This window comes from Castor canadensis, chromosome 10 (genome assembly GCF_047511655.1).
Source record: "Castor canadensis chromosome 10, mCasCan1.hap1v2, whole genome shotgun sequence".
NCBI lineage: Eukaryota > Metazoa > Chordata > Mammalia > Rodentia > Castoridae > Castor > Castor canadensis.
The window spans coordinates 73,000,222-74,153,654 of NC_133395.1; the positions used below are offsets into that span (position 1 = coordinate 73,000,222).

At 38.0% G+C, this 1,153,433-nt stretch overlaps 7 protein-coding genes, 1 long non-coding RNA gene, 4 other non-coding genes and 4 pseudogenes across 45 annotated transcripts; 9 read left to right on the top strand and 7 right to left on the bottom strand.

The window, feature by feature from the left end:
* Positions 1-3,634: 3,634 nt before the first annotated feature.
* Positions 3,635-200,781, bottom strand: Pds5b (PDS5 cohesin associated factor B). Of its 7 annotated transcripts, none has more exons than XM_074043569.1 (35): positions 200,654-200,781; positions 132,319-132,445; positions 128,841-129,044; positions 122,947-123,033; positions 122,740-122,837; positions 122,282-122,408; positions 113,753-113,833; positions 107,712-107,852; positions 105,134-105,249; positions 101,675-101,769; positions 94,197-94,342; positions 93,712-93,863; positions 92,076-92,189; positions 84,589-84,670; positions 82,098-82,146; positions 79,285-79,424; positions 77,582-77,697; positions 72,427-72,532; positions 70,033-70,193; positions 57,676-57,799; positions 54,516-54,674; positions 42,058-42,126; positions 40,216-40,352; positions 36,145-36,268; positions 30,107-30,311; positions 24,574-24,688; positions 22,640-22,772; positions 22,153-22,272; positions 21,129-21,191; positions 20,133-20,278; positions 18,752-18,851; positions 11,233-11,672; positions 11,034-11,141; positions 8,887-9,025; positions 3,635-7,921 (listed from the first exon to the last, which is right to left on the bottom strand). In XM_074043569.1, exons 2-35 carry the CDS (start codon positions 132,424-132,426, stop codon positions 7,886-7,888), a joined length of 4,341 nt encoding a protein of 1,446 aa, XP_073899670.1. In that variant the 5' UTR covers positions 132,427-132,445; positions 200,654-200,781; the 3' UTR covers positions 3,635-7,885. The 7 variants fall into 7 exon arrangements, with proteins under 7 accessions (XP_073899670.1, XP_073899669.1, XP_073899668.1 ...); XM_074043568.1 differs by having other exon boundaries at positions 11,034-11,144; XM_074043567.1 differs by having other exon boundaries at positions 18,746-18,851.
* On the top strand, positions 170,984-171,076 carry LOC141413263 (small nucleolar RNA U13; annotated as a pseudogene).
* Positions 172,151-179,651, bottom strand: LOC141411480 (ubiquitin-associated protein 1 pseudogene; annotated as a pseudogene).
* A 9,286-nt stretch (positions 200,782-210,067) lies between the features above and the next one.
* Positions 210,068-210,174, bottom strand: LOC141413113 (U6 spliceosomal RNA). The gene has a single exon (XR_012437937.1). It is a non-coding gene; the product is annotated as a U6 spliceosomal RNA (small nuclear RNA).
* A 21,723-nt stretch (positions 210,175-231,897) lies between these two features.
* LOC141413116 (U6 spliceosomal RNA) lies at positions 231,898-232,004 on the top strand. Its single transcript, XR_012437940.1, has one exon. It is a non-coding gene; the product is annotated as a U6 spliceosomal RNA (small nuclear RNA).
* A 25,276-nt stretch (positions 232,005-257,280) lies between these two features.
* Positions 257,281-371,029, top strand: N4bp2l2 (NEDD4 binding protein 2 like 2). 13 transcript variants are annotated; one of them, XR_012436263.1, is made up of 11 exons: positions 257,281-257,480; positions 259,175-260,385; positions 271,177-271,301; positions 277,228-277,316; positions 277,699-277,775; positions 281,208-281,354; positions 339,561-341,296; positions 344,310-344,395; positions 345,384-345,433; positions 347,590-347,767; positions 370,902-371,029. XR_012436263.1 is itself a non-coding variant. In XM_020176842.2 (10 exons), exons 2-9 carry the CDS (start codon positions 259,175-259,177, stop codon positions 345,417-345,419), a joined length of 3,507 nt encoding a protein of 1,168 aa, XP_020032431.1. In that variant the 5' UTR covers positions 257,281-257,480; the 3' UTR covers positions 345,420-345,433; positions 347,590-347,771. The 13 variants fall into 13 exon arrangements, 6 of the variants coding, with proteins under 6 accessions (XP_020032431.1, XP_073899677.1, XP_073899678.1 ...); XM_020176842.2 differs by lacking the exon at positions 370,902-371,029 and having other exon boundaries at positions 347,590-347,771; XM_074043574.1 differs by lacking the exons at positions 257,281-257,480; positions 370,902-371,029 and having other exon boundaries at positions 260,247-260,385; positions 271,177-271,251; positions 347,590-347,764.
* Positions 352,017-376,411, top strand: N4bp2l1 (NEDD4 binding protein 2 like 1). 4 transcript variants are annotated; one of them, XM_074043582.1, is made up of 7 exons: positions 352,018-354,315; positions 360,705-360,758; positions 363,064-363,136; positions 370,900-371,029; positions 371,343-371,431; positions 373,771-373,847; positions 374,888-376,411. In XM_074043582.1, exons 1-7 carry the CDS (start codon positions 353,819-353,821, stop codon positions 375,144-375,146), a joined length of 1,179 nt encoding a protein of 392 aa, XP_073899683.1. In that variant the 5' UTR covers positions 352,018-353,818; the 3' UTR covers positions 375,147-376,411. The 4 variants fall into 4 exon arrangements, with proteins under 4 accessions (XP_073899681.1, XP_073899682.1, XP_073899683.1 ...); XM_020176843.2 differs by lacking the exons at positions 360,705-360,758; positions 363,064-363,136 and having other exon boundaries at positions 352,037-354,315; positions 370,902-371,029; XM_074043580.1 differs by lacking the exons at positions 360,705-360,758; positions 363,064-363,136; positions 373,771-373,847 and having other exon boundaries at positions 352,017-354,315; positions 370,902-371,029; positions 374,888-375,078.
* LOC141413192 (small nucleolar RNA SNORA16B/SNORA16A family) lies at positions 361,711-361,840 on the top strand. The gene has a single exon (XR_012438001.1). It is a non-coding gene; the product is annotated as a small nucleolar RNA SNORA16B/SNORA16A family (small nucleolar RNA).
* A 9,034-nt stretch (positions 376,412-385,445) lies between the features above and the next one.
* LOC109694718 (uncharacterized) lies at positions 385,446-393,248 on the top strand (annotated as a pseudogene).
* Positions 393,249-394,758: 1,510 nt separating this feature from the next.
* Positions 394,759-462,794, bottom strand: Brca2 (BRCA2 DNA repair associated). Of its 5 annotated transcripts, XM_074043584.1 has the most exons (28): positions 462,639-462,794; positions 462,108-462,172; positions 461,887-461,992; positions 458,895-459,140; positions 453,385-453,493; positions 452,457-452,506; positions 452,329-452,369; positions 451,802-451,910; positions 449,480-449,529; positions 449,124-449,235; positions 446,178-447,263; positions 438,236-443,107; positions 436,059-436,154; positions 433,889-433,958; positions 428,186-428,613; positions 426,213-426,394; positions 424,164-424,348; positions 421,534-421,704; positions 420,604-420,958; positions 416,828-416,983; positions 416,563-416,707; positions 413,231-413,349; positions 410,843-411,041; positions 410,451-410,614; positions 410,223-410,361; positions 398,924-399,168; positions 397,293-397,439; positions 394,759-396,246 (listed from the first exon to the last, which is right to left on the bottom strand). In XM_074043584.1, exons 3-28 carry the CDS (start codon positions 461,951-461,953, stop codon positions 395,650-395,652), a joined length of 10,140 nt encoding a protein of 3,379 aa, XP_073899685.1. In that variant the 5' UTR covers positions 461,954-461,992; positions 462,108-462,172; positions 462,639-462,794; the 3' UTR covers positions 394,759-395,649. The 5 variants fall into 5 exon arrangements, with proteins under 5 accessions (XP_073899685.1, XP_073899686.1, XP_073899687.1 ...); XM_074043585.1 differs by lacking the exon at positions 462,108-462,172 and having other exon boundaries at positions 458,916-459,140; XM_074043586.1 differs by lacking the exon at positions 462,108-462,172 and having other exon boundaries at positions 424,164-424,282.
* Positions 413,398-414,065, top strand: LOC109694717 (ADP-ribosylation factor 1 pseudogene; annotated as a pseudogene).
* Positions 462,795-466,843: 4,049 nt separating the features above from the next.
* Zar1l (zygote arrest 1 like) lies at positions 466,844-475,130 on the top strand. The gene is made up of 4 exons (XM_020181241.2): positions 466,844-469,118; positions 469,747-469,839; positions 471,324-471,398; positions 474,828-475,130. Exons 1-4 carry the CDS (start codon positions 468,498-468,500, stop codon positions 474,969-474,971), a joined length of 933 nt encoding a protein of 310 aa, XP_020036830.2. The 5' UTR covers positions 466,844-468,497; the 3' UTR covers positions 474,972-475,130.
* Positions 475,131-479,394: 4,264 nt separating this feature from the next.
* Fry (FRY microtubule binding protein) lies at positions 479,395-903,470 on the bottom strand. 9 transcript variants are annotated; one of them, XM_074043595.1, is made up of 63 exons: positions 903,337-903,470; positions 807,388-807,560; positions 678,242-678,441; positions 660,574-660,627; positions 645,396-645,535; positions 641,141-641,231; positions 640,841-640,920; positions 640,643-640,723; positions 633,995-634,163; positions 630,906-630,998; positions 630,713-630,811; positions 628,930-629,031; positions 617,278-617,381; positions 616,689-616,797; positions 614,818-614,904; positions 610,504-610,675; positions 609,119-609,251; positions 604,926-605,033; positions 595,553-595,811; positions 593,599-593,781; positions 591,520-591,606; positions 588,897-589,156; positions 588,323-588,512; positions 587,305-587,429; positions 585,124-585,181; positions 584,195-584,286; positions 583,771-583,943; positions 582,299-582,459; positions 580,046-580,156; positions 573,522-573,676; positions 566,775-566,874; positions 566,351-566,522; positions 559,137-559,393; positions 558,366-558,512; positions 557,546-557,714; positions 556,431-556,521; positions 549,918-550,000; positions 544,683-544,833; positions 544,100-544,203; positions 543,048-543,233; positions 540,103-540,301; positions 539,561-539,682; positions 536,547-536,734; positions 535,289-535,383; positions 532,751-533,358; positions 531,466-531,563; positions 530,945-531,115; positions 528,493-528,633; positions 525,993-526,172; positions 523,722-523,883; positions 522,938-523,012; positions 520,045-520,215; positions 513,090-513,290; positions 511,887-512,048; positions 508,660-508,826; positions 508,111-508,300; positions 507,364-507,513; positions 506,025-506,123; positions 503,894-503,977; positions 494,206-494,223; positions 492,327-492,437; positions 482,679-482,881; positions 479,395-482,110 (listed from the first exon to the last, which is right to left on the bottom strand). In XM_074043595.1, the coding sequence occupies exons 3-63, from the start codon at positions 678,359-678,361 to the stop codon at positions 481,852-481,854; spliced, it is 8,910 nt and encodes a 2,969-aa protein (XP_073899696.1). In that variant the 5' UTR covers positions 678,362-678,441; positions 807,388-807,560; positions 903,337-903,470; the 3' UTR covers positions 479,395-481,851. The 9 variants fall into 9 exon arrangements, with proteins under 9 accessions (XP_073899696.1, XP_073899692.1, XP_073899690.1 ...); XM_074043591.1 differs by lacking the exon at positions 903,337-903,470 and having other exon boundaries at positions 523,752-523,883; positions 807,388-807,700; XM_074043589.1 differs by lacking the exon at positions 903,337-903,470 and having other exon boundaries at positions 807,388-807,699.
* Positions 692,544-751,135, top strand: LOC141411481 (uncharacterized). The gene is made up of 4 exons (XR_012436270.1): positions 692,544-693,046; positions 705,565-705,671; positions 747,516-747,601; positions 748,668-751,135. It is a non-coding gene; the product is annotated as an uncharacterized lncRNA (long non-coding RNA).
* LOC141413085 (U6 spliceosomal RNA) lies at positions 791,225-791,331 on the bottom strand. The gene has a single exon (XR_012437909.1). It is a non-coding gene; the product is annotated as a U6 spliceosomal RNA (small nuclear RNA).
* A 29,905-nt stretch (positions 903,471-933,375) lies between the features above and the next one.
* Positions 933,376-974,807, bottom strand: Rxfp2 (relaxin family peptide receptor 2). The gene is made up of 18 exons (XM_074042855.1): positions 974,750-974,807; positions 972,855-973,001; positions 970,119-970,196; positions 966,326-966,431; positions 965,118-965,189; positions 960,179-960,250; positions 959,528-959,599; positions 957,156-957,227; positions 956,031-956,102; positions 953,320-953,391; positions 952,377-952,448; positions 948,928-948,999; positions 948,758-948,829; positions 946,178-946,249; positions 943,347-943,576; positions 942,325-942,735; positions 938,260-938,478; positions 933,376-934,025 (listed from the first exon to the last, which is right to left on the bottom strand). The coding sequence occupies exons 1-18, from the start codon at positions 974,805-974,807 to the stop codon at positions 933,766-933,768; spliced, it is 2,229 nt and encodes a 742-aa protein (XP_073898956.1). The 3' UTR covers positions 933,376-933,765.
* Positions 974,808-1,153,433: the final 178,626 nt, after the last annotated feature.

Sequence of the window (1,153,433 nt, forward strand, 5' to 3'; positions counted from 1 at the left end):
ATGATGCAAGAGTAAAAGTGAAAACCAGGAGATTTTTATACATAGTTGGTGGGAATATAAAGTAATACAGCTATTTTGGAATAAAATTTAGAAATACCTTGAAAGTAGAATACCCATATTCTCAACATTTTCATTCAGAATTATTACTTATGAGACAGAAATGTTTACTTTTGCACTATTTGTAATAAAAAATGTAAACCAATGTGAAAATCCATCAAAAAGGAAAATGATTAACTGTGGTATATTTGCACAGTAGAATGCTTTATCACAGTGAAGAGGAATTAAGTATAGGATTTAATCAAATCTAAGGTGACATCAAATATAAGGTAAACCATTATTCATCAGGAAAGAAAATGCTGCCAATTTTGACACCACTGGTTTAAGAAGCATCCCAATTTCAGAGATGCTTCATTGCAAACAAGACCAAATGACATTGTCAACATGGAGAAATCTCAAAGACACTATTAGGTTAAATTCAGGATTCAAAGGATAGATGTCTTCATAAAATTTTTAAAAACAAAATTAAGTATTTTAAAAGTGCACACATGTAAAATGAAAACACGCACAGAAATTATCTACATCGATATCTCAGTAAAAAAAGAGGAATGAAGTTATCATCCTTAGCTACATCATTTTACATTAAAAACAAACAAAAAAGGGACTCCAGCTTTGACATACCTTTTTCATAAGCTAGAAGTGAGTTTATCCTTCCCACCAAACGACAGGAGCCAATCAATCATTCCACAGCCTCCATGACACAGTCATTTATAGATTGTTTATTATCAAACAAGATTAAAAATAAAATTTGTTAAGCATTCCTCAAGAGAATTTATTGCTCACCCACAGAGAGTGGAGAGGGAAAACGTGTGTGTGTGTGTGTGTGTGTGTGTGTGTGTGTGTGTGTGTGTGAAGGAGGGAGGAGGGAGTTCTTGCAAACTAAAACAAACACAGTAAAAAATAACATCTTTTAAACTTCATGTGATCATGAATATCTACTACATTATTTCCTGGATGTCTGAAATGTTTTTACTTGAAAAAATTAAAGTTAAAGATCACAAAGTGCTTTTTTAAGGGTAAGTGTATCAAAATGTCAGGAAACAACTCCTACATATAAACTGTTTTCACAGGAAAATATGAACAGATCTCCAACTCATTCTAAAAGACTAGCAAAACCTCTTATACCAATTCTGGAATAAGGACAGGACAACAAAGAAAACTATAAACGAACCCAACATGGACTTAAGAATACTAATAGACTAGCAAACTGAACTGAGTAGCATGATCCAGCTGGGTTAATACTACAAAAGCATGGATAAGTATATGTGATATCTACTAATATAATTCATTACATTAACAATTATAGTTCCAATACATAAACTACCATGCAAACATGGACTTCAACATGCATTCCAAGTTTTATTTTTAATAGCCTTGATTAGAAATAGAAACTCTCTTAAACGGGAAAAAGAACACTTTGTATTATTATAGCAATACCCTGGAAGAGCCAAGAAAAATTTCAGGCAAGAAAAACATTATGTATAAGAACAATTTAAGTAATACTGACAAAACTATTTGCAGACAATGTTATTTAACAAATCCAAGCAAACTAGTGAAAAACTATTAGAATAAGAAGACAGCAAAGCAATGGCATAGCAGCCATAACCTATCAGAAAATAATGGAATGACTGTGACAATGTTAACAATAGTAATAAAGCCCATAAAATATTTTAAAAGGTACAAAACCTATTCTTATGAAAATAAAATTCTATTGAAAGGAAGGCCTTTTAAAAAATTCTTTCTCAGTGGGAAGAGTCAATATTGTAAAGATATTCCTTTTCCTTTTTTGCAAACTAAACTTTTAGTATCATTCCTATCAAGAGATACCAACAGGATCTTTATTTTACTATTATTTAATGGTGCTACTGGGGGTTGAACTCAGGACATCACAGTTACTAGGCAGGTGCTCTACCACTTGAGCCATACCCCAGTCCTCTTTTTCTTTAGTTATTTTTCTGGTAGGGTTTGCCCTTGAACTACAATCCTCTTATCAATGGTTTCTCATGTAGTTGGGATTATAGACATGGACCATCACACTGCTTGTCTGGTTTTCTAGGTGGGCTTCATGCTTGAGTCATACCTCCAGTTTATTTTGTTCTGGTTACTTTGGAGATGGGGTCTTGTGAACTATTTGCCCTGGCTGGCCTTGTACCATGATTCTCCTGATCTCTGCCTCCCAAGTAGCTAGGATTACAGTCATAAGCCACCAGTAACCAGCTCCCGTTTGTTGAGATAGGCATCTCATTAACTTTTTTCCTGGTTTTGCCTTGAACTGCAATCCTCCGAATATCTGCTTCTAGGGTGGCTGGGATTAGAGGCATGAACCACTGCATCTAGCCTTATTCAACTAATCTTGACTTATGAATATTTCAGGTAGTACAAAAAGAGGATGCTCTGGAGTATAACAGGTATGATCACACCTTCCTTCATCATTTCAAATATGAAAGTCTTGACTGAACCAATCTCTGGTCCTGCTTCCTCACTTATTAAGGGTACATCATTCAACTACAACATACAGCTACAGTGAGGATTGTTAAGACATGGAAATACAGTTAAAGCTTTTAGTAAGATATATGGTAAAATAAATACAAAGTTCTTCATTTTTAATCCAACTTCTTTAATGTCTGTTCTTTTCAATAATTTTACATTTACCCAACAAACTTTTGAATACTCACTCTGAGCACTAGGTACTGTGCTAAGTCCTAAAGATAAAATAGTAAACAAAAATACCATGTCTGTCTTCATGTAGCTTACCATCATAGAGGCAGTGGTACAGGCATTAATCAAACACTTCAAATGTCAACTGTGCTAAGTTCTATGAAGGAGAGAGCTAAGCAAGCAAATAATATTAGGGTTTGCTCTTATCGTGGAAATTCTCACTTGTAGGGTAAGTAGGCAATAAGTAGGCACAGTGAAATGAGGAAGACTATTCCAGGCAGAAAGAAAAAAAAATGTATCTTTTGAGTTTGTAATATATTTTCATTTCTACCCAACTGATTAACTTGGGACAACAAACTGAAGCAACAATATAGCCAGCACAGAACATGAAGGACCAAAGATGCAGAGCTTTGTAGGGCACATTATCCTGAAAGCAATAGTAAATTATTAAAGTGCTGTGGGGTTTATGTTGGCAGTCATTGTTGCTGCTGTTGGGTGCAAATGGAATCACTTTATTTCGCAAAAGTACGGGTACTCTATGAAAACAAATTTGAGGTGGAACAAGAAAATGCCCTTCAAAATATGAAGGTACAATAAAGACCTTTCAAGAAACAAAAGCTGCCTGAGTTAACTACCAGCAGACTTACACAACAAGCAATGTTAAAAGTTCTTCAGGATGGAGGAAAATGAATTAAGAAGATGTACAAAACAACTGGAGGGAAGAGGGCACAAGAAAAAGAGAAAATGTATGGATAAACATGAAAGGATACTGTCTCTTCAAAGCAACAATAATACTGTGGCATTTGTAACTATGAAATATAACAACTACAGTACAAAGGACACACAGCAAATAGAGCTGAATTGTTTTAAACTGCTTGCACTGATCTTAAGATGGTAAAAACATTTATACAACACAGACTGCAGTAAATCAAACACATATATATTGCAAACTACTGGGTAAACCTTTTTAAAAAATACTATCAAGTACAACTAACATTAAGTATAACTAATAAACGGAATCAAATCAAACAGTAAGAAGTGATAACAAATAAATCAGTAAGAAGTACTTCACTGAGCTAAAAGAAGGTAGGAAAAAGAGAAAATAAAGGAGAGAACAGGAAAAAAAGTAACATGGCAGACTAAATGATAACAATGGATAAAGTCTTCAAATTAGATAAAAGAGTAAGATCTGAATAAAACACTTTTATGACATACTTTAACCGTAAGGATGCAAATACTTAAAACTTACACAGCTACACCAAAGTATTACATAAAGTAGATATAAAGTATTAATACAGATAGCAACATTTTATAACTATAAAATATCACTTAGTCATGAATAGCTATCCTAAATTTTACACAAAGAACTACAGAGTTTCCAAGTATATAAAACTTCTCCCCCAATCTTTTCTATTCTCTATCCTGCTTTTTCTTTAATTCACTGCACTTTTCCACAACCTAGTAGTTTAATTATTTTTTGCTGGACTGGTGGAGTGGCAAGTGGTGGAGTGCCTGCCTAGAAAGCGTGAGGCCCTGAGTTCAAACTCCAGTACCACCAAAAGCAAAAACAGTTTATTTGTTGCTTGCTCACCTACCCACAACACAATGTAAGTGCCACAAAGGTAGAGAATCAGTCTGTGTTGATCACACTTTATCTACAATAACACTGACTGAAATTTGTGAGTGACTGGCATATATTAGGCACTTAATAAATATTTGCCAAAAAAATTGGTAAAACTGAGGGTCATGGATGTAACTCAGTGATAGAGTACTTGCCTAGCATGTTACCCTGAGTTTGTGATCCCAGCACTAACCCCCAACCCCAAAAAGATGGTAAATTTGGACTAGGACATGGGGGCTCAAGTTGTAGAGTGCTGGCCTAGCAAGCACAAGGTACTGAGTTTAATCCACAGTATGGGGAGGAAGGAAGGGAGGAAGGGAGGGAGGATAAAGGTAAAACTGCCATTAGTGACTTATTTTCTTAGTGCTTATTTTCAAAGTTTATGCTATATATTCATTTTCTTCAATTAGGAGATTCTTTAATTTTAAATAGTATTTAGTAAATTTCTGTCAGCCAAGATTTTGCATGAGAAGGTAAAACAAAAAGCTTGGAAAATGTTGCTGGAAAATATACTTCCTGTTTATGAAACAAAAGCTCAAAAATTAAAAATCATCAAAACAGAACTTTCTCTAGTAAACATATATTGATTCACATAAAAATACAATTATATGAGCTTTCATATTTATTCAACTTCACAGAAAATCCAAAAGTGTGTCTGAAAAAACTGGTTACCTAATAACAATTATTCGTTATAGTAACATAATACTATGTGGTAGAGAGATATACCTAAATTAAACAAATTGTTAAATTCCCAACATTCTTCCAAGTGAGCAAAAGGAATTCTTAAAACTTACAAGTTGTAAGAAGATACAGAAAGTAATTTAAACTCTAAAACATGGAACAAGTTTTATAGCCACATTTTTAATTTACATACACAGTGGAGATCACTGAGAAAGCTTCCTGTTGCACTGCAGCAAGAGATTTTTATTGGAGTGTACATTAAACAGACTTGCTACAGAGTGCAGCAAGGTAACCTCACTGAGGAATCATGAAATTTTTGTAGTGGAATTTGTTACAGTGAGCTAAGTATCTTAAGACATCATACAGTACATATTTTAAAAATGAACACTGTCACTGCAGTGTGCTAGCAATTGCTAGCAATTAACGTCTTACACATATTTAAATTTTATTTTAATTAAAGTATGTGGCTCTCCAAATGTTAGTACATGAAATGTTAAGCTTAAACATAATAATAAGATAAGCCCCTAAAAGGAGACTCGGGACATCAAAACTTTGAACGTTATTGCACCTATTTTTCTACAGAAAAAAAAAAATGAAAAATTTACATCATAATCCTCCCCAAAAGTGAACAGACAGGTAAAATTACAAACTTACTGGCATTGAAAATAAACAAAATCTACAATGAACATTTTTTGTGAAATGATATACAGCATTAATGTGCAATGAAATTTGACTAGCTATGATCATGCAAACAAAAAGCCTCCACAAATCATTTTTTCATGTTTTATAAAACGGTCAAAGATATATTTCCATAAATATTTCCGGTGAAGTTTAGTCAATGACAAAAATACAAAGCTATCCTTTATTCTTTACGTTATAGATTTCAAAACATGCTTTTGCACTGCTTAAAGAGAAATAGCATCGTTTGGGAGAAATGAGCTAATGAAACATTTAAAAATCAATGTATCATGATCCAACTTTAGCTGCCTTGTTATATAGCAGCCTCCCATAATCACTAGTGTCAGTATCATTGTAAATGAAGAAAAGTTAAACACTGAAAGATTAAGATACAATTCAAAACATTTTTTTTAAAAATAAAAAGTTATTTCATAAACATGAAGAAATCTTTAAAAGAAAAATAATACATCAACTGTGATACACACTGGAAAATAGTAAATTGTCATTTTCTAAAATAGTAGCTTCTTTATTATATCTCCCATCTATTATAACCAATTTTGGAAGTATATCTCAAACATAATGATTTATTTATATGAAATGCTCCCATAATCACTGTGATAAAATTAATAAGTTACAATACAATTTTTCTTTTCTGGTGTTAATAAACCATGGAAAAAAACCAAAAAGAACAGCACCTGAAATACTAAACTGAATTTAGGAAAGTATTAAGTAGTAACATATACGTTTTGGTTCAAAATACAGTTTATACAACTGTATAAAAGATGGATACTGCCTTAAGTAAACTGTTTCTATATTTTGTAGATTACAATGAAGAAGAGGGGTGTCGGGGGGAAATCTGCTCTAAATCCAAAAAAACTGCTTTCCCGATCTGGACCGACTGGGATTCCATTCAGTGTCTGTGAGAGCGTGACGATGATGATACCTACAGCAGCTGGCACTTCTACCATGCCCCTTCACAAAAAAACAATTTTTTGGCTCCAAAATAAAGTACAATAATAAACTCTTGGTGAAAAACTATGTTATGGGGAAATCTATCATATACTATGGCTAAATATGAATTTACAGAGAAAAGCACATCCCATTTTCAGCACTTTTTTCATAAACATGCAACTCACTATAAAATACAAAACACTTGGCTTTCAAGAACAGATTTATAAAGACACACTGCATCAATAAAATTTTTTTCTGATTAACTTTACATTGTTATGGAGAACTGGAACTTTTCTAATGTGTATATATCAGATATTATAGTGTAATAATTTTTATTTTCTGAACATAATGTTCAAGAGGAAATATCTATACACAATAACATTCTAGACTATTAAAAACTCAAATTACAGAATTTTATTGATACAGTAGATTAATAAAAACTGAAAGGGGGTGATAAAATGGGATAAAGAATTCAGTACATTATTTTATAACACACTCTTTAAAATTAAAATATTTTAAATCTCTTTCTTCTTAAAATTTTCATTGCCATGAAAGGCCAGAGAATTCTGGGACCAATACTGAGGTGTAAAGTAATCAAACAACTTCAGGACTATTTCACAATTTGCATGATGTCCTCGCATCAGAGGCATCATTCTTATGTGATGGCAAACAATTTAGCACCTCTGAAGATTAAGGGTGCCCAGGAGTAAACACCAAGTAAAATACATAAGGAAGAGAGACCATTCAACTCTCCAACAAACAGTGACATCAAGAAAATGACACCAATTGTTGAAAAACATTTTTTTTCACAGTAAAATTGCAGAGAATACAAATACAAACACTGACAGAGTACTGCTTAAGATCTATCCTAACAAACTCTTCAAATCAATAGATCCAATAAACAGTTGGGTACTGTCAGTTTAAAGCCGCAGATAAAAGCTATACAAGCACTTTAGAAGTCAGAAACATTAAAAAGAAAAAGAAGGGGAAAAAAAGATTATTTACAAGTTTCTTCTTTAGTTTATGTGTCTACATAGCCATCACACATGACACTTTCACAAGACTCCAGAGTCAATCTTATCACCATGTGTATGGCTAAATCATGTGACAAGTCCGAGGTCCAACTGTCCACACTTCGGCAGTCCCATTTTGTGCATCAGAGGCTCTATTCAGCCTCACACTTGACCAAAAAAAAAAAAAAAAATCCAAAGCTTTCAAAAAGAAAGTTAATTACTCTGTTCACCGCCTTTCCCTTTTAGAACTTCTCCGTCGTACCTTAAGAGAAAAATCACCAGATGCTTAATTAAAATGGGTACATAATCAAAGGACAGTAATAATTATAATTTATAACTAATCTTAATTCTCACTTATTCCTTTCTTTGTTTTTCTTTCCCTGAAGTCTTTCTTCTTTTAACTTTCTGCCTTGGCTTTGCATATTTAGGTCTGACTCCTTACATGCATGCTATAAGTAGTCTTCCCCAGGCAGCAAAATTATTTTACTTTTTCTATTTAATAAGTTTAGAGAATAACTCACAGAAGCCAAGGTCCACAGTAAGAAAAACAGCTACACACATTTTCATTATCTCTCTATTTATGTTTATGCAGTAAAGAAAACACTTGAAATTCATGAATTGCACTCACAGATGTCTTTCTGGGAAAGCAGTTATTGAATATAGTTTCTATTAACTACCAAATACATTAAAAACAACCTGAAATTCAAACATATTGCCATTTTCTGGCAAGCACTAATGAAAGTTTGAAACTAGTTCAAAAAAGGTCAGAATAAACTAAAGGATTATAAAAAAGAATTGGATTTAAATTTAATTAATTTACGGTGCAGTTTTCCTCTGATGAAAACATCAATTACTATGGAATCTTCACTCTTACTTTCATATCCCCAAACAGAAACTTTAAGAAAGAAACCAAACTAGGCATAGCTTAAGTGGTTGGAGTGTCAATATTGAACTGCTACCTGTACTTTTCTACACTCAGTTGAACTTGTTATTTACATGTTCGCTAGGCTACACCCATTATTCCCACTTAATTTCAGATTCCCATTAAAGTTATTTTCTCTATTATCCAAAATCTAGTAGACAAAGTGACACTATAAACTAATGAGAAAACATATAAATAATTGGAATTATAGATAATAACAAGTGCTAAATGGCTCTGACAAAATATTTACTGGCTCTACTTTTATATTCCATACTCCCACAGACCACACTTTAATAAACACATACATTTACGGCAGAAACTTCCTCTTCCTCTGTTTCTTCCTGTGGCATATCATCATTGACAGGAGAGCTACCTTGGAACACGTCTAATTCTTCACTTGAATCATTTTCTTTAGTAGCTGCTTGTTTGGAGCGTCCTACACGGCTAAAGTAAAACATATGTAAAATGAAATGAACATTCTGATCTTAAGTTGTAAGTGACCTATATGCAAAGATCTGCCAAAGAACAAATTTGACTAAGACAGTATCATAAAGGATTCCCAAACATAACCTGAAGTCTGCCCCTCCTTTCATCTTTCCCAACTTAGTAAAAATCTGTTATTTGCTGAGCAGCTCAAAGCAGAAATTATTTGAGCAGAAAACAGCATGCCAGTCTCTACCTGGCTCTACAGATTCCACTTAACAGAAATCCCAAATCCATTTACTTCTCTCCACTTCCATTGTTACTACCTAATTCAAGCTATTCCTACCTCTTACCTCTTTTTTTTAATAAAGTAATCTTTTAAAAACATAAGAAAACAGCTAAGGTCACTTCTCATATATAGCTCTCCAGTAAAGAGAATAATTTTGTAAAACCTCATCACGTAGTATACAAAATCCTGTAATGCAAATGGTCCTTGCCAACTTGTCTATTATCATCTTTCTACTTACTTCCACCTCTTGACAACTGCAATCCTGCAAACTCTTGGCCTTTCTTTACCTCTCTAAACCAAATGTAGTGTTCTCTCAACATGGACTGCTCCTCCTCTTCCTTTTCTCTAACTCCTACTGTTCTCAACTTATCAATTTGTCACTTTCCAAAGAGAAAACTTCCCCAACTCTGCAATCCTCCTCTTATACTGTTATAGCACCCTAAACTTTTCCTTCAGGGCACGTATCAGAAATCATAATTCCATATTTACATATGATTATTTAATGACTGCATGCTCATTACTTAATGACTCATGAAGATTAGAACCATGCCTGTTATGTACCACTACACAGGCATAACACAGAAATGGTGACAATCTTTTTCAATTCCATTGAAGTCAGAACACAAAAAAACAGACAAATCATAACATATACTAGTATTCAGGCTCTAAAAAGCTTCCAAGAGAATGGAAGATAGGCTGACAAGACAAATAAAACCTCCTGTGTAATTACTTTGTAAGAGAAATACTTAGATTGCAAATATTCATGGAAGACTTGTGCCATTTTAGGAGATAACCACAGCAATCATTTAAGCCCTTAATTTTAAGATATCCAGATATAAAAAAAAAGTTATAAAGCTGAGAGAAATTTAACTTCTGTTGTTTCATTTCAGGAGATAACCACAACAATAATTTAAGCCGTTAATTTTAAGATATCCAGATATAAAGAAACAAGTTATAAAGCTGAGAGAAATTTAACTTCTGTTGTTTCTTTGTTATAAAGTAAATCACAAGAATTTACTATTCCTTAAGACTCTTTTGTTTAGAAATAGTGAGTTTGCTTGGTTGAATCCAAACACATTTATGAAGTTGCCACTATAATGTACTTACCTTTATTTTTTTAACCTGAGAGAAAAATTACATGGAGGAAGGCATGAAGTACTGGCTAGACATTCAGGCAACTTTTCCTTTTCCTGTGGAATACACAGGAATAGGAAAAACTCTAAGATATTTACCCAAGTATTTAACCAAGGTATGCTGGCAACTCTAAAAGTCAAGCTATTGATATAATTACATCCTGGATTACTCTCAGAAAAAGTGATAGAAATATGGTATTCTATTTCTACTTACATAACTGAGAAATACTACCCAAAATACAAACTACAGTATTGATGTTCTTCTCATATTAATTTTGTAGCTGTAGTGACGAGGCAACCTGATTAATGTGTGACAGTTATTTTAAAATATACTCTTTAGATACCGTGAAGTCTGTATAAGAAACAACAAACTAATTGGAATTCATTTATATAAAAATTTGCCTAGGCCTATAAAAATGTACAAATAATAACTGAGGGTCAATTGGGATATTAATCCCCTAGGTAAGTTTATGAAGATGTATGTTACCTAGTATAATGGGAATAAGTATTTGGAATTTAAATACAGCAATATGTATGTTTACAAATTTATGAACTTTTTCAAAATAATTTGAAATTGGCTTGAAATTTAATATTATTTACAACTTACACATTTTTTTTTGGTTGTGATGGTGATGGCGTTTTTGATGGTCTTCCTCGTCCTTTCTGTGGTGTGGATTGTGTGGATTCAACTGCACTAGTTTCAGGAGATTCTGCTCTGCTTTGGGGAAGACCCAAATGTGGATAGCATCAAATTAGGATTCACAATATGGTAAGTGAATAGATGCAGTTTAGTTATACGTACTTACCTCTGTTGTGCTCTTCTTGATACTCGGTGCTGTTTGCTTTTTGACTTCTGTTCTGTATTTCCACTTTGTCTTTCTTCATCTTCCTCTTCTTCTACTGCAGAAGGTCCAGATTTTTTTTTGTTCCCTTTTTTAGATGTTTTCATTGTTGGCTCTTCTTTTGGTGTCCCTCCACCAAGAGGTTTTGGTGGCCGGCCTCTTTTGCCCTTTTTTGGTGGACTGTTCTGCTCATCCTCGTTTTCTAACAGATCTTCTTTGAGTCTCTTTTCCTCAGGCCACTGCTGCTCATCTGATTCTGAAGCTGTATGGCCTCTTTTCCGACCTCGCTGACTGCCTTTAGGTTTCTGTTCCTGTACCAATTTAGTCAAGTCATCCATACCTAATTTCTCCTCTGGATCTGTAACAGGTGTTTTTTTTCGGCTTCTAGGCTTCTCCAATTCAGACTGGGGGAGAAAGGAATCACAGTTTTTAAAATTAAGTTTAATTCTTTTAAATAAAGTTATTAGAGGTAGGAGTATTAGGTAGAGCGCTTGCCTAGCATGCACAAGGTCCTGGGTTCAATCCCTAGCACCATAAACAAATAATAAAATTGTTAGTATGCATATTGCGAACAATGAAACAAAAAATGTGTTACCTAGTTTAGTCACCACTATGAATCTAAATATATAAATCTTAAATGCATCAGAACTGTAACTATTTACTACTTTGCTATTTTGGTTTTCTGAATCAAGGTTTCACTGCATTGCCCAGGCTGCTCTCCAACTGTGGGCTTCAAGTAATCTTCCCACCTCAGCATTTGGTGCAGTTGGGTCTACAAGCTTGTACCACCACATAAAGCTATTTAACTAGTTTTTTAATTAAAAAAAAATTCCTGGAGTAATTTTATACTTATTTTAAAGCTAGAGTGCCTCAAAGAGAAATTTCTAAAGATCAGTATTTTATTAAATTATATATCTTAGTGAAGTAGTATTTCATAAAAAGAATGTTCTGAATTTACTGCTTGAGCTAAAGGATAATTAATCTAAAGTATCTGTTTTTAACAGTCAATTTAAGTAATTATACCACACAGTACATAATACAACATAAAATATCAACTATATTGTATGTCATGTTTATAACATCATAAAAGAACTATTTTTTATTTCTAAATAAGGCTGAAAGATACAAAATATATTTATATTCATCATACATTAAAAATCCTAGGCCAGGCAGGATAGCCCACACCTATAATCCTAGCTACTAGGGAGGTGGAGATTGGGAGGATTGTTTCAAGAACAGCTTAGGCAAAAATTTAGGAAGACCCCCTCCTTCTCAACCAACAAGTAGAGCTTGGTGGAATGCATTGTAATCCCATGACAGCAGAGGCTCAAATCAAGATGATTTTGGTCCAAGATCAGCCTCGGATAAAAATGGGAGACCCTAACTGAAAAATAACTAAAGCAAAAAAGGGCGGAGAGCATAGCTCAAATGGCAGAGCACTTGTCTATTAAGCATTAAGGTTAAGTTCAAACCCAATACTGCAAAAATAAGTAAATGCATGAATAAATGAGCATTTTTGAAAATCTGAAAACACTTCTCAATTAGAGATACAGTTTCTTTCTAGGCTTAACTAATAAACTACACTTTTTTTTAAATCCATGGATTTCAAATATAAAATAAAGTACTAGTCTATATTCAGCGCACTTATACATGAAGGAGCAGGTGAAGATTGAGAAAATTCTCTAGGAACCCAAGGATAAGAATATATGTAGGAATACTCATAATGCAAATTTAATTTCCAAATTTATACTCTTCAAAATTAGTGAAAACAAAACAAACCATTCTTATCGCTCAACTGCCCAAGTATGCCCTTGGTATTATTCTTTTTGTTTGTTTACTGGACTCTTATTTAGTGTTTTCATCTACATTCTTCTACCCTTTTGTAGATGTTTAAGTTTTACTTTGGATTTGCTATGGACTGAATTGTGTACCACCCATTCATAGTTGTGGTGCTATTTGAAGATGTAGCCTTTAGGAGATAATCTGGTTGATATGAAGTCATGAGGATGGTATCCTCATGATAGAGGTTTCTCCCGCTCCCAGCATTGAAGTTCTAAACTTTTTCCTACCCTCACCCTCAAAGACACATTCAATTATTTCAGAACTACTGATTTATGACATTTCCTTTATTTTGAATTATGTTTCAAAAAATAAAGGCCTATCGTGATGGCAACATATTTTACTGAATACAACTAAATATACTTGTGTCTAATACTATCTTTATTACTCATTTTTATATACATTTATTCTTCCACATGGACTTGAAATAAAAATCAAACTGAAATTTTGCAATTATTTGTTTGCTTGGAAAAAAATGTCTTTTTCTAATGCAGGAATACAGTGTGTCTTCTTTCTCTTCAAGTCTTTTATGTAATTCATTTTTAAGCTGTTCCCATATAGGTTCACACTACTTTTTAAGATTATTTAATATTATGTTTATACTGATCTAGTTTATTATTACAGAGGTTTTACTGCAATAAAGAAAATTCCCTTCCCCCAAGAATATATCTTATATAAACAAAATTACCAGAAAAAAAGTTACATGCAAACATATACATACATATGGATACTGCACTCTTATTCTTTCAATTGTTTCTCTTATTTTTCTAAGACTATAAAATTAACATGAATTTGTCTCTTCCTTTTTATTGCTATAACCTCTAACTTATTTCATGTCTTTTTGAGTTGGCCAAACACTCTAGAAGAATTTTAAATAACAGAGTGTTTGTACCCGATTTTTTTTTGGGGGGGGGTAGTACTGGGAATTAAATCAAGGAGGGCCTCATGCTACCATGTGAGCCATGTCCCAGTACTTTCTGCTCTCGTACCCATAGGGTCTCTCACTAACTCTGCCCAAGCTGGCCTCAAATCCTAATCTATCTTTACCTCTCGAGTAGCTAGGATTACAGGAATGCACCACCATGCCTGGTTTATTGCTGTTTTTAAGTAAGAATGTTTATTAAAGAAGTATCCTTCCAGCAGTTTACTAAGAGCCCATATATAGTAGACTTGTTATCTTCAGGTATGTGTTTCTAAGTAGACCACTGTTGAGGAAAAACCATGAATGTTCAGGAAGCACAGAGTTCAGTACTGTACTGCAGATGCTTGACTCACTTTTCCCATAATGCCTCCACCCAACTTACACTGAAGACATGGTGGTGCCTTTCTACAATACTAAAATTTTCACTTTACCACTTAAATTAACCATTTTACATGCTATTGTGTCCGGGAGGATTACTGTAACTTGCACCTTTTGGGGCACCATTTGCTTTTTATTTTCACAAAATGAAAGGCAGGGAAACAGCAGATCACTTGATTAAAATACAAGTAACAGTGATGCAGGACTGAGAGCTTCTCTGCATCAACTGAGCTGGGTAATGCACACATGAAAATTAAAATTTTTCATTTTTTGCAGTTCTTTTGAATTTATTTACTTATTTTGCCCATGCTTGTTAAAATCCATGTGCAATAAATTGTAATAAGATAGGCTAATTGTATATCAAGAATGTACTTTAATTCTTGCTGTTTTCTTAGCATGATCTGAGATTATCTTGTTTCTGTTGTCTTTTTTTTTTTAATTTGGTATATATATCTGTTTACTATATTGTATGAATATATAGTAACATTTACGTATCTTTATATACCACTGGAAAAGACCTATGATTACATTTAGTTGATTAGTATTTACTTAGTTTCTCTGAATAAACTAAAAATTAACTGTTGTTATGAAAAGATTGGAAATTAAGAGAAATACTGAATTATAACCAAGTTTAAAATATCATCTCTGATTTTAAATGCTACATTCCTCTTGACACTCAAATATCTAAAAAGGCAAATGGATTTCTTTATGCTTTGGAAAAGGCTATATATAAGCAAGAAATTCAAAGTACATTTTCTTGAGAATACCATAAAATAATCTGATATCCTAAAACACAATTCCTAATTTTTAATTACATTTTTTTAAGAACACAGAGGAAGACTGGAGTATTACTCAAGGTAGAAAATTGCCTAGCAAGCATGAGACCATGGATTCAACCCCTGTACTGCAAAACAAGACAAAAAAAAATAAAACACCATGAGGGGTATAAAACTGAGGTTAAGAGCTGGAAATAGAGAAAATGTTATTTATAAAACTAAATGTTCAAATATAAATGTATATAGAGAATAATTCATTTGCTGTGAATTTTCAATGTGAAGCTGGTAGTATGCAAACAGTACTCTTTCACTATAATCTACTGGACTTTATGAACTCATGTCTCATCATGCTTACCTCTTTAATGATATTTTGGTTGAAACTAGCTTATTAATATAATAAGGTTCTTCTGGCACCTCTAAAAATGGACCCAATGTTACAGGCTATCCATGCCACAACAGAGAGTGAAAGGCCTCTATTACAATAATGCAAAAAAAAATCTCAAGAACTAGAAATTCAAAACCGTTTTATGAAAAATGAAATAGACTTCATTCTGCATTGCTCTAAAGGTTTTTTGGGTTTTTTTGGGGGGGATATGGAATGCATAGGATAATAAAAACCTCAAGAATTAATAAAAACCATTTTTCTCAACTTTTGTGGGGGTAGGAAGAATGGTCTATGGGTACAGGTAGCCTAGTTCACTTTTCCAACAAACAAGCTCTCTACCTAATGGCACTTTCTGTTGTGATGTGAGTAAGAAACAGGACCAGTACATTTTCTAATTCAAAGATTCTCCTCTATAAACCCAGATGGCAGGATTCCTTTCTGGCTAATTTATCAATATTTAAATCTGCTTAGGTGAAACTTAAACAGAAAATGAATACCAGAATTTATAGTATAGATAGTAAGAATTTTAGATGATAATTTTTCCTGAAGTTGAAAGAAAACCTGATAATAACTGGGAGTGTTAGGACAGATGAAGACAAGAAGGGCAGTTTCAAAGGAAGCTAAAAGAATTATTTCACTGTTAACTTCTACCTGTTTATCAAGTAAACTCAAACACATTAACTTTATTGTTTGATAACAATTAGCCAAAATTATGAATCAGTATAGCAACAATGAAACTACAGCAATAATTCATTTGGGCTAATTCATTTTATTCTGACAAACCCAATCAGTTAAATATCCATATTTTACAGATAAGGAAACTGATTCAGAGAGCCTAATCAGCTATTCAGGAATCTTTAGAACTGAATTGAAAAGTCAAAGTGAATTATTTGAGAATAATTATGTAATTAATTATTAAGTTCACTGAATTGTATAAGAGTACATATGTATTTTATATCTGTACTAAAAGCTTTTCCAAACACTCCTCAAATGACATTGACAATTGTGTCTATTATAGAAGTTATTTCTATTGAAACTTAAAAACTGAATAAGGACTTTATGAAAACTGTGTATTACCATTACCAGAAGCCTATTTAGTAAATGGTTCAAGAAATGAAGTAAATGGAGGAGCCTTTCAGACCCTCACCCATTCCCGTTTGTGGCTGTGTCTAAACATACTGCATTAAAAAAACAACAACAAAAAAAACACAGCAAACAAAAACAAACCCAGCAGTTCTGAATATGGAACTGGCATGTTTGATTTCCAAAGACCCTAAGAATTGTGATTACTTATCAGAATGACAAGAATCACATGAATTCAATATATGTAAATTACAAAGCAATAGCAATAAAAACAGCATGGTACTGGCACAAAAACAGACATGAAGACCAGTGGAACAGAATAGAGGACCCAGATATGAAGCCACACAACTATAACCAACTTGTCTTTGACAAAGGCACTAAAAATATACGATGGAGAAAAGACAGCCTCTTCAATAAAAACTGCTGGGAAAACTGGTTAGCAGTCTGCAAAAAACTGAAACTAGATCCATGTGTATCACCCTATACCAATATTAACTCAAAATGGATCAAGGATCTTAATATCAGACCACAAACTCTAAAGTTGGTACAGGAAAGAGTAGGAAATACTCTGGAATTAATAGATATAGGCAAGAACTTTCTCAATGGAACACCAGCAGCTCAACAACTAAGAGCAGCATTGATAAATGGGACTTCATAAAACTAAAAAGCTTCTGCTCAACAAAAGAAATGGTCTGTAAACTGAAGAGACCACCCACAGAGTGGGAGAAAATATTTGCCAGCTACACATCAGACAAAGGACTGATAACCAGAATATATAGGGAACTCAAAAAACTAAACTCTCCCAAAATTAATGAACCAATAAAGAAATGGGCAAGTGAACTAAACAGAACTTTCTCAAAAGAAGAAATTCAAATGGCCAAAAAACACATGAAAAAATGCTCACCATCTCTAGCAATAAAGGAAATGCAAATTAAAACCACACTAAGATTCCACCTCACCCCTGTTAGAATAGCCATCATTAGCAACACCACTAACAACAGGTGTTGGCGAGGATGCGGGAAAAAAGGAACCCTCTTACACTGCTGGTGGGAATGTAAACTAGTACAACCACTCTGGAAAAAAATTTGGAGGCTTCTTAAAAAGCTAAACATTGATCTACCATTTCATCCAGCAATACCACTCTTGGGGATATACCCAAAAGAATGTGACACAAGTTACTCCAGAGGCACCTGCACACCCATTTTTATTGCAGCGCTATTCACAATAGCCAAGTTATGGAAACAGCCAAGATGCCCCACTACTGACAAATGGATTAAGAAAATGTGGTATCTATACACAATAGAATTTTATGCAGCCATGAAGAAGAACGAAATATTATCATTCGCAGTAAATGGATGGAATTGGAGAACATCATTCTGAGTGAGGTTAGCCTGGCCCAAAAGACCAAAAATCACATGTTCTCCCTCATATGCAGACATTAGATCAAGGGCAAACACAACAAGGGGACTGGACTTTGATCACATGATAAAAGCGAGAACAAACAAGGGAGGTATGAGGATAGGTAAGACACCCAAAAAACTAGATAGCATTTGTTGCCACCAACACAGAGAAGCTAATGCAGATACTTTAAAGCAACTGAGGCCAATAGGAGAAGGGGACCAGGAACTACAGAAAAGGTTAGTTCGAGAAGAATTAACTTAGAAGGTAACACACATGTATAGGAAAGCAATGTGAGTCAACTCCCTGTATAGCTGTCCTTATCTCAACTAGCAAAAACCCTTGGTCCTTCCTATTATTGCTTATACTCTCTCTTCAACAAAATTAGAGATAAGGGCAGAATAGTTTCTCCCTGGTAGCGATGGGTAAGGGGGGGGTAAGGGAGAGGGCGGGGGGAAGGGGAGAGAAATGACCCAAACATTGTATGCATATATAAAAAAATAAAAATTAAAAAAATATATATATATGTAAATTACATGGTAGAGGGTAATTAAACTCAAACTTGTAACAAGAAGCACTAAAGAAAAATCAAATGCCAAATTTGATGGTAATATTAACTGGTTAGGGTGTAAAAATTACTACTTACAGAATAAAATTTTTATTAAGAGTATCGTAAAATCAAACCAAATATCTCACCCTTACAAGATCAGAGTCGTCTCTCTTGTCACTTTTTTTTCCTGGTAAAGGTGAAGACATTGTGTAATCTTCATTTTCACTGTGATCCATTTCAGAACTATCAAGCCTTTTAATAGAGATATTTGTAATCGTTATTACAATCAAGTAACCTTAAGAGCTTTTTCTGTTTTCTAATGTAGTTTTGTAACTTTATGAAGAAAAGGTTCATTCTTTTTAAAGATGAATGTTTTATTCTATCACATTTAGCACAAATCAAGAAGCGACAAAGCTCATTTAATAGAGTAAGGGGATAAATCACAAATTTAATTTTTTCATAAGTCTTTTTGAAACCTAGTTCTTATTTTGGGGTGGAAACATAAAGCAAATTGAAACTTTTTTTTGTTAGTAAGTTAGACTGGCTTACATTGCAACCTGTCCTATTCCTGCCACCACTCCCTTGTCCCAATTTCACTTTTGTTTCTCTCTGCAGCACTTAACACCCTACAACATATAATATTCATTACATTTATTATTTACTGACTAGTCTTCCCCCATTAGAATGTAAGCATGGATCTTTGTCAATTTTACTTACCAATGTAGGCTAAGCATTTGAACTCTGTGCCTGGCATAGATCAGGTGCTCAATAAATACTTGTTAGCAGCACATGCTCTCATGCTTTTAAAAAGATCTAGTCTTCTGTCTCATCCTTATCTGCTTCTTAAAACTACACATTACTGAACCCTAAATCTCAATCTCTGGCCAGCGATAAGGTGATTGTTTTTTCCTTTTTTTTTCTCGTAAGAAAAATAAAGGATCTTTTTAAAACTATTTTGTAAACGAAGTTTATATTTATACATATGTGTGTGTGTGTGTGTGTGTGTGTGTAAAAAAGAAACAAAGGGAGAAGGGAGGGATGCTAAAGGAATGTAATAGAATGAAGTTGTTCAACGTGCACTGTGCACATCTATGGAATTATCACCCTCTTCCTAATTAATGTATGCATATATAAATAACTCAAAATGTACCAAACAGTATAAAATGATCTCCCTCCTAAGATTTTGTGTATTCTTTCAGTAACTTTTTATGCATATGCAAATAAGCGTGAATATAAATCCTTTTTCTCATAACACTGTTCTATATGTGTATAAAACAACTTTATTATTCTCACTCATTGACGTATTATTGTGTTAGACAATGAGGTTGTAAACTGGTTATGTGTACTAATAGATTAACACCAACAAGCTAAAATAAAGTTTCTATTGAAAATAATCAGGCAAGTACACATGAATTTGTGACTACCACTGTTAAATGGGAAAGTTATACATTCACCAACATCAAATGCTTTGAGTTATACTGCTTTAGGTCTGTCAACCTTGTTGGAATCATTAAACATTTCTTATATACTTGCCTCCCTTTTATTCTTCCAGGAGAGCTTGGATTTGAGCTGCTGCTTGCATTGCTTACAGTTTCCATTCGTGATGATTTCGTTTGAGATTGTTTGCCTGCTGATGAAAGTGGCTTATTAACAGCTCCTAGAACATTGGTTGTTTTAGGCTGAAATGAGAAATGCATGTCTCTTTTTATTTGGTTAAAACCAAAAGAAACTTACATGCCAAGAACCACAAATAACAACTCTGCCAAAGTATTTACATACAAATCATGAAAAATATGCCTATCCTTAAGCTAAATGAGGATTATAAATTAAACATCACTTAAACAAATTTAAATTTACATAAATAATTTGCTGACTGGGGACATGGCTCAAGTGGTAGAGCGACTGCCTAGCATGGAGGCCCTGGGTTCAATCCCTAATATGACAAACTAACAAATAAACTAACTAACAAAAACAAGAAAAACTCCACAATTTGCTAGACATAGTAATACATGCTTATAATCCTAGCAGTTGGGAGGATGAGGTAGGAGGATTTCAAGTTTGAGGCCATCCTGAGTTATATAGAGAGACCTTATCTCAAAACAAATAAGTAACAACAACAACAAAAACTATATAGACAACCTAATAGCTGAGTTTCTTAGTTATTTGTAGAAAAGGCTTATTATACACAACATGAGAAGAAATGAAATGTATGGTCATAAATCATAAAAATAGATTAGACTCTTGATACAAAAGGACATAAAAAGATGCCTGTGAAAGATCTTTATTTCGTCATTAGGATAAGAAGTCTAAGGATCAAAGCCTCCTGGCATTTAGAACACGTTAAAATATTTAAGTTTGTATATCTCAGGTTGTATCTACAGGTTTTTTTTTGCTAGTAACTGGAAAATAATTATATTTCCTGCCTTGAAATGTATGAATTTTTAAAGAAATGAAAAATAACACAATGAGGCCGATAATCACACTTAAATAAACTACCACATAAAAATTAAAATGATTCTCAAGACATACTTTTCCAGGAGTGAAAAACGATTTCATTTCTGGAGGCAGATAATTTTTGGTGTTACTGAAATTCTACAAGCAAGGGAAAAAAAAGTAGTCAGTGAATATTTTAACACTGTGTTTGTGAGGTGGTTAAAAGCCAACAAAGCACTAAACAGCTTTCCCTTTTAAAGTATGTATTTAAGCTAATCAGCTGAAACACAAAATTTCGGACAGTGTTTTTGACTAGTATAACAAACTGAAACAACTTTGTACCAACTTCAATATTAACAAAACATATTTGAGCTCTAACATGCTACAACTATAAGACTGCATCAGAAAACACATACTCATAGTAATACTCTCCAGAGACAAGACCACATATATTCCTGCCATCTTGCTCATACCAAAGTGAATGCTTTTAAGGAGAAAGCCCCTTTAGCTACTGGGTAAACCTATAAGCTATTCCATGTCTCCAGGCACTGGTAAGATCTTAAGTTGGTATATTGGTTTAAAAACAGAAAGAGGACAGTGGCGATTTCCAGACTGTTACTCAGTATGTTTAGATAAATTATCAATCTCTAAAAGGGACTGTGGAAAACACCTTTTACATCACATGTATCGAAGAGTGGTTTTGGGCGAACACTCTTACAGTGTTCCGGTCTATCTAGTGTTTATTCTCTGCATGTTTCCTTATATCATTTATAAATCCCAATCAAGGATTTATAAATTCAGACTGAATCTCTATCAGGATTCTGGTTCCCATTTTGGATCAAGAGCTATTAACTCACAAATCCTTAAGCTTTGATCACATTTTTGCCTGTGTTCTTAGCATGGCTTTAAATCCTGAAGACAAACTCTAGGTCAGCCTAACTCATTTCTAAAGCTTAGTATCCTCCAGTTTGGTTCATATTCTGGCCTTTAAAAACTCATGCCTTTCCATGTCATTAGTAGGGGGCCAGCTCTTGATACTGTTTCTTCCTTATCTTCCTGCATTTTAATGATGAAAATATACTTTATTTCAACCTACAAAAACAAATTCTAAAGTAACTACCTTGTCAGGTTGGGTGAAAAAACGAGCTGGTAGCACTGGGTCTTTAGGAGATTCCAAACTGTATGTGGTGCTCTTTGACATAATGATATTCATGGCAACATCACACACGGTGTAGAGTTTCTGTAACAGTATTGTTTTTAATTAGATACTTAAGTTGGCATCCTAGACTCTGTAAATTGAAGTAAATCTAGAACAGGCATCCACCAGTCTAAACCGTAAATTAATAAAAGAAATCATTCGTGTAACCATTTTAGCTTATACTATTACTGTTCTTATTAGCAGTACTAAATTAATATTGGACTTAATGTTAGAATTACTATTAAATTATATTTGTATAACTAATTCTATGTAAGTAATTATTACTTGAGAGAAATACTACTAATAGGAAAAACTGTTTAATAATGTCTATAAATAATATGGACGTTTCATACCCTATGCCCAAATACTTAAACATGGAATCATAATTATTTACAAAAAAATGACATACTTCATTCATTTTTGCATCATCTGGTCCTTGAGCATCTTTTGTTTGTTTAATATTTTCTACCATCTTTCTAATAAATGCATGACTATTATTTTCATTTTTGGCCATTAATATTTCCAGAACAAACCAAAGACACCTAAGAAAAGAAGAAAAATGCTTTGTCAAATACAGATGCAATAATTCTAAACATGAATTTAATAAGCCTCAATTGTAATCCTAGAAGGGGAAAATTTTTAAAACAAGCAGCTATAAATTCAAAAGAAAAAGAAACAAAAAGGGCTACCTCATATCTACCTATCTCAATAGGTCAGCAATGAAGATATGAGTTCATAGGACCCCTTCTCAAGTCACACTAAATTCCCTAAGAAGGAAGGTTAAAAAAGAAATACAAAGGGTATAAAGAATGAAGTGATCTTAACCCCACACTATGACAGGAACAGAAGAGTATCTAAAGGAATAGTTGGGTCATGGATTAAGTAAGGCATCAGTACTCAAGACTGACTTAAGTCTTGTTGGGAAATCTTCAAAAGAATACACGCATTTTATTAAACAGTTGAGAATCTTCATTAATAAATAAGAAAGGAAAACAGCCATGATTGACAATTATATACTGTGTTTACATAAGGGAAAAATTTAAAAGCAAGTTTCAATAGCCCAATTTTAATTACAAAAAGAATTTTATTGAATAAAAATATAGAAAGCAAAAAAAATGCTCTCTCTATATATTATAAAGACAGAAAGGGACAGGGATGTAGCTGATGTATAAAGGAGAAAAATAATGGGAGAAGAGAAAATGTGAAGCAAGACACTATTCTAGAAGTAAAAATTACAATCTTAGTACAAAGAAAGTTCTTCCAGAGAGGTTCTCCAATGGAATGGAAATTACTCATGTATGGTAATACCAGGGCAATTCAGAAAGATAGCCAAAACTGTCTAGTGAATTCCAAAAGATATTTTAGCTACTTAAAAAAACACTGTTCTTTGATAAAGAAAGGTGACTGTAAGTTTTCATGAGTTATAATCACTCTACCACAAAACTCATTTTTAGAGAATTATATGCTTAGTTTTTAGAAATGTAAATTATGGCAAAGAAAAAAGGTAAAAGAAGGTAATAGTTCTTTTTTCCCTTGCAATGAGATGCTAATGATAATTTTATTCTCCTAAGATATCTCAAATATTTTGCTATTAAATATTGCTACAAATTAAGAAACCAAGAATTATTTTCCTTTACTAGGATAACAAAGGCATAACAAATTAATTTTTCAAAACCACTTTGATGACAAAGGTCATCATTAATAACAGAAAGAGGACCAGGGTCTCAAGCTTAGTGTAAGAATTATCCTGATCTTAGGAAGACTTCTTCGAATACCACTCTATGTCCCCTATTCGACACACAGGAATATGTAGTCAATTATCTTTGAAAGAATCACAATGTCATAAACTGTAATTAGAGAATCACTAATAAAGTCATAAACAGGACACGCCCCTTTGTTATTAATCTGACCTACTATGAAATTACACTGTTCTCTCTTCCTTTGGAGGAAGAGTTACTACAAAGAACAACTATGTGAGTAAAGGAGATTATTAGTTCACCTCCCATGAAAATCTATACACTTTCAGAAGGAAGTAGGAAAAGAAAGAAACTGGAATAGACACTTTTAGTGAATTACGTCAACAAAAAAGTAATGCCACCACACTGGTAGAGAAACAGAACTAAAGTATAGTAACTAAGCTAAATCATGTTTGGTAAATTGTACAAGAAATGTAATGTGAAAAAAAAAAGACAAATAAGAGAGCAAATAAGGAAAAGAAGCTTATGTAAATTCCTAAGAAGGGAACTATATCAATTAACTAATTATAATTTAAACTCCACAATCAGCAATAAGAGAAAAAAGCATCTTTCAGAAAATATGAAAAAGGGATAGAAGAAGTCTTACTCTTTCACATCTTTAAGTTGTTCAATATCCTGTACTTTGACATAATCTGGGTCATGTGCCAAAAGGTGAATTGTATACGGAACAACGTATTCTGGTAGAAGAGACAATAATTTTTCTGAAAAAGAAAAAGAAGAAACAAACAAAAACATCCAGGTTAGAAAATCAAATCTCACACACTCTCTCACTTTTATATTTCCTGTATCCCAACAGTTTACCACAATATAACTACCCTGTGCATTGAGGAACATGATTAAGTCAAATGGTTTATCTGCTTAACCATCACACCTAATATTGAAATGTCTACGAAATATACCACGTGCAAAGACAAATATTTCAGTTTTCAAATGCATATAGAAAAACAAACCCATATAAACTATATTCAAGTTTTAGAGACCAAAGATACTTTTTCTCTGATCTTGTAAGCTAGTGAGCAAAATGAAACATTTCCAGTAAATCAGAGTTGGTGTGGCATAAAAATAGGAAGCAATGGTTGGTTCTATTTGTAACAGGGGAACAGATGTAAAAGACTAGAATTTCTAAGATATTTTAAATAAATACAAAGAACTTTTCAGTTTACAATCAAATATTGTTACATGTTGATAGAGATGGACAAATTCTGCTACAGAGGTCAGAAAGGTAATCCTAACCAGTAAAAAGTATGCAAAAAAGTGATATACACATTTTGAACAGTCCATTTATATTTCTTATATTAAAGTAAAAACTTAAACGAGATGTTCAACCTGGAATATAATGCCTTATGTGTCAATAAAACACTAATTTTTCTTCATTTCTAGTGCTAAACTAGAAATGAGCAATTTCACTAAAGAGCAAGGGAAAAAGAGAAGAAACTAGGTCCAAATTTCAGAGAAATTCAAATAAAAGTCTATCAAATATTTACTGAGTGCCTATTATGTTCTACCTATTTCAATCTAAAAATACACAGATGGGTAAGATGCAGGAGGGAGCTCACACTAAAGCACAAATAGAGACCGAAGCTATCTTCCCATATGAAAAGTGTCCCAAAATAAAAATAGTTAATATCTACTGATAACTTCTTTGAGTTGTTCATATGTCAGGTGCTTAATCTGTATCATTTTTTAATTTTCACAACCATAAGAAGTGAGTGTAATTATACTAATTTTGCAAATAAACTAAAGCACAGATTAAGTGACCTGCCCAAACACAGCGAACAAATTACAGAGGTGGGATGTAACTGCATAGCTATCACTTTTTCCAAGATGTGAGACAAAGAGAAAGAAAGAGAGTTCCAGTGATGGGTTAATACCAAAACTCTATTTTAAAATAATCAAAATACGCAAACTAAGCTTTCCGTCTTTGTTCATTTGTTTGTCTGGAGGGGGAGACAATTTCCACACAGAGTTATCAACAGAGGAAAATAAAGCCAGCTGCGCAAATTTCAAAGTTATCCAGAATACATGAAGGACAAAGTTTATAGTAGGAAGTGGTAGGAAAAAAACTTGAAAATCAGGTTTAGAGCAAACTAAGAGCCATGAGTTGTTTCAACTTTATCCAATGAGCAACAAAGAATCCACATGTATTTCAAGTAAGGAAGTGATGTGATCAAATTTGCTTCAGAACGATAATTTTGACACCAGTGACAGCAGTGTGATGCAGCAGGAGAGGGGAGAAGAAACAGCAGGAGAACATTTACAATAAGGAGGCAGAAGGCAATACTCAGTCAAAAGAACAATGCAGGAGGTATCACAATACCTGACTTCAAACTATATTACAAAGCAATAACAATAAAAACAGCATAGTAATGGCACAAAAACAGACATGAAGACCAGTGGAACAGAATAGAGGACCCAGATATGAAGCCACACAACTATAACCAACTTGTCTTTGACAAAGGCTCTAAAAATATATGATGGAGAAATAGCAGCCTCTTCAACAAAAACTGCTGAGAAACTGGTTAGCAGTCTGCAAAAAACTGAAACTAGATCCATGTATATCACCCTATACAAAGATTAACTCAAAATGGATCAAGGATCTTAATATCAGACCACAAACTCTTAAGTTGATACAGGAAAGAGTAGGAAATACTCTGGAGTTAGTAGGTATAGGTAAGAACTTTCTCAACGAAATCCCAGCAGCACAGCAACTAAGAGATAGCATAGATAAATGGGACCTCATAAAGCTAAAAAGCTTCTATTCGTCAAAAGAAATGGTCTCTAAACTGAAGAGAACACCCACAGAGCGGGAGAAAATATTTGCCAACTATACATCAGACAAAGGACTTATAACTAGAATATATGGGGAACTTAAAAAACTAAATTCTCCCAAAACTAATGAACCAATAAAGAAATGGGCAAGTGAACTAAACAGAACTTTCTCAAAAGAAGAAATTCAAATGGCCAAAAAACACATGAAAAAATGCTCACCATCTCTAGCAATAAAGGAAATGCAAATTAAAACCACACTAAGATTCCACCTCACCCCTGTTAGAATAGACATCATCAGCAACACCACCAACAACAGGTGTTGGCGAGGATGCGGGGGAAAAAGGAACCCTCTTACACTGCTGGTGGGAATGTAGACTAGGACAACCACTCTGGAAAAAAATTTGGAGGCTACTTAAAAAGCTGGACATCGATCTACCATTTGATCCACCAATACCACTCTTGGGGATATACCCAAAAGACTGTGACACAGGTTACTCCAGAGGCACCTGCACACCCATGTTTATTGCAGCACTATTCACAATAGCCAAGTTATGGAAACAGCCAACATGCCCCACCACTGACGAATGGATTAAGAAAATGTGGTATCTATACACAAGGGAATTTTATGCAGCCATGAAGAAGAACAAAATGTTATCATTCGCTGGTAAATGGATGGAATTGGAGAACATCATTCTGAGTGAGGTTAGCCTGGCCCAAAAGACCAAAAATCGTATGTTCTCCCTCATATGTGGACATTAGATCAAGGGCAAACACAACACACACCGGGAATGGACTTTGAGCACATGATAAAAGCGAGAGCACACAAGGGAGGGGTGAGGATAGGTAAGACACCTAAAAAATTAGCTAGCATTTGTTGCCCTTAACGCAGAGAAACTAAAGCAGATACCTTAAAAGCAACTGAGGCCAATAGGAGAAGGGGACCAGGAACTAGAGAAAAGGTTAGATCAAAAAGAATTAACCTAGAAGATAACACACACGCACAGGAAATTAATGTGAGTCAATGCCCTGTATAGCTGTCCTTATCTCAACCAGTAAAACCCCTTGTTCCTTCCTATTATTGCTTATACTCTCTCTACAACAAAATAAGAAATAAGGGCAAAATAGTTTCTGCTGGGTATTGAGGGGGTGGGGAGGGGAGGGGAGGGGAGGGAGGGGGCGGAGTGGGTGGTAAGGGAGGGGGTGGAGGCAGGGGGGAGAAATGACTCAACCCTTGTATGCACATGTATAATAATAAAAGAAAAAAATAAAATAAAAAATAAAAATATTCTCAAACAACAAAAAAAAAGTTGAATTATGAGAAATTTAATGTGATATTTTTCTGATAGAGTAAGTTTTAATAGTTTTTGAATCATTCTAAAACATTTCTGCATTATAACTTAAGATTTTTCATGTTGGAGCTGTAGTAACAGGGCTATAATAAAAATATATTTTTCACTATCCACAAAGGGAAGCACAGCTCGATAACTTATTTTTACTTTCTTTTGAATGTCTGAGACTATTTGGACTAAATATTCTTGAGTGGGCACTTAATTAAATGATTTTTTAAACCAAAAAAAAAAAAAATAAACCACAACTTCCAGAAGTTGGAACAAGATCAAGAAACCAAATTTAAGAAATAAGAAGGAAAATAAACAAGGAGAAAAGTCAATGAAGTACAGAAAGAAAAAAGAAAAAAAGTAACAAAGTAAAAAACCAATTATTTAAAAAGGTTAATAAACCGAATTCTGGCAAGATTGATCAAGAAAAGGGGCAAGAAGGGCTGGTGAAGTGGCGCAAGTGGTAGAGTGCCTGCATGAGACCCTGGGTTCAAGCCCCAGTACCGCCAAAAAAAAAAAACAAAAACAAAAGAACTGTTCTAAGAAAAGGGGGAAGAAATAAAGAGATAAAATATACAAAGAAATGTAAAGAAACAGCTACAGATATAACAAAGACGAAAAACAGAATAGCCTTGTTAAAATATTAACCTAAATCTAATCAAGAGTTGAAACTTAAACACCCATTTATGGAAACACAGAAGACAGCAACATATGTCAAACTGGAGAGGAAGTCACGGGCAACTCTGGGCAAATGACCCAATTTCTTCAAAGGAAGGAAAACAGAGCTGGAGGGGACTAGAGTTTGTGAGACTTTAGAAGATACTCATCCAAGCACAATGCATGGGCTTTGTTGGATTCTGATTAAAACAGAAGCTTTAAGAAGAAGACATTTGTGAGGATCAAGAGGATTTCTTCATCTTTGGGGGAGGAGGTAATTGTATAGTGGACAGACTAGAAACAGAATCCTTGTCTTTTTGGCGATTCCTACCGGAGCATTTACAGATATCAGGGTACAAATGTGTAAGATTTTCTTCAAAGTCTCATGTGGGATGTGGGTGAGGCTACAGATGATAATACAAGATTTGCCATGAGTTGAAAACCACTGAACGAAGCACAGTGGGTTCATTAGTCTACTTTTGTATGTGCTTGAAATTTTCATTTAAAAAGGTTTTATGTCTGATGGGCAATTGTATGCTAACTAATGTGAAAATCTGGTATTACTGATAAATTACGGGGAACTATGGAATGCAAAATGATAAAATATAGATGGTCCCCAACTGACAATAGTTCAACTTACAATTTTGACTTTACAATAATGTGAAAATGCACTCATGTAGTCATTGTTTTTCACTTCCAGTACAGCATTCAATAAATTGCATGAGATATTAAAAAAAAAAAAAAAGGAGGCAGCTGGAAGTATCTACAATAATTCAAAGTAGGAGAGGCGAGGATAGATGTTCAAGACATCACAAGAGGGAACTAGCAGGATTTGGTGACTGATGAGTGAGGAAAAAAGCTATTCAGAATGCCTCTAATTTCTGTCTTGGATAACTGGATAGATTTTAAGGCTATTTGTCAAACAAGTTATAGAACTCAAGAGGCACACCAACTAACCTTGACAGATGAAAAGCAGGCACATAAGTATCTGGTATTAATGTAAGCTACAGATAAGAACAAAGATCAAACACTTGAGCTTTTAAAACTAAAAGACAGTGCTTAAATAATTGACATACATATACCAATTTTACTGTTCTATTAAAACTATCTCCAATGTCACTACTTACTTTCTTTGTCCATTTGGTCATTTACATAAGAAATACAGCTTGAAATTTAAATACCCGTGCATTTACATTTTTAAATGACCTTTATATTTTAAATGAAAAGCAGTTATTGAAAAATGCTAACTTTTTACTTAAGAAAGGCCAATTACAATATAATAAATAACAGTAATATTTGTATTCTATAAAACTGAAACTGGCATGCTAGAGAAGTTTACTTTTCCTATGTACTTACCACTAACAGCTGCATGTTGTTTCAGATACTCGCGTCTTACATTTATGTTCTTTACCAGACACTGTCTAGCATGGGCTCTTCTCTCTTTTACAGGATCTTTTGCACACAGTGCACAGATTGCCATATACTCCAGTGGAAGCCGTAATCGGGAAAGACCTTTGTGAAGTTTCTGAGCAAACACTTGTCTTACTTGATAGCATTCATCCTGTAATGATATAATTATTCCAGATATTATTCACATGGCAGAAATAGTAGTTACAAATCCAGATAAGAAATGTGCTGTAAGTAGAAAGAAGGGTAAATAGCAGTGAGTTTACCTACAACCTCTGCTTCACTGTTCATTAAGACAGACATTGTAACGAGTTAATTTCAAGGCTGGAGTATGTATCTGGTTCCTAATAACTAACAGTTATGTGCTAGAACTACTCTTAAATCAAATAAAACGAGTGACTATAAACCCTTCCTAACTTAAATGAGTAATACATTTTAAAAAATAAAGCACAGGATTGGGGGTATAACTCAGTGGTAGAGTACAGCCTAGAACAGCAAAAGAAAAAGTGCAACCATAATCTCCTGTGTATCTTTTTCATTTACCAGCAAGATAAAATTCTGCCCAATATACTCTTCTATCATTTAAAAAACTATTCAGATTAAAATGCACAATTCTGAAGTAAGATTTTTTAGTCAATTTCAGAAACACCAAATTACTTTTAGTTGCATAAACAAACCAAGCTGCTTGTTACCCCTGTGCCTGCTTATCTCATACAACTCCCTTCTCCTAAACCACCCAAACCTACTGTCCTAGCAAACTCCTTCTTCATCCTTCAAGGCAGCTCATATATCAGAAAGCAGCACATAACCTGCAGCCTGAACCCACCAATGTTCTCTCTTAGTACTCTGGGCGTATCTTCAGCATAACACTTAGTAGAAAACATTAAAATGTTTGGCTTTGCCAGGTGCAGGTAGTTCATGCCTGTAATCCTAGGTACTCAGGAGGCAGAGATCAGAAGATCATGGTTCAAAGCCAGCCCAGGCAAATAGTTCTTGAGACCCTTCTTGAAAATATTCAACATAAAAAGACCGGTGGAGTGGCTCAAGGTGTAGGACCTAAGTTCAAGCCCCAATACCACAAAAAAAAAAAAAAAAAAAAAAAGTTTGGTTTATTTATCTTACTACCAGTGCTAGCTCCCTAAAGAAAAGAACTGTCTTTATTTTTCTTTGTGTCTAAGCTTAGCACAATACCTGGCAGACAGATAAACAGAATGTTTTACAAACTAAAAGGAGTAACTCAAACTCTTCTCACGACATACAAAGACCTTCATAATTATACCTTACTCTCTGCCAATTAAGATGAGATATGTTGTACTACAACTTTAGGTTATACTATTTTTCCTATCTGAATGATCATGCAGTTTTTTTTCAAAAACCTCAGTCATGTAACATCTTGCCTTTTTTCTTCTTGTAGTGCTGAGAATCAAACCCAGAGCTTTGAGCATACTAAGCATGTACTCTATCACTGAGCTACATCCTCGGCCACTGGTATTTTTATACATGGTCTCCCTATGTACCTCATGATGGCTTTGAACTCATGATCCTTCTGCCCCTGCCTTAACACATGGGAGACCACAATATTGGAGCATGAACTCGGGTTTCTCGCTTGGGAGGCAGCAGCTCTACTGCTTAAGCCACAACTCTAGCCTGTGTCTATCTTCTTTCTAAATTTAATTTAAATTTTGGTATCTTTTAACATCTACTACCTACTTTTAAAATAGTCTGACTTTCATGGAAATTTATTTTCTGTACCCTCCCATTCAACAAAAAAAGGTTAACTCACTCCTTTCTCAGTATTGATGCCATAGGAGAGAGGAGTCTTTATATGTGTATATATATGTACATATTTATAAGTGTGTGTATATATATCTAGAAAACATATCACAGATATGTTCATAAATGAACAAAACATTAAAAAGTTAATCTCCAAACATCCCACCTTCCTGTTTAGATACATCTCAACCAAGACAGTGTTTTTGTCCCTTTCTCACATTCAGCATTCAACAACACATTGGAAATGTAGCTGGTTTTCAAGAAGTTATTAAAGTGATGTTGGAAAACTATCAAATCATAGACAAAGGAATTACACAATTAACAACTGATAAAGAAACAATTTGACACGAATGATGGCACATAGATACTTCAAGAGAGTCATATGAATAAAGAATAACAAGACATGCTATTGGGAACTGAGGAAGTTTAAAAAAATTTGCAAAAGTGGTTATCCTTTTGACTGTGTTATAAAAGTAAATGTGAGGTGAAGAACAGTAATATGATTTTATCAGAAAAAAAATGTATTCTCAAAAAAAACCCAAATGACTTGATACTTTCATGGCTATGTTTATAACAAATAATTGTCTAAATATAAGAAAAAAGAAGATAATCAAAACCTATATTCATTACTGACTATGAGTTTAATTTTCACCTGCATCTTCAAGTAAATTCACTTTTAGAGGCCTTTTCTAGCACAAATTATCTTTAGAACTTCTTTTGGTTCCTTGCAAATGGTTCTACTACTGTGCATAGCTGATTGCATTATCAATAATTATCTGTTTTCTATTGTCTGAAGAGGCTGTTAGAATTTTGATGGCTGTAGCCATCCATGGCTTACTTATCTTTTTCTTTCCAGAATCTACCAGTACAGAGTAAATTTCAAATTCTAAGATACCTAAGCAGCTATTAAATTATGTTAGGATCATATTATTGACCCTTTATTCTTTTAGATTTGTTGTCTACTCAGATTCATGACAAGGATCTCCTAGAAATGATACTGCCTTTAAAGAGCCTCAACTATTGTAAGAGAAATAAGCTGTATGTATATAAGTAGCTAAAGCACAAGGCAGAGTTTCGTATGTATCGAGGGACTGCAAATAAAACCCGTAGGAAATTAAAAGGAGAAAGAAAGCAGTTCCAGTTAAAGAATCAGAGCAAGTTTTGTGGAGAAAATTGTGTCTGAGCCTTGATTAAAGAAAGCGTTAAAAACAGATGTGTGGAGATGGAAGATGGGAGAAGAAAATCAGGGACAGCAAAATACAACTCACATAAAAGAGAAAGAAAATTGTTGTTTTGCTGAAATAAAGTAAAGGGTAGTACACTAAACAAAGGTACTGTACTAAGCAATATTTTTAAGTGTATATTTGGGTTCAAACAGTAAGAGGGACTCAAATGCCAGGTCGTAAAATACGTTCAACTTTTTACAAGTGTGAGCCCCTAAATACCTTGGAGCAGGAAAACAACACAATCAGAATTGTGATTAGGGACATTTATCCAACAATAAAATAAGTCTCATGACAGTCTTGGTAAAGAGTTCATGATGATTACACCAATAAGAATGGTTAAGAAGATATCAATTAAAAATAATAGACATATCATAAGGCAGAATTATTTGAAATTTTGCAGCAAGGTAGAAGGAGTGGTAAAGAGTCAAGCATAAATCATGCTTTTAGATTCTAAGAAGAGTCATTTCAGTTTATTTAAATTTACTAGGAAATGTCATAAAGGAATAGATTTGAAATTCTTACAGTCAGAAATCATGAGAGTCTGAAATTTTTACTTAGCAGCTGAAGTAGGACTAGACTTGAAAAAAAGTTAATGCTGCTGGTTCAGTAGTGAGTTACCTAAATGATGGGGTAGCTAAAGAATGCATAAATGGAGACGGTGACCACACACATATTCTCAAATACCACACAGAATTAAAGGAAAAGCCAGAAAATATAGTCAGAAAAAAACAATAACCAAGAGAAAGAAACTAAAGAAGAGAATTTCAAGAAAGATGGAGCAGTAAGCTGTGAAATGAAATGGAAATGACAATGAAAACTAAGATTATTGGACACTTATGGGAAATAAGACAAATGGTAAAATACAAGTAGTGATGGGTGAAGGAATAAAAGGATGAGCGAGACAAAGATATAGATTACTATTTCTTGATATTTGGAGATTTTAGAAAGAGGAGACAGCATGCAGTTAAAGGAATACCAGAATTAGGGAAATGTTTTGTTTAGAATGGGATAACCTGATGTTTCTAAGTTGTGAGATAAGGCTAATAATTAACTTTTAACCATTAACACATGTTCCATAGTCAACAGAATTCCAAACAATCTTAAAACTTAGGCAATTTGAGCTTTCACCTTAGATAATTGGTGACTGAGGAAGCAGCAATGTATAACAAATAATGAAAAGAAATATTTAACTAATTATTACACACTGTAAATTTCAAATAAAACCCATCTGTTTTTATGTACTTCCATGCAAGCAATTTTCAGTTTTGTACAAAATAAGATGACGTGCAAAATAAACGGGAAAACTAAACCAGGAAGTTAATTGACTTCTTTTTTCTCAATCTTTTTTCTCAATTTTTTTCTAGTAATAACAACAAAACTAAACAAATACTAAATAGGATTTGGAATAGCTATTTTAAGGACTGAAATACCAGAAAAATGACCAAATGGTTACAATTCAAAAAATAAATGATTGACTGGCTTTGGGTGCATACACCTGATATCCCAGCTACTTGGGAAGTGGATATCAGGAGAATCAAGGTTCCAGGCCAGCCCAAGCAAAAAGTTAGCAAGAACCCCATCTCAGCAAATAAGCTAGCTGTGGTGATGAGCACCTGTAATCCAGATAGGAGAAAACTTGAGACCCTTTTTGGGGGAAAAAAAAAAAAAGGAGGTGGGGGGATGGAAGCATGGCTCAAGAGTAGGTATGCTAAGCAAGTGTGAGGCACTGAGTTCAAACCCCAGTACCACCAAAAAACAATAACAACAATTGCTGTGTCTAGACATTATACATACCAATTTTGAAATAAGCAATAGAAGGAAGTGGGGAAGGAGAAAAGCAGAGAGGAAAAACCACAGTGATTCCTGAAATAAACGCCAAATTCTTAAAACTGCTTAGAAAACAGAAAAACTCAGTGTAAAATAACCATTTGGTTATTTATGACTGAGAAAATCAATCATACTTACTAGTGTGAAAGTCCTTTCGCTTTAGTTTTCTCAATGATAAATGCTTCTAAAATTATATAGCTCAAATATAAAATTAGTCTAGAAACTTCATAAAATCAGAATATGAATTTGTATTATTCAGACCTTTAATTTTTAACTCATTAAGTAATAAGGAATGCTTCTAGCCTGAAAGTAAGTCTACTCCATGTCTTTATAAAACATGGAGTCTTTATTTTTTTCTTCATTTTAGGAACTAAACAGTTGATTCTCATTATTTACAGATTCTGTATTTACGAATTTGCCTACTCATTTGTTTGTAACTTGAAAATTAATACTTGCGGCAATTTTATGTTTATTAACAAGCAAATGTGAAGAGCTGTAAAATAATTCAGTAGTCTGATGTATACGCCCCGAACCAGGTCAAGGAAGACTACCTACCTTATTATTTCTGCTCTCATACTGTAAATAATGGCCCTTTTTGTGATCTATTTGGTGCCACACTTTTCACATTTTTGTCCTTAATGGTGGTTTCTGAAATTAAAATAGCTCCCAAACATACTGATAAAGTGCTATCTAGCATTCATAAGCAGGAGAAAGCTATGATGCACCTCACAGAGAAAAAACATGTGCCAATAAGCTTTACTCAGGTGTGACTTATACTGCTTTTGGCTGAGTTCAATATTAAAGAAATAGGTAGACACATAGATTAAATAAGGTATCTTTAAACAGAAACACACATAAAACAGGTTGTATATCGGTCAGCTGATGAAAAATCTGTAACCAGACTTGAAGAAACATATCCTAGTATTTCCCCTAGGAGCAATGGTTTAGTATGTGCTACTTCAGTACTTGTACTAACTGTTAGTAACCAAAACTGTTAATAACCCAAAACTCAAGTGACAATAGAACTCTGAAATGTTTCTCATGCATATTGTTTTAAACGAAAAAATAAACATTCAAGATTCTGATGTTATCATAGTGAATATTTCTTCCTAGAAGTCAAAGATTCTACAAAGTTATGTCTTAATAAGTCATTTTCCTTACATTGATAGCTAATGCACATAGTTGATATTGTTCTAAAGTGATGATTTCATGGTAACACGGTTCTTGTGCCAGTTTCACAATTGCACTCCCAGCAGCAAGTCTCAGGCGTGACATATCTGGTTTACTGAAAAATAAGAGAGAATATAAGGTAAGGTTTCTAAATGGTTACACAGTCATTCCTATTTTGCACACCTGATATTGTAAATATTCTTCTGACAAAAAAAAAAAAAGGTAAAAAATGCTATGCTCTGATGCCCTGTTATCTGATCAAGATGCACATGGTATTGGGAGATCGGTTTTTCTGAAAGGTGAGCAGAACGTGGGGGCAGCACCCTCATGAATGGGATCAGTGCCCTCATAAGAGACCAGAGGGAATTTCTTTGTCCTGTCTGCCACATGAGGAAACAAGAAATCAGCAGTCTACAACCTGGGCACAGTTCTCAGCAGAACCCAGCCATACTAGCACCCTGACCTTGGACTTCCAGCCTTCACAACTGGAACAAATAAATTTCTGTTTTTTATAAGCTACTCGCTCTATGGTATTTTGTTATAGTAGCTTGAACAAAGTAAGACAATCAATAACTCAGTGATACAGATTGTATTTGGTTAACTTTGGAAAATGGTATCTAAAGCCACACAAAAGTTGTTTCTTAAATAAGTCTGTGCTAGCATTATTAAAGCCATTTAATTTTTTTGTTGTTTTTTACTTTTTAGGTTTTATGCATTATAGTATGAATTTTTTTTGAGAGATGTTACACTACAGATCTGGCATAAATATCCTAAATTGATAAGTCAAACACAACTACTGTGCTAAGCACAAAATAAGTATAATGAAAGCAAGCACAGTGGATAAAACACTAGCATTCTTAACTTTTCAAATGTTACTTAAAGGCTCTTTTTAAGTTTAAGGAAAGAAAACTATTAATAGAGCATATGCTTCTGTAGGAAAAAAGTACATCTAAACAATCCTTCCTGACTGGGTATGGTGGCTCACGCCTGTGACACCAGCTACTTGGGAGGCAGAGACAGGAGGATCATGGTTCAATTCAAGGCCAGCCTGGGTACAAAGTTACCAAGACCCTATCTCAAATAATAAGCCAGGAACAGTGGATGACCCCTGTAATCTCAGTTATATAGGAGGTGTAGTGGGAAGATTGCAGTCAGAAGCCTACCCAAGCAAAAAGTGTAAGACTCTATCTGAAAAATAACTAAAGCAAAAAGGGCTGGAAATGTGGCTCCTCAAGTGGTAGCCTTGAGTTCAAACTCCAATACTACCAAAAAACAAAACAAAACATCCTTTCTGATACAGTAATGTATCAGCTGAACTACAGGGATCTTTAAGGAAGAAATTTAAGGAAGGAAAGCTGTAACTCTTTAATTAGGACCTACATTATAGTTCTATAGTAAAGGGTCATTAATTTAACATTGACATGACAAATACATGTCTATTATATATAAAGCACTAAGGGGGATTTACAAGAAATCATCTTAGTCTTCCAAGATCTAACAATCTAGTTGTTTTTTAAGCCTCTTCCTTTATTTTCCTAAAGATTATATAAAAATACTGAATGCATGCCAAGACTGAGATTCTGAATTGCAGGACATATCCCAAAGGTATTCCAAGAAAGCTATTAATAGTTAAAACACAGTTACTTAGATCCAAGAGTACATGTCAGAATGATAAGAGGGAGTGAATTCAACTATGATATACTGTAAGAACTTTGGTAAATGTCACAATGTGCCCCCAGTACAAAATTAATAAAAATATTTTAAAAAAAACAGTTATCAAAAAATAAATGAATAAACAAAGAGCACAAATCAGCAGTTGAATGTTTTCCCACAAGTACGGACAGCAGGTATTTCCTATATATGTATTTGGCTCTTAAAAACTTCCATGTAGACCAGTAGTTTCTACTTAATCCAGTAAGTTTTGGTTTTTAACTTCATGAATTAGAGAAACTCATTCAAACAAAATCTTACACAGAAGTTTGTGTGAACACAAAAAAAGCAAGCTATTAAAGCAAGTGAAATAACCCCAATACACCTCCAACAACCAAATCTCCACCTGCTTTGTTTCTATCACAATCTTCTTTCCTCCTAATTCTAGGCAGCCCCTAAATGTTCCTGAAGCATTAAAGTCTTCTCTGTTTTGTTTTGGGCGGCACTGGGATTTGAACTCAGGGCCTCACACCTACTAGACAGGTGCTCTACCACTTAAGCCACTCTGTCAGCTTAAACGTTTCTGAATGTCACACAAGTTTCCTATTACACAGCTTACATAACTCTATATACTGGGTGCCATTGCAACTACTTCATGTATTTTAATTTATATATAAACTCTATAAAGAGGTTCTGTTGTTAACACCAATTACAGGTGAGGAATGAGACATGTAAAAGTGAAATAACTTGCTAGAGCAACTGATTAATGGTGGAGATAAATGGTGGAACCTGAATTTGAGCCACTGTAGTTTGCCCACAGTTTGACAATTCTTAACCACTGAAGAATATGCCTCTATAACACAAGGTAATACAGCTGAGTATAATTAAGAACATAAGTATAAAAATATAAAGTGACTCAATTAAGAGACAAAATGCATTAAAACCAAAGAAAAAAGGTTTTTCTCTACCATGCTAAGCTAACCAGTACAAAATTATCTCAAATTCAGTATAAATTTTAAACCAAAGCACCTTTACTATTTGTAAATCCTAAATACTAACATGTATAAATTATAGGTGCAGAGAAGTGAAAACAACTAATTAAACTAAAACAGGTAGGTAGATGAGTTGTACATACAGAATAGGTTACCAAGATTTTTTCTTTTCCCCCATTTGAAAAATAGTGTCACTGCTAAAAAATTCTACAGAAAGAAGACAGTACAAAACACACAAGACTATAGTCTGGTGATGTAACTCAAGTGTTAAAAGTGAAGAGTGCTTGCCTAGCATGTACAAAGCCCTGGGTTCAATCCTTAGCACTGAAAAAAAAAACAAAAAAACAAAACAAAACAAAACAAAAACATTGAAAATGGAACGGCAGAAAGCAACAGCCACCTTTGTTTTCTTATTAGTTTTAGATACATTAGGGAGGGAAGTTATTTTCCTATTTTACATTACCAAGAAAGGGCACTAAATGGAACCTATGCTTACACTAACAATCTCTGAATTTTAGCTAATGCTGACATAATATTCACTACCACCATCAATGCTTCTAATTACTATGTGCTATGTTTTAAATACCTTAGATATATATACTAACTTATTTAATGATATCATAATAGCTGGAAAAGGTAAGTTAAGGAAACTGAGGCACTGAGAGGTTAAGTAACTCACTAAAGGTCACTTAAAACTACTAAGTGGTGGAGGAAGAACTCCAGAATCTCAGTGTCTCCAGAGTTTTCAATCACTATACAGCTGTCCTTGAGTATCCTATGATACCAAAATCAAAAGAAGCTCAAGTCCCTTATATAAAATGGCATAATTTTTGCTATAGTCCCCCACATTTTAAATCAACTCTAGATTACTTATACCTAGTACAACATAAATAGTTGTTATACTATAATATTTAGGGGGGGGAAGTGTACATTTTCAGTACAAATTTTCTTTTCCAAATATTTTAGATACGTTCTAGTTGAATAATATCAAATGAAACAAAACACAAAATAAAAACAAAAAGTGTGTGCACTTTAAATGATTTGTATCAAACGACCTTAAAAATTTTGCATTTATTTACATTCTAGAAATGAGATTCAATGTTATCTGTTTTTTTCCCTTTACACATTAACAAGAATATAAAATACCAGTTATGGGTTTGTACACTAACAAATTACATATCAGATATTTCAAAAAGCAAGAATCTATGTTTAAAATATTTATAATGTATAGCAATACCTTGTAGCAGACATGTGGCTATCATATTGAAATAACTGTATAAAAGCAAATGAAAGTAAAATATATGCATACCTATGAAGTAATACTCACTATGTGTTTAAGAAGAAACGGCAATATTTACCAATTATACTGGGAGTTGAAGTACTGTGCAAAGCAAAGAACTTTGAAATGGCAATTGCATACCTAATTTTCCCCTGTTCTGTCAAGTCTCCATCACTATGCAATATTGTTGTTAGCAATCTTAAGGTAGAAGTTCCTGATTTACTGTGGTTATTTTTCATTCCAAGTAGCCATCGAACCATCATTTTTATAGCCTGAATCTATTTAAAAGACAATTAAAAAGTAAAACATTTCTACATTTAGAAGAATTTCTAAATCAACCTTTAAAAAAGAAATGTTTAAATAGATGCTATTTAAGAAAAAAAGAATTATTCTTTTGTAAGTATATAAAGAAAACCGAATGTTTTAAATTAAGCTGTTTTTTCCTGAAGGGATAAGGGAAGGTATCCACTAGCTCTTTTGTTATTGTTTGTAATGTTTCCCAAACATGCATCTTTAGAACTGAGAATTAAAATCATGTTAACTTCCCTAATCAGAGAAGCTAGGTTCCCAACTGCAAACTACATTTACCATTTCTGCCTAAGAGATAGTATCACATTTGTACTATATTCTAAAATTAGTATGTGCTTAAGTATTTCTACACCTACCGCAGTCTTCACTGTACTCCTTCTTGAAGGGGCACATCATAACGGTTTTAAAACTGATGTACACACTATATATGCCTCACATTTTATCTCAGTTTTTTACAATATGAAAGTTCAAGAACTAAGTGGGTCTTGAACAGGTTCTGGCATGTAGCAGACATGAAGATGCTTTTCCTGGCATGTGGTGAGCATGAACTTCAGATCAGGTAACCTGGCTTGTCCTGTGCTACTCTTAATTACAAAAACTGCTGCTTGAGACCAAAACTGAGAAAATGGATTTGTATCAGGATTCAAAAACATCTAGAATCATTTAACGATGCTAAAGGAAGGGCTGCTTCACAGGTCTGCAGACATATAAGAATCTGAAGCTAAAATAATGTGAAAAAAAGTAGCTCATAATATGGAACATAAACACACACGCACACACAGTCCAATAGGGTGAATAAGAAACTGAAATAAGAGTATCAACATTTTATATTATTTGTTCTTGACCTTCACAATTTGGCAGTAGTTTGAAATGAAGTCTACACTACAGATCGTACACAGTTTTAATGAAACAATACTATGTACAGCAATAATAAGCAGTCATTTCTATATAATGCCCAAATAAAGGAATCACAAGCTAATTTTTTTAAGTTTTATTAAATTCCATGGAAAAAATAAATCCATCTTAAAACCTGGAGTAACCTGCTGGTGGAGTGGTTCAAGTGGGAACGTGCCTGCTTAAACAAGCACAATATCCTGAGTTCAACAATCAGTATCATCCAAAAAAATACCAACTGGATTACCATTTTTACTAAATAGGAGAATGTCAATAAGAAAAGCACCACTGCCTTTGGCCATTAAAAAGCTGGTTTCTAAAAGCAGAAACATGGAAGCAGCTTTCACACCTTTTCCCTCTCAAATTAAGATTACATGCTGATAATTACAAGGCCCAAGATGGTTCATTACTCCCCTACACTCTCACAGTATACAAGATAGCATCACATAATAAATGTAAATTTGAGTTCGAGGTTTTTTTTGGGGGGGGTAGAATTTGAACTCAGGGCTTCACACTTGCAAAGCAGGCACGCTTCCAGTTCATTTTCCTTTGGTTATTTTGGAAATGGGGACTAGAGAACTATTTACCTGGGCTGACATCAAATCATGATCTTCCCAATCTCAGCCAACCAACTGGCTAGAATTACCCACATGAGCTGCCAAGAACTGGCTATTTGAGTAGTTTTAATAGTCACATCTATGTAACATAAATAGAAATTTTGATGCCTTTAATAATAGTAACTGTATTAAAAAAATCAACAGATTGATGCATATTACTTACTTTGACCATTGTTTCAGGGGAAACTTCTTCATCTGGAACCCAAAGTTTAGTTGTCTTTTTTCCTGGAAGCTAAGCAAAAAAAGGACATTAAAATATGAGTATGAATTCCTATGTTCAAGTAATAGTGACTGAATGAAATCTGTATTGTTTTACAATGGCAGGCAATATGTATGACTACAATTATTATCACCTAACTCTATGTACTAAAACAGTTGAAAGGCAAAGTCTCACTGACATTTAGAGAACTTAGAGATACAATACTTTGTAGATATACCTAGAATTGACTTGACCTCTTACATACACTCTCTTTCTTAGCCCCTGTTGAGACTGATGAGTCAATTATTTAAGGCAGAAAGCAAAGACAATAAACACTATTTTTAAACAAGAGGAAAGGTTTGTTTTTCTTTTTTTAATCTTCAACAGGGAGAAAAATTATATGTTTTTCCAGCACAAGACAGGCAAGAGAAAACATTAATATCTTCCTACCTAAATTCTACCAAAATGGCAAAACACACACACAAACCAGTTTGCAGGAATAGGAAGGGGAAAAACAAACAAACAAAGGATTAAAAAAAAAATTCTGGAAAACAAAAAATGTACCGTAAAATACTAACAGAGCTGGAGCTTATACTTCCATAAAGGCAGAGAAGGAAGCACAATCCAAAAAAAAGTTACGCTTTTTTTTTTTCCAACATAACTACAAAATAATCCTGAGCTGCAGGTTTAAGGAGATATGAATTTATGGTGGCAGCCAGGAACTGAAGGTGACAAAAGACTGAATATAATCAACAGGTAAGATTCCATTTTCACCCACAGGTCAGGAACCAGGAATTAAGTACCACTTCTGGCAACAACAGGTAACTCCAACATGTAAAAAGACGAACTCCCCAAACACAGAGCTAAAGATTAACACCCAGCTTTAGATTTGCTTTAGTTGATAAACGCCTTCAAAGTATGAAACAGAAATAATGAGAAAGGAATCAGACACTGGGCACATTCTGATGAAATTTCTTAACTAACGATGTCAAGAACTCAAAAGCTTCCAGGGAGGAAGCCATCCCCCAAAAAGGAGCAAGAATCAAATAAACTTAAATATCTCAGTGCCAAAACTAGATGCCAAAGAAATAACATTCTGAATTTTCTGTATCAAGTAACTTGAAACATGGATTCCTAGTAATCAAAGGTGAACATTAGAATTCGTATCAGAAAGATTTCAAGTTATAATACATTTAGAAAGAATTACTCAAAGATATATATTAAAATACTCAACTGATAAGAAAAAACCTAATTAGCATAAATTTTTATAAATAGGAATAAAAGCAAAGAAATTATCATAACTAACACCAACAGAGAATATCAAATGAATTTAACTAAAACTACAACAGCCACAAAAAAACCACTGACAAATTTTAAAAGGAAAGAAAAATAGGTATGAATTTAGATGAAATACTGATGCAAACAGGACACTGTTGTACATTATCATACACCACCAATATATAAAATTCACAAACATTTGTGTAACTAGCAGTACATCAAAATAAACCAAAAAATTTTTAAAGGAACTAGGAAAAATTTAAGCAAAATCCTGAATATACCTCTTTCAAAAACAGAGAGATGAAAATGGGGAAATATCTGAAACATGTGTAGAAATACAAGTATATAGAAATATGTAAGAATTAGAAAATCAAAACTGTCATTCTTCATAAATGGTATGATTAAAACATAGATTTTAGCAAGAAAGATTGATATAAAATAATTCCCCAAACCAACCACAAACATAAGACATAATTCAAAACACATTATTTAGTACCTAACATAAGTTAGGAGAGGAATTTTTTAAATTTTCTTTGTAAAGAAAACTACAGAGCATTAATGAAAGACATCTAGTGGTTGACCAAACAAAGCAATGGAAAGGAATAGAGGTTGTTTATAAGACATGAATGTTAACAATGCAGATGACTAGAATAAGGTAAGACTATTCAATAAATTGTGGTGGAAATTTGATAATCCTACTAGGGAGTAAAAGGAAATGAAATTCCATGTGATAGAATCAAAAACTAAAAAAAAAAACAACCCTCAATTCCAGATGGAATAAAAGTTTTTGTATATGAAAAGAAAACCTTAAAACTTTTAGAACAACATATGGGAGACTATTTTTATGATAGGGAAAGGTTCTAAACAAGATGTAAAAAAGAACTTAAAAGAGTATGAAAACTATAGCTAAATTAAATTAAAAACTTTCATTCAAAGGTCACAAAAGGAGAGAAAAGGCACACTGCAAATGGGATTTTATGCATGTAATGAAGAATCTGCAGCATGTACCTGAAAAAGAATTAATGCATGTAAAGATTATCTACTGAAAAAAGATAAGCTACCCAGAAAAAAAGGGGAAAAGACACTGAAAGGAATTTCAGAAAGGAGGCAACATGAATGATGACTAGCTCTCTCTTAATCAGTAACCAGGGAATTAAAAAATTAAGACTATAATAAGATACTGATTTATATTTATTAAGTGGGCAAAATTAAGAAATCTGACCATGAGTGTTATCTGTTGCTAGAAGAAAAGTAAACAACAATCGTTTTTGAAAAATAGCTTGGCAATAAATACCAAAATTAAAGATGTATAGATATTGTGATTCATCATTTCACCTGTAGGACTAAAACCTAAAGAAATTCTTTTTAAGTTTTCTTTTTTCCTTTTTTTTTTTTTAGTGGGAGTGGAATTTGAACTCAGGGTCTCATGCTTGCTAGGCAGGCACTGCAGCACTTGGAGCCACTCTACCACCACAAGAGAACTTCTTATTCATATGCACTAGAACACATCTATAAGAACATTCATAGCAGAGCTGTTTAAAACATGGAAGAAACAAAAATACTCAAAAATCCATTAAGAGAATAAACAGATATTTCCCACATGGGATACTATAAACGAGATTAATAAGTGAATGAACCACAGCAAGATTGAATAGCGAACATTATTCTTGGGAACAAATGTGACATAATAAAAGCAAGAATCTAACACCATGTACATGGTATGATATAATTCTTACAAACCTCAAGAATAAGTTAAAACTGAAAAAGTTATGTTGTTTAGAGACATCCAAGAGATTTTAAAAAAAAAAGGTAAGAAGAACAAATCCAAAATGCAGGTAAGCAGGTATGAGGGATAAGAAGGAAATACAAAGGACTGGAAAGTGATAAAACTAGGAGCAGTGTATGGGGTGTTCACTGTACTGTATAATATAAACCATATAAATGTAATGAGCGTTCCTTTGTACATAACCCATACTAATGGGTTTTAAAAGTGGTAAAAAGAACTTCTAGTTCTGACAAGAGCTGACTAGGTTATTTTGAACCAATCAAAAGCTGCACAAAGTACTCTCTAAAAACCAGTATAAAAGCAACAAACAGCTACCAAAGCAATGAGAATTTTCAGGGCAAAAATTTAAAAAAAGAAAAAGGAAATCAAGAAACTTGAGTCTAGTTCTGAGATTTATATATTTATAGCCTCCATAATTCTGAAAGTGAAAGAAGGGGCTAGGACAGTGAGTAAAGCTTTCATCACTGTCAAAGGACTAAAGGACAGAAATTGTAATTCTGGGCTTAATAAGGAATGAGAGGCCTGGTTGAACACACTAGACTTTTGGGTGGATACCAAACAAATATACCCTAAACATAAAGGTGACAAAGAAAAAAAAAAAGAAAGAAAGAAAGAAAGAAAAGAATTTGCCTGTCAAAAACTGAAGCCCAGGGCTGGTGATATAGCTCACCTACCTAGCAGGTGTGAGGCCCTGGGTTCAACCCCAGCACCTGACACTCAGTTTCTAATTGGTCCAAGGTCATCTGACAATAACTTAACTGTCTGCCAAAAGCAAACATAAACCCTCACTGGAAAAATATAAACTCACCCAAGGTCTCAAATTATCTCTACATTTTATATAAGAAGTTTATTACTCAATCAAAAACAGTATGTAGGCAAGATAAGACTTGACCAAATATTGACAGAAAAAGGAAAAAGTCACAGAAATTCCAGATAATGAGCCTACCAGATATGAACTGTAATATAATTAAGATATCCAAGAATTAAATGAAAATTTCTGCTAGGGAACTAAATGCTATGTTTTTTAAAATCGTAAGGAGGCCAGGTGTGGTGGCTTAATCATGTAATCCTAGCTGCTTAGAAAGTACAGATGGGGAAGATCACAGTTCATAGCTAGCCCAGGCAATAAGTTCACAAGACCCCATCCCACCTCAACCAATGGCTGGATGCAGTGACGTGTGCCTGTCATCCCAGCTATGCCAGGAAGCCAAATAGGAAGGATCGTGGTCCAGGACAGCTTAGACATTCAAGCAAGACCCTATCTCAAAAATAAACAACACAAAAAGGGCTCACAGTGTGGCTCAAGTGGCAGAGCACCTGCCTAGCAAGCCCAAGGCCCTGAGTTCAACTCTGAGTACATAATTAGACTAGATTAGATTAGATTGATAGTTTTAAAAGTAACAGAATTGAAATATATAATATGCATAATCAAGAACTCAATGTATGAACTTAACATAAGATTAGATAAAACTGAAGAGAAAACTAGTGAAGAAGAGAAGTCTGAATATAACAAAAACTGAAGTATGAGGAGGCTAGTGGAAAAGTACAGAAGTCTGTGTCAGACAAATGGGTCACAGGAAACAAAACTATGCATAGACTACTAAAGAATTATAGGAAGTGAGGGAAAATAATATGGACAAATGGTATGTGAAGAAATAAGCCTGAAAATTATTCAAAATTTTTCAAAGACACCAAGCCATAGGTTGAAAAAGAGCTATATATCCAAGTAGGATAAATATAAAGAAAAGCACACCCAGGCAAAATAGAAAAGATTAAAACTATTCATAGCAAAAAGAAGATGGGAAACCTTAAGAGGAACAAGACTGGCAGCAGACTTTAGAACAAAAGAAAATGGAACAATATTTTTCAAATCATTGGTGGGGAGAATGTACCAGTTTGGAATTCTAAACCCAAAGAGCACTATCTTTTAAAAAGTGAAGGCAAGTCTATCTGCAATCCCAGCTACTTGGAGGTGGAGGCAGGAGGATTCTGAGTTGTCCAGACCATAGCTTAAAAGCAAAATGAAAACAAAAGGTCTGGGGACATGTCTCAAACACCCTGAGTTCAATCCCTAGTAAAATACAGACATTTTTGACAAACAAAAGCACAGAATTCATAACTAGCACTCTACATAATTAAAATATGTCTTTGGGTAGAGAGAGAAACCACCATATAAAAAGAATAAAAACAAAAGAAAGGGGAATATATGCTGGCAAATCTAACTAAATAAAACAAACAAAATAATGGTCCTGTGTGAACAAGCGCACAAAAAGCACCATAGAATCAAGGAATTAAAGCATTCCTTAAACTTATGTTTATGCTTAGTGCTTACGCTACAATGAAAGTTCAAGACAGACCAACTGACAATAGACTTTAACCAACTGAGCTAACCGGCCAGTCTCAACAACAGACTTTAAAAAGTCAAAAGTGCATGTTGTAATTTCAGGGGCAGCTACTAAAAGAATACCACACTTGTAAACCAAGCAGCCAACAAAAATAAAAATGAAATGAAAATACTGAATCAAAAATAGATAAAATAAACACAAAACTGACAAAACAAACTGAAAATAAAAATTAGATGGTAAAATAACCCAAATATCACTATTTACATTTTGTGTAAAGAGACTAATCAAATGACAAGACAAAGTTCACAGAATGTGTATCAGAACTGGGTTCAATGCAGTGTTCTACATGTACCATTCAGGTGACATTTTCAACTGCTCTACTAGTTCATAATTTGTCCTAAGATTAGCAAAGAGATAAAATGTCTACTATCACTACTCTCTTTGTTTTGGAGGTCCTCACAGGAAGAAAACACAGAGCCTAAAAATGGAAGGAAAAAAAACTATTATGAACAAATGACATGATTAAGACAGGAGAAACCCAAAAGGCAGCAAAGATTAACTAGTAAAAAATTTAAAATAGCTTTAACAAGATCCTAGGATACAAAGTCAATATAAAAATTAACTTTATTTTCTCTGTATGTCATTAATAAACAATTTTAAAATAAAGATGAAAAATTATATTATTTACAAGGGCATCAAACAACATAAAGTGCCTAAAAACATACACACACATATACACACAAAGATGTATAAAGCCAGGTATGGTGGTACATACCTATAATCCCAGAACTCAGGAGGCAGAGGCAAGAGGATCATGAGTTCAAGGCTACATAGTGAGATCCTGTTTCAAAAAAAAAAACAAAACAAGAAAGATACACAAGACTTCTTCACAAAAAATTTAAGTGTTATGATAAGGACTGCTTAAGAGATGCATCATCTTCATGAAATGTGGAACTTAGGAATATAACATGGTCATGGAACAGAAAGTACATTAAAATGATGAAAAGTATCTGCAAATTTACAATTCAAGGCAATTCCTACAAAAATTCCAGCCAGATGTGTGTATGTGTATGTTGGGATGAGTGGTACAAGGACAATCTGGCAACTCTAAGATTTAGAAAAAAGTGCAAAGGACTAAGAATGGTCAAAACAATCTTGAAGGTGATGATAATGATGATGATTATGACAAAGAAGAAAAAATAGGAAGGTGGAAAAGAGAGTTGTCAATGACATTTAGAAGACTTACACCATTAGATATCAAAACCCATTACAATGATTGAAATAATATAAAATGTAACAGAGTAAACTATGGACATAAATGTAGAACAAGAGTAGTAGTAAAAAGCAGTGAGAAACTGCCATGACTTTAGATCTGACAATTGATTGTTAGGTACAATCAAAAGCAAAAGCAACAAAAGGAAAAAACAGAAAAATTGAACTCCGTCAAAATTACAATTTCTGTTCATAAAAGGACATTACCAAGAAAGTGAACACCTATCAAAAGAAGAAAATATTTGCAAATCATCTATCTAATAAAGATCTAGTAGCCAGAATATATAAAAGAGCTCTTACAACTGGACAATAGAAAGACAAACAACCTAATATTAAAATTGGGCAAACAAGTTAAATAACCACTGCTGCAAAGAAGATATGTAAATAGCTAATTTAGGGATTTTAACATCATTATTCAGTGGGAAAACAGTAACAAAACCACAATGAGAAATCTCGACCCACTAGAATGGCAACAATAAACAAAAGATGACTGATTGGCAGAGTGGCTCAAGTGGTTGAGAACCTGAGTTCAAGCCCCAGTACTGACAAAAAATAAAAACAGTGAATTAGACAGAAATAAAAATTACTGACTTTGACCTGATACCATATGCAAAATTCAATTCCAAGTAGATTGTAGTAAGTTTTCTACAGTCTTCTTGTAGAAGAAACTTAAAACAAATTAGAGCAGTACATGGCAATTGAGCACTGAAATGTGTGAATGAAGAACACAATCTATAACTTTAATTTAAACTTAAATAACACTTGTGGTTAATGGCTTCTGTACTGATGCAAGGCAAGTCTACAACCTTGGGGTATGAAAAGAAAAGACTTAAGTGCCAACCATTAAAAACAATTGATAAATTGGGCTTTGCTAACATTAAGAATTTCTGTGCATCAAAAGACAGGATTAAGAGCAAGTTACAGCTAGGTTCACGCCTGTAATCACAGCTACATAGGAAGGAGAGGTTAGGAGGACTGCAGTTCAAGGCCAGTCCTGGGCAAAAAGTTTGTTAGACCCTATCTCAACCAATAAACTGGGCCTAGTGGCTCAAAGCTGTCATCTAGTTACTAGGGAAGTATAAATAGGAGGACTGTGGTGGTCCAGGCTGCCCTGGACATAAACAGGGCACCTGTTACTTTTACCTCAAAAGTAACAAAAGCAAAAAGGTGGCATGGTTCATGTGGTAGAGTGCTTTCCTAGCAACCACAAGGCCACAAGTTCAAACCCCAGTAGTGACAGAAACAAAAATTTTTTGCTATTAAGATCTGTACTCATAATTAATAGAAAAATATGTAAATATCTTGAGGAGGCACTTCAAAAAGGAGGACATCCAAAACATCCATACATATATGAATGTGCTCAAGAGCATGCCATTACTCCTTAGAAAATGCCTATAATGTAAAAGACTGGGATACCTAATACAGAAGAAAAAAATGGTACAACTAGAACTCTCATTCAATGCAGATAAAAATGTTAATTAGTACAATCTTTTTGAAAAACAATTTGGGAAAATCCATTAAAACTGAACCTATATATACCCTATAATGCAGCAGTTATACCTTCAGAAATGTATACATATGCACACAAAAATACATGTGAGCCAATGTTCATTAACATCAATATTTAACACTGGAAAGAACCTGAATGTCTTTCACATCCTTAGTTAGGTTTATTTTGTGTGTGTGTGTGTGTGTGTGTGTGTGTGTGTGTGTGTGTGTGTGTGTGTGTGTGTGTGTGGTGTAGGTAGTGTGTGTGTGTGTGTGTGTGTGTGTGTGGTGTAGGTAGGTTTATTCCTGGGTGGGTATGTGTGTGTGACTATTTTGAGTGGGATTATTTTCCTGATTTCATTCTCAGAAAATTCATTTATTGGTGTATAGAAAAGCTACTAAATTTTGTATGTTGCTATTGTTAATTTTAAGCTAGGAGGTAATGGAGAAATAGCTTGTGGGGATAAGAACAAAATAATTGTATATATTAGACCCTGATGATTTGTGGCTGTGTAACTTTAGTTGACTAGAGTCATGTGATTTGGAGACCAAAGACCTGTGTGTTAGTTCCCTTTATCTACCGTTTTTTTGGGGGTTTTTTTTGGCTGTGTTATTCAGCCAACTCTATCACTTTTCCTTCCCCTAAGGGTAGTATTTCTTTATAAATTTTAGGTATTTTTATTAATCATACGTTTCAGATTTTCTATATCATTATTTTGCTTTCTTTAGTGAAAAAATTTTAGGTAAAACATATCAGAAAAGTACATAGTTTAAAATGGTACAGTTTATTAAGCTATCACAAAGTTAATATTTTCAACAAATTAATTATCCAAGTAAAGAAGTAGATTATTGGCCAGGCACGTCAACTCATTTCTATAATCCCAGCTACTTAGAGAATTAAGGTTTGAGGCCATCCTGTGCAAAAATTCAGCAAGACCTGATATCAATGAAAAAACTGGTGTGTGTAGGAAAGAACTCTAGTATGAAAATTACATATCCATACCATCCAAATCAATCTACAGATTCGATGCAATCCTCATCAAAACCCCAATGACATTCTTCACCTATTTAGGAAAAACAACCCTAAAATTCATATGGATACACAAAATACATCAACTAGTCAAAGCAATCTTGAGCAGAAGAACAAAGCTGGAGCCATCGCAGTATCTGATTTCAAGACATACTATGGGATTCATAAATGTAGAACAATAGAGCAGAATAAAAGACCCAGAAATAAACACTTCTTCAACCTTTATTGAGAAACACATTAGAGAAAGGACAATCTCTTCAACAAATGATGCTGGTAAAACTGGATACCCACAAGATATAAAGAAAATCAATTCAAAATTATCAGATTTTCATAGTAAGACCTGAAACTCTGAAATGACCAGAGGAAAACATTGGGGAAGCATTTTAAGATATTGGCACAGGCAAAGATTTCCTGTATTGGACTCCTCCAAAAGCACAGGAAACAAAAAAGCAAGAATTAACAAATGAGATTACATCACATTAAAACCTTCTGCATAGCAAAGGAAACCAAATGAAAAGACAATCTGTAAGACAGGAGAAAATCTTTGCCAGCTATTCATCCAACAGAGGATTAATATACAGAATATATAAAGACCTTAATTAAAAACAAGTCATCCAATTGAAAAATTGGCAAAGGATCTGAAGAAATATGAAATGTCCAATAAATGTTAAGAAAAATGTTCAATATCATTATCTATCAGGGAAATGCAAATCAAAACTACAATGAGACCCCAGTTAGAATGGCTGCAATGAAAAAATAGCAATAAAAAAAAACAAATGCACGGGTCTCCAATGGCTCAAACCTATAATCCTAGCTACTAGGGAGGGTAAGATTGGAAGGATCATAGTTCAATGTCAGCCTGGGCAAAAAGCTCACATTACCCCATCTCAACCAGGCTCTGTGGCGTGTACCTGTCATCCCAGCAGTAGTGGGAAGCATATATAAGATTGTGGTGCTGGGCAAAAAGTGAGACCCTATCTCAAAAATAACCAGAGCAAACAGGGCTGGAGGAATGGTTCAACCTGCCTCACAAGTGGAAAGCTCTGAGTTCAAACTCCAGTACTGTCCCTCCTCCCCAAATGCTGGTGACGCTGGTGAATACTGGGAGAAAAAGAAACTCTTACTTACACTATCCTGGGAAAGTAAGTAGGTACAAACACTTGGAAACAGTATGGAGGGGTCTCAAAAACTAAAAATAGGGACTGGCTATGTGGCTATGTGGCTGTGTGGCTGTGTGGCCTGCCTAGCAAGTGTGAGGCCCTGAGTTCAACTCCCACTACAACCACCACCAAGAACTACCATGTGATCCTACTAAACCACTCCTGTGTATATATATCTGAAGGAAATAACACCAGCAAACAAAAGAGATACCTACAAATCCATGATTAATGGTGGTACAATTCATGATAACTAGCATATAGAGTCAGCCTAGATGTCCATCAACAGATGAAAATATTCAGTCATAAAGAAAAACAAAATCCTGTCATTACCAGGAAAATGGATGAACTGGAAGGCATCATGTTAAGCAAAATAAGCCAGATACAGAAAGATAAATATCACCTTTTCTCTTTTTGACAGTACTAGGGTTTGAACTGAGGGTCTTGTTCTTGACATGTTTTCTTTTATATGTGAAAACTTTAAAAAAATCAACTAAAAGTACGAGAATTAATAGGGACTGGGAATTGGAGGCATGAGGGGAGATGATGGAGGTGAGATGATGGAGGGGAGAAGGGAGCTGGTAAAAGAAGGGTAGAGGGACATGACATATGCACAAAGTACATATATGCAGAAATATCACAGTAAATTCCATTAATAGATATAATCATATGTACTGATAATAATACAATTTGAAGTACCAAAGTATTAAAAACATATTAATGGGATGAAAGAATAACAACAGATATGACACATATGGAAATAAACCTACACATTTTAAGAATTTATCTGTATTTTTAGAGAAGAAACCTTATATCATATTTCTTTTAATTCTCCAGAGAACTTAGTACAATGCTAAGGTCATGGCAGACCCAAAACTGATGGTTGGTCATATAACAGGTCTCTCTGTGTGTATAAATACATATAAATATACACATATACACATGCATGCAATAAAACTCCTTGCGACTATAAAGGTTTAATTCTCCCAGGCCAAAACACATCCTGACTTGCAAACTAGAAACAAACAAAATCATTATTTTTTCCCCAATATTTTTTCCCAGGACTTTTTTCATTCTCTACCATATGTAAGAAAAGGAATACTACAGTCATGACAACCATTCTGTGAAATGGTTTGTCAATCTGCATATTTTGGTGGCACTGGGGATTGAAATCAGAGCCTTCCGCTCTACCACTTGAGCCACACCCCCAAGTCAAACTGCACATTTTTAAAAACAGATGCCCTTATACAAATTAACCTCCTGGGGGTTTAGACTGATTAAAGTCCAATATATTTAGAGGTAAAATACCAAAGTAAAACCCCAAAGAACAATGAACAAACACTTAATGAAGGACAGGAATGTAAAAACAGGTCATGTTAAAGAGAGACTAATAGCCTGGGGGGTGGGTGGGTAAATGAAGAGGATAAAGGAGGATGAATATAGTTGAGGCACTTTCTACACATGTATGAATGTGGAACACTGAAACCTGTCAAAGTCATTTTAAGAAAGGGAGTGGGGAAAGAAGGAGACTAATGGAGAGAATGAACCAAACTAGGGTACAATATACACATATATGGAAATGTTGAAATAAAACCCCCTGTATAACTATCATATACTAATAAAAATGCTTAAAAATAAATAAGTACACCTGTATACCTATTAAGTAGTGTTTCAAGCAATATCCATTTTCTAATTAAACTGTTTTTCTGAAATGTAATGTATTTTGTTTCAAGTGCTTTAAGAACTAATTTCCAACAGCGTATAATATATTTTAAAGCCAACCTTTCTCTGTATATTAAATTATTGAAATATTATATTTATTTAAAAGAAATTAATCTTCTGTAAAGCTGAAGTAGAACCAGGTGACATTTTATACTACAAGTCATAGACTTATGCTTAACTAAAGAGACGGTTCATATTTTATAATGGAGTTAAAGCATACTTAAAATTGGAAAACCTAAAATAAAGGTACCCTAAAGTGTTATTAATGTCATTTGACTTCTTTGTTATACTAAATTTTACAATATAACATTATGAAGAACACAAATCTAAAAAATATAAATTACCCGATCATTCATGAGAAGATCTTTCACAATGAAAGTAGCCACCAAAGATTTCAAAGGAGCAGCAAACTGATCAGGTGCAAGGAGAGCAATATGACCAATAGTAACCAATGGTGTTATAAGATGTTCCAGGTTGCTTGGATCAAGGCTCTTATGAAGAGGCTGAAAATGAGAGGAGGAAAGGATAATCCAACTCTCTATATAGGCAAACAAACTGTACACATATTTCATCTTCAAATTATAAAAAATACAAGTTTCCATATATTACATGGTATAAGTAGTAACTCAAGCTTACACCTAGACTTCTATAAGTTATCTATGTCTAAAAGACATTAAGTTTATAAAGACTTTCAGTTTTGACCGAGTGATATTTTAGAAGTAGGTAAACATGTCAGTGTAGAGAATTTCATAATATAGCTTATTATCTTATGACCATGTAATATGAATATGTTAGGGCTCATAAATACCCACTTTGCTTCTTCCTAGACATAAAGATGACTCCACATTATAACTTTCTCTGCAGTCAGGTGAGGATGTGTGAGTTCTGATCAAGGGAATGGGAGTGAAGGTGAAGCATTCCACACCTGCACTGAGGCAGATAGACTCAGGGTGTTTTCTACACTGGCTCTCTCTTTATTCACGGGCTGGGTTAATGCCAACGATCCAATGTGCTTAAGGTGGAGCCCCTAGTCAAAAATAATCTGTGTCCCTCTGCAATTAATTAGGAAGCCATCCAAACACCTCAAGCTTTTCCTATGTCTAGTCAATTGAACTTTGGGTGTCTTTTAATTACAGCCTCAAATAGTAAATACTGTAGCACATAGAATGATTTTTATTATTGAAATTGGAAATCAATCCATTAACGTAACGTTCTGCCTAACAAATGAAGAAACTCTTCATGAACTCATTTAAAATGATTTCCAAAGTTTATTGTTACCTTTAAAAGTAGGAAAAATCAGAAGAGTGCCTAAAATATGCTATTATTAGCACAAGGGTAATGGGGAAGGGAGACAGAACTGTTTGAGCATGTGTGTGTGCATGCATATTTGAATAAAATATCTCTGGAAAAGCATATTAGTAGCTGACAACATGGCTGCCCCTAGAAAGGTAACTAAAAAGTGGCTTGGGGGGGAAGGTCTTTCACTATGTATTCTTTTTGCATCTTTTAATTTTAAAGCAAGTGAATACATTACCTATCAAAAGGTTAATGCTGCATTTTAATGAAAATTTGGTGTTCTACTCTCCAGCATTGCACATCAGTTATATGCCACTGATACACATTTTGCCACGACAAAAGAATGAAGAAACTCTTCATATACTCATTTAAAATGAGTGTGTGAGAAGTAATGTAACACTGTAGTTTCCCAACATATTAGGGAAATACGAGGTCTCATTTAGTTAAAAATATATTTAAATGAGTTTATGTTTGCTACTCTTGATGACTTCCCTCAATACTTCCTTCCACTGAATATCTAGATGAATTACCAGTTTGTTTCTGTTATAAGCAAAAATATGATAGCACAAATAATTTTTTCAGTTAATTTATTATAATGAGCTTGATAATTTTCCATATTAGGTTAATAAAATCATTTAGGAAGTGAAATTACTGGTCAGATCATGAACAGGAACAACTCAAAAAGGCCAGCGATCTTTAGAAAAGCTTTTCTCAGAAAGCCAGCAAACCTTACACCTTACAGTAGGAGGAACAGTTGGAGTTCCTGTCAAGGTGAAATAAAAGATGTAATACCAAAATGAATATAAAACTACCCTACAAATAGAAATTATACCAGAATTTTTCTCATTGTTTTCATTAAAAGAAAAAAAAGAAATTAAGAAAAACAAACCTTTCCTATAAATCAACATGAATTTTAGGCTGGCAGAGCACCTGCATAGCAAGTACAAGGTCCTAAATTCAAACCCCTTAGTACCTCCCCCCACAAAAGAAAAACAGCTATGAACATTAATTTTTTTGGCCCTTAATTTACTGAAGCCATTACCATACTCAAAAACAGACTACAGCCATGTGTATTGGTGTATGCCCATAATCACAGGTATTTAGGAAGGAGATGAGAGGATCAAAGATTGAAGCCAGCTCAAGCAAAATAAAGATAGGGAGACCTTAACCCCACCCCCCCTCAAAAAAAGAGGCATGGTGATGAATGTCTATAATCCCCACTATTGGGAGGCAGAAGTAAGAGGGTCAATCTGAGGCCAGTGAGAAACTATCCGAAAAATAAACTAAAGCAAAAAGGACAGAGGACATGGCTCAAGCAAAGCCCAAAGTTCAAAACCCAGTAAAAGAAATAAATAAATAACCAACAAACCAGCCATGGACTGAGAAAATACCCCCATATTTGCCATCTACAGCAAAGATGCTGTTTGAAAGATGAAGAATGCTACTTTTCTTCCTTCTTGGACATTTAACATAATGTACAAAAACACGATTAAATTAACATAAAAGTTTCTAATTCAAAGATAGTAAGTTAAAAGTATTTCTGGTAAGTAGCTTTAGCATGATTTCCAAATTGTTTTGACTTCATTCAAAGCTCCTGAGCTAAAATTATAAATTAGTATTTTATAGATTTTTCTGTCTAGCTCTCATTTGTAATGACAATACTAGACAGTCCTTAGTTATAATAGGTTACAATAAAACTGCAATGCTTGGGTAAAAGTTATTTAAAGTATACAGAAAACAATATGAAGTATATATACAAAAGTCAGGCTTTATTTCTGGCACATAATTAGGTCAGTCATAAAAGTGTAAATTTATTTGCCTTGTTACCAATTAGTATTGACTTATAAAACCTGTATTTTTGTAGCAACTCAAACAGAATTCCAATTTTTTGAACCTAGAAACTAAGAGAATAATAAATCTGTTACTATCAATAACTATGATTGCAAATATAATTTCCTCTCAATGAAAAAGTCTCCAACTACAAATATATAAAAAAAAAAGTCAAAAAGTATTATATAATATTTGGTTTCTGAATCTGAATTAGAGTTAAACATCTGAATAGTTCAGGTATTTTCACTTATCAGTGTTGATTTTACAGATTCAAATTCCGATAGTATGCAAAAAGAGCATCTCCAAATGCAAGCATTCTACAAAATCAACAATATTTATTTTTAAACAAAGACATATGAAATAAAAAATTCTCATTACCTCAAATATCTGTGCAAACTGGGTCTCTTTACTGGAAAATATTGCATGGATACAATGAATGGCATATTTGGCTTGACGGGGGGGTCCTTTTTTAGATTTGTGATGTAAAACAGGAAGCAAGGCTCTAAAAAGGAAAATAAAAGGAAAACTGTAAGCCAGAAAAACTAGTATGACTTCTACTAGATACTTTGTGAGAAGGAAAAAAAAGTCCCCAAAACCTACTAAGACTCATTTTCACTAGTCAATAGTTTTACTTAATAAATTCCTGTATTAAAAATATAATCCAAGTGCAAGTATTTTCAACAACTACAAACACAAATAAGGCTTGTGATCCTACTCCTTTTTAATAGTATTCCCACTAGGCCTTCACTCTCACTGCTAACACTCCAGCTAAGTTTCTACCACCCACACATACACCACTATTACAGGACCTGGACAGTTCCTTCTTCCTCAAGTTTCTGCCTCTAACTGACATAAAGGGAAATATGACTAACCAATAATTACTAAGCAATGTTATGTACCAAGCACTATTAAAGGCTCTGAATCCTTCATGCTACTACCATTTTAAAGAAATGACAAATTATTACATACATACATACATACTTACATACAAACACACATAATAACTGTTTTGGAGTGGAAAAAAAAAGAGAAAAGGAGGAAAGGGCTAGGAAGTAAAGAACAGTAAAATAGTATTACAGTTTTAAACAGAAGCCCTCTCTGAATAACATAAAACTTGAGCAAGAGTTCTGAGGGAGGTAAGGAGTGACTCACATAGCTACCTGGAAGAGCATGCATGCTTCATAGCACTGTACTACTCAAAACTCTTAAAATGAATAGTGGATAAAGCATGAACTTTTAACTCAACTATTATTCAAACATCTCACACCAAAAGCAACCCTCTTCATTGCCCAATTCCAATCCAGTGCTGTAATATTAAGAATTTAGAGGTAAAAGATCCATTACAGTAACAGTAGAGTCTGGTAAGGATACCAATAGCAAAGTATAATAAAAAGGCAAATGAAGAACTGAAGGGGAAATTTAACATTTTATACTAAAGAGAAAGAGAATATCTCTAACACAAAGCACTTCTAAAGCTAGAGACTAAAAAGATCAATAATATCATAGAAAAATGGGCTGGATATAAAAAGGTAGAAAGCTCTTTAAAAGATGATCAATTACCCTGAAATGTTTTTTTTTTTTTCAATGTTTACCTTCACTGAAAAAACAACAAAACTGTAAGGGGACTCCTGCTTCAGATTATGGTAGTATAAGACTCCATTTACTCTCCCTGGCTTAAACAACCAGAAAATAAGATAAAAGTTTCATATATTCGAAAATAGGTAGCAATACTGCAATCCCTAAAAGCTAGAAGTGCTTTACATCACTCCAGTTTACTAGAAAGAGGCAGTTTCCAAGATGTAGCATGAAAAAGTAACCAAAATGGAGCCCGAACTGAGAGAGACAGTGATGGAAATTCAGGGAGGACAAGGTAACTTTGATTTCTAGGGTAGACTACCAAAAAAACAAGGAACTACAAAGAATGAAAGACAGTGAGAGTTTGGGTAATATCTTTGGCTAGAAAATGAACCATGTCATGCATGAGAAAAAAACTACCTGAAACAAGGAAAAGAGTACTGGGATGCAACAAAACAGAAAATTTCCTACACACATGCACACACAGTGCTTGATAGCTCCTATTTCCACTAGTCACAAAAGAAAGATCTAATACATAACCAGAAAAAAGTTAATCAACAGAACAGACCCAACAATGGCACAGTGATGTAAGTAGAAAAGACTTTATAACATCTGTTATAAATATGTTCCATGTACTCAAAAAGGTAAAGGAAAACACAAACATGGGAACAGAAATGAAAAATACAAAAAAGACCCAAAGAGAAAAAATGTAAAAGGCCCTAATTTTTTAAATACATGGATGAGATTTAAGTAGATTATATAATATTTAAGACAGTATCAGTGAACTTTTAAGAGTAGAAACAGAAACAAAAATGAGAAAAAAGAGCAGGAAAAAATAAGAACATAATATCTGTGGTTTATAAGACAATATCAAGTACTCAATAATATAAGTAATTGGAGCCTTAGAAAACAAAGAAGGGAAAATAGAAAAAAGTATTTGAAGAAGTAATAGCCAGAATTCTTCCAAACTCCATGGACCCACAAATCCAAGAATCTCAATAAACCTCTAGCTGAAAACATAAATTAAACCATTCCATGGCTAGCATTACCCATCTGATAAAAATCAGTTGTAAACAAAGTATCTTAAAAACAGATGGTATAAGAGAAAAACATTAGATACACAGAAACAGGACTGGAAAAAAAAAAACTTTTCCTTAGAAACTATATAATCCAGAGACAATGGGGTTATCTTTTAAGTATTAAGTGAAAAAGAAGAATCAAGCTGGGTGCCTGTAACTCAAGCTTGTAATCATAGTTACTCAGTAGGCTATGATCAAGGGGATCACAGTTTGAAGCCAACCAGGACAAAAAGTTTACGAGACCCTATCTAGAAAAATCCTTCACAAAAAAGGGCTGGTGAAGTGGCTCAAGGTGAAGACCCTGAGTTCAAGCCCCAGTACTGTGCAAAAAAAAAATCTTTCAAGAATGAGGAATAAAGCTGACAGAGTAGCTCAAGTAGTAGAGTGCCTGTCTAGCAAGCACAAGGCCCTAAGTTCAAGCCCAAGTACCGTCCCCAACAACAACAACAACAAAAAAAAATGGGGAAAAAATATTCAGACTTAAGAAAGCTGAGACAATTCACTGAAAGCAAAAATACACAAGAAATGTAAAAGATAGTTCAAGAAGAAAAATAATAATAGATAAAATTATGGATAGACATTCAAAAAAATGAAGAATGACAGAAATGGCAATAATGTGTAAAAGAAATCTGTCATTACCAACCTGAGATAAAATAAAGTAAGCTGGGCACTGGGCAATGCTTCATGCCTGTCATTTCAGCTACTCAGCAGGCTGAGATCAGGAGGATCACAGTTCCTGGCAAGCTCTTGGTTAGGGGTGATGGTCAGGATGTTTGTGAGACCCCCATCTCAATGGGGGAAAAAAAATGGACATGGTAGCATACACCTGTCATCCCAGCCATGGCAGAAAGCATGAAATAGGAGGATCATGGTCCAGGTCAGTCTGAGTAAAAAACAAGACCCTAACCTTAAAAATATCCAGAAAAAAAGGGAGAGGGGGCTGCAGGCATGACTCAAGCAATAGTGTCTGCCCAGCAAACAGGAAGTCCTGAGTTCAAACCCAAGTACCACCAAAAAATAAAATAAAGCAATAAATTATCTAAAACAAAAATATATTGTAGCATTTATAATAAAATATAGAAACTGCTCAGTATCTATGGAGTATTGTTTCCAGTACTCTCCTTGGATACAAAAATCTGTAAACACTCATATAAAATGAGTATTTGCATATAACCTCCATAAAACATCCCAAATACTTTAAATCATCTCTAGATTATTTGTAATGTAAATTGTTGTTTTATTGGATTCTTTAGAGAATAATGACAAAAAAAAAAGAGTCTGTTCATACTCAGTATGGGTGCAATTATCTTCTCTAAATCTATTTTTATAGTGTTAGGGAATCAAACCTAAGGCCTCACACATGCTAGGCAAGAGCTGTACCACTGAGCTGTATCCCCACCCCTTTCTCTGAATACTTTTCAAACTATAGTTGGTTGAATCCACAGACACAAACCCACAGATACAGACAGTCCACTGTTTATTACAGCAAAAGTGTAAAAGCTTGAAAGAGGAGAGCATGGAAATATGCTGCTATAAGAATTTTTTTAGTTATACACACTGAATAGTATACTTTTACTTGAGTGTAGATAAGCCAAGAGTAGAGATAATAAAATGAAACTATTATTCAATTCCAAGGAACACAGAAATGAGACAGAAAAAGGAACAAACAAAAGAAGAAAACAAAGTATAGAGGTGGTAGACTTAATCCAATCCTATCAATAATTATATTATAATTATATTAGTATATAAATAGTCCAGCTGAAAGAAACTGTACAGTTCAAAACCAAACCAAAGAAACATAGCAACAATAAAAAGACCTAAGTAGGATATATATATATAAGAAATCCACTTAAACATTAAGTCCCAGGAAGATTTTTTAAAATGAAAAAAAATATGCCTTACAAACACAAAAGAAAATGGTAATGGCCATGCTATTCTCAATCAAAGAAAAACTACAGAACAAGGAGTATAACCAGATTTAAAAAGAGACACATTTCATAACAACAGTCTGCCAGTGAAGCTGTGGTCAATCAGGCACTCTCATACTGTGCTAATGAGAATCCATAATATAGAACTACTAACTATGGGAGTGTTGCTCCAAAATTATATATGTCATTTGTTCTTCTATTTCTAGGGCTCATTCCCAAAGAAAACTGTCAAGAACAGAAAAGATGTACATTCAAGGCTAATCACTGCAGGATTACTCATGATACTGATCAATCTAAATGTCCACAAATAAGAAACAGGTTAAATAAACTAAGATACATTACAAAATAAATGAGGACCCCTCTATACGTAAATATAGAATAACTGCAAGTATATGTAGTTAAATGGGGGGGGGGCGGGGAGAAAAGTTATGGAAGAATAATTTTTACCTAAAGGAAATAAACAATTATGGTAGAGGAATGAAGGATAGAAACTAGACTTCTTAGATTATCTTGGCTACTTTACACATTTTTTGTAACTACTATTTCATGTAATTAAAAAATAAAATTAAATTTTAAAAGAGGAACTTTTATTGGCAGTACTGGAGTTTGAACTCAGGGCTTCACACTTGCTAGGCAGAAACTCTACCACTTGAGCCACTCCACCAACCCAAAAGAAACTTTTTAAAAATTAAGTGAAATGACAAGTATATCCATTTGGTGGCATAACCACTCAAAAAGGCATTATTAAGGAACGTTAAAAGACAGGAACTTGAATTCAAAGCTCTAATGTGATATACCCTAAATACAAAGAGAAGCAAACAGCTGTTTTGAGAAATCATACTGGTGGTGCTATTGCTATTCTGAAGCTGTTGTGGATATATAATTGGAAAAAGCAAATGAGTTACTAAGTAAGTGTTATCATCGTAAGTTATCTCAGATATATACAAATGATATAAATAAATCTAAGATTGAAGAAATTCAGTAAAATCCTATAGCCCTGAATTTGAAACAGAGGAATAAATGTGAACACAGATTACATTTTGCCTTTCAAAAACTTGTTTTTAGCTATCTCTACTGAGTTGTCCCAAAACTATGCCCCACATGTTAACAATTAGTATCCAGGGGACTCACTTTCTGATTTGTTAATACTATTCCCATTAAAAGAATGAGAGATCCTTGAAAAAAATGGCCAATTACAGGGATAAAGCAAGGTATGTACAAGATGGGTCTGGTCCTCTTCAACAAATGTTGTTAGGAAAACTAGATATCTGAATGCAGAAAACTGAAATTAGATCCATGTCTTTCATGCTGGAAACTCAAAGTGGATTAAGGATCTTAATATAAGACCTGAAACACTGAAACTAGTACAGGAAAGAGCAGGGAGTACACTGAACTAATAGGCATAGGCAATAACGTCCTAAATAGAATTCAAATGTCTTAACAACTAAGAGAAAAGGATTCATAAGTAGAATTACAAGAAATTAAAAAGCCTCTTCACAACAAAGGAAATGATCACTAAATTGAGGAGGTTACTCACAGAATGGAAGGAAATCTTTGCCAACTATACATGTGACAAGGGATTGATAACCAGAATATACAGGGAGCTCAAAAAACTAAACTTCCCAAAAGTCAATAACCTAATGAAGAAATGGGCAAATGAACTGAACAGACCTTTTTCAAAGAAGGAAGTCCAAATGGCCAAAGAACACATTAAGAAATGCTCAACATTCCTGGCAATAAAAAAATTGCAAATCAAAACCATGTTAAGATTCTACCTCACTTCTGTTAGAATAGCTACCATAAAGAAACTGTCAAAATATCCCTATTTGCAGACAATATGATCCTATACTTTTAAAGACCCAAAAAAAAACTCTACTCAAAAGCTCCTAGACACCATCAACAGCTATAGCAAAGTAGCAGGATATAAAATCAAAATAGAAAAATCATTAGCATTTCTATACACTAACAATGAACAAACTGAGAAAGAATATATGAAAACAATTCCATTTACAATAGCCTCAAAAAAAATCAAATATCTAGGTGTAAACTTAACATAGGATGTGAACGACCTCTACAAGGAAAACTATAAACTTCTGAAGAAAGAGATTGAGGAAGACTATAGAAAGTGGAGAGATCTCCCATGCTCATGGATTGGTAGAATCAACATAGTAAAAATGTCGATACTCCCAAAAGTAATCTACATGTTTAATGCAATTCCCACCAAAATCCCAAAGACATTCATCAAAGAGATTGAAAAATCTACCGTTAAATTTATATGGAAACACAAGAGGCCACGAATAGCCAAGGCAATACTCAGTCAGAAGAAACAATGCTGCAGGTATCAAAATACTCAACTTCAAACTATATTACAAAGCAGTAGCAATAAAAACAGCATGGTACTGACACAAAAACAGACATGAAGACCAGTGGAACAGAATAGAGGACTTGGATATGAAGCCACACAACTATAACCAACTTGTCTTTGACAAAGGCTCTAAAAATATATGATGGAGAAATAGCAGCCTCTTCAACAAAAACTACTGGGAAAACTGGTTAGCAGTCTGCAAAAAACTGAAACTAGATCCATGTATATCACCCTATACCAAGATTAACTCAAAATGGATCAAGGATCTTACTATCAGACCCCAAACTGTAAAGTTGGTACAGGAAAGAGAAGGAAATACTTTGGAACTAATAGGTATAGGCAAGAACTTTCTCAATGGAACCCCAGCAGCTCAGCAACTAAGAGATAGCATAGATAAATGGGACTTCATAAAACTAAAAAGCTTCTGCTCATCAAAAGAAATGGTCTCTAAACTGAAGAGACCACCCACAGAGTGGGAGAAAATATTTGCCAGCTACACATCAGACAAAGGACTGATAACCAAAATGTATAGGGAACTCAAAAAACTAAATTCTCCCAAAATTAATGAACCAATAAAGAAATGGGCAAGTGAACTAAACAGAACTTTCTCAAAAGAAGAAATTCAAATGGCCAAAAAACACATGAAAAAATGCTCACCATCTCTAGGAATAAAGGAAATCCAAATTAAAACCATACTAAGGTTCCACCTCACCCCTGTTAGAATAGCCATCATTAGCAACACCACTAACAAGTGCTGGTGAGGATGCAGGGGAAAAAGGAACCCTCTTACATTGCTGGTGGGAATGTAAACTAGTACAACCATTCTGGAAAAAAATTTGGAGGCTACTTAAAAAGCTAAACATTGATCTACCATATGAACCAGCAATTCCACTCTTGGGGATATACCCAAAAGAATGTGACACAGGTTACTCCAGAGGAACCTGCACACCCATGTTTATTGCAGCACTATTCACAATAGCCAAGTTATGGAAACAGCCAAGATGCCCCACTAACTGACGAATGGATTAAGAAAATGTGGTATTTATACACAATGGAATTTTATGCAGCCATGAAGAAGAATGAAATGTTATCATTCACAGGTAAATGGATGGAACTGGAGAGCATTATTCTGAGTGAGGTTAGCCTGGTCCAAAAGACCAAAAATCGTATGTTCTCCCTCATATGCGGACATTAGATCAAGGGCAAACACAACAAGGGGATTGGACTTTGATCACAGGATAAAGCGAGAGCACACAAGGGAGGTATGAGGATAGGTAAGACACCCAAAAAACTAGATAGCATTTGTTGCCGCCCACACAGAGAAACTAATGCAGACATTTTAAAGCAACTGAGGCCAACAGGAGAAGGGGACCAGGAACTAGAGAAAAGGTTAGTAAGAGAAGAATTAACTTAGAAGGTAACACACATGTACCAGAAAGCAATGCGAGTCAACTCCCTTTATAGTTATCCTTATCTCAACTAGCAAAAACCCTTAATCCTTCCTATTACTGCTTATACTCTCTCTTCAACAAAATTAGAGATAAGGGCAAAATAGTTTCTGCCTGGTAGTGAGGGGTTGGGGGCAGTAAGGGAGGGGGCAGGGGAAAGGGGGGAGAAATGACCCAAACATTGCATGCACATATAAATAAAATAAAAAAGAATGCCTACCATCAAGAACACAAACAACAATAAATGTTGATGAGGATGTGAGGAAAAAGGAACTCTCATACACTACTGGTAGGAATGAAAATTAGTACAACCACTATGGAAAACAGTATGGAGACTCCTCAAAAAACTAAAAATAGAACTGCCATATGATCCAATAATTCCACTCCTAGGGATATACCCAAAGAAATGTAAGTCAGTTTACAACAAAGGCACCTAACATACCCATGTTTACTGCAGTATTATTCACAAAAGCTAAGCTATGGTAACAGCCAAGATGCCCCACTACTGATGAATGGATTAAGAATATGTGATATTTATAAACAATGGAATTTTAATCAGCCACAAAGAAGAATGAAATTTTGTCGTCTGCAGGTAAATGGATGGAACTGGAGTACATAATCTCAAGTGAAGTTATCCAGGTTCTGAAAGCCTTTAAGGCCACATGTTTTACCTCATATGTGGAATATAGATCTAATACAAACACAGCAATATTATGAAAAATAGGTCACACTAAGGGGAGGACACATACAAGAACGGAAGGGTAAAAGCAGGAAGTTAAGAAAGTGAATATGATTGATGTACTTTCTGTATAGGAATGCATATGGAATTTTTAAATGTGTAGAAAAATTAAAAGGAGACCAAGAAGAAAAATGAAGATGAACCAATTCAGGCTATAATACCTATATATGTGGAAATGTCACAAGGGAACTTCCTGTATAGCTATCTTGAACAAAAATGTCTTTTCTTCTTTTATAAAATCGGATGAATAGGAAGGCAGAACAGGTCCTGCCTGGGGTGGGTGGAACCAGTGGGAAGGGAGAGGATGTGGGGAAAGGGTGGTGGAGTATGAATATGGTGCAAATACCATGTACACATGTATGTAAATGTATTTTCATAACCATGTCCAAAGAGTTAAATACTCAGAAATGTGCAAACAAGAAAACAAAAGTCTGATTTAATACAATTTGAGCTGGCTAGTGAATTCTTGTTACATCCCTTTTTCCATCAACTTGCTGGCTGTTGAAGCACTGACTTCAGAAATTTTATGTGGATAAAATTACTCAGCTTCATTATTTCCCATTGCACATGGCCTGTATTTCTCTTGATGGTTGTGATATCATTCCTATAATCCCTGAAGATTCAGTAAATTAAACCAGATTATTTTCCTAAAAGTTTTCCTGACCTCTAGGTTCATGCTTTCATTCCCTCTAAACAGCTTATTATTTTCTTGATTTTTTTATTTCCCACTAATTTGTCTTTTCTAGAGAAGTCAATCACAGTTTTTCACTATCTACAATTCACTCTCTTTAAATATCTTCATTTTGCCATATTCTTTGAAATTTCCCCATACCAAACATTTACCTTACTGACTCCACTTTCTGTTATTCTATTCCTTACTACTTATAATAAATTATATTCTACAATGCAAACGTTTCTGCTATTCCTTATTCTTACTTCCTTTTCCTATTCTCTCCCACCCAACATCCCCCACATAGACTCACTTGATATCATATGCTGTTTAAACTTCTTGGCGGTTTAAAGCAAGTCAAAAATTTTTCTCAGGAAAAAAATTCAATTCTTCAAAATAGTACTTATTAACAATCTTTTAAATGCTAAAATGTATAGAGAGTTTTTTAGTCCTTGTTAAATCTGTATATTTAAATTCTGTTACTTCATCTTGGAATAAGAAACATTCTCTCTGTCTCTGTTCTTTACAAGTATTGGTAGTTTCTCTTTGATGACTAGACAATGAACAATTCTTTAACATCAAAGCTCCCAACTCAGGCTACTATTGCTTAATCAGTTAAGCAACACCAGGAAGGAAGTTAGGACTAAAGGTAGTTAAGTGAATTCTTTGTGTAATTTCTCTCCAAGTGTTAAAGCCTTACAAAGATGAGAACCATTCTACTTGAGCTATTAGTATACCATATATACTATAAATGGGCCCTCAGTTTTGTTTACTTTGTGGTGAGCAAGACAAGCTGAACCAGAATGGAACCCCATAATTCATCTGTTTTTTATTTTTTCCTTTTAAGTAGATTAACACATAACTTTTTCTGACTGTAAAGTCAGTAATAAAACATTCCCTTCACAGGATTCTCCTCTTGTCTAACCTTTAAGCTTCATTCTTCTTGGTATGGAAAATAGGCTGCCATAAAGAAAAATGGTATGACCACTCAGCTTTTCCTGTTCCTACTCTAGCTGAAATCAGGGTTTCCTTGTTTTCTTCCAAGTCTATTCATACCTCAATCTTTTCCCTCTAATTTAGCAAATTCTTAAGAGGATACATTGCCTCATACACTTGATTTGGAACATACATTGCTAGCCTTCTAACATACAATTCAGTCTCAATGGCATACTTGGTTCTGTCCAGTTTGTGGTGTCTACTACTTAGATACACTTATCTTTTGTTTCTTTTTGTTTTGACCAAGTCAAGGGAAGATAATTTAATAAATATTCACATACTATATTATTTTTTAGCAAAATCAAGTCACCCAATTTAATAATTTAAAACATAAAGTGTACAAACATATTTTATCTCCTAGAAGATATACATGAGTTACTTCATTAAGAACAGTGTACATACAACAGGTATTCATTATCAGTGGAGTTAACTCACCTCATAAGAAACAGTGGAAATATACTTAGCATATAAATCAAGTAATTTTAAGTACTTCAGTTCCACATTAAAGCAGCACATTTTATAATTCCCTTCAGAATTCTAAAATGTCTGACTTTCAACCTTAGCCTCTTAGTTTTCCTACAAATGCATCAAACAGTGTTTCTTTAAAATATTAAGGATACTAGGAAATACACCCTGGGATGAAAATAATATAGACCTCCAGTGAGAAAATTAAAATAAAACCTTTCCAAGGCTCTAAGAAAGGAGCTGTGCCACAATGGATATGGTTCCACAGGACTGGAGTCAAACAAATCTAAATTCAAATTGTCACTCTGCCTCTTGCTAATTATATTATCGAAAACCATTTGCTTCTCTGAACGCTAGATTCCTACTTGGAAAGTTAGGATAATAGCCACACTGCACTGAATTGTTACAAAGTTAAAATGAGATAGCCTATTAGATAAACATTGATAAATGATACACAGTTTGTATGTGTGTTGCCAAATTCTGATCTGAATAGGAGAGCCTCATGCCATAGTGAAATTTTTTGAACTCACTTAAAAATTAACAAGTCAGTTCCAAATAACAAGCATTTTTAGTCTTGCCAGAAAGACTACTGTTTTAAAATTCCAGGATGTTTCAATTACTATTTAAGTAATATCATGGTCCTTTCAACAGTTTTTTCAATTAAATTCACATGAACAGAAAAGAAGCAACCAAAATTATCTCACTCTATGAGCTAGCTTAGCCCAACCTCTAAATAAAAAGGCCACAGGCAATTCTGCATGAAGAAACATGCTACCACAACCACAACTGACTAGAGCATTAAGTAGGTAAGCCAGAGTGATGCAGTAAGTGAAACTATACCAGTATCAGGATCACTTATCAGATCTTCTCTGCAAAAACAGGGGAGAGAGATACATATAGAAAAGCAAGCAGTACTGTAAAAGAAATGAAGATTTATTTTTTTAGGCTATTGTAGAATCTTAACAATGTTCAGTCAATATTAGCTCCAGGATAGTAGAAATAATGAACACAGAAAAAAAATCACACCACTATTAAAGTAAGATATTCCATGCTTCCCTACTTCCCTGTGTCAAGTACAGCTCTCCTTCTGAAAAATTATGTCCAGTCCAGTACCCTTACTCACACAAGTAAAAAGCCCTGCTAAAAATCCTCTGAAATTCCTCAATGTACATTAAACTCATGTGAATTATCTATTTTGTGACATAGGGACTATTCCACTATAAAATTTTTATTAAAATCTTTAAGCAAAACTAATACTTAGGAAAGATATGTCACGTTTATCTTTCATTGGCATTAATCTTCTAAAATACCAATCAATTCTTTCTCACGAGAAAGGAAAATCTACATTGAATATGACATAGAAGTAAGATAACTTAAGATAATTTTGCCTCAAAATTTCAAAGATTCCAATTATTACATAACTCAATAAATTATATGCCCAAAATATTTATCAGAATAAGCTCAACTCACGATCTGATGTGTGGGAAATCCTCTTCAATTTTGCTTCCTGTGTTTTTGAAAATTTGCAGTGCAGCTTCTGCTACTTTTTCATCATCCATTTTCAGACAAGCCAGAAGTGATTCAAATGTTTCAGCAGAATGAAATGAGATGGGATGTGTAAATGAGAGTACCTATAAAAGGAGTCATAATAGTAACTTATAAAACATTTTCATGTTCATATATTCAAAATATTACATATTAGAAATACCACAAACCAAAGCGAATACAAAAATTATGCTAATGAGAAAATAAAAGCAGTCAAAATAAAACTTAAAATACACAATAGAAATCTTCTGTTATAGGAGTGGAGGATATAAAGAAGTCATTTCTTCCACATATATCATAGTTGAAATTCACTCCCTTCACTCCCTCCATTATTCTCCTTTATCCCCTATTCCTAGAATAGTTTCAACAGATTCGAATCAGTTTTTTTAAAAGACTGAGATGACAGCAGATATAGAAACAAAGGAGAAAAATAATGAATTTACCATAGGAAAAGCAGAAATTATTATTCATGTATGGAAGGTACATCTCATTAGTAACAATTATGCAAATTTAAACATTGGGATTTTTTGTTTTGTTTTTTTTTTGTTTTCTGCCAGGCCAGGTGGTACATGCCTGTAATCCTATCTACTCAGGAGGCAGAAATCAGGAGGATCAAGGTTCAAGGCCAGCCCAAACAAAAAGTTGGCCAGTCCCCATCTCAGTTAATTAGCTAAGCATAGCAGATCATGCCTATGGTCACCAGGTACACAGGAGATTGTAGATAGGGGGATGAGGCCAGACTTGGATAAAAACATGAGACCCTACCTGAAAAATAACTAAAGCAAAGAAAGGGAGACATGGCTCAAGTGGTAGAGAACCTTGCCCTGAGTTCAAATCCCATGACCTTGCCCCATTCCCCAAAAAATTTTTAAAAACATTGTTTTTATTCATCAGATTAGCAAATCTTTTTAAAAGTTACAATATTCCATGCTTATGAAGATTAAGGAGATGGGTACCTTTATACACTACTAACAGAACTGTATTTTGGTATATATTCTCTGAAAAAGAATATAGAAAAACAAAAATCATGTGTGAAAAAAGTATACATACAAAAATTTTTAGTTATATGATGTGTGTATCTAAGAAGTTTGAAAATGATCATTTTCTCTAACCCAGTAATACCCAATTTTGCAAAAAATAATACATTCAAATATGCATCTTAGTATCATTTATAAGAATAAAATTTTAAAAAACTAAATATCAAACAGTAAGAAAATAGTAACACTATGATATCCCCAAAACTGAACTAATCACCATTTCAAAACATAATATTTGGGCCTGGCACGGTGGGCCAGGCTTACAATCTCAGCTATTGAGAAGGTGGGGAAAAGATTTTAGTCCAAGGTGTATTAGGGGAAGGTTAACAATACCCTATGTGAAAAAGACACTACATGCCAGAAAGGACTGGGGGCATGGCTCAAGTACTAGTGCTCTTGCCTAGCAAGCTTTGAGGCTCTGAGTTCAATCCCCAGGTCCACAAAAAAGAAAAAAGTTTGTTATTTTTACTATGAGCCAAGCACTGAGCTAAGAAATTTACATATATGATTTAATTTAGTACTAAGATAAGCATTATTATCATCTCCATTACAGATGAGGAAGCAGACTCAAGAATGAACCCAAAAGCACACAGCTAGTAAAACTAAAAACCAAATCAGTTTTTGACACTCTTAAAAGCACTGCATGCTAGGGGTGAAATTCAAACAGCAGAGTGACTGCCTAGCAATTGGGAGGGCCTGAGTTCAAAACATAGCACTGCCACCATCCCTACCATCCCGCATGCCCCCAAAAAAGCACTGTTGCAGTAAGCATGAAAAAAAATACTTATACTTTAATAAAGGAGTGAATTAAATATTCACTCTGATTTCAACTATATAAAACTGTACATTTTTTAAAGATTAAAAGGAAAAACTAATGTTTATATATGAAGGGCTTATGAACGTTTTGTTTATAATTTTATATTATTTGTCAACAATAAACTGATAATTTTATAATCAGTAAAGACGGGAAGCATATTGCCTAAAAAATATTAAAATACAGTTTTAAGACAAAGATGGCTCAAAGTTAGCACCTTCTTTGTTCACTACTGATAACTAAAATTATATTCCTCTGAATTAATACTATGTTAAATAATAGAAATTAAGCCTAAAAATACTCAGCTTACAAGTTAGAATAGATAAGCATCTTCTAAATTATCTAAAACAACTGACAAATTTTTACCTGAGGTTTTATAAACAAGAAGCAAACCTCAAGCACAAACAATGAAAACTATTATAAATATTTAGCAGTTATCTAATGAGACAATTTTATATAAATATTTACCTTAAGCAGTTCAAGACCTGCCCTGATAGCTTGATCAGTTGGAACACCCTCATCTTCATCATCTGCAGTTCCATCTATTGATTTATTCACTTGCTTAATGAGAGCACTAAAATGTGACAAAAAACACTGTCATCTTCTAACATGATATTCTTAAATATTACATACACCCAGGCCACAAATTTGATATAGTTATTTCCCAAAGATTATCACAAAACAACTACTTTGAGACACTTCTTTTCACAAAGTTACTTTCCTTCATCCATTCAAATGAGGTCTTTATTTATGCTATTTTTATCTTTACCACAGAAGGCCTAATCCTAAACACATGAATAATTATTTTTTAATTACCTAAAATTATTAGTGCAATCAATACAGAATATATACTGAAATAAAGGAAAGGGGCAATATTAAGCACTTTGATCAAGTACTACTTTATGTCAGGCACAAGTATAAAAGTCAGAAGCCACAAGTCAACTACTAAAAAGGTATAAAAATACCTAGTAACAGTCACAATAAGACTTCATAAGAACATTAGAAAAAAATAGCAGAAGATCATAAGGGAAACTCAATGTTTTCAAGCTTTCTTCTAAAATCAACAGACTTAGGTACTTTCAAAATAAGCATTTGTAGGGCTGAAGGTGTAGCTCACGTGGAAGAGTACCTGCCTAGCAATCACAAGGTCCTGAGTTCAAACTTGAGAACCAGGGGAGGGGAGGAAAAAAAAAAGGGCATTTGTAATGCATTGACAATTACTTAAAATAATCACTCACATTGATGAGTATTTGCTCTTTTGACAAAAAAGCAAGTAACAGAATAACAGAAGAAACATAAAACTTGTCAAAATTTATTCAATGTTCCTTAAAATATTTAGTAGATATATGTTCCTACAAAAATTTTGTATCAAGCTAAGAATCAACTATATATAAGGACTTAAGTTTTCTTCCCTTCAAAAGTATATTTCTAGGGGTGTTTCATCTTCTTTTTATTATTTTCCCTAAATATATTTTCCCATTCTTTTATCTCCAACTATCTCAAATAAAAATTTTCAACTTTAATCTTCTTTGCAAGCAGTTCCAAGAGAATTCCTGCAGTATATGGAATAAAAAATACGACACATCCAAAATTAACTTTTTATTTTCCTTCATGACTAAGAGTATGAAGTTCTTATCTACTGAAGGAAGAGTACAAATAAGTGAACAAACACAAAAATATCATCAGAGACTAGTAAGGACTATAAAGAAGACCATGACAGGAAGTGAAGTTCCTTAGCTGGGATAACTTCTTCTGATTTACAACTAAGAACAAGAGTTAATAAAAAAAAAAGTAAATAAAAGCATCAATCAAAAATCTCCTGAAAATTATTTTAAAATATTAAGAATTCAGTGAAGTAACACCAACAAAACACTCAAATATCAGCAGTGCTTTTCTGTATCAGCAAAGTCATCTAAAAATACAAAGGAGAAATTTTTCACAGTAAGTCAAAATACTTAAGTAGGAATAGGAAGGAGAAACTGGTAATGCACAGAATCATATGACACTTGGTATGAGACAAGATTCAACAGATGCATAGTACAGCTCATATGGAACTAATGTAAAAAATAAATTTTAAGAGAGAAAGAGCAAAATAACATTCTCTATGAGATGAAAACTTATCAGAAAAACCTCAGAAAACAAAACCACCAAAAAGAAAACCCAGTAAGGGTCCATATACAAGAATTTATGCTATAATAAGGGAATGGCTCAAATCAAATGGGAATGGATCAATTTTTCAATAAATGAAGTTGATGCTATCATGTACATTTTAAAAAAGTTGGATCACTACATTTATCTTACAGTAAAATAAATTATAGGCCACTATATTTCTGAATGTAAAAAACAGACATCCTGGTTGGGTGCCAGTGGATCATACCTGTAATCCTACCTACTTAGGAGACTGAGGCTGAGATTTGAGATCGGGAGGATCATGGCTTGAGGCCAGCCAGGGCAAGTAGTTTATGAGACGCCCATCTCCAAAATAACCAGAGCAAAATTCACTGGAGGTGTGGCTCAAGCAGAAGAGTGCCTGCTTCACAAATGCAAAGACCTGAGTTGAAACCCCAGTTCCACCAAAAGAACAAAAACAAAACAGACTTCCTAATAAGGTATCAAAGGCCAATGGAATTATATAATACAGTATTTATTAATGCCAAACACAAATTTAAAAGACAAACTGGGATGGTAGCTTTATTGTATATACTTTTAAGTTTTCTTTCAGGTGGGGTGGGGTCTTACAAACTATTTGACCCCAGGGAGCCTCAAATTGAGATCCTGCCAATCGCAGCCTCCTAGCCACCTGGCTTATAAAGTATTCTTATAATATAAGAAAAGGACAATTTCTCTGAGGTGCTCATAGGAAAATAACAGACATTCCTCAAAGAGATGCAATTTGCCAAGAAATACCAGGGGGTAAAAGTCCTACTTTATTAAAAAAAAAATACTCCATTTTATTTGTAATAAAAAAATTAAAGGGTACCATCATTCATTCAACTATAAAATTCAGAAACTAAAAATGTTAACAGGCTCATTAGGGAGAGTCAGGTGAAATAGACACTGGGTGACTAGTACTAGAGGTTACTGAAAGTGGTATTTTTCTAGAGGCTACCATACAGTATGGTAGGTTCTGCAGCCACTTTCTGAGTTTAGCTTAACATCTTTGTAATTAACTACTCCGTATCTGTGAAACAGTTCCTACCTCACAAAGTAAATGAGTTACAACTTAAATAACTTTTAGAATCCTCTCCCAACATTATAATCACTAATTGCTATCTGTTTTGTTGTTTGAATATAAACAACAAACATACATTCTGGATCACTATAATCTTAACTGCAAAAGTCCTCAGTATGTATGTCAATAGTATGCACCTTACGTTTAAAAACTTTCATCATTTTAATACTGCAATAACTTGGTCTTCTTCCATTTCTACAGTTTTTACTGTAGAAGTCTTTTCATGACCTTTTTACTTTTTCTACCAATCTCAGTATTCCAATTCATTCTTACAATTTAATATTAAACTCAAAATTCCCTTATTTAAAAACCAATGATTTGCCAATTCCAAGTAAGAAGCACATCCTTTCTCAACTCCTTTAAAAGCAGCCCCTGTCATTCTTTTCAAGATACCAGTTTTCTCTTCAAGATTTGGACTTGAACCCTTATATTTTTATCTCCTTACCTTATATGAAGTAAGATGAAAATTATTTTAGGTAAGCTGTCTTCAAACCCCCTTCAAATATGTTCTTTTCCTTTCCAACCCATTACCTTATAGAAAATCACAACAATGTAGCAGTGTATCTCATCTACTTCCCTCCTCCTATTATCTCAATCACCTACAGCTTTCCTAAAATCAAAGAATTAAAATCTCTAAAACTCAATCTTAATGACTTTCCACAATCTGATCCCAATCTACTTTCCAAGGATCAACACATAACATTTTTATACCTCTCAATACGTAGCACTTTGATTAACTCTTCATACTATAATTTAAACAAATGACAATCATTTTCTAAACAATCCTATTCTTTCCTATCCATTTACCTTGTCTTATGTTAATCTTGGCACCTAGAAAACACTTTCTCCCACATCTACAGAAACAAAATCTTCATCCATGCTTCCCTCTTAGGTAAAATATTACCTCTTAGGGATATCCTCTTTCAGTTCTCTGAATTCTATTTTTAAAATCTTATGAAACTGTACTATAATCTCCTAATTAAAAACTTTATTCCACTACTAAACAGAAAACAGGTAACAGCACAGTCTGTTTTTGCAATACCTATCATTGCCTAGACTACTGAAGAAACTGGGATTATTTAGTGAAATAATGACTTTCAGTCTGATTCACATTCTTTCTTTTACTGCTCTTCTAGTTTTTGTTTGGTTTTTTAAAACCTCAAAACTACCTATTCAGTTAAGGTGGCCATGCTGTGATCTGTCCTGGAGCTAGGTCTCAGTGGAAGGAAAAAGTGACTAGATACTTGCAGCCCCTGACGGGAAATGGGGATGGAAGTAATAAAGGACAGAGAGGAACTTCAGTGAAACTTCAGAGGAGATCAGTCTTGCAATGATGAGGCCCCAGATATCAAGAAATGGAGTAGGGCTATGAGTGGGAGGAGACTGCAGGGGAAATCCTGCCTGTTGATGACCTAGGAATAAAGTGGGATGAGGTTGTCAATGCTAATTGAGGCTGCTGATACTCATGAATCACATTTAAAACTCTGATCTGTAGGGTTGACACTGTGGAGGGGTGTGGGATCCAGCTCATTTTTTTTTTTATCCCCAGTCTATTTTGGGGATGGTAGGGACATACTAGAATGTTCCTTCCCCCAGCCCTTAGTGTGCTAAGCTTTCTTTTTAATGCTAGCAGGGAAGGGTGGGAAATAGGGTAGTGACTGAGTTCCTTATTCAAACCTTTTAATGGGTACAAGATTGAGTGTTTGGTTTTATTATGAATTTTTTTAATGAATGTCCAGTTTTGTTTTTCTCCGTGTACTTCCAAACTTTGTATGGCCAATTGGAAAGTGTCTGGCTTGTGTTATTTCTGGAACAGGGACTGAGACCCTGCTACATTTCCTATGCTCTGCATCCATGCTTCTTTTGGACATTAAAGGTCAACTGATGCAAAAAAGAAAAAAAGTCAAGATGTCAGAGTTATCAAAAGTTGAAACCTGAGAGTTGTTTTAAAAAAGAAAATTTTCAGTTCTCAAATACCTGTGAAAATGAACCACATGTTCTTTTGCTACATATTCACTTAGTTTTCTTTTTCTGAAGTTGTAACTAAAATTTGTCTGTAGTGTACCTAACCTACACAAGCTAAAAAAAAAAGAGGAGTTGCTGATATACTGATAACACATAAAAAAACTAAGCTTAGATTGATAATTTCTCACACAAATGGAAACAACACTAAAAATAAAGAGCAAGAAAAAATAATACATAAAGATACACACAGACGAGTGCATATGTGTGTATATATAAATACAGATACATGCAGATGAGTATATATGATGCACAGATGAGCAGCTCATTTGGTGACTTGTAGACTGTAGGTACTCAAAAGTGACTGACCTCCTCAATGCATGAATGAGTGAACAGTAATGAAAGTTTAATATTTGTATGTACAAATACCTGATAGACTCAGTATCGATGTGCACAGGTGCTATCCTTTCCAAGAGAAACTTGATCATTTCCAGGAAAGGATTTGTAGGTTGTTTAGGGTTGCCCAACTTCTTAGTTATTTCACGCTATAATGCAGATTTTTAAAATATTACATTAAACAAATCATTACATTAAAATGTTAGGAATCTACAATAATTAAACCATGTAGTAATGGTACTTGAAAAAAAATAAATCAAGAGGAACTGAACATGTACAAAAAATAATTAAGAATTGAGTATATAAGAAAGGTAACAGTTTAAATAAATAGAAGAAAAAGGGCAGATTATTCAATGTAACAATGAAATAAATGAACAAACATTTAGAGCAAAAACAAAGTTAGGTCCAAATCTTATGTGTTCTGCCAAAAATAACCCAAAAGGATAAAAATACAAAAAAATAAAAGCCAGGGTTGGGGGATATACAAAGTTCAGCGTGCAAACTTATGACAGAGACTTGTTAAAACAACATATTCCTAGACCTCATTCTGAATATTCTCATTCAGTCAACCTGGGTTGGAGCCAAGAATCACCTTTCTCTAAAAAGCTTTTCAGAAGATATCTAAGTAACAGATTAAGAAACACTGGCATAAGGAAATACTTTCGTTACAATGGAATTTCATAATCAGGACACCAAAGGCAAAAATCATGAGGTATGTACTGATAAGACTCAGCTTAATAAAATCAGAAATCATGATTAAGAACATCATAAACAAAAAGAGCAGACTACGACTGATAGAGAATTATTTGCAATGAAACCAACAATGACATGACAAAGAAACCAGTCAATAAGATAAACAAAATATCATTCTATAAAAATAGACAAAGATTATAAACATACAACTTACAAAAGATACATGAATGGCTAATAAACCTAAGGAAGAAAAGATGGTCAGATCTGTTGGCTGACTAGCAACCAAATACAAATCCTATAAAATATAAACTTTTAGTTTTTATTCGGGTTTTATTTGTTTCTAGCAATGATACTGACCAATATTATGAATGAGAAAATGGTCACTCTTATTACTGGTAATTAGTATAAAACTAATTCAACTCTGGAGAACAGTACACTAATACATATTAAAGGTTTTTAAAATGGATCTTTTTACCCATGCAATTGTACTTCTAAGAATTTGCAATAAAGAAAAGAGTCAAGACTGTGTACAAATATTTAATTATGAAGATTTTACACAGTTCTCTGCGTTAGTCAAAAAGTGGAGTGGGGTACAATGATGTGTGACAATAATACCAGCTACTTAAGAGGCTAAGGCAGGAGGTTCCTGAGTTCAAGCCCAGTCTGGGCAATATAGCAAGACCCCCGTAACCAAAAAAAAGAAAATAAATCTAAATATACAACAAAGTGGACTAATCAGTAAATTATAGCACACATATTGAATGATGTATTTATGTTTGGTGTGCTACATAGTTATAATACTATAAGAAAGTATAACATGAAAATTAGATATATAAACCTGTACAAAATTATTTCTTCTTAAAAGAACATATACCATAATATTATTAAGTGTACCTATAGAACAACAGTTTACTTGTATTATCATTTATATGATTACTTTCTAAATTTGAAATAATAAATATAAGTACTTTCATAAAACAGAGGTACACAAAAACTAGTTGGAGTTTTCTTTTCAAACATTAGCTCTTAATTTTTCTCCTTACCACACAACCTTCAGCCTGTTTGCAGGAGCATGTTGGACTAACAAGTACTTCTAGCTGTTTCCTTATTTTCTCATCATCTTCTAATACTTGTGTGAATTTCTTCATAAAATCCTGAGCTTTACCAGGATCTGGCAAATTTCCTTAAAATGAATCAAAATAATTTTTTTTAAGTTTCTCAAAAAGGTAAAAGATCAATACTTTATTATTTTGACAACAATCCTTATCTACAGATTCAATTTAGATGAATAAATTGTGATGCACCATCTATAGTCAATTTAAACAAATAAAAAAATCTGCTTTCAAGAAATATAAGAGTCACTATTAAGAGACATCCATGGAGGGAAAGACAGAAGTGGCTATTACCACATAACTCCTTATAATATTTAAAGACATTACCTGTCAACTTGAATACTAATTATTGTTTCCTTAAGCCTACTGCATACCTCTTTCTCTCAAAATTCATAGCCAGAGATTAATCAAAAATAATTTAAGAAATTATTTTCCTGTATATCCTTGCTTATTGTTAGACTGATCCAGAGATAATTTATATACACATGAATGCTAAATGGAACTGAAATATACTGAGCAAGTTGTTCCTGGTATAAACAGTTGATTATGTCACTACTGGCTAAGAAAGCACTGTCTTTGTAGAAGACTTCATATTACTCTTAAAATATGTTTATGTATTTAAACACTTACAAGAGCTAATAAAAATGTAATCTTAGTATCTCCCTCCCCTCCACACACACACACACACACTTAACTGCTGTAAAGAGCCATACTGGGCTGGGGATGTGGCTCAAGTATAGACTATCTGCCTAACAAACATGAGACCCTAAGTTCAAATCCCAGTACCACAAAAAAATAAATAAAAATTTTTAAAGAACCAGACTAGGATAACTATAATATAGAAATTATTAATAATATGAAACTTTGAACTGTCCAAAAAAACAGTAAAAATTCAACTGACTTAAAATGAATGTAGTGAGTTCAACCTTAAAAAGCATGTAGAATGTTGTATGTAGAGTTTACATTCCTGGCAAGAATGACTAACAATCACTAAAACATTCTGAATTACTGAAACATGTTGCAGAAAGAATACATTAATATATTAATCATCCTAAACACTTGCTATATTTCCTTTTCATGTCTCTACATACAAAAATCTTTTGTAAACTCCTTTACACTAACATGCTAATGAAAGAGAAAAAAGTCTATTGTAAAGATAGCCACACTATACTGTAATAAATATAACTGCTTATAGAAGATAAACTAAATGTTTACATGATTATTTTTAAGCAATAATCGTAAACATGCAATGAACACCTGAGAACAAGGTGGAAAACCCCTAGTATAGAACTTTACAAACAGTGTTCCAAATATCACTAGTAATTCAATGGAGTTTAATATTGTTCAGAAAAAGACAGTACTGTCTTTAAATAATTTTGGAAAATAACATTTTACAGCCCCTTCATAATGGCCAGGCACTATCTTAAGGCTCACTGTTTAAGTAAACAAAACAAAGGGAAAAGATAGAAGGAAGAAAACAGGACAAAAGAAAAAGAAAAAGAAAGGAAACAACCTTAAATTTAGTGTTCTGCAAACACATATATAGAGCTTTTGTTTTTAATCACAAACAATATTATTATCACATGCAGGATAACAGCAGAAGAGATTCTGGAAAATACTATACTTGATGGAAGAAAATGGATGAGGGGATAGAATACAGGGGATTTTATACACAGCCAAGCAGTTATTTTTTAAAAAATGGAATAGCACAAAACCACTTGCTTTAGCAACTTACTAGAAAGGACTGAAAATTAGTTTAGCTACCCAGCCTTGAAAGATACTTTGGTCATAAAAGGTATGTTCATACTGAAACTCCAATTACTTAATCCAAAATCCAAATTCAATGAATTAGGTTACTGTTTTTTTCATACACATGTTGCACCTTAGATCCGTACTAAGCTCTGTCTCCCTCTCCTTCTCTCCCATTCTTTCTCCACCCTCCTTCCACCTCTCTCTCCTTCTCCCTCCGTCTCCCCCTCTCTCCAACAGGATCTCATTATACAGTCCAGGCTGACCTCAAGGCTCATAATCCTCCTGCCTCAGCCTCCTGAGTGCTAGGATTACAAATGTGTACCACCACACCTGGCTCTAAGATCTTTCCATTTACTGGAAGTTCACAAGACGCATTCTGCCCCATGTTCCTGATTATCCCTCTGACAATCTGATACACACAGTGGACTCTAAGGTGGAAAGGAAAGCAAATGAACACAAAAACAGCTACTTTTCCTTACTCCTACACTAAATAAAGATGTATCATCACACATCCTCTTGTATTTACTGTTAAATTCAATTAAGTAACATTTTACTGAACATCAGTTAAAGCATATTAAGCATTTTTTAAAGAAGCTGTCATGTAGTTATTAGATACTATCTTTCACTCTAAATTTTGACAGTGTAAAATTAGCCTCAGATAGATTCAAGTAAGAGCAAACAACACCAAAGCACAGATTTAGTTTTTCAATAAGCTTGTAAGTTGATTTAAATGAGGTGTCAAAAAATTTACAAAATAAATCTTTTATCTAGTTCTTGCTCACATACAACACTGAAGAAAAATTCTGAATAGTACATGAAGAAGAGGAAAGTAAGAAATAAAAAGGAAAACTGAGTGGCCTGCTTTGTATCGAGCAAAAATACTTTTGTTTCCTAAATTATCATTGCCTAAAACGAAACTGCAGGAAACAATTTAAATTATAAGAAATGTTTCAATTAAATCTTAAGTTTTATATAGATTTAAAATTACTTACTTGTAATAACCATCACTTTTGAAAATATGGCCTTGACACTGGCATCTGTCTGTAAATCACATAAGAAATGAAAAATTACAATTCCCTGGTAAGAATACATATTACACTCTTCAAAACGTTAGGTATGCATAACCTCATGTTTCAGACCCGTGCCCTTACTACTGTTACATCTGCCCTTAGCTATTTTTAAATTCTAGAGAAACCCCTTCTACATTAAGGTACAAACAAACTTGTTTTCCACTCGTATCACCTTCTACCTCACCTTCTTTTGTCAGCCCTCCAACATAAACTGACCGTTATACCACACTTTTGGACAGGTAGATAATTTGAAGTCTTTAAAAAGTTGAAAGACCAGAGCAACTAAGTTTGGAAAAACAAGGAGAAAAAGAAAAAAAAACTTGTTGGTTTACAAGCTTTTCACTGTTATCGCCAACAAAAAGATGACGTAAGTATAAATTCTAACTGACTTCGAAAAGATGACGTAAGTATAAATTCTAACTGACTTCAGACATTTTCTGCCATAGTCATAATAGACGAAGTTTTCCTGATAAAATAGGAGGAAGTGTAAATATCCAAAAGTTAACATAACTATGAACTTTTTCTTAACCTTAACTCAGTAATGATCAATACAATGTATGCATACACATATATTATGCACACAAATGCACACACAAAATAATCAGAGAAAACTAATTCTTCTCACAATTACAATTTGGGGAGCCAAGTGGTATAGCACCTGCCTAGCAAGAGCAAAGTCCTGAGGTTCAAACCCCAGTATTGCAAAAATACATACATAAATACATCCACAAAAACAAATAAAATAAAAGAATTCCAATTGGGATATTATCTTCCCTCCTCCATTCTGTTTCCTGTTCAACCCTACCACACATTAATGAGAATTTCTTCTTTAATTTGGACAATCTGGTAATTATTTTAAGACAAACAAAAAGAAAATTTCAGAGGCAGAAAGAAACTAAACACTGTCAGTGAATTGAGACTACCTTTTTCAATTTCATGTATAACTGAACAGAAAAGTCGTAAGACTCTCCAGGTTTTTATCCATAAAATACAGAAGCTCCCACCAAATAAATAAAATTTAAAAGGGCAGTGAGAGTCTCAAAAACAAAGTTATGTTTGATTACAATCTCACACACCATGCTTGTTTGACATACTAACTGGCTGCTATTATAACTAATAATCTCTAAAATCAAAAATAATTTGATGCACAGGTAACACTTGTACGTACTTGGCCAGAAGAAAGTAAATTAAGATAATCCTAGATAACAAAGAGAGACACTTTTACTCAGAGATTACTGACTGAAACACACTGACTTAATGCATGTAACACTCACTGAAACACATGATTATTGACTGATACACACTAACTGAACTGGAGATAAGAGAAAGAAACAGCAGAATCACTAAATTAATTAAGTCCTTTATTGTAAGGGAAAACATTCTAAAAGTTTCAAAATACTCAATTATCACAGAAAAAAGGTTAGATTATATTCAATAAAACTTTGATAGTCTATAAAACAAAAATACTACTCAGGTATAAGCTTTAATTAGGCAAACAAGTGGTAAAAAATCTCTTATTTTCTCAAACTTTGAATCATATAAAAATTTAAGAAATACTGAGCAGGTCACTATAAATGACTGAAACAACTATTATTAATTCATGGGTTTTTAAGGCAATTATCAGTATATGCCTAGAGAAACTGGAAATTTTCAACCCCTGGATAAAACAATGGTCTCCTGGCTTCTGTCCTATAAACAAGAGGTGTATGTGATGGATGGACTGAAAAAGAAATTATAAATAATAGTATATTGTTTTCCTGAATGTAATTTAAAATGATTAGGCACACTGCTTTTCAGATGAATTATTCCTTTCATGGGCCTACCATACATCATTCTACAAGGAGGCAAAACAAACAAACAAACAAAACCCTAGAATCATTCTAAAAGTCTATGAGTAAAATACACATTTACTAGCTGAATATCTCATTCAATTATAATTTATGCAATCAGGTTAATAAATCTAAATCACTGCAGTATTAATTGCAAGTTAAATATAAGGACAGTAAACTATAATTACATGATTACAGAAACTTTCTAAAATCACGAGCATACAAAAGATGCTGGTAGCATGTTACTGCGGCAAAATGTGAAATTTTATTCTATTTTCTAAGCTTTTATTAATGCTGAATTATTTTTATCTTATTGATGTCAAAAAAGAAACCCTTAGTTTTAAGCATGCAGAAGCACATTCTCTTCCCTGTTTCCTGTGCAGAGATATTAAATACTTTAAATTTTTCTTTGTAACAAATTTCTTAAAAATTAAAGTTATCTAAGTTAGGAATCCTAAGTTCTACAGTCAAAACTCTTCCACACAGAAAGAGTTAACAAATAACAGCAATAAGTGGTATGCATATAAACTAAAACATGTGTTTTACAAAACTAAACATCAAAAGATTTTTTTAATTCAACATACTTTGGGTTGCTTAATTAAGTCAAGCAAATCCTTTACTTGATGTCGAAGCAGATTTTGACATTTCCACATTTCATTTAATGCTCTGAAAAACATAAACATACAAAACAGGTTAAAAATCCTTTCAGAATATTCTGACTACATAACTTTGGAAAAAAAAAGATTCAAAAACAAAAGATGATAATGACAGGGTCAAATTCATAAGACTAAGCAATTGACGATGTACAGGGGAAGAAAAGAATCAACGTAACAGGTAATAACAAACCAGCAGGATCAAAAGAAAGAGATGTAAAGTGATGGTGTTTTGTTCTGTATAAAAATAGGTAGGATCTATCATTAACTGGAGCATATTTGTCACTTTAGGGGTAGGACTTAACTAGACATTATAAAACTGAGAAAGAAAGCAATAACTGATGAAGTAAGATCCCGAAGTAGGTAGGATTAACTGGAATCAAAGACACAAACATAAGGGTATAGATAGCTACTTTTTCTAAAACAGGTATCACACTATGTACAAATTTTAAACTGAAATTATTTAAGCTGTAAGTGAATATTCTTTTTGTATAGAAAAAAACCCAGATTTCTTCCTAATAGTTGTTTTGTTCTGAAGCAGAAATTTAAATCTAAAAAATTATACAATAGTCAAGAAAATACAATAAATCAGAGAACAATTAATGTTGATGAGATATTAAGTTATAGAACAGCAGAAGCACACATTTTAAATTTTTAAAGAAAATTTTCTAAAAATCAGTATTTTTCATCAGTTTATTTTCAATTGTTCATCTTCCTATTAAACTCTACTACCACATGCCAGATAACTGTAACAAAATACAGAAGCATATAAAACAACACTTCCTTTGACAGGAAAGAAAATTGTTTAGTTATTTCCATTCTCCTCTTTAACAATCTTTTTTAAATGCCTTCAGATTTTCTTTTTAAAGACTGCTTAGTTTATAAACAGAAATTTCTCAAAAGAAGAAATTCAAATGGCCAAAAAACACATGAAAATAGGCTCACCATCTCTAGCCATAAAGGAAATGCAAATTAAAACCACACTAAGATTCCACCTCACCCGTTAGAATAGCCATCATTAGCAACACCACCAACAGGTGTTGGTGAGGATGCGGGGAAAAAGGAACCCTCTTACACTGCCAGTGGGAATGTAAACTAGTACAACCACTCTGGGAAAAAACTTGGAGGCTACTTAAAAAGCTAAACATTGATCTACCATTTGATCCAGCAATACCACTCTTGGGGATATACCCAAAAGACTGTGACACAGTTTACTCCAGAGGCACCTGCACACCTATGTTTATTGCAGCACTATTCACAATAGCCAAGTTATGGAAACAGCCAAGATGCCCCACTACTGACGAACGGATCAAGAAAATGTGCTATCTATACACAATGGAATTTTATGCAGCCATGAAGAAGAACGAAATGTTATCATTCACTGGTAAATGGATGGAATTGGAGAACATCATTCTGAGTGAGGTTAGCCTGGCCCAAAACACCAAAAATCTTATGTTTTCCCTCATATGCGGACACTAGATCAAGGGCAAACACAAAAATGGGATTGGACTTTGAGCACATGATAAAGGCGAGAGCACACAAGGGAGGTATGAGGATAGGTAAGACACCTAAAAAACCAGAGAGCATTTGTTGCCCTCAACGCAGAGAAACTAAAGCAGATACTTTAAAGCAACTGAGGCCAATAGGAGAAGGGGACCAGGAACTAGAGAAAAGGTTAGATCAAGAAGAATTAACCTAGAAGGTAACACACATGCACAGGAAATCAATATGAGCTAACTCCCTGTATAGCTATCCTTATCTCAACTAGCAAAACCTTTGGTCCTTCCTATTATTGCATGTACTCTCTCTACAACAAAATTAGAGATAAGGGCAAAATAGTTTCTGCCAGGTAGCGAGGGGGGAGGGGGGAGGGGGAGGGGGCGGCGGAGGTAAGGGAGGGGGTGGGGAGAGGGGGCAGAAATGACCAAAACGTTGTATGCACATATGAATTAAATAAATAAATAAAATAAAATGTAAAAAAAAAAAAGACTGCTTAGTTTAAAATTTTAGAAACTTAAATGTCTTTGTAGTAGCTATTCAAAAATGGTACCAGCAAAGCAAATAGTCTTAGGGCATTTTCATCTTAGAACTGAAATTTTAAGTAGCTGTACTTTATTACTTTCAAGCTATTAAAAGTTCCACAAAGTTTCACTGCCTGAATTTATGAATGTAAACAAAATTACCATTCTCCAGAGGACTATAACAATTTAGAAACTAAGTAAGAGTTACATAATTTAAATAATTTTCAAGGAAAACGGAGTAGTCATCTGTGAAATTACTTATGAACTTCCAAATCAATGTGTTCTCGCTCCATTATTTACAACTTCTAAAAGACCTGGATTTTTAAGCTTACCTTCTCTTAAAAGAAAAAGACAATTATTTAACCTATACTAGTTTTCATTAACATAAATATGAAATTTCAAGCAACTGTAAAAACCAAAACTATAACTATAGCTGAAATTAAAAGTGATCATCACTACTGAATTTATACTATATTTAATGTATCTTAATACAACTATTAAATAGCAAGACAATGTCTTTATTGCCTTTCTAAATAGTCTTTCTTCTTTAAAAAAAGTTTTCCTAAAAAAAAAAAAAGGCAATATTACAATACTAAGACACATCTCTTTACTTAATGTGAATGTCAGTTCTGACACTAAATAAATGTGAAAACTTTAGTTGGAGCCTGATACTCTTATATTTGTTACCTGGTATTTTTAAATAGATAACTAACTCCCTTTCAAAACCACAAGTCTATATCAACTCAGGGAAAAAAAAAGACAGCTACCACCAGCTGCCCAAATAAAGACAGCCTCTCTCCTCTAACCTTCTATTCCCAGGCCCAAGTCATCCATCAAACTCTGAAGTACAGAACTGTCTAGATGAGAACCTGCTCAATGAAAGAGAGTATCACAACTATAACCCCCAATACTGCTATCTCCTACTCCTATTAAGAACAGAAGTTCTCGGAAACTTATAGAGGTAGAAATTTGTACTATCACCACACAGTATTCAAGCTTTCCTTTATATTCTTTTTTCAATAATCAAGATATGTGGTTTACTCTGAAGCTTCGCCACAAACTGGTTCACACAAAAACTGGTCTAATATATAGGAAAATACTTGTCTTCCCCAAAAGAAAGTAGTCATAGAATAAATGTATGGATCTTTAAACAAAGAATTCTTACAAAGCAAGTTCTCACCAGGAACCTATCTGCCAAACAGCTTCCTTCTTAAGCCCTTTTCAAACTAAATACAGGTCATACATTTAAACAACTTCTGAACTAGAATGGTAATTTAAATGAATGAAAGTAGCACAGGTGTGAGGACTATTGGACGAAGTAGCATAGTGCTAAGGACTATGGTAAAATTACAACATTAATGAACTGTATTTTAAAAACCAAAGTTATCAGTATTCAGGAAAACTAGGATAAAATTAAATACTCGAAATTTTAGCAAAAATTAAGATGTGATAATACATAGAAGGATGTAGAAAGTCATGAACTACTGACAAGAGTATAAACAATCATAATTATGTTAGAAAATAATTCAACAGTTTATAATGATGAAAATACACACTCAGCAATCCAACTCCCAGCTCCTAGTTTGGCGATTTCCAAATCCTGCTTGCCTGTTAGAATTTTCTGAAATGTTTTTCTAAAAATCCCAATGTCCACACTGTATTCCAGACAAACTAAATGAGACTGCCATAAGAGACTCAGGTGTCAATACTGTTTAAACTTCTCAAAGTGATTCCAAAAAGTAGCCAAATTTAAGAATCATCTGTAATCATATCTTAGGGAAATCCTTGCATGTTGCATGTATGCACTAAACTTAAAAACATTCATGGTAGTACTATTTAAAATAGTAAAGAAATAAATGAATATACACAAATAAAAATAACCCAAATGCCCATTCTCTTCGACTCAAAACGCCAATGTCAAAATAATGGGAAAAAATTGTGAAACGACAATATAATTCTATACTATAACGACATCAATGGCTCTACAACTCTGTATAATATGATGGATAAATGTGGAAAACAGAAGAGTAAAAACAAGTCATGAAAGACAATACGTGTAGGTATTTCATTTGCATGAAGTTCAAAAACAAGTATAATTGTATCATTAAGGGACATGTACATATACATTAATATTTCTTATTAGAGGATGAAAAAACAGACTAGCAGGTACCTCTGGGAGGAAGTCAGGAGGATGAAAGGGTGAAGGGTGCACAAGCTGGGCGGTACACTCACAGATGCTTCATAACTCAGGTATGTGTGAGTTCTTTATTATTATTAAGTAATAAAACAAAGGCTTTGGGGGAAAACACAGATAAATGTAAAATACCAGAAAACTGTCAAGAATAGAAGATCACCTAATTCCAAAAAGCTGGTGACAATTTAAAAAAACAAACATGGTAGATATCTACTTTAAATATTTTATCTTAAAATAAATAAATCTCCATTCATTTACAAACTACAGAACTAAAGCCTTTTCAAGTACTGATCTAAGTTGGAGTTCACTTTCAACTTATCATTGGTATTACTTTTCAGTGTATGTCTAGTAAATTAGTGTTTTACTTTTCTCTCCTTTTTTTCTGACACTGGGGTTTGATCTCATGACTTCATGCTTACAAAGCAGGCACTCTTACCACTTGAGTCACATCTCCAGCCCATTTTGCTCTACTTATTTTGGAGATGGGGGTCTCTTGAACTGTATGTCTGGTCAGGCCTCAAACTGTGATCCTCCCCATCTTAGCCTCCCAAGTCATAAGGACCACAAATGTGAGCCTCCAGCCTGGCAATGCTTTACATTTAACGTCAAGCAAGTAGACTTAAGATTTAAGTGAAGAATAATGTTTATGTTTAATGTTATCGCTATTGTTAAATAAAGTATTTCTACGCATAACTGTTATTTTTATTGTTTCTAGTATTAAAGTTTCCATTAATTCTTTTATTTTTTTTTTCTACTTCCTAAACTCAAAATTTCTACTTCTTTCTTTCTTTTTTTTTTTTGACAGTACTGGGGTTTCAGCTCAGGCCCTTACACTTGCTAGGTAAGCACTCTATCACTTGAGCCACATCCCTAATCCTTTTTGTTTTAGGTTACTTTTTAGACAGGATCTTGCATTTTTGCTTGAGCTAACCTTAACTGTGATCTACCTCCCACATAGCTGGGACCACAAACATCTACCACCATAACCAGCTTACTGGTTGAGATGGGGTCTTGATAACCTTTTGCCTGGGCTGGTCTCTAACTGGGACCCTCCTATCTCCACCTCCTGAGTAGCTGAGATTACAGATATGAGTCACTGTGTTCAGATGTGGAAGCTTTATCTTCTAATTCTATTCTTTTAAGAGTAACTTAAATTTTTAACATGCACACCTGACATATGGCCTAATTAGGAGATACGTCTCCCCAGATTTTTGTATGACAAAAGAGTATTAGAAGACTTTAATGTTTGTTACTTACCCATTATCTTACATGTTGTTATCTGATAGGGTCTATCTAGTAATTAAAATTTTCCACAAAGACATGGCACCAACCAATCAGAACAGTGGGCAGTGGAAGAAGGTCCTGAAGGCCCTCCTGCTGCGCCTATGCATGGAGGGACTATGAAAGGTAGGGTTCCAGGACAATTGAGAGCTCACACACAGTTGCAGTTATCAGGTTAACTATCAGCCTATAATCTGTCTACTTTTATATCGACACTTCCATTCCTTGCAAAGAAAACTTTATTATTATCGTTTTGACAATCCTTGGTTTTTAGATTTACAAAAATGTTTAAAGCTTTTGTTGCTTCTTGCATACAATTCCTTTATTCTAGATTTAATTTCCTTTTAAACCAAAAATATTATTCTTTAGTAATATTTTCACATAGGATATACGAGTGCCAGTTCTCAAGTTATGCTTAAGTGTGTTTAGTTCATTTTTACTCTTGAATTTACTATGATTTCTAATAAACACATGTTCAAATAGGATAAATATACCATATTTCATCCAATCTAAGAGGCCACTGCTTCTACCATGAGGAAAAATAGTCACCAATTAAAAACTAACAAACCAACAATTTTAGGATGCATTTCACTTGTAGAGAAAAATTTATAATGTAATAAAAATATATATAATAAATTTTATTATAGTGGAAAAAGAGTAAGTTTTGTAATCAAGTAAAACTGCCTTCAAATCCTGCTCTCTCTTACTACTTATGTGACTATGTATAAATTAATTAACCTTAATCTGATTCAATTTATTATGTGTAAAACAGGCAAAATACCACTTAAGTTGGAGGTTGGCAAATATTTTTCTATAAAACGTCAGACAGTAAATAGTTTCACCTTTATGAGCTACAGAGTCTATTTGGCAACTACTTTTCTGTTGTAGTGTAAAAGCAGCCACAGATAGTACATATTCCACTGCATGAAATATAAACTATCAACAGCACATACAGTTATTTCCAAGAAGGAAACAAAACCAAAAGGCCCACTAAGAAGTACAAAAGAAAATTACGTGTAGCTCCTCAGATCTCCATTTTCTGAGCACTTAATCCTCAATACATATAAACTATATTTACTGGAATATCCTGAGTCTAAATTTTCTAAGGCTTCAGCAAAAATCTACACCTTAATTTCCTAACACTTAACATAATTCAATTAGACCAGCAATGTTTCTTCCATATCTAAAATGCCAATTCTCTACCCGTACTTTTTGAACGAAATGATAATAAAAATGTATCTGTAGCTAATAATGGTTAGATTTGGCTACAAAATTATATTGGCTATAAAGGTATTTGGTAACTTCTCTTTATGTCATTTTAATGAAAGTAATCTGGTAATAATGACTTTTCTTTTGATGATTTTCTTCTTTTCCCTTCATTTTTAGAAGCTAAGTTTTTTATTTTAATTAAATAAACCCTCCTATCATTCTTAAAAATTCTTTAAAAAAAAAATGTATCTGTGGCTTGCCCTTGTGCAAAACCATGACATTATGCTAAGGCTATACACAGCAGGAAAATTTTTACTTTATTGCCCTGTCCTTTATTACAATATAACTCAGTATCATATGAGAATAAGAAGGGACTTTTCTATCACATAAGAAAAAAAAAAAAAAGCTGTATCACATTTCTTGAGATACCAGCAATATAAAATCTGGAGGAAAAAAGAAAAAAATCAAGCCTTACAATTTTAAATCAATTAACTCTACCTACTTAACTGCTTTCATAATTGCTTACTCTAATATTGACAACATAATTTTCTTGGGGGGGAAAAAAAAACCCTCAGCCAAGTAGTTTGTGTCTTCACCCTTCAAACAGTGCTTACATTACACCGTTTACATTTTAAAATAAAGTTATTTATGGTTTCTGTAAAATCCAATATACTGCAGAACATAAAAAGAACAGTTTTACATTTGAGACATACTTCACAGCATTTAAATCCAGAGTGGCATACAAGTAATACAAGCACTTCATCCGTTCTGTAGTTTCCAAATTGTGGGGAACCATGTATTGGGCAAAGATCCGTTCAACAAGTAATCTACAAAAGAACAGAGAAGGCACCTTATTGACTCTTTTTAAATGTACTAAATCTGTATATAAAAACACATTATTAAAGAAGTCCCTGCTCTCCTGAGTAGAAATGACATCACCAGATCAGCATCTTCTCTCTGTGTAAGAAAAGGAGTTAGGTGGATGTACTGTAACAGTGAACTATCATATCAGAACTACCGTATCATAACCTTGGGCAAGTTATATATCAGGAACTCAATTTCCTTATCATCCCTATAATAAAGTGATTTTAAAAACTATACATATTCCTCCACATGCCAAATACTAAATTTCTATTAATTAAAGTTACAAACACCAGGCATAGACATACATGCCTGTAATCCCAACTACTCAGGAGGATATTGGTTCAAGAGCAGCCCAGGCAAAAAAGTTAGTGAGACACCATCTTAATCAATAAGCCAGGCACAGTGGTACATGCCTGTGATCCCAGCTATTCCAGAAGCCATAAAAGGATTGAGGCCTAAGGCTAGTCCAGGCAAAAACAGGAGGCCCTATCTGGAAAAAAAAAAAAAAAAAAAAGACTGGAGGCTTAGCTCAGGTAAGCACCTGCCTCACAGGTGCAAGGCCCTGAGCTGAAAACCCAGTACCAATAAAAATATTAATAAATAAGAGTTATAAAGAAATTTTTTAACTTTTCATAATATCAACATGAATAAAGACCTGCTTTAGAACTACTGAGAAAAGATCCCCTCTTACTTCCTTTACAAAATACTGCTGCTACCACCCCCACAACCTTGGCTCACCCAACATGGGGAGGGAAGGGGGCAAAAAGACTGGGGACAACACAAAAAAGCTATGCAGCCTGTCCCTATCCAGAGGGATCCAGAAGAGAAGAGACACTGACTCAAAAAGAAAAAACAAGGAGAGATGCAAACCTTTGTTCACTGATGTCATACACTCCAAAGTCTAGAAACCGTAATTTTAACACAACCAAAAAAAAAAAAAAACAAAAAAAATTATAGTTTCTTAGACAATGTTAACCCAATATACTCAGTTTCTATACATTTAAACTTTTAAGATAATCTATTGCCTCTTTTCCCACTATGACCTACTACACATATAATCAATTATAAACTGTTTTTAGTCTTAAGTGGAAATCGTTTTTATTTCAAATGTCTATAATCTAAGGGTTTGCTTTTATTTGAATTGTATTTGAAAAAATTAATAATCTTTATAACAATTAAAATTAGAACTATATACATTCCTACTTTTAGATACAACTCTGTTCAAAAACAGTGTAAGAAAATGAATATAAAAGTGTACCCATCCTTAATGTTATATATACATTATTGCTTTTCGTGTCTTTGGTATGAAGGAAACTACTCACTCCATTTACCCTGTAGTAAAAACAGAGGAGGGAGTTTAAAGTGATAAAGAAAGTAGTTTGCTCACAAAAACAGATCAGAAAGTTGTATCATAACCAAAATCACTAAGTACCTCATATATGCATGAATACATGCATACACACACACGCAGTGTTCTAAACTTACCGATCATCAATACTATTTTGATAATATATATGTAGCAATTTGTCCTTGATCCATGATATCTGTTTTGCAGCATCTTTTCCAGCTGCTGATTGTAAAGCATACTTCTTATAAATTTGGGCAAGTCCCATCATGGCCTCTTTACGCACTCTCCACTTAAAATGAAAACAAGAAAAAGTTTTCTTTATAAAGTAAAAATGCTTCCATTACATAAATTTCTAGTTTTTCATTTCCCTTCATTTTATATAGTAAAGTCTTTCTCTATAATGTAAAAACATTTCCATCATATAAATTCAGTATAGTTTCTAGTTTTTCATTTCTATTCACTATTTACAATACTTTTTCTTCAATCCTCAGGTACCGAGTATCAATTTATAATTACTGCATTTAGGAAGAAAATCAGTATTTTCAAATGAAATACTATTAAGCTTCAAGTGTGAAAAATAATATCCTATTAATAATTCCAATAATTACTTATTCCTACTTACCCGTTTGTCTAATGTTCGCTCTCTCACAAAATTAAGTAAGTGATCATTGACCAAAAGTATATCCTTTTTAGCAGCCGTAACTATAGACACAATAACATCATGTCTAATAGCTTCCTCAGGGTCATGTGACCTCACTTTAAGATATTCTGAAAGATAAGATTTTCCTTGATTAAAATGGAAATTTTAATAATTAAAATACTTTAAAAAACTGCATAAGTTCTTTGAAAAGAAACCATAGCAAAAACAAAACCTAAATAGAAGGTTCAACATTTCAAGAAAATTAAGAACTAACAAAAAGAGGGAGGAGGGAAAGATGAAGGAGGAATGCCAGTCCTTCAAGTAAAAATTATATCCAATAGTAAAATGCCCCTCACTTGGTGGGCAGGGAAGTTGATTAGGTAGTTTCTAACCTCACTAATTAAACAAATCACACCAATGAAGTGTATCACCCATTAATCATTTCATTCTTTCCATATAAATGGATAAAATAGTCCAGACAGGTGGTGCAAAAGGGAAAGGACTAGAGTATTCAAATGTCTATCCTATAACTAGGAAGACCTTTAATAAGATTACTGAAAGAATAAAATTGAGATACTGGCTGCCAAGAAAAAAGAAAAACAAAGAAGATAAGGCAATTCTACTTAACTGAACTAAGAAAAGTCCAAGGGAAGACAGAAGAAATGATATACATTTATCAATTATGAGTGAGTTAGAAGAGGTTCTTAAAAGTCAAAAGTATGGAGTTCACACCTGGCAATGAATGAGCTGAAACAAATGGTTCATTGCTAAAGAGATGAACTTTTAGGCTTAAGGAAGTAGTACCCACAATGAACATGTATTTGACAAAGTATTATTCATCTTTTTATGAGTCCAGTAAATGGAGCTCCAGTGGCACAATCAATTAGCGCACAGTACTTATATGAGTCCAGTAAGATAAAAACTTGGTGATTTGGATTTAGATTAATAAAACAAAATAGCCATGTCTATATACTAACACCACTTATGATTGTGAGTAGATTTATTTCTCTATGAATTAACACTTTAGCAAATAATTATACTGCAAACACACATAAAAATCATTACCCATATCTTAAACTCTTCCACTTTGAGCAATCTCTACTAACTGGAACTATTCTAACAGTGAGAAAGACCACATGTTGCTTTAAAAAAAACAAAAACCTACTGAAGAAACACAAATGTTATCAGTTATCTTATCTAATACAGCAAAGATTTTAGTATTTAGGCTTGAAATGGAGCATGTTAAATAGGTCACAAGTTCATTTCCTAATCAAGATAAATAAAGAAATTTTACACTTCATACTGCACTCCAAAAGCAATACATATTATTTTATGTGTCACTGGAGACAGGGGAAGTAAGACAATGAAACACTGACACACCAAAAATGTAAGATGCATCCCAATTTCCCTAAACCAGTCAATCATGTTGAACATGAATACACAAAACTCACCAACATCTATTAATACTGTTCAAAATACTGCTGTACCCCTCAAAACTTGGCTAAAGGCAGAAGAATGAATCTCACAAACTACAGTCAGCAAAGGAAGATAAATGGGGGGGGGGGTGAACACATAACACCCATCTATTTCTAACTCATTCTGAAGCTCTAATAAAATAATTTGTTTGGTTGGTTGTTTTTTATTTTGGGGGGAGCAGTACTGGGAACTGAATCCAAGGCCTTATCCATGCTAGGCTCTACCACTTGAGCTACACCCCAGTCCCTTTATTTATCTATCTATTTATTTATCTATCTACCTACCTATCTATCTATTTATTTATTTGAGATAGGATCTAACTTTGCCAAGGCTGGCCTCAACCTTAATCCTTCTGCCTCCACTTTTGGAACAGCTGGGATTATAGACATGCACCACCATGCCCCACATAAAATATGGTTTTAAAACTGCAGAGATCATAGCAAAAGAGATGATTTGTCAACAAATTTGGCTAATGGAGGACAAGTAAATGCCACAGGACAAAGGAAAAGGATGAAATTCAAATGAGGAGGGGAAAAAAGAAAAAAAAATGATCATTTTCAGAAAACCCAGCCCCAAGTACCAAGAGGAAGGATAGATGAAGCCTTTAGATGAGAACAAGTAGTGGATAGAAATTTGTATAAACAACAGGGAGAATCCTAAATTTTCCAGAGCTGCCTTTTAGCCAACCACAACGAGGCTGAAGACTAGAAAATGATACAGTATAACAATATAAAGGTTCCATTAAAAACTGAAGCTATACACTGTCTTTAAGTAAAACAAAAGATTCTAAACAATGTTAAGGACTAAAAAGTTATTGGTAAAATTATTCATATCCAAAGTGGGTTTTAGATGTCTAAGAAAAAAAATCAAAAACACCAGCTATTATTTCTATTTATTATTTAGCCCACAGTAAGCCCTAAAAAATCTATAACATGAATAGTACTATAAGAAAAAACATAAAGAGGCCAATTTTTTAAAGATAAGAGTAAGATTTAAACAGACACTTCATAAAAGCTAGATATTAACATGCACATATACAGATGCTAAATCTTAGTTATTAGGAAAATGCAAATTAAAACCACAATTAAGAACAATAAGCATGGCTAAAACCAAAGTGAAGCATGGCAGGTACATATAATCTCAGCACTTGGGAAGCAGTAGAATCATGAGTTCAAGGCCAACAGTGATTACATAGTGAGACCAATCTCAAAAAACTTTAAAAACCAATAGCTAAAATCAAACTAATTGACAACACAAAATGTTGTCAAGGATGCTGAACAAGCAGAATTCTTATACATTACTGGGTATGAATGTAAAACAGTATAGGACTAGGTAAACTGTTTAGTAGCTTCTCATAAATTAAACGTGTATCTAACCTATTATCAGTAATTTCACTCCACTTTCCAAAAAAAAAAAAAAATAAGCCTATAAAAACATTTGTATATGAATAACCTTAATCCCTGAGAGCCCCAAACCAAAACCAACCTGGAAACCAATCCAAAAGAAAAATGAGTACGCAAATTATGGCAAAGTCACATTAGTAAGAAACAAGAACAAACTAAAAATATAGGATAAATCTCAAAGACATGTTAAGGAGTCAGACTGCTCATTCCCACCCTCAAAAAGAACACATACTGGATGAGTCAACATATGTGAAGTTCAAAACAGGCAAAGCTAATCAACAGTAATAAAAATCAGAAAATGGTCGGAAAGAGAAACTAACTGGGAAGAGATACAAGTGTGTTTTCTGGCATAATGGAAATCTGCTGTCTCATCACATATACCAAACTGAACACTTATAATCTATGCATTAGCAAGGCATGATGAAACAAGCATGCAATCCCAGCACTGAGGAGGTTGAGGAAGAAGTATCACAAGTTCGAAGCAAACTTGAGTTACAAAGTGAGTTCTAGGTCAACCTGGAGAACAGGTTTACTGTACTTTAATTATACATCATTTTTATGTTGAAAAAGAAACTGAAGAACAGAAGACAGTCTGGGTTTTCTCCAAAATACAGATTAAGTCTGAATTAAGCCCTTCAAGTAGCCATCAAATGACCAATAAAGGGTTCATAAAGCTTTCTTTTTCCTGCTACAGCAGAAACTGACCATTTGAGAAGCTTGTAGAAAGAAACTTTGCTGTCTCTATACAGTCATATCTAAATATTTAAATATTAAAATATACACTATTTTATTATGAACCACTTCCCTTTTCTTTCTTCTGCATATTAAAATTAGGGCATAATATTAAACTTTAATTGTATTAGGTGGATTATTTTATCCACATATTTTACTTAAGGATATCAAAAACAAGACCACAAATTATTTGTTCAAAAAGGGAGGCATTGGGTCTGGAAAGGTTGAGGACCACCTTCCACAGTAGAAGGTTCACGTACAGAAAAGTGAAATATTCACACTATGAGGAATTAAGCCCATGGTATTGAAAATAATACAGAGAGGAAGAGGGGGCGAAAAGAAAATAATCAAAGAAAGAGCTCATAGGAAGTGATATATTTAAAAAAAAAAAAGAAAAAGACTTCCCCTTCCAACAAAAGGAAAGACTATTTTCTAACTCTTATAGTTTTACCGTTTTCTTCAGCAGTTAAAACCTCAGAAGATCTGCCACTATATTTCAGGATAAGGAAGACAGAAAAAAGAATCTTCTACAGAATGAGATAAAGAGTAAAGATAAAGCTCTCATCTTAGAGATGAGTAATAAAACTAAAACTATTTTTGAGTTGCACCATATCCAAATACCTTTTTAGGGTTAGAAATATAACTCAGTAGTGGAGCAAAGCCCTGGATTAGATAACAGCATAAGAAGAAAGAAAGGAGGAAGAATGCAGGTGAAGAGGACAAAGAAGACTGGGATGGAGGAGGAAAAGGATGAGGAGGAGGAGAAGAAGTGACCTTTAAGACAAGAATACATATGATGCAATAGGAAGAAGAAAAAAAAAAAAAGAAAAGAAAGAATACCCTGGAAAGCAGATGAAGATAAAAGGCTACCTTTGGATTTCCAAGAAAACAAAATGTCTACACAGTGGAGAAAATACTGGTCATCCAGATCACATACTACACATTATTTAAAAGGTACTGTACACAGAACCGGAAGGCAAAACAAGTACTGTCTGAGGGGTTGGTACCAGTGGGGGGGGGGGGAATGAAAGGAAGGAAAGGGTACAGGAGGGTGAATATGGTGGGAATATTATGCACTCCTGTATGAAAATGGAAAAATGAGACCTGTTGAAACTATTCCAGGAATGGGGGATAAAGGAGAATGATGGAGAGGGTGAATTCAACTATGATATATTGTACGAACTTTTATAAATATCACAATGTACCCCCAGTACAACAGTTAAAAATAAATAAAAGGCACTGGCTCTCAGGCAAGTGCTAGAGAAGACTGGGTGAAAGCTGAGAAAATACAACTACGCACCTAGAAGATTACCCCATTCCCTCTGAAAAGGGGCCTGGAGATAAACTGATGAAAACTGTAAAACACAGGATTTCTAAACTGAGGGACACCAAACACAACTGAGGACATGGATATCATTCCCAAAGAGGGATTCTATAAGGAGAGACCAGAAATGTAAATACAGATACTCCTTCCTCCTTTTTCCACAGACACCAACAACTAGACTTTTAGCTTCCAGACTTCCTGGGCAATCTGACTGGTTTAAAGGGTCTCCCTACAAAGAACTCAACCCTTAACACCATAAAGATGAGCTTAGAATTTTCAGATCATACATACACTCAGAACTTCCTTAAATGGCTTTTCATATAGCATGACCTCACTATTAAATCAGGAGCAGACGGATTGCCAGGCACTTTGAGGAAAGTTTCTAATAGAAAACAGACACAAAAGCAATTAAGAAAAATAAGTTACTGAAAGTATTTTGTAACAAAACTCTCCCCACCCCCAAATTAAAAGCAATAGTCTCAGAAGGAAAAAAACACATCAATAACAGAAGAAAAAAAAATGCTACAAAAAAGGAACATCCATAAGAAAAGGAAGAAGGGAGGAGGAGAGGCACAAAACACTTGCTCACAAACACATACCACACAGACATACATAGGAGGAAAAGGAAAGGGACTAGATGGTACAGGATCAATGCTTTATAGAAGAAGCGTACAGAGAAGTAGTCCAGATGTGAGTAGGAAAATAGAAGGCACCAAATGAGAGGTCTCCCCAGGAAAAGATCAAACTGGTAAAAATACCTGCTGTTTTTATATTCAACTAGTAGTAATCCAACATAACCAAAAGTATTACCGTGACAAACTGTTGTTAAAATATTACAAATGGATATACTTTGTGATTTTCTTTTTCAGAAGTAGTAGTAAGAAGCAATAGCAAGCAAAGAAAATCATAAATCTGCTGTGTGTAAATTTTTTAAATTATGCACAAGGTCATAAAATATAGACTAATAACAGACACTTACTTCTCCCCTCACAAATGTTATCATTTTCTGTATTTAAAAATAAGCAGTTAAGCCAGGCATGGTGGTGCATGCCTGTAATTCCAGTACTTGAGAGGTCCAAGCAGAAGGATCTCCAGTTCAAGGCCAGCCTAGGCTATACAACAAGACTTTTATCTTTTTTTTGTTGAGGGGGTCCGAGGTGGGGGGACAAGCAGTTAAAACTGTACTACAGGGCTGATGGAGGGGCTTAAGTGGTAGAGTGCCTGCCTAGCAAGCGTGAGGCCCTGAGTTCAAACCCCAGTGCCACCAAAAAAAAAGTATTACAAACTAGGAACACTTAAAAAAGAATAAACAACTGAAACAATGTGAGATGAGAGAGTGATTAAGCTAAACCTTTTTTATTATTATTATTTGAAAAGCAACCATTTTATTAGTTTCAATACAACAGCATGAAAAGGAGGAAGAAGAGGATAGAAAAGGGGAAGCAAATGAGGTCTGAATCCAATGTCAGTTGTGGAAACCCATAAATGCCTACTTTAAATCATTTACATTAAAAAGGTAAATTTATTCTTTAAAAAAAATTCCAAAGCAGACACATTTGGCTGAAATGAAACCAAGAAAAACAACCAAAACTCCCCAACAAACCAAAAAGCCCACAGAGAATTCAATGTCTCATTTTCATTCAGACACCTGGCTACAAAGTGTGATTTGTTTTGCTACTCCATTATAGTACTGGAAGTTAAAGCTTTTAAGGGAAAATACAAAAAGCAAAGTAGAAAACATATAATAAAGATATAAAGACAAGAGAAATAAGTTCAACTCAATCAAATTCAGATAATATTTCAATGAAATGCTTTAACACATGACGACCTATGTATATTTTATGGAAGGTACACATAGGGTGTAAGTTAGAAAAACATGAACAGGATGCAGACCAAATTCAGTAGTGGAACTATCCTCTGTAAAAGTAGAAAGAACAGTTTGTGAGAGGCATTTTGATTGTAATTATAAATTTTTCCTTTTTCTCTCTTAAACACAGCAAATGCTAACATTTGTGAGAGGGCATTGTTTTATATTAACCTCTATCTTATGAACTATTTCATTATTTTAAAAAATTATAAACATATAGTTTCAATGCTACAAAAATGCAAAGTCATGAACTGCCTTATGCTTAGACAGATAATTGTAAGTCATCTTCATTTAGCATAGTTAAATCAGATTACAAATAAATAACTCTCACCTAAGTTCTTAAAACACTAAAAGAACATCAGTCTTGTGGTCTATCTTAAGTCAAGACCTGTTCAAATAGAAAATTTGAAAATTTTTAGAACTGTTCTTCAACTAAGAAACTAGTATCATTCATGAAGGCAAATTTTATAAATGCTTCTAGCCTACATTAGAACTATGCTGTAAAAGTTCTAGCTTCAAAGAATAAGGTCCAAGATGATGAACTGAAACAAGACTTGCCCATCACAACAATCCCCCTGCAAGTTTTCTTCCCTATAAAACCTGATTTTTTTTCACTGAAGAGCATCTAGTAATATTTGCTGTTATATGTATATAGTACCTGTTAAATCCTTTGCTAAATCAGGATGGTTCATGAGACAATGGCTAGCAAATTTCACACATTCCAGGCGGATTGGTACATGGATGTCATTAAACCTGATAAAATATAAAGGCACACAGAGTGATCTTAAACTAAAAGAAACAGACATGTTCAAATCTATACTCAATTTATGTTTATTTCTCAAATTAAAGAAAAAGCAATAGATGTCGGAGAATCCAAAGTAGAGTCAAACCATTTTTTTTAATATTACGTGTGTGTGTGTCAACAAACTAGGGGAATCTCCTGTGAGAACTATGCAATTTTAAGAAGTCTGACTAAACAATACATTTGGCTCATCTTTAAGAATTAGAATGACAAAAATTTACCTATAAATATACTTTCAAATATATCTGTTCTTATGTAAGTATGTATTTCAAAGAAATATCACATAGATCTCATACCGTGTTTAAAAGAAAACCTTTCCTCAAGATACACCTTCTAAAGTACAGGACATTCACAAATGTATGGGAAGTTTCACCCTAAATCCTGTTATTTTATATCACATGACTCTATGCTGTATTTTTATTCAGTTAACCATCACAACTGTTACATTTTCACTAATAGCACAGCAAATTTTTACAATGTAACTGTGAATACACATCTGTAAAAATTAAAACTCTGGTTGATATGCCATTTAGGCATCTTCTAATCTTACATTTGCTCTCCATCTCTCCTTTTTTCCTTTATAATTTGGTGAACAACTGGTGTAGGTACGCGTGCGCGCGCGCACACACACACACACACACACACACACACAGATGCATGTATACAGTATTCTCCCAGTTTAGATTTCCCTAATTCTATTATTCTGATTGTCAATCAACAGGCTCCCCTCAATTCTAAGTCTCAGAAACTGGTCTTTAGAGCTACTTGATCATCCTGGGATTCAGTTTCTTTAGCAAGACTACTTCATAGATGGTACTGGGTTCCATCATCAAGAAGCACATGATGTCTATTGTCTCTCAATCACGGATATTCGAAGTCTATACACAATAGTTCATCATGGAATGTAAAACAGTGGTTTCTTTTAATTTGGTTAAGTATCAATAACATGAAAATGAAGCCAAAGCTTTCCATTCAGTATTTTTAAATATATTAACTCTGTAAAATCTTATATCACCCAATCTTATATCTCTCAAATCTTATATCACCCAATACCGTAAGAAAAAAAGATGAGCATTTATATAAAGGAGGAAAAGAACCTTGAAAATTAACAAAATTAACTCAGAAAGTTTCTTATTAGAAAAATGTGTTGGCTCTATGAAGTTCTGTCTCCCTCTCTAAAAAACAGTTGTAAAATCTAGCCTATGGGCACATGTTTGAGTGTTTTGAATAAAAGTATTTAGTCCTATATACTTTTATCATTTATCAACTAACCATATAACTTAAAATTGTTATAACAGAAATACTAAAACATCTTTAAAATATTTTAGATCCTTGGTTTGGTGGAGTTTTGTTTGTTTTACTTTGAGGGTGGTTTTGTTTTTTTGTTGTTGTTGTTGTTGTTTTTGTGGTGCTGGGCATCAAACCCCAAGGCCTTGTGCACATTAGGTTAGTGTTATAACCACTAAGCAACACCCTCACCTCAAATTTCAGTAATATTTAATACTGTTTCATGCCATGAATATTAAGAGGAAAATTTACAAAGTAACAAAAAAGTGACATATGTTTAAATTACAGTTTTCCCCCTGGAAACCTATAAAATAAGTCTGGCCAATCCAAGTCCTAATTTAAAAATACAACAAATATTTATACAGCAATGTATCACCTAACAACATTTTAGTCAATGTCATATGATTTATACAACAGTAGTCCATTAAAATTACCTGTGATGTCTTAACCATCCTAGTATGTGTAAGTATACAACAAAATTAACAATGCATTTCTCAAAATTATCCCTGTCCTTAAATGATGTATGGCTGTACATTAAAAGTGTATTTCTGCTCCAAAACCTTAAATGAAATAGACTTGAAATTGGGTTACATAATTTAAACTTATAAAATACTGTCCCTCACTGCCAAGGGGAAAAAAAAATCACAATGTGCTAATATTTATTAACTTCCTAATTAAATATTCTCATTGAGTGACATAAAAACTAAAAAATGAGATTATAAATTTAAAGCTCAACAAACACATACGTAGATTTATATCTTCACTGTGCATATTTAAAAAAAAAACCAGACCAAAGGATTAGATTTACTATAATAACTAAGAATTGTTATTAAAATGGAAAAGAAAAGTGGTGAAACCAATGGAAGTATTTCAACACAAAGATAACAGCAATAGGACTGGGGGGACGGGAGGGGGATGGATGCTCAAGTGGTAAAGCACTTACAAGCATGAGGACCTGAGTAAGTAAGGGAGGGAAGGAAGAAGTAAAAGGAAAGAAGGTAGGTTAGTCATGGTTTGAGGCCAGCCTGGGCAAAAAGTTAGTGAAACCCCAATCTCAATCAAGAAGCCAGGTGTAGGGGCACATGCCTGTGATCCCAGCTACAAGGGAGGCATAAATAGGAGGATCATGGTCCAGGCTGGCTGTTGGCCAAAAAAAAAAAAAAAAACATCTAACTAAAGCAAAACAGGGACTTTGGAGAAAGGCTTAAGTGGTCCAGGGCTTGCCTGGCAAGCACATGGCCCTGAGCTCAAACCCCAATACTGCCCCACCCCCAAGGAGGGAACCAAAAATAGAATCAGAATCTTTAAATCCTATTTTATTTACTGGTTTCTTAATGACTTAACTGCATTGTTTATTATGATAATAATTTGAGGCAATAAAAAAAAAATCCTCCTTTTTTTCAGGGTCAAAGTAGGTTTCAGTCAGAATATCTATAGTGCTTTTAGTATTATCAAGGTCAGGACCTCTGCAGAAAAAGTAAGGAAATGAACCCACCCCCACAGAAAAGAATATAAACACACTCAAAATTTTTCAGCCAAAGTTTTATGGACCACTAAAAGAATGAGGAACCCAGTTTACCACTTCCCTTTAATTAAGAAATATTGAAGAAAAATTAGGAAATACAATCATTTATTTTTTTGTATGGTTTATAATTTTATCCTTTTAGTATCTCCAAATAACCTAATTAAATACAGCTTTTTGTAGAGAAGCTATGTCTCCCCAAGAGGCATTTTCAACTGGAATTAATCCCGGCATTAAAATAATACATTTTAATTTTACAGTTGAAATATCACATGAAATAGTTTTTTAAAGGTATCAACTTTTAAAAATTACTAAGGACAAAAGATTAAAAAGATTAAGGCAAATTTTAAATACAGTCAACTGTTACACAACATTCAAAATTTAAATGCATAAATCTTCATTTTTATTATTTCAGAGAACATAGCTATACGTGGATAATGTTTAAAAAAAATCTAAGTAGATAAAAACATGTATTACTTTTAAACAGTAAACCAAAAATCATATACCTTCCCAAGTAGCACTGCCAAAGTGGTTTGTTTTGAGAAGCCAATTCTGAATCCTTTGCCCCAAACATTTTTGCCAGCAGCTTCACAACTTGGAGTCGTTCCTCATTATCATTACTCTAAAACAAAACACAACTGCTTTTAAAACTATGAAGTAGAAATTGAAGAACATAACCTACTCCATGACTGTCCTTATTCTCCAATTCACAGAAAATCTTTTATGAGCCCCAAATGATAAATTACATAAAAATGCTCACTATACCTTTCACAAAATTAAATGGCATAACAAGTGCTCTAATCATCTCAAATTACATTAAAGCAGTACTCTTACATGAAAATGTCTCAAAAGTTTGATTAAATCTAAGAGGCCCCTCCCGTAATTGAGGCTTATTTCTAATCAGTCTCCAATTCAAAACCCTACCAAAACCTCTTGAAAAAAAATGTGCAAACACTGGTAGAGGCCAGGCCTACAGTAAACAGAGAACTCTGCTTGACTGTACTTTAGAAACAATTATGTGCTGAAGTCTCCCAATAGGAAAGTCAATTAATCTACATGTACCAGATTCCTGAAGGAAGTTCAACAGCATAATGACAATGCTTTGCATATGCAAAAGTTAGAATTTCTAACTTAAATATTATGTTGCAGGCACTCTGAATATGAAAACTTGTTATTACTGTTGAGTTTGGCACCACCAACGACACAACAGTGAAATGAATGAGCAAGTCACAATGCTAGACTTAAACATAAAGTGTAGCAATCAGGTCTATCAAACAACACTAGTATTCAGGGTGCTCTGAATAGCACTATACAATTGTTTTTAAAGAAAAAAAGAGATGCCTCAAGCTACCACTCAATATGACCTAACTGATCTCTAAATAAGTACTTCTCAGCTGTGACTACATTACAATAATCTCTGAAGCTTCAAAACAAACCAACCTGATGCCTGGACTTAACTCACATAAATTCTGATTCACCTGGAAAACTACTTATTTACTAAGGCTCCACAAGCAGATTCTAATATTCATAGGAGTGACTTAAAACTTATACTAACCTTCCAACTATAATTATTTGTGTTCCACAAATTCATCCAGCACCTTCCTACCTCTATATGCTTCTGCATGCTGTATCCTTTGCTTCAATTGTATGCTGTTAGTATCTCTTACGACACTTACAATATCTGGCCTCTTATTAGATCTGGATTTTTTTTCCTCTTCCTCCCATACTAGATGTTAAGTTGGCTGAAAGCAGGGATGATAACTTCCTTATTTTTACATTTCTCATAGTGTGTAGGAAAATGCGCATAGCGTTTACTCTATGCTTTTACTAGAGAAAATCAGATAAACCAACAAATAATTAGAAGTGTGACTATCTTGCCTCACCAAAATTGCTAGCCACATTAAGAAGGGTGCAGGGAGGCCAAGTAATCAAATGGCTCACTTGAAAAATACACCAAAAACATATTGCAGCCTATAATAAGGATAATAACTTACTGGTTATTTAGAGTGTCCATACTACCAATGTGAATTATTTTATTTTGGTTTTGAAAGGGGCAAATCAAAATTTTTAGAAATAAGACATGCCACATGGAAATCATTTAAGACCTTTTCATTGGGATCATCAAAGGTTAATAATTATGTAACCAGCTTTATTTAATCTTCCTGTAATGATTTGACAGAGGAAAGCATATTCCCCAACTCTGGAAACAACCTCAATTTTACAGCATAATTTAATCCCAAGACAATAAGGGCATGCTAATAAAAGAGTTCACAGATCACTATGTGAAAAGTAAACAAACTTCCAACATAGGGAACTATACAATAGTAAGACTAAAGGAAAACATTTCAGGACCAAGCATGGTAGCACACACCTGCAATACCAGCTATTAGCAGACAGAAATTGGAAAGACAGAAGGTTAAGGCCAACCCACAAAAAACTAAAAAGATCCTCATCTCAAAAAATAAACCAGGCATGCTGGTGTGCACGCTTGTAACCTAACTATGGCAGGGGGCACAGGTAGGAAGATCACAGTCCCCAAGACCATCCCAAGCAAAAACATGAGACCCTATCTGAAAAATAAGTAAAGCCAAAAACGGCTGTGGGCATTGAGCAAGTGGTAGAACACTGGCCTAACAAGAGTGAAACCTTGGATTCAAACCCCAGTACCACCAAAACAAAGAAAATGAGAAAAAAAAAGAAAGAAAACACTTCACACTATGTGTATAATAAGCTCTAGACTATTTTTATGGCCCAATTAAGGGATCTGCTATCAATACCACTTTGAAAATATAACTCAATGCATAGCTATGATCACAAGAGTTAGCCAAATCCTAGAATCAATCCAGAAAACAGAATGTGTAGTAAAATGTCATGCTACTAAACATTCATTAAGCAGCTATTACCTGCTAGACACCATGCCAAGCACTGGAGATACACAGACAGGCAAAGCACCAGGTGAGTAAATAATGGTAAGATACTCCCTCATCTGTTACATCCAGTTAAAACTATGGTAAGAATTTAAAAGCCAAAAATAATGCTCTTTGCTAACCTGGTTGAGAGAATCATTATTTTTACAATAGTTACCTTTAATTTAAACTCAAGCTGGGGTAAAACAGACAGCAGCAAATGACTATCAATATTGTACAGTTCCAAAATTAGGTCAAAGACATGCTCTGACAAATCGCTGATAGATGTTTTCCCAAGCATCAGAACCTGATTAAAAAACTTTTAAGGAGAAAGAAATTTGTTATTAGTAGAAACACTATAGATAAAATGAACTTTCAACAGTTATTAAAATCATTATTATTTTATACAAAGCCAAACTTGACATATCAAAACATTTTCTAAGAGTAGGTGGAAAACCTACTAGAGAAGATAAAGCATGGAATTCATCTTGTACACAATATGAGACAGGCAATTTGTACTGAGCCATCAATTAATACATCAGCAAATCATCTACCTTCCTAACAAATTTTGTTCTCCATTATGATACACACTGTATCTACCTGTGATGGCAAATTTCAGTGTCAACTTGACTGGATTAAGGGATACCTGGATTACTGGTAAAGCATTATTTCTACACGTGTTCTCCAGGATGTTTCCAGAGGTGACTGGATTCACGGACTGGGTGAGGAACACTGCCCTCAGTGAGCACAGACACCATCCAATCAACTGGGAGCCCACACAGAACAAAAAGGCAGAGGAAGGTAAATTTATTTTCTCCCTTCTGGAGCTGAGGCACCCTTCTTCTCCTGTCTTTGGACATCAGAACCACAGGTTCTTTGGACACCAAGACTTGCACCAGCAAACCTCCTCTCAGGTCTCAGGCCTTTGGCCTTGACTGATAGTTAAAACTATCGGCTTCCCAGGTTCTGCAGCTTGTAGACAGCTTATGGGGGCCTTTGTCAGCCTCCATAAAAGCATAAGCCAATTGTCATAAGAAATTTCCTCACGTGGTTCTTTCTCTATGGAAAACTCTAATACAGTGTTTTAATCACCTCACTAGATAAATATTTAAAGGCAAGGAGTCATAACTTGTTTATCTGAGCATATGGAAAACAGCAGCATCTAAAACAAAACTTTCAAGCCAAGCATGGTGGTACACTTCTGTGATACCTATGAGGAAGGTAGTAGGTAGGAAGATGCAGTCTGAGACCATTCCTTGGCAAAATACAAAACCCTACCTGAAAAGTAACTAAAACAAAGAAGATCTGGTGGTATAGCTAAAGTGGTAGAGCATCTGCCTAGCAAGTAAGAGCCTGAGTTCAAACCCCAGTACCATCAAAAAAAAAAGTTTCATATTTTTAAAGAAAAACAACCTTTCTAGTCCTTTTTATCTCCTTTTACATTCTAATAAACTGTATATATGTATAAGGTTTGTAATATTAAAATCAACTAAAAGCACACACAAACACAGGCAGCCAGTTTTAAACTAGTTTCCACACTGAGGTCATTCATCATATTACTATTGAGTTGCTTCCTATCTTAAAAGTCTTCCAAAACTGTCTGGGCATCAGTGGCTTACACATGTATTCCTAGCTACTTGGGAGGCTGAGATCAGGAGAGCCACAGTTCAAGGCCAGTCTGGAGAAATAGTTCGAGAGACCCCCATCTCCAAAATAACCAGAGCAAAAATGGACCAGAGGTATAGCTCAAGCAGTAGAGCACCTGCTTTGCAAGTGCAACATCCTGAGTTCAAACCCCAGTCCCACCAAAACATGAAACAAAATCTTTCAAAACTATGAAAAATTAACCTAAATCATACTCCACATATTCTTAACAGCTTTCTTTGTCTCTTCAGAGAAGGAGTTACAGATTCTACCATATAAGCTTCCCTGATCTCTTCTGACAGCCTACAACTTGGTGTATTAGGTTTTTTGCTTTCCATATTGAAAGTACAGAGTCAGGGATTTCACATTTCTGTATCTTTTCTGCTTATTTTTTAGTTCTTGGATTACTTTTAAATGAAGTCTTTTAGGTCTATGAACCATTACAGACTACTTAACCAAGAAAAGGAGAAAAGAACAAATTTGATTCTTTTCTTTGTTATATATCAACTTTGTGGAAAAGTAATTTCAAGACATCAAGAGATTAAATTCTTATTCAGGTTGAAAATAAAGTGGCTTTTTTGTTTCCGTTCACAAATTTTCTCCTGTTTAAAAGCACTAAAGTAATATCCCTCAATCTACCTTTCCTTAATGAAGAACAATAATCCTTTTCAATCTGGCCACCACGGTGGTCAAACCATCATCATTGTCTGGAAAAAAACTTACTTGAAAATGGGAAAAAAAAAAATCAGTCTCTGATTTAACTTTTTACAAATTGCATTTAAAAAAAAAAAAACATTCACTGAACTCTTACAGTCTCCAAAAAAAGCAGTAACCAAGCTGGTCTTCCTCGTTGTATAACAAGAACCTGACAGAATGGGCATCCAATACATATCTGAGAAATAAAGACATAATATGCAACACATATTCTAATATAAATCTAAGTAAAACAAGCCAAGCCCTCCATAAGGGCTCAAAATTTAGTGGCCAGACAATAGGTATGACTAAAATATTTTCTTCCAAAAATCATTAGCAAAAATTCATTTGCAAATTGACATACTACTTCTTAAAATTTTTAATAACATTCACTACCTAATGAAAGTCACAAGTCAACAATAAAATCTGCCTCAGATTTACATAATTAATTTCAAGTACAAAAATGCCTTTACATTAAATTAACATTCTCTACTACATTAAATAACATTCTCTACCACCACACCAAGTATTAACTCCAATTCACATTTGTGAAAACTGACATTTACTGAGGTTAAGCAATTTAACCAATTTTACTTATTTCAACAAGGCTCTGAAATTTCAGTTCAACAAACTAATTTGGTGCTGTATCCTAAAACTTGTGAGTAAAAGATCTGGTGAAAAGAACATCAGTAAGAAGTGATCCATGTTGAATAGTTACTATGTACTTTTTCCTTTTTGATACTGCTATCACCTTTTTTTAAATATAAAAATATGTATTCTTTAGTTTCCTGTGTTATCACAATACAACTAATTCTATTTTTAAAAAATAATCTGCAGTGTGCAGCAGTAAGTACCTGCAATCCCAGCTACTCAGGAGGCTGGGGCAGAAGAATCACTCAAGGCTATAAGCATGGGCAACATAGAGAGGCCCTATCTCAAAAGAAAAACAAACAAAAGTACACCACACTGTTCTCTTAAGTGTTTATGTATGTAAGAATCACTATTTATAAAGAACAAACTTGAATGTGTCAGTATGCATGAGAGTAAAATTGAGTAACAGAAAAGAGAAATGGGATTTCTATCACCTCAGTATCTTACTCCTTATTTGCTAATTATATACTAGGAAAATAAGCAAACAATGGTTAGTTCATCTAGCAAGTCTACCAAGGGTTGAGAATGATATCTAACATTGTACTAATTTTATCCTGTAAGACAATTATGTTTACTACAAGGTGATTTTACCCATAATTACACAGGTTTGGCATAGAAAACTAAAAAGACTAAATTTGAGAGGGTAAAGCAGGAGAACCTCAAGATTGAGGCCACCATCTGAGATACATGGTGAGACTGTCTCAATCCCCTGGACCCTCAAGAAGAGACAGATGTAAGAAAATAATGGACATATACTAGAAATAAGTATGTAACTGAAAGTGTGCTAGGACTATTTTCCTAGTCCCCTGCCCTCTGCACTACCCCCATCACCCAATTCTCAGAGTATAAGAAACTATGGTCATCTATTTCTAGAGGCAAGAAATTAACATAACATAAGGTATAAATGTCAGGAATGTGTTTTTCCACTCATTTATCTGAGATTAGAAAAACTATTTCCTTAACATTCTTTAACTGTGTTCATTAACTTTTGTTATGAATTTTCAAACATACCCAGAAATGAAGATAATGGTATCATGAACCTAATATCATGAAATGCCAATAAATAAGTTTTATTCCCTTTTCTTTAATTACATCAATCAAATATTTATTTTCCTCAAGCCTGTAAGAGATATCATCATGGTATAGGTTTTGTCCTTATTTTTATGTCAGAAAAAGGCATCAAAATAAACAAATATTACTCTAAAAAAAAAAAAAAAATCTGGCTTAGCAGAATCAGTTTAACAAATGACCACCAGGAGGAGCTCAGCAAGTGTGCTCAACTGGGCCACAGAAATGGTCATTCAGAAGGACTTGAAGGAAGGGAAAGGAATGGAGCAGTTAGTTAATCAGAATGTTTAAGCTAGGGTCAACATGTTCAGGTCTTTGAGGGCATATAAAACAAAACTGGAGATTTACCAATGTACTGCTTTATAACATATGTACTGTCAAAGTCCATCTTTCAATGGTATCTTTTCATATCTTGGCTTTAAAAAAATTATACCTTGTGACCCTTCTCCCACAACATGGTGTAAGGATAGACTGGGCACCAGTACAGACTTCAGTGTTTATGGCCTCACCTTGTCCCCACCCCAGTCCTGGCCTCAGGCTGCCCCTCAAGCTGGCAAGCCATCCATCTCTATAAAAAACATCTAAGCCATGAATGCTGCAAGTCAAAATTGACAAGGTTTATTTTTGTCAGAGCCAGTGGCTGGTCTTCAATTTACAGTGTCACTATTCCTTGATAGAGCAGTGGCAATGCTAGGCCTAAACTATTCAGCATCAAGATGGCAATTCACATGGTGCCCTAGGTGTGGCCTATGGTCTGATATACACACTACAAAATTTGCCAAATTCTCTTTCATTTTAATTTTTCTAACTTAGTCGGGGGTAAGGGAGGGGGTGGGGGGAAAAATGAACCAAGCCTTGTATGCACATATGAATAATAAAAGAAAAAAAAATTTTCTAACTTAGAGCTTCAATTCAACAGTTATGAAACACTTCTAAATTTTTATTTTGACACCACTGTAAAGACAAATAATATCCTCTCCCATAATTTTCACAAGTAACCCAGATTCCATGATTTTTAAAAATTAAAAATACGTCTAAAACCTTTCTTATGTATAATGTACCCTATAACATACGGGGGGGTAATAAACTTCCTATAACTTTCAGTAAATCTCAAAAGAATTAAATGCGTAATTAAAAAAGTCTTTCCTGCTTTTTTCAAGAAGACAAACCTGTATCCTCTCCTTGTTTAGAGACAGGGGAAAACAGAAGGCATGTAGAAAGATGGAACAGTTAATTCCAGGGTCTACCATTAACAATATATTCTAGACTGGTGTTCCAAGAGACACCATTCCCATTGTATTCTATGGAGTACAACCTAGCAGTTAAAATATACTCCTGAAACAAACATAGATAGTCAGTCCTAAGTAAGCAGAATTAGGATTAAACTTCAAGGGCTCTTTTCATTGCAAATCTTCCCCTTTCTTAGAAAAGGGAGATATGGTATCTCGCAGGGATAGTAATAGATAAGCAACTGGCACCAAAATGCAACTGCCAATCACCTTGCTTTAAAATTCTAGGTCTTGGTTCCTATCTTCTTCTTGTACAATCAATTTAATCTCCAAAAAGTGGTAAACAATCTTCTGAATAAAAAGTTCCATATGTTTTATCTAATTATCTTTAACTCTAACATTAGAAACAGTGTATCTTGCTAACCCAAATACTTCTGAGCAATTTGAAAGAAACGAATGAACAAACAAGATGATGGGGGGGGGGGGGTGTAGAGAGAGATTATCTGAAAGGAAAGGAGGGAAGGAAAGGATACTGAGGAATGAAGAGGATGGAAGTATGCTGCATATATACATATAAAGACAGCATAATGAAACCCACCAAACACTGTTTGAAAGAAGGGAAAAAGAGTCAGAGAGGAGGAATGGGAATATGATGGAGCGTGAACTTGTTCAAGGTACACTGTATGCATGTAATTACTACAATGAAATCCCCTCATATTATCAATGTATGGTAAGTTTAAAAAAGAAAAAGATGAGAACTAAGCTTTCAGAACATATTAACTAAGAATAATTTAAGAAAGGAAGAGAAAAACTGCATTACTTTCTAGTTAAAACACCACAAAATTTAAAAAGTATATTCTACTTGCTGAAATTTTGCTTCTAACAGACTTTAAAATTTTGGTTTAATTCTCTGACAACCAATTACAAAACTCACATTGGTAATATATGGCTCGATAGCTTGAGCTGTCCTCTTCAGTAAAGCTTTTGCCAAATCATATGCTTGTTTGTTTAAGTTCTGAAAAACATAAATAGTATTTATATTATATACATATATATATTATATGAAACAAGAAACTATGGGGGTCATCTAGTTCTAAATATTTATGATTTATGCTTTGTCATGTTTGCAGTGCTAGGGATCAAACCCTGAGCCTCACGTGTGCTAGTCAAGTGCTCTACCAATGAGCTACACCTCCTACACTGTACCTCTAACTATGAAGAGCAAAATATTATCTGTATTCAAAAGACTTTACTCTTTAGTAAATGAATGAGAAAACTACCTACAAAAGGAAGAAGTCTTTTCCTAAGACTATCTAGCCTACTAGATCACAAGAGCCCTTCCAAACAAGAATAACTATATTTCCTTCATATCTTATTCACTCTAAATCTAGTTCCTGTAGGGAGTGGATTATGAGAAGCCTATGAGAACGTGACATAAGCACAGTTGTGCTCAATGATCTACAGGCTGAGTTTGGCAAGGCCCCAGCCACAGAAGACAGGAAGAAAGCACAGATACTTTCCTAAATTGTTTACATTCACAGAAGTAGGAATGCAGGTTTCTCTTTTTACAACGTCACACCCCCTCCCAGAGAACTGTTGCTCCACCTTCTTGTTTACCACTGGATATAAAAGACTCCCTGAAGGAGGATGCAAGGGTATTTTTTCATGGGGGATGGATTGATTGGTGGGTTGCTGCTGCTGCTGCTGCTGCTGAGTTATTCTAGAGATGAGAGGAAACATGTGACAGTGCAAGTCTGAGCATGGAGACTTTAAGAAAGCTAAAGAGAGAACATGGGACAGTGCAAGCCTATGGCAAGAGACTTTAAATAGTAAAGAAGAAAGACTTTCGAAGTTAAGGTTTTAAAGACAGAGAAAAGAAGCAAAGTAAAAGAAGAATTAGAGAAAAGAAGCAACGCAGCTGTTGTGCATCTCTATCTGAGCGCCCAGCACACCCAGGTCCCCACCTTTATGCACGTCTGTCTTCTACCATTTGTCCTTTCTGCATCTCCAGTCACCCCCAGTTAGATCAGGAGGAACAGGAGCTCAAGAAAGCTTGCTACACTTCTAATTTCAAATCAGTTCAGGTGAGTACAGATTCAGGCTGTTACACACCAGGTTCAGAAGAAGCAAAATAGAAAGCGGTCACACTGGTTTCTCATGTGGGCAGCAGTGGGGGGTCCTCAGGTGGGGAAGGATGAAGGCTTTTTAGCTGTGGAAAATCTAATTTACTCACACACACCTCAGCAAGAAATACAATAAGGCCGAACAGAGTGGCTCACATCTGTAATCCCACTTACTCAGAAGGAAGAAATGGGGAGGATCACAGATTGGGGACAATCCAGACAAAAAGTTAGCAAGTCATCAATAAGCTGGATACGATGGTGATACACCTGTGATTCCAGCTATGTGGGAAGGTGCAGATAGGAGGAGTGGAGTCAAAGGCCAGATGAAGCAAAAATGTGAAACCCTACCTGAAAACTAACTAAGGCATAAACATGCTGGGGGTGCGGCTCAAGTGGTACAGTGCTTGCCTGACTGAGGCAAAAGTCAGGCAAGGTCCTGAGGTCCTGAGTTCAAAATACCATACAACAAAAAAGAAACAGGAAAAAAAATGCAATAAGCAGTAAAAACATGCACAAAAAAAAATCTTAAAATGTTACTCTAAGAGACTTGGATTATGATAGACGAACCGAAGGTCTAAAAAGAAACTATTCATTGGAATTAAGCATATTCCAGAGAAAAGGAACAGTGAACATATATGTCTTTATAAAGAACAGAAAATTATTATTTACAATTCTGTTTAGAGGTTCAAAATCAAGACTTCAGAAGATTAAATGTGAAAATACATCCTTAAACTCACATTCTTTACTCATATATTTATAGATTTATCTACCTTGATGCTTGTATTATTTCATTCATTTCTAAATCATGTTTAGTTATTGTACTATACAGCATGCTATAGCTTCTTTACTAATTTTCTAGTTCATTAGAAACATTAAACATTTAATTAGAACATTAAAATATCTGTATCTCATGCAAGACTCCTTGTGCATATGAAAAATCATTTTGTGGGAGTTTTTCTTTGATTTTTTTTTTCAGTTGAGCTATTTGGTCTTGTTTTTATTCATAAAAGTTTCTCTGTAAATTCTATAGACTACCCAGCTAGCTGAGGGGCAGAGGCAGGACGATGGCTGTTTGAAGTCAGCCCAGGCAAAGTTAATGTGAGACCCTATCTGAAAAACAAACTAAAAGCAACAGAACTGGAGGCATGCCTCAAATGATAGAGTGCTTGTCTAGCAAGCGTGAGACCCTGAGTTCAATCCCCAGTACCACAAGCAAACAAAAAATTCTATAGACTAAACTTTTGTCAACTACATTATAAACATGTATTGGCTTATATTTTTCTTTTCACAATGTCTATGGTATCTAAAGTCATATAAAGTTTTAATTTAAATGTAATCAAATATATTGATCACTTTTATATGGCTTACGTCCCCTATATCTTTGAGAAATTCATTTGAACGGTAAGGTTATAAGTAAAGATATTTTTCATTTTCAAATAAAATTTTAAAGATTTGTTTTTCATATTTAGTCTTTATTCCACCTGTAATCTATTTTTATACATGGTATGATAACAATCTAATTTTATTTTCCATATGGATATCAATGATTTGTGATCCCCTTTCAGTTTCTATGTAATTATTCATCCACTATAAATTCTCCATCACTTCCATATGTCCTTTTGTTCATTACTGCCAATTATAGTCAGAAGGGCACATAAAAAAAAGTCTTAACAACGGGTCCCCACTTTTCAATTCTTCAAAATGATTTGACTATTATTGGCCACTTGTTCCTCCATTTCAATTTTAGATTCAGTTTGCCCAATGACATGCTCTATTTTGATTGGATTATGAATCGGCATGCAAAATTATGACATCACTAAATACTGTCTCTCATATTCCACAAACGAATCTCTCAACATGTTAAGTCTTCTATCATGCTTTTCAGTAAACTAAAATGACAAATTTTTGCTGAACTAAGAATGCTATCTTTCTTAAAGCTGCAAATGAAAAACTGTGCTAACAGATTTATATTGCTCTTATATATAGTTTACAGAATTTTCTCATTTGTATTAGCTTATCTGAGTACTATATTGTATTTTCTGCATAACCATAACATCTGCACATAATTTCAGGATTTCTATGACTTTCTAATCCTTTTATATTTTGTCTTGTGTTATTTGACTAATTTAAGAGCCTTAACATTGATTAGAAATGGCATACTTAGCTAGGTATGGTGGTTCAATCAAGCCTGTAATCCTAGCTACTCAGAAGATGGAGATCAGGAGAATCTTGGTGCAAAGCCAGCCCCGACAAAAAGTTCAAGAGACCCCATCTCAACCAACGGTTAGGTGTGGTGGTGTGTATGCCTGTCATCCCAGCTGAACCGGATGACAAATAGAAGGATCACAGTCTAGGCATCCCCCATGCATAAATACCAAGACCCTTTCTCAAAAATATCCAAAGCAAAAGAGCTGAGGGTGTGGTTCAAGTAGTAGAGTACCTACTTAACAAGAATAAGGCCAAGTTCAACCCCTAGGACCACCTAAAAACAAAATAAAACAAAAAAAAAAAAAAAACACACACTTCCCCCCCACCCCGGGGAAAATTGCCATTTTTACAATGTTTCTAACTTCAAAGAGAATGCTTCAATGTCTCACCATTAAGTGTAGTCCCATACATACCCTTAGTTGTTTAAGGAAGTTCTGGCTAAGGACTTTTATCATAAGTTACACTGAATTTTACCAGTCTTTTTCTGTATCTATTGAACATCTTCTTGTTCTTTGGACTGTAACCTTAGACAATTATCTTAGTCTGTCACTAACATTTTCTAATGTTAATCCACTCTTGTATACCTAAAAAATAAATGAAGTAGGTGGGCCATTATAAATATTATTTTATAGTATTCTGGAAGCTGCCTACTACTTTTTATATTCAATTTATGTGACTATATTCATAAATTAAATCAGTCTAACTCTTCTGTGAATTGGTTCTTGCCTAGTTTTCCTAGGAAGATAATACTTGATTTATATTAAACATGTCTTTCTTTATATACTTTGTTTACTCTGAGTTGTGAAGTAACCTTCTATAATCTGGAAGTCTGCTGAATACTAGAACTATTTGACATGCAAATGTTAAGTACAAATGTGGTAATATGTCCAGGTTTCTTCATTTTAAAATTGTATTTTGATATCATCTCTCTTTCTTTGACTCAACTTGACAAGTGTTTACAAAATGACCAACCTTTGGTTTTCATGGAATGTTTCACTTCTCATTTTTTTCCTTATATACTTTGCTTATTCTGATAATGCTTTTACAACTTGAATTGGATGTTTAGCAGAAAGATATTTTTAAAAAACAATTTAAAATCTTACAAATTTTAATGTTTAACATTTTAATTATCACTTCTAAATAACTGTCACAATTTATTGTTTTGTCAGATTAACTATGCTTGCCATTAAATTTGTAGTTCTTACAAAGTGATCTATAATTACTGAGAATCGTGTTAAAATGACCCACTAAATTGTGAATTTCTTTCTCTTTATAATTCTTTCAATTTATCCTTTCTATATTTTGAGCCTATATACATAGACGCTTACAGACATATTCCTAAGAACTAAACCTTTTTATTGTTTAAAGCCTTCTTTATCCAGTTAAAACTACTATGTCCAATATTAATTACAAACTACCTTAGTTTTCTTTTGATTTGTATTCTCCTGGCAAATCTTTTTCCAGCATTTTCATGACTATATTTTAACTGGTTCCCTGTTTTGTTTTGTTTTGGCTTTTTGGTGGGACTGCAATTTGAACTCAGGGGATTTGGGCTTACAAAGCAGGTACTATAGTGCTTAAGCCACACCTCCAGTCCATTTTGTTCTGGTTATTTTGGAGATAGGGTCTCAAGAGCTATTTGCCTATACTGACCTCAAACCACAATCCTCCAGATCTCAGCCTCCCCAGTAGCTAGGATTAAAGGTGTGATCCCAGAAGCTATTTCTCTCAACTTCAACCAACTGGATTATCTCCAACCCAATCTAACAAAGTTGTGTTATGTGTAAAATTAGGCCATTTACATTTATTGTAATGCTCTCTTTTCTTGAAATCCTTAAAAATTTAAGACAAACATGCTTCATTTAAAAGTTCAAAGTTAACTGGCAGCTTTAAATATTCCTGATCATCACCACAACCAATCACTCATTAAACCACTCAATCTTATGTATTTTTATCCAGTGGTTTAGTACTATTTTGTTAATCTTTCAATTAGTCATTCTAATTATTACTGCTGTTTTTTGTTTTCATATCAGTTTTTATTTAGAACATTTTTAGTTCACCACTATTTATTTTATCTCAGTCCTAAATTCAGAACTGAGAAAGTTTATTCAAAAATGCTCACATTCTAATTTTTTCAGGGAGGATCTATTTACAAATGAATATGCCTTCTGGATACAAAACTCGAATTTTTAAAGACAAATACTTTATCTTAACATTTTGGGAATATACTTCCATTATCTTCTAGCATCCATCCTTTTAATTGAGAAGTCAGTCATCAGTTTAAACTTCACTTCTTCTTAAGGGCTGTGCTTTTGCATTCTGAATGTTTTGTAGATTGTACCTACTTTGGAGTTTCTGATTCTCTCCAGGATGTGTCTGGACAAGAATTTATTTCTTATTTACTCTACTCATGCATGACACTACCCAATCCATAAATTCATGCTTTTTTGCCAATTCTGTAATATTTTAAGCTATTTCTATTCAAGTATCACCTATTCTATATTCTCCACCTGCTATTCTAAAATCACTATTAAACATACTGTGCAGTATTTTTCATGTTTTCTCTATCTTACCTAACTGTGTTATGTACAGTTTCCTCAGATTCATCTACTAGTCTTTTATCTAAATGTCTGTTATCTCTCACCCACTTAAGATTTTAATTTCAAGGACCATTTTTCATTTCTAGTTTTTCTAATTTTCCCCTTTCATATGTCAATAATTGAGGGTTTTTAACTCCTTTTTTTAGGTTCTTAATTCATTGACATACTTTAATATTGTATCTTCAATCTATTTAAGATACTTATGTTTTTTGACTGCTAGACTTTTTCATTCAGTATCATAAATATTCACTGAAACTACAAAGAGTTAAAATTATGCACAGGACTTGGAAATCTTTCAGTCTAAACTAAACAGACTAAGCAGAGGACTGAATGAGGTAGCTGGAAGGAAGATTTCAGCTCCTCTACTCAAGGAAGGAGTTAAGATTCTAGGATTCTAGTTTCTAGACATGTCTGTGCAGTGGGCCAAGGAAAAAATGTGCTTACAGGAGTGCCTATTTGTATGTACTGCTATTTTATTTTAGTGGTGCTGGACAGCAACCCAGGGCTGCAAACATGCTAGGAAAATATTCCACCATGGAACTAAACCCCTAACTCAGCAGGCGCCTATTAATGTTCCCTAACAAAGCCTTTTACATGACAATAGACTGGATAGATGGAGGTCTGGGGCTTCTCTGGTAGTCAGGTCCGGAGTGCAGAAAACAAAGCTAGATGCCTGATATGTATCTGAAATGAACAGTCTCACAGATGCCACCACGAATGTGGGCTCCAGAGGGCTGGGTGGAGAATGTGGTCAGGTGTAGCCACTTTGGGAGGCCTCCTGAATCTCCTCTTGGAAGTCCAGCCCTCCTCCCTAGGGCACTGTGGCTGGATTCATGACCCTGGTTCTCCCACCTGAACACATGGGGCAAAGAACTTGAGGCATCAGGCTAAAGCATCTGTGGTCACTTGCCCTCAACAAGCTGGTAACTGGCCCCCTGCCAAACTTTTACAGTTCTTTTCATTAAAAATCCTAACTACATGTGGGCACTTAGGACACTAAGACAAAGGAAGCAGTAAAATGTGTTTCAAAGGACCAATTCTCTAGGTCCTACCTTCACTCTCATGGTCACCAGGGACAAAGGTAAAGCTCAGCTGGGTAGTCAGATTTAGAATAAAGCAAGCCGCACACAATTAAACACCAATGAGAATGACACCAGGCAATAAGGAATGACAAGAGAGAGGCAGCTCAGAGCTCACAGCACACAGGCATCTATAATTTTCATCTCATAAATTATCTCCACTGGGCATAGTGCCTCACACCTGTAGTTCCACCTAAGCAGCAGGCACAAGTAGGAGGATCTCAGTCCAAGGTCGGCCCCAGGCCAAAACACGAGACTGAAAAATAACTAAAGCAAAAGCAGCCAGGGCCCTAGCTCAAATGGTAGAGCAGCCACCCAGCAACCATGAGGACGTAAATTCAAATCTCAGTACTGCCAAAAACATAAGTTAAAAATAAAAAACAAACTATCTGAGCAGCTAGTTGTGGTGGTACATGTCTATAATCCCAGTCATTCTGGAGGCAGAAGTAGTAAGATCCATTAGTTCCAGACCAGTCCAGACAAAGTTAGCAAGATCATACCTCCAAAACAAAGTAAAAACTAAAGAAAGAGATGGGAACATAGCTCAAGCGCTAGAGAGCTTTCCCTAGCAAACAGGATGCCTTGGGCTCAATTGTTAGTATTACAGGGGTGAGGGAGTGTATGTGTTTGTGTTCATATACAAATACACATACATATAACATATATGTGTATAATTTCAAATTTTTTTAGGTCTAATTTTACTATTATATTGTCTGCTTTCGGCATTATTGGATGATTTTCTTTTAGCTTTGAAATTTGGACATGAGGTCATTTTTAATGAAGCATTATTTGTATCAATGCTTTGTAGTTGTAGACTATCATAATTTGTCAGCAAGTTCTTAAATTTGAGCAGATGTTTATACTGGTGATTTCTGTGCCCCTTGCCTGAAACCAGACTCCTAAATTATAGCACTGTGTTTCCAACTGCTTACTAGAGAGTCTGTCATTTTCAAATATCAAAACGCAAATACACAGAAAAAAATACACAAACACATCTTGATAAACATCACTAAGGCAAGGAACATTTTCAACAACATATTCCTTGTCTCTTAATTAGTGGAGACTTGCCTTTTAACTTTACTCCTCTTCTTTATCTACATTGTCACTGTCTTATAGAGAAGACCCTAACTGGTTCCATCTACCAACATAAGAAGTCATGTAATACAATAGCATCTAAGTAGCTATTAATTCACTCCCTGAAATATATACCCTATTCAAAACTGAATTATCGCAGACATTTTAATTACATGAACTAAATCAATTAGTTCTTTGCATTTAATTAGCGGCCAATATAAGTTTTATCGCACTAAAAAGCAAGTATATTGATATTGAGTCAACAGATTCTCTAAAACTAAGGTTAGAGAAGGACAAATTATATTTAGAGCCTAAGCACAAATTCTGGATATTAACATTAATGGAGTATAGACACACTTCAGTACATAATGCTACTTACCTTATGAGCAGGTACCAGATTCACTAAAACTGTATCCAAAAGCTCCTGAGATACTGTATCACCTTCACAAATAATAGAGCTCATGAGGTCTACCATGTGCATATGAACTTTCTGATTGTGGCCATTGCTGAAATTCAAAAAAGGTATTTTATTTAAAGTATATCTGACATGCATAAGATTTAGTAAGATGATACTAGCAAATGTTATATTTTATAAAATGGGTGGTAAAATAAAACTGTATATAATCATTTAAACCTTCTCCTTCTCCCCCCAAATCTCACAATACTATCAAATAGTATTAGAAACTTCTATAAAATTAAACTTAAGTGAGTTAAGTTATAACTCTCAGCCCTCTAATATTTATCATAATGAACACAGTTTATGTGGATTCATCTGTCAGTTAAAATCCTTACCTTTAAATTTTAAAAAATGTTATATACTTAGGAAAATAAACTTACTTTATAACTGAAAATAAGGTTCTGTATAGTTGGGTAAAAATTTCATTGCTATCTTCTAACTCGAAGCATATGTTATATGACTTGACCCACGCAATGTTCTAAAAATAAGATGTAAAAAGGGAGAAAGGTAAATACTTTAATTGGTAAAAAAATATACAAGCACCAAAAAATTTTAAATGATATCTCAAGACATAACATGTTGCTTACCTCAAGTAAATAAAAATACCTATTGAACTGTGGGCTCTTTGTATCTTCTAGTCCCTTCAGCTGCCTTGTTATAAACATAAATATATCCTTTAAGGGAAAAAAAAAAAGTATTGTTAAGACTGTTAAGACTGTGAATGCTAAATGAAAATATTCAAGGCTAATTCAGGATGATAAACTATAAAAAAAAAAAAAGAAAAGAAAAGAAAAGAAAAGAAAAAGGAAAAATAAAAAACTGTGTTTGGGTAGAAAAGAACCTGAGGGAGTGGAGAGAGTACTTAGTTCAAAACTCAGGGTTTTGCATTTGCCAGGCGGTGTTCTACCACTTGAGCCATGCCCCTAGCCCTTTTTGCTTTAGTGATTTTTCATGTAGGGTCCCACTTTATACCTAGACCATGTTCCTCCTATTTATGCATCTCACCTAGCTGGGATGACAGGCCTACCACAGTAGCTTTTACTGGTTGAAATGGGGTCTCCTGAACTTTTTTGTCCAGGCTGGCACTGAACCACAATCTCAATCCCTGCCTCCCAAGTAGCTACAATTATAGGCATAAGGGATTTTTTTTTTTTTATAAATACAACTGAATATGAAGAACATAATATATCGTTTTCTTTTGGCAGTACTGGAGTTTGAACTCAGGGTCTTGCACTTACTAGGAAGGTACTCTACAAATTGAGCCATGCCTCCAGATCTTTTTGCTTTAGCTGGTTTTTTTTTTTTTTTTTTTTTTTTTTCTTTTCTAGCTTTAGCTGTTTTTTGAATAGGGTGTTACGTTTATGTCTGGGACAAACCTGGACCTCGATCCTCCTATTTATGCATCTGGCATAGCTGAGATGACAGGCACACACCACCACACCCAGCTTTTTTTTTTTTTTTTTTTTTTTTTTTTTTTTTTGGTTGAAATGGGGTCTCAGGAATTTTTGTGCCCAGGCTGGCTTCGAACCACAAGCCTCCAGCCACCATGCCCAGTAAAAAACATGATGTATCTTGTTATCTAGTACAAGTTTATATGGGGGGAAAAAAAAAAAAAAAACCCTATGTATTTTACCATCTTTCATAGGAAAACATTATATCATTTAAATGATCTTAAAGTAAAGAAAGAAAATCTTCATCTTACAGCAAGTTAAACAAAATAGGCCTAAAAACATCTGAGTCAACTGAAATGCATTCTACTACAAGAATAAAAAAAATGTTACAATAACTGACAGCTGATCAGGTTTGCTGGAAGAGTACAATACATGGTAATTATGCAGCAAGAGCACAGTATAGAAAACGTAAAATTCCAAAATAAAATTGCCATGTGAGAAGACAACAGATCACTCACACAAGCCCAGGAGTCTTAAAAAGATCCTTAAAAGGTGATTTGTCAAGCTTCCTATCTAATCATTGTAATTACTTGCTTTTCCCCACCATTTCTTAATCTATTAACATCTCTTTTTTTTTTTTTTTAACTTTTTATGACTTTATTCATCAGTTTGGACCACCTGAGGTCATGTGGCTCCAGTCTTCTCATTGAACATCTCTTGATTTTGATTTTTTTCTTTGTTTTTTTAACCACATCCCTTTTTGTATCTGAGTAAAGACAGGCACAATGTCACTTTGAGTCAAATTTTCATAAAAATGAGTTTCAGAAGAAATGTAGGTGATATTTCTTGAAGTGTGAAAAAGGCTTAAAACTATAAAAACCAATTCTGCAAAGGAGAAAAATGTTTCCTTATAAGCAAAATAGTAAGAAAGCATTACTTAAAGGGAGAAATGGGATATGCAAATGACTGAATAGCTTTTCAAGAAAAATACTATCAGAAGTACACTTTTTGGAAATGCTTGTTTTGATAGTTGTACTATAATATGATCACCATGAATGAAGTCTTCCTACATTATGTAAAAGAGAATTTATGGCATATTGACTCTCTCTGGAGATAGAGAGACAACAATCAACTCATTTATATCCTCTCCAACAAGCCAGATGTATAAAAAGGGTTTGGTGATTACAGTAAACTTATAATAAAAAGGTGAGGAACAAGATGAGACAATTATCTAATATATGTACCACTACTGTAAAAGACAAGAAAAATATGAACTTGATGCTACAAAAGCAGTGAAAATTAGCTCATAACTATTTTTAGCCTGTGAATTCACAGGACCCTAATTTAATCTTAGCCCTTCAATAGCCTCCTCATAAACTGGCCTAGTACGCAGACCTACACCTACTCTTTTGGAAGGACTTTTCATTCCCAATACCTTGATAAAGGTCACTAATAACACAAACTGAGAAATCCTCAAGAGAGCTAAATAAGTTGTGTAGTAGAAGTCTTAAATTATCCTTGCTTTTCATAAGAATACCAAAAACCACCTTGTGAGAAACAGCCACAGCCTACATACCAACAAATATACTCAGTCTTCAAGCCACTTAAGTATCTCCACAGGGTCACAATTAGAAATCAAACTATTCACCTGAAACACAACTACAGCACCAGCTCTTGTTATCTACTTTTTAAGTCTCTGACCATTCACAAATTTTACAATCATTTATCGTTCCTAAATGACAAATACTGCCCTCTCACACCCTTGTCTAGAGATTCTTTCACCAATCAAAATGTAAAACAAGAATGCCAAAACCAGTCTGGGTACTCCATACTTGAATTCTAGCAGGCTATCAAGTAAGTAGATTCATCAAGCAGCAACTTCATGAGTTCATATCTGGTTCCCCAACCACCACCATCATAAACTCAGTTACTGACATATAACAAACATCAACATTTGTTAAATAAAATAAATTGTCTGCCATTTTTTCACTCTGTGGTTTAATATTGTCCTCAGGACCATCATTCTATTATCAACAGCTTCCACAATTACCTTTTATGGTTGTTGCTTTCCTTTGCTTTTTTTAATTCTACCTGACCTGTCTTATAATCATTTGATATATTTTGTATAGCTCTAATCTAGGTTTATACTTGATGCTGTCTTTATTTTTTTTTATTCATATGTGCATACAAGGATTGGTTCATTTCTCCCCACTGCCCCCACCCCCTCCCTTACCACCCACTCTGCCCCCTCTCTCTCCCCCCCACTCAATACCCAGCAGAAACTATTTTGCCCTTATTTCTAATTTTCTTGTAGAGAGAGTATAAGCAATAATAGGAAGGAACAAGGGTTTTTGCTGGTTGAGATAAGGATAGCTATACAGGGCATTGACTCACATTGATTTCCTGTGCGTGGGTGTTACCTTCTAGGTTAATTCTTTTTGGTCTAACCTTTTCTCTAGTACCTGTTCCCCTTTTCCTATTGGCCTCAGTTGCTTTAAAGTATCTGCTTTAGTTTCTCTGCGTTAAGGGCAACAAATGCTAGCTAGTTTTTTTAGGTGTCTTACCTATCCTCATCCCTCCCTTGTGTGCTCTCGCTTTTATCATGTGCTCATAGTCCAATCCCCTTGTTGTGTCTGCCCTTGATCTAATGTCCACATATGAGGGAGAACATACGATTTTTGGTTTTTTGAGCCAGGCTAACCTCACTCAGAATGATGTTCTCCAATTCCATCCATTTACCAGCGAATGATAACATTTCGTTCTTCTTCATGGCTGCATAAAATTCCATTGTGTATAGATACCACATTTTCTTAATCCATTCGTCAGTGGTGGGATATCTTGGCTGTTTCCATAACTTGGCTATTGTGAATAGTGCCACAATAAACATGGATGTGCAGGTGCCTCTGGAGTAACAGTCTTTTGGGTATATCCCCAAGAGTGGTATTGCTGGATCAAATGGTAGATCGATGTCCAGCTTTTTAAGTAGCCTCCAAATTTTTTTCCTGAGTGGTTGTACTAGTCTACATTCCCACCAACAGTGTAAGAGGGTTCCTTTCTCCCCACATCCTCGCCAACACCTGTTGTTGGTGGTGTTGCTGATGATGGCTATTCTAACAGGGGTGAGGTGGAATCTTAGTGTAGTTTTAATTTGCATTTCCTTTATTGCTAGAGATGGTGAGCATTTTTTCATGTGTTTTCTGGCCATTTGAATTTCTTCTTTTGAGAAAGTTCTGTTTAGTTCACATGCCCATTTCTTTATTGGTTCATTAGTTTTGGGAGAATTTAGTTTTTTAAGTTCCCTGTATATTCTGGTTATCAGTCCTTTGATGTATAGTTGGCAAATATTTTCTCCCACTCTGTGGGTGTTCTCTTCAGTTTAGAGACCATTTCTTTTGATGAACAGAAGCTTTTTAGTTTTATGAGGTCCCATTTATCTATTCTATCTCTTAGTTGCTGTGCTGCTGGGGTTTCATTGAGAAAGTTCTTACCTATACCTACTAACTCCAGAGTATTTCCTACTCTTTCTTGTATCAACTTAAGAGTTTGGGGTCTGATATTAAGATCCTTGATCCATTTTGAGTTAATCTTGGTATAGGGTGATATACATGGATCTAGTTTCAGTTTTTTGGAGACTGCTAACCAGTTTTCCCAGCAGTTTTTGTTGAAGAGGCTGCTATTTCTCCATTGTATATTTTTAGCTCCTTTGTCAAAGATAAGTTGCTTATAGTTGTGTGGCTTCATATCTGGGTCCTCTATTCTGTTCCACTGGTCTTCATGTCTGTTTTTGTGCCAGTACCATGCTGTTTTTATTGTTATTGCTTTGTAATACAGTTTGAAGTCAGGTATTGTGATACCTCCTGCATTGTTCATTTGACTGAGTATTGCCTTGGCTATTCGTGGCCTCTTGTGTTTCCATATAAATTTAACAGTAGATTTTTCAATCTCTTTAATGAATGTCATTGGAATTTTGATGGGAATTGCATTAAACATGTAGATTACTTTGGGGAGTATCGACATTTTTACTATGTTGACTACCAATCCATGAGCATGGGAGTTCTCTCCACTTTCTATAGTCTTCCTCCATCTCTTTCTTCAGAAGTTTATAGTTTTCCTTGTAGAGGTCTTTCACATCTTTTGTTAGGTTTACACCTAGGTATTTGATTTTTTTTTGAGGCTATTGTAAATGGAATTGTTTTCATATATTCTTTTTCAGTTTGTTCATTATTAGTGTATAGAGATGCTAATGATTTTTCTATGTTGATTTTATATCCTGCTACCTTGCTATAGCTATTGATGATGTCTAGAAGCTTCTGAGTAGAGTTTTTTGGGTCTTTAAGGTATAGGATCGTGTCATCTGCAAATAGGGATATTTTGACAGTTTCTTTACCTATTTGTATTCCTTTTATTCCTTCTTCTTGCCTAATTGCTCTGGCTAGAAATTCCAGTACTATGTTGAATAGGAGTGGAGATAGTGGGCATCCTTGTCTGGTTCCTGATTTTAGAGGGAATGGTTTCAATTTTTCTCCGTTAAGTATAATGCTGGCTGTAGGTTTGTCATATATAGCTTTTATAATGTTGAGGAACTTTCCTTCTATTCCTAGTTTTCTTAGAGCTTTTATCATGAAATGGTGTTGGAGCTTGTCAAAGGCTTTTTCTGCATCTATTGAGATGATCAAGTGGTTTTTGTCTTTGCTTCTGTTAATGTGGTTTATTACGTTTATTGATTTTCGTATGTTGAACCACCCCTGCATCCCTGGGATGAAGCCTACTTGGTTGTGATGCTGTCTTTAAATAATAACTATGGTCTTCAATATAGATTTGCAAAAGGGAAAGGAAGTACCTCAAATGACACTGAAAAAAACTGACCTAATGATGATATAATATTAAAAAGACAGTATACACTGTCTTTATCTTATTTTGAGAATCAGAAATTATTTTTCAAGAGTATATTCTAAAGAAAACAGAAGCTTAACAAAAGACTGCTGTGCTAATGTGAAAGAATCCAAAGAAATTATTTAAATATTTTAACTCCCATTTTAGTTAGAGAACTCAGATTCCCAATGTTGGCAGTTCTTTAAACCAGTACTTACCTTTAGTTTATCAGGGGATGTGTAAGGAGCTTCAGGAGCATAAATTCTGAAAATATCAGCAAGGCAGCAGGCTACGAGCAAACGAACATCTTTATCAGGATGCTTCAGGAAAAAATCAGAAGCAAGATGTAAAGCTAGATTTAGATAAAGCTCCTTTTCTTCTTCAGAGTCCTGGTCCATGTCCATGAAAGTTTTCACAACCATCTACATAAAAACAAAAATAATCAAATAATGAAATGTTCCACATAAAAATGAAGTTACCTAAAATAAAGACTATTATTCAAAGATTCACTCAAAATAAATACACTTTCATCTTTCCTGAGGATGTATGTCTTTGAGAGTACAAGATCCTTCTAAAACTACAGGGTAAATAACTTTTCTTTAAAAGACTAAGTAAAATATTTTTCAAGCCAGCATGGTGGCTCACGCCTGTAATCCCAGTACCCAAGAGGCTGAGGCAGGAGGATCCTGAATTGGAGGCTAGCCTGGGCTATATATAGTGAGACCCTGTCTTAAAAAAATTAATTAAATTTTAAAATAAATATTTTTCACTTACCCAACATACATGTTAACCAGATTTTTTTTTAAAGTTTAAAATTAGCTTTATGCAATGGTCATTTAGTAGGAAAATTCTAGTATTTGTTGAAACTTCTGGCCTTATTTGTACAAATAAACTAAAAGGGTTACATTCTTCTTAAAAATAGCATCTTCTTTAATAATATTTTTCATTAGAGAAAAAGACATATCCCTAGAGAAAAACCTAGTATGAAAATTTTAATTTTCATCTTAGCCACTACACCCTCCAGACATATGGTTTTATATATTCAGCTAAAAAAGAATAAAAAAATAGACTCAGGAAAGGGTATCAAAGATGCATCCTTCAGTAACCATGAAGTAACTAGTATGGCAACCAACAAAATACTTTTTGTGCCACAATAAAGGAGAACATGGTATGGATATTTCATCAATTTAATGGTATGAATGTGTTGAGCAAAAGGAAGCTATAAGAAATGGATCCTTTTTCAAAAATATATAAAAGAGGGATGAAATCTAGAATGGTGAGGAATTACATAGCTTAAATTGTGTGAAGAACATTGTCTATTTCAGTATTAGTATAATCAACAATGACCTCAGTCTATACAATTCTTACTTCAAATGAGACTTAAAGCCGGGTGGTGGTGGCTCATGCCAGTAGTCCTAGCTATTCAGGAGGCAGAGATCAGGAGAATCACAGGTCAAAGCCAGCCCAGTGAAATGTTTGAAGAGACCCTGTCTCAAAAATAACCCAACGCAAAAAAAGAGCTGGCAGAGTGGCTCAAGTGGTAGAGCGTCTGCCTTCAAGAGAGAGACGTATCATTCAAGAAAGCCCTGCATTCAAGAGAGAGACATAACAAAATTGCCTAATTTGACAAGAATTGATATTTAAATGGAGCACCAATGAAGAGGTGATCATTCAGCACCAAGTGGTGCTGCAAATACTATGCAACAAATCGGGCCAATGTATCAATGTCTATGCCTTGGTCTTATACTACAAGGATTTGCACTTGCTGTACAGCTAGACTTCTGAGTAATAAATGCTTCAATTTCATATTGAGTTCTCAGAGCAGTCAGGGAAAAAGTTGTTCCTCACAGAGCAACCCCTCAGTTCTGTGATACAAAACCAACAGCCAACTAATCCTTCCAGCCTGACACTATAGTTAATTAAAGGCTGTATTATCCAGAACTACTCTTGTAACTTTTTAGTTGTATTACTTTAAGATGTGTGTTTTGATGGTCTAGGTGTTTATAAAAGGACAAAGGGAAAAAAGATCTATGTACACAAAATGGTATTTTTCTTAGAATCTCTTCACAACAGTGGGAGATGAAATACATTTTGAATAAAGTATTACAGAAAAACAAGAAACTACATAAGCAATGTCACTGTATATTAACAAATTTTATAATTTATAGGACTTATGCAAATGCTTGTATATATCAAAAAATATTATCATCCCACATTAAATCCATCTTATATTTCTTTAAGGAGGAGGATGCTAAAAATTAATAAAAAGTATAAAATAGAAAAATAAATGATGAAAAGTTTATTAGCCAGATAAATGTCTTCAAAACAATGAAAGCATACTATCAAACACTAAATTTGATTACTATGGAAATCATTATACCAAGAGTAAAAAGAAAATTTGCTCAAGATCCAGATACTGGGAATTTCACTTTGTCTGCAACTACAACAGTATTATAAGACTCAAGAATAACTCTTGAGTCCTCTAAAGAAGATGTCTGAGAAAATAACATTCCTAAAAGACACCACAAGCTAACCAGTTTGTAAGTGAAAGCTCTGTTTGCATTTGAGATCACTTTCTCAGCAAACAATGCAGATGTTTACCTATTATCCCTGGAATAAACAAATCTGTCATACATAGAAGGGGTCTGTAGCTTGACTTTTAATAAAATACATACAAGCTCCTACCAGATAAAATATCCACATATTAATAAATTTAATCTGCTAAAAGATATTTTTCTTTCAAATAATAAACATCTGATATCTGACATTTAAATATTTTATGTATAAACATATAAGATCGAGAATTTATGTGGAATTTATAGTAATATTAACATCCTTTTCTCTTTATAAAATAACACCATACAGCATGGCTCCTGGGTGATTAAGAAAAGTTTTCAGCACTGACATTCAGGTAAATAATACTGTATCAATAAATATTACACAATATAAACATGTATTGAAACATTACATGGTACTACCCCATTAATGTGTACAATATGTATCAGTTTAAAAATGGATATTATAATAATATATAGGATAATGTAAATGTCTAGGTAGATTTCTTTAAAAAGGAGGAAAAATGCTCAAAAATAAAGACCATCTGAACAGATAAATACGCTTAACTTTCACCACATGCACTATGCTACTTCAACCATTTTAACAATCACAGGGACCATCACTAACCCTTGTCATACAATGATGGCCTCATCTATGGAAATTCACCATGAATCTTGATCTATTACTGCATGCAGAAAAAGAGGAAGAAGCTAACAGTTAAACTCTTTGACCTAATTTCTAAATAACTTATAAGAAAATAAAGTACAGCCCAAGTACTAAGTACAAAGACTTAAAGCGTCCTTTCTTAGATTTAAATGGTTGCTTTAGAAAATAAGTGAGATACAGGAGAAAAGAAGAAAATTTTGTACAGATAAAACAGACTGTAAGAATACTGTGGGCTTGTTCTTTACCCTGAAGTAGAGGAGGCCCTAGAAATTCTAAAGCTTAACCCTTCTAATTGTGCTCATTAGTAATAGCCAAGGAATCCTTATAGATCCTTACCTACTCTACTCCCTTAGATTCTTTCTCTGTTATTTGCTTTTTCTTAAGTTGCGAAAACAAGATGCAACCCTACATGATTCCCACAGGAAAGTTCACACTTTAAAAGGGTATCTAAAATAAGTACTAAATATTACTCACCTTTAGCCGTCTCACCATTTCTTCTTTAGATATTTTATCTGAGATTTCCTTGACACCAGGAGGATAAGTAATCTTTCCATCATTGGTCCTTGTCTTTGAATGAGCCATGATAGAAATACTTTTACCCCTAAAAAAAGAAAAATTATTAGATGTAAACTAAAAATTGATATAAACAGCATTTATAATAAACGTAAGCAACTTGTCTCCCAAAAGATAATTTGTAACTGCCAAATGTATACAAATTCACTTTATCTATGAAAATTTCTCTATTAAACATTTCCCAAAATTGTTCTGTAGAAAAACAAATTTGTTTTTATGTTCATTTCCATTAGGAGCAAGCTGTATTATCTGCACTAACTTCCCAGCAAAATAGTAAATAATCCCCTCCACAGGGTAGAGGGGATCCAAAATAAGCCCATTTTTTAAAGCAGCACAAATTATTCCAACCAAAATCTAGAAAAAACAGGGGCCCAGAGAAGTAAATGAAGCACTGAAGCAGTGTATCTCCACTTATGCTCTGAAGGAATTTATCAAACCTGATGAAAATAGAACTCTGTTTTCATGATCTCGTAAAACAAAAAGGGATGGAGAATCTGTACCTGTCAAGGTACAAAGGCAAATAAAAAACTCTCCTAACCAGGTGCCAGTGGCTTATGCCTGTAATCCTAGCTATTTGGGAGGTTCGAAGCCAGCCCGGGGAAATAGTTTACGAGACCCAATCTCAGAAAAACCCATCACAAAAAAAGGCTGGTGGAGTGGCTCAAGGTGTAGGCCCTGAGTTCAAACTCCAGTATCACATAAAAAGCGAAAAACAAAAAACTCTCCTAATATTCATGTGGAATTCTACCCCACCAATCCAAAAGGTACACCTACAAAAGGAAATAAGAAATCAACTGGGTGCCTTTTTCCTCCCAGCCCTATCCCCAGAGAGAACAGCAAAGAAGGCTGCTTTAGCCCTAAACAGAACATATTAATGGATAGCTAATTAGTTTTGGCCACAGGCCTTGCGTATTTGCTGATGTTCACTTGATCTCAGTCCTGAGAACCTAAACCATGAGCCCAGTGACACACACATCCCCAACTGGTAGTAGTCCCAAACACCTAACAGAAGTTAAATCCAATTCCTGCCTAGAGAAGGGCCATCATCATCTTAAGCTTCAAAAAAGCAAATGTATGATGTTTTTAAGGCAACAGTATCAAATCCAAATACCTAAGAAAATAAAACATTATGAACATGAAGCAGCAGAAATACCACACTGAGAACAGATTTAGAATTCTTTAGCTGTTAAAGCAATCAGCATTCATAAAACTACTATATTTATAATGTTAAAAAGAAACAAGACTACAAATACCTAAAAGAAAAATTTATAAAGAATAAGCTAGAAAAATGAAGGAAAAAAAAAAAGGCAGGACTAAAAATGAAAAAAACACAAACTGAAATTAAAATCTTCGATAATTCATTATCAGATAGTTAAACCTATTAGAGCTGATGAACCAGGGAGGAGAGGCCAAAAGAAATTATCTAGGGTACAAAACAGAGAAACATAAAACTGCAATACACAGAAGAAAGGATGTCTTTCCACCAGTGTCTCATGTTTAAAATCCTAGGAACTTGGAAGGCTGAGATTGGGAGGATAGCAGTTGAGGCCAGCTGCAGCAAAAAGTTTGTGAGATCCCCATCTCAACAAAAAAAACCTGGGTATGGTGGCACAGGTCTTTCATCCCAGAAACAGCAGGAAGTTTAAAATAGGAGATTGCAGTCCAAGCCAGCCTAGGCAAAAAAAGAGAGACTCTATTTCTAAAATAACCAGAGCAAAAAGAGCTGGATGTATGACTCAAGCAGTAGAGCACCTACCTTGCAATTGAAAAACCCTGAGTTCAAACCCCAGTACTGCCCAAAAAAAGAGCAAGGATAAGTTCATGATATTCTTCATGGGAATATCAGAAGAGTGAAGCAGAGTCCAAATACCTACAAAGAATACCATAAAATACTAATCCACAAATTTAAAAGACTAAACAGCATTAAATTCAAAATAATAGTAAAAATTCCAAAAAATAAACAAAATCTTAAAACAAATTCACGGCCTTGAAAAGAACAGCATTTAAACTAACAGGTGATTTCTCAACAGCAACGAGTAAGCCAGGAGAAAAATGTCTTTTTCTATATGGGAAAAGAGTATAATTGCAAGCCTGGAGTTCATATTCAAGGAATGAAAATCTTCAAGAACAGGTGAAATAAGGACAAAATCATGAAACAACATAGATGTATATATGTATTTATGTATCAACCAGAACATTATTTAGCACATACTAAGTACTTAAGTGTATATGATACACATGATCAAGTAAAAGAACAAGATTTTAAAGTTTCAATATGAGGAGCTTAAAAAATAATGAAAAATGTAGATGAGACACTGAAAGTAAAAGAAAGTAAATGAAAAAAATATAAAAGCTAAGCAAAAGAAACACTTAAGCTACTTATCAATATAAGAAAATGTAAGGAGAGCCCCAGGGTCTACTCCTCTAAGATGTATATTAGAATGTTCACAGCAACATCATTCATAGTAGTCAAAACAGAAAATACAAATGCCCATCAACCACAGAACACGTAAACTGCAGTAACTGTAGTATATTCACACAATATAAAACAATACAACTATGAATAAATCAAATACTGCTTCATACCATAATATGCATTAATATTACAAAGGTCAGTGAAAGAAGATACAAAACTGCATCAAATATAACTAATTTATATGAGTTCAAAAACAGAAAAACCTACTCTATGATGTTAAAAGTCAGCATAATGAATTCCTTTGTGGTGGGGGTGATGGTAACTAAAAGGGGTAAAAAAGGGGTGTAATTACGTAAGTGTTTTCACTTTGTGTAAAATCAGAGTTAAAGACATAACTTTTGTCGTTTTCTGAATTCATGTTACACTGCAATAAAAAGTTTAAGAAAAAGGGCAACAAGATAAGCTTCATAGATTTAAATTTTTTAACACACTGATTCATCAATGAATCAATAAAGTAAAAAGCACAGATCAATCTTTCAAATATGGCAACATCTGGAAATAGACAAACTGAGGATATCCAAGTCCAGGTGGCTTTACTGCAGACTTACCAAATAACTGAGGAAGAAAAGATTCAAACAATATACAAACATTTCCAAGGAATAGAAGAGAATCCATCTCAACGAATTTCATGCAACTAAATAGCATAACTGCTACCAAAAACCAATGGGACCAATGAAGAAAAGAAAAATCTCAACCAACCCTATTCATAAACATAAATGGGAAACTACTGAACAAAAAATATTAAGAAACCAAATGTAGCAACACACACTCATGCACGTGCACAAACAAACGTATACACATTTTCCTGGGAATGCAAGGCTGAATTCACCTTTTCAGGTTAGAAAAGAAAAATCCTATTTGAATTAAACAGAGTAAAAGGCTCAATGAGTGCAGAAAAATATTTAATAAAATCCTAAATTAATTCATGACCATAAAGGAGGAGAAAAAAAAAAGTTTAGTAAACTAAGAATTTGATGAAAGGTTTCTTTTATCTGAGAAAAACAGAGTGTTACAAACATCCTAAGTATAAAAAGTGCTTAATAACCCACTGAAAGTTTTTATTTGTGACTGGAAACTACAGAAACATTCCTGATAGTCTTTTTTTTGGGGGGGGCGGGGGAAGGTGGTACTGAAGTTTGAACTCAGGGCCTCACAGTTGCTACACAGACACTCTACTGCTTGAGCCACTTCACCAGCCCTATGTCATTTTTATTTGACACTGTAACAAAAGAAAGGGAAAAAAAAAGAACAAAGGAAAGAAAAAAGAATAAGCATTTAAAAGAAAGGAATCAGCTATTATTTGCAAATGCTAAGAACATATATAGAGAGAGAAATTCCAAAAGGATTTGCCAATAAAACATTTGAATAAATCCAAGTTTAGCAAGGATACTGAATAGAAAAATCACTACACAAACATCACCTACAGGTAACACAACTTTCCTAACAGAGAAAGGCAAGAAACAGAAAATAATAGGCCTATATATTAAAAACAAAGAAATAAAATTGTCCCTACTTCAGATGACATGATTGTCTACACAGAAGATTGTAGTCTACAAAAATTTTTTTAAATTCTAGTTCACCAAAACTGCAAGATCAACATCCCAAAATGTACTGTTTCTATATACAAGCAAATAACAGATAGAAATCTAAGTTAAAAACACAATACCATTTACTAATGCTACCCACCCCCATTAATGTAATACTTTCGTATAAGGCTAACAAAACTTACTCAGGTCTAGTATGCTGAAAATTACAAATCAATGATAAGAGACATCAAAAAAGATCTAAATTATGAAAGGACATACCATGTTCATGGACTAAAAGATTCAACAGTGTGATGATGTCAATTCTCAAGTTTTTCTATAAGTTTAAGAATCACATCAAAACCCAGTTAAAGCTTTTTATAGAGACAAGCTTATTTGAAAATTTATATAGAAAGGCAAGGTACACAGAATGACTGAAATAGCTTTGGAAAAGAATAAAGTATGAGGAAATCATTCCAAAATTTTGTAACTTTCTATATATTGGTAGCTACAATAAATAAGACAATATTATGTTAGCAGAGAGACACATACATAACAGAACAAAACAGATGCAGAAATAGACCCCACACAATACACCAAATTAATTTTTTACAAAGGTGCAAAAGCACTTCAATGAAGCAATAAGTATTTATTACACATAGTACTAGAGCTAACTGGATGTCCACAGGCAAAGAGAAAAATGAGCACTTCGTAAGTTATATGGATACTAATTTTTTAAAGATCCAAAGATTTAAATGCAAATTATAAAACTTTTAGAAGAAAACATTTTATTAAAACCAAAGTAAACCTCCACCACAGCTAGATGAGGAGTTCTTAAAAATGACACCAAATGCAAGATCCGTAAGAGGAAAAACTGCTGAACTGGATTTCAAATTTTAAAACTTTTGTTCTGTGAAAAACTATTAAAAAGGATGACAGGAAAAGTTACAAATTAGGAGAAAATATTTGTAAAACACCTATCTGATAAATGACTCATATCTGTAATACAAAAATGACTCTCAAAAGGAGTGTCGAAGCCAGCCTAGGGAAATAATTCACGAGACCCTATCTCAAAACTATAAAATAATAATAATAAAAAAAAAAAAAAAAAAGAGTTGGCAGAATGATTCAGGCAGAGTGAGTGCCTGACTACGTAAGGCCCTGAGTTCAAACCCAGTACCACCAGACAGATAGCTAGGCAGACAGACAGACAGACAGAATCCAATTATTCAAGTAGACAAAAGACATGAACAGATATTTGAATGAAGAGAGTATAAGAGCAAATAAGCACATGGAAAGAAAGATCAACGTTCAACTAAACCACGAGATAAAATGGCTAAAATAAAAAATTGTGGTAACACCAAATACAGGCAAGGATGTCAAGAAACTGATTGATATATCATAGATTGCTGGTAAAAACATAAAATGGTACAGCCACAGTGAAAAACAGTCTGATAGTTTCATATAAAACTAAACATGCTTCCCACTAGGTTTTCTATATGCTACTTTGGTAGCAATCAACCTATTGGGGACACTACTGCCCAGCAGAAATAACCATGCAATGATTTTTCTAATGGCCACTTCATTGCTAGTGAGATTCTGTAATAGTCAAATACTGTGCAACATTGCAATATTTGTAACTGTATGTCTTGGTTATGTTTTTGTCATGCAGGACAACTGGATTAAGCATCTTTTAAAGAGGGCTATCTTGGAAGAAAAATCAACTTTAAAGGTGACTTGATGTGCAGGAAAACCAACCAAAATATGTAAAATTATTAAATAATTTATTGACATTAAATAACTTTGCCTAAAAACAGTGTAAGAAAAAAAACTAAACATGCACTTATCATACAAATGAAAGTCTATGTTCATACAACACTAAAAACATGCAATAACCATTCAGCCCAGCAATCACAGAAATGAAAATTTATGTTCATACAAAATAATCCCCAAACTGAAAGCACTCCAAATGTCTTTCAATGGGTGAGTAGTAAAAACTGTTAACAGCCATGTAAGAACACTACCCAGCTATAAAAAGAATTACTGATATATACAGAATTGTTATGCACAGTGAAGATAGTAAGTCTCAAAAAATATGAATGGTTCCACTTATTTACCATTCTCAAAATGATACAACTCCATAAGTGAAAAACACACTAGCAGCTGCAAGGGAAGAGAGGTAGAGGCATGAGGTAATATGAGATAATTCTTCCTTGATTGTCATAGTGGTTGCATGAATCTACACATGAGATCAAGTTACGAAGAACTATACACACATACTTCAAGAAAACAGAGTAAGTTATAAAATCTCCTGAACAGTTCTATATCAATGTTAACTTCCTGGTTTTGATACATTAAGAGTAACAAAAGATGTCACTCCTGGGGAGAGATGGGTGAAGAGTTCATAAAACTATGTACTATTTTTGCAACTTTGTCTATAATTATTTTAAAATAAAAAATTTTTAAATCAAAAAAGTCAACCATATTCATATAAACACCACCAAAGAAGTTTAAAAATATAATTGTTACATTGAAAATCACAATGGAAAGATGCACTTCTACAAAAAAATCATAAATTCTTACTGATGGAAATTAAATAAAAATCTCCATAAATAAAAAGATATAGTGTTCATGAAATGAAAGTCACAAACACTGTAAAGATGAATCTCGCTACACATATGGATCCAATACAATCCCAATCAAGCCTAGATTTTGCTTTTTAAAAACATTTTATAAATGTCTTTAAAAATGTAATTATAAGTAAATGCAAAAGGTCAAACATAGAAAGACACTTAAAAATGTAAAAACAACAAATGTACTTGTCCTAGTAGATATAAAACCCAATACAGCTGGGCACCAGTCACTCATGCTAGCTACTTGGGAGGCAGAGATCAGAAGGATCAATTTGAGCCCAACCTGGGCAAAAGGTTTATAAGACCTGCTCCATCTCAGCCAATAGCTGCGTATGGTGGGTGTGCACCTGTCATACCAGAGACATGGCAGGCTGAGATCAGGAAGATTGAGGGTGCAGGACAACCCAGGCCAAAAAAACTTCACAAGAACACATCTCAAAAGAAAAGGCTGGGTGTGTCGTACATGTCTGTCATCCCAGCTACTATGGGAAGCATAAATAGAAGGGCCTGGGCAAAAAGCAAGACCCTATCTCAAAAATATCCAGAGCAAAAAGGGTTGGATGTGTAGCTCAAGCAGTAGAGTGCCTGCCTAGCAAGCACAAAGGTGAGTTCAACCCCCAATACTGCCTTCCATATATAGATAGATATAGATGATATAGACATAGATATATAAAGCTAAAGTAATTTAGTGTGATACCAGCGCAGAAAAACATCAATGCACCCAACAGAACGTCCAGAAACAGACTCACACAAACATGAAATTTGTTATATGGGAAAAAAAAAGTGACAGGACAGAGCAATAAATAATAAAGACGGTAAGGACTGGTGCTGTACCTATAAAAATCATACCATACACAAAATGAATTCCGGGTAATTAACCTAAATACTGAAACAAAAATGTAAAAGCTATTAGAATATAAGAGTATAACTTGATGGCCAGACAGCAGGAAAAGCACTATCTTGCAAGAATCAAGCTTATAGCTTTTATAGCTGTGTTCCTTCAACCAAAGAACATAGTCCCTAAAGGCCTAGGAAAAAATCATTCAAAGGGAAGGTAGGTAAGTATGGCAGGCTTCCCAATTTTCCACTAAAGTCTGGAGTGAAAAAAAGCCTCTCAGCCTTACCTCAACAGAGACAAAAGCTATTCAACCTCCCTATCAATAGCTACATGATTGTGGTCATACACCAAAGCCAAATAACACAGACACAGTGACACCAGAATATACTCATGGATATACTCAAAATTTATCAAGTGCCTATTCCTTGAAGAACAACTTTGCATTAACTGTGGGGCATAATGAGCAAGATGGGTCTCCAAAATCTAACGAAAGAAAAAGACATTCCCCTAATTAAATCACAGTACATTCTGAAATTTTCTTGAGAGAAATAACAAACAAAACATATGGAAAAATAATATTGGAAAACCACTTCTATAAATGGATGGGATAAGGCGATAATAATATAAGGAACAAAAAGACAAAATAATTTGAGCTATAAAGTAGTTCAGAATTTGTTACTGGATTGAAGTGTGACTGATGAAAAAGGTGAATGAAAATAAAGATAGCTAAAAAGGAAAATTTAATAGCCAACAAAGGGAAGATTACTCAATTTGTACTTGTCTTATAAGCAGCGATATTATAAACAGAGATGTGAAATACTTGTATGAAGATACACACGGCTTTTTACTTAGCGTAAGACATACATACTGACCCCTGCCCACAAAGCAAACTCTGAACCTCAGAAGTCTGAAATGTACATTTTCCTGACCTCGACCATGCTCTTCCTCCTACAGCTAGTCACCCTTTGAACCTACTACAAAATTGCATTTATCATCTTGTACTTATTTCTATGTCTGTTTCTCCTGCTAGACCCTAAACTCCTTAAGATTAAGATTAGTACATCATTTTATTCTATCAATTACTTCATATAATAGTAGTAGTAGGTATTCAGGAAATACTTGATGAATAAATAACTAAAACTATTTTAAGAAACTGCATTACAAAAGGCAATACAGACTGGTCAGAGAAGTCAATACAGTAAAACCAGTTTGGTAACTGCTGCAAATTTCCAGATAAGAAGTAGTAAAGAGCTGACTGCAGGTAATGAATATAAAACAAACAAAAAACTGATTTAAGGACTTATGAGTGATTGTAACAAAGAAATAGAAGACAAAATTCATTACAAAATTCAAAGGCTTCGTTTCTGGAAAACCATTTATTTAAATATTTACTGAGAATTTACATAGTGCAATTATACTACACTAGGTATTAGGAATGCAATGATAAGCAAATATACAAAATAATAGGGAAAAAAGGAGATCAAGTCTTGGAAAAAGCGAAGTTTCATCTAGAAATCAACTACAGATTATAGGTCTAAAGTTCTAGAGAAAAGTCAAGACCAGAAAACATTTTAATACTATCTACTGCTCATACTATGTGTGTTTAAAAGGTCAATAAAGAAAATATGTAAGACAGGCACCAGTGGCTCATGCCTAGGAAGGCTGAGATTGGGAGGATCTTGGATGGAGGCCAATTCAGGCAAGTAGTTCACAAGACCCCGTCTCCAAAATAATCAAAGCAAAATGAACTGGAGGTATGGCTCATGCCGTGGAGCACCTGCTTTGTAAGAGTGAAGCCCTGAGTTCAAACCCCAGTCCCACCAAAAAAAAAAAAAAAATCTTTAGCCAGGTGTGGGTGTACACACCTGTAATCCCAGTACTTGGGAGGCTGAAAAGGAAGATCATGAGTTCAAGACCAGCCTGGGTAACACAGCAAGTCTGCAGCCAGCCTGGGCTACAAAATGTGATGATGTCTTCCAAACAAAACTTTTTTAAAGAATTTAAAAATGCAAACTCTGAATGTGTTAATTTATAGTAAAATTATTATACCTAGAATGACCCTACTTTCAATGAATAATCTGAAACACTTTCATAAAGCAGCTAAATTTAAAAAGTATTATATACATTTTGTTATATTTACACTTTTATGTCCAGTACGACATAAGAAAATATCCTAATACTAAAGAACTTTGCATACATACAAATAAAATGGTCATTTAAAGAAAAAAATGTATTTAAGTCACGCTAATAGATATAGTAAGAAAAATCAATTAAACCATCATTCTCAAAAGATATGAAAGGTCTTTTCTTTAAATAGTAAAGGGGAAAAAAGCATCAACAGGAATTAAAAGTAAGAGTAAGAGCTATAAACAGCAAGAAAAGTCATATTTTCCAGTTGATCTACGGAAAAATAAAGACCTGCATCTGTCATTTTTATGATGATTTTTCTCAAAAATCTACAATGTCACATCAAGTTCGGAGTCACAGAAATCAAATCAAGCCACTACTACAATCCCTACTTCACCATATTTATTAAAAAGATATTTTTTCCTCCTTGGATTTCAGTCCAGGTTTGAGATAGAATTAGATGGAAAACATAAGACTTTGCAGAGGCAGAAGGCAGCCTTCCCAACTGGTACCTCTGACAACCAGCAGATGGTGCCCTTCATAAAGACAACCCTTGTACTCCATAGTAATTAAACAGAATTATGCTTATTCTTGTCAAAAAGAAAAAAAAAAGACAAAATAACAGATGCTATTCTCCCACAACTATATAACTTTATGGCTATGTTTACATATTCTCTAACCATTTAAAGAAAAGCTACTTATTTCCATACACGATGTGAACTATCTCGACTAGCATCAGTTTCTAATAGCACAGAAGGTGTTCTGTTAAATCTCTTTTAAAGTAATACTTTTTATATTGATAATGATAACATCTCACATTTATTTACTTCTCTGATCAGTAGGTAACCTCGATGTGCCATTGCTGGGGACATTATACCATTTATATATTTAGTGGTTATTCCATATGTGTTCTCATAAAACAGAGTACAGTCAGCCTTCTGTACTAGTTCCACAGCTGTGGGTTCAATCAACCAAAGAAAAAGAGTATTTTTTTAATTGCTTCTGTGCTGAACTATGTATATACAGCCTTTTTAACAATGCAATTTAACAACTACTTATATAAATTGTCTTAGATATTAAAACTCATATAGACATGATTTAAAGGATACAAGAGGGTATGGAAAGTTTTTATGTACATACAATTATCATTTTACATAAGGGAATTGAACAGCCAGCAGATTTTGGACTCTGAAGAGGACAGTGTACCAACCCCTCACATATACCAATGAGTGACTGTAACTTTAAATGCTTTAGAAAGCCCTTTTAGAAAGCAGACCCTTTTCAGGGGGATAATACCAGATTCTGAACTCAGGACTTCATACTTGCCAGGTAGGTGCTCTGCTTCCTGAGCCACAACTCCAGCTGCAGATCTATTTTTGAGTTCATATTTTTGTTAATGTTTAATTGTAAAAAGAACAAACATGGATGCTCTCTTGTGTACATCCTTTCTAAGGACCACCAACTTTATGAAAAACAGTAAAGTTTAACTGGCTCAGAAAAAGCTTCCCAGGCCCTGAAACATCTCAACTTAGCACTGCTTTCTAACTAGAAGCACAGAAAATGTCCTATTAAATTGTTTAAAGTAATATTTTTATATAAACAGAGATAAAATATCTCTCATTGACTGAATGCTTTATATTTCTCTGGTCAATAGTTAGCTCAATGTCCATTCTGTGAAGGAATAAAATTATGTACTTTTCTATTCACATCAAAACTTTAACACACATTCTTGCACAACCCTCTCTCTCGGCAGACTGCCTCTACTTCATTGAGAAAACAGAAGCTCTGTCAAACAGGAACTTCCTCAACCTCCCATCACCAAATTTACATGCCTACATGCATTTGCCCCCATTTTCTCCTTCCTTTCTTCCTTCCTGTTGCCAGAAAGGAAGTAGCCTGTTCACATTAAAAACCTGATCCTGAGGTTGGCAGTGTGGCTCAATTCGTACAGCGCCTGTCTAGCAAGTGTGAGGCACTGCATTCAAACCCAGTATCAACAAAAAAAAAAACATTTCTTAAAATCCCTTGACAAGTACACAGAAGCCTGCTCTCGACAGGTTTCTAAAACTTTCATTTCAATAGTTATCTCCTCTTCCTGCTGCCTCTTCATCCTCTGCATCTACTAAATACTTTTTCTCAGCATTCAAATACTGCTCTTGGATGGAAGGAAGGCATTCAGGCAGGAAGGGAAAGAAAATACAACACACCTGCTTAAATGACAAATGCCACCACCAGCTATTGTCTTCTCTTTCAAATTACCTTACAGGTAATCAGAAAGTAATTAAGGACTGGTAGAATGGCTCTGGTGGTAGACAGCCTGCCTAGCAAGTGCAAGGCCCTGAGTTCAAATGCCAGTACCACCAAATAGTATTAAGTAAATGCAAACTTTTCAAAGAGTAACTTGTACTTTCTACCTTCAGTCTCTATGCACTAATCCAAAGAGCCCCTCACCTCCACCATTATCAGCAATAAATAATGCTTTTGCTGTGGTCATAGTGACTGTACAAAATGGTAACATTTCCCTATATCTTCCCACTTGACATTACAATATGACTTTGTTGATAACAACAAACACCATGGAAGTCCAGGAAATCATCAGAGACTACTTCGAGAACCTATATTCAAATAAATTTGAAAATCTTAAAGAAATGGACAGATTTCTAGATACATATCATCCAAAACTGAACCAAGAGGAAATTAATCACCTGAATAGATCTATAACACAAAATGAAATTGAAGCAGCAATCAAGAGTCGCCCCAAAAAGAAAAGTCCAGGACCTGATGGATTCTCTGCTGAATTCTATCAGACCTTTAAAGAAGAACTGACACCAACCCTCCTTAAACTGTTCCATGAAATAGAAAGGGAAGGAAAATTGCCAAACACATTTTATGAAGCCAGTATTACACTTATCCCAAAGTCAGGCAAAGACACCTCCAAAAAGAACTATAGGCCAATCTCCTTAATGAACATTGATGCAAAAATCCTCAACAAAAAAATGGCAAACAAAATTCAACAACACATCAAAAAGATTATTCACCACGACCAAGTAGGCTTCATCCCAGGAATGCACTGGTGGTTCAACATACGAAAATCAATAAACATAATAAAACACCCTAACAGAAGCAAAGACAAAAACCACTTGATCATCTCAATAGATGCAGAAAAAGCCTTTGATAAGATCCAACACAATTTCATGATAAAAGCTCTAAGAAAACTAGGAATAGAAGGAGAGTACCTCTACATTATAAAAGCTATATTTGACAAACCTACAGCCAGCATTATACTTAATGGAGAAAAACTGAAACCATTCCCTCTAAAGTCAGGAACCAGACAAGGATGCCCCCTATCTCTACTCCTATTCAACATAGTACTGGAATTCCTAGCCAGAGCAATTAGGCAAGAAGAAGGAATAAAAGGAATACAAATAGGTAAAGAAACTGTCAAAATATCCCTATTTGCAGACGACACGATCCTATACCTTAAAGACCCAAAAAACTCTACTCAGAAGCTTCTAGACATCATCAATAGCTACAGCAAGGTAGCAAGATATAAAATCAACATAGAAAAATCATTAGCATTTCTATACACTAACAATGAGCAAACTGAAAAAGAATGTATGAAAACAATTCCATTTACAATAGCCTCAAACAAAATCAAATACCTAGGTGCAAACCTAACAAAAGATGTGAATGGCCTGTACAAGGAAAACTATAAACTTCTGAAGAAAGAGATGGAGGAAGACTATAGAAACTGGAGAGAACTCCCATGCTCATGGATTGGTAGAATCAACACAGTAAAAATGTCGATACTCCCCAAAGTGATCTACATGTTTAATGCAATTCCCATCAAAATTCCAATGACATTCATTAAAGAGATTGAAAAATCTACTGTTAAATTTATATGGAAACAAAAGAGGCCACAAATAGCCAAGGCAATACTCAGTCAAAAGAACAATGCAGGAGGTATCACAATACCTGACTTCAAACTATATTACAAAGCAATAATGATAAAAACAGCATGGTACTGGCACAAAAACAGACATGAAGACCAGTGGAACAGAATAGAGGACCCAGATATGAAGCCACACAACTATAAGCAACTTATCTTTGACAAAGGAGCTAAAAATATACAATGGAGAAATAGCAGCCTCTTCAACAAAAACTGCTGGGAAAACTGCTTAGCAGTCTCCAAAAAACTGAAACTAGATCCATGTATATCACCCTATACCAAGATTAACTCAAAATGGATCAAGGATCTTAATATCAGACCCCAAACTCTTAAGCTGATATAAGAAAGAGTAGGAAATACTCTGGAGTTAGTAGGTATAGGTAAGAACTTTCTCAATGAAACCCCAGCAGCACAGCAAATAAGAGATAGCATAGATAAATGGGACCTCATAAAACTAAAAAGCTTCTGTTCATCAAAAGAAATGGTCTCTAAACTGAAGAGAACACCCACAGAGTGGGAGAAAATATTTGCCAACTATACATCAGACAAAGGACTGATAACCAGAATATACAGGGAACTTAAAAAACTAAATTCTCCCAAAACTAATGAACCAATAAAGAAATGGGCATGTGAACTAAACAGAACTTTCTCAAAAGAAGAAATTCAAATGGCCAGAAAACACATGAAAAAATGCTCACCATCTCTAGCAATAAAGGAAATGCAAATTAAAACCACGCTAAGATTCCACCTCACCCCTGTTAGAATAGCCATCATCAGCAACACCACCAACAACAGGTGTTGGCGAGGATGTGGGGAGAAAGGAACCCTCTTACACTGTTGGTGGGAATGTAGACTAGTACAACCACTCTGGAAAAAAATTTGGAGGCTACTTAAAAAGCTGGACATCGATCTACCATTTGATCCACCAATACCACTCTTGGGGATATACCCAAAAGACTGTTACTCCAGAGGCACCTGCACATCCATGTTTATTGCGGCACTATTCACAATAGCCAAGTTATGGAAACAGCCAAGATGCCCCACCACTAATGAATGGATTAAGAAAATGTGGTATCTATACACAATGGAATTTTATGCAGCCATGAAGAAGAACGAAATGTTATCATTCGCTGGTAAATGGATGGAATTGGAGAACATCATTCTGAGGGAGGTTAGCCTAGCCCAAAAGACCAAAAATCGTATGTTCTCCCTCATATGTGGACATTAGATCAAGGGCAAACACAAGGGGATTGGACTTTGAGCACATGATAAAAGCAAGAGCACACAAGGGAGGTGTGAGGATAGGTAAGACACCTAAAAAATTAGCTAGCATTTGTTGCCCTTAACGCAGAGAAACTAAAGCAGATACCTTAAAAGCAACTAAGGACAATAGGAGAAGGGGACCAGGAACTAGAGAAAAGGTTAGATCAAAAAGAATTAACCTAGAAGGTAACAGACACACACAGGAAATCAATGTGAGTCAATTCCTTGTATAGCTATCCTTATCTCAACCAGCAAATACCCTTGTTCCTTCCTATTATTGCTTATACTCTCTCTACAAGAAAAATAGAAATAAGGGCAAAATAGTTTCTGCTGGGTATTGAGGGGGTGGGGGGAGAGGGAGGGGGCGGAGTGGGTGGTAAGGGAGGGGGTGGGGGCAGGGGGGAGAAATGACCCAAGCCTTGTATGCACATATGAATAATAAAATTAAAAAAAAGAAGAAATTCAAATGGCCAAAAAACACATGAAAAAATGCTCACCATCTCTAGCAATAAAGGAAATGCAAATTAAAACCACACTAAATCCCACCTCACCCCTGTTAGAATAGCCATCATTAGCAACACCACCAACAGGTATTGGCAAGAATGGTGGGGGTGGGGGGGAAGCCCTCTTACACTGCTCGTGGGAATGTAAACTAGTACAACCACTCTGGAAAAAAATTTGAAGGCTTCTTAAAAAGCTAAACATTGATCTACCATTTGATGCAGCAATACCACTCTTGGGGATATACCCAAAAGACTGTGACACAGGTTACTCCAGAGGCACCTGCACACCCATGTTTATTGCGGCACTATTCACAATAGCCAAGTTATGGAAACAGCCAAGATGCCCCACTACTGACGAATGGATCAAGAAAATGTGGTATATATACACAATGGAATTTTATGCAGCCATGAAGAACAAAATGTTATCATTCACTGGTAAATGAATGGAATTGGAGAACATCATTCTGAGTGAGGTTAGCCTGGCCCAAAAGACCAAAAATCGTATGTTCTCCCTCATATGTGGACATTAGATCAAGGGCAAACACAACAAGGGGATTGGACTTTGAGCACATGATAAAAACGAGAGCACACAAGGGAGGTGTGAGGATAGGTAAGACACCTAAAAAACTAGCTAGCATTTGTTGCCCTTAATGCAGAGAAACTAAAGCAGATACCTTAAAAGCAACTAAGGACAATAGGAGAAGGGGACCAGGAACTAGAGAAAAGGTTAGATCAGAAAGAATTAACCTAGAAGGTAACAGACACACACAGGAAATCAATGTGAGTCAACTCCCTGTATAGCTATCCTTATCTCAACTAGCAAAAACCCTTGTTCCTTCCTATTATTGCTTATACTCTCTCTTCAACAAAATTAGAAATTAGGCCAAAATAGTTTCTGCCAGGTATCAATTTGGTAGGGAGGAGAGGGAGGGGGCAGAGTGGGTGGTAGGGAGGGAGTAGGGGCAGGGGTGAGAAATGACCCAAGCATTGCATGCACATATGAATAATAAAAAAAATATGACTTTGTTGTTCTTCCCATCAAGAAGGGTTTTTTTCCACTTAAATCTGAGATACTCTTATGATCTGCTTTAGCCAATGGGACAATGGCAAGCTTAGTAAGTACTTGTGCTTTGGTTTTGCTAACCTCCTAGTCTTGGAGCCTGGCTCTGTACATATGAGCAATCCCAAACTATTCCCCTGTTAAATGAGAACTCATAAAAAAGCCTCAGTTGTCCCAGCCATGGTCATCATGAACAAGTCATTCCCAGCTAAACCACTCGATGACCACAGATGCATACCTGTAGATGCATGGGCAGATCCAGGTGAGATCAGATAAGCCCGACCCTGCATCAGTAGAACCACCAAGATCAGCCAAACTCAAACTGCCAACTTGCAGAACTGGGAACGAGAATTAAATCATGGGTGATCTCCTATGCAGTAAAAGCTAACTAAATGTCAACATTCATCTCTCTGTTGCCACAGCAAATGAATACTTTTCTAAGTTCTTATGCTATCGATCTCAGCAGTATAATGTAGTTGTCCACATTCTCCTCCTTGAAATACTATTTTCCTTTAGCTTCTACTGATTTTTTTCTCTACCTTACTAGTCACTCCTATCTCCTTTGTTTCCTTCTCTTCTACTCATCCTTTAAATATCTGTAATTCATCAGAGCTCAATTCTTTTTTTGCATGTGGTACTAGAGTTTGAACTCAGGGCCTCACACTTGCTAGGCAGGCGCTCTACCACTTAAGCTACTCTGCCAGCTCATTTTTGTGTTGGGTACTTTACAAACAGGGTCTCGCAAACTATTTGCCACGACTGGCTTCGAACCATGATCCTTATGATCTCTGTCTCCCAAGTAGCAAGAATTATAGGCATGAGCCACTGATGCCTGGCTAGAGCTCATTCTATTTTTTACTCTGTTTCTCTCCTGAGGTTTCTGCTCTAAGCTGTATTTTAAAACTTTAAAATAAAAACATACATACACCACACCAAATTCCTTTTTGTCTTCCTTTTTCTTTTTTTAGTTTAGGGTGGTACCACAGTTTGAGCTCAGGGCCTTGCAAGTGCTCGTCAGGCACCCTACCACATGAGCCATGCCCCCATCCCAAAGTCTCTCTTTTGAACTCCAGTCAATATATACAACAGTACAAGTAACATTCACAGTTGGGTACTGTCATATGGTGAGTTCAAGACACTCAAAACCTAAACAATGAACACTCTCCCAACTTCATTCCCTTCCAAACAATCCAGACTTCTCTCAGCAGGTAGTACCTTTGTGTACCTACTTCTTCCTCCCAAAAAAATAGGAATAATCCTTGACAATTTCCTGTCAACATTTAAATTCAAATATCAAGTCCTGTAAATTCTACCTAAGAACAAATTAAATCAACCCTTACTTAGCCATCACTTCATCACAACCTAATCTAAGCCACTTTCAATTTATTGTTCACATTGCAGCCAGAATGATTTTAATCTGCTAATACCTTCATAAAGTCCTTAAACACTGCCTTACTTAAAATCCTTAAACAGGTACCACTGCTGTTAGAATAAGTTTCAAATATACCAATCTGGCCATTTTCTCATTACATTCCAGTTACATCTCTGTTCCTTAAAAGATCCAAACTAAGACCCTTCTGTCTCAGGACATGCTATTCCCACTGCATCAGAAAACGTTCTCCTCTCTGGCTAACACTGGGTTTTTAAGTCTTACTGGACAGTCAAGGAAGCTGTCCCAAATCTACTAAATTTAAATCTCTACTACATGTTTTCACACAGCCCTGTACTTTTCCTTCAACAAATTTATCAAAAATGTAGATATTAATTCTGTAATGGCTGCTTCCCCTTCAAACTATAAACTGTGTGAGAATAGGCATCCTATTTTATTCACTGTTATCTACCTAATGTATAACACAACACTTGTGAAAAAGCAAATATTCTTAATAGTGAAATCAATTATATAATCATGCCCATTTAATAAATGAAGCTTGAGATTAAATAAGTACACTAAAGTTATCCAGTAACTAAAATGGAACCGATACATATCTGATTCTAAAGTCCTTAACCCTAATGTTTCCCAATCTTTAGAGCATACTTGAATGCCTAAAGAATCAAACCCAAACATGTGCATTGAAAAAAGCCTAGTACCACCCCCCCCAAAAAAAAAACCACCTGCCAACTCTAACATCCATGTATTTCTTAAATATGTAAGCACAGTAATATTTTGAAAAGCAGATTGTGCTTTTCAAAGCTTTTCATATACATAATTATTTCTTCCAAATTCTATGAAGCAAAAGTAAAACCAAAAATTATCCCTAATTTACAGTCAAAGAAAAGGAAGCTCAGAAGAGTTTACAAATTAACATATAGTCATATACACTAGTGGCAGAGCCAGAACAAGAAGCTAAATTTTATAGTCTTTGGTTTGGTTTCGTTTGTTTTGTTCTGTTGTTTGGCGGTACTAGGGTTTGAACTCAGGGCCTACACCCTGAGTCACTCCACCAGTCCTTTTTGTGATGGACTTTTTCAAAATAGGGTCTCACAAATTATTTGCCTGGTCTGGCTTTGAATCTCAGTCCTCCTGATCTCTGCCTCCTGAGTAGCTAGGATTACAGGTGTGAGCCACTGCCACCCAGCTTAGTTTTCCAGTCTTCACTTCAGATTCTTTAAGGGAGCTTGAATTGGAAATTAAAACCAGAACACTGCAAAATCAGAGCAAACTAAACAGAAATAAAAATATTAGATCATCCAGAAGCTCAAAACACAAAGATCTTTTAGGTATAGACTAATAAAATAACTCTAATTAAAAAGACACAAAATAAGTATTGATGGAAGTTGTAAAGTAAATGGAACGCTCAGATATTGCTGTGGGAATGTAAAATGTTGCAGCCATTTTAGAAACTAATTTGACAGTGTCTTAAAAGCTAAACTTGCCATGACCCAGCAATTCCACTTCTAGGTATCTACCCAAGATAAATGAAAACCAATTTCCGTGCAAAAACAGGAATGTTTACAGCAATTATTATTCACAATACCCAAAAAATGAAACCCATCCAATGCCTATTAAGTGCTAAATGGGTCAACAAAATGTGGTATGTGAAATATATATGTTTACACACACACACACACATCCACACAAAGGGATGCTGATTAAGAATAAAAAGGAAGATGACTGGGGATATAGCTCAGTGAAACAACACTTGCCTACCATGTGTAAAGTGCTAGGTTTGATTCTCAGCACTGCAAAAAAATAAATAAAAAGGAACAAAGTCTGACATATGATACAATACAGATGCGTATCACCAAGTTTGCCCAAGAAAAAGAAGCCAGACACAAAGACCTACATATTGTATGACTGTATGCATGTGAAATATCCAGAGAAGGCAAATCTATAGAAACAAAATAGATTATACTAGTCCCCTCTAGCACTGGTTTTGCTTTCTCAGTTTCAGTTATTTACAGTCAATCTTGATTGGAAAATTCCAGAAATAATTCACAAATTTTAAACTGTGTTATTCTGAATAGCAATGTGAAATCTCATACCATCCTACTCCATCCCAACAAGATGTGAATCTCCCTCTTTTAGTGTATCCACAATGTATGCTACCTGCTCATCAGTCATTTAGTAGTCATCTAAGTTAACAGACTGACTGTCATAGCATCACAGTGCTTGTATTGAAGTTACCTAATTTCACTTAAAAATGGCCCCAAAACTTAAAGAGTAAAGATACTGGGATTTCAGATATGTCAAAGAGAAGCCATAAAATCCATCCTTTAAGTGAAAATGTGAAAGCACAATACTACATTGTAGCTCTTCAAGATGACAATAAAAGTGAGCATAAACTTACCATTTGTATTGATACACAGACCCAATGTACCATACTATACACAGGGCAAATTTGAATGCAATACTTAATTCTACCTAATAAAAGTAATATAGCAACCATAATGACAATTAACAAATTTACTATAAAAGTTATGTACTTTTCTAGATAAAATATAGTAAGTCAGGGTGGTAGTAAGAAAAGTCTATACATCACGTCCACTTGAAAGTTTACTTTGATAAATTTCTCAATAAATTTCCCTAAAATGGCCAAGACATAAAAATATTATAGATATTGAGTATATTCCTAAAGATATTAATTTTGAGGGTATGCAGTGTTTAGTCTAACTTTTTTTCAGTTATTCTTTTTTCTCGGTGGGACTAGGGTTTGAACCCAGGGCTTTGTGCTTCAAAGAAGGCGCTCTAGAGCTTGAGCAAGACCTCCAGTTCGTTTTGCTCTGGTTATTTTGGAGACAGGGTCTCGGGAAGCAGTTGCTAGAGGTGGCCTTGAACCATGATCTTCCTGACTTCAGTCTCCCAAGTAGCTAGGATTACAGGCATGAGCAAATGGCACAAAGCTTTTCTCAGTTATTCTTAATTGAATTGCAACCATTAATTCCAAACACAATGGGATTTTGTCCATCTGGTTTTTTCATACTTGGTGATATTTTGCAACTATATCACCCTGGCTGGGAAGCTGCTTATTTCCTTGGAGCATGACAAAGATTTTTCTATTATAGTAATAGATAACTGCCAACATTTAACTTTCATTCTTCCTGACAAAAATCAACAACTTTCCACGACAACACTTGCAAAGCAGGCACTATACTACTTGAGCCATACCCCTAGTCCATTTTGTTCTGGTTATTTTGGAGATGGAGTTTTGCAAACTACTGGCCTAGGCTGGCCTTGAACCATGATCCTCCTGATCTCAGCCTTCCAAGTAGCTAGGATTACAGGCATGAGCTACCAGCACCTAGCTGCTTTTGTTTTCTTAAACAACTTAAGATATAATTCCCAGCAGTTCATACTTTACAGTGTATAATTCAACAATTTTGGTATAATACATTATTCATTCTTGTTTAAGATAAACATAACATAAAAGTTATCATTATAACCATTTTAAACGTACAGTTCAGTGGCACTAATTATATTCACAATGTTGAAAACCATCATCACTATCTGTTTCCAAAATACTTTCATCAACCCAAACAGAAAGAAACCTGGAACCATTAAGCAAAAATTCCCAATTCCCTCCTGACCTCAGCCCTTAGTAGCCTCATCTACTTTCCATCTTTATGAATTTGTCTAATCTATGGTACCCTGTATAAGTGGAATCATACAGTATTTGTACTTTTATCTTTCTAATTTAACTTATCATGATATTTTCAAGGTACATCCATGTTTTAGTATATAACAGAACTTCATTTCTTATCACAAAATACCACAGTATATGTATTTGGTTTATCTACTCACCTGTTTTATTTTTGTTGATGATGATGTTGTTGTATGGGAGTACTGGAGATTGAACTCAGGGCTAGCACTTGGCAAGCAAGCACTGTATCACCTGAGCCATAACCCCTTCCCCCCAGTACTTTTTGCTTTTTTTAGTTTGCTTTTCAGATAGGGCCTCACACTCATGCCTGGACCAGCCTCAAACAGAGATACTCCTATCTCTGCCTCCTGTGTAGCTAGAATTACATAGTTGCATCACCATGGTTGGCCCCATTCACCTGTTGGTGAACATCTGGGTGACTTCTCCTTTTCACTACTATAAATAATGCTACCAAGAACACAGGTATAAAAAATATCTGTTTAATTCTTCTCACTGTATATAGCTAGGAGTGGACATGCTTACGGTAATTTTACATTCAGCTTTTCGAAGAACCACCAAACTGTTTCCATCAGCAGCAGTTAGCAATATAAGGAATTCAGGGTTCCAATTTTTCTACAGCCTCTCCAACGGTTTTTATTTTCTAGAGTTTTTCCATACACTCAACCTAGTAGATGTGAGCTGTAATATTACTGTTGTTATGATTTGTAGTTTCCTACTAACTAATGGTGCTCAACCATCTAAACACATGCCTTTGGCTCTTATATATATATCCTCTTTGGAGAAAAATCTATCTAAAATCTTAACTTAGGGTTGGGGAGTGTGGCTCAAGTGGTAGAACACCTGGCCTAGCAAGTGTGAGGCTGAGTTCAAACCCTAGTACCACCAAAAAATAAATAAATAAAATCTTAAAAAGGAAGAAGAAAGTTTCTGAGTGGCAGAATTAGAACTACACCACACCTGCTTACATCGTATATGACTGGAAACAGCCATAAGACCACACCCAACTTCTTGGCTTTAATTATCTCAAAAGTAAAATATAAACCACTGTAATTTCAGTATATAACAGATCACTAACAAACTATCTTCAAGGAGCATTTAATGAATAAGACAAAGAAATATCAACTTTAAGATTAACAATGTCTTGTGTTCTCTTGATGTGAATTTAAAAAAAAAAAAAGGATTAACAATGACTAAGAGTTAAAACCAAGAGCTGCTCAGGGGAAGTAAAGCTTTTTCCTGATGTTTGAGTCCTAACTGAATCTTAATGGGTTAATGAGTAATGTAAAGGAAAACCCTGCAACATACCTAAAATAAGCATAGAAGCGAATTTTGGTTACTTCTTTTTAGCCCCCAATGCAAGCCAAAGTACAATCCATATTACTTAATGCATGATTCAATTAAAAGAATTCTACAGGAATGGGTAACCTCCAGAAAGACAGAAATTACAACATCTGGCTTGATTCTGAAGAAAAATCTAATCACAGAGAACTGATTCTTCAAACTCACTTTATTCATGAAGCCCCATTCTTCTAACCAAAATCTTACAACAATGTGTAACATACAGAATAGACTAAAAAAAGAGCTGCTTTGACTGAATTGAGTGACAGGTACACCTCAATGTCTCCACTCCTAATGTCAAGAATGTACCCAGGGAACAATCTGAAAACCACCAATCTTTCAGATGTTTGAAATGTGAACTATAGCATTTTGGTGGGAGGGGGGGATGGGTTGGTAATATCTATTAAATTTTAATGATACCCTCCTTTCAACCCAGCAATCTGTCTCTTTCAAGTCTCTCAGGAATAAAAATGTCAATGCAAATGTACAAGAATATATTTCAGCACTATTGATACTGAAAAACATGAGAAAAAACTAATATCAACAAGTGAATAACTACATGAAGTGTGGTAAATCTTTCCCATAGAAATATTATGCAGTAGTTACAAAGAACAAGTTGTTATCAGTACCAACCACTCTATAACTACACACACACACACACACACACACACACACACACACATAGAGAGAGAGAGAGAATTAATTAATGGGAAATAATATAAAATTATATGTATTATTATAAATATGTAAAAACAGAATATAGGGCTGGTTTGAGCTTGAGACAAAAGAAAAAGACAGTTCTCTTGTAAATGTGGTTTTTTCCAAAGTATTTGTAATATGTATTTTAAGAAGCAATCCTTAAAGAAAACTAATAATCAATACGTGTTATGGATTGCCTATTCTTTAATGCTTTTCTCCATTACCATTTTTCTTAAAACTGAACATAAACGTACAACAGACATATTCTAGGTTACATAACCTGGCAGGCACCAAGAATGAAAATATTCTGAACTGTCAAAAGTGATTCTGCCTTTAACAAAAATACAAATCACACAATATCCTCCTCTCCCTCCCTCTCTCTTGACCTCCTCCCTTTTCCCACCTCCCTCTACATCACACTGTAAGATCCTTTCTAAGAGATAAAGAAGAATTCAGTAAGATGACCAATCTTCATCTACATCCTCATTCCAACATAGGTTTCCTCCAGGTTTAAAATTCTACAACTCTATTATCTTACTGTACCACTTCCAGCTCTCTGCAGTTCTTAATACTTACCTCTGCAGTAATCAATTAAATAAAACCTGTTCTTAACAGATCCATTAATGTAACTACTCAGTTACTGTAATTACTAATTTGAAGATTAATTTTTTACCTTTTTTAATTCCCCTACATTTTCCCAGGAAAACAAACTAGCAAAGGAAAGAATTTCAACACAGGAAAAGATTTTGCTATCTTTTACTTTTGCTCTTTTGTGTTTTTTTATTTGTTTTGGTTTGGGTCTTCTGGTGGTACTGGGGTTTGAACTCAGGTCCTCACACTTAGCGTGATGCGGGCACTCCACCACTTGAGCCATGCCTCCAGCCCTATCTTTTCTTTTTCAAAGGCAATTATTTCTTCTCTATCCACTGGCAAACAGAAAAAACTTCCCCTAAAATGGTAAAAACCCACAGGAAATGATCTTTAATTTTAAAAAATATCAGAAAAAAACTTTAAAATACAGACTTGTCTTCTGACACAGAAACAGCTCAGCAAAAAAGCTTTGTACAAATACCTATAGCTTATTCTACAAAACCAGCTCCATTTTTTTTATCTGCTTCATCACTGCACAAACAGAAAGCACTATACCTGCAATTACCAAAATACATCAAAATATCCAGGAATCCCCCTAGAGACCATAGCAAATTCATACACATTGAGGATGTCTTAAATTCTCACAGAAGACACAGTTATTATCAAGATCTGTAAGATATCAAGTGAGCTAGCTCAAGGTAGTTCTACTTCAACATGAATATTATACATTTGTTTTTGAGGGTACAATAACTGAGAGACTAGGTTTGGAGGATACCTGATATGATTTACATTGAAAGAGGACAGGCATGGTAGCTCATGCCTATAATCCCAGGGGAGGCAGAGATCAAGAGGACAGATAGCAGTTTGAGGCCAGCTCAGACAAAAAAAAGCTCAAGAGAACCCATTTCCACCAATTAAAAAAAAAATCTGGGCACAGTGGTACACGAAATCTAAGTAGGAGGATGGAGATTATAGGTTAGCCCGGTTAGAAAGTTTGTGAGACCCCAATCTCAACTAATAGCTGGACCTATCACCCCAAGCTACTGGGAAGCTTGAGATCAGCAGAATCACAGTTCCAGGCCAGCAAGGGCCAAAATGTTTGTGAGACTCCATCTCAATAGGGAAAAAAGCCAAGTGTTTATTAGAGTGAACAAAAGGGAAGCCATGTTAGGACAGGACCCTCTGTCCTGGCAGGAAGCATACTGGCAACATCACACCACTTACTGGAAGGACTACACCTCTCCTCAAAGGAATGACAAACTCTCACCTCACCTGGGGTCAGAGCAACCGATCTACCTAATTACCACTTATCTCCTCTACTTTCCCCTAGCAATTGTTAACCCCAGAAAAATTTTCTCATCCTGCAAAACTTCCTCTCCAGACCCCTCCTCTATTATCTACTCCAAGTCTGTAAGTGGCAGTGGGGTTCTGGCTTTGACTAAATACTCCCCTCTGCAGGGTTTCTTCCCAAATAAACACAGTGCTGGTGTTTAAGCCATCTCCCACCTATCTATTCTGTGCCTCTTTCAGATTAACAGGTATGGTGGCACAAGCCTGTCATCCCATTTCAGGAAATGTAAAATAGTAGGATCACGGTATAACTCCAGCACACCAAAAAAAAGAAAAAAGAAAGAAAACGCAGCAGCAGCAAGTACTAAATGGAAACTAATCTGTGAGGTAAAAAATGAAAGTGGCAGTGTCCATTCTGATTTCCAAGATGTGGAACTTGTACACACCTCCCTGGCACATACACCCCCATCAATGAGTAATATGTTATTAATCATAAAAAGGAATTATCTTTATTTGAATATCTGTGTAATTACTGGACCATAAACACTTATTAAGCTATTTGTACCTAACTAAAACAGAACTTTTTAGGTATTCTTAAGCTTCATGAAAAAAAAAAAAAATGGTAAGGGCACCATGAACTGAGAACAACTGGGAACCCCTCACACATTTGTAACAAATTCTCACTGACAATTCTGCAAGTTGCTTTACTGTATGCCTTTACTCTTTCTTCACTGAAGACAGAGGGAGAAAAAAGGGGCAAGACTGAAAACATGCCAAAGATGAGTTGGAAGATGGCACAGCTGCTCACATTACATTTCATTATAGAAAAGCAAAACTAAAGATTGAATACAGTAATTAAAGAAGAAAAAAGCCCAAATGATGCTTATGATATGTTCATTTAGACAAGCTAATTCAGTCTTTAAAACTTGGCTATCTAACAGACTTCAAATACTCTTTACCCCTGAGTCCAAAGAGGGTTCAAACAGAATCTCCCACTAAATTCTAAGTTACAAAATATAAGCAAAAAGCAAAGGTCTTTATGGAGGAAGATGAACCTTGGATCACAGTCTGTTCTATGTCCTCCACAATTCTATTAAAAGCATTCGCTAGAACCCTGAGCTCAGGGTTCCAGCACAAATGGAAACTGGGGTGCCCCAAGACTTCAATTAGAGCAACTCAGCTTTACAGACCTCATCTGCATGTTCTTTTCAAAGGTCTGCACTACAACCCACAGCCTAAGGCTAGGACAACGACTTTCAAACTTAATTCTTACTACCACCGTAATCAAAGTACACATAAATACACTGGAGGAAAACAAAATTCATTAAATACTAGCTTTGTATATAGTATTGTATTAAAGATACAATATTGTATATAATACATTCCGAGGTTTTCTTCTTTAGAAACCCAATTTATAAATCTGTAGCCTATGAAATTATCTCAGTGACTTCACAACCTAAGGGGGGAGGAAATGAAAAAATGTATTTTTATTTGGAATAGAACAATTTTTTAAAACTAAGATTTCCACCTTATCATGCATACTAAAAACAATTTTTAAAAGGAAAGAGGAGGGGAACAAATGAATCTGCATTAACTAAGAGCTGAACACGGGTGGGGGAGGGGGAATACAGAGGACAAAAAAATCCATCAAAACCTTGCCCCAGCTAAGAAAATATTTTCCAACCTGAAAAAAAAGAGAATAAACCTCATAGAAAATTGACTGTTTTTTTAATTCTGTTTTCAAAGAACTTCTGACTTTATGAACATGTACCTCTCCTCTCCCCCAAACCCATTAAAGTGGCCAAAAAATACAAAACTAAGGAAAACCGGACAGCAGTATTAGAAACAAACAGATCAATGACAATGCTCAAAGTCAGCACAAGCAATTCCTAAGTCCCAGGAATTAGTAAACAACCCCCAGCTCTGAAGCATATACCAGGCTGAGCAGGGTAGTGTCAGAAGCCAGACGAGTCAAAGAGAAGACAAGAAGACAGTTCCCTAGCTTTGGGCCACCATCTTTAACAAATACTATCTTTTAATGACAGGCTGCACCTCTACAGCAACTGCTTTCCTAAGTCTGGTTTATTACCTCAGGTCAGAGAGCACAGAAAACAACAGGATTTTGAAAGTATACCAGAACCCAAAACAATTAAAATAGGCAAAGAAAGAGTTTCCACCTGAACTTTCTTGACTTAGCATAAACTAGAAGACAAATCAAATTAGGTTTATGTTACCCAATTGCTCTTCTTGTTCTGTCTCATTCATGGGAGACACAAGCCTTGCCCACATAGCAAAAAATGATCACACCTTTCAAGATCATTTACCATACCAGGGATAACTCATTCACAAAGAAAGAGAGAACTAGAGGCCAGGTGTGGTGGTACACACCTGTAATTCCAGCAACTTGAGGCCAACTAGGGCAGAAAAGTTAAGGAGACCCCAACTCAACAAACAAGGCAAGCATAGTGGTCAATGCCTATCATCCCAGCTACATGGGAGGCAGAAACAGGAGGATCGAAGTGCAAGGACAACCTTGGGCAAAAAACCATGAGACCCTATCTGAAAAATAACTAAAGCAAAAAGGGGTGGAGGCAGGACTCAAGTGGTAGAGCACTTGCCTAAGCAAACACAAGGCCCTAAATTCAAACCCCAGTACCAACCAAAAAGGTACTATGGTTTGAATGTGTACTCCTCAAGAATTGGAATTTGAAACTTAATGGCCAGTGTGGTAGTACTAAAAGGTAGGACCTAGAGATAACTGAGGGCTCCAGGTGTGGCTCAAGTGGTTGAGCTCCTGCCTAGCAAGCTCAGGGCCCTGACTGAAAACCCCACTGCCACTGGTAATTAGAGGGCTTCTCCTTTGTGAATGGGATACAGCCCTTAAAAAAAAAGCTTCACACAGCATTTGGTTCTATGGCCTTTCTGCATTCTTTCTACCATGTAACAACACAATGTTCCTCTCCTCAGGAAGATGCAGACCTCACCAGATAATGAAACCTGCTGGCACTGTCATCTTGGACATCCTAGCCTCTAGAGCCAACCATGAGAAACAAATTTCTCTTCTTTATAAATTACCCAGTTTCAGGTAGTTTGCAGCAACACAAATGAAACAAGATAGTAACAATAATAAAGAATATAAATAATGACAAAAAAAAAAACGCAAAGAATCTGATGGCATGGGTTAAAATGTTAACAACAGTTAATCTGTAACATTTTTCTATCCTTATATAGTTTTGTAAACTTAAAATATTCTGGGGGATGCAGGGAGAGGTGGCCCAAACAATGTATACACATGTGAGTAAATATAAAAATAAAAATAAGTATTTCTAGGGGTCCCTCTCTTGGCAACCTCCCCCAATTCTGGGGCCCTATTTTCCCACTTTACACTTTTCTACCTCAATAAATTCTCCTGCTTTATTCACCAAAAAAAAAAAAAAAAAAAAAAAAATCCTAAGTGTTTCAATTATTTAAAAAAGGGAATAAAAGAATCTGATGGTACAAATGGCATTACAGTGTACATCATAAAAGAACTATCCAATACACATGGTAACATTTAACAAGTTGTTCCACACAAAAATATACATACATACATGTATGTGTACACATATATACATGTATACACATATATATACATATATGTATGTCTAAAAAAAATTAAGAGCCAGATACCAATGGTTGCCTGTAATCCTAGCTACTTAGGAGGCTGAAATCAGAAGGATCTCTGTTGGAGGCCAGCCTAAGCAAGTACTTTGCTCCAAAATAACCAGAGCAAAATGGACTGGAGATGTGACTCAAGTGGTAGAGCTCTTGCTTGGCAAGAGCAAAGCCCTGAGTTCACACTCCAGTCCCACCAAAATTTAATTAAGACCACACTGAGGGCTTCCAGGGTAAGATGACGGATTACAAGTTTCCTCCCTGATTTTGTGAATAAGAAGAGTGAAGGTCACAAAGGAAAGACAATATTCCAAAAAACAATGAAAGGAAGAGTATTGAGAATCACAAAAGACAGGAAAGCTGAAAAGCATGTAGAAACAGACAGAGAAAAGAAACAGCTAGCTTGGGGAATGAAACAGAGTCCCAACCACAAGGTAAACCTGGAAAGTGCAGGCAGCCCTAGCTGCCTAGTGACAAAAGACCAGCAGTTCCAGTCATAGGATAAACCTACAATTCTCACAAACCTTAAAGCCAGTGGGGAGATGTGGTGTGACACTGACTCATCTTGAGGTAGGCTAGCACTGAAAAAGAAATCCATTTTATCACTCCCCGTATCTCAGAGTGCTATAACCAGGTGCTATCTTGAGAGGGGGCCTATTTGAGACAGAGTTACACTGGGGATCTGAAAACAAGGAATAATCACAAGTCAGGGATCCTGGGACACTGTCACAGTATCTGGGTGGGAGATGCGATCAAGAAACAGCTGTGGAGAAAGGAAGCAGCATAAATGGACCCACTGACAAACTTAGGCACAGGAAGTTCAGACTGGGAAGGGTGCAGTGGTCCATGGCCCTGCCCTCTGTGGTAAGGTCCAAACCCCATGGCCTGAGGATTACTGCAGAGACTGAGAACGCCAAGCCTATGTTCAACTTCTGGAGTTGCCAGTCTGCAGTGTGTAGTTTACCTCTGCTTGAGACAGACAGCTCTAAGCCCAGGTCTGGGACAATCACTGGATTTCCCCAACCTTTTTCCTCCCACAGGAGGGCTACTGATGGGCAGGCTCTGAAAGCTCTCAGACCAGCAGACAGGATATTGGGTTCCCTCAGTTCTTCCCCTCCAATGCATTACTCAGTGCTCTGCTTGCTCCTACTGCTCTCCAACACACTCAGGGGATACACCTTAGCTTGGACATTTGCAACTCCTGGGTGGGCAAACCAGGGAGGCTCTGAAGCTAGTGAGAACCTGCTTAGCCCAAAAGCCACAAAGCACTTTGTGGGGCAGCAGTGGCTCCAAGACATAAAGGAGGGAACCTTCTAAAGTCAATACAGCCCTTGATGCTGAAAACTGACCCTGGAGCAGCCCTCAGCCCACATACAGCACTAGCCTAAACCTATGATAGACTCTAGCTATGACTCTCTACCCCTCAACTCAGCAGATTCTAGTATTACAGGACCCAGAAAGAAGCCTCTCTATTTTTTGTCATATTGTTTAATACTTTTTTTTTTTTTAACTTTCTCTTAGACTAGGGGTCATGGCTCAAGTAGTAGTCAGCTTGTATAACATGCCCAAGGTCTTAAGTTCAATCGTCAGTACCACACCTAGCCCCACCCCCAAAAAAGGTCTTTTTACTATCTATTTTAGTATTATTTTTGTTTTTTAAATCTTTTACGTTTCTATTTTTTATTCCTCTTTTTACTTTTACCTAATTTTATGGATTTTTTTCTTTATCTTGCAATCTGATTTTTTTCCTGTTGCTCTCTTCTTCATCTTAGATTTTTCTTCTTTCTTCTTCTTTTTCCTTTCATGTAACCTTGCTTTTTTCTTTATTCCCTTTCCCTAAACCCCTCCATTTCATTTATTACCATTTGTGCCTTAATTGTTTTTAACTTCATAGTTTATTCTATTTAAGTCTTGCAGTTTTCTGTGGTTATTGCTGGTATTGCTTTAAGTGATTCTAATTGTATTTCTATATCTGGTAGATTTGAGGGTTGTTACAGTTAAGGTGGTTTGTTTCCCCCTTATTGGGGAGTATTACTGGAGACTGATTCTACAAAAAAATGCTACTCACAAAAAAGACCCAGATATAAAACCAAAGAAATATCCATCACATAGAATACACCTAGAAACACAACAAATATGGAAAATGCAAGGCCTCATAACTCCTCCAAAAGTTAACTACTCTTCAAAACTAATAATCAAAGGTATCAAAATTATTTAAATGATAGAAAAAGAATTCAAAAGACTAATTTTTAAAATGATCAATGATCTCAAGAATAATTCAAATGAACAGACAAATGAGGTAAATAAGTTAATTCAAGATCTGGTTGCAAAATTTAACAAAAAGCTTAGAGATGCTAGGTGTTTTTGATTAAAAAAAGGGGAGGGGAGGGGAAGAGAGGGGAGGGGAGGGGAAGGAAACTTGGAAATGAAAAGCTCAAAGAAGTCAAATAAACTGAGTGGAATTAATTACCAATACACTAGACCAAGCAAAATAAAGAATTTATGAGCTTGAAGATATGGTTGAAGAACTACTACATTCACAGAGCAATTATAAAAAAGAAAAAAATCACTGCCAATCACACAGTTATCCTTTAAAATCAAAAAAGAAATAAAGGCTTTCCATGATAAACATAAACTAAAGCAATTCATGAAACACTAACCCAGCACTGAAGAAGATACTTAAAGGAATAGTACACACAGAAAGGAAGAAAGATACACACAATCATGAGAGCTTGGAAAAGAATAAATCTAACTAAAAGAACAGACAAACATATGGGAAATAGGGAAAAGTCAAACATTACTCACTTAGTAAACCAGAAAGTCTCTGAGATGAATAAGTACATACCATAAGATGAAAATAGTAAAACACACCATTCAATAATAACCCTAAATGTAAATAGTATATGAACAGAAAGTTAAGACTAACTTTCCAATTAAAAGACACAGACTGCCAACTCCCTGAATAGCTATCCTTATCTCAACTAGCAAAAACCCTTGTTCCTTCCTATTATTGCTTATACTCTCTCTTCAACAAAATTAGAGATAAGGGCAAAATAGTTTCTGCAGGGTATCGAGGGGGTGGGGGAGAGAGGGAGGGGGTGGAGTAGGTGGTAAGGGAGGGCAGGGGGGAGAAATGACCCAAGCATTGTATGCACATATGAATAATAAAAAAATAAAAATTAAAAAAAAAAAAAAGACACAGACTGAGACATCCTAGCTACTGAAAATGCAGACATCAAGAGGATCAAGGTTCAAAGCCAGCTCAGGCAATTAGTTCAAGAGACCCTATCTCAAAACTAACCAATACAAAAAAGGGCTGGCAAAGTGGCTCAAGTGGTAGAGCATCTGAAGCAAGCATGAAGCCCTGAGTTCAAATCCTTGTACCACCAAAAAAAAAAAAAACACAAACTGACTGAATGGAATAAAAAGCAACTTCCAACTGTTGCTAAGTACAAGAAACTCAACACACACACACACACACACACACACACACACACAGAGAGAGAGAGAGAGAGAGAGAGAGAGAGACTGAACAGATAAAAACATAAGAATCCAAGCAAACTGAGTCTGAAAGCAAACAGAAGCAACTACACTCACACCTGACAAAGTAGACTTCAAATCAAAAGTAGTCAGAAATCTTATCATTTGCAGGTAAATGGATGGAACTGGAGAACATCATCCTGAGCGAGGTTAGCCAGGCCCAGAAGACCAAAAATCATATGTTCTCCCTCATATGCAGACTTTAGATCAAGGGCAAACACAACAAGGGGATTGGACTTTGATCACATGATGAGGCAGAGCACACAAGGGAGGTAGGAGGATAGGCAAGAAACCCAAAAAAACAAGATACCATTTAATGTCCTCAATGCAAAGGAACGAATGCAGAAACTTTAAAGTGACAGAGGCCAATAGGAGAAGGGAACCAGGAACTAGAGAAAAGGTTAGTTTGAGAAGAATTGATTTAGAATGTAACACATATGTATAGGAAAGCAATGCAAGTAAACTCCCTGTATAGCTATCCTTAACTCAACTAGCAAAAACACTTGGTCCTTCCTATTATTGCTTATACTCTCTCTCCAACAAAATTAGAGATAAGAGCAAAATAGTTTCTGCCTGGTAGCGAGAGGGTGGGGGAAAGGGAGGGGGCGGGGAGAAGGGGAAAGAAATGACCCAAACATTGTATGCACATATGAATACAAGAAATTAAAAAAAACTAGTCAGAAAGGAAAAAGGTCACTACATATTTAAAAAGGGAAAAACCCATCAAGAAGACATGATTGTAAATATACATGCACTGTATGTTGGTGCATCAAATTTCATAAAATAAACACTACTGAACATAAAGAGACAGATAGGTCCAGATACAAAATAGTGAGTGACTTCAATACCCCACTCTCATTGATAGACACACACACACAAAAAAAAAAAAAAAACTCTCAACAAAGAAACTTCACAGTTAAAACTGCACCAGAAACCAAATGTACTTAACCAACATCTACACATCTACAGAATATTCCATCCAACAACTGTGGAATGCACATACCCATACACACATTCTTCTCAGCAGTTCACAGAACATTCTCCAAAACAGATCATATTTCAGGCCATAAAGCAAGTCTTAACACATTTTTAAATGAAATAATTTCTTATATCTTATCAGATTATAATGGAATAAAATTAGAAATCAACAACAGAAACTACACAAATGCACAGGTATTGACCACTGCAGTTTTAAATAATCAGTGGGTCATGAAAGAAAAAAAAAGAGTAAATAAAAACATTCTACAATTAAATAAAAATGAAAACACAACCTACCAGAACCTTTGGACTACAGTGAAGACAGTTCTAAAAATGGAAGCTTTTATAGGTAAGAGTGCCTACATTTAAAAAAAAAAAAAAACTTAGGGTTGAGGATATGGCTCAACTTGTAGAGTACTCACCTGCAAGTAAGAGTCCCCAACTTCAAACTCCAGTACCATGAAAAAAAACAAACAAACAAAGAAAAAACCACAGAGTAATCTCAAAAAAATAATGATGTACCTGGAGGTGTGGCTCAAGCAGCAGAGACCTGCTTTACAAGTGCAAAGCCCTGAGGTTCAAGCCCCAGTCCCACCAAAAAATAAACATTTTTAAAGTTTGCAAACAAATTCAACAAAACATTAAAAAGACTGTATACCATAATCAAGTTGGTTTCATAATGGGAAGCAAGAATGGTTCAATATACACAAATCAATAAAAGTAACTCAGCACATATATACACAATCAAGGACAACAATCACATGGTCATCTCACTAGAATGCAAAAAAACATCTTTTGATGAAATTCAACATCCCTTCATGATAAAAACCCTGAAGAAACTAGAAATAGAAGGAGCATACCTCAATATAATAAAGGGCATATACAACAAACCTATAGCCAACACATCACCAAACAGGAAAACACAGAAAGCATTTCCTCTAAAATTAGGAACAAGACAAGGATGTCTACTCTCTCCACTCTTATTCAATATAGTGCTTGAATTGTTAACCAGAGCAAACAGGCAAGAAAAAGAAATAAAGGGGATACAAATAGGAAAGGGAAGAGTCAAATCGTCCCTATTTACTTGAAAGATCCTGTACCTGGAAAAACTCTAGAAACTCCTCTACCAGGAAACTCTTAGATATGATAAACATTTCAGCAAAATAGCAGACACATAATCAATATACTAAAATCAGTATCTTTTCTATATACCAATAACATGCTAAGAAATTAAAAAATTCCATTCTTAATAAATACAGTGCTTAGAAATAAACCTAATGAACCAATACTGAAGAAAGAACTGAAAGAGATACTAGAAGACAGAAAGACCTGTAATGTTCACGAATTGGCAGAACTATTACTGTGAAAGGAAACATTACCAAAAGCAATCTACAGATTCAATGCAATCCCCACCAAAATTCCAATAGCATTCTTTACAGAACTAGAAAAAAAAAAATTCTAAAACTCCTATGAAAGTACAAAAGACTTCAAATAGCCAAAGTAGTCTTAAGCAAAAAGAGCAATACTAGAGGTACCACATTTCCAGATTTCAAATAAAACTACAGAGTCATAATAACAAAAATAGCATTTATTCAACCATAAAAATGAAATTATTTCATTTGCAGGAAAATGGATGGAACAGAAAATCATGTTAAGCGAGGTAAACCAGAGTCAGAAAGATAAATCACATTTTCTTTCATATGCAGAATCTGGATTTCTTTTTTTTTAAGACAACAAAATAGAAGAGGAACTATGTGGGAAAAGAAAGGGGACCAGTAAGAGACAGAAAGGGGGGCAATATGGCTATGTTATACACATGTGGCTGCCTGTCCCACAACCATTAAACACCTCTCTTTGATAATGCAGCTGTAATGAATTTACAAAAGTGCTAAGAAGCACCACAAGTAGACCCTAACTGACCAAAACAATCATAATAAATCCATCCCCCGAGACAGCAAATAAATAAATAGCTTAGGATAAAACAGATTTGAGCTGTTTGTGAAATTGTAATTTTTCTAGCCAGAAGTAGTGGTCCAGAGGTAGTATGACCTCAACGGAATTTGTTTTGGATGAGAGAAATAATATGTACATGATCTCACTATCTTACTAATTAATGTGCATGCTCTCTTTTGTAGGATTCTCTCTGCAAACACTCAACATCACAGAATCTACTAATGAACTGATTTTACTAACAGGCTAACAAAGAAAAAGCACCAGTTCATCATTACTGATTCATTTGAATCTCTTACAAAAAAATCAGGAAAAAGAAAAACTCTTTAATATGGTAAATAGCAGTTTTCAGAAGATCAAAGATAAAACTTTAAAACACTACAGCATTTCCACACCGAGAGGTCGAAGGTGACTGTGCTCACAGTATGTTAGGATTTCTGAATAAAGGACAAAGTTTCCCAGTCCAACTACCTTCAACAATTTTTTTTAAACATGTATTATAAATAACTAATCTAAAAAGTTGGCAAGACGTCAGCCAGCATGGTTCCATCAATGTTCTCGGCTTTCTTTCTGTACAATTCTTTTGAGTCAGACACCAAGCAAAGGCAATCTGGGCTAAATTTTTTTTTTATTGTTTTATTATTCATATGTGCATACAAGGCTTGGGTCATTTTCTTTTTTTTGTATTTACACACAGAGATTAGTGAAACATTCAATTTTGGAAAATTATCTTCATGCCAATACTAGGTATCTTTATAACAATATAACTTTTCAATAAAAAAAGTTCAGTAATTTTTTCTATAATCATACAAAACCAAAACTGATAAGGCTTTTTATGTGCTGATACAAAGTCCAAAAAATGAACATTAAATTGAAAATAATAGTACACATGGTATGACTCCACTTCCATTCTGAAAATACAAAACTTTTTAGTCCGAGAACAAGTCTTTGGCTTTAGGTAAACACATTATTAAAAAAGTACTTTAGCATTTTGCAAATGAAAGTCTACTGCTAGGTTGTCAGTTTTTCTATTCATCAGTAAATAAATACACAGTCCCTTTTTGTATGGACTATACAGACAGCTTTTATGTCCTTTGTGCTACTTGTCTTGCCAGCAACACTGAGGTATAGGATGTCCACGCTTACAAATTAAGATAAGCAACATATTCACAATTCACATGGGTCACAACACTTAAAACTGACAAAACTGGAACTGAATTTCAAAGATCATGCTCTCTTCATGATACCAAGATGAAAAAATATATATTAAAGACTGTAACTGTCTCATCATATGCTACAAAAAAATTCACAAAGGGGGGTGAAGAGGGATAACAATTGGAGGGGGTAAATCTAAGGTATATTGTAAGCACATAGGTAAATGTCACAATGTATCCCCCTGTACAACTATTATATGCTAATAAAAAAAGTTTTAAATGTTACAAAGAATTAAATTTACCAAAAAAACCACATAGTAATAAAATGCAGTGAGTTCTAGTAGCAGCTATCTACTCTTGATTCACTAGATTTTCTGTAATGAATGATCATGGTATCCCATTTTACTTTCATATTCTAGTAATCTCCCTAATTATCCCAAAGTTCTAATTACCATAAATCTCAATTCATCTTTAGACAATATAATTTTGCAATTTGCTCAAGATTATTTGATGAATAAAAGAAAATGTACATTAATAATAAAAGTACCAGGATTATCACTGCTTATTCTACATGCCAAAACATTGATTAATCTCACAAATACCATGTTAAGCAAAATAAGTCAGACACAAAAGACCCCAGGCAGGTAGGAATCATTTTATGTAATGTTCCAAAGTAGGCTAAACTATGATCTTTTAAGTCAGGATAATGGTTACCCCTTGGGGAAGTAGTAACTGAAAGAGAGCACAAGGAAGGGATTCTGGATATTTGGTAATACTCTGGTCCTTGATGTGGAAACTTGTTACATAGGCATGTGTGTGAAAACTCATGAGCCTGGTCGCTTATAAGTGTGTTTACTTTGTACATAAATCAATAAAAAGTTTATAAAAGAGAGAAAGTCACCAAGCTAAATCAATCACTACTGGAAAGTATACATAACACTCATACAGAAACACTCATCAGATTCCAATTTGAGAAAAAAAGCTAAGAAAATGGGTCAGGCGAATAAATACAGTAGGAAAAAACCTAACATTTGGAGCCAATAGCCAAAAAGTTTTGACTTGAGCCACTTACTATGTGTGACCTTAGACAACTCACTCAGTTATTCTGAATGTCTCTGCTTTTGTAAAATAAACATGGTAACAACTATTTTGCCTACTTCATATTATAAGAAATAAAAGATTAAATATCTAAAAAAGATGAGTAATCTATTAAAATACAGTATGAATTCTAACCAGCTTCCTTTTTTTTTCTTGGTGGTACTGAAGATTGAATTCAGGGCCTCATGTGTGATAGGCAGGTGCTCTACCACTGAAGCCACACCCCCAGTCTTTTATTGTTTTAGTTATTTTTCAGCTGGGTCTCACATTTTTTGCCCAAGGCCAGCCTCTGACCACAAACCTACCTATAGCCTCCAGCTAGCTGGAACCACAGTTGCAAGTCACCATGACTTATTGAGGTGGAATCTCACTTTTTACCCAGGCTGGTCTTGAACCAAGATCCTCCTGATCTCTGCCTCCCAAGTATCTAAGACTACAGGGATGAGCCACTGTGCTCAGCCTCATTGTTGAAATTGACAGGCTCATCCTAAAATTAACAAAGCTTAGGGGTATAGCACCTGCCTTAGCATATGCAAGCAAAGCCCTGCATTCAATCCCCAGCAACAAAAAAAAAAAAAATCACATAGAAATTCAAGGAACCCAGAATAGCCAAAAGAATCATGAGGGGGAAAAGAGTGTTAATCTGGGAGCTATTTAAATCAACAGAATAGAACTGAAAGTCCAGAAACTCTCACATTTACAACTGGTTTTCAATACGGATTCCAAGACAATTAAAGGGAAAGAATATTCTTTCAAAGTGGTGCTACAAGAGGTTATCTACATTCAAAAAAAGGAATGTTGGGATCCTTTTGTTTTCTAAGCATGATTGGGTGTTAACACCTTTGTGTGACAAGTGCCTCCCTCAGAACTTGTTAAGTTACATTACCCTTGTGATTGGGGGGGGGGGAGAAGAATGTTGGACTGGAGGCATGGCTCAAGTGGGAGAGCGCCAGCTTTGCAAGTGCAAAGCGTTGAGTTCAATTCCCAGTATACAATAAAAAAAAGTAATTTGCGCAAAAATCTCACACCACGTACAAAATTAACTCAAAATGGGTCAAAGCCAGGCATGGTGGTGCACACCTGCAATCCCAGCCACTTGGACACTTTTTTTTTGGGGGGGGGGGGCAGTACTAGGGCTTGAACTAAAGGGCTTCATGCTTGTGAGGAAGGCACTCTACCTCTTGAGCCACACCACCAGTCCCAGTGACTTGGGAGGCAAAGGCAGAAGGATCACAAGTTTGAGGCCAGCCCAACTCTACAAACTTAGCATGAAACCTTACTTGAAAAATGAAATAAAGCAATAGGGCTGGAGGCATAGCTCAAAGGGCAGAGTGCACACCTAGTGGATTTGAGTCCCCACTACTACAATAACAAAAATAAAAATTAAAGACTTAAATATAAAAGTCAAATCTATGGGGGTGGCAGAGTGGCTCAGATGTTAGAGCATCTGCCTATCAAGCATGAGAGCCTGAGTTCAAACATCAGTATTCAAAACTATAAAACTCTCACAGGAAAACAGAAATTTAAATTTTAATGACCTTGGATAAGCAGTGGTATTTTTTTAGCAATAACACCAAAAGCATAAACAGCATCAAAAATAAACGGAACATGATTAAAATTAAAAACTTGTGCTTCAAAGGATACTGCTGAAAATAAGAAAAATCAACAAAATGGGAGAAATTTTGTGCAAATCATGTATCTGATAAGGGACTTATATCTGGAATATATAAAGAACTATACAACTCAATAACAAAAAGAACCCAACTTTTTTTTTTCATTTTTCTTTTATTATTCATATGTGCATACAAGGCTTGGTTCATTTCTCCCCCCTGCCCCCACCCCCCTCCCTTACCACTCACTCCGCCCCCTCCCTCTCCCCCGCCCCTCAATACCCAGCAGAAACTATTTTGCCCTTATCTCTAATTTTGTTGTAGAGAGAGTATAAGCAATAATAGGAAGGAACAAGGGTTTTTGCTGGTTGAGATAAGGATAGCTATACAGGGCATTGACTCACATTGATTTCCTGTGCATGTGTGTTACCTTCTAGGTTAATTCTTTTTGATCTAACCTTTTCTCTAGTACCTGTTCCCCTTTTCCTATTGGCCTCAGTTGCTTTAAGGTATCTGCTTTAGTTTCTCTGCGTTAAGGGCAACAAATGCTAGCTAGTTTTTTAGGTGTCTTACCTATCCTCACCCCTTCTTTGTGTGCTCTCACTTTTATCATGTGATCATAGTCCAATCCCCTTGTTGTGTTTGCCCTTGATCTAATGTCCACATATGAGGGAGAACATACGATTTTTGGTCTTTTGGGCCAGGCTAACCTCACTCAGAATGATGTTCTCCAATTCCATCCATTTACCAGCGAATGATAACATTTCGAAGAACCCAACTTTAAAATGGGGAAAAGATCTGAATAGACAGTTTTCCAAAGAAGATATACAAACATACTCAAGCACCATTAACCTTCAGGAAGTAGAACTCAAAATCACAATCAGATACCAATATATATCTACTAGAATGGCTATAAACAAAAGACAAACAACAAGTGTGGGCAAGAATAGGAAAAAACTGAAACATCCATACACAGCTGATGGGAATACAGAATACTGCAGTAGCTTTGGAAAACAGTCTGGCATTTCCTTTAACAGTTAAACACAGAATTACCATATGATCCAGCAATTCTACTCCTAGGTACACACCCAAGAGAAACATACAAAAACCTATGCCCAGACATAAACTTGTACAAAAATTTTTTACAATAGCATTCACAAGCTAAAAACTAGAAATAAGCCAAATGCCAACCAATTGATGAATGGATTAAAAAAATGTTGCATGTATTATAAGCACATATGTAAATGTCACAATGAATCCCCCCTGTACCACTATTATATGCTAAGAAAAAAGGAAAGAAAAAAATGTTACATATACATGTGATGGAATGTTATTTGGAAATAAAAAATAAAGTACTGACATGCTACAGCATGGATGAACTTTGGATAAGTATGCCAAACTAGTTACAAAAGGCCAAATATTGTTGTAATTTAATTAATACATAATGTGCAGAAGAAGTAAAACTACAGACAGAAATTACATTAGTGGTTACCTAGGACTGAGAAGGGGAGTAAGGAAGTGTGTTATTCAGCTGTCAATATAACAAAATACCTAAGACAAACAACTTATAAAGAGAAAAGTGTTCTGGAGGTTCTAATCCAAGATCAAGTGACCCTACTGCTTTGGGCCTCTGGCAAGTACAGCATATCATAGTGAGAGTACAGCAAGAAGACAGAGCAGGGTCCCACAATCCCTTTCTGGGGCACACCCCAATGACCTCTCACTAGGCCCCACCCCCTACAGGTTCTACCACCTCCTAAGAGTGCCACCCTGGGGATCAAGACTTTAACATAACACATGGACCTTGGGGGAATTCATACAAACCATAGCTGGGGATGTCTTAGTCCATTTTGTGCTGCTGTAAAAGAATACCACAGACTGAGTAAATAATAATGAACAGAAATTTATTTGATTCACAATTCTGAACAGTGAAAAGTCCAAGATCATGGGTAAACAGCTTGCTGTCTCATGACATGGCAGAAGGCATCACATAGGCAATAAAAAGAAAAAAGGGGTCTGAACCCCTGCTTTTATAAGGAACCCACTCCCAGGATAATGGCATTTATCTATCCACTCTGACTTCATGGCTATTTACCTCTATTTAGAACCCAATTCACAACACTGTTGCATTGGGGACCAAGTTTCTCACAGGTGGACTTTGAATACATTCAAACCACACCTAGGGATGTTGTTGGCTAAGAGGTACAGGGTTTCTCTTTGGGATAAAGAAAATGTTCTAAAAATTGAAGTGTTAGATGCATAACTCTATGAATATACTAAACTACTGAAGTGCACACTTAATTGTATAGTAAATGAATTATAACTAAATAAAGCTATTTTTAAAACCAAGGCAATAATTGCTATTTTAAAAAAGGCATACACCAAAGTAATTAATTACAGAATCTGAAAGTATGGCAAAGGGGTAAGGAAAACTCCTTAAGAACTCACATGAGTTGGGGGACAGGAGTAGTGACACACACCTGTAATACTATCTACACAGAGGAGGAAATCAGGAGGACTATTGGTGGAGGCCAGCCCAGACAAAAAGTTAGCAGGTCCTCATCTCAATTATTAGGCACCTATCATTCCAACTACATGGGAGGCATAGGCAGAAGTGGTCCAAGGCCAGCCCCAGGCAAAAATGTGAGACCCTACCTGAATAAATAACTAAAGCAAAGAAGGGATGGGGGCATAGTGCAAGTGGCAGAGTGCCTGTCTGACAAGTGTGAGGCCCTGAGTTCAAACTCTAGTACTGCCAAAAAGAAGAAAAAGAGAAAGATTATCACAGAAGTTAGGTTAGGGATGTAACACATTAGAACTCTTGCCCAGCATACAATAGGTCCTGGCTTCAATCTCCAGCACCACAAAAAAAAAAAAAGAAAGAAAAATCTTTAAAAAGATGCAAAGTCTGGCTGAAAGTCTTGCCAACAGAACAGAGACAATTGTTTCAGATGAAATTAAAAGTACAGACACATGCACAGACATGGAGGAGAATGACTACACCTCAGAAAAAAAAAAAAAATATATATATATATATATGTACATATTTTGTGGTACTGGGGTTTGAACTCAGGGCCTATACCTTGAGCCACTCTGCCACTCCACCACTCCACCAGCCCTTTTCTGTGTTGGGATTTTTCGAGATAGGGTCTCACGAAGTATTGCCTGATCTCGCCTCCTAAGTAGCCACCAGCACCTACCCCAGAAACTCTTTTAGAAGTAACTGAAGATTCTGTTGGAGATGGAAGCAAAGGCAAATTTATCAAGAGCATGAATGCTCAAATGTATTTTTTTTTCCCTATAAGCAATGGGAAGTTAAAAAGGGGGGGAGGGGGAGTTTTGGAGATAAAATTATCAAATGTCCATCACACACAGTTCCTGTCCACAGAAACTGCTTTAATAGTTTAGAGTAGAAAAAGGTAAGAGTTGGGAGGTTAATTAGCAAGATATTAAACTAATTTAAGAAAAAAATTATAAAGACCTCAACTAAACCAAAAGCAAAAAGCACAAAGAGGAAGAGAAGGGTTTGAGACAACAGAAAAAGAAAAGTTAATGACTAACTGTACAGAGAAAAAACTAATAAATGAAACTTGGGAGTTGATGCAAACTTCAGATGGTAATTTGTTAGTAACCAAGATAGTATGGAGCCATGAAAATGAATGACATTATACAGGAAAACCTTAGAAAGGAGGTGGAGAAAAAAAAGATAAAATACTGTGGAACAGTTTTCTTCCAAACTGTCCTTATGCAGTAACTTGACATTAGTAAAATCCACAATTATTATAATTATTACACAAGGGAATTTAATAATTTTTACTATTTAATGAAAAAACTGAGGTAGCTCTGAAAAGGGGAAAAGTAATTAATTTCAGGTTTATTTAATCTTTTCAATGAGAAATGTTTAAAAGGTTTAAAGGCAACCCAGTACAATAATAAAAAGAGGAAAAATAACACAGCCTGAGCTCAATAATACATAAATTTAACATATTATTCATTTCAACCTCACCAACAACCCTGTGAGGTAAGCATTCTCTTTCCTAGAGAGTGACACACAAGATTAGTAATTTGCCCAAAGCTGTTATGACTACTACAAAGCCAGAGTAGGACTCAAAAATTAGTAAAGTTCCAGGGCCCAGATTTTTAACCACTGTATTGCCTGCCTCTCAAAGCAAAGAATATTTTTTTTTTTTTGACAGTGCTGTGGTTTAAACGTTTGCCAAGTAGGCACTCTATCACTTGAGCCACTCCACCAACCCTTTTGTGTGTGTGTTTTGAGTATTTGTTGAGATAGGTCTCAATAAAATTTTGCCTGGGCTGACCTAGATCCTCCTGATCTCTTCCTGAGTAGCTAGGATTAGGGGTGTGAGCCACGGTGCCTGGCAAGAATTTGATTTTTTATTTAACCTTTTATATTTTTAATAGATCTCTCTGAAGAATCAAGATAGCAAATTATTTTAGATTCATCAAGACTGTATGTTCTTTATATTTAGATCTTTAATGATGTGCAACATAATACAAAACAAACTAAAGAGACTGACTTCTGTGCCTAGATGTTACTCAGTGTTATGCTAAAGCAGAACTGGAGGAGGCTGTTCACATAGAATGGGGTTGGTTTCGGGCAACTAAGTTATGGCCTGTTTTCTCACCTGATCCATGTGCTGGTAAAGGGCCCACGATTATTCAAACTGACAAGTTTCTTAGAGCAGGGCTCTAAAGTCTTGGGCAGCAGAGAACTGTACTCCAAACCAAGCAGAAAGAAACAGACTAGAAATGGAAGCATGGGAATTGCCTAGCAGAAGAGGCAAACTCGGCCCCACGGGGAAAAAGGCATCCTTTTGCACCTCAGAGACACTGCAGAACCAGTGTAACACTAACAGACTGTTAGGGGGAGGTGAGGAACCCTGGAAGAACCTTTCACTTGCATTCAATTTGGACTGGAGTTCAGTCTACCTGTGCAGGTAGAGTGGGAAGCATCTTGCCCCAAAGCAGCACGGATTCTGGCCCTCCATTTTACTCCTGACTACTCTTGGCAGCTAGGCCAGTTTTTGGCTAGGGACAGAGAGGCCCCAGAAAGACCCAAGTATTCTTTCTGGATGGTCAAGATGGGAAGGACATGTCTCAAAATAGAAATATATTCAATATGGAAGGAGTCAGGACAGGTTTGGCCATTCATTCACATCTCCAAATCTTCCCCCATTTCTCCCCAGCTCAGGGTCTAGACTCACACAGACTGGCAAGCACAGTTTCTACACCTGACCTCTAACCACCAAAAGAAAAATCTAGAAGTGTGCCCTTTCTCCTTCCCCACAGGTGAGCTCTCAGGGCTTCTGGGGGATAGTGGTCCTGTGGCAGGGCCTGGTCTCAGCTGGCTACAGCCCAGGCCATGATGTCTTCCAAAGCACTGTTCTGGTCATTGTTGTATAATAGTAAAACTTCCTTAATGTCTTTCAGTTCAAAGCCCATTCCCCTAAATTTGCTAATTAACTGAAGAAACTCTATCATCTCTTCTTCTGAACTCTGGTGCATATCCACACCCTCTTCCACTAAAAGAGGGTCGAAGCCCTTCTCACAAAGCTGTCCGTTTGCAAAGAGATAGGTCAAGAATCTACTCAATATTGTCTCTTTTCTTCTTCATGGTTCTCTAGACACACTTATATTAGTAGCCCATGTTGACCACTGTCTCTACACACTGCTACTCACTGGGGGACAGTGTCTACAATTCAGAATAGACCTGGGGACAGCTAAGCATGTTGGGCACCTGGAACATTGAGAAATTCAGAGGAGTGACTTTTGGACCTGTATTTGGAGGTGATAATTCTTCTGTGCACACAGACAGCAAAGATATCTGGGAGTGTGGCAAGGTTGCCACTTCTGTGCCACTGTCCAAGTTCAAAGCTGAAAGTCAAAGAATATAGTCCTCACTGAGCTCACTGGCCCAGCTTTGGGTGAAAGGCTGTAAGAAATTCTAGGATGTGCCACTGAAGAGGCAGGATGTGCTATGGAAACTGCTTGCCAGCTTGACTGTCTTCTGATTGCTGTCATCACAGTCAAGTCTGGCAAAGGAAGAGATTTGATATTGCTTACTGCAGGGATGGGGGGAGGGACACTTTGGAAGACAACATTTTTTCACAGTTGCCCAACTGTGGTAAGATTATAAAGCAATTGGGTTTATGAAGAGGCTTGAAATCTAAGGTTGCATGCTCCAAGGATGCTTAGACCTCCTCATCCTGTGACACAGACCTAGAGTCTCCTCTGAGACATTACTGTCCAATAACTGGGCCAAAATGGCCCCAGTGGTTCCTACCAGAATGTTTCTCAGCTCTTCTTTGTCATCAATAGTTCTTAACTCCAGATTATCAAATGGGTCCTCTTTATACTCAACGTCAGCAGGACTAAAATCTGCTTTTGTGTGGGGTAGGCTGAGAACTGTTTCATGGCACTACTGCTGACCCAAGTTGGAGTGAGAATACTATTGTTCTGTAAGCTAGCTAGGCTAGGGTTAATAGGAAGTGACACTGTTGCTGTACTTTGAGTCTTGGAGAAGCTCATTTTGCTATCACCCTCTGGGCCACTCATAGAATTCACTTTAGCTTCTGCTTCCTCAGGCTTATCCTCTACTTCTCGCTGGGCTTCTTGGATTTTTTTAGTATCTAACAGTTTTCTTTTCCAAGGAGAAGTCATACATGAAAATCTGTACCCAACTTCTTAGAAGCCATTTAGGTCCTGAATGTCGCTGCCAACACAAAAGCTGAAAGGTGCTGATACCACTGGTCTCCCAAGCACCATCCCCAATGAGTTCCTGATGTCTCTAAGGAAACCAAATGCCACCTCTTCCAACTTTACCCATCCCAGACCAGGCCATCATCATAGCCACCACCAGTATTAAAGCCACCATGGTGAAGTCCTACTTCCCTCCTCCTTCCCTTTGTGAGATGCCCAAAGGCATCTCACAAATTTAATTTTTAATGGAAAAAAATTTTTTGGTTCAATGTTGAGTCTATCACCAGCTTTAATATATTGGTAACTTAAATACTCTGTCTCCTCAACTACAAGGAATTAAAGCATTACAGAATTACTATGAGTATTTAGTCATAAATGTAAAACACCTAATTATTATTGTTGAGTAATAATCATACTAATATTTATAAAGCACTTACTTGCATACATCCAGACATTACAACAGTCCCCGCATATTGGCAGGGGCTGAGTATGAAGACCCCAGTGGATGCATTAAACCACAGACAGTACCAAACCCTACATATACTATGAGTTTTCCTGTCATACACATAACTTTAATTTATAAATTAGGCACTATAAGTTAACAAGTTATTAACATAGATCTTAGCAACCTCAGAATATGATTTTCCCTTAGCCAAGAATTTTCACCTTTTCCTTTAAGGGAAGCATGCATAGCTTCTCTTTGGAATATCAGAATGCCAGCATCAATACTCTTGCACTTTGAAGCCATTATTAAGTAAAATAAGGACTGCTTGAACAAAAGCACAGTGATGTCATGAAAGTCAATTTGGTAACTGAGATGCTTACTAAATGACTAACAAACAGATATCATATACATCAAGGAAATGCTGGACTCATGTCACAAGTGAGGTAATGTAAAATTTCATCACACTATTCAGAACAGTGTACATTTTAAAAGTTATGAATTGTTTATTTCTGGAAATTTTCATTTAATATTTTTGGCCTGTGATTGACCAAAGGTAACTGAAACCACAGAAAGAAAGACCTCCAAAAAGGAAAAGCGAATGTATACCGTGAGCACACAGATATTTAATCCTTAAAATCATCTTTAAAAAGTATCATTACTTTCCTAGTTATTTAAAAGGCTAGGAAACAGGTTTTTTTGTTGCTTGAGACAGGGTCTCGCTATATAGTCCAGGCTGGCCTGGAACTCATGATTCTCCTGTCTCAGCCTCCCAAGCTCTGGTATTACAGATGTGCGCCACCACATCTGTCTAGGAAACAGATTCTGGCAATGGAGAGATTTGTGCATGATCACCCTATATGGCAAAAGGATTATAATAATGCCATCAATTCTACACCGTTCCTTGTATCCATATCCCTTTCAATGTGACAATGTAGCTTCTCTTCCTTCAAAATGATTTACCCACATATGAATTTTGTCTGGTCCCAAGACTTGCCTTGGCCAATAGAAAACTGACACTGTGTAGCTCCCAACATTCACAGAAATAGATTTTGCAGGTTTCCACTCTCTGTCTTGGAATCCTGCCAACCACATGAACAAACCCAGGTTAATCTGATAAATGATGTGATGTGCCTCAGTAATGCTCCATTTTTCCAGCACAGAACCAGCCAATCCACCAGAAATGTGAAGAGCTACTCCAGACCAGGTAGCCCCCAACCAACTGACCAGGTTACCACATATATATGAGCAGCACTTGATTTCATCAACCCAGCTGAAATTAGCCCAATATAGCCCCATTATCAGAAGCACCTATCTGATCCACAGTTTCATGACCAATAATATATAGTCATTGTTTTAAGTGACTAGATTTGGGATAGGGGATGGTTGCTACAGAGCAATAACTATTCAAAACAATGGTTAGTGGAAGAAGTGGGATGTAAAGAAAGGCATTCTGATTAGAAGCACACCATCCTAATCATGATTTTATATAACTTCCAGTGTCAGAGTTAAATGTGACATTGACATACAAAGCTACTGTATTTTCCTTTCTGAAAAAAAAGATTTTATCCTCAGTGTTCTATATTAATTTAAGATTTATTTAGAAATCCCCAAAATGTATAGTTATTTCCTCCTTTAGGCAAACAAAATAGAATTGAAAATACATATAGAATACTCAACTGCTTACAGCCACCTGTCTACTAATTTATTCTGTATTTTCCTGATTATTAACAATTCTTTCAATGTTAAGTAAATATTTCTGAATTAGGTACAATTAACAAGTATTATTAAATGTACCTATACTGATTTGCATTAACTCATTCTCAAACTGCTGTCTTTGCTTAATTCACTATATCATCGCTATATCATCTGTCGGCCTACATGTATCTATGTCCCATATACTGTCTCTTCCTCATATAAGAACTTGTCAGCACTCCTAATTAAAGCTAACTCTTACACTAAAGTCAGTCCTTTCCTCCTCCCACACCTTGTTCCAGCAATTCTGTTATCACTCTCTTTGTTTTCATTGGGTTTTATCCCCATAATTTATTAGCTTATTTCCATCAGCATATAAATACATCATTTGTTTCTTTTTTTCTTTTGTTTCCCGTCCACACTCGCTGTTAATCTAGAGACCTTAGTTCCCAAAGAAGCAATGTTTTCACCAAGGGATACAGCAATGGTGCCATTAAACTGCCCTTCAACCACTTTGGGGTAGCCATCTCAATGACTCAGCCAACAGGGGCTGGCAGAGTGGCTCAAGCAGTAGAGTACCTGCCTAGCAAATATGAGCCCTGAGTTTAAACCCCAGTACCGCAAAAAATTAAATTAAATTAAATGAAAAATAAATCAGCCAACAAAGAAGAGGGTTACAGAACTGATGAGGGAAACTAATCTTATTATCAAAGGGAAACTGGCTTGCTACTGCACAAGAAAGCCAGCAAAAAAAATGTATGGAATGGAGGAGATCCTCTGAGATGCTATTTATTCTTTCCATGTACTAAGACTAAAGTCAGTGAAAACAACCCAAGCAAACTGCATAGCCTAGACCCCTAAAGAAAGTTTAGGTCACCCCATCAAGCAAGAAATCACAATCAGATAAGGAACTTGCCAAGGACAGGGGGATTATGGCACGACAGTGGAAGAAGGCAAGTACGCAACCATAGCCACTTAACTAGCTGCAGAAATAAGAACCCTAATGTGCTTATTTGCTTTAATATAAAGAGTATGCACACATTAACTTACTTTTATCTCCCTTTCTACATTCACCTAATAGTAGCTAACCTCATGACACAGCATTAATAAATTACAAGATAGTATGTAAAATGTAACTTAAGAGAAATTATCCAACAATGGAGAAGGGATTTTGTATCCTCTTAGGAGCCTCTGGTATGTTATCTGAACAACAGACACTTGCGTTACCCACAGCAAAAGTATAATTTTGCAATTGTCTTTCAAGTTAAATAAGATTAAATAAGATTAAAGCGGTATCTATTCATGCCAGTGACAAGAAATGAATTGTAAAAGCCCTATACTCTATTGAAGTGCCTAGGCTGCAACTACATTTCTCCAAATTTTCTTTCTTGTATGACTGTGGGTAAGGGTTAGCCTTAAAAGAAATTCCCGTAAGATTTAGAAGACAAAAGTGAAGCAGCAGTCACTCTTCTGTTCAGGTCAACATAAAAGGTCAGGCATTGTAGCAGACAGGTCTTTTGGCTCACATTTGTTAGACAGCTTCTCCAGCTCCTGGCACATCTCCTTTAACTTCTCTAGATAATACTGGGCCAGAAAAGTGTTCCAGGCCTGTTGTAAGCTACCTAAATTATCAAAGTTGCTCATTGGGCTCATAAGTCAGCTCATTTCCATGACTTCCAAATCTTTGCAGATTCCAGTTTAACCACCCTCTGGCCCACTTCATGTGGTACATTTCACCTATCTTTCCTTCCCGATTGCCAATCCTATGACTTCAAGTCTATCACCAGACTCAGGAGAGTACAACCAATTCCTACATTTGGTAAAAATCAATCAATAAATTTCCCATATGTTCACAACAATTTGATTCTCTGAGCAAAGTCTAATTAACAGAGAAGAAAACGTAATTTATGGTTAGACTACTGTAAGAGCTGACTATATCCACCTGTCACGTCTCATACCTCATATAACTCTTACCAAACAGAGAAGTCAAATATCACATAATTGTAGTAATCATGCTCCTCACTTACCTTTTATCAGCTAAACTACTTAAGGATTTGGGCTGGAGGTGTGGCTCAAGCCATAGAGCGCCTGCTTTAGAAGCATGAAGCCTTGAGTTCAAACTCCAGTACCACCAAAAAAAACCACCAAAGAATGATTTAAAGGCAGAGGAAAGTAACAAAGAGCAAACAGAAACCGGAGATTTGACCATGGAAAGAAGGGTAATATGTAGTGGAGGTAATTCAAATTCATCTCCAAAATAAACTGAAAGGGAGAAAAAAGGAAGAAGGTGAGGGGGAGGGAAGGAAGAAAGAAAGACACAGTCACATGGGAAATCTCAGCAGATAAATGGAAAAATTTTTAAATGAAATACTAGAAGTGGGACTGGGTGTGTGGTTCAACTGGTAGAGCACCTGCCTAGCAAGCTTGAGTTCCGAGTTCAAACCCGAGAACTGACAAAAAAAAAAATACTAGAACTGAACAATTACATCACTTGAGAATGGGTTTAACAGTGTATCAGAGATAACATTTAAAAGTGATCTTAAGCCAAGCACTGGCGGCTCATGCCTGTAATCCTAGCTACCCAATATGCAGAGATCAGGAGGATCTCAGTTCAAGACCAGCTGTGGCAAATAGTTCTCAAGACCCTATCTCAAAAGATGCCCAACCCAGAAAAGGGCTGGTAGAGTGGCACAAGTGGTAGAGCACCTGTCTAGCACACAAGGCCTAAGTTCAAACCCCAGTACCACCAAAAATAAATAAAAACAAAAGTGATCCTAAAGACAGGTCAGTAGAAATGACTCAATCTGAAAAACTGACAGAAAAAAAAAATTTGAAAAAGATTAAAAATACTCAGACAACTTTAAGTAGAGGAACACATAACTAGACTCAAGAGGAAAAAGAAAAACTGAATGGGGCAGGGAAAGCATTTTTCAGGTAATGGTTAAAATGTTCCAAATGTGAAAAATCCCAACTTACTAACCAAAAGCTAAGCAAACTCCAAATTTAATACTCAATAAATAAATAAACTACACATCAAATTGCTGAAAACTAAAGTTAAAGAAATAATGGAAACAGGGCTGGTAGAATGGCTCAGGGTATAAAGTACCTTCCTACAAGCACAAGGCCATGAGTTCAAATCCCAGTACTACCAAAATAAAAAAGAATGGAAACAAGATCAGGAAAACACTGGTACCTTCAGGAAAAAGAAAATCCAGAATTCTCTATTCAGCAAAACATAATGTTGGAAAATATAAACAAATGAGTTTAAATGAAAGCGGAGACTATCACTAAACTGTGGACATTATGCAAAATTTAAAGTTCTTCAAGCTGAAATGACATCAGATACAACTTAGTTCAAATACTCAAAGATAAAAAGAAAACCTGAACTAGTAATTATGTAGTTATATACAAAAGGCTGTATTTTTCTCTATCAAATTCTTTAAAAGATTATTTAACAGCAAAAAGAACATTATGTTGAAGCAAAATATAATGTACCAATAGCACAAAAGTTAAACACAATCATGTTATGCAGTATCTTTTTATTTTATAGGAGGTGGCATAAAGTTAATGCTAAATAAACTGTGAAAATTAATGATGAATGCTGTAATTCCCCACAGCAACCACTTAAAATTAAAGAGCTATAGTACTTACAGCCAGAATGAGGTGGTACACACCTGCAATCTCAGCTATGTGGGAGATAGAGATGGACGTTGAAGGCCAACAGGGCAAAAAGTTCCAACAAATAAGCCAGGCACGATGGCATGCACCTGCGGTCTCAGCTCCACAGGAGGCTATAGGCAGAAGTACTTAAGATTATAAGCAGGAGGATGTGGTCAGGGCAAAAACTTCAGAACTTATCTAAAAATAATCTAAACCCAAAAACAAACTGGGGTGTGGCATAAGTGGCAGAGAGCTTACCTAGCAAGCACAAAGCCTTGAGTTCAAAAGCTAATACAGCTAAGAAAACAATAAGCTATACTAATGTAAGTACAGCTCAGTTGAATGCATGCCTAGCACTCACAAGGCCTTGGATGCAATGAAGCATCACAAACCAATCAAAAAAAAAAAAAAACCCTCAGCAGGGTATTTTTAATGCAATATTAAAAAAGAGAACCTCAATAAATACCAAAAAGAGAGCCAGGAAGGGCTGACAAAATTCAATACCCATCCATAACTTTAAAATAAAAATCTTGATAAATTAAGAACATCTTTTTTTTTTTTTTTTGATGTTGTTTTGTGGATTTTGGGGGAGGTGGGACTGGGATTCAAGCAAAGCAGGCACTCTACCACTTGAGCCACATTTTGCTCTGGTTATTTTGGAGATGGGGGGGTCTCGCAAACTATTTGCTTGGGCTGGCTTTGAACTGGGATACTCCCAAATTCAGGTATGAGCCGTGTGACCAGCTAATCTTTTTTTCCAATTAAAAAAAAAAATCCCTTGTTGATATTCTACTTAATGTTAAAAAACTGTTTCCCATTTAAGATTAGAAATGAGACAAGGATGTCTATTATCACTTTGTCTCAACACTGTTGAAAACCCCAGATGGTGCAATAATGTAACAAAAAGAAATAAAAAGCCTAGAGACAGGAAAAGAAGGAATAAAATCATCTTATTCACAGATTATGTGGAGATGTAGCTCAGTGGTAGATCACTTGCCTAGTATCACAAGCTCTGGGTTCAATTCCCAACACTGAAAGAAAAAAAAAAATCAAAAGGGACCTTACAATCTTAAGAAATCTACAAAAAGACAACTGGAAAAGTAAATTTAAGCAAGGTCAAAGGATACAAAAAAATATATAATAAAAAGTACTGTATTTCTATATACTAGCGATAAAACTAAAAAATTAAGTTTAGAAAACTCCATTTGTAAGAGCACCAAAAAGCAAAACCTTGCAGGCACCAGTGGCTCAAATCCTAGCCACTCAGGAGGCAGAAATCAAGAGGATGGCAGTTGAAAGCCAGTCTGGGCAAACAATTTCTAAGACCCTATCTCAAAAAACAACCAACCCAAAAAAGGGCTGGTATAGTGCCACAAGTGGAAGAGGCACCTGCCTAGCAAGCATGAAGTCCTGAGTTCAAACTCCAGTACCACAAAAAATAAATAAATAAAGCAAAACCTTTAGCCTGGTGTCAGTGGTCCATGCCTATAATCCTAGCCTCTTGGGAGGCTGGGATTGAGAGGCTCATGGTTGGAGGCCAGCCCAGGCAAATAGTTCGAGATACTCCATCTCCAAAATAACCAGAGCAAACTGGATTGGAGGTGTGGCTGAAGTGGTAGAGTGCCTCCTTTGCAAACACGAGGCCCTGAGTTCAAATCCCAGTCCCACCTTTAGAAATAACTTTAACTCACAAAATCTCTACTGAGAAAATGAAAAGGATACTTTATATTATGTGTGTATATGTATATGCTATATGTACATGTCATATAGTGATACATTAATGTTAATTCTCAAACTATATAACTGATAGTGTGTGTGTGTATATGTATCTATATATATATATATATATAAACATTTGATTTTTACTGCAGAGCCCATATACATATGTTGTATACTACTTCAAGATGCTCTAAATAAAAAGCTATATAATGTCCTAGTGATGTATTGTGATAAAATAAACATCCCCAAAACTTAGCAGCTCAAAACAATATTTATTATTTCCCATCATTTCCAAGGATCAAGAATCCAGGAACAGGGCTAGGGGTGTACATAGTTCAGTGGTAGAGAGCTTGCCTAGCATGAGTGAGGCTTTGGGTTTAATTCCCAGACCTGGGCAGGTGGGGGAGACAATTCAGGAGCAGCTTACCTAGTGACTGTGGCTCAGAGTGTTTCCTCAGGTTGTAACTACGCAATATAGCAACATCTGCTGTCAAATGAATACAGGATCTTCTCCCAAGTTCACTGAAGACTACTGGCTGAAAGCCTCAATTCTCTACCATGGGGATGTTAGACCATAGTTCAGGGATCTCTTGCATTTTGCACATCTTATGACTGGGTTCAAAATGCCCTTTTTCCAGACTATCTTCTCATGGGTATCTATACAATGAATAAATATGGAAGACAGACTCTTGCAAAGAGTCATTACTCCCATTAAAAAGCACTCAGGGACTGGAGGTGTAGCTCAAGTGGTAGAGTGCCTGCTTTGCAAGCATGAGTTCAAACCCCAGTACCACAAAAATTAAATAAAAATAAAAACCATTCAGGTTCCCTATTCAGGATTCCTCTCTTACAGCATAATGCACTGCATATGTAGGTGTTATTTGGTCCTCTTCACATTACCCAGTATAAGTTAAAGCTCAAGACACTGGCACAAAAACACTAGGTACTACTGCTGCTAGGACAACAAACTATCCTTCAACTCTGACCGAGGAGTTTTGTGTCTTTTATCAGCATCTATAAAACTGTAGCAGGATAACTTGTTTGCTTGCCAGTATGGAAAAAATCTCAGACCCTTCACATTCCTGACAGTAAGCCTTTCCACAACATGGCAACTGGCTTTCCTCAGAGTGAGTGATGAAAAAGAGACCAACATGCAAGCCATACTGTCATTTATAACCTAACTTTGGAATTAATATACCATCATTCTTGCCACACAAACCAACCCTAATACAAAAAAGAAGTTGACTATGAAAGAGGTGCAAATACCAGGATGCAGGGATCACTACGGATCATGTTAGAGGCTGACTGCCAAATTCACCACTGTTCTTAACAATGTCAACTAAAATCCCACAAGTATTTTTCTATAGAAATTGACAAAATGACTTAAAAATTTATATGCAAATACAAGATTAGTCAAAAAAATGTTAGCAAATTCAAATTATCTGACATTAAAACTCGCCATAATTCCACAGTAATCAAGACAATGTAATAGCCAGGTGGTGGTGGCTCACTCCTATAATCCTAGCTACTCAGGAGGCAGAGATCAGGAGGATAGCAGTTCAAAGCCACCCCCAGTTAATAGTTCAAAAGATCCTATCTCAAAAAACCCATCACAAAAAAAAAAAAAGGAATGGCAGAGTGGCTCAAGTGGTACAGCACTTGCCTACCAAGCATGAGGCCGGGAGTTCAAACCCCAGCAACATCACAAAAAAAAAAAAACAGAATAGAGAGTCCACATACAAGTAAGGTTCAAATGATTCTGGATAAAGACACAAAGGTAACTTAGTACAGGAAAGCAGTTTTTTTTTTTTGGTTTTTTTTTTGCTTACTATACTTGGCCAACACCTTGAGCCACTCTACCAGTCTTTTTTTTGTGATGGGATTTTTCAAAAAAGGGTCTATTTGCCTGGGCTGGTTTCAAACTGTGATCCTCCTGATCTTTGCCTCCTGAGTAGCTAGAACTACACGTGTGAGACACTGGCTCCCAGCTGAAAAGCAGTTTCTTTTCATTTGTTTTCAAATAATGGTGCTAGAATTGGAAAACATTTTTCTTTCCTGGTGCTGGAGTTTGAACTCAGGGTCTATACCTTTAGCCACTCCACCAACCCTTTTTTTGTGATGGGTTTTTTCCAAGACAGTGTCTCTCGAACTATTTGCCTAAGCTGGGTTTGAACGGTGATCCTCCTGATCTCTGCCTCCTTAGTAGCTAGGATTACAAATGTGAGCCACCAGCGCCTGCTGGGAAAACATTTTTTTAAATGAACTTCAAACCAGAAATTAATTCAAAATGGATCAAAGCCCTATACATTAAAGATCACTGCTAAAATTTGGATCATAAATGTTGCCCAAAGGCCAATGTGTTAATTGCTTAATCCCAGAGAGTCACAATTCGGAACTGGTTGAACCTTTAAGAGATAGGGCCTAGTAGGAGGGATATTAGGACCCCAGCCCCTTCTTCTCTTTCACTTTCCAGCCATGAAATAAATAGTTTTGCTCTACTGCATGCTCTCCACTATTGCCAGCATCCTTAGAAGAGGCCCAAAAACAGTAAGTCTCCCTGATTACCTACTGGAATTTACAAAGCTGTGAGCCAAACTACATCTGTTTCTTTACAAAATGATTATTTCAGGTATTTGTTCTAGCAATGGAGAAATCACTAAGAAAACTTTGAGGAAGGCAAATGCTTATCAGAACTAAACAAGCAAAATCCCTAAAGAAACAAAATTGATTAATTGTGCTTCATCAAACCTTTTAGCTTCATCTCATAAAAATACACTGCTAAAAGCCAGTCAAGGTAGTGCATGCCTGTAATCCCAGGGGAGGATTAATCCCTAAGTATTTACTAAAGAGAAATGAAAACATGTTTGTAAAAAGACCTATTCATAACAGGCCTTATTCATAAAAATCAAAAACTGGAATCAACCCAAATGCCCATCAACAGACAAACTATGGTATATTTCTCCAGGGAAATACTACTCAACAATTAAAAACAAAACAACAACAAAAAAAAAAAAACCTGATACATCCAACGGGGATGGATCCCAAAATATATGTTAAGCAAAAGAAGCCAGATACAAAAGAACAGTATGAAATTCGGTCTTCACTATGAAGACAGAACAAAGCTAAGAAGAAACAAATGGAGAAGTAAACAAGAGAATTTTCTGGGGTGATAAAAATACTTTATTTCAGGTTGGAGGCATGGCTCAAGTGGGAGAGCACCTGCCCAACAACGGCAAGGTTCCAAGTACAAACCCCAGTACTGCCAAGAAAAAAAAAGTAAATAAAATGCTTTATTTTGCGGAGGGGGGGGAGAATATCAGTAACATAGATATAATTGTCACACCTCATCAAAGTGAATACCTAAGATCTGCCTATCTTATTGCATCTAAATATATAAAATAAAATTTAAAAATTTTTAAAGAATTTGTGAACTCAGTATCATCCTAATTTTCCTTTTTTGAATTGCCACATGTATATTTTCATACATATATTTACACACATTCAATAATTTCCACCTACTCTGTGCCCAACACTTTATTAGGTCCCAAAATAACTAAAAATCTGTCCCCTCAAGAAGTTAACAATCTAGGCAAGGGAACACATATGTACTTACAAAATAACAGGCAACATGGAACTTTCCATGACAGGTATATACAGGGCCTTCTGGGGAGAAAGCAGCAGTATACACTGCCTGAAATAAGAAGTGTCAGAAAAGCCTATCAAGTGTAAAAAGTAGGTGAAAAAAAAAGCAGAACTTTGGGCATGTGCACAAGCATAAATGGGCTATGTATAAGCCAAGAAATACCACATGGAAAGACACAAAGGGTCTAACAGTAAGGAGCTAGGAACAGTTCAATGTTGGGGTGGTTCAGAGAACCTATAAGGAAAAAAAAGGAAATGCTAGCAAGGTAAGTAGGTACCATGCTCACGCTAAAGTAATTGAAGTAATTTTTCACCTATCAGACTGGCAAAAATCCAAAAAGTTTAAATATATACTGTGTTGACAAGACTATGGAAAAATAAGTATTTTCAAATACACAATACTGCTGCAACCTCTACAAAAGACAATTTAACAATATCTATCAAAATTATATATGCCATATTCTTTGGCCAAGCAATTCCACCTCTAGGAACATACGTGCATATATAAAACATGACATTTACATAAGGTGGGTGTCACTGAAGCCATTTTATAATAGCAAAAACTGGGAAAAATCTATCAAGTGGTAAAAATGAACATTTAGTTTGGAGGGGAGCAGCACAAGAAAGCAAGCACTTTATATAAAGCTCTTTATATCCAAATATAGAAAGATTTCCAGTGAAAAAAGTAAAACAGAAGTTCCCAACATAGGCATAAACTATGGTGAGAGGGAAGTGAGGTAGGATAAACATCGTTATATACAGTAGCACTATTAAAAACCTCAGAAGGATATATAAAAAATCAACAAGATTTACATGTTATTGCAGGGATCTGGAAATTAGATGGAACTATGTAAGTATGAAAGACTTTTTACCCTTTTTTTTCTTTTTGCTTTACTTTTGAAGTACATTTATGCATATAGTTTTTAAAAAATCAGAATCAAAAAGATTTAATAACTTATTTGATATGAGGTAAAAGATGTGAAGGGGTCAGTATGACACTCAGATTTCTAATGGGATAAATCATATCATTCCTTACAACTTAAAGGAAAAAAAGAGAAACCTGTGTTATTAACCAAAGCAAAAGCTGGAAAAATGTTAAGGAGCAGAAGGCAGCTCAGTTTTGGACATGTGCCATAGCCAAGGCACTAGAAAAAATGGAAATCTGGAAGAGGTCAGGGATATAGTAGTTAGTAGAAGTTGAGAGGAAAACATGTATAAGAACCTAATTTACCTAGGAAACAATTATTCTATAAAGTCAATTAACTGGGATAAAACCAAAACCCAGAATAAACTAAAACGGCAAGTAACTCAAAGTGACAGCTTATATAAAGACCACATACTGCTTTCCTCTTCTTATAGACATCAAGCTCACATTTTAAAAGCTTATTTAAATCATTTAGTTTTCCAGGTTCACAACAAATTAGAAACATCAGAAGAGTGTGGGTATGCTACCAGAGGCAATCATTTGGCAGCAACATGAAGAAACAGACAAACAAAATTTTAAGACCATAGCACAAAAAGCCAGAGATCAGGAGGACTGTGGTTCAAGGCCAACCCATGCAAAAAGCAAGACCCTATCTCAAAAACATCCAACACAGGACTGGGGGTGTGGCTCAAATGCCAGTGCACCCATCTAGCAAATATGAGTCCCTGAGTATAAACCCTAGTACTGCCAAAAAAACAAAAAAGTCCCAGTTTTGTAACATTTAAAATTTGGTCAAAAATGATCCCTTCTTCAAGTTTTCCTGGTTCCTACACTCTTTTTTTTTTTTAATTTGAATACTAAAAGGAATTTTTTTTATTGTTTTATTATTCATATGTGCATACAAGGCTTGGGTCATTTCTCCCCCCTGCCCCCACCCCCTCCCTTACCACCCACTCCGCCCCCTCCCTCCCCTCCCCACCCCCTCAATACCCAGCAGAAACTATTTTGCCCTTATCTCTAATCTTGTTGAAGAGAGAGTACAAGCAATAATAGGAAGGAACAAGGGTTTTTGCTGGTTGAGATAAGGATAGCTATACAGGGAGTTGACTCACATTAATTTCCTGTGCGTGTGTGTTATCTTCTAGGTTAATTCTTTTTGATCTAACCTTTTCTCTAGTTCCTGGTCCCCTTTTCCTATTGGCCTCAGTGGCTTTTAAGGTATCTGCTTTAGTTTCTCTGCGTTAAGGGCAACAAATGCTAGCTAATTTTTTAGGTGTCTTACCTATCCTCACACCTCCCTTGTGTGCTCTCGCTTTTATCATGTGCTCAAAGTCCAATCCCATTGCTGTGTTTGCCCTTGATCTAATGTCCGCATATGAGGGAGAACATACGATTTTTGGTCTTTTGGGCCAGGCTAACCTCACTCAGAATGATGTTCTCCAATTCCATCCATTTACCAGCAAATGATAACATTTCGTTCTTCTTCATGGCTGCGTAAAATTCCATTGTGTATAGATACCACATTTTCTTAATCCATTCGTCAGTGGTGGGGCATCTTGGCTGTTTCCATAACTTGTCTATTGTGAATAGTGCCGCAATAAACATGGGTGTACAGGTGCCTCTGGAGTAACCTGTGTCACAGTCTTTTGGGTATATCCCCAAGAGTGGTATTGCTGGATCAAATGGTAGATCAATGTTTTAGCTTTTTAAGTAGCCTCCAAATTTTTTTCCAGAGCCTACACTCTCTTAAGTAACATAGTTAATCTCTTGTCAAATTTCTAATTTCAAGTATTTAATTTATGCCTTCCTAAAAGCACATAAACTATATTCTGCCTTGTTTTATCGTTACACCACCCTTTCCTTCTTCTTGAATACACATCTCTTGATTATAGGAATATTTTCCATCTTTGTATCTCTAGCCAGCACTGACAACAATTTTCTTACATAGTGTAACATGCAAACATCCATTCAACAGTTATCCCATTTTTGCCTTCTCTTAAGTGATATAAATGAACTCTGCCACAGTCTCCCTGTAAAAAGTTATAATTTTTTTACTGCATACTTACATATTTGGCCCTACACTAAACTAAGCATTTATCCTTGGCTTATCCCAAAAACTAATGAAAGGAGTGATGAGAAGTTAACACCTACCGACTCTGAGATTTCATTTAATAGGAGACAAAAACGTTCCAAAATAAGGACTGTGGTGATGGTTGCACAAACCCGAGAACATACTGGAACACAATGAACTGTACACTTTCAATGAGCAGACTGTAATGTATGTTTTGTTGTTGTTGTTGTTGTTTGGGTTTTTGTTTTTTTTTTTTTTTTGTGGTACTGGGGTTTGAACTCAGTGCCTACACTCTGAGCTACTCCACCAGCCCTTTTCTGTAAAAGGTTTTTTCGAGGTATGTCTGGCAGAACTATTTGCTGGGCTATCTTCGAACCATGATCCTCCTGATCACTGCCTCTTGAGTAGCTAGGATTATAGGCATGAGCCACTGGCACCCAGCTCAATAAAGCTTTTAAAAATGAGATCTCACTTTACAGATTAAGAAGTTGATGCTCAGCAAGATTAGGCAATTTACCCATGGTGACACAGCTAGTTAAGTGATGAGACCAGAGCAAAAACCCAAGCAATTTTGACATAAGTCTATATGCTTACCAGTCACACTCTTCTGTCTTCCTTAGAAAAGAACCTTATTCATCAAATGCTTAAATATACTTTGGATGTTAAAGTCTTAAATGTCAAAGAACTTCCAAATTCCAACTAAGACTAGAAAGACTTGACCTAATGTTATAATGCAAGGGGAGGAGAGACAAAAGCTGGGAAAAAAAAGGTACTGAAGAGAAAAAGGAAGAGAGGTGCTCAAGAGTTATAGTAAAAGATTACATGAAGCATTACTATTGCTTGATATGATCCAAGCTGGTGGGTATGCCTAATTCAACTGAGTTGGGGGTAATTGTAAGCCTCCTACATCAATTCTGCCTAGGCAAAGGTTTCTCAATTGTGATTGGCAGTTTGGGTCAGGTAACTTTCTGTTGTAGAAAGCTGCCCAATACACATGTAGGATGTTTAGCAGACCCCACGCCTGGCTTCCACCCACTAGATGGCAATGGTGAACCCCACATACACACACTACCCCATTTGAAATAACTAAAACGTCTCCAAACATTGACAAATTTCTTTTTTTTTTTTTTAAACTGCAGGCTGAACTTGAGGCCTCACACTTGCTAGGTAGGTGCTCTACCACTTCAGCCAGTCCATCAGCCCTTTATGTGTTGGTAATTTCCAAAATAAGGTCTTCATTTATGCCTGGGCAATCGTCCTATTTGTGCTTCCCTGAGTAGCTGGGATGACAGGAGCACGCCATCATTGATTGTGCTGGGGACTGGGCTGGCCTTGAACCACAATACACACAATCTCCACCTCTCAAGTAGCTGACCTGAGCCACGGTGCCAGACCCATAACATTGCCAAATTGCTTAAAAGGGAGGAGGAGCTGAGGGGATGAGGGGGAATCATTCAAAATCACTTCTGTGAGAAACAATGGCCTCCGAAAAGATGACATAAGGGCCAGCTAATTGATGGCAACAAATGTATATTAACAGGAGACAGACCAGAGTGTTTTAAACCAATCACTTCCCAAGCCTACTAAGAAAAAAACTCATTCTAAGCTTGGGTGAGAATATAATGTATAGGGATTAAATAAAAACAAAACTCATTTGTTATATGAACACCCCAAGTTTTCTGTACACTTCAGCATGTAAGGCTTTTGACACTCTCAAAGAATGTCATCTACAGCAAGGTACTACTGAAGATTAGGAAACAGAGCTAAAGGATGCTAGAAATAAACTGTTCCCTCTGGCTGATTTGAAGGAAAAGCGGTTCCCTTTTAAGAAAACCTAAGCCCTTGAATGTGAAGAAACTACAAAAACAAGGTCCAGGTTGCCAATACTACCAGAGAAGAGCAAACCAAATGACAGTACAAATAAAAATGTAATGACACTTGAAATTGGGAAAAGGAATGATGAGACAGGATAAGCAGATAACACAAGGTAGAGCCAACCCTATACAAAATTTGTTTTGACTCTCAGATCTCCATTTCCTGTGGGTTCTCTTCTATCTTCCACTCTCTTCTACCCTATGTCAACACCAAGTCAAGGGCTTTCAATACTCTTATTAACCCTCAGTTGTTAAAAAGCCTAATACAGTAGTCTCTTCCTTCAGAGCATCAATCCTCCTCAAGGGGCCACTGGATCCAAAATCTCACTATGTAAAAACCCCACCTCTCCTAGACCATCTTACTTCTTAGAGAAGAACTGGAGGATGGGCAATTGCAGCAAGTAAGCTAAAACTACTGGAACTAAAGTATGGGCTGCAAGTAACTGCCTCTCAAAAAGCACATGAACAAATATTCACCCTCACTCATAATCAAAGAAATGCAAACTCAAGAAAAGCTCCAGCACATCAAATTGGTGAAAAGTATAAAGTTTAATGAAATGCAGTGTTGGTGAACATATAACAGACACACATTGCTGGTTAGTGTAAATAGTCATAAACTAATACCACTCAGTTATGTACACACTTAAAATACTGATTTTTTAATTATGTTGATTTATATGTATAAACAGCAGTATGAAAAGACTCCTGTAACATTAACTAAGGAAAAAGTTAATTGCAGTACACAATAATAGTATAACAATATTATTTGTATAAATTTTTTAAACATTCTGAAATTTGTTAACAGCGGATTATCTTTTGAAAATATTTTTATTGTGCTTTCTATACGTTAGAATTTTACTACATATGCATAACTTTTTAACTTAAAGTACACAATTAGGTACTTTATTTCCCCCAACCTTAACTACCACTCTCCCCTCAACCTATCTGATATCTGAAGGTTAAGTGAAATCATCTTAGACTATCAGTAAAGGATATATTTTGAGATATAGAGCTTCCCTTTAAAATCTCTTGGCTTACTTTCCTAAAATCACCTCTACAACAAAAGAAGAAAAAAATAATCCCTACAGTACTGCCTGGGGAACCACAAACTCTCCCTTCCTTTCAGGTCCCTAACCATTCTCACTAAGAGAATTGCCATGGTTATGTCATGAGTCCTTGTTATCAGTTGTAGTATGTACTCTTGGCTGACTTTAGTCTCCCACATACAGCATGTCAATGAAGAGGGAAAAAAAGCCCGCTCCTTTCAAAACTAATTAATAGCAGGGATTCTACTCTAGTCTGCTCAGCTCTCATCACTTTGGTGTGGGTCACCAACCACTACTCTATACTTCTATAGGGCTGGGTGTCTCAGGCTTGTTCACTGTATTATCCCTGGTACCGTATGTATATGGAAGCTTAATATTTGTTTATTTTCATTGAATTTACAGCATTCTTTGTCAAAGAAGAAGAAAGACCCAAAAGATGCCTCAAAATAGCTTCCTGGTAAGCCACCTGCTAGTGGCTCACACCTATAATTCTAGCTACTTAGGAGGCTGAAACGAGGGGGAACGAGGTTCTAGGCAAGACATCTCAACAGAAAAAAGCTGGGTGTAGTGGCATGCGCTTGCCATCCCAGCTATGGCAGGAATCAAAGACCGTGGTCCAAGACAGCTTGAGCAAAATGCAGGACCCTATCCCCCAAAATAACCAGAGCATAAAAGTCTGGAGGCTTAGCTCAAGTGATAGAGTGCCTGTCTAGCAAGCTCAAAGCCCTGAATTCAAACCCCAGTACCAGAAAAGAAAAAACACAAAAAGGTTCTGATTTTATAGTCATTTTTCCACATTCCTTTGCTGACTTTAACTTTTAAACAGCTAAACCAAGAACGTCTAATCACTATTAATTATTAAAGCACAATTAACTATTACAGGTATTTTTAAATATCCCAGATTAATGGCTTTAAAATTTAAGTTAAATTTTATTCATCTGTTTTATCATCATGATTTTCTCCTGTGCACAATCACTTCTTGCCAGCAACAACAATCAGTCTCAAAACAATAAGCTTATTAATTCTCAACTAATTAGTGAGAAAGGATTACAAAATCTTTCTCAAGTTTTTGGGGAAATGACTAAACTCAGGTGGTTCATGACAGCGTAGTGTGAAGAAGGAGCTGACTCTATTCTCCAAGGAGTCAGAATTTTGGACCATTTGTCAGCTTCTTAAATAAGCTTAGAAAACAAATACAGAGCCGGACGCTGGTAGCTCACATCTGTAATGCTAGCTATTCAGGAGGCAGAGATCAGGAGGATCATGGTTTGAAGCCACCTCCAGGCAAATAGTTAGCAAGACCCTATCTCAGAAATACCCAACACAAAACAGGGCTGGCAGGATGGCTCAAGTGGTAAGAGTACTTGCCTAGCAAGCCTGAAGCCTGAATTCAAACCCCAGTACTGCAAAAGAAAAAAAGAAAGAAAAGAACTACAGAGCTGGGAGTGGTAGAATATGACTGTAATCCCAGCAATAGGGAGACTGAAGCAGGAGGATCACATTGAGTTCCGGGCTAGCCTGGGCTATGTAGCAGGACCCTGTCTCCAAACACATATGCTAGTCTCAGAGAAATTACTGTTTTTTTTTTTTAAACTAAATATTTCCAGAATTTTTAACATTTCCAATTAGTAATACACAAACCAAATAAAATGCCTACTATAAACAAAAGTCACGAATAACTGGTGTATGCAAACTGGGTTTAAAACTAAAATAAACCAGGTAAGCTGGCTCATGCCTATAATTCCAGGGAGGTGAAAATGGGACAATTGCCTTCCGAGGATGGCCTAGGCAAATAGACACACTATCTGAAAAATAACTCAATTAAAAAGGGCTAGAAGCAGGGTTCAAGTGATAGAGCACTTGTCTAGCAAGCACAAGGCCCTGAGTTCACACACACCCCAGGACCAGCAAAAAAAAAAAAAAAAAGTAAAATAATACACTCATACACATATTTGTATCTTATAACAAAATAAAGTTCAATACTAACTTTTCTAAATTACTTTGACCTACAAGTTTCATGTGAAATAAATAAATATCAAGCAGAGTTACACTATGAAACAGAAGCAACTCTGGGAGACAAAGATATACAGGAGGTTATTTTGTCAAATAACCTAAGTGGACTGAATTGGGAAATTATTAAAACCAAACTCCAAAACAGATGGTCAGCCTTCAAGCTTTACTTCTTGATTAAGTGAATAAAAAGAAAAGGTAAGAAAGGGATGGAGAATAATGTGTTGTCTTGCAATGATTTTAAATACTGCTAAGTCCTGAATAAAACAATAGAGACCACCAGGAAAGTTACAACCTTCCAGCAGAGCTAAGGTCTGCCCTGTCCCACCACATGAATGTATAACTGCGACATTGTTTAAATCAAGCAAATTATAATCTGAATCTAATTTCTCATTTATAAAATAAGAGTAGGATATCCTCAAGTTTCCTTGTACTTCTCTAACACTAACAAAGGAAACATGAATTTATTCTTTTCTTATATAAGTTACAAACAGTATGTCATCTAAGAGTCTATAAACCAAACCAGAACTCTATTAGTTCTAAGTAAATATCCAAAAACGTAACACCATGAGAGCCAAAGAACAGTTTCTAAATTTGCCAAGGGGAATAAGCAGACATAGCCTCCCAAAGTATTCCGTTCCTCACAAAGTTTTAGGCATATTGTACCACTTCCCTCTTTACCAGCTCTAATACAAGGTTTAATTTAGGCTTAACAAATTATTGCTAAAACCTAGTCCTCAAAACGTTATGCCTTTTAACTGTTAAACAAAATATAGAACAATTTTAAGATAAACTTAAAAATTAAAACACCTTTTATCAAACACTCAGTAGAACCTTAGTACAAATAACCTTAGTGTAAGCCAGCTCATGAGAAGAGCTTCATATCTTCTCTAATTCTTAGGGAAAACGGGGAAAGAGAAGGACCACAACCAGAGAGGAGTAAAGGTGACAGGAAGCATTAACAGAAGTTGTTGTAAAAGCAAAGTTAATAAACAAAAGCAGAACCTACTTCAGCCAAAAGGAGAAAGTTCTTTAAAAAAATAATAAAGACAAGCACTACCTTCTCATTCGAAAAACACTTCAAGTAAAACTCAGCTAAGAAGAAAATTTTTACAACAATCGCCAAGGTGGGGAGGGGTACTTAATACTTCAATAAGAAAATTTAAAGTGTACGTTTTCTACGTATATTGGTAAATTTACATTATATGCAAATTTTATTTCTAAGCAATAACGTTCTGCTTAAGAGCCAGGTGTGGTGAGACATGCCTATAACCCCAGAACTCTGTAATCCCAGTAATTAGAGAGGCTAAAGCAGAAGGATTTCGACTTGGAGGCCAGCCTGGGCTACACATCCAGACCCTGTCTCAAAAAAGATGTTTGGGTTTTCTTATAGTTAGGTTTCGGAAAATAAACCGATCTTAACATAAGTGCCATGTTAACTTTCACCTACAAATTCACCACTATAAATTTTAATTAGAGGGGGCAGGGGGAAGGGGGGAGAAATGATCCAAACATTGTATGCACACAGGAATAAAAGAAATAAAAAAATTTTTTAATTAGGTTTTCTGCTTATCACCATGAGACTGGAGATTAACTGTTCCACACTGACCTGCATACACCATACAAATATTCATTTTATTGTCCCTAAAAATGGTAACATCTCTGACATGTACTGCATACATAAGGGGTGTCCTGTTAAGCCCACGTTTTACTGCTCCATGAGTAAACATGGAACATGTTCTCTCTTGGAACTTTGTTAACTGAGAACAATGAATAGATAGATTGCCATCCGGATTTAAGTTAAGTATGATTTGCCTCCAGCCTGCCTCCTACATATTAATACCCTGGACCAGATTCCCTGTCTCTCTCGAGACGGCAGACCATCCTTCGAAACTAGTGACAGAGGTTCGGAAAGTCTTTAAGAGACAAGCTAAGGTCACTGGGGACACCACTGGCCATCCATCACTGCACAATACAAGTGCGAGGAGCGATCTTTAAAATGAGCAGGGTCGGCCTCTGTGGGGTGGGCGAAGATGGTGAAACGAGCCCCACAGTGCAGCTCTGAAGACGGGGGGAAGGGCTGCGTCTCGGGGTTCAGGTCCACTCCCTCAGTCCCTCGGTGTCGAAGGCTACGCACCCACGGCGGTGGCAGCCACCAACAAGCCAGGCCGTCCCCGCACCGCAAACTTTTAAAGTGTCAGTGAAATAACGGTGCAGAACGGAGACTGCCCGCATCGCACAGCGTTTTCACGGCCGTTCGCTCCTACAGCAAAGCCAGAGCGCAGCGGGGGGCCTGGGACCCGTCACTTCACGCCGGCGCTGGGCTCTTCCTCAACTCCGGTCCTCGACTTCCCCCCGGCACGGGCTAAGAAGCGCGGGTAGCGCGCTTTATTTCCCGAGACTGCTAAGGGACAGCGTAAAAATGTCACCATGAGCCGGTGTCCCCAGCCGGGAGCCGAGGCCCGGGAGCGCGGGGACCCCGCGGATGGGGCGAGGCGCCGGCGGCAGGGACCCCGCTCTGGAAAGGGGGAACCCGCCCGCTCGCGGGAGGATTCAACAGGAGCGCCGCGCCGCGCCGCCGCCTGCCGCCCGGGAAACGCGCCCGCCCGCCGGGCGGCCGGGAGGGCGGGGGAGGGGCGCCGACGGAGGCGCGGGCGCCGGGCTGCGGGACCCCCACCGCGCGAAGGTCAACGCCCGCCGCCGCCACCGGCCGGGCCGAGCCGGGACCAGGGCGGCAAGTTTAATTTGCAGAGGCTGCGGCAGAGCCCGCGGCGTGGAGTAGCGCGCCGACCGCGGCCTCCCCGCCCCCACCGTGCAGCCCGGCCCGCGCCCGTGCCCCCCGCCCCGGGCCGCCTCCAGGCAGCCGCCGCTGCAGCCCCCGACCCTCGCGGAGAGCGAGTCTCTGCCAGCAGAGCGGGCGGGGGGCGCTTCAGCCCCGCCACACACACACACACACACACGCCCCAAACACACAGCCGCCGCGGCGGGCGCTCAAAAATGGAGCGCGGCGCCCAGAGAAGATAGGCATTTCCTTTCCGTTAACTGGAATTGTTTCCTACCTCCGGGCGTCCGACTGACTACTCCTCTCACTCCGCTGCTCTCCGGGATCCGCCGCCGCCGCCGCCGCCGCCGCCGCATCCAATCGTCTCCTCCCCCCCCTCCCCTTCCGCAGCCAGCCCGGCCGTTCCTCCTCCTCTCCGCTTCAAAATGGCGCCAAGCGCTTCTCGGCGGCTGCTCCAATCGAACCGCGGCGGACAGCACTCGGGGGCAGGCAGAGCACGGCGTGGGTGAGCAGCGCCCCCTGCCGACCAGACAGCATCACACGCGCGCGCACCCGCCTGCCGGGCTCCGCCCCGCCCGTGCGCGCGTGCGTGCCTCCTCCTCCCCGCCCCGCGCGCGCGCGCACCCTTCCCCGGCGCTGCTCCGCCGCCGCGGTTGCCGCGGTGGCAGCGAGAAGGGCAGCTGTCAATGTGTTCTCTGCCATAGATCGCTAACTCTTCGGTTAGAGGCTGGGCGAGATTTCTTTTTTTACATCCAGCATTGATGTGCTGTGTAAATAAAATTGGTATTATAACTACTTGGCTCCTTACTTGGTAGTTCTGACCAAGTGATTTCAAAATGCGTCGTCTTTCCACACTGTATGTGTTGCGTTTTTACAAAGCCTCCGCTTTCTGAAGGTGAGGATTCTCTAGTAGGCGCCAGGTGGGGGAGGGACACAATAATTCACCCTGTAACAAAGCGTTCCATTTCTGTGCTTTGTCTGAATTGTCCTCGTTAGAGGGAGAAGTGATCTGAAAGTCACAAAGATGCTCTCCAGGAAGTGGGGTTCTGACCCCTTCAGCACCTGCCGCTCCTCCTGTAGGTTGGGTGGGCTGGGGTGGGCTCTGTCTGGTCACCACAGTAGATCACCTATGGTGGGGGGAGGTTTTCTCCTCAGCCAGGCCCCTGCCAGAGGAGAACGGACTGCTTTCTCGTTTTACCTCCATTAATATTAGCCTCTGTGAGCAAGTTTTCCCTGATATGACGGATTTGGTTACTGGAACTGTTCCAGGGAGTATCTGTTTCAACAATGAGCAAATAAAAAGTGAATTAATAGATTGCAGTCATATATTTATTACTGGAGGAAAATGATAGGTAAAGATCTGTACACTAAAGTTGTTATGGAAAGAAAGAATGCTATAAAGTCCATCAGAGCAGGGCACCTGTAGATAGAGACCTGTCCATTTCTATCATAATAGAGGTGCCTGGACAATTCTACTTCTGTCTCCTCCAGTGCTTACCAGATCTGCCATACTGTATCGCACCATCCAATATGTTTCCATCAAATACTACAGGATCCTACCTGTTTTATACATTGTCTCCTATGAGTGCTTTCTCCCTCCCCCTCCCCCTTTTTAATTGTCTCAGGAACTTTCCTATTTTACATCATTGTTCCGTCAACATAAATCTTGCCTCGAAGATTTAGGATGTCTCACAGTAGAAAAAGTTTCCCTAGCTCTTTGATTGTTATCTTTCTTGCCTTGTCCTCTTCAATTCTCAAACTCTAAAGACAGCAAGAAAGTTTCAGCACAGCAGAAGGAGCATTTTTGTCTAAATTGTTCAGTGCTCTTATCCCCATCATTTGGCACATAATAGATACACATTAAATGTATTTTGAATGTGTGAATTGTATGAGAAAGTCATTTTCATTGGGCACCAGAGGCTCACACTTATAACCCTAGCTACTCAGGAGGCAGAAATCAGGAAGATCGCAGTTCAAACCCAGCTGGGCAAATAGTTCATGATACCCTATCCCAAAAAAAATCCAACACAATAAAACGGCTGGTGGAGTGGCTCAAGTGGTTGAGTACCTGCCTAGCCAGTGTGAGCCCCTGAGTTCAAACCCCAGAAAAACACACAAAAAATAGTCATTCTCTCTCCCACATGTAGCAGTTAAGTCCTGAGTAGCTAAAGATGTCACTTTAATTTGGTGAGTAGTTTTGCCAGTTTCACCATGTTAGTCACTTTTCATCACTGTGACTAAATACCTGACAAAATCAACTTAAAGGAAGGAAGGTTTACTTTTTTGTTCGTGGTTTCATAGGTTTCTGCCCATGGCGTGTTGGCTCCATTGTTTCTAGGCCTGTGGTGAGGCAGAATATCATGGCAGAAGGGTGTACACAGCAAGGCTGCTTACCTTATGGTGGCCAGAAACAGAACAAGAAATGACCAGGGACACAGTATACGCTTCAAGGGCACATACCCAATGAACTGTTTCCTTCAACTAGGCCCCACTTCCCAGTTTCCACCACCCCATATAGTGCTATCAAATTATGGATCCATCAATTGATGGATTCATCTACTGATGAGGTTAGAGCCCTTATGATCCAATTACCTCTCGAAAGCCCTGCCTCTGGACATTGCAATGGGGACCAAGTTTTCAACATACAAATTAAAGGGGGACATTTCATATCTAATCCATACATACTATTAACCCTCTCTACTATAAAATGGAATGCCATGAGTTTTAATATATGAATGAATAAATGTTGCCCACCTCAGGATGCCAACACTATAGTATTGAACCCATGGAAAGAGCTAGCAAAAAGGAGACAGTCTTCAAAATTGCTGCCTGGTTAAGGGTCAAGGGGGCAGTTACCTTTAGGATGGATGGAAAGAAATCTCTAAAGACTCAATACAGCATTGTTTCTTATAGAAGGTGTACTTTTATGCAATAACTAATGGATTTACATAAATTACAAATACGAACCTTCATTTAAAGCAACACTTATTTTAGGAAAACTGGAGTCTGAACTGATATTAAAATAAAAATACTCTTCTGTAGTTGAGGATTTGAAAAAAAAAAAAAAGTAACCAAATTGAAATTCATCAGGATGAACATAATTGGATGTAGTATAATTTAAGGTAGTCAAAAGCATGAACCCAAGCTGAGCACAAGTGGCCATGCCTGTAATCCTAACTGCTTGAGATCAGAAGGATTGAGATTCGAGGCCAGTCCAGGCAAATAAGTTCATGGGAATCCCATCTCCAAAATAACCAGAGCAGTCAGGCACTGGTGGCTCACACCTGCAATCCTAACTACTCAGGAGGCAGAGATCAGGAGGATCAAGAGTCAAAGCCAGCTTGGGCAAATAATTCTCAAGACCCTATCTCAAAAAAAAAATCATACTCCAGAGGCACCTGCACACCCATGTTTATTGCGGCATTATGCACAATAGACAAGTTATGGAAACAGCCAAGATGCCCCACCACTGACGAATGGATTAAGAAAATGTGGTATCTATACACAGTGGAATTTTATGCAGCCATGAAGAAGAACGAAATGTTATCATTCGCTGGTAAATGGATGGAATTGGAGAACATCATTCTGAGTGAGGTTAGCCTGGCCCAAAAGACCAAAAATCGTATGTTCTCCCTCATATGTGGACATTAGATCAAGGGCAAACACAACAATGGGATTGGACTTTGAGCACATGATAAAAGCGAGAGCACACAAGGGAGGTATTAGGATAAGGTAAGACACCTAAAAAACTAGCTAGCATTTGTTGCCCTTAACGCAGAGAAACTAAAGCAGATACCTTAAAAGCAACTGAGGACAATAGGAGAAGGGGACCAGGAACTAGAGAAAAGGTGAGACCAAAAAGAATTAACCTAGAAGGTAACACACACACACAGGAAATTAATGTGAGTCAACTCCCTGTATAGCTATCCTTATCTCAACCAGTAAAAACCCTTGTTCCTTCCTATTATTGCTTATACTCTCTCTACAACAAAATTAGAAATAAGGGCAAAATAGTTTCTGCTGGGTATTGAGGGGGTAGGGGGGAGAGGGAGGGGGCAGAGTGGATGGTAAGGGAGGGGGTGGGGGCAGGGGGGAGAAATGACCCAAGCCTTGTATGCACATATGAATAATAAAAAAAAAAAATCACAAGGAAGGGCTAGTGGAGTGGCTCAAGGTGTAGGCCCTGAGTTCAAACCCCAGTGCCAATAAATAAATAAAAATTTAATAAAACAGAGCAAAATGTACTGGAGGTGTGGCTCAAGCAGTTGAGCTCTTGAGAAGCCCTGAGTTCAAATCCCAGTCCCACCAAAAAGAAAAAAATAAACCATTCAAAACTCAGTTGTGAATATTTTCTACCTTGACATTATGTGGGAATGTTGTAAAAAATACTGATATTATACCTACATAGTTAGAATAGTCTGTGATCGTGAAAACCAAGTATCTGATTCCCACATGTACTAGTTTTCTATAGCTGCTATAACAAATTAGAATAAACTCTGTGACTTACAACAATGCAAATATATTGCCTTATCGTTCTGTAGCTCAGAGGTCTGACATGACCTGGGCTAATATCAAGATGTCAACTTTAATCCAGTCTGAGATAAATCTAATGCCTCTTCTGTCTTCTAGAAGCTGACCTTCCTTGGCTCACACCCCTCTTCTTCAGTCTTCAAAGTGGATCCACAGCATTTCTTGATCCTGCTTCCCTTATCACATGTCTTTCTCTGACTCTCTTCTGCCCCTCTCATCTACTTTTAAGACTCTCATGATTACTTGAGGCCCATGTGGATAATCCAGGATAATCTCTCTAGTTTAAGATCAAATGATTTGCAATCTCAATTCAATCTGCAACCTTAATCTCTCTTTACCAAGTAATGACATAAAGATTCTGTATCAGGACATGAAATCTTTGGGGATGTTATTTTGCCTATCACACCACTCATATTTTGCTTATCTAGACTTTTGGGAGGATAGGATCTAAAATTGGGATTAAAAGGATTAGGAATTTGGAAGGCATCAGGAACACTCAGAGTTAATATAAAGAATGCTAAATATTGCCCTACCACATTTTGGATATAGCCTGGCTACACTACAGCATGGTTTCCAAACTGCAGAAAAGCATTTACATATATAGTAAAGCATGGTGAACACCTTACCAGTAAACGAGGAGACAAACACTATTACCTATTCTATGTAATTCAAGGTATATCCCAAAAGGCCAGTCAAGCAAAAAGTATGACCAGTTTGCAATAGTACTGAAATTTCACTAGACTAATTCCTTGGGTTAAGAAACTGGATCCCAGGCTGTTGCAATGGCTCAACAGTAAGAGAACCTGTCTAGCAAGTGTGAGGCCCTGAGTTCAAACCTCAGAGCCATAAGAAAAAAATGAAAAAAAGAAGAAAAAGAAAAAAGAAAATGAACCTTCAGAAAACATGTAAAACCAGGCACAGTGTTTTACACCTGTAATCCTAGCTACTGAGATCAGAAGGATCACAGTTCAAGGCCAGTTCAGGTAAAAAGTTAGCAAGACCCCATTTCAACCAATAATCAGGGCGTGGTGTGTATCTGTTATCCCAGCTATGCAGGAAGCATAAATAGGAGGACCATAGTCCAGGCTAGTCTAGTCATAAAAGCAAGACCCATCTCAAAAATAACCAACACAAAAAGGACTTGTGGAGAGGCACAAATGGTACAGTGCCCGCCAAGGAAGAGCAAAGCCCTGAGTTCAAACCCCAGTACTGCTCCCCCCTCCACACACACACACAAAAGAATAGAAAAGAAAGGAAAGGGAAAAAAAAAGAAAACATATTGGAATATGGTTGTTACTTGAAAAAAATAATATACTAATTCAATTGCATTCATGGTAGAAACTAAATCCAGGAGAGTAAGGCCAATGGAAACTAACTTTGCAGTATTTTAAGCACTGAAAAAGCACTGTGACCATTTTCTCCCAGCCCCTGAAGTTGCTCTCCCATTCATAATACCACCACTCCTGGAAAAAAGCATAAGACCTCTTCTTCTAAAAGCTCAGAACCTGGTGCCTAGAATTCTCCCTCCACCCCATGATTAATTCTCTATATGAGGCACTATGCATTTCTTGGGAACCTCTTCACAACACAAATAGTCCTAAAAAGAATTCATTCATCTGTAGTGCCAGGGCAGTGGTTCTCAACTGAAGTAGAGTAAAAAAAATACCAAAATCATCTAGGAAGCCAAATGCTGGTGGCTCACATCTGTAATCCTAGCTACTCAGGATCAGAAAGACTATGGTTCAAAGCTAACCTTGGGCAAATAATTCACGAGACCCTATCTTGAAAAAAACCCATTGTGCACGCGCGTGCACACACATACACACACGCAAAGTACTGGTGGAGAGGCTCAAGCAGTAAGAGTGCCTGCCTAGCAAGAAGGAGGTCCTGAGTTCAACTCCCAGTGCTGCCAAAAAAAAAAAAAATTCACCTGGGAAATTCTGCAAACTGCATATGTCTGTCAGCTAACACCTTCCCCACCTCCCTCTAAGGGAAGATTATTTTCCTTGCTGTGGAAAAGGACGAATAAGAGATACAGGGCTGAGAAAAGCTAAGATTCCCAAACAGGAGAAAGAGCTGGAAAGGGAAAGGATCCCAGAAAGGAATTTCAGGGGAGGAGACATGGAGATTAACTTTCCTACTTATAACACAGCTTAACGCCAGCGCAGTCAAACATAAGTAAGTCCAGGCAGTTTCTTCTGTCTTTTCTTTTCAAGCATAGAGTTCATCCTCAGTACATTTAGTTCTTTAAACAACATAGGACCATCTTCTTACCTACCCAAAAACCTAAATGGCACTCCTGATTTCTTATGCAGATGCTATGCAAAATTCTTAAGTTTTCTTTTCTGAAGAGCTCTCTGGGTTTGGCGGGGGGGGGGGGGGGGGGGGGGGGGTGGGGGGGGGTGGGGGGGGGGTGGGAGGGGGTGTTGGAGAATGGGTATATGTGTGTTACCAAGGATCATTTAGTAAATATGCAGACTTGATAGAGTCTTCTTGGTTCGTTGGAGTTTTATAGTATAGGCCTCCATCATGATTGAGGCTCTGAGAATTCCTGATAGCACTAGGCAAAGCAGGCAAAGAAATAACCATTTGCTCACCCATTGTAAGTACTTAACCACTGTTTGCAATTCACAGGCTTGCACTTGCTCCATGAGAGGAAATTGCATTTCCTTCCATTGTAAATCTACACTGTCAACAGAAATATGATATGAAACATGCATGCAATTTAAAGTTTTCTCATTTTATTTTTTATCTTTATTGTTCATATTCATTTTTTACTGTTATCAGAAACACTTAGCTTGGGTTTTTCCTCTTGAACAGACTCAACAAACTACGGCCCCACACCTGTTTTTTATAAATAAAGTTTTAAGAGAACACAGCTGTGCCAATTTAGTTACATATTGTCCATGTGACTGCTTTTGCAGTACAACAGCAGAGCTGAACAGTTCCAACAGAGATCCGCAAAGGCAAAACCTAACATATTTATGGCTGACCTTTATTAAAAAATGTCTGACCCCAGCTCTAGAACAATAGTCTCCAGAAGGGACACTGGCTCAACATAAAAAAGAAAAAAAATGAATTACTATCTACAAAGTACAATTGTCCTGATAAAGGACTCGTGTCCCCACAGTCTGCATGTACTGTGGGTATGTAACTGCTACCCACTGTTATGAATGTTGGCAAAATTAAGACAAGGAAGTCACAAGAAGACCACACTAAGAAGAGGCAAGGCCTAGGATGAGGACATGAGTGCGTGTTGCCCAAAGATCGTCCAAAGCAGCTTTGCTAAGGGAGGGCTGTGAGTTCTTGAAAACATTAGAATGTTCCCCTTGGCTTAGGCTCACTCACTGAGTCTCTCTCTCTCTGTCTCTCTCTCTCTCTCTCTTTGGTGGGATTGGGGTTTGAACTCAGGGCTTCACACTTGCAAAGCAGGCACTCTACCACTTGAGCCACACCTCCAGTCTATTTTGCTCTGGTAATTTTGGAGATGCGGGACTCATGAAGTATTTGCCTGGGCTAGCCTTGAACCACAATCCTCCCAATCTCAGCCTCCAAAGTAGCTAGGATTACAGGCATGAGCCACCAGCACCTGGCAGTTTTCTCATTTTTTAAGTAAAAAGAAACCAAGCAAGTTAATTTTAATATTTTATGCAATACTGAATATTTAAAATATTGTCATTTCCTCATGCAATCAATCAATATTATTAATGAGCTATTTTGTGGTCTTTTGTTCATAATGCAATTATTGTATTTACAGCACATCTCAGTTCACACTAGCCATGTTTCAGGTGCACATGTGGCTCATGGCTTCCTACTAGACATCACAAGGGTGAACTCTGGAATCCCCCACCAACAGGCCATTATTTAACAACTTGTAACAAATAACTAACGATTTCATCAGGTGTTTTTGCAACTGTTGAAGCTTGTTAAAGCTTATGTTAATACTAGCATGCATTTACATATATATATACATTAATGTATATCTGTATATAGTATATATGCACGTACAGTATTTTACATAAAATATATATGCCTACGTATATATTTCTTTTCACACTTTTATTTTGTGATGGAACAATGACTTTAGATTTCATATTTATATCAAGTATGCTATGGTTCAGACATGTAAGACAGCAAACGAGCATTAGTTTAAATTCTATTATGAATAGCCGATAGCATTAGCCATAGTTCTCAGCAAGCAGTTAACTTTACTATAAACATCATCCTTGTTATTGTTATTACATGAGGTTCTTTAATACATTTTTATTTAGAATGCAAATTTTTTTTTGCAGTACTGACTGGATTTGAACTCAGGGCCTTGTACCTGCTAGAGCAGTGCTCTACTACTTGAGCCATGCACCCAGCCTGAGAATGCAATTTCTTTATGTGTTGCTAGAAACAATGAATAATAGAGCAATCTGACCAGACAACTGAATCAGATAAAAATGACTCCAGACCGAATCACTTATTTGTATTTTTATTGTGATTCTGGTGAATTGTCAACTATAAGGGCAGCTTCCGCTGCTGGTGGCAAGATCTGAGGCCGTGTGGGGACCTAGATCTGCCTATTAAAGCAGACTCCTTTATTTAACTTAGCCATTTTTATTTCTCACTACCCTTTATGTTTTCCCTTCCCTCCAAATCCAAGAGCCTTTGGCCTGTGACTTGCTTTCTGCATAAATTTAACTACCATGCATCTTAATTTGCTATTTCCCTAGTCCCACCACCTATGCTATTTACAATTATAGGAAAATTTTACCTCATGTCTGTTAAAAAGAGAGAAAATAAGGGACACTTTCCCAATTCTGTTTCAAGAACTTAATCTCCTCCCCAAATGGAATATGGATGCTATATGAACTCATATTTGATAAGTCTGTTCTTTTACAAGTTCTCATCACTTCTTCCCGTTGTGGAGGGGAAACTTTTTTTTTCCCCCTGGCAGTACTGGTGTTTGAACTGAGTGCCTCACACTTGCTAGGCAGGTACTATTACTGCTTGAGCCACTCCACCAGTCTTGCTTTGTGATGGGTTTTTTTTGAGATACAATATCTGAAACTATATGCCTGGGGCTGGCTTTGAACTGTGATCCTCCCGATCTCTACCCCCTGAATAGCTGGAGATCCACGGGGGGTGCCCAGCTGAAAACTTTCTTTTCTTTTTTTTAAATATGGAACGTTTCACGAGTTTGTGTGTCATCCTTGCACAGGGGCCGTGCTGATCTTCTGTATATCGATCCAATTTAAGTATATGTGCTGCCAAAGCAAGCACTGAAACTTTCTTTTTAGTAGAATCAAGCTAGTTTAATTTCTTACATAAAATGCAATGAGCATCATCTTTGTCTTTTTCTTATTTTTCCTTTTTTTTTTTTTTTGGTATCAGGGAATTGAACCCAGGGCCTAGTGCATGCCAGGAAGCACTCTACCATTTGACCTATGTCCCTAACTCATCTAATAGTCTTTAGCTACTTAATAGTGGCCTTCAAAATTTATTATCAGTTTGCTTACTGCTTTTAGAGATAATTAGGAAAGCTTGTCAGAAAGATGCCTGAAAAGACTTTGAGAGTCTTGGGATCTCCTTTGTCATAAGGAAACTGAGACTTACCTAAGTGGTTTGTACAGGGACAGACAACTAGGAGAAAGTAATTCTAAAATCCCATTCTACCTCACAAATGTATTTGAACATTTTTTTTAAAAAATAAAGGCCATGTAAGTGTCAAGTAAATATTATGAGTATGTACTCAGAACAGCAGAAAAATGGAACCTTAAGAGAAGAGCCAGGCACTAGTGGGTGGCTCATGCCTGTAATCCTAACTACTTGGGAGGTTGAGATCAGGGTAGCAGCTCAAGGCCAGTCTGGGCCTAGTTGGTAAGACACCCATCTGCAAAATAACCAGAACAAATGAAAATGGACTGGAGGTGTGGCTCAAGTGGTGGAGTATACAAGTATGAAGCTCTGAGTTCAACCCCAGTAACACACACACACACACACACACACACACACACACACACAAAAGCAGAGCATAATGACCCCTCAATGTGTTCCTTCAAATTTATTGTTACATATTTTGTTTAGAATAGACTTGTGTGTGTAGTAGTACTGTAGTTTGAGTTCAGGTCCTCACACTTGCTAGTCAGGAATTCTACCAGTTGAGCCACACCCCTACTCTTTTTTGCTATAGTTTTTTTTTTTTTATTCAGTCTTGCATTTTTGCTGGCGTACGCAAAGATTCTCCTACTTCCATCTCTCACATAGCTTGGATCACAGGTGTGTGCTACCATTCCAGACTTTTTTTTTTTTTTTCACAGTACTGGGGTTTGAACTCAGGGCCTACAACTTGAGCCATGCCACCAGTTTTTTTTTTTTTTGTGATGGGTTTTTTCAAGGTAGGGTTTCCTGTACTATTTGCCCAGGCTGGCTTCAAACCACGATCCTCCTGATCTCTGCCTCCTGAGCAGCTAGGATTACAGGCATGAGCTACCGGCATCCAGCCAGGCTTGTTTTTGAGACAGAAGGTCTCACTAGCTTTTTGCCTGGGATGGCCTCAAACTCAGATTTTCTTGACCTCCACCTCTTGAGTAGCCAGGATTGCAGATTTAAGCCACCATGCTTGCAACCTTATTTTTTTAAGAGTTCCACTAATAGACTTCCAATAGATTTTTACACAGACTATCATGCCTTGCGTTACCATCCAAAGAGAGATTTTTACTCAGCATTATATTTGTAAACACCAGTATTTAGCATTTATCATCAGTTCAAATTCAGGAAATAATAGACATATGTGGAACCAAGAGCAATTTCTTGAAAAGTAAAAAAAATGACAAAGTGCAATGTAGTTTGTAGTTCTGAATATTTCTGCAAAGACACATGGATTCCAGCAAAATGATTTTACTTCACATATACTCATGCAATCACTAATAAATAGTATTTATTTTGACATAAGTAACCAAAATCATCATTGCAGTGTAAGATAACCCCAAACACCAAAACAATATCAGTTTTGGAAATAGCCCACTCAATACTGAACTGTCTGTATCCAGATAAATTAACTTGATTCCTATTATTTAGTCTTCATCTGTGTGTAAGAAGCATCCTTCATTACAATACAGGAATTTCTTTCCTTCTGGCTATGCCATTTAGTAAAAACAAAACTTGGTAATATTTTTAAATTAGCTACATTCAGTAGCCAGCAGATGGAGCTGTTGAAAAATATTACTTAGATTTTTTTTCAGAACTAAAACCAGCTTAGAAGTACATTTCTATATTTTGCTGTGCAAATAATTTGCTCATTACAGAAAAATCTGGAAATTCAGTTAAGATTAAGAAGAGAAAACAAGACCATTCAAATTATCCCACCAGAGAAGTTACTTTAAATGCTAGGTATATATCAGTGTACATAGAACATAGTCATTTTGTTTCTCTTTCTAGAGATAACCCACTTTCGGACTATTGAAAATGTATTCCTTTCCTTATAAACTTTACTATCACTTTCAAAAATATTCATCTATCTATATATACATTTTATTTTACAAAAATTTAATTTTTACAATATTAATTATATATACATTCGTACCTTCCATCCTTAATAATTTGGTAATATAGGTATAGAAATTTTCATGGATCATATTTAAAATATCTGTAACTGTACGGGACAGGCAAAGGCCAGTGACATTTTGTGTAGCTTAAGCAGGACCCTGTATATCCCCTGTTATACCTTAACCCTTCAGTTAGTAGGTCACAGCAAGGTCTGAGGGACAGCAGAGAGGTCAGTGCCAAGGAAGAAAGAGGGAGCTCATGAAAATGACTATGGAACAACCTTATAGAAGTGTTTCATTATTTTAACAACTGATATGGCCATACCAATGCATGACAGGTAAGCTATCAGCTCTACAAATCTCTGGAAGAATAAAGGATACTCAAAACTAGCATACTCCTAGAAAGGAATTTGGGTGGCTTAGGAACAAAGATAGAAGGGAAACTTGTCACTGTATTGTATTTGGTACCATGGCATATATTTAACAGTTTTTAAACAGGTTTTAATGAAACCCCAGCAGCACAGCAACTAAGAGATAGCATAGATAAATGGGACCTCATAAAACTAAAAAGCTTCTGTTCATCAAAAGAAATGGTCTCTAAACTGAAGAGAACACCCACAGAGTGGGAGAAAATATTTGCCAGCTACACATCAGACAAAGGACTGATAACCAGAATATACAGGGAACTTAAAAAACTAAATTCTCCCAAAACTAATGAACCAATAAAGAAATGGGCATGTGAACTAAACAGAACTTTCTCAAAAGAAGAAATTCAAATGGCCAGAAAACACATGAAAAAATGCTCACCATCTTTAGCAATAAAGGAAATGCAAATTAAAACCACACTAAGATTCCACCTCACCCCTGTTAGAATAGCCATCATCAGCAACACCACCAACAACAGGTGTTGGCGAGGATGCGGGGGAAAAAGGAACCCTCTTACACTGTTGGTGGGAATGTAGACTAGTACAACCACTCTGGAAAAAAATTTGGAGGCTACTTAAAAAGCTGGACATCGATCTACCATTTGATCCACCAATACCACTCTTGGGGATATACCCAAAAGACTGTTACTCCAGAGGCACCTGCACATCCATGTTTATTGAGGCACTATTCACAATAGCCAAGTTATGGAAACAGCCAAGATGCCCCAGCACAGATGAATGGATTAAGAAAATGTGGTATCTATACACAATGGAATTCTATGCAGCCATGAAGAAGAACGAAATGTTATCATTCGCTGGTAAATGGATGGAACTGGAGAACATCATTCTGAGTGAGGTTAGCCTGGCCCAAAAGACCAAAAATCGTATGTTCTCCCTCATATGTGGACATTAGATCAAGGGCAAACACAACAAGGGGATTGGACTATGAGCACATGATAAAAGCGAGAGCACACAAGGGAGGGGTGAGGATAGGTAAGACACCTAAAAAACTAGCTAGCATTTGTTGCCCTTAATGCAGAGAAACTAAAGCAGATACCTTAAAGCAACTGAGGCCAATAGGAAAAGGGGAACAGGTACTAGAGAAAAGGTTAGATCAAAAAGAATTAACCTAGAAGGTAACACCCACACACAGGAAATCAATGAGAGTCAATGCCCTGTATAGCTATCCTTATCTCAACCAGCAAAACCCCTTGTTCCTTCCTATTACTGCTTATACTCTCTCTACAACAAAATTAGAGATAAGGGCAAAATAGTTTCTGCTGGGTATTGAGGGGGGGGAGCGGGAGGGGGTGGAGTGGGTGGTAAGGGAGGGGGTGGGGGCAGGGGGGAGAAATGAACCAAGCCTTGTATGCACATATGAATAATAAAAGAAAAATGAAAAAAAAAAAAAAAGAATCTAAATAACCCCCCCAAAAAAAAAAATAAAATAAAACCATACTGGATTTAAAAAAAAAACAGGTTTTAAGTAAAGTAACATGAATAACTTTCAGATGAATAAATACACATCTACACTACCATTTTTAGTGGTTATATACTACTATTCCATTGTGTAGATATACTACAATTTATTTAATGAACTCCTTTTGTTGAACAGTTGAATAATGAATAACACAAAATATATTTAAATCCATGAGTTAATGATATATATATATATATACATATATATACATATTTTTTTTTTAAAGTAGCTCTGGGGCTTGAACTGAGGGCCTTCACCTTGAACCACTCCATCAGCGAGATAGGGTCTTGAGCAGCTGTTTGCCTGGGCTGGCTTTAAACTGTGATCCTTCTGATCTCTGCCTCCTGAATAGCTAGAATTACAGGCATAAGCCATCATTTTCTGGCAAATATTATATTTTTTAAAACAAAAATCATCTCTGTTGGAGTGTGCTGACAAATAAGAGGAAAGAATAATTATTTTTCAGCCTGTTCTGTACAAATTGTACCAATGGAAAATCAAACAGTAATCTGTGATCAGAAGTAGTCCAGCTAATAAATGAAGGAAAGATAGAGTTATAATATCATTATTTAAAAACCCTAATGAAAATAACCATCTGGACATTGAACATGACATCACACAGGGCCTACTCCTTGAGCCAGCTCTTTTTTGTGATGGGTTTTTTCGAGACAGGATCTTGCAAACTATTTGCCCAGGCTGGCTTCAAACTAAGATTCTCCTGATGCCTCCTGAGTAGCTTGCCTAGCAAGCATGAAGCCCTGAGTTCAAACCCCAGTACCACCAAAACAAAAAAACAAAATAACCAGCACTGTTGGGCATTAGTGGCTCACACCAGTACTAGGTAGACATGAGGAGGATTGTGATTCCAAGTCAACCTGGACAAATAGTTTGCAAGACCCTATCTTGAAAATACCCAATACAAAAAGGGCTGGAGAAGTGACTCTAGTGGTAGAGCTCCTGCCTAGCAAGTGTGAGGTCCTGAGTTCAAACCCCACTACTTTCTATTAAAAAAAAAAAGAGTAGTGAGTATAATTTTGATATCTTATGAGCCTAAGTTCAATCTCAACTCCTACCCTGTAAAGCTTGGGCAAGTTATTTAACTTTCCAAAATATTCAATGTAATCATCCAAAGGACATAAATAATAATATTAACCATCTTTCAAGCATGTTGTGCTAATTCAAAATATTGTATGTGCAGCTCCAAATACAATTTTTGACATCATGCTATCACTTATTACATGGAAACTATTATCAAATTCCATAGATAATTTTTTTCTTCTATAAGAAACTTCTTGAAAATAAACTAAGATGGGCTTATCCATCACTGCCTACTATATTTTATGCCCATAGTAGAGAATGGGACTTGGTAACCTTTCCAAGATGCAAATCTTCAATCATTCAATTCCTTAGAAGAAAATTTTGGCTTTTCCCCCCCACCTAGGAGTAGTACCTGGGGTCATCCTTCAGCCCTGCCAGCATTTCAAAGGCAGTTCCTTTAAAATGTAAAGCTTGCAGTAGAGGGAATGCAGAGGATGAGGAGGCTTGAGTTTAATTAGCTGGGGATGAGGGAATGTGTGGGAGGAGAGAGACACAACACAAAACAAAAAAGAGGGATGAATTGGCTGCCAAAGAAAAGGAGACTGGCCTGAGTCTCATTTCCTTTACCTCATATCTCCCATCTATGCAGTTAGCCTCCTCGTCCCAGCCTCAAGATTTACACTAAGTGAAGCAAGCCTGTCACAAAAAAAAAAAAAGTATATGATTCCACTTACATGAGGTACCTAGAATAGTCCACTTCTAGACAGAATCAGATAGACACTAAAAGTAGACTGCTCTTTGCTAGGTGCTGAAGTAAGGAGAAAATGGAAATTATTTTTGGGGGCCAAAGTTTTAGTTTTGCAAGATGAACAGTTCTAAAAATAGATGGCGGTGATGATTGCACAACAATGTGTCTGTACTTAATACTAAAGTACAATACACCCAAAAACAGTTAAGATGGTATATTTATGTTACATGTGCTTTACCACAATTTTTTAAAGTCCTAGGGACAGGAAGGCCTAGTAATAGAAAAACAGAAATCTTCAAGTACTTTGATAGTAAGTTCATTGAAGGAAATTAAATGAATAAAATGGGATCAAAATTTAAAATCTTTTCATCTGAGCAAGGCACTGATGGTTCACGACTATACTCCCAGCTTCTTGGAAGGCTGAAGTTGGGAGGATCATGGTTTAAGGACATCCTGGGCAAATAGTTGGTGAGACCCCCATCTCCAAAATAACCAGGGCAAAATGGACTAGAGGTGTGGCTCAAGTAGTAAAGTGCCTGTGTTGCAAGCAAGCATGAGGCCCTGAGTAGAAATCTCAGTCCCACCAAAAAAAGAAAAAACAAACAAACCACCATCTGAAAGCATCAGAAAAAAAAATTACTGCAAAGATGATAGAGAAAACTTTCTAAGGCCAGGAACCCATGCCTCCATAATCCTAGTTACTCAGGAGGCAGAGATCAGGAGAGCTGGTGGAGTGGCTCAAGGGTGTAGGCCTTGAGCTCAAGCCCCAGTACTGCAAAAAATAAAAAAGGAAAAGAAAAAAAAATGCTGTCTCGGACAGGGGAACTAAGGAGGCCCGCCAGTCCAAGAAATCTTGGGATTCCTTTGTGCATAAGGCGGCAGCAGCATCTCTCTGCCAATATTTTACTAAGCTCCAGTGGTTCACAGGCCTCCAACCTCTGCCAGTAAAGGAGATTGGAGGCTTTGCCTTGCCATTCAAGTTACAAATTACCTTTAAGAATCAAATATTACACTTTCCTTAAATGTCATTAGAATGAGCATTTTGAAAGTAACAAAAGCATTATCAGTAGTCAGTAAAAATGACCAAGTGGTAAGCTAATGAATACTTTCCGCCCCTCCGCTAGTGGACACCACCGTCAGGCTGGCTTTGTGGACATTAGCTCCACACCACAGCCCAGGGGCCTGTGTGTCAAAGAGAAGTACACAAATGCCTTTGCTTTATGGATTTTCCTGTTAACAATTATAGGTGAAACAAAATGTACCAAAGGGACAATTCCAGAGGTTTTACATTTACACTGTGTCACAGTGATGTCCTCAGCTCTGTAAAGTTACAGTATCTCTTGTGCAATGATCATAGGGTTATTTCAGCCCTATAAGACTACCACTTAAAAACTTAACTGTTGCTGGGCACCAGTGGCTCATACCCATACTCCTAGCTACTCAGGAGGCAGAAATCAGGAAGATCTTGGTTCAAAGCCAGACAAGGCAAATAGTTTGTGAGACACTGTCTTGAAAAAAACCCATCACAAAAAAGGACTGGTGGAGTGGCTCAAGGTGCAGGCCCTGAGTTTAAACCCCAGAACAGCAGAAAAACAAACAAAAACCAGCTATTGCTGGACACCAGTGGCTCATGCCTATAATTCTAGCTACTCAGGGGGCAGAGATCAGGAGGATCATGGTTCAAAGCCAGCCTAGGCTAATAGCTCGTGAAACTCTGTCTTGAAAAATACCCAACACAAAACAGGCTTGGTGGAGTGACTTAAATGGTAAAGCACCCACCTGCCAAGCATAAGGCCCTGACTTCAAACCCTAGTACCACCAAAAAAACCTCAGGTTAGGTGGGCAAGACTCCCATTTTTCTGAAATTTACAACTTCACTAAGGTGAAATATACCTCATAGTACCAAAGAAGTGGAAAAAGGCAAACCACAGAGGCCTGTGGTACAAACGTCTTCTTGTGAAAGGAAGGAGGAGAAGCCAGAAGGAAACCCTGGGTAGAAACATGAAGAATGCTGTGGAAGGAGACGCCCCACGAGGTTAACAATCATCCTTTAGGGGTCCAGTGCAGTGAGGACTGGCAGGGAAGTGGTTAGATTCTCCTTCATACCTTCTGTGGTTTTTACTTCTTGTAAGTATATATTATTTACATTTTCACAAGTCAATTACATTTATGCCATTATTTTATAGTGACCAAACAAAAATTGTTGTAATTTTAGCACAAACATGTGTAAGTCCACCTAAAGAAGTATCTATGCACACATTATGACAAAATGTACTTTATTTAAGTTTAGAGTTGGCATCCTTACGGGTGGGAGAGTGAACTCTGAAGGCAGATTGCATGGATTCTGTAAGGAAATATAGGACCCAAAAGTGACCCCGTGGAGATAAGTGATCTGGCCAAGAGATTCTTTATTGCCGGATGGGAGAGGGAGAGAGCAGAGAGAGCCAAGAGAGAGAGGGAGAGAGAGGTAGGGGCTTAAATACCCCTTAGTGAGACTCAGCATGATCTGATTGGTTAGGATCTTATGGTTCATGCTGATTGGAGGTTGGGGCAGAAGGAGGATTCAAGCTAGACTTGAGGCAGGACTGTGACCCTGGAAAACAGAAGCTTAAGGGTACAGTAAGAACTGAAACCTATCTGCGCCATTATTGCCAACAGATTCAAATTCTGGCTGCTCCTCTTACTGGATATATGACCAGTAAGGAGTGAAGATCTCTTCTTGTTTTGTAAAATAGGAATGATAGTAACATTTGCTTCAGAGGACACTTTCAGACAGTTAGAGTCAAATATGAATAGGACAGTGTCTGACACCATACGTTAGTTATTTTTAAGCTCTCTGGGTTGATTGGAACCCATCGCTTATAAATATAGATTATAGAAGTTGAAACTTGTGAAGTTTTTATTGCCACAGTACTAAAAATTGCCATAATAATTATATTTGTGCAAAATGCACCTAATACTGATATGGATTACAAATTTTAGTTAATACGTGATCTCTGGCAATTACACTAATAATTTGAGTATTTACTAGGATGTTTAAATTATAATAAAAGAATTGTTTCCAGTTATAGTGCATGTATAGTAAACATACAATGAATGAGGCAGGAAGTACACTTTTACCTGTCACAAGAAAAAAATGGGCTTTTAAGGACTATAAATGTTCTGGCATTTTTCCGGCTAATCTGGGTGGGATGCAGGAGGAGGCTGGTGGATGCTGAAGAGACCGATAGTGGGTAGGTTTGGTGATGCCTTCTAGATCACTTCACCTGATTCTCCACAACAGAAAGGTGGGGGCAGGGGTGGAACACAACAGGGCTCTAAATACTGCTTGCAGACATTTCTTTCCTCCATGAAGTAAATAGGTCTTCTTCCTTCTTGGGAACATGGCTTTCTCTTCTTCACCCTCACCTTTTCAATGTGATCTTCCCTCCAACTTTCCCACCTTGACCTTCCCAACCTTTCTATAGCGTTCATTCCTCTCAGCCAACAGTGTAGCTCAAGTGGTAGAGCACCTGCTTTGCAAGCGTAAAGTCCTGAGCTCAAACACCACTCCTACAAAAAAAAAAAAAAATTAGCTGAACAACAGTGTCAATTGGCACTGTCCCTTTCTCTAACACTACCTTTTGGGGGCAATTCATTATAGGCATCTCCCTATTCCTTATTCTGTGTGATAGGTCTTTGAATTTCCTCATTCCTGAGGTGTTGTGATCTAACTGTGCCCCCACACATCAAATTCATGTTTAAACTTAATCACCAACATGATATGGTGACACTTTTAGGAGGTAATTAAATCATAACTGCAGAGCCCTCGTGAATGGGAATAGGGGCATGATGAAGCTGGTGGTGGTGGTGATAATCATGTATACAGTGCTACAGATGGAGCCCAGGGCCTTGCACATATTAGGCAAGTGCTTTGCCATTAAACGACATCCCCAGCCTCAAATTAGTGACCTTACAAAAGCTGTGAGGGAGTTGTTTGTCCCCTTCTGCCACGTGAGGACATAGCTAGAAGGTACCATCTATGAACCAGAAAAGGCACCCTCACCAAACACTGAATCTGCTGGCATTTTGATCTTGGATCTTCCAGCCTCCATAACTGTGGGAAATAAATGTTTGTTATTTATAAATTACCTAAGCTGGGCACTGGTGTAAATTCTGTAAATTCTAGCTACTTGAGAGGCTGAGATTGGGAGGATCTCTGCTTGAGGCCAGACTGGACAAATAGTTTGCAAGACCCCATCTCCAAAATAACCAGAGCAAAAGGGACTGGAGACTATCTCACACAGTAGAGCACCTGCTTTGTGACAGTGTTTTATTTTGCATCCATTCAGAAAATATATATGGAGAACCTATTATATGCCGTGGAGTGCCATTTGTTGGAGATGTAATAGTGAACAAGTTAGACCAGTTTCCTCTTGGGGACTATATTTGATTGGGAGGAGACAGATAATGAGTAAGCAAACAAATAAAATAATTACACATTGTAATTTGTGGAATGGAAAGACTAAATGAGATGCTGTAAGAGAGAATATCAAGGTAACATACTAGAAAGGCCAGGAAAGGTCTTCATGTGGAGGCAACAATTTCAGCAGACTGGAGAATGACTGACTGCCCATAAATAAATTGTATATTGGGTATGTGAGAGGGTGAGAGGACACTGAAAGGTTTGCCTCCAGTTTGGATCCAGGGATTGGAATCTGGCCGGTACACTGTATGCAGTCTTTTTTTTTTTTTTTTAATGGGACTGGGCTTTGAACTCAAGGCTTCATACTTGCAAAACAGGTGCTCTACTGTTTGAGCCACACAGTCAGTCCATTTTGCTCTGGTTATTTTGGAGATGGAGTCTCACAAACTATTTGCCTGGGCTAGCCTCGAACTACGATCCTCCTGATCTCAGCCTCTCAAGTATCTAGGTTTACAGGTATGAGTCACTGTGCCAGGTTTGTATGCAATCTTAACAGGAGGTAGTGCCACAAAGAAAGGTGATGGGGCTAGATCCACCATTTCCTCTCTATGGCACAGTTATTATATGACCATGTGACCTATGCATTAGAAAATCAAGTGTTTTTCCTGCTATTTTGAAACTTGAGCTAACATCCCAAGGCTATAATGTGGCAGGAAGGCAGGGAGGGGGAAGGGAGATAATGAATGCTACAGTGAAACAACAACAACAAAAAAACGGAGTTGGGGAATGTTACCTAGAGACCAGAGAAGTATCACCTTGCCCCAGAAGTTAAAGTGGTCAATGAAACAGCATGTGACCATGTATGGGACAAGCCATACCCTCCATTTCTGTAACCTGCTGTAAATGGAATATAAGCAAAGCCCTCTTTGTTCCTGGGGCTCAGCCTTTGGACTCGAGTCTGCTGAATTGCTGCTGGTTTGCTTCATAAACTCGCTTCCCAAAAGGTTTGGTGCCCTGTCTCTCTATCTGAGCCATCCTACAATAAGAGTGATCAAAAATACTCACTGTAAGTAGTATTTACTACACTGCTGACAAGACCTTTCTGCTGATATACTTTCTCTTGCTATTTTTTTTTTCTCCCAAAGATAACTCTTACTGCTATTGTTCTTATAGACAGACATTCTTAAACAATGCTGGTGTCAGTTCACTCATTTTCACCCTGGGTCTCCAGCCAATCCTGGATTCTGTGTTCCCTGATACTATATCCATAAATTCCTTTCTGCATAAACTAGTCAGAGTTGGTGTTTATGGCTAACTCCAACAAAACATCTTTATCCTTTCTGTATTTCTACATTTTTCTATCATAACAATGCATCACTTTGAGAGAGAGAAATTTTTTAAAAAGGAAAGACACTGTCATCTTATCACTCTCTCCTCAACCTCAGCAGTCTTTGACGATGATTGAGTTAAAATACATTCAGTTTTTGCATAACTAGGCTCCAAAAATAAATAAATAAATAAATAAATGTTCTATATAATGAAATGGCATTCTTTTCTAAAATAAATTTTACAGTGTGATGAGTACAAATATTTATATTGGAAAAATCAATAGATCACGTCACTGATGGAAAACTGATGAAACCATAGAAGTCAAATATGAATTTTTATTGAAGCTATATATTTTTTTAAAAAGCAAATACATTGACTAGTTCTTCTGAAAGATTGCCTACAAAATGTAATTTCAAATGACCTTGGCTCTAAAGAGCCAAAAAGGTTCTATTTCTCTAACTCCTGATTATAAGCACAAATGCTTTATGCACAGAATCAATAAAAAAATTCTGGGAGTTAATTCCACTTCATGAAATAACGCATAAAATATTTTGCGCCATGACTTAATTTTCTCACCCAACCCCCCACAATGTCCTACCTATTTCAGTTATAGAAACTATCACAAAAGACTTTCTTTATCAACAGGATAAAGGGGCTTTGGGTGAATTTGTTATTACTCAAAACACGGGGACAACAGATGTAATATTGAGGGCATCCACTTGCCAGACAGTACAAAATTTAAAAAAAGAAGGCAAGCATGACTTTTATTCTGTGTCTACTTATTCAAGGAGATCACAACTTTTTTGATACCTCAAAGAAGGGAAGGAAGGAGGCAGGAAGGGAGATTAACTAATTTAGTTATTAAAAAAAGGGAGGATGATGGGAAGAAAGTTTCCTGGTTGCGTTTTATTTCCAGAATCTGCCCTTTTAAAATCATTTTTAATTTCCCTGTCACCTTATCATTCTATCCTGCCTCAATTATGCCTTCTAGGAACATACCTGAGCTTGATATGGAATGAGCACCGAAAAGAAGATATAGTATGCCATTATCTTAATTTGGTCCAGATTGTGGGCCATCAGGAGTTTTAGAATGGCATTTTGTAGCATGGGGAATTTCCTGCTCCTGTTCAGGCCCACCTATACTTCCCCCTTCAAGAGCTCAGAACCCTGAATTCCCTCGGGTGTGAACAACAAGATTGATCTGGCTGCTTCCTGATGTCAGGGTGATGAGGCACTCAGGGATCAAAGTCTTGTTCTCTGTCAGGACTCTGGATAGCTGATTGAGCTCAGGCAGTGAGGGTTGCTGAGAATGTGGCATTTCCATTGAACTAACAGGATTGTAGTTGTTACAAAATGAAGCAGTTGTATGTTCAAGAGGGGAAACTTATTCTATAGCCTGGAGTCCATTCTTTAGTTTAATTCTGCCTGTCCTGTAGGTGATGTCCTACTATCTTAAAATATGCTCAAGTTTCTTTTTTTTTTTTTAACATTTGTATTAGTATATAATAGTTGAACAGGAGGTTTCCATTGTGACACTTCCATAAATGTGTACAATGTATCCCAGTTTGGTTCATCCCCCACCCCTAGTCTCCTTCCTCCTCCCCATTCTTAAAATGACTTTGGCAGGCTTCAATGTTCCATATTCATACATGTGTAGCAAATATATCAACCATTTTCACCTCCTTTACCCTCTTCACTTTACCTTCCCCTTACCACTAGTGCCCTCCCCTTAACATAACCTGTTCTGCATTCCTGCCCTTCATTGTGTGTCTGTTCATTGTACAATGGCTTTTGCCTTGGTATTTTACCTGTAAATATATTGTACTTAAATCAGTCTAACCCCTTCTGTTACTCTTTCTTACCGTTTCCCCCATCCCCTATTATTCTATAGTTTTCAGTACATTTCATCATATCTTGTTCCTACACAGATGTAATATATTTCAGTATTATTCATTCTCTATCATTCTGTTCTTCTTCTTTCCCTCCCTCCCCAGTCTTCTATCCTAACAGCTCCAATATTGGAAACATGTTATATATACATACATATACACATATTTTATATATATATATAAAATGCTTGTATTTGTATCAACCACATATAAGAGAAAACATGTAGAACACCCACAGAGTGGGAGAAAATATTTGCCAACTATACATCAGACAAAGGACTGATAACCAGAATATACAGGGAACTTAAAAAACTAAATTCTCCCAAAACTAATGAACCAATAAAGAAATGGGCAGGTGAACTAAACAGAACTTTCTCAAAAGAAGAAATTCAAATGGCCAGAAAACACATGAAAAAATGCTCACCATCTCTAGCAATAAAGGAAATGCAAATTAAAACCACACTAAGATTCCACCTCACCCCTGTTAGAATAGCCATCATCAGCAACACCACCACCAACAGGTGTTGGCGAGGATGCGGGGAAAAAGGAACCCTCTTACACTGTTGGTGGGAATGTAGACTAGTACAACCACTCTGGAAAAAAATTTGGAGGCTACTTAAAAAGCTGGACATCGATCTACCATTTGATCCAGCAATACCACTCTTGGGGATATACCCAAAAGACTGTTACTCCAGAGGCACCTGCACATCCATGTTTATTGCGGCACTATTCACAATAGCCAAGTTATGGAAACAGCCAAGATGCCCCACCACTGACGAATGGATTAAGAAAATGTGGTATCTATACACAATGGAATTTTATGCAGCCATGAAGAAGAACGAAATGTTATCATTCGCTGGTAAATGGATGGAATTGGAGAACATCATTCTGAGTGAGGTTAGCCTGGCTCAAAAGACCAAAAATCGTATGTTCTCCCTCATATGTGGACATTAGATCAAGGGCAAACACAACAAGGGGATTGGACTATGAGCACATGATAAAAGCGAGAGCACACAAGGGAGGGGTGAGGATAGGTAAGACACCTAAAAAACTAGCTAGCATTTGTTGCCCTTAATGCAGAGAAACTAAAGCAGATACCTTAAAGCAACTGAGGCCAATAGGAAAAGGGGACCAGGAACTAGAGAAAAGGTTAGATTAAAAAGAATTAACCTAGAAGGTAACACCCACGCACAGGAAATCAATGTGAGTCAATGCCCTGTATAGCTATCCTTATCTCAACCAGCAAAACCCCTTGTTCCTTCCTATTATTGCTTATACTCTCTCTACAACAAAATTAGAGATAAGGGCAAAATAGTTTCTGCTGGGTATTGAGGGGGGGAGCGGGAGGGGGTGGAGTGGGTGGTAAGGGAGGGGGTGGGGGCAGGGGGGAGAAATAAACCAAGCCTTGTATGCACATATGAATAACAAAAGAAAAATGAAAAAAAAAAAAGAGAAAACATGTGACCTCTGTCTTTCTGAACTTGCTCAGGTTTTTTTTTGCTAAAGTTGTTTTCCATGAATTTTATTGTTTGATTGTAAATAAATAGAGGATCAAAACTTGTATCCCTTCTCTGGCAGATCATGCCTATAATCCCAGCTATTTAGGAGGCTGAGATTGGGAGGATCATGGCTCGAGGCTAGCCCAAGGCCAGTTCAGGCAAAAAGAAAGACCCCATCTCCACAGTAAAAAGCTAGGCATGGTAGTACACACCCATTATCCCAGGAACAACGAGAAGCCAAAAATTGGAGGATCACGGTACAGGCCAGCTGGGCAAAAAGTGAGACCGTATTTTTAAAGTGGCCAGAGAGCAAAAGGGGCTGGAGGCATGATTCAAGCAGTATAGAACCTGCCTAGCAAGTCCAAAGCCATGATTCAAACCCTAATACCACCAAAAATAAATAGGTAAATTAATTAGCAAAGCAGAATTACAACTTAGGGGACAAAGTAGGCAGTTCAGCTAAGAACTGTCTGCCTTATATGATTTTTTTTATTGTTTTATTATTCATATGTGCATACAAGGCTTGGGACATTTATCCCCCTTGCCCCCACCCCCTCCCTTACCACCCACTCCACCTCCTCCCTCTCCCCCATACTCCCTTCCTCTCCCCCACATCCCCTCAATACCCATCAGAAACTATTTTGCCCTTATTTCTAATTTTGTTGAAGAGAGATTATAAGCAATAATAGGAAGGAACAAGGGTTTTTGCTGGTTGAGATAAGGATAGCCAAACAGGGAGTTGATTCACATTAATTTCCTGTGCATGTGTGCTACCTTCTAGGTTAATTCTTTTTGATCTAACCTTTTCTCTAGTTCCTGGTCCCCTTTTCCTATTGGCCTCAGTTACTTTTAAGGTATCTGCTTTAGTTTCTCTGCGTTAAGGGCAACAAATGCTAGCTAATTTTTTAGGTGTCTTACCTATCCTCACCCCTCCCTCGCTTTTATCATGTGCTCAAAGTCCAATCCCCTTGTTGTGTTTGCCCTTGATCTAATGTCCACATATGAGGGAGAACATACGATTTTTGGTCTTTTGGGCCAGGCTAACCTCACTCAGAATGATGTTCTCCAATTCTATCCATTTACCAGCGAATGATAACATTTCGTTCTTCTTCATGGCTGCGTAAAATTCCACTGTGTATAGATACCACATTTTCTTAATCCATTCGTCAGTGGTGGGGCATCTTGGCTGTTTCCATAACTTGGCTATTGTGAATAGTGCCACAATAAACATGGGTGTGCAGGTGCCTCTGGAGTAACCTGTGTCACAGTCTTTTGGGTATATCCCCAAGAGTGGTATTGCTGGATCAAATGGTAGATCAATGTTTAGCTATTTAAGTAGCATCCAAATTTTTTTCCGGAGTAGTTGTACTAGTTTACATTCCCACCAGCAGTGTAAGAGGGTTCCTTTTTCCCTGCATCCTCACCAACACCTGTTGGTGGTGGTGTTGCTAATGATGGCTATTCTAACAGGGGTGAGGTGGAATCTTAGTGTGGTTTTAATTTGCATTTCTTTTATTGCTAGAGATGGTGAGCATTTTTTCATGTGTTTTTTGGCCATTTGAATTTCTTCTTTTGAGAAAGTTCTGTTTAGTTCACTTGCCCATTTCTTTATTGGTTCATTAGTTTTGGGAAAATATAGTTTTTTAAGTTCCCAAATATTCTGGTTATCAGTCCTTTCTCTGATGTGTAGCTGGCAAATATTTTCTCCCATTCTGTGGGTGTTCTCTTCAGTTTAGAGACCATTTCTTTTGATGAACAGAAGCTTTTTAGTTCTATGCTATCTATGCTATCTCTTAGTTGCTGTGCTACTGGGGTTTCGTTGAGAAAGTTCTTACCTATACCTACTAACTCCAGAGTATTTCCTACTCTTTCCTGTGTCAACTTTAGAGTTTGTGGTCTGATATTAAGATCCTTGATCCATTTTGAGTTAATATTGGTATAGGGTGATATACATGGATCTAGTTTCAGTTTTTTGCAGACTGCTAACCAGTTATCCCAGCAGTTTTTGTTGAAGAGGCTGCTATTTCTCCATCGTATATTTTTAGCTCCTTTGTCAAAGACAAGTTGGTTATAGTTGTGTGGCTTCATATCTGGGTCCTCTATTCTGTTCCACTGGTCTTCATGTCTGTTTTTGTGCCAGTACCATGCTGTTTTTATCATTATTGCTTTGTAATATAATTTGAAGTCAGGTATCGTGATACCTCCAGCATTGTTCTTTTGACTGAGTATTGCCTTGGCTATTTGTGGCCTCTTGTGTTTCCATACAAATTTAATGGTAGATTTTTCAATCTCTTTAATGAATGTCATTGGAATTTTGATAGGAATTGCATTAAACATGTAGATTATTTTTGAAAGTATGGACATTTTTACTATGTTGATTCTACCAATCCATGAGCATGGGAGATCTCTCCACTTTCTATAGTCTTCCTCAATCTCTTTCTTCAGAAGTTTATAGTTTTCCTTGTAGAGGTCATTCACATCTTTTATTAGGTTTGCACCTAGGTATTTGATTTTTTTTGAGGCTATTGTAAATGGAATTGTTTTCATACATTCTTTTTCAGTTTGCTCATTGTTAGTGTATAGAAATGCTGATGATTTTTCTATGTTGATTTTATATCCTTCTACCTTGCTATAGCTATTGATGATGTCTAGAAGCTTCTGAGTAGAGTTTTTTGGGTCTTTAAGGTATAGGATCATGTCGTCTGCAAATAGGGATATTTTGACAGTTTCTTTACCTATTTGTATTCCTTTTATTCCTTCTTCTTGCCTAATTGCTCTGGCTAGGAATTCCAGTACTATGTTGAATAGGAGTGGAGATAGTGGGCATCCTTGTCTGGTTCCTGATTTTAGAGGGAATGGTTTCAGTTTTTCTCCATTAAGTATAATGCTAGCTGTAGGTTTGTCATATATAGCTTTTATAATGTTGAGGAACTTTCCTTCTATTCCTAGTTTTCTTAGAGCTTTTATCATGAAATTGTGTTGGATCTTATCAAAGGCTTTTTCTGCATCTATTGAGATGACCAAGTGGTTTTTGTCTTTGCTTCTGTTAATGTGGTTTATTACGTTGATTGATTTTTGTATGTTGAACCACCCCTGCATTCCTGGGATGAAGCCTACTTGGTCATGGTGAATAATCTTTTTGATGTGTTATTGAATTTCGTTTGCCATTATTTTGTTGAGGATTTTTGCATCAATGTTCATTAAGGAGATTGGCCTATAGTTCTCCTTTTTGGAGGTGTCTTTGCCTGGTTTTGGGATAAGTGTAATACTGGCCTCATAAAATGCGTTGGCAGTTTTCCTTCCCTTTCTATTTCTTGGAACAGTTTAAGGAGGGTTGGTATCAGTTCTTCTTTAAAGGTCTGATAGAATTCAGCAGAGAATCCATCAGGTCCTGGACTTTTCTTTTTGGGGTGACTCTTGATTGCTGCTTCAATTTCATTTTGTGTTATAGATCTGTTCAGGTGATTAATTTCCTCTTGGTTCAGTTTTGGATGATCATATGTATCTAGAAATCTGTCCATTTCTTTAAGATTTTCAAATTTATTTGAATATAGGTTCTCAAAGTAGTCTCTGATGATTTCCTGGACTTCCATGGTGTTTGTTATTATCTCCCCTTTTGCATTCCTGATTCTACTAATTTGAGTTTTTTCTCTCCTCATTTTAGTCAGGTTTGTCAGGGGTCTGTCGATCGTGTTTATTTTTTCAAAGAACCAACTTTTTGTTTCACTAATTCTTTGTATGGTTTTTTGGTTTCTATATCGTTGATTTCAGCTCTTATTTTTATTATTTCTCTTCTATTTGTTTTGGGATTTGCTTGTTCTTGTTTTTCTAGGAGTTTGAGATGTATCATTAGGTCATTGATTTGGGATCTTTCAGTCTTTTTAATATATGCACTCATGGCTATAAACTTTCCTCTCAGGACTGCCTTAGCTGTGTCCCATAGGTTCCGGTAGGTTGTGTTTTCATTTTCATTCACTTCCAGGAACTTTTTAATTTCCTCTTTTATTGCATCAATGATCAATTGTTCATTAAGTAATGAGTTATTTAGTTTCCAGCTGTTTGCATGTTTTTTGTCTTTACTTTTATTGTTGAGTTCAACTTTTACTGCATTGTGATCAGATAGTATGCACAGTATAATTTCTATTTTCTTATATTTGCTGAGGCTTGCTTTGTGCCCTAGGCTATGATCTATTTTGGAGAAGGTTCCATGGGCTGCTGAGAAGAATGTATATTGTGTAGAAGTTGGATGAAATGTTCTGTAGACATCAAGTAGGTCCATTTGACCTATTGTATATTATAGATCTTGGATATCTTTATTGATTTTTTGTTTGGATGACCTATCTATTGATGATAATGGGGTGTTAAAGTCTCCCACAACCACTGTGTTGGCATTAATATATGCTTTTAGGTCTTTCAGGGTATGTTTGATGAAATTGGGTGAGTTGACATTGGGTGCATGCAGATTGATGATTATTATTTCCTTTTGGTCTATTTCCCCTTTTATTAGTATGGAATGTCCTTCTTTATCTTGTTTGATCAATGTAGGTTTGAAGTCTACTTTGTCAGAGATAAGTATTGCTATTCCTGCCTGTTTTCGGGGGCCATTGGCTTGGTAAATCTTCTTCCAGCCTTTCATCCTAAGCCTATGCTTATTTCTGTCAGTGAGATGGGTCTCCTGTAAGCAACAAATTGTTGTATCTTCCTTTTTAATCCATTTCATCAAGCGGTGCCTTTTGATGGGTGAATTAAGTCAGTTAACATTAAGTGTTAGTACTGATAGGTATGTGGTGATTCCTGTCATTTAGTTGTCTTAGTTGTTTGAAGGTTTGATTGTGTGTACCTAAGTTGAGGTTACTCTCTACTTTCTTGCTTTTTCTTTTCCTGTGGTTTGGTGCTGCCTGTCTTTTCATAGTTAGGTTGGGTTTCACTTTCTGTGTGCAGAATCCCTTGAAGACTCTTTTGTAGTGGTGGCTTTGTGGTCCCATATTGTTTTAGTTTCTGCTTACATGGAAGACTTTTATTGCTCCATCTATTTTGAATGATAGTTTTGCTGGGTAGAGTATCCTGGGGTTGAAGTTATTTTCATTCAGTGCCCAGAAGATCTCACCCCATGCTCTTCTTGCTTTTAATGTTTCTGTTGAGAAGTCTGCTGTGATTTTGATGGGTTTACCTTTGTATGTTACTTGTTTTTTTCTCTCTTACAGCCTTCAATATTCTTTCCCTAGTTTCTAAACTTGTTGTTTTAATGATGATATGTCATGGGGTAATTCTATTTTGATCTGGTCTGTTTGGTGTCCTGGAGGCCTTTTGCATCTGTATGGGAATATCTTTCTCTAGATTTGGGAAATTTTCCGTTATTATTTTGTTGAATATATTACGCATTCCCTTCACTTGCACCTCTTCTCCTTCTTCGATGCCCATGATTCTCAAGTTTGGTCTTTTGATGGAGTCGGTGAGTTCTTGCATTTTCTTTTCACAGGTCTTGCATTGTTTAATTAATAGTTCTTCAGTTTTCCCTTTAATTACCATTTCATCTTCAAGTTCTGAGATTCTTTCTTCTGTTTGTTCTATTCTGCTGGCTTAGCCTTCCGTTTTGTTTTGCAGTTCTATTTCATTCTTTTTTCTGAGGTTTTCCATATCCTGAGTGGTTTCCTCTTTAATGTTGTCTGTTTTTGTCCTGAGTTCATTTATCTGTTTATTAATCATGTTCTCTGTTTCACTTTGGTGTTTATACAGTGCTTCTATGGTTTCCTTTATTTCTTCTTTTGCTTTTTCAAATTCTCTACTTTTGTTGTCTTGGAATTTCTTGAGTGTCTCCTGTGTATTTTGGTTGACCGTATCCAGTATCATCTCTATAAAATTCTCATTGAGTACCTGTAGTATGTCTTGTTTTAAATTATTCTTGTGGGCTTCATTGGGTTCTTTGGCATAGTTTATCTTCATTTTGTTGGAGTCTGGATCTGAGTATATGTTTTCTTCATTCCCCTCTGGTTCCTGTACTAATTTTTTGCTGTGGGGAAACTGGTTTCCCTGTTTTTTCTGTCTTCTCGTCATTGTCCTTGGTGTTGTTACTGTCCCTGTACTGTGTGCAATTAAGTATTTTCTAGCTTGTAATAATAACAATGGTAATATTTAGAATGGAAGGGTGAGAGGAAATGGAAAGCAAGAAGTTAAAGAAAAGGGAAAAACAAACAGACAAGAAAAAACAAAACAAGGAATCAAACAAGAAAGTTTCAAAGGTATAAACAGGGAACGTTAGTGTACTAATTGACAGTAAGCTGAACAGGCCTTGTCCGCATCTTCCCAAGCTGTCTCGGTGCGGGTGACTGGCGGCTCGGGGGCCCTTCTGGTTTCTCTGTTTAATGTGAAGTGGAGATGCTCTGTGCCAGCTGGAGGTGTGGAGAGGTCAAAGTTTTGCCTCTTCTCGGTGGTTTTGCCTGCAAGGTGTGTCTCCAGCGTCTCTCCAAGATTTCACTATAGGAGGCATGCTTTCTGCTTCCTCCTTCTAGCCACCATCCCTCATATGATTTTTTAGCAATATGGTTTATATATGGGTTTGAACCCAGGGTCTTGAGCTTATAAGACAGGTGCTCTTCCAATTGAGCCACACACCCAGTCCAAGATAGTTTGTCTTAAGAAGAGGGCAGTGTTCACTTTGGCAACACATATACTAAAATTGGAACTATTCAGAGAAGACTACCATGGCCCCTGTGCAAGGATGGCATGCAAATTCATGAAGCATTCCATATTTAAAAAAAAAAAAGTGGGCCCTTTGGGTTGACTAAAAAGAATTACTTATTTCTCTTCCTTTTTTTTAAATGGTTTTATTTGCATTAAGTCTGGCATTCTGTGTCCATTGAAAAGTGTTGGTTTTTTTCTGAAGATGGACTGAAAGATACGTGGGAGTCATGACATCTATTACCTGAGAATGTACTTGTTACAGGTCTATTGTTAGAAATATCTTTAAGATACTGGAGTGTCATGAGAGAGAAAACACTACTCAGAAATCAATAGGCAAGGCAAAATTTACTTCTGCAGAAGGGTGCAAACCAGGGAGTCTGGGAAGCAAGCAGCCTGGGCAGGAAACCCGTAAGGATTTTATCTGATGCCATGCTGTCCCTCTTCTGCCTCTGGATTAGGCAGGTTTTGGACTCACAGTCTATAAGGCTGGCTAATTAGAAAGAGACCAGGTTGAGAGGAGACTTTGGGAACAAAGAAGTTTAAAAGTTCAGGAAAGCAATAACTGTTTTTGGTTATCATCAATGGAACCAGGGCATCTAGTGGAATTCTTGCCAGCTGAGGATAACAAACCTTTGTTCTTAATAGAAACTTTTATCATGTTAATCTGAGTCCATAAAGTGAATTTAGTAAAGTGGTTATCAACACCTGACCTAAACTGATTATTACACTATTTAGTAGACACACCAAGGTCTGGAGCAACTTGAAATTCTGACCTCTGTCTAGGGCTTAATTCACCCCCCTCACCTTCCTTGTTTTCACCACTGGTTAGGATTTTCCCTTACTTGTCCCTTATTTCTCTGCTTAGGATTTTTCACACTATCACTTTCAGAGAAAAGTACTCTTGACACAGTGAGGAAATAAATGAATGGCTTTATCATTTGTAAAATGCCTTCTTAGTGTCATTTTTGGAGTAGGTCAATGTAAGTCAGGCAGGAAGGACAAATGGATTGAGACTTGGCTTATTATTTTTATAAATTGATTTTTTTCCCTTGACACTTCAGCATAAGCAATGTAATATCAGTGTATGCTAATTTAAATCTATACCTAACTAGGAATATTTATTTCAGAGGTGGTTAGTTAATGTTTAATCCCATTCCAAAGGTGACTACTACATCTGCTTTAGCTCTGTTCACTTCTGAACAACACCAGAGTTTTGTTAACCTAGCATACTGAATGTTAGAATAGATTTTTGTTGCTGAAATTAATGACATTGCTGTGGGTGTAGCTCAGTAGCAAAGCATTAGCCTGGGCCATGCTAGGTCCTGGGTGGGTTCAATCCCTAGCACTTAGAGATAGACACAGAGAGAGAGAAGAAATTAGTGAAATTCAAGATGTATGTGTAAAAAAGCCAAAAAAGAGTACCTATGTTGTGAGATGATGGATATGTTAGTTTTCCTCACTATAGTAATGTTTTTACTACTTATATGTATCCCATAATATCATGCTGCATACCTTTTCTAAAAAAAAATTATACATATACAAAAAGATGTGTTGATATTTAAAAACACAAAAACAATCCTCACACTTGCAATAACAGGTTGTGTTTAATGAAAGATATGAAATTTGTAGTATGAAGTTTAAATCTGAAGAAGTTTGTGTTTGGCAACTAATTTGGCAGATTTTTATTTACCTGCTGTCTGGAAAGAAATAGATCACATGTACCTGTATTGGTTTCAATGGCTTCTTCATGCAAGTTACAATTTGTACATTTAAAGGACAAGGTTGAGACTTCAGTGGGATTACAAAACAGGTTTATAATTTGTTTTTTACTGTTTTGTGGTGTTTGCTGATAAACGTCATTTAATCTGAGCTTTTTTTTTGGAGGGGTAGGTCTGGGGTTTAAACTCAGGAATTCATGTACTTGCAAAGCAGGCCCTCTACTATTTGAGCCACATTTCCAGTCCATTTTGCTCTAGTTATTTTGAAGACGGGGGTCTTGTGAACTATTTGCCAGGACTGGCCTTGAACCTTGATCCTCCTGATCTCAGTCTCCCAAGTTGTGAGGTGTGAGCCAACTAATATTTGCTGTCATTATAACTTAGCAAAGAGTCCTTATAAAGCCTGACATAATGTTCTTGTATCTCTAAGTATAGATGCCTGTTTATAGCAAAAATGAACTCAATAATTGCTAATGCCCAAATTGCCTAGGGTCCATTCTTAGCATTTGTCTATCAGGATCAAACAGGGGCCTGAAGAAATGACATGAAATTTAGCTATGGGCATAGCTCCAAAGGTACAAACAACTCATTAGCCATTGTACATATCATAGGAAAGTGATGAGAATCCAGGAGAAAATGAGTCTATCAATTCTGGGTGTTCAACATCTAGAGATAGAAGGGCTTGAGATAGGTTGGGGTTTGAGCATCTGCCTAGCAAGCATGAGACCCTGAGTTAAACCTCAGTTCTGCCAAAAAATAAATAATTGAAAAAAAAGAAAGGCTACAGAAAATAAGGACTACATATATGATATGAATTCAAAGTTCTAATAAACTCTTAATTTTGCAAACATGAATAATTCCAAGGAGGAAGAAACAGAAGGCCCCTAAACAAACCATATGTATTTTTGTAGAAACCAAATGTACATCATAGCAAACATTCTAATAGCCTAGGATTTTTTGTTGCTACACACAGATATGGTGTACAACCCAGGGAAATCCTGATCTACATGAATATTAATGGAAAAGGGAAAGTCCAACTAGAGCAAAACAACATAAGGATAAGAAAATGCAGCTTATTAAGGGTTGTTCAGAAAATATCAAAGGAGGCTGGAAGAGTGGGGCTCCCCAGCCATTTTGTTTCTAATTTGTTCATCAAATGATTAATCTTCAGTCAGAAACTAAAGACATACTAGCATAAAACATCAATACGGAAGAAAGATGAGTGAATAGATTTTAGAGATTATCCCTCTGCCCTGAGTTCAAGTTTACAATCCTGAGAGAATTTATGAATAAAATTGCTAAATCGTTGCCACTGATTTTTGAGAAACTGTTTAAATTGGACATGGTCCCAAAATTAAATTCAGAAATCAGTAATTCTTGTTTTGGGTTTTTTTTCAGTACTGAGGTTTGAATCCAGAGTCTCCCACTTGCTAGACAGGTGCTCTACCGCTTGAGCCATGTCCCCAGCCCTTTTTTGCTTTAGTTATTTTTTGGTAACTAAACACTATTGCCCTGGGCCAGCCTCAGGCCCTCCTTCCATGCCTGCCTGATAGCTTAGATTTTAGATGCCTAGTGGCTGAGATGGGGGCAGGGGGTTGGGGAGTGTCTCACTAACTTTCTGCCTAAGATAGCCTTGAACTGCAATACTCATGATATCCACTTCCTGAGGATCTGGGATTACACATGGTCACCAACATGCCAAATTCAACAGTAATCTTTTTTTGGCTTTCCTGGGGTTTGAATTCAGGGCAAGCCCTCTACCCCTTGAGCCACTCCACCACATTTTTTGCATTGGGTATCCTTGAGATAGGGTCTTGTGAACTATCTGCCTGGACTGGCTTCAAACTGTGATCATACTGATCTCTGCTTCCCAAGAAGTTAGGATTATAGGCGTGAGCCACCAGAGCCCAACCCAACAGTGATTCTTATTATAAATAAAAAGGAAGAAGGGAATTGGCCATGTTGGTGCATGTCTGTAATCCTAGCATTTGGGAAGCTGACACAGGAGGATTGAAAGTTCCAGGCCAGCATGGGCTACATAATAAGAGCTTGTCTCAAAAACCAAACAACCAGAGAAGTCAGTATATTTCGGAAAGTACTATCTAGTGCATCTGACAATCTCAGATAAGATGCATTGGCTCATTAAAGGAATTGCTTATGAAGATGTACAAAACAATGAATTATCAACATGGCTTCACTAAGAGCGAAAACAAAGTTCTTTCAACTCCTAGACTGGTTGATTAAGGGACTGCTATAAGCATAAGGCATCTGGACTTTAGGAAGACCTGTGATCATTCATCTACCAGTGTGTCACATGTGCTAAGGTTGAGGAAACAGAAATACACGAGTCAAATATGCCTTTGAGAGGCATATGTCCTTGTAAGAGAAATAAAAGCAGATACTTTGTGATAAATGTTATAAAAATAGATACCACTGGGTACTGAAGAAAAGAGGCCATCTCAATAAGGATGCAAGAAAGGAATCAGAAAAATCTTTCTAAAGAGTGAAGTTTTAGTCAAGACTTGAAGGATGTCTTCACTCAGCAAGGTGAGGGCACAAGGCGAATGTGTGTCTAGGTAAAGAGAGGCATGTATAAAGGTATAAGCACATAAAGCAGTCTAGAATTTGTAAAGTCATGGCATAAAGGCTGTATATAGCCTGACAATGGTTTTACTTGTGACCTCCCTACCCCCAGATACATGCACAGTGTGACCTAACCATTTGAATTTATTGATAATATTTAAAACATAAGCAACTTTACATACATATATGAAGCTCTGTCTTCTCTTGAAAAACAAAAAATTTGGCCACACTGTTGTGTTAAACTGAGTTTGTATTCCTCCTCTAGCTGAGACAAGTATTCCCCAGTGCCCTTCACAGTCTGTTGTGTCATACAGGGCTGCTTCGTTCAATCAGTTTCTCTCCCCTGGCTTTTGCACTTTTAAATATGCAGTCCCTGGAAATGTGGAGTGTACAATATGATTAGTGTAGGATATCAGAAGCAGGCAACCTGCTGAAAACAAACTCACTGAAAGCCAGTTCACCATATAGCTAATTCTACATAGAATCAATTTCCTTTTTGACTACAAAGCTCTCACATAAGATAAGGGAGCCCAGGGCTGGTGGACTGGCTCAAGTAGTAAAAGTGCCTACTTTGTAAGCACGAGACCCTGAGTTCAAATCCCATGCTACCAAAAAAAAAAAGAAAGAAAGAAAGAAAAGTAAGGTGAGTCCAAAACTAACACTTGTTTGACTTAACCTGTAAAGATATAGTAAGCAACTTTTTTGGGGGGGATCACTTTTTTAAAAATTTACAGTGTTTTTTTTTTTCTGGGTAATTTCCCAGCACTTGGGAGACTAAAGCAGGAGGATCATGAGTTTGAGGCCAGCTTTGGCTACTTAGAGTGTTCAAGACCAACATGCACTATGTAATAAACCTTGTCTCAAAAAAAAGGTTTTAGGCTTTGAAGTTAGTGCAGAAAAGAAAAGGGAATACACTGAAACTAATAGGACTTTCTAAATAGAACTCAAATAGCTCAGCAACTAAGAGAAAGAATTTTTTTTCTTTCGTTTATTCATACGAGCATACAATGTTTGGGCCATTTCTCCCCCCACCCCCTCTCTTTCTCCCCTTTTCCTCTCCCCCCATCCCCAAACTTCCAGGCAGAAACTGTCTGCCCTTATCTCTAATTTTGTTGAAGAGAGAGTATAAATAATAATAAGAAAGACAAAGCATTTTTGCTACTTGAGATAAGGATAGCTATACAGGGAGATTCCTAGCGTTTCTTCCATGTACAAATGTGTTTACATTCTAAGTTGATTCTTCTCAAACTGACCTTTTCTCTAGTTCCTGATCCCCTTCTCCTATTGACCTCTATCACTTTAAAGTTTCTGTATTAGTTCCTCTGTATTGAGGATATCAAATACTATCATGTTTTCTGGGTTTCTTCCCTATCCCCAAACCTCTCACCTTATCATTTGACACAAGTCCAATCACATTGCAGTATTTGCCCTAGATCTAAAGTCCACATATGAGAGAGAACATATGATTTTTGGTCTTCTGAGCCTGGCTAACCTTGCTCAGAATGGTGTTCTCCACTTCCATCCATTTACTTGCGAATGATAAGATTTCATTCTTCTTCATGGCTGAGTAGAATTTCGCTGTGTATAAATACCACATTTTCTTAATCCATTCATCAGTAGTGGGGCATCTTGGCTGTTTCCGTAACTTGGCTATTGTGAATAGTGCTGCAATAAACATGGGTGTGCAAGTGCCTCTGGAGTAACCTGTGTCACATTCCTTTGGGTATATCCTCAGGAGTGGGATTGCTGGATCATATGGAAGCAATAGATTTTTAAGAAGCCTCCAAATTTTTTTCCAGAGTGGTTGCACTAGTTTGCATTCTCACCAGCAGTGTATGAGGGTTCCTTTTTTCCCCACATCCTCGCCAACACCTGTTGTTGGTGATGTTTCTAATGACGGCTAGTCTAACAGGGGTGAAGTGAAACCTTAGTGTGGTTTTGATTTGCATTTCCTTTATGGCTAGAGATGGTGAGCATTTTTTCATGTGCTTTTTGGCCATTTGAATTTCTTAAGAGAAAGAATTGACAAATGGGAATACATGAAATTAAAAAATTTCTGTACAAAAAAAGAAGTGGGTCACCAGATTCAAGAGGCAACCCATAGAATGGGAGAAAAACTTTGCCAGCTATACATCTGACAAGGGATTAATAACCAGAATATACAGGGAGTTCAAAAAACTGAACTCCCCCCAAATCAACTACCCAATGAAGAAATAGGCAAATGAATTGAACAGAATTTTTTCAAAGGAAGAAGTCCAAATGGCCAAAAAGCAAATGAAGAAATGTTCAACATCCCTGGCCATAAAGGAAATGCAAATCAAAACCACCTTAAGAGTCCACCTCACTCTTGTTAGAATGGGCACCATCAAGAACACAAACAACAACAAATGTTGGCAAGGATGTGGAGAAAAATGAACCCTCATACACTGCTGGTAGGAATGTAAATTAGTACAACCAGCATGGAAAGCAGTATGGAGGCTCCTCAAAAAACTAAAAATAGAACTGCCATATGATCCAGGAATCTAATCCTAGGAATATACCCAAAGGAATGTAAGTCAGGTTACAGGCACACCCATGTTTATGGCTGCATTTTTCATAATAACTAAGCTATGGAAACAGCCAAGATCCCCACTACTGATGAATGGACTAAGAAAATGTGGTATTTATATACAATGGAAATTTATTCAGCCACAAAGAAGAATGAAATTTTGTCATTTACAGGTAAATGGATGGAACTGGAGAACATCATCTTAAGTGAAACTGTTAGCCAGGTTCAGAAGGCCAAAGGCTGCATGTTTTCACTCATATGCAGAATATAGACCTAATATAAATACAAGCAATATTATGAAAAACAGATCATGCTAAAGGGAGGCCACTAACAGGAGAGGGAGGGTAAAAGAAGGAAGTTAAGAAAGTGAACATGGTTGATGTACTTTCTGTACAAGAATGCATATAGAATTTTAAACCTGTGAAATCACCATAAGAAGGGGACTAAGGTAGAAAGGAGAAAAATAGAGGGGATAAACAAATTCAGGTTATAATAAATATCTACGTGGAAATGTCACAATGAAACACTCTGTATATCTAGCTTAAACAAATGAAAATGTCTTTTTTTTCAAAAATGAATAACAGGAAGGTAAAACAGGTCTTACCTGGGGGTTGGCACCAGTTGGAGTGGGGAAGATATAAGGAAAGGATGAAGGAGGGTGAATGTAGTGAAATATTATGTAGTCACACAGGAAAATGGAAAAATGAGACCTATTGAAATTACTCCAGGAATGGGGACAGGAAGAATAAGGAAGAATGATGGAGGGGGTGAATTCAACCATGATATATTGTAAGAACTTTTGTAAATATCAAAATGTACCCCCCAGTATAAAATAATATGATAATTAAAAAATTAAAATTAAAAACCATGTTTTAGGACTGGAGGTGTGGTTCAATCAGTAGAGCGCCTGCTTTACAAGTGTGAAGCACCAAGTTCAAACCCTAGTCCCACCAAAAACAAAAATTTTACATTATATATATATATATATATATATATTTTTTTTTTTTTTTTTCAGTATCTGGGCTTGAAGTCAGGGCCTACACCTTGAGCCACTCCACCAGCTCTTTTTTTTTTATTTTTTTCTTTTATTATTCATATGTGCAGACAAGGCTTGGGTCATTTCACCCCCATGCCCCCACCCCCTCCCTTACCACCCACTCCGCCCCCTCCCTCTCCCCCCCCACCCCTTCAATACCCAGCAGAAACTATTTTGCCCTTATTTCTAATTTTGTTGTAGAGAGAGTATAAGCAATAATAGGAAGGAACAAGGGTTTTTGCTGGTTGAGATAAGGATAGCTATACAGGGCATTGACTCACATTGATTTCCTGTGCGTGGGTGTTACTTTCCAGGTTAATTCTTTTTGATCTAACCTTTTCTCTAGTTCCTGGTCCCCTTTTCCTATTGGCCTCAGTTACTTTTAAGGTATCTGCTTTAGTTTCTCTGCGTTAAGGGCAACAAATGCTAGCTAATTTTTTAGGTATCTTACCTATCCTCACCCCTCCCTTGTGTGCTCTCGCTTTTATCATGTGCTCATAGTCCAATCCCATTGTTGTGTTTGCCCTTGATCTAATGTCCACATATGAGGGAGAACATACGATTTTTGGTCTTTTGGGCCAGGCTAACCTCACTCAGAGTGATGTTCTCCAATTCTATCCATTTACCAGTGAATGATAACATTTCATTCTTCTTCATGGCTGCATAAAATTCCACTGTGTATAGATACCACATTTTCTTAATCCATTTATCAGTGGTGGGGCATCTTGGCTGTTTCCATAACTTGGCTATTGTGAATAGTGCCACAATAAATATGGGTGTGCAGGTGCCTCTGGAGTAACCTGTGTCACAGTCTTTTGGGTGTGACAATACCCAAGAGTGGTATTGACCAGCCCTTTTTTGTGATGGGTTTTATGTGTGTGTGATAGGGTCCCATGAACTATTTGCCTGGGCTGTCTTCAAACCATGATCCACCTGATCTCTGCCTCCTGAGTAGCTAGGATTACAGGTGTTAACCAGAGTTCTCTATCTTAACCTCTGATTATTTTGGAGATAGAGTCTCTCAAGCTATTTGCTCAAGGCTGTCCTTGAACCTGATTTTCCTGGTCTCAGCCTCCCAAGTAGCTATGATTATAGGCATGAGCCACCGGTGCCCAGCTATCTTAACCATTTGAAGTGGACAGTTTATTTAGTGTTGAGTACGTTCACATTAATGTGCAGCCAATCTCCAATCTCCAGAGCTCTATAAACATTTAATAATTTCTCACTCCTCCCTCTGGACAGCCTTGGGCAACCACCATTCTACTTTTTGCCTCTATGAATTGGACTACTATAGATACTTTGTGTAAGTGGACTCATGCACTGTGTTTTTGTGTCTGGCTTATTTCACTCAGTGTAATGTCTTTATGGTTCATCAGGCTACAACTTCTTCTTTTTTCTGAATGAAAATATCCATACATCATATTTTACCTTTACATCTGCTGATGAACATCTAAGGTGTTATCACCTCCAGACTATTTTGAATAATACTGCTATGAGCATGAGAATATAAATATCTCTTTGATAGCATGCTTTGAATTTTATTGGACATAAAATAATATCCAAGAAGTGGTTGCTTGTCATATGGCAATTTTATTTTTAAGATTTCGAGGAAGTATGCCATTTTTCAAAGCAGCTGTACCATTTTATAGTCCCACCAGCAATGCACAAAGATTCAAATTTCTCCATATCCTCACCCACACTAATTATTTTCTGTGGTTTTGTCTTGTATTGCTTTAGAGTAGCCATCCCAATGAGCGTGAGACAACATACCCCTTTTAGATTCAGGCAGTTTATTATCTAGATAGACAAGGACGGGAAGAATAGCTTCAACCTACCTGAGGTTGTCCTTGTTCTATACACACACACACACACACACACACACACACACACACACACACACAAGCAACACTGAAACTAAAGCCTACAACACAAGCTATGGGGAATCCTGTTGCTGAGGAGTCAGTTTTATATTCTGCAGCTCTTTTCCAAGAGGAGTGGGGCAGAAAGGTTTGGACTTCCTCAGAACCACAGAAACCATGGCAGCCTCCCAGTGGAGACAGGCAGGTAAGTGAGAGAGATTCTTATGGCCACTCCTCGCAGGGATCCTTCCCATCCTCTCGGGGTCTGGAAGGATAACCCAGCATTCCCTCAACACTCAGATGGGCCGCAGCTTAAGTCTCTGCCTTCAAGGACTATGTGAACAGGTGCAAAGTTATCCAGTACCATGGCAGAGCCATTCTGCTACACTGATCAAGTCACAGGATTTATCAGATATATGATCTGTGTTTTTAGCAGTTTAAATGAAAATATCTAACAGTTTCAGCCAGCATGGTGATGTGTGCTTGTAATCCTAGCTCTTTTTTTAAAATAAAATTTCATTAAGATATATTCATGATACAGGGGGGGTTTCATAGTGACAATTCTGATTAGACTTATACTGTATATTAGTTACATTGCCCCCCTCGTTTCTCCCCCACAGCTCCCTCCCCACCCTACTTAAAGCAATTGTAAGAGGTTTTCTAGTTCTGTTTCATATAGGTATATGAAATCCATCTACCATATACCATCACCTTAATCTCCTTAGTTCACCCTCCCCCCCCCGCGCAATTACCACCCCCCCACATACTCTGTGCCTGTTTTACAGTCCTAGTTTTCATAATTAATATCTGAGTTGACATTCAGAAGGGTGTCTCAATGTATGCCCTCTGTGGGCGTGCTTTACTTTGGTCTGTTCCATCCCTTCAAATACTCTCCCCTACCCCTTTACCTCCCATCCCCCATTTTTCAACATTTTTCAATACGCATTCTTATATCCTCTATCTTCATATCTTATGGTATGCGATATCACTGTTGCTCTTTCATTCTCTTTTCCTTTCTCTCTTTCCCTGAGTTCCACAGAGTAGTTACACTGTTACAAACACATTCTACATCTGAGTGTGTACATGATCATGCTTGTTTTTGTGTATATGTTTATCTTTGGAGCTATCTTCCATGGATGAGAGAAAACATGCGTCTTTTGTGTTTCTGATCCTGGCTAACTTCACTTAACATGATGTCCGCCAATGACATCCATTTACCTTCAAACCCCATGTCATTATCCCTTGTGGCTGAATAATACTCCATTTTACATATATACCACAATTGCATGATCCATTTATCAGTTGAAGGGCATCTGGGTTGTCTCCAGAGCTTGGCTATTGTGAACAGTGCTGCAATGAACATCAGTGTGCAGGTGTCTCTCCTGTATTCCATTTTATGTTCTTTTGGGTAGATGCCCAGGAGCGGTATCACTGGATCATATGGCAGTTCTATTGCTAGCTTTTTGAGGAATCTCCTTACTGTTTTCCATAATGGTTGTACTAATTTGCATTCCCACCAGCAGTGTATAAAGATTCCTGTTTCACCACATCTTCACCAGCATTTGTTGTTGTTATTAACCTTGACTCTGGCCATTCTAACTGGAGTGAGATGAAATCTAAGTGTTGTTTTGATTTGCATCTCTTTTATAACCAGGGAAGTTGAACACTTCTTCATTTATTTACTAGCCATTTGTACCTCTTCCTTTGAGAATTCCGTTTAATTCATGTGCCCATTTCTTCATTGGGGTGTAGATTCTTTGGGGGGCTGAATTTTTTTAGTTCCCTGTAGATTCTGGACATTAGACCCTTGTCAGATGAGTAACTGGCAAAGATTTTCTCCCATACTGTGAGTCTGGTGATTGTTTCTTTTGCTGTGGAGACCTTTTTAGTTTAATGTAGTCCCATTTGTTCATTGTTTCTCTTAGATGCTGAGCCTTTGGAGTTCTGTTTAGGAAGTCGTTCCCTACACCTATCTGTTCTAGTATATTTCCTACTGCTTCTTGGAGTTGTTTCAAAGTTTCAGGCCTTATATGAAGGTCTTTGATCCACTTGGTACAGAGTGAAAGACAGGGATCTAGTTTCAGTCTTCAACATGTAGATATCCAGTTTTCCCAGCAGCATTTTTTGAAGAGGCTGTCTTTTCTCCATCATGTGTTTTGGGCTCCTTTGTCAAAGATCAGCTGGCTATAGCTAATGTGGGCTTATGTTTGGATCTTCAATTCTGATCCATTGGCCTTTCTGTCTGTTTTTGTGCCAATACCATGCTGTTTTTGTTGTTATGGCTCTGTAGCATAGTTTGAAGTTGGGTATTGTGATGCCTCTAGCATTGGAGTTTTTGCTCACAATTGCTTTGGCTAAACACAAGATCTTTTGCCATAAAAGACCTTGTGTTTCTTTCGTACTTCATGATTGCTTTTTCTATTTCTGGGCAGAATGCCACTGGAATTTTGATAGGGATTACATTGAACATGTAGATTGGTATTGGTAACATGGCTGTTTTCACAATGTTGATTCTTGAGGCAGGTAAATCTCAAGTTCAAGGTCAGCTTGGGCTACATAGTGACATCCTGTCTCCCCAAAAAAATTAAGTTTCTAAAGAAATGTTTCGTAAAGATGCTATAGAAATTATTATAAATTGAAATAGTTTTGTGCTGTATTTCCAAGAAAGATTCAGTATTTCCTGAGAAAGGGGATGTGGTTTAGTGGTAGAGTGCCTGCCTAGTATGTGTGAGGCCCTGGGCTCAATCCCTAATACCACAAAAAAATAAAATAAATAGTTGTTTGATAGTATGAGGTTTTGAATTCAGGGCTTTCCATTTCTTCTATCCATGAGCCATGTCCTTGGCCCTTTCAACATTGTTTATCTTGACTACTTTTTATATACTTCAGATGTTTTTGAATAAAATTGTACCATAATACCGTATAATAATAATAAATTCTTTTTTTCAAATTCAAGGAATCCAGTGTACATTAGCATTACTTTTATATTTTTCATACTTATTAAGTTTAAGTTAAACTATAATTAATGTTAGCCAAGGGTACAAAGTTCTACTTAGGCAGGAGGAATAAATTCTAGTAATCTATTGCACAGTGTGGTGACTAGAGTTAACAGTGTTGTTGCTCACACCTGTAATCCTGGCTACTAAGTAAACAGAGAGCAGAAGGATCATGGTTTGAAGCCAGATGGGGCAAATAGTTCCTGAGATCCTATCCCGAAAATACTCAACACCAAAAACTACTAGTAGAGTGGGTCAAGTGGTAGAGCACCTGCCTAGCAAGCATGAGGCCCAGAGTTCAAACCCCAGTATCACCCCCCCCAAAACATGACAAAAAACAACAGCAATGAAAGATAAAAATCACTCAAAGTAGCAAAAAGAGTAAGGAGACTCAAAAATGAATCACCAAAATAAAGCATATGTTTAATACCTCAAATGGGATATACATTAACTAACAACATTAAATTGTGAAGGAATATTGAAAAAAATCTGGTTTTCTTTTCTTTCTTTCTTTCTTTTTTGAAGTACTGGGATTTGAACTCAGGGTCTGTACAGTCTATACCTTGAGCCACTATGGCAGCCCTTTTTGTGAAGGGTTTTTTTGAAATAAGGTCTTGCAGAACTATTTGTCTGGACTGACTCTGAACTGCAATCTTCCTGATCTCTGCCTCCTGAGTAGCTAGGATTATAGGCATGAGCCACCAGCACCCGGCAATAATCTGGTTTTCTAAAGCAGCTAAAGATGAATGCTAAGAAGTTACAAGATATATTTGATAATTAATAACCAAAATTAGGCTTTATGCTGTAGCTTAGCATAAAGCATGTGCTTGTCATGCCCAAGACCTGGGTTTGAGCCCTAGCACCACGTTTTAAAAAATTAGACCTTTTATTATGGTGGATGCAAACATTTAAAAATTAATATTGTTGATTTAGTGAATTTATTTTCAGTGAATTACTCTCAAAAGTGTAATATGAAAATGAGGAAAGGATTGTAGTAAAAGAGAATATTAGAAAATTACTCCTGGGTTAAATTAGTGTTTGTGTCTTTGGAGGGTTTTTTTAGTCACAAAAGTGGAGTACACATCAGAATCAATCAATCAATGCACACGGTGCATTTCTCCTCAGAAATATTGAGTAGGTGATATTCAAAAGCTGGGACTTAGGGTATCCATATTTTTTCAAACCTCCCTGGTAAATCTGAGGTATACCAATGTCTGAGAACTACTGGCATAGACAGATCATGGATATCCTTGTTTATTTTTTTTTCATTTATTCATATGTGCATATAATGTTTGGGCCATTTCTTCCCCCTACCTCTTGCCTCCTCCCTCTCCTGGATATCCTTGTTTATCAGGAAACCTTTTTACCCTGAAAACAAGATGAGAAAATATGGACTGTGTGCCGGTGGCTCATGTCTGCAATCCTAGACATGCAAGAGGCAGAGAGCAGGAGGATTATGGTTCAAAAGCAGCCCAGGCAAAGAGTTCAAGAGACCCTATTACAAAAAAAAAAAAAAAAATCACAATAAAGGGCTGGTGGAGTGACTCAAGTGGTAAGAGTGCCTGCCTAACAAGTGTGGGACCCTGAGTTCAAACCCCAGTACTACCAAAAAAAAAAAGAGTAAACATGGGCTTAAGTGGATATGTTTTAATAAGATCACTGATTAAATGTATATTGTAGGAGAATTTCTCAGGGGCCTGGCTTTGACCCTTTGTGCTCCACTATTTTTTAGCAACTTAGATGAAGATGTAAGGGCTGGTAAGATGTAAGAGGCTCAATTGGTAGAGGGTCTTCCTAGCAAGCATGAGGCTCTGAGCTCAAATTCCAGTATCATCAAAAAAAGAAAATGAAGATGTAGATAATAAATAATATTTGACACAATAGTAAATTTTAGATAATAATCTTTAATATCTTGACAGAACATGTACATTTTCTAACAGTAATGGGAAAGAATTTATGGTCCTTAATAGTAATACTCACTTTTAGAATGGGAGGGTGTGGCTCAATAGCATTTATGAAAAGAGCAAGATTTAAGATTAGGGTAGATAATCTGTACCAATCTAGACAAGATTGATGCTGCAAGATATGTAAGGAGAAAATTAAACATTCAAATAATAGCATACTTTAACATAACCTTCTCAGTACAATCTAGATCAAGTGAACAAAAAACAAATAAGGGATATTGAAAATTTGTCGGGTATGGTAGTAACAAGCTTGTAATCCCAGTTACTTGAGAGGAAGAGGCAGGAGGATCGAGGAAGTGAGACCCTCAAAAACAAAATAAAAGCCTACAGCTGGTGGCTCACACATGTAATTCTACCTACTTGGGAGGCTGAGATTGAAAGGATCTCAGTTCGAAGCCAGCTCAGGCAAATAGTTTATGAGACTCCATCTCCAAAATAACCAGAGTAAAATGGTCTAGAGGTGTGGCTCAAGCACAGAGCACCTGAGTTCAAACCCCACCAAAAAAAATTTAAAAGTAAAAACAAAAATAAAGGGATGGGGTATGGTTCTAGTGGTAGAGCACTTGCCTGGCTTGTGTGAGGCCCTGGATTTTATCCCCAGTGCCAGAATAAAAAAATAGATTTAAGCAATGTAATTGCCAAGATTTATTTTATAAATATATTGCACATATACTCTGATAGGAAAGAATAAACCTTTTTTATAACCTCATGTGGAGCAGTCACAAAAATTCATCATATGTTAGGTCACAAATAAAAATCAGTTAGTTGCATAAAGGAAAAATGTAAAAAACATATAAGAGAGTTTATTATATCTCTGTATACAAATAAATTTGAATACTTAGATGGAAAGAATAATTGCACCAGAACAATACAGTTTTCTAAAACAAATCATGTAAAGACAGAAAACTTAAATTACCAATTTCCATAAAAAATGTTTTCAAAGCAATTCCCAGATAAAAGTGATAGTTTCACAGGGGAAATTAATCAAATCAAGAATAACATTGATGGAGCTGGTAGAGTGGATCAAGAGGTAGAGCTCCTTTCTAGCAAGTATGAGGCCTTGAGTTCAAATCTCAGTGCCACAAAAACAAAACAAAAAGAATAACATTGATAGATTGGAGATGTGGCTCAAATGGTTGAGTTCCTGAGAGTGAGAAGCCCTGAGTTCAAACTCCAGTGCCATTAAAAAAAAATGATTAACATTGATGTCTAAATCTGAATAAGATATAATAAAAGAAACAAAGAAAGAAACCAATGTCATGTATGAATATTTAGTTTAAAAGTCCTAAATATAGTGAACAATCTCCAACACTAATTAAATAAATATATGACAAGGTAGGATTTATGTCAAGAATGAAAGGACCTCTTAATATTAGGAATGTAACACAGTTTACCATATCAACATGTCTACTTGCTAAAAAAAACCAGTCATTCCTAATAAAAACTTCTGAAAAAACAGGAAAGAGTAAATACCTTATAACACAACAATATAAATTCAATGCTAAGGCCAGATTTAAAGTAATGGAGGAACACTAACAATACTTCCTCTAAGATCAGGAATAGCCAAGAACAGCCATAATTTTCTCCTGCTGGAAGTATAGCCAATGCAATTAGACAAGAGAAGTCAGTATAAGAATTTAAAAACATAAAAAAGAAGAGTGGTAGAGTGCTTGCTTTGCAATCACAAAGCCCTGAGTTCAGTGCCCTGAGTTTATACCCTGGTCTCACCAAAAAAAAAAAAAAAAGTAGAAGAAAAACACAACCTCTGTTTACAGATGGTGTGCTATTATACCTTCTAAGGCCTAGAGAATCAATACTAAAACTTAAATAATAAAATAATTCAATAAGATAGTAGGGCATGAAATTAACATGGAAAAATCAACATCCTTGCTGGGTATAGTGGCGCAAACTTGCAATCCCAGCACTTGGGAGGCTGAAGCAGGAGGACAGCAAGCTCAAAGCCAGCCTGGGCTTCACAGTGTGACCTTATCTAACTAAAATATTCCTGAAAAACACAAATTAGACATACAATCTTGTTAGTGTTATTGTTTGGATTTTGATCATATCCCAAAGTACCGAATGTTAATGTTTTACTCCCCAGCATGGCACTGTTGAAAGGTAGTGGAAACCTTTAGGAAGTGGGGCATAGTGGGAAGTTTTAAGTGATGGGGGGTGTGCCCTTGAAGGGGATGGTGGGATTCTATGGAGTTCTCCCTCCACCCCACCAAGGTCTCATTGCTTCTGGCTGCCATGAGCTGAGCAGCTTCCTCCACCACGTGCTCCCCGTCACAATGTGCTGCCTCACTGCATTTTCAAAAGGAATGGGGCCAAATGACCATAGATTAAAACCTTTGAAACCATGAGACAAAATAAACTTTTCCTCCTTATGGGTTGATCACATCAAGTATTTGTTATATTAACAGAAAGCTAACAGTTGGGTTGTGTCAATATTCTCCACATACCAGTTCTCCAGTTCCAGTTTTAAAAACACCAAAATGCTTTTCCTTGGAGTTTTTTCTTCTAGTTGGCACTAAAATTTTTATGGAAAAATTTTAGAAATATCTTCAAGATATTGGGGTGTAATGAGAGAGATGACACTACTCAGAAGTCAATAGGCAAGGCAAAATTTACTTCTGCAGAAGGGTGCACACCAGGAAGTCTGGGAACCAAACACCCTGGACGGGAAGTCCACAAGGGTTTTATTTGATGCCATGTTGCAAAGCCTGGGCTGGCTTTGGGCTCACAGTTTACACAGTTGGCTAATTAGAAAGGGCTCAGGTTGGGAAAAGGCTTTGGGAACAAAGAAATTTAAAAGTTCAGAGAAGCAATAGCTATTTTTGGCTATCACCTCCAGAACCAGGTCATCTAGTTCTTGCCCTGCTGAGGATAACAGCTCTTTGCTCTTAATAGAAACTTTTAGCATATTAAGCAGAGTCCATAAAGTGTGCGTGTGGGAAGTGAGCTAGTGAGACTAACATCTGTAACAGCTGTGGTTACTAATTAAATTCTTTGACAGAAAAGACCCAACTTAAATTGATTCTCACTATAAACAAGAATAGTTGACAAGGGCTGGAGATGTAACTCAGTGGTAGAGAGTCTGCCTAGCATGTACAAGGCCCTGGGTTGATCCCCAGCACTGCAATAAAACCAAGAAACAAAGAATAGTTAACAAGAACACTGAAAAGAAAGAGCTATCAGTGTGGGGGAATAAGCACCCCCAGTATAATGGAAATACTATAGTACTGGTATATGAAAGACCAACTGAATAAAATAGAAAGTCCAGATTCATAGAGACATTTAATATACAATGAAAGTGAGATTGCAAACCAGTAAGGCAAAGATGGAGTCTTTCAAAAATTGTATTGGGAAAAATAAAATTAGAGGTTCATTTCTTTTATCTTACCTAAGAAAACGTCCAAGTAGATTGGAGAGTTAGTAGAAAGTATGAATGAATTCCTCATCACTTATATGTAGGTAAAGGCTTTCTAGCTATGACTTAAAGTCTAGAGGTAATAAAGGAGTGATGTTTTTATAAAACAAAACAAAACAAAACAACAATTAAAAGCATTTTAGGTTTCCTCATTGGTCATGGCTACCTGCTACCCATCATTCTCAAAGTGGCACCTCAAAGATCGCTTATTAGTTGCATTTTTTTTTTTTTTGGTGGCACTGAGGTTTGAACTTGGAACCTTAACACTTGGTAGTCAGGCACTCTACCTTGAGTCACTTGCCAGCCCTGTTATGTGGTTGTTTCAAAGAATGTGTAACTTCAATTTAACCATGAAGAAACAAAGGTGAGTGGTTTGAGGAAGATTCTTTGCAAAGGGGATATATTGTTTAAGTGAACACTCTTGATCACAAAGGTGTTGGTTAAGTAATCAAATGTAAATATTGCATACTGTGAGTTTTAACTATTTATATATTAAAACATGATTTGCCTGGCACCAATGGTGTAGCAGGGAGGAGGACCAGAAGAGAAATAGGCTGTATTCTGATGAGGCAGGGAGAAGGGATGGCAAAGCAGAGAGATAAAACTTAAAAAATTGAAACATAAAGGAGGTCACAAAGTAGTGGGAAAATAAAATAGCCAATAAAGTCACATACAGCTATATGTGGGTTGAGCTTTGCCTTTTGCTTCTGTAACCTGCTTGCAAGAGTATATAAGGTGAGACCCCCTTGTTCTGGGGGCTCAGCCTTTAGACACGAGTCCACGAGTGTGTGCCAGCACAGTAAGATGTTGCTTCCTGCTAAACTGCCTCAGTGTCCTGTATCTCAGCTCATGATTCCTGCAACATCTCTTGGGGGCTCACCTGGGATTGCAGAGATGATGATTTGTCACCTCCTTTGTTGCTGGGGTGCATCCCCTGACTGCTGGGAGAAGATCCCACCAGGCATCAACAGGTTGATCCAGAGGGGGATTCGTCCCAGTGAGTTGGGGTGAAGGCCTGGGAGGCGTAGGAACTTACCTGGAAGCATGGCTCATCAGACTGGTAAGAACCCAGGTTCAAATTCAGGCCTACCTCAGGAGGCAAAAGGGGAGACTGGTAACCTCCCAGAGACTGCTAGTAACTGCCTTTTAGGGTGAAGCCTGTCTCTCAGGTTCAAGGAACAGGGTGGGAGTACTGTGCTATGCAAAAGTGTATAAGACACCTCCAAGAGTTACCAGGGATTTGAGCTTTTCCCGGGAAATAGTCACAACTGAGGTTAAGTCACAACTGAACAAAAAATTCAGTTGCAACGGGGGAGACTTACAAGAGAACAGATGCATCATCCACCATCCCACTAGCTAGCCCTCTGGGTATAATTTAAAAGTTTTTTCTTTTTTTTGAGAGTGCACTCTCATTGTGTGTGTGTATGTATGTGTGTATGTGAATTTGTTTAAAGCACTGGGCAAAATTTAATTTGCTCCTGGAATTCCATCTCACCTTATGTATGCTTAAGTTGACATTTTTTTCCTGGCATTTTTAATTTATAAAACTTTTATGTGTGTGTGTATATGTAAGCATCTTCAAAAGGGTTTTTAAACTGCTGTTATAAGGTTAATGTGATATTCAAGGTAACAAAAAACCAGAGTGTTTCTATCTCTGTTACAAACTCCTTAAGCTTTTTACATTTAAATATGTAAACATCTTGAGGATGATTCTTATTATAAAGTAAATGTAAAAAAAAAATTATTACTCTGTTCTACTGCTACTTTTAAGGAAACAGGTTTTCAAACTTATTTCAATCAGGTCTCACTAGGATGCAGGCATTCTGGGGTTAACACTCTGCATTAGACCAGAGGAGGAAAAAAGAAAAAAGAAAAAAAGGAAGGCCACAGCCTGCAACAGGAATCTTAAAATCTGGGTAGTTAAAAATGACCCTAGCCTGTTTCATAAAATCTAGGATTCAATTCTTTCTTATAATACATGGGTCTATTAACAAATGGGCTTTCTATAAATTGTTTTTATACAAAAGATAATTTTAAGGTTGCTTTTTTTCTGGTTTTTCCATAAAAATATAAGGTTCTAAGTTAAAAGGTTTTATGAGTTATTTTCAACAAGTAACAAATGTGTGTGTGTATACATATATATATATATGGTATTAAGGATATGGTTTTTAAAAATAAAAGGTTAAAACATACTCTAAAATAAAAAAAAATAAAGACAAGCTCCCCCAGGGGATACAAAATAAGTTGTCATAAAGGTGCAGAGTAAGTTGTCATAAAAAAATGAAGCTTATAGCCTTGTATGCACATATGAATAATAAAATAAAAAAAAAGATGAAGCTTATAAATTCTTATGTAAGTAATTGAGTTGACTAAAATCCAGTTACATTAAAGGTTTTATAAGGTCAAAATTTAATGTACTGATATTAAACTAAAATTTAATTCTCTAAGCTCATAACAACAAGATTATCTTAAAAATATTATTCTTAATTACATTTACAAAAACTATCTTTAAAATAGTTTTTGTTTTGTCAAGATAACTGTCAGAAATTTTGGATGCTACAGGTTAATCCACAAATTTATCAAAACAACAAGAGTTTATTAAAACACAGAAGTGGGAGACAGCTGAGCACAGGGAGTACTGCTGCACTGATATGAGGGTTGAGACAAATTTACTTATGTAAAGCAAAGTGAAAAAAAAACAAAAAACAAAGCCAAAGTACACCCTGCAGATAGGATTTAAAAAAAAAAAAACACTCAGAAAGGAGCACTACACTGGAGGTCAAGACATCTGGAGTCAAAAGAGTGGAGATATTAGTCCTACTCCTTCCACATGGCAGGCAGAGGGAATTTTTGGCCTGGGATGGCCAGATTGGATCTGTTATTTTAGGGGGGGCTCCATTGATTACTGGTTGGTGGGATCCTGCTGTATGTCATGAGCCATCCTTTAATGTCAACAATCTGGGATATGATCCCTTATCAACATCTGAGCTATGATTAGTCCCTATAAATATTTACCTGTATTCTCTGATGATTTTTGTCAGGATTTTAACTACTGAGGTAACTGAGTCATTTTTCATTTAAGAGTTGGTTTAGGTTGGAGTTAACAATGAGGATAGCCATGTTAGGACCAGACCCCCTCCCTTACTTGCAGATGGCTTACTAGAAACTCCCTACTCAACCCCAAAGACTGACAAAGAGACAATTGTTAACCTTTATCTCCTCGGATGGATGCCATGGATCCAAGGACAGTTGGGCAGACAATGACCTAACTACAACTTATCTTTCCTGGTTGCCCAACAACAGTATCCCTTAGTGACCTTCTTGGTACTTTTCCGCTAGCGCCCTATATCTAACCCAAGCCTGTGTATGGCAGTGGGCTCTTGCTGTCTTGCTGGGGTCCCCCTCCACAGGGCTCCTGCCTGAACAATAAACCCTGTGCTGGTGTTTGAGCCATCTCTCTGCCTCTTCCATGCATCTTGTTTTCTAACAGTTTATGTAAAATTTTCTAGATAACCTCATGGTTAAACAACGGTTGCCTTGGGTGATTCTAATATAGTCAGTAGAGTCACAGTGTCTGTGACTGGGCAATTTGGGTTTACTAAAACTGTTCTTCCCCTACAACTGATAAAAATCTTTAAGGTTTTACTTCAAGAACAACTAAACTAATATGTATGTATTACCTCTCTAGAGCTATGATGCTATTGCTGGTTCCTTATACTAAATATATTTATGTTTTTCAAGTATATCAAGCCTTCTAAAATATAAAATTTAGATAACCATGGTAACAAAAAGTTATTGATACTAATATACTGTTCTGTTAGTTGCTAAATTGTCCATCAGAGTTTTAACCATGACTCGTTTAAGTTTTTGTCATTACAATTCTGATCCTTCTGGGGCATTTACAATCAAGTCCATAAAAAAATGATTATAATAAGTGCTTATGTGTCAACCAGGTTAGCTTTTTAGACATCTGCTTTTGTTAGATTTTGTTTTGTATTGTCCTTGTCTAAAAGCCTATTGCCTAAGGGCCATTCTAAGCCTCTTTGTTGCTTAAATTTGGCCAAAATGGCCTAGTTGGTAGTGACTCCCACCTGATCTGCTCATTATTCCCCCACCCCCCCACCACCACCACCACCACGTGGGACCAAAATCAACCAAACAAACAAAATCCAGGAAAGAGCAAATCCTCACAATGAAAAAAAGAAAATGACCAATCAAGAAAGCACCACCCTAAACATGCCCAATCTCGTCTGGTCTCAGAAGCTAAGCAGGGTCGGGCCTGGTTAGTACTTGGATGGAAGATAAATATGCAAAAGAGACTACTCAGCGACAAACAGTTTGGAGACAAGGGAGGAATACCATCAAAGTTCAAATGGAGTCACTTATGCCAGACGTCTCAAAAATAACGAAGGCAGAGAGTATTGAGGAAGTGGTTCTTATACACGTGTGGCCATCTGGCATTAAAGCCCTTCCAGATACAAACTCATATTTTTAGACAGGGTCGTTTACTTAGAAACAAAATGACTCTAATCATGTCCTTTGATATTTAAAGATGGTGGTTTTAACTTTTTTTAAACAACAAGTTTTCTTGGACATATATACCGATAGTGTATTGTTGCCATGCTAATTCTACTCAGTTAAAAAAAAAAGGTACTGTTTGGGTAAAAAAGTAAAATATCCAACAATTAAAACTCCATTAGAGGGGCCCTTTTATTGTTGTCTTGACTATCCCCACTACAGTTAAAGTAACAAAAATTGCTCCCTGGATCCACCACAGCCAAATAAAGCCAGCCTCTCCCAAGTTGGAGTGCCTCCCTGACTCAGCCTCACCATCCAAGATCACCCTTCAAAACACCTGTGCCCTTCCTCGGCTTCCCAGGAGATAACAGGGGACCAGAAACAGTGGGACAACAGCCCTGCTCTAGTCACTCCAAAAGCTGACTAGTCTACACACAGAGGAAGCTCAAACATGGACGCACCCCTGCTCTCTTCTACATACTTGGACTTTTACCTTTTGTATTGGCCCTTGCAAGGTTTTTCCCATGTACTAAGTCCCATTGTTGGGACCTCCGCACAGCCATACTTTGTATCATGCACCCACCAACAGGTCAGATGTTAATTTGGCTCATATACTCCCAGGTAAATGAGGTTGCTACTAGGTGATACTAAAAGTCACAGAGTAAAGAAAACAATACAGACTACATTTGTCACAAAAGCGGGGTGATGGGTCTTATCCTAGGAGCATGGTTAATATTATCCTGCCTGGTACCCACCCCCCTCCCGCCACCGCCGGTATTTCGGTCTATCAGGACCATTATAGAGGCCGCTATAAAAAGAAAAATAGCTGCCCATATAATGATGCTATGAAAATACAAACCCCTAGATCAAGATAATACTCTTTGACCCTAGTTGGGTCCGATCATCAAAGTGGGGAATGATGTAGCAGGGAGGAGGACCAGAAGACAGGCTGTGTTCTGAAAATGAAGTGGGGGAAGGGATGGGAAACAGAGATAAAACTTAAAAAATTGAAACATAAAGAAGGTCACATAGCACTGGGAAAATAAAATAGCCAATAAAGTCACACGCAGCCACAAGTGGGTTGAGCTTTGCTTTTTGCTTCTGTAACCTGCTTGCAAGGGTATAGAAGGTGAGACCTCTTTGTTCTCAGGGCTCAGCCTTTGGACACAAGTCCGCTGAGTCTGTGCCGGCATAATAAAAAGTTGCTTCCTGCTAAAGTGCCTCAGTGTTCTGTATCTCAGCTTGAGATTCCCACAGCAGTGGCTCGTAACTATAATCTAAGCTACTCAAGAGGCAGGGATCAGGAGGAACACGGTTTGAAGCCAGCCCTGGTAAGTAGTTTGTGAGATCCCCATCTTGAAAATACCAAACACAAAAGGGCTGGTGGAGCAGCTCCAGGACCTAAGTTCAAGCCCCAGTACCAGAAAAAACAAACAAACAAACCCAAAAAACCCAATCATGATCGTGATGGGGCCCAGAAAGGATTATTTAAATATGAAGAGCTAAGCAGTTACCCTTATAGGCACACCTCCCCCCACCAAAAAAAAAAAAAAATGAAGACTCAGGAATCCTGTTCAATGGGAGTGGGAAGTGATAGGAAGAGATAAGAGACCCTGGATTGAGGATTGCCAGTTGTTCAGACTGCATTTTTAAGTAAACGCACACTAATATAGAATTTATTCTTTCCAGAAGCTCATTGTCCTAACCACCTTTCACATACTTATTTATATATTTAGGTGCAGGGTCTGAACCCAGGACTTCACACTTGCTAAGCAGGTGCTCTACCACTTGAGTCACTACCAGCCCTGTTTTGTGTTGGGTACTTTTGAGATAGGGTCTCCAGAACTATTTGCTGGGGCTGGTCTCCAACCGAGATCCTCCTTATCTCTGCCTCCTGAGTAGCTAGGCGCCGGCTACATATTTACTCTTATTTAAATAATTTTTGGCAGTACTGGGATTAAACTCAGGCCTCATGCTTGAGCCACCTCATCATCCCTTTTTTTTTTTCTCTTGGTTATTTTTGAGATAGCATCCCAGGAACTTTTTGCCAAGGCTGGCCTTGAACCACAATCCTCCTGATGTCTGCCTCCTGAGGACTAGGTTTATGGTGTGAGCCACTGGTAGGGGCGAAATAATCGACTCTTTTAATGGGAAAGCTCAATAACTGGTCTGTTACTCTACCAAACAATACAAAACAGAGATACGATAAGAAATAATTATTTCACAAGTGTTTTTAACCGGCTATCAGGGCCCTGCTCTACAGGAATTCTATCCTTCTACACAAAAGCACAAGCCTATAAAAATGTCTAGTTACTCTCTCCCAGAAACGATGGCAATCCAATTCCGAAATAGGAAATGTTTAGTCTCCTTTGAAAAGCCAGCTGATGCTGGAAAGCCAGAAAAATCATGCACTGAGAGGAGTTTATGCGTCTATTTTGGGGCCCCAAGCATTTCTGATCTCTTTTCGTAGGGATAAAAGCCAACGAGGTCGCTGCTTTTTTCAGCCGAAGTTACTATTTCTAAACAACTTAATTACTCCAGACGTAGGAACTCTTCCGGTCCAGTTTGTGGCCAAATCAGTGCGTATGTCCCGCAATGGGTTCTGGGAAAGCAAGTCTCCATGAGTGAGATTCATAGGGCCGGTGTGAGCGTCGGACTTCAATTCCCACAATGCCTGGCGCATTCCAGCAATTTCTGCCTGGGTAACCGAGAGGTGGCCGCCATCTTGCGTGTGGAGGTGCGGTTTGCTGCCCCACATCCTGATTGCTGGGCGTTGAGCTTCTACAGTTCTCTGCTTTGTGACGGTGTGGCCGCGTTTCTTTCACTTTCATAGAGGTTCATGTTTTTGCAGAAGGTTTTTGGGGAGATAAAGGTCCATGCAAAGTTGTAGAGTAAGGTGAGTAAACACCCCATTTTATGTGAGGTCGGTTGTTGGCGGTGTTTATCGGTTTCTTCTGCGATTAGCGACTCGGGTTCTCCCGAGTTGGACCCCTTAGATGGAACTGGGAACGCAGAAGCCGGGAATGAACCTTTGAGCCTTGGAGACCTCCAGAATACTTAAACAGAACCTTACCATTTCCCCTTTGGGTCCGAGAAACTGGGCGACGCACTTAGGGCCAAGCAGCTGTTTTGGGAGATCTGGAGGCCATGGGCCTAGATCGTGCACGGGCCGCAAGGTGTTGACGCGGCCCGCTCGCTCTTCCTTAGGACTGTCCTGACATTTCCAGTGGGGAAAGGCGGAGGTGGCGGGGTGGCGGGCTGTGTCCGGGACGATGGCATTCCGTTTGTAGCTTTTCAGCCTGTCTATGGCCTGCCCGCATCATTCTCGTTTTTTTGCCTCTTCCTTTCTCTTTCTCTCTCTCTTTTTGTGGAACTGGGGTTTGAACTCAAGCTCTGCGCTTTGTAAAGCAGGCGCTCTACTACTTGAGTCAAGCCTCCAGTCCATTTCGCGCTGGTTATTTTGGAGTTGGGCTGGCCTCGAACTGTGAGCCTCCTGATCTCAGCCTCCCAAATACTGCCCTTTCCTTTTTCCTTGTGTAGGCGAGGAACATCAGAGAGGAGACACTGTGAGGAAGTATTGAGCAAAATAGGCTTTTGGGTTGTATTCTTGAGGGTTCCTAATAAATTTCACAAGAAACAGTTTATTTTTCGAGGTAGGCCAACCAACTGGAAAAGACTAAGGCTTTGATTTTGAGGAGTGGCCAGATTTCTCTCTTTAAGTAAAATATTTTTGTGTCATCAGTGCAACTAAAGTTACCTCTTTTCTTTCAGAACACAACACTCATTTGGGAACTGCCTTCACACTAACTACTCATAGGAAAAGGGCGTACAAAGACTGCATTTCAGGAAATCTGACATTTGGATTCTAAAGAAATGTAGTTGTCTGAGGTTTGGAAGTTGGAGCCTTGTACTCCAAAGGACATGTTTATGATGCAGTGCCACAACCAGTTTGGATAGGAACATCAATACATCAATTGTGTGTGTTTACGCATGCGCGTGTATATATATATATATATATATATATATACATACATACATACATACATGGTTGTGTAGTCTGTATCATCAAAATGTGTATTATTGACTCAACTTTTCAAACTTCAATTCTTTTTTCTTTTTTTTTTTTTCTTTTGTGGCCCTGGAATTTGAGCTCAGGGCCTCACACTTGGTAGGCAGGCATCACCACCCCTTTTTTACAATGAGTTTTTTTAAGATAGGGTCTCATGAACTATTTGCCCCAGGCGAGCTTCCAACAGGGATCCTTCTGATCTCTGCCTCCTGAGTAGCTAAGATTTACAGGCATAAATTCGTAAGTTTCTAAATTTTGAAATGTATTGCTTAAAGATGAGATACATATATTTTTTAAAAATTAGCTTCATCAGGACTTCTCCCATAAATCATTATGTTATGACAATACTTAAATAGTAAGTGGTTATAAAATTACAGTTTGACTGTAGTTGGCAAGATGTTACCATTATATACTTATATCATAAACTTAAGTGTCTTTTTCTATTTTTTTGTTTTGAAGAAACATTTGTTTAGATTTTTTAAAATACTAGCTAATAATTGTGTGCTTTATATACTCCTCAGATGCCTTATGCTGAAACTGAAGCTAAGTTCTTGGGACCTGGAGAAGAACTAACAAGTGAACCATGCTATAAAAAATTAAAGACAACTGTAGAGACTTATGTTTTCCCTCATCACAGGAGTTCTGATTTTCACAAAATCCAACCGAGAACTGAAAATAATTGGGTGGTCATAATTGATGACAAAGGACAGAGGCATCCTCAGGAGGACAAAACTAAAACTACAGATTTGCTGAAACCTTTGCATGATGAGATGCCTGGTAATGGACGAGACGTTATCGAATCCATTGGTTCACGAGTTTTACAGGATGGAAATCCTCCATTAGTGTCTACAGATGATGAAATATATAGCACAAGTAAAGCGTTCATAGGACCCATTTACAAACCCCCTGGGAAAAAGAAATGCAATGCAAGAAGGAAAGAAATAGACACTCTCAGTGATATAAATGGCAAAGGAAGAGGAGAGGAGAAACAGAAATTTAACTCCAAAAAGTCAGAGATTGATACTGAATTATCCCAGTTTTACAAAGAAATCCAAGAGCTTGAAAATGAAAAAGATGATTCAGAAAGCAGTTGCAAGGAACCTGAACCTTCTCAAGAACAAGTTATTCCATATCAGGGCTATAATAATGATGTTTTAAAATCCGATGAAGAAAATAAAGATCTCAGTAATGCTTTTCAGTCATATTGTGGTTATCAGCAGTACGTGGGGAATGAGCCAAGTCAATATCCCTTCCATGAACAAGTGATACCTACATTTTGTGATCCTTCATTTACTTCCCTCAGGCCTGAATGGCAGTCAGTGCATCCATTTATAATACCCCATGATCCTCCTCTTCCCAGTTACCATTTAAACATTCAAAGATTCAGTGCTCCACCAAATCCACCACAAATACCTGCTCAAGATGACTCTCACATACAAAACGGGTATTATGTAAATAGTTGTCATGATAACTGGAATTGTTTGACTTTTGATCAGAACAATGAATATAATGACTATAGTGAAAATAGTAGTGTTCATCCCTCCAGAAATGGTTACAGTATGCAAGATGGATATGTGACTGATAGTTTTTGTGAAATCAGAGAATGCTGGAAAGATCCTTATATGGACAGATTTGTGGACCAGCAGTTGCAAGAAGAAAAGTTAAATAAATTGCAGAAGTTACTTATTCTTTTGAGAGGTCTGCCTGGTTCTGGGAAAACAACGTTGTCTCGGTAAGTAAAGATACCAAATAATTTGGTAATTTATTACTTAAAAAACCATAAATTATTTGTAGCTCATGACAGATGCTTTCATGTTTCTAATAGAAATTTTTTACGTGTCATACTTGAGAATGACATCTGACATTTTAAGTATTTTATCTACTTCTCCATCTGGCTATTAAGTATTTTAAAAAATGAATTGTAGGGAAAGGAAGAATTGACATATGTATTTTAGATTAAGTTTCTAAGGACTTTAAAAATAGATACACCATCTGTAATTATAACCCTGATGAACGTTCTCTACTTCAGAACTTTTGCTAGCTTTTCTTTTTAAGTCAGCTATTCAAGAAAAGTTGGACTCCATTAGAAGATTTGGGCTTTGACTCTTTTTTTTGTTTTGTTTATGGTTTTTTTTTTTGTTTATTTTTTCTCTGCTTTGACATTGGGCAAGTTTTGCTATTAATTGAATGAACAATATGTATTTTCCTGGAACTTGGGAACCAAATGAGATAAGTTTAGGAACTTTGAGTATGTGAGGCATTGTGCCATATTCATACCACTGATTTTAAAATTTAAGTCTAAAGTGAGCATTATATGAATTCATGTATTGTGCTATAAAATGTTTCAGATTCCTGTTTTTATTTACATTTAAACAGAATATTGATGCACTTGCATGTATTTGTGCAGTTGTGAGTTTGTGCAGTTAGTTGTGAAAGAAAGCAGCAAAAATTCTTTGCAGTTTATGTAGGATTTATGCCAGACAAGGAAGAAAAGTTAATTGATGTCTTTGAGTGAAGACTAAAAAAAAAATCCAAGGAACTGCTTTGCAGATGTTTTATATTTACTTGTAAGATCTAAGCAATATAAATAAATTTTTTCAAAAAAAAAAAAGAAATTAGAGAACGATTCAATTTATAATACGAATTTTTCAAGATAGATTATAAGCTGAGCTTTGGATTTAAAGTTTGGTCTTTCCATTTTGATTCCTCTTATTTTCATGCTTTTTTTTTTTTTTTTTGGCAATACTGGGAGTTGAACTCGGAGCCTTGCCCTTGCTAGGTAGGCACTCTACCACTTGAACTTCTCCACCAACCTTTGATTCCTATTATTTTGTATAGAAGATGAAATTTCAGCTTCTTAGAAAGAAGAGTGAAGTTGTTTCACAAAAAATGGATAGTTTAAATTTAGGGTGTAATATCAAAGAAAATAAATAGTTGAAATTTGTATATTGGATAAAGGATTGCTAGTTAGGATCACTTGACTAGGAGTGGGCATAGAATAAATGCAAGAAAGAAAAGTTAGGTGTAGGAATATGTTGAACTGCAGGTGAATAAAGTAGTGGTAATTCAGTAGCGTTTCAAGACAACTTTAATGTAGTGGGAGATGATAGAAGTGATATATACAATGTGTATATTTATTTGAGGAATAGATATATGATTTGAGAATGGAAGTTTAAGCTGGCCAGACTGGGCAACATAGTGAGACTACTTACTACCTACTCCCCCGTCACAAAAAAAAAAAAGAAAGTTTAGTATAACTAAGTGCCATTTGTATCAACTTACAGAGTACTTATACAAAAGTTTTGTTATATATTTTTTTGTTATATTTTTATTTTATAGGAGCAATGGTTAGAGGAGGAAGTTAGGTTAACTTAGGAGAAGTTACAAAAACAAAAAAACACAGTAAGAGATCAAAATCTTAATGTATTTTTTTCCCTATCCCTTCACTTTTAGTATCTATTGGCTGTGTCGTCCTATACCTGAAACCTCACTTCAAGTAGTATCTTCCTGCCTGCTCTAGTGCTGGGGATTGAACTCAGAGCCTTGTGCATGTTAGGCAGGCAATGTATCCCTGAACGCATTCCCAGCCTCAGGAGTACCTCTTCAGGTTAACGCTTTTTGAATGAAGTGGTGTTGGTTATTTGGATTAAATATAAAGCCATGTATTTTCTGGTGAGGAGAATGGCTTATTTGAGAATTAGTTTTCAAAATTAGCTTTGCTTTTTTTTTTTTTTTTTTTTTTGTGCACTAGGGTTTGCTAGGGTTTGAACTCTGGCCCTCATGCTTGCTAGGCAGACACTCTTAACACTTGAGCCACTCCACCATCTTTTTTTTGTGATGGGCTTTTTCAAGATAGAGTCTCACGAACTATTTGCCATGCTGGCTTGGAACTGTGATCCTCTTGATCTCTGCCTCCTGAGTAGCTAATACGCCAGGCGTGAGCCACCAGCACCTGGCTCAAAAAAACGTTTGAAGAAATAAAAAAGTAAAGAATTGGTAGATCAGAGTACAGCTGGTTGGGAGTGCTAAATAAGACAGTATTGTTTAGCTTTGATATGTGATAATGAGTACTGGCTGTTAAAGTTCAAATTCCTTTGGGGCAATTTAATCTTTCTGTACTTCACCATCTTCATATCTTTCTACACTTGGACTTATGTTTGTTCTCAGAGTTCTGTTTACTTGGTGGTGCTGGGGTTTGAATTTAGGGCCTTGCATTTGCTAGGTAGGTGCTCTACCACTTGAGCCAAGGCCTCGGTCCAGGACTCTGCTTTTGTAAAAGTTTTCTAAATATCTTCGCTTTTTGAGGTTTTGCTTTTATCATCTCAGTAATCCTTCTTTTGTTTCTTTTTCTTTTTGAGATATTCTTGCTATGTAGCCTAGGCTGGTCTCAAACTCATGACCCTCTTACCTTAGCCTTTTATTTATGTAGCATTTATCTCTACCACTCTACATTTAGCATAAGCTACAATATGACAGAATTATCTTTTCATTCATTGATAGTTGACCTAAGCCATTTTGATTATAAGTGGATGAGGGTTATTTGTTTCCCACACAACTTTGCTACCCAACTTTTAATGAAATTAAGTATTAGAGTTTAATTCTAACATAAGTACAGACTTTAAGTATTTATGAATAAGCTAATACAAAAAGTTCAAACAGCCTTTGTAGGTATGGTAAATTGCCAGGTCTTTGTCCTTCGAGACAGCCTGACAACACTTTGATGAAAGGCTCACTTGAGGCAGAATTCAGCAGTATTCCAGAAATACAATTTTGTTACCATTACATTTCTCTGACCCAAGCAAACAGTTCTCTGACTCAGTGTCTGGACACAGAACCATTTAGGGATCAAGCTTTGGGTATTCCCAGAGAAGTAGATCACAGACTTTACTAGATATTTATACCCTATTCATAAAAAGAGGAAGGGGGTGGATTTAGAATATTTTAGCTAATCCAAAGTTCTTGTATTCTAGTGATTTCACCAATGGAGAGTATATTTTCAGAAATAAGCTATTTCATTATTAACTAAAAGTCTGTAGTTGATCAGAGAGAAAACATAGTTGAAGTACTTGTAATGACTTTTTTTTTTTTTCTGTTCTGGTGGTACTGGGGTTTGAACTCAGGACCTCATGCTTACTAGGCAGGCATTCTTTTGTTTAAGCCACTCCATCAGCCCTTGTAATGTTTTGTTTTGTGGTACTGGGGCTTGAGCTTAGGGCCTACACCTTGAGCCACTCCACCAGCTCTTTTTTGAGATGTTTTTTTCCCAGATAGGGCCTTGTGAACTATTTGTCTGGGCTGGCTTTGAACCATGATCCTCTTAATCTGTGCCTCCTGAATAGCTGGGATTACAGGCATGAGCCACCAGTGCCCAGCTCCTTGTAATGATTTCTTACATGCTTTGGAGAGTAGCCTGTGTGCAAGACCACCTAGGATATGATTTCTTGATCTGGGTCACTGTGCTTAGGTGTTGCTTAAATCATCCAAATGATTTTACATTTTCTGCCAAATTTTTTAAAGGTAAATTATATCATTACATTAAATATACTTTAAATCTTGTTATCTAGATTGTAAGCAGAGAACAAAGCTTGGCAATTACACCTATAATTTGTTGAGTGCTTATAATGTCGAGACAATCCTCAGAAGAGGTGGATATTAATTTCACATTATGTAGATGAAAATATAGAATGATTCAGTAAATTGATCCCAGATCACATTCACATTTTCTTTGCTGCTGCTTCTTTTTTTTTTTTTTTTTTTTGGTAGTACTAGGGTTTGAATTTAGGGCTTCATGCTTGCTAGGCAGGCATTCTACCACATGAGTCACTCCATCAGTCCTTTTTTTTTTGTGTTGGGTATTTTCAAGATAGATTTCCCCTTGGGCTGAGTAGCTAATATCTACATCAAGAAATGGAGTACTTTGGCCAGGCATGGGAGGTGGTGTGTGAAATCCCAGTTATTCAGAGGATTGCAGTTCCAGGCCAGCCCACAGGCTCTGAATTCAAAACTCAGTATTAGTTGAGAAAGAAAGAAAGAGGGGTGGGAAAAGGGAGAGAAACAAGGAAGAAGGGAGGAAGGAAGGAAAATATTTTGGTTTAAATTTTTAACAACCAGTCTACCATGACTGCACCAAAAAACTAACAGTATCATTAAATATACAATGTTTAAATTTCCCAATGTCTCATAAATGTCAATTTTTCCCAGTATAGTTCTTGAATCAGGAGCCGCATAAGTACACATTTTGCAACTGGTTGATGAATTAATCTCTTTTTTTTTTTTGGCCCTATGGGGTTTGAACTTAGGGCCTCATGCTTGCTAGGCAGGTGCTGTACCACTTGACTCACTCTGCCAGCCCCTTTTTGTGATGGGTTTTTTCGAGATACAGTCTTGCGAACTGTTTGCCTGGGCTGGCTTTGAACTGTGATCCTCCTTCCTTACTCTGCCTCCTCAGTAGCTAGGATTAGAGATATGAGCCACCAATGCCCCAGTTCCATTATCACATTTCCTTATAGTTCTAGAACTAGAACTTTTAGAAGTCTAGGGCTAACTCTAAACCTCAACTCCAGATTCTTTCCAATACCACACTGTCTTCAACATAAGTGTCCAAGACATCTTTGCTGATGATACTGAGACAGGTAGGGGGCTATACAGTTGTCCCTTGGTATTTCAGGGGATTGGTTCAAGGACCCCCCCCCACAGACACCAAACTCCTTGGAAGCTTAGGTCCCTTTATATAAAACGGTCTAGTTTTTATATGTAACTTACATGTATCTTCTCATATATGTACTTTAAGTCATCTTTAGATTACTTATCATACCTAATACAATGTAAATGGTTGTGATATTACATTGTTTAGGGAATAATGACGGAATTTTTAAAAAGTCTGAACTTTTCAGTATAGGTGCAAGCATTTTAGGCCTATATAGTATATATATGGCAGCAACAATGTAACATTAAAAAAAAAACAAAACCCTGCTTTCCATCCCTGTTTAATTGAATCTGTAAATGCAGAACCTGTGAGTATGGAGGGCCAGCTATGTAATAGTTTTGGTCATAGCTTTGGCCATAGCATATTTATGTGTAGGGTGATACAATAAAATAAAGATATCACATGCAGCTTCTAATTAACTCATAAATTCAGTGAACCTTTTTTTGTGGTACTGGGATTTGAACTCAGGGTCTCAGACTTGCTAGACAGGTGCTCTACCAGTTGAACCATACTTCAGCCCTTTTTGCTTTAGCTATTTTTCAGGTAGGGTCTTGTGGTTTTCTTTTTCTTGGGCTGGCCCAGACCAATCCCTCTACTTAATGCCCCCACCATAGCTGGGATGATAGCTACACACCACTGTGCCCAACTTTTTTTGTTGAGATGGGGTATTCTTAACTTTTTACCAGTACTACCTTCAAACTGAGATCTTTCTGGGGTTTTTTTTTGGCAGTACTGGGGTTTGAACTAAGGGCCTCATACTTGCTAGGCAGGCACTCTGCCACTTGAGCCATTTCACTAGTCCAAGCTGAGATCTTTCTGATCTCTGCCTTCTGAATAGCTGGAATTACAGGCATGAGCCATTGCACCCACCGTCATTGAAACTTTTGTATGAATTTTGCTAAGTAGTTCTAAGGTTCATTTGGTATGTAAATGTAACAAAGGCAATTTGAAAAAAAAAATGATGTGCTTATCCAATCTATCAATATATTTGAAGCTATAATTATTTAAAAATACAGCAGTTGGCAGACCATTGGAGAATCCAGAAACCTATGTATAAGAGAATTTAGTAGTGGAATTGCCATTTTGGATTAGTAGGGAAAAATGTTCAATAAGTAGTAGTAGGATATTTGACTTAATTTGGAAGAAAGTATTTGAAACCCTGCATTAAGCTGGGTACCAGTGGCTCACACCTATAATCCTAGCTGTGAGGAGGTAGAGATCAGGAGGATGGAGGTTCGAAGCCAGCTCAGGCAAATAGTTTGGGAGACACTATCTTGAAAAAAACCCTTCATAAAAAGGGGCTGGTGGAGTGGCTCAAGGGGTAGGTCCTGAGTTCAAGCCTCAGTACTGCAAAGATAAATATTTACATAAATAAAAAATAAAATAAAACCCTACCTTAATATCATTCATATTAAGTTATTCAACTTAATAACTTGTAGTTGGATAAAGACTAAAAGTGAAATGACCTTTTTTTTGAGGGTTTGGGTAATGTGGGGACTTTCTTACTACTAAGAGATAAAAAGTGAAAGAACTTGAGAAAACATTGCTTTGTTGTTGCCAAGGTTTTTTTTTTTTTTTATTTAAGCTATTGTGGATATGTACAGTGTGAGGCTAAATAATGCGCCCCTCCCACCCCCCAAAGATGTCCCTATCCTAATCCTTAAAACCTCTGTGTTAAAAGAGACTTTGCAGATGTGATTAAAGATTTTGACATGAGATAATTATCCTGAATTATCTGGGTGGGCCCATTGTAATCAGGAAGGTTCTTAATAAGAGAGAAATAAGAGGATCAGCCAGAAAGAGAAGATGAAGGACAGAAGCAGAGGTCAAATAGGAGAGAACATGCCAAAGGGCCTACAAGCTGAAGTATGCAGCTAATATTTAGAAGTTAGAAAAGACAAGGCTCTCCAGAGCCTCAAAAGGGAATACAGGGGCCAGGGTGGAGCACAAGTAAAGCTGCTGGGTAAGCACAAGGCCTTGCGTTCAAGTCATAGTATGCGAGAAAAAGAAAGAAAGAAAGAAAAAGGAGCACTGGCCTGTCTATACTTCCTTTTTAGTTTGGTGAAATTGATTTTGGACTACTGACCTTTAGAACTGTAAGATAATAACAAGCCACCAGGTTTGCAATAATCTGTCACAGTGTCATAGCAGCCATAGGAAATAATAAACTTATACTTTAAAAAGAGAGATGGGCTGGGTGCCAGTGGCATGCCTGTAATTCTAGCTACTCAAGAGTCAGAGATCAGGAGGATAGGGGTCTGAGGCCAGCTGGGGCAAATAGTTCACAAGATCCTAGCTCCAAAATACCCAACACAAAAAAGGGCTGGCAGAATTGCTCACGTGATAGAGCGCCTGCCTAGCAAAGGAGGAGGCCCTGAATTCAAACCCCAGTACTGCCAGTTAAAAAGAAAGATGAAAGAGGTTTTTTCCCTCCCCCGCCCCCTCTTTCTCAGTTTAACTCCATAAAAAAACTTTACCCTTCCTCACATAGTTGTCTTTATTCTTATTTCAAGGAGCAAATGCCTGGGTAAATGGTTTAGTACTAGGGGGATTGCAAAGCTATGAAGTAAATAAGGAGATACAGGGTTCTTGAAGTTCTTCAAGTTGTACTGAGATTTTTTTCTTTCTTTCTCTTTTTTGGTGGTTTTGGGGTTCTAAGTCTGGGTCTTGTGCTTGCTAGGCAGGTGTTCTGCCACTTGAACCATGCTCCCAGCCCTTGCTCAGATTTTTTGTTTTTGAAAAATCACTTTCCATTTTAAATGCATATGATGTATTAAAGAAGTAATGTGGAGTTCTTAGAAATTTAAAAAATAAACTCTGTTATAGGCCTCTTTTGGAGAATGGAGTTTACCTATTCATTTCTTAAATGAAAAGATAAAAGCAGAGTGCCTTAGTAATTCATGATTGCAGTATTTATTGTGCATCATCTCTGTAGATGAGGAGTTTGTTTATGATTAGTTGAGTGCCTCTGGTTCAGAGTTCTAACAGTGATATAATCAAGTGTTGGTCAGTGTTCTTCTCTGACAGTTTAAATTGAGGACAGTCTGATTCTGAGAACTCTCACAAGATTGCTAAGATGACCCTGTTCCTTGTGAGCAGGGTTAGGGTCTCTATTCCTTGCTTGCTGGAGGCTAGAAGTCTCACTTCCAGCCTCCAGAAGTTTTTTGGACTTCTCTCTAATCACATAACAGCTGGTTTCTTTCAGAGTGAAAAAGCAGACAAGCCAGAGTTTAAGACAGAAGTTGCTTTAAACACAAATAATAGTCCTAGAAATGGCAACCAATCACCTGTGCTGTAGTCTACTTCTTAGAAGCTAGTGACTAAATCTAGTCATATTCTAGGAGAGGAAATTATATTAGAGTGTGACTACCAGGAGGCAGGTATCCTTGTAGGCAATTGGTTTTGGGGTCAGGGAACTTATCTTGCCTTTTCTATTACTATCTGTGTAATGATAGCCTACCTTCTGAAATTATTTTCTTTCCTGGATTTGTTTGATAGCAGATTATCAGAGTTGTCTTGAGAATTAAATGCTGTCATAAATGTATAAAATGTTGGCCTGTAATAGGTTCTCAAAAAATAGCTATTATTTTGAGAAAATCAGTCACTGGACCTAGAATTGAAGTGTTTTTTTTGGGGGGCAGCACTGGAGTTTGAACTCAGAGTCTCACACTTGCTAGGCAAGAGCTCTTACTGCTTGAGCCATTCTGCCAGACCTTTTTTGTAATGGGTTTTTTGAGATAGGGTCTCCTGAACTATTCACCCAGGCTAGCTTCCAATCGTGATCCTCCTGATCTCTGTCTCCTAAGTAGCTAGGATTACAGGTGTGAGCCAGTGACCCACCTAGAACTCATATCTTTTTAAAAAATTAAATATTTGTCTTATTTAAAGTTCCAAGTTTAACATTCTGAGAATCCCTTTTAATACCTAACTTAACTAGAAGTAATTCTGTTTACAGTGTGATAGAAGAATTTTGAAAATACTAGTTTTCTTAAATAATTTATTTTTGGTTCAAATGTTTAGCATGGCATCAGATATCCCTAGAGTCATAGATGTAATTTTTTAAAGTTCCCAAAATAAAGCTTCATAGTTTCAGGTAATGGTAATTCAGTGAATTTGAAGATACATGCACAGTCAGTGATATCAGGGAGGAATAAATTTCTTCAAGCTAAACTTTTACTATAGCTAATTTATGTACTTAAGAAATTTGGTCTTCATAGAGATTTGTTCATGTTTGATATAGACCTGGCTTAATGATAAAAATTGATTACTGTCTTCTGTTAGTCCTTTTTTTCTTAAATTTGGAGAATTTAAACCATTCCTTGGACACAAAAACACTACAATAATTATGTATTATTAACATCTTAAAAATCATCTGCTAATAAAATAATGGAACAAAAAGGCATCAGGCATCTAGGAATGATGGTTTCTGGATCTCTGGTACTGTTGAATATATTAGTTGTGTGGTTAGGTATGATCAAAATTTCTCTTTGGGTGATTGGATTCTGGTTTAGAGTGCTAATATTATAGTATTTTATACTCTAGGTGTATCACTGTGAGAAAATATGCCAAGTATGGAAAAAAAGTTTTGGAAAAATTATGGCTGCTTAAAAAAGAAATTGCACTCCAATCCCCAAAGAAGCAAAGAAACAACCCAAGCCATTAACTTTCATTTGGTTTGTTTAAAGTAATTTGAACTTTAATTCTATAAGTGGAAATACATTTAAAATTGTTTAATTTTGATACATGTTTTATTTTTATTATAAAATATATATGATTTTATTAATAGTTGTGGGAAGGAGAGATGACATTTGTCATCTTTTTTTTTTTTTTCTTGTGCTGTGGCGCAAACTCAGGGCTTGTGCTTGCTAGGCAAGCACTCTTCTACTGAGCTAAATCCTCAACCCTCACACTTGTCATCTTTTTTTTTGGTGGATGTGGGGTTTGAACTTAGTGCTTAACACTCGCAAAGCAGACACTTTGCTGCTGGATCCACACCTCTGCTATAGTTATTTTGGAATTGGAGTCTCTTGAACTATTTGCCTAGGCTGGCCTTGAACCATGATCCTCCTGATCTCAGCTTCCCAAGTAGCTAGAATTACAAGTGTGAGCCACTGATGTTGGGCCACTCTGAACTCTGAATCTCACTGTGCTTAGAAATTTAAGCTACAATGGTAATATATTTTTAAAACAAGGCTTAATTATTATCAGTGACTTGATCTGAGGATTTATTTTTATTTATTGTTCAATAAGTAATTTCATCTAGTGATTTGATCCAGAGATTTAAAATTTGATTATATTTTGAAGAATCACAGGTTGTTAATCTTTGCCACAGGCTGATTTCTAACTCTTACTTGTGAGTCATATATGTTTGTACTTCATGGAAATGAGTTTACCAAAGCTGTCCTGGGTCAAATGTGAATTTTCCCAAATATGCTTGCTTGCTTAATCTTACTTGGTTTTTAGGTTACCTATTATACCAAATTGAGGCAATTGTAACTACCAAATGCAAATTCACTAAAGTTAAAACATGAGTAATAGTTGACATTATTTTGGGAGTGGATGCAGAATGTTTTTTAGAAGTTGTAATACAAATGTTGGTGTAAAAAGTTTTTGATACTGGCTCTAGTTGTGTACAGTAGGTATGAAGTGATGTTTGAAAACTGAAAGCCTTTTAATGTTCAGCTTCCTGTGCTATTCTGTTTGCAATGTACTTAAGGGTAAGTAGCAGAAATTCATTTATTAACCTTTCCTGTATAGCTTATTTCTCATGGTTATAGATTTTGTAAATGGAACCTTTATGATTTCTTTTATTAACAGAATTCTGCTTGGTCAGAGTCGCGATGGCATTGTGTTCAGCACTGATGACTATTTTCATCATCAAGATGGGTACAGGTATAATGTTAATCAACTTGGTGATGCCCATGATTGGAACCAGAACAGAGGTTTGTTTTGGGCCAAGTCTTCTGGGATAGAATATTTGATTAGCATCAGAAGAGCTAGGTTTTATTCTTGACTTTTTCTTGATTTGTTTTTTGCCAGCTGAGTGACTTTGGCAAACCATTTAAATAGTTCAGATCACAATTTCTTTTTCCATAAGAGTTGATGATGATTATTTTTGTTCTGTCTGAGCAAAGAATTTAGATAAACATGTTGTAAACTATAAGTAGTTTACTAATATAAGCTGGTAAAAGAATAGAGATGTGTGTGATATTTTGATAGGTATGTGATACTTCTTGATACCTTATAAAAATAAATTTAGAGAACTCTAATACTATTAATATATATTCCAAAAGTTATTTCCCCTGAGAATAATGCCAGTGTTTTCCAAGATTTAATGTAATGCTGTGAATGTTAAAACTTTTTCTCATTGATAATGTGCTATAAGAAACCTACTTAATACATTTTTTTTTTTTTTAAACACATAGGTCAGTTTCTATTTCTCTTTTTTTTCCTTTTTTTCAGAACTGGGGTTTGAACTCAGGGCCTTGAGTTTGCTAGCCAGGCACTCTATCACATATACAGTCAGCCCCCTTGAGGACTTCTTAAAAAAAACTTATTCTTGGGTCTCAGCCCCAGGGATTATGGTTTAATTGATCTGGAATGAGGCTAAATGTGGTATTTTTGTTTTTAAATTCTCCAAATGATTCTAATGTGTAGTCAAAACTAAAAATTATTAAATATTAATTAAAAATTATTAAATATTGCATACAATATGTTATTTTTAAAGGTAAATGCATTGATGATTAAACCAATAGCTCTTGTTATGAACATTTTTAAACATAGATTGAAGAAAAAGCTGGGTATAGTTGTTCATGCTTGTAATCACAGCACTCAAGAGGCTGAGGCAGGAGGATCTCTAGTTCCAAATCAGCCTGGGTAGGCTACATAGACCTTGTCTCAATTAAGCAAACAAATGAACATAAAAACTAGATTAGAGAAAATATAATGAATCTCATACACTGAACACCCCATATTATCAGTTATTAGGATTTTGACATGTGAGTTTTATCCTTTTTCTTTTTTTTTTACCACCTGTCCTCCTGTTTTTGTTTTTTAATTTGATGAATTTTTTTTTTTATTCATATGTACATACAATGTTTGGGTCATTTCTCCCCCATCCCCCCATGATGAAGTATTTAAAAGCAAATTCTAGCTGGGGTACATGCCTGTAATCCCAGTTTACTCAGGAGGCTGAGGCAGGGGGATCTCCAACTTGAGGCCATTGTGAGATGACCCACCATCCCTTCTCACCCCTCACCGAGTCTCCAAAAAACAAAAAACCAAATTCTAAACATGATAATTTTGGTTTTTTGATGGTACTGGGGTTTGAACTCAGGCCTTGCACTTGCCAGGCAAACACTTACCATTTGAGCCATGCCTAGCCTTACACATTTTACTTTATGCATTTCAAATTAACCTTCTTACTTAACTGCATCTTATTTAACTGCAATGCCACTATCACACATAAAAAGATAACCATTTCTTAGTATTATGTAATCCAGTCTGCAAATTTCTTATTGTCTTAAATGTCTTTTTTACAATTGTTTTGTTTGAATCAGGATTCAAACAAGGTCTTAAAAGTAGTTTTATGTTTTCTTTAATTATGTTAATCTATAGTAGTTTCTCCTCTTTTAACCCTCATACCATTATTGCAGAAACTAGGTCCTTCGTCCTAGATGTTCCATACCCTATAGTTGCCTTGTATTTTACTTGCTTTCTCTTATTTTTTTTAGTAAGTGGAAATTAGCTCTACTTAAGTTCAACTTTATTTTTTTTGACAAGCAAATGATAAAATTGATTGGTAGCTCCAAAAGGACAGCCTAGTTACCTCATAATCAAGTTTCCTATCAACCTTTTAGCTGATGATTTTATCCAACAACTACTTTTGAACTCAAATAAGAGTTGCAAAATGATGGTCTTCTAGGTCTGTCACTCCTATGTTTAGTAGCTAGAATGCTTCTATAATGAAGAACTTCCTCTCAACTAAAGCTACCACCTAGAGTTGCCCCAAATACAGTAAATACAAGAAAAACAGTACTACTTTTCTTTTTGATTGTCGATTTTTAAGTAATTTCAATGAGAATATTTTTGAGTAAGAAGTTTCCCACTGTTAACAGTTCATGGTTTTGAAATCAGAGTTTTTAGACCTCTTGGTCCAAACTGCTGGGATTCCACATCAAGTCCTACCACTTACCCCTGTGTATGGTACCCCTGTGTATGGTAATGGTGAAGGGCAGAGAAAGGAGATTTAGGAAATCAACTGTGGGAAGAGTCAAAGTAAGGACTCAACCCATGTTTGGCCATCTTTGGGTTACAAACATGAGATTTAGCTTTAGCTTTAAATAGACAAAGAATTAGGGTAGGGTGCAAAAGTTAAACGATCTCAGTTCCAGGTGTGGCCTGGTTGATCATTATCTCAGTTCTGGTTCTCCCAGTGTTCTGGAGACGTTACCACTGTCATCACTCTTTAGGGGATCAATCTGGTTCCCATGAGATTATTACTCGTGCTCCAGGCTATAGACCGGTCATTATATATGGGTAATTGTGTTCATTTGGAGGGTGGTCTGTCATACAAGGCTGTGGTGTTCCTTAGAGGTAGTCTTGTTCCCTTGTCATAAAGGCATTATCAATCAGTCCTGTCTTTGCTGAAACCCAAACAAAGTGGAGGCAGGGATGCCAAGCCTCCTGCTGTTAGTTTGTGGGCTCATGTAAGGAGTCAGTGCTTTGCAGCAAAAGCAGTTTAGGCATCTCTTACAGTTTCATAAGAATGTTCAAATGTTAAATAAATTTGATTGACAAGTAAGTTTGAGTATCCTTAATCTGAAAACCTGAAATGCCTCAAAGTAGGAAACATCTTGAGTCATGGAGGCATTTGAACTTTTGGATACTGAAGCATTTTGGATATTCAGATTAGGTATGTTTAATCTATAGTTTATGCAACTATTCCAAAATGAAAAAAAAAAAAAACCTAAAATGTGAAACATTTCTGGTCCCAGACATTTCTGATAAGAAGTACTCAACTTATATTGGTTTTAAGATGTTCTAGGATTTCTCCAACTATATTGAGGGTGGCATAAAAAAAAAATCTCAAATTAAAAAAAATTTTTTAATGCCATAGAAAATTGTTGTCCAAATCAAATAGTGATGATACTACAATTCCAGAAATGTTTAGAATTATTGACTAAAGTTAAAGGGAACAAGATTAGGTGAAATGAATGATACTGGTCAAGAAAGTATACCTTTGGTAGACTGGGAAGTTTGCCTGTGTGGGATGCTTTTTCTCCTTGCAGGAGTACCATAGAGTATTTTATTAACATGCCTATGCTGGGCTAGGAGCATGGCTCAAGTGGTAGAGTGCCTGCCTAGCAAGCAGGAGGCCTTGACTTCAAACCCCAGTACCTCTAACAAATAAATAAAATAGAATAAAATGTTTATGCCTTATAAATTATGTTAATTATACTCACAGTAATGGAACCATGGAATAGAATAATTATATCTGGATAAACTTGCTAGTTTCTTATCAGAGTAACAAATATGGACATTTTCAAGGTAATTTTTTACCTTTTCTAAGGTTAATATGTAGCAATCAGACATTTTGAACATTATAAGCATGGCATATTATTTAGGGCAAAATTACTCTTCAACAAACATTTATTAGTTAGCTTTAAATGCCAGGTACCTGTTGGCATCATGTTTATTATTGGAAGAATCAATTTCAGGGTTTGGTGGTAGAATACTTGCTTGCATAACATGTACAAAGCCCTGAGTTTTATCCCATGTTGCAAAAAATAAAAATAAAATTAGTTTTAGAAACATTTACAAATTGAAAACATCTCCAAGGTGCCAAGCGTAGTTTTAAGAAAACTGCACTTATTATTTGAGTGCTCAGACAGTTTATTTAGAACTCTAGTCTTATAGAGTGTATTAGACTCTGGTATCAGATGGTGATTATTCATGGAAAAAGGACTATCTTTTCACTCCAATGAATCAGATTTATTTCATTAAAAAGCTCCTCTAGACCATAACTCCTTAGATGTACAAATTTAGCTATTAGACATTAGGAGAAAAAACATTTTTTTTTGAGACAAAGTCTTGTTATGGTGCATGGCTGATCTCAAATTTATGAGCTCAAGCTATCCTACCTGAGCTTCCCAAGTAGCTGGGACTAAAGCCATGTACCCCACATCCAGCTCAGGAGAATTATTTAATTTTTTTTTTTTGTAGCTGTACAGGAGTTTGAACTTTGGGCTTTTTGCTTGCCAGGCAAGTGCTCTACCACTTGAACCATACCTACTTCAGCCCTTATTTTCAGATAGGTTCTTGTGCTCCTGCCTGGGGCCAACCTCAGATTGAGTTCCTCCTACCTCCACCTCCTGAGTAACTGTGATGGCCACCATGCCTCGCTTAGTTTTTGAGATAGGGTCTCGTGTTTTCTGAGTAGCTGAGATTATAGATGTGCACATCATCCCTGGATCTTAATAAAATTTTTTAAATGATAACTATATAGTATAAGTCACTATTTATGATTGCAGTGGAGCAGTAGGAGAGATAGTATCTTGGTGCCAACATAAACCAGCACTAATAGATGATAGTATCTATTGGGGACCTGATGTCTACATTTCTTTTGCTATTTAGAAATGTCTTCTCCTAAATATGTATTCCACCTTATTTATTCATTATTCCTTAATCTTTAGAATTCTATATAAATGTTTTCATCATGTTGAACTTAGTAGTTTGAATCCTAAGTCCCAAGAAAACTTCTTATCCTTGCATTTTGCCTCAACTTTTAAAATTATCAGAAGTTCTTTTTTTTCCTTTCCTGGTATACCTGAAGGCATATACACACTGCTGTCATAATAGTAGCTTGCTGTGACAGTGACTTCTACCTCATGGTAGAGGAGATGGCATTGAAATAGAGATAGTTTAGAATACATTTCCATTTTACTTCAACTTCTTGTTTGAGATCATAGTTCTCAGAGATACACAAAATCAGTTGAGCTGTGGTATTGTGCTTTTATTTCAAAAGCATTATTTGTAGGGGGGTGAAGAGGATTGAGGTGTGATATATATACATATATATATATATATATGTATGTGTATGTAAAGATGGCATAATAAAACCCATCAAATTCAGACATTCCCCTTTTGAAAAGCAGGGGAATGTGGGACAGGAAAGAGGAGGGTTAAGGGAATATAATGAAGGTTGTGAACTTGTTCAAAGTACACTATACATACTTTGGGAATTATCTCATTGAAACCCCTTTGTACTACAAATGTGTGCTAATAAAAGTAACAGCAGTAATAAAATCATTATTTGTAAGGAATAACAGGTAAACTTAAAATGCAAATATTCCCACCACGTAGAGATGACCACTTTCATTATCTTAATGTTCCTTGTACCTCTATATTTTGACTTATATAGAAGATCATATTTGACTATTGTGTTTCAGTATTTTAACTGTTACTGTTTTCATTTAACTATCTTTCTGTGTCAATAAATTTGCACATCTTCTTGTACCTAGTCTGTATTCAGATGTAATTTATTCCATTATCATCTTTATTTCCTATAAATGAAAATTAAGACTAGAGTGAAGGCTTTATTAGCTTACTTTCAACCAAATTTTCCTAAAATGTGTTTTACAGTTTGTCAAAACTAGCATCCATTCCAGAGAATGGACCTGACATGTGGGTTATGCCTCTTAATTCCCTTTTAATCTAGTGGAGTCTTTGTTTTATGGCACTGACTCAAGAAATTATACAGTTTTGGTTTTAAATATAAATATATGGCATATTTCTTAATAGTGAATATTTAAATTTTTTTTAACCTAATTTTTTTGTTTTTGTTTTTAAATATATTTTTTATTTCAGCAAAACAAGCTATTGATCAGGGGAGATCTCCAGTTATAATAGACAACACTAACACACAGGCTTGGGAAATGAAACCATATGTGGAAATGGTAAATCTGATATGAGACTTTTTTATTTTATTCTTGTCAATTTTTTTATATTCTGAAATTTTGGTTAATTTGATCTTTATTATTAAAAGATTTGTCCTTGTTTTCTAAAGAAGTTTGTTGGTTTGCTTAGTTTTTTTAAACAAATTAGGAATGGTAATTATGATGGAATATGCTCTTTTTAGTTTTTCCTGAACTTGAGAATAGTAATTAGAATTTTTTCAGTAGTCTTAACATTTTTCTTAACTATATTATTTTACAAAGTTGTGTTTTTCTTGGTTAAGCAAATTTAGAAGTATTATCTAAATGAAATTTATATGTTTGCCTTCTTTTTACTTTAAGAACTGTTCTATGGGTTTTTGTTTTCTTCCCTTCCCTTGTGTAGGCCATAGGAAAAGGATACAGAGTAGAGTTTCACGAACCTGAAACTTGGTGGAAATTTGATCCTGAAGAATTAGAAAAGTAAGGCACTCAAAAATTTTTTCGAATCCTTCTTATCTTTCATTTCCCTTTACATGGTCAGTTTCTTTTCCTAGCTTTTATGTCATCTTTGTTACTTGTGGATAGGGACTACTACTTTATATTTTCTGTTAAGAGGAGTGTTGACTTAAAGGTTTTTGAGAAGCCTCGCCTATTAAAATGTTTTAGATAATCTTTATTAGATGTGTTTGTTACTTTTCTTTATGTGAATGCCTGCGTTTCTGCTTATGGAATGCTAGCGTTGGTTAGGAAACATGTAGTATAACAGAACTTTTCCCTGTTTTTTAGCTAGGACACTTCTCTGCCTTGACTTTCTACCTTTATTTCCCCATTTTAGGCTTCTATTGCCTTTTTACGTTGTGCTTTCATTGTATTCTTTTTCTAGCTTTACTGCTACAGGTCCATATCCCATACCAAAATCCTTAGAATCTGTTTGTTTTGGAATTCAGATTTTGTGGATTTTAGGAAGGTAATATGATGCATGGTTGTAACACCACTACCAGAGTTTGGTCAGGATGTCACAGTCACACTTAATGTTTCTGTAGCCAATCATGACTAGTCAGTCTAAGCAAATAAGAAAGATTCTACACAATCTAATTTCAGTTATGGGTAGGTTGTGCTGTCAGTTGAGTACAGATCTGGTTAGGTTTTGTGCCATCTGAGTTAACAGAAAACTGAGTTTTTGGATCTTATAGATTTCAGAGCTTGTGATGAGAGAGTGTGGACTGATAGTACTTTCAACCCAGCTTTTCCATTGACCTTTATTCCTTTCCCTTCATATCACTGCTTTTCCTATCACTCTTTTCTTTCTCATTTCATTCCCTCCCTTTTTGGTACTAACTACTGAGGTATGATTCACTTACCTTACAATTTACCCATTTAAAGTATATAATTCATTGGTTTTCAGTATATTCCCAGAGTTGTGCAAATATCATTCTCTCTTCCCCCCCACCTTTTTTTGGGGTGTGATGTACTGGGGATTGAGCTCAGGGCCTCCTGCTTAGCAGGCAAGTGCTCTACCACTTGAGCCACACTCCTAAGCATTTTGCTTTTTTTTTTTTTTTATTCCCAGATAGGGTCTAGAGCTAACTTTGCCTGGGTGGCCTCTACCAGTGATAATCTTTTTTTTTTTTTTTTTTTTTTTGTGAGATTGGAGTTGAACTCAGATCTTTGAGCTTGCAAAGCAAGCATTTTACTACTTGAGCTGCTTTTCCAGTTCCTTTTGCTCTGGTTATTTTGGAGATGGGGTCTTGAGAACTATTTGTCCTGTCTGGCCTTAAATTGTGTTCATCTGAATCTCAGCCCTCCAGGTAGCTAGGATTACAGGCCTGAGCCTCTTTTCTTTACCTCCCAAGTAGCTGGGAGCACAAGTGAGCACCACCACACTCAGCCCTCATTCACCTTTTGTTTGTTTTTGCAGTACTGGGGTTTGAACTTGGGGCCTTTGCTTTCTAGGCAAGCACTCTATCATTTGAACCACACCTCTAGTCCTCCTCATCTTTTAAAACAGTTTTTTTCTCTCCACCTCTGTTTGTACTCTTCTAGTTTCGAGCTGATAACTTTCTGTTGTTGTTGCTGCAGCTGCTAGTGATTGAGCCCAAGGTCTTTGTTAATAAGTACATGCTCTACTATTGAGCACAGCCTTTGAGCTGTGTATGGGGCCCAACTAATTCTTTCCCCTTTGTCTTTTATTTCTTTGACTACTGCCTTTCTCACTTGTGTGCCATGTGTTCATATATAGATAAATATACTGACAGACTCATTAATATTAATATTTGGTGGTGTTTGCCTATAAGCTGTGTGCATCACACATAAGGTGGAAGAGTTAGAATTTTAAAAATTAAAGATGATTGAGTTATACTGAATAGATAATTGGATAAATGAATGATTGAATTGTCATATCATCATGACTTCGTTTACATTTGAGGGACTGTTAAAACTGATTAATTCCTTAATATGAATTGTCATTACATAATGAAGGCAGTTACTATCTAGCATAGTTTGATTGTTAGAAGAGTTCATAGAATTAATTAATTTTGGCATCTGTAGAATTATTCATATCTTAGCAATTTTTTAAAAATTTAATTTTTTTTGTAGTGCTGGGTTAATACCAGGGCCTCACATATTCTAGGCAAATACCAATGAATGTATCCCTAGCCCATTTCTTGTCAGTTTTTAACCTTAGATATCTCTCATTTTTTTTCTTCTGTCTTCTCACTTTGCTTTTTTGGTCTTTAATGTAAACATTAAAAACCACTTTGCATTGTCATGAACTTACATACAAAAAGTACATAAAGAGCCAGGAATGGTGATGCATACTTCTAATTCCAGCACTAATGAGGCTGAGGCAGGAAGAATGGATGTGCAAGGCCAGCCTGGGCTACATAGAGACATCCTATCTAAAAACCAATAAAAGGACTGGAGGTGTGACTCAAGTGGTAGAGTGCCTGCTTTGCAAGCTTGAAGCCTTGAGTTCAAACCCATTCCCACCAAAAAATAAATAAATTAATAAAAAAAAAATCCACAACCCTCTCAAAAGTATGCAAATAAATATAGAGCTTAACAAGATTTTTACTTAACAAATACACATTAAGCCATCACCCTTGTCATAAGAGTATTACCAGCCCCTCAGAAGCACATCTTCTAGTCACAATTACCTTTCATCCCTTAGAGCTAACTGATTAGGCTGAAAATGTAGTGCAAGTGTAGAGTGCCTGACTTGCAATTGCAAGTTCAAAGCCCTGAGTTCAAAACCCAGAACTGCAAAACAAAAAGAATCTAACCAGTTGTTTTTTAGCTTGGTAATCTGTCACTTGCTTACTTTTTTACCATGTACTTTAACCCTGTAATTGTTGTCTTAATACCATATTTGTTTTGCCTTCATATATATATTCATGTATATATATAAAGAATAATACATAATGTATTCCTTTTGTCTTCTTTAATTCAACATTATGTTTTTGAAAGATGCCAGTGTTGTGTCTCTAGTAAAATGGTACTGATAATAGTAATTTTTTAAGATGTGATAGAAACTGTTGTAACTTTTAAAAAGTGATAAATATTTTACATTGTTTTGTAAGTCCTGGAAGTCTATTCATTCTTCTTTAATTCTCCAGACACTTTTATTGTCTTTTTTTAAAAAAGTAATCCTTGATTTTTTTGTTAAAGGGGGGTATACTCAACGGCTACAAAGTAGTTCTGTGTGAAGAAGGTATAATCAATTAACATTTTGCTGTCAGCCAATGCAAATCTTTTTGTATAAAATGTGAGTAAGTGAATATATCTTCTAATGTTTATTTACAAATTTTTACTTACAATCTGTATTGTGTTACTTTAAAATAGTTTACTATCTAAGCCTGTGTATCTATATGTATTCTAAAAAAGAGATTTTAAAATCTTTTTCTTTTTTGGTAGGAGGAATAAACATGGTGTGTCTCGAAAGAAGATTGCACAGATGTTGGATCGTTACGAATATCAAATGTCCATCTCTATTGTAATGAATTCAGTGGAACCACCACAGAAAAGCACACAAAGACCCCCTCCTCCACAGGGGAGACCGAGGTGGGGAGGCTTTCTAGGCTCACATAATCAAGTCTGTGTCACAAATAATCATTAAACTGGCCATTTTCAGCTAACATTTGTTGCTTGCTTTTGAAAAAAAAATTAGTGAGCCTGTCTTGAAGTTTAAATACTTTCAAGTAAAAAGACTATGTTGCGTCACAAAGAGTGTTCCCAGCAAGTTGTTTAAATTCTAAAGTATAAATAAAAATTATATAAAATTGTATTTTAAATGTTTTTATAATCTTTTGTGGAAATACCTCTGGTAGTTAGGAGTAGTAGAGTGATAGAATCTAAGATTTTTTTCTAAAATTGAATTTTAAACTAATTTTATCTATTTTGTAAATAATATTGAACAGTTTTTTAAATAGTTCACACTAACTTTTCATAAAACTTCAATATTTTTTCCTTCCTGACCTTAAATATGCAAGAAATACCAGCTGTTGTTGGGGACCTTAGTTGACTTCAGTATATGAGTAAATTATATTTCAGCTAGTTCATCAGTGTAACAAAATTATTTCTAAGCCGTAGTTAGCATATCATGTATTACAAAAATAATTCCCCATCAAGTGCTTGATCGTAGAGATATCAGCCATCTGGGGAGTTTTCTTCATAATAAACATTATGAACACACATTGTATATATGTACATATATCTATACATTCGTATATGTACATATATGTATACATATATATGTATATGTATTTATCACTTAATATATACATGTTGATTACCCTTCTTCTCAAGCCATCTCCCTCCACCTACGCAATTGCCAGTTATGGAAGGGGGATACAAAGGCAAGTGACTGTATAGTTAGAAAAGGTTCCTCAAATGATTCTGATAATGTTTCACTTCTTTTTATTCAATTTAATGCAGTATAATTCTAATATAAAAATACATTGGGCAGTTGATTAGCATTGGTCATAAGAATATTTGTCTTTACAGTATTTCTCCAAGTTCTGATTTTCTTTAGAGCCACCTGTATTTTTCTCATTAAATGGTTTTCTGTTTTTTTGTTGTTCTTAATTTCTTATAATGCTGGGGATTGAACCCAGGGCCTTACACATGCCAGGCAAACACATTACCACTAAGCTACATTGCCAGCCCTGATTTTTTTTTTTTTTTTTTAATTAGATTATGTTCCTTTACCTGAAACAAAAAAAAGGAGATGTAGCCAGGCTCCAGTGGCTCACACATGTAAGCCTAGCTACACAGGAGGGTGAGATCAGGAGGATCACAGTTCAAAACCAGCCTGGGCAAATCTTTCTTTGCATGTTAACTTAAAACCTTTTACTGCTTTTTTTTCAGTTATACTTTATATGTTTTCCCTTATTGTTATATTTATTACCTGTTAAGTAGTGAGGCTGAAAACCAGCTATAGTACTGCCAACTAGGTCTTTATTGTCTTTAGTAAAATAATAGGATTTCTATTGTGCTATTTAGTACTGTTTACATCTGAATTGGTTTTGTCTTGCTTTATCTTGTTTAGCACAAGTGTATGTTTGTATATATTTGTTCATCTTAAGTAAATATGTAGTAGGAATAGACTAACACTTGTATGTAAGTATTTACATTCATATATAGAGAGAGACATTATCATTCACTGCTTTTATATATTCTGTTATTTTTAGAGTGATATTTGCTGGTATTTGGGCATGTGTTTCATTATGTAAATTAACTCAATTTGCAAATCATACAAAAGGATTAAACTTAAGAGACAGGTGAAGCAACTGTTAGATATACTGGGTTTCATCATGAAACCTCATTTAGGAATAGCAGTCCTGTAGGTCTATAGTTTTTTGATTATCAGGCTGTCAATTAACCAAATATATTTTGAAGAAATAGAAAATTGCATTTGAGAAAACAGATTTTGAGGAAACATTCATGTTAGATAGTAAGTATAAAATAATTTCCAGATTTTATTGAAGAATCATTTTCATTTCCAGGTTTTTCTGAGTACTAAGTAATCTTTTTAAAATGATAAATGCTTATTGAGGGAGAAAAATTACTCTTCTGGAAAGACTTACTTTTTTTTTTTAACCACGTGACTCTCAGTGATGGGCACATAGCCCCTATTCTGCAGGAGCATGTGTGTCATGTACGGGTGCAGCATGTGTTCAGGGGCAGATCAAAGATTTTTTTTTTTATGGTGAAAAGTAGTTAATTGGTCTCCAACCATTGTGACTATTTTTTTTTTTTAAATAAGAACAGTGGAGGAACGAATACACAATGAGAGATAAGTACAATCACTATTATATAAGACATTGGTTGGTGCTAAAAAAAAATTATAAAAATGTGAAATGTACCAATTTTTCATCAAATTCTTTTCATCTATTCAGAGGTTGTCAATTCCCCCACTGCTATATTTCATTCTAACTTGGTCTCTATCACAAAGAATAAAGTAGGCAATAGTCATTATACTTCACTAAGATGTTTTCCACAGCTTTTGTTGTTGTTGTTAGTGTTTTTGTGTAAAAATTACCTTTTTGATAAATATTTAATTTTCTGTATGTTAATATTAATTTACTTGAGATAATTAAGTTGTGAACTCTTGGTACTCCTTTTTAAATAGGTAGTCTTTTTTTAGCATTCACCTTTCTGAAAGAAAACTATTAGGTTTTTACATATGTTGTATGTTTAAAAGTAAGATTATTTACAAAAGATTGGGTTGTTGGAGTAATAGGATTGATTAAAGTATTTGAAGTTTATCTTTTATCTAATGTAGATTATTGAATTTTCTAATTTTATGTGTGATAAGTTTTGAAAGAGTTCATAATTTCAATGAAATTTGAAATGTTTATTTTGACTTCACTCAAATTTTTTACTGTAGAAGTGTGATTCTCTTAAGCTGCTTTTCTGCATATTTATTTGGTGTTCTCTTTGGAAAATGTTGAAGAAATATAGGTGTTAATGTGCCTTGACCAGCTAGGTTTACCTATCAGTCTATTGAGATTTAATGTATTCTGACATGAATGCATGATAAGGGCTAAAGCTGTAGTTTTTGTTTGTGCTTCTGCAACCCACATAGACACCTTATCATAGAGTCATGACAAAATTTTAGTTTAGTACGATAACCTTTCAGAATAGGTAATTTGGTGTCAGTGTAAAGAGTAAATTGAGATAGTGGTTCTTAGAGTTAAGTTTTAGGGGTTACAGTTTATAAATATATGTAACTTTACTGGGAAGATGAGATTGTATTAAGGGATTAATGAGTATCTTGTTTGTTGATGGCTTTAAACTAGACTCAGGATGGTAAGAAGTAATACTAAGTTTGTTGGAATTGTTGGAATAGATTCTGGAGAATGAGGGATTAGTGGTTATCTTCTTGTCTTTTTTATTCCTTTTTTTTTTTTTTTTTTTTTAACTTTACACAGCAGTATTTAGATTGATTTCAGTTTTGTTGATTCAAATTGCCAAATGTTTTAAGCCTAAGACATTTTCACTTTTTCATGGTTAGTGAATTTCAGAGCAAACCTTAGTTTATAATTATGATTTTCTATAACTGAATTTTAAAAGCTTGTGAAAGAATGGCTATCATTTATACTTAGTGATCTTAGACTGCAGTAAATGGTTTAATTTTTGTGTTAGAATGTGTATGTGTGCAAGCCTAATTTTGAATACCTCTTCTATGAAAAAAACATTTTTTTAAGATATCAAGGAGTGATTTATTAACAAAACTAAAGTACCCCTCAAGATATGAGGCAGCAGTTGGGATAAGGCAGCTGTCTCCAAGTTTTGGTGACTTGGAGTTTTATTATCCAGTAGGATGTACACCTGCACTTTGCCACCAGTGTAGGGTCATATAGTGGTCATCACATCCATTGGGATACATGCATGGCCTTAATACAGGAAGTGTGCAAGATACGGGGCTGGGATATGGCTCAGTTGTAGAGCTCTTGCCTAGAATATGTGAGGCCCTGGGTACTATCTCCAGCACCACAAAATAGATAGATAGATAGATAGATCGATCGATCAGGAGAATATAGGACTGTTATCTTAATCATTGGTGTAGAGTGTGGGCCATCTAGGGTTTTATGATTCCACCTCCATCTAAGGGAAATGGAATCTTGTATCCAGGGGCATTTCCTTATTCCTGCTTATGTCTACATAGATTCCTATACTAAGTCCCCCTCCTCAAGAGCTGAAGACCCTGTATTCTTTCAGTGATATAGATAGATAGATCTGGCTGCTGCCTGCAGATGAGGGGCAGGGGAAATGATGGAGGGTGTTCAGGTTCCAGAGTTTTGGGGAGTTTGATTGGCCTTGGGTAGTACGGGTTGCTGAGAATATGGCATTTCCATTATTGAGCCAATTGGACTATAGATGTCACAAAATGAAGCAGTCATCATATCCAAGGGTAGAAAAGTGTGGGTAGGAAGCTATTGGTATTACCTGAAGAAGGCATATTCTGTAGCCTGGAGTCCATTCTTAAGTTTAATTCTGTCTTTCCTATAGCTTATGTCCTAGCATCTCAAAATACTGCTCAGATTATTTTTGTTGTATTTCAAGGGTCATACTACAGGGCCCACAGAGTCTACGTATTCATTTCTCTACCTCATCAAATGATGGTTAAAAAAAAAAAAAAAAAAGGCAGTAAATGCCAGCCCCTTCTGTGGATCTGAGTCACAGCATCAAAATGCTACCAGTGGATGGAATGTATTATGGTTCCTTGGGTGCAATGTCTAAAATTAAGACTATCACCCAGCTTCAGCAAAAGAACCACAGAATAATAAAAATGTAGCAAAGAGTGATTTACTAGCAAACTGAAAGTACACCTTGAGGCATGAGGTAGGCAGTTCAGATAAGGGCCCACTACCAGAAATTCTTAATGTATTATCACTGTCAGACTATGCACAAGAGGAAGGAGTAATAAGAGAGTGCTTCTCTTCCTTTTGGGAACTGGTATATGGGTTGGAAAGTTTTAACTGACTTTTTGTGCATTTAGTGGAAGTTCTAGTCATTTATATTAGAAATAATCTCTTTTTCTTCCGCAGGTCTTTTCTGACCTATGACCCTGCCACATGCCATGTGTGATAATTGCAATGGTTACATATCATAATATATCTCTCAGTACACAATTTGTTAAATTCACTTACCTGTCTGAAATACAAATACAATAGATTATTTTATGTAGCATGGACACAGCTATAATGTAGCCCCTAGTCTTCGAACTAGACACAACCACATTAATAAGCTTTATTCCTGGTATTTCCTTTTTTAAAAAAATTAAATCTTTTTTCATAAACTAATAGATTGAGAAATTTTCAGAAGCGTTACTGGTGCCTCTCAACTGTATTAGTAACTAAGAAAAAGAGAACAATCTCTTCATTCATGTTTAAAATTTTGTTCAATTTTAGAGAGCCCATTAAAGTATTTATATTATTTGGGCTATTTTCTTACAGTTTTCAACTGTGTTTTCATATGGAACATGTAAAGTTAAAATTTTACTCTTGGGACTAGTTCATCTGCAACTAGCAATTGCTACTGGAATCATTATACAGCTTTCTTACCACTTCTTCACTTGTAAGTCTTAACTCTTCTATCTTTTTTTTAAGTATAACAAAATGAAGGAAAATTTATTTGAAAAGGATTTTGGGTTCTTCCTCTCTCTTTATCCTTTTTTTCTTCTTTGTTTTTTTCCATCTTTCTTAATAGTCTTAAGTTATGCTCCTTCTTTCTCTCATAGTCTTTTTTTCTATATAGGTGTTTTGTTTTTCTTTTATCTGTTTTCTGCCTGGCAGTCATCCTCATAACATCCATAACATGAAGGTAAGATGGTAAGTGACTGGCAAAACTAGATATAACTTCTTTTTCCTTCCACTGAATTTGTTGTTCATTATGAACCTTGTTTAACAAAGTTAAGCTTGTAGGCCATAACTCAGTAGTTAGTTTACTAGCCTGTGGATTAGTAGAATTTTGATTTGAAAATTCTTAGAAAGAAATCTATCATTATGATACTCAATTGGTTGGGAATCTAAGAGACATGGCATACTAGTTGGATGTGAGAAAAAATTTGGGTGGTAACTTAATTATGCTGATAGACTTCAGTTGATAAGTAGTAGTTGGAAATCATTATAGAATTGACTTTTAGTCAAGATTGGAGGTTGCTCTTCCAGCACTGGAAAAGCCGATAGCCATTTTGAGTTACACTTTTACAGGTGGTTTTTCATAGTCTGTAATCCTGCTGCAATAAACAGTAGGAGTTTAAAGCAGTAAGCCTTAATTTACTAATATTTTAAAAAAATACTGCTGTCAATTTAATGCCTGTCAGTGCTAAGCCATAGTCTGATTATTATAGCCTCTGAATTTTCATAACAATTCTATAAGGGTTTATACAGAAGAAACAAAATTTAGGTTAAGCTATTTATACAGTATAATTTCTCTAGTAAGAGATGGAACTGGGATTCAAATCTAGGTCGGACTATATCCCATATTATCTTTAATCTTTTCTTTTTTAATTAGATTTTTTCCAAGATAAAAAATTCCAGTGAAGAATTGAACACATCTTTTTTTTTAATAGTAAAATTTATTAGGAAAGGAATTTAGTATAAGATGATGAAAGTAGGGAGAAAAAGGAAAAACTTCCTGCTCACCATGTAGGAAATGGGAGTAAAGAATCCTTGAGTACATCCTTATGGTACTTTTAATTTATAGGATCAGAGGTATGTTGATTTTTCAGTAAAGTTAGTTGTTAAGAAATCTGTAAATGACCATTTAGATTTCTATTATAAGTCAAGATTGAAAGTAGAGAAGTTTATACCATTTAATGTTTCACGGTTTTCTACAGATTATGCATATATATAGTTGATAATCATGTTTCAGCAACATTTTTTCATTTGAATTGTTTATATATACTGTTGTGCTTTAATGTTTAAAATTTTAATATTTTCTCACTTCTATTCACATTTGAAATGTGGAACTTTCAATAAATGGATTGTTAAATTATATAAGTTGGGATTTTTTTCATTCATGATTAATTTTGAAGCACTATTTCCTGAAATAGGTCAAGTGGTCTTATTTTTCTTTTATGTCTACTTATTACTTAAGTGTGGTAGCAGTAGATACTAATTTTCCAGACTTAAATAACAATAGAGATAGTTTCTTAAAGTTGCTTTATAAATAACATTGAATTAAATAATTAGATTCTATAAAGAAAATTGTTAAGTATAATATGAAGCCTTCTTATTTTTGTGTATTGGTCTTATTTTGTTTTAATTAATTTTAAAAATTTAAAGAACTGACTGGGTACCGATGGCTCATGCCTGCAATAATAGCCACTTGGGATCAGGAGAATCGTAGTTCAAAGCCAGGCCAGGCAAGTAGTTCTGGAGACCCTATCTCACAAGTACCCAACACAAAAAAGGGCTGGTGGAGTGTCTCAAAAGGTAGAGTGCCTGCCTAGCAAACATGAAGCCCTTAGTTCAAACACCAGTACTGCCAGAAAAAAGGAAGAACTGGATCTTACTTAGTTTGACTTAATTCTTTAAGAATAGTTTGTGATTTTTTTTTTCCTTTTTTTTTTTTTTTATTTGGTGGGACTGGGGGCTTCATGCTAGAAAACATGCTCTCTATCACTAAGCCACCCCTCCAGTCCATTTTGCTTTGGTTGTTTTGGAAATGGGGTCTCTTGAACTACTTGTCTAGACTGGCCTCCACCAGTGATCTTCCTCCTGATCTTAGCCTCCCAAGTATCTAGGATTACCAGTATGAGCGACCAACACCTGACTCTTCTTTTCCTTTGTTTGCTTTTGTTTTTTTGATGGGGGCAGTACTAGGGTTTGAGTTCAGGACCTCATGCTTGCTAGGGAGATGTTCTACCACTTGAGCTACTCTCCCAGCCCTTTTTTGTGTTGGGGTTTTGAGATAGTGCCTTGCGTGGTTTTTGTTTTTTCTTTTTGCCTGGCTGGCTTCTGGCTTTGAACTGCTGTCCTCCTGACCTCTGCCTCCTGAAGGTAGGATTATAGATACAAGTCTCAAGCTCTTGGCCTTTTTTTTTTTTTTTTTATTGTTTCTAAATATCAAGTCTAAGGTGGAATTTTTTATTTAGAACAGGAATGACTTCATGAAAGAAGAAATGGCACTGGTTTTAAGCATAGATTAAGGTATATAAATGGTATTGAAATAATAGTAATATGGTGCATTATAACTCTGAGCACAGATGCAGTTAAAATATTTTATTTAAAATGCAACCAAGACTGGCAGAGTGGCTGCCTAACAATTGTGAAGGCCTGAGTTCAAACCCCAGTACCACCAAAAAAAAAAAAAAAAAAATTCAACAGTGCTTAGAATGCAGGTATTTATAGGAAATCTGATAGGAGCCCTGGGCTAGACATTTTGTTTATTTTTATTTTTTGAGACTCATTTTGTAGCCCAGTTGACCTTGAACTCATGATCCTCCTGCCTTAGCTTCCTAAGAGCTGGAATTACAGGTGTGTGCCATAAAGCCCAAATAGGCATTTTGAACTAATTAAAAGTGCTGAGAAAAAATATTCTTAGATTTCTAAAAAATGATGGGAAAGCAATAGTTAATGCTAGAAGAATAGTGGTCAAAAGTGTTATTTCTCCATCCCCATTTTCCATTTGCTGTTTAAGGACCAGTGGGAAGAAGTAAGGATGTTTTATATTAAGGAAGATTATCTTGTTTCCTTAAGAATGTGCTATGAAAGCATGGATCTTGTCTTCCTTGGTGACGAACTGTGTCATTGAAGCTTTGTTCTTTAACAGGAGTTAGTAAATACTTGAATACTAGACTCAGGAAGAATACCAGTCTTCTCCCTGAAACAATTTTTTTTTGATTGTGGTGGTACTGGGATTTGAACTCAGGATATCATACTTGCTAGGTGATGCTCTACCACTTGAGCCACTCTGCCAATCCTCACTAATATTTTGTTATTAAGGAAGCATTAATCCTAGTAGAGCAACTTTAAAGGACAGTTTGTGACATAAGAAACAGTTGGAACATGAATTGTTGATATTTGCTAGGAGAAAAGGTGTCCAGACCCATAGATAGGAAGACTCTCTCATTTAGCTTGGTGTATTTAAAGTCATCCAGAGTCTTTTGTTCAAATTTACCTCTCTAGGAATGTTTAGATTAGTGATTTATGACCAAGAAATGAGACCCTGTAATACCAGTAAGCACAGTGGTGCTGAGGCTTTTGATTATCCATCTCTTTTAGAGTTATTTCTAGTTTTTAACACATTACTCTAGAATTCTCAGACAGTCTGAGGAAAATACTTCACGTACTTATCCTAATCTTAAAGTTATCCACCAAAAAGTTCATAGTCAGTTTGTAGAAGTCTTCTCCCCGAAAAACTTAGTATAATTTGTGGGATTTTAACTCAGGGCCTTGTACTTGCTAGGCAGGCACTCTACTACTTGAGCCACTCTGCCAACCTCAGTATAATTTTAAAAAGAAAGCACTGAATCTCTTAAGTTTGAACCTATTTATTTGAAAAAAAAAGTAATATATTGAGTTATTATTTGCCTGCTTCAAGCTAATTAATTTAACTTTCTTTTGATTATTTTGTTGTCCTACTTTAGGACACTTCAGAATGTCCATAGCATGATTTCAGTGGCAGGAACATATTTATTGTTAAGAGTCCAACAATCCGATTTCCACCTCCATTTGTATCTATCCTCTTTTGTTTCAATAGAATAGGGAGCCCTGCTCTGATCTAAGGCTCATGCCTTCACCTGTAGTTTGGACTGCACCTCTTGTCTTCTCATGTATCCTTATTTATTATTAGTTGTTCCTTTTCTCTGTAGTCTCACCCTTGCCTTGAGCCTGTCCCATTAAACATGATCAAGTTTCTTATCTATAAAAGTCTCTCTTTCTTGGCATGGCTTTCAGCTGAACTTCTCATGAACAGTCTGCACCTATTGGGTTTTTTTCCCTCATCTTTCACTGATAATTTTGAATCTACTTCTTTTTAGGTTTTGTTTCTATCATTCTACTAAGTTGACTTAAGGTCTCCAAAATGAGCCTGCTGCTCGTCTTACTTGACTATTTCACAAGCATTTGACTTTTGATCAGTTTTTCCTTAAAGTACTTCCTCAACATCATACTTTTTGTTTATATCTCTGTGCCTATTTCTTAGTCTCCTTTGCTGCCTTCTGGTCTTAGTCTTTGATTTTTAGAGTTGCTTAACTTTTGGTTCCAGACAGATTTCATTTAAATCTAGTAGTCTTCCTCACTTTTATTTTTGCCAACCTGTTACTTTACCCATAGAGCAACTAATATAATCTAAATTAAAAAAAAAAATACTTATACACACCAAGGGACACACACACACACACAGATAAATTAAGCCACTCCCTGCTTAAAGTCTATATAATCTGGTCCTTGGCTTCCTTGGCTCTACCTTGTACTAGTCTTCATTCACAACATTCCATCTATATTGGTCTTTTTCTCTGTTCTTCAGACATGCTCAACTTGTCCTTGCCTTAAGTACTAGCTGTTTTCTTTTTTCCTTGGCTCTACCTTGTACTAGTCTTCATTCACAACATTCCATCTATATTGGTCTTTTTCTCTGTTCTTCAGACATGCTCAACTTGTCCTTGCCTTAAGTACTAGCTGTTTTCTTTTCCCTGGAATGCTGTTCTCTCTAGTCTTCCTATACCTAGAGTTTTCTCAGCATTCATGTCTCATCTGAAATGTCACCTTCCCAGAGAGGCCTTCCTTGACTGGTTTAATCTGGTGTAAAGTAACCCCACCCCTATTACTCTTACATTGTCCTATTGTTATCATAATACTGAGTAGTATTTGAAGTTAATTATTTATTACTGATTTGTTGGCAAATCCTAAACTAAACTATTAAGATCTGTTAGAACTTGTTTATTTTGTTCATAGCTGTGGCAATAAAATCTAAGCTAGTATCTAGGATATTAGGATATAAGGATTCATTAAATATTGGTTGGTCAAATGATTTTATACTCTCTACTTCTATTAACAAAGTTGACCCTAAATTATATTTTCTTCTTAGGACTGTCTTCTGAACCTAATTGCCTATCTGACATTTCCTCCTTTGAGTCCTGAAAGACTCCTCTAGACCTGTAATTTCTCTAAATCTGAGTCTCCAGGATTTCCTGGAACGGTGTATGGATTTACCTTCCAGCTATTTTTGCAAGCCAGAAACTTGGGAATATTCTTTTATATCTCCTTTCAACTTACTAAATGGGTACTGTGAATTTTGCTATCTGAATATCTTGATTCTGTCTCTTTTTAAACTGTCATTATTCAACAGATTTTCACAGAATGAATATATCCATGGAAGCATTACCCAGGCCAAGAAACAGAACATTACCAACAGTTCCCTTGTTCTCCCACTCTGTCAGAATGACCTTTTCAGAATGAAAGTATGATCATGATTAAAACCATTCAGTTGCTTCCCATCACTCTTCAGACAAAGACCCATAACCATAATATGATTATTAAGCTCCTGGATGATACCACCCTGCTTTCCTACCCAACCTTAAGTTTTATTACTCTCTTTCTGTATTTCAGCCCTACTGACCACCTCTGTGTTCCTTGAATGTGCTATGCTGTTCCCTCTTTCTGAAAATTTCTGTTTGTACATATCCCTTCCTTCCATACTCTTCCTTCTGATTTGATTTCTTCAAGGAAGGTTTTTTGCATATAGCAGAGTTGATGAGTTCAGGCCCAAAGTGCATCTTATATACTGTCATATACTTTTTCTTTTTTCATTTGCATTTGATTTCTCCCATTATTTTAAGCTCCACAAGTCAGCAACTGTATCTGTTTTGCTTACCATTGCAAGATCATCAGCTAGTATGAGAGGTATTCACTGTTCATACAATAAGTGGATCTATGTTGTGCCAGCTGTTTCCGAGCTGAGTTGCGTCTTTCCAAATTCATATATTGGGGTTGGTGGTGTGACTGAAGTGGTAGAGCACCTGCTTAGCAAGCATTAGACCCTGAGTTCAAACCCTAGTACCCTCACCAAAAAAAAAAAAAAAAAATCCAAATTCATATATTGAAGTTCTAATGCTTAGTACCTACAACATGACTATATTTGAAAATAGTGTAAGATAAAATGAGGCCATGTAGATGAACTCTAATATGAGAAAGTGGTGTCTTTGTAAGAGGAGGTTAAAATAAGACTCATACAAAGGGATGACCATATGAAGACACTGAAGAAATAAGACTCTACAAGCCAAGGAGGAGGGGATTTGGAAGAAATCAACCCTGCTAACACCTTGATATTGAACGTCAAGCTGCCAGAAGTGTGAGGAAATAAATTTCTGTTGTTTTAAGTGATATATGTGATATGTGGTACTTTGTTATGGAAGCCTGCTGTGGTTTGATGTGTCTTCCAAAAGTTTTGTTAGGGTATTCTCCAAATTCATGTTAGGGTATTTGGAGTTGGGGCCTTTAGGCAAAAATTAGGGTTAAATAAAGTCATGAGGGTGGTGCTTCTACAGTGTTATTAGTGGCTTATATAAGAAGAGAAAGACCCAAGGTAGCACACTTGCTCTGTCTTACCATATGATGCTCTCTATCATGTTGTAATGCTGTAAGAAGGCTATCACCAGATGCCAAGCAGATGCCAGTGATATGCTCTTGGACTTCTCAGCCACCAGAACCGTGAGCCAAATAAACTTCAATGCTTTATAAATTTCCCAGTCTTAGGTGTTTTGTTAAAGTAAAGAAAACAGTGCTAGTAAGCTAATACAGACTTTGGTACTGGAAAGTGGGGTGCTGTTGTCATAAATAACTAAAAAATGTGGAAATAGCTTTAGAACAAGATAATAAAGAGGAGTGTTAAAAAATTTTCTTGATGAGATTCTTGGTCAAAATATGTGTGTTGAAGGATTTAGAAATAAAAGAGAACTGTAGAGAAAGCTTCTGTCATCCTAGACATCCATATATATCATCATGAAAAAATGTTAGTAGAAGTAGGAATATAGAGCTGGTACCAGTGTAATCCTAGTACACTTGGAATGCTGAGATAGGGAGAATTACTGTTCAAAGCCAGCCAGGGCAAATACTTTAGGAGACCCCATATCCAAAAATAACCAGAGCAAAAATAGAGTGGAGGTGTGGCTCAAGCAGTAGAGCTCCTGCTTTGCAAGTGCAAAGTCCCAGGTTCAAACCTCAGTCTCACTAAGAAAAAAAGAATATGAATGTTACTGGAATTTGGAGGAAAGGCAATCTTCATTATAGTGTTGAAACAAACCAAATTGTGTTAAAGTGGTTTGTGGAACTTGTTGGTGATGAACTTGGATATTCAGCAGAAGATTTCTGTGGAAAGTGTTGATATGACCTAGTTTTTTCTTGCTTATAGTAAAATGTAGTAGAGAAAGTTGAAGGACGGAATTGCTAAGCCCCAAAGAACCAGAAAACCAGAACTTGAAGTTTTAGAAAATTCTCATTCTGTTCGTATTTCAAAAAAAGTAGAAAGGATGATCTGGAGGGAACATGAAGGCTGTTGCTTGACAGCCATTTATTAGGCAGATTTTCTGAAATTGTGGACTTGTGGATCTGGTTGTCAGCAGAAACCAGGGTTAGAGATGGGGTTACACTAGTGGAAACACTGCCAGCTGAAACTGAAAGGGTCAGGATGGGTTAAAATGAAGTTTGTTGAGGTTCTGGGATTTTAAAATATGGTTCAATGGAGCTATTTTTGTGAAACACGTGTTATCTTTCAACAAAAGGGATGAATGCCCCAGAAAGTGTTTCAGAGGTCAACATTGGCTACCACAGGACCAGAAGACCCAGGTCCTACAGGTTGGAGCTGCTTCTTAGGATAGAGGGGGCATGGGTTACTACTTTGATGGGCCTATAAGGAAGGTTTCGTATCAATAAGCTTAAATCCAAAGAAGATTATTATTTTCTACTCAACCCCCCCACCCCACCTTTTTCGAGACAGAACTTCATCCTGCCTCAGCCTCCCAAGTGCTAGGATTTTGCCGCTGCACCTGATTCAGAGATTATTCTTGAGACTTAAAAGTCTAATGGAATTTGCCTTGCCGGGTTTCAGGCCTGTTGGGGCCTTTCATTGCTTTTTTCTTTCTGGCTGTTACTTTTGAAATGGAAATGTCCGTCCTATGCTTGTTTCACCATTGTATTTTGGATGCACATAACTTGTCTGTGTCAAAGGTTTATAGCTGGAGAAGAATTTTGCTTCAGCACAAGTCTTATCTTGAGTCCATTCATAGCCTATGTAAATGCTACTTAGATGAGATTTTGGATTTAAAAGTTGATGTTGGAATGGATTAAGACTTTTGGTACTGTTGGGATGAAGTGAATGTATTTTGCATAAAAGAATAACATGAATTTGGGAGGGGGTAGAGGATTGGATTGTGTCCATTCTCAAATTCATGTATGGAAGTCTTAGCCCTGAGTACCTAGAAGGTATATTTGGAGAGAGTCTTTAAAGAGATAATAGGGTAAAACAAGATCATATATGTGGGCCCTAATCCAATATATGAATAGTGCCCTTCTAAGAAGAGATTATGTTGGAGACACACAAAGGAAGACTGTGTGAAGACACTGGAAGAATGTGGCCATCTGCAAGCCCAGGAAAGAGGCCTTAGAAATGACTAACTCTTGACACCTTGATCTTGGACTATTAGTCTCCAGAAGTGTGAAAAAATGCATTTCTATTGTTTATGCCATCTAATCGATGATATTTTGTTTTAGGAGCTCTAGCAAATGAATACACAGCTCTTAACACCAGCTAGTTGAGAGATACAGTGATATATTTCCCTCTCTTCTGCAGTTCCCTTGTGTAAAATGAGGACATTTGATGAAATTTTTAATTTTAATTTTAATTTTAAGACCTACTTCATCTATTATATATTCTCTCCAAAAATTTCTGGAATTTCACATGTTCCCTGTGAAGGACATTCATGGATTTCAAGTTCAGAATTCTTAGACAAGGTTTAAGGATGGTTGCTCTTGGTTTTGTAATTTAGGATGAATAGTTTGACCATTTTAAGTAGATAAGTTGAGTATGTGGAATTGGTGGAATTAATGTGTGTGTGTGTGTGTGTGTGTGTGTGTGTGTGTGTGTGTGTGTGTATAGAGAGAGAGACAGAGTTTACTGCTTTGAACTTAGGGCCTCGTACTTGCTAGGCATGCGCTCTACCACTTGAACCACTCTGCCAGCCCTTTTTTTGTATTGGGTATTTTCTAGATACATTCTCAAGAACTATTTGCTTTCAACTGCTATCATGCTGATCTCTGCCTGCTAAGTAGGTAAGATTACAGGTGTGAGCCACCGGTGCCCCGCTAAAATTATATATTCTCTGTGCTGCTTAAAAATTTAGACTTAGTTTTAAAACTGTTTACTGCTTACCTAGATATGCATGAACATTTGTTGTATATGTTATATGTGCTAGTGGGTAAATAAGATAAGCTACCCTTCAATGTGTTGCTTTCTGAGGGAAAGATGGTGGGAACCTGATGGAGCTCACATAGAACATGATCTAGTCTTGCTTTGCAGGACTAAGGTTTTTGAATGTGTCATCTTTATCTTTGTTTCCTCAGGGTCTAGCTCAGTGCTAAGTACATAATAAACACTTGATACATGTGGTTTTGTTTTCTTTGGGGTGGTGGGGATCAAACTCAGAGCCTCATGTTTGCTAGGCAAACACTCTACCATGGAACTAAATCTCCAACCCTTGATACATACTTGATGCATGAATGACTACCCAAAAAATTATTTCTGGTTCCAACTTTAAGAAACAACAGTGATATATTTCTTGTTTCGTTGTGATTCACAGATACTGCATTTCTTATGAATTGAAGCAAGGCTACTGGTATCCTTTTTCCAGCCACATGTGCTCATTTCATATCTTTGTGTCACATTTTGGTAATTCATACAATATTCCAAACGTTTTCATGATTACATCTGGTAGGATGATTTGTGATCAGTGATATTTTATGTTACTATTATAATTGCTTCATGGTACTATATAACTGGATAACATGGTTGATAAATGTTTGTGTTCTGACTGCTCCACAGTCATTTGCCTGTCTTCCTCCAGCCTCCCTATTTCCTGAGGTAACACTGTTGAAATTATGAATATTTGGCTCTACAGTGATTGCTTTTGTAAGTGTTCCAGTGAAAGGAAGAATCACAGGTCTTTCACTTTATATCAGAAGCTAGGAAATGACTAAATTTATTGAGAAAGGCATGTTGAAAGCTGAGATAGGTCAAACACTAATCCTTTTGTGCCAAACAGCCAAATTTTGAATGCAAATGAAAAGTTCTTGAAGGAAGTTACAGAATGTTACTCTAATGAACACATGAATTATAAGAAACGGCCTTTTTCTGAAATGGGCAAGATTTTGGTCTGGATAGAAGGTCAAACCAGTGACAGTAAACCAATGCCTAATCCAGAGCAAGGCCCTAACTTTCTCTTCAATAGTGTGAAAGTGAGGCAGCTGCAGAAGAAAAATTGGAAGCTGGCAGAGGTTGGTTCATTGTGGTAAAAGAAAGAAGCTCTTTCCAAAACAAAGGCAAAGCAGCAAGTATTGATGGAGAAGCTTCAGCAAGTTACCCAGAAGACCTAACTAAGATAATTGATGAAGGTGGCTAAACTAAACATTTTCAATGTAGACGAAACAGTTTACATTGGAGGAAGATGCTACCAAGGACTTTCATAGCTACAGTGAAGTTAATCTATGGCTTCAAAGTTTCAAAGGACAGGCTGACTCAATAGGGGCTGCTACACTGGAGACTTTCAGGTTGAAGCCAATAATTATTTTAAAAATCCTAGGGCCCTCAATCATACTAAGCCTGCTCTCCCTGTGCTCTTTATCAGTGGAACAACAAAGCCTTGAGGACAACATATTTGTTTACAGCATGGTTTACTGAATATTTTAAGCCCACTGTTGAGACCTGCTAAGGAAAAAAAGATTGCCTGGTAATGTACCTGGTCACTCAAGAGCTCTGATGGAAATGTACAAGAAGATTAATGTTGTTTTCATGCCTGCTAATACACATAAAATCCATTCTGCAGCCCATGGATCAAAGAGAATTTCAACTTTCAAGTTTCACTATTGAAGAAACATATTTTATAAGGCTGTAGTTACCACAGATAGTGATTCTCCTGATGAATCTGGGCAAAGTAAGTTGAAATCCTGGGAAGGACTCACTGTTCTAGATACGAGTAAGAGCTTATTCATGGGAGGAAGTCAAAATATCAGCAGGAGTTTGGAAGAAGTTGATTCCAGTCTTCATGGATGATTTCAGCACTTCAGTGGAGAAAGTAACTAGCTGTACTGTAAATAGCAAAAGAACTAGAACTAGAAGTTAACCTGAAAATGTGATCTAATTGCTATAATCTTGTGATTTTTTTTTTTTTCAAAGCCTCTCGCTTGCCACTCTGCCAGTCCTTTTTTTATATTGGTCATTTTCGAGATAGGTTTTTCACTTTATGCCCAGGTTGGCCTTGGCAGCCATCCTCCTATTTGTGTTTCCCCACATAGCTGCGCCAAACTGTTGATTGACATGGAGTCTACTTTTTGCCTGGGCTCACTTTTAACTGTGATCCTCCCAACCTCTGCTTCCCAAATAGCTAGGATAATAAGGTTGAGCCACTGTGCCTGGCTTCATGATGAAAATTTAACAGATGAGGAGTTGCTTCCTTTGGATGAACAAAGAAAGTTGTTTGTGAGATAGAACCTACTTCTGGTGAAGATGGTGTGAATATTATTGAAATGAGTTGGGCATGATGGTGCAGCCCTGTAACCACAGCTTCTTCCAAGGTGGAGGCAGGATGGTGCATGGCCAGCTCAGGCAAAATTATCAAGACCCCCAACTCAAAAAGATAAAAAAGGAAAGGACTGGGGTGTGCTCAAGTGGTGGATCACTTGCTGATTGAGTAAGTGCAAAGGTCTTGGGTTCAATCTATAGTATTCTATATGTACTGGGAAACCAAAATATTTATGTAACTTGCTGTATTGTAGTGGTCTGGAGCGAAACCTCCAATAGCTCTGAGGTATGCTTGTAGCGGATTGCTAAACACTGGAGATATTCATAGCGCATTTGAGTTCTTTGGTTTTCTGTGGCTTCTGACTTTTTTGGAGGCATGTTAGGGATGTTTCTGAAGGCCAGAGAGAGACCTCTAGTATGATGCAGAATTTTGACTGCAACTTGAAGTCACTTGATTTTTGAAACTCTTCTTTATAATTAAATGATAGTACCTTCTTAATTCATAACAAGGTTGTTGGATGGACTAAGCAATGTCAGTTAGTTAGAGTTTCAGTGAAAATTTTTTTTTTCTTTTGGGTTTTTTGGGGGGGTGAGGGTGCTGGGAATTGAACTGAGGGCCTATGCATGCTGGGCAAATGCTCTACACCTGAGCCACATTCCCAACCAAAAAATAATTCTTAGTTTAGTCTAGAAATCCTGTTTGCCTTTAATTTTTAATTTTTATTTTATTCATATGTGCATACATTGTTTGGGCCATTTCTTCCCCCTTCCCCACACCCCCTCCCTTACCCCCCCACTCCCTCCCTTACCCCCCCTTACCCCTTGCTATTTTGCCCTTATCTCTATAATTTTGTTGAAGAGAGAGTATAAGCAATAATAGGAAGCACCAAGGGTTTTTGCTAGTTGAGATAAGGATAGCTATACAGGGAGTTGACATGCATTGATTTCCTGTGCATGTGTGTTGCCTTCTAAGTTAATTCTTCTCGAACTAGCCTTTTCTCTAGTTCCTGGTCCCCTTCTCCTGTTGGCCTCAGTTGCTTTAAAGTGTCTGCTTTAGTTTCTCTGCATTGAGGGCAACAAATGCTATCTAGTTTTTTGGGTGTCTTACCTATCCTCATACCTTTCTTGTGTGTTCTCGCTTCCTGTTTGCCTTTTGATAATATATTTTTCCTTTTGATATACATTGGACATGGGCAGATATGAAATTAAACCAGTTTTTTTTGTGGTATTGGGATTTGAACTCAGGACCTCACTTGATAGGCAGGTGCTGTACTGCTTGAGCCACCCGCCAAACCAGTTGGTATTTATACTGTTTAGAGATGCCATGAGATGAAATTTGATTTTTTTGGTTATCAAATTTATCAGAGATACTGATACTCCTCAGTGGCATAAACATTCAGGAGTTAACCTGTGGAATAATCTAAATAGTTAGTGATGATCTATGTGCTTTTTTATGAATACTGCCCAAAGTTTTCCACCTATTTGTATGGATTGTTGGTATGTTCTGATAAAATTGACATTCTCATTTTAACTGACAGATTTGGTAAGATTATTTTTACAGAGTAGTCTATTGAGCCACCCGCACAAAAATAATTTCTTTGAAAGAAAACAAAAGGATTTTTTTTGTTCTTTTAAAGTCAAGCTTAATGGAAGTAATAAGCCCTTTTCTCCTGTCTCTTGTTTTTCCTGGAGACATTTTCCCCCTTATTTTTTTCTGCATAATGTTCTGTGTAATGTTCATGTGACAGTGTGATACATATCTGTAGTTATGTGAAATTGTTAGTTAATTGCAGCCTAAGCACCTATGAAATGAGTCATTCAAGACAGGAACATCAGTTAAGTTGATGTTGGCTTTCTATTTTTATAATACAGTTAAGGAAGTGACAGAGTTGTCACAAGATTCAGTAGGCAAGGGATGAGGACATACTTTGGAGGGTAGCAGAGGCAGTTTGTAATGTGTTAAGATAAAATTACTGTTACTGTATTTATTTTTTAAAATGTCTTGTCCAATGTATAGCAAAATGTTTTGTTCTTTTTTCTCAAGTGCTTGCTAAGTGCGGTGGGGAAGTAACAGGTGGAAACCATAAAATTGCTGTGAATGGAATGATGTTTTCTGGTTGGAATGAATCAGTAGTGAAAAAATGTAGCAAAATTTTGTTGTCTGCATGAATGTGTAGCAGTGCAGTTACTTTTCCATTGTTTAGTTAATAGATAAGAGTGAAAAGTGAAATAGGCTTCCCAGAGGAGTTGATACCTAAGTGTCATCTGAAAGTGGGATTTAGCAAGGGGACAAGAACTTGGGAAAAGGGCCTATAGGCAATAACAGCTGCATGAGCAAAGGCTAGGTGGCAGGAAACCTTAATGTATTTATTCTTGTGAAGTCTTTGCCTTCCCCCAGTCCAGTGACTATATAGTATGATATAAGTGTTATGGGGGGAAATAGGCAGCTTAAATGGGACAGAGAGGCTGGGTCTTAGGGAAATGAGTGCCACTTTAGCTAGGTGATCAGCAAAGGCCTGACATAACATTTGAGCAGAGACTTGAAGTGAGAGTAAATTAGCAAAGAGTAGTGAGGGAAGAGCATTCCAGGCAGGATCCTGCAGGTAAAGGCCCAGATAAGGTGGAACTGTGCTTGACTGAAGCCAAGTGAACAAAGAGCAAAGTAGTAGGGGAGAGAAGAATCAAAGAAGAATATGGAACCAGATAATATGAAGCCTTGTACATTATTGAAGGGATATAGACCTTTATGTTTGAGATGAGAAGCCATTGGGAAGTTTTAAGCAAGGGATTAGATAACATAACTTATGCTTTAAGTTATATGGTAGACCCTTAGTATCCATGAGTATGTGGTTCCAAGAAGACTGCTACTGAAAAACTAAATGCTTAGGGTGCACAGAGTTCAGGACTCTAGAATTACTCATATTTACACTAGATCTGAGCATCTATAACTTGAAACCACATGGGGTAGGTTACGTTACAATTGTATACCTTAATACTGCTCGCCTAAAACTAGATCTGCCTGAATACTGCTGATGCTTGATTCATTTTTCCTAAAATGCTGCCCAACTTCCACTAAAGACAACTTTCAACAAATCTAAAATGTTCACTTAAGCACACTATGTGCCCTTTTTGGCTTAGGAGGATTACCAAAACTTTTATCTAATTTTTGGCCACCACTTGCCTTTTGGGGGGCAACTGAGCTACATAATGAGTGTGTGGGAATTTAAATTTTGGGAGATTTAAATTTTTTATTTTTGAAATTTCTTTGATTGATTTATTTGACCATGCTTGGTCAGAACCACATGCAATAATTCTGTGAATTAGGTAGGCTTGCTATACTTAAGTCAACTCTGGTTTCTTTCTTAAGAACAATTTTAGGGAGATAATGGTAGAAGCAGGGATTAGTTAGATGGCTCTTGCACTAATCCATGTGAGATGATTGTGACTTCAATCAGGAGGTCATGGTATAAGAAGAGGTTGACTAGATGTGGCAGAATTTGAATTGGTTAAATGATAGATATGAGAAAGATAGATTACAGCTTACTGAGATGTAGTATAGTGTGGGAAGAGTACATTTGGAAAGGGAAAAGAAGTATTTAGTTTTGGACATGTTAAGTTTGTGATGCCTTCTAGACAGCCAAATAGAGATGTTGAATATATTGTATGTTCCTAGCTCAGAAGAAGAGATCTGAAGAGGTCTGATTTGGAAATACAAATTTGAGTATGTGAGGGGAACTATGACTTTTTATCACTGGAGCATAACACTTAGTGTATAATGTAATGGGCGATAGCTCCAGGCATCAGTGCTTCTTGATCTTTTCCACTTTATGGGATATATAGAAAACAGTATTTGTAGAATGTACTAGAGTAGATGCAAAAGGCTACTTTTCCCAAGTCTGTTAGTCCTGTGGCTTAGGAATTCAAACTGTCACTGGTTTACCTTGGCGGTCCCATCTGTCACCATTTATGGCATTGCCAGCCATACTGATTGGGAAGCTCTGCTCTAGAGAAGGGGTGAGGAGCCAGAACAAGAACACTGAAACACCATGTTAAGGAATTTAGACTTTGTCTTGCAGATAATGGGAATCACCTAAGAAATTTCAGCAGAAGTGTGATAAATCATACTTGTTTTAGATAGGTACTTCTCAGAATAATGAGGGTCAAACTTTTAAAAATTTCCAGTTCTATGGCTAGAAGCATGGCTCAAGTGGTAGAGTGCCTGCCTAGCAAGTCGAAACCCTGAGTTCAAACTTCATTACCACACACAAAAGAAATTTGGAGTCCAAGATAGTCTGATATTTTGGTAAAGTACAATAAAAATGAGGGCTGGGGGTGTGGCTCACATGGTGGAATTGCCTGCCCAGCAAGCCTGAGGCCCTGAGTTCAAGCCCTAGGTGTTTCAATAAAAAAAAACAGTGAATTGCTAGAAAAAAATTTAAAATATAAGCTAAATATTTTATTACTAAATTCAACAGACAAAAAAGTACTCTGTCAATTTACCTATAAAAGTTTGTTTTTAAGAAAAAAAACCAAACTTGCTCTTAACTCCTCTTTTTCTTCTAGACCAATAGAAAACTATTCATAGTAGGTGACAGTTTGAATTGGAACATACTGATAGTAGAAAGAAGGAAACATCTGTGGACATTTTATCAACTGGGAGGCCACCAAAAGTATTGTTCTGTTTGTTGAATAACTTTAATGGCCTGAGGCGCGTATCAGAGCAGTGGTCTGGCAAAGGCATAAAATTTATTGGTGAGGGGGCAGTGGTTACTCTACTGGTAAACATGTCTGGCCATTCTGATAGTGTAGTCTCGCTTTCTCTTGGCAGCATTCTGCTTTTTGGAAGCCATTCTGGAGTTCTTACCTTCATCAGGCATCGTTTCCATTTAGCCATCTCTTGGTTAATCATACTGAATTATTTGTCTTAGTTTCAATGATGACAGAAGGTCACAAAGTTTAGAGTGGAGCATTTCTCAGGATGGAGTGCCCTGTGTTACCTGGTTTTCCAGATCATGTGACAGAGAATCAATTGGGTCATTTTAGCTGTGTGGTATAGGTTAGGAGAAAGTAAACAACAGCCAAGGTGCGTTCCTATAATCTCATCATTTGGGACGTTGAGGCAGGAAGATCAATAGTTTGAGGCCAATTTGTGCTCTATAGTGAGACCCTGTCTGAGAAAAAAGGAAAGGAATAAAAAGGAAGGAAGTGAGAAAGGTGAGAAAGAAAGGAGGGAGGGAGTAAGGAAGGAAACTAAACATTTTGGAGCATGGGGACTTTGAATTGACTCAACAAAGTGAATAGAATGATGAGTCCCTTTACAGATAGTGCATGAAGCTACCCTGGTCTTAGTAGAGCCAGAGTTCCTTCTTACTGTTTTTGTTCTTGTTTCTCCTGTTAAAAGCACCAGTATTTTTGAAAATGGGGTTCTACTGAATTCATGTTCCTCTGTCTGTATTTTGGGAAGACTGAACCTCACTCTGAAAGTGAATGTACTTGTTGACCGGTGTCAGGTTACCAGGTGTGTCATTTATTCAAGCCTCTGTTTTTCTAAACACTTGTTTGGAGGATTCATCATAGCACCCTTGACTAAAGAACAAGTCTTCTCTATCAAAGAAGGTTGTCCTCTTGTACTGACTTGCAGCTTAAAAAGGGATGCACATGGAATAGTGAGGGAAGAAGGGGCCACCGGCCTTCCCAGCCAGATCAACTGAATCAGTTCTGCTAATCAATGGGATTGCAGATGTTGCAACCAGATTGCCCTCACATACCCTTGTTTTTATTGATTATAAAAGACCTTGTTTGTCTACAAGAATCAGGAGTTCAACTGGTATGGACTTTTCACCTCACCCCTCCCTATTCCTACCTAACCTCACATGGACTCTCGAGTCCTGTAAACAATTTTGTTGAATGAATATAGTGATGTTGGTTGTTGATAAAAAGCTAAGGAAAACTGATCATAACCAATTTAAGATATGAATGTACTGCTCATATGTGTGATGTTCATTACTTTTACACAACTGGAAGTTAACCTCCTGGGTTTGATCCCCAGCACCAAAACAACAGCAGCAGTAACAACAACAAAACCCCACAAGTCTACATGTACAGCAAAATGAAGCACAGACAAAGGAGTGAAAGTTGAACCAAAGAAGTCAAGCCTGGAAAACAGCCAGAAAACAAATGTGACCCACCTCTTTGGAAAAAGAAAAGCCTAAGTTTATGAAGAATGACATTGTCTGACCTCTGTGGCTGTAAACTTGAACCTACCATGTATTCAACTTTTTAGAGAGTTTCTCCTTTGAAACTCAAAGGAAACATAAAGCTACTGGTAAGGTCCAGGAAGGTAGCCAGCCCATTGCAAAGGTTATGGTTTCTGGACCATAATGTCACAGGTAATATATCATGAATCCAAAAGCAGATGACTGTAAGCAGGAAAGAAAAAAAAAATCCATAGTGTACTCTGAAGCACAACTTAAAACCATACTTCTTAGCTGTAACATGAGTGGGGAGGGAGAAGGTGGTTAGTATGTTTACCAGCTTTTGTTCCATCTGAGCATTTCTTGGGGACAAAAGAACTCAAGTGTGACTGACAGGTACATAGGGATGACAGACATCTAAGAGCACAGTGTGGAAATGATGTGCTATGCCTGCCTTTTTTTTTTTTTTAACATGAAAACTTGGATATAAATTATACATATAATTAATTCAGGCTTGCTCTAAAGAATAATATAGAAAGAAGTGGAGCAAAAGTAAAAGCCCTTTTTATTTCTCCTTACATTGTACTTTGTAGATAAGCTTAACAGTTTGGTGTACATCTTTGAGGCCCCTCAAAGATGTGGGGGAATAAATATATGTTTATATATATTGAGGACCTGTGGTGTTTAAGATCTGGTACTAGTTGCTCTTTCGCACCAAGCATAAATATAGAAAACTTATTCAGTAGTCACTTCCTTTCAAACTTTGGAGCATAATTAAAATTTCTAAAGAAAGAAAGTTTTGGGGCTGGAGGTATAGCTCAAATGGTAGAACCAAGCTTGAAGCCCTGAGTTCAAACCTCATTGCCACAAAAAAAGGTTTCTGATTTACTGAAGTAGATATCATATGCTCTGCATACCCAAATCCCTAGGCAGTACCTTTCAAGCCCTCTCTTTCTCCTCCCTTTTTTTTTTTTGTTTTTTTAGTGGTACTGGGTAAAGCTCCCTCTTCCTAAGGCAATTTACATTTTTTGTATAAAAATCCAGTGAGTTCAGCTTAATGGTTTCCCTACCCTAATTATTTTGCAGTAGCATGTGATTGTCATAAAAGTTGGGGCAGTTCCAGAGAGAAGAATAAAAACTAGATCTGACAGCTTGAAAATATCTGAGGATACAAAAACACTGCGAAGTGCAAATAGAAGAACTCAAAAAGCTTAACTACATTAAGCTGTTTGAATTAGAGCCAGAAAGTAGCTTTATATAGTAAAAGTAATTTAAGATAAAATTCTTGATAGCTCATTATAGTAGTGGTAATGCATTACAGTGATGGCATATAGAAGGCAGAAAATGACATTAAAAGCACCTATAAGGGCTGGGGTCATGGCTTAGGTGGTAGAGTGCCTAGCAAGCATGAGGCCATGAGTTCAAATACCAGTACCACCAAAACAAACAAACAAAAATACCTAGGAATATTAATTATTTTCCAGTGAATAGAATTATCTATCAAATGGCTAAATTGTATATTATTTTTAATTTTTAAAAAATATGCATTTTTTACTTTCTGCAATTGCTTTCTATTTGAATATATGATAGACTTAAGAAGAAATACCAAATTTTAGATGTACAAAAATTTTAATTTACAGATTTGTGGCCGTCTGCTTTTGGAAATGTTTTATGAAGGTATGATACTTTTTGTTTTCAATACTAGAAATTGAATGTGGCACTTGCGCTCAAGTGCTCTACCACTTTAGCCACACCCCTAAGTCTTTTTGCTCTTAGCCTGTTTTCAGATAGAATCTCACGCTTTTGCTGAACAACCTCAGACCAGGATCATCCTACCTGCACCTCCCAAGTAGTTCAGATTACAGGCATATGCCACTGCTCAATCAGCATGATACTTCTTAAACTTATATTTGAAAGAGTTTAGAAATGTAGTTGCTAAGTTATTTTGAAAACATCTGTGAATCTTTTAAATATGTCATATATGTTGAGAATTTAAAGTTACAATGAATAAAATTCTCTTACTGCCTACTACTAATGGGGTTTACCAGTAAGTTTGTGATATGAAAGGCTATTAATACCCTTTTGAAGCATATGAATGAAACAATTCATGTAAATTAATTACTACTTTAATATTAACTTCTGATAAGAAAACAGGTACTTTCAATGTAGGAAAAATGTTTTTAAAAAATTTATCTTGAAGCTGGGCATTGTGGCATATGCCTGAAATCTGGCTGCTCAGGAGGCAGAGACAGGAGGATCATAATTTTCATCAGCCCAGACAAAGTTATCAAGACCCTATCTTAAAAATATAGCACTAAAACAAAGCCAGGTGCAGTGGCTCAAACCCATTGTCCTAGCTACTTGGGAGGTAATCAGAAGGATTACAGTTTGAGGCCAACCTGGGCAAAAAATTCGTAAGACCCCATCTTAACCAATAGCTGGGCACAGTGGTGTGCACCTGTCATCCTCAGCTATCCAGGGAAGCCCAAATAGGAGGATTGTGATCCAGACCAGCCTAGGCACAAAGTAAGACTCTATCTCAAAAATAACCAAATAAACAACACATGGGCTGGGGCATGGCTCAAGTGGTAGAGTACTTGCCTAGCAAGCACAAGGCCTGAGTTCAACTTCTAGTACCACAAACACAAGAATTGCCTTGGTGTTTAGGATGTTTAAAATAACATCTTTTGAAAGTGCTAAATACTAAAAGTGACAGCACAGGTACCACATGTTTTATTTCAGTCTTGGGACAAGAAGTAAAATTAAACAAGCTAGCTAGAAAAATAGTATTTTTCTTATAGTTTTCAGAAACTTATTTACTACTTAAATTTGTTGCTTTCCAGGTTAGATCTTTTGGGGGATATATGAAAATACTTTTTAAAAACTAGGTAATGTGTCTTTTTTTATGTAACATTTTTCTCAGTTTTTAGAGTCTTAAGCCATGCCTCTAGTTCATTTTGCTGTGGTTACTTTGGAGATGGAGTCTCAAGAACTATTTGCCCAGGCTGACCTTGAACCTTGATCCTCCTGATCTCAGCCTGCTAAGTAGCTAGGATTATAGGCATGAGCCATCCATGTCCAGGGGTGGGTGTGTGTGTGTGTGTGTGTGTGTGTGTGTGTGTGTGTGTGTGTGTGTGTGTGTGTGTGTTTAAAATACTTTCCCCTAATATTGGCTTTAAAACTTTGTACCCTGAAGTTTCTTTGATTTGACTATTTGACTATTCTATCAAAAGGTATTCTTAGGCTAGGCATGTGGCTTGGAATCCCAGCTACTCAATAGGTGAAGATTAGGAAGATCATGGTTCAAGGCCAGCCAGGGCAAAACTTAGTGAGACCCCACTTCAACCAATTAGGTCAGGTGTGCTAGTTCACACCTGTGGTCTCAGCTATGTGGGAGGCATAAATAGGCCTACCCAGGCAAAATACTCAAGACCATATTTGAAAAACAAATGAAAAAGGGTTGGGTGCATGACTCAAGTGGTTGAGCACCTGCCTAGCAACTGTGAGGCTCTGACTTTGAACCCCAGTCCAAAAAAAAGGGGGCAGGTAATTGTTAGCCTGGTATGGTTCTACATGCCTGCAATCCCAACACTCAGGAGGTTGAGGCAAGAAAATTGAGAATTTTATGCCAGCCTCAACAATCTAGAAGGACCCTGTCACAAACTAGAGTAAGAGCTGGAGAAGTGGCTCAAGTGGTAGTACAGAAAGTTCACACTCCAGTACCACACACATAAAAAACAAGATGATTGGCAGAGTGGCTCAAGCAGTAAGAACATCAGCCTAAGCAAGTGTGAGGCTCTTGAGTTCAAACCCCAGTACCACCAAAAAAAAAAAATATATATATATATATATGTATATAATATATATATGTATATAATATACATATATATATGTATAAAAGATAAATACTTGTAGCTCAGTGGTGGAACACATGCATAAGAGGCTCAGATTTTAATCCCCAGAACTGGAGGGGAAAAAAAAGCCAATTAGTCATTTCCAACTACTAGAATTAATTCTAATGTGTAGAAATTGTCCACCCTTTTGTATTTGGTTTCTGCTTGATATGATGGAAGCACAGTGAGTCAGGTGATAATAGTGATGTTGGAATTTGTGAATCCTTATAATTTATCATGATGAATGGGGAGCAGAATTGAATAGTATTTAAGAATACAAACTTGAGGTGTAGCTCAAGCAGTAGAGCACCTGCTTTGCAAATGTGAAGACCTAACTTCAAATCCCAGTGCCACCAAAAAAAAAAAAAAAGAATGCAAACCTTAAATACCAGACTTCTACCTACAGATACTTGGAAAAATTACTTTAATATCAATGTTTTTTATTTGTAAAGTGGAGTTGTCAATAATACCTAACTCATAGGGTTATTGTGAAGATTAACAGATAATATATGCAAAACATATTACTTCATTGTACATGTGAGTACAATGAAGAAAACTGACATGATGAATAACTGGGTAAGAAGAATCATTTGAGATCCAAAAAAATATCAAAAAACACAACTTTTCCCTAAGAGTTATTTCTGCCTGGGCTCTGCTTTGCTCTATCAGGTTCTGAGCCACTGTCATAGGAGTAAAAACTTTCTCAGTCTTGTAGGCATTAGTTTTTCACAGCTGAGACTTTAAGCAGGGTGAAAAATGAGGATTTCCTCTAATTATAAAGCCAACCATAATATTTCCACCTATTTGTGTAAATCACCAAATAATAAACTCAGATAAAAGCAGGAGCTTCTGTCGCTTACCGAGTGGAAGTAAACTATCATTCATTCAACAGCATCTTAACTATGTCAGAAGCACTGTCCCAGGTATGCGGGGAAATGGACAGCAAGTAAAAGATGACAAATAAGTCATATAGTGTGTTAGAAGGTGGTTAAGTATAGACAAGAAAACTAATGCAGGAGGAGTCTAAGTAGCGACTGGCCCAGTGTAAGGGACTGTGCATGGTGAGGAGAGAAATGGAGGGTTAGTGCCTGCAAGTTTAAACAAGAGGGGCTGGTGGAGTGACTTAAGTGACAGACCACCTACCTAGCAAGCATGCGATCCTGAGTTAAAACTTAAAAAAAAAAAAAAAAGATGGGGGCAGGATCAAGATGGATCTTCCCTGAGAGGGTGACATTAAGTTGTACTAATTTTGGTTTAAATAGTTAAGAGAATTGTTGGGCAACATAAGATCCAGGCCTAACTTTAGTGTTTATTTTATATATATGACCACATAACAAAATTAGCTGTGCATTTTCCTCAGTGAGCAGTAGATATCTGTGAGGCAATATTGTCAGTGTGTTGTTATTTCTTAGCAGTAAAAATGAACCACAAGTATTTTAAAAAAATAGAAAGGGAATTGACCAAAGTTTGTCAATGAAACTAGATTTGCAATAGAAGGGAAACATAATTGATAGAATTGGTGTTAATATTTTAGAATGTTGAACTAACTTACCTTGTTAGTAAGGTTTATATACATGCAGTGTGATTTTGTCAAGGAGAAGTAAAAAGAAGTTTCTGTATTTGAGGCAATCAAGTTGAAGTAATGAGAATTTCCCTGTGAAGGTGTTAAAAGATTTGGAAATTAACCTAAATCCCTCACATAATTTAACTTTCAGAAAAAATGGTGGGGTTTATCTAATAATATATGTTAAAATACATATACATATTCTTAAACATTCTTAAAATTTGGCTAGGTATATGCATAATGAAGTCAGTACATATTTTTTATTATTAGCATATTATAGTTGCACGGGGGTATGACACTTATATACATGCTTACAATATATCTTAATTAGGTTCTCCACCTCCACCTTTCTCGTTTATCCCCTCTACTCACCTTCTTAGAACAATTTCAACTGGTCTTGTAGTTCCATTTTCATACATGAGTGTATAATATTTTTACCATATTCACTCTCCTATACCCTTTCCTTACGCCCCCTCCCACACACCCTGTATCAGCCCCTGTTTTACCTTCATTTGTTAAAAAAGAACATCTTTGTTAGTTTGTGATAGTTATACAAGGGGTTTCATTGTGACATTTCCATATATACATGCATTATACCCCAAACTGATTCATCCCCTCCATTATTCTTCCTCCTACTCCATGCTCCTTCTTACAGTGATAAAAGTCAATATGGTTAAGAATAAATTAGAAGTTAAAGTGAGGACTTGTAGTTGTTACTACTATTACTGGCAACAATAAACTTTAAATTAGTATCTCAAAGTAAAATCTTTTTTAAGTGTAAAGCTGGAAAATTTATTGAAATTGAAGAGTAAAGTGGGATAGTAGAGGCCCCAGAATTGGGGGAGGGGGTCCTAAGAGGGAAGTAAAATCTTCTGGGTTTTTTTTGTTTTGTTTTGTTTTGTTGGTGATTCTGGGGTTTGAACTCAGGGTATTGTGCTTGTGCTTGCTGGGCAGGCACGCTACCCCTTGAGCCATTCCATCAGCCTCAAAGTAAAATCTTAAGAGCTCATGTGACAGAAAGAAAAATTCAACACAACATACTATAACTTGAACTACGTTATTCCTATTCATAACCAGTGAAAATGTAGTGAAGTGACTAATCACTGATAAACTTTTTTAGAAGATGGAAGTCAAAAATAATTTTTGAGACTTAATAGCTAGAAGTGAATTTGTACATAGGCTATTTTTGTTATGGAATAGGTTTATGTTTATTAAAGTTTATGTTCAGTAAATACATAAGTAGATTTATTGTTCTCTAGTCTAAAGGGGTGCTTAAATACTGAGAAAACCTCATACACATTCTTGCTCTTATTTCCTGGGTAACTGGAGTCCTATTCAGAAAATAATTGCCTATATCTTCTAGTATTTTCCATATGATTTCCTGTAGAGGTTTAAAAGTTTCAAGTTTTACATTAAGATCTTTGATCCATTTTTAATTGATTGTTGTACAGAGTGAAAAATAGGGGTCTAGTTTCATTCTTCTATATGTAGATAATCAGTTTCCCCAGCACTATTTGTTGAAGAGGCTGTCTTTTGTCCAGTGTATGTTTTTGGCTATTTTGTCAAAATAATCAGTTGGCTGTAGCTATGTGATTCTGTTTTATTCTGTTCCATTGGTCTTCCTGCCCTGTTTTTGTGCCAGTATCATGCTCCTTTTGTTATTATGACTGTATAGTATAGTTTGAAGTCCAATATTGTGATATCTTCAGCATTGTTCTTTTTTTTTTGGAGGGGGGGACTGGGATTTGAATTCAGGGCCTCCCACTTGCTAAGCAGGCACTCTACCACTTGAGCCACTCTGCCAACCCTTAGCATTGTTCTTTTTGTCAGGATTACATTTGCTGCTCAGGGTATATTATATTTCCATGTGAATTTTAGGATTGAGTTTTCTCCTTCTGTGAAGAATATTTGGATTTTGATGGGCATTGTATTTTATATGTAGATTGCTGTTGATAATATAGACATTTTCACAATATTAAATCTTCAATCCATGAACATGAGGCGTCTTTCCATTTTCTGGTGTCTTCTACAATTTCTTCAGTGGTTTTGTAGTTTTCATTGTAGAGGTCCTTCACCTTCTTAATTAGGTTTATTCCTAGGTATTTAAAATTTTTTGAGGTTATAGTAAGTGGAATTTTTTTTCCTGATTTCTTTCTCAGGCTATTCATTGTTCAAATTTTGATACATAAACATCAACATACTTTAATTTTCAGACCTCTTCCCTACTTCCTCCTACTCTTTCCCCTAAAAAAAACTACAGTTACATCATCTTGTAACATTTTAAAAACTAATTTCACATAACATCTACATAGGAACAGTTTTTGATACATTCAGTTACACTAATAGTATGATATGATTTCAGGTCAATAATTTCCACTAACAACCTTTTCTTTTTTGTTTACCACAATTTCCTCTTTTCCCTTAAGACAGGACAACTAAGGCTCAGCAGAAATATTCATTAGATTATAAACATTCTTTTTTTTTTTTACTATGGGGGCTTGAACTAAGGGCCTACACCTTAAACCACTCCACCAGTCCTATTTTGTGATGGTTTTTTTTGAGATAGGGTCTCTCAAACTATTTTTCCGGACTGGCTTCCAACTGTGATCCTCCTAATCACTACTCCTGAGTAGCTAGGATTACAGGTTTGAGCCACCAGTACCCAGCTATTATAATTCTTTACTCTCCTTAAACTTATTATATATTTATAGAATTTGTGTCACTGTTTTAATTTTTGTATTCCACCTTATACACAGTACTTAATTATAGAGAACAGAAAAATAAAACCAAAGGATATATGATACACTTTTTTTTTTTTTCATTTTTCTTTTATTATTCATATGTGCATACAAGGCTTGGTTCATTTCTCCCCCCTGCCCCCACCCCCTCCCTTACCACCCACTCCACCCCCTCCCGCTCCCCCCCTCAATACCCAGCAGAAACTATTTTGCCCTTATCTCTAATTTTGTTGTAGAGAGAGTATAAGCAATAATAGGAAGGAACAAGGGGTTTTGCTGGTTGAGATAAGGATAGCTATACAGGGCATTGACTCACATTGATTTCCTGTGTGTGGGTGTTACCTTCTAGGTTAATTCTTTTTGATCTAACCTTTTCTCTAGTTCCTGATCCCCTTTTCCTATTGGCCTCAGTTGCTTTAAGGTATCTGCTTTAGTTTCTCTGCGTTAAGGGCAACAAATGCTAGCTAGTTTTTTAGGTGTCTTACCTATCCTCACCCCTCCCTTGTGTGCTCTCGCTTTTATCATGTGCTCATAGTCCAATCCCCTTGTTGTGTTTGCCCTTGATCTAATGTCCACATATGAGGGAGAACATACGATTTTTGGTCTTTTGAGCCAGGCTAACCTCACTCAGAATGATGTTCTCCAATTCCATCCATTTACCAGCGAATGATAACATTTCGTTCTTCTTCATGGCTGCATAAAATTCCATTGTGTATAGATACCACATTTTCTTAATCCATTCGTCAGTGCTGGGACATCTTGGCTGTTTCCATAACTTGGCTATTGTGAATAGTGCCGCAATAAACATGGATGTGCAGGTGCCTCTGGAGTAACAGTCTTTTGGGTATATCCCCAAGAGTGGTATTGCTGGATCAAATGGTAGATCGATGTCCATCTTTTTAAGTAGCCTCCAAATTTTTTTCCAGAGTGGTTGTACTAGTCTACATTCCCACCAACAGTGTAAAAGGGTTCCTTTTTCCCCACATCCTCGCCAACACCTGTTGTTGGTGGTGTTGCTGATGATGGCTATTCTAACAGGGGTGAGGTGGAATCTTAGTGTGGTTTTAATTTGCATTTCCTTTATTGCTAGAGATGGTGAGCATTTTTTCATGTGTTTTCTGGCCATTTGAATTTCTTCTTTTGAGAAAGTTCTGTTTAGTTCACATGCCCATTTCTTTATTGGTTCATTAGTTTTGGGAGAATTTAGTTTTTTAAGTTCCCTGTATATTCTGGTTATCAGTCCTTTGTCTGATGTATAATTGGCAAATATTTTCTCCCACTCTGTGGGTGTTCTCTTCAGTTTAGAGACCATTTCTTTTGATGAACAGAAGCTTTTTAGTTTTATGAGGTCCCATTTATCTATGCTATCTCTTAGTTGCTGTGCTGCTGGGGTTTCATTGAGAAAGTTCTTACCTATACCTACTAACTCCAGAGTATTTCCTACTCTTTCTTGTATCAACTTAAGAGTTTGGGGTCTGATATTAAGATCCTTGATCCATTTTGAGTTAATCTTGGTATAGGGTGATATACATGGATCTAGTTTCAGTTTTTTGCAGACTGCTAACCAGTTTTCCCAGCAGTTTTTGTTGAAGAGGCTGCTATTTCTCCATCGTATATTTTTAGCTCCTTTGTCAAAGATAAGTTGCTCATAGTTGTGTGGCTTCATATCTGGATCCTCTATTCTGTTCCACTGGTCTTCATGTCTGTTTTTGTGCCAGTACCATGCTGTTTTTATTGTTATTGCTTTGTAATATAGTTTGAAGTCAGGTATTGTGATACCTCCTGCATTGTTCTTTTGACTGAGTATTGCCTTGGCTATTCGTGGCCTCTTGTGTTTCCATATAAATTTCACAGTAGATTTTTCAATCTCTTTAATGAATGTCATTGGAATTTTGATGGGAATTGCATTAAACATGTAGATTACTTTGGGGAGTATCGACATTTTTACTATGTTGATTCTACCAATCCATGAGCATGGGAGATCTCTCCACTTTCTATAGTCTTCCTCAATCTCTTTCTTCAGAAGTGTATAGTTTTCCTTGTAGAGGTCTTTCACATCTTTTGTTAGGTTTACACCTAGGTATTTGATTTTTTTTGAGGCTATTGTAAATGGAATTGTTTTCATACATTCTTTTTCCGTTTGCTCATTGTTAGTGTATAGAAATGCTAATGATTTTTCTATGTTGATTTTATATCCTGCTACTTTGCTATAGCTATTGATGATGTCTAGAAGCTTCTGAGTAGAGTTTTTTGGGTCTTTAAGGTATAGGATCATGTCGTCTGCAAATAGGGATATTTTGACAGTTTCTTTACCTATTTGTATTCCTTTTATTCCTTCTTCTTGCCTAATTGCTCTGGCTATATGATACACTTTTTTAAACAATCTGTTTTCTGATTCCCTTTAGATGTCTAGGATCACACGTAACTCTTTGTTAGAGTGTGTCCGAGGCCCATTTTTAAAAATCTGTCAAATGGAAGAAATGATAGAACTTTCTTCAGATATTGTTGTAGTATTAAGTGAGATTTTTTCATATAACAAATATCAATTGTCCATAAATATAAGGGTTTATTTTATGGACCCCCAATTCTACTCCATTGATTGATAGTCTATGTCAGTATCACTCTGTCTTGATAACTACAGCTTTATGGTAGGTTTTTAAATGAAGACATAAGTCTTCCAGTTTTGTTTATTTGCAAGATTGTTATGATAGTTTTTAGTCCCATAAAGTTTAAAATCAGCTGGCCAATTTCTGCAAAAAGGGAAGTTGGTGTTTTGAAAGGAGTTGTATGACAATAGGCCAATTTAGAGAATATTGTCATCTTAACAATACTGTATCTTCTAATCCACAAGCATGAGATATCTTTCCCATGTTATCTATTTCTATTTATTTATATTTTCTTTAATTTCAGTCTGGCAGTATTTCTCAAGGTTTTTGAGTCTATATTCATAGGAAATACTAATCTGTAGCTTTCTTTTCTTGTGATGTCTTTGGTTTTCTGTATCAGATTGATACTGGCTTCTCAGAATGAACTGGGAATGTTTCTTCTAGTTTTTGGAAGAGTATGTGAAGAATTGGTATTAATTCTTTAAATGTTTGGTAGTATTTACCAATGAAGCTATCTAGGCCTGGGCTTTTCTTTGTGGAAAGTTCTGAACATCTTTTAAAATCAAGCTTGCTTCCCTTTCCAACAGTTATTTATTTACTTCAAGAACTTTTTCCTTCCTTCTTAGATGAGTAAGGAAAATGACCTTAGTCTTACTTGACAAGAACTATTATGTTATGCCATGTTTCAAAATAAGCAAAACAAAGAGAAAATAAAAAAAGAAAGAATAAAGGAAGCAAAGTAAGAAAACCATATATTTTCAGTGGCATGGTGACTGTAATCATTTGTCTTTGTGTGATCTTGGGGATAGGAACCAGGGCCTTGTGTATGCTTGGCAAGCATTCTACCACTAAGCTTCACCTCCAACCCAATAATCTTACTTTTTAGCACTGTATCAATCTGTCAGTTTGCTTTAACATAAAAAAACTCAAGTCATTTAGAAAACAATCTTTTGTGTTTTTAATTTTAGAGATGAAGGTTAATTTTAGCCAGATCTCTTGGCTCATGACTGTAATCCTAGCTACTTTGGAGATTGAGATCAGGAGGTGAGCCCCAGCAAATAGTTGGTAAGGAGACCCCCAACTCCAAAATAACAAGGGGAAAGTGGAGTAGAGGTGTGGCTTGAGCTGTAAAATGCCTGCTTTGCAAGTATGAAGTTCAAATCCTAGCCCCACCAAAATTAAAAAAAAAAAAAGCTAATTTTATATTATGGCAATAATTTACTTATAAGGTTATATACGTAGAAGTGATCTAATATACTCTTAGCAGTATTTCATATACTTAAGAAAAAGATATTAGGTTGTAATTGTCAAAATAACATTTTAAGAAAAAACATTAAGTATAAAAAATGAACTATATTTTTCAAGTGATATGTATGAAGTTAAATGCAATTTATAACACTTTAACTTATTTTTTCTTAGACTAGGACTCAGCTTCTAAACAAATATATTATGTAAGTGGTAAGATATGTTAACAAGAACAGCAATAGCATAAAATTAATAGATTATTACTATTTTAGAAGTTAATTTTAAATGGTAACCCTGCAATACTATTACCCACTCCTATTCCTCCCTGTATAGAAAGTGCAAATGCCACGTACTATCTTCCTGACTTTCACTAGGTTGTCAGTGTGGATGAAATTTAGTGTCTGAAAATTTAGTAATGGACCATCTACAAAAATTAACTATATTTTTGTATACTAACTAGTCTTGCTAGTTATCAGTTATTAGTAAGCTATCAGCAAGAAGTATCCTGAAACCTTAATAGCTGTTTTAACTTAATATCTTTTTGTTTGTTTCTTTTGGTTTTATGAGACAAGGTCTCACAATGTAGTCCAGACTGGCTTGGAACTCACTTATATACACTGATATAAACATACAAGTCTGTGTAAATGTTACTTTAGAATACAAATAAACTAGCAGTAGATACAACCAAACACCAAATATTGATACTAACGGATAATACTGTTATTTGGGAATAGTGTAAGAGAAATTTAAATTTTGTGATAAAACACCTGAAAATCTTATAGTGACAGATGAAACAACATGAAAACTTCTCTAAAAATATGTCTCTAAAATATGTCTAGTTATAATATCTACTTTTGTTCTTCAGGATTCAGGGTAGAAGAAATCTTTTTCACCTACTGACAGGAAAACCACATAACATGTAAATCTCAAGTAGAGTCTAATTATAGGTGATCAGTTTAATTGCTTTATAATTGCACTGGTTATGAAAGCCCCACTAGAACACCATTCATTGTATTCCTTCATATAATGCATATATTTGTATTATGCATGACAATCTGATATAATAACTAAACCTACCATGAATAAGTTTTCACTTATTCAAGAAATAAATATTAAGCCTGGCGCCAGTGGCTCACACCTGTAACCCTAGCTACTCAGGTGGCAGAAATCAGAAGGATCGTGGTTCGAAGCCAGCCCAGGTTTGCAAAACCCTCTCTTGAAAAACTCTTCACAAAAATAGGGTTGGGAGTGGCTCAAGGTGAAGGCCCTGAGTTCAAGCCCTAGTACTGAAAAAGAGAGAAAGAAATATTGATCACCCATTATTGATCCAGGCATTGGCTGGAGTGTATTGGTTATGTTTTGTACCCTTTTATTGACATTGTAATGCAATATTTAAGATGGATAAAACAGATAAGAGTAAGTCCATTCATTCACAGGCTACAAATATAGTTGAAAGTCTCTATGAACCCTGAACGTTTAAATTATATATTTATATGGATATACTCATTCATAGCTCAGTGGCAGAATGCTTGCCTAGCATGCATGAGTCCTAGGGGTTCAATCCCTATCACCATAAAAAAATTAAAAAATAAACTTTTACAAAGAAAAAAAGGTTTATTTCACAGTTCTGTATGTTCAAGAGCATGGCATGTGCTTGCCTTTTTTTGTCAGACCTTACGACAGATGGTATCATACTAACCACAAAAAAGTATGTTTTTGAGGTACTGGAGATTGAACTCTGGGCCTCATGCTTGGTAGGGAGGCACTCTACTACTTGAGCCACTCTACCAGTCCTTTTTTGTGTTGGCTATTTTCGAGATAGGGTCTCCAGAACAATTTGCCCATGGCTGGCTTTGAACTGTTATTCTCCTGATCTCTCCCTCCCTCTACCTGTAACTCCTGATTACAGGTGAGCCACTGGTGCCCGTCCACAAAAATTTCTTTAAAAACAAACTGTGGGAGCAACTAGTAAAAAGGAAAAAAAAAAAAAAAGAACTGTGGGACTTGTGGAGTGGCTCAAGTAGTGGAGCTTTTCAAGTCATTTAGAAAACAATCATTTTGTGCTTTAAATTTTATAATTAAAAGTTAATTTTAGCTGGGCGCACCTGGCTCACACCTATAAATTCTAGCTCCTTGGGAGCTCTGAAGGATCAAGGTTTGAGGCCAACACAAGCAAGTAGTTTATGAGACCCCATATGCAAAATAACCAGAGTAAAATGGACTTCAGGTGTGGCTCAAGTGGTAGAGTGCCTGCTTTGCAAGTGCAAAGCCCTCAATCCCAGCCCCACCAAAAATAAATAAGTTAATCAATTAATTAAAAGTCTCAAATAAATCCAGATAAAAGACTTTTTATCTGGATTGTTTATCTGATGCTGCTTTCTTTATGCCTAAATTTTATTTTAAATGTCTTTAAGTAAAATTCACCAAATCAGATCACTGTATTTCTTTGTAAATAATTACATTAATTTTGCTTCCATCCATGAACTATATTTTCACTAGATACAGAATTCTAAGTTAACAGTTGGTTTCTGTCAACATATTGAATCATTCCACTACATTCTGACTCTGTTGTTGTTGATGAGAAGTGAGCTGTTATTCTAATTGTTATTTCCTGTACGTAGCCTATCATTTCTTGGTCAATTTTAAGGTATTTTCTTTCTCTTTAATGTTTTGAAGTTTCACTATAATGTGATGAGGTAAGAATTTCTTATCTAAGATAAAGAATCCTATTGGAAATTTGCTGTACTTCCTGAATCTGTGTGTGTGTGTGGGGGGGTGTATTTCAACAGTTTTAGAAATTTTTCAGCCATAAATCTCATCTCTTCAAACATTAATTCTATCCTATTCTTGGTCCTTTTCTCTCTCCTTCTCAGACTCCAATTATATGTGTGCTAGATCTTCTTATGCCCTCTTCCTTTGTTTCATCTTTTTATCATTTTATTTCTTATTGTAGCTTTCTGAATATTTTCTTAAGATGTCTCTTTCCATTTAATATTTCTCTTTTCAGCTATCTGTAATCTACTGATAAACTTGTCCACTGAGTTTTTAATTTCAGTAATTATAGTTTTCATATTTATGCATTCTTTGGGAATTATTTAAAAACTAGTTTAGTCGTTCTTTTAGCATGTTTTACTTCTTACAATCAGTTTAAATGTGTCTTTAACAAATAGTGAATGTGGTTATTCTATGTACTATATACCTGAAGTTTGTCAGGTCTGTTTTTACTATACCTTGTTCTTGTTACTTGTATATTCAGGGCTTTTTTTTTTTTTTTGTATGAGCTACTCACTTTTCCTGGAATTTTACTTGTATTAGTAGGACAAAATAAATTTTTCCAAAAAGTGTAACATTTACTTCTCCCAGGTACCTGGCAGCAATGCCAGATGGGATTACTCTAAATTCTTGGCCTGGGGGTTTTAGTTTTATTTTATTTTATTTTTTTAACTTTGAGACAGGGTCTCACTGCTTCAAACTTGTGATCTTCTTCCTTCCACACACTCTGAGTGCTGGGATTACAAGCGAGCACCACCAAAGCCCAGACAAGCCTGAGGGATTTTTTTGTTTTAGCAGCACTGGGGTTTGAATTTAGGTCCTCACATTTGCTAGGCAGGCACTCCACCACTTGAGCCAATCCATCAGCCCTATTTTGTGTTGAATATTTTCAAGATAGGGTCTCAAGAACTATTTGCCTTTGTATCACAATCCTCCTGATCTCTGCCTCCTGAGTAGCTAGGATTACAGGTTGAGCCACTCAGGCGTGGCTCAAGTCTGAGGGTTTTTAGACCATCCAGAAACATGGATTTAAGATGAAATTGTTTGTGATTCGAGAATCTCAGATGGGATTTTTCTTACTGATGCCACATAGAACCAGAACTCCATATAATTTAAATTTTCTTTCACTTTGGGTTGAAGGGTAGAGAGAAATTTTGGCTCATTCTTAGACCACAAGCAAACTTCATAAGAGAAGGAATCCTTCTTGGTTTTCCCCTCTTCCATTACTTGTGCTGCTCCTAAAAGCCCTACATGTATAAAAGAAAGAGAGCACCAGTTCATCTGCTTTATCATATGTCCTCAATGGCAGCTGAGATAGCTGACCTTTCCAGATCCCTCACTTTATTTAGTTCTTTTGCCTGGGAGTTCCTTAATTGGCAGTTCATCAGTGCTTTAACAATGATTTTTGAGCCAGACGCTGGTGGCTCATACCTGTAATCCTAGCATTTTGGGAAGCTGAGATTGGAAGGACTGTGATTTGAGGCCAGCCTGGGCAAAAAGCTTGTGAGATCCCATCTCGGCCAGTAGCTGGCACAGTGGCATGCGCCTGTTATCTCAAGCTATATGAGAGGCTGATTGGGAGGATCACAGTTCCAGGACAGCCTGGGCATAAAAAATTCTTGAGACCCCCATCTCAGAAAAAAGCTGGGCATGGTGGTGTGTGCCTGTTGTCCCAGCAATCATGGGAAGCATAAATAGGAGAATTGAGGTCCAGACCAGCTTGGGCAAAAAGTAAGACCCTGTCTCCAAAATAACCAGAGCAAAAATGGCTGAAAGCTTAGCTCAAGCATTAAGCACCTGCTAGCAAGCTCAAAACCCCTTCAACCCCCTGTGAAAAGAAAATTAAAATTTTTTTTCAAAATCACTTTTTTTTCCTAGAGTGATGATCTTAATACTTTTGAATATGAGAATCTTTTGTGATGAGAAATTTTGAGGGTGTAATTTTAATGTTAAATGATTTTTAAAATATATAGCAGAATTAGTGACATTGTTAGATGAATTCCTGTTATACTAACTATAACATCATCTTTGTAGTTGTTAAAAATATTAAGACAGGTCTATATTTTTGGTGCACATTTGGATATATAGATCATATACAATATGCCATTATTAGGGATTGAAAGACTTCTTTTCCAGATACTTTACTTTTTAAAATATTATCTGAGACATTAACATTTTGTTAGCCATGTGACTTTTACTTTTTCTTATGAAAATAAATAACATTCCTAGCTCTTTTAGCACTTGATCTGGCTAAATCACATTTTTTATCATTATGTATTTGTGTAATTGACCCTGATATTTTGTGGATTTGTTTGTATTTTTCCAACTTTTTATTTTTGACAGCCCTAGGGTTTGAACTCAGGCCTTCATTCTTGCTAGGCAGGCATTCTACTACTTGAACCGTGCCTCCAGCCATTTTTGCTCTGGTTATTTTTGAGATAGGGACTCACTTTTTGCCCACACTCGCCTGAACCTCCTATTCACACTTCCCGCCATAGCTGGGATGGACAAGTGCATGCCATCAAATCCAGCTTTTTCAAAATCATTAACATTTTTCTACATCTGTGTTATATGTGTGAATATGTCTATAAGCATACACATGCAGTGCTGGGTGCTGGTGGCTCACACCTATAATCCTAGCTACTTGGGAAGCAGAGATCAGGAGGATCACAGTTTGAGGCCAGCACAAGTTCTCAAGACTTCATCTCCAAAAATAACCAGAGCAAAATGGACTGGAGGTGTGGCTTAAGTAGTAGAACACCTGCTTTGCAAGTATGAAGCCCTGAGTTCAAATCCCAGTCCCAGCGCAAACACACACACACACACACACACACAAAATGGACCATGGAGTCAGAAGAATAGAGCTAGAGGGAAATGTGACTCTGAAAGAAAGGCACAGAGAGATGCAGTGTTGCTGGACTAAAGATGGAAGAAGTGGGGCCTATACAGTGCATGCACGCATTAGCATACAAGCAAGAAGCCCTGAGTTGAAACACTTGTACTGCAAAAACAAACAAACAAAAATCCCAGGTAATGTCAAGTGGCCTCTAGAAGCTGGATAAGACATGGAAATAGATTCTCCCCTAGAGTTGCCAAAAAGGAGCTCAGCCCTGCTGAGACTTTGATTTTCACCCAGTGAGACCCATTTTGGCCTCTTTGACCTGCAGAACCGTAAGATAAGTTTGTGTGGTTTTAACCTACCAAACTCGTTGTAATTTGTTACAGTCACAGTAGTAAATGGATGAATGAATATACTGGGTTTTTTTTGTAGCTTTGGGTCTTTTTTGTTTTGTTTTGTTTTTACTTTCTCCAAACAAGGATCCAAAGTTCACACATTGCATTTAGTTATTTATTGCCTTTGGTCTTGCTAGGCAGGCACTCTACCACTTGAGCCACTCTGCCAGCCCTTTTGGTGTTGGTTATTTTTGAGGTAGAGTCTTGCTGTTGTGCTTCCTCCTGTTTGGGCACAAACAACCTCACCCAGCCATTGGTTAAGATGGGGTCTTACGAACTTTTTGCTTAGGCTGGCTTCTAATGGGGATTTTTCTGATCTCTGCCTCCTAAGTAGCTAGGATTATCAGCTTAAGCCACCATGCCTGGCTAAAAATTTTTATAATATATTTTATTTAACCTTGTTTATTAAAGTATTGTCATTTCATTGGTGGAGTGGATCAAGCTACAGTTAGATCACCTGCCTAGCAAGTGTGAAGCCCTGAGTTCAAACCCCAGTGCCGCAAAAAAAAAAAAGTCATTTCAACATGTAACAAATATTTTAAATTATTAATATTTTATAATTTTTGGCCGTACTGAGGTTGAACTCAGAGTGCTAGAGAGTGCTCTACCACATGAGTCTTACCTCCAGCTCTGGATCCCAATTCTGCCATCTTATTTCAATCAGCTATTCCTCTCCACTTTCTCTCATTTGAAAATATAATAAAGCATACCTTAGCATTTATTGATGAAAATATTGGCAGAAAGAGAACAAGACAAAAAATATCTATTCTTTGATACTTTTATTTTACAACATCTGGGATTCAGTAACTGTGTTTCTTAAATTTTCACTCTTACCTTTCTCTGAAATTGCCTATTCCTTCTGCTCATAAAATATTCCTCTTTTCATAATCTCTTCATGTTTAGTTTCTGACCTCTTCAATACTGTTTCCAGTGTTCTGTTTGGTATTCTTAAATTCTTCCTTTCTTTAACCCATAGGCCACTTCTTTGTTGATGTCTCCTGTAACTCAACTCTTTCTTTAGCCCTATTTCCTACCTGGGATCTGAATCAATCTTTCTGTCTCTGTCTCTCTGTCTCTCTGTCTCTCTCTACCCCCCCTGTTGTTTTCCCTTCTCCGCTCTCTCTTTGCAGTACTAGAGATCAAACCCTGGGCCTTGCACATGCTAGGCAAGTACTCTACCACTGAGCTACATCCCCAGCCCTTTTGAATGAATATTCTCATTATCTTTTTTGTTGTTGTTGTTTATTCATATGTGCATACAATGTTTGGGTCATTTCTCCCCCCTACCTCCCACCTCCTCCCTCTCCTCTCTTATTACCTTTTGATATTTCCTCTTGTGAGTCTAAGGGCATCCTAATCCTCAGCATGTCAAAAGCAAATGTATTCTTTTTCAACTTGTTACAGCCCTCAGTTCTTTTTCCTGTATGACTAGCCTGTTGGTTGTCTGACTCTTAATTCTTTTCTCAGAGTAATGCCCTCTCCACAACAATGATAAATCAACAAACCTATAAAGTCTCCTTCCTATATGTTTCAAATTTCTTACCATTTATCTCTAGCAGGTGTAATAAGTTGAATCATATGAATTTATTAATCTCTAAATATTTTTGATCTGTAAGAATGGCAGATTTATATCGACTTAATACTTTTTCTTTTCAGTGCTGGGGATTAAACCCAGGGCTTCATGCATGCTAGGCAAGTGCTCTGCCCCTGAACTACACCCCCAGTCTGCAACTTAATAATTTGTCTAACTTTTCTATATTAAGTTTGTGTTATTTCATTTCATATAAGAGGATTTTGTTAAACATAATGCCTTAACAAAATCTTTTCTGCTACTACTGGAGCCTTGATTACAGAAGAAAATAACTGGGTGCTTGTGGCTCATACCTGTAATCCTAGCTACTTCAGTTTGAAGCCAGCCAGGGAAAATAGTTCTTAAGACCCTATCTCAAAATATCCAACACAAAAAGGGCTGGCAGAGTAGCTCAAATGATAGAACACCTGCTTAGCAAGCATGAGTCCCTGAGTTCAAACCCCAGTACTGCCAAAAATAAAAAATAAAAACAAATCATGGTCAGGTCTTTTTAGTGTTCATCCAAGTTCTTGGGGAAGTCTTTTTTACTTAAAAATATTTTTATTGTGAAATATGTCATAGAGAATGTAGCTATTTGTTAAGACTAATAATAAAATGAGTGGGTTACTACTGCCCAAGGTAAGAATAGAATATTGTCAGCATTTGAGATGACCTTTGCTAGTAGCAAGCTCTTCCCTCTTCCTAAAGATTTTCCTAAAGAAAATCACCATTTTGAGTTTTATATTTGTCGCTCCCTTCTTTTTTTAATGTTCCTAAGAAATGTAGTGTTTGGGGTTGCTTGGCTTTGATCTTACTATAAATTGCCTCAGGGTGTGACTAGCTTCTTTTCTGCAACATTTTTCAGCCATATTATTGTAGGTAGTAGTTCATTTATTTTCACTACAATATCCCATTTGTTTCTCCAATCTGTTGATGAATAGATGAGTTGTTTCCAGAATTTTGCTGTTCTGAAGAATGCTCTATAGATACGTACTGGAATTTCTCTAGGACAAGACAACTATAGTTTTATTTTGGTAGTTCTAAGGTTTGAACTCAGGGCTTCACACTTGCAAAGCAGTCATTCTACCACTTGAGCCATACCTCCAGTCCATTTTGTTTTGATTATTTTGAAGATGAGTTCTCTCTATTTGCCTGGGCTGGTCTTGAACCATGATCCTCCAGATTTCTGCCTCCCAAGTAGCTAGGATTACAGGTGTGACCTACCAGTGCCCAGCTAATAGTTTTTAAAATGTAGAATATGACCCATTAGAGGGGCATAAAATCAATTTTGTAGATTGTAATCATTATATTAAATATATATGCATTATAATTTTACAATATTACATACATAGTAAAAATTGTTATGTGAAACTTTTTTGTGGCTGTATGTATGTCAATTGGGATTGAAAAGAGCTATATAGCTATCTTTATCTCAACCAGCAAAACCCCTTGTTCCTTCCTATTATTGCTTATACTCTCTCTACAACAAAATTAGAGATAAGGGCAAAATAGTTTCTGCTGGGTATTGAGGGGGGGAGCGGGAGGGGGTGGAGTGGGTGGTAAGGGAGGGGGTGGGGGCAGGGGGGAGAAATAAACCAAGCCTTGTATGCACATATGAATAATAAAAGAAAAATGAAAAAAAAAAAAACAAGAAAAGAAAAACATTAAAGAACCCAGAAAAATAAAGAGAAAATTATCAAAAAAAAAAAAAAAAAAAAAAGAGCTATATAGGATATTTGTTATTGTTGCATAGCAGTGGAAAAAGTTTTAAAGTTGCTACTTAGAGTTCTATACTTAGGAGTAGGATTGCTAGATTTTGGGATGGGATGTGTTTGTTTTTCTTAGGTAAACTCACACTTTTTCACAGTGACTGTGTCTTTTTCTACCCCCATGAGCTGTGAATAAGAATTTCTGTTACTTTAGATTCTTGCTAACACTGGTATTGGATGACTTTGATTTGTAGGATTTCTTTATGTATTTTAGATACTAATCTTTAGACCATTAGTTATGTGTTATATAGTTATTTGTGTCTAATCAGGAAATCAGAAACCACTGTAAATAGGGGTATTTAATAAGGAATTAATTACAAAGACATTGCAAGGGCGGACAAGCAGAAAGTAGGTAAGCTACCAAAAAAATAATATATGTCAGAAACTGCAATTACTCCTAGGGCTGGAAGAGTGGAACAGGAAACACTTCTACTTAGAGCCTACAGTCACCGGCTGCTGAGGCTTCTGCTGTTGGAACTGAGCTTCCTCCACAGCAACACTGGATTCTTTTTTTTTTTCTTTTATTCATATGTGCATACAATGTTTGGGTCATTTCTTCCCCCTTCTCCCCCACCCCTTCCCTTTCCCCCGCTACCCCCTCACTACCAGGCAGAAACTATTTTGCCCTTATCTCTAATTTTGTCGAAGAGAGAGTATAAGCTCTTCACTTGGAGTTTTCTGCTCCCACCCAAAACCTTGCCCCTCCCTCTTCCTGTTTTCTGCCAGTATTTTCTAGTGGCAGAACCAAGGAAATGAGCTGGCAAGGAAGCCTGGGGAGGAAATTTGTACACTTCCCATTCTGGGATCAACAGGGTCAGTAAGAAAGGGTCAGTGTCCAGCTGAGAGCTGAGAGACAAGCGCGTTGGCCACACTGTTGAACGTAGCTTGTTCCAGGAGGTGGCTGATCTTTTTACCTTTTTATGATGTCTTCTGAGGCACACAAGTTATTTTAGTGTATCAGTCGTTGCTATTGGTATCTCTTTTTTTAATCTTGAGAAATCCTTCCCTACCTGTTGAAAGGAACAAAACCTATTCACATATGTTTTCTTCTAAAGTTTTATAGTTTTTCTTCTTACATCTATGCCTCTAATCCTTCTGTAATTTTACTTCTATGTATATAAATAAGGGTTTAATTTCAATAATTTCCCTATTGTAACCTGTTGTCCCAGCATTATTTATTAGTTTCCCCCTACTTATCTGCATTTCTTTCTCATCCATATAATAGACCTAAATATTATAGACCATTTCTAGAACTGCTACTCCATTCCATTCATTTTTTTATCCATGTTCTAATTCCACAGTATCCTAATGACTTTAGCTGTATAAGCTGTATATCTAGGAGTATGAATTCCTTCAGTTTTATTCCCTGTTTTATCCTATTTGTCCTTTTCTCTGTTCCTCACTCAATTCCACAGTCTTAATTATTATAGCTTTCTAATAAGGCTTAACAAAAGTTCTTACAATATATCATAGTTGAATTCACCCCCTCCATCATTCTCCTTTATCCCTCCTTCCCCCATTCCTAGAATACTTTCAACAGATCTCATTTTTCCATTTACATACAAGTGTGCAATATTGGCACCATATTCACCCTCCAAAATCCTCTCACATCCTTCCCTCCTGCTGGTGCCAGCCCCCAGGCAGGACCTGTTCTGCCCTCCTGTTCTCTGTTTTACACATACATAATTATTAAAGAAATGGCTTGGTTCTTAACTTTTTGCTCTTCTACATAAATTTTAGAATTTTTTGTTAAGTTTTGTTGAGATTTTGATTGTATTCATGTCAAATTTTTAGGAAAATCTGTAGAGACATTTTATCTTTTCCAGTATGAAAATGCTCTATAACTCTTAATTTTTCATCACTTTTTTAGGTCTTTTCTTTCTTTCTTTTTTTTTTTTTGGCAATACTGGGGTTTGAACTCAGAGTCTCATGCTTGCTAGGTGACATGCTACACTTGAGCCACTCTGCCAGGTCTTTTTTGTGTTGGGTATTTTTGAGATAGCATCTTTTTGCCCAGGCTGGCCTCAAACAATGATTCTCCCAATTTCTGCCTCCTGAGTAACTAGGATTACAAGCATGAGCCACCAGCACATGGTCTTGGGTCTTTATAATGTCTTTTAGTAAAACTTTATAAAGAATTGCAGTCCAGGCTGGCCTGGGCAAAAGCAAGACCCTATTTCAAAAATAACCAGAGCGAAAAGGGCTGGAGGTGTGGCTCAAGCAGTCAGACTGGGTGTGATGGCTCACTGTAATCTCAGCTACTCAGAGGCAGAGATCCAGTGGATCATGGTTCAAGGCCAGCCCAGTCAAAAAGTTCACAAGACCTCATCTCAACCAATAAAAAGCTGGATGTGGTAACAGGTGCCCGTCGTCCCAGCTATGCTGGAAATATAAATGGGAGAATTGTAGTCCAGGCTAGCCTGGGCACAATCATGAGACCCTATTAAAAAAAAAAAAACTAAAAGCAAAAGGGGCTGGGTGGTAGGATGTGGCTCAAGTGGTAGTGCCAAGCAAGGGGAAGGCCCTGAGTTCAATAGTGTTCTTTCATTTCAGCCTCTCTAGAATTTTTTAAAACTCTTTCAGTTTTTGTTTGCCTGAAAATGGCTTAATTTCTCCTTCATTTTTGAAGGATAGGTTTTGGACAGCTAGTTCATGGTTGAGTCTTTTTCTTTTAACACTTTGAAAATGACACCTCACTTCTTTCTAGTTTCTGATAAGGGATCAGCTGTTAATCTTACTGTTTTATCCCTTGTACATACCCTTTCGGTCCTTCTAAGACTCCCATTGTGCTAATATTGTTATACTTGGTATTCTTCCAAGATCTCTTAGGTTCTCTTTATTTTCCTTCATTCTTTTTTCTTTGGTTGCTTAGGCTGCATAATCTCAGTAGTTCTGTCTTCAATCTCAAGCCTGCTGATGAACCGTTCTGGTCTCTCTCTCTGTGTCTCTCTGTCTCTCTTATGTGTGGTGCTGGGGATGGAATCCAGGGCCTTGTACATGTTAGGAAAGTGTTCTATCACTGAGCTACACTCCAGCCCTTGATTTTTTGAGACAGGGTCTTGCTATGTAGCTCTGATTGACCTTGAACTCACTATGTAGCCCAGGATGGCCTCAAACTTGAGATCCTCTTGCTTCTGTCTTTCACGTGCTGGGATTGCAGGCATCATCTCCATGTCTTGCTTCTAGTGACTTTTTTATTTCAGTTCTTATACTCTTCAACTCCAGAATTTCTATTATTTATTTCCATTATTCTTTTATAATTTTACATCTCTTTATTGATATTATTTGCAGAGACATCATCTCATGGTTTGTTTAGGTTTTTTTTTTTTTTGTCCTAGGCAAAATTTTGTTGAAAATTAGACATTTTACATGGCCTTCAGGATTCTCAGCTTCTCTTTTAATTTTTTTTTTTTGTGGTGGCACTGGGGTTTGAACTCAGGGTCTAACTCTTGCTTCACAGGCACTCTTACCACTCTGCCAGCCCATGTGTGAGCTTCACAAAACCCTCATTCCTTAAAGTGTGTCACTTCCTAACCTTTCCTTTCAAGCTTACTGTTCACCTCAGCTATTCAACCTTGCCCCACATACACTGGCTAATGCATTCACCTTTAAATGTGTGCAGTAAGTGCCTCCTCCCCTCTCCACCAAATAGCTGTTTTATCTCATAGAGAGTTTCAAGTTAGTCAAAATAGAAGCAAGCCTTTTGAGCTAGAATGCGACTAGGGAGGTCAAAGAAGCCTCAAGTGTTTGAGAATAAGGTCTTTTCTGCTACCTTTGGTTCAAGAAACTTATCCTGGGCTGTACTTTGTTGTCTTTAGGGCCCAAACGAATATGGGCAGCAGTAGATGGGGCCAGAATAAATTAAAGCTACCCAGACGTGCTGGGCATTGTGGTATATGCTTGTAATGCCAGTTATTCAGGAATTGGAGGCAGGAGATTGTGACAAACAATAAGATCCTATCTTAAAAAACAAAAATACTAACATGGCCAGGATATGACCCAAGTGGTAGAGTGCTTGCATGCTCAAAGCCCTAGGTTTAATCCCCAACATTTAAAAACAAACAAACAAAAACAAAAACAGACCCTCCACACACACAGCTCTCATACTGAGATTTGCTGTTTTTTTCTCTTCATTGCTGTTTTCAGAATTCTGATAAAGTTAAATGTGACAGGTCTTGCCAATTTATTCTCGGCTGTGTGGAGGAACGGGTTTGAGTTTGTTGCTCTGCAAATTTTTTGCTGATGTCACTCATGTAGTTGATTTTTTTTTTACCCCTGGTACTGGAATTTGAACTCAGGGCCTACACCTAGAGCCACTCCACCAGCCCTTTTTGTGTGATGGGTTTTTTCGTGATAGGGTCTCATGAACTATTTGCTCAGGCTGGCTTCAAACCACGATCTTCCTGATCTCTGCCTCCTGAGTAGCTAGGATCACAGGTGTGAGCCACCAGCACCCACCCAGCTGTAGCTGATTTTTTAGTATTAGCTTTATATCCTACAACATTTACTAGACTTATTAATGCTATTGACTTATCTATAGATTTTAAAAAAGTATTTACTCAGAGTCAGGTGTCAGTGGCTCATGCCTGTGATCCTAGCTACTCAGGAGGCAGAGACCTGGAGGATCAAGATTCAAAGCCAGCCCAAGGCAAATAATTTGCAAGACCCTATTCCAAAGTGGTGGAATGGTCAAGTGGTAGAGTGCCTGCCTAGCAGGCATGAGGGCCTGAGTTCAAGCCCCAGCACTGATGAAAAAAACAAAATCTACTCAGATAACTATATTCCAGTATAACAATTTTTTCTTGATTTATAATCTTTATATCCCTTCATTATTTTCCTTGTCTAAGTACTTTTCCTGAAATATCTAATACAGTGTTGAATGAAAATGGTAATATGAATTTTTGTCTTATTCTTGACTTTTACAAAAGCTTTCCCATTAGAAATTAGGTTTATGATAAGGACACATTATCTAATGTTAATTAAGGAAGTTTTCATCTGTTCCTGATTTACTAAGAGTTATATGTGTTTTTTTTTTTTTAAATGGTGAATGAATTTTGGGTTTTTAAAAGTTGTGGCTGGGAAGGCTGAGATTGAGAGGATCATGGTTCTAGGTGAGCCTTAGCCAAAAAGTTTGTTAGACCCCATCTCAACAGAAAAAAAGCTGAGAGTGGTGGCATGTGCCTGTCCCAGAGATGGCAGAAAGCATAAAATAGAAGGATCGTGGTCCAGGCCAGCCTAGGCAAAAAGTGAGACCTGTCTCCAAAATAACCAGAGCAATAACCTTGCTGGAGGTGAAGCTCAAGCAGTAAAATGCCTGCCTGACAAGCATTGAATCCCTGAGTTCAATCCCCAGTAATGCAAAAAAAAAAAAAAAAAAAAAAAAGTTGTGACTAGAAGATGATTTCTATAATTATTGAAAGTGATAAATGGCTCATACCTTTAATCCTAGCTACCTTGGAGGCTGAGATTAGGAAGATCAAAGTTCAAGGTTAGCCCAGATAGTTTGTGAGACTCCATCTCCAAACTAACCCGAACAAAATGGACTGGATGTATGTCTTAAGCATTGGAGTGCCTGTTTTACAAGTCTTGAAGCCCTGAGTTCAAGCCTCAGTTCCACCAAAACAAACAAACAAAAAATAAAAGTGGTAAGTGACATTGATTTCCTAACATAAATCAGTCTTTCAATCCTGAGATAAACCCAGATGTATAATAATGTGTCATCTGTTTTCTACATCACTGGGAGTGTTTGCTACTATTTACTTAGAATTTTTGTATTTAGACTGAAATTACCTGAAACTTTTCTTTTTCTTTCTTTTTTTTTTTTAGCAGTACTGGGGTTTGAACTAGGACTTTGCACTTGGGAGGCAGGCACAAATTTTTTTTGTGTGCACTTCCTGACTCCATCCAGCCTAGTGTCATGAAAAGAGTTCAGAGTGTACTTTTTTTTTAATTTTCTCTGAAAAATTTTGCATAGAGTTGCTGTGAATATATTTCTGTTTTTTTGGCAGCACTGGAGTTTGAACTCAGGGCTCACACTCACTAGGAAGGCACTTTTAACACTTCAGCCACTCTGCCAGCCATTTTTTTGTGATAGGTTTTTTTCAAGATAGGTTCTCTCAAACTATTTGACCAGTGTTGGCTTTGAACCTCCAATCCTCCTAATCTCTGCCTCCTGAGTAGCTAGAATTACAGGTGTGAGCCACCCATGAATATTTGGTAGAACTTTTCTGAGAAGTCATGTGGACAAGAAGTTTTCTGGATGGGAAAAAATTAACTTTTATTATTTTACTAGTATAGGAATACTCAGGCTTTCTTTTTAGTTTGTTTTAGTAATGCGTATTTTCTACCCATTTATGTATTTCATTTAAAAATTTAAATTTATTGTAAGCTGTTCAGATAATAATCCTATTATCTTTTAAAGTTTGTCTGGATCTTTCTCATTACTAATACTTACTTACTTTGTTTCTTCCTTTGATTAATCTCACCAGAGGTTTGGGGGGTTTTATAAATCTCTTCAAATAACCAACTTCTGAATTTGTTGATCTTTCTTACAGCATGCTTATTTTCTTTTTCTTTTTTTATTACTCTCTTCCTCTTGTTTTTGTGGTTTATTCTGCTCTTCTTTTTTATCTTCTTTAATTGTGTAGATAACTCATTAATAATGTATCTTTTTGAACATATCATAATTTTTTACTTATGAATTTTCAATATTTTAAAATGTTTCCCAAAAATATTTGTGTTAATTTCAGTGCTTACATTTTTGTCAGATAATGTGTCAGATAATGTATAGAAATACATTAGCAATTCTTTGAAATTTGTGGAGACTAGCCTGATAGTCTAGTTAATTTCTATAAATATTATATCTGGGCTTAAAAATAATATATTTTCTCCAAGCATTCTCTATTTGTCAATTATATCCATCATTATTAATTGGGCTCTTTATAACTAATATATTCTCTTTTTTTATATGGTACTGGGGCTTGAACTCAGGGCCTTCACCTTGAGCCACTCCACCAGCCCTATTTTTGTGAAGCGTTTTTTTTTGAGATAGGGTCTCATCAACTTTTTGCCCAGGTTGGCTTTGAACCGTGATCCTCCTAATCTTTGCCTCTATCAGTTACTAAGAAAGGTATTTTAATCACTGATAAAGATGATTTGTCAGATTGTCTATATATGGCCACCTAGGTTTTTTAAAAAATATTTCTTTACTTCTAATCACTTGCAATTATATTAAATAAATAACATTTTTGAGTTTCTAACTAAAGTGTTCCTTTCAAACAAATCCTAACTCACTGACACATTCCATTCTTGAATTGTACTTGGGAGCCTCAGGGAAGCTTTATAAGATTGTTTTGTATTGTTAATATATAGTAAAAATAGCTGCAATTTTAGAAATGCTCAGCATGTGTCATGCACTGTGCCAGATGTTTTTTTTAATATAATAAAAGTCCTATTATGTAATATGATTGGAACAGGTAGCTAGTTGGTTCATTGAATAAACTGATCAAAGCACCAATCAGGGTTGGGTGTGTAGTTCAGTAGTAAGGTGCTTGCCTAGTATGCACAAAGCCCTGGGTTCCATCTCGGAAAAAAAAGCATGGGATTATTATGAAATGATATGTACTTTAAACATTTTAGCAGAATTTGAGATTATATGCTTATATGTGTATTCATTCACCAATCTTTTTTTTTTCTTTTCTGTGCTGGGGATTAAACCCATAGCCTTACCCATACTAGGTGAATGCTCTGCCACTAAGGTACATCACTTTCTTTCCTTTTTTTTTTTCTTTTTTTTTTTTTTTTTTGGGCTACTTGGGTTTAGACTTAGGGTCTCATGCTTGCTAGGCAGGTGCTCTACCACTTAAACCACTCCAGCCCCCTAGCACTTTCATTCACCAATCTGTATGTATGATTCTGTCCAGTGTTTTGTTTTCCCTTTTCATGCATAAATCCCACCTGTAATGCATTGTCAAAAATTTTCTGTTTCTGTTGGTAAAAATTGGAGGCAGAACCCTCCAATATTTTCAAAGAAGTCTGTGTGTGTAATCATAGGTTTTTATGATTTTTAAACAAAATTTTATAGTTATTCTGTCCATACCTAATTTAACAATTGTTTTGGTTTCTCATCTTTAGTGAGTCAAACTATATAATTATAGAAACAATTATGATTAGTGTAAACAGACTTGGGGATAAACTCTTCTGACTCCTTGTAAATATACAGTTCTAAACAGTAGACACAGAGGGAAGTGGTTATACTAGAGAGCAGCCACCTCACTGGGAACATTTACTGTGCCACTGATAATCAGTCATTACACAGAGGCAATAGAAAGAACCCAGTATCTGTCATATCCATTAAGTAGAGGTCATTTAAGAGCATCTATATTAATAATCCTTATAGCAGGTCTGCAAGCTTTTTTATTTTATTTTTTATTTATTTACTTATTTATTTATTTTTGCAGTACTGGGGTTTGAACTCAGGGCCTCTTACTTGCTAGGCAGGCACCCTACCACTTGAGCCATTCTGCCAGCCCTATTACCCCATTTTAGAAAGGAGACCTATTTATCTGAGATCTCACCTGCTAGCTTATTACTGATCGAGAGTCAGATCCTAGGCCTGGGTTATCCCAACCACTGTCATTCTGCAAAGCTCTTTTATGAACTGCATGTGCTTTAATCTCAGATTTACATATTACCCATGACTAAGTTAGTATATAGGATTCTGCACTGGAAGATCTTGTTTCTGGCCCCTTTAATTTTTTTTCAGGAAGATCATTATTAACCATGCTTTATGTTCTTTCTTTTTCTGATAGTAGCCCATTTGGGCTTTATTTGATGCTCTTTTATCTTTGTCTTCAGCTAAAGTTTACTTGGTCAACTTAGCTTGTCTCTGAGCAAGCACTCTTAATTCTTAAGAGGTACACCTTGTCACTACCAAGAAGTTTAGCTTCTAAGCCATCATCCAGAAATCAAAATCTTATTTATCATAGATATGTTATTGTTACTCATTTCCTATTTCCTCCTTTTTTTTCAAAAGCTACAGCATATGCTTCTAACTCCCTGATTTCCTCTCCATGACTAACTGTTATTGAGTGATGTTTCTTTTTTTTCTAATCATGCCATTCATCCCTAAGTGAATCAGCACCAGTAAGATCAGGTTTAACAAGCTTTGGCACAGCTTTGATGAGCCCCTCACACTTTATGGATCTGTGTTCCTGAAGACAATTCATCTACTGACTAGGCATATGCATTCCAGTGGAGTCATCACTACTACCACCATATTTCTTGTCTTTCAGTAGCTTCACAGGTCACTGTACTGATTTGTTTCCTTTCCAGAGGTCTGTTTCTGGAAACAAGGACAGTAGCTCTATAGAGTTTCAGTGGTAAAGAACTGATGCATGTCTCTGACATACTTCTTTGGGGAGTCAGTCTTCTGATTTTCATATCTCTTGGCATTATATTTTTTGTTGGAATTCAATCCTTAGAGATTCCTTTCACAATTCTTAGTAAAATGTCTTGATAAGTTGCCTGATCTTCCAGATTCCAAGAGGCTTTTTTGTTTTGAGCTTCTGCATTACTTCATGATCCATTGTGTTTGCTCCTCTGTAGGCATAGAAGGTTGTTATTTTTAGCAGGTCCCTATTATCCTTTCTCTAAGTAACTATCATTTTGTAATCTATTTTAAAAACAAAGGAACCCTTGAGAACAGTAATGAAGCCTTTTTCTTTTTCACTTTCTAACCTCTGCTATAAGAACAGATTATAGACTGTTGGTTCGGAATATGGACTGAGCTTTCAGGCAACTGATTTACCAGCCCTCTCTCCAAACTCAGACCTCACATAGACTTCTGTAACTCATCTCTCCAATTATTAAGAAAAAAAATTCTTTTACTCATACTTAATTCTTCTCTTTTTCCTCGTACCCCATATACTTTTTTTTCTTTCTTTTTTAGGGTGCTTGGGATAGAACCCAGTGCCTTGTGCATGCTAGGCAAGGGTTCTACAGTTGAGCTACATACCCAGGCCCAATTTGTTTTCAAGACTTGTTTGATTTTGTTTAAAAAAAAATCCAGAATATAATCACCTATTATGTCTACCCCGTGATTAGTGAACTAACTCCAGTGGAGCCTCTTTATGTCCTTTTGCCTATCTAAGTTGTGGACCCTCTACTCTGGACTTTCCACTGCTTTATATGGAAACTTGACATGAGACAAATTAGGGAGAAGGGTTCCTGCTTCACAGATCTTCTCTAATGTCTTGTTCTTTTTAAAATTTTTACTAGCATAAATTAATTGTATAAAGGGATTTCATTGTAATTACACACATGCATATAATGTACTTTGATCAGATTTGCCCCTTCTGTATTATTCTGCATTAATCTTTGTTGTTTCTTATTTACTTTGATACAGAAAGGAAAGAGAGAGAGAAATAGTCTCATTATGCATTGAAATAGTGATAATAGGCCCAAATTCTCCTTTCATGAAAGGCTTCAACTCTTACCAGAAGCATTGCTTTGTTTATGAACATGTAAATTGACCTTGTACATGCTAGGCATGTACAAGCATGTGTGCTCTATAGAGCCACTTGGCCTAGCTCTGAATCCTGCCATTAGCCATGCGAATCTGGGCAAATTCTTTTTTTTTTTTCTTTTATTATTCATATGTGCATACATGGGCAAATTCTTGAACTTCTCTGTGTTTCAGTTGTCCTTGTGAGATGGGGATAAAACTAGCATTTGTACTTACTTTACATACTTGTGGAGCTTAGGTGATATGATACATGTAAAGCAATCAAACAGTCCTACTACATAGTAAGTATGCAATAAATAAGTTTTTTTTAAAAATCCAATTTGCAAAGTAGGATTTTGGGTTTTAGTCTTTCTGATGGCACATGAGTTATAAATATTTTGGTGATGAATCATATTTTAGTAACTCAGTTTGCCCGTGTTAGGATTCTCTTTCTTTGACCATTTGAGAGCCATTTGGAAGGATGGTGGTTACACCTTAAGTGCATTCAGCTCTACAGAATCAGTGAATCTGTAAACCAGAAACAGTGTTAAGGGGTGACTGTTAACTTCTTGGCATGTTACCACTTAATCCAATAGAAAAGCAACAACAAAGTGTATACTGTCTTTTCCTCCTTGCCCTATAACAGAATGAGTAAAGAGAGGAGATTTGTTTTCTGAACAACATATTATTTTTCAATATGGATTTCATAACTGATATTGCACTTTTAACTTCAACTAGAGCTTTCATTAGAATCAGAACTGACTGTAAGAGGAAGTTACTATCAAAAATGGCATTCTTCACCTTTTTAGAGAAGCCTTGTCACAACTTCTTCTAAGTACCTTGGTGTTCCTTAATTTTGTTTTTTTGGGTTTTTTTTTTCAGTGCTGAGGACCTTGTGCTTGCTAGGCAGGCACTCTGACTCTGAGCTACATTCCTTGATCTTCTTCCTAAGCCAATACCCAGGGCAGCAGCAATTAGGTGACAAAGGTGATATGAACATAAGATATTCATATATCCTGACTATTAAAAATTAACTAGCAGCATGGAATTGAAGACCAGGATAGTTTAATAAGCTTCTTGGTCCAGTACCCAGCCTTAGAATAATTGACCGTTCCCTTTCCCTCATCATCTCTTTATTCCCCCATGTTTGTTTGCTTGCTTGCTTCTTTTTCAGTTCTCAATCCTTGGTGTTTTCCCCCCTCACATATACCTATTGTCCTTTTACCACTGCATTTTTCTATATCTTTATTGACACCGTGTCTCTGACTCTGATTATCCTGTGTGGAAGAGAAGAAAATTAGACTATTATGTTCAAAATGAGAAAATTTTGTAAATCCTCCTTTTTCTCTTAGCATTAAGCATTGTCTTCATTTAATGGGCACTATGAATTCTGAGTGTGTGCCATGAAAATGCTATTCCTCTTTTGGGTGGCATAGTTTTTTCCTGGGCATTGCAAGATGAGTAGCATTCCTGGTTTCAGTGCCAAATGCCAGTAGCACATTACCAGTCACTGCGACCACAAAAATTGCCCTCACATATTTCCAAATATCTCACAACGTAGTGGCATAGCCTCTGATTTAGAACCACTGCTAGCTGGGTAATTAGAAGCATATCACCCAAATACTGGACTCAGTTGCTCACAATGTTAATTGTGAACATTGTATATAATTAGATGGAGCAACCTAATTGCCACGGTCTGTATGTCTAGGTAAAACCTAGGGATTAAAGAGCTGAATTTGTGCCATTCTAAAACTATACTAGCCACTTTTTATTTTCCCAAATCTAAAGTATTACAAAATCTAATATATCTGTTGTTAGGTTGTACATACATGTGAAATATTTTCTTTAAAGAAAATATCAGGTATTTCTAAAGTTAAATGGGTTATGAAATGAGTATGTGCATATGAGGTTTAACTTTCTCAAAGTGTACTCATTATTAATTTACAGAAATTTTAAATCTCTTTTTAAAGTGATTTTAAAAATATAATACAAAGTATATATACACTTTAGAATCTCTCTCTCTTTCTGTCTCCTCTCTTTGGCAATACTGGGGGTTGAACTCAGGGCCTTGTGCTTGCTTTTAGTTATTTTTTGAATATGGTCTCATGTTTATGCCCAGACAGGCTGAACTGTAGTACTCCTATTTATCTCCTATTTATGCTTCCCCACAAAGCTGTAATGGCAGGTGAATACCACTTTGCCTAAAGTTGTTTGAGACAAGGTTTCATGAACTTTTTGCCCTGGCTCACCTAGACCCATGATCCTCTCAATCTCTACTTCCCAAATACCTAGGATTACAGGTTTTGAGCCACTGGGTCTGACTAGAATCTCTTTTACTTATGATTTTTAAATCTGCACATTAAGAGTTTGATGTTAGAGTTTCCAAATGTTATATGAATAATTGTTATAAAATTTTCAATTCTTTTATATTTCAGAGAAAGACTTTTGAAGAAAATGGGGCACAGGCTCAGCCAAACCAAACAGAAGAGAAATAGAAAAAAAAACAGAAAGTATAACAATCTTAGTGAAATCATGGATGAAAACTCACTTGAAACCTTATGTTATCTTACGCCAGGAGATCAGCACCCACTTCAGAGTGAAAAGGAAGATTTTGAAGAGACAAAAACAGGGTGTTCCTTCACTGGTGGCCTACAAAATGAGTTTGGAGATTTTGTGAATGTCTGTAAAGAAAAAAGTTGGAAAAACATAGATCCTGAAGATAGTTTTAAAAATGTTAAGTCTGCAGTTGAATTGGACAACACATCAAAGAATTGCTTCCCTAAGGAAGATGATGGCTTGTTTCTTACTTTGTCATCAATGCCAAATGAAAGCTCTTTTATTTGTCCCACAGGGACTCAAAATTTTTCCTGGATCACAAGGGATGACTGCTCTGGCATGGAGGTAGAAAAGCATATGGGAGATAGGTATAACTTGGCATTAGATGCACAGGACCTATTTGCTGAAACCCCATGTTCAGTTATGCAGAAGACAGAGGTGGTAGATCAAAGATTGCCAAGTGAACCAGTTTTGTGCCATCAGCATAGATCCAGAACCTCACAGAAAGTCTTAAGAGAGGAACAAGGAGTACAAACAACTAGAAACAATTATTGGGCTTTTTTCACAACCAATTTATCTGATGAAGAATTACAGCTAGGCTCTGAGAGACAATCGTATTTTGGTAGCTGGCCTGAGGGACCTCATAAATTTGTGTGTGAACAGAGACCAAAGAAAGACAGATCATGTAAACTGGCCTGTCCTGACAGCAAGGAGCAACTGATAAAATTGATCTCCACTTCTGAAGGAACATCGGTACCAGGAAACAGCCCAGAAATATTGATAGAGGAGAAATTACTGATAGAAAATGAAGATTTGTCACTTACAACTGAAACTATAGATCCATTCAGAGAACCAGAAACAAATAACTTTGTAAGCTGCTTACATCAACTGGATGAATCAACAGAGAGTAACAAAAGGAGGCAGAAAAGGATTTTCAATTTGGCACCAAATTTTAGCTTACTGGGACAGAGTCATATCAGTGCAAAAGACAGGGAGGAACACTTCCTGTTATCAGAAAACCATGGACTGAACATCATTTTAGGAGAAGGAAAACATAGAATTTCAGAAATAACTAACACACCAGAGAAAAAGCAAAAAATTATGACCTTTGATCATCATCCATTGTATTTTTACCTTGATATTATCAACGATTCCTTTCTAATGAAGGGTGAACAGTTTTATTCTCTTTACTTGTCACTTAATAGACTAGGTCATGCTGTGTATTTTTACAAAAACCCTGTTCCTTCTCTTGTGCTACATTATATATCTAGCTTTTGGATGGTATCTTGTACCAGCAAGAAAACATTTTTGACTTTCAAATCTCAGACAATAATAGGTAACAGACTAAATGATATAGAGTTTATTTCCTCAGAAAATTTAAGTAGCCAGCCTGATACTTTGTGCTGTTTGAAGGCTACTTCTGATACTCAGTTTTTAAATGAAAGAACTGGTGAGAAGATGAAGAGTTGCGAAGAATCTAAGCCGTTACAGTATTTACCAACTGAGGATCACCAAGATTTAAGGAGCATTGATTTTAATCCCCTTTGGCTACCGTTATCACAAGGGTTTGCCTTTCAACTAGTTAAGCTTTTTGGAGCTCCTGGAGTGCCAATGGGTAAATTGTTTCCATTTCCTAAAAATAAAAGGTCCAGTTTAACATATGCAAGTAAATTTTTGAGGTGTTAGTGGTTTCATGCAGTTTATTGGCCTTGTGATGCTTTTCAGCCGTGAGAGTGAGGACCTATACTTAAATTGCTTGATTTTTAAACCTCCCACCCATTGCCACCGATAGTCTTCAGTATAGAATGCTGGATTCTCCATTGAAATAGACACTGAGAACAATGAAGAATGAGGCAGGCAAATGTGGACTATGTAACATATAGAAAAGGGCTGTTTTTGGGGGGTTTTTTCCTTTAAATCTTTCTCCTTTCTACTTTTCACATGTTAGACACATGGCCCTTTCTTTTCTCATTCACAGTTATGGCTCTCAGATATGAGATTAGTAAAGGGTGGATAGCAAAGATTAAGTGATAAAAAACATCTGAAATAGTTGATTTTGTTTTTAAAGATCAGGTGGGCTCTAACGAGAGTAGGAGAGAGTCTAATTGACTTGAAAAGGTTTCTTCAGTCTTAAGGACATCATTTCAAAAAAAAAAAAAGATGTTACTTTTTGAAAATAAAAAAATCCACCTGTGAATGAACCAACCAAATATATAACTTTTTAATATTCTAAGTAAATGTCTTCTCCATAATAAGCATATTTCAAATGCTTAAATGTCCTTCAGGGGAAATGGAGCACATATCCACACTTTTTCTACTCTGTAATTTAGTGGCTGAACGGGAGATGTGGCTCAAGTGGTAGAGCACTTGCCTAGCAAGTGCAAGGCCCTGAGTTCAAACTCTAGTACTACCAAAAATAAGTAAGTAAATAAAATGTAACTCAGTGGTTGAAGTTTCCTAGTTCTTTTCCTTTGGGACAGGAATGAGTTCTAAAAGCCAAGAAGCCAAAGTTCCAATCCCTGCTGTTCCCCTGGATCTTCCTATTATTCTGCACTTATAGGCTCCTGGGACTTGCACTGTGTCAAAGCTCGTCTCCCCTAGTTTTTTGCTTTGCCTCTAACTTTCTGATGTTCCTCGCAAACTTAGTCTCAGCAACTCAGACCCAAGACAAGCTAAATTACAGGCAAGGGGTCATAATTAGTAACATACTCTTGAGGACCTGATACCATGTTTATCTTATCTATAAACTTTGTCAATAATCACATCTGAGCTTTTGCTGCAATTTGAGGGGTGGAGTGTATTAAATTCAGGGCATCACATTTGTTAGGCAAGTACTCTGCTACAGGAGTCACACTTCAGCCTTTTTGTTTTTGAGATAGGGTCTCAATAACTTTGCCTGGGATGACCTTGAACCTTAGTCCATCTATCTCTGCCTCCTAAGTAGCTAAGATTACATGTGTGTACCATCATACCCAGCTTGCTGCAATTTTTCTATCCTAGATGAACCAATAAAAGAGGGGTGGGCTAGAGGCATGGCTCAAGTTGTAGAGCACTTGCTTAGTAAGCCCAAAATCCTTAGTTCAATTTCAGTACTGCCAAAAGAGAGAAAGTGAAGGGAGGGAGGGAGGAAAGAAGGAAGGAAAACACACACCCCAAACAATTTTAAAATGCATTTGTTGGGTTGGAGATGTGATCAAGTGTTTGAGTGCCTGCCTAGCAAACACCAGACCCTGAGTTCCAATACTAGTACCCCCTTTGGGGAACTTGAAATAATTGAAGGTGTTATAATTGAAGACATGTAGGTTAGAGATCTTAGTCTAAGGCTAATATTCTGAAATTGTATGCCTTTTTTTGTGTTATTTTTTGCCTCTTTTCTGGGAGAAAGTCAACAGATTTTATTAGCTTCTCAGAAGGGTCTGTGACCCAGAAAAGATTAACAACCATCACCTTAGATCAACATGAGATAGATGAAGGCTCTGGTGTGAAATGATTCTAAACCCTCCCTCTCTTAAATGCATGATATTATCATAATCAATAGTAATTGAACAGTCACTAATTAAACATCAAAAAGTTTTTTTTAAAGGAAATAGACCTCATTCATCAAATGGGTTACCTTCTAAATGGGGATACAAGATGAACACAAAATAAAATTACTGCACACAGAAAATACAAATGACAAGCTTCTGAGTATTTTATGAGTAAGGTTAGTAGGGCTAAAGGGATCGTTAAAGAGAATTTAGGGCCATGGTTTTGTTTGGGGTGCTTTCAGTATGGAAGTGAATTATATAAGCAGTATTTGCACCAAGGAGAAGGGATGGGACTTACAAGAAAAGGGAAAGATTTTCACATTTGAAAACACGTGCTTCAAAAGGGAAAGGAGGAAAAGTTGTAAGTGAAGGCCATGAACCAACTTTGACTAGATTAGAGAAGCCAAGCTCTGGTGTATGGATGGTGGCCTTGTGAATAATGTGGTAAAGCAAATGAGTCCTAGGATTAGGAGCTCTGCAGACACAGTAGGATTATATATAATACGGCCATACATATAAGAAAGGAAACTACATGTAGGGCTAGGACTATGTAAGTATAGGAAAGCGCGCACGCACGTGTGTGCATGCATGTGTGTGTGTGTGTGTGGTTTGGGAGGGCTGACGTGTTATGGTAGTGTTAACCCTTAGACTTGTATATGAGCTTCTGAACCCTCACCTCCCAGCCACTCATATGTGGAAGGAACATTTGTAGGAAGAATACACTTGGCTATGGTTATAATGTTTCAAACATGTCACAGGAAAGGAAGTCACCTAAGTTTTATGCTTTTGGCAATACCACTTGAACTATTGAAACTATTATATGTGTATACATTGATTTGTATATGTTTATAAGTACATGAGAATATAAACTATGATACAAATCATTTTGCGTGTGTGGATATAAAGGATTTTCATTGAGTCTGGTTACTGTTTACTAATTGAGTTCTCAGACAAATCCTTGCTTTAACCATCACTGAAATATCTTCAAAACCAGACTTTTAATATGACAGTAGCCCAGCTAACATGCTTGCATAGCTTCACATTTTAGGGTGAAAATCTGTGTGACACTGAAGATGAAACTTGCTCCCCTTTTTTTCATAGAAACCTTGTTGCCTGATGACTATATGATTCCCCTTGACTGGAAGACACTGAAGATGATCTATTTGCAATGGAAGATGTCAGTAGAGGTATATTTTTATAGCTTTCAAAGAAGCTCCAGTTTCTTTAAAAATAAAATTGGAGAAAATCTGTTTACAAAGTTTAACAGAGAAATACTATACCCCTTAAATTAGAAAACAGTGCAAGCAGAGAGCGGGGATTAGGTTTTGTTTTTTAATTTGGAAAAAGAATATATGTGGACAGGTAGGTAAATATGCACGTTTTCTTTCAATTAGTCATAAGAGAAAGTTGTATTTAATCCCCTAACTTTGTTGAAATGTGTGCATTTCAGCACTGTGAATGAATGAGGTATCCATCTTAGGAAAGTTCATTATTCATTATATCCATTCTCCTATCAAGCTCTCAATCTTATCCTGTTAGGATAAGAGTAACTGCTACAAATTACATTCATATTTACCTAAGTTAGAGCATTTCATTATTGGTATGACCGTTGATCTACAGTGAGAGACATGCCTATTCTTGAGGGCTGTTCATTTTCCAGGTGGGTGGAGGAAGACTGTGTCCCATAGTTAGAAAGAGGATAAATGTAAGTTCTGGAAAAGCCTGAGGCTAATCTAATGGAGATGGCTGGGGTTCTGTTCACATTCATTGATAGTGATTTAAATGAGCCCAGAAGAAATGCTAGAAGTACATTTCAGAATAAATAGTAAAATGGAAATTTAGTAAAAAATTAGGAGCTGGTATCTTAGGATTATAATATGGTAGGTATTTCTTACCTATTTTTATAAGTACAGGTGTTGGAAAATAGATTTGTTTTGTGTTCCCATGTAGTAACACCAAATAAACATTTTTATAAGTTTCTTATGTCTTTCCCTTGGAGACCTTACACGTACACATAGCAACATTCAAATGTTCAGATTGACATTTGTGGTTGTAATGGTTTTTTTTTTTTTTGTCATTTTAGGAATGTGTCTACATCAGTAAAATGACAGTGCAAACTTATCTCCAATATTAAATAGTAATCATTGTTTTATGTATTTTTATTATAATTTCTAGAAAAGACAGAAGAATAAGAAGAATACGTTAAAATGAAAATCCCTTGAACAGTAAGTACAACTTATTCCAGAGACCTCTATACGACCAGAAGGAGGTGAATGTTGACATTATTGGGTTGTAATAGCTCATGTTGAAGAGTAAAATATAAAAAAAAAGTAGTTTGTTACCATAGCAACCCTGTGTGCTGTTGCACATGTGATGCTTTTATTTCTTTAAATGTAGATCTTTTTGCGAAATATAACAAAGCTTAGCTTGTTGTTACTAAATTTATTTTCCCACCTCATCAGTTAAAACATATTTTAGAGCATTGTGACAACACACAATTTATGAGAGATTTCTCTCCTGACCAGGAGTAGGAGGGGATATAGGTTATATTACATATTATGTTGAGAGATTCTCTAGGAAAAGAGGTAAAATGGTAGATATACTCACATTACATTTTAAACTTGACATCAAGCTAATATTAAAATGAAAACATTGTACTTTTCTTCCCCAAATGCCTAAATTATGAGACAAACACAGCTGCTACAATTTCAGTGTTTATGTGTCTGCATTTGATAAGAATTGAATGCACTGTGCATTTACCATATGTTTTCTTTCTTTGTTTTATCTCTTATTTCTAGGAGTATTTTGTGTTTTAATTTCTCAATGAGAAATACATATATAGTAAAAATATTTTTGTTTAATTTAAACCTGTTGCTGCTGAAAGAAGAGGGAGAAGAACTGAATATTTAGGAGAAGAGTTTAGAGATTTGGAGGGACCCCCCTCTAGATAATGTGGGATAAATATGGTACAGGAAGAGGTAGGAGATTATGAGGAATTCAGAGAAAGGAGGCTAAAACATTCATTCATTTATTCAACAAGCATTTATTGAGTTGCCTTTTGTCAGAAGTTGTTCTCTACATTGATGATATAGCCATGAAAGTATTCCCACTCCCCTGGTGTATACTTTATAGGAATGAAAATTTGGAAGGGAGTTTTTTACTTTCCTTCCCATGTGGAATCTCCAACATGTTGCATCAAGCAGCATGCAACAAACATTGCTATATTTAGCTGTGGCCAATTGGAGAGTCTTTGCTACCTGCTAAATTAGAACAGCTTGTGTCAAGGATCCTTTCTGGATCCTACTTTAGTTTTGATGGAGCTCCTCTACTCTATACTGCCCTCTGTGGCCCTACTCTCCAAGGCAGTGATTCTAATGTTTAATCTTTTCTTATGGGGACATTCTATGGGTATTGTAGCAATGTGCAGGTTTTTACAATTATACTGAGAACAGCCTCACTGTTTTGTGCTTAGCAAACTGTAGAGATGAGGCCTGGTTCAGATGAGTAGTTTTAAGGGGTAAATAGAAATTTAGAAAGAGGCAATTAGCAGGAGAATCTGTTTGGCTCTGGTAGCCGCAAGGTGTTGATGCTGTGGCACTCCTTCAGGGATGTGAGATGATAGAAAGAGGCTTGGTTCCTGTCCTAGAGTATCGCTGCCTGGCCATGTGACATTGCACAAGTCACCTCAGACCTCAGTTTCTTTACTTGTAAAAATAATTCTATAATATTAACCTGTCACAGGGATTTTAAAAGAAATAATTGTGCAAAGTACTTAGCATAGTGCCTGAGAAGTAATAGACTTTTTTTTTTCTGTACTGAGGTTTGAACTCAGGGCCTTCACCTTGAACCACTCCACCAGCCCTATTTTTGTGAAGGGTTTTTCGAGATAGGGTCTTGTGACCTATTTACCTGGGCTGGTTTTGAACCTGATCTGCCTGATCTCTGCCTCCTGAGTAGCTAGGATTATAGGTGTGAGCCACTGGTTCCAGGCTAAGTAATAGACTCTTAATATGGAATTAATTCCCTTCCCCTAATTACTTCCTTGGGTAAAAAGCATTGCCTTTGAAATGCTTCCTGGCAAAATAGCATTCGCATTATTTGGGAAGAGGAATACACTGACCCAAGAAAGTTGTTAAAACATTTTTGTGAATTAGTGTAATTGTTATTAACCTTTTGTAATGTAAATAGCTGAACCTCAGGGAATGGGAACTAGTTTCGATTTGGAAATGGACTCTTGCATGAAGCATAACTGGGGAGAGTGAGAATGAGTGGTAGCTGGAAGTCCTGGATGCTAGGAAAGAGGCACCACAGGGTAGCAAAGGCTGGGAACCTGGAAACAAACTTCCTTCACCATTTCATGTGGGTTTGTGTTTGTTTGTAGCTGACTCTGTGGCCTCGGAGGTGCTGTTGCAGATCCCGATCATGGAGAAAATCAGAGCTCAGTGCTGACTTGAAGGATTCCATCCAGGATATACCCACTGGCAACCCACGCTAGTGTGGATGATCTGTCCAACTGTTCTTGATAAGTTGTCTGAATAATAAAAATCTCAACTGAAGAGGTAACAGTTTAAACACCTTATTATCTGATTTGAAGATGCTTGAGTAACTTTGTTTTATAGAAGAAAATAAGGCACAGAAAACTCAAGAAGCTTATTTTTGAAATTGCATTAGGTTTGGAAGGGTAAGCCCTATGTCCAGGTATTGATTTATGATCACATTGCTAGAGTTCTAAAATCCAAAAGGCTCTGAAAACCAAAAGTTTTTCCAATTTTTTTATTGTAATAAAATGCACAATAAAATTTATCATCTTAATCACTCTTAAGTATAGTATAATACATTACTAATATCCCATTATCACCACCATCCATCTCCAGAACTTTCATTTCTTTTTTTTTGTTTTGTTTTATTATTCATATGTGCATACAAGGCTTGGGTCATTTCTCCCCCCTGCCCCCACCCCCTCCCTTACCCTCCACTCTGCCCCCTCCCTCTCCCCCCCACCCCCTCAATACCCAGCAGAAACTATTTTGCCCTTATCTCTAATTTTGTTGGAGAGTATAAGCAATAATAGGAAGGAACAAGGGTTTTTGCTGGTTGAAATAAGGATAGCTATACAGGGAGTTGACTCACATTAATTTCCTGTGCGTGTGTATTACCTTCTAGGTTAATTCTTTTTGATCTAACCTTTTCTCTAGTTCCTGGTCCCCTTTTCCTATTGGCCTCAGTTGCTTTTAAGGTATCTGCTTTAGCTTCTCTGTGTTAAGGGCAACAAATGCTAGCTAATTTTTTAGGTGTCTTACCTATCCTCACCCCTCCCTTGTGTGCTCTCGCTTTTATCATGTGCTCAAAGTCCAATCCCCTTGTTGTGTTTGCCCTTGATCTAATGTCCACATATGAGGGAGAACATACAATTTTTGGTCTTTTGGGCCAGGCTAGCCTCACTCAGAATGATGCAGAACTCTACATTTCTTGAAACTGCAATTCTGAAGCTGGGTGCTGGTGGCTCATGCCTGTAATCCTAGCTACTCAGGAGGCAGAGCTCAGGAGGATCAAGGTTCGAAATCAGCCTGGGCAAATAGTTCAGGAGACTCTATCTCAAAATAACCCATCACACACACACACACAAAATCTCTGCAATACTAGACTGGTGGATCATGCCTATAATCCTAACTACTCATGAGGCAGAGATCTGGAGGATAATGTTTCAAAGCCAGCCAGGGCAAATAGTTTGAGAAACTCTATTTCAAAAATACCCAACACAAAATAGGGCTGGAGGAATGGCTCAAGTGGTAGAGCACCTGCCTACCAAGTATAAAGCCCAGAGTTCAAACCCCAGTACTGCAAATAAACAAATAACTTTCTCTTTCCCTTATCCTCAGGCAGGCACAGTTTTTTTTTTTAATTAATTTATTTATATGTGCATACATTGTTTGGGCCATTTCTCCCCTCTGCCCTGCCCTGCACCCTCTCTCCCCCACCCCCCTAGACTGTTTTGATTTGTAAAATAAGTTTGGAATTAAAATTAATTTATCAGATAAGCCTGACCCAAATGGATAGGTGGTTAATTTTATTCTTTATTTATCTAACTTGGTATATATTTAAGTGTATTTACTAGGGGTTGCCCCAGACCCCACTCGGAATATAAGGTAATGTATTTTTGTACTGCATTACTTCAAACAAACAAATACTTTCTGAGTTTTGGAACATATCTGACCCCCAAGATTTTGGTTAGGGATTAGGAGATCTATAGTATAGTAGAGTTGTTATAATTATTTTAGTATTTTTATTCTATTTTAGTTTTGTTGTACTTAAAATATAAAAATTCATTTTTGAAAAGTATAAATTAAGGGTGATTGTCTACTCACTATTCAACGTGTAGACATTTACTTAATCCCTGTTTTCAGAAAAGGTGCCCTGCCTGTCTTATTTTAAGCTCTTCCTTGCTGATCCTGTCTTACCTTCTTCAGGGAACAATCCTTTAGGTGTGGGGGAGGGGTGTGTATTTGTTTCATCTGGGGTATAGGGGATTGAACCTAGGGTCTTGGCCTGTTCTACCACATCATCAGCTCTAATGTCTCTTTCTTTCTTTTCTTTTTTTTTTTTTTGTGGTAGTACGGGGATTTGAACTCAGGGCCTTCACCTTGAGCCACTCCACCAACCCTATTTTTGTGAAGGGTTTTTTGAGATAGGGTCTTGTGAAGTATTTGCCTGGGCTGGCTTTGAACTGCAGTCTTCCTGATCTCTGCCTCCTGAGTAACTAGGATTACAGGCGTGAGCCACTGTTGCCCAGCTGTCTGTTTCTTAAACAGATTTTGAACTCACCTTGCTGTTTAGCGCTCCACCTCCAGCTCCAGATCTTCCAGTTCCTAGGATTTGTGGGTTATGCTGGCTAAATTTTGTTTCTTGGCTCTTTATAAGGGGGTCTTTTTGGCCAAATTAATCAACACTTGGCCTTTTGCTCTTTAGTTTCCAAAATTCTGTTGCTGTGATTTTCTCTCTTTTCTTATGGTTTATGTTTAAAACAAAAATAATAACAAAACAACATTTCCTCCAAAGAAACCCCCAAAACTAACTTTACATTTTAGTGGGGTTTCAAGGAGGGAGTGACATTTAAATGCTGGTGGTCAGTTTGCTTAATTTAAATAATGTTTTATTTAAAATAGCACAGTGTTTCTCTGATGTCCACTTTACACAGTTTTTAGTTTATCTGGCTTCTAGACAGACTCCCTGCTGCAGGGTTCACTTGCTCTCAGTAGCTCCTGGATCCCTTGTGAAGCAATCTTCCCTTTGGCCCAGAATGGAATTGCTTCAGCCCAGATCTGACCCATAATAGGATGCTGACATAATCAGCATTACTTTCTTCCTTGTTTTCTTTCCCCTAACCTCTTCCTGGAAAATTTTTGCTTTTTTAGGTGCCTTCAACAACAAAGCATTTGTGACTTTGTAATGAACCTATTCAAAGCTGCAGCCCCATAGCTGTACCTAAGGAGAATATTAGAAATAGAACAATGAGTGTGGTGTGGGCAGCCGCCAGTCTGGAGCACTTTATGGTGGCACTGATGCATGTCAGCTGACTGGCAATGCAGGCTTGTACTTAGGTTCCAGGATTCCCTGCTGTCTGCAACCATCTCCCACCTCCATTGCCTTTCTCCAATATCCAGAATGGAGCTTTGGAGAAGTGGGTTTGGGTTACTCTTCCTCCCTCTTCTCAAAGTTTATGTCAGTGACACCAGGTGTCCTTGTGCACACTGGCAAATGTTAAGCACTGTGGAATAAAAGATATAATTCTTGTCTCCTGGACAGTGTGTGACAAGAAGAATGAGGTGTGGGCTGGGATGTAGCTCAGTGGTAGAGCACTTGCCAAGCATGTGTGAGGCTCTGGGTTTGATCTCCAGCATCACACAAGAGAAGAGTGAGGTGTGGAATGCAGGGTTAGGTGGGTGGGGTGTAATTATCAAGTCAGGCTTATCCAGAGGACACCTCTGTGTTGGCAGGTTTACCCACTAGCTTTTCTTCTGCACTTTCTTGTCTCTGCATATCTTCTCAAACATTTCACTGTTTCTTCATTTGCCAAAAATGGTTTATAAGATTATTTGCCTTACCTTCCTCCTCTTTTGTGATTCTTTTTGGGGGCGGGGGAAGTTCTGTGGTTTGTGTTTATTAGGCAGGCACTCTTCCACTAGAGCCAGGCATCCATTTTTTTTTTTTTTTTAAGACAAGGTGTCTCTCTGTTGCCTGTGTTGCTTCTGAACTCTTGGGCTCAGAAGACCCTCCTGCTTCACCCTACCAAGTAACTTCTACACAACAGGACACTGCACCTTGGCTTTGTTTTTGTTATGTCCATCATAATAATTGTTTCTAGTGCAGCAACGTGAGATATTCATTTTTCATGTCAAACTTTCAAAATTCAAACTGGAGTTTGAACTCAGGGCTTCACATTTACAATGCAGGTGCTTGCAAAGCAGGTGCTCTACCACTTAAGCCACATGCCCTGTCCATTTTGCTCTGGTTATGTTGGAGATGGGGGTCTCTCAAACTGTATGCCCAGGCTGGTCTTAAATAGAGTTCCTCCCCATCTCAGCCTCTCAAGTAGCCAGGATTACAGGCATGAGCCACCAGCACCTAGCTTTGAATTCAGATTTTTAACCTCAATTTGAACTAGCCATAATTCAAATGCTTAGTAGCCACGTGGCTGTCTTATTGGATAGAGAAGACTTGGAATGAAAAAGGTAGTAGTTGAGGCTAGGCAAAAGAGTCTTGTAAGAAGTATGTGCTGGGAGTATAGCTCTTTGGTAGAGCTTATGCTTAATATGCAGGAAGAAGCCCTAGTTTCAATCCCCAGCAGACACACACTCTTATACAGATACATAGATTATAAGTGTCACTATTGTTATGATCTGTGTATATTTCATTCCTTATGTTTTCTCCCTAATACATGGAGAAGTGTTTGCAATTCCATTGTTTCTTAGCAGTGCTAGGAATCAAAGTATACTTCTGTATGCTGGTATTACCTGAAGATCAGTGCAGCTATTTTGATTTTGAGGTTCAGTGAGAGAAGAACCAGACAAGACGGGGAAATGTATTGAAATTGACAGCAAAATTTATTAGGAAAGGAATACATTTTCAAAGGACTGAAAGCCTAGTAGTTGTCTCTAGGGTGAAAATGACATTGGCCATTGCGTTTGAATATTTGTTGAGATTGCCCATGAGAAATTCCTGTCTGTAGGTCCAGTGTACAAGGTGGAAGTCACAGGTAAGCTGCAGTGTCATAAGGCATGGATAGGTTTACAAAACTGTAATACACAAATGCCTTTAGGTCCACCTGACCCCTGAGGTATTGTTTATGGGCCTGAGGCTTTGTTTTGTTGAGTAAAGATCTATTTGAATAAAGCCTGTCATTAATCTATTTTGATTTTTTTTTTTTTTGTGACCCTAGAGTTTGAACTCAGAGCCTCAAGCTTTCTAGGCAGGTACTCCTTATTCCTTACTGCTTGAGTCACTCCACCAGCCTTTTTTTTTCTTTTAAGAGATAGGGTCTCTAGAACTATTTGCCCAGAGCTGACTTCCAACCTGATCCTCCTGATCTCTGCCTCCTGAGTAGCTAGGATTAAGAGGTGAGAAACTATGTTGATTTTAATGGAGGTGGGTACCTTGTGAGTTGGGACGTTTTAATGATATTCTCTCAGGGACCTGTGATCTCTTTCTCCATTTTAGGCGCCCTTTGCATATTCCTGTCCTCATAGCGAACTGGTACCTGTTACTGGGAGGGGATTTTCCAGGAAAACCAGCTCATTTTTCTCTCCCACCTCACTCCCACTCTGCTACTCCCTGAGGGGAGTCCCATGGGGGAAGGTGAAGTTATCAGCGCAGAGCCCCTTTGGACAGCCCTTTCCTTATGCTGATTGTGGAATCTCTGGATTTTGTTTTAGGAGGAAATCACCCCCCTTCCAATTCCTTTTCATAGCTTTCATACCTTAGATGGCAGAAACAAAACTTATTTATTTTTCAATAATTATTGCAGCCAAAGCTACTATAAATCTCATATTTTCTAGGAAAATTTAAGTATTGTCTCTTTCAGTCCGGAAAACAATCATCCTGCTGCTCGTGAGTGTGAATTGTGGTGATCAACCACTGGGGCTCACCAGCTCCTGGAGCCTAGAACTGAATGTTCTGTAAATGGTTTCGGTTGATGCTGCCACTTTTCTGTGGATCTGAAAGAGTTCCCAGAGAGGCTGCCTCTTTTTATGGTGCCTGAGCGGCAACCCTATGCTACTGTTCAGAAGTCCACCTGAGGAAAGAGAGATTTAAAGTTATGTAGAGGCAACAGAGATTTCTAAGATTTTTTTTTTTTTTCTTTTTGGTAGGCTGATAAAGAAGGGTAAGAGAAACAGAAGATACAGGCCGTGGAGGAGTGTGTGTTAGCCCTTGGGACTCCAGCCAGATACTGGTGCACATAAATTGGGGGGAGACAGTGGCTTGTTACTATTCAAAACGCTGTTCACATTTAATTGTCAGCGAAAAGCATTTCATTTTCAAGGTCTAGGCCGGTGGAGGTGGGGTGGGAGAGAGCTTCAAAATTCAGTGTGTATTTCCACAGTGGCAGCAGGGAAATGTCCAGTGTCTCACCGGGTAGGCCCCTTCCCTCAGGGCGAAGGACACAGGGAGGGACGGGAGGCGGGAGGGAGAGCTGGGGGCTGCGTCACGTCACCCATGTTTTCCAGGCTGTCAGTCTCCCAGTGTCCCCAGCTTCCCAGGTAGGGACGCCCCCTCCCACGCAGCGCGGTTCCGGCGGGTGGGGAGGAGGGGCTGGGCTCCGAGCGCCGCCCCTCTACCTATCACATGGCCGGAGAGTCACAAAAACAACAGCTTTGGCCAAGACCGTGACTTCAGGAGAGGGAACCCAGGCCCTCGCCGCCAGCACCCTTCCCATGGAGGACAGTTTCCTTGAATCCTTTGGGAGGCTGAGCCTCCAGCAGCAGCGGCGGCAGCAGCAGCCGTCGCCTCGGCCACCGCCCCCGCGGGGGACCCCTCCGCGCCGCCACAGCTTTAGGAAACACCTCTACCTCCTGCGAGGCCTTCCGGGCTCGGGGAAAACCACACTGGCCAGGTAATGACAGCGGCCTGGGCGCCGGCGCGCGGGCCCGGGGCTACTGCGCGCCCGGCTGAGCGCGCCCCAGCGCGGAGCCGCTCCCGGGCGCCGCTCGCTCCCCGCCGGGCGCCCGCGCGGGAAGCCCGGGTCGCCGCGCCCCCCACCCAGCCCTCGCCCTCGGCGCCCCCGGCCGCGGGCTCCGAGAGGAGGGCGCCCGCTCGTCTTGTTTGTTTCCCGCTGCGCTTCCCCGGGAGGATGGATTTCGGCACTGCGCCTTGCGCAAGCCCCAGATGGCACCGGCCCCTTCTCCGCGGCCGTCCCGGCCTGGTGCCATTGGGCCAAGGCCGCCTTCGCCGCCCCCAGCCTCCCCATCGTCGGGTTGGGGAGGCCCGCAGGGACTCATCTTCGCGAAGCCCCGGTGGCGACTGCAGAGAAAACCGCCCGGCCGCGAGCGCGCAGGCAGCCTCCACAGTGTGTCAACAGGCGTTTATCCCACGCGAATAAACCCGGGGGCTTGCGGGCGGGGGCGGGGGCGGGAGCCGGGCGGCGGGGCCTGGCAAGGGGCTTGGGCCGGTCGTGGAAATCCGGTGCATTCGGCGGCCTGCGTTTGCTTTGGCAGCTGCGATGCGCACAGGTGCACGGGGGCGGGAGGCCGGCGGCGCCAGCACAGACCGTTATTGACTGAGCCGCCTTGGGCGCCCAAATTCGTTTACTTGCCAATTGCGTAAGCCGCTCTCCCGATACCAGGTCAGCGAGAACTGCGCGGGCTTGGTGACTGCTGCCACCCTGCTAGGCCCACTGCTCCATCCTGATCGCCCGCCACTCCCTGCCTTGCTCTTGCTGTGCCAGCATCGTCGGACCATGTCCCGTAAACCAAGCTGGTTCTCTCCTTGCCGGGGCTGATGCCTGCCTGCCCGCCTGGCTTGCACGCCACCTCTTTCTACCGTTTGCAGTAGTCCTTTAAAAACTCTGCTGTGCCTTACCTTGCAACTCCTTACCCTCAGCCCGTGCTCCTCTTCTCGGTTTCTATTTACAGCTCAGTGACTGTGCTTAGTTTTGCACATGGTTTTGTTTATCCTTCGGTGAGATTCTTGAGGGCAGGGCCTCAAGAATAGATATTCAGTAGTGGAATGGTCCCTTACCTTCAAAGAGCTTTCCATCGCACAGGACAGATAAGACTAGCCATAGGACCCTGGAAATGCTGAAGAATAAGGTGGCCTGCACTCACAGGTCAGTTCCCATGCTGCCAGGTAGTGGCCTCAGGAGGAGAGCCTGAGACCTGGAAGTGGTCGTGAGGGAACCATGACAGCCCCCTTAAGGTGCTGATCAGTTTAGGGTTCTGATTAATTTACGGACTAGAAGCCTTTAGTCTAAGAACAGTGCCACATCTGCAGTTCTAAGGGGTGGGTGACTTGTGGAAGGCTCTGGTTCCCCTTTCTGAGGTACACACTTCTTAGTAGGTCCTCTCCAGCTCGTGGGTGCTGTAGAGCATACAGCCTTCTTGGAACCCAGCAGAACTTGGTTGTGTTGTGATTCAGCCATGATAGGCACATATGTTACTTTCCAAGTATCTTCTGGTTGTCAAATTATCCTTAATTTCACTTTCACTTTGCTGGTCTGTGATCTGTCACACACTGAGTGTCAAAGAAGGAAGTAAACATTTTTGGCTAGATTTTAACCGTGATGGGAAAGGAAGTAATATGATTAGTGGAAGATTCATAGAGCTAAACATGAGGTTTTTGAACTTTGCATTCATCTGTAAAGTGAGTGGATTGGCCTGAGTGGTCTTTAAGGTCCCTCTGGCTCTAATTGTCTACACTTTTAGGATTTTAATTCCTGGTTGACATTTGGCTAAGCAGACGTGGATGAGACACTGGTTTATTAAAGAACATCTTCTCTAGGGATGACTGGAGTGAGTGCTGGCTTGGTCCTCATGAACTGGCTGGCAGCTTGGGGGAAATCACCTAGCTTCCCTGAGCCTTATGCTCTGTTTGTGTGACTAGGAGGCCGGAGGATTTATGAAAGATCCTTCTGACTCTTGCCTTCCAGCTGTCAGACAATGGCTAGGTGAGGAGCACTGACTTTGGAGTCAACTTATATCTGAACTCTGCCACTCACTAGCTATATTGCCTCAGTTTCCTCTCCTGTTCAGTGGGGATAGCTGCTCTTTCTTCCTCAGAAAGTTATGGTGAAGATTAAATGTGTGAGGAAGATTTAAGAAAACTTTAAAGTGCTGTCTCAGTATTAGTTTCTGCTAGAGTTGTTGACAAGCTTTATGGCTCCAAGTGAAGAAGGCAGCTGGCAGTGGCTTGGAGCCTTACAGTTGTGCTGGATATTGGTGCTCCTGGGGCAGAGGAGTGTTGGCATGCTTTGGGGTAGTCTGTGCATTTATATGGTCAGAGGAATAAGCAGGGTAACCGGCTACAGCTCAGCAAGGAGAGGCGCGGCAGGATGAAGTGGTGAGGAAGTCACAGGTGTGTGACCCTCAAGGAGCTGCCTTCCCCACATTTTTGGGGGGAAGGAGAAGAACGATTTGTTTTAAATACTCATGTTTAGAAAATATCAAAACTATAAGATTACCATGTATCTGTTGGATTCTGGGAAATTCACATTTGCTCTGTGTGTTTAACAGACTTTATATAATGAACATGTATTTCTTAAACCAGTTTAATAAAACATTTTTCTTTTAAAACTGGAGGAAATCAGTTTTTATAAATGTGGGTTCATCTTTTTCTGCTTAACCTATATTTCTCATTTGTTTAAAGAACTAATAAAAGTCTTTTTTGAAATTAGGATATGTCTTGTCTTTCAAATCAATGTTAGATTTCTATACTTTTCACCTGTGTTTCATGAGTTGACATGGCTGGGATGTGGGAAACAGCTACTTAAATTATTTGGATTTATTTAAAGCTAGTTGGGTTTTAGCTGATTTAGAAAATTTTAAGCACATCAGAGTACTAAAAAATTTGTGTTCTCCTTAATCTGTTTTAGCACCTCTATTTTATTTAGACATTGTTTTAAAAATAGGTTGTCATTGATTTATAAGTTCTACCTCCAGGAATTCATCCTAAGGAAATAATTGGATAAGTGTGAAGATAGGGAAAAACCCGAGACAACTTAAATATTCAAAAATAGAGGAGTGGCTTATAAGTAATGCAGTCATGGAAAAATAGATGTCTATTTGACCTGTAGCTATATTTTTCCCTCCTTTAAATTAAAAAGCCTTACACACACACACACACACACACACACACACCATTTTCTGCTCAAAGAAAGAGGTCTTTAGGTAGTGGGATTATATGCCTCCCCCAATTTATTTTCCAGTTTTCTACAACAAATATATATTACTTGGTAACTTTTAAAAGGTGAAAATTATGACTCATGTATAAAATTTAATGATTTGGCTAAATTAAGATTGTATGACAGAGCTTACATAACTAACTAAATAATGTTATTTTCTCTAGGAAAGGCTCTCCTATGTTCATTCTCAGTGGGACATATACTGGGAAACTTATCTGTGAGGAGATGGATTTTTAATGACAATAAATTTTATTAATTTTATTAATTAGCATATGAACTCACATTGGTCACTTGATTTCTTCAACACCTCTGATTCTTCATTAGAATAGAGATATTTTATTAGTATGTTTGTATTATAAGGATTTTAGATACTATGGTAAACACAAGTCCTATTGATATGTGTTCATTAAGCACTGTGCAATGTGTGTACCACACATCTGCCAACTATTGCTGGTTATTCGTCACTAATCAACAGTAACAACGTTCACCGAGTACTTACAAGACTATCAGCACTTGCTTAGTGAGGCATATACCAAACCAGGGGAAAGAACATCATACCCTACTGTGGGTAAGGGTGGGGGAGTAGCATCTTGCATGTTGATGGTGTTCAAGGCCAAGCAAATCACTGAGAAGGGTTCAAGCCGATTAGGGAGACAGTGTGTTCCTGTGGTTCTTGCCTTGGCCTTGAAGAGGGGAGGCGATGGAGGTAGGAAGGAGCTATGTTTTCTACTGGGCTTGACTGAGGGGGGAGCTTCATAGCAGTGAGTGGACTGGCTAGGTAAACCTAGGGACAGATCATGGAGAGAATTAAGAGCTGGACAGAGGAGTAGAGAGCAATAGAATTCCAATCCCAAGACACTTCACTCTCAGCTTGTGGTCTAACAAACTTACCTGGAACTGCACCTGTCCTTTCTTCCTGCCTCAGCAAAAGATCTGTGGCCAAGCTCAGTGCTTTCCAATGTGTGTCCAAATGTATCCCTGTTTTGGCTATTTTTTACCCTTTGAAGGTGTACAATTCAGTGGTGGTCCATTCATGATGTTGTGTAGCCATCACTGCTCTGTATTTCAAACTGATTTTTTTAATCACCCAAAATACAAATACTTTGTTTCCCCTTCACCCCTGACAACCTGCAAAGCTCCTTGCTGTCTCTAATATGCCTACCCTCAGTGCTTCATGTAAGTTGATTATACACTATTTGTCCTTTTGTGTCTGGCTTATTTCACTTTCACTTAGCATAATGTTTTCAAGATTCATCCATGTTGTAGCATGTGTGAGAACATCATTGTTTTTATGTCTGAATAAAATACTCCACTGTATGGGTATAACACTAAAATGTCCTTTGAAACGGCAATAGTAGAAGGTAGGCTTTTTTTTTTTTTTCTGGTGATACTGGGGTTTGAACTCAGGGCCTCATGCTTGCTAGGCAGGTGCTCTACCACTTGAGCCATTCTACCAGCCCCCTTTTTTTTTTTTTATAACCTTGCTTGAAAAATCAAAAGTTACCTCATGTCAGTTTCCACATATCAGTCAAAGCCAAGTCCAGCAAGCAGGCTCTAGAACACCTTGTGTCCTCTGCGATGTTCTCTTTCCTTTTAGAACCATCACAAGTGACTTGTAAGACAGATTCAGTGAGGCGCAAATGAAACTTCCTGACAGCTGCCTTGTCTCCTTGTTCACATCTCTGATAACATGGAGTTCCCCATCAAGAGAAACAGTTTTCCTTGTTTTTTGATAACAGAGCTTTTTCGGGAGATGGAAGGACGCTTTTCTAATATGTGATGATAAACAGATGGGGAGAAAAGAGTACTCACAAATAAACAGTGGAATATGGGAAGCAATGAGAATGGAGGACCAGTTAGTTTAGCTAAATGGTGCGTAGCTCAACTCCAAAGCACGTGCCACCTCATACTAGTGCTCCTCACCAGCAGGTCTGCACCATGTGTTTCTGTTTATGAGGCCAGGGCTTTCATTAATAAAAGCAAGATCAAAATATAAAGTATGCAGTATTCTGGTCTTTGAATAGCACCAGCATAGCAGCCAGGTGATGAAAACCTCAGGTCTTTAGTCGTTTTGGTCTCCTTGGAAAACAATTACTAGCTTTTCTCTATTTTCCTGAGGTGAGTCCTTAGTCTCCTCACTCCTGAGAGCCCATGCAGTAGCTCTGTCTGAGGTTGGAATGACTGACAACTATAAGTGCTGCACATTTTACAAAGAGCAGGAATATACCGGGTAGCCCATGCTTGTAATCAATCACCTATGGAAAGGCTGTGTCAGGGAAGGTTGCCCAGCCATAGGACGCTCACCATCACCATGTTCCTGGAGCTGTGGGGACAATGGAAGAGGACCCTGCTGAACTGGGGCTCTAGAGTTTTGAAGGTACGGACGGTGATTTGAGAGGAAGTAGAAGAGGATGAAGAAAAGAAAGGGGAAGAGGATTGTCTCAGAAGTGTAAGAAGCTCCCATAGAATTCATTTAGCTTCAGCCTAAGACACGAAGCTCTAGGCGATTGAACTTGATCAAGGTCCTAGGGCTCTTGCTCCTAATTTCCAATGTAGAGCTTTGTGTTCTGTATCAAAAGAAGAGGCTAGTGGGAGTGACCTGGTGAAAGGTTCTTTTTGATCTGTCGTGTAATGGGAAAAGGATTTAAAGACCCTGTTAAGGGGACTTAGTTAACTTGGGTCGAATTTATTATTGCTTATTAATGGGTTTCTCCTAATTTAAAAAAAAATCACCGAGAAATTTATCTTTGTTAATGTGTTACCATTGGGGGCAATGGATGGAGATGAGATTTAGATTTTTAAGTAAGTATTTATATTTACCCTGATTATGGTACATTAGAGAGAGATGTCAACTCCTAACTCCCAAGTGTCTAAATCTGCTCACATGATAGGATATTTGTTACTTGACTGAGTTCCTTCTTGGCATTTCAATGAAATTTTTTCTATATAATGGTACCTTTCTAGGGCCATTTAGACTGTAGACAAACCCTATAAGAGATTATTTTTATCACATTTATCAAGTTATTTAAGAATATCTGGGCTCTATGGGATTGAAGAAATAGTATGATAAAGAACATTAGTCTAATTTCTAATTGTTCCTTCATAAGGCTCTCTATCGGATCATGTATATGGCTTGGGGCGAAGGCTATCTTTTTATCAAGGTAAGAATCTGGGAAAGGGGAAGGAAGGTGTGGAAAAGGAAGAGCTAGTACACTTTACACACCCTCATTGGATATTCGCAATAACCCCATGATATGCCAGAGGTCATTTTTATTTTATAGATGAGGACCTTAAGATTAGGGCATCAAAAATCAAAATTTGATTCTTCTTTTTTTTTTTTTTTTTGGTGGCACTGGGGTTTGAGTTCAGGGCCTCATCTTGCTGGGCAGACGCTCTACCACTTGAGCCACTTCGCCAGCCCCACAATTTGATTCTAAGACAGGTGTTTTGTAATCTGCAAAGTGTCTTACCTTACCAGGGTTGTTCATGGACAAATTTTCTTCCACCCCCTTTTCTCTGTTATCAGAGTGCCCTGTTGAAGTATAATTGTTGAGCAATTACACTTTTCCCTCATATTTTAAGGACGTAATGAAGAGTTTCTAGAGGGGCTTTCTTTGTTATCTAAAGTATCTCTGTTTTCTTAGAGCTACAGAGCTCACCTAAAGTACTGCCTCTCCAGCATTCTTTGCCCTGTACCTTGACTCTCTTTTCTACATATGCTTTTTTTATTAGAATGTAAATTTTATGAGATAACTTATAAGTTTTTTGAGATCAGGAACCTTATTGTGTCCACTTCCTTAAAAAAAAAGCCTGGCACATCATAGGTATGCACTAAGTATTTGCTGAATGGATGTTAATAAAAGGCAATGCCAGGAGCTTCCTAAGAGGTACAAGCTGAGAAGTCCGCATGGTTCCCGGGTAAAGAACCAAACCAACCAGGAGGTTATTCACATAAACAGAATCAATGAGGTGAATAGGGTTTTTTTGTTTTTTTTTTAATGGATCCACTCACCCCAGAATTAAATTCATTGAACAGAAAATGATTCCTACTTTTATGTGTGAATATGATTAATGGGCCAGCTCCTTCATCTGATAGTTATACTAAAAGGGATCAAAAATTAGGATCAAAGATGCTGCTTTCCCTGAAACAACAGTTAAAAGACAGCCCAAAGTGACCATTTTCTTGGGTGGCTACTCTTCTGTTATCTGTAACTGGCTTATGACATTTTGGGAAAGAGGACTAAAAAAAAAGTGTATGAAGGAGGTGTGCCTGATTCCTTCTCCAATTCCAGGCATGGCTGAATTAGCCAACAAAGCACACACACAAGAAAACCTATACCAATGATAGATTTGGCTAGATTTCTGCTAGACAGAGTGAAGTGGGACTGCATGACACATGACAATGAAGGCTACCTGTGAGTGAGGGGTACCATGGGGTAGGCCAGGAACTCCTCACGAGAGCCCTTGGTCTTTGTGGCTTGATAGCACACATGGGGCTGGCTCTCCAAGCACAGGGCTCACTCCTGGTATAGTGATTGGCAATACCACAAAGGTCCAGCCATTATCAGGCCTCAGGAAACACTGCCCGCAGGGTCTGCAGCCATGGTTCTCCTTTCTTTAAGGCTACTGAGTTTCCTTCCTCCCAGGTGTAAGTTCTGGAGAATTCCATTAGCATCCAGAGGAAGTACTAGGATCCAAAACAAACTCTCTCTCCCAGGGTCTTTAGGGGGTGAATCTGAGATTTGTTTAAAATTCTTATTATACATAAATGAGAGGTTATTCTCACACAGTTTGGGACCCCATAAAAAGTGTGCATGTTTGTGGCCAGAGAGCATTCTATTCAAGAGTCATTTCTACATTCACCATGTATTTTCTATCTCCCATGTGCCTGGCATTCTAACAGGTGCTTAGAGCAGAACAGGGATGAGAGAAAACCTCTGCCTTCTGAACATTAGCCTATCAGAAAAACCTTTCTAAAGGAAAGAAGGCAATTTTAGAGAGCATCTGCTCTGCTGTCCCAAAAATCAAAGGCTGCCCTAGCCGCAGCACCTGAGGAGTGACCCAGGACCACCCATGTGTGCACAAGTGTTCTTTGGAACTTGTTCATGACAGGAAAAATGGCACACAACCTATGTATCACTAGAGAAGTATAAATACTTGTGGTTTCTTTTATCACACTCAAACTAGTGGTTAGCATGCAGTGTGGTGATCGAGCTGTGTCACTCACTAGTCTGTAACATGGGGATTAGCAGCCGTGCTTATCTCCCAGGTCTATTTGAACATTATCTGAGAAATGTACAGCTATTAGAATGGCTTGGCACACAATAAGCACTTAATAATGGAGTACTATGTAGCAGTTAAAAGGAATGGACAGTCTGTATGTCAACATGAGTAGATATGTAAAATATGTAACACTCCTTTCATTTGCCATGCAACAATATTTATTGAGTGTCTACTGTGTTCCAGGCAGTGTTCTAGGTACTTGGGAATCATCAATGAACAAAACAAAGATCCTGCCCATGTGGACCTTATGTGCAGAGGTAGGGAAATGGATGTAAAATGTAAGGAAATTATGTTATGGTAGACAGCAATAAATGCTGTGGGAAGGGGAAGCACACTAAAGGAGTCAGCAAAACAAGTCTGAGAAAATGCTACCCATTAGCAGCTCCAGGTGGTGGGTGTCCAGGTGTTTGTTATATTATTGTTCTGCTTTTCTCCCATATTACATATTTTATCTATATTGAAATATTCCTCGCTGATACAAAAGATAAAAAAATGATGAGGACTCTGAACTATGAAGCGAGTTAACTAAGAATCAAATTTAAAAGGAGCTAGATGCTGGTGGCTCACCTCTGTAATCCTGGCTGCTTGGGAGGTTGAGATCAGGAGGATCACAATTCCTGGCCTGGCAAAAAGCAAGAACCTATCTCAAAAATAACCAGAACAGTCAGGTGCTGATGGCTCAAACCTGTAATCCTAGCTACTCAGGAGGCAGAGATCAGGAGGACCGAGGCTTGAAGCTAGCCCGGGCAAATAGTTCCATGAGCCCCCATCTCAAAAAAACTTCACAAAAAAGGGCTGGTGGAGTGGTTCAAGGTGTAGGCCCTGAGTTCAAGCCCCAGTACCACACACACACAAAAAAAAAACCCCACAATAGAATAGTCAAATGGTAGAGCACCTGCCTAGCAAGGGTGAGGCCCTGAGTTCAAACTCTAGTTCTGCCAAAAAAAAAAAAGTATACATATGAAAAAAAGAAAATGAAAATATGTTTCACACATCAAGCTTAGTGGAACAAAATAAAAAGTCCAGTAACAAACCTAATTGTATGTAGTCATTTAGTATATAATAACTATTTCAAAACAATGGAGAATTGATGACTTATTCAGTCACTTGTTTGGGGATAAGCAGGCAACCATGTGGGAAAAAAAAATCAAGTTAGATCTTTATCTAAGGCTACATATCAAAGTAAAATTTTAGATGGGTTGAGGAGGAAAACATAATAAATCATAAATTTACATAATCTTAGGGTGAGAAAGATGTCTAAATGTACTATCAAAGGCATAAATTCAAAAGTAAAAGATGAATATATATGACTAGGTAATATTTGAAAATATTTAGACTTTCCTGAGGGAGTGGCTCAAGTGGTAGAGCACTTGCCTAGCAAGCACAAGGCCCTGAGTTCAAACCTCAGTAGCACTTAAAAAAAGAGAAAGATTTAGACTTTGTTAGAGATTAGTATGAACAAAATTTAAAAGCAATTGATGTATGCAATAAGAAATTGAAATTCAGTAAGATAGCTGGAGCCAGATGCTTCTGGTTCATACCTGTAATCCTAATTACTCAGGAGGCAGAGATCAGGAGGATCACAGTTCGAAGCTAACCAGGGCAAATAGTGCATGAGACCCGATCTGGAAAATACCCAACCAAAAAAAAAAGGCTAGTGGAGTGGCTCAAGTGATAGAGTATCTGCCCAGTAGGTCTGAAGCCCTGAGTTCAAACCCCAGTACTGCCAAGAAAAAAGATAGGTGGCTATAATGGCACATGCCTGCAATCCCAACCCTTGGGATGCTAAGGCAAGAGGATTGTGAGTTCCTGGCCAGCTAGGACTACATAATAAGACCCTGTCTCAAAAAAAAAAAAAAGTCAAAGAAGAATTATTTTATGAGATGGGAAGTAATTTGTTGTGAAAAAGGATCTGGTGGATTGGTGGTATGGCTCAAGTGGTAAGGTGCCTGCTTTGCAAGCACAAGGCCTTGAGTTCAAACCCCAGTTCCACCAAAAAAAAAAAAGAAAAGAAAAAGAATTTGGTGAAAACTTAGTATGCTATACATTATATTTCTGCTTTTATATAACAAGTGATAAAATAGAAATTTTGAAGAGAAGACCAAAAAGGTAATTATTTTTAGATGAAAGAATATAGGAACCTTCCCTTTTTTTGTACTTTGGTGTTTAAAAAATTTCTGCATTGAATATGTATTTCTTTGCTAACTAGAAATGAAACCAGTGTCTTTGAAGTTTGCATAGAGAAAGACACAGGAACCAGCTTGAAGGGTACTGTTGGCCAAGTCTGGGACAATGTGAGCATTGTAAAGAATAATGGTGGAAAGGATCCTAAAAGGGGGAAGGGGAAAGAAAGCTCTTATACTTCCACCTAGGAAATATAGAAGGAATTGCAGAGTTGGAAAAAATCAATGTTCTGTGATTCCCAGTATAATAGTGGATTGGAGCAGGGCTCAGAGCAACAGTAAGAGGTGGGGAGGAAAAGGCAGTTAGGGAACAGGATACTTACCTGGCTAATGTCCCACCCACATAGTACTAAATGTTACAAAGAAGCCACCACCATGTTCATGGAAAAGGTGCCTTTAACCACGTGACCCAACTTAGCATGATGGGGTGAATTTTCAGGTGCCACCAGAAACACCCAGATATCACCTCCATACTTCCCTTCCAAAAATGTTTAACCTGGACCTAGATCCTTGGAACTAAGAAACCACAGACAAACAAGCTAATCTGGACTTCTCACAAAGGGAATCCCAAAAGGTCATGAGGACAGTTTTAGATTGAAAAAAACTAACAAGACAAAATAAGCAAAGTTAGTATTTGAAACAAGTAGATATTTTGGGACCATCATGGGAATTTTAAAAATTTTATATAAGATATTACGAATTAAACTAAGTTTTTAGATGTGGTAATGGTGTGATTATGTAGGAGAATATTCTTATTATTAGGAGATATTTGACAAAGAATTAGGAGTAAAGTGCTGTGGTATCTACTATTTGTTTTCATACAGTTCACCAAAACTATGTGGAGACAAAATAAATGAGGCAAAATATTAACATTCCAGTAAGCAGTGTTCAGTGTACTATTTTTCTTCATTTGTAAAGGTTTGAACATTTTCTAATTAAAAAGGTTGTGGGGATAAAAGTTCAGATGGAAATTAGGAGGGGGAAAACTGTAGAATAAGTGAATTTATGGAGAGTGGCAACCAAATGCAACATGTGGCTCTTGTTTTGCTCCTGATTCAAACAAAGCAGCTGTAGGTAAATGTTAGTGAGAAGACCAGGGAGATGTGAGCACTGAGGGAGATGTGACCAGATAAAATGTGAAGTAGATGGAACAAGATTGGCCGCATGATAACTGCAGAAGCTCAATCATGATACATGGCCTGTCCTGTGCTGTTCACCATTTTGCCTGTTTGAAAAGTTCCATAGTAAAATGTTAGTGATAACAAGTTAAGGTACATAGCAATGCTGAACCTTCTCAATGAGCAAAGGACTTGACAGAACAGATATCTAAATATCTCTATGGTTCTTGACTATTAACGAGTTACGTAAGAATGTTAAGTTGTGAAATCTCGATTGGTGCCTGAGTTTCTCATAGTAGTGATTTTAAATGAATGTGGGGGGATGTGGGGGAGGTGAAGGCCATGTGGAAGTAATTCTCTTTCTATTTTTTCCCTTTTATTTTCATTCTCTCAATTTGCCTAATGCATGAGGCTCCTGACCACCATAAAGCAAGCTAGCGCTGGGGCTTTATCCTCATCTTCTGAAGCTGATGGAATGGTATTTATTGCTTCCACTTAAGTTTAAGAATCTCGAAATTGTCTATTTAATCACGTCTGCATTTAGCTAGTGGGGTTTTTATTGTCCTGCATTTTCAAGATGCTACTAAGGCTATTGGTGCTAAATTTAACATTTAGGTGAAGATAAAAAAAAGTTTTTTAAGGGATGGTCATTCAGGAACATCACACAGATCAAAAACTGAAAAAACAAATCAACAAAGAGGCACAAAGGTGAAAAGCAATCATAGTCTTGCCTGTTTGTTAGCAGGACTCTGGATCCCACAGTCAGACATGTCTTAGGAAATGTGAGATGCTGATCTTGCCTACAGTGGTCCTGAACAAGTTAACTCTTACTCAAAGTAAAATTCTGCAATCAAAAAGAGCATCAGTTTTCTGTTTTGTTTTTGTTTTCGAGAAATGAATAGGAGTCAAAACAAAATGTGAGCCAGGCACCGGTGGCTCACATCTATAATCCTAGCTACTCAGAAGACAGAGATCAGGAGGATTGCAGTTCAAAGCCAGCCTGGGCAAATAGTTTGCAAGACTCTATCTCGAAAAAAACCCATCACAAAAAAGGGCTGGTGGAGTGGCTGAAGGTGTAGGCCCTGAGTTCAAACTCTGGTACCACAAAAAAAAAAAAAAGTGAATTGGACACCCTTGCCTTAAAATCTTTTTAAAGAAAACATTAGGCAGTATACACTTCTTGTAAATAGTAAAAACCATGAAGAGGAAAATAGGACTAGATAAGGATATGTATATGAAAAGAAAAAATTCAACTGTGAACATGTGATAAACTTACTAGGAAAGCAAATGGTTTAGAAGGGGTATCAAACCTCCAACCAGAGAGAAAAATAAATCTTGGAACCCTTTTTCATAGTTGCTTAGTGCATGTAAGATAAGGGAAATAAATTATACACTGTTATTTCCTCTCTGAACATAGCTTTCATTAGACTAAATAATACTGATGAAAATAATTTAAAAACCTTACAGTGCTCACAAATGTAAAATATACATACTTAAAAAAACAATAAAATACATATATGAAAATGCATCTAGTGCTACCTTCAGATTTTTTTCAAGGTATCTTTATAATCAGTGTATTAGAGGTTAAGGTTTGGACTTTTGATTTGGCCTTCTCAGTCTGAGTAGCTTTGAAGTCAAACAGGCATTTATTATGGAAACTATATTGGTTTCAACCAGTCCTCTTTCTACTTCTTCCTTCTTTCATATCACTTTTTATATTCGTGGTTGATTTAAAGCTGCCACATTTTCTTTGCTCCCCATTCCATCAAGAAGTGGAAGCTATTTTTCTGCTCCTTCAATGCAGGCCGGCAAAGTGACTTGCTTTGGCCATCAGCACGTGATGGAAACCTAGCAGGTCCGCTCATGCCCACTTGCAATACTATGGTCTGCGAATGGGCCTGCAGAAGCCAGGTGGTGCGAGAGCCAGTGCCAGCCAGCCCAGCAGAGGCATGGACCAGGCCTGCCTAGGCCCTTCTGCCTCCTCCTATTGTCAGACACCTGCAGTTGCATGGGTGACTCCAGACAAGACCAGCTCGACTGCCCAGCCCAAATTATTGACCCCAAAATGCGTTCATTTCCTCTTCCACTACATGAGGATAATAATGAAAATTACTTTTATCATTTGTTTTTAACTTTAAATACTCAACATTTCTTTGATAATCTTTACTCCTCTGACAAATTCCTATGGTTTGTGGACCTTACATTTACCTGATCATTCTCCCCTGGACTTCTTCCAGCTTGCCAAATTTCTCTTTCAATTTGTGTCGCTCAGAATTGAAACCAGAGTTTCACAGATAATTTGCCACTTTTAACCCTTAGTGCCTCTGTTTTTTATTTTTTTCCCTGAAGTCATTCAGGTTTTTTGTTTGTTTTGTCTTTTAACAGTGCTGGGGATTTAACCCAGGATCTTGGGAATACTAGGCACAGGATCTACCACTGAGCAATATGCCCAGTCCTTTACTTTTCAGCCCTAAAGCATTCCTTAACCTCTCCCACAGAGGCAAAACTTTCTCCATCTCTCAAGTCCAAGTCAAATGTGTCCTTTGCAATGCTTTCCTTTTCAGAACTTATTTCTCTTAGGGGTTCTATGGGACAGCTTTTCCCGAGGTGTGTCAGACCTGGCTTCTTGACCAAGCTATGAATTCTTGAAAGCAGCTAATTTAATTTTGTGCCTTAACACTTCACATATCATTTGGCACATGTTAGTGCTCAATAAATGTTCAATAGGTTCTCTAATTAATAGTCTTACAGTATTAAATATATTATCTTATGGCCTACATTTTCTCACAAGGCTACTAAGAGAGATGTCAGATTGTTGGGTTTTTTTTCTTTTTTTGGTACTGAGGCTTGAACTCAGGGCCTTCACCTTGAGGCACTCCACAAGAGTTTTTCAAGATAGGGTCTTGTGAACTGTTTGCCTGGGCTGACTTCGAACTATTTTCCTCCTGATCTCTGCTTCCTGAGTAGATAGTATTACAGGCATGAGCCACTGGCATCCTGCCAATTGTTGTTTAAATCAAGATCTTATGTCCATTGAATTTCCCATTGTACCACCAGAACCTATTAACAAAAAAAATGTATTTGGTTTGGAATTACTTTTCAGTTCTCCTTTTCCTTCTGTAATGCCTTCTGCCTCTTCTTTGGCAGAGATGCTTATTTATTTCCTGTCTCTGGAATGTATTCACTTTTTTTTTTTTTCAGTGCTGGGGTTTGAACTCAGGGCCTCACACTTGCTAGGCAGATTCTCTCCCACTTGAGCCACTCTGCCAACCCTATTCACTCACATTTGAAAGTCAGGCATTGCTTTTTGCCTTTTAACTCTCCCATCCACTGAAGTACATAAAAGATGACTTCACTTACACTTCCGTGTATTTTACTACTATGACACGTCAGCAGTCTGGGTTGGGTAAAATTAGCCTCATTATCACCACTAACAAGATAACAGTACTTTACATTTGTAAAGTGCCTTACCATTTTTAAAGTGTTTTCCCATACCTTAACTCATATGAGTTCCTACCAGAAGCTCTGTTAATAGGTAGGGATTATTGCCATATTTTACAGGTGGATAGGGGAAGAGTCAAGAATTGAACCTCACTTAGCTGCTTACTGTTTGCCATCCATGTTCTTGCTGGATTATGATCATTCTCACTGGAGGAAAAATAGAAGAGTTGAATAGTTCGGCTTGCTGTTTGTGTTTCCTGCCCTTATCATTCTCCAGGTTTTTTTCCTCTAACTTGTAAACATTTTATTCTGAGCATGGCATGTGGCCATAGATTTTCTGCTGGCCAGCTGAATCTGTGACAGTGCTGCAGCACATGGGTTGTCAGGTGCTGCACTAGGTATTTCCCACATCACCAGATCATCAGCATCGACTTTTACAAGGAAAGGAGGCTCAATGACCACCCCAGTCATGACAGGCCATCATTATCACCTTCTGTCAAAAAAAAAAAAAAAATTTAAGGATTCCGAGTGGAAACATCTCCTTAAAGTTATTTTGCACAAAAAAAAAAAAAAGTTATTTTGCACAGAACTTAAAAACCCTGTATCTGTTTTGCTACATGATGGTTTTTCATTTTATTTTCATATTTAGACCCAGAGTGGTAGAAAATAGGAAGGCACGGGGATATTGGGTTCATCTCCTCCTTCTCTTGTACTTTTTTCGCATTTGGTTTAGGTGTTGTTAAAATGCAAGGATGTTACCTAGTAGGGTAGTGCACATACATCACTTTTATCTACATTTCACACCTCAGCAAGAACTAGTTTCTCAGATGGGTCCTTACAGAGAACAGAGCTCCGAGGAAATGGGACCCAGGACAGGTAAGAGTTTAGGGGCCAAGGGAAGGGCTGCAGCATGGGGTGTGGCACCCACAGGGAGGTCTGGGAGGGCTCTGGCGCCTTGGAGAATAATGGTCTTTGGGTCTGGTGTCCAGCAGGAAAGACAGTCACCACACACTCCACTTAGCCTCAGTTTCATCTTCAGTTAAGTCCTGGTTGGTGCAGGAGGTAGTGTCTGACCACAGACCTTAGTTTCAAGGGTTGGCAACACACAGGTTGCCTCTCAGCCCTCTTCTGGGGAGTAATGCCTTCCAAAGATAACTTTTAAGTTGAAGTTCAATAACTCAAAACTCAAACTGCCGAATGTTAGAGGTGGAAGGAAATAATTTCTACCATCACTATGCAGGTAATAAAAAATCCCTCTTTTCATTTCTCCACTTTGCAGAAAATTGCAACATGACTTCCCCAGGGCCCTGATTTTCAGCACGGATGATTTTTTCTTCAGGGAAGATGGTGCCTATGAGTTCAACCCTGACTTCTTGGAGGAAGCTCATGAATGGAACCAAAAAAGAGGTGATGAATTCCTTTCCAAACTCCCGGGAAACCCTGTTGTGCACATAGATGGTAGCTGCTTTCAGAATGAATAAGTTTTATGGAAGGAGCTTCATCAAAAGTGCTGCCATTTTCTTCCCCAAGCAGAAAGCTAGAGCATAACCTCTTTAGATTCTAGGAAAAAGAAAATTACTGATAATGGGTTCTGAAATATATGGCATTGAATTGTGTAATGAGGACATCCTGTAACAAAAATGACAAAAATATGGGTAAGACTCACCCTCCTCTGGTTGTTGCATGTTGATGTTCACTGTTATATAACATTGTGTTGCAGCAAGAAAAGCAATGAGGAATGGCATATCCCCCATTATTATTGATAATACCAACCTGCACGCCTGGGAAATGAAGCCCTATGCAGTCATGGTAGGAAGAAGTATCATTCTGAATTTTCAGTTATGGACATTTTGTGAGAAAGTTGCAATATTTGTTCTTTCCTTTTTCTGATCTTCCGTGCTTTCGTTATTTTCTAACCTTAGTTCTTGCAGGGAGCAGGTAAAGAAGTTTTAGAGTCTGTCTGCTGTTCAGTGAAATTTGTTGAAATGCTAATCTCACTGCAGGGTAAAATTTCAAAATTTTTCTTGGAAAATAATCCTTGGTCTGAATTCTTGATAGTTTTTCACTCTTGTTCATTTTCCATACCGAGGAGCACCCTCTGAAACTTGGACTAGATGACACACTACTAGCAGGGCAACTGGTTACATAAGACTGACCTGCCCTTGACAGGCCAGGGTTTCAGTATTGTGTACTATTGCTGCCTGGGAGTTCCAGGGCAACAGAATTTTTTAGTCTTTAAAAACAAAACTAGGATTAACATTGTAACCCTACCAAGGCAGTAGAATACAAATATAAATATATACGTCTCAGCTATCCATCTGATCTCTTTTCAGACATGCTTTTGTCTCTTATGCTAATAAATTTTCATTTCTCTACTGGGTATAAAAAGGGGAAAAGATCCACAGACATAAAGGGTGGGGCAGGAAGGAAACAGCTGAGTATTCTACTTGTGTCACACATAACCCTCACTTGCAATTGTGAAGTGTCTTTTACACTGGGCTCAAGACCTTCTGTTTTTAGGCTTCTTTTTACATTTTGGCCCATACAGCATACCTAATAGGTATGCTTTTCCCTGATGATACTTTTGTCAGCTCTACTTAGGGACCAAACTGGAAGTTGGATAAATATAAGAAGGAGCATCATCGCTGGGCACTGGTGGCTCACGCCTGTAATCCTAGCTACAGGGAGGCTGAGATTGGGAGAATAGCAGTTTGAGGCAAGCTGGGCAAATAATTCATGAGACCCCATCTCCACAATAACCAGAGCAAAATGGACTGGAGGCGTGGCTCAAGAGGTGGAGTGCCTGCTCAGCAAGTGCAAAGTCCTGAGTTCAAAACCCAGTCCCACCAAAAAAAAAAAAAAGCACTAGCTTTTGTGAGTATTTCAGTTCATGATTGAGAAGCCACTTGGGTGAGAAATGAACAGGGCCATGAAGAGTTGAACAAATACAGGCAGAACTCAAAACCAAGTTAGGGATTAACCAAGAGTGGCTTCCAGGAAGTCATTTTACTCATTTTCTGGATATATGCAATTTTGTATGGCCACCCACAATTATTAATTAGACTCAAATATTAGATATTTTCAAGGTATGATAGTTGAATCCTTAGAGGTGTCCATCCAAAGTGTGGACAGGGAATCTTTTTAAAAAATTAAGTGTATGCCTTAATTGACGAATAATAACTATATGTATTTATGGAGTACAGCGAGATGTTTTGGCACATGTATTCAGTGTGCAGTGATCACTCAGGATATTCAGGTTACATTTATCATTACTTTGTGATATAAACATTCAAAATCCTGTCTACCACATGTTTTGATTTATGTGACACATACTAATTATCATCACACTTCTGTGTAATAGTACAGAATTTATTCATCCCTCTCTCTGCTTATGAGGAAATCTTTGTACTTAACTCTTTTCATTCTGTGATTTATAATAGAATAAACAATATTGTCAACAGAAAGTTCAGTTTGAGATAAATAAATAATTTACGAATACAAATAATATTTGAATCTTTATGTGGGAACTGTACTATAATGGTTTTCTGTACTCAAGGAAATGAGGCACAGTGCCTCAGGCCAAATTACTGCATAGCAGCAGAGGGAGCTACTTGTGGAGGGAAGAGTACATAAAACCTGTGGAAATTACTTTTACTCTAAAGGCTGTTTCTGTGGTACTCTTCTAAATCAAGGCAGAAGAACAGTACAAGGCATTTGACAGAAGAAAATCTGGCTCTGAAAATTCACCTTGTTCATTGTTTACACCTGTGTCTGGGACTTTGCAAGCTAGTTCAGTGGATTTTTTTTTTTTTTGAAAGTACTGGGGTTTGAACTCAGGGCCTTTTGCTTGCTAGGCAGGCACTCTGCCACTTGAGCCTTGCCTGCAACGTACAGTGATCTCTTTTTAAAGATGGTCAATTTGTATATACTAAATAAAACTGATGAAAATGTACCGTTGGGAACCATAATATAATCTAAGAGTAGCTAAGTATAGGAATGAGCCAATTGCATAGATAAATTAAGGCACTGGACTATTGATAAAACTAAAGGAATTTTAGAAAAGATTTGTAGCAAATGTTAAATGGCAGCATAAACAGTCCCAAACATACATACTATGTTCAATGTTTTATGTACTTTTGAAAAATCAGGCACTTGAAAATAACTATGAAGTTATATTCCGAGAACCTGACACTCGCTGGAAATTCAACGTTCAAGAGTTAGCAAGGTACTTCTTTGTTTTTCTAGTTCCTCATTATGTATCCTGCTATTTTCAGGTATTTCAGACCGAGCAAAAGAATCTTTTCAGGCTGGAAATGGACTGGTAGTTTTCAGGCCAGAAATGGTAATTCTTGGAAATTGATAACTTTGGAATTATTAATGTGAAGACTTTAGTTTTGGTTCAGTTTTCTAATATAATGCTAAATGCTAAATCCTGGCTTGGACTTGGTCCTTTCAAAGGACACATTTAACATTCCATTAAATTGCTTCTTCATTAATGAACATTTGAAAGCTCTTTCCTCTGCATGGAACTGCACATATCAATGGTGTTTTTGCCTTTGGATCTTTAGCTGTTGAACAGTATGTTGTTCATTTACAGTTTAGATGCTGCTTCTAACTTATAAAGCAATAAATGTCCAAATAATACTAACCTGATTTTGAGTGCATGAGTTCTGACATTCACGCTGTATAATGTCAATATCAATGACTTAAAGCAACCAGTGAGATCAGATTTTGCTTTTTTTAGGATTGAGTCTAGTTCATCTTATGGTTGCGAGCAGATAGTGTTTCCATAGTGAGTCTGTTGATCACCTCCATTGGGATTGCTCTACAATTGTAATCTTTGGTAATTACATTTCTAACTATATCCCCAGTTGATACTTGTGCCTGCTAGAATTTAAGATTATTTTAATAGCAGCACTTAGCAGTATCGGGGACTGATTGACCTAAACCAATGAAAAATCTATTAATATCATTAACAAGCTAATATATGATTTTAAAAGAATGTCCTGTCCTGGTGTTCTTTCATGTCTTGAAGCACATCATTGAGATCACCAGAAACAAAGCATTTCTGAAGCTAGCCTTAGGCTAGATTTAGGGATGTGCAGGGCAGCATGAAGGACAGTAGAGCCTGCAGGGTAACTGAATAGCAAGTTGTGTCCTGAGGGTAGAGAGCATTATCCGTGCAAAACAGGACTTGTAAAAAATGCAAGCAACTCATTTTGATAGCCTGCCTTAACTAAATGTTTGCATTTCTTTTCCATATAGAAGAAACATTCATGGAGTCCCAAGAGAAAAAATACACCGAATGAAAGAACGGTATGAACATGATGTTACCTTTCACAGTGTACTTCATGCAGAAAAGCCAAGCAGAATGAACAGAAACCAGGACAGGAATAATGCATCACCCTCCAATGGTATGGGATACTGGAATACCTACGCAGAGTTTCCAAACCGGAGGGCTCATGGCGGCTTTGCAAATGAGAGCTCCTTTAACAGAAGGGGTGGTTGTCACCATGGCTATTAGAAGCCTATCGTACAACCATTCAGAATTTTCCTAAATAAGTTTTTACTTCCATTTTTGGTATTTATTTTTTGTTCAGTTTCAGTCAGAGCTCTAATTCCAGTGTAAATAGTCGAACCCAAAGTTTCTGAGCAGAGGTCGTCATATTATCTTCAACAAGCATTGTTAAAGTGCGCCCATATGCATGGTGTGCTGGGGACTCTGCAGATTGCATTAAAGTGTCTTCTCTGTTGGGAGAGAATTAATTTGGAACTGAAATCCAAGAACATAATCAGTTAGCCACATAGGCTCGTAAATGAAACAGCGTTCTTATACATAAGCTGTAGTAACACTGCCTCTGAAGTAATCCATTAAGTTTTTCAGGAAATTCATCTTCACCAGGGAAGCTGGAGAGATTGGAGAGTCAGGAAATGTTGTAATCTATCCAAAACTGTGAGTTGTGTGACTAATGATACTGATTTTCCTTTAAAACTAATACATCCGGGAATAATGTCCTTCAAAGTGGACACTTTTAAGAAGTTATTCCTTTATTTTAATGATGTATAATTGTTAAAAACGTCAAATCCTTAATAACTACACAAGCTGCTAAGGAAAATCAGTGTCATTATTTAAATTCACACTTTATGTTTAACTAAAAGGATCAAACTTAACTTTTGGTCATCATTTAATAGTGTAAATAATATAAACCTGCCTCCGTAAGAACACCAGTTTTTAAGGGAAATAATTAAATGATTCCTAAAGTTATGCCTATAAACATATTTAATTAGTTGGCAAACCAAATGTTTTGGAGTGCAAGGAATTAAGCAGTCCAGGATACAGATCATCGTTGGCATGTAGCACCATGTCACTGAGGGGCGCGCAGTGCTGATGTTTTATGTGGCATTGGATAGCAAAGCTCTGTCACCATTCTGACATGTCCCTCATATTAATACTGAATTTACAAATCCAAATTAAATTCCAGTAGGTTCAGATTGGGTTAATTTGCTTTAAGACAATGGTAAGCAAGACCATGTAGATTGTATGCTCTGTTCTTGGCCAACAGCTTCTTTCTAATGTTCGTGAAATATTATTTTAAGTGTCTTATATAATGGTGCTTTTATGGTTATTAAAATTGTATATGGTGTTGCATTTAATGGGTTTGTCATTGAATTTTTTTTGGCTCAACAATAAAAATAGATTTGAAGGAATTCAATCAAAATTATAACCATGTTTTCTATGTCATAAGCTTATTAGTCATTATTAATAAATAGAGGTATTTAAAGACAAAAGCAACCTTATATTTTATTGCTTCTATAAACCTGTGCACATTAGAAATGTTATCTTTCCTGAACATTTCACTGTCTAACACTGTTGAAATCTACTCAAGCAGGGCATGGTGGCTCATGCCTATAATCTCAGTATCTTCGGAGGTGAGAAGGGTCACAGTTCAGGGTCAGACAAGGCAAAAAATTAGAGAGATCCTGTCTCAACAAATAATCTGGGCATGTGCCTGTCATAGCAGCTACGTGGGAGGTGTAGGTAGGAGGACAGTCATCTGAGACTGCTCCCAAGCAAAAACCCAGACCCTATCTGAAAAATAATAGCAAGAACAACAACAACAAAAAGGCTGGTGGGCATGAAGTGCTTGCCTAGTAAGTGTATGGCCCTGAGTTCAAACTCTAGTACTGCCCCCCCAATTTATTTAACATCTTAGTGACTAACTATGAGCAATACATATGTAATTTTTTCTTAGGATTCTTAAAAATTGGCATCTCCTTTGAACAGCAAAGCTTGGCTGACAAAAATTAGTAAATTTGAATCAATCTAACAATAAAACAATTATTGTTTTACTAATTTCCACATGTTTAAGGGTAACAGAATGATCCTGTAACAATAATCCACTTACTACTACTTTCTGGCGCAGGCAATCCTGGGTGTCTTAGTCAACATGCCTACTGCAGAACCACCTCAGTATGGATGGCTTGACTCCTTTAGGTTAGGGAGGGGAGAACTGTCATAGTCCAAACTGTAAATTACCTTCCTTTTGAAAGAAAAATGATCTTTTCTGTCAAGGTATTTGTTATCCTCTTAGATTACTTAAAAATTCCTCAAGTCACCATCTTAAGTGACTTGCATGTTTAAAGGGTCCTTGCTTCTTCTTCTGGATTCCTGTACAACTCCATTGCCCACCAAACTGCGTGCCCTAACCCATCCCCCAAGCCCTTCAGCCAATCAGGAAAGACTATGAACCTTTGACCTGGACAAATCCCAAGTGAGGGGCAGGTATGACTGCATCAGGGATATAAGGAGGAGCCACTGTCAGCCATTTTGTGCTTGCATGACGCTTAACAGGAGTGAGCACATGCTTGCACCCTCTTGATCAAGAGAAAATTGCCTTGTCAAGATATTCTGTCTCTTGTGTGTCTGTTTTTGGCACTGGAGGGTTATCAATTCCAACAATTTGGAGGATCGTCCAGGATTTTACATTCTGTCCAGGAAGGGGGTCCTGGCCCTTCCCCAGGGAGATGCGTCTGCTGCCTGATTGTGGCGGCCCTCCAGGTACAGCTGAGGACAACAACTTTCCAGATCTGTGAATGAACTCAGACTGCAGAATTTCTTGACCATGCAGGTAAAAGAGCTCTGAAGACAGGAACTTTGGCGTCCATGTAAATTTTGTGCACAAACCAAGACAAGAAATGTCATGGGGGTGACCAAGTAATGTCTTGGTGGTCAGGATACTGGAGGCTGTGTGATGTGTGAATGAGACATGTCAGGTGACATGCAGGGAAAGCGAAGTCTTGATACGCAGTTCTGAGGCAACCTTATGTTTAAGGCAGAATTAGATTCTTGAATCTAATCCAGGTCAGCATCTTGTACAGACCCGCAGGCTACCAAGAGGTGCCTGAGGCTCCCATGAAAGACATGGGTGGAGACAGACAAAGGGAAAAAGAATCAGAGTGCAAGAAAGGCAAAGGGGGGGGTTGAGCTCCTGATAGAGCACAGTTGACCAGAAGGGAGAAATGGGAAATAAAGGCAGCAAAGAGAGGGGCCAGAAAACAAAGGCCCAGGATAAAATACCCTCTGGGAGCCACCCAGGAAAGATGTTAAAATATTGGAATGATAGCTCCCATACTAAAGGAAAAAGAAACAATGAATTGTTAAGTACTGTTGTTTTATCTGGACCAAAGAACTGATCTTAAAGCCTTTGTTTTTTTGTTTTTTTTTTTTGGCCAAAGTTTGGGTCTGACAAGGACTGAGTCTGTCAGCTATTAAATGAGCATGTTAATGATAAAGGCTCAGTCACTCAAGAGGAGATGGAATATGCCCTCCATTGGAGACAGAGTCCTGTAGTCCTGTTTCCACTAAAAAAACAAAAACAAAAAACCCAAAACCCCTTTCTAACTGGGATTTACTCTCCTCCCTTCCCTCTCCCTTTTGCCTGTCCTTCCTCTGGTTCAAGCACCAGAGCCGGCCCCAGCCCTGCCCTCTAGGCTTCCATCCCTCCACCTCCACCCTCTTTCAACTCCCAGCCCCTCAGTCTTCTGCTTAAACATACAAAAACTAGAAAATTGGAAAAATAGATCTATAGAGGAATTATTAGGAGAGGCACGAAAGATATACATAAGGTGAGAGGAAGAAGAAAAAAACAAAAAGCAAAGATTATGTTATCCACGATCCAGCAGGTTAATAGGGAAAGGCCAAACTGAAGGATGGACTGCATGAGGTTCCAAAAGGTGATAAGTGGTCAAGGAGACACCTCTCCTTCCCAGGAAACCTCTGTCTGCACCTGAGAGACATCTCTGCCCTCAAGCAATACTCAAAAAGGCTATAAAACCCAATCCCCAACCTGACCCACAGAATCACCAGTTCCAAGTCCCTCTGCACTCCCCACCATGCAGTCTTTTCTCTTCTCTTCGCTTCTCCTCTCTCCTCTCCTCTCCTCTCCTCTCCTCTTCTCTTCTCTACAAATAAAATCTTTCTGACCTCTACTGCTGGAGTCCACCTGTGCTTTCATTCTCAGAGCAGGCTCAAGAACCCTGAGCACTTGAAATTCCTGTACGTGTCATCTGTGCATAATATTTGGTGACCACAAAGGGACATTTCTTCTGAACCATGATTGGTACAGGTTGTGCCAAACAGGGAAAGTCTGCTTAGGAACATGACCATGACAGTCTGGCACTCTGATGGAGTCTGTTCTCCAGGAAAGCCCCCCACCATGGCCTAGCTACAATGGACCTCTCAGGCCAGACGTTCTCTCTCTCTCTCTCTCTCTCTCTCTCTCTCTCTCTCTCTCTCTCTTGTTAAGGAGAGTTTCTCCCTTGGGAACCTGAGGAAAAGCTCCGAGCCCATTACAGCTGTAAGGCAGGCAACCCAAGAGAACTCAGGGGCCAGCCAGGGGCTTATACCAGACTGCCAAGCCTATGTGGGTGGAGCCAGACTTCAGTGCACAGAGGCTTTTTTTCTCCTCTCAACTCTTGGCTCCCTCTCTCCTTAAACTCTCTTTCAAGATCTGACCCGCTTAGGAGGAGGTCTGAAAATAGCCAGTGGAAAGGAAAGTTTCCTTCAAGCTATAAAGGCCCTCTGACTGTGGCACTCTCCAGTGTCATCCAAAGGCTGGAGATGCAACTTCCTGACCTGCCCTGAGGCTCCAAAGATAGCTAAGTCTCGGACCCCTGCAGCCATGTCCATGGCAAACAATCAGATCTCTTATGCTTCCTTCATGGTTTCCGTGGCCCAAGAGTGGAGGTCACTCCTTGCTTCCAGTGCTCCAGTACTGCCCTTGGGCAGGATCGACCTGGACAGTAGTGGTGACCAATAATCCCTCATGTGTTGATACTGAGAAACTCTATTTTCCCCCAATCCTCAGCCTCTCCTTCCCCTTCCCAGGTAGTTCTGCATGAGTGTCCCCTCCCCTCTTTGCTCTAAACAGCAGTGGGCTTCCTTCTTCAGGGAGTTTGGGAAAAATCCCTGCAGGCACCAGAAAGTGCAAGTCTCTAACTAAGGCTTAACTGTCTTTGTCAAGCACCAGGTTAAACAGGTTCCGCAGCCTGCCCTTAGGAAAAGAAAAAAACAGCTAAAAGGCAGAGACCACACAGTCTTCTCCATTTTTGCCCCTTACCACAGCAAAAACCTTCAGATACTCTCTCTCTTTTCATAAAAAAGCATGTATGCCTCACAGGATATATATAGGGGAACAGAAGTCTACTTCATCAGGAGTCCCCATCCATGCCTCTGCAGGGTCCTCCCTCTGGTCATGCAGGCCCTCCTGGTTACTTTGATAGAGTTATTTTTAAATTACACGCCCTCAGCTGGTAGAGGAGAACCAGGTACCTGGGTCACAGGGCAAACAGGCATGTCAAAATAGGTAAGAGATTGGTTAGAGGTCATTTTGGTGGGGTAGCGGCACCCAGAATACCTAAAAATCTTCCATGACCTTAGCCACAGGTGGCAGTGGCAGGAGAGCAAGGGAGAGAGGGATGCTCTCTCCCACTAGAGTTTCTCCTCATCTGGGGACACCTAGGTAAAAGGAGAAACCTCTGTTAAGGTGACCAATTTTCCCTTGTTTCCCTTTTTAAATGAGGAATCAAGCCTCAAGGATCCAGGAAGGATCCCCCCTTGCCTACTTATTAAAACATTGGAAAGATCTTGATCCAGGAAGTCTTCAGGAAAAGTGACTCAAGTTTTACTGCACCCAGGTTTGGCCACGGTATCTTCTGGGAGATGAGGAAAGATGGCCAGAAGGAGGGAGCATTAATTATAATACCATTCTTCAATTAGATATGTTCTGTAAAAAGGAGGGAAAGTGGACTGAAGTTCCATATGTTCAACTGTTCTTTTTCCTAAGAGACCACCCAGAATGGCTGAGCAAATGCAGGCTAGATACGCAGACCATGGTGACCCTTTGCAAAAAGCCCCCAAAATCCCTCGAACCAAAGAATCCATCTGATACTCCATCAGCTCCCCAGCTCCCCCCCTTACCCAGCTGCCTCACAAACTAGACACTGTCCCACAGGACTCTACCCCTCCAGTTAATTCCTGGAGAGGGGATAGGGTTCACGTTCCTTTTAGAGTGAGTGAACTTAAAGAGATTAAAAAGGATTTAGGAAATTACACAGAAAACCCACATCAGTACATCCAGGCATTTAGAGAAGTCAGCCAAAACTTTGAACTGAACTGGAAAGATGTAATGCTATTGCTATTACAGACCCTTACTGCTCTGGAGAAATAGCAGGTACTAGATCAGGCAGTCACAGCTGGAGACAATTATCACTTAGATAAATGTGCCCCTACAGGCCTAGTTCAGACTGGGCCCTCACAGGAGGAGAGGAAGGGAGAAGAAAGACAAAGATACAGGATACCTAAAAGGGAACCCTGATTCCCAATTCCAACAGGAGATCAGGCAGTACCTAGGTATGACTCTAAGTGGGACCCTAAAAATGACAAGGATGAATGGAGCCATAACCATTCCATCCACTGTGTTCTTGTGGGTCTACAGAGAGCCAAAGTAAAACCTCTTAATTTCTCCCAAGTCATGGCTGTACAGAAAGGATCCTTAGAGACCCCAGTAGCTTTCTTACAGAAACTTAAGGATGCTTTACAAAAGCATACCAATATTGTACCAGAGTCACAGGAAGAAGAAATCATCCTAAAAGATAAATTTCTAACACAGTCAGAACCAGATATCCATAAAAAGCTTCAAAAACTGGTAGCTGAAGGGAGAAGTGATCTAGACCAATTGGTCCATGTTGCCATGTCTGTATACTATAATAGGGACTTAGAAAAAGAAAAGAAGGACCTGGAAAAGGAAAAAAGAAAGGATAAACAGCAGGAGGCTCTGATTGCAGCGCTCACAGAGGCTCCCCCGGGGCAAAGTCCAAACCCGAGGACATGCTTTCAATGTGGACAGGTAGGCCATTTTAGGAGGGAGTGCCCCCAGAGAAAGCTACCTCTGAGACCCTGCCCCATTTTTTGGGAAAACCATTGGATGGCACACTGTCTCAGGAGAAATGAGGTCAGAGCCTCCCACCCAATGATGGGTCCCGGGGACTCCTATCCAGGCTCTCTAAGGACTGAAAAAAATTGTACTATATTATACTAGTATCAAAAAGGCACAAGGTCAGCCTCCTTATCGATATTGGAGCCAGCATCTCAGCTATTCCTTTCTCTCCCAGACCCAGGTCCTCCAAGAAAATTACTGTTTGGGACATATCAGGCCAGCCCCTATCACATTTCACTCAACCTTTAGCCTGCTCCTGGGAAGATTTCCATTTCTGTCACTCTTTTTTAATTATCCTAGAAACCCCTACTCCTCTGCAAGGGTGAGACCTTCTATCTAAATTGGGGGTACAGCTCCTTTTACCCCCAGGAGTGTACTTTTGCTTGACCCTAATAGAGGAACAAGTAGACCCCACAGTGTGGACAGATGGACATATTGTGGGACAGGCACAAACAGCAGTCACAGTCCTAATTCATCTCAAGGACCTCTCCAGGTTTCCCCATCAAAAACAATATTGTGGTGAACACACATAAGATTGCTGTAGTATTGATTAACTGTATTGTATTAAAGTATGGAAAATTGTTGTAATAAGAATTAGTAGCTAGTGTGCGTTAGGACTAAGAAACCAAGCCAGAGAATGACAGGCTGATATGCAAATAAGCCAACCCCAAGGTGGCCAGCTCGATATGCAAATAAGCCAACCCTAAGGTGGTGAGGTCAATAACACCAACTATGAGGTCACCACCAAGCATAAAAACCCAAGCCTCACTACCACTCATTGCTCACCTCCCAAACGTTGAAGACTGCACTGTCAGAGCCCATCCCAAAGCTCTGACGTAGAGGCAGCTGCCACTTGAGAGCACTGCCCATTCTCCTGATGACTGGGTTGCCAGTGAACAGCAAGAATGGACCTGCAACTAAGATTGGCTGTAAGGATTCCCTGGAGCTCAACTGGACTCCCCTTATTGGCTAAGAAAACGTTGCACAGTGAGTGAGGCTTGGGAAAGGCCTGAATAAGTTCCTGGCTGGCTGGACAGGACGTTAGGATCTGTTTGAGAGTGCCGTGTGGATTTGTTTGAATAAAATCTTATTCTCTGAAGTAAGAGTTTCCTGAGTACTGCTTACCCATACTCTGAACCATAAGTGCTCGCAACAGTTGGCATAGTCGACAGGGTCTTGCGAAGGGGATTAAGTTGGTGGCTTTTTAGCTTTTTATAAGCCTAGCATGAGAAAGGGCAATCTGGACACAGATCTTGGTCTGATTGAGGCATTGGAGGCACTAAAGCAAAGGAACAAGGGAGGGTGCAGTGAGCAGAAACCTTGACCAACCATCTGTACAACGCCAACCCAGCTTCAGTTGGGGAAGAGCTGGTAGCTTGGGTATGGGTCCTTCTCTCCTGCCTACCTAGGCTCACCACCCAGATGAAGCCAACCCAGCCTTGGTTGGGGAAGAGCACGTAACTTGGGTGAAGGCCACCCCTTGCTCTGGAGCAAAGGGAGCCCCCAACACTGAGATTCTCTCAGAGGGATTTTAGGACTTACCCCCGATAAGGAACACCAAGCGGCTATGAAACATTGGATAGCTAAATGATTATACAGAATTGGAGACTCGCTATTAGACAAACAAATTTGGGAACTGAACGCAGCCAGATCCATTCATTGGTACCTAATGAAGGTGCTCATTAAGAGACTATATACCCTAGCCACCTGGTGGGAGCCTGAAGCCTAGGTCATGGCGACTGCCGGGAGTAAAGTATGGGAGAAGCTGAGAAGGAAATGGGATAAAAACAAGACAAGGGTAGAAATAGAGCCAGGATCCCCTTGGAAGGAGATAGAGATGCTAACACAAGAAAAATTTAAAGATTACCCTAAGGGGACAGATAGAACTCTTCCCCTTACAGACCCATACACTGTAAACCCCGCAGTGAGAGGGGCCCAAAAGGAAGAAATACCAGCCATATTGTGCATAATAATAGATGACATAGATATTGACCAAAGAAGGGGAAAACAACTGGTCAATAAGGTCCTAGGCAAGAATAACCCCTTCATTGAGGCATGCCCCACAACAACTCGAAAGGTGACTTACACCCCTGTAAAAGGACGTGAGGAGTCAGGAGAGGAGACCACCATAATAGAAAAGAGATCTCTGACAAGAACTGAGTTGCAACAATATAGAACAGAATTTGCCCAGAGAGGAGAGAAGGATGTAACCTACCTAAGAGAGAATATGGTCCAATGGAGCCGATACAGTAGAACTATCGGTGGCTGAAATGAGACAGCTGGCAGGTATGATAGAAAACCCCCACATACACGAGGGACTACTGATGGCTCTGGAAGTGTGCCCAGAGGCCACCAGGACCTTGTTTGCCTGGATAACAGAGGCATGGAGGAATACAGTACCAGACATGAATCTGTCCTCAGTAGAGGCAGAGGCAGTTCAGTGGAGGAATTTAGATGAGGCCATAAAACTGGTAAGGAAGGTAGGGATTTTATATAAAGTTTACCACTCCGAAATTAGGACACCATTGGGGGCGCCAGTCTCGAGAGACATGAAAAAAATAATTATAAATGGAGCTCCAGCACATTTTAAAATGACCTTAACAACAGCCTTAGCACAGGCAGAAACTTTACAGGAAATCACAGACTTTATTAAGGAAGTGAGAAACTTAGAAAAATGCAAGGTACTGTCCTTCCCAGTAGAGAGGAAAAGAGAAGCTAAATGGCCACCAAAACAGCTTACCACCTTTATAACTGAAGCACCAACGTGCTTCAGGTGTGGTAGGCCTGGAAGGGAATGTCGCTGCAGGCAGAGACAGAATTTCCCAACAAGAACCCAACCACAAGGTACATATAGATACCCACTTCCAAAACACAGGGGAAGCCCCTACAGGGCCAAACACAACAAAGAAGGCCAGGATGGAACAGAAGAGGACAATGATGAGGAATATCAAACCATTTGGGAACCCAAACATGAGCAGAGGCCCAAGGCTGGAAACACACTCATGGGGACAAAAGTCATGGAGCCGACCAGCACAGAGACAACAGACTTCAGGCCCTACATCCAACTACCAGCACTTGTCAACAGCCAGACCCACTTCCTAACATTTTTAATTGATACAGGAAGTGAAGTCACAATTACACATCAGTGCCTTGCCCCAAACAACAGGATCCTATACAGATACAGGGAGTAAATGCCGTAAATATTGCTGTAGATGCCCACTAAGAATATTAGTGTATGATAGAGAGCCTATAGAAACAAATGCAGTCTTTATGTCTGCTCCAACAGGCTTACTAGGAATGGATATTATTCCATAAATATTTGGTACATGGCTACCTTTAAAGGAAAACAAAATGTTGCAAGTAAATCTGGCAGAGGTAAAAATAGAACCAATAATACTGCTGGAAATATAAACTTCCTTCACTAAACAATATCCGTTGAAGGGAGGACATGATGAAGTGACAGCATGCATAAATAACCCTGATAGACGAAGGAGTCATTGAAAGGACACAGTCCTTTAATTTTAACAGCCCAGCCTGGCCGGTTAAGAAACTGAATGGTACCTATAGATTCACTGTGGACTTTAGAAAAATTAATGAGCTTTCACCTGCAAGGCCTGGTAATTTACCAGATGTACAAGACTTATTTTATAGAATATAAAAAGGAGCATACACATGGTTTGCATCAGTGGACTTATCTAATATGTTCTTTGCCCTACCATTGCATCCTAAATCTAGAGAAATGACCACCTTTACCTGGAATAACAAACAATATCAATTTAAAAGATTACCCCATCATAGCACATGTGACATTACAATGGTCACTAGACAAATTGAAAATCCCAGATGAATGCTAAGTACTGTCATATGTAGATGATATAATTATAGCTGGAAAGAGCAAAGAAAAGGTATCAAAATTACTAGAGGAGAAAGTGGAGATATTAAGGAAAGATGGATGGATGACAAATATCCTTTAAAGTCAGAAGTTAAAGAGGGGTTAATTCCCATAATCAAAGACTTAAAGAGACAGGGACTGCTAATAGAATGCTCCAGCCCATATAATACTTTTATTCTCAGAGTCAGAAAGGGATCTAACAAATGGAAGCTAGCCCAGGATCTCCACCTGATCAATGAGGCAGTAGTGCCTCTCCACCCGGTAGTTCCAAATCCCCATACACTTTTAGCTCAAATACCTCCAGGTACTGTTTACTACTCTGTCCTGGACTTAAAGGATGCCTTCTTTTGCATTCCCTTACATCCTAAAAATCAACCTATCTTTGCCTTTGAGGACCCCACAAGAAAGTCTGGACAGGTGACCTGGACTGTCCTCCCCCAGGGAATCAGAGACAGCCCCCACCTCTTTGGGTTAGCTCTAACCCAAGACTTGACAGTGGCAATATCCACAAGCTACTCTGCTACAATATGTAAATGACTTCCTGCTCTGTGGACCAATTGAGCCTGTCATTTCACAAGCCACTGAATCCTTACTAAACTTCTTAGCAGACAGAGCATATAAAATCTCTAAAGAAAAAGCCCAATTGTGTCAGTCTAGGGTTACATATTTAGGTCTTGTTCTGGAGAAAGAAATGAGGGCTCTAGGAGAAGATAAAATCTGTCCAATCCTGATGTTTTCTCTACCTAACTCTAAAGCAATTCAGGGCCTTTTAGAGGGTCACAGGATACTGTAGAATTTGGATCCTGGGATAAGCAGATCTAGCCAGGCCCTTATATAAAATTCTTAAGGAAGCAAAGAAGGATACCCAGCCCTTTATTGAATGGGATGACCAGTTGGAAAATGCATTCCACCTGTTTTAAAAGGCCCTTATGACAGTCCAACACTGGGTCTCCCAGTACAGGACAAGTTTCAATTATACGTCTATGAAAAGGGAGGACTGGCCTTGGGCGTGGTGACTCAGCTCCAGGGCATCACTTCCCAGCCAGTAGGCTACTTAAGCAAAGAGTTAGATCAGGTAGCCAAGGGATGGCCAAGCTGTCTTAGAGCAGTGGCTGCAGTAAGCCTTCTAGTGCCTGAAGCTTGAAAACTTATCCTAAACTGCCCCCTAACAGCTTATACACCACATGACTTAGGGAGAATTTTTAATTCAAAAGGAGAACTTTGGCTATCTGACAGCCATCTACTTAAATACCAGGCCCAGCCTCTGGGAGGGACAGAAATAACATTAAGGACCTGTCAGAGCCTAAATCCTGCATCCCTTCTACCAGAGGCAGAGGGAAGTCCTGAACATTCATGTGAGGAGGTACTTATGGAAAACTATGCTGCCCAACCTGACTTAACTGAACGGCCCTTAAAAAGCCCCAATCTAGAATTATACACTGACGGCAGTTCCTTTGTCAAAAATGGTGTCAGACATGCAGGATTTGCAGTTGTAAAAGAATTTGGCATCCTCAAATCAGTCCTCTTCCTCCTAATACAAGTGCTCAGTTGACAGAATTCATGGTCCTAGAAGAAGCCCTAAGATTGTCAAAATAACAGAGAGTCAACATCTTTACAGATTCTAAGTATGCCTTCCTGATCCTGCATGTTCATGTAGCTATCTGTAAGGAAAGGGGAAAGCTAACTACAACAGGAACAACTGTTCCTGCAATTAGAGGTTGCTCTAATATTTTTAGGGCTAACAGCATTAATTGCAGCCCTAGCTAGAATAAGCTATGGGGTGGTTGCCAATCATGTAACTGCAAAAAAACCTAACCAAAGTAGTAGAGGGCACCTTAGACTAGGTAGGCCTTGCCATTAAGGACATGCAAAAGTCTTTGTCGTCCCTTGCCTGGCCTTAGATTTTCTTCTGGCTAAACAAGGCGGGGTATGTGCCATCACCAATACCTCCTGTTGCACATATATAAACACTTCAGGCATTGTAGAGGAACGTGCAGACTACATTAACAGGCTGAGTGGCTCTGGGAGCAATCTCATGAAACTCAGGTTTCTACACAGGTATGGGACCAAATAAAATCCTGGCTCCCCTCCAGGACTTCATTCCTATCCTTTTTGGGGCCTATAGATGCCATTATTCTCTTGCTTGTGTTTGGGCCTTGCATTTTAAAACTTGTCAAGTTTGTTTCTTCTCGCCTAAAATCCATCAAACTACAAATGCCTCTGGTGGAGATGAAAATGACCTACTAGTGCAGTCCCCTTAACAGCTCCTCTCCTGGTCAGTCCTGATGCTGCGGGCCCCTTCATCGCCCCCTGTCAGCAGGAAGCAGTTACTGAACAGACTTCATCATCCCTATTCCTAACAGTAATTAGGGCAACCACTGAGAGGGAGGATCGAAGGACGGACTGGAGGAGGTCCCAAAAGGTGATAAGTGGTCAAGGAGACACCTCTCCTTCCCAGGAAACTTCTGTCTGCACCTGAGAGACATCTCTGCCCTCAGGCAATACTCAAAAAGGCTATAAAAACCCTATCCCCAATCCGACCCACAGGACCACTGGTTTCCAGGTCCACTGCATTCCCCACCATGCAGTCTTTCTCGTCTCTTCTCTACAAATAAAATCTTTCCAACTTCTGTTGCTGGAGTCCACCTGTGTTTTCATTCTCAGAGCGGGCTCAAGAACCCTGAGCACCTGAAATTCCTGTGTGTGTCATCTGTGCATCAAAACCAAGGTCCTATTGGACCTCAACCAGCCTGGCCTTCTTTGTGGGGTCTAAGAAACCAGAAAGTCAGAAGATGAAACAAAGAAGAGGGCAGAGTAAGTGCTTTAAATGTGGGGAAACTGGACACTTAAGAGAAAATGTCCAGAATGGGAAAGAGAGTGTAGGAAACTTAATGACCTTTGATGAAGAATAGGGGTCAGGGGCACTTTTACCTTGAAGGGTCCCACTCAGAGCCCTTGATAAATTTAGAAATGGGATCACAACGTGAAGTTGTCACCTTCCTGATTGACTCATGTGCTTCCAGATCCTCCCTCTGTCTTCGGCCCACGGGCTTAATCTATTCCCCAGAGAGGATGCTAATTTTTGGGGTAAAGGAAGAAAGCTTTCCAGTTAAAATTTTACAAGAAGCAGATGTTTATTTCTAAGACAGGACCACTAAAATACAATTTCTCCTAGTCCCTGAGGCAGGTACCAACCTATTTGGAAGAGATCTAATGACCCAATTACATGGGTCTACTTGGGTTTACATGTAAAAAAGGGATAAAATACAAGCAAGCCCTTATCACAGCTCTGGTGCTAGCCTTGCCCTCTCTTGAACAGCCTTTTCACCTCTTTGTGAATGTAAATAAGGGAATAGCCCTCGGGGTGCTAACCCAAAAACAGGGGGGTCAATGTCAAAGTATGGCCTTCTTATCTAAATTCTTAGATCCTGTCACCCAAGGTTGGCCTGAGTACATTCAGGCAGTAGCAGCTGCAGCTCTTCTAACAGACGAAAATGGAAAAATCGCCTTTGGGGGAGATCTAATTATTAGCACTCTTCATCAAGTTAGGACAATCTTAAACCAGAAGGTGGGCAGATGGCTGACGGACTCCAGAATCCTAAAGTATGAGGCTTATCTTGCTTGAAAAGGATGACCTAACTTTAACTACTGATGAGACCCTAAAACCAGCCACTTTCTTGGCAGGAAGGCAGGAGGGAGGAGCCCCTGAACATAAATGTTTAGACATTATTTTGAATATCAAACAAAAGTCAGGCCAGATCTCAGGAAAACTCCTTTCCAGACTGGGTTCCATTAAGAAGGCAAAAAGGCATAATGGATATTCTATAGAAGACAAGGAGGCCATGACTATAATACAATCAGGGCGACTCCCTAACAATTTGTTGGCACAAACTTGTTAATTGTTTGCCCAAAATCAGGCCTTAAAACACTTAAAGGACAAAGAAGGGACCATATACACGGATTCAAAATATGCATTTAGTGTGGTCCACACCTTTGGAAAAATCTGGATGGAACAGGGCTTAATCAATAGCAAGGGCCAAGACTTGGTACATGAAGAATTAATTCAACAAATATTAGAAACCGTAAAACTACCTGAAGAAATAACCATAGTCATGTGCCAGGTCACGAAAAGGGGGTAAACTTGGAGGCTTGGGAAAATTCTTTTGCAGATGAGACAGCAAAACAGGCTGCCCTCACCTCTGAGGCCCTGGTCTTTTGTCTCATTCCACACCTCCTTGCTCCTCACGTCACCCCTATCTTTACTCCCTTCAAGGAAGAACAACTAAAAAACTTGGTGCAGTCAGGACTGAACAGGGAAAATGGGTTCTCCCTGATGGAAGGGAAATGACCTCAAAGCCCCTAATGAGAGAACTCCTTACCTATCTCCATCAGGGGAGCCACTGGGGACCCCAAGCCATGTGTGATGCAGTTTTGCAAGCCTGTGGGTGTATAGGGGTCTATACACTAGCCAAACAAGTATCAGGAGGATGTCTTACTTGTTGAAGATTAACAGGCAAGCTCTGAGACAGAGACCAGCTGGGGTTAGAAACCCCAGGTTGTGACCTTTCCAAAGCATTCAGGTAGATTACACTGATGTGCCTAAAATAGGTCATCTTAACTACCTCTTGGTTATTGTAGACCATTTCACTCACTGGGTTGAGACCATTCCTCTCCCAGGGGTCACTGCTACAAATGTAATTAGGTTATTACTAGAAAACATAATCCCAAGCTTTGGGGTTATAGAAAATACAGACTCAGACAATGGGAGTCATTTCACTGCCAATGTTCTTAAGGGACTTATGAAGGCTCTAGAGATCAAACGGGAATATCATTCTCCCCAGCATCCACCTTCCTTAGGGAGAGTTGAAAGAATGAATCAGATTCTTAAAAACCAATGCACTAAATTAGTTTTAGAGACCAGATTACCTTGGACTAAATATCTTCCCGTAGCACTACTCAGAATTAGGACGGCCCCTCGGAAGGCCTCTCCTCCTACGAAATGCTTTATGGGCTTCCTTACCTTAGCTCTGTTACTGATGTACCTTCATTTGAAACTAAAGACTATTTCCTCAAAAATTATATACTTGGCTTGTCCTCTATTTTACTTTGTCTTACGAAAAAAGGATTGTTAGCACAGGCTCCTCCTCTTGACTTTCCTGTTCACCCACACCAGCCTGGTGATTATGTGCTAATCAAGACCTGGAAAGAATATAAGTTTGAGCCAGCATGGGACAGACCCTTCTTGGTCCTGCTGACCATGGAGACAGCTGTCCAGACCGCAGAGCAGGGATGGACTCATCACACATGGGTAAAGAAGGCACCCCCCCACCTGACCAGAAGGAACAATGGGCTGTGCTCTCACATCCAGGCAACACCAAAGTGACTTTAAAAAGACTATAGTTAAAATATTCTTTCCCTTTTATCTGAGAAATGCTTATTATTAATGTAACTCAGAGTACTTTTCCCTTAATTGTTGAATTTGATGCATGCCAGATCCTTCCTTGTGGAGGCCTTATGTCCCAACTCCAGCTCCAAGGATACTCCTTTTATATGTGCCCCATGCCGGGACCCACAGGGAAGCTGGTATCTGTCCAGAGTGGATGGATGTGGGGTGAAACACTGGGTATAAAGGATATACTTCTCCCTTTTATGACAATCCTAAGGGCTGGACCAGACCCTCGGGCACTGGAAAGACTCCAATTTCTATCCTCCAGAAAAATTGACAGTCTTTTAACAGACTACAGTCAAAATTACAGCTGTTTCAAACACACCCCTCTCCTACTTGTAAAGATAAACAATGTAACCCACTTAGATTAGTCATAGAAAGCCCTTGGAGTATGACACAAGGACCATCTATATTTTGTAGATATGGGTTGGGGCATATGTCTCAGGGACAGACCCATTAGGTGCCTTTGAGCTCCATACCCCTCCTAGGGAACATCCAGTTCTACCTCCACTCCAATGTTACCTACATGTTTGTACAACAATCAAACTCAGGTAGCTGTAGTAGAAGTCAAGGACCTAAGACAAACTGTGGCTATTGAAATTGGGTACAGGGATACAAATGCTTGGATGGAATGGATAAAAAGCTGACCACACATTAAATAAGAGCAATTGCTATGTTTGTACTTCTGCGAGACCAGAGTCTCAGGTGGTCCCATTTTCATTAGGATGGTCCTCAGATCCAGATGGAATGTATTGCATGTTGGCTCTGTTTCAGGATGCCAAAACTTGGGGCAACAAATCCTGTTGGATGCTATCACTACTGTTCCCAAAGGTCAGAGGTCCTGCAGGTCAGCCCGGAGGACTATTAGGCCACCCACCCTGGGTGTCAATTATACCTCATGTCTCACCAGACAGGGGGAAAGATTGACAGATGTGGGAAACCTGACAGGATGCAGCGATAGCCAGTCCTTCAACAGCCTCACAAACCAGTCCACACTCTCAGTGGGCAGAGCTGATGCCTGGTGGTACTGTGGAGGACCTGTACTTAAGACTCTCCCAGGTAACTGGGCAGGCACCAGTGCTTTGATGCAGTTGGCAATCCCTTTTACCCTAGCATTTAGATTCCTAGCCTGTGCTGCAACATCTAGAAAAAGGAGAGACATAGACATAGACACTGCAGCTAACCGCAGAGGCTCCTTTGATCCCCATGTTTACACTGATGCCATTGGGGTTCCTGGGGGAGTGCCAAACTAATTCAGTGGGGTTTCAATCAGTACTCTTTTGGTGGTCCACTATAAATAAAAATGTCAATTGGATTAATTATATTTATTATAACCAACAAAGGTTTGTTAACTTTACCAGGGATACCATCAAAGGAATAACAGAGCAATTGGGACCAACTAGCCAGATGGCTTAGAAGAACAGGCTAGCATTAGACGATATTGGCTGAAAAGGCAGGAGTTTGTGTAATGATTGGAGTTTCATGTTGCACATATATCCCAAATAATACAGCCCCTGATGGAACTATTACCAAGGCCCTACAGGGATTAACTACCCTATCTAACAAGCTAGCTGAAAACTCAGGTATAAATGATCCCTTCGCTGTCTTAATGGAAAATTGGTTTGGAAGGACTGGATGACCTCAATCTTAACCTCCTTGATTGTAGTGGCTGGAGTTTTAATTTTAGTAGGATGCTGCATAATTCCTTGTGTCTGAGGACTAATACAGCAGTTGAGACAGCCCTCACCAAACAATACACCCCCCCCTACCAAAATAACTTGTTTCTATTAGAAATGCAGAAACATGAGAGCCAGCGGCTCCTAAATGAGTTTGAAGAAAAGAATTTAAATTAAAAGAAGGGGAAATTGTAAGAAAAATGCTCTTTTCTATGAAAGTATTTGTTACCCTCTTAGATTACTTAAAAATTCCTCAGGTTGCCATCTTAGATGACTTGCATGTTTAAAGGGTCCTTGCTGCTTCTTCCGGATTCCTGTACAACTCCACTGCCCGCCAATCTGCATGCCCTAACCCATCCCCCACACCTTTCAGCCAATCGGGAAAGACTGTGAACCTTTGACCTGGACAAATCCCAGGTGAGGGGCAGGTACAACCGTGTCAGGGATAAAAGGAGGAGCCACTGTCAGTCATTTTGTGTCTGCGTATTTGCTTAGCTGAAGTGAGCATGTGCTTGCACCCTCTTGATCAAGAGAAAATTGCCTTGTCAAGATTTTGTCTCTTATGTGTCTGTTTTTGGCACTGGGTGGTTATCAACACTTTTATTCCACTGGAGCAAAGGGGCTAGATGCAAGTTCTGAGTCGGCTAGCACTCTGTATAGGATTTTTGGTTCACCTGTGCTGAGGGAACAACTACTGCAAAGAAATGGCTTTGGGACTGTAGATCCAGGGCTTTTACAGAGCGTGGAGAGACAGTTTCCTGCCTCACTTAGGTCTCTTCCTAGATGATTCCTAATATACTTTGAGGCATAAAAATAACTGATTAAATGTTGCCAACTTTCTCCCATGGTTCCTGATTTATATAAACTTTTGGACATCCAACATTGACTTGCATTGTGGTATTACTGCTTGCATTATTCACAGAGGTGGCAAAGTACTCTTTGTACACAATAGGCTCTCATTAAATCATTCCTGAACCAGACAACACAAATGCTTTTACTATTTATCCCTTATCATGCAGTATACATTGTTGACTTTGAAATCAAACTGTCACTTTTAGGGGGATAATATACACATGTACTTAAGCTTCATACTTTCTTCATGTAACTTGGCTGCTACATAATTTATAAAAAGGAGTGTATGCATCAGGTATCTGTAATGGATGGTCTGAATGAGTGAGAATGGAGGAGGTAATGGCATTTTTTTTAGAATCTGAAAAAGATTAAATTCTAATAATTCTTCCTATTCATTTGAGACTCCCAATTTCAGTTTTTATTTCCTGTTTTAGAGTAGATCGCTGGAAGAGTAATTAGGATGTGAAGGACAAATTGTTTTATATATGAAATTTAAATCGCTTTATTAATAAGACTAGCAACAGTTAAGTTGCTGGGAGTATAGCTCAAATGGTAGAGTACATGCTTAGCAAGCCAGAAGCCTAAGGTCAAACCCCAATTCTGCTATATGACTAGCAGAATACACTATTTTGTTAATGCTTTTTGGAGGAAAGAAAAACTATGTATCATAGTTAAGGAAGGAAACAAGTTTTTAAAAAGATTTATTCTTAGCTTTGAAATGTGTTTATAATCAGATTTGAAAACATGATTATTATATATAAATTTAATGCATATTAAGGATTTAAAAGCCTCTTCATGCTACTAGCTCTGAGTTCAAACTGCTTTATCCCTTTCCTTATTAAACATAAGGAAATAGCCAATGTGAGCATCACCTTGTGCTCAGCTTATTTTCTTCCTTGGTGGTGGGCTTAGCAGGGATCACAATCCAGGTCCTGTGATAGCGCTGAAGATAAAGCAGGTACAATCAGTGCCATTTGAAAGCAAGGATAGTATCTGAATTTTTACTTGAAGTAATTTTAGGAATCATACAAAGGATTTGCCCTGAGGATTCTCCTTTTCTTGTAATCATGCTGACTTAAGGATGAAGAAATGGTCAGAGGAAAACCCTATTGTAATCTTTATTCGCCTTGACTTTTGAACAGATGTAATTCCAGCAGAATCAATGTATGCATTAAGGAAAATGACTTCAGTGTTAACCTCTACAAAACCTCCTAAAATAGAAGCTAAACTAAAAGGAATGATCTGAATGAAAATAACTGCTTAGAAACCTCATTTCAATTAGTCAATAACACAATCTAAAAGAAAAGGAAATGTTTATTTTATTTGTAAAATACTTCTAGTGATCAAATATAAAGATTTTTTTGGGCGGGAATACTGAGATTTGAACTCAAGGCTTTGTGATTTTGGGGCAGGTGCTCTATCACTTCAACCACATCCCAGCATATAAAGAGTTTTTATTAGTTAATAAATAATTTTAAGGTAGACAATTGAAATAAAAGTATACCAATATAGAACCGAGCAAAGAACATCTCTGAAATACAACTCTTCAGGAAATTTTAAACAATTTCATACTTTTTTTTGTTAGGCAACTACTAATGTGCAGTTTGAAATCTTACATGCATTACAACTGAAAAGGTAGAGTCAATAGTTGAGTTACGTCATTTTCATTTTTGTCGCCTTTGCACTCTCTTTGATGTAATCTTTATTATATCTGAGTCCTGCATCTTGGTCCCACATTCTTCTGTGATAGCTTGGGACTTCTCTTGTCTGAGATCTTCTTTTGAACTGGTGGGCAAAGTACTCCTGGACTCACTGAGAGACAGAAGTTGATCTTCTCCTGCTGAACTAGACACAAGGGCTTGTGTATTTAGCAATGCAAGTTCTTCGTCAGCTATTGAATCACGTTCCAAAAGAGAAATTTCATTGACTTTTTTAAGTGGAGTCTTCTGAGGAGCATTCAGTTCTTTTTCCTTTGTAGGTGTTTCGTATTTGGTGCCACAACTCCGTGGTGGCTGAAATGCCTTCTGTGCAGCTGGAGAAACAAATGTACAAATGGGACTAACAGGGGGATGTAAAGGCAGTCGACTCAGGAAATCCAAGGCTCTTCTTCTTTTGCAGTTTTTTGGGTCATCAATCCCTTTCTCTGCTTTATAGCAAGACTTTGAAGTCATTTGGGCTGATACAGGTGTGGGCACAGACTTCCCTTTTGGTGTACAAAGCAATAAAGGACCCTGATGATTTTGCTCATTATAAGAAGACTTCTGACAAAACAAAAAGTAGCCTGTCATAATTATGTACTAGTATATAAAACAAAATCAAATTAAACTTTCATTGAAAATATTTAAACATACAAATACCACACATTCTCATTCATCCAATTGCTAATAGGTTAGATGATTTCAGGAACTCCTTATCATTCCTATTCTTTATGGAACCAAGGTTTGACTTTAGGACTTTGTACTTGCATAACAGATGATTTACCTCTCGACCCACACCCCCAGCCCAAGAAATATTTTTGCATAAGAGGATATAAAAGGATATTAAAATTCCTTGTTGAAAGAAAGATGAAGCTTATAGTCATAATAAAAAACAAACAAACAGAGCAGGGGATATCACTTATGCTTTTATCTTTTCTTTTTATCATTAATAGATTAAATAAAGATAAGCATTTTAAAACCATGTTAAGAACACACACAGCTTTTATAATAGCTGTGTTCTAACAGCTACTTTTCTAGCTTTGTGACCTTAGGTAACTAATTAACCTCTTTCTAGGCCACAAGTCTCCTCATCTGTAACTCACAGAAGTGTGTGTATTTGGCAGTACTGGAATTTGAACTTAGGGCCTCTACCACTGGAGTCATGCTCCCAGCCCTCACAGGGTTATGAAGGGTTGTTGTGAAGATTAAATGAGTTACTATGGCTACACTTAGTGTTAGCTATCTGGCCAATATTAAGAGACTTTAGTTTGATTTGCATCTACTGTGGTTTAATGAGTTAAGCTGAGCTTGGAAACAACTGTAATCATATGGAACAGTGCTCCTAGCAAAAGAAACAAGCACAAAGGGCTTTTCAATCAAATGTACTTAGAATGCTAAAAATGAAAACACTATGTAAAAGTTTGCCCCCCAAAGAGTTTTACATTCTTGCTTCAATAAATAAGATATAACTTCCAAATACCATATACCTATAGCAGCTACATAACAATTAAACATACTTCCTCATTAAGTTTAACTACATTTTACCATACTTGCTAGTACACACTATATACTGTTGACTCCAAATATTTCTTCAATTTACATTAACTTACCAGAAACTTATTTTCTGTACTATGGACTGTGTAAGCAGTGCATGGCTCTGACTTGCAGTCTTTAGGTGGGGTGGACCACTTGGGATCATTTGCATTAAGCAGATGCATAAGCTTCTGTTCTGCATCACTGCAAAATGTATCAATATTCTAGGAAAATAAATTAGAGAAGCTGTTTTGAAAATACTTCCAGGAAGTATTTTCCTGGAAAATTTAACCAAGTATTTCCTTTAAAACCACAAATAAAAAATTTAAACCAGAACAAAAGAATGAGACACCCAAAATTTGATAGCAAATGTTAAACACGCCAATGCAAAAATGCAGAACCAACACCACTAATTTAGGGGAATCTATCTGTTTGGAAAAGGGGTTGAGGAGAGAGAGAAAGAATGAGTGTATAAAGGAATGAGATGTAAGAGCTCTTCATAGTTGTACGGTTTTCTCCGCAATGTATCATGATATTGGATCTGGAGGGGGAAGACTGAAGCTCATGTTCCAGCTCTATTTACTCCCTCATAGTTGGAGTATAAGGAAAGAACTGGCTTGCCTGCTTGGTGTCTGTCCCAAGAATTAACTGAAATAATGTACAGGTTAAACTATGTAAACTGAAGTTTGAGGAATCACAACTGATCAAATGTCAACAATGTCCTATGGTTTAATTCATATATGAGAGTATTTTGCAAAACTTTAAAATCCTGGGATGTAAACAATAGGTTCCTTATATAGGGGCCAAATAATGAATGCAATTCCCACCCCCAATTTAGAAACTAGGTAAGTCAGTGTTATTCTTCACTGTGTATATTGAGTCTTTATAAAGTATGAACACAAACTTCCTTTATACAACTAACTACTCCAATGCTTTTAAAATATATTTAGAAAAATTCTGAATAACACACATTTCAAATATTAAATTACTGAATAAAAAGGCTTATTTTTTGTGGATTCTTCACTAGTACAAATTTATGAAATCTGAAATTTTATAGAGAGGCAGAATTGTGTCCTACCAACTTGGTGTACAACTTAGTTCAAATCATTTAATTTCTGCTTCCCACCAATAAAATGGAAAAATGACCCTCTACCTTACAGGGTTGTTGGGGGAATTAAATAAGGCAGGGTTAGAACAATACCTGACCCACAGTAAACACTCAAACATCACTTAATATTGTTACATAATTATATTTAAGTATAAAATGCATACATGAGCTAAAAATAATTTTAGTGTTTCCTATCTGGGATTAATTTAAATTGAAGAGGTATAAATTATAGGATACTAGATATAGAGTTTAATTGCAAACTTGTAGTCTATACATTATTAACTAATCACATGATGACTGCTGCAAACCACAGGTAACTCAGATTACTCATTTCCAATGTCTAATTTGCCTACATGGTCTGTACCTCTGAGCAGCCACCTCACAATTTCTGCTATTTCATTCAAGTCATTCTTTTTCTTCCTGTAACTATCATCTCCTATTTCCCTATCTCTTCAGAGGTTTCATGGGCAACTAAATATATGATGAAACCTTACCTTATGTACTACCTCAACCATCCAATTTTCATGAATGCCACATCTCCCTGGACTGTCAAAGGAAGAAAATATCAAAATGTGTGGTGATGCTGAAAAGTAATTTTACCTTGATAGTATTCTTAATTTTGTTGAATCTCTCTTGAAAGTGGCCTTCTTTTAGACTGGCAGAAAACATGGAAAAATCTCCAGCAAATAAAGTAGGAATTCCTGATTTGGATTCTGGTCGCCACTGCAGGTTGCTTGCAGCAATCAATATACGAGGTTTAATAATGTCTTCATTAAGATCTATCCAAAACTTTATTGCCAATAAATTATGGTATTCATCTGACAAATATACTAAAGGAGCAAGACCTAAAATGAGAAAGTCATCATTAAATATAAAAATGCAAGCAAGGGGCCACAATATGCCTATTTTACTGGCTGGAAATAGTAAAAACAAAGTAGCTGACTTTAGAGAAAACTCAGGATTTTCAAAATGACTTATCGATTAAAGTGCTAAAATTTCAACCACAACACATTCCGTCACCAAAGCCATGGGGCAGCAGGTATACTCAGACATTCCTGATGAGAGTTGTACAATCTCTCAATGCCAGAAAAGCTACATTTGCATTTACCTTTCCGTTCAGTACAGTTTCTAGCATTCCACTGTGAAGATAGATCTCCAATACTAATAAAATGTACAGGGACAAGGGTCATGAAAATGCCTGTGAATGAGGTTATTCATGAAGCATTTTCTGTAATGGTAATATATTAGAAGCAACCTATATTAGCACATTACTGCAGAAGTGGCTGGGTGAACTATGGTACATCCACACAATGGCGTACCAGGAAGCTGTAACAAAAGAATGAAAAAAAAAAAACTGTCAACTGATTTCCAGGACACAGTGTTACATGAAAAAAGAAAAGCACAGAAGAAAGGCTAAAGTATGTTATCTTTCATAAATGAAAGGAGACAGAAGAAAATATATGTGTATCTGTTCATTTGAGCAAAAAAACCCAGGAAGGTTAACCAGGAATTGAAGGGACAGAGTGTGGTGGGGAAAAGAACTAGGATCAGGAGCAGCAATGAGGAGGGAGCAACACTTTTCTGAGTGTATCTTTTCATATTGCTCTGACTCTTTCTTTTAGTAAGTCTTGGTTTTAAACACCACTCCACTGAAAAAGAAGCAAAGTTCCTTGGAGAAATGCTTGATTAAAGGTCTGGGCATGGAATATACATGACAAACCTGGAATGGCACAGCATGTGTTGCTAAAAAGTAAAAAAGTGCTCAGAAAGCAAAGGAGATTTGTTGAAACCCAGGTGTCAACTTAAAAGGCTCCTTATGACTGAGCTGAAGAATTTGAGCACAGTGAAGGTACTGAATTTTTTTTTTTTTTTTTGGTGAGACAGAGGTTTGATCTCAGAGCTTCATGTTTGCACAACAGGTATGGCTTGAGCCATACCTCCAGTTCCTTATGCTCTGGTTATATCTGAGATGGAATCTTGAAAACTATTTTTTGTTTGTTTTCGGCAGTACTGGGGCAAGTTGTAGGTACCAGGCCTACAACTTGAACCACTCCTCCAGTCCTTTTGTGTGATGGGTTTTTTCAAGATAGAGTCTCTTGAACTATTTGTCCAGGCTGGCTTCAAACTGCAATCCTCTTCATCTCTGCCTCTAGAGTAGCTAGGATTACAGGTGCCCAGCAAGTCTTGAAAACTATTTGCCTGGGCTGACCTCAAATTGAAACCCTCCTGATTTTAGCCTCCCAAGTAGCTAGGATTACAGCCATGAGTCACCAGTGTCTGGAAAGGTACTGAATTTTAATTCACAGAATAGGATAAATATTCCTAAGACTATACTGATATAAATAATCAATACACTGGAGGAAAAGGGACTGCTTCTCATAACAGAACTTCAGTTCATGTAGAAGGGAAAAAAAAGCTATAATTTGGCAATTATTACAGTAACAATTGCTGCAATTAAGTTAACTTAATGGGTGAAAATCTGGGGTAAAACAGAATTTGTACCATCTCAAAGAATCTTCCTCAAGATACCTATTAAGTACAGAGAAGGAGGCAGTTTATTCTGTAAGAGAGAAGCTTGCAGGTATTACCTTAGGCAAGCAGTCAAGATTACCAGTACGAGTAACAAGAAACAGCAACATTATTACCCCTTGACCCAATGTATTAAGCGCACACATAATCATTTTGGCAACAATCTTGCCCCAAATGCACAGCTGCATTCAAGTCATGAGAAAACATTTTAGACAAACCCAACTTAAGGGAAATGGTATAAAATAATGGTCGATCCATCATAAAAGTGTCACAATCATAAAAAATACAAGCCAGTGCTGGGCACTGGTGGCTCATGCCTGTAATCCTAGCGACTCAGGAGGCAGAGATGAGGAGGATCGTGGTTTGAAGCCAGCCTGGGCAAATAGTTTAAGAGACCTTATCTTGAAAACGCTCTTCATGAAAAAGGACTAGTGGAGTGGCTCAAGGTGTAGGTCCTAAATTCAAACCACAGTACTGGAGGGAAAAAAAAGCCAACTGGAGAATCGTTAAAGATGGGAAGAGACTACAGAGCACTAAGGAAATGCAATGTGGGTTCCTGGAATAGCAGAGGGTCATAGTGCAAAAAACTTCAAACTCAAATTTAAACAAGTCTATAGTAGGTAGAGGTAATGACACTGTGCCAATGTCAACAACCTGATTCTAATAACTGTGCTATGGTCAAGTAAGACAACATTGGGGAGGTGAGTGTGTGGCTTACATCTGTCATCTCAGGTACTAAGAGGCAGAGATAGGGAAGATCTTGGTTCCAGGCCAGCCTGGGAAAGAGTTAGCTGGACCACCATCTCAGCAACAATAAAAAAGCTAGGCATGGTGGTCTATGTCTGTCATCCCAGCTATATAGGAGGCATAAGCAGGAAGATCACGGTCCAGATCTGCCTGGGCCAAAAAAAAGAAAAAAAAGTAAGATGTTATCTGAAAAATAAATAAAGCAAAAAGGGAAGGGCTGGGGGCTTGTCTAGCAAGTGCAAGGTCCTGAGTTCAAACTCTAGCACTCGAGAGAGAGAGAAAGAAAGGGAGACAGAGAGAGAGTGAGAGACAGAGAGAGAAAGGGAGAGAGAACACATTAAGGAAGCTGGGTGAGGAATATGTGGAACCTCTGCACTTATTTTTGCATTCTTTTTGAAGGCCTGAAATTAGTTCAAAATAAAAAAAGTTAGGAGGTGCATGAGTGGTGATGCATGCCTGTAATCCTGGCACTCAGGCTGAGGGAGAAGGATTACAAGTTCAAGGTCAGCATGGGCTACATAGTGAGGTCCTGTTTCAAAAAAATAAATATACATATATAATTCTAATATAAAAATGGGTAGACACATTGGATAAACCATAGTAGGACTGAGGCTAGAAAAAGCTAGGGTTGGACTAGGCACTAAAGCATTCAATCCTGCTATTTACAGTTTCTTACTTCTGTTACTCTGAAAGTTATGTGCTTTTAACAAATAACAGGAATGGAAAGAATTGCCACTCTTAGGTAATGATTTGTTTATCCTGTTGCAAGTGAAGTTTTATTGTTTTTAGTTTTTCTAATTTACAGATTTAATGGATTTTTTTGGGGGGTTGTTGAACTCAGGGCTTCATGTTTGCTAGGCAGGCACTCTACCTCTTGCTCTACTCTGCTTTTAGAGATACTATAAACAATATAAAATTTCTAAACACATTCAATTTTCTAATTTTGGAGTCAGCTTCTAATTATATCCAAAATTTGATTACATTACTGACCTTCTGCCAAATGTCCTTCTTTAAAGTGTTTCCTTTGACTATAAAGCAATTCACGCTTATTGAAAAATATTTAGAATAACACATAGAATAAAATGGTAGTTTCCTCATTTTTTTTTTTAGTAAGGAGAGATTTTGTATCTGGATCAAATTACATCAAAACAGTTATTTCTCTAATTATAACACATCCTTGTATAAATGGCAACATCAGGAAGTTTTCATTTTGTTTTTTTTAAGATGGGGGTCTTGTTAAATTGTCAGAGTTCAAAATCCTCCCACCTCAGCCTCCAAAAAAGCTAGTTACGGGCATGACCTACTATGCCTGGAAGAATTTTTTAACCTAACATCTTTAGAATGTTGGCACTAAATAAATCTTTGTGAAATAAAAGGATAAAAAGAAAAATGTTCCTTAGTTTTGTAGTCTGAGCTACTCTGAACTTGCAAAGGCTTCTATGTAGCTTAATCAATTCCTTTTAGAAAATTAAAATGACAAAGCACTGAGAAGTTTATAAAGCCACTGTCTCAGACTCCACCTGGAATGGACACAGGTGCAGATCTCCCAGCTCCTGTGGTGTTGGCTCCTGACAACTCCTCTCCTAGGCCTTCCCTCACTTGAGCAGTTCTGCACCCTAAAGAAAGCCAGAAACCAATAACTGGCCCCTTGCCTCATGTTGGTGTGGCCAAAGGGCCATCCCAGCTCCATAAGTCTCCTTGGAATTGGCAAAACCTTTCTTCCCAATCTTCTTCTATGTGAAATCTGAGTCTGTTCCCATGAAACCAAACATAAGAAATGATCTCATTTATTTTATATCACAATGTTTCTGTAATACAGAGGTGCCTGTTTTAAGACCAATTTTCAAATGTTGGGTTTGGCTTTGTTTGTTTTGGCAACAGGAAGAAAGAACACATGAGCGTTAGAGCCTGAAAACATGGGTTCAAAGCCTTTTATAGCACAGAATCTGGAGCAGACTGTTCAACCTCTCTGAGTTTCAGTTGCCATATCTGTGAAGCAGGATGATAAAGGGGGAATGAACAGATCCCTATGAGGATTTCATAAGATGCTATATACATGAGCTTTCCAGTCTTCTACCACCACTCCATTACATTAAGCAGCAGCAATAGAAAGAAATTAAAACCACAGTCCCTGTCCTCAAAGAGATAACAGTATTATTAGGGTTGAGGGTATAGTCAGAAATGGAGAGACAGGATCATACAACAGGTGACAGAAGCTGGAGGAAGGGAGTTCTAACCAGACTGGTATGCATCTGGCCAGGGAAATAACCTTTGAGTTGAATAGTGAGTGAGAAAAATTCAATGGGGGTGGGGGAAGAACAAAAGGGCATTCTAAGCAAGGTGAAGAATATTTTTAAAGGTAGGAAGCATTGAATATTAGAGTATGTCAGGAATATGAAACTGTACAGTTTAGCTGAGGCTGGTGGGGTGGTAATTTATGGCATGAAGTTGAAGGAAGGTTTTTTAAGGCATATGAAAGTGTTTGGGTAGGTTGGAGGCTTGGCTCAAGCAGCAGAGTGCCTGCCTTGCAAGTGCAAAGTCCTGTATTCAGATCGCAGTTCCACAAAAAAAAAAAAAGAAAGAAAAATTGTTTGGATTTCAATTTATCTAAGGGACTGAAAGCCACTAAAGTTTTATGCTGAGAAGCATCATGATTAGATTTGGATGACTCTTGGCTAAATATAAATTATATTAATCCTAATATAATTTCTTTCCTCTAACATCCCATCAAATTAAGTTAGAATGAGGTGTGGAAGTACATGTCTGTAATCCCAGCTACTGGGGAGGCAGAGGTCAGAAGGATCTCGCATGCAAGTCCAGAGTGGGAAAAGTTAGTCTCAAGAACAAAATATAAACAAAAGAGCTGGGGGCTTGGCTCAAGTGGCAGAGCACTTGCTCAGCATGGGAAGGCCCTAGGTTTAATCTAAGTACTGCAAATTAGCTAATTAATTAAAAATTTTTAAAAAGAGGAAAGTTAATTCACCAAAATCCTACACATGAGGAATGCTCCAAGTTAATATACTTAGGTACTCATTGATCTGGAGAAAATGATCTAGAATTCAAGATGATATCCTCAAGGGATATGGAGTACATGATGAATAAAGACTCAAATATCCAACCCTCATACTTAAACTAAAGAGAGAAACAAACCAGTCTTGGATAAGCAAACAGAGCCAAACATTACACTGGGTTCTGGCAGGCCTCCTCACATTTTCCTGTCTCACATATCTTGTCTCACTACTACCATCTACTTTGGGACCATTAGAACTCATCTCAAGTGAGTCTACAAGAAGTCCAAGCTCTTGGGTCATCCATATTCCCTAGACTTCATGTGGCCTACCTCTCCCTGCCTCCTGGAATCTTCCCATGGTCTCTGGACCTCTACTTTCCCAGGAGATGCTCTTTACTGCCTTGCTGTTACTCTAAACTAGTTCCTGTCTGATGGCACAGATGCGCTACAGACCTCACACTACTGGAGCCTGGGATGGGCAGATGTCTTCCTCACTCTTCATTCTGCTCCCTTCACCCTAAAAACACTAGGCTGTGAATCCTGTGCTATCAGATGCTGTCACTCACCTTTTCTCCTTGCTGCAGGCATCTGCAGACCCCTGATTCATCCACTCCCCTTCATTTCTTGAAGACTTTAACATTCTGTCACTCATCTCTGCCACATACCTGCAACTTTGTTATTTCCAATAATTTTATCTCCAGAATCTGAAGTATCTTGCTCTTCAAACCACCTTTGATCTTTGCATTAGAGTCCTAATGCAAACAATCCTTCAGCCCCACTGGAACCAACAATCCATTTTTCTGACCTCCTATGCACTTTTCAACACTCCCCTATTGGCTCTTCTGTGCTCTGTTTCATGCTTAAAGCAAGATCAACTATTAAAATCCTCCTTTGCATATACCACAAATTCTTGCTTTGCCACTATTAGCCAAGCTAAACTACAACCCTGGTTAAACTGCATTTTCCAATTATTTCATGCTCACACAGCTGACATAGCTAGAAAAATGTCATGCTAACAATACATTCATTTCAGATACATGAACATCAACTTCCAGTGGGCACGGGCAGGCCTGGTGGATAAACCTAGCCCCTTTCTTGGACTATGATTACCTCCCCTGCTGCCTTCTTCTCCATTCTGACTCTCAGCAATGACTGTTCCCTATTTCAGTGAGGAATAAAAGCAACCAGAAGAGAACTGCCACCAGTGCCCACTTTACATCAACTCTTCTGCTTGCATCTGTATCTAAATGCTTTACCTTTTTGCCTGTCTCTGCTACTGCCTAAGACCAATGTCACCATATAGCCTCTGGATATCAATCCCCACATAGTGACTGAGAATAGCTTCACAAGTGTCCTCTTTCTTCCAGCATCAATTTCTTTGTGTGTGTGTGTGTGTCTGTGTGTGTGTGTGGGTGGTACTGGGGTTTGAACTCAGGGTCTACACCTTGAGCCACTCCACCAGCCCTTTTTTGTGATGGGTTCTTTCAAGATAGGGTCTTGTGGACTATGTGCCCAGGCTGGCTTTGAACCATGATCCTCTTGATCTCTGCCCCCTGAGTAGCTAGGATTACAGATGTGAGCCACCAGTGCCCAGCTTCCAGCATCAATTTCTACCCCCTTTATTTGGCATTCTCAGCACACAGTATCTTTCCAGTATGCTATTATGTTCATTTGAAAAAACATTCTTTTGACTCCAATTCCTCTTCTAGCATGTCTTCCTTTTTTGTTCCCTTAAAACAAACCATCCTTGAAAGTTTACAATCACTGTTTGTATTCTCCCTCACTTCCCTTGTTCCACTTCAATCATTCAGTCCCACTGCTCCACTGAAAGTGCTCTTCCACAGTGCTAAAGCCATGATCAAGTCTCAGTACTTACTTCATTCTCAGTCCTGTCAGAGAGCATCAGACAGACTTAATCATTCATTTGGAGCAATTTTAATTTTTTTGGCAATACTGAGGATTGAATTCCGGGCCTTATCACTTGAGCCATGTCCTAGGCCCTTTGTGTTTTTAGTTTGCTTTTCAAATAGGGTCTCTTGCTTATGCCTAGGTTAGCCTTGGACCTTTTCTGTCTTCCAAGTAGCTGGGATTATAGGTATGCACCACCACACCTGGTCCTGGTAATTCACTTTTGTCTCAACTTTCAGCACAGCACACTCTCCTCAGTATTATTCCTGTTCCTCTGTTTCCTTTATTTTTACTTCTTTTTTTTATTGCAGTACTGAGGTTTGAACTTAGGGCCTCATGTTTGAGAGACAGGTACTCTACCATTTGAGCCACTCTGATAGCCCTGTTTCCTTTATATCTCACCTGATTCTGAGCATCAAAATGTTTATATCAGGCCTTGGATCTCTTCTCTGTCTATTACCACACCCACAGTAACCTCATTCAGTCTCATGGCTTTATATCACCTATATGCCAATGACTTCCAAATTTGTATCTTCAGCCCAGACCATTCCCCTTAACAGGCTTCTAAATAACCAATGGTCAAGTAGACACCTTAACTTAAATGCTTAATAAGCATCCAAAATGTAACTTCCCAAACTTAGCTGACTTTTCCCACAAACCTGCTTTTCTTAGTCTCAGCAAATGGCAACTCCATTCCTTCAGAAACTCCCACCCTGTCCCTCTACCTTCAGGATACAACCAGAATCTGACTGCTCCTTGTCACATCCATTGCTTTTGTTTGGTTCTTCATCATCTCTTGCCTAAATTCTTGTAATAGCCTCCAACTGGTGTCCTTGTCTGTACCCTTTTGCCCCCTACAGTCTATTCCTAGCACAACAGCTGAATGATTCTGTGAAAACTGGCAGTCTGTCTCTCTACTTTAAACCTTCCTGTGTGACTTCCTGTCACTCTTAACAGTAGTAAGTTAAAATCTACACAAGGACCCCTCATATGATCTGGTTCCATTACCTCTCTCCCGGCTGTTGGTTACCACTTCCTGCCCCCTGTTGATGCTGAAGTGCACCAGGCACAAACAATCCTGTTGCACCACAGTCTTTGGAAGTGCCGGGGATGTCCCTCCTTAGATGCCACATGCTCTACTCCCCCAAGTCCCATGCAAATGTCAATTTAGACAGTCTTTCCTTATCTCTGTCTAAAATTACATCTCTATCTCTTCCCCCTTATACTACTCCTTCTTCCTTACTTAATTTTTTTCCTTTGGCATTAAGAAAACTATATACTATTTATTTTGTTTGTGATCTCCCTCCTCCCATCATAATGTGAGCTCTTTCAAGGTCAGGGATTCTCACCTGTTTTGTTCATTGCTATACACCAGCACTTAGAACAGTACCTGGCACATACAGTCACTCAATAACTATTGATTGTATATATGAAGAAAAGTTACCCACCTCTTATACAACAATAAAATGTGTGGAGAGTCACAGATGAGACGGTATGGCAACAATGTAACATATTATCATAACAGTCAACAGAAAAACCCCCAAAAGCAGTCAAACACAACTAAACAAAACACATTTAAAAAAAGAAAAAAAAAAGAAAAAAAAGCCAGGCAAAAGACAAAGAGAACAACACACAGAACTCAGAGAAGAAAATTCCTAAATTCCTCACAACTGATTCATGCTATGGAACCCAGGAAGAGCAAATAGTCACTTTTTTTAAAAAGCTTGAATATGAGATGATAAAAGATGTGTAGGACTACAGAAATAAATAATGACATTAATGTATCATCATGACAAAGCAGATATTTTCATTAGAAATAACAAGAAGTAAGTAATATTGAGTGTATTGCAGGTAATAAAATTAAGGACATAAAGTCTGAGTATAATCACAATAAATAAAGATGGAAAAGACAGTGTTGCAAGGTGAGGCTTGAGTGGTAGAATGCCTGCCTTGCAAGAACAAAGCCATGAGTTCAAACCCTACTACTGCCAGAAAAAAGAAAAAAGAAAGATGGAAAAGACAAAGAAACAGAATAATCAAAGAGATGAACATAAGGCTAACTGGTATTCCATAAAGTAGGGATCATAATAAATGGAACTACAGATACATTCTAAGATATTACAAAATTCATCTAAAATATAGAAAGCATTGAATATGCAGAATAAAAAAACATCTATGCTCCAGGAGAGCTGTGTACAGAAAGCTTCTACTAATACATAAATTTTGGACTTCCAACCATAAATCTTCTTTAGTTATTCTGACATAGAAAATCACCTGAATGGGAAAATATCAGGCTAGACCCAGACTGTTACATGCCAAAAGAGCAATTTCTACAAAATTCTGAGGGAATGGAAATATGCATGGCCCCATAATATTAGAAAAGGAATCCTCAACCTATCTGTAATTCTTAAGATCCAAATTCTGGAATATTTGCATATGTATAATGAGGTATTTGGGGAGATGGGATCCAAGTCTAAATAGAAAATTCATTTATGTTTTATATACACCTTTATACACAGTCTATAGGTATTTTTTGAGGGGGATTTGAATTCAAGGGTTCATGCTTACTAGGCAGGTGCTCACTGCTTCAGTCACTCTATCAGTGCTATATACTCAAAGAGCTTCAGATTTTGGAACATTTTGTATTTTACATATTTGGATTAGGGATTCTCAATCTGTATCCAGCCCAGACATAGTCTCAGAATTAAGACAGCAGGTACACATTTCAAACATGTGAGGACCTCATGGATATTATACATTTTATGCCTTCTCAAAAAAAAAAAAAAAAAAAAAAAAGGAGTGACAATAAACTTTAGCCAAAGGACTAAGGAAGAAAGAAACGACAACATGGAATTTGGTAAACGAGGAATCCACCAAATATTTAAGATCCTACCCTATACCATGCATTGTTTTAAGAGCTGGGAATATAGCAGTAACAAAGTTCTGCCCTTATAGAGGTTATATTTTGGAAGAGGGAGAGAGAGCAAATATACATTGTTAGGTGTTGAAAAGTGTTATGGAAAAAAATGAAGGAGGATCAATGACTGAAAGAGTGTTGGGTTGGGGAATAGAGGGAGCACTGCTCTTTTAGGAAACATGGTTAGGGAAGAGCCTCTTACAGGCTGCATTAGAACACAGAGCCAGTCACATGCCTGCCTGTGGGAAGGAGCAGTGAACGCACAGGCTCTGAGATGTAACAGCAAGGACTGGGTCACAATGGGAGAGAGAGCTAGGAGCTGAGGCTGATATGCCTGGGACAAAATAAACAATCAAGAAATGAAAGGCATTTTAGCTGGGCCTTGACACTTGTATATTACTTAAGTAGAAAATAATGGTCTTATAGATAAAGTATAAGAAAGAGGAATGTGCCATGTCACACTGAAAAATCAGAGAGATGTATTTGCCTTACATGTTGGGGAGTAGTAAAAGTGAAGATGCTGAAGGTCTGAGTGCTGTGCTCAGCAAATTATAATTATTTGATAGTAATTACCACTACACTGCAACATTTTAAAAAATTAAGTAGCACAGAATGGAATGTAAATTGTTACCTTGAAATAATGTGGAATTGCTTTTTTATTAAGAATAAAGGTTAAAAAAGGCTTCCTTTCACATGACTAGTTGGCATAACTAATCATTAGGAAGCTTAAAAGGCATATTTTTCAAAAGAAGCGACAAATAGCCACAATTACATAGACTGTATATTACCTGTGTTTTTCACAACAGAAACTACAAATCCTATTAGGTCCACTTCAGAACAAGGTGGCTGAAAGTCTGGGTCTAAGAGTCTGCTGAAATGAAGGGGCTCCCTTGGCTGGTAACTCTGGAATAAGATTTCATCCAATGCCTATAGAAAACAAAATAAACACTATACGGAGATTTTATAAAGTAATATGCATTTATCAAAGTTGAAAAATTATAATGAAAGGTTTATACCGGTAGTTGTTGATACTGAGTTCTTTTGGTTGCTGCTAACTGTATGTTAACTCTTTCAGATTTACTTTTAGATTTTGATGTTGCAAGATGATAGATTCTATATCTCTTTCCTTCTGTTAATAGGGAACATAAATCTGATGATGGACGCCAAATACTCAATATAACTGTTTAGAGAAAGATGAAGACAACAAAATAGGAAGAACTGATAATCATTAAAATTCTTGTTTAAAAATAACTCAGCTAACAATAAAGATCTACTTTGTGCTGGTAACCCATTTTGCTCCTTTGATATAGACTAATTTTATAATTTATCTGGCATTTGTAATCATACTATTAATAACATTTTTTTCACTTAAGAAAACTGATAACATCAAAAAAATTTGCATACTAACCCGAATCTTTTTCTTTTTTCCCGTAGCTTACAATGCGCAACTTCCACACAGTTGTAACTTCCCTTGATAAACCTTGTTCCCCTTGTTCAGCAGATTCCATAGCCTTCTGGAATTCCAACTGGATCTGTGCTTGTTTCTTATCATTCAACATTTGTCTGTGCTTATTCAAGGCTCTTAACTGCTCTTCACTGAAACAAGCCTGTGACCATTTAGAATATTGAAATAAGGAGAAAGTCCCACTTACTTTATCTGGATTGCTTTAAACAGACACAACATATTTGAGTTCATTTTAAGTGTATGGATTAATATATTCATTTTATCACATATTTTAGGGCCTTCAAACTGTTTAGTAACCCCAGGGAAAAACAAACCTCTAATTGTAAATGTACCCTAATCATAATCACCACCATCTACATTATAAATGGCCAACATGGACCCTGTATTTGAGAGGTGGACCTACGTGTGTTAATGTACTAGTTCATTTAATCCTCACAATGGTCCCCTGACTTGATTACTATTATTAATTCCGTATTACAGTTGATGAAACCGAGGCACAGAAGAATAAATAACTTGCACAGGCCATACATTCTTTAACCTCTGTAGTATAATTTAATTAATGCGTTGAAACAGTAGATATAATTTAAAATAGACTTGCTACAAGGACTTTTATCTTTGTCTTGACACTTTGCTCCCACTCATTTCAGCAAATTCCTGTCTGTATCTCTTTGGAATCTTATTCAGTATAACAAAAATAGATGAATAATAAAATAGGAAGTGGAATCTACACATGTAACATACTAGACTGCTGCTGTCTTGCACATCTTAATATCCTAATAATTCTGGGAAGACCGACTACAAAATTTTTTGAACCTCATAAAAGTCTTTAAAAATATGTAGGTAGTGTTTAATTTACATATGAATTTTTAAAATACCCTGGAATTTTAGAGGGCCTACAACATTCAACATTGTTAGTGCAAATAAAATCTTTTAACAAGGCTATTTCAGAAATTGCTGGCTATTTTCTTCTGTAAGAATTACACTGATAATTTAATCTAACTCAAATCTCAGATAATGATATGCACTTAGAGCCTGCAAGATAACCTACTTTTAAGTTTTTGCTTGCTGGAAGGTGGGAACGAGGCTCTAAGAGATACATTACTTGTCTAGCTACACAGTGGCTGACCTTAGAACTCTAGTTCTCATTCTGTCCCCTTATGTCCTTCTTATAGTATCAGTAAATTCTGGAAAGAGGCCAGATTGAAATTAAAATTATCTTCATGATGATTCATACAATGCACAGGCTTCAACAAATAAAGCTTAAATTTCAAGACTGGAAGCAAGAACACTCACAGGCTCTACAATTGTACTCCCTTCTCACAGGGAGAACCTAAGTTGTAACATTGGAGAGCATGAGGGAATCCTATTCAGAACAGCACTGATCACATTACTGATGGACTATTGTTTATTGTGTGGTACTGCTATTTAAGAAAGTCAAACTATGTGCAAGATTTGTTAAGTCATCAAGTAAATGAAATTAATAAACAACTAGCAGTTTCCCTTTCCTCACTACCTAGCAAAACCTAGAATTTGCATTATTTTACTTTTTCCTTCCTTTCCCTCCCTGAGTAATTTTAGACATCCAAGTGTCTACATTTAATTTAGGAGGTAGCTTAATGTATGAAATGTTCTAAAAATAGTAATTATTTATTTATTATCCATATATATTTATATGGAACTTTTAGATACACTAATTTGATCCTAAAACAACTTATTTTTTGCTCATTTTATAGATATGTTATTCCCAATTTGCTTAACTAATAAATGGTAAAGTTATGATTCTAAAAACCTGTTATTTCCAACAGTCTAGAACTTGTGAAAGATTCTACCCCAGTATCTTTAAGGTAGTATTCATGAAAATCCCTAAGCAGAAATTGAGAAAAAGCCAATAAACATAGAAACGAAGACATTGCTTTGAAGGTACTTGTTTAAAAAAAAAAAAAAAAGTGGGTTTTTGTTTGTTTTTTATTTAGACAGGGTCTTGCTACACAGACCAGGTTAGCCTAAACTCAAGATCTTCCTGCCCTAGCTTTTGGTGTGCTGGAATTACAGGCATGCACCACCATGCCCAGCTAAAAAACAAGTTTTGTCTGCATTTTAAATCACATTTATTCAACATATGAAATTCATGAACCTTCCCACCCTTTACTTGATATAGAATCAAAAGCATACCATGCTTGCTTGGAATATCACAGAGGACACCAGAAATGTACTCATCCTCTTTGAAAGATGCAGTATTTCAACATACTGCTTCCTGGAGCAGCCAGAGTCAATACAGCCCCCACTGTACAGACTGAGGACCAAGGCTCGTCATCTCCCTTCTACTCTCACCTCAAGGTAATCTGGGTCTGATGCATTCTTCACTGCTTCATAAAGTTCTGCACCATCCTGCAGAGCACGGACTTGCTGCCTTGTTAGTGCACGTGATGGCATATATGGATTTGTTTTTTCTAGGAAAATGAAAAGCATCATTAATTAGCTAAACCTGAAACTTAACAATGAAAACTAGAGAACCAAGCAAAAGATGCCCAAAGAAAGGAGATAAAAAATAAACAACCAGTGGGAGCAAAACCAATGCCTAGCTCAGAGCAGCTGCTGCTGAGGTCTCTGGCCAGTGTTGCTTCCACCCATCCATAAATGTAGGGAATATCTTTGTGAACCTCTTCAAGGACTTTTTTGGCAAAAAAGAAATGCACATCCTCATGGTGGGCATCCAGTCACAGGGAAGACATTTCTGCACAAACCGAAGCTGAGTGAAATTATAACCATCATTCCCACCGTAGGTTTCAATGTGGAAAAAGTTTTGTACAAGACCCTCAGCTTCGCCAATATGAGACGTGAGTGGCCAGGTCTGGCTGCTGTGGCAGCACTACTTCCAGAACACCCAAGGCTTGGTCTCTGTGGTAGGTAGCCATGATAGAGAGCGTGCAGACAAGGCCCTTGAGGAGCTCATGCGGATGCTGGCTGAGGACAAGCTCCAGGATGCTATTCTCCTGGTGTTTGCCAACACGCAGGTCCTCCCTGATGCCATGAACACTGCTGAAAACACAAGCTGGGGCTGCACTCTCTATGCCACAGGAACTGGTACATTCAGGTCACCCGTGCCACCAGTGGGGATGGGTTCTATGAAGGACTGGATTGGCTGCCCAGTCAGTTCCAGAACTAGAGCTTCTGCTCCCCCTCACTTCCTCCTCTCTGCCCTCTGCTTTCTTCTCTTGTGCAAATGTGTGACTCTGTGGTCCTGAGTTCCAGAAGCTGACTGCATGGATTGGCCACAATGTGCATTGCAGTGTGCTGTACATGTGAAGATACAGCCTGCTTTTTATTTATTGAAAATAAATAAAAGATAAATAAATAAATAGAAAAGGCAGTTTCTGGTACTCCTATGCAATATTAACCAGCTTTTTTTCTTTTTTAATAAAAAAAGAAGAGACATGGGCATGTGGGCACCGGGTCTCTGGAAGCCACTAGCTACAGATCAGTGTCAGGATCTATTTGGTGGCTGTTTTTTAACCCAAACTCAGTGTACTTTAAAAAATAGATAAAAATACAAGACAAGCAGAACACTTGAACAAACAGAAGAGAGACTAGGTCTAGTGTAAGCTTTGCAGTAACTGCCTGGGTATCAGATCAGCTATTCCCTTATGGGAATGCGAGAGACTGTGATGAACAAACCACCACCCACTGCATGGTCACAGTAGTGTCCCTGTGACTCTCCTATCTTTGGATCACCTGCATTCCATAGTGTTGTGTTTGTACTCATGTTCACATAGTCACCTGGGAGTGGGTAGGGTCATAATCTCATCCTTAGTGGGCATGTGGCCAACCAGCATTCCATATTCCCAGCTCACTCTTGCACTTGTTGCAGATGCTGGGAGCGGCCTGGGTCTCACCAACAGAAGTGCTAAGATGGAAGGGTCAGTCTACTACAGACTTATAGCCCCAGAGCACCCCCATCTCCATGTGTGAAGTAGCTTCCTCCTTCAGCCTGCAAGGGTTCAATATGCAGACTTGAAAAAGATGACCTCCATTTTTTTTCTTTTGTATTTTGATAAACACTGAAGAAGCTGGAGCTGTTAAAATTTATCTTGGTGAAGCCAGTCATCAGTGGCTCATGCTTATAATCCTAGCTACTTGGGAGGCTGAGATCAGGAGGATCATTTTTGAGGCTAACCTAGGCAAATAGTTTGCAAGACCCCATTCCAAAACAACCACAGCAAAACAGACTGGAGGTGTGGCTCAAGGGGTAGAATGCCTGCTTTGCAAGTGGGCAGTCCTGAATTCAAACCCCAGTCCCACCAAAAAAAAAAAAAAAAGATTATCTTGGGGAAACCTCAGAACTGGTTTATTTGGTACCATGGAAACTTTTACTGCTTTCAATACACGATTAGCAATCAACTGTTTTGTATACTTATTTTCAGTTTTCATTTCAACAAGCAATGTAATTATCACTATTATAATAAAGTCTCAACTATTAAAAAAATACCAACCATTTATCTACAAAAGTTTCCTTGGAAAACTGAAACTGGTGTACTTATGATTTAAAAAAAGTCATATAGAGAGCTTACTTAATTAATTTGTAATTAAATAAGTGGTTTCTCATATTTATTCACTTATTTATGAAATAATGTGTATTGGTGATAATTTTAACAAAAAATAACAGAAGTCCAATTTTTCTATAGATTCTCATAGACTTTGAAATTATGGAAAATCATAAGGAAATGCAGAAAATATCTTCAGGGGGCTGGGGCATGGCTCAAGTAGTAGAGTGCTTGCCTAGCAAGCACAAGGTCCTGAGTTCAAGAACACCAGTACTGTCAAAAAAATAAAAATAGTATGATTTTTAGTATTAAAATTGATGGAGTGGCTCAAGTGGTACAGCCTTGCCTAGCAAGCTTGAGACCCTGAGTGCAATAGATGACAAAATTCCAGGTATAATAACATGAAAACTAACTCCAATGGCAAAAAAATGCAAAGTTATATAGTGTAGATAAGAACACTGAGGAACAAGAGAGAAAGATGGCTTATGGAAAAATAATCTGATAGTTTCCTCCTGGGTGTTCTTTTTGTAATACCAAAAAAGGATTCTGTAGATACTTTAGTCCTGAAGCTTTAGAGAAAGTTTACTTAAGGATCATGAAAAATGCTAAAGGCATGTCATCTTTTACCGTCTAAGACAATTACTAGTACCTAAAAGTTAAGAGTTTAATGGTGGGACAGGGGAGACATGGACAGACTGGGTGGGGTTTGAACTCAGGGTTTTACACTTGAAAAGCAGGGCTCTACTGCTTGAGCCACACCTTGAGTCCATTTTGCTATGGTTATTTTGAAAATGGAATCTCATGAAATATTTGCCTGGGCTGGCCTCAAACTGTGATCCCCTCAATCTCAGTCTCTTAAGTAGCTAGGATTATAGGCATGAGCAACTGACAACCAACTAAACTCTGTGTTTCAAAAGAAGCAGTGATAGAAAAATTCAGTGTCAGTTCAATGTTTTTCTGTATTATGTATAATATTTTTTAAAAATAAAAAAATTCAGATGCAGAATTTAAAAAAGAATCTGTTACTCAAAGGTAATTCACTCAATCATAAACATTAAATTAGAAGTCTTTAAAACTTTCTTATATGAAAAGTAATAAATTGTAATGTAAGACTCACTTTACCTTCATGCTCTTCAAATGCTGCTTGAATTTTAGTGAATAAGGCTTCCAGTTTGTTTTGTTGTGCCTCTGCAAACTTTGTTGCTTCCTTTTCTTCTTCTCTTTCATTTCGAAATATGTATAATCCGGATGGTGTCTTCTCTATCCACTGCATAACGTGTTGTATTAAAAAAAAGCCAAAAACATAGTAGAGAAAGAAGTGTCAAATTAATTGTCTCAAAAGAAAAAAACAAACAAACATATAATTAGTTTCAAAAATGTATCATACCTGTATTGGGTACACTCTTTGAACAATGATGTCACTACAACCAATGTTTCCTCCGTCACTGAACAGTGATGACAAGGGCAATGGGAAAGGTCTAGGATCAGGAAAGAATCCGAGTTTGGTGTACCAGCAGGCAGGCCGAGTACTATTAGCTGAGATCTGTACAAATTAGTGAATAGATTGATTTAAAAATTAAACATACATATGAATAAATGTATAAACAATTAAAAAATAAAACATTCTAAAAAAATTAAACATATATTCAATCCTATCACAAATTTCCTAAGAGTTTTCATTCTTTTAGGGCTGCTTTAAAAATAATTCACTTTTAAATGTCTCATGAAGATTAGTAAAAAAGTGAGTAAGTAGAAAATTGTACAAAAGAGAAAATATTTTGAAACCAGTACTTCTCAAAAGTATTTCTACTGGGCTGGTGGAGTGACTTAAGTGGTAGAGCAACTGTCTAGCAAGTGTGAGGTCAAGTTCAAATCCCAGTACCAAGCCACCCTCCCAAATTTTCTACTTGTATAAAGTATTAATGTTATTTAAATATTTCTGTGAGAAAACAGATAAAGGAATTTCAATTTAAGACACAGTTTACTTAGATTTCCTCAAAAAACTTACAAGTACAAATAAAACTAGAAAGAATAGCAGATGAGATAACATCAAAATTTTGAGGTTAAATATTTGTTAGACAAGAAATGACAAAGGAGCCTGAGAACGATTATGACTGAAAAAACAGCTAACACGGAGCTATGCTCCTCAGCCTAGTGTTAGCGCACTGTGTTCAATCCCTAGCAACAACACATACACACACACAAACACACACACACACAATCGTTAAACACTCATAAAGCACTTACTACGTATGGTACCTGGCATGGTGTTAACGCTTTATATTCTTTAACATTTAATCTTCACAACAGTCCTGAGTTATTCCCATTTCAGAGACAATAAAACTGAAGTATAAGGGAAATCACATAAGCTGATCAAGATCACTCAGCCAACAAATTCGTGGTAAGAAGGCAATATGACACAAAACAGTTCAAGAAAACACACAAAAACTGGAGGCAAAAAGGTTTGAAGGCAGGAGCATAGGTGGGGTAGAAAATAGGAGGAGTGGTTGAAGTTTTGTACAAAGAGAATTAAGACCTTAGATTTCCTCTCCTACCCGGAGCAACCAGTGGCTGTTCCTCTGCCCCATTACAAAAGAACTGAGGAGACTTCATTTTGGAGAGGCTGAACCATATATATCCTGGACTGTGGGGGCAGTGAGAGAGGGAGAGGGATGTTTTGTCAAACTGAAAACAAAACTGAAATGAAAAGCTTTATGTTGATGAGTCTCCCAGTTAGTATCTTTACTTAGGTCTCAGAGTAGTCACTGGTATTTGAGGATCTGTCTCCTAATTAAAAACCCAAATCCCCTCTATTTACTGACAAGCCCCACTTTACACAGAGTTCCCAGTCAGCTCACTGGAGCCCCTGGAAGATGAAAGGTCAGCCAGTGATCTTCAGTTGAAGAAAGTGTCCAACCTGAGGGACCCAAACAAACAGAAAAAGAGGTTCTCATAGGGAAAAAAAATGTAGGGAGGAGAAAAAACTAAAACGAAATACAACATTAGTTAAACAGCTTCAAATAAAAGAACCAAATATAAAACAACGAAAAACATTTAGAGAAAAATGATGCTGGTAGACACAAATTCACTTTAAGGATGAGAAGAAAAATTAAGAATTATTCTAGAAAGGGGAGAATACAAAATAGAAAAAACTAGAAAATTAGAGGAGCAATCTAGGAGGTTTAATGTTCAAACATCAGGAGATTCAGAAAAAAAAAAAAAAAAAGAGGGACTCATTAAGGAACCACTTCAAGAAAATTTTCCAGAACTCAATGAAAGCCACTGTTTTAGACTGAGCGCCACTACTAAGTACCCATGACAATGACAAAAAAAACAAAAACAAAAACCCCAAACCAATATATATATGTATGAATGTATTAGTGTGAAATTTCAGGATAGTGTAGAAAAAAATCCTACAGACCATATAATGAAGGCCTGAGAACATACATAGCAATGAACTTGGCTATGAGCTATATTAGTAGCAAGAAGCTAATACAGGAAGTGTCTTCAAAATTCTGAAGGAATTATTTCTACCTAGAACTCTATATTCAGCTAACCTTACAAGATCTCAAAAAGCTGCATATTCCCTTTCTCAAAAAGCCTCTGAGCCTTGTGTGCCTTTAGAACAAGGGAATAAGTCTAGGAAGATGACATAGAATCTGAGAAACAAGGCTTCTAACACACACACACACACACACACACACAGAAGGTGAAAAGAACTTCCAGAATGATAGCTGTGTAACACATAGCAGAAGAATGAAATGCAGGGGTTCTCTAAGAAAAAGAAACAAAGCTGAGGGATGTCTCTAATACTTTGGGGAGATCCTGTGTAGGATTGAGTCAGGATACAGAAAACTGGACTGGGGTTGTGCCTCAGTGGTAAGGTGCTTGCCCTGGGTTCCATCCTTGGCACCACCAAAGAAATATAAAAACCAAATAGCTCCAGGGAAAGTAGTAAATTACAAATAAAGGAAATGTGATAACATATTATGTACAAAAAATATTTTTTCATAATCATGAAAACTGCAGACTTCACTAGAAATTGTATTAGCATAGGGAAAGTGGGGGACGAGAACTACAAGGCAGTGTTGGTAAAGAGATAAATCTTCATCTCCTATGGCAGGAAGTAAACAGCATTTAAACTGAAGAAGGAAAGAAAAAAAAAAAAAAAGGGCACATTAGCAAACAAACAAACAAACAAAAAAAAAAAATGGCCAGTAAGACTGGAAATGGTTCCTTCTAGAGCATGAACAGGTACCAGGGATTTTTTTTTTTTTTTTTGGGTCATAAGCCTTCTATTCCTTGAGTTTCCAAATTATGCACATGTAGTGGTTTGATAAAAACATAAGTAACAAACAAGAAAATGTAATTTTTTTTTTTCAACACAAGTCAAAAGCCTGTTTCAATAAATGCTTTCAGTAAAAAGTGACCTGAGATCTCAGTGGTAGAGCACTTACCTAGTATTCATAGGCTTGGATTCGACCTCCAGCAAAGAAAAAAAAAAAAAAAAAAAAAGCTACAGCATGGAGCTAATGCCAAATAAAATCTTTTTACCTCGAACATAATTTTTTTTGGCAGCACTGCTTGCTAAGCAGGCTCTCTACTACTCGAGCCACTTCACCAGCCCTAAACATACTTAATTTACAAAATGCTCTCCTCAGAAGTATCCAGAGTACAACAGAAGCAAATTCTGTACATTACCTCATAAGTGAATTGAATGTGCAATATTATCAGTAACAGCAATATTGTAGACCAATTAAAATGACAACTATATGACCCTGCCATATAGTTTCAAATCTATACAAGGATGGAAGTGTACTTTATTACTACATATGTGAGAAGCATTGACGTCTAATTCTCTAATCTCATTGGAATAGGAATCAAATCAAGTAATGAGGGGAGATGCAAAGGTATGAGAACAAGATGGCAGTAAGGGACACAGGTACCAAAACTCAATTCTGGTGTCAATTTAGTTTTGCTTTTTAATTGGAATTGCATTTAGCTCAAGAAATAATTCTGACTCTCCCCAAAGCAGCACAAATTGTCTGAAGAATCTGCCTCTTCCATTATCAGTACATTTTTAAGAAATGCAGCATCCTTAATGACATAAGTAAATATTTAACTGAATCAGTGAATGCAAGAGTATACATTAATTTAATTCACCTTCAACATAAGAGAATCTGGGGCTTCCAGAGGTGCACAGGGACCAGGAGAACCGACCAGTTCTGCTCCATGCATAATGATCTTCTTACCCACAGTCAGCCTCCCACTTTTTAACAAAGCTAAGAGTGGAGGGTCTAACAGGGCCTTGACAGCATACCATCCATCTGTAAGTTCAATTGTGGCCACATTTTTAGTGTCCACACCACTAGTTTGATTGCTACAAGCTTCAGATATACTTGTGCTCAATGAAATGATATCAGAAACACAGAGAACAAGTGTTTTTGCAGGTGTATCATCCATTTCCATTATCTTTTTTATAGCTGATCTTCTGCTTCTATCAATTTCCACATCATATCTAAAAAGGAAAAAAAAATGTCTATTTTAGGAATTGTACCTCTAGAATTTCATTATAAACAGTCACTGAATAAGTGAGAATAAAAATTAACTTATCAAAGAACTACTAAGATAATTTTATTTGCTAGAAATATACTGTTAAAATATGCATATACTGCAGGTAAAAATGCTTTATTAGCAATCTCCAAATAATGGATCAAATTAGGAATTCATATTGTTCTCATCTGCCAAGAGGTTAAACACAGAGTAAAGGAAGAGGAAAGCAAGAGGCATATGAATGTGTGATCTCTCTTAAGTAGGTGCTAGAAGATGACAAGAAAGCTCTACATGGACTGGCAGAACGGCTCAAGTGGTAGAGCACCTACCTAACCAAGCATGAGGCCTGTAGTTCAAACCCCAGTTACCACAAAAATAAGTAAAAATAAAAATAAGCAAAAGGAAAGCTCTACACAACATGAACATCAACGTCAGTTACAATTGGCTTATACACTGTCTTTGACAGGGAAGTTATAGGCTGCACAGGATCCTGAATCATATAGCAGTACACAAATACTGAAAGTAATGCTTTAAACTTGCCTGTATTTTAGTTGAAGAAGCACCCTTTCTGGGCTTAGGCATCTATTAGCAAATTCCTTAGGAAAAGCAAATTCCATAGCTGCCAGTTTCCATATAATCCATCTGTAGTGATTATAAACCCAAACTCTAGAAATAAGCTTTGGATCCACACCTGGAGTGTCACACAGAGCCCTGAACAAATAAACACAGAATAGTATAATAAAATACCACACAGGATGATATTGGATTCAACATCCATGACTATTCTCCGTACAAAAAACTATACTGTGCAAGATCATTCAATAAGTTTTTATAAATGAACATATTGTTAGAAGTGCTGTTCCCAAACATTGATCAAAGAAACACTTGGAGTCGCTCAGCAAGGCAAAAAGAAAAGTTTTACTTCTGCAGAAGGGTACAAAAACAGATCAGAGATTGATAGGCAGAACACACTGAGAGAGGCGTGAGCTCAGTTTTTATCTCTCTCTGTCCCTCACCCTGGTGGATGGGTTTGGGTTCACAATATTTGCGATTGGTTACTTAGAAAAGGGGGTAAGAGGGACCTTGAAGCAATGAGAACAAGAAAATTCTTTTGGGCAATATTTACCTTTAAGCCAGCAGTTTGAGATTAGGACATCTGGCGATAAACAGCTGTATTTGACTGCAAGATCTTGCAAGGTCAACATTTCACAAAGCACATAGGCAGCAATTTGGGGAGGTTAGCTGGCATCTACACAATGATATTTTTACATTAACTCCTTTGACAGAAAAGGCCTAACTTTAGTTGATTCTCACAATATGACTTGTAAGTAATATAACTTTAGAAAACTGTTTAACAGTGGGATGCCAGTGGGTCACGCCAGTAATCCTAGCTACTTAGGAAGCAGAGATCAAGATGATTGAGGTTTGAAGCCAGCCCCAGGCAATCAGTTTGCAAGACCCTATTTTGCAAAACCCCTTCACAAAAAACGACTGGCAGAGTGGCTCAAGTGGTAAGAGTACCTGCATAGCAAGTGTGAGGCCCAGAGTTCAAACCCCAGTGCTGCAAGAAAATAAAAATTTAACATGCAAAGTAGCATACTAAAAAAAAGACTACACTTAAAGCAATTGATACAATAATTTCAACTCAGATAAAGTTGTTTCTAGAAAATGATTCTTAATTTTAAATCATTGTATTTTAGATTACTTTTCTTATTAAAGAGTGTTTTTAGCCATCACACCTGTGGATACCCATAGCCCTGGTGCTCTCCTTGACATTGCTGCCTCTCCTCAACTCTCTAACCCCTCCTTTTTCATTCTCACTCTTAGCACTAAGACAACAAAGGTAATCAAAAGAACACTTACACAAGTTTCCCCCTTCACATCTACTATGACAGCACCTCCATCCTTGAATTTTGCCTTTCTTCCCTCACCATTTACACACTAGTTCTCATCCTATTCCCTAATCAAGGCCATCCATTCACCTAGCAAATACCTCTGCCCCCGCATCATCATTTTTTCCCATCTTCTGGACAGTATCTATCAACATAAAAAATAAGTTTTTTTCCCCCTACCTTAAAACGCAAAAACAAGCTCAAACTAATACTCTTTGATCCTATTTCTTCCTCGAGGTACTATCCCTTTCTTTGCTAGTTTGGATAATGATGTCTAGTGGGCCTCACTCTTGCCAAGGTGTTCTACCACTTCTGCCACTCTGCCAGCCCTTTTTATTCTGTGTTAGGTATTTTTGAGATGGGGTCTCAAGAACTATTTGCCCAGGCTGGCTTTGAACTGCAATCCTCCTGATCCCTGTCTCTGAGTAGTTATGAATACAGGCATGAGCCACTGGTACCTAGCAGGAAAAAGTGTTTTATCATGTTCACAATACTATTAATCTTGCAAAGATACAGAAATGTTTCAAAATAAAGGTGCTGGAGAAAGGATTACCATCTTTTGCTATTGACATGAGGTGATATATCCTTATAACAAAAATTTTAAATTTTTTAAAATTAAAAATTTAAGAAGTAGTAATGTAATTTCTAAACTGTTCATGTTTTAGAGCACTGAGATTTTCTAGTTATTTGGTATTACTGATATTTAAATATTTCTATTTAAGTTTTAGTGTTTGTAGTTTATATTTAGTAAATTTACAATGAAAAAGAATATGACATACTGTGGGGTGTCTGCCACAGCTAATTCAAATTAAATTTTTCCCATTAGCTTTTGTTTTGTAAAAATAGGGAAAATGGCCAACTTAAAAAAAAAATTCATATAATCCCAGAACAAACTACTTTTCAAAAGATTTCAACAGAATATATTTAAAAATTAGAGCTGGTCGCCAGTGGCTCATGCCTGTAATCCTAGCTACTCAGGAGGCAGAGATCAGGAGGATCGCGGTTTCAAGTGAACCTGGGCGAATAGTTCAAGGGACCCTATCCAAAAACTCTTCACAGAAACAGGGCTGGTGGAGTGGCTCAAGGTAAATGAAGGCCCTGAGTTCAAGCCCCAGTACCACAAAATTAATAGATAGATAAATAAATAAAATTAGATTTCTAGCCAACTTTTTAGTTTAAGAACCATAATGAAAGAAAAAAAAGAGAAGCAATTGTGAGTAGCAGAGGGATGACAGAATATGTAAGAATTAACAATAAATCTCCTTTTGCATACAGTACCTATAAAATTCTTCTTTTCCGGCCTTTCCATCGTTGGAGGGTATAAGCCATCCACCATCGGCCAACTGAATTCCCTTTCCACATAAATCTTCCTTACCAAAATAATCCTGAGTGTGAAACTGAAAAGACTCGGCATTTTTGCTGTTAATTTTTATGCAATGTTTAGAAACGCCATACATATAAAGCTGCACAAAATAATTAGAAAAATTTAATAAACAAGTCATATATAAAAGTCATAGCATAAAAACAATGATAACAAACCAAAACTGAATTTACTAAATTTTTTTCATTAAATACTAAAGTATTCACTATAAAAACATTTATTTAGGGAATACAGGCATGGCTCAAGAGGTAGAGCACCTGCTTTGCAAGCACAAAGCAATGAGCCTCAAACCCCAGTCCCACCAAAATAAAACAAAAAATATTTAACTGGACTTAGGGGCATAGCTCAATGATAGACTGTGTGCTTAGCATGTGCACATCCCCAGGTCCAATACCCAGCACCTTACACATACATACAAATATAAATAATTAAAAAAAATAACTTCTGAGAGCTGGGGGTATGGCTCAGGTAGTAGAATGCCTGCCTAGCAAGCACAAGGCCCTGAGTTCAAAAAAAAAAGAAAAACAATTTTCTAGTACAGAAGCTAAAAATTCTTCTTTTCTTTGTTGGGACTAGGGTTCGAACTCAGGGCTTTGTACTTGCAAAGCAGGCACTCTATTGCTTGAGCCATGCCTCCAATCCATTTTTGCTCTGGTTAGTTTGGAGACAGGGGGTCTCACAAACTATTTGCCCAGGGTGGCCTCAAATCATGATCCTCCCAATCTTAGCCTCTCAAGTAGCTAGGATTACAGGTGTGAGCCACTGGTGCCTGGCTAGAAGCTAAAGTGACCTATTCATTCAGGCTGTTGCACTCTTTTACTCCACTTGTGTATATTCCTCATGCTAAATCTACCACACAAAGTCACTGTGGGGATAAAAAAAAAATAATTTCTGAAATGTCTTAAGTTCAAAAGTGTAGAAAGGAAGGTTGGGCAGGGAGGCTTATACCTATATTCCCAGCTACTGGGGAGGTGCAAGACCCCATCTCAACCAGTAAAAAGCTGAGTGTGGTGGCATTAGCCCATCATTCCAGTTACATGGGAAGCATAAATAGGAGAATCTAAGTATAGGACAGCTGGGGTAAAGATAAGAGAACCTGTTCAAAAAATAAAACAAAATGGAATAGGGGCATGCCTCAAGTGGGAGAGGGCCTTCGTAGCAAGTGTGATACCGAGTTCAAACCCTAGTACCACCAAAAAAAAAAAAAAAAAAAAAAAGAACGGAGAGCATGCTGTATCAGAGTGCTGCCTTTCACCCACCTTGCCAAACCAACATGCCCTTTTCCTTTGTGCAGAACTTGAGATCCATGGTTTGGAATTGTGGCTTTCCCACTTCTAGTTAAGTGATATTGGACAGTTACTTAACTCTCACTATGCTTCTGTCCTCTCATTTGCAATATGATGTAAAAATAATGGTGCCTTTCTTCCGGAATGCTTCTAAGGATTAAGTGAGATATAACTGATGCATATAAAGTGCTAAGAAGAGTGCCATACAGGCAGAAAAGCCTTAATAATTGTTAGCTGTTAATATCATCACTATTATTTCCAACTTTCCATCATGAAAAATTCTACCTAGTTGGTAATGACTTAGCCAGAACTCTTCTAAAAACCTAAAAGCCTTTAGAAGGTTCAGGGCTATCAGTTACAGACTCTAAATTCAAGGTGATTATTTTCCTCTAATTCCTAGCTGAGAGCATTAGAGTAACAAAACAAGAAAAATCTGAAGGGGAGGAGAAGCAGCAGCTTTGAAGCACAGATTAGATTGGTAGAGCAACACAAGCTGGCAAAGCAGGGAGGTTGCCACTATGGGCTAAGAAGCATGATGATTTTGTTCATTCACACTGGCAGTAATTTGTTCAAGCTTCAAACAAGATAATTTGGAGACACTAGTTAATAACAAGTTCCTCTTTGCTACAAAAGATATTGATATTGTAGACAAAGGTATACCTGTTTGTGAGAACATGCAGAGGGAATTCGGCCTCCTACAGCTGCTTTCAGAGAGATTCGAGGCAGAGTGGATGTTTTTGCTAGATATAGACTGCCTGGCTGTGGATAGATCTGTTGCCTTTCTTTCTCTTTAATTCGAGCATCCTGTATATCTCTGGCATTTTGAAGGCTTGTAATTATATCTGTTAAAAAACAATTTACAACAAATAAAACTGAATGTAAGGGAGGAGGGTGAATGGAGGAGATGATAAGGGAATATGGTTGATGTGCTTCATGTACGTATATGAAATAAAACAATAAGACCTCTTGCAAGTACTTTAAGTGGAGTGGGGGAGGGAGCCAAGAGGGGAAGATGGTGGGGATGATCTAACTAATATACAATGTAATAAGCCTATTTGGAATTGTCACAATGAATCCCCCTAGACAATATTAGAATATATCCTAATAAAAATGGAAAACAAAACTGAATGTAAAATTTAAAAGCACAACCTGCTTTATAAAATTATATATATTAACTTGCTTTAATTTTATATGAAGAGAAAAAAATGAGGACCTGATCTCTTTTAAGTCTTCAGGAATGAAAAGTTTCAAGTTGTTTGAAGAATAAAAACATATGTATTACTTCGAGTAATTTTGGAAGAAAATTAGTATGATAAAAAATGTATTCCAGTAATAGTACTGATTGTGTCAAATAGCTTTTAAAATTTGTTTTAAGACAGGGTCTCGCCATGGAGCCTAGGCTAGCCTCGAGCTTATGCTTATGACCCTCCTGTCTTAGTTTTCCAAGTCCTGGGATTCTGCGTAGCTTTTATTTATTTATTTTTTTTGGTGGGACTGGGGTTTGAAATCAGGGATTTGCCCTTCTGAAGAAGGTGTTCTACTGCTTGAGCCACAAAGTCAGTCCATTTTGCTCTGGTTATTTTTTGGAGATGGAAGTTTCATGAATTATTTGTCCAGGCTGGCCTGGAACCTTAAGCCTCCTGATCTCAGCCTCCCAAGTAGCTGGGATTATAGGTGTGAGCCACTGGCGCCTGGGTTTTTTAATTTACTTTACTTATTTTTCTGGGTTGAATTTTTAAAAATTATTGTTGTACTGGGGGTACATTGTGACATTTACCAAAGTGGTTACCATTTTAATATAGTTGAATTCATTCCCTCCATCATTCTTCTTTATCTCTCATCCCATTCCTACAATAGTTTCAACAGGTCTCATTCTTCCATTTTCATACACGAATACATAATATTTCCACCATATTCACCTCCTACACCCTTTGCTTATATCCCTCTTCCACTGGTGCCAATACCCAGACAGGACCTGTTTTACCCTTCTGTTGTCTGTTTTTAAAAAAAGACATTTTTGCTTAAGATAGCTATACGGGTAGTTCACTGTGACATTTCCATGCATATATGTATTATAACCTGAATTGGTTCATCCCCCTCTATTTAAAAAAAACAAAACAAAACACAAGAAAGGGGTTGTGGGTGTAGCTCAGTGATAAAGAACTTGACTAGCATGTACAAAGCCCTGGGTTCGATCTCTAGCACCACAACAAACAAAAAACCAAAACAGACCAAAAAACAAAGTCTAAAAGCAGTTATCTTTGAAAGAAAACATCAGACTAACCTTTGCATTTAGAAAATGAAGTATTAAAAAAAAGTTTTAAAGCCGGGTGCTGGTGGCTCATGCCTGTAATTCTAGCTACTCAGGAGGCAGAGATCAAGATCTTGGCTTAAAGCCAGACCCAAGCAAATACTTCTTGAGACCTTATCTTGAAAAACTATCATGAAAAAGGGCTGGCAGAATGGCTATGCTTATCTTGCAAGCATAGGCCCTCAATTCAAACCCTAATGCCACCAAAAATAACATTTTGAAATTACTATCACAAAAGGGACAAAATGCTCAGGATGTCATTTAATAGGAGAAATCTCTAACTAAAAGTTAAAAATGTGGCACGTAAATTATCATACAATACCTAAAGTTTCTTCTTTACACTTTGTGAAAATTACAGTTGCTTTTTGATTGGAGCCATTTTTGTTAAACTGATGAATCTCACTGTCAATGTTGTTACTATCTCTGGAACCATATTCATCTATGTTTTTTTGTTTTTGTTTGTTCTTCTCCAAATTAACGTTCTTGCTAATACAATGTTCCTCCCCATGAAAATGTGATTTCGTTTTGAAAGGTGGGACAAAGACTTTGGTTGATCTGCCTGTAGTAATCAAGTGCCTCATCTTTTCATTTCTTGTAGCAGAAGCTTTATGAAGTGGCTGTCCTGAAACTAGTAAATTGCTTGAAGAGTTTTCCAAAATCAGGTGTTCATGAAGATGAGATTTAGACAGCAATTCTTGACCAGGTACAGTAAAATTTGGACTCCTGATTTCTTGCTGTTCTTTAGTTGTGCTACATTGAGGAGAGAATATTTAAGTCTGATTATTTTATCAGCAATGTGAACATGTTTGGAAACGTCTTTTTTTTTTTTTTGCAGACCCACAGATGCCAATTAGCAATCCTATTCTGATGATTGTTTTGTACTTATCATGGTTGCCATTGCAAAATAATATCATACTTTTCAAGACTGTAACTGCTTCTTATGCACTTACTCCCAGCCTCTGTTGACTTAGTACACATGATAGAAGGGAGTGTGGTCTGTCTCAGTGCATGTTTCCTCCAGTTCTATCACAGTATTCCCTACTCACCTCCTTTACTAGGGGAAAAATTGCCCATCCTCTTCGTATGGCTACCACTTTCTTTGAACTCCCGGCCCCACCTAGTAACGCAGTCTCCTTGTGAGCCTTACTTTTTTACCTATTATCCTACCTCTTTCCTTTTTTTTCCTTCTACCTGTTTTTACATTTTTAAGTACTCTCTTTCATTTACCTTCAACTCTTGCCTACCTTTAAAACACTTTTGTTCCTCAGACTTTATTTTCACCTCACTGTTACTGAAACTCCTTGGTCAACCTTCTTCAATAGGTAATCTCTACTAGCTATTTTCACTTCCTCATAGCCACACATTGTTTCTCATTGGGAGAAACTTTCCTTTCTCCCAGTATTCTATAGAAATTGTTCTCAAAAGTTGCTAATGATCTCCCACTATGGAAAATGAATATTTAGTTCTTTGCCATAACTACCTTCACACATACTCACTCTCGTCTCTCCTTAGCTTCTCAAGTTAGGTTGTTGATTCTGTCAATTTCCAACATTTACATTAAGACTAAGTACATTTTACAGATGACTGTGTTATATTACTGTAAAGGATACTAAGCATTAATATATAGCTTATTTCCTTTCTTTATAACTTATCTCTTGAGCTAATTTTTTAAATCTGTCAATATTATATGATCCTTAAGTGAGATATAACCAATGCATGGGAAATGCTAAAAAGATGCCTAGCATGTAGAAAAGCTTCATGAATGTTAGCTATAAATACCATCACTATTATTTTCAACTCTCCATTATGAAAAATTCTACCTAGATAGTAGTGGCTTAACCAGAATCCTCTTCTTAAAAAACCATAAAAGCCTTTAGAAAGTTCAGGGCTATCAGTTTCACACTTTAAATTCAAGGTGAATAATTTCCTTTATTTTAAATATGTATATACATATATATATGTATATACATATTTTCTCTTTTTCCTGAATAGTGCTTCTAAGTTGTTTCCATTAGCTTTTTTTTTTTTGGGGGGGCAGTATTTTTACTTTTCCTGGTATCTTTTAATCTATAATTTCTGTTCATATTTAAGAGCAGGAAACCAAAAAATTGGAAGTTGTTGATATAAAGATGTGACTTGCTGATTGTCAACTATACTGTAGACTAATTAATTGGAACTCCCCAGTAATGAAAGCTTAACTGCCAGCATTCTGGAAGCTGAGTGGGAGAGAAGGCTGGGTGGAGGGGGTGTTGTTCCTCAGCACTCAAAATGCACACATTTACTTATTCCCCTTGCCCTCGCTACATTACCTGCTGCCTTCCACTGTGTCTAGTGTGCTCACCAATGAAGAAGCCTCTAGAGCAGCCTCTCTGGAGAACAAACTTTCAGTGCTGTGAGAGTGGGTCAGAGGTTGATTCACAGGTTCATGGAAATGCTTCTTAAATCTATTTGCAATCTATCCTCTGATTTCTGCTCCCTCCTTCACCACCCAATTCTGGAGTTACATGAAGCTACCAATTCCTGACTTTTGAGACTTCTTCTTTCTTTTTTTGGAGGTACTAGGGTTTGAACTCAAAGAGTCTTGAGTGAGCTTGCTAGGCAGCTGAGCCACACTCCAGCTCTTTTTCATTTCAGTTATTTTTGGGGTAGGGTCTTACTTTTGCCTAGGGCTGGCATTGGACCATGATCCTCCTATCTCTAGCTTCACGAGTAAATGGAATCATAGAAATGTACCACCATGTCAGGCTTGTTTCTCGGGATGAAGTCTAACTTTTCTTACCTGGGTTGACCTCAAACTACAACCCTCTAGATTCCTGCATTTCCAGTAGCTGGGATTACAGAGTTGCAACCCTACACTTGGCCTTGAGACATTTTAAATGTAAAGTGGTTAGTGCTCTGTTGTAGCATTTATTCACTTTAAAGCAGTTTTCTGTATGCTGTGAAAAATCTAGTTACTGTGGTCTCCTTTTCAATTCTCCCTGTCTCTGGTGTTTGTGCATGTGCTCTTTTGTGCATGTGTAATTGATTCTTTACATTTGTGGATTTTGCAATCTCAGATTCAACCAAGCAGGATTGAAAATGTTTGTGGAAAAATAATTTCATTTGTACTGAACACATACAGACTTTTTTTTGCCATTACCACTCCCTAAACAGTGCATCATAAGAGCTATTTATATAGCACATGTATTGTACTGGGTATTACAAGTCATCCAGAGATGAGTTAAAGTATACAGAAGGACATGTGTAGGTTCTATGCAAATACTATGCCACTTTATGTAAGGGACGTGAGCATCTGTGGATTTTGCTATCTGTGTGTAGGGAACAGTATCCTAGAACCAAGCAGCTACAATACAGAAGGATGAATATAGATGAATATGCTCAATTCATCATCTTGACAAGAAGTTTCTTTTATTTATTTATTTAGTAGTACTGGGGATACAAGTGCTCTACAGGAAGACTGTTCACAGATTTAACACTCAGGGGTTGGGATACAACTCAGTGGCAGAGGGCTTGCCTAGCATGCCTGAGGCCTTCGGTTTGATCCCTAGCACCAGAAGAACAAACAAACAAACAAACAAAAATGTAAAACCAAATTCTGGCCAGGTGTGTTAGTGCACACCTGTGATCCCAGAATTCAGAAGGTTGAAGCAGACACTTGCTGCATAGGGAGTTTTAGGCCAGTCTGGCCTAGAGGGACCTTGTGTCAAAAAAAGAAAACATAGCCAGGTGCAGTGGTATGTGCCTATAATCCCAGCCTCCTGGAAAGTTAAGATAGGATGTTCCTGAGTTCGAGGCAACACAGCTAGACTCACCTCAAAAACACAAAACAAAAACTGATGCTGCTTTAATTTTACTTTGTAGACAATCTCTTCCAAGGCTCTCTCTGTTTTGTTGAAAGTGGTCTAGGTGCTTCTCTAGACTTCTATCACAGCTATTATTATGGGATCGCCCTTCAATATTATCCTGAAGGCTTCCTTTGCCTCTCTATGTTGAATTCCTATTTCCTAAGTACCACATCTTCATTCTCTTCAGTTTATGGTCTTATTTTGGTTAGTTTCCTGAGAAAAATTCATGGCAGATAAATCTTTTTGTATTTTGCATCTGAAAAATATCTACCTTCACTTTTTTTCTGGCAGTGAAACCCATGGCTTCAGTTAGGCATTCTAGGCAAGTGTGCTACCACTGACTACATCCCAGGCCTGTCTACCCTTACCCTTTCAAAGGATTTCCCCCCAAGTGGTACTAGGGTTTAAAGTCCAGGCCTCAAGTTTGTTAGGCAGTCACTCAACCACTTCAGCCATGCCTCTAGCCCAACTCCTACTCTTAAATGGTATTTTGTCAGTGAAGCATTCTAGGGTAGGTATCATTTACTTTCAGAATTCTGAAGGTAATGTTCTTTGTTAGACATTATAGAATCTATAATTTTCTATCATCGATGATGAGAGAATTCATACCACTCTGATACTTGAAGCCTTATTTGAAACCTGATTCTTTTTCCCTTTCAGAAAATTTAAGGTTACTCTTGCTCCTAGTATTCTAAAATTTTACAAGGATATGCCTTAAGATGGACTATTTTTATGCCTATGCTTAACTTAGTAGGCTCTTTAAATCAAGGAAATGCATGTGCTGTGGTACTGGTCACAAATCTTAAATTAATTCTTTAAAAATGTCTTTCTCTTCATTTCCCTTCTGTTCCTTCTTTCTTGAATTCTCAAGATTAATTATCTTTCATTTTCTTTTTTTTATCCTTTTTTTCTTTTTGTTCTACATTCTGGGAGCTTTTATGACTTATCTTCTATTACTTTGACTAAGTCAATTCATTTCTGCCATATTTTTTTTTTAATTTCAAAGAGCTCTTTCTATATAGTAACTTGGTCTTATTTTAAGGATACAATATCTTATCTGTGAATATTTAAGTTTTTTTGAAATATTCTTCTCATTGCATTATCTATTTCCTCTGTTTCTTTTTGTAGCTTGGTTTTCATTTTTCAATGTGGTTTCCTTCCAATGGCTAGTGATCCTTGGTTATCTGTTCTCATTTAAAAGAGTAATATTAACTGCTGACTGAAAGTTCCATGTGCTGACAGGGCTTGTAACAATCATTGGCTTTACTGTTTCATTACTGGCTATGCTGTTTCAATTGAGTACTAACAGCTGTTAATTTTCTACTGGGCTGGTCATATTTCCCACCAAAAAATCTTTTAGTCTCCTGCCAGTACTTGTGAGGCACACACGGGAAGGAGGCTTGGAGTCTTGGTGCTTGATATACAGACTATTACTTAATTTCTGTTATTAATACCCTTTCTTCAACTGTGTCTAGTGTCCTCTTCCCCTAGCCTATCCCCTAATCCGAATTCCTATTTGTCTTCTCCACAGAATAAACTTTTGGTCTTCTGAGAAAGAGCAACAAATGTCTGTCTACAGTAGGGGAGGGAATACAGATATTTCTTGAGCAGAATTTCAATTAATCTTCCTATTTTCTACTTTTATCATGAGAACTATATACTGCAGCCAATTTCAGTCTTCCTCAAGTTTTTAGGGGAAACTGGGTAGTTTCTTTGCTTGCTCTGTAGCTTTTTCAGATTGCTCAGTCACTAATGTTTTTGCCTTCCAAACTTTTGCAGTTTGGTTTTTCTGATCAGAGTCCTTGGGAATTATATGTTAAAATTCTCTTGGTAATTTTAGTTGAGTTTACAGGAGGAGGAAATAAAAGGTATTTTCAGTACCTGCTGCCTTTTTAATTGATGTTTTGTATTGCCTTAACCCTCTCAACTTCATAAATCCACAAAAAATTAGAACACAATCTGTTTGTCTACTTTACAAAGCTGTCATGAAACTAAAAAATGGTGAACAGCACTATAAAATACTATTAAAGAAGTGAATTACTTAATCCCGATACAGGTTTTCAAACAGGAAAGTGTTAACTTCTTTAATACATATTGGTACTGTTAGTTTTAGAAATAATAATGTTTAAAAATCACATTTTTCTTGTACTAGATTTTTTTAAAAATTAAGCATATCTTACCTAAAGGGTCCACAGGTAACTGGCTCTAAAGAAACATGATGCATGAACAATCTTCTATCTTTTATTATGCCTGAAAAATATTTTATATTATTAATGAAAAGCTACTAGGAAATTTTATTTTCTATTTGTTTATTACGTGTTATATTCACACAAAAATTTTCAAAGATTTTAAATTTTTCATGGATATTTAGTAAGTAGTAATTATAAAAAGAAGTCAGGTATTGGTGGCTCATGCCTGTAATCCTAGTGACTTGGGAGACTAAGATCAGGAGGATCGTGGTTCATAGTCAGCCTGGGCATATAGTTCATGAGATCCGGGTCTCCAAAGTAACCACAGCAAAATGGACTGGAGGTGAGTCTAAAGCAGTAGAGTGGCCGCATTGCAAGCACAAAGCCCTAAGTTCAAATCCCACTACCACCAAAAAAAAAAAAAAAATCAGTCAAAATAAATCTGATCAATTATGAGTATATACCAAATCGATTATGAGTATATACCAAATAACTCACAGTACAAACATTAAAAAATCAGTTATAAATTAATCAGCTGATGTTAACAATCATAACTCAATGGTATTAGCTAACTGCCAATGTGTATCAAATCTAGAGGGCTGGTGGAGTGGCTCAAGTGGTAGAGAGCCTGCCTAGCAAGTTCCAAATTTCCATTATTAAGTTGGAGATCCATTAAAAAAATTCCAAAGTGTTCCCATTTCTTGTGGGATTTATTTCATATATTTCAGAACTAAGCCTCTATAGTTAAATTATCTTTTACTATGTGACCTTTTCTGATCCAAACTCAGAAACCAAGTAGTTACTGAGCATACACAGTTACATGCATAATTTTCAAATATTCCACAGTAAGCTTCAGATTTTAGCCTAAAGGAGATACTACCCCAGAAGAGTTTTAAGCAACCAAAAGTAACATGATCTGATCATTATGTGATTAGGTGATTCTGGCTGCGGTGTTCACAACAGTCTGGAGGAGGAGCAAAAACAAAAGTAGGGAGATCAAGCAAGAAGCTATGGATGGCTTGGCCCAGATGAGAGTAGTAATGGTAGGTGAGAAGAAATGATTAAATTCTTGTTTTTGAGACAGCCTCATAACACAGCCCAGGCTAGCCTCAAACTCACTACATAGCCCAGGCCTCTAAGTCAAGATCCTCCTGCCTCAGATTCCAGAGTGCTTGGATTACAGAGGTATACTACCATACCCAGCAAAATGGGTTTTTGTGGTGCTGGGGATTGAACCCAGGGCCTCATGCATCAAATTCTTACATTTTTGAAGTTAGAACTTACAGGGTTTATTGATGGGTTGGGTATGGAATATGAGGAAACAAAAGAATAGAATATTAACATCAAGGTTTTGATGTGATCAACCGGCAGAATGGTACTGTCTCTTATTGAGAAAAGATAAGAGAAAGAACAAGTTTGGAGGGGGATAGAATGAAGAGTTCAGCATTGGCCATAAGTTTGAGATACATATCACTAATTCAAGTACAGCTATATTAAGTAGGCAAAAGAATGAGTCTGGAGTTCAGGGGGAAGCTAAAGCTGAAGATGTAACATTGGTAGCTAGTGAAATTTAAGCAGAGAAGAGATCCAAGCGTCCCTGGGGTGCTTTTGTTTACAGCAAGCAAAGAATAAGGAAGAACCATAAAGAATACTGTGAGAGAGTAGCCACCTAAGAGGACAACCAAGAGACTGATGGGCTGGAGAAGAGTGATCAACTACATCTAATGTGGTTAAAAGATAGAGTCAAATAAGAATTGAGAAATGCTCACTTGTCTTGACAACACAGAGACCATCATATGACTTAAAAAAGACTGATTTTAGTGGAATGGTGGTAGTCAAAATCTGACTGGACTCAGGAACCTGAGATTGAAATTTATTATAGTATAAGTTTTTACTAAATTTTAGCATTTTTTTAAAATTAAAAAGTCACTATTTTAGAGTCATTTCACACTTTCCAATTTCAGACAACTTCAGCATCATACTGCGTTATTACAAAGGAAAAGTCCACTTAACAAACAAGATAAGATGTAAATTTAACAATTAAACCACACTATAAATCTTTCCGAACAGATACACCCAAAAGAAGTGAGAAAGATAACTTTAAGAATGTTTTGCATAGACCAATAGAAGGGAAAAAAAATCAATAAAAAGCATATTTTACCATCTGGAGTGCTTTTTGAAGCCTTTAAGGATTTTTCTTTATTTTCTATTATTTTGTCAAATTCATTTAACAAGCTCCTTTTGATTGGTGGTTCTCCTAAAAAAGAAATTCCCACACATATTTGTAAAGTATACCAATTTTATTAAGAGCCTGTAGTTCCTTTATAAAAAGTAGAAAACTGACTCTTATAGTATGTTAAAATACATAATAATCATAATTTTAAAAAGCAACTATTCTACTTTGAAAGAGAAAATTGTTTTTTTGATATTAATTTTATTTGTAATACTTTTTTGGTGGTACTGAGGTTTGAACTTAGGCCTTCAGGCTCACTAGGCAGGCGCTCTACTACTTGAGCCACTCCACCAGCTGTGTTACTTTTTGACCATTTAAAAATACACTATTTAATAGGGTCTATGAGGCAAACAGACATTATTACATTACCACATGATAAGCTACTGTTTAATAAACTGGCATTAAATGAAACTTCAAGTTTACTGGAAATAAGGACATACAAAATTTCTTCGAATGATTTTTTTAGAGGGACATAAAACTCAAAGATGTATATATTATCTAGATGCATGGATTAGAGTAAGTAGGAGAGTAGACTTTTAAATATTACAAAATTACACTGAAACATAGTAGTAGTAACATTTATTTAAAAATTCTATGAGGCTAAGATGAAACCATAACTCAAGCAATACGTTTCCATGTCATACTGAGCTAAGTGGCTACAAGCACTTTGTTTTTTGCTAGGGAATGAATTTGTAGGATTTAATAAGTAAAAATATCCCTACAAGGCTTGATCTACTTTAGAAGGTAGTTTAATTGTTCAACAAGATTTTGTACTGTTCAAATAACCAGAAGCTGATGAAGCTACATATTCACATATAACAGAAGTGAGGGAAATTAAATAGTAACACTTTTGAGAATGTTTAGAAGTTCAACTTGTTTTATTTTAGGCAGAAGGTAACCCATTTCAGAGTACACACAGACCAAAATGGGTTGCTATGGATAAAAATAATAATTTTCCACAAAAGAATTATGAATACCTTAAGGCATATGCACTTCAGAAGTTTGTATTAAAGAACAGCAAATAATTTAAGGTTATTATAAACTTAGGCCTGCTTAACTCCACATAGAATGTGACTTGAATAACACTGATGAAAGAAAGTCTGTATCTAGTAGGATGACTTAGAATGAACTGATTATTGCTTCAGTGTCTTTCTTAGTGATATGATGGGGCTGGACAAGAAGATATTTGGTAACTTGAATATTCTACTGATAGTTTTAAAAGGAGCTAGTTATTTCAATATTATCCACTTAAGAAACGGAGAGTGAGTTTTGACATTTAATTGTAACTAGTCAACAGATTTGAAAATTTAAGATTTTTCTTAGAGACATTACCAAAACAAACAAATAAACAAAGCCCCAAATGCCACACATCTGATTACCTAATGAACTAAGATGTTAGACATACATTAAAAAGAGAAGTTAGGCCTGGGGGCATGGCTCAAAAGTTCAATCCCCAGTACGGCCAAAAATAGAAAGAATGTAGTTCCAATGGCATTACAATCAAGCTATTAGTTGATAACTCCATCTGTTGTTAGAATACTTCCAAGATAAAAAAAAACAGGAAGCAAGCCAACACTTACTGGACACTCTCTGCCCAGTGTATATCAGGTTCAGTGTTAAGTAATTTGGATACACTATTTTATGTTCACAATTATTCTGAGGGAAGTTTTGTCTGCACTTTATAGATATGGAAACTGAGGCTCAGGGAAAGTAAGTAGTATAAAATAAGTAGTACAGCTAAGTAAGTATATATAACTCAGTAGGTGATACAACTTCAAACCAACTTTTAAAGTTTTAAGAGCCAAAGTTGGAACCACTCTGCTACGTAAATGAAACAGTTAGTAGGTTAGCATTACACAGGCTTTACTAAAACTCAAACTTTTAACAGTAATTTCTCAATTACATTAATAACCTCTAAAAACACATTGAGAGTCTCAAACTGTGACTTCTTAGAACACATTTACAGGTATCAGGAGTCAAACCATACTCCCCCCAAACACTACAGAAAAATGTCTAATTATTAGCATGCCAGAACTATTACAGATTGAACACTCGTAAAACAAAGAATTGGCAAACCAAAAGGTAAAAAAAGAAAAAAAGCTTACCAATTGAATCAAGGGCAACTCCTCTTTTTTTCCTATTTCTTGAATTTAGCAAAACCATTTCCTCATTTTTTGGGTATGCAAACAATGAGTGTTTGGCATGAGTTGGTTGTTCAGGATCTGTCAGCTCGCCATCTTCCATAAAAGCTTTGGCAATCTCCACTGCTTCTATTTCAAAACAGTTTTCTGGATCTCTGGAGTAAGCAGAACATACTTCTGCATTTGTTTTCATAGGAACATGAGAAAAAGTTTCAGTTTTACCAATTTTCATGTTTTTAGGTAAAGCTTGTTCTTTTCCCAAAACAGCAGTGTTCTCAACAAGTGACACTTTGTTTCCTAGTGTCAACTGTTGGTCTTGCTTAAACTGAGACAGACATGGAGAAATTTTAGAGTGATTATCTTCTGAAGAACCACTTTCAATACTAGAGTTAGCTGACAATTTAAATTCATGATTGTACACCTTTTGGATTTTAGAGTTTACAGAGCGTTCTGGAGCTTTCTCATCACCACAAGTAAGTATTTTTGATACATCTTGTCTGGATGTAGGTGAATGCTGGTGAGTATGTCCAGCTTTGATTGAGTCAAATTCCTCAAACATTCCCTTAACTTTGTGTAAGGCACTTTCTGAAATTGTAACCTGTTTTCCACTTGCTGTATTAAATCCAAAGAAAGCAGATGAATTTACATTATATGAAAAGGTTTTTTGGGGTGACAGTACATTCTGAGGGGTATGCACCATAGTATTTTCTTCTCTTGTGAATTGCTTGGAATGCTCATTATTAAGTGATACTGCGGAAGAGCGCTGCTTAGCACTATCTTCTATCTCAGAAAACACCTGTCTTGCCTTTTGTAATGAAGCATCTGATACTTGGACAGATTTTCCACTTGCTGTGCTAAAAATCCCATAAGCATTTGTAGATGAGATTGACTGGGGAAAGTCCCCTATATTAAATTTACGTTTATCAGATGTTTTCAAACCAACATGACAAAGTGGTATTTCAGAATCTTTCTCCCGTCCAGATGTACTTTGGTTATGCTGCAAAATTTGTTTACTTTGAATGTCAGCAAGAACCTTATGTGAATCTGTACATTCTTCATCATCAGAGTTCGGGATATCAATATCCTCTGAATTATCCAATACTTCACCTGCCACAATTGTCTGACAAGTACCTGATCTACTCTTAGCACTTTGCTTGATTACCTTATTGCAGTTGCCTGTCAATGTCTCTTCCACTTTTTTTGTTTCATGTGAAATATCACTGGTTATACTGAATGCAGGTGACCCTATCTCAAAATTATTTGAATCAGGTATGCCCAAGTCAATGGCTGTATTTTTGTGTAATGAAGAGTTAGTCACAAGTTTCTGAACACAAATATCTTCATTTACAGTTTGTGGGTATGTACTTGCTTCTCTCACAGTAGATACTTCAGAAATACTAGTGTTTTTGTCATCGACCTTCTCCATGACTGCCTCAATGCCAGAATCAATTTTATTTTTTGAGAAATACCCTGAATCATCATATGCATCATTGGAATGACAAAAATCAAAATGGTATGAGTAGCTGTTACACATGTTATGGTTACTTAAATAAGTCGAATTTTGCTTTTCAGAAAGATGAGTTTTGTCATTTTCAGTTATGATACTATTTGAACTATTTTCATATGAAAGATTTTGTACACAATCCTCAGGATATTCCTTTATACAAACAACCTTGGTGGTATTCGTTTTCTCTGGTTTATTATCTAATTCTTCTGTAAACAATTGTTTTGCTTTAGCAAATGAAGCCTGACTCACAGAAATTTTTCTACCATGTCCTGTGTAAAATCCTAAAGCTGAATCTTCAATGGCTGAATAAGGGGACTGATTTATGCAACAAGCTGTAGAACTTTTTGCTATTTCTTTCTCTAAATTTTCATGTACTTTAAATTTCAAGATACTGTTTGATGTTTTGAGATTTTCAGTTTGTCTATATAAATTATCACTTAACCTGGGTTGCACCTCAGTATCCCTATAAACAAAATTTTTCTCATTATCATCTGAGATTTTCATTTCTTTACACTTTGGGACAGTTATTTCAATTCTCTCACACAGTAATTCAAGACCTTCTCTATAGTCCTCTCTGTCCTTTAGGGTCTTTGTCCCTTGAAAACTAAAGTTGGTGATTTTACTAACATGTTCTTTCTCAACAAAAAGATTTTTCACTTTGTCCAAAGATTCCTTGGCAATTTTTACTTTCTTCCCACTAGCTGTATGAAAACTCAATAGAGTAGTTTCTTTACTCTTTCTTATTTCACATTTGGGTTGTTGCTGGATAGTCAGTAATTGATTTTCAATACCAATTGGGATATGTTCTTCCAATATTTTGTTTTTAACCAAGTCTGTTTCCTCATGACTTGAAAAGTCTATTTTGTTCTTTATTACACCAGATAGTAATTTAGAATTAATGGAATCTGAAAAGTCACTTGGCTCTTCTGGTTTTTTATCAAAGAAATTTATAACTTTACTAAATGACTCAATGGAGACACTATTATTTTTTCCACTTGCAGTCTGAAAGAATGTACCAAAATTTTTAATGTTTTGCTCCATTTCACCTATAGTTAACTGTTCTTTATTGGAAGAATCAATATGACATGTTTCTTCATCTTTCACAACTTCCAAACAAGTTAAATCTGACAAACTTTCTTTAAGTTGTGTGCTTCTCTGCTTTATAAACTGGCTAGATGATTTAAGATACATATTATGCATATCAGTATATGACAAGTAACTTTCATTGTTATAAACTGTATCATTTTTACTTGAATCACTGCTATCAGATTCTTCTGATATACAAATCTCTCTTCTGACATCAGGACATTTCTTATCTTCACTTTCTGTATTTTCCATGTACTTTTCAGGATTTTCTTCACCAAAACAACCAGAAGTAATTTCAATATTATTTTGTAATATTAGTTGGCATTCATTATTTTTCTCATTTAAATTTTTACTAGTGTTTTGATATTTTATCTTATGCATTGAAACAGAATGACATTTACTTGAAGAAAAACTTCTTGTATCTACTTCTGCATAAGTCTCCTCACTAATATTCTCAATGTCCCTGAACAGTTTCACAGCTTTTTGCAGAGCTTCAGTAGAAACATTCAGTTTTGTGCCAAGAGCAGAATAAAAGCCTGCAAACTCCACTTCATTTTCAGATGTAGTTTTGTTACACTTCTTTTTGAACAAGCAAGCAAACTTTTGTTTAACTCCAACTGCATCTTCAAATTTCTCTCTGCTACCTACCTGACCTATAGATGAGGCATCACTTCTTGTGAGGTGAAGATTAATGTCTTTCCATTTTTCAGAAGTGGTATTTAAGATAACTTTCTGGTTTCCAGGCACTTCAAATGTATTTTTCTGTATGATCTGGCTTGGCTTTCTAAACTGTGTAAATTCAAACTGACTTCCTGACTCTTCTAATATAGTAGAAAGTTCTGTAATTTCGGCCTTTTGGCTAGGTGTTAAATTATGGCTTGAATTAAAATTCTGCTTTAAAGATGACATCTGAGGGGTTCTGTAATTTTCATGATCAGAAATAAATGTGCTATTGTGCACACATGGAGATACAGTATTAACTGACTGCGAATCAAGTTTGCTGAGTTTCTTTGGATTATCTAACGATGAGGTATTTATAATTTCAAAACAAGCTAAATTAATAGGATATTGTTCTTCAATATCTTTGAAGAGCATTTTGCTTTTCTTAATATTATGTTCAGAGAGTTTTATTTCTTTATTGGAAGCTGTTCTGAAGCTACCTCCAAAACTGCAATTTGAAACTGTATCTAAAAGCACTGACCATTTGTTTGCATAATCATTATTTCTGTTTGACTTCGCATCCAAAGAGGTATCCGCGTTTAAATCCTGACTTGTAGTTAATTTTAGATTCTGCTTTACACTATTTCTGTTCTCTTTTATAAGATCGTGGACTACATCTGATGAGTCAAAATCTTCTGTAATCAACAGTTGAGCTTCTTGTTCATCGTGTGTATCTAGTGCCATGGTAGCTTCTACACAACTGAGGCCTGCTTCATGAGATTCCTTAGTATTTCCTAAAACGGGATTATTCCTTTCTTTAGTTGTTTGAAACACAAAATGATTCTCATTGTCTGGAAAAAGTTCTTCAGCTATTTTTGAAATTAGAGTAGTTACTTCTTGGTCTTTTTGGATTGCTATTGGATTTGAATTTTGGATGAACTGCAACTTCATTGACGGTGATGCTGCTGTTATGTGTTTTTCAGGTGGCAAAAGCTCAGTTTTTTTAGAATTCTCATTTAAAACACATACTTCTTGAATTTTTTCCAAGGGAATGTTTTTGGTTAATTTAACACCAGCTTTGCCATTCTTAAATTTTAATTTCTTTGACATTTTATATGATTCTTTTCCTCTACAAATCACAGCTGAATTTGACGGAGGATATTTGGAGCTGGGAGATAACATAAGAATCCTGGTATTATCATGATCATCTAAAAAGATTTTTTGTGATTCAGAATGAACACTGCTATGCTCCACTTTTAAATGTTGTGCTTCAGAGCAACATGATGCAACCAAGACCTTTTCTTTTACATCTGAGACTTGTGGGCTTTTTGGATCATCTTCATATTGTCTTTCCTGTAGGCATGACAGAAAATCAGTTTTTACGGTTATAAGTGATTGTAGTTTTTCTTTATTAATTTTTGCATCTTCATAATTAAGATCCTGAGGTATTATTACATTAGCATAACTACTTTCACTATTGGAACATTTCCTCAGAATGGTCCCAAAAGAGTTGGTTATGGACAAAGTTGGTTCTTCAGCATCATTTTGTAAACAGTTTCTTTTGACAGAAGAATGCAATAAACCTAAACATAAGAATACAAAGTGACAAAATAAAGTTAAAGTACTATCAAACATTAACTATTTTTTTTACTAAGTTAAAAAGTTAGTATTTAAACAAGAATTACACGAAAAGCAAAAAGCGAATACCAGATTTGAAACAGAATGCGAAACAATCTCTATTGTGAAGTCATTAAATTTTCTAGCTAAACATAAGTGGGGCCTAGGATTTTTTTTTTAAAATAATATATACCAACAATCAAAATTAGTATCTAGTTCAGCTGGCGAAATGGCTCAAGAGGTAAGAGTGCCTGCCTAGCAAGGATAAGGCCCTGAGTTTGAACCCCAGTGACACACACACACACACACACACACATACACACAAATAGTATCTGGTTTAAGGAAATAGCTAGCTACTACAAATAAAACTCAAATTTCCAAAAAATCTTAATTTGTACTGGAAAATAAAATTAGAAGAAATTCATTGCTGCCAGGCACTGGTGGCTCATGCCTGTAATACTAGCTACTACTCAGGAGTAGCTACTGATCAGGAGGATCACAGTTCAAGGCCAGACTGGCCAAACAGTTCGTGAGACTCTATCTCCATAACACCCAAAACAAAAAGGGTTGGCGGAGTGGCTCAAGTGATGGAGTGCCTGCTTAGCCAGCATGAGGTACTGAGTTCAAACCCCATTGCCAGGAAAAAAAAGAAAAAGTTCATTGCTAATAATGGTTTAATAGAATATAGGAAAGTAAGTTAGAGGAATAAGAAAAGTAACCATTTCCTTTAATTAATTCTTCTGTATTGAAAAACCAAATAAGGGCTGGGGGCATAACTGAAGCAGTAGAGTGTCTATCTAGCAAGAGTAAAGTCCTCAGTTTAAATCCAGACACACATGCACACAGAAAAACAAAACAAATGAAAATTTTAAAAGTCTCTATAAAAAGACCCTGAAAGAAGACCAAATTTCAATTGTAACGGCAAATGACTTAAGTTATTCTATTCAGCTAATTTTCTCTACCCTTTGAATTTCCAAGTCCTTAATCTCATTGTATTTAATGAGTTACTACTATATTATATATTACTGATTCATTGGTTTTATGGTTTGAATATAAAATGTCCCCATCAGGCTCAAGTATTAAAGCCCAGATCCCCAGCTGGTGATACTATTTCAGTAGGTTTAGAAACTTTAGGAGGTGAAGCCTGGTAGGAGGAAGCAGGCCTCACTGGGAGCATGGCTTTAGGGGCTATGCCTTGCCTGGCTCTTCCTATAGTTCCTCTTTCTGCTTCCTGTTTACCATAAGGTAAAGAAGCTCCTGACACATGCCCTTCCTGTCATAATGTCTGCTCAAGCATATGAAGCCAAGTGACCATGGACTAAATCCTCTGAAACTACGAGCCAAAATAAGTAATTCCTCCCTTAAGTTGTCTGTCAGGTACTTTGGTCACAATGATACAAAAGTAACTAATGTAATTGGTTTCAACTCTGATATATTATATCAAACATTTTTCTCTGAAAATTTAAACCAAACCTCAAACAGTTCGTCTGTACTCTAGCACCATCAACCCTACTCACTAAGCCATTAGCACTCATTAATATTCTCTCATAGGGAGAAAAAAATCCACTTTTTTTCAGGGTGGAATGGGTTCTCCCTATATTGCCCAGGCTGGCCTTTAACTCCTGAGCTCAAGCAATCCCCCTGCTTCAGCTTCCACAGTAGCTGGGACAATAGGTATATGCCAATGTGACTGGCATTAAAATCACTTTAACATACAGTTTAGCTACAGTTAAGTAAATTATTACTAAAACAAAACTAAGTTTCATTGTATACACTGCAGACTCAAGAGATATAGTAATACCTCTATGTAATCTCTAAATGTTTAAGAAGACTATGTAACAACAATAATTTAGGACTAGTTTACATTATATTTAACTAGTAATTAACTTTTTCTCTATTTTTTGTATGCTTTACAGAAAATACATACTAAACAGCACCATATATTTATAGATGCCTAATCTGCATATAATAAACACTTTTAAAATTAAATCAAGAATTAAGTAGCCAAGCTGTTACTATTTATGAATCAAAAACTGTCTCAAGACAGGCAGAGTGGCTCAAGCCTGTAACCCTAGCTACTTGGGAAGCAGAGACAGAGAATCACAGTTTGAAGCTAGCCCAACCAAAATATTCACAAGACCCCATCTCAACCAGTAGCTGGGTGTGGTGGCACACACCTGTCATCATAGTTATAAGGGAGGATCACAGTCCAGGTGGCCTGGGAATAAAGTGAGACACTATCTAAAAATAGTTGGACACCAGTGGCTCACGCCTGATATCCTACCTACTCAGGAGGCAGAGATCAAGTTTGAAGCCAGCCCAAAGCAAATAGTTCACAACACCCTACCTTAAAAATACCCAACACAAAAAAGGGCTGCCAGAGTGGCTCAAGTGGTAAAGTACCTGCCTAGCAAGGGTGAGATCCTAAATTCAACTCCCAGTACCACCAAAAAAAAAAAAAATCTGTCTCAAGAGTGATGGAGCAGGCAGAGTGGTACATACACCATAGTCCCAAATATTCGGACGACTAAGGTGGGAGGGTCACTTGAGCCCATAAGTTTGAGACTAAGTTTGGGCAACACAGCATGGCCCTGTCTCAAAAAAAAGGGCTGGGGGTGTGGCCCAGGTGATAGAGTGCCTGCCTAGCAAGTGTAAGACCCTAAATTCAAACCCTAGTACCAAAAAAAGGGAAAAAAAAAAAAGATCCATCATCATTCTTTGGGGTTGGAGGTGTGGCTTAAGTGGTGCCTAGCAAGTGTGAACCCCTTAGTTCAAACCCCTGTCCCAACAATAACAAAAAAAAAGTGACAGTTATACTGAGGAAACCAATCCAATAGGTTTGAATGACATGATTCAAAGGCCTCAACAATCAGGCATATAGCTACTAAGACTGAATATAAGATATAGAGACCAAAAAACACTACTGAAGGAAAGCAGGATTTTTTTTAAGATTTAGAAGATTAAAGAAATTCACATATTCAAATAAGAGAACTTTATCACCTTGTATAAAATTGGAAAAAAAAAAAAAAGAGGTACCTGAATCTGCATTTATAAATGTAAGTGGTGCTTCAAAAGCATTTGTTTCAAAGTGGGCTGAATGGTTAGTTGGTTCTGATTTTTGGTCTTTCTGTATTTTTCTTCCTTGAGAAGATGTTTCATCATTTATAGCATAAATAAACTTTTTTCTTCTCTTTTTCAAAGTGGATATTAAACCTGTATTCTTCGAAGTTACGGAAGTATGTTTGATAGTGGCTGGCCAGCTTCCATTATCAGCTGAAGTAGGGCATAAAGAATCCTCTTTCTGTGAGGAAACAGCATATACTTCCAATCCACTTTCAGAGGCTTCAGTTTCTTCTTTCAAGTTTGGATCAGTCACATGATCTAAGGAAACTGTACCAGAAGTTTCAGATGGTTCCCTCATCCTGAATAGAAACTTTTTGATACTGTGAAATGAAGACGCTACTTGAGAAGTTCCAGATATTGTCTGCTCCAGTGCAAGAACGGAGTCTTCATTAGATTCATGATGCTGCCCTTCATCTCCCTCATCTACCAGTGTTTCCTCATTTGACGTCTTTCCTGACTTTGGCAGGCTAGAAATATGTGGCAAAGAATTTTCTAAAGTAATAGAGTTGGTACATTCTTTTTCAGTGTCTACTAAGTCCTTTTCGGAATAATTTTGGTCACAAGAAGAAATACGTAGTAGAGGTATTTTTTCTATCTGGGTTCCAGTCAAACCTGAGAGGGTTAGTTGAGACCATTCACAGTCTGAAGATGGTATAACTTCCTCAGCAATTTTCTTCTGATTTCTTAAAGGATCACTATCATTCGGTTCCATTTCAGATGCAAATGAATGTTTATTTTCTTTAACTTGTTTATTAGCTTCTTCACTGAATTCATCAGTTCCTGTTTCACGAAAAATTTTTTTCCTAATCTTGTCCATTCTTATCTTTTGTGGATTTTCTTTTCTATACTTAGAAAAACATAATGAGAAACTATCTTCTTCAGAAATATCTGCAATTGTTTCATGTACTTCACATTCCATGGCAGTTGGCATTGACTTTCCAAAGTGGTCTTTGTAGCTATTTACTTTACCAAATGAATTCTCTAACATTTCCCCCAATCCTGTTAAAATTTAAAGAAAAGCTCATTATTAAGGTTTTTTTTTTTGTGATACAGGGTTTGAACCCAGGGCCTACAACTTGAGCAACTCCACCAGCCCTTATTTGTGACTTTTTTTTTGAGATAGGGTCTAGTTAACTATTTGCTCAGGCTGGCTTCGAATCAAGATCTTCCTGATCTGTCTCCTGAGTAGCTAGGATTTCAGGTGTGAGTCACCAATAACATTTTATAACTATGTAAGCTATATAATTCTTACAACTTTTCTCAGAAACAGTTTATATTAAATAATACATAAGTTAGCATTTTAGAGTTATTCTGAGTGCTAGCTTTCTTTTGGGCAATTAACTTTATTCTTCTTGTACGGCCTGATGCCAATATACCCAAACCTTTTTATTCCTACTCAAATCCCTTATTGGCACTACAAATTTAAGTTCATTTTAAAAATTACTATATACTTAATTTAATATTCTAAGAACACAAAGCCAGGCATGGTGATGAATGTGTTTAATCCCAATACCAGGGAGACTGAGGCAGAAGGATTGCAAGTTCAATGCCAGCATGGGCTATATAGCAAGACCATGTCTCAAAAAACCCACCCCCCCCAAAAAAAAATTCTAAGAACTATAAAATAAGAAGTTTCAAATCAATTTTGTGGTGTTGAAACAACTGAGAGTAAACTCTGATTTTATATGTGCATGTATACACATACATGATACACACACAGACACACAGGTATCCAACCTATATATTTATATAGATATTTCCACAAACTAAGAAAAATGCAAGGGCTGGAGCATGGCTCAGGTGGTAGAGCACCTGCCTAGCAAGACTGAGACCCTGAGTTCAAACACTAGTATCACCAAAAAAAGGAAAAATGCAGTAACTCAATGATCTGACCATATAATTTGTATATATCTTCAACTGTATTTACTTTCTAATCAGGAAAAAAAGGACTTCACAGTTCATTAATTATAAGTCTTATTTATCTCTGAGAACTCTGGGTAATAGATTTTGTTTTTATGCTGCAACATAGTATATAGTACCGTTTTAGTATGATGTACAAATTTTTTCGTTTATTTTTGGTAGCACTGGAAGTTGAACTCAGGGCTTTACACTTGCAAGGCAAGCGTTCTACTGCTTGAGCAATGTCTCTAGCATTTTTGCTCTGGTTATTTTGAAGAAAGTCTCTAGCTTTTTGCCCAAGCCAACCTGCACTGAAATCCTCCTATTTTAAACTTCCCACCACCACTGGGATGACAGGTGTGTGCCACCATGTCCAACTTTTTTCCATTGAGATGGGGTGTTGCAAACCTTTTTGCCCTGACTGTCCTGGAACCACAATCCTCCCAATCTTAGCTCCCATGTGGGTTGGGATGACAGCACATACTAATGTACCCAGCTATTGGTTGAGATAGGGCCTCACCAACTTTTTGCTTTAACTGGCCTCAAACTGCAATTCTTATGGTCTCAGCCTTCCAAGTAGCTTACAAGCGTGAGCCACTGGTACCTTTTTGTCTGCTTTTTCAGGCAGTCTGACTATATAGTACAGGCTGGCCTCAAACTTGTAGATCCTCCTGCTTCAGCTTACCAAATGCTGAAATGAATGGCATTTAAATATTATCATCTAAATCAAGTTAGTTTCTACCTTCACTATCCGGTTGTCAGTAGCAAAGAAAGAAAGCAACTGTTTTCTCTTGAAGAAAAGAGGATCAATGATGTCAATTTAAAACAGTCATTCAAGGACTGGAGGAGTCATAGAAGGCCTGCCTAGTAAGCAGGAGGCCCTGGGTTCAAACCCCATAGAAAACAACAACAACAACAATAACATAAACCCATAGTAGTACAAATAAAAAGAAGACTTACCATGACTGCAAGTTTCTCGTTGATTTTTGTTTTCATTGTCAGTAACAGAAGGGATAAATCTATCATTTTTCTTCAGATTTTCATTGTGGTTAGAAAAACAGCCTTTCAAAATCTGAAACAAATTATTTTTTAAAATCACCAGAATAAATATTTTCATTGTGTGTGTATGTGTGTGTGTACAAATTTCTCTTAAACAGAACAAAGTTTTGTAGGAAGTCAAAGAAATTACATATAGAATCAGGTTAAGAACAGGTAAATCATAAACTGAGAGCAAAATTGCAGGTCAAATAATTATCAAAACATTCTAAAATTATAAGTAATTCCAACATTATAGTCAACTTGACATATTTACTTACAGCAGTAGTATCATTTGGAAATATAGTTTCACATGCCTCCTCATCTCTGGCTGTAAAACAAAAATTGAATTTACCTGTACTTTATAACATTTTATACACTAAAACTAATGCAAAAACTTACATTTTTTTTTTAGTTAAGTCAAAAAACACCTATGCTGTTTGATTAAGTGACACAATGGAACTAAAATTAACTACCTCAAGCACAGTAATTAAAAAGGCCAATGAACACAGTGAATAACAGTGAATAAGTCAAATACTCACTTCTTTACAGTCACTCCAAAGGTGGTAAGAAACTATAGTTTGATGATCCTGACTTATGATAATACTGTCCACAAAGACTTACAAATCAGATGAAACTGTAAGGTCATGACTTAAAAGTTGCTTAGGTACTTTAGCATTTAGACCACAATGTAACCTGAAGATATATTTAATGTTAAACACTTCTTCGGTTTCAAAATGCTTTTTACCTTTATTATTTCATGTAAGCAACAAGAGAAATTAAACCACTCTCAGCTAAAAGGAAAATACTATTTTGCTATAATGAATAAAAAAAATCCTGATTTGAGTATAAACTCATGCTTTGAGTACAGCCTACAGTTTATACATATATATGTGTGTTTGTATATATATATATATTATATATGCATGTGTATATATATTATACATATCTGTGTATATATGTGCATATATATATAAGCAAAAGTTTTATAAGACAAGCTTTCCTATATATAGGGAAGCTAGATAAATACAAGATATCAAATTAAATTTGAATTTCAGAAAATGAGTAATACTTGACTGTAAGTATAGGCCTATGAAAATAACACTAAAAATTATTCATTGTTTACTTGATATTTAAATTTAACTAAATGTACTGTACTTTCATTAGTTAAATCTGGCAATCCTAACTACACTATGTGTGACACACTTATTTCTCTTTCTTTTTATTTCATTTTAGATACAGAAAGAACATATGTGACTGACAAAATTAATTTACTATTTCTGGATCATGCTGTGCAATGTGAGAAGCAATGATATAGCCCAGTAACTTCTAAAAATGAAAGAAAAATACAGTTGGTAAATATTTATTTTTTTCTCATTATCCAACTTTTCATCTTGTTTATTTAGATGACATTTTATTTATTTTTTGATGAAACAGAGAATTGATACTTTTCAAAAACTTATAATGTTATTTAATCTTATAAGAGAATAGTCACAGCCTCTCAAATATTAAGTTACAATTCACAAATCTCAGGTAGTTGGAGATTTTAAGTTATTTTATAAGAGGAAATATTTCTAGATTCTACAAAGTTAATGAGATTAATTTATACACTGACCCATTTATTCAACATTCTAAATGTCTAATGGGTACTAATGTAATATTTAAAACATACTCATTAAAAATATATATATATGTTAATTTTCTTAAAAATATTTTGAATACCAAGTATGTGCCAAGAAACTATGGTGAGCCTACACAGAACTTAACAAATTTGATAGACGGGTAAATTAAACATTTCAGATAATCACAGAGATGTGTAATTACAACTGCAAAATTTAAGACCTCAATTTATGCCAGGTACAGGGGCTAACATCTGTAATTCTAGCTACTCAGGAAGCAGAAAATTGGAGGATCACAGTTTCAGGACAGTTTGGACAAACAGCTTAAGGAAACTCCATCTCAATCAATAAAAAACTGAGAATAGTGGTGTACACCTGTCATTCCAGCTATGTGAGAGCTGGAATAGGAATAGAGCCATCCAGGCTGGCTTGGGCATAAACACTATTTGAAAAATTACTAAAACAAAAAGGGCTGGAGAAATGTTTCAAGTGGTAGAGGGCCTGCCTGGCAAGCCAAAGACCCTGAGTTCAAACTCCAATACTGCCAAAAGAGAAAGAAAAGAAAAAAAGACCTCAATTTAGTATCACTGACAGTATAGATAGGTACAGCAGGTTTAGACAGAGGGAGCAAAGTTTATTTAATACTGTTTTAATGCCCAAGGTATCAAAATTATTTTTAAAAATTCATCATTACACCAAATTTTAGCTCTTAAATGCTTATATGATTAAGTAAATGAGTATGTATAAAGTTATTATACATTAATGACACAGTGCTAAAATATGTTTGACTCCTATAAAATACCACTTAATACAAGTGCTTATTACATTTTACACTAACTAGAATAAAATTATTCTGAACTGCCAAAACACTTATCAAAGACAGTATCTTCTTTTCATGCTTTCCTTTCAACAGAAGTATTAGAGATGACAATTTAGCAGCCTCGTGTACTCTTTTCTTATACAACACACATTTGCTATTATTACCTATGAGCACAGTAGTACTAAGGGTTGGTGGTGTAGCTAAAGAACTTGACCAAGACATATCAGGATCCACCTCAACTCCTAGACTTTCAGAAATGTTTGGTGTCTGACCCTAGGAAGAAAGAAAATAGTTCATTTATTTCATAGAAACACCCTTTACTAAATGCCTATGTGAGATAGTATGGGAGGTATAAATCTTTAAATCTCAAAGTAAAGGTACAATTCTCAGTGTCAAATTTTCCTTTTTTTTTTCTGGAGGTACTGGGGTTTAAACTCGGGTCTTCACACTTGGTAGGCAGTCTCTCTACCATTTAAGCCATGTCCCAGCCCTCACTGTCAAATTCCCAATTGAGCCGGGCATGGTGGTGCACACCCATTTTCTTAGCATTAGGGAGGTGGAGTCAGGAGAATTGGGAGTTTGAGGCCAGCCTGGGCTACATAGTGAGAGTCTGTCTGAAAAAAATGAAAACACAACAAAACAAAGCAAATCTCAGAAGATATACTATAAATAACCTAAGCAAAGTATTTACCTTCATAAGCTTCGGTATATAAAATAAACTTCCAAATACCACTGGGGTGAAAAAACACAAAATTAGTATATTTCATTTTTATTAACATTTCTATGATTCTAAAAATTAAGTTGTGTTTTTAATCATACCTGGTTTTTCTCTTTGTGGTGTTACACGTATACATCGTAGAGTAAGAGGACTAAACAAAATAAAACAAGTCTGTCAGATTAAAAAAAATAGCAGTAGCAAAAAGAAAAAAACCACTAATCCTATTTTTTAAAAAAGACTCAATTGCTAGAATTATAGCACTTTTTATATTTTGTTACTTTTTAAAGAGTAAATCATGAATTAAGTAACTATTTAAAATTCAGTACTATTTAAAATGCCCATTGGAAGCAATGTATAAAGTACTCATAAATTTCAGTTGCTGGAATTGTATGTTTTGAATTTTAAAACTATGTAAAGTAAATCCACAATAGCATCAAATTCTCTCCAAAGAGTCAAAGTATACAAATCATTAATTTTAAACTGACATTTCAATACTTATTGCCTTTTATCATTAATATTTTTGTTACTTAGAAAGTCACAGAATATACAGAAAACTCATCAATTCAACATTACAAGAAAAATCAAGTAAGTGTTTCTTTTTTGTTTTTTGAGATGGGGTGCTGCTAGGTAGCACAGTCTGCATTAGCAGATTCTCCTGCCTCAGCCTCCTGAGTGCTAGGACTGTAGGTATGCACCACCATACTCAGATCAAGTAAAAATTTCTAGGGTTCAAGTGGTAGAGCATGTGCTTAGCAAGTACAAAGCCCAGAGTTCAAACCCCAGTACTGCCAAAAAAAAAAAAAAAAAGTAATTATTTCTAACATAAAAAATATTCAATTGAAGGACTTCAACCTAAAAGATTATTTAAAAATAGAAGATCTTAAAAAAACAAAACAAAACAAAAAGTAAAAATAGAAGATCCTCTACCAGGCACTCAGTCAAAATAATTCAGATAAAAATTAGATTTTCGTAAAACAAATAAATTGTTTGTTCAAATACATTAACGTTAATATAATAGCTTTACCATACCTTTCACTAAGACAGGAATTTAGAGGTGGGCTGGTAACATCAATTGCTTGATCTATTTTAGCCTTTATTGTGTGACAATGTCTATGTTCACGATTGGCAATATCCTTTCCTAAAACAATACAATAAATAATTCAGAAGATGTATACACTCTGGATTTTGAATTGTCATTTTTCTGGAAGTACTTAAAAACAAAAGCTCTCATCTATACTGGGAAGTGGAATGTATGGAGAGCTGACTCCCCCTGAGAAGGAATGCCCTTCTACTTGACAGCCATATTAAGCATATGATATGCATAAGGCTCTCTGGGCAATCTAAGTCAAAATATAGCTTAACTCAAAAAGCTCGTAATCTACTAAGAGAAATTTTTTTTGAAAGGTACGCATGTGGAATACAAAACAGAGTGGTATGTTCTACTATTAACTTCATATTGTACTATGGTATCATGGAGAGTAAGAACAGGGGAAAAAAAACATTAATTGAAAACCTACCAAAGTATCAAATCCAACCAAAGCACTTTTTTGCTGAAAATTTTTCAAGACCTTAGTTTCACAATCAAGCTTTGTAAAGAACAAGGTCTTTCATCTGACTTTTTTGTGGTTTTTTTGGTGCTGGGGACTGAATCCAGGACCTTAAACATGCTAAGCATATACTCTACACCAAGCTATACCACCAGCCTGACAATATGACTTCTTAATTTTTTTCCCTTTATATACATATTTATTTGGTACTGAAAATTAAAATAACATCAGAATTCCTTTTATGGCAACCTGAATATTTGAAAATGAGAAAATATAGTTACCTACCCAAATTATTACACTCTAACCAGACTACCCCATGTTCTCCTCATACCCCTTCAGGTTATATTTCATTTCACAGACTTTAGGCTTCTAAAACAAAGACTTGAGACCTATTGGTGCTTCTTGGTTCAAATCAAAATGTAGAACTAAAGTATTTTAAAGTAATTCATATACAAATTGCACAATTCCCTTATATATTAATCACAGAGAGAGTGAAAATAAAAGATACAAGATAACAAGGTCATATCATATACATCAGTTATTCAAAATTAGTGGTATGTAACTTTCAACATGCTCATTAAATTACCAGCAGGAAAACTGATAAATTTAGATTTATGCCTAAATTCAAACTCCCAAGTCCCACCGAGAGAGAGAGAGAGAGAGAGAGAGAGAGAGAGAGAGAGAGAGAGAGAGAAGATTTAAGCCTAAATTGATTCTACTCTGTCATAATCACTCCCTAGTCTAGCATTCTCAGAAGGATCCCAGCTATGGTACAGGCAGTAACTGCAGGTGCATTGGAACGGCACACTGAATGGTTCACTCTGAACTCCTTTAATCCCATCTCTTAGCTTTTGTCTTCGAACCCAGGAGTATCTGTTGCTCAGGAGAGCTCTCATCTTGGCCAGGTGTTCTCTCCTTGCAGATAACAAGGTCTGGACTCCTCTCTGCTTATAGGGAGTGTCACCTCTGGTCTCCTGTAGGACCCTTTCGCTTCTGTCTGGCACTTGGGCTGAACCTTCTGGGAGAGGGGAAGGGAACCTGGGAGGAGGGTTGAGGGTCAAGTTATGAAGGTCCCTTATCAAAGTTTCTGGATGAGAGCCTGAATCTCTTGGGGAATTTTCTTTGTAGGCCATCTGAAAAGATTCTGCCATCAAGGTTGGGTTAAACATTTGGGAGGGCTCCATTGGTGTTGTGCTTGAAGGAGCCTCAGGCAAAATCTTCACAGGAAGTCCAACCTTGGACTGGAAATTTCCAAAATGACCAGAAGAAAAATTCCCAGGGAGACATTCTGGAAGTGTGCAGCCTGCATCCAGATGGGCTGGGCCAGGGGTTCCCAGGTGTTCCTTGGGCCTTTTCCCTGGAGTAAATGTCAGGGGTAAGACCTGACTTCTTAATTTTTATGAAGTCATTCTTTCACACTAGTTTTAGTGGTACCCAACCATATGAATATCTTGAAAGAATGTTCTCTTTACCTGTAGGACTGTATAAGATGCTTCTCTTTTGTCTTTCTCTTGATCTAGAACATCATTTTAGGCTTCCAGTTAGAAAATACCTCTTCCACCAGAAGATGGAAGAACCTCTCATTTTCAAGGATTGGCAGAATTAATATGGTAAAAACGGTCATGCTACCAAAAGCAATCTACAGATTGCATAAGCCCATCAAAATTTCAAGGTCATTAATCAATCCTAAAATTCATACAGAAGCATAAAAAAACCCAAACAGCAAAAGTAAACCTGAGTAAAAAGAGCAACCCTTGAGGTATCACAATACTGGACTTCAAATTACAATATAGAGCCCTGATAACAAAAACAGCATAGTACTGGCACAAAAACAGACACAAAGACCAATGGAACAGAATACAAGACCCAGAAATAAAACCACACAGTGACAGCCATCTGACCTTTGACAAAGGAGCCAAAAACATACACTGGCGAAAAAGACAGCCTCTTCAAAAAATGATGCTGAGAAAACCGTAATCCACATGTAGAAGACTGAAAATAGACCCCTATCTCTCATCCTGTACAAAATCAACTCCAACTGGATTAGAGTTTATTACAAGGCCTAAAACTCTGATACTATAGGAAAAAATAGGGAAAATTCTGGAAGATACAAGCATAGGTAATTATTATTTTCTGAATAGGACTCCAAATGCCCAGGAATAAGCAAGAATTGACAAATGGGACCACATACAATTAAAAAGTTTCCATACATCAAAAGAAATGATTACCAGAATCGAGACAACCCATAGAATGGGAGAAAATCTTCACTATTCAACAGATAAAAGGTTAATATCCAGAATATATAAAGAGCTCAAAATAATAAATAGCAAAAGAATAATTCAATTAATAAACAGGCAAATGAATTAAAGATAATTCCAAGACATATAAACAGCTAATAACACATGAAGAAATGCTTAAAATCCTTAGCCATAAAAGAAATGCAAATCAAAACTATACTAAGATTCCATCTCACCCCAGCCAGATTGGAGGCATGGCTCAAATGGTAGAGGGTCTGCCTTCTAAACACAGGACCCTGAGTTCAAACCCCAATACCACAAACAGAGTATATTCCTTCTCTTTGTATGTTTTTTATCACTTTATCACCAAAGTTTAGCATGCTTTCCACATAATAGGCATTTAATAAACGTTTCATTAACGTGTGTGTGTATATATATATATATACACACACACACACACATATATATGTAGGATGGATTGATAGACAGATAGATAGGACAGGATTATAGATATGAGCCACTGCACCTGGTTAAAATTTTTTTGCAGTGCTGGGACTCGAACCCAGAGCCTTGTGCATGTTAGGCAAGGGTTTTACCACTGAGCTACATTTCCAGCACTAAAATTTTTAATACTGAAAATATTTCAGCTATGTAAATAGCTAGCTGTAAGTAAATGCAAGACCCTATCCAACGCACACTCTATTTGAAAAACAATGAAAGCAAAAAGGACTGGGGACATAGCTCAAGTGGTAGAGTTCCTGCTTACCAAGTATGAGGCTCTGAATCCAACACCCAGTATCACAAAAAAAAGTATTTTTTAAAAATCATTGTTACCTGCATATATGGAAGTAAAATACACTACATTCTGGAAAAGGCAAAAAATTATATAGTAAAAGATCAGTAGTGAGCCAAGCATGGTGGTGCATGTCTGTGACCCCAGCACCAGAGAGACAGGAAGATCTCCACAAGTTCAAAGGCAGTGTGGGCTATTCAATGAGACCCTTACTATGTAAGGGTTACTTGTACACAGCACTGCTATACCACAACAATCAACTGGATAACTGAGACAGAGACTAATGAGAAGGTTGCACATACAGTGTGGATACTCTAGACAAAGGGATGATTCATATTTCAGAGAGAATGGTACAAGATTTCATAATGCTGCTCAGAATGATACACAATTTAAAACTTATGAATTGTTTATTTCTGGAAATTTCAATCTAATATTTTCAGACTGTAGTTGACACTGGGAAACTGAAACTGAGAAAAGTGAAACCAAGAAAGATGGGGGAAGGGGGAGAATACTGTACTAATTCATCTGAACCAGCAATGTTGCCTAACTGATCTTCTATCTCGTCTTATCTTTTTATAAGAAATACCCAGGTAGTCTGAAAGGTAGGGTTTCATTTCCAGAGATTCTAATTCAAAAAATTCAGAGTAGGACCTAGAATCTTCCTTTTCAATTAGCATTCAATTGGATTCCAACAGTCTAGGTATTCCATTTTGAAAAACTTATCTCTAAAGACTACAGCCAGATTATTAGGCTTTCTAAAGTCAAATTAATACTCATTGTATAAATATTTACCAAATACTCATTATATATTTATCACTTGGTATCCAATGACATATAAGAAAATATTTGCTGGAGTCTTTGCTCCCATTTTCTGTGTGGAGAACATGAAATGTTTCTCTCCCCCTGCCACTCCCGTCTATACTTTATCCTGTTATACTAAATAAATCCTCACTAAAACGTCAAAAAAAAAAAAAAAGATTTGCCTATTACTTATATCTGTTTATATATATACTTCCAAGTACCATAAATATCCTCTTTCAAAGCATGCATCACACCATAAATGCTTATGTATGTCTCATTCACTAGAAGCTCACTGAGTGCAGACAGTGAGTATTTCCCAAAAGCAGAAATAAAGTAAAGCTGAGATAAGGTAAGTTGAGTATGTAAATTCACTAGAGAAAAGTTAAGACAGTTGTGGGTAGAGGTAACAATATGTATAAAAAGCCATGAAGCCCAAGGTTCCCCAATACTTTTTATTCTCTTTGTTCTCAAAACTCATTATATTTTTTGCTATATTTCTTTTACCAAGCACCATATCTAACCTTCGGCTGTATTTTATGTGCATACTATTTATTCCCCTTACTGGAAAGTACCTCTCCAAAGAAAGGGAAAGCATATTATGTCAAGTAGGCAATAAATATTCCAATGAGTGAATGCATAATCTCATTACATCTCATGCAACATGTGGCATCTAGGCCACAGAAACTACCACTAAAGTAAAATCAATTACGGCAAATCAATTAAAAGAATCTTCTCTATCCTTTTATAGCTTATAGAAATATAGTTTAGATTAATCATCATCAAATCAATTTACACTTTTTTTTTTAACTGGGGGGATTGAACTCAGGGTCTCTTGCTTGCTAGGCAAGTACTCTGACACTTGGGCCACACCCCCAGTCCTCTAGTTTGTTTTAAATAAGGTATAATTCTGCAACTCTCAGTTAGCAGGATACAATCAAAGGAGGAAGGAAAGGGAATATTAAGTACCTAAATTATTTCATTTAACCCACAACTATCAAGTATTATTTTCATCACCTCCACTCTTCAGTTGAAGAAAGTAAAGCCACAAAGATTCATTTGCACAACACAACAAGGTTAAGGACAGAACAGAGATTTTTAACACAGGTATCTTTGAATTCATAGTTCATATTTTCTTCCAGTCTACCACATTATATTACTTACCCAAGTCTAATCTATATTTACCTAATTCTTTTAAAGGCGATTGAGCTAGTGGCAGAGTTTGACCTCGTTCTTTGAATATTATTGGAGTTGAAGCCAACTGATAAAAGGATTTCCTTTGTGGTGTTTTAAATAGACTTGGTTCATAACTGTTAATTTTATATTCAGATTCTTCTGACTGTTCAGAATTATAGGGGGGAGCTTCTGAAGAAAGTTCTTCAAACCAATTTAGGCTTACTGGTCCCAAATCTGTAAGAAAAAGAATAATTATATCTTGGGTTTAATCAATTACAGAAAAATTCACAGCCTGTAAAGAACATAACAAAGGAAGGACCTGAAATTTTGACTATGGATTACTTTTGTTAACAAATATTAGCAATACAAGATGACTAATCCATTCTCTTACAAATGTGCAAGAAGGTTATAACAAGTTCACATAAGTTATGAGACAGCATTTAACTATATTAGTTTTTATTTTTATTTTGTTTTATATTTATTTACTTTTGTTTTATTTTTATTTATTTTTGTTTTATTCCTATTCATTTTGTTTGGTTTTTAAGATAGGGTCTCACTAAGTAATTAAGGCTGGTCTTGAGTTCACTATGTAGCCTAGGCTAGCCTCAAACTTGTGATCCTCAAGGTCCTTTTGCCTCAGCCTCCTGAGTGCCACCACACTCAGCAAATGTTTAATCTAATAATCACAATTCAGCCAGGCACAGTGGGTCATGCCCATAATCCCAGCCTCTCAAGAGGCAGAGATAGAGATCAGTCTGGGTAAAAAGTTTAACAAGACCCCTATTTCAACCAACAAGCTGTTCATAGTGGTACACACTAACTCCAACTATGTAGGAGGTAAAGGCAGGATGATCATGATCCAAGGTCAACCTATATATAGGGCAAAAAAAAATACAAGACACTAACCAAAAAATACCTAAAGCAAAAAAGGGGCTGGGAGTGTAACTCAAGTGGTAGAAAACTTGCCTAGCAAATGCGAGGCCATGAGTTCAAATCCCAGTACCCAAAGGGGGAAAAAAAAACCCCAAAAACTACTTCCATGACAAGACTATGGCATCATTTGCCTTTTTTACAATGTTGACAACCGTACCAGTGGTGCAAAGTTAATGGTAGGTAATAAACTGCTGGTACTCTGCCATGACTTGAAGTAGCACCACTTTCTAGTAGTCACAGTATCTTATCACCAAAAGAAAAAATTAAGAATGCCAGTTTAACCTAAGAATGCCCTAATGAAGCAGTGAAAATGAATTTTATCAAGCTTAATCTTTTAGCTTTTTTTTTTTTTTTTTTTTTGGTGGGATTGGGGTTTGAAGTTAAGTGCTCCCAGTTTGCAAAGCTTGAGCCACACCTCCAGTCCATTTTACTCTGTTATTCTGGAGATGGGGTCTTGCGAACTATTTGCCCAGGCTGGCAATATGATCCTCCAAATTTCAGCCTCCCAAGTAGCTAGCTTTATAGGCGTAAGCTACCAGCACCTAGCCTTTTATTTCAGCACATCTTTTTAATATTCTTTGAGAAAAGAAGAGCTTGGATAAAGTACTTCTGCATAGTGAAGTACAATAGTTGTCTAGAAAGCACTTGTGATAAGCTGTGAACTGAACTAGAACTTTTTTTTTTTTTTGAAAAGCCGTTTTTACCTAAAAGACTCACAAAGTGTTCCAACTTGGATAGTTTGATAGACATTTTCTCACAAATGAATGAAGCTTTTCACTACAGGAATAAATTTGTTGACAATGACAAAATGTGAGCTTTCAAATAAAAATTACAGTTTCCAGTGGCTTCTGGTGACTGACTTCTTCCCAATTTTAAAAGATGTTTCTGTAAAATCATTAGTGATATTAAAGAATAAGGTTTTTTTCATACAATGTGTAAATATTTGAAATATCTAATTCAGAACACCAATATCATGCAAATAATTATGGCATGATTCTACGACATGGAAAAATCTATTAAATATCTACTAAATCCTCAAAAGACCTATTCAAAGTACAAGAAAGACTAATAAAGGAAAATACCAAATAACTGAAAACTAATAAAATTCTCCTGTTTCTAAGAATCTAGCTGTGTGAAGTTAGATTTTCTTCATACTTGTATCAAAATAATAAACTGCAACAGACTAAATGCAGACATAGATCAAGAACCCAGTTATCTGTAAGTCAGGCATTAAAGTGAACTGCAAAACTGTAAAACAATGCACTTGTTTTGGGAAATACAGTTTGCTTCACAAAAATGTGTTATTTATGGTAATGTGCAATGGGTTTATTTTTAAGTGGATTAATAAATTTTTGAGCTCTTAGGGTTTTTTTAAATGCTGAGGGAAATTTATATTGAATCTGTAATTCTATACATAATCAAATTATTTTTAGAGCTTGCAGAAGGTAAAAATATTAAAATTTTTGGACATTTAAAGATTTAGAACAAGTCTGGTGTGGTGGAAGAAGGGAAGACAGGAGGATGGAAAGCTAAAGCCCAGCCTGAGCTCATAGCAAGTTCCAGGCCAGCCTGGGCTACATAATAAGACCCTGTCTCAAAAAAAAGAAAAAAAAAACGAACAAAAATAAATGGATAAATAAGCAGAACAATTAAGCTGTTTTCACTTCTAATAGGGAAAGCTCTTTGGGGATCCTTGACCATTTTCACATGTGAAAGAATCAGTGAAACCAAAAGGTTTGCCATGGTCAACCACTGAGTAGCATTATCAATGCTTCTGATTTACATAGTAGTACTTAAAGAAAATAATTCATTCTACTGCTAGTCCAGAGGCCAGACTCCCACCATTAAGGATTCTATATTTATGATGTGGTTAACGGATGAAGGAGTATGTTCTTAAGTTTATTTATAACTCCATAAGAAACAACTCACAGCCTAAGGAACACCATGAAGTATGGGGTTCTTTTTTTAGCAAGCATTCACCTTTATCTGTTTTTCTGAAAACATATTTTTAATGTCATTTATCAAGCTACATAAAAGCTGCCAATACCTGCTTTGCTGCATCGCGTCTGAAAAATTTCAAAAAAAGTTGGCCTCCTTTTGGATCCAATAGACATTTTCCTCTACAATATTTCTGCAATGCGTAGTAAATAAGCCTGCAAAAGAGAAGAGCAAGACGCATTTCACAGGTGACATTGCTTAAGTGAAAGATCAAATCAGAAGCACAGGTAAGCTTGTTCCCCTATCTTTTGGGGCGACAACAGAACTTACTGCGAGAATGGGAGTGTTCTGGAATTGTGCTGTCCAACCCAGTAGCCACTCGCCAAACTCTGCACCTGAACAGGGGACAGTGAGACTCCAAAGGTTTTAACTTCACCTATTTTAATGACGTTTACGAAGTTCGCGCGGCTGGTGGCTGCGCCGTTAGACCCCCCTCAGAGTCCCCAATCGGGAAATATAGGGAATGTCATCAAGATTAGGCGACTGGTGTTAAGTAAAGCAGATTCGGTGTGCCCAGAAGTAAATCAGGTCGGGACTCCTGCGACAGCGGCGGAGTCCCGGCGGCTCGCGGGCCCAGGGGCGCAGGGCACGGGCCGCGGCGGCACACGGAGGGGCAGGGAAGGGTTGGGACCCAAGTTTGCACGGGGAAATCTGCCCACAGGACCAAGTCCTTTCTCTCGGGCGCGGTAGGGGGTCGGCAGGGAGCAACCACGACATAGGACGCTCCTGGGCTCCCACCCGGGACCTGAGACAACCGGGACAGCCAACGACTCGCCCGTTTCCACCCCAGACACCACTAACCCGCTCCACAGGCGCTGTTCTTCTGGGGGCCTCAGCAGCTGACAAGACCTGTGCCGCCACCTAAATCCCAAACATGACCACGCAGGGTTCTTCTTCTTCCCCGGGCAAAACACAGCCACAGACGACCAAAGGGCGCGCCAGCCCAGCAGCTCCGCCTCCTCCTCAAAAGCTCGCGCCAAAAGCCCGCGCTGAGCACGTGACGCTCTGGCGTCATGACGCGGCACGCAGCGTATGCGTTCCCCACCCCGCCCGGAAGTTAGGTCTGGCGGGTTGTTGCTGAGGCCGCTGCTGCAGCTTCTCCCAGAAACAAAAAGGGCGTTCGTAACTGTCAGTCTCTGGCCAAATAAAAAGCGGGCTGGAGACGCGCTCTCTTCTGCGGAGCTCTGGATCGTCCTGTTTGAAGGCGCTGTCCTCTCAGCTCTCGTGTGTGCGTGTGGTAGGCTTTTGTTCTGCTCTTAGAGCAGGTGTCCCCCAAAGTAGGCCGATCTTAGAAACCCCCTTCCCTAGCGATCGGTGGTTGTGGGTGACCCTGACTGCGTAGTCGTGGAAGGGGACTTCTCAGGTAGCACCAAGACCTCCCTGCTTGTCAAATTGTCAGACCCACCTCAAAGCATTCCTGCAGTGCTAGGTCCTCCCCTCCGCAGGCTGGGGTTCTATCTTGTACATTTTTAGGATATCCAGCATCCTGTTTTGTGCCTATCTTTCCCCAAAACTGACCTGGAAGACAGGAACTTGCCCTCGCCTCTGAATTCACATGGTCTGTGACAAGCCTAGTACAAGGCTTAATTTGCGTTTGTTGTAAGACCTTTAGAAAGTCATCAGAAGCATGAGAGCTGCTTATGGCCTTTCTTCCACAAGATGCTTGAGTAGTAAACAAAAGCAACCTCGGATTAGGAGTGAGGTCTACTTTTTTTTTTGGCGGTACTGGGGTTAGAACTCGGGGCCACCATGGGGTTCTCTACCACTTGAGCCACTCCACCAGGCCTTTTTTGTGTTGGGTATTTTGGAGATAGTGTCAGGGGGAACTATTTTATTTGCCCACGCTGACAGCGATCCTCTTGATTTCTGCCTCATTAGTAGCTAGGATTACAGGCGTGAGCCAATTGCAGCCTGCTTCTACTTTGTTCTTTAGGTGCCATTTTCTCTGATAATCAATAATCCTTACTATGTAGCAGGAGGCCTTGCTAATGTGAAGCTTTTGATCTTCCAGATCTAATTAGCAAAGGAACACAAGTCCAATGATGAATAGTAGCTACCACTTACTGATTTTTTTTTTTTCTTTAGTTATTTTTCAGATAGGATTTTGCATTTTTTCCTCCTACCTATGGCCTCCAGAGTAGCAGGCATTAGGGAAGTGAGCTACCACACTTAGCTTATTTGTTGAGATAGAGGTATTGATAAATTTTTGCCCAGGCTGGCCTCTAACCGTTATTCTCCCAATCTTTGTCTCCTAAGTAGCATAAACATTTCTTACAACAATCCTATAAATTGATTATAGGATTATTGTCAGATGAGAACTGAATCTAGTAATTAAGTAACTTGCCTGGTAACAAGGCCCAGATTTGAATTCAAGTGCATTTGATTTCATATATTTACTTTAATACTTTGTGGTCCTTACTCTATAAGTCAGAACAGTTTGCCCTGTAAATCAGAACAGTTTGCTTTTTTCCACTTTTGGGGGCTTAAGAGAGTCCCCAAAATTCTCACTGGGAATGACCTATGAGAACCCTTGTTATCTTGAATCACCATCTGAAATATATTTTTTCTCATTATATACGCCCCCTATAACTATGTTTCTTGGTCTTGATACTAGGCACTTTATATTCATTAGATCTAGCATAGTACACTTTCATATACTCTTCTAATGTGGCTAATCAAATAATTTGCTACTTGTATGAATTCACTATATGCTTTATTTTTAAGTATTTTTTTCATAAATATTGTATATAATGTGTATGCCATAATGTTTGTTTGTTTTGCAGTGCTGGGGTTTGACCTTAGGGCCTACACCTTGAGCATTCTACCCCTTTTTTGTGATGGGTTTTTTCAAAATAGGGTCTTACAAACCATTTGCCAGGGCTGGCTTCAAACCTTGATCCCCCCGATCTCTGCCTCCTGAGTAGCTAGGATTACAGGTATAAGCCACTAGTGCCTGGTGCCATGATGTTTTGATACACATATACAATAGTGAAAGATGAGTACAAATCAAGAAATTAACATATCCATCTCCTCACATAGTAAACTTTTTGGCATGTGTTGTGAGAGCACCTGAAATCTACTCTCAGGAAATTTCCATGACACAATGCAGTATTATTAACCATAGCTTTGTGCTGTACATTTGAGGCAGGATAGATCAGGGAAAATGAGGCATGGGAAACAGTATCCAGGAATTCAGAACTAAACACTGTATTAATGAATAGCTTGATTAAAAACTACAGGCACTGTTTTCTTTGCTTTAAATCTTAGGCCACTCAATGAGTTGCAACATTTAGTAAAAAAGAAAAAAGTGGGAAAGGGAGCAGCTCTCTTCCTCCGAACTTGCTGGCTTGCCCAAATGATTTACATGCTCTGGGACTGAGCAAAGGATGTCTTAAAGAGTGACACTACTAGCCAGGCTCTGGTGGCTCACACCTGTAATCCTAGCTACTCAAGGGGCAGACATCAGGAGGATTGAGGTTGGAAGCCAGCCCAGGCAAATAGTTCACAAGCCTGTCTTGAAAAATTCCATCACAAAAAAGTCCTGGTGGAGTGGCTCAAGTAGGCCTAAGTTCAAACCCTGGCACTGGAGGGGGAAAAAAAAGAGAATGACACTAAGATCAGGAGAATCACGGTTTGAGGCCAGGCCAAATAAATAGTACTCAAGACCTCAGAGCAAAATGGACTGGAGGGGTGGCTCAAGCAATAGAGTGACTGCTTTGCAAACATGAAGCTCTGAGTTCAAACCCCAGTCCCACCAAAATAAATAAATAAAACAATCTGGAAAACAATCTGGGAATATGACTCATTTGATCTCAGAAATATTTGCAAAGAAACATATTTACCGCCCCCCCAAATAATCAACACCCCAGTGAAGAAATGGGCACATGAATTAAACAGGGAATTCTCAAAGGAAGAAGTACAAATGGCCAGTAAATACATGAAGAAGTGTTCAACTTCCCTGGTTATAAAAGAGATGCAAATCAAAACAACACTTAGATTTCATCCCACCCCAATTAGAATGGCCAGAATCAAGGCCAATAATAACCACAATAAATGCTGGCGAGGATGTGGCGAAACAGGGACCTTTATACACTCCTGCTGGGAATGCAAGTTAGTACAATCACTATGGAAAGCAATATGGAGATTCCTCAAAAAACTAGAGATAGAACTGTCATGTGATCCAGTGATACCACTCCTGGACATCTACCCAAAAGAATGTAAGATAGCATACAGTAAAGACAGACAGCTGTACACCAATGTTCATGGCAGCACTATTCACAATACCCAAACTCTGGAAACAACCCAGATGCCCTACAACTGATGAAATGGATCATGAAATTGTGGTACACAATTCATATACACAATGAAGTATTACTCAGCCCCAAGGAATAATGACATGGGGTTGAAGGTAAACGGATGCAGTTGGAGGAAATCAAGCTAAGTGAAGTTAGCCAGGATCAGAAACACAAAAGACCCATGTTTTCCCTCATACAGGGAAGACAGAGCCAAAGATAAACATGTATACAAAAACAAGCATGATCATATACAACTCAAATGTAAAACATGTTTGTAACAGTGGAACTACTCTACAGAACTCAGGGAAAGGAAAAGAGAATGATAGAGCATCAGTAATATTGCATACAATAAGATGTAGAGGATATAGGATGTGTATGGAAAACTGGAAAAATGGGTGGAGGGAGGTAAAGGAGTAAGGGAAAGAATTCAAAGGGATTAAACAGACCAAAGTGAGGCACACCCATGGAGGGCATGCATTGAGACACGCCTTTGAACGTCAACTTGAATGTTAATAATGAAAATCGGGACTGAGAAATGGGCACAGTGTGGGGGGGGAGGGTGAAAGAAAGATATTAAGGGGATGGTATATGGTTAATGGATTTCAAATACCTATATGAGGTAGAGCTGAATAACCTCTTGCAATTGCTTTGGGTGGGGTGGGGAAGGGGCTGGTGGGGAGAAATGATGGGGGCACTGTGGATAGTGTACAGTGTAAGTCTGATCAGAGTTGTCATTGCAAATCCCCCCTGTGTAGTGAATGTTTCCTAATAAAAATTTTATATAAAAATATTTATCTCTTAAAAGGAGCATCTGAAAACACCCATCCTCTGTTTAGATGCTTGGGTACCCATGTCATTATGCCCCCAAATTTAATAAACAGGCCAATCTTGCAAATCTCTGGGCCCAACTGATAGTAGTGTGACTGCAAGAATGATGGAATATACCAGGTGTCCAGAACAAAGTGGGGTACTCATCAGAGGGTAAATCAGGGCCAAGCTCCTACCCTACCTTTTATCATAAACTCTCCTGATATCTAGATGGCTCAGCGGGTCTTGTTGTGAGCACCTGTGCTCTACCTATTAGAGTCTGCCTTTCTTTTCTGCTTACTTGCTCAATAAAGTTCTGCCAAACTTTCTTACCATTGTGACTTGTTCCATGATCGAAGTTAAGGATCTAAACAAAACCCTGAGTGGAGGGTCACTAAATTTAAAGCAAAACTTCGTAACTCCTCACCAGTCACCAGTGACACAATAACTCTAGATTTATTCATTCTACAAAGTTGCAACTTTCTACCCTATGATCAGCATTTTCCCATCTATGGATTTGAGTTTTTTAGATCTTACATCCTGTAGTAGTTCCCCTTTCTGTCTGGCTTATTTCTCTTAGCATAATAATCCTACATGTGCATCCATGTTAGTGAACTAGCAGGATCCTCTCTCTCTCTCTCTCACTTTATTTATTTATTGAGATAGGCTATGTAGCCCAGGATGACCTTGAACTCATGATCCTCATGAGTGCTGGAATTACAGGCATTTGCTATACATCCAACTCCCTTTTTTTGTTTTAAAGGGCTGTGTGATAGGGCATGGCTCAAGTGCTGGAGGCTTGCCTAGCATTGTGAGGCCCTGAGCTCACATTCCAGTACCAAACACACACACACAAAAGGCTGAATGATAGTCGCATATATATCACAATTTCTTCATCCATTAATCTGTCAACAGACAGGCTGTTCCCATAGTTTGTTGTGAACATGGAGTGCAGATGTCTCATTAAGAAACTGATTTTAGGGCTGGTGGAGTGGCTTAAGTGGTAAGAGCAACTGCATAGCAAGCGTGAGGCCCTGAGTTCAAAACCCCAGTGCCACCAAAAAAAAAAAAAAAGATTTCTTTGGGTACACAACAAAGTAGTGGGGTAGCTGGTCATGTGGTAGTTGTATTTTTAAGTTTTTGGGGAACCTCCGTACTATTTCCATAATAACTGTACTAATAACTTACGTTCCCACCAGTAGTATGCAAAGGATCTATAAAGGTCATTAGGGGAATAAATGAATGAAATTACTCCTAAAAGCTTGAGTGACTAAGTCAGAAATGAAAAACAGCTTTGGAAAAAGGTTCAGGAACCTCGAATTGAAGAGGTGGAAAAAGCAATTAGGAAGCAAGTAGCAATTAGAGCTCTGTGGGTCCATAGAGCATCCTTCCCTCAATTAGGTAATAGGCAGCATCTCCTGTTAGATTCTGAAATAAAGCCAGGAATGGAGGTGAACCCATCTGACCAGGAGAAAGAAGGGGCAGATGGAGGTGGGAGGCAAAACAAGGACGCAAACTGCAGGAAGACATTGAGCCTGAGCACCTGGGGAGCCAGCTGATGGAGCGCTTGGTCAGAGTTCCCTGTGGCTTCTACCCGGGCTATGGAAACATGCTGCCTTTGGGCCAGCCTGGACACTCAGGACACAAACAACCCCACTGGAGACAGGACATGGGTCCCCCCACTTTCCTGGCTAGGCCAGGGCTGCTGGTGCCTGCGAACGCCTCTGACTACTACATGGACCCTTACAAGAGGGCTCAGCTCAAGGCCATTCTTGCGCAGATGAACCCCAACCTGAGTGTACAGCTTTGCAGGGCCAACACCAGGGAGGTGGGCGTCCAGGTGAGCCTGCGGGTGGACAAGTCCGTGCAGTGCTCGCTGGGGCCTCGAACTCTGCGCAGCCGATCACCCCGGGACAGGACTGGCCCCGGGGAGCCTGGGACAGCCCGGGGAGCCTACTCACCAGTGATGGGCCCAAGGGGCCGGATAGGGCTGCCAGATGGGGAAGATGTAAGCAAGGCGCCTTCTGGCCCTACTGAGACCAGCCAGCAGTCAAGGCCAACTCCAAAGTCAGAAGATGACAAGCAGGGAGAGGAAGGTGTTGCGGGTCCTCAGGAAAGGAAGAGCAAGCAGATACATGGAGATGCAGCCATGGATCCACTCCGGAAACCTAACTTTCAGGTGGACTTTGTCTTCCCTCTTCTTAGCCGCCCCACCAGCCCTATTGTCTTTCTTGTTTTCCATTTCTGGGGCAATAAGCTTAAAGTCTTCTCTCATTTCCTACTTTTATTTGGGAGAGGGAGTTCTGAAAACATGCACTTCACTTGACTTGAAAGTTTTGATAAAATAGGGTGATAAGACTAACTTAAGTCTGTGAAAATCAAAAGTTTGGTTACCAATGCTACTGGGAATGAGAAGAAAAAGACCTTCAAGTCTGTGAAATATCATGTCAGATTTTCTTTTTGTAAGATTGTGCTGGTGGCAATGTGGGAAATGGTTTCAAGAAGTATGAGTGAGTGACAGAAGCAAGAATCCCAGAGTAATCTTATGACCAATGAGAAGCTAAATTCATGTAGTAGCATTGAAAATAGGACTGGTGGAGTGGCTTAAGTGGTAGTGTGCTTGCCTAGCAAACGTGAGGCCCTGAGTTCACACCCCAGTACCACCAAAAAAAAAAAAAAAAAAAAAGATGAAATAGATGTGAGGTTAAGGATGTAATTGTTATTTCTTGTGCAAAGCAATTAGGAAAAGATCTGGACTTTTTTTTTTTTCAAGCTCGTAAAAAGACTCCTCTCCTCTTTATTTTCAGTTTTTGGAACCAAAATATGGCTATTTTCACTGTAAAGATTGTGAAACCCGATGGGAGAGTGCTTATGTGTGGTGTATTTCTGGAACTAATAAGGTAAGGAAAAGTGAGGGAGATGTGAGTGGAGGACAGGGTAGACACATATGCCACAGGAAGGAAGAATTAGTTTCCCAGTGGAGTATGGTTGTCATAATCCCGTCTCATTCATCTTGGTGTCCTGCCTGTCAGACAAATGGTAAGTACTTAGTGAGCGCTCCAATTTATCTGAATGGCACAGTTCTCCTCAGTTCCTAAGCCATATCCTGGTGTTGCATGAGGCTTGGTAGCTCTGTTAGACAAAGTTTCAGGTTATTCTGATGAGCTTTTGCTCTTGTCTGCAATAGGACTTTCTGTAGAGTAGCCATGTTTTACTTGCTGTGATTTTTAACAGGTTTTGGTTTTAGCTTGAGGAAATTTCCACTGTTTGTCCACAAGGTGGGGCAATAAGAGAAATGACTTATAATGGTTAATTTATAAAAGATCACTTAGGCTAAGAGTAAATACCCCCAACTTGAGTTATTTGTTGACATATTAATATTAGGAAAGATTTCACATTCTATTCTACATTTTCAGATTTTCATGAACAAACTGTGGGCTCTGATCAACAGTAGGCTGGGACTGAGTTTATTGCAACTCAGACTTATTTCATTAACTTTTTTTTTTTTTTTTTTGGAGATAGTCTTATGTAGCAGAGGCTGGCCTCAAACTCTTGATCTTCCCGCCTCCACTTCTCAGGTGCTGGAATTAGAGGCATGTGCCACCACGTTTGGCTGTGAATAGATTTTTAAAACAAGTGAAAATAATTTCCCATGTCTTGCCAAAGAAAAACAATGGGTTTAGTTCAGACATTGCAAGGCACTAGGATGTAAAGAATAAGATTTTGAACTCATATAGAAATTTATTCTGATAGGAGTAATGTGAACAAAACCACAGTTTGGTCATACATGCAGTGACACTCGTGTCATGGAAGCGGTACAGAAATCACACAGGACGGAGTGATTAACCTGTTCAAGGCACAGCATCATGATATCCAAACAGGACTTTAAAGTATAAATAGGAGAAATTCACCAAGCAAAGGGAGTGCTTTGTGCATAAGAAAGTGCACAAAGCCTAGAAAGTACATGGCACCGATAGTAAACATAAGTCTTTAAGTTCCAGTGGGGAAATACTGGAAAATACAACACATCATGGCTGGTAGATTGGGAGAAAAGGAGAAGGTTTGGCTCATACCATGGATAAAACTATCATAAGAGCTATTTTCCTTTGCATATCTATTATGATTCTTTACATACGTTATTGGGTAGTTGTCAAAACTATAGAAAACGTAACCAATATCATTCCAGTTTTACAGGTAAGGGAAATCAGTCTCATAGAGAAAGCAAAGGTAACTGACAGCACTAGCAGAGCTTTAAACTTCAAGGGTAGAAGTTGTATAGAAGCAAAGCACACGGTCAGGGAATGGATTGCCTAATTTAAGAACTGGGAGCCCAGGAGATATATGCCTATATCAGTTTGTATTAAAAAGACAAATTTCCTTTTAGGTTTATTTCAAACAACTCTGTTGCAAATGTCAAAAGAGTTTTAACCCTTATCGAGTAGAAGCCATCCATTGTCAGGTAAGTACTCAGAAAGTGTTCATCATGCTTGTAATGTTTCTATTCATCAACTTGAAGCTTCTGTGGCAAAATGTTAGATTTTGCAGAGTTGGATATTGGCATAGGAGTGTTGAGTTTTCTGTGTGTTTGAATTTGTATGATTAAATACTTTAGAAAAGAAATGAAAGCATGAACTCTAATTTGCCTTTTTGGAGGTAAAGATGTGGAAGATCACTATTTTAAGTCACCTTATATGGTGAGTTTATATATGACGTATGTGTATAGTTAGAATGTAGTAATTTGAAAAGTAACCATGATGAGGTTTTTACTATGTGTCCAAAGTTTGGGCTAAGTGTTTTACATGCATTATGTCCTGTGATTTAACCTTTGTGATAGGACTTACTCCATTTTACAGACCAGAAAGCTGGATTTAATAAGATAAGATCACTTGCCTGAGGTTAGACTGATATTAAATCTGTGATTGGATTTCATGGTGTCACCAGTATTTAGAAAGCTACTGAACAAGATGAGATATTCCTATTAATACTTCCTATTAAGTTTAGGGTGAAAAAAATCTAAAACCACTTGAAGGAGACCTGTCATTAAGCTTTTAGAGGAGTGTGACATAATTAATTATTGTAATCAAGAACATTTTTCTTGGCCATACCTGCTAGGCAAGTGCTCTACCACTGAGCTACATACCCAGCCCAAGAAACTTTTTTAAAAAACCAAGTCTTTCACTTAAAAATATTTCCACTTTTTCTATAATTAGTAAAATATTTAAACTAATTTGTCAATGACTTATCCTTGTTTTTTTTTTTTCCTTTTTAAAATAAGTTCTCAATGTATAGCCCAGGCATCTGGCCTTGAACTCTCCATCCTCCTGCCTCCACCTCCTGAAAGCTGGTATTACAGGCCCAAACCACCTCACTCAGCTTAAATCTGTTGCTTTTAAGATATTTTTCTCTTTTGCTTTTCAGCAGTTTTATAACAATGTGGCTAGTTGTGATTTCTTTATATTTATCCTATTTGTATCTGTGGGATATCTCTAGAATCTGTGGCTTGAAGATCTCCATCACTTCTATAAAGTTATCAGCCATTATCTTTAATTACTTCTTCCATTCTCCCTGTCTCTTTTCTAACTACTCATATAAGACCTCTTACTATATTTCTTTCTGTTTCTTATGTTTTTCTATGTTTTCCATGCTTTGGTCTCTCCTTGCTTCAGCCATCTACTAAACTATTTTCCATTTCTATTTTCTTAGTCCTTTCCAATTTGCTGTTAAGCCATTCATTGAGTTATTGATTTCAGTTACTGTATTTTCCTGTTCTAGAAGTTTTACTTAAAAAATAACTTCCTTCAAGAGGCTGAGGCAGTATCACAAGTTTGAGGCCAGCTTCTAGATTACATAGGGAGACCCTGAAAAAGAAAAACAAAGACCCCTCTGGATCTTTGCTGGGAGTATTAATCTATTTCCTTGAAAATATTAAGCATAGTTACTTGGCCTTGTCTTCCTCTAAAAGAAATTGTAATAATTAAATGAATTAATCCTTTGAAAGTACTTAGAATAGTATTAGGTATTAGTAGAATAGTGCTACATGGTACACAATGTATTAGGATTTTCTCATAAGGAAATCACTTCCAATGAGAAAGTGGGGTGTTTTGTAAAGCCTCAGATATCTTGTTATAGCAACACAAAACACACTGTGCAACAGCTCCTTTTGTCTCATCCCCCCTAAGAGATAGGAACCATTCTTACTGCCATTTTTCAGATAGGTAAACTGAGATGGAGGGAGTAGGTAACTTTCCCACAATCTCGCATCTCCTAAATACTGCACCCAGAATTTGAGGTTGGGTAATCTGGCTCCAGAGCGTATTTCTTGATTTGTGCTTCTACCAATGCCCTCCGCAATAAGATGTTATGTGAGCATTCTTGAATAATGTTTGATAACTCATATTTAAGACTGCTCTTTGGAAAATTAAATATCTATTTTTCACAGCCTAAAAAGATAAATCCTAGCTGAGTGCGGTGGCTCATACCTACATTCCTAGCTACTCATGAAGCAGAGATCAGGAGAATCATAGTTCAAGGTCAGCCTGGGCAAAAAGTTACTGAGAACCAATTTTAACCAATAAAAAAAGCTGGGCATGGTGGCTCATCTGTCATCCCAGCTAATTGTGAAGTGTGAATAAGAGGATCAAGGTCCAAGCTGGCCTGGACACAAAGACAATACCTTATTCAAAAAGTAACTAAAAGCAAAAAGGCCTGGGGATGTGGCTCTAGTAGTAGCGTTACCTACCCAGCAAGCAAGAAGCCCTGAATTCAAACTCTAGTACTGCCAAAACAAGAAAGTTTTGCCTTTTTCTGTGATCACTGAGACATACGTAGACCCTACAGCAGTGATTATCCACGTCAAAGATTAGCAGGAGGATAGAGGGTAGTATAACAGTCTCCATCGAATGTAATTTTAAAAATTTATTATTAGAAAGCAGAATGGGACTGGGCACCAGTGGCTCACGCCTATCATCCTAGCTACTCAGGAGAAACCAGAATGGGATAACGGTTGAAAGGCACTGCTTTAAATCTTAGCAAATATTGGGCATATCTGAAAAGAAAAGAATTTAACTTCCTCTTGGAATACTCTTTCTGCTAGGGACTGGTGGCTCATCCCTGCAATCCTAACTAGTTGGGAGGCAGAGATCAGAAGGATAGTAATTCAAAGCCAGCAGGGGCAAATAGTTTTTGAGAACTTGTCTCGAAAATACCCAGCACAAGCAAGGGCTGAAGGAGTGGCTCAAGTAGTAGAGTGTCTGCCTAGTATGCATGGGGCTCTGAGTTCAAATCCCAGTACTGCCAAAAGTCAGAATGGGATAACAATTGAGAGGCACTGCTTTAAATTTTAGCAAATATTGGCATATCTGAAAAGATATCTGAAATACTCTTTCCTCCTAGTTGTAACAACCCCAAATATCTCCAAACATATTGCCAAAATGTCCCCTGTGGGTCAAATCACCCCTGCTGAGTTATTTGTTTAGTATTTTTAATGTTCACATTTAAATGATTAAATTACTTAATATGCACCCACTGCCCCTCACCCGCACCTAGCTACAAATATGCAAAACTACACAGAGAAACACTCTACAAAACTTTTAAGTTTTATGTTGTCTTGGCAACATTTTTTCAAATATCTTCTCTGATCATTCAGTTTGAAAAAGGTATGGCATTTGATGGAATTCAAGTGGTTTTGTGCAACTTGGACATGGGCTGCTTTTTTTTTTTCTTTGGTGGGATTGGGGTTTGAATTCGGGGCTATAGGCTTCTTATGGGAGTCAAGGAAGATGAACATATCAGGGATAAGTTGAGTGGGGAGAAATATTTTAATTTGAGGATTATTCTTGAAACACTAACCTGATCACTTACTGTCCAAATTATTCTTTGTTTCCTAAAGACCTGTTCAAAGTCTCGTTGTTCCTGTCCTCAAAAGAAAAGACACATTGATCTAAGGAGGCCTCATCGACAGGACTTGTGTGGTCGCTGCAAAGACAAGAAATTCTCCTGTGGCAATATTTACAACTTTAAATACATCATATGACAGTCACTATGGCTTATGAACTCATAACTTAGTGTGTGTCTTCATTTTTGCAGTTGGCTCTGACTTTGCATTGGAAATGGACTAAGCTTTTGTACTTTTTGTAGATTATATAACAATTGTACAATGTGAACAGAATAAAATAAATGCATGCTAACTAGACCGTGAAGGCACATTAATTGGTAATCTGAAAGTAAAAACATTAACATAGCATTGGAAATGGTAGATCTTTTACTCTTGAAAAGGGAACAATAAAGAGGAAAAATAGTCCTTCATTTGACAGTTTTAGAGGAGTATAGACATGCTCAAGGGGGAATGGTCCTCACTTCCAGTACACATAATTGTAGCAAATACTAAAACAGCACCTAGCACGTGCTAGACAGTGTTGTAACATCACAGTAGCTGCACTAAGTAGGAGCTATTTATTGAACTTTTCATAAGTGAGTAGATGGAGGCACACAGAAGTCATGTGGTAGGGTTAGGTTTGAACCCAGGTAGACCAGGACTTGCTTCATGTTTGCTATTTCTGTGTTCATGTTTTCCCTCAAATTCAGATTGTGATATGTGTCATGAAACAAATATGGCACTCTGATAGAGGAACCCTGTTAGAATGGCTGGGAAGAGGCAACGTGAGAATTCAGAGCTGCACGATGAGGGGACCTGAGGGAAGGTAGTTTTGATACAAGGCAATGGTAAGAGCCAAGGCCTGGAGGAGATGTGTACTTGGCCTGTTCCAGGAAGGGTAACTCCCAGGAGGCTGACGTGGGGCATCAGGCTGAAGAAGACAGCCTCAAGTGCACAGGTTCTTAGACCACGGTTAAGCATATGAAAACCCATGGAGGGGTTTCAATGGGGTTGAAACTTTAAAAAGCTCACTTACTGCTGTGAGGGAAGACTAGGTAGGATGGAGGGGAAGACTGGTAATGAGGGTAAGGACTGTATGAGCAGAACAATTCCTGTGGTGGTGGAGGTGGAGATGGAGAGGAGTCCATAATTCCAGACCGTGTTTGGAAACGTGCAGGGTTGGCAGTGCACGATGGAGGAATGGCTCTTAGACACCTGCGTTGAACTATGAAGTGGAGAGCATTGGGAGGAACACCAGTTCTGGAGTCAGATTACCTGACTTCAGTCCTGGGCGTGTATTTAGGTGATGAAGGATTCTGACAAAGTTATTTCCTCCCTCCATCTCAGTTTAGCCATCTGTAATTTGGTGGTAGTAATGGTTCTTGTGTCTTGGTAGTGGTGTGAGGACAAAAGGAGCTGGTGTACACTGAATTATGAAGCAAAGTCATCAGCTGAGACAGATGGAAAGCTGAGGAGGGAGGACAATGTTTGAAATAATTATCACAGGTGTTGGGAAATCAAAGTGATCACAGAGGAGTAATTGTGTTAGAAGATTGTCCGATGGCGTCAAGAGCTGCTTTGGGGATTTGGAATCATGGGAGGCTCACTGGTACCACAACAGGTGTGGTTACAGCTGCCTTCCAGTAATGTCACACCTTAGGCTTCTGGGTGTGCAAAGGTAGCTCTTAGGCTCAATTGGGAGTGGGGCTGAGCTAGCTGAGTAGGACAGAGGGGTGAGGCACCCTTGCAGATGTCAGGAAGGGAGTGATACCTTTGGTTCATGAAATTTAAACTTGTGCAGAAGAGAAGACAGGTGAGGTCCATAGGTTGTTGCTTGTGGTAGTGGGAGAGTTGTGAGGATTGGGTTCTGGAGTTGAGGGGAGCTGGAAGAATTCTTGAATGGGAAGCTAGAAAGTGAAATTTTGGAGCCAATACCCTCACTGCTGTGGATAAGTTTGCTTTTTTGTTGTTTTTTTGGCAGTACTGGAGTTTGAGCTCAGGCCTTTGCACTTGCAAAGCAGGTGCTCTACTGCTTGAGCTGCACCTCCAGTCCACTTTGCTCTGGTTATTTTGGGGATGAGTTCTCATGAACCATTTGCCCGGGCAGGCCTTGATTCATGATTCTACTGATTGATCTCAGCCTCCCAAAAACTTAGGGTTTCAGGCATGACCCACCAGCACCCTGCCTCAATGGTTTTAAATACCATGTGTATGTCCTCAGCACTGACTTCTCTCCACAACACTTGCATATCTGTACCTCTTTACTAGCAGTACCTCAAACCTCACATGTCTGCACATTAAATCTTTTCCCCCGCTTTTGGTGGTATGGGGTTTGAATTCAGGGTCTCATGCTTGCACTCTACTACCTGAGTCACAACCCCAACCCTTTTTGCTTCAATTATTGTGCTTTTTTGTCAGATAGGGTCTTGTGCTTTTTTGTCCAGTTGACCTTGGACCTTGATCCTCCTACATATATCTCCTTTGTAGCTGGGATGACAGATGTGCATCAGCACACCTAGTTTCTTGGTTGAAATGGGGTCTCAATAACTTCTTGCTGAGTCTGACCTGAAGACATGATCCTTCCTCCTCCTAAGTAGTTGGGATTATAGGTATGAGCTACCACATCCATCCCTGAAAATCAAATCTTGATTTCCACTGATCAAACATGCACTTCCTCATCTCAGTAAGTGGCAACTCCATTAGTTCAATGGTTTGGGCCAATCTTTGGAGCCTCCACATTGCACATGTCATCAGCAAGCCCCAACATCTCTGCCTCTGAATCAGGTCCAGGTAGGCCCTCTTGTAACCAATTCCACAGCTGCTGCACTTGCCCAGGACCTACATCACCTGTTGATGTCACTGTTGCATTTACTGTCTAATGTCTACTCCTGCCTTTCTAGCATCTGTTCTGCACACACAGCAGGAGTGATTCCTTTCATTTTAACATTATTTTTATTGTGGCAAAATATATGTGGTGTGAAATCACTCTTCTTTTTTTTGTGGTACTGGGGTTTGAACTTGGGGCCTACACCTTGAGCCACTCCACCCTTTTTCTGTGATGGGTTTTCTTGAGACAGGGTATTGCAGAACTATTTACCCAGGCTGACTTTGAACCACAGTCCTCCTGATTTCTGCCTTCTGACTAGTTAGGATTACAGGCATGAGCTATTGGTGCCAGGCCAAAATTTACCACTTTTAAGTATATATTCACTGGCATTAGCCGGAGTCACAGTGTTGTGTAACCACCACTGACTCTGGCATTTTTTCCATATTTCCAGCAGAGTGGTCCTTTTAAAACAAGTCAAGGACTGGGGCATAGCTTAAGTGGTAGAGAACCTGCCTCAAAAGTACATAAGAATAAAAAAGGAAATAAAGAAGTACACGGAGGCCTAAGTTCAAAACCCCAGTACCTTCTCCCCCAAAATAAATAAAATAGGCTAAAACATGTCACTGCTCTTTGCTGAAACTTCCAGTGGCTTCCCATCCTCATCTAGTAAGGGACCCTGTTCAACTTGGGTCTCATTGAGCCTTTCGGTTGTCTGACACTCTTCTCTTCCTCATTTCACTCTGACCGCTGACTTTCTTTTTTTTTTCGGTGCTGGGGACCGAACTCAGGGCCTTGCACTTGCCAGGCAAGTGCTCTTCCACTGAGCTAAATCCCCAATCCCTATGACTGCTGGCTTTCTTGCTGTCCCTTCAGCAAAGTGTTCCTTCTGCTCCTGCTTCAGAATCTTTGTACTTGTTTCTCCCCATGGGGAGGTTCTCTCCCCAAGATAGCCATTTTCACATAGCGCATTCGTAGACAGACTTTCTCTGGTACCTCTCCTAAAACTGCATGCTCTCTGGCTACTTCCTGACCCTGGGTTGCTGTTTTTCATGGAACTTTTTACTTGACATAGATTGTCATTTATATCTTCCTCTGCTAGGGTATAAACTCCATGAAAAGAGGGACCACAGCCCAGAGTAAGCATGCAATGAATATTCGCTTAATGAAAAAAATGTCTTAGTTCATGATATGTATTCAGATATTAACTGAGCCAAAAGTAGCTGCATTGAAGACTTAAATTATATCTCTTTTGGGATATAATTAACACATCATAAAATTCACCTGGGGACACTTTTTAGGCAGTATCTGGGAGCAGGTGTAGGCTATTGATGTAAGCATCTGTGAGGTACCCTTTTTTCTAGAATTTTACACTTTGCTGAAAAGATCAATGTTTGGTAAGACTTGTGTGCATGTAACAGTTAAAAGCATCTTTATTTCACAGCTGCTTTAACACATGTTAATGTTCTCACCTATGGGTGGAAGTAAGACATTCATGTGCTTCTAAAATTCATGGTGGTTTTTCAAGAGCACATTTGGAGGCTATAATTTTAATCAGCTTATGTCCCATGCAGGTGATGGGAAAAGGAACCCCATACAACTGTTGCAACTGTTGATGGGAATATAAATTAGTCCAGTTAGTATGGAAATTGGTATGGAGGCTCTTCCAAAAACTAAAAATAGAACTACTATATGATCCTGTATACCACTTCTGGGCATATAACCAAAGGAATCAGTCAGCAAACAATACTGGTAACTGCAAACCCATGTTTATTGTGGCAACATTCACAACAGTCAAGTTATGGAATCAGTCTAGGAGCCTATCAATAGATGAATGGATAATGAAAATGTTATATATACACACACACACACACACACACAATGGAGTATTATTCAGCCATAAAGAATGAAATTATGTCATTACAGGAAAATGGATGGACTCAGAAAGACAAGTATTACACATTTTCTCTCATATATAGAATCTAGATTTAAAAAAGGAGGGGGTTTGGGGATGTGGTTCAGCAGTAGCACACTTGCCTAGCCTGGGTTCTGCCCTGGGTTGATCCCCAGGACTGCAAAAAAGAGAAAAAAAAAAAAAAGACATGAAAAGAGAGAAAAAAAAAAGACATGAAAGTAGAAGGGGGTCTTTTGGGGAAGTGGGAGAGAAGGATGAGGGAGAAGGACAATAGAGGGTAATGTGGGGATGAATAAGATTGAAGTACGGTGTATACTTGCATGAAAATGTCATAATGAAGCCTATTTTGTGCAATTAATTAAAAAAGGAAAAAGAGCTTATTAAGAAAATATCTTGGGCTGACATAGCTCAAGTGGTAGAGTGCAAACACGAGGTCCTGAAGTCAATCCCCAGTACCACCAGTCACACACACACAAAAGTATCTTTAAAGCAATCTAGGAAGTCCTTAAGATGGATCAGTAGCTTTATCTATGGGAACAATAAAACAATCTTGGATGAGAGTCCCTCTTGCAGGATACTTATAGAAAATGGTTACTAACGATTCAGTAGTTGTGTGTTAGGAAAGCAAGTTATACTTGGTAGTCCAAGTAAAATATAAGTAGGAAGACAGTATAAATTAGATTACTATGTATCTCTGGGTCTCAGCTTTTTTGGTGGGGTGGAGAATAGGTAGGTGCTGGTGACAAAATGAAAAGTTTTACTATTTTCGCCTGGTCATCCCAGAGTCTATTTCAAAATTATAAGGATGACAACCTAATGTCAGGTTATGCACAATTAGAGTCCTCATTCTTTCCTGATTTTTCTCTCTGGATGATTACAGAGAGAACTGGTTGAAGGTCACCTTTTTTTGGTGTCAACTTCCTGTGAGATTATACTTACCTCTGACTTCGAGGACCACGCACTCCACAACCCCAGGGGGTGTCATTCACAGAACGCATGTGACTGGTACCCATACCCGTTGGGATTGTCACTGTGGCATCCCACATGTATAACTATAAATGTGTGTCAAAGGCAAATATTTCCATTAACTAGAAAGAAAGTCCATGGTCACCTTGTGTTTTGTCTTTCTGTTTTTTAGTCTAAAGAAAGTTCTGAACAGAGTATCAATCAAGATTACATCACAAAAACTTTAAATGTATTTACAGAGTGAATAAGTTACATAGATAAACTTTGAATATGTTTCTGATGTGCAACAGATTTCACATGCACACATCTAACACTTGACAGCATTAAATTTAAGGAGGAAACTTAAGAATGGCCCTTTACATATATATTACAAATAAAACATGACATTATTATCAAGAAAGTGACAACTCATAATTTACCTTTATGATTCTACTTCTGGCTATCCAAGTGGATATTAAAATATGCATGCATGACAGGTGAAAAGACTTGGAATTTATAATGTGAATAATTTGTCTCTACAAAATGGCAAAGTTAATTACAATTAACACTCTCCTTCTGTAGTATAAATATGCTCATAAAAGCAACCTTCTAGTAAAAAGCAGCCAAGATTCTTAAAAAGAGTCTGTCTGGATCATTTTTGGTGCAAAGAGATCCAGGGCTTTCAGAAACAGTAGCCTAGCAACATAAGAAAGGTATTCATAGCAGCTCATTGTAGATACAGTAATTATATTCAAATAACAGTGTACATTAAAATTATAGTCCATTTACAGTTCCCTTTTCAAATGTGCAGGCTGTCAGCTTTGACCATCTTACAATTTTTCTGTGGCCAGCTTCATTCTGCCTGTCCCTTTCTCAGCCCACCAAAAAAAAAAAAATAGAGGAAAAAAGAAAAAAGGAACAAAGAAAAACAAAGGAGAAAGGGAATGAATGTACAAGTTTTAGAATATAAAAATTTTTAGTGAAGAAAACATTGCACTTTTGCCAATCTAAAACTATTTCTAGAGAGGAAGGTATTGTTCGGTGTCCTCTGGCTTTGGTATGCAATGGAAGTCACTTCTTCAGTAGCGAGTTGCATTTGTTCAGCAAAAGGAAAACACGTTTGTGCCACACAGCATGGTGGGTGGAGTCTGTTGCAGGACGTTCTATGCTACCTTAGTTCTTAGAGTATTGCTACAGGTTGGAAGTTCTGCCATCCTTTTTAGAAAAAGTCCTACAGGTAACAAGAGGGAAAACAGTCTGTCCAAGCCTTTCGAAGGCTGAGAAGACACTGAATGACGTCGCCCCAGCATGGCAGCACCGCCAGCTTGGAAACCATGGGGGACGGGAGGCTCCTGTCAGAGACTAGTGCCAGAAACGCTGGAGTCTGGGAGAAAAGCGGTGAGGACTCGGTAACTCTGGGCCCTGCGAAGCATGTCTCGGATCTCCATGTTCAGCTCCATCAGCTTGGTACAGATTTCGGTGAGGCTCTGGTTAGACCCCACCAGTGCGTAAGTACCCGTCTGTCCCAGAGTTTGGTGACGGAAGTAAATGTTCAGTAGTGTCTGGACCTCATCATCAGAACTGCTTCCAAAGATGTCATTGGGCCACAAACTTCTGCAGTCAAGAAAGAATAGCACAGATTAGAGGCACTACTGGTCACACAGAGGGGAGGTTCTGAGTCTTCATTTGTAGAAGACTATTACTTAAAAGCTTTACTGAGATAGTCTCATACCATATGATGTACACATCTAAACTGCACGATTCCTTGGGTTTTAGTATCTTCAGAGTTGTGTAAATATTATAATTACTTTTAGAATATTGGATATTATTGATAAAAATATCAAAAGAATAAAAATATCAGAATGGAATCTTAAAACATCCTCATTTGTTATAGCATTCTGATTCCAATGAATGGTAGACGATACATAAATGTAGGGAGAAAAAGACACCCCAAATGTATATTTAGATTAATTTTAAATTGCATAGTGGCATATTTTGAAGTGCTTCCACATTCAGAAGCAACACCAACATTTGTCACATGTAAGGCCTGAAAGCAAGTGTTTCTGGCATTGCAAGTTAAGACTGAGAAGCAGCATGCAAAGGATTGGTTCGCCTCTAATCACAATAAAGTCAGGATTAGTGTGCTTCCCATACTCATCTCTAAAAGAAATGGTAGAGTCACCTGCATTCTCGGATCTGTCGCAAAGCTTTGCCAAGTTCGTTGTTCTTCAGGCACTCCAGCATGGACTGGATGGCAGCTTCTGTGGATGTGAAGGTTGGCTCGGCCCAGGCTCCATCTATGTAGAGTGGGTCTGCGGCAATGGCAGCAGTGGCCTCCTTCAGATTCCTCTTCAGGTCACTCAGCTCCCGGGACATGTTCAGCAGCTGTTTAAAAGCAAATTTAGGAACAGGCTGGGTGTTACATTCCACAAGGAAAGAAACTTGATCATGTGGGCTGGAAAACATAAGCTTAATATCTTGGCAAATTAAGACAGATGACACTGTATGGTAGGTGTAAAGGACTGGGGTTTTATAAGTAGTAACTTTACATATCCACAGCCTGGGTGCTTACCTTATATAAAAGATTAAGACTTAATTTGAAATGTTTTCTGTTTGACTAGAAAGGGCATAAATGCAGAGATAGGATGCACAAGATAACAGGCTCAAGAGTAAGGTGGATCTGAGTTCAAATGACAGTTCTGCAGTACAGTAATTCCCCTTATCTGTGTGAGTCCAGACCCTCTGAAACCTTGGATTGTACCTGCTATGCTTTTCCTTTCTTTCTTCCTTTCTCTTTCTTTCTTTCTTTGGTACTGGGATTTGAACTCAAGGCCTCGGGCTTGCTAGCAGGTGCTGTAACACTTGAGCCACACCCCCAGCCCACTATGTTCTTATATGTATATATCTGTGACAAAGCTTAATGTATGAATTATGCACAGTAAGATTAATAATAAAAAAGAACAATTAAAACAATACACCAAGACAAAATTTATTTTAAAATTATGAATTACTCCTGGAAATTTCCATTTAATATTTTCAGGCAGCAGCTGACCATAAATAATGGAAATTGTGGGAAGCCAAACGCAGATAAGAGGGAACAACTGTATACTTCTATGGTTTGAATATAATTTGTCTCCCTGAACTCATGCAACAAGATTAATCCCCAAAGTTTTACATTAATGACATTAGAGACTGAGAACTTAATCAGATTATGGTGTCTAGAGGTGGGGCCTTTGGGAAGTGACTGGATCAGGTCGTTAGGGTGGGATCTCCAGATTGAATCCCTGTGGCTTTATAAGGAATGGGAAAGAGACTGCATATACACAGATACACACAAGCCAGCCAGGACCTGTGCCATGCTGTTTGGATTCTCAGCCTCTAAAACTGTGAGCTAAAAAGATCTTTTCTCTTTGCAAAGAAAATTGGGGTTGGGAAGATGTGGAGAAACCTCTGGAACTGGTTGATGGGAAAAAGATGGAAGAGTTTGGAGGAGCAGGCTAGAGAAAGCCTGGAATGTTGTAAGCAGGGCATTGCAGGAGATTCTGCTGAGGGCTCAGAAGAGCAGAATGCTGATGTAAATGTGGATGCAAACACAGATACAAATGTAGACAGTAAAGGCTATGATGTTGATGAGATTTCAGACAGCAATGAGAATTTTCTCGGGAATTGGAATAAAGGCCATCCTTGTCACGCTGTGGCCAAGAGTTTGGCTTCCTTGTGCCCTTGTCCTGAGAGTTTGTGGAAGGCTGAACTTCAAAGTGATGGACTAATTTATTTGTCAGAGGAGATTTCAAAGCAGGAAAGCATTCAGGATGCTGCATGGTTACTTTTAACTGCTTACAGTCAAATGAGAGAGCAAAGGAATGATTTGAAGATAGAACTTACAATTCAGAGGGAATCACAGAGGAAAGGTTTGGAAAATTTGTGGCCTGGCAAGGGAAGGAGCAAAAAGTCATTTAAGGGCGTGACTGAGGAGGGTTTGGTCCAGCAGCTGTTGGTAAAAGAGATTAGAGCAGATAAAAGGAAGCTAAAGCAAAGTACACTGCATCAGGACAGTAAGAAAATTGCCTTGAGGGCACCTCAGAAAACTTCCAGGGCAGAAATGATTCAGAAAAGAGTCCTGGGGCCAGCTGGGGACACTGGTTTGCCAACAAAGCATTCCTCAGCTGCTGCCATGGTTCTAAAGGGCCCGGATGCAGCCAGTGCAAGTGGCAGACCTTGGCATTGTTCAACTGGTGCTGGTCTTGCCGACATGCAGAATGCAAGAGTTCCAAGGTCATGGCGGAAAGCCTTTCAGGTCTTGGGGTCAGAGTCCCTGGAGAAAGTGCCTGTTGTGGTGATGTCTACTGGAGCTGTGGGAGTGAAGCCACAATGGGGACCCCAGAAAAGTAGAGGTGCCAGTGCCACAAAACACCCTCCATGGAAAGCAGCAAGCAGAGTGTCACATAAGCCTTGGAAGGAGGCAAACATCAGCTTGCAGTCTGTGAGCATGGCCACGTGTGTGAAAAGCAACCGAGCCATAAAGGAGATCTCTAGGTGGAGATCTCCACCTAGATTACAAAGGATGAATCCAACAACTGGGGGGCACCGGCTGAGACCTGTGGCAGGGGTGGAGTCACTGCAGAAAGGGGCAATGCTGATCAGAAGTGTGGGACTGGAGTTGCATCAGAGAGTCCCCACCAAGGCAATGCCTTGTGGAGCCTTGGGGGCAGGACTGCCACAGAGCTGCCAGAACTGCAGAGCTGCCAGCATGAAGGGTGGCCTGGGAGAGCTTCGGAGAGGAGACTCCAGCCTGTGAGAACTGGAGCAGGGACTGAGTTCAGGAAAGCCTGGTAGGAGGAGGCTGCCCAAGGCTGGGGGTGGGGAGGGGGTTTCAATCCCTATCCCAGTGTGGAAAGATGCCAGACTTGGGGCTTTAGGGTTTAATGTTAGCCTTGCTGGGTTTTGGTCTTGCGTTGGGCTGACGACTGCTTTCTACTTGCCTGTTCCTCCCTTTTGGAAGAGGAATGTTGATCCTCTGCTAGTTCCACCATAGTTATCGTGAAAGTATGCAACTCGTTTTAGTTTTACGGGCTCATAACTGCAAGAAGTTTGCCTTGAGTCTCTGTTGGGGCTTAGGATGGGGATGAATTAAGATGTTGGAACTATTTGGGTGGAATGACTTTATGTTGTGAGAAGGACATGTTCAGGAGTGGAGTGGTATGATTTGAATATGGTTTGGGGGAGTTTAATCCCCCAAACCTAATGTTGATGGCATTAAGAAGGTAGAAACTTAATCAGCTCATGGGATCTAGATGGGGCCTTTGGGGAGTGATTAGATTAGGCTGTAATATCCACACTGACTCCTGTGGCTTTACAAGGAGAGAGAACATAGAGATACACAAGGTTTCCCACCTTGATGTGATGCAGCCATGCTGTTTGGACTTGCAGCCTCTAAAGCTGAGCTAAATAAACTTTTCTCTTTATAAAGTTGCTGGCTTCTGGTATTTTATTATGGCAATTAAGAGCTGATTAATACATATACTGTGTGAATGTAGTCAAATAAATACACTTTTTTTTGTGCTTAAATTTTCTCACTTGTGAGACTGAAGATACTACCTACCTTACAGGGTTGCTTTTAAGTGAAATTATATATATATATATATATATAAAATATTTAGTACGGTTTGGCATGTCAGTGCTCAATAAATGTAACTGTTAACATGGATCCCATTTTTCTAACAAATTTTCCTCATGGTTGTAGGCCATGAGGAAATGGAACATAGTTTTAAGGAGGAGAAAGAGGGATAATCTCAAAGTAATCTTAGTACACTACAGAGGTAAATGATATTTTCCCTCAAGTATTGGAAACAAACCAGGTACGGTGGCATGAACCTGTATTTCCAGCTACTTGAGAGACTGAGGCAGGAGGATCACTTGAGCTCAGGAGCTCAAAGTTAGTCAGACAACATAGTAAGACCTGGTCTCAAAACAATTCCTGGAAACAAAATATCTAGCGTGTTAAAATAAATTATAAGAGAGAACTTAACGTCACTCTTAAATGCCCTCAGAATATATCAGGTAAGATAAGCATGGTGGCTCATGCTTATAATCCTAGCTATTCAGGAGGCAGAGATCAGGAGGATCACAAATTGAAGTCAGTCCTGGGCAAATACTTCACCACACCCTATCTTGAAAAAACCTTCCACAAATGGGCTGGCAAAGTAGCTTAAGCAGTCAGAGTGCTTGCCTAGTAAGTGTGAGGCCCTGAGTTCAAACCCCAGTGCTGCTTAAAAACAAATACTAGGTAAAACAATTGTTTACATTTTGATCTCATAGCATTAAAAAAATTGACATAAAATGGACATGGTGGGTGTGTTATGTCTGTAATCCCAGTGACTTGGGATATGGAGATGGGAAGATATGGTTTCAGGCTAGACCAAAAAGTTTATGGTGGGGGGAGGGGAAGAAAAAGGACTGGTGGAGTGGCTCAAAGTGAAGGCTGTGAGTGACTGTGAGTTCAAACCCCAGTATTGCAAGGAAATATTGCCGGCTCTGGGTAAAAGCTTGAGACCTACCTCAAAAACAACTAAAGCAAAAACGGGCCAGGCACATGGCTCAAGTGGCAGAGTGCCTGTCTAGCAAGTGAGGTCCTGAATTCAAACCCCAGTACCACCAACAAACTAATAAACCCCCAAACTAAAACATGAAATTTAAAGACTTTTCCTTTGTGATGTAAAGGGACAGTGCCCATTTTCTTTGGAAAGTTATTTTTCCAACACCTTTACCTTTCCTCTTCATTCCCAACTCATGTAAAATTAGAAAACTGAAGCCCTGAAGGACTGTTTCCTTCATATAAATACCTACTCCAGAATGAGTTGTAAAATTTACTGGGATAATCTTTTCAAATAAGGTATTAGAATATCTTGATATTCTGTATAATTTCAAGTGTGAAGGTGAATTTCTTCCTAATGATTTTTAAGTTCAGGTTAAGTATTAAGTTTATAATACTTAAGGGCTGGGGGTGGGAGTGGCTCAAGTGGTAGAACACCTGCCTAGCAAGGGCAAGGCCCTGAGTTCAAACCCCAGGACTGGCCATCTCATCAAAGAAAAAAAAATTTAAAACTTACCTACACTTAAAATAGAAATTCACTAGATTTAAAATAATTACATGTATATATAATACTTACACATACCCATATATAAACACATGTATGTAACACATAATTTACCAAAGTGAAACTCCAGTTGCTTTTTAAGTAGAAGCTTTACGGGAGGGCAGAACTCTTGTGCTCTCCTCACCTGCTGCAGGTAATAAATTTTTCTCTGCTCTGATTTCTTGACTGTGTTTGCTCTGGCTTTGCCTCACCAAGATGGAAACCCACTGCATTCAGTTGCAAATTTGTGATCCCCAGATGGGATGTTCCCATCTTTTCTTTTTTTTTTTTGGTAGTCTGGAGTTTGAACTCAGGGCTTGAGCCACACCTCCAGTCCATTTGCTCTAGTTATTTTGGAGATGGGGTCTTGCCAATTATTTGCCCGGGCTGGCCTCGAACCTCGATCCTTCCAATCTGAGCCTCCCAAGTAATTAGTATTACAGGTGTGAGCCACCAACGCCCAGCATGATGTATAATCTTTTTGATGTGTTGCTGAATTGGGTTGCTAATATTTTGATTTTTTTGTTGTTGTTTGGTGGTACTGGGTTTGAACTCTGGGACTTGAGCTTGCTAGGCAGGCACTTTATTGCTTAAGCCACACCTCCAGCCCAAAGTGAATATTCAACTGATTATTTTTTTTCTTTTGAAGTACTGGGATTTGAACTCAGGACTTTGCACTTGCTAGGCAGGCACTTTGCCACTTTGGCCACATCTCCACGTGGGTTGCTAATATTTTAATGAGGATTTTCGCATCAGCATTATCAGAGCTACTGGCCTGTAGTTTTCTTTACTTGCAGTGTCTTTGTCTGGTTTAGGTATCAATGTGATACTGGCTTCAGAAAATATGTTTGTAAAAAAAAAAAAAAAAAAAAAAGAAAATATGTTTGTTAGTATTCTCCCTAGCTCTATTTTTTAGACAAGTTTTAGAACTGGTAAATTTTCTTTGAAACTTGGTAGAATTCAGCCATGATGCCACCTGGTTCTCGGGTTTTCTTTATTGTAAGAGTTTGAGTTCTTCAGTCTCTTTATTTGTTATTGGCTTGTTCAAATTCTCTTATTATTATTTTTGGTGGTACTGGGGTTCAAACTCAGGACCTGGGGTTGCTGGGTAGGCTCTCTACCACTTGAGCCTTGCTGCAGTCCTCAAGCTCTCTGTTTCTTCCTGAGTCAATCCTGGTAGATTATATTTTTCTGGGGATTTATCTGTTTCTCCTAGGTTACCCAGTTTGTTAACATATAACTGTTCATAGTAGTCCTTATGATTCTTTTTATTTCTGAGGCATCAATAACAACATTTCTACTTTCAGTTCTGATTTTTTCTTTTTCTTAGTTTACCCAAGGCTCAATTTTTTTGTTTACTTTTTCAAAGAACCAACTTTTAGTTTTATTGATTTAAAAATTTTTTTTGTCCTCTTATTGATTGATTTACTTATTTTGGTGGTACTGGGCAACCCTACCAGCCCTTTTCCATGTTGGGTATTTTCAAGACAGGGTCTACAGTGAAGCATGGAAGTCCTCTGCTATTACTGTAGTTACCTATTATTTCCTCATGTCTGTTAATATTTGCTTTGTGCTCTGATGCTGGGTGCATCTATATTTACAATTTTTATGTCCTTTTGAAGAATTAACCACTTGTCATTAAATAATGACTGTCTTTGTCTCTTAACAGAGTTTTTAATTTGAAGTCTATTTTACCTGGTAAAAGTATAGCCATCCCCACTCTTGGCTACTATTTGCATGGAATACCTTCTTTCTTTTCTTTTTTTCCTTTCCTCTTTTTTCCTTCCTCTTTCCTTCCCTTTCTCTTTCTCTCTCTCTGTCTTTTGCTTGCAGTGCTGGTGTTTGAACTCAGGGCTTCCACTTGCTTGGCAGGTACCCAACTGCTTGTGTCCCACTTCCAGTCCTGGAATACTTTTTTTTTTTTTTTTTGTGGTACTGGGCTTTGAACTCCAGCAGCCCTTTTTTGTGATGGATTTTTTTGAGGTAGGGTCTCATGAACTATTTGCCCAGGCTGGCTTTGAACTGCAATCCTTCTGTTCTCTGACTCCTGAGCAGCTAGGATTATAGGCGGGAGCCACTGGCACCTGGCTGGAATACCTTCTTCTATCCTTCACTTTCAACCCATGTGTGTCCTTAAAGCTAAAGTGGGTCTCTTACAGGCAACATATAATTGGATCTTTTTTTTTTTTTTGTGGTTGTTGTTTTGGTAGTTCTAGAGTTTGAACTCAGAGCTTTGCACTTGCTAGTCAAGCATTTTACAACTTGAGTCAGGCTTTCAGCCCTAGATCTTGGTTTTAATCCATTATGCCACTCTTTGTGTTTTGATTAGAGAGTTTAATCTATTTATATTGTTTGTTGCTTAACAACTTATTGTCAATATAGTTATTTTTGGCCTTTCTGACCTTTAACTTTCAAACTAGGGTTTGAAAGATTTACATACTACCATTTCAATAATGGAGTCATGTGCTTTATAAATTTAAATTATTATTTATTTTGCAGTACTGGGGTTTGAACTCAGGGCCTTGTGCTTGCTAGGCAGGTGCTCTATCACTTGAGCCTCTGGCCAACCTACTCCTTTTTTTCTTTCTTTCTTTTTTTTTTTTTTGAGACTGGGTTTAAGCTCAGGCTTCTTGCTTGCAAAGCAGGTGCTCTATCTCTTGAATCTACTTTGTTCTAGTTATTTTGGAGATGGAGGGGTTTCATTATTTGCCCATACTGGCCTCAAACCACAATCCTCCTAATTTCAGCCTCCCAAGTAGTTAGGATTATAGGGGTGAGGCACTGCCCAACTGCTTTTTTAATATGGGAAATGCTACAAGTTGCGTTTGCATGGCCTTTATTTCTTGAGCAAAGATAGATCCTGTTAATACTTGCTTAGAGTAAAAAGAGTAAACTTTATCATAGCCATGTGACAAACAATATCTATCAACTGTTCTCTCTGTTATCTGATAACTTGTAATGCAGTGGAGCAACACTGGTTTGTGAAGGACTCATAAGCAGTTATGACAGTGATACCTCCCTATAAATAGGCATTAAAAGTATACTTGAAAGCTGCACAGTTTTTCCCCCTTTTTCAAATTGAGTGATGAATATGATGAAGTGGTTGTCATTCTTGGTCTCCCATGGTCCTTCTCCTCTGTCCCCTCGTTAGAGTGAGGTTTCCCTTTATCCAATCTGCTCCTCTTAGAGGGATGATGACATCGTCTTCTGTCATGGTGATGACCACACTTGCACCTTTAATCTAGGTCTCGGTCCTGCCCTCCCATCCTCATATCTAACCACTTAGAAAGTGGCAGTCATTGCTGAACCAAATCTTGGTCAGTAGGCAGAGATAGGTTTGGCTGCCTGGATGTACAACTTCCTCAATCCTTCATGTACCTCTGTGTCCGCTGCAGCAGCACTGCTTACCTGGTTCATTTGCGATAGAACAAGGGTACTGTGCTCAACTCTGCCCTCTCCCCTCCACCCCCCATTAGTTTCATTGACCTTTTTTTGGGCAGTATTGGGGTTTGAACTCAGGGCCTCACAGTTACTAGGCAGGCGCTCTACGACTTGAGCAATTCCGCAAGCCCTGCATTGATTTTTGTCTTCAATATCTCTTACATTTCCTTCCTCTTCTCCTTGCCTAGCACTTCTATCCTAGTCTAGACTGTCTGGACTATTTCAGCAGGCTCATAACTGGCCTCCATACCATCAGTCTAATTGTGCTCACATTCACCTTCCAAGTCATAACGATCTTACCAAAATACTTCCAGGTGCAGCATCTTCCTTTTACCTCTGTCTTCTGCCTTATTTCATGGCTACTTTTTGGTTAGCATTTCCTATTCTAATGCTACAAACGGCTGTAGCTTCTCTCTCTCACCACCATGTTTACGTGAATGCTTTTGTTCTTATTGAACTTCAACTTCACAATTCTACCTCATCTTGTAAGATTCTACTCAGGTGTGACTTCCTCCAGAAAGCATTCCAATTTCACCCTTTCACAAATTATTTTGTCCTCTGTGCTTCCACAATACCCAGTGCACACCACTGTTATTTCATTTTCACTTCTAGGAAAATTTTGGCCTACGTGGAAATAGTATGTTCAGCCAGGCCCCCTGTTGGTCACGCCTGTAATCCTAGCTACTCAGGAGGCTGAGATTAGGAGGATTGAGGTTTAAAGTCAGCCTGGACAAATAATTTGTGAGATCCTATCTTGAAAAAACCCATTACAAAAAAGGGCTCAAGATGTAGGCCCTGAGGTCAAACCCCAGTACTGCCAAAAAAAAAAAAAAAAAAGGAAGTAGTATGTTCAAATCGTTTTCATTTTACAATTAAAGCATCCTGATGCGAACTAAACAGGGCAGGGAAACTGAAGACAGCCATACATATCATGTAGACATTTCCTCCTTATCTCAAGATCAGGGTGACTCAAGTGGGCACCTATGGTGTAACATGTAGAAAATCACTTGTCCCTAAATTTGGGGCACCTCACTTTTCTCACCTTAGCCCTGGTCCTCTTCTAGAAAAGCTTTTATAAAAGGAGAACCAAAAATAATATCCAAGCCATTTATTTCCGACTTGTGCTTGAGCAAAGTAATTATGTGGAATGAAATCACTTGCTCAGTTATAAAAGGGGTGGGAGATGGAGAACAAATACAAACTGATGATTTTTGTGGCAAGATACAGGACTGGGAAAAGGCACTAGCACTCACCTCTGGCATGGAGCTCACTTCATGCACCTGGCCGATGAGCTTACAGTAGGATTGAAAAAGCAAAAGCAGCTGGAAGTGTAGCTTATATAACCTCTGACACAGTTCCAGTTGCTAAGGAGAGAATGCATGGGAAGAAATAGTTACTTAGGGTCATCCTTGTGTAACAAGGGAAATCTCAGCAGAAACAAACACATTCTTTTTAAATTAAGAAAACACAACGAGCTGTTATTATTCCAAGTAAAACAGAAAAACAAAATCCAGTCAATAAATCAGTGAGAAGTTCAGTATACTACAGAATGTTATATTCTGGATAACAGAAGACCACTAGAGAAGAGTAGTAGTAGCTATAAAAAGCATTGAGTGAACCGTCAAATACAATTTCCACTATATTTGTCAATTAAATACCTATAAGTTATAGCTGAATGGTTGTGTTAATTTTTAGAAGCTATAAATTTCTTTGAAAACAAAGAATTTTTTTTTACTAAAAGTATAGTTGTAATGCAAAACATTAAGTAGTTCTAGGAGTTAAATTTGTAAATTGAGTGGATGGGAGAGACTGCTGCATGACAGTTCTGGCTACCATGGAGGGTACAGACACTCATCTTAAAATCTGTGGAAACACGAGTTACACAGTTTTAGCAAGCACTGTATCAGTTTCACTGATAAGGCTTCTATTCAGTGCTCAATAAACATTTTTTGAATTAAAGAGATATGAAAAGGGTAAAAAATGCTTATGAAAGAAATTATGAAAACATAGAACTTTTTGCACAAATACCATCAAGAAGCAGTCATACAAAATGGCCCTTGAGCTCTGTAGATATCTCTGGGATTTAAAATGTTTTCCTTGTAGATTATGTACATTGTGATGAAAAAAATCACAGGTAATTCTGACACCAAGGATCACACTACTGCTTGAAGCATATCATCTACACTTTGCCTAATTTTATCTCAAGAATGAGTTAGGTCTTTGAAAATGGGTAGGATTTCTGAAAAGGAAAGAAATAGCCTTCAATAGATAGGGTTTCATGGCTCAGCAGTCATTAGTGAAAGTGGGTTAAATATGTGACTTAAACTAAATGCTTCTCTGGTCAGTTTTCAAGTGGGGTTGGAGAAGGATATTTAAAACAGGGCATTTCTCTTTAGTAATGGGTTGTGAAGAGCTCAGCTCAGAATTGAGAGCTTTGAGGTAGTTTCCATTTTCTTCCCCAAATCAGTTTAAGGAGAGAAATTATAAGTACTTAAGTTTAGGTTTTAGGTAGTATATTCCACAGATACTATGAATGGACTTTTGATTCTCATTTTTAAGTTAATAAAATTCAAGCTATGACTATCTGAATGAAGTTTCCTTTCTGCTCCCATCCCTTCCCTGCTCCTAGAGGAAAACCAATTCTGTTTAGATTTATTTAATTCTGGTTACTAGCTGAAGTAAGGGAAAGTAGCTAGACTTGCTAATGAACCCCAACTGGGTCTTTGGTTGTTTTAGTAAAACATTTGATTTTATGGTCATGTAAACTTTTATTTTATAGAAACTTTTTAAAATCTGGTATGAATAGTCAGGGTCAAAAACAATGTTATCTTCCCAATTTAGGGCAAAACCTAGCTATGAATACTCTGACTTTTCTAAGTACCAAATAATGGTAGTTATTATTTAAAATATTCCACAGGTAATATGAGAATTCATAGCAACGTAGGTTTGAACTTTGTTGCAAAAGCATCCCTAAATGCTACTGATAAGCTGCCATATTTCAATCTACCAAAGAAAATAAAATTAAGTGAAAAAGGGAAAACATGCTAGAAGATATATAAGTAACAGTAAAAACAAGGGTTGTGATGGGTCCATGCCTAAATGGACAAAGAGTATGAAAGAAAGTTAACTTACTGCAAGAGATTCCATTTGCTACACAGCAAGCATGGCACAGGAAACAAAGGAAAGGAAAGAAAGTACAGGGTCAGTATATGCATGCAACAGAAAGCACGGCCCTCTTCCACGAGCAGAACCGTCAGCAGTGTTAGCATCGCTGGCCGAAACATGATCCATGGTTGCCAGTGTTGTACCCACTCAACATGCACAGCACTCCAGTTAGAAATAAGCACTGCTGGGTGAGCATATCACTGAGAAAACATCATTTTTAATCTTTTAGGTTCTCTGGTTAGTTGTTTTTGATTTTGTCCAGTTAGACTTGGAGGGCAGAAGTAAAATGTTTTCCTGTTTGCAGATTTTAATGTAAAAATAGGAACATAGTAAGCTGAGTTATCTGGAGAACTACAGCTCCCCAAATTGTAGCATTGCTTTATGTTAATTAAGGTACAGTCTTTAATATATTTGGTTTCATATGTACTCAATTATGACCATACAATTAATAAACACAATTTACAATCCAATTCTTTACTTGTATTGTCTTCCATATCGAGAATATTTTATGGTAGTGATAGTTATCACAATTTCAAAGTACTACACACTGTATCTACTCAAACAAGGATGCTATATGGAGACGTAATTTTCTTGCATTTTAGTTTTAGAATATTTTTTTCTTTGGTAGATAATTCCTAAAAGTCATCTAGAACTAGTTATTAGTCTAAAAGTAACATAAATTTGTAAGCTAGGTCATGCTAAACTATAGCTACCACTTTTTGAGCTCACCATATTGTAACTATAGAATTGGTTTAAGCAAAGTTTTGGTATGTGAGAAGGGATAATCAAAACTTGACAAAAATTTTTAAAAGAAAATCATCTTAAGCCTGGTGTGGTGGTGTACACTTGTAATCACAGCACTTGGCAGGCTGAGGCAAGAGGAAGGAAAGTTCAAGCCTAGACTGGGCTACAAAGTGAGTTTAAAGCAAGCCTGAGCTAATGGTGACACTACAAAACACCAAAAAAAAAAATTCTGTTTTATAATTCATAATTATGGGTCAGTATATCTTGGTTCTGAATTTTCAAAATATTTAAGGACCTATTACATTCAGTTTCTTCCTTTTTTTCCCCTGATACTGAGGATTGAACCCAGGACTTTGCATGTGCTAGGCAAGTTCTTTATCACTGAGCTTAAACTTGACTTCTTCATTAAGTTTCTCATCCCTAACAATAAAATATTTTTATTTTAAAGATCTTTAAAAAGTTTCTGGCTGGGTATGGTGGTTTATATCTGTAATCCTAGCTATTTGGGAGGCAGAGATGAGGAGGATTATGGTTCCTCCCAAAAAGTTGGGTAAAAAGTTGGATACCCCATCTCAACTAAGAGCTGGGTGTGGTGGTGTGAGATATTTACAATTTTCAAGAAAACTCTTTTGTCTGGAGGTTTCCACAACCAAACTTTAGGTATAGAAATACAATGTCCTATCAGATAGGCACACAAAGGCAGTCTTACATCTCACTGTACACAGAATTTGCACTGTGAAGACTTTGGAAAACGTCACATATGACTGAAATGTTTAGTGTGCTCCTTAGCAACTAAGTGCTTCTACCTGGGAATTGACTTTTATCACTATAGACTGAAGTGATCACATGACATGGTTTTATATGAAGACTACAGCCATCCCAGTGTTCTACAACTGGGTAGTAATCCCAGGAGGTCGTCAAGTCAGTAGGGTAAAATCTTCTCTATTCAATAAAGGCAAAGAAAACTTTCCCACTCCAGTCTGATGCTGAGGAATGTCACTGGACTCCCCCCACTTGGCTCCCAGGGCACTAAAGTAGTGTTTCTTGGGAGATGGCCAACTTCAACAAGCCCCAGTTCTCAGTATCCTTCCTAAAATTTCCTGTTAAGGTAGACCAGATCAAGCTTCCTTGACATTTATTATCTCAGAGTCCTTTGTAGGCCACAGACTGGGACCTCATGTGCATTTAGACTTCCAAAAAAAGACAGTGAAAAATGCCTTTCTGTAAGGGGTGATTTCATGGAAAGTGTTAAAAGTTTCTCCCTGTGCCAATGTTTCCCTATATCCAGGTTTTAAATATAATCCCTTTGGAAATCTTTATAAACTTAGGTCTGTGTTCCAGTGACTTAATGTTCTTTTGATCATACGGTGGGAAATTGTCATTGTTTTATTTGGTCACAAGGGTTTTCTTCAAGCCCTGTTCCTGCTCTCCTGACATGGCTTGATTTATAAAATCAGATGTGGAAGTATTTTCAAAATGAGGAAAAAGATCAAGAAGCCAAGATGTTAATAAACAACTAAGGAACAGGCAGCTTCAAAAGCTCAGAATAATCTAATCCACTGAGTAACAGCGGTACAGCTGTATCTATTTTCTCCATATTCTGCTTCCAAATAGGTTCTATGTGTGTGATATAACTGGTCAGTAAAAAGCTAAGAAATATTTTGTTTCTGATGGGACTGGAGTTTGAACTCAGGGCTTTGCACTTGCAAAGCAGGTACTGCTTGAGCCACACCTCCAGTCCATTTTGCTTTGGTTATTTTGGAGATGGGGGTCTCATGAACTATTTGCTTAGGCTAGCTTCAAGCCCTGATCATCCCTATCTCAGCCTCCCAAGTATCTAGTGTACAGGTATGAGTGACCTGTGCCCAGCACTCTAAGAAGTCTTTGATATGGCTAAGGATGAACCACAATGTACTATATTGGCTATTATTTTTTGTTGTAGCCCAGGTTGACCTTGAACTTGTGATCCTCCTGCCTCAGCCTCACAAGTGTTAGAATTATAGACAGGGGCTACCATGTCCAGCTTACTATCTTCATCATATTTAATCTCTGAAAGTCATGTGTTTAAACTAAATGGGATAAAGTTCAGATTTTAGGTAAAAAAGTAACTTGGCCTAATGACGAGACTTCTTGACTCTGTAACACATAGGTGCATTTAAACTCCTAAGCAGGTAGGAGGAACACACACTTACTTGTTAATAACACATGGGTTGGTATACTGGCAACTATCATATTATGTGTTTGTACCTTGGTTATCAGTATCTTTCAAAGTTTGGAAAGATAAATTCCCTTAAGCCTATGATACAGATAATATACCTTGAGGCATTTACTATTTTCAAGAAAATTATAAAGTTTAGCAGACATTCAGTTAGCCGCTGTAGGAAATAAGATTGCTTATGGAAGAAAGACCAACTGACTGTATCTGAAGATGAGGTTTAATGGATTCCACTAAACTGGAGAAAAGTTTTGTTCCAGATTTAACCTGTTCAACTTGTAGAAGAACACAGTTTGAGCTAGGTATGGTAGCTCACACCTGTAATCCTAGATACCTGGAAGGCAGAGATCAGAAGGATCATGGTTCAAGGCCAACCCAGGCAAACAGTTGGTGAGACCATCCCTCCCCATCTCAATCAATAAAAAGCTGGGCATGGTGGAGCACAGTCTGTCATCCCAGCTAATGGGGAACAGCATAAATAGGAAGATCACTGTCCTTTATGCCTACCAGGACACTATTTCAAAGACAAAGTTAAAAGGGCTGGGGGTGTGGTTCAAGTGGAAGAGCACTTGCCTAGAAAGCACAGTGCTTGCCTAGCAAGCACTGAATTCAAACCCCAGTACTACCAAAACAAAACAAAAAAAATCAAACAAAAAAATGGGTTGCAGGCCTCTCACTTGTGGACTATATAGGGATAAGAAACACATAACTGAGAAGATTAATGTCCAGAAAGAACCTAATAGTTGTAACGATGATTTGAATATGATAAGATGAAATGTAGTAGGGCTAAATGTATTTGATTTCAAGTAGTGGTCAGACATATCTTTTAATACTATACTTGATCTTAGTTAACCAAAAGGTGGAGAAGCAATCAGAAATACCTTATGAACAATGGATGTGTCAACTAAAATCCCTTATAGCAAATGAAATGGAAGGAGCATTAGCTCTCTTGGGACCACTTCTGCAGAACTAGGAGATGATCAATATTCATTAGTTACAGGGCTGAGACAAAATTCTTTACTCCCTGAGCTACATTTATGTGAACTCAAACCACCTAATAGTTGCCGCTTGTTGGAGAATGGAGAGGGCAATAGAAATGCTGGTTGAAAGTCCTGAAAAGATTCTTTTAACAGACATGGGCTAACACTGGCAAGGCAGTGTGTACAAAGAGTGAAGCAGATCTTGTGAAGCACATACAAATCACACGTCTTATTTTCTGTCTTATTTAATGTATGCTGTACCTTATTTTAATTATTAAGAAGTCTAAATCATTTACCAGTCATATTTATCTTTAAAAAAAAATCCTTCCTCCAAATACACCTATCAAGGATTAGAAAAACTGTCTTAGAAACATGGTTCATTTTTTTGCTTTGGACGTTCTACGAGATTATTATTCCAACCTACCCTTCAGTGAGTTCAGCCAACATGTATGTGCATATCATATATACAGAGTTGTTTCTCATGTGTGCTAAGATAATACTCTTTCCTATTTTTTTTGTAGCACAAGGTCCCATCTAGCTTTCATTCTACATTCTGGGGACTTAGGTATAGAACAAGTTTCTTTCTTTCTTTCTTTCTTTTTTGTAGTTCTGGGGTTTGAACTCAGGGCCTATATCTTGAGCCACTCCACCAGCCCTTTTTTGTGAAAGGTTTTTCCGACCTAGGGTCTCGAGGAACTATTTGTCTGGGCTGGCTTCGAACCATCATCCTCCTGATCTCTGCCTCCTGAGTAGCTGGGCGTGACCCACCGGTGCCTGGCTTAGAGCAAATTTCTTTTTTTTTTTTTTTTTTTTTCATTTTTCTTTTATTATTCATATGTGCATACAAGGCTTGGTTTATTTCTCCCCCCTGCCCCCACCCCCTCCCTTACCACCCACTCCACCCCCTCCCACTCCCCCCCTCAATACTAGAGCAAATTTCTTATCAAAAGGAAAACAACAGTGTAAGCATGGTGATAATCCACGCCTTGCTCTCCCCTTCAGTGTTGGGAGTGGGCTGGAGAGTCCACATGGAGAGCTGGTGGCCAGCCCTTGCTCTTACCACTTGGAAGGTTACCACTTGGGAAGGTGGGCCTAGATCCTCTTATTTAGAGACCCTAGAAATCCTATTTTTAGCATAGATGCATTTGAAAAATTTTGAATGCAGGGTCAATTAAAAAATATCGTGCAAGCTTAATAAGACATGCCTGTGAACTGGCTATAACTCATTGACTACTGGGATGTAGCATTCCTTCATTATTTTGATGTATGTAACTTCATGTTTAGAATAGAAGAGAAACTGAAAAATATTCAACTCCCAGCAATCCTCACCTTTGTCACTTGTTAACAATGAATAGAAACTGACTACTGGCAAAGACCAGACTGGACTGGATAGGTCTTGAGGGTTGGGAAGACTTCATATCCTGTCTGGACACTGTTACTACTGTCTCTGACAGACTGATATCTGTAACTGTTTAGGAATTTACTTTGCTATGTTTAGTCAGGTAAAATACTAATCCTTTCACAATGTGCACACTTCTCTGAAAAAGAATATACACATGTACTAACTATGGGTAAACTTACACTGTAGGTGACATCCAGACATGGACTGGTAATTTATACATTCATTTATCCCCATTTTACTTGTCCCCATTCAAAGGCTGCTCTCAGAATAGCCTTTGAACCTACCTAAAAAAGAGAAATGGAAAGGATCACTTACAGGCCAAATGTTGAGTTTTGCTTTGGAATGGAAGTCAAATGATAGTTCTAATCAGCAAAATATCTCTACCAACTCTGTTTATAAGATCTCAATATTTAAATGGATTGACAACATCATTTCTCTTCAAAGCCCACCTTTAATGTGTAAAGATTTTCTACCACTTTTCTCTCCTAGGCCATTTTTGGCCTTGTCTGAATGTCTCCTGTGATGCACTTAGTGCAAAAGGCAGACCTCAAATTCAACAGTGGTTCAGTAAAGACTGGTGGAATTAAGAATATATGGTTTGATAGTGTGTGGCCCTGTGGCCAGCTCCTTCCAGGGTATACTGTGAAATTCAAACAGAATTTAACCAAGTCGCCACATGGCTTACACTACCTAACTTTGTCTGACTTACTAGAATTGCCAACCTTTCTCTTTAGGCAGCATACTATTTGTTTTCCAGAACAGCTTCAAAACCCAGGATTATCACATACATGGGACTGAAAGCATTTTTCTCATGACAACTGGTCACTGCTTGAGTTCTCTGGTCACCAAGGAGTCCCATGAGGCATTCAGGAAAATGTGAAACTCCAAGCTAATACTAACAGGGGGGCCCAAGGTGGGTTGGTTTTACTAAAACACAGTCAACATTAGACTAGAATTTGCACTTCCAACATTCTTTCCTTAACAAATCCCACTCTCACCAGTCCTGAGTATTTTATACATCCTCATTATTTATGCAGATTCCTAAAACTATTTAAGACATTTAAACATCTACTGGAAATTATTCTCTAGTTTTTTTCCTATGTGTATATTTTTACATCTGGAAGTGAAAGAAAGCCTGGATGAATGTAAGGAACATGGTCTTTAGAGTTTTCCTCTTAGCTTCAGTTTTCTTATCTGCAAAATGGAAAAGCCCTATTTCAAAGGATTATTGTAAAGGATCGAAAGAGATTATATGTGAATGATAATCGAAAAACATTAGTTTCTTCTCTTCCCTTTTGCATTCTCAAGCCTTTGTTGTAATGTTATCAGAGTTGTCACATGTATCTACATGAATGAAGAAAAGAGATGGGGAAGAATAAATACTACAAAATGCAGTCATATGCTGAATAACATTTTACTTATTGAAAAACCACATATGTAATGGTGGTCCTGTACATGTCACTTAGTAATGCCTGATGACATTAGAGCCTTTAGTTCGTGTAAAGTCTATGATGCTCCTATAATGATCAAATTGCCTACTGGTGCATTTCTCAGAACATAGCCCCATCACTAAGTGACACATAACTGAAGAAGCAAAGAAAATAGAGGGGGACAAGGAGAAAATGAGTAGGAAGAATAAGCGATAACAAGGGAGATCTTTGTTGAGGGGAGGAAAGTAAGGACAAACTAAAACAATTTCATAGAAATAAACTATGAGCACAATAGGCTCACAGTTTAAAATTAGGATATTTGGAAAATAGTATCACTTTATTAGAATTTCCAATTACTCATAGGGCTAACTAGGAATTCTAAACAAAGAAATAAAAGGTTTGGTTTCAACCCTTGTTTCTAAAAAATCTGCAATGTGCCAATGCACTCTCCCAGTTTTTTATTACAGAGTGTAATAGGCTTTGATGGTTGAGAGTAAATGTTTAAATAACTAATTACTTTTATATGCTACTATAGAAACTATACTATGAGCTACATGAGGCTTGTGCTAACTGTTGATCCTAACCTGGTAGCTGTTTTCTGGACTGAATTTGAACAGGAAGGTATGGGAGAAGAACTGAGCTGGAATCAAGACTGGTGCTACTGGGTGGCCATAAAATCCGACACCTGAGTAATACTTTACTTTTCAAAAATATAGCACCTTGCTGGGTGCAAAGTGGCTCATGCCTATAATCCTAGTTACTCAGGAGGCAGATATCAGGAGAATCTCAGTTTGAAGCCAACAAGGGCAAATAGTTCATGAGATCCGGTCTTGAAAAAAACCTATCACAGGTGATTCAAATATGTAGCTGAGTTTTGGGATACACTGCTTTGTAGAATATCCCCATTTACTCTTTGTTAAAGCTTAAGTCCTTTAGAGACCATTTCTGTTTCTTTAGCTTTAAATAAAAGCAAATCATTCCAAAAGAGTAAACAAAACAAAACAAAACAACCCAAAAAACCTATCACAAAAATGGGTGGTGGAGTGACTCAAGTGCTTTAGCACTTGCTAGCAAGCATGAGGCCCAGTTCAAACCCTAGTAGCACCTATATATTGGTGCTGCTGAGATATGTAAAAAGAGCACATCATGAATGCACACACAGGGACTGGGACTGATGGAAATGCTAGAGCTTACTGTGATGTTTTGAGCTGCACATTTGACCATGACTGCATTGTTTATGGGAAATTTATCATGTAATATCACAAATACCTATTTTAAAAATATTACTCAAATAAGTTATTTTGTATATCTCTATGTTTCCTGACTTTGTAGTCAGGGACACTTAGAGAGGTTAAACTGTTTTCTTCAACTATAGAACAGGCTAATGCCACCTTCCTGCCTCCTATCTAGAGAAGACTGAATGACTTGATGGATAGGAAAGTTCTCTGTAAACCATGAAGAGAAATATAAATGTGTGTTATCAAGAAGGGCAGAAACTACACTTCAATACCCTATCTAGATACTTATTAGTCTTACAGTTTGTTTAATCTCTGGCCTCATCACAAAATGGATCAAGGGGCTTACCTCGTGATGCAATGCTGGCAAGGACAGGTATTCCCAGGATTGTAAGCTTGTTCAGTGACAATTACGAGTTGGAATTGAATCACTGGTATTAGATTATAATTTTCACTCCAAGCCCTATTTGGTTCTTTCTACATTAGTAAAGTCTGAAATCACAAGAAAGTGATTTCAGATCCTCCAGAGGGTGTGAATTATAAAATGCCTTCCCAATAATAAAGCTGTAATTCCAAGGAAATACCTTTTTTGTCAAGACTGGACAGCAGCCTCCTAAATTCCCTTTGTCTATTTCCACAGTGGATCGAGTGGGACAGACTTAGTCTGATCACCATTAACTGTTAAACTTTCCAACTGCTCACCATTGCATGAAACACCCAAGCCTTGCAGGGACAGGCTTCTGTTGTGTCTCCAGACTGCTTAAACTTTTCTCCAAGTCACTTTCTGCACTCAACTCCATAGCCTCATCTTGGTTCTTAGGAAGGCCAAGTTCCTTCCTGCCTCAGGACCTTTACACAGGCTCTCTACCCACCCCTCTTTACTTGCTAACTCTTACCTCACAGTTTGGACTTCCACCTAGCTGACACATACATGGAGCAGCCCTCCAATAATGTCCCTCCCATTTGATCAGATTGCCCTGCTGTATGCTTTTACCACTCACTGTTCTTTCCTGTCCTTAATGACACTTACCATAGTCTACACCTCCATGACGTAATGCCTGCCCAATGACGAGATGAGAGGTTCTATAAGGACAGAGGCCTTTCTCTTGCTCACTATTGTATCCATCATGTAGGCCAAGTAGGAGGCACTTGACATCTAACTGCAGAGTGAATGACTTTAATCTGCTCAGATGCTCTGTCCAACTGCCTTTACAGTATGTCCTATCTTCATGAGATAGCTGGTATGTGGTATGCACTGAAAACTATTCTAAATGGGAAAAATTTGTTTTATAGTGACTGGTGAAAGGTCATCAGAGACTTTCTTCATTGAAGGAATTAAGTGGTTCTTTGAAGAATAATGAAATTTGGTTTTATATTCTGAATTAAGATCCAGTTTTTAAGAAAATGATTAGTATGGTTAGAGTTATTTTTATCCTGCTATTAAAAAAAAAACCCAAAAAACCCAAATCTCATCACGCACAGTCATGCATGACTTCAATGTCACTCTGTCTTCTCTACTGGTTTTATGTGAATGTGAATGATGACTCATTCTACCTCTTCCTTTCTCAAGTGCCATGCTTCTTGGATGGATCAAAACAACACACAGTGTCAGACCACAGAGGAAATACATTCTAATAGGATTTCATTACCTTTTCTTCTGAGTCCCCTGGTTGGCAGGTAATTACTCCATCTCTTGATCCTCCTGCAAATGTTGCCTTACAGTTTGCAAGCCACTGTTGTCAGAAAGAGAGACACGCATAAGTTTGGAGATGTACTGAGAACATTTAAAAAATGAATTCCGTCAGGAAAAACTTATGCTTCTAATGATAGTAAAAAAATTTTTTTGCTGTAATGACTTTTAGCAAAGGATCATTGTTTTGGAAGGTAAATGATTAACTGAAATGAAAATATCTGTGTAGGTGGGTACCAGTGGGTCATGCCAATAATCCTAGGTAGTTGGGAGGCTGAGATTGGGAGCACTGAAGTTCGAGGCCAGTCTAGGCAAACAGTTCATGAGACCCCTCTTCTCCCCACTAATTTCCGAAATAACCAGAGCAAAAAAGACTGGAGGTGTGGCTTAAGTGGTAGAGTGTCTACTTTATAAGCACAAAGCCCTGAGTTCAAATCCCAGTACCACAAACCCTGTTTGTATGGGTTCAGTGATAGTCATTTAAAAATTTCAACCTTGTGATATATCACCCTGGGGAATGATTTCACCAGGCCATTCCTAAATTTATGTATAAGTGAAAATGTGGCTAAGATTAGGAGGTAGAACTAACACTTCCTTTTAGATGGGTGGTTGCAGTCTTGTGACATCCTACTTCTTAGTTAGGATCAGGTGGCTTCTATGGGGCAAGGCTCCTTCACTGGAAGAAAGGCTATTCTAACAATAGCTCAGCTATTACTACAGAGATCTACAGGTCTTGAGCACTTGGGCTAGTAACTCACAGATATGAAAAAGGAACCTTTGGGCAGAAAACGGTGAGCACTGAAAGATACACTTGACGTCAATAGGTTAGTTTGGTTTGCCGGTCAGAATGAAAGGATTGCTTTTACTGGCCAATAACTGAGAGGTTGGAAAATAATGACAGGTAAAACGCTGCAAAAATAGAAGACAGAATTGTTATGGGGCAACGTCAGAAATCTTGCCCTTGGACAGGCCATGAGAAGATCAATAAAAATGATTTCAATAAAATCCTAAACCAAGTAACTTTATAATGAATAAGCATATATGAAGCATGGTGCTAGGCAGTTTACAGATATTATTTCTATTTTCAGGGAAATACTGTGGTATTGTTAAAAACATGAACCTTTGAGTCTCGAAGGTCTGTGTTTTAATCCTCCTAAGGAATGAGGATAATAGTGACTCCTAGCACAGTTGTCAGCATTAAATGATTTACTTTAAGACATTTAACTCTTATCAGGCTGTTGGATACACAGAATGGACTCAGGAAATGATAGTTTCTATGGCCATCATAACTCTTATATCCTGACAACAGTTCTGCAAATGAGTTATTATTACTACTGGCTTACAGATGACAAATTTGAGATTAGAAATGGTAAGCAATTTATGCAAGCTCAGTGACTTGTGATTCAATCTCAAGTCCATTTGACTTCAAATCCATTTGTCTGGAAAATTATAGGAAGATTTAGATACCAATAGATATAACATAAAATTATTCTTACTGCTGAACCACTGAGTTCTGTGGGTCCCAACCTGTCAGAAAACAGGTGGTCTGCATAGATGGTTTCTAGATCACTTCTGTCTCTAACATTTTACCATCTAGATCTACAATGGAAGAAAAAAGTAAAGAGCAACAGCCAAGGCCAAGAAAAGCTATGGGGCAGGGAGAAACAGTTACCCAGAGTAGTTAACAGGAGGAAGGAGATGACATCCAGTACAACTGGTTTTGGGTGGGGCTAAGACTAGAAGGAAGTCATTGACAAATTCAAATCTCTGAGAAAAGAAAGGTTAAAACATTGATAAGGAGACATATAAAGCAGATGCAAAGGATATACTCTGATTTTTTGGTAGGGATATTAGAAGGCTAAAGTGAATGTTGAAATTTTCCTCTCTTGGAAGTTCCATTGTAATATAATCACTATTATAGGTCGTCTTGTCACCATTAAGTAGGAACTGTAATTCCAAACATAGGAAAAAGTGAAGTCCATCTTTTCTCTGCAGGGTCCAGCTCAGGTTATTCACAACACCTCCAAGATGTGTGGTTGGGTTTGTTTGCTTTTAACTGAATGCATATGCACAGAAACACAATAGCTTACGGAGAGAGTGGCCTCTTTTCTGTTGTTGTAGGTGTCCAAATATTCTTGCAGTTCTAAAACACTGAACTTGAGCTTGTCCAGAAGTCCACAAGAAAGGAGCTAAAGACAGGAAGATAATTTGTATTAAAATATCTAAGGAGCCACTAACACAAAGGTCTGGCTACATATTTAGAAAAGAAATATATTTAGAAGTAACATAAAAGGGGGGACAGTATCATTCATTTTAATAAGCAGTGAAATAGATGATTTTGCTCCACCATCAGCTGCAATTAGAATTGAAAATGCTAGCTTCCTAATCCAAGACTTACATAAAAAATTTTTTTCCATCTCAGTATAGGCAGACAAACCTTATCAAGTATTCCATGAAAACCCACATTAAGATATGATATCCATTCTATGTTTGAACTCTACTGTCATCATCCTATAGTAATATTCCATGTGGTATGAAGACAGACCCCCAAAGGGACTTTCAAACTGATTTTGTATTTAATCTGTATTTTAAATAATTTACAACAGAATGATCTCTCATATTGTATTTCTTGCTCTGACATGGCCAACCACCAATCAGGTTCTTGGAAGCACTGACTCTATAGAGATGAAACTACCAAGGCACACCAGGCATGGAGGCACATGCCTGTAATCTCATTACTAGGGGAGGCTAAGGAAGGAGGACCTCTAAATTTAAGGCCAGCCTGGGGTACATATTGAAACTGTCTTTAAAATGAATGTATTTTCAGTGGGGACATGGCTCAAGTGGAAGAGTGCTTGCCCAGCATGTATGAGGCCCTGGGCTCATTCCTCAGAAACACAAACAAACAAAAAAATTTTTTTAAGGCACATCTTCCTCTGTTTTAAACCTCATTTGATAGTGTTGGAGTCACAAAGTCAGGATTCAATAGTCAGTCAGACAGTCTTAGATCATCCTGTACAATCATTTGTGGTTTGGCTCAGTGACTTCAGAGTGTAATGAGTCTCTGTTTGAGACTCAGGGATGGGGCAAGTGATGACGTTGGGTCTGGAGGACCATGGCTAACATGGCTAGGTCAGCTGAGGTGAGGGTGTCGTTATCGAGCCACATGCACAGCTGCCAAGCCAGCGTCAGAGAGACGTGCCAAGGATATGGAGGGAGCACAGAGGTAGACTTTTTTCTCCTGATCCCCTGGAATGGCTTGGCTTGGGCCAGGGCTGGCAGTACACACTAGTTACCCTGTAGACCCAGAGGCCTTCAGGAGTCATGTCACAGTGCAGCATTGCTCGCAATGTGGGAGGTGTCTTTACACAAGCATAGCGTCCGAGGCAGGCAGGTCCTTCGCTGCCACAGCGCAGCTTGGATTCTCACCGTCTCGGCATCTACGAAGAGCGTGGGGCACTCGGAGCAGGAGGTGAGCATCTGGGACGAGCTGACAAACTTGGATCCGATTCCCCGGAGGTTATCTCCAAGGTAGCTGGCTGCATCACACGTCAAGAAGCAGAACCTTTTTTGAATATTCTGCAAGGCAGGATGATCATTGCAAAGGCCAAGTTTAACTCGCATACCAGAAAATATTTTGTGTGGGGGCAGAACTTAAAATTGTTTTACTGGTTGATTGGTTGTTTAATTAATACAGAAAAATCATACTATTTCTTGCACACAACTTATTTTGAAATATACATTGTTATATATTGTGGCTAATGAACACATATATTCATTACCTCACATATATTTTTTGTGTGTGTGGAAAGAACATTCAAAATCCACTCTCAGTGTTTTTTAATCTTTATAAAAATATCCAGTTACCATAAGGTTCTCTGGGAAAAAGGAGGGGAGCAAGGTGATAAGGATAGGTCTGGCAGAAGATCCCCTTAATGGTCCTTATGCATGGTTACCCAGGATTGAGGCTGTCAATAAAAACCAGAGTGGCAGCCAGCCCCAAATCATCAGAGTTCAACATCTTTATACCACTCTGAGGTTGACATTAGGTTGAAGATAGGATATGGTAACTAGAAGAATTAGGACAATCCTAGATTAATCACGTCCTGTCTGAAATCCAAAGCTACCCGGCTCCCCAAAGAGACACAATCCTCCCCTGTTCAGTGAGTCCCGTACCTTAAACAGAGAGGAGAACACATGAAACGTGTACACAGCACAGGAGCCATCCGAGTCACACATGAGCTGGTTGATGTGGCTGCGCCAGGCCTCCTCGGCATCATCACAGGCTGCGGGCTGAAAGGCAGCAAGGATGGCGGAGAAGAAGGGCGAGGGCGGGGGAGACACTCCCCTGTCACCTTCTCCAAAGCTGGAAAACATGCAAATCACCCTGTCAGGAAGTATGATTCTCTTCTACCTGGCTGTATAAATGGTAGCCCTGGATGTGAGCATGACAAGGTATCCGTTCTGTTCAGCCCACTCTTCCCTCTCAGGGTGCTCTGGGGACTTGGCTTTTTTTTTTTTTTTTTTTGTGCAGTACTGGGATTTGAACTCAGGACCTTGCACTTGCTAGGCAGAGGCTCTATCACATGTTTTCTAGCTTGATGCTTACATGTGGGCTCCTTCCTTAGGAAGCCCCAGCCTTGAGGTATGGCACAGAGCTCAGTGTGAAGGCAGGACAATGCTGTGCACACTCATGCCACTCATTTACACCAAGGGCTTTATTACCTGGCAAGAGTAAACTGATCGAGGCCCCGACTGCCTTTTTCCTCTGCTTCAGTCATATCCAGGCTGAAGCTGTCGCTGCATTCGAAAGCTGCAGGGAGCTCGTTGATTGAACTTGAGAGATCGTCCTCGTGCACGGCAGTGTCCTCCTCCTCCTGCACAGCTTCAGCCTGAAGGGGTAAAAACAAAAAAGAACCCCTATGTGTAAGAATCCATATAAGAAATCCTGCTTATCCAGAGCAGAAATAAAATACTGAGAATGACAGAAACAGGCATTTGTTTGCTAGTTACAATACCATCAATTGTTAAAACTGGATTCAGAAGTTTTCCTAAGTACTGTTCTTTATCTTCCCTTTAGTCTCTTCTAAAATAGTTCCAAAAGGGTTTTCCAATAGATTGTCACAATTGACCCGTGCTTAGCAGGTATAAATGCTAACCTAGGAAAAGATCACAGAGACCCCCTGGACCAATCTCCATGTTTTCCAAATGAGGAAAAGATGCCGCATGTGGAAAAGAGACTTGCCTCATGGAAGGTTAGTAATTATCTGGAATCTGGGGAGAGAAACACGGCCTTTGGATTCAGAACTCTTTCCACTGTACAATCCTCACCTTAGAAGCAGGCCTATCCAGAGCTAATGCTTCAATAAGGAATCCCTTTATCAACGGAAACTAGAATTTAGAATCAGTGATACAGAGTCCTTTCCTGAGCTTGCTGGGTTGATAGGCTTTCTGTATTGAAAAATACTCTAACATCCACTTGCCTATATGCTTTATTCTTGATTAGCCCTTGCAGATAGCAGACACGAGTGCCTGCTCTCACCATGCTACAGTGTGTGGAATGAGAGGTAACAAGAAACAACCCTAGGGCAGGCCGAACCAGGATCAGTGAGAGGCAGGAAAGAGACATAGCAAGTAAAATGGAAAAAGAGGTTGGGCTTGAACTTGAGCCAGGGGGAAAACAGCTGGAGAACTGATTGTTCTTTATGAGAGGAAGGAAGGCAACCAGGTCACACATCAGATGAGGAGAGGAAGAAAATACATGCACATGTTTCAGAGTCATTTTCTTAAAACAAAAACAAAATTAAAGCAAAATAGAAATGTATATAAATTAGAGCTTTAACATATTAACGGGTTAACAACTAGCTGCCCACTGTTAGTATTTTGAATCTAGGATTAGTAGAGGAAATTAACAAGAATATTAAAGATATCAGGGGAACCAGAACAGGAGAACTCATGTTTGTAACGCTGTCTCTGCTTTTTGCTTTGTTAACTGTGATGGCCCAATGAGACTGGTCTCTGAGGACTAGTCCAGGTTATTAGTGCACATAAACTTCAGCTTTTTGGGAAGGGAAGGGCTGAGTTCTTACAACAGCACCTTTATTTTTTCTAACATATCTGATATATCAAATACCACAGAAACCTAGTTTATGAAGAAAACAGGATAGTTCTTTAGAAATGAGACACACCCAGACAAGCGTGGTAGAACATGCCTGTAGTTCTTGGGAGGTAAAGGCAGAAGTACTCAGAGCTCAAGGTGAGCCCAGGTAACATTACTGAGACCATGTCTTAAACCACAAACACTTAGTGAAAGCAGTAGCACACTTGCCCAGCATGCATGAGACCCTGGGTTCAATTCCCAGTACCATTAAAAAAGACAGACACAAGCTTTGCTTGATAGAATTAGATGAGTTCTATGAGAAATATATACATTTTAGCATTTAAAATAGAAAAATCACTGGGAGAAGAGCACCTACCTTGCAAATATGAAGCCCTAACTTTAAACTCCAGTAACATAAAAAAAGAAAATGGAGAAAATGACTATTCTAATGCTGAAAAATATCATATGCTTTGAACTTCACATGTATTTATGACTTTTTTCTGTGAAATTTAATTTCTTAACTGTAACACTATTTTAACTATTTTAAGAGTATTTTAACCTAGAACAAGGTTTTCTTTATGTCGCTCCTTTTTAGGCTAAAGAAAAGATATTGCTAACTCTAACCATCCTGATTACAGTCCCTCTGCAATGGGATAATCTTGGAGATAATTCTTATTTTTCAACTTTTTTTTTGGTGGGACTGGGGTTTGAACTCAGGTCTTTGTGCTTGCAAAGCAGGCATTCTACCGCTTGAGTCACAACTCCAGTCCATTTTGCTCTGGTTATTTTGGAGATGGGGGTCTCACTAACTATTTGTGGGGGCTGGCCTTGAACCGTGATCCTCCCGACCTCAGCCTCCCAAGTAGCTAGAATTACAGGTGTGAACCACTGGGAGCTGTTAAGCATCAATGTTTTTAGGTAATTGAACATAGTTTTTTTTCAAACTGATTTTAGTATATTACAAAACAATACAGAATAGGGAATATTGTCCTTTTCCTTTACGAGTGTCAGAACAATACACTTTCATAATTTTTTTCCTCTTTTCTCTTTCAAACTTATATACTGTAACAAAACTCAGAAAGGTTTACTCTATCTTAACAGGAGATTATTTTGGCATTTTTAAGATAAGGAACTAAAATTTTATAATTTTATAAATTATAAAATTATGATGGGCATAAGTGTGCTTGAGTTTATAAGTGGATGGTTTTATGGACAGCATATTTTCTGAAAGTTTTGGTACAGCAAACCTTAAATGAAATATACACTGTAAAGCTTTTTTTTTTTTTTTTAAAGTTAATCTTTTAAAATATGGACATTATATTCATCAGTTAACTTTTCTCCTCAGAGAGTCTCAGTAGGAGAGTTTTGGTATAATACTGTGCTTGACATTAAGGATTCCTCTAGTAAGCCAACAGGCTAGCATTGAATCAATGTACAAATTGTATAATTGGTTCCTACACAGGAAAAAATTTCCCCAAATTCATGCATACACCCACACCTCACTTAGCATATTGTTTTATAAAAGCCGTGACAAAGAACAATGGTTTCCCAGTGACAGCGATCTTAGACCTTTGCCACTTTGTTTAGCCCTCAATCAGCAGTGTTCACACAAAGGACTTCATTTTCCAAAGACCTCAGATCAAATCTGACAGCCCAGGGGATGGCTGCTCAAATTTGTCAGTATAAAACATCTTCGAAATATGGGCTCAGATGCACAAACTTCAATTAGTTCACTAAAATCAGAAAGAAAAAACGTCCCTCTACTCTGGACCTCCCTTCCCTAAGAATTCTGAGAAAATCAGCGTATTTTTTTTTTAAAGGAAACTATAATCACAATTGCCAATCTCTTCACCTTTGAACCTTCAGAAATTTGCAGATTATTCATATCAGGCAAAGAAGCGTCAAAGCTGTCCATTCTGGTGTTGAAGGAATGAGAGTCCACGGAGGTAGGGTCACAGGCAGTGGCAAGCAGTTCCATGGGATTGGGCTCCTCAGAGGGGGAGAGGGTCATGATCTGTTTAAAAAATAGAGGAAGAAAAGCATAGTATGAAGTTCCCTTTTGTGCGTGTGTGTGTGTGTGTGTGTGTGTGTGTGTGTGTGTGTGTGGTAGGAGGATTTGAACTTAGGGTCTCATGCTTGCTAGGCTGGTACTCTACCATCTGAGCCACTTCACCAGGTTTTTCGTGTTGGATATTTTCGAGATAGGGTCTCGCAAACTATTTGTTCAGGCTGGCTTCGTACTGTGATCCTCCTGAGTAGCTAGGGTTACATGCAGGAGCTGCCGGTGCTCAGCTGAAACTCCCATTCTTTAAAAGCTCTAATTATTCTTGACATAAGACTACACACCATTGCTCTCTAGTTGTTGGTTGATAGTAATTTTCTAATTTCTATGTGAGGCCATATTTGGACCTTAAGTATAGTAGCAGGCAGTCTAATATTAATCTGGTGTCAAGGCACGGCTCTTTAGGACCTGCAGTGTCACATAACCACAGCACCTTTCTTTTTCTTTTTTTTTCTTTTTTAATTCATATGTGCATACAATGCTTGGGTCATTTCTCCTCCCTCCCCTCACGCCCTCCCTTACCACCCGCCCCACCCCCCTCCCTCTTCCCCCCACCCCCTCAATACCCAGCAGAAACTATTTTGCTCTTATTTCTAATTTTGTTGAAGAGAGAGTATAAGGAATAATAGGAAGGAACAAGGGTTTTTGCTGGTTGAGATAAGGATAGCTATACAGGGAGTTGACTCACATTGATTTCCTGTGCATGTGTGTTACCTTCTAGGTTAATTCTTCTTGATCTAACCCTTTCTTGAAGAGTTCAAAAGAAAATTCTAGCATCATTAAAAGCTTTTTGGGAAAAAGCTAGGCCTTCCAAGATTGGATGGGTTTCAGTTGTTTCCTCCTGACGCCTACAGAGAAGCCACTTAGATAGGACTTGACAGGTCAGATTTTATGTCAGCACCTACAGAAAGTTTCTTTAGCTGGAACTGGGAACAAAACTCCTGCCCTGGTTATAAGAAACAAGTCTCCTGGAGTGGGAGAGTTCTTACTTACTAGGTCTGAGTGCTCCAGGATCTGGCTGGCTGTGAGGTCCTCCTCCTCGGATGATTCATCGGAATCCTCATGGTTCATCTTATTTAGGCTGGGAGTACTTCCTGAAAGCTGGCGCTCCTCCAGGATCTGCATGTCACACTTGTCCAGGCTGTCCAGAGAACGCCTGCGCACTCCCCAGTTGAAATTGTCCATGCTCTCACCCTGAAATCACACCACAGCCGACTTTTCAGGTCTAAGCCCTGCTGCCTGCACACCTTCACACACAGCTAAAAATGTCTGAATGCAGTCATCAACAACTCTCAAACCCTCATCTGCTTTGATACGCATACTATAGTTTACCTAACATGAAAAGACACTAAAGCAGACTATTTTCCTATAAATCTGGAGTAAGTCAGAGGTAGGAATGATTGCACCCATTTCTTTTGCATGTTGGTTAATATGGTTTTTTTAACACTGATTTTGGTTAACCCTAGAAATGATCTGTGTTTTCAAAAATCTATAAGAAAGAAAGTTAATATTAAAACAACTTCAAAAGAGGTGAGTGCTCCTTTCTCCCTCCAGCCCCCGTTTAGTACAGTTTTGGGAAGGAGAACAAGTAGGAACTATGCGTGCAGCACATTCCAGAATCCTTTGGCTATTAAGTAAAAGAGCACTAGGTAAACATTCCAGCCTATTCAGCCACAGCAGTTTTAACAGATAAAATGCAGCGTTAAAGACTGTCAGAGAGCTGGGCAAAGTCTGACAGATATGAGCTTTGCAGAGGCCAGAGTAGCTACGGCGTCACTTTTCCTTTAGGCTGATCTTTAAATAATTGTCCCAACCTGGAAAACAGTTAATTTGCTTCATCAAAGATTACTATTGACAGAGACATTGTAATTTATTGACAACTGGCTTAGGTGGTCATGTTAGTGTTAAAGCTTTTAGTTGTATCTTATACTTTCTCTCCACACCATCAGATATTGAATAAGCTTATTTGACTAACATAACATTCGTTTCGTAGAAATGAATTTAGGGTTTGTTTTTCTGTCTTTTAAGATAGAAATAAAGGAAAAGAAATATTATCCATCCTACTGATAAGCAAACTGTAACCTAAACAAAAAGGTATTCTGAATAAAATCTAGCACTGCATCTTTTTATTTCTTGGTCATTTGAAGCACAGACTAATGGCTCCCTGAAATAAAATAACTTTTTTGATGGGAGCTCAGTGAATATCATAGTAATATGAGAGATGGGAATTACTGTTCAACTTAGTGAGTGTGACGGTTTTTCATTTCCCCCGGTTTAAGTCCATCATTTCTGGCTCCTAACAAAACAAGTTTGCCATTATCACAGACTTCTTCTACAATGGATGCTCAGCTTTTCCAAAGTCTGTTTTGGTTATTCATAGTAGAAGGGAATGGGTACAAACCCTAAATATATCATTCTGGATATCATAGAAATTGTTATCTTTATCCATCCCCATCATGCTGCTGGATTATAAAGAGAAAGCAGAACTAGAATATGGTTTTCATATTCTGGATCTGCTGTTTCATCTGTATCTATGGGCCCAGCATTGCCTAACCCAAAGTCTGAAGTGCTCCAAAATCCAAAATTCGTTGAGTTCAGTCACGATACCTCCAGTGGAAAATTCCATACCTGACCTTATGTGATGGATCACAGTCAAAGCATAGGATCAGTAAAAGTATTGTATAGAAAATATAAATGAATTTCATGTTTAGATTTGGGTCCCATTCCTAGGATATCTATCTCATTGTATATATGTAAATATTCCAAAATCTGGAAAAAAAAATCTGAAATCTGAACTACTTCTGGTTCCAAGCATTTCAGATAAGGGACACTCAACTTATATCTGTTTTACCTGTGTCTGCTGTGATAGATTAACCAAGTAATTTATTTGCTTTCCCTGGTAGAAATGGCTAACCACTATACTAATACTTAAAAATAACTGTTGCCATGGAAAAATTTAAAAATGTGTAAGAATAAGAGGTCTTGGAAGAAAAGGAAAATGCAGAAAAATGAAGACATTATACAAGAAGATTGAAATTCACTGGGAGAAATGTACAAACGTAAATTCACAAAACTGATTTCATTGTACCAAAGGAATGGGATAGGTTGGATTAGCTATTTTAAGCAGCAATTTTGGAAGTCTCCCACACTGATCCTGAGACAGAGCTAGAGATGTCTAGGGTAAGAAAATGCTGCTACTGTTGGTGTGGGGGCCACTCTGGTCATGACCTGAATCCACTGGGCATGAGGGCAGGGAGGCAGGGAAAGCTGTTCTTACAGAAATAAGATCTGTCTGCCTTGCTAGAGGATGCAACAACTCCATTAGAGGTAAAGGTGTTGAAACTGTTTCCCTGGTTGTGGCTGAGGATGGATTAAGATGGAGCAGCGTCTACCTCCAATTAAGTCCGCGGTGAGAGGAGATGAGGGAGTAGCTCAGAGGTACAGCATGTGCTCAGCAAGTATCAGGCATGGGTCCAATCCCAGCACACACAAAAATTCCATGGTGATTAAAAGTCAGTCAAATTTTGTCAGCATGGCACAGGAACACTCCTAATTGGGGGGTCACCCTCCATCCTGCCTCTCCCCCAAATGTCAGATTTTTGCATTTTATGTCACACTAAGTTAAAAGTCAAAACAGTGTTTTATGGATGATGCCAGATTACGTGTGAGAAAATGTAGAGGATGGCTAACTCTTACAGATGGATAATTTGTATATATAGTTATCAAACTTAAGTGTGCCATCAGGATTTATGCTGGGATAAAAAAGCACTAAGAACTAAATATTCTAGAAATGCTGGAAATAATACTCTTTTTTCATTTTTTCATATTGGAATCCTGTCAGGGAGAACCATTATTATTATTTTTCTGGGAGTGCAGGAATTGAACCCAGGGTCTTGCAAATGCTAAGGGTCTGATACTAAGCCACACTCGAACAAAAAAGAATTGCTGTTGGAACTTGGGTGTACTATGGTTAGATACTTTCTCCAAATGAAACTGCTAGGGTTGAGTGTGATAGGACAGAGTGCTCACAAGTCATTTTGCCAAGGATGATCCTGGCTTATGCCAGCTGTCTGGGCATAATTATCAGAACCCCTTTTCATTTGTAAGAGCCCTGGATTGGATGAACATTTATCTAGTCACCATACAGCGATTTTGGGAAGCAAGATTTCACCTGAAGTGATATGGGATGTCATTTCATTATCTGTGGGTTGTTGACTTCCCCTTTTTTTGGGGTGGTGCTAGGGATGGAACCCAGGGCCTTGGGCATGCTAGGCATGCATATTCACTGAGCCACACCCCAGCCAGATTTCACCTTTCATAGAATAATCTAATAAAACCCATCCAGTATAGGATTTCCATAAACCATATTTGAAAACTCATTTCTCCTGAAGAGATATAATCATGCACTTCCAGAACTAGGCATATAAAGGTTTTTTAAAAATCTTGTACTTATATTTTAGAAAACATTTCCATACTAAAGCAGCCAAGAAAAATACATCTTACATCACACACTTAAATAGAAATGTATACACAAATAAGCATACGTTTGCTGGAAGGGAGGAAAAAAGCTATTAGGTTGTTATAGATCTATAATGATGCAAAACATCTACTAGCACAAGAATTAAAAGTAGCATCGTCTTACCTGAAGTTCCTGGGTAGCAGATTCAATGGACAAAAAAACAAATAAAAGGTCTATTTAAAATGATTACATAAGATACTCAAGTGCATTTGTCTTAGTTTTAAAACAACTAACAATGCTAACAATATAGAGTAGACACAACTTTAAAAAATGGTAAATACACACTAACCCTGAAGACAAATATCAGTATTAAACACCCAAAGTTCCACACTTTTTACTGGTGGATGAGGCAGTTGGGGGTAGTAAGTGAAAAGCACAATTTTTGAAATAGCTTTCCATTTCAGTAACAACTTTGGTCTTAACACCTTTGTTTCTCAATACCTAAATAAGTTTGTGAGAAAACCGTTAAATGTCATGTGAAAAAATAATGAGGGTCACCAACTAGAAAAAAGAGATGACATTATCTGACCCTGCTCACAAAGCCAGGTGTCTGTGATCATGCTGTTTGCTGCAGATGTGTAATTAACAGCAAACACACAGCACCTTTAAAAGATTCTGAAAAATTACAGATATTATTCAACAAATTCCTAAGCCTATTTAATGAAAAGAAATAGACACGACAAAAATGACTTGTCCTTTTTAACAACTGGGTTTTGATTGAGAAGCCAAATATGCTTAACTGTCTCCAACTAAGATAAACTAAAATTGCTCACCTATGAGAGTATAAGGGGAGTGACACTGAGAATGCCAACTATGTGCCTGATACTATGCTGGAAGCTCTACACAGCTTACTTGATGCTCATGCCCGCTCTGTAGGCAGGTTGGTTATAGCTACTGAACAGATAAGCATGCAGAAACCAAGAGGAACTGCACTCATGCTTGTACTCATCTGTCTAGGTCACTGGCAGAGACGAAACTGATGAACTATGAAGTCCAAAACTGTCACTCTGCTGCTCTGTAAGTATGTTGGCATGTTCTCAACTGGCTTGTTTGCTTATTTACTTATTTATGAGACAGGGTCTTGCTGTGTTGCCCTGGCTTACCTTGAACTCCTTGGCTCAAGCAACCCTCCCGCCTCAGCCTGTAATCCCAAGTAGTTGAGACTATAGATGTATACCACTATACCTGGCTTTCAAATATCTTATTTTATTTGGATAAAATATACTCTCTTATTCTCTGGAGTTACTTATAAAATCTTAAATCATAGAAGATAAAATAATCTCTGTGACTTTACAGTTGTTGTTGGATAGAACAATAGAGAAACAACTAAAAGGAAGGCACGGTATTTATTGGCCATGTAAAATATTAGTCTATTTATTTTTAGAGATGAGTACCTCTGATTTTTAATCTTCTTTTCTTTTCTTTCTCTTCCCTTCCTCCCTTCCACCCCCCACACCCTCTTCTTTGTTTCTTTCACAGTGCTAGAGATAGAACCCAGACCTGACATGCTAAGCAAGTGCTCGACCACTGAGCACACCCCAGCCTCCCTTATGTGTTTACATTTATTTTTGTGCTGCTGGGGATAGAACTCTGGGTCTCAGTACATGCTCTATACTGAGCTATCTCAGGTTCCTCCTTGATTTTCATAGAAATTACGTTAGTTCTGAAATTGTGTCTGACCCTTTGCTTTACCTCATTTCCTGCTGGGTCACTCGGCATAACATCTTTCTTTGGATAAGACAGAAAATTATGCTTCTCTTTCTCTGCCAATTATCCCCTCCCTGTTTAATTTCCAGAAAGAAGGATGCACAGCTTTGACTTTTACAGAAACCTTAGTTCAGTTGCCAGATCAGGGAGATAATCTTTTGACATTAGCTGAGCACTCAGCCCTGGCTCAAAGACATTTACAAGGTATTTAAAAACAGTTGTACTTTGCTTTAGAGTTCTAAAACAGTCCTCCCTGTATACAGCAAATGTTTCTCTATTACTAACAATGGTTAACAGAAACTTCTGCAATCCTTTTTATTGGTTCTAGAACAATTTAAAGTGAAAATTAAGCTGGCATTTATTTGAAGTATGCTTGCAGCTAGTGCCTTTGGATACTTTTTTTTTTTTTTTCCAGTGCTAGGGATGGAACCCAGGGGCTTGCACATGCTAGGCAAGCTTTCTACTACTGAGCTATATACCCTAGCCTCAGTCAGTGCTTTTTTCCTCTTTAGGGACTGGGTCTGATCAATATGTTTCTCAGGGAAATAATCAACAAAGAAACATTTATTCTGAGGACATGGGTGTCTCCTGCTGGGACGAGGGTAGTCATAGCCCAGAGAGGATGACAGCTGATAGCTTTCTGACCTCAACTATACATAAGCAGGTTGGTCAGGGGCATATACTTATAGGGAAGCTACTCAAAGCATTATTTCCCCACAAGCTTGGGGTTAAGTTAGGAGCTGCCTACCTGCCAGAAGCTATAATAAACTTTGAATTTGGGCCTCTATTTTAATTATAAGATGAGCAGAAAGCCCTTTGAGAAATACAGCACATTTTGTGAAATAGGAACTGACCAATGTTGGGCAACACCACGAGTCAGGCGAGGTACCAGGCCAATTTCACAAAAGTGAATTGAGTTTTTATTCTCGTGAGGCAAAAGATGACTTCTCAGCTGGATCACAGCCCTGAGCTATAGAAATGTGACTGGCAGGGAGCTGCTCCTCCTTCCAGACCCTGTTTTTAAAAACATGATTCATAGCACAGAGTATCTTATACCATGATTATCATTCACAATAAAGGAATGTGCGTGTACTTGTTGAGACTTGAATCAGCTACTCCAGGTGTCTAAAGTGCTGGCCACCAAACTAAATCAAAGCAAAGAGCTCACTCTCTCTCTCAATATCTCTGTCTCTCTCTCATGTCCTTTAACTTTCATTTCAAGTTCAAATAATTTCATCAAACATAGCACAAAAATGCTGGAGCCCTGAGGCTCTACTCTCCTGTTGTAGCAGGCAAGCTTTGAAATAATTCAGTAACTTTACATTTAAAATAATGAAATGCTTAGCATGTTTTGCCCAGGTGCTAGCAAAAAGACTTAGAACTAATGTGCTTGTGACTTTTTTTTTTTTTTAAAGTCCCCTTTGGACTACATACACACAGTCTTTGTGTGGTCATTACAACTCAGGACTTTGCCATTTAGAAATAAGTTGGCAGCTTTTGCTATGGGCTCAGACAGGAAGGGTGTGGTAACTTCTGCCAAAGTTAAGCAGCTGTACTTTGAATAAGTTGATTCAAAAAAAACAAAGTTGATTCAAAATAGAGTTCACAACTTTCCAATTAAAGACCTTGTAACAGAAACTGACTAATTAGCAGGTAAAAAGACACTGGTTTGTTAGTCAAGGACAAGTTGAGAGGATTATTTTTACAGAGAATGTACTGTACCTCTCCATCCTCCAGCTCCACATCTAGGAAATCGAAGTCCCTAAAGACTCTAAACTGCTGCTCGCTGTTTGTGTCATCCATGTTCTCCTGCTCCCGGGCGCCGTCCTCGGAAGATACCAGGCTCGTCTGATGCTCCAACAGATCCAGGTCCCCACACGAGGAAAAAATCACCTATGAATCAAAAGAGCCCTCTTCTGAGAAACCTGTCTCTCTTTGGTTGTTTGTGCTATGAAAACGTTAATTGGCTCTTCGTAGCACTGTATTTCCAGTACACACCTAATTCCTTAAGTGGGTATTTTTAGAATGTTCTTTTATTATTTATGTTGGACAGGAGCCTTTGGATTAAACTCGTCGCACACGCGCAAGTTCATGCACCAGGAAAATGTTCAAGAGTTGAACTGCTGCCTCTTAATGGATGAAGATGGGACAGTACCTGTATGGATGGATGGGGTGTGTGTGCGTGTGTGTGTGTGTGTGTGTGTGTGTGTGTGTAGCATATGAGAAAATTTTCCACTGTTCCTGGTTGAGGTTAGACGTTGCACATTCACACACACTTCAAATGCATATGAATAATATTTTAAGGATGATGCCAAGACATGTTGTTATAGCATGAACCATGGGAACAAAAGATTTAACCCTTTTAGAGAGAAACCAGGAAATGGTAAGGAATTAAAAACTGAAGCCAAAAAGTACAATACTTCTGTGTGTAGTTTCTTTTCATTGGGCCAGTTTAAGAGAACATTGTAGAAATAATGAACTGTGAATGAAGCTAAATGTTTTCCTGGCCAGCTTCTACCAAACATGGATTGATATGAAATAAACTTTACAGCATTCTTTATATAACCATTATAATATTCTAGTTTTCTTTGAAAAATAGAATAGAATTTAAATACAATAAACATCTCTCCAAAGTATAAAGAGCACTGGAGTTAAATGTACTATTTTTTTCTCTAGCATTTAAGAATAGTCATAAAACGTGTACTGTATAGATTGGGCATCCCTGATTTGAAAAAATCCAATTTTCAGATTGATGCTAAATCAGTATGTATATATTCCAAAATCCAAAATACTATGTAGTATGAAACACTCTGGTCCCAAGAATTTTAGATAAGAGATACTCAACCTGTGTTCTGATGAATGGTATGTGACAGAATTTGGAGCAGGGATTGCAAATGATATGTTAGATAAATAGCACTGAGAACTCATGGAGTAGTCAGTGAGAGATGAGACACAAAATTCTGATTTTTCAGGCTGGAGGTGTGGCTCAAAATGTAGTGTGCCTACCCAGCAAGCACAAGGTCCTGAGTTCAAACCAGAACCACCAAAAACCCCACATAAGCAAAAAATTCTGAAATTCTCAGCTGAAGGCCCCCTTTTTCAGTTGGTGCTGTTTTATTTGCGAAGTGCTCCAGGCAAATGTTTCTAGCTGGAAAGGCCTCAGCACAGGGCAGACAGTATGAACCTGAAAGAGAAAGTGCCACCCAAAATGGCAATAAGAAGCAGCCCTTGCTGGCTGTACTCATGGCAGAGGCACAAGGCTCTAGTTTCTCTCCACGGGGAGCTAGAAGGCTCAGTCTGGTTCTGTCACTGTTCTCTGTGCTCTAAATAATATTGGAAGAACAGCAACAAACCCACTGATCAATAACACCGAAACAGAGGACAAGTTCAGCCGATGGCTGCGGTGCTTCCCCAGACAAAAAGACATGTCAATTTGTACTTGAGTAAGTATTTATGAGCCTCTAATATTTCGCCTGCTCATGAACTATGTTAGTAGATACAGTTTGGAATTTTAAAATAGCTCCAGAGAAATTTGTTGGTCAATTCTTACTTTAGTAAATTATTTAACTGGCTGTTTCTTTTTTGTAAATAATAAAGATGCACTTACAGAAAAGGGAGACACTAGACTTGGCTGGAATATGCAGATGGAAATTGGGAAGGTAAAGGACATGCATTTCTTTAGCTGCAGTGATTTTTCTATGATGTAGCATCTTTTACATCACCTTGTGCCAGTAGTGAAAGAACACCATATCATGTTCCCAGATTGCAGTGGTCTTAACCTCTTTATTTAAAAAAGTTTCTTTTTTTTCTTACTAGAGTTTGAACTCAGGGCCTCGCACTTGCCAGGCAGATGCTCTGCCACTTGAGCTATCCCCCTAGCTCTTAAAAAAGAAAAAAATAATAAAGATACTGTGACATATAAGAAAGAAAACAACCTGGTGAGAAACCAGGCCCTGAGATTTTTACTGTTATTGCTACAATTTGAATTTTGTGAATTTTAAAAGTTTTAGAAGCTTGATTAATGGCATTTTTCCCTTTATAACACCAGTGACAGTTTAGATGAGAAAAAACATGAGAATGTATCATTCAGAAATATTTGTAATGTGTTATTTTTAAGCAGAGTGTAATATTGTTTTACCAAATTTTTGTTAATGTCATTATTTCATCTTTGTTGTATGTGGGTAAAATAATGACATCACAGTATTTGTGTGTGTTGAGTAGAATTCTATCCCAGAGGACTGAGTGTATGTGTCATAAGTGGTAGTACAGTGGATACTGGCACATGAGTTGTAAGTAAGTCTAGGCATGTTTATAAAAAAAACCTAAGAAATTAAAAAAAATGAAAATATGAGTATTCACAGGAAAACTGGAGCAATGAGCTAACAAAATCTTTGTTCTAAACTGAATTTAAAAAATCATGGTGTCTAGCTTGTCAAAGTGGCAGTTACAAAATAATCCTGGTGTGGGAGGAACAATCTAGAGGTTTGGTGGTGTAGATGGTGGATATCATACTTGGCATTCATAGTAGAATCTGCAAAACTATGTGATCAGTGGCAAACAGACCAAAGGCAAAAGAGAGAGATACCAAAATAATTGTGACACGTGTAGAACTTACAGATGGGTTTTTGCTTAATCCTACTTCTTGGCCACACAAAGAAAGGACGTGCACCAACTTCTCTTTTGTTCTTTTCTGAAAAAGTAACACAAGGCAAGTTTTTATTACGGGGGTCCTATGGGAAAATTCTGCCCTACCCACTAGCAGGTAGCTGTGCTTGAAATATGGCCACTGAGAATTGAGATATAAAATACAGAAGACTTGGTATGCAAAAAAGAATACAAAACAGCTCTTCAATTATTGTAAAATACAGATAACATGTTCAAATAAATAATATTTTAGATTTTTAAGGTTAAGTAAAATGTTATTAAAATTAGTTTTGCCTTTTCTTTTTACTTTTTAATTAAGTGACTATTACAAGACTTAAATAGATTGAAGCTCACATTGCGTTTGTACTGAGGGAGGCTGAGCTATACAGAACTGGTTGGCAGAACTGTGGACATATTATTTGGAGAAATAAGGACTCATTTGGGTGAGTGCAGAAGGGTAGGATTTCTTTAAATATTTGACATGCTGACACATTTAAGGTCAATCACCTTTTGTTTTCTAATCCTTAAAAGAACTAGAACCAATGGGTAGAAGCAACAAAGAGTCAGAATTTAACTTCACATAGTGAGCAGTCAAAAGACAGAACAAATGCCCCTGGAATGCCCAAAGACCTCAGTGCTTCTGGCATCTCTCTAGAGGGGTCAATGTTGCAGTGAACAGAGGGATCCACATGGATAGTTGGGCTCTGTAGGTCCCCTAAACACCCTTCCAATGCTGCAAATCTAGAACCAGATACCTGGGAATACTGGGGTCTTTTCCAGCTTACAGGTACAAGAACATTGGAGTTGGAGCCTGAAGAAGTGGACGATGTGCTCCGGGTGACAGCCATGGCCCTAGGCTTTCCATCCCGCCCAGAAGAACTCTGTAGCTCATCATATCTCCTCCCGATGATTGGTGTCTTGAGAGAGGAATACAAAATACACATTGTTCTGTTTCATTCATAGTTCTGTAGTATATGGGACCTTTCTACCCCAAAGCAACTGAGAACTGCTATGTGATTAAAAGTCAGATCAGAGTGTTCAAGGTTACACATAGGCTCATTTTTGTCAATGTTCAAATACGCATTTGGAATCATTCTGCATCTGCAATATTTTCCCACTCTTTTTAGTAGCAGGAAACAAATCCAGTGACTTGTTTTTCAATATGCTTTAGAGAGCACTGATAATGACTAGAAGCAAAACACACAGCAAAGGTCCATTTTCAGATATTTAATCTTGAAAGATTTTTTTAGAACAAAAGACTAAAATTCCTTCTCTTCCTGCCAACCTTTAATCATTGCTCTTTATATGCTCTCAATTATTTAAAAATTATTTATATGTGTTAAATTATTCAAATGGATGAGGTCATGCTGAGTACTTGGGTAACACCTTAGAAATTTCACTTTCTGAGAGCCTTAGAAGGTGGTGGTTGTGTAGGCAGCACCTCCCAAATGTTAGCCCCAAAAAGGTCTCCACAGACACCGAATCATGGCCTGGCAATGGCAGAAACTAACTAGTAATTTTATACCTGGCTCCCAAGGCCCATTACTGTAGACCAGTTCTTGGTCTCTGGGGGTTGAGGGATGCAGTTAACTGGTTACACATTTTTGGTACCTTTTTTGGAATAAAATAAACTCAAGTCAAAAGTAAAAATAGCTATCTCCCCAGCAATATTAAAAAAAGTTAAATATGGGCAAAGGTTGGATTAAAACCTTAATATCATTTATGTAATAAATATAGATGCAGGTCTCCCAGTGGAGTAAAATATATCTCATCTTAATATTGAAAGCATAAAAAGTCAATGAATACTGTTGTGTCAAAAACATTGACATAACCTCCTTTACAGTGCAAGTAAGTTCTACATAAGTAGATCCAGTTTATTTCCTAGTGAATTTATTCATTCAGTGTGTTTGGAAATACTAATGATATACTTTGGACCAGACACTACAGCACCAGGCTCTGACCATCGAGATCAACGGAGTGCAGTTTCTGCTTTGGGGAGGTGAGATATCATGGGGTAAGATAGCTAAGTTATTTCAAGTACAGGCTGCTCAAAAGTTTGCTCTTGGGGCCTAGCAGGCAAATTTTACTACTTTCTGCCCTTTCTTTTTTTGGCAGTCCTGTTGCGGATGGAGGGGAGGTTGAACTTGGGGACTGTGCTTGCTAGGCAAGCACTCTACCACTTAAGCCAAGCCTCTAGCCATTTTTGCTCTTGTTATTTTTTGAGATAGGGTCTGGCTTTATGCCTGGGCTGGCTCTATACCACCATCCTCCTATTTATGCTTCCCTGTTTAGCTGGGATAACAGGTGTGCAGCACTGTGTCCAGTCATTGGTTGAGATAGGATCTTGTGAATTTATTGCCTTGGCTGGCCTTGAACCATGATCCTCTGGTCTCTACCTCTCAAGTAGCTAGGATTACAGGCTTGAGTGCTTGGCCATGCTACTTTCTTTCCTCTTGGTTTCCTTAGCTTGGGCCCCTAGCCATCTCTCCTTAAGATAAGAACTTAGTTTTATGTATTTAAGAAGTAACGTGGCTTTGGGGAACCACCATAAAGGTGGATTTCATACTGCTATAAATCTCAGACATTTGCTAGTCTGGTGGTAGCTCAGACAGGAATCAGGCAGATATGACGAGACAGATGTCAGATAATGAGTGAAGATCTTTTATTTTTTTGAGATAGGGTCTTACTTTGTAGCACAAACTGGCATGGAACTCATAATTCTCCTGCCTCAGTCTCTTGAGTGCTAGGGTTACAGGCATGTGCCATCACACCTGATTAGGGTCATGGTTTAAAATGTTTTCAAGCATTCCATTTTTAAGAATAAAAAAAAAAAAGTCTAGTTTCTATTTTCAAAAGTTGCCAATTGAAAGTCCAATTTTTAATCTATTTACTTAAGAGCAGAACCTAATTTAGACCTTAGAAGTTTCATTTACAGTAAGTATAAAAAGTCTTCCTTTCTCTTCTATTCTTTCTACTTTTGACCTTTGCACCCTCAACCCACAGGCACAGTTAACACCGCCAGGCACCTCTGAGATGTCAAAGTGGAAGTCCAATGTCTTTCCAGGCAGTTCCTTGGATGCACTGGTCCATACTCGGTGTATTTCTATCTTGGAGAGGTCACTGTGCTGATAGGAAGGCAGCACCAGGCTGGCTGATCGAGAAACAACCAGCTTCAAGATATTCAAAGCTTCTCTCCAATGAACACTCTACAGGAAGTAAAACATCCAAGGGTTACAAATAATTTCATTTTTGAAAGCTAATGTACCACTGCTGAAAATTCTTACAACCTGTCAGAATTCACTGACTTAAAACGTGCAGGAAATTCTGTGACAAGAAAGAGGCAAATGATATAAAAACAGCATTTGTAAATAAAATGAACTACATTTAGGAAACAAGCAGTTAAAAAGACCCATTTTGTCAATGTTCAAATAAGTAAGAGTTTAAAATTACAAGGTACCATTTTTGCTAAGGATCCACTTCCTTATTTTGACAAAAGAAAAATAAGCAAAAAACCCAAACCCTAAAAATGTTGAGCTATGGACCATTCACTCTTTCTCAAAATTTTCCCCACCTCCAGGTTCTGGTCTTGCCTGGTCTTTTTACTTCTTTGGGTCTTCCTGCCCCATTTGTTTCTTGGGCATTTTGATCTTTTTTTTCTCCTTACATCATATCTTCTTTATTACCTAACCCGGGAGCCCTTCCTAACTTTTCTCCTACCTCCTGTTCCGATAATTTCTTTCTTCCTCTTCATTCCTCCTTGAAATTCAGCTGAATCCAGTCTGGCCCCGCCTGAACTGTTTCAAAGGCCTCTTAACTGGCTTCAGATCCAGCCACAGAGACCTTTCTAGAATTCCTCAGACCATCTCCCTGCCTAACCACCCTCAAGAGCTCCCTCAGGTGGACAGGGTGTAGTTCACCCTGAGCAGGGCCTGCAGGGACCTGGAGTTCCCTAACCCAGGCAAGGTCTCTTCGGCCTCTGTGTCTTTCTTCCTCGTGCTGTTGTCTCCCTTGGAATGACTTTCTTCTGCTCACCAACTTACTTCTCTTCCTTTAAGTCTCAGTTTATTTTACCATCTTAGTTTCCCTGACAACCCCCAGTCTGACTGTGCCTATGGGAGAGGTGTTTCTCCCACAAAAACACTGAACATAAGTAAACGAACTTGGTAAAAGTGCTTATTACTTTTTTTTTAACAATAATACAATAAATATAACATATTTCCTTCCCTGTTAAGTTCTATACAGGGGAGACTGTAGTTTGAAAATGAAATCAAGTGTCAGAGATGACCTAAAGGCCTAAGGCAGCGTATGCATCCTAATGCCACAAGGAAATGGGCCACAGGACTGTCAGATGACAGATGTGAACTGACCCCTGTCTCCTGTGAGTGCTGAGCCAGAATGTCTACCATGTGGCACAACTGTCACTTAAAAAAAAAAAGACAGGAAATCACTTTTAGCATTAAAAAATTAAGCAATGTGATTGGTGAAGTAAAGATGGAAAGGCATGTCTAAATTTTACACGGTATGGCTTTGTTAATGAGATTAACCAGAGAAAGCCTAGCATTGCTCTTGAATTCTACAACTCACCAAGAAAGAAAGAGAGGAACTGAGAAGATGTGGGGAAAAAATTGCATCTATGCTGTTGAGTACGGCCTGTCCACGGAACCCCATGGAGGTTCTAGAAACTTGTTCTAGTCTGTGTGCTGCTTTAGATTTTTATCTTCATTTATTTTTTCCTGATAGTCTCAGGCTATGTCTTTAAAGAAGCAATCTGTAGGTGTTTGTTGATGTTCACCAAGTATCATGCGGGACAGGTTGAAATGTACAAATGAAACAACACCAGTGACCTTGGAGCCAGGTACAAATACTAGGTCCACTCTTCACTACCTGACGTCTTGTGGCCAGTCTCTTGCTTTTGTTATTGTTTTTATTACACGTTTCAGAGCTGTTTGTTATGGAAATATATTAAGATAAACAGAAACAGAGACTAGCATAATGCTCCCCTTTGTATTCTTCATTAATTATTCACATTTTTTCACTTTGCTTTAATTATTCCCCCAACATTTTTTAGTTGTTTGTTGGAGTATTTTTAAGTTCATTTCTGCAAGTTTCTTCATCTTAGTTTTCTCAATGCCAAAGTGGTGCTTTTAACTGTGGAGTAACCTTTGCTATGTTGAACCTTTTCTGGCCTGGAACTTGGCATGTGTGAGTGCACACTCATGCTCCTTCTTTACAATGGGACACTGATACAGGACCTGCCCCCACCCTCCCAGCCAGGTATGTGCTTTGACACCCAGCCTGTGACTCCTGCAAGGCAGAACTGTGTCCTCTGAAGTGATGATCGTGCCAGGGCCTTGCTCTTTTTTTTCGGAATGTCACTCAGGGTGAGGACAAGTAACAGCTGAACTGCCTGGCTGTGACATGGACATCAAGAAATGAATGTGTGCTCTGGGGCCCACATGGATGTGTACCCAAGCCTCAGTCTTTTTGGAATGGCTTTGCTGAGAAGTGAAGACACCAAATACTCACCTGTACATATTTTTCAATGGTCTTCAGAACTTCCACATTAAACTGCTTGACAGGAACGACGGAGAGGTCCATGTAGCTGAGCAAACTGTAGATCACCTGGAGGAGCGGCTGCTGCATGCTGGGAAGACCCTTTTCTAGCAGCTTTGGGAGACAAAGGACAGCTGGAGTCAGCTCTAACCAGACTGCCACAGAAAGCACCAGGCTTTCCAATAGCTTTGTCACTGCATGCTCTCTTAGGAGGGGAGAGAAAACCCTAACTATCAGATAAACGAAGACACTACCAAAGACAACATGGGGAGGTCTGAAGACACAAATATAAAGTCCACACCATGAATCTCAATGGCAAGTGCAAAGTGTTGAGTTCAAACTCTAATGCCAAAGAAAAGAGAAAATAAACCTCAAGAACAGCATCAAACAACACAATCAGAAATTACAAATCAAAAACAAAAGATACAGTTTGTCATTTTCGAATTGGCAAAGATTAGAAACTGATAATTGTCTGGTAAGGAGATTAGGAAAAGGATATTCCACAAGTGGTGAAGGTGTTTCTCTTTAAATAATATATTTTCCCATAATTTTTTCTTTCCTTTACATTTTTTTTTCTGTAACTTCCAAATTTTCTGTTGTGAACATATACTGCTTTTATAACTAGAAATAAAAATCAATGATATTATCCAAAAGAAAAATAAAATAATGAGAAAATATGTAGATAGGCATCAGGATAAACATTTACTGTTCAAAGTAAAGAATGAGTAGAAATGATTGAAGTAAATGCTGAAATTCCACATCAAAAGTCATCAAGGGAAATAACTGAGCAGTTAGAACACAAGGAAGTAGACAATTATAGATAATTACATAGATCTACTGTGTGGAAAAAATGGCAATCTTTGCTAGAAAGGAAATACAAAGAAAAGAATCTGAAAGTATTTTTAAAAAGTGTTAAACTGAAAAAAGGAATGTGAAATGGCAAAATTTGTTGGCGCCATGGGAAACAAAAATATTCACATATCATTTGTAGTATTATAAATTAAGAAAGTCTTTGTAAAGACCAATTTCTCAAGTGTACTAACTAAATAACATCCACATATCTATGCCCTTGGACTGGATAGTTCCATTTTGGGAAATGGGATCATTTGATATTAGTAAAAATAATATTGGTAAAATAAATGATCTTTTGATAAAACATCAACCGTCACTTGATAAAAGGTCAACATAGGTCTTGCTCAAGTGGTAAAGTGCTTGCTTAGCAAGTGCAAGGGACCCCAGTACAAAAAAACAAATCAACATTAACAGGACCTCTTGTAATAGAAAACAAAATGTAATCAGCAAAATGGAGATGATTAAGCAAAGTGTTACATTAACCTGACAGAATTCCAGTCAATTGAAAACATCACCCGATGAGTTACATCAACACATGGAAACACATACACAAAGTTAATACTAAGTGAACAGAGCAGGTTCAAGGGGAATACCACAGCTACACAAAATTATACATGTATAATATATTGTGCATGGGCATGCACATGTGACTAACTGAAATAGAAGTTAACATATATTATATAATCGTAGGAAGTTGGGTAAGTTTACATGAAGTTTTTCAGTGAAAAGCTTGTGATAAGGGCTAAATAGAGCAAATCAGGTGACCTGTTTTAATATTTTTATTGTGGTAAAATTTACCATTTTAACCATTTTTGGGGTATAATTCAGCGACATTCGGTACACTTCCACCTTGGAGCCGTCACCACCATCTCCTTCCAGAACTTGCCCATCATTCCACACTGAAATCAGGCACTCTAAGATAACTGTCCATTACTGTCACTAGCTCCTGGTGACTGTCGCTCTGCTTTCTGTCTGCATAAATTTTCCTCCTCTATGTACCTCGTGTAAGTGGAATTGTATGATAGTTGCCCTTTCTGCGTCTGGTTATTTCACTTTGCATGCATGGTGTCCTTAGGCTCATCTGTGTTGCAGTGTGTGTCAGAATTTCTTCCTTTTTGAGACTGAATAATATCCCATTGTATGTGTACATCATATCCCATTTACAGTTTTAAAACATTTATGACTAATTTCCTAAACAATATTGCCTCCTTGCTGTCATCCCACCCTTACTTTCTTTGAAGACAGGCATTGATTATCATCTGCCTTTGTAAGCAGTGTTTTGTGTTGGCACTTTCCATACTTCTTGGTGTTGAGGTATGGGCATACTGACCTGTAGGGACAGGTGTGGCCAGGTGATTATCAAAAGTAGCAGAGTGAAACTTAGGATAGGCCTTTTTAAAAATTGTATTTTTGAATTCTCATACATTAATAATACAAGGGGGTGTCATTGTGATAATTCCATACACATGTGCAGTGTACCCCTCCATTATAATCGAGTGCCTATTAGCAGCTCTTTGTAAATAGTTTAACCATGGATGCCGTAGGAGATGTTACTCTTATTTGAAAAGCTTACCTCTGCCAGGTAGGTGACCATGTTCAATGTAATGTTGGCGTATGCTTCATGAAGATATCGGCAGACCACATTGACCCATGTGGCACAGTCCCTTGTGTAGCTGTGTGTTTTGTAGAGAGTCATAACATGTGCAAGATTTGAAAGCTTGGGGTTTTTCTCTTCCAAACAAACCTTTTAAGATAAGAGAACCAATTAGGGACAAAGTACTCCAATGAATAAGATGAAGTGTAAGCAACCTTGCTATATGTCCTGACAGTCTGGAAAGCACATTGATACTTTTTTAGTAGCTTCTAGCTTAGTAATTAGCTAATATAATTTTTCACAAATTCTCCTCCCTTGTTTTTTCTTAAAAACGAAAGCAAGGAAGACAGTTAGCACTGAATACTCAGAAATGTCCATTATTAGTGATAACAGTTTTTGAAAAAAACTTTGCTTTCACTGGGCCTGGTAATTTCTGTCTGACACTGGGCCTTCCCAAAGGTCCAAATGGCCTTGCCCAGGTATGGAACTGTAACACATACCTGAGCAATCCTTTCAGCTATATCCTTACAGAACTGATTGGGATTTTCGAAATGCTGGATCAGTTGAGGCAGGAGACACAAGACATTCAGTGGAAACCCTGGATTAGAGAAGAGACAACGGGGATGGCTGACTATGGTACATTTCAACTGGTGACAATGGAAAGGCATGCCATAGATTTTATTTCAGACTAATGTAAAATCAGTCTTTGCAAGCAGCTTAAATATGATTAAATACAAAATCCACGAAAAAATATAACCACAATGACACTGATGGCAAAAGAGGCACTGAAGTGGACTTGCGGTTTTAACACTCAGAGGTCATCTTTGCTGTGGACTGTTTGTGAATAAGGATTATTAAATAGATTTTATTGGCAGAGACTCAACTAAGTTGAGGCACTTGTTTGAAATTTTTACCAAAAAAATACATTTTAAGAAAAACTGGGGTAAGAGGACATCAGCCAACCAATTTAAATCTTGGTCACATAGTTTAAAATGATGAGAAATGATTTGGTACCTGGGTAAAAATCTAGTTCATGAAATGAATTCTGTACTATTTGCCATGGTATTAAAAGTCTGGTGTGTTTATTTGGCTTAATTTAAAATAACAGGAAACCAATCATTTTTTTCGGTAGGAGTGGAATTTGAACTCAGGGCTTCACGCTTGCAAAGCAGGTACTCTGCTGTTTGAGCCACACTTCCAGTCCATTTTGCTCTGGCTATTTTGGAGATTGGGGTCTCATGAACTATTTGCCTGGGCTGACCTCAAACTGTGATCCTCCTAATCTCAGCCTCCCAGGTAGCCTCCCAAGTAGCCTCCAAGGCTTTAAAAAAAGCCTTCCTTTTTTTAAGAGGAAAAGAAAGGTATAGAAAAAAATAAAAGATTTGGAAATTAAGAAAAAAAGCCTGTATAAGAGCAATGAAATAAATTAATAGTACCTTCACTTTGACCTGGAAATAACAAAGAAATCATTAATATCTTATACAAAATTTCTGCCCATTTTATATTATTGCCTTAAAATATTGCATATAATATAAATAAGAATACATATAGATTTTTTTTCAGTACTAGGGATCAAATCCAGGGTCTCATTCATGCTAGGCAAGTACTCTGCCACTGAGTTACATCCCCGCCCCATGATATAGAATTGTAAAAGAAAAACAAACCACCCCCAAAGAACCAGTTAGTAGCAGAATTAGTAAAAGCATCTAAGTCCATATTATCTAATTACACTGAGGATGAACACAACCTCCAGCAGACTGCACAAGTGAATGATGTTGGCCTTACCAATAGCTTGGGACGAGTCCACCATGGACACTTTGGACACAGGGGTCAACAGGCTGAAAAGCTGCAGGGTGAGGTCTGTGGTGGTGAGGGATGTGAACCCTTTCAGCAGCAGCTGCTGCAACCCAGAGAAGTCAGCCCACTGGAGCTGTGCCTGGAGTTTCTCGAGTTTGTCCCGGTTCTCAGCCTTATCCAGCGGCATATGCTCCAGGAGTCTATTCAACAGCCTTAAGGCCATCAGGTATTCAAACTCAAAGTCAGATTCCATCAAGGCCACAGTCACCCAGAAAATGGTGGCCAACAGGTTAGTGGGATGGTTGATGTGGGATGGGTCCGTGAGACTGTCCTTCAAGGAGGAGTTGCTTCTGGTTTTTGAGGAGAGGCCCTGTTGGGTACAAGCCTGAATTCTGTCCAGTGTGGCACTTCGAGGTGGGTCTGAGGATCGGTCAATAACACCAAATTTCTTGGGCACGGAGAAGCTTCTTTGATGCCGGCTCCGTTCTGCAGTCGTGGTATTGCCGCTGGTAGTTCCGGGGTTCACATTTAGTTGTCCTGTGCTCTTCCTGCTTGCTGTTAGTTTAGTGCTAGAGCTTAAATCTGGTGATGAAGAGCTGGGGGTAAAAATAGTTAAGTTCAGTAGAATATCAGCAGGCTTAGCTGAAAAGCCAATTTGAAATCATTCTTTGGAAATACTACTTTCTATTAATTTCCCTTTTCTTAAGCCTTAAACTTATAGCTATGAAAAAACCTTATCAAGAACAGCTGTCTTGACCGTATGCTGATGGCTCACTCCTGTAATCCTAGCTACTCAGGCCAATAGTTCCTGAGACCTTATCTCAAAAATATCCAACACAAAAAAACGGCTGGTGGAGTGGCTCAAGTGGTAGAGCACCTGCCTAGCAAGTATGAGGCCTTGAGTTCAAACCCCAGTACCACCAAAAAAGAACAACCATCTCAGTTGGGTGTGGCGGTTCTTTCCTGTAAGCCAGCTACTCAGGAGCCTGAGGTAGGAGATGCCTGAGTTTGAGGATAGCCTGGACAAAGTTACTGAGACCCAATCTCAGAAACAGAATACAAACCAAAGGGCAGGGGGCATGGCTCAAATGGTGAGTCCACCCCAAGGCGTGGGGCCCTGGGTTTAATCCCCAGTACCACAAAGAAAAAAAAGAACAACCTTCTTAACAAAACAAAAACAAAACCCAGTTCTGAGTTCCACCTACTGAAAACCTAAAAAAATCAGCAGTATACTGAGCTTTCATGATTTTTTTCCTTTTTTAATTCTAACAAGTATAATTATGAAAGAAATAATGTGCATGAACTTAAAATTCTGTTAATGGATAAGAAATGATATTATCTAGAAAAAAAGTTAATAAATATTCATGCCAAAGAACTTTTTTATACTTTAAGATTTATGAAAAATAATTTCTAAATTTACTCATGCTGAAAAGATTAAAATATCCGCATTCTTGCTAAATTTTACTGACTTAGGTAAGTCTGCAGGTTCATAGAGATGTTAATAATTATATCAAAAATTACTAGAAAGTGCTCAAACTAAAAATAAAACAAGGCCCACAAGGACATAACTTTACTGATTCAATTCCAAGATGAGCTCAATTATACAAACAGGGAATCATAAATAATTTCAAATAGGTCTTTAAACACTGGCAGAAGTGAAAAAAATAAAGATCTCAAGGTGGAATTTAAGTCAACATTTTTCCAACTGTTTTTGTAGAAATGGTTTAGTGAACTTTGTATATATTCATTTAAAAATGATACACAGTTTTAGCTTGTATTCACCAATGTCAGAAATAGGATAATCATTACATAATTAAAAAAATACTCAAGGACAAAAACTAGAAACTGAAAATCATTATGTGTTTCATGTGGAGGTAATATTTGGTGTCTGTCTACTGACTTAGTTCATGATCTCCCTGCCTCTGCCTTCTTGGTGTGTGCCAGCACATGTTCTTCCCCGCCTCGAAGTTGTAAAGTCCTTACAGCTTACCTGCATTATAATTTTCTTTTTTTGCCTTTGAGACTATCTTGCTCTGTACTCCCGACTGGCCTCAAACTTGAGATTTTCCTGCTTTAGTCTCCCAAGTGTGGGGATTACAAGTGTGCACAACCATGCCTGACTTGTTTTTGAGAGAGTCTCACTATTTTTTTTTTTTCTTTTTGGCTTGGGTTAGCCTTGAGCCTCCATTCTCCTATTCCTGCCTCTCAAGTAGCTGAGATTTTAGGCGTGTGCCAACACTGCTGTTTTTGAAACAAGATCTCCCTGTGTTGCTCAGGTTGGACTTGAACTTGCTATATAGCCTCGGCTGGCCTCAAACTCTTGGTGCTCCTACCTCAGCCTCCTGAGTGCTGGGATTACAGGCATGGGCCAGCATGCCCCACTGTCTTCCTTTTTTTTTTTTAAACTTAAGAAAATACCATACACACTTTTTCAAGTCATAAATATACTTCAAAAACTAAATTTGTTCTTTGTACTCTGCCCCAAAGTCCAGCATCTTCCAAATATTTCAGCAAAATGATTCTCACCGAGATAACACAGTTAAGAGATCACTATTCTTCAAGCACTCAGACAAGTTATCCACTGCAGCTTCCAAAGTCAGGAGCGCTTCCATTACATAACCCTGCCAAACACACAAAGATAACATTTTGTCCTGCTTATAGTCACTGTTCACTTCCCAAAGACAAATTTAATTAATGCAAACTGTATTCTAACAATGCTAATTTTTCTGAAAGCTAGACAATTGGTACATTAATTTACAAAGCCTAAATACAAATTTTAAGGGCAATGTAGGAAATTCTGATGGCTTAGGAGTTAGCAGATAATCATAAGGACTTATTTCCTTGGGTCTGAGATCCAAAAGGGAGGGAGAAGCATGGCTTCTTGCTGAGGGAGCCGGTGGGAAACTGAAATACAGAGCAACGATGCCTGGAAGTAGAGATTACGATGTGAGGAGTAGGAAGGTTTCTAATGGCCACAGGAGAAGAAAAAAGTAGAACCTATAGGTGCACAGGCTTCTGAGATGCAGGAACATGCTGGTGGGGAGAATGACTTGGCCCAAGCCTCAGACCCTGGAATGCCCTTGGCTTTCCACTTGCTCAGCAACCCAGGTTCCGGGCTTTCCCTATAGAGCCTGCCTGTGGCAATCACTCTCCAACTGTCTTCAGCTTTTCCCACTCAAGGCAGACTGTACAGGGAAGAGTGGTGCTTTGCATAGACACAATGGTGATCCCTGCTCTGGGTTGGAATATTGTATCACTGCATCGTTGGTGGGTGGCAAAAAACCCTAAAACAATATAAAATAACCCACTCTCCACTAACTAAAACCAACAACAAAAATGAGAAAGGAAAGCAGGACACTGGTGGCTCATGCTTTGTAATCTTAGCTACTTGGGAGGATGGGATCAGGAGGATAGCAATTCAAGGCAAATAGTTCATGAGACTCCCATCTCCAAAATAACCAGAGCAAAATGGACTGGAGGTGTGGCTCAAGCCGTGGAGTGCCTGCTTTGCAAGCACACACAGCCCTGAGTTCAAATTCCAGTCCCACACAAAAAAAGGAGCCACAAAACGATTTCAGTGTTTGTTTTATAAAACAGAATAGCATCCATTGAATTATTCCAACACTGCCCTGTGGAGAGACTTTTGGAAATATTAAAGTCACCTTTTAAAAGTTTTTAAAATAAATTGCTCAAATGGATGGAGTAACTAGTGAGAAAAAGAAGGCTCACTTCCCTTTGGAAATGACAGCTCAGCCTCTGTGAGCACAGGCCTTTCCTCCCGTACCTGAATCTCATCTCCGTGCTCTCCAATCACCTCCACCAATCTGGACAGCACATCGGACAAGGCGTGAGCTGACAGGGGTTGCTTGAGGGCCCGGAATATCTGGAAGGACCGACCAGCATAGTGCCTGGAAGAGCTGGCAAGGGCTGTCTGCAGGGCGACTTCACTCAAGTGTTGCTCCAAATGGAAACCTAGGGCCAGAAGAGCCAAAGAACAGGTCAGTCTCTGTGCTGAAAATGGGGCATCAAAGTCCCCTGCAGGTTTAAAACAGGCTCACAGTGCACAGCTACCCAGTGGTGGCACTTTGTTAACAATCAGTCATTTTGCCTGGTGCTAGTGGCTCACGACTGTAATCCTAGCCACTCAGGAGGTAGAGATCAGGAAGATTGTGGTTCAAAGCCAGCCTAAGCAAATAGTTCATGAGACCCTATCTTGAAAAAACCCATCACAAAAAAGGGCTGGTGGAGTGGCTCAAGGTTTAGGCCCTGAGTTCAAACCCTAGTGTCGCAAAAAAAAAAAAAAAAAATCCGTCATTTTAAGCTGGGCACAGTAGCACGTGCCCAGCTACTCAGGAGGTTGAGACAGGAGAGTAATATGAACCCAGGAGTTCAGGGGCAGCGTGGTCAATGTACTGAGACCCCCATACAAAAAACAAACAGACAAACAAAGAAATAAAACAAAAAAAATCCCAGAAACATTTTAAAATAAAAACAAATGAAATAAAATAAAAGCAAATATTGGATAAATCTTGGGGAAGCAATGCATGGTAGACAAAACTAGGATGCTCCTAGTTTTGAATTAGGGTCTTTGTAACTCTGGCAAAGACATGTGTTGCCTAAGATGCTCTTTCCTTCTCTTCAACTTGGAACAATAGCATCCGTTTCACATAGCTGTGAAAATTAAACTACTTATAAAGTGCCCAGTATCAAGTCTGACAGATAATGTGCGCTCACAAACGTGTTATTACTTATCTTCATATTTGTACATATTTAAGATGGGAAATTGAGGATGAAATCCATATAGGCAGTTTGCAACTTATGAATTAGTGTTGTTTCATGTCTTTTGTGACTTTAACACATTTTACTACTCTGACGTTGTCCTCTGGGATAAGAATAAGGCTCCTTTTCTCCCCAGCCACACAGCAAGTCCTCAGTTCCCAGCCTTTCTTACAGTGAGGTGTGTCTAGGTGCCTGCACTCTGGCCTGTGGAATGTGGGGAGCAGCACTAGGTGCCCTTTCAGACCTGGCCTGGAAACACCCTGAGTACCCCTCCTCTCACCGTCTCTTCCTCCAACTGCTGGCTGGAGGCAGAGGGCCAAGGTTGCAGGGTCCCTGAAGCACCTGATCCAGGAAAAACCATCGATGTGTTAAGCTCTGAGCTCTGTGGCTTGTATGTTACAGCAGCCATGCGCTCCTGACTAATCCACACGCTTTCCTTGTGTGTGTACAGCAAAACGAGGCTGAGAGTGGCATGTGACAAAGCAGAATAGGTAACAATAGCATGATGGAGGTATAAGACGACTTTGATTTTAAGTAGTTTGATGTACCCTCAGCATTAAGTATGAGGCATTTGTACACTTTATCATTTATAATCTTCACACGATCAAAGGTTTTAGATAATTAATGGCTCACATTAAACCATGAAATGGAGGGATGACTCAAGTTTTAGACTACCTACCTAGCAAATAAATGATGGTCCTTTGGGTTGTGTTCAATTAAGTGAATTTTGAGGTCTAAATTATTTAAATACATTCCAAAGGGGAAACTCAAAACAAGAAATGGCAATCCTATTTCTGAAATGACTACTATTTCAGCATATTAGTATTTCTTCAGTTTATAATTTTTTGGGGGTGGTTGTGGGGTTTGAACTTAGGGCTTTGATTGTGATGCAGGTGCTCTACTGCTAAGGCCGCACCTCCAGCCCAGTATTTCTTATGAAGAGATGTGGCTAGCCTGGAATGTTTCAAATTAGGAAATACGTTAACTCTCAGAGCAGATGGGAAAGCAAGTGAGCTGGATTTAATGTTGCCGCACTGGTGTGAGGGAAAAGATAGAGACAGTTTTCACTTCATGTTGAGGAACCAAGTTTAAATTATGCACACAAATCAGCAAGGCTTAGCTGGATCTGAAGGGATCTCAGCTGCTGGCAAACATTTACATACTATGAGACTGCTATAGTCTGAATGGGGATCATCCTGTGTTCAGAATACTGAATGGCCATTTGTACAGGAAGTGCTAGCAAACACTTCTAAAGCCGAAACATGTTATCACAAATTCTTTTATTATTTTAATTAATTAATCAATTAATTAAATGTTGGTAGGGATTGAACCCAGGGACTCACATTCCAGGCAAGAACTCTCTCTGAGCTACAGTCCCAGCTTCATATTACATATTATTATTATTTTTTAAACCAGTTTGATTATTTTCTTTTCTTTTATTTTTGGTGTGACTTGGTTCTGAACTCAGGGCTTTGCACTTGCAAACCAGGCACTCTATCTCTTGAGTCAGTCTTTTGATCCATTTTGCTGTGGTTATTTTGGAGATGAGGTCTTGTGAACTATTTGTCCAGACTGGCCTCACACCTCCATCCTCCAGATCTCAGCCTCCCAAGTAGCTGGGATTATAGGCAGCTGTACTGTTTGATCATTTCAACCAGTCATTTCCACAGTTGAGACTGATGACAGTCAATTAACAAAATCTATGTCTTGGTTTTTCTTTAGATAAAATTAATATTATGTACAGTTTAACTAAAGGTAAGGTTTTAAAAACAGAGCACCTGGAACAAACAAGATGAGGGAAAATATTTAACAGAACAGAATGCAATAGAGAAGGCACCATCACTCAGTTAACTACCATTCATTTAGGCAGCACCTGAAACAAACTTCAAAACTCTGCTCTGAATGTGCTTATGCCCCAGCTATTGAGTGTCAGGACTACATTATATGTCTCATCATAAAAGAGTGACCCCACAACAGAAAAATGCTGACAGAGGGATTTGGGAAAACAGGAGGAAGTACCTGACTTGGAATCTTTAAATACAGATACGACGTGACGCAGAAAGTTAGTCAGTTGTTCAGCACTCTTTGAATTTTGATTTTTGGGTGTAATGTCTTCATGGCACCAGAGTGGACCGAATGCCCTTAAACAAAACACACAAAATGTCAAAAATATCAGTCATTTTGCATTTTTAAAAGCACACATGAAGTTCTGCCTCCAATCTATTTTTTAAAAAACTCTCCTAGTTAATTTGGTGGTACATCTCATCTCAAGGTTATAAAACTTTTTTTTTTTGTGGTTCTGGGGTTTGAAAAAATATTATCTTTTTTTTTTTTTTTTTTTTGTGAAATCTCCTTGCTCATCAACCATCTCTTGTTGGGATCTATGACAACGTCTACCAGCATTTGCCTTTTACACAGACTTCAGCAGATCCATGAGAGAAGGGGAAAAAGGACTTTGTCAGAATTCCAGAATCACTTTTCTGCCTGTGTGGTTTAAAGTGTTGGCACTTTTTCAGAAGACCGACTTGAAAACAGCAGCATGACTCCTGACCCTTCATTACCTGGTTGTCAGAAACTCAATGAGCTTATTTGCCTTCTCATCTGTTTCAGCAGCTGTGTCCACATCTTCTACCTCTTGGGTCATCTGTGGGAGGTTTCCACTGCTGCCTCCCAGACTGATGCTGGAGGAGGTGGAACTGGAGCTCAACCCTGAGTCTGGCACGGGTGATGACTGGTCCTCTCTCAGGAAGTCAAAGCCACCTGGTGGGAGGAGAAGGTTAATGAGGGATGTGCTAACAGGGTGCTTGTCAGCATGTTCAAGAAGGCCTGGGGGTGAACACACAGCAGTAACAAGTTATTTAAGTTTGGGAGGGGAAATACTTGATTTGGGTGGTGGCTATGATTAAACAAGACAGCCAGTTTTTCTTTGCTTATGGATTCAGTTGCTCTTCTGTGTAAACCAGCATGCATGCTGGGAATAGGGGTGGATCTGCTGTTTTCAACACTGGGGTTTGAGTGGATGGTTTCATAAAAGGGAGGTATATATGTGTGTTTCATGCATACACAGGCCAGACCAAGGAACAGTTCAACAGTGACAGGTCAACCACTAACTGTGCTGTTAACAAATTATTCCTATGTGTTAGACAATTTAAACATACGAAGATACCAGTACTTTTTTTTTTCTTTTATTATTCATATGTGCATACAAGGCTTGGGTCATTTCTGCCCCCTGCCTCCACCCCCTCCCAAGATACCAGTACTTAATGACTAATTAAAAAGTTTTAATTAATGTTTTTAGTAAATATGCCTAGAAGCTTGTACTTGTGTGTGTGTATGTGTAAACAGATACAGTGGTGTGGGGAACCGAATCCAGGGCACTGTACATGCTTCTAGTGTTCTAAACCATAAGCCTCATATTAATTTATTCTAATAAACTATATTGCATAGTATTCAAAGAAATATAAGCAATTTTTTTTACTATATATTTGGTTAACACTCTATATCTGTAGCTATGCTATGGGTTGGAAAATGTTTTCTTGCAATCATCTCTTTTTCTCTTTTTAATAATCATAAAAGGTATATAGTCACTGTGTCTGATGGACACAGTGAATTAGTGAAGAATTCTTTTTTGTTGTTGTTGTTGTTCTTTTTGGTGGTACTGGGGTTTGAACTCAGGCCCTCACACTTGCTAGGCAGGCACTCTACCACTTGAGCCATTCTGCCAACCCTTTTTTTTTGTGTTGGATATTTGGATAGGGTCTTGTGAACTATTTACCCAGGCTGGCCTTGAACCTTGATCTTCTTTACTGCTGTCTCCTGAATAGCTAAGATTACAGACATGAGCCTCCAGTACCTGGCTGAGTCCTGGTTTTAATAGCATCTCTGCTGCTTTCAGTGTAAACCTCAGAGTTTATTAATTCTCTACCTTACTTTTCTATTATAATAAGGTAAGGACAATAATTTCTATCACATAGTCTTTATTATGGATTTGAAAACAACTATAGGTGAAACTAGGTGCTCAGTGATTATTTATGAAAAGGGGACATTTCCCATACTCTGTAAACCTATTCCCTATGTGTGACAGTCAGTCATTTTAGCTGCTATTAGTCTTGCCTATGGTATGTGTGCATGTTTTGTCTTTTTGTAAATGCCTACTCTAAGTCATTTTCTAGAACATCAGTGGTATAATGAATGGAAACTGACATACTTGGAGATACACCATTTAACAGACATTACAGTTTTCTCAGCCTAAGTCACACATATGTAATAGAATACATCCTTATCCTGTAGAGTTTGAAAAACTAGAATTCTTCATAGTCTTTTACCTAAACATCTATTGTAAAGAGAGTTCTGTGTCTCTTGTAGGCTACTGATGGGTTATTTTCAGTGAAGAGTAGCTTGGCTCAAAATAAAGAACTTCAATGGATGTCAGTGGGCCTTACATCTGAGTTAACCATGACTTCATATTCATTTTCCAAATAAATGTTTTCCTTTAGAAAACAAGAGAGCCGAGTACCAGTGATGAACGAAAGGTACATCCTTCCTTCCTAAAGTAATAAAAAAGATCTAGCGCTAATATAATGTGTAAAACAAATAGGTAAGAGAAAGTAGCCCTTTCTCTGTTAGCTGGTAATATTCATCATCATTTTAAGATATTTTGGATATTACTGTTCTAAATAAAAACCACTGGCCAACATTTTGGGAAAGGTTATTTTTCTTTGCTGGTACTGCTGGTAGGCAGGTGCTCTACTTCTTGCCACTCCAGCCCCTTTGGGAAAAGTTTTTGTGAGTATCTACACCAATGACTTCCATAGTGAAAATCTAAGGCCACTTTCCACAGTATGACACAGCAGAGTAATTGCTTTGACTCAATTAGAGCCTTCTTTTCCCACTCCTGAGAAGAAACTTCTAGATTCCAAACGGCAATGGTTTTTAATAAGCTCTTATTTTAAAAAGCGCCTTTGAGGAAACAGTCAATCATTCAATAAAATGAGCATTTTCTCAGGGGAACCAGAAGGCATACAAAATACATCTGACCCTTGCTGTGACCTGTTTTTGGGTAGGGAGACAATCACTCTTTCTTATCTTATCATCATCCTTCAGTATTCTTGAGTTACTAGTTTTTTTTTTTTTTTGGCAGTACTAGGATTTGAACTCAGGGCCTCCTGCTTTCCAGGCAGGTGCTCTGCCACTTGAGCCATGCCCCCAGCCCTCTTGACTAATGAAAAGATATTAATTCTGATGCATCAATGGAAACATATTCAATGAGAGCAGAAATTTCCAAAATAATGATGAAAACATATTTAAAAGCAGTTAATACTGAAAAAGGCTTTTAAAAGGCAATTTCGCATTGAGTGAGATGGTGTGAATCCATCACGCTGTTATTTTAGCATGGGAAAAGTTGGAGATAATGGTGTAAGGTAAGTTCACTTGGGCTCCACTGACGCATTCTCTTATCTTCCCATTTGTGACCCTGTCTCAGGCTGCCTGCCATTCCTTCTGTTACCTGTGTAGAGGTATTCCGGCTGGTAGGCTGGCTGCACGGTTAGAGTCTTGGCTTCCCCCATCTCTCGGGTCTGCAGGAGCACAGAAGCAATGGCATGAAAACTGCTGTTGCAGGACAGGGCAATCAGGAGGTGAAGAAGTAATTTTTTGCTGTGCTCAAAGACTTCAGGCCGGTAATGGTCCAAACCTGGAACAAAACAGTGGAATGTCTTAGCATAAACAAATGTTAACCTTCTTTAGATTCCACAGATAGTAAAGATTCCCAGATGGCTGGCAGGAACATGTTAAAAGAATGTTTTGGTTTTCTTTGTTATTGTCTGGGTTATCAACATAAAGAAGCTGGGCTTAGGAAAAATAAAAAGTTTTATTTCTTTAAAAAAATGTTCTCATAAAATGTTGAGAGATGGGCTGTTCTTGACCTTTCCATAGCATTTGATGTCACTTGCATTCCTCCTTCCTGAGATGTTCTCTTCCCTGGATCTTCCTCTTACTGAAGGATCATATATATATATATATAGATTTTGAGAAAGAGTTTCACTATGTATAGATTTTGAGACAGAGTTCACTATGTAGCCCAAGCTGGCCTCAAATTCACAAGCCTTGCAAGTGCTGGGATTACAGGTGTGTACCAACATGCCTGGCTTGAATGATTCCAATTTTGTCTTTCTCTAAATGATCTCGATAGTTCTACTTCCAGTTTTTTTCTCATCAACTCAGTGCTTCAATATTAGTGTTCCATACTATTTTCTCTTTGCATTGAACATGTCTCATTGTTTTATTTCTTCAGACAAAGATTCTCAAAAAAGTTCAATTTACTTTATATAGCATTAGTGAGGCTATACTGAATTTACATTGTAGAAATATGACATTTTCAAATAATGACTGATAACTGAAATTTTATAGAGTAGATGTCACAAAGGGGCAACGAAAATGAATGAGACTATTTAGTTCAGAAATGAAGCAAACTGATGTTGGTGCAAAAGGAAATCTTTATGAAATTTTCTGTATGTTTTTGACCCTGTTGGCTAGCATTCTTCTTAGATCCAGTCTTACCTAAGAAGACAGCATGAAGCAGTAAGGGTAGATGAAGAGCCCAATCTTCTCTCACACTGTGATCCACCACCATCTCAGTCATAAAAATCACAGCAATATTGCACCTGACCAACAAATAAATTAATGCAACTTCTGAAGAGGACAGAAAAACATCAATAGATCATTAAGTCACAATTAAATGCAACTGTCAAGGCTTGCTGAGGAATTACGTGAAGGCTTTTGTTAACTTCTGACATAGCCGGAGACCCACTACAAGAAGAAACATCTGGTAAGCCATTACACAACGGAGAGTCCACTAGTCACAGGTAGCGACTGCTGAGGGGTAGGACAAGCTAAAGACGAGTCCCTCTCTTGAGTTGTGCACTGTTTAAAATTCATCACGCAATGCATACGCACATCAAGATGACACCAGGGAAAAACTCAAAGGGCCAGAAGGCAGCTTTTTGTAGTGGTGATTATTTAATTGCTGGGTGACTTGAAAAGTCACTCGGTGGGACCTGGGATAGGTTTTTTCCTTCTCCTAGGTAGAGAAGTATGGTCAAAGCTAAGTGATTGCTTCCGTCCACCCACATCTGCTGCTTACCTATGCAGTGGCCCCCGTGGGGTGATGGTCTCTGGGAGATAGTCAACCAGGGGGGCCCAGCATCCTCCAGTACACGGCATTGGTAGGGGCTGTGGCTGTTTGGTCTCTGTAATAGTCAACAACCAGCCCGTGTAGGGAGAGATTGGATCATCTGTGAGGTGAGAAAGATGACAGTGCTTTATTTTCTGGGAAAGAAGATTTTTGTTTTCTCTATTTGGTGTTTTAAAGAAGAATTTTACAAACGCATGCTTGTAAAAACAACTTTCTAACCTATCAATATGCTAAGTGTGAACTACATGATCAAATTTGTTAGAATTACTTGTTAAATAATTACTTGATTTGTTAATTTATAACTAATTTATAGCTATTTTATAGAGCAAAGAAAAATAAAAAGAAAAAGAAAAAATGTTAAACCACATGAATTCCCAACACAGTGAAAACTTCCTACAATTTTCCTTGTCTCAGTAAAATACAATTCCATATTACCAGTATGCTCAGAACAAGAATCTTAGTCACCCCAATTTCCCCCTCACATCCTACATCCAACTCACAATCATGATGATGAAAATACTAATATTAGCAATTAACACAGAGGGCTCACACTAGTCAGGCACTGTTTTATGCACTTTACATATTCTTGTAGTTTAATTACAGGTACCTATTATTACCTCTATTTTAGAGAGGTGAAAATTGAGGATAATTATTATACTTATTATTAAAAATTCAGAGTGGTTTGTCTTCAAAATACATCCAGCATCTGGCCACTTGTCTCCAACCCCATCATAGCTCTCTGGGTCTAAGCCACCCTCCTTTCTCACAGGAGCTCCTTACTATTGCCCTGCTTCCATCCTTGTTCCTTAAACTGTGTTCAAGAGCCATCCTTCTAAAATAACATTGGTCATGTCTTTTTCTCTGCTTAATACTCTCTAGAACTCCAATATACACTCGGAATGAAATCCCAAATCCACACCATGGCCTTTAAGGCCTTACAAGATTGTCCCCTCTTCCTCTTTTGGATTATCTCCTACCACCGTCTCATTGCTGATTCTTCGCTGTTCTGTGATCAGGCAAGGCTCTGTCCAGCCTCAAGGCTTTCACATCTACTGATCCCTCTGGAATATTCTTCCCAGACTACTGCCTGACTCCTTTACTTTATTTAGGCCTCTGACCAAATACCACCTTAATAGAGACTTTCCCTGACCACTTGGTGTGTCTATCCCACTCCAATCAGTCCCTACCCCTCACCCTGCTCCAGTTTTCTCCCTTGGTCTGGACCTGGAATTTATCAGCACTGATGGCCTCCCTTTGCTCTACAGTAAGCTCCATGAGAGTGGGGCTTTCTCTGTATTGTTCCTTGTTTTTTCCCTTCTACCTCCAACAGTGCTTGGAGTGTAGTAGGCAGTTGGTAAATATTTGCTAAATGAATAGACTTCATCAACAATATCTTTCAAGTAAGTACAGCAACAAGTTTCATGGAGTTATTTTTTATAATGCTCTCAAATAGAATAGGCCCTTGGTATTCTAGACAACCAATTCCACCGGGTCACATGATGCTACCCAGGTATATGACTTCAGACAATCTGCCTTAATCCTGGGACTGGTTTAATGTTGTAAAAGGAAAGATGTATTACATCATCTGTAGGCAATTTTCCCCCAAATACCGTTTTCCTAGGTTGTATATATCTGAAAGATAGTGAGAGGTACAGTTATGCATTGATAAATGACGGGGATATGTTCTAAGCATTGTGTCATTAGGCTGTTTGTACTGTGAACATGGCAGAGTGTCTTACACAATCCCAGATGGTGTAGCCCTATATACCTAGGCTGAATGGTGCAGCCACTGGCTCACACGCAGTCAGCCACTGACTAAAAGATCATTATGTGACATGGCTGCTGTTGATTCAATGCTGCTGGTCTAGCGTCGAGCACTGGTCTTCACAGCAAAACTGGTGGAAGGAATGCCCTCCTATTGTGACAACTGAGACTCCACACAAGGACAGGCACTGAAACCAAGAATATCCCTTCTCCAGGTTATGAGCTGATGGAGTTTTGGTTGGTAAAGTTAGAAAGTTATTGCTGGTTCTTCCTTTTTTTGGTACTGGGTTTGGGATCAGGGCCTCATGTTTGCTAGGCAGGTGCTTTACCACTTGAGCCAGTCCAACAGCCCTCTTTGTTTTTTTTTTCTCTTTTCTTTCTGAGATAGAGTCTCACTGTGTAGTTCAGACTGGCCTCAAACTTGCAATTATCCTGTGCCAGCCTCCTTACTGCTGGGATTACAGAAGCATGCCAGCATGCCTGGCTATTGTTAGTTCTTTCTAACACACACCAACAAATGAGCAACTGAAACCTTATAATTCTATTCTGTGAGGCTTTGGCCATAACAATTTTAGCTTACAATTTTAAGTTATTACTTATCTTACATATAACTCTTTGTATATTATTTAAAGAGTGTTTTAGTTTCTGCAAATTAACTTCTTAGATGACTGCCCAGGATAAGTTAATTGGAAAATGTACCTCTCAGTAATTAGCTACTCTTTAATAAGATTTGAGAGGAGCAGAGGAAAAAAGGAAAGAAAAGGGGGAGAATACTGAAGAATAAAAAAGAAAAACCCCTATTTCTTATTTTTTTAAATAAATTTTTTATTAGGATATATTCATTCAAAAACCCCATATTTCTGTTTGGAAAGAATGTACTATTCTTACTCTCAGTGATGTCCTTGCATCTTATCCAGTTTGTAATAACGTTTAAGAAGGATTACGATGGTTTGAAATTGGTTTTCTACAGTTATCACTCAACTGAGAGCCAGTTTAACTAGTCATATCCTTAATATGGGGCCACATTAGCATGTGGCCTTAGGAAATAGTCCAGATATCTTAAATAGTTTTGAAGAAAAGCTTACATAATATTGGCAGAGAGTTATTTCATAGATCTCAGTCTAACTCAAACTCAGTATAGACTTTAATATAAAGTACATTTCTGAGGCTACACACAGTCCTTCCTTTTGGATAAACCCAGATTATGAATCACTGGGATGCTGAGTCTCTCCTGATCCTTCTTGACCCTTCCTCCCTTTACAGATCCCCTCAGGAATTCAGGGAGGAAATAATCAACCCTTCACCTGTACCAGACACCAGGCTGTAAGATTCTAGGATTGAGTCTACTAACCTTTGCCTGTTTTGTGGCATAGTCTATGTCCAAGATTGTATAGCTGGAACCAAAAACACATCAAGGAGGCCCCAGTTACTAAAGTCCTCAGGGAATACGTGTCCTATGACACATGGTGCTTCCTCCAAGACCATCAAAGCAAAGTACTTGACTACCTTGGAAAAGGATCTTAGTACATATTGTATGGACTTCCTGTGATGATCATCTGTTTAGATAGTTTTGATTTCATTTTCTCTTATAGTAAACAAGTGAAAATATAAGCTCTCAATGCTCAAATTTCATGACATGAATCTGGGAAATATCAGTAATCATGTAAAGGATAGTTTGAAATAAGATTAGATGCAAATTTTATGCCACAAAGTTCTCAAAATATTATTCATACAGCAGTTTATAAACATTTTTAGGTAAACTAGAGGTAATTTGAGGTTAGATTTCTTTTTGTGCCTTATCTGAATGAACAATAGTTTTTTTCTCTTCATAAATACTTCTATTATTTTTCTTTTTTGCCACAAAGTCAGTTATCTAAGTTTATATAATGACATAATTATCTCATTTTCTCGTAATTCTCTTCTGAAATCCTCTATTTTAATAAATGTAAAGATTTGAGGTTTTAACACCAGAGGGATCTACAGACACACTTTAAAAATGATTGTTATTTATTATAGTGTTTCTGCCAAAGTGAATGTCCTATAACCAGAACCTTTAAAGGAATCAACTGGCCAAAGTCCAGCACTTTCCCTCATGTAAACCCCACCATCAGAGTGGCAGGTGTTGTCATGCCACATCTGTTGCAGTCTGGGGGATCACATTAGACTGTTTGACATCTTTAAGATTCAATTTTTGTGTCCTCAAATTTTGGGTTGCTGAATACTGCCATAGTAACCAGACTTCTCTGGAACCAACAACTTTTAATTTCTCAAGTACCACCTGTCACTCATCTGCCAAATCTTGTCCTGGCTAGAATGAATGGTCTGTGGGCCCAGATTCAACTGTGGGTTTTTGGAAGGTACAGTTCCCTATTGAGACACAGAAAAGAGGAAAAATGCAAATTGCTTTATTTTTCCTCCTACTGACAGTTCTACCAAAAAGTTTTATAGGGACCTAGCTGAAACTTAAGAACTTGACAATAACATAGATTTTAAACATTCTTTCCAGTGGTATTTTGAATGGCAGAGAGATCTGCCTATCTCCATATTGGGAAGTCAAGTAAGGGCAGCTGCAATGTGGTGTCATGGGAACTACTTTGCTCTCACCTGATACTGCACATTTCCCATAAAAACAAAACAATTCAAAAAGATACTACAAAGGAAGGCCTTATATATTGACTTACAAAATGAATCTAACTCATGAAATACCATCCAAATAGAAAAACAGACTCCATGAGATGGTTTACTGATTTCTCTAGCACACCTACACATCACCAGGGGTGTTCTTTGGTTCCAGAATCTCTGCAACTCATGACCAACCAACTCTCTATGCTGGCTCCATATCTACAGAAGCTGTCTAGAACAAAATCAATGAAGACACCAACCTTTTTGATTGACCTAACTGACAAAGGTATAAAGAAATTTCAGAATAAAGCAGTGTCCCAGTTTAGCAAGGGCTTCACATGGCTACTGAGACCATGCCACTGAGAGAGTCTATATGGAATCAGAGTCCATCCTAGGGGGGGTAAGCAGACTCAAAAAACTTAAAGTATAAATTAACTCCCAAGACAGGGTGAAAAATTGAACTGCAACAATCCTTTCAATGGGACAATTTCTTACTGGTCTTTTCCCAACTGCATCACCGTGGAAAATGCCAAGAGTATAAAATATAGGATTCAGTAGTGGTTTGAAGTTTTGTAAATTTTATTGTCCATTCTCTGGTTTTCCTTTTCTTTTCTCTTTCTCTCTCTGTCTTTTCTTTTTACATTTAAGCTGACTGTGATCATTTACATAGTTGAATTAAATGATTACTTAACTGATGGGTCTGTTATACTAATTAGACTAAGAATAATCGAAATACTTACCTTCTATTCTCCAACCACTTGCATTCCATCTGAAAGCCTATGGCCCACCAGTACTTACTTTTATCCTCATCATACGATCCTCCAGAGCTGTTGCTGTATCTTGATTCAAGGCGTGTGTGTGCTCGGATAACGTTACTGAACCTTCAAACACAAGAACAACAGTCACGCAATAGCAACACGTGTGTATGTGCGCTATTGCTCGTAAGCAGATATACTATTATGCAGTGGTTGATTTTTTTTTTTGGCAGTCAACTACAATGATGATGCTTTCTTAAAGGAATATTGTAACAATTGTGCTGAAGATATTTCTTTTTCCCTTAAGTGGGCCAGTGGTCCCTCTTGCTCATAAGCAAAAGTGCAAACCTTGAAAAGAGAATAATGCTAAGGCTAAAATTTTATTTGCACCGGAAAATTGGAACATTTGCTTGGGAAAGGAGGCATGCATGATGATGGATGATCTCCTCACTTACAGAACACAGCACATGGTCGTTGATCAGATACTTGCTGAATGACTGAACAAGTCAAAATGGGTAGAATTGGAAATATACAAAATAGTTTCATAACAAATCTTGGCCTATACCCAAATTAAAATTTCCCTTAAGACAGTCTGAGAATTTTCAGGAAAAAGTACTAGTTGGATAATCTCATAATCTTCTAGAGGAACTCTTGTGTCTGTTTCTCTTGTGGCTTGTTGAATTAATTTAAAAAGAAGTCGAAGGATAATAACTTCTTGCACATCATCTCATTTTTGAAATCAGTATTAATTACTTTACAAATGAGGAAACTGAGGCTGAGTGAGGTCAAACAACTTGTCCAGGGTCATCTACAGGCAGGTGGCAGTGCAGGGACACTTTTAGAGTCACACTGCCCCCAATGGGGAAGAAATGAGATTTTAAGACTGAGCTTTTGTCTGAAGTGATAAGTATGGCAACTACCCTGACCTGATCATTTCACACTGTGTAGCATATTAGAACATCACATTGTACCCCATAAATATGTACAGTTACTATGTGTCAGTTAGTTTTTAAAAACAGACTGAACTGTCCCTCATTAGTTTTGTGACTGTGGCCAAGACCTTTACCTCCTTGGGAACCCAGTTTCCACAACTACCAAAAGGGAGTAGTAATAATTCTTCATCTTTTATTTTATTGGGGTTGTTGTGGGGAATCAAAAGCACTGATGTTTAAAACTTTGAGACACCATCCAACCATATGGTGTTAGTTATTACACTTTGACCTGGGATTTCTAGAATGCCTTGTCTCTGCAGGATGCTAATAGCATTCAAATCAACAGTATGTCTATCCTCCCAAGACCCACAGGAAAGGCAAGCGTTTGGCTCAGGGGAATTTGGGAGGAATGGTATGTGTTTGTTTGGTTTATTTTCAGTGCTGGGGATGGAACTCAGGGCCTCAGGTATGCTAGGCAAGCACTCTACCACTGAGCTACACCCCTAACCCCAAATAGTATATAAATATGAAATGATACCCAGAGGTTTGATCTACTTAATATATATGTAGTCAAAGCAAAGACCTAAGGCTATTCAAAAATATCAGAAAACTCAAGCCAAAAAAGTTGTGTCCCCCTACATTACTGCTTGGTGTTCTGACCTAGTTGACAAATAGGTCCACACCTTTTTTCTCTCTAGAACATTGCCAGATATAGCTGTCCTCACAAGAACATGAAGAAAAGGTGGGGTTTTGGGAAAACGCAACAGACTACTGACTTTGGTTTTACTCATTTCTTGGATATTTGCAGAAGACACACATTTTCCCCCTTTTAATAACTACAAACATTCTTTGCTGTCATATGTCATTTTGTGTGTGTGTGGTACTGGGGTTTTTGAGCTCAGGACCTTGTTTGTGTTTGCTAGGCAGACATTCTACTACTTAAGCCATACCTCCAGGCCTTTTTTCCTGAGCTGGTCTTGAAGTATAATTCTGTTACTTTTGGCCTCCTATGTAGCTGGGATGATAGGTGTGTGCCACCATACCTGGCTTATTTTGTTGAGATGGGGATCTTACTAACTTTTTGCCTGGGTTGACCTCAAACGGGGATCCTTCCAAAATCTGCCTCATGACCATCTGAGATTATAGCAGTGAGTCATCACACCCAGCTTCACTGTCCTGCCCTTTTGGGCTACTACTTTGTGAATCCATATAACAGAATATCTAGGACATCTGCTGAGTTTCACACAGATAAAATCACAAGACAGTCTAAATCAGACCGACACTTCTGAAATTAGTAAGGCAATAAACCTATTACCTTCTGAAGAAGTTCCTTAATCATATTTGTGCTTATAAATGTAGTATAATAAACAGCACATGCTGAGCTCAGACATCATTCAGCACGGGACAAAGCAGGCTGATGAAAGAACTCACATCTGGAGATTCCCATCAGGGAAGGGCTCTATGGCACCCATGGCTGCTGACAAACTGCGGTACACATCTAAACAGTATTCAGGAAGGCCAAGAGAAGATGGCAATTCGTCTCTTTTCTCTTCTGAGGGAGACCTAAAGAGCTAGGTAGGGTTTATGAAGTGGGATGAAGGAAAGGATCAAGTCCCTTCCAGACTGTTCTTTCCTCTGGGAAGGATGAAACCACAGTGCAGCCAAGTGTACACTTGGCAAAGAAAAAATAAAAACCTGACTGCCAAGAGGAAAATCTGTTACTTCCCTTTGTTTTCCTGGATTGAAGAAATTGATTTTGGTTTAGGCCCTAGAGGAGTTGCAAGGACTAAGTAGACTGAATAGTCATTTCACATCAAATAGTCATGTCTTAAGAAATATATCATGAAAGTAGCCTATTAAGAGAAAATCCAGAAGGATGAAATGTCTCCTTGTTTTATCTTGCTGACTTAGATCAAATTAATACTTAGGCCATCACGTTAGTAACATATTAATGTATACTAATGCATATTAATATTATCAATGGGGCCCGGGATGTAGCGTAGTGGTAGAGTGCATTCTTAGCACATAGGAGGTCCTGGATTCCCCCAAATCTATAAGCAAACAAATTCCCCCAAGCCCTATAAATTTAGATACAGGTTATCTAATCTCCATCCCTATATTAATACAGATCATAAAAAGTTATACGGTTGAAGTTCATCATTTTAGCTCCCTACGAAAATTTATAAAATAGGCCTTTATTAAAGGTGGTTATATAAAAAGTATTCATGAAGGTTGTTTCTGCGTATCTTAAAAATTGATGTAAAATTCTGTTTTAGTGGACTAGGAGTGTCACTTAAGTGGTAGAGTGCCTGCCTATCAAGTGCAGGGCCTTGAGTTCAAACTCCAGTACCGTCCCCCAAAATTTTCGATTTTAGTGAAAATATCTGTACATTTTAGTGGGCGAAGAAGTACAGAATAAATCTTTCTTAGCATTTAGGGCACTTTCTCTTAGTAATTCTGATGAATAGTTTCTCTTTTAAAAAATATTAGAAGTTGTAAAATTTGCTACATGTTTCTTTTTTTTTACTTTGACTACTGGGGATATTAAGGTGAGGTTAATGTTGATTTTTATAGTAGTTTTCCTTAGCCAGGACTTGCTCCTTTAGCTTGGTTTGTTTTCTTTTACATCTGTTTCAATATATATATTTTTTACTATAAGCTCTCTTTCTTTGTGTGTGTATGTATGTATCTGAATATACATATTTTTTGTTCTTTGTTTTGTAGTAGGAATGGTAAAAGTGTTACTGAAACACATCACAGAACCATTGTAAAGAACACGGTGTCAGAGTGGCTGTGGTGCCCAACTCCAAGGTAGCCTGTGTATTCTGGTGACATAGCAGCCACACATTACTTCTGAACAACATTGCCTATGTAGATTTTCTGTCTACAGCACTGTAAAGAACAGAGTGATGAGTTGGTGAGGAGGGCCAGAGGGGGGCAAGATAGCTTTTGGACAGCTTATCCACCTTTGGGGCTGTTCTGTTTCTCCTGTTTTCATTCACTTATGAATAAACACATAAATGCCTACTATGTTCAGCACAAAAGGCTACTGGAACATGAGTAACAGGCTTTTGGCCTTTGCTTTCCAGGAACTGCAACTGAATAGCCAAGACACACATGTGAACAGTACCTAGAAATCAACATGGCTGGGACTACAGAGAAGGGTGATGAGCAGATCAAAGGGAAAAGGAATTGAAGGTTGAAGGTATAGCCTACTTTCACAGAAAAGAGAGACTATACTAGAGAAATAGTGCAGGTGGTGTGAAGGATTAAAGAAATAGTGGTATCCTTTGGGTTAGAACATTCATGTATATGAATATGATCAATCAACATATGCAGATAGATAAATAGATAGACTCAGTATAAAATAGTCTGATATATATGAAGAGGTGTAAAAATATAGGTAGGGCTAGACCTGTTAGTGTGTGTCTGGCTTTAGCTACTCAGGAGGCTGAGGCAGGAGGATTGCTTACAGGAGTTTGAGGGCAGCCTGAGCAACACAGTGAGAACCATGACTCAGAAAAAAATGAGTGGATGATACAAGACCAAAACAAGACAACCTCTCTTAAAAATATTCTGCAATCTTGATGTTACACAGGTAAGTGGCTTCTTAATTTTAGAGGCCACATCAAAAAACTTAGGCAGAATTCTGATCCTAAACAGGCCCTTGTAATGAGATTCTAACATTCAAGAATACATACCTTTCTATTCTAAATAAAATTAATATGGGAAACTCAGCCTAGACAACAAGTGATTAAGAATTTGCATAGTAGCCAAAATATTTAAGTATCTTTAGACAAATAATGTGATTTTGGGGTTTGGGATATGTTCATTGCTAAGAGTGCTGTCTAGTACCCTGAGTTTGATCTCCAGCACTCAGAAAATTAAAAAAACTGGGATTTTTCTACCATGAGGTAAAGACAACACTATCAAATATGGATAAAAAGAACACGTTAATTAAAAATCCTATACTGTCACTGGTATATGAAATATGAAAACCTTATTCACTTCTAAGAAAGAGAAACAGGCCTTTATTAGAGAGCTATGAAGGACAGGGTCTGTGCCTCATGACCCTCTGGGCTTGGACTTCACTTGAAGGAAAGTCCATACAATGAGCACTGCCCACAGGCGACACAGCAGCCCAGTAATGCAGAAAGGAATTGGCGAGTGCCTGGGTCAGAGAACAATTCCCCAGCAGACAGCTCTATGGAAAAGAACTTCTACTCTACTGCTTTTGTAGGGCACATGTGAAATCCCAAGGACAGTCAGGAAGCATTCTGGTGCATGTTGGGCTAAGTGAATTATTGGCATTATTTGATCTTCTCCAACATGAATTTGTGAGTGTTTCATCCTCACTACTAACTTTTAAGTGAAATGGCTCCATTTCCTGTTGCTATAAAATGCTCAGTTGAAGGAGTTTTGAACAACATGAAGATCACCTGTTTTTTTGTTGCTGTTTGTTTGTTTGCTTTAAATCAGAGTCCTATCTAGCTCTCCTGGTTTGTCTCCCTGTTCTTCACACTCAGCTGTAGGAAAGAATGATTCATATTATATTTACTTTAATTTATTTAATTACTATGAGTAATGAGAAGATATTAGGCAATGAGAAGATGGATTGGGGATGGGAGAAGTATCAACATACTAGAGCCAATGTGAAGGGAACAGATAATTTGTGTAGCAGGAAGATAACATTCTTGGTTAACTGAGATGGGACAGAGCAAAAGTAAAGGAAGAATGATGAATTCTATGGCTTAATTATGGTTGTTGCTCTGAATTTATACTTGAGTTTAGATCTCAAAGTCTTATGTTAATGATATTAAAATGGTGGAAACTTAATCCCACTATGGTGTTAAGAGGTAGGTCTCTTGAAAAGGATTATATTAAGTAAGGTAACTAGGGTGAAGCCTGCATGATTAGATTTTGGTTGCTTCATAAGAAAGACAAAGACCAGACCAGTACAGATAGATACACTGTAGCCAGTGGGGAACCCTCAGCAGAGTTAACACCCTGCTATTTGGACTATCAGCCTCCAAAACTATTAGCAAAGTTTGAGTGGCTCAAGTGGTAGAGTGCCTGCTTAGCAGGCATGAATCCCTGAGTTCAAACCCCAGTACCATCAAAAATGAAATAAAACAAACAAACCTACCCCTCAGCAAACTGCTAGCTGAATAACTTTATTTAGCCTACCTCAGCATTTCATTAGAGTAACAAAGATCTGACTGATACAATGATGTTTCATAGAACTCACCTCAAGACAACTACTCTAAAAACTATTCAATAATCAGATTTGAAAATTTCACAAAGCAAATCCCCTTTAATTCCAGGCCATTGTGCCCACTAGCAGAAAGACCAGTGGCTTATACGAAGCCCTGGGGTAGGTGCGATTCAGCCACTAGAAGAAAGCCCCTTTTATCTTCCTCTTCTCTGACTTTGTATAGGAAAAAATTGTTATCTTCAGGACTATACAGTGTAGAGTTGGAAAGTCAGCCTGTGTCCCTAAGAATAAAGGAGGATTTCAGTGTGTGTGTGAAATTTGGGAAACCCTACAAGCTTGTATCAATGACTGTTTGTACAGATGAGTTATGAAAGTTAGAATGGACTCTAAAACAAATGTGTGCACCAACCTTTCATCGGATTCTTTCAGTAACTTGCTCTCCTCAGCATCTGGAAAACTATCCTGGCCAGCAACTACTGTATTACTGCTGGAGGTGGTTCCTGTACATGGGATTAGATGGAAGATACTTAGAGAAAGATGCATGCAGAAGGATCAAGCTCAAGACTCAAGTAATTTAGGAAAGGATTTCCTGTGGAATCTTGTGTTTGAAAGAATCTTCAAATCTTTTGGACAATCTCAGACTTTCTAAACAACCTCAGAAGCCCACAGCACAGAAACAGGAGAATCCTAGACATTTGTTATGGCCAGACTAAATTCCTTAATTTCCCTGAAAAACGGGTCTACAACATTCTTGAAAGCTTTTCTTTCTGTCCACTTAGGTAACAAGTGGATGGGCGTGTTGTCTGCTTTAGCATTTCTTTTTCATTCTTCTTTTTTTTTTTTTGAGACAAGGTCTCACTATGTAGCTCAGGCTGGCCTTGAACTGGGTACGATCTCCCGAGTGCTGGGATTTCAGGCTTGCACCACCATGTTCAGTGCTGCTTTAGCATTTCTGGGTCCAGGAAGTATTCTACTAGTTCTAGGAAGCAAGTCTAAGTACCCAGAACTTTTGACTTCGAGGCTAGCACCTCTCTGGAGGAATACTACTCTGGCAGCAGGGAGTAGGGAAAATTATAGACATAAGAGATTAGGGAAGAAGAAAAATTTGAAGGCAGTTACATTTTTAGGTAAATTGAAGGGAAGCTTCAAGGAATTTGAAGAGAATAGTATGCATTTCATGATACATTCTATAAATTGTTTTCAGATTTTGGGTACATAGAATGAGATATTCTTGGAGATAGGACTCAAGACTAACCATGAAACTCATGGTTGGTATCAGCCTAAAGTAAAAAGGTTGTGGTGGGGAAGCAACTGTGTCACTTGATTCCTGGTCATCCTTATAAAATCATCTCATTAATCCAATGATGCCCTAAAGTCTCAGGTAGCTATTCTTAACCCATCTTTAAATGATTATCCATAGAAATAAGGAAAATAAGTAACAGACACACACTCAAATCCATTTAGTGTTCTACTTAGACCTAGAGACCCATGATAAGATGTCTGCCCACTTGCCCTTTTCCTCACCAGAAGCTGCTGCAGAGGCCTTGCTGCTGGCCGTGAAGCGGTAGAAGGGTGGGTTGTCACAGTGCTGGACGATGGGGTTCACAGGTTCAGTCTGCTGCAGCTCAAAGAGAAGCTCTTCCATGGTTTGAATGGTGTTATTACGGCACAAATATATTGCCACCTTTTTAATCTGGGAGGAAGAAAATAAACATGGGTTTTCTAGAGTCTAGCCCTTAAGAACACAGGGCTGGAAACCCACACCTTTAGAGAAATGTGTCATCGTGCAGAGTCCTTGTCCTCAGAGCTAATCTTTGTGCTCCCCAAGGGTGATGCAGGTGTTTGGATTAAGGCTTTCCTTACTACACAAGCATATCTTGGGCCCATTGATTCAATCTAAGCTAACAACTTGCCATCAAAGGTCTTGACTTCAGAAAAAATTTTAATTATACAAACCTGGCGGGGGGGAACCCTACAAACTATTTTTGTTAGAAAAAAAAAAAGGAATCCAGTCCTTTTCTGTCCTCTTCACCCCTACAAATAAATGAGTTTTAGCTGCTTTTAAAGTTTTTTTTCTATTTTTTTTTTCAGTGCTGGCTTGAACTCGGGGTCTACACCTTGACACTTTACCAGCTGTTTTCTGTGAAGGTTTTTTTTCAAGATAGGGTCTCTTGAACTATTTGCCTGGGCTGGCTTCAAACTGCAATCCTCTTGAGTACCTAGGATTACAGGCGTGAGGCACCGGCATCCAGATCAATGTTTTAAGTGTTAAAAATAACTGGATGAATGCCCTGTATTAGGTCTCACAGTCCAACCTGAGGCTTGTATACTGCAGGGCACTCACGTAGGGCAGGAGAATGGTGTCACTGCTAACCCCGCACAGGCTGATGAGGAACTGCAGGGTGATTCTCAGGTTGTTGCTCCATTTCTCATTGTTAGCTAACGCGTTCCACGCATTTTCCATTTCTGGTCCAGGAACTTCATCTCCATACTAAAACAAACAAAAGAAAACCAGGCTCCCATGACACATGTGAAGAATGCAAGATATAAATCCTAAGAAGAGGGAAACATGGCCTTCATCAGAAAGATACCATTTGTCAGGCATACCCCAGCTGCCCAGGCCAGCTCAGGCAAAGTTATCAAAACCCTATCTCAAATACAAACTACAAAAGGGCTGAGGATACGGCTCAAGAGGTAGAGAGCTTGCCTAACATGGGCGAAGACTTGAGTTCAAATCCCACTAATGCAAAGCAAAAGCCATTCTTTGGTGGATAGCAATTCATAATACACAAATCAGTTGTACAATTATATGCGTGTGAGCTTTCCAATTGTGGGAGAATACATATAAAGTTTGGCATTGTAACCTTTTTTTTTTCCAGTGCTGGGGATTGAACTCAGGTTCTCTCTCATGTTAGCACTCTGCTACTGAGCTACGTCCACAACCCTCTTCATACTCATTTCAAAGTGTAGAGTTCAGTACATTCACACTGCTGTATAGCCACCAGCACCACCCATCTCTATCTCTGTGATTTTATAAGCACCATTTTCCTTGGGTTTATAGCGTAAGGTTTGGTTAACATCTTTTCTGATGATACTGATGTGCTATTTGGGTTACCTTGGCCGTCATGTACATGAGGTTATTCAGGACGAGTGATGTGGCTTCTGGGGAGCCCCAGCCATTCCCTTTTAGCCCAGGAGAGGTAGTCACTTCTCCTTCCCGGTCCTTGACTTCATCCTCTGGGCTGTTGGGGCTTGACCCTGGGAGGAGGAGCCTGCTGTCCACTAGCTCAATGTTATGCAGCCAAGGCAGCAGGTAGGTAAGCATGATCTGACGTCCGTTTGGGTGTGTGGTGGGGAATCGCTGGCTCACCTCTAAAGAGAATCACAGCAGTATCACTTACTGATCAAACAAGGCTTTCCACTTAGAAAAAGAGCATTTTCATATATGGTAGCTCTCCAGTGCCACAAAATCATAAACTCAGGCTGGTCCCCAAGCCTGTCATTCCACATCTGGTGTTCTGTGAAGAAAAATGGCATAGCACTGTGGGTAGCACAGGCTTGGTAAACATGGGGGAAAGTGGAAGGCCTCACAAGTTCAAATCTACTTCTAGCAGAAGAGGTAATCAGAGGGGACAGATCAAGGGTCTGGGGTCAGAGGGACATGAGTTTGGATCCCAGTCCCACTGCTCTATAGTGGCATGTGACTCTGTACTGGCTATTATAACCTTTCTGCTCTGGGGTTTCCTCATCTGTACATGGGGCTCTTGGGTCCCACACTGAACTTCTGTAAAAACTAGAAGATAAAAAGGGCTAATGAGCAGCTCAAGCAGTAAAGCACCTGCCTAGCAAGTGTCAGGCCCTGAGATCAAACCCCAGTACTGCTAAGTAGAACAAAACAAAATGAAACAATCCCTGCAACAAGACTAGAAGATAAAAATCACAATGTATACAATGCTGGATGCAGTGCTGACATCCAGCACAAATCAATAGTGGCTATAGAATTAGTCTAACAATGGTCATTTCCTTTCCAATAGCCCAATGACTTTCAAAATGTCTTCCATGAAACACTTGTCAATAAAAAGATGTGGATCCCTGAAAATAAACCGAATTTGTGGAGTCTGCTTGAATACCACTGAGCGTGTGGAAGTTGCCTGCCAAGTGCAGCAGCACTCACTCTAAGACATGAATCCAAAGGGCAAAGCTCTCTGCCCAGCTCAACCATATCACCATTACTTTCCTTGACAGCATTTCTACATCATTTCCCTGTCAGCAGCATTTAATTTTATAATCTGAATAAGCTTTCTGCAGATACAGAGGACAGAATTTTTTTTTTTTTTTGTGATACTGGGGTTTGAACTTAGGGCCTTGTGTTTACTAGGCAGGCATCCTACCATTTGAGCTATGTCCCCCAGCCCTAGAAACACAGCTTTATATATCTATACTAGGTGTGAAGAAGTCTCCCATTTCTCATATCTAGATGAGGAACTGTTCCATCCAAAGGGAAATTGGAAAGCATCATCTCGGTTACGTGTTCTTATCTAGTGTGGCACACAGCCTCATTCAGTGCACTCAGGCTGCTCCACAGTAGAATAGGAAAGACACAGGGAACAAGAATGACAAAGACAATCTCCTGGATCTCCAAATGGCAGCTATAATTGATTTGTCCCCTTTTCCAAAATTAAAATGACAATTTTCTGAGTTCAGTAAGAGTATATTTAATGTGATAGCACAATAATCAGACAGTGCTCTGCTGTTGTGTTTTACCCAGGTCAAAATGTTCTTAATTTCTAAGTTTAGACATTGTGACTGTTATGAACCATGAAGAAATATACTTACAACCTTACAAAATCAGAACATTCATTTCTTGCCCTCTAGTGCAAGCCACTGTGCTAGGTACAAAGAAGATGGTAACTGCCTATGGGAAGGAGACTCTGAGACAAGTTATATCCACACATAACTCTGGGGTTAGGGGAAAAGTGACAAAAGACACAAGAAAGGCACCAAACTTTGGGGGTTTCTGTTTGCAAAGATTCAGGACAGTTTTATGGCAGAACTGTTTAAACTCTATTAGAAAGAGTTTCTTCTTTGGAGAAGAGAAACAAATTCCAATCAGAGGGAGAACAGCATTAAAATATATCTATGTTTAAATGATCATATAAAAATCTACAAATTTTTGGTAGCAATGGCCACTTTGTAATGTAATACATGATTTGTTTTGTTTATAATGTTGATTGAATTTTGTCTGTTGGATGTAAGTAGGATGTGGATATCTGTCTGAGGTATCAAAGGAGCCCAGTTCAACACTTGGGTTGTAGAGGTGTTTTTGAAGAGAAAAGAAAAGGCCATAGGACTGGAGGTGTGTCTCAAGCGGCAGAGCACCTACTTTGCAAGTGCGAAGCCCTGAGTTCCAACCCCAGTCCCACACATACACACAAAAGAGAACAAAAAAAGCCACATGTTTTTCACCTCCTTTGGGAAGGGCCTGAACAACTTGTCTGGCTGCTTACAAGTAATTAGGTCACCCGAAATTATAGGCAATAAAAATCCTACCATACGGTCTATCATAGTACAGGTAGTAAAAACAAGAGTTAGGAATCTATTACCTACTCTTAGTTTTTTCACGCTATTAAAAAAAGTTCTTCTTTATAATCAAAACGTAAATTTGTTTTGAAAATGTAGGAATGCTTGCAACTCATTCTGTGAGCTTCTTAGCTTGTTAAATGTGCTGTACTGGGCTGGAGGTGTGGCTCAAGCAGTAAAGCACCTGCTCAGCAAGTGTGAAGTCCTGAGCTCAAACCCAAGTACTGCCAAAAAACTCCCAGACCAACCAACCAACCAAACAGAAAAAAAAATAAACAACAACAAAAAAAAAAAAACCCAAAAACCAAACAACACCAAAAAATTATCTCCTCTCTTTGAACTGCCAACCACTACCATTTTACCAACCTTTCCCTGGCTCTGATCTCACTTATCCTTAAAAACTTCCCTCTGATTGATCCCATGGCAGCTCTAGCATCTCTGTTTCTCCTTCTTTCTCAACCGGGTTACAAGCCTCATGGAAACTATGGGCAGTTGCCAATGAACTGCCCTTTTAGCATTTACTTCTGGGATCTTTCTACTGTGGGCTGCTCACTGTTTCCTTCTCAATCTTCTCATTTCTCCAGGTTTCCAGGAAACTCATCTCCTGCATAGCTTCCCTTCTCTCTGAACACTCCTCTATTCCTTCTCTGCCCCTTGCCCTGCCTGCAAGAGTTGAGTGGTGAGGTTCTTGCTTTCACGCTGTGCTGTTTCTACTCCTGATGTCCTCTGTACCCTTGCCTCTAACCCATTCTATTCTGTCATGAACAGTAAAGCTGGCCTTCTCCTGAGTCCAGGCCTGTCTAGCCACAGCAATGTCTAGCAGAAGCCTGCACTCAATATTCCAGGCTGTGCTCTTGATCTCTGCTTCACCATGAACCTCTGCTCTCCCTGTATTGGCTCTCTGGCTGGGTTCTTACCATCACTGCCTACCCCTCACCAGGTTATCACGCCAACCACCCTCTTCTGTGCACTTATTCAGCAGCTTTTGACTCTGGTTTCCCCTCTCCACTTTCACTGGGCTTCAAGCCCTTATAAGTTACCATTTCCTCCTTGGGTTATTGTCCTTGCTTCTTAATTGGTCTCCTTACTCTAGACTGGTTGTTTCCTAATCCACTCTCCACACTGCAGTCTGACTTTCGAAAATGCATGCTGATCTTGTGACCTGCTCTTCTTATTTGAAATTCATCAGTGGCTTTCAAAATCCCAGTAGCTTGTGTGGATGCCCTCTCTGAAGGGAGACAAGGACACATACAGGAGATTGCTGGCCTACAAACTCCTTAGTGTACACTACAAGGCCCTCTAAGACTTGACCTCTGCCTCTCCTTCTGTGCATGACCATTTCTAGCTTCCTCTGTCTGCACGTTATGTTAGCTACACTGACCTCTATATAACCTCCCAAATGCATCATGCTACTTCACTCATCTAAGTCAAGCCATAGGATGTTTGCTTCATTTGCAATGTCCATCAACTACTTGTCTGCTTTGGAAATATCTTCTCTTTCAAACTACAGCTCAGATATCAACGTCTCTGGGAAGTCTTGCCTGATCCTACTGGCCCAGTAACTCATTAGTCCGGTGGCTTCTTTATCATACATCAAGATACTACTTTTTTAAAAAAGGCATTTACCACACTGTATCACAATCATATGATCACACATCTACTTATTACTAGTCTCTGGACCTTTGATAGGAAAGGCCCTTATTCATCACTGTATTCCTAGGAACAAAGCACAGTGTCTAGCACATGTATGGCACTCAAATGTTGGCTGTAGTAAATAAAAATAACTTTTAGTTTTCTAAGAAGAGAACTCATTTGCTTTTGTAAAAGGTTTTTCTTGAATCTCTCCATTGTTTCAAGTACTGGGCAAGGATGTGAATGACTCTGCCTCAGGTAGATGGTGAGGCTCACACAGGAGAGGGAGGACGGCCAGATGTAGCACAGGACACAGCATGTGTAGGAGCAAGGACTTACGAGAGGGCTGAGCATGTTGGTTGAAGATTAGATGAGACTGGAGTAGAGGGTTCTTAGGTGGAAAGCAAGTTAGGAAAGGGAGGATTTTTTAAATAGGTTAAAGAGCTGGGTGCTAGTGGCTCACACCTATAATCCTAGCTACTCAGGAGGCAGAGATCAGGAGGATCAAGGTTTGAGGCTAGCCCAGGGAATTAGTTCATGAGACCCTATCTCGAAACACACACACACACAAATACACACACACACACACACACACACACACACACACACACACACACACACAAGGGCTGGTGACTGGAGAACATCATCTTAAGTGAAGTTAGTCAGGCTCAGAAGGCCAAAAATCGCATGTTCTCCCTCATATGTGGATTATAGACCTAAAACAAATGCAGTTTGTTTTGGATATAGGATATAGGTCAAACACTAAGGGGATACCACACATGGGAGGGATAGGGAAAGGGAAGGAGACCTAAAACTTGAATGTGGTTGAAGTGCTCACTGTGTAGGAATGAATATAGTAATCTTAACCTGGCAGAGGCCACTATGGGAAGTGGACTAGGAAGCAGTGAAGAGGTCTGGTAGAGATGAACCAAGGTGGGTTCTAATACACATATGCATGGAAACAACACAAGAAATCTTCCTGTATAGCTATCTTTATCTCAAACTAGCAAAGATGCCATGTTTTTCTTATTATCTTTATGTTTTTTCTTCAACGAAAGTCGGAGAACAGGAGGGAGGAATAGATTCTGCCTGGAGGTGGGGGGAGGGAAGGGGAGGTGGCTCAAATAATATATACACATGTAAGTACATGTAAAAATGATAAAATAAAATAAAAAAGGTTCTTACAATGTATCAAATATATCATACTTGAATTCACCCCCTCTGCGGCTCTCTTTCATCCCCCCCTCCCCTGATTCCTGGAACAGTTTCAACAGGTATCATTTTTGCATTTACACACATGTGTATACATTGTTTGCACCATATTCATCCTCCTACCCATTCCCTACCACCTCCCCACTCCTACCAGTGCCAACCCCCCTTCCCCTGCAGAACCTGTTCCACCCTCCTGTTCTCAGATTTTGTGGAAGAAAAAACATAAAAGATAAAAAGAGAAATATGGTGTTTTTGCTGGTTTGAGACAAGAGATAGCTATGCAGGGAGATTCCTGGTGTTGTTTCCATGCATGTGAGTATTACAACCCCAATTGGTTCTTCTCTTCCAGTCCACTTCTCATGGTGGCCCCAGTCAGAAAGATTTCTATATTCATTTCTGTGCAGTGAGCACATCAACCACATTGAAGCTTTTGGTTTGAAGGAAGAGATCTTGTCTTATTTGCCACCATCTCCCCAAGATGTGACTTCTGTTTTGACACACAATAAGTACTTAATATATGCTCTGTTAAATGAAACAGAAAAAAGTGCTGTTAGAGTACTTTAAGGTGTAGGCCCTGAGTTTAAACCCCAGTACTGAAAAAAAAAAAAAAAAGATTAAGGAGTAACAACCTTATAGGACTGGCTTGGAGGAAGACAGACAAGAGTTAATTTGGATTATAGATGTAAAACAAATGCAGTTTGTTTTGGATATAGGTCAAACACTAAGGGGATACCTAGATATATTGTGTTGAGAAAATTGTTTAACATCTCTAAGCATTACCTTCTCATCTGTAAACAGAGGTGATGGTGGTAGTGATAACTCCATGCTAGGCTTAGGCCAATTACTTGGTTCACTAGTTCATTCTAATCCTCATACCCTGAGAGAAAGTTCTTAATCTTGAGGATGAGGAAACAGATTTTAGAGGTTCTGTGTTTTGCCCGAGGTCAAAGAGCTACTGACATGCAGGGCCAGGCTAACTCCAGGGCTTCTGTCTAACCACTAAATTACACTGGGAACAAAGGACAGGAGGTGTGGCTCAAGTGGTATTGTGCCTGCCTAGCAAGTGCAAGTTCAAGTCCCAGTACCACCAAAACAAACAAACAAACAAACAAACAAACAAACAAAGAAACCCCCCCACTATACTGGGGTTATAAAGATGGAGTGATAAATGCAATGCATATAGGTGCCTAACATGTTAATAAACTCAATAAATGGAAGCTATTATTATCAAAAAGTATTTTAGGACAATTGGACAGAGAAGTGTGAGCTGAAACACACTTTCATTTGCATAGTGGATGAATTGCAGTGTGGAGGAGGGATTGGGTTGGGGTACAGAGAATGCTGAGGACCAAGGATAAATTCAGGCACCACAGTCTGCCTTTCAGCCAGGTGCCTATGAGCTCAGTCAAGAATTTAACTGATAAATGCAATTCTTTGAGAATGGATTCTCACAAGTTATTCATGAACACTGCTTGGAAAGCTGTGCCAAAAATCAGACTCTCAACAACTTCCATGTGTAGCTGGACAAAAGCCACAAAATGCCACCACCAACAAACAACTCATGGTAATTATATAAGCCATTAGAGGAGTCTAAGTCATACTGCCCATATTTAATTCCTTTGGGAAATTCACATATGTAATGAATGTAGAAGTATTTCTATTGATCTAAGAGTCTTTTCATGCCACGTGTATGTTTATAGCTGTAGTTATAATCACATCTTTTTTCACATTTAGATATAGTCTGGAATTTACTTTCGGATATAACTGGATTTAGCCCACTGAAGTTGTAATCACAAATTTAGCATCGATACCTTCGATTCTAAAATGACGCTAGAATTTAAAAAAGAAAATTACTTAGAGCAGAATAAATGATCACACACGTCACTGTTGACTATAGTATGGTACCTGAGAAGAGAGGGAGTGTGAGCTCGGGGTACATCCTGGCCAGTTCACAAGACAAGAGGGCTAGGGACACACTGTAGAGGGGTGGCAACGGGCCATGTGTTCCATATAGAATACTGCCAGGTCTTTGCTCAGCCACTTTCTTTGAGTATACAAAAAGCTTTGCTTCAAGGATCTGTACAGAAGTAGGAAAGTAAGAAACAGTATGAAAAAGGTTAGCTGGGTGTCAGGAGTAACAGAACCAACTCATGCTTATTTTAATACAGAATTACAGGTGAAGCAGTAGTCAACCACTATGCTTTATGTACCACTAAGAACATTACACATGTGTTTTCTTGTTCTGCATATCCACCACGATATGCAGCAACTAATAAATGCATTCCCAGCTCAAGGAAGGAGAAGTCCCACGCCAGTGAATGATACGTGCCTGCATGAGCTGCATGGAGATTTCATAAACCTCTCTGTTGGTGTCAGAGGCCTTGAATAGAACAAGGTTTAACAACGTCACTATGTCGAAGGGATAATTTCTAAAAAAACAAAACAAAAACAAGAAAAACCGTATTTCATAAGATAGTAATTTTGACAGATTATTACCTTTTCAAATTCTGGATGGCACACTGATCCTGTCCTAATGACATTTCTATGCTCTTTCAGCTAGTTCTCAGCCTCCTTTTTTCCTCTTTACTAGTAGATGAAGGAAAACAAGTCTATTTTTTTGTTGTTTAAAATGGAATATTGTCACACCAGGAAAAAAGAATACAATAATCTATCTGCTGCAGATAGATTTTAATGAAAACCAAACACAAATGAAGACAACAGAAAATGACATGTATACTAAATTTCTCCATAGTTCAAGGAATTAATATTTTCATTTGATCCATCTAACTTCATTAAGTATGGAACAATGTGCGAAGTACGGATGATATGAGGTTTGTTAAGCTGGCTTCCAGCTTAGTTAGGGTGACAAGCTGTACAGTGTGGTTCTAATGCATGCGATAATGGAAGTGTCCATGCAGGCTTCAAGAATACTGATGACTGTCTACATTGACTGTGGGGCTAGGGAGGCTATAGTGAGGAGGAAACAAGGAAACTGAGTCTGGAGGCACAGGCTACAGCTGCCAGCTCTACAGGGGTAGAGCAGGCAGAGAGAGAAGCATTTTGAAGTACTCTAAGAATGAAGCAGCAAGACATCTTCCATAAAAGGAAAGAATCTGTGTGTAGCAGACTGAATGAAGGAACTAAGTAGAGGTCTAGGAGGAGCAGTTGGTGTGTTCAGAAATGACCCATCAAAGAACTTCATCTGAAAAGTTTCAGAGAACCATGACAGGATCTGCAGTAGGGAGGGATGCTTGTTTTTGAAGAATCATCCTAGCTGCTGTGAGGAAGAGAGATTGTAGGGTGCCAAGAGGGGAAGCTGTTATAAGAATCTGGATGGGAACTGGAATCACAGCAGGGATGGCACAGACAGAAGAGGTCACCTTTGAAAAACAGATAACATCAGCAGGATTCATGACTGTATGCGTGGGATGGAGCTAGGGGGATAAAATGACAGAGAATAGATTATGAGGATAATCAAATGGAATATGGAAATTGGATCCATCTTCTTGTTATGCAGCATTATTTAAAGATGACATAGTTTCTCTATATGCGTATAGCTGAAAGGAAGTCATAAATAGAAAACCCCTGGTAGATGAACAATGGAGTGAATGGTCTGTAAGTGGAAAGAGGTGACTCATATTTATTTTTAGGCAACCTTCAGAAGGGAGAAAATAGCCCAGAGGTAAAAGACTATTCCACTTCCCCTGGGTGTTCCTTTTTTGATTCTATATAATAACATTGTCTAAGACGTTCCATTTAAAAAAATCAGCTCTTAGGCATAATCCTAGTACGAAGGCATTCCATCTTACCATAACTTCAGCTACAGACAATAGTGAGAACTGGTTATGAGAAAGATTCTCCACTTTTTTGTATTATCTAAATATTAATTTGTCCTGATACTAATGATAGTAGAGAAAAATACATTTTTCTTTAAAAGATTCAGGTGAGGGATTCAGCCCTCTACTTAGGGCTGGCAAGTGGGTGCTGTTTGTAGGTAGATGAACAGAAGGGAGAAGACTTCTCTCCCCCATCTGTTGCTCCAATCTCAAAGACAACCACTACTGACATCTTTGCCTCTTTCTTAAGAATATGTACAAATATGTTCCTCTAAATACCCTTCCTCCAACACACAGGATGCTAAATATTAATTTTTCAGTACTGGAGACAGAACCTAGGGCCTCACACATAAGAACCTAGCATTCTACCACAGAGCTATATTCCCAGACCCTATAAATATAACCACGGTGCCTGTGTGTGTTGTTTGATGATTTGCTTTTTTGCTGAATATGAGGCTTACTTCAGTCTTCTTCACAGCTATGTAGTATTCCATGCTGTGGACATACCACGAAAAACCACTCTGGTAATAGGTGTTGTGGTGTGTCACCTAGCCTTCCTTTCAGGACTAATGCAATTGATTCTCCAACTAATTTGTTGGTAGCTGACATTTCTAAGCTTGCTCCATCTGTGAAAATCACCTGCAGTCAAAGAGATCTGCCTAGGCCAAGGCCATGTGCTGTGTTCCAGCAGCAGCCCCAAGGGGGACAATGGTGAATTTTGCATTACTTCCAAGTCCTACTTCTTTCACTTCCTCAAAGACAAGGTACCCAAGTGCACCTGTAATATACTTCTTGCACTTAAAATAGATTCTCCATCCCAGAATCTGTTTTCTGGGGAGCCTAACCTCTGATATTCCTTGACAGACAGCGAGGCTATTTTCAATTTGTACTATGTATTCTCATACTTTTCTACAATCTCTCCCTTTCTTCTCTCTCTGCTTTGTACATTTTAAGCAAATGTTCTACACTGAGTTCTATACCAGCCTCTAGAAATATATTATTTTTAAATGGACTCAGTCTGTTGGGAAACTGTGGAATGCCTGCAGATGACTGTGGTGCTGATGGTGGTGTATGTGGGGGTGATGGTGACATTTATGCTGATGTTGGAGGGGATGATGGTGACGTTTATGCTGATGGGAAGGTAATGGTGCTATTTATGCTATGATGTGGCTACTTTGTGCCAGGTGCTAGGCCAAGGCCTTGATCTATGTTTGTTATTTGCTCTTCATAAGAGCCCTGAGAGACCAAAAGAAGTGAAGTATTTGCCTGAGCTCATGCAGAGCCAGCGGGGCTTACACACCCAGGTATGTCCAACTGCAAAGAATTCGTGCTCTTGTCCACAGCTCTCTCAGCCTCTCACACTGCCCAAATAACACACGACAAGGCCACTCTAATTTGGAATCCTTACAAACTGCAGTATCGAGAGACAGACCTTTGTGACTGTGAAAATAGAAAGGAAACTCCCTCCAAGTCCTACAGCAACAGAGATGCCCTAACTGAAGCTCTGCCTTCAACACTGGGATTTAATGCACACACACACACACACACACACACACACACACACACACACACACACACTGGGTTGGGGGTCTAGTTCAAGTGGTAGAGCACCTGCCTAGTAAGCTTAAGTCCTGGACATTACCTCCAGTACTATAAAAAAAAAATGCAAAAAGCACTGGAAAATATTACTAGGTCACTGGGGATTTGGAGGCAGGAAAAGAGTAGACAAAGTCTCCCTCTTATGCAGGACCATGCACTTGAACATGTAATTAGGACAATTCGCAGAATTGCTTACGACTGAGCTATGGAATTCATGTGGAACAACACTGCCAGGAAAACAGATAGAGAAAGCGAAAGAAAGCTAGATATGGAAAAAGTGAGAAACATTTCAAATGCACAATTAAGCACCGATAAAATATCTACACCTAGATGTTTAGAATAGGCTTAGAAATGGAATTGTACATAGGTAGCAGAAGGTTAAAAAAGTTAACACAGCTGTGATCCTACAGAAAAAGAAAACCAAATAATAAAATAAATATTAGAGATAGATATGACACAGAAATGAAACAAGATATCAAACTATCTAAAAACAAGACATCCTGAAAAATTTGGGAAATGCCCACCAGCCCAGTTTACCTAGAACTAAAAAACCAAGCTCAGGATGACTTTGTGGTATTCTGAAGAGAAACAGATTTTACAGAAAAAGCGGGGGTCATTCATACTTTTCTCCTCCAATAACTAGTGAATAATAACAGTGTTTATAAGGTGCTTCCCCGTATAAGGTCTTAGATCAAGAGATTGGTTTTGTTTAGTCCTTACTCTATCATCATTCCCATGTTACAAAGGAGGAAGCATTTGTAGTACTCACTCAAAAGCACACAGTCTGATTAGAGGAGAGGGGAGATTTGAACCTGAGACAGTCTCCATACACAGCCCAATCCCCCAAACTCTGTGCTCTCTAGAGATATGTTGGCTGGCTGACAAACAAATGAAGCCATGTGTCACTCTTAGGAAGTGAGACTGTGATTCATGAATCATAAATTTTGCTTATCTTCCTTGTTTATAGATGTTACTTCCTCAAGAAATGAAGATTTATATTTATTTTTAAGAATTCAAATTTTCTGTTTGATTTAAACTAGGAAAGACTTATAGAAAGTTAGAGTAAAACAAACATACAATAAAAACTCCATCCCTGAAAAGAAACTCCAAAAATTCTTTAAAAATAAAAACTTGGATTATAAATATAATTCAAGAAACATCTGTTAAGTATATTTTCTTATTATGTTGGAGGGTAAAAATAAAAGATGGAATTCTTAAGTGTTTAAATGTGAAGAGAACTCTGGTGAGTTTAGCTAGCGATCAGAGACGGCCTGTACTTTTAATATAGTGTTAATATTGATTCATCATCTTGGGCAGCCTTTTAGTCTTGTTCAAAATTTCCTTATCTGTTCCATACTGGTATCATTTCCAGTTAAGGGTAAGGCTAATAAGTACATGCACAGAAGGCAAACAGTTATTGGAATTAAGGATGCCTGACAGGTAAGCTATTATCTTTTGTGGTAAATTACAGTGCTGAGTTGCTTTCATAGCTTTTAATAAATATTCACCCAGAGTCACAGCGTAACCCAGCTATGTTGTTTTGACTGGAGACTAGTGAGTTTGCCATAGACACACACACACATGTACACACACCCACAATCCTTTACTGCTATTAAAGAAATCAAAAAGAATGTAGAGAACCATTTTTTTCCAATTATCACATCTAATGAATACAGGGATTAATATATTAACTATGCAAAAGGGCTATTCCTGTCTTCTAAAACTCAGGAGAGCAAACTGAAATCGACAAGAACATTTAAAAAATTCAATCTTTTAGTTAAAGTCAGTTATAAATGGTCCTTAATAAATTAATCTGCTTACGAACTGACATCTTTCTCTAAAAATAAATCCAGCACATGATTACTTCTACTTGAGGAGACATTTATTTTACAAGAAGGATTCTTGTGTAGGAGTTACTATAGAGATAACTTGAGAAATTTAAGATGTGGTTCAGTTTGGCATGACTTTTCAGGAACATATTTCATAAGATAAGGAAAATACCTTATCTTTGTTTCTTACAGAAACAAAGCAAGAACTGAAAAGACCAGAATTGCTTTAGAAAAAAAAAAAGAGCTCTAAAAATATAAGTGCAGATTGCTTAAGCCTATCTGGAGACCCGTCTAGACTATACAGGCTGAGAACTTAGGAGAAAGACCAAATTTAGGCAACAGCTGAAACTTTAAATTCTGAACCTGATCTGCGGTGAGAAATGGTCTTAGAGACCAAAATAGTTTAGGATAATAATTTAAAATGTCTACATGGAACAGAGGTTTTAGGAACTAATATTCTTGTAACTATAAGTATTATCGAAATTCAAATTGCTAGATTCATGAAGCATTTATGTTTCCCTAAGGAAAAATACCTACATGTAGTCAGAAGAATGTTGTGTGATATTTTATGAGATAATCATTCAATGAAATAAATTTGACTAAATAGTTCAAATCAAGTTCACTGGGAGAAACACAGCAAATAGGAAAATTTTATTATTCTTCTTTGTGTCAAAGAAAGAGGTTCCAAATCATAGGTTGTAACTACATTTTTTACAATCAAAAGGCCATGAAAACAAAGCCTTATTTTTAGAATGTTGAAATGTCTAAAATAAAAACTCTCTGGAGAAAGAGATTTTTGCAACACTATTATTTTGCTACTGTCGAATAGGTATACATAATTTTTACTAATGCTTGTATCGAGTAGTAAAACTTGATGGAAACATTGGACAGTTGAGGTTATTGTCATCTGCTATAACTTTTATGGAGATTAAAGGATATAAGAAAAATTCTGCTACTAAGACTAAGGATAGTGAAAGCTTTAAACTTGAAAAGGTATCTACTATTATTATAAAAGAAAGATAAAAAATTTAAAGGGAAGCTTGTCCTTTTAAACTATGTTCATTTTAGGTTTATTGAAAGTAGATGTCTTTGAAAATACTGTTCATATTAATTTAGACCCATAGAGGTTGGAATTGAAAACTAATTCACTTTTATTCCCTTGAACCAGGAGCTCAAGATAGCTATTAAAATGCAACATTTAATAAAAAGGAGAATCGATAGTCTACACAAGCCTTCCCAAAGTCAGCTGCATTCTCTAATAGCTTAAGCAATTGGATGGATCTTCATTAACCCTCTCATCTTAGCTATGAAGTTATTTCACTCAAAAAATCTTAGTGCTGACCAACTTCACTAAACTATTAATTTATATGGGGCAGTGGTTTAGAAAGTATAATCTTGGAGCTGGAGGTATATATAGCTCAGTGGTAGAGTGCATGCTTAGCATGCCTGCTGTCCTGGGCTCAGCCTTCAGCACCCTTCCAAAAACTGTAATCTGTAGAACCCAAGGCACCACATTTCCTTTCTTAAGTTCTGCACAAAGGAGATTTAAATAGTATAGCCTGCTTCCTGGGTTTGATTTGGTCTACAGGTGGCTGACGGGCTTAGAGTTCACACCTGTCACAAACATTCATGCACATTCTTTTAATTACTTTAATGTGTCGTCTTTATCATTTTCAAATTCTGCTCTTATACTTCATTGTAAGTTTTCTGAGAAATTCAAAGAAAGGGCATTATGACAACAAATCTCTCCTGTCCAAATGAGAAAAATCAATGCAAAATTACAGGGAATAGTTTATATACTAAAATGCATACCTGCTTCCACATACAGTCGCAATGGCTTTGAAGCAGCCAGATGCAAGTTGGTAGGAACCTGTGTAGCATCGGTCAATGGCCCAATTAAAAAGGTTTATTTGGTCTGGATTAAGTTCCAACAGCAAGACAACAACTTCACAACCGAGTTGATGAACCTGAATACGTGGAGTAAATAAATTATTTATAGTTAATGAAAGAATGCTCTTGACAAAAGTCATAACATCAAGTTTAGCCAACATATATTGCATAAATTGAAAGTGAAATGTGAGCATTGTTTTGGATTAATTTTCATACCATATATTTTTCTTTAAGAGGGTACAATGTTACAACCGAAAACTGAAATGTATAAATTTGATTCAATGTAAATCTGTTATGTAGAAGCAGCTCATTCTCATTTTTTCACTCTGAAAAGATGGTAAAAGATTTATTGGCAATGTTTCTTGTTTTGCATTTTAAATCTGAAAATTATTAATACTATTTGGTTAATAATCAAATATACCAAAGGATATTCTCCATGTATACTAAGTCTTTTAAGGAAAAAACATCAGAGGGAATTCAGTTATGATGTTTAATAATTAAATATACCATGTGAGGCTTAGCTGCCAATCTTTCAAAAAGAAATACAGTCCTTAGAGAGAGTAAGTGCAACTGATCTCTGTACGGAATGAGGACTATCGTTAATGATGATATAGTGTGTTCTTGAAAAATGCTAAGGTGGATATTAAATGGTCACACCTCCCAAATAATAACTATGTGAGGTAATGACTTTGTTAACTAACTATACCTAACCATTCTACAATGTATATATATTTCAAAACATCACATTGTACAATTTTATATATCAATTTAAAAATAAATAAAAAAGAAATCAGGCTAGGAGCTGTAGTTCATGCCTGTAATCCTAGCTACTTGGGAGGCAGAGATCTGAAGGTCTGCAGTTTGAGACAGCCTGAGAATCCATCTTAACCAATAAAAAGTTGGATGTGGTAGTATGCACCCTTAATCCCAGCTATACAGGAAACATAAAGGAAACTTGTGGTCTGAGCTAGCCTAGGCATAAATGTGAGACCCCATTCATAAAATAACTAAGGCAAAAAGAACTGGGGGCATGGCCCAAGTGGTAGAGTGCCTGCCTAGCATGTGCAAGGCTCTGAATTCAAACCCCACTATTGTCAAGAAAGAAAGAAAGAGAAAGAAAAAGTTCAGTTTTAGGGGAAACTTCTTAAATTGAGGCATTAGTAATAAAAAATCTTATAAGATAGAATAGGATACATTAATCATTTCATGATCATAAGCAATTATCTTAACTGAATTTGGTAGTGTGACCACAACCAGGTTAAAAACTAGAATACAATCTGCCCTCCAGATCTGTGGTTTCTGCATCTTCAGATTCAATCAACCAGAGATTGAAAATATTTGGGGAAATTGTGTCTATACTGAGCACATACAGACTTTTTTCTAGTCATTATTCCCTAGGTAATACAGTGTGACAACTATTTATACAGCACTTACCTTTTATTAGGTATCCTGAGTAATACAGACATTAAAGTATACAGTGGGAAGTGTGTTCCATGCAAATACTGTACCACGTTATATAAGATGTTTGGACAACTACAGATTTTGGTATCTGCAAGGGTTCTGGAATGCTCCCCATGGATACTGAAGGATGGGCAGCATGACCAGCTCCACTGACACCTCCCCACGGAGCTATCTTGTTACTAGTCTCCCTTTTCTCCCCAGATCTCCAGAAGTAACCACTATCCTGACTTGCATGATTAGTTTGGGTTGGTTTTGAACTCCATACAAATGGAATTAAATGGTATATAATTTTGTTTCTTGTGTATTCGGAGAAGAGCCCTTTGAGAAGTGTTTAGGCCATGAGGAGCCCTGATGAATGTGATTAATAGCTTTATAAAAGAAACCTCAGGGACCTCACTTGCCCACTCTGCATGTAGGGACACAGCAAAAAGATGATCATCTATAACAAGAAAGTGGGTCCTTATCAGACACCTAATCTGCCAGCATCTTGATCTTGGACTTCCCAGCCTTCAGAACCCTGTGAAATAAATTTCTGTTGTTGATAAGCCATTCAGTCTGTGGGCTTTTGTAACAGTTTACTGAGTGAACTAAGATACCTGACTGCAAAGAACCTGATAAACTTTTCCAAAGTTTACTGGTATTTCAATAACCTCTATTGTGAATTGCTTGAGTTTCTTGCTCATCTGTCTAATGAGTCTGTTTGTACGTCATTTATTTGAGGGGGTCCTTTATATATTTTAGATAAGAATCCTTTGCTAATATATTACAATGTATTTCACACTATGGCTAGCCTGTTAATGGTACCTTTGGCAAACAAAAGTTATTAATTTATTCTTTATTATGGTTATACATTTTTTGCAGCCTGTTGAAGAAATCTTGCCTTAAACTCAGGAATGAAGATATTCTTTTGTACTATTTTCTAGAAACTTTAGTATAATTTACCTGTTATATTTAGGTCTACAATCCACCTGTGATGTACTTTTGCCTATGGTGTGAGGAAGGGATCAAGTGTCTTTCTTTTTCACAGGTCTGTAGTGCCACCTTTAAAGTAAATCAAGTGCTCACATATGTGAATGGTTTTCTTGGCCTCACAACTTTATTACGTTGGTATATTTATCTGTCCTTGGGTCAATACTACAGTGTCTTAATTTCCATAAATTTGTAATGGGTATTGCTTTCTGCTAAAGTAAATTCTCTCACCTTTTTTTTTTTTTCTCGATGAACTCAGAGCTCTGAGCTTACTACATGGTTTACATGTGCTTACGTGGCTCGACCAGTTGAGCCATACCTCCAGGCCCACTCATTTTTCTTACATTGTTCAAAATTAGCTATTCTTCATCTTTTGCATTTCTCTCCATATGTGTGTGTGTTTGACAGTACTGGACATTTGGCAATACAAGAGCTTCATGAATACTATGAAAGTCCTCTACCACTAAGTCACACCTCCTCCCTTCTCTCCATATATTTTAAGAGACTTGTCAATTTGACACAAACACACTGCTAAGATTTTTTTAACTGCTTTTTTTTTGGGTGGGACTGGGATTTGAACTCAGGGCTTCAAGCTTGCAAACCAGGCCCCCTACTGATTGAACACACCTCTAATCCACTGCTAGGATTTTGACTGGGATTGCACTATCTCTATAATGAGGCTGGTGAAGAACTGACATCTGTATATGGAATTTTCCCATTTATGAGCATAGTATGTTTTTTTCTTTTTTATATCTTCTTTTAGATTTCCTCACTAATGCTTTATATATTTCTATGTAAGAGGCCACATATATTTTTGTTAGGTTTATTCCTAAGTATTTAGTGTTAATTCCTAGTTTAAAAAATACTATTATAAATGGTACAATATCACAAATTCATTTTTCTCTTTACTCATTCCTGCTATATTAAATATAATTTTTTATTTTGGTCTATTTATGCAGCAACCTTGCTAAATTCACTGAATTTATGTATAGTTCTTAAATTTTTTACATACACAATCATGTCATATGTGAATATGACATTGTTGTACCTTTTCATTCCTTGATCTTTGCATTTTATATATCTTTTCTTTTCTTTCCTTCCTTGTATCTTTTCATTCATAATGCCCTGGTTAGGATTTGATCTCTGGTATAATGTTGGTCTTTCTTGGTCATTCTAATCTCAAAGGGAATATACTCAATACTAACATTAAGTATGGTGTTTATATGTAAAGTATTTTCTTTTAAAAGATACCTTTTTATCAAGTGAGGGGCATTCTATATTATTCTTAGTTCTGCTAGGACTTTTGCTCATGAATAAATGCAGAATTTTATCAAATGCATTTTCTGATCTATGGGATGATCACATGATACTTTTAAAGATTCTATTAATATGATGGATATACTTGATATAATTGATATATAAACTGCACATTACATTAACTTTGCAGATCTTTAATAAATCCAACTTGATCATGTTGTGTCACTTTTTAAATATATCAATGAATGAAATTTCCTAATATTTTGTTTGCAATTTTGCATCTATGCTCATGAATGAAACTGCCTTTTAATTTTCTTTCTTCTTGTATCCTTGTCCAGTTTGATATCAAGTAAAGCTGGTCTCATAAATTATTGAAATATCTTTCCTTTTGATGTATTTTAAGAATTTATATTTATTTATCATAAAATTTTTTATTAGGATATATTCATTATATGGGGGGCTTCATATTGACAATTCCAAATAGGCTTATATTGTACATTGGTTAGATCACCCCTATTGCCTCTCCCACTCAACTCCCTCCCCACCCCACTTAAAGCAATTACAAGAGGCTTCTTTTTCTCTTTCATATAAGTAAATGAAGTCCATATACCCTCACCTTAATCTCCTTCATTCACTCATCCACCCCATTAGTACCCTCCCCACACTGTACCTATTTTAGTCCTGACTTTTGTTATTAATATTTAAGTTGATGCTCAAAGGGGATTCTGAATGTATCCCTGCTGTGAATATACTTTACTTTGGTCCCTTCAACCTCTTCCATTACTCTCCCTTACCCTTTTACTTCCCACCCTCCATTTTCTTTTCTTTTTTTTTTTATTTCTTTTTTTTCTTTTATTATTCATATGTGCATACAAGGCTTGGGTCATTTCTCCCCCCTGCCCCCACCCCCTCCCTTACCACCCACTCCGCCCCCTCCCTCTCCCCCCAACCCCCTCAATATCCAGCAGAAACTATTTTGCCCTTATTTCTAATTTTGTTGTAGAGAGAGTATAAGCAATAATAGGAAGGAACAAGGGGTTTTGCTGGTTGAGATAAGGATAGCTATACAGGGCATTGACTCACATTGATTTCCTGTGCGTGGGTGTTACCTTCTAGGTTTCAGCAGCTTCAATACACATCCTAATATCCTCTACCTTCACAGATGTTATGTTTTATGATATTGTTGATGCCTTATCATTTGCTTTCCTTTCCCTCTTTCCCCGAGCTCCAGAGTAGTTCCACCCTGATAAACATGTTCCATATATGAGTTTGTGTATGGATGTGTTTGTTTTTTGTGTATATGTTTATCTTTTGGCTCTATCTTCCAAAAGAGACATTTACAGGTGTCTCTGTTGTATCCTGTTTTATGTTCTTTTGGGTAGATGCCCAGGAGTGGTATCACTGGATCTCATGGTAGCTCTATCTTTAGCTTTTTGAGGAATCTTCATACTTCTTTCCATAGTGGTTATAATAATTTGCATTCCACCAAGAGCATCTATATTTAATCAGTACAATTTGTTCCTTAAATGCTTGGTAGAGTTCACCAGCATAATCATCTGATCTTAATATTTTCTTTCTTCCTTCCTTTCATTTTTTTGGTGGTACTGAGGTTTGAGCTCAGAGCCTTGTAAGGCAGGTACTTCTTCCACCTGAGTTATGCTTCCAACCTTTTTTGCTTTAGTTAGTTTTTAGATAGGGTCTCAAGTTTTGCCCAGGGTTGGCCTTGGACCACAATCCAATTGCTTGCTGTGTATCTGGGTTTACGAATGTGTGCCACATGCCCAGCTTGTTTGTTGAGATGGGGATCTTGCTAACTTTTCACCCATGTGGCCTCAAACCATGATCCTCCTGATCTCCACTTCCCAAGTGCTGGGATTACAGGTATGCACCACCACACCTGGCAGCTTGCAATTTACTAATTTCTTTAATACTTATATGACCACTCAGATTTTCATTTTCTTCTTCTTGTGTTTTGTTTTTTCTTCCTTTTGTTTTCCTAGGAATTTTTTTATTTTCGTATGTTGTCTTTTTGAATGTGTGCAGTATCTGCAGTGATGTGGCCTTTCCATGTGCCTTTTCTCTTACTCTCTCTCTAGATCAGACTTGCCTTGGATTTTTTAACTTTATTAGTCTTAAAAAATAAAACTTTTGTTTTTAGTGATCATCACTATTAAATTTGTCCCCTTTCAGTAACTTCTGTACTTGTTTGTGTTTCCTTCCTGGTACTTTGAGTTGGATATCCTATTTTCTTTTGTGACATCTTGTGATGGGTGTTGCATCATTGGTCACCATCAGCCTTCTTCTTTCTGACATAAACATTTCATTATATCCATTTCATCCTAAGAAAGGCTCTGTCTACAGCCTAAAATTTAGTGTCCAGTATTTTCATTATTCTTCAGTTAAAAAATTCCTGTTTCCATTGTTGATGGCTCCTTGATTCACCAGTTATCTAGAAGTATATTTTAAAATTACCTTTTTATTATTTATTGCTGGCTTAATGTTCTGGGAATAAAGGACATAGCCTGTATCATCTAAATCAAGGTAAGACTTGGTTTATGACCTAGTTCGTAATCAATTTTGGTAAAAGTTACTGTGATTTTGACCCTGTTTCTTCACAGAGTAATGTGAACGACATGTCCATCTGGGCTGTGTACTGATGTGGAAGAGACTGTGTATGAACAACGCCTGCACAGTTCAGTAACTCGATTAAGGCAGAGCCTCAGATATGTAAAAACAATACAATTTTGCCTCTTACTTACTCGTAAATCTTGACAAGCCAGAATGTTGTCAAGCCACTTATACAGGTAGCCATCTGGAGAAAGGCCCACGTTATCGAAAACAGGGCCACAGCACAATACTGCTGACATTGCCTGAAAATAAAACCAGGGAGACATGGAGACAAAATCTGGAATATCATGTCTTGGTACCCAAATGACTTACAGAACAGAAGTACTAGATTTATAGGTGATGGTGGCTGTTTTTTTTTTTTTTTTTGGTATGGGGTTTATTTTATTTTTTTTACAGTTTTAATTTACATTTTTCTTTTTTTCTTTTTTCGTTTTCCTTTTTCTTTTATTATTCATATGTGCATACAAGGCTTGGTTCATTTCTCCTCCCTGCCCCCACCCACTCCCTTACCACCCACTCCGCCCCCTCCCTCTCCCCCCCACCCCTCAATACCCAGCAGAAACTATTTTGCCCTTATTTCTAATTTTGTTGTAGAGAGAGTATGAGCAATAATAGGAAGGAACAAGGGTTTTTGCTGGTTGAGATAAGGATAGCTATACAGGGCACTGACTCACATTGATTTCCTGTGCGTGGGTGTTACCTTCTAGGTTAATTCTTTTTGATCCAACCTTTTCTCTAGTTCCTGGTCCCCTTTTCCTATTGGCCTCAGTTGCTTTAAGGTATCTGCTTTAGTTTCTCTGCATTAAGGGCAACAAATGCTAGCTAGTTTTTTAGGCGTCTTACCTATCCTCACCCCTTCCTTGTGTGCTCTCACTTTTATCATATGCTCATAGTCCAATCCCCTTGTTGTGTTTGCCCTTGAGATGGTGGCTGTTTTAAAAAAGTTATTCCTCCAAGATTTTAAAGCATTGCTTGATAGATTCAATTCAAAAATGTATTACAAAAGTGTTTGTGTTTATAAACGCTAAGAAAATTAGCTTTGTGGATATGTACTTTTATGGTTATAACAAATATTTGTGATAAAAGAGTATTTAAAGAAAAATGACTAATTTATAACATTTCAAATAAGGATCCTCTCAATGCTTTCAAATGAATGAATTCAGCTTATAAGATAAATTCAGCTGTTTAAATTTTGCTTTTATGACAAGTACATTAGCTAATTAATATACTGACTTAAATGGAAATGTGTAGAAATAATTATGATTTTTGATCAAAGGCAAAGAAAATGAAGAAAATAAACTTTACTTCCTTTAAGGTGGGAAGGGATGGAGAGAAGTTGAACTTGGCAGGTTCAACTGACCATCAGGGGCTGTGTTAATTACTTTTGTGTTGCTGTGATGAAATACCTAACATAAACAACTTAAGAGAGGAAGAATTTATTTTAGCTCATGGTTCTAGACATTTCAGTCCATCATGGCAGGGAGGGGGTGGCAGAGCAGCTCGCATCCTGGTGGCCAGGAAGGAGGGAGAGAGGGAGAGAGAGAGGGAAGAAGGGAGGGAGGGAGGGAAAGGTGGGGGGCAGGGAGAAAGAGAGAGAGAGAGAGAGAAAGAAAGAGAGAGACAGAGAGAGAGAGAGACAGAGAGAAAATGAATGAGAATATGCCTGTGCTAGGGGTTGGGGTTGGTGTAGCCCACATTCAGGGCAGGTCTTCCAGCTTTCCTCAACATCTTAGTTAATCCTCTGTGAAATGTCCTCACAGACACACAGGAGGTGTACTTTATTAATTTATTAGTCTCTTCTCAATCCAATCAAGTTGACAATCAAGATGAACATCTTTTAAATTGACCCTTTCAAGCCAAAGGTCCACAGAGCATATGAGAGCACTTGGTCACTTGTCTAAAGGACAGTGGGCTATAAGACCTTGCTGCTACAGATTTCAGAGTGTGGAAATTCACTTCCAGCACTTTTCTAGGATAGGAGGAGACTAAAAAGGGAAGTGGCTCTTGGTTGATTTTGAACTTAAGGTGACATCCATTTGTATTTTTATTTTTTAGACAGGAAGTAAATTGGCAATGTGGCTACTTGAGGGTTAAGAAAGAAAACCCTATGATTGTCAGGTAAGAGAAAGACTGGATGAAAGTGGGAACTTGAAAAAGTTTTGCATTTTGCAATTGTGATCCAAGTATGATATTTCCAAAGTTAGCCACATCTACCCATCTATGTTTAAGAGTTTGGAATTTTAATTTATGTATTTATACGTGAGTGTCCATTTGATTTTTTTCATCTGTTCTTATATGGTACCCTATTACTTATTTTAACCTTATTTTTAAGGCATGGTGGTTAGGCTGATGAAGGAGAAGCTACTGAGGAAAACATCACCTACCTTTAGTGCACAGTACTGGTATCTGGTAATCTGATGATTTCTGTCACTGTAACGATCCAGAGGCGTGAACATGATGCTGAAGGGTCCTGCCCACTGGCTAAACAGGATGAAGAGGTGGTGCCTCAGGCTTTGCTGAGGGAAGAGGAACCTTCGGTGGTGAACTAGGAGAACAGAGATAGGGTCTACTAGACTGAACACGGGTACACAGGATATCACTATTATGTACAAGTCACAAGTTCTGAGGAAAGGAAAATTGCACTTCCTAACTCTAGTTTTCTTTTCTTTTTTTTTTTTTTTGTTGATGCCATGGATCAAATCCAGGGTTTAGTGCAGGTTAAGCACACTTTACAAAGGAGCTGCATCCCTAGGTCCCTAAGTCCCTTTCCTTCCTTCCTTCCTTCTTTCTCTCTCTCTCCTTCCTTCTTCTATGTTTTTTTTTTTGTTTTGTCTTTTTTGAGACAGGGACTCACAATGTAGCCCAAGTGGGCTTTGAACTTGTAATCCTTCTACCTCAGCTTCCAGAGTGTTGTATTACAGGTTTCTACCACCATGCCTGGCCCTTCTTTATTTAGGTAGTGAGACCTGACTTGTAAACACATTTCAACATGATTTTCCTTCCTATGTGTGTCTCCTTCCTCTCTTCATGTTGCAGATATGGACTCAGAGTAGGAAGTAGAAAGAGACAAGGGGACCTACCGACACACTTTTCTAATCAATCCCTAAGAAAATGACAATTTCCCAGTTAATGAGTGTTCCTGACTGCTGCTGCCTGTTAGCAGGAAGAACTGTGGAGTACAGGGTAGATTGCCTACATTGTACTTTAGCTGAAGAAGGCAACTCAAATCTTAATTTAGGGTCATCAAAGATGAGGATAATGGTAAGAAAGTTAATAACATGAAAATAACAAAAAGTAGAAACAGTTGAGATGTAGCATTTTGTAGTTATACCAAAAACTTTTAGAGTAATTTTTATACCAAACTGACTGGCTATTTTGTTTCCTATGCTTCTATCAGAATGAAAACAGTTCATACTCATAGGGCCTGTGACAGATAATTCTCAAAAATCTAATAATTAACCAACTGTAAAATATATTAAGCTACATAAAATTCAGTTTTTGATTATGAGGAGTCAGAGAGCAGGACTATCGCTGAAATTACGTGTTCACAGATTAGCACAGAGGTAATTTGGAAAAAAAAAAAGAACCTTATGTGAATGTTTCCTCTGAATTACTTCCATTCCAGGAAGTTCATTTTCAGATAAGAACCAAAACAAAGATAGCAAAAAACCAAATTTAATCCTACTGTTCCCTTGGTGACTCTGCTGAGTTAGGGTGGCCTGTTCTCATATGTATTTCTAAGTATCTCAGAATAAATGATTCCATCCCAGACTTGCATGTAGGCTACTAGAACTCAAGGGGAACATGAAGGGTTTCCCAAGCCCAAAAGGCAATCTGAAATGATGTATCCCTGCACCTGGAACACACTGAATCAAGTTGGCGACCATGGCACTAAAATGTGCCCGAATATCTTTAAGAATTTCAACTTCCTTGTCATTTTCAGCTTCCAAGAGCATTCGGGTCAAGTCCACGTATTCCAAGAACAAAGCTCCAAGAGCTAAGGTATCCCGTTCTAGGGCTCCATTTGTGCTAGAACAAAGGAAAATTAACCTTTTAGACAATTAATCTTTACATGAAAATAGTACATGCATCAATAAAAAACAGAATTCACTGTCAGAATTCGTATAGTAAATGTGGTCCTTCTGGGCGATATAAGTAGAATATGAAAAAAGAAAAAGCAAGCTTATAAAATGTTTTCAAAGGAAGACAGAGAGATGGAAAAAGAGACAAAAAGACCTCTGTGGTGAAGAGAGATCAAATGAGCAGAATTCTGATCCCACCTGTCACTTATCACTCCAGCATCAGCCAGAAGTTCAAAAATCCTAAGTAGTTGTAGCCGTAACAAGTCTCGCCGTTCTCGGCGCTTCTTGTTCTGTGTAGAAAGACATAACACCACTGATGGCCACAGAAATATGAACTTTGTTTTAGGAGAGTGTATGAAAGAAGGTCATAATCTAGTATTTTCAATTTTCTACACATAAAAGACACACATCTTCCTTTCCTCCTAATTCTTGAAGATAATGCTATTATAGGCCATAAGACACCAATGTTAACAGGTAACAAGCCCCATTACCCTAGGACTCCCCATGACTGTGGAAGGGTCGAGCATCTGAAATGAGCAGAAGGGGTCAGGGGATGCTGAGAATCTCCACTACATCTGGTCATAGAGGTAACACTGCTTGTTATTTAAACCACTAAATCTTGCTACATCTTGTATCCTATCTACTACTTAGGAAGTTTCTTTTTCAGCCTTATTACTTATTTAAAAAATCTTGGTAGATTATAAGAGAATTCTGAAATGGATTAACTACAGGGGAATTAATGTTGAGAAATATTATCATATACTAAACGAGACAAATACTGTTCTCGGCCATTGGCTCCTAGTAACAAACACCCAAACTAAAAAAAATCAAACTAAATTTTAACTCAAATCTTTTTCAAAAACAATGTAGTAAAATATATATGGCTATGTAAGTGGTTTTGTATTTGTACATTTAAAAAATACAATCTATTAAAATAGTAACCATATTATACTAAGCACTTAAACAGTGAAAAGTAATGAAAATTCCAGAAGTTAAAATATCATGAGTCATTGTTAAAGACATGTTGGGGTGTTTGTATTCTTTTAGGGAGAACTATAGATTTTGATTTAAATTCACACTATTGTCCAGGTAAGCCAAGCCTTAATTATTTAAGTTCAGAATCTTACCTCTGGTCTTCTTTCTAGAGCTTCTTTCATTAAGGGATGAAGTTCTTCTACCAATTCTCTATGGAGGAAAAAGATAACATTTGAAATTTATTGTCTTTAACACAAAGCTTATCACCAAATGTACCACTCAAGCCTAACGTGCATTTTCCACTTTGCATCTGATATTGAAACTCTGGCTGTTCCATTTCCCCACTACGGGGTGAACTGCAAACAGATCTTGGCCTATGTTTTGTATCATAGGTCTTAACACCAGTACTATGCACATACTTTGGGCTCAAAAAATACTTGCCTACTTGATTGAGATCTCTGTGGCAAACAAATGAACAAACAAACACCCTCATTATAACAATTAAACAGTATTTCCCAAGTGCTTACTAAATTCAGAGCACTTCCCTACAAGCTATGAAACTGAAAATAAATACAATTTGAGTCTGCACGCAAGAGATTTCCAGCCCATTTGCAAGAAATGAGACAGATATAACTACAATGGAGTCACCTTTGGGACCCATGTTCAGCAGGCTGATTTACAGTTGATTTTAAAAATGAAATCTTTCATGCTGGAGGCACAGCTCAAACAGGAGAGGGCCTGCCTAGCAAGCTTGAAGACTTTAGCTCAAACCCTAGTAATGGCAAAAAATTAACAGCTCTCTATATCCTTTAAAAAATATGATGGAAAAAAAAGAAATCTCTCAATTTCAGAGCTATGTAATAAATACAAATTATGGCAAATACTAAAATAGCAAGGTTCTCGTTGAAAATTTTTTTCGTGTGCAGTATCATGTTTGAAAACTATACTTTCTGGTAGGATATCTGTACTACTAGACATTACCCTTCAGTAAAATCCAAGGACAGGAAGTTCTGTCCAGGGCATTCTGTACCGAGAGACAGGAAATGAATTCAAATCCTGATTTCTCCAATATAGATGCCAGAATTTCCTTATCAAAGAAATGGAGTATCAACAGTCTCCTCTACCTAACAGCTACCATTTGCCAAATATTTCCTATGTGCATATTCACACGTATTATGCCAGAATTTTTATTAGAGAAATACACTTGTGATTCCAATTTTAGAGTTAAGGAAACTGAGGCCTTAGATATATTTTCCAGAGTCATGTGGCTGGTCAGCTGATTGTTACCTACCTGTAGAAATGCTGAGATGGTCAGATATGTAAAAGGACTTTACATTCTTTGGGAAAGGAATTGTTATTGTTACCTTCTTTTAGGGTGTTATATATATATATATATAATGCTTAGTCTTAAGTAATTTACCAATAACTGGTAAAATGCTGGTTAACTGGCATTCAAGTAAGCAGAACCTATAATTCTTATCCTTTTCTAAGAGTAAAAATCTGACTCCAATCAGTAAGTTGTTTCTAAAATATCTCATTAATCTTTATTTATTTATTTATTTATTGGTGGTTGTGGGATTTGATCAGGGCTTCATACTTGCTAGGCAGGTAATTTGAGTTACTCCAACCAGCCCCAATCATCTTTATTTTTTTCATAGAGAGTTTTTCACCAATGTTCTCAGCTTTCCCTTTTCTATCTGCATGGCAATTCCCGTTTAATATTTGTTTTATACCTATAGACTTTTCTTGCTTAGAAAAAGAAACAGCTTGAACTAACATTTTATGGTGCCTCTTTTATAAGGTTTTGATGTTGTATCAGATAGAATTCTTATTTGATTGCAGATACAAAATAAAGAAAGCCAGAAAGCCAGTTATGCTGTTTCCATTGAAGCAGAGAAAGTACCTTATAGAAAGATAACTCTCCTAGCTGAACACACCCAGAAAGGTTCTATCCACGCATCACTTTTCAGAGTGAATTCGTGAATGGCTGATGGTCACACATTGTTCTTATTTTGATGTTATGATCTCTGAATAGTATGACTAACTGGGGAATGATAGGGTATTATCTTCATTTATAGTTATCTATGACAAAGTTAGCAAGTGAAATAAAATCTGCATGATATAATCAAAGTTGCAATAGCTAAATGTGAAATGTGAGGCAGTTACAAGCAACGCTTGTTATGTGTACCTCAACTGAAGAAGACATAAAGGAAACTGCATGCAGCCCATCAGCTCTCCAGGCACAGCTGACACACATACTTAGGTTCACGCTCAGAAAGACAACTACAACAGCAGCGGTGTGTATACTTTAGAACTCAGTAGGACTACTGTACCTGAAAACGAGGGAATTTGTTCTTCCAAATCCTAAAACTAAGGATTCTGTGATCTCAATGCTCTCTAGTCTCATCAAAGGCACCAACTGCTTTAACAGAACGCCCACCGATGGGGTGCCGATGGCCTGGAACAAGTTGATTAGAAATGAAAAGGAGGTATCATGGTAACTGATGGCTCTTTTAGTCACATGATGATTCCATTATAACAGTTTCAAAGGACTGAGCCATATCCCAAGGCACTGCCATCATTTTGGGACAAGGAGAAAAAAATGCATAAATTAATACAGAACAATGAAGGGATTTCACATCTGGGACACAAATTCTAAAGAAAAAAACATATATAACATATCCTTTAAAAAATTTATTTTATTGTTTTTACATTTACTTACATGTGTATACATTATTTGGGCCACTGCAGTTCCTTTTTTTTTAAAGCATTTAAATCTATAAAACTATCTTTAACAAAATAATTTAATCAAGGCATGGTTCAAAGGTAAATACTTCATGAGGTGTGAGAGAAATGTAGTACCCAGGACACTAATAAAAACAAATCAAGGTATGGTCTTTTTTTTTTGGCAGCACCAGAGTTTGAACTCAGGGCTTCACACTTGCTAGCCAGGCACGCTTATCACTTAAGTCGCTTTGCCAGCCCTTTTTGTAATGGGTTTTTATCAATAGGGTCTTGAGAACTATTTGCCTGGGGCTGGCTTTGAACCATGATCTTCTTGATCTCTGCCCCCTGAGTAGCTAGGATTACAGGTGTGAGCCGCTGGCGCCAGGCAAGCTATGGTCTTATGTAAGTTTGTCAACTTCTCTATATCTTCTGTTCTCCACTTGCCAGGGAGGAGTAACAAATAATTCACATAAATGCTCAATGGAATTTAGAAATGTGTAGTATGAAAATCTGATCCCGTAATACTCCAGATGGCAGGCATAGTGCAATTTGCACTGGGAACTGTAGACAAACAAGCTAAAAAAAAACCTTACAGAATAATTCTTCTGAAGCATGTCATGTCACCTTGTTATCGTAGCTCACTGTACCATCAGGTGTGGTCGCCATTATTTCTGGAGTGGAAGCTCTTAAGTGTCCTGGGCTCATAATACTGGGTTTTGCAACTCCAAAACAGAGAATAAGGTAATTTCTCCACAAGGTAACATAGTTGTCTCCGCTGCCTGCAGTGCTGGTTTTCTTGGCATTAATTGGGCTGCTAGAAATACAGAATGAAAAGCAAGAGTAAATATTACTTGTTAAATAAAGACCAAAGGAGGTACTCAAAGAGTCAAGGTGGCTGTCCATCAAGGATGTAGTCTGAGGAATATGTGCAATGGATGAGGAGGCAAACAGAAGAATTTCACAGTCCCTTTCATCATTAAGAACCTGAGATTCTATACTCAGACAGTCATATTGATTGTTAAGGGAAAAAATACTTGCTCTAGACAAAAACTTTTATGTGCTTTTACTCAATGTTAAGAATTCTGTAGCAGGAAATTCAGAAATTAGAGGCCTATAATCCAACCTATTATATAAAATGAAAATTTAAGACAGCAAAAGTAAAGCAAGCAAGACAGAGGAAAACACATGGGTGCCTTACTTTGGGTCCACCAAAGGCATCACTGACTGGAGCCGAGTGAAGGCATAAGGCCAGGCATAGCTGAGGGCCGTGGGGCAGTGTTTGGGAAGGTTCTCCTGCCGGAGGAAGCTGAAGAGGCAGAGGACCCAGGGGTCTTTGACAGACTGTGCGAAGATCCAGACATGGGAAGGGCTCTTCACATCATAATGGCTATTGACCAGGACTGCGCTCCATTCCACCAGCCACTGAAGATCCACGTTATGGGTCAGTGGTAACGTTGCCTGCAGCACAGAAGTAGGCAGAGGATCAAATCTTAAAAGACATGATTCATTCTTACCAGGCTCAGACTGACTCTGCTTCTTCCACAGTGCCTTTCCCACTCACCCATGCAAAGGGACAGCTTTGGATCTGAAACACTTATCCTACACCGACTGTACATATGACACTGGTACAGTCATCTGTGTTTCCTGTGCCAGCCAAGAAGCAGATTAAGCGCAAAGTTCAAGGATCAAGGTTATTTTTCAATAGCTTTTTGATGTCACACAGAGCTATGCATCAGTATACAGAAGCTGTTCACTAAATATTTGTTGAGCAACACATTAAATTAGTCCATTTAAACTCGTCCATAGATTTACCATTTTAACATGCTGAAGTATTCATCTCCAAGATTCAAAAATGTACTTTTATCTCTGCAATTTGTGTGTGTGTATACACACTATAAAAGCTGTTTTTTTAACCTTCACTTAGACGGAAATATCTTCCCTTTGATTTTAGAGAAATGGCTAAGCATATTCTTTTTTATGAAAGTCATTTTGCTGATGCTTTTTGAGATATTTGCTTATTCTTGCCCTATGATATCAAGCCAAGATGATACATTTAAATCCTGCTTGAAAGATAAATATATATACATATATATGTATATATATATATATGTATATATATATATATATGTATGTATGCTGGTAAATTCTTATATTTCAATTTATTGATTTAATTTCTTTCTCTTTTAAGTCTAAATATCAATGTTTAGGGGACACCAATTTTCAACTGATCTATCTATTGGGGCAAGATGGAAAATTGCATTGATGTTTGTTAGGCATTTAGACTGATACATTTTATCTGTTGGGTCTATGAGCTCCCAAGGGTACCATGCTACAGAACTTGCCTTGAAGAGTAATGGGCTGGAAGGGGCAGAGTTGGTACTTCAGAGCCTGAAGATGAGATTCCAACATAGGCTCTGCCCAAAGCCTGTGATCTGGGAAAATCACTGACCATCTCAGACTCTCTGCCTACTTCATTTACAACTTCGGAATTATAATATTGCTTTCACCCAATCGTTCAGTGAATTGCATGAGAGAATGGATATAGAAGCACCTGATCAAAGCTAGCACTGTTCCCCAATTCGTCAGTATTGTTGACCTAGTGACCCAGGTTTAGAATTCTAAGTCTGGTAAACAGAGAACGAAATGACATCAACAATATAATATTACCTATAGGAAAGTAAGATATGCATGTAAAACAATTAACAGTTGACTACTCCATTCCATGTTAAAATAACTGAACTTTTAAAAGACATGAATAGGACTTCTTCACTAACACTGCTAAAGTCTGTAGAGCCTTGCTAATAGGTTTAGTAATTATCATTGTTATTATGACCATAAGCAAGAACAGGGATACTAGGGCTGGGTATGTATCTTAGTAGTATGTGCAAGACCTTGGGTTTGATCCCCAGCGCTGAAAAAACAGGGCCTATGTTCAATCTGCATTCAATCTCTGTTAGAAAAGGGCACGGAGCGCTCACAGATGTCTTCAGGTTTTGTATTCATTTCTATATTTGACTAGTATCTGCATCAGGCACCAGCAATGTGATTCTGCCAGTCATCCTAGAGTGCACTGCTTCTCTCCAGTTGGTTGGCTGAAATGAATCCAAGTTCATTTACTGTGATTTCATTTTAAAGTCAGATAGCTAAAATCAGTTTCAACTTACTTGCTCAGGAAGTTGAAAGTTGCCAATATGCTTTTTTAAAAGGAAGAATGTATCTGAGTAGCAGATAATGCTCTGCTAGACCCCGAGTCCAAACAGTGGCAAGTCTGTGCTAGCTCTCCCCTTGTGTATGACTGTGAACAGTACTGCAGAGGGAACTCAAGGTCTGTGCACGCTAAGCAAATATTCTACCACTGAGCAATCCCCACTTAAAAGTTTCTGAGTTTCAGTAACTGTGAAGGTCAAATGAGGTAGAAAGCATCTTGTAAACGATGAAGTAATGCATACATAGAAGTTACATATTAAGAATTAACATTGTAATATGAAATTTTAAGTACAAAGTACATTTTAAGTGTTAAATATAATGACAAAGGCAAATTAATTTTCCTTAAGAATTCTGAACAATTCTTGAAATTGAAACTTACAAAATATTATCTGTATATCTAAGGCTAAAATTTTGTTTGAAAGTCATCCAAATTTCTCCTAAGCCATCATTTGAAAAGCCAGTCTATTTTCCTTAAGTACTTTTGCATCAGTTTATTAGTCTGACATGAAACCCTCAAATTTGTACACATAGCTTTTCTTTGACCCTCTTTTTTAGACAGATCCAGACTTCATATGTTAAGAACTGTTAGCAATCAGGATAAAATGTGTACTTACTGAATCTGAAACTGCTACATGAATGAAACTTTCAAGAATGGAAGAACTTAGCTGATCCATAACATCAATCATCGGCCTGTCATCATCCTGTAGAAAGGGGAGATGATTATTCTCCATGGGAAAATGAATCTTTCCCATCCACCCTACCGCCCCCATCTAGTACATGGAAAACTGCTTGCCAGTCAGTGATAAGGGTTTTCTCATAGAGATGTGAGTGCCAAGATGGTGAAACACAGTGAATAAAAGACCCTGTGGTTCTGAGCGTAGCCTTTCAAATTTCAGTGGAAGATAATTAGAGCTCCAATTTCACACTGTTCTGAAAACACACACGCCTGAATTTCAGACTGGCATGCACACAAGAATCTAAACACCAGAATCATAGTCACAGACGTCTTTGTGTTGTCATTAATCTAAAGGAGTGGAAACCCTTCAAGAATGTTCTTTGTCAGACTACTCAAATGCTGCTTATTTCAAGTCACTGGTCAGATAAGATAACTGATTAATGTTGACTAGGGGGACTGACCATGCATTCTTTGCAATAACCATATATTTTTCAGCTTTTTGATTATAAACAGCAAACTGGAAAGGGCAGTGATAGAGAGTATCTTACTGAAAATTCTACATGAAAAATATGTATACGCTGGATGTGGTGATGCAATCCCAGCACTTGGGAGGCTGAGGAAGGAGCATTTGAAGTTTAAGTCCATCCTGGGTTACATAGAGACCTTGTCTGAAAAATAACGAGGTCTTTCAGTACTTTTAAAACAAAAAAGGAAAAAAATATACACACATACTCACGTATATGAATATTCATATCATCTCTTATTTTAAAGAAACTTTGAAATATAAAATGATTCACTTAGAGTCTTGCAGGAAAGCTTTGCAAGGTCAGTATTCAAAATGAATGGAAATTCTTTAAAAAAAATTGTGTCTGGTCAAAGAAAACAACCTTTGAGAGACATCCTTGACACAGTTTGGTTGCATAGCTGTAAGAACATGGGGCTTTAGACATGTACAGATCTGACTTTGGATTCAGGCTCTGCCACAGCCTAGTTATTCATTTTGGGTAAGGCATTTAACCTCTGTCCTCAACCTCAGCATCTGGATATTGGAATAATAACAAAACTAATTCTTAGGTTATTGTGAGAGTTAAATGGATAACACGTATAAAGCACTTAGCACCATGCCAGACACCTGCATGGAAATTATTATCACTGTTATTATAATTAGAAGCTTAATGGATGACCACAGAAATATAGCATGTCTTAGTATCCATTTACCGGAGGACAGAGATGTGGTCCTGAAATGGATCAGAGAGATCTCTGAAGAAATGGGAACAGAAAGGACTGTGATGAGCTTGCAGATGATTTGTAAAGAGACTGACCATACTGATGGTCACAAAATGATAATTAGTGATCTAAAACAACAAAACGGCAAGTGGCATAAAAAATATAGGTGACATGAAAAGCTGGTCTTTCTTTCATTAACTCATGCACAGGGCTTGACCACATATGCTGGCAGCCACAGGCTATAATGCCTGAACAAGGCTATACTGCACTTGACCAAGTACAAAAGGTTAGCAGCAATTGATCATGCTTAATGACTGGCTTCCTTCTCCCATCTCAAGCTGACATATTTCCTCTGAGGTCATTTTTTTCTACCATCATTGAGATGAAACAACTTCCAGTTAGCCAGACTGGTACTTTAATCTTTTCAAATGGTATTATTTTTTCAAATTTATTTTTAAATGTAAAACTAATACCTTCTTAGACAGACATATGCTGAACACTATGAAGAAAATGATCCATAACCTAAATTAATCAAAATTCTTCACTTAGCAAAGCACCATCCGTTAGTGACGTAGGAATGGTCTACTGCTCTCAGAATACATGACGTACCTCTAGTAGATCAGGAACGCCATTACTTAATCAAAACCCAAGAATGCACCAACAGCTATGTGCTGACACCATGTGTAACACAAAAGTACACAAGATAATAACACAGTGTTTATAATTTAAAATTCAGATTCCAAAACTATTGAAAGAAATGAATGGGAAAATTCATAGGAATAATCCATACCTCTGGCTGACCCAGGGCAATGAACAGAGCTCGAATTTCCTTGAGTATCAACACAGACAGTTTGCGTGTGGCCACCTGGAAGCTGCAGAGTAAAACCAGAGCAAACCCTTCTACAGCATGGAGGACACTGCAGTGAGGGCCTCGTTCCGACTGCATTCTGTGGCTGGAGCCATTTGGAATCAGCTGCCATGCAATAAGAACAACATTCTGTATTCATCAAAATGACAATGGAAATAAAAATGTACATCTTTCAGTGCATTTGATCTTGTGATATTGAAATAAATTGTAAGAGAAATGTCTGCACTGATTATTATTCATGAAATATCCTAGATCCTTTTGTTTCTCAGATCATTTGTTGTTTTGGAATAACATCAACCATCTGTGAAATCTGATGAGAAGAACTCTTCAAAGGCTGTTAATAGTGGTAAAACAAAACTGCTTCTAGCCATACAATTTGGGGTGATACTACATAGACAATCAAAGAGGCCTAGTTTGTTTTCACTTAAATTTTCTGCAGACTTTAAGATAATATTAAATAGTCTAGGCATGGTGCCACATGCCTATAATTCCAGCACTCATCAGGCAAGGACAGGAGGATCTTGAGTTTGAGGACAGCCTGGCTATGTGGCAAGACTCTGTCTCAAAAAAAAAAAAAAAAGAAAGAAAGAAAAGATATCATTAGTTTGAATTTTCCAACATTATACCTTGTATTCTGACCTGCTTACCTGTTTGTCCGTTGCACTCTAATTTAAGTTTTTTACTTTTACATGAGGGGTTCTGAAAGCTACTAAATTGCAACCAAGTAAACTGAAATCAAAAGCAACTACGGGAGATGGCGGATTCCACCTTTGCTTTCATTTTTCCAAGCATACATAATAACCTGTCTTTCTAGCTCTCATCCTTTGCATGTGCAGCATGCAGGAGGGATGTTTCTGAGGTCAGCCACCCGGGATCCTCACTGTTCCCTGGGTATTACTGTGCTGCCCTGAGACTTTGCAGTCCTCAAGCCCTCGGTGCCACTCCTCTCCAGCCAGACCTGTCTCTGCCTGCTGATTGCCAATGCCAGCCTGCCATTTGGCACTGAGATCCCTGGATCTCTCTGATAGCACTCCTCAATGTGCTCTCCAAAGTGCCGCCACTACTTACTTCCTACCATTCATGATTGAGGCATAAAAGGAACAAGAAACCATAAACCTGCATTTTAATTTGGGGATACTGGATTAAAATAACCACTATGCTGCTGACTAGAACAAAAACATTGTGGACAGCTAACTGTTATATATCCACATCTGTACCTATAATCCATATTCATATCCACAACTAGTGCTAGCTCCCTGTCCTACAGTCACTTGCACTTACAAATAGACTTGTAATCATAAGTCTCTGTAAAAAGCAAGTTCTACTCCATACATGGGTTTGTCAGTGCGAACAAGTCTAACCTGACATGGTGTATCAGGCCCTGAGTTTCTTGGTCACAATGTATGCTGGTGGAAGAACTAACAGCCAGTACCAGAAGAAGTACTAGATAGGTGGAAAGAAGAACTGCAGATTCCCTGGGTTGCCATTCATTCCCATGTGTAATACACAAAAGAGGGCCAGGCATGATGGTTCAGGTCTATAATCCCAGCCAATTGGGAGGCAAAGGCAGGAGGATCTTGAGTATGAAGCAAAAAGTATAAGATCCTATCTGAAAAAGAAACTAAAGTAAATTCTCTTCAACAAAATGAGAGACAAGGGCAGAACAGGTTCTGCCTGGAAGCGAGGAGGGTGGGGAGGAGAGGGAGGGGGTGAGGGGTAGAGGGGTAAAATGGCCCAAACAATGTATGCACATATGAATAAATGAATTAAAAAAAAAAAGAAAAGAAACTAAAGTAAAAAGGGGTTGGGGTCCTGGCTCAAGTTGTAGAGCACTAGATATAGTATTAGATATAGGTGGTGAGACTGGCCAAATCACCTCTGAGTTTCGGATTTTGCTGGCTTGTTCGTAGCCTCTTCCTTGCGTCTGTATGACCAGTTTCCACTGGGTGAGCAGCTGCAGCAGCAACTTCAGGGAGGAGTCAAGGAGTGTGTGATGCATGTCATTTACTTCCCGGAGCAGGAAGTTGGTAAAGCCAAAGAGCACATCTTCTCTCCAGTCGGAGAAGTCCACAAGCAAACCCTGGAGAGAATTCTGTGCGATGTGCCGTAGTTCGTCATCCATGTGAATAGAGAGCCTGGCAAATAAATGAAAGACCAGAAGGTCATTGATGTCACTCATTTTCCTTTCAGAGTTTCTACAGAACCTTTACCAGACACCCCTGATGTTAACAGCTCATGAAACCATGGTACATTTATTGAAACTAAGAAATTAACATTGGTGCAATGCAATGGACTAAACTATAGATTTAATTCAGATTTCATCAGTTTTCTGCTGCTCCTTTTGTGTTTCAGAATTCAGCTGTAGAGGAATATTTCTTAATACATTCTTAGTGTTAGGTCCTATTTTTAAAGGTAAGAAAACTGAGTACTGGAAAAGTGAAAGGACTTGTGGAGAAGTTCAGTACAACTGAACAATGAGAGTTAGGCCAATGTTCTCAATTGGTTTTGCTTTCCAAAACTGATATTTGATAATGTCTGGAGATATTCGGGCTTGTACAACTTGCGGTGTGCTATTGGCATCTCTCTAGTGGGTAGGAGCTAGGAGAGCTGCCAAACACCCTATAGTGCCCAGGACAGCTTCCACCACAAAGAATTATCTAGTTCAAAATGTTGATAGTGCCAAGAAACTTCAAGTGATTCAAGTTAAGAATGTGAGTGTATTTGTGACTTAACCAAAATATCACAAACATATTAAATTTTGACATCAGTACAGAAAATGTTTTTAAGATTTTTCATCCATTTATTTAATACTGAGAGTTTCCTAATACTCAGCATCTTCCCCATTGGGTATGGCACTTAGGTAGGATATGGGGTCCAGCATAGCTATGTCTCCTGGGTGTGGAGCCTACATGAGAAGGTGTGAAACAGCACTGGGGATCAGGACAAGGGCAGCTCACTGTAGGGTCTGTGGGCCACTGAGGGGGGCAACAGAGCAGGGAAGGAGTTAAGAGTTACGGCTCTGGTATCTGAATGCCTGGGTTAGTGTATGCTTAATCTCTCTGAGCCTCAGATCCCTCATTTGTAAAATGTGGATACTAAGAACTACATCTCATAAACTGGCTTGTCAGGTTCACCAGGATGCCCATGCCTGGGGTTTTCCACCACAGTGAACACGCAGAAAGCACTCAGGAACTAACTAGCTACTGTTATTAGAAGATAACAAATATCATACTTGAAGTTACAGGGGGAGAGAAGTGATTCAATTCACAGTTGAAAAAAACCTGTCAGGCAGGAATAGGGAGGAGAATTTGAAGAAGGAACAACATGAACACCCTGGGAAAGCAGGAGGTCACTGCAAAGACATGGGCAAGTGGCAAGGGCCCCACCCAAGGCAGAGGAAGAATAAGGGCAAGACAGAGATCAAAGACATTTAGAAGTCAGAATTTCTAGGGTTCAGCAGCCTAGAGGTGTTCAGGGTCAGAAAAGAACATGGCCAAGTCCATGCGGCCTTCACAAACAGGGCAGATATTATCCATAACAAATAGAAGAAACTGTGGCTCAGAGTGATAAAGGAAGTTACGCAAAGTCACATGGATACTAAAGGGAAGAGCCAGTATTCCAATCCTTAAACCAACTTTTTTTTCTCACAAAGCAAGTCTGGTTGAAGTTGCCCTGGTGATACACTGCTGAGTAGGCAGCATTCAAAAGCTTGATAACATAAGCAAGTGCCTTTCTTATTTCTAAAAGATAAAGTACACTAACTGGTCTAGACAATAGAAACCAGCCGAAAGGCTCTTTAGTTTACAGACTTGCATTGAGCCAGGGAATGTATTTCCTGTCTCAAAAGCATGTAGAATTCTACACAGACACTGAGAAGGAAGAGCTGAGGTAATTCTTCAGGAAGCATTATGTTTTTAATCTATAGTTCTGAAGTACATCATAGCTGCTAAAAGAAAACAAGCCTTTAACTGGGCTTCCAGTTAAGGATTGTCTAAGGTGAGAGTTTCCAAACTTCCTTCATATTTCAGTCAGTAGCAGATTTGATTTCTTCAACACAATTTTATGTAGAGCTCTTGTGTCAATTTTTAAAAATTTTATTTCATCTTTTTTTACATTTACTCATATGTGTATACATTGTTTGGGCTGTGTCAATTTTTATCTATGTGCTTGGCTGGGCCTCGGTGCTCACATATTTGGCCAAACTTTATTCTGGGTGTTTTCTGCAAGGGTGTTTTGGGATGGGATTAATATTTAAATCAGCAGGGTGAGGGAGGATAAAGGAGAATGAGGAATGAGATGAATCTAAAATATATTGTAAGTACTTTTGGTAAATGTCACAATGTACCCTCCCCAGTACAACAATAATATAATAAAAATAAAATTAAAAAAATACATTTGTTTTTAGTTAAAAAAAATTTAAATCAGCAGGCTAAGCAGAGCAAATTGCTCTCTGTTCTGTGAATGGGCCTCATCCCAGTTAAAGTCCTGAACAGAACAAAAGACTGGCTTCCCTTGAGGGAGGCAGGTGGAATTTTCCACCAGGCAGCATTTCGACCTTACCTGCAGCACCAGTGTTCCTCCCCGGTCTACAGCATACCACCTTTGGAACAAGCCAGAAGCTTGGCTCTCTTGGGTCTCCAGACTGGTGGTCTCTCCTACAGATTCTGGACCTGCCAGTCTCCATAATTGTGTCAGCCAATCCCTCATAATAAATCTTTCAATGCACTTATCCTATTGTTCCTGTTTCTTTGGAGAGCACTGACTAATACAAATTCTCAATGTACTACAGAAAATCTAACCAGGAATTGCAATCAACTGTCTTAATGTTAACCAGTGGGAATGACATCAGGTTGAATTGTGTTCCCCACAAAATTTGTATGTTAAAATCCTAAACCCCTCCTTCCCCCAAGCCTTAGAAGGTGACATCATTTGGTAATAAGGGCACTAAAGTTTTCATGTTAGGACAAGGACATATGGGAATAGGGTAGGCCCCTAAACTATCATGACTAATGTCCTTCTAAGAGGACACTGGGAAACAGACAAGCACACAGACAACGTCATGTGAAGGTAAAGGAAAAGATGGGAATGATGCTTCTATAAGTCACAGATCTCCAAAGACTGCCACTGAGCCATCAGAAGTCAAGTGAGAAGCCTGAAACAGATTCTCTCATAGTCCTCAGAAGGAAGCAATCCTACCCACACCTTGGTCTTGGACTTCTAGCCTCTGGAACTAAGAGACAATACATTTCTGTTGTTTAAGCAACCAGGTGATAGCAATTTGTTTTGGCAGTCTTAACAAACAAAACAGTCATGAAACCAGGTAAGCACCAAGAATCAAAGCCATGTCATAGTCTATTTAGATGAAGCCTATAAATAAGGGTTAATACTTCGTGCTTTCCAAATGAGAGGGATTCTGTTCTTCATCTAACTTTGCTCTCATGAACAAGCTGGAATCTGTTTTAACTTCAAGCCCACATGCAGGATCATTTTGGAGGATCCTGGAAGCCCACGGCCTGGGTAGCACTTGGCATTCTGTGTGGCCATGCCTCTTGAAATGACACTGTTCAAATGCTATACCGGGAAAGTGTACTGAAATATTCCTGGAGAATGAAGACATAGAACAGGGAAAGGGCTTCAGGTTCAGAAGGCCCAACTGATGATAAAAGTGGAATGTCTATAGAAGAAAACGGCACAGACTATGAGAGGACTGAGAGTGAGGATAAGTCACTGTGGCAGCCCAGTGTGGAGGAGAAGGAGGAGGCTCACTCTTTGTGTTCTGGAAGTGTATGTATGAACAGAAAGCTATCTCTCGGGGTTCTTGCCATTTCTTCTCCTTGGATATTTCTCATTCTTACTGTCGGTAATCAAAGATCACCTCATGAATCATGTAAGATTTACACAAAACATGAGACAGGACAAGATTATTGTTAACCGAAGAGGTAGAGGAGCCTCAGAATTAAATGAGAAAGATGCTCAGCTATCCCAAGTGCTCAGGACCTGCAAGGAAGAAGTGCACAATAACATCTCTTAACTCTCCTTGTCCAGCAAGGAATGGGGTGAGGAAAGGGCACCTCCAACTCCTGGCTTGGCCATCCACAGAGAAACTAGACCACACAAGGTCTAGTGATCCTCCTGCCTCAGCCTTCTGAGTGAATTACAGGCGTGTGCCACTATACACAACAAAGGAACAGGTCGTCGCTGCAAAATAAATGAGTACAGTTATAATAAAAAATTATACTCCAAGAGAGTTGGGTGGCAGTAGCTAAAAAAGAATAGAAACTTTAAGAGAAGCAACTTGTGAAGAAGACCAACTTGTATGGGGGACTCAAGCAAAATTCCTAAGAAGCTGATCTGGTTCTTAGGAGTCTCAAAGCAGAGTCTTAGGTACATGGTTACACACCGAATAAAACCACTGTGGGAGTGCAGTGGCTCATGCATGTAATCCCAGCTATTCTGTAGGAAGAAGTAGGAGGGTGATGGTAGAGTCCAGCTTGGGCAAAAAGTTAGTGAGATCCTCTCTCAACAAAGCAAGCTTGGCATGGTGGTGTGCATCTGTAATCCAGCTATTTGGGAGGTGGAGGTAGGAGGATTGCGGTTTGAGGTCAGCCAGGGCAAAAGTGTAATACCCTCTCTGAAAACAAAAAAAATAAGGAATAAAACTAAACCCATTGGGAGGGGTTTACAGCATCTTCACAGGGACACAGCAGGAAAGCATCCCCACCTCAACCACAGCTGACATCAGGAGCATTGCCCAGGCTGGAGGGGTTGTAATTGCTCAGGGGAGTGAGCAGACATGTTTCTAGATTCCACACGGGCTGTGTATGCCCCTGTGGACGGTCCTGCAGCCACATCTGCAGTGTTCTAGAGCAAGGTGCTGCTTACACAAGGCTGCTGCTGACTGATAAGGACACGCTCCGAAATGGGGAAAACAGAACTTGGACAAGTCATCTACTTGGGTAGTCAGATCAGACAAGTGACTTTTAACACAAACCACTTGCATAAAGGTGAGCTGCAGGTTCCCGCGTGATCAGCTTAGTAGCTCTCAATGACTTGGTTGTTTAAAATGGAAAGGGGGTGATTTCAGTTTGACAAAGCATATTTTGAGAAACAGTCCCCTCTAAACTAGGACAAGTTAAACAAGTATGAGGAAGAGGTGAAGAAGCTGCTGCCACTTAAAGTCACCAAGGGCAGCCCAGGGCCAAGGGTTTCCAGCAGCGGGGCTTGCTGACAGGCCCACTGTTGACCACTGCCCTAGCTCACAAGAAGTCTGAGGAGCATGAAAGAGAGGGCTCTCCCTGTCAGCAGTGCTTTGAACTGCATCTCAATTAAAATGAGAGCAAATGAACCCCTGTGGCAATAGATATGATTGAAATGTGTTCTCTCAGCTAAATAAAACAGCCAGCGACTTTTCACATCACAGATCTAGTGAAAAGTGAAAGCAATATGGTTAACATATTTCAGCTACCACAGACAATTGTGGAAGTATATACGTATTATCTCAACCATTTCCACAAATTATAAGGAAATACCAAATAAAAGGTATTTTTATTTTGCACAAAAACCATGATACTTGCTTTCAGGAAAATCCTGTAAATCTGGGCAACCAGTTTTACTCTTCCAAAGTTCAGTGTCCTTGCTAAGAATGGGGATGAGTATGTACTCAGCTTTAACATAATGTAGGTGAAACACATTGTATAATAGTCAAATGTGAATATATCTCAAAAGAATAACTAATGTATGCAGAGTGACCATGCATTATGCAAAGTGACTTATATGCACTATTTAATTCTTAGAACCCTATGAGGTCAGTATCATATTAATGAAGTCAAATTTTTGAAAGGAGAGAGTAAATATTGAACATCAAACCCTTCATACAGGAAGGAGCTATAGGAATGAGAAAGGACAGGTCCTTCTATAGACAAAGGAAGGAGCAGGACACACCTGGGAGAAGAGTAAGAGAGAAAAGATGATGGCTTCCAGGAGAGAAGCAAGCTCTTTCTTCTATGTGGAGAATCCTTGGCGGACCCAGACAGCTGAGCAGGGCAGGCTAAGGGAGGGAAGTTGGTAATACCAGGGATCTCACCATGATGTCAGAAAGGTCTTCGTTGCCCCCACAGAGCCTGCAGGGAAAGATTCCTCACACTCCCTATTATGAGCTATCTGAGCAATATACATAAAACCAAAAATTTAGTAGCTTGGAGAAGGAGGCTTGCCAGCTTCATTCCATACACTGCTGTCATGTTCTACATACCAGGGCAAGTCTGAGGTTTCAGTGTCTGTGGTATTCAGCCATAACCGGAAATGCTGGGATGGGGCCCTGGGGGCAGTTATGTGGGACGTCCCTGAAACTCCTTACAAGCTGGGTGGGAAGGAAACACTGAGTGAACAGGGAGGCTGAGTGAACACTGGTGTTATTTTGCCAATTAGGAAGAAAACCAAGTTTTATGTAAAAATGCATCATGGATGTGAGTGTGAAGTGTCTGAAATCATCTCACCTCTCGCTGATCACACCACATGTATTGTCTCAAGTCAACTTAACCCAAACATGACTGGACTTTGGGGGCACAAAGTGAGGAAAACATCTTGTGTGGCACTTGAAACCCAAATTTATTGTGAATGAATTATTTCATTTTTGTCATCTGACCCTCCTGGGGGGATCTAAAAAGGCACATTTTCTCCAGCATGCAGGTCCTGGCTCCAGCCCTGAGGAGAACAGCCTCTGGCTTCTTTTGAAGTTTATGAAAAAGGCCTCTTCCCGAGCTTCCTATTGAGTTCAGTCATTTTCTTGAACTCTCAAAAAATATTTATTTGTTCTTTTCCCTCATAAAAAACAGTACCCATGGCTTCGGGTTTTGTAAGAAAGTACATAATAATAAACAGGACATCTATAAATAGCATTCACATCCAACACTGTCTAACAGAATTCCCTCCCTACATGTCTGGTACCACCATCGTCTGCAGATTCTGGATGAGGCTACCAAGGTGATCTTCAGAGGTAAGAAGCCTTCCACACAGATCCAAGGTGAAACAGAATTAGAGGCTCTCCCAATATTCTGAATGTCATCCAAAAAACCTGTTATTTCAAAGGGCTTAGTGAGGTCTTCACTGAATGAAGTAAACTTTCCTGCCACTTCAGACTAAGTGAAACTCCCCCCACCCAGAAATCCTTTCCCTCTGATTAATGAGGGAGCATGTTATTTTGTCCTCTGAAAGTTCCTATGAGTTAGGCAGTATCATCCCAACTTAACCAAAGAAAAAAATACGGTGAGGGTTTAAGTAATTTGTCTAGATCACACAGGTAATAAGATGGCAAGCAATATAAAAGCTTTTTAGACAATTCTTTCTTCTTCCCATTCTCCCATAGTACTTCTGCAGGGAGTGGCCATGTGTTTTCCATGGGAATACATTTCTGAGTCTTGCCATCCTCTTCACTGTTGTCCACAGCAAACTGAAGGAGGCTCCTTTATGTTTCAGGGTCATTCTAGAATTTGTTGCCATTTTTCTTTGTTCTCAGTCTCTGCCCTCATCCTGGGAGACTCAATATTAGTGTGGATGACCTTATATCACTCCTTAGTTTTCCCCTGCTCTCTATTGCGTTTATTATTCTTTGGAAATCTACCCCTTGTTCCTCTGGGGTCTCCTCCCCCAGAAATGGAAACTCTTTTTCAATCTAGGCTTATCTTTTCTTCTTTTCCTCTTCCTGCTGCTTACCAATGAGCTCTGGGCTCACATTCTGCAGCTAGGCTTCAGCAAAGGTCTAGATTTTGACTGTTTAAGACCTTATATCCTTCTTAATGTTCTAAGCATGGAACAGAAAGGAGAAAGGCCTGTGGGCTAAAGGCTATTGACAGTCAAAAACAGGTTACTGTGATTGATGATAGGTGATAAGTCCAGCTAAAGGTACAAGGCTTGGTCAGAGCACCAAAGTGTGGAATAGTGGTTTGAAGGGAATAAATCTTCAGTAACCTTCACAGACAGCATCATCCTTTTGCTGGTGGTGTTGGGGAGGAGGAAGCGAAGGACAATCAGGTTGTAAGAGCTATTATTTGGGGAGCTTGGGTTTTTTATTTGGATACTGATGGGAAGAAGTTCTCAGAAGGCTAGAGAATGGGGTCACCTAGGCTATGCATGCTATATCTTTCATTTGATCAGCATTCACATTTGCTATCCTTTTTGATATCCTTGCTATGCTTTTCTTTATTCAACCATTATCAGATTAACCAGCCTAAAGTGTTTTTTTTTTTAAATCATGTTATTCCTCTACTTAAAACTTCATCCATCCAAACGTCTCCATCAATACTTAAGACTTATTGAAAATCTACCTTGCCAAGCTTATTTCTAAGCTTGGGTTTCCAAACTTTTCTTTTTCACCCCAACCCAAGGTGACTTCTGTTCTTCCTCATTCATTGCATTCCACGTGTCTAATGATTTTTGCTTTTCTACATTGCCTTTAGGTAATAAATACACTTTCTTTTTTTCTGGTGGTACTGGGGTTTGAATTCAGGTCTTTGAGATTGCAAGGCAGGCACTCTACTGCTTGACTCATGCCTCCAGTCTGCAGGCACTTCTGATTTTTAAATTAAAGGTATGTGTAACTATCAATGAGAGCTTTGGATCAGCAGGAAATACGAAGTTACTATACTGTAATGAAATTTTATTAAATTTTAAGTTGGATTGCATTCCTATGGAGGATGGAGAGAATGATAAATATGATTTTGGGCAGCTTTCTTTAAGTGTCAATGCTAGTTCAGAATCACCTGTTATCGGCCTCTTTTGGCCCCTTGGAGTTGGCCTCAGAGTGGGAGTCAGATGCTGAATGGACTTCCTTCCACATTACTCAGTTTACCTTTCTGAATTCTACCTTCCTATCAAAGGACAGTTCATATTCTATCTTATGCCAGAGTTATTTGTTGACTTCTTTGGTCCCTAGTAATGGTGCTGCACACTGAACAAGTATCTACTTTTTGTGCCGTTGGTTTTCACAGTTTCAGGCTTTGAGTCATTAGTTACCTTATGAGGTCATGTACTTATTCTAAATTGGATTTAAAGCCCCTTTGACATAGGGAAAATAATAATTTAAAAACCACATTTCTTTATTCCTTCTTGCTCATACATAGAACCCAGAGTAGCACTTAATTTAGTACATATCTGACAACTATAAATAATCGCTCTATTTTCTTTTTTAGGAATCATGACAAAAAACTGAAATCAATTCTGGTTAAGTGATATCCACTACAGCTTTTACCTACCTGGCCAGCAAGTCAATAAGTTCAAGTTTTGACATTCCATCAGGAAGCAGTCGAGGAATAGCAGCAACACAGGTCCGGAAAAGATCTATTTTTGGCTTTCTCTCACCCCTAGAGTTTGAAGACAATATTTAGGAGCAGATAAAAATGTAAAAAAAAAAAAAAACCTGAAAATTGATAAGTTCTTGAAAACAAAGACTAGAAATCAATCAGGCCTTCTGAATCACAGCCTGGTGTTGGCTCCATATTATTCTGAAATGTTTAAGCTTGAATAAAACCTTAAAAAGTCTAGATGTAAGACAGTGGCACCTATCCCAACAACGCTGATATGAATAGCATTTTACCACAGGCCTGCCATTCAGTTGGGTTACCGGGGAAGAGATCCTTGTGGGATGCATTTAAAACACTGTAATCACAGAAATGCCTCAATGTATTCCCATGAAGAAATGCATTATAGTCATTCCTATATTTAGCATTTGAAAATGGAACTTTAATATAAACAAGAAATGGTGCTGTTCACAAGTGTGACATCCAGAAACTTCTCTTCCTGATGAGCTATGCATCTCTACTACAGCCCCAACCCTGTTTTTTTTTTTAATTGCCTCTAAAATAAGTTTTTTATAATGACCAGGAAAATCCTGAAATGTACCTATTTCTGACTTTTAAAATTATACTGACCACTGTGGAGGATCTATCGCTCTTTTTAGCTACTCTCCTGACAATATTAATTTTTAATGGTAATAATACCTTCTGTATCATTAGAAAATGTAAAGGAAAAAAATGTAGAGTCAGCCTTCCCTATTCATAAGATCTCCATCCTGGATTCAACCAACCATGGATCAAAAATATTCTGGAAAAAATATGTCTGTATTGAACATGTATAGACTTTTTTTTGTCATTATTTCTGAAACAAAACTGTAACTACTATTCACAAAGAATTGACATTGTTTTGGGTGATATAAGTAATCTACAGATGATTTAAAGTATAAGCGAGGATGTATTTATGTTATATGCAAATTATACGCCATTTTACTTGGGAGACTTGCACATCCTCAGATTTTGCATCTGTGGGGGGATCCTGGAACCAATCCTCTACAGATACTGAGGGACAACTATTTTTGTGATAAGTTATTTAAATTTTAAGTTGTTTATATCAATAACTTATTGAATCAATAACATTTATGCAAAGTTAGACTACCCATCAAGTCTTTCAGATAATCTATGTGACAATATATAGCAGCACATCTAAACTGTGATCATTTAATCTTCTAAGAATATAAAATTGGTATAAAATTAATATAATCGTAGGACACAGACACAACAATGAAAATGCAAAGTGGCATAGATGTAATCCCTCCTTGGAACATTAACCGGGGCCAGAATAGAAATGCATGAGGCAGAATCCACTCTCTCTAGAGTCTAGGGACCATAATCCAATGGCAACTTTGCTCTGTGACATTACTTTCTACTGTGTTTTTGTATGTTTGCTCAGAATACAAAACTGTTCATATGAAAAATGAAACACATAGATGTTGACTACCGAAACACTGTGCTTTCATTGCAAACCATAACATTATTTTCTCTCTTTTTCCACGGATGTTTGGTATAAGCTGTATGAGATTCCAGAGAGGAAGCAGTTGCACAGTGGTTTCCAATCAGCTACAGGAGAGAGAAGCCTTCAAGTGACATTTGCATAGCTGAACAGCGTTACAACTTCTAACTGTCCATTTCAACAGTGAGGAGTCCAAGCAGTTCTCTCAGCTTGTTCACCAGATGTTTTAAACAGCTGGTATTATTTTTGTATCTGTTGAAAAACAGATGACTCTGTCTGGCCTAAAGTGTAAGCTGAACTTCTAAGTTGATAAAGCAAGCCTAGATTGGAGACTAATTGTTGTGTGACTTCCTCTAACTATTGAGGTCTTTGTTCTCTGGGCTTCTATGGGAAGCATGTGAAATCCCCCAAAATAACATAATTAAGAAAATTTATTAACAGACATTAAAATATTTTTATTTTCTTCTTCTTCCTCTGTTTTTTTATTTTTAACTAGTCACAAAAGAAATAAGGAATGGAAATTGAGCAACACGGAATGCTCAGTGTTCAAGTTCACACCATAAGCAGGGCCTGGGAAAGTGGTGGACCAACCTCAAATACCAGCTCTGATGACTCTTCCCATTAGTGTTGTGTGGCCTCCGCCCTCTTCTCCTAAGTGCTTATATAATTCCCTAACATTTCTCCTATTTGTTGTTGTTGTAGAAATGGAACAATGAGTTATTTTCCACACACGGATCTGTGAAAGGCTTAAAGTCTAGCATGAAATACATTCTTAACCTTATTTGGGGGGCTTAAGATGGTTGAATAGTTCTCATAAAAAAAAACTGGGGAGAGGATGGGGGTGGAGAGTAGGGGGGAGAAATGGCCCAAACAATGTATGCTCATGTGAATAAATGAATAAAAAAAATAGAAAAACCTGAGGCATTAGTTAAAACATAAGTAAAAATTTACATTTATATCTAAACCTTAAGATTTTGGCCTTTTTTATGGTTTTTAATATATCTCTTTGGTTCTGAACCTATCTGAGAATGTCTATTGATTAGAAATAAGTTTTCCTTTAAAGCACTTTGATTTCCTTATTATTTTTAGAGGAAACAAATGGAAGAATTCAAAAATTTTACATTTTCTGCACTATAAACCAAAGGTGGCTTTAATATATTCAAGGAACATCAAACAATAATGTTAAAGTTTTATTTATAATCTGGCAATTTGTGAATAAAAAATGAAAGCTGTAATAGTATCTCAAATGGTATTAATTTGGTCAATCTCAATTCTGCTATTATGTTGGTGGAAAAGTCTCAAATGACATGAGGATAATGCATATTATAGAATCTTATTTTTGGAAAAAAAAAAAGGTGGTCCCTGATTTATGACTTTTTGGCTTTACTATGGTGCAAAAGTGATTCACATTCAGTAGAAACTATTTAGAATTTTGAATCTGGATCTTTTCCAGGGCTAGTGACATGCAGTCTGATGCTCTCTTGTGATGCTGTCTGGCAGCAGTTTCCAGGAAGCCCTGTGATCACAGGACAAACAACCAACACTCTACAGTGTGCTGTGACACTAGGCAAGGATGTTTGGTTAAGTGAGATGTATTGAATACATTTTTGACTGATGATCTTTTCAACTCATGATGGGTTTACTATGATATGACCCCATTATAATTCAAGGTGTATTGTATTTTATATACATTATACTGACATACAGAGAGGTCTGCAAAGAATCCTATGAAGAAGCCAAGGAATGGTCACAGAATTTAAGTGGGGCTCTGAGGAGAAGGCTCTTATTTTAACTTTGGATTCTACTAAGTATGTATTTATAATCATTCTGCATTTTTAACTGGTTTAAGCATGAGTACATGTTACCATTGCAATAAAAATGTACAATCACAACATGAATTTCTCTATATAGGTAACAAGATTAATTATGGTATTTTGGGTTAGATATGCTGAATGACAAAAGAAATCTTCCTAATTACATTTTTGGAAATCTATGCCACAGATGTTAAGTATAATTCATTTCATTGTCCAACAACAAGGCTTAAACTTTCTTAAAACAGAATTACAATCTAATCTTAGTTCCTGTCGTGATTAATCAAATATAACAAATACAAGTTGTGTAAGTTTCCTCTGCCGCGATCTAATTACAACTGTGGTTCTTTAGATTTTGAGTAGGAACATTTGAGTTCTACATTTAAAACTACAAATGCTTTCTTAAAATCTATGGCACAGTTTCACAGAAACTGTTGAATAGAAACTGTCACTAGGGACCAGCCAACTTGAGATGTGTAAAGATGGAAGGTCTGTAAATTGGTGATATCACTGTATCAAATGGGTGGTGATACAGCTTGGGAACAAAATGTTACTTCGGAACAACGTGAACCAGTAAATGAGTTGTAAGCGTCATTTTCTAACTTTTTGGCCTAATGTTACTCAAGATATAGCCAAAATAGATCAACTTCAAATTTAAACTTATTTTTATAGCTAGAAAAAAACTGCCAAAGAATTTTTTTTATACTATCCTTAAAACTCCTTAGAATTCTTGATTCTGAGAATAAACCAAAATTGATGGGAAGAAGAAGAATCTCTACCTCTCTCTTTGGGTTTATCAGTCCCTCCTTGTTAACAGCGCTCCCTGTACTCACGTGATCATGTCCTCAGGTTCTTTGTTTAACATCTGTACGTTAGTTAGCATCATACATCGTCCTACTTCCTTATCAAGGTGCCTTAAGATGTTGTCCACAGCTTTTCGTACTTGAGAGTAATATAAGGACATTCCTGCAAAATGTGTACAATAGTTACAGCTTTTAATAAATCTATCAAAGAATGACATCCTGGTTTATCCATACCAGTTTTTACTGAAGAACCTCATGAGTTAATAACTTCCTTGAGCAGAGGGGCCGAGTTTGATTCAATCTCTCTCTTCACAGGGCTCTGCATTTAGAAGGTATTCACCAAATAATCATTTAATTAAATTATAAGAATTCTAATACTTCAATGGGAAGTATTTTCCACAAGAGTTAAACAAGGTAATACCAAATTTTATTTTTAAAATTTTAAATTTCTGATTAGCATAAGAAAATCAACATGAAGGATGACATAATCCTTTAGTTTGGGAGTGAGAGTTTAATAACTTCAGATTGTCCTCTGAAATGTATGTGCAGATTCTTTTTTGTGTAAAACAAAATGGCTTCACACCATAAAATTTAAAATGAAGGAAAATGTATTTCAGTCATATTGTTTTTACTGCTTTTATTATATACCTGATACATATGATTATATATATATATATATATATATATACAAATAAAATAAATGAAAAGTAAATAACTTTGTACCTTAATGAAATAATTAATAATTATTTCTCATTTATTAGTTATTTTAAAGTCATTTCAGCATTGCATAATTTATTAATATTTTAAAGCAAAGAGTTTCTGCATGTATTTCCCTTGTATCTTTGGGATCCCATAACTATATTAACAGAACTTGTAATATGTTTCTAAGTTTGGGTACAGAAATAAACAAGAGCATGAAAAAAAGAAATCACCTCTTTGGATTGAGATAGCTAAATTAAAAAGAAAATCTTCCACTTATTAGATTTACAACATAACCTATTTTGTACATTCAGCATGTCTTAAAAAAAATTAGACCAATGTTACTGAAAGGAAAACAAAAGGAAGGAAATGCCTATAAAAATGAATGAGTGAATTATAAACAAGAAACAAGATTATTTACCAAAGCACACAGATGTCTTAGAAACTTACTGTAATATGTAGGCAATCAATGTTAGAAGTTTACAAGGACCCAGATAGAAGTCTAACATTTAAACGGCAAAATATTTACCAGGAAGTTCTAAAAGTTTAAAGGGCAGTAGAACAAAACACATCATGAATCAATCAACACAATTAACCTTGGAATGTCTCATCGCAGACTTTTACAAAGATGTTTTTTAAACTGTATCCCATTAAAATTGTCTCACTGGTGATTTTGAAGACTTCATGCCCAGGTTTAACTCATGTTTGAAACCCACCTATCATTTTGGCTTCCTCTTCAGTTAGTGTTTTACTCAAGTATGTTTTCTTTACTCTCAATGTGTTTCCAGAAGGGAGCACGGCCCCTGTAACTGGCATGGGAGGCTCGCCATCTTTCTGCTGCAAGCTGTCAGCTATTACCAAGAATGCTCGTAAACCAATGTTCATTCTCTGTAAGAAACAATATGCCCATGATAAAAGGAAAGATCCAATTACAGTGGTGAAATTAAGCCATCAATCTTTTAGGGAAGTTTGGCTTGTCATCTAGTTTAGTATGGGAAAACAGTTTAAAAGGGATAAGAGTGTAGGCCAAACCTATGAAAATAAGTTTCTGTCACTATTTGTTGCTCTATCACACAAAAGCAAACAGGAATACTTTCATCAAATTTGGAGTACACTTTTGAGATGGTCACAAACCATATTCTGTTCAGGGAATGTGGGGGTTGGGGGGAATGTCAAATGGGCAGGTAGTCATCCTGTGAAGCAGATACAATTTAGGTAAACTGAGGTAGGCAATAGGCTCTATGCTTATTCTGTCTCCTAAAAGAGAGACACCACACTTCATTAATTAACAAAGACTGAGTGAAAACATTCAGAGCTCCAAACATGAACCCCCAAAATAAACATCTATTCTGAATTATAGATCTTGACTTTTGGTTCACAAAGGCCAGCACATTTGAGAATAAACTTTTAAAAGTCAATATTATGAAAATGGTTACTGATGAAAACATGTGGGCAATGAGCTGAGGTAAGGCATGATATTGTCTCTGAATGAGAACTCAGCAAGATGCGTGCTCTCTGTAGAGCACTCACTAGAATAGTATGGAATTCCAGTTGCTCTGTGTCCTCCCAGAGCTGTGTCATTTTTATCTTATATTTCCCTAATGACTAATAATGTGAAACATCTTTTCATGGGCTGAGGCTATTGCTTTTGTCTATTTTTAAATTGGATTGCTTAAATTTTCTTGTTGAGTTTCAAGAGTTCTTTGTACATTCTAGATAGAAAAACTTTATCAGGTGTTATGCAAATGAGTCTGTGACTCTGCTTTATTAACAATATCTTTTATTAAAGTACAAACTAAAAAAATTACACTGGGAGTGATAAGCAGAATGAATTTAATTGGGGTACACTGGATGCATATATGGAAAAATCACAACGAAATCCTTTTCTACAACTAATATATGCTAATAAAAATGGAAAAAATTATGTTCAATTTATCACTTTTTCTTTTATGATTTGTGATTTTTAAGTCCTAGAAATCTTTGCTTACGTGAAGGTCACTAAGATTTTTCTTTTACTTTTCTCTGGAAGATTTATAGTAAAGGGTTTTACATTAAGATTTGTGAACTATTTGGGGTTTATTTTGTTTACAGAGCATACTATGGATTAGAGTTTATTATTTTGCAGGTCGATGTCCAATTGCTCAGTGCTATTTATTAGAAAGACTATTCATTGAAGTAACACAGACCAGCTGTACAGAATCAATTGACCATGTGTGGGTGGGTCTATTTTTGGACTTTTATTTCTATTCCTGGTATTTTATAGTCATCCTTATAATGGCTGTATAATTTTATAATTAGTCTTGAAATCAGGTTATTCTAGTCCCACTTTATTTTTCTGATTTTTCCATACAAGTTTTAAAATCAGCTTGTTGATTTCTATAGAAAAACTGTAGAGATTTTAATTCAGATTATCTTTGGGATTATAGTATCTAAATCAACTTGGAAACAACTGAACTCTTAACAACATTCATCTGCCACAAACTGTTTCTCTCCACTTAGTTAGGTCTTGATTTCTTTCAATATTTTATAGTTTTCAGTATAAGAGTATTATATCTATTTTATCAGCTTTATTGATAAGCATTGTTTTTCATTACTATTATAAATTACTTAATTTCTAACTGTTAATTACTATAATATATAAATACATTTATTAATCTTGCATCCTACAAACTTCCTAAAATCACTTATTAGTTCCAGTAGATTTTCCGTAGATTCTTTGGGATTTTCTACATAGACAATCATGTTGTCTGTGAATAAAACAGTGCTATGTCTTCATTTCCAACCTACCTAGCCTTTTATTTCTTCTTCTTGCCTCTAGCACTGAGTAAGACCTCCCATTCCATGTTATTTTAGGTCAAGGCAAAAATGAGAGAAACTAGCCAGGCGTCATGATATGTGCCTATAATCCCAGCTACTTGAAAGGTGGAGGTAGAAGGACAGTAAATCAAGGTCAGCCTGGACAAAGGGAGTGGTGAGACCATGTCTCAAGAACCAAACCAAACCAAAAGGATGGGGGCATAGCTCAAGCAATATGAGCAATGATCTGGGTTCAATCCCTAGTACCAAAATATTGAGCAAGTGTGTGTGTGCGTGTGTGTATGTGTATGTGTGACAGAGAGAGCGTGTGAGAGAGAATGAGAACCTAGCAGCTCTTCTCACAGATAAGCAAATTCTCAATGATAACAGGAGAGAATGTAGTAAGTCATCTAGGTCCACACCAAACCAAATCAAACCAATTGCCTGGAAATTACCTAGCTGTTGAGTGGTGTAAAACACTTTGTAGTAGGATAACCCTTTATTTCTCTGGGCCTTATTCTACCAACTATTTCCAAAATATTATTGAAGACCCAATTCTGGGTTTATTTCCTGAGAAACTGTGCCCACAGAACATTTTATTAGGTATATGACATTTGCTTCATTAACCATTCTATCCTGTGTCTCCTGCCGAATGGGGTCAAGGATATGCCTCTGGGCTTATAATTACAAACAACTAATAAATACATTCTTTTATTTATCTCTACAAGATCAAGAGATGGTAAGCAATATCCAAAACATTTCTCCTATTGGTAGTTTTTTTTTTTTTTAAATCACAATTCCAAGCCCTCTGCAGAGAGAAGTTAACTAGTTCATTAATGGTTGAATGAAAAATTTGAAAAAAAGAACCAAGGATAAACTTTGTAGATGGTGATAATGATGGTAGCAGTTTTAACATGTTCTTTAAGACAAGTAGCCCAGTAATTTTGAGAACTGGCTGTTAAAACAGTAGAACTCTGACTACTGAGAAATGAAAAATACACTGAGAACTTTCCCAGCAAGAGAAGACTTTACTGTCCAGCTCTGGGCCTCCTTCCAGCCAAGTCTCTGGCTTTGCACAGGTTTTACCCCTCCCACTGACCTGCTGACCCTGGCCGCAGCCATTCCGGAAGCCTGGGAGGCTATTAGCCACCAGACAGAAACTCCCATTCTGAGGCTTCTTGTTCTGTTGCTAGACGTGTGACAACCTTACTGTCAAGAAGAGGCTTCACGTGTGGTGGGAAGGAGCACAGGGATACCCGGAGTCCCTCTGCTACTAATAAGCTGCCTATGTTGAGCCTCTGGGCTTGGGGCCTGCTTCCTCACTGACAGGATGAAGAAGCCAGACAATACCACAGTGATGACAGAAATAATCTTTTAAAACATTGTTATGGGATGTAATTCCCTCCCTTTCTCCCTTCCTTCCTGGTTCATAATGTGCTCTTCTCATTATCACCCTCCTGTGAAGTGAGCTAGAAATGTATTTAGTTCATTTTCCAAGTGAGAAAGTTGTCAGAGAAGCAAATGTCACACAGCTACAAAAGCATCAGTGTCTGTGGAAAGTAGCAAATCCAACTCTCTGTCTTCTGGTCCAGTATAATCCCACAGGAAAAGGGCTGCCAAGAGGAAGCTTGCAAGGCATATTTCTGTTGGCTGACAGTTTAAAAGTTTAAAATTAAATGTGCTGTTCATTTTCACAGCCCCAACTAGTCTATATCCTATTATGTAAAACCCACTGTGGACTCCTTTCCACAATCTACCTGGTTCGTGAGTTTGGATGTTGTCACAGAAACGTTTGCACATTATTTATTTAATTTTACTATGTTTTGGTATATTTTTATTATTACATGTATTAATTCTTTTCTGTTTCATCATTTTCTAATATTAAATTTGCTCATCTGCATCAATATATTTATAAGTAAAAATACTTTTTTTTGAAATAAAATAATTTGACTTGTTGTAATAGATTGTTTTTGTGCAAGAATTACTCCATGATACAAGAATAGAATATGGTAAACATCAATCTTTTATCATGTTAAATCTATTCACTCAAAATTTTACATCTAAGACCCTACCATCTAGGGTAAATTTAGACTCCTGTCTGAATTTAGACAGGAGAAGAAACAAATCTAAGACTTAAGAGAAGTCTTTCCTCACTCTAGTCCCCAAAGTTGCAAAGGAAAGGTATAATTTTGAATACACGCTCTGTTAGAAGTACCTAATAGGATCTTTCATACCTCTGGGTTGAGACTGAAAGCTTTGGCTGGCTTTCCCACACAAAGAAAATCAAAAATGATTTCTTTCATTGCAAAATCTAAACGTTCCTGGAGGGAAAATAAGAAAACAAAATGAAAATGCTAAAATACAAGTTCAACATGAAATGGCTGTTTTCGTCATAGGTAACAAACAGGTGGTTGCTAAAACAGTAGGGTGTTGCTCTATTTTATGGGTCACAGAGAAACCCCAAGGGAAGATCCCACCCATCTGAGTGCCTGGTAGAACTGTTCCTGTTTCTATATGTTGTGAGGGGATGCAGGGGTGCCCTCCTTACATAAGACACCAAATTAGCTCCAAAAGCACAGGATGGATGGCACAAGATGAAAATAAAAGAATCACAACATCTGGGGGTCCAGGCTTAGAAAGAGCCCCAATTCTTCCTATTTGTAATCCAAATGCTGGCAACTTGTTGAAACTCAGCCTAAAATGTACTTTTAAGAATCACTGCAAAATGACCATTTTATATTCTATTCCCTAGTATTACAAATTCTCTGTCTCCCACTGTAACAAACAATTCTGCAACTAAGAATAATAATCAAGAAATAAGACATTCTAAGGTTACTTAAATGAGAACATTTAAGACAGATTATAGTAATTCAAGTTAGTGGCTACTAAGGTATGACATGTTCATTTTACACAACATGTTCCAGAAAAATCAAAGCAGAGTCTCAGCACCTCATAACTATGTATAGAAAAGTTAAAATTAAAATTTCCACCTATAGAGCAAGTAGTGCCCTTGCTTAACATATTACAGAGGTATTTCATTGTACCTAACACAGAGAGAAATATACATTAAATAGTCTGCAAAGTAGCTCCCTTCACAGTAAGTAACTTATCTTTATATCGCATCAATTATACTTCAACAGTATCTTAATTCCTATCATTTCCCTTTAATAACATAATATTTTGAGGCATACCAGGCAAGCATTTCCATTCTTACTTTGCAGATAAATAAACTAAGAAAAAAGATGTTCTTTGAGTTGTTTGAGGTTAAAGGGCGGATTATGGCAGAGACTAGACTGGAATAAAAGTCTTTTCCTGCTCCTCTGTAAGTACAGAGGTCAAAGTGGAAGCAAAATCATTTACTCCCAAAGCGTTTTAAAAAGAAAAAATTGGAACTAGGTGATGTAGCTCACTGGTAGAGTATATCTTGGCATGCATGAGGTACAGGTTTAACCCTTAATACCAAAAAAAAAAAAAGGATAAAAGAAAAAATATCTTGGTCTGAATAGTAAATTACACATAAAAACTACATTTAATATTACCGATACCAGTTTATAAAACATGTATTATACATGTTTTAATACATGTATAAACAGCTATACAAAAACAGGTTAGAACAGTTTTTGGCAAAGAATAAATTTAACTTGGTAATGCTAATCTCCACATAAAATTCTTTTTCACAGAGGAAAATTAGAACATCAGTATTTACTAAAACTTCACTAAATTGCCTTTTTTCCCCCTTAACTTTCTTCCAAACATCAGACCCTTTGCATCCTCTTTACTTGTAGAATCCAGAGCAAGAATCAGGAAAAGAAGGGAGAGAGAGTCAAGAGACTCCTTTACTAATAGGCTTTGTGACCTTGGATGAGTCACTTAAACTCTGTCTCTCAGGTTCTTCATCAGGTGGTGAAAATACTTGATGTACTCATGACACAATTTGTTTTGAAACAAAAGAACAGGCTATGTGTGAAAACACTCCAAACCTTTCAGAAAAGTCTAAACACGTAAGATATTATTTTCGACTTTTCACCTTTTAGTACCTCATAAGGAGGATACTGGCTACTTAAAACAATTAGAAGATTCTCATTGCCAGAAACTTCTCCATTACCTGGGCAATGAACTGGATGATTTTCACAAAGATGTTCAGAGGCATATCCCTTGGCACCACACCTCGGGACCCTTTGGGGAAAAGTGTGGTGATGATGGTTATAAGTCGGCTGGAAGACAAAGGGGGAAAAAGAGAAAACAAGCTAGATTGGCTGAGCTTCAGTTCTTTAAGGGAAAATGGCAGATGTTTCATCTTATCTAAGTATCAGAGAGAATTCAGAAAAGGAAAACAAACCACCTCATCCCTTTCCATTAGCATAATTAGTCTATGAAAAGTTTTTCTGGATAGCTAAAGGCAGTTAGAAAATTGCAGGTATTTCCTTTGTAAAAGTGGTGAATGCAGTCCTGGAGGTAGAACCCATCAATGCTGGTAGAGGCTGGAGTTTCAGTAAAGGCTGTTAAGCCAATGACAAAGGAAGGCCTGAAAATGTTCTTAGGATTTGGATCTTTTGGAATGTCTCTCTGAACAAGTTCCAGATGGGTTACGGTAGGCAGCAATAAAAGAAAACATCCTCCCAAGTGTCTGAGTAATGTGGTTACAATGATTAACTCAATGACACGGTCACTGCCAATAAAAGCTAACTCCTTACCTCTGAGTAGCCGTGTTGCTTTCACATTTAATTCGAATCATGTAAACCCAAAGTAATCTGTAGAGAGATTCCAGTGCAACTCGAGCCATCTTGGGATCTTTATTCTATAACAGAAAGGAAAATGTAAGGTTGCATTAAATGGTGATGTAAAGAGGTGATTCTTCTCTGAAAGGATAGGAAAGGCAGGTAGGGTGGGTGGCACACACCAGCATTGGGGACTTATGAGTAAATGGCCATGACAGTGGCCATTACTGTAACACATGTCATTCTCTCCTTTGTCAAGGTGAGTAGTCTGAGTCCTCAAGATACTGCCTTTTCCCTCCAGCCCTAGGGAATCAAATCCAATGGCTACAACAGGAGAATCAATCTGCTTTTTCCATTGTTGACTGTGTCCTTTTAAACTTTGTTAATGGATTTGATTCCCCAGCCCCTCACCCCAATCCCATCTGATTACTTTGCAGTATTTCTTGAGACTAATGTATACTAGACACCATGTTAGAACCTACATTAATGAGAAAAACAGAATATCCTGTTCCTTAAGATGTTCCCATTCTGTGAGGGATGGGAGACAGGCAACAGTCAACTAAGACAGAATGAACAACTTGGGGAGGTAAGAACTAGGGTACAGAAGAAGGGAAACCAATAGCAAACTCCACAAAGTCAAGAAAGATTTCTAAGAGAAGAGAAAGCTCAGATGAACTATAATCCATTCATGGACTCATTCATTCATTTAACAAATATGTGAGCGGCTACACTGGGCCTGCACCATGCATGGGAAACTTTGAATGGTATAAAAATACTGGTGGGAGGGAAAACATTTTAGGCAGAGGCAAAAGCACAAGAGGGCTAAGAAAGTTGGTAAAGAGGGGTCATGTTTTGGAGCCTTGGAATGGTTTGGATGTTGGTGAAGGCCAGTGTATGGGGGTCAGGTGAGGAAGCTGTGACTTAGGAGGAAGACAGAGTTCACAGGAGGGAACATCCATGAGGGGATCAGGTTTCTCATAATGCTGACAAGAGTCACTGAGATTAGGGGGACACATATAAGAAGTTCTCTATCCACAGTGTGTGGACTGGAGCAGAGGCAGGGAGATCTATGGGGTTCCAGCCAGAAACAGATCAGAGAGTAGGAAATGGGTTTCCTCATCGAGTGAGTGTCACCTCCATTCCTTACTTCCAATCTCCATCTTTTTAACTGATCTTGTGAGTTTTAGCCAAAAAATGTCTCTTGAATGTGACACCTCTATTGCTATTTCCTCAGGTTCCAGCACTGTCACCTGGGCTGTGACTGGAAACTCCTAACTTTCTTACTAAATCCATTCCCTCCCCACTCTTTTTATATTATGCCAATTACACCTATATTATTATACCAGTTACAGTCCTCTCTATTTGGAAATCACAGATCAGATAGCTTCCCAATGCCTATGGGACCAAGTGAATATTTCTGGGCATGGCAGACCTGTTCAGGCGGCAGCTGTTTCTAGCCTACCTTTGCTGCCCACCCTGTTATTCTTTACAAGTGCCATAAACTCGAGTTATGCTGTGTTCCTTTCATTTCCATGTTAGCAATGTACCCTCTGTGCCCCACCCCCCAACATCCTTTTCTCCCAGGTAAACCCTATTCCAAAATACTGTGTTTTTGAGACAAGGTCTTGAGACAAGGTCTTGAGACAATGTAGTTGAGGCTGACCTTGAACTTGAGATCCTCCTGCTTCAGCCTCCTGAGTGCTGAGATCATAGGTGTGACCCGCCACCCCTGGCTATCCTACTCCTTTACAGTTGATTTAAATGTTATCTTCTTTTGCTAGGGTAGTTTTCTCATTCCTCTCTGATGTACTTTATCTCACCCATTAAAACTAGGTCAGTGGGAGAGCACTTGTTTAGCACAGATGAGGCCCTGTGTTCCATCCCCAACACCATAAATGAATTAATGAATAAAATTATTTCATCTTGAGTGTTCCCTGGCCCCATGTTTACCTCCATTGTGGACCTTAAACTCTTTAAACTCTTGTTTAAACATCAGCTCCCACTTAAGTAGTGGGTTTTTCTAAAGGGAAGGGGCATTATTTGCTCTTGACATCTAAAAGAATTCCTACCATTTGGCAGGAGATAAATAAAAGGTTTGCTAAGCTGTCTTTCTTCTTTTTTTTTTTATTATTTTATTATTCATGTGTGCATACAAGGCTTGGGTCATTTCTCCCCCCTGCCCCCACCCCCTCCCTTACCACCCACTCCGCCCCCTCCCTCCCCCCCCCCACCCCCTCAATACCCAGCATAAGCTGTCTTTCAATGTCAGTCTTAACCTTTGACAGATCTTTTGCCTTTGTTACTTCTCTTCCCCTAGTTATTTACCTCTGGGGGTTTTGTTTTGTTTTTTTTGCTTAATGTTAGTGTATATATTTGGGCAAATTCATAATTGTTTAGAAATGATGTAGAATAAATTTTACTTGTAAACTATTTACATCTCAAAGATGTACATCTTTGTATCTCATCTTTATTCTATGGGAGTTCTATGGAAAGACTACAGTAAGTAGTTTTTAGAATCAGGGAAGATAAATTTCTTGTATTTATGTAGCCTAAAACCAATCTTTTACTGTGATTATTATCCTAAAAGTCTAAATTTTCACATGTATTTAGGTCTGTTTCTGAATTTTTTTTCTTCTATTTGTTTATGTAAGTGCTAATAATATATTAGTTTAATTAAGGTTTTACAATGCATTTTAACATCTAGTATGCCTCCTTTCCACCGCCTGTTGATTTTAGTAGTATTTTTATCTTTAGAGTTTTCCCAGACATTCTTGCATGCTTACCTCTCCAAATCATTTTATAACTACTTTCTAGCTTCAGGAAAAAATAACCAGCTTTTTAGAAATACATACTTACATATAAAGGTTTTGGGGTTTTTGCCTATTAATGTAAAAGGTATGCATGATATAATTTCTCAAATAGTTTGGTTACTTAAAGGGATTTGAAACTAGCAAAATAGCATTTAAAATTTCCTTTCATTTAAAAATTTCAGGAATCCTCTCCCTCCAACTGGTGTATTTGTATGGTGTTTAAAAACAGAGTCTACACTTAGACTGCCTGGGCTTTTAAATCCCTCCTGGCTCTATAATTCATCAGCTGGACGGCCAGTCTTGGAGAAGCTCCTAATCTTTCTACGTCTGATTTTCCTGTCTGTGAGTTACAGGTGAGAGCATTCCACCCACTTCACAGGTGCCTTAATGCCTATAGATCATACAGCACTTGGTGACCATAGGAAGTTTTATCGTGTATAAGGCACTATCAAGCCAGCAAACAAGGCCATGGTGTTCCTGCCTTTTGACAGCTTCTGCTCTAGTGGAAATGTCTTCTCACTTCTAAAGTTCCTTTCTTAGTTCCTTATCAGTCTTACAGAGTAAATCACTCAAAATTCTCTCATAAACATTATCTCACATTGTGATCATGATGAGGAAGAGCAGGTTTCATCATTTTCACTGTAAGCCTTAGCAAGGAGCTCTAGTTTGATTCACATTAGTGATTTCTGGGTTTTATTTTATTTTTTTTTGTGTTATTACACTGAATTTTATTAAATTTGTTTTTCCTCCTCTAAATATGATAATATGTGAAAAACAGGCAGCAAATGTCTGGCACCTAGTGTTTTAAGGAATGATTTTTTTTTTTTAAACCGAAGAATTTCTGAGCATGAAAAACTCATTACATAAGTTAGCTGACATCCATGTACTATTCACAAGACAAAGAAATTGATACGATATAAATATTTCAACAGACTATTTAAAGACTTGGATCCAAGTGTGGTGGTGCATGCCTATAACCCCAGCACTTGGGAGGCTGAGACAGGAGGATCGTGAGTTTGAGGCTTGGGCTACATAATGAGACCAGGTCTGGAGGACAGGAAATCCAAGACTTTTGCCAGAAAAAGTGACTTCTTTCTGCCTCATAACATGGCAGAGACACAAAGTTTTAATTTCACTTCTTTTAAATGAGTTTCTGTCCTTTCCTTCCACTTTTTTCAGTGCAGCTTATTGTGACTGGTATACATTCTCTCCTGAGACTGTTTGAGATTGTTTAGTGTTACTCCCATAGAGACCCAGGAGCTAAGTGATTGACTGAAATTTTTTATTTTGCTCTACCATGGATGGTGTACTGGTGTTGAGTTTTAGTGCTTTAGGATGATATTGCTGATCACTGCAACTGCCTCCAAAAGTGATTTCCTTGCCTCTCTCCATTCTCTGTACAGTCAAATGATGTTCTTAAAATACAAACACTATTATCTAATTCTTCACATTTAAAGTTCTTCAGTGGCATCCATGATAAGCTACTGGATAATGTCCAAATCCTACAAAGTAGCACCTGAGGGGCCCTTTGTGCCTGACTGCCCAGGACACCTCTGCCTCTACCTCATGGTAGGTGCCCCTCATACAGGAACATCCCTTTGCAATTCCTTAACTGCCTGGAATATCTCCCTACCCTTGGTCTACTTGGAAAATTTCTACTGCCCAGTAAGACTCAGGTGTCATACTCTTATTCTACCCCTGCCCCTCTATTCCCTTCCATAGGTCCTTGATAAGTCACCTGGTGCCCTTGCTCTGTTTCCAACAATGTTTTCCTATCCCTTGCATGTTTCCTGGTAGACTGAGCTCCAGCCAATGTGACTTGCTCATCCTTGTGTCCTCAGTGACTGTCATACAACAGATTAAACATTAAAAGCAAAAACAAGCTGAGTAGTAGCTAAACAACTTGATGCATACTCAAGATTTCTTTATGGAGAGCCCATATAAAAGACAATGCTTATTATGCACCTGAAGCACGTCTTCATGATAATGTAAGAATAGTAATAAGTATCTTGTACTCATATGGCATATTGGTATTTCAAGAGCTCTTCTGCATTACATGGTATTGGTTGAGGGATTTTTGTAATTGAGAGAGGTCTAATGAATTGCTCAAGGTCTTCAGGCTAATAAACAACAGCTGGGACTTCTGCTTTAATAAGAACTATTTTCTCAGAAATTAAAATGCATGTACTCCATGGTGCTTACTATATCAGTATTGTCAATGATTGCTGTGGTTTGAAGAAGTGTCTCCTAAAGGCCCACATGCTAAAGTCTTGGTCTCCAGGGTACGGCTATTGGGAGATGGAGCCTTTAGGAGGTAGAGTCTAGTGGGAGGTCTTTAAGTCACTTGGAAGTGTGCCCTCAAAGGGAATTATGGGACATGGGTCTCTTCTTGTTTCTCTCTTTTGGTTCTTTGTAATGAGGTGAATGGTTTTGCTCTCCCATGTGCTCCTAGCATGAAGAGCTGCCTTGCCACAGGCCCAAGGCAGAGGGGGTCACTCAGTCATGAACTGGAATCTCCAAAATGATGAGCCAAAATAAACCTTTTCCTTTATATTAATTATCTCAGGTATTTTCTTATGGTGACAGAAAGCTGACTAACATAATGTTGTTTTATATATATATATACACATATATAAACTCATTTTAATTTTCACAAAAACATGGATTAGATACAATTATTATTCTCATTTTGCAGATTAGGAAATCAAGACACAGGTCAAATAATTTATACAAGATCATACAGCTGTAATTGGCAGAGTCAGAATTTGATCATAGGCAATCTGGCCCCAGTGTCTTCATGGCATTAAATTTCCATGTTAGCCTAATATTATACGGAGGCTGCTTAGATATGCTACTGGGACCACCAAGATTTCTTTTACCTGAAGATAGGCTTCTTCCTTGTTTGTTTCCTTTAGCTAACATAATAGGAGGGGATATTTTCAGGATGTAGACTTTCTTAGCATATTCTCACACTACTGATTTCTGTGTCAAAGGTTTTAGCTTCAAGATGAAAAGATCATTCTTCTGTTGGAATGTCTTGATTGATTAATTATCGATTAACATTTATTTAGGCATTTATTATGGATCCAAAGTTTTTTTATATAATGATTCAGGAAACTGGTAGGCTTTAGGAAGATCTCCCCTGCACCCACTGTACTTCACCTCAGTGCCATCACTGACTTCATGTGACATGTCACCATGCCCAATGACATGCTTACTTCTTTAAATTTTGCTTGTAATTTAGTTAAAGGAATTTGGATTCAATGGCAACAAATAAGGTCAGCTCCATTCACTAGTGACTTGCTGGCAAGAGGGTCATTGGTATAGACCAATATCTTCCAAAACCCATCAGCTAGCCATTTGCAACATGTCACCTGGCTGCTTATAAGTATTCAGATGCCTGTATTGACCCCAGGCAGGGAATCAGAACCTCTACAAGTGGGTAACAGGAAGTTGTATTTGTTATAGGTTTCCTCAGAGATTCTTGTGCATGCTAAGGTAAAGAGTTGTTGACCTACATGTATAAACAATTTATTCATCTTGCTATACTCAAATACCTTATAGTTTTATCTTCCATTTTAACTAAAGCCATTTAAACAAATCCATTTCCTTCCATTACATCCCTTTGCACATTAGAGTTGGCACTGGCCTTCTTGTGGACATTTTTTTTAGGATACTTGAATCAGTTTACTTTGATCATAATTCACCCTTTTCTATGACTGCTTATTATCCAAGTAGCCACACTGTTAAAGTTTAGGGTAGGCTCTAAAATGTATGTACTAATAATTTATGGAGTTTATTTTTCTATTTGATGGCTGGATAAGAAAGATTTTCTCATTCAAGGATGAGACATTCTCAAGATTATAAAAATGAGGTTAATATTAAGCAGAATATCTTAATTAAAAACTGATATTAAAATAGGTAATATACCACTTAAATTTGGTGTTTAAAAAGAAAATAGCAATTTTAAAATAAATTATGCCAATGGATTAGGCTGGGGGCATGGCTCAAGTTGTAGAAAGCTTATCTAGGAAGCGTGAGGCTCTGAATTCAACTTCCAGCACAGCCCTCCCCAAGATTATTCACACATTTTAATGCATTTAGACAATAACTGTGCAAACCTTAGTATAATACTCTGTATCTTCATTTATAAAATTAAGATATAATTAATAACATAAGAAGTTTTAAGAAAGTGTTCTTTAGACATCATTATAATTATCACACACAAATACATATTAAACAAAAGACAAATTTCATCAAATATATTTATGGCAACCATACTTGTTTTGAGATTCTTACTGTAATCAAAGTATCTTGCTTGAACCTCCATTTCCAGGTCCCCCTAAATTCATTATTCTCTACCATAATATCCTAGAGGGTTTTCTTCAGAGCAGTTATCACTATCCGAGTTTTTTTCTTATGTATTTATTTACTTGCTTGTGTCTATCTCTTCCACTAAATCACAGGTCTTAAGAGAATGACTGCTTCAGTCATCATGCATTCCTAGCATATAGGATGGCGCCTGGGAGACAACTTGTGAAGAACTGGTGGCCAGCTGATGGGAATCAATGAATAAACTCAAGTCATCATGCAAGTGATGACTGAGGCAAAGGGAGAATCAGTTCTTACTCTGCATTTTGGCTTCTCTAACCATGAAACTAGGCTGACTAATGTCTAACCTTCAGATAAAGGATTGCTGTCTGTGCAAAAAAAATTTAGAAAAACATAAAGAACACCTATGAAAACACTATCAGAGCTTAATGTCACTTCTGGCATTGTCACGAGCTCATGGCAATGTACGTAAAGCTGCTGCTACTCACCTGTCTCTTAAGAGATCTCCAACTACTGAGAGCTGTAGCTATTGTTATTAGTTATATAATAAATGTACTTCTTAACCTTTGAGATTTCTTTTTTATAACCTCGTACATTCATTTTTGAATAAAAAATTAAAAACCATTCCCAATTATATCTATTTTTAAAGGATAAGAAATTAGTGCATAGTTATTATGAGTATAGTAAGTGCTACATTTAAAAATGCTATCAATTCCAGTGCCACCAAAAAAAAAAAATACTACAAAATCAAGTTCTTAAAGCATATTTTCTTTTTTCAGAGTTAGTGTTGTATAGCAGATATGAAGGGACTGTGTCATGTTTAAAACAGCTCAATATGTTCTATTCTGACACACAGAAGAAAAAGGATTGGTCACTAATAAGAGCTTCTGAAAGATAAAAACATCTTGGTGAGGAGATACCAAAAATTTCTCATCACTTTATGGTGGCATATTGCTAATACACGATTGACTAAGTTAATTAAGTTTAGATATTAAAGAATTGCAGTCTGTGCTTCCAAAGCAACCTGCTTCTGACAGACTGACGACAAACTAAGGCACTGACGTCAAGAAGCGCTGAATCTGAGAGTCTGTTTACATTGAAGACGTGCACTTGCATTTACAGGCACTTCTCAGCTTGTGTTCTTCTGCTACCTTGAAGGCTCGCCTCTGCAGAACACATCCAAGCAAGACAGCTGCCAAGTGAGCATGGTCGATGTGAACACTAGGTTCCTTATTCTTAAGCTTCTGGGGTGGACAGGGAAGGAGGGTGGGAAGACTGTCTGAAGGTGTATATGGGGAAAGGCTGGATGGCTGGTCCCTATGAAGTGACATGGTTGACTCTAAATGATAGAAAATACTGAGGTTGTTCAGGCAAGAGTACACCTCTGAAGTCACATTAGTTTGTCCTCAGGTATTTCTTCTCTAATGTGGATGTGTGGGGAAGTTTGGAAAGTTTCCTATATATTAATGACATTTAAAAATGGTCCCCAGCCAGATGTGGTGGTGATGCTTGTATCCTAGCATGCAGGAGGTGGAGGCAAGAGGGATAGAGTTTGAGGCCAACCTGGACAACTTAGAGAATTCAAGGCCAACCTGAGCTACACAGTGAGACTATATCTAAAAAAAAGAGAAATGAATTACAAAAAAGTTTTCCCATTCAAATTCCTATTGGGTTCAGTTCTAAACACGTATGAGACAGTTTATGCTGCTTCTAACCCATTAAGAATCCTTTTACATCTTTTAGTCATGGGGTAGAGAAATTCTAACAGTTTATTACCCATAAAGTAAAATATTCTTGCCTTTATTTTGCCTAATAAATACCTCTTGCCAGGCATGGTAGTGTATGTCTCTAATCCCAGCACTAAGAAGGTTGAGGTAGGAGAATCCTGAATTCAAAGTTGGCTTGGGCTAGAGTAAGTTTTAGGCTAGCCTGGGTTACGTAGTGAGACCTTGGCTCAAAACAAACAAACAAAAAAACCCAAAACACAATAAAAAGCAAAACAAAACAAAAACTTCTTCCCTGCTTCCTGGAGTAAAAGACCTCTACAAATCACACAGGATTTTACATTCCTTAAGATCTGTGTCACACATTTTGAATCATTACATGAAATACTACCCTCTTCAAGGACAGGGACTCTCTCCTACATCTATGTTTTAGGTACTTGTCTTTCCCTCAAACAATCAGTGAAACTACATGAATCCTTGCTGAACTGAACTGATTTCTGGAATCTGGCTCAGTCTCTCTATAGCATTGACTCTACATACTCTTTCTGATTTTATTGCTTCTCTTAAAAAATATCCTAATACATGAAATGTTTGTGGGGGAAATACTGTCAGCGTCCAGACCCACCTTTCTCTGGGGAGGTTTCATTAAAACCTTCTCGTGAGTTTTGATTAGAGTTCTAAATGATATTGCAACTTTGAAATAATTTAAGTTCCAAAGTAAGAGGCTCTGTTATGTTTCAAAAACAACCTCAGACAAAAAAAAAAATTGACCTTTTTGGCCACACAGTAAATTGTTGTGTAAAATATTTTAATTTTATCAAAAAAATTCATCACAGATACATTAAACATAATATATTAAAAAGTTGCATTATGAGCATTCTAATAATTCTTTTTTGTTTATCGAAATTTATTTAAACTGTTGGTTTAGTCTTCTGTCCCAGAGCATCCATCCAGTTGCCTTTCAAAGGTTAAGCTGCCAAGTTTGCTGCTGCCATAGAAACCCTTACATTTATCAGGGTACCAGTGCTGTCTACTTGCATTTCTCCAACAATCTTTGGTATCTAAGCAGTACTCCTGCCCTGTCTCTACATCCCAAGTAGATGGGGACTAACTGCAGGTGCTTTCTACCACAGCAAGTTCCATCTTGAATCTGTAACTCTTTGCTTAAATCTTGTACTGTGCCCCATCAAGCTGCCTCTTCATACCTTTTTAAAAAAGGTATCCTTGATCTGGACCCAAACAGCTGTCCAGACTAAATGTGCACCCAGTAGTTGAAAAATACAATTCATCTGTTTTCTCCATTTCAATTTCTGGTCATTCAGTGCCCATGTGCCCACAAGGTTGGCTTGCTCTTTAGTACCTCACTCAGTTCTCACCTCCCTTTGGCACTTAGCTGTCCATAAAATGCCATCATCAAAATCCACATTGCATCCATTCCTCAGCTCCAATCTTAATACAATGAAACTCCAAACCCTGAAAGCCATTTAATCATTTTTCTTTTTGTTTTAAACAAAATGACTGTTTTTCTATCTGTATAAAATGTAAAAAAATTACTGGAATTAATACCTGTATAGCTTAAAAATGGACCAAATAACAAAAATCACCTCGAACTGTGCTTCGGGTTGTATGGCAGATGGACAAGCCCTCAAACAATTTAAGGACCTGAAAGTGTCCATTTTGTAACAGTTGATAATCCTGAAGAGCATTTCATTTTTTGGAGTACTTAAAACCTTCATTCTCTGCCCACTGCTATATTTCACTGCCAATTTGAAGAAAATGGATGATTTTAATCTTGGATTTCACAATCAGCTTTTACAGCCAGGTCATAGTTGGTGCTTAAAACAGCTCTAATGCAGATTGTTGTGTAATTATGGTAAATGCCAAAATAATATAATTAATCTTAACCATCTCACCAAATTAAAGTGTCTTAGGAAAAAAACCAAAACAAGGCAGCATGTATAAGCACATTTAAGATTTTATAATGAAGTATTTTTTAAAAAAAACTCAAAAGCAGCAAATATCAAACCAGTGAAAGAAACTGAACCACAGCTTTGGACACAACTGAGAACACATCCTAGTTATACTTCTATGGGGGGTGGGGGCGTATTTTAATGCTAATCATTGCAGCTGTTTTAAATATAGGTTCATTGGTCTCAGGAACCCTGACTTCATTCCTCACGTCACCCAGCACATGGCTAGCTGTGAGTGCTTAGGACTGATTGGTGTCATGTGGCTTGAACAAAATAACCTCCAATAATGACACCTGATAGGGACAGGAAGAGAGTGATCTCATCTACTAGGTCAATCCTTCCTGACTAGGGAGTTTTATTTCCAAAATATTTACCTTAAGGGGATACAGGAAGTATGGGTGAAGTGTGGGTGGGAATCTGAAGTCAATTCACATGCTTAGGTCAGCCAAGTGTGGTCATTATCATTTAGATAAAATATGACAATAGATGTATATAAAGAGACAAATAATTCTATCTTTAAAGTGATGCTTATTGGAACAGACTTATTTTCCCCAAATCTGTAGTGATTTCTCTTATCCTTAGTCAGAAATACATACGCCAGCCTATGAACTATATTGTAAGCCAGGCGCAGAGGTGCATGTCTGTAATCTCAGCTACTGCGGAGATTGAGGCAGGAGACTTACAAGTTCAAGTTCAGCCTGAGCAACAGAATGAGATGCATCTCAAAAAAAAAAACAAAAGAATTGTAAATTTTATAAGTTCTTTGTTGTTCTTGAGTTGACAAATACTAACCTTAAGGTTGGACAAGCAGTTGTTGAGGAAAACATGCCACCTGTTCAGGAACAGTTGCTTCTGACTGACACACAGCAGACAGGTCACCAGGGGGTACAAGGCCTGAGAAGAAGGGAGCAGAGGTTACAGGATGATTGACATTTCAACAAACCGGGAAGCACACATTCTCTGCACTCACTGACCAAGATGAACAGGACACTGTGGAAGACGGTAAGACGCCATGGGCACCCAACAGAGGAGAGCATTCTGCAAATGCTTTCTGATGGAGAAATGCTGGGGATGGACTCATCTAGAACTATGGATGTTTATGTACAGTAACATGGAAAGTTGATTCACTAACATAGTCTTCGCTTATGCACTTTAGAAACAAAATCACCCTCTTAGATCGCTCGTAGTCTCGATGGTGACGAGGGAACCAGGAAGTCACATTAATTTTGCAAATGTACTGGCTTTTTCGTTCATAAACATCTACTAGTTTGTCCCTGTCTTAGAGGTAGTTGTATATGTTTTATTTGGTGTGCAACCTTCCTGTAATTAAGGAAGATTCCTAAAACAAATGTTATTGCGCTAGTAAACTCTACCAAGACAAATTTAACCGCAGGAGGAATTTGCTTATGAAGGAATAAACAGAGGTGCTACTGTGCTTTTCTTGCCTCACTGGGCCAGTTTCCCACAGCAGCTGGAGAAGGCAGAAAAGCAATGGGTAGACACTCAAAGAACATGCAGAACTTATCACCATTTTGCTAAATCAGGTAGTATCACCTTTATTTTTCCCTAAGAATCCAGACTAGAGAAGATTTAAACAAAAGTGTAAGTGGCTCATCTATTAACTTGAACTAGCAAGGAACAATTGCTGATGGTGATATTCAGTGCTCAATAATTCATTAGTGTTTTTCTTCTTTGCATTAACTTAGTTTTAGAGAACTTTGAACTACTATTCCTACTGAATGCAACTTTAATGCCAGGAAATAATATAAAAAAAATTACATACAATTTGTCACAATGACCATAGCACATAGACAAAGGAGCAAATTTGACACCACTACCAGCAAAACAACACTGAGGACCTGCTCAAATCGTGAAGGCCACATTCATACTTCGTTTTTTTTTTCTTTTATTCATATGTGCATACAATGTTTGGGTCATTTCTCCCCCATTCCCCCCACATTCATACTTTGGAGACTAGCCTAAACCAGGCCAGTAACCAGTTCTCTAACTACCTACTTCCTCCAGACTAGCACAGTTACAGCTGGCACACCAACATGCCAGGTTTATAAACTAGTTTATTTGCTAGAACATATAACTCCGTGCTGCATTTCTGTATCAATGTCTTCCCAAGAATTGTTCCCCAGCCTTCAGAGAACATTGTCTATGGGCAACTACTGTTTCCCATCTTTCTTTCCTGCTGGTTCAATTTTGATTCTGAGTATCTAGCTAGGAATTCACCAGTGTATCCTGGGATTGAGAAGAAAAACTGTTATTATAAACTTTAGCCTTCAGATTGGAAAAACTTCTCAGAAATTCAAACAAAAATCGAGTTAAGCTAATCTCAAAAATAAACAGCAGAATGCGTAGGACCAGAAGGGTCATCTGAGTTGACAGGATCTCATCCCCTTATGTTACTGTGTTTCATGTTTAAGATTAAATCCAAGTTCTGAAGTCTGAAGGAGCTGCAGGTACTTCTCCCATGTGTGGAATCCTTATGACTCAAAGAGAATTCTGCCTAGCAATTTCAGTCTCTGAAAGTTTTGTTTGTGCTTTGGATTTTCTCAGAGTGACTAACCAAGGAATGCTTCTTTCGAGAAGAAAGTTCCAGCGTAGTATCATAGAGGCTTTCCACAAAATTTCTAAGGCAGGGAACGTTGACTTCATTTTTGACAGCCTGAAATAGAGATGCATGTGAATATTCTACTAATGACCTTGTTGAGCATATGATCCAATCCAAAGAAGTTCTTAGAAATGAAAATATAACTCACAGCAGCAACCGGGACAAGGATTTCCACAAAAAGCCCAGCCAAGGCATGTTTGATATCTTTGTCTTTGACCTCGAGGAAATAATGTGCACATTCCTAGGAAATAGAAAAAGAGTGCAGGGAGGGTTTGTTGAAATATGAATGTAAAATGTATTTAAAAACTTAAGTAAACAGTTCTTAATTCAACCATGTCTACCAATATAGAATATTCTGTCATCTATTACAAATTACAGGTTTCAAAATATGTTAAAGTCTGAATGTTTTCAAGGTCCTCAATGACATTTAGCTCAGACAAGGAAACCTCTGGAACAGTTCCTCAGGGAGATGTCTTTGTCTATAAAGCTACTGTCCATGGAAGTGTATTTCTGGTTGCCCAGGGACTCATACTGTAGGAAAGTTGCCTTACCCTGATTTCTGCCAGCCCCTCTTCCAGGCCTTATGGTAGTAACTTACTGTGGGTCCCTATAAGGTACTGATACCACATGTATGCTAATGACTATATTAGGTTTTACCCTTTACTGCAGTCATTATTGGGGAGATTGGCAAAAAGAGTTCCTAGGGTCCTCATTCAGTGAGTATCATGGGAAGACCTCAGCCCAGGTTGGGTGATAACCAGCCTAGGAAGTCACTGACACAGTTTCCCCCACCAAATGAGCTTTCTAAGGTTCCCAAGGTCACAGCCCCCTTTCTACATTATTTTGTGTATGTAGGTAAATACTCTCTGAAGTTGGCATTCAAGCACATACATACGTGAATTATTAACGAGAGTGGAATAAAAATTAAGAGAATAGTTAATAGTCAATGACTGCTTACCAAGTGCTAAGAATAACTCAGAACCACTCTCTAAGGTTAGTGTCATCATGACACCTCTCAGGTAAGATAAATGAGGGTAGCTGGAGGTATGTCTTAGGTGGCAGAGCACCTGCCTAGCAAGTGCAAGGCCCTGAATTTAAACTCCAGAACCAAAGAAAAAAAAAAAAACCAAAACCAAACCAAAACAAAACAAAAGGAGGGGGTTATGAGAGATTGGCCAAAGTCACAGAGCTGGTCAGTACTGGTGCTTGAATTGAAACCCAAGACATTTGATAATGGAGGAGGCCACCTTTCCTTCCTTACTCTTTACATTAGTTTTATTGATAAATTGTTCATATCCCCATTGTAATTCACCCACTTAAATTGTTTAATTCACTAGCATTTTTTTCTGGCAGTACTAGGGTTTGAACTCAGAATCTCATGCTTGCTAGGCAGGTGCTCTACCACTTGAGCAAAGTCCTGTAGCTCTGTTTGCTGTAGTTATTTTTCAGATAGCCACTGGGCGTTTTGCTCAGGCCAGCCTCAGACCAAGATCCTCCTAACTATGCCTCCCACATAGCTGGAATTCATAAACATATGCCACCATGCCTGGAGTATTTGTTAAAATGGGGTCTCATTAATTTTTTGTCTGGGTTGGCCTTGAGCCATAGTCCTCCCTTTCTCTGCCTCTCAAGTAGCCAGGATTATAGGTCATTTGCTTTTTGTATATTCATAGTTGTGCATCCAACACTACAATCACATTTAGAACCTTTTAGTGACCCAGAGGAAACTCTGCACCCCTTGGCAGTTACCCTCAACCTCTTTATTCACCCTTTATCTTCAGCTCTAGGCAACCATTAACCTACTTTCTGTCTCTATAGATTTTACAATTCTGGACATTTCATGTAAATGGATTCATATATATGGCCTTTGTGTCTGGCTTCTTTTACTTAACATGATGTAGCATGTATCAGTACTTCATTACTTTTCAAGGTCGAACTTCAAACTTTTCTTGTAAATATGTTATGTTTATTCATCCATTCATCACCTTGGAGACATTTGGGTTGTTTCCATTTTGGGGCTATGAATAACATTGCTATGAACATTTGTTTTCAAGTTTTTGTGTGGGTATGTATTTTCATTTCTCTTGGGTATATATCTAGGAGTGGAACTGTTAGATCATCTGGTAATTCTAAGTTTAGCCATTTGAGAAACTGCCAGATTTTTTTTCCAAAGTGGCTGCACTGTTTTCTATTTATGTCAGTAGAGAACGAGGAATCTAATCTCTCTACACCCTCATCAATAATGATGTCTGTCTGAGTGTAGCCTTTTAGATTATGAAGTGATACAGTCTATATTCATAACCTTTTATCTGAATTCGCTAGTAAGATCACCAAATTAATTCATAGCAGCACAGAAAAAAAAATCACTTGATACACCAAAGTTCTGAAAACTCTTAGTAGAGCTAGTTCTCTGCTAAGTTCTCATTTGCAACTCTCCTTTTGTTATACACCATGATGAACAATGAGCAGTAGATGTCAATCTGTACGACTTGGTTGATTTTTAGAAAAATTATAATTCCTGTTTATAGTATGAATAAAACAGACTTCTTTCTTCAGTAAAGTTCTCATGCCTTGGAATGCTGATGCAACTGACTTAATGCTATCAGTCTAAAAAGTAAAAACATCAGCTGTATTTTATTCACAGAGCAGTATGCATCCATGGGTGAAGGAACGGGGAAAAAGTCCACAAATAAGAATTCTATTGTATACCTGTTCCAAAGATGATGCCAAAGTTTAACAATGAAGCTATGTTTCTACAACTCTCCTACTGGTTTCAAGGCACATCATGAATTAGTGAAGAGAAGGAAGGATTTTTTCCCTCATTGTCAAGTGCAGGTGCTACTTGATTTATGATGGTATTATATCTGGATAAGCCCATCTTAAGTTGAAATCACTGTAAGAGGAAACTGCATTTAACACCCCTAACCTACCGACCCAGCTTAGCATCCTACCTCACTGTGGTTGCTGACTGTTATCCCTCATGATTATGAGACTGGGAGCTACAGTCACTGCCACTGCCTAGCATGTTGAGTAGAGCAGGCTGCATGGTGCTAGACCAGGAAAAGATCCAGATTCAAAATGTGAAATCTGGTTTCTACTGAATGTGTATTGCTTTCACACCATTGTAAAGTTGAAATATTGTAAGTCAAACCTTCCTAAGTTGAGCACTGTCAGTAATGGGTTTTCACATTCTAGGGGTGTCATATGGTAAGGGACCCAGCAAGTCCAGGAATTTACCTGCATAAACTGAAGAGACGCCTCAAAGTCCTCCACTGGATACATCTTAATTCGAAAGAATTTCATTCCCATTATCAAGCTGATAATGCTTTGCACCACATATGGGTTCTGCTCTTTGTGTCGTAATTCTTTTAACTCTGCCATAAATTTCTTCTTGACAGCGGGGAACCTAAGAAGCAAGTAACACGTAGAAAAGTCAATATAATGGGAGCCTCCGGCATCCAGAGTGGGGGTTCTTCATTCAGTTCAAGTACAAGGATGGTTGTTTCCTGAGGATTCACTGTTTGGGATCTGGAAAAGTCCAATTGTCTCCTTTCCCTCTTATTCAATAAGATGCTCCACATCTCTTTCAAACTACTGAGCAGCTCCATTGCTGCTTAGACCATGTCAAGATGGCTTAGCTCTTAAATTGAGAGATGAAAAAACAAAACAAAACAAAACCCTCCATTTACTCAGCCTAGCTATTTTCAAAATACTTGCAGACCCTGAGAGCCTAAGTCTTCACTTGTGAGTATTTGAGCAGTAGCATATAATAATCAGCTATTTCTAACAGAGATAGCAAATTTCTTGACTTGTATTCCCGATAATGTCAAAAAGATTCCAACATCCGTTTGCAAAGTTTTCTGTTGTTCTTTTCTAATTTTAGATGGATAATTGTGGAAAAATGTATTTTTAAGTTGAAGGAAAATCTAGCAATGGAAAATTCAAATCATATCTAAAAAATAAAGATGAAGCTGGGTATGGTGGCATACGTGTAATTTCAGCACTCAGGAGGCAAAAGCACGCAGGAGAATTGAGTTGCAGTCAGTCTAAGCTACACAGAGAAACCCTGCCCCAAAAAACCAAGAGCTGGGATGTAGCCCAGTGGTAGAGTGCTTGCCTTGCATTTGCAAGGCCCTGGGTTCAAGCCTCAATAACATATCACACACACACACGCACACGCACACGCACACACACACAAAGATGAATGGCTGTCTGCTACCTGCATGGGATTTTATAGTTTGGTGTGGTGAACGGCAAATGCAAAACAGACACAAGAGACACAGTCTCTATTCTTAAGGATATTAAATATTTGTATTGTTTGAAAGCAAAATAATACTATTACAACTATAATGTCATACAGGTTTTAAAAAATGGTAGCTCTTAAGGCTAAGAGGGTGCAAAGTAGTAACAGATCTTCAAAATACATAAAAGTAAAGAAATACACATACAAAATTATCCATAGTTAACTACCTCTGAGGCATGGCTAGTTTGGCTATCAGTTAAAGAAAAGAAACAAGGAAAATATTGTAAGACTCATTGTTTTCTGATTCTTGAAGGGTAATTGTGATTCTAAAAGTTAAAAGTGAAACCTAATAAAACCTCAGAGGTTTAGAATAACTCTTGCCTCAACATATAAACTAGAGGACACATAACGAATGTAGCAAACACAGACACTGTTAAAATAAGGCAACATCAGGGGATAAATTTTAGGTTAGGTGAGAAGATTACATGGTCTTCATTTTATTTATTTATTTTTTCAGGGACTAGTATTTATTTTTTTTATTGTTTTATTATTCATATGTGCATATAATGCTTGGGTCATTTCTCCCCCCTGCCCCCACCTCCCTTACCACCCACTCCGCCCCCTCCCTTCCCCCCCCCCCAGCCCCCTCAATACCGGGCAGAAACTATTTTGCCCTTATCTCTAATTTTGTTGCATGGCCTTCATTTTATAACAATTTATTAAACATTGTATGGGTTTCTCTTTATATTTGATCAATGCATTCCATAAGAAAAAAAGGTTTGGTTTTTGTGTGTGTGTGTGTGGTACTGGGGTTTGAACTTAGGACCTCACACTTGTAGGCAGACACTCTACCACTTGAGTCATTCCACCAGCCCTTTTTGTGTTGGGTATTTTCGAGATAGGGTCTAGCAAACTATTTGCTTAGGCTGAGTAGCTTCCTGAGTAGCTAGGATTACAGGTGAGAGTCGCCAGTGTCTGGCTAAGAAAAAAGACTTTAAGAAGGAAAGAGAACAGAAAATATAAATAGCTTGAAGAAGATTGAAATACTTTATGAATGAGGGCTGTTAATATAGTTAAGGTCATTTTAGCTAATCTTGGTAGCATTTTGTGGATTTTTACAAAACATTCACTTTCAACACAGTATTTCCAACTTAGGAAACTGACATTTCCTAGGTGCTATTGAAATAAGATAGAAAATATTAATTATATTTACTTTATGAGTAAAATATCATAGATAACTTTAAAATTGTATTAATTTTCAGGTGAGAAAATTAAAAAAATATAAGTACATTATTAAAAACACAAAAATCAATTTGGTATCAGATAACATCTGTTTGAATGAAAATTTAAAACTATACTCTTGAACATTTGGAATATGAACTCCAAAATACAAGGTCATCATTCTTTTCTACATCTTAAAGAAAAAAAACTGATGATGGAGATGATGATTACAGCAGAAACAGACACACAGGAGTTCTTCCATGCCAGCCACATAGTAGTCTATGTGTAATCTTCACAACAATGCCTGTAGAGTACTGCATTCTATCCTTTGGTACAGAAGAGGAAACACAGCAGAGATTTCATAACCCAATAAAGCCACACAGCTGATAGGTAGTGGTGCTGGAATTTGAAGGCCACGACTACCTCCAGAATCCCTGCTCTTAATCTCTCTGCTATGCATTATGTCCAAAGCAGTGATTCTCAAGATATGTTCCCCAAATGGGCAGAATCTGGAGACTTGTAGCAAACGCACATACTCTTGTTCCTGCCTAGACCCCACTTATATAGGTTCAATTATCCAACTCCTGCCCCCCGAAAATCATACAGTGAAATCTTAATTTCCAGTATCTCAGAATGTGACTACATTTAGAGACAGGGTCTTTTAAGAAGTGACTGAGATTAAGTAAGGTCTTAAGGGTGGGCCCTAATTCAAAATGCCTGGATGCTTATAAGATTTGAACACAGCACAAATAGAGATAAAGGCCATATAAACACAGGGAAAAGGTGTCCATCTACAGGCTCAGGGGAGAGAAGCTTAGGAGAAACCACCTCTGTTAGCACCTTGATATTGGATTTCTGATCTCCAGAACTGTGAGGAAATAAATGTTTAAGTCACCCAGTCTGTGGTATTTTGTTACAGCATTCCTAGACAATTAATAAATGAGTAACTGCCTAGCCAACTGGAACAGTACAGATTGAAAGTGAGGTGACTTGAGAGGGCAACAAATATCTTCTTCAATCACCCTATGGAAAAAAGAAAACGGAAAACTTTCTGACAGAAAGAGATACCTGAAGATGGAATGAACCCTAATGTATCATAATTGCCTTATTTCTTGCTTATTGTCTGACTTCTCTGGCTAGATACAAGTCCCACAAGATCAGGCACACAGTAGGTGCTTGGTAGCTATGCCAAGTGGGTCAACTTCCTGGGGGTGATGAGTTTCTGGTGGTGGAGGTATGTAAGTAGAAGCTGCACCTGCACTATATAGATATCATTGAGAAGCCTCCTGCAGAGGGCACACAGCTAGTCTACTTCAAGGGCCTTTGTAAAGTTGAAATATTATTAATCTGATTTTATTTCTACTGATAAATCAAATATAGATATTCCTCATAGCAAAGGTCCATATTTAAAGATGCTCTTATATTTCTAGTCCATGACTACAACATGGAGAGGTAGGGGTTTTTTGTGTAACTCAGTATATCAATATTCTCATGACATGGTAGCTAAAAGTTTGTTTCTCATTACAAAATAAGTACCACTATATTTTAATCTTAATTAATCAACTTATTTTGTGGTACTGAGAATCAAACACAGGGCCTTATCCACTGAGTTACTTTTAAAATTCTCAAATGACAGAAATGTATTATTTTAGCATAAAAGTAATCTGAAAATATATTTCCACTTAAAATCCATTTTACAATAATGTTAGGGAAAAACAAGTTTTTAAATGATCTTTCCTTATTATTTACTATTTGTTACCCTATTTAGTAAATATAGAGCTAAATGATTACTCAATCTTTGGCATACTATAAAATTCACATAAAATAAACCTCAGCTTTAAAATATATATTACATATGTATACAGTACAAAAATATACAGAATAAGAATATGTCACATAAAGAGAAGGTACTTTTAAAATCTATGGGGCTAGGGATGTGACTCAACTGGTATAGTGCAGGCCTGAGCAAGGGTAAGGCCCTGAGTTTAAACCCCAGTACTGCCAAAAAAAGAAAAAAAAAACCTATGACTCTTAGAAGCAATCACCGTTTAAATGAATAGGCCAGATTTTAACCAAATTGCTTAGAAAATCTAATTTTAACTTAATAGGCTTTGAAAAAAGTCAATACTGTTTTTGAATATCTCTTATATAGCAAAACATTTCTTAATGACAGTAATTAAGCAACATTATTACCAGTGAGATTAAAATGAGTGATTCTGCTAAAATTCAAAGACCAAACTAAGCCTTAATTACTAAAGTCATAATGAGGAAAACATTTCATATTTCATATCTATTGCCATGGGAACTAGATATGAAATCCAAAATTAGAATGATTATATTATTCAATTTAATAAAAAGAAAAAAGTCAATCACAGTATAGCGGATAAATATACATCCTTTTCCCCCTGAAGAACATGGGAAACAGTACGTCTCTAAAGTACGTCTCTCTAAGTAGGAGAGAAAAGTAATGAGATAATTCATGGTATGACACTAATTTAAGATTCTACCACCTGTCAATAAAGGTTAACTATACACTGCCTGGTTGAGAACATATCACAGTCTGTTTGAGTCTGTGCTTATTCCAAAAGCACCTGGCTGCAGTACTTCTAAAAATCTAGTTTTAACTTCATTGACTTTGAAAAAGTCAGTACTATGTGCTAATATCACTTAATAGCAAACATTTTCCCTTAAAGACAGGAGCGAAGGAGTTTGTCAGTGACTGGAAAGTACTGGAGCATCGTCTGAAGTGACACATTTCTTACCCTTAACTATTGCAGTCAGGGCCAATAATGATATCACAAATGTAAAAAAGGCCACTGTTGGCAAAAAGACTGGCTTGGTGGGTCACAGATCTAACCTAACATGGAAATTCCTACAACCTTCAAACATTGCTTAATGAATTGCTTCTCAATTCATTCATAATCTATGTAGCTAAGGAAGGTCATTTGACAGTATTCAATATTGTCATGTATAATTCATAAAAACTAAGAAAAAGACAAAAAGCCATTTTTGGCATATTAAACTTTCCAAATGGTAGCAAAGAAGAATTGGATAATTACAAAGGAATTTATTGAGATTTTCACACTTTGACAAATCAGCAAATATACATATTAATATCTCCTTTTCTAAGTCTTTTTTTTAGAAATGAGGTAGATAGGTATAAATTAATTGTCAGATAAGTGCAGCTTGTTTAGTTGAATGCCAACTAACTTACTACCCTATTGCAATGGAAATCTCTCCAAAATGGATTAGTCCTTTTTTCCTTAATGACTCAGAACCACAATTATCATAATAGACTAATCAAAGTTACAATACTGTCTCATGCAAAATGGTTAGATTACTTTATCATTTAGTTTTCATGTATGCTTTGGCTGGGTTTTGTTCCCCTCAGTTGTTGTCAGTCTTTGACCCTGATGTTTCTCACTGGTGGCAGTGTATGGTCTAGAAGTTCCTTCTCTACCTTCTAACACTGATGTGTTATGTGTTAGGAAAAAAAAATAGATTGTCAGAATAAGGAGGTAAACTAGATTAGAGCTAAAAAAGAATCATACTAACAGATATATGGGATTTATTTCCTGAGTTCTTATCCATGTTTTAATTGGGTCTGGTCACTGAATAATTAGTTAAAAAATTTTTTTGATAAATTATGTGTTTCCATGCTACTAAGTTAAGAAATTCCATCTCTTGAAGATAAAAATCTCTTTCTGAGGATTGCATTTCACAAGGATCGGGGCATCACTGCAGCTGTAAGCTGATGTCCTGGCTTGAATTCAAATTACGTCTCTAGCTCATCTTGCCTAATCTAGACATTCAGGGTCTTGCCTGATTTCCCTCAGGGTTGGATAAAATGAAGATGGGCAAGAAGGGGTGTGACATCACTTTTGGAAGAAGTATATTATTGCTAATAGTCTACCCTAACTTTGTTCTAGCCTGTTAAGTAGCATTATAGGGCCAGATAAATTTAGTAGTAAGAATTTTTTCCCTGACTTGTTTCCATGACAGTGTCTGGGACAATTTTAGCTCAGTTGAATTAAGTAAGGTCTATAGTAAAAGGGATATTCAAGAATGGAATTTTCCCACTCATAATGATAGATTGTAACCACCCCCTCATGGATTATAGAAAACAAAATTGGGAAAACTGATAAACTTTGGAATATTTGGGTAGAGAGGAAAGTAATTTGGTTAGTCCATTTCTTTCTTTGAAGAAGTAGTATGAAACTCGTGGGTTCAGTAGGATCTTGCTGAATGGCAAAGAGAAAAAGGTAAGTTTGGTATCTGCCTTGAAGGAGCCTCTAGTTAGTTTCAGGAACAGGGCATACATGGCAAAAGAAATCCTAGTTCCATACTGGCTCACACTCCACACTTTCCCTTAGGTTAGAAGCATTCAGTTTTCATGGTCAAGGGCTATGAAGTTCACTTACTTAGCTTGTGCCAACACTCCAATGACTTCTGCATACAGGTCAGCCACAATGTGCATATTGCCAGTGTTAGGACCAAGATACCTAAGTAAGGCATAATTAGACAAGTTAGGGATCCTAGTTCACCCGAGAAGAGCAAACCACTGATTTAGTTTTAAACACCCAAGTTCTCCAACATTATAAGGTGAGAAATCATCTTACCCTTCTTTGTATTTAAAGTGCTTGAAAGCCAAGTTAATAACATCATGTATTAAACTGTCTATTACAGGATGAAGAGGAATCTGAAAGAAAAAGATAACTTTGAATTTGGAAGGCAATATTAAAGAGTATATCAGTACTTCCAATAACTATATGTGACCTATAGCGACCTATAACCCATCAATAAATATAATTCATATCATCCAGGATTTGCAATTTGTAAATAATTTAATAAACTTAAGACTTAAGCAGTTTTTAGATTAAGAGATGTTAACTAAAAGTAACAATAAACTAATTACCCACCTGTTTCAAAACTTCTATTAATACTAACGAAAAAATAAAATCAATGGCGAGGTCCCGTCTTTCCATTAAATAATCTCGCTGCTGTTCATCACTGTAAAATTTTAAAAATCACATTAAATGATGTTGAAGATATTTTCAGAATGATAGTACTCATCATAAATCTAGGACTCAATTCCAGTGGACTGAAAACCCATTTTGTTACTACGAGATCACAATGGTTAAGTACACATTGATGCTTTTTCTGTCATCACTGTGGTACAGTGGGTAAACAAGGGATTTGAAGTCAAGCATAGTTGACTTCAAATTTAAAATTTCTGGGCTGGAATGTAGCTCGGTGGTATAGCACTTGCCTAGCATGTGTGAGGTCCTGGGTTTGATCCCAGCACCAAAAAAGAAAAGACAAAAAAAAAAAAAAACCTCTCCCCAAATTTAAAATTTCCAACCATGTAAACTTGAGCAGCTACTTGTGAGTCCATAACCTCATCTTGTGGACTTTTCTATGGTACCTTGCAAGTCAGGAATAAATGCACACACGAGCCAGAGGTGCCACATGGAAGGAATGCATTGAAGGGATCTTAGGAAAGGAGCAAATAAGAGGGAACAACTATGGTTACCAATTGGAGCAGGACAACAGGGAATGAAAAAAAGATCAGTATCCTTTTTCCTTGCTCATCCCCTCCCCCACCCTAGTCTCTTCCTTTTGTCCTTTTGCCACTTGAGATTTGGCACAAGGAGGAAAGAAGAGAAGGAATGCTGGAAAAAAGGCTTAAAAGTGAACAAAGGGGGAAGAGAGGATAAGTGGAGTCACTTGCGCTCATTAACAAGTTATGAAGTAGAAACAGAATTGTCAAAGGATAGAAATGTGCCCTTCCAGCCCATCATCTTCTATTTGTTAACCATGACTGAGAACACATCTGAAACTGAATGATGACAGATGATGAATGTTGGGTCCCTTGGCCCAGAATTGTGGATAAGAGCATTGGCCTTTGTATGGAACAACCCTGGCTTAAAACCTTGCCTCTTCTACTTACCAGTGATTTCTTCATCTACAACATGGGAATAATAATCTTACAGGTTGAGTGCCCCTTATCAAAATGCTTGGGACCAGAAGTGCTTTGGATTTCTGATTTCTTCAGATTTTTGAGCATTGGTATACACATAATGAGATATCTTGGAGGTGGGACCCAAGTCTAAACATGAATTTCATTTATACCTCATATACACGTATTCTAAAGGTAATTCCACAGTATTTTCAGTGTGCTTGTGTTTTGACTGTGATCTGTCCCACGAGGCTAGGTCTCTCAAGGAGAGCCATGTGTACCTCTTTCCTTGAGGCAGCATGTTGGTGCTCAAAAAATTTCACATTTTGGAGAATTTCTGATTTTGGATTTTGGGATTAAGAATATACATAATGGTAAAGGTTTGAGGAGATAAAGCGTGTAAGTATTTTGCATAATCTCTGAAACACATCAACACTCAATACTTGTTGAAGAAAGATGACAGAATTTGGATTTGTTGGGCAGATATTTTAAAAATAAGTCAAGATTATCTTAAACATGGAATCCTTTTGTCTTCAATTGAAAGCAAATGAGAGGAAAGGAAGATGGTGTTTAAGATATAAAAAAGAACTTCTGGAGGTGCCTTGCAGTTGCAAGTCAGATTGAACAAGTCAGACGAGCTAACAAGAAAAGCTCTGGCTTCATGTATCCAGGGGAAATCATTCAGTTAGGATCATTTATGAATAGCCCTGACAGGATGAAGAGGGGCAGACAAAACTATCTATGTGAAGTCCTTCAAGATCCACTAGAATAAAAAGTGCCAGTGAAAGGGACACTTTCTGTATAGAGCTACATTAAAAAGGAGGGTATTTACTAGTTAGGCCTTATATCCATCATATCACAGAATAAGGAAACAGGAAGTTGGAAGCAGAAGAAAAGAGACCTCCCAAAAAGGTACACAGAACATTTTGTGTCTCCCAAAGTGGCCAGAGGACCCTGAGAAAGGAGCAATCCTTGCCAGAAAAGTACTTAAACCTCTGATTCTATTTCATCTCACAAGCTAAGGCATGCTTTCAAATGAAGGATATATACGTTTCCAATGGTGAATTCAACTTTACTGACAAACTGAGTTCTAACTGCTGGGAGCCAGCGGCATTTGACAAATTTATTTGGCAATCAAAATGTTGATATTATACTAATCTTAGAAATCATAACCCAATGTCTACCCTTCCCATCTGACTATTTCCAGTTGTCTAGGTCCCTCCCTAAAATTCCTCTTTTAGCTACATCTCAGCTACATCATGCTCTAAGATCCTCATTCTTTTGGCTTTTCCCCAGGCACACCATTTTTTTTTTTTAACTTAGTCTGGCCTTAAACTGGCTGTGTAGCCCAAACTGGCCTCCAGATCAACATCTTTCTGCTTCACCCTCAAGGGCTGGGATTACAGGCATTCACCACCAAGCCCAGCTTCCCAGGTACACATTCTTTCTCATTTGAAATGGTCAAAATGTAACTAAAATGCTGCTGGGGAAATTTTACATTCTTGATTCTGTAGGCATTGGATCTCAGTAGTTACTTTGATCACCTGAAAATAATCCGTAATACAACTGAAAAACCTATTTTCAATCCATCAAGAAATCAATTCATGCAAAATCTAGTTTTAATAACTAAATTCTGACAAAACAAGAGGCACAAGACTAAAATTCACTTCTATTCACACAACTGCTATACTACTACTCACCCCAATGGAAGTCTCACACTTGTTCAACCAGCTAACATGTAAGATGGGAAAAATAAAATGACCCTGTACACTTACTGGTCACAGAGTATGGGCCATTTTCAGATACAGAATGGAAATTCTGTCTTTATTTTAATAAATTTAAAAAGGCATTTCTAACCAATGCAAGCCTATTTGGAATTGTCACAGTGAATCAGGACCCCTGTACAATAAATATATACTAAAAAAAATGAAAAATAAAGGTATTTATGAAAAGAGACCACTAATGGGCACAGGGTTTCTTTTTGGAGTGATAAAAATGTTCTAGAACTAGATAGTGATGATGGTTGTACAATGCTGGGAATATAGTAAAAACATTGAATATATATATATATATATATATTTCAGTACAGTGAGTTTGATATATTACGTATATTATAGTTCATTAAAATTTTTCTCTTTCAAAAGTAAGAAAAAGTTATTACTATCAAACAAAATGAAAAATGGATGATTAAATCTTGCATGAACTCAAGCATATTATAAAACTAAGTTACAAATCTGGATAAAATACATTTGGTAAATTTAAAAAGAAGTCTCTCTGTATAATTTAAAAGTACGAGGACTGTTAAGAAAAATGAGAGGGATAAGTCACTCAGAAAGAAGTAGTTAATTCTGCTTTTCAGTTTACTGTCTTTCAAAGCACTTTTAAAATGCATACCCAATTCATGTAGAGAAATCTAACCACTTTTAAAAATAACCTCTTAGTTTTTTTTTTTTTAATTAGTATTTCTCGTATCCACTGCATTGCTGTAGTGGATTGATTTCAAACATGATGTTAAACACGTTTACCTAAAATTTGACCACAGGAGGATCTTAAGTTTCATGGCTGCTGAAGTGCTCATGCAGCAGCAAGTTCTACTTTTCAAACCAACAAGGGACAGTGGCCACAGGACAGGTATACATACCATTCTTAGCAGGAAGGAGAAGTCAGAGGTGTGATTCTAACTTCCCCATTCTGCTCACCAAAACATTTAGTGTTTTCACTATAATCCCAGCATTGTACAACAATCACCACTATCTGAGCTCCCAGAGACAGGTGGGAGCTGCCCAGTCACATGGCTACTTTGGTGTGGCAGCCCCAGCACTCCCACCAGCTTGCAGCCCAGCACCCATTTGCTGCAGTTCACGGAACACTCAAGGTTACTTGGGCCAGGACTAAAATGTCTCAGCTTGTCACCTAGGGCCCATGTCAACCTCCTGCTTTTGGGTGTAGATTGGAGGGGAGCTGGCAGAGGAAAGAAGGAGGAAGGTGGTGACATTGGTATCCTCACCAATGTCAAGATAAGGCTGCAGGTGAATTTCCATCCTGTGAGTACTGGCAGTGAGAAGGTGCTCCAAATGTGTTACCTGTCCCAGAACAGGTGGGCCTGCAGTCCCTGCTAGGTATCCTTGTGCAGAGTTAGGAAGGCCTGAGATAATTCTCATTTTGATTTGTTTCTTAAGGGAAAAAAACACAATCCTTACATGAAAGAAATGTACCTTTTTGATTTATTGCTTGTTCTTGGTCTGTATTCATGTGATTCATCTTCAATGCCATTTTGCCTTTTAAACCAGTCAAACAGTGTTCTCAGAATGGAAGGCAGGCAGTACTCAGAAAGGGAGCTCATGGAGCTGATGACCTACAGGGAAAGATGCAGGCGATTAGAAGGCCTGGGTGGCATCCCAATTACTGAGAGACTTTCTAGTTCACAAATAACCTTAAGCAATAGTCGCTACAAAGATTTCTTATTTATTACAGTCCTTTCATAATCATTCTTATGACATTCCCAAGAGAACAAGTCTCTCAGTGCTGACAGACGTTCCTCATATAATAGTGATTTTGTGGTTCAAAGAAGTTAATTACTTTGACTCCCTTTCATTCTAGAAATCAGATGTTAATTGCATCCAAGTTATTTATGCTACCACAAAGAAATTATTTCCCCACAGCATCTACCTTGTGTCTTGTACAAGAAGTTCTTAAAGTACCAAGTACTTTGTATATCATAGGTCATCAAAAATGCTTGTGGTGTAAATAAATATAAATGCAATCATATTAATTGCTATATGAAATAAGCAATGCGTCCCCCAGACAAATAACCTATGTTGTGATAATAATTACTCTTTTCTGTTGGTAAGTATTCATCTGAGGTATGCCCCAAATTAAACTCAAGATAGAAATGAGACAAACCTTTCCTCTTGTTTTCTTCTTCTTCTTTTTTTTTTTTGTGGGATTGGGGTTTGAACTCAGGGTTTTATGCAGGTGCTCTACTGCTTGAGTCACACTTCCAGTCCATTTTGCTCTGGTTGTTTTGGAGATCAGGTCTTGTGGACTACTTGCCTGGGCTGGCCTTGAACTACGATGTTCCTAATCTCAGACTTCTGAGTAGTGAGGATTATAGGCATGAGCCACTGTAGCTGGCTTTTTCCATTCTTCTTGAGACAACAAACACACCTTTGATAGACTGGTTATTCTAATCTCTTTATCTGGAAACACACCTGATCTTTTACTAATTACTATAGACAAAAAAAATGAACCTCAGCCGGTCTGGCCGATGGCTCACGTGGTAGAGTGCCTTCCTAGCAAGCATGAGACCTTGAGTTCAAACGAAGTACTGCCAAAAAAACTTAATAAAAAAAAAAAAAACCTCAATCCAGATCTCATACCATATGCAAAAATTTACTCAAAATGAGTCTAAAATCTATGTTTAAAACCTAAAACTTCTGAAGAAAACAGGAGAGAAAATCTTTGTGATTTTGGATTACACAAGAATGTCATAGGACACATGTAAGTGAATATAAAAATGATAAAATAAAATAAAATAAAAAATAAAAAGAAATAAATACAAGAAATGATCTCAAAAAGAAAAAAAAATGTTGTAGGTATGACACCAAAGCAAAGTCTGTTACAAAATTTGATAGACTATAAAGGAAATGCAAATTAAAACCACACTAAGATTCCACCTCACCCCTGTTAGAATAGCCATCATCAGCAACACCACCAACAACAGGTGAGGATGCGGGGGAAAAAGGAACCCTCTTACACTGCTGGTGGGAATGTAAACTAGTACAACCACTCTGGAAAAAAATTTGGAGGCTATTTAAAAAACTAAACATTGATCTACCATTTGATCCAGCAATACCACTCTTGGGGATATACCCAAAAGACTGTGACACAGGTTACTCCAGAGGCACCTGCACACCCATGTTTATTGCGGCACTATTCACAATAGCCAAGTTATGGAAACAGCCAAGATGCCCCACCACTGACGAATGGATTAAGAAAATGTGGTATCTATACACAATGGAATTTTATGCAGCCATGAAGAAGAACGAAATGTTATCATTCGCTGGTAAATGGATGGAACTGGAGAACATCATTCTGAGTGAGGTTAGCCTGGCCCAAAAGACCAAAAATCGTATGTTCTCCCTCATATGTGGACATTAGATCAAGGGCAAACACAGCAAGGGGATTGGACTTTGAGCACATGATAAAAGCGAGAGCACACAAGGGAGGGGTGAGGATAGGTAAGACATTTAAAAAAATTTGCTAGCATTTGTTGCCCTTAATGCAGAGAAACTAAAGCAGATACCTTAAAAGCAACTGAGGCCAACAGGAAAAGGGGACCAGGAACTAGAGAAAAGGTTAGATCAAAAAGAATTAACCTAGAAGATAACACACACGCACAGGAAATCAATGTGAGTCAACTTCCTGTATAGCTATCCTTATCTCAACCAGCAAAAACCCTTGTTCCTTCCTATTATTGCTTATACTCTCTCTAAAACAAAATTAGAAATAAGGGCAAAATAGTTTCTGCTGGGTATTGAGGGGGTGGGGGGGAGAAAGAGGGGGCGAAGTGGGTGGTAAGGGAGGGGGTGGGGGCAGGGGGGAGAAATGACCCAAGCCTTATATGCACATATGAATAATAAAACAATAAAAATAAATAAATAAATAAACAAACAAATAAATAAATAAAATAAAGATAGGGTCTCACACAAAAAAAAATGTGATAGACTAAAATTTGCCAAAACTAAAAGCTTCTGCATTTAGAAGACACTGTCAATAAAGTGACAAAACATAAGTTGCAGAAAAGAAGGAAATATATGTATTCTTTGTCCTGTACTAGGATTTAAACTCAAGGCCTCACACTTCCTAGGCAGATGCTCTACCACTTGAGCCACACACCTAACCCTGGAAGGAAATATTTACAGAACGCTTATCAGATTAAGGCCTTGTGTCTAGACCGTGTACAACCACAATGAGATAGGCTTTAAGTACTTAATAACAAACAGTATAAGCAAATTATAATGCCCAGTACTGATAAGCAGTAGTAAAATGGACATGTTCATACACTGCTGATAGAAAAAAACCTGGCATACATACTGGGAAGGTAATTTGGAACTACAATGAAGAACCCAGTAAAAAGCACTCTAGCAGGTCACTTAGAATGTATCTAGAGTGCTTAACTAAATATGAGCAAGAATGTTCCGCATAGTAGTCCTTATAGACAAAAAAAATACAAGCAACCTAAATAGTATAGGCTGTTTATGAAACCATTAAAAACCACATTTCAAAAATGTTCATGATACATTAAGTTCAATAAAAAGAATGAAAAATCATTTACGTGGTCTGATTGCTATTTGGTAAAGACACTATATAAGTAAGTGCACATAGAAAATAAGACCAGGAGGAAACTGACCAACATAAGGTGAGGTTGAAACCAGGGTTCTCAAGAGAGACAGACCACTAGAGAGAGGGAAGGTAGGAGCTTAAGAGGAACAAAGATAGGGTTTTATCTGAGACTTTTAAGAAAGAGTAGAAACTTAAGATGAATCAAGAAATAAAATATGCTAAGACCCAAGGAAAGCCTATGATGATAATGAAGGCAAAAAAATAATGCTTTGCTGACAATGATAATAAAGATTAATGTGATGAAAGTGTGGGGGGGTTGATATGTTGAAAGTGTTTTCTCTAGAAAATGGGAAGCTCCTTCAGATTTTTGAATAGGGAAATAAGCTCATAAAAAAGGAGTTTGGGGGATTTAAGTTAGCATTGATGTATAGGAGAAGACACACACACACACACACACACACACATACACACACACAACCTGAATGAGGTCACTGCAAGGTTCCTGTCATGCAGTGATAAGGAGGTGGCAGAAGAAATGGAAACCTGTAGGTATAGGTATCCTATGTCTGTAGTTAAGCAGGCTAGACTTATTTTTTCCATTTTTTAAAATTGTTGTGCTGGGTGGGGGTACATTGTGGCATTTACACAAATTCTTATACTATATCAAATATATTGTACTTGAATGTACCCTCTCCACTATTCTCCTTCATACCCGTTTCCCTCCATTCCTAGAATAGTTTCAACAGATATCGTTTTCCATTATATACATGTGTACACAGTATTTGCACCATATTCACCCTCTTTTACCATTTCCCCATCTCTTCTCCCCTCCCATGGGTACCAAACCCCCAGGCAAGATCTGTTGTGCCCTCCTGTTTTCTGATTATGTATAAGAAAACAAGAAGAAGAAGAAAAGACATTTTTGGTTGTTTAAGATAGCTACACAGAGAGTTTCCTTGTGGCACTTTCATATTTATATGTATTTAGCTCAATTTGGCTCATCTCCTCTATTTTCCTTCTGCCTTAGTCCCTTTCTTATGATGGGTTCAACCAGTTTAAAAATTTTACATTCTTTCTTGTATAGGGAATACATCAACCATATTTACCTTCTTAATTTCCCAAAGAAGTCCTTTAGATTGAACAAAACAATTATGGCTTTCTTCCTCAGGTTCTATATCTATTTTATTTCTTTTTGGTGACAGGTTCTATATCTATTTTATTTCTTTTTGGTGACATTGGAGTTTGAAATTAGGGCCTTATGCTTGCTAGGCAGGTGTTCTACCATTTGGTCCCAGGTTCTATATCTTGATAGACTATTTTATCCTTCTTTTCCCGTAACAATGGTTATATATACATCCATAGGTTAACAGAGTTTAAAAATAAATAGGCTACTACATTCAGCATGCCCTGTGAATTTAGTCACTATTAGCTTTTTCTAAACAACCCAAATCATTCAAAACAGAGTGCCCTTTTTCTCATCCTGGTTATATTCATAACCAGAATACATTTTCCTGTTGTGGTTGTGGATATACCAACAGTAACTTGTTAGAAGAAAGCAAGTCATGGTGTGTCAAGGGAGTAATTTAACTATTTCTTTCTAAAGTTATTCCAGCACAAGAAAGAATATTTCTCTAAGTCATCATTGACTAGAATGTTTTGAATTGGGAGTGGGAGTGTAGCTGAGTGGCAGAGTCGTCACCTAGCATATGTGAAGTCCTGGGTTTGATTTCCAGCATTGAAAAAATAAGTAAGAAATTTTAAAAAATGTAAAAGCTTTGAATTGGGGCATGAAGATTTTTCTTCCACAGAGAAAAAAGGGATCAGAATTCAGAGTCCTCAACTATGGGTCAATGGTCTTAATTGTCAAATAGATAATAAAATCCCAAAGCACCTATTATATTTTACAGTATTTGGTTAAATCTGGAGGGGGTCTAAGGAAACAGAAAAACAAAATATAATGTGGTATTTTTTTCTAGATGGTAACAGAAAAAAAGATATTAGAGAGAAACCAATTAAATACAAATAAGTTATAGAACTTAGTTATAATAATGCACTAAAGCTGGTTTATTTCTGACAGATATACCATGGTAACATAAGATATTAATAGGGCAACTGTCTATACTGTCTTTTAAATTTTTCTGTAAATTCCAAACCATCCTAAAATAAAGCTTATTTAAAAAAAAAACCTATCTGAGCTATTTATAAGTTCCATTTTCCACCACAGGCCCATGAAGATAGAAACTTATGTCTGATTCCTCAACATCTCTGGGTACAGCACACAGCATTCAGATGCTTCACTTGGGGGTAACCCACACTTAGAAAATGTCCATGGTGTTCTCCAACATTGGCTATAAGAAACTGAAAACAAATTCTTTTTCTTTACCCATTAAAAAAAGTCACTGGGAAGCTATTCTCAGTATAGATGTACCAGGCATACTTTCCATGGCAAATATACTGAGAGCACCTCAGAGGATGGAAGGTCAGTGTGGGGTGGGTGTGTGTTTTTTCCATCTCTCTGTTACTGCCCTTTGGAAGCCAGGCTTTCAGGAAGGAAGGGTGGAATTTGCAGAGACCTGGCCCTCAAAGCTCAGGAAGGGAGGAAGGTCTAGCTGGCTTCTTGGTTACTCAACTCCTTCATTTACGGGAAGCAGAGCCAATGATGAGATGAATTCTAGCTCTGTGCTGTGACTGGAAGAGGGCAAGCCCTTTACAAAGATGCTCTTGTTGCATTTAAATGGTCATATTCTTCCACCATCGATGAGCTAGGTCTTGGACACAGGAGGAGAAGGAGCGCACCCATTCACACAACTATTTCATACCAGTGTTTGGGGCCCACTAAACTTACTCTGTAAATCTTCTCATGTTTACTTTGGCTTTCTGTGGATAAATAGACTATATATGCTATAGCTAAGACACTAATTTTTCATAAGCATTTTATTATACTTGCTAAATGCAAAGAAGGAAACTTGACACATAAATACTTGAATAATTACTCAGTGGAGTCATTCCATATTTTATAGTAATAAGGCAGACTTGTCACAAGTGGTTTATTTAATGAATAATTTTAAAGTAGCTCCACTGATGGCTTAATTTCTCAAATAAGTTCAGGTGGCCAAGCAACTGGGGGTTGGGGTACCCACTGTGTAATACCATAAAATACTGATATATTAAAGCAATTGAAATGCAATTTACTCTTAATCACATGTCACTATTATTATAGTATTTTTGAGTGATAACAGGGACAATTTATTACAAAACCTTAAAAATGTAAAAGTCTATACATTAAATATATTGTGCTTCAAAATTAGAAAAAGATCTACATTTGATTTTAAAATCTTGTTTCATTTTATGAAACACTGTTCCACTGGAGAATAATTTATGAAACTCTAAATACATCATGTATGGTGGTACATGCCTGTAATCTCAGCAAATAGGAGGCTGAGGCAGGAGGATCATGAGTTCCAGGTCAGCCTGGGCTACATAGTGAGAATGTAGCTCAAAGAAAAAAAAAAACACTGAGTAACACTCAAGCACAAATCTAATAATGCCAGTTTGCTTCTACTCTTAATTGCTTATATTTTTATTTGTATATTTAAACAGAGTTTCATTGAATTGTAACATTAGAATCAATATTAAAACATGAAAATTTCATCTGCTTCCTTTTCAGGAAATGTAAGACTGCTCAAGACAGTAAAAAGCTACCTTAGCTCTACTGTAGATATATTTCACCCTGTGCTTCCTGGTAATGGATGGTATTTTTACATGTTAAGAAACTAGAGCCGAGGGGCTGGAGATGTGACTTAAGTGGTAGAGTACCTGCCTAGCAAGTGTGAGAAGTGTGAGGCCCTGAGTTCAAACCCCAGAAACTACAAAAGAAAAAAAAAAAAAAAAGAAACTAGAACTAGGGACTAGTGGCTCATGCCTGTAATACAAGCTTCTTGAAAGGCTGAGATTAGTGGGATCATGGTTTGAGGCCAGCCTGGGCAAATAGTTCATGAGAACCCCTCCTCCCCATCTCCAAAAAAACCAGAGCAAAATGGACTAGAGGTGTGGCTCAAATGGTAGATCACCTCTTTGCAAGCACAGAGCCCTAAATTCAACTTACAGTCCCACCAAAAAAATAAAAAAGAAAAGAAACTAGGGTGCCATAAAAGTACACAAACACAAAACATGTAATATCTACAAGTAAACCTAACAGAAATTCTTGGAATGTCTGAGTAAGTTATCTGGAATTTATAGAGACGACACCAGCACAGGATATAAACAGTTGCAACTTCATGTGCTTGGAGCCCAGAATGTGATGACTGACTGACCCTTAACTTGCCATGGGCTCACAATTTTACCATAGTACTGAGAATGTCAGAGGGTCTTCTGTTCACATTACAAGTTATGTGCAAGAATAAAGATTCTGTGATTTATTCAACAGCTACAGTTTTCACTACTGAGTGTCATTTAGCTGGTGACTATCCTTAACCCATTCATCTTCCACCTGGGAAGGGCTACATATTCCTTCAGGGAAGGGTTGTTTTGGAAGGTTGTTTTCATTTTCTTTTTAAATGGGTTAACTTGCTATTTGAACTGCATTCAATCTCCACCCACCTAGGTCCACTCTCATCACAGTTTAGTTGATTCACTTAGAATCCAAAATCAAACATCCTAGCTCTTTTATTTTAAAAGGATCCCTGTAAATTTTACTTGACAGTAAACTAGAGACCCTACCATGCTTCCCATTTTCAGGACACTCTCCAGAGATCACAGAAGGGACCTCGTCACTGTACCATGACTTGCTTCTGGCGCACTGCTTTTTAATTTAAAGTGTTGCCAATCCTGATCACCTACTATAAACTAGGTGTGAAAGCAAGTCCCTTAAAGTAAAAATAGCTTCAGGTAACTAATCTATCAACTGTGAACATGCATTTGACATGTCCCTGAATAGCCAATTTCTGATGCACCCCTAACTGATAACCTCCAGTTCTTCCTTGTTTGCACCTTCCACAATGTCCCTTTACCACTGTCATGCCGGGGCCACCTGGACATCTATCTGCATCTTCTCAGGCCTCTTTCTCTTTTTTTTTTTTTTTTGTGACAGGGCTCTCTATGTAGCCCAAGGCTGGCCTTGAACTTGTGATCCTCCTGACTCAGGCTCCTGAGTGCTGGGTTTACAGGTGTGGATCATCATGCCCAGTTTGAATCCTACCTCTTAATTCTAAATTTTTTGTATTTCTCCATGATATTCTTTATTCATTTGCTCTGCTTTCTTTTTAATCTGTTTGTTGAGTGGCCATATAAATAAATGAGCCCTATACTTATTTCTCTTGAGACATTCTACCATCATTGAAAATTCAGCACCTATAAAACTAACTTATAGCCTTTCCTCTCTTTCTCCCTCAAGGATAGCATTCCTCTGCTGGACAATATCCTAATACATGGAATACAGTCCACACTCTTCAAAGCCTGTGACCCACAGCAATGAGCCACAGTCCACCTTTCCAACTTTACTCCTGCCACTCCCTGGCACTCTGCTCTTTTCACTGGCAAAGACTCCTAACATGCCCCATCTTGTTGACCTGAATGACAGATGTTAGCAATCCTTGATTGCTTCCTGTCAGACTCATCCCCCTTACCTTGCACCATTAGCTGCTGCCTTCTCTGAGTTCCTAGAAAAACCTGCCATCTCCCTCTAGCCTATTACAGGATGCCTTATATAGACATCTATCTTCCTTTTGGAATTGAGAATTCCTTGAGGACAGGAATTCTATCTTATTTTTATCTATAATAGTTTGTGCAAATAAGCATGTTCCAGACATTCAACATTTAAATTGGGTGTAAATCATTTTGAATCATGCTTTGAAACTATAATTACTCATATTTCTCCATTTTCTGTAATTTTGTTTGATTATTCTTCCCTACAAGTCTCCCAGCCTCTGTTTCAGTTCATGCCCTGTAGCCTTCAGTCTTTATCAATTCCAAGCTCCCTAAATGCCACTCCCTTCAAGTGTCTCTCCATTGCTTCTTCATGAACACCACCTCCTCAGGTTAACCTCAAAGTGTCACTGAGATCACCTGGACACTGGTATGTCCCATCCTGCTGGCATTAAGCTGTTCCTCACCGATCCCCTCCTACCTATGCCAGCTGATCTGTGTCCCAGCACTTAAGAGACTGTAGGAAAAACTGTTTCAATGGAAACTTAAAGCAAACCTCTCCAGGGGTTATCTGGTTCTGAGTCTGGGGACCTTCCCACGCCTTTGAGCTATTTTAAAACTGTTTAAGTGGTAGATAACTGACAGCAATGCATAAGAATTTTTTTGTCTATAGATGTGAAAAGACTGTCCAGTGAAGGTTTGACTTTCCTCTTCCATGTGGAAGAACCCAGTTTTGCTTCTGAATGCACTTTGGTTTCTCTGTTGCAGATTTACAGATATGTCGCTTTTTAAGTTCTTTTTCTGAACTGCTTGTAACACCCCTTATTAATAATAAGTTAAATATTATCTTTAACACGTGTTCGTTTTATATGAGAGATTATTTTACCTGTTTTTGAAGATGTAAAATTACATGCCTTCTGCATGTAATTGATCTATTTATTATCCCCAAAGATAACTTAGAATGCTTCTTTCTGTTCAAGGCCTTTGCATAAATCATTTCTTTCTTCTGAAGTTTTCTATTTTCTTCACCATCAATATCCAGTAAAATCCTATTCATTCCATTGTTTCAGAAACCTGACAAAGTATTTTTTTTCAGGAAGATTTTTCTAGATAACTGGCCTTAAAGTCTCAAAACATTCACTGTCTGCACTATTCATGTGGCTCTTGCAAATGCATGTGGGTCCAGGTCAGAGCCTCTCCGGATCAGAAGTTTCCGGAATGTGAATCACATTCTTAGTGACCTGGTCCCAGGAGAACAAATTCTTGTGTGTGTGTGTGTGAGCACTTACACCATTAATAAACGTTTGCTAACTTACTTTAGTAATGGGACAATTTTTCATTCATTTTGCTTGCTAAACCCTGACAGTTAATTTATCTACTTAAAAGAAACCAGTGGCAGTACACATCTTTCAAATGCTGTTGGGAATCTCTTCTTCCTTTACTGACTCTTGCTCCTGGCATGACCTTCTTGCAAGTTCGGACTGGAGTTACAGTGTATGGCACCTCTTCTGCCTGCTCCATGGGGTCCTCTCTCAAGGCAGGCAGAACCTGCTGTCCCTGGGCTCCTACAACTCTTGGGTCTCCCAGTAGTAGCTTCCTTACTAGCTGGTAATTTTCTTTTTTCTCTCTCCAATTAGACTGAGGCCTGTTTCAGGAAGCCCCTGCTTCCTTCACATTGATTTCCATAAGGTAGCTTAACAGCTCTGGGGCTTTGGGAAAAAAGGCCAAATTTCACTCCTGAAATTAATGAAAAATGAAATTCTGAGAATGAGTGTATCCAATGTGCAGAGTATTCACTAGTATGATTCTTCTACTATGAGCTTGAAAAAATTAATCCAGCTGGATGTTAGTGTCTCACACCTGTAATCCTAGCTACCTGGGAGGCCGAGATCAGGAGGATTGTGGTTCCAGGGCCAGCCCAGGCAAATATTTCCAGAGACCCCATCTGCAAAATAACCAGAGCAAAGTGGATTGGAGTTGTGGCTCAAGCGGTAGAGGCCTGCTTTGTAAACTTGAAGGCCTGAGTTCAAATTCCAATCCCACAAAAAAAACTAATCCTATTTAGATATCTTGTCAGTTATGAAACAGACTTATCCTATGTAGAGTTAAATTGCAATTAGGGTAAATTAAGAGATAATTAAGCCAATAGTTAAGACTATAAAGATATCAAATATAAAAGAGTACATGAAGCTTTAGCCTCTAAACAAACATATATTTAGGCTTGCTTTTCTTTCTTTCTTTTTTTTCTTCAGCACTGGAGCTTGAACTCAGGGCTTCATGCTTGCTAGGCAGGTGCTCTACCACTTGAGACACTCTGTCAGCCCTAAGCATATATATATATTTAAATTCATGCTAGAAAATTATCAAATTCAAGAATTCCATAGTGGATAAAAGAGGTAAAGAACTATAAATATTTTTAGTTTTATTGGGCATTTTATTTTAGTAAAATATCTAGCAGAAAAAGGTAGTTAATATTCAATCCTCATGCTTCCCTTCTTTCTTTACTTCTCTCTCTCTCTTTTTTTTGTAGTACTGGGGTTTGAACCCAAGGCCTCACACTTGCTAGGCAGGCACTCTATTGCTTGAGTCATGCCTCCAGGCCTCCTTTCCATCCTAGTTATGAAATATCCCAACTTTAGATGGACACACAGTTACCAAAAGTAAAATATGCAATCTTTCATATAACAACTTGTAGCCATGTGATTAAGATTTGGCCAACTGCACAGAAGCAAAACTGGTATACGCAACTTTGGAGAATTCTAATTTGTTTGTTTTTTCTATAATTATTTTTCATTTCTCCTTCCTGCTATATATTTATGTATCCTCATACAGATTTAATGGTCGAGCCCCAGCAGCTATACTGGACCTTAGGAATGTTACTAATATATAATAAAGTAATAAATCCTGGGCAGATTTCATCTATACTTCTTGAAATTGAGACAGAAATACACTTTTGTCTTGTTCAAGCAACTGCTATTTTGTTATTGGCAACCTAATCTAAACACAGTCCATACAGGATATTAGTCCTTTGTCTGCTGAAAGCACCCCATCTACATTCACATGATCCTAGTTTTTAGAAACAAACAGGTTATAGAATAAAAGGCATTACAGTCTTGGCTGCTTCAGGTTTTAGTCATAGAATATTGAGTCTCACGTCCATTAAATGTAACAGGTGATGATGATGGTATCTGTTCTTCCGTTGTTGGATTGGGATAACATGTGAGAAGGGGATTCTTTCATAAATTATAAATAGTAATACATGACTTTTTAAACTTCTACTTCTAGCAAGAGATAAATGAATGCTGGGCTAGTTAAGCAGTGAAGTGAACAGCATCCTCCAGGATCAGGCAGTGAAAGGGTAGAAACCCAGCTCTATGTACACCATCATTTAAAAGAAGAAATTTAGGCTGGTGGAGTGGCTCAAGTGGTAGAGCACCCGCCTACAAGCATGAGGCCCTGAGTTCACACTCCAGTACAGCCTAAATAAATAAAAATAAAAGAAGAAACTGATACAAGTATATCAACAGGGAACAGTAGCTGTTTAAATGTACAGAGGACAGTACCAGTCTTATGACAAGTACTCATAAATTACCTGTATTATTACTTGTTGAAACTAAATGCAATCTAAACAACTGAAGGATCTCCAGCACACTCTTCTCCTGTACACAGATTAAAATCCTACTGTTTGGAACCACATAATCAGAATGTTTAATATTCAGACTAAGAGACAACTAACTTTTTGGTTGAAACAGCATACAGGCCCTATCTTAGTCTGTTTGTGATGGTATAACAAAATAGCCGGGTCTGGGTAATTTATAAAGAACAGGAACTAGCTGGGCATTGGTAACCCCAGCACTGGGGAGGCTGAGGCAGGAGGACCAAAAGTTCAAGGTCATCACGGGCTACATGGCGAGCCTCTGTCTCAAAAAAAAAAAAAAAAGAAAAAAAATACATGGAGGGAAGGAGGGAGAGGGAGAAAGAGAGAGAGTGAACACATAAACTTATTATTCACATAAAAAGTCCAAGATCAAGGAAATGACAGAGCAGGGGTTCATTGGTCTCTGCTTCCAAGAACATGCCTTGAACACAGTGTCCTCACAAGCTAGAAGGACATAAGGGGATGATCTCCCTGGGTCAAGCCTCTAAATACTGGCACTAAACCTACTCACTATGGAACAGCCTTCATGGCCTAGTCACCCCTCAAAGTCCCTACCTCTTAGAACTACCATTTTTGCAACACCTGAGTTTTTAGAGGGGACACAGGCACAATATAATGGTCACTTTTTAAAAGTTGCATTGCTGAAACTTTTCCCCACTGAATCCACAAGTGAACTAATTTCAGTCAAGCTTCTCTACGGTTTGGGGGTCCTGTTATCGCTTTAAACTGAGACAGGCTTTTTAAGTTGTCCTCTCTCTCGGTTCATGTGAGAACTTACTATTTAAAGATCAGAGGGCAATGCTATGTCTTATGGCAAGTTCTCAATGGCCACCTAACTATTGGTTCACTCTTAAAGCATCTTTAATACATAGAGTTATGTTACAAAACAGAACTTCTTAAGCTTTTATTAGATAGGTACTACCTGGGAAGTCTTGTTAAGATGCAGATTCAGTAGCTCTGGGACAAGGTCAAGAGTCTACACTTCTACCAAACTCTCAGACAGTGTCATAATGCAAGCCCATAGCTAACACTTTAGAGGCTAAAAATCATCTAGTTAATTCTGTGTCAAAGCTGGGAGTTAAAGGCAGGTCTGTCTAATTCTCAATACTATCTCTTTTCTCTAATGTTGAAATAAAGAAATAGAAAGCTGAATTAAAATATAGAAGTTGTGTTTATGCCTAATTATTTGGGATAACTATTAATGGCAATGTTAAAATGTAGAACTCTTTTCCCAGAGAATAAAGAACAACGTATGAGGCTAGCAGAGTTGGCTCAAGTAGTAAAGCACCTGCCTAGAAAGTGTGAGGCCCTGAGTTCAAATGCCAGTGCTGCCAAAAAAAAAAAAAACAGAAAAAAGAAAAAAGAATGAGGTACATTAAGATGGAGAATAATTAAAGTATTTTTGAGGTAAGGATGGTAACAATAGGATAAACAGACAAAGAATATAAAAAACCATAGAAAACAGAGGTTAAATATTTGCATTACTAAAGAAAACAGAGCCACCCCTGCCACATTTCCAAAATGATGACTCTAACATCACGTACACATTCACTAAGGGTTTCTGAACACCTCAGTACCTGCTAGGTGGCATAAGTAGAGAACGCAGAACTATGACACAGAGAGATGGGGACCGCCCTCCATCTCACCAGCATTCTGGAGAACAGCAAGTTCTGCTCAGCTGAGGAGCAGCTCCAAGCTGCACCAGTCACGTGAGGCTGCCCCTGAGTACGAGCCAGGTGCCTGTGGCTCATGCCTGTAATCCCAGCTACTCAGGAGGCAGAGATCAGGTGGTTTAAAGTGGCCCAGGCAAATAGTTCATGAGACCCTATCTCGAAAAAAACCTAACAAAGAAAAGGGCTGGTGGAGTGGCTCAAGTGGTTGAGAGCCTTCCTAGCAAGCATGAGGCCCTGAGTTCAAACTCCAGTACTGCCAAAAAGAAAAAGATGAAACCCCAGAGGCCATGGCACATCAGGAAACCATCAACAAATCTCCAACTTTTCTAATGTTCTGTTACCCAGGACATCAGAGAAGAACTAGGTGCATTTGTTTCTCAAACACACCTAGTACTACCCAGATGTGACGGAAACCAGAATTGTTCAGGTCCCAGTTACTTACGTTTATTACATTCTATTTGGAGTTGAATGTCCTTTTAGAGATCTTGACTGATTTTCAAAAGACTTTCTTTACATTTATTCTGTCTGAAATTGTTCCATTTATGTATTGTTTTCTCTATTATAATCTAAGGTCCTACACTTTCATAATTATAGTTGAGGATTATGAAGCCTCTCACAGGATTATGAATTCTCAAAGGGCTAAAACTTATCCTAGGTTATGTATTGCTGGTGCTTAACACTGCATCTAGCAAACAGCAGTCATCAAAAAATACTAAATGAGATGTGATCACTGCATAGTATCATTTATTCAGAAGAATCTCCAGTTTTTGAATGGAATTTTCCTTGACTAGCTTTTCTCAGTTTCTTCTGGTATACAAAGATTTAGGAAACAATTAATTGAGGGCCTACTCCTATAAATCACACACTTTTCAGTTCTTTCTAATTCAAATCAAAAGACATCTATTGAACATCTGTAAAACCAACTGTAAATGCTGCAGCACACAGTTCTTAAAACCACACTTTTGCATCCTCTGTGGAGATCCGTTAACACAATGATAGAGAGCAGCCATACCTTGCCTCTTGTACATTTGGAAATAAATAAAAAGCAGGTAACATATGTAACATATCACATACTTGATCAAACTGTGGGTCTTCTCCACGCTGTAGAGATTTTGTCAATGGCTTTTCCTACAAAGAAAAAGAATATATACAAGAATAATTATTAGATGATTTAAAACATTATGAAAAGATGGTATTATTGTTACAATTTTTTCATTCATTTCTCTTTTACAGAAGGAGGAGATGGCAGTTTTTAAATAAGTGAGAAAGTTTCCCTTAGTCTGATGTTAACTTGTGGTGTCTGATCATTTCTGCCATGGTTCTTGGTGTTCATCTTAACACATACCTCTTTCACAAAAACATGAAGGATCCAGTGCTCAGTGAAATGCAAATTAAAGACCCAAATAAGATATTCCCTTGTTATCTGTTAGAAGGACTTTTATCAAAAAGATAAAAGATAAGTGTTGGTGAGGGTGTAGAGAAAGGGGAATCCCTGTATACTGTTGATGGGAATGTAAATTGAGTCATTAAGAAAAACAGAATGGAGGTTCCTCAAAAAAATTAAAAATAATTCTACCATATGATCCAGCAATTCTTCTGAATCTATATTGAAAGAAACAAAATTAGTATTTGAAGAGTATGTATCTGCATGCTTGTTTACTGAGACACTAGTCACAACAGGCCAGATAAGAAATCAATCTAAATTCATGTCTCTAAATGAGTGCATGGATAAAGGAGATGTCATATACGTGCTCAATATACACAATACACAGCCTTGAAAAAAGAAAGGATTCTGTCATTGGGAAAACATGGATGGATCTGGAGAGTATCGTGCTAAGTGATAACAGGCACAGAAAGATAAAAATTATACAATTTTGTTATATGTGGACTCTAAGATTGCCAAACTGAGTAGGATGGTGGGGGCAGGTGAGGGAAGAGGAATGGGGAAGATACTTGTTGAAGGGTACAGCGTTTCATTTAGATAAGAGGAGTAACAGGTGGATTAAGTTCTGGAGTCCTATTGTATAGCATGGTGACTACAGTTAATAACAGTACATTGTTCTGGAATCCTTTAAAATTCCTATGCTCCTGCTATGGAAAGCAGTATGGAGGTCCCTCAAAAAAACAAAAATAGAACTACCATACAATCCAGTGATGTCACTCCTAGGCATATAGCTGAAAGAATTACTCCAGGTTATGACAGAGCTAGCTGCACACCCATGTTTTCTGAAGCACTATTTAAAACAGGCAAGCTTTAGAAGCAGCCTAGATGTCCCATGACTGATGCATGGATTAAGAAAACATGATATATATACACAATGGATTTTATTCAGGCATAAAGAAGAATGAAATTGTGTTGTTTTCAGGTAAATGGATAGAACTGGAGAAGTTCATATTAAGCAAAGTAAACCAGGCTCAAAAAGTCAAAGGTCACATGTTTTCCCTCATATATGGAAGCTAGACCTATAAGTTAAATGTATATATAGATACATATACGTGTATCTACACACACACATACACATACACACACACATAGTGAGAGAGAGCAAAATTGTATTAGTAAGTGAGGGAACTACTAGAGACGGGAGAGGTAAAGAAAATGTTAGCGAATGAAAAATTTGAGATAACCCATCTATATATGAATATAATATAATGCTGTTGAATATTAAGGGAGTGTGGTGATAGAGAATGAGTAAGTAATGGGGGATTAATTTGATTATCCAGTTTATAATCATTTGTAATAGCAGCTTGGATATAAGACATGTTGTATACTTAAAAACTGCTAAGAAAGTAGATTTAAAATTTTAACATACACACATGTATGTGAGGTGATAGATATGTCAATTAGATTGATTTATTCACTCCACAAAATGCTATTTTAAATATCTTTTAGCCATTATAATAGTTGGACAGATAAGCTAAATTCACGGACTTTGGAATTGGAAAGAAGTCAGATGGGGTCCTCAATCCATCATTTATAGCCTGCGGGTCTTACTCACCTCTCTAAGCTCCAGGTACCTTTTGGGTAAAATGGGGACAAATAATGCCAGCCTACCTCACAGAGCTGAAAGATGAATAGCACAACATGATAAAAGCGAGAGCACACAAGTAAGGGGTGAGGATAGGTAAGACACCTAAAAAACTAGCTAGCATTTGTTGCCCTTAACGCAGAGAAACTAAAGCAGATACCTTAAAGCAACTGAGGCCAATAGGAAAAGGGGAACAGGTACTAGCAAAAGGTTAGATCAAAAAGAATTAACCTAGAAGGTAACACCCACGCACAGGAAATCAATGTGAGTCAATGCCCTGTATAGCTATCCTTATCTCAACCAGCAAAAACCCTTGTTCCTTCCTATTATTGCTTATACTCTCTCTACAACAAAATTAGAAATAAGGGCAAAATAGTTTCTGCTGGGTATTGAGGAGGGGGGGAGAGGGAGGGGGCGGAGTGGGTGGTAAGGGAGGGGGTGGGGGCAGGGGGGAGAAATGAACCAAGCCTTGTATGCACATATGAATAATAAAAGAAAAATGAAAAAAAAAGATGAATAGCACAATTGGTTGTCATTGCTATTTGTAGAATTTCTGCTAACATCATTATTATTGGAACTAGATAAGATTAAAATGTGGGCTCTCTTTTACAATGTTCAGACATTGAAACTAAGTTCTATGTGTTTTCCTAGAGCAGTCATACTCCCACTCATATTAAGGCTCTAAGCTTCTGTGTGTAACTAGAAAGTTGTATTATGGAAAATGGGAAAAAATTTATTAAGAATAATTGGTCCCTCTCTCTCAAAAACCAAAAAGCCTGACATTATTATAATGATTTAAATTCTCAATAGGTAATTTAGAGAAAACCTTTTAATTTAATGTTGGGGTAGTTATAAAAACAACCAAGCTAAAATAAGAACAACAACAACAACAGCAAAACCAACCACTAGACTTCTCAAGTCTTGAAACTATAGTTTGTTTTTATTATAGGGACATGTTTATTAATAATTAACTTCAGTCTTTGAATATCATCCGCAGTGAAAATTTATAGTACACTTATCTTGTCTGAGTGGTTAGCAAAGGATTTCAGAATGGGACTACTATGACTAGGATGTTCCTTCTTCACCAGAGGATGCTGAGTAATACATGGCCCCATCGCCATGGTGACAGTATCCTGCAAAGTCCAGAGCTGGGGACCTAACTGTTGCAATGCCACTGAAGCATTTCATCCAGAACTACCAGCTCCCAGCAGCAGGTACCCTACTTTAGTCTGAACCAAAGAAAAATAGGGTTCAAAATATTTTCATGACCTGTCATATTTTTCTCTTCAGATCTTATTCATGCCAGCTTTGACTCAACCTTGGAAACATGTCTGAGGAGTGAGCCTAAGGACACACAGTTCTGAATGCTGACCTTTTACCTCCCCCAATGTGAGAAACAGCCTGAGCTGAGGGGCATGAATAATCTCGAAGACGTACTCTGGTCATGCTTATTGTCCTCATGGATCCCTGACTTCTGGCAGAAGACTGTGCTCTCTGATGTCTGCCTCAGTTTGTCCACAAGTAAAAAGTGGGTGTCACCCCATGACATTCTGATTAGTGTCTAGAAGAACTGATGAGGAATAGTTAAAACCCTTGGAAATCTGTAGAAGGGTGCTTATAGAAACTGACATAACTGTTTCCCTTTTATTTCACTTAGTCAATGAAATGAGTTTACAAAACATTGGGGGAATAAACTCAAGATCAAAAGAATGATATAGAGGGCCGGTGTAGTGACACACCTGTAATTACAGTTACTTGTGAGGTGAGGTTAGGAGGATCACAGTCCATGGCCAGCCTGGGCAAAAGTGAGAGATCATGTCTGAAAAAGTAATTAAAAGCAAAAAGACTGGGGTATGGCTCATGTGGCAGAGCACTTGGGATGATACAGAGACTACTTCAAGGACGTTAAGAGTACCAGCAGATAAGATGCTATGCAGGATGCTAGAATACGAACGTGCAGGTAGATCGTAAGCTGTTAAGACTGTTTTGACACTTTTTTTTTAATCTAAAAACTCATGAAAGACTCTGTCCTATTTGCAGCTGGCTCTGCTCATTTCAGCAGAGCCTATTTCTCTGACAAATTTAATGGTCCCAAGCACAAATCCATTATTTAAACAGTAGAGAGGAAACTTCAATTACATTCAGCTACATAGTTAATCTTCATTTTAACTGAACAGAGTGGTTCTCCCAGGCATTCTTGTTCTTCCTTTTTTTTCCAAAAAAACTACAATATTTATCAAGAAAAGTAACACAGCCTTCACTAGTTTGTTTCTGGGTTGCATTCTGTTTTGTTGGTATTTTCAATTTTATTGGTCCTAACTTTCCCCTCTAATTGTGCATGCTTTGTTCGGCTCTTTCCTGTTTCTTTGGGAACCTTGCTCCACCAGCCACCACCTCACAGTCCCTTGTCTTTAATCTCCCCCTTTCCTGCCTTTTTCCCAGCTATCAACATGCTTAAACCCATTTCATCTTTGTGCTTTCCTTGACCACACACCCTCCTCTGGCTGCTGTTTCTTTTCTTCTTCTCTTATATTTACTTTCAATGAGTGGTCTGCACTTCCGTCTTCCTCCCTCCTCTATTCTTTCTTCAACCACTGAGTCAAGCTTTTCTCTCACCACTAAAAATAGTCTCTCTAGAGATCCTAGGAACTTTCCCAATGGCAAATCTGGTGGAGAAAAGTTTTCAGTACTTTTCTCCCTGGATCTTCAGCTGCAATGAGATACTGTTGACCACTCCTTTCTTTCCACCAGAATCACCCCACCTCCACTAGCTCTTCTCCTGCTCCTTAGACATTCCTTCTCTGTGGCTTTCATAGGCTGCTTGCTCTCTCTCCTTAAATGTTTATTATTCTTTGGGATGGAATCATCTTGGGAGAACCTCCTGGCTGGAACATCCTAAGTCCATCTCCCTTCAACCTCTGTGAATACAACCTACAAACTCACTAGAAATTCCCAAAGGCATCAAGAAACACCATCAAACGGAACACTATGAGAAATCTTAAAATGTACTAGATATATAAGTAAGTGACATTAAAAACACCTAGCAAAACCTAAGTCTTGTTATTGTTAGCATGGAAGTCAAGACTTGTGCTAGTTAAAAATGCTACAATGCTACCATATACATTGCTCCTGCCTAAAATTGTACTGGTCATTTCAGAAATGTCAAAATGTGAAATGTTGCATAGAAACATAGCTGTATTATATCATAGCATTCATAGGAAGGGGCCTTCAAGACTTAGTACTATGCTTATTATTTACTTGTTTGTTTATTTATGTTTGCATTTATTTATTTTGTTAGGGAGTGAGCGCAAAGGTCTGTGCATTCTAGGCAAACACTCTACCATTGAGCCAATGGCCCTATGCAATTATTTTTGAATGAATTTTTATTGGTATTTTTGTTTATAAAACATGATATACTTTCAAATGATCTCTTATTTATGTTAAAAACTGCCTGTGTAAATGGTAAAAAGATGCATATAATCAGAAAGAATCAGACTGAAAATAACTCATGGAATAACCTTCAGCCAGTTTTATGTTCTTAAAGAGAGAAAACTTCAATAATGTCCTCATAATGTCCAGTGGGACATAAAAATCACAACCCTGCTTGTGGATGAATTGAAGTGAGTTCTACTAAGTTTCTGTAAAAAGTTTTTTGGGTTTTTCCCTTTACTTTTTCAGAATACTTTTCACATGAGTTGCTATAAGGTTCAATTGGACTATGGTGGAACATTAAATTTTCTTTCACAGCTGAAAAGTCCCATTTAGGAGCCACAGAAGAAATGTCTTTCATCTATATAACTCCAAGCATATTCACAATAAGGAAAACAAACTTTGGGTTTAGCTGTGTATAGAAAAAAGTGAGTTTGTAGGCTCATCTGAAAGGCCACCTCACTCAGCTGCAGCATAGAAACTTTTGCAGTTATCTCTGGTTTTAGCTATTAATGATGCTTTGTTTATGGAGTAGGGTAAGTTTTTGGATTCCTGGTAAATGTCTTTACAGATTAAATATGGGTGGTGCCAGGCTAAGCTGCCCTGCTAAGAAATAGTTATTTTTAAAGTTATTTATGCATTTATTTATAATTTGAAAATAAGCCAGTACTTGGTGAAGTGTGGTATAAATATTTCCCATCTGACCACTGCTGTTTCTTAGCCTCCTTCTGGAAAGTCTTACTTTGATTTCCATCACTGCACTCAACAGGGAGCTAGATTTAGAAATGATTTTTATTCTCTTTATATTCTCCTTATTAGGTTTGTTGAAGCAATATCTGCCTATGTACACAGAGGAGTTTGGCCAGAAAGATGAGTTGACTGTCCTTAGGGAAGGTGACTCAAAGCCACAGTACAGAGACATGAAGGCTGTGTTTCTGCTATTCACACATCCTTCCTTGGTCAACAGACATGTAACATTTTCTTAGCCTAGGAAGACTGACATTGAGTGATGGTGGAGAAAAATCACCTCCTTGTAAACTTGGGCATGATGAAATATTATAGGAAATATGCCATGGTTAAGGTGAGTGAGGCTCTATAAGGCTATGAACATGATTAATTACAATTAATTTTATGAAGATCCATCATATAAAGACCCAAACAGAACTAGAGGCAGTAATTTTGTCCTTTAGAACAGCAGAATGGGGCTGGTACAGTGGTTAAGTGGTAAGAGTGCTTGCCTAAAACATAACAAGGGGATTGGACTTTGAGCACATGATAAAAGTGAGAGCACACAAGGGAGGGATGAGGATAGATAAGACACCTAAAAAATTAGCTAGCATTTGTTGTCCTTAACGCAGAGAAACTAAAGCAGATACCTTAAAAGCAACTGAGGCCAATAGGAAAAGGAGACCAGGAACTAGAGAAAAGGTAGATCAAAAAGAATTAACCTAGAAGGTAACACACATGCACAGGAAATTAATGTGAGTCAACTCCCTGTATAGCTATCCTTATCTCAACCAGGAACACTTGTTCCTTCCTATTATTGCTTATACTCTCTCTTCAACAAAATTAGAGATAAGGGCAAAACAGTTTATGCTGGGTATTGAGGGGGTGAGGGGAAGAGGGAGGGGGCGAAGTGGGTGGTAAGGGAGGGGGTCCATTCTATGCACATATGAATAATAAAACAATAAAAAAAAATCCCATAATAATAATAATAAAAAAAAAGAGTGCTTGCCTAGTAAGCATGAGGCCCTGAGTGGTAACCCCAGTGTGGCCAAAATAATAATAATAATAATAATAATAATAATAATGATAATAAATTTAAAACAGCAGGGTTTTTCAATTCCAAAATTCCTTAAATATTAGAAAGGGTTCCATATGAAGCATCTGGTATTTTCTGATAACTGGAAGTCTACAGACAAGGCAGAGATCTGAGGGGTGAAACACAAGAATACGACTAAATGGTTAACCTCTATATGCTCCAGAGGTGAAAAAGACTCTATATGTTTTATTTTATGGGTACTGGGGGTTAAACCCAGGGCGTGGTATGTGCTAGGCAAGTGCTAGCATGCCTACTGAAGTACATCCTCAGTAAAAAAAAAAGGGGGGGTTAAGGCCTACTATAAGTACAAATAGTCTCACATCCCAACCCAACCTTGGTCTGTTCCTCTCATCAGATAGAATCTACAGTCACAAGAGGAAGCTGGGGTGAGTGTATATTTTACTTGTTTGAGGTTTTCCTTACGTAGAGCCACAATCAAACTCCTCAGAACTACTAAGTCCATGTAGTTTGTTGGTGGTGGGCCACCAGGGTCATTATTCTAGCACAGTGTCCTGGCCTAATGTCAGGTAAAGTGGAAAGTTGGCCTCAGGCCAGCTCTACCTTCAGCACCTGGGAGGAGCTGAAGCCTCAGATCAGGGACAGAGAGGTATGCTAGCAAACATCACTGCCTGAACCTGGAACAACATTAGCATGCAGTAATGCTGTCATTAGCTAATTGCTCAGCCTTTCAATATTGGTGCCAGCTGGCCACTGTATGGTGCTCATATAGGTTTGGTCGTAAGGCACAACATATTTCATTACACATCTATGCTGTGTGTTGCAATGGAGTTTGGCCTCCTGGATTCTTCAAAGACTTTGTACCAAAGAAAAACACTTTGTGTAACTTCTAATCTACAGTTAGTCTTATTTTAAAATAGAAATTCTCTTCATCTTTTCTTTCATGTGAGCAACCAGCTAGCTCATGTTGTGTTATTTTTAAGCCTTCATTCCAGTGTGACACAATTAGCACCTCTATCAATTATCACTACTTCCACCAGCCCACACCTGTGCTCCAAACTTGGCATTGGACCAGTACCTGAAAGACCCTGCCTGCATCTGGTCCAGTGACTATTTTGTGAGCAAGGGTTATCCAGGCCCAAGCTATCCCAATAAAGGAAATACCATTTTCATAAAACCTTTCACCTTAAAAGTCCTTTTACATTCCAGAAAGTCAGAGGCAGGCGAACGATATTCTCTTCCTCTGTCTTAGTCTCGCCAAAGAACAAGATGAAAACTATGTGTTGTCTTCTTTTAAAATCCTGCAGATCTCCTTTTTCCAGGTTCCAAAGTCAAAAAGAGAATAAGCTACTTTCCTTCTAACTCTTTGTTAGGCAAGTTAGGATTTCTTCTTCTTCCCAGTGACATTTTATGCTCATAGACTGTGGATCCTGATGGACTCTCTGGCCCAATCTCTATCTTAGCTTCCACAGCAGCTACTCAGGAACAGTGATCAGGGTGAGTCAATCAGTCATGACTTGTAAATCAGAGATGCTTTAAGAGTTAATACTTTCATTTCATTTGTTACATACATTTAAGTGCTGAGGCTGGCTGTCAAACTGCTATCATTTTACAGAAAATGATAGGTCACTCTTAAGGGACCTTGCCAGAAGCACAGGTTGATGGCAAGTTGTGATGAAAAACAAGTTTCTTGTCTGTAGACCAAGTTATAGGAAGTAAAGTAGACAAAAGAAACAGCCTAAGAACTCAGAATTCTCTTTAACATAAATAACCCAGCCTTTCACATTCTGGGCCATCTGGCCCCCCAGCATGGCTTGGCACTATGCTGTTCTTATTTTTCTCTGTGACCACCCCCCACCCTCAAGAACTAATGAAGTTTACTTTTTGAATGCCTGTGAAAACCATCTCAGATGGACTTTGGTTTCACTGTCTCAGTCCTCACACTTAACATTTTGGTAAGGAAGCTTCAAGTACTTTGTCAGAAATACAGTGAGATGGTGAGAATGTTGTGAACTTTTATTTGTTTGCCTCTGTCACCTGCCAAAGCACAAGCACCTAAAGGGCCCAGTCTGAGTCAGCTTGTTTCAGCTGTACCTGGGAGTATCACAGTCAAGTTCAGAACAGCACCTACAGTACTGATGAATGCAACGGCAGGCAACCAACTGCCCTGCTCAAGACTTGATTCTGTTTGCGTGAACGCCAAGAAGCTGGCTTCCAGGAAATATAATGGAGGAATTGGTTAGTTGATCCTGCTCAGACAACAATGCTGAGCACCTCCCATGTGCATGGGATTATATATATCAGTCGCTCCACACGTCTCATCTCTAATTTCCTTACCTAGGAACTCTGAGCTGCTCCTCTCATCCTGCAAATGAGGTGGCTCAAAGATTCAAATCCAGATCATTTTGAATGAAAGCTTGTTTTAATCTTTACCTTTTCTTGTCCATTTAATCTACAGTCAAAATTGATACAAGCTCTTGAATTTTGAAAATCTGGAGAGTCTTGTTTTTAAAAGAATTTCTATAGAGAAAGTAATGACCTGAGACAACAGTGATAGATGTTATATAAATAGAGAAATGCATAGATAATGAGAGCATGTATTCTGACTTTGTCTGACTACTAGGAGTTACCTGACTCTCTATTTACAGCTGGGGTAGATCTGGGAGCAGGTGACCACATTATCAGTGAATAATGATCACTGATGCTCAGATGCTCCAAGGCTTGAAGCTAAGAATCAATGTCTCAGCACATTGTAGGATATTCACGTGCCCAGTACAAGGGACAAAACAAAATCTCTTATTATCAGTTTAGAGGTTGACTTTTGGTTACTAGAAAGACATTTGTTTTATTTATTCATTTGTTCATATAACTCATTCATTCCTCCAAAAAACAAAGAAATGTACTGCTGGCACCAGTGATTCATGCCTAGAATCTTAGCTTCTTGGGAGGCTAAGATCAGGCGGATAGTGGTTCTGGCCCAGCCTGGGAGTCGTGGGACTCCATCTCAACCAATAATTGGGTGTGGTGGCATGTGCCTGTCAAATCAGCTACAGCAGGAAGCCTAAAATAGGAGGGTCACGATCCAAGATATCTTGGGCAAAAAAGTGAGATCCTATCTCCAAAATAACTGAAGCAAAAAGGACTGGAGGCATGGCTCAAGTGGTAGAGCACTTGCCTAGCAAGCATGAAGCCCTGAGTTCAAGCTCCAGTACCTCCAAAAAAATTAGTATCTACTATATGTAAAGTACAGTCCTAAACATGGTGTGTGTGTGTGTGTGTGTGTGTGTGTGACAAGATGCATATGATATAGGCACTGCCTTCCAAAAACTTGTAGGCTATTCAACTTAAAAAAAAACCAAAAACTCTTTTCCCACCATAGATTTAAACCCAGTACTGCCCACATAAACCAACATATTCCCTTAAAACCTGTAATATACTGTGATATTTTCTATTCTATTCTATTCTAATTACTCAAATTCAGTGAAGACAGAAAGGTGTGTTTTAGAGGAGGACATGGTGGTTCTGATGAAATAGATACTTAGAGGTATAGATGACTGTGTATCCAGATGGGCACAAGCAAGAAAACCTTTCCAGATGAGGAGGTATATGACTGGGGCTTGACAGATGGGCAGGATGAGGGCTGAGTGGCATGGCAAGAATAGGGTTCGGAATGCGTAAGTTCATGGTGACAGCCAAGAACCAGGGCTCACACAGGTGCATGGTGGGAGTAAGACAGGTTGTGGTCACATGAAGGCATGAAAGAATGAAATGAAGGTTTTGAACAAGGAATGTGAAGGACAGGGTTGTATTTAGAGAGAATGCATCAGATCGGATTAGAGAAGGAGGCATTGCTGATAACCACCTTATTCTTCCTTTAGTTCACCTTGGGGGACACTGCACTTTGCCATGACAACTTCTTCCTCTTTTCTTGGGGTGGGGGTGGTATTGGGGTGTGAACTCAGGGCCTTGCACTTGCTAGGCAGGTGCTGTACCACTTGACTCACTTTCCCAACCCACCATGAGAATTTCTGTTTGCACATAAGCCTCACAGGCAGAGGCCCACCCTGACTTTATCTGCATGAAAAGTAAACCAAGAATCCTACAGAGACTTAGGTAGGAAGATAAAATAAAACAATCCCAAACCTCCCATGAAATAAATATTTGTAAATGTTGAATGGCATATACAACATTTTTTAGATGCAGAAGTGAGTTCACAAGATAGGCAAAAGGAAAGGAACAGCAAGAAACAGTGAAGTTGTATGGTGGCTGCCCAGGTTGGGGGGTGTTTGTTTCATTATCCTGGAGGCATTTTTCATTGTCTATCTGGAGACAAGAAACAAAGCTTCAGGTCTGGGGAGCAGGATGTTGGAAATAAGATGCCTTACATAAAGTCTGGTATTAAACAATGAAACAATGGACTAGGAGATAATCTATCTACCCATATAGGAAGATGAAAAGTTATTCCAGTGGTTTCTTCCCAAGTTCTAGGCAAAACAGCATGGGGGAAAAAAGTCATCACCAAGAATTTGAAACTATAGGCCAAATCTTACATGAATTTGGAGTTTACATTTTTATCACCTGCTAGTGCAGAAATTCCCAAAGCCAAGAACACAACAGAATATCTGGCCCCAGACAGGATAACTCTGGGCAACAGAAAGAAGCAAAACCAAAACTGTGCTGGAAAAAGACTCCTACAACCATGGTTACCAGGAAGACTCAGAGAAATAAGCCCCATTAATGAATTCATAATGAGCAGGGAATGGTAGCCTGTGATTCCAGCTACTAGGGAGACAGACACAGAGATAGGAAGACCAAAGATCTTATCTCAAAAACAAAATATAAACAAAACACAAACAAGTGAGACCCTATCTCAAAAGCAAAAAGAAAACAAAAGGACAGGGAGTGTTGCTCAAATGGTAGAGCACCTGCCTAGCAGGTGTGAGGCCCTGGGTTCAACTTGAGTACCACAAGAAAAGAAAAAGGATTTCTCAATGAAAAGCTGTGAAGTACATAAAAAGCAACACATCATCAGCAAAAGTTAGACACCAGAAGTAAAGGCTCTCAAATATTGACATCACAGAACAATAATCTAACAGGACAGAAAAAGTGTATTTAAGACAACTGAATATATAAAAGAAACTTACGAATTTAAGGAAGGAATAAAATACAATGAATAATCCTAGCGACTCAGGAGGCAGAGATCAGGAGGATAGTGGTTCCAGGCCAGCTTGGGCAAATAGTTCTTGAGAACCTATCTCAAAAACACCCAACCCAAAAAGGGCTGTTGGAGTGGCTCAAGTGATAGAATGCCTGCCTAGAGTGAGGCCCTGAGTTCAAACCCCAGTACCACAAAACAAAAATAAAAACAAAAAATGCAATAAAAAAAAAAGAAACCAAAAACCCAGAACAAAAACTTTAATAGATCTTGAAAGAGAACCAAATAGCACTTCTGGGAGTGAAAAATAAGTCATCAAAATGGAAGAATTAAGCAACAGATTAGACATAGCTCAAGGGAGCATTAATGAATTGGGAGACAGATCTGAGAAAATTACTCAGAAGGCTGTAGAAAGAGACAAAGTTGTAGCAATAACAAAGGAAGGGCAAAGAGATATGCAATGTACCATGAAGAGGATCAATAAATGTTTGAGAGGAGCTCCAGAAAAGGGTAATGGGAAAAGTGGATAAACAGCAATTTTCACACAATTAATGGTCAAGAATTTTTCAGAACTGATGAAAGGTACACATTCTCAATTCAAGGACAAGAGTTTCAAACAAGAAAATAAAAATAAACCTACATCTAACCACAGTGTAGTGAAACTGCAGAACGCCAAAGACAAACAGAAAACACACAAAAGCAAACAGAGCAAATAATCCACAAACAATTAACAACAAATTAAACTTTCCAACAGCAATATGGAAGAGACACAGTGAAATATAGCCCTTAGGCACTAGAGGGAGAATGAGTGTCAACCTAGAGCTCCATTCTAATACTGATAAATGAGGCAGAAATGAAGACATTGAGATGAACAAGACTGAATTATTTACCACCTGAAGACGACTCTTTATGTACTTTTTATGTTCTGAAATAAAAATACAAAAACAACACAGATGGCCCCAGTTAGCTGTTCAGAACACTTGGGAAAGTGAAATAATAATAAGACTGCATAAGAGCAAAACCAGTAAATGTAAAATGAAATTATTAACTTATCCATAAACATTAGTGATTAAGCATCTTTTAGGTACAAAGAGCAATGCTGCTGAACAAGCGAACGATGTTTACAAAGATATTTACACACAAAAGAATTCTAAAACGTGATCTTGGTAGGATATTTTATTTCCTGTCCTTTTCTCCCTGATTATGGTTAGTTACTTGGATACTGGAAAGTCATAAATAAAACTTTAAACTCTACTTTAATATGGTATATAACCTATCGCACACAGTCCTAACAGAGGCCAGTCCTTGGCAGAGTTACTTTTGCTTTCTCTCTGTTGGCTATTCTACAAGGTTAATTCCCCTCTCTGTGCCTTTTGAAAGGACTAAATCCTCTTCCTTTTGCCCACAATTCTAAGTGCTGAAGAGAAAGCTGCACCCAAATAATTTAAGATGTTAAGTGCAGTACATCTGGTGACCTTCAGAAAACTTCAAAATATCTAGTGTCCCTCTTTAGTCTTTTGCTCTGTGCAAAACCTGAAACAAAGCATGTAAATTACTGTGAGGTTTAACTTGCATAAAAGTAATATGAGTATTTGAAGAAAATATAGGAACTAACCCCAGGAGGTCCAGGTCCATTGCAATACTCCAGCCTAAGAAGAAAGAAAAATAGGACACACACACTCTGGATGATGATCTTGCTCTTAAAAGCATGCACTCTTCCTGTCCTTTTCTTCTGCCTCTCCTTTCCCTCCCTATAAAAACGTCCTTTGTACCCCTGAATTCCCCATGATGGAGTTTTGAGGGCCACAGCCCTCATCTTCAGGACACCTGCACTTGAATAAACCTGATTCCTTCTGACCAGCTGTGTCCTCTGAATATTGGCTTTCAAGTAGTGAGCAGTGCAGACTTGGAGCTGCTAATAGTATGGAATTCTGAAACAGTCAATCTTTTAAAGATTAAACAACAACAACAACAACAAAATATATATTCCTGCATAGCCCACCAAACAATAAATGATATTTCTAAATTTTTTAAAATCACCTTTCCCACCTCAAGTTTTAGTTATACTGAGGATAACATGCTTATGAGGTTTTGAGACAGAAGGTCCCTTGGAAACCTCCATTAGGATTCAATATCTTTCTAAATGAGACTAAACCAGTGACAAAAGGGGACATTTATTAGAATTTCCCTTAAATGTACTCTACATATATAAAAAAATAACACCTCCTTGTCTGGGGTATAGCTCAGTAGTAGAATGGTTGCCTTGAATGCACAGAGCCTGGGTTCAATCCTCAGCACTGCAAAAACAACAGCAAAAAACCCACTTCTTGCCATGGCAACAGGATAAAATGCCAAATGCACATTTATACTTTTAGGATCAGGTAACAAGACACAGAATTCATTTATAGTTACTGTCCTATACATAAGCAAATGTAAGGACAAAAAATTACCAAGTTTTTCAGCAGACAAGAAATAGATATACCATGGAAGTTAGCATCTCTGCCAAAAATACAAGGAGTAAGTAGTCTCTTATGACAATCAACAATAACAAAAATTGGTTGAGTACATTTCTTCAGCAAAAAAACTTCAAGTACATCTGCTTGGCCATTAGTACTTACCACATCTCTTGTGTTAGGTATACAACAAAGATTTGCTGATGAAAAAACCTTATACTTAATTTTTTTTTTTTTGGTTTGAAGATATTTAAGTTGTGTCATAGAAAGGAACACAATGTCTACCTCTTTTTTGGTTTTGTTTTTTCTTTTGGCACAACTGGGGTTTGAACTCAGGGCTATGAGTATGCAAAGCAGCTACTCTACCCCTTGAGCCACACCTCCAGTCCATTTTGCCCTGGTTATTCTGGAGATTCAGTCCTGTGAACTATTTGCCCATGTTGGCCTCAAACCTTGATCCTCCCAATCTCAGCCTCCCAAGTAGCCAGGATTACAGGTGTGGGCCACTGGTGCCTGACCAATGTGTACTTCTAATTAGAAGAATTCTGGCCCATGTGAATTCCTCAGACCTAGGGCTTACTCCAAGAAGAAAAAAGAAACGAATCCCAGTTGAGTAAAAATGAAAAAAAAAAAAAAAAAACCCAAATTATTTCATTTCATAAAGACTTAACAGCATTTAAACTATTATTCTGAAAACCCAGACAGCTCAAAAGAAATCAGCTCTTTTAACTTTTGTACCACTTCCCAACCCTCAGGAAAATGTGCTAGGATATCTAATTTCAGAAAGCCTTTATTCCCCATTTTTGCACTTCTTTTATGTTAAGGAGTACAATGAATCTTCACTCCTCCCTGAAGTCCCCCATATACTCTGGACCCCAAGACAGCTTCCCTCCCTCCAGCAGAGGAAGACGTCTCAGCTGCCTCAGCGGGTACAGGGTTCCGAGGGTCAGCACTGTTGTGGCAATGGGCATTTGGTTCTTGGCTTGGCTGACTCAATTACAGGACAGCCCTGTGCTGGTGTGAAAGGTGAGTAAAGATATCTGAACATGAGGATGGCCATGCAAAGACTGGCAATGGAGTGTAGCCACTGTGGTACAGAGGAGGGCTCTGGTATCAAAGAGCCTGAGTCCCAGTCAACACTGTGTGACCTTCAGCAATTACTTAACCCTCTCCGTGCTAACTTTTCCCATCTGTGAATGGAAAATGATCTAAGGTCATTGTAAAGATGAAAAGTTAAGCACAGTGCCTAGCTCACAGTAGGTACTCTGCAAATATTAGCTATCGTCAGTGGTAAAAGTAGTAGAAACACAAAAATGTGAGTGAATGGGAAAAAGCACTATATTAAGGACAAATTTAAGTGATCAAAACTGAAAAAACATGGGGGTGGGGAATAAAGGAGAATGATGCAGGGGTGAATTCACCTATGATTTTGTAAATGTCACAGTATACCCCTCCCCGTACAGCAATTAAAAAAAGAAAAAATTTTAAAATTGTAAAAATAAGGAATATTTTCTTTAATTGGAGAAATTTAATAACTGAATATAATTTTATGAATGGCATGCATAAAGATAGCCTACATCAATCTAATCAAAACTGTAAACTGAAAGTCTGTAACTTTCAGGTAAACGCACATCAATTGTTCTTGAATTCAGATTCCCCAACCCTAACATTGTGATTCTTACAAAGGTCATTTTTAATAGATGACATGCATCACGTGTTACACATTTTCAGAGATCTGTACTGTGGATTCAGTAGCATTGCCCTTAGTCATTTTAAGCTATAGCTCTGCTATAGCTTATATGGATCTTTGCTCCAGGATCCTCCCGGAGGGACAAAGCGTCACAGAAACAGCTGTGTCACGTCACTCTGAATTCCTTTCCCTTTCTTTCGTTGTGTATAACCCCAACCAAGGTCAGAAAACAAGTAATCTGAATCTACCAATTGCACCTTCTTCCTTCCTGACTGTCCTTTAGAGATTCAGTGCTCCTCAGAGCTCTGTTAAAACAATTAACACAAGGCTGACCCAGGCCTTATTTTCCAGCAGAAGCATCTGCAAAGAAAGACATTGAAGTCCAAAGGCATCATTTGGTCTAATGAGGGATCAAAACGTAAGTGAGTCAAGAGTTTCCTGTCTACCAGTTTTTAGAAGTTGAAGTAGGCTTCTGAAAAATTCACCAACATACTTCCTCTGACAATTTGGTACCAAGAACCTATGTGCTCATACAGACAGCCATTAAAAAGTAGTGATTTTTTTTTCTCATTTATTTTAAAAATAGGATGAAAGATTTTGCTTAAAGCACATACAGATAGCAGAGACTGTGAATACAGATTTTCTATGATTAGCACTACTTCTTGTTAGATTATAACTCCTAAGTGCAGCAATGCAATAAAACAATGAAGATTGTTTTAAATTTCCTGTTGCTCAAATTTTTTCCCTTAAACCAGGAAACAACTATTATCTTTTAATCACCTATGATATTAAGAAAAAAAAAACTTGGCAAATTAGGAGAGCAGCAATCCATCCTTTGTCTGAGTGGTAAGGTCTAGTACACAGTCATCTGTCTATCGATGGGGCATTGGTGCTAGGACCGCCTTTGGACGTAAAATTCTGTGGATGTGCAAATACCTTAGTGTGTAGTATTTGCATATAACCTGCTCACATTCTCCTATGTACTTTCAGTCATATCTAGGTCACTTGTAATACCTAATACAATGTAAATTCTGTGTAAATTATTGTGAATAATGACAAAAAAAAAGTCTGTACATGTTCAGTACGATGCATTTTTTTCCCAGATGTTTTTGATCTGAAGTTGGTTGACCCATGGATATGGAGGGATGGTTCTATTCAGTGTACAGAAGAATTGAAAGAGGGACAGCTTTCACAACACACACTCACCAGCGGCTCTGCCATGATGATGCGAATCTTGCGCTCAGCCTGAGTGGTGAAGTTGACAAATAAACTTTTGAGAACATATTCTCCTGGTTTGCTGTCTGGGTCCACGTTGATGGGTAGCATGGTTGGTGGCCCTTTTTCCCTGTGTGTGCCTGAAGCAGGTGGAACTGGAGGCTTAATGTAACCGTTGCCAACTGGAGAAGCTGAAAAACAGAATGGGTGTTCTTAACTGGCTGAAAATAAAATCATAAATATTCAGACAGGGTATGCTAAACCATAAATATAAGGATATGAGTTATATAAAATGTCACACTTAGGGCTGGAGGTGTGACTCAAGCAGTAGAGCACCTGCCTTGCAAGTGCAAAACCCTGAGTTCCAACCCCAGTACCACCACCAAAAAGAAAAAAGGAAAAAAAAAAAAAAAGGTGGAACATTCTACTTGTATTAAATCTCGAGCAGGTGCAGCTATTAGGGTTCCTGGTGGTGGCCTCCATTCATAATGTCAGCCTACTGTTTTAATGAGATAGTTATTGAAAATCTTTCTTTGCTCATATCATATGCAAATTTCATGTTTCTTTACTTTTCATGGTATTTTGATATGTGAAGTTCTAGCATATAACTGGCTGTGGTGGTGTATAGTCCCAGTTACTCAGGAGGCTGAGGAAGGAGAATCACTTGAGCCTAGAGTTCAATATGAGCTTGGGCAACCTAGTAAGACTGTGTCTCTTAAAAAAAATTCTAGCATGCACCAGCCATGTAATTGTAAGATACATGTCAATATCCACTGAAAACAACATGAGAGCAAGTGAACTTAGGACAGGGACGTTAAGAATGCTAAGGAATGGGCCAGGAGCCAGTGGCTCACACGTGTAATCCTAGTTACTTGGGAGGCTGAGGTCAGGTGGATCACAGTTTGAGGTCAGCCTGGGCTGAGAGAACCAATCTCCAAAATAACCAGAGCAAAATGTGGCTCAAGTGACAGAGCCCCTGCATTGGAAGCACTAAGTCCTGAGTTCAAACCCCCATCCCATCCAAAAGGAAACAAAAAAGAATGCCAAAGAAAGATAAAGATAAAATAGACTCTTAAAGAGGGCATAAATAGTTTGGGGTGACTGGATACAGAGATTAAGAAAAAAAGTCATGAAAAAAAAGTGAAGTTCTAATTTAGACAGTGATTTAGTTATTACCTTGTCAATGATCGAGGTGGCGCTCAACACTCATAACTACAAATAAACATGAGAGCTCTCTTACCTTCTTTCTATCCTAAGCCCAATTCAAATGTCTTGTTTATTTTAGTAAATTATAACCAGGCCCCCAATGTTACATTGATGATTCTCCCTCATCTCCTCTAAACATTCCTCTCCAACTCACTTAACCTGACATACAGTTGAGGAATACATTAGATTCAGTCCCTTACCTTTAAAGATCTCAACTACTACTACGCCATAGCAATATGGTCTTCCAAGCTTTGAAAGTGAAATAAAATGCACTGTCTGTTATTTCTTCCACGCTCCTCATTCCCAGCAGCCCTGTCCTAGTCTCTGTCATTGGAAATCTATGCTGAGATGAGGACAGTGCCCTCTTTAGAGACTTCATGCCATGGTTTTTATGTACCAAACCAGTCTTTCCTCTGCAAGCTTTCATCATAACACTTTCCTGCTCAAAATTTTCTGAACTCTCAGTTATCATTATCCAGCCTCAAACATGTAGACCTGGTTTTGAGAGCCTTTGATAGTTTTCCTCTACCCTGCACCCAAGTCCCAAGCATACAATTATCAACTATTCTCAAGTACACTTTGCGTCTGTCTCTCTTTTCTTCTTTGCCCATCTAATCCTCCTCTTGTATTAATTAGAGAAGGAGTTTTGCCTAGGGTTGGTCCTGTAATTGAACTCTGTACTCTATAGCAAAATTCCTTAAAAGTTCCCTAACAAGACAGTAGCTTTCCAGATAAGACATGGCTACCCTGGGTACCCACAGGGGTCTGGTTACAGCATCCTCCCATCTACCCAAATCTGAAGATGTTCAAGTCCTTTACAGTACTTGCATGTAACCTAGGCAGATCCTCCCAGAGACCTTAAAGCATCTCTAGATTACTTATGATCCCTCAAACAAGGTAAATGTTACGAACAAAGTTGTTATACTCTTTTGTTTATGGGATAAAAACAAAAAAAATATCTATACATGTTTGTTTGCCTCCCCCCACCCCCCAAATATTTTTGATGTGGTTGGCTGAATAGATGTGGAACATGTAGGCATGGAAGGTAACTATACAAAGTTCTTTGCAGATAATACTCAATAAATTGCCTTCAATAACTAACTGCACATGGCTTCTAACTTTACTTCTATGGGTCTAAGAGGGGTTCATGGGGCGGGGGGGGAGGGGGGGAGAATCAGCACATCAGTCTTTCAGTAATGGGGCATCTGCAATGAGGAGTTATCATTAAATGACACTACAAGCAGCTTCCTCAAAGAAACTATTTGTTCTAAAGGGGCAGGTTCAAAGTCAGGTGATGGCAACCAAGTGCCGCCCGCCCTCTGCCTTGCCTCCTCCTCTCTCCACGCAGACACCTTGTGGAAGTAGGACGCCTCCCCAGCTGCAACTCACCAAGGGACATTGTATCTCCACAAACTGTCTTCCTAACCTATCAAGGGCATCATGCCACAGAACTGGAGACTGGAATATAAACCTAACCTCTATTTGGAGTACAACCCTTTATTATCTGTGGGTTTTTCACAGGGTTGAATCCATTTCTAGATGACAGCAATAATTGAATTGATGTAAAATACAATTGCAAGGCCAGATCCATAATTATAAGACTCTAGGGGCTCAAATTCATTACTATAAGTGAGAGGAAATCCATGAGAGTGACCCCTGGCAGTCTTCCTGCAAAGCTGCATTTTGAACCAAGGAGCTAAAATTTAGACACCAGAATACCTCTCAGACAAATCTTCCATTTATAAGGCCAAAGTATCAATTCATTGCTACGTAAAAAATATTATCTTCCTGTGCTTCAAAGCCAGATGATATTGTGAGCACAAAAAAGTCTGTGTGAAGAGCATGAGTAAGTTGGAACAACCCTAGTCCAGCCAAGCCCCGGTGCTGGTGCACATCATTTTGGGTTTCACACAGATCAGCCTGGGAAGATGGAGAGGCAGCAAAAATTAAGAAGGTGAGTGTCCTTGAATTCAACCCACTGCCAAGTTTCAGTAACCCTTCTTTGTCCTACCATAATTAATTCCTAAGAAGTCCTAGTCTTTTGTCAATATAATTTTCAAAAAGAGTCCATTATGATATGGCACCTTTCAGTAAGTCAGTTATTTGGTGACTATATACTTGAGAACCAGGAAATTCATGTTCCTTAGTCATCAAAATTGATGACTAGGTCACCTTAGTGTAAACATTACCATAAGAAAAAAAAAATCATTAGATCCTCCCTCAGCACTTACTTTGCTCTTAATCCATACACAATTGAGATCATTTGTCTAGTTCCTAAACTCATAATCTAGAAACAACATTATAAGGGAGGGGTAGAAATCCCACAGGTAGAAATTAGAAGAAAAAAGATGCAAGGGAAAATGGCATAATCTAGAACTTAAAATGCAGCTGCCTGAGTCAGACAGTCTCATGGGTCTGGATGGACAGCAGGTTGTTACAATTAATGTTCACAATGGATGTCAACTCCAGGTCCCTTTACAGAAAGGTAAAGATAAGGTGGGCAAAAGAGAAAACTTTTTTCAAAAAGATAAAACTAAAAATACTTTTGGTGTATAAAAAAGGGACAAACTCACCACCCCGCAGAATCCAGCTCTCAGGAATTCCGTATATTTCTTCCTAAGGTCTGAATTGTTTTTGATCGATTAAAAAAAACAAAAACAAAATAAAACAAAAGAAGGATGGAGGAGCAGCCACACTTCAGCTTCATTTGCCAGCTTTGCAAACACGGGCAGTGGCTGAATGGCCGCCTCTCTGCCTGGGGTGCTCTCCTTGCTCTTGACTTAGCCTGCTCAGCAAGGCTGCCTGCCCTCCAGGGCCCAGGTTAACATCCCCTCCCCGACTTGGCTGAGGCTGGGCCCTGCCTTCCAGCACCACCCAGTTGTCCAGGCAGGAGGCAGTCATCCGCAAATATGGCTCCCTCACAATGGAAGGATCCAGACAGGGTTACCTATAGCATCTAGCCCTCACAAATATTTATCTAAGGAACAGTTTTAATTTGCTGTTTAAAAAATTTCACCCACTTAAATTTTTTGCTATGACTTAAAAAATAGATATTTTTAAATTGTGAAAAAGTATACATAACAAAATTTACCATCTTAGCTATATTTAACTGTATAGCTCAGAGGCATCCATGCTGCAGATTTTTTAACTTCAACTCCATCTGCCTTTGTGCTCCTCTCCTTCTTCATCCCATCTTTCCATTTTCACTTAAGAACTCAATTTCCAAGATATACAACAAAATTTTTTTAAAAAGCTCAATTTCCATAGAAATTAATATTTACAACCAGTATTCCTGGGGCTATAGTGGGTGGAGAGGAAACTCACTTAATAGCTAGGTTTCTAATTACTGAATTCTTTTGAAATTTGCCTTCTCTATATATTTTCTCTTTAACTTTTTTGGGGGGTGGGGTGGGGACAGTATTGAGACAGGGTCTCGCTATCTAGCCCAGGCTGGTCTAGAACTTGCTATTTGCCCAGGCTGGTCTCAAACTTGAGATTCCTCCTTCCTCACCTTCCCAGGTACTGCGATTACAGAATTCACCACCACACCCAGCCCTGTCATTTATATCCCAATTCCTTCTTTTGTCTTCCATAGTTTTACTGGTGTCCTGTTATGGCTTTTATCCTAAATTTTGTTCAGATTGTAACCAAAGGCCCAACTCCAGGGTTCCAACAAGTCAGGTTTTGCCACTTGCTCTAATACACCAATTACAGAGACAAGTAGTGGTGAAGGTCAGAGAAAGGAGATAAGCATTTCAGCCCATCTACTAGGGTATAGACATTAGCTTTAGGTTTGAATAAAAGAAGAATTGGGGCAGGAGGCCAGTCGTCCTGGCCAAAAGTGTGGTCCTGTTTTTCATGACCAGGTGGGGCTTTGTCATGATAAGAAAGTTATTGGGGGTGGGGGAGGAGTAGTCAGTTCTGATCTGGAATTCAAACTGACTGCAGGAGAGAATGGCTCAGAGCAAAGGAGACAGGTGCAAAATGGAGGTGTGATGCAGATATTTTATCCTGCTTTTAGTTATCCTTTGGACAATTTGCAGGCCCAAAGTGAAGTCTGTGCTTTTAGCAAAAGCAGTTTTTAAGTACCGGTTATACTTATTAATTTTTGCTGAATTGCTTCAGATGTTCTTCCTCTTTCATTGGGTCTCTATATTTTATATCAAGTAGGATCCATTCTTTAGTTTATAAGAAGTCTGTTTTAGGCCATTCATTTCTTCTTCATTAGATCTATGTCTGACCACAAGTGATAATTTTTTGAACATGAATATTATGACTATCCCTGCTGCCCCCACTCCCTGGTGTCACTAACTCATATTTCAGGTCTTCAGTATAATTTCTCTAAGGTACCAACATTTTTAGGAGTGTCTAACATCCTATCTGCAGAGACCAATACAAATACCCCTCCACAATTTTGGTACGTTTTTATTATGATGCTGAAAAGAAAGGAAATGCCAGCCTAAGTTTCCCACTGTAAGACCCCAGAGGTTAACAGACAGGAAAGCAGCTGGTTTTCTTGGTCAGATTTTCCAAGAAGTAATTCTATCTCTCATCAGAGGTTATCACTAACTCACTCACTCACTCATTCATTTCAACCAGCATTTACTTAATGAGGACTGAGGTTTCAGGCCCTGTTCTAGGCACTGTGGAAAGATGATGGTGGACATGGATGATGGTTTTACCCTGATGGGTCTGCGTTATACCCAGCTTGGTAACAGAACCAGTGGTTTCATGAGATGCATGCACGCGCACACACACACACACACACACACACACACACACACTCTATATCAGACTGCAGTACAGTCTAAAAGGAAAAGGGGAAATGAAGCACAGTAAGTGGCTAGAGGAACCTGCTCTCCTAGACGTGGGCAAAGCCGTTTGGATGCTACAGTTTGGAGCTGCCACGGAGGGGGATGGAAGCTGCTTGTGGAGTCTAAGAAAATCCAGGCACACTTGGCAAGGCAGGATCTGCTCTTCCTGCTTTGTTCCCTTATCCATGTGTCATGCCTTCATCTTGTGAAGGTCATGAATCAAAATGCCCACCAAGTGTGTGCTTCCACCTCTCTTCACAAAGCACACTCTCTGACCACAGGGATATTTCACCTGCTTTTCCCCAGTTTGCAGTCACAGGTAAGCACAGAGCCACTTTTACAAAACACTCAGTGCTTTTACTGCTTTTTCTGATGCACTCATTACTAGAATCTGACCCGGGGCATTTGAAATAAAAAATGGTGTCCCTCCCCCACTTTTTAAAAGAAGAGTCCCAGACACATGTGGCAGCCAACCATGCAAAACAGATACTCATGGAGTCTACTCCCATTTCCTGTGTAATGCTTCTTCCTTTCTCTCCCCACTTTATCCTGTCATACTAAAATAAATCCTTGCTTAAAAATAAAATAGTACTCTTCCTAGAATTGGAGGGGTTTGATTAAACAAATTTACTTCTAAATATCAATGTAACTTTATCTTTCAACTAAGGAGTAAACTTGTAAGATTTCATTGTTCATAGTTAGATAGAAATTATTATTCCTGCCAGTTGTCAGTACCTTGCAGGTGCTGGGGATAAACCCTGTTTTTACTGAGGACTGGGATCTTTCTGTAGAACACACTGTAGCCCCAACCCCAAGTCCTCTGTTCCTGCCAGACTTACTTTGTTTACGGCCCATTTCAGGACTATTTCACAAAGCATAACCGAGGATGACGCAGGACTGAGTATATCCCAGTGTGTACAGAACAATGTAAGGTGTCCACTAGTGTGTTTATGAGGGTATCTAAGCAACAGCACTTTAAAGGTACTACAAATTCTCAAAATGACCAGAGGCCCTAGGAATTAGGAAGAGAAAATTAAGGTGAAAACAAAACAACCCTTCAAACATGATAGAAATTATTTTCCTCTGAAGAGTAATATTAAGAAATGGAAAATGTGGGGCGAGAAAAAAACAATTTGTTTAAGCAATAGGAAAAGATTGCTTAATGAAATGATGGATACTTATTAAACAGTTTGCTACATTTTAAAGCAGGCAAGAAAAGAATATTATTGGGTAAAAAATACCCAGAAGCAATTTCTGCCTTAGGAGAAAAATTTATCCAAAGACACATTAACTTCCGATTAATTAATTTCCACAAAATTCTGATGATATGAAATGCTCTTCCCATTTTTATGGATTAGGTCTTCTATAGTTACCACATTGCGTTCCTTCAAATTTTAGGGTCCACAAGACATCTCTAGATGCCGTTAACCTTTAATGTAATTTTCCATCCTTAACATAATCCTAGGAGGCCTAACAAGCTCCCTTTTACAAACAAGGTGGGTGACTTGCCCAGGGTCACAGAGCAGATAAACCAGGATCTGTGCTTGGCAGCGGATCTGGTAAGCTTCCTATATCTGTTTTCTTTTTTTTAGATACTGGGATTTGAACTCAGGCCCTACACCTTGAGCCACTCCACCAGCCCTTTCTTGTGATGGGTTTATTTGAGGTAGGGTCTGTTTGTCTGGGCTGCCTTTGAACCGCAGTCCTCCTGATAACTGCCTCCTGAGTAGCTAGGATTACATGTGTGAGCCACTGGCACCTGGCTGTATTTATTTTTTTAAATGTATTTTAAACAATTTTCATTTTCCTGTGGTAAGAACACTTAACATGAGATCTACTCTTGTGACAAAATTTTAAGTGTAGAATAGATTTTTGTTGACTATAGGCACAAATTGTCCTCTAAAGCCTATGCATCTTATGCTCCTGGATTAACAAATGCCCATTTCCCCTCCCTTAGCCCCTGGCAGCCACCACCATGATTTCTGGACTTTAGGAATCTGCCTGTTGTAGATACCTCGTCTAAGTAGAATCATGCAATTCTGTCCTTCTGTGATTGTCTTATTTCATTTAGCATAAAGTCTTCAAGGTTCATACAGCTGGTGCACACTCAAAATTTTTCTTCCTTTTTAGGGCTAAATAGTATTCCATTATATGCAACACATTTCTTTATTCATTCATCATTTGCTGGTAAGTGGTATCATGAAAGATTCTCACCCTTTTATTTTATTTAAAAATTTTTTTCCTACCTCTGTGTTTTAAAATAAACCAGTGTTGCCACACTAACTCCAAAATTACTAACAGCCTTCTGTCCTGTCAGCTATGCTGCTTGCTTGCAAAAGTTAAAATCTGGATGTTGACAACCACATGCTCCCAGATGCCAACCGTGAAGCTATCGCAGATCCCCAGGTTCCCAAGGGGAGGGGGAGGGCAGCACATGCTCTAGACTGGCTCAATGTGGTTTAAGTGCCAGGCTAGACACACCATATGATCTTGGGTTCATTACAATCTCATTATAATGGTAAACACACCCACAGGTGTCATGACAGATCAGACCACTCCCAAATTAGAGAAGACAAGAGGTAGCACCCTGGTGTCTGGAAATTCCTCTCCTTCCCATGGAAAGCTGTAATGACAGCATTTGTGCCATCAGCCTCATAACTCAGTTCTCATAAAAACGCAAAGCCCAGACCTGCTGGGGGAGCAGGTACCCTTATAGCCTGAGCTCCCTTCTTTAATCATTGGCCACTGAATAAAATTTTCTGCCTCCTCTAGAACTGTTTGGTTATTTGTGAGGAGGAAAAGAATCTGCAGATTCTGTAACACCCACTGCTTCTGATGAAGACTGAATAAAGTAAGTCCCCTTACCATGGGTTTTGCTGAGGATCAAGTTACTGTTGAGACTTCAGTGGGTGAAAATAAAATATAAATGCTGTGGTTTGGAGAGTGAGATTTCCTATAGACTTCTATAGCTGGACATTTTCTAGAAATACTACCATATCAGGACGTAAAGGTCCCTCCTACCAGGTTGCCATCTAGTACTGAGGATCCAGAAAAATACCTGAAATCTGACTAATGACATTCCCTAGAAAGATCCACACTATTCTTTTCTAGAAACACTGATGAGAACCCCTCTAACTGCCGGTTGTCCTAACCAGGAACGAGCACGCCTAAAGGCAGAGTTCTCTGCTTTCTTTAGTGTGCCTGTGGACTTCCCTGAGAATACACAGTGAAGCAGTTCAGTAGGGGAAAATCAGCATCAAGTCACTGCCCTGTTTTCTCTTTCCCTAAGCCTTCCTGTATTCTATCTTAGAGAAATGACAGCAACACCTGAGTGACTGCTTTTATAAGTGTCTGTCATCTGCTAAGATGCAATTACATGAACATCCCCCTGTTTTCAAAGTAGGTACTGTCATCAGAGTCCAAAAGAATGTCTGCCAAGAACTGCCAGCAAAGAAAGATGAGGTTACAGTGACATTTCAAGGTCCTTTCTCACTAAAAGGAGATCGAATAACCTGCTAGAGGCAGGATAATCCTGATTTTCAACTTCCTCTTTCTCCCTAAGAGAACTGAGCTCTCCTCAAGTGTCCCTCCAGGGCTCTCCTGCCTTCCTGTCTCTCATTTTCTCCTCCTTCCTGTTATCTTCCTATACTTGCTCATTTTCTGCAGCAAAATCTCATTCATTTGAACTCCATGAATTCAAACTTTGTGATCATTTGGACGAGCCCTTGAATTTTCTGATGTTAACTTTGAAAAAGCTTTGTAGACTTGTCACAATGTGAATTGTTTGTGCTCAGAATCCTTAGCACATTGGGTTCGCCTGGATGGCTGGTCCCTGATTTAGTGTCAGAGTTTGTATTTCTTTATCTGGCTTGTTTTGTTTTATTTGAGACAGGGTCTCACTGTGTAGCTCAGGCTGGCCTGAAATTCTTGATCCTCCTGCTTCTGCCTCCTGAGTGGTTACAAACTTGAGCCACCTCTCTGGACTGGAGAGTTTGCATTTTAACCAGCTCCCTGGTGATGCCAGTGCTTGGACACTGACCCCAGATATAAATAAATAGGAAAGCAAAGGAGGGCAATTAATCCACTTAACAAAATTCCTTCAACTTCATTAGCCTACAACAAAACTGACACGCTCAGTAACTAGTGAAGTTAATGCTTCATAGGCAAAGTATGGCGGAAAGGGCATTGAATGAGGAGCCGAAGGTCTCAGTTCTGCACGGTCTTGGGGTAGGAACTGGCACCGGCTGGGCTTCAGTGTCCTACCTGACATCCATAAAGCGGATGGGGCAGATTGTGCTTTTGAGCTCCAACATTCCGTGATTACATAAAAATATGCACTGAAAATGTCTTACTTGTTCAAAATGTTCACAATCAAAACGCTGAGTAATTAACATTCACCTTCCCTTGAATTAACATGCACTAGTGAGTCTATCATCTGTCCTTTCTAGAAAGAAAGGTTTACAAATATCCCAAGCTTTCTGCTTCTCTTCTCTGGTCCATTTACCTTTTAGGATTAGAAACTCACAAAACTGCAGATAGACAAACGAGGAAAACTGTCTTTACTCCTGCCTGTAACCTAAAAACTCACTTTAACATTTAACATTTTAAAAAACATATTTTGTGCTGAGTGTTTGCATTTCACAAACTCTGTGCTATTACCTAGTCTCTGTACTGGGTCAGAGTAGGCAGACACTGTGCAACAGGTGGCATCTGACCCAGGTCTTAAAAGCCAGGTAGGGGTTGGCACAGTGGCTCAAGTGGTAGAGTGACTGCCAAACAAGCGTGAGGCCCCAAGTTCAAACCCCAGTATCATTAAAAAGAAGAATAAGAAGAATTATAAAGGCCAGGTAAAACTCTGGTACATGGAGATGGGAAAGGGAGAACTTGGGTGGAGGGAATGGCAAGTGTTTCCTTCTCACCACACATCCCTACCTTACCATGTATGCTCAGGCTTTGTCTTCCCCAATGCACTGGAGAGTCTTCAAGACCAGGACTATGTCTTGTCTGTATCCCAAGCACTCAGCACAGAATCTGGTATAATCAATTGAATAACTGTGCTTGATATTCTAGGATCTAAACTTTCAACTCCAAAATACAATATTTGTGTAGATTGAGTAATTAAAGAAGAACACACATGAGAAACTGAAGTCCTATAAAATGTTTATTTTAAATTTTCCCTGTTATTAAAGTCTCGAATGGCAAGTCAGTGAGTGTGGACTTTCTTTGGGGGCTAATGGGAGCCACTAGGTTCCCAAGACAAATGTTGATTTGATATTGTTTTGTACGCTAGGGATTTTTTTTAAGACTTGTTGGAGGGACAACACAAACTTTAAAATGACTGCCCATAAAATGAGTAGAATAAAAGAAGGTAGTAATTTAGAAGAAGGTAGGAATTTAGTTACCTGTTGGAAACTAAAAATTTTTTTAATGGTACTAGGGTTTGAATTCATGGCCTCATACTTACTTGACCCCTTGAGCCACTCTGCTTGCTGCTTGCTGTAGAAGGTACCTATTGGAACAGAAAGCTCCTACATCTTAGACAAATGGAACCGAAATCCTGTCATGTTGTCCTTTCCCAATAAAGAAAGCATGCAAGATCTGTCTCCTGCTGAGATATGTTATCATAATTAAGGTGTTTAAGAAGCTTTTTTAGAATATGGACTCATGACACTTTCCTAAATCTTCCTACCTGTGGCAGGAAACAACTGAAAATTGTTGGGTATGTATACCTGGGAGCGACAGCATGGTATTTAGACTCTCAGTAACAGAACAGAAATGACTTCAGCATTACAGCAGAGATGGACTTGTGTATTGTACCCTGTGTCTACGATCATCAAGATTTTAAAACATTAGAGATGAAATAATGGGGATATAGATAGAAGTTAAATGTCACCATAGGGAAGCAAGAGAAAATTCACACATAGATTCATTCTATAAGACAAGTGTACCAATTTCTACAAGTCAGTGGAATAGATTAAAAGCAGGGAAGATGAGTAAAGGAGATTCAGGATATATAACAACCGAATGTAATGTAGGGACTTATCTGAATTCTGATTCAAGCAAAGCAATTGTTAAGACATTTTTTGATGATAAAAAAACCTCTGGTTATTGAGGGGGTAAGGGGGAGAGGAAGGGGGCGGGTGGGTGGTAAGGGAGGGGGTAGGGGTGGGGGGAGAAATGACCCAAACATTGTATGCACATATGAATTAAAAAAAACAATCTGAGGGCTGGTAGAATGGCTCAGGTGTTAAGAGCACCTGCCTAGCAGGTGTGAGGCCCTGAATTCAAACCCCAGTGCCACCAAAATATGAAACGAACAAACAAAAAAATTTGAATATGTACTGGATATTAGGTGATACCAAAGCATTATGGATAATTTTGTGAGGTATGATAACATTGTGGATAAATTTAAAAAAAAATCTATATTTTCTAGAATACACACTGATTATAGGGACTTCATGAAATATCTACATTTGATCTAAAATACTTTAATAAAAAGGCATAAATAAGCCAAATACAACTAAATTTTGTTAACTATTGAATCTGAATGATACTACGTTGTATAATATAATTTTTTTTCCTTTTGTGCTTAAAATACTTCATAATAAAATGCAATGTTAAAAAAGAATACATGAGCCAGGCATGGCGGTACACGCTTGTAATTCCAGCACTCAGAAAGCTAATACAGGAGAATTGTGAGTTTGAGGCAGATGGGGTGATGTAGTGAGTTGTAGGCTGGCTTAGGCTACATAGTGAGATCTTGTCTCAAAAAATAAAAATAAATAAATCAGATTCATTTCTAAAAAGTTTCCTGTATCTTATGTTGGTAATGATGAAGGAGTGCTATTTTAGAACCTCAATTTGGAAAAAAGAGAATTGAATCCCATCTGAATTCCATCTCAGGTCACATGGACTTGAGAGTTCAAGAGCATTCACTAAGGGTTCAAATACTACAGCCTGCTACATAATGAAGAGCTGGACTGAGCAGTGCAGTCTGGGAGTATTCATACTTCCCACAACCAGCAAGCACAACAGCGGGAGGGGTACTGCCAACACAGGCATCCTTTATCATACTTGTGTTATGATGTGTGCTGGGTCCTTTCAGAAGTCTATGAATGTGATTAATCAATTCATTAAATAAATCACTTTCACTGGGGCCCTAGTACACACAAGGCATCCTGCAAAATTCTACAGAGAATACAAATGTAGACTTTAAAAACACAGTTTGAAAGATTTAAAATTTTATACATTCAGTCATAAGATGCCACAAGGTTGAACAAAGGTTAAACAGCCAATGGAAGAACACATGAGTTTAGGAACACAGTTATTTATTCATTTGTTCTTTTATTTAGTCACCAAATATTTACTGAAGGCTACTCTACTCCAAATGCTTGTGCTATCTGTTGGGGAGCAAACCAGGCCTGGCCTCTGCCCTTCCGTAGCCCAAAGTCTGCAGGGAGACAAGCACTCCATCATAAACACACATAGACACATAACAGCAAGATGGGAAATGCTACACAGGCTGCTAAGTGAGGGGAACAGGGGACACAGCTCTGTGATGCCAGGGCTGAATCCTCTGGGATGGTGACACTGATGGTGAGAGCTAGAAATAACTGACGATAGATACAGTTAGGGAAGCCATCAGGGCAGAAGAGACAGGGCCCTGAGAGTTGCAGGAATTACAGAAGGGGAGAATGTCATGATGGCTCACTGCTTGCTTCCTTCTTGTTCTATGGGAGGCTGTGCTGACTCCTAGATTCTCTACTCTAACAATCTGCCTCCCAGAGTTCTGGCTGCCTCTTGACATATTATGACATTATGTACGTGGCCTCTATCTGTCTACCCATCTACACTTAAGCGTCTTGTTCCTTTTGTATCCTCACCTTCTAGCACAGTCCAAGGCTTAACATTCAGTTCTCAATAAATATTTTGCTGCATTAAGAAGTAAGGAAGCATTAGGAAGTAAGTACAAGGTCATGAATTGTCTCCAGCTTAGAAATCCTGCATTCGACTCAAGGTTCATATTGGGACTATTAGGAGACCTATTTCTACAATCAAGCAATACTCACTGACAAATAAAGTAGAAATATCAAGGATGACAGCATGTCATTTCAGCTGAGAATGCGACTCGTGGTATATTGGAAATACCTGGCTCATGAATTCTTTAAAGCAGAGTCTGTCAAAGTGCAGGTTGTGCCCATTACTAGAGTGTGGGGCCAATTTAGTGAACGTTGACCAGCCAAGTGAAGAAACACAGTGGGGAATATGAGAAGGGAAAGCATGAGAGTGATGGCATCACACACAGAGAGGGTAGGCCCTGATTCAAGAAGCTTCTGTTTGCAGTCTGGCTGTGTCTACGTGTGTGTGTGTGTCTGTCTGCCTGTCTGTCCTGAGTCTCAGTACAGAATGTGTTACTTACTGTGGGTCACAGTCAAGAGGCTTTCAAGGCTGAGGGGCACTGCAGTCACTCACAGACTATTACCTGAGGCCTGCTAGAAATGACAAATCAGCTTCTTGAACCATTTTATTAGACCTGTATTTAAGTCAAGCTTCAAGGGCAAGTGAAAGACCCCAGTGGTGATATTTTATAGTGGGATTGGTGGGCACATTATACAGAGACCCAACATAACGGGATGCTGAAGACTGGCAGGCTGAATTGAGTATATGGGAACTCGCCACGAGACCAGTGCCAGCAGCTGCCACATCTTGACAACAAAGGCTTCAAACCCCTCCAGGACTGCTTTGGGGATTACATCATGTGAGGAGTGATTTGAAGGTGAGTCTAATCTTTCATGTGTCTTTGTTAATATAATATGCTGTACCATAAAATTACATACCTATATATAGATATAGCATATGTTATAATACGCATTGTAGTATAAAACATACAGAGTAACACACACGTGTAGGCATAACAGAGATGAATGCATTATGTCATACACGTAATAAACATGAATGTATCGTCAGAGGGGCTTCCAGTGCTCATAAACGTTTGATCGACGCATTAACAGAATAAATGAAATCTGTTATGTTGTGGTTAGTATTTGATTTTATCAGCACTGAAATATTTAATAAATTTCTGGTTCACACAGACTTTTTTTCTATAGATGCTAGCTATATTTATATTTTAGGTCTCATTAATTTCTTAAATACTTTTAAAAATTTACAATGACTAAAATTCACTTAATACATGCCTGTAAGTTTATAATCTAAGATGGCAAAAAAATCTACCAAGTTACTGAAACCGACTGGCTGTTACTGATCACTTCTAAAAGTAAAGCTTCTATATTATGAGTAAGAAAAGCAATGGGTGAGCTGGCAGGATGGTGCATAGCTGTAATCCCAGTACTGGGAGGCTGAGGCGGGAGGGTGGCAAGGCTACCCTGGGCTACACAGCAACACCTTGTCTCAAAAACACCAACAGGTGTAAAAGGGGTGTAGCTGGTGACACCCAGGAGTAGGCTATTCAGGTGAAACATAGCTAAGGGTCAGAAATACCTATAAGAAATGCCACAGAATAGAAATAGCAAGCATTTCACAGGAGTCCTATTATGTTACAATATTTTTTTCAAATACCTGAAGCCAAAAGGTTTATCATTTAATTTATATGCTTGTTCTACATTAAACATTTTTTTCCAGAGGAAAAACAACTTCCCTAAACCATATTCTATAGACCACAAAAGTAAGAGGCAAAATAATAACTAATAAGGGTTTTATTCCTAGACACAGAATGCTATCATAGGCAAATATCTAATAGTTTCATTAGTGATGGTACAGTGGAATTATTAACAAGTAATTCAGTCTGTCAGATTTTTAATAAACGAAATGTTTCTCCTCTATCCGACCAATATGCTGAGCCTTTATCACTTACAAACGAACTTTTCCTGCCTCTGTTAAGTAAGAAGTTAAACAGTCAATATCCCAGATGCACAGAATGAACTCTGCTGTGGGGTTGTTTCTCATTAATTTTTTGGAGCTGTTGTGCAATAGTGTTTAAAATGTTAGACCAGAACTAATGTAACAGCACCGTTCCTCTGATAAAGGAAAAACAGTGGCATGCAGTTTAGACACATTTAATGATGGTTAACACATGGTACCCTGTTTTTTAAATTCATCAACAAAGCAAAACATTTTATTTTTTAAATGTTAGGGAAGATTAAGCCAGAAGCAAAGGAAAAATTGCTGAATTTTGGCTAATTGCCATGTTGAAAATGAAACAAACAAGGGGATTTACATTAACATTTAGAAGATATCAAACATAAAACCTTCCATAATATCAAAACCTCTGCTATAATATCAAATTCCATAGTATGTGCTATTTTTCAAATACATGTGAACTCTTTTTACAGGTCAGCAAATTTCCAGTGCAGTCATATGAAATCTTTTAGTGAAAGTTGAGTGCACAGAAAATTTCCATTACATCACGGCTACTGGTTCACAGACTCATATACAAAAAGGAGGAAATCTTACCCCGAGATACTACATTCTCAGTGTAAGACCCAACAGGCCATGCTCCTGGCTCTCAACAAGACATTCTAAGTCAATCCCTGCATAGAGCTGTAAACCACCCCCATCCATGGGAACCTTGAGGAGACTCTCCCACATTCAGCATTTGATTACCAACTCGCCATTACATTACACACACACACACACACACACACACACACACACACACAGCAGTCTTTCACACCTACCAAGCCCTTTGATGAAGCTGATCACACAGGATCGTCTCCAGCAAGCTGTTGTAATCTCCATGAGCCTCAAAAGAAACCCAAACTAACAGTCTGGGACGGCTACGCAGACTATGTTCCACAGCAAAAAACCATAATGATGGGCTCCATGGTGCTGGTGCTCACTGCCACCATGAGTGTCTCAGCCACAAGGTAGGGCTCTTATATTTCTGGTCCCAGGTGTATTTTTAGTCAGGTGCAAAAAACCTACAGTGGAAGACAAACTAAAGCAGGCCTTCCGTCCCAGGCAGACTGTTCATACCAATAGGACAATTTTTAGCTGCACAGTAAGACAGTGACCTACAACTCACAGGGTGCCCGTATGTCTATATTTAACCACAAGAACATACTATGCTGACAGATTCGCAAAGCTGCTCAAAGCACTCCAGGAGCACGAGCCCGACCCACACAGTGTCATAAGCAGCCTTGTAGACTGAATGCACGTGCTACACCGCTGGCTGCTGCTGGGTTCCTGTACTGGAGAAATCTAAGGGCAAAGATGCACTTGGTGGGTGATAAACTGTTGCTTTGGGAACTAGGGGTTCTTGGCCACTAGTACAAACAGCTTTAAACAGCTTATATTCTTCCAGACAAAACCAAAGGCAGAGAATTCCTATTTGAAGCCAAGAGTCAGTGAGAAACCATACACCCTTAAGGAAAATGAAACATTGAACATCTGTTGACATAACTTGTAAAGAAAAGTGATTTGATTCAAATCTAGAACTATATCATTTTAAAAGACACAGCCCAGACTGACTTGATAAAAGTTTAATGTATAAAACCAAAGAGGAGCCAATATTAGCCAAGGTTAAGTGTGCTATCATCAAAAGAAAGCAGGTGTAGGCTACTGAGGAGATTGGGAGAGAAAATGCAAAGTTACTTAAAAACAGAAGTGGAATTAATTGATCTTCCAATAGCATTATTTCTGACCAGTATTCTACGAGGGTCAATAAAAATCTATTTTCTCACAAATACAGCTGTGAAGAGCAGAACCCAAGTAATTTTCTATTCTTGACTTACACGGGATAATTGAAGGTTTTTCTTTAGCAATGTAGGTTGAAATTACAAAACAGCATGGAAGGAGAATTGACTGATGAACTGCAGCTTTTCACAGGAAGGAAAATAACGTACAAATTAGAAAAATGAACACTTAAAGTGATTCTGGAGAGCTAAGCGCCAGCAATGATGCTCCCTGATCCCCCTGTGTCCCCACATTTGGGACTTAGATTGCCTTTTTGAAGAGCTGACTGTGGTTGCAATGTGGCACTTGCTTACACTTTACTAAAGAATTCAAAGCAATTCTCAGATAACAGTGTGCCTACAGAGGTATCTGTTTTTAGAGGAATAGGGTTCAGTCTTGTTCTTTATCTAAATTGGAATTGAGAACCAAGTGAGAATTTGTCCTGTTAGCCTTAACTCTAGTGCTATTATTAGACTAGCAAGTGATGATACTATCATTCAAGTTATAACAGAACATTACTTAAAACAGTCTTGCAGACATATAAAAAAAGATGTATTTTTTTTCTCTTTTTAGAGATACAATTACCAAACAACATTTAAGTGAAAGGAAAAAAAATAGTAGAAAAATGAACTGTGGAGGCACTGAAGTTGATTCAGACCATGTAAGGCACTTTGCAAATGTTATTTCATTAAGTCTTCACAATAACTTTAAAAGGTAGGCATCAGCATCTATGTTAGAGTTGAAAGCAAATAAATATAAGACTGCCCAAGGCCATTCACATAAGTCTTCAGTGTCAATACACTTGCTAATTTTCATTCTGGCATTTTCCCTTAATAAGAATTAGAATGGAACAATAGTAGCCTTAGAGTTTTTGTCTTTGTATGCATTTTTAAGAGTCACTCTCTAATATTTTTTTTTAACCTGGAAATTTCACGTATCCAAAGTCTAGTTGACTTCCAAAAAGTGACTTCTTTGATGCCTCCACCTCACCTGGCCCAGCCCCACTTAGAGCCTGTTTTCTAATTCTGACAATCTTGTCTCCCAACCCCAATGTTCCTCAGATTAAAAGCAAAAAATTATCATTAGGGGAAGGCTAATAAAACCAGGCTTGCTGACAATATGAAGCTGTCAGCTAATGGCTAATACTGATAGTGATATCAGAAAACAACAAAAAGCAGACTTAAAACTCACAAAAGATGCCAGCCTAAGGATATTTTAGTATACAATGAACTAGGTCTTTACATATCAAGAATCCTAAAGGTAGCAATATTCTGCAATACATTATATTACAGAATCTTTAATAATTAATATACTTCCTGATGATACAAATTCTTCTAGACATGGTGTACAGTATTCTACACTACAAACTCAGAGAGAATAGTGAAATGCATTTTACAAAAAAACTCTTATTCCAAATCGTTAAGCTGAAATACTTTGATACCTCAAGGGTTTGAACATCTAGACAGGGAGAAATTTATTCATTGATCACTTGCATTCTAATGATTCTAAGTAAATGTTATGTATTTTAAGCTACCCTAATGTAATCCACATTTAATAAAGAAAAGTAAAATGGATTGTTGGCATGTTTAATTGATAGTTCTATAATAACCCTTAAATATTAACTGAACAATGATTTTAAAGTTGGGTTTTTTTTTAACAGTTAATCTAATATTCATAAAAATTTTCTTTCTGCTTTGTGGCCTGGTAGCATGACTGCAAATATTGTTAAATGAAAATTAAACCCAATGCCTCCACTACCATGGGCTTATTAGGAACTGCAAGGTAGTTCCTGAGAGCATTTAGTTTATCTCACTGTTTTCTGGAAGGTGTGTTGTTAGGCTACTGGCTAACAGAGAGCAACTTAGAAGCATGAAGTTAGATCCTGCTTACCTACCCTCTATTTTCATGTGAACTCTCTTTAAATAGAACCCACTGGATTCTACCCACTTAGAATTTATACTGTACTTCAACTTACAGTCTACCCACTATGACTTAGAGTCTATGATGTTGTGGGAAGCAGGAAACATCCCTTACACACCAACTCAATAAATATTTACCAGCTCAAAGGAAAAGTCAATATTTAAAATGATCACATTGTAACACTACCTATATAAATCAAAACCCTAAAGTGAGAAGAAATGTAAGCTTATCATTGATCTTATAAACTCAACATTCCTCTTCAAAACTCAGGTTTTAGAACCAGTCTGCGGTATGCTTGATGAAATATTCAACAACAAAGTGCTTACATTTTATTTGTACAATCACATACATGTTAATTTTCCTAGAAATTCAGTAGACACAAGTGTTAAACTCTCATCATGGAACTATGCAATTCACAGTATATATCAGTGCCTAAAAAATATCTTTTCACTATTTTTCCATGACATAACTTAGTACCGAATATATTCATTCACAAATTAATCTTTCAAAACCAAGGGACCTCTGAGGCTGCCTGCCTTTTAAGGAGGGAGCACAACCTGAGCAACCTGCAGCCTTGCCCCCTGCCCTGAGGATACTGTAGGAAGGGCAAAGAAGCCCTAAAAGACAATGTGCCATTGTGTTGGGAAGTACTCATTTTCCAACAGGCTGCTAGATGCAGGTAGCATTTGCCAAGCATGCCCTTACCGAAAGACACATGCGGCAAACAAATGCAACCTGAAAATATTTACCAGGATAGCCTCTAGGAAAAAGCTGGTTTGTTTTGGCACAAGGTGTGAGCCTCTGGAAACAAGCCACTGGTAACACGGCGTGCACAGATGGACTGAGTCTCCACAGAGGTTCACTTTGACCAAGAATCACCCATTCTCTGGGAAATTGTCAGGTGCCCTTAACCCAGCCTTGCAGAGGGATTCTTTCTATGTTAACAAGAAGTGAGAGAAGTTAATGTCCTAGAAATACTCTAAACATTTTTCTCCAAAACATTTTTCCTGACGATTTCCATTTATCCCCCCAGTTCTATCTGTGATCCCTAACTTGACCTTTCCTTTGCTCCTAGTCTTAATTTCGCTGTTTTGGAGGAGTATTGCACTGATCGTTTCTGGAGTTTTAACTTGTTTTTTTGGGAGACGAGCTCGACAAAAGTCCAAAGTTTACCCAAAGCTGGTTTTATTGTTTGGATCTTAAATGTCCTCCAAAAATCATGGTTGAAGGTTTGGTCCCCAATGCAGCAGTGTTCAGAGGAGGGACCTTTGGGACCAAAGGGAGGTGACTGAATCATGAGAGCTCTGACCTCATGAATGGATTAATTCACTTTTGGATACAACAAATGGGCTGCTGGCAGTTGGTGGAAACTTTAGGAGGTGGCTCCTAGTTGTAGGAAGTAAGTTATTGAGGGTGCGCCCCTGAAGGGTGTATTTTGTCCTTGGCCCCTTTCTCTCCCTGCCTGTCTGCTTCCTGGATGCCATGAAGTGAGCACTCCCTGCCTTGCCACAGGCCCAGAGTGATGGCGCTTGGCAACTACAGACTGAAATCTCTGAAACTATAAGCCAAAATAAATTCTTCCTCCCTAGAAATTGATTACCTTGGATATTTTGTCACAGTGACACAAAGCAAGCCAACCCAACTGGGAAGATCTATCTAAAGGACAGATTCTAAGACAGAAAGTTTATATAGAAACCTATAGAATATGAACCCCAGTGAGACTAGAATGTGTCTTTTTCCAAAGTGCCATAAGTGGTTCTGATGTTGAGGCAGGCTAGAAGTAGGAGAAGTTTGGGGGCTCATATGTAGGTTGCCAGGGGATGGACCAGACCACCCTCACCTGGATGGGAACCACTCATGCCCCTCTCCACTCGTTCATTGCTGGGTGGGAATCTCCTGGGTCTGCCCTCCCCATGGGTTAGTGTAGGTTTTAAAAGCACTTGAAAAGGAAAAGCACACTCTGCTGGCTGACTCCACCTGCACCCCACCATGCTCCCTTTGTATTTCCTTTCCTAACTTTTAATAAATCCCATTTATACCCATGCGGAAACTCAAGGATCAAAGTCTTCTGAATACACCATTTTGCCGTCAACCAAGTCAATTAGGTTTGGAAGCTGCTGATGGCCCTTGGGAATATTTACCAATAAATGCTAACTGAGCACCCAGTAAACTGTTTCCCTAGGTACAGGTTGCATGGGAAGGTTTAAAACAGTTCCCATCCTGAGCATGCTATCTAACTGGGCACCTCACATCTATTCAAAACATAATGAAGAACCAAAGTAAACTAAAAAAAATCCTTGGGGTTTGCTTTTGCAAACCTTAATTTATTTCTTACCTCTAAACACTCTCATAGATTTCATTTCTCTGTCCCAAATACTGTCACAAAATCCATGTACTTTATACATACAGACTAATACAGCCTCTCATGTCAAGCCTAACTCTTACGTGAGACTCAGCACCTTTTTTTTGGTCACTGTTTAGTTTTTAAATCCTCAGCAAATTAGATACAGAAAAGCAAATGCAAGATGCCTGAAACCTTGGATAGCACCAAAGTCTCTGTATATTTTATTTTTTTCCTATGCATACATCCCTATGATAAAATTTAACTTACATAGGCACAGTAAGATATTATCAATAGTTAATAGTAAAACAGAACATTTATAATAACACATTGTAATAAAAGTTATGTGAGGGCTGGGGACATGGCTCAAGTGGTAGAGCGCCTGCCTGGGAAGGACAAAGTCCTTTGAACCCTCATACTTCAAAAAGAAAATGTAAATGTGGTTCTCTCTCTCAATTGCCATGGGGTGGGTAGCATATATAGTGTGAATATACTGGACAAGGGATGATTCAGGTCTCCGATGGGATAAAATGGAAGTGCAAGAGATTTTATCACACTACTCAGAGTGGCAATTTTTAAAACTTATGAATTGCTGGCCAGGCATGGTGACTCACACAGGTATTCCCAGCTACTTGGAAGGCTGAGTTTGGGAAGATTGTGGTTTGAGGACAGCTCTGACATAAAGATAGTAGGACTCCCAACTCAAGCAACAAGCCAGGCAATGCTGATGCATACTGCCATCCTAGCTCCTTGGAGGCAGAAGTAGAAGGATCCTGGTCCAAGGCTGGCCCTGGGCAAACACATGAGACCCTATCTCAAATAACCTAAAGCAAAAAGGGTTAGAAACAAGGCTCTATTATATGACTAAAGTGTCATAGCGCTTGCCTAATGAACTCAAGGTCCAGAGTTCAAAACTAGTACCCCCCCAAAAAAAAGTAACAAAAATTTATGAATTGTTTATTTCTGAAATTTCCCTGATATTCTCAAACAGTGATTGACTGTAACTGAAACTGTAGAAAGTGAAACCATGGGTAACGGAGGACCCTTGTATCTCATATCCATTAGCCCCCATTACTTATAAACTATCTTTACTGGTTTTATTTGGAAGCAAATCTAAAAGAGAAATTTATATACAGGAATATAGTAAGAGCATCACTATTTGAGAGGATATAATGGCTATTTTTCTGTCAGGTTAAATATTGCTTTTATAAATGCAGTAAGAACAGGAAGAAGGCCACGGAGCCACAAAGTGTTATTTATTTATTTTGGTGGGACTAAGGTTTGAACTGCTTGCGCCACACCTCCAGTCCTACCTTCACACAGCTTTTTGTAACTAAGGAAAGCTCTTTTTCTCCACCATCTGTATCCTCACAACCTTGTTCTATGCAACAAAGATTCCTTGAGACAGCTCAGTCTTCATCATATTTTTCTCCAAATTCCACTTTGTAGTTTGGGCAGCTGATATTTTTGAGAATTAAAAACTTGGTCCAAAAAAGGGTCCTTCTTCATGAAAGCCTCTGAATGTCCAAAGCAAGACACCAGGGACCCATCTACACTTAAATGAGGTAAAATACAGACCCATGGTTGCATGGACCTTTAAGTCCATGGTCAATGGCTCTCTCTGCCTCTAGCCAAGGAACTGTAGAAAAGTAACACAGTCTGAGACCCTGATCATTCTACAAAGAAGGTGAGTTCAGATGCATAGCCTGAAAAATGGAAATTGTTCTGCATGTCATTTTAGAAATAAGTGCACACACTTTTGTCTAATCTAGAGAGCTTCATTCAAAGGACGTCTCATAAATCTAGCAGGCAGAATGACAACTTCAGACATTACTAAGCTTAATCAGTAAAAGGCAACTCCAAAAATGAAATCCAGACTGTGAATGTCATTATTTTATATAATGAAGTGATTCTAAATGCCTATAAGTCTGGACCACAGTGAAAAAGACAATTCACAATAGTGCTATCTACAGCTGTCCAATGTAGTAGCTGCTAGTTATACTGGTAGTTATAAAGCGTTTGAAAATGTGGTTGGTATAAATGGGGTATTGGATTTTTATTTTTATTGTAATTAATTTAAAGTCAAATTAAAAATTGACATTTGATTCATTCAGTTATCAGAAAATATTTAAGTATGTTTATGTTTAGAACAGTTTACTTATGTGATACTACTGTTTAACTGAAAATCTTATGAAATGTAAATATGAATCAAGAGTTCTGGATGAATTTGGTGTTCAAATTCAGATGTGCTGATGGTGTAAAATACAAACTAGATTTTAAAGAACATTCTCTTCAAAAAAGAATGTAAAAATGTTTTTTGCTGAATACAGGCTAAAACAATATTTTAAACCTATTGAAGTATGTAAAATAAATTATTAAAGTTAATTTAAAATGTTTTTAAGCACTATTTAATGTGGGCTCTATTCCAGACCAATTACTACTTTATAAAGCTTAGACATAGGGAAGAATTTCTGTGGACAAACATGGAACGCTATTATGAAAAAGCCAAGCAGGACTGGGGGCACGGCTCCAGTGGTAGAGTGCTTTATTAGCAAGCGTGAGGCCCTGAGTTCAAACCCCAGTACAGCAAAAAAAAAAAAAAAAAAAAAAAGTTATACAATACAAATCCCAATACTTCCCAAAAAAAAGCCACAATATTGTGTGTATCTATCAATTAGCAAATGCATGTAATTGTGTACATTCACAAATTAGTGATAAAATATTTTATATATTTTTATCTTTTGATAAAATATATATACATGTGAATCACCTGTATTTCCACCTTGCCTGATTCTTAGAGGAAAACAACTCACACATCTTTGCAATTCACCCATTTCTACTGCAGTGTTCACATACAGTGGTCCTCAACGAGAATCTATAATTTTATTTTTGATGCTGGGGATCGAAGCTATGGCCTTACACCTGTTAAGCATATGGTCTATCACTGAGCTACACCTCCAGCCTCTGTAATGTTTTTTTCAATACATCTATGGGGGAAGAAAAGCTGGTAAAAATGTTCTGAAAATTATGACTTCCTAATACAATTTACGCTAGCCAAATAGGCACATTCACTGTTTTGACTCCCTCCACTACCACAACAGAACTGTTGACGCTGTGGACATAGAGATTAGTGGCCTCATAGAGTTACTGTCCATTTGAAATCTCAGGAGCAGCGTGAACACTGAAGAGAGCAGGCCCCTCATTCAAGCAGAGGGTCGACCTGGCACACAGTCACATGGCTCCTTCGACCCCTTCTCATCCCGGTAGGCAGGTCTCTAATTCCCTCCCATCAGTTCTTGCCAGCCACTTCACCACTCCCTTGCTTGGCTTCTTACCCTCCCAAATATAGACTTTTGCTTGACATGTCTTTTCCCTCCATCATGCCAACCCATCTTCTCCTTCAAAGACCTTTAAAAATCCCACTTGAACCATGAAACCTTTCTTAGCCAGATAAAAGGGAAATTATTATTCTCTCCACCCAACTACATCCTGGGCTGAAATAATTTTGAGCTCCCAAGTCAGAAAGCAGGGAGAAAGTACTAAGAGTGTGTTTACACAAATGGAGTGTTAATGCTACATAACCTCTTAATTTGCATTATTACCTCTGTCTCACCTACATTGCTACAGTTTTGTCTATTTGAATAATCTTCATTAAGTAGCATTTTCAGTTTGTTGACATGCTTACTACAGGTCATGTTCACAGGTCTTCCTGAAAAGCATCCATGGTAGATACATAATTATAAACTGACTTTAACTTCCTCCATTTTCCAATGTTCATTTGGAAAACTCAGAGTGCTCAGCAGAGTGTGGATGTAAGGTTTGCTTTATTCTGACAAGTTAGTTGCATCTATGCTTCACTTCCTTATGTGATGACTAACCATTCCTTGTTAATTTGACCAAAGCACTTTTACTCTGTGGCTTTCTGAAGTCTTCACTATCATGCCTTGGCAGCTCATGAAAGTTTCTATGACGTCCAAAAGCTCCCTCACACAAGGGTGAGAGGAGGTGCTGGGAGATTCTGATTCAACTAGCCTAACAGCATGGAGTTTAAATTGGCATAAAAACACAGAAATATACATTTTCATAAATTCACTTATGACTAGCAGACGTTTTCTCCTAGAGTGATTTATGTAAGAATGCAAAGCCCCAGAAAGCAGAGTGCTGTCCCTGGAAAGTAGAAAGAAAGGTAGCGTGAACAATAATTCCCTTGTGTCACTGGAGGACCAAACCATGTTATCTATGAATGCAATAGAAACAGCTGACAGAGACTATCTTGAAGCTGTTTCTTAAGAGATTCTTTAAGATTTTTCGTGTTGCCTTGGTTTTCTGGGAGGCTGTCATATGTAAAAAAGTGGTTAGACAACTGAGATGCACTCATACTCCAAAACCAACCTAAGGTAAGCTGCCCGGCTATGCAGCATCCATTAGGTGCTTCCTTGACATTTGAATAGTTCAAGGTTCTTGTACATGTTATTGAACACTAAAACAAACAAACAAAAAGACAATAACAATGACAACAACAAAAAACCCTGTATCAATCTATAATCCGGGAATAATCGTAAGATGAACAGGGTCTGTACACGCAGCTGCAAAATGTCTTTGTACTTTGTGGTACAATAAATCAATCCAGTATTGTTAAGAGTTAACTCTACCATCACCTTATGCCCTCAACGCATTCTATTTAAAGAGCAAAATTTCTATTTGAAGTACAATTTTAAAATACCATTGCCTAAGTACTTATTTTTTAAAGCAATGATCTATATAATCATACTTTAAAAAAAATCATATGCTAAGATAAAACATAGGCTGGATCCAGGAAAGATAAGAAATTCTGACAGTCCTAATTTAGAGCAAGAGCTTCAGTCCACTCCCTCCCCTCCAATTCTCACCCTACCACTTTACTCTGAGACTAGTCATCTCTTTCTTGGGTCATCCTAGCAGTGATTCTCCCTAAGCTGGGCCCTACTTAAAAACCTGTGGGCTGCCCAGTGCTTTCAGGACAAAGGTAGATCCCCTTGGCAGGGTTTACAGTGCCTTCTGGTCATCTCACCCAGCTTGCCTTTGTATCCCATTATCATTCTTCCTCAGGGACCCTGGGGTCCTGTGGTCTCTCTCTGAACCACTCAGGCACTTTTCTACCTCCCTGCCCTGTAGTATTCTTCAAGTTCAAATGTCACTCCTCTGTGAATTATCCTCAGTCTCTTCCCTCCCACCTAAAAGGATGAGTCACTTCCTTGTCTGAAGGCACTTTTAGGACACTATCCCTGGTTCCTAGCACAGTGCCTAGCACAGGTGGAACATTTATTGAATCAGCATTTCTGTTCATTCTGCAATTTCTCTAGGTCTCCCCTTAAAGACAGGAAGGCTGTCTGATGAAGAAGCCCATAGAAGGCAGGAGCTGGGCCTGCCCATTCACCGTGGACTCCGTCTACTCCAGGGTCGTACACATGTAAGCATTTATTAATTGATAAGAAGGGAAGGGAGGGCTGTTGACTCATTCTCAGGCATTTCCTGATACTTATTCAGGCATGTCCAACTTGGGCGGGTGCTTTGGGCACATGCACCTAATCACTAAGATAAAATCTTTGGGTTCAGAATTTTCTTTTTTTCTAGTAAGGCAATCCATTTCGCCAAATAAATATGAAACAGCAGCATCCCCCACATGGAAAAAGACTGTGATCAGTTAGTAAAAAATTAAATTAGCTCAATAAATTTCACCGAGCATGGTTTCATTCCAATTTGGCGAAAGTGCCTGGAAGGTTTAAAAGTAAATTAAATCCATGTAATTTAAATGACAAGTAGGAATAAGTTAATATTTTTACAGAGAATAATCTTTGACAGTGCCAACTGATTGAAAAACAAACAAAAAATTATCTCAGAAATACTCTCTCAAGTTGGCTGATCATGACACACAAAAAAAATGGTTTTATTCCAATGTAATTTTGAGTTTCATGGACACAGGACCCAGGATTCTGTGAGCACAATGGATAAAAATTGGCTTGACGAATCTGTGCAAAGAAATCAGGTGAAGGTTACAGAGGAAGGAGATTTTATAGCTAAGATGAGATGCTGAGTTTTGCTTGGAGTAAAAGATAGAAAGAACCCCAAAGACAAAACATGGTTATTGCTTGCTGGGTGCTGAACCACTGATGGGAAAAATGCTAGTTAAGTTTGCCCATAAACCTCCCACATCCATTCACAGAATTCTCTTTACTCAGTTAACACTTAACAGATTACTAACAAGAGCCCATGTGCCTTGAAAAAAATGTACTAGGCAATATAAAAATAAAATGATGGTTGATTCTTAGTTTAAGAAAGACTTAGGCAAAACACTGTTACACAATGTCACTACCTCTACAATGGAGGTATGTAGAAAGGGCAGAGAAGTTACAACCTCACAGAAGACTTTACCCTGGAGGTGACACTTGAACTCGTATGTGATACAGGAGTTTGGGTCAGATTCAAAAGGCTCATGCCTCTTCATGTGAAATGCTGCAGCTATAGAATAGACTACTGCCTTGCTGCATTATCAGTCACTATACACAACTCTGAATTGGGAAGGAAGATATTCCATCTTGGACATCTTCAGATGGTTTATTTTCTGAGGTTGCAGAAACATACCTCTCTATCAAAATGTCTTCTCTAAGCAGTGATAAAAGTTCAGATCACCAAACCAGAGAGAATCTAGTACTCTTCAGTTTCTTGTCATATTGTCTTGTCAAAGAGTCATCAACTCGTAGGAAGATTAGTATCAATTCCCTTAGACAAGTGTTCATTCAATAAATTAGTAATAATGGCTACCATTTAGCAAGCAATACAGCATTGGACACACTGAACACTTCATAAATATAAGCTCATTTAATTATTATGGCTCTGAGGGTAGGTATGCATATTTACTTACAAAGACACATATGATATACATATCACAATTCATACACATATTACAGTCTGTTTTTTGTAAGCAGAAAGTGATTTTATTCTTTCTGAATACCTCCTGTTAATCTTGTTCTGTTAAGTCATTTTTCCCCCTAGTTTCTAGATGAGATGTTGGCTAGGTAGCATCACTCTTTTGGTCCCTCTTAGATAATCACACAGTCTGTTATACTAGTACCTTTTTATCAGAATCAGAATTTAAGAAATTTGCTCAAGGTCACATGTGGATGAGGCAAAGCACATGTTCACAACTCTTTTAGATCTTTAGTCAAAAAGTAAATCAAGCAAGCTTAGATCAATTCTCTTCACATTTTGTATTGCAAAAATAAATAAATAAAGGTAATGAATCTAATGGTCAAAGGTTAGAAAAATAAAAAGAATGACATAAAACAAAATGAAACACTATGATTCTTCCATGTAGAGAAAGAGCCAGGATCACAAATCACAACTATGGGCTGGCAATGTTGGATGAGGCCCTGGGTTTGAAACCACAGTACTGAAAAGAAAAGAACTACAATTGTGTGCTGCTTCTCACTGTGGCACTGAACCTCTCCTTACACTGAACACAATGGAGAACTGGGTTTGCATAATGGGTCTTTCTTTCTTCTTTGTGCCACATGACCAGTCTTGAATCATTTCCCTGTGCAGCAGGGCTCAGTGAAGACTGTGATTCACTTCTGTTTTCAGCAAGAAAGAATAAAAGTGAATACTCCAAATAGGATGATACTCCTGGCTAACACTTCCAGACTAACTTTCCACTTCAAGTGGAGGAGACAGAGGCTTGGACTCACGCTCTGAGCTCACATAACTCTGTCAGCCCCAGGAGCACCAAGCATAGGTAGATCTTTTGGCATCAATTTAACACTGACCACAAAGAACAGTCTAACCTTCTTTTCCTTGTGTGGGTCAACAGCAGAAACTTCATGAAAATACAGAGTTGACTAAATGGTTATCTTTCAAAATAAAACACAGCCCAATCACAAAATAAAATGGGGAGGGAGGTCCTAGGAACAATATCAACAATTTTTCTCTATCCTTTCCCAGAATCCAAAGAGCATTTTCATTCTCCTGGCCTAAGAAGTGACAGTCTCTTAGTCACTCCCTAAAACAAAAGCCTTGTCTGGCAGAACAATATGATATTTAATGAGCTCATTGGACCAGTTTGATGGCTGCTATTTTGTGTATAAGGAACACTTGAGAATTGTTGAGTGGGTCTTCCATCATTGGAGTGTGTATACTTCATGAGTAGTTCTGTCCTCTGCCTGAGCTCATTTAATATATTAAGCAGATAATTATACTTAGGTTTTGGTCTTTTAGTTAACTTTCAGCAAGCTTTTCTTCAATTTCTGTATCATGTCATGTCAAATCCAGGCTCTTTATATCTAACCAGCATAAAAATACAAGAGTAGTAGCCGTTATTCCTTTGTACCCTAAACTGTGTTTCTAGCACTACAATAATACTCCTAAACCTTCCTGAGTGAATGACCATGACTGATACTCTTTGGATAACATTGGCATTTAGATTACAGATTAGATTAGTGTGTGGGGCAGGGATTGGATCCTTCTCTGCATCCTGCAGAACTCTTAGACCTACAAAAACAAATGATTTGGATATCTACCATCAGCAGAATTAATTCAGACAATAACTTGCATTCTTAATGATAGTTTAATTATTTGTTGTGTTTGTAATCATCGATATTACAAGCATTGGCCAGGCAGCCCTTGCCTAGGGAAGCCTCACTCTCAGAGCTGACACACAATTACAAGAGTACAGATGAAGGTCACCACTCATAGTTGTGGGAAGGACTAGACCATCCTGGAAAAGCAATGATAGCAGGAAGCTGGCAAGGAGGAGTTTTGAGAGTTCCAGATGGGAGGTGATGAAGACCTGGAACTAGGCTTTGGGAGGGGTAATGGTGACAAAGATCAAGGCATGAGGGACATAATTTGGGAAGGAAAACATGACAAGTTTTAGGAGTGATCTGGATGTAGAAGGTTGAAAGGAGCTTCAGTTTCTTGCCTGGGACTGACTGATAGTGAAAATTAACATATGTGGTGAGGAAGTTGAGCCCAATAAGGGACTTGGAGGAAAGAGACCAAGTCATAGCTTCCCCATCCAGGTGAGAAAAGATCCCAGTTTCAAAATGTAAACAAACCATATAGGGAAATGATAGGGAAAATCTGGCCTTCACAACCAATGAGTCATATAAAGGTATGAATAGCAGTTTATCTTATATACATAATATTTCATGGGCTGATGACTGCTCATATTTCATTAGTTATTGACTTATGTAGAGCTTTGTGTTAGTTTTTTCATTGATGTGACAAAATACCTGACATAAAAAACATAAAAGAGGAAAGCTTTACTATATTACACTTTTCAGAGCTTTCAGGTCATTATAGTGGGGAGGGCATGGCAGAGTGGAGCAGCTCTTATCACTGCTGCCAGGAAGCAGAGACAAAATGCCTGAGCTAGGGGCTTTCTCCCTTTCCTCCCCTTGTTTTCCATCAGGACCCCAAGCCTATGGGATGTGCTGCCCAATTTAGGGCAGTATTCTTCCCTTAGTTAATAATCTCTGGAAACCCCCTCCCACATGCATACACCAGAGGTGTGTTTTACTAATCTTCTAAGCACTTCTTAATCCAATCAAGTTGACAAGCAAGATTAACCATAACACCTGGCATCCCCAGTGGCTCACTCTTGTAATCATAACTACTTGTGAGGCTGAGATCAAGAAGGACATGGTCAGAGGCCAACTTGGACAAAAAACTTTTCGATACCCCCATCTCAAACAGTATCTGGGCACAGTGGTACACACCTGTCATTCCAAGGGCAGAAGGAAGGTTAAAAGAGGAGGATTGCAGTCCAGGTTGGTCTGGACAAAAAGTGAGACCCTATCACAAAAATAACTGGGGCAAATAGGGCTGGAGGTGTGGTTCAAGCTAGTAGAGTGCCTGCCTTACAAGCATGAAGTCCTGAGTTCAAACCACAGTAACACACACACACACACACACACACACACACACACGCACACAAATTAACCATCACAATCTCTTTCACTTGATACAATCTACAGTCAGGGATTTGTCTTACGTGGACCTTAAAATCATCTCAGAGTATTAGAATTTTATTTTTCTGCTGTCTACACAAATCTGTGTCCAAAGGCTGGAACTAGCAAGTCAATCAGGGTGACAAAAAAGATGCATTTCTCCTATTTTCAATAAGCTTGCATTGAAGGCTGAGAAAGTGAGCAGCTGGTTCTTTCAGGTGTTCTGATGGGAAATGAACAGGGGAGAAGGGAAGTGGGAATGGCTTTTGCTGGGCCACTACCAAGAATATTATGATAAAGGAAAATGACAGAAGGGGTGAATTCAAGTATGATATATTTGATATAGTGTAAGAACTTTTGTAAATGCCATAATGTATCCACACTCAGCACAACAATAAAAAAAATTTTAAAAGAATATTAGCTTTCTATTTTTCCTTTATGAAATGGTATATGATAACACAGGATTTGATGACATTTAAGTGAGAGAGTTTAGCACTATGGTTAAAATATATACCAGTCCTTCACAAATGCTTCTTCTTAAACCATTGTTAAGACTTAACTTAGTTTGTACATAGGTAAAGTGAGTGAATGAAAAAGGCTTTTCAAATTAATCTGAACCATAAAATTAAAATATAAACCTCCCTAGAAAATATTGACACTTCCAGATGAAATGAAAATATCTGAAAATAAGAAAACATTTTGTCCTTTTGGTATCTAAAAGAAATATTAAGGGCATTTCATCTTCTACCATTGGACGACCTGAAACAAATACTCTATTAATTTGAACCTAATAACAGATTTCAGTAAATCTAATATATTCATTCAGTAAATCTAATATTTCTCTTCCAACTGAGAACTGGGTACAATCTTAAAGGGTTCAGTTTCTGATCTAATAATATTCTCCCTTATAATTTGCTTTTTTTCTTTACCAACAAAATACTCAATTTCTTTTTAAGTGGGAGTAAGAAAACATCAGGAAATACTCCTTTTTCTGAAACTGGAGACAAGACAGACACAGGCTTTTTGTTTTGAGGTGTCTCAAAATGCTTGCCACCACTCTTTGACAAATGTTACTATAGTAACTGAGTGGTGAGTACCTGTCAATGTAATTCTTCTCCAACCTGAGGTACATCAATTTTAGCAATTAAGGATTGTCTGTATCTTATAAAACAATGAGAGGGAGCATTTTAGTGTTAAGTGTTTATCCCAGAGTCTAGGGTTGAACCCTAATTCGATTTGTTATAATTGGCTGGTTCATATTCCCCACGGGTAAAACAGTATCACCATCATTAGAGGAAATGATGCACAGAAAGCACTGAGCACAGCTGAGAGCACTTACCAGCTACCATTACTCCTTTAATGCAGTGTGATATAACATTAGGTGATAAGTAATTAATAGTGATCTACCGTTGTACAGTTTTTGCTTTATGGTAGTCACTATTGCTTGCCTACTCTTCTTCCTAGGTAAAAGAATCCATTTTATTGGGAAGCAGGTAATGGTCTTTTGTCTCAAAGAAGGTGGATCTAGTCCAGTGCTTGGGAAAGAACCATAGTTCATCCAAGGTAACTTAGTGATTTCATTCAACTTTGCCAGTGCATGGGATAAGGTTAAGGCATGGGATTCACTTCCCATCTGGAAGATGTAAGAGACAGTTTGCTAGGAGCTTTATCAAAATCTTTTTCTGAGAAGGCCTAACTTAGGCCTTCTTCCTTCATGACTCTTATTTTTTGGTTTTTGGTGGTACTGGAGTTTGAACTCTGGACCTCACACTTGCTATGTAGGCCCTCTACCACTTCAGCCATTCCACCAGTCCTTTTTTGTGTTGGATATCTTCAAGATAGGGTCTCACAAACTATTTGCCCATGCTGGCTTCAAACTGTGATCCTTATAATTTCTGCCTCCTGAGTAGCTAGGATTACAGGCATGAGCCATCAGCACCCAGCTCTTCATGACTCTTAAGTGAAGCAAGGACATTTGGAACTGAGATGGTCATCTTGGGAACACATCTAAATACTGGATGGTCTAAATCCATGCACTTCTAAGCTGACATGAACCTCCCCTCTTCAGGTGGTGGGTTAAGCAAACTAATTAAGTCTTTATTTACTCAGCCTTAGATGATTCCATTACTTATAGCAAAGGCACCCTAAAATGACACATATTTCAAATTACTAGATGACAAAATATGTTCTATATATCAACCATAACATTAAACCTGTGAACATCATGTTATTGTATTGTGACTAGGACAAGAGGGACTTAGAAACAAATGTCACTGATTTCCATAATCCTACTTCATTCAGTTGTTTTTCCTTCCCTCCCTTTCTTCTCTCCTTCCTTCTTTCTCTTTTGTAAAGCAGTTGACTAATTACAGAAGACTGGATTTGAATTTCAACTCTGTCTGAGAAAATGGCAGTAAAGATTGAAAAGTGTAGCTAATGAAATAAAAAACAGGAGAAAGAAAAAGAAGAGAAGATAAAATGGATTTGGGGATATTTTAAATGGTTAGAATCTTCATCGCCATTCATAATTTTGATCAAGTTCAAGTATTTTAATGTACTAGTTAAAAATCATTTAGCTCACCAGATGGAAATGGGTCAGGTTTTCAAACACCTTTAAAATTGATACCTCAGTGGGCATAGGCAAGGATTCATCTTCCCATAATGGTAAGCATGAAGGCTTGTTAGGAAACAGATGCAAACTCAGCAGGCAAGAGTCCAAAGTCTCTAATTTTTCTTATCTTTTTTTTTTTTTTGGTAGTCTGGGGCTTGAATTCAGGTTCTCACACTTCCTAGGCAGACATTCTACCACTTGAGCCACTCCATCAGCCTTTCTTATCTTCTTGCAGCTATATTCAGTCAAAGAAAGCAGAAAGGAGACAAATTGTCTTTACTTTCAACCTAGATGGGACACTGAGAACAGGCCTCAGGGCCACCACCCAGTTATCAGGAAAGTAAAAAAAACAATAAACCTTCAGAGTATAGCCCTCAAAACCCTTTAAGGAAGCAGACATTCTCATTAGAAAAGTAGAAAATTAATTTGGGGAATGTAAAAATAGTAAAGTGATATTATAGATGACACCATGTTGTCATCCAATTGCAAGGCCTCATTTTTAGGGGAGATTCATTAAAAATGTGATTTTCAGAAACTGTAAGTTGATAAGCAGACTTTACAAAACACATACTCCACCATTTGCCTTTTAGTTGGTGCTCTTGTAATACTAAACTAACTGCTTACAATTCTCTGAGTTTCTAGGCAATCTACTACCTAGAACAACTTTTTTTATTTATTCTTTTTTCAGTTTTAAAATTCTTTAATGTTGCCACAGAACTTTCTACCTTACTGTAGGCACAAAGCAAAGACCTATGGCCTTTTAAATTTCAACAAAACCTAAGAAAGTATCCTTTAGCTGTATAGTCATATACTTTAAAACCTCCAAAGTGCCAGCAATTTCATAAATGCCATGCCTGAACTTTATAGGAAAAAAAATTGTGCATTTCTAGACCAAGAAAGATGCTACTTAGATTGGAGACAACCGACAACCCTGTTCTGATTCACTGAGTTATACACACATTCCCTTTACTGTAAAATATGACAACAGAAAGAATCTGATAGGCTGCACAGAGTGACAATGTTTTCTTATTCAGGTTACTGAAAAACAAGCTAGTTCAAGAAGGTGACCAAGCCTGGAAAGCTAGGTCTGAGATGCAGCCTTTATCTATCTGTCAAGTTCAATCATGTACAATTAGACCTCCTTCAGTCTGGCTTTAATGGTGTAGGATAAACAACTGACAAAGATGATGTTTACATAAACCTCGCTTCTTCAGTGGAAGCATTTAAAAATCCTTAACATTCGCCAACAAGAAAGAGTCAGGTTTGTTCCTTTCTCTTAAGGAAGTGACAGGAGACAACCAAGGTCATACACAGAGAAAATAACAAAGAAAAAAAAAAGGAAGAAAAACTCTTGTATTTGTGCAGTTGAAGCATTTTATCAATTTTGATTCTTAGGTAACAAACCGTTTTATTGATTTGGTTGAACCCTGTCTGCATAAATATAGCACTCAAATGGAATTTTACTAAAGGATTGCCCTAGTTAATCTAATACTCTATTCTTCTCATGGCTGCCAAAATACATATTTACCTGACTAAGACTAGACTCAAAGAACTCAGCTTATTGTTTCTTAAGCTTAGGGAAAAATTTTTAATGGAAATTTAATTGCACATTTCCATAACATTGCACCTGTAGCATTAGCTGAGCTATCCTAGAATTTCAAAGCTGTCTTCCACTGTTGAACTACTTTGTACTTTGCAATTGATTAAGAACAGCAGAAACAGACAAAGTTGTATATCAAATTAGGGTTTGATAAAAGTACTTAATACAGATTTGAATGCCTTCTCAAAAAAGATTTCAACTTCCTTTAACTGATACAACAACAAATTCTTACAGCACCATAAAAGTATTAGCTGAAATGTTATGGCTTTCGTTTAAATTTCCATCTGCAGCTCATCAAATGACTAAACAGTAGAAAGGAATTAAACCAAATCAGACTCATTACAGAGTCTGATATGCTAGCAGATTATAAACTTTCACTGCTTAGCATCTGGAGTTTTGGGTGACTACCATTTAAATGCTTGTGCTTGTATGTTCTGTGAAAGAGAAAGTGCTTGTAGGAGTTAAGAGACCTGATCATTAAACTTAACTACAGAAATACGTACTTCATTCCCTTCCACACATACCCATCCCCTCTTCAATCCTCCAAATATGCAACAGAAAAAGAGAATGACTCAGAATGAAGGAAAACTAACTTTAAGTTTTTCCCGTGTGCACATTTTTGATAAGCATGTCAACTTTCTGGGTGCATCTGTTGTGCCAGCTGCTCAGGAGACTCCGGTGGAAGGACATCTAGAGCCCAGGAGTTAAGAGACCATTCTGGGCAACAAAGCAAAACTCTGCCTTGACAACAACAAAAAAGCCAAAAAGACAAAACATGGCAACTCCTCTTCCCATTTTTTTTTTTTTTTTGTCTTTTCATTTTTTTACTGGTGGGGATTCAACCCAGGGCCTCGCACATGCTAGGCAAGCACTCTATCACTGAGTTACATCCCAGCCCCTCATTTTTCTAGTGTAAAGAATGCCCACCTGAAATAAACTACCCCATCTAATGAGATCTGATCAAGTGTTCCTTTCTGCTCAAATGCAAATAGTTTACATTTCTTCTCCTTTAGCTGTCCTGCTAGGAGAAATACTTCAAAGTGTTCTTATAAAACTTTGCCTGCAAAACTAGGCTTCCTTCTAATTGTTTTCTGATGTGGTAAAATATAAATCCATAAAGTAAGAGTCAACAAAACCTATCAAACATATCCTCCTAAATAAAGTTCTCCAAGGCCTATACAGCCTCTGGAATGCCATCAGATACCTCCCCATGGGGTTCTCTAAGTTCTAGGAACATTTGCATTAATGTACCAGAATTCCAAGTCCAACAAGGAAGGAAGGGCCTTGACATAGCATCTGATTGTGCCGCAACCATGAAGTTCCCAGAACAATGTGCCTTGTACACAGTTGATGCTCAATTAACAGATACTGAAAAATGTTTGCCTTGCTTTTCTGACACTACTGAACAGCAAGATGTGCTGGCACAATAATGAAGCAAAACTAATGCTCAGGTAGAAGTTCAGTAGCGTAATCTAGCATTGAAGAGTAAGTTAAGGTGTTATGATGGACTGAGCTATTCCCCATTGCTTCTCCAAGCCTGGGAGGTACAACCTTTCAGCCCAAAGAAAGAGAGTACTCTCTTACATGTAGCCCACTGTTTGAGGGTGGAGCAATGTTTAAATAAATGTGATGAATGGGATATCAACTGAGAGAGATCAGTCTGGAAATAAACAAGGGTGAGCTATATACCATCTTGTTTTACAAATACCATCTAAGTTCCAAGGGGTGGTTGTCTGCTAAACCTTCTGCAGTGGGGTTGTGAGCTCATAGTGTGGGGTTCCCAGAAGGCATCACATTGTAGAAAACTATAAATGTTTAGAAAAGAAGGTTATGGGCTGGAGAGGTACCTCAGTGGCAGAGCACTTGCCCAGCATGCACAAAGTCCTGGGTTTGATCCCCAGCACCACCAAGAAAAAAAAATAGAGCCAGAAAAATCTTGATATATATTTTAAGAGATGGACTCACTTCTACACATCTTAAATAAGTACAAACCTATAGTGCATTTTAAAAAGCGGGGAGAAATGGCCCAAACAATGTATGCACATATGAATAAATGAATAAAGGAAAAAAATCCTATTCAAAGGTAAAAGCTGTGGTCTATGAACGTTGTTCATTCACTTAAATCTGATCTGAAACTTTATAAAACAAACCTAGATGATGCCATATGTGTATCTCTAGCCACAAAAACTGCACTTAGGAAGAATTAAGTTGTATCATCATTGATGAGACACATTTAAGAAAAGTGTGATTTACTCATAATCAATGTATCTCACTCATCAAATGGGGAGATGTACTTGAAGATGCTGAGCAAACCGCTAGTAGCTAAATAAATGTAATGTTAGTACCAGCAAGAGATCTGCACACAGAGTTCAGAGATGGTGCTGTCACTCTACAGAACAGCCCCCACCACACAGTGTCATTCCATATATTTTTTTTTTTTTTTTTTGAAGAACTGGGCTGGAGCTTGAACTCAGGGCCTTCAACTTGAGTCACTCCACCTGCCCTATTTTTGTGAAGGGTTTTTCGAGATAGGGTCTTGTAAACTAGGGTTGTCTTCGAACTGCAATCCTCCCGATTGCTGCCTCCTGTGTAGCTAGGATTACAGGCCTGAGTCACCAGCACCCGGCAATGTCATTCCTCTTTAGCCCAAACGCACATCTGAGCCCCTCCTCATTCCAAACATTACTTAAGGTTTAAAGGAAGCTACTTAATAAGATGATCAGGACATTAGTCCCCAAAAGTAAACTTACCCAGTAATGGAGCACTTGCCTAGTATGTGCAAGGCCCTGGGTTTGGACCCCAGCATTGTAAGAAAACAAGTAAATAAAGGATTCCTGAGTACTGAAATGTTTTGAAACAGATGTCTTTTAAAGAAAGAGAATATTTGCATTTATATCAGTTGAAACATCTAAATATTGGCAACTTTCTAAAATATTCTGGGCTATTCTCAGATTGTAAAATTGTCCAGGTCCTATCTCCTCCTACTCCTGTTTGCCTTTGGATCAGTATTTCAATTCTTGTTGGCAACTTCACTAAGCAGCAAGTAAAAGAAGGCAAAGAAAGTGAAATTCAATCATTTTGTGCTGCCAGTCCTAGAGATGGTTTTAGGGAGGAGCAGGCCATAGCTATCAGGTAAAACGAGATGCCTGAATTATAGATAGATTTCCATTATCCCTGGATATATCCTCCCTCCTCTCTGCTAATGAAAATTAGGAGTTTGCTACTGGTTCCTAAACAGAAATACAACCCATCAAAGAAACCTCCGCAACATAAGCAAACTACAATTTTAAAAGAAGCAAAAACCATACACACATTTTTATTTACTTCATTTATTATATCATTCATTTATTTATTTTATTTTTTTTGTTGTTGCTGCAGTGCTGGGGATCAAACCCAGGGTCTCATGCATGCTAAGCAAGTGCTCTACTGATAGCTATATTACCAGCCCTGGACCCTTTTAAGTCACATATTCATACACGCATTTTAAACTAGAAAAAATCAACACAAAATATTCCTAACAGAAAAAATACCACTTTACTGTAGTCTTATTTTGTGAGTATGTGCGTGTGTTTACTAGAGAGATCACAGGGGCAATGATGATGGAGACTTTCAATACTTAGGCCCTCCAAACAGGCTTGTGGGCAGAAGGAAGGCACAGAAGGCTAAGAACTGGCAGCGGCATCAACCAATAAAGTTTAAGTGCCTATAAAGCACTAAGTTCCCAACAGTGCTCTTGATCCTTTGGTCCTTTGGGTGATTACAAAAGCAAAGTAATTATCAGTTAGATTGGGGAAAGGGCCTATGGCACTTAATAGCCTCCTGGTTTAGAGCAAATCACTTTCTCCAGTCTCATTTTTTTTTTCTACTTATAAAATGTAGATGATACCTAACTTCATAGAGTTACTGGAAAGAACAAAGACAACAAACAGAGTGGTCCTATGACCTCTTTTATCCAGAGCAGCACCAAATGACATCCAGGATTCCAGCACAATTATTAACTTTTACTTTCAAAATGTCCCAGTTTGAACAGATAATTATGTGGTTGCCCTACATATAAGTCACCAAGTATGATATGTGACACAAAGTGGAAGCTACTGTTGTTCTAGGAGTATGCATGCATTTCAATGAAAATAAATACCTCTGATTTGTCTTGACCATAAAACCAGTGATATGTGCCTTTCTATCTGGAGAGCAGGGATGCTGATATGGGTTTTGGTTTTCACAAGGTGTTTAGGAGAAGTGATCCTGAGGTCTTAGTATGTGGCCATAGGACATCTGTGAGCTACAGGGACACTGTAGCTACTCCCCTGCTGTACGCTTGCAATAGTGTTAGGTCTGTTCTCTGATGAAAGACCAACTGGGCTGGGTGCTCAGTGCCCAGTATGCATGAGGCCCTCAGTTCTAGACCTAGAAAGGGAACTAAAAAAAAAAACCAAAACAAAACACATGGTCATAAAACAAAATGAAGAAAAGGACCAAAGTAACTCACTGCTATACCATTGGCCAGATTTAGGCAACTTTGTTAACCTGCTTAATTTTCCACTTCTGTCAACCAACTGTATAAAAAGGTTAAAACCAGCATTAATCTTGAACTTTTTCATAAGCCTTTCTCACAGTGTCCTGGAGGTTGTCCCATCACATGAACAGGCATCAATAGGTACTGCTCTGCAGCCAATTCAAGGTGTTTTTTATCCACACTTGCCCATGATTCCTCTTTGGGCCTAGAGCTAACCCCGTATGAACAAGCATTTCCATGTTGGATGGATATTGTCCTTATCAACACAATTTAACTCACTACATCATGCCTGAAAAATGCTGAATTTGTTTTTCCCAATGGATGCGAGGTTGTCTAGAACATTGGACATTTTGCAATGCACGCCAACCCTTGCCTCCTGCCAAGAGGTCAGTGCCCACCCCCTTACCACCTCCCCCCACCGCCCCAGCAGATTATTTGTGAAGTGAATTGAAAATACCTGAAATAGTCGATGAGCATGCAAAAGTTTTCCTCAATGATGCAGCAAGATTTGCTAAATGTTATAGGAAGAATGTGCTCTGCCCTGGAAAGAGCAAGATGTTGAACGGGTTCTCAATGTACCTTTACTCATTGAGCCAGCATCCCCTGGGCATCATGGGGTGGTGGTTAGAAACACAAGGAAGCCATTTAGGGTTTTTAGACTGCTGCGGAGCCCACACACCAGCTCTATGCAGCAATATAAGGCAAGCCTTCACTCTCTGTGAAAAAACTTGGAGCTCCTCACTCTAAACATTTATTTTTTTCAGTAGCAAACCTAAAAGTCCAATGTGACTTTCTGCCACTGAGAAGTTCTGGGGCCAACTCTTATGCTGCTGGAAGGCACACATGTAGGGGAAGGTAGGAATATTCTGATAGAAAATGAGGTGGAAAAGGAGCAAAGTTCAAGAGTGAGGCCCTGAGTTCAGTCCCCAGTACAATACAAAAAAAAAAAAAAAAAAAAAAAAGTGTGTGTGTAGGGGTGGGGTAAAGTTTAAAAGTAGATTTGGAAAAAAAAAAAAAAAAAGCCCAAAGCAAGCAAGCAACTAACTGGTATCTATCCATGAAGTTCCCTTCTCCAGGGGTGTAGCAAGCATTAACTACTCATAAAATAATCCAGTGAGGGTGCCAAGGCTAAGGGAAGGAATGGTCTAAAAGCCCAATTTTCAGTGGATTTAGAAGGGGAGCATTAGAATGCATTCCTATTAGTTTGACATTTACCGAGCATTTACAATGTGCTAGATATTATGCTAAAGAGCTTTATATCTTAACACTTCACTTGCTATCATGAGGCACCCATTATCTTTGCTTCCATTTCACAGATGAGGATACCTAGACAGAGTGGGTAATTAACTACCCAAGGCCACACAAGTGCAGGAGCCAGGGAACAGAACCACACCTGTTTGGCCTGTGACTTGTGTGTTCTTGGTGAGGGTGGGAGCAAATTAGTGGCATAGGAGAAGGTGAGGAGATAGAGCATGCCTGGAGCAGAAAAATGAGAGGAGGGAAGATGGCTGAAAAGCTCAGAGAGGGTCTTAAATGGTGACATCTGATCCACAGAGGTGAGAGGGAGCTGGGAAGGAGCCTTTGACCGTTAGGAGACCACTGAGTATTCCGGGTTCACTTGAGGACATGGGTGGCTATGGCCATGGACACCGAGGGACAGCTGTCTGCAGCACAGCTGGCTGGAGGGAAGATCTGGACAAGTGTGGCTGAGGAGCAGCAGAATGGGGTCAAGGGGGTAAAGAAAGGCTCTAGGCTCTACAGTGAGGTCTCACAGGACACTGTATTTCCAGACATCAAGGTGGAATGACAGGATGGGCGTGTCAAGAAGAGAATGTCAAAATGAACACTGAATACGAAGCTTAGACATCTTGGCAGGCAGTGACAATTTAATTAATTAGCTTGTTAATTCTTTGGAGGAGACAAAGGTATATAAAATTACATTCTCCCCACAGTGTGCCATTTTTCTCATGGAAACCTTAACCTGGAAATACTTAGGAAATCATCTTTCCTCTTTACTGCCTGCAAAGCAGTCAGCCATAGTTACAGTTTTTTTTTTATTGCTTTTTAATTGAGGCACTTTTGTAAATAAACACATCCATATAATTAGGAGGCTGGTCCTCCATGCAGGTGTGTGGGTGGCATCCTCACCTCTCTAACCTGGGATATGCAGGCAGGCTCAATTAGCGGCCTGCCCAGCCAAGGTTAAACTGAGTAGGTTGAGCCCTGAGGCTTCTGTTTCCTATGGTCTTCCACACAAATTTCTTTCTTCCTTTGCTACTGAAAATACGCAAAACTTAGCAATGAGAACTATGTTAGGTTGCAATATAAGTGTTGTAACAAGCTTACAGAAGATAGGCATATAGTATATTTCCTCTTCCTCTTTCAAGAAAGGACTTGAAAACATTCTGACCCCTAAAAGAACACTGAAGACTCACCAATTCCACTCTTCTGAAATAAATGAAGAGAGAGGGCTAGGCTGTGTCTTAGTCTAACCACCTCTAGCAGCCCCACAGTAAGGCATACACTAGGTGTTCAATAAATTTTTTGCTGAATGAACTGAAAGAATTTGAAATTGTGTCATAGATGCTTCCAAAGGAGAAATGAACAGTCATTTTAAACTGTTCCTGATATGTATATGTAGGGAGAATAAAAGGAGCTTAGGAAGGTTGATGAGAATCTGTATTTTATCTAGAGTCATTTGAAAATAGACAAGGGTAGTGATTTTATAAGAAACATCACCAGGCTCAGCATTGCCACAGTATAATTTTCTAATGAGGCAATGACAAAAACTGATGGAAGAAAACAGTCTGGCCTTGGAATAATCAAATGGTGATTAAAAACCACAGATTAATATCAAAGTCACAAGTGAGTGTTTTTCAGTAATAAGACTGCTCTACAAGGAATCCAGTATGTCAAATTCTTTTCATTAATCAAAGGGTAGACAAAGGAAGACTCATCCTTACACATCATGAATCCAAGTTAGATGATGCATGGATTGAACAAATAAAGGAATGCTGTTTGGGCAACACTATTGCTCCCAAATGGCTTCCCACTTGTAGGAAAACAGCTCCAGACAAGCCCCATAGTGCATACAGTGGTGCCAAATGACCTGGAAAAAATGGTTTCTATGGATATCATTTAGAGATGCAGATCCCTGAATACCTTCAGGCTGAAGGTACTTTGGTTCTTTTCTCAAAGAAAGCATTTACAGCTCAGGTCTCCAGCCCAGGTTTTGTTTACATAAGAACAATATTGGCCACAGGTCATTTGTGGGGATAATTAATTGCCACCTCTCTGAGCACAGATAGGTTAATTCGGATACACCTAATACAATATCAACATTTTCTTGAAAATTTTTTTTTAAAGCAATTAAAAATCTGCAACACCTGCTTGTCTTTTATCTAAAGCAAGTACAAAGGCTGTTGGTGAAATAGAGAGGACTTTGTTTTTAAACTATTCAGAAAAATACCAGGCATTAGTGATCACTTGAAGGCCTCATTTTAATTTGGTCCAGGATGGGGACTAGCTTAGAGGTTGTCTTTTTGAAACAGTGTACTGCTAAAATCTTTATGTAGGTCAGAAATGGAACTTAAAAAGCCCATAATATTCTGATAGTTTCATGAATGGTCAGGGTCAGAATCTCACTTGTTTACATTTCAGAAAAGCATGATATTTGGTCTGGAGCAAACATCAGGTTTTTTTTAAAAATGCAAATATTAAATAGCATTCTGAATATCACCCACATGGATGAGGGAGAGATCAAATAAATATGAGATGCTTCTATGAATTAAAAAAGAAAAGATGAGTCTTAGGTTTTGGACTATTAAGTACTTTTCTCTCTTCAGACAATACCCTAATAAAACAATTACTAACTACTATGAAACCCTGTCACACCCCTTTGATTAAACTGCACTTCACAAAATATTTAGAAAAAGTCTGAACAAATTAAATAAACATCAAGGCAGGAAATGTAGCCTGGACTGGCCCGATCCTGCGTTCGCCAGTCTGAAGGGCCCTATCACTTGAACATTTTAAGCAAACAAAATCTACTGTAATTCCACTGCAGTCTTTGCACTTAAGCAAAGCTAGCTCAGCCTCTGACATTTTGATTTTTCACAGCAGATGGAAGCCAAAAAAAAAATCTTCCTCGGCTCACAAACATATGTGTCCAGTTGACATCTGATTTTCCAAACCTTACGCAACATCCAGCAAACAAACAAACAAAAAGCTTATTTTCTATTACTCACTATTACTCCAGGATTTCAGTAAATATTTGATACTGATCTCAAAGAAGCCCGAGTCCTGCTGGCTGGCCATGTCTGCGGCATACAAAGAGGCTGGTAGGACGGGGAGCTGCTGGAGGAGCAGGTACCGGGCGTGGAGATGTGGCTGTCACAGGTTAGTGATGTAAGCGAGGGTCAGGAGCCGAGAGGGAGGCTGGCTCCGGCGGGGAGTCCTCATTTAAAGGACGCCGCGGAGCGGGAGAGGGATGCTCAGGCGCTCCTCCTCCGGGGCCAGGACTCGCTTCTTATTTGCTGGGTGCAGATCGCCCTGCAGCCCTCAAAGCCGGCCGCCGCCGCTTTCATTTCTGGGCTGCCATAACCAGAAACGCCTGCTGCCTGCCAGCCGCCCACATGCACTGCTGCTCCAGCCAGGCCAGGTACGGCGCCCAGGAAGTCCCCACCTGAACCGGGATCCGCTGGCTGCGGGAGGGAGGGCTCTGGCCAGCCTCCCTCCCTGCCCACCCTGCAGGGTTGAGGGACAAACTGGAGCTCCGCCCCCTGCCGGGTCTCCACCTGAGCCACCGCTTGGCCTGCACCTGGGCTGCAGGAGGAGGCCTTTCGCAGCTTCCGTGGCTCCCAGGGAGCAGCCCTGGTCGGCTCTGACTGCCGCCTCCCCTGGTGCCTGCCCCCGAAATCTACATGACTGCAGCACGCTGCAGTAAGCAAAGCTGCACCATTGCATCTGCTTGCAGCCGCGTGGTACAAAACCCCATACTCAGCCTGGCTGCACTGGGGGAAGCTTGACAACAAGAAGACTTGGTTGTTCCTCCCTTTCTTTCAGGGGCACAGTGGCATCTGCATTCCCTGTTTCTCCCTCCCAGAAATGCTGGGTTTTTGAGGGGCCCTAAGCACCAACATGTGCACCCTGCTTGTTTACAGAATGCCATGGATTCCACCACGGATGTTTCTCACCCATCTCCTTTCTAAGAATCCTGAAGCCCCATAAAGCTTATTTTATTTGTATTAAAAAGATAAGAAGCAAAAGCATTGGATTCCTTCCTGTACAATGGCCTCTTGGTGAATTTTTTATATCGAGTGTCCTGATTTGTGAGCTTTGTTTCACCTTATCATTTAGCTGGACAGGGGTGTTAGATAAGAGTATTGTATTTAAATAATAACAGGCTGTGTTTGAGCAGGTGAGATTTGACCTTCTCATAAGCCTGGGAGCCTCTCTCATCCATAGTACATCTATGATTAACATTTTCCAAAAGAATTAATAAACTATATGATAGTTATTTAACATAACAAATTTTGGGCAACTCCCCAAACCAACACACAGACAGGCCTACTTAAGAAATGAAAGGGAAAGATTATAATCTACTCTTATTTTTAAGACAATTTTTTAAAAATTCAGCACTAAACAGCTTTTATCACTGTGTCTGGAGATGTCCCAATTTATCAGTCTCAGGAGCTTTTCAAATTCTTCCCCACTCAACCACTCAGACTCCCACCTCAACTCACAGCATTTTGTTCTGATGGAATCTCTCATCAGATTGGCTTTTTAATTCATAGGCATACTAAAGTTGATGAGCTAATTGTCTTTCATCATCTGGGCTTTTAATGTAAGGATTCTAAGCAAAACAGGACCCAATGCTTACTTCAGAACAATGCTAACAGCTAAAAACAAATTGAATACCCATGCGTACCTGATCTGATAGTCTCTCTCACTGTGGCAATGAAGGAAGAAGTAGCATGCAGGGTGCTTGGGAAGGTTCTCAAGGCAAGGCCCCAGCCCTTCCTGCTTTTGAGACCTAAGGAGTGCTATTAACCTTCATAATAGGCTTACTTTCCTCATCTGTTAATTGGGGATAATCACTGTACCCACTTCCTACAGTTGTTGCAAAGAGTAAACAACACTATGTATGAAAAGTATTCATGCACATAATAAACACATCATCACATTTTATTACTTATTATTAAATTTAATTATTATTGCATTCATTGTTTTTATTATTGTGAACTCCTAGTGACTCCAGAATAGAACTTACTTTTTTCAGTTAAATTCTTTTTAAAAACCATTTATGTGACTTAGAAGGTACCCTATTTTTGAACACCAATAATAACTATTTGGGGATGGCAGATTAGTGACATTTAAAATCAACTGCAATAAGCAAGTAAGCTATTTGGTATCATTACTCAAACACAGGGAAATTCTCTTAAAAGAAACCCCACGTGGCTTTTTAAAAAGCTTTTAATAGTTCTGAAAACATACTAACTTGCTGAGAATGCCACACATACATATTTCAAAGGAAACTATCATAAAAATTTAAATGCTATTTGGAAAAGAATGTTTTTTATGGCATCTAGTTTTCCCTGTAAAGAGTGACTCAGCAACTAGGAGATGGGTTCTGTCTGTTAGACCCTGAATCATGTCCAGTGTAGGCTTGCTTTCCTCATTTGAGTACCTTTAGAGAGAGCATATATTGTAAAAGAACAGAAAAGGCCTTCTATTTTGCTGAAAGGCCTGCAAATCAAATGGAATAACACCTGCTACAGACTGGGGTAAAACATTTATCCTTTTGTCTCCTCTCTCTCTTTGGGGGACTTATAAAAAAATACGGTCAGAAGTGGTACCAGGACAAAGGTATTTTAAAATACAACAATAAAATTGGAATGTGTCTCTGGCTTGCTTCCTGACCCCAGTTATCACTTAAGAGGACTGAAAGTGATCTTAGCTTTCATACCTGGAAAACGAGATCCTTCCTTAAAATGCTTGGAAGAACATACAGTGCATCTTTAAACAAGAAAGTTGGCATATATGTTGGGTGCTAAGAGAAAGTGGAAGGCCCAGGACATGGTATCAGAGAATGGAAAAAAAGTAGAAAAGTAGCTAGACAAGTGATAATGATTAGTAACATTTATTGAACAAAATAATACACATTATTAAGTACTGTACCAAAATAAACATAAAATCATACTTAATCCTTGATTCAAATCTATGAGGAAAGTACTATTATAAGACCATTTTATAAGTGAGAAAATTGACACTTAAAAAACCATTAAATAAGGTCAAAAGGTATATGGCTGGTAAAATTTAAGTAAAGGCAGTTTAGAGTCGCTTATCCTGTCACCACTGTCATCACTAGTGTAGTGGTATTAGTATTTTTTTATAATCACAAGCAAGATGAGAATCAACTTCTTCAGAGAAAGTTCAGGAAGATCTCTTCTAAGAGAGACCACTCATGGGTCAAGACCCACCAGGATCCACCTTATCACCAGCAGAGAGACTCAAGTCTAGCCTGCTCTACCAGCCTACACACTTCCCTCCTGCCAGGCTGTTGCCTGGGTAAGGAACTGTTCCCTGGGGGCCATAGTCCCCTGAAGGAACCTGAAGAAGAATACCATTATATTTCACAGTAATCTGATTCTTTGTACAGATTTCCATCTCTATAGAGATGCCTAATCTGGATGGAGGTGGGGTGACTGTGGACAGAAATCCAGCCTGAGCTCCACTCTCCAAGTTGTGAAGGATGAGAATGGGCTCTATCCACCATGATGTGACCTTGTTAGTTCAGGACTCAATCCAGAGGGCAGGCTGCCTATTTTGTGATCAAGATACTGTATGAGACAGTGGATAGGCTGGGTAGTGCAGCAGGAGCCAGAAGAGCAGTGTTTCAAGAAGGAAGTGACCAACAAGTCCCCTATGTCCCAGCTTACAGAGTGGCAGCATGGGATGAAGGTGGGAGAGGGTGCATGAATTGCATCTCACAATTGGTGGCATTTGCCCTCCTCCTGCTGTGATTCCTATTATACCCATCTGTTCTCTCTCTCCCTCCAGATGGCTGTCTACCCAGTTTTGTATTCCTCACTGCTCCCAGCACACAATAGGTCCTCATGCAATAAACATATATTGAATGAGTGAGGGAGTAAGCTGGCCATGCTTGTCTAGGCTTATCTGCTGTCTATCAGGAAAAGATATGCAACAGACATGCAACGATTTGTGTTTTAACTCATATTTCATTTATGCTTTTTTAACATTTTGAACAATTTTTTGAGACTAAAATGTATAGTGTTAAAAAAAAAAAGAAAGTGAAAACACAGCTAGGTAGTCTGGATGCCTGCCAGCCTCAAAAGCCATTACCTAATGATTTTCCAGCGTCTCACTGAATAGATTGGATTAGGGTTGGAGTCCACCTCCTTTCCCTGTAGACAGGTGCACATGGGTGCCCACATGTAATCACTGTCACAGAGTGACACACACACTACTCATGCACAGAATGTATTAGGCAGAAGAGAAATGTTTCACAAGCAACAAAGGAAAATCACTTAAAGCAAGAAAAAAAATCACTATCAATTTTTGATCAGCAGTTTCAAATTCCAAAAAAGTATTAAGTATATTATATTCCCACGATTATACTTTGCATCATAAGAACTGTTCCAAATCAAATTAAGTGCCTCCTAGGTTGAGTTAAAATGCAAGCAGCTGAGATCAATTATGACAAGTATAGAGAAAAGATTTCGTTTTCCTTTAAGCAGTAGAATGAATAAGAAGCCTTGTAGCGATAAGCTTAAGAACAAGGTGTTGAAATAAACAACAGATTTCTCTTGACCTATGTTAGATGCACAATTCTGGCTGATCTATCCCATTCTAAAAAATATTAGAGAAAAAATATGAATTGAGGCTGCACATTGTTCATGAGGCAAGCATAAAATGCAATAATCAGTTCTCTTTGAATATCCCATCCACAGACAGATCTTCACAAAAATAGGTTCTCTGAGTTTTGAAACCATTTACTTCATTACTATCTACAGCAAATAATTTTTTCAATGAATTGAAGTACATTTAAATTTTTTGAATGCAACAGAATTTCATTAAAGCAGAGCTTGTTGTTGCACAGATTCAGACATAAACAAGAAAACTCATGTTTCCCAAAATAGTTTTCATTAGAAAAAAATAGCAGCAGAACTAGTTTTTTTACTTCCCTCCTCAGTTCCTTTGCAAAGGAGTTTTATAAGGAGCTGAGGACCAAGACAAAGGACCTGGATGTTGTTGTTCTAGTGCAAGGGAAAGCCCTTGAAGCAGTTACACAGGAGATGGCAAGAAAAGACCTTGAGAAGAGGCAGCAAAGAGTGGGGGGAAGGCTGGATGCTATCCCACTTACTGCTCTGTGCATGGAAGGCCCTCCACTTGCCTGCTGTCACCCAAGGCAAGAACTGTTGCTTGTTGAGTGCTTAATGTTGAGGCCTTGGGCTAGGCTATATCTCAGAGGACAAAGCTGACTCAAAGGGCTATCCTTGCTGGATACATCTCTAAAACTGGCACTGGGACATCAGTAGAATGACCTAGAGCTGTGGCATCCATTATCCCAGTCCTCCAACCTGCAAAGTGAAAATTGGGCCTCTCTGGATTCTGCTCCAGACAACTGAATAGGGACTTCAAGAACAAATATTCAAAAGCTATTCATTAGAAGGGCAGTGACTTAACCAGAATTGAGTTCCTGCTCTATCACACAGGAGTGAATTGTGTACAACTTCCTTGACGGTAAACTAGTGGTTATTAGCACTTAGTGTAAACTAACGTCTGTTACAAAGATTAAATGAGTGCCCAAGCAGGTGACCACTGTTTAGCAGCATTTCTACAGCAAGCAATAAACTCAGAATATGCTACACAAAATGTCTCCTTAAGTCCATAGTCAGGTTAGGAAAAGAGGAAGAGAGAGCTATTCCCCACTGACAACCACCCAGCTGGCTACCAACGTAAGGTGGACTCGCAAACATGGATGGAGGTTTGTAAAAGTAAAGAAAACCTAATCACGTGCACATATAACTTTTGGGGCCCAGAGTAAACCTCTACCTGAGTAGAGGTTCTGGTTACTTTAGTATGATTTCAAATTTTACCTAATTTAGTCTTCTCATCAACTTCTCAAAAGTAGGGCCTACCTATTTGGATATTATCAACCCAGTGCCCAAACCAGTATAGGCTATGGTTCATATATATTTTGCACATACAAAGATTTGCCCTCAAAGCCAGGTGTGGTGGCTCATGCCTGTAATCCTAGCTTCTTTGGTGGCAGAGATTACAAGGATCAGTTCAAGGCCAGCCAAAGCAAAAAGGTCAGAACCCCATCTCAACCAATAGCTGGGTGAAGTGGTGCACACGTGTCATCCTAGCTAGGGCAGGAAGCATAAATAGGAAGATGGTGATCTAGGCCAGTTCAGCATAAAGCAAGACCCCATATCAAAAATAACCAGAGCAAAAAAAGCTAGTAGTGTGGCTCAAGTGGTAGAGCAGCTTCCTTGTAAGTATAAGGTGCTGAGTTCAACCCCGAGGGTTGCCAAAAAGAAAAAAAAAATTTTTGACCTCAAATTCTGTAGAATCAAGGCATGGCATATTTACCATTTAACACAGTATTTATAGACATGTATGCAAACATGGGAGGGACTCCTCCAACACTCTTATCATGGAAGCACACCACACTATGAATCACTTTACAAGCATATTTTCAAATATCAACAACAACCCAAGAAATTATTTATATTCAGATGCAAACGGGTCTAATATAACCAGTGACAATAGTAGCTAACTACCAATACTCCATTATAAAGATTAAGTCTTTTCTAAAGAAGAAAAAAAACAGCATTTGCTTTTATATTAGTATTTGCAAAAAAAAACAGACAGCTAATGCTTAAAAGGACAAGACACAATTTGATTATATCAATCATCTTTACTCTTTCCCAAGCACATATAAAGGAGAATTAGAAAATGTTAGTTCTTCCCTACATGAATGGTAATACAACACAAAAAAGGAGCTCTCATAGCTGCATTAAAATTATTGAATGATGCTATTTCTAGGATTCAGTGATCAAACTTAAACCCCTTTTAGGGTTACAGCAAATATTCCTATTTTTATTGTATCAGAGTTCCTGATTTCATGAAGAAAAATAAATTTTAGAGTTTAAGTTACAGGGAAGAGATCAACTCTTTTCAAAGGTACCATAGAATGTACAGTTATTAAAATATGTAACTTTAAAATCAATGATATTGGGGGAAATTAGAGATTTGATTATATATATATATATATATATATATATATATATATAATCTATTCACTACTTAAATGTTACATATAATAAAGGTTTTTCCTCTACCAATGAATGCATGTTTACAGTTACCTACCAATACAGGTTAAGGGACAATGAATTAGGAAACTCTTAATTCTGGTTCTTATTTTGACCTGATATTAGGATTTTAGACCACCTATTTCTCTATAAATGAAGACTGCTTCTTTCATCATTAAATTGTCTCTTAGGGCAGGCTAATCTTTTGTTTTCCCATACTTTTGGGAGGAACCATGCCATGTGAAAAGCAGAACTCTGGGTAATAAATTATGTAAACTTTTGGCACATGTTATTTACTTTGGGGGCAACAAATTCACCTTCTCACTGTGTTTTGATAAATAAAATATCAAGGGTGTGCACACACACATACACACAGCCTGTCTGACTGTCAGGAGAAGCTGACCTGGGACCACAAAATAACGGTATTAGAAAGAGGTAAATCAATATGAAAATGACCAAGTCATGTACTATGAAATTTATGAGACAAAAGCAAAGTGCTTTGTTCAGCTTGGAAGAAAACTGCTAGATACCGTACACTGAGCGAGTCCTATAAACCATGGCCAGCCAATGGCTAAAAGCTAGGTTCTCATCACTAAAATTAAGGACAGCATCACTTCATTTGGAAACAACACTTTAAAACAGTGTTTCCCTCCCTGAGGGGAACAGGTTCACCTTCAGAGTCTTCCAAATGGCCACCTGCTCATGGAGCTGCCAGATGTGATCCCCTGGTTCCCTCTGGCATGTGCTTGCTGACAGTGGGGCACCGTCTCCACCACAGGCAGGGTTCAGACGCATTAGAAAATGTAACTGAGAAGGGGCAAGTATATTTTGCAGGACAGAGAAAGTCCTACAAGGCGTGTTTTTAGAAAGGGTGGGAAGTCACCACCCTATTTGAGCAGACAGGAAGGGCTTTGTGTAGGAGGGTGGGGCTGCTGCTCAGAGGTGGTGGGGAGATCAGTTCCAACTGCCAGGCTCAGCGTAGGAGTCACAGGGGCGGTGAGAGTAATGAGCTTTGCAGATGGGCAGGCTGCATGAGGTCACTCTGAGAGGCCCAGGGTAAGGAGGTGAGATGGAGGGTCAAGATTCTGCCCCTTAGTGTTAGCCACAGAGAAAACCACACTTATCGTCAGGTTGGCCCCTGCTCTACTAGGTGCTGGCCACAGGGACCCACCTACATCTTTGACCTATTCCTTTCTTATTTCTAAAATGTATGAGATAATATCTCATCTACCCTTTACATGGAATTGTTTCTTGATTTCGAAGGAGATTATGTGCAAGGAAGGGCTCTGTATTCCCAGGGGATTACTATTGGATGCTCAGTACAATAACTAGACAGATGAGAAGGGCAGGTGACCTCTCTTCAGTTCTTCACCCTAAAGAAACACATCTTCCTGGTCATGGCAGCAGCTTGCTGGGCTTTTAGTGTTTTCATTTAGGGACATGCCAGGGGTGTCACGCTCTGTAAGTGGCCAGTCACCAACTCCAGGAATGTGCTGGTGGTTTGCCTGGGTCTTCTCCAGGCCACTCTGGGCTCTGGATAAATACAGGATGGGTGGAAACTGTAGTGGGAGAATTACTCCACCCTGCCTCAGAAGCCTCATGTTCCACCTTCTTTGCTCCCCAAGGCAATTTTCCCTTTTTCTTATCCTTTGAGATTATTTTTAGAAATTAACTTTGTCTATGAATTCTTACATCCTTGCCTTTGTATATCACTCTCCACATACATAATATATACTGAATTCCTTAAAATAATGGATAGCGAAAGAATAAGGACAAAGGTCACAGACATGGCCTTCTGTTGCACTTTTGGGAGAAAGAAAATATGGTGAGCCTTTCTAATAATGAGAAGTGTATTAGTCAAAAAGCTGAGCCTGGAAATTATAAGTACACAATACTCTCTCCATTGGCTTTCTATCTAACAAATGAGGAAACTGAAACTTGTAGAGGTCACACAACAGAGTGATAACAATAATATTGATGATTGCTGCTCAAGGGATACAGTCAAGATCAGTACTTAGATCTGACTCTAGGTCAATGAGGTCCAACAGAAATGTAACATGAGCCACACATGTAACTTCACATTTTTAAGTAGCTAAATAACTAAAAATAACCAGGTGAATCCCTACTTGGGAGGAGATATCAGGAGGATTATGGTTCAAGGCCAGCCTGGGCCAAAATTTAGTGAGACATGATCTCAACAAACAAACCAGGAGTGGAGAAGGCATGTGTCTGTCGTCCCAGCTACTTGGGAGGAATAAATAGGAGGACTGAAGTCCAGGCCAGCCAGGGAAAAAACCTAAGACTCTACCTGAAAAATAAAGCAAAAAAGGACTGGGGCATGGCTTAGGCCTACCAAGTGGAAGGTACTGAATTCAAACTCTAGTACCACCAAAAAGAAAATAAATAAAAGTAAAAGGAGCAAGTGAAGAAATTTCAATAACATACTTTGTTTAACCCAGTGTGCCAAAATATTACTGATTTAATATGTAATAAATATTAGAATATTACTTTCCCCTTAAATATTTGAAAATCCACTGTATACTTTATAGCATATGCAAATTTGGATTAGCCACATTCTAAGGCACAACAGCTATCAGTGGCCAGTGGATTCCTTATTGTACAGAACATCTCTAGAAGGTTCTTAACTATTTTTGTGCTATGAACACTTTTGCCAGTCTGGCAAAGCCCATGGGCTCCTTCTCAGGATAACATGTTTACATTAAAAAATATATATACATAGGATTAAGTATATTTGGCCCTACTTCCAGAAAGCTCACATTTTCAAGTGATGCTCAAAAAATAGTCATGATAAAGCAGAATGATAGAGGGGGTGAATTCAACTCTAATATATTGCAAGAACCTTGATACATGTCACAATGTACTCCCAGTACAAATATAATGAAAAAAAAAAGATTAAAAAAACAAACAAACCCCAAACCCAACAACAGGCATGAATAACTGCTATACCTTTAAGAAGCTCTCCACACTTTCCTTCCAACTTTCTTTGTTGTTGTTGTTGTTTCATTTTGTTTGTGGTGCTGGGGAATGAACCCAGGGTCTTGCAGATGCTAGGCAAATGCTCTACCACTGAGCCACATTCCCAGTTCCCAACTCTCTCAATTCTATTGCTTTCTTTCTTTCTCTCACTCACTTGTTCTGTGGCCTTCACTTGCTCTTCAGCATCTTATTTTAAATATTCAAGTGATATTTAAAGACTTGAGTCATTCAACAAATAACAAAACATATTAGTGGATGTCCTCACAGAAAGCATAGATACAATACTTTCTTCCCAAATTGGTGCTTGATTACAGAACATCAGCAAATTACATTCCTTACAATAATCAAGCACATGCATATTGCTCACATTTGAACGTGAGCTCCATTGTCCATGTTTGAGAATAATGTGAAAATGTCATCCTCATAAGTTAACTAAGCTCCATACTTGTACTGATACCATTTCCAGCTGATCAAGGATCTCCTGGATTTATTGACGATCAAAATGGAAAGAAACTTTGTGAAATTATTATATATAGTTAGACTAGTGCTCTGGTCTTAATAGCTAATCCAATTTTTAAAATTTCATTTTGCTTTCAGTTATAGAATTAATTTGGTGAGTTAAAACCAGGATATTTTCCCAATGAAATAGGCTAGGAAGGAATTACGTTAGAGTGTATCACACAGAGTAAAGGTGAATACTATTTCATGAAACTTACATTACATAAATGTGTATACACAAGAGAATGCTGGGATGAAATGTAATGCAAAATGTATTTCTCATTGTGAGTTACAGTTTACAACATACTAAATTTTAAAAGTCAGACACAAAAAGGTCAAAGATTTTAGAATCCCACTTACAAGAAATGTCCAGATTAAGCAAATCTATAGAGTCAGAATACAGACTGTCTGTTGCCAGGGGATACAGGGAAGGGGAACGTGAATCTGCTTAATGGTTAGGGGGTTTGACTCTGGAGTGATGGAAATGCACTGGGACCAGAGAGAGGTGGTGGTTGTTCAGGATTGTGACGGCATACCATGCCGATAACATGTCACTTTAAAATGGCTAGCTATGTCTTGATGACCTCACTAAATTATTATGTTTTAATGTGAACACTCTGTGTTGGAAGCCCCCACCCCCCACAATGTAGGTTCACCTTGCCTTTTGCAAAGTCCCACTTGAGGTGCTGTTCCATCTCCACCTAGTGGTGAAAGCATCTTGTGTTGGGCTTCCAGGACTAAGGATGCCTGTCCACAGGACAGTCACTTCTACTTCACAGAGCTAGTTTATTATCTGGAGTCAAGACAATGCCTACATCTCAAGTTGGATGTCTATTTCATGACTGTCTAAATATCACACAATGACAATCATTAGCCACTTTGAAGTTTGTCAGGAAAGAAGGATGATTTCCAGTTCCAGCTCTTAAATATTTCTCAAAAGTCACTGAATCTTTCTGGGGTTGGTTTATCTGTTGACAAAGAGGGAAAACCATTCCTCCATCATAGGACTATTATAAAGATCATTAAAAGACAGCCTAAGAAATGTACCTAATACAGGTAAATGCTCACAAAGTATTTGTTCCTTTTCTCATACTTCCCAATTTCTTATGATACCACTTGAGCCATACCCCAGCCTTTAAAAAATTTTTTTTTTGCTTTAGTTATTTTTTTCAGGTAGAGTCTTGCATTTTTTTTCCCAGACTGGCTTTGGACCTCAATCCTCCCACCTACACCTCCCATAAAGCTGGGATAAAAGGTGCACACCACCATGCCTGGCTGGTTGGTTGAGATAGGGTTCTTGCTAACTTTTTACTCGAACCATGATCCTCCCTGTCTCTGTCTCCTGAGTAGCTAGGGTTACAGGTATGAGCTGCTGCATCTCACATCCTTTTGGATTTCTAAAGATACTTGCAAGGACTTGGTGAACCTCAATCAAGATGACTCATACCTCAAAGAGTACTCCTCCTGCTACAGACTGTTGTTTGCAGAAAGAAAAAATTGTGGGTGCTTGGAGCAAAGTGTCAGGGATCTAGAATGATTATGGGAAGAAGAGACAGTACAAGCATTGAAACTCAACACAATATACAGCTAAGACCAGGTGAACAGCAAGTGTACAACAAGAGTGGGGAGAGAGAAAGAAAAGAAAGATCTACCAGACATTCTAGTATTGCCAAAAATGCTGCCTGAAGGTGACAGGGAGGGAGGCAGATAGAAGAGGGGAGGGAGGAAGAAGAGAGGGGAGGGGGGAAGAGAGAGAGAGAGAGAGGGAGTTTGGATATTTTTGCAAGTGGATTTACATGAAAGATTCTAACTTTATAATGTGATCTATAAAAATGGGATGGATGGCAGACTGAACAGGACCTTACAAAAACAAATCTGAAGAGAAAGACAAAAAATCAGGCAATTTTCAAATGATAAAGCCAAAAGGTATAAGCAGCTCAAAAATTAATATACATGGAAGAAGGGAAGAAAGGACCATAGAATTAACTTGAAATAAAATAGGTAGCAGAATTGCCAAAGCAACTCCCAATACATGGGAGAAAGTATTACTCCCATGTCAGAATATTCAGAATTTGTAGGAAATCTTATAAAATTACAATCTGGCATTGGAAAAAAACAGGAAATAAAATCAAAACACTATGTTTATATGTAGTAGTTTCCCATATCTTTGAAGGATATGTTCAAGGGTTCTCCTTAAACCATAATAGTACTGAATCCTATATATTACTTGGACATAAGTACTTCAATACTATGATAGTCTACCTAATACTAAGTCACTAATGGGCAGGTAGCATATACAGCCTGGCTACACTGGACAAAGGAATGTTTCATGTCTTAGGTGGGACAGAACAGGATGGCATGTGATTTCATCACACTGAAACAGTATGCAATTTAAAATTCATGAATTACTTGTTTATGAAATTTTCTATGTAATATATTTGGACCATAGTTGACTATGGGTAACTGAAAACTACAAACACAAAACTGCAGATTAAAAAAAAGGACTACTGTACTTTTAACAATTATGACAGGTCCAAGGGGCAGGTGGTAGAAAAGAAAACCCCATAAGCAAAGACAGAAGCAGGTTCCCCACCAGAACTTCCTGGGCCAGCAAGTGCCCCTCTCTCTATAACAGTCAAGTTTACCCTTCTCTCTGCAGCTTTTCTGCTTCCCCTACCCATCAGTTCTCAGGAATTAACCCTGCCTCCCACATGGCACCAGATAGCAACTGCCAGTTTTCTGCCACCAAAACCACCTTCTTCCCAGGAAGCTCACTCCCACTTATCTTTTGCATCTTGACCTTTCTCTTTCTACGAGATCATTCCTATCTTTATGGAAACATATTCAATACCTCTCATCTTAAAAGGAAATGAGAGCTGGAGGTGTGGCTTAAGTGGTAGAGTGCTTGCCTAGCAAGAACGGAGCCCTAAGCTCAAACCCCAGTATCACTGCTCCCCCAAATCAAATGATAAAACAAAACCTTCCTCCTATCCAATTTCTACTTCATCGTTCCTCACTTGCCTTTACTGGCTTCTTTCAATCCCTCTCCTCTACCTGCTTCAGTGTACTCCTGGCTGACCTACTGGTCCCACTCCTGCTAAGGCTGCCCAAAGCCTCCACTCAGCCAGTGGGCATGGCTCTGTCCTTACCTTAGATGGCATCACAGCTGCACATGAACACTCAAGTGGAAACTTCCTATTGTTCCGATGCCATTGAGCTTTCCTGGTTTTCTAAGTTAGCCCTGTCTGGCCAATTTCACTGGGTAGATTCCATGTTTATTTTGCTCATCTTTTTACTCCTTGTGTCCCGGGACATAACAGTACATGGTGGCACTCAGGAAGTCATTTCTGAATCAACAGCTATGTGGTGAACTGAATTAATGAGCAAATGTTCTTACCCATGGCAGAGTCACAGCAAGTCAGTGACTACCTGGCTGCTTCAGACCACTACTCCATGCAAAAGCTGTTCATATTTTTTGGTCTTTCAGATATCTATTAGTTTCATTTTGGCTAACAGCAGTATGATGGAGTGTAAACTGGCAACAAAGGGAATGGAAAGGCAAGGAAAGTCAGCTGGAGAAAAATGGTGCTGATTTTCTCAGTGTTTGATTTCTCATTTTCCTGGCATAATCTCCAACCATGTCAGAGGGTGAGGGGGCTCCGTCCCTGACAGGGCACTTGTCAACCTGGATGGGGTGGGAGGAGAAGCAAAGCTCTGAGGATGGGGTTAAAATCCAGGTGACCTGGGAATCTTAACAGTCACTGCATCAAATCCTAGTGATGTAGGATGAGATCCTCAAGATGAGGATTTGTGAATGAATTCTTTCCCTAACACAAAGAATTGATAAATATTTGAGGCGATGAATGTAGCAATCACTCTGATCTGATCATTACATATGGTATACATGTATTAAAATATCACACTGAATCCCATAAATGTATACCATTAGTATATATCAACTAAAATAATAACAATAAATCCTTAACTTTTTTTGTGGTATTGGGGATTGAACCCAGGGCCTTAACACGAGCAACACCACCAACCCAATCCTTAATTAAAAAAAAAAATTGATCTTTATTCTTTAAAACAACACTGCCAAGAGCCTGTTGACTGGAATGCTGGTGGAGGGGGTCAGGGCCCTCCTGGTCAGTCAGGCAGGAAGAATCAGCTTTGGGGATTCAGTGGCCCCTTATAAAACAGTATCACAGCCCTCTCATACCATGGTTAGTTATTTAACTTTCTTTCTCCTCACAGTCAAGTTTCTATCTCCTTCTCTATCTTCTCCTAATCCCAGCTTCTGTTCCTCAAATTCTGCCATTCTGGCTCCTTGGGAATAAGTGTGGTGTGACCATCATGGAACTTCTAGTCCTCATCTCATTTGCCCTTTTGCAGCATTTGATGTTGTTAGTTGAGTCTTTTTTTTTTTTTTTTGATACTTTCACTTGGCTCCTGACACATTATTCTCCTCTGTTCTCCTCCCTATGTGACTTTTGTTCCTTCATCAGCTCCTTCTCTGTCCTCTCTATAATGGCAGGAATAACACAGAGTTCAACATCAGTCCCTTACCTCCTCCTCCTGCTTCTTCTTTTTGTTTGGTGATACTGGAGTTTGAACTCAGGGCCTTATGCTTATACTACCACTTGAGCCATGCACTCAGTCCCCTTTCCTTCTCATATACACATATTTCCTAGAATATCTTATCAAAGCCCCTGGCTTCAACTACTGCCTGGTGTTTTCCAAATTATTTTTCTATCTCACACCTCTTCACAAAAGCCCTTATCCATATGTTACCTCTTCATATCTTATTGTCCATCTTGGTCTGGATAATCCTCAGATACCTGAAATTCAACATATCTGAATTTCAACTGAGCTTCCCACTTCCCTGCCTTAGCTCCTATTTTCTCCTTCTCTTTTATGGCCTGAATGATACTACTACTTACTAAAGTCACTCAGGTTAGAAATCCAAGAGTCCCACTCTTTCTCCTCCCATCTATCCAAACTTGCCTCTTAAATAGTTTTTTTTTTTTTAATCTTTTTAATTTTTTTTTTTGGCAGTACTGGGGTTTGAACTCAGGGTCTCATGCTTGCTAGGCAGGTGCTGTACCACTTCAGCCACTCCACCAGCCCTATTTCTTGTATTTCTTGTGACTGTCTTCTTATCTCATTCCCACCATTTTTGTCTGATTAAGGTACTTGGCATTCTTTATCTGGTTCAGTCTAATAGTCTTCTTATTGGTGTCTTGGTCTTCCATAAGGCTGCCAGGTTGTTCAGTGCAAGTCCCCCAAAGCATCATGACTTGCACTATACATTGTACAAATGCTCATGATTCTTCTGGGGTGCTCTTACTGGCTTCCCCAGATGAAGTGAAAGTTTACATGTAATTATTAGTTATTTGTCTTTCTCTCCACTGACTTGTGAACAAAGAATAATCAGATTCCTTTGTAGACTTCCTGAAACAGCAGTGATGAGTAATGAGCACTGGCTCTCCACCAGGTACAGTGGCCTCCTTTCTATTTCCTCAGTAAGCAGAGACCAGGGCCTTTGCACTTGTTCCTTCTTCTTCCTCAACTCTGTATCCCCAGATATCTGCAGGATTTTTTCCTTCTCTTTCTTCAGGTCTCTGTCTATCAACAAGATCTTCCCTGACCATTAATCAGACCATAAGGCAAGATGTCAGTACCCTGTCATTATAACTTCCTTCCCTTGCTTTATTTTATTCAAAGCTCATTTCACTCTCTGAATAACCCATAATTACATGTTCAAAATCTGTCTCCTACCCTCACTAGAATAGAAGATCTGTGGACAGGGGTGCTGTCTGCTTTCCCTGATATAATTCTAGTACTCAGAAACAATGCCTGGCATGCAATAGGCACTTAGGAACAGTGAGTGACGACTGAGTGAATTTTGTAGCGTGATGATTTACTTACTCTACTGTGTAATGTTATGTGCCAAATAGAGGTAAACCACTGCCAAGTGAAAGCTACAGAAACAAACGCTTACACAGTACCTCTCTGTGCATGCACTGCAATAGGCTATAGTCCATGCCGAAAGAAAAGTCAGGTTTGGCTGACTGCAAACGCATGTCCTTTTCTCTGTTTCTCTCCTGATACAGCATCTGCGTGGGTAATCCCATAGTGGTAACGCTGAAGTGACTGCTGGATGAACTGCTCAATCCCAGGTTTCTTAATTTGATGAAACACCTTCTCCCCCTAACTAGAAAGTCATTAGTGAACTGGCAGCTGAGAGATCTGGGGTGTCTTTATCCAAACACAGACTAATGGCAAAAAACAAATGTGGGGCTGTTTGTGAGTACAGAACTAGTGGTTAAAGCCAACAAATGCCCAAGGTAGGAGAAAGAGAAGGTGCCCTGGAGCTGGTCTGGGCAAATTCAGACCCTGGATCCATGCCTCCTCAGGTTTATGCAGTGGACATACATGGCAGGTTAAGTCCATTTAAAGGGTGCTGGTAGACCTTGCTTCTGTGCCCTATAAAACATGGGCATTTGGTTTTGCAAATGCTGTCCTTTCTGGATAGATTGAAAACAACTTTCATTCATTTCCTGACCTGATGAGTGAAACACTTTAAATGGATTTGACCTTTTGAAAAGCATCAGGCAGGCATCTTGAAAGGCCTTTTGTGATAAATGTGAAACAGCCAGAGGAACATTTAAGACTCAGCTAATGATATAGGAAGCTTAGCAGTGAGCAGCTTTAATCTTGTTAATATTTCTAATTAGAGTTCTACTTTGTAAATGATGGCTAATAGCTCTAGCTATGTGTAGCTAATGGCTATTATTACTAGTCTACAACAATAGTACCATTCTGACCTGCTAAATGATTTTATTAATGATTTGGATGAAGCCAGAGGTGTTGTACTTATCACACTGGGGAATCAAACTAAGGCAAGGGGACACTAAATATAGTGAATGACCCTCAGGATCCCTCTTATAAATGGTTGGGGCAGAGAGGGATACTAGACCAAATATAGAGCATCAATAGTTTATTTCAGGATAAATGTCAAATGCTATACTTTGGCTAACTCCCCCTGACACACACACACACACACACACACACACACACATACACACACAATCAAAGTAGGATGCTACTTGTATTACATATATGTTTATTCACTTCTCAATATATATAATTTTATATTTGTTTGTTTACTTGTTTATTGACAGACTTTACTGGTTATATTTTAAGCTCCAAAAGAGACAGGGACAAGGGCCACTCTGTTCCTCACCATATCCCTAATGTCTCTGCCTGGCTGAGGCAGGTGCTTGGCAGACATTCAGTGAAAGGAGAGGTGAATGAATGAATGACCTATGCAAAGGGTAGGGAAGACATTACTAAAAACAAGCAGCTTAGAGACTTGGGGCTTCTCACTGACTGTAGGCTCAATGTCAACAAGGCTGGGGCTACAGAAGGTAAAGGAGATGTCTAGAACATGAGATAGGAACTGTCCTGCTTGATTCTTCCCAAGAGTTGTCCTCTTGCTTCTGTGTGTACCAGCTAAAGAGGGCTGAACTGTGTCCCCTCAAATTCATATGTTGAAGTCCTAATCTCCAATAGTCAGACTGTGGCTATATTAAGAGACAGGGCCTTTAAGGAAATGATTGAGTTAAAATGAAGTCATTAGGATAAGCTCTAATCCAACATCCTTGGAGTCTTTATAAGAAGTTAGGACGCAGACACATCCAAAGAGACAACCATGTGAGTACACGGGGAGAAAGTGGCTACCTATAAGCTAAGAAGAAACCATCTCTGCCAGCACCTTGATCTTGGACTACCAGCCTCCAGAACTAAGAGGAAATAAATGTCTGTCCCAATCTGTGGCATTTTGTTACACCATCCTTAGCAAACGAATACACAAAGTAAATGCCTAGCCAACTAGGTGTGTATAGCTTGAAAGTAAGCAACTTGAGAGGGCAACAAAAACCTTCTTTAAACACCTATGATTTTGTCATCCTTTTCTGACAAAAAGAGACACCTGAAGATGGAATGAAGCCTTATGTATCATAATTTCCTTATTTCTTGTTTACTGTCTGGCTAGAAGCAAGGCCCAGAAGATGAAGTGCACAGTAGGTGCTCAGTGGCTATGCCCAGTGGGTCAACTTCCTAGGGGTGATGAGTTTTTGGTGGTGGAGGTATGTAAGCAGAAGCTGCACCTGCACTATGTGAATGTCACCAAGAAATCTCCTGCAGAGGGCACATGGCTAGGCCATTTCAAGTATCTTTGCAAAGTTGAAATTTTATTAATCTGATTTTAGTTGTCATGATGGATGGCATAGCTATTCTTCATAGCAAAGCTCCGTATTAAAGCATTTGCTCTCATCTAAGGATTCTAGTCAAGGTTTCAGTGCCATATTCTATTTCTCCCTGAATGTACTGTCCACTCATTGTTGCCTCTTGTCTCAGAAAGAAAATAAATTTTAAGTAATGTTTGGTGTAAACTGTTTTCTTAAAAACCAACTTTTCATTCCTTTTTATAGGAGATACATATCTCCTCTGGCTGCAGTTTGGTTTCTTATATCCATTTAATTTAGAGCATGAGCGCCAAGACCAGAAGACTGTGGAGTCTTATATCTAATGATGAATAATTAATAATATTAAAAATTATCATAATTTTCCTATACTCCTAAGAGGAGTGGCAGATGGTGAATTCTGACTGTGCCCAGTTCTAGCTGTGCCCATGGCTGTCCATAGATCTTAAAAGAAGCCAGCATTCAAATAACAGAGTGAAACTTGCAGGAATCTCATGAATTTTGCTGCTGTTGTTCCAAAGGCTTTTTTGGCCCAGACTCCTTGCCAACAGATGAACTTGTATACTTTTTCACAGCAATTCAGTTTTTAAAAAGCCACCAGATGACCTTACAGAGATTAAAAAAATGGGCCTGTCCTTGAATGCAAAAGAATAAGGGAGACAGGATGCCCTCCTACTTCTAGTCCATGGAAGAATGTGAGTTCCAGTGTCAATGTCAAGACTTGAGCCTTTTCATGTAGCTCAGAAATTCCAAGCAGGACAATGTTTAGGTAATTAAAAAGCACATTTTCCATAAATACGATTTTTGTTCCATATTCATTTTGACAGATGTTTAACATTTGCTTGCTCCCATAAAATTCACTTTCAACTTGCGAAAATTCTGCCATGTGCTAAGAGGAATACTACATATAGATCCAAGACAGCAACTGCTGGAACCTAACATAATGTCTAGGTTTGCATACAGTATCTTTGTTCCTATTCTAGCTGTACCTCCAAAATACTTAGAATGTCATCACTCTCAGTGGAACCAGAGACACTATCAATATTGGTTGGCAAACAGATTTTAAAAGTTGGCTAAAAAATACATGGCAATAAATCAAACATGTTTACAACCCCAGTAAGTAGTAGTCAGTCCTAATAGTTAGAATTTCCATTCAACTCCCAGAGCTCAGTGGGTTAGCAGGAAGGCATTGAAGGATATGCTGAAAATAAAGGGGAGTTTCTATGAGCAATGGGTCTGTTTTCAGTTTTTCTTCATTGTTAAACAGGCAGCTCTAGAAAGGACTGTGCAAAGATAATGTTTCCCTTCAAATATCCCTTAAAAATGATTCCTATACAATTTGGAAAACCAGTAGGCAGAATAATGAATAATGAACACATCTTGAGAACCAGAGCCTCAATGTACAATACAGCCCCAGCTGCAGTTGCTTGTCCAGAGATGAAGAGAAATGCAAAATAGATACATAATGAATGCCTGTGGGTTACCTATGGGCTATTCCACATCTATTAATGCACTTAATCCATAGACCTGTGTGTGTGTGTCTACAAATGAGGAATCGTGCCCACTTTAAAGACTGAGAGAGTGAAGTTTGTCAGTCAAGTTACTAACGAAGGTGGCAGAATAAGTGACTTTTTATCCCAAACCAATCTTCCCTCAGTGCCAACCATCCTTTACGTGCTCTCATCTATTCTAACCTTCATTAACTGAATTGATGGCAATAAAAACCATATAATGTAACAGTACAATGCTATTATACTAAGATAAAGTAGTAACATTTTCCCTTACTTAATCTTTGCCTATGGATACTTCTTAACATTAACTAAGCATTCAATCCAAAATCTGACAATGAAAATTTCATTTTTACTGATATAAATAAGTAAATTTAAAAACAAACCTTTGAAGAGAATATTTCTAAAAAAAACATGGAACACATAATTGATATCAGATCTTTTTTTTTTTAATCTGTGGTGGAACTGGGGTTTGAACTCAGGGCTTTGTGCTTGCAAAAAAGGTGCTCTACCACTTGAGCCACACCTCCAAATCTTTTAAAGTAAATTTGGCCCAAACAAAACAATCCTTCAAGTTTGTCCTTTAATCAGCTAACTTTCCTTTCATCTTTTTGCTAATAGGCAAACTCTTCCTCATTCTATCTACCATCATCCCTGTCCTGTCCTGATGCCTCCCTCCCACATATACCATATTAACTGCCAACTCCAAACCTTTGTTACCCCCTCCAGTCTGCCTAGGATATGGTCCTCTTTACCAGTTCACTCAAATTCTATACACATTTAGCCTGGGAGTCAAATCCTATTACCTCATGAGCCTTCTGACTACACTGATGACTTACGATCTCTTCCCTAGCCTCTTACTGCGTTTCTAATTACATCATTATTCCACATGGCGTTTGGTTACTAGCGTTAATGGTTCTAGGTGTATAGACCATCTCTCCAAGTGGATAGCAACATCCTTGGGGATGCAGTCTGTATTGTTTTTCTCTGTAGCACTGGACCCAAGATGTTCTTGATAGTTTTGTAACAGCGGAAGACAGTTTTTTTAAAAGAGGAAAAACACACAGAGTGTACAAATGTTGCTAGCATTCCTTTTTCGTACACGTTTTTAGCATCCCTTTTCTTACATGCTATATTAAATAATATTAATAAAAATTTCAACAAAGACCCTTCTCTAACTAGGCACAAATCATTGGCTATTTTCTAGATTTGTACAATTCAACATCTAATAGTTCAATAGTGATTGGGGAGGTTGCTCTTGACATTTCATGGTAGTAGGCAGAACTGCTCAATGCCCTGTATAGTTTAGAGCTCTCCTACACAACGAAAAATTGTCCCACAGGCACTGGTGGCTCATGCCTGTAATCCTAGCTAATCAGGAGGCAGAGATCAGGAGGATCATGATTCAAGGCCAGCCCGGGCAAACGGTTTGTAAGACCCTATCTCAAAAATAACCAACATAGAAAAGGGCTGGTGAAGTGGCTCAAGTGGTACAGAGCCTTCCTAGCAAGTGTGAAGCCCTGAGTTCAAACTCCAGTACCATGACTGATACTTAAATATAATTTTTTAAGTTATGAACTAAGCATGGTGGTACACACCTGTAAACCCAGCACTTAGAAGGCTGAGGAAAAAGGATTGGAAGTTTGAGGTCAGCCTAGGCTACGTAGAAGACCCTGTTCCAAACAAAACAAAACAAAAAAGTTATATGTCTGTAAAAGCTAAACATCATTTTAAGTTTAATCTCAGGAGAGTAAACAAAGTATGATAAAATATAGTAAAAGGGGAGCTGGATCTAACAGGTTGACAATCTCCAGCTATGGGCTCTTCAAATCAATTTAATGGGTTGGTGGAGTGACTCAAATGGTAAAGCGCCTACTGAGCAAGCATGAGGCCCAGAGTTCAAACCCCAGTACTGCCAAAAAGAAAAAAAAAAAGCAATCAATTTAATGACAAAGTCCTGGTATTAGTATAGTTAACCCAAAAGAAATGAAAATGTTAAATCAATCAAGAGAAGAGTCAAGGAGTAAGAAGATACAGTAATTTATACCATTAAACATGTTTATTAAACAATGGGAATTCAAAGAATATAAAATAGATCTCTGTCTTCGAGAACTTGCAACATAACTGAATAGGAAAATACCGTATGCAGCTTCTTGCAACTAGGAGGACCTTGATACTAAATAAGATGAACTTGCTGGAGAAGACAGACATGTTTCATTTAGTTTCCAGGGCTGCACTGCCGATGGGCCCATGCTGGACAGATGGCTCATCCAGAGAAACAACAAAGCTGAGTAACAGGGCAAGAACAAGGTCATATCGTTTGTGTAAAGGACTAAACCATTGAGAGGGGAAAGGTGATAAGGGAGAGTTGACTGGTTTTATATCAATACCAACATCGAAAATTGTATCTGTACATATATATTTATCTACATAGAGTAATTTAGGAAAGTTCCAGAATTCTGTTTTTACAGCAGTATAACATTAAGTAGAAATTAGATTCTAAGTGTTTGAGAGAGGAAACTTCTTGCTTTAAGTAAGTGCTCTGCATGAAGCATATAATGGTGTACTTTATGGTTAGTATATGATGTTAGCACAGGGAAGTTTCTGCAGGAATTGAGTCATATTGAAATTCATAGCACTTTAAGAAGACCAAGTAAAAATACATTAGTTAGGCTGTAAAACCTAACAAGTTGAACCAAAGTTACAATTCAAAGATGATTTTATTGAGAAGAAAAAGACAATGCTACCCCATAAAATGGTCCTTTGATGTATTGTCAGTTAAAAGAATTGTTTGCACACAGGTTCAACCCTGAATGTTTTTGGAGTGGAAAAAGTCTTGCTTTGGAGAGACTAACAGAAAGGAGATTCATTTTCACTGATGGGCTTTTTTTTTTTTTTTTAAATCTCATTACTGAATGCTTCTAGGATGGAGAGCATCTTGGCCCATTGTCCAGTTCTGAAGTGACACTTGATCCTTTTAGTTCCTACCAGGTGGAGTCTCTCAGCAGGCTCAATCTATACAACTAGGCCATTCTGTCCCAGAGCAGCCGAGACACTCACAGATGCACAGACAAGGAGATTTGATTTACTGTGTTCTCCAAGTGTTCTTATAACTCAACCGTGTAACTCACATTCTCGAATATTCTGGGAGAGAAAGGGGCCGACAAGGGAGAGCTATTCATATGTACAAATAAGGAAATCATTAAGGCCAGGACACATATTTCCCCCGGCCTCTGCTCTTAAAAGAATTTATTTCACATAATTAAGAATTTATCTCAAAATGTTTCCATACACCAGACTGAGTGGAGATGTCAGCACACTCCTGGGTATATAGATTGTCAATCAGATGCCATCTTAGAGGTGAGCAAGAAATCTCCCTTTCTCCCTCTGTAGGAAACAGAAAATTTCAGCCAGGAAACAAGTAGATATTTTTAAAAGATTCTAAAACTAATTCCTTATCAGAATATGATATGATAATCACAAGGAAAAGTAGAATTTAGGCTTTGTCAAATTATGAAAGCTGAATTCTAAACTATATTTGCACTAACAATGTCTGTTATAAGGTAACATATTATAGTTATGACTAAACATGATCTCTTTCTAGATTCAAAACACCCTTTAGGAGTTGCAAACAGGGATAAATCAGACCCATTTATCAGTTAGGAAACTGAGGTTTGTAACATCAGTCCTGTTTTTGAAATGAGTAGTTTAAGGAGGACACAAAAGTGAAAGTCACTCTCATACAAATGAAGGGTCAATGACTTCTCTGAGAAATGCCACATATCACTATTATTCCTTTGTAAGCTCTGGAGTGCTCTCTCATCCCCAAATATATGTCTAATATAAAAAATGCATTTACTCCAGCCTGTCTTGACTGAGCAGACACAAAGCTGTCTGCAGACAAGGATGACCTATAAGTTATGTTAAAGAAAAGGACTGATGTAACCACTCAGGTTTTCACTCTATTTCAGGAATTTATGGTCTTGGACACAACTGAGATTCACCAGCAAAGAGGAACAGGTGTTCTACTAAGCAACAGGTCCCTACCAGACCACAGGTAGGTCATCCCAGGGCAGGACAGGGGCCTCGGGGGTGTTCACAGACCCTTTAAATGGCTCAGGCCTGCCTGTAACCAACTGTGAGTGTTCCTCAGCTTTCACTATTGCATTAGCTGCTTGGGAAGATTTAAAACAAGCAGCAAACAATTTGTCTTCCTGCTATTTTCTCATATTCTAAAGTCCTTTTGGGGAAAACAATAAAAAGTTGCAGGGGCTCAGGGTGTGGTTCCATGGCAGAGCACTAATTTAGCATGCTGAGGCCTTGGGTTTAGTCTCCAGTGCACAACAAACAGACAAAAACAGGTTGCAGATTTCAGCTTCCAAGAATTCTCAAGACCAAATTTGTCATAAGTCACGGAAAGAAAAAAAAATTGTTTCACTTATAATTCACCCTTTACATTTTTATGTGTTTTTTAAAATATTGAACCATCCCATATAACATCAAGTTGCTGAAATGTCAGTGATTTTTATGTAAAGATAATATGAGTTAATAAAATAAACATTTGAACTTACAAGGTTTTGATTTCCCTCAGTGGCACTGGTTTGGAAAGCTGTACCCCATTACTGCTAGAGTACTTTAATAATTAGGGCCTAGTACTAACAAAGCATTCCCTCCCACCATAGCTCACGCCCCCACCCCAAGCAGTAACCACACATTTAGACATGTCATCTCTAAGTCTCTGTCCTATATCCTTCAGGAGAGAGCTCTTTATGAAAGCTGTCCTCTGCAAGTCACTTATATTCTATTTGCCACCAGCTGCGGTCTGGAACTCAACCGCCTGCAGGGCTCTGCCTCCTGGTGCCAAGTTCCTAACTGTATCTGAAGTTCATTTGTTTGATCCAGTGAAGACCAACACCAAACCCAGTTCAGAGCCCAGGAGCCAGGTTCCACAGTGGCCTTTGCAAAGAACTCCACCATTACCCTGAAACCCTGAAAGCCACTGTTATGTCAACGTCAGCATTTTGGTTTTCACATTGGCTCGTACCATCTACCCCTATCTTGAGGGTACCCAACCCCACCACTGAGGATAGCAGACTAAGAACACACTTCACTGCCCCCACCAGGTCTACAGGATGAAGGTGAAGGACAAAGCATGAGGAAGACTGGCAGGCCCCTGGGTCCTCACCCCAGCTGCACAAAGGATGATGAGCCCCTTGCAAGGCAACTGTGTGGCTCATACCTGTGGAGGGCATGCATTCCTCAAGCTTGTTCCAGGCTTCCAAATCCCCCAGAGACAAGGAGCTGCACTTAATGGAATCCACAACTCTAAGGCTGTCCAGGTCTCAGTCCAAATTAGCCCCCAAGTGACACCTAGTGGTGGTGATTAATAAACCCACCCCTCCAAAGAAAAGGAATGTTTTTGAAGCCGCTGGCCTGCCTAAGACCACCCACACTGTAGTAGCAGAGGTGAATTTCACACTCCAAATATGTATCTGTGCTCCTTCCTCTTCTACTCTTTGTGAGAGAGAGCCTTCCTACAGGGCTTTCTATCTACAATGCGTTTTCTGATACTTATACACCTGACAATAATCCAGTGGGGTGATAATGATTACATAGTTGCATTTTATTTTCCGGAGGAAATCTTGGTTCTTTTACTTTCTCTTTATAAGCAATGATGCAGTAAATAAAAGTTATAGAAATGTCCCCTCAAACATGTCCTCTTGTCTCAATCCCTAGAACCTTTGACTATGTGAACCCCAGGATCATGTCAGATAGCAGAAATAACCTTAAAACTGGAAAATTTAGGTTTAAGGCTATCTAGGAAGGCAGGATCTAAGCACGTGAGCCCTAAAAAGTAGCAAGCTTTCTCTGGTTGGGGAGAGATTCAAGCCATCAGGGGAGTTCAATGTGTCCCTGCGGATTTGAGGAAGAAGGTGACACGTAAAAGGAAGGCAGGAGGCCTCCAGGAGCTGTGTTAGGGACCGAATTGTTCATGTTCTTCCAAAATCTCTGTGTTTTGACATGGAGCCTTTGGGAGGCCATTAGGATTAGATGAAGTCTTGAGGGTGGGGTCTTAGTCTGATAGGATTAGCGCCTGCATAAGAAGAGACAATAGGAGATTGCAAATGTGCTCCCTTTGTCTCTGCCACATGAGGAGATGGTGAAAAAGTGACCATTTGCAAGCTGGAAAGAGAATCTTGCCAGTATCAACTATGGCAGTTCCCTGATTATGGATGTCCAGCCTCTAGACCTGTCAGAAATGTAAGTCTTTACTATGGCAGCTGGGCACTGGAAGGCTCCAGCTAACAGCCAACAAGAAGACAAGGACCTAGTCCTATTACTTATAAGAAGGGATTCTGCCAAAAGCCTGAGTGAAGATAGATTCTTTCTCAGAGCCTTCAGGTAAGGGCCCAACTTGGTCAAGACCTTGATTTTTAGCCTTGAGGGACCTTGAGTAGAGGATCAAACTTCAACCCATGCCTGGATTCCTGGCCAGTGAAAACACTGAAGTAATAGGTAGGTGTTGTTTAAAATTGAAAATTAGTAGCAGTTTGTCACATAATAATAGAAAACCATATAGATGTTTATTAATTTGGGGGGGCGGTTTATTCCTAAGTAGAGGCCCTGGAGTTGAGTCCACTGTTTGCTTATTCATTCTCTCTCTCTCTCTCTCTCTCTCTCTCTTTGAGGTTAATCTCTGAGCTATCTGTCACATCTCCCTCCTTCCTAGTTCTTCTTGAGGTTATTCCTCACTTACTTTATGCCCTGTCATTATCTTTCATTTGATTCTTATCTGGCTTCCCTCTCCTAGAGTCCCTACACCATTCTTTAATCCCAGCAATGCAGCTGGATTCAGTGTGTCCGTATCATGGTTCTAAACACTGTTTGCTAGAAAAATTACGGTAGGAATGAAGTTTTCAGCAGTCCAGGGTACTAAGGGGTTACCAAAAGGTCAACGTAGTGAAAACTTTTTTCATAAAACAGATACACAAGGAGCTTTTATTCTACTTTTTTTTTAGTAAGGTACTCCTTTTCTAAGAAATGATGGCTATGGTTGTAGCAGATGGCAACACAAATGGTCACAAACCCATCCATGTGCATATCCCTTTACAATGTGACTTAGAAGCTACAGTTATCAGGATAAATAAATTCCTCTGTTTATCTACCCCTTGAATCTCAGCTTGTCTGTGTAACTTGCTTTGACCAATGGGACATTAGCAAATGTGAGGCAAGGGCTTGCACTAGGGTTTTCTCTCTTGCTACTGGGAACCCTTTGATACCAAGTGAACAAGCCTAGGTTTGAGATTAGAGACCATGTGAAGGCAGCGCCCCCCATCCTCATTGCACAAACTGAGCGTCCAGGCATGAGGCCTCCCAGGTGAGGACGCCCAGACAAGAAGAGCCTACAGGAACACAACACATGGTAACTGTGGGGCTGTCGTAGACCACAACAATTGGGGTGGTCCTTATGCAGCAAACTGATACAATAGGAGAAACTAGTTTGCAGTATTTTTAAAAAAAATTTTCCTACTTAGAAAACTAAAAGGTGAATAAGCTCCTTGTAAGTGCTTATAATTTTCTAAACATGTAATTGGGGAATTTAAAGAAAAAATCTTGGAACTAGTGTTTTAATCCCAAGCTCCAAATATGTCTTTGTCTTGCTCAAAGGCCATGAAAGCTGCTCCACAGAAGAAGATTTGCATGGCTATTTATAGAGGGAGATTTTTCTGCTTGATAAATGATAGCTGGGAAGGAGAATGAAGGTGGAGGAGGGTGAATGGGTAAGGCTGTGTCTAGACAGGATGAAAGTCATGATTAGGGGTCATAGGACAGATGTGAAAGGATCTTCTGTCAAGAGCACCAGGAAGCCAGGCAAGGTGGCTCATGCCTGTATTCCCAGGTACTCAGGAAGCAGAGGTAGAAGAATCACAACCTGAGCTGGCCTGGTCAAAAGGAGAAGTTATCTAACAACAACAACATAAAAAAGCAAAAGGACTGGAGTGTGACTTAAATGGTAAACCCTGAGTTCAATCCCCTTAAAAAAAAAACAAAACCACTAGGGAACTGTTGGGAAGCTTAATTAAGCCAAATCTATCTTTCTTGTTGCTTCTGCTGAGGATACCAGCTGGGCCTTTGCTTTTTGAACTTATTTTCTACAATAATGTTCACGTTGTCTCAAAGATTCTACTGCACATCTCCTCCCCATTACCATTCCTATTCAGACCTACTTTCTGCCCAAAGCTGATACTCAGTAGTTCTGATAGTACCATGCCAGTGGTGGGGATCTTATAGACCTGATGGAGGGCTTGTAGCATGAGCAGTGTCAACCTGCGAGAAATCAGTCTGAAGCTTTCTTCTGAGCAAGGGCCATGTGGCTGCCCCATTACTGGACGGTGAGGATAGAGTTAGCTCAGGTGCATGGAAGCTATAATCTCCTAATAGTATTAACTTCATTGCTTACCCCTGTTTTCCTGATTTTTATTGGATCATTTCTTTTTCCAAGGTGCCAATTCTACCAAATTGCAAGAAAAGATGGAATTGGTAAAAGTATGGGGAGGGAATTCTACTTCTGGTGACATATAGGTACATTGACCAACCCTCCTGCTGGAAACAGCTTATACATTCTAGAAAAAATATTGAAAACATCTTAAGTGCATTGTTGAATTAGTAGAAGAATAAATAACTCTTGGGCCTAAAGCCTAAATGAAAGAACTCAGAGTTCATTCAGCCCTGCTGTTGACATTCTCTCTGGGGGCACTTACTAAACTGCATGAGCTTCAACTCTGCTTTTCATGAGCCCACAGTGTGCAGGTGAAAAGCCTAGTGATTGCCCCCAGATGGAGCCTGGTCTAATAATAGTTACTGTCCAGCATTAAACCGAGACTGCAAAGGCCCCTGGTGTAAATGAATGGAAAATGACAGCAGTAGAGTTTCAAGTCTGAGCAGAGAGGAAAAGAATCGCTGTTGAGAACTTGGACTCATCATGTTAGTTTGGAGATCAGATTCATGCTCCTTAGGTAGTCCAAAGCATCTCAGGCTCCCAACTTGATTTTGAATGATTCTTGACTGGTTAGGTCCTCAAGTAGTGCAAATGCAAAATATCGCAAAGGGAACGTGGCTTCATCTTAGGTTTAAGAAATTTCCATCCAAAAAAGTTCCAAGGAAAATAAGCAGTTAACACACACACAAAAAACTATCTAGTTGTCTAGTTAAATACATAAGGAAACAAAGAATCATAAAGAACAATCTGCAAGCTGGGTGTCAGTGGCTCAAGCCTATACTCCAAGTTACTCAGGAAGCAGAGATCAAGAGGATCACAGTTTGACACCAGTCTAAGCAAATAGTTTGAGAGACCCTATCTCGAAAAAAACCCATCACAAAAAGGGATGGTGGAGTGGCTCAAGCAGTAGAGTATCTGCCTAGCAAGTGTAAAGCCCTGAGTTCAAGCCCCAGGACCACCAAAACCAAAAACATAATCTGCAGAAATAGACTAACCACAGCATACTAGATAATGGAATTATTAGATGCACACTACAAAATACTTTATTTACTCTGTTTAAATAATGACAAGCTTGAAAATATGTGAAAAGAAGCAGAAATATTTAAAAAATACAAATATATCAGAAAAAGAAGAGACAAACTTCCAGGAATAAATGAAATCCAGTGATTGAAATTAGAAATAAATGGACAGTTTTAAGAAAAATTTTACTATAGCTTGAAGAATTGGTGAAGTAGAAGACATATCTGAAGAGATGATCCAGAATCCAGCACAGAAAGTAGACAGAAGGAAAAAACAAGGAAAAGACAAGGAAGATAGAATTCAAAATTCTAACACTTATTTAATTATAGATCTGGAAGAGCAGGAATGGCATTTATTTATTACTTGAGAATTCTTCCAACAGAACCTGTCAATTAAACTGAATTATAACAGAGGAAATTTATGCTGTGAAAGTAATAGAAAAAGAACAGGACTGATCCTTAGTGTATATGTGGATACAAGGTTGTTACTAGGTATGCTAAGACAAGGATCAAACAGAAGGATTGTGTCTTTGGAGCTCACACATGACTAGATGACATTTTATTGCCAAAGAATACTCATGGTAGGAAACAATAAGAGATTGAAGAGTTGTGACAGACAGACCATCTTTGGCTTGCAGACTAAAAGAGTAGAAAGTAATCATTTCAACTCTAAATATTTCCTTAATCACACCTATTAGAATATTTATAAAAAACAGAAAATACAAAGCGACAGAGAGATGTGGAGAAATCTGAGCCTTTGCACATTATTCGTAGCAATGGCAAAATGGCACAGCCACCATGGAAAGCAATATGGCAGTTCCTCAAAAAGTTAAAAATAAGCCAGAGGCTTGGGGCTCTCTCCTGTAATCCTAGCTACGCAGAAGGAGAGAGCAGGAGGATAGCAGTTTGAAGCCAACTTGGCAAATAGTTCGCAAGACCCTACCTCAAGAAAATCCATCACAAAAAGGGACTGGTGGCCCTTAGTTCAAACCCCAGTACTGCAAAAAGAAATAAATAAACAACAGATAAATAAATAAAAATTAAAAATAGAACTGCCATATGATTCAGGTATCCTATGTCTGTGTACATACCCCAAAATTTAAAGTAGGGTCTTAAATTCACATTAGCCAACTCAAAGCAATCCAAATGTCCACCAACGAATGAATAGATAGACAAAATGTGGTATATACATACAATGGAATATTATTCATCCCTAAAAAGTAAGGAAATTCTGATATATGTCACAATATTAATGAATCTTAAAGACATAATGTTGTGAAATAAGCCCAGTCACAAAAAGATATATCTTGCGTGACTCCACTTTATATGAGGTCTCAGGGAGAGGCCAATTCACAGGGTCAGAAAACAGACTGGTGGCTGCATGGACTGCAGGCTACATTAGTGTGTAATGGCTTCAGTTTCAGTTTTGTGAGATGAAAGGAGTTCTAGAGATGGGTTGTACAACAATGTGCATGTGCTTAACATTGTGGAACTGTATACTTAGAAATGGCTATGGGTTTTCTGTGTATTCTACCATAATTAAAAACATGTCTCTTTAAGAATTGTCCTGAGAATAATAAAAACAGCTAACATTTATTGAGTAGCTACTGCATGTTTGAGCTTTACAAGCATGATCTGATTTCAACTTCACGGTATCCTAACAGGTAAACTTATTTAGGATGCTCTTGTGTGGATGTGAGGGCCTTAGGGCAGGAAGGCTTTGAGAGGCCAGCATCTTTCTCACACTGTGTATCTGTTACTAATTGGAGAACTAGGATTCAAATCTAGTTCTCTTGATTCCAAAGCTATACTGCCTCAGAAAAATAGAAAAAGTGATAATAATCCAAATATTCCAAAAATATTGGTAGAACCCCCCCCAGTACATAAATTCCAAAGCAGAAAATTCAAGTTAAAAATATTTAGCCAATCAACACAGAAGGAGGGAAAAAATTTTGTCTAATAGAATGAATAAAGGAATTTTTGTTGCATCAAAAAAAATTTGTCTGCGTGAGATTACAACATTCTTCCCTGTAAACTCTAGGAGCCCGTAAAATCAGCATGAAATACAGTGGCTAAAACACAAAACAGAACACCATGGAAAAAGAGTAACCTACATTCCAGAGTGTGGTTTATGAAGTCAGGTAAGTTTCCACATCAACTATTTACCACTGTTCAGGTAATGAACCTAAAAGGAAGCATTACCTCTCCTGGCAAGCATATGTTGTACCACTAGAGAAAAGTGGGAAATGAATTGAAATTGCAGAATTTAAATAAAGATACCTCCTATTATGCTTCTATCTCTCAAAATAAATATTGATATATTCTACTCAACAGAATACTCATACAGGACTAGAGATTACTTTGAGAGGTATTCAGCATCTCCCCAGGTAATGGCTGCCCTCTGGCAGACACTGTCTCCTCGGCCCACCCAAGTTTTATCTTTTGGAAAATCAAAGTGCTGGCATTTCTTTTTCTCATATAGGTTTTAGTCTACTTGGATACAGTTCAATATATTGTTCTTCCCTCCTCTGGCAACTATGTTATAAGAGAAAACATTATTATGTTCACCTAACTATGTCTAGATTTTCTCCAGTAATCACCCATACGCTGATTGGTGTCCTATTTGGCCAAATTGCCTCTCGCGTAATATACTATTTCAGATACTACCCACTTTATAACCAGAGATGCGATGAACTGGAAAGGGGGATCTGAATGATCCCACTTTAGATTATGTGGCCTTTAAGCCACAGTGTCTAAAAAAACGGAAGAGAGTACCACAATAGCTGACTAGGAACTATTTTGAATTATTTAACAGTTTAAGCAAACAATATTGTATCAATGAGTCAGACACAAACAGGTCTTCAAAACATCTTTAAGTTACTTGTACACTTAAAATTGCTGCCTTAATCCATTTGTGCTACCATAACAAGATGGCACAGACTTAGTGACTTAGGAACAACAGAAATTCACTTCTCATAGTCTAGACACTGGCAGAGTCAGTGTCTACTGAGAGTTGGTCACTGATTCATAAGATAGCCATCTTTTTCCTGTGTCGTTACATGGCAGAAAGGACAAGAGATTTCCTTGGGGCCTCCTTTAGAAGGGCACTAATCACCTTCATGAGGAACCTACCCTTAGGACTTCATCATTTCCCAAAGGCCCTACCTCCTACTACTATCACATTCAAGATTAGGTATCAACATATAAATTTTGTGGGGCCACACATTCAGTCTATAACATCTTCCAAACAGCATCCATAAGGTTAGTGATATTTTCACAGCTGAAAGTAAGCCTCTCAGCCTTTGGACACAAGTCCGCTGGGTCTGTGCTGGCACAGTAAAATGTTGCTTCCTGCTAAACTGCCTCAGTGTCACACATCTTAGCTTGAGATTCCCACAACACATAGACTTCCAAGGAAGAAGCCACAGCACCTGCCTTTTGCAGAGCCCCCAAAGTCCTATTCCTTCTGAGGTCTTATAAAACAGGCTGGATCCATACACACTTAGGATCCACCTTTTCCAAAACTTGCAACTCTGTCCCCTTCCCACCCAAAGAGATCCACTGTGAGGGTCAGTACTTTCCATTTATTACCACCTCACCCTCCACACAAACTCAAAGCTTGATTCTATTTCTTCGTCAGCTCACAAGGAAGAATGTCAGCTTATAGACAACCCTCCTACACCCTGAAACTCCACCTTATTTTAATTCTAAGAAAGAATAGCTCATTGATCATGATAAGTCATAATTCTTTCTCCTGAGCTAATCCATCCTTCTTATCTCATGAGAAGGTCAGACAGCAAGACCCCTTGTCACATTAGAAATCAATCTACTGTAGAAATCTTAGTAACTCAGTCATGAGCCAAAGCTTGGACAGTTTGCTCTACTCCTGCTACATAAATGTTTCAGGTGATTTCTGGACAGCATTGTTACAGAGACAGAGAACTGAGAAAACAGGTGTTTGGGATAATGGGAGCTTCATTTGGGAACATTGTACACAGTGGGGCAGACGGTGACCTCAATTTGCCACATGGTAGCTACTGGGTGTGTGCAGCTCCACTTGCACTGCAAACACACAGTCTGTTAAATCCCTGGATCAGAAAATGGAGGATGCAGTACTCAGCATATCAGCATATTCTCATTCTCTCTCTCCCCTGCCGCCCCGGGCCCATAGTGATATTAAATTTGAACTCAGGGCCTTGTGCTTGCAAGGTAGGCACTCTACCTCTTGAGCCAGGGCCCTAGCCCGTCAGCATATTCTCTATATTCTATAAGTACAAAATAGGATGATCACATGGAGAGGCAAAAGGAACCATAGCATTGGTCCAGATCACTATGCCAGCACCTCTCCTTCACATGATTAAAATGTGATGACCAACCACAAATGGCATCTCCTACTCCTAATTCACTTTGACCTTGTGTTCTCCCACCAGGATCATCAGGAACAAAGAGGCTGAGTCCAATTTCTTAGATGTATGTGCACTGAAATGTCTGTTTCCTTTCCCCAGGACAATCTGGATGCTTTTGGGGGAATACTGGCTTCATTTCACCATCCAAAATTACTTGTTTAATATAATTAGTGACACTGTGCCAATTAAGCATGTAGAAAAAAATTCCAATTTGGAGCTTTCCAGTGGTACGTCATCCAGACATGGAGAAAACATTCTCTTCAGAGAGGGTTCCTGGCAGGGCAAGTAGCTTCTGGGTCTGCCTGGGGAATGCAGCCCAGCACAGGCTTGCAGGCATTCTCTAAATTCAATACATGTTTGTTCAGGTGCCCTCTATCACTACTGTGCGCCCACCTGGCCGTAATGATCTTTTCTCTAACTAAAAAAGCAACAAACCAGCCTTTGTCTTCATTCAGTAATGGCTGAGTCCTCCTCCCCCTCCAGAGCATTCTCCTATGCTATCTTACAACATTTTCCCAAAGTGTTGAACATTTAGAAAGAGGTCAAAGTTGAAGAAAGAATCCATATGTTAAAGAGACTATTCAAAAATGGGCAAAAACCTACAATATAGTTAGTGTACTCTATTACTTTTACATTTAGGTTTTTAAAAATGATGGTCTTTGTCCTTTACAACACAACATCTTTTTTTAAACAGCCCATAGTTGGTTAATGAGATCTCAGTTTCATTTAAATCATCTTGCATAGTGATATTTAATTTGTTCATTTTTATGAAATCATACATATACTATACACACAGTTATGTATGCCATAATAAAATTTCTTTTATTTATTTATTTATTGCTGGAGACAGGTTAAGTATTGAAGGTTTTATTTGTACCTGTTGAATAGTGATTTTAATCTATCTGCTAGTTTGGAAGGTCTAAATTTTGATATATCAACGGGAGCTTTAAAAAAATCTTTTCCTTCCTGAAGAAAAAAATAAAAGCCTGGCTTTGAATATCTGAAAACTAAATATAAATTCCTTTTTTATACTTGACATTTATGTAGCAGCAAACCTAACCCTCTTGGAGGCTGGTGGTGTGGCTCAAGTGGTAGAGTGCCTGACTAGCAAGCACAAGGCACACTGCCAAAAAAACCCCCAACCCTCTCAAAACATAGGCACCCTTGTAAAATAGGAAGGGATTGAGCATAAGTGAATGCAAAAGAGAAATGCTGCCTAATAAAGATGACCCTTGTTATATGTCATTTGTCATATATACAGCGCTCCCTTCTGCTCGACTCCCATATTTACTGCATATCTATTACTTGCCAGGTGTACTTTGTGTCAAGGACACAAGACAAAGTTTGTGACCTTACCGAGACACAGTGTAGACCTATACTATCCACTATGGTAGCCTCTAAGTCTCACATGGCTAGTGAACACATGAGATATGCTATTCAAAAACATACCAGAGTTCAAAGGCTAAGTCCAAAGAAACAGTGGTAAATTTTTGTAACATATTAAGATGATAACATTGGATAAATTGAGTTAAAAAGAATATACTAAAATTAGGTTGCCTGTTTCCTTTCTATGGTGGCTGTTACAAAGTGAAAAGTGATATATGTGGCTCACATCACATTTCTAATGGACTGTGCTAGCTTGGGGTTGAGAGACACACCCTCGTGTGGTAGATGTGGTGCTATAGGAAGCCATGGGGTGTCATGAGAACAGTGCAGGGGTTCCCATCTCAACCTATGGTGGGGCAGGTGTGGGGTAGACAGGGTGTTGCTATTAATTAAGCAGTTCCTGGAAGAGTGACACATCAACTTGGTCTGGAAGAATGGCTAGGAGTCGGATGAAGGCAGCGAGGACAGCAAAGGCATTCCAGACCAGGTGATGCACACTACCACCAAAGCTCAGTACTTGGCATGCAGCCAGTGTACATGCAGCTTTCCACATGAAAGCTTTCACAGACACTGAGAGAGATGGCCTGGACAATGAGGGAAACTTAAAGTAATTAGAGTCACAAGCAAAAAGCAGTGGCAAGAGGGGAAACTGGAGAGGTGAGGACCACGAGCAGCCCTTTGTCCACAGAGTTTAGGTTTTATCTTGTAGTTGACAGGCAGACAAAGGTCTTAAGAAAGGGAGTAAGATTTTTCATTCCAGGGAACTCAGCCTAGTGAATGATGGATGAAAAGGGACCAGAGTGGAGGCAGGGAGATGAGTGAAGAGGCTGTTGCAAAAGATCAGTTGAGAATGAACAGGACCTAGTAGTGGGGATGCAGGGACAGCAGAGTGAATGCATGTTAAGTTCTGTTCAAAGGCTGGCACTTGCAATGAAGCCTGCTCTCATAAATGTCCACTGACTGAAGAAGTGCTGGGTTCAGAGAACTGATTCCTTACAAGGCTCTCATATCCATCGTCTATCCTCTCTGTCAATGAACTTTGTTTTTAAATCACAACAAACATGAGTTAGAGGGAATAAATCCTAGCATTAGTAAGAGGTGGTAAAAGAACACCACCTCTTACTAAGTTCAAGTCTTCATATGACTCCCAGTTATAAAGGAGCACTGTGAAAAAAACTGTAGATGTGATTATAAAATGTTATAAATCTTTAAGAAATTACAATGAAGGGAGGAAGTGATAAATTTCAAAGAAAGGGGAAAAGTACAGTTTAGAAACTGAAAAACTGTAACACTGATGCTATTCTTTGTCCATATTCCAGAGAAATTATAAAACAGTTTTTAAGCACTTTGAAATCAGCAATCATTAGGAACCCATAGTTATTCACTATATTAACTTCCTCTCCTATCCTAATAGACTTGCCAAATTAAAAGATCATGCAGCCAGGAGTGGTGGCTCATGCCTATAATCATAGCAATGTGGGAGGCAGAGACCAGGAGGACTGCGGTTCAAGGCCAACCGGGAGGGGAACCTGACAAGACCTCTATTTCAACAAGCAAGCCAGGCATGGTGGCACACACCATCATCCCAGCTATGGGGAAGGCTAAGTAGATGATTACTGTTCTGGCCTGCCTGGGCAAAAAATATGAGGCTCCACCTGAAAAACAAATAAAAGCAAAAAAGGACTGGGGGCGTGGCTCAAGTGGTAGAGCACACCTTGCTAGCAAGCGCAAGACCCTGAGTTCAGACCCTGGTACAACCAAACGGCAATGTAGTTCACAAAAGTCTTTCACTAAACTCTCATAGGTAGTGTAGAAAAATACAGACCTGTTACTTTGGGAGATTCATAATCATACAAATGAGTGTCTATTATGCTTCTTGCATATCAGAGGTTCTTGATAAAAATTTATTTACTTATTTAATGAATGAATAATTAACCATTACCGGTTTCCCCAGGCAGTTCATGCCCTATCCTACATTCTTAGAGCACTGAGTTTGTATGGGTATCACACATCATATTATAATTATTTTTCATGTGTCTTCCACTCCCAAGAACATCATAAAGTTCTCCTGCCAGAGTCTTATTCATCTTTTTTCCCCAGGGTCCAACACTGAACCTAAACTAGCATGGTGCTCATTAGTGCTTGTGAGTTAAGCAGATAGATACACTCAATGCTCAGAAAGGTTGAGAAGTAAGTACTAAACTCTCTTCATAAATATTAACACAAGGCTCACTCTCCAAAGGAAATCTACCCTTGAGCTGGATGGACATGACGTGGAAGCCACCTGTTCTTTTGGCAATGCTGGGACCAGATCTGGAGTGACTGGCACCATATTGTAAAAGTACCTTAACAAACTGAGGATCAGGTTATTAGAAATCATGAGAATAAGTTCCCACAAAAAATATTTTAAAACTGGGAGTATTTAGGTTGAGAAGATAGACTCAGAAGGACCCACACAGTGTCTTTAAGCATTTGTGAAGGGTTGTCACAGCAAAGCAAGATTCATGTTGGTGTCAGAGCACAGAACTTGGTAGATGGTACTGGTAGGTGAATTTGTTTACAGTAAAAGAAAAAGGTTCTAACAATTGTTATTGCTCACTCAGAGAAGGACCGAAGTTCACAAAGGAGGAAGCTCCTTGTCTCTGAAAATTTCCAGATGAGGTTGAAGAAGCATTTAACAGCCCAATAGATGTACTGGGAGATTATGGAGGACATTCTTGGGGTGAAGAAAGAACAGCTAAGCCACCACACCCAGCTTCCTTCTAATGCCTCCATTAGTTTTTCTTCTGCTTCATTATTTCCAATGCATTATTTTGTTATCACCTACACCTTATATGTGCAAATTTACATACAATTTATTGTACATACAAGCACTGTACTTTCTATCTTAAAATTCTCTCCCACTTTTACTTTGGCTAATTTCACACTGTATTTAACTATCAATACACCTTTAGCCTTCAATGGCTCCCTTTCACTAGATACTGGTTTGCTCAAATCTGAGGGCTCCCCTATTCCTGCAGATAGACTACAGAGAGAAGTTACCTTATTTTTAGAAAAACAACACTTTAATACCATCTTTCATCATATCTCTATCCAGATTCTTTTTTCTGCATTTCCTCCTCATGTCTAGTTACTCTCTAAGCACATTTCACATCTTCAGAATTATCCTCACCAATCAGGATTAAAATACCTCTAGACTAGGCCATTGAGAACATCAATATATCCAGACCAACTCTGAATGTAATTTTTAAAATATATTTTTACCTGTAATTTTTCTATCTTTCTGAGTAAATGCAATGTCTTACAGAGTAATTTTTTTTTTTTTTTGCTTGGAGTGGCATCCAATGTCACTTTGTGATATTTTCTTTATGATATCCATTTGAGAAAAGAGAAATAAATGTAAATATCATTCTCTTCATTGTACTGGAGTTTGAACTCAGGACCTCACACTTGCTAAGCAAATCCTCTATCATATGAGCTACTTTCTCAGTCTAAATACCATTTTCTAAAAAAACTAAATGGAGGGTAGAAAAGTGAATAACTACATTTCAGCAAGTGCCTGGACTAAGAGGCAGAATGAAACAAGTAAAGAGTTAAAATGGAAATGTGGTTTGCGAGAGCACACAAGGGAGGGATGAGGATAGGTAAGACACCTAAAAAACTAGCTAGCATTTGTTGCCCTTAACGCAGAGAAACTAAAGCAGATACCTCAAAGCAACTGAGGCCAATAGGAAAAGGGGAACAGGTACTAGAGAAAAGGTTAGATCAAAAAGAATTAACCTAGAAGGTAACACCCACGCACAGGAAATCAATGTGAGTCAATGCCCTGTATAGCTATCCTTATCTCAACCAGCAAAAACTCTTGTTCCTTCCTATTATTGCTTATACTCTCTCTACAACAAAATTAGAAATAAGGGCAAAATAGTTTCTGCTGGGTATTGGGGGGGGGGAGAGGGAGGGGGCAGAGTGGGTGGTAAGGGAGGGGGTGGGGGCAGTGGAGAGAAATGAACCAATCCTTGTATGCACATATGAATAATAAAAGAAAAATGAAAAAAAAAAAAAGAAAAGGAAATGTGGTTTATTGGCTAAGAGTGGATTTAAATGTCAGAAAATTGAGATCTTTGATTATAAGAACATAATAGGGCAAAGAGCTGCCTCGTGTGCCCCAGGCAACTTTTGTGACCTTTCTCAGAGCAGTGTTTACAACTGCATATTCCTAGGGATTGTGTTCTTGTCCAATTTGTAAACCTAGTCCCAGCTTTGTGTAGGCTTAGAACACTGGAGGTAGTGTTTGTTAAACGAATACATGAATGAAAAAATGTCCATTTACTTAGGAGCAAGTCAATGGCATAGTGGGAAGATTGAAACATCAGCAATAGATGTCCCTCGTAGTTAAACTAGATTAGAGATGTTAAAAAGTCAATGTCAGCACTGAACTTCTATAAAGACACAAAGAAATGAAGCTGGAGGAAACAATATTGTTTCCAAGGAGCAGAGGAGCAGGTTATTCAATGCCCAGTTGATTGCCCATGAGGTAAAAGTAGTTTAAAATGGCATCTGCTCTGCCCAGTGATGCCCAGAGATGAGCAAGAATTCATTGTGTCATTATGTCTACCCTCCACATGGGGAAACTCTGGATTGCAGGTCTGTACCTTTCCTGTGTGACATGGTGGCATTCTGAGGCAGAATCACGATTAGAATCTAGGTTTCTTGTCTCTTGGATACCATTTCTATTCTTTATCTGTTCTCCAAAAGAGAAGGACAAACACAACTGCTGCTTGACAAGGAGATTACAGACTTGACTCAAGCCCTAAGACACTTTTGAGTCACTTTACCAGCCCTTTTTCGTGCTGGGTATTTTTGAGACATGGTCACAAGAACTATTTAGCCAGGCTGGCTTCAAACCTCGGTCCTCCTGATTTCTGCCTCCTGAGTAGCTAGAATTACAGGCATGAGTCACTGGCACCTGGCAAGACACTTCCTTAAGTCTTCAAGGATTCTTTGCCAGGATTATCCTACTATTTGGACCTGCTAGTAGGTCCTTCATTTTCCATCAGAGTCAGTTTTTCTAAGCCTATTTTGATCCCAAAAGTGGCATAAAGATACATTTCAATGTATCTTCTAATGGGAAAACAGAACTGTGCAGTAATATTTTAAAAATAAGAGGAGTCTCAATCATAGCTTGAAACTGAACACAGATTTCAGTGCTAGGAATGGAGAGCTCTGTTCATGAAAATCCTACATCATGCAACTCCCAGGGAAAACTGCTCTGATCCTGACCATTGTGTGACTGTGCATTTGTGTGTGGTTATGGGCAGCAGAATTCAAGGATTAATCTCCCCAAATGTCACAGTGCACATTTAATCAGAAATAATTTTGAATTTTTCAGTTTTATTTCTTATTTTGACAAAAAGTCACTGGACACATCTCAAGGCTACTGGCCCACAAGCTAACAACGTGTAGGTTGCAGTAAAGTACAGGTGTAACTTGGCCCAGGGGAATGGAGCCTCACACCAGATTTCCTAAAAGGCTAAATGACTCTGTCAGAACAGAATGTTTTCGGTGATACTTTACAGGGGTTTGTTGTTTCGTCCTTCTAGTACTCAGTCAGGATTCAATCCCCTCCAATACAAAGTAAATTACTTATAATTCAAAACTTAGATGTGATCTTGACTAAGGAGTAGATAAGGAAAAAAGTGGCTTTGTCAAGAAAAAAATATAGATTCATGATGGGTCTACAATGAAGGGCAAGCATCCCACCAGTGATTCTTAACTCTGAACTCAAGAGTTCTTAACTCTGGAAGAGAATTCCAAGATGGCGGCTAGAGGTAGGAAGCAGAAAGTGAGCCTCCTATAGTGAAATCTTGGAGAGACGCTGGAGACACACTTTGCAGGCATAATCACCGAGAAAAGGCATAACTTTGACTCCTCCACATCTCCAGCCGGCGCAGAGAATCTCCACTTCACGTTAAACAGAGAAACCAGGAGGCCCCCGGGCCGCCAGTGGCCGGCGCCCATACGGCTTGGGAAGACGCGGACCAGGCCTGACAACGCGGGGCAGTGTCGCCTTTCCCAGTGCTTGGAAAGGGAAAAGCCTGTAGCAGAGGCCCCCCTCCCCCGCACAGGAGAACTCTGAGCAAACAAAGCCTGTGGGACCAGGTGAGTGCTAAGCTCACCCCAGAGATCTGCATAAATAACGCCGCCAGCTACAGGCTGAGAGCAGCAGGCAGGCAAGCCACAGTTGCAGATACCACTCTCAGAACTGCCTCCAGACGCTTTTTTTTTCTTTTTCTCCCTACCTTTGATGAGAGAACAACCGAATTACACCTGCAAGCCGAAAAACTTACTGAAACTGTATTGCATTTGAACTGGGGACACTTGGTGGGGCTTTTTTTTTTTTCTCTTCTGTGTGTGTGTGAGTGTAGTTTTGTTCTACTTTATGCATCCCCTTTGATGAGACATCTACAGAACAACATCTGAGGCACCAACTCCAGGACTGGAGATTGAGACGGACATCCAAATTATTAAGACTGAAATTGCATTGCATATAAACTTGGAAGTTTTTTGGTTTTTTTGTTTTTTTTAATTTTCTATTTTCCATTTTATTTTAATTCATTTTTATAAATAGATATTACTTTCATATACTTATTTTTTATTTTTTTTATCTTTGATTTTCAATCCTCTCTCTGTCACTCCATTGTCTGTTCAGCTTACTGTCGATTAGTACACTAACACTCCCTGTTTATACCTTTGAAACTCTCTTGTCTGATACCTTGTTCTGCTTTCTCCCTCTTGTCTGTATATTTGTTTTCCCCTTTTCTTTAACTTCTTGCTTTCCATCTCAGCTCACTCTTCCGTTCTCAATATTACCATTGTTATTATTACAAGCTAGAAAATACTTAATTACACACAGTACAGGGACAGTAACAACACCAAGGACAATGACAGGAAGACAGAAAAAACAAGGAAACCAGTTTCCCCACAGCAAAAAATTAGTACAGGAACCAGAGGGGAATGAAGAGAACAGAAACTCAGAGCCAGACTCCAACAAAATGAAGATAAACTATGCCAAAGGACCCAATGAAGCCTACAAGAATAATTTAAAAGAAGACATACTACAAGTACTCAATGAGAATTTTATAGAGATGATACTGGATAGGGTCAACCAAAATGTACAGGAGACACTCAAGAAATTCCAAGACAATAAAAATAGAGAATTTGAAAAAGCAAAAGAAGAAATAAAGGAAACCATAGAAGCACTGTATAAACACCAAAATGAAAGAGAGAACACAATGAATAAATGGATAAATGAACTCAGGACAAAAATAGACAACAATAAAGAAGAAAACAGCCAGGATATGGAAAACCTCAGAAAAAAGAACGAAACAGAACTGCAAAACAAAACGGAAGGCCAATCCAGCAGAATAGAACAAACAGAAGACAGAATCTCAGAACTTGAAGATGAAATGGTAATTAAAGGAAAAACTGAAGAACTACTAATTAAACAACTCAAGACCTGTGAAAAGAAAATGCAAGAACTCACCGACTCCATCAAAAGACCAAACTTGAGAATCATGGGCATCGAAGAAGGAGAAGAGGTGCAAGCGAAGGGAATGCGTAATATATTCCACAAAATAATAATGGAAAATTTCCCAAATCTAGAGAAAGATATTCCCATACAAATGCAAGAGGCCTCCAGGACACCAAACAGACCAGATCAAAATAGAACTACTCCACGACATATCATCATTAAAACAACAAGTTCAGAAACTAAGGAAAGAATATTGAAGGCTGCAAGAGAGAAAAAACAAGTAACATACAAAGGTAAACCCATCAAAATCACAGCAGACTTCTCAACAGAAACATTAAAAGCAAGAAGAGCGTGGGGTGAGATCTTCCGGGCACTGAATGAAAATAACTTCAACCCCAGGATACTCTACCCAGCAAAGCTATCATTCAAAATAGATGGAGCAATAAAAGTCTTCCATGATAAGCAGAAACTAAAACAATATGTGACCACAAAGCCACCATTACAAAAGATTCTGCAAGGGATCCTGCACACAGAAAGTGACACCCAACTTAACCATGAAAAGGCAGGCAGCACCAAACGACAGGATAAGAAAAAGCAAGACAGTAGAGAGTAACATCAAGTTAGGTACACACAATCAAACCTTCAAACAACTAAGATAACTAAATGGCAGGTATCACCACATACCTATCAGTACTAACACTTAATGTTAATGGACTTAATTCACCCATCAAAAGACACCGTTTGACAAAATGGATTAAAAAAGAAGATCCAACAATTTGTTGCTTACAGGAGACTCATCTCACCGACAGAAATAAGCATATGCTTAGGATGAAAGGCTGGAAGAAGATTTACCAAGCCAATGGCCCCCGAAAACAAGCAGGAGTAGCAATACTTATCTCTGACAAAGTAGACTTCAAACCTACATTGATCAAATGAGATAAAGAAGGACATTCCATACTAATAAAAGGGGAAATAGACCAAAAGGAAATAATAATCATCAATCTGTACGCACCCAATGTCAACGCACCCAATTTCATCAAACATACCCTGAAAGACCTAAAAGCATATATAAACGCCAACACAGTGGTTGTGGGAGACTTTAACACTCCATTATCATCAATAGATAGGTCATCCAAACAAAAACTCAATAAAGAAATCCAAGATCTAAAATATGCAATAGATCAAGTGGACCTAGTAGATGTCTACAGAACATTTCATCCAACCTCTACACAATATACATTCTTCTCAGCAGCCCATGGAACCTTCTCCAAAATAGATCATATCCTAGGGCACAAAGCAAGCCTCAGCAAATATAAGAAAATAGAAATAATACCATGCATACTATCTGACCACAATGCAGTAAAAGTAGAACTCAACAACAAAAGTAAAGACAAAAAACATGCAAACAGCTGGAAACTAAATAACTCATTACTTAATGAAGAATGGATCATTGATGCAATAAAAGAGGAAATTAAAAAGTTCCTAGAAGTCAATGAAAATGAAAACACAACCTACCGGAACCTATGGGACACAGCTAAGGCAGTCTTGAGAGGAAAGTTTATAGCCATGAGTGCATATATTAAAAAGATTGAAAGATCCCAAATCAATGACCTAATGATACATCTCAAACTCCTAGAAAAACAAGAACAAGCAAATCCCAAAACAAATAGAAGGAGAGAAATAATAAAAATAAGAGCTGAAATCAACGAAATAGAAACCAAAAAAAACCATACAAAGAATTAATGAAACAAAAAGTTGGTTCTTTGAAAAAATAAACAAGATCGATAGACCCCTGGCAAACCTGACTAAAATGAGGAGAGAAAAAACCCAAATTAGTAGAATCAGGAATGCAAAAGGGGAGATAACAACAAACACCATGGAAGTCCAGGAAATCATCAGAGACTACTTTGAGAACCTATATTCAAATAAATTTGAAAATCTAAAAGAAATGGACAGATTTCTAGATACATATGATCATCCAAAACTGAACCAAGAGGAAACTAATCACCTGAATAGACCTATAACACAAAATGAAATTGAAGCAGCAATCAAGAGTCTCCCCAAAAAGAAAAGTCCAGGACCTGATGGATTCTCTGCTGAATTCTATCAGACCTTTAAAGAAGAACTGATACCAACCCTCCTTAAACTGTTCCATGAAATAGAAAGGGAAGGAAAACTGCCAAACACATTTTATGAAGCCACTATTACACTTATCCCAAAACCAGGCAAAGACACCTCCAAAAAGGAGAACTATAGGCCAATCTCCTTAATGAACATTGATGCAAAAATCCTCAACAAAATAATGGCAAATCGAATTCAGCAACAATCAAAAAGATTATTCACCACGACCAGGTAGGCTTCATCCCAGGGATGCAGGGGTGGTTCAACATACGAAAATCAATAAACGTAATAAACCACATTAACAGAAGCAAAGACAAAAACCACTTGATCATCTCAATAGATGCAGAAAAAGCCTTTGATAAGATCCAACATCATTTCATGATAAAAGCTCTAAGAAAACTAGGAATAGAAGGAAAGTTCCTCAACATTATAAAAGCTATATATGACAAACCTACAGCCAGCATTATACTTAACGGAGAAAAATTAAAACCATTCCCTCTAAAATCAGGAACCAGACAAGGATGCCCACTATCTCCACTCCTATTCAACATAGTACTGGAATTCCTAACCAGAGCAATTAGGCAAGAAGAAGGAATAAAAGGAATACAAATAGGTAAAGAAACTGTCAAAATATCCCTATTTGCAGACGACATGATCCTATACCTTAAAGACCCAAAAAACTCTACTCAGAAGCTTCTAGACATCATCAATAGCTATAGCAAGGTAGCAGGATATAAAATCAACATAGAAAAATCATTAGCATTTCTATACACTAACAATGAGCAAACAGAAAAAGAATGTATGAAAACAATTCCATTTACAATAGCCTCAAAAAAAATCAAATACCTAGGTGTAAACCTAACAAAAGATGTGAAAGACCTCTACAAGGAAAACTATACACTTCTGAAGAAAGAGATTGAGGAAGACTATAGAAAGTGGAGAGATCTCCCATGCTCATGGATTGGTAGAATCAACATAGTAAAAATGTCTATACTCCCAAAAGTAATCTACATGTTTAATGCAATTCCCATCAAAATTCCAATGACATTCATCAAAGAGATTGAAAAATCTACTGTTAAATTTATATGTAAACACAAGAGGCCACGAATAGCCAAGGCAATACTCAGTCAAAAGAACAATGCAGGAGGTATCACAATACCTGACTTCAAACTATATTACAAAGCAATAATAATAAAAACAGCATGGTACTGGCACAAAAAGAGACATGAAGACCAGTGGAACAGAATAGAGGATCCAGATATGAAGCCACACAACTATAAGCAACTTATCTTTGACAAAGGAGCTAAAAATATACGATGGAGAAATAGCAGCCTCTTCAACAAAAACTGCTGGGAAAACTGGTTAGCAGTCTGCAAAAAACTGAAACTAGATCCATGTATATCACCCTATACCAAGATTAACTCAAAATGGATCAAGGATCTTAATATCAGACCCCAAACTCTTAAGTTGATACAAGAAAGAGTAGGAAATACTCTGGAGTTAGTAGGTATAGGTAAGAACTTTCTCAATGAAACCCCAGCAGCACAGCAACTAAGAGATAGCATAGATAAATGGGACCTCATAAAACTAAAAAGCTTCTGTTCATCAAAAGAAATGGTCTCTAAACTGAAGAGAACACCCACAGAGTGGGAGAAAATATTTGCCAACTATACATCAGACAAAGGACTGATAACCAGAATATACAGGGAACTTAAAAAACTAAATTCTCCCAAAACTAATGAACCAATAAAGAAATGGGCAGGTGAACTAAACAGAACTTTCTCAAAAGAAGAAATTCAAATGGCCAGAAAACACATGAAAAAATGCTCACCATCTCTAGCAATAAAGGAAATGCAAATTAAAACCACACTAAGATTCCACCTCACCCCTGTTAGAATAGCCATCATCAGCAACACCACCAACAACAGGTGTTGGCGAGGATGCGGGGAAAAAGGAACCCTCTTACACTGTTGGTGGGAATGTAGACTAGTACAACCACTCTGGAAAAAAATTTGGAGGCTACTTAAAAAGCTGGACATCGCTCTACCATTTGATCCAGCAATACCACTCTTGGGGATATACCCAAAAGACTGTTACTCCAGAGGCACCTGCACATCCATGTTTATTGCGGCACTATTCACAATAGCCAAGTTATGGAAACAGCCAAGATGCCCCAGCACTGACGAATGGATTAAGAAAATGTGGTATCTATACACAATGGAATTTTATGCAGCCATGAAGAAGAACGAAATGTTATCATTCGCTGGTAAATGGATGGAATTGGAGAACATCATTCTGAGTGAGGTTAGCCTGGCTCAAAAGACCAAAAATCGTATGTTCTCCCTCATATGTGGACATTAGATCAAGGGCAAACACAACAAGGGGATTGGACTATGAGCACATGATAAAAGCGAGAGCACACAAGGGAGGGGTGAGGATAGGTAAGACACCTAAAAAACTAGCTAGCATTTGTTGCCCTTAATGCAGAGAAACTAAAGCAGATACCTTAAAGCAACTGAGGCCAATAGGAAAAGGAGACCAGGAACTAGAGAAAAGGTTAGATTAAAAAGAATTAACCTAGAAGGTAACACCCACGCACAGGAAATCAATGGGAGTCAATGCCCTGTATAGCTATCCTTATCTCAACCAGCAAAACCCCTTGTTCCTTCCTATTATTGCTTATACTCTCTCTACAACAAAATTAGAGATAAGGGCAAAATAGTTTCTGCTGGGTGTTGAGGGGGGGAGCGGGAGGGGGTGGAGTGGGTGGTAAGGGAGGGGGTGGGGGCAGGGGGGAGAAATAAAGCAAGCCTTGTATGCACATATGAATAATAAAAGAAAAATGAAAAAAAAAAAAGAAAAAAATATAAAATATCCACTATTAAGGGAAAGGATGCAAATTTGCTGAAAACCAACATGTTTACTTACTAAACAAATAGTTTTACTTTAGGATCATGTGTGTCTTTTTTTCTTTTAAGAAGCAGTGAGGAGAGATTCCAAGATGGCGGCTAGAGGTAGGAAGCAGAAAGCGAGCCTCCTATAGTGAAATCTTGGAGAGACGCTGGAGACACACTTTGCAGGCATAATCACCTGCATAACTTTGACTCCTCCACATCTCCAGCCGGCGCAGAGAATCTCCACTTCACGTTAAACGGAGAACCGAGGAGGCCCCCGGGCCACCAGTGGCGGGCGCCCATACGGCTTGGGAAGACGCGGACCAGGTGAGCTTCGCGGTACCGCGGTTCCCCCACAGATAAGCCTGGGCCAGAGCAGCATAGCCCCCTGGACAGACTGACCTCCACCCGGGAAAAAAAGAGAAACTGAGTACTAAGCAATAAGAACAGTTAAGACACGCTGGAAAGAGGGTGGGGCGCCCTGAGCGCTGAAGATTGGGGGAAGGGAATCCTTCCCGGGACTGTAAATAAACGAGCCGGGCGGGCCGGAGAGGCTCTGGCGGGAGCGGGGCGCGCGCCCAGCAACCAGGAGCAGGGACGCTTGTGAGAGGAGGGAAGACCCACTTCCCACGTGAACTGTAAATAAACACGCAGGCCTGACAACGCGGGGCAGTGTCGCCTTTCCCAGTGCTTGGAAAGGGAAAAGCCTGTAGCAGAGGCCGCCGCACAGGAGAACTCTGAGCAAACAAAGCCTGTGGGACCAGGTGAGTGCTAAGCTCACCCCAGAGATCTGCATAAATAACGCCGCCAGCTACAGGCTGAGAGCAGCAGGCAGGCAAGCCACAGTTGCAGATACCACTCTCAGAACTGCCTCCAGACGCGTTTTTTTCTTTTTCTCCCTACCTTTGATGAGAGAACAACCGAATTACACCTGCAAGCCGAAAAACTTACTGAAACTATTGCATTTGAACTGGGGACACTTGGTGGGGCTTTTTTTTTATTTTTTCTTCTGTGTGTGTGTGAGTGTAGTTTTGTTCTACTTTATGCATCCCCTTTGATGAGACAACTACAGAACAACATCTGAGGCACCAACTCCAGGACTGGAGATTAAGACGGACATCCAAATTATTAAGACTGAAATTGCATTGCATATAAACTTGGAAGTTTTTTGGTTTTTTTTTTTTTTTTTTAATTTCCTATTTTCCATTTTATTTTAATTCATTTTTATAAACAGATATTACTTTCATATACTTATTTTTTATTTTTTTTATCTTTGATTTTCAATCCTCTCTCTGTCTCTCTATTGTCTGTTCAGCTTACTGTCGATTAGTACACTAACACTCCCTGTTTATACCTTTGAAACTCTCTTGTCTGATACCTTGTTCTGCTTTCTCCCTCTTGTCTGTATATTTGTTTTCCCCTTTTCTTTAACTTCTTGCTTTCCATCTCAGCTCACTCTTCCGTTCTCAATATTACCATTGTTATTATTACAAGCTAGAAAATACTTAATTACACACAGTACAGGGACAGTAACAACACCAAGGACAATGACAGGAAGACAGAAAAAACAAGGAAACCAGTTTCCCCACAGCAAAAAATTAGTACAGGAACCAGAGGGGAATGAAGAGAACAGAAACTCAGAGCCAGACTCCAACAAAATGAAGATAAACTATGCCAAAGGACCCAATGAAGCCTACAAGAATAATTTAAAAGAAGACATACTACAAGTACTCAATGAGAATTTTATAGAGATGATACTGGATAGGGTCAACCAAAATGTACAGGAGACACTCAAGAAATTCCAAGACAATAAAAATAGAGAATTTGAAAAAGCAAAAGAAGAAATAAAGGAAACCATAGAAGCACTGTATAAACACCAAAGTGAAAGAGAGAACACAATGAATAAATGGATAAATGAACTCAGGACAAAAATAGACAACAATAAAGAAGAAAACAGCCAGGATATGGAAAACCTCAGAAAAAAGAACGAAACAGAACTGCAAAACAAAACGGAAAGCCAATCCAGCAGAATAGAACAAACAGAAGACAGAATCTCAGAACTTGAAGATGAAATGGTAATTAAAGGAAAAACCGAAGAACTATTAATTAAACAACTCAAGACCTGTGAAAAGAAAATGCAAGAACTCACCGACTCCATCAAAAGACCAAACTTGAGAATCATGGGCATCGAAGAAGGAGAAGAGGTGCAAGCGAAGGGAATGCGTAATATATTCAACAAAATAATAATGGAAAATTTCCCAAATCTAGAGAAAGATATTCCCATACAAATGCAAGAGGCCTCCAGGACACCAAACAGACCAGATCAAAATAGAACTACTCCACGACATATCATCATTAAAACAACAAGTTCAGAAACTAAGGAAAGACTATTGAAGGCTGCAAGAGAGAAAAAACAAGTAACATACAAAGGTAAACCCATCAAAATCACAGCAGACTTCTCAACAGAAACATTAAAAGCAAGAAGAGCGTGGGGTGAGATCTTCCGGGCACTGAATGAAAATAACTTCAACCCCAGGATACTCTACCCAGCAAAGCTATCATTCAAAATAGATGGAGCAATAAAAGTCTTCCATGATAAGCAGAAACTAAAACAATATGTGACCACAAAGCCACCATTACAAAAGATTCTGCAAGGGATCCTGCACACAGAAAGTGACACCCAACTTAACCATGAAAAGGCAGGCAGCACCAAACCACAGGATAAGAAAAAGCAAGACAGTAGAGAGTAACATCAAGTTAGGTACACACAATCAAACCTTCAAACAACTAAGATAACTAAATGGCAGGAATCACCACATACCTATCAGTACTAACACTTAATGTCAATGGACTTAATTCACCCATCAAAAGACACCGTTTTACAAAATGGATTAAAAAAGAAGATCCAACAATTTGTTGCTTACAGGAGACTCATCTCACCGACAGAAATAAGCATATGCTTAGGATGAAAGGCTGGAAGAAGATTTACCAAGCTAATGGCCCCCGAAAACAAGCAGGAGTAGCAATACTTATCTCTGACAAAGTAGACTTCAAACCTACATTGATCAAACGAGACAAAGAAGGACATTCCATACTAATAAAAGGGGAAATAGACCAAAAGGAAATAATAATCATCAATCTGTACGCACCCAATGTCAACGCACCCAATTTCATCAAACATACCCTAAAAGACCTAAAAGCATATATAAACGCCAACACAGTGGTTGTGGGAGACTTTAACACTCCATTATCATCAATAGATAGGTCATCCAAACAAAAACTCAATAAAGAAATCCAAGATCTAAAATATGCAATAGCTCAAGTGGACCTAGTAGATGTCTATAGAACATTTCATCCAACCTCTACACAATATACATTCTTCTCAGCAGCCCATGGAACCTTCTCCAAAATAGATCATATCCTAGGGCACAAAGCAAGCCTCAGCAAATATAAGAAAATAGAAATAATACCGTGCATACTATCTGACCACAATGCAGTAAAAGTAGAACTCAACAACAAAAGTAAAGACAAAAAACATGCAAACAGCTGGAAACTAAATAACTCATTACTTAATGAAGAATGGATCATCGATGCAATAAAAGAGGAAATTAAAAAGTTCCTAGAAGTCAATGAAAATGAAAACACAACCTACCGGAACCTATGGGACACAGCTAAGGCAGTCTTGAGAGGAAAGTTTATAGCCATGAGTGCATATATTAAAAAGATTGAAAGATCCCAAATCAATGACCTAATGATACATCTCAAACTCCTAGAAAAACAAGAACAAGCAAATCCCAAAACAAATAGAAGGAGAGAAATAATAAAAATAAGAGCTGAAATCAACGAAATAGAAACCAAAAAAACCATACAAAGAATTAATGAAACAAAAAGTTGGTTCTTTGAAAAAATAAACAAGATCGATAGACCCCTGGCAAACCTGACTAAAATGAGGAGAGAAAAAACCCAAATTAGTAGAATCAGGAATGCAAAAGGGGAGATAACAACAAACACCATGGAAATCCAGGAAATCATCAGAGACTACTTTGAGAACCTATATTCAAATAAATTTGAAAATCTAAAAGAAATGGACAGATTTCTAGATACATATGATCATCCAAAACTGAACCAAGAGGAAATTAATCACCTGAATAGACCTATAACACAAAATGAAATTGAAGCAGCAATCAAGAGTCTCCCCAAAAAGAAAAGTCCAGGACCTGATGGATTCTCTGCTGAATTCTATCAGACCTTTAAAGAAGAACTGATACCAACCCTCCTTAAACTGTTCCATGAAATAGAAAGGGAAGGAAAACTGCCAAACACATTTTATGAAGCCACTATTACACTTATCCCAAAACCAGGCAAAGACACCTCCAAAAAGGAGAACTATAGGCCAATCTCCTTAATGAACATTGATGCAAAAATCCTCAACAAAATAATGGCAAACCGAATTCAGCAACACATCAAAAAGATTATCCACCATGACCAGGTAGGCTTCATCCCAGGGATGCAGGGGTGGTTCAACATACGAAAATCAATAAACGTAATAAACCACATTAACAGAAGCAAAGACAAAAACCACTTGATCATCTCAATAGACGCAGAAAAAGCCTTTGATAAGATCCAACATCATTTCATGATAAAAGCTCTAAGAAAACTAGGAATAGAAGGAAAGTTCCTCAACATTATAAAAGCTATATATGACAAACCTACAGCCAGCATTATACTTAACGGAGAAAAATTAAAACCGTTCCCTCTAAAATCAGGAACCAGACAAGGATGCCCACTATCTCCACTCCTATTCAACATAGTACTGGAATTCCTAGCCAGAGCAATTAGGCAAGAAGAAGGAATAAAAGGAATACAAATAGGTAAAGAAACTGTCAAAATATCCCTATTTGCAGACGACATGATCCTATACCTTAAAGACCCAAAAAACTCTACTCAGAAGCTTCTAGACATCATCAATAGCTATAGCAAAGTAGCAGGATATAAAATCAACATAGAAAAATCATTAGCATTTCTATACACTAACAATGAGCAAACGGAAAAAGAATGTATGAAAACAATTCCATTTACAATAGCCTCAAAAAAAATCAAATACCTAGGTGTAAACCTAACAAAAGATGTGAAAGACCTCTACAAGGAAAACTATACACTTCTGAAGAAAGAGATTGAGGAAGACTATAGAAAGTGGAGAGATCTCCCATGCTCATGGATTGGTAGAATCAACATAGTAAAAATGTCGATACTCCCCAAAGTAATCTACAAGTTTAATGCAATTCCCATCAAAATTCCAATGACATTCATTAAAGAGATTGAAAAATCTACTGTGAAATTTATATGGAAACACAAGAGGCCACAAATAGCCAAGGCAATACTCAGTCAAAAGAACAATGCAGGAGGTATCACAATACCTGACTTCAAACTATATTACAAAGCAATAACAATAAAAACAGCATGGTACTGGCACAAAAAGAGACATGAAGACCAGTGGAACAGAATAGAGGATCCAGATATGAAGCCACACAACTATGAGCAACTTATCTTTGACAAAGGAGCTAAAAATATACGATGGAGAAATAGCAGCCTCTTCAACAAAAACTGCTGGGAAAACTGGTTAGCAGTCTGCAAAAAACTGAAACTAGATCCATGTATATCACCCTATACCAAGATTAACTCAAAATGGATCAAGGATCTTAATATCAGACCCCAAACTCTTAAGTTGATACAAGAAAAAGTAGGAAATACTCTGGAGTTAGTAGGTATAGGTAAAAACTTTCTCAATGAAACCCCAGCAGCACAGCAACTAAGAGATAGCATAGATAAATGGGACCTCATAAAACTAAAAAGCTTCTGTTCATCAAAAGAAATGGTCTCTAAACTGAAGAGAACACCCACAGAGTGGGAGAAAATATTTGCCAATTATACATCAGACAAAGGACTGATAACCAGAATATACAGGGAACTTAAAAAACTAAATTCTCCCAAAACTAATGAACCAATAAAGAAATGGGCATGTGAACTAAACAGAACTTTCTCAAAAGAAGAAATTCAAATGGCCAGAAAACACATGAAAAAATGCTCACCATCTCTAGCAATAAAGGAAATGCAAATTAAAACCACACTAAGATTCCACCTCACCCCTGTTAGAATAGCCATCATCAGCAACACCACCAACAACAGGTGTTGGCGAGGATGTGGGGAAAAAGGAACCCTTTTACACTGTTGGTGGGAATGTAGACTAGTACAACCACTCTGGAAAAAAGTTTGGAGGCTACTTAAAAAGATGGACATCGATCTACCATTTGATCCAGCAATACCACTCTTGGGGATATACCCAAAAGACTGTTACTCCAGAGGCACCTGCACATCCATGTTTATTGCGGCACTATTCACAATAGCCAAGTTATGGAAACAGCCAAGATGTCCCAGCACTGACGAATGGATTAAGAAAATGTGGTATCTATACACAATGGAATTCTATGCAGCCATGAAGAAGAACGAAATGTTATCATTCGCTGGTAAATGGATGGAATTGGAGAACATCATTCTGAGTGAGGTTAGCCTGGCTCAAAAGACCAAAAATCGTATGTTCTCCCTCATATGTGGACATTAGATCAAGGGCAAACACAACAAGGGGATTGGACTATGAGCACATGATAAAAGCGAGAGCACACAAGGGAGGGGTGAGGATAGGTAAGACACCTAAAAAACTAGCTAGCATTTGTTGCCCTTAATGCAGAGAAACTAAAGCAGATACCTTAAAGCAACTGAGGCCAATAGGAAAAGGGGACCAGGAACTAGAGAAAAGGTTAGATCAAAAAGAATTAACCTAGAAGGTAACACCCACACACAGGAAATTAATGTGAGTCAATGCCCTGTATAGCTATCCTTATCTCAACCAGCAAAACCCCTTGTTCCTTCCTATTATTGCTTATACTCTCTCTACAACAAAATTAGAGATAAGGGCAAAATAGTTTCTGCTGGGTATTGAGGGGGGGAGCGGGAGGGGGTGGAGTGGGTGGTAAGGGAGGGGGTGGGGGCAGGGGGGAGAAATGAACCAAGCCTTGTATGCACATATGAATAATAAAAGAAAAATGAAAAAAAAAAAAAAGAAGCAGTGAGAGGTGTTTTTATAATAAAATTCTACAAAATTGTGCAGTATTATGCTTACATTTAGTTAATACTATGGTAAAAGCTTTTGTCAGGTTATAGTTCATAACATACAGAATATTTATAGTTAGGAGATAACTGAAAAAAACTGAGGCCTGGGTGGTGACTGAAGTCTTGGTGGCACTGATACAAAGCACGGGGCTTTGAATAGTCCCACCCCACCCTCCCCAAAACCTCAGCATGGTGACAGTATGTGAGGTAATCCATATGTTAATTGGGTTTGACTTAGCCAGTCCACAACCTATGCATAGATTAAAACATCAGGTTGCTTTCCTTAAAAAATTTCAGGATCTCTTGTCCTTGAGTGCGCTAGGTAGTGTTAGGTAGCAGTTAACCGAGAGTGATGGGATATCCAAAGGGAGCCTAATATGGAGAAATCTTCAAGGTCTCTGAGAGAAAAACATTGTAATTAGACTTTCCAACTCTTAACCCCTGTTAGGGTCAAAATAGCCCACCAAAGTCATGGGATATCACAAGATGTTTTTGAGTCTTCCACCACTCTAAGGTGAGTGGCCATTAAGCAGTTTCTGGAACAATAGATCTTTAATTGAAGGAAATCTCAGAACTGTAAGCCATACCCTATTGGGTTAGGTGGACCCAATGATAATTTGTAGATAGTTGATCTGTAGATTGACCCTAGCTTAGACCTTAACCACGACTTCAGCCTCATGGGCTAGTCCTGGGGAGGGACTTAAAGCCCAAGCCCCTTCCAATTCAAGGAAACCTTACACTGGGGTAAAAATAATTGTCATTCTTGACCTCTCTTTCTGAGGCAACTCACTTTTGCCCTTCAAAGTGTCTCTGTTCTAGTGAACTTTACTATATTTTCATTCTCACCCTAGAGATGATTGATACCCTCTCAGTATATTGAAAGGGTGCTCCTTTCCTAATAAACCTTACTATCACTTTCACTACAAAAACAGTCAGGTTGTACTCCATATATATGAACAATTTTTATTAGTCAATTAAAAATTAATTTGCAAATTACTTTTTTGAAAACCCGAAAAGAATGAAAAGGACCATTACAGGAAATGATTGGTTTTTGAAAATGAAGTTTGAACTTCTGAATTTTGCTGTGCTGTGCAATATGTAACTTGAAAATCCTAGTGTAAACAATCACCCAGACATGCTGGCTAAAACATAGAACACAATTTTTAACATGCACAGCTAAGTTTTTAGGGAAGAAGGAGAAATCACAGGGTTCCAGAAATACCCCAGGAAGTGAAAACCAATGAGATCATGAGGACACTATGTTGGCCTTGGGAGCCACGGCTAGTGTTGGGAGTCCAGCCAACAGAAGACAAGGATAAGGCCTTGAAAACTGTCCAAGAAAAGAGTGAGGATGTGGGAAGGAAGAGGATAAAGAAGAAACATGGAGGAGGTGAATCAAGCTAAGATATACCGTAAGCACTCTGTAAATGTCACAATGTACTTTTGGTACAACTAAAATATACTAAAAAAAAAAAAAAAAAAAAAAGCTGGTGCCAGGCACCAGTGGCTCACGCCTGTAATCCTAGCTCCTCAGGAGGCAGAGATCAGGAGGATCACAGTTCAAAGCCAGCCTGGGTAAATAGTTCACAATAATCCTATCTGAAAAAAAAAGGGGGCTGGTAGAGTGGCTCAAGGTGGAGGAAATACAAACCCCAGTACTTAAAAAAAAAAAAAAAAAAAGGAAAGAAAGAAAAGCTGAAATTAGAAAAATTAAAAAAAAAGGAGGCCCAGGGTTGGTGGAATGGCTCAAGTGATAGAGTACCTGAAGGCCCTGAGTTTAAACCTCAGTACCACCAAAAACGTTGGAAGAGTACCCGGAAGATGGAGTGAAATACTCTACAGGAGACTGGGCATTGTTGGGGATCCTTGGGTTTGAAATGATAGGAGATCAAGTGAGCAGATCAACATAGGGAGGCCTGTGGAGCACTTATTGTTGTTTTTGCTTTTCAGTTTTAGTTTTTTAAGAGTCCTCCAGCATTTGCAATATGTAACAGTACTTTACTGACTTATACATACACGCGAGTGTGCACAAGCATACGCACATAGCCTAAATGGAGTACACTATCGCTAAAACAGGGGCACGTTAGGATTCTAAGACTCCTGTCAAGCTGTAATTTCTGTTTTATGCCAGATTAATCTTTTTAAAAAATTTCTAGGGCTGGGCACCAGTGGCTCACACCTGCAATCTTAGCTACTCAGGAGGCAGAGATCAGGTGGATCATGGTTCAAGCCAGCCTCAGCAATTAGTTCATGAGACTCTATCTCAAAAAGAAAAAAAAAAAATATCACAAAGCAGGTGCTGGCAGAGTGACAAGAGCACTTGCCTAGCAAGTGTGAGGCCCTGAGTTCAAAAAAAAATCTAGTAAGTGCTTTGGAAGCTGAGTGAGAGTTTTGAAATAAATCTTAAAAATGTTCTTAGAAATGGCAGGATCTGCTCAAAGACAAAAATCTCTGTTAGCTGGATGCAATGGTGGTTTACATCTATAATCCCAGCACTCAAGAGGCTGAGGCAAGAGGATGAGTTTGAGACCAGCCTGGGCTATATGGCAAGACTGTCTCAAAAAAAAAAACCTATTTCATAAAATGTGTTTCTTATTTATGTGAGGTTTACCTAAGGGTAAACAAGAAGCCAATATGAAAAAATTAGATTACCCAAAAAAGGGGCAAGAATGCCACAAAATTGGAAATAACTAGTTTTATAAGGACTCTCAGGGAATAATTAGAAATGTTGAATATTTCTCTTGTATTTCTGGTGAGTTCCAGCTCCAGCTCATTCCTATTTTTCCTGCTGCTCTCTTACTTTTGGATAAGGTCACATTTTCTGTACACACTGATCTTCTTACCTATTTCATTTCTCTTACCCAAAACACTGCTCTTCTGTATGCAGTCTTTGGATTTTCCCTCATGTGACCCTCTACAGAGCAACACATAAGTCATGGCAAAGTCTATCAACCATCTTGTACTTGTTTTACACCAGGACACTAAAGCTACATGAGGTTAGGTCACTTGTCCAAGGCAAGATCAGAATTAAGTGATATAAGTCTCAAATTTAAAACTTTGATTCCAAAGCATATACTCTCAACACTGTCTATGCTTTCATCTAATGAATATTTAGTCAGCACCTACTCTGTGCCAAGTACTATACTAAGAGCTTACCATACAGTGTTGAACATAAATCATCAAAATAAAAGTGATCCTTTTCAGTCACCTCTCTGAAATGTTTTAGGAAACCTAATTCTAAAATTGTTGTGAATTCACATATGCCAGAGAGCAGACACCAGTGACATTGGCTGGGGATGTCCAGCATATACTCCACATGACCACCAACACAACATAGGCAAGTTTTACATTCTGGAGCCCTTCCTTCTCTTTCACACAAACCTGGCCTTTTACACAGGTTTCCTTCCAACCTTCATTTGTGGCCATGACAGATGCTGTTTTTACCTGGTTTTACTGTACGTGTGGTTTATATTAGGGGTACATCCTCAGACTCTGCTCCATCTAGCTTATTGCAAGGGACATTTCCCCAAACACATATTACCTAGCTAATGAGGGTCAACCAAAGAACTCTATCACAGCTAGTCTTTCCTCTTACATACAGTGCCTCTAGAAACCACAAGACATAGTGTTGAATGTCTTGGCCCTCACTCTTCCACTGTTAAGAAATTAATGGGGCTTTCATTTAGAAATTCTCCTTCTGAGAAGCTGAAGAAAAATTTCTAATAAAAAATCCTTATAGACACAAATTTTTCATCATAGGACTGTTAGAGTAGTAAATATCCAATAGTTACAGGCAAATGGCTAGGTATGTAAACTCACATGAAATATCATACCATTACTGATTAGATTGTAAAGCAAAACAGTGATATTAATATGAATACAAAACAGTGTTGAGATAAATATTATACATAATAACAATATATTCAGATGAGAAAAAGATGGAAGAAAAATAACCAAAATATTCAGAGTTGTTTAAAGAGTCATAGGTGGTATTTTTCTTTTCTGTTAGTATAAATATTATAATAAAAGGCAGATTTCTATCCATTCTTTCAGCTATAACAATTTTGACACATTTTTGTGATTAGCAGACATACAATTTCAAGTATAGGTTGAATGTGAAGAGCACAACAAACTTAAGGTGGAAATCTGCCTGCATGGTACAATCTTGGCTATTTTAATGCTCTCTGCTTTAATTTTCTCATCTATAGAATGAGGAAAATGAAGAAATTCATCTTGCAAGGTTGTCAGTAGGATTATTGCACATGGAAGGAAGTCTGTAAGCATTCCACTTACAATGATGCAATCATTCATTCATTTCTCCACTTACTCATTCCCCATGTGTTCATTAAACCCTGCCTCAGTGCAAGGTGCTATTGTAGGTGTTTTTAATTAAAAAGGCAAATTAGATGGTTTTTTATCCTCAAAGAGCTCACAGTCCAATGAGAAAGAGGCAAGTGACTGGCATGTTTTAACCATGGTCTGCACAGGGGCTAGGAGGTGTGTAGAATGGTGCTATTACTGCTCACACGCCAAGGCAACTTCCCAGAAAGAATCCTGAAGAAGCAGAGGAATCTATAAAAGGAACAGGGAGGGAGGAAGTCTATGCCAAACATTTGGACCAGCACGGAGGTGAAGGAAGGTCCCTGAATTGTTGTGTAGGAGGTGTAGATGGCAAAGAACATGAGGTGCAGTTCTCAGTACCTACTCAAAGCTCTGTGTGGAGTGCAGAGCTAAGTCTGGGAATCCAGCAGAGTCAAGAGGCAAGTTTATCATCTGAACCAGGCCTTCTGAGACATAAGGCTTTACTAATTATTACCTGTGTCTGTGCACATCTTTGCTGTTGAGTCAGACCTCCAAATGATACAATGTCACACATTAAAATAAGTTTAGGCATCACCCAGTCTGAACAGTTGTATCTTTCCAGCTATCAGGACTTTGCTAAACAAAGTATCTCTCTGTACTACAGAATGAATTATGATAAGAATTCCATCCCTGTTTCATCATTTTTTATAATCAGAAATGTGGTTGTTATTTCTCTACAGGAGGTGACATATTGTTGACATATTTGGCTACTTTGTGAGATGAGACAAGAGATACAGGAAATGTATCACAGCATTAGGATGGGGAGAAAAGAATTATATGCTGCTGCTTAATATTTTTATAACTTTTATTTTTCTTGAAAACAATTCAAAATACATAATATGATAAATCAAATGCAGGGACTGTGGAAAATTCCATTTTTGGTGCTGTGGGATGTGACTTAGAGGAAGGAGCCCAGGGTACAGTTGTATTAACCACTCAATCGTCCCCCCAGCTGGCGGCCTGGATCTCTCCAACTTTGGAGCTTGCACATTTTATATGTCAACAGACATTTCTATCAGAATGGAGTATCGGTAATACATAATTGCCATGTTTAAAAATCTGATGCATAAATCATAACTCTTTTGTCAAAGGTTACACAAATAACCCAAATATTTTATGAAAATAGGTCGTAAAAATCTTTTTCATCCTTGGAAAGATACTACATTATGATTCATTAAGCTAGTTATATCATCCATATAAAACAGTAGCTGCAATGATAGCAATTTGAATCTTAGCCTAAGGACACAAAATTTTATACAAAGGTCAGTGCCTTAAAGGGGGGGAATGGGCTGCTGACATTCCTTTTTCAATTTTCCTTTCATAATCTCTAGACATGACATTTAAAATGTCATCATGCATCCACACATTTTATTGACATGGCTGTAAGTCTGTCAAATTGGAGCCTTTTGGAGAATATTCTCACAGAATTTTTAAAAAGTACTCAGAGATGTTAGCAAAGCATTGGTCAAGAGCCAGGAGACAGAAATTATTTTTGTCACTTTGCTCCAAATTACCCAATCAGTGACCTTGTACTCTGCCAATGTTTTGGGAACCCAAGAATATTTTTAGAATACTTCGGGACAGCTTACCTGAGAAAGAGAAACACAAATGCAAACTGCTCCTTACACAATACCTGCCTAATGCATATTATTAGCAAAGCATGGCAGTTTAAAAAGACAAGCCCAAAGACTAAAAGTCTGTCTTGTGCTTTTCCCACTCTCTATTTCAGTTAATGTCATCACCATCCACAACTAAGTTGCATAGTCTAGACACCTTGGTCAGAGGGTAGGTACATACAAAAACAGAAACTCAGCTCTTACTGCTTGCCTGCTATTTGCCAGGCACTTACAAGTGTTATCTCTTTTAATCTTCACAACCATCCCATGTCATAGATGAGGAAACTGAAGTTAAGAAAGGGTTTAAAAACTTGCCTAAAATCAGTTATTGAACCTACTGGTTCATCCATTCCTTGATTTCACATCTCCCACATTTTCACCACCATCCCCCCCAACTTGCTTCTAATCAGCTCCTGAGTCTTCGACCTCTGCTTCTTGAATACACCCCTCTGTCAGTTGAAGCCCTTACCATCTTTCCTCTAGTCTAAAACATGGTTTTCTAATGTCCTCTCTGGCTAAAGTTTGTTTTTCTTGTATAAGGTCATGTAATCTTAAGAGTTACTTTTTTCTAAAACACAAACATGTTTATGTCATTCTTGTTTTGAGCCTCTCTTCCTCCCTGGTTTATGAGTTACTCACCAGCATGATGGCAGACCGGGAAGCTACAGACCCTTGTTCCTCCACAGAAACCCCAAAGAAACAACAACCTATGGGCCAGACAGGTCAATGGGAACTCTAGAAACAAGTGAAGAAGTAGCAGCAACCAAGAGAGTGCCTAACCAAGAAAAAGCTACATTCAAAGCAACAGGCTATTCTGTGCCACTTTTGTCCCCTTGTTGCCCTCATCCCTCTTCAGCTCTGTATTGTATGCCACCTAGCTCCGTGTCCTCCCTCAGCACAGAAGGAAGAGAGTCATAGTTACTTGCAATGTTCTGCTTGTTTGGCTTCTATCTGGCCTGACTAGGAACATTGAATGGAATGGTAGCATGATTTGAACACATTCTGGAGAAAGCCAGAATTAGAGGCAGGCACAGGGACTGTGAGAACTACCACGGAGGCTGCAATGTGGGTACCTGGGGGCAATATATATGGGCAGAGGAATACAACAAAATATCCAAGGCAGTGGCAAGATTCTCAGGGAAATGAGATACTAAAAAGCTGGGGAAAAAGTACATGCACAGGCCTGGTGAAGATGCATCCAAGAAAGTCTGAGAGCATCTGAGGTATGATGAGCTGCTTTGTGAAGGTCTTTACCTACCTAGAGCCAGTCTACAAAGGCTGGGAGAAGAGGCATACAAAAATGGAGGGTAACACAGCCCATTTGCAAGGAGCAAAAATAAATCTCCAAAAACCAACTCAAAAGGAACACAGGTCTTAGACTTTAAAAGACTTAAAAAGAACCCCAAAACCCAACTATTGCCTTAAGCATGCTCACTGGGCTAAAGGAAACATAGCTAACAAACAAACAAGAGGATGGGACTGTCAACAGACAGGAGAAGCAATTAAAGAGAACCAGATAGAAATTCAAAAGCTGAAAAACTCAAAAATGGAACTGAAAATTTCACTAGCATTTAATGGGCCTGGTGTTGCATGCCTGTAACCACATTTGGGAGGCTGAGGCAGGAGGATTGCAAATTTCAAACCAGCCTGGGGTATAATAGCAAGTTCAAGGACAACCTTGTCTATCTAACAAGACCTAGTCTCAAAAACAAAAGGAAAATAATTTGCTAGATAGGTTCAACTACAGATTTGAACACGCAGAAGAAAGAATCAGCAAACTTGAATATAGGTCATTTGAAATTATTGCATCTGATGAACAAAAAGAAAAAAGAACAAAATGGATAGAATCCAAGGGATGTACAGAACAGCCTGAAGTGAATTAATATATTCTTCATAAGAGGATCGGCAGAGGAGAGAGAAAATAAGACAGCTTACCTGATAAAATAATGGCAAACCTTCCCCAAATTGAGGAAAGACAAAAAAAGAATGTCCACAAACTTCAAGTTCAATAAATCCAAAGAGCTCTACATTAAATACATTATAATCAAACTGTAGAAAGACAGAAACAAAGAGAGAATTTTTAATCCAGCTAAAGAAAGTGAGACTTCATATAAAATAAGATCTGTGGATTTCTCAGGCAAAACCTAATACATATATTTTTTATATAGACTTTTTGTGGTACTAGGGCTTGAACTTAGGGTCTCACACTTGCTAGGCAGGCACTCTATCATTTGAAACACTTCATCAACTTTTTCTTGTGTTGGGTATTTTTGAGATAGGGTCTCTTGAACTATTTGCCTGGGCTGGCTTCAAACCACAATCCTCTTGATCTCTGCCTCCTGAGTAGCTAGGATTACAGGCGTGAGCCAAGAAATCTGGTCAAGAAACCTAATATTTTTAAAGTGATGAAAAAAAAAATCAACAGAGATTACTATATCAAAACTGTGCTTTAATAATGAGAAAAAGTATAAGACATTTGCAGATAAACAGAGCTGAGGGAGCTGCCACTAGAAATACTAAAACAGGCCCCTAAAATAGAAACAAAATGATGCAAGACAGTGACTTGAAACCATATGAAAATGTAAAGTTCTCCAGTAAAGGTAAATATATAGATAAATATAAAAACGTGTATTTTTGTCACTTTTGTTCCTAACTTCACTATTCTTTTACATGACTTAAAAGACAAAAATTTGAAAACTATCATAAACACATGTTAATGGGTATATAGAATTTGTGACATCAGGATCAAAAACTTGGTGGGGTAGAGATGTAAAGAGTAGAGTTTTTTTTTTTTATGTGATTGCAATTAAATTGTTGGTTTAAAATAGATTCTTATAACCTTAGGATGTAATATATGATCCCTATAATAATCATAAAGAAAACAAAATATACACGAAAGGAAAGAAGAGAATCACAACATGTCACTATAAAAAACTAAACACAAAGGAAGGAAGAAAGGGAGGAGAGGAAGGAGGGAGGAAAGGAGTGAGGGACAAAAGGCTATAAGGCTTATAAAAAAACAAATGACAATGGCAATTAATTTCCTCTTATGAATTGCTTTAAATGCAAGTTGAGGCTGGCAGAGTAGCTCAAGTGCTAGAACACCTGCCTAGCAAGCTGGAAGCTCTGAGTTCAAACCCCAGTACTGCCTAAATAAATAAATAAATGTAAATTGATTAAACACCCTAATCAAAATACATAGATTGGCATAATGGATTTTAAAAAACAGGATCAAATTGTTTACTAATAAAAGACTAATTTTAGATTTAAGGACACACATAGGTTGAAAGGGTGGAAAGAGATATTCCATGTAAAAACTTTCCAAAAGAGAGCAGGGATAACTACATAATACTAGAAAAAATAGACTTTAAGTCATAAACTGTTGTAAGAGACAATGAAGGACATTGCACAATGGGAAAAGGCTGCATTCACCTAGAAGACATAACAATTATAAACGTATATGTGCCACATAGCAGAGCTCCTGAAAGTATGATGCAAACATCAATAGATTTAAAGTGAGAGGCTGACAGTTCTACAATAGCAGTAAGAAACTTTTAACACTTGAGAGCAAGTTCTAGACCAGTGTGTGAAATGTAATAGGTACTCAAAAAACACTTGCAGAATGAATAAATGATCTGTTGTGTGCTTTTATGAATCATAGTCATGGAGAGAAAATGTGGAAAATTATCATAACAGTAAAAATTCATAATTACTACTATTACAAAATGAAGGTTGGATTAGGCAAGGTGATCCTAGTCAGTGATGGAAAGGTCAAAATTAGTATTTAGGAACTCCTGGGAAGAATACTTTTTTTTATGTTCAGAAGGATAAATAAGACATATTACACTTAAAAACATTATACATGGTTTATATGCTTCTGGGTATATCCATGCAGATATATAATATTAATAACTTAAATGTGAGAGCTGACACAGGTCTAAATCACAGGAGTGGGAAGTAATGTGTAGCTGCTATTGGGTGTTGTAGGTTACAACAAATTGACATACAGTGGAACCAGAGCCCTTAGTTTTCCTACAGAAAAACTTAACTGAGGTTCACTTCCCTGAAGATTGTCTAGCTTCATGAAAGTGAAAGTGGCTATAAGTAGAAATGATCCTGATGGTGGCCTTTGTGAAAGGACTTTTTTTTTGGGGGGGGGTGTAGAGAGGGGTACTGGGGTTTGAACCTGGGGCCTCATTCTTGCTAGGCAGGCGCTGTACCACTTGAGCCACTCCAACAGCTCTTTTTTGTGTTGGGTATTTTTAAGACAGGCTCTCATGAATTTGCCTGGAGCTGGCTTAGAAGAGTGATCCTCCTGATCTCTGCCTCCTGAGTAGCTAGGATTATAGGCACGAACCACTGCTGCCTGTCTGTAAAGGACTTTTACAGTTCACTTGAGTTACCTTGGAAATCTTAACATGAATAAACAAAACTTCTGGAGTCGGAGAACTCCAAGATAAGAGAGGAAGACAGGTGAGTTAAACAAAGATTTGCCGGCCTTTTCATGGGGCCTACTTTTGGCAGATAAACTTGGACCTTTGGAAGAAGCTTTTGATGGAAACAAACAGCAGATTAAGTCCTTCTCTGTACTGATTAGTGTTGCTGCAACAACAGATGTCATTTTGCCTGAGCAAAAGTGGTAGCTCCAGACAGGGCAAGACAACTGTGGCAAAAGTCACAAAAGATGATGGGAGAGAAAGTGTGAGTGGATAGAGATGTGGCACTCTCACTATAGAAAACTTGAAACATCAGCCTACCGCCACTTTCCAACTGATCCTGTAACTAACTGCAATGGACCTTTATGCCTTTATCTATTTATCTCATTTCCCCTATAAACAGAAAGATAAGATTTTCACTTCAATGATGAAGAACCCACAGGACGAGTTCACATCATTAGTAGATATTTGTCTCCCAAATTCAAGACATTTGATTCTTTCTTATCATTTTAAATTTTATCTTTTTTTTAAGATAGAAGAAAAATAGAGGGGATAAACTAATTTGGATTATACAACCTATATACATGGAAATGTCACAATGAAACTCCCTGTATAGCTATCTTAAACAAACAAACAAAAAAATTCACCCTTGTTTTAAAAACCAAATGATTAAATAATTAAGTTATTCTCTATGTATGTGCTTTGGAATTTCCACTGATTGTCATAATGACTTTCTTCTTCTATATAATGAATATTGAGGGAAAATCACTTTAAAGAAGTAAGACAACATGGGGGGAGAAATGAACCAAGCCTTGTATGCACATATGAATAATAAAAGAAAAAAAAAAGAAGTAAGACAACAAATTAAACATTTAAGTAGTAGCACTTTTACATTCAGAAAAACTTGAAAGTGAACTAATTTCTTTATTTTGAATCAACAATACAAATAAATCTGGAAATAGGTAATACACTAGAAGTGTGGGGCTGGAAACGCTTGTGATTAGTCCAGATGGATCTTTTTACAGATGAGCAAACTGACCTCCAGAGAGGAAAAGTGAATTGCCCAAGGTCACACCATTAGTGACAGAGCCTGGATGATGAAGCCCAGGTTCTAGAGTGACTCTTAAAACTGTGAGTGTTCTGTCTTTAGGAGAAAATACAGCTCACTCTGTAAGTGATCTATCTCTAAAAGTGAAGATCTATCTCTTAAAAAAACAACAAAAGAGTACTGTTTGATATTCACAGCTAATTATCTATATTCCCATCACCTAGACTGAGAAAAGATGCATCACCTCACATGAGCTTAAACGTGGTACCACACCTCAAGTGATTAATGTAGAAATACTATTTGATTATGGACATGACAAGTCAGGAAGGCTAGACCTGCCAGGAATAGATGTGGGAGGAACTGTTGTTAAATATTTAAATAGGACCAGTGTACAATAGGTATAATTGTGCCAACCATAGAAAGTCCTTGCCCTGAGGAGTTTGCTATCAGCTGTAAAGCTGGTTATTCTGGAGATATATATTACGTTGCTTCATTAGGTAAACACCCACTCCACAGATCAAAGAACTATCATTTCAATAAGTTTTCTTAGGACTGAGAATTTGCACCTGATTATTTAATGCCAAAGTTGTACAGACTCATCACCACATAAATAATTTTAGGAAGTTCACTTTCATTCTCTGACAAGTTTGAGATTAACTCCCTTCTCCCTTCGTTACATCCCTTTTCATACTTTCTATACTCTTCTATAATACTTCACAAAACACATCTCTGCAGTGGCAGCACACATCATGACATCTATCCAGATGAAGTGCTTTAGAAAGTTTTCGTTTTTGTAATTCTGCATTAGCCAAAAAGAAACTGTCACATAATTTTAGCCAGTCTTGTATATAGGAGCAAGAAAAGTTAGTAAAGAATACTGACTCAGAAACATGAGGCGACTTGACTGGTATGTGAAGAGCTGACGTGGGCTTTATCCAGGTGGTGGGGAGGGAGGGGAAAGTGATGAGGCCTTTGATGAAAAAAGATTTTATGTGGCTTAGATGCTGGGTACAGGATATTATATTACATTTATCACTTAAATGAATCTGCACAAGACTTAAAGTAGCTAATGATATAGGACACGGATATTGTTCAAAAGAGATGTATTAAAACCAGAATAAAATAACAAGAGTCTAAGTGATAAGGGATTTGGAGAGAAAAAAAAGAAAGTATTGTTTTTTTTTTTTTTTTTTTAAAAATATGGAACGCTTCACGAATTTGCGTGTCATCCTTGCGCAAGGGCCATGCTAATCTTCTCTGTATCGTTCCAATTTTAGTATATGTGCTGCCGAAGCGAGCACACACAAAAAAAGAAAGTATTGTAAGAGAGAAAATGAACACAAAGGAAGCTATGGCTTCTTAGCAAATAATAGCTCTGTGCACGTTACCAATGACTAAGACAAATGAGCAGTTCAGACAGGCAAAGCATTCATTTATCAACTTGTTCACATGTGATACATGAATTCTGTGTTTAAAAAGCTTGGTGCACAGATCAGGAGGACTGAGGTTCAAAGCCAGCCCCAGAAATAGTTCGTGAGACTCTATCTTGAAAAAAACTCATCACAAAAAAAAAAAAAAAAAAAGGGCTGCTGCAGTGGTTCAAGTGGTAGAGTACCTGCCTAGCAAGCATGAGGCCCTGAGTTCAAACCCCAGTGTTGGCAAAAAAAAAAAAAAAACCCCAAAAAACAAAACAAAACAGAGAGAGGCTTGGAGCGTGGGTGGAGAGTGGTGATGTCAATACATATGTACAGAATTAAATACCATAAGAACACGATGAGCCAAGACCTATGAAACAAAAGGCAGACTATAAGCAAATTATAAAAGACAGTTTGAGAGATAAGTTGACATTTGAGGTTGGCCTCAAAATTGAATATGGATCACAGAAAAGCAAGGTGAGCACATAAGGAAGTCTGGGAACACAGATGTAGAATAAAGGACCGCAGTGTCAAGAACACACAATGTTCAGTGTGGCTTGAGCAAGGGGCAGAAAAGGGCCAGGGCCAAGGCCAGGTCTAGAAGCCTTATACCTGTGCATAGGGCCAGGCTGGAGGACTCATGGGTCTTTCATGTGTGGCTTAAGAATGTGGGCTTGATTCTAAAGCAAAGAGGCTAAACCACAAGAGAGGTACAATCAAAAAGCAAAGGAAGAATGACACAGAACATGCCACATTTAATAGAAGAAAATCTACCAATGGTGAGAGAGCTACTTTGGGAATACAGTGCTACATCCTGGGAGTCTTACAATAGCTGTGATTCCTGTGGTCGGCCATTATTTTTATACCACTGTAAATGGAAGAATCTAGGGTACACAGGGTAGGCAAATAGTTTCCTTAAATTCACACATCACTGGAAGAGGGAAGAGTTTGACAGAGCTGTAAAGGTGGAGGTGTCAGCTTTTCCTGAGCACCCACTGTGGGGAGAGATGACTGGATTATCTGGGAACTTAAAAATAGAAAACTTGACTTCAAAACCCAGTCTACCAAATTAAAAAAAAAAAAAAAGAAAGAAAACTCAGCTTTTCCTCTCAATGAGCTAAGACTGAAGGTAGGAATATGACAGAAAAAGTGACCAAAGATTATTTGAAAGACTGTGTGTGAGTGTGTATGTGTATATACCTTGACACAGAGAAACTGATATCTTCCTGAAAAATGTGCGTCACATTTTTATAAAGAGGATTACATCAAATGCAGTATGTAAAATTTATTAATTTATAATATAGATAATTTATATACTTAATAATGACCCTCTAATGAGTTTGATTATTTTTTTTTTTGGTGGGACTAGGGTTTGAACTCAGGGCTTCCCACCTACAAAGCAGGTGCTCTACTGCTTGAGCCACACTTCTGTCCATTTTGCTCTGGTTATTTTGGAGACGGGGTCTGACGAACTATTTGCCCAGGCTGGCATCTAACCATATCCTCCCAACCTCAACCTCTAAATAGCTGGGATTACAGATGTGAGCCACTGGTGCCTGGCTTGATTATTTTTCTTTAACAATTCAAAGGAATATAGTTATACTGCAAATTGAGTTGAAAAAAAAATCCAACCTTATTGAGTCACAGTGATATTAATGTGAACTTACAACAAATCACTCTGGATATTAAAAATATAAAACAATGTAGAACTCTGCTACCTCTGAATAGTCTCACTGTCCTTTTAAGTCTATCTTCTGTTTCATTTACTGGGGGATTATGAGCAATGCTCCCTCGGTTGTCCCAGAACAAGCTTTGTCCTCTATGTGCCTCAGCCAAATGGGTCACTGAGCCTGTTCAAGTGAATACACCCATGTTTCTAACAAAAGAAATCCTCTTAAGACACAAGAAATATGAGTTTATCCCTTATTAATGAGTGAACTGAAGTTTTAACAGATCTTCTAACAGAGGTGCAATCTTTGGTAAGTAAGATATCTGGGCAACAGGATGAAGGGCTTTTCTTGACCTCTAGTCATAGTGTCTTCTTTCCCGGGATTTGTTTAGAATCAGATTTATTGTACATATAAAGGAGGGGAAAAAATGATCTGAACTCCAACTGCTTCATATATATACTCTTATAGTTTCTCAGTGAATGAATCAAAGATCCCCTCTAACAGATCAAATTGTGACTATTAAAAGCACATATTCCTAAACCAACCCCAAACCTGATAAACCAGTATTTGAATTTTTAACAAGATTTGCATGCGAACTGGGCATTACACATCTGTAATCACAGCATGTGGGAGGATCATGAGAGGTCGAGGCCTGCCTGGACTACACAGTGTTAGAGCCTAGGCTACACAGCAAGACCCTGTCTCAAAAAGACTACAGCCGAAAGACAAGATGTGCAGTCTGTCCTCAAGGACTCGGGATGTCCATTGGCTAAGAGGAAGTAGTCTCAGATGGCCCTTTTGTTTTGAAGAGCACTTTCATTGATTTTAAACAGGTGTGAAAAGTTTCAAGTAGGAGCTGGAAAGAGAGAATTTCTCAATACAATAGAAGAAAAAAGAGTAAAATTCTAAGGATATTGTGGCAGAAAGGAATTTGAAAGGACAGATGGCAGAAGAAAAAGATAAAAGATCCACCAGCATGGGTAGAGGTTAAAGAATAAAAAAAATGTTCAGAACTCTACTAAAGATAATTATTAAAGTAAAAAAAAGAATACTGATAGAACGAGTGTTGAGAAATCACAATGGGAGGGTGGATACTCTTTTCAAGAACACATCCAGCCCAGTGTGGTGGTACATGCCATAATCCTAGTGCTTGGGAGGCAGAGGCAGAGTTTTTGTTTGGGGAAATCAAGGGATTAAATTTCATAGATAATGAACAAAATCCACAAATGGCCAAAAAGAACTAGTATAAGCATTATTATAAGCAGGAACTTAAGTCAAGGACACATGAAAAGTCATGGAATTTTAGGATTGGGCCTGAGACTTTCTGAAGGTATTGAATGGAAGCTTGATCAATTTTTATGTAAAATTTAAGAGCAAAAAGATTTCAGCTAACATTTAGCTATATGAAGTTATATGAGTTTCTCCTTCTCCTTCAACAGCATCCTGCTTTCTAATCACAAGTGCTCTACCATTTGAGCCAAGCCTTGCATGTGTTTGTGTGTGTGTGTGTGTGTGTGTGTTGCTAAGGATCCCAGCCCAGTGCCTTGTACACTGAGCTATACCTCCAGCCCACTACTATTTTAAAACAAAACAAAAATAAAACAGTGTCTTCTGTATTTTAAAAAACACTTGTACTTTACACACTGGCTACTTTTTGTTTTTGTTTTTGAAACTTGCTTTATTTTGAGCTCTTTTAAAATCCTTTCCCAAAAGCAGTGATTATTTCTTATATCTCTGTCTCTTTGGAGTTTAGAATTTTCAGTTAGACATCTTTTGAACTAAAGACCATACAAAATAAAAGGGTGACATCTTTTTCAGGGTCTAAAAAAGTAAGCTCATTTCCTCCAGATGAGCAAAGTGCACAATTTTCAATGACAGATGCAGGCCTGCTCCAAAATATATTTATGCCAAAATTTCCATCTCCATTCATTGCCCTTTTAATCAAGAGGCTTATTAGTTGATTTTTTTTTTCTGTATTGAGGTTTGAACTCAGGGCCTTGTACTTGCCGGGCAGATGCTCTACCACTTGAACCATTCTCCCAGCTAGTTGATTTTTAATGAGGGATTTGGTTATGACCTATTTGTAAAAAATTATATCATTTTAATTTAATTACTAAAATGTATAGTTGTAAGGTTGCTTTTGGTTATAGCTTTGAATATAAGAATGGAAAAAAACTTCAGAGAACATTTGGTGAAAGAGAAATTGAAACTGAAATAGCTCACTGATATCCAAACAAGGCTGAAGAATCCACAGGACTTTTTTTTTAAAGTATGCTAATTTCTTCAAATTAAATTATATAGAGTATTGCTATATAATGTCCCCTTCAAAACATTTGTATGTCCCCTTCAAAACTCATGTTGAAACTTAATTAACACTGTGATGGCATTAAGAGGTGGGACTTTAACCAGATATGGTGGTTCATACCTATAATCCCAGCACTCTGGAGGCTGAGGTAGGAAGATTGTGAGTTCAAGGCCAACCTGGACTACAAAGAAAGACCCTGTCTCAGAAACAAAACAAGTTGAGTATGGTGGTACATGCCTGTAATCCTAACTACTCAGGAGGCAGAAACTGGAAGGATAATAGTTCAGGGCAGACCCAGGCAAAAAGTTCAAAAGATCCCATCTCAACCAATGGCTAAGTGTGATGGCATGCACCCGGTATCCCACCCAGGCAGGGAAGCACTAACAGGAGGCTGTCCAGAGCATGCAAAATGAGTCCCTGTCTCAAAAATAACCAAAGCAAAAAGGGCGAATGGTACGGTTCAAATGGTAGAGCACCTACCTAGCATCCACAGGGTCTGGAGGTCAGCTCCCAGAACCAGCAAAACCAAACCAAACCAGAGCAACAACTAGAAGACGAAGGACTTTAAGAGGTAGAGTCCTCATGAATGGATTAATGCTGTTGTCTTGGGAGTGGGTCACTTACTGAGGTGATGGGCTCCTAATAAATGGTTAAGTTTGCCTGGCCTGGCCTCTCTCTCATGTGCTTGCTTGCTCTGCAGCCATGTTAGGAGCCAGCCCTCACCATATGCCAGCACTACCCTCCTGGACGTTCCAGACTCCAGAACTATGAGCTAAGTAAACGTCTATTATTCATAATTGATAAATTATATGTGGTATTCTATTCCAGCAGCAGAAAACAGACTAAGGCAAGCATACTAATCACACTCCTCAAAAGCCTACTGAGAAATGTTGCTACTTTGGATGAAATTTATGGCATTCCAAATGTTATAACTTTTATTTCAAGTCCCAAACTATGTTATGGATTTATTACACAGCATTTAAACAGATGTTATGTGCACTCCATTCAGCAATGAGCAGCATGCAGCAGTGTAGTGCGTTGAGATTATAATTATAGAGTACAGGAGAGTACGGGTTTATAAACACTGGTTCAGGGCAGGGGCAGAATTCCAGTAAACACACTAATATGTATTTGTGCACACCTTTTGCATAGTAATCTTCTTTATAGTGTTTGCTAATTCTAAACTTCCACACTGAAAAGAAGTAAAATCATAAATACAACACTTACTATAGCTCCTGAAAGATAGTGGTGGATTTTTGCCCTGTTTTCATCTCCTTCCACACACTGTATTTTCATACATAATCAATGCAACATATACTGCTGGACTTGTGTCTCAACAGCAGAAGTTCATATATTATTAGTAATGTCTACCTCTACAGCCCAAGGATAACAGAGCTAGATCCTACGACTGCAGACCAGTAAGGTGAAGACTGCAAAGGTGGCCATGCCTTTCAACCTCTCCCTTTCTTCCTCTCTCCACTTTCCCATAAAACATTCATAGGTAGAGAGCTCTGTATAATATTTATGTTTTTGTTGTTGTTTTGGAGGAAGGATGAAACAAATCTTCCATCCTGTTTCATTTCATTGGATCTTGTGTTAACACATCATTTTCAATGCTTGCAAACTTTTGAAGAACTTTTTAAAGAAGGAACATTTACCAATCAAATAAGCAGTGATTCTATTCCCTTTCTGACCATCAAGGTGACATTTAGGGAGCTTCCTTTTTCCCATGGGCAAGCACCTAACCCAGTTCTATACCTACAGCTTCTCTGCCCTGTCTGTGTCAACACACTTTTCAAAATAAAACACCCCACACCTTCCTTCCTGGGGAGGTGCCTGTGGATGTGGGTGGGTGCTACATTACTCTACTTCTGTTGTGGTGGTGGTGGTTTTTAAAGTTCTGTTGAGTATGTTAGACACATTTCTGGCTTTTTTTCTTCTTCTTCTTTCCCCTCCTTCCATCTTCCACTTTGGTGCAGAACTTGTGCTTTCATTTTAGGCTGTCTCTGAAGGAAATCATTCCTGACCCTTTCCCTTCCTCCTGCCCGTCAGTGTTTGTACATGTGGGAGTGTTTGGTGTAGAAATCGGAAAGTGACTTATTGCCAGTAAAATAGCTTCCATCATCACTATAAATATTAACTTAAGCATGATGAGCCTGGTTTTCAGTCAGGTACTTTTTGATGAGGAAGAACTGACTGGCGTGGTTATATATGAAACAACAAAAATATAGGCAATTTAGCAAAAAATAAGGCCATGCGCAAGGCCATAATTTTGCATACATTGCAGGCACAGCCAACCAAAACACTGCTTTCTGAGCACCTAACTAGCATAGAGATTGAGTGACACCCTGAAAACCTCAGATCACATCATCTTACTGGCACCCTCTCTTAGGAACCGCCCCCCCCACCAGCACTTTACACTTTTCTATCTCAATAAGCTCTCCTGCTTTACACTTTTCTCATTGTCTGTGAAGTTCATTCTTCAGCTTCTTGAGACAAGGACCTGGTCTTTAATCTTCCATTTCACACTGCCTTTTATTTAAATAATCATATACTTATTTGCAGCATTCTGCTTAAGAATAATTACATTTTGGCAATACTTCTTTTGAGAAGTTGCACGAACTGCTATTGATTTTGGATGATGACTTAATGATAAAGAAGATAGGGAGCTACAGTTACCCTCTCTGTTCCTGAAAATGCAGTTTCTACATGGAACTAAGTGTTAGGGATAATAGTTCCTTAACTTGTCTTCACTAAGCATTTCTATGTTTTATAATATTGCTGGGACTATTAGCTTTTATTTTTAAGAACTTAACAAGTTTCTCAGTCCCTGACTTCATTAGATTTGCAAAGCTGTTGGAAAGCCAATGTTCTTTGCTGATAAGCTAATGTTCCCTTAGATATGCATGGCTTCATAGACCTTTTCAAGACTAGAAATCCTTCTCCTTTTTTTTGCAATACTGGGGTTTAAACTCAGGGCCTCCACCTTGAGCCACTCCACCAATCCTCTGTGTGTGTGGGTTTGTTTCAAAATAGGGTCTTGTGAACTATTTCCCCAGGCTGGCTTTAAACCACGACCCTCCTAATTTCTGCCTTCTCAGTAGCTAGGATTAACAGGCGTGAGCCACCTGCACCCAGCTGGAAACCCTTCTTTTGCTGGGCCCTGGGGAAGGGACATGATTTATGACTCTTTCTCCTAGGACATTTTCAGAGGGTAAAAGGCACAAATTACAGAGTAAACCACACCCCAACAAAGAAATCCTGATGGAAAGGACAATTAAAGTTCCTGGGACTGTCCTGTGGGGAAGTATTTCATGGCCAACTAGGGCTTCTGTACCAGATGACATGGTTTCAGTACTTCCATTAGAGGGTGTAGCAAGGAGGCATAAAATTGGTCCCAGAGAAGCATGAATGTGCAGATCCATACAGTCTGCTCTCCTAGGAAAACACTGGGCCAAATCACTGTGCATAAATGCAATAGCCAGATCCTTGAGTCCTGGCTCCGTGTTTTGCTAGACAACATAGTTAAGATTTTTGATGCTGTCTTTCTCATGTGTGCCTTTCATTTACATTTGAGCATTTTTTTTTTTTTGGTAGAACAGGGCTTTGAACTTGCTAAGTAAGCTCTCTACAACTTAAGTCATATCTCCAGCCTTTATTTTTGATACTTAAAATCTACAAATAAAGATTCCTAAATTGTATCTTTCTTGTCCATAAAAATCACTTTATCCAGTATCAATTATTCACAAAGATGACTTTTGTCTTTATAGTGTCCAGATGGGAAAGAAGTTCCTTGACAGCCAAGGGAACACCATCAGTAAATCCACCCAACAATAAAAGCATACATAAACTGGGGGGCATGGCTCAAGTGGTAGAGCACCTGCCTGGAGTTCAGTCCCCTCTACTGTCTAAAAACACACACACACACACACACACACACACACACACACACACACACAAAAGGATTAATTTCACTTAGCATGGAAATATACCAAAATTTAAAACCATGACTGCAAATCTCTGCCCATGCTGTAATGATAGGTTTTAAGTTCATGTCCTCTAAAAATGACTGCCCATTTCATCTCAATCTGTAAACTTCCATTCCCAAATCCACGGTCTTCAAGATTACAAAGAAAAGATGATGGTATTATAATTAAATACTGCAGATAAAGATTCTTTACGTAGCACTTTCCCTAAATTATTTAAAGCAAAGAATGTTGGTATGGGGTTTGAACTCAGAGCGTTGCACTTGAGCCACGCCCCCAACCTTTTTTTGTGTGTTGGTTGTTTTTGAGATAGGGTCTTGTTTTTTGTCCAGGCTGGCCTGAATCAAGATCCTCCTATATGTGCTTCCCTATGTAGCGAGGATGATAGGCACTAACAGGCATGTGCCACCACACCCAGCCAACCATTGGTTGAGATGGGATCTCATGAACTTTTTCCTGTGTTGGCCTTGCAATACTCCTGATCTCCGCTTCCCATCACACATATTTTTAAAAGTACATGACCTTATGCAGACAATACAAGTGGTCAAAAGGTATTTTGAGTAAGTATAAAATTATATGGATGTAAAATATTTTCATAGTCTGGGTGCAAATATATATTTTGAGCATTATTTAAGAATGGGAGGGAAAATATATGGGAGCTCTCAAATCTTAACTATATATTACCTAGAAAGGAAAAAATAGAAATGAACTGTTTTGAGTCAGATCTGTTTAAGTCACTTTAAGTCCTGGATTCACAACCATGTATATACTATATATGTAATTATTTTATATATATTTACAGCAAGGAGAAAAACCCAAAGTTGAGGCATAAATCTAATGTCTTCTGCCTATACTTGCTCATTCTCAGTTCCTTCATAAACATATTTCCCCCTTGCTTATATGCACATAAGTCATGCATACAAATATCATAATATTAGCATTTTTGTTTTCCCTAAAAGTAACTAGGAATAATAACTTCAATAAGCTTATTTTGTTTCTTTTTATTTAAAAAAGTCTGAAACAAAAATTCCACTCCCTTTATAATCTTGTCCAATAAATAAATTTTACTATTTAAGTAACCAGGCTACATTGGTTTTTGTTGCATAGGTATTTTTGAATAAGATATGCCATAAATAGCTAATTTTACATCAAAATGTCATATTGACTTTCAAAAGTTTTTCAAGTCTAAACTCTCACTGTCTCAGAAGATTCATTTTAAGTGTTGAATGTATTTACACTAATACAAACTTTAAAAAATCAGAGCAGCAAAAGAATTACCATCCTGTTATAAGCTTTTGTTCAAAGAAAAACTTAAGAGCTGAATTTTCTAAAAGCAAGACATTAAACAGACAAAATTAGGCAAAAATATTAAATTCGGTAAGGCTACAAGTAAGTTCATTAAGCAGGTATTGGAGCTTCCAATATTGTACAGACCTCGAATGACAATACTCTTAAGTTTAATGGCTTACTTTGAGAAAATATATGTGTATTTATTACAAAGAAGAGTTTCCATGCCCTTCTCTTTATGAGAAAATTTAAATTAATGCATGTTTTACTAGTGACTCTTTGTATGGAATATGCATTAGCAGAGGAGCTGATGAGCAACTTCGGATAACTTTCCAGGGTGCTGCATTTGTGCCCACTGCCCAAACAGTAGAAGAAAAAGTGGTAATTATGCAAAACCAAATCTTTACTACCACCAAAGTACAATAACACAGTCAGCCTCAGTTGTACATCATTCCAGAATCATGCATAATCGTATGTGGGCTTGATATAGCCCGTGAAAATGGAGTTCTAAGCCACTTCACAGATGATGAAATAAAGTGGCTAGTTGCAGGTTTGGTAAGATGGAGAATCAGAACCTGAACTCAGTCATGAAATAACTGTTGACTCAAATTCTTAGACTGAGATCCTGTCATGAGAGGGAGAGCTTCAAATTTTTGCCTATAAGGTCCTTTGGCTTTAGTCCCTGAGGGTTACCTGCCATGCAGGTGGTTGTTTAAGGAAGTTATGAGAGCAGATGAGCAAAGGTGTGGCCAGTGGAGCGGTCATGACATAATGCACGTCATATGACACCTTCCACATCACCTGATTACTTTGGCAGCTCTTGGGCACCTACCATATGCAAAACTTAGGTGTGTGCTGTGGAAAATCCCAGGATATGAGACATGGTTCTCATCATCACAACATGCAACCACTGAATGTAGAACAAGTGAGCACAACGCCAGGAAGCACTCTTGCCATACAAGCTCCCCATGGCCCTTGCAGACCCCACTGAAACATCATAAACACCTCTTTGCAGGGTTCTGGGATGACAGGATTTGAACAGAGAACAGTGCAGGCAGTGCAGGTTGAGCATCCCTTTATCTGAAATGCCTGGCACCAGAAGTGTTTTGAACTTTGGAATGTTTGTGTAAGTACAATGAGATGTCTGGGGGATGGGACCCAAAGTCTAAACATGACATTCATTCATGCTTCACATATTCCTAATATGAATACCCTGAAGGTGAATTGGTTCGGTATTTTCAGTGAACCTGAGTAATGACTATGGTCATTATAAGAGTCAAGTGTGGAATTTTCCACTTGTGTCATGTCAGTGCTCAGAATGTTTAGATTTAAAATCATTTTGGATTTGGAGTTAGGGGATTCGGAATGCATGCCTAGCCATGGTGGCTGTGATAGGGAGACTTTGAGGAAGGAAGTCAGCCCAGATGGCCATCCTCATACTCTCCTGCACTCTCCTGTGTGAGGGAGAGTGTGGCAGAGGGTGCTCACCCCCAGGGAGCTGAGAAAGTGTCTACCTGTCATTTTTCTGATGACTACCCTGCATTTCCAATAAAAACCTATATGTAGCAAGAAAAGGAATAAAGAAGTTTTACTTAAGAAATGCTCAAAATCCACTTACTTATAAAAATAACATAATTTTAAACAATTATGCTTTAGATTGTAAACGTGAAAGAAAAAAATAATTTGCCTTTGGAACAGAATTTCAGAATTTTAAAAATAAAGTATTTTTTAGACAGAATCTCACTATGCAACCCAAGTTGGCCTAGAACTTATTATGTAGCCCTGGTTGCACTTGAATTTATGATCCTCCTGCCTCAGACTCTAGAGTGCTGGAAATACAGGCATGCACCTGTCCCTAGAGTCTCCACCCCCACTCCTCTCAAGAGGTGCGGGCTGAATTGCTCATTTGCATCCAAAACACCTATGGGCATTGTATGCATTAGGGCCACTTCTCTCGCTTTCTCTATTTTTTAAAATTTTTGAAATTAGGATATATTTGTTGGGGGGGGTGCTCATTGTGACAGTTCCAAATAGGCTATAATGTACATTGGTTAGATCAGTAACCCTTTGCTTTCTTTATTTGAAAAGGGCCAGACTGCTAGGGACTCACCTGCTCACACTGGTTCAGGAGGGAGAAACCAGCCCCCCTGTTTGCTACAGAGACCCAGGCTCCTATTGCCTGGTTTCTCCAGACCCAAGGTGACAGACCCTCAGCCAAGTGATTCACACTAGCCTTCTATTGGTCAAGCTTCTCTAGGGGAAGACAAAATGTTAGTTTTTCATGTTTTTATATAAATATGATATCTGATGTGTTTGTTTTCTTTCTTAAGATTCATTGCTGTGACCACGGGATTCCTCCATTCCTTTGTTCTAGAAGTATTCACTGAGTTGTGCAATATGCAAACACTCTTCTAGGAAAGTTTTTTCCCATCAACCTGGACCAGTAAATGGAATCATTTTTTGCTCTCCTCCTGAGGCCTGGAATAGTTCCTGGCCTATAGTAGAATCCTAATACATTGCTCAAGGAATGAATGACAGTGAGACAAGCCAATCCCACCACCACCACCACCACCACCACCACCATCCTGCCTGGCCAGGAATCCATATTGTTATAAAAATCAGTATAAAATATTTCCTCTTTGACAACTATTACCTGACAACTAATTTTTTCTTGGAGCTACTAGAATCAGATAGACCTTACAGGATTGATACAGTTTCCCAGCAAATCAGTTAACTAACCACCAGAAGTTGAATGGACACCTAGTTTGTGCAGTTCTTCTCCATGAGATGATTGGGCCATTCAAGGAAGTAAGAGATAGTCTGTGTTTTCAAAGAGTATCCACACAAAAATAAGACAACAGTACAACAAACACAACACTGAGGCCAAGGAAGTGGTTGGCATAAAGGAGACTGAAAGAAGCCAAAGGAATCTGGGTGATTACATAAAATGGAAAACTAGATTTGGGCCCTCCAGCCCACCCAGAGAATGAAGAAAGGCCATAATGGAAATGTGTGTGTGTGTGTGCATGTTAGCAGATGAGGGGAGAGCAGCATAAGCAGAGAGAGGCTGGAAGAAGGCACAGCATACTAAGAATGCCAAGAGTTCATTCCCTTCAGTGCAATTTTAGCTAACTGGATAAATATTTATCAAATGCATGCTATGTGTCAGCTATTATGACAGGTACTAGGTAACAATGGTTAACAAGACTGATCCGGTACAGGATCACTTGCTGGGGGGAGAGACAGACAAGTAAACAGACAATTACAATACAGTGTGATAAGTGCTGTGAGAGAGAAAAGTCCAGGTGTTATGAGAATAACACAACTCAGTGTCATTCTGGACCAACCGAATCTTCTGGACCAACCCAGAAGATAATCAGGAAAACTTTTTAGACTGACATGTGCAGGAATTGGTTGGGGGGACTGGGCAGATAGCATGTGTAGCATTTATCCTAGAAAAGCAAGCATGAAGGGCCTTGGGGATTTGAAAGTGGCTGACTTCATAGAACACAATGGGAAGGAGTGCAGGAGAAAGGGCTGGGGATGGAGGCAGCAGGCAGGCTTGGCATCTCTCCTACTTCATGGTAAGGAACTTGGACTTTATCCTAAGAGCAGTGGTGAACCTGAGGAATCATTTTTTTTAATGGCACTGGCATTTGAACTCAGGGCCTCAGGCTTTCTAGGCAGGCACTCTTACTGCTTGAGTCACTCTGCCAGCCCCTTTTTGTGATGGGTTTTTTCAAGGTAGGGTCTTACGAACTATTTGCCCCAGGCTGGCTTCAAACTGCAATTGTCTTGATCTCCTTCTCCTGAGTAGCTAGGATTACAGACAGAACACTGAGGAATCTTCAGGAAGGTAATGAAACAAACAGATCTGCCTTTTAGGTAGATACTTATCTGTAGTGTGAGATGGCCCACAGGAGAAATGGATGATAAAAACAAAGGGGTAATATGGTTTAGGATTCTAGCTTATCCCAAACACAATGCAAGAACTAAAAGGTTTGTGGATGAATGAATGAAATGATCAGCCCATCAATCATTCATTGCAGGACAGAAAATATGAGGCTGGAGGTGGAGGCAAAAGTTGTCTGTGTGAATATCAAGGTCAGAGTGAACGCTAATTGAAACCCTGGTGTGTCCTTAAGACTTGCATCCCACTAGATAAATGATCACAACAGTTGACAATGGAGGGTAGTGGAACAGAGTAGAAGTTGCTGCAATGTGGCGGTCCAAAGACTTAGGCTTGCATCCTGTTTTTGCCATGTACTAATTATTTTCTTTGGTGGTACTGAGATTTGAACTCAAGGCCTTGTGCTTGCTAGGCAGGCACTCTACCATTTGAACCACTCTGCCAGACCTATTTTTGAGATAAGGTCTCAGAATGATTTGCCTGGGGCTGGCTTTGAAAAGTGATCCTCCTGATCTCTGCCTTCTGAGTAGCTAGGATTATAGACTTGTGCCACTGGCACCAGCCTGCCATTTACTAATAATGAAATAATACCTTAATTTTTCTGACCCTCAGTTCCCACATCTATTTCATTTGCTTTTTATGTGCAACTGTATAGCAGCATAAAATGGAAATGGCTGTCACTATCTATGTACATTTTTGTTTGCAGGTACTTGTAGGCACTGTGCCAAGATAGGTAGACCAGTGGTGTTTCTAAATCATCCACTGTGAAAAGCAGTTGGTGCAACTCACAGGACAGTGGACTCGTGGTTTAGTTGAGAGGAATTTAGAAATCAAGTAGCCAGTTTTGTTTAAACTTCAGGCAGATAACTCTAGTTTGCCCATGGAAGACCCTGGTAGCAAAGGAGCAGTGGGGTGGGAAGAGTTCATTTTCTGTTGCAGGAAGGAAAGCACTGGGAGCAGAAATAGACACAAAAAAAGGACCCAGTTGATGGCCTGGGCATCTGTGAGGGGCTGGGAGCCACACACAGGCAGCTGAAGACACTGTCTAGACTAGAACTCAGCTCCCTAAATTCAATTCCCTTTTTACTGCTTCACCTTATCAAATTAAATCTGCCAACTTACTCTTAGAAAGGTTAACTTATGTAAGGCTCAAGCTAAGAGCCATCTCACAATTTTGCAGCTATAGGTAACAGGGTCAGATAACCTTCTGAAACGAGGGAAAACTGGGAACTGTGGCTGCAGGAGTGAGTGCCCTCCCAGGACTGAGACATTTTGGAAGGACGAGAAGCCTTTGTGCAGTGTGAAGGTGGGGCTGTTGATGATGGAGCAAAGCAGGACTAATTTAAACATACACGGATCCAGGAGTGTTAAACCAACAAAGAAGGAGCGGGAAAACAAGTGTTTAACAGTCCTGGGAGAAAGTTCTAGAAGAAGGGCTTGTAAACCCACTCACCAGAAATACTTCCTGCCACGGGCTATAGGAAAACAAGGTAGGTCTGAACAACTTGGTACCCTTGCGAGATCAAAGAAAATTAGTCAAGAATGACTGTTTTACCTTTAGGTACCTAAATACTCTCCCCCAACACACTCAGGGACTCACAAGGTCCGGCCCCCTGTAGGCATGTCTTTCTCCCCCCTCCCTCCTGGCATGACAGTAACATCAGTACATCAGTGAACTAAGAAGAAATTCATTAAAGTAACAGTTTCCTAAAGAAATGCAATTTAGCTGGGTGCTGGTAGCTCACATCTATAATCCCACCAATTCAGGAGGCAGAGATCAGGAGGACCATGATTTGAAGTCAAGCATGAAGCCCTGAGTTCAAAACCCAGCACTGCCAGGAGAAAAAAAAAAAAAAGTAACTTAATTTGTGGCCTGGAGCCCCATATCTCTACATCAACTTCTAGCTATTTACTAAGGCAGTAAAGAGTCAGCTGCTAGGACAGTCAATATCATTTTTACAAAATGACATTTGACTGAATTATTTTCTCATTTTCTGTAGTCACAGAGTTAGCCCTCAGCAGCTGCATCTGATCAATCAACCACAACAAAAAGGCCACTTCCAGTTTTTTCCGGGAAATTCCAATGCAAATGGTATTGAAATCAAGTTGTCTAAATAATTCATGCTCTACAGTGATCACCTCAATAGCACAGTTAGGGTTCACCATGGCAGGTGTCTCATGTGTTCTGTACATCTGTAATAATCCACATAAGAACATCAAAGGAAGACATCAGAGTCCCTTTATCAAGACCAAGATCCATGTGTCTCCTGTTCTCTAATACATTTCACCATCTACATTGTTTAATTGAGCCTTTTACTGCAAATGGTTTTAGGCTCTGATGCAAGACAGGAATTTGAAGCATGCATGAAGTATTTAATGGTGTTAATTTCTGGTGCACACAAACATCAAGTTCCCTCAACAATCCAATTATCTTGTAAAATAAAGAAAAATATGCCAGAGAATGAAATGCAACACAGAATTCTTCAGGATTACAAGAAAAGCAGTTCCACTGTCCCATGGATGCCAAAAGTCATAAAATACCTGTCTATTTACTGACCCTTAAAGATGTCATGATCAATATAGAAAGTAAAAGGAAGAAGATAAGGTGCTTTCAAATTGAAGCACTATTCTAACTTGCTTAGAGCATATCATTTAGTTACTTAAAACTTACAAATGCATCTCAAGTTAATTTTAAATTGACATCTGATTGTAATAAATGATACATAATCTATGTTTTGTTTCATTATGTTTTAACTAGAAGGCATAAATCTAAACAATTCCTACCTGGAAATATGGATGGTCTCTTTTTGGGGCGCCTCAGGTGAAAAGGTTCCAAGTTCTTAATGTTTCTTTGAAGTCTTCCTCTAATGTCATTTCCTATGAGTAGTTCAGGTGGCAGGCTGCTCCGTCTTGATGATTTATAATCATTTTGAGATGAATTTAGCTTGTTCTTCGTTCTGGAATATAAATTGCTGTCATCAACTGCCATCGTAGTAGATTCATTGGAGACTCTGAACAAAATTCCCCAAAGTCAACTTCAGCAGCAGCCACACCACCTCCGCCACCCCAGACTGGAGGTTCTCATGCTTTGCCCTGCACTTGTTTGGGAAGTTTAGCAAGTTGATGGGCGTGGACTTGAACAGGTGTAGAATTACTAAGTAGCTCCTCCCTTTAACAATTAATAGCACAGGGGAGGAGGGATCAAAAAAAAAATCATTATGTGCTAAAGAAAGACTGGGGAATCTGAACAGATATGGCACAGGGGCTGTGCTCTTGGCGATGGCAACAAAAGTGGGGTCATGATTGCTACTCAAAATTTGTTTTATTGCTGCAGGGCCACAAAGCAAACACAACTCACTAAGAATGAATGCCAATGTAAATTACAGGTCTAATATTTCTTCTTATTTCCCAAACTCTTCAGAGATTTTAAACAGTTTTTAGAAAGCATTTTTAAATTTCCCTCCTATCTTTGTGTTTCAAATCACATATACATACACAAAACAAATTTTCTTCTTTATTTTTATCTGGCAGGCAGCCAACTAGAAGTTGGCTGGAAGAAGGAGATGAGAGATGACTGGTGATGACCAGGAAGGAACCGGTTGTGGGTGTGTGTCACCAGGCAGCAGTGCCGGGAACCCTGGATCGCCCCCACCCACCATTCCATCCTGTGCTCCACCTGGCAGATGACTTCTCTAGAAGTTCACACTGACTCCCAGGGGAGTCAGAGGTCTAGAAAACAAGCTTTAGCCTCAGATGCAATGATGGCCTCCACTCAACAGATAAGAAGTAAATGTTACCCTTATGAGGACCCTGCTAGCTTCCAACTAAAATGGTCACTTGGGTTGGTGGTCTGAGAAGAACCAGCTTCCTGATTGTCCTGGTCACACATTTTCTTTCTTACTCTCCTGGATTTTGTAATTTTCTGTCCTTTGTTCCCTTCCCCCTTGCTCTATTTATGTGGCAATGTCCTGCATTCTTTCCTTTCGGCAGAAATCATAACTCTATAATTTATCCTCCCTAACTATGCCCCAGGGCTGTCCATCAGCAGTTTCTTCCTACACACACACACACACACACACACACACACCTCGTGCTGTCTGGCTGTGGAGTGAGTCAGAAGATAAAGAAGATGAGATCTGTCTTTTCTCTTCCCAGTGCCAGGGATCAGTAGACACAAACATTATAAAAGATTGGGGAAGGGTGTCCAGAAATCACTGTTTACTTTGGTTTTCTGGATGCCTAGTAGATTGTATTACTTGATAAAATTTGGGAGTTGGTTTACTTTACCTCACTAAGGCCACACTTCCATACTAATAGTTTTATTCTCTGTTCTCTTTATGTCCTTTCAGTAACAGGTCTTCCAATTATGGCAGATTTTCTGAAGAGAAAAACATCTTTTCTTCCCCACCAAGTATGTCCTGATGAGACTTGCTGTCATAATTTAGCAATTATTATTAAGTTAGTTTTTAACAATTCTGAGAATCACTCACATTGTGTCCCTCTGAAAAATTAACAACTACTCTGTCAAACTGAAATGTATCACCTTCAAAAAACAAGTGGCTTATAGAAAACGAAGGAGACTGCTTAAATCTCCATTCCTTTAGTGAAAATGTGTGGGTTTTTTCTAGTAAAGAAATAATAAATAAAGGATTTAAAGTTTGAAAGAATGTCTTAATAGGAGAAAAAATAAATTCCCATAACACAAACATTAAGAATAGTGTTTAATTTTCAAATACAGAGCAAGGCAGAGTCTTGGGGCAGAAAAGGTTGGTGTGCCAAGGAGAGATATGGCAAAAAGCAGGCACAGTATTTAGTGACTGCTTCCTTCCCAGTTCATAGCATTATCACAGGGCTAAATAAGAGCTCACGTAGGATGAAACAAAAGTCTCTAAGGAAAAGGGGTTACATCGCAGAGTGTGTATCAGGTTTGTCTGCATAGTGAGCACAGATAATTTTGCCTTTGTCTTGAAGAGGCTGGCTAGAAGCAGAGTTAAGTATATATGCATCTGGAACGCATGATAATAATAGCTGTCATTTATTGCATTCTTACCCCTAGCTAGATCCTGTGCTAATCCTTGGCATGTATTATCTCATAAATGCCTCCTAATCTCCCTGTTTTACAGATGGACACACTGAGATGCAGAGTCCAACAACCAGGAATTGGTAGGAGAAGACCTGAGCACAAGTTGTATCTGACTACAAGTTCATTAAATTATAAGTTCAAGTTCATTAAACTTGTTCACCAACATACTGCTTTGTTAGAGGTAGACGACATCTAAAAGGAATTGAAAGCCTGTCTGATTGTCTAAAACATTTTTTGGGGGGTGGCACTGGGGTTGAATTCAGGGTCTTGTGCTTGCTAGGCAGGACCTCCATCACTTGAGCCACACCTCTGTTTCTAGTTCTCAGTTTTAAGCAAATTTTTACTGTAGTAACATCAGGACTGAGATGAGACCAGACTCACCAAAGTAGCCCTGCTAGGAGTAACCCAACTCTCAGAGGGTTCTAGGATGAAGGTGAGAAAAACAGGAAAATTCAGATTATTTCAGGTTTTTGTCAGAATGTAATTATTTTAACAGTAAAATCTCCATGTTGAGGTTTTCCATATTAAAATACATTTTAGACAAAAGCATTGTATTTTCCTGACATGTAAATTATTAGAGTATTAACAAAAATTTTACCTTATTTTGGAGGTATCCCAAGTGCCCTCAAACTCTAAAAATTAAATGACGTAACAGAGGTAATAAGGGGTTCCTGCTTTACCCAATTCAACCCTCTCCCACCCAATTAATTCCCCCTTATAGGAATCTAGCACAGTCAACACATTTTCTTGAGGGGGAAAAGTGAAGACAATTTGAATTTGCTATTATTAGATTTTTAGGGCAATGTAAGCAAAAGATTTTTTATTTATTCAAAAAATAGTATTAAATCAGTGAACATGAAAAAAGTAAAAGGAAACCATCCTTTCAAAATATTTCAATTGGCTGCAACATAAATATCAGTCAACCACAGCAAATTGAACTTGGTTTGGTCTAAATGAGTGTATTCTTGATTGTAATATTCAGCCTACCTTCCCACTTTACAATAATAGCCAAAAGTGAAATTTCACTTTTCTCCCCCCATGAAGCCAAAAGAACATATTGGGCTTGAAGCCAAGAGGAATCTTAATTCCTATAATTAAGTAATTATAAATACATATTTGGGTACTTTTTATTATAGTAAATGATTATAAAGGTCTCTATTCTCCTATAAATCTATTAAATCAATCTTTTGAGTTACCCTAATTTCTATCCTTCAAGAAGTTATATATTTTATATTAAATGATGTGACCATCCCATGAACATTTTATTCTTTCTGAAAATAATGCGTTATCTTCTTTCACTTACAATGTTCAAATAGTTATCAGGAAGACATTTCCTCAGTTTGTATCCATGAATGCTTTGTGAATTTTCATAGCTTTTAAATAGTATTCCTGAGTTATTTTGCTTTTTGTGAGAAAGCTGCAGTATTGAAATTGCTATAACTTTTTCATCATCACCTTCCCAGAAATGATCCACCATGAAGGCTTTAGGTCTATTAACTTCAATTTTTTTTTTAAATTTTTTAGTGTTACTAGGATTTAAACTCAGGCTTCACACTGCTAGGCAGGAGCTCTACACTTGAGCTATTCCATCGGATGCCTTTTAACTTCTGAAGCTCAGTCTGATCCTGCTGTAATGGACATCTGCAGTATTTCTATTTTTTTCTTTTTTTTGAAATCTTTTTTCAATTTTCAAAGTGAGAGGGGCTATTATTCAATGGGTTTATCATGAGGAAAAAAATAATAGTATAAAATGTCAGCATAATGACTATTACGGGTCAGGCAGCTCCACTGATCTCTCTCTCCAAAATGTCGTCAGCTTCCACCTTGTGTTGCCAGCACAACTTTGCTTGGTGTGGGTAACAATGCCTACAATATTAACCACAGTGTTTATGGCCAAGGACATCTTTCCTCAGTTCCTAAAAATACAATGAAGATGTTCAGTACTTACCTCGCTGGCTCTCATAGCAACTAACAGCAATGGCTAGATGTTAAACTACTGTTAAAATTCTCTGCTCCTTTGGGCTTCTGTGACAATCTCAACTCTTGTGTCTTTCCCCCATCTGTTTCAGTTCCCTTTTGAGCACATTCTTCAGGGGCTCTTTAAAAGTGTATTTTTTCTCCCTTCCTCTCTTTTGGCAAACCCGTTTATTAACCACCTACTATATGTTTGGTGCCATGCAAAATCTACGGTCTCTGCTCTTAAGAATAAGTAGGAAGAAAGCAGACCTATAATAAACAAGTTATTGCAATAGAGTGGCCATGCTGTGCAAAGGTGACACCACGAGTGACTTGGTCAACATTTTCTGATGGGAAGGGAAGGGTTCTTGGAGGAGGAGTTCATAAGGCAGATGAGGGAACCCTGTGCAAAGACACATAGCACAGAAAGTCTGCAGAGTGCCAAGTCCACTTGTCCCCCATCCCTCTGCATTCCTTATCTGCAGATTCAACCAACTGTGAATTGGAAATATTTTTAACTGCATCACAGTACTAAACACGTACAGACTTTTTTCTTGTCATTATTCTCTATGTATAGATATACTAGATACAGACATAGAAAACAAATATTTACATAGCATTTACATTGCACTAGGTATCATAAGTCATCCAAAATTGATTTAATGCACATGGGAGCACATGGTGCAATACTGTACCATTTTACATAAGGAACTTCAGCATCTGTGGATTTTGGTATCTGTGAAGGGTCCTAGAACCAATCCTCTGAGGGATGACTGTGTAGCAATTCCACATCTACAATGGAGTCTTATATTATGTAAAATACAGACATTGGAAAAACAAGATTGAGCAATACCAGAGAATGTGTGAATGTGTGTGTGAGCGTGTGTGAGTGTGTGAATGTGTCTGTGTGAGTGTGTGTGTGAATGTGTGTGTGAGTGTGTAGAGACTGAAAGAAAACCATCAGTGCTGTTACTACATATATAATATATATTAATATAGATATTTAACAACAGTATAAATTAGACATCTGGAAGATAACTACTTTTAAAAAGTCTGTACTTAAAAACTGGCTCCAACCTCTTAAAACTAGTTGGTAATTCCCAATGAACTATAAAAAGACATTTAAAAAAAAATCTGGCTCTAGTCACTAACCTTTCTCCTGAACCATCTTTATTTATTCTAGAACCTGTGATACAGGGATTTGCTGAAGCAGACAGTTACACAAGTTTATAATGCCATGCAGACTGTACTTTTTTTTTGGTAAAGCTTCAGAGCCAGTTCTTACCCGCTTGCAATTCACTTCATTTGCTTGCATTCTTCCTTGTTCAATTTTGCAAGTCTCAGCAAAATGCCAATAACTGCCTGGCCTTTTCACAAACTAAGACAAGGCTTAAGGGCACATTTTTTGGCTTGTGTAGATCCCTTTGGTGAGAGGGTATAATATAAACAAATCTCTCTCTCTCTAGAGAGAGAGAGAGAGAGAGAGAGATGTGTGTCTGTGTGTGTGTGTTTGTATGTGTGGATGGATAGATAGATAGATGGATAGATAGATAGACAGATAGACAGATAGATAGATAGATATAGCCAGGTTGGTGACTATGTAGCTGAAATGGTTGAAGCACTAGTGGCCCCATCATCATTTGTCATTTAATCAGTGATTTCCACGTTTGTCTGCACATTGATAACAGCTAAGTCCAAGCCCTGCCCATGTGTCTCCACAGTGCTCCAGACCTCTCCCTGGGAGTGCATCCTGACTATTTCCTGGTGGAAGTGCAGAGTGTTCATAACTGGTGCTCCCAGAACAGCAACTCCTGAGTTTCTGGATTTCTGACTACTAAAATGGTTTCACCATTTACCCAGTGACCTAAGTCAGACCATATTTGCCTTTCAAACATATGTTGGTTTGTGTCCTCTACCCTCCTGTCACTGACCAGCAGGAGTATCCACTATCTCTTTCCTGAGCTATTGCTTGAGACTCCCAACAGGTCTAGCTACCTCTAGGCTTAGCATTGTACCTTTGACATGGCATCTAGCTCCTTCATACCTTAGCAAATTACCCCTGGCTAGCCTATCTTCTGCTTAAAAATGCTGGTGAAAATTGGGTAGAGCTTTTCTTAGAATATTACCTTTTTTTTTTTTTTTATCCAAGAATGGGTAACAAAGCCTAGCCACAACACTACTTAGTACTGTTTCCTTATTGGAGACTTTATGGCTTTACTTTTTTAATTAGGGTATATTTTTTTGTATAGAGCAAGGGGTTTTCATACATGCATATAATGTACTTTCACTTCATGCCAAAAAAAGAAAAAAAAGAAAGAATGGGCAGAATATCTCTGATGTGCTGAGCATTCTAGAGAATCATATGGCTGCTATAAACAGCATGAATCTCTTAATGGAATATACTTCCTTTAATTTTTATTTCCGTCTTTTTTCCTCCTGCTTTTATAAATTGACCAATCAGAACTGCCAGGCATCAACACCTGCCTTGCTATGACGGAAACTTTACCAATTCTAGACCTGCAACTGATTCTGACGTGCATTAGAGGACCTTAATCTTGGTACCATTAGCTTACATTTTCAATATATATTCTTGTTCAGAAAAGTTTCCTTTACCTAGAAGTCTAAATTTATAAATTTTGGATCTGAATAAAAAAACAAACAAATACTTGTTTGCTAAGATCAAGCTATTAAATGTTCTGGTGACTTAATTTACTGACCTAGAGAGAGGAAGTAAATTTTATCTTTCATCAATACCTTATTTGAGTCAATTAAGTAATGGCTGATATCCTTAGATGAAAGTTGTTTTATATATATACAAAATACATAGTAAATAATATGAAATTAAAATATATAAATGCTCAAAGGTACCATTTAATATGCTAGAAAGATACTACATGGAAACTTTATCACTATAATACCACTTTTATAAGCTTCATCTGATTATAGGGTGGTATTTCTGATAAAAATACCTTTTTTTAAAGATTTTTTTTTTTTTTAGCATTTTCACATTTACTCACATTGTTTGGGCCACCTTCCCCCTCCCTTGCCTCTGGGCAGAACCTGTTCTGCCCTCCTGTTCTCTGATTTTGTTGAAGAGAAAATATAAAAGATAATAAGAAAGACATAGTATTTTTGCTAGTTTGAGATAAAGACAGCTACACAGAGAGATTCCTAGTGTTGCTTCCATGCATATATGTATTACAACCCACATTGATTCATCTCTACCAGACCTCTTAGATACTTTCTGGTCCCCTTCCCATAGTGGCCTCTGCAAGTTTAAGATTACTATATTCGCTCCTCTACAGTGATAAAGATACTTGACAAAAACCAGAAAGAAACATCTTCAACTTAATGAACAACATCTACAAAAAACCTGAGGATGACATCATACAGAGTATGAAAGACTGAATGCTTTCCCCTAAGATCAGGAACAAGGCAAGGATGTCTTCTCTTCCACTTCTACTTAAGACTGTACTGGAAGTCCCATCCATAGCTATTGGACAAGAAAAAGAAAAAAAAAAGAGGTATCTAAATTGGAAGGGACAGGTGAAAATGCCTGTAGATAAAATGATTGTCTATGTAGAAAATTTGTTGAAATCTATAAAAAAAAGTTACAAAAATTGAGTTAAGAAACCTGCAGAACATAAGGCAAATCCACAATAATCACTTATATTTTCATATTAACAATAAAAAGCTAGAAAATAAAATACCAATACCATAAATGTCAAATATTTCTGGAGAAATATGACCAAAGAGGTAAGAGACATGTAAATATAACATTACTATGAGGAATTAAATAAAACTTAAATAGAGCATCAGAAAATGCAGTATTATTATCAATTCTTTCCAAATTATTATGTAAACACAATCCCAATTAAAATCTTAGCAAGCTTTGTTCAAAAAAAATAGAAACTAACAAACTGGCAGCAAAACACAAAAGGAAATGGAGGAGATCAAGAACAATCAGAACAACTTTGAGAAAGAAAAGCACTGGAGAGTTAATAGTACCCATTTCAAGACTTGACATAAAGCTACAATAAAGACAATTTGGTAATGACATGGCTATAGACTAAAAGGACAGTAGGACAGAATAGAGTCCAGAAATGAACCCATCAATGAGTGAACCCATCAATGAGTGTATTTTTGACAAAATACAAAGGCAATTTAGCAGAGAAAGGACAGTCTTTTCAACAAATAGTGATAGAACATCCACACACCAAAAAAAAAAAAAAACACACTGCATGTAAAAACTAACTCAAAATGTAACATAGACCTAAACATACACTGTATAAATTTTCTAGAACAAAATGTAAGCAAAACCCCCCACTCCATAAACAAACTAATAAACTGAAATTTATCAAAATTAAAATCTTCTCCTTGAAAGACACCATAAAGAAAGTGAAAAGACAGGTCACAGGCTGGGAGAAACTATTTATTAGGGCATTGTTCAGTAAAGAGCTTGTATCAAGAATAGGTGCCCAAACCTCAACACTTAGTAAAAAGAGAACACACAATACAATTGTAAAACAGACAAACCAAATGACCAAACATTTCAGCAAATAGAAGGCAAATAAGTACATGAGAATGTGCACAGCACCATTAGTCAGTCACTAAAGAAACAGAAATGAAAACCACAGCGACAAGTCACTGTCCACCAGTTAGAATGGCTTAAGTTAAGAGACTGCCCACACTGAGCGGAGGGCGTACCCGGAGAAACTGGCGTTCATACACTGTTGGTGCGAACGTGAAAAGGTGAAACAATTTTAGAAAAAACTCTGACAGTTTCTGAAAAATTTCAAAGTACTCCTACTATAATGATGCAGCCGTACCTCTCTTAGGCACTTAATCAGGAGAAATGATGAAATACATTCATATAAGGACTTGCAAGTTACATTAATAACAGTTTTACTTAGCCAACTACCGGAAACAAAATGTCCATAAACAATTGAAAGGATCTGTACTACAAAGCATTATTTTTCAATAAAAGAGATGCTATAGCATGGGTGAGTCGCAAACAATCATGCTGACTAAAAGAATCTAGACCGAAAAGCATGCACACAAGTGATTCCATTTATATATAATTCTAGAAAATGTAAACTCATCCACAGTGTCAACAAATAGATTAGTGGTTGCTTGGCAATCAGGGTGGAAGGATAGGAGGGTGGAATCACCAAGGAACTGGGAGGAATGTTGGGGGTGGGGGGTATGGATACGTGGGTGTACATTTATGTCAAGATTAATAAAATTATATACTTTAAATTTGTACAGTTCGTTATATATCAATTGTACCTCAATAAAAATTTTTTTCTAGAGGCAATGCTATGCCTTTTCCTGGGTGCATCTGAACAGGGAACAGAAATGTTCTGAACACCCATTAATAAATTTTATACATAAAGGTGAAAATGTATTCTTTTGATTCCAACATGCAAAACAAGAATGAGGGGGAAAATAATACATGTCCTATAGAGTCATGTAAATCTTTTCTATTTTAAGACAAGGATTTTCTTACCCTGAATTATGTCTTTAGATTTTAATTTATACAAGCATAGCTGAAAGAATGTCTCCATTGACATTTCAAGTAACACATTTAATGGGACAGGCAGTTTGCCCCAAATTACTTCTCATAAACATCACATAAAGAACAAATGAGCCCTTCTTGGTGATGGGTTTTTTCAAGATAGGGTCTTGTGAAGTATTTGCCCTGGGTGGCTTCAAACCGTGATCCTCCTGATCTCTGCCTCCTGTGTAGCTAGGGTTACAGGTGTGAGCTTCAGTGCCTGGCTGAACCCTCCAGTTTTAAGTACAGCAAGAATATCTGCCACAGTTACCAACTATGGCACATCACATATTTAATGACAAATATTTGAAATGTCTAAGTCATTTTATATATCATGCTAGCTCTATTCTGTGCAATTTCAGGTAGTCAGATGAAAAACCTTACACCCATTGCACAGAGGAGCTAAGAAACTGCATCAAGTAACTAATTTCAACAAAGCCTATTCCTTTAATTTCAAAATCTGTAAGACACAATTTTCCTCTCTTGTTTTGGGATTCCCAACTACTTGCAGGTCTTTTTCTTTTGTTTCTGTCTTCCTTCTCCCATGTTCTTTATTCTTACGCACAAAGCATCTCCTTTGACCCCCACCCTCATTTACTACAGCGAGGGAAAGCAGCAGAAACAAATGAGGAATTTCAAAAGGTGTCCTTCCAGAAAGGAAAATTCCTTTCTACCCTCAAGTGTTGAAAAAGTGCTACATTTTCTAACCTCTAACCAGGAATTAAATTCCAGCTCAGATTCCAAACACGCCTAAATGTTATACAAGATGCTAGAGGGTGCCATGTTGGTTTGCTCACTGCTAAGTCCTCGCTAGAATCAAAACTAGAAACTAATCTGGAGGTGGCTCAAATGGCAGAATACCTGCCCAGCAAGCATGAGGCCCTGAGTGCAGACCCCAGTACTGCCAAAAACAAAACAAAAAAACTAGGAACTAACTTTACTAAGAAGGTGGACCTTAATTCTCAATTCTCCCAGCTGTCATTATTTCAGCTATTTATTGTTTTTATTTTTCTAGATTGAAAGGTGGCTTATTTGATATCATATTTGAGAAGCTAGAGAAGGCGCAAATAACAAAAGCTAAATTTAATATATGCCAAACCAACCATAAACTTATATTATTAATTTATGACAAATAGCTAAGATTTAAAGATAACTCTTGAAGAAGATTTATTTTGGTTTCTTTGTATCAAATTCATACTTCACTGATTTTATTAATACTATTAAAAATAATTATTTAAAGGGAGATAGACATTTTCAATGTACTTAAATCTCCCAAAATTCTATTTCAGGTTTTTTAGCTGCTTTAAAAGATTTCTTTCTTTTGACTAGAAAAGAAATACATTTTTTTCAGAATATTTGGAAAGTGCATACACACAGACACATACAAAAGTAAATAAAGGGAAGCAGAAAAAAATCATGTAACCTCAGAAAACTACCATTATCATTTTGTCATATTTGATTTCATACTCTAGGCTTTGTCCTGTACCCCACCACCAGCCAGGTCCAACCTCAGGGCCTGTTCTCAGCTGACTGAATTCATTCCTGTAAAGGGAGTCACAGGGCTGGGAGGAGCCCTGGAGTAAGAGGCTCAGAGCCACCCAGGTGAGATAAATGAGTGGGGCCGTTGTTGTGGTGAACAAGTTTCTCCACAAAGGATCAGCTGTTTCACAGTCCTTATGAAATGCTATCCTACTAGGAAAGTGAGGGTTTTTTGTTTTTCCCCCATCAATGATTGCAATGGCTTTCCTTTGGTCTTTATAGAGACATAGAAGTTTGACTAGTAATTCAGTAAAAACTATGTTGAGGTATAAGGAAATAGGCAGTGGGAGACACTATGAAAATGGGATAAACATATCTCCCTGAAAGGAGTAGTGGCTCCGAAGACCTGATGGAATGTGTCCTGGAAGAACAAAGATTGGCCTCATCCTCCCATTTTTCAACAGAAGCTCATAACCTGGATTTTTTATGATGAAATATCCTGACTTGTAAATGTTGGCTTTTAGGTGTTTTAAAACAGTGTACCTGTTGGGGGGGTCTCTGGTTTACCCCCTATCTGGAGCTACATAGAAAGGCTTTTCACAGAAAGACACTGGAATCAGTGTCTTAACCCACCATTTTTTAAACATCATTTTTAAAATCTGTGAATGTCCAGTCTCAAGCGACAGATATGCCTGGGTGGAAAACGTGTGGGAAGTTCTGCAAACCATCCGCATTTCTTGGAAACTCAAGATGCAAGGAAGCATGTCCAGGGCTCTAGAATCATGCATCTTAGAACCAAGCCTGCTTCACTTTGTCTAAACAAACCTTTCCCCTTTTCTTTGTCTATGTAGCAACTGTATCTGTCAGCCCTATGTTCTGCAAAACAGTTTGGAAAGTGCTTCTTCAACACAAAGCCATTTTGGTAATGGCCAATGGGACTTTGGAGGAGAAACCAAAACAAGGATGTGCCTTAAATTCCTGGATTCTGCTCTCCTAGTGCCTTCTCTCTACAAATAAGATCATGCTATGTAACCAACACATAGCCAGTCATTCTTACCTGTGCTCAAGAAGGTAAACAAAAGTATTCTCAAATAATTTAGATGAGGTTCAGGAGTCCCATGCAACCAAATGAGCTCTATTTTATTTGTTTGTTTTGTAGTACCAGGGTTTGAACTCAGGGCTTCACACTTGACAGGCAGGCACTCTACTAATTAAGCCATGTCTCTTGGCCCCTAAACTGTCTTTATAATTATAACTTATATAGGTAAATAAATAAATTTTCACTTTGCTATCATACATCCACCACTGCAAGTGGTCAAATGAAGTCAAAATATAATTTATAATTGAGGGCAAAATATTATTTGCCCTCAATGTAGACAGAAAATAACTAAAAGTCAACAATGTTCTCACTAAATCAGTAATCACCCTGTTATACACAAACCTGTATTATTCTTGTTGTTGAACAAGTTTCTCCACAAAGGATCAGCTGTCGTGCAGCCTCTATGAAATGCTATCCTATTAGGGAGGTCAGTTTTTTTCCATTAACAATTGCCTGTGGTTTTACTTTGGTCTTTACAGAGAAATAGAAGCTAGCAATTTAATAAAGACTATTTTGTGGTTTTCCATTTTTCCACAATAATTCTTCTCATATTCTCAAAAGAGTACCTTAGCTTGAGCTTTTGCATCTCTTTATTTTTGTCATTTTTTTTTCCTACTTACTATTTACCTGAAAGGCCAGGTATTAAACTGTGGTTTTTCTAAATTCTCTGTTCTAAATTGAGAGATAAGTCTTCAGAAGTTTATGGGCACTAGACATTTAGAAATTTTAGAAAATGTAAGAATTTTGGAAAAATTAAGATAGAATTCTCAATGTAATTCAGACTTGAAACTAAAATGTAATGTTTACCAACGGTTAGAAAAGTTTATTCTTTGGCCATTCTAGGAAAAGCATGAGAAATTAAACTCTTTATATCACTTAATCCGATAGTTCTTTGCATTGCTTGAAAAGTAATATATAGATATGTCATATTTAATATGAGTTCCTTACAATTTTGGAGGGTAATATCCCGCCCCCCCCCCCAACATACACTTCCAGATACACATAGGAAACTCTGGGGTTTTAACTCAGGTCTCACACTTGCTGGACAGGCTTTCTACCACTTGACCAACACCAACAGATCTTTTTGCTTTAGTCATTTTTCAGGTAGGGTCTTGCTTTTTGTCTAACCCTGGTCTCAGACATGATCTTCCTACCTATGTTTCCCTCATAGCTGGTGTTACAGGGGAATACCACCACTCCTGGCTTATTGGTTTTTTATAGGCTCTTACTAATTTCTTGCCTGGGCTGGCCTCAGACCATGACACTGAGTAACTGGGCTTTCTGCCTCCTGAGTAGCTGGGATTATAAGCATAAGTCACTGTGCTAGCCAGGTAACTTTTTTTCTCTAGGGCTTAATTTCCACTTCAAAACATCAAAATGACTTTAATGAAGGTATATATCTATACTTTACACTTTAACTGTAACTTTAGCTTTTAACAGTAACTTTAACTTTATACTCTATACTGGGGAAAACAACCATGGCTGGGGCAAACACGTTAAACACATACTGTTAAGAGTTAGAGGGTACAGTAAAGATATCTTTGCTCAATTCTAGAAGATACAGGAATTCTGACTTCCTGTGAACACTCTCTATTCTTCTCTAGACCAAAAAAATCAGTCACTTGATTCTTCTTTTCATATTTGGTAGCTGTCAAAACTCCTCCTTGACATGGATTCAGAGCTGTAATTTTCTCCATGCAGCATTCTTTTTTTAGAGCAAGTTTGGTTTATGTTGTTTTGTCTACATTTCTAGCAAACGCCTCTTCTGGTTCAATGCTTCACAGACTACTTTTAGTTAACATTGACCCTTAGCAGGGGTGGGAAAGGTACACACACACAAATATATGTATCTACATCCACATAGCTGTATTTGTGTGTGTGTTTAGATGGCCTTGGATTTTTACAAAGGCATTGTTAATTAGTGGATAAAATTTAATCAGGAGTTCTCATTCTCAAATTTTAGCTGTGTGTTCTTCACAGAATATAATCCCCAAATCTATGCTTTAGGTTGGGGCTCTGATATCCAACTACCTGATGGACCTTCTTGTCTAGATACCTAGGATCACCAAAACTCAACAGATCTGGAACTGAAATCATTATGATCTCTAAGTTACAAAGTATACTATATTTTCTTGGTCACCTAAGTTTCTAATTTGGGAAAGCATCTGAAATTCCCTTCTCTCACCACCACTTCACATACCTACTACTTCACATACACCAACTATACCTCTTTGAGTTCACTGCTTTCTCTGCTCCTACTACCCTTGTCCTAAGGCAAGTCTCCACTGCCCTTCACCAGCTCTCTTTCTGCCTCTAGGGTTCTGTTTTCAGGCAAATCCTAAATGTTGGCGACAAGTAGCTCCATCAAAAGGCAAATGGCAGCCCAAATTGTATTAATGGCTTTGTACAGGTGGACACGCAAGGTTAGCTCCATTTCCATTCCTTGGTATGGCCAGGTGTTCCCTCCATGACCTATAGTTAGTTCACTTCTTTCTTTTTTTTTTTGGTGGTACGGGGGTTTGAACTCAGGGCCTCATGCTTGGTAGGCAGGCACTCTACCATTTGAGTCACTCTGCCGGCCTCGTTCATCTCTTTACACTCATTTTTTATCATCTCTTCAGCAACTCACTGAATTTGGTGATCCCCCAAACACTCTGCAACCCTGCTGGCTCTCAGGGGTTGCCTGAATTTCTGCTCTTCTCTTCTTGGAGTCCTTGCTAATCCCTATTTGCTCCTTCATTTCCTGTGATCCTTACCTATATTGCATAGCCCTTACCCCCCATTTCTAAGCCTCCATTAAGAAATCACTTCTGGCTCTCCCCAACCCCTTTGTGTTCATGCCTCACTCTGGATAACTATCTACCACTGAGTTTATTTCATACAAGGTCTTATAATTATCTGCTTGCATTATCAGTCTCCCTTGCTGAGATGTAACTCATTTCTTCCTCATCCTTGTATCCCCAGTGTCCAACAGAGTGATTGGCATTCAGGAGGTGCTCAGTAAATGTTTGCTGGACTGTGGAACTAGAGGTGCATCTTCCTGACTTGTGGGTGCACACTCAGGGAACAGGGTGGGTACAAGGAGAACTGTGCCTTCCGAGTCCTGTCAAGTTCTAAAAATAATTTGAGTCTTTAGGAGTTATATTTTCATAAACTTAAACAAACATAAGTACCTAACTACTTGACATCAGCAGAAAAAAAGGTAGTTAGAAAAAGAAATAAGAGCTCAAGAACAACTGAAACATTTAGGTAAAAGGCTGATAGGGAGGATAAGGCTAGAACATTTGAGTCTAACCTTGTAAGGTTGATTTTCTTGATTCACAAATGATTCAAATATGACTCTTGACAATGGCTTTGGTTATGTTTCAAAATGAGTAAGTGTAAGAAAAAAATGAGAACAAATTTTTCTCTTGTAGCAGTTCCATTTCACGGACATTCCTAGATTCTAGATGATGACAGTAGCTTCTGACAATGACAAAAGCCCCATTCCAAGGGAAGAGGCAGGAAAAAAGGAGGAGGCCTGAGCTGCATCAAGAGGAAGGGGGCCTGCAGATGAGCTTGTGGGAGCTGTGCTCTGCTGCCTGCCAGTGAATGCCCCCAAGAACCTCACTGTTCTTCTGCAGCACACAACTGGGCTACCCATGGATGCACAAATGGACTCTCCAGCAGCATCACTACCATTCTATCCCATCTAATGCAGCAAACATTTCTTGTGGTTTTCTATGTATCAGTCCAGGGATGAGAAGTAGAAATGAAAGAATTATGCAGCGATCCTAGATTAACTGGTTACAGTACAGGATAGCCAGGGAATACCTTGAATAAGGAGAGGTGGAGGGGAGAGAGAAATCAAATTTCCATATGTGTTTAGAGGGCAGTTTAAATGGAGAAGTAACTATAAGCAAAAAATTGGTGACCATGATTGTGCCAACAAAGGACCCCGTGTTTGTGCCGAATCTCACAAATGCAGCAGACCGTGACGACTGCATGCCAACTACGTGCCATGCTGCAGACAGCATGAAATGCAGTATTTTGAAGGTCAATTATGAACACTTACTTATAATTATGGACTACTTACATACCACCTAAGCAGCTACAAAACTCAAAATGTAAAAGCTGCAGAACATTAAAATACAGCTATAAGAGATATATCAGTTTTTCAGGAGGAAGAGTAGGATTTTATAAAAAACTACTAGACACAGACTTGCTTCTACTAAAAATGTTATCTAATTAGTAACCCATCAATTTATGATATAACTAGAAGGAAGAACTGAAAAGCAGATGGATTTCCACATGGTTTATAAGACACCTGTTAACAGTGTTGTGACACTTCATAGTGTGTTTCTGTTTCTTTTAGTACTACAGTCAGTCTGGGGAGGTAGAAATAGTCCAGGGGCTGGAATCCCACAAAAGGTCATTGAGGGACCTAAAAGTTGTTCTGAGTTAGACTGAATGATGTAACAGGCAGAAATTATAGTTCACAATACCTGGGTCACAGTATTTATTAAATAAATTTCTTTTTCTTCTTTCAGATTCTAAATCAAACTGCATAGAATAATCCCAGAACAAAAACTCATTATATAGGGTGGGTCCAGGAATGGTGAGTCTTTACGGTTCTTCCAGTGATGTTATCTGACCTCTCAAAGAACACTTTATGCAACACTTTGATAAAAATAAATATTAATAAAAGATAATAAGCTGCAATGGACATAATTTCCTGAGAAACATCTGAGAATACAGTGCATGCAGGTAAACAAGACATTATCCTAGATATTAAGGAATCTACCATCCAGCATGCAATCTCATTGGTCTGAAAGGAAGATGAAAGAACACTAAACTTGAAATCAGAAGATCTGGGTTTGATTCCAAATTCTCACATTCATTACCATGTGATCTACCGTAAGTACTTTAAAGTCTCTGAGTGTCTTGTCTTCATCATTAAAGTAAGAATGACAACACAGGAAGTGGTTGTGGGGAAGTAAACAAAATAATTCTTGTAGAAGTCCTTGGGTACAGGGCTTGGAACAGAGGGGAGCCTTAATAAACAACAGTTAACTCTGAATCTGCAGGGGGTGCACTGAATTTTACAGGTAACAAGACTAAGACCATTATCTTCATGCAATGCAAAACAAATTGTCAAACAACAACAAACTAAAATTTAAAAATCAATAAACATATATTGAAGGACAGGATGTTGCTCAATGGTGGAGCATTTGCAAGGCCCTGGATTTGATTTGCAGCATCACAAAAATAAACAGATAAATATGTAAAAAGAAAAAGAAGGGGGGGGGGAGAGAGAGAGAGAGAGAGAGAGAGAGAGAGAGAGAGAGAGAGAGAGAGAGAAACAATTCCATAGAAAGCCCAGACTAAGAGGACCATTAAAGGAATGAAATTTTCCACATACAAAACATTCCTCACTTTATGTGTGTGCGCACACGTGAAAAGTCTATGTATGCATGTACTTTTAGTACACTTGTGTACACATCTGCCCAGCTTTTTATACCTTCAATTTTTTAAAAGATCATCAGTACCTAACGTTAAATGAAATTCATTATTTATAACAACTCTTTCCATGTAAAAAGGAAGAAGACCATCCCTGTAATCCCTGTCTGCATTGTTCCTTTGTTTCCTCTGCCCCCTCCACCTTTTTGCTCGTGCAAGCCAGGGCAAGAAAGGAGAAGCCAGAGGGAGCACAGGCAGCCAGGTTGTTTGCCAATTTGCTCAGTTTGTGCTTTCCTGCTCCCTTGTCCCTGCTCAGAGAAACCGCTGGAGGTGGCCAGTCTTCTCCAGGGTAGCTCTAAATAAATGTGCAGTCAGATCACATGGAACAATGATGCCCAATGGAGAGGTGTGGTCTCCGCTGGAACCCAAGTGGGCAGAGTAAGCTCACTCACCCAGGAATCTGGCTTAGAGCCAGGTAGTTGAAGGAACCCTGATGTGGTTCCTTTAAGACAGTGCCCTGAACCCTACCTGAATGGACAGAAGGTTTATTTGTTCATCTTGTGTCAACACAAACTAACCTCTGTCCCAGAGGAAGGGGAAAAAAGACCAGTCCGTTCAGACTCTTAGCTGGCTACTTGATGCCCTGGCCATTCCCCTTGGAGAGGTCCTAAGCTTGCGATGGTAAACCAGTCACATCTCACTAGAAATGGTCCCCTTTCCTTCATTCTCATGTCTTTTTTGGGTAAGAAGCCAAGTGGAGTGGGAAAGAGGAACACTGGGAAAATGACTGGATCCTTATTTTGGCTCTGCACCTAGCACACTGTGAAGCCGGCCTCACCCCCTTGGCTCTCAGACTGAACACAAGAGATTTGAATTATATGGTTTGGGCAATGCCCTCCAGTTTTGCATGTGCAAAATGTTTAAACAGATTTCTATTGTTAATTGTAATAAATCAAAATAAGTGAATTAAGCATAAGATTTAAGATGACAGAGAAATAATATAAATCTAAAGAAAATAGAGAAGGAAAGGTTTAAAAGACATAAAATTAGAAGTTAATGAATCTGAAAACCACAGAAATGGTGAACTTAACAGTTGGCTCTTTAGATCAAAACTTGTGCCAAAGATAAGAGTAAATCTGCGAGAATGTGCAAATTACATTAAGAATACAAAAGGAAATGTAAACACAGACATAGATGAAAAATAATATAAACATTCTAAGCTAGTAAATTTGAAAATTTGTAAGAAATAGACAATTTGGTTTTTTTTCTTTTTGGTGGTACTAGGGGTTCAATTCAGAACCTCAATCTTGCCAGGGAGGCAGGCACTCTATCACTAGAGCCACTCCACCAGCCCTCTTTTGTGCTAGGTATTTTCAAGATAGAGTCTCTCAAACTATTTGCAGGCTTTGAACTACAATCCTCCTGATCTCTGCTTCTTGAGTAGCTAAGATTACAGGCAAGAGCCACCAATCCTGGCTGTGTTGGTTATTTTTGAGATAGGGTCTTGCTTTATGCTTGGGCCATCCTGGAGCAAAACCCTTCTATTTGTGCCTCCTGCATAGGTGCAATGGCAGGCCCATATCACTGTGCCCAGCAACTGGTTGAGATGGGGTCTGGTGAGTTGTTTGCCTGGGCTGGCCGAGAACCACAACCCTCCTGATCTCTGCCTCCCAAGTAGCTAGTATTATAGGTGTGCACCACCACACCAGGCCTTGTTTTTGTTTTTCTAAGACAGGGTCTCATTATGTAGCCCAAACTGGCTTCAGCCTCCTGGGATTACAGGCTTGCACCACTATGCCTAGCAGAAACAGACACACAGCAAGCTATTAGCAAAGTAAGTCAAGACAGACTCTAATGTCTCAATATACCTGCAATTTGTAAGAAACTACAGCAATCATTAAAAATTAAAAAATTTTAAAACCCTAAAGCCACTAGTGTCAAGTTATTATAAGCAAATGTTAAAAATATACATTTTATATTTTTCAAGTCATTGTAGAGAACAGAAAATGATAGAAAGATTCCCAATTCATTTACTAAAACACAAATATCTTTGATACAAAGAACAGAAAAACACATGGCCATAAATAAGCAAAGCAAAAACCTTCAGTCTCACGTTACTTATAGGTATAGATGCAGAGATCCTGAATACAGTATTAGTAAATCAAATATACAGAGAACTATAAGCAAGTAAGCTTTATTCCAGCAATGAAAGAAAGCTCAATGTCAGAATACTGGTTAATAATTAATTACTTCAGCCTGTTATAATTAATCTTCAAAAGGTGGGAAAAACAGGATCATTTTTATATATGCTTAATGAAATTCTAAATTGCTTCCTGATCAAAAATTATAGCTTGCTAGGATTAGAAGAATAACTCATTAGTGTGATAAAAAGTATAACCAAAGCCAACACCACAGTGAAGGGCTGGGCATAGTGGGGCATGCTTGAAATCCCAGCCACTCAGGAGGTGGAGGCAGAAGGACTGGAGGCAGTAGTCTGGGAAAAAGCTGAAGATCCTACCTGAAAAACAAACCAAAGCAAAAAGGGCTGGGGCTGTGACTCAAGTGGAAGAAAAAAATGACAATACTACAGATACTCTCAATAAAATGAGAAACTGATATTATTTAACAATTTTATCTAGGAATTCTGAATAATTTAATAAAACGAGAAAAACATGCAACTAGTGACATAATTTGAAGATTATAAGAATTTATATTGTAAAGCCCATCAACTGAAAAATCATCAGAATTATTTTACTAAGAATATTCTTAATAATATAGAAAAATGTGTTTTCCTGCCTAACAGTAAAAATTGGTTGGGATACAAATTTCTCATGAAGATCCAACTTAAACTTAATGTAAGTACAGGACCCATATCACAATGTCTAAGATTAGCATATAAATTTCTTTTTTCTTCGAAACACAGTCTCACTATGCTGTAGACCAGCTTGACTTTGAACTTAGTATTGTCTTGCCTCAGCCTCTCAAGTACTGGGATTACAGGCCTTCACCACCATGCCTGACAGCATACAGAAATTCTAAAACTGGCTTATTTATATTTGACTTGTTGCTAAACACCGACTTAAGAGTTTTATCTACTTTATCACATTTACTTTTCACAGCAGTAATACAAAGTATTTCTAAGCCCATTTTACAGATGGAGAAACAAGCTAAGTAGTATAAACACTCCAGCTAAAAACTGGTAGATTCAGGATTCACACCTAAGGGAAATATTTTCAGGTAATAAGATTATCCACTTAGAAAATAGAAGAGAATCTACTAAAAAGATCCATCAGAGATAGGAAGGTAGTTGTACAAATATACAAAGATCAATTGCTTCCCACCGGGCATCAAATAAATAGAAAATTTCTACTCAGAAATTTGATTTCCAACTACCATCAGAAATTAAAAAAAAAAACCTAAGAGGGAACAAGAAATCTGTGGACTCTAGAGGAGCAAAAGACACTATGAAAAGTTGCTGAGATACAGAAAAGTCAACTTTAAAAATAACAGAACTGGGGACGTAGCTCAGTGGTAGCGTGCTTATAGCATGAGCAAAGCCTTGGGTTTTGCTCATGAGCACTGCACTTGCCTAGCAAGAACCAAGTCCTGAGTTTCCAAGCCAGTATAGCAAAAAAGAAAATGATTCTATAGAATTGACTTTGAGAGCCAAGAGTGGTGGTGCACCCTATAATCCCAGAGACTCTGGAGGCAGAGATAGCAGATCACGGTCTAAAGCTGACACAAGAAAAAATATGAGACACTATCTAAAAACTAAAGCAAAATGGTCGGGGGTGTGGCTCAAGTAGGAGAGTTCTTACCTAACAAGCATGAGGCCCTGAGTTCAAACTCCAACATTGTAAAAAAAAAAAAAAACTCGACTTTGAGACACCCCAGGCACAGGATGTGGAAAAACCGAGGAGCTTTTTCTCTCACAGGGTCTAGAGCTCAGAACAGAGTAAGAGCTGAAGACCGTTTAGGAGTCATCATGGATTAGAATCTAGATGACAACTGACACTAAAGAAAACAGAAGATTGCCCCCAAACACAACATTTAGCATAGCAAGCAAGGCTACAGTAAACCTAGTCACAGCATTTAAATTAAAAAGAGACATAACAATCACAATTATAAAATATCTAAATACACTAATATCTTGGAAGTCAAGGGAGAAGAGAAACTGACTTGAGCTGCCTTGCCACATTGTCAGAGTCTGCACCAAAAACACAGGTGGGCTGGTTAAGATAAAATTCCCTTCTTTGGTTCCTATTCTTCCTGACGGTGGAGACTGGCCTCGTTTTGCTCTTTGAAATGGCCTTTCTAATAACATCTCTTGGTCTTGTCTTCATCTTATTTTACTAACTTACTTAGGTTCAAAGGAAAGATATTCTACTCCAATGGTGTGCTTCAGATCGCCTAGCTCCTCTTTAGTATAACCCAAATTGTGAGGAAAGTCAGTCTTATAATTCCAAAGCTACAGGAGTACAATAAAAATACTAGAAATTCGGTGATGACATTAACCCTGAAGATATTTTATATTCATTCTTCCTTCTTCTAAGAGTCTGCTATCTCTTCAAGTAAGACTGAGGAACCTGTCAATAAGTTTATTTATTTATTAAAAAAAAAAAACCCTTCTGTCATATAACAAGTGGCCTAAATATCTTGTGGTTTAATGATAATCTTCTCTAAATTTAGTTCAGTTTTGTAAAACTATTCAAATAATAAGTGAGGCATAGATTTGACTTTCAGTTCACACTTTAGAAGTCAAATAATCAGTAATTTAGAGTTTTGAAAAGTTTGGTTTGCCAGGAGTTAAAACATGGTCAATTTCTCTACTCGTGTTGGACATAATGAACATGTTGTAAAAAATATATTTTTCACCTTCTGCCTATCATTTACATGTAGGCAAATACAGTTATAGTTTGAAGAACCAAACAGAAATGAAAGGAAGAAATTCATTCTGAGGAGGAAATGTATGGCTTGAAGATTGGTTTGGGTGTGACAGAACCCTTCTTGGCACTTATGATTTTCTCCAAGTCATTCTCTATCTTGAGGTATGCATGTGTTTGGAAAGTAGGGTCAACCGATTTCTGAAATTTTTTTTTTTTAACAAAAGTGCTTTTATTGAAATTTATGTATGTAAATAATCCATTAATAAAATATAATAAAAAGGACAAAAGTTAATATTTTAATTACATTAATATATTTCCTTTGGTACTGGAAATAATTTAAGTTCACAGCAAAACTGAAAGAACAAATTATATTGCTTATTATTCCTGGCCCCACAAACACACACTTAACCTCTCCCAGACGGCATATGTATTATAACTGGTGACCATACCTGACAAGCCATTATCACTCAGGGTCCGTCGTTTACAATAGTAATCACTCTGGGTGCAATGTTTTCTACAAGTTTTGACATGTGTCCAGTATTATGCTACCATCCAGAATAGATTCATTGCTCTAACAATTCATCTCTACCTGTTTGTTTCTCCCTCTCCTCATTTCCTAGCAAACAATGTAACATATTACATTGCCTGGATGTACCATACTTTATCTATTTATTTAGTGAATGACTCTTGGTTGCTTCAAAGTATTTGCCATTATAAATAAAACAACCTTAAATATTGTTTGCAACTTTTTAAGTGTTCATAAGTTTTCAACCATTTTGGCAAACACCAAGAAGCAAAATATTGTAGATTGTGTGATAAGAAATATTTACTTTTGTAAAAATTTGCCAAACTGAATTCCAAAGTAGCTATATCATTTTTTTATTCTTTTATTCACATGTGCATACATTGTTTGGGTCATTTCTTCCCCCTGCCTCTCTCCCCCACCCTGTCCCCTCTTCCCCCCTCAGTTCCAGGCAGGTCCTGTTCTGCCTTTATCACTACCGATTTCTGAAATTTTGAGTATGGGTGTCTCCCTCCACAATTCAGATTCATGAAAACCCGACCTGCTGTTTTCTCTGGGCTACGTGGGCAGGGGATATTTCTTAAGAATATGAAACTTTACAGTTAATATGAAAACCCTGGAAAAGTCATGCAATAGAAGGAGTCCATGTATTTTCCAAAACAACCTTATAAAGTATACTACTTAGAAGTTCAGCAGTTCAATTTGTAGCAAGAGTCTAGTAGGCCTAATGTAGTACAGAATAATGTGTTAAGCTATTAAAAACAAACTGACGAGTATGCACTGTTTTTTTCTTCCATCAATACAAGAGAGGTCTTTGGAAAGAGGAAAAAAGGGTATAACAAAAGAAGTACATCTTTTGAAGAAAAATGAATGAATGGGAAAGTGACCTTTTATCTTGCTCTAGCATATCTCGGTTTGTTTCTTAGTACCTGTTAGTCTCCTCTTCTTAGTAAATTGCACAGCTAGACATAAGCTGATTAAACCCTTGTGTAGTGACTTATGTCCTTTCTTTGGGAACTTACGTAACTTGCAGTACAGAATTGCTTTTCTACAATGCTGTAGGAAAAAGTTCTCTGTATACATTTTGCATTCTGTTTTTTTGACAATGCTGTTTAGACTTGGTTTATAGCCTTCTTTCAAATATCTGGTGATGACATTACACAAGGGGCACTATACTAAAAATAACTGGCATTCAATTTGAATTTCAAACTCCTTTCTGTTTATTTTTGAATGGTGGAGGCCACTTACCTTGCTTGCTCTTCAAACAATTCCTGTCATCTCACACTCTAGGAACCAACTGGCCTTTACTAAGATTTCTTTCTACTTAGCAACCTGAACAATGCCACTCCAAGCTAATATGATTCACTTCCAACTGTTAAGATATTCCTAAAGTTCTAATCCAATAGAAATGGAAATGTCTGTGTGATGTTGGACCCAAATTTTGTATTTATAGACTGGATTCCTGACTTTTCAGAAAAGCAATTTTTGCCCATAGAACAAACACATATAAAATTGATAAGTATTTATCAAATGACTATCTTGTACAACGAAATGTATTTTTAAAAAGCACATTAAGATACTTATTAGTTCCTGTCCTTAGGAATCTAAAATCTACACTGGAAGATATGATACAAAAGTTAGAGGATGTAAACAACGATCCAAGATTTAAGTGATACTTTATGACACGGAAATGACATTTCAAAGTATGTGTGGAAGAGCTACCAAAAGTCATGACACAATTCATTTCAAAGTGAATCACAGAGACAGAAGTGCTGCATGAGTTGAAAGTGAAAGATGACTGGTTCATTGTGGGATAGGCAAGAAAATATTAATGTAAAAGATTAACTAGAAACTGGATGTCAAAGAATGGATAGGACTTATATCAGCAAGGGAACATGAAGAGAATATTCTAGAGGTAGCAGTGATGGAAGCTGAAGGATAGAGGTCAGAAAGCACTTTATTCCACTCTGACCAATCATCTTTTGCTTTCCCTACCTGCCTATCTCTTTTTAATAGCAACAACAGTGAGTATATCTTTATTTAGCAAAAGATTCAGTATTTTTTGGTATAACCAGATATATCAGAACTAAAATAAATTGCTCCAAAATAGCTAGGTGCATAAACATAACAAAACCACTAGCTACCATTAAACATTGCTTTAATTATAGCCACTGTTTGCTTAGTTTAAGAAATAGGTACATTTAAGGCAAAGAAAGCAGCCCTACATTCAGAACGACTTGGCAAATGTCTGTAATGGCTGCTCACAAGTTGCCTTCCACTACCACCTCCGTGATGTCACTGTGACCAGCACAGGTCAGATGTGGATTTGGTAGGAAGCTAAGTGTATTGCAGTCACCTGGATATGGATCACCTGGATATGGATCTGTGTATGGAAAAGCCAATCATTCCTAGACTCACTGTGCTTCTCAAACTTTATGTGCATAGGAAGCACTAGAGTAACTTGCTCCAAAGCAGTCCCTTTTTTTCATTAGGACTGAGACAAATAATGTACCTGCTTATTTTGATCATTTATGAATGTCCCCCTTCCTGCTGAAAGGTAAGCTCCAGAACAGCAGGGATCTTTGACTACATTGTTCCTTGATTGATCCCAAACACCTCCCACAGTACCTGTGGAGCACTCAGTCATTGAGAAGAATGAGCAAATGTCAATACTCGGAAATCCACACATTCATGAGGGCTGAGGTTACCAATTCTAGCTTTCACAGGTTCTGTTTAAGACTGAGAAAGGGACAAAGATGGCCAGAGACACTGCCTTTCCTGCGGGGTTCAGCCTGCCTTGGGATGCAGGCTTCATTTGCCTAGTACTAATGGGCATTAGGATTGATGCAGCATAGATTTCAGTCCACCACCTGGCTTCCTGTGACTTTTCCTTTCTACCAGCTGGGATGCTCCCTGGGTTGTTCATGGCTAAGCTTTGGCCTCTGTGTTTCATTGAGTTTTCACCCAAACTCTGCATTTTCTCCTATACTCCAAGTCACTGGCCATCACCATCCCACTCTGAATTTGATAACTTCAAAATTCCTCAAAGAGTGACATCATGCAGTTTTTACTCCTTTGTGACTGGGTTATTTCACTTCGAGTAATGTCCTCAAGATTCATCCATGTCGTAGCATGCATCAGAATTTCCTTCCTTTGCAAGGCTGAATCATATTCCACTGTGTGATTATGCCACACTTTGTTTATCATTTGCTATGAACATTTGAGTTATTTCCACCTACTGGCTATTGTGAATAATACTGCTGCACCGCTAACTTTTTAAACGGCAATCGCTAGGCATGGTGGTAATGCCTGTTCCCTGCACTCAGGAATTAGAGGCAGAAGGATTGTAAACCCCCACCTCAAAAAACAAAACAAAACAAAAAAGGTTAATTGCTGTTGCTCTACTGTTTGCACAGAGCAGTGCCTGGCTTCTGGTAGGGAAGGTCTGAGTCAAGGTACAAGGTTATGAGCTCTGTGTAATATTACAAGCTAAATTACCTATTTGATGAATACAAAAAATGTAATGAGTCCTTTCTCTCACAGGCCAACAGCATCCTTTAGCTCAGTAACTGCAGGAGGGTCCCATCTCTTTACTTCTTGTCTTGCAACTTTTCAACCCATTGCTCCTACTTGGACATGTGTGATCTTTTTAAGACAGATATCTATCACTCTTTAAAAACCTCCAGTGGCTCCCAATGTGCTTATAATATAAAGTCCTAACTCCTCCACTAGAGGTCTGACTTCCCTATTCAGCTTGAGGCCAGCTCCATGCTGTAGTCAAAATGAGCGTCTCCTGTCCCTTCAGTGTGCCACGGTGACTCATGGGCTTCTGTAGATGCTGCCCTCTCTGGACCTGCTCCTATTCATCCTTTAGATTCCTATTGGGACTTACAGGCAAAGCCTTCCTAACACTCTGGCTTAACTGCTTTTCCTGTGTACTCCCGTCCTGTGTTTATGGGAAGTGCCTGCTTTTTGCATTTGATCTCCTTAGACTTAAATGCTATGAGGCTGGAAAAATCTCCCTTTTCACCACTGAATCTCCAGTGCCTGGCATGGTACTGGGAGCCTACTAAGTCAGGTCTGAATAAATATAAATGAATAGATGTATTGTAATATTATATGGAAATAGAATTCAGTAATATCACATAAAGTAGATTAGAAAACCTAATAGTGTCCAGGTGTTCATATACAGCCTGTTAAGACAAATGTCCACCTGAGATCATTGCAAGACATTTTTAACTGAATTACCTAAATCCTGTAAAGGATGGGTCAAATGAATCTTTTTCATCTGTCCTTCATGGTACTGTGAAACTGCCAGTAGATGCCACCCAGGTAGGTGGGGACTAATTAGTAATTATGTCTGAAGCTTCATATAATTAATGACTTAATTTTAATATTTTAATTTTTTTTGTGGTACTGGGATTTGAACTCAGGGCCTTAATGCTTGCTAGGCAGGTGTTCTACCACTTGAGTCACTCCACTAGCCCTTTTCTGTGTTGGGTATTTTTGAGATAGGGTTTCATGAACTTTTTGCCCAGGCTGACTTTGAACCATGATCCTCCTGATTTCTGCCTCCTGAGTAGCTAGGATTATAGGCATGAGCCACTGGCATCCAGCTAATTACTTAATTTAACTGTTCAAGTATAATTTAAAGAACAATTGTATCACAAAACTGGGGAAGCGACAAAAATAATTAAAAGGAGAAAGACATATATGAAAAGCTGGGCAGACTTTTTTCTTGGGGCAGTATAAAACTTGGGAGAATTGGACTAGTTATACTGACAATGTTAGGATGGAATAATAAGACTGGGCAGAGTTGTTTGATTGTAACCTAGTCAGTGGTGTTAAGAAAGAATCTGCCAACTAATGTGAAAGGGATTCAGAGAGGCAAAGAAGTCAGAGGAGTGACCTAAGTCACCAAATCTGGTGACCTGAATCATAAGCCTTACCCACACACCCAAACTGATGTTTTTGTAGCCCACAACAGAAATGGAGGGGGTTAAGGAGAGGGGAAAAGAAAGAGAGAGGGCAGGGGGGAGAGGAAGGAAAGAAGAAAGGAATGAAGATGGATATAGTAGTCTAAATTCAGTCCATTTTATGAGAATTTTGTCTTTAGCTTTTTCAGATCACAACTGCTTTATAATCAAAAGTCCCTCTATATCATTAAAGAGAATTAAAATTTTTATACTAACACAAAAAATTTATGTTGATAATTAACACAGATTTAGAATGTTTTATCATCTCAACTTATGATGTTTATCACTTAATGACCTTTAGCACCTGGACCATGGCAATAAAATATTGAACCTTTGAGACTAATGAAATTAAGTACAGTATATCTGGTCTGTACAGAAGATATTCTGGCTCCTCAAAACGACACTTTATGTCCATGACAGGGATAAGGCCATTTGGATGCTTATTAAGATACAGAGCACATCTCTAAAGAGTCTGCATCTGCAGGTGTAGGCTGGAGCCCAGAAATCTGCATTTTACCAGGCATTCTCAAGAGGGATTTTTTTTGCAGCTAGTTTGTTGACATCAATCATATGGAGACCAAGGCTTTCACATGGAAATGTTGAGGTAACTGAATGAAAATCACAGGCTAAAACACAGTATGTATAGCATGTTCTTGTTTAAAAAATAGAAAGACAGGCCAGGTACAGGTGGCTCATACCTGTCATCCTAGCTACTCAGGAGGCAGAGATCAGGAGGATCATGGTTCAAAGCCAGCCCAGGCAAATAGTTCATAAGATCCTGTCTCGAAAATGCCCAAAACAGAAAAGGACTGGCCAAGTGACTCAAATCAGAGAGTGCCTGCCTAGCAAGTGTGAGGCCCTTAGATCAAACCCAGTAACTCAAAAAAAGGAAAAGTAGAAAGAAGACAGATTGAAGCAACAGAGATGTATAGTAAAAAGTTCGAGAGGATAGACACTAAGATATTAACAGTAAACTGATGTGTTAATATGCTTTTCAGAACAGGTTTTGCCTTTTTGTATTTTTAAATTTTCTACAGTTCATTTATACTGCTCTTGTATTAAAAAGATCTTTAACTAAGAAAGAAATACTTACTGACTTCTTAATGTACGTTGAGTATTAGGACTACTAAAATTAGGTCATGATTCTATCTTAGGAATTCCAGTCCCTAGAGGGCAGGAACACTTTCCTAGGGCACTGAGGGCAGAATGGTAAGAGCTGTGACATCACCTGGAGGAGGACTGTGGGAAGGCCGAGGGCCTGGGCAGCACAGCGGCACAGCTCATTTGGCTGGGGCAGAGCTGTGAAAAGCCAGAAAAACACAGCACTGGTCATGTCAGGGATGGGGAGCGATTCGCCATCTCTAACACTGTTGAAAGTTTCTATTTCCCATTGAAAAGATCTCCACTACAATAAACAGAGCAAATTCTAAGCCAAAACCAAAAAGAAAATGATGGAAATCTTCAAACCCAAACAAGCCACAGCCTAAAAACAATGACATTCTCAATGATGGATTGGATTGATGGAGGTTTGGTATACTGCTCTCTGACTATGTGGTTATTCTGTGATCATATTTTCTGCCTAAGTAAATCCTATCCATCCTTCAAGCCCAGCTAGTTCCTCCCTTTAACCTTTAAACACGCAGTATTTCATCTGATTACACATTTGCAAAATCTTGTATGTTTGGTGTGTTGCTTATCTCTTGAATTATTTAAGTTGTCATGTGAATCTTTTGCCTCTTCAAGTTGAGGTGGAGATGGGTCAAAAGCTAGTTTTAGGCACATAAATATTGGCACTCAATACATACTTTTGAATAAATTATGATGGATGAAAATACTTCAGATTCTTTTTTTTTTTTTTGGCAGTACTGGGGTTTGTGCTTCACACTTGCAGGGCAGGTGTTCTTGAGCCACACCTCTAGCCCTTCTGCTCTGGTTATTTTGGAGACAAGGTCTCACTTTTTGCCTAGGCCCACCTGGTCTGCAATCCTCCTTTTATGTTTCCCACCACAGTGAGGATCGCAGGCACATGTCAATATGCCCAACTTTTTAATTAGCTAGCATTTGTTGCCCTCAACGCAGAGAAACTAAAGCAGATACCTTAAAAGCAACTGAGGCCAATAGGAGAAGGGGACCAGGAACTAGAGAAAAGGTTAGATCAAAAAGAATTAACCTAGAAGGTAACACACATGCACAGGAAATTAATGTGAGTCAACTCCCTGTATAGCTATCCTTATCTCAACTAGCAAAAACCCTTGTTCCTTCCTATTATTGCTTATACTTTCTCTTCAACAAAATTAGAGACAAGGGCAAAATAGTTTCTGCCGGGTATCGAGGGGGAGGGGAGGAGAGGAAGAGGGCAAAGTGGGTGGTAAGGGAAGGGGTGGGGGCAAGGGGGAGAAATGACCCAAGCATTGTATGCACATATGAATAATAAAAAAATAAAAATTAAAAAAAAATGCCCAACTTTTTCCACTGAAATGGGGTCTTGCAACCTTTTTTTTTTTTTTTTAACCTTGGCTGGCACAGAACCTCAATGCTCTTGATCTCAGCCTCCAGCATAGCGTGGGATGACAGGCATGTGCCACCACACCCAGCTAACTTTAGATTCTTAAAATAGCTTAACAATGAAAATTAAAAAAAAAAAAACTTCTGGTTAAACTAAAATGGTCATTTATGAATAATTGCCAGCTTAATTTTCCAACTAACCATACTTTTGCCAGCTCCACTACTTATCCTGAAGCACTCACATGTTCTATTTTATTTTATTTATGTTTTTTTCAGTTTATTAGCATATATTCATTGTACAGGGAGGATTCACTATGCCAATTCCAAATAGCCTTCCATTGTACATTGGTTAGATCACTCCCCCATCTCCCTCCCCTCCACAACCTTCCTTGTGCCACTTAAAGCAATCGTAAGAAATTTCATCCTTCTATTTCATATACGTTTATATATGAAGCCCATCAACCATATTCCCTCACCTTCATCTCCTCCATTCACCTCCCACCTCCATAAATTTTGTGTTCACATTCACTAAAATTCACCTAGAAAGCCCGTTTTTTGTAACAAAGTACAGAAATCTTGGTCACATTTAAATTGGTGGCAACTAGAGAGAAATGCTATTATAAACTGTAATGGACTATCTACAAAAGTTTTCCCAGGCCTTACTGTAATATTGCACAGAGCAGTCATGACATGTGAACTAGTGTTAGTCCACAGTTTTGGATGCTGACAGTCCAAGACCAGGTGGTCCCATCAATTCGGCCTGCATAACATTGTGACAGATTGCATCAAGGCAAGAGCACGTGTGAGAGGGAGGATCGTTTGATGAGATAGGACAGAGAGCAGGGAGGGCCAGTCTTCCTCTCTTATAACTATGTCACTCTCAAGAGTAGGACTTGGGGCTCCATGAGAACATGTTCTATTTTAAATTCAGTAGTGGATATGTACTGATCGAAGGACCAAATTCTGTTTCTGAAAGCAAGTTTGGAAATAATTCATTTCTTCCATATGTAGCAGACTAGAACTACAAGACATGTTTAAACAAGACTGTCTCTTTTAAGAGGGCAAAATCATGCAAGAATGTGTTTTTATTTTTATTTTTTTAAAAACTGTATAGGAAAAGACTATTTTTTTCTTCTTGATGGGACTGGGGCTTGAACTCAGGACATTGTGCTTGCTAGGCAAGGACTCTGCCATTTGAGCCATACCCCCAGACTTAGGAAGAGACTATTAGAATTTCTTCTTTCTTTCATTTCTGCATGAGGAAAAATGACCTACCTTTGGGAAGAGACTGATTAGAATAAGTAATAAAACAATTTGACTCACATTATAAAGTGATATTATATAATTTCAAATAAATGTGCTCAAGGAAAGGCAGTGCATTATTAAAAAACAAAAAGAGCTCTTTTTCGTTAACATCAGAGCTCAGAGGGCCCAGAGGCACACTGCAGCATTACTCTAGCACCCTCTGGTGTCCTATTTGCAGCATGCCTTTTTGAGTTCATTATTTGCAGTGTCTATAGCTATTTGCAAAGTTATACTTTAGGAAACCACTAATGTGTCTGAAGGGAACAGCCTCATCAAAGAAAACCAAACCCATGTCCCTTACATCTCACAAGTAGGTGGTGTGCTAATTATGCCCATACATACTGAGCCTTGTTCTGGGAGCCACAGCCTGTTATGCTTATTAGAGCTACACAGGTGAGCAGAGCGGGTAAACACAAGGCTCCAAAAGGAAATCTCTGGAATCCTATACAATGCCTGTCTGTGGAAAATTTCCAAGGGAGACTTGGTGAGAGCTGAATGGTTAGTGGAGACCTGCATTACATACTTAAAAAGAAGTTAAATAAATGAGGTGAATGATTTATTGCTAAAAGTGGCATTAACCCTGTTTTGTGGATCAGAATGCAAATAAACCACTTTAAAATACACAGATTTAGAACTGACTTCAGCGGCTGGGGCTGTAGCTCAGTGATAGACCAGTTGAATAGCATGTATGATGCCTTTGTTCAAACCCCAGAATCACAAAACAAACACACAAACAACCCCCTAACACAAATCCTAAGACCTGACTTCAAACTTAGGAGACAAACTAACCAGAAATATTAATAACTGCAATTCAGTGAACATTCTAAAATTAAGGATAAAGGCACATAAATTAAAACTAGGCACAAACACACAAATTTTTAAAAATCTACTCTACTACATAGCACAAATTCATGAAGAAAAGATACCCACATTAATAGGCTTTGTATTGAAGTAATGGAATTACATGTCATTTTTTCTTGTATAAGTTCCTTTTGATCATGATAGGAAATTACTTTTATAATGGAGAAAAACTTTAAGAAATAAATATCCTAGGGCTGGGGGCATGAATTAAGTAGAGCATCTTCTTAGTGAGAGAGAGAGAGAGAGAGAGAGAGAGAGAGAGAGAAAATTAGGGCAAGGGGAGGGTGTACTTTGTTCTGTTTCCAAATCCTCCTATTTGGTAACTTTACAAACTTCACCTATTATCTTTTGACTCTCTCCATCATCCAATTCTCAATCTCAAATACCAGAAGTGGCTTTCTCCATTGCTGGCTACTGCTGTCCTGTCCTTTCACTGTCTCAGTTGAGAAATCCACAATTTATGTAATCCAGTTCATATGCTTAGCAACAGGAAGGGTGGGGCTCAAAACAGAGGAAAACTACACAGTAGCATTCTGCAGTTGTGACATGAGAAGGAAGAATGGGGAACTGGCCACAGGCCGTAGAACTTCATTCTGAGGGGCTGAAGGAAGCGATGGAAGTACTTTTAATACCAAATCACAAAAGGATAAATCAGAACAGAAATGTTCGCAAATAAAAGTCCTTTGAGGACATGCGCACATGCAGATCCAAAGGTAAAAATTAATAGATAAATAATGCACCAAGAATTAAAGCAGAATGAAAGTGGGCTCAGGTGAGCACCTCTGAAGAGTTAATTAGACTGAGACATGAATGTTAAGGATCCTGCCATGCACAGGTAAGAGGTGGGGCTTTGAGCCCAGACACAGCACATGGTAGGAAAAAGTAAGCCAGTTTGGCCCTTAACGCAGAGAAACTAAAGCAGATACCTTAAAGCAACTGAGGCCAATAGGAAAAGGGGAACAGGTACTAGAGAAAAGGTGAGATCAAAAAGAATTAACCTAGAAGGTAACACCCACGCACAGGAAATCAATGTGAGTCAATGCCCTGTATAGCTATCCTTATTTCAACTAGCAAAAACCCTTGTTCCTTCCTATTATTGCTTATACTCTCTCTACAACAAAATTAGAGATAAGGGCAAAATAGTTTCTGCTGGGTATTGAGGGGGTGGGGGGGAGAGGGAGGGGGCAGAGTGGGTGGTAAGGGAGGGGGTGGGGGCAGGGGGGAGAAATGAACCAAGCCTTGTATGCACATATGAATAATAAAAGAAAAATGAAAAAAAAAAAGTAAGCCAGTTTGGTTAGGTGTAAAGGGAAGAGAGATACAAAATGATACTGGAGAACTAGGCAAGTCCCGGTGACTCAGATGCTTTGTAAACCAGAGAAGAGAGTCTGGATTTTTTGCAAGTGAGATGGGATGTTACTGCAAAATTATGAAAGAGACAGAGAGGGTGTGATATATTATTGGCGATTTTTAAGTAACACTAAGGCTTCTGGGTAGAGAAGCGGCTTGAAAGGAGATGAGAACAGGAGCAAGGAGGCAAAAGAAGAGGCTAATGAAGGAGAGGGTCAGAGACAATGGTGACTTGGACTAGAGTGCTGAAAATGGAAATGGAAGGAGTGGGTGGATGCGGGTCTGTTTTGGGGGCAGTTTGAGTAGGACAGACTGAATGTGGAGGGAGAAGGTATGAAAATAATCAAGAATAAGCCTTTGATTTTTTTTTTGTTTTGATACTGGATAATGGTGCTATCCACTGAAATGGGAAAACTAGTATAGGAACATTTTTTTTAAAACTGTTTCAGATAGAAAGTCAAATTTTATTTTGGCCATGTTAAGTCTGGGATGCCTCTGAGACCTCCAAGGGCAGGCACTAAGAAAACAGTTGACTAGTTTAGGGAGCTGTCAATGCCAGATATACAGATTTGGATATGTTAGAGTATGGGACTGGAGAGTGTAAGTAATGAAAAGAAAGGGACTGAGGTCCCAGTGCTGGGGGTGGTGGGGGCACTCAACATTGAGTGTCTGGGTGAGCGAGGAAGGGCCAGCAGAGAAGACAGAAAAGAAGCAGTGGAGTATTCAAGGGGGGAGAGGATGGTATCCAGAGAACAAGGAAAGAAAGAGGAGGGGGCTGTAAAGTTAGCCAGTGCCATGGGTCTTAATAAGATATGGAGAGAAGGGTGGTCAGGGAGCTTGGCAAGATGGTCAGGCTCCATGGAAATTCTAGTCAAACACACAAGGTCTGCATAACCTCTTTTGAAAGTTCAATGAAGTATCTTTTCACTACTTACAGCTTATGTTTTTTCTCATTTCTATAACCAAACAAATCACCTACTGAAATATTTCTAACCTTCTAAATGTGCTGTAATGCACACATTGAAAGTTGGCTTATCAATCAATATTCCTTGCATTTCACTTTATTTCCTACTTTATCTTATTTATTCAGTCTCAAGAGCATTCGATGCCCCAAAAAGGGTAAAATTAAAATCAATTAATTTTACCCTTTTTGTTGAAAACATTTTTTCCTGATAAAAAATTTGAAACCATTGACTAAAAGTTTATTCCCCCTAAATCTTCAGAGAATATTTAGCTAGATTTTTAAAGCACACATAAACAGCATGGACTCAAATGGACTGAACAAAGATATCTGTTCAGAAAAGCAAATATGAATCTTAGGATTATTAGTAACTTCTGAGAACTCCCAATTTATCCTCATTTGACAATATGCCCTGTGCAATGTGAAAGGTAAAAGGAAACTGTTGTAGAAAAATAATTCCATATAACACCAGATTTTTAACACAGGCAGTCTCAAATAATTTAAAAAGAATAAAAAATTATTAATTGGATTTGATGCTCATGCCTGTAATCTCATGTACTAGGAGGATTGTGGTTCAAGGCTTGCCTGGGCAAAAAGTTAACAAGACCTTCATCTCAACAAAATAGTAGGGTATACAGGACCCAAAAAAGGGCTAGAGGCGTGGCTTAAGTGACAAGGTGTCTGCCTAGCAAACTCAAGGCCCTGAGTTCAACTCCCATTATCAGAAAAAAGAAAAACAAACTTGTTAATGTCTTAGAGTTTAGTATCTGAATATTTAACTAAATATGCATCACACATTTAACTAAAATGTTACCTGTGTTCAGATTTGAAAATGTGCCACTGACGTAAAGGAGTGTAAAATTACATTTTTTTTTTGGCTATATTCTTTTTTTCTATAATATTAAACACTTTATTTTTTTGTTGTTGTTCATTTATTCACATGCGCAAAATTGTTGGGGTCATTTCTAAAATTACATTTTAGTGATTATTTTCCCTCTGAATTTATATGATTCAAATCACTCATCACCCTCATTTTACTACACAAAAATAGGGTCAACGCTGCAATTGAATTTTACTTTGCAAAAGGCACGTGTGTCCCACCCAAGAATTCTTATTCTTTCTGTTTTTATTTAGACAACTGCCTTCAGAGGTTGGACAATCTCCACCTTTAATGCCAGGGGAAATTCTATCCCATTGAGCCATAAGTGGAGTTGTGGTGGCAGCTCCTTTCTTCCCTCTGAGCACAGGAAGACATTCCCTCCGAGGTGGGTCTGTCCTGAGAGGTGAGCCACTGTCCTCAGCATCGTGACTACTTCACCTTCACCGTGGCACCTTTCTCCAGTCCCTCACGCTCTCCAGTCAGCAGTTAGTGACGTCCACTCATGCATTTCGGTGGAGAGAGGGTGATGACACTCCCGCTCACCTTCACTGACATTCACAGAGCTGCCAAACTTAAGCAAGAACATTATGAAGAACTGAAAATTTAGTTTGAGATGGGAAAATAAAAGTTAGTAGATTCATCTATTCTTAGAGGAAATAATAAAAAATGGCTAAGAATTAGTCATATTTTCTAAAATTTTTCTTTATTGCTCTGGATAGCCATTTTTAAAAGCACATTTCTTTTGAAAGCTTCCTTTAAAAAATAGCTTTTACTGTTTTGGTCTTTGTCTTTTATTTATTTATTTGGTAGGACCGGGGTTTGAACTCAGGGCTTCATGCTTACAAAGCAGGTGCTCTACTGTTTGAGCCATACTGCCAGCCCATTTTGCTATGGTTATTTTGGAGATGAGGTCTCTCAAACTATTTGCTCAGGTTGGCCTCGAACCACCATCCTGAGTATCTAGGATTACAGATGTGAGCCACTGGTGCCTGGCTGTTTTGTTCTTTTTCTTTTATTTTGAAACAGGGTCTTGCAAGTAGCCCAGTCTGGCATTGACCTCATGATCCTCCCGTCTTAGCCTCCCAAGTGCTGGGATTACAGATGTGTACCACCATGCCTGGCCAGCCTTTACTTTTTGTCATATTTTCAAAATATCCCTCAGTAAACGCAGTTAAATCAAGTGTATCCTGCATTTCTTCAGCTGACATCTTCTAATACCAGAAATTTCATACAACTGAAGTTCACAGTGAAATCCTCAAGAACAAAAGCAATGCCTCACATTTCCATGGAGCTTTACGATTTACAAAACATTTTCACACACGTCTTTGTTGTTGGCCAGACACTCAAAACTACTCTGTGAAGCGGTCATCACTCCCATCCTACAAATGAGAATCAGAGGCTCAGAGAGTTCGAGGTCGCACAATTATTAGAATAATTTGGGATTCAAAGCAAGGCTTTCTGACTCTGACCCTACTGTTTTTTCCACCATGACATAGCCCTGTGGCATCGAGAAGATAAACTATGCAAAAAGAGTCATGCTAGGTGTATTTGATTCTATCCTCAGTATCAGACAAAACGTGGTGATCAGGAGCTTGGGGATCTGAAGTCCAGCTCTCTGGTGGCTAGGTGTGTGGCTGTGGGAGGTTAAGGCTCCTTGTGTTCCAGTCTCCTCATCTTCAAAACAAAGAACTTGGACGAAACACTTGCAGCTCCCCAAATTCCAAAACTGTATTAACCAGATGACGTTACTGCTCAGAATGTTCTACCTGTTCCCACAATCATGGTGCACAGTCTATTCAATTGTTCCCTGTGTTTTTGGGCACAGTCATTTCAGTCAAACCAAGCAATGCAATCTACTATAGCTTTAAAATGAAAGCTTATTAAATTATTAATTTGAGGTTCTTTGAGAAATTACAGACATCTTTGAGCTTATCCAGTGTTCCCCCACTTGGCTGTTGGCTTCTGAAAGTCATTATTTTCTCTCTAACTCCCTATGCAGTTATCAAGTATCAACTAAAGATTTATTATACATCTAGGAATCCAGAGGTAATTGTGAAAACACCATTCAAATTTGGCTCATGAAGAATTTATAAAACATAAAACTATTCTTTTCATTTATGTATTATGCAGAATAATTTTATTGTTTATAATAAGGAATCAAGGTGAAATAATGGAAACACAATGGAAAGCTGAACTGGTATAACAGACTTTAAGGATTATATAGGGATTTAGTCAAAGTGCAAATTAATGAACAAATGTTTAGTCTACTCATGGTTAACTCTAGGGTGAGGAAATGGGAAAGAAAGACTCTCCTGTAAAATACAGAGAATTTCCCAAGGGCAGGGGCGTGTGTGTGTGTGTGTGTGTGTAGTAAGTTGCAAACAACAGATCTGATTTTTCTATGTGGCTTATGAAAAAAATCATTCTCTGTAATTCAGACTGAAATATGAGATGAAATGAGATTTCTTCTTCTAAGAGCTGAGAACAACAGTGAGTAGAGAAAAGCAAGTGCTTTTAGGCAGAAAGGGGCTGGTGAGAGAGGGACAATTGTTGGGGTGAGATTCAGGGAAAGATGCATACATTAGTGTAATGTGCTCTTTCTTTATTATGGTTCTGGTCAATCAAACTAACATTTCTGGAAGATCAACCACAGAAACACTGTAGAGGCAGGGAGAGGATAAAGACTTGGGTCAGCCTGGGCTGACAATACCATGCATTCTGCTTCTGGTTCCCACTAGGCTGATGCACTTGGCTGAGGCACTCCTGTGGTCACAGGGGCCCCATGAACTAGACTGGAGTGTACTTTGTGGAGAACTCATTTGTCTGAACAGTCTCCGAAGTAAGGATTGTGGCTCTGTTTGCATTGTGAGGTACCAAATTTTTAACATACCATTCAATAATACCTATTTCAGGAAATAAATTTTATCTACTTATGCCTCTGTAAGAAACAAATTTTCCCAATATGTAATCATCAGTAAATATTTATGGTTCAGTTACTTAACAGACATGCTTATAAGAAAAGTCTCTGAAAGCTACTTTGATTTTGAGGCTTGCTTGTACTAGGAAAACAGGAGAAATGTCAAGAGAAGGGCAATGATGGGAGTGAGTGACAGATCTACTGAAACTAAACTTCTCAGAAACTAGACATAATAATCATGGCTGTAGTCGTCAGAACTATTTTAACTCTAGATCTAAAGTTAAAGGAGATTAGAAGTCTATAACCTATAGTATATGGGGTAGGGGTAGAGAATAGAGCTTAATGAATCAAAGGAAAAGATGACCAAACACCCAGGCTTTGGGCTAAGAGTGTACAGCCTTCTCTATGGTCCCATTCCCAAGAAACAGGTTCTCAGATGCTGTGTTTTGACTTCATTCTCTCCCCCACAGACAGGCTTTGTCAGATGAAGGAAAACCCATGGCTCTGTGGCCATATGCTAAGAGAAATAAAAGGCAGAAGTTCACAAATTGTCCAGGAGAGGACGAGGTTGTTCTGAATGGAGTCAGAAGCTCATCTCTGAATGGATGACTGTGGATCAGAAAGAGTATAATGTCATTTGCTTAACTTAAGATATCCATTCTAACAAGAGCCTCATGGCCTGAAGACTTTGGCTTGGAGGAAGGTTAGTGTGGGAAGGTAAATGGCAAAAACCAGTAGAGCTTCATTTTTGAAAGGTAGACAAGGGTTGGTGTGCTTTATGTGTATTCTGATTATTCCAATCAGAGTTTAATAGAAGTGTTATTATACCCATTTCATAGACTGCAAAAGAGTTGACTGGCTTTCCCAGTGTTACACAACTAGATACAAGTACAGTTGAAACTTCAATCTGATTCCAGAACCCAAGTTATTTCTGTCCACTAAGTCATACTGCAAAAAAAGAAAAAAGTGGAAAATGGTATAACTATTTCCACTCCCAAATTCTACCCCCATGTAGACATTACTGATTGATTACAGTATTTCAATCACAAGAGACTGGCACATAGCTGAAATTTGACTATAATAAGCACAAGTCAAACATGTTCTGTGTTAGGTCTTTGCCATTAGCAGACTCGCCTTCTTTAACTACTAACCAAATCTAGTCATCTTCTTGTGGTTTGGGGACACTATAACACTTGATGATTGAGGCAGAAACAATGGAACTATTCATGCTCAGTACTAGAAAGGGCAAAACACAGGTGATGGCAATACTGTATTTTGAAAAGCAATGAACTATGGACCTTAGACAGTACTTGTTGACACTGAATGTTATTAATGTACCTGATTAACAAGCAGGGAACTCTAAAAGAGACTTGTGTAAATGAGGGTAAAGTTTTGCTTGGTTTCTCTTACCATTGAACCAAAGGAGTCATTCATCAGAGAAAGTATGAGACTACATATGACTAAGGCAGGAAGGCAAAGATGGAATGAAAAAATAGTGAAGAGATAAGAATAATGTCCTGTAAGGACAGGCTCACTGTCAAGCATCAATGATATACAGGAAGTGAAAACAGGGAAGAACAACAGAAAGCCTCCTCAAGCAAACAAATAAGCAACCCCCCCCAAAAAAAACAACCTAAGACTATTAATCTGATCCAGAATATAAAGATTTAAAAATAACTCTTGAGGGCTGGTGGAGTGGCTCAAGTGGTAGAATGCCTGGCTAGTAAGTGTGAGGCCCTGAGTTCAAACCCCACTAAAAAAAAAAAACAAAAAAAAAAACTCCACAACATTGAGCGTTTTGATGGGTCCAATGGCAGGCAAGGCGTGGGCTTCTGCCTTAGGCTATCTGTGTTTAGTGACAATTTTGGCACCACAAGCTATGTGGTCTTGGGCAAATTATTTGACCACACTGTGCCCATATATTCTATTTTATTATTCTATTATTTTCATAGGATCATTTTCAACACATAGTTCTGAGAATTAAATGCCATAACCCACATAAAGAGTTACAGTCAGGGCTGGTGGAATGGCTCAAGTGGTAAAGCAACTGCCTAGCAAGTATGAGATTCTGTGTTCAAGTCCCAGTACTGTAAAAATATAAAAGAGAATCCATGAATATGAGTTTCAATTAGGCATCAAGAAATACACTTCATGCAGTAGGGAGCATATAACGTTTGAATCCACTCAGAGATGAGGCCTGGGCAGCTTGGCTCTCTTCAAGTCTCAGGTGGTTGGCAGGATTATAAGAAATGACAGACGACAGACTTGATGCTGGTACAAGTATTTCAGCGTGAGGACAGTGTGACCCCACAGGATCCATGGAGCTGCTCAGGGGATCTGAGCTGAGCATCATTAAGCCATTCCCAACCTCCCAGCTTCCAAGATAAGCAGGTGGCCTCTTCAAGCCCTTGAGGTCAGACTCTAGGATGCAGCACTTCTGCACTGAGTCTTCTATCTGCCTTAACACAGGAACACAGCTCCTTCAGGTACTGTCAGTACCCATCAGTCACCCATCAACCCCCAATGGGATGGGATCTTCTCCAGGACAAGGGTGCTATCTGCTGACTTGGCCCCCATCTGTAGAGCAGCTATCTACTGTGAGCATTCTTCCTGGCACTATTCACACCATCCTGCTCCACGAACCACAAGGGGAAGCCAGGAAGACATTACCATCCTTTAAAGGATGTGATGTGCAAAAGAGCTAGGTCACGTCACTGCTGACAATCAATTTATATGCTAAATATAAGGCAAAGATACCCTTGCACACCCAGAGGAAATGAGCTGGCTTGACCGGCTTGCCTGGCACTTAGCAGCACCCATGGGGAGCAGGCCTTCAGTTACCCTGGATAATGGATCAAACACAGCAGAATGATGACGAGGGTCTGGACCACATATTAAATTATTTATAGAAGCTTCAGGGAGAAGCTCTCTCTTCCTAAATGCAATTCTTGAATACATTTTTACTTGTCACATAAGCACTATATTAAAGTATAGAATTCTGCACAAGGACACATTGACCTTGCATAACCTTCCTCTTCCACCATGTCACTCTTTTTCCATGGTCTGAATTCCATCCAGGTTGTTGATCTAATGGGTTCCAAGTCCTCAGACTCCTACACCATAATTCCCCAGAATCTGTGACTATATTTCTTTATGTGGTCAAAAAGTCTGCAGAGGAGACTGAGGCAGGAAATTATCCTGGATTAGCTGGTGGGCCCTAAATGCAATCAAAAAGGTCCTTATGAGAGTGAGGCAGGAGGGTTAAAGTCAGAGAGGAAGGTGAGGCTCTGCAAACCCAAGTCAGAGTATTCAGGACAGTGAGCCAAGAAATGCAGGCCACCTGTAGCAACAAGAAAAGTCAAGGAGCCAGGCACCAGTAGCTCATATCTATAATCCTAGCTACTTGGAAGGTTGAGATTGAGAGGATCATGGTTCGAGGCCAGCCTGGGAAAACAGTTTGTGAGACTTCCATCTCCACAATAACCAGGACAAAATGGACTGGAGGTGTGGCTCAAGTGGTAGAGCACCAAAAAAAAAAAAAAAAAAAGTCAAGGAAAGAGTTCTCCCCAAGAGTTTCTACAAAGAACACAGCCAGGCTGACCCACTTTAGACTTCTGACCTCCAAAAACACAAAGGAATACATTTGTGTTGCTCTATTCCCCTAAATGGTAGCAATCTGTTTCAACAGCCAGAAGAAACAAATAGGCCCAGGGTAGGGCATATGGAATATTATATACTGTCTGTACAGAGCAAAATCTAAATAAACAATAGATTTCAAAGTAGCATTTGATATTAAGCAGCCCCTTATCCATGGAGCACTACAAATGCAAGTAATGACAGCACAGTTAAGATTTAAACTCCCTAATACTAGTCGTCAAGGAATTAAAAATGTCTGATCTTACAATCCAGCAGTTCAGATCCTATCATTTTTCTGTCTGAGTTATCTCCACTTTTCTTTACTTACATCACTCTCATTTTATTCACAAGGTCAAAGCTTGTGGTCTAAAATTATCTCTTCTTGTCAGGCCTGGCTGAGAGAAAGCTCTGCTGTGGTTTCCAGCTCTCAGAAGTCCCAGGGGACTCAAAGTTAAACACCTCTGAAGGCTGCTTGATTCCAGGGTGGAGTCCCTGGTTTGATGGTGGGAAAACCCTCTCCTCCCAGGGCTATGCAGAGTAAGCCATCAGACAGCCCAAGCCCTCTTTACCTGGAACAGTTGGTGGCAGAGTTGAGCCTCTAGGGATCCTTGATGGGGGCATAGTCAAGGACTGGGATTTGCAGGTCAGGCTCAGTGGGCAGTATCGCTTCAGATGTGCACCTCTGAAGGAAGACACTTTCAGAGGAGGATCTGGGGTGGGGTGGGGAAAGACTCTAATAACAAGCCCATTCTTTAAATGTAATTCTAAGGAGTTGGTTAGCTTCTGATTTTATTCCAATCAAAATTACACAAAGGCCAGGTGCAGTGGCTCATGCCTGTAATCCCAGATTTGTAAGGGACAGAGGTAGGAGGTTTAAGGTCAGTTTGGGCAAAAAAAAGTTATCGAGACCTTATCTCAAAGAACAAGACAGGCATGGTGGTCATGCCTATAACTTGAACTGTGTAGGAGTCAGAGGTAGAAGGACTACACTCCAAGGTTGAACCTGGCAAAAGAATGAAACCCTATCTGAAAAATAACTAAAGCCAAAAGGACTTTTTTGAAGGGAGTGTATGTAGTTCAAGTGGTAGAGCGCCTGTCTAGCAAGCATGAGGCCCTCAGTTCCAATCCCCAATGCCACCAGAACCAACTCAAAACAAACAAAAAACCCCACAAAAACAAAAACTACAAGGCAGTAGTAGTAGGCCTTTTCTTCAAGCTTAGTACTGATCCCCATTTAAGCGTTGGCTCCAATATATAAAACATTCTCCCTCATTTGAATACCCCTTTCTCCTGCCCATTCTTCAAGCACCAAATCTTTAAGAATATTGTTCCAGCTCAGAGAGATCTCTTCCACTCCCTGACATCTCTAATAGTGTCACATATCACTTAATAACAGGGCAACTTCTTGGAAAATGTGTTGCTAGGTGATTTTATCATTGAGTGAGCATTATGGAGTGAACTTACACAAACCTAGATGGTCCAGCATACCACACACCTGGGCTAAATGGCATACGCTGGCTGATGCAGTCCACTGGAGACCAAAACATCAGTACGAGGTACGTGACTAGATTTGTTTTCCCAAGTTTCTACTAACTTAAAACAAAGTTCCAACTTAAAGTCATAAACTAAAAGTCTTACATAAATAAGTGTTTGGATCTCAGATCATTTTTCCCAGAGAAAAATCACAAAAACAACCAACCAGGGCTGACATTGAGAACTGTGTAGGCCGTACACTGCACAGTTTGGGGGTGCTTACTCTAGGGGAGCCCTGACACTGACAGCTATTAAGTGCATGCTGTGTGCAAAATACTGTGCTATACAGAGCATGAGCACCAATTAGTTCCTTTATTCCTTATGAAAGTCTTGCTTTTATTTTTATAGGTGGGGACCACTCAAAAGAGGTTAGGGAGGGACTGAAGGTGTGGCTCAAGTGATAGACCACCTGCTTATCATGCATGTAGCCCTGAATTCAAACCCCAATACTGTCCAAAAAAAAAAAAAAAGGTTAGGTGAATTGTGCAAGTTTGCATGGTTGCTTTGCTGGGATCCAAATAAACCTAAACCCACACCCATTTAAATTAATATCCCAGATATATTCACCAAAAACTGTGAAAAGTAGGGAGCAATGCTGTTATAAATAAAGCATAAATAACAAAACCAGCACATGAGATCATCTCAATTTGTACATTTTATTGGTATTCAAGCTGCAATAGCTGAGATGCTGCCCACAGAAAGAATGTGTCTTCAAATACTGAAAGATCAATACTAAGTTTCTATTTTGCATACGTGCTTCAGAACAATTCAAAATGAGGAAGAGGGCAAAGAATAAAATACATTCTGTCTGAGTTTCTCAAACCATACAGGAACTATTAAAAAAAAAAAACCAAAACCCTCAAAAATGCCTATTCCAACTTAATCTCAACTCTACCACCCAAAAGTTATTTAACCTTTTGGTGAGGTATAGTTAAATACAGCAAGGAAGGCAAAAGTGAAAACTGAGCATAACGTCACACGGTTTAAATGTAATTTCAGATGGTAGGAGGCTTAACTTGTATAACAAAAAGGTGTATCAACAGCTGTGGATGAATGGCTGATGGAACATGGTGCTTTCATCCATTATTTGAAAAAATAACTGGTTAGAAATGCAAATTCCTATTCTACTGTTGTTTCTGAGAAAGTCATATTGAGCATATCTCATTTTATTTTTTCCCTGCCAGCACAATTTGCTATCAGTTTGAATAACACCTTGAACTTAACTTTTGTAGATACAAATGGCAATAAATTGTATTCCTTGACTTGAATCTCTTGTGGAGGTGTTTTCACTTGCCATTCATTCTTGCAATACCTTTTGGTATCTATTGTAACCCTTAACTTGGCTTCACCATGATTTTTTTGGTGTGTGATGTTGGGGATTGAACTCAGGACCTCACACATGCTAGGCAAGTGCTCTACCACAGTGACCCACATCCCTCGCCCTACTGTGATTTTTTATTTATGCCTTTCTCCTCCATCTCCCAACCCAGCTACTAGATTATAAATTCATCAGGTTTCTCAAGGATAAATTTTACCCACTCATGCCCTAAATAGCAAGTCTTCTATGACAGACAGTAAGACCAATATCCCCAGCCATAACACAGAGCTTCACTTACAGGAGATACTCAATAAAAGTATATTGGACAAATGATTATTTCTTACCAAGAAAATCCTCTTAGGAGAAACAGAAAGACTTGGATAGATGTTGAAAAAAATAATAGTCAATCAGGAAAATAAGTGGAAATGTTCCAGAATATTCTATGTAATACAATGTTATCGCCTTAAGGACAGAGTGAAACATGGCCTGTGCAATCATAATGAGGCAACTTTAGAATATATTTGTCATTCTAAAGACGTCAGACAATGGGCAAAATATTCCACATGGTTTCAGTGATTTTCTTCATTGGGTCCTTGATTTACTTGAGCCTTGTTTTTCAAAATGTCACTCATTCCAATCCCTAATCATTCAGACTGAGAAAAGCCCTTCTTGTATTTCTCTGACTGTCCCCCTTAATACGAAGTGCTGATGGGCAGCACTCACGGGCCCTCCTTCAAACATGCTGGTGGACACAGAGCGTGTCTAATTACGTCTGACATCTCTGTAAGAATGTTGCCTTCTTTATGGGAAATTATGCACTATCTAATTTTCATGACTACAAAATATACTGAAGGCAGAACATGAGTCACAGGGGTCCTATGGCATCCTGAAGATATCGCACACACACACACAAATGCATACTTATTAAGACGATTAACATTATAATTGCAGTCTCTGTGCCTTTTCTGAGCTGGCTCAAGTCTGTCTAAGCATCATCAGATCTTTTATGTGAAGCCTTCAAAGGATAATTATCTATCCTGTCAGGAGAGCAATTAATGATATCATGTGGTTCCTGCTTCAAATGGTTTTATTTCTTTTGCTTGTAACCATGAGTAAAAAATAAAAAAGTAAAAAATTATAAATAGGATGAATTTCCTTATGTTCATTTAACTTTTTCTGATAGTTATAGATTTAACATTATCAATTATGCTTTATAAACATAAGAAAACCCCAGAATCTTGATATTCTATATAATTTTCTTCTTACACAATAAAAAGTAATAACTGTAATATGTATAATTTGAATTACATTTATTTGAAAGGAGCGGTAAACACACTTTATACTATTTAATTCAATGCTGCAGACAATGCAGTATTTAAAATAAACTTAAACAGAAATTCTTATTAATATACTATATTCTCTTTCTGTCAAAAGTTAAATGATTAATACATCACAAGTATGATCTAGGCAGCTGCTGTACCACTTGAGTCACTCCGCCAGCCCTTCAACTATGATCTAATAGTTCAAACTGAAAAGCAGAAAATCATAGCCAGCTGGGAGACTCTTAACCTTCATATAAAGTTTCATATAAGTAAAAGAGAAAAAGAAAAATAATATTTTCAGAATCAGCTGACATATAATATAATGTAAGTCCACAGAAACCTAATATTAGTGCTATCACTTTCAGCTTAAGATTTAGAGACCTGGTGCAGTGTTGCTGGTGGATTCTATAAGATAAAGTACAGGAGGAGCCAGGCTGGTGAATAATTGATACAGGTCTAAGATTAGCCAGGCTAATTCACAAGCTGTTACTATGTGGTAGGACTACAAAGCCTCAAATGAGCAAGGGAGGGGACTCACAATAAACATTGCAATTTTACAGAGTTCTGTGCTATTAATCATGAGGAATGGTGTTAGAGAGAGTGAAAAGCAGAGCAACTCTCTGTGTTAGATTATGTGGGTTGTATGATATTGTTAACTAGGCGATAAAAAGACAATAAGAGATGGTGAATGGTGCTCAGGGTCAAGATCACACCCAGGTGTGCATCCCAGTGCAGACTCAGAGTGGCTTTGAAAGACTTTCTAGATGCAGAAATTGGGTCTCAGAGGGGACAGATGACTGAACTCTGGGCACCCTGCTGGTACAGAGTCTGCTGCCTCACTCTGCCCTGTAAAGTAAGTGCTTTGGGGATGCTTTCATATCAATTTTAACGTTTAGAAAAATAATACTTTTGATTTACTTAAATATTTAAAGTTTTTTACTTGACATAATAATTGTACATATTTATGGGATGCAGTGTGACATTCCAATGCATGTATATGATGAGTAATAATCAGATCAGGGTGACTGGTATAGCCATTATTGCCAACACTTAGCATTTGTGTGTGTGTGTGTGTGTGTGTGTGTGTGTGTGTGTGTGTGTGTGTAGATAACACTCAAAATATTCTCTACACACTACAGAAAAGTAATATTTTGGATGCATTAAAAATACAAAGCCTGCTGGGCACCGGTGGCTCAGGCCTGTAATCCTAGCTACTCAGGTGTCAGAGATCAGGGGGATTGAGGTATGAAGTTAGCCTGTGCAAATAGTTTGCGAGACCCTATCTTGAAAAAAACCCATTGCAAAAAAAGGGCTGGTATAGAGTGGCTCAAGAGGTAAGAGTGCCTGACTAGCAAGCATGAGGCCCTGAGTTCAAACCCTAGTGCCACAAAAAAAAAACCCCACAAGTCTGACCAAAAAAAAAAAAATTACTGTCATGATCAGAAGAGTTGACAGGAAGTCCAGATCATAGTACATTATCTTCCCCTGCTTCTCCCTGTTGGCTACATGGGCTTGACACACGATCATCCACATGGAGAATTAACAACATACATCCAACCGAAGCTGGCCACACCATGAGGGGTCATAAAGCTACATGACTTTTATGCCAAGTATTTATTACTATTTAAGCACAAAAAAAGGGCTGGAAATTTGGCTCTGCTGTGCTCCTTTTCATTCAACCTCCTTTCAATGCTGACTTCTGTCTAAAGGAAATGAACTGCCATGCCTGATTGGGACTTGGTACCAGGTGGGCATCTACGAGGAGGACTCCTAGCCTGCCTGTCACCTGTAGCTGCTGCTGCCACCAGCAACTCTGGGCAGAATCATATGCTTGGGTGCTGAAGCTTAGTAGGAGCTTAGCTGTTGGCCAACTTTACAAATATTCGGTTATTTGCTCATGGGTGCCACTGAACTGTTATATTGCAAGAGCTCTCACAGAGGAATTCAGCAGTGAAAACAGCCAGGCTGCAATATTCCCAAGCATTTTTCCCCAAGCATTTTTGAGGCCTCTCCATATTGACCTGCCTCCGGTAACCCACAGGCAGATGAATATCCACAAATCTTGGGCAGGGCTATGCACCAAAGCACTCCCATGCATCGCATGCATCATAAGCATGTATTTTCAATAGCAGAAATACCACCTTAAATCAAGCAATTAAAAAAATAGCAACAGGAATTATTTTTAATGATATTCAAGTAGGAATGATGAAATGCCATTTATCTCGTGTCTGGTTATCACTGTCTCTGATTATCCCCTCAGTTATCTTGCAAGAATGAAAAAACAAGGGCTCAAAGATGGCAAAAACAACCAGGAATGCATGGTTTGGCTTTGAGAAAAAGAAAAATGCATTTGGAAGTCAGGGAAAGAGAGTGGCATCCATAGTGTCTGAAGGAAGTAGTCACAGGAGGCTCAGCAGGGGCTGTGAGGGACTGCCAGGCCTCCTGAGCTAGAGCTCTCAACCTCTGCTTGGCCATGGCCCATGATGAAACATGCTGCTTTTGACACAGAGCTCTGGGACCTGCAGGATACACACAAGAGAGTATGTGTGAACACCACATGTGCTTACATACACACATATGTAACATAACTGAAATAAAATCTTCACGATGTTAAGCCACGCTTAGCCTTACAAGTATATGGCACTCATATTTTCATTTGTTCTCTTCTTCTTGGCAGTAATGGGGTTTAAATTCAAGATCTCATGCTTGCTAGGTAGGTGCTCTACCACTTGAGCCACTCTGCCAGCCCTTGCCTTAGTTATTTTTGGGACAGGGTTTCATGTTTATACCTGGGCCGGGACTGAACTCCTCTTATTTATGCTTCCCACATAGCTGGAATCCTAGAATTACACACCACACCCAGCTATTGGTTGAGATGGGGTCTTACTAACTCTACCCCTCACCCCCCAGGATGGCTTCAAACCACGATTCTCCAGATTTCTATCTCCTGAGTAACTGGGCTTACAGGTGTGAGCCACCAGTGCCCAGCAGTCATATTTTCTATTCTGTTCTGTTCTACTCTATTTCTATATTATTAAAAATGATGATTATAGCTGGGCAGTGGTGGCTCACACCTGTAATCCTAGCTACTCAGAAGGCAGAGATCAGGAGAATCACAGTTTGAAGCCAGCCCCAGGCAAATAGGTCTCGAGACCCTATCTTGAAAATACCCAACAAAAAAAAAGTGGTGTCAGAGTGGCTCAAGTGGTAGAGCACCTGCCTAGCAAGTTGTGAGGCCCTGAGTTCAAACCCCAGTGCTGCCAAAAACAAAACTTATGCCACACCAGTCACAATACACCATTGTTGAGAGGCATCTGAATTTCTATTTCACTTTATGGTCAGAATGCTATATTATGGTATTGTTCATTCTTTGGCAAAATGATTTTGTACATTGTGACTCATGCCTGTAATCCTAGCTACTGAGGAGGCAGAGATCAGGAGGATCACAGTTTGAAGCCAGCCCAGGCAAATAGTTCACAAGACCCTATCTCAAAAAAACCCATTACAAAAAAGAAAAAAAAAGGACTGGAGGAGTGGCTCAGGGTGTAGGCCCTGAGTTCAAACTTCAGAATTGAAAAAATATATATTTGATATATGGGGAAAATTAAATATTCTCTGCAAATATTTACTTATAAACAATTTATATCAATAACAAATACTTTTTTATATTAAAGAGATGTGTATATACAAAAAAGTAACTGACTTGGAAGAAACTTGTAGAACTGAGATTCTTATCTCCATTTACAGGCAGAGATCACTGTTTACATGACTGCACAGCAGACTTGACAAGCCTGGCTCAGCCCCTATAGGTAAAGTGGAGTGTCATTCCTTGTCTTACATGGGCTGACATTTGGAGCATATGTGCAAGGGTGCTCTGCTGGAGGCGCTCCCATATATCTATTTGTAGTCTAGCTTTCACTAGCTTACTTGGAAGCAGAGAGGTCTTTTGGGAGTGAAGGGATCTGAACCCCAGTCCCTTGCCTTTCAGAGTTGTCAACAAACTTTGACCAAGGCTAGATGGAAGAAAGGGCAGGGTACCTGAGATATGAGCCTTGACGGTAGAACAACCAAGGGCTGGGCACTCCAGGGAGGATGGTCTAAGTGTATGAATTGGTTTCTTCTAGAATCTGTTCCAAGGCAGATAGTGGCAGGTAGCAGGATGATGCTTTCAGACCATATGGGTTAAGTCAAATAGCCTTGCCATGGGAGATCTGGGGACCTAGTGCAATGCTGAGGTTGAGGACATCTACCTGGGCCCTCAGAGAAGCCCATGCATCCTGGGAGAGCCAGCAGGACTTGGGCTGACAGTAGTGCCAGTGAGCTGCACTGAGGGCCTCAGGGACTCTATTGGGCCACTTCTCTGTAGACTTCCTGAATGTCAGGACATGGCAGGATCACACCTCTGTCCTCAGCCATGGCAGGCATGGAGTTCCAGCCTAGCAGGGCTATGGCACAGCACATCTTCTCCACACAGTGCCAGGGCATTGGATTCTCTGAACACATGGTGGAAAGCAAGAACTTTACCACTCAAGGGACCTGGGAGACCTGGCTTCAGTTACTTTTCTGTCTCAAGCCTTTTCTAGCAAGTATAACACAAGGAATCTTACCTGTTCATTTTGGGGAAATAGTACGTAGCTCTCTGAGGCAAGATGCAGGGACATTATGGACTTGCAAAAATCTTTGCTATTCTGATGGAGGGAAACAGAGGCAGTGGCAGCAATATCCGGTCCAGCTAATTTGTGGATTTTGCTCCACAACAGGCAGCAGTGCCATCAGGCCTGACCTCAGGGAAAGTGCAGGCACATTTATCATTTACTGAAATGAGGAGGGGCAGCAGTGGAGCTATGGCTGGATGATCCGTTATGGGTTGTACCTTAGGAACAGTGGTAGGACTGCTTACACTTGTGAATTCCAACACTCTAGCTTCTTTTCTTTTTTGTCTCTGCTGATTTACTGACAAATATTTATGCAAAAATCATAAACATAACACAGTGCCAATATAGCTTAGATCCAGTGGTTATGAAATGGTTAAAGAGAAAAACATTAAAATCTTGCACAATGTACCCAGAAAGATGTTTGAGGGTGGCAAGTGGGAGGTATCAGAAAGTTTGGATTCATCCTCAAAACAGCTCTGTTCTGCCAAATACTAGATTAGGATATAAACTTAAGCCCCTTCTCATTTGTCACAGCCCCAAAAGCAAGATGAGAGGAGAGCAGCCTTGCAGAGAGGAAGAAAGGAGACAGAAACAGAAAGAGAGAGGGGAGCAGGCATTCCTGGTGTAATAAACAGCTGCAGCACACATTTTGCAGAATGTTTTGGAATCCATGCAGCATATCAATTTGTGTAATACAAGAACTGTTAATGAAGACTACTTCCTTTCAGTGTGAATAGAAAGCAGCAGGAGGTGCAGACAGTTCTGCAGCCAGCCATAGAGGATCCAAGGAAGCCTCAACTGTGCCATGAAACCGACTCACAGAAAAGCAGCAGCAAATTGAACCACAGGCAGGAAGAGTCCCTTGCAGACGGGGATCTGAACAGTGAGAGTGCCAGAGCAGCAAAGAACTGGGGCATTAAGGGAGAGAAAGGGTAAGGTGGACTGCCTGGTTTGTCAAGGAAGCCGTGATTCAGTCTTGCTCAGTCAAATCTTAACTTTCAGACATTTGCATTGAAGAATGCCTACAGGTAGTTTTATAGATTCCCAAAGTCTTATCAAGGGGCAGATGCCCAGATGGGGCAGATCTGATGAGACACACCCCTGGCTTTCCCATTGTCAGAGGATGCTACACCTTCCATGTGGCACCACAGAAAACACATCAAAGATAAGAACTGGTATCTGCTTCCCAATTGAATAGGAAAAGTGACCGTTTTATAAATGACAATGATAAAGCTGGTAAGTTAAATAAAAGGAATGTGGCTAATACACCATGGGAATTTGGAAGAAGGATAATGATTTCTGGCTGGAGGAGGAAGCAGGGAGACTTGGAAGTCAAAATGTTTCGTGGCCAAGAAAGTGTAGGACAAAGGCTAAAAGCCTGGGATTGGGAGTGAGACAACTTGGATCTGAGCCAGGGCTCCTCCATCCATTGGCCTTGTGACCTTAGGCATTTCACTAAACTCTGATGACCTTACTTCCAGCAGATGGAAAAGGCAGATAGGGACAGTGCCTTACTCAAGGGTTTCAAGTACTCACCTCTCAATAGAACACAGAACCTTGTACCTGGGAACGTACTCAATGTCAGCTGCTATGATGAGAAGGCCTTTGTTGAGCCTGGCCTCCAAGGCTAAGGATTTGTGAGAAGAGGGTAAGGCTGTGACAGGGAGAGACGTGATAAAGCCGGGGTACAAGAATGTAAGTGGGTGATGTGTTCTTCCCCTGTTCCCTCTACCCTCCTGCCCTGTTAAAGCAGACACAAAGCAATAGTCGGAATGAGAGCTGCTGAGTGTCCTTATATGACCTCATGACAGCTTGCACTCCCCCAAGTGTGAGTGGGGGTGGGGTGAGGGGTAAAGAGAAAAGGCTTGACGTATTCCTGTACCGACATTTCTATTGTGACTGTGCAGCTTCACCTACCAATTCCAATATTGCAAAATTTAGCCCAGTCTGTATGCTCACTGGTTTATGTCAGGGCTCACTTAGGAAACAGGTACTCATTTGCATAGCATCCCTTTAAACTTACGCATTAGGACTCTGTGCTGTTGGAATCTCTCCAAAAAGCTGCAAGCTTAGAACAATGAGTTTTTAAATCTAGAGTCACATTCCATAACCAAGTTCTTAGAGTCACAGTTTCAAATAGGTAGGAGGCTCAACAAGGTGACTGCTACAATGGCTTCCAACTTGAAGAGGCCCTGAGTCTGCAAGGTAGGGACTACAGAGTTCACACTCAGCCAACACAGATTTGTTATGTTTCTAAAGGGCATGAAATGTCAAATTAGGATGTAGAATAGTCGGGTATTGTGGTACATACCTGTAATCCCAGCACACAGGAGGCTGAGGCAGGAAGATTGAGAGTTCTAGGCTAACCTGGGCTATCTAGCAAGACTCTGCCTCAAACAACCAAAAACAAACAAACATGTGAAATATAAAGTCCCTTTCTTTTTCCTCAGTTCCCTCCCCCTCCCAACATAGGACTGGATAATTATCAAAGCAAGTGGGAGTATTTCAGCCTGAAAGCTTCTGGTTCAATTCAATTCAAATCAAATATTTAATGGATGTGCATTCATGCTTTTAGGTCAACAGAGCGCTGCTGGAATACAAAAGTGCCTGTGACAGTCTCTGACTTTTCATGTTTTACTGTCCATTTGCAGAAACAAGACATAAAACACATGAAAAGTACTAAAGCATAGTAATAAGGACCTCACACTTCAGACGTGACAATTACTATGCAACACTGTGCAAATCGCTTCATCCTCTGTGCCTCAATCGCCTGATCTATAAAAAGACAGCTGTTTTCCATCACAACTCATTAGTACATGCAAAGCGCTCAGAACAGAACATAGCATGGGGTACTAGTTACTAACTGTTGTTATTCTAGCTAGCAAGAGGATACAGCTTTAATGCCTCAGCAGGGCACACATGGCTATACTGCAGCCTCATCTCCTGCTGCTCCCTAACAGATACCTGGGTGCCAGCCAAGCGAGACCACTGCACTTGCCTTTCTTTCCTTACTTTGGAGCAACGTAGCTTTGGAGGCCAACAGACCTGGGTTCAAACCCCAGTCCCAACACCAGATGATACATTTAACATAATTAGTACTTATTACACTGTGTAACTAGCTGGTTATTTGTCTGCCTCTCTTCTAAAATTTAGATCTCAAATGCAACCCTAAAGGCCCATGTGCTGGAGAATTGATTCCCGGGGAGGCACTATTGGTAAATGGGGGGACCTTTAGGAGGCAGGGCCTAATGGGAGGTCTTCAAGTCATTGGAGAGCTTGGGTTCCTGGTCCCTTCCTCTTACTCTCTTTGGCTTCCTGATCATGAGATGGGCATGATCCTCCCTGTGCTTTTGCCAGGATGTGCTGCCTCACCACAGGCAGTGGTGAGTTCAAGGACTGGAACCTCCAAAACTGGGAGCCAAAATAAACCTTTTCTCTTTGTAAATTGATTTTCTCACTCAACATAAAGCTGGCTAACACACACTCCAACCTTCTGTGAGCCTTTCTAAGGTAGAGCACTGTACAGGAAATCTGCTCAGTGAATGTCTGTTGAATGAGTGGTTAGTTGACCAGAGTGTTGTTAGTAGAAGGGCACCTCAGAGACAGTCTGCCTGGGGTGTGTGAGGGAGTCTGAAGCGTGGCGTGAAAATGGTGGATGCCAGGCTAAGGTTGAGATGTAAAAGCTAGAGCAAGGGGGAGTCAAGGAAGGCTTCTTCACTGGTACCAAACTACTGAACTGATTGTAAGAGGGGAAAGGAAGAGCCAAGCCAAGAAAGCACTCAGAAAGAAGGTGGCAGAGCTGGTGACGTGACAGAGATGAGGGACAAACAGAGCTATTTGCTATGAAGTAATGGCACTATGAGAAACTTCATGGAAAAAGACAGTCTTCGTAATAAGTCTGTTCTGTTAGCAATTCAGTTCCTTAAAAACTTATTTTCCATTCATAGAAATAGTACATTTCTATCCTAGAAAATTTAGAACAGGCAGAAAAATACAAAGAAAGTTGAAATTACTCTTCATCTGGCCATCCAGAGATAACTGTTTCTAACATACTACTGATTTTCAGTCAGCCCTTTTTCAGAGCATACACACACGTTTAGCGTCATTGTGATACTGTGCACCCATGGTGCACACTGATTGCACACACTTACACAATGGCACATTTTGCTATTGCGCACTGAACACATTTTAATAAAACATTAGCACCTTCAATTAACACTGAACACATTTTGGTAAGTACTGTTGTTCAAACTCAGAACTTTTACCATCAGAATTACTGTTGTTAATGGACCATAATTTACATTTTCTGCTTTGGGTGATCTTTGACTTTTCATTACTACAAATAATTCTGCAGCAAAAATCTTTACATAGAAATTTTTATCATCACTTCTACATATTTCCTATGGACAGATTCTTGTAAGTACAATTACTTATAATTTTACACATTACTTTTACATATTTGAAGCTCTTAGTGCCTGCTACTCAGTTACCTTCCAAAAATGAGTTTTTCATATTTATTAGCTATTTACATTTCTTCTTTCTGAAGAAAAATCATATCATGTCTCTTATACATTTCATTGGGATGCTAAGGGTTTTTAACTGATTTGAAAGACTCTTTGTGTATCATCAGTGTTTTGTTCTTTTCTTTTCTTTTTTCGAAAGGATCCCTATGTAATCCACTGGCCTGGAACTTAGTATGTAGCTGAGGCTGGCTGGCAATACTTCTGTCTCAGATTCTCAAGTGCTGGGATTATAGGTGTGTACTACCACACCTGGCTGTAAATATTTTCTTAATTTTCTGCTTATATTTTATTGTATTTTTGATATGTAGAAATCATGTGCAGTTAACTTTATCAGTTTTCTTTTTTTGCAATTTTTTTCAGGGATTTTTTATTCATATGTGCATACAATGTTTGGGTCATTTCTGCCCTCCCCACTCCCTCCCCGCCCCCTCCCTCTCTCCCTCACCCCCTCAATACCCGGCAAAAACTATTTTGCCCTTATCTCTAATTTTGTTGAAGAAAGAGTATAAGCAATAATAGGAAGGAACAAGGGTTTATGCTAGTTGAGATAAGGATAGCTATACGGGGAGTTGACTCACATTGATTTCCTGTGCATGTGTGTTACCTTCTAGGTTAATGCTTCTTGATCTAACCTTTTCTCTAGTTCCTGGTCCCCTTCTCCTATTGGCCTCAGTTGCTTTTAAGGTATCTGCTTTAGTTTCTCTGCGTTAAGGGCAACAAATGCTATGTAGTTTTTTAGGTGTCTTACCTATCCTCACCCCTCCCTTGTGTGCTCTCGCTTTTATCATGTGCTCATAGTCCAATCCCCTTGTTGTGTTTGCCCTTGATCTAATGTCTGCATATGAGGGAGAACATACGATTTTTGGTCTTTTGGGCCAGGCTAACCTCACTCAGGATGATGTTCTCCAATTCCATCCATTTACCAGCGAATGATAACATTTTGTTCTTTTTCACAGCTACTTTTCACGGATTTTTGCTTTGACCATCTTTCTCCAAGCCAAGATTTGCTTTCCATCTCTATTTTCTTGATTTTTATGGTTTTGCATTCTGCTTCAACTCTTTCACTCAACCTTGAACTTACTTTAGTGAATGATGTGACTTAAGACTCTCAGAACCATGGGGAGAATCTATCTGTAAGTAACAACTTCCAAGCACTGAACTGTATTCATTTTTAAAACATGAGAGTAGATAAACTGGGCCATGTATTTAGAACTCACATAGAATTTCCTTTGCTTTCTGTTTCAAGATAATGTCCTGCTAGACAATTACAGCATGTGACAGAAAACTGAGAGTTTTGCTTTCCTACCAAAACAAATCTCTGGAGAATAAAATATTAAATGGCTGTGCCTTTTTCTCTAATTGCTGAAATCTGGTTACTTTGACCTTCACAGAGCCATGGAACCTGGAAAGGTCGCTGATGCACTGACTTGGGGGAAGGTGGCACTGCCTCTTGAGACTGATATCCTATTGCCCAAGATGGATTCTCTTCCCACCTCACTTTACTCTGAGGGGAAGAGAAGAATTCGACTCCAAGAGCATTTCAACACACACGGCAGATGATGAAATAAAACCATCATCTAAAGAAACAAAGAGAAGCAAGTACTCAGTGACAGGGCAAACTTTGATCTTGAGTCCACCATTTTAGCTGATCTGGGGAATAGTCACACGGGGGCTTTAGTGCAGCATTACCAGGGGGTTTAGAACCCCTAACACTTTAATTTCCCAGCATATAGTGAATCCAACCCACATCAATCTAGTACATATATTTTTGCCTCATATCTATTTCATTTAGCATCTGAACCTGACTGGTCAGCTGGCTCCAAGGAAACAGGATAGGACACATATGGGAACTGCAGTGCTAGGTGACTTATCCATCCATGTCTTTGGGTTCCTAGCTCTGTGTCTTTCCTTTACTGTAATGTGACCTGTAGCGGTTTACATAAAGGAATAGCTTAAAAAGCACCAGACTGAAATATTGCAACCTTAGATAAATCATTCAACCTTCTTGTGTTTTTAGATAACATCATTTTCAATTATGGAAAAATATGGAAACGCCACAATGAAACTCCCTATATGGCTATCTTAAAAAAAATGTCCTTTTTCAAAAATGGACAGGAAGGTGAAACAGGTCCTGTCTGGAGTTGGTACCAGTGAGAGGGGCGAGGACATAAGGAAAGGGTGTAGGAGGTGAATATGGTGGAAATATTATGTACTTGTGTATGAAAATGGAAGAATGAGACTGTTGAAAATGTTCCAGGAATGGGGGAAGAGTGTATAAAAGAGACTGATGGAGGGGGTGAATTCAACTACGATATATTATAAGAGATTTTGTAAATGTCACAATGTAAAATGGGGGAGATGGATAAAGGGGAATAATGGAGGGCATGAATTCAACTATTATACATTGTAAGAACTCTTATAAATGCTGCAATGTACCCCTAGTACAATAATAATAATAATAATAATAATAATAATAATAATAATAGAAAGCATGACACCATTAGAGTAGAAAAATAATAAATTTTTCACCGTAAGAATACTATTTTAACCATTTTAAGCATATAATTAAGTACATTCACACTGTTGTGCAATCATCCAACTATCCATTCATGGTACTCTTCCTTCAAATTGAAACTCTGAGCCCATTCATAAACTTCCCATTCCCCTCTCCTTGGCCCCAGACAACCACCATTCCACTTTGTGTCTCTATGATTTGACTAGTCTAGGTACTTCAGATGAGTGGGATTACACAGTATTTATCCTTTTGTGACTGTTGTTTTTTTTTCACTTAGCAAAATGTTTTAAAAAGTCACCTATGTAGCATGTGTCAGGATTTCTCTTCTTTAAGGTTGAAGAGTATTCACTGGATATGTACACCTCATCTTGTTTGTTCATTCATCCCTAGATCAACTATTTGGCTATTGTTTTGTTTTTAATTTTTTTTGTGTAGTACTAGGGTTTGAACTCAGGGACTCACACTTGCTAGGTAGGCTCTCTAACACTTGAGCAACTCCATCAGTCCCCCTTTTGACTACTGTGAATCTAGTGCTGCTGTGAACATGGATGTATAACTATCTCATGTTCCTGCTTTCAATTATTTCAAGTTTATACCCAAGAGTGGAATTTCTGGATTCCATGGTAGTCCTATTTTTAATTTTCTGAGGAAATGCCAAGCTGCTATTCATAATAGCTGTACCATTTAGCATTCCCACCAGTAGTGCATGGGGTTCCAATTTCTCCACATTCTCACCGACACTTTCTCCTTGGGTTTTAAGGTATTTGGCTACTTACTCATCCATTCAGTAAACATTGGCACAAAGCCTGTCATATATCAGGTGCTGGGGAGACAGTGGAGAACAAGACAGATTCTGTCTACGCTTGAGAAGCCTGCTGTCTAACATGGAGTAGGGACACTGAGCAGTGAGTTAGGGGTGAGATGATTGTTAAAAAAAATAAAAAAATAAACAGTTCAGACAGCTGGAGCAACACAATGTTTTATCTCAGTGCCCTCCCGGCTCTGTGCTCTATGGTCACATAGGGGCAGCAAGGGCAGCCACTCTGGATTCTAATGTGGAACACATTCCATAAACTTCAAAATATAAGATCTTCTATTATCCTTAACCAAGCCTAATACAGCATGTTAAATAACTTTGAGACTCCTTCGTGGATTAAAATTTGAAGTGCTGGGAACAGAGGACACTAACTGGCTACCAACGGACCAGCCCGGGATAATGTCTGAAAAGTTTTGAATTCATTGCTAACAATTAAAAATCAAGAAATTTCACACAGGCCTCTAGATTTCTGGCATCTCTGGAAAAATCAGAAAATCTGGCAGCCCCAGGGTTAAGGCAGGATACCAGCTAATCTGAGAATCGTTCATTTTTCTTATTTGCTCAGCTCCATATGTCTTTGCTCAAGAGCAGTGAAGTCCAGTGTGATAGCCACTAGTCACATATGGCAATTAAGCACAGAAACATAGCTGGTCTGAACCAAGATATAGTAGAAGTGTAAAATACAAACCAGATTTCAAAGACTTGGGGAAAAAATCCCACTAATAATTTTTACATTGATTATATGTTGAAATGCTAATATTTTGGCCATACTTGGTTAAAAATGTATGCTTATTCTAATGTGCCTACGGGAAGATTTAAAATTACTTAAATGGCTCACGTTATATTTCTTTGGGGCAGTGATACTCTAGGGCTTCTTCCAGCATAGCACATTTAGAACATTCTCCCTGTAAGAAATTATCATTTGATTTATGTCCTGATTTCTTCTTGTAATGCACAACCACATAGTCCATTAATTAAGCAGGAAAACAATCTCAAGGGGATACTGATCATTTATATAAATTGCATCTTACATAAAAAATCTGACATCATGGGCTTTATATTTTCAAAGACATTTATTCCTCTCTGGTGGAAATACTAAAATTGCACCTAAGCATTGCCCTAACCCTTCACTACTGCTCTAATATTTAAGTTACAAAGTAAGTCTCTCATATTTGTTTATGTCACTTAAAGCACTTTAAAAAGGAATCTAATCCATTTATATAAGTACTCTTTTTGTAATTCTTTTCACTAAAGACTTAGACTCCTAGCATACTTAGTATTTTAATAATGGCCATTAGTCTATGATTTCATTGGATAAATTACTTTTTAAAAGTTTTCAAACTTAATTAAATAAGGGACTGACTGCTAAAATTAATTTCTAGCAGGTGTGGGACAAAGGACTTTAAGCCAAAAACAAGGCAATCATTCTAATCTGTGTGTATGCGCACGCGTGTGTATGTGTGTGTGTGCGTGTGTGTATGTGTGTGTGTCAAAGACAATCACCTAAATTAGTATGAGTTTCTTAGCTAATAGAAAGTATTAAAATTAATCAGGATTCTAATTTTAGCTAGTATAATTCATAGATGTGAAAAATATGCTTCCAAATGACATTTCCTCAACACGGAAAGAAAAACAAAGGCTGAGGAAATTAGGTGATTAATTCAGGAATGGCCAAAAGAAAAATACAATCTGAAGCAAAATTGTCTTGGACAGGACTTTCCAGTTTGCACGTTTCATGTGATGTAATCCATGTAGTAATTGCACAACTTCTCAGAGAAATTCCTGGTGATAGCATCCAGCATCACTGGGATGAAACACTATGACGTTCATCTTTTTCTTTTGTCTCCTTCCCTTGCTCTCCCTTTTTTCTCTCTTCTGGTCACCCTTTTCTTCTCTTATTTTATCTACTCTAACATCTCTGAATTTATTCCAATTTGGCCTGCTGTTTAGGAATATTTTCTATTATGACCCAGATAATCTGAAGCTACAAGTTCCAGATCCATAAATTATTCTGTAAAGGATCACTCTATATATTATGATTTTCTTCTTTTTTTAAAAAATAAGTCTGACTTTCAAGCAAGTAAATGATAAAACTGAGTTCCAGGCCAATGCCTCATTCCATTATGTGTAAACTTTCATTAGAGTAGCTTCTATTTTGGTCATCGGATATGTGTTAGTCAGGTTTCCATCACCATAACAAATACTAGGGATAATCAACTTAGAAGGAGGAAAGGTTTATTTTGGCTCTGATTTCAGAGCTTTCAGTCCATGGTCACTTGGCCCTGGCTTTGGGTTTGTGGTGGCACAGTACATCATGGCAGGAACATGAGGCAGAGGAGCTTACTCACTTCATGGTGACTGGGAAACCAAGAAAGAATGAGGAGTGTACTGGTTCTCAATATCTCTTTCAAGGGCATGCCTCCAAAGACCTAACTTCCTTCTACTAGGCCACTTCTTAAGGTTCCACCACCTCCTATAGCACCAAGCTGAGGACTAAGCTTTTAAGTCATTAGCCCTTGGGAGACACTCCAGATCCAAAATATACCAGGGCATAAAATGACATGCTTAATGAAATAGATAACAGAACATATGAAATTATGACACAGGGTTAATCAGACCTATCTCTTTTAATAAAAGTCTCATCCAATAGTGAGAGGGAAAACACAACCTGTTGGCTTTTATAGTCTTGGGGAAGTCTTTGCCATTTAAAAGTCCATTCTTCCAAGATAAAAGTGTGTAATAAAAATGATGTGGTACAAAATATATTGGTAACAAATCCCCAAACATCTTTTAAGATACTGGAAATCTTCCATCTCTTCAGCTGTTTTTTTCTCCTAAACTCTAAACGCTAGAGTCTAGTTATACCAATGTAGCTTCTGCTTAATTGCCTGCCTAATTCCATTCACTGACATTTCACAGGACTCTTAGAATTCAGTACATCTCATAGATGTAAGAATGACTTTAAAGAGATCACAATTAACATAGAGTTGTTATGAGAAAACAAGATTGCCTCACACATGGCAGGAGCTATGCTGGGTCTTCCTGTACATTTCAATAAGTATAATGTTTATGTCTGGCTAAATAGGAGAAAGAAATACTTTAGAGATCGTTAAGAACCTAAAAGCCCACTGAAATCAGAGCTGAGACAGAAACATTGCATTCCTTTACGAATTTAACCATCGGAAAAACCAACTGTTTTCTGAAACATGAAGCTGGCAACACAAACTCAAGTGAAACTTTACTCCTGGCTTTAAAAATAACAGCAATTCACAGCTGTTTCTCCTACCTGACACTCAAAAGTATCCCAAGGATTTTTACTTTAAGATTCTGTTTTTCATTGATACCAGCATCAGCTCAGGGCCTGAAAATGTTCTCAGGGGCTGATGTTCAGTAGCAACTTCTGCTGGCAAAAGTCAGGACACGGCTACTATGAAGTCTAACTTTATTAATCCTTTTTCTTGTTTTTGTTTTGGTGGTGCTGGGATTTAAACTCAGGGCCTTGCATTTGCTAGGCAGGCTCCCTACCACTTGAATCATGCCCCTAGACCTCCACTATTATTCTTGCCCCATAGTGAAGATATTCTAGGAGCACACAAAATTAAATGGGGTAAAACAAAATTAAATGGAATTTGTATGAGTCTCCATGTATATAAATTACCTAGATATGAATATTTCAAATGTATGTACAGAGTCTCTGCCTGTCTAGGAAAATGCCAGCATGTTGAATCCCACGAGAGAACTGTTCTGGAGCCCAATGAGAATGACTGGTAAGGACAGTCATGAGCACATTGTTTGCGAGAATAATGCTTAGCATAGTGAGCCCATGGTGTTGCTCAGGAAATATCTGTTGAATGAAGGAATGAAAATTTCTATGGAACTTAGAAAGCAGCTTGGTACTCAGAAAAGCACAGGACTCAAGTTTACATTCTCAATCCACTTCCTTAGATGTATGACCTTGTTATTCACTTAAACCATAGGATGCAGCTTTTTTGTTGGTCAAATACAGACATCATCTACCTCTGAGGGTACTTGAGAACAACCAGTTAGATAACACATATGTGGCATCTAGTACTCAGAAGCACATATCATGTTGCTCCTCTAGGCAGGTCTTCTTGCCCATACTATTTATTTCATCTTTTATTACAAATAAAAAAATTGGAGACTGTGCTAAGATCTCACTCAAATTATTATCAACTCTAAACTGTGAATGAATTAATGAGATTTGACTTACATTGATAATAGGAACAACACAAAGCCTAATTACATTATCTCAGCCCCTTAATTTTTTTATTCTAACATGTTTACAGTCATATTTGAAGGCATGCTTAGAAATAACTCACTGTATTTGGATCAGGTATCATTATTCTTCTATTACTATGTATCACCACATATATTTACAATTTGGAAGCAATTTTAGAGTGTCTTGTTGAGCAAATACAGATTCACATATAGTCAGCAAAGCATCAAAAAAAAAAAAACTGTAAGAGATGCTTAAACTGCTTTTGCTGGAAAAGCATGCACTCCTTACTCTGGCCCACAAATTAACTAAAAACAGGAGAAGCTTAGTATCCCTACCTCCATTTGTATCTGTCTTTGCTCTAAGTCATTCTCTTTGCAGTCACTTTTGATCACCTCGGATTCCAGAAAGTACAGAACTGATAACATCTTTATGCTAGGGGCCTGAAACTTCCCATAAGGAACAATGGAGACTTGCAGAACCATCACCCCTACAAATAAGGACAATTACATATAATGATGAGGGCTGTACCCTGGAGTAGGAGTAATCAATTCATGGGAACCAGATGGCTCCCCTCAAGTGATGACAGTGATAACATCTTCTCCAGAACCCTTCCAGACAGAGATAATGGTCAACCAGAACACACCTGTGACTGAGACCGTTTATGCATACCCTTTGCTCCCTACCCCTAGTTCTTTGTCTACATAAATCTATAACTCATGTCTGTACCCCAAAGATGGCTGACGATGGGCTGAGTGCTTACTCTGCCTCTTCCCACGGCATGTCCTAAGTTGTGTAATAAATCTCCTTTCTCTGCCTTCATTAAGCCTTTTAACTTTGCATGTAAGGGAAAGTGGCTGGTCCTAGCACATGGAATCCCAGAAGTTCATGCCTTGGGTGCAAAACTCTGGTTTTAAAACCCTGATGCACCTACATCGTGGAGCCTCGAGCTTCTGTTCCCACCTAGGTGCAGTGCTTTGTTCCTTTGTCTGCTTGCTCCTTTTTTTTTTCCCTAATCAAAATAAATTTCACTTCTACAATGATCTGAAAATTCTGGATTTGGTCGTGAACACCACAAATTTGAACCATGAGCATCTATAGACATTACATTTCAGAGTTTTAAGTGTGAAAAATGCTACTAAAGTCAGAAACACTAATCTCAGGATACAGTTTGGTCCTGGGGTAAGTCTACCTCCAATTTTGGCCTGAAGACAATTAATTTCACATATTAAAAAAATCACTTAAAGCCATGCATGGCACTGGTAGCTCATGCCTATAATACTAGTTACTTGGGAAGTGATAGGGAGGCTGGGGAGGCTAAATGAGGTGGTTTGCAAGACACCATCTTAATGAAAAAAAAGCTGAGCATGGTGACATATACCTGTCATCCCAGCCACAGAAGTGAAGCTTAAAATAGGAAGACTGCAGTCCAGGCCTACCTGGCAAAAGCAAGACCCTATCTCCAAAATAACCAGAGCAAATAGGATTGGAGGCATAGTTTAAGTGGTAGAGCCCCTAAAATGTGTGATAAACATGAATCCTGAAGTTCATACCCCAGTATCATCAAAAAACAACAACAACAACAAAAACCACTTGAAAAGCTTCCTATTGCTTTTATTTATTTACCTATAAGAGAAAATCCATTAAAGAAAAGGCAAAACTGTTTTAGTAATAAAGCTCAGGCATTGTCTGTCCAGAACTAGCTCTCTGCTATATGCAATGCAAGCCTAGGGGTATTTTCTACTATTTACAACCTCTGTGTTGTGCAGAAATACATTTGAAAAGCAAGGAAACAATGTGAGAAAAATTTCAGCCATCTGCGATATATTTTTAAATATAAATGTACATATACACATTTGTATTACACATCCACCCATACAATGAACACACACACAAGACATGCTCTCTCTTCTCTCTATATTTTTGAAAAGACTATTTTATATATATATATATATATATGACATACTTATCCATTAGACAGTCATACAGACTCTCAAAGAAGACATTTATTTAAACAGTATGCATGCACTTGATGAGGTCTCCTCACAGGCTGAGGGCATTAAGTTTCGGGGTTAGCTATCACATCGGGATCCCAGATTCCTCTCCACTCTGATCCACACTCAAGAGTAATGCTAGTGCTCTTTATCTAATTTAGCTTCAAGTTTCCACTGCATCTCAATTCCATTTGTTATTCAATCTGCAGCCAATTAAACTACACTTAAGCTAAAGGCATGCGTATATTTGGAAATATGTCCAGTCATCAATCATGGTCATGATTTGACACATTATACTTTGTAAACCTTGTTTATCACACAGAAAGACCTCAACATAAATATGTTATCAAATTGAATTTGGATGCCCGTTTAAATATCATTAATAGACCAAATACTTGTTAAAATGTGTGGAAGAAAACATTTACCAAAAAAGTTTAAGATGTATGGCTAGTGTCACACAAATGTATCTCAGATGCTCCAGAACTAATTAACTACACAACTCTTCAACATAGGGTATACATGGCATTTGTTGACATTTTACTTGAAACTCAGATTTTTGTTTAATCCTTTGAGCACCAGATCAAGAGTTATGCCTTTGATTCAGAAGTGACTGAAAGCTGTTTAAAAATAGTCAGGGTTGATTCCTGAAATAGGATTTTTCCATTTGATTGGCAATGAAAGGTTCCTGTAGATTTGCCTGTGCTGCCAAAGGAAAAGTGAGTCTATCTCATAGTAAAAATTTCAACTGAGCTTTCACTCTGCCAACACACTGAATTTTCTAGTATGCTACTAAAAAAGAAAAAAAATTAACTAACAATATATATGTGAAGTGTAAATAGAGGAAAGAAAAAAATACTATAGATTCACTTAAATTCAAGGATTAGAACATGATCAGTTAGTTTGCATTTAAAATTTCTTAAATTCTATTAATGAGAAGTAACCCAAAATAAGAATCTCAAAACTGAACTAGAAGTTACAGGCTAAACTTTTGCTCATGATGTAATGCACACACATATACCTGTATAACTCATGTTACAAAATCATTAGTACCCTGATACATCTCAGAGGATAGATACTGAGTAATTAAATAAAACAGCAAAAAAGTGCAGGAAATGTTTTATGACCTTTCAGGTCATCAGTTAAGAATGTCACTTTTTCAAACTGATTTTCATAAAAGGTTCTTCTGAGCCCAAGGGCAAATCCTGCTAGCACACTTTTCATTCTCTCCCCTTTAATAGCAACCATGATATATTCTATAATAATTGCTATCTTCTCCCCTGGCAGTTTATTGAATTTTTAAATAAAATTTTTATCTTTAATTTACTTTTTAATTTTCAAAGTCAGCATTTGGCTTCATGTAAACAATGTTAATTGCCTCTATTCTACCTTTATGCTCATCAAACTATGAGTGGATTTTTCTAGGACATACTTCTGAATCCTTGAGTCTCTCTCTTGGAATTTTTTTCAATGGCACTGCCTGTCTCAGAACTTCCAACTGATCTTTCCCAATGCACACTCAAGGGAGAACTCATGGCCCAGCAGTAGTACATTTGATTCCAAATACATGTTCAAGGTAGTCATTTATAAACTTAAAACTCATTAAAATGCTCATATTTCAGATCCCAAAGGAATCCAATGGTTTAAAGATCAAATAGAGTACTAAAATTCACTTTGGTGGATTAACCTATAAAGGAATCAAAATACAAAGTAAATAACAAACGCCACAAAATATCCTACCTGGAATGCAAATGGAGCATCCGCTTCAAGAACTTCTTGGGAAACTCCAGGTTGTGGGATTGCAGCAAACACTAAAAGATGTCCTGGACCCTCTGACTTCACTTGTAAGTTTAGTGTAGACATAGCCTTAAAGACTCTGCTTTTTCTTCCTTGTGTTAATTTATTAAAAATATATTTCACTGTTGGTCTACTACCCACCTTCTTTATTGATTACCTGTACTCAAATTCTATCATCTACCCCATTTGCAAGTCCCCAGTCCTTCTGTCCACCCCAGAGCTCTTCCTCCAGTGGAATCTTGTCTCTGTTATCTCTGCAGCATATTCTCTGAGCAGCTCATCAGCAATTCAAATGTAACCTGACCAAGATTGTTGTCTCCAGCTCACCAGGACTTTCCCCTGAGACTGCTCAGCTGTCACCTGACTCACCTTCCTAGCATCTTCCTCTAACTCCTTTCTCATTGATTTATGTCTCTAGCTGCAGAGCCTCAATCTTACTGCAGGTGTGTTGATACAGAAGGTTCCATCAAATTCTTAAATAACTTGCTTTTCTTCTGGAACCTATAAAATACAGACACTTTTCTGATTCCTTTGGATTGCATTAACACACTATGGATACAAATTCGGTGCAACTCTGTTTAATCGTCAGGCTGAAATGGCATTGCCATCCTTTGGTTTATTATGCATGTTGCTGTGTTGAGGCAATTTATGCCCCATGTTCTACTTTGGATAATTTATAAATAGAACTGATGCCATCAAGTAATATTCTACTGCACAATATTTAAATCCCTGCTGAGTATACTCTGACAAAGTGACAGCCACAGAGGACAACAAACCAAGGGTCCCAGGCCTTCAGAAGCAGCTCTGATGGGGCAAAATGGATAGAACATAGATAAAATGTGAACATGGTGGGCTGCGATGGTCCAAATATGCCTGTTCTTGTTGAAATCTGGAGAGAAGTATTATGAAACCAATATGGCATTCCAGAAAGTCTTGAAGAAGGGTTGCCCCCTCCCTTTTTTTGTGAAACTAGATCAGAAGTGAGCTGGCAATGGGAAAGGATAGGAGAAATGAATCAACGACTGACAGAAACCCAATTCTTACTTCCTGAGTCACAAATCCACGTTGAACTTGTCATGAGAACTGGGTTCACTTTAGATTCTTCTATTTTTTATGTCCTCATGGAAATCTTTAAGTACAGTAAAGCTCTTAGAAATCATTTATTTATAAGTAAGGATGCAGAAACATATCCTTCACAAAGACCCCCAGCTAGATAGGAGCAGACATGAGGGATCCTGTCTTATGTTTTGGGAGCTAACTCCTGGTCTTATCTCAATTAAGACATTGCTACCCTCTCTTTCTATTCCAGGTTTGAATCGGCAAAATCCCTGTCTTTGAATCTTTGAGTTTTTTGTTTTTAATCTGTTAATTTTTAGTCCTGATACCTTTCCCTGACTCAAGAAGGTGGAGTGGTGAGGGTAAGAGGCAATATGATGCCTTTTAGTTTATTCTTAAATTTGCATTGCAGAGGGCTCAATAAATTAGGGCTGTTTTATTTTTAGCATTGTTCACTTTTTATTTCATTTTTTTTTTTGTAATCTGCACATATCCTTGTTACCCACATGTAGGGAATTACTTTTTGTCACTTTAAAATATATCATGCACAGTATACTAGATTGACTTAATCATCATAGTCTCTTGATCCTAATTTGAATTTTCTCTTCTGAACATAGGTAAGGCCCTTATTTTTCTTACTGATGCATGCTCCTGTTCTCTTTCAACACCATTATTGCCGGGCTGAGGAAACCCCTTAGAATAGGCTTACTTTGTCCTGTTCTTCCAGATGGAACTGCTGAGCTTTCGGCTATCTCTCCAACACCTAATAAACCAGTTTCTATTCCATTCAGTCACTTGAATTCTTTATAATAATGCCTGCTTTTTTCCATCAAATTGACCTTCTCATTTTTATTCTCAGTTTCACGTTTATTTTTTACTTACAGGTCATCTCTCATTTGCTTCAAAGTAATATTCATTCCTAAAGCTTCTCTCCCTATTGCTCTCCATTGTTAACATTCCATGGCTAAACACTGATCACATCTGTGCTTTACTGATGTTGGTCATCTGGGCAGGGGTTCACCTTTCACTTCCTTGCTTCAGCACCTTCTGCATATTTTATATAAGAAAAACATAATCGCAGCCTGGTGTGGTGGTACACTGTAATCCAGGTACTAAGGACATAAAAGGAAGAAAATCATGAGTTTGAGGCAAGCCTGGTATACATAAGTCTAAGACCTGCCTGAGCTACACAGTGAGCCTGTTTCCAAAAACCAAGGGCTAACTGGAGATGTGGTTCAAGTGGTAAAGTACCTGCCTCACAAATGCAAAGCCCTGAGTTCAAATTCCAGTCCCATCAAAAAAACAAACAACAAAACCAAGGGCTAGGGACATTGCTCAGTGGTAGAGTGCTTGTCTAGGTTGTCTAGCATACACGAGGCCCTGAGTTCAATCCCCAGTGCAAGAAAAGAAAAGGAAGACATAGTCTCATTCTCAGTATTCAAAAATGTAACTTCTAAGCCATCCCTACAGAAACGGAAATGATGTGAATATAGTACAACATGACCTTGATTCAGATGGGGCCTTGTGTGAACAGGACTAGGATAGATGTGACTGTGTGGGCTTTGTGGTCTACCTTCCCACTATCCTAGCTTGATATGTAATGCAGCCCCTAGGTGTTGTATCCCACACATAGCAGGTCCTCAGTGATGTGCTGCTGCTTGATGTGGTAATGACCCAGTGGGGTCTCTAACAGCATCCCCACGCCAAGCACAACTGGCAGTCACTCCTCTGAGCCACCACTGAAACATGTTTGGCATTCCATACGTGTGCTCCCAAGATTTGGGCCCAACATGCTTCTCCTACCCAATAATGGGCTTCTGAGTGATTCCCACAGTTGGGGGTTACCAAGTGGTTAACAAATGAGACCTCTACCGCTTCCCTGAAAACCTCCTTCAATCCCAATCATGGGCCTCAAGGCACAATTTTCATTTTGTAATATTGACTTTGTTGAGAAATACACAGAGGGACAAATTGTTGGGAAATGAGAACCACCCAAGCCTTACATGTTCATGAGTGAAATGCACTTTGGAGGATTTGTGCCATTTGTCCAATATGATTAAAGAATACTTGAAACATTTTAATAAGTGTAGCAATTGATTTGGGAGGGATAGAAGGAAATCTATAAACTAAAGCAGCAATTCCTCTATCTCCAATAGGTAGTTAGGCCAATCAACTGTAGGCATATGATTGCTGCATAGCTCAGTACTGAGACTCACACTTGCCACAGGAGTCCTGTGTGATCTACACCTCCATCAGGACTCCAGCCCTTCAACAGCTCCATCAAGGCTGACCCTTTAGAGAAAAGTGAAATTATGGAAAGGAAAAGAAAGGCCAGGGTTAGTCTGGTTGGGTGAAGGGAAAATTAAAAATAAATGTCAACATCTGGACTTTGAATCAACTAATCAAATAGAACTGAGCTAAGAAAAGCTAGCTCTCATCCCCATAGCTCCTTCCAACATACTCCCCCCATCACCTGCTGGCACTTAGCTTTTCCACATCAGTCTTCTATCCATTTGTTTAGGAATCTGATTTGCCCACAGTATTTTTTGTTTTTTGGTTGTACTTGGTTTTTAACTGAAGCTTCAGTCTCGCGAGTAGGAGATCTACCACTTGAGCCATTCCACCAGTCCTGTTTTATGTTGGGTATTTCTGAGATAGGGTCTTGAGAACTATTTGCCCAGGCTGGCTTCAAACTACGATCGCCCCGATCTCTGTCTCCTGAGTAGCTAGGATTACAGGTGTGAGCCACTGGCTCCTGGCTTGCTCACAGTACTCTTGAAATGCTGGGGTCTACCTGTTTTTATTTCTAGTTCCATATCTGATCTTCTGAGTGCTCCGTGAATGTCTGTTGAATGACTGAAGACTGTATAAGCATCACAGAAACAGAAAATGCTTTCAGCTTCCTGAGAGCCAGACTTCATAAATACTAACTCATTCAGTCCTCACTGATATACACACTGCCATTTCCCCATTTTATATAGGCAAAAACAGGCATAGGCATTAAATAACTAGCTCAGGTCACTAAGCTACTTTGCATGTTTTAAGCAAAAAAAAAAAAATCCTTAAAGAAAGGAAGGATATACATGTTCCACTGTGGACAAAAGTTGTAAAGAAAGCTATTCAAATACTAAAAGGAACAGGGTGTTATAGAATTTCTGACAATATATAGAAAAAAATATTGGTGGCAGCCTAGAAGCCCATTTGTTTTCTCTACTGCTCGGAGGAACCTGGAGAGTTGCTCTGTTTCTGCCTTTATATTAAATTTTATATTTTTCTTTTTAAATTTTAAAATCCTACTTAAATGTTTAAATATTTAAAGTTATTTCCATTAGCATTATGGATTTGCATATATATTACAATGCCACCAAAAATATAAACATGGCTTTAAAATACTTCAGGACACTTAAATTAATAGTATAAAATATTAAATGCTTTATGCTTGATGTCATTTTTTGGAGGACTATATAAGCACATTCATTTATTTTGTCTGACTATACCAGCTTTCAATCAATTCATTATTCCCCCAGGGCAGTTATTTCTCCTAAGCATAAAGAAACAAACTATCTCATGTATCACTATATCTAAAATATAAATGGAAAAATACTTTCATTTCTGGATTTAAAAAAAGTGTTAAAGTATGACTCCTCCTTTCTTTAACCAAGATCCACAGTAAGAAACTCGTACTATGTCACGATGCATACCCATATGTTTACATGTGCATAATATTGTTTTTACACTTTTATATTTCTAGTCTGGTTGGCCATTAATACTTTATGCTCTGCAGTTTTTCAACACTGAAAGTGCACTCTGGAGTTCGCAACTTTTTCTCTTTGATCCTAGAGATGACAGGTTACTTGGAGAAGCTTACTGGGAATAAGGCAGATCCACCCATGAAAAAAACAAGGGCCTCAGACAGCCAAGAGAGGCACCAAGTCAGTGTGGGGGGCACTTACACCATTTCCTAGGGACAATGGCCTCCTGATTAATTACTTTGCAAATTACTCATTAAAACTTGGCTTTGCAAAGTTAGTCCTTGGTCTAGTTATTGCTGCCAGATTTCCTGTTTACACTGAACTCAGTGTGTTGGGTTATTGTCCCCACTGAAAAGTACTTTAGAAGAGGAAAAAAGGTGACTCTAAGCAAAAAGAAATTTCCAACACTACTTAAAGTACACTCTAGCAAAGAAACTGTGAACATGAAATGACAGCAGGTGAAGTAGGGACTACTGCTAAAGTGACCAGTTGTTTTACAGCAATGGTCCAAAAAGTTTCACACAGTATGATTCATCTGTACTGCTTTTTCTGGCAGTCACCACCACCCCGGCCCACTGGTCACTTGGAGCATTCCCAGTCAGAGAGACTCCAGGAGGAATGTTTTCTATAATTCCAAACTAAGAGGCAGGGCACAGCATTATTTATTCTTGACTCTACTCTTTCTTCTAGCATTATTTTATTTGTGCCCTGAATCATGAAGATATGGATACCAGCTTCAATTAAATTGGATACCACAGTGATAGAAGAACACTTGCCTAGTGTGTACCAGGCCGTGGGTTCATTTTCCAGAACTATGAAAAAAAATGGTTTTTTGGGCTACCATAGGTATATTTACATTGCTAACTTCAGATTTAAGAAAAGATATAATTATTAAGAAATTTTTCTTGGAATACAAATGAGTTAGTTTCACCACTCCCTTTTTCCCCTCCTTTGTTCTCCTCTTTCTCCTTTCCCTCTCTCCCCTCCCCACACCACTTCTGGGAGGATTATGTACCAACCCTTCTGCTTATCATGTCATTTTTGGGTAAAGAGGCCACCCATTTACATACAAGTTACTCAGTTTCTCCCAGAATGAAATGTAACTTCTTGGCTCATGCCAGCCAGGTTTTCTAAATGACCACAGTCAAGTACATGATTTAGGGTGGTTCAGAAAGCTCTACCATGGAGTCATTTACTACAGCCATTAAGCCACAGTTCGGTACTAATAGTACCAGGTTCCAGTGATGCAGCAAATCAGCATGTATGCAAACCACCAGGGAAGCACCGGACCAGCCAGAGAGCTGTTACGTCTGACAAAATCAGGCTATTTGAAAACAACTTTGAACTGTGTACAAGTAAGTACTTCATCTTCTACAGTCTTGTTTGGTTCACTAATAGTGCCCCAATGCTCATTCTCTCTTCAATGGTCTCCAGCTACTCAAGTGCTGGAATTTTGCCTCGTATTTTCCTAGTTATCACCTCCTGTCTCTTTTTATCCTGCTTTTCACAGGCAACAGCGCACACCTGTCTCCACGGCCCTAACTAGCTGATTTCTATACGTACTGTCTAGTGGAGAAGTGAGTGGATTCTGGGAGGGATGCCAGTCCTAAAAGCACAGTTTTGAGGTCAAGGAAATTTACATTTTCCTAGAATTACCTACCAGCATAAAAGCTGTCTTTGATCCCTCACAAAGCCTCAGACGGTACTGTCTACAATACTGCACTATAAAATCTAAGCACCAGGCCACAGTCTGCCTGCAAGAAAATGTCCAATAAAGATTATTTGGAGATTATAAGACTATGGGTTTCCAAGTTTTGTTTTAGTAAACAGTATGTTATATTGCAGTGGTTAATTTTTAAATACCTTAGGATCCCATGCTGGTCTATACAAAACCAACTTTCTGGCTCTATAAGGCCTCACAATCCTTACATTCAGAGTGTTCTGAAATACATTCCACACAAAGAAATCCTACTATCTTCTTTGCAGATATTCATGGTAGAAGTATTTACTTGTCATATGAGTTCAAATATAACATACTTCTCTGGGCTAAAAAGTCATTATATGAACAACATAGGAGAAGCTCTCCTGTGTCTTATATCCCAAAACATGATTAACTAGTATAAATAAATTTTCTTCATTGAGCAAGAAGATAAGAAACCAAATATAGCACATGTGGAAGTGGAGAAAATGAGACATATTTTTTCCTAGCGTCTGGAGTTGAATATTATATTTCTAATTATATACAGCCCATAGGCAGGGCTACTTTAGGCTGAACTACAAAATTAGTGAGAAGAGACATTTCCTGGGTAAAGTCAAGTCAGATCATTTCCTAAGGTATTAGTCATTAGTCTTTTTTTCCCCTTTCAAGTCATAAATCTTGGATGTCTTTTAGTTTAATGATTCAAGTTCCCAGGTAATCAAATTAGAAATACAGAAACACAATACATTTCCTGACACTGATAAGCCAGCATGGTCTAACTAACTTCCTAAGGATAATTTTCACAGTCATTAGGATCACACACACACACACACATGCACACAGCCCCCAAATCATTCTCTAAAGTTGACTTTCCTCTCCCTGCAGATCTCATTAAGAGATTATAGTCAAAAGCCACATGTGATGAAATGATGGTCTCCCATCAGTACATCAGAGACAGTGGTGTCCCATAAGTGCTTTTCTCCAACAAACCAAAATGGCACTGGGAGATTCACAGAATTCTTGCTCGGCTATAGTTCCTGCTGACTCACTGATTTTTTACCACATGTAATGGCTTATCTACACAGAGTACTGTCTGTACTTTCTCATCCATCACTTACAACGAGCCAGAAAAAATGAATTATAATCTCCATTTTGCAGATGAGAAAACAAAGCACCTATTCCATGCCAGGTCCTGGTCAAGGAGGTGGGGCTGAGATTGGTCATCCAGCAGAGGCAACAAAGTCTGGAGTTGTCTGGCCCTGGTTCTTCTGCTTAGCAGTGTGATTACTTCCCTCTCCACTGCTGATCACTTGCCCTCACCAATGTTAAGGCCAAACTCCAGAGGGGTGGGCAGTCAGGAACAAATCTGGGTTTTTCTACAGCACTACATCAGATTACTCAGCTACCTTTAAAGTCATTTCACAAATCAATGCTTGTGCTGGTGGCTACTATCTGGTGTGTGTGGGGGTGGGGGACCTGCCTCTCTTCACTCTCAAAGTCAAGTTCAACTGGGAAGAGAGTTTGCACAGCAAATCTCAGGGCAGATTCATTGCGAAATTGTGAGGGAGGTAGGGAGAATTATTTTGGTCAACACCAGGGAAACTAAACCTATAAACTACTGGAAAATTGTACATTCTCCTATTGGAATCAAATGGACTGCTAGTTTATAAGAAAGCAAGAATTTTGTTCTAAAAACAAACCCAAAAAGAAATTAATAATTTATAATTATTCTGTGTACTTGATTAGTAAATAAAAGCAACTAAATCTTTCTGATCTACAATGGTTTGGGGACCTAAAATATCTGGTTTAAACCTGCAGTAAGTAATCAGTTTTGTTGAACAACTGCCCTGTCTCTAGGTGACTGGCATTGGTAGAGGCAAAAAAAAAAAGACAAAAGAGACTATGAACAACTCTAGTGTGAAACTGAAGAGAGAGAGAAAATTAGATGCCGTACTAGGACAAGGTTGGAAGCTGCTATTGTAACCAAATTTCTCCATATGACTAAAGAATGTTTTCGTCTAACAAAACAGCATTTAGTTATGCTATTTACAGCCTCTGTCACAACAACTATATAGTTTTAAGCAACCTGTAGATGTTTAATTTCTTATGCACTAAAATGTATCTAGTCATAATACTGAAAAGTATTATGTAAGTAAGTATATGTAAGTATATATAAGTACACACACACACACACACACACACACACATATATATATATATATATATATATATATACATACATATGTAAGAGACACAATAAAATATGAAGGCATTGTCTCCATTCCATGAGAGAATTAACTGAAAATGCATATTTTTTTGGATTGTTAAGCATGTATCAGGAAAGATTATTTCTTTAGTGATTTATATATATATACCAAGCTCTCAAGACATTTAGTTCATGGCCAGTACTCAGATGAGAGACACATAACTGTAAACATATTTAAATATCTACTTATAATAAGTTACATTTATATGTGTAATAATATAAGCTTTTAAACCCATTTATCTCCTTTTAGGCTTTTATTGATTTCATTGCCAATTGCTATTCATGTTATTTACAATATACAATATATAGCATAAATTATGCACAATTTTTAGATACGGTACAACAATGCATTGACATCAGGTGGAGCTGTCTGAGGGTCTTTATACATATGGTTTCTAAAGGGTTCAAAACTTAAAAAATTGTAAGGTGTATTTTAGAAATCCCCCAGTTTCATTACGGCAAGCCAGAAGTTATTCTTGAACTTAAATTCATTTTTGAGAAAGATTAAAACCAATAAGCATCATTGACTGAATTAAATGTTGCCAGTATTAATGCTCTTACTATTTTTTAGAGTGCAGCATTTTTAAAGTGCTCCTTCTTACTTGGGAGAGGTGTGCAGCCATGCAGGTAAGTGCAGGAAATGGATACATATAAAAGATACTGTAGCAGGTATGAGAAGTAACCATGACAATGCTGGAGAAAGTTGGTCTATTAAAACAGAGAGAATAAGAAAGCACACACATCTGGACACACTTAGCTTAATGGGCAAATGGTTGTACATACATAGGTTTAAAATCCCAAAAGGCACATCCCCATGTCCAGGCAGATGGCCCAACCATTCATCCACAGAAGGGAAAGTTAGCTTTAGCACCATCTCAGAAGATAGGAAAGTGGCTGTGTCTTACTTAGAAAGAGTCCCAATCAAGTGCAAGCCATCTGAAAAACTAGCACATTGTAACATGTTCCTCTATAATGATGAATCAATGAGACTTTATTGTACTTATAAAATGGCACATTACATTTAGAAAAAAAAAGGGTTGGGGATATAGTTCAGAGGTAGACCACTTGTCTAATAAGCATGAGGCTTTAGATTCCATCCCCAGCATCACAAAACGAAACAAAAGTGGTAATGACTTTTTGTAAAAAATGGAAAAGGGAGAGAAAAAGTCCTCCAAATGGTACATGAAGCTACTGCAGACACTAAAAAAGTGCTCTCTACTTGCAAACAGAAGATCTACTGCACTTAAGCAGTAATGGCTTAGGATCAACTATGATAATTAGGTGAACATGAGTCATTTGCCACTTTCTTCTGCTTTGGCTACTTAATCCTCAGTGAAGATTTTTTCTTTCAATAAAGCATGTCCTCTTATTTAATGTGTGCCCAAGTGAAATAGAGGCCCCCTTGCGGTGTCACAAACAAGTAAGTCCACCCTAATAACCCACCAACTTCCCTCAAGTTCACAGATAAAACTTAGGAGCAGACCCGAGAGTTCACAGGTTAGCAGAATGGAATTTAACCAACCAGATAGATATGTAATGAAAAATAAAAGTTACTTAGACTCTCCCATTTAAAGTGAGGTTGAGCCTTCTCTACAACACTGATATTAAGACTGATTAAAAAAAAAAACCTTTTCAAATCTGGAAGCGTAATACTTTTCTTTTTCTGGAGTGTATATTGGGTCAATTCATCACATACAGTGTGACACAATAAAGAACAATACTCAAGTTCTCACAATCTAATTGCCCAGGAAAGAGGGCTTGATTATGACTTGATTTCACCTTGATGTATGTTATTTCAGACTAGTCATTTTAAAAAGGAGATTCTGTTTATGTTATTCAAGCACCCCATATCAGTACTTGTGAGGAGCTTATATCCTGAGCAGAAAAAGCAATCAATTCTCACTGTACCTATGATCCAAAAGAACAATTATATATTTAATTACTGTACCAAGTAAGTGTGTGTTTTAGAATTTTAGAACACTGAAGGTATATTTAGACTAGCCAATTCAAGGCTATACCCAAAGTTCTGGGAATTTATGTTCTCTTGGGCCAAAATAATAAAGATCTGTTCATAAAAGCTGGATGACAGCCCTCAGTGTCTTCCTGCAGCCTTCGGCCCCTGCCAGCAGTGGACAGCATCGGCCTCCCTCTGATCCTGTGATTTCTTATATTCTCTGAATGCTGGGAAATTAAAGGTTTGATTTCAAAGGTCTTGCCTTCTGCCCCACCTGGTTGCTGAACTCAGGAGTTTGGGATGACATCTCAAATTTCTTCCCTTCCAAAAATAAACTGAGTAAAATTTGCTTAATAGTAAGCAAAGAGGCAAGGTTAAAGAGGAGAAAAACAAGAATTGTGGTTCTTATACACTTTGTAGTCATGGATTCCTTTGAGACCCTGAATTAAGCAAGGAAGGAAGGGAGGAGGGGGAGGGGGAAGGGAAAAGAGGGGAAGGAGGAAAGTGGGTGGGGAGGGAAGGAAAGGGAAGGAAAGGGTCACATTTATTTGACAGCTGTTTCAACAGCTGTCAAAGGAGAAATCACTGATATCCTGAATCTCAGTCAGAATCCAGATGAAGTCAACAGTACTGCAGCCATCTTCCTCAGGTCCCTTAACCTTATTGGCTTTGAGTACTGTTTCAAATGTAGAGTCCAGTGAGCATTAACCCTGTGCAGGCCACAGGCCTGGCACCGTGATGGGGGTAGGTGGAAGCAGGGCACAGATCCCGCTCCTACTCTCACTGCCTTGTGATCAACAGTCTTCAGCAGTCAGCCCTGGCTGGAAGTTCAGGAGGCTGTGCCAGCTTTGTCTTCTACTAACCGGGGGTAATTCACGTATAATTTCGTTGCAATACTCCTAGTGTTCCTTTCCAGTGTGAAGGACATAACCCAATAAGAAATCAAGTTCTACAGTTTCAGTAAAAATTACAACAAAAAGCACATGCTATAACGTGTTTGTATTCCAGTGACATTTCTGATAAATACCCCAGCTGTTTAACAAACACCAAGGAGAAACTGAAAACACCAGAAAGGCACTCAGCCAATTTGCACTAGCCTGTAAGTGCTGGCAAACATCCGTGTCTGGGAAGACTTTTAATGTTATTGATAGCTTGTTCGAATGGGCTGTGGCAGTCCCATGGGCCTGGATCACCACCACTGCTGAGGAATCAGCCACTTACAAAGCAAAGATGGAGAAGCACGCTCAGAAATAAGTTCTTTGCTATGCCTAAATCAAAATGGCCCTGCGTAGCAACTCTGATGTAACCAGAGGGCAGCCACCCTTTCTTGCATCCCAATTAGCTGTGAGAGTGCCCTAAAACATGAAGGGTTGAATGATGTTCTTTAAGTAAAAATATTTTTACATAGGTGGCACTGTCTTAGAGGACTTTAACAGTTGTGAGCCTCAAGGAAAATACCATAATCTTAAAGTTTTTTCTTTCAGATACAACCTATGTCCTTGTGGAGGTGGCAAAAATGTCAGGGAGATAGGAAAAAGAACAGTGCAAAAGTAAGAAAGGGGAAGAGAAATGGAAAGGCTGAAAGAGAAGTGGATCTGGCAACATAGGCTTCAAGTTGTGGGAGGAAGGAAAGAGTAGAGAAAGAGCAAGAGAGCTGAAGCAGCTGCCCCATGCTGCCCAGGGAGGAAACAAAGGTGGCCTGCCTATATCGCTCAAGACTCAGAGCTTAACAGTGGGAAAGGTAAGAGAACAGAAATAGTTAAAGCTAGCGAAGACTGACTCTCATTCATTTAAAAAGTGTATAAGTGTATATTATATAGCTATGTTTATACACACATTATATATATTTTTTATTTTTGTTAGAAGATTGGGGGGAAGACTGGAGGGGATTGAGAAAAGAGTAAGTCATGGTCATCTAAAAACAAAAGAACATCAATAAGTTGGAAGATATTTGAAGAGTTTTCCTGTACTTTTGAAGAACCTTGGTAGCAAAAAACACAATATATGTATTTGTGACTAAAATATCTGGATAAAGAATCAAGAAGGAATCATATTTGGCTCTACTGATAAGTCACCATGCTTGGTACCATCCACATATAGAACATTTGCTGGACAATACCACTCTTGGGGATATACCCAAAAGACTGTGACACAGGTTACCCCAGAGGCACCTGCACACCCATGTTTATTGCAGCACTATTCACAATAGCCAAGTTATGGAAACAGCCAAGATGCCCCACCACTGACGAATGGATTAAGAAAATGTGGTATCTATACACAATGGAATTTTATGCAGCCATGAAGAAGAACGAAATGTTATCATTCACTGGTAAATGGATGGAATTGGAGAACATTATTCTGAGTGAGGTTAGCCTGGCCCTAAAGACCAAAAATCGTATGTTCTCCCTCATATGTGGACATTAGATCAAGGGCAAACACAACAATGGGATTGGACTTTGAGCACATGATAAAAGCAAGAGCACACAAGAGAGGGGTGAGGATAGGTAAGACACCTAAAAAACTAGCTAGCATTTGTTGCCCTTAACGCAGAGAAACTAAAGCAGATACCTTAAAAGCAACTGAGGCCAATAGGAAAAGGGGACCAGGAACTAGAGAAAAGGTTAGATCAAAAAGAATTAACCTAGAAGGTAACACCCACGCACAGGAAATCAATGTGAGTCAACTCCCTGTATAGCTATCCTTATCTCAACCAGCAAAAACCCTTGTTCCTTCCTATTATTGCTTATACTCTCTCTACAACAAAATTAGAAATAAGGGCAAAATAGTTTCTGCTGGGTATTGAGGGGGTGGGGGGGAGAGGGAGGGGGCGGAGTGGGTGGTAAGGGAGGGGGTGGGGGCAGGGGGGAGAAATGACCCAAGCCTTGTATGCACATATGAATAATAAAAGAAAAAAAAAAGAACACTTGCTGGAGGGTTCAGAGGCTGATATAGTTAAGATAGACTGAGCTAGCTGTAGTGGTACACCTCTGTAATCCCAGCTACTCAGGGGGTGGAGATAGGAGGATCACAGTCCAAGGCTGGCCCTGGACAAAGGTAATGAGACCTAATCTCAAAAACAAAATAAAAACAAAAGAGCTAGGGGAGCAGCTTAAGTGTTAGAGCACTTGCCTAGCAAGCCTGAGGTCCTGAGTTCAATCCCTAGTACTGCAAAAAGCCAGGCTAGTTATTTATGTCTCTCTGGCAACCAAAATTTGGCTAGTTCATTGCTGGTTAGGCTCTGAAGCACGGCTAATCAAGGGAAAATAAAAGGATAAACTTGAACCAGTCCATTTGTGATTATCTCTAGTTGAAAGACTGATGGGAAGGTTTAAACTATCATGAAGTTTGGTTATTATGTGGGAGCTTCAATTATCTTTGGCATCTTGACTCCCAGGAGAAGTGATAATTGAGAGCCAGCTGTAGAAATGGAAATTATAAGCTGCAGAGGGCATCAGCATTCCCAATGGCAGTTTTTATCAGCAGATGGGCTTGGTTTTAAGAGGCCACTTGGCAAGGTTGTATGTCTCCTGACATTCATCTATCAGAAGATGCAAGGCAGGAAAGCTCATTTGTACTTTCACCAGAATAGCTGAGCCCCCATGTAGACCCTGAAAATAGTGGGAGACTCATGATGACAATATGAGCAGAGATGGAAGTTTTAACAGAGAGCTCCCACTTAGCAGGTGAAGCCATGCTTGGGCTATTCCATGAGGCATGGAGTAGGTTCCAGGCAGAGATGGCTAACAGCCCTTGGCCTTGGGGCTGAGAAGTAGCTTAAGTGTCTTTTTAAAAATTTTTTTTTTCCCTTTTTCTTTTATTATTCATATGTGCATACAAGGCTTGGTTTATTTCTCCCCCCTGCCCCCACCCCCTCCCTTACCACCCACTCCACCCCCTCCCGCTCCCCCCCTCAATACCCAGCAGAAACTATTTTGCCCTTATCTCTAATTTTGTTGTAGAGAGAGTATAAGCAATAATAGGAAGGAACAAGGGGTTTTGCTGGTTGAGATAAGGATAGCTATACAGGGCATTGACTCACATTGATTTCCTGTGCGTGGGTGTTACCTTCTAGGTTAATTCTTTTTGATCTAACCTTTTCTCTAGTTCCTGGTCTCCTTTTCCTATTGGCCTCAATTGCTTTAAGGTATCTGCTTTAGTTTCTCTGCATTAAGGGCAACAAATGCTAGCTAGTTTTTTAGGTGTCTTACCTATCCTTACCCCTCCCTTGTGTGCTCTCGCTTTTATCATGTGCTCATAGTCCAATCCCCTTGTTGTGTTTGCCCTTGATCTAATGTCCACATATGAGGGAGAACATACGATATTTGGTCTTTTGAGCCAGGCTAACCTCACTCAGAATGATGTTCTCCAATTCCATCCATTTACCAGCGAATGATAACATTTCGTTCTTCTTCATGGCTGCATAAAATTCCATTGTGTATAGATACCACATTTTCTTAATCCATTCGTCAGTGCTGGGGCATCTTGGCTGTTTCCATAACTTGGCTATTGTGAATAGTGCCGCAATAAACATGGATGTGCAGGTGCCTCTGGAGTAACAGTCTTTTGGGTATATCCCCAAGAGTGGTATTGCTGGAAAAAATTTTTTTTATTTTATTCATATGTGCATACAATGATTGGGTCATTTTCCCCCCTTACCCCACCCCCTCCCTTACCCCCCACCAGTCCCTCCCTTACCACCCCGTACCCCTCGCTACCAGACAGCAACCATTCTGCCCTTATCTCTAATTTTGTTGAAGAGAGAGTATAAGCAATAATAGGAAGGAACAAGGGTTTTTGCTGGTTGAGATAAGGATAGCTATACAGGGAGTTGACATGCATTGATTTCCTGTACATGTGTGTTACCTTCTAAATTAATTCTTCTTGAACTAACCTTTTCTCTAGTTCCTGGTCCGCTTCTCCTATTGGCCTCAGTTGCTTTAAAGTATCTGCTTTAGTTTCTCTGCGTTGAGGGCAACAAATGCTAGCTAGTTTTTTGGGTGTCTTACCTATCCTCACCCCTCTCTTGTGTGCTCTTGCTTTTATCATGTGCTCAAAGTCCAATCCCATTGTTGTGTTTGCCCTTGATCTAATGTCCACATATGAGGGAGAACATATGACTTTTGGTCTTTTGGGCCAGGCTAACCTCACTCAGAATGATGTTCTCCAATTCCATCCATTTACATGCGAATGATAACATTTCATTCTTCTTCATGGCTGCATAAAATTCCATTGTGTATAAATACTACATTTTTTTAATCCATTCATCAGTAGTGGGGCATCTTGGCTGTTTCCATAACTTGGCTATTGTGAATAGTGCTGCAATAAACATGGGTGTGCAGGTACCTCTGGAGTAACCTGTGTCACAGTCTTTTGGGTATATCCCCAAGAGTGGTATTGCTGGATCATATAGTAGATCAATGTTTAGATTTCTAAGAAGCCTCCAAATTTTTTTTCAGAGTGGTTGTACTAGTTTACATTCCCACCAGCAGTGTAAGAGGGTTCCTTTTTCCCCCGCATCCTCGCCAACACCTGTTGTTAGTGGTGTTGCTAATGATGGCTATTCTAACAGGGGGTGAGGTGGAATCTTAGTGTGGTTTTAATTTGCATTTCCTTTATTGGTAGTGATGGTGAGCATTTTTTCATGTGTTTTTTGGCCATTTGAATTTCTTCTTTTGAGAAAGTTCTGTTTAGTTCACGTGCCTATTTCTTTATTGGTTCATTAGTTTTGGGAGAATTTAGTTTTTTAAGTTCCCTGTATATTCTGGTTATCAGTCCTTTGTCTGATGTGTAGCTGGCAAATATTTTCTCCCACTCTGTGGGTGGTCTCTTCAGTTTAGAGACAATTTCTTTTGTTGAGCAGAAGCTTTTTAGTTTTATGAAGTCCCATTTATCTATGCTATCTCTTAGTTGCTGAGCTGCTGGGGTTCCATTGAGAAAGTTCTTGCCTATATCTGTTAGTTCCAAAGTATTTCCTACTCTTTCCTGTACCAACTTTAGAGTTTGGGGTCTGATATTAAGGTCTTTGATCCATTTTGAGTTAATACTAGCATAGGGTGATAAACATGGATCTAGTTTCAGTTTTTTGCAGACTGCTAACCAGTTTTCCCAGCAGTTTTTGTTGAAGAGGCTGTCTTTTCTCCATTGTATATTTTTAGCACCTTTGTCAAAGACAAGTTGGTTATAGTTGTGTGGTTTCATATCCGGGTCCTCTATTCTGTTCCACTGGTCTTCATGTCTGTTTTTGTGCAATACCATGCTGTTTTTATTGTTATTGCTTTGTAATATAGCTTCAGTGTCTTAAATCACAAGAACTAAGGTCTGATGACTTCAGTCTGTCTATAAAAAAAAATCTATGTAATGACTTACTATTATGGAATGATATTTAGGATAAATTGTGCTATGTAATTAAAAAAGCAGCTTATAAATAATATAATATCTTTGTAAATAATATATTTGTGAAAAAACATGAATACTCAAAAATTCAAGCTGGGCGCTGGTGGCTTACAACTGTAATCCTAGCTACTCAGGAGGCAGAGATCAGAAGGATTGCAGTTTGAAGCCAGCCTGGGCGAATAGTTTGCGAGACCCTATCTCAAAAACACCCATCACAAAGAACAGCTGGTGGAGTGACTCAAGGTGTAGGCTCTGAGTTCAAACCCCAGTACTGCAAAAAAAAAAAAAATTCAAACACTGGTTACATTTAGGACGTAGGATTATGGATGGTTTTTACTTTCTTCTATTTGCTTACCTATGTCTTTAAGTTCTTCTTCACTGAGTGCACATTACTTGGGTACTAAACGTACATTTGAAAAATTCATTAGCATTGAAAAGTGTACTCAATTATATTTTAAAATGAATTTGTAGATGTGTTAACCAGGTGCCTTGTACTCATGGTGTTTGACCTCTGAGAACAAAGGTGCAATGTGAAAATTGATTTTAAAAAATGCAGACTGTGAAAACTGATGTTTTTAAGGAAAGGTCATAGGGAAACAATGTAGGCTTCACTGACTACAGTATATTTGCAAGAATGTTTAAGATCTGCTAACTACTTAAGATCTCATGAAGCCTGTAATTAAATACACTCTTATTTAGTCAGTGCTTCAACAGAAACTCTTAAGTTGTCTGCAGTTTTCTTCTTAAGAAGGTACCATATCCAGGACCCAAAGGATAGCAAATAAAGATGACGGTTCCCCAATCTTGGCACCACAGTACTGAATGGAAACTTACCTTGTGCTGCAATTTTGATGGATTTAATCCCACTGTTCAGCCGAGTGGGTGAAGCCTCCTGCAGATAATAAAGCTGCTCCACCCCCACTTCCCTTTAAAGTGCCTCCTTTTCCCTTCTGCCTCCCACTCATCTAGTCACTCCGTAAAAGGAATAAAAGACAGGCCTCCGTGGAGAACAGAGAATTCTAGACTGGACTGTGGAAGACAGTAAGGAAGCTCTCTGCAGGTGTGTGATGGTGAAGGGCTCAGGTAAGGTGCCTACCATAATAGAGGGCAAGGTCAGGCTGAATCTGAGAGGTACTTTCACTGCACCAACCATTAAACAACAGTTTCCAAAAGCAGCAATAAGAACGGTACTATTAGTGTGCTAGATACTTCATGCAAATTATCTTGCAAACTTGCAACAAACCTGACCAGTCAGAAATGAATGGCTCCACTTTACCAACAAGGAAGCTAAGGTGGAGGATGTTGAGTATAACATAGTGCTGAACTATGGAATTCTGAGGACACACTGGGTTCTTTTCCTAGCTTCTTCAAGACTGGCTAGTAGGGCGAGTGGAAAATACCTAACCTCCTTGTTCTTCAGTTTCCTAATCTGTAAACTAGTGGGATTAGACAATATATAGAGGGAATACAAAGCCCTTAGGGTGATTCCATAAACAGAGCCTCCAATGGTCACTGGCACAGTCATTGTTCCTTGCTATGCTGTGGATGAGAGGACAGCAAGTCCAGATAAGTCTGAGTCATGGCTCTTTCTACACCAAAAACATATACAGTATAGTCACCTTAGTACCCATAAGGGATTGGCTCCATAATCCCTGGGATACCAAATCCACATACATTCAAGTCCCTTATAAAAGATGGTACAGTATTTGCATAGAACATACGCACTTCAAATCATCTCTACACTATTACTGAAAACAATGTAAACACCATGTAAATAGATTCTGTACTGTATTTTTGAGGGAATAACAAGAAGAAAAAGATTGCCATCATGTTTAGTACAAACACAATTTTCCCACAAATATTTTTGATCCAAAGTTGGTGGAACCTGAAGGTGCAGAACCTGTGGATAGGGAGGGTTGATGTATGGATGTATGATGTAGCCATGACAGCTCGGCCCTTCCAGATCCCATTCTGATCATTTTGATAGTCAGGGAAGTCATTCTCCATTTCCATGCAGTACTCACACAGGCAGTTTCTACCTCCAGTGCCAACAAGTGTTAAGAGAAAGAACTAAGTGAACATTTCTTACAGATTGTGATTCAAGTTCAACACTGTTTTGGATAGTGTGTTTTGAAGAACTACAATTAAAGCGAAGACCCTGTTCAATCTGAAGTCTGTGATTGGTTGGTTTCTACTATCTAGAGAGACATAAAATCAAAAGCATGAAAATTCCAAAATGTAATTCTGTCACCAGTGGCTTCTGAACAAAGTCCTTACTATTTGCCTCTTTAATTATGTTTCAAGGATTATGACTGTCATTTTGTTTTATTAGTTCTGCAAATGAAAAGGAAGTCTACAGACATAGAATTCTAACTTTCCAGATCATTTTGATTTTGTCAACGCACAAACTTCATCTTTATGAGGTGGCAATTAAGGTGTATGATTTATTCTGTGGACCTATCATATGATGACCCAACATTTGTATTCCTACATCCCAATGTCTGCTCCTCTCCTTCAGCCACCACATACTAGATTCCAGGTACATGTGTCACCTTAGCTCATATTCACATAAATGACTTACTTATTTACATAACTTTTCATATTTATGTTCTTTCTTGTTTTGTCACTTTGCCTTTAGAAATATTTCATGATTTTTCTGTTTTTACTTTTCTTTATTCTAATGAATCTCTTTCATAAGATGCCATGAATATTCAGAAAAATCTTAATTGCCTTCACACCTGGGTTGAATCTATTTCTTTGCTTGGTTTCTTTCATTCCTTCTTCCCCACAACACTTAACGTTATTTGCAATATTTGGTCATGACTAAAATTTGTCATCCTTTTTCTGTTACTTCAAAACATTTTATGCTAGCAAGTTTGATTAGGTAATTGTTCCTTTCTTCAGGCTTTATTACTTCTTTTTATGACTTTTTCTTTTCTGAGACAGCATCTTGCTGTGAAGCTCAGGCTAGCTTTCAATTTGTGATCCTGCCTCAGCTTCCTGAGTGCTTAGATTATAGGCATGTACCAATATGCCATTTTATTTTTATATCTTAAATTAAATTCACTAAATAATCTAAGTAATTAAAATATGCAATTTCTATATTATTATATTTAGCCATCTGGTTTTCAATCCAATTTCAAAAAATTTTGACAATAGTCATTTATAATACATAAGACAAGTTTACCTTTTGACTCCTATTTATTAAAAAAGTAGTTTTGATATTCCTGATTCTTCTAGAGAACTTAACTATCAGATTATAATTTATTTTGTGGGGAATTTTATTCAAAATTAATAGAAATCTTTAAAATTAATAGAAATCTTTGAGGCAAAAGGTTGAGAATTTCTGAGTCAGCCAATATTTTTTTTTAATTCAGCCAATATTTACTAAACTCCTACCATTTGCAGCTATTTTGATAGTCTGCAGGGCCAAGTAACAGGCCAGGTATGCTTCTTTTCACCCTACCACCAAATGAATCAATCCACATTCATAAAGGTTAAAGTTAAAATGGAACTCAAATACTTAAAACAGTTCCAGGAAAACTGGCTCTCATCCCCTACCCTTTATCTACACCATTATGAGGTCTCACTTGTAAGTGTCAACACAGAGAAAAGGTTCCAGGAAGCCACGAACTTATGAGTACTTCTAAATATTATTACATTTGGCTGAATACTCCATTTTTACATGGGCCTAATTCATGTATGAAATTAGAGTTTAAAAGGCCTTACAAGCTCGAAATGAAAAATGCTTATCTGGTTCAGAGACACACTTTTCAAGGCTTGTCCCAATTGACATCACACCCGGGTCAGCCATGTAAGTTCTCAGTTGTGCCGTCATTGGCCAGTGTCGGCCAACACTGCTACTTTAAGAGTCATGTGTGAGTCTGGAACACAATGAGGGAGCAGCTGTGCTCTGGTGGAGACCCTCAGATGGTTTCCATAAACATGGATAAGCTCCCACCCCGTGCAAAGGAGGTGTATACTCAATGTGGAAGCAACTGCAGAAGAGTCTTTCCTGTGAAGGACCATCCCCTTACATCATTAGATTGACCTGATGGTTGTTTTTGTTGTTGTTTCTTAATGAGCACAGTCAAGATTCTAAGGAAAAGGCATCAGACTGTAAAAGTGCTATAGCTGTTAGCCAACCACATAAAGATAAGCCATTATGATATACTTTGCAATGAGCCCAAACACTCCGGTCTTCATGCACTCCTGCCATTCATCACCTAGCGTAATGTCCTGAATCTAACCCCGTGTCCATTCTACTCACTGTCACCCTCTATCAGAATTACTATGGGGACATTTTAAACATCCTGCACCTCAGCTTGTCACCAAATATTCTTTTAATTGCCTTTTATAACTCTCCCCAGTCATTACTTTATGTGCATGTGTGTGTGTGTGTATATATATGATATATATATCATCTAATTAATATTGACATGACAAGAAGAAAAGTATACCTCATGCTATTTTGAATAACATTTAGAAGCCTAATCCTGAGTACAAAATTTGAAATATACAATTCGCTTTGCAACTCCAATTTTACTCTGAGAAAAACCCTTTTTAAAAGTTGCCTGTACACACACACACACACACACACACAAACCTTACTATATTCTTAGGAGGTGTGGCTCAAGTGGTAGAATGCCTGCTTTATAAGCATGAAGCCCTGAGTTCAAACCCTAGTCCCACCCAAAAAAAAAAAACTTACTATAAAAGTTGCATGTAACTCTCATGTTCTCCAAATGCATGATGAATAAGGAAGTTCCCCAACATGATTATCCTACAGATTTGAAGATCTTTTAGCTAAAGGTGTATTTGCTCAAGGGTTCACTAATGTTTCCTAGATGATTTATCTGTCATCTGGGGATCCTCTGAGTAATGTACAGTTTCTCAATTTTTCTCAAGATAAACACTGCACACCTGACTACTGGATCCATCAAGGACTGAGAGTCAGCATGGCCGGGCCATCTAGCACCATGACTCAGATTTAATTAATGTTTACCAAATGAGTGCATTATGTCAGACCCTGAGCTAGGTGTTTCTGCTCCTTTCACAGAACACTCTGTGAATCCATAGGCCTGATTTATTAAGTGACCATTTAAAAATAATCCCCGTGTATTAACCATGAATTTTACTTTCTGTATTCTGATGTTCTGACATATTGAGGCCTTGCTGACCTGGAGGGACAGTGTTAGCCAATGCTTGAAGAGGGAAAGGGCTCTCCCACAGCACACCTTCAAATGCAAACCAACCCAGAGCCCACCCCCCACCTTCTTCCTCTGGCTCTCAGTTGTACATAAGTTCTCTTCAAAATGTTTATTTCCTATTAGATAAAAGATATAGCTTTGGTCTGCCTGCCATGTCCCTTCACAGCACCCACGACTATGCCTAACTGCATCACTTATAGTTGGGGACACTCAGTGATGACCCTCTGCCCACATCAATTATCCTTCCCTAAGGCAGCAGGATGAATGTATCTTAGAAACCCATGAGTGCCCACAATTTGTTAGCTATGTGTCCAGATGCCCCATGTTTCATTGGATTGGGAGCTTGGTGTGTCATTGCAGGTCCAGCTGTTACATGCACAGACCATGGGGTTCTTTAGACAATGCTAATTCACTGCAGATCCTTGGGACTGCTTCTGAGCTGGTTGCTAAGCTATGCTTGCCATTTCTTCTGCTGGCATCTTCATCCAGCTTCCTATACCTGGTCTAGAAGTGCATTCTGCTTGACCAGGCAGCAGTGAGGAAGCAGAGACCCTTCCTTCCTTCCTTCCTTCCTTCTTTCAATTTCTCTCTCTCTCTCTCCCCCTTTCCCCATCTCTCTTTATTTTGCAACATGTCAAAATGTAAATATGGTCTTTCTGGCATTAAAAAATACACTGTAAAGCAAGGCCCTTAGTAGGTATATACCTTGTTGGGATTACATATCCTGACAAGGCCACAGTTTCAGTGGCACTACTGAAGGAAGAGGCATTTCCTTGTTCATTCTGCTACATGTTATGGGTATAAAAGGAAAAGTACATGGCTGGGAACATGGCTCAAGTGGTAGAGCACCTGCTTAGCAAGTGCAGTTGAAACTCCAGTACTGCAAAAAAAAAAAAAAAAAAAAAAAGAGGAAAAGTAGTACACAAATTGGACTAAGTATAGAATTCAAGCAAGTAATGATTTTGGATCATATGAAAGAACCAAGACATAAAGTTATTATAAGTTCTTTTAGCAGCAAAAAATCAGTCAAACTACACTGAAATGTCTTCTACCCTGAACTTGTTTTATAATAAGGCATCAAATATTTTGAATAGGACACGGTAAGCCAAATCAAGGACTTAATGTTGGCCTGTTCCCCTTGTCTATGTCTGGCCTTCCTATGAAGGTCATAATTTTAAGACTATGTATTCTAACCAGCACCGTAGTGAACAACTTGATCTGCCTCCATTCCTTCCATGGGAGGATATCCATTCACTCACTTTACAGATAATTATTGAGCAGATTTATTATGTTTCAGACGGTCCTAAGCAGTTGGCAGAGGGTAGAGAATAAGACATAAAAAGTCCTTGCTGTCTTGGAAATTGCAGTCTAACAAAATGCATGACAATGTGAATGAATAAATGAATGAATAACCACAAGCAATGTAGGAAGTTTAGGTTTCATAAGATTAAGGGGACACTGATTAGCATATTTAATTGATAATGATTTTTCCACATTTTAACATCCCTGAAATCAGGGTATGTCTTAATGTTGGTGGCATATTAAAACAACATGACTATAGTTACAGCACAATTGTCACATCTCTGCATGTATATAAACTCAGGCACAGCTATTCATTTTGTTTTTACCTTTATTTAGTTATGGTCAATGCTGGACCTACATGTGCTCTGCTTCACTGCATTTAAAAAGATTACAAATTGTTTTTAAAAAGATTACACTACGAAGTTGCTCTACAAGTAGCTATAATTGTAAGTATGAAGGTACCAAAAGAAAGCAGTGGGGCATAAATATTATATTACCAAAGGAAACATTTATGTTGATTTCCATCTTCATAATGCCTCACAAAGCAAGATTTAAAGGTGTTACCAGTCTGAAGAAAGACACACTGATGAAGCTATGTTATAGTGTCACCAAGATTCACGCACACACACTGTCCACCACAATCCAAGCAATGCTACCAAGTGAACTGGCAGAAAAAGTACCAAAACTGATGGAATAGATGAAGGAAACTTGAGAGCATGAGAGACCAGTGTGATCTAGTCATACGGTGTCAGATGAGATCATATATAGCTTTAAAATAATGTTGTCTTACAGTGGATGGTATTTTAGATTTGATAAAATATGAGAAACAAGATGGACTGCTAATTAGTGAGAAGTTTTAGAAAAGACTAGAATACAGAATGAAAATTTGTTTCTGGATAGTTTTAAGTTCATAAAGTATTTTCATAATTTAATTTAGACAAACTATACAACTTTGACAAGATGGTGTAGTTTTCCAGATCACTAGTCATTTAAAAATCATTTAAAGTCTAGTTATTCTTACTCCAATGTTTCTGACACATCTTTCATTCAGGATAAGGGTGTGGCGAAGAAAAAACCTTATGTTCTACTTTTCCCACTTAATTAGTGCTGCTCTAGTTTTATGGCAGTTGAGAGCTAACAGAGGGGAGCTGCTGGATCTCTACTCAAACTTTACTACAGAGAATGGAGTGAAATAATTTGAAAGGAGGGTTGATTTGAAATGCCAAAGTAGCTGGACGCTGGTGGCTCGCACCTGTAATCCTAACTACATAGGAGGCTGAGATTGGGAGGATCGTGTTTTGAAGCTAGCCCAGGCAAATAGTTTGGGAGGACCCCCCCCCATCTCCAAAAATAACTAAAGCAGAATGGACTGGAGTTGTGGCTTAAGCAGTAGAGCATCTGCTTTGCAAACACAAAACCCTGAGTTCAAATCCCAGTCCTACCCACCTCCCCGCCCCCTGCCAAAAAAACAAAATCCCAAGTATACACATGTAACTTTGAGATTCTTTTCACTAGAGGAATGGCAGTAAAACACCAAGTATAAGGATGTGTTTCCAGGCAGCATATGATCATAGCTCAAAAATGCATTTATTTCTTAAGATTAGTATTGTGAATCATTTTGGAAACAGAGTTGAAAACAATATCAAGGAAGAGAACACACACACACACACAAACACACACTCATATACACACACCCCTACCTAGTGAACGGAATTTATAAAACAATGGCTATAAATTACAATAGACACTATTTTTTAGGTGCAGCTTCAAAACTTACTGGGTCACAGCTGTGATATCAGTTTGTAACGCTGTTCAGTCAAGTAACAACTGTGTTAGTGTAAAAGTGAGTCTCAAATCAGAAATAGGTGTGTGGCCACATTCATCACGAAGACAATAGGTAAAAGGGTTTCTACAGGGTGTTAAAATAGCCATCATTAGAAATACCACCAACAACAGGTGTTGGCGAAGATGCGGGGAAAAAGGAACCCTCTCTTACACTGTTGGTGGGAATGTAAACTAGTACAACCACTCTGGAAAAAAATTTGGAGCCTACTTAAAAAGCTAAACATTGATCTAGCATTTGATCCAGAAATACCACTCCTGAGGATATACCCAAAAGGCTGTGACACAGGTTACTCCAGAGGCACCTGCACACCCATGTTTATTGCGGCACTATTCACAATAGCCAAGTTATGGAAACAGCCAAGATGCCCCACCACTGACAAATGGATTAAGAAAATGTGGTATCTATACACAATGGAATTTTATGCAGCCATGAAGAAGAACGAAATGTTATTCACTGGTAAATGGATGGAATTGGAGAACAAAATTCTGAGTGAGGTTAGCCTGGCCCAAAAGACCAAAAATCATATGTTCTCCCTCATATGTGGACATTAGATCAAGGGCAAACACAACAAGGGGATTGGACTTTGAGCACATGATAAAGCAAGAGCACACAAGGGAGGTATGAGGATAGGTAAGATGCCTAAAAAACTAGCTAGCATTTGTTGCCCTCAATGCAGAGAAACTAAAGCAGATACCTTAAAAGCAACTGAGGCCAATAGGAGAAGGGGACCAGGAACTAGAGAAAAGGTTAGATCAAAAAGAATTAACCTAGAAGGTAGCACACATGCACAGGAAATCAATGTGAGTCAATGCCCTGTATAGCTATCCTTATCTCAACTAGCAAAAACCCTTGTTCCTTCCTATTATTGCTATACTCTCTCTTCAACAAAATTAGAGATAAGGGCAAAATAGTTTCTGCTGGGTATTGAGGGGTTGGGGGGAGAAGGAGGGGGAGAGTGGGTGGTAAGGGTGGGGGTGGGGGCAGGGGGGAGAAATGACCCAAGCATTTGTATGCACATATGAATAATAAAAATATAAAAATTAAAAAAAAAAGGTTTCTACAGGGTAAACCCATACTTCAATAGTGTTGACAGCAGACTATAGCATATATGTGGCATTTTCCACTATGGAGAAGGCCTGCTCCCAGTTCCTAGAGCCCTACATTAATTCCCTTTCTGGTCAGCAGTGGTGAATCAGGGATTCCCTGATCTAACACTACTTTATGCAGCCACTTCATTCCAGTCTTTTCTTTTAAGTAGGCCAGCCGGTGTCAGGAATTCTCTGACAGTTGGTACAGGAGGACGCATGAGCCAGTGTGAACACTGCAGGGGATGTGTTGCTGCCAGCCAGTAGGGTGCACTTCTCTGTGCAGAGTAAAATAGCCTTGGATGACTGAAGACTAGAGGTTGCTCCTTAAGTGCCTGGGAAGAGAAAGCTTGGTTACCTGACTTCTGGAAAGGTGAGGTGTTTACATGTCTGGAGGTCTTCATGAGACCTGTGGAGATGGAGCAGCAGGGAGGTCTGGGGAGGTCATGCTGCCACCCTTCTGTACAGTACATATGGTGCCGGGTTCCCAGAAAGAGAAGACATGCTCTAAAGGGGTCTGATATGTCAGATCAGTAGGGAGAGTACATGTTGCCATATTTGGAATCCCTACTACATTATAACAGGGTGATTTTCTCTCAAGAAGAGCTGGGAGACAGCATAGAGCAGTGGAAGAGCATCAAACAGGCCCAGACTGAAATCCCACCTTTATCACTTACTTGCCATATAGTCTTGGGGGAAATAACATAAACTCAGGTGAAGCAAAAATACCTCATTAAAGTGACTATGAAAATTAACATAATAATAAATAGAAGACACCTTGTAACGTAACTGACACACACGTTGTGCTCAATGTATGGACACGATAGCATCGCCACTAAGGAAACTGCAGTGTAAGCATAAATTATATGGAACACGATGTCCTTGGCTAAGATGTTTCGAGGGTATCATGGAGTTGATTATAGCCTGAATGTGTTTTGATAAGAACAGTATAAATGTAAGAACACACATGTATTATCAGAAGGCATCTAATATATTTAAAATTAAAAAGAATTCAACATGTTAAGATATGCTAATTGCAAGACCATGGGATATCTACATGTTACTACCTGAGTTACTTTAGGATAGATGTGATCATACAGTCTTGGGTAAAACTCAATTCTAACTCTAATCAATATTCCTTTGTATTACAGGAAATTTTGTAAAGTAAATAATGCTCACCTAGTCCATCTTGCTTTGAAAATTGAAACTTTTGCCTATCTTCAAGTACGAACACATACTCTATATTCTTTCCTTAAGAGGTGGGCCGTAACTTCTACCCACTTGGCTGTGCTCCACAGCACCTGTCTCAACACTGAAAACAAGGGGCAGTAAGAAAATTTTACAGAATAACAGAAGTAACCACTGCCCCTTAGACACACTGGATTTGGGGACCTTTGGTTAGAATGTAAGGTAAGCTTACATTTCTAAAGCTCATAACGCATGTGTTGGTAGAAACTATCCCACCAGGAGGGAACTAACTACCTGCTGCGCTGTTTCCAAGCAAAAGCCACAACCTGGGTGCTCCGGGCGTGCGTGCAGAAAGCCTCCTCCCCAAGGGGCATTCCCACAGAGGAATTCCCTGGAGAAAGGTTCTATGTCAGGAATGCTGCTCGAGTCAGAAAGTGGCACGAGTTCCTAGGAGTGCGTCCCTGTGCGGTGTGCGGTGCGCGGTGCACAGGACAGTGTGGGCAGCCTGTCTCTAAAGGCAAGGGGCCTCAGGGACCATCGATCAAGTCTGGGTCCTCAACTCTGGGCATCAAACTTTCTCCTGGAACAAAACCTCTTTCAAACCACAGGAGGAGGATGGAGCCTAGGGATGCCATCAGCTGCGGCCGGGAGACGGCCCTTCTCCGCCCACCGCTTCCATCAGCCCCCACCCTCTTCCCCCGAGGGAAAGCCGCCCGGACGGCGCAGCCCCGCCCAGCCCCACCCACCCGCTCACCGGCCCGCCACCCGGTCCGCGGAGCCACAGGCTTCACAAAGCCACTTCCCGAGCTGACAGGCGGCGCTGCGATTCCCCGGGGCCAGGGGGCGAGCGAGGCTGGGTACCTGAGGAAGAGGCCAGGACACCGGCGCAGGAGGAGACCCGCAGCATCGCCCGAACGCCACCGCCGCCACCGCTGGAGGCTACTTCGCTGAGCGGAGAGCCGGAGTCGCGAGCACTGGGCACCGCCGCAGCCTCCTGCGCCAACCGCGCTCGCTGCGCCGCGCCGCGCTGCGCTCTGCTCGCTGCGCCCGGCTCGGCTGCCCGGCGACCGCCACTGTCAAGTGGAGCCCCGCCCCCTGCGCGCCCGGCGAGCCGCGGACCCCCGGGACGTGCCTCCGCGCGGATTGGCTGCCGGAGTCGTTGGCTCCGCCCCCTTGCCGCGCAGCCCCGCGCTGGGCCGGCGCTCTCCTATGGCACGCGGGAGGGTGGGGTCCCGCGCTGGGCGAGGCTTCCTGCGGGTATCCGCGCGTTGAGCCTCCGAGCCCTGGGTTTGCAGTTTCTCTGTCTCCTTTGCCAACCCAGAAATAAATAGACGACCCAAGAGAAAAGAAAACGAGGAAGCATCTTCTCTAGGGCCCTAATGTGAAATCTTACTTATTTAAAGACGTTTATTAACCAAGCCCAGGACTGGCTGCCTGTGGTGGAGTATTGGAATTCTAGCTAGAGGGTTTAGGGTTGTTTTTGTTTGTTTGCTTTTTAACCTTAAGGTGCTCCTCCTCATCTTCTAAACTTCATTTTAGGAAGAAACTAAACCCCTGCTAAAGAACTTGTCCAAGGTCACATCTAGTTGGAGATTGATTCTGGACTTCTATGCCAAATCAAAGGTGCTATGGATTTTTGATTCTTGCTCTTGCGAAGAAATGTAGTCTAATATGCAATGCCAGGTGTACTGTATAGCAAGAAATTAATTAAAAATCTAAAGCGTTAGAAAGTAGATCAGTGGTTGCCAGGTGTTGGAGGAAAATGTGGAGTGATTGCTAGTGCGTACGCTTTTCATTTTTTGGATCGATGAGAATGTTCTGCAGTTTGATAGTGGTCATCGATGCATCAATATTCGAAAAACTACTAATTGCACATTTTTACTGGGTGACTAGATGGCATGTAAATTATATATCAATAAAGCTGTTATGAAAATATATTGAGAGTGATAGTACTGTAGGGAATCCACATAAAAACATAGTGGGACTATATCACAATTCTGTTCTTTATGCGCAGAAATTTGGGTTTAAGTGCTGGCATTCACTCAGTCTTTCAATAACCCACTTCCATCTTTACCAGCTTACTCTGCCAGGGGTACAAAGATTAAAATGTATCTCAGTCTTCAAGGGGTTTCCATCCTATGGAGGGGAAAGCCTGAAATGCAATAAGGTGTTACTGTAGGGAGGTAAGCAAAGTGCTCTGTTTAGGGTACTAAGGCCAAAAGGAAGGACCTTGGCAGTCATGGAAGAATGAGGTTATGTGCAATGTTTGAGCAGTGTCCATGTAGCAACGTGTGAGAGGTGTGCCAGGAAGAGTAGCTGGACAGAACTCTTGTGGACTAGAGCTTGGTTCAAGAGGGGTAGCCTGTTAGGAAGTAAATTTGGAATTCCTCTGCGTCTTTCCTGTCCTGGTGCAGTGTGTGATTTTGGTGAAAGGTCGTAATCTAAGCCCATTTCATCATTTTATAAGGGAACGGTAGTAACACCCACTGACCTTTGTTCCAACCATTACAGCATACGGATAGCTTTCCTCTTTCTCTTCTTTGAAGCTCCAAGAGGTGAGGGGGGTGTGCTCAAGGCCTTGTGGTTTCTAAGTGATGAGCTGAATGTCCTGACTATAGATCCTTTTTCTCCATATTGTCAGCCTTTCAAGTCATGAAGCTTCCTTAGATGTGCAAAGCAATGTTGGGCCAAAAAAGCTCTGTAAGCAGCAGTCAGTGAAACCTGCTTATACCCTTGAAGTTTATCTTTTTTTTTAATTAGGAGTAGAAATATGACTTAGGAAAAATCTTCTGATCTCAACTCCTCAATTGAGTCTGGCAGCAAAACCCTGGATTCTGAGCTCTGGGCTTTATTTAAAAAAAAAAAAAAGGTGATTGTGGGACTGGAGGTGCAGCTCAGTCGTACAGTGCTTGCTTAGCACTCATAAGACCTTCAGTTTGATCACTTGCACAGGGCCGGGAGAGGGTGGGAGTGACTGCAATTTAAAACTGGAGGCTGTCTATGTCTATTATCACTTACAGTTATTAACATTGCCACAGCACTTCCCTGTTCTTCCAGGTCTCCTTTCATCTCTCGAGAGATTATAAACACCTTTTAAAAGCAGGTCCTGGACTGTGGTTTGTTAAATTGCTCAATTTCCCCTCTCCTATCCTCCCCACGCTCTTCTCACCCTCAGTTGGTCCTCGGCGAATGTTACATATCCAATATCATTTCTCATCAGAAAAGTAATCATTTTTCCCCGTACTCTCTGTCTAGAGTGCTGATATCCATTGTGAAATTTGGAAACTAAGTGGTCCACTGTACCATGAGCTTTGGGACAAAGTTGCAAGAACATCAGAGAATTACATCAACACTTTCAACAGTTTAATAAGTTGTGAATTGAACTCTCCATCTAAATGTCTGAAATTTAAATTCATCTCAACCTAAGAGAGCACAATTGTTACTACTTAGGCAGTAAATAATCTGAATACTTGGGAGCAGAAATTAAACAATTTTTAATCCCTTAAAAAGGAGATACTTATTAATGACTTTAAAGTCCTTTACAACTTTTCTAAATTTTGTTTCTTTTATTGTGATGCTGGGGGTGGAATCCAGGACCTCGAGGATGCTAGGCCAGTTCTCAACCACTGAGCTACATCCCTAGTCCCTCCTTTCCTTTTTCTGTACCTTCTTTACTCATCATTTTGTGTTTTTCTTTCACAGGATTTTTATATCTAATTAACACCTCAGCATTACAATTTTCCTTCCCAGAAATTTCTGTGCAGAAATCTGGGGAATCCAAAACAATGCAGGACTATTAATCTCCCTGGAGTCTAAAGCCTGGAGAAAATCAACAAGAAGTTTGCAGCCATTTCTCCTGCAGGAGCAGATGCTGTCCCACCCCAGGGAGTTATTATGGGCTGGAAGAAATGAGATAATGAAAAAATAAACAAGCTACTTTGTGAATGTTATCAAACACGGTCAGCACCAGTCGAATCTCTAAATGAGTAAATACGTTTTACTGATAGAAGCAGAGTGTCTAAATAGAGTCAGAAGAAAATAATTTGAGCAAAAGGACTGACCTAATTGGGCCACACATGAAAGCATGTGGGAAACAGTCTTCAGGAAGTTGAATGTGTGCTGCTGGGTTTGCTGAGCTGGCTGTCAGCTGTCAACTCTGCTCCACAGCCATGACTTTGCTGCCTTTTCCAGTCAGCTTCCTCCTTTCCAAGATCACAGGGCAGAGCTGTAGGGACAAGTGATCTATTATGCCTGAGGATGCTTATGGGATCTGCTTTTACAGATGAAATGCAAACCAAGGATAGGACTAGGGAAGGAACCAAAATGCTTCCTGCTGAGCCATCAGACCCTACTTCCTCAAATCAATTTACCTTATAGTTAAGTATCAGGAAAGGAGGCACACCAAAATGGCAACCTGATGAAAAAGAATAAACTTGAATATAATGTGAATATCTGTGAAGTTTGTAAGTTAAAATAATCCAACTGTATGCACTTTTAAAAATTAGCAAGGGACTGCAATTCCCTAGCTGAAATAGGAATGCTTGATTCTGTCTGGGATGATTAGGGAACACTCATGATGGAGGTGGATGTGGAGTTGAGAGTGAAGGATGAACGAGGGTCAGTAGTCTGAAAAGGAAACAGGAGGCCAGAACTTTCCCTGTGGAGTAAACAGCACCAGGAAAGTTACAGGGTGTAAAAATGTGTACAAGTTTCAGGAAAAATCAAATTGACCATGTAGATGAAGTCTGGAGGGGATACTGAGAAATGAAGCTTGAAATTTATGTTTCTGTACCTAAACTTCTTTATACCATCTCTGATTTTATGTTTCCAGATTAATCCCCTAGAAAAATAGATACATACTTAAGAGAGAACAGAAACAGGCTTGAAGTAGCTCAGCAGTTACCATAGAGAATAAGAAAATAAAAATTTTCATATTATGTGAAAGTCAAGCATGATATATAATTATTCAGAATCAACCACTGAAAAGGCTCTTCAGTAGAATAAAGAAGAAAAGCTATCCCAAAGGAAGCTACTGTTGTGACATTTAACTGTGAAGAGACCCAAAAATTTAGGGGAGGATTTCAGCCCTTGCCTTTCTTGTGGAAGACTTTATAACAATTATTCAAAGAAGCTGATGCTTGCAGTTCACTATAGTAACCTTAAATGATAAAAGAAAATCCAATAGATGTGTGTTTGCAAAGAACATTGATATAAAAGCATCTTTTAAATAAGTGACTTGAAGTCTTTTCTCTTTTTTCTTTTTTATTAGTGTATATTAATTGTACAAAATAATGGGTTTCATTGTGGCATTCTTGTATAATGTACTTTGATCATATTTACCTCCCCATTCCCTCTTTTGTCCCCTCTTCCTGAAGTCTTTTCTTGAAGTAGCTGAACTCTCAAAAATGAATCTTAATTATTCTTTTTTAATTTCCTCTTTCTTTTTGCGCATTTATAAGACCTGTTGAATTGGTTTCTTTCTCCCCCCCCCCCTTTTTTTTTTCCTGTCTCTTGGCCTGTAAGTATTATATTTCATGGCACCATGGCACTCCTGGGAAAGAAATCATCAAAGTATTGTTTGCTGAAGAATTTTGAATGGATACTCTCAGGAGATGATAAAAAATAAAAATGAAATCCAGTTTTCCAAAGGAGAGGAAAAGGTTACTACCGTTGGCCATGATTCCAGTGAGGGTCTAGACCAGGTTATTCAAAGTCCAGGGGTTTGAGCAACTAACAGAAAGCAAAGACCACCGGAATCCAGCAAAGATTACTCAAGAATAAATCATATCAGGTCATCACTCTGGCTTCTCCCAAGTTACAATGACAGGCCAGAAATTTATTAGCCTAGTGTACATGGCAAAGACTGATAATTTCTCCTCATCTTCTTCCCATTAAAAGAACTCCCTAGGCTTTAGAAGGGAGCAGAGCAGTTTAGGTAGACTCTGCTCCCTAGACTCCTTTGTAGCTGGCTATGGTCACTTGATTAGTCAATGGGATTCTCGAAGAAGCGATGTCTAGGTCCTGGATTGCTTCCCTCCCATTTCTGTTTCCTGCTTCCCTCCACTTCCTCCTTCCCTTTCCTGTAGGCTAGTGATGGTGTGCAAACTTCAACCAAGAAATGAAAACAACATCCAAGAGACGTGGAGTACCAACCTAGAATGTCCCCAAGTCCGTGGATGACTTCATGAAGGATTATATATTAGAGAGAAATAACTCCCCATTTTGTCTGAGCCACTGAGTTTTTAAATCTCAGTTCTATAGCATTTTTAGGTCAATCCTAACTAATAAAATATGTAAACCTTAATAAATCATGTGCGTAGGTCCCTTATGATACAATTTTATACTTCTCTTTTATACAAAGAGAAGAAATGTGTACAAAATAATTACGTAGCTGGAAAGATAGCCTTACTTAAATCATCCTGATTAAGCAGAAGTTGCAAGCTATAGTCATCAGATGGAATCTTGGTCTACAAGCATTTGTTTGCAGTACAGTATGTTGAAAATTTTTTTCTTTTTAATTTGAGTGCTTTTAGGACAATATGTGCTAATTCATCACAGTTCCACTGTCTTATTCCTGCTTCCTTCTTGGCGTCTGAAGGCATTTCAGTTAGCAACCTTTGGGTTATTAGAGCAATGGACTATGCCACGGTTACAGCCAGCCAACAATACTGTAGGTTAGAAATAAAGGAGGTTTGTTTCTTCCTCTGCTGACAGTTGTGAGTGAACATTCTGTTATGGCCTATTTTCTGTTGCTATAACTGAATACTACAACTGAGTAATTTATGAAGAGTAGAAATGTATCTGGCTCAAGGTTCTGAAGGCTGGGAAGTCCAAAAGCATGGTGCCACCAGCATCATCATCTCAGCTTTTGATGAGAACCTTGTTGCTGCTTCATAACATAGCGGAAGGGCAAGATGGCAGGAGCAAGAGAGAGAACTGAGAAAGGCAAATTCACTTTTATAACAACCTACTCTTGCAATTATAAACCCACTCCCATGAGAACAGCATTAAACTAATCTCAAGACTTGAACACCTCCCATTAGGCTCTGACTCCCAACACTGTGACATTGGGAAGTGAGGAACTAACATGAACTCTCGGAAGGACACAGTCAAATCGCACCATATCCCCAGTTAGCAAGTATCTCTCTCCCAAATGGTCATGCGGAGGCTCAGGTCCAGGTGGTTGTTTGCATGAATGAGAATGAACCACAAGTCTCAGCCATTCTGCTAACAGGACAGGTAAAGCAAGCACACAAACAAACGTCAAGTGTCTTGTTGATTGCACAATGCTCTGTGCTCATTTTTTCTTGTAAATTGGTAGCTGTATTCAGAGAGTTGATCAGACTCAGGTTCGAGTCCTTTGGCAAAGTGGTGGTAGTAGTTTTTCAGTAGGAAGCTCATGTTATTTGGTCTTCTTCTTCTTCTTCTTCCTCCTCCTTCTTGCTTTCTTGCTTCTTTTTTTTTTTTTTTTTTTTTTTTTTTTTTTTTTTGGTATTGGAGGTCTCACTTTTGCTAGGCAGGCGCTCTACCACCTGAGCCACTCTACCAGCCCTTTTTTGTGTTAGGTGTTTTTGAAATAGGGTCTCACAAACTATTTGCCCAGACTAGCTTCGAACCTTGATCCTCCTGATCTCTGCCTCCCAAGTAGCTAGGATTATAGGCATGAGCCACTGGCTCCCAGCTGGTTGTTTCTTTTTGTAGTCTCAGGTACTGTTGATATGTAGAGCCTAAATCTAGTAATTTGTGAATGATTATAAAATGATGACATTCTACTCCTCTCGTTTCTGCTTCATGTTTATTTGCCTTACTTATAAAAAAGGTACACTTTCCCTAATCTAGTATTTGATTATCCAGCTGTGCTGTTCATATAATTAAGACAAAATAAATACTTGCAGCTGGCTGTGGTAGCATGTGCCTGTAATCCCAGCATTTGGGAAGCTGAGGCAGGAGGATCCTGAGTTCCAGGCCAGCCTGGGCCACATAGCAAGATCCTATCTCAAATACACACACAAACAACAACAACAAAACAACAAAACCTTTGCATTTTCCCTTTATTTGCCCGTTTTAAAGATAATTATTTTTTAATTAGTCATCTTCCAAAGGTGACTATCTCTTTAATAGCATTATATAGTCACAAATTTAAATATGTTTAATAGGTACAGAGTTAGGGAGTCCCTGAAACCACCTTCAGTTTTCTTTTTTTTTGTAATGAAAATGATAGTAAAGTTTACTGGGAAAGAAATTTAGTATAACAGAATAAATTAAGAAGAAAAGGGGGAAAAAGGGAGAAATGTTTTCTGCTCTCCATATAGGAAATGAGAGTACAGACTCTCACTTTTATTTTTGTTGCCAAACACAAAGTTAGAAGGACTCTAAGATTATTCTTTTTTTTTTTGGTACTGGGGCTTGAACTCAAGACCTCATACTTGCTGGGCAGGCACTCTACCACTTGAGCCACTCCGCCAGCCCTATTAGGACTCCAAGAACTCACCCCCATTTCTGATACCAGTTGCAAGTCTTGGGGTCCCCCAAATGACCCTCAGTTTTGATAATCAACTAGAAAGATTCACAGAACGTGCTGAAATCTGTTATAGGTACAGTGCATTTTAGCACAATAATAATTTTAAAAGGGAAGAAGCACACAGCCTCAGAGACCAGGTGAGTTCCATGGGCAGACCTTCCATTTCTCCTCTCCCAGGGAGTCATGGATGGTGCTAACTTCTTTCAATGGCAATTGATCTCTCTTCCTTTTCATGTAAGGCCATTCTGTCATGGGCGCTCCACCCTCAAGATCTGCTCTAATCTTAATTAACTCCTAGATGCCCTCTCTCCAAACTCCAACCAGGAGTTAGGGCTTCAACGTAGGAATTTTGGTGGAGCACGAACATGTAGTTTCTAACATGGGCTTTAAAGGTGGGTGATATCCCTTCCTAAAACTTGATATTCAAAATTTTATGTGGATGTGTTTATTTTCCCAGGAAGAATATTGGTTCTCATTAAAATTCAAAAGAAATCACTGACCCAAATTTTAAGAACCACTTTCACAAATTATGAACTGTTTCAGAAAAAGAGAATGCCTTATTTACCCTTTCAGTTGTGGAGAAATAGGTGAATAGATGTTTTTCTTTTATAACGTAAGAATAAGGGTAATGCAAAAAGATACAAAATTTCCTTCCTTTTCCTATGACTGTTTTATATGATGTTCATGGGAATTTGAGTTTGTGATATAACTGTGAATATATGAGCTGTGTAAATACAGTTATAGAGCATAAGAGAATTGATAGGGATCTTGAAGATAATATGGGGGGCAAATGGAAATCTTATAGGTAAGCTAAGGACAAGAATTTCTGTCATCTTTTTTTTTTTTTTTTTGGTACTAGAGTTTGAACTCAGGGGCTCATGCTAGGCAGGCACTCTACCATTTACCATTTGAGCCATTCTACCAGCCTTTCTGCCATCTTTCCACTTACAAAAACTTTAATGGCCAAGTTGTGTTGGACCAATTAATATGATAGCAATTTCTTTACTTCGAAGGTTGTTATTCCAGTGATGAAATAAAGGTAGAGGTGTCCCAACATTGATGACTAATGATTAAAAAATATAGGACTTCCCCAGGACAGGCTTGAAGTCAGAGTACAATATTTCTGGCAGACTTCAAATCAGGTTAGCTAGTTTTGCAGAGTCGGATCTCATTTCTAGCCAGCACGTTTCATCTGGTTATCAGACATGTGATGTTGGAAGAAGCATGCATATGTTGTATTCTGAAAAGCAACTTCAGCGTCTTCAGCTCTAGGTAGTTCCTGAAGCTTCCTGCTCTGCACCCACGGCTCACCTGATTCAGAACTAGAATACACTGAATGACAGGAACTGTCAGAAATTAATCCATAGAAACATTAAAAATAGGCAGACCAAACGCTGGTGCTCTCTGATAAACTGCATGTAGACTTGTTGACTAGGCTTCCTTGGGGGCTCCTGTGAAGACTGATCAGAGGCAAAGGTCTGCAGAAAAGAAAATCAGGGCACCCCTCCCTCTGTGCGTGTGTACAGTAGAAAGCTCCAATAGCATGTCTGTCTCCCTTGGTGATTTATTGATGTGAAGTCAGGTTAAATTAAACTCAGCCTCTTTGAAGGCAGAAGGGTAAAACACAGCTTGAAGGGTACATAGTTAGACAAAGGGAGGGAGAATTCCCATCTTGGTTGGGATTTAGGGATTGGAAGCCTGTGGGTGTGTGAGTCCAGGTCCTTGCAGCACTGTTGGGCATTGTCAGTTTTTCTGTTACACACAGCTTCTTCTCTGCTTCCCAGCAGGCCACAGGTCCTCTGTTTGTGACATCTTGGTGTTGCTCTTGCTGGAAGTGTAGCTCCGTAATAAAACTCTTGGCTACCATATACAAGGCCCTAAGTTTCAATACCCAGCACCAGAAAAAAATGAAACAAAAAAACAGCTGACACGTGAGGTTATTATAAGCTGGGCTTGGTGGCAAGCACCTGTAGTTCCAGCACTCAGGAGGCTGAGGTAGGAAGATCTTGAGTGTAAGGACAGCCTGAGCTACAGAGTGAGACCCTGTCTCAAAAAACAAAAAGGTAACTGAAGGAAGTAAGTAGCTTCCTACAAACTGAGTTTGCCTACAGATTTGGGACCTTGTGCATTTCTTGTGATATATTTACGCATTTCGTTAAATTTTTTTCCTGAGGACTATGTATTTCTAAGTGATGCATTTCTGCAATTGACTTTTCAAACCAACACCAACCAAGTCCCATAGTAGGGACTTCTAAGTATTTTATAGTTAGTTTCCAACTTGAGGTCATGATTAAAAGCCTAGAAAACCATGATAATTGGAAATGTATAATTTTTAGGAATATAATGAAAATATAGCCAAGTTATAGGTTTTGAAGTGCCAAAGAATTGACAGCCAATATAATTTTGATGAATTTGAAGATGTTTAGCAATGAGTTATTTTAAGTAAATAAAAATGAGTTTTGAAAACCTTTTTTCTCAGGAAAAAAAATCAATTTTAGATTCAACTATAATATAGACTAAAGGTAAAACTACAATGAGTGATGAGTCAGTGTCAGCCTGACTTGTCAAGAACCAGATTGATGCATTAATTAGTTGGATTATAATCTGTTTATACATGGATTTAAACTGTTAGAGCAATATATAGTTATTTTTTTAAAAAAATATTAGGAAAGGAAAATTGCTAACTTCATCTATAACAATCTATATTTACACCTGTTCTTTCAGTATTCTAAAAGTCCAAAGGACTTTAAAACAAAAAATTATATTTAGTATAATTTTTTTATTATTTAGTCACTGTTTTCTTTCTTTCTTTTCCCTTTTTGTTTTGAGGAAGGGTCTTGCTATGTAGCCAGGCTGGCCTCAAACTCATGATCCTCCTGCCTCCCCCTCCCAGGTGCTGGAATTATAGATGTGTACCACCACACCTAGTTAGTGGTTGTTTCTTCAAACATACTTAGAAAAATAAATTTATTATCTAATCAAGGGACAACAATATTGAACTCATTCATAATATATCTATGCCTTTTCTTGTATTTTTTTCAGAAACATTAACATAAAAGAAATGTACAGAGCCAGGCGAGGTGGTTTGTGCCTTCAACCCCAGCTACTCAAGAGGTGGAGATTCAGAGGATCTCCATTTGAGTCCAGCAGGGTTGGGAGTTAGTGGACTCCCCCCCCCCCACCAGTATCAACAAATAAAAAGCTGGGTATGGTGGCACAAGTCTGTAAACCCAGGAGATGTAAATAGGAGGACCTTGGTCCAGGCTGGTCCTGGCAAAAAGGCAAGACCCTAATCCAAAAACAACAAAAGCGAAAAAGACTGGGGGCATGGCTCAAGTGTTAGAGTGCTTGTCTAGCAAAAGCCAGACCCTGAGTTCAAATCCCACTACTGCCAAAAAAGAAAAAAAGAAACCTACAGTTAAATTTTACTCTATATTCCTCAATGTGCTGATAGTTATTACTAAGACAACAAGTTCTAGTTATAGAAAATAAAGCTAAGCTACTTGAGTTTAATAACCTTTTATAACATAGCTTGTTCCTCTGTATTGGTTACACTAAGTATTATTCCTATATGTCAAATCATGCAGACAGAATTGAAAAATACAGTTTTTGAGAGAGTATGCTTTGCATTTTCCAGAAAATGAGAAGTGTATGCCTCCAGGATAAATAATGGCCAATTATGCTTTAGGGTACTTGTACTTACTGATTTTTATGTTATATTTCAGAAACCATTACATTTGTGTTTACACACACAGTGACAGAAATCTCTGTAATACTCTGTAATAGCTATTCAATCACAGAAATAATGCACTTCATTTTAAAACGATTTAACATAATATGTCCATGTACTTACACATTTCAATTTAAGCTGTGTGCCTCATAGACAAACATATGAGATGTTCCTACTATACATTTTAGGAAATAAAAGTTTTCTGGGTCAGTTAATATGTTGACACAATTGAAAATATCCTTAAAATGTTACTTCTTTTTTTCTTTTTTTGAAAGAGGGTCTCACAATGTAGCACAGGCTGACCTTGAACTCAATCCTCTTGCTTCAGCCTCCTGAATGCTGGGATTTCAGGTATGCATAACCACTCTTAGGTGAAAAATGTCATTTCTTAATTGGAAAAAAAATACTCAGATCGGAAGGAACAAAGATTATTAAAAACCTACAACTTATCCTCCATTTGGTAAAAAATGAATTTTTAGTCAAGATTTTTAAAAAAGTTTTCATTATTTCTTTCTTGCAGTGGATGTGGATGGTTATTAATTTTGACATTCTAATTTAACACTTAAAAAGCACTGCTGTGCCAACCTTACAAAAATTAAGGTTACTATTTTCATTTTTCTACATCTTACATTTTAATGTTGTTTTGTTTTCAGTGATCAAGTCATTTAGAAATGAAGTTTCATTGAAACAAAGTTAGCTAGCTGTAAAACCCACACCTGTACATTAATTTGGAGATGAGGCTGTGCCCTGCTCCAGAGTTACTGCACAGTGCATAGACCACTAGCTTTCAGTCTGAGTCTTGCCCTGAGCAACTCCATTTTAGAAAACAGCAGTTTGCTCCATTTTCAGTGCAAAGGCAGAGGTAGAACAACTCTGCACCTTGATGTACAAGTAAACAACTGCCATCTGTCCAGCACAAACCACAAGGCAGACTAATTACCACCTATGAACTTATTAAACTAAATCAAGAGCACATGGACATGTGGGTGTATCAAACTCATATCAGAAAAATCAGGCCTGATTTTTCTAACACTGGTGTCAGGTGGCACACACAATACCATCATCAGACCATCCAGTGCTTGCATTAAGATTGGCCACAAACTCCCAACTCTGTCCCCAGGGCTTCAGCTCACTTTGATTCCCCCTGATGGACATGACCTACTCCAATGGCAGTTCTGGATCCAGGAAGCCTGGAAGCAGCTCTGTCCTTGTACCAGCATCGTGCTTTCATTGTGACACCACTGTGGCCTGTAGCCTGGCAATTGGGTTCTTATGTCAACATTTTATCTAACCACCTGCGATCAGTCTCTTTGCTTCTGTATCAGTTCTCTGCCCTTGCCTTCAGCAAGGCCTGTTTGAACCCTGTGTCCACTTTAACTATTTCTTAAAGTGTCTATAACTTATACATGTTGTTGTGATAAGTGTAATGTGTGATCTGAGAGTTTATATTAATAATTAAGTTTAGGAAAAAAGAACCTGTTTGTCAATTGGCTCATGGTTATAAGTGGTTAGCTATAGTACTTGACAAATGAATGGCAACAAAATTGGTGTAGCTTGTAACTGGTGCCGGTGGCTCACATCTGTAATCTTAGCTACTCAGGAGGCAGAGATGGGGGTCCGGGGATAGAGGTTCAAAGCCAGCCCAGGGAAATCCTACCTCAAAAATACTCAACACAAAAAAAGGGCTAGTGGAGTGGCTCAAGAAGTAGAGCACCTGCCTAGCAAGTGTGAGGCTCTGAGTTCAAACCCCAGTACCACCAAAAAATAAAAAATAAATGAAAAAGTTGATATCACTTGTGAACTTACTGTTATTCAATAAATTCTGGCATTGTGGAGAGACACAAGTCTGTCTGACACAGCTCATTTGCAACAATCCTAGGAAGGAGAACTACCTATGTGTTGGTGGGAGAAAAACATGCCAGTCTACTACATTCACATATTACCTCTAAATGGGAGACAGGCAGGAAGACCTTTCTGGAATATGTGGAAAGTGGTAAGATTTGTCTCTCCAGTCCTATTCTTCTATTTTCCTCTGCGTTCATTTCACTTGAATGAGTGGATGATTGTTGCTTTTAGTCATTGTGGACAGTCAGGACATTGGGGGAGTAGCAAGGGGGTATGGGTCTTATATTTGCCAATTAATCAGAACAAAAAAGAAGAGATGAGGGAAAAGAGGGCATTCTTGCCCCTATTGGGGTTTATACTTCAGGTGTCCAGGAATCTGGAGCTCTCAGAGTGTGTGAAAAGACCCAAGAAATGAGTGACTTCCTGTTGTACTGGTGTTTGTTGAGCTCTTCACTGGTGTGTTCCCACTTACCTTTTATGACAGCCTCATTTGCCCCTCTTCACTTTAATGCCCTCATCTCCTCCCTGGAGTCCTTGTCCCCTCCCTGGAGCCCTCATCTCCTCCCTGGAGCCCTCTTTGCTGAGTTTCTGCCCTTCTCCACCTTCTCTAACGTCTAAATGGGAGTTGGGCTTCTCATGGGAGGCTGTGCTTTATGTCATGGTCCATCAGCCTCCCAAAAGCCCTTGGCTTCTACACAGCTTCTACCCCAGGGAATGTAGAACTGAGGGAAAAGTATTTTTTAAAATACAAAAGTTAAGATGCCATAAGTGTATTTGGGGTTTATGCTTACTATTTATCTTCTGGGTGGTACTCAATACTTTCATGCATGACTATTCTCACACACGCTGTTCCTTTAATTTTCTCATTTTGGCATCATTGACAGACACTGAAACCCTCTCTGTTCTAAAGCCAAGTACACTGTTAGACCAACAGGAATTAAGGGAACCAAAAAGGCTTTTGGCAAGATAGCATCAACACTCCTAGAACTTAGAAGGAAGGAAACCAGCAAGTAAGGACCTCCACATCAAAAGATTAGAGTTGGAGGGGAGCCTCCTCAGATTGGGGTGAAGGAGGCCTCTCTCCCCACAGTTATCTCTCCTCCCCCACCTAGCTGGAGTCTGGCCTTCCTTAGCTGTCAAGCCTAACATTTGCACCATTAGAATGTCAAAAATGGTTGCCATGAGCTATTTTATTAGGAGGTTATTTATTTATTTGTTTAGAGACAGGGTCTTTCCTTCCATTGTGAACTGAAATGCCTATCATTCTTTGGATTTCTGAAACAATTCTTTGTTTCAGATGACACTCCTAATTATTATGAAGATACTTCATAAGCAGAAAGAAAAATAAACCAATGATTACTTCCATGTTCTCTAACTAACATGTGTTGGACCATTGGCAATTTGCTTCCTTCCCCACAAACCCATTATATTTATAGCTTCTTATGCTCAGGTAGGAGTTGGGTCCCACTGACCTCTATTCTGTCTATTCCTAAGGGTCTGCTTTGAACTCTCTTAGTGCATTTATACCCAAGAATACAGGTTTTCATGTTTCGTAGAACCCCAGTCTGCTGCATTTTCTCAGGAAAAATTTTCCACAAATTTTGCAGAGTACTTTGACATTCCAGCCCTGAGTACTGGGATTGCAGGTGGTGTGCCACCATGCCAGTCTTGATTTCTTGATTTTTGATGCTTATGAGCCTGTAATATTTAGTTTCAGCTGGTTGTGAGAATAGCACAGAGAAGTATTTTTCTAGAGTGATCTGAATGATTTAGTACTAAGGAGAATGGATTTAAGCAAAAGGCAAAGAAGAATAAAACAAAACAAAACAAAAAATCCTTTGGAATCTACTGAATAACAAGCACTCTATGGAGTGCTTTCCCAAGACACACATTATCTCATCAATATGTTGTCATGACAACAGCCCTGTGAGATAGATGGGGAGGAATTATTTGTGTCTTTCAGACATTTGAGTTTCAAAGACAGTGAGAGGCTTGTTCAAGATCACACTGCCTCTCTGTGGCTGTTCTGGGACTTGAAGTAGGTCTTTTGATGCTAGTGTGAGATTTATGTTTGTTTTCAACCCCAAAGCCTGATAACCTCATATTTCTTTCATGGTATGTTACAGGTATCTTCAAAAAACAAATTCTTCTTCCTTTTTTTTTAAACACACATTAATTATGCAAATGAATTTCACTGTGATATTTTCACAAATGCATATAATGTACTTTGGTCATACTCACCCCATCTACTACTCTTTCTTATCCCTTTCCCCCAACTTTTCAACAATTTTAGTGGGTTTCATTACTCTATTTTCATACATGTATGCAATGTCCTTTGATCTTATTCATCCTCCATCACCTTCCTTTTGCCTTTTCCCTTCCTGTAGATTCCCCCACCAGTCTCCCTTGCACAGTCATACCATTTTCTTTTTTAGTTCTGGATTCCTCATGTGGGACACAACATGTGACATTTGTCTTTCTGTGTCTGCATTATTTCTCTTAAAGTGAGGATCTTCAGTTCCATCCATTTTCCTGCAAATGGTGTAATTCCATTCTTCTTTGTGGTTGACTAATACTCTACTGTGTATATATACATATCACATTTTCTTTATCCATTAATTGGTTGATATGCACCTAGGTGGATTCTATAGCTTGGGTATTATGCATAGTGCAATAAACCTGGGTTTATTATTGGATTCCTTCAGGTATATAGTTAGGAGTGGTATGGCAGGAACTTGTGGTGGTTCCATTTTCATCTTTTTGAAGAACTTCTATATTGCTTTTCATAGTGGCTACACTAATTTATATTCCCAACAACAGTTTATAAGGGGTCCTTTTCCCCTGCATCCTTGCCAGCATTTATTTTTGCTTGTTTTCTTGATGTTTGGGAAGTCATTTTGACATTTCCTTTATGGGTAAGGAAGTTGAACATTTCTTCATCTATTTACTGGCCATTTCTACTTTTTTTTTTTTTTTTTCTTTCTGTGGTTCTGTGGTTTGAACTCAGGGATTACATCTTGAGCCACTACACCAGCCATTTTTTTTGGAGATAGGATCTCACAAATTATTTGGTCTTACAAACTATTTGCCCAGGCTGGCTTTGAATTGCAATCCTCCTTATCTCTAGGATTACAGGCCTGAGCCACCGGTGCCCAGCACTCTATTTCTTTTTGAGTAGAAAGCAGACTTGGAGAAAGAGTTTAATGTTACATAGAGTTAGGAAGTGCCCTTGGGGTTAACACCTATGGGAGAGGGAGGAGGCAGACTAGGTTGTGGGAGAAGTTCACTGGGATGGAAGACCAGCAGCCGAGGGCAGAACCATGGGGAGCTCTGGATTAGAGTTCTGCCATCACAGCTGCCATGCATTGGATGATACTGGGCTAAAATGGGCAACCACAGGTGGCTTCTACCTTGGGAGGGCATGACCTTGAGTGATGTGGCTGTTTGCAAATAAGGTGACCCCTTATGGGGTTGGTTGACAACCAAAGGCTGCTGACAGCACCTACAGCAGCTGGGATAATAAGTCCTTTATCTAAAAGCCATGCAGGTAGGTGGCATGTCTTGGTTGGTAGTCACAGCAAGAGAACAAAGAGGAAGAGGGGATGTGATTCATTCTGCTGATCTTCAAAAAAAAAAAAGAAAAAAGAAAAACTAAAGAGAGAAGAAAAGAAAATCTAACCTCAAATAGAAGCTTCCAAGAACGCTTGTTGGTAATGGCCTTGTCTTAACAGAAAGCTCTAGTCTGCATTCTGCAGCTCTCGCCATTGTAGTTTCAGCTTTACTTATTTACATTCCAAAGAAAAGAGGCTAAGCCTCACAAGGAGAGTTAGAGAGAAGCCTTTATGTTTCACTTAAGTCCACTGTCAACTCACAAGCCCTGATTCCATCTTCAGTGTCCCAGACCTGATTGTATGTCAATCAAACAGGGGTCTTGTGAAAATGCAGGCTCTGTTTTGGTGAGTCTCAGGTGGGACCTGCACTTTTTTAGGCTCTCAGATGCTTCTGGTCCTCTGATCACATTCTGAGTAATGAGTCATCCCTAATCTTCATCCTGACATGGTCCTCCTTGGCTCCCTATCTTTATTTTGCCTCCACCTCTCAACCCAGAGTGAGAGATTTATTTTCTTAAAGTTGTGAAAGCTGCAAGTCTGAAATCATGGTGTTGGCAGGTGTATGCTCTTTCTGAAAGTTTTTAGAGGAGGCTTCTTTCTTGTCTCTCCCAGTTTCTAGAAGCCGCAGGCATCCCTTGGCTTGTGGTGGCATCCCTCTAATCTCTGCTTCCACTGTCACATGGCTATATTCCTTGTATGGCTGTGTCTGTTTCTAAATTTCCCTCTTCTTTTGAAGACACCAATGATATTGGATTAAGGGCCCAACCTAATAGTCTCAATTTAACTTGATTACATCCACAAAAACTCTATTTCTCAATAGGGTTACATTCACAGGCACCAAGGGTTTGGATTTCAACATATATCTTATGGGACAATACCTTCAATCCATAATAGTATCCATTCATGGTTAGGAAAGATGCAACAAACAATTAAAACATTTAGGAAACAGCAGCAGCAAATCAAGCTCACCTACTAGAGCAGTCTGTTTCATTAGGTCAGTCTGTCCAGACATTGCTTGTGTAGAGCAGCTTTTGTCAGTGTCTGGCTGTGGTCCGAGATCAAATAAATGTGAGAGATGCTGCAGAGCAGATCCCCTGCTGGAGATTCCTGGAGAATGCTGGGTCTTTAGGAGCACAGACTTCTAAATTCTATGGTTAGACTTGTTTCATTCTGTTTCTCCCAAAGCCTACTTGACTCCAACCCCCTTTTCTCAGAGTGCACCTATTCATATCTTTTTCTAAGCTTTTTGGGAAATGCTAATCAAGACACCTAAAAAGCACCCCTACCTTTTGCCTTTAACCCTTTCCTTGCACTCATTGCACTGTGTTTTGATTCTTTTTTAGCAAATACATCTCTTTGATCTTGAATTTCCTAAGAGTGGAGACCATTTCTTATTTATCATTAGGTCCTTCATGTTTAAGCCAGTGCTTAGCACAGGAAAACAACAACAACAAAACCCACCTCCATGGTTTCTGAATGAATGAACAAACTTGGAAAGAATCAAAATGTTTCACAGCAGGAAAGTGGTGAAGTCAGTTAGGATTAATATTTAAAAGGAAAATTTTGCCTCTAACTAGAAGATTGGAAAAAGTATCTGACATTGTGAAAAAAATGGACAATCTTGCAAAAGAACAGCACAATGCAATCATATGTATGCTGGATTCATGATGAAAGGAAATTATATATGTTAAACATATATATACACACACACACATATAAAATATATATAATTTGGCCAGAAAGTATTAAATTAATGAAAACAATCATTATATTGAAATGTGGGTGATTTTCATTTCTTTATTTAAATTTCTTTCACTATTGCTATAACTTAGCTTGTTGAATACTGATTACATCGTTAAAAAGAAAAGAAGGCAAACCACAAGTTTGTGGCTTTCTTAACACTGCAGTTGGCCTGAGAGTGAGACTGGTGGGCCCCGCAGTGAGTTGGGACTTAGAGGACTCAGGTATAAAGATGCTAGGTGAGTCAATCAACCACCACAGGGTCCAGACAGCTATACTTTACTTCCCCAAACTACCTGCAGGAAAGACACCATCTCCTTTGCTAAAGACTAACCTTAACTCCTTTACTAATAAATTGTATCTACAGTACCTATGAATTCAGAATTGCATTAAGTTAATAGAATTTCATTTCTTTTGGTATTTGTGTTAACTTATCGTTTATCATGTTTTTGATTCAATATGATTATACATAATCTACATCTAGAAGCATTCTATAAGCTTCCTATAGGTTTAGATCAAGAGCTCATGCAAGGATTGCTGCTGCTCAATGAAAAGCGGATCCCCTTCTCTCTTGTGTGCTTCCAGGTGACTTGATGACTTTTTGCCACTTTTTGCTAACAAGGAATTGCTTCTATTCGGGTTAGTGTCCTAAATTCTCCAGTGTGCTTTGATTACAGCTCTTATATGAGAGATTTAGAAAGTGATCCTCACTCTCTCTTTATATTTCTTCTTTCTTCTTTTATTCTCCAAAACAAATTCTGCCAAATAAGAAACTCGGCTCTTTACTCAGTCACAGGAAGTCCCTTCTGAGTCTGGAACCAAGGTCTGTGCTCTGATGAGTCCCCCTTTTTGCTCCATTTCATGAGTCAAAGTCACAGATTTGACTTCACCTCCTGTTTGCTCTGTGTTGAGCCACAGGAAGAAGGATATCAGACATGCCCTGTATTTTAAGAAAGTGCCACTGCAAATTACATGAAAGATCAGTCATTTCTTCACCAATTCCTTTTATTTTTCATGCATTTAAAACTTAAATAAGTCAATACATTTTCTCTAAAATAGTATATTATGCATACATTAACTATAGTTCAATATTGCTTGTTTTTTTCTTTTGAGGTAAAATTTACATAAAATAAGATGCATAAAGTTTATATTTGCTGACTTTTTACAAATGATAAACTACTTTATCTAGTTAGAACATTTTCATCAACTAAGAATGTTTCTTATATCCATTGCCAGTCAATCCCCCTAGGTTTACTAATTCTCCTAGGCATTTGATAAACTTTTTTTTTTTTTTGTAGCACTGGGGTTTGAACTCAGGACTTCATGGTTGCTAGGCAGGTGCTCTTACTGCTTGAGCCACTCTGCCAGCCTTAACAAAATTCTTGAATCTGTAAATTTATATCTTTCACACACTTTAACCATTATTTCATCAAAAAATTTCTCTCTACTCCTTCTTTCTGGAATTCCAATTACACATATTTAACTCTTTTGATGTCATAGGTTCCTGAGGCTCTGCTTATTTTGATTCTTTTTTCTACTTTTTCTTCATGTTGAATGATTTTTTGTTGTTGTTTTGTTTTGCTTTGTTTTGGCAGTACTAGGGGTAGAACTCAGCACCTCCCTCATTGCTAGGCAGGCATTTGTGTATATAGAATAATTCCTATTTCTATTGAGTAATTATATTGAATAATTTTTATTTGCCTGTGTCAAATTTTGCTGACTCTCCATTGTGTTTTAGGTTTAGTCAGTGTGTAATTATTATTTTTTATTAATTTCAAAGGGTATACATTATAGGCTGAAAATGACCTCCCAGAAATATTCACATCAAATTCATGGAACTTCACTTTGAAAAAAAATGTCTTCTCAGATAATTAAGTTTGGGATTTTGAGATGAAAAGTTCATCCTGGATTATCTGGCTGGGCCTTAAATCCAATGGCAAGCTTTTTTTTTTTGAGGTACTTTTTGCCCTTGCTAGGCACATGCTCTACAACTTGAGTCATTCCAACAGCTGTTAAACAGTCTTGCTTTTTGTTGTTTTGCAGCATTTGGGCTTAAACTCAGGGTTTTTCACAGTTGCTAGGCAGGAGTTCTATGTTTTTGTGTTGGGAACTTTTCGGGATAGGGTCTCATGAACCATTTGCCAGGTTTGGGTTTGAACTGCCATCCTCCTGATCTCTATCTCCCAAGTACTTGGATTACATGTGTGAGCCACCAACGTCTGGCAAGAATTCTTGTAAGAGATACAGAAGGGAGAATTCACAGACAGAAAAAAAGAGGCAAAGGGATCATGCAGGCAGAGTTTGGAGTGATGGAGCCACATGTCAAGAAATGTTACTAGTCACCAAAAACTGGAGGAGATGGTAAAGAGAATTTTTTTTTAATTTTTATTTTATTCATATGTGCATACAATGTTTGGGTCATTTCTCCCCCCTTCCTCCCCACCCCCTACCTTACCCCTCATCCCCGCTCTTACCCCCCCAACCCCTCCCTATCAGGCAGAAACTATTTTGCTCTTATCTCTAATTTTGTTGAAGAGAGAGTATAAGCAGTAATAGGAAGGAACAAGGGTTTTTGCTAGTTGAGATAAGGATAGCTATACAGGGAGCTGACTCGCCTTGCTTTCCTGTACATATGTGTTATCTTCTAAGTTAATTCTTCTTGAACTAACCTTTTCTCTAGTTCCTGGTCCCTTCTCCTGTTGGCCTCAGTTGCTTAAAGTATCTGCATTAGTTTCTCTGCATTGAGGGAAACAAATGCTATCTAGTTTTTTAGGTGTCTTACCTATCCTCACCCCTCCCTTGTGTGCTCTCGCTTTATCATGTGATCAAAGTCCAATTCCCTTGTTGTGTTTGCCCTTGATCTAATGTCTGCATATACATATGATTTTTGGTCTTTTGGGCCAGGCTAACCTCACTCAGAATAATGTTCTCCAGTTCCATTCATTTACCTGCGAAAGATAACATTTTGTTCTTCTTCATGGCTGCATAAAATTTCATTGTGTATAAATACCACATTTTCTTTTTTTTATTGTTTTATTATTCATATGTGCATACAAGGCTTGGGTCATTTCTCCCCCCTGCCCCCACCCCCTCCCTTACCGCCCACTCCGCCCCCTCCCTCTCCCCCCCACCCCCTCAATACCCAGCAGAAACTATTTTGCCCTTATTTCTAATTTTGTTGTAGAGAGAGTATAAGCAATAATAGGAAGGAACAAGGGTTTTTGCTGGTTGAGATAAGGATAGCTATACAGGGAGTTGACTCACATTGATTTCCTGTGCGTGGGTGTTACCTTCTAGGTTAATTCTTTTTGATCTAACCTTTTCTCTAGTTCCTGGTCCCCTTTTCCTATTGGCCTCAGTTGCTTTTAAGGTATCTGCTTTAGTTTCTCTGCGTTAAGGGCAACAAATGCTAGCTAGCTTTTTAGGTGTCTTACCTATCCTCACCCCTCCCTTGAGTGCTCTTGCTTTTATCATGTGCTCAAAGTCCAATCCCATTGTTGTGTTTGCCCTTGATCTAATGTCCACATATGAGGGAGAACATACGATTTTTGGTCTTTTGGGCCAGGCTAACCTCACTTAGAATGATGTTCTCCAATTCCATCCATTTACCAGCGAATGATAACATTTCATTCTTCTTCATGGCTGCATAAAATTCCATTGTGTATAGATACCACATTTTCTTAATCCATTCGTCAGTAGTGGGGGATCTTGGCTGTTTCCATAACTTGGCTATTGTGAATAGTGCTGCAATAAACATGGGTGTGCCTCTGGAGTAACCTGCCTATACCTATTAGTTCCAAAGTATTTCCTATTCTTTCCTGTATCAATTTCAGAGTTTGGGGTGTGATATTAAGATCCTTGATCCATTTTGAGTTAATATTGGTATAGGGTGATATACATGGATCTAGTTTCAGTTTTTTGCAGACTGCTAACCAGTTTTCCCAGCAGTTTTTGTCGAAGAGGCTGTCTTTAAGAGAATTTCTTTGCGATTTCAGACACTGTGATTTCAGACTTTTCTTCTCTGAACTCTGATACAACACATTTATATTGTTTTAAGCTAGGAAGCTTGTGATTATTGTTATAGCAACTGCAGAAAATAAAACTGTACATTTTAGTTCTAGAATGTCAGTTTGATTCTTTAAAAATTCTTTTCTATTTCTTTGCAAAAATTTTTTGCCTTTTAATTCAAAACCAACATATTTTCCTTTGTGCATTCAGTTTAGTGATAATAGCTTCTTTAAAAATTCTTATCAGGGGGAGAGATGGCCCAAATAAGTATGCACATATAAATATATGAGTAAAAAAATTCTTACCTGCTAATTTCAAATTATGGAGATTTTGTATCGTGTTACACTGGATTTTTTTTAATTGGGGTAATTTACATATGGTTAAATTGATAGTACCTACTCAGGCATTACCCTTCGTGTTGATTGTTAGTGCTGTCTGTGGCACACCGAGGCCCCCTATACATGTGGATTTGCTTCTTGGCCCTCAACTCTGACCCAGTGGATCATTCATTAGTCCTTTCATCATTGCCATACTGCATTGAGTCATCTTCTGTGAGACATTAACTGTAAAATTCTATAAAGGCTGGTAGAAGGATATAAAATTCTGGAGATGTTTGTGTGGCTTAAGTTGGGAACATATGCTCTACAGAAGATTGTATTTAATTCTTCAAAGCTACCTCACAGGTATACATACTCAAATTAATTTTTAAGCATATTTCTTTTTTGATAGGTTATAGGCCACAACAACTCTAAATTTATAATACATACTCACATAGGTGTCTAACACACACTCCTTCATGTACATACATACATACTTTCTTAAAATCCTTCACTTAGAAATAAGGAAACAAATATTGTTAAATTTGTTTGCGAATTAGAGGAAAATGGGTTCTGAGTATGTGAGAATCTCTGGAGTGAGTAAAATTTATGAGATTAAGATACATTTACTATTTGTAGGGCCAGTTATGTGGCTCAGTGGTAGAGCACTTGCCTAGCACATGCAAGGCCCTGGATTCAGTCCCCAGCACTACAGTATCTATCTATCTATCTGTCTATCTATCTATCTATCTATCTATCTATCTATCTATCTGTCTATCTATCTAATTGATCCTGTTTGTTATCAATGAGTTTCAGGTTCTGTGCTGAAATCTTTCAGTAATTGTTTGAAGTTCATTCATACCTTTCAGTAAGTACTTGAGGTGTCATATTTTTTACATTTCAAAGACAAACTAAGAAGAAATGTGTGTGGTTATTTTATCAAACATCACCTCTATCAAAGATGTCAGTTGCTGCTCCCCCTCCTCTGCAATACCTTTGCTACTTCCCTGATTAATACTTTTGTATAGAATTTCTCATCCTGTAGTATTCTATAGATTTTGCTCATTTTCCTCTGCTAGTGTTTGTTTTCACACTCCCTAAGGACTTAAGCTCCATTTAGACAGGCCCATGAGACAGGGCTTCATTGGCTCATGCCTGCAATCCTAGCTACCCAGGAGGCAGAGATCAGGAGGATGGAGGTTCAAAGCCAGCCCTGGTCAAGGAGTTCTAGAAACCCGATCTCAAAAATAACCAACACAAAATGGGACTGGTGGAGTGGCTCAGGTGGTAGGGTGCCTACCTAACATGCGTGAGGCCCTGAGTTCAAACCTGAGTACTGCAAAAAAAAAGTCAAGCCCGTGTGTTTACTGCTGTGTTTTATCATCTAGACTATTGTCTGGTATAAATGGGCACTCAGTAAACATTCATGAATGAATGAATGTTTCAAACGAGATGGTCTGTGCTTTTTCCTGTACAGAATCCTACTTCTAAACTTTAATTGGTGAATCTGTGCCAACTGTTTGTCTTTTGTTCCTAAAAGGCCTTTAAAAAACAGTATGTTTATTTGAGCTTAGTTATGATTCAAGGTGATGAGACTGTCAAATAAATTAATTTCAACATAGTGAAGCATTTCTCTGTGTGTGTGTCTGCAAAAGTGTACAGTTGTGAATAAATAAGTTTGACTAGCAAATTAAATGCTGTGTGAATGCTTATGGCAATCTACAACATGCTGTTCAGAGGTGATGTACTTCTGTTATTATTCTGATGCTGTAAGACAGCTTGTCAGTCAGATAGGTCCGCATCAACGTAGGACACTGACAGCAGGCTGAGAATGTAAAAATGAATGTAATTAGCCAGTCTCTTTTCTGGTTTGCTCAACATGTCTATCTTACTTTGGCCTCAGTCTGGTCTCATAATCCCTCTCCAAACACTGCCTGTACACACAGAAAGGCACCAACACTGTGTACATGGGGAGAGAGAACAATAGGGAGACAGAGAGAGAATGGAGATCTGGAGTAAAAAAGCAGATTTTTAAAAAGCATTTTTAGTAGCATTTATTAGTTACACAGGGCGTTTCATTGTGACATTTTCCATACATGCTTACAGTGTACCTTGGTTAGACTCACCCCCCTCCATCATTCTCCCTCATTCCCCTTGTGAAAACAGCTTCAACAGATTTCATTGTCTTGTTACGGGTTTTTTTGGCAGTACTGGGGCTGAACTGAGGACCTTAGGCTTGCTAGGCAGGTGCTCTTACCACTTAAGCCACTCCACCAGCCTACGTCAGTATTTTTTCACAGCAGAATGGGGCTTTGTAAGCCTCTACTGGAAGAAGTAGATTTCTGAACATTGGTACAGTGTGCATTGATTCCTCCCCCTGTCCCTCCTTCCTTCTCCTCTTGTTGTTGTTGTTCTTCTTTAAATTTTGAGATTGGATTTTGCTATGTTTCCTAGGCAGATCTCAAACTGCAGGACTCAGTGATCCTCTTGCCTTGGTGTGTAGAGTAGCTAGGACTACAGGCATGCACTGCCGTATCTGGCTTAAATTTTTCCTGAAAAATGTGTAATATCCCAGGGAAGTTGAGAATCCAATGATCTATGCACTTGATGTAATTTTTAAGCTACTTAACACTTAAACCATCAGCATATGGTTTTATCTTAAAACATATAATAGACATTAACAGAAAGGGGAGCAGATATCTGTGTATGTAATATGATTTTAAGAAAACTCTTGTTTGCCAGGTGCTGGTGGCTCACGCCTGTAATCCTGGATACTCAGGAGGCAGAGATCAGGAACATCATAGTTTGAAGCTAGCCTGGGAAAATAGTTTCCAAGACCATATTTCAAAAAAAACCATCACAAAAAAAGGGCAGAATGGCTCAAGGTGAAGACCCTGAGTTCAAGCCCCAGAACTGCAAAAAAAAAAAAAAAAAAAAAAAGGAAATTCTGTTTGCAGAAGAGCTTTAAAGATATTTGTGTGAGGTAATGTATGTAGCTGATGGTTGAACTGAAGCTGTGTCTCCAGTCTTTTTACTTTTGACCCTGGATCTCCTTGCCCTAAGGGTATGTTGCCTATAACAGGTATGGCTTCCGTTACAAAATCACTGCATCAAACACCATAGTACCATGAGCTCAGAGAACCACCAAACCAGTAAAAGTGGTCTTGGTTCCCAGGTGGTCCAGGGAAATGAGTATAAGTTAAGACGTGTCTCTGTGTGTTGGGGTGAGTCTGTTGAGACAGAACAAGGTCCCCATTTCCAGGATCTGCTATTTCATAGCTTAGGCATTGCTGTTCCTTATTTCTTCATTTGTAATTTATTCCTCTCATATGTGCCACGTGGGGAAATATCCTGCAGACTTTGCTAGTGACATATTGGGTAATAGGTTTCAACCAGTGTGCAGAGTTTAAGAAGCATTTCTCAAGAACTTTGAAATCTCTTACCAAAAAGTCATTGAAAAGAATAGCCTAATTTCATTTTATGTTTTGTGGTTCAGGCCTAAACATGACCGTTATTAAATATACATCTTCCATCTTGCATAAATAGGATGTCAGATAACTGGCATATAAACAGATACATAGGAAGACAAAGCTTTGTAATCATTCTCCCTTTCTCATTCATCAGAGTAAGGAAATACAAAATAAAAGTACTTATCTTCAAGGTTTTTGTTTGTTTTTGAGGCAGGATCTTTCTATGTAGCCCAGGCTGGCCTCAAAATTTTGATCCTCCTGCCTCAGTCTACCAAGTGCTGGGATTACAAGCACCCAGCATTATTTTATTTCTTCAGTACAGGTTAAAGCAACTTCACATGGTCCCATTTTTGTTATACTGAAAAACTAAAAAGAAATATGCCTCACATGTATTCCTGGTTAATTTTTGGAAGCTACAACTCTAATCTGGGTCTCCACATTGCTTACTAACTTGTGAAGGGTGGAGCAGAGTGAAGAATCATCTGGGGTGAGATAAATTTTTGAAAACAAAGCATAAGCAGATAGATAGCAAGTCACTAATTCTGGACTTTATCTGGCAGCAGAGTCATCCTTAAGATATTAACATCCTTAAGAGGGTGGCAGGTGTGCTTTTGTAACTCCAGTATGCTATGGAGTCCTGGTGGATGGAGCTGTAGCACAGGGTGTGAGGTGGAGGTGGGGAACGGTGTTACTGCTCTTGCCTCAAGCTCAAATGTGTATAATTTCATTTAAAGCTTTAGACCATCAAGAAGTTTTTCAGCAATTGCAATGGGCTTAACCTATCTTGATAGAAAAAAGAACTGAGCCTTAATAATGAAACAATAAGAAGGGGAATATGGTGGGAGGGAGAATAATGGAGTGGATGAAACACTTTGGGATATTATATATATATATATATATATATATATATATATACATATGGAAATGTTACAACATAACCACCTGTAAAACTATCACAAACCAACAAAAATGTTATTTATTTTTTAATAAATGAAGGACAGGAAGGAAAACAGGTCCTGCCCAGGGTGGGTACCAGTGGGAGGTGGGAGGGCCTAAGGAAAGGGTGAAGGAGGGCAAATATGGTGGAAGTATTTTGTATTCATGTGTGAAAATAGAACAATGAAAACTGTTGAAATTGTTCTAAGAGGGAAGTGGAGCGGGGATAAAGGAGAAAGATGGAGGGGGTGAATCTAATTATGATATATTGTGAACACTATGTAACTGTCACAGTGTATCCCCTGTACAACTATAATATGCTAATAATAATAATAAAAAAGAAAGAAACAAAGCTATGTAAATAAGCTTGTCTATAGCTAGCACAGATTGTCTCTGTACTCCTTCTGTACTCTCCTCTGAGGCGCCACATTGACTTGCGTCTTTCCCTTTCCCTTCGAGATAAGATTTCAGTCATGTACAGATGCATGGTCGGGATTGGGGCAGGTGACTGGCCCTACCCTCCCTGCTCAGATGGCACAGCCTGTGGCTTCTACAGTTCTGGAGCGATAGCTAATTGATGTGTACATTGTCAGAGAAAATGTTCATAAACTCAGGTACTGTTTTCATAACCACACAGAAATACTGGGCTTACAAAATAATCTTGACCTAACAAGAGATCTCACTCACTATAGATAAAAGACCATTATTTATTAAAAAGTACACATATTTCTACTAGTTTTCCATCTAGATAGCAGTACAGAGTACGAGTAATCACTAAGCTATCAGATTTCAACTTTAGCTATTTTTTGGGATGTTGTTGACCAGTATATAACTCCCATTATTCCATATGGCTGTGGATTTCCCAGAAGCCTCTGATCTTTTATTTCTCATGCTTACTGCTCAACAGTAACAGCTGACTGTTCTCAGAGGCCTGGTTCACTGGCCATGGACAATGCTTTTCAAGAATGTAGATGCACATTTGTATCAAAATGAAGATACTTAGGCTTAGGGTCTATTCCTTATTTATGCTCCTGCTGTTGGGAACTGTATGAGGAAATAAACTATATAGTGATTGTGTGAACCAGCTTTCCATCACTGTGGCAAATCCCTGAGATAACTTAAATGAAGGGAGATTTCTTTTGGAGGTTTCAGTCCATAGTTGCTTGGCCCTGTTTCTTTTATGCCTCTAGTGGCACAGTACATCATGGCAGGATCACATAGCAGAGGAAAACTGTTCACCTCACAGCAGCTGGGAAGCAAATAGAGAGGAATGGGCTGTACCCCAATATCTCTTCAAGGGCATGTCATTAGTAGCCCGACTTCCTTCAACTGGGTCCCACCTCCTGAAGGTTTCACCACCTCCCAACTGTGCCATCATCTGGGGATTAAGCCTTCAACACACAAGCCTTTGGGAGATGTTTGAGATCCAAACCATAGCAGTGATCAAGGATTTGCAAAGGATATTTAATAAAATGTTGGCGAATCTAGAGAACAAATTATGAAGGCAGTTCATCATATTGCAGAGAAACGTTTGAAACCATAAGGAAAAAGGGCATTTTAGTCCCCAGGGGGAGAGGACATTATTTCTAGAATCTTAACAGAAAGATTTTACTTTACATAGAAATATATTACTTGATCAAAATGAAGGAACTTTTATTGTGGTTTTAGTCAATATTAAGTAATAATAAGTAAATTAACAGGATGAGTATGACATACAAGCTGAGTGTTTTTGTCTCCTGGATAGGCTACTGGGTAAAAGGACATCCCATTCAGTACCTAACAGAAGGTGACAGTATTCTCAGGCAGATGCTTGCATTTCATCTCATTAAAGGAACTCAGAATGAAGTGAATGGTGAAGAAATTAACTTACTGATGTTTCATGCTTTGGTTAAAGGGCAAAAGAAAGTTGGGCCCTGTGGCTCACACCTGTAGTCTTAGCTATCTGGGAGGCTGAGTTCCAGGCCAGCCTGGGCAAACAGTTCACAAAAAAATAGAAGGGGAGGGGAGGAAGAAAGATTTAAGATGTGTCTTATTAGATGAAGTGCTGGGCTTCCTAGCTTTATTCTTTACCAGAAGAAACAAGCTTAGTAATCAGAAGACCCTATCCACAGTCTTTGTTGAACTTAAAATAATATATGGACAAATGCAAAATATAACTTTATTTACCTGATCTCCTTTTTTCACATATAAACTTTCAGTATAAAAAATGTCCAGGCCTTCACAAGCATTTTCAATCCAAAGTTACTTTTCTTTTTGTTTAAAAAAATATGAATTAATACAAGTAAATAAAATCAAAGCATTCTTCTTGAATCTCCTCTAATACTTCTCATCTGTATGTTCTAGGAAAGCTGAACTTACTGGCAACAAAAATACTGCTATAAAGAAATTATCCTTAAAAATATTAAATCATAGTTTTTGGCAATTGGGGTGCCCAATTTTCCTTTGTGCCTGGGCAACTTTAAGAAAAATATCTTGTTTAAGACCTCAGCTCTTCTGAGCTTAAATAAAAGTCAAAAGGTAGTAGGCTTGAACAGTGTGCCTCTTTGGGCATGTTAAACAAGGTAACTTGGCATGAAGTTCTGCTTTCAACGTTGCTACCCCACCAGCCTCCAAAGGTAGGACTTGAGGTGGATGAACATCTCAGAAATCCTTTGCTATCAAAGCATCTGCAGGATGCTGATTTTATTTGATACTAAAAAAGCAAAGAAGGCGATGTTAGATTTATGGTATTATGGCCACACTGAAATAATCTGTTGTGAATCCTTTTGTTTTGTGGACAGTGGAAAAGAAGACTACATGTGAGCATCCTTGGGTAGGTTGGTAGTGTTTGACTAGCTAGAGGTTAATTGCATATCAGCCTACTCTCTGTGGATTCACTTGTCCATCTGAAGCAGGTGAGGATGAGGAGAAGAGCCCTTTGGTGCATTTCTCAGCACAGTTGATCGGTAGTAGAGCCGCCACTGGAATGCAGGGCCAGAAGTCAGTCAGCTGGGCCCCTTGTGTGGCATGGGGTTACCACTGGTCAGGATGAAAAGCAATGCAGACGCCATATTCCAAAAGCTATACCTTGTGTTAGGTAGTCCCTTGAAAATCCAGTGATCCAAAACTAATATTAGGAAACTGGTTTTATTATACTGTCCCCAAGGGTTATTTTGTTCAAAATCCCAAGTTTCAGGGAAGAGGAGTCATCTGTCCACACAATGGATGTAGATAAACTTTTCTTTTTAATTTTGAAAATTGATTTCCTCCGATGTTTGTGCAGCAGCTGTTTCAACTTGTCTTTAAAAACACTGGTGGTAAGAGTGTAGAGGATTGGGTTCAAGGCACTGTTTATGGGAAGGAAAAAAATCACTATCCAGGAAGTAACTGTGCCTAAAGAAGGAAACAAGATATGAGAAAAAAAAGGTGAAGATTTCTTATTTTTATTTTATTTCTTGCAGTGTTGGGGATCAAACCTAGGGTCTTGCACCTGCCTTACCACTGAACTACACCTCTAACCTGAAGGTAATGGTTTAAATAGACGTAAAATAGCCATGGTACTTCACAGCTAATGTTGTTAATAAGGGGCTACTTAGTACATTTAGGCTTCCTCTTACCTTATTGAAAAAATATCCATTATGAAAGAACACAGGAGCTATGGGTTCAAGGTCATACCATTTAACATTTCTGAATTTCAGTAACTAAATTGCAGATTTTTGGGGACAAAGCTGGAAGAAATAATCTAAAAACACTTTATAAATTATAAGTTTTAGTACAATGTGTTTTTCTTGCTTTCATTTATAGGGAAACAAGAAAATGTGGAAATAATCTTTAAGCAACAAAGCAGGTTTCAAGAAACTTCTGGTCTGGCAGCCAGATCTGACCTTGGTAGTACTTCCATCCAATCCTGGAGATCCTTCCCTGATGCCCTAGGATGCTGTTATCTATTACTGAAGATTTGAAAAGGAAGGAGGGCTATTTCCCCCAAGCTTGATGAATTTCTTTTGTTCCCTGCACTCTTTTGACCTCAGCTTCTCTGTAAAAGGGGACTGGGGGGAGTTTGATTGACTGAGTCAAGAGTTTCAGCTAGTAGTTCCATGGGCATCTCTTTTCAGCACTAACACCTGAGATCCTCGAATTCCACCATGATGCTGTCTTCTCCTATGTGGTCAAAAGTTCAAAGCACTCCCAGGGCAGGTGAATAGCTGCAGAGTGAGGCCAATGACATTTTCACTATCCTTTGTCAGTCTCTCCTCCTTCTCCAACCCTACAGTTTTCTTATCCTTTACTACTGTAATTTTGTTCTTCTCTTGACCCTCCTTTGTTCCCTAAATACCTTCATTCTTTCTCTATTTTATTTCCATTGTTTTCTGACTGCTTATATGACCTTCCCTCCTCTATCTTTTAAAAGAAATCTTCCCTCTTCTTTCCTGTATTTGCCTTCCTCTTCCCCCATTTCATCTTCTTTTCCTTGTCATTTTTTTAAAAACTGGAAAGAAAATGGAGAAAACCCCTAAATTTTAAATTTAATTGAAAAAAACCCAGATGATCTGAAGAGGTAACAAACTATGTTGTTTTTTTTGTCTGTTGTACCCTCTCCCCCACCAACAATCTCACCCTCAACCTGGCAGAAAACAATTCCTGAGAACACCTCATTTCAATTGGGCAATGACAAATGCCACATAAGTTCTATGTAATGTGCATTCTGAGTGAAGCTTCCTGTTCATTTTCAGGGAGACCCTCTAATTTAAGATCAGTGGTGGAGTTCTGAGGCAGGAAGGCTGATGCTGGCTTATCTTTTGTGTATGCCTTGACTGGCAGACCCCAGAGCTCTGAGAGGCCAGGGGCAGGGTGAATTAGATCTATGACGACAGCATTTTCATGTGGCACCATAAGTTGGACATGCAAGAAGAGATTTGTGACATGCAATAAAATATTTTTGCCTATGTCCACCAAGGTATTCCAGACCAACTTTGAAGTAGTGAACATCAATGTAGAGAAGAACTACTGTTGTACGGCTCAATCATATGTTTCCTGCTCTATTGATTTTCATGAGGTTGTAATTAAGTTTATCATGATCTAAACGGCTGCCATCGGGTGCCCTTGATGACCAGACATCTCCTGACTCCAAATCAGAGAATACTGTGGGCTGAATCACGCCCCCCCCCAATTCATATGCTGACGTCCCAGTGTTTCTGAATGTGCCTATATTGGGAGACAGAGCCTTTAAAGAAATAAGTAAAATAAAATGAGGTCAGTAAGGTGAGTCCTATTCTAATCTGACATTATAAGATCTTTATGAGTAGAGGAAGTTTGGATATATGAAGAGATAACCAGGATGCACAAGTGGAGGCAAGCCATGTGAAAACAAAGAAAAAGGTGGCCATTTGCAAGACGAGGGGGGCCTTACAAAAAAACCAAACTGGCGAACTCTTTGATCTTGGACTTCAGCTTCCAGAACCATGAGAAAATAAATTTCTGTGATACTTTATTATGACACCCCTAGCAAACTAATACAGAGAGAAAAGTCCTCAAGGAGTTAACAAAACTTGGAATTGTGAAAAAGTGGGAGGAATTTGAGAGAAAATCTAGAAATAGTGTCAGTGAGGTGAGGTGACCTCGCTATGCTCCTTCAACAGGTCTCTCGGCTAAGTCAGGACAGGAGCCTGGAATTCCTGCTTCATGATGCCAGGACCTTCTATCACTACCCCTAACATCCAAGCGAAGCGGATGCCTGGGCTGGGGAAGTACCTCACGGGTGGAGACAGGAGTGGGAAAGTTGATGGAGACAAACTCCATTCAATCCAGCCTTTCTGGATGAGTTCAGCTTCCTGATCCACTGGGGAATCCTCCACTTCGGGGGTCCTCTGCTTGTGGGCATCCTTATGAGCTCCTGCCATCTGACGCTCTCCCTAGGATAGCACACAACTGCTCTCTCATTTACTGAATAGCACTGTGTGAAAAGCACTTAGGGAAGTGCAAAGATGAGTAAGACATGGTCCCTATCATTCTGATTTGTAATCTGAAAGGCAGCAATGGACATATTCAAAACCAGTGCTGGTGTGAGGCAGCTCAGATGAGACTAATAAGTGCAATCAAGATATCCTGGATGGTTACTCAATTAGATTGGATGGAAGTGGGTGGAAAGAGGTCTGGAAAGACACTGTGGAGGAGGGAACATCTGGGTTGAGCCTTCTGAGATGAGAAGGGTGGTTTAGGAGGCTAAGATCTTGGTGATTACGAGTATAATTCAGGTGGAGGGAAGAACTTCAGCAAACCTGATGTCATATCAGAAAAGTGCAGGAGGAAAAAGTCAAATCATTCCAATGGACTTGGATCATAGAATATGAGAGGGTGGGTAGGACATAAGAGATATTATAATGCTAATCCTGCATTTGGGTTTTATCCCACGAGCAGTGAAGCCAATGGACAGTTTGGTCCTGTTGAATTTCAAGTGGTAGGATGTAAAAGTTGAGTTGTCCAGGTAGTAGTCATAGATTGGAGACTATTCAAGAGAACATCTGTGACCATTAATATTTAACTAACTTTGTTTTTCAAAGTACAACTGCCCAGAGTGATCTCTCAAAAAATTCTTATGGCCTCTATTCTGACCAACCAGACCAGAAAAGTTTCCCAAATATCCAGCCCTGATCTCCCTCCTGATTTTCACTTCTCTATCTCACATGGCTCCAGGGACATTTATGCTTGATTGTGGAGACGAAGCTAATAGGTTAAGGGACTACCATGGCTATGTGTGCCATTTTGCACACTTGTGATGACTTTGTGCACAAGTCAAAGCTAGAGGGAAAGAGGTCATTATAGCTGCTTGTCATTTGTGTACTTGCCAGTCTTCTATCAGGATGTGCCAGACACCATAGGTGACACTGGGATGCCATAATAAAAAAGACACATTTCCTGCCCTGGATTAATGCTTCAAGTGGATCTGCTATTGGCTGAACCAGTAAGTTGAAAGCCATCCCAGACTCTGTTTTACAGAGTCAAGCTAAAACCCTAGGAGGTCCCCCAATCGCTGCGGTTTCTAGGTCTCAGAATGGGTTTCAAGTAAACTCCTAACTAATGAAAGGTTATTTTCTCTGTCTGAACTGGGGCTGTATGCTGGGAACCTGGCCTTCTGGGTGAGGCATTTCCATGGAATATCTAGCACGCCACAGACCCCAGTGTGACATTTCATGGCTAGAACTATGGAATAGACTGATGGTTCTTTCTAGGTGTGTGCACATCAGAATCACTGGGGAACTTGACAAAACATCCATGTACAGGCCTTGACTCCCAGATACTAAACTCAGAGGCCTGAGTGGACCAGGGACATGTACATTTTGGTTATTTTTCATACTCCTTGTTAAGAGCCACTATCTAGCTTAGGTAGAAGCAAGGTAATCCAACTTTTCTCTTTAGCTCCTTTAAAATTTTTAAAAATTATTCCTTGCTGGATTGCACCATTACCCAATTCAGAATACTGATTATAAACACTGGAGGAAGTACTACCTCTTTGTATTGAAGTCATAGGTGCCTATGGTGAGCTTAGGATATGTAAGGCAGCATCCTAAATTCTGGCTTGTCAAACAAAGGGCAAGATAGAACGATGGGAATGATAGAAGGGACTGACCTGGTATTTCCACTTGGAGGAGGGAAAGGATTTTAATTACAAACACAGGAATCCAGCAGATGGCATCAGAGAACACTATAAAAAAGAACCGATTTGCAACAGCCACCTCTTTTCCATTGTGGTTCCTCACTTCTGCAGTCTGCAAGGTGGTTTTTTGAATGGAACAGAACATAGTAATATAGGAAAATACAATGATGAGGAAAGCCAGCAAGTTCACACCTGTTGGGAAAAGCAGACAACTTAACATCTCAGGTGCATACGTCAACACTAAAACAGTGGGGTACTTAGCTATTGAATATGGTACTTCTTACACACTTGTACCTCCAATAAACATTCTTTTGTATAAGCCCAGTGGTATTTAGCTGAAAAATTCCTGAGTTTAAGAAATACGATAAAGGATTTGAGTTTTCCAACTCAAAAAAGAAAATTAAAGACGTAAACCTTTTTGAAAAATTACAGACTTGAAATTCAGATCTAGACATACCATGAAGCAAGCTCTGGCTTTTTTTAAAACATGAAAAATCTATTTTTGTTTTTGGCTCTCTGCAAAGTCAACCCTTAAGGGATTACTATAATCATATGCATGTCTCAAAAAATAAAGATAACCCAATTTTCTTATCTTATACACATGAATAAGATAACCTTGGAATTTATCACAAACATTATTGCCTCAGGAACATTATTCCATATTTTTGGGTCTTAAATAAAAATGATGCATAGAACAAAAATGTACTTTTGTATATTTTTCTTCAGGTTGCTGACAGTGATTTAAACAACTGTGGTTCAGAATCTTTTAGAAAAGGAAGTAAGAAAAAAATTTAAAAATTCAACTATTTGAATCACTCTTTTTTTGTAGTACTGAGTTTTAACTGAGGGCTTTGCACTTGCTAGGCAGGTGCTCTACCACTTGAGCTATGCCTCAGCACTGAATCACTCCTTTGGGGCCAAATATATTCACAGGATTCTCCCTTGACATCACTGTCCCCTGTAATCAAAATTGACTGTTTGATTCCTTCATTTGTTTTATTCTTGTTATAATAAAAATTCTAAGTGATTATCTCATTCCTAATAGGGAGCATAAAATTTGCATATATTTTCCCAGTTGTTTTAAAAATGTTAATCTAAACCTAGACTGTATGTTAGTCTGGTGAAGTCTAGGAAAAATAATTTAAATTCAAGGTTATTTTTATCTAAAACATTTCATATTCCATGGAATTACACTATAAGGCTACATGATAGCGTTTTATAAAACTGGTGTGTCTTTCTTAGGTCTCACATCAGAAAATGTAGTTAAGCCAGGTGCTGGTGGCTCATGCCTGTAGCTTATGCTTATCTTGAAAAAAAACTCATCACAGAAAAAGGCAGGAGGAGTGGTTCAAGCTGTAAGAGAGCCTGCCTAACAAGCACGAGGCCCTGAGTTCAAACCCCAGTGCCACAAAAAAAAAAAAAGAAAAAAGAAAAAAGAAAGAAAGTATACTTAAGCATAAAATAAAATGGTAGAAAATGCTCCTCTGGGCCAAATTCTGAAAAGAGTCTTATAGAAAGAATGAAAAGAACGTGTTCTAAATGCACTAATTGTCAGGAGTTAGCCCTAGGGGAATTGGTACTGTCCTTGTAACCTTTCTCTAAATCTAAAAATATTTTAAAATAAAAAATTAATTAAAAATAGTATTTTCTTCAAACAAAAAAATGTGCTTTATTTAAAGCTCTAGAAGATGCTAATAATGATGAAGGTAATAATGATGAAGATGGTGGTGGTAGTAGTGGTGGTGTGCACACATGTATTGTTATCTTTTTATGTATCTGGGATATGTTACAGGTGCTTAGTCCCTTTTAGTAGACCCCTATGCCTTAACTGTAAGATCCAGCTACACCAAACTCCTCCTCTTTCTCCTCCTGCTTCCTCTTCTTCTGCAGTAGTGGGGGTTAAACTCAAGGCCTCACATTTGCTAGGCAGGCGCTCTAACCAACTTGGTGTTGTTTATTTTTGAGATAGGGTCTCACGTTATGCACAGGCTGCCTGGACTGAAATCCTCCTATCTGAGCTTCCTTAAGTGGTTGGGATGACAGGCACGCACCACTGGATCCAGCCATTGGTTGAGATTGGGTCTTACAAATTTTTGGCCCAGGCTGACCTCGAACCCCAATTCTGATCTCTACCTCCTGAGTAGCAAGGATTATAGTCTTGAGCCTGCCCCTATACCAAACACCTTCAGGTCCATTCCCTGGCTTTGAGTCTCTGAATGCACTGTTTTTTGGAACAGAACTCCCACTCCACCTTCTTCTGCCCTCACTTGGCATCATCTTTTCACTCATCATGTGGGTGTCAGTTTGGATTTACTGGGAAGACTTCTCTGGGGCTCCTAGAACATCCTGTACTCTTTCATCATGGCATTTACCAGTCTGTGATGTAAGGATGTGTAGTTGTCTGTACCCCTGCCCTCTGGTCCATGAGGGTCTGTGAGGGCTGAGTCTGTTGTATCTCCAGAACCCAATACAGTCTTTGGCAGGTGCTAAATCAATCCTTGGCGACTCAATGCAATATAGTGTGTGTGTGTGTGTGTGTGTGTGTGTGTGGTGTGTGTGTGTGTGTGTGTGTGTGTGTGTGTGTGTGTGTGTTGGGGGTATCTATGAAGTGCACCTGTCTATTTTTTTTTTAGGCAGTACTGGGGTTTGAGCTTAGGGCCTCAACTTGCTAGGCAGGCATTCTACCATTTAGCCGTTCACCTATTATTATAGGAACAATGAAGAAACAAATCATTGTTCCAGACATGATGGCTCCTGCCTAGAATCCCAGCTACTTGGGAGGCAGAAATAAGAGGTTGTTGGTCTGGGACTAGTCTGAGCAAAAACTGGTAGACCCTATTTGAAACATAAAAAGCAAAAAGGACTAGAGTCATGGTTCAAGTGGTGGAGTGCTTGCCAACAAGCCCAAGGACCTGAGTTCAAACCGCAGTACTGACAAAAAAATAACAATAACGAGAAAATACCAAGAACAGCCTATCTTCAGGTGACATACCTATGAAGAAATAGCTACCAAACAGCATGGTGTGTGCGGGGTATTAATGAAAGGTTTGTTTTTTTCAGAGAAGGAAAAGAAACAGATGGAGAAGATGGAGAAGATCTGGGAACAACGGTTAGAGTCATGATGAATTTTAAATGATTCATTTAAACGTAACCTTGAAAGTAATTGGGAACCATTGAAAGCCTCTGATCAGAAGTGTACACTGCCTTTTTTTTTTTAACCCAGTTTGATGATAAGAAGAGTAGTGAACAGATAAATGGGAAGAGGAGAAGGCTATGAGAACAAAGACCAATATGGGTGCGGTTGCAAATTCAGGCGAAAGCAGTGGATAGAGACTGCAAGGAACAAAGACAGATACATATTCTGATAAACATTATTTGATGAAAAAGAAAGGACCACACTGCCTGTTGGGTAGGTAGAAGAGGGAAAAAGAAGGCAAAGGAGAATGAATGTTACACAATAGAAAAAATTAACCTAAAGGTGCTGAATATGTCCTTCATTTGTAACAAAACTTAGTGTCTTCTTTTCTAAAAAAAAAAAAAATCAAGGGAAATTTAGAAGATTGAACAGGAAAACTCATATTAAGCATTCTTACATTGCAAGCTTAAGAGCTGCATTTACCAAAGGCAATAAATCTTTCTAGTGAGTTTCCAGAATTTTAGTATTTATTTAACTCATAGCTAGATAGTTTCAAAAAAGGAGTTCAAATAACTTGGTAAGATTTCAGGACTAGGCACTAAACAAGAATTCTTCTACCTTGTAGTCACTCACTGTATGTGAACACAAAATCAAGGAATGCAGAGATAATAAAAAAAGTCATCCAGAGATCCTGATAGTACATCTTTGTTTTCCACACTAAACTTCTGTAATAAAAAGTTTAATAAAAGCTTCTATAAATGCATGGCAAGAACTCTTCTTTGAAAGGGACATAGTCTTGACTGTATTTGTTTACTTTCTGAAATGGACATATCCATCTTTACCAAAGCTTATGGTGTTTTATCAAAATGGTATTTATCCAGGAAATGGAAAATATAATTTACCGAGGAAAATTCCAAGGGAATACTCTTTGCTTCCGTTCCTCTCTGCCTGGTCACAATGAAGTGGAAAGCATACTCCATTTTTCCCATAAAAGTTTCCAAAATAGTCCTCATTCCAAAAGGGAATGACAGCGATCAGAAATCCCACTATCCAGATACAGATGAGGATGGTCGCAGTCTGCCTCTTTCCTGGACGGATGTTGCTAAACGGGAAGACGATGACCAGAAACTTCTCCAGAGTCAAGAAGGTCAGCAGCAGGACGGAGACTTCCGTGGACAGCATGGCCAGGAAGCCCACGAGACGGCACTGCACGCTGTCCATCCACAGCAGCGCGTACTTCTGATACTGCCCTCGGTATTTGAGGTCGAAAAAGCCAATGGAGAACAAGTAAACGCCCATCAGGCAGTCGGCACCTGTGGACGAATCCATGCAGTGCATGTTGGTGGTTCTCAGTATCTCGTTTGGGCTTTCTGATTAGATCTAGTTCCTTCCTCCTGTATTTAATGAACTAATGTATTTACTGCTAGAACATCAAAATGCCAATGGATTTAAAAATCTGTGCTTTTTCTAAAGCAGCACCCTATGTCTTAGTCTTAAAGTTAAAAAGGGATGAGTGGGAACTTTTTTTGAGGGTGGTGGTGGGAAGAGATAGTATTTAAACGGTAAATATGTATTATTTGGAGTAGTTAATAGAGGGAGTCATTTCCTGAGTTTGAGAAGCATGGATATTACTGTAATTGAAGTTAATCAAGTTTAGTTTATAACCCACAAAACTTCATAATCCATCACTTACCATTCTGTCACCCCATTTCTAGGACATAATGCCCAGTAGTCTAAAACACAGCTACAAAGAGCCTCATCTTTATATCTAGAAAATAAACCTGCCCACCATATGTAATTTATATGAAATGCCATTTGTTGAAGGTTATATTTCATATATATATATATATAGATCTCCACACATTATATATATCTAGCTTACAGCTCACAGAAGATATCCTACTTATATAGGAAACATACTTACAACAAAGGATTTTGATGGACATAGCGTGAGTTGTATTTTCAGCTTTAATGAAAGATCTCATGCCAATGACAAAAAGATTTCCAAAGCAGGTAATGAAAGCTATAACCCAGACAAATATTCTGAGGATATTGTTAGCCAAGAGGTCCTCAAATGAAGAAATGCCGTCAGTCAAGGGCATACATATTCGGACATGGGGAGCATAGGAGCAGTATCGAAAGTTTTTGAAATAACTAAAGTCAAAGGGAAAAAAAGAGTCACTTTACAGCAATGATACAGAAATCACAGTTGCAGTCCTACTAGGGCTATGTTAAGTATGCAACTTTGCTAGGTTTGTTTTGTTTAGTGGTGCATCACGGGTAGAGTACCTCAGCAAGTAGTATGTTACTCTAGGCAGTATTCTTCAAAAGATGAGTGGCCTAATGGGACACAGAAATTCAGAAGTGGCGTGGCTAAAGGGTGTCTGGCTTGGCTAAAGGGTGTCAGGTTAGGCTATGTAGATTTGAAGTCTCAGAGGCTCTACTTTTTCCCCCTGTTCGCATTGGATTATTCTCATTGAGTATTATAAAAAGTAGATTGTTGTCACTAAATTGATCTCTAGCCAACATCCAGGGGCTTGCCCTGGGGGCGGGGAGATGTAAGGAACCTTCTGTAGTTTGCTAGAGGCATTCCTGACCTGTCCTTAGTTGTAAACACTGAGGTCTACTTGACTTAGTTGCCTTTTCCCTGACACTGGCAGGAAGGGAGGATCTCTAAGACAAAGAAAATTGTCTTACTGGAGCTGGAAGGAAGAAGAGCAGTTGTCTTAAACATAGATTTCTTACTAGGGTCTGGAAGGACTTAAACAATTTCTAGAGGAAGTACAGGTTTGTTTGTGGCCAGTGTATTTATGTATGGGGAATCCTGGAGAGTTAGAATTAGGGAGGTCATTTGGCTTATGGACATCCCCTAAACCTGTGTGTGTAGGAATTTTCTTCCATAAAACTCATTCTTTTTTGTTTATTTGTTTGTTTGTTTTACTACTTCTTATAGTTCTTTTCTCTCAGCTTAATCAATATCCCTAATTTATTCCAACAAGTTAAACAAAGCTTTATTTTGCCACAATGCCAAGACCTTCCTTGATTGGAACCCTGGCCGCCCCAAGCCACCTGGACCTCCTTCTACCCAGGTACAATAACTTTCTTCTAATCTCCAAACAAGCAGGCTCATATCCTTCTGAGAATCCTGCTTTTGTTTTTCCCTCTGCCTGGAAGGTTCTAACCCAAGATATTGCTAGGGCTGCTCCATCCTGTTCAGGCCTGTCAAATGTCACATCACCCTGACTTCCACTTAACCATCCAAACCGTCCTGCTATCCTTTTATCTTGTTTTGGCCCTTCATGGCATTTAATAGCTACTTATTTATTGGCTTATTTACTCTGGTTCCAAAACTACATGGAAACTCCATGGGACAAATATTCTTTCTCTTATTCATCATTGGGTTCTCAGCATCTAGATCATGCCTGGCACATGGCCTCAACAAATATTTCTTAGATCAGCAAATGGATGAGAGACAACTGAGTGCTGGGTGTGTCAGGAAAAGTCATATGAGATAGTCACTGGCCTAGAGCATCTTACAGTCTGTTCTCAACACTTAGCATATGACTAAAGGAACTTGACATTGTAATTCTATTGTTAGTTTTTCCTTCTCAGGAGTCCCTGGCACACACTTAACTTGGCCTCTTGGTTCTTTTAGGATTCCATGATGTCCACTGTCTTCAGATAGAGCCACCTTGGTTCTTCCACTATGACCAGTTGACAGGTGGAAGGGATGGGTGTCGAGGCGAAAGTGTTTCAGTAAATAAAGGACAAAGAAGGAGAAGGAAGTCTGTCCCTTAGAGGGGAGCTGGCTAAACTCACAAGTTTTCTATTACTTGTTGGCTCCTTTCTGACCTTGACTTCAGATCTATATTTAAAACAGCAACTTTTCATCAAATTCTAGAAAGGTTGAACTCTATTTTAAGAACTCACCTTTTGCATGCAACAAGGAAATGATAGCCTCATTGAATATTTATCTAATGGTGCCACAGAAAGAAAAATGAACAAAACTGTGTGGATTTGCATCAAACACCTGTCTTTTAGCCATCATGCCTACTGCACAGACATAAGCAAAATGTTCTCCCAAAAAGCACCTTCACATCAACACTTTCATCCACTGGCTGCGCCCAACATGAGATCTTACATCGAGTCCTCCCTACTTTTGTGGATAACAAGGGTTAATTTTTTGAAATAATGAACATATAGGTTATACAGTTGATAAAGAAATTATCATGTTATAAACACATATATTAACACAACTTACACAGTGCACTTTAGGCAAATATACTAAAGTGACTTAACAAAAACTACTATAAAGATGAATTACCTCCATTTTGTAGTGCACTTAGTAACAGTAACAACACCTGGAATCTATATAGCACCTTTCTTCCTAAGGGCTCAAATCTTAGAGCAGCCGACTGCTCATTCATGTGAGGTGAATTAATGTTTCCAGGTCTCCTGAGTACCATTTAGCCAGTGACTTCATCTTGTGTAATATGTGGCATTCTGGTACCCTGATCTCTTATTGGGCCTCAATTGGATAAACAGCGTGTTTCCAGAGAGAAGGGTCATTCATGTCGGCACATCATAATATTGAACTCTATTTGAACAGGGACCAAAGGTGACAAAATTAAAAAGTTCTCAATAAAAAAGACTTTTGTTGCATAAAACACATTGCAGTGATACATTAGACAGTTGACATGAGAATATCTGAAACATTTCACCATATTTCTTTTCCATTCTTGCATACATACATACATGTGAGAAAGATTCTTCAGGGATTGAAACATTCCTGTGTTTATATTTGGAATTTCTATCCTTTCCAGGTCTCTGGAAAATATGCACAATAGGTTTTATATTTTTAGAGTTAAGCTTTTAATAATTTCATTCTTTGTCATGTCCTAGATATCATGCTTCAAAATTTTACATTACAAATTCAAATTAGAATGAAAATTTTACAGTGCACTCTCTCAAAAATTACCATTTCTATTTAAGTCTCCTGTAAGTTGGAGCTGTTTTGTCACTTCAGATGCAGAATTACATTTTAATACAACTCTTTCATTCATTTCTTTGATTTAAAAATGGCAAGGGGGTAAGGGTCGAGCATTTGCCTAGCATGTGTAAGGCTCTAGGTTCAATGCTCAGCACTGCAAAATAAAACGAACAAACAAACAGCAGTGGTGTCTTGTGTGAATATGGAATTATTCTGCAGTTTAATATAATAGTGTCGTGGAAGTTAAAGGGTTGCATTTAGGAGCTGATACTTCCAACCTGAGAGCCTCACTGAAGTGAGTTTGGTGGGAATCTGGGTTTCTTCCTGGCCTATGTATCTTTAGGGTAGAAACCATGGAAGCAGCAGGAGAAGCTCCAGTTCAGGACAATCATTTTCTAAGACAAAAGTGAGAAGCACAATTACTTGGAATCTCTCCAGACCCCATAAAATTTCCTCGAAGGGCTCCAATGATCACCCTACACTCTGAATCGTCCAGAAGCATCTACAAATGCAGACATTTTCAAGACTTTTCAGGATGGTGGGATACAGAGCTACAGATGAAAGGAGAACAATCTATGATAATGGAAACATTTTGCTTTCCTGTTTAATCTGAAAGATGCCCAATCTTTACTCCATTTCTTTTTGGCTAATCCGAATAAGGATTTCTCAACATGGTGCTGAGTTTTCCTTTGTTCTATGTCCTTCATGGAGGAATCCCCTTGCTCTCTGAAAGCCAGAAGTGAAACGTGAGGGAGCTCTTATACTACCGACTCACCACATGGACCCTCTAGCAAGAAACTGAGTTCTTTCCATTTTTATTTTGTAAGTTTTTGTTTATTCATTTCTTTATTTTGCAGTGCTGGGGATTGAACCCAAGGCTTTACACATGCTAAGCAGGCACTCTTCTGCTAATCCACACCCCCCAGTCATGGGTGCTTTTTGGCGGTTCCTCTCCTTTCTTTTACTCTCTAGCTTTCTCCCTTGATTTATCACAGTTTTAGCTTTTGTGAATTGTGTGATTATTTGATTAATACTTTCTAATATCCTAAGTTAGAAAGAGGCCACTAATCCTAAGTGCGTAAGGCAGTGCAATGCCTCAATTGAACAATAAATGTGAAATAAGTGTGCAAGTGAGTCTTAGAAGAAAAAGAAATGAGACAATAAAGAAATGAAAGAATGAAGGAAGAAAAACATGGAGTCAGTAGTTGCTATTTTAACTTTCAGAAAGGCATTTGGTGGCTTGATACTTTGGCTTTCAGAAATGCATTGTGGTAAGAAAAGAAAAAGAATCATATTGTCCATATCCTGAGGTCTATTCTTATGTTTAAAACATGGGTTATATATATATTTTGATTTTTCATGTTTTAGGTTCATGAGAGCAGGGACCAAGTCTTTTTTTTTTTTTTTTTTTTTTTTTGGTGGGACTTGGGTTTTAACTCAGGGTTTCATGTTTGCAAAGCAGGCATTCTACTGGTTGAATCACACCTCAAGTCCATTTTGCTGTGGTTATTTTGGAACTGAACTATTTGCCCAGGTTGGCCTCAAATTGCAATCCTCCTGTTCACAGCCTCCCAAGTAGCTCCCTAGTAGGTATGAGCAAATAGCACCTGACTAGACCAAGTCTTTTTCATCAGCAGATGCTTACTAATATCTTAAGTTGAAAGAGAACTTAATCTTATGGTAATTTCCAATAGAAAACCATTTAACAAGAATAAAAAGTGATGTCAAGGATTAATCTTTGGAATTAAATGAAGAAATGCTTTAGTCTGAAGTCAGGTAATATAATTTTACTCTGGTTAAAACAAAATAACTTTTGCCAATAAATGGTCACCCAGAGGAAAGGAATTATGACTCAAAGAATAACTGACAGACTTCATGACACCATTAAAACCGAAGATAGTTGAAAATTTAAGATACTAAGCAATATTAATTGTTTGAATGTCCATATCTATGGGTTTTTTTTACTTACTAAAAAAGTAAAAACAGACTAGTATCAAGTAGTTTCTTGTAGGAAAAGGGAAAGGAAAACGAAGAAGGCAAGTCTTACATAACTTGCTTTAGTCAAACTTTTAGAAATAAAATTAGTGCAAATTTAATTAGTTGTGGAAATTGTAGGATAATATTTGTTCATATGAACTTAGTTTTCAGGAAGGAGGTGGATGTAGTTTCAAACACAGAGGTGTCTTTTATGCAATTGAATGGTAATAAAAGTGGCTTTGTGGTCAATCAGTGCATAATTCATGGTAACAATACTATCCACAATAATATCCTCGGTGTGAAATATGCATTTAGAAATAAATATGTCTCTTAGTAAAATAGATCCACAATTGTAATATTTTACTTACAGAGACTGAAGTTGTTTAAGACTTCTAAACTGGTTCTTGTGAAGATACAAAAGAGGATTGGATGACAGGTTCCTTTTTTTTTGCCATTAGAAGAAGGGGGAAAGAAATGTAGATGTTATTATTCTGAAGCCTACCATCATGCCATTTGAATCTGATGATGAAGAACTTACAGTTTCTGTAGAAGCTTCAGATCTTCAAAAAGCTCGGCTGGTAGCTCCATTATCATATTACTAGACAGATCCCTGTTGATGACAGTAAAAACACAAAGCAATTATATTGGAAATATGTGACATATGTATTACTCCTCATAGTTATTATCATCATCTCATTTGATGTAACAGAAAATATGAATCCAATTTAACCAACCTGAGAACTTGTTACACAACAAGGCCAGGTGAGTCAGCCAAATGGGTATATTTTCCATCACTTACAGACACGTGACATTTTGTTCATCCAGTTCCTGTTTGGAATTTCCTCTCACTCCCTCTCCAACACACCCTAGCTTTAACATCTTTGATGAATTTCCTACATTTCTATCAGTCATGCTTCTTTGATTCCTACTTGCTCATCTAGGTGATCTCTTGTTCATCTAATTAATCTTTTTCAGGTCAAGTTTTGCGTCTTCTACTAATTTTGCATTCCAGCTAAGGTTAGTATTCGTCAATCAGTATCTTCCCAGACAGTCTTGAATGGAAAAATTTACACATTTTAACTATACTTTTACTTAGGACTATTTTTGTATAAGAAATTGAATGTTTATAATTAAATATGATGGAATTGTACAATCTAAAGCCATAGGAAGTGACCCAACAGAATATGGAAAGAGGTCTTTTGGGATCAGAAGAAATCAATCTGCATCTTTCTGAGCCAGAAAAGGTGATAAAGATAAAACCAATGTACAATTGCCTAATTAAGAATGGACCCCCCAAAACACCTTAATTATTCTGGATACTTTGGAGCTGATGATATATACTGGGTGGGGGAGCTTAGACCTAGCTCTTGCCCTAATGAAGCTTTTATTTAGAGTAGCAATTAGTGTTATGATTTGGGCATGATTTGTCCCTCAGTGGTTCATGAGTCAGATACATGGTCCATAGTGTTGAGATGGTAGACCCTTTAAGAGGAAGGGCTCAGTGGGAAGTAGTTAGGTCATTGGGAGTGCTGCCCTCAGAAGATATTAAGGTAGTTCTTCTGGGTCTCCAGTTGGTGGTCACAACAGTGAGTTGTTAACAAAAAAAACCAAGATTGACTCCAAGACCCTCTTTGGCTTCCTGTCTTGCCATGTGACCCCTTTGAACATGATATAATGCCATCCACCATAAGGAACTCATCAGAGGCCAAACTGATGTGGATGTCTGATATTGGATTTTCAGCCTCCAAATTTGTGAGCCAAACAAATCTCTTTTCTTTATTAAGTTCCCAGCCTCAGGCATTTTGTTATAGCAATAGAAAATGAATTAATATAGTAAGATTATAAAATAAGTAAAGACTGAAACTAGTGCTACCTCAGAAGAACAGACAAAAGACAAAAGTAATCTTAGCCTGAGAATTAGGAAATGTTTGAGCAAAGCTTGATGATTTTAGGTGGGATAAAAGAAGATTAGCTTTTCAGGTGAGAGTAAAATAATCAATGAAACGGATGCTTAGGATTGAATACTATCTTCAGGAGTCAGGAAGTGGTAGAAGATGGGTAGAGGACAAAAAATATGGGGAGATGTAGAGGAAGGGAGCCTGGAAAAGTCCATGGAGACAAGACAGGAGGACCATGAATACACTCTAAGGAAGAATTTCCCAGAATAAAGTCGAGCATTAGAATCACTGAGAATTCTAGACTGAATTCCAGGTTCCTCCGGCCCTAGGACTCCCATATCAGAATCTTGAGGAAGCAGCCTAGTAGCATGCATTTAAATCAATATCCTCTGTGATTCTTGTGCACATGGACATTTGAGAAGCAGGCCAAGGACTTCACTAAGCAGCAGCATCAGGGAGTGACAGAACTTGGGGCATAAAATAGGAGAGAGGGTGAGGGAGCTGTCCTGAGGCTTGGCTTTCAGGAAGGAGGCTGATTCCACTGGGATGACAAACCCAGGTGAAAAAGCTGGCAACAGGGTAAGCTGCATTGTTAGTTGAGTTTTAAACACATTGCTTTTAAGATGCTGTTATGACATCCAAGCATCAGGCCCTGCTAGCTGGGAATTCTGATCAGTGAACCAGATGGGAGGAGCACACCTGATCATGGCTCAGAAAGAAAGCCGCAGGTGTGTGTGGACATCAGGTGCCTCATGCTAATTCCTCCCTAGGATGAGTTTGAAATTGTGATGTCACAGTAAAATTATCCAACACTTGTAAACTCATGGTGTAGAAATCTCTAGTTCGTGTTAAGTCTGTCAACTTCTGAATTTCTTGTAGCTCTCTGACACTAAGGGGATTGTGGATTGGCATAGATTACTGGTGGTCTTAAAATAGCAAGTTTGTCTTTTTGGTGAGCCCTCCTTTTTTAGAGGAGGGTCTACCCATGTGTAGATGAGAGGAAGATTAGGAACAATTTAAAAATGTGTTTCTTCCTTAAGTTCATATATAAAATAAGCCCTTTTTTGTCCTGGGTTGCTTCCCCTCCCCACCCTGTAACCCAAGTCCATATTCCTTCTCCAGAACCTGACTAGGACTGGGCCTTGGAGGAGTTCGCTTCTCAATGAGCTACCTTTGTATTTCTCCCTCAAAATGCACATATTTTTAGTTCCAATGCAGATCCTTGCACGCACCAGGAACTTAATAAATATTTGTGGACTTGATTTGTGATGCTTTTATTTAGATTGAATTATCAATGAATTATTTTAAAAATTACTGTTATTATTTGTCCCAGTTCTCCTGGATTATAGAACAAGCTGTAAAGAATGAGGTAAGGCTGTTTCAAACATTAATTTCCATTTTAAGGCCTCAATCAGGAGGATGAGCTCTTCGTCCTACTCGCCATTATTTGCAATGTAATAGACTTGATTTTAACTTCCAGTGATACACAGTTATATGGAATCAATTAATTAATGGGAAAATGAATGCTATTTTTAGAAGCTTAAATCTACAATGGATGCATTTGAACAGAAAAAGTAACATGAGTTCCCTGAATATTTTTCTATGAGCCTACTCTTCCTTCTAGACACATGTATGTGCTTTACCTGCTGCAGAAGTCATAATTTCTTAAGGGATAACACAAAATTTCATTCCTCTGTTCAGTTGCAATTAGCTAATGTCATTCCAGTCAGTCATTATTCATTCAGCAAACACTGATTGAGAATTAACTATCCCCCAGCCGTTACAGATAAATGATCCCTATGTTTAAGCAGCTATGGAAAACTCATTTATACCCAAACATACATTTATATGAAATCGACCAAAGAAAATAGGTAGGGAAACGAGGGTAGGCTAACTCCACATTAAACCCAAGTGAATGGTTTTAATGTGCTCTGACTTTAGGATAATGTTGGTTTTCTTAATTGACTTTCACTATCAGTAGTCTACAGACTGTTGATTGCTACTAGTGGAAAAGCAGTCTCACTAGTCACTTAAATTTATAATCTTGGAAGACGCAATCATATTCTTCCTAGTAGACGATGCTACTTACAGTTCTCCTAAATTTTTTAATGAGGCAAATGTCTTCTCTGGAACAAAATCAATTTGATTTCTAGGCAGAAACCTGTAAGACATGGCGAGAGTCAGCACCAGGGGTTTGCGGCTGTCATTATCCGTTCTTGCTGGGAGATGCCTCTGCTGGGGGAGGGGATGGGTTTACTAAGCTCCCTTTGAGTCTCAAAGGGAGGCTTTCCTGGTGTGGACACTGAGGCAGGAGTTTCTCACTGAGGACCTGCTCACGTCTCTCAGGAAGCGAGCCGTCCCAGGAGCTTGAGTGTGGTCTATGAAGCTACGCTTTGTTTGGATTCTGATTACTTTAGAAAGTGACTCTTTTCTCATTTTTCTTTTCCATTCTTTTTTACAATCACCCATCCGATCAACAAACATTACCAAGCACTTACTATCCATGAAAAACTATATTACAACAAACACAAAGTATTTTTGTGTTTTAGCTGACCATACAATTGTGCAATGGACCAATCCATCTGCCTTCCCACCCTCAGACAAAGCACAATCACCAATCAGAATCACCAATGGGAGCCTTTAGCCAATCAGAATACAGGAGATGTTCTTCCTTTAGAATAACGTATTTGTTGGGGGAGAGAGACATAAAGTGGTAAGACTCCCTGGCAGTAACAGCCAACCATGGTGTAGCCGACCACTTTCACAGACAGGATCTCATTTCTATGGCAACTGTGGGGTTAAGAAACTGGAGCTCAGGCACAAGCTCAGCTGAGACAGAGCCCAGCAAGGACAACACTTGCCCTCGGAAACCAGGAGCCAGCTGCAGAGTCACCCTCAGAACCAATCAGTGCGTGCACTTCGGCACCAAAGCTGGAGACAAAACCCTACTTTAAAATCCATTGTCAATGTTTTCTTTAATTTCCCAGTCCATAGGTTTCCTCCGTGTTTACCAAAGCTCGTGGTGTACTTACAGCACAGTGAGCGAGTCGCATGACAGAAAGGTGGAGTTCCTAAGATACTTGATGCCATTGCCTTCCAGATCCCTGAAAGCCATGGAGGGAAAACACTTTTAATATTTTTGTACACATCATATGCTTAGAGATACACTTTGTTGATATAGCAGTTTGAAGTGTATTTTTACTTCATCCCCACTTTTACTATCTTTTCTTCCTAAATATTGCAGGGTTCATATAATTAATATTGTTTCCTTTCCTGTTCCAATTAATGTTCAAACTTAATAAAATTGAGGAAAGGGCAGCTTTACTCTGAGGAGTAAGTGTTTCCATGTTATTAATTGAGGTATTGATAAACTATTTTAAACTATGGTCCACTGGGCGTGTACAGTGCTAAAAGCACTTACAGGCAGATTTCCATCTGCTAGCTGATTGCTTAGGACAGAGGCATCCCATATACTGGGGAAAGGCCCTCTGAGCGCTGCCATTCCTGGCAGTACAAGGGGAAAGGGAAAAAGTTGATTTTTCCACCAGCTCTCCTGATCTCTCTCTGTCTCTTCTCTGTCTCTTTCTTTTTGAGACAGGGTCTTACTATATAGCCCAGGCTGAACTCCTACCACAGCCTCCCAAGTGCTAGGATTACAGGCATGTACCACCACACCTGACTTCCTAACTTCATTTTATAGTCAGTTTTCCACAATCTTCACAAAATATGACAATAACTATTTTTCTGCTTCTGAAAGTCCATGGCTACACTAAAATCACAAATCTTCCATGTTGTCTTTTAAATCCTATTTTAAAACCATCTTAGAGATTCTTAGAGGAACTCACGAAGTTTTTTTCACTCAAAATGTTGTGATTAAATGTAATAAACACTGCACCCTCTTAGAAGTCTAAATATTGTGAAATGAATGGGGAAATATTTTGCATGTTCTCAAGGTTTAACACTTTAGAGTTATGAGAACAATTATCCTGAGTATGGCAAGTGAGGAAAGAGGTAAGTAAGGGTAGGTTTTCCCCCCTGCATTTAGGTTAGAGAGATTCAGTCTGACTACTTACTTTTCTGTCCTCTAGGTAGACGGAATCTTCCTGATTTGTGATCAGGCTATCTTGCTAACTCTATACTTTCTTTGACCTTCTATGTTTTTCCTTGTGTTTGAGGGTGCTTACAGATGAATGACCATCCCAGGAGACCAGGGCTCTGTTGCTGGTTCCTGGTCTCCAGCTTGCTGTCATTGATATCCACTTGGGAGAGGGAGAGCATATTTGGGCCCTGATATTTTCCTAATCTTTCCTACATGTGTACTTGTGTAGTTTCTAAGTAGTTTTTACTTATTATTTTTTAATTTTTTTTTTGAGACAAGAGGTATCTCACTTATGTAGGCAGGCTGTCTGTGCAGTGCAGGCTGGTCTAGAACTCATGATCCTCCTGCTTCAGCCTCCCAAATACTGGGATTATAGGTGCACCACCAAGCACAGCTTTTCGGTTATTCTTAATGACTTTTAATCTCATAATTTGTCAGTCATTATTTTCATTTTTAGTAGTGGCACATTAATATGCACCCTCTATTGCTTTAAAAGCCCTTTGATAATAGACATATAAATATATCCATGAAAATAAAAGTAAACGCACCACCACCTAAGAGCGTAACAAGAATTTTTGAGGCTATTTCAGAGAGGAATATCAAAGCTGAGACAGTGAAATTTTTATCATTTTATGGGTGCTGAGTCTCTCCACCCCTACCTGATTTGACTGTGAGAACAGTTTTGGGGATGGTATAATTCATATTTTTGTTGACTGTGACCACATGTTTGTTGCAGAAGACCATGAAGGTGTTAGTAGCTAGAAATAGTGGGTGGTGGTGGTGGAGCCACTTAAATGAATGTTTTAAATAGGTATCGATTAAATGCTAACAAGGAGTGGAAATAGCTTAGTACATCTGTTTAACAAAGGCTTACCGAGCAGCTGTTACGTGCTGATTTTTATCCAAATGCTGGGGTATTGAAATCATATGATAGGTTTCTGCCCTCAGAGAAGTTACGGAAGAGTAGGGCAGGAGACAAGCAAGTAAATTAATGATTACATGATTATAGTGCCCTGGGATAAGTGTGAGGTGTAGAAAATGACAGCAGGGTAGTGTTTTGTATGAGGTGTGTGGAGAACAAAGGCAGCCACTGAAACTGGTTGGTGGGTCAGGAATGACTTACTGGAGATGGTATTTTGGTTGACTTTGGCAGGAAATGATGGGGTTAGCCAAAAGACTAAGGAGCAAAAAGTTTGGAGTTCAAGGAACAGTATGTGCTGAAGTAATTGACTGTAGGAGAGTAGTTTGGGACATTTGGGAGGAAAGGGCATGTGGAGGAAGGGCAGGACAAAACATGAGATGAGGTAAGAGATTGAAAATCAGAGGTCCTGGATGCTCAGGGGGGATGCTGAACGTGACTGTCACTCCTTGGGGAACCCTCAAAGGATTTTTGTACATTTATTTTTGAGACAGGGTCTTGCTATATGGCTCAGGCCTTGAACTCGAGGTCCTGCTGCTTCAAGTGCCAGGATTACATGTATGAACCACCACGCCCACTTCCCTGAAAACATTACTAAACCAGAAAGTAACAAAATTAGATTTTGGTTTTGGAAAGAAATCATATATCTATTTTTAAGGTAATCTTGAATTAAATTTATGGCTGTTTCCTTAATCTGGACAAATAAACCCTAAATGAATACTCACATCCAGTTGAGTTCAGGCATTTGAGCACACATCTGTTCAGGAAGGGTCTCTAAGTAGTTATTAACCATAGATCTTCAAATAAAGAAAATATTAATTAGAAACAAAATAATATGCCACTTTAAGAACAGTATTTTTTATTCCATAATTTGGAAACTTTCATGCTAAAATTACTATATTGGGATAAAGTATATATACATAGCTACCCTTTCAAAATGGTTGTTACATATGTGTATGAGAAGGTCTAGGGAACAGGTATTGTCAAGGAAACTATGAATGCACAAGTAGCATTTATATCTTAGGAACAAACATTGTGCAGTTTAATTTTATGCAATGAAACGACAGTATATGTCAAGTAATAATTCTGAAGTTCATGATAGTTCTTCTTGTACACAAGTTTGCCATCATTTCCAGTGCCAGGCATCCAAACTTTCTTCGTATGGTAAATATGAATCATTTATAACATGGAAGGGCTATACTGGAAACTGCATTAAATCTACAAAGTGAGAGTAAGAGGAATTTGGGGGAAGAAAACAACTTGTGAGCGTGTTAAGTTGTGTGATTAATTTATGACAAACAAGTGGAAGGAAGTGCTGTTACCTGATCAACTGTAACGGAGCAGAATGAGCCCCGCCAATAAATCATTCCAGTATGTTAACAAACAGTGAAAATGTCATTATGAAAACAGCTCACTGGTAGGACAAAGAATTTGGGATTTTCAGTGACTGTTGCTGGGCAAAAAGCACATTTTCCTCTGTTAAAAATAGAAAAAAAAATGGAGTCATAGCTTAAATCTAACAGATTTAAGTGTAGTTGGGTTATCAGGGTATAAAAGTGAATTTTTGGTCAACCACTGCAAATAAAAACATTCCTTGGAACTTCAGGAAATTGCAGAGGACAAAAAAATCAATTCCTTGGCTTAAAATATACATTATAATCTGGCCAGCTGTTCTATTTAGCCATGGCCAGGAAGTAGCAATAGTAACTGTGATTGCAAATACAAGAAAGGTTGTAACTAATAAAAATTTTTAGTGGGTTTGATATTTTTCTAAAGCTTTTTCTGTAAACTAGTGTTAGATACCACTGTAATTTGTAGACAGATGTATTGAAAGGTAGATGAGTACTTACAGGAAAAATAAGGAATTTAATCCAGTAAACAATCGCTGTGAAACTCTGGTTATTGGATTGTCATCCAGAATTCTGACAAAACATATCAGAAATATTTCCAATGTCAGAGACATTTATGAAATAAAAACAGGAAAAAAAATAAAAGGCCCGTGCAATTCTACTTCCTCTAACACCTAGCCTGCTTGCTCCTTTGTGTCCTTCCACATTTGGCGCAGGCATCTTTTCCCTGAGATCTCCTTCACTGAATGGATTGGAGCATTGCTTTGGGCTAAATTGCTGCAACTCCCCTCCTGGCACTTATCAGGTTGTATCCTGATTGTTTGCTTTCTCTGCCTGCATCCACCTCATAAGCTGCATTTACTGGAGGAATATAGACTCCATATATGTGTTGACTTGGTTTACTGAATGAAGAGTGAATAGAAATATAATTCTTAACAAATCACTAATGTTTCTTTGGTCTCATAGGGCTTCTATGATGCATTCAACAAGGTACATACAAATGGATGAATGAGGTGAACCCATCCATATTAGGAGTTTTGTGGGTAAAAGTAAACATATCTGTATACTTAAGCCATGGTTTTAAACTACATATGGTATTTTTAAAATGTTTTTATTATTCATATGTGCATACAATGCTTGGGTCATTTCTCCCCCCTGCCCCCACCCCCCCCTTACCACCCACTCCGCCCCCTTTCTCCCCCTCCCTCGATACCCTGCAGAAACTATTTTGCCCTTTATATATAGTATTTTTGTAGAAGAAATTAGAGGAAGGGGGAGATATGCATCACTATCTCTCATTGCCTCTGAAGTCCAGTACTATTTCCCTTTCCTCTCAGAAGTTTGGAAGGAGGGAGATAACACAGAACACTTGCTATGTGCTGGGAGCTATGCATGCAGTACTTTAAGTGACATAATCTTCACAACATCCCTCTTCAAGAGGCAATGTGATTATAGTTTACAGATAAGAGGAAAGGGACTAGAAAGATTAAGAGATGCTTGGAGCCTTAAGCATGGGGCCAGGCACACATGCTCTAGCCCATGCCAACCTACAATAAGCAAAGTGACACAAAAGCCTCTACTGCTCAGTGCTTACAGTCCTCAGGAAGGCACAGACAGCTGATGTGAGATTCTGGAGCTGAGGCTGCTGGCTTGGCTGGAATGTGGAAGAACCAGGAATTACTACCTTCTCAGACTTTGTTCCAAATGCACTGGGAGTCAGAGCAAGTCCTTAACTTGTTGACTTCCTCAGTCAGTGGTTCCCAACAGAGATCAGTCTTTCCTCCCCAGGAACACTTGGCAATGCCTGGAGACATTTCTTTTTTTTTTTTTTTATACATTGACCTCTTTGCCTTAAAAAAGTCAATTAGAAGGTGGGAAAACCATCAAGAGCATCTTATATTTGAAGAAGCAGTTCATGGTATAAACAGCTTCTATGAACTGAGTGCTTACTATGTTCCTGACACTTTTTTTATGTGCCTGCACAGCAACTATTATCTGTGCTATACCAACAAGGTAACTGAAAGAGAAGTGATTAGCCCAAACTTGCATGGTCTAATGGCAGTTGGCTTGCACACAGACTTGGGGAGGGAAGTTGTAACGCTGTAGCCCAGTTTCTCTCTGGTCTTTGGGAAAAAATAATTTCAAAATCTGTGCCTTTTTAAGCATTAGGCATCCACAAGTCACTCTAAATCCCCAAGCTAAGGAAGACCAGCCTTGGAGGTAGTACAAGGATGGGTTACCACCTCCTAGAAACTTCAGCTGATGATTGGGTTCCTGAGCAGTCTCAGCGCTGGAGACATTTTTTGGTTGTCACAACTCTCAAAGAGGGAGTGGACTACTGGCATATAGTGGGTGGAGGCCACAGATAGTACTAAAGATCCTAAATGCACATGGCATATTTTTTTCCGTGCTACCCCGGAGACAAAAATTATGGGAGTCACACTCTCAATAGTGCTGAAGCTGAGGAATCATGTTCTTGGTGAACCCTGGGTAAATGGTAGGCTGGTTAGGCAAGGCTACTGCTGAAGTTCCCTGGAAATGTGTGAGCAGTTTCCTTTTCACAGAGCCATCACCATTGTCCAAATTGCTTGGTAAAGTGCTTCAGATCATATGTCAATCAGAAACATAGGTATAACAAACAAGATACATGCCAACTGGAAACTACCTGAGCACTGTGTGTCATTGACTATAAAAGCTGAGCTGGGTGATGCACACCTGTAATCCTGACACTTGGGAGTCTGAAGCAGGAGGATTGTGACTTTGAGGCTATCCTGGGCTGCACCAGCAAGACCTCGACTCAAAAACCAATCAATCAATCAAAATAAAAAAAGACTATGATCATTTATGGAGGAAATAAAAAGTAGGATACTTACAGCCAGGATAACTGATGTAAGTCTTTGAATATTCCAGGCCTGAGAGTTGTAATACAGTTGTGGCTGAGATATCTACAAGTAGCATGGGTGATTAATTAGGAAAACTCAAAACTCCATCTACTCACATATAATTAGACTGATGATGATTGTGAAGTATAGATGTCTGCTTCTGAAAGCATTTGGCAGATAAGCAGAGGAGGAAGTGTCCAGAGGTGACCAAGAGGCACTGATAACCACAAGTCCAGTGTGGGCTACACCAAGGCCAGGGCAAGGAAAGTGGCCAAAAATAATATTGTGGGATGTTTCATTAGATTAAAGTATAAGACAGAAATAACTAAATATGTGGGGCATTTTTGCTTTTTTTGGTCATATCCTTAGTAGACCAGTGGTTAGAAAACAAATAAAATGCTAAAATATTGTGGAAGTGACCCAAGATGAAGAAGACAATATTAAAGACAGTCTTTAGGCAAAAGTCAGAATCTGAATTAATTCTTTCAGTGTTACAACTAATCTAAGTATTTTGTAACAAATCATTCCTCCTATTTCTCCACAACCAAGTCAGCCCTTGATTCCCCAATAGGACCCTCTTTCTATGCTTGTAGTCTTTACTTAAAATTATGCACATATTATAATGATAAAGAAATTACTCACAATATTTGTAGGTTATATAATCCAAAGAATGCTTTCCTGGATATGTGTCTAATGCAATTATGCTGAAGATATCTGGTAAGAATAAAACAGAAGAGTCAGGTGAACACAGAATTGTTAGATTGTTGAATGAGGTATGTGCAATGAGGTATGTGCATCTCTGATTTGTACCACTGAACTCTGGTGAGGTGTGTGTGTAGGGGGGTAGATCTAGCCTTCTTTCTGCAAGCTGGAGCTTTGGCAGCCCTCTCGTTCTGATGGAAGGACTTGTTGGTCATGGGAGACCACCCGTCATCTCTGCTGTACTTTCTGTAAGAAAGAGTTATGCCTTTAACTTCTTATTTCTCTTCGTTCTATTCCCATGAACAAAGGAGAGCGGAGGTTTGATTCTTTGAGATTTCAAGATGCAAAGTAGGAAGTACAAATGAGTTAGTGAGGTGTTCAAAGTTCCACAGTAGTTGGTTGGGCTGGGACTAGAATAGCATTTCAACCACAGGCTCATCGTTTACTTCACCTCTGAAGCAACTTAACAATACAGTATTGATTCCATAACAGCACTGCCAGGAGTATCTAAGTAAATTGTGGCCACTTCCTGTCCTCATTATAAAATAGGAGGTTAGTCCTGAATTCATATTTTCCTTTTTGTATATAACAGTCTTCTTTTTCAATAACTGAATCAATTTTTTTAAAGTTTTGGAGGTACTGGGGTTTGAAATCAGGGTCTTGGGCTTGCTTAGGCAGGTGCTCTACAACTTGAGCCACACTCGTAGTTTTGAATTAATATTTTTTAAAGGAGAAACTATCAGGAAATAGCCATACTAATAATAGCAACAAACCACTACAAAGTCTTTTTAAGTGGTTTTGATGGCTCTTACTTTTATTTGAATTAATTCCTAAAATACAAAACTGTCTGAGCTGTTTTGGTATTCTACTACTAAACTATTGGTATGAAATGCAGCTGTGCTTTTGAATCTTGTTATATCATGATTATTCCCTATCAGAGCCTCCCTTTTGCCTTTGGGTCATGAATGTATTACAAAAGTGCCAAGATATTAACCTCTTTTAGTCAGGTAAAGCCAAGATTAGCTCCTAGGTATCAGCAAATCCATTCTCTTAGTCAACCAGCTCATATACAAAAACTGTCATTTCCCCCCGAGTACCACTGTGTGGAAAGGGTTGGTACTGCAGAGTGCATGCATTACATCCACACTAACATAAAGCATCAATTTCAATCCTGCAAAGTAAACTTGAAACACAGTGTGACCTTGTGCCATCCCAACTCACTCCTCCTGAACAATGTCTGTAAGGAGATACTTGACAGAACAGCATAAATTCTGCTTCTGGTTGGAGGTTCTCCTATGAACCCACACAGATCAATATTTGTTTTAGCATTTTCAGAACCATGGACTGATACAGTGAAAGCTAATATGATGAATTAGGTTACAATAGCAAGTGAGAATAGAAAAAGAATATAATACTCCAATACAGGCATACTGAAGTTTTTCTTAAATATAAAATTCACTACTTAACTAATACTATTTATGTGAGATGATTAATTCAAAAGTACAATGCACATTTTACCTACATCTTGAAGAGAAGGATGCATTTGCAAATTGTGAATTCAATCTTGTTCATTTGTCTTAGAGGTCAAAGGAAAGACAGTAAAACCAACGATCTGCATGATTCATCAGATGTGTACAAACTACCTCCCTTCACTGACATACTTAAGACTCAAGCTTCTTAAATAACAAAGATCCTCTAGGCTTATATTTAGCTGCTGGCTGCCCCATCGCAGAGACTTACAGGGCTCAGATGTAGACTACTAAACTTAAACTCCATTCGAAGTATCTACTTTCTTCTTTGCAGAGTAGTAGCTTGGAGAATGTGAGAAGAAATCTGGAAGCATGACAGTTTAGCAAGTGATGTCCTCGTTTTATTCAAAGCTGAGATGTGAGCCCATTTAATACACTTTACACTGAATGGCTTGTCTAAGAATAACTTACTGGTTCATGAATTCCTGCTGTTTCAGCTGTCAGGACTTTTCAAGCAGAAACATCAGGAATTTATATACCTGAAACTAAAGCAGATAAATGCTTTAACGGCATGCATGTTTATAGGCTATTTTTAAAAATGTGACATTTTGTGTTTCAGGGCCAGGCAGATACCATGAATTACATTTTGTTGCCAATGATTGCATTTAATAAGAACCCAGTTTAAGAAGAAATTCCTAATTTATATAAGGTTCGTGTTACAATGAGGAGGAGAACTGCTGCTGGTTTCCATGGTAACAATGATAAAGTATAATAGTCCCATAAATTGTGTTTTATTTCTGTGAAAGGTCATCTGAAACTGCTTTTTCCTCTTCAACTTTAGAAAGTCCTGACATTTTAAAAGACTGTTAAATGAATAAATTGATCAATAGTAAAAACATTCAGAGCAGTTAAGCAACATTTATTCATCTGGCAATTAAAATTTGATCTTGATTTAAGAATTCATTTTTCCCAATGTCCAAATGACCTCAATGTCACTGTGGATCCTTCGAGCATTCCAGGCTGGAGACTCACTTGACATTAAATTCTGTGTTCTCTTAGGATCATGTATCTGCTGATATGTCAGCTAATCTTGGCAAGGGAGGTTAATATCAACCCTTTTTCCGCTAGGAAAATTTGGGACCTGAGATTACCAAAGTGCTTCCATATTCTTCCCTTCAGTGGCTACTAGTTAGTATTGACAGTGGACGGGGAGGGACTTGGCCTGAGAAGTCTAATTTTACCTCTTTTGCTTATCCTCCAGTTACCCCTCTTCCTCCTCAAAAGTCATCTTTCCTCAAATTAGGGACAAAAAGAGGACAATTCTGCAAGGGCAGGATTATGTGTTGGTAGAAAATCTGTTAAATGCTAGAACAGTTTCTCTCCATCTCTAGGTTTTCAGTTATGAAAACAATAAGCACTACCTTAGGCATTAGAAGACCTGGGCTCTGATTATGACTTCCCTATTAACTAATTAGAGATTTTAGATAAGTCATTTGCATTGCAGACTTCAGTTACCTCATGTTTGATAAGAGAAATCTGCTTAGAAATCTTTACAATTTCTATGACACTAGATGATAGAATTTGCTGTAGTTTGGATCTTAAATGTCCCTCAGTGATCCATGTTAAAGGCTTGGATCTCAGCCTATTGGGAAGTGGCAGAATCTTTAAGTGGTGGGTCCTCAGGTCATTTGGGATATGCTCTTGAAGGAAATAGTGAAACCCTCCCCAGCTCCTACCTTCTCTACTCATTCTCTTTTGGTTCTTGGTCATGAGGTGAAAGGCTTTGCTTTGTCACCTTTTTCCACCATGATATGCTGCCTCACCACAGGCCCAAAGCAATGAGCCAATCAATCATGGACTGAAATCTCCAAATCTTGGAGCCCAAATAAGTCTTTCCTCTTTATAAATTGATTATCTCAGGTATTTGCTATACTGACAGAGAGCTAACTCAGAATTTTAGCAGCTACTCAAAATATAAGAATCATTTTCCTTTCTTTCTGCTAGTGCTATTTTATTTCTTCTCCCTTCAGCATTATTCAGGCAGTACAAGAACAATATTGATTCACAGAATGAACATTTTGTGATTTTTAAAAATTTCCAGGAAGATTAAAAGCACTGACATGGGAATTCCTCTTCAGAGGAGTCTGGAATGTGTAGCTACTCCTGTGTGACAATGACAATATGACCACCTGCACTAGCATGGAGCAGAAAGTCCTGACTGCTTCTGGGATTACAGAGGTGATAATCAAACCCAGGTAAGATTGAGTTTCTGTGTTCACACACAACTACCTGGTGAACTTACTTTCTTGTCTGAAGGAACCTGTACTTAATTTAGTGAAAGTGGAATCCTTGATGATGTTTCCAAAAACTTTCTCTTGTCTGCTGAATGTTCAAGAATGAAACAAGATGATGGTCAATGGCCTTCCAGCAAGTACAATATTACTTGCTGCGTTTATTACCTAGTTGATTGGTCCTGTTGGCAGGTACTCTCTACTAACCCAGAGGAACTAGGCTGAGAGGGACTGGCAGACACTAGTCTACCTTACAAAGGGCTGATAAGTGAATGTGCATATTTTCTCTTTATTAATATGAATAAAAGGTATCTCAACTGGTAGGATTATTCTTATTCCTTATCGAATGCAACTTTTAAATGACTTCAGTATGAAGAAATTGGTAAGTTAAATTAATCATCACGAGGTTGCTTGGTGAGTAAGCTATCAAAGCAAATGCATATGGAGAGTATTAAGAGACAGTTCATGAAAACTGTAGAAACTGATGATGCACCTTTGCCCTCCAATAGAGACCATCTCTCGGGATTATATTTCCCAGATCCTGGTTATCTTTCTTGGATGATGCTGGAAGCATGTTGGCCCTTCTTTCTCCTTGAATACCACTTCTTACTTGCTGTTGATGAGCTATTTATTGACATTTTCTTTTCTGAGATATGCTAATAACACTGTGTTCTATTACTGTGTTTTTTCTCTCATCTCTGTGGGAGTCAGTCTATATCCTATAATTATGTTTAAAATGACCTGATTGTTCTTGCTTATGCTTTCACTCATTTTCTAAATTAAAAAGTACATCTAGCACCTCTGAATCTGCAATGTCATTTCCCAGATAATCTTAAGAAAGAACATGGAACTGTGTATTTTCTTACTGAGGTATTTTATCTCAACTCCAAGTTAACTCTGAAAAAGTCTAAATAAAATAAATTCAACAACTTTAAATTATGAAATGGAAGGATAATGTACCTTTAAATGCTTTATTTTCTAATCTTAATTAAATTTAGAAACATAAATGTAGTGATAAAGATGATAAATGTTGTATTTCATTTTATTTTAAGATCAAAAACATCTTAAACAAAACATCACAAGGAATTTTCCATAAATACATTATTAATAGCTACTTACATCTTTTTGAGTTCTGTGTATTTGATGAAAATTTTATCTGGAAGACTGTGGATTTTGTTTTTCTTAAGAGACCTAAAATAACATGTAAGGCAGATTCATTATGCATTTTTACGGCGAACCAGACTCGTCCCTAAAAGCTTCCCCCTTGGTAAGAGAATATTTGGTGATGTTTTATGGTACATAACACACATTTTAACATGATAGTAACTAAAAAATTTTTATAGGAAAATAAAAAGTTCATAAAAAAAATAAAAATATACTCATGAACCAAGTAAGGACGGAACAGGTGATGGTGTTACTTGTACACATCAGACAGTATACTTGCACTATGAGATGTCTGAGCATATTGCTTTATGGTAAACATTTTTAAATTAAAATGCTGATAAAATATAGTGTAGAAAACACTTCAAAAGGAAGTCATTAATTATCATTATTAAATATTATGCACAGTGCGTAATTGCACTGCTACACTTGAATGTGACTGGCAGCACAGTAAGCTTGTTTACATCATCATCACTACAAACTCATGAATAATAGTTGTGCTGTGACACTCTGATGGCTATGTTACTAGGCAAAGGAATTTTCCAGTTCCATTGTAATCTTAATGGGACTACCATTGCCTATGTGGCCCATCATAAATCTCAGACCTAGTTTGCAAATATTTGACAAGGTGATTAGTCAATTAGCATAAGAGACTGGGAAGTCTATGGTGAATTACCTTTTTCTTTTAATCTCTACAAGTTAACCAAACAAACAAAGAACCCAAATGATGACATGCCTACAAATTCCTGAGGCTCTTCAAAGTTTTAGGCAAAATGCACAAAAATTTGCATGACATGGTGCAAATTCATAGATCTTTCACATCTTTGCAGCCTTAGGTGAATTATCGGTGTTAAAAATGCGATGGAATGAATGTTTCCTTTTTATTTTAACAGCACAAGGACATTTTTAACAATATAAAAACCAGAGAGTAGTTGAAAATAAAAGCTTCAGGTCACAAACATTTGTGAGCTGAACATTAACTGGATATTCTAGCAGATAGTATTTAAACAATTTTTCCCCTGGAGAGGAAGCATATGGAATTCTCTGATGACTGGTTTTAAGTGGAGTTTCTATTATTTTGCTAATATAACTCTACACTAGAATTATATAGTTCCTTTGGTTCTCATGTGACTTTTGGGACAAACTCATCTAGATACTCTACTCACAGTAATGTCACGTTGCTGGAAATTGTGGGCACGGATTGTAAGTCTGTATTTATACATTCCAATTCAGTTTCTTTGCAGGAACAGCGTTGTGGATACTGGTTTAGAACTAGGGGCAAAAAGAGGAAGATTTTACTAGAAAAAAAAAAAACATTTCTTTAATTATGGCTTTATAATAAGCACATTTTCCTCTTTTCACCAAATGTATAAAATTTATGTCTGTTAAAAGTACTTATTTGCCCATAATAAAAAGAAAATAAGAATTCTGTCCTAGTCAAGTCTTTACTTGTGTGGTGACTAATATGGTGTTCACAGGTCTAGCTTTTAGCAGTCGTTTCAGAGGGACTTAGAAGGTGGGTAGAAAAAAATGACAGACATGCTCAAATAGCATAAAATCATATGGTGAGGCAAGATTAAGTTTTCTTCAATGAAAAACAGTATGATGGAGTAAATCTTAATGGCAATGATTGAGTCAATTTAATTCAATTCTATAGAACAAAGTAAATGCTAATTAAATGCTTGTTGATTGAAATTTAATTCAATTTCCCCCCTTTCATATGAGCTGTGAGAAGAATTAGATGCAGATTCTGCCACAGCTGCCCGTGTGCCATATTGAAATCAATCCAGTCTGACATCTATTCAATTTGGTTCTTTGTTTTTCATTACTGTGAAGTTGAAGGTGGAAAGTAAAAGTTGTAGAGAAGTTAGGAAGCCGAGAAAACCAAAGATCCATCAGTCTGAAGCATTTAGAAAAAAGAAAAAGTCTTCAGAATTCACTTGAGAGGAATTTACTGCAAAGATTGGCATAAAAAGGAGTGAGAAATCTGTGGAGAAACAAGGCCAAGCTGGTCCATGGACAATCACAGTGTGTGTGTGTGTGTGTGTGTGTGTGTGTTCAGAGCAAGAAAATAAGAGATGGTGAGGGGGTGGGGGGGAAGACTATTTCTGAAATCTTTGATTTCTTCACTGTTCCTATTGATATTTGATTTGACATGGTCAAGAAAGCGAGTTATTTTTGAACTTATATTATTATTTGTTTTTGAGATAGTATGTGGCTATATAGCCCAAGCTGGTCTTGAACCCGTGATCCTCCTGTTTTTGACTCCTGAGTGCTGGGATCACATGAGTGTGCCACCAAACCTGGCCTATTATTATTATTCTTATTTAAATGTGATTTTAAATTCTTCCCAGTTGCCTTGCTTCTTTTATATCATTTTTGCCAAATGTTATTTTAAAAATGAATTTTGCTGAATTGTAACAGTAAAGCTAGCAAAGTTCTTATTGAGTACCTGCTTAAAGTAAAAGATGCTTTTACAGAATTTTGGGAAATATTTTATGTTGTCTATAGGTGTATGCTAATTTTAGCTCAACTCCTAAAAATAATGTTAATATGCTTACTTCAGTGTTTATTAGCAAAGTACTGCAGTTATATTATTAGATTGAAAACTGTAGTCAGACATTCCTACTTGCCAATGAAAAAATTTCATATGGTTGAGCTGGTTATGTTGCTTAAAACCAGGAATGTGGGCATAAGTCTTCATGCTCCCTCTCCTGCAAGCCAGTCATGCCCTGAGTTCTGTGCATTTTTCTGAAAGAGACCTCTTGTAGCTCTCTCTACCTTAGTCTTTCCAGTGGGCTCAGAGACTTAGTGTTTATCTGGAGCATCGCAATTAAAGTTATCAGCGTCTCCTTCCTCATTCTTTCTGATCCATCAGCATGACTAACATTTTGGCCCTGATAGCTCTGTGCTGAGGGGCTGTCATGTGCACTGGACTGTGCTCAGCCACATCCCTGGCTGCTACCCACTAGAAGCCAGCAGCAACCCACTCTGCACTCCCTCCAGCTGTGACAACCAAAGTATCACCAGGCACTGTCAGATGCAGTAGTCCTGGCTGGGTCTCACTGCTCCAATCCATTTGCTGCATTTCTGAAGGGGGAATTTGCTTACATTCGTTTCTGATCATGTATTCTCCTTCTTTATTAAAAATAAAATGAAATAAAAACTCAAAGTAACCAAACAAAAAAGCCCACGACTTTGGTGATTGTCCAGTATAGTGAACTACAAAGTGGGATGAGTGCCAGGTAACAACCTCCTGTGTTCAGGAAGAAAATATTAGAATTTTCAGTTATGTTTATTTTTAATATACCCATTTTATTTTCTAATTTTTATTCATTATATACTTATGTGTGATTAAATATGCAACAAGTGAGTTAAAAAGTGTACAATACAGTCTTCTCTAGGTATGGGGGTGCTTGGTTCCAGAATGCCCTTGCATATCAAAATCTGCACATACATGCTCAAGTTCCTTCTATAAAATGGCACTGTATTTGCATAGAGCTTACACACATCCTCCTATATCTTTTAAATTATCTCTGAATTACTTACAATGCCTAATATGATGTAAATAGTTGTTATGCTACATATTACATATTATTGTTATAATATATAATGCATAAGTAGTTTAAAGACTAATGACTAGGAAAAAAAAAGGCTGTACAAGTTCAGCACAGATGCAACTTTTTTCAGAATATTTTTGATTTGCAGTTGATTGGATCCACAGTTGAAGAATCCATGGGTACAAAGGACTGTCTGTATACTGTTAGTGTAATTCTTAATAGATACACACACATCTATTTATATACTAACATATGTATGAAACTATGCATTCATCTATACAATAATATTTATCCACACATATATAAACCCAATGCTATCTACGGGGTGGAGGCCAAATTCCAAAGTGTGCACTCCCAGTCCTTTAAGGACTAGCTCTAGCCTTCTGGGCTGAGCTCTTGCCCACCAACCTCACACTCAGAATCTCAGCAAGGTGGTAATGAGGCAAGGCATCTTGAAGTGTGTGCTGCGCCTTCTGCCCTAGTGTTTTGCTGATCATGTGTCCTCTCATCCTCCCCACCACTAAGGACTTTTAAGTGCATCTAATGCCATCTTCTCAGGGAGTCTTTCCCCATGCCTGGCAGAGCCATCAAATCTTCTAGTGTGTTTCCACATCTCCTTGTGGTGCACTGGAGCATCACTGCTTCTGTATGGATCCATCTCTTTTGCTACCGTGAGGAATCTGTGGGATGGGCAACATCTTAGTCACCACTGTATGCTCAGCGCCTAACACAGGGCCTGGAAAGTAGTGAGAGCTTAAGATCTTTATTGAAGAAAGGAATTAAAGGGAACAAGAACCTTACTGGAAGTCACAATTCTTACAATCATAGACTAAAATATAAAATCGGCATCATGGAGATAGTTATTGTCTTTTATCTTTTCAGTCCCCACAGGCTAGCCATTGCAATACACTGAGCAGAAATTAAGCTTCTAAGGAATTTATCACACTAGAGTAATCCTTCCTTATCCACAAGGGATACATTCCAAGACTCCTAGTGGATGCCTATACATACATACTTATAATAAAGTGTAATTTATAAATTAGTCCAGTGAAAGATTATAAGAAAGAACAATTATAATGACATATTACAATGAAAGTTATGTGAATGTGGTCTATCTCTCAAAATATTATTATTATTGTTTTTCTTATCATTATTTTGAGGTGCTGGGGATTGAACCCAGGACCTTGCACAAATTAGGTAACTGCTCTACCACTGAGCTACATCCCCAACCCCTCAAAATATTCATTTAATATTTTTGGGCTGCAGTTGACCTCTGCTAACTGAAGTTGTTGAAAGTAAGACCACAGATAAGGGGGGATTATTATTCTCATATAAATCCATGCACCACAAATCATGTTTTTCGCAAAGCTGATACTGTCTTTGAATCAATACCACTTACAGCACTCCTGTGTTAATGTCACATTAGTAACATTTCCATGGACTGTGCCAAATATGGTCGCCCATCCACTAGTGTCACCTGTGAAATGGTGATTAATATGTGTCAGTTATTCTAGAAATCAGATATCATATTACAAAGCAAAAGTATAAAAATTTAATTATGAAATTAAATTAAACGTTTGTTTCAGTAACAGAATGATTGATATTTTAAATAAGTAGTACGGGAGAAAAAGCTAGGCAAACATCTGTGTGGATTCCCTCTTTTTACAATTTACAAATATTTCAAATGTATGTATCATAAAACATATAATGCAAATATACATTTTAACATGCCCATAAAGTCTTGAAAAATATCACCTATTTCTAACTCTGACATATTAAATGTTTGATCTTAATTTTAGGGACCTCGGGGAAAATATAATCTGAATTTTATTTTTGTCATGCACATTACTTACTGCTCTGCACATACAGAGATAACATTCTTGATAACTGTAATGAGCTCTGATAAAATTAATGTCACCCAACTTCTTTTGTTTGGGTGCTGGGGATTAAATCCAGGGCCTGGTGCTCTACCATCCCTGACCAGATGACCTTTTTTGGTGGTACCAGAGTCTGAACTCAGGGCTTCATGCTTGCTAGGCAAGTATTTTACCACTTGTGCCACTCTGCCAGCCCTTTTTCTTGTGTGTTAGGTGTTTTGGAGATAGGGTCTTGAGAATTACTTGCCAGGGGCTGGCTCTGAACTGTGATCTTCCTGATCTCTGCCTCCTCAGTAGCTAGGAGTACAGGCATAAGCCACTGGTGTTGGGCCAGAGGACCATTTTTAGTAAAGCAAAGACAAAGTGCTTTCTAATAAAGGGTGTCAAATCATGTTGAGAGAAATGACATTTCCTCAACTTGTCAAATGTCATTCATATGTCAATTTGTCATATGTTAGTATGGTCTACTTATTTGCTGTTTTCTTTTTCTGTGATATGCACACACACATATACACATGCATATATTTTACACAAAGGAAACCTAAATTTGAAGCATCATTACTTGACTACATGCTATGAAAGTGATGAGATTTGCATTATAATGTATGATACTGAAGATCACACAAATCAAAAAGTAAATTTAATCACCAATGGGTTCCTTTGATTCCTGCACTTTTAGATCTCTTCTTATTAACATTCTGAATGATTCCACTGTGATGCCTTTAACTGTATTACTGGCTCCTCCACATGCATTATTTAATTTGGATTCAGAACATCCTCATGAGGTAGACAACACTCATGGTCCCTAATTTCCATGCAGCAAAAAGGAAATCTCTTTGAGTGACTTGGTCATTGGTATTCAGAGAGCTGGCCCTGAAACTGAGCACTGGTTGAGTGCCTACTGTGTACTCTAAGCTGTCCTATGTTTTGGTGACAACCAAGCAAAGGAGATGCAGGCCTCTTCTCAAGGTGTTGGTGTCTAGGAAGAGAAAGAGTGAAAAGGTAAGGCGGATCTTCTTGTGGTTGTTAGAGCTATGCCAAGGTTGTTGGAACAAGAGTGGTGAGTTGCACTTGTCCTATACTGGTGAAGCTTCACCGTGGCCACAGAAACCCTCTCAGGGGAGGGGACACCTGAACTGAGTCTTAAAGGATTAGTAGAGGTGACCCATGGGAAGGTAGACAGCTGGTGGTTTCCATCGAGGGAAGCATATGTGAGCACCCAGGGGTCAGAGGGGGCGTATTACAGACAGATGCACACCTGGGCTTGGCTGCCCAACTCTGCTTGTTAGTTGGGCAGTGCCAAAGACAGCTTGCCCTGTGTGGCAGAAACACAGAGAATTCTTTTATATTCAGAAGATCTGGGTACTAGTATCTATGCTAAATTGATGTGTCATCCTCTGGGATCAGTTCTTTTCACAGAAAAATAGTCTATAGCAATATCTATAGACTCAATATGCAGACCTAAATTTTGCCTGTAAGACCTTATGTAATCTAGCCTCTGCTTACCTCTTCACCCTTGTTGACTCTGTTCAAGCTTTTCTATCCCTCCAACACATCATCTTGTTTCATTCAGCCTCATGGCCTTTGTACTTGCTCTTTCCTTTGCCTGGAATTCTGTACCTCCAGATTTCATGGCTTCTTTTGTTGTTTTGCCATTTTGTTCTCAATTCAAATGTCACCATATCCAGTTCTTACAATGTCTCTCGTCAATTTCAATCTCATTGTTTCTTTAAAAAAATTGATTGTATTCATCACTCCCTGAGAGTACTTAATTTACTTATGCAGGTTTATGGTCTTCTTAGCTCATTTTGAACTATGTGAACTCCAAAAGTTCAAGACCCTTGTTTCCCTTTCGTGTACGGTGCCCCAATGATTTGGAGAGCCCCTGGCACATAGTTGGCATTCTTTATCAGTCTGTCCAATCAATTAATTCTCTAGGTGAGCCCAAATTACCAGCCATAAGGCGATAGTCATGGGAAACCCCTTCAAATTAACTCATGAGTACCTAAGTCAATTTTAGAATATAATTTCAATTTTTTAAATAAAATGGAACATTTTATAATACTGTGTTTCTGACTTAAGCAAACTATAAGAAAATTCAGGCTATTATCACAAATTAGACAGTAATTTTATTGCAAAGGGATTCCCTACAGAATATCAGATTGTCTCTTTCAGAGCATTACCTTCACGGCAGCTGAGCCACAGTTTGGGGGAGCACATGCAGTGAGGCAGGCATGTGGAGCCAATGGGGCACTCACCACAGTTTTCCTCGTCAGCTCCATTCCCACAGTCATCCACACCATCACAGTGAAAAGCCCGGGGCAAGCACTTGGTGAGGTTCCCACAGGGAAAATACCCTCTGGCGCACAAAGGAGTAGTCATGCTGCCTCCGGTCAGTGCAAAACCTATGTGCAAGGGAGGGACAAAAATGTGTGTTAGGTAAGAGAACCAAGTGTGAACAGGGCCAGGCCCTTCCCATGTTGTGCCATTCATTTTGCAAGTTTTCTGGTGTTATTGTTAGTGTACCTTTGTTCTACTACCTTGAATGCTAACATTTTAAGTGACCAAGATCAGGCCTAACATTAGCTAGAATGTTAGAATGGATCAGAATGGATCAGAGTTCATTTTGAATTTGAATTTTTATTTCATCTTTGTTATTCACTTAGAAGCTGACAGGGAGGGTCTGACCTGGACCTCTGACTCCAGAGGCCCACTCTTAACATTTGTGCTATGAGGATACCAATTGGGTCTGGAATCTGCATTTCAAAAAGTCTAAGTCCTCTATGAAGACTAATGAAAGTCTTCTTGGGAAGGGAACATAGCACAAAAACAGCAGAGTCTGAACAGATGCCTGGTGTGGAAAGGAAATAAAATGAACATTTACAAAAGTATAGTATGTGTGAGTAGGAAGGACAAAACAATTCCAGAAATTTAGATGTGAGAGACGGTCTTTTGATTTTGAGAGAGTATTTTCCAGAAAATAAAGAGATGTGCTGTTCGTAAATTGACTAGTAAAATTTTGGAAGTTGGTCTTTTTAAGAAAGGAGTGCAAGTTGAAACGTCACAGAAGTTGATTTAAGAAGAGGGCAGATACAGAAACGGCTACAGTTCATTATGACTGGTTGAAATCATGACATTGAAGGTTGGCATGGTGTCCAGGAATTTCTCCGGGTCAGTGCAGGCAATGATGTTTTTTAGTATAACAGGATAGGGAACAAACCTTCTTGGAGTATCACCTACTTTGTGCTAGATAATTTAAATTATTTTATTGAATGTTAATGGCCACCAATTGACATTGTGTAGAATGATAAAGGCAAAGAAATGAAGACCGTTCTGTTCTGATTCTGGGGGTGGGGAAGCCCCAATGAGGGCATTTGGGCTGTCCTGCAAATGTTGCCTTGCAGTGAAATGTCCCAATTCCTCTGAAGACACCCTTAAAGTTGGGAAGCCTGTTCATCTTCCTTGATGGACAGATGATGCATTTGTTAAAATGCAGGGGTTTGAGTGCAGGCCCTAAAGCTGCATTAGAGTCACAAGTGCATGCTAAGCTTCTAGTGACATCACTAGAGGATGAGTAGGTTATTAGAGTTTTAGTCATTGAGTCCTGACGACCCTGGAGAACTAGCAAGTTCCTAAAAGTAGAGCGGCTGGCCATCACGTGGGGAAGCCAGTGTTGTGCATACTTTTCTGAGACTCCGATGTGGTGTCTCTGGAGATTCCTTACTGAAGAGACCAACCCAGAGCCTTGTCCTAGTTTGATTTCCTCTCCCCTGGTACTTGTTCTTACATGTGCTGCAGTGGTGGGCAAATAACTCACTATCTGCAACTAGGCACGAGTCTAGTCCAGTGTGTGACTATTTTAGGAAGATTTTTCTCTGCTGCCTGGCTCTGGGTGTTCGCTTATCAAGACTATTCACAAGGGAGAGGCATATTGAGTCATAGATCTTAAAGTCTCTTGACTTCTTGCTTGTAAGGATGCCTATAGAAGGCAGATTTGTAAAATCTAGTTGTGTTCTTGTATTTGGAAAATGAATGAGCGAGATTCAATGCATTTTAGTGTAGTAGCTTTGCAAATTTTAAAGCAGCAATTCACAGTTAGAAATAAATTTTATATTACAATCCAGCACGCACACACTTCCCCATCCACCCATACATCCATCTTCATCCACATATGTGCCCAGCCACTCCCACACCCCTTCTACCTCTTCCATACCTGCACACACCAATACCCAAACACACTCACAATCAGACAAAATTCTTTGGAAAGTCACTTACCTCTTACTGTCTGGGATGAACTGTGATTGTTGCTACTCTAGCTCATTCACTTGAAAAGCAATCAGAACCCACTAAATTGATTTCATGATCCACTAATAGGATGTGACCTCCTATTTAAAAATCTTTATCAGTGATGGAGTGCTCTAGAGACCATCACACCTGGATTAGAATTCTCTCTGTCTCTTGCTAGCTGTGTGACCTCGAGCAAGCTACTTCAACTCCTAAAACGTCAATTCCCTCATATTTAAGAGGGTTGTGGGGTGTGTACTGTGGACCATACTCTCTGAGCACTCTTGAGCAGTAGGACTGAGCATGCCTGGCCCATAAGGCACAGAGGAAGCTTTAACACAAGGTAGAAAGATAGCAATTTGAGAAGTAATCTCTATATAATATGGAAGCTGGGGTTTTAACTCAGGGCTTCACACTTGCTAGACTAGTGCTCTACCACTTGAGCCACATCTCCTGTTCTTTTGGTTCTTTATTTTTCAGATAGGGTACCATGCTTTTGCTTGGGCTGGCTTTAGACTGTGATCATCTTACCTCTGCCTCCTGAGTAGATGGGATTACAGGTGTGTACCACCATGCCTGGCCTACTTCATTGTTTTTTAAAATGGAACTTCCATGAAAGAAATGAAAAGGACTAATAAAAGCTTCCTCTACTTCTTCATGCAACTCAATTTTAAAAGTTATATGACAGACATGATTTTTTAAAATAGCCTTAAATCTCTTTTGAAAGTTGAAAGAGGGTTGTAAGTGATAAGCAATGAAAATTGTATTTCCAACCTCTTAATATCATCATCTTAGTGTTTAGAAGAGATGGTTAAGCATTTGACAGAAGAGAATTTTAATTTTTTTTTTTTTTTTTGGTGATGCTGGGGCTTGAATTCAGGGCCTCACACTTGCTAGGCTCAAAGAGAATTTGAACATAAAAACTGTGGCTGTGCAAGATACTATGTAGATGGGATATCTTGCTTCCTTCTGGGGCTCATTTGAAGATAATTGTAAGCCCCTTGAGGGAGGATGCAAACACATGCCCATCCGTCAGGTGCAGGCTCACTTAGAGACAGAGGGAGGTAAGAAGTCAGTGTCATGGACAGGAGGAGCAAGATCATTTCTTCTTCCCCAGGGGAAAAAAAATGAGTTTCACTTAGTAGCATGGGCAGAGGGAGAGGAGGAGAAACAGCAGCCATGCGTGATTAGAACTTGCAATTGCATTCCTCATAATTCCCCGCTTTTTTTTTTTTCCTGGAGTGGCATTTCCTGAAGATATTTCAAGTATGCATTTTATTTGGAAAGAAAATAAATAAATGAAATCTATTTCTTACTGTTCCCTTCCTGCATCCTAAATCTCTGTTGTCCACTTAATGTCCACTATTACTTGGTGGTCAATAATTTTTTAAAAAAATGAACAAATGAATTTGTTATTTGGGAATGCAGAAGAAATTAGAAAGAAAGAAAAAAGTCTCTTTTAAAATTTAACTTTCCCAAAGTTGCAGGCTATGTTTTAATTCTGATGAAAAAATATTGTTTAGTGTTTTATGCACTTCTTTTATCATTCTCTGTTATACAATTTAAATAATAATTAAAACCCCCTGCTGTACTTGGCACATACTGAAAAAGAACCACTGGCCATCTATACGAGGCATATTCTGCTGTTTATTTCTCCCGCCATCTGTGGAAGCAGAAAGAGACAGTTTTATTGAAAGATGGGGACTACAAAAGTGGAGGAGGCCTACATCAAAACGATATTGATAGCTTCCCCAGCCATTTCTCTGGGGCCCCTGCCAAACACTGCTGAGGGAGGTTTGAGGTAAAAGAAAAGAGCTCGGTAATAGTCTTTCTCTTCAGTCAATGTTCTGGACATGTGTGCACACGGGGATTATAAATGACTCTGTGATAACCCTTTGAAGCCAAATGGATGGCTGCTCACCAGCACTTTCCTGGGTTACTGGACAGTAGGTGAGAATGGTCTTTTAGGTTCTCAGTGTGAGAGTTGCTGGGGATAACGCAAATCTCCCTTTACTTTGATTCTGTGACAGTAGTGGTCCTGCATGAAGATGAGGGAAGCTGGTGTGACTCAGCCTGGCCAAGGAGGCCGCCATTTCCCAGAATGCACCACTCTTAGTGGTGTTCAAACCTATTCAGAAAATGGTGAGGAGGGCAATGAAGCTAGAGAGATGTAGAAATCACAGATGAAGTCTCTGCCATTTACTCTAAAGAGTTCACTAACTGAAGTACCAGAGCCATGCGCATTTGACTTCCAGAAGACTTTAACTGAGTGGCTACTCTGCTAAGTTCTGGGTCATTAGTTGATAAGGCAGGCACCGTCCACTTCCCCCTGGGGCTCTAGTGCAGGATGTCTGAGGGGAGTGGCAGGAGCACTCTGGGCAGCTCCCACCTAGTCCACCTGCTGGAAACTCACCCACTTGGGGGAAGTCGGAGGGTCCTAAGAGCCCACCTGTGTGGGGTAGAGGATTTCTTGTTTGTTTAAAGCAAACTAGGAAAGTCTTTCTGAAAGGGCTTTCATGTTAAGGTCGTGGAGAGGAATTGGCCTCTTGGTTGTTTTCTTTAAACTTTGACAACTTTTTCTTCATGCTGCTACATGGTGTCCCTTGGCCTGATGGTATTGTTGACCCATCCAGCTCATCGTTCATTTACTCCACTTCCTCTCCAATTCAAAGATTTATTTCTTCACTGCACTTCTCTAAGTCCCTGGTTTTCACCTTATTCTGGGAAAAACTACCCACCTCATACTAGAGGATATCCCTTAGGATTCTATTCAGGATTTTTTTTTTTGCAGAAACTGTGGCCCCTCACCTCCTACTTCAGATGATTGCTCAATATTTGAAGAGATAGATTTGGGGAAATGATTCCTAACTTTGTGGTACAGAGTGTAGGCTTAATACATCTTGATTGAAGTTGGAAAAACTAGAATTTCAAATTGCGAACATCATTCTCACCAGAAATGCCTTTCAGCATTACATCCCTCTTTGCCAGGTGTCTCTATGTGGGTCACATGTTGAATGCTATGGCCTTTGATGGTTGTAAGAGATTTAAAGAAACAAGGAAGACATCCCTAAATAGTTTTCCTACTTACCAGGAAAATGCCTAAACTTCAAACTTAGAGACACATTCCTTTAGGTTAAAACTTTGTCTTTCTGTCTTTTTTTTTTCCTTTTGAGACAGTGTTTCACTATATAGTCCTGGCTAGATAGAATCCAAAGCCTCATCCTCCTACATGCTGGGATTAAAAGTGTATGTCACCAAGCCTGATATCTTTTAATATTTAAATAGCTATCTTGTTCTGCATGATTTGTGGGACCTTTTTCCTAAAAGCTGTCTGAGAATGGTAAACTCAGTGGAGGCACAGTGTGTTGGGTGAAGAGAAGATGGACATAGGAAGGGTGAGTGTGAAGGAGAGAGACAAGGTAAAGTTCGATGGAAACTTGACCTGGGAAACATGGAGAAGAGAGAAGGTGGTACCTTTGTCCTTCTCCTCTCACTCTTCTACTTCCTTTCTGATTCATTGGTTGCCCTGTCTCAAAGAACTTTCATGGGCTATTCTTTCTCTTAGTGGGTATTCTTCCAAATTGTAGTCCCATCAATTTATAAATTTATGCATCTAAGACTGATGCATACATCTGGATAGGATGTACCCTGCAGGAAGATGAGGTACCATTCACATAGATTGCTTGTGCCATGGACCAAGGCTGGGGATGCTTCACGTAGGATGCATGGTGAAGCTTCCATTGGTATTCTGTACTTTTCACTTTGGTTTCTCAGACTCTCCATTCATCATTTCCTTCCTTATATTTTCAATATTTTTGTCTCTCTACTGTATTCATTTCTGATTTTTTATTAGCATAAGTTAATTGTACATAGGGGTTTCATTTGATATGTCCACACTTTTTTCTGTATTAATCTTATTCAATCAGGTCTCAGGAGTGTACTCAGTGGTACAGTGTGTGCAAGGTTCTGGGTTTGATCTTCAGTACTACCAAAAACCAAGCCAAACCAAACTAAAACCAACCAACCAACCAAACCAGAAAAACAATGAGATCTTACCCTTGAAACAAACAAATCAATCAACTAACCAATCCAAATCCCATTATATCTATATGCTTTTATGACACACATTCTTTCCCCCTTCTCAATAACATTTCTCAGAAGAATCATACAGTGGAATATCTTCCATGCCATTCTACCCTTTCATTCTTTAATCCATAGATTCTGGCACTGGTCTTGTTATTTCACTGATTTTCTCATTGAAATCAGTAATGTGCTTTTAGTTACTGAATCCAACATCACTTTTATCTTGCTTGATTCCTTGAAGCATCTTGACACATCCATCCACCTTCACCAGGTTGAAATCTCTCTTCCCTTGGCCTGATGTTTTCTCTCTGTCCTGGGTTATGTCCCCTCTATACTTTCCAAAGGCTCCTTTCTCCTTTGTCCCCTTAATTCCCTGGCTTCCTCCCTTCATTTTTCTTTTTTGCTTGGTCAGTACCCTGGAGGTCACTGATATGCATTAGGTCAGAAATTTTCAGATTTCAAGGAATTTAGAGGGACCTGCAAAAAGTTGTTAATATTTTAGTTTGTTAAGCAAGGATGTTTAAAAAGTTCTGAGCTACTTTATGTTTTAATAATGATTTGTTAGAGAAATCATATTTTGTTGTTAAAAATTAGAGATAACTTGTACACAAAAGAAAAGACAATCCTTTCCAGGGAGTACACTGAATTTCTGAAAATAAAACCAGCTTATTTCTGCTTATGGGCTGGTGGAACTTTCATTTCCAACAGCAGGGGTTTGGAACACAGCGTTTGGAACTGTGTGTGAGAAAACAAAATCTGGCAATGCGACTGGAATTCTTTAGGGAGGTCAGCACTCTTGTGATAAGTCACACATATTTTCTCTTAGTTTGTCAATTTGTCTGTGATTTTGCTTATGAGAGGGGCTCCAGAGATGGTTTCTGCCTTTAAAATAACTATGCAAACTGAAAAGGTAACTTATTTGAATTAATTATCTATAAAAACCCATGGCATATAATATAGTTTCTGGTAAGTATCTGGAGGGTTTCCCTTGAGGTTGGTAAGGGGACAATGACAAAGTCAAATGGTTAAAAATACCTTTTATGATAGCAACAAAAATGTCATATACTAGGGAATAAATCTAATAAAAATGTGCAAGGTAGTTTGTCAGTTATATAATGCCAAAAATCTAAATAAATGGAAGATACTTTGGAGTTGTTAATTATTTCCTTGAATTGATCTTCGCATTCAAAGCAATGTCAATTAAAATCTATGGAGCATGTATATATGTGTGTTGGAATGGACAAGTTGATTTTTTTTCTTTTTGAAGGTGCTGGAGTTTGAACTCAAGGCTTTGCACTTGCTAGACTACTACTTGAGCCATGCCTTCAACTATTTTTGCTTTACTTTGTTTTTCAGACAGGGTCTCCTATTTTTGCCTGGGCCCTGCCTCAAACTTCAGTTATCCTGCCTCTGCCTCCTGTGAAGGTGGAATTACAGGTGTGAACCACCACACCATATGTGACCCTGAACGGGCCCATAGTGCTGCAAAGGGACATGCAGAGCCAGGTCACTCTTGCAGAAGGAGAGCAGGGTGAGAGAGCTTGTTATCTGTGCATGAAGACTTACCATAGTGGTGCAATAATTCAGACAGTGTGATGTTGATACAAAGATTGAAAAATAGACGAATGGTATAGAATAGAAAGCTTGGAAAAAGACACACGCATAAAACTTGATTTGTGGCCAGTGATACTGCAGAGAAGAGAGAAGATATAATCAATTCTAAGTGTATTATATATATCAAAACATGAACGTGTAATAGTTTCTGAAAGATATTATAAGAAAAAAATCTATGACTTTGGGGTAGATCTTAAGAAGAACACAAGAAAGATAATACAGACAAAAGCAATAATCACAAAGGAAAAGACACTTAAGTGAGGCTGTATTAAAATGAAGAATTTTCCTTAACAAGAAAAAGTCATTATTAAGAGAGTATAAAGGCAAGCTGCCCAGTGGAAGGTATCTGCAAAAGCCCATGATATACAGATGTCCTAGAAATCAGTAAGAAAGAAGATGAACAGTAACTAGAAAAATGGGCAGAGGACTTGGAACAAGTATTAAGTTAATGATGATATCCAAATGACTAAAGTCACCTGAAAAGGCATTAAGTCTAATCTGTAACTGGGGAAATGCAAATTTAAACCATGATAAGGAATTGCCACTCATTACTGTGGGCATGATTAAACATTCAATGACACAAAATTTGGTGAGGATGTGACTCTATGCAAGCTCTAATATGCTTCTGGAGGTGCCAATTGGAAGAGCTGCTTTGGAAAATGGTGCCACCATCTACTGAACTGGGAGTTCTGCAAAGCCCATGTCCCAGCAGTTCTACTTCTAGGTTTAGGAACACAGGTGCCTCCAGAGAACACCCCCTCCCCCATAAAGACATCCACAGAAGCATTATTTGCCACAGACACAGACCCAAACCAGAAACAACCTAAGTGTTTTTGAAAGAGAAAATGGAAAAAATTGTGGCATATCCCTGAACGGCGTACTATATAGTCTTGAAAACGAGCAAAGAAGAGTCCAGAGTGATTTCAGATCAAGCAGAGGCAGTGGGTAGTTCTTTATTTTCTTATCTTGTCTTCAGTCAGGAAAACATTCCTGCAGTCTGACTTTTATAGTGGTGAGATATTGAGATTTTACCATGCACTGTTTTCTGTATCTGAAATGCGATTTTTCTCCTTTTCCACTTGCTGTTTCTTTGATACTTATCTCAGAAGTCATTTCTAGGAAAACCTTATTGACCCTTTCCAAGACCACTCCAGAGTCTGAGCTTTCTTGCACATGCTTCTGTTGTAATATCTATGGCACTGCATTCTAATTATAGGTATTTTTCTTTTTACTGTAGTACACTGAGCCTCCTCTAATGGAAATTGATTTTATTAATTTTAATTAATGGCTTGAAAAGCTCTCCATTTATACATATTGCATATGTCTCAAAATAATTTTTTAAACTTAAAATTTCTAGAAATAGCAATGTAGTTTCCATAAGTGAGCCACATATACCTGAGTCACTCTACACGGGATTATGTGTGGGGGAACCACACCCTTCAATGATAATCCACGTCAGAAGCTGTGGATGAATCTGATCATGAATTTGTTAAGTATGACGTCATTGTGGGTTCAGCTTTGTGACCATTTTCTTTTCCATTTCTCTCATATCAATAGTTTTTTTTGGCAGTACTAGGGATTGCGCCCATGCTAGCCAAGTACTCTCCTTCATGAGCCACTCCTCCAGTCTTTTTATTTTTGAGGTAGGGTCTTGCTAACCTTGCCCAGGCTAGGCTGGAAGTCCTGTATTTGTTTCCAGACTAGTTGGAATTGCAGGCATGTACCAACATGCTAGCTGCTTAATTAAAAAAAAGTTGACATCTTTGCTTAAAGATATCACTATGGAGGAGATAAACCGATTTTGGGTGTAAAACATATACACATGGAAAAATCACAAGGAAACTCCTTGTGTATCTATCTTTATCTCAAACTAGCAAAAATGTCATGTTTTTCTTTTTAACATTTCTCTTCTGTAAAATTAGAAAAAAGGAGGGCAGAATGGGGAGAGGTGGAGGGTGAATATGGTGCAAATACTGTGTACACATGCCTGTAAACGCAAAAATGATATCTATTGAAACTGTTCCAGGAATCGGGGGTTTGGGGAATAAAGAGAAGTGGTGGAAGGGTGCATTCAAGTGTGGTATAGTTAATACATTGTAAGAACCTGTGTAAATGCCACAATGTACCCCCACCCAGCACAACAATAAAGGGGAAAAAATGACAAATAAAAGATTTCACTATGGAGGAAAAGAGGTGGCTAGGCCTTTCCTAATTTTTCAGGAGACTCTGTGTGGGCTACTTGTAAGTTGGGCTAAGTAGCCCAACTCTTTTTTCCCCTAGTCTGGGAATCAGTCAGAGCACTGGGAACTTCCTCACACATTACTTTGTGTAAAACTTAAAATTCATTCAGAAAAGGGGCAAAAATAACCTAGCATTTGTGAAACCCTGTTCTCTTAGGGAGGGCAACTTTACTCAGTAGATAAACTTAGCTTTAGATATTACAGTGACAGCAGCATTTTCAAGTGGGAAACAGGAAATGGCCATAAAGGAAGTGGCCTCACATAAGGGAAGAGACGTTTTCAGTAACAGTCAACATAGATTATTATCCTTTCCCTCCCAGAAGGACTTTTACATAAAGACTCTTATCATCTTCAGACAGAAGTTGAAGCTTTTAAGGAAATTTCTTGCAGTGGCCCTTCAAGGTAGAATAGACAAGAACCCTTATCATATAAAAATTTAAATACATCATAGATTTACATAAAAGGGAATTAGGAGTAGAAATAGCTATAGCAATAGATAATACTGTTTTTAGCTTATCTGGTTGAATCAGAATGTCTCAGAAAGCTGTGAGTGAAAGACAGAGAAAGAGAGACCAGGGATGTGTAGCTCACTGCTTGCTTAGCATGAGATAGAGAGAGAGAGAGAGAGAGAGAGAGAGAGAGAGAGAGAGAGAGAGAGAGAGAGAGAGAGAGAGAGAGAAGAGAGAGAGAGAGACAGAGACAGGGAGACAGAGAGACAGAGGGAAGCTATGACCAGTCAAATGTTCTCTGCAGGACCATAATCAAATAAAAAAAGTAATAATAAAAGCCAGGTGATGAATGAGAAAGAGGATCTGTCCCCAAAGCAGAAATCCCTCTTCCCTAGCCATGCAAAATGAGTTTCTTAACTTCTCCTACGGGATGGAGTGGTAATTAACACCAAGACTGACCTATAGGTAAACTTGCACATTCAAGCTTTTGAATCATATTATCCATTAAGAAGCTCTATATTGATTATTAGACAATAGAGGGTCAACTATTTCCTTGCCAAATATTTAATTTGTCCTTATAACCACCACATTAAAAATCTTTTCAAGTAGGATTAATGTGTTAAGCAATCTAAATGAATCCAATTAGCAATCCTGTTATACACAAACAGTATAACAAAAAATGGCTTCTCTTTCTGGAGTAAAAAACTTACTTATATTTTGATGTGCTAACCCCCAAACCAGTTTTTCTGGAGGTGTGGTCCATGGGTTAAAGTCATAGGACCCTCTCCTGGAGTGGTTCTTAAATGTGCAGAGTACCAGTGCCCTCCCAAGACCTATGGCATCTTAAGGCTAAGTGCCAGTAAAGGTCAGGGCTGTGTCTTGACATGGGTCTGCTGACCTTAAGTCTAGTATCCTGGTCATTCTGCTGCCACTCCTATTTTTATCTATTCACACTCTATAACACCTGCATTTCATGACTCCAAATCTCTGCTGGGCACACCCTCCCATGTCCCCTCTGTGATAAGGTCCAATCTGAAGAATCAAAGTCACCTTCTTTTCTGACTTCTGGATCAAGCTCCCTGCTCCATTGAGAGAAAATCCTGAGTACATTTCTAAACCAAACTTGCTTCCAAAGATACAGCACAGATTGCCATCATTTGTTGTTCTTTCAGACCTTTAGGTGACCGGAGAGAAAAGTCTCCATAGAAAAGTAAGAACTTGAATATGGTTGAGGTACTCTCTATACAAGGATAAATATAGAAGTCTTAAATGACTGAAAACATCATTAGAAAGGGACTAAGGCAGAATGAAGAAAAATAGAGGAGATGAACCAATTGGGGTTATAATACATACATACATGGAAATAGCACAAGGAAACTCGCTGTGTAGCTACCTTTATCTCAGACAAGCAAAAATGTCATGTGTTTCTTTTTACCTTTTCTCTTTTTCCTTCTACAAAATCGGAGAACAAAAGGGCAGAACAGGTCCTGAGGGGGATAGTGGGGGGAGTTGGTACCAGTGGAAGGGGGAGGTGGCATGGAAAGGGGTAGGAGGGAGAATACAGTGCAAAAAATGAGTACACATGAAGTAAATGCAAAAATGATACCTGTTGAAACTGTTGCAGGAATGGGGGAAGGGAGGAATTGAGGAAAGTGGTGTGGAGGGTTGAATTCAAGTAGGATATATTTGATACATTGTAAGAATCTTTGTAAATGCCACAATGTTGTGCCCCACTCAGCACAACAATAAAGGAAAAAAATAATTAGAATATACTAGCAACAAATTATTAAGATTAGACTATATAATACATCACTGCCTAACTTAAAAAAAGTAGTTGTGAAAGAGGCAAAAAAAGAAAAAGAAAGTAGAGAAAAAGCTACAGCTTTAAGGGGAGCTAAAGCCACTTGATCTTCAGTTTCAGGGAGCGAAGATTGGAGAGGCAACCAGAGCTGGGTTCAGTGACAGCTGGACAAGGTAGCTGAATGCAGCCTAACCAGCAGAGTTTGGGACACACATGAAGCAAAGCACTGGGACTGAGGCCCTGACTGTGGATGGAGAGGGAACAGCTCTGTCTTACCACCCAAGGTTCTGATTTAAACAAAACTTGTCCCAGGCCAGCAGGAAAGCCATGTGCAGCCTCTGTAAATGGGGCATGAGATTGGAACTGGATCACCCCCAAGGCAAAACGCCTGAGACATTAACACCAGCTATGGCGCAGATCTGAAGACTCCATAGGCTCTGTGGGCTCACTTACAAGACCACTTGTATGGGGTCCAGGGCAGGAGAAAAATGTCTCCAACTTCACAAACATGTACAGGGTTTCCAAAAAGGGGAGAATTCAGACTTGGAGAACTAGGGGATAATAAAGCTTTAAAGAGTAGCTTAAAATTCAAATGCTTAAATATCTCAATGGACACATGGAAAGAAGAACATCATGAGGTAAGAATGGAAGTTTAGAAAACCAGAACAGATAGCTTTAAACACAGTTGAAATTGTTGGAATGGAAAATATGGTCTATAAAAAACCCAAGAGATTGAATAAAATATAAACGGAAATCAGAGAAAGAAAAATTAGTTGGAACTATCTTTCTCCTACTGAACACATTTTATTAATCTTGAACTTCTCTGGGAAAAGAAAATAATCATTCTATCACTGGTGAGGAAAACGTGGCACTCACTGAACAGTTGGGGATCTGAACAGGGTGACAGCTAGTACAGATCAATATCACTTTAGTAGAAACCCTTTGGAAAGATATGTAGTAAAATTACAAATTTTTAAAAGATATGAATATGCTATAAATAATTTAACATTATAATAATATAATATTGGGTCTGGGGTAAAATCCCATAATCAAACACATTAGCAATTTTCTATAGCAAAAATGTATGAAAATTTGCAATATGTGTACAAAGAAAGACTCTTAAATAACCACTGGTCAATTCTGACCAGATTTTGTAGGCAAAGATGTTCAAACTTTCAGTTTTTGGAACTTTTTGGATTTCAGAATTGTAGGAAAATCACTGTGGACCTGAAAAAAGAAAGCATGTCCGTGTTAAAGTACTAAGATATAATACGGATTTGATTCTGTTTGGGCATGTGTCCCAGCAAACTTAGTTGCAAAAATGGTGACTGGTGACTGGGCCAGGAGATGATGAGATAGAGACAAATAACAGGAAGGAAAAAAGGGCCAAAAGGAGGAGACAGAAAAGATGCACAGAGCCAGCAAAGACCGGAAGTGATTCCAGGTGAAGAATACTTGAACAGGAGCAAGTTGAGGGATAGATGTATACCCAGGTGGAAATGCAAAGGCAGAGGGGAATAACCAGGATGGAGCAGACGTGGGAATCAGAAAGACTGGGATGTAGCAAGGAGAAGAGAAGAGCCCATAAAATGAGAGTTGGAAAGCAGAGACAAGAAAAAGATCAAGCGTTTAGAGGCGAGGAAACCAGTAAGACCAAGATGAAAATGAGAGATGAAATGTAGAAATGATGGAATCTGTCTAAGACAGGTGTGCAAAGGTGAGAGGAGGACAAATATGCAGGAAGTGAACATAGGAAAAGATCAATAGCTGCATTTAAATACAGAGCAGGGTATTGTGACCTTAGTCTCACTACTGTGCTGAGGAGCACCAGAACTTCTTCTCTCTTTGGTACCTGTTATCCAAATCCCCTTTATCCTTTCCTCTCACCTTCCCAACCTCTAGTAATCACTATTCTACATTCATAGACCTTCTTAGCTTTCACATATCAGAATATGTGGTACTTGATTTTCTGTGCAGAAGAGAGGAGCTTAGAAAGTCTAAATACACACAAAAAAATGATGAGGAGAGGGAAATGCTAATTACTCTGCCTTGTGTTGAAATATCACACCGAATCTCATTAATATGTAAAATAAATACATGTCAAGAAAAACATAAAATAATAAAGTAAGCTCAAAGGAAAAATTTTGCATGTTTCACCATAAAGAAATGAAAATCATTTGAATACTACACAATATATACATGCTACCCCATAATTAGGTATAATTTTTATGTCAATTTAAAAAACTTGGAATAAAAGAAGCAACCACAGGGAGGAAGTGAGAGAGAAGGAGAAAGGGGCATGAGCAAAAACAGAGGCACTGGATCAAATTAGAAGGAGAAAGGTAAGAGTTTCACTAATCACGTTGCATATATTTTAATGGCTCTTACTTCACAGTAAAGTTCATTTTTTCAATTGCAATTCTTTTCTAATCTTAAAACTTTCGAAAGCCTATTTATCATATGAATGTTAAATCAATCATTTTATTTTGGTTTTGGGGCACTTTTCCTAGGCATTTAACAGTGGTGACCATCCTAGCAAACTCTCCTATATACACATACAGGTACATGTGTGTTTATGTATATCCATTGTAAATAAAACATTCAAGGAAGACATATTTTTTTGTTTCCAGATTATTATACCTCTAAAATCACTGTCATTTCTCATGTAAAAGAACACATCCGTTCTGCTTGATGAATAATTATACACTTAGCAAATAATTTTTGGGTTCTTAAATAGATAAGGACTACTAAAAACTCCATATTATCATTACTTAACTGTTTACACAAAATCATCCATTGTTAATTGAATTTTGTTTAGAACACTATTTTCTGGGAAAAAAATATATGATTTTTTTAAACTGGGAACTTACTGGAAAGCAGCATCCCAATTTTGTCTCTAAAATTCAAATGTCAGACAATTTTATCACTTCATGCGAGCACTCTTAAAACTTTTTTATTACCCCTGGTGATATTTGCACACATAAGATGAGCAAGTGAGTGAATATCTGTATTTAGCTATTGCCTTCAGAGATCACATGCCTACGAAGGCTTTGACTTCTGGGTATCCCATCTTTCTGTGTCCTGTCCCCCCCCCCCCCTTCCCAGCAAGGCTCCATTCAGTCTCAAGCAGATGAGTTCCTTTCTCATTAGTAGTGTGACTTCAGTCCCTCAGAATGACTAGCTGGAAATAAAATTGATTTTCACACCTATGCGCAGCATGAATGTAATTGTGTGAAAGCAAATGTAGTTGGAGAACCTTTTCTTAAGTCTTAGGGACAAAGTTGAACTGACATCACTTGGAAAAGATAGTTCAAGTCATACCTTGAACTTGGCCGTTAGGGGGCAGTCAAACACTGTTCACTTCAAAATGCTGCCCGGGCTCTGCTTTGGAACACCACATTTTTTGAAGGTTAGCAAATTAATAAGTAGCAGGTGGCAGTTACCAAGTAGGATTCTCAGTTCTTGATACTTCAATTTCCAATATAGGCCCATGATTTTGATTTATAATATTTTTCCCTACTACTCCATTAAAAAAGCTTTTTTAAAAGGTGGTTTGAGACTGATTAAAACAAGGATACACAGCAACTTAATGATAAAATACATGTAATGATAAGAAGATGTATTATCTCTAGTTATCAGTTAGTGTATTTAGATTAAGATAGTCAGTGCCATCCATTCCCTTAGGCATTCTAGGGTGATCATGGTACAAAGAGAGAAGATAATCATACAATTTGCAACTTTTCATTTTGTTTAGACTGCCCAGAATCCATCACAAGTATTTATTTAAATTTAAAAAGCAGTCTGTACTGTGACATAATTCTTAATGACTTTGTTTGATTATTATGAAAAAGACTTATCATTTTAACTACTTATAATTTTATTGTAAAAAAAGAAAAAATTTTACTAAATGTATGGCAAATGCTTATTATTTTCATGCATAGTAATAAGGTATCAAAGCATTCTCTGATTAATATATTTTACTTTGAAAAGAATCATTTTAGATAGATAAAAAGGTTAAATTAACAATGGTAATAGAAAGTTAGAAAAATATTTCCAGAGACTTTTTTTTGTAAGAAAAAATTTTATTATCATATTATTGTACTGGGGGTACATTGTGATATTTACAGAAGTGCTCACAATATATTTCAGTTAAATTCACCCCTCCATCATTCTCCTTATCCTCCCTTCTTAGAATAGTTTCAATGGGTCTCATTTTTCCATTTGCGTACATGAGTACATAATACTTCTACTACATTCACTCTCTTTCATCCTTTCCTCCAGAGACTTAAAATTAATACATAACTTTTATCAGGTTGATACTGTGGATCTAAAAATTGACACTTAGAAATTTAAAAAACCAAAAATGATCTGTTTAAAATTTTTTTTATTGTTTTAAAAAGCCCCATTATATTATAGTAAATAATACTTACTTAGAAATTAATGATTTTTGTCTCATAAAGGGTATCATGAGTAAAAGCAGTACTATAATAAAATTGGCTAACTACAGTTTCAGTTTTTGAACATTAAAGACTTTTTTTAAGGGCACAGATTTTTCTCTATAAAGTATCTTAAATCTAAGAACCCACTTTTTAACTGTTTATTCTTAAAAATTCTGTCAAATTGCATATTAAAACTATGGATAGGACACAGGTTGATAAGGTAAGACTATAAATCAAAGAAATACATCTGCTTTTTACAGATGTATTTTGTGAAAGATAAGTTCAGATATTGTTTCTCCTTATATGATAGATTTTTCATGTAAGAGAGATTAAAACACAAAATAGAAATGTTCTAGGTATTTTGGGGTAAAAATTTTAAATTATTTGAAACAAAGTTTTAATATTTCAAATTCAAAATAAAATTTAAATGTTTTAAGAAACTTTTATTTGTTAGATGTTCTTAAATACTGCATTTTATGCTTATACATGCTGCATTTGTTCTCATAAATATTACATTTTATTTCAAGATAAAGATATTTACTTGGAATTCATTTAACAAAATTAAGCTTAAAAAGAATTTCTCAGAACATAAAAATAAAAAAAAAGAACATAAAAATAACTTCTAATTTTATTCTGAAGCTTATCAAAAGACTTTAAGAGAAGTAATGAATTAAATTGAATACATTTTCAAACAGTAATAATAATTATAGTAACCCTGGGTATGATGGATAGATAATTGATAAGCATACAAGTTCACAATGAAACAGGTCTCTTTCTTTAAAACCAGGTGAACATCTAAGCTTAATTTTTTTGTCAGCTTGACAATAAAATGCCACTGATTTGAAAATTAGCTCTTTGACTAAAATGATTTCCAAAAATTCAAAACAGAGAAGAAAATTATCTAAGTGGATTTTTAATAACTTTATTTTACATAGGCTAACTTTAGGGAGAGAGTCTGATTTTTAGGTTTGTGTGGCTTTCAGTTCCCAATGTTAACAATGAAACATACAATGACATATATTTTACGGATCTATTTCAACAGGTTGAATTTTTGCAAAGCAAAGTTTTAGCTTATTAATTTATCCTACTTTTTAAAAAATACTAAAATATGTTCTCTGCTATAATTGCTGTAGTCAACATTGTTTTGTAAAGATATTTTAACTGTAGCTTTAATAACATACACAGACAAGTTTCCATGAAAAATTTGTTGCATCCAGAAATTGCTAGACTGTATGGGGTTACGAACAATTAACGATAGTGACAATGAATGCATATTCAATGTCTACCTTCCAAACATGGCAATAAATCTATCGTAAATATCACAGAATTAAATAGAAATTTTATATTCTTTGGGAATTGCCCTCATTTAAAGTGAGAAAGAAGCAGTCTTACCTTGGACATCTATCAGAACAATGACATGAAGTAAAAGGAACATTGCAATCAATCTGAGGCTGAAGAGATGTCGAATATCAGGAAAACAGAAGTAGGCTTACAGCAATTGAGTTATTAGATGTGTCCTCCTTACACCTCAGAAGGAGTTCTGATATAGCAACTTCTGAGTCTCCCATGTGTCTGAGCATGCTCACAGCGAAAACTTCCCTGGCATGAGGGAAGACGGACCCTTGTCACTATATAGCCTGCCTTTCCTGTCTTTTTATTTCATTTTATTTTAAATGTACAGTTGTGTCCTTGGTTATTAATTCATTATGGTGAATACAGGAAGATCTAAATATGATTAGTGGTATTAGATAAGAACTATTTTGAATCACCTAATGTGTTTCCTGAAAGCACATAGAGCAATTTGCCCTAATTTTAAATCCAAACATATTTAGATTCTTAAATATGAAAGAATATAGGTTTTTTTTTTACTGAATGGACTATGAAACTCTTTACAAACATATTTTTCATTCAATAAGCAACTGACAAAACATGAAGAATATCTACTTTTATTCAAATGACTTGAATGTTTTCATATAGCATAAAGGCAGTAATTACTAAAATATATGGCTGTGTGTTCAACAGTTACTGTAAAACATTTCCACAATATTTTGAACTTCACTTACTTCCTCCACAGTCATATTCCTGTTTTAAAGTGGATGACTTTATCTTTGCTTACAATTGTGCTGAATACCTATTCGAAAATATGAACTATGACTATTTTTCACATCCTGAAAGCTGCTTCTAAAACAGTACACTTAATGTACGTCAAAGTAAGAAAAGGAACTTTGGTTGTGGAATTCAGATGATCCTGGTGTAATTGTAAAGACTTCTCCAAAAAGACATTGTGTAATTTCCTTGGTAGAGTATATGTTTTACTAACTGGAAAATGTCCACGTAGAAAACAGTTTGTAGTCCAGATCTGGACAGAGGATTTTGCAACCGAATGGTGCAGATTATCTCATATGTTGTTATTAGATTATTCCAACATTGTTTGAAATTGGCTGTCAGTTGTCATCACAAATCATGGGTGGGGGTTTCCTTGTTTTCTTTTCTTTTTCTTTTTACCCCTCTCTCTCATTCCAAGCTTTCAGAGAATAAGGATTCAAACATAATTTGAAACAAAAAACATTTTATTGACCACGTAATGAAGTCGGCACCATTTTTAAAGAAGTGAGTTAAATTCTCTATGATACTTTCCAGATACATTTAGATGTGTTCTCATTTGACTTTTAAACCTAAAGAAAAAGAAACTGAGAATAAAGTCAAAGATGAAAAGAAACATGAGAAGATCCTACATTTCAAGCAAATTTTCATTTTCTTCACTAGCCTCAAGGTCCTTTTAGATAAAAATCTCTGTATGTCACTTAAAAAAAATCAAGGCTGGTTAGGTTTTCTTACATTTTGTTGTACCAAGATGATGGGATGTTGGTTTCTGGTACTGAAACTTTGAGTGTGAATTTTTAAATGTAATTAAATACCATGAATTGTTTGCCACAAATCTTTTTGAAGTTTAAATATATTTCCCTTGAAAATATAATTTTTTGAGAAAAATGTAAGATTTCAAAGAAATTAGCTTAGACTTCTTCATTAATATTAAAGCTTAGCAATAGGTTTAAATCGCTAAAATGTTGAATTATTGTATTTTTTGTTAGACTCTTCAATGGTAATCTTTGAATATCAACACAAGAAAAATCAGAACTCAATAAGTATGAAAAATAATTAAGAACATTTTCAGCTCATTATTGGTTTTTAAAGAGAGAAAGTGCAAGCATTGAAATATCATTTCATTTAATATGTTTTAACTTTGGTTCATTCCATGTGGAAGTCTAGCCCTTTGAACTGCAACTGGAATGGTTGAAACGTACACAGAGGTACAATGTATGTGTTTAAATAAGGGTAAATCAATTTACTCTCTCCTTAAAGATATGATTGGAAAGGAGGCTCCAGAGCATGCTTCATGCAGACCTGAGAGGGAAGACTTGGGCTAACTGGCTCATCACTGGTTATTAACTTCAGATCTGTACAATGTATTTTATTGATCTCTACCTGAAGCAGCTCATTTCTTCATTTCAGTTTGCTGTTGGTAGCATCCATATTTTTGGTAGTAATATTATACTAGCTCATGTAAATATTTGATTTTCTATGTAGTACAATCAGTATGGTTCTGGCTAATTCAAAGGTTACTTACTGAAATACTAATTACTTAGTTTCATTTAAAGAGGTGGTGGAGGCAGGCATTTTCTCAGATTCTACTATAATTTTATGCAGATCTAGAAATAACTGTTAAATATATAATTCTTAAATTAAGAACATAACTTATTTAAGTGTGGTCAGAAAACTGATTTTAATACATTTTCAGAGGTTTGAATTTTTTTATATAGGGTACAATTCACTATCTTGTCAAGTTAATGTTTTTAATCAAGATACTTACTAAACTCCCACTGTACTTAACAGTAGAATCCACTTGTAAGCATCTCTCATTTTTACAGACTATAGTCTTTTATTCTCAAAATCTGATCCATTGACAGTTTACTATCTGTTTTTGGGGAAAAGGTCATAGTGCTATTGAATGAGTAGATTACATTAGTAAATAAAATTTTTCTTCAAAAAGATTAATTATAGAATAATAAACATCAGGTCAACAGTGCTAATGTTTACTTGAGTAGTCTTCTTCCTATACATCAAATTATAATAAAAACCTTATAATTCAGCTATACTAGCTAAGTAGTATAATTACACATTAGCCTTACTATGGGAGTTTATAGCATTATCTCATCATTCAATAAGATTGATATTTTATATAACCTTCTCAGCAGTGGCAACTGATTTATTGGCACCTTTCAGGCAGAGAAAACCCAACTGAATCACACAATCTCATCAGCATTTTGTGTCCATTAGTTGAGCAAACCAGTCCTGTTATAGGCAAGAAAGTCTGAGTGTTCTCACTTTGATGTTCTAAATTTAAAATAATTTAAGTCATGCTCCATTTATCTGGGAATTTTCACTCTTGGCAAGCACAGCTATTAGAAGCATAGCCATAAACTCAGAGTAAAAAAATATCACTCAGATATCCACTACTGGCAGTATGGTAGATTAGATACTCTGAAAGGCCATCTTACTTGGAAATAATAGCTTGTGCATATGGAAACTTGTGTTGCATTTTTGGAGTCTTCAAAATGAGGCAAATCAGGTCTAAAGGGAAAACATAAGGCAAAATGAAAACCAAATGCTAAATGGTAATGGAACACAGTAAAGAAATGTAAAAGATAAGGTGTCTTGTAGACAAATGTGGACATAAGTATTGCCACTTTTTGGTTTCTTTCAGAGACAGGTTCTAAGAGCTGAACTAGAGCCTTCTCAGAGCCTCAAGCTGAGGACCACAAAAGGTGGTACCTCCTATCCCTTCCAGAAGAAACATAAACTTCTTAGGAAAACAACCTTAATTTAGACCCCTCAGATTTTACCCAAATATTAGCTCATGATCAAAGATCAGCTAAACTCCCATGGATGAGAGCCCACAGAAATAAAAGCAATAGATATAGAGCCTTAAGTGCTTCAATTACTGAAATGATCAGTTATTGAACAAAAAGAGTATAAAATAAGAAATCATCCAAAAGAAACAAAGAGATTCAATATATAGCTAATTCCAGTCCTCAGGGGTAAGATTAGTGAGAACAAAGAAGAGACAATATCTAAGAAGATAATGGCTGAGAGTTGTCTAGAAATTATAAAATATAGGAATTTATAAACACAGGAAGAATAGCTTCTACTAGACAAGACTGAAGTATGCAGAAAATTCCCAAGCTATTAATTTTAGATGACAAAATGAACAGAAACGATGCTCCAAGTATTCAATTAATTTATTCATCTCGGAATGCAGAGTGAGCTACCCATCTTTGGCCAACCCATGACAACTGAGGACAGATATTTTTATTTCACTTATTGATATGCAATCAATCTTTGATTATGTTTAAGTTGAAGAATGAGGGGGTAGGGGATGTAGAGAGGGTTGGAGTGAAGGGGGAGCTGTGGAGGTATTAAGTGTGTAAGTGGAATAAGGGTGAGCATGTGAAGTGCTTTTTAAACCATGTGAGGAAGTATAGACTTCATGAGGCAGGAAAGGGAGTGTGTTGTTGGACAGGCTGAATTAGAAAGGTCATAAGAGTTGAATGGCATAACTTCTATGTGGAGTGTGTGAGAGAAGACAGAGCCTGAAGGCAGGAGAACACGTGAGATGTATTGCAGTCATCCAGAAATGAGAGAAAGAGAGAGAAGCATCAGGTGATTCTCGGGTCTCTGGATAGGGCCAGGGGATAAGGAACCTAGGAAGAGAAACAGTTGGTCAGGGCTGATCTAGAGGGAATATTCTGAGTTGAATACATTTCCATGTTCTGTGTTTGTGAAGCCTGTGAACCTCTCATATAGTGAGACCCTGTCTCAAAACAACCAAGGGCTGGGGATAGAGATCAGTGGTGGAGTACTTTCTTAGCATGTGCAAGGTTGCAGCACTGCACAAATAGATTTATTAAATGAATAAATAAATGGTTTCAAAGTTAATGGGAACTATAATCAAAAAATTAAAAATCACTCAGCTGTTATATGGCAGGAGATACTCATTAGAAGTTTATTTAAGAGTCATTAAATTCTAAGGCACTCAAAAGCTACTAGGACTACAGTTAATAGCACATACTGTCTAATGACCACTGTGTAGTGTACACCCATCTGGGTAAACCCAAGTAAAAGAGCCAAGAAAGAAAAATGACAAGGTGATGAGTTGAAGGTGAGGTTTGTAAATAATGACATGCTGACTATTAACTGGATCCTGCAGTGCAGTGCTATGGATTTCAGAAGGGGTTTTTAAGGCATAAAAGCTAACAAATGAATGGAGAAAATACTAAACAATGAAAACATTGAAAAGTTATACTTTCATGAGCTGGAATTCCCTACTGAATCACAGAACTGTCTCTGAGGCAGATGCATGTGAGGTTCACTTTTCTAGGAATTTATATTTAGGAGTCCTTCAAGCTCCGGTGAGGACCAAGGGGATGCAAAGGGATTCAGGAAGGCAGTTGGGATAGGAGCTAAGGTACTGGAGAGACAAACAATTTTACTTGCTGGTGCCAATAGTTCTTTATTTTTCCCCAGTACTAGGAATTGAACTCAGGGCCTTGCACTTGCTAGGCAAGCACTCTTCCCTTTGAGCCACTCCCCCAGTTCTGAAGTTCTTACACATATCAGTACATGTATATACATATATATATATATATATATATATATATATATATATGTATATATATATATATACACTGCCTAGAATCTGAACTTTCTTCCCTTTCCCTCTCTGTAGGCTAATAACTCCTACTTTTTGCATTTCCAAATTTATCAATTATGCTCATTTAGCCATAGCTAACATGTAAAATGCTTATTACACATAGATATTACTATTATATAAATGAATATATAAGTCACACAGTATGATATGACTTTGGAGGATGGGAGGGAACACATTATCACAGATAAAAGCCCAACCACACAGCACTTGTAAAGTGGATATGCCAAGAGAAAGAAACTAAGTAGTAGAGTGATCATTGACAAATAATTATGAAGTGATCAGGTATAAGAGAACAGTTAGGAAAACAGACTGAAACAATGAGATATTTCTGAATGTCCTCGCCATACTTTGAATAAGACCAGAAACTGGAAGAAACTGGGAGAACTCCAGATTATATATATTAAAAAATTTTCTGCTCAGAAAAGATCAGTGAGAAAGAAAGCTTCTCTTCCAAGAGTATGCTAATAAAAAATTCTCATTCACCTTACCCCTACCAGTTACGCTTCCATTTGAAAAAACTAACAACCTGTGATGTAGGAGGTCATAACCCATGTCGATGACTGTATTGGGCAGGATGATATTTACATGTTAACAGAACAACAATCCACGGCTCAACAATAAACATAAGCTTTCCCAAGAATGGCTTGGCCACTGTTTTGTTTTTCAAAGCTTACATCATCCTACATTTGAATAACATTTGCATGAGTCAGATACTTAAGAAATACTGACTTGAGGGCACAGTTTGACTTTGTTGTAGTACAGTCCTGTCACTTCCTTATTTTATGCTGTATGATTTTTTCCTTAAGTTTTTTGCTGTTGAACCTTCACATAAACAATCCTCTTAGGTAACTAAGCAGTGACATTAGGTAATATTAAGGGTTATTTGAAATAGTAATTGTTATAACTATTGCCAAATGTAGTTATTTATGAAGCCTCTTATGGATATAGCAGATGCATGTAGGAATAATCCAGAAAAACAGAATCATCATATACAATTCTGTATTCCATATAAAATGGAGATTTTTTGACAGAAGACTTTCCCAGAAGACTCTTGGGGTTCGAGATGAGGTCATGATTTGAACTGAGTACTTTGTAATACTATTTTATTTTATTTTATTTTATTCACATGTGCATACATTGTTTGGGTCATTTCTCCCCCCTTTCCCCTGCCCCCTCCTTTACCCCATCCCGCTCCCTCCCTTACCCCCCCTTACCCCTCGCTACCAGGCAGAAACTATTCTGCCCTTATCTCTAATTTTGTTGAAGAGAGAATATAAGCAATAATAGGAAGGACCAAGGGTTTTTGCTGGTTGAGATAAGGATAGCTATACAGGGAGTTGACTCACATTAATTTCCTGTGCGTGTGTGTTACCTTCTAGGTTAATTCTTCTTGAACTAACATTTTCTCTACTTCCGGGTCCCCTTCTCCGAGTGGCCTCAGTTGCTTTTAAGGTATCTGCTTTAGTTTCTCTGCATTGAGGGCAACAAATGTGATGTAGTTTTTTTGGGTGTCTTACCTATCCTCATACCTTCCTTGTGTGTTCTCGCTTTATCATGAGATCAAAGTCCAATTCCCTTATTGTGTTTGCCCTTGATCTATGTCCGCATATGAGGGAGAACATATGATTTTTGGTCTATTGGGCCAGGCTAACCTCACTCAGAATGATGTTCTCCAATTCCATCCATTTACCTGCGAATGATAACATTTCATTCTTCTTCATGGCTGCATAAAAATTCCATTGTGTATAAATACCACATTTTCTTAATCCATTTGTTAGTGGTGGGGCATCTTGGCTGTTTTCATAACTTGGCTATTGTGAATAATGCTGCAATAAACATGGGTGTCTAGGTGCCTCTGGAGTAACCCGTGTCACAGTCTTTTGGGTATATCCCCAAGAGTGGTATTGCTGGATCAAATGGTAGATCAATGTTTAGTGTTTTAAGTAGCCTCCAAATTTTTTTCCAGAGTGGTTGTACTAGCTTACATTCCCATCAGCAGTGTAAGAGGGTTCCTTTTTCCCCACATCCTCGCCACCACCTGTTGTTAGTGGTGTTGCTAATGATGGCTATTCTAACAGGGGTGAGGTGGAATCTTAGTGTGGTTTTAATTTGCATTTCCTTTATTGCTAGAGATGGTGAGTATATTTTCATGTGTTTTTTGGCCATTAGAATTTCTTCTTTTGAGAAAGTTCTGTTTAGTTCACTTGCCCATTTCTTTGTTAGTTCATTAATTTTGGGAGAATTTAGTTTTTTGAGTTCCTTGGTTATCAGTCCTTTGTCTGATGTGTAGCTAGCAAATATTTTCTCCCACTCTGTGGGTGGTCTCTTCAGTTTAGAGAACATTTTTTTTGTTGAGCAGAAGCTTTTTAATTTTATGAAGTCCCATTTATCTATGCTATCTCTTAGTTGCTGAGCTTCTGGGGTTTCATTGAGAAAGTTCTTACCTGTATCTATTAATTCCAGAGTTTTTCCTACTCTTTCCTGTATCAACTTTAGAGTTTGGGGTCTGATATTAAGGTCCTTGATCCATTTTGAGTTAATCTTGGTAGAGGGTGATAAACATGGATCTAGTTTAAGTTTTTTGCAGACTGCTTATCAATTTTCCCAGCAGTTTTTGTTGAAGAGGCTGTCTTTTCTCCATCTAATACTATTTTTTTAGATGAGACTTTTAACATACTCATTTCAAAAGTATGTGTGAACATAGTGGAGATTATATGTATGTATGTATTTAAACAATGTAATTAGGTTATAGCTTGCGTACAACAAAGTCACTAATTATATGTGTATATTTGCATAATGATCTTTTTTTAATTTTTCATAGAGAGATTAAGAGTCAAGGGCAATTTCTTGCATATTTCTATCCACTTGCTTCAGCAATAGTTGTTGAAGAGACTATTATTTTCCTATTAAATTATTCTGAAAGCTCTGCTAAAAAAGTTATTTGACCATATATACACATGTCAATTTCTAGACTTTCTGCTCTGCTCTATTGGTTTATAAATTTTTTAATAAATTTTTCTTTTACCAATACAACACTATCTTCATTAGTAACTTTAAAAATAATTTTTATTGATGTATATTAAATTGTATATAGTAAGGGTTTCATCATGATTTCATTAGTAGCTTTATCCTAAGCCTTTAAATCATGTAGTGCAAGAAACTTTTTCTTTTATAAAGTTGTTTGGACTAACTTGTTAATTTCTACATCTGCTGGTATTGTTATTGGGGTTGTATGGACTCTATAGGCAAATTTGGGGAGGATTTACTTCTTAATACAGGGTCTTCTGATTGACAAATGTGGTATCAGTGTCCACTTATTTACGTATTCTTTAATTTCTCTAAGCAATGTTTCTTACTTTGCAGTATACAAATCTTGAACATATTTGTTTAAAATTATCCTTAAGTTCTTAATCCTTTAAAATGGTATAGTAAATTATATATTCTTTAAAACAAAATGTTATTTCTTATATTTGTATCTGGCAAATGGAAATACAATTTTTTTTGCATAGTACCATCACATACAGAGAACTTGCTAAATGTACTTTGTAATTCTTGTAGCCTTTTGTAGACCATTTAGAACTTTCTTCATAGATTGTCATATGATCTGTCAATAAAGACAATTACACTTCTTGTTCAATCTGTGTGCCATTTATATATGTTTTTCTTGCCTTATTGCACAAGGACCTTCACTACAATACTGAATAGATGTGATAAGTGTGGTCATCCTTGCCTTTTTCCTGATTATAGGCAGAAGCTATGAGAAGGCTAAGATTGCAATTTCGTAATTATGATGTGCATGTTTTTGTAGATGTCTTTTGCTAGGGTCAGGAAGTATCCTTTTATTGTTAGAGTTTGTTAAGAGGCTTTTTAAAATAAAAACTCATGAACAGGTGTTGGATTTTGTTCTATGCTCTTTATGTATCAATTTAAGGGATCTTAGCTTTGTTCTTACCATCCAAATTTTTTCATAGATTTCAGTTTTTCTCTCAAAGCATTTTTTTTATTATTTATTTATTTATTTTTGACTTTTTCAATGTGCTTTTTTTTTCTTTTTATTATTCATTTCTCCCCCCTGCCCCTACTCCCTCCCTTACCACCCACTCCGTCCCCTCCTTCTCCTCCCCACCCCCTCAATACCCAGCAGAAACTATTTTGCCCTTATTTCTAATTTTGTTGTAGAGAGAGTATAAGCAATAATAGGAAGGAACAAGGGTTTTTGCTGGTTGAGATAAGGATAGCTATACAGGGCATTGACTCACATTGATTTCCTGTGCATGTGTGTTACCTTCTATTAATTCTTTTTGATCTAACCTTTTCTCTAGTTCCTGGTCCCCTTTTCCTATTGGCCTCAGTTGCTTTTAAGGTATCTGCTTTAGTTTCTCTGCATTAAGGGCAACAAATACTAGCTAGTTTTTTAGGTGTCTTACCTATCCTCACCCCTCCCTTGTGTGCTCTCGCTTTTATCATGTGCTCAAAGTCCAATCCCATTGTTGTGTTTGCCCTTAATCTAATGTCCACATATGAGGGAGAACATATGATTTTTGGTCTTTTGGGCCAGGCTAACCTCACTCAGAATGATGTTCTCCAATTCCATCCATTCACCAGCAAATGATAACATTTCGTTCTTCTTCATGGCTGCATAAAATTCCATTGTGTATAGATACCACATTTTCTTAATCCGTTCGTCAGTGGTGGGGCATCTTGGCTGTTTCCATAACTTGGCTATTGTGAATAGTGCCGCAAATAACATGGGTGTGCAGGTGCCTCTGGAGTAACCTGTGTCACAGTCTTTTGGGTATATCCCCAAGAGTGGTATTGCTGGATCAAGCATTTTTTTTTAAATTTGGTACTTTAATGATGGTACTTCACTGGCTTTTTATTTTCAGTGGGAAGTCTCTGATCAATCTTTTTATTTTCTGATATTATAATATGGGTTTTAAACCTCTTCTTTTAAAAGATTTTCTTCACTGCTGATTTTAAGCAATTTGATTATAATATACCCTGTGTAGTTTGCTTTAGGTTTCTTGTGCCTGGAGTTTTTTTTGAGCTTCTTGGATCTGTTTAATTACACTGACAAAATTTACAAAACATATTTCTTTGAATGTTGATTTAAGAAACTGTAAACTTGTACAGGTAGACATGAAGATAAAGTGAAAACGGCACCATTAAAATCTCAAAGTACCTTTGGAAATAGATTCCAGAGGCTTTTAGAAGTCAAGTGGAGAGACTAGAAAATAGGTGTATTTTAGGGATGGATCTGAACATGTTGAATTGGGTATCTGACAGAGGACTTTGATTTTTTCCATATCATGAAGCTTTGAATTTGATGCAGTAGGTAACAAGAAGGTATTCATGGTTACTGGATTAGAAAAGTGTATGAGGGAAGCTGTGTTTCAGGGAAACTGATCAAGCAGTAGTGTGAAAGATGGAACAGAGTGAGGAGGAAGAGACCAGAGGATGGTCTCTCATACTATAGACAAAAATATAAATGAGTTCTTCTAAAAGTAAAAGGTGAGCAACTACAAGTATTAGAAGAAAGCATGAATGAATTTCTTTTAAATTTTGATGTAGGGAAGGGCAGTTGAACTGTGATTTAATCCAGAGGAAATAAAAGAAAAAAATGATGTTTCCAGCTGTAAGGGATTTACTTTGAATATGTGTATAAGTTGTCTATTCTTGTATAACAAATTACCACACACTTAGTGGCCTAGAACACACATATTTATTATCTCACAGTTTCTGTGAGTCACAAGTTTGAGCTTAATTGGATTGGGTTCCCTTATGACGTAGCAATCAAGGAGACAGCTGGGCTATGTTCTCACCTGGAGGCTCAATTGGAGAAGCAGCCACTCAGGTGTTTGGTAGAATTAAGTTCCAGGTAGGACTAAAGATCTTGGCCCCTTACTGACGCTCATTGGAAGCTTTCTCACCTCCTTGAGGCTGCTTCAGTCCTTAGATGCCTCCTAAAGTTTCCCAACATGTCCTCTTCATCAAGCCAGCAAGGAAAACTGCTAGAGCACACGTGCTTCAAAGACTGAGTCTGATATAAAGCAACATAATCACATGAGTGAAATCCCGTCACCTTTGCTATGTCCTATTGATGATATGCAAGTCACAGTTCCCACCCTCCACTCAAAGGGAGAGAATTTTATAAGGGCGTGAACACAATGAGGTTGAGACAATAGGGATACCCTAAAGTTTGCCCATTATAACAGGAAACATATTGCCATCAACTAAAACAGGAATAAAGAATAAGTAAAGTCTTGCTTGTAAGGAAAATGAGAGTTTTTCCTTACCTGCTTGTTATATTAACATGCATCCCTACTATTGGTGATTTCTCTTGGGAAATCATTCATTGTTGCTCCTCATTTCCCATTGAAATGCTGGTCTATGTGCAGCTTTGCTAGTCAGTTTCATAGGGTCACAGCTTCATTTATCTTCTGTGATTCTGCCTCAATGAGGAACAACTGCTCTGTGATTCTGAAGTGAAGTGTAGGTCTCATTTTGCTGGAAATAAGGCATGGAGAACTAGAGTGGCAAAGTGCACTGCTTCCAAAGCACTTCCCCTCCCTGCCCTCCTATGATTCAGCATGCTTGCTTGTATCTCTCCAGCCAGGAAATTTCTTCTTTCTCCTTTCTCCTTTTCTGTGATTCATTCCTCCTATCAGTTTGATTTAGGGTAACTGATGAGCACCCAAATAACAGTGTGAAAGAAATATTTATCATTTCCTCATATAGAATGATTCCAGAGAGATGACTGACCAGCCCTGATCTGGTAGCTCCACTATGTCAACAAGGATTCATGCCACGAGAGAAAGAGAGAGACATGGTCTTTCATTATGGTGGCAGCAGCTTGGCTGCAAAGCAGGGCTGAATTACCAAGAGAGATGGGAGAGGGCTATTGCAGTGGTTCATCGGGAATCTGTGAAACTCCAGTCTGTAGCTTTCAGGTCTTTGCAACACCTTTTTAGGATGCCTTTAATGTTAGAATTTTTGTGTGTTTATTTTATTACAATATTCAATAACAAAGACTGTGTCTTCATCATTTTTTCCTAAATTTTTCACTTAGACCTTGACATACACAGATATAAATATGAATTATATTAATTGAACAATTCTTGCCACTACTACCTCTGTCAGTATTCTATTAATAGAAATTATAAACCCTAAAATTGATTAAAAGTGCTCCCAGAAGAGAAAGGTTTGCTAGTTTGGGAAATGAGCTTGTTTGCCTCAAAAAGAGACTCCATGATCAAGGAGGCCTATAAACCATCCCCTTCACAGCAAAGTCTCCAAAACCACAAAGCTGGGGCTGCAGACAGATGGGGGAGATGCTAGTCTTCCTGCTTCACACTCCCACTGTTCCGCCTGGGGGCACAATCTGCACTCTGGAGGGTTGAAATTCCTCTCAGAATGTTGACTTGTATTTCCAGCTTTTGGTATTTGCAACTCTGTTTCTTGTTCTTGTTTTCATGAGTATTTTAGAGAGAGGATTGCAAGAGGCAAAGTAGGACTCACTGGTTGGATTATGGTTTATTACACATATATTATGGAATTTCAGCAAGAATTGCCTTGCCCCCAAATCTTGTCAAAACTCAATTTTTACTTTTTTGATGGTACTTGGGTTTGAACTCAGGGTCTTTTGCTTGCTAGGCAGGTGCTCTGCCACTTGAGCCACTATTATTGGTTGGGATGGGGTCTCAGAAGCTTTTTGCCCAGGCTGGCCTTGAACTGCGAGCTTTCTGATCTCAGTCTCTCAAGTAGCTAGGCTTATAAGCATGAGCCACTGGCATCTGCAGAAATTCTTATCATGCAAGAGAATATTGAAATAGTTGCCTTCAATAGTTGCAAAATAGTATCTGCAAATAAAGTTCTTTCCATTGAGTCTTATGTGTCCACTGCTTTTCATTATATCAAGATTGTCTTTTTCTGGAAACCATTTGACCCTAAGACATCAGCAAAGCCATGTTTCATGATACAGCAGAGTTAAAGTTTTTTTTTTTTTTTTTGAGTACTGGGGTTTGAACTCAGGGTCTACACTTTGGGTCACTCCACCAGTCCTTTTTTGTGATGGTTTTTTTCAAGGTAGGGTCTTGTGAACTATTTGCCCAGGCTGGGTTTGAACCTCCATCCTCCTGATCTTTGCCTCTTGAGTAGCTAGGATTACAGGCATGAGCACTAGTGCCTGGATAAAATTTTTCTACATAAAGATTTTGCAGTTCTAATCAAATAATTTCACAAAATGCAAATAGGATTTAAGGAAATACGAAGAAATATACACTTAATTTTTTCTCATTTTAGCTTAAAGATCTAAATGATAAATGAGAGAAGTTTATTGAACATATGACTGCTAAACAAAAAAGAAAATTACAGCTCTATAAACTCTCAAATATTCTGAAGCAGGGTATATTGCATCTTTCTGGCATTGCTTTCTCAGATATGTTTTCTGGAACTTTTGGGAGGTCATTGCTATCAGAAGATGAGGGAGGAAGGGAGGAGGGGAGAGGAAGAGAAACTGATGTGGTTCTTAAGGGGTTGAGAGAGCAAAATAGTGTCAGCAATCAAGAAAATCTCACTGGTTGAAAGACAGACTGAGATACATCTGTACAGCTGTCTTTAGCATTCATTGACTAAGTTGTATAATATAAAAACTTTTTTGTGGTACTAGGGTTTGAACTTGTGGGTAGGCACTGTACACTTGAGTCCAGTTCTTTTTTGTATTTTTTCAGGTAGGGTCTCATGTTTTTGCTGGGGGCAAGCCTCAGACTGCAGTCCTCCTACCTCTGGTCTCCTGTATATCTGGGACCACAGGTATGGTCCACCATGTCCAGGTTATGGAATCATATAGGGGTCTTGCTAACTTCTTTGCCTGAGCTGGTCTTGAACCTTGATTCTCCCAATCTCTGCCTCCCAACAGCTAGGATTATAGGCATGAGCCACTATACCCAGTTAAAAATCTCTTTAATCACTCATTTTACTTATTTATTCTTTAAATTTTTTTTAAAGTAACAACATAATATTGGTACATGAATAAACAAAAATTGATTGGGAGAAGATACAGCATCAGAAGCTGGCAGGAGATTTACAGAACTCCTGCACATCAGGAGGGAGGCACTGGCTGCAGACAGGACCCCAGGGCCTCACACAGGTGAGAACCTCAAAGTCTCAAGAGAGGTGAGCTGAGCCTAGAACTTGTCTGCTCCATTGGCCAATTCCTATCTTGAAGAGTCAGATTTGAAAATTTACCCAGAAAGAAAAAGGCAGACTTTCTGAATGGAAGGTTAAGGTTGGTAAATAGACTTAGAATTTCACAGAACAGAAGTATTATTTGGCAATATTGTCATTTAAGAAAGTGAACCTCAGAGAGGCTAAGTAGCTTGTCCAAGTCACACTGCTCACAGAAGCAAGGACTAGGGCTCTGTGTATAATTACTCCTGTGTTATCTGCTGCATGTGGCTCCCTTCCTCTCTCCTCTCTGCTTCCCTCCTGCCTTACATGTTAGAACAGAGTTCTTCCTGGCTGTTGCCCTTGCCTCATTTACCCTCAGGGAATGAGGCAAGGCTGTGTCCATGCTGGCCATCTCACCTCAGCTCTGCCCACTGTTTGGATGCTGCTGTCCTCAGAATGATCCTATTGGCTACTCACAGTCAGCGTGGACACGTTGCTAATCATGAACCTGGAGCCCATACGCAGAGTCTTGTTACAGCCCAGGATGGGTGTCATACATGAAGATATAGAGAGTGGAGTTGGGGCCATAGACACTGGGGTGCAGGCTGGTACCTTTGCTGGAGCCAGGATTCAAGGTCACACATGAGGCCTGAATGATGGTCATGTTCAGATCAGATCTGGGTTGGCTGTTTAAAGCCAGGCTGATGGTTCCTTTGGAGCTTGTGCTCCAAGTTGTACCAAAGGCTCCTTTCAAAACAAACTCAAATGTGTTACATGGAGTCAAAGTGATGGTCTCGTTTGTGTTGGGATCAGGGTCCTACATGAATCTGGAGCTACCTTCAAGTTCAGCTTGGAGATGTTTCTTGAACCCACATGGAGCAGCCAATCAAAGTTCTGATACAGAGAAGCATTTGAGGATGGAAGGAGTTCTTGTGAGCCCGGCCTGGAGATGCAGGGGCCTAGAACCAGGGTATCTCTCGAATGAGTCAAATGGGTTTGACTCATGCCCGGAAGGATTAGAGTTACTCTGATCCAAATCAAAAATCTTGCTTGAGAGTACTTGAAGATGTCTTCAGAGTTTGGCCCAGAGAGTTTCCCCAGGCTCACACTGGTGACTTAGGGTTTTGGGACTGGACACAGGGTCCCCTGTGGGTCAGGCCTGGAGACGTGTTTTGAGTCACAGTCCACAGTTTTCATGGAGCAGGAACCAATCATCTGCAGAGAGTCTGGATCTGCAGGTCTGCTGTCACCGGGTCTGACACCAGACCCAGGTCCTCCTCTGGGACTGGACTCAAAGTTGGATTAAGGTCTAGAAGAAAGGCTGAACCAGGACTTAGGATAGGAATAAGGGCTATATTTGAATTGGGCCCTGGGATGGTGCCAGAGCCTTACCCCATGGCATTACAGGAGTTGAGACTTGATGTCATCTTTGGGTCTTCATGGAGGCTGAGGCTAGCCCTTGAATTCAGGGCCATGTCCAGTCTGGAGATCTTTTGATGCCATTGCCTCTTCTCTCCAATATACAACTTTTGGGCTCCATGCAGTACTCCTGCAAGCACAATGTTCTTAAGCAGGAGCAGGCCCCTGAGTTGGAAACCTGCTCTGTCTTTACCAGCTGGGAGCCTCGTCAAGTGGCCTTGCCACTCTGAGCCTCCATCTCCATACTTCGAATGGGGGAGCATTCATAAAGTGATGCTCTCAGAGCCTGGTCCAGGTAGGTCCTCCATAAATATACATGACCACCATCTGTTTGTCCCCCTGGGTGAGGGTGTTGATGAGACAAGGGTGAAGTCTGGTTACCTGGTCTTCTTCCTTTTCTTTTGCCCAGTCTGTGGTATTCTCTTCCTGGGTTTTCTCATCCTCTTCCCCTCACTTCTGCCATACCCATCACCCTCTCAAGATTTGAGAGCCTAAACTTTCTCTGTGAGTCTGGAGCTGAAAAATGTAATGCTCAGTGTGTTACCTCCACCTGGGGCAGCCACATGGCAACAGAAAATTCAACTTTAAACTGAAGATACGAAGTTCTAACTGTGGAATTACAGTCACAGAGGAAAGTTTTACCCAGGGGATGGAATCAAGGTGGTAACTGTCCTTACGGAGGTTGTGGAGGCTTACCCCACCCTTGGGATTTCCTCAAAGCCACTCCTCAGCTTACGTAGGTTCCCCCCAGCCCAGGCTGAGGTTATGGTCTTTGTGAGGTCACCATGATCCAGAAGTTCCCCTGGCCAATAAGGCTCCTGCTCCTACCTACACAATGGGGAGAAGCAGCGGAGGTGTCCTTTCAAAGAAGGACCTATCGTCAGGCTCCCACAACTACCTGGACATGACCTCACCTAAATGAAGACCATGTACCTCACCTGGCATTCAAGATCCTCCCTCATAAAACTCCTCTTTGTACAACCTTGTACCTCTGTTTATCTTGAGGTGACAAGTGCTTTGAAACTAGACAGTCTGTGATGAGAAAATTAATCACTAATTTTAACAAATTGCATCTTTCTGAAATTTATAATGGGTATTGATTATATATTTCATCTGTAATTGAACACTTTTCATTTAACATATCTTTTAGGTATATAAGTAGGTTAGCATTCCATAAGAAAGTAACACTTGGCTCTATTCATTTTTTTCACTAATGAAACTGTGAACTCAGGGCATGACCACATGCTGCAGAATGTTTGTTGGAAAAACATATTGGATTACTTTAGATTTGGCAAACCTCCAGCCCATGGATCAAATTTGACCTTAGTTTTAGTTCATCTGATTCTTGGCAAGTATCCCCTCTGTGAGTGTGGGTCTGGCAAGAGTTTCTGCAGCCCCCAGCGTGATTTTATTACTGGGATTATTCCATTAGGAAGAGGCTGTGAGGGTTTAGTGATGTACTGTGGAGAATTAAGAACTGCATATTTTATCTCAACGAAATGTTGAAGTGTAGTGGCTACATCTTTCAGGTGGTAACACCTCACAAAGCACATCTGTGGTGAACTGCCCTTAACTCCTGATTTTCTCTAGAACTACTGGGCTTTTCCCTTTCTTTTGACTCCTTCCTTTCCTCTTCTTTAGCACTGTGCTGGGCACACAGGAGACCTTTAATAAACATTTTCAGATTGAGTGTATGGGTGGTTTTATTCCTCCATCAATCTTCATGTGTTTGTCTTTACTTCCTGTTGCCTTTCTCTTTTTCATTTTTTCTCTTTCATTGTTCTCTCACTGAAATGAGCACACTATAGAATGCAAATAGATTTACACTCAAATAGTATAATTGATAAAAGAATTATTTCTTTGCTAGTTAAATTCATGAAGTCCATGAATAAATTGATAAATTTAATGTTTTATAGTTCTCAGAAAAGAAAAAAAGTTTATTTTTAACCTTGATTCACTTCTGTCTTTAATATTACAAGACCTTGGTAGAAAAAATATTTCCTTTTATTCCTCATAATTAACTGATGCACTAAATATGACTAACATAAAAGGACCAAAAAGGATTTAGCAAGTTGAGGATGGATGGGTCTCCAAAGGTAATTATCAATGGAGAAAAAACAGCTGGGAAGGCCTCGTGGATAAGTTTTTGAATTATAACATCCCTGTATGTGTAGCCCACAAAGAAGTGAGCATAAAATGGCTCAATTTCAAAATCTGGAATGAAAATACTGGGTGCCTGGGTGGAGACTTGTGTGTGAATATACACTGAAACCAGAGAACCCATGACTTCTGAAGTGCTGGGAAGGGTTTTGCAAGTCCTTTCACACTGCTCTCTGTCTCCAAGTGCCAGAGTAGCTGAAATGATCCCAGACTTCACTTCTTGCCAGAGAAGAGATTGGTTATGGGCACAGAAAAGATGTGTCTGAATAAATAAAACAACACTGGCAGAACATAGTTTGGAGAGAAAATACTGGGTGAGAATTCTCCATTTCAGCACTCCTATGGGCTTGTGGAATAGAGATAACTAGAGCTGGAGAAATACAGCAGCCTAAGCGTATAGAGAGATTAAAGTCAGATCCTTGAGGTGTTGTGGCTAAGGAAACAGAAGTAGTCTTTCTACCGCAGATCTGTGCAATATGGGCAATGATATGAAAGCTGGGTACAAAAGGAACAAAGAATCTGAGCTGGGACAGGATAAGGACATTTTCCCAAGTCAGCACCTGAGTAAGAAAGGACTAGACTTTGGCACCAACATGTACAATGCATTGGTGGTTTGCTTATCCAGAACTCAGCCAGCTGCTTCAGAGCTAATTCTATAGTGTGGTAGAGGTATTCTCAGTTAGTACTTTATTACATTTCTAATGCCCTAAGGAACTCTTATGTTGAAGACATTTAAAGTTATATGAAAGCAACTTCAAAACTTAAATATGAGCTGCAAGCATATTAGTAAAAACACCCATGGTATACTTTCTAACCATATTCAACTTTTGTTGATGTTTTACCTTGATTTGCATTAACTTTTGTTCTATCTATCTATCTAACAATCATCACCTACATTTTTATTCAAAATCATTAGAAAGTTAGTAGCATATATGATATCCTATTAAATACTTTAATGTGTGTTTTCTTTTCATTATTGTATATTAATTGTAAAAAATGGTTTCATAGTGAAATTTCCATATAGATATATAAAGTACTTTAATCAAATTCACCCCCCATAAGTCTTTCTTTTCCCTCTTTTCAAACAATTTTATCTTATTTTGTTTTTCTGGAATTTGCCATTTATTTATTTATTTATTTATTTATTACTCATTATTCACATGTGCATACATTTTTAAACAATTTTTAATGGGCTTCATTATTATATTTTTGTATACGCATTTAAGTACTTGGATTATATTTATTCTCCCTTCACCCCCTCGTTTCTCCATCCCTCCCTCACTGGTTTTCATCTCCAAATAGCCCTCATTTTACACTAAATAATGTCATTCGTTTTTTAGGTCTAGATTCCTTACATGAGAGACAGCCTGGATTTTTTTTCTCAATCTGGTTTATTTCACCTAACATGCTGATCTTCACTTCCATTCAATTTCCCTACAAATGACATAATTTCATCTTTCTTTATGGCTGAATAATACTCCATTATGTACATATGACATGTTTTCTTTACCCATTTATCCATTGATGGACACCTAGGCTGATTCCATAGTTTGGCTATTATGAATAGTGCTGCTATAAATATGGGTGTGCAGCTATCTCTTTTGTATATGGACTTACCTTTCTTTAGATCTATGTCCAGGAGTGATGCAGCAGCATTGTGTGATTTCTATTTTTAAGGCTTTTTTTTTTGGTGAGACTTAGGTTTGAACTCAGGGCTTCATTCTTGCAAAGCAGGTGCTCTACTGCTTGGGCCACACCTTCAGTCTGTTTTTCTCTGGTTATTTTGGATATGGAGGTCTCCTGAGCTATTTCTTCAGGCTGGCCTTGAACTATGATCTTCCTGATCTCAGCCTCCCAAGTAGCTAGGAGTACAAGTATGAGCTACTGGCACCTGGGTCTATTTTTAGTTTTCTTTGGAAACCTCGATACTGATTTTCATAGTGGTCACACCAGTTTACATTTCCACCAACATTGTATAAGATTTTCTATTTCCCTGAATCCAAGCCAACATTTGTTGTCTTCTTGATGATTGTCAATCTGACTGGGTGAGATGGAATCTTAATTTCATTTTCAGTTGCATTTCCTTTATGACTAAGAATGTTGAGTATTTCTTCATGTATTTATTTGCCATTTGTACTTCTTTTGAGAATTGTCTTTTTAATTCATCTTCACTTTTATTAATTAGATTGTTTGTTCTTCTGGTGTTTAATCTTTGCAGTTCTTATGTTCTGGCTGTTAATCTTTTATCTCATGGATATCTGGCAAAATTTTTCTTCCATACTGTAGATTATCTCTTCATTCTGGTAATTGTTTCCTTTGTTCAACAGAAATTTTTTAACTAGATGCAATCCCTTTTGTCAATTTTTGCTCTTATTTCTGAGCAATTGGAATCCTATTCAGAAAGGTGTTAGAATTGCCTGTATCTTCAAGGGTTTTCCCATAGTACTTTCAGAGTTTCAGGTATTTTATTAAGATCTTTGATCTATTTTGAATTGATTTTTGTACATCTTGAGAGATAGGGGTCTAGTTTCAGTCTTTTACATGTGGATATCCAGGTTTCCAACACCATTTGCTGAAGAGTCTCTATTTTCCCCTAGTATATGTTTTTTGGCACCTTTGTTAAAAATCAGATCACTGTAGCTGTGTGAGCTTATCTCTGGAAAGTGCATTGTTCCGTCTCCATGTGTTTGATATTTTCTATAGCTTCTCTTGTTTTGATTTCTAGCTTTATTTCATCATGGTCTGATAAAATGCAGGAAGCCATTTCAACGTTTTTGTATTATTCACACTTGCTTTATGTCCTAAAATATGTTATATTTTGGAGAAAGTTGGATGAGATACTGAGAAGAATGTGTATTCTGTGACTGTTGAGTGGCATTTTGCAGATAACCATTAAGTTCATTTGATCTATAGCAGTGTTTAACTCTGAAGTTTCCTTGTTGGTATTTTTTGTCTGGATGACCTATCTGGTGGTATTAAAGTCACCTACTATTAGTGTGTTATGGTCTAATGTGTTTTTGTGTCTCGTAGTGTTTCCTTTACGAAATTGTACATGCTGACATTTGGTGGGTCAGTGTCAACAATTGTTACATCCTTTTGATGAGTTGTTCCCTTTATCAAGATACAGTAACCTTATTTTTCTCTTCTGACTAATTTCAGTTTGAAGTCTGTTTTGTCAGACATGAGTATAGCTATTCTTATTTGCTTTCAGTATCCATTTACTTGGGAAAATCTTTTCCCATCCTTTCACTTTAAACCTGTGTTTGTCTTTGCTAGCCAGGTGCATTTTTATAGGCAAAAATGATTGCATTTTGTATTTTTCATCCAATTCACCAGTCTGTGTCCTTTGATTAGAGACTTGAGACTGTTAAGTTCAGAGTTATTACTGAAAGTTATGCAGTAATTCCTGCCATTTTGTTGTTTCTATAGTGCTAAATTCTTCCTTACCTCTCCTTTGCTAATGTCTAGTGAGATTTATTCTTTCCTATAATTTCATGACTGCATTTATTTTCTTCTGTTTGTAGGATTCCTTTAAGTATCTTCTGCAACAATGGTTTAGTGGTCATGAATTTAGTTTTTGTTTGTCATGGAAGGGTTTTATTTCTGCTTTAGTCATGAAGGATACCTTTACTAGGTTGGCAGTTATTTTCTTTCACAGTTACAGTGCATCAATCCATGTACTCCTTTCTCTTAAAGTTTCTATTGGGAAATCTGCTATTATTCTGATGGGTTTGCGTTTATAGGTGACTTGGTGATTCTCTTGCAGCTTTCAATATTCTTTCCTTGTTCAGTATGCCTATGTTTTAAGTTTAATATGACACAGGGAAGTTCTTTTCTTATTTTGTCTATTTGAAGTCCCCAAAGCTTCCTGTACATGGATAATAATTTCTTTCTCAAGATTTGAGAAGTTTTCTGTTATTATTTTATTGAGTAGGTTTTCTGTGCTTTTGGCTTTCTATACCCTTCTTCTTCTCATAATTTGTAGGTTTGGTCTTTTAGTGGTACTCCAGAGGTCTCTCATGTTATATTCATGCTTCTTTAATTTTTTTCTTTATCTGAATGTTCTAATACATCTACCTTGTCTTCAAGACCTGATATCCTGTCTTCAATTTGACCAAGCTACTGGAGAGATTTTTTTAAAACTGTTTTATATTTGATTTATTGAGCTTTTCATTTCCAGCCTTCATATTTGACTTTTTCAGAATTTCTGTAGCTTTATGAAATTCCTCTCTCATGTTTTGCAGCTTTGTGTTCTTTATTTCATTCAGATCTTTATTTGAGTTTTCTTAGAATTCACTCAGGCATTATTTGTGTGCTCTTTAATTTTAGTGATTGTTATTTGGGTCATTTTTTTAATTACTTGAGATTTCATCCACCTCACTATTGTTAGTGTTTGTTACTATGAAGTTGTTGATTTTTAGAGGAGTAATTTTTTTCACTGATATATTCAGACCATTTTAATCCCCCAAACTCTTCAAATTAAATAAATGAGTGTGTATCTTAAATAAATTTGTTGTTATGAAAACATATAGCATGCAGATTGTATGCCAACTTGTGAAAAATAGAACTCTAAGCATGTAAAAATACTGCACTCTATGTTTAGAAAATAACTGAGAAGGTAAAGTGAGAATTGTACCAATCCTATGAAATATGAGATGAATAACTATTACCCCACTATTTCAGAGTTTGTAAAGTTTAGATAAATATATAGCCCTCTGGTCAAATCCAATGAATCAAGAAACAGGACCAGGGTCTACTGATTATAATTCTAGCCCAGATATACTTTTATTTTTGAAGGATATGACAGTTTATTTTTTAAAAATTATACTACTCTGATCATAATGAGTAGGATACACATAATAACAGCTTTTCTCTTGGGTATTAACATTGAAAAATTTTTAATTAATTTATTCACATGTGCACACATTGGGTCATTTCTCCTGCCTGCCCCCTACCTTCCGCCACCCCCCAGCCCCCTTCACTTCCAGGCAGAACCTGTTCTGCCTTTATCTCTAATTTTGTTGAAGAGAAGACATAAGTATAATAAGAAAGACAAAGCATTTCTGCTAGTTGAGTTAAGGGTAGCTGTACAGAGAGATTCCTAGCATTGCTTCCATGTACAAATGTGTTACAACCCAAGTTGATTCATCTCTAACTGATCTTTACACTGTTTCTTGATCCCCTTCTCGTGTTGACCTCTGTCATTTTAAGGTTTCTATATTAGCTCCTCTGGAGTGGGGACATCAAACGCTTTCATATTTTGGGTTTTCTACCTATCCCCATACCTCCCGTATGTGCTCTCACCTTGTCATGTGACCCAAGTCCAACAACATTGCTGCATTTGCCCTAGATCTAAAGGCCGCATATGAGGGAGAACATATGATTTTTGGTCTTCTGAACCTGGCTGACCTCGCTCAGAATGATGTTCTAGTTCCATCCATTTACTTGTGAATGATAGGATTTCATTTGTCTTCATGGCTAAGTAAAATTCCACTGTGTATAAATACCACATTTTCTTGATCCATTAGTCAGCAGTGGGCATCTTGGTTGTTTCCATAACTTGGCTATTGTGAATAACACTGCAATAAACATGGGTGTGCTGGTGCCTCTGGAGAAACCTGTGTCACATTCCTTTGGGTATATCCCCAGGAGCAGGAATGTTGGATCATAGGGCAGATCTATGTTTAGATTTTTAAGAAGCCTCCGAACTTTTTCCAGAGTAGTTGCACTAGCTTGCATTCCCACCAGCAGTGTATGAGGGTTTCTTTTTCCCCACATCCTTGCCAATACCTGTTGTTGGTGGTATTTTTGATGATGGCTATTCTAACAGGGGTGAGGTGGAATCTTAGTGTGGTTTTGATTTGCATTTCTTTATGGCTAGAGATGGTGAGCATTTTTTCATGTGTTTTTTTGGCTATTTGAATTTCTTCTTTTGAGAAAGCTCTGTTTAGCTCAGTTGCTCATTTCTTTATTGGTTCATTGATTTTGGGAGAGTTTAGTTTTTTAAGTTCCCTGTATATTCTGGTTATCAGTCCTTTGTCTGATGTGTAGCTGGCAAATATTTTCTCCCACTCTGTGGGTGGTCTCTTCAGTTAAGAGACCATTTCTTTTGTTGTACAGAAGCCTTTTAATTTAATTTACTTTTATTTTTTTTGTTTTTGTGGGTTATTTTATTTTTCATTTATTCATACGTGCATACAATGTTTGGGTCATTTCTCCTCCCTATCCCCTGCCCCGACCCTTTCCTCTCCACCCCTCCACCTACCCCCTTGCTTCCAGGCAGAAACTGTTCTGCCCTTATCTCTAATTTTGTTGAAGAGAGAGTATAAAAAATAATAAGAAGGACAAAATGTTTTTGCTAGTTGAGATAAGGATAGCTATACAGGGAGATTCCTAGCATTGCTTCCATGTACATATGTGTTACATTCTAAGTTTATTCTTCTCCAACTGACCTTTTCATAGTTCCTGATCCCCTTCTCCCATTGGCCTCTGTTGCTTTAAAGTTTCTGCATTAGTTCCTTTGTATTGAGGACATCAAACACTATCATGATTTTTGGGTTTCTTACCTATCCTCAAACCTCTCACCTTATCATTTGACCCAAGTCCAATCACATTGCTGCATTTGCCCTCGATCTAAAGTCCACATATGAGGGAGAACATACAATTTTTGGTTTTTTGGGCTAGGCTAACCTTGCTCAGTAGGATGTTCTCCTGTTCCATCCATTTACCAGCGAATGATAACATTTCATTCTTCTTCATGGCTGAGTAAAATTCCATTGTGTATAAATACCACATTTCTTAATCCATTCGTCAGTAGTGGGGCATCTTGACCGTTTCTATAACTTGGTGATTGTGAATAGTGCTGCAATAAAAGTGGGTGTGCAAGTGCCTCTGGAGTAACCTGTGTCACAGTCTTTTGGGTATATCCCCAAGAGTGGTATTGCTGGATCAAATGGTAGATCAATGTCTAGCTTTTTAAGTAGCCTCCAAATTTTTTTTCCAGAGTGCTTGTACTAGTTTGCATTCCCACCAGCAGTGTGCGAGGGTTCCTTTTTCCCCCACATCCTTGCCAATACCTGTTGTTGGTGGTGTTTCTAATGATGGCTATTCTAACAGGGGTGAGGTGGAATCTTAGTGTGGTTTTAATTTGCATTTCCTTTATTGCTAGAGATGGTGAGCATTTTTTCATGTGTTTTTGGCCATTTGAATTTCTTCTTTTAAAAAGTTCTGTGTAGTTCAGTTGCTGATTTCTTTATTGGTTCATTGATTTTGGGAGAGTTTAGTTTTTTGAGTTCCCTATATATTGTGGTTATCAGTCCTTTGTCTGATGTATAGCTGGTAAATATTTTCTCCCATTATGTGGGTGGTCTCTTCAGAGACCATTTCTTTTGTTGTGCAGAAGCTTTTTAATTTTATGAAATCCCATTTGTCTATACTTTCTTTTAGTTGCTGGCCTGCTGGGGTTCTGTTGAGAAAGTTCTTGCCTATACTTATTGCTTCCAGAATGTTTCCTGCTCCTTCCTTCACTAACTTCAGAGTTTCGGGTCTGATATTAAGGTCTTTGATCCATATGAGTTGATACTAGTACAGGGTGATAAACATGGATCTAGTTTCAGTTTCTTGCAGATGGATAACCACTTTTTCCAGCAACATTTGTTGAAGAGGCTGTCTTTTCTCCATCACATATTTTTGCCACCTTTGTTAAAAATAAGGTGGGTAGAGATGTGTGGATTCATATCCTGGCTCTCTATTCTGTTCCACTGGTCTTCATGTCTGTTTTTGTGCCAGTACTATGCTGTTTTGATTGCTATTGCTTTGTAATTTAGTTTGAAGTTGGGTATTGTGATATCTCCAGCATTGTTCTTCTTGCTGAGTATTGCCTTGGCTATTCGTGGTCTCTTGTGTTTCCATATAAATTTAATGATAGATTTTTCAATCTCTTTGATGAATGTCATTGGGATTTTGATGGGAATTGCATTAAACATGTAGATTGCTTTTGGTAGTATAGTCATTTTTACTATGTTGATTCTACCGATCCATGAGCATGGGAGATCTTTCTATCTTCTGTAGTCTTCCTTGATCTCTTTCTTCAGGGGTTTATAGTTCTCCTTGTAGAGGTCATTCACATCCTTTGTTAAGTTTACTCCTAGTATTTGATTTTTTTTTGAGGATATTGTAAATGGAATTGTTTCTGTATATTCTTCTCAGTTTGTTTGTTGATGGTGTAAAGAAAAGCTAATGATTTTTGTAAGTTGATTTTGTATCCTGACACCTTGCTATAGCTGTTGATGGTGTCTAGGAGTTTTTGGGTAGAGTTTTTTGGGTCTTTAAGTTATAGGATCATATCATCTGCAAAAAAAGGGATATTTTGACAGTTTTTTTTAACCTACATGTATTCCTTTTATTTCTTCTTCCTGCATTATTGCTCTGGCTACTATGTTGAATAGGAGTGGAGATAATGGGCATCCTTGTCTGGTTCCTGATTTTAGAGGGAATGGTTTCAATTTTTCCTCATTGAGTATAATGTTGGCTGTAGGTTTGTCATATATAGCTTTTATAATGTTGAGGTACGTTCCTTCTATTCCTAGTTTTCTTAGCGCTTTTATCATAAAATGATGTTGGATCTTGTCAATGGCTTTTTCTGCATCTATTGAGATGATCAAGTGGTTTTTGTCTTTGCTTCTGTTAATGTGTTGTATTACATTTATTGATTTACATGTGTTGAACCACCCCTGCATTTCTGGGATGAAGCCAACTTGGTTGTGGTGAATGATCTTTTTGATGTGTTGTTGGATTCGGTTTGCCATTATTTTACTGAGTATTTTTGCATCAATGTTCATTAAGGAGATTGGCCTGCAGTTCTCCTTTTTGGAGGTGTCTTTGCCTGGTTTTGGGATAAGTGTAATACTGGCTTCATAAAATATATTAGGCAGTTTTCCTTCCCTTTCTATTTCATGGAACAGGTTAAGGAGGGTTGGTAATAGTTCTTCTTTAAACGTCTGATAGAATTCAGGAGAGAATCCATCAGGTCCTGGACTTTTCTTTTTTGGGAGACTCTTTATTGCTCCTTCAATTTCATTTTGTATTATAGATCAATTCAGATGATTAATGTCCTCTTGGTTCAGTTTTTGATGATTGTAAGTGTCTAGAAACCTTTCCATTTCTTCAAGATTTTCTTATTTATTAGAATATATGTTCTCAAAGTAGTCTCTGATGATTTCCTGGACTTCCATGGTGTTTGTTGTTATCTCCCCTTTTGCATTCCTGATTTTACTGATTTGAGTTTTTTCTCTCCTCATTTTAGTCAAGTTTGCCAGGGGTCTGTCAATCTTGTTTATTTTTTCAAAGAACCAACTTTTTGTTTCATTAATTCTTTGTATGTTTTTTTTTCTATTTCATTGATTTCAGCTCTTCTTTTTTATTATTTCTCTCCTTCTGTTTGTTTTGGGATTTGCTTGCTCTTGTTTTTCTAGGAGTTTGAGATGTAACATTAGGTCATTGATTTGAGATCTTTCTGTCTTTTTAATATAAGCACTCATGGCTATAAACTTTCCTCTCAGGACTGCCTTTGCTGTGTCCCATAGGTTCCAGTCGGTTGTGTTTTCATTTTCATTAACTTCCAGGAATCTTTTAATTTCCTCTTTTACTTTACAAATGACCCATTGGTCATTGAGCAATGTGTTGTTCAGTTTCCAGCTGCTTGCATTTTTTTTTTGGTTGATTTCTAGTTTTAATGCATTACGATCGGATAGAATGCATTGTATTATTTCTATTTTCTTATATTTGCTGAGGCTTGCTTTGTGCTCTAGGATATGATCAGTTTTGGAGAAGGTTCCATGGGTTGCTGAGAAAAATGTTTATTGTGTAGAAGTTGGATGACATGTTCTGAAGACATCAACTAGGTCCATTTGCTCTATGGTATGTTTTAGGTCTAGGATTTCTTTATTGATTTTTTTGTTTTGATGATCTATCTATTGGTGATAGGGAAGTATTAAGGTCTTCCACTATCACTGTGTTGGAGTTTATATATGTATTTAGGTCCTTCAGAGTATGTTTGATGAAATTGGGTGCTTTGACATCAGGTGCATATAGGTTGATAATTGTTATTTTCTTTTGATGCATTTCCCCTTTTATAAGAATGAAATGTCCTTCTTTGTCTCATTTTATCAGTGTAGGTTTGAAGTCTACTTTGTCCGAGGTAAGTATTGCTACTCCTGCCTGTTTTCAGGGACCATTGGCTTGGCAAATCTTCTTCTAGCCTTTCACCCTAAGCCTATGCTTATTTTTATCAATGAGATGGGTCTCCTGTAAGCAATAAATTATTGAATCTTCCTTTATAATCCAGTTCATCAAATGGTGTCTTTAATAGGGGAATTAAGTCTGTTAACCTTGAGTGTTAGTATTGATAGGTATGTGGTGATTCCTGTCATTTAGTTGTCTCAGTTGTTTAAGGATTTCATTGTGTGTGGCTAGATAGATGTTACTCTCTACTCTCTTGCCTTTTCTTATCCTGTGGTTTGGTACTGCCTGTCCTTTCATAGTTATGTTGGCTTTCACTTTCTGTGTGTAGAATCCCTTGAGGAATCTTTTGTAGTGGTGGCTTTGTGGTCGTATATTGTTTTAGTTTCTGCTTATCATGGAAGGCTTTTATTGCTCCATCTATTTGAATGGTAGTTTTTCTGGGTAGAGTATCCTAGGGTTGAAGTTCTTTTCATTCAGTGCCTGGAAGAACTCACACCATGCTCTTCTTGCTTTTAATGTTTCTGTTGAGAAAACTGCTATGATTTTGATGGGTTTACCTTTGTAAGTTACTTGTTTTTTCTCTTTTACAGCCTTCAATATTCTTTCTTTATATGCTGTGCTTGTTGTTTTAATGATAATATGTCGTGGGGTAGTTCTAATTTTGTCAAGTCTGTTTGGTGTTCTGGAGGCTTCCAGTACCTGTATGGGCATAGTTTTCTCTAGATTTGGGAAATTTTCTGTTATTATTTTGTTAAATATATTATGAATTCCTTTTGTTTGCACCTCTTCTCCTTCTTCAATGCCAATGATTCTCAGGTTTGGTCTTTTTATGGAGTCATTGAATTCTTGCATGTTCCTTTCACAGGTCTTGAGTTTTCTAACTAGTAGTTCTTCAGTTTTTCCTTTAATTACCATTTCATCTTTGAGTTCTGAGATTCTGTCTTCTGCTTGTTCTAGTCTGCTGGATTGGCCTTCCATTTTGTTTTGCACTTCTGTTTCATTCTTTTTTCTGAGGTTTTCCATATCCTGGGTCACTTCCTCTTTAATATTGTCTATTTTCATCCTGAGTTCATCTATCTCCCTATTTATGGTGTTCTTTGGTGTTTATACAGTGCTTTTATAGTTTCTCTTATTTGTTCTTGTGCTTTCTCAAATTCTTATATTTTTGTTGTCTTGGTATTTTTGAGTGTCTCCTGTACATTTTGGTTGACCATATCCAGTATTATCTCTATAAACTTCTCATTAATTACTTACAGGATTTCTTCTTTCAGAGTGTTTTTGTGGGCTTCATTGGATTCTTTGTCATAGTTTATCTTTGTTTCATTGAAGTCTGGATCTGAGCTTATGTTTTTTTCATTTCCCTCTGGTTCTTACACTAATTTATTATTGGGGGGAAAATGGTTTCCATCTTTTTTCCATCCTTGTACTGTGTGCTATTACTGTCCTTGTACTGTGTGCAATTTAGTATTGTCTAGCTAGTAATAGTAAAAATGATGGTATCTAGAGTGAAAGGGTAAGAGGAGAAAGAAAGCAAGGAAGGTAAGGAAAAAAGAAAGGAGAAGGAAAAAAAGATACAGAGCCAAAGAAATAAACAGGGAGAAATAGTGTACTAATCAGCAGTGAGCTAAACAGGCATTAGAGAGACAGAGAAAGAGGATAAAAAACAAACAAACAAAAAACAAAACAAAACAAAAACCCCAGGTTCAAATGCAATAGAATTTCAGCCTTAATAGTTCTGTTTCTGGTGTTACTTCTTCAGCATCCAGTTGGTGTTTGAGTAGTAGTTCTGTTGTTGTTGCATCAAAGGAAAGAAAAAAATAGAAAAGGTATCTAAAACTATAAAAGAATAGAAGTTTCAGGTTCAGAAACCACACTGTTTCCATCTTAGTAGTTGTGGTGTTGTTCCTTCAGCATCCAGTGTTGGTGTTGGTATTTAATCAGTAGCCCTGTGGTTATCTTGCCTGTGGTGATTGGATCTGGAGACTGCTTGGTGAACCTTTATCTGCTCTGTTTGAAGGTGCATCTCACCTGGCACCTACTGTCAGCCAGCTGCAGCAGCAGGCTTTATTTATTACAGTTCTCAGGGATGAGTCATCACACTCACCTAGTCCAGCTGGCTTTGTTTATTTAAGGTTCTCCTGGACACCTGCCTCTTTTCTTTTCTCCAGTGTATGGCCCTGTCCTTGTTTATTTACAGTTTGCTTGGGGAAGCGCCCCTCCTACACTCTCTGGTGGGGTGTGCCTCACGTCAGGCACTGTTGGAAGCCTTCCCTTCTCCAAGCACACTGGGGGTGGTTATGCCATACTTGCCTTCTCTGGCAGGCTTGTTTATTTACAGTTCCCATGGGGAAGTGCCTCTCCCCCACTCTCAGGCAGAGTGTGCCACATGGGGAAGTGCCCTCTCCTTTACTCCAGAGCTCGGGGAGCCCCACCCTCTTTGCTACATGTCCTTTTTTTCAGTTGCTTGTTTATTATTCAGTTTTTTTTTGTGGGGTAGGGGTCAGTCTGTCTAGGGGGCTATGCTGATTTTTCTTGGGGGTGGCTGTGGGAGAACTGCGTGCTGCTTATTGCTCACCTGTGGGTCTGCCAAGCAGGTTAGGAGCCTGTGCCTGGTGGCATGGGAGCCCTCCTGGTTTCTCCATATACCGTGATGTTGGGGAGCTATGTGAGGGCTGGGGGTGTGGAGGTGTCAAAGTTTTGCCTCTTCTTGGTGGTTTTTCCTGTCCAGTGTGTCTCCAGCATCTCAGGAAAATTTTTACTTTAAGGAACACATGCTATCTGCTTCCTCCCTCTAGTCTGGCAATTAGTTCTTGATCAAAGAACTTCACAAGTTGTGGGAATTGAGCCCATAGCCTTACACTTGCTCATCAGCAAGCACTCTACCACTTGCCTATGTCCCCAGCTACCCTCAATTTTCTTACCTCTTCATTTTTCTCTAGTAAGTCTTATTTTCATGGCTCTACCTATCATCTGATTTTAAGTCTTAATAGCTGACCCTGACTTATTTTATGCATCAGGTTTGTGGAATCAACTGGCTGTCCTTTCAACTTGATATTTCACTATCATTTACTTGTTTTCTTTCCCAGTATCACTGCTCCACTCCAGCCCATAGACTCCCATATCCACGCTCCCAGTAAAGGTGCATCATGTCTCTTTTATCTTTCTGTTCTCACTTTCAGTTTATCCTTCCTTAAATAACATCTGATCTTTATAATAAAATATGGTGTGCTTATTTTGGTTTTCAAGGTCTTTTTTTTTTTCCAACTCTGTATCCCATTGGTCACCTCGTAATTCCTTGACTTTTGCAAATGTGTCTTTTTTTGTGTAACTCTGGGGCTTGAACGCAAGGCCTACACCTTAAGCCACTCCTCCAGCCCTTTTTGTGATTTTTTTTTTTTGAGATAGGGTCTTATGGAACTATTTGCCTGGGCTGGCTTTGAACTGAGATCCTCCTGATCTCTGCCTCCTGAATAGCTAGGAATATAGGTATGAGCCACTGGTACCTGGCTTGCAAATGAGTCTTAATGTTTTCTAAATACATCCACGATTTCTCACATATAAACTTTGCTCACATATTGTTCTTCTTACCTGCAAGTTTGCCCAGGAATCTATGCCCAAGTACATGCGATCTTACCTTCTCTTTACAGATTTCCAAGCTCACAGAGATATTTCTCTCTTCTCAATTTCTGAGAACATTAAAAAAATCTATAACATATAATTCATTGCTGCTGCATAGTGTTGTGATGGTATTTATTCCTTGAAGTATATGTTCTCTTTCCTCTTCTAAATTCTAAGCTGTCCTATGGATGAGACTTCAATGTTCATGATGCATTGAAATGATTTGACTATGGTAAGTCCCCTGTAGTTGTTTGCTTGTATAATATTAATGATCATATCTGCTGTCAAGTTTGGAGAATAAAAGTTGGAGACTTTTCTTCACGTTAAGAACTGTGTCTTAGGAGCACTACATGAGACAGTTCATTTAAACCACATATATTAGTGTTGCTATTTTATGACCTCCTAAAACAGTGGCTTTTAGGATATGAGAATATCATGGCTTTGCAATTACTTAATAACTTGGCTCCTTCTCTTATTAGTGATTCAGTCATATAATAAATTTAATAACTGATAATATTTCACTTCCATAGGTCACTTCATAGTTGCAAAGTGTTTTTACAGACCTGATTTAATCTTCATAACAACTCTGAAATAGGCAGGGTAGGTTTTATTTATTTCATTTTTTTATAGGTTGGAGATTAAGGCTGGCAGAATTCAAATGGCTTGCTCAATGTCACTTTAGCACTGCTAATTAATGGCATAGAACCTGTGTGTCTCTTGACTCTTTGCCCAATGTACTTATCCATTTAAAAAAATTCAAATTTATGATTCTTTCCCAGTTGTTATGGTAAAGAATTCATGACTTCTTGAGTCTGCCAGTTTAGCAAAAATGAAACCTAAAGCTTTGTTTGTGGCTGAATTCACATAGTGCAATAATGCCCTGGGAAAAGAGGGCAAAGCTACCCAAACCTGTAGAAGGTCAAGTTGAAGCAGAAAATCAGCCTAATTTTTTTTTTTTTAATGAGGAAAATACTCGGATCATGATGACAAGGAATGTCACAGTAGTAAAAACTCTTTTGCAAATCAAATGTCAACCATTATTCAGGTATCTGAATAAAGATTTTTATAAGCTGTAGAAAGACATACTTTTATTTGGTCCATACCACACCCTTCAATGTCAAGCAGAACAGATGTGATTATCTCCATTTTCATTCTCTCGGGAGGAATCACACAGTTCTTCCGTAAGACCACCCAACATGGGTTTTTTTTTATTTTTATTTTTTTATTATTCATATGTGCATACAATGCTTGGGTCATTTCTCCCCCCTGCCCCCACACCCTCCCTTACCACCCACTCTGCCCCCTCCCCCTCCCCCCACCCCCTCAATACCCAGCAGAAACTATTTTGCCCTTATCTCTAATTTTGTTGAAGAGAGAGTATAAGCAATAATAGGAAGGAACACTGGTTTTTGCTAGTTGAAATAAGGATAGCTATACAGGGAGTTGACTCACATTGATTTCCTGTGCATGTGTGTTACCTTCCAGGTTAATTCTTATTTTTTATTTTATATATTTTTTCTTTTATTATTCATATGTGCATACAAGGCTTGGGTCATTTCTCCCCGCTGCCCCCACTCCCTCCCTTACCACCCACTCCACCCCCTCTGTCTCCTCCCCACCCCCTCCCTCTCTTCCCCACCCCCTCAATACCCAGCAGAAACTATTTTGCCCTTATTTCTAATTTTGTTGTAGAGAGCGTATAAGCAATAATAGGAAGGAACAAGGGTTTTTGCTGGTTGAGATAAGGATAGCTATACAGGGCATTGACTCACATTGATTTCCTGTGCATGTGTGTTACCTTCTATTAATTCTTTTTGATCTAACCTTTTCTCTAGTTCCTGGTCCCCTTTTCCTATTGGCCTCAGTTGCTTTTAAGGTATCTGCTTTAGTTTCTCTGCATTAAGGGCAACAAATGCTAGCTAGTTTTTTAGGTGTCTTACCTATCCTCACCCCTCCCTTGTGTGCTCTCGCTTTTATCATGTGCTCATAGTCCAATCCCCTTGTTGTGTTTGCCCTTGATCTAATGTCCACATATGAGGGAGCACATATGATTTTTGGTCTTTTGGGCCAGGCTAACCTCACTCAGAATGATGTTCTCCAATTCCATCCATTTACCAGTGAATGATAACATTTCATTCTTCTTCATGGCTGCATAAAATTCCATTGTGTATAGATACCACATTTTCTTAATCCATTCATCAGTGGTGGGGCATCTTGGCTGTTTCCATAACTTAGCTATTGTGAATAGTGCCGCAATAAACATGGGTGTGCAGGTGTCTCTGGAGCAACCTGTGTCACAGTATTTTGGGTATAGCCCCAAGAGTGGTATTACTGGATCAAATGGTAGATCAATGTCTAGCTTTTTAAGTAGCCTCCAAATTTTTTTCCAGAGTGGTTGTACTAGTATACATTGCTACCAACAGTGTATGAGGGTTCCTTTTTCTCCCACATCCTCGCCAACACCTGTTTTTGGTGGTGTTGCTAATGATGGCTATTCTAACAGGGGTGAGGTGGAATCTTAGCGTGGTTTTAATTTGCATTTCCTTTATTGTTAGAGATGGTGAGCATTTTCTCATGTGTTTTTTGGCCATTTGAATTTCTTCTTTTGAGAAAGTTCTGTTTAGTTCACTTGCCCATTTCTTTATTGGTTCATTAGTTTTGGGAGAATTTAGTTTTTAAAGTTCCCTATATATTCTGGTTATCAGTCCTTTGTCTGATGTATAGCTGGCAAATATTTTCTCCCAGTCTGTGGGTGTTCTCTTCAGTTTAGAGACCATTTCTTTTGATGAACAGAAGCTTTTTAGTTTTATGAGGTCCCATTTATCTATGCTATCTCTTAGTTGTTGTGCTGCTGGGGTTTTGTTGAGAAAGTTCTTACCTATACCTACTAACTCCAGAGTATTTCCTACTCTTTCCTGTATCAACTTTAGAGTTTGTGGTCTGATATTAAGATTCTTGATCCATTTTGAGTTAATCTTGGTATAGGGTGATAAACATGGATCTAGTTTCCGTTTTTTGCAGACTGCTAACCAGTTTTCCCAGCAGTTTTTGTTGAAGAGGCTGCTATTTCTCCATCATATATTTTTAGTGCCTTTGTCAAAGATAAGTTGCTTATAGTTGTGTGGCTTCATATCTGGATCTTCTATTCTGTTCCACTGGTCTTCATGTCTGTTTTTGTGCCAGTACCATGCTGTTTTTATTGTTATTGCTTTGTAATATAGTTTGAAGTCAGGTATTGTGATACCTCCTGCATTGTTCTTTTGACTGAGTATTGCCTTGGCTATTCGTGGCCTCTTGTGTTTCTATATAAATTTAACAGTAGATTTTTCAATCTCTTTAATGAATGTCATTGGAATTTTGATGGTAATTGCATTAAACATGTAGATTACTTTGGGGAGTATCGACATTTTTACTATGTTGATTCTACCAATCCATGAGCATGGGAGATCTCTCCACTTTCTATAGTCTTCCTCAATCTCTTTCTTCAGAAGTGTATAGTTTTCCTTGTAGAGGTCTTTCACATCTTTTCTAGGTTTACACCTAGGTATTTGTTTTTTTTTTGAGGCTACTGTAAATGGAATTGTTTTCATACATTCTTTTTCAGTTTGCTCATTGTTAGTGTATAGAAATGCTAATGATTTTTCTATGTTGATTTTATATCCTGCTACCTTGCTATAGCTATTGATGATGTCTAGAAGCTTCTGAGTAGAGTTTTTTGGGTCTTTAAGGTATAGGATCATGTCGTCTGCAAATAGGGATATTTTGACAGTTTCTTTACCTATTTGTATTCCTTTTATTCCTTCTTCTTGCCTAATTGCTATGGCTAAGAATTCCAGTACTATTTTGAATAGGAGTGGAGATAGTGGGCATCCTTGTCTGGTTCCTGATTTTAGAGGGAATGGTTTTAATTTTTCTCCGTTAAGTATAATGCTGGCTGTAGGTTTGTCATATATAGCTTTTATAATGTTGAGGAACTTTCCTTCTATTCCTAGTTTTCTTAGAGTTTTTATCATGAAATGGTGTTGGATCTTATCAAAGGCTTTTTCTGCATCTATTGAGATGATCAAGTGGTTTTTGTCTTTGCTTCTGTTAACGTGGTTTATTATGTTTATTGATTTTCATATGTTGAACCACCCCTGCATCCCTGGGATGAAGCCTACTTGGTCATGGTGAATAATCTTTTTGATGTGTTGCTGAATTCGGTTTGCCATTATTTTGTTGAGGATTTTTGCATCAATGTTCATTAAGGAGATTGGCCTATAGTTCTCCTTTTTGGAGGTGTCTTTGCCTGGTTTTGGGATAAGTGTAATACTGGCTTCATTAAATGTGTTTGGCAGTTTTCCTTCCTTTTCTATTTCGTGGAACAGTTTAAAGAGTGTTGGTATCAGTTCTTCTTTAAAGGTCTGATAGAACTCAGCTGAGAATCCTTCAAGTCCTGGACTTATCTTTTTGGGGAGACCCTTAATTGGTGCTTCAATTTCATTTTGTGTTATAGGTCTATTCAGGTGATTAATTTCCTCTTGGTTCAGTTTTGGATGATCATATGTATCTAGAAATCTGTCCATTTCTTTAAGATTTTCAAATTTATTTGAATATAGGTTCTCAAAGTAGTCTCTGATGATTTCCTGGACTTCCATGGTGTTTGTTGTTATCTCCCCTTTTGCATTCCTGATTCTACTAATTTGGGTTTTTTCTGTCCTCATTATAGTCAACTTTGCCAGGGGTCTATCGATCTTGTTTATTTTTTCAAAGAACCAACATTTTGTTTCATTAATTCTTTGTATGGTGTTTTTGGTTTCTATTTCATTGATTTCAGCTCTTCTTTTTATTATTTCTCTCCTTCTATTTGTTTTGAGATTTCCTTGTTCTTGTTTTTCTAGGAGTTTGAGATGTATCATTAGGTCATTGATTTGGGATGTTTCAGTTTTTTTTAATATATGCACTCATGGCTATAAACTTTCCTCTCAGGACTGCCTTAGCTGTGTCCCATAGGTTCCGGTAGGTTGTGTTTTCATTTTCATTGACTTCCAGGAACTTTTTAATTTCCTCTTTTATTTCATCAATGATCCATTCTTCATTAAGTAGTGAGTTATTTAGTTTCCAGCTGTTTGCATATTTTTTGTCTTTACTTTTGTTGTTGAGTTCTACTTTTACTGCATTGTGATCAGATAGCATGCATGGTATAATTTCTATTTTCTTATATTTGCTGAGACTTGCTTTGTGCCCTAGGATATGATCTATTTTGGAGAAGGTTCCATGGGCTGCTGAGAAGAATGTATATCGTGTAGAACTTGGATGAAATGTTCTGTAGACATCAACTAGGTCCATTTGATCTATTGCATATTTTAGATCTTGGATTTCTTTATTAATTTTTTGTTTGGATGACCTATCTATTGATGATAATGGGGTGATAAAGTCTCCCACAACCACTGTGTTGGTGTTTATATATGCTTTTAGGTCTTTCAGGGTATGTTTGATGAAATTGGGTGCGTTGACATTGGGTGCATACAGGTTGATAATTATTATTTCCTTTTGGTCTATTTCCCCTTTTATTAGTATGGAATGTCCTTCTTTATCTCGTTTGATCAATGTAGGTTTGAAGTCTACTTTTCAGAGATAAGTATTGCTACTCCTGCCTTTCATCCTAAGCCTATGCTTATTTCTGTCGGTGAGATGGGTCTCCTGTAAGCAGCAAATTGTTGGATCTTCCTTTTTAATCCATTTTGTCAAGTGGTGCCTTTTGATGGGTGAATTAAGTCCGTTAACATTAAGCGTTAATACTGATAGGTATGTGGTGATTCCTGTCATTTAGTTGTCTTAGTTGTTTGAAGGTTTGATTGTGTGTTCTTAAGTTCAGGTTACTCTCTACTGTCTTGCTTTTTCTTTTCCTGTGGTTTGGTGCTGCTTGTCTTTTCATGGTTAAGTTAGGTTTCACTTTCTGTGTGCAGAATCCCTTGAAGAATCCTTTGTATTGGTGGCTTTGTGGTCACATATTGTTCTATTTTCTGCTTATCATGGAAGACTTTTATTGCTCCATCTATTTTGAATGATAGTTTTGCTGGGTAGAGTATCCTGGGGTTCAAGTTATTTTCATTCAGTGCCCGGAAGATCTCACCCCACACTCTTCTTGCTTTTAATGTTTTTGTTGAGAAGTCTGCTGTGATTTTTATGGGTTTACCTTTGTATATTACTTGTTTTTTCTCTCTTACAGCCTTCAATTTTTTTTCCTTAGTTTCTGAAATTGTTGTTTTAATGATGATATGTCATGGGGTCGTTCTATTTTGATCTGGTCTGTTTGGTGTCCTGGAGGCCTCTTGCATCTGTATGGGAATATCTTTCTATAGATTTCGGACATTTTCTGTTATTATTTCATTAAATATATTACACATTCCCTTTGTTTGCACCTCTTCTCCTTCTTCGATGCCCATGATTCTCAAGTTTGATCTTTTGATGGAGTCGGTGAGTTCTTGCATTTTCTTTTCACAGGTCTTGAGTTGTTTAATTAATAGTTCTTTGGTTTTTCTTTTCATTTTTTTTTTTTATTGTAAGCAGCATTTATTTGGTTCTTGATTTTTAAAATTTATCGACAGTCTTTGCCTTTTTATTGTGTATTTATTCCATTTATATTTAATGTGATTTTTGTCATGATAATATGTACATTTATCATCTTGGAAATTTTTTCTGTATGTTCCATTCTTGGATCCTCTTTTTTTTCTTTTACTACCTTCTTTTTTTTTTTTTATTTTTCTTTTATTATTCATATGTGCATACAAGGCTTGGTTTATTTCTCCCCCCTGCCCCCACCCCCTCCCTTACCACCCACTCCACCCCCTCCCGCTCCCCCCCTCAATACCCAGCAGAAACTATTTTGCCCTTATCTCTAATTTTGTTGTAGAGAGAGTATAAGCAATAATAGGAAGGAACAAGGGGTTTTGCTGGTTGAGATAAAGATAGCTATACAGGGCATTGACTCACATTGATTTCCTGTGCGTGGGTGTTACCTTCTAGGTTAATTCTTTTTGATCTAACCTTTTCTCTAGTACCTGGTCCCCTTTTCCTATTGGCCTCAGTTGCTTTTAAGCAACCATTTCATCTTCAAGTTCTGAGATTCTGTCTTTTGTTTGTTCTATTCTGCTGAATTGGCCTTCCATTTTGTTTTGCAGTTCTGTTTCGTTCTTTTTTCTGAGGTTTTCCATATCCTGGCTGTTTTCCTCTTTAATGTTGTCTATTTTTGTCCTGAGTTCATTTATCTGTTTATTCATCTGTTCTCTGTTTCACTTTGGTGTTTATACAGTGCTTCTATGGTTTCCTTTATTTCTTCTTTTGTTTTTTCAAATTCTCTATTTTTGTTGTCTTGGAATTTCTTGAGTGTCTCCTGTACATTTTGGTTGACCCTATCCAGTATCATCTCTATAAAATTCTCATTGAGTACCTGTAGTATGTCTTCTTTTAAATTATTCTTGTGGCTTCATTGGGTCCTTTCGCATAGTTTATCTTCATTTTGTTGGAGTCTGGCTCTGAGTTTCTGTTCTCTTCATTCCCCTCTGGTTCCTGTACTAATATTTTGCTGTGGGGAAACTGGCTCCCCTGTTTTTTCTGTCTTCCCATCATTGTCTTTGGTGTTGTTACTGTCCCTGTACTGTGTGTAATTAAGTATTTTCTAGCTTGTAATAATAACAATGGTAATATTTAGAATGGAAGGGTGAGCTGAGATGGAATGCAAGAAGTTAAAGAAAGGAGAAAAACAAATACACAGACTGGAGGGAGAAAACAGAACAAGGTATCAGAAAAGAAGATTTCAAATGTATAAAAGGGAGCTTTAGTGTACTAATTGACAGTAAGCTGAACAGATATTAGAGAGACAGAGAGAGGATTGAAAATTAAAAATAAAAAAAAGGTAAGAATAAAAATTAAAAATAAGTAAATGAAAGAAAAATCCATTTATAAAAATGTCTTAAAATAAAATGAAAACATAGAAAATTTAAAAAAACCAAAAAACCAAAAAACCTCCAAGTTCAAATGCAATGAAGTCTCAGTCTCCAATACTGGATATGGTGCCTAAGATGTTGTTCTGTAGTTGTCTCATCAAAGGGGTTGCATAAAGTAGAACAAAACTACCTACACACGCACAAAACAAAACCCCACCAAGTGTTCCAAGTTCAAATGCAATACAGTTTCAGTAAGTTTTTCAGCTTGCAGGTGTAATTCGGTTGTTCTCTCATCAAAGGTAGGGAGACAAAGAAAAAAAAAGTGTCTGGAGACATTTATGAGAATGGTATCTGCAGCTGTGGCTTGCCTGCTCACTGCTGTCAGCCTGCTGTTGCTGGAGGCATTATTTATGCAGATCTCTGGGGTGAGTTTAGCACTCACCTGGCCCTGCAGTCTTTGTTTGCTCAGATTTCTCCTGTGCGTGAGCCTCTGCTACAAGCTTTCCCCTTTCCAAGCACTGGGAAAGGTGACACTGCACCTGTGTTCTCAGGCCTGCATGTTTATTTACAGTTCATGTGGGAGGTGGGTCTTCCCCCCCTCTCCTGTGCATTTCTCCTCCCACCTCCGCTTTCACAAGCTTTCCTGCTCCTGATTACTGGGCGGTGCTGCTGCTCTTGCCAGCCTCTATGTTTGTTTACAGCTCACATGGGAAGTGGGTCTTCCCTCTTCTCCTGTGGAGTTTTCCTCCCTCCGCCACTCTCACAAGCTTTCCTGCTCCTGGTTGCTGGGTGTGCGCCTCCGCTCCCGCCAGAGGCTCTCCGGCCCTCCTGGCTTCTTTATTTACATTCCTGGGAAGGATTCCCTTCCCCCAATCTTTGGCGCTCAGTGTGCTCCACCCTCTTTCCGGCGTGTCTTATTTGTTCTTATTGCTTATTACTCAATTTCTCTTTTTTTCCCTGGGTGGAGGTCAGTCTGTCCAGAGGGCTATGCTGCTCTGGCCCAGGCTTGTCTGTAGGAGTACTGCGGTACCGCAAAGCTCACCTGGTCCACGTCTTCCCAAGCTGTCTGGGCGCTGGCGACTGGCGGCCTGGGGGCCCTCCTGTTTTCTCCATTTAACATGAAGTGGAGATTCTCTGCACCCGTTGGAGGTGTGGAGGGGTCAAAGTTATGCCTCTTCTCAGTGATTATGCCTGCAAATGTGTCTCCAGCATTTCTCCACAATTTCACTATAGGAGGCTCACTTTCTGCTTCCTCCCTCTAGCTGCCATCTTGGAATCCTCCCTAGGTTAATTCTTTTTGATCTTACTTTTTCTCTAGTTCCTGGTCCCCTTCTCCTATTGGCCTCAGTTGTTTTTAAGGTATCTGCTTTAGTTTCTCTGCTTTGAGGGCAACAAATGCTAGCTAATTTTTTAGGTGTCTTACCTATCCTCATATCTCCCTTGTGTGCACTTGTTTTTATCTTGTTATCAAAGTTCAATCCCCTTCCAACATGGGGTTTTGAGAAGGGAGAATATGGGTGTGGTTAAGGAACATATGAAGAGGGATGTCCTTAATGTATTGTGGACTTTCTTGTAATTCCTCAAAGTATTCATTTCCTCCATTTGATTAGTTGTAAAATATTTTTAGGGTGGTACTAGGGGTTGAACTCTGGGGTTTGCACTTGCTATGCAGTTACTCTACCACTCGAGCCATTCCACTGGCCCTTTCTTTGTGTTAGTTATTTTTGAGATAGGTCTTGCTTTATGCCCAGGCCAGACTTGACTAAAATCCTCCTGTTTGTGCTTACTTGTGTAGCTGGGATGACAGGTGCATTCCCAAGTGTTTGTTGAGATGGGGTCTCAAGAACTTTTTGTCCTCATTGGCTTTGAACCATGAGGCTTCCAATCACAACCTCCCAAGTAGCTAGGATTACAAGCTTGAGCCACTGCACCCAGCTTGTAAGATTATTTTGATATAAGAAGGACGAATGGGTAAGGAGTATATTAAGGGAAAACATGCAAGGAGTAGTCAAGAGTGTGGAATCTTACATTGTAGGTTAGTCCTGAGGAGAGATCAACAGTGAGGAGTACGTGGCTGGAAAGAGGAACACAGTTGCACTAAATTCCTGGGGATTGTGAAGAGAGAAAAGTAGCTTTGCTGGGGAGGAAGTAAGATGTGGATGTCAGGGAGCTTTCCTGTCTTCAACCCTTGGTGGGCAATGTGGCCAAAACATCTTGCTAATATTCTCACTGAGTGTGTGGAGATTGAAGAAGTCCACATGAAGAACAATGAAGCCTTAGCAAGCCAGGGAAGCAGTGGAGCTCCAAGCAACTAGAGAAGTGGAACCAACAGGTCTGTCCCCTAGGTGACTTCAATTCCCTGTCTGAATTTCAATGGTGCACCTGCTCCAGAATGGAGAAAAGAGGAAGTGCTGTGGGATGTAGGCAGCCTCCAGAGTCCAGGGTCAAACCCAGAGCAGTGGGAGGGTTGAGAGAGCCTGCTAGTCCTGGAAGTAGGAAGAAGGAAGCCCAGTGGGGGCCATTGTGACATTTGCACAAACAGTAGTCAGGAGAAAACCTCACCCTGGGAGTTTCAGCCCAACCTGGGAGCACAGGTGAACAATCCTCCTTTAAATCATACTTCACCAGGGCTGGTCAAGTGGCTCAAGTGGTAAAGCACCTGCCTAGCAAGTGTGAGGCTCTGAGTTCAAGCCCCAGGACCACCAAACCAACCAAAATGAAACAAAAATCATATTTCACCACAGAAAATCAGGACTTTTTTTCCCTCAAGAAACATATATGGAATGAGAGAAATTTAAAGAGGAAAACTATGGAGACCCTTCAAAGGAAAGTGTCATGTACATGTGAAAAAAGACAGCGGGTATTTGGTTTCTTCTACCAAGTAAAAAACAAGCTTACACAAACATCCTCAGTGCAATGGCGATGACCTCAGGAAGAGTACCAGCTTGAGTAGCAAGCTGGCCTGAGCCTGAGCAGAGGGTGGAGATCTGCCATTGGGGAAGAAAAAGGATACCATATGTAGAGTTCAGGGAATTTCTTTTTGCCTGTTTAACAAGGCTCAGGGTATGGAACTGCAGCCTTTGGATTTACAACCAATGGCTGGTAATAAGGTTGTTTGAAACAAAGTGTAGTGTATTCCTTTTCTTGGACTACCACAGAAATTAATTTTCTCACAGTTATGGAGGTTGGATGTCTCAGAGACCAAGGAGTGGGCAGCATTGTTTCTTCTGAGACCTCTTTCCTTGGCTTGGAGGTGACCTTCTTCTCCCTGTGTCTCCACATAGTCTTATCTCTGTACGTGTGGATGTTCTTGTCCTCAGCACCTTCCTCATAAGGACAGCAGTCATGTCGGATTAGGGCCTACACTAATGACTTATTAATAAATTGTCTTTTAAAAGATCCTATCACCAAATATAGTTATGTGCTAGGTACTAGTAGTTAGGACTTCAACATAGGAATTGGTGGCAGGGGTTACAATTTCATGACAGGTAGAAGCTGCTGAGAATGAGATGGAGACAGACTTGCACACTTTTCTGGGAAATCACGTAGATCATTTAGAAGTAGGATCCCCAAACTTAGTTCCAGGCTTTAGAAATGTCAGACTTGTTTGTAACCACCTGGGAAAGGAGGTAGTGGGAGAGAAGAAACATGCCAAGTAGCCGCTCAGGAAAAAGCCTTGCTAAATGAAGGTTATATTTGATTGGAGATTAATTTTTCATTCTGGTATATTTGCAAATATTCACAGAGACAATATCTTTTGGTTTGAATTGGGAATATCTACCACATATTTTTAGAAGACAAAACTCACTAAGTAAGTCATCTTTGTAATTATGATGGTTTTGCTAGATGTAGATGCTGAAAAATTATAGGCCTCTTTAGTTTCATTTAATTCTGATGCAGCATGTAAATGTATCCAATTAAATATAAAGGGGCTATATCAAAAAATTCTTCCCATAAGTCAAGCTGTTCCAAAGCTAAGTTATAAATTTTTAAAATTGAATCTTATACATAATTGAGCTCTCTTTTTAAAACATTTGTTAATCCCCTCATCAGTTTTAATAAGGAAAAAGTCAGAAAATTTATTGTCTTCAATAAATTCAGTCCACTAAAGTAAAAAACTTTTGGTACTCCATTTGTTTCACCCTTTGACTAAAGATTTTTGAAGTGGTTTTGAAAGATAAAATGTAGCCAAGAATTAGAAGACTTGTTCACAAATAAAGTTCCAGAACATTGTAGGATAGGACTGTCTTACAATGCAAATCTTTGGGGCTGGCAGAGTGGTTCAGTGGTAGAGGACTTACCTATCAAGCACAAGGCCCTGAGTTCAATGCCTAGGATTGTCAAAAAACCCCTAAATCTTTCTACATTTGAGTATTCAAATCATTTCAAATCTAAATGATTATAGGTTGCTATATTAGTTTCCTAGGGCTGTTTAACAAAGCACCACAGATTGGGGAATACTGAAATAATATAAAGCTATTTTCTCACAATTATGGAGGCTGATTTGAGATCAAGGTGTTGGAATGGTTGGTTTCATATGAGGCCTTTCTCCTTGACTTGTAGATGACCATCTTCTCCCTGTACCTTCACTTGGTCTTTCTTCTGTATATTTCTTCTTCTAAGGACACTAGATTAGGTATTGGATTAGAGCCCATCTACCCTCATGACCTTATTTTATCTTAACTATCTATTTAAAAGCCCTGTCTCAAAATCCAGTCATATACTGAGGTACTGGGTGTTAGGACTTCAATATGTGAGTTTTGAGAGAATCAATTCAGGCCATAACAGCAGCAAAGAGAGAGAAAATACACTACCATGCCTAGGAAGCATTTTCTATCCCAAATCAGTGGCTTTATCAATGTCTTCTTTATTCCATTATCTAGAATGTCTCCTCTTCTATTCCAAACTGGCTAGCCCTGGTATGCTATTCAGACCCTCCAGGGTCTAAGTGGAAGCCATGGAAAAAGGATGAGAAGCAGAAAAAGTTTTGCTTTCTCTTTGGCAGATAATTAAACATTGTCCCTGGGCTTGGTGGTGGGTGAGCAAATCTGACTTCTTTTCTTTGGTGCATCTCTGTGGGTTTTAGAGATTCTTACTGGCAACACTTAGCCACACCAGCTATTCAGTCTCTTCTGGTTGGCCACTGAGGATTCTTCTCCTGGCCACTGAGAATTGGGTGGGCCACTAATCCAAGTTGTGCTCTTAGGCAATATGTAAAATGGCAGCAGATTGGTTTTCTTTTTTTAATATCATGTTCATTAAATATTTTATTTTTTTTCTTTTATTATTCATATGTGCATACAAGGCTTGGGTCATTTCTCCCTCCTGCCACCACCCCCTCCCTTACCACCTACTCCCCACCCTCCCTCTCTCCCCCACCCCCTCAATACCCAGCAGAAACTATTTTGCCCTAATTTCTAATTTTGTTGTAGAGAGAGTATAAGCAATAATAGGAAGGAACAAGGGTTTTTGCTGGTTGAGATAAGGATAGCTATACAGGGAGTTGACTCACATTAATTTCCTGTGCGTGTGTGTTACCTTCTAGGTTAATTCTTTTTGATACAACCTTTTCTCTAGTTCCTGGTCCCCTTCTACTATTGGCCTCAGTTGCTTTTAAGGTATCTGCTTTAGTTTCTCTGCATTAAGGGCAACAAATGCTAGCTAGTTTTTTAGGTGTCTTACCTATCCTCACCCCTCCCTTGTGTGCTCTCGCTTTTATCATGTGCTCAAAGTCCAATCACATTGTTCTGTTTGCCCTTGATCTAATGTCCACATATGAGGGAGAACATACGATTTTTGATCTTTTGGGACAGGCTAACCTCACTCAGAATGATGTTCTCCAATTCCATCCATTTACCAGCGAATGATATCATTTCGTTCTTCTTCATGGCTGCATAAAATTCCATTGTGTATAGATACTACATTTTCTTAATCCATTCATCAGTGGTGGGGCATCTTGGCTGTTTCCATAACTTAGCTATTGTGAATAGTTCCGAAATAAACATGGGTGTGCAGGTGTCTCTGGAGTAACCTGTGTCACAGTCTTTTGGGTATAGCCCCAAGAGTGGTATTGCTGGATCAAATAGTAGATCAACGTCTAGCTTTTTAAGTAGTCTCCAAATTTTTTTCCAGAGTGGTTGTACTAGTTTACATTGCCACCAACAGTGTATGGCAGTTCCTTTTTCTCCGCATCCTCGCCAACACCTGTTGTTGGTGGTGTTGCTAATGATGGCTATTCTAACAGGGGTGAGGTGGAATCTTAGCATGGTTTTAATTTGCATTTCCTTTATTGTTAGAGATGGTGAGCATTTTTTCATGTGTTTTTTGGCCATTTGAATTTCTTCTTTTGAGAAAGTTCTGTTTAGTTCACTTGCCCATTTCTTTATTGGTTCATTAGTTTTGGGAGAATTTAGTTTTTAAAGTTCCCTATGTTTTCTGGTTATCAGTCCTTTGTCTGATGTGTAGCTGGCAAATATTTTCTCCCAGTCTGTGGGTGTTCTCTTTAGTTTAGAGACCATTTCTTTTGATGAATAGAAGCTTTTTAGCTTTATGAGGTCCCATTTATCTATGCTATCTCTTAGTTGCTGTCCTGCTGCGGTTTCATTGAGAAAGTTCTTACCTATACCTACTAACTCCAGAGTATTTCCTACTCTTTCCTGTATCAACTTTAGAGTTTGTGGTCTGATATTAAGATTCTTGATCCATTTTGAGTTAATCTTGGTATAGGGTGATATACATGGATCTAGTTTCAGTTTTTTGCAGACTGCTAACCAGTTTTCCCAGCAGTTTTTGTTGAAGAGGCTGCTATTTCTCCATCGTATATTTTTAGCTCCTTTGTTAAAGACAAGTTGGTTATAGTTGTGTGGCTTCATATCTGGGTCCTCTATTCTGTTCCACTGGTCTTCATGTCTGTTTTTGTGCCAGTACCATGCTGTTTTTATTGTTATTGCTTTGTAATATAGTTTGAAGTCAGGTATTGTGATACCTCCTGCATTGTTCTTTTGACTGAGTATTGCCTTGGCTATTCGTGGCCTCTTGTGTTTCCATATAAATTTCACAGTAGATTTTTCAATCTCTTTAATGAATGTCATTGGAATTTTGATGGTAATTGCATTAAACATGTAGATTACTTTGGGGAGTATCGACATTTTTACTATGTTGATTCTACCAATCCATGAGCATGGGAGATCTCTCCACTTTCTATAGTCTTCCTCAATCTCTTTCTTCAGAAGTGTATAGTTTTCCTGGTCTTTCACATCTTTTGTTAGGTTTACACCTAGGTATTTGTTTTTTTTTTGAGGCTACTGTAAATGGAATTGTTTTCATACATTCTTTTTCAGTTTGCTCATTGTTAGTGTATAGAAATGCTAATGATTTTTCTATGTTGATTTTATATCCTGCTACCTTGCTATAGCTATTGATGATGTCTAGAAGCTTCTGAGTAGAGTTTTTTGGGTCTTTAAGGTATAGGATCATGTCGTCTGCAAATAGGGATATTTTGACAGTTTCTTTACCTATTTGTATTCCTTTTATTCCTTCTTCTTGCCTAATTGCTCTGGGTAGGAATTCCAGTACTATGTTGAATAGGAGTGGAGATAGTGCGCGTCCTAGTCTGGTTCCTGATTTTAGAGGGAATGGTTTTAATTTTTCTCCATTAAGTATAATGCTGGCTGTAGGTTTGTCATATATAGCTTTTATAATGTTGAGGAATTTTCCTTCTATTCCTAGTTTTCTTAGAGCTTTTATCATGAAATGATGTTGGATCTTATCAAAGGCTTTTTCTGCATCTATTGAGATGATCAAGTGGTTTTTGTCTTTGCTTCTGTTAATGTGGTTTATTATGTTTATTGATTTTCGTATGTTGAACCATCCCTGCATCCCTGGGATGAAGCCTACTTGGTCGTGGTGAATAATCTTTTTGATGTGTTGCTGAATTCGGTTTGCCATTATTTTGTTGAGGATTTTTGCATCAATGTTCATTAAGGAGATTGGCCTATAATTCTCCTTTTTGTAGGTGTCTTTGCCTGGTTTTGGGATAAGTGTAATACTGGCTTCATTAAATGTGTTAGGCAGTTTTCCTTCCTTTTCTATTTTGTGGAACAGTTTAAGGAGGGTTGGTATCAGTTCCTCTTTAAAGGTCTGATAGAATTCAGCAGAGAATCCATCAGGTCCTGGACTTTTCTTTTTGGGGAGACCCTTAATTGGTGCTTCAATTTCATTTTGTGTTATAGGTCTATTCAGGTGATTAATTTCCTCTTGATTCAGTTTTGGATGATCATATGTATCTAGAAATCTGTCCATTTCTTTAAGATTTTCAAATTTATTTGAATATAGGTTCTCAAAGTAGTCTCTGATGATTTCCTGGACTTCCATGGTGTTTGTTGTTATCTCCCCTTTTGAATTCCTAATTCTACTAATTTGGGTTTTTTCTCTCCTCATTTTAGTCAGGTTTGCCAGGGGTCTATCGATCTTGTTTATTTTTTCAAAGAACCAACTTTTTGTTTCATTAATTCTTTGTATGGTTTTTTTGGTTTCTATTTCGTTGATTTCAGCTCTTCTTTTTATTATTTCTCTCCTTCTATTTGTTTTGGGATTTGCTTGTTCTTGTTTTTCTAGGAGTTTGAGATGTATCATTAGGTCATTGATTTGGGATCTTTCAGTTTTTTTAATATATGCACTCATGGCTATAAACTTTCCTCTCAGGACTGCCTTAGCTGTGTCCCATAGGTTCCGGTAGGTTGTGTTTTCATTTTCATTGACTTCCAGGAACTTTTTAATTTCCTCTTTTATTGCATCGATGATCCACTCTTCATTAAGTAATGAGTTATTTAGTTTCCAGCTGTTTGCATGTTTTTTGTCTTTACTTTTGTTGTTGAGTTCTCCTTTTACTGCATTGTGGTCAGATAGTATGCACGGTAATATTTCTATTTTCTTATATTTGCTGTGGCTTGCTTTGTGCCCTAGGATATGATTTATTTTGGAGAAGGTTCCATGGGCTGCTGAGAAGAATGTATATTGTGTAGAGGTTGGATGAAATGTTCTGTAGACATCTACTAGGTCCACTTGATCTATTGCATATTTTAGATCTTGGATTTCTTTATTGAGTTTTTGTTTGGATGACCTATCTATTGATGATAATGGGATGTTAAAATCTCCCACAACCACTGTGTTGGCATTTATATATGCTTTTAGGTCTTTCAGGGTATATTTGATGAAATTGGGTGCGTTGACATTGGGTGCGTACAGATTGATGATTATTATTTCCTTTTGGTCTATTTCCCCTTTTATTAGTATGGAATGTCCTTCTTTATCTCGTTTGATCAATGTAGGTTTGAAGTCTACTTTGTCAGAGATAAGTATTGCTACTCCTGCTTGTTTTTGGGGGCCATTGGCTTGGTAAATCTTCTTCCAGCCTTTCATCCTAAGCATATGCTTATTTCTGTCAGTGAGATGAGTCTCCTGTAAGCAACGAATTGTTGGATCTTCTTTTTTAATCCATTTTATCAAACGGTGTCTTTTGATGGCTGAATTAAGTCCATTAACATTAAGTGTTAGTACTGATAGGTATGTGGTGATTCCTGCCATTTAGTTGTCTAAGTTATTTGAAGGTTTGATTGTGTGTACCTAACTTGATGTTACTCTGTACTGTCTTGCTTTTTCTTATCCTGTGGTTTGGTGTTGTCTGCCTTTTCATGGTTAAGTTGGGTGTCACTTTCTGTGTGCAGGATCCCTTGCAGAATCTTTTGTAATGGTGGCTTTGTGGTCACATATTGTTTTAGTTTCTGCTTATCATGGAAGACTTTTATTGCTCCATCTATTTTGAATGATAGCTTTGCTGGGTAGAGTATCCTGGGGTTGAAGTTATTTTCATTCAGTGCCCGGAAGATCTCACCCCACGCTCTTCTTGCTTTTAATGTTTCTGTTGAGAAGTCTGCTGTGATTTTGATGGGTTTACCTTTGTATGTTACTTGTTTTTTCTCTCTCGCAGCCTTCAATATTCTTTCCTTAGTTTCTGAACTTGTTGTTTTAATGATGATATGTCGTGGAGTAGTTCTATTTTGATCTAGTCTGTTTGGTGTCCTGGAGGCCTCTTGCATTTGTATGGGAATATCTTTCTCTAGATTTGGGAAATTTTCCGTTATTATTTTGTTGAATATATTACGCATTCCCTTCGCTTGCACCTCTTCTCCTTCTTCGATGCCCATGATTCTCAAGTTTGGTCTTTTGATGGAGTCGGTGAGTTCTTGCATTTTCTTTTCACAGGTCTTGAGTTGTTTAATTAATAGTTCTTCAGTTTTTCCTTTAATTACCATTTCATCTTCAAGTTCTGAGATTCTGTCTTCTGTTTGTTCTATTCTGCTGGATTAGCCTTCTGTTTTGTTTTGCAGTTCTGTTTCGTTCTTTTTTCTAAGGTTTTCCATATCCTGGCAGTTTTCTTCTTTATTGTTGTCTATTTTTGTCCTGAGTTCATTTATCCATTTATTCATTGTGTTCTCTCTTTCACTTTGGTGTTTATACAGTGCTTCTATGGTTTCCTTTATTTCTTCTTTTGCTTTTTCAAATTCTCTATTTTTATTGTCTTGGAATTTCTTGAGTGTCTCCTGTACATTTTGGTTGACCCTATCCAGTATCATCTCTATAAAATTCTCATTGAGTACTTGTAGTATGTCTTCTTTTAAATTATTCTTGTGGGCTTCATTGGGTCCTTTGGCATAGTTTATCTTCATTTTGTTGGAGTCTGGCTCTGAGTTTCTGTTCTCTTCATTCCCCTCTGGTTCCTGTACTAATTTTTTGCTGTGGGGAAACTGGTTTCCCTTTTTTTTCTGTCTTCCCATCATTGTCCTTGGTGTTGTTACTGTCCCTGTACTGTGTGTAATTAAGTATTTTCTAGCTTGTAATAATAACAATGGTAATATTGAGAATGGAAGAGTGAGCTGAGATGGAAAGCAAGAAGTTAAAGAAAAGGGGAAAACAAATATACAGACAAGAGGGAGAAAGCCAAACAAGGTATCAGACAAGAGAGTTTCAAAGGTATAAACAGGGAGTTTTAGTGTACTAATCGACAGTAAGCTGAACAGACATTCGAGAGACAGAGAGAGGATTAAAAATCAAAGATAAAAAAAATAAAAAATAAGTAAATGAAAGTAATATCTATATATAAAAATGAATTAAAATAAAATGGAAAATAGAAAATTAAAAAAAAAAAACCTCAAAAAACTTCCAAGTTTATATGCAATGCAGTTTCAGTCTTAATAATTTGGGTGTCCTTCTCAATCTCCAGTCCTGGAGTTGGTGCCTCAGATGTTGTTCTGTAGTTGTCTCATCAAAGGGTATGCATAAAGTAGAATAAAACTACACACTCACACACACACACACACACTCACACAAAAAAAAAAGCCCCACCAAGTGTCCCCAGTTCAAATGCAATACGGTTTCAGTAAGTTTTTCGGCTTGCAGGTGTAATTCGGTTGTTCTCTCATCAAAGGTAGGGAGAAAAAGAAAAAAAAGGGTCTGGAGACAGTTCTGAGTGTGGTATCTGCAACTGTGGCTTGCCTGCCTGCTGCTCTCAGTCTGTAGCTGGCGGTGTTATTTATGCAGATCTGGGGTGAGCTAGCACTCACCTGGTCCCACAGGATTTGTTTGCTCAGAGTTCTCCTGTGCAGGAGCCTCTGCTACAGGCTTTCCCCTTTCCAAGCACTGGGAAAGGTGACACTGCCCCGCATTGTCAGGCCTGCATGTTTATTTACAGTTCATGTGCCAGCCCCTCTCCTCTGAAGTTTTCCTCCCACTGCCACTTTCAGCAGCTTTCCTGCTCCTGCTTACTGGGCAGTGCTGCTGCTCCTGCCGGCCACCATGTTTGTTTACAGTTCATGTGGGAAGTGGGTCTTCCCTCCTCTCACCAGCTTCCCCGCTCCTGGTTGCTGGGCGTGCGCCCTGCTCCCGCCAGAGCCTCTCCGGCCTGCCCGGCTTGTTTATTTACAGTCCCGGGAAGGATTCCCTTCCCCCAATCTTCAGCGCGCAGGGCGCCCCACCCTCTTTCCAGCGTGTCTTAACTGTTCTTATTGCTTATTAGTCAGTTTCTCTTTTTTTCCGAGGTGGAGGTCAGTCTGTCCAGGGGGCTATGCTGCTCTGGTCCAGGCTTGTCTGTGGGGCTACCGCGGTACCGCAAAGCTCACCTGGTCCACGTCTTCCCAAGCCATCTGGGCGCCGGCCACTGGCAGCCCTGGGGGCCATCCTCGTTTCTCCATTTAACGTGAAGTGGAGATTCTCTGCACCGGCTGGAGATGTGGAGGGATCAAAGTTATGCCTTTTCTCGGTGATTATGCCTGCAAAGTGTGTCTCCAGCATCTCTCCAAGATTTCACTATAGGAGGGTCGCTTTCTGCTTCCTACCTCTAGCCGCCATCTTGGAATCTCTGTCTTGGAATTTCTTGAGTCTCCCCTGTACATTTTGGTTGACCCTATCCAGTATCACCGCTATAAAATTCTCATTTAGTACTTGTAGTATGTCTTCTTTTAAATTATTCTTGTGGGCTTCATTGGGTCCTTTGGCATAGTTTATCTTCATTTTGTTGGAATCTGGATCTGAGTTTCTGTTCTCTTCATTCCCCTCTGGTTCCTGTACTAATTTTTTGCTGTGGGGAAATTGGTTTCACTGTTTTTTCTGTCTTCCCGTCATTGTCTTTGGTGTTGTTACTGTCCCTGTATTGTGTGCCTTTAAGTATTTTCTAGCTTGTAATAATAATAATGTTAATATTTAGAATGGAAGGGTGAGCTGAAATGGAAAGCAAGAAGTTAAAGAAAAGGGGAAAACAAATACACAGACAAGAGGGAGAAAGCAGAACAAAATTTCAGAGAAGAAAGTTTCAAAGGTATAAACAGGGAGCGTTAGTGTACTAATTGACAGTAAGCTGAACAGGCATTAGAGGGACAGAGATAGGATTGAAAATCAAAAACAAAAAAAATTACGATAGGAATAAAAATAAAAAATAAGTAAATGAAAGAAATATCTATATATTAAAAATGAATTAAAATAAAATGGAAAATAGAAAATTAAAATTTGGGTGTCCGTCTCAGTCTCCAATCCTGGAGATGGTGCCTCAGATGTTGTTCTGTAGTTGTCTCATCAAAGGGGACGCATAAAGTAAAACAAAACTACACACACACACACACACACACACACACACACACACACAAACCCACCAAGGGTCCCAAGTTTAAATGCAATACAGTTTCAGTAAGTTTTTCCACTTGCAGGTGTAATTCAGTTGTTCTCTCATCAAAGGTAGGGAGAAAAAGAAAAAAAAAGAGTCTGGAGACAGTTCTCAGAATGGTATCTGCAGCTGTGGCTTGCCTGCTCGCTGCTGTCAGCCTGCTGTTGCTTGAGGCGTTTTTTATGCAGATCTCTGGGGTGAGCTAGCACTCAATTGGCCCCACAGGCTTTGTTTACTCAGAGTTCTCCTGTGCGGGAGCCTCTCTACAGGCTTTCCCCTTTCCAGGCACTGGGGAAGGTGACACTGCACCTGCGTTCTCAGGCCTGCGTGTTTATTTACAGTTCATGTGGGAGGTGGTTCTTCCCCCCTCTCCTGTGAAGTTTTCCTCCCACTGCCACTTTCACAAGCTTTCCTGCTCTTGCTTACTGGGCGGTGCTGCTGCTCCTGCCAGCTGCCATGTTTGTTTTCAGTTCACGTGGGAAGTGGGTCTTCCCTCCTCTCCTGTGAAGTTTTCCTCCCTCCGCTACTCACAAGCTTCCCCGCTCCTGGTTGCTGGGTGTGCGCCCCCACTCCCGCCAGGGGCTCTCAGACCCACCTGGCTTTTTTATTTACAGTTTATTTACAGTCCCGGGAAGGGTTCCTTTCCCCCAATCTTCAGCACTCAGGGCGCCCCACCCTCTTTCCAGCGTGTCTTTATTGCTCTTATTGCTTATTACTCAGTTTCTCTTTTTTCCCCGGGTGGAGGTCAGTCTGTCCAGGGGGCTATGCTGCTCTGGCCCAGGCTTGTCTGTGGGAGTACCACGGTACCGGAAAGCTCACATGGTCCGTGTCTTCCCAAGCTGTCTGGGCACCGGTGACTGGCGGCCGGGGGCCCTCCTTGTTTCTAGCAGATTGTTTTTCTCTCCTGAGTAACCTACATTGCTCCACATCTTTTTGTTTGGCTCCCATGGCTTCTAACTTCAATTATCAAAGAAGCTATTTGGTAGTCTCCCATCTTCACAGCCAAAGACATCATAGTGAGAACACAGATGTTTCACAGGTGTGACTTCTGATGGGGCTGCATATGGATCAACTCATCCAAAGTTTAAAATGGGTTAAAAATTGCACTTAATGCAATTATAGTACCATAAGGGGGAGGAGTTAGAAATTATTTTTATTTTCTTTTACTGAATGTTCCTATATTTTGCATTTTTCTTCTATGAGCACTTTTATAACCAGAAAGCGTTATTAAAGAAATACATGTTTGGAAAGGGGATTGGACTATGAGCACATGATAAAAGCGAGAGCATACAAGGGAGGGGTGAGGATAGGTAAGACACCTAAAAAACTAGCTAGCATTTGTTGCCCTTAACACAGAGAAACTAAAGCAGATACCTTAAATCAACTGAGGCCAATAGGAAAAGGGGAACAGTTACTAGAGAAAAGGTTAGATCAAAAAGAATTAACCTAGAAGGTAACACCCACGCACAGGAAATCAATGTGAGTCAATGCCCTGTATAGCTATCCTTATCTCAACCAGCAAAAACCCTTGTTCCTTCCTATTATTGCTTATACTCTCTCTACAACAAAATTAGAAATAAGGGCAAAATAGTTTCTGCTGGGTATTGGGGGGGGAGAGGGAGGGGGTGGAGTGGGTAGTAAGGGAGGGGGTGGGGCAGGAGGGAGAAATGAACCAAGCCTTGTATGCACATATGAATAATAAAAGAAAAATGAAAAAAAAAATAAAACTACCTTAATCTGAAAAAAAAAAGAAATACATGTTTGGCGGTAATGTGAAAGATGAATCAGATAGGGAATGATAATAGCAAAGCTTTTCTTATAGGTCAGCCATGGTTTTAAGTATTTACATTAATTAAAGTGATCTTGACAACAACTTAAGGCGGAAAAAATTCTATCATTATTGCTATTTTAGATATAAGGAAACCTATGGGCCTGTGAGAGGTCAAATTGCTTGAGTAGGCAAAGCTGTTGTTTAATCTCAGACCTGGTCCCTATCACAAGTTTGTGGCTCTTTTAGGGCACAACCAGTAGGTAATTAAAACCACAATCCAGAAAGAGCTTGTAATTATTAGTGGATGTTCAAAGTATAGATTTATACAGTCCCATGTGCTGAGTTTTAAAGCCCTGCCACCAAAGGGATGCTCAGTAGTCAGTCAAGAAGTGCCCTTTTCTGACCTTCCCAGCTGTGCTCCTCAGGTGTCCTAGTTCTGAAAATGTTATCTTTAGGTTGGAAGAAAAATCTATTATTGAAAGCAAGTTGCCAAGAGGAAAGAGTATGTGACTGGATGTTATTTCAGAGGGTAAAATTTGGAAACAGTTTAGGTGGTCAACTGGCTGAACACTAGTATAAAACTCTAGGCACACCAAACTTGCTTCTGCTCAGACTTCGCACAGGCCTGGAGTGCTCTTCAGCCAGATCCTGGTAGAACTCAGGCTCACTTCACTTAAGGCCATGCATGCTCAGAGAGGTCCTTCTGAGTAGGTCATCCAAAATATCAAATCCAATCTCTCCTCTCCTCCTGCTTTGTTTCTCTCCCTAACCCCATTTCCACCTGCCATCATAATATATTTTTCCTTTTCTTGTTGTCTATCTGCCATCCATCCCTAGAAGGTAAGATCCACAAGTCCAGGGTCTGTGACTGTTTTGACTATGACTGTTGCCAGTGTTTCAGCATGCTTGGCTAATATGTTATTGTGCTGGTAAGGCAGGCTAGTAACAGAAAGAAAAACCCTGCCATGAGACTCACTTCTCCTCGGTGAAAGTTTACTACAAGCTGAGCTCCTGTTTGTCCTTGCCCAGTACTATCCTTGGATATCCCCTCTGATGGTTCTCTTATGGTCAGGATTGAAGTTTCAATTCTTTTACAGTTGTAAATTGTCCCCAAAGACAAGGAAGACTCTTAACCACTTAAAACTGGAGAATGGTGCATGCTCCATAAAGGAAAATCTGCCCTCAATCTGACCTCTTTAGTAATAACCCTCTACTTAAGACTGTATGGATATTGAACACATCTCACGCATACAATTAAAAACCTGGGAATCAGCATAGGCATAGGCACAGAATGCCCCATGTTATATAACAAGACCTTGTCAATCAAACCTGTCAATTACCCTCGCCCCTCCTGCAAAAACCACCCAGATTTTTCTCACCAGTTGCCCTTACAATTTAAAAATTACCCTTTGAACAAAGATTGGGGATTCTGTGCCATCTGGCCAGAGTCCATTGCTATCTTGTGGTGTATCCTCCTGCCTGTATTTTCCTTTCTTTTTCAATAAAACTTTGCTATTGCTTTGCAATCTGTGTCTCTGTCCAATTCTTTATTCATGAGACACAGGGACCTGAGCCCTTCTCAACCAGGGTCTTTTGACACCATCCACTTGTAACAGAGGGACTAAGTGAATGATTTCATGAGTGAAGGGAGAACTCTGTAAAATATAAAGAGAGAAGAGTTGACATTCAGGTATTTAGCAGTGATTTCTCTACCTTGAAAGCTTTGGTATTTGCTAGTGATTTCTGTATCTTACTCAGAAGGACCAATGGATGTAGTGATGACAAAAGAGAGCATAATTCTTATAATAAACTACTTGGCTCCTCTATGTTGAGGACTTATTACCAGGAAGAATCATCAGGGTCTGCTAAGGTGATCTTCATATAAACTTGAAGAAAGATTCTTGGAAAGTAGAATTAAGTCCAGAAAGCAGAACCAAGATGATTGTGTTGTGTTGTAGGGTTTTATGTCTTTAATTAATTTATTTTTCTGAGTAAATAATGGTCCAATCATATTGCAGGGGCTTGTCCATAATTTTTCTTTTTTTTTTTTTCATTTTTCTTTTATTATTCATATGTGCATACAAGGCTTGGTTTATTTCTCCCCCCTGCCCTCACCCCCTCCCTTACCACCCACTCCACCCCCTCCCGCTCCCCCCCTCAATACCCAGCAGAAACTATTTTGCCCTTATCTCTAATTTTGTTGTAGAGAGAGTATAAGCAATAATAGGAAGGAACAAGGGGTTTTGCTGGTTGAGATAAGGATAGCTATACAGGGCATTGACTCACATTGATTTCCTGTGCGTGGGTGTTACCTTCTAGGTTAATTCTTTTTAATCTAACCTTTTCTCTAGTTCCTGGTCCCCTTTTCCTATTGGCCTCAATTGCTTTAAGGTATCTGCTTTAGTTTCTCTGCATTAAGGGCAACAAATGCTAGCTAGTTTTTTAGGTGTCTTACCTATCCTCACCCCTCCCTTGTGTGCTCTCGCTTTTATCATGTGCTCATAGTCCAATCCCCTTGTTGTGTTTGCCCTTGATCTAATGTCCACATATGAGGGAGAACATACGATTTTTGGTCTTTTGAGCCAGGCTAACCTCACTCAGAATGATGTTCTCCAATTCCATCCATTTACCAGCAAATGATAACATTTCATTCTTCTTCATGGCTGCATAAAATTCCATTGTGTATAGATACCACATTTTCTTAATCCATTCGTCAGTGCTGGGGCATCTTGGCTGTTTCCATAACTTGGCTATTGTGAATAGTGCCGCAATAAACATGGATGTGCAGGTGCCTCTGGAGTAACAGTCTTTTGGGTATATCCCCAAGAGTGGTATTGCTGGATCAAATGGTAGATCGATGTCCAGCTTTTTAAGTAGCCTCCAGATTTTTTTCCAGAGTGGTTGTACTAGTCTACATTCCCACCAACAGTGTAAGAGGGTTCCTTTTCCCCCGCATCCTCGCCAACACCTGTTGTTGGTGGTGTTGCTGATGATGGCTATTCTAACAGGGGTGAGGTGGAATCTTAGTGTGGTTTTAATTTGCATTTCCTTTATTGCTAGAGATGGTGAGCATTTTTTCATGTGTTTTCTGGCCATTTGAATTTCTTCTTTTGAGAAAGTTCTGTTTAGTTCACTTGCCCATTTCTTTATTGGTTCATTAGTTTTGGGAAAATTTAGTTTTTTAAGTTCCCTGTATATTCTGGTTATCAGTCCTTTGTCTGATGTATAGTTGGCAAATATTTTCTCCCACTCTGTGGGTGTTCTCTTCAGTTTAGAGACCATTTCTTTTGATGAACAGAAGCTTTTTAGTTTTATGAGGTCCCATTTATCTATGCTATCTCTTAGTTGCTGTGCTGCTGGGGTTTCATTGAGAAAGTTCTTACCTATACCTACTAACTCCAGAGTATTTCCTACTCTTTCTTGTATCAACTTAAGAGTTTGGGGTCTGATATTAAGATCCTTGATCCATTTTGAGTTAATCTTGGTATAGGGTGATATACATGGATCTAGTTTCAGTTTTTTGCAGACTGCTAACCAGTTTTCCCAGCAGTTTTTGTTGAAGAGGCTGCTATTTCTCCATCGTATATTTTTAGCTCCTTTGTCAAAGATAAGTTGCTTATAGTTGTGTGGCTTTATATCTGGATCCTCTATTCTGTTCCACTGGTCTTCATGTCTGTTTTTGTGCCAGTACCATGCTGTTTTTATTATTATTGCTTTGTAATATAGTTTGAAGTCAGGTATTGTGATACCTCCTGCATTGTTCTTTTGACTGAGTATTGCCTTGGCTATTCGTGGCCTCTTGTGTTTCCATATAAATTTCACAGTAGATTTTTCAATCTCTTTGATGGGAATTTTGATGGGAATTGCATTAAACATGTAGATTACTTTTGGGAGTATAGACATTTTTACTATGTTGATTCTACCAATCCATGAGCATGGGAGATCTCTCCACTTTCTATAGTCTTCCTCAATCTCTTTCTTCAGAAGTGTATAGTTTTCCTTGTAGAGGTCTTTCACATCTTTTGTTAGGTTTACACCTAGGTATTTGATTTTTTTTGAGGCTATTGTAAATGGAATTGTTTTCATACATTCTTTTTGGGTTTGCTCATTGTTAGTGTATAGAAATGCTAATGATTTTTCTATGTTGATTTTATATCCTGCTACCTTGCTATAGCTATTGATGATGTCTAGAAGCTTCTGAGTAGAGTTTTTTGGGTCTTTAAGGTATAGGATCATGTCGTCTGCAAATAGGGATATTTTGACAGTTTCTTTACCTATTTGTATTCCTTTTATTCCTTCTTCTTGCCTAATTGCTCTGGCTAGGAATTCCAGTACTATGTTGAATAGGAGTGGAGATAGTGGGCATCCTTGTCTGGTTCCTGATTTTAGAGGTAATGGTTTTAATTTTTCTCCGTTAAGTATAATGCTGGCTGTAGGTTTGTCATATATAGCTTTTATAATGTTGAGGAACTTTCCTTCTATTCCTAGTTTTCTTAGAGCTTTTATCATGAAATGATGTTGGATCTTATCAAAGGCTTTTTTGCATCTATTGAGATGATCAAGTGGTTTTTGTCTTTGCTTCTGTTAATGTGGTTTATTACGTTTATTGATTTTCGTATGTTGAACCACCCCTGCATCCCTGGGATGAAGCCTACCTGGTTGTGGTGAATAATCTTTTTGATGTGTTGCTGAATTCGATTTGCCATTATTTTGTTGAGGATTTTTGCATCAATGTTCATTAAGGAGATTGGCCTATAGTTCTCCTTTTTGGAGGTGTCTTTGCCTGGTTTTGGGATAAGTGTAATACTGGCTTCATAAAATGTGTTTGGCAGTTTTCCTTCCCTTTCTATTTCATGGAACAGTTTAAGGAGGGTTGGTATCAGTTCTTCTTTAAAGGTCTGATAGAATTCAGCAGAGAATCCATCAGGTCCTGGACTTTTCTTTTTGGGGAGACTCTTGATTGCTGCTTCAATTTCATTTTGTGTTATAGGTCTATTCAGTTGATTAATTTCCTCTTGGTTCAGTTTTGGATGATCATATGTATCTAGAAATCTGTCCATTTCTTTTAGATTTTCAAATTTATTTGAATATAGGTTCTCAAAGTAGTCTCTGATGATTTCCTGGACTTCCATGGTGTTTGTTGTTATCTCCCCTTTTGCATTCCTGATTCTACTAATTTGGGTTTTTTCTCTCCTCATTTTAGTCAGGTTTGCCAGGGGTCTATCGATCTTGTTTATTTTTTCAAAGAACCAACTTTTTGTTTCATTAATTCTTTGTATGTTTTTTTGGTTTCTATTTCGTTGATTTCAGCTCTTATTTTTATTATTTCTCTCCTTCTATTTGTTTTGGGATTTGCTTGTTCTTGTTTTTCTAGGAGTTTGAGATGTATCATTAGGTCATTGATTTGGGATCTTTCAATCTTTTTAATATATGCACTCATGGCTATAAACTTTCCTCTCAAGACTGCCTTAGCTGTGTCCCATAGGTTCTGGTAGGTTGTGTTTTCATTTTCATTGACTTCTAGGAACTTTTTAATTTCCTCTTTTATTGCATCGATGATCCATTCTTCATTAAGTAATGAGTTATTTAGTTTCCAGCTGTTTGCATGATTTTTGTCTTTACTTTTGTTGTTGAGTTCTACTTTTACTGCATTGTGGTCAGATAGTATGCATGGTATTATTTCTATTTTCTTATATTTGCTGAGGCTTGCTTTGTGCCCTAGGATATGATCTATTTTGGAGAAGGTTCCATGGGCTGCTGAGAAGAATGTATATTGTGTAGAGGTTGGATGAAATGTTCTGTAGACATCTACTAGGTCCACTTGATCTATTGCATATTTTAGATCTTGGATTTCTTTATTGAGTTTTTGTTTGGATGACCTATCTATTGATGATAATGGAGTGTTAAAGTCTCCCACAACCACTGTGTTGGCGTTTATATATGCTTTTAGGTCTTTCAGGGTATGTTTGATGAAATTGGGTGCGTTGACATTGGGTGCGTACAGATTGATGATTATTATTTCCTTTTCGTCTATTTCCCCTTTTATTAGTATGGAATGTCCTTCTTTATCTCGTTTGATCAATGTAGGTTTGAAGTCTACTTTGTCAGAGATAAGTATTGCTACTCCTGCTTGTTTTTGGGGGCCATTGGCTTGGTAAATCTTCTTCCAGCCTTTCATCCTAAGCATATGCTTATTTCTGTCGGTGAGATGAGTCTCCTGTAAGCAACAAATTGTTGGATCTTCTTTTTTAATCCATTTTGTCAAACGGTGTCTTTTGATGGGTGAATTAAGTCCATTAACATTAAGTGTTAGTACTGATAGGTATGTGGTGATTCCTGCCATTTAGTTACCTTAGTTGTTTGAAGGTTTGATTGTGTGTACCTAACTTGATGTTACTCTCTACTGTCTTGCTTTTTCTTATCCTGTGGTTTGGTGCTGCCTGCCTTTTCATGGTTAAGTTGGGTGTCACTTTCTGTGTGCAGGATCCCTTGCAGAATCTTTTGTAATGGTGGCTTTGTGGTCACATATTGTTTTAGCTTCTGCTTATCATGGAAGACTTTTATTGCTCCATCTATTTTGAATGATAGCTTTGCTGGGTAGAGTATCCTGGGGTTGAAGTTATTTTCATTCAGTGCCCGGAAGATCTCACCCCACGCTCTTCTTGCTTTTAATGTTTCTGTTGAGAAGTCTGCTGTGATTTTGATGGGTTTACCTTTGTATGTTACTTGTTCTTTCTCTCTCGCAGCCTTCAATATTCTTTCCTTAGTTTCTGAACTTGTTGTTTTAATGATGATATGTCGTGGAGTAGTTCTATTTTGATCTGGTCTGTTTGGTGTCCTGGAGGCCTCTTGCATTTGTATGGGAATATCTTTCTCTAGATTTGGGAAATTTTCCGTTATTATTTTGTTGAATATATTACGCATTCCCTTCGCTTGCACCTCTTCTCCTTCTTCGATGCCCATGATTCTCAAGTTTGGTCTTTTGATGGAGTCGGTGAGTTCTTGCATTTTCTTTTCACAGGTCTTGAGTTGTTTAATTAGTAGTTCTTCAGTTTTTCCTTTAATTACCATTTCATCTTCAAGTTCTGAGATTCTGTCTTCTGTTTGTTCTATTCTGCTGGATTGGCCTTCCGTTTTGTTTTGCAGTTCTGTTTCGTTCTTTTTTCTGAGGTTTTCCATATCCTGGCTGTTTTCTTCTTTATTGTTGTCTATTTTTGTCCTGAGTTCATTTATCCATTTATTCATTGTGTTCTCTCTTTCACTTTGGTGTTTATACAGTGCTTCTATGGTTTCCTTTATTTCTTCTTTTGCTTTTTCAAATTCTCTATTTTTATTGTCTTGGAATTTCTTGAGTGTCTCCTGTACATTTTGGTTGACCCTATCCAGTATCATCTCTATAAAATTCTCATTGAGTACTTGTAGTATGTCTTCTTTTAAATTATTCTTGTAGGCTTCATTGGGTCCTTTGGCATAGTTTATCTTCATTTTGTTGGAGTCTGGCTCTGAGTTTCTGTTCTCTTCATTCCCCTCTGGTTCCTGTACTAATTTTTTGCTGTGGGGAAACTGGTTTCCTTGTTTTTTCTGTCTTCCTGTCATTGTCCTTGGTGTTGTTACTGTCCCTGTACTGTGTGTAATTAAGTATTTTCTAGCTTGTAATAATAACAATGGTAATATTGAGAATGGAAGAGTGAGCTGAGATGGAAAGCAAGAAGTTAAAGAAAAGGGGAAAACAAATATACAGACAAGAGGGAGAAAGCAGAACGAGGTATCAGACAAGAGAGTTTCAAAGGTATAAACAGGGAGTGTTAGTGTACTAATCGACAGTAAGCTGAACAGACAATGGAGTGACAGAGAGAGGATTGAAAATCAAAGATAAAAAAAATAAAAAATAAGTATATGAAAGTAATATCTATTTATAAAAATGAATTAAAATAAAATGGAAAATAGAAAATTAAAAAAAACAAAAAAAACAAAAAAACCAAAAAACTTCCAAGTTTATATACAATGCAATTTCAGTCTTAATAATTTGGATGTCCGTCTCAATCTCCAGTCCTGGAGTTGGTGCCTCAGATGTTGTTCTGTAGTTGTCTCATCAAAGGGGATGCATAAAGTAGAACAAAACTACACTCACACACACACAGAAGAGAAAAAAAAGCCCCACCAAGTGTCCCCAGTTCAAATGCAATACAGTTTCAGTAAGTTTTTCGGCTTGCAGGTGTAATTCGGTTGTTCTCTCATCAAAGGTAGGGAGAAAAAGAAAAAAAAAAGCGTCTGGAGGCAGTTCTGAGAGTGGTATCTGCAACTGTGGCTTGCCTGCCTGCTGCTCTCAGCCTGTAGCTGGCGGCGTTATTTATGCAGATCTCTGGGGTGAGCTAGCACTCACCTGGTCCCACAGGCTTTGTTTGCTCAGAGTTCTCCTGTGCGGGGGAGGGGGGCCTCTGCTACAGGCTTTTCCCTTTCCAAGCACTGGGAAAGGCGACACTGCCCCGCGTTGTCAGGCCTGCGTGTTTATTTACAGTTCACGTGGGAAGTGGGTCTTCCCTCCTTTCACAAGCGTCCCCGCTCCTGGTTGCTGGCGCGCCCCGCTCCCGCCAGAGCCTCTCCTGCCCGCCCGGCTCGTTTATTTACAGTCCCGGGAAGGGTTCCCTTCCCCCAATCTTCAGCGCTCAGGGCGCCCCACCCTCTTTCCAGCGTGTCTTAACTGTTCTTATTGCTTAGTACTCAGTTTCTCTTTTTTTCCCGGGTGGAGGTCAGTCTGTCCAGGGGGCTATGCTGCTCTGGTCCAGGCTTGTCTGTGGGGGAACCGCGGTACCACGAAGCTCACCTGGTCCGCGTCTTCCCAAGCCGTATGGGCGCCGGCCACTGGCGGCCCGGGGGCCTCCTCGGTTCTCCGTTTAACGTGAAGTGGAGATTCTCTGCGCCAGCTGGAGATGTGGAGGAGTCAAAGTTATGCCTTTTCTCGGTGATTATGCCTGCAAAGTGTGTCTCCAGCGTCTCTCCAAGATTTCACTATAGGAGGGTCGCTTTCTGCTTCCTACCTCTAGCCGCCATCTTGGAATTCGATCCATAATTTTTCTTTGAAATGGAATCCATTATGATTATGTATGTAGAAAACATTACCATTTTAATCCAAAATATGGAAAAGCATCTAGATCACTTGGCAATGTAGAATTGGCCTAATGATTAAGCCCAGGCCCTAGAATTCACATTGCCTCAGGTATATGACTGATATGACTGGTCACATTGTCACTCCTTAGGGACAGAGTTGAATCTGTTTACAAACAAAGCAGTCTAAAACCAAAACAGCAGATATATATTTTTCTGGATATAGTCATTATCTCAGGTCTATTCACTACATTGAGCTTTGGTTTCTCCCCTCACTAATCTATTGATTAAATGAAAACCAGACACAATAATTTAGAGTCCCAAGGGCTAGAGGATATTTGATCGATTGGGAGCTTGGAAAATAGAAGATAACTGTCCAACTCCACCGGACTGAAAAAGATTACTTAGCAGCCACAGAGTAAAGGTTTGCAACCATGTTTATCAGCCTAGTGAGAAAATTCTCACTAGAGATGGGTTTATTTTTATAAAAATTATGTAAGTCCAAAATATAAAAATGTGCCTCAATCTTAACTGTACAGCTAAATTCATTTTCACATAGTGAATAAACTCATATGTATGACCTGCACAGAGATGATGAAACACAGTACTGTACCAGAGAACCTTACCCCTCCTCTTTCTCCTATCATCGCCACTGCCTCAAGGATCACCACCTGACTTCATCACCATCCTGCCTTCTAAAACTATACATTAGTTTCATCTGTTCTCTACTCTTCACAAATGGAATCACACATGCCTCTGTGAATAGCCTCCCTGATTCAACACCATGTTAACAAGATTCATCCATGAGGTGCATAGATAACCCTCATGCATTTTCAGTTTTATACCCTAAGACTATCAAGATCCACCCATAACTCATTACAGATGAACATCTGGCCCACCCCAGTCTGGGGTCCCTGAGTATATTAGTGGTATGAGCATCTGGAGATGTCTTTTGGTAAGTATATGTGTGTACTTTAATTGGTTTAGAATTAGGAGTAGAATTGTTGGATCACAGGGCACATGCATGTCTAACTCTAGGAGACACTGACAAAGAGTTCTCAGTATAGACTGTATTGATCCATACTTCCAATACTCCAAAGCTCCTCTTGCTTTGCTTTTATCCAGTCTGGTTGCTAGGTAGTCTTACTAGGTGGCTTCTTTAACCTTTATTTCCTTGGTAACTTTTACATATTTTTATCAGCCATCTGGAAATCACTCCCTGCCTCTGTCCACCCAAGGCTCTTGCTGACCCCTCCTCTGTGATCTATACTCTCTTGTGGTAGGATGAATAATTGCCTTCAAATATTCCCAGGCCCTAATTCCCAGAACCTGTGCATATGTTACTTGTGCAGATACTCCCCTACCTTAGATGGTAAAAGGGACTTTGCAGATGTGATTAAGTTTAGGAAATGGGCAGAGCATCCTGGATCACCCAGGTGTATGGGTCCATTGTTAATCACATGGGTCTTGATGAGAGGGAAGCAGGATGATAAAGGTTGGAAAGAGAAGATATAAGGACAGAAACAGAGAAAAGATAGGAGAGAAGAGGCTGCACTCTAGCTCTCAAGACAAAGGGAGGACCCAGACAAGGGTTCCAGATGGCCTTTGGAAGCTGGAAATGAAAGCAAATAGATTCTCTGGGGACTCCAGAAGGAACATGGGCTTGCTCACACCTTGTTCTTGGTCCTGTGAACTTATTTAAGACTTCTGACCTAAAAATGTCTTTTTTTTTTTAAATGAAGGACAGGAAGATAAAACAGGTCCTGTCTGGGGATTGGTAACAAGTTGGAAGGGGGTGGTGGAGGTTTAAGGAGGGTAAATATAGTGGAGATATTATCTACTCATATATGAAAATGGAAAAATAGGACCTGTTGAAACTATCCTAAGAAGGGGGGGGGGAGTAAAGTAGATGGTGGAAGGGATGAATTTAACTAAGATACATTGTAAGCACTTTTGTAAATGTCACAATGTACCCCCAATGTAGTAACATGCTAATAAAAAAGAGATTTCGACCTCCAGAACTGTAAGAGAATATGTTTGTTTAAGACACTGAGATTGTGGCAATTTGTTTCAGCAGCAATAGAAAACAAATATACCTCTCCACACTCTCTGCAGGAATTAATATTCTCATCACACTGCTCTTTCTAGATATAAGCATTACAAATACTCTGCAGTATTCCTGATTCCAAAATGGTATCCTCAGATGACTAGGAATTCTTAATTTTAAGGTGGTCTAATCAATCTTCTTTTTTCCTTTATGGTTAGCAAATTTTGCACATTGCTTAAGAATTTTTGCCTCCTCCCAGATCATGAAGACATACTCCTGTGTTTTCTCACTATCTTTTATATTTAGATAGTCATATCAATGATACGATTTTTCCCTTATAAGGCAAAAATCAAGATTTATACTTACACATATTCTTTTAATTATGTGCCTTTTTTGAAATGGCTGCTCTTCCCCCACTGCCCTGTAGCATTGCCTTAGTGTGGAATTTGTTCCATTGACACTTCTTCCCTCCTTCACATGTGTGATTTTTCATTCTTAGGAAGCATTGGGAAGGGGCTTCACTTGGATGGGACAGTGGTTAGGATGTACACGCCACTCCTACATCCTCACAACACCAGCCAACCTCTGGGATACTGGCCTAACTGGCAGCCTATGTCAGATCTCGTAATTCCCACTCCATAAGCACGGTGGCAGGCCCTGCCTGACTGTGTAATGATCAGTGTGAGGTGCAAGCTAGACACTCAAAAAGGCCTTCCCTGAGGTTCAGTGCTGATGTGGGGATTTGGTTTATGAAGATATAGTTGGGCAATTAGTTCATGAGTAAGAAAGTCAGTCTCTAGAAATTGGGCTTTAGTTTGATAGGAAGAGGGTTCCTTCTGCCTGTCCCAGATGTTGTCTACTGTGTGATGCTTGAAGTTCCTTGACTCTTTTGAGATCTGCTGTGGACCATGAGTTTGTGTACAGGTCTAAGCCTGGGAGGATTTTGGGAAAGAGCTAGTAGGAGTTGGACTGGGATACTCCCTCTACCCTTGAGTTATTGAATTGTTGGATGATAGGAAGAGGGACCTTGTTAGTCTCAGTCACGGACTGAGTTAGCCAGATTTTTGTGTATTAAACACCTGAGATAAATCAACTTAAAAAAGAGGAAAGGGTATAGTGACTTATCGTTTTGGAAGTTCCAGTCCATGTTGGTTGGCCCCATTGCTTTTGGGTCTGTGGTAAGGCAGCATATCATGGTGGGAGGTAAACAGTGGAGCAAGTTATTCACATCATGGCAGCCAGGAAGTGAAAAGAGAGAAAGGGGAAGAGACCAGTATTCCATAAATCCCACAATCCCTTTCAAAGGCATGCTGCAGTAAGACCTCTCAGTAAGCCCCATTTCTTAGTTTCCACTCCCTTTCATAGTGCCAAGGTCAAGACCAAGATTTTAACACATGGGAGTTTGGAGGACATTCCAGGTCCAAAATATGACACTGACATTACTTGGATGCCCTGCAAAGGGCAAGTGGGAGATTTGATTCTTCAGCACATAGTTTGCTTGTCCATGAAGAGCGCAATGGTAGAGGCTGTGGTTCTGCTGTCAGAGGAGGAGGGTGGAAGCAGACAGTGGATGAATACAAAATTTACCATGGGATGTATGAAGCAGTATTCTCCAGAGGAAAGCTTTTCATGCAAAACATGAGATACAACTTCCATTGGGCCATAGATCTGAGGCAAATGCTTGATGTAGACCTGGCCTAGTCTTACAAGTATCTTTATGAAGCTTTTTGACAGTTGGATAAAATCCGAGACCACCAGATCTCAAAAGGTGTAGTCAGAAAGGGAAAACACTTCACAAATATCAACACGTGATCTTGGTCTGAGAAAAGAACTCAGCTACACCAGAGTCTTCCTTAACTCAGACACAGGCCTGGAGGCTGCCATTCCCATACTGTGACAAGACCATTTTGTCTTACTTTATTAAAAAGTTCATTGAGTGTCTACAATGGGAATCCTCATTTTTCTCTCTAGACAGCTGACATAATACAAAGTGGAAGCAGAAGGTTGTCTCTGTCTCTTCCTATTCCCCCTTGAGCTCAGAGCAAGCAAACAGCCAGGTTTATATTTTTCTCTCCTGTGGGGTGCTACCTAACACCTCTGGATCTCCAGAATGAGCTCAGTAGGAGACATTCCATCCAGGTCATTCAGAGAAGGAGAGGCAAGAGAAACGGCTGAGCTCAGAGGCAAAAATGCTCCCCTGACTGCAGATGTCAGCTTTGGTTCTCTCTTGTTTTCTTTTCAGAAGGCTCTTTAACCCTGTCTTTCGAAGTCTGAATGTAAAGTGGGGGGAAGGGAAGGAGGAGAAAGGAATCTAGGGAACATTTGCATTTCCAGAAGTCCAGCCTGATGGCCACTTAAGCAGCCGCCTGTCTCCAAGGTGACTCCTCTGCCCTTGCTCTCAGCTGCCTCCTTCTCTCCTTGCTGGCATCCCCTGGCAGTTCCTGCACTGCCCTGTCTAAGCATGACTCAGCATGGCTGGAAATCTAACTCACACTTGGAAGAATTTACTGAAGATTGGAGAATAACATAATTTACAATGGAAAGAAGATGACTCTTTTCTCAGAGTCTACATGCTCAAGACCTCCCAAATAGGTCCTCATGGGTACAGCGTTCCTCTGTTCCTGGCCTGATGTGGAAACCTGCCCCCTCCAATGGTAATGGGCACTTATTTGGCAAATGTCTTTCCTGAACAGTGTTCAGTTACTGATATGAAGAAACAACAAAGTTTCGTTGACAGATGTAAGAATTGAATACATGGGAGATCTGCTGGGCTCTCAGGTGGGAATAACTGAATGTCTAACAATCCAGTTAGCTAGAAGACTAACATAAGTACAGCAAAAGAAGATCCCAGTACAGTTTTTAAAGCGAGAGCTAATAATGATAACAGTTTCTCTGAGCACTTACAATGTGTTGCACCAACTACTTTGTGCACATTGTTGTGCCTAATCTTCATGAGAATGTATGAAACCAGCGGTATTATTATTGCCCATTTCTTACAGAAGAAGCAGTGGAATAAAGTAGTTAAATAACTTATTCAAGATCAAACAGTTAAAATGTCACAATGTACCTCCAGCACAACCATAGTTAAAAAAAAAGAAAAAAGAAAAATAAAAGACCAATCAGCCAGGTCTACCAAGTGAAGTGAAGTCAGGGCCTACCAAGTGTTACGGCTTATCTCTTCATCCCCCGGCCTTAGGGGCTCTCACCACACACTACTGATGAAAGAATAGGCAGATAAAGCCATGGAATAGAATAGAAAGCTGAGGGTAATTTGGGGGTAACAGTGATGAAATAAGAAACTAAGAAAACATCTATAAGAGTACTCATTAGAAAATTTAAGTCTTCATTGTATGTGGGAGAGAGACAGAGAAGAGAAGATAATTATGCACCCCCCCAAACCAAACTCAAAAGCTTCAGCAAATATTACAAGGGGTTTGAATGTGGTTAAAGACCAGAATTATAGCCTGCAGTCAGGAAAGAAAACCAATGCAAGCAAGACAGAGTGGAAACGCAAAAGGTCTAGAAACCCCTGGAATAAATTGATTGCTAGGTTGGCATCAGCTACTATCTTGGCTTGTTTAGTTGAAAGGATAAGGAGTAAAGAGGCAGTGTGACCAGAAGGCACTTTATAGCCATAGCAAGCCACTAATTTTTACCCATTAAATTATCTCCTCCTCTATGAAACTACAACCTCAAAACAGGGCTGATGCACCCCTACCAAGGGACTGCTGGGCCACGTTTATGACTGCTGGGTCAGGAGTGGATGACAGGACCCTAATTTGCTCCCTGAACAAACTATAGCACCACTATGGCCTTGACCCACTCTGCCAAGTTTCAGAGCACATCTTGTACCCTGGCCTTTCCTGTACTCGGGTTCAGCAGGGGTGGGATGACTGCCCCTATCAGGTTGATGCTGAAGCAGAAGGCAGCAGTTTCAGGGGCAAGGAGAGTTGGGGACATTAATGGCAGGGAGTGGATGGCAGACAACTCACTATGGAGAGATAGATAAGTGGCAGGAAGCATTAACTTGAGTTAGCCAGTGCCCTAAACTCTCAGTGGATTTGCCTATGTTCCATTAGGCTTCACTTATAAAATCCCAATTCAAAGATAAACTAATGAGGGATTTTGTGACTGCAATCTTAGCTTTAAACTCTTAGAGTTGGGGGCTCTGCCTGGAGGTCCTGCTGGCAATGGGAAGGCTAGAGTTGTTGGGACAGAGGTTTTATGACACATATTTAGAGGACCCTCCCAGGATACTAGATTTTGTGAGCATATGTGCCTTTTGGCAGTTTGACAACTTCACAGCTTCACAGAGATGAAAGTTACCTCTTAAGAGGGCTGATGGAGAGGGACGGGGCAGAGTGGGTGGTAAGGGAGGAGGTGGGGGCAGGGGGGAGAAATGACCCAAGCCTTGTATGCACATATGAATAATAATAATAAAAAATCTTTGAGGATACAGTAAAAAAAAAAAAAGAGGGCTGATGGTGACACCTCTTCCTAAGGTCTCTGCAGACGAGGCTAGTTTGGCAGCTAGTAGCAGATTTGCCTCAGCATGCCTGATTGTTTATGTTTGCATCTGTCTTAGGATTCCTCTTTGCCCCTCCCCCTTTTAGATCTTACTGTAACATAAGCTAAATGAAACTGTTGTTGAATTTTCATTTTATATTTCCATGAACATGATGATTTGCCTTTTTGAAAAATATTATCGTTTAACAGAATACTGTTATTTATTTAGTGCCTTTCTTTTACTCAACTTTAGAGAGGGAGGGATATTTGTCCAGTATAAGGACTTAAAGAGAAGTTTCTTGTTATTTTTGAGATTGTGTGTTAAACCTTTTAGCCAGCAATAAATAGTAAAAGAGTAAAACTTATGCTTTCTTTTATCTGTCCATAATGGGTTCCTGTGGGCGGTGAGGTGTAAAGGTGGAATGATTCAGATGGTGGGGACAGAAGCCTAATTCATTGGGTGCTGTGTTCTCTGTGGTCAGATCAGCTTTGAGGTGGGAGGGGGGCACTAAGCCTTCATGCCTGCCAGGGCCTTCACTCCTGGAAGCCGGAAGCTGACTCAACCTAATGGTGAGCAGGAGGTGTGGGGAGGGAGGAAGAATGTGTGTCCAGCAGTTAACTGATAGGTTGCAGTGGGGTGAAAATGTTCTATTGGTCATGGGCAGTTAGTTTGTTGCTACTGTCCTTCTCTGGGTTGTTGCTATCCAGGTGAGTTGGGCATCGCCACCATCATCAGGAGCCACTACTGACCTGTGCCAGCAGATATCTAGGCAAACGTGGTACCCAAGGGTCTAGGGAGGAAGCTGGTGCAGGTAACTAGGCCATGATGTGTCTCTCCTGTCACCTCTGTGCCATGGGCTGGAGGATGGCTGTCTTCTCTTCCAGACTGGGAGTTTCTCCAGAGTTCATTCATGGATCTTCCTAGGTCCTGTCAAAATATACACCATCAGCTTTTGTTAGTTCTATACACTCTAGAAATTATTCAGATTTTTTCCCCTTGTATATACCAACTTCCTCAATTTTTCAGAGAAGATACAGGAGTTTTTCTTTCAAAAAGAAAAAGAAAAAGAAAAAAGAGCCTCTGGCAATTGTAGTGGGATTTTGGGAGAAAATGAAAGCAAATAAATGGCATAAAATAGTTGTCTTAAAATGTGTCATTTCCAACACATTTAACTTTTCTAACTAACAATGATGCCATTTTCATTTTTTGGATTATTTTGTTGGGATCTAGTCCTACACAGGCATTACTGGCCTTTGGGGAGATTGACATTTTTATGTCTTTTTATATACAATTGTTTTTCTAATGGCTTGGAGCCAATTTGCATTCTTTTAGAGATCTTTGAAAATTCTAAATGGCAAAACTCTAGCCTCTCTTCAACATTTTCCCTCCTTAATTTAGTAGCTAAAATAGATACTGTTGCTTGTTTTAATTTGTACGTATTTCTTTCTTTCTTTCTTTTTGTTTTTAAAGGAGAGATGAGCTGCCTTCTATTAGCTGCAGGGATGTCAAAAGTTTTCCAGCTTACTGGATTCTCCTGTTCTGTTATATTTAAATTAAGGTAGCTTCAATTCCTTTGTGTGATGGAAACTCAGTGTCTACTAGGACACTTCAGAGAGTTAGGGGGCTCATTTTTCTTCTAATTATTTCTTAATTCCATTGCTTTAATCAATGGAATTTTTAGCCCCTCCTATTTCATACCTCATATCTCTCAGCATTTTGTTCCCTTAAACACTTTACACCAGGGACCCAGGAGGGTGGATGTAAATAAACTTCTTACCATGGCAAATAGCTAAAGAATTAAATAGTAAACATCTCTGTTTGTAGAAGGGTATAGTCTTTCCTGTTCCCAGGAAGTTGTCACTGTTCCTTTTCCTTCTTGGGGCTCAGCCTCCTGTGTGTTGTGACCCCATCTCTTCCTGGTGAAACTCTTTCTCCCCTCTCCAGACTTGGGGTTCTTCTTCACCCTGTCCATGTTAGAATCCATTTGGTCCCCCTTGTACTCAACTGGGCCATGCCTGAGGGTCATCCTTTTACAACCAATATTGGTCCACCTGTGCTTTACTAAACATAAGGCAGTTTTCTCTGAAAGGTTAATTCTGCCATTAACCTTTAAACCCTTACTTATTCCTTCCTTCTTCTTTGGCTGTCTTTACCCCTTTGTATTTTCTGTTCAGTTTGTTTGCTTATTTATTTATTGATGGCCTAATGTTTTTCTTACTGGTTAATGCCTTGTTATTGCTCAGTTGAGATTCCTGAATTAGGAAAAAAAGATCATGATTAACAGTTGTTTCCTTCACAATAAACATAAGGTATTATTTCTTAGTTTCTGAGGAAAATTACTCTTCCCTAGAAGAATCTATAAATCTTTCAAAATATTATTACATACATGGCTTCAAGCTACAAAGTAGAAACTTAAATCTCATTATAGGTATGTCAGAATAAATTTCCTATAATTGAGTTTATTTATCTCTAGTTTATTGTAGTGATCAATATCCTTAACTCTACTCATATATAATTCTACAGATAGTTAACCCCTGTACTCTACTAGAAAAAGCAAAGATCTTTACTTTAGATACTAGACATGTATTTCTTCATTTGCTTTTTAATCTCATTCTGAAGAAATTGAAAATCAGTGTGTTCTAGAAACTGATATACCAAACTGAAATCCTTAGTTGTATCTTTTCCCCCCCACCCCGAGGCAGGGTCTTGCTATGTATCCTAGGCTGGCCTCAAATTCCTACTTCAGCTTCTTGAGTGCTGGAAGTTTAGGCATGTACACCACTCCACACCATGCCTGGACTTAACTGTGTCTACAAGAAAGTTACTTTATCTTGCCATTATGTCTTAGAGGAAAAGAGGTATATTTTTAGAACATGTATCTCAGGGTTATGTATTTTGTATTTTTCATAAAAATTCCAACAGTAATATAGCTAGTAAAACTTAATAATAAATGCTCAGAATTTTGATCAGCTTTTCTCAGATTCCTACAATATGCATGCACTTTTGAGAAAAAAGTGATTCAGGAGTAAAGCAAAAAGGCAGGTCATAAAGAATTAAAAGGAATAAAAATAAATAAATATAATATTAAGTACATTTTATAAATATAAAATAGATCAAGTGAAATCAAAAGAAAGAGGTTATCATATCTAGAATTAAAAAGTGAAAGTAAAGAAATTCCATGCCACTAAGCTTTATGACTGGCATTGGGTTTCTGTCTAAGGGTCAATGTGCCTCTTCTGAGGAATAATCAGGCTGCAGAAAAACAAAAAGGTGTCATGTGCCTTCTTATAAGTAACCTTAACACCATTCCCAAGTGGTGGTTCATGAATACCAGTGTGGAGAGGTCACCTCCTGCTGTCATGATGCTTCTGGCTACAGGAACACTGCCTTTGTGCAGTATGTGCTGCTATCTGGCAGAGAGTTTGCCAAAATGTAACACAATTTTTCCTTATCAAACTTTTCAGCTCCTAGGTAGGGAAGAAAAAGTATCATATTTTGCTTCCCCATCATAATGTTCACAGCTGAAGTACTTACAACAAAGATTAATAACAGGAAAACACACAAATTTATTTAATGTAAGTGTTATATAAGAGTCCTCAGAAAAAATGACCCAAAGAACTTGGGGGACCTACTTATGCTAAGTTTGATGAAGTGGGTAGTTGTGGAGAAGTGCCATTGGACAAAGAGGGTATAGTCTAATGTTAACAAATCAGGGGGAAACTTAGCAAACCCAGTTTGTTAAGATTCTTCTTGATGTTTCTGTGTCTTTGAGGATAGGATGGTCCTTTCTTCTGGGTACAGGTGGGGCACTTCTGGAATGAAAGTTTTAATCATCTACTTGAGGGGAGAGGGAAGTAGGGGAAGGTGAGAATGACCTTTCTGCTTCCACTACTTCTTCAGATGACCAACTGCCATATCTTAGGGTCCTATGTCCTGAGCCCCATCATAGCCTTTCCTGATTCATATAGGAACAATTCATGGAAAGTTACAAATGCACAATTGACAATACTAATAAATGTGTTTCTAGTACCTTTCAGGTGCTGGAAAGGTCATAATAGGTCTTGAGGACATAGATATTATTTTTGGGTTTTCTTTATTTTTGGAGGCCAGGATGTTGACAGTGAAGAGAAGATAGATAAGACAGAAAAGGTAAAAACTTGCTTATGGGGATGGCATCAAGAAATAGGATTTTGTTTTCTAGATGATGGCCCAAACTTTTAGAACAATAGTGTTTTAGTAAGGGATAGAATGCCTCTCCTGAAGACCAGGATAAAGCATTTTTCTTTCTGTTGATAAAATTTACAAAGGCTAATTATCTGAGTAAGAATTCACCTTGATCCATGTGTGTGTGAAGAGAAAAAAAATTTTTTGTAGTCCTTTTATTTTGTTTTGTTTTGAAACAGGAGGTGGCCTCAAACTTGTGATCCTCTTGCCTCTACTTTCTGAGTTCTGAGATCTCTAGCCCTTGTTTTTGGAGGCCCTACTAGCCTGTGGAAAACCAAGTAGAGGGGTGGTCAGCATTCTTATTGGTGACAAATGTATTCTTTGATTTGGAGCCAAAAATAAAATATGTTGACATGGCTAAATAAAGACACCCAAGATTCATCTCCTCTTCCACAAAGAATCAGAGTAACAACTGTATAGGTGCATTTTGAGGTAAGTGACTATGAGAGAACACTGGAAAGCAGAAAGAGAGAGACTGGAACCTTGTAAGATTCAGAGACTTGATACATTATCTTAGTAAGAGAATGTAATTATCATGGCATCTGCTTCTCAGGATCCAAAACTGGGTGGGTGAGACTTTCCTTTATAAGGGAGAAAGAGTTCTAGGAACTTCTCTCAGTGCAGATACTGGCAAACTGGAACATTTCACAGTCCTCACAGGCTGGTAATACACCTATATAAGCAACTTATAAAAGTAGACTTTCTTTGGAAAAGGATTTCACTCTATCTTCCAGTGAGCCCCCTAGGTGCTACAGTGAGGAAATATCTTGAGAAGGGAGTGATTGTGTAAACTTTGAGTGAAGGTCAGAACCTCCTGCCTATTTCCATCTCTGGGACCCCACAGACCTTTCACTGCACTGGATAGTGGGGATGGTGGTGGTGGTGGTAGTGGCTTCACAAATGCAGGTTGGTCCAGCATAGTGACTCTGACCCATGCCCACTGGGTACCCTGCCTATAGGGGATGGGTATTATGGCTTGGAGGAGAATGGAGCACACCATCCTAGAGAAACAGATCAGGCAGTTTGCCCTTTGAGACTAGAGTATGGCTAGCTACCTGTATATTGCACCAGTGCCAGGAATGAAGGTAGGAGCCCCCTTAGTTCCTGCTGCCACACCCTTCTCTTCCTGCACCACACTCATGCACTTATTACTGAGAGCATGGAGAGGGAACACCATAGATCTTATTGCTACCTTGCCACACTCTTGTGGAGCCTGCAGGTACAATGGGTCTTTCCAGCTCTGGCATGGTTTGCGCTGTTCTCAAACTCACTAATCATAGCCAAAAAAGCCACACGAGACTACATTATGGTGCCCAGGTAGAATCAAAGGCAACATTGCTTTAAAAACTGACATTCAAGACATTTTCAGAAGAAAGTTGATTACTAAGAAGGACATTCCATAAATGTTGTAGAGATAATTTACTCACAAGATGCACAAATCTCATTATAGGAGCACAAAATATGTGAAAAAATAAGTTAATATTATGTCTCCAAAATAACTCTCTAGCAAAAATTCCAAAGAAATCAATATAGATGAAATGCCGGGTAAAGAACTGAGCTTTATTTAAAAAAAGCTCAAAGAGACCCAAGAGAATATAGACATACAGTTAAATAAAATTAGGAAGACAATTCGGGATATAAATGAGAAATTTAGCAAAGATAAAAATTTTGAAAAATAAACAAAAAAGAAATCTTGGAAATGAAGAGCTCAATAAGTCAAATAAAAAGACCAAGTTGAAATCCTGCATTTAGAACAGAGTTGATCTAGTGGAAGAAAGAATATCTGGACTTGCAGACAGGCCTTGTGAAATATCCTGTTGAGATAAAAATGAGAAAGAAGAGAGCACTCAAGATAGTTCAGGCATCATAAAACAAATAAAAATCCATATTTTTGGAATACCTGGAGGTGAGGAGAAAAAGTTAAGCACATAAAAAAATAAATCCAATGAAATAATAGCAGAAAAATTCCATAATCTTGGGAAAGATTTGGATATCTTTGTACAAAGGCTTATGAACCATGAAAAGAGAAGACCAGAAAAGATCTTCACCATAGTACATTATAATCAAACTGTCAAAAATATAAGAAAAAGAAAGAGTTTTAAGATCTGAAAGAGAAAAATGCCAAGTCATATTTAAGTGTACCTCTATTAGATTAACAGTACATTTCTCAGGAGAAAACCTATGGGTCAGAAGGGAATGAAAAATCATAAAAGAAAATAACTGATAACCAAGATTTCTGTGCCCAGCAAGAGTATCCTTAAATGAAGGAGAAATAAAGACCATCTAAGATAAGCAAAAACTGACTACTGGACAAGTCTTAAAAAAGACTCAAAGGGAGTCCCACATTCAGAAGTTAAGGAAAGACGCTACCTTCATGAAAGCATGTGAAAGTATAAATACTACTAGAAGAGTAGATACACAAAACAGAAATAGAAAAGAATCGAACATTGTCAATACAGAAAACCGTATCAAACCACAAAGCTAAAGAAGAGAGGAAGAAAAAAGCCTATGCAAAACAACAAGAAGAAAATCAATAAAATGACAGGAATAAATTACATATCAGTAAAAACCTTGAATGTCAAGGGATTAAATCCTCTAATTAAAAGATAAAGAAACAAACAAGACCCAACAAAATGCTGCGTACAAGAAACTCACAAGGAAGGACTTATAAACTGAAAGTGAAAGGATGAAAAATGATATTCTGAATAAATTAAGAACTAAAGCAAGCAGGAGCAGTTATATTTGTATAATAATCAATGAATCATTTAATAAGAAAATACAGCAATCATAAATCTATATGGACCTAATGTTAAAGCAACTAATTTTATAAGACAAACTCTATTGGTTCAAAACGGAGAGATAGGTTCCAAAGGCACTAGTGGGGGATTTCAGCACCCCACTTTCATCAATGGGAAGATCATCTAGATGATAAGTCAACAGGAAATATCAGAGTTAGACTATATTATAAAATGGTTTTAATGGACATTTATAGAACATTCTGCCCAACAGCTGAAAAATATACATTCTATTTATCAGTGTATGGAACTTTCTCTAAAATACACCATATAGGTAGTTGACCATTCAACTAGTCTTAATCAATTGAACCAATTGGGGTTGTAATGCACATATACATGGAAACAATCCAAGGAATCTCCTTGTGTTGCTATCTTTATCTCAAACTAGCAAAAATGCCATGTTTCTCTTAAAAAAATAAAATGAAATAATACTGTGAATCTTTTCTGATGAAAATGGAATAATATTAGAAGTCATTAACAATAGAAATTAAATAAATGCATGGGGACCATCATGAAAAACACTTCTGAACACAACAAGGAGTCGTCAAAGAAGTCAGAAGGAAAATTAAAGGGGCTGGAGATAGTTCAAGAGGTACAGAATTTGCCTAGAAAGCACAAGGCCCTGGGTTCAATTCCCAATACCAAAAATAAAAAACAAAACCAAAAAGACAGGAGATTAAGAACTTCTTAAAAACAAATGAAAATGGAAGCACAACATTCCAAAACTTGTAAGATGCAACAAAAGCTATGCTAAGAGGAAGGTTTATAACGAGTGCCTACATAAAAAATAGATTTAAAAAAATGACTTAATTGTGCATATCAAGAATTTAGAAAATCAAGAGCAATCCAAACCCCAAATTAGTAGGAGGAAAGAAATAACAATGAGTAGAACAAAAATAAATGAAATAGAGACCAAAAAAATTAAATGTAACAAAAAGTTGGTTCTTTGAAAAGATTAACAAAATCAACAAATCTTTAGGTAGACTAAGGAAAAGAAAGAACACCCAAATAAATAAAATCAAAGATGAAAAAGGAGAAATTATAACTGATACAGAATACCAAAGATCATTAGGGATGGTTATGAGAAATTATCTGCTAACAAATTGGAAAAACTTAGAAGAAACAGATAAATTTCAAGACACATAACCTTCTAAAATTGAACCACAATGATATAACAAACCAGAATAGACCAATAATGAGTAATAAGATTGAATCAGTAATAAAAATCCTCCCAAAAAAGAAATGTCTAGGAACAGATGGCTTTATTGCTGAATTTTACCAAACATTTAAAGAAGAAATAATGTCAATTCTTCTCAAACTATTCAATAGACTCAAAAGGCAGCAAATCCTTCCAAAGTCATTCCATGAGGCTATCATTATCCTATTATCAAAATCAGACAAGGACCACCATCAATAGTACAACCACATCACCACCACCAACAAAACTATGACCAATATCCCTGATGCATATGCATGAAAAATCCTCAATGAAATACGACCACATTGAATTTAACAGAACATAAAAAAAAATTTACCATGATCAAGTTGGGTTAATTCTAAGAGATTCAAGGACAGTTTACAACATATGTGAATCAATCAATAAGCACTATACATCACATTAGTAGGATGAAGGAATAAACATCATGATCCTCTTAATAGATCTGGGAAAAGCATTTGATAAAAATTGACATCCCTTTTTGATAAAAATCTCTGAACAAATCTAGTATAGAAGCATTGTATTATTTTATTTATTTATTTATTTTTATTATTCATATGTGCATACAAGGCTTGGGTCATTTCTCCCCCCTGCCCCCACCCCCTCCCTTACCACCCACTCTGTCCCCTCCCTCTCCCCCCCCACCTCCTCAATACCCAGCAGAAACTATTTTGCCCTTATTTCTAATTTTGTTGAAGGAGAGTATAAGCAATAATAGGAAGGAACAAGGGTTTTTGCTGGTTGAGATAAGGATAGCTATACAGGGAATTGACTCACATTGATTTCCTGTGCGTGAGTGTTACCTTCTAGGTTAATTCTTTTTGATCTAACCTTTTCTCTAGTTCCTGGTCCCCTTTTCCTATTGGCCTCAGTTGAGAAGCATTGTATTAAATCAACATGATAAAGGTTACATATGACAAACCCAGAGCCAAGCTCATACTGAATGGGGAAAAGCTGGAAGCATTTCTTTTTAAAATCACAAACAAGAAGGATGTACACTGTCACTGCTTTTATTCATTATAGTACTAGAAGTTTTAGGTAGAACAGTAGTTTAAGAGCAATTAAAAGGCATACAAATAGGAAGGAAGGAAGTCAAATTATTCCTCTTTCCAGATGATATAATTCTATATAGAGAAAAACTCAGATCTGATCAAAAGACTATTAGATTAAAAAATTCAATATAGTTACAGTGTATAAATTCAGTATACAAAAATCAGTAGCTTTTCTATACACCAATAAAAATTTGCAGAGGAAGAAATAATGAAAGCCATCCTATTCACAATAGCTACAAAAATGCCCAGGAATAAACTAGACCAAGGAATTGAAAAACTTTACAATAAAAATTACAGAATATTGATGAAAGAAATTGAACACACACACACACACAGACACAGACAAAATAGAAGGGCCTCTCATGGTCATGGATTGAAAGAATTGTTAATATGTCTATACTATGAAAGGCAATATACACATTTATTGCAATTTCCATTAAAATACAAATGATATTCTTCACAGAAATTAAAAAAATCTTAAAATTCATATGGAAGCACAAAAACCCCAAATAATCGTAGCATTCGTAAGCAAAAAGAGCAAAGCTGGAAGCATCACCATATCTGAATTCAAGACATACTAGCTACATCCCCAATGCCTATTTTAATTTTAAATGTTTTTATTTTTATTTTTTATTATCATATTATTATTGTACTGGAAGTACATTATGTTTATACAAGTTCTTATACTATATCATAGTTGAATTCACCCCCTCCATCATTCTTCTCTGTCCCCTCTTCCCCATTCCTGGAATAGTTTCAACAGGTCTTATTTTTCCATTTTCATACATGAGTACCTTATATTTCCACCACATTCACCCTCCTCCACCCTTTCCTTATATCCTTCTCCCTCTCACTGGTACCAAACCCCCAGACAGGACCTGTTTTACCTTTCTATTCTCTGTTTTTTAAAAGTCATTTTTGCTTGTTTGAGATAGCTATAAAAGTGTTTCATTGTGACATTTCCATGTATATATGTATTATAACCCAAATTGGTTCAACCCCTCTATTTTTCTCCTTTATACCTTAGTACCCTTCTTATGGTGATTTCAACAGGTATAAAATTTCTATATTCATTCTTGTATAGAAAGTACATCAACCATATTCACCTTCTTAATTTCTTTCTTTTACCCTTTCTCTCTCATATTTGACCTCCCTTAATATGACCTGTTTTTCATAATATTGCTTGTATTTGTATTGGGACTATATCTCACATATGAGAGAAAACATGTGACATTTGGTTTTCTGAGCCTGGCTGACTTTACTTAAGAGTGAAGTTCTCCTGTTCCATTCATTTACCTGCAAAAGACAACATTTTATTCTTTATGGCTGAATAAAATTCCTTTGTATATAAATACTACATTTTCTTAATATATTCATCATTAGTGGGGCATACTGGCTGCTTCCATAGCTTAGCTATTGTGAATAATGCAGCAATAAACATGCCCAACCCTTTTTAAAGAGATTTGGTTTCACACAGGGTTTCACTTTGCTTACCAGATGGCCTCAAACTTGTGCTCCTTCTGCTTCAGCCTACTGAATGCTAGGATTACAGGATATACCACCATGCCTGATTCTGGTCTAAGTTTCTATAAAACAATTTGGTAAGATGTATCAGGAGTCTAAACATTTTACCTTGTCTGAGTTACCAACTTGTAATAATCACTCACTAGGAAATAAAAAGAAATGCAGACACAGCTTTGTGCACATAGATATTCAGCATAGGATAGATTATAATAACGAAAATGGAAACAATCAAAACATTCAAAAATTTTGGAAGATCTAAGCAAATTTTAGTCTATACATGACATAAACATTACATAGAAACTGAAAATGATAGATACTGTTGAGAAATGTTGAGGATTAAAAGTGTGTCATAAATTAAGACACAGTGATGGTGGTAGCAACACTTTTTGTTGGATAAAGGCTCATAGATAACTTTATTGTCCTGTCCTTGTAACATTTTTTAATTCTGTGTTTTCTGTAACAAGAATATATTTTATCAAAATTTAAAGCATTATTTAAAATAAAAAGTAGATTTTACAGAAGCTTTCACTCGTAATCTCAAGTAGTTTTTTCCCTATAAATAAATCCTTTTAGTATCTTCTCTTTAAAAGTGTCCTTCAGGCAAGCATCAAAAGAAGTTAGCTAGGCAAGAAGGGAAGGGGCATTCCAGGCAGAAGGAATCAATGGCAGAGGCAGAAAGGATGGGATTTCATGGTGATCAGTTTTAGGAACCACCTCGTGAGAAATAGGAGATGAGTGGAAGTGGATGACAGGGTCACAGGGGGAAGGCTGGTGGGGTCCATTCTGTGGAGTTTGCACTTGAACCTATTGCTTATGATGGCATTTTAAGCAGGGAAATGAGGTGATTAATTTCACTTTAGGAATTGGTACTCTGGCTGCATTATTTGGTGACCTCCAATTGGTGGCCTGTGCCTGAAATACAGCAGATGGCCAGCAAAGGCTCTATTTGAATAAATACATAATGTAAGAGGGGCTATTTTGGAGACAGTCCAGAGGCTATGTAGCAATCTGTGAAAGAGAGATAGTGGCCTGAACAAAGATAGTAGCTGAGGGTTGAAATGAAGAAATAGCTTTGAAGGAAAGTTAGAACCTCTCTTTTCAATCTAATGTGTAAGTCATTTCTTTAACTCATAAAAGAAGAAAAAAGCTGAATGACTAGAATATCATCATTTTTTTTAGATCCATCAGAGAACTGAGGTCTTAGGCAAACTAATGCCCCCTCAAACTGAAGAGGCAGACAGATGGACACAGAGAATTACAACTTTTCAGAGCAGAAAACCTAGCAGGAACCAATATTTGTACAAGGAAAACTTACTGTAATTGGTAAGTTGGCAGAGACTCAAGGTAAACGAGTTCAGAGTTAAAAAGTTTCTCCTGGAGACCACAATCTTAGAGAATCCTCCATATGTTCATGAATTTGGTCTCTAGAAGCCCTACTGTGTTCTCTGAAGGTAAGAAAAAATTGTTTTGTGCTCTGGCAGAGGTAGGGGAGAAACAGTCATTTTTAAATATGCGCGGAGTGTTCTGTTCTCAATAAGGCTTGCCCTCAAGAGAAACCATGCAAGCAAGGATAGAGTGGAATGAAATATTTACAAGTTAAAAGACTTACCAAAGTAAAATTCTTTATTCATGAAATTATCTTTCACAATGAAGGAGAAGGAGATTTGGGAGGCTGACTGGTGGAGGAAGATGTGTTGGCAGTTTGGTTATGGGGTGAAGCGGTGAGTGAGTGAAGGATTTTATGATTTTTTTTCCTCTGCCAATGAAGAGTAAGCACAGGAGAAGGAGGTTGTGAGGGAATCTTAGACATATGGGGTTTCAGGCACTTCATGACATTACATGGAAAGGGGGAAAGAGTTTGAAGATGAGCTCTAGATTTGGTCATCATCAGTCTTGATGTGGGTGGGTTTGATGCAATCTCCGAGGGAGAATATATTGAATGAAAAATAAGGAATTGAGGACAGCCCTGAGAAATCACAATTGAGAATGCACCAGTTAGGACTGCATTTGCTTGCACCTAAAAACCTGAATTGGTGCATAAGAAGAAATCTGGTATTGAAATTTCAGCTGAGGCAGAAATCTCTCTAACTTATGCTCTCCCTTAGCTTCTCGTTGCAGGTTTGACTGACAATCCCAGTCACTGGGACTGAATTCTAGCAGGAGTAATGGAAAAGGGTGCCATAATCTGGAAAGCAAAGCTTGGCTGGAAGCCCACAGTCAACTTCTGGGTTGTTCTCATCAATTACAACCCTCCATGGCCTTGCTTGCTTGGGAAATGACTATGGAGATTGGGAATGGGGCTTGAACCTAACCAATAGCGTTTGTAGAAGAAAAAAAGTGTTTGACGGAAAAGATAGAGAAAAGAGGAAAACTAGGATGGAGAGTGGTTGTCCAGAAAACAAATAAGGGAAGTGTTTCAAGGGGAGAACTTTTTAAAAATTTTAAATGTTTCTATTAGTATATGAGAGTTATACAAGAAGTTTAGTTGTGATATTTCCAGATATGCATATATTATTGCACTCTGGCTTAATTCATCCCCTCCATTATTTGGGGAGATCTTTTTTTTAAAAAGATAAGTATGAGCTGTGATGTATCCATTAATTGGCTTGATTTAGTCCTATGTATATCTCAAGGCATCAAATTTATAAATATTTACAATTTTTGTTTGTTAATTATATCTTAATAAAAGTGAGAGAAAAAGAATAGTGGAGTCCTAATCCCTTCAGATGCCTCAGAGAATTTCAGTATAATGAGGACAGACACTGAGTGAGAAAGAGGCCACTGGCTCTAGTAGCAGAGAAGTTTTGGTGGGTGCTGGAGAGAAGATCCAGATTCCAGTGGGTTTCAGAATAAATAGACAAATGAGGCACTAGGAACGTGTGGGATTTATTCTTTTTTATTTTGTTTATTTCAAATCCACAAAAGCACATATGTCACATGTATACAAACATAGTGACCCACCACCCAACTGGAGAACATAACACAATGATGCCATCACATCTACTTGGCTCTGAGAACCACTCTTACCAGAAGTCTGATTCTAAAGCATGGAATAAAGTGAGGGAAGCAGACTAGCGGGAGAAGAAGGCAAGAAAGGCATTTTCTAAAAAAGATAGGTTGGGAACTGGAGATCCAAGGAGACAGGAGTCATGCCTAGTGGTTTTGCAACACTCACTCATCAGAGGAGCTCCAGGGTCAGAAGAGAAAGGAAGCTGAGGGCTGCTCTTGGAGGAGGAGGCACTAAGGCTTTTCTCTCTCCTCCAGGGACAAGTCAGGGGAGAACACAGGTGGCACTAGACAGAGGGATGTAAGCCAAAGCACCCTCTTTGATGGAGAGTAAAGTGCTGAAGCAACATTCCTGAAAGATCATGGCAAAGTCTCATGGCCCCTGCCTACTGGTTGCTGTGAGTATCTCCCATGAAAATCACTTTTGGTGCCCCTGTCCTCTGGAATGTGGCAGGTAAAACAATGCTACCCTTCATTGACAACACTTATCTTCACAACAGGAGTAAAGATTTTCAGACTTTTTTTTGGAGGGGCACAAAACCCAAAAATTTTGGGACAATGTCTCTATTTATCTCCCCTTTGAGGTTCTTGTTACCATGACACTTGATGCAGCAGAGACAACTCTCCTACTGTGCTTTTCCCTCTACCCAGGACTAAAATTGTTTGGGTTAAACAATAACCACCATAACAATTTAAAACCACAAATTTCTTCTATTAACTGGATAAGAAAGAGAAATATTTTCTGAATCTAATGTACTGAACTTTGAAAAATACCAACTTTGGGCTCTATGGTAGCAATCTGTCTTGTTCCTTCACTTTGGGCCAGCTCTGCACTTGCTCAACAACACATAGTTATTTGGTGTTTACTATATGCCAGAGTAGGCTAATGGCTTCAAAGAGATTATCTCATTTGGTTTTCTTGACACTATCATAGGTAGTTGTTAATAAGATTATCCCCAAAGCATTTGTGAAAGAAGCCACTGAGACTTAGCAAGGTTGAACAATCCTTCCTGGATGTACAAGGAACCCCCATACCCAACTGTGCCAGTATGGGAGCTGCATTTCAGTACCAAAGGATCTGCTCCCTCTATCACAAATATGTATGTTACACTCAGCACAAGCTCTTCATTCCTCCCTGTTCTCTGTCGTCTCCAACTTTGTGAGATGTAAACTTTACCTCCCTCTTGAAAGAAAAACTTTTAGAACTAGAACCAGTTCTCTGAGGTTTGGCCTGTACCTTGGACAAGGATTGGGGGTCAGAGGAGCCCTATTGCTTTCTTTGTGATGGTCATAAATTTTTTGTTAATGCAAGACTCCTTTGTATGTTTTTTTTTTCCTGTCCATCCTGTGGACAATAATTTGTTTTAAACCAGAGCAAAGAATTTTATATTTAGTTCTATTAAATATTGTTTTATTTGTTTCAGCCCATTGTGCTAGCATGTTAAATATTTTCTAGCATCATTTCAATCAACCTACTAGTATTTGCTGCCTACTTTCTGTCATCTGTGAACCTGGTTATCTGGCTTCATTCCACTCATTGATAAAAAAAATATTAAAGAGACAAGTCCAAGAACAGACCTCTGTGTTTCTACGGCTTATAGACTAGTTGCCACTCATTCTTCAAATAATGGTGGAATATACCAAACTATTGTATCATGTAGCATTATTAATATTTTTAAATGAAGATTTAAAAGACAATGCCAAGTAGCCTACTTATATTGCAGGTATACTATTCCCCATTAACAAACTCAGGTAAGCCCAAAATGTAGTTATACTTTTACTAAATGTATGTAATATCTTGATCCATCATTGCATCCCTTAACAGTAGTCTTTACTTAGGTGAGTTCAGGTAAAGTGAGCCAATTCTGTGCTTTTCTGATTGTCTCTGTTTCCTTTAGTAACTTATGAAGCAAAGCCACCAGTAAGAGCAAAGATCGCAGAGAGAGAATGGTGTGGGTGTGTGTGATGAACAGAGTTGAGCAGAGAGAAGGTAGGAAATTGTCATTTGGGGTAGTAGAGAAAAAAAACATTAGAAATATGCTAGATTGCCGGAGAGTGTTGTGGGCTCATTTGAGATTCTTTCTATGAACTCAAAAAGAAGCGAGTCTGCTTCATTGTACATTTGCCAGTATCATTACACTTCTTGGGTGGAGGTGGGAAACAGGTAGCTAGTAGGCTTAAGTACTAAGCCTACTAAGACCCATGAAGGGAGAAGTGAAAGGGCTATATTTTTAATCATGGTTCATGGAATCTGTGCTGAGATAGAAAGACCACAGGGCACTAGGAGAAGGTTAAGAGTAGGAAATAGTTGGGTTGATGCATTGGTAAGTCAAGAATTTCTGGGGTGGCAGTACTGGAGGTGAGTTGGAAGGAAAGGATGTGATTATCAGGGCAAAGAATTTTTAAAGATTCCAGATGTGCTGGTAAGTGGGAGGAAGGGACAGGACATTAGAAGCAAAGAGCCTGAGGATTTGAAAGACCAATCAAGGTGCTGACTCAATTATCTATGTAGCTATTTAAGAACGATGGCAGGAGGAGGAACATGGGGGTGAAGCAAGAAGGAAGAGCTCAGTTGATAGTCATCCATGAATGGGACGAGTAGAGTGAAAGGGGGTCTGAGGTGACAAGAGATCTAGTCTGAGAGTTTGAATTTCACATGTTCATTCTAAGTGTTAGAAACACTGGTTGATCTGAAGCTACTTTCAGAGAGATCAAATGTCAGCTGGCATCCATCACTGGCTAGTTTTGTTTGAGTATGGTGACTTAGGGAAGCTGGCTACTCAGTTACATGCACTCAGTTACAAAGAAAATAGAAAATGCCCTTCTTCCTTTCTGAAGAACTCTCATTGCTAACTGTGTTACAATATGATTAATATTTCTCTATCAGCAATGTCAAACATTTGGAGAACAAAGAAATCAAATTCTCTAGGGCTGGTAGAAATAACAACTGAAAACATACTAATAGCTTACTGTTTCTTTGACAGTTGAAGAATGAATTTCACTCCATGTGGATTAAACATGGCAGTTTTGCCTGAAGCCCATTAAAAACATTACAAGCTACTAATAAAAAAAAAAAAGAATTGCAATGGATTCACTTAGCAAAAATAACATTTAGATAAAATAAAAGTTCTCCATGAAATTATTATGGATTTTTTTACAATGCAGCTGAACAATATCTCTTAAGGTTGTTTGGTTTGATTTTTTTCATAATGCCTTATAATGATGAGGAATTCAGTTTGATGTCAAATTATATTGAGTGAAATTTATAGGAAACACATAAAGATATAAATAATATAAAGCTACATTTCATAATAAGTTTTGAATAGGTTTTGCCATTAATTGATTAGAAATGGATGAGACTAAACAGTATCATGTAGAATTTAATTTTTTAAACATTTTTATTGTTGTACTGAGGGTATTTAATGTAGAAGTTTTAAAGTCCAGGAGTAAATACAGAATATATAATCTAGGAACACCTGTATAATATATAATCTTTCTTTCATCACCTATAAAAACATTAATGTGCAGCCAAGTGCTGGTGGCTTGTGCTGGTATTCCTAGCTACTTGGGAGGCTGACTTAGGAGGATCATGTGTGGTTCCAGGCCAGCCCAGGCAAAAAAGTTTGTGAGACCCAGACTTAACAGAAAAAAGCTGAGTAAGGTGGCATGTGTCTGTCATCCCAGCAATGGCAGGAAGCATAAAACAGCAGGATTACAGTCCAGAGTGGCCTAGGTAACAAGCAAGGCCTTATCTCCAAAATAAACAGAGAGAAAAGGGCTGCAGGCATGGCTCAAGTGGTAGTGTGCTCACTTAGTAAGCATGAAGCCCTGAGTTCAAACTCGTTTCCACTAAAAAAAGGTCAATGTGCTTTCCATCACATACTTAAATTCTAGGCATCCCTAAAGCCCACTCAAGCCCTACTACCTTCATAGAATCTTCTAGGTTTCTCAAGCTTTATGATCTCTTATGAATCATATAGCATTTTTATTCAATGAATTTTCCTCCTTCTCCTCCTCCTCCTTCTTTTTTGTTCTTTGATTTTTGAAACAAGGTATTGCTTCAGCCTCCTAAGGCATGTGATTACAGGTGCAAATGAGACTAAATAATATTTCAATGAAATGTTATTGATCACCTGTGATGTTCCAAGTACTGTACCAAGCAGCAAGGGAAGAATAAGACTGATTAAGGGAGGAATAGTAAGAGCAACAATGAAAATACTAATTATTCTTATGTGCCAGACATGGTCATGAGGGTTTGCATGTACTAACTTTTTGACTTCTCACAATGACATTATGAGGTAAGTATTATTATCATTCCCATTTTAGAGATGAGAAAATAGAGACACAAATAGGCTAAGTTACTTGGTAAAGGTCACAGGATTAGCAGGTGGTAGAATCTGATTCAAAATAAGCTCTCCTCTGATCCTAAAGCTTTTAGCCACCTATCATTCAACTGCTTTGTGCTTTGATGTCCTCATCTCAGAGAAAGCATAATGTTCCACATTTCTACCTAATTTATAGGGTTATTATGAAATTTAAAAAAGGAAAAGATTTGGGAATGCTTACATTAAATCTGCTCTAGTAATAATACAAAATATAACTTTTTGTAATCATTTCTATGAATTATTTTATGTACTCATTTATGTAACTCATTTAGTTCTTAGGATGATATTCTGTGATAACTGTTAAGAACATTGTCATTTTATGATGATAAAAGTAGAACACAGGACCCAACCCAGGGAGTCTGACCCCAAAGCCCATGCTCTAATCTCTAAATTCTGCTATCATATTTCCAAACTTTGTCCAGTGGCTATACACAGGACTAGGCTGGGCTAGGTGCCCATGGTAATAGACATGGGTGCTGCTGAGGTTAGCTATTCCATTCTCTGGTCTTACATTTAACATTGACCCCGAGGTCACAGCCTTGACCCATGTTCCCTATGTAGGTATATGCCATATCCTTTTACCAAAATGGCTGCTTGGCAGACACCTGTCATGAGGCCCCCTTATAGGTCAGATCTTGACCTTTACAAGGTACTCATAGTGATAAGCAGGTCCCCTGAACCAAGAGCATACCCTACCTTTCCCATGGGAAGTGCTTTGAATAAGTGGATCCTGTAATTCTTAATTGCCTCAACTTGAAATCTCCCATGACCATGGCTCATCTTCTCCACAAGAAGCCCTTCCATGTTTGCTCATTTCTAATTTGTAGTGTCTTTCTTTTTTGGTGGTTCTAGGATTTGAACTCAGAGACTCATGCTTGCTAGGCAGGCACTCTACCACTTAAGTCATACTCCACACCACACAGAGTATTTCTTTCAATAGAACTGCAAATTTCATAAATGGAATTGCAGATTGAACATTTTTGTATTGATTTAAGATCTGCCCTCTCTGTCCTCATGATAAGTGGGTTTGGTTTAGTGTCTACACATCTGGTTTCTCTAGTCAAAACTCTGATTGTCTGATTCCCACTTATACTGGGAATCATGTGAGGAGGTGGTTACTGTTGATAAGGCAGCAGGCTACTCTGTTTTACAGTACTCTTCAGCCCTGAACTGTAGAACTGAATTCGCATCAGCAACTTTAATGTTATGTAAATGGTAATGACACTGGTCTAATTTAGTTGACCTATCATTTCCCCTAATTACTTGACATCAGCACTTTTCTTCTGCCATAAGAACAAAGTTCTGATAACTCACTGTAGAGCCAATGTTCGATGGAGCATATTTTGGAAAATTTTGGCAAGTGGGTGTATGATTGAAATACTTCTTTAGATTCTAATCATAGAAAAATAAGACCAATACTTCCATAGCATTTTCTTTTTTTTTTAGTTCACATAGGGTCCAGAACACTGCTGAGAGCACTAAACAAATTCTGAACTGTTAACATGTAAATCATTAGATGGTTCAAGAAAGGAAAATACTCTGCTGTGAAACATAATTTTTACATGACAATATATTTAATACTTTCCAGACTCTACGGACATGAAGAGCTCTAACAAATCATCTAGTGCAATTCATTTCACCAGGAAAGGCCTGAGGCTCAACATAAGGATTCTGCCCTTGATCACACGGCTGGTTGGAAGGAGAGAGCCAGGACATAGGACATCTCATCCCACAGTTCTGTGCTCATTAAATGAATAGTTTGATTCCAATTGAAGTTTGAGCATAAGGGATGTCCTTTTATAAATCAAACAGATATACATGTGATTTATGCTCAACATTTCAGCAGGTATAATGGAAAGCACATTTTACTCTACCTTCTGTATCTCTTTGAAGTTGGGAATTGTGCAAAATATGAGATGATCTTTTCAGATGTTGTAAAATATCTTTAAGATGTGACAAGCAAGGAAATTGGACTTCAATGGCAGAAGTACATTCCTTTGTGAGCCAGGGTATGTCTTGCATGAAGATATAAAGACCACTCAAGATACTTAAAAACCCACTCAGTCTGTTTCATATAAAATTTCTTTGAGAAGGAGATTCATAGACTTGACACATGGAATACACGAAAATTTCCATCTGCTAATAGAGTTGTTAGTAGTCCAACAAAAATACTGACACACAATATAAAAATTTATTGCCTCAAATATGTTCTATAAGATCTGAAATACAATTTTGTATCACATTTTATTACATAACTCGTTTTCTTCCTTCCTTTTTTTGATACAAGTGACAAGAACATAAAAATGTCCTATTTATTCAACACCAAATATATTAAGTTGTTATTTCCTGAGATCATCCATGACACTAAAAATTCTTTCTGTATCAGTATTTGATAGGCAGTAAAGCAAAAGAAGTTAATTTTTATAAATGGAAATCACCAGTGTTTATCAAGGGCAGATTGGGAGCCTACCCATATATCAGGTGGATTTTTTACTATGAAAGTGAAATAATAATCAAAGCACAAACCTCTTTACAAAAACAGTTTGGAAGGAATCCATATTTGAATTATTTATCCAAAGAAAGGGTTTTCTTTGATTTGGATAAACTAAAAACAATTATAGTATATTTTGTGCTTACAATATGTTGAAAACAATTCCAAATAGGGATGTTTGGAATTGAAATGATTCCCTTAGGTATTTGAGAACTATTAGGGTTAATATTTTAAGTAAGTTTTGCACATCAATGTGATAAATAGTAAATACCAGAAAATACTTTATTTCTCAAGAAATTTCAGAATTAAATTAGTTTCTGTAACTCAGAACATTTAGAAAAATTTCTGAGTCTGCAGGACCACCACCTACTTGGTTATAGCAGGGCCTGAGTGAGGTGTGACATACCTTCTTTGTCTTTGGTTCTATGATTTAATAGCTACAGGTAAGTCCTACTAAGCACCACATCACATTTATATTTGCAACTAGGCTTATCAACTGGGTATGCAAGCCAAAAGCAGGTCATTAATTCAACCATTCTTGCATTCTTTTATTGAAACTTTTATCAAGACTAAGTATGTCTCTGGCACTCTTCAAGGTGCTTGGGGTATGGAACATAAGATATTCCCAGGACTCAATGTGATAAAGGGTAGAAACACAAGTAATAATTAATCAGCATATTAAATAATACAGATGGGCCATGTGTAATACCCTGGGAAATGTCAAAGAGGTACCTAACCCAAATTTGAGATAGAAGAAGGACAAAGGATAAAGAGTAACACAAGTAAAGAGGAGAAGGGGAAGAGGGTGAACAGCAGGAGCAGTGGTGGACCAGAGCCCAGGTAGGCAGCCAGAGAGTCAGTCTGGCTGGGAGATGAGTTGGGGTGTGTCACAAGAAAACTTATATGTCCCTTAAGGATTTTGGACTTTATGCTGAGGGCAAAGATGAATCCATAAAGTATTTAAGACAGGGAACAATACACCCACATTTATACTTTAGAAAGTGGGCTGGCAGCAATGTGGGAGCTAAATTCTGAGGGGTTTAGGAAGTAGACCAGTAATTCCCAGATGATCCCAGAAACAAAGGACTGTGTCTGAACCAAAGAGCATTGCCACATCAATGAGGCCCCTGACCTTGTAGGCAAGTGACAATTGACACAGAAGACAGTATAACCATAAGAATGAGGCTCTCTGTGCACACATCATGCCCATGTGACTTGGAAATGACATTTGCATAAAATTAGACATTTATTGATCTTATTTTTTTCTATCTTTTCCCCAGATAGAAACCTCTAAAACACCAATGGAGCAGTTCCACATAAGAGTTGGAAACTCAATTTCAAAGTTCTGACATCAGACATATAAAAAGAACTGAGGCCAGAGCTATGAGACACAGCAGCAGAGGTACCTGGCCGGTGCAGCCTCACCATGGAGCTCTGATGCCATCATCCATGCTGCTCAGCCTTTTCCCCACTAAACAGAGAAGGCTGCTGTTCTCTGGTGCATTCACCCAGAGTGAGCCTGCATTCTGAATCCTGTCCCTCAAGACCACTAGGTGACACTGTGGAACATAGTCATGACATGTGGGTATTTCCACAAGTTGGAAAATGAACTCAGCTTAAGATTCCTTGTGTTTCATTTTTTAAAAAACAAGAAAAACCACTTACTTCTCAACTGTTTTCCCCAATTCAGCTATTTCCCTCTTGATGCAATAGCTGTTTTTTAAAAAATATTTTCTTAAGCACTGGAAAGCATGAAAGCATATGTATTATGTGTGTGTGTATACATATATATATATATATATATGAAATTAAGTCACTCAATACTGTTAACCTCCAAATTAGTTGATTCTACAAGACTTGATGATTGTTTAAGAAGTTTCACAAGAAAAACAAAGTAAAAATGCCAAATTGCTTTTTGCTATAAACATTGTCTTCTGGCCTTATATTTTGGGTTTGCTACATCTCAGTTTGTTTTTTCTGGTCCTTTAAGATAAAGTGCCCTATATACTTACTTTTGTCACCTCTTTTTCTCATTGTCTTAACTTCTATATCTGCTCTATCGAATAAGCATGCATTTACCTATTTCTTCATTCATCAGTACCCTAAAGATCCATGCAGAACATTTTTATTGTTCTGAGGAAGATATTTATATAGCAGGGAGCAGGCATTTCTGGGCTTTCTCCCCTGAGGGACATAAAATTCATGATATCTTTAAAAGTTTGTTTTTCAGGTTATCTTGACTTTCTGGGTACTTGATGAAATGAAGGCACATTTTTCTTATTTTGAATTTGCCTCTTGATGTACATGTATGCATATATATATACTTGAAAGATTTTAGCAGCTTGGTTTTCCCTTTTTGTTGAAAACAAACCCAAAGCACACTTTATTCGGCAGATAAAGGTGGTGGTATCCATCTTGATTAATTAAGTCGGGCTCAAGTGTTTTAACAGGTCTGGAGTGACCTCACAGACTGGTGTGCCAATGGCATTTTGAATGCCAAGCACAGATTGAAATTTCAAAAACCAAGCATCTTGAACGTGTTATCTTTGTAGAGGTAATGTTAATTCCTTGCCGCTACTTCTCAGCAATTGCCCATTAAAATCAAAATTGACTCTAACTATACAGTGTACATCTTTCCCTTGATTTAGCATCAGGTCAACAGGCAGTCTTTAAGCTATTATTCCCCTCCAATTTCTCCTTTAGAAAAGGTGATATTCCCTGCCTTCCCATCTTGAACAATTATAGGTTTCTGTTTTATAGAATAATAGAACTTTAAAAAGTGTGAATCCATGTCCAGAATTCAGCTCCAGCAGAGTAATGTACAATGCACACTGAGTTCTAGTTCCAGTCACTGGCAGATTGATCCTCTTGCTTCGTTAGACCTAGAGGAGTTCACAGGAGCAGCATATGCATCAGCAGTGGCTGTCAGTGTGCTATGGAGTTGGCAAGGGACCATCAACTGCTGGACCCAAGAACATCTTTCTTCATGTCAGTAGCCATCACAGCAGTCTCTGTCCAACCTGTCTCCCCAAGGGAGTCAAGCTGAAGATTTGCTCACTTGTAACGGGGTCTCATAGATTCCTGGGATTTCTCTTTGCCTTCAAGTTTTTAGCCCCCATGAGAGGCCCTTGCTCCGAACACTGGCTCTTCTTCATTACTTAAAAGACATGAATATTTTCTGACCAAAATTTCAAAAGAGACCTTTGGAAATACTCAAAGAGTAGTCAAGTTTTAGAAAAATTCTTCTAGTAGTAGGGTGGAAGATGCTTTCAGTAAGATGGATCTCTAGAATAATTCAAAGCATGCTGCAACAATTTATAATGTCCTATTTTTAACCATTTATTTTTTATTCATGGCAAAACTATGAGGCACATGATTCTACAAGGTTTATAAAGGAAAGAGCTTTGTTGTATTAATCATATACATATGCATCTGAAATGAGATTTACGACAAACAAACTGGTTCATGTGACTATAGAGGCTCACAAGTTCCATGATCTGTAGTCTGTAAGCTGAAGCCCCCAGAAGGCCCACGAGAGTAAATTCCATTCTGAGACCAAAGGGTTGACAATTAAGAACACCGGTAGTTTAAGTTCCAGGACAAGGGCAGAACAAGATCAAGATGAGTGTCCCAGCTTAAGCAGTCAGTAAGCAGTGAGAGAGACAGAGACAGAGACAGAGAGAGAGAGAGAGAGAGAGAGAGAGAGAGAGAGAGAGAGAATTCAAACTTCCTTTATTTTTTTGCTCTATTTGGGCCCTCACTGAGTTGGATGATAACTATCCACAGTGGGGAGGAAATCTTCTTTACTTAGTCCACCAAATCATAAAATTAACCATTACAAGTCTACTTCTTGCCAGTCTGGTACCCATATACATCTCTGTAAACCACACTTAATCTCCAAATAAAACAACAAAGTCACAATTTTTCTTAACATGACACAACTATACTGTGTAGAATCAAAAGTACATGAATTTTTCTCTGGTGGAAATAAGGTTCTTGGGTGATGTTCACTCTTCTCTTTAATATCCTGTAACTCAACTCCTACAATGTAAAATTAATAATATTTCAATACTTTGAAGTCAATTCATGATAAAGGAATAAGAGAAGAAAGAAAAAGAGGTTTTTTAAAAATGTACCACATATACATTTGCTATATATACATGCATACAAACATATTCATAGCTAAGGAGGAAATGCTAATTACAATAACAATCCTCACTACTGTAACCAGTCACATAGTTGTAGCTGGTATTTTTAGATACTTTCTTCCACTACTCATTCTGTGTTCCTTTTGCCTTTAGAAAGCAACTCAGCTGGTCATGGTTCTTTCTGTGGTGGGGGAATTAATCTTCATTCCTAAACGGTCTGGGTCATCCTTGGTCTTGCCTGGATTGTGTCATCATTTTCTACTTACCTTAATCACAGGACATAATAATACTAAGAGCTTTCCTAAAGGGTATTCGATATTCCAGACATATTATTTCCTTTATTATAGACAAGTAGTCCAATTTCTCCTTTGGTGATCAGGGTCAATCATCCTACCTGGTATATGTTGATTCAGTGGAACAATCTTAACTTGGGATCTTGGGATCGTTATGTCTTCTAATGGAAGCAACTGCTTCTCAATGTTTTTTGGTCTATTGACTTCTGATGATAGAACTGAGGATCTAGGTCTCACATATATTTTTAGGTCATAATTTTTAGTTACATCACCCAATGATGTAATAAAGGGTGGAAAGCATTGAGTCTTGTTATCAGGAGCACCAACCAATTGCACATACATCAGTGGTGACTTTTGCTTTATGATTGGCACGTGGCCCATTGGTGATTGTACAATGCCTACTACTGTAAGAGATGTTAAAATTTCAGGATTGTGAAACTGGGGGGTGAGGGGAGAGTTGAGCTTCAGAATTGATGTGTGTATCCATTGATGAGCTTCTCAACAAAGTGATCTAATGAGACATTCGGCAGAAGATTTCCTACTCCAAGACCCCAGGTGTTTTCTCTTAGTGGAGACTGGAGACAGTCTTTCACATTCTTATCTGTGGCTATTGTTCTTGGAAACATGTGGGAATAGTGACATATCTCAAAACTAATATATTCAACATTAAACTTGCTCTCGCCTCGCAAAGGCATCACCTTCAGTCTATCCATTTCAGTTAATGGCAAACACATAAAACACAAAACAGCATTTTATGGCAAAAATCCTGGCTTCATCTTTACAGCACTTGTTTTCCCACATTCCAGAACCAATTGATTAGGAAATGATGTTGGTGTTATCCTCAAAATAGATATAACAAGTCACCACTTTTCCACATTTCAATTGCTGCCATTCTGGTCCAAGTCACTTTCAGTTATTGCAAGAGCCCCTAACTGTCTCTATGCTTCTTCTCTTGTTCCCAGCCTCCCCCACTCACTACCCTCAGGCTCTTGTTTCCCAGATGCTAGAATGATGCATTCAAAGGAAAAATCATAACATGTTGTTCTATGTTAAACTTTGGCAGTAGCTCCTATTCCACTATGAGTACCAAGCTTAATTTCTTACAATGCCTTACAAGGACTCATATGATCAGAACACCTCTGCTGTTATCTTCCACTCACTTGTCTTTCATTCCTATACTCCAGACATACTGGTTTTCCTGCTGTTCCTCAAATATGTCTGACTTACCCCTATTTCAGACTCTTTGTTCCAGCTCAACCTTCTCCCTGGCATGCTTTCCCTTTAGAGTTCTATGTGGTCAAGTCCCTCATCTCCTTCAAGTTTTTGCTCAAATGTCTCCTTAATAAGCCAAACCACTTCTTTGTCATCACTCTTCTTCTACATTCCAGGTATTATCATATATTTTGATTTTATAAAAAAATTTATAAAAATAATATATTTTGTTCACTGATGTGCAACAGAAATCATTCAATAGATATATGCTTCTAAATTATTAAATTATACAGTATATTCCTTCTTTAGGATTTGAGGTAAGATTTAATGAATATCTAGTCTGTGCCCAAAGAGTCACACATATCACTTCACCTAATCTAATCTTAGCTACCACCAGATGCAAACATGCAAGCAGTCGGAGAAATTGAAGTCAGTTTTCTAAACTAGAATTTGAATATAGGGTTCCAAAACCCATATTTTTCTCATTATATCATGTTAGCTCCAACTCTTAAACTACCTGAAGCCCAACTTCCTGTTCTTAACTTCCAGGTTAAGAACTGTCTGAAATGGTAGCCACCAGTTCTGTGTGGTTATTGAGCACTTGAAATGTGGCTAGTCCCAAAAGAAATGTGTAACACACACACACACACCAGATTTGAAAGTTAGTACAAGAAGTAAAATATTTCAACTATAATTTAAAGATATTTTATGTTGAAAGGGTTACATAAAATATATCATGAAAATTGATTTCACCTTATTTACCATTTTAGTGCAGCAATAAAAAATTAAAAATTTCATACATAACACATATGCATTTGACAGAGCTGATCAAGAATGTTTGTATTTGCTCTATAATCACCAGAAGTCATATTTTCATGTTTCTTTAGTTAAAGACAAGGAAACTTTCATTCAAAGGGTAATAAAATGTATATATATGTATGTATATATATATAGATTTGTCATATATACAGATTTGTGAGAGATATATATATATCTCTCACAAATCTGTCAGTCTTAAACATAGACAGGATATAAGACTTGAAAGATGCTAACAGGTCAATCTATTGCAAAATACCTCCTCAGACAATTAGTGGATTTCCTATCATTAGTTTCATGCTTCTGAAATAATGTATCTAAGAGTTACCATTGGAATGAAAATGCCTTTACTATGAGTCAGTATAGCAAAACAGCAGAGATCAGTTTGTCAAATTATTTCTGAAAGTGCATCGGGCACATGTTTTTGATCTGGGAATGAGACAGATTGCAACTTTAGCCACTGACAAGGAAATGAAAAATGAAGACTTGGAAATCTTCAATAATCAACAAAATAGTGAGACCATGTGTTGATGTCATTTTGGAAGGAGATTCACGCCTGACATGGAATCATCTTGATGACTAGCCTCTATGCTGAGAATTAAAGACTGTTATTTTTGAGTTGATTTACATAGTCCAAACATTCATATTGCTTGGTGCTACATAGATAGATTCTTGTGTGGGATATGCTCAAGTATTTCAAATTGTACAAAATGAATGCTTTGAAGGTTGTCCAAGTAGTTTAATTTTTATGAGGAAGATTTGGAGTGAATTTATAGGTCATTTAATGTGCATGGTCCTCAGGGAGAGCCATTCACTAAGGAGGCGTAACTGTTGGTTCACGTAGCTGAAGCTGGGAGACAGCTGGAATACAAGCAGAAGTATATATATAGCAGTATCCTTGTATTTGAAAGCAGGCTGAATTTCCAAGAGTGGGTAATAAACAAAAAGTAGTTCAATTTTTTTTCAAAAAAGGGAAAATAGAAAGACTTTTAACCGATAATACCAAAACCACTTATCATTCATTAAGAGAAATCTAGATGTTTGATAAAAGTTCAGTTGAAGACAGAGATGTGGGACCATCGCTAGCATCTCCGGGAAATAAACCTAGAACATCTGGAGAGCAGTGACCATACTAGGTGGGTGAGGCAGAAAAGTGCTGAAGCTTCAGTAGCAAACAGATACAACCATATTCTAAAAAACAGAGAAAGTTAGAAAGTGGAACTGAAGGAAAGAACAGAGGGAGAGAAAGACTGGTCCAGCAGGTAAGTGTGGCTGAGAAGCTGCAGAGAACAGGGACAGGCAAAAGAAAGAGCAAGAGCCTTAGAAAACATTCACTGTAGCTTTAATTGTGAACAGACAGACTCTTATTTAAAAAAAGAAAGAAAAGAAAGAGAATTTAGAAGGCAGGTTGGAGCGATAACATTCTACAGCGTAGAATAGGAAAATCTGTACAGCAGGGGCAGAGATGAAAGAAAGATTGAGAGACTTAGAAAACACATCACTGGTCTCAAAACCAAGCAGATTTGCAGTGTAAGCACACAGGAGTCCTTGTAGCAGATCGGCACTGGGAAAATTCTTTTCTCAGCTTTTGGTCATGGTATAGTGGCAGGAAGCCATTTTGAAAGGGTCCTCTTTGAGTCACCATTCCCTATATTGTTCTTTCTCAGGGAACCCACAGCAATGATCAGGTGCCAATCCACCAAGTGCTAGTCAAAAAAGTTAGTCTAGCTATAGGGGAAAGACTTTGAGTCAGAGAAGAGGAGAGCTCCACATGGTGGGGAAACTGGTTGGAGTTACAGGGGGATTGGCAGTCACTTCCCATTTGGGCCATCAAGTGGGGAAGTATCTACCAGAGCTCCAGGAGGAGAAAAGAGTGGAGATAAGTGATTACTTGTGGGAGCTAAGTTATGGGAAGATGGAGACCTGGAGGGTGGAGTACAGTGCTCTACTGTGTGCTGGTCATTGCATCCCCACAGGGCTTCCCCAACCATGATGACACCTGACAGTGCCAGAGACTAGGACCTGCTCATCCAGTCTTGAGAAGCAGGACAAACACTGAGCCTCCAGAAACACTGTGAGGACAGGACAGCCATGCTTGGTGGCCTTCACAGACAAGTTCCCCTTAAGATATGAGTGGCACGCTGTAGACATGGCATAGACCTGAAAAACTACCATCATTTGAGTACTAGTGTGCTGCTGGTAAGCATTTCTGTCAGATATATGCAACTGCTGCCTTGGGGTGGGTATGTAGCTCTAAAGTTTTTGGAACAGTACTGGTTCTATGCAAGTATTTTCCTGAAGGTGATCAAAAGATCGTACAATTCAGAGTAATATTAGATTTTAGTAAGATATTTCACAAACAAAATAACTTTTTTCAAGAATTGTGTCCAACTTTTTTGTTTATAAATTTTTTATTGTGAAATTTTCCCTCTATTTTTCTGGGTTAGTACTACAAATAAAATCCTCTCAGTCTTTAGCTTACCTATCTGTAAGAGCAACTAACCTAAAAGGACCCCTTAAATCTAACCCTTTGGAGGATCAAAGGATAGTTACTTTATGTCTTTTGATTAGAAAATTCAACCCATTTAAGGCTCAAAGTAATTATTGATATATAATGAGAGAAACTTTGTTAATTGCTTGTACTTGGTAGTATCTTTGTTTCTTTCTTTCTCTCGATGAATTTCTTTGTGATTTGATGACTTTTTGTGGTGGTAGGCTTTGATTCTTTTCTCTTACATTTCATATATCTACTATAGGTTTTTCTTTATGGTTACATAAAATACCTTATAGGTATAAAATGTTATTTTAAGCATATAACTTTGATGGCATATGAAAATTTTATACTTTTACACCTTTCTTCCTTTTTTTTCAATATTGCAATTACTTTTATTTATTTATTTTAATTTTTTTATTGTTTTATTATTCATATGTACATACAAGGCTTGGGTCATTTCTCCCCCCTGCCCCCACACCCTCCCTTATCACCCACTCTGCCCCCTCCCTCTCCCCTCCCACCCCCTCAATACCCAGCAGAAACTATTTTGCCCTTATCTCTAATTTTGTTGAAGAGAGACTATAAGCAATGATAGGAAGGAACAAGTGTTTTTGCTGGTTGAGATAAGGATAGCTATACAGGGAGTTGACTCACATTAATTTCCTGTGCGTGTGTGTTACCTTCTAGGTTAATTCTTTTTGATACAACCTTTTCTCTAGTTCCTGGTCCCCTTTTCCTATTGGCCTCAGTTGCTTTTAAGGTATCTGTTTTAGTTTCTCTGCTTTAAGGGCAACAAATGCTAGCTAGTTTTTTAGGTGTCTTACCTATCCTCACCCCTCCCTTGTGTGTTCTCGCTTTTATCATGTGCTCAAACTCCAATCCCATTGTTCTGTTTGCCCTTGATCTAATGTCCACATATGAGGGAGATCATACGATTTTTGGTCTTTTGGGCCAGGCTAACCTCACTCAGAATGATGTTCTCCAATTCCATCCAATACCAGAGAATGATAACATTTTGTTCTTCTTTATGGCTGCATAAAATTCCATTGTGTATAAATACCACATTTTCTTAATCCATTCATCAGTGGTGGGGCATCTTGGCTGTTTCCATAACTTGGCTATTGTGAACAGTGCCGCAATAAACATGGGTGTGCAGGTGCCTCTGGAGTAACCTGAGTCACAGTCTTTTGGGTATATCCCCAAGAGTGGTATTGCTGGATCAAATGGTAGATCAATGTCTAGCTTTTTAAGTAGCCTCCAAATTTTTTCCAGAGTGGTTGTATTAGTTTACATTGCCACCAACAGTGTAAGAGGGTTCCTTTTTCCCTGCATCCTCGCCAACACCTGTTGTTGGTGGTGTTGCTAATGATGGCTATTCTAACAGGGGTGAGGTGGAATCTTAGCGTGGTTTTATTTTGCATTTCCTTTATTGCTAGAGATGGTGAGCATTTTTTCATGTGTTTTTTGACTATTTGAATTTCTTCTTTTGAGAAAGTTCAGTTTAGTTCACTTGCCCATTTCTTTATTGGTTCATTAATTTTGGGAGAGCTTAGTTTTTTAAGTTCCCTATATATTCTGGTTATCAGTCCTTTGATGTGTAGCTGGCAAATATTTTCTCCCACTCTGTGAATGCTCTCTTCAGTTTAGAGACCATTTCTTTTGATGAACAGAAGCTTTTTAGCTTTATGAGGTCCCATTTATCTATGCTATCTCTTAGTTGCTGTGCTGCTGGGGTTTCATTGAGAAAGTTCTTACCTATACCTACTAACTCCAGAGTGTTTCCTACTCTTTCCTGTATCAACTTTAGAGTTTGTGGTCTGATATTAATATCCTTGATCCATTTTGAGTTAATATTGATATAGGGTGATATATGTGAATCTAGTTTCAGTTTTTTGCAGACTGTTAACCAGTTTTTCCAGCAGTTTTTGTTGAAGAGGCTGCTATTTCTCCATCATATATTTTTGGCACCTTTGTCAAAGACAAGTTGGTTATAGTTGTGTGGATTCATATCCGGGTCCTCTATTCTGTTCCACTGGTCTTCATGTCTGTTTTTGTGCCAGTACCATGCTGTTTTTATTGTTATTGCTTTGTAATATAGTTTGAAGTTTGGTATCATGATACCTCCAGCATTGTTCTTTTGACTGAGTATTGCCTTGGTTATTCGTGGCCTCTTGTGTTTCCAAATAAATTTCACGGTAGATTTTTCAATCTCTTTAATGAATGTCATTGGAACTTTGTTGGGAATTGCATTAAACATGTAGATTACTTTTGGGATTATAGACACTTTTACTATGTTGTTTCTACCAATCCATGAGCATGGGAGATCTCTCCACTTTCTATAGTCTTCCTCAATCTCTTTCTTCAGAAGTGTATAGTTTTCCTTGTAGAGGTCTTTCACATCTTTTGTTAGGTTTACACCTAGGTATTTGATTTTTTTTGAGGCTATTGTAAATGGAATTGTTTTCATATATTCTTTTTCAGTTTGCTCATTGTTAGTGTATAGAAATGCTAATGATTTTTCTATGTTGATTTTATATCCTGCTACCTTGCTGTAGCTATTGATGATGTCTAGAAGCTTCTGAGTAGAGATTTTTGGGTCTTTAAGGTATAGAATCATGTCATCTGCAAATAGAGATATTTTGACAGTTTCTTTACCTATTTGTATTCCTTTTATTCCTTCTTCTTGCCTAATTGCTCTGGCTAGGAATTCCAGTACTATGTTGAATAGGAGTGGAGATAGTGGACATCCTTGTCTAGTTCCTGATTTTAGAAGGATGGTTTCAGTTTTTCTCCGTTAAGTATAATGCTGGCTGTAGGTTTGTTATATATAGCTTTTATAGTCTTGAGGTACTTTCCTTCTATTTTTCCTTCTAGTTTTCTTAGAGCTTTTATCATGAAATGGTGTTGGATCTTATCAAAGGCTTTTTCTGCATCTATTGAGATGATCAAGTGGTTTTTGTCTTTGCTTCTGTTAATGTGGTTTATTATGTTGATTGATTTTCATATGTTAAACCACCCCTTCATTCTTGGGATGAAGCCTACTTGGTCATGGTGAATGATCTTTTTGATGTGTTATTGAATTCAGTTTGCCATTATTTTGTTGAGGATTTTTGCATCAATGTTCATTAAGGAGATTGGCCTATAGTTCTCCTTTTTGTAGGTGTCTTTGCCTGGTTTTTGGATAAATGTAATACTGGCTTCATAAAATGTGTTAGGCAATTTTTCTTCCCTTTCTATTTTATGGAACAGTTTAAGGAGTGTTGGTATCAGTTCTTCTTTAAAGGTCTGATAGAATTCAGCAGAGAATCCATCAGGTCCTGGACTTTTCTTTTTGAGGAGACTCTTCATTGCTGCTTCAATTTCATTGTATATTATAGATCTATTCAGGTGATTCATTTCCTCTTGGTTCAGTTTTGGATGATCATATGTATCTAGAAATCTGTCCATTTCTTTAAGATTTTTGAATTTATTTGAATATAGGTTCTTGAAGTAGTCTCTGATGATTTCCTGGACTTCCATGGTGCTTATTGTTATCTCCCCTTTTGCGTTCCTGATTCTACTAATTTGGGTTTTTTCTCTCTTCATTTTAGTCAGTTTTGCCAGGGGTGTATCGATTTTGCTTATTTTTTCAAAGAACCAACTTTTTGTCTCATTAATTCTTTGTATGGTTTTATTGGTTTCTATTTTGTTGATTTCAGCTCTTCTTTTTATTATTTCTCTCCTTCTATTTGTTTTGGGATTTGCTTGTTCTTGTTTTTCTAGGAGTTTGAGATATAGCATAAGGTCATTGATTTGGGATCTTTCAGTCTTTTTAGTATATGCACTCATGGCTATAAACTTTCCTTAGCTGTGTCTCATAGGTTCTGGTAGGTTGTGTTTTCATTTTCATTGACTTCCAGGAACTTTTTAATTTCCTCTTTTATTTCATCGATGATCCATTCTTCATTAATAATGAGTTATTTAGTTTCCAGCTGTTTGCATGCTTTTTGTCTTTACTTTTGTTGTTGAGTTCTACTTTTACTGCACTGTGATCAGATAGTATGCACGGTATAATTTCTATTTTTTCATATTTACTGAGGCTTGCTTTGTGCCCTAGCATATGATCTATTTTGGAGACAGTTCCATGGGTTGCTGAGAAGAATGTATATTGTGTAGAAGTTGGATAAAATGTTCTGTAGACATCAAGTAGGTCCATTTGATCAATTGTATATTTTAGATCTTAGATTTCTTTATTGATTTTTTGATTGGATCACCTATCTATTGATTATAATGGGGTGTTAAAGTCTCCCACAACCACTGTGTTGTAGTTAATATATGCTTTTATTTCTTTCAGGGTATGTTTGGTGAAATTGGGTTCGTTAACATTGGGTGCATACAGGTTGATGATTATTATTTTCTTTTGGTCTATTTCCCCTTTTATTAGTATGGAAAATCCTTCTTTATCTCATTTGATCAATGTAGGTTTGAAGTCTACTTTGTCAGAGATAAGTGTTGCTACTCCTGCCTTTGCTACTCCTGGCTTTGTAAATCTTCTTCCAGCCTTTCATCCTAAGCCTATGCTTATTTCTGTCAGTGAGATGGGTCTCCTGTAAGCAACAAATTGTTGGATCTTCCTTTTTAATCCATTTCGTCAAGCAGTGCCTTTTGATGGGTGAATTAGGTCCATTAACATTAAGTGTTAGTACTGATAGGTATGTGGTGATTCCTGTCATTTAGTTGTCTTAGTTGTTTGAAGGTTTGATTGTGTGTACCTAAGTTGAGGTTACTCTCCACTGTCTTGCTTTTTCTTTTCCTGTGGTTTGGTGCTGCCTGTCTTTTCTTGGTTAAGTTGGGTTCACTTTCTGTGTGCAGAATCCCTTGCAGAATCTTTTGTAGTGGTGGCTTGGTGGTCACATATTGTTTTAGTGTCTGCTCATCATGGAAGACTTTTATTGCTCCATCTATTTTGAATGATAGTTTTGCTGGGTAGAGTATCCTGGGGTTGAAGTTATTTTCATTCAGTGCCCAGAAGATCTCACCCCATGCTCTTCTTGCTTTTAATATTTCTGTTGAGAAGTCTGCTGTGAAATTGATGGGTGTACCTTTGTAAGTTATTTGTTTTTTCTCTCTTACAGCCTTCAATATTCTTTCCTTAGTTTCTGAACTTGTTGTTTTAATGATGATATTTTGTGGGGTAGTTCTATTTTGTTCTGGTCTGTTTGGTGCTCTGGAGGCCTCTTGCATCTGTATGGGAATATCTTTCTCTAGATTTGGGAAATTTTCGTTATTATTTTGTTGAATATATTACGCATTCCCTTCCCTTGCACCTCTTCTCCTTCTTCGATGCCCATGATTCTCAAGTTTGGTCTTTTGATGGAGTCAGTGAGTTCTTGCATTTTCTTTTCACAGGTCTTGAGTTGTTTAATTAATAGTTCTTTGGTTTTTCCTTTAATTACTATTTCATCTTCAAGTTCTGAGATTCTGTCTTCTGTTTGCTCTTTTCTGCTGGATTGGCCTTCCATTTTGTTTTGCAGTTCTGCTTCGTTCTTTTGTCTGAGGTTTAGCATATCCTGGGTGGTTTCCTGTTTAATGTTGTCTGTTTTTGTCCTGAGTTCATTTATCTGTTCATTAATCGTGTTCTCTGTTTCACTTTGGTGTTTATACATTGCTTCTATGGTTTCCTTTATTTCTTCTTTTGCTTTTTCAAATTCTCTATTTTTATTGTCTTGGAATTTCTTGAGTGTCTCCTGTACATTTTGGTTGACCGTATCCAGTATCATCTCTATAAAATTCTCATTGATTACCTGTAGTATGTCTTCTTTTAAATTATTCTTGTGGGCTTCATTGGGTTCTTTGGCATAGTTTATCTTCATTTTGTTGGAGTCTGGATCTGAGTTTCTGTTTTCTTCATTCCCCTCTGGTTCCTGTACTAATTTTTTGCTGTGGGGAAACTGGTTTCCCTGTTTTTTCTGTCTTCCCGTCATTGTCCTTGGTTTTGTTACTGTCCCTGTACTGTGTTCAATTAAGTATTTTCTAGCTTGTAATAATAACAGTGGTAATATTTAGAATGGAAGGGTGAGAGGAGATGGAAAGCAAGAAGTTAGAGAAGAGGGAAAAACAAATAAACAGACAAGTAGGAAAAAACAAAACAGGGAATCAAAAAAGTTTCAAAGGTATAAACAGGGAGTGTTAGTGTACTAATCGACAGTAAGCAGAGCATCCATTAGAGAGACATAGAGAGGATTGAAAATAAAAAATAAAAAGAATAAAGATAAGAATAAAAATAAAAAATAAGTAAATGAAAGAAATATATATATATATAAATAAAGTAAAACAAAATGAGATATAGAAAATAAAAACCAAAACAAAACAAAGCAAAAACCTCCAAGTTCAAATGCAATGTAGTTTCAGTCTTAATAATTTTGGTGTCCATTTCAGTCTTCAATCCTGGAGATGGTGCCTCAGATGTTGCTCTGTAGTAGTCTTATCAAAGGGGATGCATAAAATAGAACAAATCTGCACACACACACACACACAAAAACCCACAAAGTGTCCAAGTTCAAATGCAGTACAGTTTCAGTAAGTTTTTCAGCATGCACATGTAGTTCGGTTGTTTTCTCATCAAAGGCAGGGAGAGAGAAGGAAAAAAAAAAAGAGTCTGGAGACAGTTCTGTGAATGGTATCTCGGCTGTGGCTTGCCTGCCTGCTGCTGTCAGCCTGCTGTTGCTGGAGGCATTATTTTTGCAGATCTCAGGGGTGAGCTTAACACTCACCTGGCCCTGCAGGCTTTGTTTACTCAGAGTTCTCCTGTGTGTGAGCCTCTGCTACACGCTTTCCCCTTTCTAAGCACACTGGGGGAGGTGACACTGCACGCGCTTTCTCAGGCCTGCGTGTTTGTTTACAGCTCATGTGGGAAGTGGGTCTTCCCCCTCTCCTGTGGAGTTTTCCTCCCACTGCCACTTTTACAAGTTTTTCTGCTCCTGATTACTGGGTGATGCTGCTGCTCCTGCCAGCTGGCATGTTTGTTTACAGCTCATGTGGGAAGTGGGTCTTCCCCCCTCTCCTGTGGAGTTTTCCTCCCTCCGCCACTCTCACAAGCTTTCCCGCTCCTGGTTGCTGGGCACGTGCCCCCGCTCCTGCCGGAGCCTCTCCTGCCAGCCCCGGCTTGTTTATTTACAGTTCCGGGAAGGATTCCCTTCCCCTAATCTTTGGTGCTCAGTGTGCCCCACCCTCTTTCCCATGTGTCTTTATTGTTCTTATTACTTATTACTCAGTTTCTCTTTTTTCCCTAGGTGGAGGTCGGTCTGCCCAGGAGGCTATGTTGCTCTGGTCCAGGGTTGTCTGTGGGAGTACCACAGTACCGCTAAGCTCACCTTGTTCGCGTCTTCCCAAGCTGTCTCAGTGCGGGCGACTGGTGGCCTGGGGGCTCTCATGGTTTCTCTGTATAACGTGAGGTGGAGATGCTCTGCACCGGCTGGAGGTGTGGAGGGGTCAAAGTTTTGCTTCTTCTTGGTGGTTTTGCCTGCAAGGTGTGTCTCCATGTCTCTCCAAGATTTCACTATAGGAGGCATGCTTTCTGCTTCCTCCCTCTAGCTGCCATCTTGGAATCTCCACCTTTCTTCCTTTATATTTTAGTCTATTGATGTCAACATTAGTTATTTCTAATATACTTTTTTTTATTTTTACATTTTTATTAGCATATATTAGTTGTACTAGGGGCTTTCATTGTGACACATATGTGCTTACATGTATCTTAATTAGATTCAACCCCTCCATCGATCTCCCTCATCCCCTCTCCCCCTTCTTAAAATAATTTCAACAGGTTTCATTGTTCTATTTTCATACACATATAAAAAGTACATCAACCATATTAGACCTCTTTCTCCCTCTCCATTTACCCTCCCTACTCCCACTGATACCCACCCAGAGACAGACCCTGTTTTATCTTCCTGTCCATTTTTTAAAGTTTATATTAATTATTAAATAGAGCTTTGTCATGGTATTTCAAACATGTATATATTGTACTCTAATCAGTTTAACCCACTCTATTACTCACTCTTTCTCTGTCACCCTGCTCTCCTATTATTCAACAGTTTTAAGTACCATTCATTGTGCTATCCTCACTCAGATGCAATGAGAAATATTACTTTTTAAATTCTACTTTTTAAATTTTATTTTATTTTATTCATATGTGCATACAATGTTTGGGTCATTTATCCCCACTTCCCCCACCCCCAGCATTACCCCCTTGCCCCCTCCCTCTCTTCCCCACACCCACGATACCCAGTAGGAAGTATTTTGCCCTTATCTCTAATTTTGTTGAAGAGAGAGTATAAGCAATAATAGGAAGGAGCAAGGATTTTTGCTGGTTGAGATAAGGATAGCTATACAGGGCGTTGACTCGCATTGATTTCCTGTGCATGGGTGTTACCTTCTAAGTTAATTCTTCTTGAACTAACCTTTTCTGTAGTTCCTGGTACCCTTCTTCTATTGGCCTCAGTTGCCCCAAAGCATCTGCTTTAGTTTCTCTGTGTTGAGAGCAAAAACTGCCATCTAGTTTCTTAGGTGTCTTACCTATCCTCATAACTCCCTTGTGTGCTCTCGCCTCATCATGTGATCAAAGTCCAATCCTCTTGTGTTTGCCTTTAATCTAACATCCGCATATGAGAGAGAACATATGATTTTTGGTCTTTTGGGCCAGGCTAACCTCACTCAGAATGATGTTCTCCAATTCAATCCATTTACCAGAGAATGATAACATTTCATTCTTCATGGCTGCATAGAACTCCATTGTGTATAAGTACCATATTTTCATGATCCATTTGTCAGTACTGGGGCATCTTGGCTATTTCCATAACTTGGCTATTGTGAATACTGCTGCAATAAACATGGGTGTGCAGGTGATTCTGGAGTAACCTGAGTCACATTCTTTTGGGTATATCCCCAAGACTGGTATTGCTGGATCATATGGTAGATCAATGTTTAGCTTTTTAAGTAGCCTCCGAATTTTTTTCCAGAGTGGTTGTACTAGTTTACATTCCCACTGACAGTGTATGAGGGTTCCCTTTTCCCTGCATACTCACCAACACCTGTTGTTGGTGGTGTTGCTAATGATGGCAATTCTAATGGGGGTGAGATGGAATCTAAGTGTGGTTTAATTTGCATTTCCTTTATTGCTAGAGATGGTGAACATTTTTTCACGTGTTTTTGGCCATTTGAATTTCTTCTTTTGAGAAATTTCTGTTTAGTTCACTTGAACATTTTTTTAAATTGTTTTATTATTCATATGTACATACAAGGCTTGGGTCATTTCTCCCCCCTGCCCTCACACCCTCCCTTACCACCACTCCACCCCTCCCTCTCCCCCCCATCCCATCAATACCAGGCAGAAACTATTTTGCCTTTATCTCTAATTTTGTTGAAGAGAGAGTATAAGCAATGATAGGAAGGAACAAGGGTTTTTGCTGGTTGAGATAAGGATAGCTATACAGGGAGTTGACTCACATTAATTTCCTGTGTGTGTGTGTTACCTTCTAGGTTAATTCTTTTTGATCTAACCTTTTCTCTAGTTCTTGGTCCCCTTTTCCTATTGGACTCAGTTGCTTTTAAGGTATCTGCTTTAGTTTCTCTGCATTAAGGGCAACAAATGCTAGCTAATTTTTTAGGTGTCTTACCTATCCTCACTTCTCCCTTGTGTGCTCCCATTTTTATCATGTGTTCAAACTCCAATCCCATTGTTCTGTTTGCCCTTGATTTAATGTCCACATATGAGGGAGATCATACGATTTTTGGTCTTTTGGGCCAGGCTAACCTCACTCAGAATGATGTTCTCCAATTCCATCCATTTACCAGTGAATGATAACTTTTTCTTCTTCTTCATGGCTGCATAAAATTCCATTATGTATAGATACCACATTTTCTTAACCCATTCATCAGTGGTGGGGAATCATGGCTATTTCCATAACTTGGCTATTGTGAATAGTGCTGCAATAAACATGGGTGTTCAGGTGCCTCTGAATGTGACCTGTGTCACATTCTTTTGGGTATATCCCCAAGAGTGGTATTGCTGGATCAAATGGTAGATAAATGGTTAGCTTTTTAAGTAGCCTCCAAATTTTTTCCAGAGTGGTTGTATTAGTTTACATTCCCACCCACAATGTAAGAGGGTTCCTTTTTCCCCGCATCCTTGCCAACACCTGTTGGTGGTGGTGTTGCTGATGATGGTTATTCTAGCAGGGGTGAGGTGGAATCTTAGTGTGGTTTTAATTTGCATTTCCTTTATTGGTAGAGATGGTGAGCATTTTTTCATGTGTTTTTTGCCCATTAGAATTTGTTCTATTGAGAAAGTTCTGTTTAGTTCACTTGCCCATTTCTTTATTGGTTCATTAATTTTGTGAGAGTTTAGTTTTTTTATGTTCGCTATATATTCTGGTTATCAGTCCTTTGTCTGATATGTAGCTGGCAAATATTTCCTCCCACTTTGTGGGTGTTCTCTTTAGTTTAGAGACCATTTCTTTTGTTGAGCAGAATCTTTTTAGTTTTATGAAGTCCCATTTTTCTATGCTATCTCTTAGTTGCTGTGCTGCTGGGGTTCCATTGAGAAAGTTCTTACCTATACCTACTAACTCCAGAGTATTTCCTACTCTTTCCTGTATCAACTTTAGAGTTTGGGGTCTGATATTAAGATCCTTGATCCATTTTGAGTTAATATTGATATAGGGTGATATACGTGAATCTAGTTTCAGTTTTTTGCAGACTGCTAACCAGTTTTCCCAGTTTTCTTGAAGAGGCTGTCTTTTCTCCATCATATATTTTTGGCACCTTTGTCAAAGACAAGTTGGTTATAGTTGTGTGGATTCACATCCAGGTCCTCTATTCTGTTCCACTTGTCTTCATGTGTGTTTTTTTTTTCCAGTACCATGATGTTTTTATTGTTATTGCTTTGTAGTATAGTTTGAAGTTTGGTATCATGATACCTCCAGCATTGTTCTTTTGACTGAGTATTGCCTTGGCTATTCATGGCCTCTTGTGTTTCCATATAAATTTCACGGTAGATTTTTCAATCTCTTTAATGAATGTCATTGAAATTTTGATGGGAATTGCATTAAACATGTAGAATACTTTTGGGAATATAGACAGTTTTACTATGTTGATTCTACCAATGCATGAGCATGGGAGTTCTCTCCACTTTCTATAGTCTTCCTCAGTATCTTTTCAGAAGTTTATAGTTTTCCTTGTAGAGGTCATTCACATCCTTTCTTCAGTTTACACCTAAGTATTTGGTTTTTTTTGAGGCTATTGTAAATGGAATTGTTTTCATATATTCTTTTTCAGTTTGTTCATTGTTAGTGTATAGAAATGCTAATGATTTTTCTATGTTGATTTTATATCCTGCTACCTTGCTGTAGCTATTGATGATGTCTAGAAGCTTCTGAGTAGAGATTTTTGGGTCTTTAAGGTATAGAATCATGTCATCTGCAAATAGGGATATTTTGACAGTTTCTTTACCTATTTGTATTCCTTTTATTCCTTCTTCTTGCCTAATTGCTCTGGCTAGGAATTCCAGTACTATGTTGAATAGGAGTGGAGATAGTGGGCATCCTTGTCTAGTTCCTGATTTTAGAAGGATGGTTTCAGTTTTTCTCCGTTAAGTATAATGCTGGCTGTAGGTTTGTTATATATAGCTTTTATAGTGTTGAGGTACTTTCCCTCTATTTTTCCTTCTAGTTTTCTTAGAGCTTTTATCATGAAATGGTGTTGGATCTTATCAAAGGCTTTTTCTGCATCTATTGAGATGATCAAGTGGTTTTTGTCTTTGTTTCTGTTAATGTGGTTTATTATGTTGATTGATTTTCATATGTTAAACCACCCCTTCATTCTTGGGATGAAGCCTACTTGGTCATGGTGAATGATCTTTTTGATCAGTTGAATTCAGTTTGCCATTATTTTGTTGAGGATTTTTGCATCAATGTTCATTAAGGAGATTGGCCTATAGTTCTCCTTTTTGTAGGTGTCTTTGCCTGGTTTTTGGATAAATGTAATACTGGCTTCATAAAATGTGTTAGGCAATTTTCCTTCCCTTTCTATTTTATGGAACAGTTTAAGGAGTGTTGGTATCAGTTCTTCTTTAAAGGTCTGATAGAATTCAGCAGAGAATCCATCAGGTCCTGGACTTTTCTTTTTGAGGAGACTCTTCATTGCTGCTTCAATTTCATTGTGTATTATAGATCTATTCAGGTGATTCATTTCCTCTTGGTTCAGTTTTGGATGATCATATGTATCTAGAAATCTGTCCATTTCTTTAAGATTTTTGAATTTATTTGAATATAGGTTCTTGAAATAGTCTCTGATGATTTCCTGGACTTCCATGGTGTTTGTTGTTATCTCCCCTTTTGCATCCTGATTCTACTAATTTGGGTGTTTTCTCTCCTCATTTTAGTCAGTTTTGCCAGGTTTCTATTGATCTTGTTCATTTTTTCAAAGAACCAACTTTTTGTTTCATTAATTCTTTGTATGGTTTTATTGGTTTCTATTTTGTTGATTTCAGCTCTTCTTTTTATTATTTCTCTTCTTCTATTTGTTTTGGGATTTGCTTGTTCTTGTTTTTCTAGGAGTTTGAGATGTAGCATAAGGTCATTGATTTGGGATCTTTCAGTCTTTTTAATATATGCACTCATGGCTATAAACTTTCCTCTCAGGACTAGGCGCGCTTTACTGAGTCCCATAGGTTCCAGTAGGTTGTGTTTTCATTTTCATTGACTTCCAGGAACTTTTTAATTTCCTCTTTTATTTCATCAATGATCCATTGTTCATTAAGCAATGAGTTATTCATTTTCCAGCTGTTTTCATGTTTTTTGTCTTTACTATTGTTCTTGAGTTCGAATTTTATTGCATTGTGATCAGATAGAATGCATGGTATAATTTACATTTTCTTATATTTGCTGAGGCTTGCTTTGTGCCCTAGGGTATGGTCTATTTTAGAGATGGTTCCATGGGCTGCTGAAAAGAATGTATATTGTGTAGATCTGTAGACATCAAGTAGGTCCATTTCATCTATTGTATATTTTAGATCTAGAATTTCTTTTTTTTTTTTTTCATTTTTCTTTTATTATTCATATGTGCATACAAGGCTTGGTTTATTTCTCCCCCCTGCCCCCACCCCCTCCCTTACCACACACTCCACCCCCTCCCGCTCCCCTCCTCAATACCCAGCAGAAACTATTTTGCCCTTATCTCTAATTTTGTTGTAGAGAGAGTATAAGCAATAATAGGAAGGAACAAGGGGTTTTGCTGGTTGAGATAAGGATAGCTATACAGGGCATTGACTCACATTGATTTCCTGTGCGTGGGTGTTACCTTCTAGGTTAATTCTTTTTGATCTCACCTTTTCTCTAGTTCCTGGTCCCCTTTTCCTATTGGCCTCAGTTGCTTTAAGGTTAGATCTAGAATTTCTTTATTGATTTTTTGTTTGGATGACCTATCTATTGACGATAATGGGGTGTTAAAGTCTCCCACGACCATGGGGTTGGAGTTAATATATGCTTTTATGTCCCTCAGGGTCTGTTTGATGAAATTGGTGCATTGACATTGGGTGCATATAGGTTTATGATTGTTATTTCCTTTTGTTCTATTTCCCCTTTTATTAGTATGGAATGTCCTTCTTTATCTTTTTTGATCAATGTAGGTTTGAATTCTACTTTGTCAGAAATAAGTATTGCTGTTCCTGCCTGGTTTTGGTGGCCATTGGCTTGGTAAATCTTCTCCAGCCTTTCATTGTAAGCCTATGCTTATTTCTACAAGTGAGATGAGTCTCCTGTAAGCAACAAATTGTTGGATCTTCCATTTTAATCCGGTTCATCAAACAGTGCCTTTTGATCGGGGAATTAATTCCACTAAAATTAAATGTTACACTGATAGGTATGTGGTGATTTCTGTCATTTAGTTGTCTTAGTTGTTTGAAGGTTTGATTGTGTGTACCTAAGTTGAAGTGTTCTCTACTTTCTTGATTTTTCTTTTCCTATAGTTTGGTGCTCCCTGCCCTTTCATGGTTATGTTGGGTTTCAGTTTCTGTGTGCAAATCCCTTGAGAATCTTTTGTAGTGTTGGCTTTGTAGTCACATATTGTTTTAGTTTCTGCTTATCATGGAAGACTTTTATTGCTCTATCTTTCAAATGATAGTTTTGCTGGGTAGAGTATCCTGTGGTTGAAGTTATTCATTGCCTGGAAGATCTCATGCCAAGCTCTTCTTGCTTTTAATGCTTCTGTTGAGAAGTCTGCTGTGATTTTGATGGTTTTATCTTTGTATGTTACTTGTTTTTTCTCTCTTACAGCCTTCAATATTCTTTCTGTAGTTTCTGTTTTAATGATGACATGCTGTGGGGTACTTCCATTTTATTTTGTCTGTTTGATGTTCTGGAGGCCTCTTGCATCTGTATGGGAATAGATTTCTTTAGATTTGGGAAATTTTCTGTTATTATTTTATTGAATATGTTATGCATTCCCTTTCTTGCATCTCTTCTCCTTCTTCAATGCCTGTGGTTCTCAAGTTTGGTCTTTTGATGGAGTCGGTGAGTTCTTGTGCGTTCTTTTCACAGGTCTTGAGTTGTTTAATAGTTCTTCGGTTTTTCTTTTAATTACCATTTCACATTCGAGTTCTGAAATTCTGTCTTCTGTTTGTTCTATTTTGCTTGATTGGCCTTCCGGTTTTTGTTTTTTTTTTTGCCATTTTGTTGTGTTCTTTTTTCTGAGGTTTTCCATATCCAGAGTCACTCTTTAATGTTGTCTATTTTTGTCCTGAGTTCATTTATCTGTTTATTAATCATGTTCTCTTTTTCACTTTGGTGTTTATACAGTGCTTCTATGGTTTATTTTATTTCTTCTTGTGCTTTTTATCTCTGTTTTTGTTGTCTTGGAATTTCTTGAGTATATCCTGTACATTTTGGTTGACCATATCCAGTATCATCTCTATAAAATTCTCAGTGATTACCTGTAGTATTTGTATCTGAGTATCTGTTTTCTTCAGTTCCCTCTCATTCCTGTACTAATTATTTTGGTGTTGGGATACTGGTTTCCCTGTTTTTCTGTCTTCCTGTCACTGCCCTTGGTGTTGTTTTTGTCCCTGTACTGTGTACAATTAAGTATTTTCTAGCTTGTAATAATAACAATGGTGATTTAGAACGGAAGGGTGAGAAGAGATGGAAAGCAAAGAAGCTAAAAAAAGGGAAAAACAAATAAACAAACAAGTAGAAAAAACCAAAACATATAACAAAAAAAGTTTCAAAGATATAAACAGGGAGAGATTGTGTACTAATGAACAGTAAGCTGAACAGGCATTAGAGAGACAGAGAGAGGATTGAAAATGAAAAATAAATAAAAAATAAATAAATGAAAAAAATCTCAAGTTCAAATGCAATTAAGTTTCAGTCTTAATAATTTTGGTGTTGTCCCTCAGCCTCCAATCCTGGAGATGATGTCTCAGAAGTAGTTCTGTCATTGTCATCAAAGGGGAAAAAAACAAAAACAAAATAAAACAGCACAAAACAAAAAAAACTTCACAAAGTGTGCCAAGTTCAAATGCAATACAGGTTCAGTAAGTTTTTCAGCGTGCAGGTGTAGTCTGGTTGTTGTCTCATCAAAGGTAGGGAGAAATAAAAAGAGTCTGGAGACAGTTCTGTGAATGGCTATCTGAGGCTGTGGCTCATCTGCCTCATGCTGTCAGCCTGCTGTTGCTGGAGGCTTTATTTATGCAGATCTCAGGAGTGAGCTTAGCACTCACCTGGCCCCGCAGGCTTTGTTTACTTAGAGTTCTCCTGGGCGCGACTGCCAGTGCTACAAGCTTTCCCCTTTCCAAGCACACTGGGGGAGGTGACACTGCACCTGCTTTCTCAGGCTGGCATCTTTATTTACATCTCATGTGGGAAGTGGGTCTTCCCCCCTCTCCTGTGGAGTTTTCCTCCCATCACCACTTTTACAAGCTTTCCCGCTCCTGGTTGCTGGGTGTGTTGCACTGCTCCTTCCTTCTCCAGCCAGCTTGTTTATTTACAGTTCTGTGAGGGATTGCCCTCCCCCCATCTACAGCTCTCAGGGTGCCCCACCCTCTTTGCTACATGTCTTTTTTGTTGTTACTGCTTACTATTCAATTTATTTTCTTTTTTCCCTGGTTGGGGGTCAGTCTGCCCAGGGGACTATGCTGATCTGGTCCAGGGCTGTCTGTGGGAGTACCGTGTACTGCTTAGCTCACCATGTAGTCTGCCTCTTCCCAAGCCATCTGGGCACTGGTGTCTGGCAGCAGCACAGGGACCCTCCTGGTTTCTCTGTTTGATGTGAAATGGAGATGCTATGAGCAGGCTGGAGGTGTGGAGGAGTCAAAGTTTTGCCTCTTCTCAGTGGTTTTTCCTGTAAGGTGTATCTCCAGTGTCTCTCCAAGATTTTACTTTAGAAGGCACGCTTTCTGCTTCCTTCCTCTAGCCGCCATCTTGGAATCCTTTCTAATACATTTTTTAGCTTTTTTACTACAGTTGAAAGTGATTTATGTGTCACTTTTCCAATATTATGAAATTTTGACTTTGGCTGCTATTTTTTAATTTACTGGTTCATTTTATACATTCACATGCTTATATGTTATTCTGCTTGAAAAACTCCCTTTAGCATTACTGATAAGGCAGGCATAGTGGTGACAAATTCACTTAGCTTTTGCTTGTCTGGGAAAATCTTTATTTCACCTTCATTTCTGATGGGCCACTTTCCCAGATATAGTATTCTTATTGGGAGGTTTTTTTTTTAATTTGAGATGGAGCCCTGGCTTCTCTGGTACTCACTGTGCAGACCAGCTTAGCTTTAAACTTGTTATGTAGCCCAGACTTGTCTCAAACTCACAATCTTCCTGCTTCAGCCCCCTGAATGCTGGAATTACAGGCAGGAACAACCACATCCACCTTTTGTTCAATATTTTGAATATGCAATCTCACTGTCTCCTGGCCTGCAATGTTTCTGCTGAGAAATTGATCATCTTATATTCCCTCTCTTTTATGTAATGAATCCATTTTCTGTTGATGTCTTCAAAATTCTCTGTGTCACTTTTAACAAATTTATTATAATTTGTTTTGATGTAGATGTTTTGGGCTTCATATTAGGGGACTTCAGGTCCTTGTGAATATGTAAGTCTACCTCTATTCCCAAATTTGGGGAGTGTCCAGCCTTTATTTCTGTAAATAGACTCTCTGACCCTTTGTGTCTCTTCTCTTTTTGGAATCCCCACAATACTCATATTGTTTCTCATGGTGGCATCTCATGAATTCTGCAGGATTTCTCCACACTTTTTAATTCTTTTTTGCAACTCTGACTGGCTAATTTAAAATGACCTGAGTTCACTCATTTTTCTACTTGATCTGCTCCACTGTTAAAGCTCTTTATTGATTTTTTTCACTTCAATTATTGCATTAAGGTTAATTTTTTTTGAAGTGCTTTGGAATTGAACTCAAAACCTTGGGCATGCTGAGCTGCATCCCTGGGTGGTAAAAAATGATTTCTACTTCTTTCTTGAACATCTTACTCTGCTTACTTTGTGTTGTTTCCCTAATTTTGTTAAGTTGTCTATCAGTGTTTTTGTATAGTTTGCTGAATTTCTGTAAGAAGATGATTTTGAATTCTTTGTCAGTGAGTTCATCAACATTTTCCTTAATGGTCAGTTATAGGAGTTTTATTGGTTTCCTTTGGTGGTAACTCTTTTCTCCAATTCTTCGTGATCATTATAAACTTGCATTGGTGTCCACATTTGATGAAATGGTCACCTCTTCAGTCCTTACAATTTTTTTTTGGCAGAGATAGTTCTCCATGTCAATCCAACCTGAATAAACTAGCTGGTAGTATCTGTGGAAAGGAAGACCACTCCATTCTCTGGTTGCTGTCACACACTCTAGTTGAGTGGGGCTGGTGCTTGTGCTCTGAGGTCAGGTGGGGTGCTGGCTGGGCTCTCCAATTGAGTGGGACCAGTCATTGGCCTCTCCACCATTCTAGTGGGATTTCAGTGTCACTAGTTAATGAAATTGGCCAACAGAGCAGACTGTGATCCAAAATTGCCTTAGTAGTTCCTTATAAGGTGAGACAGAAGTGAGTCTCTCAGAAAAAGTGCCCTCAAATTTGGGGGAAACTGGATGTTTGCAATGGGCTCTCTTCTCCCTATGGGAGAGACCAGGGGAATCATCTTGGTGTGGCTCTGTGTCAGTCTGGGAGAAGGGGTCAAAGTAAAACTTCCTCTCTTATCCTAGTAATTCATCCTTTTCCAGTTTTTGTGGTCCAAGGGGGTGTCTCAACTTCACTGTGAGTTCTGGGATTTTCACAAAGGTGTTCTCAACTGTGGGTGGTTGCCAGTTGGACTTTCTGTCAGGGGAATTAAAGTTAGAGACCATCTCTTCCACCAGTTTGCCAGTGTCACTCTCCTTTTTTGGCAAAATTGAAATAACAATTTTATTTAAACTGTATGTGAAACCTGTACTAAAATTCTTTCATTATCCATTGTTTTTGAAATTCATTAAAATTCAGTAGAGACAGATTTTTAAACTTTTACTTTAGTTTTAGACTTACAGACATTGTTGAGCTCATGCAGTTTTCCCATATATCATGCATCCAGTTTCCCTTATTTTTACATTAGTGAGGTACGTTTATCATAATTAATGAACTAATATAAGCACATATGAGTGCAATTGCTGTATCGTTTGGTAATATTATGTTTACCTTTGTAGGAAGTTGCCAAATTGTCTCCTAAGTGGCTATGCCTTTTTGCATTATTGCCAGCAATGTACATGCTATAGTTTGGAACTGCAATGTGTTTAAAAACACCATGTATTAAACATTTGGTCTCCAGCTTAGCACTTTTGGGAGGTGGTAGAAACTTTAAGAGGTTGGACCTAGTGAGAAGCTTTTGGATCAAAGATGTGTGCCCTTGAAAGGGATTGTGGAGTCCCAGTCTCTCTTTTTTGCATCTTGGACATCATGTTAGAAGCTTTGCACTGACTCACCAAAGACTCAAAAGCAAGTGGGGCAACCAGTCATGGATGGGAACCCTAAAACTGTGAGCTGAAATAAACCTTTTCTATTTATTAGCTAATTACGTCAGGTATTTCCTTATAGCAATGGAAAGAAGACTACCATAGTATGAGAGTGCCTATTATTCTGCATCCTTATCAGTAATTGTCAGGGTTTTTTTTAGCTATACTAGTAAATGTACAGGAGAACCCCACTGTTGCTTTAATTTATAATCCTCTAATGACAAATTATGCTGAGTAATAATTTTTTGGGGGTGGGAAGATTTTTCTTAGATTTGCCTATTTTTAATTGATTATTTTCCTTTTTGACACAAGAGTTCTATGGATGGTTTGTATGCAAGTTCCTTGTCAGGAACGAGTTTTGTAAATATTTCATCCAGTTTGTTCTTATTTTTTCATTCCCATAAGTTTCTTTCACAGAGCAGGAAATTTGAATAAGATTTAATTTATCAACTTTTTTTCATAGATCATGAAATTCATATTGTATTAAAAGTTTATCACCAATTTCAATCCCAAGGCCAGGTAGATGTTCTCTATTTTTTTTCATTTTGTAGTGTTTTTTTTTTTTCAGTATGAGATTTGAACTAGGGCCTTGCATTTTATAGGTTTGATTTCATATCTATGTCTATGGTCCATCTTGGGGATGGGATGGATTTTAAAGGTATGGGATTTGAGCCAAGTTCCTTTTGTCTTATTTGTTTTATTTTTGTAGATGGATGTCTAATTATTCTAGCACAATTGTTGAAAAATATCTTTCTCCATTCAATGACTTTTGCTCCTTTGTCAAAGATATTGACTATATCTGTTTGAGTATATTGCTGGTTGCTGTATTGGTTTATATTCATCTATGTATATTTTCTTTCACCATTGACACCCCATTTTGATTATTGTAGCCTTAGAATAAATCTTGAAATTGGATGGTGCAAGTTCTTGAATTTTATTTTCCTTAGTACCATTTTGGTTATCATAGTTCTTTTTCTTTCTTGGCATATGAATCAGTTTGTCAGTATCTAAAATTTTGGGGATATTAATTGAGATTGTATTAAATCTATAGATTAAGGTAGAATCTTATTAAGATTCTATAATTCTATAATTTGGGCCTCCAAATACATGAACATGTAATTTCTTCCATGTATTTCAATATTCTTTCATCCTTCATCAGTACTTGGTAGTTTTCTGCATAGAAAGCCTACATATATGTTAGATTCATATCAACATGTTTTTTTTTTGGGGGGTACAATTACAAATAGTGTTTTATTTTTAACTTAAAATTCCCATGTTCATTGCCAGTATAGTATGGAAAAAAAATCAACTTTTTAATTAGCGTACATCAACAGTACAAGGGGGTTTCATTGTGATAATTCCAGAGATGTATGCAGTGTACTCTGAACAAGTTTACCCTCTCCATTATATTCTGTTAACCCCATTCCTTCCCCTCCCCTTTTTCAAACAGCAATTGACTTTTAAATATTAAGCATGCAATCTTTGACTTAATTGTACTTGCTTGTTAGTTCTAGGAGTTTTAAAAAACTAGTAGTTTTAGAACTTTAAAAATATTGGGGGAATTTTTCTTGATAGAAAATACTATCATCTGATAAAAGAGAGTTTTATCTTTGCATTTCCAATTTGTGTATAAAATGCATTTTCCTTTTTGTATTATTTTTCTAGCTCAGGTTTCCAGTAAAGTGCCTGATAGGAGTGGTAAAAGAGGACATCCTTCATTTGTTCCTGATTTTAGGACAAAAACATCTACTTTTTCATCACTAAGTGTGATAAAAAGCTGTAGTTTTGTAGATATTCTTTACCCCAAACAGCAACATTTTCCCCTCTCTGACAATGTCTTTGTGTTAATTTGAACCAGATTTCAGGTAAATAATAATGTCTCTTAAAAAGTGGACAGGGTGAAGCATTCATCCTATGCATTGCATTGTTTCAGGAAGGTTCTGGTTGGAGATGCCCCAGGAATAATATTTGCTACTAATCCTTGGCAGTAGCGAAGTTTTACAGGATTTCTAGAAAACTAATCTAGCTGGAAAATAGCTACTTCCAATGGTAAAGAAATATGAAGGGGAGGGTATGGAGATATTGTTTTAAAAAACTATAAGTACACATATAATTAACCAGGCCATAGAAATGCTAGAAAATGTGCTAACACTGAAGGAAAATCCATGAAAGAAGTAACTGGAAAAAGATGTTTAAAGTCTGTGTGGAGTGAAGTGATGCTATCAACTTACAACTTAAAGACAAAATGAAGAGGTAATTAGGCAAGGCAATTCCCTGCATTTCCATCTTGGCACAGACAAAAGCTTGACATTTATTACTTTTCTGAACAACTTAACCCAGGTGCTAGCTTGAATAATATCACCTCCAAATTCATGTCCACTCAGATTTTGTGAACGTGATTTTATTTGGAAATAAAGTCTTTGCAAATGTAACTTAGTTAAGATGAGGTCCTACTGGATTTAGAGTGTGGACCAATATAAACCCTAAATTAACTAGGGTTAGTTTCCTAGTAAGAATAAGGAAATTTATGTACAAGTTTTGGAGAAGTATGTGAAGATGGATGAAGAGACTGGAGTGCTGCATCTACCAGCCAAGCAATGTCAAGGATTGCCAGCAACCCCCAGAGGCTGGAAGACATAAGGAAGTGTCCTTCTTTAGCGCCTTTGGGGAAAGCATAGTCCTGTTGGCTTAAGTTAGAGCTTTTTAACTCAAGAGCTGTGAGAGAATAAATTTCTGTTGTTTTAAGACACCTAGTTTGTGGTTGTTACAGAATCTTTAGGAAACTGATATATACGTAGTACAGTGGCAGATGCATGAGAAGAACCAGAAGGGTAAAATTGTTGTATGAGCTAAACCATGTGTCTAGAATGTCAATATACATGGATGAAAAGGGAAAAAATGATTTGAAGGTGTTTAAAAAGGAAAAGATCATCTTTCCAGTTGATTGATGCTTGCTTTTCACCAGGCTCCAGATAGAATGGCTCATGAGTCTTACATGACATCCAGTCCTGCTCTGCTTGGGACTGAAGCTTCATGTTTTCCTGTTCACTTCTTGAGTGCAAAGAGTGTTTTTTGAAACTACTCTGTTTCTGTTGTTGTTTTTGTTTTTTGTGATGTAGTTTCACTATGTAAGCCAGACTGGTCTCAAACTCTTGATCTTCCTGCCTCAGCCTGCCTGGTGCTGGGATTGCAGGCATGTACTTTGAGTGATAAAAATTACCCTAGCTACCAATGAATCAGAATGTCCAGAGATTCTAGGTGTCAAAACTAGTACTTGGTAAGTATCCCTAGCCAATTTTAATTAATTGATTTAAATATCCCAGGCTCATATAACCAAAGATTACTTAGAGAACATAAAACATATTTTGGTGCATTTCAATTTTATTTCCAAATACTTTCTAATACATTGTGCATCTATTGAACACTTACTCTGCAGGATAAGAAAGAGCAAGGATGGGCAGTAAGAAAGCCTGTATTGATTCTTGATTCTGCCATATGCTGGATGAATGGTCTAGAGCAAGTTATTTAATCTTGCTGAATGTCTGCTTTTTTTTAAATCTGTAAAACCATGATAATAAGAACATCATATAAATACAAGCATTGTAATGAGAAAATTGGATGTGTGCACAGATAGCTATAAAAGCAAACCTAACTACAGTAAGGAAAAAGCAAGAAATATCAGAGATGTGAAACTAGAAAGTCAGCAGTTTTTTGAATGAAGAGTATACATTGCAAAAACTGCTCTCCAACGACCTTTGTTCTGAAACAGGGGTGATCTGGGGAAGATTTCTCTATAAGGAGCATTGCCTGTCAGCAAGATAAATGAAAGGCAGGTCCTCTGAAGTGCCACGATGATAATTGCACATTCCTTGGGAGATAATCAATCTCTCTCCATAACTAAAAAATAAGTACTGTGAAGTTTTAAAAAATGCGGAAGCAATAAATTTTTTTAAAAGTCTCTGCTTGCAGACATAACACAGTATAGATAAAACAGGAGCAAAAAGACACAAAAGGGAAACAACAGACCAGTCATTTGAAATCATATGTTCATATCTCTTCCAAACAAAAGGACCAGAATATCCCATTTTTGTCATCAACTGATGAACAATGTGGAAAAGCTCTGAAGATAAAATTTAAATTATGACCATGGTACAGTACATGAAAATACCAACAGTTTAAAAATAGTAATAATTGTTCATCTGTTTCTTTCTCTCCCTAAGAGTAACATTGGCTGGTGTATATTGCTTCAAAATACTGGATATTGATGAAATTCAGTTCTAGGTAAGGTTTGCATGGCACTTGGCTTCTCCAATGCAAGAAACCAAGTTACCCTCATTCATAATTTGTAATAGATGTCTTTTTTTTATCATTTAGATCATTTAGAGTATCTCTTCTGGGGGTGGGATGCAGCAGCAATCACAACATTGGGTTTCCAGCCACAGGGAGAAGTAGTATAGCTGTGGCATCCCTTTGTCCATTGCTGACAGACAACAGTGGACAGGAATGTTATGCTCATTGAACTGCCTTTGCTTGGGAGGAGATAGGTCAGGGGAGAAAGTGCGATGTTTGTTTCTAGCTTTTCTTGTTTCTGTCCATTTTTCCAAGCCTGGTTTTCTAGTGAATTGAAACTTATTCAATATCTTCTTTGTTATGTCTCTCTTTTCCTCTGTTTCTTCCTCCTGTTCATTTTCTTCTTCCCCTCCCCTTTTTCTCTCATGAATCAGATACAAACTTAACAGACACAGAAGTGACTGTGGGCTTTAAACTTTAAAGAAAATCAGGCAATCTAAGATTGTCTGACAGTTGGGGCTGAAGACAGTGAAAATCCAACAGGTCCAATAAGCATTCAGGGATGGAAATTGAACTATTATGGCACTCAGTGGCCAAACAAATTCAAATGTTACCAGTATTCATATCAAATAAAGTACCACTTAGAGACAGGGTTTCGGGAGATAAAGAGACAGTGAAGTGGAAAAGTAGAAAGGTGTGAAGTCCCTCATATGAAGGAGAGCATATGTTGCTTCTTTCTAATTGGCCCTAAACTGGAAGCATGAGTAAAACCAGGGAAGCTATCAGTTATAGCTAAAGTCCTGTCTGCTTTGGAAAAATAACTACTCCAAAAGTTGTGGTTTGACATCCCAGTCTGGTTGTTTCAGACTGTGGGTCTGAGTTCTATTCTTACATTTTGTCTGGCTATTGTTTGGATATCCAGTCTATCAATAGCTTAAGAAAAAGAATGATAAATTTATTTCTAAATGTTCAGCTGTATTTGGGTTAAAACCATGGACTTTCTGGCTATACTAAAATAAACAAACATCCCCCCCCCAAAACAACAATAAAAAAAACCCCTTAACTCTGATAGGTATTTTTCTCAAACAAATAAAATCTAAAAAGTTTGATCCACATTGAAAAATTATAAATCCATGATCAGGTTACCTATGTAAAAGTTATAGCATTGAATAAAGAGTGATGACCCACAAACTGGAAGAGAAAGTAAGGGAGGAGTCATGAGCTTAGACAACCCAACTTCTGCTGATATCAGCCCAAAACCGAGGTCTCTCATCTATTAGAGATGTAGCTACTCTTTTTGAACAGTAATAATACCCTTAAAGGCAAAGTCAAAATGTGCCATGCTCTCTCACCTCTATACCAATAAATAGAGGTACACATTAGTGTGACATGGAGGGTCTATTATAAAATCTAACTCATGGAAGAAAAATCTATGTACCTGTGCATCACAATACAGCATGAAGAACATGTTGTAAATGTATTTGGAGATGTCAGACTTAGGAGGAAGGTGTGCAATTTTAGGGTTGATTCTGTGTGCTATCTTAAGCATGTTTATTGGTTTTTGTGGCATCTTAATGAACTGAAGGTGTCAGGAGCCCATGAGATGGGCTGATCACAAAACAAAAAGGATTTGAATACTCTAAAATCCACCTGACCTGGGATTCTCAGGCCTGATTTAAATAGCCAAGATAGTCCAGTTCATCCAAGACCTAAGTCATTTCAAAGATGCTGCATATCTTGAGTAAAGGAAAAATTAAAAAATAATCCTGTAAAACATCCCACGGTATACAATAACTCTCATTCTAGAATCCACAAAGGGACACGCACTCCATCATCATTTCACTCTTATAGCACCAGAGAATTCTCTATAATCAGCTAAGCTAAAATAAATTTAAGCCTTAATTGTAGAATCTATAGGGGATACACCACATGAGGTGTGAACTCCAGGTGCTCCAACTGACTTCTGTAGAGTTAGACTCAATTGGGGTGACACAAAAGGGAAATAAAAAGTGAAAAAGTCCTCCTGGTGTACAGCACATTAAAGTGTTTTTCCTAGAAGGAGAAATTACTTAAGTTAAGGATCTACAATAAATCACTGACTATATTTTTAATGTTCTTTTGGGAATCAGGAATACGGAACAGGATTGGAGACCTGGTGACAAGGATGCTTTGAAAGAGTGATGCAGATGGAATTCAAAAGGTCAAGGTGTAAGAGTTTGAGTTCCATTATGAGTGTTCTCACAAAAGCCTCAAGTCTGTAGGGTGTTTGTAATCAGAAAAGCAAGTGGCTAACTTTGTGAAAGTCAATCAAGTCCACTATCCAATCTTTCTAATACTTTCTCAATGGATCCCTGAACAAAGAGGCCATGATGACAGGGATGGAGATTTTGCATGAGGCAAATAATGTTATTCCCTTTTACTTTAAGAATATTCTTAACAGGGAACACAATAATAACATATTTAATTGGAAGCTGAGGCTGCCATGTGTTCATTTTGCAGGCTCCTCTGGCAAAGAAAAAGGCAACAGAAAGATGGAGTTTTAGCATTTGTTGAGGTGGTTGATCCTGACTGTCAAAAGGAAATAGAGCTGATATTCTTAATGGCTCAGAGAAGAGTTTCATTTTTTGTGCTGGTTTGTGGAGGGATTCATATGATGTAGCTACTATGTTTGTAAACTGAATTTTCACAGAATGATGTATCTGGGAAAACTTTTCAAGTAACTGTATAGATACACTTTATATTTTTAAGCTAATAAATAATATTTCCAGTCTGCCTATTTAGACAGTAATGTAACAATTCTACTCATGGGTACTTGTGTTGTTTTCAGTGTTTTAAACTCTTATGTAAATGCTTCCAGAGATTACGTGCATTTATACTCCTTGGGAACATGAATATTTGTCTTAGATTCAAGGAAATGAATGCGTTGATTGAAGACTATTCACATTACAAAGCAGTATGGCTTTTGGGACTTGTGTTAGATTTAGAAGTAGATATTAAAACCACCCTGGGAATGGAGGTGTTTTGAGTGAAGGGGCCAGTCTCCCACATGGCTTCAGCAGATAACAACTTTGATGATCAAATCATCTCTTAAGTCCCTTCCAGCTCTAGCATTTATAAAGCTTCATCCAGCTCTAGCTCTCTTAGGGAACTCTTTGTGGCACCAATTCCTCCATCAAAAGTATTTGTACAATGATTGACTAGAATGTATCTGCTTCCAAATTTAGGATTAATAAATTTGTTTATGGCTTTTAGCTAATTATGCTTCTGGTATGCCCTGTTGACTGTAATTTGGAGAAAGTAAGAGTTCACTTAGAGTACATTTGTCTGGAGGCAAAGAGGATCATTACATCGGTTTACAAACCCCAGGTCCAGTATTAACTTGGGCATCAATCAATATGTATACATGGGGGGATTCCAAGATGGCAGCTAGAGGGAGGAAGCAGAAAGCAAGTCTCCTATAGTGAAATTGTGGAGAGACACCGGAGACACACTTTGCAAGCATAATCACTGAGAAAAGGCATAACTTTGACCCCTCCACACCTCCAGCTGGTGCAGAGAATCTCACTTCAGGTTAAACGGAGAAACAAGGAGGGCCCCTGGGCCGCCAGTGGCCAGCGCCCAGACGGCTTGGGAAGATGCAGACCAGGGAGCTTTGTGGTACCGTGGTACTCCCACAGACAAGCGTGGGCCAGAGCAGCATAGCCCCCTGGACAGACTAACCTCCACCTGGGGAAAAAAGAGAAACTGAGTAATAAGCAATAAGAGCAATAAAGACACGCTGGAAAGAAGGTGGGGTGCCCTGAGTGCAGAAGATTGGGGGAAGGGAATCCTTCCTGGGACTGTAAATAAACTGTAAATAAACAAGCCAGGCAGGCCGGAGAGCCTCTGGCAGGAGTGGGGGTGGGGTGGGCGCCCAGCAACCAGGAGTGGGGAAGCTTGTGAGAGTGGCAGAGGGAGGAAAACTCCACAAGAGGGGAGGGAAGACCCACTTCCCACGTGAACTGTAAACAAACATGGTGGCTGACAGGAGCAGCAGCACCGTCCAGTAAGCAGGAGCAGGAAAGCTTGTGAAAGTGGCAGTGGGAGGAGAACTTCACAGGAGAGGGGGGAAGAACCACCTCCCACATGAACTGTAAATAAACACACAGGCCTGACAACGCGGGTGCAGTGTCACCTTTCCCAGTGCTTGGAAAGGGGAAAGCCTGTAGCAGAGGCCCCCGCACAGGAGAACTCTGAGCAAACAAAGCCTGCGGGGCCAGGTGAGTGCTAAGCTCACCCCAGAGATCTGCATAAACAATGCCTCCAGCAACAGTAGACTGACAGCAGCGGGCAGGCAAGCCACAGCTGCAGATACCATTCTCAGAACTGTCTCCAGACTCTTTTTTTTTTCTTTTTCTCTGTACCTTTGATGAGAGAACAACCGAATTACACCTGCAAGCAGAAAAACTTACTGAAACTGTATTGCATTTGAACTTGGGACACTAGGTGGGTTTTTTTTGTGTGTGTGTGTGTGTAGTTTTTTTTAACTTTATGCATCCCTTTTGATGAGACAACTACAGAACAACATCAGAGGCACCATCTCCAGGATTGGACACTGAGACAGACACCCAAATTATTAAGATGGAAACTTCTTTGCATTTGAACTTGGAGGGTTTTTTGGTTATTTATTTTTTTTTAATTTTCTATTTTCCATTTTACTTTAATTCATTTTTAATATATAGATATTTCTTTCATTTACTTATTTTTTATTTTTTATTCCTATTTTAATTTTTTTTATTTTTTATTTTCAATCCTATCTCTGTCCCTCTAATGTCTGTTCAGCTTACTGTCAATTAGTACACTAGCGCTCCCTGTTTATACCTTTGAAACTTTCCTGCCTGAAACCTTGTTCTGCTTTCTCCCTCTTGTCTGTATATTTGTTTTCCCCTTTTCTTTAACTTCTTGCTTTCCATCTCAGCTCACCCTTCCATTCTAAATATTACCATTGCTATTATTACAAGCTAGAAATTACTTAATTGTACATAGTACAGGAACAGTAACAACACCAGACAATGATGGGAAGACAGAAAAAACAGGGAAACCAGTTTCCCCACAGCAAAAAATTAGTACAGGAACCAGAGAGGAATGAAGAAAACAGAAACTCAGATCTAGACTCCAACAAAGTGAAGATAAACTATGCCAAAGGACCCAATGAAGCCCACAAGAATAATTTAAAAGAGGACATACTACAAGTACTCAATGAGAATTTTATAGAGATGATACTGGATAAGGTCAACCAAAATGTATAGGAGACACTCAAGAAATTCCAAGGAACAAAAATAGAGAATTTGAAAAAGCAAAAGAAGAAATAAAGGAAACCATAGAAGCACTGTATAAACACCAAAGTGAAAGAGAGAACATGATGAATAAATGGATAAATGAACTCAGGACAAAAATAGACAACATTAAAGAAGAAAACAGTCAGTATATGGAAAACCTCAGAAAGAAGAACAAAACAGAACTGCAAAACAAAACAGAAGGCCAATCCAGCAGAATAGAACAAACAGAAGACAGAATCTCAGAACTTGAAGATGAAATGGTAATTAAAGGAAAAACCGAAGAATTATTAAATAAACAACTCAAGACCTGTGAAAAGAAAATGCAAGAACTCACTGACTCCATCAAAAGACCAAACTTGAGAATCATGGGCATCAAAGAAGGAGAAGAGGTGCAAGCGAAGGGAATGCGTAATCTATTCAACAAAATAATAATGGAAAATTTCCCAAATCTAGAGAAAGATATTCCCATACAGATGCAAGAGGCCTCCAGGACACCAAACAGACTAGATCAAAATAGAACTACTGTATGACATATCATCATTAAAACAACAAGTTCAGAAACTAAGGAAAGAATATTGAAGGCTGTAAGAGAAAAAACAAGTAACATACAAAGGTAAACCCATCAAAATCACAGCAGACTTCTCAAGAGAAACATTAAAAGCAAGAAGAGCATGGGGTGAGATCTTCTGGGCACTGAATGAAAATAACTTCAACCCCAGGATACTCTACCCAGCAAAACTATCATTCAAAATAGATGGAGCAATAAAAGTCTTCCATGATGAGCAGACACTAAAACAATATGTGACCACCAAGCCACCACTGCAAAAGATTCTGCAAGGGATTCTGCACACAGAAAGTGAAACCCAACTTAACCATGAAAAGACAGGCAGCACCAAACGACAGGAAAAGAAAAAGCAAGACAGTAGAGAGTAACCTGAATTTAGGTACACACAATCAAACCTTCAAACCACTAAGACAACTAAATGACAGGAATCACCACATACCTATCAGTACTAATGCTTAATGTTAACAGACTTAATTCACCCATCAAAAAGCACTGCTTGACAAAATGGATTAAAAAGGAAGATCCAACAATTTGTTACTTACAGGAGACCCATCTCACTGACAGAAATAAGCATAGGCTTAGGAGGAAAGGCTGGAAGAAGATTTACCAAGCCAATGGCCCCCGAAAACAGGCAGGAGTAGCAATACTTATCTCTGACAAAGTAGACTTCAGACCTACATTGATCAAATGAGATAAAGAAGGACATTCCATACTAATAAAAGGGGAAATAGACCAAAAGGAAATAATAATCATCAACCTGTATGCACCCAATGTCAACACACCCAATTTCATCAAACATACCCTGAAAGACCTAAAAGCATATATAAATGCCAACACAGTGGTTGTGGGAGACCTTAACACCCCATTATCATCAATAGATAGGTCACCCAAACAAAACATCAATAAAGAAATCCTAGATCTAAAATATACAATAGATCAAATGGACTTAGTAGATGGCTACAGAACATTTCATCCAACTTCTACACGATATACATTCTTCTCAGCAGCCCATGGAACCTTCTCCAAAATAGATCATATCCTAGGGCACAAAGCAAGTCTCAGCAAATATAAGAAAATAGAAATTATACCATGCATACTATCTGATCACAATGCAGTAAACCTAGAACTCAACAACAAAAGTAAAGACAAAAAACATGCAAACAGCTGGTACTAAATAACTCATTACTTAAAGAAGAATGGATCATCGATAAAATAAAAGAGGAAATTAAAAAGTTCCTGGAAGTCAATGAAAATGAAAACACAACCTACAGGAACCAATGGGACACAGCTAAAGCAATCCTGAGAGGAAAGTTTATAGCCATGAGTGCATATATTAAAAAGACTGAAAGATCCCAAATCAATGACCTAATGATACATCTTAAACTCCTAGAAAAACAAGAACAAACAAATCCCAAAACAAACAGAAGGAGAGAAATAATAAAAATAAGAGCTGAAATCAATGAAATAGAAACCAAAAAAAACCATACAAGGAATTAATGAAACAAAAAGTTGGTTCTTTGAAAAAATAAACAAGATCGATAGACCCCTGGCAAACATGACTAAAATGAGGAGAGAAAAAACCCAAATTAGTAGAATCAGGAATGCAAAAGGGGAGATCCAGGAAATCATCAGAGACTACTTTGAGAACCTATATTCAAATAAATTTGAAAATCTTAAAGAAATGGACAGATTTCTAGATACATATGATCATCCAAGACTGAACCAAGAGGAAATTAATCACCTGAACAGATCTATAACACAAAATGAAATTGAAGCAGCAATCAAGAGTCTCCCCAAAAAGAAAAGTCCAGGACCTGATGGATTCTCTGCTGAATTCTATCAGACCTTTAAAGAAGAACTGATACCAACCCTCCTTAAACTGTTCCACAAAATAGAAAGGGAAGGAAAACTGTCAAACACATTTTATGAAGCCAGTATTACACTTATCCCAAAACCAGGCAAAGACACCTACAAAAAGGAGAACTATAGGCCAATCTCCTTAATGAACATTGACGCAAAAATCCTCAACAAAATAATGGAAAACCGAATTCAACAACACATTAAAAAAGATTATTCACCATGACCAAGTAGGCTTCATCCCAGGGATGCAGGGGTGGTTCAACATATGAAAATCAATAAATGTAATAAACCACATTAACAGAAGCAAAGACAAAAACCACTTGATCATCTCAATAGATGCAGAAAAAGCCTTTGATAAGATCCAACACCATTTCATGATAAAAGCTCTAAGAAAACTAGAAATAAAAGGAAAGTACCTCAACATTATAAAAGCTATATATGACAAACCTACTGCCAGCATTATACTTAATGGAGAAAAACTGAAACCATTCCCTCTAAAACCAGGAACCAGACAAGGATGCCCACTATCTCCACTCCTATTCAACATAGTACTGGAATTCCTAGCCAGAGCAATTAGGCAAGAAGAAGGAATAAAAGGAATACAAATAGGTAAAGAAACTGTCAAAATATCCCTATTTGCAGATGACATGATTCTATACCTTAAAGACCCAAAAAACTCTACTCAGAAGCTTCTAGACATCATCAATAGCTATAGCAAGGTAGCAGGATATAAAATCAACATAGAAAAATCATTAGCATTTCTATACACTAACAATGAGCAAACTGAAAAAGAATGTATGAAAACAATTCCATTTACAATAGCCCCCCAAAAATCAAATACCTAGGTGTAAACCTAACAAAAGATGTGAATGACATCTACAAGGAAAACTATAAACTTCTGAAGAAAGAGATTGAGGTAGACTATAGAAAGTGGAGCGATCTCCCATGCTCATGGATTGGTAGACTCAACATAGTAAAAATGTCTATACTCCCAAAAGTAATCTACATGTTTAATGCAATTCCCATCAAAATTCCAATGGCATTCATTAAAGAGATTGAAAAATCTACCATGAAATTTATATGGAAACACAAGAGGCCACAAATAACCAAGGTAATACTCAGTCAAAAGAACATTGTGCTGGAGGTATCACAATACCTGACTTCAAACTATATTACAAAGCAATAACAATAAAAACAGCATGGTACTGGCACAAAAACAGACATGAAGACCAGTGGAACAGAACAGACAACCCAGATATGAAGCCACACAACTATAACCAACTTGTCTTTGACAAAGGCACTAAAAATATATGATGGAGAAAAAGCAGCCTCTTCAACAGAAACTGCTGGGAAAACTGGTTAACAGTCTGCAAAAAACTGAAACTAGATCCATGTTTATCATCCTATACCAAGATTAACTCAAAATGGATCAAGGGTCTTAATATCAGACCACAAACTCTAAAGTTGATACAGGAAAGAGTAGGAAATACTCTGGAGTTAGTAGGTATAGGTAAGAACTTTCTCAACGAAACCCCAGCAGCACAGCAACTAAGAGATAGCATAGATAAATGGGACTTCATAAAACTAAAAAGCCTCTGCTCAACAAAAGAAATGGTCTCTAAACTGAAGAGAACACCCAGAGTGGGAGAAAATATTTGCCAGCTACACATCAGACAAAGGACTGTTAACCAGAATATATAGGGAACTCAAAAAACTAAACTCTCCCAAAACTAATGAACCAATAAAGAAATGGGCAAGTGAACTAAACAGAACTTTCTCAAAAGAAGAAATTCAAGTGGCCAAAAAACACATGAAAAAATGCTCACCATCTCTAGCAATAAAGGAAATGCAAATTAAAACCACACTAAGATTCCACCTCACCCCTGTTAGAATAGCCATCATTAGCAACACCACCAACAACAGGTGTTGGTGAGGATGCGGGGAAAAAGGAACCCTCTTACACTGTTGGTGGCAATGTAAACTAGTACAACCACTCTGGAAAAAATTTGGATGCTACTTAAAAAGCTAAACATTGGTCTACCGTTTGATCCAGCAATACCACTCTTGGGGATATACCCAAAAGGCTGTGACACAGGTTACTCCAGAGGCACCTGCACACCCATGTTTATTGTGGTACTATTCACAATAGCCAAGTTATGGAAACAGCCAAGATGCCCCACCACTGACGAACGGATTAAGAAAATGTGGTATCTATACACAATGGAATTTTATGCAGCCATGAAGAAGAACGAAATGTTATCATTCGCTGGTAAATGGATGGAATTGGAGAACATCATTCTAAGTGAGGTTAGTCTGGCCCAAAAGACCAAAAATCATATGTTCTCCCTCATATGTGGATATTAGGTCAAGGGCAAACACAACAATGGGATTGGACTTTGAGCACATGGTAAAAGCCAGAGCACACAAGAGAGGGGTGAGGATAGATAAGACACCTAAAAAATTAGCTAGCATTTGTTGCCCTTAATGCAGAGAAACTAAAGCAGATACCTTAAAAGCAACTGAGGTCAATAGGAAAAGGGACCAGGAACTAGAGAAAAGGTTAGGTCAAAAAGAATTAACTTAGAAGGTAACACCCACGCACAGGAAATCAATGTGAGTCAATGCCCTGTATAGCTATCCTTATCTCAACCAGCAAAAACCCTTGTTCCTTCCTATTATTGCTTATACTCTTTCTACAACAAAATTAGAAATAAGGGCAAAATAGTTTCTGCTGGGTATCGAGGGGGTAGGGGGGTGAGGGAGGGGGCGGAGTGGGTGGTAAGGGAGGGGGTGGGGGCAGGGGGGAGAAATGACCCAAGCCTTGTATGCACATATGAATAATAAAAAAAAAGAAAAGATGCTCTCTATCACTAATCATTAATGATACACAAATCAAAACCACTTCATATGTATTAGGATGGCTAATATCAAATACAATCCCAGCATATATCAAGTGCTCATGTTCTACAGCTTGGGAGGAATTTAAAATGGTGTAATGGCTATGAAGAATACTTCAGTGGTTCTTCTAAAACTTTAATTACAATATAATCTAGCAAATTCACACCTGGGTATATACACAAAGGAATTGGAAGCAGAATCTCACAGAGATACTCATATACCTGTATTTACAGTAGCATTATTCACAATAGCTACAACATGGAAGGAACTCAAGAGTCCATCAATGGTTGAAGAGATAATCAAAATGTGGTATAGCCTGGCTCTGGTGGTTCACATCTGTAATCCTAGCTATGTAGGAGGCAGAGATCTGGAGGATTGCTGTTCAAAGCCAGCCCAGGCAAATAGTTCTACAGACCCTACCTTGAAAGTACAAAACAGGGATTGGGAGCGATCAAGTAGTAAAGCTCCTGCCTAGCAAGTGTGAGGCCTGAGTTCAAAACCAAGTACTGCCAAAAGTATGGTATACTGGGTGCTGGTGGCTCACGCCCACAATGCTAGCTATTCAGGAGCCAAGTCAGGGGGATAGGGGTTAGAAACCAGCCTGGGCAAGTAGTTCAAGAGACCCATCACAAGAAAGGGCTAATGGAGCGGCTCAAGATGCAGGCCCTGTGATCAAGCACAGTACTGCAAAAAAAAAAAATGTGGTGCAAACATATGATGGGTACCATTTGTCCTTAAAAATGCTTCAAGATGGATGGAAAATTGCAGTTTGATTCCACTTCTATCAAGTTTCTAGAGTAGTCAAATTCATATAGATGTAAGGTAGCATAGTGGTTCCCAGGGGCTACATGGAGGAAGAAACGAGGTATTGTTATTTTATTGTGGAAAGATGAAAAGAGTTGAGCAGACGGATGATGGTGATATTTGTGCAACAATGTGAATGCTTCTGAAGTGCATTTTTAAAATGTTTAAAGGGTAAATTTTATGTTATATTTAGAACAGTAGTATAAATAACTGTAGTCATGCTAATAATGGATGTGAAATTATAAATCATTGTGGTTTTGATTTGCATAATGAATAATAATGTTGAGTATCTTTTTATGTACTTCTAGGTCCCTTGTGAATCTTCTTTGGAGAAATGCCTATTCAATTTATTTTACCATTTAAATAGGTTATTAGTGTTCTGTGGTTGAATTATAAGAGTTTATTATATATTTCAGATATCATAACCTGATCAGTTATATTATGTGGAAATATTTTCTCCCTTTCTGTAGGGTATTTGCTTTCTGTTCAGATGTTTTTAAAATTTTGATAAGTCAGATTTTCCCTTTGTTTTCTCATGCTTAAATTTCACATCAAAGATTCCATATTCAAACCCAAAGTCATAAAAATTTGCCCTGTGTATTATTCTAAAATTTTAACCTTTTTATAGTTTTAGCTTTTATATTAGTTTTTGATTCATTTTGAGTTACTGTGTATTGTGAGGTAGGGTCAAAATTCATTCTTTTACATGTGGATATTAACTTGGCCCAGGGCCATCTATTGACCAAATCACTTTTAAAAAGTATATATTAAATTGCTAAGGTATTTTATTCCGTGTGCTACATGTAATAGAGGACTTTAACAGTAACGAAACATTTTTATTTTAACAAATCAATTTTTAAAAGATGTTAGAAACTATATTCTTTCCAATTTATGAAATTTACTTTAAATTAATTTTATTTACATTTATTTATTTATTTTAAAGGTGGCAAAGAATGATTAATATTTCTGTGGTTCAACCATGCAAGGCACTCCCATTGAGTCTCTCTGTTCAGTCTGAAAGTGCAACTTAATTGTATCATTAGATATATTTATTGCAAAAACTCATTTTTAAATTATTTGTACTGGGGGTACACTGTGGCATTGACAAAAGTTCTTACAATATATCTTAGTTGAATTCACTCCCTCCATTATTCTCCTATAATCTCCCTTTCCCCCATTTCTGGAATTGTTTCAATAGGTCTCATTTTTCATTTACATACATGAGTATATAATATTCCCACCATATTCACCCTTTTAAATCATTTTATTGTGTCCTCTCCCTCACACTTGTACCAACCCCCAGGTAGGACCTGTTTTGCCTTCCTGTTCTGTTTTTTTTAAAGCCATTTTTTCTTCTTTGAGATAGCTATATAGTATTTCATTGTGACATTTTCATACATATATGCACTATAACTCCAACTGGCTATTTTTCTCCTTTCTATCTTAGTCCTCTTATGGTGATTTCAACAGGTTTAAAAAATTTTATTATTCATTCTTGTATAAGAAGTACATCAACCATATTCACCTTCTTAACTTTCTTCTTTTATCCTCCCTCTATCGTATGTGACCTCCCTTTATCATGACCTGTTTTTTTTATAACATTGTTTGAATTTGTATTGTGTCTATATTTCACATATGAGAGAAAATATGGCCTTTGGCTTTCTGATACTGGCTAACTTCACTTAATATGATGTCTCCAGTTCCATTCATTTCCCTGCAAATGACAAAATTTTATTCTTCTTTATGGCTGAATAAAATTCTGTATATAAATACCACATTTTCTTAATCCATTTATCAGTAGTGGGACATCTTGGGCATTTCCATAGATTAGCTATTGTCAATAATGCTCCAATAAACATGAGTGTGCAGGTACCTTTATTATAAACTGACTTACATTCCTTCAGATTTATCCCTAGAAGTGGTATTGCTGGATCATATAGCAGTTCTATTTTTAGTTTTTTGAGGAGCCTCCATACTGCTTTCCATAGTGGTTGCAGTAATTTACATTCCCACTAACAGTGTATGAGAGTTCCTTTTTCTCCACATCCTCACCAACATTTGTTGTTGTTTGTGTTCTTTGTGATAACCATTCTAATAGGAGTGAGGTAGAATCTTAAGGTGGTTTTGATTTGCATTTCCTTTATGGCCGGGGATGTTGAACATTTCTTCATGTGTTTTTTGGCTATTTGGAATTTTTCCTTTGAAAAAGCTCTGTTTAGTTCATTTGCTCATTTCTTTATTGGGTCATTCATTTTTTGGGAGTTTTGTTTTTTGAGCTCCCTGTATATTCTGGTTATTAATCCCTTGTCAGATGTATAGCTGGCAAAGATTTTCTCCCATTCTGTGGGTTGCCTATTCAATCTGTTGTGCAGAAGCTTTTTAATTTCATGTAGTCTCATTTGTCAGTCCTTTCTCTTAGTTGCTGAGAATTTGAGCTCTATTGCCTCCATCATTCTCCATTATTTCTCCTTTCCCCTGTTTCTTAGAATAGTTTCAACAGGCCTCATTTTTCCATTAAATTTATTTTAAATATAAATTAAATTTTGTAAAGATATACATAGTTATAGAAAATTCTTAAAAAATATTTCAAGACCAGTAGTTAGTAGTAGTATTGTCTGGCTGTTAACTCAGTCATCTAAAATGCCATTTTAACATAAGGCAATAAGAAAGATGGTGTGTGTTGAGGGAAAGAGTGATCTCTTGATGTTTTAATGTTATGTATTTTGGGTAGTGTATGTACATATGGATAGAATCTATCTTTGAACCCCTGTTGCTTGGGTGGAAGTTGGTTCTTTAGACCTAATGCAGTAAGGGAGACGATGAACAATATTTCCAAACAGGAAAGTCTGGGGAAGATACTTTTAGGATTGGAAGAAAGGTTCAGCTAATGTGGTTAAGGGTGAGTGATTCCCTGTGGGAAATGGATTGGGAATTAGACAAGACATGGCCCTTTGGGATTAGTATACACAACAACAGTAGGGACTTGATTGAATCTTGGTAAGTTTACTATTGTTTAATAAGTGAGTTATTCACCCAAGACAAATTGGCTTGCAGAAATTTGCAGAAACAAAGAGTCATGTTAATTATTATTTTGTAGATTTATCTTTGTGGGCAAAAATTTATGGAACTGAGAGTTAAATCAGTGGACACAGGTGATCCTAGTTATTAGTTCTGTTATTTAAATTGTGCAGATACAAGAAGGTTTATTTCTCAACAGAATATTTACATATATGTAAGACAAGCATATATGCTAATATGTTTATAAGAAAAGGAGAAGTATAGACAGGTCACTAAATTATAGGTTGCAAATTTAATAAGAACAAAAAATATGGATATGTGTTTTATAAAAAGAATACTGTATTCAATGTAATGCAGACCACAATACTACAAATATAATATAATATATTATAATATGCTTCCCTTAATGACAAATGTATCGATGTGTCTCTGAGCAATTTCTTTTTTTTTTTTCATTTTTCTTTTATTATTCATATGTGCATACAAGGCTTGGTTCATTTCTACCCCCTGCCCCCACTCCCTCCCTTCTGATCAATTTCATTGTTGCTTGAACATCATAGAGTGTACTTATAGAAACTAAGCCAGCTACAAGGTCACTCTATGATAAAAGCAGCAAACCACCATGGTATATGTGGTCTGTCATTGACCAGAACAACATTTTTACATAACATAAGACTGTAGCTGAGAATATTCTTTCAAAATAAAACATGTTTTTAAAAAACTTATTTTCATGATCTAGATTCTCATTGCTCTTGGCTTTCAGTAAGAAATGAAGAGGATAGTATTCTGATTGCAGCACTGATTGATGAGTTAGATTTGGAGACAAAAGAGAAAAAAAGGCCATGGGGAGCCCACATTCAAGAGGTTAAGCAAAGTCCCAGACTTGCTGAAGTTTCCCTATCTGGGCCATCAGCACAGCCTCACATTAGAAGTTGTTCAGGCTCTTGTTCTTACTGCTTTATGGTTAGGGAAGGAAAGCCAGGAGTCCGTGCAGTTGACATGTTTCAACTTTCCCTTCCCTCTTTTTGCAGTGTGTCAAGTTAACTGGCTTACATATGAAGAAACTTCACATAAAGCTTAATCCCTGAAGTGGTGCAATTATTCCTCAAACAGTCATATAGCCATGAATTGGCACTCATGCCTGCTGGATACAATGCTAATCAATTAGCAAAGGAAAGTTGGGAGAGAAGGAAAATTTTTTGTCTTTATTGGGTCTTTGTGACTCCTGGTTTTCTTTGACTAGGTCACTGGTTCTCCGTTGTGGTCTGCGGAACCTCACCTGAATATTTGTCAGAGTCACACATTCCAGGCCCCACCCAAGACCTACTAAGTCAGAAGCTGGGGACTGAGCCTAAAGAGTGTACCTTAGCCGGATTTCTGGTGATTCTTGGGAACCACTGTATTGTGCTCACTTCCAGTTCATCTGAATACTTTCTTTCTCCTAAATATTCATCTATCCCACTTGGCCTCCAGGGACTAACAACAGGATTTTATTCTAACCAGTCAACAGCCTGGAAGGCAACTTTCGCTTAACAGTTCCAGGTTATACTTCTGTATTTGACTGAGCCCTCTTGAAAAGAACAGATACCTGACAACTCTGGAAGCCTTAATCATTGTCTAGGAAGTAGAGCTTGATGTGACAATAAAGGGTCAACACTTTATCTGAGAGATACAAACACAGGGCAACACAGGTAAAGGAAGAGGAACATGAGTCAAGATAAGGTGTGGGACAGCACAATATGATGTGCTTCCTGCTGCCACTGCTTCAGGACAAGACAGGCCATGAGGATATATAGCAGCAGGCTCAGTGCACTAGGCATGGGAGACTGCCCCAGAAGTTTCAAAGGAGGAAACTCACATCTCAATGTAGTCTGTGACTAAGGGAAAAGAGAACTCTGTCCCAGAGGTGCATGAACGCCAGGTACCCTTATTTACCCATTTACTCTTCTAAAAGCCCATAGCTAATATCTTTTCCCTAATTACTTGGAAGTTTCCCTAGGCTGGCAACACCCTTTACAGGGCTGTTTTATGACTTTCATCCAGGCTATTTCATAGATTGCATGCAGAAGAGAAGTCAGAGGCAACAGTCCACTGTAGTATCTTGTTCATTGGTTCCTTCAAGAAATATTCTTGAGTATCTAAAATATGCATGGATTATGAAGGATACAACAAAATGAAGCAAACCTTCCATATTTGAAGGACTCAAATTCTAACTGGTGAGTGTGAGTAAGACACTGTGTGCCGTATACTACAAGTCATGCCTTATTCTAAGGGTCTTGTGTGTGTGTACTAACTCAGCTAACTAACTTGCCAATCCTCTGAGGTAGGTACTATTTATTACCTCTACCTTAAAGATGGAGAGGTGAGACCAGGTTAAGTAACTTGAAAAAGTTAAGACATCTAGAAAGTTGAAGGATTTCTATTTGAATCCAGGCAATTTAGCTCCTACTGTTTGCTCTTAACCATTATACCATCCTAGGTTTCAGGACTTTAGTGAAGTCATTAGAATGGTAAAGATAAGTTGTGAGAGTTAAAAAATGGAGTGCTAGGCAGGGGTGTCAGATTTAACAAATGAAAGTACAGAGGGCCCAATGAAATTTGAACATTTTATAACTGCCTATACATATGAACACAGAGATTAAAGAATAGTATTGCTTGGGATATACCAATACTGGAAATTATTTATTGTTCATCTGAAATAAATGACAAGAATCCAAATCATATGCTTCTTTCTTTACTTATACTTCCCCGACTTGGCTTTCCTAAACAGTCTGCTCTTTTGCAGAATTTGCTTATAAAATTCCTTGTAGTTACTTCAATGTGCCAATGACATCATATAAGATAATTTGTAGTGTTTATATAAAACTTCATTTTTTGCATCAAATGTTCTTTATTGAGAAGATATACTCAATATTCACATTATTCATTGGTGTCTTTAATATGTGCTTAGATAAAGCTAACAATACTGAGACAGTTCTTCCAATGGATTTGTTAAGATATAGAATCCCATACTCATGACATAATGTGCTTGTCAGGATTATGCTTCAACTTTCAATCAATAATTTTTTTTTTTTGGCCAGCACTGGGGTTTGAACTCAGGGCCTTGTGCTTGCCTGCAAGTGCTCTGCCACTTGAGCTATGCTGTTAGCCCTTTTTGCTTTTAGGTTAGTTTTCAGGTAAGGTCTTGCGCTTCTTGTATGGGCTGGCCTTTGACTATGATGTTCTTACTTATGCCTCCCACATAGCTTGGATCACAGGAGTTTACTTCCACACCTGACTTATATGAGATGGAATCTTACTGCTTTTTTGCCTGGGCTGGCCTCAAACTATGATCCTCTTGATCTTAGCCTTCCTTGACCAATGACTCTTTAAATATTATCCACTGACACAAAAAGAATTGTTAAACTTTAATTTTCTCTTTTTAAAACACTGCATTTGATGATTTCCCTTATATTGAAGGACAATAATACATTTAGTAAAAAATAAAATAAAGGACTATGATGGTGACTGGCTAGCTGTCAAATAAACTTGTTTCTAGACAAATAGCTAGACATTCTGTCCCCACCCCCTTGCTACTGGGGAGTGACTGAGTTTAGTGAATGGGATGTGCAGTAGCACAGTGGGATGAACCACTTGGAGGCAGGGATCACAGGACTCTTCCTAGCAACCTTCCACTCTGTTTCCCTGCTGACCTCCTTGATGCAGACAGCACAGAAGCCTAGGAAACCATGTTGAAGATGGCCACACCACAGGATAAAAGGGCCCAGGGTCCCTAAAGTAAAGTAATGGTTGGGGAAGAACAACGGATCTGTTTGGGGAATCCCCATCTCAGGCCATGAAACATTTCGAGATTTGTGTGTTAGAATAGCTAATGTAAACTTTAATTAATATGGATTTCCAAAATGACAAAAAGAGAGGATTTATATTTTTATTTATTCATATTTCTTTTGTGTGGTGCTAAGGATCAAACCCAGGGCCTCATGCATGCTAGTCAACTGCCTTAGTGCTGACCACTCCACCCCATCTTTTAGAAGAAAATCAAACACAAAACGTGTACAAAAACTCCATAGCAACTCAGCACTTTTTAGTCCATGGACTCAGTCAGTTATGAATAGAAAATGTTCAGAAAAATTTACTTCTGTGCTGAACATAAGAGGACTTTTTTCCTTCTCATTATTCCATGAACAATGTAGTATGGCAACTATTTTCACAGCATGTATATTGTTTTACATATTATAAGTGATCTAGAGAGACTCCCTGTACATATATGGGTGAATGTGCGTAAGTTGTGGGCAAATACTATGTCATTTTCTACAAGGGACTTAGCAGCCATGGATTTTGGTATCAATGGGGCTCCTGGAGCCAGACCAAAGGATGGCTGTATTCAGTCATGAGCCTGAGTTAAGCTGGTATGCATGTCAACACTATACTTTCTTTCCTAGTTGCCTGCCATTTCTCTTTGTTGTGCTTCTGAATAAGGCCATCTAATAAGCAGAACCTCTCTTCAGCCTCCTGTAAATGTAGAGGTATTTCTGAGCCCAAGTCTTGGGATATCTTGAAGAACAAATCCTATATTTACTCCTACAACCTAAACACCCCATAAGGGAATGTTTTAACATAGTTTCCCTTGCACCACTGGCCATATCACTAGCAGATATTAGGCTTAAATATATGTTAACCCCCCCATTTTCAGTATTGGAATTTGAACTCAGGACCTTAGACTTGCTAGGCAAGTGCTCTATCACTTGAGACATACCTCTAGCTCCTTTTGCTTTAGTTTATTTTTTAGAAAGGATCTCACTATTTGCCCAGGTCAGCCATGGAACAGGATGTGCCTATTTCTGTCTCCCACATAGCTGGAATTACAGAATCATGCCACCACGCCTAGCTTGTTTGTTGAGATGTCTTGCTAACTTTTTGCCTGAGCTGGACTTGAACTGCAATATTTCTGATCTCTGCTGCCTAAGCAGCAGAGATTACAGATATGAACCATCATGTCCTCTCCTCCATCCTCTTTTTAACAAATGCAAACATGATTTTCAAAGGATTTCTATTAGAAACTATTAATTCTTCAATATGATTTTCTTCTTTGGGGAATCAGGAGAATACAAGGAGAAAAGCCCATAAGAGTGGAAAAGGAAAATCAAGATGCTTTCATGCAAAGCTAAGGAAGATATGATAAGTATTCTACTTTTAAGAGGCTTCTAGTATGAAAAATATTGATTTATAAATACATAGTTTCATCTTGTTTCAGTGTTTCTGACTGGGATATTTTAACTTCTTATATAACATTTATCTTAATCAATATTTTCCTTTATTATAGTGGTTTCCTAGGAGATAGGCTATAATCCATAAACATCAAGTTATTTATATACTTTTATTTCCTGGACAAAGATAAGAGAATTTAGCTTTTTAAGCTGTGTTGTAAATATAAAGTGATTGTGGAATGTAAGTAGTCATAAGGATCAGAGTTATAGCTTATAATTAGCTAAAAGAAAAATACCCTGTCTGACATATGACTGTCCTGTCATGGGATAAAATGATTATGAGGAACATAGAGATATCATTTGCCAAAAGTAAGACATGATTTACATAATTGCCTATTTTTGACTGTCATAAATTGGCTCTGAAAATTATGAGAAACATGAAACTTTAAAACAGAAATTTACCTGTCTATCTTCTCCAGTCAGAGCCCAAGTGAAATACTGCAATCCTGAGTTATTGCAATGTCCTTGAACTGCTTATCCTCCAGATTCTTTCCATTGGGTTCTTTTTCCACCATTCAACTCAACTGAGAGCTCTTCCCAATTTAAAACCATTTAATGGTGTAGGATGGCTTCTGATTGCTCACAGCATAAATTCCAACAACCTTAGCAGCATTTTCAGGTCATGGTAACATCTGGCTCCACTTACCACTCTTCCTTTCATCAGTTGTTGATTGTGGAAACTCATTTGCTTGGGACATGAACATAAAAAAGTGGCTGTTTTTTGCTCTCTTTTTGTAAAAAAAGTCTTCCACCCAGATACCCAGCTCAGAGACAATAATTGTAATTTATCTATCTATCTACTGTTTTATTCACAGACAGATTAATGCATTCCACTTTCAGTACCCTCTGGGACGGTTTCATTTTAATTGATCTCATATGTTTCCAACACAGAGACAAAAAAATGATATTGCCTTAATCATTGTCTAGGAAGTAGAGCCTGATGTGACAATGAAGGGTCAACACTTTATCTGAGAGATACAAACACAGGGCAACACAGGTAAAGGAAGAGGAACATGAGTCAAGACAAGGTGTGGGACAGCACAATATGATGTGCTTCCTGCTGCCACTGCTTCAGGACAAGATAGGCCATGAGGATATATAGCAGCAAGCTCAGTGCACTAGGCATGGGAGACTGCCCCAGAAGTTTCAAGGAGGAAACTCACATTTCAATGTAGCCTGTGACTCAGGGAAAGGAGACCACACTAACTGTCCATCTCCCTCTGGTCACTTGCTTTCCATCAGTCAAGTTTATCTGGGCACTTGTAAGTTGTGTTGTCTAGTCCCTTTAGTCATTGGGGAGACCAATGCAAGCCCCATGATATGATATTTTATACAAATCTAAAAGTGGAGGGGTGACCCACTCGAGCACATTGGGTTACCCAATAAAGTCAGTGACAAGAATCAGAAAAGGAATACGTATTTTTATAATGTATAGAAAACCAGAATATATTGAGAAAACTGGAATATATATGTAAATATATAATTTATATATAGAAAACTAAAATTATGTATAGAAAATGTATACATTAAATATAATATTATAGAATGATATGATTTATAATTATTGTGCATATGATATATTTAATACCCACATATCTACATTTGAATCTATCTATACTGAGCTCTAAGTTTTTCTCAGTGAGAGGACATTCTTCCACAAAAAATTCCATCATGAGTATAATGTGAATGAAAATCAAAACTTAGGAAAAGGTTGGTCAATTGTTATACCAAGTTACAGTTAAATAAGAGAAATACATTTTGTGTTGTATTGCACAGTAAGGTGACTACAAATGATAAAGCCCTACATATTTTTTAAAAAGGTAGAAGAAAGGATATTGAATATCTTAGCCACAAATGCATAATGAATGTTTGAGTAAGTAGATATGTTTACCCTGATTGGAACATTACAAAAGTATGCATGTTATGAAACAGCACATAATACCTTATAAATTGGTACAACTTTTATGTGTCAATTAAAAGAAGAACTGAACTCTTAACATGTTTCTTAAAGGGTGACATCAATATTTTGAGGATATCCTTGAAAATAGCAACATGTTTTCAATGTGGCACATCCTTGACAGGAATATTGTATCAAAAATCATGTCTTATGTAAGAAGACTAGAGAAGAGAGAACAAAGTAAAAGAAACTACATAATTGGGAAACTAGTACAAATAAAAACTTTGGGAACTATATGGAGAAATTTATAGATCATGCTGACAATTTTAAAGATGTAAGAATAAAACTGTTAACATTATGATCCAAGAAAAAGATATATTAAATAGAGTTTAAAAGGAGTATGTGTGATATATATGAAAATAGATATGTAGACTCTCCTTAAAAAAATACCTGGCAGTAACTGCCATAAAACAAAGTTATGACCTTTTCCTCTCACAAATCATATGTAAATTAAAGTCTAGAAGTCTACATATATTTCTGCCTCTGTGGATAGAATTAGTAATAGACCAAAAATGATTTCAATGAGCAAAATTTTATATCTGTAAAACTAAAGAGGATTTTAACCTAATTTTTGGAGTTTCAGAATTCCTACAACCAAGTGAAAATATTGAACACCTCAATATTTATTTGACAAATATTTATTGAGTATTAACTGTGTGCCAGGCACTGTTAAGATGCTTTGAATGTATCAGTGAAGAAATTTCCTGACATTATAGTGTGGGGAGAAAGGCAATATAGTAGCTCCGCCTTATTCTTGGTTCTGTTTTCTATAGTTTCAGTTACCTGCTATCAACCATAGTCTAACAATATTACATAGAAAATTCCAGAAAATAATTCACATGCTTTAAATTGCATGTCATTCTGAGTAACATGATGAAAGCTCACACCACTCCATTGTGCCCTGTACTGGATGTGAATTGTTCCTTTATCCAGCATATCCAATGTGGTATACACCACCCTCCTGTTAATCACTCACTAGATGCCTCAGCTATCAGAGGGACTGTTGCAGTATTTCAGTGTTTGTGCTGAAGCAGCCCTTACTTAGTAGCCCAGTGCTGTATCTCAATGTTTATGTCATTCATCTTGCTTCATCCCATCACATAGGCATTCTATCATCTCACATCTTCATGAGAAGGACAGTGAATATGGCAAAATAAGATGTTTTGAAACAGAGAAAGATCACATTCATATAATTCTTATTAGACTGTGTTGTTAAACCATTCTATTTTATTATTAAATATTACTATCAATCTTTACTAATTTATAAATTAAACTTTATCACAGCTACACATTTAGGAAAAAAATTTAGTATGTATAAGTTTTTGGTACTATCTGCAGTTTCAGGCATTCACAAGGAGGTCTTGGAACACCCATGTTTATTGCAGCATTATTCACAATAGCCAAGCTATGGAAATAGCCAAGATGCCCCACGACAGATGAATGGACTAAAGTGTGTCTTATATCTATATATTTATATCTTTATACACACAATAGAATTTATTCAGCCATTAAAAGGATAAAATTTTGTTTTTTTGTAGGCAAACGGATGGAACTAGAGAACATCACCTTAAGAGAAGTTAGTGAGGTTAAGAAAGCCAAAGGTCACATGTTTTCTCTCACACAAATCATACAAATATGAGCATTATCATATATACAGATAAATATATACAGAACATATTTCCAAAAGTGAGACTGCTAGAGGAGACTAGGGGAGGAGGAAAAGAATAAAAAAATGATAGAGAGTGAATAATAATGAAATATATCACATCTGTGTAGGAATAAGACAAAATGAAACACACTGAAAACTGTTGAACAATACAGGGCAGGGGAAAAGGATGAGGAAGAGTAGTGGAAGGGGTCAGACTGATGTTACCACAATATATTTACTGGTAAAATCCTAGACAAAATCCCCACTGAACAATGAACAGACATTTTAAGCACTGAAGGACAGGAATGTGAAACAGGTCATGTTAAGGGGAGGGCACTAGTGGAAGGGGAGGGCAAATGAAGAGGGTAAAGGAGGTGAATGTGCCTGATATACTTTCTATATCTGCATGAATATGGAGCATTGAAGTTTTTCAGAAGGGGATTGGGATAACAGGGAGGTTAATGGAGGGGATGCACCAAACCAGATTACAACATATGTATATATGGAAATAGCACAACTAAATCCCCTGTGTAACATCACATACTAATTAAAAACCCCAGAAGACTTTAAATCAACAGTTGAGTCTTTAACTTAAAGAAACTAGGTAAAGAAAGGAAACTAAACACCAGACACAATGAGGAAATAATATAGAGTGAAAATCTATACTAGATTCACTAGACAGTGGTAGAAAACAATTGAGGAAGATCATGAAACCAAAAATTGGTTCTTGGAAAAAGATCCACAAAATTGAAAAAACTTTAGCAAAACTGATCAAGATTCCCCTCCCCACAACCACCACCAAAAAAACCATAAGACTCAGGTTGGGCATGATGGTGCACATTTGTAATCCCAGATACTTGAGAGGCAAAGGTAGAGAATCATGGTCTGGGCCTGGCCTGGGTAAAAGCATGAGACCCTATCTAAAAAGTAAATTTAAGAAAAGCCAAAAGGTGTTTGAAGGCATGGCTCAAGTGGTAGAGAACCTGCCTAGCAAATGCAAGGCCCTGAGTTCAAATCTCAGTGCCATCTCCACCCCATAAAAACCAAAAGAAGTGGAGCATGGCTCAAATTGTAGAAGCATGAGGCTTTGGGTTCAATCCACAGTATTGCCGGGGAAAGAGAGAGAAAAAGAGAGAGAGAGAGAGAGAGACGTAAATTACTAAAATTAGTAACCAAATAAAAGAAGGGATATTACTACAGACCTTACAGAAATAAAAAGGAGCCCAGAGGAATTCTGTGAACAATTGTGTACCAACATCTTAGATAATATACATGAAATGGAAAAATTCTTAGAAAGACACAAACTATTGAAACTGACCCAAGAAGAAATAGAAAATCCAAGATGATAGAACTACAGTAAGATTTTAAAATTAGTAGTCAAAGAAAGGCTTAGAATTAGATGGTCTACCAAAAATTCACCATTCCTTAAAACTCTTCTAAAAACAGAAAAGGTAGGGACACTCCCCAAATTACTACATGAGCTCAACATCATCCTAATACCACAATAAGACCAAGACATCATAAAAAAATTACACAACAATATCTCCTAAGAATGTAGGTTTAAAAATCTCTTTTGGGTGTTTAATACCTTCTTGGTTCAATTTTGGTTTGTTATAAGCATCTGGGAATTTATTCATTTCATCTAGATTTTCCATCTTACTTCAATATAAGTTTTCAAAGTACTCTCTAATGACTCTCTGAATTTCATTAGTATTTGTGGTTATGTCCCCTTTTTCATAATTTGGGTCTTTTCCCTCCTCTGTTTTGTCATGTTGGCTGTTGGGAACCAGGCATGACCCTGGACTGGGAATAGTGGAGTTTGCACAGCCTCTTCTACCATAATTTCCCCAGTACCTGGTGTCTTGACCTTTGTTCTCACATCTCCTTGAAGAATACAACCTGCTGTGTCTACATACCAGCCCACTGATGCAAAACTAGATAAAGTACCAGAACTATTAGGAGACTCCCTGATGCCAGATTAATCACTACCTTAGATAAGGTGTCCTATGTGCCTTGATGATTCCAGAACTGATGTGCTATAATTAAGCTTCTATAGCTTTAGGAAAATTAGCCCATCAAACCTCATTCCTTTCACTTTGCATCAAGAATTGTTAAAGCTTGATTTTTACCTGAGTCTTTTCCTTGTACTGACCTATAAAAAAAAAACAAAACACTGGCTCAGATAGGCGCTCATGATTCCCATCAGGAACATGCAGCCCTCTCGTTTTATGTTATATGTCTGTATGTTTGTGTGTGTTTTATTTCTCATTCCCCTGTCACTCTTAGTCAGGTTCAGGCAGCATATCCATGAAGGCCAGGGCAAGTGGCGCCCATCCTTGGGACCTGACTACAAGAGAACTCATTGGAGAAGGCAAGGGAATGCTCTCCGAAGGACGCGTCCACAAGGAAAATAAGGTAAGGGGAGAGCAAAATTCTGAATATAGTTGGGAGTAGTAAATATGGGACAAACTACATCTAAAGAAAGAGATCGCTATGTACGTATGATTAAAACCTTTTTTACATATGGATATATTTAAACATCTTTAGGAGGATTTTTATTATAAAATTATTGTAAAGAAATACAATAACTTCTGTTCTCTTCTCTCCTAACCTCTTCTTCTGCTGTTACTTTTAAGAAAAAACAATTTTTTAAAGGCTACGTTAATCAGGTCTAACTAATTACAGACATTATTTTATGTACAGTAACCTTAATCTGTTTCATTTTGTCATAGGTGTAATTTACATTCAATTCTTTTTTAAATTAAAAAATTTTTTTTAATTCATATGTGTATACAATGTTTGGGTCATTTCTCCCCCCTTCTCCCACCCCCTCTCTTATCCCCCCACCCCCTCCCTCTCCCCCTACCACCTCGATACCCAGCAGAAACTATTTTGCCCTTATCTCTAATTTTGTTGAAGAGAGAGTATAAGCAATAATAGGAAGGATCAAGGGTTTGTGCTGGTTGAGATAAGGATAGCTATACAGGGAGTTGACTCACATTACTTTCCTGTGCATGTGTGTTACCTTCTAGGTTAATTCTTTTTGATCTAACCTTTTCTCTATTTCCTGGTCCCCTTCTCCTATTGGCCACAGTTGCTTTAAAGTATCTGCTTTAGTTTCTCTGTGTTAAGGGCAACAAATGTTATCTAGTTTTTTAGGTGTCTTACCTCTCTTCACACCTCCCTTGTGTGCTCTCGATTTATCATGTGATCAAAGTCCAATCCTCTTGTTGTGTTTGCCTTTGATCTAATGTCCGCATATGAGGGAGAACATATGATTTTTGGTCTTTTGAGCCAGGCTAACCTCACTCAGAATGATGTTCTCTAATTCCATCCATTTACCAGTGAATGATAACATTTCGTTCTTCTTCATGACTGCATAAAATTCCATTGTGTATAAATAGCACATTTTCTTGATCCATTCCTCAGTAGTGGTACATCTTGGCAGTTCCATAACTTGGCTATTGTGAATAGTGCCGCAATAAACAAGGGTGTTCAGGTGCCTCTGGAGTAATCTGTGTCACAGTCTTTTGGGTATGTCCCCAAGAGTGGTATTGCTGGATCAAATGGTAGATCAATGTTTAGCTTTTTAAGTAGCCTCCAAATTTTTTTCCAGAGTAGTTGTACTAGTTTACATTCCCACCAACAGTGTAAGAGTTCCTTTTTCCCCACATCCTCGCCAACGCCTGTTGTTAGTGATGTTGCTAATGATGGCTATTCTAACAGGGGTGAGGTGGAATCTTTGTGTGGTTTTAGATTGCATTTCATTTATTGCTAGAGATTGTGAGCATTTTTTCATGTGTTTTTTGGCCATTAGAATTGCTTCTATTCAGAACGTTCAGTTTAGTTCACTTGCCCATTTCTTTATTGGTTCATTAGTTTTGGGAGAATTTAGTTTTTTGAGTTCCCTATATATTCTGGTTAGCAGTCCTTTGTCTGATGTGTAGCTGGCAAATATTTTCTCCCACTCTGTGGGTGTTCTCTTCAGTTTAGAGACCATTTCTTTTGTTGAGAAGAAGCTTTTTAGTTTTATGAAGTTCCATTTATCTATGCTATCTCTTAGTTGCTGTGCTGCTGGGGTTTCGTTGAGAAAGTTCTTACCTATACCTATTAATTCCTGAGTATTTCCTACTCTTTCCTGTATCAACTTTAGAGTTTGTGGTCTGATATTAAGACCCTTGATCCATTTTGAGTTAATATTGGTATAGGGTGATATACATGGATCTAGTTGCAGTTTTTGCAGACTTCTAACCAGTTTTCCCAGCAGTTTTTGTTGAAGAGGCTGTCTTTTCTCCATCATATATTTTTGGCACCTTTGTCAAAGACAAGTTGGTTATAGTTGTGTGGCTTCATATCTGGGTTCTTTATTCTGTTACACTGGTGTTCATGTCTGTTTTTGTGCCAGTACCATGCTGTTTTTATTGCTATTGCTTTGTAATATAGTTTGAAGTCAGGTATCGTGATACCTCCAGCATTGTTCCTTTGACTGAGTATTGCCTTGGCTATTCGTGGCCTCTTGTGTTTCCATATAAATTTCGTGGTAGATTTTTCAATCTCTTTAGTGAATGTCATTGGAATTTCGATGGGAATTGCATTAAACATGTAGATTACTTTGGGGAGTATCGACATTTTTACTATGTTGATTCTACCAATCCATGAGCATGGGAGATATCTCCACTTTCTATAGTCTTCCTCAATCGCTTTCTTCAGAAGTTTATAGTTTTCTTTGTACAGGTCATTCACATCCTTTGTTAGGTTTACACCTAGGTATTTGATTTTTTTCGGAAATGGGATTGTTTTCATATATTCTTTCTCAGTTTTTCATTATTAGTGTATAGAAATGTTAATGATTTTTCTATGTTGATTTTATATCCTGCTACCTTGCTATAACTATTGATGGTGTCTAGGAGCTTCTGAGTAGAGTTTGTTTGGTCTTTAAGGTATAGGATCTTGTCATCTGCAAATAGGGATATTTTGAAAGTTTCTTTACCTATTAGTATTCCTTTTATTCCTTCTTCTTGCCTAATTGCTCTGGCTAGGAATTCCAGTACTATGTTGAATAGGAGTGGAGATAGTGGGCATCCTTGTCTGGTTCCTGATTTTAGAGGGAATGGTTTCAGTTTTTCCCCATTAAGTATAATGCTGGCTGTAGGTTTTTCATCTATAGCTTTTATAATGTTGAGGTTCTTTCCTTCTATTCCTAGTTTTCTTAGAGCTTTTATCATGAAATGGTGTTGGATCTTATCAAAGGCTTTTTCTGCATCTATTGAGATGATCAAGTGGTTTTTGTCTTTGCTTCTGTTAATGTGGTTTATTATGTTGATTGATTTTCATATGTTGAGCCACCCCTGCATTCCTGGGATGAAGTCTACTTCGTCGTGGTGAATAATCTTTTTGATGTGTTGTTGAATTCAGTTTGCCATTGTGGAGGAGTGAAAGTTTTGCCTCTTTTCAGTGGTTTTTCCTGTAAGGTGTATCTCCAGCATCTCTCCAAGATTTTACTTTAGGAGTCACGCTTTCTGCTTCCTCCCTCTAGCTGCCATCTTGGAATCCCTCAATTCTTTTATAAGTAGATCTATTAACAAAAAGTGTCTTTAGAAATAAGGCCAATTGAAAGAATGATTTTATTTAAATTTAAAATTCTTATAAAAGTTATTTTAAAATACAAGTTAGAAAGTGAACAAGTAATAAGGATATAGATAGATATTGAGTGTATTTTTGGAAAAAATGTTAAAGGAAAAAAGGAATGGTTTTTAGATGAGAAAGGATTTTATAAAGAAGGGTTTGTCCTAAAGATTGTTTCAAATATGGAGAGGAGGGGTAAGAACAAACCACCAGAGAGTTTAGTATGTTGTATGAAGGTCTGAGTAAGTTTTAAAAGTGTATAATAAAAAGCTGTGGTGTGTGATTAAGTTAAAGTTGACTATAATCTAAGAGTTGCCTAAAAGAATGATTTTTTTAGGGTCATATCAAACTAAAATCTAATTTTCTATGTCCATAAAATAGCAAGGCTGTCTTAATATTATTCTGCTCTGAGTAACATCTACAAAAAATGTTATAGGGAAAGATTTTATCAGAGTAATTGTGTTTTCTGTTGATCTTGTCAAGCTCTAAGTACTGCTAAATAAGAGTTCATTTATGTATTTGCTCATGCAAAGGTCTCTTAAATGACCACCTTTTGACTGTGTTCTGTGTCTATACTTTATCTAAATAGGGTCAAACATTTGCAAAGTTAAAAGTGTCAGTTTCAGTAAAATGATGAGCTAAAGCTCTCTTTTATCCAAAAGCATTACATTTAACTGACCAGCTAAAGTTGTTTATCCAAAAGCATTACATCTAAACCTTTGACATATAAAATGCTTAATGAAACTTTTGGCAGGTGTGCTGTTTATAATCAGTAACATTCAGAAAAACCTTGTCATTTGGGCAATCCTGGCACTTAAAACCTGGCCTGTATTGGTTTTAGTCAAATAAGTGTTACTGTATGTGTATGAAATGCAACTATACATTAAAAATAAGACTATTTGGATCACAGCCATTGGCCCCCTAACTTGAAGAGATCTAAAGTTACTGATGCTAGACTTTTACAAGCTTGTGTCCACGTGTTCCTAATTGTAACAAGGAGCATTAGTGCTGCTATTTTAATACTATCAGTCATAGTAATTTTCCTAAAAATACAGTCTCCAATGGAAATAACTAAATGTTCTGACAATTCCCAAACTACTTCTCAGTATTTTAGTTATGGCTGTTCTAAGTGTTTTCATTCTCAGTCTGGTCCTTCTTCAGAGCATTTGCAATTACCCAGTACCTATTTTCAATTGAGTTTGGCCTTCTAAATATTGTTGGCTTTCTGAAAAACCTTTAACTGCTGTCTGTTGATGTTCTGCAGCATTTTTAAGTTGTCAGGATATCATCTATAGTCTAAACAGAAATAAAATTGGATGCCAGGTAAGCCCACTTCTTCTAAACTTCTTTTGTTGCTTATAATTTGGCCAAATGAGTCTTATTGTAGCTCCAGATAAGGTACAAAAACAATCTTCCTTTTCATAGTTGTGACAGCTTATTGAGGGACTATCTGCTCCCCAAAAATAGAAATCCATAAAGATAATTTAAAAACTTTAAATGATTTAAAAAAATTATTAGGTCATATAAATTGTCTACATCCTGCCTTAAAACTTAACAAGCTCTTCAGATTGTTAAGTCAAGTTCAAAATGTGCTTCTCATTTGCCTGTGCCCAGTGAGGGAATTAACCCTTGTGGTCTTAGTCCTCTATCACTGTGGCAGATGGATGTTATTTACATTCCATCTTTTGGCCGACAGCATTATGTCCATGTTGTCATTGATACTCTGGTTTTGTTTTTGCCTCTCCAACATCAGGAGAAGTAACACGCCATGTCATAGATCACTGTTTAGCTGCCTTTGCAGTGATGGGCAAGCCACTCCATATTAAAACTGATAATGGCCCAGGCTATACATCTACTGCCTTCAAGGCTTTTTGTTCCTCCTACAAAATTCTTCATACCACAGGCATACCCTACAATCCCCAAGGCCAAGCTATAGTAGAATGAGTTCACCAAGAAGCAGGAGATAGCTCCCCGGCCACTCAAAGCTCTTTTTACCTTAAAATTTTTAAATTGCTCTGAATCTGGCTTTACTCCAGCTGAAAAACATTGGGAACATCATAATAAACAACATTTACTACAGGTATTGTGGAAAGATGTAATGAGTGGGGTCTGGCAAGACCCTAGCCTGGTCTTGTTGTGGGGCTGAGGCCATACTTATGTTTTTCCTGAAGGTGCAGAAAGCCCAATTTGGGTACCCTCATGGTTTGTGAAGATGCATGGAACCCATCAGCCATCAGATGCAGAAGCTCCACCTGATGGAGGAGGAGAGGAACCCAAGCCCACCGAAAACCAAGTCAACAGAGGTCCTGTCACTGAAAGCAATAAGGAACCACCCTTACCGGTCCTACAAGAGGCAACATCATCACCTTGACAAACTCAGTAAAACAACCCGGGGATCTACTCCCCCAGTTTGGGGCCAAATAAAATGCTTGGTGGACATGGCCAAGAATGCCACTAAGGGGTGCAGACTGGAAGAAACTCCTGCTGTTCTTCTGCTAGTTATGATTACCATCATTAGTCGACAGGTAAATGCTGCAGAAGCCCAAACTCAGTACATTGGGCTTTTGTGCCTCATGCACCTCTGCTTCATGCAGTTACCTGGAAAAGTCCACCTATATCAGTTTTTACTAATGACTCTGAGCTGGTAGGAGGTCACTCCAGTGGACACCTGGTTCCTACTTTCACTAATTATAATTTTACAGGACAAGCTGTTGCTTTACCCATATGTCTGGGAAATTTGCCTTATTGTCTCCCTCTCAAGCCCATTTGGAAAAGTGCTCCATTATGGAATGGTACTCAGTTTCTTGATAAAAAACTAGAATTTTTTTGGCTTTAATGCCACTGAGCCAAATAATGCTACACATTGGCCTCTTATTCCCTGCTGTCATGACAAACACAATCCCTGGCACCCCCATAAGGGAGCCTCATGGGAATAAGGCATATTTGCTTCTCCAATGGCTGTTTATGTTACAGGCTTTAAGCTTGTGTTCAATATCCTTTTGCTTTATTGGATGGATCAATTAACATTTCTAAAAATAGAACTATTTTTGATATCTCTTGCTCTAATTGCAATTTAACTTCATGTGTGGACAATTACATAAACGGCAGCCTACTTATAGTAAAACAAAGCCCCTATATCTTGGTACCTACAAATTTCATGGGACCATGGTATCATGATAGAGGACTACAGGTTGTCAAAGAAATAAAATCATTATTAGTAAGAGAAAAAAGATTTGTAGGACTCTTGATAGCAGGCATTGTGGCAGCCATCACTGCTATTGCCACCATGAGTGCTGCTGCAGTAGCCCTTTCCCAAAGCATTCAAAACACTCATTACATTAATACCTTAATGCAAAATGTCAGTTGTGCCTTTCAACAAGTTGCTATGATGAAAAAATTGATATCTGCTTAAATTCTCTAGAAGCTGCTTTGCTGGCTATGGGAGATGAAGTTCAAATGCTGAAATTCTGTCAAGATTTACTGTGCCGTGCAGGCTTCCAACATATTTGTGTCACTGCAGCACCCTACAATGCCACAGACTTCCCATGGAAACTCATTAAACACATGTAATGGGAGCCTGGGAAAATAACAATGACTCTCTTAACTTACAAGCCTTAAGACAGCAAATTTTAGCCATGCAGCGAGCACATGATCTGATGGCTGCTCCTGCAGATATAGCAAAAACTATATTAGATGAATTGCAAGGATTTAACCTTTTTAATACTCTAAAATATTCCTTTTGGTATTTCATTGGTATTGTGTTATTAATGATTTGTTGTTTTTGCTTACTTTCAGTCAGAACTCGAAAGATCAAAGGGAACTCTTGGATTAAACATAGAAATGCATCGGGAACATTTAAGAAATAGAGTAGGGGGAGATGTTGGGGACCAGGCATGACCCTGGACTGGGAATAATGGAGTTTGCACAGCCTCTCCATGTAGAAGTTTGCACAGCCTCTTCTACCATAATTTCCCCAGTACCTGGTGTCTTGACCTTTGTTCTCACATCTCCTTTAAGAATACAACCTGCTGTGTCCACATACCAGCCCCCTGATGCAAAACTAGATAAAGTACCAGAACTGTTAGGAGACTCCCTGATGCCAGATTAATCACTACCTTAGATAAGGTGTCCTGCGTGCCTTGATGATTCCAGAACTGATGTGCTGTAATTAAACTTCTATAGCCTTAGGAAAATTAGCCCATCAAACCTCATTCCTTTCACATTGCATCAAGAATTGTTAAAGCTTGATTTTTACCTGAGTCTTTTCCTTGTACTGACCTATAAAAATAAACACTGGCTCAGGTAGGCTCTCACGTTTCCCATCCAGAACGTGCAGCCCTCTGGTCCCCAGCTTTTATGTTTTATGTTGTTTGTCTGTATGTTTGTGTGTGTTTTATTTCTTGTTTCCTGTCACTCTTAGTCAGGTTCACACAGCAAACCCACGCAGGTTGGGGCAGTTGGCTAAGGGTTTGTCGATCTTGTTAATCTTTTCAAAGAACCAACTTTTTGTTGCACTGATTCTTTGTATAGTTTTGATACTGCTCATGGGCATCTACCCAAAGAAATATAAGACAGGATACAGTAAATACACCTGTACACCAATGTTCATTGTAGCACTATTCATAATAGCCAAGCTTTGGAAACAACCCCAGTGCCCTACAACTGATGAATGGTTCAAGAAATTGTGGTATATATACACAATGGAGTATTATTCAGCCATGAGGAATAATGACATGGGGTTTGAAGGTAAATGAATGCAATTGGAGGACATCATGTTAAGTGAAGTAAGCCAGGCTCAGAAAGACAAGAGCCACATTTTCTCTCATGCATGGAAGATAGATCCAAAGATAAACATATACACAAAAACAACCATGATCATATACAAACCCAAATGTAGATCATGTTTGTAACAGTGGTACTGTTCTATGGAACTCGGGGAAAGAGGGAAAGGAAAAGAGAATGATAGAGCATCAGTAATATCGCATACCATTAGATGTGAATGTAGAGGATATAAGGATATGTATTGAAAACCACGGAAAATGGGAGGTGGGAGATAAAGGGTAAGGGAGAGCAACGGAAGGGGTTGAACAGACCAAAGTAAAACACACCCATGTGAGCATGCATTCATACATTCCTTTGAACATGAATTTAACTATTAGTAATGAAAACCAGGACTATAAAATAGGTACAGTGTGTGTGTGGGGGGGGGTTATACTAGTGGGAGGGACGAGGGTGAAGGAAGAAGATTAAGATGATGGTATATGGTAGATGGACTTCATATACTTACATGAAACAGAACTAAGAAACCTCTTGAAATTGCTTTAAGTGGGGTGGGGAGAGGTGTTAAGGGGGAGAGACAATGGGGGCAGTGTAAATAACGCATGATTTAAGTCTAATCAGAATTATCACTATGAATTCCCCCCCAGTATTGTGAATATATCCTAATAAAAATTATTTAAAAATCTATTGTGTTCTTTGAGTCACTCAACAAAATACTAGCCAATGGAATCTAGCAACATATTGATAAGGATTACACATCATTACCATGGATGCAGGGGAAAAAACAACTCCCACTGCTCCTTCTGTACTCTACCAGGCTGAGTGAAGAAAAAAGAGCAAAGTACATATTTCCAGTGTGTTATATTCGCATTCTTATTTTCTATTTCTGATTCTCCTCATTTGTTCCTGGGGACTCAAGTTACCTTATTCCATTACACCTTTGTTCCCATTCAAACCCTTCGTTCTGTTGTCAGATATGTTACATTTATGTAAGGATAGCCCTAACATACTATTCTATAATATTGGTTTATACCATTTATTTTTTTATTATTATTATTTTATTATTCATATGTGCATACAAGGCTTGGGTCATTTCTCCCCCCGGCCCCCACCCCCTCCCTTACCACCCACTCTGCCCCCTACCATTTCTTTTCTTTTCTTTCTTTTTTCTTGTTTTTGGTGGTACTGGGGGTTGAACTCATGGCCTCATGCTTGCATGAGCTGCTCTGCCAGACATTTTTATGTGATTATTTTTGAGATAGGTTCTCACACTATGCCCCTGCTGGCTTGCACTACAAACCTTCTATTTGTGCTTCCCCACATAGCAGGGATGACAGATGCACACCGCCACACCCAGCCATTGGTTGAGATGGGGTCTGGCATACATTTTGCCTGGGCTGGCTTCGAACTATGATCCTCCCAATCTTCACTTCCCAAGTAGCTAGAATTATAGGCTTGAGCCACTACACCCAGGTACTTTATACCATTTCTTTAAAAATCAGTTAAAAGGCAAGGAAAGAAACATCCATTTAAAGTGACTTAATTACATAATCATGTTTCCTGACTCTTTTCTCTTTTTTGGGTGTGGATTTGAGTTATTGTCTAAATCAACTTTCCTTCAGCCCCAAGACCTTACTTTAATGTCTTGCCAGAGGATCTGATAGTAATAAGTTCTCTGAAATATTTGTTTGTCTTAGAATGTCAGTATTTCACCTTCCTTTGTGAAAGACTATCTTTCTGGATATGAGATGTTTTCCTGACAGCTTTTGTTCTTTCAGCACTTTGAATATGCCTTCTGGCCTTTACTGCTCCTGATAAGTCAGTGGTTATTTTATTGGAGTTCAATAGTATACACTGAATTGTTTTCTTCTTGATGCTTCCAAGATTTTCTCTTTGTGCTTTCTTTCATCAAGTAAACATTTTATTTTCTGGCTTTATTGAAATATAATTGAAAAATTAAAATAATACATATTTATGGTCTATAATGTAATGTTTTGATATATAAGCATATGTACATCATGTAAGGGTTATTACAATCAAGCTCATTAACATATTTTTTACCTCACATGCTTTTTATGTAGTGAGGATATTTAAGATCTAATCTTTCATGAATTTCAAGTGTACAATATATTATCATTAATAGTAGGTACCATGTGGTGCATTGGATCTCCAAAACTTACCATTGTGTATAATTGAATTTTTGGACCCTTTGACCAATATCTCCCTATTTATCCCACCCCATCCTCCAACAGCTGGCAACCACTATTCTACTCTCTGCTTCTATGAGTTCAATTTTTTTCTTTCATTTTTTTCCTTTCTTTTTAAAAATTATTGTTGCATTGGGTGTGGGTACATTATAGCATTTAGAAAGGTTCTTACAATGTGCCAAATATATCATACTTGAATTCACCCCTTCCAGTGCTCTCTTTCATCCCCTCCTCCACTAATTCCTGGGACAGTTTCAACAGGTATCATTTTTGCATTTATATACATGTGCATACATTATTTGCACCATATTCACCCTCCTACCCCTTTCCCCACCACCTCCCCACTCCCACCAGTGCCAACCCCCCTCCCTTTCTCATATTTTGTACAAGAAAAATCATGAAAGATAAAACAAGAAACATGGTGTTTTGGGAAGTTTAAGATAAAGAATCTCCCTCTACATAGGGATATTCCTTGTGTTGTTTCCATGCATGTATGTATTACAACCCCAATTGGTTCATCTCTTCTAGTCCTCTTCACTCCTCCCTAGTCCCCTTCATGGTGGCCCTGGCCAGTTTAAGATTTCTATATTCAATCCTGTGCAGTGAGCACATCAATCTCATTCACGTTTTTTGTTTCCTTTCCTTGTCCTATCCCTTCTTTGTGTGGCCTCCCCTTAGTGTGACCCATGTCCCATACTATTGCTGCTTTGTTTTAGGTCTATAACCCACATATGAGGGAGAACATGCAGCTTTTGGATATCTGAGCCTGACTAACTTTGCTTAAGATGATGTTATCCAGTTCCATCCATTTACCTGCAAATGAAAAAAATTCATTCTTCTTTGTGGCTGAGTAAAATTCCATTATGTATAAATACCACACCTTCTTAATCCATTTGTCAGTGGTGGGGCATCTTGGCTATTTCCATATCTCGGCTATTGTGAATAGTGTTGCAATAACCATGGATGTGCAGGTGCCCTTGAAGTAACCTGAATCAAATTCCCTCAGGTGTATCCATAGGAGTGCTATTTCTGGGTCATATGGCAGATCTATTTTTAGTTTTTTAAGGTGACTCCATATTGTTTTACATAGTGGTTGTATAAGCTTACATTCCCACCAGCAATGTATGAGGATTCTTTTTACACTACATCATCGTCAACATTGTTGGTGGTGTTGTTAATGACAGCTATTCTAACAGGAGTGAGGTGGAATCTTAGGATGGTTTTGACTTGCATTTCTTTTATGGCCAGGGATGGTGAGCATTTTTTCATGTGTTTTTATAGCCATTTGAACTTCTTCCTTTGAAAAAGTTCTGTTCAGTTCAGTTGCCCATTTCTTTATTGGGTAATTAATTTTTTTGGAGTTTAGTTTTTTGAGCTTCCTGTGTATTCCGGTTATCAGTCCCTTGTCTGATGTATAGCTAGCAAAGATTTTCACCCATTCTATGGGTAGCCTCTTCAATTTAGAGACCATTTCTTCTGTTGCTTTTTAATTTCATGTAGTCCCATTTTTTCCATTCTTTCTCTTAGTTGCTGAGCTGCTTGAGTTCTACTGAGGAAGTCCTTGCCTATGTCCACTGCTTCTAGCACATTCCCTGCTCTTTCCTGTACTAGCTTCAAGGTTTCAAGTCTTATATTAAGGTTCTTAATCCACTTTGAGTTAATACTTATACAGGGTGACCAACATGGATCTAGTTTCAGTTTTCTTCATGCTGATATCCAGTTTTCCAGCAACATTTGTTGAAGAGACTGTCTTTTCTCCATCATATGTTTTTGGCAACTATGTCAAAAATTAGATGGGTGTAACTACATGGATTCATATCCAGATCTTCTATTCTGTTCCACTGGTCTTCATATCTGTTTTTGTGCCAGTACCATGCTGTTTTTATTGCTATTGCTTTGTAATATAGTTTGAAGTTGAGTATTGTGATACCTCCAGCATTGCTCTTTTTGCTGAGTATTGCCTTGGCTATTCGCAGTCTTTTGTGCTTCCAAATGAAATTTAGGGTAGATTTTTCAATCTCTGTGATGAATGTCATTGGGATTTTGATGGGAATTGCATCAAAATGTAGATTGCTTTTGGTAGTATAGCCATTTCTACTATGTTGATTCTGCCAATCCATGAGCACGGGAGATCTTTTCACCTTCTGTAATCTGTTTCAATCTCTTTCTTCAATGGTTTGCAGTTCTCCTTGTAGAGGTCATTCACATCCTAGGTATTTGATTTTTTTTTTGAGGCCATTTTAAATGGAGTTGTTTTTCTATATTCTTTCTCAATTTGTTCATTGTTGCTGTATAGAAAGGCTACTGATTTTTCTAAGTTGATTTTGTATGTTGCTACTTTGCTGAAACTGTTTATGGTGTCTAGGAGTTTTGGGGTGGACTTTTTCGGGTATATTAGGTTTGAGATCAAGTCATCTGTGAATAGGGATAGTTTGACTACTTCTTTACCTATTTTATTCCTTTTATTTCTTTACCTATTTTATTCCTTTTATTGCTCTGGCTAGGCATTCCAGGACTACATTGAATAGGAGTGGGGAGAGTGGGCACCCTATCTCATTCCTGACTTTAGGGGAAATGCTTTCAGTTTTTCCCTGTTAAGTATGATGTTTGCTATAGGTTTGTCATATATAGCCTTTATTATGTTGAGGTACATTCCTTCTATTCCTAGTTTCATCAGAGCTTTTATCATGAAATGGTGTTGAATCTTACTGAAAGCATTTTCTGTGTCTATAGAGATGATCAAGTGGTTTTTGTCTTTGCTTCTGTTCATGTGCTGCATTATATTTAATAAGTTCATCTCCTTGCCACACCCCTGTTCTCAGTGGTTGGTTCAGCATTCCACCTTGCCTCCCCTGTCAGTGGTAGATTACAATTCACTGTCTATGGTTTTCACCTTAATTTGGTAGTGGTGGGGGATGCAATCTGCCCACTAGCTGTGCTGGACTATGTTCCCAGGGCAGAGTGGGGGGGTGGCATGTGGTGTGTGGTGTTCACCTGTTGGGTTTGTAGATTTACACAGGCAGCCTTGAATTGGGCCAGAGGGGAGAAATGGTGGGCAGC

What these genes read in the sequence shown, in the direction of transcription:
- Pds5b (XM_074043566.1), bottom strand. Translation starts at nt 132,426, where the DNA reads ATGGCTCATTCAAAGACAAGGACCAATGATGGAAAGATTACTTATCCT. An exon ending in TGGCAGTGCTACTTGGGAAG is followed by an intron (nt 101,770 to 105,133) that starts GTATATGATTTT and finishes ATATTTTATCAG; the next exon opens with GTTTAATGACATCCATGTAC. An exon ending in TTTAGCAAAGGATTTAACAG is followed by an intron (nt 94,343 to 101,674) that starts GTACTATATACA and finishes CTTATCTTTCAG; the next exon opens with AATATCTTAAAGTGAGGTCA.
- N4bp2l2 (XM_020176842.2), top strand. Translation starts at nt 259,175, where the DNA reads ATGCCTTATGCTGAAACTGAAGCTAAGTTCTTGGGACCTGGAGAAGAA. An exon ending in TGAAACCATATGTGGAAATG is followed by an intron (nt 277,317 to 277,698) that starts GTAAATCTGATA and finishes TCCCTTGTGTAG; the next exon opens with GCCATAGGAAAAGGATACAG. An exon ending in CCTCCACAGGGGAGACCGAG is followed by an intron (nt 281,355 to 339,560) that starts GTGGGGAGGCTT and finishes TTTATATTTCAG; the next exon opens with AGAAAGACTTTTGAAGAAAA.
- N4bp2l1 (XM_074043582.1), top strand. Translation starts at nt 353,819, where the DNA reads ATGTCCAGTGTCTCACCGGGTAGGCCCCTTCCCTCAGGGCGAAGGACA. An exon ending in AAGGCTATCTTTTTATCAAG is followed by an intron (nt 360,759 to 363,063) that starts GTAAGAATCTGG and finishes ACTGTGTTCCAG; the next exon opens with GCAGTGTTCTAGGTACTTGG. An exon ending in ATGTGGACCTTATGTGCAGA is followed by an intron (nt 363,137 to 370,899) that starts GGTAGGGAAATG and finishes TCTCCACTTTGC; the next exon opens with AGAAAATTGCAACATGACTT.
- Brca2 (XM_074043583.1), bottom strand. Translation starts at nt 461,953, where the DNA reads ATGTCTATTGGATCCAAAAGGAGGCCAACTTTTTTTGAAATTTTTCAG. An exon ending in ATTTATAAATGCAGATTCAG is followed by an intron (nt 443,108 to 446,177) that starts GTACCTCTTTTT and finishes TCTTATGTTTAG; the next exon opens with GTTTATTGCATTCTTCTGTC. An exon ending in CAGACCCAGATTACCTTGAG is followed by an intron (nt 411,042 to 413,230) that starts GTGAGAGTAGAA and finishes AAATGGTCACAG; the next exon opens with GCTTGTTTCAGTGAAGAGCA.
- Zar1l (XM_020181241.2), top strand. Translation starts at nt 468,498, where the DNA reads ATGGAGCGCTTGGTCAGAGTTCCCTGTGGCTTCTACCCGGGCTATGGA. An exon ending in GTATTTCTGGAACTAATAAG is followed by an intron (nt 469,840 to 471,323) that starts GTAAGGAAAAGT and finishes ATTTCCTTTTAG; the next exon opens with GTTTATTTCAAACAACTCTG. An exon ending in TAGAAGCCATCCATTGTCAG is followed by an intron (nt 471,399 to 474,827) that starts GTAAGTACTCAG and finishes TGTTTCCTAAAG; the next exon opens with ACCTGTTCAAAGTCTCGTTG.
- Fry (XM_074043589.1), bottom strand. Translation starts at nt 807,592, where the DNA reads ATGGCAGTTGATGACAGCAATTTATATTCCAGAACGAAGAACAAGCTA. An exon ending in AAAGACCCCAGTATTCCCAG is followed by an intron (nt 523,013 to 523,721) that starts GTATCTGGTTCT and finishes TTACTTTTTCAG; the next exon opens with AAAAGAACAAAAGAGAAGTT. An exon ending in TGTTCTCCTCTCTGTTTAAG is followed by an intron (nt 507,514 to 508,110) that starts GTACGGGACTCA and finishes CCTGCCTTGCAG; the next exon opens with AATATTCAAAAAAGGTTCTG.
- Rxfp2 (XM_074042855.1), bottom strand. Translation starts at nt 974,807, where the DNA reads ATGGAAGAGGTAGAAGGGGTGTGGGAGTGGCTGGGCACATATGTGGAT. An exon ending in ATGCCTGAACTCAACTGGAT is followed by an intron (nt 953,392 to 956,030) that starts GTGAGTATTCAT and finishes CATGGCTTTCAG; the next exon opens with GGATCTGGAAGGCAATGGCA. An exon ending in CTGAAGCTTCTACAGAAACT is followed by an intron (nt 948,830 to 948,927) that starts GTAAGTTCTTCA and finishes GCAAAAAAAAAG; the next exon opens with GAACCTGTCATCCAATCCTC.